The sequence below is a fragment of the Hemitrygon akajei genome, chromosome 3 (assembly GCF_048418815.1).
Source record: "Hemitrygon akajei chromosome 3, sHemAka1.3, whole genome shotgun sequence".
Lineage (NCBI taxonomy): Eukaryota > Metazoa > Chordata > Chondrichthyes > Myliobatiformes > Dasyatidae > Hemitrygon > Hemitrygon akajei.
In genome coordinates this window covers 105,960,068-107,050,150 of record NC_133126.1, presented here as the reverse complement: position 1 = coordinate 107,050,150, position 1,090,083 = coordinate 105,960,068, and the positions used below count along the sequence as shown (strand labels likewise).

Below are 1,090,083 nucleotides of genomic sequence, written 5' to 3'. Positions count from 1 at the left end.
AGTCACTAATCTGGATACACAGAATAGCTTTCTGTTAGAGGATAGTACAAAGTTCAGTTCGGTGAGGTAACATGAACTATCAACTTGTTAATAGCAGTACTGTTCGGGCAAATAGGCCCACTTGATGGGCATTATCAAGTATAGTGAGAATGAAGTAATTACTAACAGAGCATCATTCATTGGAATAACAAGCTTATCTGATCAATGAGAACAAGTTAACAACCAAAGAATGTTTTAACAACTAACACCCCCACGTGATTGATGATGGAAGTGGTGACAGGGATGTGACAACAATCAGTTCCTTTTGTGGATTTTGCTCCTGGGACTGACTTTCTTTCTAAATTACACATTTATTTAATTACTTGCATTGTACCACGGTGGAATTGAACTTAGGTTTTCTTGCATCAATTCTGGCTGCTGGTGCAGTAAACTGATTGCTTGCCTCCAACATGTTCTGCATGAAGAATTGTCAACTAGTTTACTGTTAGCAAAACTAATTATCTTGATCAGATAAATAAGTGCAAGCTCCAAGAAGACTAGGATCAAACTCACTTTATTTATGAGATAAATCACGGGGTGCAGGGAGCTCTGGATAGAGGTAGTACCTTTGATGCCTGGTGGCTGCACTTTACCTCATAGGGTGTACGGGTCTCACTGGTCCACATCCATCTCCTAAATCTCTCCAAGTGTCACACCGCAGTACATAGCTTCAGCTGAACGACGTGAGGGGGTGGTGCTAATACGGCGAAGCATCTCGTCGATGAAGTCACCGGCCAGGGTGGATGAGTTCCCCAAAGAACTGCAGCAGCACCATGTTCCAGAGCAGGGCGAGTCACTAAACTGGAAGTTATCGACTGTGGTTTGGCTTGGAGAGGAACAGGCGCTGCCAGGCCTCACTAGCTCAAGACACGCAGAAGCACCCTACAACTCATAGGCAGGTTGTGGGATCCAAACCAAACAAACCGAATCAGGGGGAGCAGGCCTCACAATGTGGACATCCTGGACTTCAAAAACAAGCAGTGGAAAGCTCCTTTTTTATGTACAGTACAGAAATAAGATATTTGTAATTTTAGTCCTAACCACCAAGAAAAACAAGATATCGACCAACTAGTCAAGACTGATTTTATGGCTAACGACGTGCAAAATTTTAGCAACATCAGAAGGGAAATTTTATATTTTCATTACTTTAAGGGTCATAGTGGAAAATTACCAACAACTCTGGTGCTATCAGACAAATACTCCTTTATTCTTCCATAATCACTATAACAAGATATTAAGTTACATGAAGGAATATAGTGAAAATGAGCTTCACTCCCTCTGTACTGGGAGTGCAATGACTTGGTCAACTATGGTGAGATCAAAAAGATATAGCTTGGAATATCAGCATACCCCAGTAATCTGCTTCAACTGAATTTCTCCAAAGTAGTTTTAGTTACTTGGCTAACTAAAGTCGTCATCATTAGAATGGAAAAGGTACAAGGAAGATTAATGAGAATGCTGCCAGGACTTGAGGGGTTGAGTCATAGGGACAGACTAGAACTTCATCTCTTAGAGAGTATTAAGGGGTGAGTTCTATAAGTGTTTAAAAGCAGGAAAGTGAATGTACACAATCTATTTCCTAGGGAAAGGAACAAAAACTAGAGGCCACAAGTTTAAACTGAGAGGGAAAAGGTTTAAAAGAGAGCTGAGAGGCTAGATTTTTGATTAGGGCACATGGATATCAGAGCGACTATCTACCATCACCAGATACTACTACAATACAGAGATCACAAAAACAAACCTTCACGAAGATCTGCTGGTTAAATTACGTGACCTCGGCTTGCTGAGGGGAACAGGCTTATAATCCTCGGAGTTGCTGGATGTTGGTGGCCGGAGATGGAGACGTCATAAGCGATGTGCGAGGAAGCAGAAGCGAGGCAAACGGGCAGGGGTCCGTGCCAGGCAAAAAGCAAACCCTTGCCGGCCGGCTCTCCCGTCCATTCTGCTCTCCAATGTCCGCTCCTTGGACAATAAATTGGACTAAATCCAACTCCAATGAAATACTCGGCAGGAGTACGGAGTCTGCTGTGCGTATGTTTTTATAGAAACATGGCTCACTGTTGGAATTTCGGACGCTGCCATTCAGCTGGACGGGCTCACCTTGTTTCGAGTGGACAGGATTGCAGCTCTCTCCGGTAAGACTCGTGGTGGTGACTTTGTGTGTTTACATCAATACGGAATGGTGCAAGAACTCTGTGCTGGTTTCCAGATACCGCTCATCGCTAGTGAAGTTTGTGGCGGTTAGATTGTTACATACCCCGTAACTGGGTCACTTACCAGCAAAGATAGAGAGGTCCGTTGAAGTCTGATGGTACTATTTTTAAAAGTCTTTATTTATAAAGGGGCACAAAAATAAGATTAATACAAACATTCAGATAATATACGTCGTCAATACTCAATCTAAAAGCGCGGGTATAATCATAATCATCAATAAGAAATAGCTCTATCGTTTGTCTAGGGGATCCTGTATTGTCCGATGGAAAAATAAAAGTCAATTGTCATTCAAGATGCAGCTTTTTGGGTTGTAGAGAGAGACAGTCTTAAACTTGCCCGTGTCCTTTATGAGGCCAATCCGTTGAGTCGGGGGAGTTGGTTCCCTGTTGTTAGTTCAAAAACCGTTTTCCGTGGTACCAGCCACCGGTTCCCAGGCAAGGGAACCGAACGCACGTGGCTTCCTTCAAATGGCTTCCCGCTATTATGGGATCGCTAGCGTTTCTTCTGGTGCGTCTGAGGGGGCTGTTCCTGCAGCCCCTCTTTTATCCTGACTTGCAGGGTTGTAGATGTCCATCAGGTTGGGGGATGACGCAATCTCTCCCCTTCACCCAGCCCACTTTGCCCGTCGGTGGTCAGATAGCCTAGGATCGCAATCCACAAAGGTGTCTCCAAGAGACAATGGATATGTCTCGTGACATTACATTGCCGGGGAACGATACATCGCCGGGGAATGAGGTATTTTGCACGTCTCTCTCTCATTTCCTGGGTCCCCTGACCCAACCCAATAGCGCTCTTGCAATTCTCACAAAGGAGGGGGCTGCGGGCATAACACCTCCCCTCTTCAAAGCGTTTTTACCAGCGGTTAAAAACGAAGTAGTGCAGAGTCTTACAGGATTGGGGAAGCTAACACAATACAAAAGTTTTTCTTTTCTACAGAGTAATACAGTGATACATTCAATTCAGCATCCAGTTAACGATTACAGTGTCACTTCCTTTAATATTTTAACATCTTGTACCTTACTAAAGTCTTGTAGCATCAGACTTCAATTTAATAACCAGCTATTTTTTTTCAGCACAAAACTAAGGAGTTGTGATCTTAGCTTACGTGCCTTTACAAAAGTTTATGTAAATACTAATCTTTCGGTCGTTTTCAAACTTAACAGGCAGGCTTCCAGGGGGTTGTCTTTATTATTCACATGCTTTGTCGAAATCCTGTGCAACCGGCTGGGCTATTTAACAGTGGCGCCCCCCACCATTAACCGTCGCCCCTTTTCCGGTGCGTTCCTACGTGGGGAACTTGGGTAATTTGGCGAGGTAAACTCCCGCCTGCCTCTTTCATAGGGGTTATTCTCTCAACACCCGACCTTAGACCATCTTGTGAATTTCCACCCAATTCTTTAATGTTACACAGGTGGCTAGCCCGCTCGTCAGGACCCTTCAGGCTAATGGTTTTCAGTTCGAACCTTTTGCTCAGGTAGCATTTCAAATTCTGCCTCTTCACACCACATTCTGGAATAACAATAGCGTGTGGGGCTCCGCTATCTCCCGGCTTAATCTGTAAGCGATCTGCCGGGTTTAAAATTTCTTCATTCGATTTGGGAACTACATATTTTCCGTTTCCTTCAATAATAATATTTATCTCCCCATTTTTGAGCTCTGCATTAAGTTTCACCACACCTTCGAGCACAAACACCGGGGAACTCTCACTTCCCCCTATTACCAAGCTTAACCCTTTCTTCACTGAACCCAGTCTATCTGACCCAAAAGGACGGCCGCCTCGTTCAGCTGAATCAGATACCTCAGACTTTTTCTGAGCTCCGTTACTAGGTTCAGCACCATGTGCATCCCCATCTTGGACACACTCAAACGGGACACTGACCTCTTCCAGGCCTTCAATACCCGTACCCTTTTCAAATTCTAAATTCCCCTGATCCTCCCAGTTACTCTCTGGGCAACTCCCTTCCGGAGTAAACTCAACCCCGTGGGCTGAAACAACCTCATCTGCCAACCCAGCAGACTTCTTCAAGGCAAGGGCACCCTTTTCATCTAGGACTGCCCTCATTTCATTGTCGGGAACACCTTTAGAATTTTCAACTTCGTCAATCAGGTCTGCCACACCAGACAGATCATCCATGTCCAACTCTGGACCTCTTAACCGCTCGAACAGTTCCTCATCTTTATTTTCTGCCTCTAGAACCGTGCTCCTCGCTAAGGGCAGATCTACCTCCTCTCCCTTACCCTCTTTCACTTGTTATGAATGTACCACAGCTCTGAGGGGCCGAAGGGTGCGGGACCAGCCCCCTCCTTCCGGAGAATCGCAAGATCGCTATTAATTCGGGTCTTGGACCCAGGAAATGAGAGACAATGCAACGGATTTGACCATTGTTCTTACAGGCACCTGTGTGAATTGCAACTCTATAGTACGTGCCAGCTATCAGGGACATGGACACCCTCGGGCAATGTGGGGTGGGGATTGTATCACCCTACCTTGATTGACATTTACAAATCTGCCAGCCATGATAAAAAGGAGACTGCAGGAGGCGGTACTCCAGCGATGCACCAGACGGAGAACATCGCTCATCGTTCCCGTAAGAACGGGAAGCTGCTCGGGAGCCACGTGTGATGTGGATCCCCTAGCTAGGGAATCGAGTGGCTAATAACCCTGAAAAGGATTCCGAACTGACAACGAGGAACTCCCGTTCCCGATTCCACGCTTTGAGTCCAGAAGGCTGGCAAGTTTATTTTCTCTCTCCAACCTGTGAACACCCAGCGGTCCCTCAAACGGCAAAAAAAGCCTCCATGAACTGGCGAGACTTTTATATTTCCATCAGACAATAGTTTAACCCCTAGACCAACGATAGAGCTACTTCTGATTGTTGATTACTACTATACCCACGCTTTAGACTGAGTATTGACGACGTATATTATCTGACTGTTTGTATTAACCTTACTTTTGTGCCCCTTTAAAAATAAAACGTTTAAAAAATAGTACCATCAGACTTCAGCAGACCTCTCTATCTTTGCTGGTAAGTGACCCAGTTACGGGGATACATAACAACTTGGGATTCTCGTCTCGGGATTTGACACCAAAAATTGGGAGGCCAGTGAATCGGGCTTATAAGTCCAAACTTGGATCTGGTTACGCAGGTAGCCAGAAAGGAAACCAGCAAAGATGGACGTGGGTGAATTTATGAAAAACCCGACTGTGGAGGCGCCAGAGGCGGCCACCAAATCAGACTTGTTAAATTTGGCGAAGGGATTGGACCTCACAGAAGTGAGGTCATCCATGAAAAAGTGGGAGGTGCGAGGGGCCATAACTCAGTATTACATTGGGAAGAATGTGTTCGAAGCTGAGGTTTTGGAAAATATCCCTGAAAAAGTACCAGCGAGTGGGATGGATCAGCTAGAGTTGGAGAAATTAAGGTTGGAACATGAATTTAAAATAAAGCAGCTGGAAGCAGCTGAGAGAGAGAAAGAAAGGGCCGACAAACAAAGGGAGCAGGCGTTCCACATAAAGGAGTTAGAGGTGAAACGGGACCAGGAGCTCCAACTAAAGGGGTTAGAGGTGAAAAAAGAGCAGGACCAAGCTGAAAAGCAAAGACAGCATGAAATTCAGCTAAAAGAGCTAGAAGTAGCCAAGAAAGAGAAGGAACGAGCCGAGAAAGAGAAGGAACGAGCCGAGAGAGAGCAGGACCGAGCTGAAAAGCAAAGAGATTATGAGGAGAAACAGAAACAGAGGGAACATGACTTGGAGATGGAGAAGTTAAAGAAAGAGCATAGAGATCTAGGGTTAGATCGAGAGGAGAGGTTTAATGTTAGTTGGGAGTTGAGGGTAGTACCTCCATTCGAAGAGTCGGATGTTGATAGTTATTTCTTGCTTTTTGAAAAGGTGGCAGTAAATCAGAAGTGGCCCAAAGAGCAGTGGGTGGCGTTGTTACAAAGTGTGTTGAAAGGGAAGGCACAACGAGCATATGCAGCCTTGGCCGTCGAGGGAGGGGAAGCGGAGAATTATGCCCAAGTAAAGGAGGCCATTCTCCGGAGTTACGAGCTAGTACCTGAAGTGTATAGACAAAGGTTTAGAAATTTACGGAAAAAGTGGAATCAAACGTATACCGAGCTAGCCCATGAAAAGGGTGTGCTCTTGGACCGTTGGTGCACCGCGGAACAGGTGGACGGGGATTATGGGCGTATCAGGGAGTTATTTCTGATTGAGGAATTAAAAGGGTGTGTTCCGGAGGAGATCCGGATGTATTTGAATGAGAAGGCGAATAAGTCCATCTCAGAAATTGCTAGGTTCGCAGATGAATATGCCCTAACCCACAGGACAAAGTTTTCCTCGCCAAAAGGTTACCCGAGAGACCGTCGGAACGGTAGGGAAAGCCCGCTGGCTAAGGGAGAAACTCCGCCGGGAGCTAGCAGGAAAAGTGAGGATAGCAGGCCGGAAACCTGGAGATTTCCTGGTTTGACCTGTTTTAATTGTGGGAAGGTGGGACATACTGCATCAAAATGCCCCGCTCCGAGAAGTGCACTCACCTTTAGCACTTCTTTTAGGACCTTATTCCTCATACCCACTATCCTCCATGTGGATCATCTAGTCAAGTCACTTTTATTGTCATTTCGACCATAACTGCTGGTACAGTACATAGTAAAAATGAGACAACATTTTTCAGGACCATGGTGTTACATGACACAGTACAAAATCTAGACTGTACTACATAAAACAACAACACAGGAAAAAAACTACACTGGACTACAGACCTACCCAGGACTGCATAAAGTGCACAAAACAGTGCAGGCATTACAATAAATAATAAACAGGACAATAAGCCAGCAAGGTGTCAGTCCAGCCTCTGGGTATTGAGGAGTCTGATAGCTTGGGGGAAGAAACTGTTACATAGTCTGGTCGTGAGAGCCCAAATGCTTTGGTGCCTTTTCCCAGACAGCAGGAAGGAGAAGAGTTTGTATGAGGGGTGCGAGGGGTCCTTCATAATGCTGTTTGCTTTGTGGACACAGCGTGTAGTGTAAATGTCCGTGATGGTGGGAAGAGAGACCCCAATGAACTTCTTAACTGACCTAACTATCCGCTGCAGGGTCTTGCGATCCGAGATGGTGCAATTTCAAAACCAGGCAGTGATGCAATTGCTCAGGATGCTCTCAATACAACCCCTGCAGAATGTGATGAAGATGGGGGGGGGGGGGGGGGGTGGGAGATGAACTTTCCTCAGCCTTCGCAGAAAGTAGAGATGCTGCTGGGCTTTCTTTGCTATAGAGCTGGTGTTGAGGGACCAAGTGAGATTCTCTGCCAGGTGAACACCATGAAATTTGGTGCTCTTAACCATCTCTACCGAGGAGCCGTCGATACTCAGCGGGGAGTGGTCACTCCATGCCCTCCTGATGTCAACAACCATCTCTTTTGTTCACATTCACAGGCAGGTTGTTGGCTCTGCATCAGCCCGTTAGCCGCTGCACCTCCTCTCTGTAAGCTGACTCATCATTCTTGCTGATGAGACCCACCACGGTCGTGTCATCGACGTACTTGATGATGTGGTTCGAGCTGAGTGTTGCTGCAGTCGTGGGTCAGCAGAGTGAACAGCAGTGGACTGAGCACACAGCTCTGGGGGCCCCCGTGCTCAGTGTGATGGTTTTGGAGATGCTGCCTCCGATCCGGACTGACTGAGGTTTCCCAGTCAGGAAGTCTAGGATCCAGTTGCAGAGGGAGGTGTTCAGGCCCAGTAGGCTCAGCTTTCCAATCAGTTACTGAGGGATAATTGTGTTGAATGCTGAACTGAAGTCTATGAACAGCATCTGAACGTACGTGTCTTTTTTGTCCAGGTGGGTTAGACCAGGTGGAGGGTGATGGCAATGGCGTCAGATGTCTGTTGAGCGGTTGGGACGGTACACAAACTTCAGGGGGTCCAGTGAGGGGGGGCAGCAGGGTCTTGATATGCCTCATGATGAGCCTCTTGAAATACTTCATGATGATGGATGTGAGTGCAACGGGACTGTAGTCATTTAGGCAGGACACTGAAGACTTCTTCGGTACGGGGACGATGGTGGCGGCCTTGAAGCACGTTGGAACAGCGGCGCTGCTCAGGGAGATGTTGAAGATGTCAGTGAGAACATCTGCTAGCTGGTCTGCACATCCTCTGAGCACTCTACCAGGAATATTGTCTGGTCCAGCAGCCTTCCGTGGGTTGACCCTGCACAGGGTTCTTCTCACATCGGCCACGGTGAGACACAGCACCTGGTCATTTGTAGGAGGGGTCGACTTCCTCGCCGCCTAGTCATTTTCTGCCTCAAACTGGGCATAGAAGTTACTCAGCGCATCTGGGAGGGAGGCATCACCTGCACAGTCAGGTGATGTTGTCCTGTAACTGGTGATGTCCTGGATGCCCTTCCACATGCGCCGCGTGTCGCCGCTGCCCTGGAAGTGATTGTGGATTAGCTGGGCATGTGCACGCTTTGCCCCTCTGAAGGCTCGCGACAGTTTGGCCCTTGCTGTTGTTAGGGCTGCCTTGTCGACTGCTCTGAAGGCAGTGTCATGGGACCTCAGCAGCGCACACACCTCCGCGGTCATCCATGGCTTCTGGTTGGCACGTATGGTGATGGTCTTGGACAGAGTAACATCATCAATGCACTTGCTGATGTAGCTGGTCACTGATGCTGTGTACTCCTCTAAGTTGGTAGAGTCGCCATCGGTTGCAGCCTCCCTGAACATGTGCCAGTCAGTGTGCTCAAAGCAGTCTTGAAGAGCAGAGATGGCTCCTGCTTCTGAACTGGTCTGGAGTGCCTGACGAACAGTCTGTATGCTGGGATTAGAGATGTGGTCTGTATGCTGGGATTAGAGATGTGGTCTGAGTAACCTAGGTGGGGGCGGGGCTCCGCCCGGTACGCATCAGGGATGTTTGTGTAAACCAGGTCCAACATATTCTCCCCTCTCGTTGCAAAGTCCACATACTGATGGAATTTGGGGAGCACTGACTTAAGGTTCGCGTGGTTAAAATCACCGGCGACAATAAACAGTCCATCAGGATGTGCGTTCTGCAGTTCGCTAATAGCCCCGTACAGTTCACAGAGCGCCTCCTTAGTATTAGCGCTGGGAGGAATGTACGCACCGAATATAAGGACAGTGGTGAATTCCCGTGGCAAATAAAATGGTCTGCATCTTGTTATGCCCGCAGCCCCCTCCTTTGTGAGAATTGCAAGAGCGCTATTGGGTTGGGTCAAGGGACCCAGGAAATGAGAGAGAGACGTGCAAAATGCCTCGTTCCCCAGCGATGTATCGTTCCCCGGTGATGTAATGTCACGAGACATATCCATTGTCTCTTGGAGACACCTTTGTGGATTGCGATCCTAGGCTACGTGACCACCGTCGAGCAAAGTGGGCTGGGTGAAGGGGAGAGATTGCGTCATCCCCCAACCTGATGGACATCTACAACCCTGCAAGTCAGGATAAAAGAGGGACTGCAGGAACAGCCCCCTCAGATGCACCAGAAGAAACGCTAGCGATCCCATAATAGCGGGAAGCCATTTGAAGGAAGCCACGTGCGTTCGGTTCCCTTGCCTGGGAACCGGTGGCTGGTACCATGGAAAACGGTTTTTGAACTAACAACGGGGAACCAACTCCCCCGACTCAACGGATTGGCCTCATAAAGGACACGGGCAAGTTTAAGACTGTCTCTCTCTACAACCCAAAAAGCTGCATCTTGAATGACAATTGACTTTTATTTTTCCATCGGACAATACAGGATCCCCTAGACAAACGATAGAGCTATTTCTTATTGATGATTATGATTATACCCGCGCTTTTAGATTGAGTATTGACGACGTATATTATCTGAATGTTTGTATTAATCTTATTTTTATGCCCCTTTATAAATAAAGACTTTTAAAAATAGTACCATCAGACTTCAACGGACCTCTCTATCTTTGCTGGTAAGTGACCCAGTTACGGGGTACGTAACAACTTGGGGTTCTCGTCTCGAGATTTGATACCAAATTGGGAGGCCAGTGAATCGGGCTTGTAAGTCCAAACTTGGATCTGGTACGTGGGTAGCCAGACGGGAAACCAGCAAAGATTGACTTGGATGAATTTATAGAAAACCCGACTCTAGAGGCGGCCACCAAATCAGACTTGGTAAATCTGGCGAAGGGGTTAAACCTCGCAGAGGTGAGGTCGTCAATGAAAAAGCGGGAGGTGCGAAGGGCCATAACTCAGTATTACATCGAGAAGAATGTGTTTGCAGCTGAGGTATTGGAAAATATCCCTGAAAAAGTACCAGCTAGTGGGACGGCTCAGTTAGAGTTGGAGAAATTAAGGTTTGAACATGAAATTAAGTTAAAGCAGCTGGAAGCAGCCGAGAGAGAGAGAGAGAAAGAGCCGAGAACTGACGTGGACGTCCTTCTTGGTAACGATTTAGCCGGGGCTAAGGATTGGGCAGCCATGATGCTGATAAAACAGCCTGTGAGTGTTGAGGCTCCGCCCCTAGCTTCCAAGAGCTATCCCGCATGCGCGGTCACTCGCAGCCTGTCGAGAGCGGCAGCTGAGAACAAGAGCAGTTTAAATCTGGCCGGTTTCGATTTGGCCGAGACGTTTTTACCGACCCTGTGCCACGAGGGTTTAGAGGGTGTTAAAACGAAGAGTAGTAAAGTGTGTTATGTATCCCCGTAACTGGGTCACTTACCAGCAAAGATAGAGAGGTCTGCTGAAGTCTGATGGTACTATTTTTAAAACGTTTTATTTTTAAAGGGGCACAAAAGTAAGGTTAATACAAACAGTCAGATAATATACATCGTCAATACTCAGTCTAAAGCGCGGGTATAGTAGTAATCAACAATCAGAAGTAGCTCTATCGTTGGTCTAGGGGTTAAACTATTGTCTGATGGAAATATAAAAGTCTCGCCAGTTCATGGAGGCTTTTTTTGCCGTTTGAGGGACCGTTGGGTGTTCACGGGTTGGAGAGAAAAAATAAACTTGCCAGCCTTCTGGACTCAAAGCGTGGAATCGGGAACGGGAGTTCCTCGTTGTCAGTTCGGAATCCTTTTCAGGGTTATTAGCCACTCGATTCCCTAGCTAGGGGATCCACATCACACGTGGCTCCCGAGCAGCTTCCCGTTCTTACGGGAACGATGAGCGATGTTCTCCGTCTGGTGCGTCGCTGGAGTACCGCCTCCAGCAGTCTCCTTTTTATCATGGCTGGCAGATTTGTAAATGTCAATCAAGGTAGGGTGATACAATCCCCACCCCACATTGCCCGAGGGTGTCCATGTCCCTGATAGCTGGCACGTACTATAGAGTTGCAATTCACACAGGTGCCTGTAAGAACAATGGTCAAATCCGTTGCATTGTCTCTCATTTCCTGGGTCCAAGACCCGAATTAATAGCGATCTTGCGATTCTCCGGAAGGAGGGGGCTGGTCCCGCACCCTTCGGCCCCTCAGAGCTGTGGTACATTCATAACACCCCCTTTCTTCAGAGCATTTTCACCAGTGGTGGAAACGAAGTGATACAGAGTCTTACTGGATTTTTGGAATCTAACACAATACACAAGCTTTTCATTTCACTACAGAGCTACTCAGTTATACATTTAATTCAGCATCCAGATAAACAATCCGCTAGCACATTATCACTCCCCTTAATGTGCTGTATCTTAATATCGAATTCTTGCAGCATCAGACTCCAGCTTAATAATCTCCTGTTTTTATTTTTCATATTGGCCAGGAATACCAACGGGTTGTGATCGGTATAGACCACTAGGGGTCTTTGCGCCGGACAAATGTACACTTCGAAATGTTGTATCGCCAACACAAGTGCCAACAATTCCTTTTCCACGGTAGAGTAATTCCTCTGGTGTACATTGAACTTCCGAGAGAAATATGCTACCGGGTGCTCCACTCCATCCCCGGCTTGCTGTAAGAAGGCTGCTCCTGCAGCCTCATCACTGGCATCCATCGCCAAGGAGAAAGGGGCTAACAAATCGGGTGCTTTTAACACAGGGTGATGGCACAATATGGCTTTTAACCTTTCAAAGGCATCCTGACAAGAATGACCCCACTCAAATTTTTCCTCCTTCCGTAGGAGTTTTGTAAGGGGGAGCGCAATGTCCGCGAAATTTTTACAGAATTTCCGATAGTATCCCACCATGCCCAAAAATCTCCTCAGGGCCCTTTTATTGTAGGGTACAGGGACCTCGGAAATAGCCCGGACCTTCGCCTGCACAGGGGCCAACTGCCCTTCTCCCACCACGTACCCCAAATAGGTGATCGTGGCATGACCAAATTCACTCTTTGCGAGGTTTACTGTAAAGTGGGCTGCCGACATGCGGGTAAACAGATTTTCTACAGCCTCCAGGTGCTCCCCCCAGGTGTCATTCCAAACCACCACATCGTCAAGATAAGCCTTGGTGTGGGTTAACCCCTTTATCACAGCGTCTATCATCCGCTGAAATGTCCCTGATGCATTTTTCATCCCGAACGGCATAACGTTGTACTCGTACAACCCAGACGGAGTGACAAAGGCTGAAATCTCTCGAGCCCTGTCCATTAACGGAACGCACCAGTACCCCTTTAACAAGTCAATTTTTGTGATGTACCTCGCCTTCCCCACTTGATCAATGCAATCATCCACCCGGGGGATAGGGTAAGCATCTGTCTGGGTGACCGCGTTGACCTTCCGGTAATCGGTACAGAATCTTATGGTACCGTCCGGTTTTGGGACAACCACGCAAGGAGAAGCCCACGCGGAAGAGGATTCGCGGATTATCCCAGCAGCTAGCATATGTTCAATCTCCTTTTCTACTAGCTGGCTCTTTTCAGAATTCATCCGATATGGGGCCTGTTTTATAGGTTGGGTTGAGGTAACTATCACATCATGTTCCGTCCCACTACACCTTCGGGGAACATCTGGACATAAGTCTGCGTGCCGGTTAACGAGCTGTATTACCTGCTCCCGCTGTTCAGGCTTTAAGTGGCTAACTTTCTCCGCAAGGCTTGCCAATATGATAGAGTTCTCCAATCTGGTGGGGACTATACTTATCTTTTCAAACCGTTCTGGTCCCTCCTTACCATCCCCCTCTACCTCATCGGCTTTCATGGCCGCCCCGACCACCGCGGGGGTGGTTTCATGGTACCTTTTCATCATGTTCACGTGAACTAACTGGGTCGGTTTTCGCCGGTCGGGGGTTTCGATCACGTAATTCAGCGAGTCTATTTTCTTATGCATTGTATATGGTCCTTGAAACCTCGCCTGCAGGGGGTGGGTAACTACTGGGAATAGGACCAAGACCTGGTCGCCTGCGTGAAACTCTCGTGCTCTCGCTTTCGGGTTATACCACTGACTCATTTTTTCCTGGGAGTCTTTAAGGTTTTCTTTTGCCAAGGCGCATACTTTATGCAACCTTTCCCGGAATTTCAGAACATAGTCGATCACACTGACTTGGACGGTCGGGCTAGACCACTTTTCTTTCAGTAGGGTTAGAGGTCCCCTGGGCCTGTGACCGAAAACGAGCTCAAACGGGCTAAACTCCAGGGAGCACTGGACTGTATCTCTTACGGCAAATAACAAAAGGGGTAAAGCCTCATCCCAGTCTCGAACGTTCTCCTGACAATAAGCTTTAAGCATGGTCTTTAGGGTAGCGTGGAACCTTTCCAACGCTCCTTGGGACTCCGGGTGATACGCAGAGGCCAGAATCCATTTTACCCCTAACCGGGTCATCATCTGCCGAAATGCGCTAGATGTGAATGTACTTCCCTGGTCCGATCGTATCTCCTTAGGCAGCCCCACTGTGGTAAAGAATTTAATGAGGGCCTTCACCACCACAGAGGTCCTAATATTACCCAGAGGCATGGTCTCTGGAAATCGTGTAGCGGCACACATCAGGGTCATGATATACTGCCGCCCACTCGCAGTTTTAGGTAAGGGTCCCACAAAATCCACAATGATTTGGGAGAAAGGCTCCTCGCATGCGGGGATGGGTCGGAGGGGTGCCTTAGGGATAACTTGGTTCGGCTTACCCACCACTTGGCATGTATGACACCTTTTACAATACTCAGTAATATCTTTTCTCAGATTTGGCCAATAGAACTCTCTCTGAACCCGATTCACTGTCTTCGTTATTCCCAAATGCCCACCTAAAGGTCCCTTATGGGCTAAGTTCAAAATTTCGTCCCGATATACTTTCGGAACTACTATCTGATGTACCACTGCCCAGTCCTCATCGACCGGTACCGCGGGGGGCCTCCATTTCCTCATCAACACCCCCTCCTTCAGGTAGTAACCCTCGGGTTCTGTCTCAATCTCGGTCTCAGAAAGAACCGACTCCCTCAAGGCTGTCAGCTCCTCGTCATCTCCCTGTTCCCGTACAAACTCTCTTCTCCCTAAGGGCAGGTCTACCTCCCCCCTTTTCTCTCTCCTCCCTCCCTACTCTCCGGTTTACCTTCCTCTGACCCTCGCTGGTACAGAGTCGGTAGAAACGTCTCGGCCAAATCAAAACTGGCTAAATTTAAACTGTTCTCATTCTCAGCTGCGAGTAACCGCGCATGCGGGATAGACCTTAGGATCTGAGGGAGTGGCCTCAACCCTCGCAGGCTGGGTTGTCAGCTTCACGGCCGCACCCATCTTCCCACCCGCTAGGTCGTTACCCAGAAGGACGTCCACGCCTTCCCCTGGCAACTCCGGCAGGACCCCCAATTCCACTGGTCCCGACACCAACTCACAATCTAGAGGGACCCTATGCAAAGGCACGACCTCGGTCTGGTTCCCTATACCTCTCAGGGCTACCTCTCCCGTCTGAGGTCTGAATTTCAACACGTTACCGCTAATTAATGATAGCTCCGCCCCCGTGTCTCTCCAAATCCTTACGGGAATTGGTGGGTCCCCCTCCCTCAAAGACACGGTTCCTTTGGAACTAAACGTCTCCCGCCCCTCCTGTATTCCATCTACCATGGGCCCTCTCGTCGATTTTCTGATCGATAGCTGCTTTCCCTTTTTCTGGCTCCTACCTCTCATGAATCTGCCTTCTTCTACTACTCATAGTGTTTTCCCCTTAGATTCCTTCTTCACCTTTCCTGCATATCCCCTCCCTGCTTCCCCTCCCCCACCCCTTGATCTTTCCTCTGATTGGTTTTCCACCCTCCCCCCACCTTCTTTATAGGGCTCCTGCCCCCTCCTTCTTTAGTCTTGATGAAGGGTCTCGACCTGAAACGTTGATGGCTCATTTCAACGGATGCTGCCCGACCCGCTGAGTTCATCCAGCATTTTTGTATGAGAGATTACAGAACCTGAGCTGTAATGGATAGGGCTGCATTAGTGGATCATTTTCCACAGGTACAGTGAATAACCTGGAAAGCTAATGGGATGCAACACTGAGGCGGGGTGGGTCATGCTTCAGTTGTGATGAGAACAGATGCTAATGCTGCACCGTGGGATTTAAACTAGAGTTGCAGGGGGATGGGAACCAGAGTGCAAGAACAGGGGAAATTTCTTCACTCAGAGGGTCATGAGAGTCTGGAACAAGTTGCCAGCGTAAGTGGTGCATTCAAGCTTGATTTATCGTTTAAGTTAAATTTGGATAGATACATGGATGATAGGGGTATGGAAGGCTATGGTTCCGGTGTAGGTCAATGGAATAGGCAGTTTAACTGGTTTGGCACAGACTAGAATGGTCAAAAGGCCTGTTTCTGTGCTGTACTTCTCTATGACTCTATGACTAACTGGTGGTTGGTTCATGGAATCCACAACTATTATTTTAACTAGTAATAAAACAAAATATGCAGATGCTGCTGTTTACCTAATACATTAATTCTCCATCCACTCCCACTTTGACCTTTGATGTCCTGCCCAGTTCTAATGAAGCCCAAAATAATCTGATCTGCCATCAAGGAACTGAACATTAAATTGAACAATTTCAGATATGTTTGTGTCAGAACTTGCCTATTTTAATGTGAAGTCTGTAGTCTGCAGCAGTAACTCAGTGATAGATTCACTGAATAATCCAGCATAGAAGCAGTTCCCAATGGCCCAGGAACCTTTATTCTCCATGTAATTGTCCAAATCCTCCTCCATTTCAGGTGCAAACTGTCCCTTCTGTACAGATCCCACCTTAAGAACAGTTAGTGGAGAGGATGTGGAGGCAGATTTTGGTAAGACCTCAGACAAAGTTAGGAATCAAAAGGTTGAGTATGGTGCGTCTAGTGTCCTGAACTCCATATATTTCAATGCAGGAAAGTGCTGAAGATGGGGTAGCTCATTTACAAACATAGTGAGAAGAGGCTGTTGATAGGGCAAAATTGCAGTCAACGGGATGAGTTGCAACATAAAAGGTGGACAAAATTGAAAAGGGTGAATAGAGGACTGAGGGTATTATATCTTGTTGGAGATGGCAGAAGGTACGGAGGATTGTGTGCTGGATGTGGAGGCTGGTAGGGTGGTAGGTGAGGACAAGAGGACTCCTAACAAGAGGTTCAGTTGTGGGAGGATGGGGTGAGGGCAGAAGTGTGCGAAATGGAAGAGATGTGGTTGAGGGCAGTATTGATGGTGGAGCAATGGAAGCCCCTTTCTTTGAAGAAAGAGGACATTTGCTTAGTTCTGGAATGAAAAGCCTTATCCTGAGAGCAGATGTGGAGGAGACGGAGGAATTGAAAGAAGGGGATGGTGTTTTTATAAGTAACAGGGTTGGATGAGATATAGTCCAGGTAGCTGTGAGAGTCAGTGGGTTTATAAAAGACATCAGTGGATAAGCTGTCTCCAGTGACAAAGACAGAGAGACTGAGAAAGGGGAGGGAGGTATCAGAAATGGAGCAGGTAAATTTGAGGGCAGGGTGGAAGTTGAAGGCAACATTGAAAAGGTCCTCCACATGTAGGAAGCAGCACCAGTGCAGTTGTTGATATAGCGTAGGAAGAGTTGGGGAACGATACAGGTGTAGACTTGAAACATGGACTGTTCTATGTAGCCAACAAAAAGGAAGGCCTGGATGGGACCCATGTGAGTGCCCATGGCTGCACCTTTTGTTTGAAGGAAGTGGGAGGAACTGAAGGAGAAATTACTGAGAGTACAAGTTCCACTAGACAGAGGAACCACAGACTGGTTTAATGGAACTGTGTTGTAGAAATGCAGTGATGAATAACTGGCTGCTCAGAGTTACCCCACAAACTGAACACAGCTACGTGACAAAGTAGAGGAGTCTGCATTGTGAACACTGGAAACAGTACAAATAAATTACTGTTCACTTGGAAGTACTTTCAGTCTCTGAATAGTGGGAAGAGAAGACGTTAAAAGTTAATTGTATTGAATCGTGGAATTAGATGGAAGTGGTTGGTGGGAATGGAAGAGTGAACCAATCAATTACAAAAGGAATACAGTAGTACCATTGACATTCTAAAAAGGGAGAAAGAAGTTCCTGGTCATAGAATCATGCAGAATTTGTGAAGGATGATCTGTTGAATACAGAAGCTAATGGGGTGGAGGGTGAGTATCAAGGCAGCTTTATCCTTGTTTTGTCCGAGAAAGAGGAGCTGAGAGCAAAAGTAGATGAGATGTGATCTTCATTCTGCTAGAGAGGATGTGACCAATCTGGAAGAGGGAAGATATCTCACAGTCACCTGTATGAAAAACCTCATAATCTAATGTGTTGGTGGAATGGAATTGGTTGGGCTTCTATCCATGAAAGAAATTCAGTGCCTCTTGGAACATCTTGGTGTGAAATTAAGGTGTAGAGAGAAGCATGTGCAAGAAAGATGAGCAGGTTAAGACAAGGGAATTGGAAAATCTTAAGGTGGTAGAAAGCATCAGAGGTATGTGGGAAGGTCCTGGTCTGAAGGGCAGATGGTGACATTTCAATTGGAGCCAGAGACATTTGCTGAGGAAAGAAATCCAGCTGTAGATGTGAGTTTTCTAACACCTTGTCAAAGAAAAGAAGGAAAACAGAAACCATTGAGGATGAATAAGGTATGAGAGGTTGACAGAAGTTCCACTTGAGAGTGGAGGAGAACTTCGTGTTAGTTGTTCTTGAAGAGTAAGTAACACTGGGTGAAACTGCCATGAGCAATTCTGAACATGTTTCTTCAAAGATGTGTTGTTATTTTGCTTCAGATAACAGTCACATACTCTCTGTAACATACTTAATATTCATTGGAGCCAGATGTGGCTCATTCAGTGTCACACAACATTACACACACAAAGCAATGTTTTTTTCTCTGTTAATGCTGGCTAATTAACAGTCGTAAAATGTTCCTTCAAAAGGGAATGTAACCTTGTTCAAAATGTAAATGAAAATACCAGTGGAACTCACACTGCAAGATAAGCCTGGTACATCTTTGCTTTAATTGACTCATGTGGGCTCTGAACCCTGGAAAAAACCTCTCCTAACCTGATTGTATCAGCCGGATATTCCTGGGGCTTTGTCACTGGTAGGATTCACAGAGAGGCATTGTACTTTACTCTGGAAAAATCATTAGCAACATCTGGTCCTTATTGGAATCAACCTTCAGAATCAATTCATTGCTAATGTTATAATTTAAAATATGGAAAGAGGGAAAACCAACACTGAAATTCTTACAAGTGCTTCCTAAAAGGTTTAATAATTTTACAAAGGAATCATATTACAGCCCTTAGGATGTCAGGGGAGTGTTGCTGTGCCTGGGATGGATTTAGCCATTTATTGTTTGGGAGCAATGGGTGTGTGTGCGGGTCTGTGTGTGCGCTTCTGCACATGTTTGTGTGCGTGAACGTATGTGTGGACTGAACAGAAGAGATGGATCAGGTCTAAGGCTCACCTGCCCCTTTGAAACCTGTATTTTATAATGTGGGGCAGATCATAATAAACTTGTAATGATAGCCCAGCAGCAGATTCCCAGTCCCCTCACTGCTGGCAATATAGTACAACTGACTGGGGACTTGCGTGACCCCATCTGTTCACAGGAAGCTGATACAATTGTGCACAGTTCTGTCTAAGTCCTTCACTGAATTCAGCACCCACCCGAACCCCATCGCTCTTAATTTCCCATCCTCCACCCACTGTCATCTTCACACTCCCTCTACTGGGACCGTTCCTTCTACAGTTCCCATCTTCCTCTCTCATCAAATTCCATCATCTGCAGCCCATTGTTACCCCCACATATCACCTCCCAGCTCTGTCTCCATTTCCACTTTCCCCTCCCTCCCCTGACTATCAGTCTTCCTCACCTGGATTCAATTATCACGAGCTCTTGTTCAACTCTTCCCCTTCATCTACTTATACTGGCTATCTCCCCTGTATACCCTCAGTGCTAATACTTTCAACCCAAACTGTCAACGGTCCATTTACTCCCACAGATCCTGCCTGATTTGATGATTTCCCCTACCATCATGCTGCTCTAGCTATCAGCATCCACAGTCTCCTGATCTTCAGTGGAGATAACAAATAGTATTATGGGATTACAAAGACAATAAATACATTACTGCTTTTATCTGGTGTTTCTAAAGTGTTTCTGTAAATGCTCTGTGTCAGCCTCATTTTCCCCTTCTAGTCAATTGGTGTGCAGCACAGAAGAAGTAAGCCTATATGCCAAGATCAGATGTGATGACAATGAGATTTAGAGGAGCAAATTTGTAGCAGACAGTTGTAAACAAAATGGTTGAAATAGTAGGTGATTTCAACTTTACACATATCGATTGTAAAAGGGCTGCATGGGATAGAGTTTGTCGAATATATTCAGTTGTTTCCTTATACTATATGTTGAAGTACTGGTGAAAGAGTGAGAGTGATACTGGATTTCTGATTAAGAAACAAGACAGGGCAGGTGACTGAAGTTTTTGCAACTAATGATCATAATTCCATTAGTTTTCAGATAATTATGACAGGACTGGTCCTCAAGTTGAGATTCCAATTTGAAGAAAGGCCAATTTTGATGGAAGGATCCTTTCAGAAAGGATTTGGCAGAAGGGGATTGGTTTTCTGGTAAAGAAATGCAGACATGGGAGACCTCCAAAAGTAAAATATTAAGTGTGCAGTTTTGTATGTTCTAGTTGGAATAAAAGGCAAAGCTAGCAGGTTTAGGAAACCCTGGTCTGTGAAGGTTTATTGAGGCCCTGGTTAAGAAGAAGGCAGCAGTGCTTTGCAGGAATAGGCAGGAAGGAGCTAATGAGGCACTTGAGGAGTATAGGAAAGTAAATGAGAGGGAAATCAGGAGGGCAATAAAGAGGCATAAGGTTGTTCAGCATGATCAAGAAAGGAAATCAGAGTAAGAAAGGGAGAGTGGGGAGGAAAAAGTATAAGGTGGAAGCTGGGAGGGAGAGGGGATGAAGAACTGGGAATTGATTAGTGAAAGAGATAAATGGTGGGATTTGATAAGGGAACTCGAGGTAAAGGAGCCATTAGGAGGTAGTGACCATAATATGGTAAGTTTTAATCTACAATTTGAGAGGGAGAAGGGAAAATCGGAAGTGTCAGTATTACAGTTGAACAAAGGGGACTATGGAGCCATGAGGGAGGAACTAGCCAAAGTTGACTGGAAGGATAACCCAGCAGGGATGACAGTGGAACAACAATGACAGGTATTTCTGGGAATAATACAGAAGGTGCAGGATCAGTTCATTCCAAAGAGGAAGAAAGATTCTAAGGGGAGCAGGGGGCGAATGTGCCTGACAAGGGAAGTCAAGGACAGTATAAAAATAAAATAGAAGAAGTATAACATAGCAAAGATGAGTGGGAAGCCAGAGGATTGGAAAACTTTTAAAGAGCAACAGAAGATTACTAAAAAGGCAATACAGGGAGAAAAGATGAGGTATGAAGGTAAGCTAGCCAAGAATATAAAGGAGGATAGTAAAAGCTTCTTTCGGTATGTGAAGAGGAAAAAAATAGTTAAGACCAAAGTTGGGCCCTTGAAGGCAAAAACGGGTGAATTTATTATGGGGAACAAGGAAATGGCAGGTGAGTTGAACAGGTACTTTGGATCTGACTTCACTAGGGAAGACACAGACAATCTGCCAGATGTAATAGTGGCCAGAGGACCTAGGGTAATGGAGGAACTGAAGGAAATTCACATTAGGCAGAAAATGGTGTTGGGTAGACTGATGGGACTGAAGGCTGATAAATCCCCAGGGCCTGATGGTCTGCATCCCAGGGTACTTAAGGAGGTGGCTCTAGAAATCATGGATGCATTGGTAATCATTTTCCAATTTTCTATATATTCAGGATCAGTTCCTGTGGATTGGAGGATAGCTAATGTTATCCCACTTTTTAAGAAAGGAGGGAGAGAGAAAACAGGGAATTATAGACCAACACGAGGGAATCTGCAGATGCTGGAAATTCAAGCACAAAATGCTGGTGGAACGCAAGCCAGTCAGCATCTATAGGGAGAAGCACTGTCGACGTTTTGGGCTGAGACCCTTCGTCAGGACTAACTGAAATGAAAGATAGTAAGAGATTTGAAAGTAGGAGGAGGAGGGGAAAATGCGAAATGATAGGAGAAGACCGGAGGGGGTGGGGTGAAGCTGAGAGCCAGACAGGTGATTGGCAAAAGGGATACAGAGCTGGAGAAGGGAAAGGATCATGGGATGGGAGTCCTAGGGAGAAAGAAAGGGGGAGGGGAGCACCAGAGGGAGATGGAGAAGAGGCAGAGTGATGGGCAGAGAGAGAGAAAAAAATCTAAATATATCAGGGATGGGGTAAGAAGGGGAGGGGCATTAACAGAAGTTAGAGAAGTCAATGTTCATGCCATCAGGTTGGAGGCTACCCAGATGGTATATAAGGTGTTGTTCCTCCAACCTGAGTTGTAGATCAATTAGCCTGACATCAGTGGTGGGTAAGATGCTAGAGTCAATTATAAAAAATGAAATAGTAGCACATTTGGATAGCAGTAACAGGATCAGTCCGAGTCAGCATGGATTTATGAAGGGGAAATCATGCTTAACTAATCTTCTGGAATTTTTTGAGGATGTAACTATGTAACCTTGTCCGCTGCAGTCAGGTTGCTTTCACTGTGTGCTGTGCCTGCGAGGCTGGGTTCGATGGAGCTTTCATTGTGTGCTGTGTCTGCGAGGCTGAGTCGGGTGGCACCGTGGAAGTCCATAGCGGGGGTATCCCCTTCTGCCGCTGGTGTGGGATGGCGAGTCTATCGGGACCCTGGGGACTTGTGGAAACTGTGTGGTGGTTTCTTTCAAACTTATAGTCTTTTAACATCTTTGGACTATTTTTACCATGCCCATGGTCTGTTTTTTTTAAAAATCAAATTATGGTATTGTTTGCACTGTTGTAACTATGTGGTTTTGTGCAGGTCTTGTAGCTTTAGTTTTTGGTCTTGTTTTGTCCGGTGGATTTGATGCTCCTTTCCAGGGCACACGCTAAGATGGTAGCATGATATTAACACACAGCAGCCTCTCCGGACTCTGGATTGGGGATTTCCAAATGTTAGGTGGATTTTCTGGTGTAGTCTATTTTGTCATGTGCTTTGTTGATATCATTCTGGAGAAACATTGTCTCATTTTTTAACTGCATTGCATTTGTGGTTTTTAAATGACAATAAACTGAATCTGAATCTGAGAATGGACAAGAGAGAACCAGTGGATGTAGTGTACCTGGACTTTCAGAAAACCTTTGATAAGGTCCCACATAGGAGATTAGTGGGCAAAATTAGAGAACATGGTATTGGGAGTAGTGTACTAACATGGATAGAAAATTGGTTGGCAGACAGGAAACAAAAAGTATGGATTAACGGGTCCTTTTCAGAATGGCAGGCAGTGACTGGTGGGGTATCGCAAGGCTCGGTGCTGGGACCACAACTATTTACAATATACATTAATGATTTAGATAAAGGGATTAAAAGTAACATTAGCAAATTTGCAGATGACACAAAGCTGGGTGGCAGTGTGAAATATGAGGATGATGTTAGGAGAATGCAGGGTGACTTGGACAGGTTGGGTGAGTGGGCAGATGCATGGCAGATGCAGTTTAATGTGGATAAATGTGAGGTTATTCACTTTGGTGGCAAGAACAGGAAGGCAGATTACTATCTGAATGGTGTCAAGTTAGGAAAAGGGGAAGTAGAACGAGATCTTGGTGTCGTTGTTCAACACAGAAGATCGGGAAATCAAGGAGGACAAAGAAACACGAATCTCGGACTAGGGGACAGCGGGAACATGGACAGTCACGGACCTTGGACTAGGAGACTAGGACCTTGATTCACCGCCACCAGACACTTGGATACCATGGATCGCTGCAGCCAGAAACGTGGACACCAAAACACAGGACAAGGAATCTTGAACCAGGACTCCTCCTTCAGATCAGGCATCGAGCCTGGACTCTTCTTCAGGGGGTAGACACAGACGATAGTTATGAACATCGAGCCAGGACTCTTCTTCAGGGGGTAGACACAGACGATAGTTATGAACATCGAGCCAGGACTCTTCTTCAGGGGGTAGACACAGACGATAGTTATGAACATCGAGCCAGGACTCTTCTTCAGGGGGTAGACACAGACGATAGTTATGAACATCGAGCCAGGACTCTGCCTTCCACTCCGGCACCGAGCCGGGACTCTTCGAGGGGTAGACATGGACAAGGGACATGAACGTCGAGTCAGGACTCTGCCTTCCACTCCGGCACTGAGCCGGGACTCTTCGAGGGGTAGACACGGACAAGGGGCATGAACGTCGAGTCAGGACTCCGCCTTCAGATCAGGCACCGAGCCGGGACTCTTCGAGGGGTAGACACGGACAAGGGGCATGAATGTCGAGTCAGGACTCCGCCTTCAGATCAGGCACCGAGCCGGGACTCTTCGAGGGGTAGACATGGACAAGGGGCATGAACGTCGAGTCAGGACTCTGCCTTCCACTCCGGCACTGAGCCGGGACTCTTCGAAGGGTAGACACGGACAAGGGGCATGAACGTCGAGTCAGGACTCTGCCTTCCACTCCGGCACCGAGCCGGGACTCTTCGAGGGGTAGACATGGACAAGGGGCATGAACGTCGAGTCAGGACTCCGCCTGTCTTGTATGAAACCACACCTGATGTGGTAACCGCAGGAAGGTTAAATATCTCAGACCCAGGTTGAGCATTAGCAATGTCAGACTCCCCGCTGCCAGAGGAATTCAACTTACGAAATATCTCCTGTTTCTTCGACTTCACCATTGGGGAAGTATTTTCCAGTTTAGTGAAGAACGCTGGTGAATAGCTCATGTTTCCTGGTGATCGAGTCACTCCTTGCAGCAGAATCTGGGGCACGACCTCTTCGCGCAAGCAACGGCATCAGAAGCCATTCATTACTTAGGGGCAGCCTCCGTTCAATAGGCTCTGCTTCTCTTTCCCTTCACTGAGGAGCCTGGACCCACTCTGGCGACGGAAGGCGAATTGCTGGTACTCCAACTCGGGCCACATCACTTTGGCTTGTTGTAGCGGCAGCAGCGGCGACTTGCAAAGGCTTCTTAACACTCTCGCCCCGAACAGCTAAAGCCAGGGGCTTATAAGCTGCCGGTTCGGGTCGAGGGTAGATTACCTTGATTGCCAAGCTCAAGGGACGCGTGAAACGGAATTAGAAGGGAACAAAAAGTCATTGGTCCGGATCGCAACCTAACTAAATTTAAAGGGGGAACCGATCCGGACCATGACAGTATGTGGAAGAGGCTTGCTCTCTCTTCCTTTGTTTAAGGCAAGCAATGGACATAGCCATTGGGAAGGTATGCTCTGCATGTGCTTTTAATTAAATGTGTTTGTTGAATGTATGTCTGTTGAATATTCAGCTTTATAATTTCTGTAACTTGGGGAACATGAACGGTTGGTCGAATTTTTACTATTTGTACATAAATAAACTTATTCATAGTCACTGTTTTCTGACTCACCTGCCAGACCTACAAACCTGATTCAACCTTACAGCAGCTGAGGAGATAATCTGAGAAGGGGAAATGGAAATGGGGAATGGTGGAGAAGAGGAGGAGGAGTTGGGAGCAGCATTACCAAAAGTTTGAGAAATTGATGTTAACGTCATCAGGTTGGAGTCTAAGCAAACAGAATACAAGGTGCTGCTTTTCCATCCTAAGTGTGGCTTTTTCTGGCAGTAGAGGAGGCCATGGACTAACATGTCAAAATGGGAATGGGAAGTAGAATTAGATTGAGTAGCCACTGGCATATCCTGCTTTTTATGTTGGATGGAGCGAATGTGCTCAGCGAAGCAATCTCCTAATCTACCTTGAGTCACACCGATATACAGCAGGCCACACCAGGAACACGGAAACTCATATAACTAATTTTATAGAGTTTTTCAAGGATGTTACCAGGAAAGTTGATGAAGGAAATGCAGTGAATGTCGTTTACATGAAAGTTCAGTTACTTGGAATTCAGGATGTAGTAAATTGGATTCAACATTGGCTTAGCAGGAGAAACCAGAGGGTGGTAGTAGATGGTTCCTCTCAGACTGGAGGTAAATGAACCATAGTTTCACATTATACTTATGTTGTTTCTTTAATTCTGTAATCTCCTCTCTCAATCTCTGTGCATCTTTCCCTCCATGAACTTGCTATCATTATGCTACCTTTATGGTCCTGTGAAGAGACTCAGGATGTTTTTCAAACTGAATGCAAGCTCCTGGTCAGGAATAAGTGTAACAATACCCATGTTTATTAATACAAAATAGAACTGAAGCAAATAAAAAGACATTGCTGGAAATGCAATGTCATGGTCGGGCAGCATCTATGGAGAGAGTAGCGTTCACATTTTAGGTCTTTATTCTTTGGCACGTAGAAGGTTGAGGGGGGATTTGATAGAGGTATTTAAAATTATGAAGGGGATAGATCGGTTTGACGTGGATAGGCTTTTTCCATTGAGAGTAGGGGAGATTCAAACAAGAGGACATGAGTTGAGAGTTAGGGGGCAAAAGTTTAAGGGTAACACGACGGGGAATTTCTTTACTCAGAGAGTGGTAGCTGTGTGGAACGAGCTTCCAGTAGAAGTGATAGAGGCAGGTTCGGTATTGTCATTTAAAGTAAAATTGGATAGGTATATGGACAGGAAAGGAATGCAGTGTTATGGGCTGAGTGTGGGCCAGTGGGACTAGGTGAGAGTAAGCGTTCAGCACGGACTAGAAGGGCCGAGATGGCCTGTTTCCATGCTGTAATTGTTATATGGTTATATAGGTTGATGATCTTTCATTAGAATGGTAACCTCAGCTGCTAACTCTATTACTCTCTCCACAGGTGATGCATGGCCCGCTGAGGATTTCCTGCAAAGTTTTTGTATTTGTTTTACTGTTAATATTTCTGCTTTATTTCAGATTCATCATCCCAATGGTATTCAGTTTCTGAATCCGTATGAGGACAGTGGAGGCACATTTCAACAATGGTGAAAGTTCACATTTGGGAATGATTCCAAGATGGCAGGCTTTGAAAGAAAACATGAAGCTGGAATTATAGTTGGCAATACAATTGTCATGACATTGCAGAACGATTTTCTGCTCTGAATGCTGGATGTATAAACCGTCAGATACAAGATGTAGGTTGCTGGCTGAGTCCATAAAAGGCAATGCAAGGAAATAAAATATCAATCAAAGCCAAGACCCTTTCAGGCAGCAAAGTCATTTCCATAACCACAGATCTTCAGAGTTGATTTCACTTATTTTCTAAAAGAATCTTTTTTTAATTAGCAGTCTCAAGGGCTGTTGTCAATTAATTCCAACATTTCACTGTGACAACTCTAAATATACAGACGACTCAGAGTCCTGTGGCTTACTGTAAACTCATACATCCTTGAGGTAACAAGATTCCTTTGGTACTTCTGTTTAAAAGAGAATCCTCTACAACATCAAGCAAACAAGAGTCGTGAAGAAGGGTTTTGAGTCGAAATGTCGACTGTTTACTCTTTTCCATAGATCCTGCCTGGCCTGCTGAGATCCTCCAGCATTTTGTGTGTGTTACAACACCAAGCATGAGTGTAACATGTTCATGTTTTGCAGCCCAATTGACAGGAAAGTGAAGCAAAGGACCCAGGATCAGTTGAGCTGGACTCCAGATGGTAACTGAGACAGGGATGAAAAGCAATGAACAGATAAACCCAACAATGTGAGTTTTACATTTGAACTGTCAAACTAGAAATGGCTTGTGGGATTGGTGAAGGATAAGTTATAAAGGGGTGGCACAATGGTGCAGCAGGTGGTGCTAATTCCTCACAACTCTAGTGTCCCAAGATTGAGCTGCACCTCTGAGTGGAGGTAGGACATTCTAGTTTGGCCTGCCTGGCTTTCCCCTGGATGTTTCCTCACACATCCTAAAGATGTTCAGGTTGGTAGTGTCATGGTTTCTCATGCCCCACAAACGACCAGGAGACACAGAAGATTCTTCAAGAAGTATTAAACTTTAATTTGCAAATCAAAGCTGAGACAGTCATTGAGCTAGTCGCTGATTGCCCACCGATCCTTGGACATAGCATTTTTTATAGCAATCTCCTGGTTTAGTTGCATTAGCATATCCAATCGGTCTATAGTTGCATATCACAAGTACATCCGCCACTATTGTTTCTACCCATTGATTTAATCATGTTCTAATCTACATCTCTTAGCTAGCCTCTCATTAACACACCATTATCTTCTACATTCTTAAGATTTCATTCTCCTACTAAATTGGATACATGCATAGCAAATAGCAAGCTCAAAGCTGACTACATAGTTTTGGTTACACAGCAAACAATGCAACTTTTATTCTCCAATATATCCCCCCTTTGAGACTCATAGGGTCTCACACAGAGAAAAAAGACTAAGAGTCCACACACAAAAGCCCCAATAAACTCAAGCACTTATTCCCAAATCTCGGGTTAAACTATAATTTTCTGCGCCAAGACCTCAAAGTACTCTCTCCCTGTTTCTCTGGGCCGCTGAGCCAAAAACCTGTCCCTTTGCACCCGAGACAGGGAAAAAGACTCAGAAGCCCTTCCAATCTACTCCCACACTGTCATTTTGCTCTTGTTCATCCTGCAGGTGTTGTAGGCTGTAACGATAAATTTTTGGTGTTTCTTTCTCCACTAAGCTTGCTTCAGTAATTGCCACGAGCATCGGAAATTGTTTGGTTGCAGCACGCACTACAAGAGACTTGAGACAAGGAAGAAAACAGCACAGCACAAGCGCACAGCTCAACAATATAATACCGACAGTTATTGCCATTTTAGTCAGCCATGCTCCCCATCCTCCGAGTCTACTTTCCAACCAATCAAAGAACTGATGTTCAAATCCTGCATTCTGTTTGATCTCCGTCCGCAGATTCTTTAATTTATTCATTGCTCTGGTGAAAGACCCTTCTGGGCTAGTATTGTTCAGTATGAAAATGAGGCATTGTTCTCCAAACATTACACACACACACCCCCTTTTTCTGCCAACAGCCAAACCAGTACCTGTTTTGCCACGCCATCCTGCTAGTTGCATCCAGCTGTTACCCTAAGGCCTCCAGTGCATCATCGGTGTAGTTGATGAATCTCTGTTGATTCCAGTTTCAGTAAGGCATCTCTGCCTAACAAATTAATCGGAGTTCCTTTAAATACTAGCACCGGCAAAACAATTCCTTTATTTCCCATTCTCAACCGCACTGAAGCCGTGCACTGTGTCAACTGTGTTTTCCCCGAGAACCCTACCGTCTTAATAAACTTTCCTGACATGGGAAGGTGAAGGGCATACTGTGGCTGTACACAAGTGTACGTGGCTCCAGTATCTATCATCATTGGTGTCAGTTGCCCTTCTAACATAACCTGAACAATGGGTTCCTCGTCTGCCTCCCTTGTTATCATTGGGTAATGTCCCTTCCCACGCGAGTTCTCGGGGCACCCCTAATACCTCGCATAGGGGTTCACAGGTCCGCTTGGGCCTGTGGGGGCTGGTCCTTGGCTAAACTTTAGTTTCCTTCTTATCGGTTCCTGCTGGTGTGCGACAGGCCATGGTGTAAACAGACAATCTCTTCTCATGTGACCTGGCTGATTACATCCCCAGCACAATCTCTCTACCTCTCTTTCACCCTGTTTCCTCACTGGTCCCCTCTGCCCATAGCTCCTCCGTCCCCCTACTTGGGACTTCCAGTCCTGTCTGGGCTGTTTGAATTTAGTCTGTTCCTGATAGGGCATTTGTGGGAATGCTCCTCCAAAGACGTTGATTATTGGCATGGGGTTTTCCAGCCCTTGTCTTACAGTATGATCGGTTCCTCCATATAGCGGTGCTTCATCCAGTTCGATGGCTGTACTCGGACTGGTGGTTGCTGGCAGCATCTTTTTGCTTTTCTCTTTTTCCTTCTTTTTGAGTTCTTCGAGCTGCATTTGTATTAACTTTCTTTGCACCTCTTCCTGCTGCTCAGCCAACCTTTGTTTATCTTTCCGGTATTTCTCAACCGCATGGGCTACGTGGTCTCTAAATTCTTGTGGGGTCATTGACTTCAGCCCAACCACTTCCTCCAGTTTGGATTTTACTTGTGGCGGCATTGCATCCAAAATGCTATGTCGGAACAGTGAGGTCATAAATAAGCTGTTCTCCACCTCTTGCTCAGTCTCCAGTCTCCACCTTTTCAACTGGTTTTCTACGTAGGCTGCTGGGTTTTCAGTGTCTCCCAGTGGATCCCCCTTTAAGGCTTTGGAGTCCACTTTGGGTGGATGAAGCTTCCTGGGGGCCTGCCATACCCTCTGCCTCACTCTGTCAAACCCGTCTCCATCAGTTCTCAGGTCATTCAAGTTTACTATGCCAGCCATTTCCATTAGTTCATTAAATTTGGAGGTTCCCATCAACCTTATCAATAGTGCCTTCAAATCTCCCATAGCCAATAATCGTCCCGCCGTTTCTTCTTCAAAGGCTCTAATCCAGTTCCCTGCTCCTTCATGTAGATTGAGCAGAGTGTTTTTCAGCCCTTCTAGGTCCTGGGATCCCCAAGAGATATACTGCACTTGTCCTGATCCTTTAACTAACAACAGCATCATTCTTCCTCCTTCTTCCCACTTGCCCTGGCTCTCCTCCTCACCTGACTCCCCATCCGTTTCTGGGTATGTCTTTACTGCCTCCCACACAAATCTCTCCAGGGTCCTCTTCTTCCCTCGGTCTCCCTGTGGAGTCCTTCCTTTCTGTCTTGATTCAATACTTGATTGGTCCCTGGAGTATTTTTCGCATCTCCTCTGGCAATCCCCTCTCAGTAACTTATCTAGCTCTCTCTCTACTTCTGCAAGTCGCTCCCCTACTGCCGCCTTCTGCTCTTCTAGGCTTCTGCCTCCTACCCCTTCCCCACAAATTCTCCCATCCTCTCTCTCTCTCTCCACTTAACTCTTGCTCCTCCAATGAGTCACCTTCTCTTTCTTCCTGTCCGTGTCTGTGCACCTGTGGCAGGGACTCCTCATGATCCTTACTCGTGCTTGATTCCCTTCTCTGTAGACTCTCATCTCCTATCTCTTTTCCACTTCTTCTTGAATGCCTCATCTCTTCCCGCCCTGATGAGCCACTTTCTTTTCTAGTCTGTTTATTTCTATGGTATAACCGATACTCCTTTTCCTCTCAAATATTTCATCAGTTCAATCTCTTCTTTCATTTCTCTTTGCCTGTTCCACCTTTATCCTTTCTGCCTGTATCTCCTTCCATATCGCCGCTTTTTCCTTCTCATATTGTCTTTTTTCCTCCTCATTATCCCAAACTTGTACTTCTCCCTGCATGTTTACTGTTCCCGTCAGCAGGGGGCACTGCTTAGGGGTTCCTTCCTCATTATAGGGAGGGGGCTTTTCTGTTTCTTTCGCATCCGGGTACGGAGCTGAAGCCAGCTTCTCACTGTACCTTCCTCTCTCTCTAACAGGCTGTTTCTCCAAGTGTCTTCCTCGCTTGTAATCAATATTCTACCTGTCCTCCTCAGCCTTTCTCCCTCTGTTCTGAAGAGTTTTAGCACTTCCATTTCTCGTTCTCTTATTTGCCCTCTTTTCTTAGATTTATCTTTTGGTTTGTAATTTTTAATTAGTGCCTCCATTTCTTCGCACAAGCTTACATCAAATGTTCCTTCTCTTGGCCACTTTGTGACCAGGTTTTTGGTTCTTTTTTCCCCATTTTTCTGAAGTTTTTGTGATCTCATTTATTTACTGGGAATTTTTTGCTCAGAATCTCTACTGCCTTTCCTTTACCTGTCATGTTGTTCTCTCTTTAAGGTATTTCAGAGATTCACAGTTCGTTTACAGGATATTATTTACTCTAATTCTATGCCTAGTCTATCGTCTATCTACCAGCGCTTTAAACTACCGTAGATTTCGCACTACAGAGCGCACCTGATTAAAAGCCGCTGGCTCTAATTTTAGAAAGAAAATCAATTTTGTACTTGTACAAGCCGCACCGGATTTTAGGCCGCAGGTGTCCCACGTTGTAATATGAGATAGTTACACAGAAAGATATTACACGTGAGGATTTTTTAATTAAATCCATATGGTAACATAAACAAATACATATTGCAAGTGTTTTTTTTTCGAACCGTGCCTGTAACACGGCTACTTTAAAATATACATACGTATCGGTAACACACAAATTATGTTGCGTATACATTCCAATATCTCCTAACGACTGGTAAAAAAATATATACTGCAGCCTACCAGGAAAAGTTATTGATCGCCTTTAACTTAAAAGCAGCGTTTCGCGCTCGCCTAATGCCCCCACCTTCCCGTTTATCGCAAACCGGTATTTCCCACAAGACGCGGCAAAACCGGATGTGACGTCATAGTATCCTGGGATGTAGTACTTCTAACTTTAACTAGAAAATACTAACAAATGAATTACTAAGCGAAAATATTATAAACTAAATAACTGCCATAAAGGCAGCACAATGCTTTTCTTCGAGTGTTTTCCATGTTGATGAGGGTGAGTACAAATGACTGATTTACAATAATTTAATTGTGAAAGTGCGCTTGATTTATCGTACAATTTCATTGGACCTCTGTGAACTACTCATCAATTTTATTGGTCTACTGTTACGAGGCAAAATGTTTTTGGCGGCATGAAAAAAATCATGCATTAGCCGCACCGTAGTGAAGGCCGCAGTGTTCAAAGCTGTTCAAAATGTGGGAAAAAGGTAGCGGCTTATAATCCGACATCTACGGTATATATTGAACTGTCCTTGTTTCCTATTCTGTCCTGCCCGCACAGACCTCTATTCAGAGCGGTATCCACAGAACTTTCTCTTTGCACCTTGTCTATTCAGACCCTTATCTCTTAAGGCAGTATCCACGAGGATTTTCTCTATTTTCCTTTCCCTGCCTGTTCAGACCTTCGTTTCATACAAAGTGGTATCCATAGGGATTTACCAACAACCGCGTGGACTTTTTCTTAACTTCTTATTAACTTATTTGTACTTACCCTCACTGCAGTGTTCTTGATCAATCCTCTGAGCCTCCTGTTAACCCCCAATTCTGCCAGATTCTTTGGACCGGAGAGACCCTTCGGTAGTGGTTCCACACTTCTGAGACTCCAAGACCTCCCCAAAACCAACAGAATTCTTAGTCCAAATTGTCGCAAAAAGCACTTACCTTTTGTTTGGGTGCACCCTTAATTCTGTTAGCCTTGTGGGGGTCCCTAGAGGACTGGGAAGCATCCCCAATCTGCCGTTTCCTTTCCGTGGGTCTCTATCCGGTCCTGTCACGGTCGCAAATTTTGTCGTGGTTTCTCGTGCCCCACAAACGACCAGGAGACGCAGAAGATTCTTCAAGAAGTATTAAACTTTAATTTGCAAATCAAAGCTGAGACAGTCATTGAGCTAGTCGCTGATTGCCCACCGATCCTTGGACATAGCATTTTTTATAGCAATCTCCTGGTTTAGTTGCATTAGCATATCCAATCGGTCTATAGTTGCGTATCACAAGTACATCCGCCACTATTGTTTCTACCCATTGACTTAATCATGTTCTAATCTACATCTCTTAGCTAGCCTCTCATTAACACACCATTGTCTTCTACATTCTTAAGATTTCATTCTCCTACTAAATTGGATACATGCATAGCAAATAGCAAGCTCAAAGCTGACTACATAGTTTTGGTTACACAGCAAACAATGCAACTTTTATACTCCAATAGTAGCTGAGATGTCTGTTGTATATTACCAAGAGTATGGTAGGTGGTAGAGGAATCAAACTGGGAATAAGAGAGGAGGTTTCTCATTGGTCCATGAATGAGATTTTAGAAAGGAGCATTTGCGGATTTTTGGCATTTTCCCAGCAGCCCAGTCAAGGTCTATGAGTGAAATTTTATAAAAGGTATGATCCGGGGCTTTCAGCACATTTCCAGCAGCCCAATCGAATCGGTAGTGAGAGAGGAAGCTACCCATAGGTTTGTGAATGAGATTTAAATAAGGAGCATTCATGGACATTCACCATTTTCTGGAAGCCCAGCCAAATCATGATTCATTAGCAAATAAAATTAAGACAGGTACAAGTGAAGCTGCCATAGCTGGAGTGGCCGTTGTGTGAGTGGACCAACGTTGGAGTGGGGAGAGGTTGGCTCATCAAGCTTCAATGAGAACAGGTTTCAGCAAGGTAAGTATCTAATAAGATTCTTCTTTATTCTTCCTGCTCTCTTCTGTTAGTACATAGTGCACTGAGAATGGCTTCAGGGGTCATATTTTTATGTGAGATGTGGGAATTCCGGGAGACTTCCAGACTCCCGGATAAACACACCTGCAACAGGTGTACCAAGCTGCAGCTCCTCAGAGAATGTATTAAGGAAATGGAGCAGCAACTCGATGACCTTCGACTCAAAAGGGAAACTGAGAAGGTGACAGATAGGAGCTACAGGGAGGTAGTCATCCCTGGGTTACAGGAGGCAGGGTACCTGGGTGACTGTCAGGAGAGGGAAAGGAAATGGGCAGCCAGTGCAGAGTTCCCTCAATAATAAGTATACCACTTTGAGCACTGTTGAGAGGGATGACCTACTGGGGGAAGTTGAGATTCAATCAACCAGATGAGTGATGGGACATGACAAGTACAAGTGCCACTCTCCTTTGTAAGCAGGTAATCTAAGGCCATCACAATCAGCTCCTGGGGCAGTCAGGCCATACCATGTTGAGAGAGGCTATCATTCAAAACACCCTTCCTTTGAAATAGCCCTCTTAGCAACCAGCATGTACAGGATGCTTATCCAGGGCACTGAGACGGCATACATACGGCGGCACTGATCAACTGCACCACCCTGTGGGAACAACGGGTCTGTCTAGGAACTGCATATGCAGTAAGTGCTGCTCAGCATCCAACAAGTGCCCAACTTCACAACACCACTTGGCATTGACACAGCCATCCCAGGATACTGTTCCTGCTCACACTTTCCATCCACTTAGATACTTGGGTACAAATGCATAGAAGGATACAGATCTAATTCAGATAATCAGCCCCGACTAGGAGTTGAGGATGCCATTGTCTACCTGCTGAACCATGTCTACGCCCACCTGGACAAGCCGGCAAGCACTGTGAGGGTCATGTTTTTTGACTTCTCCAGTGCGTTCAACACCATCCACCCTGCTCTGCTGGGTGAGAAGCTGACAGTGATGCAGGTGGATGGTTCCCTGGTGTCATGGATTATTGATTACCTGACTGGCAGACCACAGTACGTGTGTCAGACAGAGTTGTCAGAAGCACTGGGGCTCCACAGGGGACTGTCCTGCCTCCCTTTCTCTTCACCATCTACACCTCGGACTTCAACTACTGCACAGAGTCTTGCCATCTTCAGAAGTTTTCTGATGACTCTGCCATAGTTGGACGCATCAGCAAAGGAGATGAGGCTGAGTACAGGGCTACGGTGGGAAACTTTGTCACATGGTGTGAGCAGAATCATCTGCAGCTTAATGTGAAAAAGACTAAGGAGCTGGTGGTGGACCCAAGGAGGGCTAAGGCACCGGTGACCCCTGTTTCCATCCAAGGGGTCAGTGTGGACATAGTGGAGGATTACAAATATCTGGGGATACGAATGGACAATAAACTGGACTGGTCAAAGAACACTGAGGCTGTCTATAAGAAGGGTCAGAGCTGTTTCTATTTCCTGAGGAGACTGAGGTCCTTTAACATCAGCTGGACGATGCTGAGGATGTTCTATGAGGCTGTGGTGGCCAGTACTATGTTTGCTGTTGTGTGCTGGGGCAGCAGGCTGAGGGTAGCAGACACCAACAGAATCAACAAACTCATTCGTAAAGCCAGTGAAGTTGTGGCGGTGGAACTGGACTCTCTGACGGTGGTGTCTGAAAAGAGGATGCTGTCCAAGTTGCATGCCATCTTGGACAATGACTCCTATCCACTCCATAATGCACTGGTTAGGCACAGGAGTACAATCAGCCAGAGACTCATTCCACCGAGATGTAACACTGAGCGTCATAGGAAGTCATTCCTGCCTGTGGCCATCAAACTTTACAACTCCTCCCTCGGAGTGTCAGACACCCTGAGCCAATAGGCTGGTCCTGGACTTATTTCTACTTGGCATGATTAACTTATTATTATTTAATTATTTATGGCTTTATATTGCTATATTTCTTCACTATTCTTGGTTGGTGCAGCTGTAACGAAACCCAGTTTCCCTCAGGATCAATAAAGTATGTCTGTCTGTCAGTAAAAGGGATTGATATAAATTGGTATCATTGTCTGCATGTATGAAATAGACCGAAAGGGCCTTCACCTCTGCTGTATATTTCTAAGAATCTATGATTCTATGAACCCGCTGAATTTGAATGGAGCACAAGACAAAGGGTTCTGATGATTTTCATAGAAGTGTGAAACTTAGTGTGAGCTGGAGCTTAATGATTTCAAAAGGAGAATGGGGCTGGGATCATGATGCATTAAAGAGTGCATGGAATCAGCATCTTGCGAGCCATATGCTGAATTATCAGGATTTCCAAACGAAGTGTGAAACTGAAATGTGACTGTATTCTGTTGCCTTTGACCCTCTCCTACCTTACCACAAACACATTGCTCTCTTTCTCTGTTGTGATGAAGCGTCTCACACCAGAAACATGACCTCTGTTCACAGCTGCTGCCTGATTTGCTGATTGTTTCCATGATTAACTGAGCATTAGAAGTGGTTCATCTTAAAAGAATTTGTTTCAGAAAATGAGCACAGGGAATTAATGCTGAACACAATAAAGGATGTGGCTGAACACCGTAAACATTTACAACTAACTAAAGACGGAGTGTGCATATGAAACAGATGTTGAGAGGCAAATAGACTATCAGTTGAATGGTGCAAGACTTCCCCTCTCCTTCTCCCAGCCCCTATGTAACCAGGAATCGACAGTTGGAGAATTCCATCTTAATCCCTGTGTATTTCATCACCCACATCTGGTGAGAGGAGAATCTTCTGGCTACCTCTAAAATGCATAACCTGGACCTGCTTGAAGAAAGGACACATCTGACTAAAGTAACTCTGATAACAAGGGAGTACAGAGGGAATACTGGGACCCAGTGACTGAAGAGCTGGTACCAAATCACATTGTGGATCCCATCCACTCATAGGCAGAATTGGCATGATCTTAACCATATGAGAAATGCAGTGAGTAGCAAGCCCCATCGTTCTACCTGGCCTTTTATGACCTCACCATGGCTTTGATTCCTCAGTATGCAGGGTTTTTGGAACACTTTCTTCAGATTTAGCTGACACCGAAATTCATTTCCATCTTCAGTCTACTTTCACAAAAGTGTGCAACTTTACAACAGAGCCCTATTACTTAATTTGCAACCCAAGAACCCATTCAGCCCATTGGGTCCATACTAGCTCCCTTCAGTCCCATTCTCCTCTCCATGTTTCCCCATAGCTCTGCCATTTGCCCTTCATGAAAGCTCTTTGATTCCTTTGCCACTCACCCACACACTAGGGAGAAATTAGAGTGGCAGGTAAACCTACCAACCTGCACATCTTTGGGACTGGAGAGGAAAGAAGAGCACCCAGAGAAAACATACAGTCACAGGGTGAACATACAAACTCTGCACAGACAGTAATGAACTTAGGATTGAGCCCATATCCAAGGAACTTTGAGAAAGCAGCACAGACTGTGTTTCAGAGATCTGACAATGTTGATACCAATGCTACCAAGGAAAATGCAGCAATCTCTGGATTACTGGAATCCAACAGTACAGGAATCTCCTTGTGCTACTGAACAGATTGACTTTGCATCTCCATCTTTCAGGATCAGAGGGTGCTGCAGTCCTCCATGTAACTGATGTGGTTTTCAAGAATAGTTGTAATTAGGCTGAACTGGTTGTTTGAATCAATGCTCTTTGGATAAGGGAGCATGGTGCCATGTCTAGGCATGATCTGTTTGTTAAACAGCAATTCATATGAGCAGAAGCTGCAGAGAGTAGATCTCTGGCAGATTTCTCCCTGTCATTGGTAATATCTACATGAAACCCTGCCTCAAGAAGTTATCATCCATTAAAGATCCTTCACCATCCAAGCTATGCCATCTTCTCACAGCTACCATTGGGCAGGATGGATAGAAGCTTGAAATCCCACACCACCATGCTCAAGAACTTCCCTTCAATCATTTCAACCAACCCAATCCTAATCACTACCTCAGTACAGCAGATATATGACCACTTTGCACAACAATGGACTTGTTTCTTTTGTCCTGCCGACTGTACTTTTTCCCATAGTGTCAGGTAGGGTCGGGTTACGCTAGGACTCAAGTGCAGACCAATGAATGCTCTTTTACCAGGATTTATTAGGGAGCAGAAGGGCAGCAGTCTTTCAAAAACAGCAGGCATAAATCCGGAATGGCAGGCTGAGGTCTTACCCAGGAAAGACAGTCCGGCGAGGGCAGACGATCCAGAGCGCACAGGCAAAAATCAGGTTCCAAAACAGGCAAAATCCAGAAACACGGAGTCCAGTGAAATCAGTTGGCAGCAGTCACAATGGCAGGCTAGAACAACTCAGGTCAGAGCTGGGACGAACTGGCAGAGAATGTGAGTCAAGGCAGGGTTTAAATGGACCGGGTAATGAGTGAAAACAGAAACAGGTGGGTGCTAGTGAGGAGATAAGTGGGTAATTGGCGAAAGTCCAATAAGGAAAGGGACTGGGTCAAAACCCACATGGCCAGGTGAAAGAAGGCAGAAATTAAGGGCTCTTGTGGTCCAGAGCTATCAGCAGAGGCCCTTCGACCCAGTGTTCAGGCCGGATCCTTAACACATAGATGCTGCCTGGCCTGCTGAGTTTCTCCAGCATTTTGAATAAGTTGCTCGTTTCTTTTGTTCTGATTGTGTTCTTTCTTTTAAAAAGCAAATATTATATATGTTTTTCTTGTGAATGTTAACTTATCTGTTGTTATGTGCTCTTAATGCTGCTGCAAGAATGTTATTGTGCACATATGACAGCAAACTCGATTCTGACTTTGGAACACAGTGTGGATTAAAAAGACACTTGCCAGTCTCTGGAGTAACATCATCACTCCTTGTGCCCAAGGGGCTAGTGAACAGTGCAGTTTCAGATGTCACCAGGTTCTGCCATGACAGACTTTGTAGCTATGATAAAGTGATATTATGGCTGACTCTTCTGGTCTCACAATCTTGACTGAGAAGTTGCAGAACCTGGACCTCTGTACCTCCCTCTGCAATTGGATCCATGACTTCCTAACTGGAAGACCACAGTCTGTGCAGATTGGTGATAACAATATCCTCCTCGCTGACAATCAACACTGACACACCTCAGGGGTGTGCGCTTAGCCCACTGCTCTACTCTCTATATACACATGACTGTGTGGCTAGGCATAGCTCAAACACCATCTATAAATTTGCTGACGATACAAACATTGTTGGTAGAATCTCAGGTGGTGATGAGAGGGCGTACAGGAATGAGATATGCCAACTAGTGGAATGGTGCTGCAGCAACAACCTGGCCCTCAACGTCAGTAAGATGAAAGTGTTGATTGTGGACTTCAGGAGGTTAAGACGAAGGAACACATACCAATCCTCAGAGGGATCGGAAGTGGAGAGAGGGAGCAGGTTCAAGTTCCTGAGTGTCAAGATCTCTGAGGATCTAACCTGGTCCCAACGTATTGATGTAGTTATAGAGAAGGCAAGACAGCAGTTATACTTCATTAGGAGTTTGAAGAGATTTGGCATGTCAACAAATACACCCAAAAACTTCTATAGTTGTACCATGAACAGCATTCTGACAGGCTGCATCACTGTCTGGTATAGAGGGGCTACTGCATAGGACCAAAAGAAGCTGCAGAAGTTGTAAATCTAGTCAGTTTCATCTTGGGTATTAGCCTATAAAGTACCCAGGACATCTTTAGGGAGCGGTGTCTCAGAACGGCAACGTCCATTATTAAGGACCTCCAGCACGCAGGTCATGCCCTTTTCTCACTGTTACCATCAGGTAGGAGGTACAGAAGCCTGAAGGCACACACTCAGCAATTCAGGGACAGCTTCTTCCCCTCTGCCATCCGATTCCTAAATGGATATTGAATCTTTGGACACTACCTCACTTTTTAAAAAAATATACAGTATTTCTGTTTTGCACATATTTTAAATCTATTTAATATACATAATTGATTTACTTGTTTTTTTTTGTCTCTACTAGATTATGTATTGCATTGAAGAGCTGCTGCTAAGTTAATTTTCTCGTCACATGCCAGTGATAATAAACCTGATTCTGATTCTGAGAAGGAACATGAAATATCAGACTACCTCTCAGTTCAGCTGTGAAGTAAGTAGAATTTAATGCCTTGGCTCTCTCCATCTGTCATCTGATATCAGCTCTATCCACTTGTCACTTTTGCTGAAAACAACATTCCCATTCACATCTAGCACCTAAAGCCAGCCACTCCTCAGCCAATAGCATTCTTGGTAACTGTTCATATACCTAATTCTATGAAAAATCTAAATCAAAACTGCTGATGTTAAAAATCTGAAATTTTAAAAAATGTTACAAATTCACAGAAGGCCGGAAACATCTGTGGACGGAGAAAGTGTGCTGATGTTTCAGGTCAGTTGACAGAAGCAGGCTAAACCTGGCCAGTTAAGTGCTTCCCCATCTTCCTGGTAATTTTGAAATGGCAATGGATAATTATGAACTTGCTAAGTCACTGGATTCCTCTTGCTGTGCCACTGCCAACTTCAGTAATTATTGTATCAGCTGCAACTTGCTGTCTAAGCTATATTATATTTCCCTGGGAAAAGGTAAAAGCATCAGAGGGATTTGGGTGGATAATGGCTGGAAGGATCAGGCTGCTCAAGAGTGTAAGGAAGGACTAATATTAAGGCAACACCTTTAGTGACCACAGGGTTTTGCAATAGCTTTACAAGCACACAAGTACAGTGAAATTCCAGTTACCTTGTAATGTGAGCAGCAGGAGGCAAATATGTAGTATCTCAAGGAGGGAAGGTTTTCATCTGCTAATGTTGAGTGAAAGACAAATGCAAGCACTCGTTTACTCTTTGTCGGCATAGTGTCATGGGATCATTCATACTAGATTGAGATGGCAGATTATGCCAAGAGGAAGCTCTCTGCAGTCGTTCAGCATTCCCCTCCTTTTGCACTAGAATGTCAGCCTGGACCAATGTTCCCTCTAATCTATCTAATCTTGATATCAATAAATTAGAGAGAGTGCAGAGACGATTTACTAGGATGTTACCAGGGTTTCAGCACTTAAGTTACAGAGAAAGGTTGAACAAGTTAGGTCTCTATTCATTGGAGCGTAGAAGGTTGAGGGGGGATTTGATCGAGGTATTTAAAATGTTGAGAGGGATAGATAGAGTTGACGTGAATAGGCTGTTTCCATTGAGAGTAGGGGAGATTCAAACGAGAGGACATGATTTGAGAGTTAGGGGGCAAAAGTTTAAGGGAAACACGAGGGGGTATTTCTTTACTCAGAGAGTGATAGCTGTGTGGAATGAGCTTCCTGTAGAAGTAGTAGAGGCCAGATCAGTTGTGTCATTTAAGGTAAAATTGGATAGGTATATGGATAGGAAAGGAGTGGAGGGTTATGGGCTGAGTGCGGGTAGGTGGGACTAGGTGAGATTAAGAGTTCGGCACGGACTAGGAGGGCCGGAATGGCCTGTTTCCGTGCTGTGATTGTTATATGGTTAATCGTTAGTAGTCAGCGTGTGCAAATATCTTATGTTGTGCAAATCTTTTTCCAGTGACAACAGTATGTGCTCACTGAATGCACACATGGCACAGTTTATGTAGGTTTACAAAATATTTGACATAAAACTGCACAGAATAACAACAAAATAACATACATATTTAATTCACTCAGTTATTTTTTCCCTCTCCTGTCTTTGGCATTTACCCATTCTTTGTAAACTCTATCTAGACTAATTAAACTTACATCCAATTGATAGTGTCACGCAGGTGAGAAACTGCTAGAAAATTCAGCAGTCTAATGAAAAAGGAGGCAATTAAAAGAGAGAGAGGACTCTGACTTGGTTTTGATAACACTTTTAATTGTGACCTTGAGAGAGAGAGAGTATGGCGCCAGCTGAGACACGAGCTGGGAAGTCGCCATGGTAACAGCTCAGAGCGGTTGAGCTAATGGACGATTGGAATTCTGGATGGAATATAAAAAGTTGAGGAGTTGGTCTGATAATGGCAGAGGAGACACGACACGGGAGAAGTGCAGAAGCTACCCGAGAAACCACTGGTGGAGTTTAAGACCACCACGAGGGTAGAGGCCACAGACCAATTAATTTCGACCCGTAATTACCAGTGGGTAAGAGCTTGCCAGTGGGGGTCCGCTGGTGGTGAACCCGTGCTGTGGGTTGGTAGACCTTTCCCTAGAAGGGGCTCTGTCCGTCTGTGTCTGTGTGGGGTTCACACGAAGTGACTCTAAAGACTTCAGAAACAAGAACAACTAAAGCTGCCAATGTAAACATCAACTCAATTAACTCTCTCTCTCTCTCCATCAATTCAACTCGACGCAACACAAAGTGAACTGAACTGCTTAAACTTAACTGACACCGTAAGACTGATATCTACCTCTGGGACTATTATCTTTGTATCCACACACACACATTTACAGAGATATATATAATAGTTTATAACCTGTATCGTATTATCTGGTTTTAATGATATTAATTCGTAGTAGTAATAAATATAGTCTTAATTTATAGTAAACCAGACTCCAGGAATGTTCCATTTCTGCTGGTCCTTTTCAACTTGTCACGGGATTCGTGACAACAGCTTTTGATTCTCATTAACATCTCCAAATGACATTCACCTAAACGGTTTCTCAGTTTGCTTTTGAGTTGATTCATTAGGCTAAAACCTCACTTAAAGTCCGCACTAGACACAAGAATAGTTCCCCCAATGTCCATCAACTATGCAAGGTCGCAAAACTGTTCATTTTGAAGTCAATTTACTTGCCAGATGATGCTTCAAAAAGTCAAGTTTCCAAATATCATCCCACTTCTTTCCACTAGCAAATTCTCCAGCAACTTTTGCATCACAACAATACAAACAGATAACTCCAGTTTCCGAATCATACATAAATATTTCTTGTAGCTGAATGTTCACGACCTCATGAGCTTTCGGTGTAGCAGTTTCTACTATTTTGTTAAGCCATTCAACTTCAAACAAATTTGCAGTTCTTTTGCACTTCACGCCCTTCGCTTCTTTTGAATTCAACATAGTGAATCAATATTTTTTTCAATAAAAACTTAGTAAGTTATCTACAGGATTTGAAACAGATTTTTGTAAACTTTACGATATGAACACTGTCTGCCAAAGATGGCTGCCGCCGTGATGCAGCTGTACAAACCAGAACAGGAAAGGTGAGGTGACGCAAATTAGTGACGTGCATTGTGGTATTTGAAAAACTGACTAACTAGTTAACAGAAACATTTAGCTAAAAGATTATTTTCAATAAGTATAATTATTAATTACTACATTATTTTAGGTAACTAACCTTTTGTGTGCACATTAATTTCCTTTGTGTGCTGGTTGAAAAATGTGTGTGTGTGTGCACACGCGCACAGTTTAGAGGGAACTTTGGCCTGGACTACAAATCCAAACCTCTTGAGTGTGATTGAAAAACAACATTCTGATTTGCTAAGAGTGCAGCACTACAAGGAATCAACAAAGATACTGTCACTGCTGGAAGTCTGAAACAGAAATACTGGGAAAACAAATCTTCCTTATTTGAATTATGCTTGCTAAACCTCTGACAGTACAATTAATGAATATTTATGGTAATTCTACCAGCTTTTCACTAGCCTTTGTACGTCTTTTCCATTTGTAGAGAGCTGATTTTTTACTCTTCTTTTTACTTTCTCATTACCTTGATTTTCAGTTTATGTTCTTTACTGGTGCTGTTTGCATTCTGTATTCTCATTTGCAAACACCTTTCGTTTTTTTTTGTTTAAGCAAACTCCTCACAGAAATCACATATTTTAGAAATGGTTTGGATGGAAGTAATTTAAATGTCTTACTAATGTGCTCAAATCATAAGTGTTGCTAATCTGTATTAATTGTGTTGGCCACTTTCTTACAGATTATACTGGCTGCTCGATACTTGCTTACTTACTCTTCGGGCACCAATTCTAATTTAGTAAAGCCATCGTTTCATGTTCATTGGTGCAGCTAGTAGAGCCACTGCCTCACAGCACCAATGACTCAAACTCAACTGTGACTTCTGCGCTAACTTTGTGGAGTTTGCATGTTCTCCCTGATTCCTCAAAGGGTATTTGGCCTTCATCCCACATAACATAGATGTATGGATTGGTTGGTTAATTGCTGCTGTATAGTGTAAATCAGTAGTTGTGGGCTGAAACACCTGTTTCACTGCCTTATAAATATAACTCTATGATTTCACATAATCAGATGATTGTTTTTTGTTGTCAAGAAGATAATTTGGACAACTGCAGTTACTGATGACATCTCATTGGCTGCTGCTTTGTCTTCTCAGTGTTCTGCCCTTGATCTACAGCCTTTTATATTCTTTCTTACCAACTCATTTCTAATTCCTTCTGAAGTTATATAACTATTCTCAAAGCTTTGCAACCTTGTGTGAAAAGCTTACCCCTGCTTGCGAACATTTTAACTCTGCTTCTCACTTAAATAATTATCTAGCTTGGAACATCTAACAGTAACATGTCACAGGTGTTCACTTCAGATATCTGACACCAGTCCACATCCTCCCTCAGAAAGACATGAATCCTGTACTCTTTGGTCAACAGCCTCCTATGGCCCTCTTCACCATTGCCAATGATTTCAACCAGATCAACTTCAAGAGTGTGTTCAAATCAAATGACTCAGATTTTACATGATATCAAGACATGATCTCCATAAAATTAACAGAGATGCCAAGAGACAATCCAAATTCAAAATCTGGTCCCAGGTCAGCTTTCATTTGTGACAGGGCTTACATGAAAAACAAAGTTGGACAGCATGTCTGACAACATATCCCTCCCAATCAGCTTAATGCATTCTGTACGTTTTGAACAGAAGGGAATGAGTATAGCACTAACCATCCCAAAAGCCTCTAATACAACTGAACATAAAATTAGTCTTTCAATGAGTGAACCCACAGAAAGATTCTGACCCAGATCCCTGTTATGTCCTTAGATTCTGTGTAGATGTTGGGTGTATTTTCATATATTTTTCATCTCCCTCCTTCAATCTGCTTTATGCAGACCACTTTCATCCCTGTACCTAAGAAAAATAAGATAATGTGACTTAGCAACTACTGCCTAGGTTCTCTGAATTCACCATCATGAAGTGCTTCCAGAGGCTCATCATGGCACATATTAACTTCAACTTTCCAGACAACCTTGACTGCTGAAATGTCTATGGCAGGTGACATCTCTCTGGCCCTACACGCATCTCTGGAACATTTGGACAGTAAAGACATTCATGCTAGACTCTGTTTCAATACTCCAATTCCAAGAAAACACATCAAACTCTAGACCATGGGAGTTAACACTTTTGTTTGCCATTGATCTTCTACTTCCTGACCAACAGACTACAATTAATAAAGATAGATAGCAATATTCATCATTCTAAATGCTGGGGCTCTACATGGTTGCATCCTCAGCATCCTCTTCTACTCCCTGTACACTCATGACTGCTTGGCCAGACTCTGCTCTAACACAACCTACAGGTTTGCAGATGATGCCACCATAGTGGACTATATCTCAAGAAATGATGCATCGGAGTACAGGAAGGGTATAGATAGCTTAGAAATGTAGTGTCATGGCAACAAACTTTCTGTTAAAGTCAGCAAAAGAGTGGGTCATTGACTTCAGGAAGGGGGCACTACCATGCTCCTGTCTGTATTAACAGCACTGAGGTTGAGAAAGTTGAGAGCTTCAAGATCAGAGGAGTGAACATCACGATCAGTCCTGGTCCAACCAGGTTGATGTCATGGTCATAAGGTAAGTTGGTGGCATACTTGATCACAGTGGCCATTCTGGGTCAAACAAATGGTTCCAATGTGTAACTAATTGCAAGACCCTGTTGGACATTGGTAATACAAAATACTGCACGTACAATTCATTGGCTTATTGGCAACATTGATAGTGTTGTTGCATAGACAAACGCTCTTGACCAACCACCCAGCTGAGGAGGCACTGGAGGCGGTGTGGGAGAGATCACAGGTACAGTACAGCCGGTGAGATAGAATCTGTGTTGGGTTGGGGTTGACCCTCGCAGAGATCCCATCAGTGTTGCTCTCCCGTGTTGGAAGGCAAGCTGGAGTGCCTTCATCTACAGCTGATCCAGCATGACACTAGCTGATTTTCCTTCATCTGCAGCTGGAGAAGTGGGAGATGAGGGACTGCTGCATGCTTGTTTTTGTAATTGTACTTGCAGAAACGTGGCTCCAGGACAATATCCCCATGCACCATGGATCTTAAGGCCACTTCGGGACTTCTACTAATATTACTTTCATGCTGTAAGTGCTTATGTAAATATATGTTCTGTGTGCTATGTGTGACTGTATGTGCTTGCCCTCAGAGGAACACTGCTTCATTTAGCTGTATATATGTGTATGGTTAAATGACAATTAAACTTAAACTTGAAGGCTCACCAATGCATCAAGAGTCTAAAGAAACTTGGCAAGTCTGCATCAGCTCTTACCAGTTTTTATTGATGTACCACAGAAAGCATGCTATCTGGATGCATTATGGTTTGATATGGCAAGTACTCTGCATGTGGCTGCAGAGACTGTGGACACAGAACTGTATATCACAGCCTCCTCTCCTTGGAGTCTGTCTATAATTTGTCACAGCCTCAGTAAAGCATTCAGTATAATCAAAGACCCCATATATCGCAAACATACTCTCTTCTCTCAGACCTGAAAGCTGGTCCCATTGGGCTCAAGGGCAGCTTTTATTGTACTATTGAATAGTTCCCTAGTACAGTAAGGTGAATTCATGACCGCACAATCTAACTCAATATCATCTTACTTGTGCTGAACTTTCTCTGTAGCTGTTACATTTTATTCTGCATTCTCCTACTGGTTTACATGCTACTATCTCTGCTGGTAAAGAATGCATCAAATCATTAGAAAGATGTGACATAGTATCAGAAGATGTTGAATCCTTGTGGGTTGAGTTAAGAAACTGCAAGGGTAAAAGGACCCTGATGGCAGTTAAATACTGTACAGGTCACCAAACAGTAGCTGGGATATGGACTACAGATTACAAAGGGAAATAGAAAAGGCAAGTCAAAAGGAGAATGTTATGATCATCATAGGAGATTCTAATATACAAGTAATTGAAAAAATCAGGTTGGTAATGGATCTCAAGAAAGTGAATATGTTGAATGCCTGCAACACACACAAAATGCTGGTGGAACACAGCAGGCCAGGCAGCATCTATAAGGAGAAGCACTGTTGACGTTTCGGGCAGAGACCCTTTGTCAGGACTAACTGAAAGGAACGATAGTAAGAGATTTGAAAGTAGGAGGGGGAGGGGAAAATGCGAAATGATAGAAGACCGGAGGGGGTGAGGTGAAGCTGAGAGCTGGAAAGGTGATTGGCAAAAGGGATACAGAGCTGCAGAAGGGAAAGGATCATGGGACGGGAGGCCTAGGGAGAAAGAAAGGGGGAGGGGAGCAGCAGAGGGAGATGGAGAACAGTCAGAGTGATGGGCAGAGAGAGAGAAAAAAAAGGGAAAACACTAAATATATCAGGGATGGGGTAAGAAGGGGAGGAGGGGAGGAGGGGTAGGAGAGTCCTGGTCAAAGAAGTAAGCTCGGAGACAGAGCCGGCGGAAGAAGAGTTCAGCATCATGGCGTACATGGAACTCGTTGAGGTGTGGGCGAAGGAGGACAAAGGTGAGACCCTTACTGAGGACAGAGCGCTCTGCCTCAGAGAGTTGAAGGTCAGAGGTAATGGTAAAGACCCGGCACGGATGAGAGATGGGATCAGAGTGGGGAGGGAGGCTGGTACTGTCAGTGGAGAGGGAAGGGTTGGGGTGAGAGGAAGATGGAGCCTCTGAGGGCCCAGGAGCTGACAATGGGATCTGAGGGAGAGGGGACTGCAGAGTGGTGGTGGGGGAGGGGGAGACGGGAGACACAATCGCAGCATGTGAAGACCCGGCCTGGAGTTCAAGGCTGGAGTCGCAGTTGGTGGTTGTGCAATCGCTTTGAAGCTGGCTCCGTCTCCGAGCTTACTTCTTTGACAAGGACTCTCCTACTCCCACCGATGACCCCTTCTCCTGCCTTCAACCCTCCTCCTCTTCATGGACACTCCGCTCTGGTCTTCTGCCTACTCTGGATCTCTTTATTACTAATTGCCGACAGGACATCAACCGTCTCGACTTCACCACGCCGTGTTCCAATTCCAACCTCACTCCTTCCGAACGCTCTGCTCTCCGCTCCCTCCGCACCAATCCCAACCTCACTATAAAACCCGCTGATAAGGGGGGAGCTGTTGTAGTCTGGAGTACTGACCTCTACCTGGCTGAGGCACAGCGACAACTTTTGATACCTCCTCTTATTTACCCCTTGATCATAACCCCACTAAGAAGCACCAGGCCACTGTCTCCTATACCATCACCAACCTTATCAGCTCTGGGGATCTCCCATCCACTGCCACCAACCTCATAGTTCCCACACCCCGCACTTCCCGTTTCTACCTCCTACCCAAGATCCACAAACCTGCTTGTCCAGGTAGACCCATTCTCTCAGCTTGCTCCTGCCACACCAAACTAATTTCTGCATACCTTGACACTGTTTTATCCCCACTTGTTCCATTCCTTCCCACCTATGTACGTGACACTTCTCACGCTTTGAATTTTTTCAATGATTTTAAGTTCCCTGGCCCCCACCGCCTTATTTTCACCATGGACATCCAGTCTCTATATACCTCCATCCCCCACCCGGGCGGTCTCAAAGCTCTCCGTACCCCACTTTTCCTTCGCTACATCAACGACTGCATTGGTGCTACCTCCTGCACGCATGCTGAGCTCGTCGACTTCATTAACTTTGCCTCCAACTTTCACCCTGCCCTCAAATTTACCTGGTCCATTTCTGACACCTCCCTCCCCTTTCTTGATTTTTCTGTCTCCATCTCTGGAGAGAGCTTATCTACTGATATCTACTATAAGCCTACAGACTCTCACAGCTACCTGGACTATTCCTCTTCCCACCCTGTCTCTTGCAAAAATGCTATCCCCTTCTCACAATTCCTCCGTCTCTGCCGCATCTGCTCTCAGGATGAGGCTTTTCATTCCAGGACGAAGGAGATGTCTTCCTTTGTTAAATAAAGGGGCTTCCCTTCTTCCACCATCAACTCTGCTCTCAAACACATCTCTCCCATTTCCCGCACATCTGCCCTTACCCTATCCACCCACCACCCCACTCGGGATAGGGTACCCCTTGTCCTCACCTACCACCCCACCAGCCTCCGGGTCCAACATATAATTCTACGTAACTTTCACCACCTCCAACCAAGCACATCTTTCCCTCCCCCCCTTTCTGCTTTCCGCAGAGATCGCTCCCTACGTGACTCCCTTGTCCATTCGTCCCCCCCATCTCTTCCCACTGATCTCCCTCCTGGCACTTATCCTTGCAAGCAGAACAAGTGCTACACCTGCCCTTACACTTCCTCCCTCACCACCATTCAGGGCCCCAGACAGTCCTTCCAGGTGAGGCGACATTTCACCTGTGAGTCGGGTGGTGTGGTATACTGTGTCCGGTGCTCCCGGTGTGGCCTTTTATATATTGGTGAGACCTGACGCAGACTGGGAGACCGTTTCGCTGAACACCTACGCTCGGTCCGCCAGAGAAAGCAGTATCTCCCAGTGGCCACACATTTTAATTCCACGTCCCATTCCTATTCTGATATGTCTATTCATGGCCTCCTCTACTGTCTAGATGAAGCCACACTCAGGTTGGAGGAACAACACCTTATATACCGGCTGGGTAGCCTCCAACCTGATGGCATGAACATTGACTTCTCTAACTTCTGTTAATGCTCCTCCTCCCCTTCTTATCCCATCTCTGATATATTTAGTGTTTTCCCCTCTCCTTTTTTTTCTTTCTCTCTCTGCCCATCACTCTGCCTGTTCTCCATCTCCCTCTGATGCTCCCCTCCTTTTTTTCTCCCAAGGCCTCCCGTCCCATGATCCTTTCCCTTCTCCAGCTCTGTATCACTTTCGCCAATCACCTTTCCAGCTCTCAGCATCACTCCCTCCGGTCTTCTCCTATCACTTCGCATTTTCCCCTCCCCTTCCTACTTTCAAATCTCTCACTATCATTCCTTTCAGTTAGTCCTGACGAAGGGTCTCGGCTCGAAACGTCGACAGCGCTTCTTCCTATAGATGCTGCCTGGCCTGCTGTGTTCCACCAGCATTTTGTGTGTGTTGCTTGAGTTTCCAGCATCTGCAGATTTCCTCATGTTTGCTTTTATGTTGAATGCCCACAAGATAGCTTTCTAGAGCAGTTTGACATTGAGTGTACTAGGGGATCAGCTATATTGAATTGGATGTTGTGTAATGAACCAGAGGTGATTAATGAGCTTAAGGTAAAGGAACCCTTAGGAGATGGTGATCACAATATGATTCGGTTCAACTTGAAATTTGATAGGGAGAACGTAAAGCCTGACACATTAGTATTTCAATGGAGTAAAGGAAATTACAGTGGTACGAGAGTGGAGTTGGTCACAGTAAATTGGAAGGAGATGCTGGCAGGGATGACAGCAGAGCAGAAATGGTGTGAGTTTCTGGGAAAAATGAGGAAGGTGCAGGATAGATGTATTCCAAAAACAAAGAAATACTCAAATGGCAGAAAACTGTGGCTGACAGGGGAAATCAAAGCTAATGTAACAGCAAAAGAGGCATACGACAAAGCAAAAATTAACAGGAAGATGAAGAATTGGGAAGCTTACAGAGAGCAATTAAAAGAATCATTAGGATGGAAAAGTTGAAATATGACAGCAAGCTAGCCAACAATATCAAGATGGATAGAAAAAGCTTTTTCAAGTATATAAAAAATAAAAGACAGATGAGGGTGCATCCAGGACCACAAGAAAATGAGGCCGGAGAAATAATAACCAGGAACAAGGAGATGACAGATGAACTAAATGAGTATTTTGCATCAGTTTTCACTGTTGAAGTCACTAGCAGTGTGCCAGGTGTTGAAGAGTGTGAGGGAAGAGAAGTGGGTGCTGTTACTATTACAAGGGAAAGGGTGCTTAAAAAGCTGTAGGTCACTCAGTAGATGAACTGCACAATAGGGTTCTGAAAGAGTTAGCAGTAGAGCTTGTGGAGGCATTAGTAACGATCTTTCGAAAGTCATTTGACTCTGCATGGTTCTGGAGGACTGTAAAATTACAAATGTCACTCCACCCTTTAAGAAAGGAGGGAGGCAGCAGAAAGGAAATTATAGACCAGTTAGCCTGACCTCAGTGGTTGGGAAGATGTTGGAGTCAACTGTTAAGGATGAGGTTATGCTGTATATCATTGATTTAGATGATGGAATAGTTGGCTTTGTAGTCAAGTTTGCAAATGATACAAAGAATCATGGAAGGGTAGGTAGTGTTGAAGAAATGGGTAGGCTGCAGAAGGTCTTAGACAGATTAGGAGAATGGGCAAGGAAGTGGCAAATTAAATACAATGTTGAAAAATGCTTGGTCATGCACTTTGGTAGTAAAAATAAATATGAAGACTATTTTCAAAATGGGAAGAAAATCCAAAAATCTGAGATTCAAAGGGACTTGAGAGTCCTTGTACGAATACCTTGCAGATTGAGTCGGTAGTGAGGAAGGCAAATGCAATGTTAGCATTCATTTCAAGAGGTCTGGAATATAAGAGCAGGGATGTGATGCTGAGGCTTTATAAGGCTCTGGTGAGGCCTCACCTTGAGTATTGTGAACAGTTTTGGGCTCCTTGTCTAAGAAAAGATGTGCTGGCATTGGAGAAGGTTCAGAGGAGGCTCACCAGGAATATTCCGGGAATGAAAGGGTTAACATGTGAGGAAAATTTGATGGCTCTGAGTCTGTACTCACAGAAATTTAAAAGGACGAGAGGGGATCTCATTGAAACTTCTTGAATGTTGAAAGGGCCAGACAGAATAGATGTGGAAAGGATGTTTCCCATGATGGGGGAGTCCCAGAAAAGAATGCACAGCCTCAGGATAGAGGAGCATCCATTTAAAACAGAGATGTGGAGAAACTTCTTTAGCCAGAGGGTAGTGAATTTGTGGAATTTATTACCACAGGCAGTTGTGGACGCCAGGTTGTTGGGTGTATTTAGGGCAGAGGTTAATAGGTTCTGGATTGGACATTGCATCAAAGGTTACAGTGAGAAGGCCGGGGAGTGGGACTGAGGAAAGGAAGAAAAGGGATCAGCCATAATTGAATGGCAGAACAGACTCAATGGGCCAAATGGACTTATTCTGCTCCTATGTCTTATGGTTGAATAGAATGCAGCTTTAACAGTTGCTGACTCAGTGGCTGTGGCAGTCTCAGTCCAGAAACAAGAGAACACCATGAGGTATTCAATGTTAGCATACCAGGAAGGAGTGGTACCTCTTAATAATGAGAAAATTCTACGACTCTATTAGCTTTAGGTTGAATGTTAAAGGAGAGCAGGGAAAATATCCCTCCATCCAACCTAAATTCCCTCCTCAACTGCTAAACCCCAGTTTAGAACAATGAATTTTATCAATGATAAAGCACTTCGAAGCAATCTAAGAGTGAAGTGGGCTGCTGAATAATACTTGAATTTTCTTTCTTCTCACTTTCTTTCCGTTGCTTTATTTTACTCTTTCTCTTAACAGAGGTTATTTTTTTCCAACAGCTGTTGCACAGAAATTGTACCCAGCTGCTAAGTTTTAATGGGATGTCATGTTTTGGAAAAGAGCCAAAACTAATTGGTATTCAAAAGTGACTCACACAATTTTGCAGATACTGAAAATGTAATTTTATGGATAATTGATTTTAAAGCTTCCATTTGATATTATTTACCCACAAACTGTGTAAATAGTGCCTGGTGATTGAAGTGAAACCCATCCCAGCATGGTCCTTATTAACTTTATATGAAGACGACAAGACATCCATCTGTACCTTTGTCTTGAAATGAATCAGGAAACACATGTGGAACACACTGGAAGACTAAGTAGCCCATTACAGAAATGTCTCTCTCACACAGAGGTAGGTGGGAATCTGGAACTAGGCCACCCTTTTTGGGAAATCATGCAATGATTAATAGATACCAAAAGATACATCAATCAAATTTGGTGGATGGAATTAAGGGGCAGTTCAGCACTGATTTAACCGAATAAAGGAACATCCCCTTTGGACAGATTCCCTCTGTGATCATAAGGGCAAACTCTATATAATAAGAAAATATCCTTTTCTATTCACAATAGAGAAAATTTCAGAACTGCTCCCCCCATTAGTTTATAAATAAGTTATTAAAAGCATCCCTGCAAAACTTACAGTAAGAAGCAAGCAGGTTTAATTCAGCTACACTAGCATGCATGATGCATTATTCTTCAGGGAAGATGATATGTGCCTCTTTGATCTAAACACCCTGCTTTTGATCAGTTAGAATCTGACTATTTCTTTAAAGTTTTAAAAAAATGGAAAATGTTCTTGAAGATTGCCCAAGTGAAATTTGATGTAGGTTGGAGACTTGTTCCACATTTCATTGATGTAGTGCTACTTAATATATTCATGGATGGGGCGCAGGGGTGAGGTCCCTCATCTCAATGAGAAATAAGGGGATGCTAGAAAAATAGGCAGAAACACCTCTAAAAATAAACACAAAGCCAACCTAATTGATCTCACATCCTAGAATAAATTCTGACTCTGCAAGCTTGTAAAACAGATATCAAAGTAGGAATCAACACAAGAAAGTCTGTTGATACTGGAAATCTAGAACAACACACACAAAATGCTGGAGGAAAACAGCAAGTTGGACAGCATCTGTGGAAATGAATAAACAGTCAACATTTTGGGCTGAGACTGTTCACCAGTCCTGATGATGGGTCTTGGCCCAAAACATCAACAGCTTATTCATTTCCAAAACATGCACATTCTTATTATCAAAGGAGGTGCTTCTGCCTTTTATCCAAACCAATGAGCGCTGCACAGATCTGTATGTATTTTGTTGAGACAAAATAACCACTTCACAAACAGATGGCCCAACATAGGAGGGTTAACATGTTAGGTCAAGATTTGGCTGTATAACTACACCTAGAGAACAAGGGACACTCCTTTGATGATAACAATGTGCACATTTTGGAAAGGGAGGACAGGTGGTTTGAAAGAGGGGTTAAATAAACCATCGTTGTCAAACTGGAAAACACATCCATAAACAGAGGGGGTGGTACAACACCACCTATCAATGTAGTCCTAATACCTTTACCCCAGTGACTCCACAACAGTTCATACCTTCATTCATGCAAAGATAAGACTAATGACCTTCTCATGACCTCTTTGACTCTCAACAACCCTCATGTAATTGCTATACCTTTATACAACTCACAGATTTTATAAGCCAGAAAACTACCCACCATGGATCAGAACTGAAGAAGCCTGAAGAGTGAAGAGTGGCAAAATGTTGCCTAGACAACACAGCAAGTCCAGTTGCCTTGATTTACTACTGCTTGATATACAATGACCTGGATGACTGAGAACCTTCATGGACATGTGTGTTATATTTGAATACACACAGTATACAAAATAAGGTAGATGATCATTTAGTGCAGTTGGAAAGTGGCACGTATGATGTTGTAGGCATCAATGAGTCATATAGTTGAAAGAAGATCGCAGCTAAGAGCTTAACATCCAAGGATACATGTTGTACTGAAAGGACAGGCAAGTGGAAAGAGAGTGTGGGGTGGCTCTGTTGGAAAAAATATAAAATCAAATCCTCAGAAAGGAATGACAAAGAATCAGAAGATGTAGAATCTTTGTGGGTAGATCTGAGAAATTGCAAGGGTAAAACAATCCTGATGGGGATTATATACAGCCCTTTGAACAGTAGCCAGGATGTGGGGTTCAAATTACAATTGAAGATAGAAAAGGTCTTTAAAAAGGACAACTTATGATGTTGTTGGGGGATTTCAATATGCAGGTAGATTGAGAAAATCGGGTTGGTACTGGATCCCAAGAGAAGAACTTTATAAAATGCTTATCAGATGCTTATTTAGAACACCTTGTGGTTGAGCCCACTAGGGTAGAGGTAACTCTGATTTGGAAGTTGTGTAATGAACCAGATTTGATTAGGAAGCTTAAGCTAAAAGAACTTTAAAGGAGTAGTGATCCTAGTATTAAAGAATTCACTCTGAAGGATGAGAGGGCAAAGTATGACTTTAGTAAAGATAACAACAGAGGTATCCGTGAGAAGTTGCCCGAAGTTGATTGGAAGGGAACACTACAAGGGATGTCAATATAGTGAAATTAATGGGAACCTGGAAGATTGGGAACCTTTCAAAAACCAACAGATGGCAACTAAAAATGGAAGAAAGTTGAAATACGAAGAAGAGATAGCTGATAGTATAAAAGAGATACAAAAAGAATTTTCAGATATGCTGCATAAAGGGTAAAAGAATAGCAGGAGTGGTCATCAGAGAAATAGAAGTTTTTGGTGTCAGTCTTCACTGTGGAAGACACCAAGCAGCATGCCAGAAATTCAAGAGTGTCGGGGGAAGAAGTGAGTGTAGTCACTATTACTAAGGAGAAGCTGCTTGGGAAACTGAAGGAAAAAGAAGGCTGATTAATCACCTGGACCAGATGGACTACAGAGCAGGGTTCTGAAAGAGGTAGTTGAAGAAATTGTGCAGGTATTACCAGAGAACTTTCAAGAATCACTAGATTCCAGAATTGTTACAGAGGACTGAAAATCTCAAATGTCACTGGGCTCTTTAAGAAGGAAGAGAAGCAAAAGACAGATGGCCTGACTTCAGTGGTTGGTAGCATTTTAGATTCCACTTTTAAGGATGAGGTTTCAGGATACTTGGAGTCATACAATAAAATAGGCCAAAGTCAGCATGGTTTCCTTAAGGGGAGATCTTGCCTGATGAATCTGTTGGAATTTTTTGATAAATTAACAGGCAGGATAGACAAAGAAGAGTTAGAGGATGTTGTTATACTTGTATTTTCATAAAGCGCCACACATGAGGCTGCTGAAAAGGTAAGAACCCAAGGTGTTATAAGAAAGATACTAGCATGGAGAGAAGATTGGCTGAGTGGCAAGAGGCAAAGAGTGGGGATGAAGGAGGCGTTTGCTGGTTGGCTGCCAGTGACCAGTGGTGTTCTTCAAGGGTTGGTGTTGGATCTGCAACTTTTCACAGTCTGCGTTAATCATCAGGATGTCAAAATTGATGGTTTTGAGACCAAATTTGTGAATGTTACAATGATAGGTTGAAGGGCAGATCTTGTTGAGGAAGCAGAGGACGGACAGATTAGGAGAATGTGCAAAGTGGCAGATATACAGTGTAGTGAAGTGTATAATCATGCACTTTGGAAGAAGAAATAAAGGTGTAGACTATTTTCCAAACAAGAGTGAATTCAGTAATCAGAGGTACAAAGAGACTTGGGAGACCTAATACAGGATTCCCTAAAAGTTAACTTGCAGGATGAGTCAATAAGGAAGGCAAATGCAAGGTCAGGATTCCTGCCAAGATAACTAGAATATAAAATCAAGGGTGTAATGCTGAGGCTTTATAAGCATTGGTCAGACTACATTTGTAGTAACAGGTATTCTGAACATGTTTTGGCTCTATATCTAAGGAAGTATATGCTGATATTAGAGAAGTTCCAGAAGAGGGTTATAAAAATGATCCCAGAAATGGAAGAATTAATGTATGGGGAGTGTTTGACGGCTCTAGGCCTATACTTGCTGAAGTTCAGAAGAACGATGGGAGATCTCTTTGAAACATTCCAAATATTGAAAGGTCTAGACAGTGAAGATCTGGAGAGGATGCTTCCAAGAGTGGAAGAGTCTAGAACCAGAGGAAACAGCCTCAGAGAAAAAGGAGATGAGGAGGAATTTCTTTAGCCGGAGGGCAGTGAATCTGTGAAATTTATTGCCACAGATGGTTGTGAAGGCCAAGTCATTGGGCATCTTTAAAGCAGATGTTCATAGATTTGTGATTAAAAGTCACCAAAAGTTACATGAAGATGACAAGAGAATGGTGTTGAGAAGGGAAATGGTTGAGTCAGGGTTGAGCAGTGGAGCAGACTTAATGGACCGAATGGCCCAATAGTGCTCCCATGTCTTATGGTTCAATGTTTGCATATGGTCACATAAATTGATACCGGGACACAAGCTATTCACTGAGACATTGATAGAAGAATCTAGTGCAATATGTCCATGATTACTGATGATATAAAACTGGGAGATGGGCTGGGTGGTATGGAAGGTGTAGAAAGGCTTCAGGGAGATATAGGCAGGGCAGGCTGCATGAACATGGCAGATGGAAAATAATGTGAACAAATCTGAGTTCACCCTCTGGTAGTAAAAACAGAAAAGCATTGTATTTTATTTTTGGTCACAGATGGAAGGTGATCTTTATTTAGATGGACCTGGTGTGCTTGTATAAAGATCATTGAAAGTTACTACATAGATAGAGCAATAATTAGTTAAAAAAAAAACAAAAGATATAGGAGCAGAATTAGGCCATTTGGCCCATTGAGTCTTCTCCATCATTTCATGATGACTGATCCAATTTTCCTCCCAGCCCCAATCCCCTGCCTTCTCCCCATATCTCTTCATAACTTGACCAATCAAGAATCCATCAACCTTTGTCTTAAATATACATAAAGACTTAGCCTCCACAGCTGCCCATGGCAACAAATTCCACAGGTTCTCTACTCTTTGGCTAAAGAAATCCTTCCAAATCCCTGTTCTTAAAGAATGCTCCTCTATTCTGAGGCTCTGTTCTCTGATCTTAGACACTCCAACCTGAGGAAGCAACCTCTCCATATCTACTCGATCAAGGCCTTTCACCATTCAATAGGTTTCAATTAGGTCACCCCCTCATTCTTTTGAAGTCCAGTGAATACAGGCCCAGAGCCATCAAACGCTCTTCATATAACAAGCCATTCAATCCTGAAATAATCTTCGTGAACCCCCTTTGAACCCTCTCTAGTTTCACCACATCCTTTCTAAGGGTTCCCAAACTGCACACAATACTCCAAATGAGGCCTCCCCAGTGCTTTATAAAGTTTTAACATTACATCCTTGCTTTTATATGGTAGTCCTCTTGAAATGAATGCAAACATCACATCTGCCTTCCTCACCATAGACTCAACCTGCAAATTAACCTTTAGGGAATCCTGCACAAGTACTCCCAAATCCCTTTGCATCTCAGTGGTTTGTATTTTCTCTCCATTTAGAAAACAGTCTACCCTTTCATTTCTTCTACCAAAGTGCATAATCGTACACCATTAACACTGTATTCCATCTGCCACTTTTTTTACCCATTTTCCTAATCTGTCTAGGTCCTTCTGTAGGCTACTTCCTCAAAATCACCTGAGTCTCCAGAGGGTTCCTCTGCTGTGGAAGACGTCCTGCCTCATTCCTGTACCGAAGACGCCGCGCCCCAGTGGCTCCAATGACTACAGACCGATGGCATTGACCTCCCACATCATGAAGACCCTGGACAGACTTGTTCTAGAGCAGCTCCGGCCTATGGTTAGGCCACACTTAGACCCCCTCCAGTTCACCTATCAGCCCAGACTAGGAGTTGAGGATACCATCGTCTACCTGCTGAACCATGTCTACGCCCACCTGGACAAGCCGGCAAGCACTGTGAGGGTCATGTTTTTTGACCTCCAGTGCGTTCAATACCATCCACCCTGCTCTGCTGGGTGGGAAGCTGACAGTGATGCAGGTGGATGCTTCCCTGGTGTCATGGATTATTGATTACCTGACTGGCAGACCACAGTATGTGTGCTTGCAACACTGTGTGTCAGACAGAGTGGTCAGCAGCACTGGGGCTCCACAGGGGACTGTCCTGTCTTCCTTTCTCTTCACCATCTACACCTCGGACTTCAGAAGTTTTCTGATGACTCTGCCAATGTTGGATGCATCAGCAAGGGAGATGAGGCTGAGTACAGGGCTACGGTGGGAAACTTTGTCACATGGTGTGAGCAGAATCATCTGCAGCTTAATGTGAAAAAGACTAAGGAGCTGGTGGTGGACCCAAGGAGGGCTAAGGCACCGGTGACCCCTGTTTCCATCCAAGGGGTCAGTGTGGACATAATGGAGGATTACAAATACCTGGGGATATGAATGGACAATAAACTGGACTGGTCAAAGAACACTGAGGCTGTCTACAAGAAGGGTCAGAGCCATCTCTATTTCCTGAGGAGACCGAGATACTTTAACATCAGCCGGACGATGCTGAGGATGTTCTATGAGTCTGTGGTGGCCAGTACTATGTTTGCTGTTGTGTGCTGGGGCAGCAGGCTGAGGGTAGCAGACACCAACAGAATCAACAAACTCATTCGTAAGGCCAGTGATGTTGTGGGGGTGGAACTGGACTCTCTGACGGTGGTGTCTGAAAAGAGGATGCTGTCCAAGTTGCATGCCATCTTGGACAAAGTCTCCCATCCGCTCCATAATGTACTGGTTAGGCACAGGAGTACAATCAGCCAGAGACTCATTCCACCGAGATGTAACACTGAGCGTCATAGGAAGTCATTCCTACCTGTGGCCATCAAACTTTACAACTCCTCCCTCGGAGTGTCAGACACCCTGAGCCAATAGGCTGGTCCTGGACTTATTTCTACTTGGCATGATTAACTTATTATTATTTAATTATTTATGGCTTTATATTGCTATATTTCTACACTATTCTTGGTTGGTGCGACTGTAACGAAACCCAGTTTCCCTCAGGATCAATAAAGTATGTCTGTCTGTCAACCTGTGCAGCAGCTTTGAGTGTCCTATTAACTCGGACCCCAAGATCCCTCTGATCCTCCACACTACCAAGAGTCTTACCATTAATACTATATTCTGCCTTCATATTTGACTTATCAAAATGAACCACCTCACACTTCTCTGGGTTGAACTCCATCTGCCACTTCTCAGCCCAGTTTTGCATCCTATCGATCTCCCAATGTAACCTCTGACAGCCCTCCACACTATCCACAACACCTCCATGTGTCATCAACATGGATGACAAACAAAGAGGGGGATGGATACCGGTATACACTTGGAACATGGACTGTTCCACAAAGCCAACAAAAAGGCAGGCATAACTGGGACCCATACGGGTGCCCATGGCTACACCCTTGGTTTGGAGGAAGTGGGAGGAGCCAAAGGAGAAATTATTGAGAGTAAGAACTAACTCCACTAGACGGAGGAGAGTGGTGGTAGAGGGGATTTGGTTAGGTCTGGAATCCAAAAAAATCCGAAGAGCTTCGAGACCATCTCGGTGGGGGATGGAGGTATATAGGGATTGGACGTCCATGGTGAAAATAAGACGGAGGGGGCCAGGGAACTTAAAATCATTGAAAAAATTCAAAGCACGAGAAGTGTCACGAACATAGGTGGGAAGAGATTGAACAAGGGGGGGGATAAGACAGTGTCAAGGTATGCAGAAATGAGTTCAGTGGGGCAGGAGCAAGCTGAGACAATAGGTCTACCTGGACAGGCAGGTTTGTGGATCTTGGGTAGGAGGTAGAAATTGGAAATGTGGGGTGTGGGAACTATGAGGTTTGTGGCAGTGGATGGGAGATCCCCAGAGCTAATAAGGCTGGTGATGGTATTGGAGACAATGGCCTGGTGCTCCTTAGTGGGATCATGATCAAGGGGTAAATAAGTGTTATCAGAGAGTTGTCCCTGTGCCTCGGCCAGGTAGAGGTCAGTAAGCCAGACAACAACAGCTCCCCCCTTATCAGCGGGTTTTATAGTGAGGTTGGGATTGGTGCGGAGGGAGCGGAGAGCAGAGCGTTCGGAAGGAGTGAGGTTGGAATTGGAACACGGCGTGGTGAAGTCGAGACGGTTGATGTCCCTTCGGCAATTAGCAATAAAGAGATCCAGAGCAGGTAGAAGACCGGAGCGGAGTGTCCATGAAGAGGAGGAGGGTTGAAGACGGGAGAAGGGGTCATCGGTGGGTGTAGGAGAGTCCTTGTCAAAGAAGTAAGCTTGGAGAAGGAGCCGGCGTGGCGTACGCGGAACTCACTGAGGTGTGGGCGAAGGGGGACAAAGGTGAGGCCCTTAATGAGGACAGAGCGCTCTGCCTCAGAGTGTTGAAGGTCGGAGGGGATGGTAAAGACCCGGCACGGATGAGAGATGGGATCAGAGGGGGGAGGGAGGCTGGTAGTGTCAGTGGAGAGGGAAGGGTTGGGGTGAGAGGAAGATGGAGCCTCTGAGGGCCCAGGAGCTGACGATGGGATCTGAGGGAGAGGGGATTGCAGAGTGGTGGTGGGGGAGGGGGAGACGGGAGACACAATTGCAGCATGTGAAGACCCGGCCTGGAGTTCAAGGCTGGAATCACAGTCGGTGGTTGCACAATCACTTTGAAGCTGTCCATGTCCGTTGGAACCTGCTTTGATGGTGCTGGAGTCCAGATTTTCAAAATGCCCTGGGTTGTTGGGGCAGCCGAGACTGACAGCCGGGGCGAATCCATTGCCGTTGGAACACGAGGTGTTGGCGCTGGAGTCCGGGTTTTCAATATGCCCTGTGTCACTGAGGCAGCCGAGATCAACTACTGGGGCCGGGGACGCGATACGAAGACTATGCTCTGGGGTCTGCAGATGGAAGATCTTGCGATCCTTGCAGGACGTGATAAAGTGAAAGAAACGGCGATTGCACGCATGGATCCGACGGAGGATGAAATAATGGACAGGTCCATTGCAAACGGAGAAAAAGGTGTCCCGGAGGCGTGGAAGTGATTGTGATCACTTTTACCTTCTTTGTGACTTTTTTGTTTGCCTTCTGGTGGTTTTTAAATACTTCCCACTAATTTTTGCTCTATTAGATGCCCTTTCATTGGCTTCTATGTTGGCTTTGACTTTTCTTGTTGGCAACGGTTGTTCCATCTTGTCTTTAGAATACTTTTTCCTCTTTGGCCTGTGCATTCTGAATTGCTTCCAGAAATTCCAGTCATTGCTGCTCTGCCATCATCCCTGCCAGTGTTCTTTTTCAATCAATTCTGGCAAAAGCCTCTCACAAGCCTCTGAAATTCCTTTTACTCCACTGTGACAGTGATACATCTGACTTTATCTTCTCCTTCACAAATTTCAGAGTGAATTCAAACACATAGTGATTACTCTTCCCTAAGGGTTCTTTTATCTTAAGCTCTCTAATCAATTTCCATTTACTGCACAACACACAACCCAAAATAGCTGATCCCCTAGTGGGCTTAACCACGAGATACTCTAAAAAGCCATTTCATAGGCATTCTAGAAATTCCCCCTCTTGGAATTCAGCACCAAACCAATTTTCTCAATCTACCTGCATATTGAAATCCTCCACAATTATTGTAACATTGTGCTTTTGGCATGCATTTTCTATGTCCTGTTGTAATTTGTAGGCCACATCCTTACCACTGTTTGGGGGGGGGGGGGTGTCTGTATATAACTTCCATCATGGTCTTTTTATCCTTGCAGTTCCTTAATTCTATCCACAATGATTCAACGCCATCTGACCCTATGTCACCTCTTTCTAATGATTTGAATTCACTTTTTACCAACAAAGCCTGTGTGTCCTTTCGATACAATGTGTATCCTTGGATATTAAGCTCCCAGCTATAATCTTCTTTCAGCCATGATTCAGTGACGCCTACAACATCATACTTGCCAATCTTCAACTGTGCGTAAAGTTCATCTAACTTATTCCGCATACCGCGCACATTCAAATATAACACCTTCAGTCCTATGTTCACCCTTTATGGTTTTGTCCGCCTTTTAAGTTGCAACACATCCTGTTAACTGCAGTTCTGCCTTATCAACAGCCTCTCCTCATTAGACATTGCCTCTGTTTGTAAACCAGTTACCTCATCTACCATACTATCACTCCCATTCCCATACCCTTGCCAAATTAGTTAAAAGCCTTCCTAACAACTGTAACTAACCTGCCTGCAATTATAAACACAAAGTACACTGCAGATGCTGTGGTCAAATCAACACATACAAACAAGCTGGATGAACTCAGCAGGTCGGGCAGCATCCGTTGAAAGGAGCAGTCAATGTTTCAGGCCGAGACCCTTCATCAGGACGGAACTTAAGAACATATCTTTCAGCGTCGGGCTCAGGAATGGAAGTTCCCGAGTTCGATTCAGTGACAGATTGCTCCCGAGCGCGTTCGCCATCTGTGCCTGATTGATGTGGAAGATCAAAAACCCAAAACCCAATAATTAAACCACTGCATTGCTTAGCAATAATTGTAGCTTTCATCGGGGCAGGCCTTTCTCACTTTATCCTTTAAAATTGTTCTGTAAAGTGTTGCCAGCACCTTCTTGAAGGTAGAGACCATAATGAAGGGTCAGCTGATTAATTCCAATGCAGAAAGATTCAAGAGATTGGATCTTTATTTTCTTTATTTTTTCTTAAGAATGAGAGGTGATTTTGTTGAAATGTAAAAATAATCTTACAACATTTTACAGTGTACATGCAGCTTCGCCTGACAGTGGTATCCAGAAGCAGGGAAAACATTTAATAATTTACTGTTGAACACTGCATTAACAAAAGAAAGTATTAAGTAAATTTTGTAGCCTGGGAAAAATACACTCAGGACAACAAATACTTTTTGGACCTTTATCAGTTTTAGATGTTTTAATGCAGAAAGTAAAAAAAAAACAAGATGAATTTTAAAAAAGTTCCTGCTCCTGCTAAGGTGCAGGAGTAGGCCATTTGGCCCTTCAAGCCAGCACCGCCATTCAATGTGATCATGGCTGATCATCCACAATCAGTACCCCGTTTCTGCCTTCTCCCCACATCCCTTGACTCCGCTATCTTTAAGAGCTCTATCTAACTCTTTCTTGAAAGCATCCAGAGAATTGGCCTCAACTGCCTTCTGAGGCAGAACATTCCACAGATCCACAACTCTCTGGGCGAATAAGTTTTTCCTCAACTGCACTCTAAATGGCCTATCCCTTATTCTTAAATTGTGGACTCTGGTTCTGGACTCGCCCAACATCGGGAACATGTTTCCTGCCTCTAGTGTGTCCAATCCCTTAATAATCTTATATATTTCAATCAGATCCCCTCTCATTCTTCTAAATTCCAGTGTATACAAGCCCAGTCGTTCCAATCTTTCAACATATGACAGTCCCGCCATCCTGGGAATTAACCTCATGAACCTATGCTGCACTCCCTCGATAGCAAAAATGTCCTTCCTCAAATTTGGAGACCAAAACTGAACACAATGCTCCAGGTATGGTCTCACCAGGGCCCTGTACAACTGCAGAAGGACCTCTTTGTTTGTATACTCAACTCCCCTTGTTATGTAGGCCAACATGCCATTTGCTTTCTTCAGTGCCTGCTGTACCTGCATGTTTACTTTCAGTGACTGATGAACAAGGACACCTAGATTTCATTGTACTTCTCCTTTTCCTAACTTGACAACATTCAGATAGTAATCTGCCTTTCTGTTCTTGCCACCAAAGTGGATAACCTCACATTTATCTACATTAAACTGCATCTGCCATGCATCTTCCCACTCACCCAACGTGTCCAAGTCACCCTGCATTCTCCTAACATTTTCCTCATCTCTCACACTGCCACCCAGCTTTGTGTCATCAGCAAGTTTGCTAATGGTACTTTTAATCTCTTCATCTAAATCATTAAAGTATATTGTAAATAGCTGTGGTCCCAGCACCGAGCCTTGCGGTACCCCACTAGTCATTGCCTGCCATTTTGAAAAGGACCCGTTAATCCCTACTCTTTGTTTCCTGTCTGCCATCCAATTTTCCATCTATGTCAGTACCCTACCCCCAATACCATGTGCTCTAATTTTGCCCACTAATCTCCTATGTGGGACCTTATGAAAGGCTTTCTGAAAGTCCAGGTACACTACATCCACCGGCTCTCCCTTGTCCATTTTCATAGTTACATCCTCAAAACATTCCAGAAGATTAGTCAAGCATGATTTCCCTTTCGTAAATCCATGCTGACTTGGACTGATCCTGTTACTGCTATCCAAATGTGCCACTATTTCATCTTTTATCATTGACTCCAGAATCGTCCCCACCACTGATGTCAGGCTAACTGGTCTATAATTCCCTGTTTTCTCTCCCCCTCCTTTCTTAAAAAGTGGGATAACATTAGCTACCCTCCAATCCACAGGAACTGATCCTGAATATATAGAACATTGGAAAATGATTACCAATGCATCCATGATTCCTAGAGCCACCTCCTTAAGTACCCTGGGATGCAGACCATCAGGCCCTGGGGATTTATCAGCCTTCAGTCCCATCAGTCTACCCAACACCATTTTCTGCCTAATGTGAATTTCCTTTAGTTCCTCCATTACCCTAGGTCCTCTGGCCACTATTACATCTGGGAGATTGTCTGTGTCTTCTCTAGTGAAGACAGATCCAAAATACCTGTTCAAATCATCTGCCATTTCCTTGTTCTCCATAATAAATTCACCCATTTCTGCCTTCAAGGGCCCAACTTTGGTCTTAACTAACTTTTTCCTCTTCACATACCTAAAGAAGCTTTTACTATCCTCTTTTAAATTCTTGGCTAGCTTATCTTTGTACCTCAGCTTTTCTCCCCATATTGCCATTTTAGTTATCTTCTGTTGCTCTTTAACAGTTTCCCAATCCTCTGGCTTCCCACTCATCTTTGCTATGTTATACTTCCTCTTTTATTTTTATACTGTCCTTGACTTCCCTTGTCAGGCACAGTCACCCCCTGCTCCCCTTAGAATGTTTCTTCCTCTTTGGAATGAACTGATCCTGCACCTTCTGTATTATTCCCAGAAATACCTGTCATTGTTGTTCCACTGTCATCCCTGCTGGGTTATCCTTCCAGTCAACTTTGGCTAGTTCCTCCCTCATGGCTCCATAGTCCCCTTTGTTCAACTGTAATACTGACACTTCCAGTTTTCCCTTCTCCCTCTCAAATTGTAGATTTTGGTTAATTTTGGTTCATAGCCTTGTGTATCAACTAGTTACATATGCAGTATGAAAATAAATAAAACTAAGTATACAAAACCAATACAGTAATGGCAATTCTTACTCATGAAAATCTTTCTTCACCACACGACCGGCACTCGACGCTCTTTCCACAACAAGGCAACTCTTCATTGCACGCCGCACGTGCAAATGATGTCACTGTCTTCTCTTAAAGGCACAGGCAGTTACTTTAGCATTACCATGGTGAATACAGAAGTGTGCTTTAATAATAAAAAATGATATTCAGCAGTCACCTGGTTACATTCTCCCCTGCATACAGATAAGTGTCCTTGATTACTCGCTCACTGCAAAGGTACTTTAACCTCTTTAACTGCTTCTCTGAATTGAACTGAAGCTAGACTGGTCAGTATCTGTGACCCTGCTGCGGGACTTATAGAGGCCACATCTCGAACTGACCTTGGTTCATGATGTGGGTTAGAGTGTGGTCCAGCACTTACTCATTTACTCCTGCGGGGTGCTGCAACAGGAAGACTACCAACATCTGACCCTGCATCAGCTGTCACAGGCGCTGTGGTCTCATTTCTAGAGGCTTTGCTGTTAAGGATAGGGTCAAGACTCTGTACACCCTGTTCTGATACATCTTCTCCCAATATCACACCATTCTCTGAATCCTCAGAATCTGATTCATGTCCCAGGGGAGAGCTGGTCTGAATTACTGGAGTTTGCAGTCTCCTTTGGGGAGCTGGGGTGGGAACGTTCTCACAAGGGCTGACATCAACCCTGTTCACCCTCTCTAGGTCCCCTCTCAAAGGTTCCACAGAGTATGTGTTGGCTAGCACCTCTACCACCCTGTGGACAGTTGATTTCCAAGCATCCTGGATCTTACTACGACCTAATGGCCTGTTCCGGGGGTAAACCAGTGCATTTACGTCAATCTGGGGACAATGAGTTTTATCCTCCTATAAGGCAATGCGTTCTTCAGCCTTCCATTCAGAGTACTCCTTTGCTCTTGTATGGGCATCACTCAGTCGTTACTGATATATGGCTAACCAGTCACATTTTCTGTCTACAGACTGTTCTCACCCCAGCAGAGCATCCACTGGCAAATGGAGATCAATACCAAACAGAAGGTAATAAGGGTTACCTAGAGAGGGTGACCTGCATGTCAGAAGGTCCTGCGTTTCTTTTCTGGAGGCAATGTACACAATGAATCATGCATCGTCCTGTTGAGACGCTCACACTGAGTGTTGCCAGTAAGATTATGGGGTATAGTACAACTTTTCTTTATCCCGTGCAGTTTGCAAATACTCAGATAAGACCTCACCTTCGAAGTTACAGCCCTGGTTAGAATGTAACCTCTCAGGAACACCGTAGTTCATAAACCATTCCCTCAAGAGCTCCTTTACTGTGGTATTCTCTTTTTGATCCTGAGTTGGGAATGCTTGGGTGAATTTTGTAAAAATGTCTTGACTACTAAGTCCAGCAGCTGCCAGCTCAAGCATGGAAACATCTACAGTAATAACTTCAAGCGGCCTAGATGCAAGAAATGATTTCACAAGGGGACGGATCTGAGGGCGTGGCATTTTAGTTAACACACAATGCAGACAATTTTTGATCCACCGTGCCACAACCTCGTGCATGCCCACCCCAAAACATCTGCTTCTCAACAAGTGCAGAGTACGCTATATGCATTGATGGTCCATAGACTCATGTACATACCCTAACACTTTACTCCTCAGGCTGGTAGGTAGCAGAAGCTGATAACACTCCCTGTGCTTCTCATCCTCAGCCACACAATGCAGTAACTCCTTACGCTCCCTGATCCTGTCCCAATGCTTTAACAGAGACAAAACCGGTTTAGGCAGGACTCCACATTCCTTGCCATTCTGCTTTCTTTTTTGGTACCGTAAGTTTCTGAAGACATTTAACACAGGGTCTTGCTGCTTAAAATTGTGCAAGTCTCCATTAAAATAACTCGGGAAGCTTGGGGTGTTTCCTTGCATTGGACCACTTGCTAGTACCAGCTTCAAGAGCTCAAATTTGCTTAAAGTTATAATTTTTAAGATCAGCTGTAACCAGTGTCGGGTCAAGAGCAGTGCCGTGATTGATCAGACTACAGATCACTGCAGACGTGTCAAATTCAGTATTTTCTGAAATGTGCTCAGGTTCCTCTGTAAATGGCTGCATCAGCCACAGTATTGCTCCAACCAGGATGATACTGAACATCAAAGTCAAACACTGACAGCTGTGAGATCCATCTCTGCTCAATTGCTCCCAACTTGCCAGTTTTCAAGTGGGGTAACAGATTATCATCAGTGAATTTGGAACGCATTAAGTAACCACAAAGCTTCTCTACTATGGCCCACTTAAGTGCAAGCAGCTCTAATTTCATGCTGCTATAATTCCTATCATTCTTTTCAGTATTTCTCAATCGTCGACTTGCATATGCAGTAACCCTCTTTGTCCCTCCCTGTTGCTGGTATAAAACAGCTCCTAGTCTGTGACTGCTTGCATCAGTCTCCACTATGAAAGGCTGTGTGAAAAAAGCCCAGGATAGGTGAACTACCGTAGATTCCGGATTTTAAGCCGCTACTTTTTTCCCACATTTTGAACAGCTTTGAACTCTGCGGCCTTTAATACGGAGCGGCTAATACATTATTTTTTTCATGCCGCCAAAAACATTTTGCCTCGTAACAGTAGACCAATAAAATTGATGAGTAGTTCACAGAGGTCCAATGAAATTGTACGATAAATCAAGCGCACTTTCACAATTAAATTATTGTAAATCAGTCATTTGTACTCACCCTCATCAATATGGAAAAGACTCGAAGAAAAGCATTGTGCTGCCTTTATGGCAGTTATTTAGTTTATAATATTTTCGCTTAGTAATTCATTTGTTAGTTAAAGTTAGAAGTGTTTTAACTATATTTGTTTTCTGTACTACATCGCGGGATGCTATGACGTCACACCCGGTTTCGCCGCGTCTTGTGGGAAAACGCCGGTTTGCGATAAATGGGACGGCGGGGGGGAGCGGCGGAGCAGCGGAGCGAAAACGCTGCTTTTAAGTTAAAGGCGATCAATAACTTTTCCTGGTAGGCTGCAGTATATATATTTTTTACCAGTCGTTAGGAGATATTGGAATGTTGTTCAGTAAAAAAGTATACGCAACATATATTTAAAAGTAGCCGCGTTACAGGCACGGTTCGAAAAAAAGCATTTGCAATATGTATTTGTTTATGTTACCATATGGATTTAATTAAAAGTTAAAAAATCCTCACGTGTAATATCTTTCTGTGTAAATATCTCATATTACAACGTGGGACACCTGCGGCCGAAAATCCGGTGCGGCCTGTACAAGTAAAAAATTGATTTTATTTCTAAAATTAGAGCCAGCGGCTTTTAATCAGGTGCGTTCTGTAGTCCGGAATCTACGGTAGTCAGTTTCTCTTCGAGCAAATCAAAGGCAGTTTAACATTCTTCCATCTAAGACTGTTCTGACAGCTAGTTTGTTTTACTAGTACTATCTCTCTCTCTCTCTCTCTCTCTCTCTCTCTCTCTCTCTCTCTCTCTCTCTCTCTCTCTCTCTCTCTCTCTCTCTCTCTCTCTCTCTCTCTCTCTCTCTCTCTCTCTCTCTCTCTCTCTCTCTCTCTCTCTCTCTCTCTCTCTCTCTCTCTCATTAGCAGCATAGTTCACAGGGGGTCAACTCTGGACCTCATCTCAGCTTGGTTTGCTCATCACGGATCCTAGGTGAGAACCATACAGCCTCTCGAGAGACGTTTAAAAGCTGTACTGGTACTGAACAACTAAGAGAGTCAACAAACATGGGAATACCTACAAGACTTCCTGGTAGAGAGGTGTTAAGTCGCTCAAGTAATATCTTATGGTCAATACCAGCATCTCCAATGGCCTTCCTAGCCACAATAGTAACTGCAGATTCAGCAGGTATGTACTCGGTTTCTTTTAAAGATACTCAGACCACGGCTTTCTATTCAGTAGTGCACATCTACACTTTCTGGAAAACATCTCCAATCAGAATCCAACTTTCCTTCTAGGGTCATGTCAAATTCTGTACAGATAAGTTGTCTACATTGGCTTTTAATGTTTATGCCTACAACGCACAGGATTGATTCTTCAGTGCTAACAGGATCTCTGACCACTAGAAAGTCACAATTTGGTACCTTCATGCCAATTGTTTGAATCTCTAGCTCTGGGTACTCAAGACTGTTAACCTAAGCCATCCTCTTCATTCAAGTATTCTTGAAAGAACTTCTGAGTCATAATGCCCACTTGACTACCTGTGTCTAACAGACAACGGACAGCAACACCTGCTATCTTAATCTCAGCGACAGGATACATTCCTGTAACTGGTCACGGGATGGCTATACATTATCTGAGTCTATGAGGTTCCCTCGAATTGCCCAACTCGCAACAACCAGAGGGCTGGAGGATTTGGGCTCTACATCCCTTGCACTTCACTTCTATGGGCAATTCTTTGCCACATACCTTCCCACCTGACACTTGAAACATATTGGTTGCCCATCCTCTGTGAACCTAGGCTGTAACTTAGGTCTACGGCTAGCAGCATGTCTGTACAGTAAGATCTTTCACTGCTAGTGCCTACGCACTAATGGCTTTGTCCTGCTCTGCAACTTACTTTAGGGACATTGTCTAGAGTAACAGATTTAGATTCCTGAGCTTTAAGAGTTGAGCAACTATGCCTGGCGACTGCTACACTTTGACTTAAGTCTTTGGATTTCTTGAGGACTCTTAAAAGCACAGATGAGCCTCCTCTTGCACTTATTTTTTTGTAATTTATTTTTTTTATTGAAGTTCATCATCAAACAAATATTTCCAAAAGATGTATTTCAGACATTCTACATATCATATAATCATATATGTCACAAATCTCCACAAAGTATTTATCTGAGGTATACACATACAGAAAAGAGTGGAGAGAAAAAACAAGCAAAAAGAAAAAAACTATGTACAAGTAGGGAGTGATTTTTTTTTTTAAACAACAGATTCATTGATTTACAAGAATAAAATCAGGCCTATGATTTGGCCTAGGGCATTGTGTATCCCCCTCCAATAGTCTTTGATAACAGGGCATTCCCAAAATATATGATAATGTTTTGCATTTTGATTTCCACAATTTCTCCAGCAAACAGGGAGGTTTAAGAATTCTATTTAAGAATTGTAATATCTCCATCTAGATTATATTCTTTTACAGTAGTTTTCCATATTTTAAGAGTCAATTTCACCCATGGGATATCAATAGTATTTATGTACCTTTGCAGGTTGTTATCAGCGAAAATTGATTGTATGAGGATGGGAAGTACCCGCTCCTCAATGTTTTTTCATTGAGCGTCATATGATGGGTTGCACCAACATGTCACAGCTCTCAACTGTGCTGCAAAATAATAATCTCTAATAGAAGGTAGGCCCCAACCCCCCTGTTCCTTAGCTAATTGCAAAGTTTTGATACGAACTCTAGGCCTTTTACCTTGCCAAATGTACCTTGATAACATCTTGTCCCATTCATTGAATTGATTTTAATTCATCTCTATTGGTAGGGTCTGAAAGAGATATAACAGTCTGGGCAGTATATTCATTTTAATAGACTCTATCCTTGCACTGAGATTGAAAAAGGAATCAGGTTCCATCTTGCCATATCTTCCTTAATTTTTTTTACATAAAGGCTGATAATTACATTCTGATAATTTTGCCAAATCTTTTGGCATAATGATGCCCAAATATTTGAAAGACTCTGTGTGCCATGCCCAGCGATATCTACTTTCAATTTCTCTTGGTGGGCTATAGTAATATGAAAGTAATTGGGTTTTATCTATGTTGATCTTGTATCCTGATAATTGACCATATTGTTCAAAGGATTGCATCAATCTTGATAAGACACCTTCCTGAATTCTCTAGAGTTACCCACTTTAAGCGAAGAGCAAAATAGAATGATGACTGCTGACATAACTGAAGTTGAATTAAAAGTTGCAATTAGTAGGCTTAAATTAAGCAAGTCACCAGGATCAGATGGGTTTACGGCAGAGTGGTACAAAGAATTTAAAAATGAGTTAATTCCTGTTTTACTCCCCACACTGAATTGGGCTCTAAAAAAGGCACAAATGCCACCCAGTTGGAAGGAAGCCGTAATCTCATCTATACCGAAAGAAGGTAAGGATAAAATGGAATGCAGGTCATTTAGACCAATATCCATTTTTAATGTAGATTATAGATTACTTACCTCCATCATGGCCAAATGATTAGAGGAGTTTCTACCCATACTGATACGTAACGATCAGACAGGTTTTATACGACAACGCCAAACACAAGACAATATACAAAGGACACTTCACATTATGGATCATATACAAAAAAATAAAATTGAAGCAATAGTGATAAGCATGGACGCTGAAAAAGCATTTGATTCGGTTAATTGGAATTTTCTTTACAGAGTTTTACATAGATTTGTTTCCAAGACAGAATTATTAAAACTATACAGACACTATATGACAATCCTACTGCTAGGATTAAAGTCAATGGATATTTATCAAATAGTCTTACCGTAGAAAGGGGCATGAGACAGGGTTGTGCATAGTCAATGCTACTCTTCGCGTTATATCTGGAACCATTAACTCAATAAATCAGACAAAATGAAGATATCAGGGGAATTACTATTAAAGGGACAGAGCATAAATGGGCTTGTTACGCGGATGACATTTTGATCTATCTAGGGCAACCAACATACTCTTTACCTAAATTGATGCAATCCTTTGAACAATATGGTCTATTATCAGGGTACAAGATCAACATAGATAAAACCCAATTACTTTAATATTACTATAGCCCACCAAGAGAAATTGAAAATCGATACCCCTGGGCATGGCACACAGAGTCTTTCAAATACTTGGGCATCATCATTATGCCAAAAGATTTGGCCAAATTATCAGAATGTAATTATCAGCCTTTATATAAAAAAATTAAGGAAGATGTGGGAAGATGGAACCTGATTCTTTTTTTCAGTATCAGTTCAAGGATTAAGTCTATTAAAAATGAATATACTGCCCAGACTGTTATATCTCTTTCAGACTCTACCAATACAGATTAATCAAAATCAATTCAATGAATGGAACAAAATGCTATCAAGTATATTTGGCAGGGTAAAAGGCCTAGAGTTCGTCTCAAAACTTTGCAATTAGCAAAGGAAAAGGGGGGATGGGGCCTACCTTCTCTTAAGAGATTATTATTTTGCAGCACAGTTGAGAGCTGTGATATGTTGGTGCAACCCATCATATGACACTCAATGGAAAAACATTGAGGAGCGGGTAGTTCCCATCCTCATACAAGCAATTTTGGCTGATAACAACCTGCAAAGGTACATAAGTACTATTGATAACCCATGGGTGAAATTGACTCTTAAAATATGGAAAATTACTATAAAAGAATATAACCTAGAGGGAGATATTGCAATTCTTAAATAGTGTGCATTTGACTCAGATTTTACACCAAATAAATTGGATGCTAGATTTAAGGACTGGGCAGCTAAAGGAATAACAGTTCTTTGCAACATAATGAAAGAAGGAACACTGTTCAGTTTTGAAATGCTTAAAGAGAAACACTTATTGGAAAAACAAGATTTTTAAAATCGGTATTTATAGATGCGACAATATGTTAATAAGATACTTAAAAATGTAACCAAGGCAAGTACATGCTTGATAGAGCTCTTTAAAAAAGCATATAATTCAAATAATGGTAGTAGAATCATTTCAAGCATGTATAAGTGGTTGTCAAATCTTAAAGCACATTCGACTTCATACATTAAAACAAAATGGGAGAAGGAGGGAGGGATAATTATATCTGAGGAAGAATGGACAACAATATGGAGGTATCAATGGAAGTGTACCAGTTCACAGAAATGGAGGGAGTTTGGATGGAAAAACTTGATAAGATATTTTATTACACCCTCGCAGAAATCCCTTTATGATAGTAACCTCCCTGTTTGCTGGAGAAATTGTGGAAATCAAAATGCAAATCATTATCATATTTTTTGGGACTGCCCTGTTATCAAAAACTATTGGAGGGGGATACACAATGCCTTACAAGACATCTTTAAATGTGAAATACCCTTGGAGAGGAAGACCATATATTTTGGATATATACCTCAAGAATGGTTGAAAAGAGATAAATATTTAATGAATATACTGTTGGTGGCTGGCAAAAAGACTCTTACTAGGAAATGGTTATCACAGGAGAGCCCAACTTTAAATACATGGATGGAAATTACAATGGACATTTACAAAATGGAGAAGATAACAGCATCTGTTAATCATAATCTGGAACAATTTGATTCATACTGGGAAAAATGGTTTAACTACATAATGCTTCATAGGCCTGATTTTATTCTCACAAATCAATAAATCTGTTGTAAAAAAAAGATCACTCCCTACTTGTACATAGTTCTTTCCTTTTGCTTGTTTTTTCTCTCCACTCTTTTTTATAAGTGTATACCTCAGATAAATACTAATGTGGAGATTTGTGACATATATGATATATATGTACAATGTCTGAAATACATCTTATGGAAATGTTTGTTTGATGATGAACTTCAATAAAAAAATAAATTACAAAAAAAAAAGAATTGCAATCTGACCGAGTCACCCAGCACAAGGACACCAGACAGAAATTTCAGTTATACTAACAAGTTCATTCTCCATTATCAGTGCATGAAATAACTCATACAGTCGACCCTCCTTATCCGCGGGAGATTGGTTCCGGGAGATTGGTTCCGGGAGCCCCCCGCGGATACCAAAAATCGCGGATGCTCAAGTCCCTTATTTAACCTGACCAATGCGGTGGTCTTTAGGACCCAGTGCAACCCCAGACTTTATTTAACATGTCTCAGTGCAGTGGACTTTAGGACCCAGTGCAACCCCAGACTTTATTTAACATGTCTCAGTGCAGTGGACTTTAGGAGCAGGCGCAGCTCTGAATCCATAGTGTTTCTGTTCATGAAAATAATCACAACCATGATTGAAAATAAAGTGGAAGTAATAAAGCGATCGGAAAGAGGTGAAACGCCATCGATCATTGGAAAAGCGTTACAGTCAGTCAACGATTGGAACAATTTTAATGGGGCATGTGAAAGGCCCTGCCCCGATGAAAGCTACAATTATTACTAAGCAACACAGTGGTTTAATTATTGGAATACATACGTTTCTTCAGTGTTTTATATGCATAGAAAGGTAAAAGGTATACTATCTACCAAGACAAACGTTTCATTAACTGACGCTAAATAATACCGGATGTACCTGTTCCGACTTTAAATCCGAATTAAAGACAGACTCAGGAACGGAACTCGTTCATAACCTGGGGACTGCCTGTACTCTTAAATCATCTCTAGATTACTTATAGTATCTGAAACAATGTAAATGTATGTAAATAGTTGTTATACTGTATTGTTTAGGGAATAATGACAAGAAAATAATAGTCTGTACATGCTCAAATAACCAGTGCTGGAGAGAGAACTTCTGGGTTTTCCCGATCCGCAGTTGGTTGAATCCGCGCATGAGGAACCTGCGGATAAGGAAGGCCGACTGTACAGTATTCTTTATTAGGTGCTGCTTTTAATGATAGACATTCTTCCCTCCATTTCTTATGAAAACTTTTGATGGGGTTCAGTCACACAACCATTTCAGCTACTTGTTCAGATAGCCTAGTTCATAAATGGCTCAGAGCAGATACCAAACCAAAAACTTGGAGAAAAAAATCATGAAATAAAAACATGTAAATATATTTGGAAAGACACTTGGATAGGAAATGTATGGAGAAAACACAAGCAAATGGATTCTGCTTAGAATGGCATCCTGGTCAACACTAACCAGTTGACTTGTTACCATGGTCTGTTAACCAGACTCAATGACTAGTCTGTGATGACAGTTCTCTATTACTCTGTGACTCTATGACCTGTTACCATTGTACTCTGTGACCCTATGACCTGATCCTATGCCCCAAGACTCCCATCAGTGTCAGGCACAAAATAAACCTGCTTCCCCAAACCTTCTCTCCTGATTAGATGGTCCAAATTCCCAAGTACTCCACACCTCTAACAATAACCCAAACACTGTTAGCAGTGAAACATTTACCAGGGCGTTACACTCACCCCATATCAAACATAGTCATGCCCTCATGACCTTGAAATAATTTATCATCCCCTTATTAATAACACAGCATTCAACGGACTTTTGTGATGTCAGAGCCTCCAATCCATTTGTAAATGGTAGTGGCATATCTCACAAGGGGAATAGATGCAACACTCTGTTCCCCTGGTGTGACATTGGCCAGCCTATCTGAGGGTTTTCTGACTCTTTGAGACCTCCTTACTGCTTTGTCTACTTCTTCAATTTCAGACACTCCCTGGAATCTTTCCTCCTACATGGAGAGGCCTCTTCCTGCTGGCAACTCAGGGCCCTTTGTCACTTGGCTGAACTTGACTTCATGCCCAGTTATCTTAGAGCCCAGTCTCCCATCATTGTCCAGCCAAAAAATCCTGCCTGCCCACTACTAGTTCCCCCTGTTTCATCTGCATCAACATGGGGTGGTTTGGGAATCCCTTAATCAATTCTTGGGGAGTTTGCAAGGGGTAGCATAGCCCCATTTCCTCATCCTCTGAGTCCATACCACATTCAATGGTTAAGTCCCTTCCAGACCTTTCCGCTGCTTGTCCTTCTGTGCTCCCACATTGCCGTAGAGTCTCTTACCAAGTGTAGGGTCCATGTCAGGCTCTGGGTCATCATGTACCTCTTATCCCAGAGGTAGAAGGTGGTTCCAATGGAGAATCTTGACAGGCACATTCCCTTCCACTGCTTTCACCCGGAAAACTGGTACGTTTGGCATCTGACTCTCCCAGCAGTTAGCTGCCCAGTAGCTGCCCAGCAGTTAGTCAACTTATGCTTCCCTGGTAGCCCCAAATTCTTTATGAGGACTCTGTCTCCAGGCATCAGTTGAGATAACCTAACCTTTTGATCATATCTCCTCTTATTTCCTTGATTCTGCTTGGTAGCAGAGACCCCTGCTGCTAGTTCAAATGCCTTTTGCAATCCCTTCCTCATATTAGATACATACTTCAGATAAGTCTTCTGTGGCAAATCTTCCCCACCAATCCCAAAACAGTGGTCAAAAGGCAACCTCGTTTCACGCTCAAACACCAAATAATATGTAGCTTCATTCTGTGTACAGTTGTAGCGGTGGACCAGATACCCAATATGTTGACTCTATTTGTTCTTCTTGCTCATCTCCAGAGTTCCAAGCATGTCTTGCAATGTCCAATTGAAACTCTCGGGGTGGGGATCACTCTGAGGGTGATAAGGTGTACTCCTTGACTTCTCGACTTCAAGCATGCTCAGTAACTCATGTATGAGCCTACTCTCAAAATCCCTTCCCTGATCACAATGTATCAGTCTGGGGAGGCCATAATGAACGAAATACTTTTTCCACAACACTTTGGCCATGGTGCATGCCCTCTGATCCTTTGAAGGGAAGACTTGGTAGGGAAGAACTGGTGTAGTGGTCTGTAATAACCAAGATATTCGCCGTGTTGCTGGAATCAGGCTCTATTGATAGAAAATCCATACACACCAGATCCAGTGCACTGCACACTGCAAATGGGATAACAGAGTAGCCCTCACAGTCTTCCTCTGAATACATCGAATGCACGGCATCCAGTACTCTTCAATCTCAGGCTTCATTCGGGGCCGGTAGAATCGAGCTCAGACCAATCCGTAGATCTTGTCAAATCACAAATGACTCGGTTTCCTATTCAGCACCCTCACCAATGCTTCCCTCTTCTTGGCAAGTATGGACAGTCCATGCTGCGCCCCTCCCCCCCCCCCCCGGGCAGATCCACTGCTGTTATGTCAGTGCTAGTCTGAATGAAAACGAAATATATGCCCGCTATTTTGTCAAATTTCTGCTCCATGATCGTAACTGTACCTAATCCTTTAAGGGTACTTAAAATCCTAAGCAACAATTCACTTGAGCTATGAATATCCACTCCACTCAATACACATACATTAGCTATAGGTAATCCCTTTGACTTGCACTAACGCTCAATCTCCGCGGCATCCAAAACCACATATCATAATCACTTTACTGGACATAGTTTAACACAGGCTTAAGCACAAATCCACTTGATCAATACTCAAGAGAATCACACAGTATCCAATGAACTCAATCCTGGATGACCCCGCACAATGAAACCCCCTTTCTTCCTGGGCATCTCAGGAAAAAGCTCTTTAGCCCTTGCTGGTAGCCTCCTGACTCAAACCCACCTTTCCCCGGCCTCGTACATCTAGGGAATACACACACCGGTGCAGCTAAATCTATGAGGTTGGGATGTCTCTCCCACCCAAGCCCCTGTTTGTGTGGATGCTGTGCGATTTGTTAAAGCCCATCGCAGGAAATAACAGATTGCACACTGCATACAATTAAAAGGAGTATATTTATGATTATTAATTTAACTAGAGGATTAGTAGAGAAAAAAAAAACAACAGAAGGGCACATTCTAATTAAAATCTTCCAAAGGTCATATCCAGTGATACCCAGTAGACTCCCACACCTTGGGAGTCATCGAATCACAGTCCCTTCCTGATTGAATCCTATGACCAGTTCTCTCCAGCATCTTCTCTCTTCATCTCCCACCAAAAACAACCCAAGACTCCCACCAGTGTCAGGCACAAAAAAAACTGCTCCCCCAGCCTTCTCTCCTGATTGGATGCCTCACATTCCTAAGTATTCCTTATCTCTAACAATAACCCAAACACTGTCAGCAATGAAACATTTACCAGAGCATTACATGTGCATTAGGGATGCAGAATCAAAAAGGGTAGCAAATACTGTACTCAATGTGTTATATCTCAATGCACGAAGTATAAGAAATAAGGTGGATGATCTTGTTTATTTCGACAAATTGTTGGGTATGGTGTTATGGCCATCACTGAATCATGGCTGAAGGATGGTTATAGTTGGGAGCTGAATGTCCAAGGTTACAAATTCTATCGGAGGGATAGGAAGGTAGTCAGAGAGGGTGGTGTGGCTCTGCTGGTAAAGAATGGCATGAAATCAATAGAAAGATGTGTCATAGGATTGGAAGATCTTGAATGCTTGTTAGTTAAGAAAATAAATAAAAGGATCCTGACAGCAGCTATGTACTGTACAGGCTGCCAAATAGTAACTGGGGTGTGGAATTCAGATTACAACCGGAAGGACAATGATATGATACTCATGAGAAATGTTAACATGTGGGTAGATTGAGAAAATCAGGTTGGTAATGGATCCCAGGAGAGTGAATTTGCTTAATGCTTACGAGATGGCTTTTTAGAGCAGTTTGTTATTGAGCCTACTGGAGCAGCTGTACTGGATTGGGTCTTACATAATGAACCATAGGCGACAGGGAGCCTAAGGTAAGGAAACCCTTAGGAGACAGTGATCACAATACAATTGAGTTAACTTGAAATTTGATAGGGAGAAAGTAAAGTTAGATGTAGCAGGATTTCAGTGAAGTAAATGAAATTACAGTCATATGAGAGAGAAGTTGGCCAAAGTAACTTGGAAGGCGATGCTGGCAGAGATGACAGCAGAGCAGCAATGGCTTAAGTGTCTGGGAGAAATGAGGAAGATGAAGGATAGATGTGTTTCAAAAACATAAAAAATTAAAATAGCAAAACAGTACAACCATGGCTGACAAGGGAAGTCGAAACTAATGTAAAAGCAAAAAAAGAGGGCATAAAACAAAGCAAAAATTAGTAGGAAGATAGAGGACTGGGAAGCTTTTAAAACCTACCGAAAGCAACTAAAAGGATCGTTAGGAGGGAAAAGATGAACTATCTAACCAAGCTAGCAAACAAGATCAAGGTGGATAGAAAAAACTTTTTCAAGTATATAAAAAAATAAGAGACGAGAGTGGATAAAGGACCACTAGAAAATGAGGCTGGAAAAATAATAACATGGGACAAGGAGATGGCATATGAACTAAATGCATATTTTGCAACAGTTCTCACTGTGGAAGACACTAGCAGTGTGCCAGATGTTGAAGGGTGTGAGGGAAGAGAAGTGCCTGCAGTTACTATTACAAGGGAGAAGGTGCTCAAAAAGCTGAAAGACCTAAGGGTACACAAGTCACCCGGACCAGATGAATTGCACCCTAGGGTTCTGAAAGAGGTAGTGGTAGAGATTGTGGTGGCTTTAGAAATTATCTTTCAAAAATCATTGGACTCTGGCATGGTGCCAGAGGACTGGAAAATTGCAAATGTCACTCCACTCTTTAAGAAAGGAGTGAGGCTGAAGAAGGGAAATGATAGACTAATTAGCCTGACCTCAGTGGTTGGAGTAAATTGTTAAGGATGAGGTTATGGAGAACTTGGAGACACAGGACAAGATAGGACAAAGTCAGCATAGTTTCCTTGAGAGAATATCTTGCCTGATGAACCAGTTGGAGTTCTTTGAGGAGATTACAAGTAAGTTAATACAGGAAAGTTACTAACATAGAGCATTGACTGATTGGTAGGAGGCAGCGAGTGGGAATAGAAGGATTGTCTTTTTTTTTGGCTAATAGTTAATGGAGGTGTTCCACAGGGGTTGGTGATGGAATCACTTCTTTTTTGCTGTATATCATTGACTTAGATGATAGATTAAATGGCTGTGTTGCCAAGTTTGCAGATGACATGAAGATTGGTAAAGCGGCAGGTAGTGTTGAGGAAACAGGCTGCAGAAGAACTCAGATTAGGAGAATGGGCAAGAAAGTGGCAAATTATATACAATGTTGGAAAATACACTTTGGCAAACCATTATCTAAGCAGGGAGAAAATCCACAAATCTGAGATGCCTAGGCACTTGGGAATCCTTAAGCAGACACTCTAAAGGTTAACTTGCAGGTTGAGTTGGTGGCGAAGAAGGTAAATGCAATGTTAGCACTAATCTCAAGATGTCTCAAATATCAGAGCAGGGATTTGATGCTGAGGCTTTATAAGGTGCTAGTGAGGCCTTGCCTTGAGTATTGCGAATAATTTCGGGCTCCTTATCTAAGAAAAGATGTGCTGGCATTGGAGAGGGTTCAGAGGAGGTTCACAAGGATGATTCCAGGAATGAAAGGGTTATCATATGAGGAATGTTTGATGGCTCTGGGCCTGTGCTCACTGGAATTTAGAAGTATGAGGAGAGATCACATTGAAACCTTTCAAATGTTGAAAGGCCTAAACAGAGTAGATGTGGTAAAGTTCTTTACCATGGTTGGGTGGTCTAGGAAAGGAGGGCACAGCCTCAGGATAGAGGGGCATCCATTTAAAACAAAGATGAGGAGAAATTTCTTTTGCCACAGGGTGGTGTATTTGTGGAATTTGTTACCACTGGCAGCTGTGGAAGCCAGGTCACTGGGTGTATTTAAGATGGAGATTGATATGTTCTTAATTGGCTATGACATCAAAGGTTATGGAAGAAGGCCAGAGAGTGGGATGAGGAGAGGAAAAAAAGGATCAGCCATGATTGAATGGCAGAACAGACTGAATGAATGATTGAATGGACCAATGGCGTAATTCTCCTCCTATGTCTTATACAACTGTATAGGCATAAAACTCACTGTGCCTTCACCCGGTTATTATAATTCACCTGCACAGATTTTTGTTTTGGGACACAAATAGTTTATTCAACCTAATCTGTCATGTAAGTGCTTATTCTCCACATTTATTGTTCCTACTCTCACCTTTAAATCACTCTCTCCATCTTTTTCAGCAAATGACTTTAATTGGGATCAGAGAAACACACAGAATGAAACTATTCTAACCAGAGTTTTGGCAGTGCATAAAAATAGAATGCAATGTATATGTGCACTACATCACAGAAACAGTGTGCAGTTATCTGACTATGCTATTCTCAGTCAGAGCCCCAAAACAGCACGGATAAGTTGCGGGCATTGACTAGAATTTATAATGGATGGCAAAATGAGGAGGGGTTATTGTGGAGAGCCTCTGGAGATCTGCTTTTATAACTTCATGGCAACCTGCAAACATTGGCCAGCAAAGCTGGCGCAGCATCAGCTCACACAGCAAGGTTTGATCTTACACTCTTTTTCTTAGACACAAACTGGCACTGTAACTGATTCATTGATTTTAAAATATGCACCCTGCTGCTTAATGTAAACTCCTGCTGGTTGTATATACCCATGCAGCCAATATAAAGCCTCCACCGAAACAGTAATAAAGATGCTAATACCTGTCAAGTACTTGCTATGTAAAATCCAGGACTTATTCTGGGCTGTTGCATTGGTGAAGAACATCTACTCAGCAGCACTGATTTTATGAGTGAATAAGCACTACACACTTCACTTAAAATGTTTATTTCTCAAAATAAACAGATAATTTTACTATGTCTGCCAAAATTAATCCAGAATCTTTATCAAACTGTGTTAAAGGGTAAGCTATAGCAGCTAACAGAGCTGCTGTCACACAGCTACAGAAACCTGTTCAATTCCAACCTGTTCCTCTGGTTTCCTCCAAAATTCTAAAGACGTGAGTTGGTAGGTTAACCTGGATGCAGTATATTACTCCTAATGTGTAGGGGAATGCTAGAATTTGAGGAAAATTGATGGAAATGTGTGGAAAATAAAATGTGTTAGTGTAGATTAGGGTAAATAGGTGGTTGATGGCAGGTGTGGATATTGCACTATGATGGTCTTAATTACTGCAATGAAAATCTGCTGTTCAGACACTCAGTAACCCACATGAAAAAAAGTGATTTATGCCATGCCCTTCATATTTTTTGCAAAATTATTCTTCTATATCCTTACAACTGTTACTAAATTAAATTCCATATGTCTCTCCATCGACCTCCCAGTAGAGAGAGAGATATATGGAGATAGAGAAAGAGAGAGAAAGGAAGGAAGGAAGGAAGGATAGATACATTTTCACATTCTCAGTAAGTTTCACTATGCTTTCCCATCAAATAATTACATTTGACTTGTCATTCGTAGTAGGTAGACACAACATCAACACTTCACAAACAATCGAAATGATCAATGACCAAGTACTGTTGTTCTGTTGTGTTGTTGGTTCAGCGTTAAACATTGTGAAGGATATCTCTCTTGTTCTCTGATTGAGGATTGTTTACATTCAATTAAGCAAAGTATTTTTATAATGGAGTTGCTTTAACTACTGGCCCAGCATCAGATTTAAGACCAATTTCTTTGGTTGTTGAAATTTCAATTTCACTTAAGGCTTAAAGTTACAGTGATCGGATCTCTGGTACTGAGTCCAGCCCTGTGACTCAGAAGGGAAGAGGGGGAGAAAAGGCACATGATGGTGATAGGGGATTTGTTAGTTAGAGGAATGGACAGGACGTTCTGTGGACGAGAACAAGATTCTAGATGGTATGCTTGGTCATTGAATTACAGGAAGGATATTAATAATGTTGAAAGAGTGCAGAGAAGGTTTACAAGGATGTTGCTGGAACATGAGAAACTGAGTTACAGAGAAAGGTTGAATAGGTTAGGACTTTATTCCCTGGAATGTAGAAGAATGAGGGGAGACGATAGAGGTATATAAAATTATGATTGATATAAGTAGAGCAAGCAGGCTTTTTTCACTGAGGCTAGGGGACAAAAATACCAGAGGACATGGGTTAAGGGTGAAGGGGGAAAAGTTTAAAGAGAACATTGGGGGGGGGGGGGGGCTTCTTCACACAGAGAGTGGTGTAAGTGTGGAATGAGCTGCCAGATGAAGTGGTAAATGCGGGCTCACTTTTAACATTTAAGAAAAACCTGGACAGGTACATGGATGAGAGGTGTATGGAGGTTTATGGTCCAGGTGCAGGTCAGTGGGACTAGGCAGAAAAATGGTTCGGCGCAGCCAAGGTGGGCCAAAAGGCCTGTTTCTGTGCTGTAATGTTCTATAGTTCTATGTTGCTTCCCAAGTGCCAGGGCCTGACACATCCCAGATCAAGTCTTCAACATTCATTAGTGAGAGGGTGAACAGCCCAAGGCCGTGGTCCATGTAGGTACTAATGACATGGGTAGGTTCTGCACAGGGAGTTCAGGGAGTTAGGTGCTAAGTTAAGGCGTAAGATCTCAAGTCTGCCACCCATGCAATGTGCTAGTGAGGCCAAAGCTAGGAAGATTATACAGTTAATATGTGGCTAAGGTGTTGGTGTAGGAGGGAGGGCATGAGATTTTAAGATCATTGGGCTCTTTTCCAGGAAATATGGGACCTGTACATAAGTGATTATCTGCACCTGAACTGAAAGGAGACTACTATCCTAGCAAGAATGTTTATTAAAGCTGCACAGTGGGGTTTAAACTACAATCACAGGGGGATGGAACCAGAGTGCCAGAACAATTATTGGAGAGGTTGAGGAGGCAGATGTTGGTAAGACCTCAGACAAAGTTAGGAATTGAAAGATTGAGCGTGATGCGACTCATATCCTGAGATGTATGTGTTTCAATGCCAGAAGTATCGTAGGATAGGTGGATAATAGTGCGGAAGATGAGGTCGCTGGTTTGCAAACAGAGGCAATGTGTAGTGAGGAGAGGCTGTTGATAGGGCAAAATTGCAGTCAACAGGATGAGTTGCAACATAAAAGGCAGACAAAATCAAAAAGGGTGAATACAGGAGCAAAAGCGTTATATTTGAATGCGCACAGTATATGGAATGAGATAGATGAACTTGCAGCACAGTGACAGATATGTGGGCATGTTGTAGTAGGTTCCACTGAATCAAGGCTGAAAGAAGATTATAGCTGGGAGCTTCATGTCCAAGGATACACATTGCATTGAAAGGACAGGCAGGAAGGCAGAGAGGGCAGCATTACTCTGTTGGTAAAAAATGAAATCAGATCATTTGAAAGAGGTGACATAGCGTTGGAAGGTGTTGAATCATTGTGGATAGAGCTAATGAACTGCAAGGGTAAAAAGATGGTGATGGGAGTTGTATACAGACCCCCAAACAACAGAAAGGATGTGGCCTCCAAATTACAACAGGAGATAGAAAATGCATGCCAAGAGGGCAATGTTACAATAGTTATGGGGCTTTAATGTGTAGGTAAATTGGGAAAATCAGGTTGGTGCTGGATTCCAAGAAAGCAAATTTTTGGGATGCCTATGTGATGGCTTTTTAGAGCAGCTCACGGTTGAGCCCACCAAGGGAGGAGCTATTTTGGATTGAGAATTGTGCAATTAACCAGAATTTATTAGAGAGCTTAAGGTAAATGAAATCTTAGAGGCAAGTGATCATTATGTGATTGAATTCACCCTGAAATTTGAGAAGAAGCCAAATTCAAATGTTTCAGTATTGCAGTGGAGTAAAGGGAACTACAGAGGCATGAGGGAGGAATTGGCCAGAATTGATCAGAAAGGAACACTGGCAGGGATGACAGCAGAGCAGCAATGGCTGGAAATTCTGGAAGCAATTTGAAAGGCACAGGATATATACATCCCAAAGAGGAAGAAGTGTAGGCAAGATGACACACCATGGGTAACACAAGAAATGGCAGATGAACTGAATAAGTATTTTGCATCAGTCACATCAGCGGAAGACCAGATGGTGCAAACCTCAGCATTCTGAAAGAGGTAGCTGAAGAGAATGTGGAGACATATTGATGCAGCTATAAAGAGGGTTTTCACTGGCAAGTAAAGGATTTAATGCTTTCCCGGTGTATATGACAAATAAACTCTTCTCGGGCTTCCTGCTGGGTACAAGTATTGATTATAACCGACTTTTCGATGACAAATTCTGCCACCTTTATCAGGGATGATGCCTGGCCATGTGTAGTCTGGTGGTATTTATACCCCTGTAATCTGTCCTTCCTGATTGGTTAGTGCTCATCCAATCAGGTTTCTGCTATCTCACCTTGTTTACAGTTAAATTCCATTTCTTACTTAGTGAGATCTTCATCTTTATTAACATTCTTTTCCTCTAGTTTTATTCCAATAGCTTCTTTTACCAGGTGGTCCCAAAAGCCGTGGATGTGGCACAATGGTTTTGTGTCATTGAAGTCAATCCTATGGCCATTGTGAATGCAATGTTCTGCTAACGCTGATTTCTCTGGGTAACCCAAAAGTATACACATCCTGTGCTCCTTGATGCTGGTTTCTACCATGCATCCCACCTGGCCAATATACACTGCTCTGCATTCACAGGGAATCCTGTAAATGCCAGCCGACCTGAGTCCCAGGTCATCTTTGACCCACATAAGCTGTGATTTGAGCTTCCTACAGAATGGCTACAAGGTGACAGAAATCAATCAAGCTCCTAAAAGGGCCATCGGAAAAACAAGGAGGAACCTACCCGTACCACCTGTCTTTGCTATACTTCCATGGTTTCTGGAAGGATCACCAGGATCCTGAAGAAATACAAGATCAGTACCATCCACAAACCTGTAAAAAAGCTCAAATCACAGCTACTGATTTGATCGCTATTGATGTATGTGTAAAATCTTTTGGGATTATCTTTAATCCTATTTTGCCATGTGTAGTCTTTCCTAATTCCCTTCTTTAGTTCTTTTTGGGTTTCTTAATCATCAAGGGCTCTGCTTGATTTTAGCTTCCTAAACCTTACATATGTTTCATTTTACCTCTTGATTAAATTCGCCATATCTCTCGACATCAAAGGTCCCATTACCTTTCCATCCTTGTTCTTCTTCTTGTAGGAACATACAGTGCCTGCACTGTCTGTGCAGTTGGTCTTTAAACACCCTCCACATGTCAGATGTGGACTTTTCCAAAGTCAGCTGTGTAACAATTAACTCTCCATAGTTTCTGATTAAATCTCCCCTTTTTCTGCCTAACACTTTTATAAATTGCTCTGGTCTGATTTAATTCTGACCCAGAAGATCCATACTTATCTATAGTAATCTTTTAAAGTTCAAAGTTTAAAATTACCCGAAGTACATATATGTTACCATATACAACCCAGAGATTCATTACCTTGTGGGCATACTCAACAAATCTGTCGAACAGTAACTATAACAGAATCAAAGAACAACCACCCAACTAGGGCGTTCAGCCACAGTGCTGCAGACAATAAACTGTGCAAATGCAAAAAGAAGAAACAATAACATAAATGAATTTTTAAAATATCAAAATGTGAGGTTAAAAGTTCTTGAAAGTGTTTCCATTGGTTGTGGGAACATTTCAATGATGGGGCAAATGAAGTTATACCCTGTGGTTCAAAATCCTGATGGTTGAGGGGTTGTAACTGTTCCTAAAGCTGGTGGTGTGAGTGCTGAGGCTCTTCCATCTTCTTCCTGATGGCAGCAGCAAGAAGGGAGCATGGCCTGGGTGGTGAGGGTCCCTGATGCTGGATGCTGTTTTCCTGTGCCACTGTTTCATGTAGATGTGCTCAATGGCTGAGAAGGATTTACCCAAGATGGACTGGGCCATATCCACTACCCTTTGCAGAATTTTCCATTCAAGTGCAATGATGGCTCCATACCGGGCTGTAATGCAGCCAGTCAACATACTCCCTACTACACATTTATATCAGTTTGTGGTCCATCATCAGTGAATCTGGAGATTGAGGCCTAGTGTTTGGTGATTAACAGGTTCTGAGGACCATGAGGATCGAGGCCCAAAGGTCGAACTGGCAGTCTGTAAGTCAAGGCCTGTTGGCCAGAGCAATGGGTTTGTGAATCTCTGCAAGTGCACTGCGATAGTTAAAGGCTCAATGTCTGCATGTCCAAATCTGAATCTGAGTCAAAATTCAAGGCCACTGGAGGTTGGTGGCCAAAGAAGATGACCTTTCTTGGGGTTAAAGGACTTTGTATGTGGGTAGGTTTGAGGAAGAAATGGTGTTTGTTTTGCTGTTGCTTATTCTGCTGTGTTGTGTTCTGTGTTGTTATGACAGGTGTGTTGTGTTCTGTTTTGCTGTGTTCCGTCTTGTTCTGGCCAACACTGTGGGCATGTTATGTTGGGCTTGTTGTTTATTAACACAAATGACATATTTCACTGTATATTTTGATGTACACGACACAAACTATAATCTTGAATCTTATCATGACATCTAACTTCCTCTCAATCTCTCCACTTTCTGACCAGATGCCTTGTTTTCCGTCACCCTGCCAGGCTAGTTTAAACCCTCCACTAGCGAACTTTTCAACTCATTAATGTGTAACCTTTCTCTCCTGTAAAGGTCACAATACCCCAGAAAAGGTTCCAATGATCCTAGAATCTAAAACCCTGCCACAGTTGCTCAGCCACTCATTCACCTGATCTACCTTTCCCTCCTGCCCTGAATAACACAAGCCAGAAAGAATAATCTAGATCTTACTACCTTCTAGGTCCAGCTTCTCAGTCTCTTTCATAATTCCCTTTACTTACTGTGCAAGACCTCTTCTTCCTTTCTACGCAAGTCACTGGTGCCAATGCATGGCTACAGAATCTACCAGTCATGATGTGTAGCTTACTCTTTTTCAGTCTCCCAAAGTGACCACAGAAGCTCTTGTCATTGTGTGAGATTGAAAAGACTAGCGTGCATCATGATTGGTAAACTCTTAGGAAGGGCAGACTACCCAAAACTTAAGTCAGGCCACATTTCAAGTGTTGTGTGCAGTTCTGATCATTGCATTACATGAGGGTTGCATGCTTAACTCCTTGCCCTACTTTGTGCTCACAGGACTTTTTGACAGCACAGCTATTTGCTATACAGTATACACATTTGCCAACCACACCAGTGTTGTAGCAGAATCACAAAGCGATGGGTCAGCTTACTGGAGCAAGACAGGACACCTTGCTGAGCAGTGCTGCAACAAACTCTTTCTTGTTCAGCATCAGTAAAACTAAGGAACTGATTGTTGACTTCAGGGAGGTGAAGGAGGGTGAGCATTCTTAGGAGATAAAGGAGGTTCAGCTTGGCACCAAACACTCTAACCAGTGTCTACAGAAGTACAGTTGTAAGTATCCTGGCTGGTTGCATCATGGTCCGGTAGGTAATTCAAATGCACAGTGACATAAGAAGCTGTAGGGAGTACTGGACTCTGCCAAATAGACCGTGGGCACATCCATCCTTTCCATTATAAGTATCCATATGAAACACTCCCTCAAGGAGACATGTATGATCAATGATCCTCACTATCCAGGTAATGCCTTCTTCTTACATCTACCATTGGGCAGAAGTTACAGAAGTCTTATGTCCCACACCACCAGGTTCAAGAACAGCTACCTCAACTTCCCTTCTTGAACCAACCAGTGAAAATGTAATCACCATTGTTTGGCAACACAACGTCTACTTTGAGCATTTAGTTTTTTCCTAATGAATGCTGCTTGTTTGATGTTTGATGCCTGTGATGCAGTTGCAAGTAGCTTTTTCATTACATATATACTTGTGCCTATGACAATAAGCTCAATTTGGACTTTGCCCAATGTGGAGATTTGACCATGAAACATAGGAGCAGAATTAGGCATTTGGCCTATTGAGTCTGCTTGCCATTCAATCATAACTAATCATTTTTTTCCCTCTCCTCAGCCCCACTCGCTGGCCTTCTCTCTGTAACCTTTGGCCAATCGAGAACTTATCAATCTCCTCCTTAAATACACCCAGTGACCTGGCTTCCACAGCCGCCTGTGCTAACAAATTCCATAAATACACCACCCTCTGGTGAAAAGAATTTCTCCACATCTGTTTTAAATGGACACCCCTCTATCCTGAGCTTGTGCTCTCCTTTCCTGGACTCCCCAAACATAGGAAACATCCCTACCACATCTACTCTGTCTCAGCCTTTCAACATTCGAAAGGTTTCAATGAGATCAGCCCTCATCCTTCTAAATTCCAGTGGGCACAGGCCCTGAGCCATCAAATGTTCCTCATATAATAACCCTTTCATTCTTGGAATTATCTTTGTGAACCTCCTCTGAATCCTCTCCAATGCTAGCACATCTTTTCTTAGATGAGGAGCCCAAAACTGTTCACAATACTGAAGGTGGGACGGAGACATAACAAAAGAATTTTACTCCTCATGTCTATGATGGATGTAAGTAATAAAGTCAATTTATTTCACTAATGCCTTATAAAGCCTCAGCATCTCATCCCTGCTCTTGTATTCTAGACCTCTTGAAATGAATGCTAACATCGCATTCACCTTCCTCACCACCAATGCAACCTTCAAGTTAATCTTTAGGGTATTCTGCACCAGGACTCCCAAGTCCCATTGCATCTAAGATTTCTGGATTTTCTCCCCATTTAGAAAATAGTCTGCACAGTTATTTCTTCTACCAAAGTGTATGACCATGAATTTTCTAACATTGTATTTTATTTGCCACTTTCTTACCCATTCTCCTAATCTGTCCTTCTGCAGCCTTCCTCAACACTACCTGCCCCTCCACCAATTTTTGTATCATCTGAAAACTTGGCAACACAGCTATCTACTCCATCATCTAAATCCTTGATATACAGCATAAAAAGTTGTCCCAACACTGACTCCCACAGAACACCACTAGTCACTGGCAGCCAACCAGAAAAGGGTTATTTTATTCCCATTCACTACCTCCTACTAAACAGCCAATGCTCTAACCATGTTAGTAACTTTCCTGTAATACCATGGACTCTTAACTTGGTAAGCAGCCTCATGTGTGGCACCTTGTTAAAGGCCATCTAAAAATCCAAATATACAACAACCACTGCATCCCCTTTATACATTCAAAAACTTCTATAGTTGTACCAGGGAGAGAATTCTGACAGGCTGCATCATCGTCTGGTATGGAGGGGCAACTGGACAGGACTGAAAGAAGCTGCAGAGGGTTGTAAATTTAGTCAGCTCTATCTTAGGTATGAGCCTACAAAGTACCCAGGACATCTTTAAGGAGCGCTGTTGCGGAAAGGTCCATTATTAAGGATCTCCAGCACCCAGGGCATGCCCTTTTCTGAAGGTGCACACTCAGTGATTCAGGAACACCTTCTTCCCCTCTGCCATCCAATTCCTAGATGGACATTGAACCCTTGAACACTACCTCACTTCTTTTATATTATTTCTGTTTTTGCACACTTTTAATCTATTCAATATACATATACTGTAATTGATTTATTTATTATTTTTCTTCTCCTATATTATGTATTGCATTGAACTGCTGCTGCTAAGTTAAAAAATTCATGACACATATCGGAGATAATAAACCTGACTATGAACGATACTACTTGTAATCTCCTCATAGAGTCCTCTGGAACCATACCAGTCCAATGGTTCTTGAAAGATCATTACTAATGCCTCCACAATCTCCTCCGCTAATTCTTTCAGAACCCTGTGGTGCAGTTCATCTGGTCCAGATGACTTATCCACCTTAAGCTTTTTGAGCATCTTCTCCCTTGTAATAGTAACTGCACTCACTTCTCTTCCCTCACACCTTTCTCTGGTTCACTGCTCGTATCCTCCACAGTGAAGGCTACTAATTTAGATCATTTGTCATTTCCTTGTCCCCTGCTATTATTTCTCTGACCTAATTTTCAAGTGGTCCTATATCCACTCTAATCTGTCTTTTGATAAGCTTTTTGTTTCTACCTTGATCTTGTTTGCTAGCTCGTTTCATGTTTCATCTTTTCCCTCCTGATGATTCTTTTAGTTGCTTTCTGTTGGTTTTTAAATGCTTTGCAATCTTCTCTCTTCCCATTATTATTTGGTTTGTTGTATGCCCACACTTTTGCTTTTACACTTTTGATAAGCTTTCACCTGCCATGGTTGTACTATTTTGCCATTTGAGTATTTGTTTATCTTTGGAATACACCTATTCTGCATCTTCCTCATTTTTCCCAGAAAATCAAGTCATTGTTACTCTGCTGTCATCCCTGCCAGCAACTCCTTCCAGTTTACTTCGGCCAACTCCTCTCTCATACCACTGTAACTTTCTTTATTCCACTGAAATACTGCTATGTCAGATTTTACTTTTTCCCCATCATATTTCAAATTGAACTCAATCATTGCCTTCTTTGGATTACTTTACATTAAGCTCTCTAATTGCCTCTGGTTCATTACATAATACGTAACACCTAATCCCCCAGTAGCCTCAACGACAAACTGCTCTAAAAAAAAACTCATAGGCATTCAACTAATTCACTCTCTTGGTATCCATTACCAACCTGATTTTCCCAATTGACCTGCATGTTAAAATCTCCCATAACTATAACATTGCCCTTTTAACACAGCTTTTCTATTTCCCAATGTAATCTGTAGCCCACATTCCAGCTACTGTTTGAAGGCCTGCATAGTATATAAGGGTCCTTTTTTTTACCCTTTCAGTTTCTTAACTTAACCCACAAGGATTCAACATCTTCTGATACTATGTCACACCCCTCTAATAATGATTTGGAGAAAGTTCAAAGTTTCAAAAGTTCAAAGGTTCATTTTATTATCATTCTTCAAGCAAACATGAAACCAAGAAAGAAAAGAAACACAACACAATCATCAACCCCGCAAAAAAAAACAAACGAAAACGGAACAGGCACATCAACCCTCAAATCCCTCTCCCCCAACAAAAAGAGAGGATCGGTTCAAAGAACGCTGAATACAAAAACTGTAAGACTGAATAATACAGTCCATAGTCCAAAATCCAAATACAAAATGCAGAAAAAAAGCTGGACAATACTCTTCGGGCCGAATGCAGTAGCAGGCTTTTCCCCTCACCGGTACAGAGCAACCGAAGAAAAGACAGGCAGGCAGCCAGCGCTCACCCTCTGCACTCACTCCGATTCTTCCATCTCCCTCGTCACTTTAATCGGCGAGCAATAGGAATTTTAATTGGTGAAATGGAACCAAACATAGGTTTTTTCTCACAAAACTATAAAAAGTTCATTTACAGCACATATACACATTCAATATTTACACGACAGCATACTCAGATTAAAATATGGTTACTACCGTCTATAAAACAGTCAATACCCCGGGGGTGGGGGAGGCAGCTTTCTCGGAAATCCCCACTGTACCCATCGCGACCGCGAACTCCCTTTTTCAAGGCCAGCTGGGCACGAACATATCATCGGAAAAGGGGCAGGGTGGGTGTCAGCCCGGGCAGCGCCCTCCACTTCCCACAGCCTGGACCCGTGAATGGCCATCTTGGCCAGGCCCAGGACATCCTCCTCACGCTAGGCCCCCTATCCAACTAGGTGCCCGTACGGGGTGCAGTAGCCCCTTGAGAAACTCAATAGTGGCTGCAACCTCTCACATAAGAATGTGGTATACTGCCTCCTCCGGCCCACAGAACGGGCAGGTGGACGGGGTGTCATGGAACCTGCTCAAAAACCACTGCCGATACAACATACCCATTACGGGTTTTGCGCATGCTACCTTTTCAAGTTCTTTCAGAGACTGCGGAGCACTGGAACACCCAGCTGATCTCCAAACTTCTGCACTCGCCTTGATGGTTCAATCGCCCTCGTCGCTTTAATTGTGAAATGGGGTCAAACATAAGCTCGCGTGGCAACCTGCAGGCTTCTCATCACGAGGTTTGTTCACGTTGCCTCTGCATCCCGAAACGCTCTCGGAGACTGCAGAGCGCTGAAACACCCAAACAATCTCCAGACAGCAAAACATAGGCTCCAGCAGTTCCAGAATCACACTCAAGAGCAGTGGGAAAAAATGGTTTCTTGAAGCATCCAGAAGATGTCGACCAAAGGAGCATGGTACTCAGGTAAACACGAGGATATCTGCAGATGCTGGAAATTCAAGCAACACACACAATATGCTGGTGGAACACAGCAGGCCAGGCAGCATCAAGAGGAAGAAGCACAGTCGAAGTTTCTGGCTGGGACCCTTCGTCAGGACATAGTAAGAGATTTGAAAGTAGGAGGGGGAAATCCAAAATAATAGGAGCAGATAGGAGGGGGAGGGGTGAAGCTAAGAGCTGGGAAGGTGATTGGCAAAAGGGATACAGAGCAGAAGAAGGGAGAGGATCAGTGCACATCAGAAAAAAACTTTTCAACGTCCTGACTTTTTGTGCGAGGAAGAACATTTTACTTTGTTGGATATCCGATAAGGCCCCTGGACATTTTGGTTGGTGTAAATTAATCATGAAATACATTCCTTTGGACTTTTTGACATGTATGGTACATTCAAAAACAAATAGTTTCCATAAAACATGGCAACCTTTTCTGCAGTATGTGGATGTAAACCTCTCTGCTATACTAATAAGGGTTTTTGTATAGGATATTGTGGTCTATATTTTGATGGAAGTGTTCTGATAGCTGATATCTGTGAAGGGAAGAAATATAAATGTATCTGGAAATTGAAAGTTTTGTTATGCTGAGCAAAAAAATAATAAATAAAATGATGACAAACATAGATAGGGTAGGGCGTCAGTCTCCTTCCCAGGATAGAAATATTAAATACCAGCTTTAAAATTGGAAAAGTTTAAGGAAAACCTGCAGGACACACTTAGTTTTTTTTTACACTGAGCAGCTAGTGCCTGAGCAACACACACACAAAATGCTGGTGGAACGCAGCAGGCCAGGCAGCCTATAGGAAGAAGCAATGTGGACGTTTCGGGCCAAGACCCTTCGTCAGGACTAACTGAAATAAAAGATAGTAAGAGATTTGAAAGTAGGAGAGGGAGGGGGAAATCCGAAATGATAGGAGAAAACTGGAGGGGGTGAGGTGAAGCCAAGAGCTGGAAAGGTGATTGGCAAAAGGGATACAGAGCTGCAGAAGGGAGAGGATCATGGGACAGGAGGCCTAGGGAGAAAGAAAAGGGGAGGGGAGCACCAGAGGGAGATGGAGAACAGGCAAGAGTGATTGTGAGAGGGGCAGAGAGAGAAAAAAAGGGAGAGAGAAAAACAGGGGGGAAATAAATAAATAAGGGATGGGGTAAGAAGGGGAGGAGGGGCATTAACGGAAGTTAGAGAAATCAATGTTCATACCATCAGGTTGGAGTCTACCCAGCCGGTATATAAGGTGTTGTTCCTCCAACCTGAGTGTGGCTTCATCTTGACAGTACAAGAGGCCATGGATAGACATATCAGAATGGGATTGGGACGTGGGAATTAAAATGTGTGGCCACTGGGAGATCCTGCTTTCTCTGGCAGACAGAGCGTAGGTATTCAGCGAAACGGTCTCCCAGTCTGCGTCGGGTCTCACCAATATATAAAAGGCCACACCGGGAGCACCGGACGCAGTATACCACACCAGCCGACTCACAAGTCAAGTGTTGCCTCACCTGGAAGGACTGTCTGGGGCCCTGAATGGTGGTGAGGGAGGAAGTGTAAGGGCAGGTGTAGCACTTGCTCTGCTTACAAGGATAAGTGCCGGGAGGGAGATCGGTGGGAAGGGATGGGGGGGGGGGGGTACGAATGGATAAGGGAGTCACGTAGGGAGCGATCCCTGCGGAAAGCAGAAAGGGGGGAGGGAAAGATGTGCTTAGTAGTGGGATTCCAGTTGGAGGTGGCGGAAGTTACGGAGAATTATACGTTGGACCCAGAGGTTGGTGGGGTGGTAGGTGAGGACAAGGGGAACCCTATCCTGAGTGGCGTGGCGGGTGGATGGGGCGAGGGCAGATGTGGGTGAAATGGGAGAGATGCATTTGAGAGCAGAGTTGATGGTGGAGGAAGGGGAGCCCCTTTGTTTAAAAAAGGAAGACATCTCCTTCATCCTGGAATGAAAAGCCTCATCCTGAGAGCAGATGCGGTGGAGACGGAGGAATTGTGAGAAAGGGATAGCATTTTTGCAAGAGACAGGGTGGGAAGAGGAATAGTCCAGGTAGTTGTGAGAGTCTGTAGGCTTATAGTAGACATCAGTAGATAAGCCCTCTCCAGAGACGGAGACAGAAAGATCAAGAAAGGGGAGGGAGGTGTCAGAAATAGACCAGGTAAATTTGAGGGCAGGGTGAAAGGGTGAAAGTTGGAGGCAAAGTTAATGAGGTCAACGAGGTCAGCGTGTGTGCAGGAGGCAGCGCCAATGCAGTCGTCGATGTAGCGAAGGAAAAGTGGGGGACAGATACCCGTATAGACTTGGAACATGGACTGATCCACAAAGCCAACAAAAAGGCAGCCATAACTGGGACCCATGCGGGTGTCCATGGCTACATCTTTGGTTTGGAGGAAGTGGGAGGAGCCAAAGGAGAAATTATTGAGAGTAAGAACTAATTCTGCTAGACAAAGGAGAGTGGTGGTAGAGGGGAATTGGTTAGGTCTGGAATCCAAAAAGAAGCGGAGAGCTTTGAGACCTTCCTGGTGGGGGATGGAAGTGTATAGGGACTGGACGTCCATGGTGAAAATAAGGCGGTGGGGGCCAGGGAACTTAAAATCATTGAAAAAATTCAAAGCGTGAGAAGAGTCATGAACATTGCTGGGAAGGGTTTGAACAAGGCGGGATAAAAAAGTGTCAAGGTATGCAGAAATGAGTTCGGTGAGGCAGGAGCAAGCTGAGACAATGGGTCTAATCTGGACAGGCAGGTTTGTGGATCTTGAGTAGGAGGTAGAAATGGGAAGTGCGGGGTGTGGGAACTATGAGGTTGGTGGCAGTGGATGGGAGATCCCCAGAGCTTATCAGATTGGTGATGGTGTGGGAGACAGTGGGGTCATCATCGAGGGGTAACTAAGAGGATGTATCAGCGAGTTGTCGCTGTGCCTCGGCAAGGTAGAGGTCAATACGCCAGACTACAACAGTGCTGCCCTTATCAGCGGGTTTTATAGTGAGGTTGGGATTGATGCAGAGGGAGTAGCGAGCAGAGCGTTTGGAAGGAATGAGGTAGGAATTGGAACAAGGTGTGGTGAAGTTGAGACAGTTGATGTCTCGTCGGCAGTTAGCATTAAAGAGATCCAGAGCAGGCAGGATACCAGAGTGGGGTGTCCATGAAGAGGAGGAGGGTTGAAGACGGGAGAAGGGGTCATCAGTGGGGATGGGAGAGTCCTTGCCGAAGAAGTAGGATCAAAGACGGAGCCAGCGGGAGAAGAGTTCAGCATCATGGTGTACTTGGAAGTCGCTGAGGTGTGAGCTCAGGGTGACAAAGGTGAGGCCCTTACTGAGGACAGAGCGCTCCGCTTCAGAGAGTTGAAGGTCGGAGGGGATGGTAAAGACCCGGCACGGATGAGAGCTGGGCTCAGAAGGGAGAGGGGGGAGGCTGGTAGTGTCAGTGGAAAGGGAAGGGTTGGGGTGAGAGGAAGATGGAGCCTCTGAGGGTCCAGGAGTTCTCGGTGGGATCCGAGGGAGAGGGGATTGCAGAGTGATGGTGGGGGAAGGGGAGACAGGAGTCACAATCGCAGCACGTGATGACCCGGCCTGGAGTTCAAGGCTGGAGTCGCAGTTGGAGGCAGCACAATCACTTTGAAGGTGTCCATGGTCGTTGGAACCCGCATTGATGGTGCTGGAGTGTGGGTTTTTAATATGGCCTAGGTTGCTGGGGCCGCTGAGATTGACAGCCGGGGCAGCGATCCGAAGTTCATGCCTGCTAGTGGCGGAGCTGGTAGGTTCTTGGGTCTGCAGATGGAATTTAATACAGACAAGTGCGAGGTGTTGCACTTTGGGGGGGATAAACGACATTAGGACTTGCACGATGAGAATTAGGGCACTGAAGAGTGCAGTAGACCTGAGGGATCTGGGAATACAAGTCCATAATTCCTTGAAAATAGCATCACTTTTCTTTTGTAAAGAAAGCTTTTGGTGCATTGGCAATTATAGTATTGAGTACAGGAGTTGGGATGTTTTGTTGAAGTTGTATAAGACAATGGTGAGGCCTAATTTAAAGTACTGTGTGCAGATTTTGTCACCTATCTACAAGGACAGATGTCAATAAGGTTGATAGAGTGCAGATAAAATTTACAAGGATGTTGACCAATGTATTGCTTCTAACACCACCCTAGCAGGGTGTTCCATACACCCAACACTCTCTAGGTAAAGAACTTATCTTTGGCATCTCTCCTATAAATTCTCCAATCAGCTTAAAATTATCAGCCCCTGTGATAGCTAATTCTGCATTGGGAATAAGTCTCTGCGTATCCACTGTCAGGAAATGTAAAGGATGGTTGACCCAAATGCAAAGCAATGGAAACAATCTAATAGTGAGCAATAGCCTTAATAAAAGAACTGCAAAATAACAAGCCATGAGGGGCCACAAAACAAGAGAGGAACAATACCTAACACGACAAGGCACAAGCCAAATGATGGTGAAAAGTAACTAGCAGAGGCTGGTTGGTACGTATGAGGGAATGAAAATTGTGATTGAAAGCTGGAATTAAATATGCTGCAGTTAATATGATGGAAATGAGAGACAGGAGATTCCTGTTATCTGGGTAGAGGTGGAAATGTGAGAGCTGATTCCTGTTTCCTGGTTGGAGATGAAAACAAGTGACAGGTGATTCCTATTACCTGCATTGGAGGTAATCTCCATCTGGAGCAAGGGGTTTAGATGGGGTGGAGTTCGTTAGGTGTGTTCAGGAAGGTTTCCTGACACAATTTACAGATAAGCCTACAAGAACAGAGGCTGTACTTGATCTGGTATTGGGAAATGAACCTGGTCAGGTGTCAGGTCTCTCAGTGGGAGAGCATTTTGAAGATAGTGATCACAATTTTATCTCTTTTACCATAACATTGGAGAGGGATAGAAACCAAGAAGTTAGGAAAACATTTAATTGGAGTAAGGGGAAATATGAAGCTATCAGGCAGGAACTTTGAAGCATAAATTGGGAACGGATGATCTCAGGGAAATGTACGGCAGAAAAGTGGCAAATGTTCAGGGGATATTTGCGTGGGGTTCTGCGTAGGGACGCTCCAATGAGACAGAGAAAGGATGGTAGGGTATAGGAACCATGGTGTACAAAGGCTGTTGAAAATCTAGTCAAGAAGAAAAGAAAAGCTTAGGAAAGGGTAAAAAAGCTAGGTAATATTAGAGATCTAGAAGATTATAAGGCTAGCAGGAAGGAGTTTAAGAATAAAATTAGGAGAGCCAGAAGGGGCCATGAGCAGGATTAAGGAAAACCCCAAGGCATTCTACGAGTATGTGAAGAGCAAGGGGATAAGACGTAAGCGAATAGGACCAATCAAGTGTGACAGTGGAAAAGTGTGTCTGGAACTGGATGAGATAGCAGAGGTACTTAATGAATACTTTGCTTCAGTATTCACTATGAAAAAGGATATTGGTGATTGCAAGGATGATTTACAGTTGATTGAAAAGCTTGAGCATATAGATATTAAGAAAGAGGATGTGCTGGAGTTTTTGGAAAGCATCAAGTTGGATAAGTCTCTGGGACCAGATGGGATGTACCCCAGGCTACTGTGGGAGGTGAGGGAGGAAATTGCTGAGTCTCTGACAATGATCTATGCCTCATCAATAAGGACAGGAGAGATTCTGGACGATTGGAGGGTTGCAGATGTTGTTCCCTTATTCAAGAAAGGGAGTAGAGGTAGCCCAGGGAATTCTAGACCAGTGAGTCTTCTTGGTAAGTTGATGGAAAAGATCTTGAGAGGCAGGATTTATGAACATTTGCAGAAGCATAATTTGATTGGGAATAGTCAGCATGACTTTGTCAAAGACAGGTTGTGCTTTACGAGCCTGATTGAAGCTTTTGAGGATGTGACTAAACACATTGATGAAGTCAAAGCAGTAGATGTAGTGTATATGGATTTCAGCAAGGCATTTGATAAGGTACCCCATGCAAGGCCTTTTGAGAAAGTAAGGAGGCATGGGATCCAAGGGGACCTTGCTTTGTGGATCCAGAATTGGCTTGCTCACAGAAGGCAAAGAGTGGCTGTAGACGGGTCATATTCTGCATGGAGGTTGGTGACCAGTGGTGTGCCTCAGGGATCTGTTCTGGGACACATTCTCTTCATGATTTTTATAAATGACCTGGATGAGGAAGTGGAGGTATGGGTTAGTAAATTTGCCGATGACACAAGGTTGGGGGTGTCATGGATAGTGTGGAGGGCTGTCAGAGGTTACAGTGGGATGTTGATAGGATGCAAAACTGGGCTGACAAGTGGCAGATGGAGTTCAACCCAGATGAGAGGGTGGTGGTTCATTTTGGTAGGTCAAATATGATGGCAGGTTATAGTATTAATAGTAAGACTCTTGGCAGTGTAGATTACCAGAGGGATCTTGGTGTCCAAGTCCATAAGACACTCAATGCTGACTCTGTGGTTAAGAAGGCATATGGTGTATTCAGCAATCGTGGAATTCAATTTAGCCAAGAGGTAATGTTGCAGTTATATAGGACCCTGGTCAGACCCCACTTGGAGTACTGTGCTCATTTCAGGTCACATAACTTCAGGAAGGATGTGGAAACTATAGAAAGGGTGCAGAGGAGATTGACAAGGATGCATTACTTGGGGAGCATACCTTATGAGAACAGGTATGAGTGAACTTGGCCTTTTCTCCTTGGAGTGGCGGAGGATGAGAGGTGACTTGATAGAGATGTACTGGAGGATAAGAGGCATTGATCATGTGGATAGCAAGAGGATTTTTCCCAGGGCTGAAATGGGTAACATGAGAGGGCACAGTTTTAAGATGTTTGGAAGCAGGTATAGAGGAGATGTCAGTGAGTGAGTTTGTGGAATGAGCTGCTGGCAATGGTGGTGGAGGAAGATATGAAGACATGGTGGTATGAAGGCATTCCTCCACCATGGCGGTCTGAAGGCATTCCTCCACCATGGCGGTCTGAAGGCATTCCTCCACCATAGTGGTGTGAAGGCATTCCTCCACCATAGTGGTAGAGGAAGATATCCGGGATTCTCTTTTAAGAGACTCCTGGATAGGTACATGGAGCTTAGAAAAATAGAGGTCTATGGGTAACCCTAGGTAATTTCTAAGGTAAGGACATGTTTGACACAGCATTGTGGGCCAAAGGGCCTGTATTGTGCTGTAGATTTTCTATGTTTTTATGTTTTCTATGGGAACGAGTGACAGGTGATTTCTGTTACCTGGTTAGAAATCCTTCTTATAATGAAGCAACCAGAACTGAACTTAATATTCTAAGTGTGGTCTAATGGGTTTTATAGAGCTGTAACATTAGCTCGTGGCTCTCCAGCTCAAACCCCCATCTCATGAAGCCCAACTCATCATATGCCTTGTTGACAACTCTTTGAACTTGTTAATGTATGCAACTCTGATATTTGTCTTCTCCAGATAGTCATGAAATTCAGAGAGACCATGGGTGTTGATGAAAGAAAAGGCATTAACTCCTCCCCAGCATGAAAAAGAAACAAAACTTGCCAAACCCAAAATCCCCCCACAGAGAAAAAACAGTGAGAATTTCAACAAATCCCCAACCCCTCCCCTGCAGAAAAACAGCAACAATAACAATCCCTGACTGGAATCTGGAAGCTGACTGCCTGAGGGGATGTAGGGGCTGAGATTCTCACAGTATTAAAGTAGCAAACTTGAATTCCCAAGACATAGAAGGCTATGAACCAAGTACTGTAAATGTGATCAGTATGGATGGGTCATTGACATGGTTTACTGGAAGATCTGAACTAGGACTGTATCACTCAAGTTGACACATAATACTAAGTTGTTACCTTGAACACACTTCTCAAAAAGCTGTTGGTGCAAGTACAAATGTAATCAGATAAATATTTTACAATTAAAAAATTGTCAGGGTTATGGTGAAAGAGATGTAGAGAGATACTAATTCAAAGAGTGAACACAAGACACACTAGGTCAGGTTCCATGACTTAGTTATCATTTTATAGTATGGAAATGAATGCAGCCTTTTCACTTTGACCGACAATAACTTTAGCCCAAATTGGTCCCTGCACTAAACTTCAATTTCCATCTCATAATTCAGATATAAAAATCTTTACAGATGAAGATCGGGGTATTCTTTACAGCCTGAAGTGAGATAAAGCCTGATGAATTTTAGTGCAGCACAGTAAAATACCAGACGCCACTTGAATCTTTACTCAGAGAAGCAACTGAAACAATCTGAGGCTGTGAGTTTGTTGCATATACAGTATTTGCTTCTCCTGCTGCTGAACAGCTCCATCTGGAGGCAAGAGCGGCAACAGATTGAAAAGCCAAGAAGACCATGGTCGATCAACTCGCATACTTTATTCAGTCCAATGTAATTTTCTGGAGATGGAATGCATTGGCAATGACTTTGACGCAAACTGTAGGAGTTACTCAACTCAACTGCTCCAGATTCCAACAGCTGCTCCCCTTTGTGTCTATGAAGCTTTTTGAGTTGAATTATGGTGTGTGCATACAGATTTAATGCTCATGTTAAATGCAATTGAAACATTTTTGTTTGCATGCCATCTAGACAGATCAGTCCAAATGTACGCACGTTGAGGTAGTACAAAGGAAAAATCAATAAAAGAATGAAGATTATTGTGTTACAATTATGGATAAAGGTCAGTTCAGGTAGACAAATTGCAGAGCCATGATGAGGACGATTGAGAGATCAGAGTTCATATTTATCACAGAAGAGGTCTACTCAACAGTCTTATAACAGTGGAATGAAAGTTGTCCTTGAAATTAGTGGTATGAGTCCTCAAGCTTTTGTGTCCTCTGCAGGATAATTTGTATGGCTGGATTTATACCAGAATTGATGCAACGAAGGATTTGGGGGTCTCTGAAAAATTGAGAGGGTGATAAAGAAGGAGCATGGCCTGTTTTCTTTTATTAGTTAAGGAATTGAGTTCAAGAGTCAAATGTTCAAAGGTTCAGGTTCATTTTATTGTCAAAGTATGTATGTACAATACAACTCTGATACTAGTTTTCTCCAGATTACCATGAAATACAGAAAAACCATGGGAGTGATTGAAAGAAAGGACATCAAGCCTCTCCCCATACTAAAAAACAAACAAAACTCACAAACCCCAAACTCCCCCACCCCCTCACTCCCACAAAAACTAACAGATTGCCCATATGGAAAACAGCAGCTGGTATATCAAACACCAACCCCCCCAACTCCCTTCACTCCCACAAGAACTAACAGATCACCCACACAGAAAACAGCAGCTAGAAATCAAACCCTAAAGCCCAACCCCTTCCCTCGTACAAAGTGTTTAACATATCGCCCACCTGCCAATCAGCAACAGGAAAGAAAACACAGAAAACTGAAGAAGACCAATATAAACTACAGTCCAATAATCACATAAGTCTCAGGATTTCAATAACATTCTCCCAATAGCGTCAAGGAGAGGGACTGCATAATCTCAGTCCTTCTGTGAAGAATGAACACCACATTGGGTGTGAACGCTGTACCAACTTGGCTACTGACCACACTTCACATTTGCCTCAATGCTTCAATCTTCCTCGACACTTTGAAATGGAGTTGAACATGGCCCTATGCCGCATTTCCACGAGGCAGGTTATGCTCTTGGTCCTCTCCAGGGACAGCAGAGCACTGGATCATTTGATGGAATTCCAAACTGCACGTCACGGGTTCCAACAGTTTCCAAAACACAACCAAGACAAAAAGAACAAATAGAAAATGTTCAGAAAGTGAAATATTTGAAGAGATTGGCTATTTGAAAGGTGTCACCCAAAGAATCATGCTTACTGGTGCCATCTTGAACTGAAGTTACAGTGCCTATAAAAAGTATTCAAACCTTCCCCACCCCTTGGAAGCTTTCATGTGTTATTGTTTTACAACATTGAATCACAGTGGATTTAATTTTGGCTTTGTTTGACACTGATCAACAGAAAAGGCTCTTGTGTCAAAGTGAAAACAGATCTCTACAAAGTGATCTAAATTAATTACAAATGTAAAGCACAAAATAATTGATTGCACAAGTATTCACCCCCTTTAGTATGACACCAAATCATCACTAGTACAGCCAGTTAGTTTTAGAAATCATATAATTAGTTAAATGGTCTAGTGTACAGTCAAGGTGTTTCAATTGTTGGTGGTAGAAATACACCTGTATCTGGAAGGTCCAACTGCTGGTGAGTCAGTATCCCGGCAAAAACTACACCGCGAGGACAAAAGAACTCTCCAAACAACTCTGCAAAAAGGTTACTGAAAAGCATAAGTCAGGAGATGGATGCAAGAAAATTTCCAAGTCACTGAATATCCCCTGGAGTACAGTTAAGTCAATTATCAAGTAATGGAAAGAACATGGCACAGCTGTAAATCTGCCTACAGCAGTCCAACCTCAAAAACTGAGTAACTGTGCAAGAAGGGGACTAGTGAAGAAGGCCACCAAGAGACCTATGACAACTCTGAAAGAGTTACAAGCTTCAGTGGCTGAGATAAGAGAGACTGCACATACAACAACTGTTATCTGGATGCTTCACCAGTCGCAGCTTTATGGGAGAGTGGCATAGAGAAAGCCACTGTTGGGAAAAAAAAATTCACATGAAATTTCCGCTGGAGTTTGACAGAAGGCATGTGGGAGACTCTAAAGTCAGCTGGAAGAAATTGAGCTTTTTGGCCATCAGAATAAATGCCATGTTTGGCATAACATTGCACTGCGCATCTTCAAAAACACACCATTCTTACCGTGAAGCATGATGATGGCTGAATCATGCTGTGGAGATGTTTCACTGCAGCAGGCCTTGGAAGGCTTGTGAAGGTAGAGGGTAAAATGAATGCAGCAAAATACAGGGAAATCCTGGAGGAAAACCCTCTGCATGAGAACTGTGACTTGGAAGAAGATTTGTTGTCCCACAAGACAATGACCCCAAGCATAAAGACAAAGTTACACAGGAATGGCTTAAAAACAACAAAGTTAATGTCCTAGAGTGGCCACGTCAGAGTCTAGAAATCAATCCAATTGAGAATTTGTGGCTGGACTTGAAAAGGGCTGTTCACTCACAACCCCTTTGCAATCTGACAGAGCTTGAGGAGTTTTTTTAAAAGAGGAATGGGGAAAAAAGCTGATGTGCAAAGCTGATAGAGACCTCTCCACACAGACTCAAGGCTGTAATTGCTGATAAAGATGCATCTACTAAATACTGACTGGAAGGGGATGATAACTTATGCAATCAATTAGTTTGTGTTTAGTAATTGTAATAAATTTAGACCAATTTGTAGAAATTTATTTTCACTTTGACATGAAAATATCCTTTTCTGCTGATCAGTGTCAAAAAAGTAAAATTAAATCCACTGTGATTCAATGTTGTAAAGCAATAAAAGATGAAAACTTCGGGGGCGGTGAATAATTTTTACAGGCACTGTATGTCTGTAATTATACTATAGCTTTATAACAATCTGCTTAGGCCACATCAGGAATATTGTATTCAGTTCTAGTTGCCCCGATATAGGAAGGGTGTAAAGGCCATGGAGGTTTACAAGGATGTTGTCTGGAATAGGGGGTATATGCAAGAAGGAAAAATAGGATAGGCATAGGTTTTTTCTGGAGCAGCAGAGGTTGAGGGACCATGGGATAAAATTCTAACATAGATAGTCAGCCAGCATCTTTTTTCCAGGGTTTAAATGTCAAGTACTAGAGGGCAGATGTTTAAGTGAAGAGGGAACAAGTTTAATGGGGATGTATTGGGCAAGTCGTATATTTTAGTCACAGGGTGGTGGGTCCCTGCAATGCACTGCAAAGATAGTGGATATATACAGCAGAGTTGTTTACAAGGCTCTTAGGTACATTGATATGCAGTGAATGGGGGGACATGATAGTTTGCAGGCAGAATTGGTTAGTTTAATCATTGGTATCATGGCTGGAAGGACCTGTTCCTGTACTATATGGGTTCTATGCTCAGCACCTGTACCCATTACCAGGTCTTGTGGAGCTCGAGGAGCAATGCTGGCATTCACGCAGCAACTCTTGGTATTACCCACAAAGGCTGAGGAGGAAGAGAAAGTGGAACAAGGGAATGGAAAGGATTGGCAGGAGGTCAGAAGCAGGAGGTAAGCTGGATTGACGGCAAGAGGAGGAGGAGGGGGGCAGAAAAGGGGTGAAGGAGGAGAAACAGAAAATGTAGGAGGGAAAATGGGGTGAGGTGGATGTAGAAGAGAAGGTGGAGAGAAGAAGGGTGAGGTGGAGGAGGTCTTAATGAGGTCAGGGAAGAAAAGGGTGGTCAGGAGAAGAGGAGGCCAATGACTTATCCTGCCTGCAGCAAACTCCTGGCCCAGCTGAGTAGGCTGGATTGAAGACATTAATTTCGGATGGAGAGAAATCTGACATTCACTTTCGGGGACTCTGCAGCTCATATTGTGTGTATTATTTTTGTTTTTAATTATGTGCAAAATTTGTCCTCAGTCTTTATACTGTGTGTGAATTTTCATGCATTCTGTTGCTTTTTTTTGTTTCTCTGTGGGTGCTTGCAGGAAAATGAATCTCACAGAAGTATATGGTACAGAATATAGTTTGATAATAAATTAAACTTAGAAAATTTGAACTTCGAAATTTAATCAGGTCTTTGGTTTTGCTAATGTTGAGTGTGAGGTTGTGGCACCACTCAAGTAGATTTTCAATCTCCCTCCTGAGGTTGTATGTAATATACATCCTTTGATAGTAAGTTTACTTTGACCTTTGACACTGCAGGCATAGAGAAGGAGGATTGTGAGTCTCTTCCTGAGGAGAAAGACCTCAGATCTGTCTGCCATGGAGGCTGAGATGACAACAGGTAAATCTGCGTGGAAAGTCACCTGAGATGATGCCAAGAAAGTAAACAAACAAAATACGGGGAGTGTAGTTGGGGGTGGGATTGCATTTCTTTCAGGATTAGGCAGACTCTAGAGCCTCTTACTTCCAGGCTGAAAGTGATCACACACCGTAGTTACAGGTACTAATCTCACAAGGCAAGTGATCTACTTCTATTGGGATGCAGCCGGGAGTCATCCATTACCTTTGTTCTTCAATGGAGTCTCGGACAGCCCCAATAACAGCTTGATTTACCATAACCCAGGAATGGACAGTCGTTCTGCAATAATTGAGACTCTATATTCCGATAAGGAGTCAAAAGCAACAGTTGATAGTGAATATGAACATAAGCTTGCAGGCTTAGATGGAGACGTGTCTTCTCTCTGGCAGAGGGTGTGGAACTTTACACGCTCCCCTCTGCACTGTGCAGCAGTGGGTATAGTATGTTCAAGATGTTCATTTCCGGATGGTAGGCTCTTCCGTGCAACAGTGGGTTTAGTACGTTACACACCAAATGGTTGGTTCCTTTGTGCAAGTGGGTTTAGTACGTTGCACACCCTACGTTAGGATCCTCAGTGCAGCAGTTGTTTTAGTACGCTATGCGCCAAATGGTTGATTCCTCTGCGCAGCAGTGGGTGTAATACGGTACATGGCGAATGGTTGGTTCATCTATGCAGTAGTCGGTGTAGTACATTAGATACCAAATGGTAGGCTCATCTGTTCTGCAGTAGGTGTAGTAAGTTACTTGCCAAATGTTAGGTTTCTCTGTTCAGCAGTGAATGTAGTATATTACAAAACAAATGGTTGATTCCTCTGTTCAGCAATGGATAGTGTACATTACAAGACAAATAGTTGATTTCCCTGTTCAGCAATGGATATTGTACATTACAAGACAAATGGCTGATTTCTGTTCAGCAGTGGGTGTAATAAGTTACCTGCCAAATGGTTGGTTCCTCTGTCAGGGAGGAAATGAAGAGGAAGGTACTCACACATAATCAGTTCTTTCTTTCTACTGCTTGATAATCTTGTACACACCACTCCATTAGGTATCTAGATTTCTATTCTTCAGCCCAAGGTGACTGATAATCAGCCTTCTCAGGGTCAGAGGCCTTTGTTTATAATGACCTTCTCCAGTCCATTACATGGAAGTAGAATAGCCTTCCAGCAGCCTGAATACACCAAAGGTTGGAGCTGAGATCATAATCAGAGAGAGTGATGATGCAGGACCTTTATATAGAGCTGACCAGTCAGACATTTCTGCTAAGTTATATGCAGACAGTAAATATATGGATTCTAGAGCCATGGGCATTATCAGTCATAACCAGTACATGATGTCAAAGCAATTGGTTGGGTGGACTATCACCAGGATCAAGGACAGCTTCTGTTCCATTGTAGTAAGGCCCTGAAAAGGACCTCTTACATGTCAAAGATGAACTCTTAGTCACACAACCTACGTTATCATGGTTCTTGCACTTGTCTTCTGCACTTCCATTTCTTTGTGCCTGGAGCTATATCGACCCATTTTGCATTCTCTTATTAATTTCCTTTTTGAGTATTTCAATGTACTTATGTAAGTAGTAATCTGGCTGGCTGGCATGCAAAGCAAAGCTTTCCATTGCAGCTCAGTACATGTGACAGCAACAAACCAGTTACTAGTTAGTTTCCTCACATTCTGCTTTCACGCTTTGAGACATCCTTGCCATTTCAGGGTCATCTATTTGTTTTGTGCATATTGGCAAAAGCCCATTCTGCTAGCTACAGATTTGTTTCATATGTAACATTTTTCCCAAAGACAATTATTATTGCATTTAATGATCTTGCCATGTGACTAATTTACTCTCAAAAGTTTCAATGGTGTTTGCTGAAGAAAGTTTTAGAACAATACTCTTTATAGAAAGTTACAATGAGGAAGCAAGCTGGTTCATTTAATCATTTCATGTCAATATTTAAAGTAACTAGCCAATGTAAAGCTCCTTGCAATGTAAATAAGGAAGATACTGAGACATAGAACGTATAGATTAATGCCTTCAGCCTATCATGATGTGCTGACCTTTTAACATACTCCAAGATCAATCTAACCCTTCCCTCCTACATAGCCCTCCACGGAAATAACACCTCCACCTCACTGACAATCACCCTGGTCCTCTACAGGGATGTGTGCTTAGCCGATTGCTCTACTCTCTCTATACCCATGACTGTGTGGCTAAGCATAGCTCAAATGCCATCTATAAATTTGCTGATGATACAACCATTGTTAGCAGAATTTCAGATGGTAATGAAAGAGTGTACAGGAGTACACCTGTCACAAAGGTTGGGAACGGACCCAAATGCAAGACACAGACACTGAAGTACTAGGAAGAGAACCAGGTGTATCAAGAAAGCAAGGGAAGGGAGAAGAAAGGACACTGGTCATGACACAGGCCCTGGATGAGACAAGGATTCCGGGCCTGGGCTAGGACTTGACTTGGATAACGGAACCAGAACATGGAACTGGGAACTAGGAGCCTGGGCTAGGACTCTGAGCCAGAGACTGGACAAGGACCCAGAACCTGGGTCTTGACTCAGGCTCAGACCCCGGAACTAGGTGAGGACAAGATGTGGCTACAGGATGAGGAGAGGCAACAGGACTGCACGTGAGACTCCTGGACAGGACAAGGGAACCCCAGCACAGGACGAGCGAACATGGGCGAGGCACATGGACAAGACGAGAACACAAAGCCGTGGCTAGGACAGGACAAGGTTCTTGGATGTGGCTAGGACTGGACGAGACCCTGAAGCCTTAACTTGGTCAAGGAAGAGACAGGAGTGCAGAGCCTAGGACGAGGGAGAGACAGGAACATGGAACACAGAGCCGGGACCTCTCCTTGGAGACAGGACGAAGGGCCGGGACTCATACACAGAACACAGAGCCGGGACCCTTCCTTGGGTACAGGACGAAGGGCTGGGACTCGTACACAGAATGCAGAATACGACAAGATGATTCCCAATGCTAGGTAGCAGCACACAGCCAGACCTACCTAGTGAAGGCGAGGACACAAAGATGGTTCCCAACACTAGGTATCGGCAAATGGCCAGACCTACCTAGCGAAGGCGTGGACACAGAGACAGTTCAAAACAACGAAAGACAGTTCCTTATCTTGTTCCGGTGGTTCAACTTGACAGCAGTGAAGGCAAGGGTTACAGGTGAGGCTCCGGGCAAGGCAAGGCTCCAGACGAAGCAAGGCAAGGTGAAGGGAAGGGATACAAACAGGGGGTTTGGACAGGAACAATCCAGCAGCCAGAGGCTGAATCCTGAAGTTATTTATGAAGCCAGCCCAAACGAGAATCAGCTGCCTCAACAGAAACTGGGGAAAACCAGAAAACCTGGAATAATGAACATGGACTGGACCGTGAACTGGAATGCGGATTTCACAGACCGGACTGTGACAATATCAATTAGTGGAGTGGTATCTCATCAACAACCTTGCACAATGCCAGCGAGACCAAAGAGCTGATTATGGACTTCAGGAAGGGTAAAATGAGGGAAAACAAAACAATCCTCATACAAAGATCAGAACTGAATTGACTTTATTTCTTTCATCCTTCACATACCTGAGTAAAAATCCTAATGTTACGTCTCCATCTAAATGTGCAATGTGCAATAATAGTAATTTATAATAATTTATAATAACTAAAACTGTCAATGTAATATAGAGTACACTCAAATCAACGTGAGTTCATCAGTCTGATGGCCTGGTGGAAGAAGCTGTCCCGGAGCCTGTTAGTCCTGGCTTTTATGCTGCAGTACCGTTTCCTGGATGGTAGCCACTGGAATAGATTGTAGTTGGGTCCCCAATGACTGGGGTCCCCAATGATCCTTCAGAACCTTTTTACACACCTGTCTTTGTAAATGTCCTGAATCATGGGAAGTTCACAATACAGATGTGCTGGGCTGTTCGCACCACTCTTGGCAGAGTCCTGCAATTGAGGGAGGTACAGTTCCCATACCAGGCAGTGGTGTAGCCAGTCAGGATGCTCTCAATTGTGCTCCAGTAGAAAGTTCTTAGGATCTGGGGGCCCATACCAAACTTCTTCAACCGTCTGAGGTGAAAGAGGTACAGTTGTGCCTTTTTCCCAACACAGCTGGTGTGTACAGACCACCTGAGGTCTTCAGTGATGTGGATGCCAAGGAACTTGTTTACCCTCTCAACCCCAGATCCATTGATAACAATAGGGGTTAGTCCATCTCCATTCTCCTGTAATCCACAACCAGCTCCTTTGTTTTTGCGACATTGTTTTCTTGACACCACTATGTCAGAGAGATGAGTTCCCTGTAGGCCACCTTGTTATTGTCTGAGATAAGCCAATCAATGTAGTGTCATCGGCAGATTTAATTAGCAGATTGGAGCTGTAGCTGGCGATACAGTCATGGGTATGCAGGGAGTAAAGGAAGGGACTTAGTAGACAGCCCTGAGGGGCTCCTGTATTGAGAGTCAGAGGGTTGGAGGTGAGGGAGCCTACTCTTACAACCTGCTGGTGATCTGACAGGAACTCCAAGATACAGCTGCACAAGGCAGCTGAATAAGCAATTTCAAATTTCTGCATGTCACTATCTCTGAGAACCTAATCCAGATGTAATACATTGATGCAGCTATTAAGAAGGCAAGACAGTGGCTATATTTCATTAGGAGTTTGAGGAGATTTGGTTTGTCAACTAAAACACTCAGAAACTTCTACAAATGTACTGTGGAGTGCATTCTGACAGGCTGCCTCTCTGTCTGGTATGGTGGGTTGGGGGCTACTGCACAAGATCAAAATGAGTTGAAGAAGCTTTTAAGATTAGTCACCTCCATGGGCTCCAGCCTCTGTAGTATCCAAGACATCTTCAAGGAGTGGTGCTTCAGAAAAGCAACATCCGTTTTCAAGGATGCCTACCACCCAGGATAAGAACATAGAACATAGAATAGTACAGCACATTACAGGCCCTTCGGCCCACAAAGTTGTGCCAACCCTCAAACCCTGCTTCTCATATAACCCCCCACCTTAAATTCCTCCATATACCTGTCTAGTAGTCTCTTAAACTTCACTAGTGTATCTGCCTCCACCACAGACTCAGGCAGTGCATTCCATGCACCAACCACTCTCTGAGTAAAAAACCTTCCTCTAATATCCCCCTTGAACTTCCCACCCCTTACGTTAAAGCCATGTCCTCTTGTACTGAGCAGTGGTGCCCTGGGGAAGAGGCGCTTGCTGTCCACTCTGTCTATTCCTCTTAATATCTTGTACACCTCTATCATGTCTCCTCTCATCCTCCTTCTCTCCAAAGAGTAAAGCCCTAGCTCCCTATATCTCTGATCATAATGCATACTCTCTAAACCAGGCAGCATCCTGGTAGATCTCCTCTGTACCCTTTCCAATGCTTCCACATCCTTCCTATAGTGAGGCGACCAGAACTGGACACAGTACTCCAAGTGTGGCCTAACTAGAGTTTTATAGAGCTGCATCATTACATCGCGTCTCTTAAACTCTGTCCCTCAACTTATGAAAGCTAACACCCCATAAGCTTTCTTAACTACCCTATCTACCTGTGAGGCAACTTTCAGGGATCTGTGGACATGTACTCCCAGATCCCTCTGCTCCTCCACACTACCAAGTATCCTGCCATTTACTTTGTACTCTGTCTTGGAGTTTGTCCTTCCAAAGTGTACCACCTCACACTGCTCCAGGTTGAACTCCATCTGCCACTGCTCAGCCCACTTCTGCATCCTATCAATGTCTCTCTGCAATCTTCGACAATCCTCTACACTATCTACAACACCACCAATCTTTGTGTCATCTGCAAACTTGCCAACCCACCCTTCTATCCCCACATCCAGGTCATTAATAAAAATCACGAAAAGTAGAGGTCCCAGAACAGATCCTTGTGGGACACCACTAGTCACAACCCTCCAATCTGAATGTACTCCCTCCACCACAACCCTCTGCCTTCTGCAGGCAAGCCAGTTCTGAATCCACCTGGCCAAACTTCCCTGGATCCCATGCCTTCTGACTTTCTGAATAAGCCTACTGTGTGGAACTTTGTCAAATCTCTTACTAAAATCCATGTAGATCACATCCACTGCACTACCCTCATCTATATGCCTGGTCACCTCCTCAAAGAATTCTATCAGGCTTGTTAGGCACGATCTGCCCTTCACAAAGCCATGCTGATTGTCCCTGATCAGACCATGATTCTCTAAATGCCCATAGATTCTCTCTCTAAGAATCTTTTCCAACAGCTTTCCCACCACAGACGTAAGGCTCACTGGTCTATAATTACCCGGACTATCCCTACTACCTTTTTTGAATAAGGGGACAACATTCGCCTCCCTCCAATCCTCCGGTACCATTCCCGTGGACAACGAGGACATAAAGATCCTAGCCAGAGGCTCAGCAATCTCTTCCCTTGCCTCCTGGAGCAGCCTGGGGAATATTCCATCAGGCCCTGGGGACTTATCCGTCTGAATGTATTTTAACAACTCCAACACCTCCTCTCCCTTAATATCAACATGCTCCAGAACATCAACCTCACTTATATTGTCCTCACCGTCATCAAGTTCCCTCTCAGTGGTGAATACTGAAGAAAAGTATTCATTGAGGACCTCGCTCACTTCCACAGCCTCCAGGCACATCTTCCCACTTTTATCTCTAATCGGTCCTACCTTCACTCCTGTCATCCTTTTGTTCTTCACATAATTGTAGAATGCCTTGGGGGTTTCCTTTACCCTACTCGCCAAGCTTTCTCATGCCCCCATCTTGCTGTTCTCAGCCCCTTCTTAAGCTCCTTTCTTCCTACCCTATATTCCTCAGCAAACTCATCTGATCCTTACTTGCTAAACCTCATGTATGCTGTCTTCTTCCACCTGACTAGATTTTCCACTTCACTTGTCACTCATGGTTCCTTCACCCTACCATTCTTTATCTTCCTCACCAGGACTAATTTATCCCTAACATCCTGCAAGAGATTCTTGAACATCGTCCACATGTCCATAGTACATTTCCCTGCAAAAACATCATCCCAATTCACACCCGCAAGTTCTAGCCTTATAGCCTCATAATTTGCTCTTCCCCAATTAAAAATTTTACTGTCCTCTCTGATTCTATCCTTTTCCATGATAATGCTAAAGGCCAGGGAGCGGTGATCACTGTCCCTCAGATGCTCACCCACTGACGGATCTGTGACCTGACCCGGTTCGTTACCTAATACTAGATGCAGTATGGCATTCCCCCTAGTCGGCCTGTCAACATACTGTGACAGGAATCCATCCTGGACACACTTAACAAACTCTGCCCTATCTAAACCCTTGGAACTAATCAAGTGCCAATCAATATTAGGGAAGGTAAAGTCACCCATGATAACAACCCTGTTATTTTTGCACCTTTCCAAAATCTGCCTCCCAATCTGCTCCTCGGTATCTCTGCTGCCTCCAGGGGGCCTATAGAATACCCCCAGTAGAGTAACTGCTCCCTTCCAGCTGCCATCATACTGTTACCTCCAGGAAGGAGGTACAGAATTGTAAAGGCTCATACTCAGCAATTCAGGAACAGCTTCTTCTCCTCTGCCATCCGATTTCTAAATGGACATTGAACGCATGAACACTGCCTCACTACTTTTTTTAATTCATTTTTTTTTGCACTAATACACACACACATCCACATACAGTACATAAATATACATACACATACACTTAATTTTCATGTATTTTATTGTACTACTGTCTTAAAATTGCAGGTGATATTAAATCTTAATCTGATTCTGATTTTATATGGTGCTAGAAATACCACAAGCTGTGGATTTTGACTTTAGATGCTGTGGATGAATTGGGTTTCTGAATGCTATGCATTATCCCTCCCAATACAGATAACACTTAGAATGTATGTCAGAAGAGAGCAGGTTGTGTGTTTCAATGAGACAGTGCACAATGGAACAGAAGGAAGGCAGTGCAATTAAAACAGTACAGTCCCATGCTGTCTGTGTAGGCTGCCTCTCTGATGTGATGAATCCTAATAGTTAAGAAATCCATCATCTGCAAAGCATATGTTTAAGCCAACAACATCGTGTTTCTAACCTGTAAGTATCCCAGCAGAGCAGGTGAATGATAGACATCATTGGAGTATTTCAATTGTTTCAACGCAGATAATTATTTATTGAACACTTCTTTATCAGACAATATTCATGTGGTTGGCAGTTTGACATTACTGAACACAGCTAATGGGCCACAGCAGTCACAGGTCTGGGGATTTGGTCACCAGGCAAAATCGCCCCAGTTCCCATGGAGTAATAGAAATGCAGATGTCACTGTGCAGTTGATTGGTAATGTCTACAGAAGATTAGCTCATTGGAGTTCGACTCCATTGGAATATCCTGAAACCCTCATCCCAAGGGTCAATGAGCAGTCCATGCAGAGTTATTGGTGCATGATGCAGGAGTGCACTTCCTGCAGCAGAAATGCCAGAGTGTTAAAAAGTGCAGGAAGACAAAGGAAGATTCTATTTTAATGCGAGGAGTATTATGAACAAAGCAGATGAGCTTAGAGCATGGATCAGTACTTGGAGCTATGATGTTGTGGCCATTACAGAGACTTGGATGGCTCAGGGTCAGGAATGGTTACTTTGTGTGCCAGACTTTAGATATTTCAGAAAGGTCAGGGAGGGAGGCAAAAAAGATGGGGGCATGGCATTGTTGATCAGAGATAGTGTTGTGGCTGCAGAAAAGGAGGAAGACATTGAGGGATTGCCTTTGGAGTCTCTGTGGGTGGAAGTTAGGAACAGGAAGGGGTCAATAACTGTACTGGGTGATTTTTTTATAGACCACCTAATAGTAACAGGGACATCAAAGAGGAGGTAGGGAGACAGATTCTGGAAAGATGTAATAATAACAGGGTTGTTGTGGTGGAAGATTTTAATTTTCCAAATATCGATTGGCATGTCCCTAGAGTAAGGGGTTTAGATGGGGTGAAGTTTGTTAGGTGTGTTCAAGAAGGTTTCTCGACACAATATGTAGGTAAGCCTAGAAGAGGAGAGGCTGTACTTGATCTGGTATTGGGAAATGAACCTGGCCAGGTGTCAGATCTCTTAGTGGGAAAGCATTTTGGAGATAGTGATCACAATTCTATCTTTAACATAGCATTGGAGAAGGATAGGAACAGACAAGGTAGGAAAGTGTTTAATTGGAGTAAGGGGAAATATGAAACTATCAAGCAGGAACTTGGAAGCATAAATTGGGAACAGATGATCTCAGGGAAACGTACAGAAGAAATGTGGCAAATTTTCAGGGGATATTTGCATGGAGTTCTGCATAGGTACATTCCAATGAGACAGGGAAAGGATGGTAGGGTACAGGAACTGTGGTGTACAAATGCTGTTGTAAATCTAGACAAGCAGAAAAGAAGAGCTTACAAAAGGTTCAAACAACTAGGTAATGATAGAGATCTAGAAGATTATAAGGCTAGCAGGAAGGAGCTTAAGAAAGAAATTAGGAGAGCCAGAAGGAGCCATGAGAAGGCCTTGGTGGACAGGATTAAGGAAAACCCCAAGGCATTCTACAAGTATGTGAAGAGCAAGAGGATAAGATGTGTGAGAATAGGACCAATCAAGTGTGACAGTGGAAAAGTGTGTATGGAATAGGAGAAGATAGCAGAGGTACTTAATGAGTACTTTGCTTCAGTATTCACTACGGAAAAGGATCTTGGCGATTGTAGGATGACATACAGCGGACTGAAAAGCTTGAGCATGTAGATATTTAGAAAGAGGATGTGCTGGATATTTTGGAAAATTTCAAGTTGGATAAGTCACTGGGACCAGACGAGATGTACTCCAGGCTACTGTGGGAGGCGAGGGACAAAATTGCTGAGCTTCTGGCAATGATCTTTGCATCATCAATGGGGACGGGTGAGGTTCTGGAGGATTGGAGGGTTGCAATATTCAAGAAAAGGAGTAGAGATAGCCCAGGGAATTATAGACCAGTGAGTCTTACTTCAGTGGTTGGTAAGTTGATGGAGAAGATCCTGAGAGGCAGGATTTATGAACATTTGGAGAGGCATAATATGATTAGGAATAGTCAGCATGACTTTGTGAAAGCCAGGTTGTACCTTATGAGCCTGATTGAATTTTTTGCAGATGTGACTAAACACATTGATGAAGGTAGAGCCGTAGATGTAGTGTATATAGATTTTAGCAAGGCATTTGACAAGGTTATTATTTGACAAGGTTATTTAGCAAGGCTTATTGAGAAAGTAAAGAGGCATGGGATCCAAGGGGACATTGCTTTGTGGATCCAGAACAGGCTTGCCCAAAGAAGGCAAAGTGTGGTTGCAGATGGGTCATATTCTGCATGGAGATCGGTGACGAGTGGTGTGCCTCAGGGATCCCTACTTTTCGTGATTTTTATAAATGACCTGGATGAGGAAGGGGAAGGATGGGTTAGTAAATTTGCTGATGACACAAAGGCTGGAGGTGTTGTGGATAGTGTGGAAGGGTCAGAGGTTACAGCGGGACATTGATAGGATGTAAAACTGGTCTGAGAAGTGGCAGATGGAGTTCAACCCAGATAAGTGTGAAGTGGTTCATTTTGGTAGATCATATATGATGGCAGAATGTATTAATGGTAAGACTGTTGGCAGTGTGGAGGATCAGAGGGATCTTGGGGTTCAAGTCCATAGGACACTCAAAGCTGCTGCGCAGGTTGACTCTGTGGTTAAGAAGGCATACGGTGCATTGGCTTTCATCAATCGTGGGAATTAGTTTAAGAGCCGAGAGGTAATGTCGCAGCTATATAGGACCCTGGTCAGACCCCACTTGGAGTACTGTGCTCAGTTCTAGTCACCTCACTATTGGAAGGATGTGGAATCCAAAGAAAGCGTGCAGAGGAGATTTACAAGGATGTTGCCTGGATTGGGGAGCATGCCTTATGAGAATAAGTTGAGTGAACTCGGCCTTTTTTCCTTGGAGTGGTGGAGGATGAGAGGTGACCTGTTTGAGGTGTATAAGATGACGAGAGGCATCGATCATGTGGATAGTCAGAGGCTTTTTCCCAAGGCTGAAATGGTTAGCACGAGAGGGCACAGTTCTAAGGTGCTTGGAAGTAGGTACAGAGGAGATATCAGAGGTAAGTTTTTTTTTACACAGAGAGTGGTGAGTGCGTGGAATGAACTGCCGGCAATGGTGGTGGAGGCGGATACGATAGGGATTTTTAAGAGACTCTTGGGCAGATACATGGAGCTCTGAAAAATGGAGGGCTATATGTAACCCTAGGTAATTTCTAAGGTAAGGACATGTTTGGCACAACTTTGTTTTCTATGTTTCTATGTTTCTAAGATGCACCACTGCCATATCTGGCAATACCCAGTCCTAGACAGGGATTTGTTTTTCTGGAAGTGGAAGAGGCTGAAGGGAGACCTGAATGATGTATACACAATTATAAGGGGCATGGATAGGGGAAGAAATCAGAAATGTTTCCCCTTGGCAGAGGTATCATTGACCAAAGGCGCAGGCAAAGAGAGGAGGCTCAAATAGAAAATGTACGTTGTTGTGTTTCACCATAGAAAATATTGATTTCTGATACACAACACTAAAAAAAGATAACATCAGAAAATGTCATAGTTTACAAAAGCTACCCTAAGCCTGAGTCTAGTTATTTATTAAAGATTTCTTGCAATAAGTAATGTGTGATTGTTATCACTTTTAGCTGTCACCAGTGTTTCATTGTTCTCCCTCTGACTTAGCTTCAGTTCTATTTCTTACATTAATTAATTTTACCCATTTTTCCATCTTAGCTTACTTAGAATAAATAATTATAAATTATTTAATCTGAGGTATTTTGGAGGACATAGGTGCTTTCACGAATTGATATTTTATATTCACTGAATTCTTGGTGGGTTAAGGAAGTACATAATGAGCAGAGTGGCAGGACAGGGGCTGATTCCAGTCAATGGTACATTCTACTAGTTCTCAAGACACAGATTCCAAGTGATTATCTGGTTTTAGGGGTACGGATCGCTGAATCAATGGGAATGAATAATAAGGCCACAGTTTGCTAAATACTGTAATGATATTTACAAGCTGCATAGAGATTAGTTCTTAAACAGCTTGTGCCTCATATTCAAAGCATAATGTAATATAACCAAACACCATAAAGATGGTGCAAAGTGTATTGAGTGCGAATATCAGGTGGGGAGGGGTGTTATAAGGCCATGAGCCATAGGAGCAGAATTAGTCCATTCAGCCCATTGAGTCCACTCTGTCATTTCATCATGGCTGATCCCGGATCCCATTCAACCCCATTCACCTGCCTTCTCACCATATCCCTTGATGCCACAACCAATCATGGATCTATCAACTTCTGCTTTAAATATACCCATGGACTTCGCCTCTACAGTGGTATGTGGGAGAGCATTCCACAGATTCATCACTCTTTAGCAAAAAAAACTTTTCCTTACTTCTGTTCTAAAAAGTCACCCCTCAATTCTGAGGCTGTGCCCTTTAGTTCTGGATGCTCCACCAGAGGGAACATCCTCTCCACATCCACTTTATCTAGTCCTCTCAACACTCTGTAGGTTTCAATGAGATCCCCCCGCATTCTTCTAAATTCCAGTGAGTATATGTCCAATGCTGCCAAACACTCCTCATATGTTAACCCCTTCTTCCTGGAATAATCCTCGTGAACCTCGTCTGGACTCTCTCCAATGACAATACATCATTTCTGTGATAAGGGGCCCAAAACTGTTGACAATACTCCACGTGTGGGCTGACTAGTGTCTTATAAGGTTTTAGCATTATCTCCTTGTTTTTATATTCTGTTCCTCTTGAAATAAATGCTGACATTACATTTGCTTTCTTTACCACAGACTCAACCTGTGAATTAACTTTCTGGGAGTCTTGCACAAGGTGAAAAGTAACGGCCCCAATACTGACCCCTGAGAACATCACTAGTCACTGGCAGCCAACCAGAAAAGGCCCTCTTTATTCACTCTCACTGCCTCCTGCCTGTCAGCCATTCCTTTATCCATGTCAGTATATTTCATGTAACGCCATAGGATTTTATCTGGTTAAGCAGCCTTGTGTGAGGCGCTTCTGAATGCTTTCTGAAAATCTTAGTAAATGACATCAGCTACCTCTCCTTTGTCTGTCTTGCTTGTTACTTCCTTGAAAAATTCTAACAGATTTGTCAGGCAAGATTCCTCTTCACAGAAACCATGCTGACTTTGACTTATTTTATCAGTAGTCTCAAAGTACCCTGAAACCTCATCCTTAATAATGGACTCCAAAACTTTCCCAACCTGCGAGATTTGGCTAACTGGCCTATAATTTCTCTCTTTTGTCTTCCTCCTTTCTTAAAGAGTGCAGTGACATTTGCAATGTTCTATGCCAGAATCAAGTGATTCTTGAAAGATCATGACCAATACATCCGTTATCAACCTCTCTCAGGACTCTGGGATGTAGTTCTTCTGGTCCAGGTGACTTATCCACCTTAAAATCTTTGAGCTTGCTTAGAACTTTTTCCTTTGTAATAGCAATGACACTCACAGACTTCTGGCATACAGCTAGTGTCTTCCACAGTAAAGACTGAATCAAAATATTTATTAAGTTCATCTTTGTCCCCTGTTATTACCTCATCAGCATCATTTTCAAGTGGTCCAATATCAACTCTCACTTCCTTTTTATTCTTTATATAACTGAAAAAAACTTTTAGTATCCTGCTTTATATTATTGGCCAGTTTTCCCTCATATTTCACCTTTTTCCCTTCTTAGACCACCAAGTTTCTTGGTGTTCACCTGACGGAGAATCTCACCTGGTCCCTCAACACCAGCTCCATAGCAAAGAAAGCACAGCAGCGTCTCTACTTTCTGCGAAGGCAGAGGAAAGTCCATCTCCCAACACCCCCCCCCCCCCCATCCTCATCACATTCTACAGGGGTTGTATCGAGAGCATCCTGAGCAACTGCATCACCGCCTGGTTCGGAAATTGTACCATCTCGGATCGCAAGACCCTGCAGCAGGTAGTGAGGTCAGCTGAGAAGATCATCGGGGTCTCTCTTCCCACCATCACGGACATTTACACTACACGCTGCATCCGCAAAGGAAACAGCATTATGAAGGACCCCATGCACCCCTCATACAATCTTTTCTCCCTCCTGCCATCTGGGAAAAGGCACCGAAGTATTCGGGCTCTCACAGCCAGACTATGTAACAGTTTCTTCCCCCAAGCTATCAGACTCCTCAATGCCCAGAGCCTGGACTGACACCTTGCCCTATTGTCCTGTTTATTATTTATTGTAATGCCTGCTCTGTTTTTGTGCACTTCATGCAGTCCTGGGTAGGTCTGTAGTCTAGTGTAGCTTTCTCTGTGTTGTTTTTTTTTACTAAGTTCAGTTTTTTTTACGTAGGTTTTGTATTGTGTCATGTAACACCACGGCCCTGAAAAAAGTTGTCTCAATTTTACTGTGTACTGTACCACCAGTTATGATCGAAATGACAATAAAAGTGACTTGACTTGACTTATAGCTTTTTTAGTTGTGTTTTGTTGGATTTATAAAACTTCCCGATCATCCAACTTCCTACCCACATTTGCTACCTTAAATGCCCTTTCCTTTGCTTTTATGCAATCCTCAACTTCCCTTGTCCACCACGGTTGCCTACCCTTGCCATTTGAGAACAACTTATTCTGTAGGACATATTTATCCTGCACCTTGTGAACTATTCTCAGAAACTTCAGCCACCTCTGTTTCCAGCTAGTACCTCCTTCCATTCCACCTGGTCAAACTCTGTAATTTCCTTTATTCCATTGTAATACTGATACACGTGACTTAGACTTTTCCCTCTCAAATTGTAGTATGAATTCTATCATATTATGATCACTGCCTCCTAAGAGTTCCTTTATGTTAAGCTGACGAATAAGATCTGGGTTATTACACAACACTTAATCTTAGAAAGCCTTTCCCCAAGTAGGCTCAAGCACAAGCTGCTCTAAAAACCATCAACAAATTCACTTTCTTGCCACCCGACACCAACCTTATTTCCCCAAGCCCCTTCCATGTTGATATCCTCCATTACAATTGTGACATTACCTTTATTACAGGCCCTTTTCAGCTCCCTTTGCAATCTAAACCACATACCTTGACTACTGTTTGGAGGCCTATATATGATTTACACAATGTTTTTTCTACCCTTGCAGTTTCTGAACTCCACCCACGAAGATTCAACATTTTTGACCCAATGTCACCTCTTTCTAAAGATGTAATTCCATCTCTTACCAATAGAGCCACACCACTGCCTGTCCTTTCGATACAAAGTATATCCTTTGATTTTAAACTCCCTATGACCTCTTTCAGCCACAACTCTGTTGCCCATAACATCATACCGACCAATCGCTAACTGTGCCGTGAGTTCATCCACCTTATTCTGAATGCTACATGCATTTAAATATAGCACCCTCAGTCCTGCATTCTTCACCCTAATGAATTTTGTCTCTGTGGTACAATTTAACTCTTTGCTATGTCTGTAGTTGTACCCAATCATCGGCTTGTCCTTCATTACATATCAGTGGGTTAAGTCAGGTCTCTAGGTCAATTAGGAAGTATTGAGGTCTAGGTGAGCATGGTCAAGGAGGGGTTATGAACTGCAAAGAATAGGACCATTTCTGAGGTGGTAGGAAGGTTTTCACTGTGGCTGAACATGCTAAGGTCATAGTGTCTTAGAACACAGAAAAAGGCTTACGGTCTAACCTGTCCATGCCCCGACTTTGTTGTCCAGGGAGCTAGTCCCATGTGCCTGCATATAATCATCTAAACCACTCCTATCCGTATACTTACATAGATGGCTTTCAAATGTTGCTAATTTGTCCACCTTATTTTATTTAAGTAGAATCTCCTGAGATGGATTGTTAACACAGGTGTTAACACATGGACAAGCTCTGCTTTGGGGTGGGATCCCCTTTAACAATGGCAAATACAATTTCAATCACTGTAAACCATTCCTGACCTACAGCCTGTGTGGCCTAATTGTGTATTGACCATAATCACAGACATAGATACACGCAGCCTGGCCTTCGCTGTATATGAACAGTCTTTGACCCAGCCTTTGAAACTATAAGAAGAGATCTGTTTGTTTTCAATCTTTAGTTATCCTAAAGGGTTATATTTTCACACCAAATTTCCATGAGCAATGAAGATGGAGCTCCTGAGGGTGGAAAGAGCTCGAGATGAATTGGAGATCTGATCCTGGGGTTTTGTACTGATGTTTACATACCAGTGAAATGTATCATGGACCAAATGGAAGTCAGCTGTAGAAAGTTCATTGTGATGTCAGCGGCACAGCACAATGGTGTTGTGTGACTCAGGGGAAGGTACGGTGAGAGATTCAATCTTAACAAAACTCCAGGCAGAAATCTCAAGGGGATATACAAACTGAAATCTCCAGTCCAGGATACAAGTCCAGATCCTGGCTTTCGACAGAATGTTTAGATCAAGATTACAATCACAGTAGATTCTGTGGAGATTATAATCTATCCAGTCCACAGTTCAACTGCTCATCAGGTAAGGGTGATTTACCCTGTAGTTTAAGTTGGCACATGTAACCAGCAACTGCTCCTCATTTCTCTTACTCAGATGAATGGTCATTTCCTCATGGCAAGTGACCAGGTCTGAAATATTGCATAAAGTTCCCCGTCACTATATATTCGAAATGTTCTCCAAGTCCTTCCCGGATGGAGAGACAACAGTGATTTTTTTTTGTCAACTGAACCAAAGTACTGCCATTCTCACATGGCACAGGGGAAGTAATGTTCTTATTAAGTTCCTGATAAGTTAGGGTGTGAAAGGTTATGGGGAAAAGGCAGGAGAAAGGGGTTGAGAGGGAAATGGATCAGCCATGATAAAATGGCAGAACAGACTCGAATTCTGATTCTATGCCTTATGCTATACCCCAGGGATGTTTTAGAAACATAGAAAACCTACAGCACAACGCAGGTCCTTCGGCCCATAATGTTGTGTACTTACTGTACTTACGTGTACCTACTTTAGAAATTGCCTAGGGTTACCCATAGCCCTCTATTTTTCTAAGCTCCATGTACCAATCTAAGAGTCTCGTACAAGACCCTATCATATCTGCCTCCATGACCGTTGCTGGCAGCCCATTCCATTCACCACTCTCTGCATAAAAACTTACTCCTGACATCACCTCCGTACCTACTTCCAAGCACATTAAAACTGGGCCCTCTCATGTTAGCCATTTCAGCCCTGGGAAAAAGCCCCTGACTATCCACACGATCAATGCCTCTCATCATCTTATACACCTCTATCAGGTCACCTCTCATCTGCCATCACTCCAAGGAGAACAGGTTCTCTTAACCTGTTTTCATAAGGCATGCTCACCAATCCAGGCAACATCATTGTAAATCTCCTCTGCACCCTTTCTATAATTTCCACATCCTTCCTGTAGTGAGGTGACCAGAACAGAGCATAGGGCCTGACTAGGGTCCTATATAGCTCTACATTACTTCTTGGCTCTTAAACTCAATCCCATGGTTGATGAAGGCCAATGCACCATATGCCTTCTTAGCCACAGAGTCAACCTGTGCAGCAGCATTGAGTGCCCTATGGACTTGGACCCCAAGATCCCTCTGATCCTCCACACTGCCAAGAGTCTTACCATTAATACTATATTCTGCCATCATATTTGACCTACCAAAATGAACTACCTCACACTTATCTGGATTGAACTCCATCTGCCACTTCTCAACCCAGTTTTGCATCCTATCAATCTCCCACTGTAACCTCTGACAGCCCTCCAGACTACCCGTAACACCCCCAACCTTTGTGTCATCAGCAAATTTACTAACCCATCCCTCCACTTCCTCATCCAGGTCATTTATAAAAATTACGAAGAGAAGGGATTAGATCCTTAAAGCACACCACAGGTCACCAACCTCCATGCAGAATATGACCAGTCTACAACCACTCTTTGTCTTCTGTGAGCAAGCCAATTCTGGATCCACAAAGCAATGTCTCCTTGGATCACATATCTCCTTACTTTCTCAATAAGCCTTGCATGGGGTACCTTATCAAATGCCTTACTGAAATCCATATACACTACATCTACTGCTCACTTTCATCAATGTGTTTAGTCACATCCTCAAAAAATTCACTCAGGCTCGTAAGGCACGACCTGCCTTTGACAAAGCCGTGCTGACTATACCTAATCATATTATGCTTCTCCAAATGTTCATATATCCTGCCTTTCAGGATTTTCTCCATCAACTTACCAACCACTGAAAAAGACTCACTGGTCTATAATTTCCTGGGCTATCTCTACTCCCTTTCTTGAATAAGGGAACAACATCTGCAGCCCTCCAATCCTCTGGTCCCCATTGATGACACAAAGCTCATTGCCAAAGGCTCAGAAATCTCCTCCCTTGGCCCCCCCCCCCACTCCCACAGTAGCCTGGTTCCAGTCCCAGAGACTTATCCAACTTGATGATTTCCAAAAGCTCCAGCACATCCTCTTTCAGAATGTCGATATTCTGAAGCTTTTCAATCAACTGTAAGTCATCCCTACAATCGAAGAGATCCTTTTCTGTAGTGAATACCGAAGCAAAGTATTCATTAAGTACCTCTTTTATCTCCTCCGGTTCCGTACACACTTTTCCACTGTCACACTTGATTGGTCCTATTCTCACACGTCTTATCCTCTTGCTCTTCACATACTTGGAGAATGCCTTGGGGTTTTCCTTAATCCTGCTCACCAAGGTTTTCTTAATAAGAAACCACAGTCAGTGAAAATTAATAACAACTCTTCTTACTGACCTTCAACATAGGTCTACCTCAAGGCTGTGTGCTTAGACCCCTATTCTACATTACTGTGTGACTAAGCACAATTAAATTTCATTTCAAAAGTTGGCAAAAACATCACTGGTCTTGAACTAAACACAGATGGTGATGAGTTAGCTCAACACAGCCAAACAGGGCTCCTTGTTGAGTGCTGCTGCAACAATAACTTCTTGTTCAACATCAGTAAAACTCAAGAGCTGATTGTTGACTTAAGACCATAAGTTATAGGAGCAGAATTAGGTCAGTTGGCCCATCAAGTTCCTCTGCCATTTCATCCACTGCTGCTAAATTTTTCCTCTCAGCCCCAATCTCCTGCTTTCTCCCCATACCCCTTCATACCCTGACAAATCAAGAATCTATCAGGACTTCAGGAAAAGGAACGTTTCTTGACACAATATGTAGATAATCCTACAAGAGGAGAGGCTATACTTGATCCGGCATTGGGAAATGAATGTGGTCAGGTGTCAGGTCTCAATGGGAGAGCATTTTGGAGATAGTGATCAAAATTCTATCTCCTTTACCATAGCATTGGAGAGGGATAGGAACAAATAAGTTAGGAAAGTGTTTAATTGGAGTAAGGGGAAATATGAGGCGATCAGGCAGGAACTCGGAAGCATAAATTGGGAACAGATGTTCTCAGGGAAATACAAGGCAGATATGTGGCAAATGTTCAGGGGATATTTGTGTGGAGTTCTGCATAGGTACACTCCAATGAGACAGAGAAAGGATAGTAGGGTACAGGACCTAGCAAGAAGGAGCTTAAGAAAGTAATTAGGAGAGCCAGAAGGGGTCATGAGAAGGCCTTGGCAGGCAGGATGAAGTGAAACCCCAAGGCATTTCACAAGTATGTGAAGAGCAAAATCTGATTGTACGCTCTAGTATCAATTGTTTGGTGACAATAAAGTATTTGTTTTTGTATTTGTAAGACGTGTGAGAATAGGACCAATCAAGTGTGACAGTGGAAAAGTGTGTATGGAACCGGAGGAGATAGCAGAGGTACTTAATGAATAGGCAACATGAGTGAATCTGCAGATGCTAGAAATAAATAAAAACACAAAATGCTGGCAGAACTCAGCAGGCCAGACAGCATCTATGGGAGGAGGTAGTGACAACGTTTCGGGCCAAAACATAGATGCTGTCTGGCCTGCTGAGTTCTGCCAGCATTTTGTGTACTTAATGAATACTTTGCTTCAGTATTCACTATGGAAAAGGATCTTGGCAATTGTAGGGACAACTTGTAGTGGACTGAAAATCTTGAGCATGTAGAGGATGTGCTGGAGATTTTGGAAAGCATCAAATTGGATAAGTCACCGGGACCAGACGAGATGTACCCCAGGCTACTGTGGGAGGCGAGGGAGGAGATTGCTGATCCTCTGACAATGTTCTTTGATTCATCAATGGGGATGGGAGAGGTTCCGGAGGATTGGAGGGTTGCAGATGTTGTTCCCTTATTCAAGAAAGGGAGAAGAGATAGACCAGGAAATTATAGCCCAGCGAGTCTTATTTCCGTGGTTGGTAAGTTGATGGAGAAGATCCTGAGAGGCAGGATTTATGAACATTTGGAGAGGCATAATATGATTAGGAATAGTCAGCATGGTTTAGTCAAAGGCAGATCATGCCTTATGAGCCTGATTGAATTTTTTGAGGATGCGACTAAACAGATTGATGAAGGAAGAGCAGTAGATATAGTGTATCTGGATTTTAGCAAGGCATTTGATAAGATACCCCGTACAAGGCTTATTGAGAAAGCAAGGAGGCATGGAATCCAAGAGGACATTGTGGATCCAGAACTTCCTTGCCCACAGAAAGCAAAGAGTGGTTGTAGATGGGTCATATTCTGCATGGAGACTGGTGACCAGTGGGGTGTCTCAGGGATCTGTTCTGGGAGACTTTCTCTTTGTGATTTTTATAAATGACCTGGATGAGGAAGTGGAGGGATGGGTTAGTAACTTTGCTGATGACACAAAGGTTGGAGGTGTTGTGGATAGTGTGGAGGGCTGCCAGAGGTTACAGTGGGACATTGATAGGATGCAAAACTGGGCTGAGAAGAGGCTGATGGAGTTCAACCCAGATGAGTGTGAGGTGGTTCATTTTGGTAGGTCAAATATGATGGCAGAATATAACATTAATGGCAAGACTCTTGGCTGTGTGGAGGATCAGAGGGATCTTGGGGTCCAAGTCCACAGGACGCTCAAAGCAGCTGCGCTGGTTGACTCTGTAGTTAAGAAGGCATATGGTGCATTGGCCTTTATCAATAGTGGGATTGAGTTTAAGAGCCGAGACGTAATGTTGCAGCTATATAGGACCTTGGTCAGACCCCAGTTGGAGTACTGTGCTCAATTCTGATCACATCACTACAGGAAGGACGTAGAAACCATAGAAAGGGTGCAAAGGAGATTTACAAGGATGTTTCCTGGATTGGGGAGCATGCCTTATGAGAATAGGTTGAGTGAACTTGGCCTTTCATCTTGGAGCAATGGAGAATGAGAGGTGACCTGATAGAGGTGTACAAGATAATGAGAGGCATTGATCGTGTGGATAGTCAGAGGCTTTTTCCCAGGGCTGAAATGGCTTACATGAGAGGGCACAGTTTTAAGGTGCTTGGAAGTAGGTAGAGAGGAAATGTCAGGATGAAGTTTTTTTTACGCAGAGGGTGAGTGTGTGGAATGGGCTGCCGGCAACAGTGGTGGAGGCAGATACGATAGGGTCTTTTAAGAGACTCCTGGATAGGTACATGGAGCTTTGAAAAATAGAGGGCTATGGGTAAGCCTAGGTAATTTCTAAGGTAAGGACTTTCTAAGGTAAGCTTTGTGGGCCAAAGGCCTGTATTGTGGTGTAGGTTTTCTGTGTTTCTGTGACAAGCATGTGCCAGTAAACACTGAAGGATCAGTGGTGAAAAGATACATCATCATAACCATGATGTGCTGTGTTGATCATAGTCTTCTCCTTGACAATGATTGTTCTTGGCAAATTGTTCCTCAGAAGTGGTTTGTCATTGCGCTTGTCTGGGCAGAATATTAACAAGATGGGTGACTCAGCTATTGTCAATACTCTTCAGAGACTGCCTGGCATCAGTGGCCACAGAACAAGAACATGATAGGCACCAGCTGCTTATACGAACATCCACCACCTGCTCCATGGCTTCACATGACTGATCAGGGGCTAAGCTATACCTCGCTCAAGAGAAATCTGCAGGCTACGGCCTAAAGGAGTGCTTTCTGTCTCCTTTGATAGAGACATATCTCCACCCCACCACCTAGAGAGAGACAGCAGCTATAAATTCCTGGGCATTAGAATCATATTCATGTTTAATATAACTAGCATATAAGACATAGGAGCAGGAGTCGGCCATCTGGCTTGTCAAGCCTGCTCTGCCATCAATAAGATCATAGCTGATCTGGCCAGGGACTCAGCTCCACCTACCTGCCTTTTCCCCATAACCCTTAATTCACCTACTATGCAATAATCTATCCAACTTTATCTTAAATATATTTACTGAGGTAGCCTCCACTGCTTCATTGGGTAGAAAATTCCACAGATACACCACTCTCTGGGAAAAGCAGTTCCTCCTCATCTCCGTCCTAAATTTACTATCCAATATCTAGAGGCTATGTTCCATAGTTCTAGTTTCACCTACCAGTTGAAACAGCTTTCCTGCCTCTATCTTATCTATCCCTTACATAATTTTATATGTGTCTATAAGATCTCCTCTCATCCTTCTGAATTCCAGTGAGTACAGTTCCAGGTGACTCAATCTCTCCTCGTAGTTTAACCCCCTCATCTGTGGAATCAACCTGGTGAACCTCCTCTGCACCACCTTCAAAGCCAATATATCCTTCCTCAAGTAAGGAGACCAGAACTGCACACAGTACTCCAGGTGCAGCCTCACCAGTACCCTGTACAGTTGCAGCATAACCTTCCTGCTCTTAAATTTAATCCCTCTAGCAATGACTGCCAACATCCCATTTGCCTTCTTGATAGTCTTCAAACTGCAAAACAAGCTTTTGTGATTTATGTACGAGCACTGCCAGGTCCCTCTGCACAGCAGCATGCTGCAATTTTTTGCCATTTAAATAATAATCTGCTCTTTCACTATTCCTTCCAAAGTAGATGACTTCACATTTACCAACATTGTACTCCAATTGCCAGACCTTTTCCCACTCACTTAACCTATCTATATCTCTCTGCAGACTCTCTGTATCCTCTGCACAATTTGCTTTTCCACTCAATTTAGTATTGTCAGCAAACTTGGATACACTACACTCGGTCCCCTCTTCCAGATTGTTACTGTATATCGTGAACAGGTGCAGGTCCAGCACCGACCGCTGCAGTACACTGTTCACCACTGACTGCCAACCAGAGTAACACCCATGTATCCCAACTCTCTGTTTTCTATTAGTTAACCAATTCTCTAGCCATGTCAATCACTCCGAACTCTATGCATCCTTATCTTATGGATGTCTTTTATGTGGCACCTTATTGAGCACTTTCTGGAAGTCTAAGTAAATAACATCTATCACCAAAGCCTCCACTATAACCTCTGCCATTTCTGTCAGTACCCTGGGATGCATTCCATCAGGACCAGGGGACTTATCTATCCACAAGTTTGCTCAACTCCACCTCTTTAGTGATAGCTATTGTATCGAGGTCCTCAACTCAGATCGCATCCATAACATCTTTCTTTGGCATGTTAGCTGCACCCTTCGCTGTGAAGACCAACTCAAAAGTCGTTCAAAGCCTCGGCCATTTCCTCATTACCCAATATCAATTTCCCCTTCTCATCCTCCAAGGGACCTACATTAACTTTAGGCACACTTTTCTGCTTTATATAATTATAAAAAATTTACTATCCATTTTTATATTTTGTGGTAGTTTATTTTCATAATCTAGTTACCCTTTCTTTACTGCTCATTCAGTGGTACTTTGTTGCTTTTTAAAGTTGTCCCCAATCTTCTAGTTTCCCATTACTCTTGGCAATTTGTGTGCACGAGCTTTTAGTTTGATGCCATCTTTTCTTTCCTTAGTTATCCAAGTCTCTCCCCACCCTTACTGTCCTTGCTTTTAACCGGAATATGCTTTTGTTGAGCACAGTGGAAAAACTCTTTGAAAATCTTCAGCTGTCCCACCATATAGCCTGTATCCCAGTCTACACTAGCCAATTCCTCCCTTATCCGTTGTTTAGGCATAATACACTGGTTTTCAATCGAACTATTGCACCCTGCATCTGTATGAGAAACTCAGTCATACTGTGATCACTCTTTCCAAGAGGATCCCTAACTACAAGATCACTAATTTTATCTGTCTCATTGCACAGGACCAGATCTAAGATAATACGTTCACATGTAGGTTTAGTCACATGCCATGATAATATGTCAGTAATATGTGAGTAATATTCAGTAATATGTTGTGAAATTTGTTGGTTTATGACATCAGAAGTACAATGAAATACATAACAATAAAAAGTAAAGTATATATAAAAATGAAAAATTAAATTAAATGTCATGCAAAGAGGGAGGAAAATATACTGAGCTAGTGTTAACGTATCAGATGGCCTGTCCTAGGCCTAGCATATCAATGCAATCACAAGGAAGTTGCACTAATGTCTTTAGTTACAATAGGAGGTTAAGCTTGTCACCAATTACCCTGACTTCTACTGACATACTGATGTGCTGATTGCATCATGGCCTGGTACGGCAATTCAAGTGCACAGGGACGCAAGAAATTGCAGAAAGTAATGGTGTCTGCCCAAGACATCACAGGTTCATCCCACTCCGCCATCCGTAGCATCTACAAGAGATCCTGCCTGACGTAGGTAACATTCATCATCAACGATCCCCATCGGGCTCTGCCATTTTGAAGCCTGAAGCTCCACACCACCAGGTTTTAGAACAGCTATATCCCTTCAATCTATTCCTGAATGAAGCAGCACTATTTAGCAACACGAGGACCACTGTAATCACTTTGCACTAAAATGAAGCTCATTATTAATGTTCTAAATTTGTTCTTTCTTGTAAAACTAGTGTTTATGTTTACCTTATGTTTTTCTTGTGAAAGCTGCTTATAGTGTGCCAAGTGTCTGTGATGCCACTGCAAATAAGATTTTTATTGTACCTGTGCACACATACACTTCCGTACTGACAATAAACTTAAATTTCTCTTTGAATTTATTTTCATGAGGTAGGCATGGTGGATCCTTGGATTCCTTCAAGTCAGGGAAGTCCTAGGCCAGTGATGCTAGGTATTTCAATGTTTTTTCCCATTATCAGGGCCACAGATTTATTTTTCCAGCAACATTGCAGGGAAAGACCAAATACTTGTGATACCTTGTAAGGACATTATCTGAAATAGAAACCTCACAGAAATATGTTCTTCCAATTGAAAGTACACTTATCATTGCATTTCTAAGTAAATGTTTCAATGATAGTTTGTCAGAAGAGTAAAGTAATTGGAAGAAATTCCAACAGAGTCCAATATTTCAAAAATTAGTTCATGATTCTTATTAAACCAGGTCAGCTTTTGAGGTGTTATAGTATACACAGAGTTTCCTGTTACAGCCAATCCTCTCCGCAGCTCCTCAGCACCCTTCATTCCCCATGCATTGCCACTTCACAAATACATGCCCTGCCTTATACCTACATTGACACAGTCACTGTCCTGTGTGTTTCCATTTGCCCTGCTGCTACCTACAGGAGTTCCTCTTGCTGAGGGTCACTTTGTCATTTCCTGTCAATCATCTTATGTACAGATACTCCTGCTCCTAGTGTCACTTCATGTAAATCATTCATGGTTACACCAATGTGACCAGGACTTGTTACTTTGTTGAAGTTCTGGTGGGGCTGATCTGACTCATGACCTGTCAAATGAACTGATTAATATGTAGTGGCTCCGTTGAATTTTACTTAACTATAGGCAGATACACACTATTAAATTATTTTTACAGACTTCAAATGAATGTACAGGGAGCAATTATAATCAGAACTCAATTAGATTATTAAATTCAAATTCTTCCTTTCACCAAGGGAAATAATAAAGCAGGAAACTGTGCCCTGGTTTATCAATCAAATCAGCTTGGTTTTCCAGCAACATCACCACACTATATTTTCACTTCACTTTTTACAGAGACAACCAACATTTAGAAAATCTTGTTGACACCAACTTCACTATAAACTTTTGGAGATCCTCAGCAGATCATTGGTTGGGATTTTCCACAGGGTTTCATTGGACTGTAGAATATTTCCCATTTAGCATTGTAAAGAAAACCAGCTTCTTCCTCCTGAAGAGTGTCTCTTAGCCAGATCTTAGATTTGTTGCAAACAGTGAAGGCATTCAGATGGTATCAGTTGTGGATGTGCAGGCAGTGGATAGGGTCTTTTGAACGAATGTGTGTGCATGTAGGTTGAGTCTGTGTGTTGGTGGGGTGCATGACTGGACCATCAGTGTCTGCAGGTTTGTGGGTGTGAGTGAGCTGTGGGAATATGCGGGTGTGTGTGGGTTTTGCATGCAAACTTGGGTTCTGTGCATGTGTGCATGAGGCTGCAGGTATCCATTGTACTTGCAGGGGTTGTGGATTTGTGTGTGAAATGCAAATCTTCACAAATTATAAATCTTAATACATAACATGGCTTGTGTTCTTGGCTGTCCGGTATTCAGTGCAGTTGGTCTTTAAACACCCTCCACATGTTAGATATCAGTTTACCCAAAAACAGCTGTTTGCAGTTAACTCTCACTAGTTCCTGCCTAATACTTACATAATTTGCCTTGCTGCAATGTTACCTTTATCTATAGCATTCTTAAAATTGACGAGCTGTGTTTCTCTTTCCTAAAGTTCACCCACTGGAAGATCAATTCCAACTCATCTGAAACTTTTGACTAAGGAGATTCCAAACTATATTACCCACTACAACAAACCCACTGTTTTTGCACCTTTCCCAATCTGTCTGCATAACTCCTCCTTAAAATCCCAGTGGCAATGGTGTTGGGGGGAGTAGATGGGGGCAGATGCAGTATTATCCAGAGTGATTTCAGCTTTCTTATTTTGGGGTTCTACCCATATTGACAGAGGACGAACCCCTCTAATTACAGCTGTGATATGTCCCTGATTAATTGTGCAACTCAACCCTAACTACCCCCACCACTCTTTACCATCTTTTCTAAGACATTGAACCACTGGAATATTAAGCAACTATTCCTGTTGCACTCTCAACTAAGTCCTTGTAATGGCCACAATGTCAAAAGTCCACGTACTGAACTCTCAGTACATCCCTCTCACTCATAATACTCCTTGCATTAAAATATACACACTAAAGCCCAACAGTCCCATTGTGACTATTACCTTGTTCCTATTTGTTCTTACTGGTCATGACATCTAATTTCATCTCAATTCCTTCACTTTCTGACCTGGTACTCTGGTTTCCATCCCTTGTTAAGCCAGTTTAAACCCTTCTGAACAGCATTAGTGTAGCTCCCAGCCAATATATCAGATCCCCTCCAAATAAAGTGCAACACATCCCTCTTGTCCAAGTCACTCCTCTGTTAAGTGGAATGTCCACTGGGGAACCCACCATATCTGTCTCTTTGCATCATCTTTCCTAGTTTTTCCTCAACTATCCTTCAGTCTGCATCTTACCTCTTGTCTATGATGCCCTTAGTATCCCCAACAATCATAAGTACATCTTACTTTAAGTATATTCCCCACTCTTTGGTGCTGGAACCCAAGAGGGGGGATTTGCAGAATGCCTACAAGTTGGCTTTTTAGAGCAGCTCATGGTTGAGCCCAGTGAACTAGCATTGATTATAGAGAGCTTAAAGTAAAAGAACCCTTAGGGACCAGTGATCATAATATGATATTCACCCTGCAATTTGAGGGAAAAGCTAAAGTGAAATATATCAGGATTACAGTGAAGTAAATAGAATTACAGAGGCATGAGAGAGGAGCTTGCCAAAATTTGATTGGAAGGGGTCACCAGCAGAAATGACAGAAGAGCAGCAATGGCTGAAACTTCTGGGAGCATTTGGAAGATGTAGGATAGATACATCTCAAAGAAAACAAAGTATTCTAAAGGCAGGATGACCCAACTGTGGCTGACAACAGAAGTCAAAGGCAACATAAAAGCCAAAGGCAGGGCATATAATAGATGAAAAATTAGTGGGAAGTTAGAGGATTGGGAAACTTTAAAAAAACAACAGAAGGCAACTAAAAAGGTCATAAAGAGGGAACAGATGGAATACAAAGGTGGGCTAGCCAATAATTTTAAAGAGGATACCAAAAGTTTCTTCAGGTATATTAAGAGCAAAAGAGAGGTGAGAATGGATATTGACAGCTGGAAAATGATGGAGGACAAGGAAGTGGTGGACGAACAGTAAAAGAATTGTGCATCAGTCTGCACTGTGGAAGACACTAGCAGTATGCTGGAAGTTTGAGATTGTCAGAGTGCAGAAGTGAATAAAGTTGCCATTACTAGGGAGAAGATGCTTGGGAAACTAAGTGGTCAGAAGGTGGATAAATCACCTGTCCAGATGGTCTACATCCCAGGGTACTGAAAGAGGTGGCTGAAGAGATTGTGGATGAATTAGTAATTATCCTTCAGAATCAATAGATTCTGTCATGGTTCCAAAGGAATGGGAAATTGCAAATGTCACTCCACTCTTCAAGAAGGGAGAGAGGCAGAAGAAAGGAAATTATAGGCCAGTTGGTCTGACCTCAGTGGTTTCAAAGTACTTGGAGGCACATGATAAAATATGCCAAAGTCAGCATGGTTTCCTTAAGGGAAAATTTTGCCTGACAAATCTGTTGGAAATCATTGAAGAAATAACAAGCCGGATAGACAAAGGAGAATTAGTGGATGTTGTATTCTTGGATTTTCAGAATGCATTTGATGAGGTGCTGCTCGTGAAGCTGCTTAACAAGTTAAGAGTCCATGATATTACAGGAAAGATACTAGCATGGCTAGAGAATTGGCTGATTGGCATGAGGCAAAGAGTGAGAATAAAAGGAGCCTTTTCTGGTTGGCTGCTGGTGACTAGTGGTGTTCCACAGGGGTTTGTGTTGGAACTGCTTCTTTTTACGTTATATGTCAATGATTTGGATGACAGAATTGATGGCTTTGTTGTGAAGTTTGCACACCATACAAAGATAGGTGGAGGGGCAGGTTGTGTTGATCAAGCAGGGAGGCTGCAGAAGGACAGATTAGGAGAATAGGCAAAGAAGTGGCAGATAGAATACAGTCTCTAGAAGTCTACGGTCATGCACTTTGGTAGAAGAAATAAAAGTGTAGACTATTTTCGAAATGGAAAGAAAATTCAAAAATCTGAAGTACAAAGGGAATTGGGAGTCCTTGTACAGGATTCTGTAAAGGTTAATTTGGAGGTCAGGTTGGTGGTGAGGAAGGCAAATGCATTGTTAGCATTAATTTTGAGAGGACTAGAATATGAAAGCAAGGGTGTAATGCTGAGGCTTTATAAGGTACTGGTAAGGCCTCACTTTGAGTATTGTGAACAGTTTTGGGCCCCTTATCTAAGAAAGCTTGTGCTGACTTTCATGGGGGTTTGGAGGAGGTTCACAAGAATGATTCCAGGAAAGGAATAGTTACCATATGAGGACCAATTGAAGGCTGTGGGCCTGTATTCACTAGAATTCAAAGAAGAGATCTCATTGAAATCTATTGAATATTGAAGGGCCTCAGTAGAGTGGTTGTGGAGATGATGCTTCCTATGATGGTGGAGTTTAGGACCGGGGGCACAGCCTCAGGATAGAGAGATGTCCATTTAAAAAAGAGATGCAGAGAAATTTCTTTTGCCAGAGGGTGGTGAATTTATGGAATTTGTTACCACAGGCAGCTGTGGAGGCCAGGTTTTTGGGTATATTTAAAGAAGAGGTTAATAGATTCTTGATTAGTCAGGGTGTGAAAGGTTACAGGGAGAAGACAGGACCACTGCCCTAAATGATATTCCAGTTATGCTAATAGGAACAACAATTTTAAGCAAAACCTCATCTGCAGCTTCCTACACAGCCTTCTGAACACCTACACTCAACCCCAGTGCTTACACCTCAAGCACAGCTACTCCCAATAATGGCCATTTTGCTAGAACCTATTTCCCTCTTACACCTACAAAGAGCAACTGGACCAACAAGCTCTTAAATGAAAAACCGTTTTCAAATTGATGCTGCCTTTCGACTCCAAGGATCCAAGATCAAACGTGATCCTTGAGTGCTGTCAGTGTGGAGTTTGCAAGTACTCCGGTGACTATGTGGATTTCCTCTGCATGTATAGTTTTCACCCACATCCTCAAAAAAAATTGCAAGTTTGTAGGTTAGTTGACACCTAGTTTGTAGATAAATATTAGAACCTGGGGAAGTTGAATGGGGATGTGGGAGAATAAAAAAGGGTTCAAGTAGGATTTATGGAAATGAGTTGTTAATAATTTGTCCCAATTCAGTTGACAAGGACCTCATACTGTGCTATATTACATTGTACATCTGTGGCTCTATATTTCATCTGGCCCCAGTGATTTATCCGTTTCCAAAACTTTACTCAACAGCCGGGGAGGAAGTATTTTCAAGTAATAAGCAAAGGATTAGAATTTGGTCATTGTCTACCCGTAATCAGGCTGACTGATGAAACAAGCTCATAATTCACATTTTGGGATTTGTAAAACAAAGTAAGAAGTGGAATTCAATTGTAAACAAGGTGGGGGAGTGGAAACCTGATTGGATGAGGAGTAACCAATCAGGAGGGACGCAATACAAGAGTATAAATACCAACAGACTAGACATACCCAGGTATCATCCCTGAAGATGGCAGAGTTTGTTATTGAAGTGTCAGTTATAATCGATACCTTTATCTGGCTGAAAGCCTGAGAAGAGTTTGTCAGGGAAAGCACTAGATCCTTTTTCAAAACAATAGCCCTTGTTGTGTTTCTGCATGTGCCACATGATCTACACCCCCCCCCCCCCACCAGCTCATGAGTTGCTTTCACCACAGTTTTAACTTTGTCGCATTAAATGCAGACTTGTGGAGAACATGAGAAGTTACAAGAGGACAGAGGGTTACCTGGTAGCCCAGAGTGACATTAGCCACTGGCATCCCTGTGATAGTAACAAACAGAAAGATAAAACATAGAATAGTACAGCACAATGTTGTGCTGACCCTCAAACCCTGCTTCACATATAACCCCCCACCTTAAATTCCTCCATATACCTGTCTAGTAGTCTCTTAAACTTCACCAGTGTGTCTGCCTCCACCACTGACTCAGGCAGTGCATTCCACGCACCAACCACTCTCTGAGTGAAAAACCTTCTAATGCTTCCACATCCTTCCTATAGTGAGGCGACAAGAACTGGACACAGTACTCCAAGTGTGGCCTAACTAGAGTTTTATAGAGCTGCATCATTACATCGCTTCTCTTAAACTCTATCCCTCGACTTATGAAAGCTAACACCCCATAAGCTTTCTTAACTACCCTATCTACCTGTGAGGCAACTTTCAGGGATCTGTGGACATGTACCCCCAGATCCCTCTGCTCCTCCACACTACCAAGTATCCTGCCATTTACTTTGTACTCTGTCCTGGAGTTTGTCCTTCCAAAGTGTACCACCTCACACTTCTCCGGGTTGAACTCCATCTGCCACTGCTCAGCCCACTTCTGCATCCTATCACTGTCTCTCTGCAATCTTCGACAGTCCTCTACACTATCTACAACACCACCAACCTTTGTGTCATCTGCAAACTTGCCAACCCACCCTTCTACCCCCACATCCAGGTCATTAATAAAATTCACGAAAAGTAGAGGTCCCAGAACAGATCCTTGTGGGACACCACTAGTCTCAACCCTCCAATCTGAATGTACTCCCTCCACCACAACCCTCTGCCTTCTGCAGGCAAGCCAATTCTGAATCCACCTGGCCAAACTTCCCTGGATCCCATGCCTTCTGACTTTCTGAATAAGCCTACTATGTGGAACCTTATCAAATGCCTACTAAAATCCATGTAGATCACATCCACTACACTACCCTCATCTATATGCCTGGTCACCTCCTCAAAAAACTCTATCAGGCTTGTTAGGCACGATCTGCCCTTCACAAAGCCATGCTGACTGTCCCTGATCAGACCATGATTCTCTAAATGCCCATAGATTCTCTCTCTAAGAATCTTTTCCAACAGCTTTCCCACCACAGACATAAGGCTCACTGGTCTATAATCACCCAGACTATCCCTACTACCTTTTTTGAACAAGGGGACAACATTCACCTCCCTCCAATCCTCCGGTACCATTCCTGTGGACAACGAGGACATAAGGATTCTAGCCAGAGGCTCAGCAATCTCTTCCCTCACCTCATGGAGCAGCCTGGGGAATATTCCGTCAGGCCCCGGGGACTTATCCGTCCTAATGTATTTTAACAACTCCAACTCCTCCTCTCCCTTAATATCAACATGCTCCAGAACATCAACCTCACTCATATTGTCCTCACCGTCCTCAAGTTCCCTCTCATTGGTGAATACCGAAGAGAAGTATTCATTGAGGACCTCGCTCACTTCCACAGCCTCCAGGCACATCTTCCCACTTTTATCTCTAATCGGTCCTACCTTTACTCCTGTCATCCTTTTGTTCTTTACATAATTGAAGAATGCCTTGGGGTTTTCCTTTACCCTACACACCAAGGCCTTCTCATGCCCCCTTCTTGCTCTTCTCAGCCCCTTCTCAAGCTCCTTTCTTGCTACCTTACATTCCTCAATAGACCCATCTGATCCTTGCTTCCTAAACTTCATGTATGCTGCCTTCTTCCATCTGACTAGATTTTTCACTTCACTTGTCACCCATGATTCCTTCATCCTACCATTCTTTATCTTCCTCACTGGGACAAATTTATCCCTAACATCCTGCAAAAGATCCTTAAACATCGACCACATGTCCATAATACATTTCCCTGCAAAAACATCATCCCAATTCATACCCGCAAGTTCTAGCCTTATAGCCTCATAATTTGCCTTTCTCCAATTAAAAATTTTCCTGTCCTCTCTGATTCTATCCTTTTCCATGATAATGCTAAAGGACAGGGAGTGGTGATCACTGTCCCCCAGATGCTCATCCACTGACAGATCTGTGACCTGACCCGGTTCGTTACCTAATATTAGATCTAGTATAGCATTCCCCCTAGTCGGCCTGTCAACATACTGTGACAGGAATCCATCCTGGACACAGTTAACAAACTCTGCCCCATCTAAACCCTTGGAAGTAAACAAGTGCCAATCAATATTAGGGAAGTTAAAGTCACCCATGGTAACAACCCTGTTCTTTTTGCACCTTTACAAAATCTGCCTCCCAATCTGCTCTTCGGTATCTGTGCTGCTACCAGGGGGCCTATAGAATACCCCCAGCAGAGTAACTGCTCCCTTCCTGTTCCTGACTTCCACCCATACTGACTCAAAAGAGGATCCTGCTACATTATCCACCCTTTCGGCAGCTGTAATAGTATCCCTGACCAGTAATGCCACTCCTCCTCCCCTTTTCCCCCCTCTCTATCCCTTTTAAAACACCGAAATCCAGAAATATTGAGAATCCATTCCTGCCCTGATGCTAGCCAAGTCTCCGTAATGGCCACTACATCATAATTCCATGTATGTATCCAAGCTCTCAGTTCATCACCTTTGTTCCTGATGCTTCTTGCATTGAAGTACACACACTTTAGCCCTTCTACCTTACTACCTTTACACCCTTTATTCTGCTTCTTTGTCATCAAAGCCTCTCTATATGTTAGATCTGGCTTTACACCATGCACTTCTTTCACTTCTCTATCGCTCCGGGTCCCATCCCCCTTGCAAATTAGTTTAAACCCTCCCGAACCATGCTATCAAACCTACCAGCAAGGACATTGCTCTCTCTCGAGTTCAGGTGCAACCCATTCAATCTGTACAGTTCCCACCTTCCCCAGAAGAGATCCCAATGATCCAAAAATCTAAAACCCTGCCTCCTGCACCAACTCCTCAGCCACGCATTCAACTGCCATCTCCTCCAATTCTTACCATCACTCTCACGTAGCACTGACAGCAACCCTGAGAACGCCACCCTTGAGGTCCTGTTCTTCAGCCTTCTGCCTAGTTCCTGAAACTCACACTTCAGGACCTCATCCCTCTTCCTGCCTATGTTGTTGGTATCAACATGTATCACGACTTCTTGTTGCTTTCTCTCTCGTACCAGGATGTCATGCACCCAGTCAGAGACATCCCGGACCCTGGCACCCGGGAGGCAACAAACCATGCGGGTGTCCTTCTCATGTCCACAAAATCTCCTGTCTGCTCCCCTGACTATAGAGTCTCCAATGACGACAGCTCTCCTCTTCTCCGTCCAATCATTCTGCACCACAGGGTCAGACTCAGTGCCAGAGGTCCTGCAACTGTGGCTCACACCTGGTCAGTCATCCTCGCCAACAGCATCCAGGACGGTAAACATTATTCAAGGGAATGGCTACAGGGGTGCTCTGCACAACCTGTCTACTCTCCTTCGCTTTCCCCCCTCGGACTGTCACCCAATGACCTGCTTCCTGCAGCCTAGGTGTGACTACCTCCCTGTAACTCTCTTCTATGACTGCCTCATTCTCCCTTATGAGTCGAAAAAGGGAGAAGGGATTTGCAGACATTGCAAAAATCCAGCAGTCAGACATGGCAATGTTGAAATCAGGTTTCTCACAAAATTTTGTGATGACATTCAACCTTTGCTATAGCATTAGGAGCAAGATTGCAGCCATTTCCTGAAAAAAGGAACATCTCCAAATAATGCTGAGAGACCAAAAGAGAATGAGAGAAAGGCTACATCCGTGTGCAATTAAGGAACCTTTCATCACCTTTGGAAGCTACTTTCATTCCATATTTAACAGAATGAATACCTGTTAAGGATGGTCTCTATAGCATTCCTTGACAAAGGCCCAAGATTTAAATATGTAAGAAATTAGACTTTAACATAAACCCACTAAATTGTTTCAGCTGCTGTTTGATACTAGGAGATTAGGAGTCAAGGACTAAGGAAATCCAGCCCTTTCCTCTCAAAAATAATCAAGTGGAGTCTGATTTCCCAAAGCACTTTAGCGAAGCCTTTGTCCAACAGTGCAGAACTCCAACCATGAGGCACGGAAATGTCAGCCAGCATTGTGCACATCAGTGGTCTCGTGCTATAAGGGGACTTCTGACTCGGAGGAGAGAGCACACCCCTAACCAGGACCTGAAGCAGTCAGAAGCAGAGTGTGAAAGAGTGCCATGAATGAGTCTAAGATTTGGGAAGTGGGGAAGAGAATGAAACAACTCCAGAAGTCACAAATTTGTAGAAAGCACTTTCAATGTCCAGATCAGATACCCAACTCAGCTTGGACAATGAATTGGGAACTGCAGATTCTATTGGAGCATGATTGGTGGAGAAGCTTTGTTCTGCAGATACTGAGTGAGCCATATCATCAGTGCTCAGTGTTGAATGAGTTTGTACTTCCTTACTACACAGGAGAACATTTTGCTATCCATTCTATACTTCAGCAAGGTCTTTGACAATGATCCACATGGGAGCCTAATCCAGAAATCTCAGTCGTTTGGCACTCCGTATGAAGTAGTAGGCTGAATTCAACACTGGGTGACGGGAGAAGCCAGAGTATTTTATTTTTGTATTTGCACGGTTTGTCGTCTTTTAAAATCAAAGACTATGAGACATAGGCTGAATGGCCTAATTCTGTTCCTATCAAGTCTGTCCGTTCTACCATTCTGATTTATTATCCCTCTCAACCCCATCCCCCATAACCTTTGACACTCTTACTAATTAAGAACATATCAAACTCAATTTTAAATATACCAAATGGCTTGGCATCCACAGCCACCTATGGTAATGAATTCCAGATTCATCACTCTCTGGCTAAGGAAATTTCTCTTCATCTCTGTTCTACTAAAGAGGCATACTTCTATTCTGAGGCTGTGCCCTTTGGTCCGAGACTCCCCTACAAAATCTCCTGCACAATCTCCATCAGCACAGGTGCACCTCAGGGCTGTGTGTTTAATCCCCTGCTCTGCTCACTTTACACTTCTAACTGTGATGCTAAGCACAGCTCCAATGCCATATTTAGGTTTGCTGATGACACCACCGTCGTTGGCCAAATCAAAGGTAACGACAAATTAGCATATAGGAGGGAGACTGAAGATCTGGCTGAGTGATGCCACAACAACAACCTCTCACTCAATCTCAGCTAGACCAAGGAGCAACTTCAGGAGGAGGCAACAGAGGATCAGGGGTGGAGAGGGTCAGCAACTTTAAATTCCTCGGTGTTGTCATTTCAGAGGATCTCAGGGGACTACATGGCGACACATGTACATTACTTTAAATTTGGAATTTGAACTTTGAGAGTGTTATTAGATGACTGCTTTTCTAACTGGAGGTCTGGGACTAGTGGTGTGCCACAGGGATCAATGCTGGGTCCATTGCTGTTTATCATCTATATTATCAATTTGGATGATGATAAAAAAGAGTCTAGTGCTTTCTCGGTGTGTATGACGGGTACAGGTATCGATTTTAACTGATGTTTCGATGACACTCTGCCATCTTTATCAGAGATGATGCCTAGGCAAGACTAGTCCAGTGGTATTTATACCCCCACCATCCATCCCTCCTGATTGGTTAATCCTCATTTAATCAGATTTACGCAGTCCCACCTTGTTTACAATTTAATTCCAGCTATTATTTAGAGTGAAACCTTCATCTTTGTTAAAATTCTTTTCCTCTGGTTTTAGTTCAATGGCTTCCTTCACCAGGTGGTCCCAAAAGCCATTGGTGTGGTATTTTAGTTTTGTGCCATTGAAGTTAATCCTGTGGCCATTGTAAATGCAATGTTCTGTTGCCATCAGTTTCACTGAGTAACCCATACATATACACCTCCTGTGTTCCTTACCATAGAACCATAGAATATTACAGCACAGTAAAGGCCCTTCAGCCCTCAGTGTTGTGCCAACCCATATAATCCTTAAAAAAAACTAAACCCACACTACCCCATAACCCTCTATTTTTCTTTTATCCATGTGCCTGTCCAAGAGGCTCTTAAATACCCCTAATGTATTAGCCTCCACCACCATCCCTGGCAAGTCATTCCAGGCACTCACAAAACCCTCTGTGTAAAAAAATTACCCCTGATGTCTCCCCTAAACTTCCCTCCCTTAATTTTGTACATATGCCCTCTGGTGTTTGCTATTGGTGCCCTGGGAAACAGGTATTGACCATCCACCCTATCTACGCCTCTCACAATCTTGTAGACCTCTATCAAGTCCCCTCTCATTCTTCTACGCTCCAAAGAGAAAAGTCCCAGCACTGCTAACCTTGCTTCATATGACTTGTTCTCCAAACCAAGCAACATCCTGGTAAATCTCCTCTGCACTCTCTCCATAGCTTCCACATCCTTCCTATAATGAGGTGACCAGAATGGAACACAATACTATAAGTGTATCTCACCAGAGATTTGTAGAGTTGCAACATGACCTCTCTACTCTTGAACTCAATCCCCCTGTTAATGAAGCCTAGCATCCCATAGGCCTTCTTAACTACCCTATCAACCTGTGCAGCGACCTTGAGGGATGTATGGATTTGAAACCAAGGTCCCTTTGTTCATCCACACTCATAAGTAACTGACCATTAATCCTGTACTCATTCTTCTGGTTTGTTCTCCCAAAATGCGTCACCTCACACTTATCCAGATTGAACTCCATCTGCCATTTTTCTGCCCAACTCTGCAGCCTATCTATATCCTCTTGTAACCTTTGACAACCTGAAGCTCCATCCACAACTCCTCCAATCTTCGTGTCATCCGCAAACTTACTCACCCATCCTTCCACCTCTACATCCAGGTCATTTATAAAAATCACAAATAGCAGGGGTTCCAGGACAGATCCCTGCAGCAGTCCTTGATGTTGGTTTCCACCGTGCCTCCCGTCTGGTTGATATACGCTGCTCTGCATTCACAGGGAATCCTGTAAACGTCGGCTGTCCTGAGACCCAGGTCATCTTTGATCCGCTTAAGCTGTGATTTGAGTTTACTTATGGGTTTGTGGTAAACTGGAACAGCAAATTTGTGTATGACACCAAGATTAGGGGTGTAGTAGACAGTGAGGAAGGCCAATGTACCAAGGACTCTCTTTACAACCCCATCTACCTGTTATGCCATTTTCATGGAATTATGGAGCTGTATTCTCAGGATTTGTTTCATTACCGCACTCCTCAGTGTTCTGCTGTTCGCTGTGCAAGTCCCACATTAGTTCGTCCTCCCAAAGTGCAACACCCATCGAAGCCTGCAGCAGGAACAGGACCAGCTGGAATAAATGGGCTGAAAAATGGCAGATGGGTTTTAATGCAGGCAATTGTGAGATGTTGTCCTTTGGGAGGAAAACTTTGATTTAATATGAACCTAAGTTTTTTACACCCAAAGAGTAATCAGTGTAATCGAATGAACAGGCGAAAGTGGTTGAGGCAGGTATATCAATTACACTTAAAAAGTGCTTGGACAGGTAAATGAATAGGATAGGTTTATAGGGTGGAAATAGGACTATTTGTTTGGATTAGCATGGACTGGATTGTGTTGATGGGTCTGTTTCCATGCTGCACGACTCTATGGCAATGAAGCTGATCAGTAGGATCCTTTTGACTTCCTCTCAGATATATTTATATTCAAAGGAAGTCCTCATGGTTTCCAGTGTAGGAACCCTTGTGTTGAACATGCTGACCTGAGCCAGAAGATCACTGATCCCATGGTAGATTCACTGAGATGGCTGACTAGTTCACTCATGATGGCAATGCTTGTCCCATGAAAATAATGCACTTCTTCCTTTCCAGAAGAAAGACTCCTCACCAGCTTGCTGTTTGAATGGCCACCTTCTCTGGTTGTCTCTCATTCAAGACAATGATGGCAATGTCAGAGTTCCTGAGCTTAGGGATACATGATCAGAGCAACACTCAGGTCTGTTGATGATGAGAGATATCCATGATGGCCCCAACATTCCAGGTTTAAAGCTTCATATGGAGGATTTGATGAGGTCTAAATCTTACAAGTATGATCTTGACTGAGCTACCATCTTTTGCAGGCAGCACTTTAACATTGTTCTTTGACAGTCTGATTATTTCCTGGCTGTTGGATCGTGTGTCCATTGAGTACCATGACAGCATCTGTCAATACAGTGGTTATATAGTATCCATCCACTGTGATACTGTGCCAGTAATGACAGAAATCCTGTGAGAATACTGTGTAACGGGTTTGTCTCATCAAGATCCAGTTGAGGTTCAGATTCCTCAGCACAGACATGATGAATGACCTTTGAAATATTTGCAGGTTTGAAATTCTGTTGATATCAAGCAAAATGAGAAAAACCTTTACAGTGGAGTATTGTTTGAATGAAGTGTCAACTATCAGAAAGACTGCAGTACCAAAGCAAATCACACAAACCTCCAAATCATGCACTTTGTATGAAGAGCAGACCAGATGCATTATTTAACGTACCATTCGAATACTTAAAAATGCACAAAATGAGCTAAGTATAGCAAACGCGTTCAATATTTAAATTGTTAGAGCTCAATGTTGTCATCCATTGCCTAAAGATCAGTAAGAGTTTCTATATTAGATATCCAGTCCCATTTCTCTTTAATGTTGACTTCAGGGATTAATACCACCCAACATGGATCTTAGCATGCTGTCATGACTAAACAGCACTGGCAACTTTCCCAGCAATTAACTGCAAATTATTTCACAATTAAACAGCAGAATCATTTTGCAGTTCCTAATCCCTTTGTGTGAATGTAATGGTGCAAGGTGCAAAATAGATCATAATAAATAGCATACTTACAGGGCAATGTTCCTGGCAGCATTTAGTACAAGGATTCTGACTGCTGACATAAATTAATTGAGATTTATTCTTCGGTTCTATGATTAGCTTGCAACTAAGAATAAATAATTTCATCGCCACCATTGCTACTTTTGAATTGCTGTGCTTTAGCACCTGCTATCATTCAAATAAAATAATCTGAAAAAATGTTTAGCTGCATAATATGGCCATACAGCTCATGGTTATTTTAAATAATGAATCTCAACTCATTGGACATATGTTAATATATTATTTGACAAACTGAGAAAAAGAATACAATGAGTTTTTGTCAAACACGAGGAAATCTGCAGATGCTGGAAAATTCAAGCAACACACACAAAATGCTGGTGGAACGCAGCATGCCAGGCAGCATCTATAGGAAAAAGCACTAGGAGAAAGTATTAGAGGCCATAAAATGCATCAAGGTGGATAAATTCCCAGGGCCTGATGTGATACGTTTTCAGACCTTGTGGGAAGCCAGAACAGAAATTGTGAAGGCCCTTGCAGAGATTTTTTGCTGCACCTCTGGTAACAGGCAAGTTTCGAAAAGAGTGGCTAATGAAGTCCCATTATTTAAAGGGTAGCAAAAATACCAGGAAACTGCAGGCCATTGAACCTGACATCAGTGGTCAGTAAATTGCCAGAATGAATTCTGAGGGATAGGACTTACCAGCATTTGGAGAGCTGGGGTCTGATTCTGAACAGTTAGCAAGACTTTGTGCATTGGAAGTCATGTCTGACAAAACCCTTAGAGTTCTTCAAGGAGGGAGGCAAATAGTAGATGAGGGCAGGGTAGTGGATGTCATCTATATAAACTTAATGAAAGCCTTTGACAAGATCCCTGCTGGTAACTAATCTGGAAGGCTAGATGGTATGGGGTCCAGGGGGAGATAGCTGATTGGATTCATAAAGGTTCAATGGTAGGAAGCGGATGGTCAAGAGTTCTTTCTCAGCCTGGAGGCTAATGTCTAGTGGTGTGTCACAGGGTCAATGCTGGGACTTACGTTGTTTGTAATTTATACAAATGATTTGAATGTGAATGTGCAATGCATAGTTAGCAAGTTTATAGATCATACAAAAATACATCACATCAAAGACAGAAGTGCAAGGATAGAACATAGACATAGAATAGTCCAGCACAGTATGGGCCCTTCAGCCCACAATGTTGTGCTGGTCTTTAAACCCTGCCTCCCATATAACCCCCCACCTTAATTTCCCCCATATACCTTTCTAGTAGTCTCTTAAATTTCACTTGTGTATCTGCCTCCACCACTGACTCAGGCAGTGCATTCCAGGCACCAACAACTCTCTGAGTGAGAAACCTTCCTCTAATATCCCCCTTGAACTTCCCACCCCTTACCTTAATGCCAGGTATGCTCAAGAAGCATATGGTATGCTTTCTTCATTAGTTGAGGCACTGAGTTCTAGACACAGGAAGTTATCTAGCATTTATAGAACTCTGGCAAAGTCACATTTAGAGTTTGTATTCATTTCTAGTCACCTCATTAAAGGAAGGATGTGAAGGCTTTTAAGAAGGTGCAGAGTAGGTTTTTCAGGATGCTGTCTGGTTTGAAGGATATGTACTATGAGGAGAGGCTGGACAAGCTGGGTCTGTTTTCTCCAGAGTGGTGGAAGCTGAGGGAAGATGGTCTAGAATTTTATATGTGAGTAAACAGCCAGGACTGCAATCACTAGTATTAAAGGGCAAGAGTGTCAGAGATAAGAAGTGTGTGAAGTTGCTGTTACTACGAAGAAGGTTCTTGGGAAGCTAAAAGGTCTGAAGGTAGATAAGCCACTTGGACCAGATTGACTACACCCCAGCATTCTGAAAGAGGTGGTTGAAGTAATTGTGAAGGCTTTAGTAATGATCTTTTAATAATCAGTAGATTCTGGAATGGTTCCGGAGGACTGGAAAATTGCAAATGTCACTCCACTCTTCAAGCAGGGAGAGAGGCAGAAGAAAGGAAATTATAGGCCAGTTGATCTGATCTCAGTGGTGTGAAGATGTTGATGTCGATTGTTAAGAATGAGGTCTCCGTGTACTTGGAGGCATATGATAAAATAGGCAAAAGTCAGCATTGTTTCCTTAAGGGAAAATCTTACTTGACAGATAGTTGGAATTCTTTGAAGAAATAACAAATGGGATAGACAAAGGAGAATCAGTGGATATTGTCTACATGAATCTTCAGAAGTCTTTGTCAAGGTGCCACACGAGGCTGCTTAACAAGTTACGAACCCATAGGATTATAGGAAGGATACTAGCTTAGACAGAGCATTGGCTAATTGGCTGGAGGCAGTGAAAGGCCCTTTTCTAATTGGCTGCCAGTGACTCATGATCTGTGTTAGGATTGCTTCTTTTTCCCTTGTATATCAATAATTTGGATGGCTTTGTGGTCAAGTTTGTAGATAATACGAAAATAAGTCGAGGCAATATTAGTGTTAAGGAAGCAGGGAGATAGATTAGGAGAATGGGCAAAGAAGTGGCAGATGGAATAAGGTCTCACTTGCAGTACTGTGAGCAGTTTTGGGCCCCCTATCTGAGAAAGGATGTGTTGACATTGGAGAAGGTTCAGGTTCACGAGAATGATTCTGGGAATCAAGATGTTATCATACGAGCAGTGTTTGACGGCTCTTGCCCTGTACTTGCTGGAATTTAGAAGAATGAAGGGCGATCTTATTGATAACTATCAAATATTGAAAGAGCTAGAAAGAGTGGATGTGGAGAGGATATTTCCTTTTATAGGGGAGCCTACGACAAGAGGGCATAGCCTCAGATTAGATGTCACCAGGTTTGGACACGGCCCAAGTGCAGAGTGAGAAACACTGAAGCAAGTCGATAGTTCACAGTCTTTAATGCGAACAGTATTAAAGGGAAAACAAAACAATAAACGCTTGGCCAAACAGGGCCATTAACGAAAACATTCAAACGGAAAACGAAGCCGACACTGCGACTGAAAAGAACAACTAAGAATAAAACGAATACCGCTAGTCTTCACATTCAGTTGACTCAACAGTCCACTTACACAGGCAAGTCTCGACAAACACTACAACAGAATGAATGGAGTTAAATACTATCACAATAAAGTAATAATGGTTGATACATGCATGTTCACGAGCGCAATTGCTGAATCTGTGGTTGTGACACTAGAGGGATATCCTTTGAGAATGGAGATGAGGAATTCCTTGAGCCAGAGAGTGGGCAACCTGTGGAATTCATTGCCATAGTCAAGCTCCTGTCTCATACCATCAAAAGTTACCCTTTTCTCTTCTTCAACAGCACCGAGAGTCTCCCTGGCATATCTGTGAATGTTATGCGAAGAGCGAAGCCTTCATTTGTGAGGTTCACAGAGGTCAAGTGACCAGCTTGGTGGTTCTATGAGCTAGTCAGAACTGTTGCATCAGGCTGGTGAAGTTGAACCATAATCATCAGTAATGACACAGCACACGCTTTCTGCCATCAACATTAGTCCATTAGGTGTCACCTTTAAAGAGACATAGCACAATGCACACAGCACTCCTCCAGGTACAGAGGAGGTGTGCTGCTCCCTGGGTTGACACTGGGAAGAAATGGGAGAACTCCTCCAGGGGATCAGAGGAGCCAAACAAATTGAGTAGCTCCAGTAGGAAGCATTTCAGTTTGGAGGTGGAGACAAACAGAACCCTCCAGGGCTACAGCAGAAGGCGACAGGGAGACGATGTAAAGACAGGATTGCAGTCTCCGTGGCCTGCACTTCAGAGGAAACTGCAACACAGGAAATGCTTATGTCTACTATGCTTGCTCCAGTGGATTGCAGGAGCAGTGAATGAGGTTTTATTCTCCATGAGTATAGAGACTGGCCGTCCTCCCTAATGCAGCAGTCAGATGTGGTTGAGGTCAGCAGCAGAAACCAGCAATGGTTCTTAGGTCAAGAAAGAGAGTGACCCTAACTGTGACACCCATGGTTAAAGCTGAGTGAAGGGGAGTTTGAACTCTGCTGATAGAATAAAAATAAGGTATGACTGTAAGCTTTGAACAGGATAAGTAGAGGCTTCAAGGGGATAAGGGCAAATTTGCCTTCATTGGTTGGGAAATTGAGTATAAGATTCAGGAAGTCATGATGCAACAGCATAAAATTTTAATTAGGCTGCATTTAGAATATTGTGTTGAATTCTGGTTGCCACATCACAGGAAGGATATGAAAGCTTGGAAAAGGTAACAGAAGAGGTTTACCCGGATTCCGTCTGGATTTGAGGGTATGAGATATAGGAAAGGTTAGACAAATTTGAATTGCTTTCTCTGGAGCACCAGAAGCTGAGGGGAGAGCTGACTGAAGTCAATAAACTTTTAAGAGGCAAAGTTAGAGTAAAAACTCAGTCTCTTTCCCAGGACAGAAATGTCAAGCACTATACAGCATAGATTTAAGGAGAAAGGAAGAAAGTTAAATGGTGATATTGATGCACCATCAATAACTCTCGGAGACGTGAGGCGAGATATAGGCTTTTATTGGCTGGAAGAAAGAACAAGCAGCAATTGACCACCACACTGCATCCTGGAGACTGAGGCCGGGGCTGTGACTCCAATCGCCTTTATACCGGGGTCAGTGGGAGGAGCCACAGGAGCAGTCAGCGGTGGGGGGGGGGGGGGGGGCGTGTCCAGGCAGGTATATGTAGTTCACCACAGATATGCAAGTCAAAATTTTTACATAAAGAAAGGTAGAATGGAATGGACTGTCAGGACAAATGGTGCACAAATATCAGAGGCTGAAAGGTTTGTTCCTGTGCTGTATTGTTCTGTGTTCTAAATCATATGCAGGTGCAGCAAGTAATTTGGGAAATATGTTGGGCTTTATTACAAGAGTAACTGAATACAGGGGTAAAGATGACTTACTGCAGGTGTTGATGGCCCTTGGGACCACAACTGGATTGTTGACTTCAGGTTAGGTCTTCTCACTGAGAAAAGAAAAGGCAGAGGAAATGCAGTGGAAACTGGACTGGCTCCAGCAAGGGAAGTTCATTGTATGTGGAATGAATGGATAAACTTTTTTAAAAGAGTGTAAGGTGATCTTATTGAAGTGTACTAAGGAGATTAGAGTCAGGATAAGGGGTAAGCCACTGACGTGAGGAAACATTTCTTCACTAAAGGTGTGGTGAGCCTTTGTAAGTTGCCATCTGGAGACTTAAATGCTCAGTTACTAGTTTATTCAAAATGAGAATCAATGGATTTTCAGATGTTAAAGGAATCAAGTGATGGCATTGATGCAGTGTATCAGCTATGACCTTGCTAAACAGCAGAGCGAGCTTAAAGAAATGGATGGCCTACTGCTGTTTCTATTGGTCCCATTCTCCAGTAATATTGTGGGACATCATAGATCTCAGGAGAAAAAAATGCTTGAGTATTAGCCCTTTAAATGGCACATTTTCAAGGGAAGTAGATTTAATAAAGTGCTAGGATAAACAAAATCTTATGGCTAAATGAGTAGAAAGTTTGCTGACACTTGTGAAGGAAGCCAGAGGTTGGAGTAAACTCGTAGACAGCTCTCGGGGGTGCCTGGGATCAGGAACACCTTGCTGGAGGCAGGTACTGTACTCTCACAGCATGTGAAAAGAGTCTAGATAAGCACAGCAGTCTCAACAACAAAGGCAGAAGTGAGAAATTCATCCACTTTCACAGCACTAGGGGCAGTAGGAATTTGAATTTGTCACCTTTGATGGGATGAACAGAACAAGCTGTTCTCGGGCTTCCAGCCAGGTACAGGTATCAATTATCACTAACGTTTCAATGAAAAGCTGCAAACTTCTTCAGGGATGATGCCTGGGTGTGTCTAGAATCATGGTATTTATACCTTTGTAGTCTGACCCTTCTGATTGGTTAGTCCTCATCCAATCAGGTTTCCACTCTCCCACCCCTTATTTACAATCAAATTCCAGTTCTTACTTAGCACAAGACCTTTGTGTGTGTTAAAATTCTGTTTCTCTAGTTTTACTTCAATGGCTTCCTTCATTCACCATGCGGCCCCAAAACCTGTTGGCGCGGCACAGTAGTTTTGTGCCAAAGTCAATCTGATAGCCATTATGAATGCAATGTTCTGCTACTGCTGATTGTATGGGGTAACCCAAATGGATACACCTCCTGTGCTCCTTGATGCAGGTTTCCACCATGTGTCCCATCTGGCCGATTATACGCTGCTCCGCATTCACAGGGAATCCTGTAAACACCAGCCTACCCGAGTCCCAGGTCGTCTTTGACCCACATAAGCTGGGATTTGAGCTTCCTTACAGGTACGAATATTAATATTAATATTTCTCCAGGATCCTGGTGATCCTTCCAGAAACCGTAGAAATATAGGGAAGACAGGCAGTAGTGACAGGTTCCTCTTTGTTGTTAGGTTTCCTGATTTTTCTGTCAGCCCTTTTAAGGGCCAGATTGATTTTCTTGTAGACATTTGGTTGGAATGTTGTGCATAATCATCTTATTTCCTTTGGAAGCTCAAGTCATAACTTATGCGCATCCAAAATGATCTGGGATTCAGGTCGGCTGACGTTTACAGAATTCCCTGTGAATGCAGAGCAGCGTACATCAGCCAGACAGGATGCAGGATGGACAGCCACATCAAGGAGTGTAGGAGGTGTACCCATTTGGGTTATCCAGAGAAATCAGCAGTTGCAGAACTGCTGTATATATATGCAATAGCCATAGGATTGACTTCAGCACAAAACTACAGTGTGGCACCAATGGATTTTGAGAATGCCAGGTAAGGGAAGCCATTGAAGTGAAACAAGAGGAAAAGAATTTTAACAAAGACGAAGGTCTCACTCTAAGTAAGAACTGAAATTCAATTGCAAACCAGGTGGGAGAGCAGAAACCTGATTGGATGAAGACTAACCAATCAGGAGGGATAGACTACAGCGGTATAAATACCACCAGACTAGATATCCCTAGGCATCGTCCTTGAAGAAGATGGCAGAATTTGCCATCAAAATGTTGGTTATAGCAGATGTCTGTACCCGTCTGGAAGCCTGAGAGGAGTTTATTCATCATGTATGTTGGGAAAGCACTATATCCTTTTTCATATATCATTCATGTTGTGTGGTGAATTTGTGCAACTATAATCACACTTCAATCTTGTCTTATTGCATTTCTCTCACACACAGTCTTGGATCGTAATGTGTAGTGTGCATTTGAAATTCAGTTTGACCACCTTCCATGGAACTGAACTTGAGATGGAGCATAGCGTTCTCCACTTCTGTTCTATGTGTTTGGTGCTCTTGATGCAGTGAACTTCCAGGCATCTGTGACTGAGCTTTCAGTGGGTGAACAGTTAGGGAACAGTGACTGCAATTCCTTTAAGTTTTAACACAGCTACCGATAAGGATTAGTACTGTATATGGAATTTATGGGAGAGTATTAAATTAGAGCAGGGCAAATTAAAACAGCATTAGGCAGGAACTATAGAGAGTTAATTGGGAATAGCTTTACATCAGACATGGAGAGGGTGTTCAAAGACTAACTGTACAATGTACAGAACAGATATGCTCCAATCAGAAGGAAGGACAAGAATGGCAAGGTAAGAGAATCTTGGATGCCAAGCGAGGTTATGTATTTAGTCAAGAGGAAAAAGTAAGATTATGTAATGGTTAGGAAGCTAAAATCAAACAGAGCTCTTGAGGATTACAAAGTAGCCAGAAAAGAACTCAAGGTGGTTATTAGGATTGCCAGGAGTGACCATGAACAGTCCTTGACAAGTAGGATGAAGAAAATCCCAAGACATTTTATACATACATGAAGAGCAAGAGGATAGCTAGGAGGAGAGTAGAACCGCTTAAGCATGGAAGGGGAACATTTGGTTGAATGCAGAGGATGCAAGTGAGTGCTTTAATGAGTAGTTTACATCAGTATTCACCAAGGAGGAGGACATGGAGGATAGGGAGATCAGTGCTGAGTGTATTGATATGCTAGGACACTTTGAGATAAAGGAGGAGGTAATGTAGAGTCTCTTAATGAGCATTAATTTGGATAAAGACCTTGGGGCCTGATGGGATATTCCCTAGGTTATTGAGAGAGGCAAGAGAAGAGATTATTGATGCCTTGATGGCCAACATCTTCATGTCCTCTCTAACCCCATTATTCAAGAGGGGAACCAGGGATAATCCTGAGAATTATATACCAGTGAGTTTCACATCAGTGGTAGGGAAGACAGACAGACATACTTTATTGATCCCGAGGGAAATTGAGTTTCGTTACAGTTGCACCAACCAAGGATAGGGTAGAAATATAGCAAAATAAACCCAGAAATAATTAAATAATAATAAGTAAATTATGCCAAGTGGAAATAAGTCCAGGACCAGCCTATTGGCTCAGAGTGTCTGACAGTTTAATGTTGGACAACAGTGTTGGAGTTTAATGGACTTTTAGATGAGCTGATAAATACAAAGGGAATGGAGGGTATTTGGAGAATACACAAGAAGAGGACATTTAGTATAAATTGGCATCAAGATTAGCACATTATTAGCCAAGTGGCCTGACCAGTGCTTATAATTTTATGTTCCCTCTGCCCTTTAAGAATGTGCTGCCACTCAGCACTCAGGAGCAGGGATGCAGGGCTGCCTGGAAATGCCCAACAGGACCATACACAAGGTCCAGAGCTCCAAAACTGGGGCCTACGTTCTGTTGTTTTTGTTCATTGCCAAGCAATCTCTGTTGAGTTCAAAATAAGAATATTACTTTTTAATGCACAATATTGATTATACTTTCTGATTTACTTTTAACCTTTTGGATCTTTTTCCAATATGGACCTTAGATCCAGGCAATGGTTGCACAAAATATGAGCTTTGGAAAAAGATAGTTGGAAGGATAAAGCTCCCCACCGGTCAAGCTTAGATATAGGCATGGGTTATGATGTCAGTCGATCCTGTCACATGACATATACACTGCTACTCGAGTGCCCAACAAAGAACACTCTTGGAAAATATGGTCTCATTTCCCAGGTGACACACACACAATGCTGGAGGAACTCAGCAGGGGAGGCAGCATCTAGGACAGTCCTGTTGAAGGGTTTCAGCATGAGATGTCAACTGTACTTCTTTCCATAGATGCTGCCTGCCCTGCTGAGTTCCTCCAGCATTTTGTGTCTGTTGGTTGTATTTCCAGCATCTGCAGATTTCCCAGGTGATGATCCAAGAGCTATAGGAATAATGTCACTAGATGCACCTCCCACGTCTCTCAACTTTTACTAGCTGCAAAATTATTAACTGGAACACCCCGTCACCAAAACCAATTGCATGATGTAATGCAGTTACTCTTCATTAACAGCAGGAGGGGGACACAGACCGAGACTACAGCAACAAGACGAAGGAGTTAAGCAAGACTGAACTCTAACTCCAAAGAGAGGTTGCTGGCCCATCATTGGGAAAATCAGCTGTGAGACTCACACCAACAAAAGCTTATCATACCAAACTCCTCTTCTCACAATTAATTGCCCCATTGACCAACAATCTCTGACTTACAAGCCACAGATGGAGTTAGTTTGCACCTTATGTTCCTCGTGCTCTCTGTCTTAATGCTTTCTCCCCATTTTGGATGTCCAAGAGCAACTATATGACTTGGAGGTAGAAGAGGAACAAGAAGAAAGAGACAATATTTTCACAGGAGTAATATAATCTCAGATATCCACATAATGTATGTATCCAAGCATGGTGCGATACCGGACAGAAATATCCTGTATCCAAGACTAGGACAAGGATGGAGGAAGTGTTGAGGTCACATATAGTTCTGCAGAGGATTCAAGTGAGCATAAAAAAGGGTAAACTATAGAGAAAATCTGTTGGGTGTAAATGGGAGACCTGAGTGTGATTGATAGTCACTTTGCAGGGGCCAGAAGGCTTATTGCTAGCCTCAGCTTTCTAGCACAGCAGCATGACCTTTCCAAAGGGTCAGAGTTGTTTTATAACAAAGTTAAATTCTAACCAATATTCTTTGCTTAACTTCTTGTCATAAACAAGAACTGGTCTTCAAATCCTGTGTAAATTGCAAGCCATGATCAGTCTGTTGCTTTGCAAACAGCCAGCATTGTCTACAGAGCACAGGCTGTTGACCCATAGCTAGGGACTGGCTGCTCAAGAAGATAGTTTACAAAGTGAAGTGACCATAAGATGCTCTCATCTTCATCAGTTAAATGCTAGACATTGGGGTCATGTTAAATGGCCTATATCAAACCAGACAACTACAGCTAAGTATTTCTATCAATGTGATGAAGATCAAGAAAGGTTCCCGACCGGACTTATTTTGTCACTTAGAAAATCAAACATGGTCAGAGGTATAGCTGATCAATAGCTGGGATATTTCTGCAGTCAGACAGTCAGCCCTCACAGCATTAGTTTTGGGCATCTAGGATCTCTGTCACCAAAAGTTTTTACACCATCAATGTGAATTACTCTGCTTCAAAGTTATCTGAAAAACATCATGTCCCAATAAAGTCAACTACTAGTAAATGATTATAGATGCTAGAAAGCTTTGAGGATTGTTGGGAATCACAAGAAGAGTGGCAGAAAGAAGAGGTGACACAAAGAAGAACTAGAATTCATTCCTCAAACTTCAGTTTCTCCAACAGACAACTCATTTGTCTGCAAGTCATTGGTCTGTTCTTTTAATTCATAAGAATTGTACTTGTGTTTGGAAATCCATTGTAGTTCATAAATCTTTTGCAATTCAGAAATCTTCTGTAAATCAGGAATCCTTTGTGAGCTTTAAATGAATGTTAAGAACCTATTCATCTAAATGTAAACCTGTACCATTACCAATAAAATAAACTATGTTTAAATGTCTTTGTTAGCTGGAAGTATCTCTCCCTTGGTAGGGAAGGGCAAACCACCAGGCAAATAGCGAGAAAATCTATACATATTATCCTTTGGTCTTAACGGTCACTTACTTACAAATACTGATTGCAATATTTCAACAACCACCTTCCTCAGGAATAAGTTAGACAAATAATAAGTTCTCCTAGAGACACTTCCTTATATACCCACTTGAGTTAGCAGGGCATGGGATGGCTTAATGCTCGACCCTAATTGGTTGAATGTGAATTGCTTATTCTTGATTGGTTAGCTTGAACTGGTCTTGTTCTGATTGGTCGACTTTCTTAGGCCAAACCCTCTTTAGGATAATATTGTGATATCAGAACAGAGCTATCTCTACACTCTTAGAACCTACAATTATGCACTCTTAACTTCTGCTCAATAGCTGTTCTATCTGGAGGTTGTTTTTGTTGTGGTGTTGTGATGCACATAATTGAGAAAGGAATGGAATGCAACCCAACACCACAACAAAGGCAACCTCCAGATAAAATGGTTCTTGTGCCAAGGAGTGGCAGCTTAACTGAAAAGCTAATACAAATTTGCCAAAAATGTGGTGTCCAGTTAATAGCAAAAAGTGAGGACACAATTAGAAAAAGGCTAAGCAAAGTGGCCCCTAGAAGACCTAAAGAACTGTGTTAGGGAGTTATGTACTCCATCCCTCTAACACCATGCCAAAGGAAAAAATTGGTGAGACTGGAAGGCCACTGAAGACCAGGATAGCAGAACATACGACTGCTTTCAAAAAGTTGAGAGCAGAACGCAGCTGAACCCTGTATATCATGCTCAAGTAGACCAAGGTTTGATGAGTCCAACATCCTTGGCAGGGAAGAGAATGCCTTCAAGAGAAAGATTAGGGAATCACTGGAAATGTAGATTCTATTGGAGTGTAGAGACAGCTCCAGTCTGGGACCACATATTCCTGCAGAGGGTTCGGCCTAAAAAATCAACCAATCAGAACAAGGCCGATTCAAAATAACCATCAGAAATAGGTAATTCAATCCAACCAATAAGCCCTGCCCATGACCCGCTCGCTCGAGAGGTGCCTCTAGGGGGACTTGTCATTTGACTAAGTTGTGCCTGAGGAAGATGGTCAGGTTTACTGTTGAACTGTTGCAATCTGTATTTTTATGGATAGTTTTGATAATCAGTCACAAAGCTTTCTTAGTTAAGTAGTGAGCAGCACACACAAAATACTGGAGGAACTCAGCAGACCAGGTAGCATCTATGGAAAAGTGTAAACAATCCACATTTTGTGCTGAGAATATTTACTCTTTTCCATAAATGCTGCCTGGCCTGTTGAGTTCCTTCAACATTGTGCATGTGTTGCTCGAATTTCCAGCATCTGCAGATTTTCTGGTCAAATAGTGAGTATTGGAGTTAGACCACACGCAGAGGTTGGACATGGAAGTAAGCTAGTCTTTAATGGTAGGTTGACACAGTATAACCCTACAGTGAGGGTACCCATAGATAACTATATCAGACAGGGCTTCTTTTGAGTTTAGGGCTTTACAGACAATGAACCCAAAACTATCACATGTGATGACTGAATACAGAAGTATATTAGTGAATAATTTATGGTAATTTATGGCACTGGTAAAAACTCAGCAATTGTAAGAAACTGAATCGTTTGCTATGCCAACCTCACAAATCAGTGTGAATCACATACAGCCCAGACTTTGCAATGATGAGATGTCAGGGAAGGAGATCAGACCTAGCTGTGGGAAGTAAGGAGGGGTTATCCTGCTGTGTGCCACTGGAGAAGTCAACGTCAGGGTCCTCGTTCATCTTCTCTCAAGCAGACAGCTGCTTCCTGAGCCGCAGTATGGATTCTGTACATCTATAACCACAGTGGACTTGGCCTGTGCTGTATCAATTCCAAGACCATACTTTATTATCCTCATGAAAACCTTTGACTTTGTCACCGAAGAGACTCTGTGGAGAATTTTTCTCAGATATGTCTCCATCCTGGTGTCATGCATGCGGTGATCTCAACCAAGCTTGACATTGCCAGTGAAATTTACTTTCTCATTCAGTGTGCCAGCGCAGTCTTTGAAGATCGAGACTATAAACCTAGCACAAAGCTAATGGTGTACTGAGTGGCAATGATCTCTGCCACCCTGTACGCTTCTGAGACGTGGACTTCCTGGCACTAGAAATACCACACCAAAGTTCTCTCGCAAAATAATCTAAATCCACCAGTAGAATCAGCAAACTACTGGTAGTATCCTCTCCCTGGGCAAGGTTGTCTGTGGTGATACGGCTGTTACATTCATTAGGTCACATCATTCACAGGTATGACATCACACTCTTGTAGCAAAGGCTTCAACTCAAACTCTGTCATTGCTGGAGATCGCCAGAGAGGTGGAGGCAAAGCCCAGATGAAAATTGAAAACCCGAGTCCATGATCACTCAAAATGGAGCATTATTCAGGATAGCATTCAGAATCTCAAGTGTATGTGTTAGATCACACAGAAGCCCACAGAATGCAAGAAAACATATACTTTGCTCCCCAAACTCCCTCCTACCTGCTTTATCCAGTACCCCTGGTCCCATGTTGGTCTGAGAACACACACAGACCTGGAGACCTGGACTGCAAGTCATCTTAGATCCTGAGGGAATGCCACAGATGTGATTGGGAAAAAAACAACTACACCCTTGGTATTCTGTATGTGCAACAGGATCTCTGGAGATTTTCGATATAATAAAGTACAGTTCTCAAGAAAACAAGTCAGCACTCTTGAGAAATAATTCAGATGTGTGAAATGGTTTGAGAGATTTAATAAAAGGCTTCATGAGTGCAAAAGGAGCTCAAGTTGGTTTTATTAACACTCTCCCTGTGGCTGAAAATCCATTGTTTCAAAAAATAGAATTTGCCAAACATAAAATATTTGCAGCAACCATTCTGCTTGTAACATGTGGTATGTGATTAGTGGTTATTTTCCGTGCCTCAACTGTGTTCACAAAGGAGTTCACAGTACAAATGCTGTTTATACTCCGCAGGGAGTGGCCGCGACTCAGTGGGAAACTACACAGATAGGCAATCAACCAGTCACGAGTGACACAGGCTTCCCAATTCCTTTGTAAAGTCAATAAAACCACCGAAGAGTTAAACAGAACACATCATGTTTGCAAGTGAAAAGAACTTGCACTTTTATTGTGCCTTGGTGCATTAACCTTCATGAAATGCATTTTCATTGTGGAATGTATCAGACAATTTGAAAACAAGAAGTCTCACATAGAGACTACAGCAACAAATAGACAAAGTGCTGAGAGCATAGAGTCTCGGTATTAAAAGCTAGCTAGATTGCTGAGCCTCGTTGTCCACGAGAATGGTACCAGTGGATTGGAGAGAGGCAAATGTTGTCCCCTTTTTCAAAAAAGGTAGTAGGGATAGTCCGGGTAATTATAGACCAGTGAGCCTTACATCTGTGGTGGGAAAGCTGTTGGAAAAGATTCTTAGAGAGAGAATCTATGGGCATTTAGAGAATCATGGTCTGATCAGGGACAGTCAGCATGGCTTTGTGAAGGGCAGATTGTGTCTAACAAGCCTCTTAGAGTTCTTTGAGGAGGTGACCAGGCATATAGATGAGGGTAGTGCAGTGGATGTGATCAACATGGATTTTAGTAAGGCATTTGATAAGGTTCCACACCGTAGGCTTATTCAGAAAGTCAGAAGGCATGGGATCCAGGGAAGTTTGGCCAGGTGGATTCAGAACTGGCTTGCCTGCAGAAGGCAGAGGGTCGTGATGGAGGGAGTACAAACATTCTGGACGTGTAACGGGCAGAGCCATGCCCCTACCTCGGTTACTCAGACCACATCGCTGTTATGCTAATCCCAGCATACAGACCGCTCGTCAGGCGCTCCAGACCAGTTCAGAAGCAGGTGAAAACCTGGCCAGCAGGAGCCATCTCTGTTCTTCAAGACTGCTTTGAGCACACTGACTGGCACATGTTCAGGGAGGCTGCAACCGATGGCGACTCTATCAACTTAGAGGAGTACACAGCATCAGTGACCAGCTACATCAGCAAGTGCATTGATGATGTTACTCTGTCCAAGACCATCACCATACGTGCCAACCAGAAGCCATGGATGACCGCGGAGGTGTGTGCGCTGCTGAGGACCCGTGACTCCGCCTTCAGAGCAGTCGACAAGGCAGCCCTAACAACAGCAAGGGCCAAACTGTCGCGGGCCATCAGAGGGGCAAAGCGTGCACATGCCCAGCTAATCCACAATCACTTCCAGGGCAGCGGCGACACGCGGCCCATGTGGAAGGGCATCCAGGACATCACCAGTTACAGGACAACATCACCTGACTGTGCAGGTGATGCCTCCCTCCCAGATGCACTGAATAACTTCTATGCCCAGTTTGAGGCGGAAAATGACTAGGCGGCGAGGAAGTCCACTCCTCTTACAAATGACCAGGTGCTGTGTCTCACCGTGACCGATGTGAGAAGAACCCTGTGCAGGGTCAACCCACAGAAGGCTGCTGGACCAGACAATATTCCTGGTAGAGTGCTCAGAGGATGTGCAGACCAGCTAGCAGATGTTCTCACTGACATCTTCAACATCTCCCTGAGCAGTGCCACCATTCCAACGTGCTTCAAGGCCGCCACCATCATCCCCGTGCCGAAGAAGTCTTCAGTGTCCTGCCTCAATGACTACAGTCCCGTTGCACTCACATCCATCATCATGAAGTGTTTCGAGAGGCTCGTCATGAGGCATATCAAGACCCTGCTGCCCCCCTCACTGGACCCCCTGCAGTTTGCGTACCATCCCAACCGATCAACAGATGACGCCATTGCCACCACCCTCCACCTGGCCCTAACCCACCTGGACAAAAAAGACACATACTTTCAGATGCTGTTCATAGACTTCAGTTCAGCATTCAACACAATCATTCCTCAGAAACTGATTGGAAAGCTGAACCTACTGGGCCTGAACACCTCCCTCTGCAACTGGATCCTAAACTTCCTGACTGGGAAACCTCAGTCAGTCCGGATCGGGAGCAGCATCTCCAACACCATCACACTGAGCACGGGGGCCCCCAGAGCTGTGTGCTCAGTCCACTGCTGTTCACTCTGCTGACCCATGACTGTGCTGCAACACACAGCTTGAACCACATCATCAAGTTCGCCGATGACATGACCGTGGTGGGTCTCATCAGCAAGAACGACGAGTCAGCTTTCAGAGAAGAGGTGCAGCGGCTAACAGACTGGTGCAGAGTCAACAACCTGTCTCTGAATGTGAACAAAACAAAAGAGATGGTTGTTGACTTCAGGAGGGCATGGAGCCACTACTCCCCGCTGAACATCGATGGCTCCTCGGTAGAGATTGTTAAGAGCACCAAATTTCTTGGTGTTCACCTGACGGAGAATCTCACCTGGTCCCTCAACACCAGCTCCATAGCAAAGAAAGCCCAGCAGCGTCTCTACTTTCTGCGAAGGCAGAGGAAAGTCCATCTCCCACCCCCCCCCCCCCCCCCCCATCCTCATCACATTCTACAGGGGTTGTATTGAGAGTGTCCTGAGCAGCTACATCACTGCCTGGTTCGGAAATTGCACCATCTCGGATCGCAAGACCTTGCAGTGGATAGTGAGGTCAGCTGAGAAGATCATCGGGGTCTCTCTTCCCACCATCACGGACATTTACACTACACGCTGCATCCACAAAGCAAACAGCATTTTGAAGGACCCCACGCACCCCTCATACAAACTCTTCTCCCTCCTGCCATCTGGGAAAAGGCACTGAAGCATTCAGGCTCTCATGACCAGACTATGTAACAGTTTCTTCCCCCAAGCTATCAGACTCCTCAATACCCAGAGGCTGGACTGACACCTTACTGCCTTATTGTCCTGTTTATTATTTATTGTAATGCCAGAACTGTTTTGTGCACTTTATGCAGTCTTGGGTAGGTCTGTAGTCTAGAGTAGTTGTTGTGTGTTTTTTTTCTGTGTGTTGTTTTTTTCGTAGTTCAGTCTAGTTTTTGTACTGTGTCATGTAACACCATGGTCCTGAAAACGTCTCATTTTTACTATGTACTGTACATAGCAATTATGGTCTAAATGACAATAAAAGTGACTTGACTTGAGTACATTCGGATTGGAGGGTTGTGTCTAGTGGTGCCCCACAAGGATTGGTTCTGGGACCCCTACATTTCGTGATTTTTATTAATGACCTGGATGCGGGGTAGAAGGGTGGGTTGGCAAGTTTGCAGAAGACACAAAGATTGGTGGTGTTGTAGATAGTGTAGAGGATTGTTGAAGATTGCAGAGAGACATTGATAGAATGCAGGAGTGGGCTGAGAAGTGGCAGATAGCGTTCAACCTGGAAAAGTGTGAGATAGTACACTTTGGAAGGACAAACTCCAAGGCAGAGTACAAAGTAAATGGCAGGATAGTTGGTAGTGTGGAGAAGCAGAGGGATCTGGGGGTACATGTCCACAGCTCCCTGAAAGTTGCATCACAGGTAGATAGGGTAGTTAAAAAAAGCTTATGGGGTGTTAGCTTTCATAAGTCGAGGGATAGAGTTTAAGAGTTGCGAGATAATGATGCAGCTCTATAAAACTTTGGTTAGGCCACACTTGGAGTACTGTGTCCAGTTCTGGTCGCCTCACTATAGGAAGGATGTGGAAGCATTGGAAAGGGTACAGAGGAGATTTACCAGGATGCTGCCTGGTTTAGAGAGTATGCATTATGATCAGAGATTAAGGGAACTAGGGTTTTACTCTTTAGAGAGAAGGAGGATGAGAGGAGACATGATAGAGGTATACAAGATATTAAGAGTGTTACGTATTCAGGCAACAATAAATATATGTGAGTTAGGCAAGGGTTTTTACAACAAATAACACGTTTATTAAACACTGAAAACAAACCCCCCCAAAAGTAAACAAACACTAACGTAACCGGAAAACAGCTGCTGTGCGGCAGCTTCACAGTTCTTAAAGCGATGTTGCAAAAACAGTTGTTTAAAGCGATATTGCCAAAAGTTCAAAATGCTCAGTCCATTTAAAAGGAGAGACTTTTTAAGGCGATTTAAATTTTCTTCCACGTCGTTGTCCTTCGATCCCCGGCGTCGAACTCTTCCCACGTAGAATTTTATGAAACGTAACGGGTTTAAAGGCACTGACCTTTCCTTCCACACTGTCCTCAATCTCCTGCTATCCTGCAGAGATTAACACGAGAACAGTCAACGAAATCCTTCCGAATGAGGATCACACAAGGTCGAACCCAATCCACCGTCGGAATTCGATTCTCCTAGATCTTTAACTCCCAAACTTCAAACTTCACTCTCCACTAGCAGTATTGTAAAGAAACTGCTGGCAATGACCTTTTAAACTTTAGGCAATAGATAAAACTTCATTTTCCAACTAAATTGCGTCATCACATTAAATCACGCAGTGGCATGAAGTCAGCTTGGCAAATCCAGCCACGAACTGCCCCACCTGACAGGGTGGGGTCTTCCTTTTATACCCTTTAAAAAAAACCTGTCACATGACGTCTACTGGTGGGAAAATGACGTCACTCCACCATCACAAGACCATTACCTCAAGTCCAGTATAGCTTCAACCCCTGTCACGTGACAAGGGTACCACTGTCACATGTCACGGGTACATAACAAGAGGAATAGATAGAGTGGATAACCAGCACCTCTTCTTTAAGGTAAGGGGTGGGAAGTTCAAGGGGGATATTAGATGAAGGTTTTTTACTCAGAGAATGGTTGGTGCGTGGAATGCACTGCCTGAGTCAATGGTGGAGGCAGATACACTAGTGAAGTTTAAGAGACTACTAGACAGGTATATGGAGGAATTTAAGGTGGGGGGTTATATGGGAGGCAGTATTTGAGGGTCAGCACAACATTGTGGGCTGAAGGGCCTGTACTGTGCTGTACTATTCTATGTTCTATGCTCTATGTTCTAAAACAAAGGTTTTTATCAAGTGTGCTGGCAGTAATGTAGTTCAGTGGAAGTGGCACTACTAGTGAAGAAAGCACATGGCATGCTTGCCATCACTGCTTGGGCTTCAAGTGTAAGCGTAAGGAAGTCACATTTGCAGCTATATACAGTGATGCTTTGGTAAAGCCGCACTTGGAGATCTCTGCGCAACTCTGGTCACCCCGTTACAGGAAGGACGTGAAGGATTTAGAAAGGTGTAGAAGAAAATATATTAGGGTTCTGCCTAGATTAGAATGTACAATCCATTTGGGTGGTTGGACAAATTTACATTCCACTTACTCTGGAATGCCAGAGTAAAGAATCAGAGAAAATCAGAGGAAAGATTATGAGGTATCAACATGGTAGCCAGCCAGAAACTTGATTCAAGGGTAGAAAAGCCAAATGCTAAAGGACAATACTGAAGGGGGAGTTTAAAAAAGATGTGGGGAGCAAGTTTTTTTACACAGAGTGTGGTTGTTGCCTAGAATGGGCTGCCAGGTCTGAAAGCAGATATGAGAGTGCCATTTAAGAGGCTGTTATATAGACACATGAATATGTATATGGATATGTAGGAACGGGGGAGGAGGGTTATGGTTCATGTACAGGCTGAAGTTGTTTAGTTTAATTCAATATTGTGTTTGGCACAGACATCATAGGCTGAAGGGATTGTCCCTGTGTTGTGTTGTTGTTGGTTCTTTGTTCTAATGTCTTTTAAAATTTCTCTCTAAATTGGAAAGTCAAAGCTGAATGATCTAGGGCAATAAGTTTGATTCCATCAAATCATAGAAGATATCAATGCTGAGACTTGTTTATCCAGTTTCCTACAGCTCGTGCCTCACACCTTGCTTCTCTGCTACATATAATTTATTTTTATTTTATTTTGAGATACAGTGTGGGGTAAGCCTTTTCAACCACGCCGTCTAGTAATCCCTGACAACCCCAGTTTTATCCTAGCCTAATTGCAGGGCAATTTACAATGACCAATTAACTTACCCGGTACGTCTTTTGACTGTGGGAGGAAACCAGAGCACCTGGAGAAAACCCACACCTTCTATGGAGAGGACGTACAGAGACTCCCGACAAGGACGCTGGGATTGAACTCCAAACACCGATACTCAAAGCTGTAATAGCATCACACTAACTTCTACACTACTGTGGCACCTGGGCGTTAATGTCACATTAAGAACACATGACTTCCCTCTTAAATCACAGCAGACTTAAATTTTGAGATGACTGGGACTTACCCAGGGCCACACATAGATCTAAAGATATAGATTTGAAAGTTGAGGTGAAATCTGCTCACACCTCTAACAATCTTCTCTGTTAATCATGGACCAACCTCATAACTGTCGATGACACATCAATTCTGTAAACTCACTCCCGTTTGGTACAACTGGTGGATTGCAGCAACTCATAGTTCAGTGCTCCACAATCTGCAAGGTAACCTTCACTTCCATGTCCCATTTATGCATTGACCAGCTCTTGAAGATACAGACTTCCAGTGACTTTCTTGCCACCAACAATTCAATACTGAGTTTCTTCTCTTCTTCAGATGCTTGCCCAGTCTCTCTCCTTCAGCTTCAAGACTCTGAAATGGTGGTGCTCCTCATGCACACCTCAGACTCCTCCATTACCCTCCTCCATTGTGGGCTGTGCTTTCAGCTTTTGGTTTCCCCTCCTCAATTTCTCCACCTCTTTGCATTTCTTTGATGAGCTTTAAAGCCTCTTTAGCAGGTGCTTAACTATAAAGACATAGAATCTCTGCTACAGAAAGAGGTAATTTGAACCTAGCTGAGCAAACACATCCATCTCATTCATCTTTTCCCCTGAAAATGTTCCCTCAAGCAAGGGACATCCCATTTCCCTTTGGAAAGCTCAGATTCCACTATGCTTTCAGACACAGAGTTTCATACCAAAGCTGTTTATAATCCTCAACCCCTCTCTCCCCACTGTATCTTTATCTGTCCACTCTTAACAACTGTCTCTCCTTAATCTTGATGACCAAGAGTATTGCTCCAATTAATTTTTCATTAAATTTCATTTTCCACTTGTCTGCCCATTCAGCTAGGGCTCAAAAAGGATATTATAACTGGATGTATAACTGGGGTGTGTCAGGAATGGACAGGAGGAGGAGTATAGGAAACTGATACAGGACTTTGTGATATGGTGCAACTCAAACTACCTGCGTCTCAATGTCACCAAGACCAAGGAGATGGTGGTGGACTTTAGGAGATCTAGGCCTCATATGGAGCCAGTGATCATTAATGGAGAATGTGTGGAGCAGGTTAAGACCTACAAGTATCTGGGAGTACAGTTGGACGAGAAGCTAGACTGGACTGCCAACACAGATGCCTTGTGCAGGAAGGCACAGAGTCGACTGTACTTCCTTAGAAGGTTGGCGTCATTCAATGTCTGCAGTGAGATGCTGAAGATGTTCTATAGGTCAGTTGTTGAGAGCGCCCTCTTCTTTGTGGTGGCGTGTTGGGGAGGAAGCATTAAGAAGAAGGACGCCTCACGTCTTAATAAGCTGATAAGGAAGGCGGGCTCTGTCGTGGGCAAAGTACTGGAGAGTTTAACATCGGTAGCTGAGCGAAGGGCGCTGAGTAGGCTACGGTCAATTATGGAAAACCCTGAACATCCTCTACATAGCACCATCCAGAGACAGAGAAGCAGTTTCAGCGACAGGTTACTGTCGATGCAATGCTCCTCAGACAGGATGAAGAGGTCAATACTCCCCAGTGCCATTAGGCTTTACAATTCAACTGCCAGGACCTAAGAACTTTTTTTTTTTTAAAGCTATTATTAATGCTTTTTGAGTTAGTGATTTAGATGCATATCATATTATTACTGAGTTAAGTATTGTATGTAATGAGTTTTTGCTACAACAAGTGTATGGGACATTGGAAAAAATGTTGAATTTCCCCATGGGGATGAATAAAGTATCTATCTATCTATCTATCTATCTATATACAATCTCAGTGATCCTCTCCTCCCTGACCATGGTTAAGGCAGCCAAAGTGGAGTGTACAGACCCTCTGACTGAGCCAGACGTATGGCAAGCCCCAATCAGAGCCTCATGGGTGCCAACTACATCAGTCCCAGGCAAAAAATGGAACCTCCAAGAGCTAAAGAGACTCATCATATGGGCAAGGATGAGCTTTAAGCTAGAAACATTCAGGTTCTGGTGTTAAAAAAAGGTACAGTCCTGAACAAGTTGCATTTCTCCTTGGATGGTATTGCTATCCCATTCATCTCTGAGAAACCAGTCAAGAGCCTAGGAGATGTGGGTGCCATCTGGAAGTCTGGCTCACTCGTGTGCACAGGTCAGGCCTACATGGCAAGTTCGAAGCCTGGATCTACCAGCATGACATCCACCACTGAATCATCTGGTCCATGAGGTACCCACGTCAATGGGCGAAGCTCTTGAAAGAAAGATCAGTGGCTACCTTCAAAGATGGCTGGGCTGCCCACGTAGTCTCAGCAATAAATTGCAGCTCCCCTTCAGCAGCCTGAGTGAGGAATTCATGCTTTCCTGGACAAGAGAATTGCTTCTCCAAAGAGATTCCAGCGACTTCAGAGACTTATCAGCAGGCATTGATACTGCCGGACTGGCAGGAAATAGAAGGCCAAGGATGCAGTGGAGATGGCTGAACCATAACTGAGGCACAGGAATCTAGTAGGGACAGTGTTGTCCAGTCAGGCAGGACTGGGCAGTTCCCTTCAACCTCCTTTGACACGGCCCAGGAGAGGGACAGATGCAAGCTGGTCCAGGAAGAGGTGTAAGTGGCTGTCGAGGAAGTGTGTACTACCAGGATGGAAGGAGTAGGGCAGCAGGGAGCTTGGACAGGATGGGAAGGTGCGCTGAAGCAGAAGATCTGGTCCAACATCTGGCAGGCAGAAGCATAGCACATCAAGGTCATGACCCAGGCTGTGTATGATGTCCCGTCTAGTCCAGCGAACTTTTTTGCATGGAGCAAAGGTGAGGCACCATCATGTCCTTTCTGCTCTGGCAAAGGAACCCTGGAACACATCCTCAGCAGCTGCCCAAAAGCCCTGGGAGAAGACAACTACTACAGGTGACATGACCAAGAACTAAAGGCAGCTGCAGAAAATATCACCTCAGCCATTAACAACAGTAAGCACCTCTACCAACCCAGAAATTTATCAAAACTGGAGACCAACGACATGGTCAGCATAGATCACCAGCAGGCTCGCTCACCACGGCATCTAACTGGCAACTGAAAGTCGATCTTGGCCAGCAATTAAAGTTCCCGGATCTCATCACATCATCATCACTGCAGTCCAACGTGGTCGTTCTGTCTGAAACCTTGAAGCAGGTGGTCATAGTAGAACTGACCGTTCTTTGGGAAGACCGGATTGAAGAGGCATTTGAGCATTAGAAGGCCAAATACTAGGAATTGGTAAAGCAGTTTCAGAGGGATGGGGGGTGGGGTTAGTGACCCGTGGACCAATGCTGCTGGGACACAAGCCAGGGCCAGATGAGCCCTGGCTGGGTTACCTGGGTGAGGGTGTCTGATGCTGAAAGAATCAAAACACCTAATGTTACATCACTGATGACGTGTCCCAGCACATCCTTTGATGTGTCTCAGCACTCTCCCACTGTTTACCAAGCCTCCAAATTGTGTCCTTCATTGCTTGGCCTTAGTTTATCCTGTCTTATAAGCTGCTCAGGGCATTTTCACATCTAAAGCAACAAAACTGTAACTGTATTTGCCAGATCTTTGGCTCTCATGGGGGAAGATGTTTTGCTCTTGAGCCTCATTTGGGAAGCAGGTTTGGAGGCTGAAGTGACTGACAGCTAAAGCGATGAGTTTACAGCATCTGCAGCTTCTCAGTGTTGATTCTGAGTGACAATAGCAATCTCAGCTCCCACTCAATTGCCTGGAAGGTATCTAAATGGGAGTATTGTTTATTTCATTCTGGCATCTTCCCCCTTCCTTTCCAGTCCTGAAGAAGGGTCTCAGCTCGAAATGTTGACTGTTTGCTCATTTCTACAGATGCTGCCTTACCTGCCGATTTCCTCCTGCGTGTTGTGGGTAATCAAGCTCTTAATCTACTGTTATTTCAATAATAACAGTATCTTCACCCCCATCCGTTAATCAAAGTATTAATTAGAGATACAGCCTAAATGCAGGCCCTTCGGTCCCTCTGAGCCTGCGCTGTGCCCATTTTTGGAATATGGACAGAAAGCCGAGCACCTGGAGGAAACCCACGCAATCCCATGGCAAACATAAAGACTCCTTACAGACAGCAGAGCAATTGAACTGGGGTTGCTGGTGCTGTAAAATGTTGTGCTAACCACTACTGCCGTTTTATTTCAGATGTTTACTCTTTCCTATTTGTGACTACTTTTTGTGGAGTAACCTTTTGTTACCACTTCTTTATATTTATTTACTCAGATACAGGCCTTCGGGCTCTTTGAGTCACACTATCCAGAAATCAACCGATTTTGTCCCTAGCCTAATCACAGGACAATTAACCTACCAACCAATACATCTTTGGAAACACAGGTGGTCACGGGGAGAATGTACAACTCCTTACAGGCAGCAGCAGGAAATTAACTCGGGTCGCTGGTATTCTAGAACATTCTGTGATGGGAATTGAACCTGGGTCGCTGGTACTGTAAAGCATTGTGCTAACCACTACACTTCCGTGGGATGGGAATTGAACCCAGGTCGCTGGTACTGTAAAGCATTGTGCTAACCGCTACACTTCCGTGGGATGGGAATTGAACCCGGGTCGCTGATACTGTAAAGCATTGTGCTAACCACTACACTTCCGTGTGATGGGAATTGAACCCGGGTCGCTGATACTGTAAAGCATTGTGCTAACCGCTACACTTCCGTGTGATGGGAATTGAACCCGGGTCGCTGATACTGTAAAGCATTGTGCTAACCGCTACACTTCCGTGGGATGGGAATTGAACCCGGGTCGCTGATACTGTAAAGCATTGTGCTAACCACTACACTACCGTGCGATGGGAATTGAACCCGGGTCGCTGATACTGTAAAGCATTGTGTTAACCACTACACTACCGTGCGATGGGAATTGAACCCGGGTCGCTGATACTGTAAAGCATTGTGTTAACCACTACACTTCCGTGCGATGGGAATTGAACCCGGGTCGCTGATACTGTAAAGCATTGTGTTAACCACTACACTTCCGTGCGATGGGAATTGAACCCGGGTCGCTGATACTGTAAAGCATTGTGTTAACCACTACACTTCCGTGTGATGGGAATTGAACCCGGGTCGCTGATACTGTAAAGCATTGTGTTAACCACTACACTTCCGTGTGATGGGAATTGAACCCGGGTCGCTGATACTGTAAAGCATTGTGTTAACCACTACACTTCCGTGTGATGGGAATTGAACCTGGGTCGCTGATACTGTAAAGCATTGTGTTAACCGCTACACTACTGTGTGATGGGAATTGAACCCGGGTCGCTGATACTGTAAAGCATTGTGCTAACCGCTACACTACCGTGCGATGGGAATTGAACCCGGGTCGCTGATACTGTAAAGCATTGTGTTAACCGCTACACTACCGTGCGATGGGAATTGAACCCGGGTCGCTGATACTGTAAAGCATTGTGTTAACCGCTACACTACCGTGCGATGGGAATTGAACCTGGGTCGCTGATACTGTAAAGCATTGTGCTAACCGCTACACTTCCGTGGGATGGGAATTGAACCCGGGTCGCTGATACTGTAAAGCATTGTGCTAACCGCTACACTTCCGTGGGATGGGAATTGAACCCGGGTCGCTGATACTGTAAAGCATTGTGCTAACCGCTACACTTCCGTGGGATGGGAATTGAACCCGGGTCGCTGATACTGTAAAGCATTGTGTTAACCACTACACTTCCGTGTGATGGGAATTGAACCCGGGTCGCTGATACTGTAAAGCATTGTGTTAACCACTACACTTCCGTGTGATGGGAATTGAACCTGGGTCGCTGATACTGTAAAGCATTGTGTTAACCACTACACTTCCGTGTGATGGGAATTGAACCTGGGTCGCTGATACTGTAAAGCATTGTGTTAACCACTACACTACTGTGTGATGGGAATTGAACCCGGGTCGCTGATACTGTAAAGCATTGTGCTAACCACTACACTACCGTGCGATGGGAATTGAACCCGGGTCGCTGATACTGTAAAGCATTGTGTTAACCACTACACTACCGTGCGATGGGAATTGAACCCGGGTCGCTGATACTGTAAAGCATTGTGTTAACCACTACACTAACGTGTGATGGGAATTGAACCCGGGTCGCTGATACTGTAAAGCATTGTGTTAACCACTACACTACCGTGCGATGGGAATTGAACCCGGGTCGCTGATACTGTAAAGCATTGTGTTAACCACTACACTAACGTGTGATGGGAATTGAACCCGGGTCGCTGATACTGTAAAGCATTGTGTTAACCACTACACTACCGTGTGATGGGAATTGAACCCGGGTCGCTGATACTGTAAAGCATTGTGTTAACCACTACACTACCGTGTGATGGAAATTGAACCCGGGTCGCTGATACTGTAAAGCATTGTGTTAACCACTACACTACCTTGCCACTCAAGGTACTTCCCGCATAATATTAAAAACATATTTCACTAATTGGTTTCCCTCACTGTAACTCTGTCAGAGACCTTGTCTGAGAACCACTGTTCATGATAGAATGACAAAGCCAAAAAAAGAAACCATTGTACATGTGTTGACTCTGAAAGAGTGATCCAATTAAGTTTCCTTTCACTTCTCTCTGCATTTATTAAATCTCTCCTTTTGAAGTCTCCTGAGTGCCAGAGTAGATTGAATCAGCCAAATGACCTCATTCTGTCTTAAATATTCATCAAGATGCAAATCCTGTTGAATCAAAATGTAAAATCCAGTTGAAAAATCATTCTGCCCTGTGCAAACAGCAATGTGAAAATGACCAGACAACCTGTAACTTTACTCCGCTATCCAGAACATTTCATGCTTTCTCCTAGAGCCAGGTTTCTAATCCCTTCGGAATCCCAACACCTCATATCACATCTGCTTCACTCTGATCTTTTGCCTCCATCTTGTGGGCCTGTGTAACCTCCTCTACGTTTATTCATTTAGAGATATTCACAGAACAGGTTCTTCTGGCCAAACATGTAATCTATCCATTTAAGCCTAGCCTAATCACAGAACAATTTACAAAGACCATTTAGGCTACTAAACTGTATATCTTTGGACTGTCCGAGGAAACCAGAGAACTGAAGGAAACCCACGCATTCACGGGATGCCATACAAACTCCTCATGGGGTTGCAAAATTGGACACCAGACTCTGACGCCCTAAATTGTAATAGCATCACACTAACCACTACACTGCTTTGGCACCCCGAACATCTGAAATGCCACGTATTTGAACCATTCACCCTGTTTCTCAATCCCAAGACTGTACTGAGTTTTGGAAAGTTTTCTTTTCTGTCCCCTTGTTTTTGTGGCATTTTGCTTTGTGATTGCAGGTGAGTAATGGGGTGTTGATATGAAACTACCTATCAGCAATTCACCTAAACCAGATGAACCCAGAATCTCCTGTTAACTATAAACTGTCTCTTCCAAGAATACCCAGAAGATCTCTGTGTATAAAATCATGAGGTCCTTGACAAGATCATTGTGCACAATATTTTTTCCAGGATTTTCAAGACTCAAGGGCATTGGTTTAAGGTGACAGAGGGGAGGATTAATAGCAAACAGAGGGCAATGTGCAAGTTGGTCTCATAGACTTGGAGTAAGTACAAGAGGAGTGTGAGCATTGTAACTGGATTGGGACATAAGAGGGGTGATTGATAAGTTTGTGGCCTAAGGTAGAAAGAGTTAATTTCTAGCACATTTATTTTTCAACATAGTCCCTTCCTACATTTACACACTTAGTCCAGTGGTCGTGGAGCATACAGATTCCTTCTTTATAGAAGTGGTCCACAGCAGGGGTGATTGATAAGCTTGTGGCCTAAGGTAGAAGGAGATGAGTTATACAGCTCTCGTTACTTGCACATACAGTTCAACACTTTGAGTGAAAATGCAGAAAGTTTGAAGTTAATAACTCATCTCCTTTTACCTTAGACCACAAACTTATCAATCACTCCTCGTACACACCACAAAACAAAATTGTAGTAATGATAGCAAAAGAAACTATTTGGCTCAATAAATCAATGTACTTTCAGCTTTCAAGACAACTCCTTGTCTCAGATAGAGAAGACGAAGGAGAAGTCAAGTGCTCTCAACTGTTGGTAACAAATGTTAAGTAGCATAATTGGAAAGAAAATATTTCCTTGATTCTTGACATGAATTAAGAAAAAAATACAAAGTAGGCCCAAAGATGTGTGGGTTGGTCAATTAGTTGGCCAATTTAAGTTGCCCCTAGGGTAGAAGTGAGTAGTAGAATTAGAGGGGTATTTGGGGACCTCAAACTATAAAATATTAACAGGACTAAATAAACTAGGACAAAGGGTATGTTCCCAAAGGCTGGAGAGCTTAGCACCAGGGTACATGAACTCCAGATAAGCATATGTTATTCACAACTGCGATGGAGTGAAATGTCTTCACACCAAAGGTGGGATACCATGAATTCTCCACCACAGGCTGTTGTGATCTGGTGATTAAGAAGGAGATAGATATTTATTCATGCTAAGGTATCAAGGGATATCAAAAGTAAGTTGGAATTGATAGTGAAGTAGAAGATTGGTCATGGTCATATAGAATGGTGAAACAGAACAGAATGACCATCTCTTCCTCCTATTTTCAATGTTTCTGTCAGCATATTTGGTGCTCTTAGGCAAATTAGGCAAATTTGGTGCTATGTTTGAAGCTTTACCATATATTCTACAATCCAAGAAAAATGAGAGAAATGCAGCAACCAGCTGAGTGATGTTTCTGACTTAATATTAATTTCAGAGGAGAAAATGACACCAGAAAACAACTTCAATCGCTTCCTGAAAGTGCTGTTGACCATCATCTGTTTACCACTCTTTCCACTGTGGTTTTGCTTCATATGTAAGTTTTGCTTCTTTAAACATACTACAGAAGGATATGGGGTTAGAAATTTGATAGCTTAATTTCGTCACTGTTTTGAGACAGAAAAATGGATTTTCAGTAAGTGTGTTGCAGTAATTATAATTTCCAGTCTATTTAGCAGCACTCCACATTTTCAACCAGGCACAAAGAATCATAGAAAGGGATACACAAATGCAATCTTTCAGCCCACCTCTTCATGCCAAATGAGAAGATTATTCACATGAATCTGTCTCCATTAGGCCCGTATCTCTTCACTTCTTTCTTATTTAATTAATTGACAGTTTTTCCAGATAACTATCCCCTCTACTGTATATGGAAAAGCACAAACCTCAAAGTTCCTTTAAATTTCTCCCCTCTCACCTTAAAACTCTGCTCTTGAGTTTTAGATTCCCTTACCCTGGGAAAAAAATCTATTCATCTTATCTAGTCTACTTTATAACTTCCAGAAAGCCTCCCTTCACGATCCAGTAGGAACATATCTAACTTTTCTTTTTTCTCCAGTTGCAGCTGCAGCTCTCCATTCTGGTGAATCTTTGGTGCACTCTCTGTATTGCTACTGCATCATTCCTGGAGTACGCAGATCAGAACTGTACACACGACCCCAAGTGCAGCCTCATCAATGATTTGTACAACTACCACATCACGTTACAATTCTTATACCCAATCCCTTGACCAATGGAGACAGGCATACCAAATGCCTTTTTACTATCTTATTCACCTGTGCTGCCACTTTTAGTTTCCTGTGGACTTGCACCCCAAGGGATCTCTGCTACTCAGATCACTACCATTTATTCTAAATGTCTTGACCTCCCAAAGTGCACAATTGTCTAAATTAAAGTCAATCTGCCACCCCTCTGCCCAGCTTTCCAGCTGATATGTCCAACTGTATCCTCCGCTGTTACCTGTAACTTCATCACTGCCTCCTGTCACCAAGTAACTGTGTCTGGAACCGCGTTCCGGGTTTTGATCTGGTCCGAGGGCTTCGGACTCCGGGTCCTGCAGTTGTCCCTCCCGTCACCCGTGATCTAGTTAGGACCCTCCTGGTTCAAGGAGGCGCACCTGTAACTCATTGAGCTGCAGGTGTTTATAAGGGGCCTTGGGACTGGGACCAGGCGGGTGGTCATTTTGTTCTGTTTCCCGTTTTTCCACTAGCTCCAAACTCTTCCCTGCATTCTGTGATCCCGCCCAGGCTCAGATCTTCTCTTCAACATGCTTCTCTGCCCCGTGCCAGTACTACCAGGTTGGTCCGCTCCCCCACCTTTCTTCCCATGTGCTGGTCCCGCTTCTCCACTCGTTTGTTTTGATCGCGCGGTCGCGCTGTCTGCCAGCCGTTTTCCGATTTTCCCGTTATCACGACTGTTGTGTTGGTCACCTTGGACCAATGCCCGTTCCTATCCCTTGCCTCGGTCAGGCAGATCCGGCCAACCTGCCGCTGCCCGGCAGTGGTTCTGCCCCGTCCTCCTCTTCTGCCCGAACCCTGGGATTGTGCCCCGCACCCGCCTAGGGGTTCGCGCCTTGCCCAGGCCTCCGGTGTTTCTGCTTGGGGGGCGTCTCTACCCAGGATATATGCGGCCCGCCTAGGGAGGGCTCTCCGCCAGCTTATCTAGCCTGCCTGCCTGAACCTCGAGGATCTGTCTACCTGAACTCGAACTTCAGGAGCCCGCTCCACTCTGCCTGCCTGAACCCTGGGAGCCCGCTCCACTCTGCCTGCCTGAACCCCGGGAGCCTGCTCCACTCTGCCTGCCTGAACTCCGGGAGCCCGCTCCACTCTGCCTGCCTGAACTCCGAGAGCCGCTCCACTCTGCCTGCCTGAACTCCGGGAGCCCACTCCGCTCTGCCTGCCTGAACTCCGAGAGCCGCTCCACTCTACCTGCCTGAACCCCGGGAGCCCGCTCCGCTCTGCCTGCCTGAACTCCGGGAGCCCGCTCCGCTCTGCCTGCCTGAACTCCGGGAGCCCGCTCCGCTCTGCCTGCCTGAACTCCGGGAGCCCGCTCCGCTCTGCCTGCCTGAACTCCGGGAGCCGCTCCGCTCTGCCTGCCTGAACTCCGGGAGCCGCTCCGCTCTGCCTGCCTGAACTCCGGGAGCCCGCTCCGCTCTGCCTGCCTGAACTCCGGGAGCCCGCTCTGCTCTGCCTGCGTGAACCCCGGGAGCCCGCTCCGCTCTACCTGCCTGAACTCCGGGAGCCCGCTCCGCTCTGCCTGCCTGAACTCTGGGAGCCCGCTCCGCTCTGCCTGCCTGAACTCCGGGAGCCGCTCCGCTCTGCCTGCCTGAACTCCGGGAGCCCGCTCCGCTCTACCTGCCTGAACCCTGGTAGCAGCTCCGCTCTGCCTGCCTGAACTCCGGGAGCCCGCTACACTCTGCCTGCCTGAACTCCGGGAGCCCGCTTCCCTCTACCTGCCTGAACCCCGGGAGCCCGCTCCGCTCTGCCTGCCTGAGCTCCGGGAGCCCGCTCCACTCTACCTGCCTGAACCCCGGGAGCCGCTCCGCTCTGCCTGCCTGAACTCCGGGAGCCCGCACCGCTCTGCCTGCCTGAACTCCGGGAGCCCGCTCCGCTCTACCTGCCTGAACCCCGGGAGCAGCTCCGCTCTGCCTGCCTGAACTCCGGGAGCCCGTTACACTCTGCCTGCCTGAACTCCGGGAGCCCGCTTCCCTCTACCTGCCTGAACCCCGGGAGCCCGCTCCACTCTGCCTGCCTGAACTCCGGGAGCCCGCTCCACTCTGCCTGCCTGAACTCCAGGAGCCCGCTCCGCTCTGCCTGCCTGAACTCCGGGAGCCGCTCCGCTCTGCCTGCCTGAACTCCGGGAGCCCGCTCCGCTCTGCCTGCGTGAACCCCGGGAGCCCCCTCCGCTCTGCCTGCCTGAACTCCGGGAGCCGCTCCGCTCTGCCTGCCTGAACTCCGGGAGCCCGCTCCGCTCTGCCTGCCTGAACCCCGGGAGCCCGCTCCGCTCTACCTGCGTGAACCCCGGGAGCCCGCTCCGCTCTACCTGCCTGAACTCCGGGAGCCCGCTCCGCTCTGCCTGCCTGAACCCCGGGAGCCGCTCCGCTCTGCCTGCCTGAACTCCGGGAGCCCGCTCCGCTCTGCCTGCCTGAACTCCGGGAGCCCGCTTCACTCTACCTGCCTGAACCCCGGGAGCCGCTCCGCTCTGCCTGCCTGAACTCCGGGAGCCCGCTCCGCTCTGCCTGCCTGAACTCCGAGAGCCCGCTCCGCTCTACCTGCCTGAACTCCGGGAGCCCGCTCCGCTCTGCCTGCCTGAACTCCGGGAGCCCGCTCCGCTCTGCCTGCCTGAACTCCGGGAGCCCGCTCCGCTCTGCCTGCCTGAACTCCGGGAGCCCGCTCCGCTCTGCCTGCCTGAACTCCGGGAGCCACTCCGCTCTGCCTGCCTGAACTCCGGGAGCCGCTCCGCTCTGCCTGCCTGAACTCCGGGAGCCCGCTCCGCTCTGCCTGCCTGAACCCCGGGAGCCCGCTCCGCTCTACCTGCGTGAACCCCGGGAGCCCGCTCCGCTCTACCTGCCTGAACTCCGGGAGCCCGCTCCGCTCTGCCTGCCTGAACCCCGGGAGCCGCTCCGCTCTGCCTGCCTGAACTCCGGGAGCCCGCTCCGCTCTGCCTGCCTGAACTCCGGGAGCCCGCTCCGCTCTACCTGCCTGAACCCCGGGAGCAGCTCCGCTCTGCCTGCCTGAACTCCGGGAGCCCGCTCCGCTCTGCCTGCCTGAACTCCGGGAGCCCGCTTCCCTCTACCTGCCTGAACCCCGGGAGCAGCTCCGCTCTGCCTGCCTGAACCCCGGGAGCAGCTCCGCTCTGCCTGCCTGAACTCCGGGAGCCCGCTCCGCTCTGCCTGCCTGAACTCCGGGAGCCCGCTCCGCTCTACCTGCCTGAACCCCGGGAGCAGCTCCGCTCTGCCTGCCTGAACTCCGGGAGCCCGCTACACTCTGCCTGCCTGAACTCCGGGAGCCCGCTTCCCTCTACCTGCCTGAACTCCGGGAGCCCGCTCCGCTCTGCCTGCCTGAACTCCGAGAGCCCGCTCCGCTCTACCTGCCTGAACTCCGAGAGCCCGCTCCGCTCTACCTGCCTGAACTCCGGGAGCCCGCTCCGCTCTGCCTGCCTGAACTCCGGGAGCCCGCTCCGCTCTGCCTGCCTGAACTCTGGGAGCCCGCTCCGCTCTGCCTGCCTGAACTCCGGGAGCCCGCTCCGCTCTGCCTGCCTGAACTCCGGGAGCCACTCCGCTCTGCCTGCCTGAACTCCGGGAGCCGCTCCGCTCTGCCTGCCTGAACTCCGGGAGCCCGCTCCGCTCTGCCTGCCTGAACCCCGGGAGCCCGCTCCGCTCTACCTGCGTGAACCCCGGGAGCCCGCTCCGCTCTACCTGCCTGAACTCCGGGAGCCCGCTCCGCTCTGCCTGCCTGAACCTCGGGAGCCGCTCCGCTCTGCCTGCCTGAACTCCGGGAGCCCGCTCCGCTCTGCCTGCCTGAACTCCGGGAGCCCGCTCCGCTCTACCTGCCTGAACCCCGGGAGCAGCTCCGCTCTGCCTGCCTGAACTCCGGGAGCCCGCTACACTCTGCCTGCCTGAACTCCGGGAGCCCGCTTCCCTCTACCTGCCTGAACTCCGGGAGCCCGCTCCGCTCTGCCTGCCTGAACTCCGGGAGCCACTCCGCTCTGCCTGCCTGAACTCCGGGAGCCGCTCCGCTCTGCCTGCCTGAACTCCGGGAGCCCGCTCCGCTCTGCCTGCCTGAACTCCGGGAGCCCGCTCCGCTCTGCCTGCCTGAACTCCGGGTGCCCACTCCGCTCTGCCTGCCTGAACCCCAGGAGCCCGCTCCACTCTGCCTGCCTGAACTCTGGGAGCCCGCTCCGCTCTGCCTGCCTGAACTCTGGGAGCCCGCTCCGCTCTGCCTGCCTGAACTCTATCTACCTGAACCCCAGCTCTACCCTGTAGTGCAATGGCATTCCCATCCTGCCCTCCCCCTAGTACTTCAGTGTCTGTGTCCTGCGTTTGGGTCCATCCGGCCCCTCCTGACAAACTGGTGTATTCAGTCCATCAACATACCTCATATCCGATGTTCCTTAACATTCTGGACCACACCACCTCATCGAAAGTCTTACTGAAATCCATACAGCCATGCCCAACATGCAACCTTCAAAACTTTCCTTATTTACATCCTCAAAAAATTCAACCACATTTGTGAAATTATCTTCCCTGCCCAAAACTGTACAGAATTCTAACAGTCATTACTTTTCCAAATGAACATAAATCATAAAGTCCCAGAGTCATAGAAAAGTACAGCATGGAAGCAGGCCCGTTGGCCCATCTAGTCTGTGCTAAACCATTTAAACTGCCTACTCCCATTGATGTGCACCAGAAACAAAGCCCTCCATACCCCGACTATCCATGTACTTATCCAAACTTCTCTTAAACCTTGAAATCGAGCTCACATGCACCACTTGTGCTGGCAGTTCATTCTACACTCTCACAAACCTCTGAGTGAAGACATTTCCCCTCATGTTCCCCTTAAATTTATCGCCCTTCACCGTTAACCCATGACCTCTGATCGTAGTCCCATCCAACCTCAGTGGAAAAAGCCTGCTTTCATTTACTCTATCTATACCCCTCATAATTTTGTATACCTCTATCAAATCTGCCCCCGATCTTCTATGTTCTAAGGATTAAAGTCCTAACCTATTCAATCTTTTATTATAACCCAGGTCCTCCAGACCTGGCAACATCCTTTTAAATTTTCTCTGCACTCTTTCAACCTTATTTACCTCTTTCCTGTAGGTAGGTTTCCAAAACGGCACACAATACTCCAAATTAGGCCTCGCCAGCATCTTCAACATAACATCCCATCTCCATCTCCTATACTCAATACTTAGGTCTATGAAGGACAATGTGCTTTCTTTACAACTCTATCTACTTGTGACACCACTTTCAATGAATTATGGACCTGTATTCCTAGATCCCTTTGTTCTGCTATTTTTCAGCCCATTTTCCCAGCTGATCCAAGTCCTGTTGCAAGTCATGATGGCTTTCCTCACTGTCCACTACACCTCCAATCTTGGTGTCACCCGAAATTATCCTGACCGATCAGTGATATAAATGACAAGCAACAACAGACTCTGCACAGGTCCCTGTGGCATGCCACTAGTCACAGGCCTCCAGTCAGAAAGGCAACTATCTGCTGCCACCCTCTGGCTTCTCCCACAAAGCCAATATCTAATCCAATTTACTACCTCATCTTGAATGCTGATTGACTGAACATTTTTGATCAATCTCCCATACAGGGCATAAAAAAAGTCAATGTAGACAACATTCACTGCCTTGCCTTCATTAACCTTCCTGCTAACTTCCTCAAAAAAACTCTAAGAGTGGTTAGACATTACCTACCACACACAAAGCCAAGGTGACTATTTTTAATTAGTCCATGTTTATCCAAATACTTATATATCTTGTCCCTTAGAATACCTTCTAATAACTTGCCCACAACTGATGTCAGGCTCATTGGCCTATAATTTCCTGATTTACTTTTAGAGCCTTTCTTAAACAGCAAAAGAATATTGGCTATCCTCTGATACCTTACCTGTTGCTAAGGATAATTTAAAAATCTGTGCTAGGACCCTAGCAATTTTTGCATTTGCCTCCCGCAGGATCTGAGGGAGCACCTTCAAGTCAAGTCAAGTCAAGTCAACTTTTATTGTCATTTCGACCATAACCGCTGGTACATTGCATAGTAAAAATGAGACAACGTTTTTCAGGATCATGGTGTTACATGACACAGTACAAAAAACTAGACTGAACTACGTAATAAAAAAAAACACAGAGAAAGCCACACTAGACTACAGACCTACACTGGACTGCATAAAGTGCACAAAAACAGTGCAGGCATTACAATAAATAATAAACAGGACAATAGGGCAAGGTGTCAGTCCAGGCTTCGGGTATTGAGGAGTCTGATAGCTTGGGGGAAGAAACTGTTACATAGTCTGGTCGTGAGAGCACGAATGCTTCAGAACCTTTTTCCAGATGGCAGGAGGGAGAAGAGATTGTATGAGGGATGCATGGGATCCTTCATAATGCTGTTTCCTTTGCGGATGCAGCGTGTAGCGTAAATGTCCGTGATGGCAGGAAGAGAGACCCCAATGATCTTCTCAGCTGACCTCACTATCCGCTGCAGGGTCTTGCAATCCGAGATGGTACAATTTCCGAACCAGGCAGTGATGCAGTTGCTCAGGATGCTCTCGATACAACCCCTGTAGAATGTGATGAGGATGGGGGGGGGGGGGGTGTTGGGAGATGGACTTTCCTCAGCCTTCGCAGAAAGTAGAGATGCTGCTGGGCTTTCTTTGCTATGGAGCTGGTGTTGAGGGACCAGGTGAGATTCTCAGTCAGGTGAACACCAAGAAATTTGGTGCTGTTTACGATCTCTACCGAGGAGCTGTCGATGTTCAGCAGGGAGTGGTCGCTCTGTGCCCTCCTGAAGTCAACAACCATCTCTTTTGTTCACATTAAGAGACAGGTTGTTGGCTCTGCACCAGTCCGTTAGGTGCTGCACCTCCTCTCTGAAAGCTGACTCGTCGTTCTTGCTGATGAGACCCACCACGGTCATGTCATCGGCAAACTTGATGATGTGGTTCGAGCTGTGTGTTGCAGCACAGTCATGGGTCAGCAGAGTGAACAGCAGTGGACTGAGCATGCAACCCTGGGGAGCCCCCATGCTCAGTGTGATGGTGTTGGAGATGCTGCTCCCAATCCGGACTGACTGAGGTCTCCCAGTCAGGAAGTCTAGGATCCATTTACAGACCCTGTCAGACCCTGGGGATTTATTCACCTTAATTAGCCTCAGGACAGCAAAAGTCTCCTCTGTAATCTGTACAGAGTCCATGAAGTTGATGTCACTTTGCCTCACTTCTGTAGACTCTGTGTCTGCCTCCAGAGTAAATACAAAGCAAAATATCAATTTAAGATCTCTCCCATCACTATTGGCTTTACACACATTCTAACCTTCCTGAGCACAAATTTTGTCCTTTCCTATCCTTTTGCTGGTAACATATCTATAGAAGCCCTTAGGATTCTCCTCTACATTGTCTGGTAGGGCCTTCTTTCAGCCTTCTGGATTGCTTTCTGAATTGTTCTCTTTATGCTCCGTAAGTACTTCATTTGTTCCTACCTGCCTATACCTGCGAAGCACCTCCTTTGTTTTCTTAACAGTGGCCTCAATATCTCTTGAAAACCAAGGTTCCTGATACCTGTATCTTTACCTTTTATTCTGACAGGCACATAGAAGCTTTGTGCTCTCAAAATTTCACTTTTCAGGCCTCCCAGTTAACAAGTACACTTTTGCCAGGAAACAGCCTGTGCAGTTGGGCTGCTCATACAGAAACTTGCTCTCCTCACTGCTGGCACACCTGCTAAATGACTCTGCCATTTCATCAGTGGACACTGAGCTGCAGGTGGGTGGAGCCATGGATGGTTCACAGCTAAAATCCTTCCAGTGGTTCAGCTTTAGCCTCCGTAAATGAGTCTGCACCACTCTGGAAGCTCCCTGCAGCATTCGCCAGTTTAAATCTCCTTTGTCATAATTGTCAGCTGCACACTGCTAGGAAAGCAGGGGCTCTCTCTGGGCCTGTGGGTCTTCAGCAATCTTATGAAATGTGCAAAAGCATTATTGTTTCCAGATGTATGTCCAGCCAGATGAATAGACAGAACCATGGGCTGATGCCTTCATTGTAACATGGTGGAAATAAACACTCCATATTGTATTTGCTACCTCCCTGATTGTAACTTCTCTGTCCCTGTGATGCAACCTGAAGCTTAATATTCTCATCCAAACATCTGATCAGAGTCAGTGCATATGTTTAACTTCATACTGGATCCCTCACAGTCTAGGTTGCTATCTCTTACTATCAGCCTCCCAAAACGTGCCATCATTATTGGAAAATAATCCCTTTCCACCAGTAGGATGTACAATACATTCCACACTGTTTTTGTTTGACACTTTCAAGAGTTCCTGTACATTTTGATTGGATGCTGGATATGATGTACTGATGGGAATAACCCACTCCATCATAAGAAGCTTGTCTGTGTGTGAGCTCTCACTAATGTTTTCTGATTCATCAGAACGGTGATTACAGATTCATTTCTGCTTTCTCTCATTGGCGCTTTGCTGACAATATTCCCCTTGCCCATTACTGAGCAATTGGTGGCTGTATTTCTGTATTGGTTCATTTAAATCAATTTTAAAATCATTACATTGTCTATGATTGATTTTAGTTCTATTAAAGCTTTTGAATACTTGATCTTTGTGTTGTCCATCAGTTTCAGTGATCTACAAGCCTCCCTTTTATTCCTAATGAGACCTGAATAGTTGGCACTATTCTGTACTAGACCTAGCTAAGGGCTTGACATTGAGGAGTTTGCCCCAATCACAGCTCAAATTGGCAAACAGATGGATTACCCCATCACCTTTGTCACAACTTTTCTCACCAGTCTGAACTTTCATACCAAAATCCATTGACTCGTTCAGAATTAAATGTTGCCTCTGTCATGTACAGAATTACAATTTCCATTTCAAACCATTGCTGGGTGTCAACACCTCTGAAGATCTATCCTGGCTCCAACATATTGATGTAATTACAAATAGTTTCTATTATATATATTTATTGTAATTTATAGTTTTTAAAAATGATTATGTATGACAATGTACTGCTGCTGGTAAACTACAATTTTCACTCCATGTGTCAGCAATATTAAACCTGATTCCGATTCAAAATTTCTCATCATTTTTGGAAGTGGTCTCTATCAAAGTGGACATTTTACTTGCAAATTCAAACATCAGATCTTCAACATTTAATGATTTAGATTTAATTTGCTTTCCTTTTAAACTCCACACAGACCTGGCCTCCAGCAAAAGGGTAGCCATCTGACAGATTTGCTGACATAATTGTATCATGTCTCTCAAGGTCTCACCTTTTACTTAGTATCATAGAGCCACGAGTTGTACATCACTGAAACAGGCCCTTCAGCCCATCACATTCATGCTAATCTTGCTTTTCCCATCATTAATCCCATTTGCCCCTTTCTTATACCTTTCTGCAATGTCTTGTGGATTCTTATAGCTAGATTAAAGTGTTCTACCATCTTTGTCTGCCAAAGAAGCATGTACAGTATATACAAGTATCTTTCTTGTGGTAAGACAGGGACAAATCATCTGTGATGATTGGCCAAATGGCCTAATCCTACTCTTATTTCACTCTTCTTTCTTTGTTTTATTCTCAGAGTGCTTTTACATCCTCACTTACGGTTGAAAAAGAACTGCTTACCCAAAAACATATCTCCATCCGTTCTGTTTGAGAGCCCAAAATCCTTTATCATAAATGCTGCCTGACTGATATAATGAGATCAGGTCTGAGCCGGTGTCTTGTACCATGACCAGTATAATGCTTACATTCTATATCTGATGCCTTGCTTCCACACCCTTCCATATCTCGTGTCTACAAACCACATCCTCACTGCTAGTGTTATGTATTTGCCCCTGTGAATGCCTTGTGCAGTAACAGAACACAGAGAGTCGTAAAGTGAGGCTTTAGTTGATTCAATTTGCCACTCAGCTACACATGTGCCTACTGTATGATGTCATAGAGTGACATCATACCTATACTACATTGATATATTTCCAATCTGACAATGCATTGAAATTACATAAATTTCAACACAATGTATTGAAATTATATCTCAAAAGCACCAGTGAACTGCCAAGCATCAACTACCCTCAGAGTTCACATAGCTTTCTATGAATTTTGCTCAAAGTTGGTATCATATCAGTCAAAAGCCTCCTTGACAAATAAACAGTAATAACACAGTGTGTCACTTGGCTGCTCGATAACATTGTGGTGTGTCTGCAATGGGCAGTGTGATAGAGTTCATCTCTGAGTACGTTAACTTAATCATGCATGATGAAGAAAAACTAAAGCCACATGCCTGGTGAATATTAGTAGTAAAATAACAAATTTCAAAACAGATTTACACATGAAAATGAAAGCTTGAAATGAATATTTGTTTTTGTCTCTTTCAAAGATATACAAAGACTTCTAGAATCATCTGGAAATGGTAAGAGTCAGCAGTATAATTATCATGTGTTGAAGTTTATTGGAAATGCCATAAACTTATTTGATTTGCTTGTCATCTCACCCTGAAACTTCTCAGAATACCATGTTGCCATGGGTACCAGCACAATATGAACTTTGGTCATTACTCTTGCCAAGGTCAAGGAACAGTTACTACCCCTCCACCATCAGGCTCTTGAGTAAAAGGGAATAACTACACTCATTCTGCTTCTGGTGTTCCCACAACCGATGATCTCACTTTAAGGATTCTTTATCTTGTTATTTATTGCTATTTATTTATTCTGCATTTGCACAATTTGTTGTCCATTGATCCTGTTTACAGTCATTGTTTGATAGATTTGCTAGGGATGCCACAGAAACAGAATCTCAGGGTTGTATGTGGTGAGGTGTATGTACTCTGATAATAAATTTTACTTCGAACTTTGAACTTCTGAAATTTGTACCATCCCAGGCTGCTGATATATAATGCCCATTTTGTACTTCTACTCAAAATAAATGTGTCCCATTAGAATCTACTTCTGTCAATCATGTGTGTTATCTCTGGCTCTATTATCTCTGCCTTACCTTCAGTAAGTTTAGGCTAAAGATCTAATAACAGGTAGCAAGTTCTGCCAGCAAGAACTAGAATTCAATGCACGACCATAAGTGAAGCTACTTTTGCACTATGATGCCAAAGAAATCAATCAACATAAATAACAAAAGGGCTTTGTTTCCAGATGAGCTTAAAGCCTTCTATGCTCACTTTGACTGTCAGAACATAGAGGTACTATCACAAACTCCCGCAGCCCCTGATGATCCTGTGATTTCAGTCTTTGATGCCAATGTGAGAGCATCCTTCAGGCTCGTGAACCCGTAGAAACCATCTGGCCTAGATGGGGTACATAGCCAAGTACTAAAGACCTGTGCTGATCAGTTGGCTGGAGTGCTCACTGAGGTCTTTAATCTATCATTTCAGCAGTCTGAGGTACACACCTGCTTCACTTATACCAGTGCCTTAGAAGAGCGTGGTAACCTGCCTCAATGACTTCTGTCCGGTAGAATTTGTATCCACTGTGATGGAGTGTTTTCAGAGGGTGACCTGCCTGAGAGGTGAGTTGGACCCACTCCAATTTGCTTTCCAGCAGGTCCACAGCAAATGCCATTTTATTGGCTCTTCACTCAATCCTGAAACATCTGGACAGCAAAGATGCAAAAGGGTCCCTTATTTAAGCAAGGATGTACTGACATTGGAGAGGGTTCACAAGAATGATTTTGGGAAAGAAAGGGTTATCATATGAGCAGCTTGTTGGGCCTGATAGACTGGATGTGAAGAGTATGTTTCCTTTGGTGGGGGACCAGAGCGAACAGCTTCAAAATAGAGGGACATCCATTTAGAGCAGAGATGAGGAGGAATTTCTTTAGCCAGAGGTTGGTGAATCTGTGGAATTTGTTGCCACAGGCAGTTGTGGAGGTCAGGTCACTGGGTATGGTATATTTAAGACGGAGCTTGATAGATATTTGATTAATCAGGGCATGACGGGATTCGGGGAGAAGGCAGGATAATGGGATTGAGAAGGAAATAAATCAGCCATGATGAAATGATGGAGCAGACACGATGGGCCAAATAGCCTAATTCTGCTCCTATGTCTTATGGTCATACATCAGGATGCTCTTCATGGACTACATTTCAGCATTCAATACTATCATCCCCTCAAAACTAATCAATAAACTTCAAGACCATGGCCTCAATACCTACTTGTGCAATCAGATCCTTGATTTCCTCACTTGCAGATGCCAGTCAGTTTGGACTGACAACACACCTCCTCCACAATCTCCATCCCACAAGGCTGTGTGCCCCCTGCTCTACTCGCTTTATACTTATGACTTTGAGGCTAAGCACAGCTCCACTCTCATTGGCCGAATCAAAGGTGGTGGCAAATCATCATATAAGAAGGAGATTGAAAACCTGGCTGAGTGGTGCCACAACAATAACTTCTTACTCAACATCAGCATTAGGGTTTAGCTGGTCCTCATTGGGGGATCAGAGGTGGAAAGAGTCAGCAATTTTAAATTCCTTGGTGTTAACATTTCAGGGACTGCCCTGGGCTTGGAATGTAAATGCAATTATGAAGAAAGCACTGCAATGCCTCTCCTTCCTCAGGGGTTTGCAAAGATTCGGCATGCCATTTACAACTTTGACTAACTTCTATAGATATGTGGTGGAGAATATATTGACTGGTTGCATCACAGCCTGGTATGAAAATACCAATTCCCTTGAATCGAAAATTTACAAAAAGTAGCGGATATGGCCCGGTTCATCGTGGGTAAAGTGCTCTCCAGCATTGAGGACATCTACACAGAGCACCATTGCAGGAAAGCAGCATCATTCATCAGGGACTCCCTCCACCCAGGTCATGGTTTCTTCTCACCGCTGCCATGAGGAAGAAGGTACAGGAGCCTCTGGACTTATACCACTGGATTTAGGAACAGTTATTAGTCCTCAACCATTAGGCTCTTGAGCCAATGGGGACAATTTCACCCAACTTTACTTGTCCCATCCCTGAACTGTTCCCACAATCTGTATTTTCATTTTCAAGGACTCTTCATCTCATGTTCTAGACATTTATTGTATGTTTGTTTATTTAATTATTTATTTCAATTGCATGAATAAAGTCACCAGAAAGAAGTGGCTGGTAGACATGAAGCAATCTCTTTATTTGACAAGATACCACAAATAAGCCAACAGCCTTTAGAGTCGAGAGAGAGAGAGAGAGAGAGAGAGAGAGAGAGAGAGTGGGGGGGGGAGGGGAGTGGTGCAGTGTTTCTTTGATTTGATACTGGTTATTGGACTTATTGAGTATGTCCACATAAAAATTAATCTCAGGGTTGTATATGTTGGCATATACTGTATGCACTTTGCTAATAAATTTACTTTGAACTTTTGAACTTTGAGAAGTGAAATTTGCTGAGGGCTCCACAAGGTAATGCTAATAGTACTTTATTTGTGAGTGTGAGATTTAAAAACGAGTAAGGTTTTTTGGAACTTTTTGGTGGGCATGGTACATGGCAGAAGCCGATAGAAAGAAATCTTTTTAAGTGGCATAGCCATTGTGTGAATGGACCTGTGTTAGAGCGGAGAGCTTGAGGCTTTTGGTGAGAAAAGGTGGAGGTTAAGGGAAGTTCCTGGTAAGTTTCTTTCTTTCTTTGTCTATAGTTTCTAGCTGGAGTAATGGAAATAGATCCAGGGTCAGTGGTGTGTTCTTCATGCCAGATGTAAGTGTTCTGCTACACCTCCAGTCTTCGTGATAACTACTTCTGCAGCGTTTTAAGGATCCTGATAGGAAACTGGAGCTGCAGCTCAGTGCACTTTAGTAGGGAGAATGAGGAGGTGACAGATAATAGCTACAAGGAGGTAACCCCCTAAGATGCAGGAGGCAAGTTGCTGGGTGACTGTCAGGAGAGGAAAAGAGAGTAAGATTAGCTTTATCTGTCACACATACATCAAAACATACAGAGAAATGCATTCTTTTTCTTCAAATCAAATCAGGAAAGATTATGCAGGGCAGCCCAAAGTGTCACCCTATTTCTGATATCAACATAACATGGCCACAGCTTACTAACCCGAACCATATATCTTTGGAAAATGGAAGTAAAGTGGAACAACAGAAGCAAACCCATGCAGTCGTGGGAAGAAAGTACAAACTCCTTACAGGCAGTGGTGGGAATTTTACAGCTAGCTGCTATAAAGCATTGCACTAACCGCTGTGCTACAGTGCCTGTCCCACAGAAAGATGTGGCCATTTTCTTCAAAAACAGGCATATCACTTTGGAAACTGTTCGGGAGGGGAGGGGTTTGACCTAGCAGGGGAAAGCAGCAGCGACCAGATCTCCAGCACTGAGTCTGGCTCTGTGGCTCAGAAGAGAAATGGGGGAGGGGGGGGGCGGAGAAGAGGAGTGCAGGGGTGATAAGGGATTAAATCTTTTCAAGATCAGAAAAGAAATTTTGTAGATGTGAAAGAAACTCCCAGCTGGCCTGTTGTCTCCCAGGAAAGAGGGTAAGTGATGTCTCAGATTTGGTACACAGCATTCTAAAGGGGGAGGGGAGCAGTCTGAAGTCATGGTACTTATTGGTACCAATGATAGGGAAGGAAAATGGGTGAGGTTTCAAAGAGTGAATAGAGGAAGCAGGGAGGAAGCTGAAAAGCAGAACCTCAGTAGTAGTAAGCGCTGGATTGCTGCCTGTGCCAATGCACCACTGAGGTTAAGATTAAGATGATATGGCAGATAAATGTGTGGCTGAGGAACTGGTTCAGGGAGCAGGGTTTCATATTTGGATCATTGGGATCTCTTCTAGGGAATGTATGCCCTGTACAAGATGGACAAGTTACAGCTTAATTTAAGGAGGATCAGCCTCCTTGTGGGTAGGTTTGCTAGAGCTATTGGGGAGGGTTTAAATTAGTTTGGCAGGGTGGTGGGAACCAGAGTGATAGGTCAGAGGATGGGGCAGTTGCTATACAGGTAGATGTAGCCTGCAGAGAAACTGTGAGGAATCTAGTTGATAAGGCAAAATGGCAGTCAGTGGGATGGGTTGAAGTGTGTCTATTTTAATGTAAGAAGTATCAGGAGCAAGGTGATGAAGTTAAAGCATGAGTTTTCATTATTCCTCCTTGGTGACTGCCAGTTTTCCTACTGACACCACAACCTACCCCTAATTTTGTGACTGAATGATTTTGAATCCTGGCAGTTCTTCAACCACCAACACTACTAAGCATCCCACCTCTCAAATGCTTCATCAGGCTGAATCACCTCTTCTCTCTATCCCATAATCCCATCTACCTTGGGATAGTCTTAGTTCTGCAATACCTCTATCTCCTTCACCACTCCTGTAAATGGACACCAAAGATTGTTCATGAGCCACACCACATTTAGGCTCAAGTCTACAGATCCCAGAAAGTGGCAACATAGGGTGATGAAGAGGACTTATGACATGTGTGCTTTCAAAGTTGGGGTATAGACTATAAATTCAGGATGCTATGTTTCAACTTGATAAAACATTGGTTAGCCCACACGTGGAGTATTGCATGCTGTTCTAGTCTTCGCATTTTCAAAAAGATGCTTTGGAGTCAGTGTGGAGAAGATACATCAAGATTGGAGGACTTGAGTTATAAGGAGGGCTTGGATAGACTGGGTTTGTTTTCACTGTAATAAAGGATGCTGAGGGGATCCTAACAGAATCTAACAGAAATATATAAAATTATGAAAGATGTAGATAAATATTGAAAACTTTTTTCCCTTGGTATGGTATCAAAAATGTTAAGATAAGAGGGAGGAATATTAAAGGAAACCTGCAGATGAAGTTTTTTTTTACATTGAGTTGTTGATATTTGGTATGAGCTGGCAGTGGAGATGGTGAGGTCACCCCACTTAAGAGGCATTGAGACAGATAGTTGAAAAAGCTGGGTATGTGGATCTGATGAGGACAAGTCCAGTTGTTGTAGATGAGCACAAGGGAAGGGTCAACATGGTTACGAAGGGCTGAAGTTCCCAATTCTATGCTGTACAGTTCCAACGCTCCTGAGTTTGCATCATGCTGGATCTCCAGTCTCTTAACTGAAGAAAGACTTCTGCGAGTGTTTCTTTGGACTGCAAAATCAATGGCAATTCATTGTTTGGGGATCTCATAAACATGGCACGGTGGGCCCAATTTTACAGGAATGCTCCAACCTGCCATTTTAACCATAAACCTCTAGGGTGCTGTTAAGGAAATAAAAGTCTGTTGTGTGGGTGGCTTTACATCAGTCATCTAGCGTTTCATCAGGTCATTCAATTAAGATTAATTTAGAGCAACAACAGAATCAAAATGTGGAAGAAAATCTCTTCGATTTTTATTTTTATAATTCCTTGCCCACATTTTCTAGCTAGGTTCTCTGTTCAGATTTATGAACTAAGTTCCTCTGTTAGTGTTATGAATGGAGTACTCATGAACTGCTGAAGCTGGTGATATATTGAGGCAAGGAAAGCTGTTTCAGAAAATGTTTCTGGATATTTATTACAGCAGCATCAAATTGCATTAGAAGTAGTAAAGCAGTTCTTCATAGGAGCACTGGGAGAGAAAAATCTGATACTAACATACAAAAGGCAATAGTAACACAGGATATTTTTCTACTGCTGGAGGTACTCAGCAAGTCACTCAGCACCAATGGAGACAAATAAACAATTGACATTTTGGTCTGAGACCATTCATTGGGAAGGTGATATAAATTGGAATGCCTGGAGAACTGACCAAGGAGGAAGGTACCAAGGAGGGTCTTAAAAGAGAGCAAGAGTTTGAATAGGGAGAGGTTTAGAGAGGGAAATCCTGAAATGGTGTATGAACATAAAAGAGGTGTTAAAATGATGACAAATAATTCATTGATACGTTATTATAAAGATCACAACTGTGTACCCTTTGTTTGTTTACAGAATACCCTGAAACAGCACGTTCATCAAGTGAAGAAGAAAGTGGTAAGATACTTTAAAATGAGTAAAAGTAATGTCAAATTCATTTAAGAAAGTTTCCCATTGCCATCTCCATACCATGGGCAATTGGCTATTTAAGACAGATGCAAAAGCACCATCATCCCTTATCCCACAGTTGCAAAAGGCCCAAGGTTTGAGGTGTGTATCCTATTCCTTTTACACTCTAAGTTCCACTGCTTCATTGAAGAAACAGTTAGGTGGGCTTGTGAAAACTGCGACAGCTAAGTTGTCCAAAGCATGCATTATTTTAATTCTTGTAAATGAGTAGCATTTAGGATTCAACAAACTATCCATTATGAATTTGTGTCTTCAAGAGGTGAACGGAGAAAAAGACATGGGTACTGTTTATTGGCTATCACCAATTGCTCTTTTACAGATGGTGATGTACCACTTTTTGAGCCATCTCATAAAACGTAGCAAAAATACCATCATTGATTTGTTGGGTTGAAAGCTCCAGGATTTAAAGCCAGTAAAAATCAAGGAAAAATCATGTATTTTCATGCCAGGTTGCTGAGTGCCTTACACCCAGTGAACACTTTATCAGATCCCTCCTGCAGAGATACTTTTCTGCACACCACTGCTCCAACACATGGTTATTTGAGTTAATGTTGCCATTTTGTCAGCATGAACCAGTCTAACCATTTTCTTCTGACCTCTTTCATGAACGTGGCATTTTCACCCACAGAACTGCCACTCACTAGATTTTGTTGTACTTTGCATAATTCTCTGTAATCTCGAGACTTGTGCATGAAAATCCCAGGAGATCTGCAGTTTCTGAGATACTCAAACCACCCTGTCTGGCACCACAATTATTTGATGGTCAAAGTCACTTAGATCACATATCTTCTCCATTCTGATGTTCTGTCTGAACAACAACTGAAACTCTTGACCAGGTTTGCATGCTTTTATGCATTGGGTTGCTGGCATATGTCTGATTAGATATTTGCATTAATGAGAAGGTGTACAGGCATACTGAATAAAGTGGTCACTGAGTGTAGAAGATTACTTCAGGGTGATGACATCTTTATGCACTGACTGCCCTCTTGTGTGGGAGATGTCACAGGTTTGAGAGCTAATATTGCAAAAGACACAAGTTCTGCAAGCATTTTATTTAAGCTTTACATTGCAGCAACTGCACAGTGATTAAGAGGTGATTGTTTCGGTCTGAATTCAATATTAGTTAAGTGAATTGTTTTAGTTGGACTACAGCTGAATCTACCATCCAGTATATATTTCATCACTACAGTGTGCTTAGGTAGTCATTCTTTGATATAATTCTGGATAATGCAGAGAGAAATATGAAAAGCTAAGGGCGCTAGAACATTTGCAACTTGTTTTTTCAACATAACATTTCAAGGCCATACATGTAAATGCGTTCATCACAATCAAAACCTGAACTTTGTAGATGAAGTCACTAAACACAGGATACCTGTTGTTTAATCACCTCTGCCTGGTTACCCTTCAGAAGGTGGTGGTTAGTCACCTTCTTGATCCCTGCAGACCTTCTGGTGCCTCCACAGTGCTTAGAAGGTGCCAGTGATGATGAAGGTCAGGGTGGGGTGTGAACCACAATGTGAACTGCCCATTTCCCTCCACAGATCCGTCCAGATCCTACAACACTTTGCTATTTTAGCTCCAGGTTCTAAGAAATGCAGCCTCTTGTGATCGTTTTCCTTTGTGTGAGATTTGATCATTGGTAATTGGTTTATTACTGTCACGTGTACCAAGGTAAAATGAAAAGCTCATTTTCTGTGCCATCCAGACAGATCATTCTGCATGTAAGTATATCAAAGCAGTGCGATAGGGAAATGAAACTGAGTGTTGAACATAGTGTTGTAGTAACGGACAGAGGGCAGAACAGGTCAGCGGCCATGAGAAAGTAGACTGAGCAATCAAGAGTTCAACTTTAAATGGTCAGTTCAAGAGCCTTGTAACAGGCAATGTGCTTCAGCCTGTCAGTTTTTCTATATTCTGTCCAGTGGGTGTAGGGAGAAGAGAGAATGTGCAGGGTGGTAGGGGTGTTCACTGGCTGCTTAACAAAGGTTGGTTTGTAATAGACTGGGCTGTATTCACAACTCTGTAATTTCCTGTTGAGCAAAGCAGTTGCAATATCAAGCCATTGTGAATTGAGATGTTTTGCTTTCCATGATGCTCCAAGTATTGCTGAGAATCCTTTGAACACAGAACACTACAGCACAGGAACAGCCCCTTTGGCCAGAATGTCGTGTCAAAGCAGCTAGAATGCAACTCAAAAACCCTCAAAAAACTTGGCCCAAAACATCGACTGTACTCTTTTCCATAGATGCTGACTGGCCTGCTGAGTTCCTCCAGAATTTTGTCTCTGTTGCTATGTTTGTTTCAGATGCGTCATCTCTAGCAGCCAACAAGAAAGGAAAGAGTGACCAAGAGATTAATATTAATATACAGGTCTATGCTGACGTGGTTGTCACCTTCAGTCCAGTATCTCCCAATAGAACAGAGAAGATTAGGACAGCAGCAGAGACAGATGAAACAATGAAAGTACTCAATACAGGAAGGATGGCCAGCAACTCAGAATGACTTCCAATGTGTATTCAGAATTGTCGGGCTAAACTGTCCATAGAAGAAGATATGATCTTCAAAGGGAACATGTTTGTGATTCCAATGTCACTGTGCAAGAGCATCTTGGTGAGGAAAAATGTAAACAGAGCTCATGAAGTGATATACTGGCAAAGAATGAACCAAGACATCAACAAGACAACTGCTTCATGTGAAATACATCTTACCTATAGATGAAAGCAGCACCAGAACCGCTTACCCTGCACCCTGTTCCAGGCAGGCTGTAGAACCATAGAACATTACAGCACAGAAACAGGCCTTTTGGCCCTTCTTGGCTGTGCCGAACCATTTTTCTGCCTAGTCCCACTGACCTGCACTGAAACCATATCCCTCCATACCCCTCCCATCCATGTACCTGTCCAAGTTTTTCTTAAATGTTGAAAGTGAGCCCACATTTATCTCTTCATCTGGCAGCTCATTCCATACTTTTACCACTCTCTGTGTGAAGAAGCCCCCCCCCCCCCCAATGTTCCCTTTAAACTTTTCCCCTTCACCCTTAACACATGTCCTCTGGTTTTTTTCTCCCCTAGCCTCAGTGGAAAAAGCCTGCTTGCATTCACTCATAATTTTATATATCTCTATCAAATCTCCCCTCATTCTTCTACACTCCAGGGAATAAAATCCTAACCTATTCAATCTTTCTTTGTAACTCAGTTTCTCAAGCCCCGGCAAAATCCTTGTAAACCTGCTCTGCACTCTTTCAATCTTATTAATATCCTTCCTGTAATTCGGTGACCAAAACTGCACACAATACTCCAAATTTGGCCTCACCAATGCCTTATACAACCTCAGCATAGCATTCCAACTCTTATACTCAATACTTTGATTTATAAAGTCCAATGTACCAAAAACTGTCTTTACGACCTTGTATTTCAAAGTTTGAGTGGATTTGTTTGAATGTAATGGGAAGAGTTATATTTTTGTAACCAGAGGTTGCAAAACTGCAATCAACATCCAGCAAAATGGTCATCACCTTCCTGAAAGCTGTATTTGCGAGACATGGAGTGGTATCAGATAATGGTCCACAACTCTCAAGCTGTGAATTTGAGTCCTTTGCCAATGATTGGGGGTTTCAACATATACTGCAGCTTCAAGCCCACATCACCCAAAATCTAGTGACCTAGCAGAGAGTTTGGTCAAGGTAGTGAAGGTATTCACAGAGAAGGCACACCATGGACAAGAGGATTTCCATAAAAGTCTGAGGATTTACAGAAGCATGCCACTGCAGAATGGCCTTTCACACTGACCCAAATGCTGACGGGCCATCGCATATGCACTAATCTTCCTGTGCAAGAAAACCTGTTGACACTTAAAGGAGCACATAAGATCAAATTGACTAAGGAGAAAGGGAAAGAAAAACAGCAACAGGATCACAACAAGACTATGAAAAGCCTACCAGTCCTGAAGCCTGGATCAAGTGCAAATCTGAGATTACGATTCTGTCACATGGTCAATGCAAGGATATGTGAAAGAGGAATTTGCTCCACATTCCTTTCAGATCCAGATGGAGTGAGGAACATCTCTGAGGAGGAACCATGTGAATCTACAACCACAAACTCTGACCCATAGCTGTGACACATCACAAGTCAATACACTAAAGTGGCCAACAGATGTGAAAAATAAACTTGCTGTTCAGAGTTCTCAGAAAGACACTAATATCAACATTGCAAGTGAAAGCAATATATCTGTGGAGACAAATAGCAGACCAAAAAGGATCATCAAACCACCCCGAAGACTGATTGAGAGATGTTAAGTGAATAAGGGACTGAATATGCTTATTACAGTTAAAGTTAATATAATATCGTTGTTGGAAGGCATCATTATGTGGACATACCATTGCATTTGTTTTCTTTAAAGGGGGAAGATGTGTTATTATGTCTGTACAAAATATAGAACTTCAGTTCTAAGTGTGTGCTGTGGGAGGTTCACCCGGAACTGGAAGTAACATTGGTGAACAGGTCAGAGATGCATGCTCTTGGTGGGCTGAAGGCCTCGAGTAAATTGGGGTTGAGGTGAGGCCATTCTGCAAATCTGTAAAAAAAAGTTTTCACAGTTTTACCTATGCAAATTTGTCTTTTTTAAAGAACAAACATAAGAAGGACTAGTATATATAGCAAGGATTAATATTGAAGCTTTTATAAGGCATTAGTCAGACCACACTTGCAGGATTGTGAGCAGTTTTGGGCCCCATACCTAAGGAAGTATGTGCTGGTATTGGAGAGGGTCCAGAGGAGGTTTATAACAATGATCTAGGAAATGAAAGGTTTCATTGGTTCATGAGGAGGATTTGTTATCTCTGGGTCTGTGCTCACTAGAAATTAACAGAATGAGGGGGAATATACCGAATATTGATAGGCCTACATAGAGTGGATGCAGAGTGGATGTTTCAATAGTGCAAGAGTCTAGGGCCAGAGAAAACAGACTCAGAACAGAAAGAGGTTCCTGTAGAACAGAGATGAGGAGTTATTTCTTTAGCCAGGGGGTGGTGAATCTGTGGAATTCATTGCCACCAGTGACTCTGGAGGTTATGACATTGGGTATATTTTAAGCAGAGATTGATATGTTCTTGATTGAGAAGGGTATTAAAGCTTATGGGGAGGAGGCAAGAGAATGGGTTTGAGAGAGAAAGTAAATGATTGAATTGGGGAACACTCTTGATCGGACAAATGGCCTTTTGCTGCTCCTCTGTTTTAATGGGCTTATGGTCTAAAATCACAAGTTTCTTCAGAAGTGATATTCCTTCAAAATTGACCATGTTCTTCACTGTCTGTGCTAACAAAAACTAGTGTTTATACTAGCTGACATCCCACATCTACTAGGTCCCAATCTTTTTCATTCTCTCTGCCTCACAATTTGTGGAAGCTGCACCTCAGGGAAATATTAGCAAAGTCCTGCTGAAATTGCAATGAGCTGATATCCCTGCTGACAGTCATTATCTGATAACCATTGCCTTAATGGTTCCTGGGGATCACTGGTTGATGTCCACTCAGAATGAAGAGGGAACTGGTGCTGAGAACCTTGTTTCCCTGTATGGGGAATGCACAGAAGTCCTGAGTCAGTACCAAACAACACAGCCATCTGCTCCCCTGCTCCATCTGTGAATGTCTGTTCCCACATTGACCTTTTCACTTACCTCAGAATTCAGTGACTCACAGAGGTAGCAAGTTACTTCTGACACTAAGGTCGTGCCTAAGAATAAGGTAAATGGTTCTAGCTAACAAATTATTTAATTAAGCTCCAGGCACTAGTAGTCAAATGGGAAGGATACACCATACATTGAGATGATAGGATTACAGACCACAATGGAATAGAGTTAGAGTCAAAGATGATAGACTCATAGAATGGCCATCTTCACTAATTCCATTTGCCTGCATTAGAGTTGTATCTTTTGATGCCTTTCTATTTAAATGTCTTTCTAAATGCCTCTTAAATGTAGCATTTGTATCCCATTCCCTCACCTCCTCTGGTGACACATTCCAGGTACTTACCTCTCTGAGTCAAAAAACTATGCCCTCAAAACCTCAATACTAATGAATCAAAACTGGTTATATTATGTGACAGGTAATTTACTCTGGGAGAATTTTCTCCACACTCAAGCTTTGCTTTAGGTTAGGAATTCAGGAAGATTCAATAACTAAAAGTACTGCAGATTGTACCAGACCCAAGTGCACCAACTACAGAACTAGTCTATTTTGGGATATCATGGTGGCAGACTGTATTTTGGTTCAATAATACAGCAGTGGCATCTGTCCTCCTGCATGCTACTGAGACTTGGACTACCCACAGCAAGCATCTCAGGCCTCAAGAAAAATATCAGCAATGTGTTTTTTCAAAAATCCTCCCCTTAGAGCAGGGATTCCCAACCTTTATTATGCCATGGACCCCAGGTTGGGAACCCCTACCTTAGAGCATGGATCAGTAGATGGAACTATGATGTTGTGGCCAATCCATAGATGTGGCTGGAAAAGGGACAGGAATGGGTGCTAATGTCTCAGGGTTTCAATGTTTTAGAAAACATGAAGAAAGAGGTATAAGAGGTGGGAGAATTGCACTACTAATCTGGGACAATATCATAGCTGCACTCAGAGGGGACATAATGGAAGATTCTGCCACTGAGTCTATATGGGTAGAACTCAAACATGGGAAGGGTGCAGTGTCTGATGGGATTGTACTACAGACCGTCAATAGCCACTGGGACATACAGGCAGATGAAGGAAAGCTGTAAAACTGATAGGGTTGTCATGAGGGTGGGGGTCTTCAACTTCCCTAATATAAAATGGGACCTAATATAAGCTAGATTAGAATGGGCAGAATGTGTTAGGTGCATCCAGGAAGGTTTCTTAAATCAATGTAGATAGTCCAACAAGTGCAGGGTTTGTACTGGATCTGGTATAGGGTAATGATCCTGGCCAAGTGACTGATCATTCGGTGGATAAGCAGTTAAGGAAAATTGACTACAACTCCTTAAATTTTAAGATAGATATAGATAAGGATAAACATGAACCTTACAGGAGAGCATTAAACTGGAGAAGGGCGAGTTACAAGAGAATTAGGCTGGGACCAAAGGGAGGTAGTTAATTGGAAACAAGTGTTTTTGGGCAACTCCAGACCGACATGCAAAGACCAACTGCGCAGAGTACAGCACATCTATGCTCCAGTCTGAAGGAAAAACAAGGATGGCAAAACAAGAGAAACTTGGATATCCAGGGTGGTAATGCATTCAATCAAAAAGAAAAAGGAGAAGTATGTAAATCTTGGGAAGCTAGAGTCAAACAGAGCCCTTGAGGATTCTAAAGAAGTCATTAAAGAACTCAAGAAAGGTATTAAGAAAGTCAGGAAGGACGAAGAATTGTCCTTGGCAAGTAGGATTAAAGAGAATCTGAAGACATTTTGTACAAAAATCAGGAGCAAGAAGATAACTAGGGAGAGTGTAGGACCACCTAAAGATAAAAGGGGAAATAGCTGAATGTGGAGGATGTGGGTGAGGTCCTCACTGAGTACTTCACATCAGTATTTACCAAGGAGAAGGGTGTGGAGGATAAGAAAATACGGCCCAAGAGTATTAATATGCTGAGGCATTTTCAAAGTAAAGGAGGAGATAGTGATAGGTCTCTTAAGGAACATTAAGTTGGAGATTTCACCAGGGCCTGTTGGCTTATACACAAGGTTACTGAGAGAGGCAAGTGAAGAAATTGCAGGGTTCTTGACCAATATCTATGTGTCCTTTCTAGCCATAGGCCAGTCTATAATGTTGTTCCATTGTTCAAGAAGGGAACCAGGGATAATCCCGGAAATTATAGAACGGTGAGTGTCACTTCATTGCTGGGGAAGTTACTGGAGAGAATTCTTAGGGATAATATTGAATGGCATTTGGAAAATCGTGGACTAATCAGGGAGGGCCAGCATGGTTTGTGAAGAGTAAGTTGTGCCTTGCTAACTTGATTGAGTTTTTTAATGAGGTGATGAGGGCGATTGATGAAAGTAAAGCTGTGGACATTTGACAAGGTCCCTCATGGGAGGTTCATCCAGAGGATTAGGATGCATGGGATCAATGGTGAATTGGCCATTTGTATACATAACTGGAAAGCCCATAGAAGACAAAGGATGGTGTTTGAAATGACTTATTCTGTGATTTGTGGAGTTCCATAGAGAACTGTACTGGGACCAGCTGTTTGTGATGGATAGAAATGATCTAGGTGAAATGAAGATGGATGGGTTAGTAAGGTTGCAGATGTTATGATGACTGGTGGTGTTGATAATTGGCACAGAATACAGATCATTTGCAGATTTGGGCAGTGAAATGGTAGATGAAGTTTAACCCAGCCAAATATGAAGTGTGCAATTTTGTCAGTCAACTGCAAAGAGAAAATACACTGCTAAGAGCAAGATCATTGTTGATGAGCAGAGGGATCTTAGGGTCCAAGTTCATAGCTCCCTGAAAGTAGCTACATAGGTTGATGTGGTGGTGCTTGTCTTTATTAGTCGAGGCATTAAGTTCAAAAGTCAATAAGTTATGTTGCAGCTCTGGCTTTCGGTTTAAGAAGGTGCTAGTGAAGCACAGTGAAGACTTGCTGGTAGCAAACAGAAGAAAAGATTACAGTGTTAATCACATTTTTCCTCAGAAATGATCACTGCAATCTTCAGCCTGTAACTTTTGGGAACTGCATGTTAAACTGCCTGTATAAGCTATCATTTCTGCATCGTGAACTCAGTCTAGAAGGTGCAGTAAGATGCAGTGTGGCATTTACAGGCCAAATAAAGCAGTGGGGCCCAGGCACAAGGGCGGGCATTGAGCCGATGTTAGGCCGTTACAGAAGCAGACTTGGAGGCGATTCCATGTGGCATAACCAAGATGAGCCAAGTGGAGGTGATGCAGAGTTGAGACAGCAGGGCCTGTGACTGGGTCCAAGAGTAAGAAAAGACCTGAGGTTTGATCAACTTAAACACTAAACCGCATTGCAAAGAACAGGCATGGCCCGAATTGAGGCATCGAAGCCCACGTTTGGACAATTTAAGCACTGGGTCAGATTGAAAATGTCAGGGTGTTGGGAGTGGAGGAGAGGGACAAACTAGTTCAGTGAGGTGCTTCTCCATGAGGTTTATTTGTCTCTGTGCTGAACTGGGGCTGTAACCTGCAATTAATAGGCTCCTGTTTCTGACTGCAGTGATGACAGGATCAGTGGCTATGGACTCATTTTTGTGAATATTATTTGCTTACTTTTATTGTTTGAATGATTTGGGGGTTTTTCCTGCACAATGGTGTTTGATTGTCTTTCTTTAATGGTTTTTATTGGGTTTCTTTGTGTTGTGGCTGCCTGTAAGGAGACGAATAGTCAACATGGATTTGTGCGTGGAAGGTCATGTTTGACAAATCTTATTGAATTTTTTTGAAGAGGTTACAAGGAAAGTTGACGAGGATAAAGCAGTGGATGTTGTCTATATGGACTTCAGTAAGGCCTTTGACAAGGTTCCGCACGGAAAGTTAGTTAGGAAGGTTCAATCGTTAGGTATTAATATTGAAGTAGTAAAATGGATTGAACAGTGGCTGGATGGGAGATGCCAGAGAGTAGTGGTGGATAACTGTTTGTCAGGTTGGAGGCTGGTGACTAGTGGTGTGCCTCGGGATCTGTATTGGGTCCAATGTTGTTTGTCATATACATTAATGATCTGGATGGTGGGGTGGAAAATTGGATTAGTAAGTATGCAGATGATACTAAGGTAGGTGGCGTTGTGGATAATGAAGTAGGTTTTCACAGCTTGCAGAGAGATTTAGGCCAGTTAGAAGAGTGGGCTGAATGATGGCAGATGGAGTTTAATGCTGATAAGTGTGAGGTGCTACATTTTGGTAGGAATAATCCAAATAGGACTTACATGGTAAATGGTAGGGCATTGAAGAATGCAGTAGAACAGAGTGATCTAGGAATAATGGTGCATAGTTCCCTGAAGGTGGAATCTCATGTGGATAGGGTGGTGAAGAAAGCTTTTGGTATGCTGGCCTTTATAAATCAGAGCATTGAGTATAGGAGTTGGGATGTAATGTTAAAATTGCACAAGGCATTGCTAAGGCCGAATTTGGAGTACTGTGTACAGTTCTGGTCACCAAATTATAGGAAAGATATCAACAAAATAGAGAGAGTACAGAGAAGATTTACTAGAATGTTACCTGTGTTTCAGCACCTAAGTTACAGGGAAAGGTTGGACAAGTTAGGTCTTTATTCTTGATAGAAAAATGAAAAATCTGAGGTGCAGAGGGCCTTGGGAGTCCTTGTGCAGGATTCCCTAAAGGTTAATTTGCAGGTTGAGTCTGTGTTGAGAAAGACAACTGTGAAACTGGGTTTTAGCACCTAAGTTACAGGGAAAGGTTGAACAAGTTAGGTCTTTATTCTTTGGAGCGTAGAAGGTTGAGGGGGGACTTGATAGAGGTATTTAAAATAATGAGGGGGATAGATCGAGTTGACGTGGATAGGCTTTTTCCATTGAGAGTAGGGAAGATTCAAACAAGAGGACATGATTTGAGAGTTAGGGGGTAAAAGTTTAAGGGTAACACTAGAGGGAATTTCTTTACTCAGAGAGTGGTAGCTGTGTGGAATGAGCTTCCAGTAGAAGTGGTAGAAGCAGGTTCAGTATTGTCATTTAAAGAAAAATTGGATAGCTATATGGACAGGAAAGGAATGGAGGGTTATGGGCTGAGTACGGGCCAGTGGGACTAGGTGAGAGTAAGCGTCGGTACGGAGTAGAGGGGCCAAGATGGCCTGTTTCCGTGCTGTAGTTGTTATATGGTTATATGGAACCTCAAGGTTGTATATAGTATATATACTTTGATAATAAATGTACTTTGAACTTTGAACATTATAAAACTCTGGTTAGACCATTTCTGGAGTTTTGCACATGTATTGGGTCACCCTTTTATAGGAAGAATGTTTGCAGAGGGTGAAGAAGGTTTACCAGGATGCTGCCTGGATTGGAAGACGTGTGCTATAAGGAGAGGTTGGACAAACTTGGGTTGTTTTCTCTGGAGCAGTGGAGACTGAGGGGAGATCTGATAGAGGTCTATAAGGTGATGAGAGGTAATGATAGCGTGGACAGACAGTATCTGTTCCCCAGGGTTGGAATGTCTGATACCAGAAGGTCAGAGAGTGCAATTTCAACAAGGGAGGTGGTCAAAGCCAACACAAAAGCAGAAGAGGGGGCATATAATAGAGCAAAAATAGTGGAAAGTTAGAGGATTGGGAAGCTTTTAAAAACCAACAGAAGGCAACTAAAAAACCATAAGGTGGGGGGGGGGGGTCATGAAGATGAAAAATGAAGGTAAGCTAGTCTATAATATCAAAAATGATAACAGAAGTTTTTCAGATACATAAAGAGTAAAAGAGAGGGGAGAGTAGATATTGGACTGCTGGAAAATGAAGCTGATAGTAACCAGGGATAAGGAAATGGTGAATGAACGGAGTAAGTATTTTGCGTCAGTCTTCACTGTGGAAGACAGTAGTAGAATGCCAGAAGTTCGAGAGTGTCAGAGGCAGAAGTGAGTGCAGTTGCCATTACTGGGGAATGGTGCTTGGAAAACTGAAAGGTCTGAAGGTAGATAAGTCATCTGGACTACACTCCAGGTTTCAAAAAGAGATAGCTGAAGAGATTGTGGAGGCATTTGTAATGATTTTTCAAGAATCAATAAGAATCATGGTTCCAGGGGACTGAAAAATTGCAATACAACTCCACTTTTCAAGAAAGGAGAGAGACAGAATAAAGGAAATTATGGGCCAGTTAGCTTGACCTCAATGGTTGGGAAGATGCTAACATAAATAAAACATTGGCTGATTGGTAGGAGGCAAAGAATGGGAATAATGGGATCATTTTCAGATTGCCTGTGATGTCTAGCTGTGTTCCATAAGGGTCTGTGTTGGGACCAATTCAATCTGCATTCTATATGTCAACGATATGGATAGTGAAAATGATGGCTTTGTGGCCAGGTGTGTGGATGATATGAAGACAGATGGAGGGGCAGGTAGCATTGAAGAAGCAGAGAGGCTGCAGAAGGACTTAAACAGATCAGGAGAATGGGCAAAAAGGTGGCAGATGAAATACAGTTTCGGCAAGTTTATGGTCATGCACTTTGGTAGAAGGAATAAAGGTATAGTCTATTTTCTAAAAATGAGGAACATTCAAAATTCTGAGGTGCAAAGGGATTTGGAAGTCTTCATGTAGGATTCCCTAAAGGTTAATTCGCAGGTTGAATCGGTGATGAAGGAGGCGAATGCAATATTAGCATTCATTTCAAGAGGACTAGAATATAAAAGCAAGAATGTAACACTGAGGCTTTATAAAGCACTAGTAAGGCCTCACTTGTGGTGGGTGCCTGGAATGTGCTACCTTGGTCTGGTGGTAGAGGCAGTTACACTAGGAACATCTAAAAGAAATTTGGTTAGGCACATGAATGTAAGGAAAATGGACAAATAGGACATTGTGTAGGCATAAGAGATTAGTTGAGGTGCCCATTCAGTGGGCCAAAGGATCTGTCCCTGTGCTGTAATGTTCTACACTCCATTCACTGGAAGGAGAAGCAAACCATCACCAGGAAGCATTTAGAACACTACAGTCGAGCCACTTACAGGTGGCTATGTTGTGCAGGTCCTATTGGTCATGTGCCCATCACGAAACTCCTGAAGTAGACATTATGTTCTGAGGAGATTTAGAGCTGGATAGAGAAATAAATTCAAAGCTATTTCTTTGAAATTCGAAGTACCATTTCACAAGCTACCAACTCATCTGCTCCATCAGTCACCACCTGTCCAGTTTGTGGAAGAGTGGTGGTCAATCATCCTTAATACCAAGGGACTGATTATGAAGATAAGTAGCATGGAATTAGGACCATTGTCTCTTTGCCAGCTGAACTGAGACCCCTGGTGGTTGGAGAAACTGCTGATCATCCTTCAGACATGAATGTCCACTTTACTTTGCAATTTTTGTGGTTAAATCCTCTGCCGAAATATGGATGCCCCCAGACTGTACACCCAACATATCAAAACTCTCACTGGCATTGAGTTTGGAAAACTGGCTTAAGGGAGCCACATTACAAGAGGTTTAAAGCCTAGCTGCTCCATACAGGTCTCCTGACCCACCTCTAATTTCAACTGGAATAAGTGTACCAAAGCATCAGGTGCTATACCATATGGCGTCTGAGAAGATATAAGACCATAAGACGATAAGATATAGGAGCATAATCAGGCTATTCAGCCCATTGAGTCTGTTCCTCCATTCAATCATGGCTGATGCTTTTCCCCCCTCCTCAATCCCAGTTCCCGGCCTTCTCCCTGTAATCTTTGATGTCATGTCCAATCAAGAACCTATCAATCTCAGCCTTAAATACACCCAATGACCTGGCCTCCACAGCTGTCTATGGTAACAAATTCCACAAATTCAGCACCCTCTGGCTAAAGAAATTTCTCCACATCTCTGTTTTAAATGGATGCCCATTTATCCTGAGGCTGTGCCCTCTTGTCCTGGATTTCCCCACCATGAGAAACATGCTTTCCACATCTACTCTGTCTAGGCCTTTCGACATTCAAAGGGTTTCAATGAGATCCCCCCTCACCCATTTAAATCCCAGTGAGTACAGACCCAGAGCCATCAGGCATTCCTCATATGATAATCCTTTCAATCCCAGTATCATTCTTGTGAACCGCCTTTGGACCCTCTCTAATACCAGTACATCTTTTCTTAGATGAGTAGCCCAAAATACTCAAGGTGAGTCTTCACCAGTGCCTTATAAAGCTTCAGCATCACATCCCTGCTCTTGTATTCAAGACCTCTTGAAATGAATGCTAACACTGCATTTGCCTTCCTCATCACCAACTCAACCTGCAAATTAACCCTTAGGGTGTTCTGCAGAATGACTCCCAAGTCCTTTTGCATCTCAGATTTTGGATTTTCTCCCCGTTTAGAAAATAATCTGATTTTCCAACATTGTATTTCATTTGCCACTTTCTTGCCCATTCTCCTAATCTGTCTAAGCCCTTCTGCATCCTACCTGTTTCTTCTAAACTACCTGTCCCTCCACCAATCTATGTATCATTTGCAAACTTGGCAACAAAGCCATCTATTCCATCATCTAAATCATTGATATACAGCATAAAAAGAAGCAGTTCCAACACTGAACCTTGTGGAACACCAGCAGTCACCGGCAGCCCACCAATTCCCACTCACAACCTCCTACCAATCAGCCATTGTTCTAAACAGGTTAGTAACTTTGCTGTAATACTTTGTCTCTTAACTTGGTAAGCAGCCTCATGTGTGGCACCTTGTCAAAGGCCTTCTGAAAGGCCAAATATACAACATCCACTGCATCTCCCTTTATCTGTCCTGCTTGTGATCTCCTCAAAGAATTCCAACAAGTTCATCAGGTAAGATTTTCCCTTAAGGAAACCACACTGACTTTGTCCTATCTTGTCCTGTGTCACCAAGTAGTCCATCACCTCTTCCTTAACAATTGACTCCTAGATCTTACCAACCACTGAGGTCAGGCTAATTGGTCTATACTTTACTTTCTGCTGCCTTCCTCCTTTCTCAAAGTGTGGAGTGATATTTGCAATTTTACAGTGTTTTGGTACCATGCCAGAATCCAATGATTTTTGAAAGATCATTTCTAATGTCCCCACAAATCTCTAATGCTACCTCTTTCAGAACTCGAGGGTGCAATTCATCTGGCCCAGATGGCTTATGTACAGCTTTTTGAGCACCATTGCCCTTGTAATGATAATTGCAGTCACTTCTCTTCCTGCACACATTACAACATGTGGCCCACTGCTGGAGATTTCCACCATGATATACTGAGAGAGTATATGTACAAGTGCTGAGGTTTATACAGGGAGCTGTGCTCAGCATCTTCACCCAACCAATATCAACAAAGCAGAGTACCTGATATGTTATGTACCCTGGCTGCCAGTACCACAAACCTCTGTTACAGAAACATATCCCATGTTTCCCATTTAAACTCAATTTGCAGGGGGATGGGAACCAGAGTAGATAGTGGAGCAGGGGTGAAAATAAATGGTTAAAGTTTCATGCAAAGTCACAAATAGAAGGGTTGTGTGTGGTGGTAATAATCTTCTGAGGTGCGTGTCTTTCAATGCGAGGAGTATTGTGGGGAAGGCTGACGAGCTGAGGGCGTGGATTGACACGTGGAATTATGACATTGTAGCCATTAGTGAAACTTGGCTACAGGAGGGGCAGGACTGGCAGCTCAATGATCCAGGGTTTAGATGTTTCAGACGTGATAGAGGCAGAGGGATGAAGAGTGGGGGGGGGGGGGGGGGTCGGTGGCATTGCTAGTCAGGGAATATGTTCCAGCAGTGCTCAGGGAGGATAAATTAGAGGGCTTGTCTACTGAGGCCAAATGGGTGGAGCTGAGAAACAGGAAAGATATGACCACATTAATGGTGTTGTATTATAGGTCACCCAAAAGTCAGCGAGAATTGGAAAAGCAAATCTGCAGAGAGATAGCAGACAACTGCAGGAAACATAAAGTTGTGATAATAGGGTATTTTAATTTTCCGCATATTGATTGGGACTCCCATACTGTTAAAGGTCTAGATGGATTAGAGATTGTAAAATGTGTTCAGGAAAGTTTTCTACATCGATATATAGAGGTACTGACTGGAGAGGATGCAATATTAGATCTTCTATTAGGAAACGAGTTAGGACAGGTGACAGAAGTGTGTGTAAGGAAACACTTTGGTTCCAGTGATCATAACACCATTAGTTTCAACTTGATCATGGATAAAGATAGATCTGGTCCTCGGGTTGAGGTTCTAAACTGGAAAAAGGCCAAATTTGAAGAAATGAGAAAGGATCTAAAAAGCATGGATTGGGACACGTTGTTCTCTGGCAAGGATGTCATTGGTAAGTGGGAGGCCTTCAAAGGAGAAATTTTGAGAGTGCGGAGTTTGTACGTTCCTGTCAGGATTAAAGGCAAAGTGAATAAGAATAAGGAACCTTGGTTCTCGAGGGATATTGGAACTCTGATAAAGAAGAGAGAGATGTATGACATGTATAGGAAACTGGGAGCAAATAAGGTACTTGAGGAGTATAAAAAGTGCAAAAAAAACTTAAGAAAGAAATCAGGAGGGCTAAAAGAAGACATGAGGTAGCATTGGCAGTCAAGGTGAAGGATAATCCAAAGAGCTTCTACAGGTATATTAAGAGCAAAAGGATAGTAAGGGATAAAATTGGTCCTCTTGAAGATCAGAGTGGTCGGCTATGTATGGAACCAAAAGAAATGGGGGAGATCTTAAATGGGTTTTTTGCGTCTGTATTTACTAAGGAAACTGGCATGGAGTCAATGGAAATAAGGCAAACAAGTAGTGAGGTCATGAGACCTATACAGATTGAAGAGGAGGAGGTGCTTGCTATCTTGAGGCAAATCAGAGTAGATAAATCCTCAGGACCTGACAGGGTATTCATGTGGATCTTGAAGGAGACTAGTGTTGAAATTGCAGGGGCCCTGGCAGAAATATTTATCGATATATATCAATATCCACTGGTCAGGTGCCAGAGGATTGGAGGATAGCTCATGTTGTACCATTCTTTAAAAAAGGCTCAAAAAGTAATCCGGGAAATTATAAGTTTGATGTCTGTAGTAGGTAAATTATTGGAAGGAGTACTAAGAGATAGGATCTACAAGTATTTGGATGGACAGGGAAGTTATTAGGGAGAGTCAACACGGCTTTGTTGGTTGGAAGGTCATGTTTAACAAATCTATTAGAGTTTTTCGAGGAGGTTACCAGGAAAGTGGATGAAGGGAAGGCAGTGGATGTTGTCTACATGGACTTCAGTAAGGCCTTTGACAAGGACCCACATGGGAGGTCAGTTAGGAAGATTCAGTCGCTAGGTATACATGGTGAGGTAGTAAATTTGATTAGACATTGGCTCAATGGAAGAAGCCAGAGAGTGGTAGTGGAGGATTGCTACTCTGAGTGGAGGCCTGTGACTAGTGGTGTGCCACAAGGATCAGTGCTGGGTCCATTGTTATTTGTCATCTATATCAATGATCTGGATGATAATGTGGTAAATTGGATCAGCAAATTTGCTGATTATACAAAGGTTGGAGTGTAGTGGACAGTGAGGAAGGTTTTCAAAGCTTGCAGAGGGATCTGGACCAGCTGGAAAAATGGACTGAAAAATGGCAGATGGTGTTTAATACAGACAAGTGTGAGGTATTGCACTTTGGAAGGAAAAAACCAAGGTAGAACATACAAGGTAAATGGTAGGACACTGAGGAGTGCAGTAGAACAGAGGGATCTAGGAATACAGATACAAAATTCCCTAAAAGTGGTGTCACAGGTAGATAGGGTAGTAAAGAGAGTTTTTGATACTTGGCCTTTATAAATCAAAGTAATGAGTATAAGAGTTGGAATGTTATGGTGAGGTTGTATCAGGCATTGGTGAGGCCAAATTTGGAGTATTGTGTGCAGTTTTGGTTACCGAATTACAGGAAGGATATTAATAAGGTTTAAAGAGTGCAGAGAAGGTTTACAAGGATGTTGCCGGGACTTGAGAAACTGAGTTACAGAGAAAGGTTGATTAGGTTAGGACTATTCCCTGGAGCGTAGGAGAATGAGGGGAGACTTGATAGGGGTATATAAAATTATGATGGGTATAGATAGAATGAATGCAAGCAGGCTTTTTCCACTGAGGCTAGGGGAGAAAAAAAATCAGAGGACATGTGTTAAGGGTGAAGGGGGAAAAGTTTAAAGGGAACATTAGAGTTGGTTTCTTCACAGACAGTGGTGGGAGTGTGAAGTGAGCTGCCAGATGAAGTGGTAAATGCGGGCTCACTTTTAACATTTAAGAAAAACTTGGACAGGTACATGGTTGAGAGGTGTATGGAGGGATATGGGCCAGGTGCAGGTCAGTGGGACTAGCAGAAAAATGGTTCGGCACAGCCAAAAAGGGCCAAAAGGCCTGTTTCTGTGCTGTAATGTTCTATGGTTCTATGAAGCCCTAAGGGCTATTCAGATGTCTTGAAAAGTACTATCAAAAACAAAGTTAGTTATTTGTTTCTGAAGGACAGTTGGTATCCCTGACAGCATTGATCTGATCAATAAAATCCAGAGACATCAGCAAAAGCAAAACAGATATCAAAAACTAAAGTTTTGCATCTTTTACAGAGTCCTTTTGAAGATTTGCCTCAACCATACTGAGGAAGATAATTTTTAAAAATACACAATTCAAAGAGCCTTCATCACTTCAAAGCTTCGTGGTTAAGCTGTTGAAAATAAATTCCAGATTCACCACAAGATCATCATTTAAAGAAAATACCTCAAGGGCAGGGGATAAGATTTAATTCCTTCAGCATTGCATGGCAGGAAGGGAAGTAATTAGATAAAATTTGTACCTAATCTTGCAATATGATCAGTTGAAATGTTCAGCCTCACTGAGAAATTAGATAGTGCCCATTAATTTTTAAAAAGCTGCATCACCCAGCCATCTGTGTTTAGATCAGCAGCTCGTAGTTTCCACAAGCAGAAAATATTCCATTGCTGATTACATGCTTTCCATCAATCTTGTCCTTGTTTCTCATGAAGTCACTCCTTTTGATTATTAGGCAAGCGATTACATCTTCGACTTTATCTAAATGAATGATTCACCTGAATGGTAACATGGCCTGGCTGTATGGAGCACATGGGCAGTAACTAACAGAAAACCTGCTGGTAGGAGTTATTTCTCCAAGAACCAGTTTGTACCTGAAATACCTTCATCTGACAGGTTTTTGCTAGATAGTCATTGTCCTCAAAATATTGTCTTCTTTTATTACATGGGATGTACTGATCATCTCAGAAGGCCGATACTGGCCATTGGGACCTTTTGTTTTCTTCCTCACCTGTCCCTCAGAGTTCCTGTCTTTTTCATCTGTTTGTCCAGCCTCCTCTTCTATCTATAATACTCTCTATGGCAGTAATCCATGATCTCATATTACTTTGGATAATGAAGTTTCTCCTGAATTCTCTGTTGGATTTCTTGGTCTCATACTGATGGCCTCTGGTTATCTTCTTTCACACAAATAGAAATATTTTCTCTGCATTCGCTCTCTCAGTGCATCATTTGATGGGCTCATATCCAGCCATTCCTCAGCCACCTTCTCCTCAGTGAAGAAAAAACAGTTTGTTACCGTTAGTTCAGATATACACCCTCATATTTCTGGCATGATCATTGTAAATCTCTGCACCCTCTACAAAGCCTCTAAATCCCATCACAGGTAGTGAAGAAGGTTGTCTAAAGATATACAGTAGTGAGCCATAGATCAGATGGAAAGTTGTACGGAGCAATGGCGGATGCTCAGTAACCGAATAAGTGAGGTAATGCACTTTGGAAAGTCAGATTCTGGAAGAGCGTAGAGAATACAAGGATCTCGGAAGTGATATTCTACAGAGAGGACTTGTCTTCCAGAAAGTGGCCGCGTGGGTGGATAAGTGTTGAAGAGGCCCTATTGTCCTGTTTATTATTCATTGTAATGCCTTCACTGTTTTTGTGCACTTTACGCAGTCCTGTGTAGGTTTGTAGTATGGTGTAGCTTTCTCTGTGTTGTTTTTTTACATAGTTCAGTCAAGTTTTTGTACTGTCATGTAACACCATGGTCCTGAAAAACGTTGTCTCATTTTTACTATGTACTGTACCAGCAGTTATGGTCAAAATGACAATAAAAGTGACTTGACTTGATTTGGTATGCTTGTCTTTGTAGGGTGAAGCATTGAGTATGAGAATTGATACTTCATGTTGCAATGATACAAACCAGTGGGTAGACCACACTGACTATATAAAGTTCTGAACACCACACTAGAAGAAGGTTCTGGAAGCAATTGAACAAGTGTAGAAGAGATTCACTAGCACGCCATCTGGAATGGAGGATTGCAGTTATGAGGAGAGATTGGATGGGCTGGATTAATTCCCACTGGAACATAGAAGACTGAGGGTGTGATCCTTTACGTGGGTTTCCAGAATTATGAGAGGCCTAGATGGGATACTCAGAATGTTTATCCCAGAGCAGGGAGTCCAGAACTAGGAGTGTAATGTGATAAGAGTTCTGAGGCATAGGCTTTTCACACCTAGTTAGAATGATCAGAGAGGAGGTAGTAGAGGCGAATGCCACAGCCCTGCTAAATCTGGCCCGCAGGCCAAACCCCAACGGATGTCCCAATATATTACAAACAAATCACGAAACTAGTAAGAATCACAGCAAACTGTTTATGGAAGCACAAGGTTCAGAGAGCCTCAATACTGCACTATGGTAACCCATCAACTTCTGGCACTCCAAGAAGTCACCAGCTCCCTCCCAGGGTAGAATAGTTATGGAACTGATATTTTACGTGTCTTATCTATCGACTGTTGGACATGGTCAGCCAAATCTGTTATATTCTCTGACTCATCGGGGATGTACATAAAACATTGGTAATATCCTGGCCTATTACAATGCAGGCACCTCCTTTCTTTACCAGGATATAAACCAAAGCCATTGAACTCTCTTATATAACCATATAACAATTACAGCATGGAAACAGGCCATCTCAGCCCTTCTAATCTGTGCCGAACGCTTACTCTCACTTAGTCCCACTTGCCCGCACTCAGCCCATAACCCTCCATTCCTTTCCTGTCCATATACCTATCCAATTTTACTTTAACTGACGATACCGAACCTGCCTCTACCACTTCCACTTGAAGCATGTTCCACACAGCTACCACTCTCTGAGTAAAGAAGTGTCCCCTCGTGTTACCCCTAAACTTTTGCCCCTTAACTCTCAAATCATGTCCTCTTGTTTGAATCTCCCCTACTCTCAATGGAAAAAGCCGATCCACGTCAACTCTATCTATCCCCCTTATTATTCTAAATACCTCTATCAAGTCCCCCCTCAATCTTCTATGCTCCAAAGAATAAAGACCTAACTTGTTCAACCTTTCCCTGTAACTTAGGTGCTGAAACCCAGCTAACATTCTAGTAAATCTCCTCTGTACTCTCTCTATTTTGCTGACATCTTTCCTATAATTCAGTGACCAGAACTGTACACAATAATCCAGATTTGGCCTCACCAATGCCTTGTACAATTTTAACATTACATCTCAACTCCTATACTCAATGCTCTGATTTATAAAGGCCAGCATACAAAAAGCTTTCTTCACCACCCTATCCACATGAGATTCCACCTTCAGGGAACTATGCACCATTATTCCTAGATCACTCTGTTCTACTGCATTCCTTAATGCCCTACCATTTACCATGTATGTCCTATTTTGATTATTCCTACCAAAATGTAGCACCTCACACTTATCAGCATTAAACTCCATCTGCCATCTTTCAGCCCACTCTTCTAACTGGCCTAAATCTCTCTGCAAGCTTTGAAAACCTACTTCATTATCCACAACGCCACCTATCTTAGTATCATCTGCATACTTACTAATCCAATTTACCACCCCACCATCCAGATCGTTAATGTATATGACAAACAACATTGGACCCAGTACAGATCCCTGAGGCACACCACTAGTCACCGGCCTCCAACCTGACAAATAGTTATCCACCACTACTCTCTGGCATCTCCCATCCAGCCACTGTTGAATCCATTTTACTACTTCAATATTAATACCTAACGATTGAACCTTCCTAACTAACTTTCCGTGCGGAACCTTGTCAAAGGCCTTACTGAAGTCCATATAGACAACATCCACTGCTTTACCCTCGTCAACTTTCTTCATAACCTCTTCAAAAAATTCAATAAGATTTGTCAAACATGACCTTCCACGCACAAATCCATGTTGACTGTTCCTAATCAGACCCTGTCTATCCAGATAATTATATATACCATCTCTAAGAATACTTTCCATTAATTTACCCACCACTGACGTCAAACTTACAGGCCGATAATTGCTAGATAACTGCTCCTTCTCTCATTGGTACCTCTATGTATTGCTGCAAAAAACTATCCTGCACACATTTTACAAACCCCAAACCATCCAGCCCGTTTACAGAATGGGCTTTTCAGTCTATGTGTGGAAAATTAAAATTTCCCACAATCACAACCTTGTGCTTACTAGAAATATCTGCTATCTCCTTACAAATTTGCTCCACCAATTCTTGCTCTCCATTAGGTGGTCTATAATACACCCCTATAAGTGTTACTACACCTTTCCCATTCCTCAATTCCACCCAAATAGTCTCCCTAGATGAGCCCTCTAATCTATCCTGCCAAAGCACCGCTGTAATATTTTCTCTGACAAGCAATGTAACACCTCCCCCTCTTGTCTCTCTGATTCTATCACACCTGAAGCAACGAAATCCAGGAATAATTAGTTGCCAATCACACCCCTCCTGCAACCATGTTTCACTAATAGCTACAAAATCATATTTCCAGGTATCAATCCATGCTGTAAGCTCATCCACCTTTCTTACAATGCTCCTAGCATTAAAATAAATGTGTTTAAGAAATTCTCCACCTCTTACTCACTGTTTATCCCTAATGGTGCAAACAACTTTACTATCTTCTTTTACTTCCGTCTCCCCTACATCTTCGGTCTGAGCGCTCCCCTTCTCTATCACCTGCCTATCCTCCCTCACACACTGTCTACTAGCTTTCTCTATTTGTGAACTAAACTCCTCTCTCCTAGACTCTTCAATTTGATTCCCACCCCCCCCCCCCAACCATTCTAGTTTAAAGTCTCCCCACTAGCCTTAGAAAATCTCCCCACCAGGATATTGGTCCCCCTAGGATTCAAGTGCAACCTGTCCTTTTTGTACAGGTCACACCTGCCCCAAAAAAGGTCCCAATGATCCAGAAATCAGAATCCCTGCCCCCTGCTCCAATCCCTCAGCCACGCATTTATCCTCCACCTCATTCCATTCCTACTCTCACTGTCACGTGGCACAGGCAGTAATCCCGAGATTACTACTTTTGCGATCCTTCTTCTCAACTGCCTTCCTAACCCCCTATATTCTCCTTTCAGGACCTCTTCCCTTTTCCTACCTATGTCATTGGTACCTATAAGTACCACGATCTCTGGCTCCTCACCCTCCCACTTCAGGATATCTTGGACGCGATCAGAAACATCCCGGACCCTGGCACCAGGGAGGCAAACTACCATCCAGGTATCCTGACTGCGTCCACAGAATCGCCTCACTGACCCCCTAACTATCGAGTCCCCTATTACCACTGCCTTCCTCTTCCTTTCCCTGCCCTTCTGAGCCACAGGGCCAGACTCTGTGTCGGAGGCACGACCACAGTTGCTTCCCCCAGGTAGGCTGTCCCCCCCAACAGTACCCAAACCAGGGGTGCTCATTGTCAAGTGGTACAGGCACTGGGGTACTCTCTAGTACCTGACTCTTCCCCTTCCCTCTCCTAACCGTGACCCACCTGTCTGCCTCCCGTGGCCCCGGTGTGACCACCTGCCTGTAACTCCTCTCCATCACCTCCTCGCTCTCCCTGACCAGACGAAGGTCATTGAGCTGCATCTCCAGTTCCCTAACATGGTCCCTTAGGAGCCACAGCTCGGTGCACCTGGCAGATACATATGTCCGGGAGGCTAGGAGACTCCAGGACCTCCCACATTCGACACTGAGAACAACAAGCTGCCCTCACACTCATAATTCCCCTTTTCCTCAAATAACAGGAAAAATTGAAAACTAAATCTACCTTGCCTTGCCGGTTTCCGCCTAACCCCATTAAGCCAAAGCCCTTAAGCCTTCACTCTGCTCCCGGCTCACTCCACAGCCCGCTGTATAAGGCTGTGTTCCTTTTAAATCTTCTGCGCTTCACTGCCCGACGTCACACGCCTGCACAGACCCGCCTCTCTTAACCCTGATGAGAAGAAAAAATCAAAATGCCTCCCACAGTACTCCCGTTCTGATTCTCAGACTTCCTTCTCCAAATCACCCCCTACTTGTCACAATGTGACTCCATCACCCCCTACTGGTCACAATGTAAGTCTATCACCCCCTACTGGTTACAATGTAACTATCACCCCCTACTAGTCACAATGTAACTCTATCACCCCCTACTGGTCACAATGTGACTCCATCACCCTCTACTGGTTACAATGTAACTCTATCACCCCCTACTGGTCACAATGTAACTCTATCACCCCCTACTGGTTACAATGTAACTATCACCCCCTACTAGTCACAATGTGACTCCATCACCCCCTACTGGTTACAATGTAACTCTATCACCCCCTACTGGTCACAATGTAACTCTATCACCCCCTACTGGTCACAATGTGACTCCATCACCCCCTACTGGTCACAATGTAACTCTATCACCCCCTACTGGTTACAATGTAACTCTATCACCCCCTACTGGTCACAATGTGACTCCATCACCCCCTACTGGTTACAATGTAACTCTATCACCCCTACTGGTCACAATATAACTCTATCACCCCCTACTTGTCACAATGTGACTCCATCACCCCCTACTAGTTACAATGTAACTCTATCACCCCCTACTTGTCACAATGTGACTCCATCACCGCCTACTGGTCACAATGTGACTCCATCACCCCCTACTGGTTACAATGTAACTCTATCACCCGCTACTGGTCAAATGTGATTCCATCACTCCCTACTGGTCACAATGTGACTATCATTCACAACTGGTCATAATGTGACTCTATCACCTCCTATGTACAGAGCCAAATTCCAGTCAGTACTGTAATTAAAGCTTTCTATACTCTTTGATAAGAGTTTATATAAATGGTACATACACCATGCTGCATTCAGTGTGCCTATCACAAAATGTAATTAATCCAATGTGGATTTTATATACTGGCATTCTGAGTGGAATCTAAAAACCACATGGTTTATTGCTGAGATTTATATTCTGTTCATACTGAATTTATGCACAGACGTTAATATGGACAGGAACAGGTTAGCTCCTTATTTAGAACGTGCTTACTAAACATTCCAGGAACCTCCCAGAGAGTTCAAACCCTGAGCAGTGCAAGGATCTTAATAATATTGACAGTACCAGAGACATATTAATAGAACTGAAACTTGGCAGATCCCTTCACGCTACTGCATGTAGCCTGTCTCATCCAGGGTCAGGGTCAATTGAGAATTTAGTTTGGTTACCAGGCGGCATACTCGCCGGGGACGTTGCATATGGAATTTGGGAAGTGCCAGTTGTCCAAGACAAGTACATGACGGTGAGTGCTGTGGTTTTGCACATTGTTCATTCACAAACATTGAATTTGAGAGATTTTTAAGACAGGCACTTAAATATGCAAAGTCCAGAAGGAGATAGACCTAGGCAAACAGGATTGCACAGAAAACAAAATGCTCAGTGTGGATATGCTGTTCCAATGGGCCAGTTTCTGTGCCATACAACTCTATGACACTATGATCCCAATCCAAATCCTATTGGGTGCAAGCCCACAAATCAAAACCTGCTCAACTTAGCAAAACCATTGACAACCAAATAACTGCTAAAAAAAAACATTGCATTTTTTGAGGCTGCAACTTTGTCAACTAAAAGTGAAGGCACACACCAGTCACTCACCAAGATCTCTGCCTAATAATTTTGGTGAGAATCTGTTCAGCTGCTGAATGCATCAATGGTCAATCATGCAATGATCAGAATGGGTAGCGGTAGGTTCAGAATTACGTTCATGAAGTTTAAGGTTGATGTGCTAGATGGGGTGGGAATCACATGTAAATGGGATTCAGTAAGGGTAGGGGTCAGGGGACATGTATAATCAAGATTGGTGTCCCATGGGGACAGCCACATCAATTCAGTAAGTCTATTTAGATTTTCTTGCAGTTTTGTAGTGTTATGGAGAGCTGACTCCTGTGTTCTGAATCACAAGCCCATGTTCATAACTAGCTGTCCAATCATGAGATCAGTATCAATGCTGCTTTTCTCAAGGTCCCAATCATTTCCAGGAACACATGCAACATGAACCCCAAAGTCCCCCAAAACAAGTCCAAGATTCCTCCACTTTCCTGTGACAGCAGCTAGTGAGAGGGAGAGGAAGACCAGTCAAATGCAGGCAGATGGTTCTGAACACCCACCAGTCCTCTGCTCTCATCCTCATCAACTTCAATCTTGCTCGATGCCTCAATTAGAGAAAAGCAATGGAGTCAATCATGGGCTCGTATCCTGTCTCCAGACTTCCAGGCCTCCAAGATGCACACCCCACTCAAAAGCTCAAAAAAACTCCCTCGGAGACAGCAATGCATCAAATCTTTCAACCAGTCCAAAACCATGCCATCAGAATGTAAATTGTAGGTTCTGATTATAGCAGAATCATATTTGCAGGAAGAAGTAAAAGAAGTAGCTTTGTGAACTGTCTGGAGGGCGTCACCAGTGGTCGGGCTGTTTGTTGGTGCCACCTTGCAAAGTTAATCCCTGGCCAAATAGGTAATACAATGGACAATAATTCTCTTGGTGCTCGTCTGTGTTACATCACACACCCAACCACACCAGCTTCCGGAGTTTAGATGCTTTAACTCTCCAGAATATGGTTAGCTGGCGTAGCCCCTTTAAAGATTCAGGACCTTTCCACTAATTGACAATTGACTATTTAAAGATTACCTGAATGGAATCTCAGTGCTCAATCGTAAGCCTACCAGTGATATCGCCTAGTGTTTGTTTTGTGCTTAGTTTGTGATCCAGTTTGATACGTGTCTCAATCCTTGCTTCAGATACTCCAGCATTTAGGTTCAAACCATTCTTATCAAGAACTCTTGTCATAGACTGTACAACTTTATTTCTTCCCCCACTTATTCTTTACACTCAGCGCATGGCCTGTGCTTGACATCCCAGTTTACAACTGCAAAAGGCTTCAATCACACTGAAAACTTTTGAAATCCTGAATGATTCTGCAGAAAACCTTTTCTATATCTTCAATGTGATGCTAGAGTTCATCAACTGAAAATAATCTTTGTGATTACATCTGTAAAGAGAACTCTAAGTTCAGCTTGTTAGTGAAGTTCTCCCTTTCTAGCATCCATCTTGTTCACTGATTAATTCATGGCCTCCATCAACACAATCAGTTGCACTATCATTCATTCTTCTAGATGTAAAGCAAAGAATGTCAAAGAACTCCTTTGGCTTGGACTTCTCTATGGAATATTTATTCAATGTGGTCACCTGATACCATCCAGTGCCAAGGGACTGCGTCAAAAGCACCAGGACTCACATTCCACTAGTGCCTCTGGTGACCTTAGTCCACTTGATCCTTACTGGTGGGTCCTGTGCACCTTAAGCAGCGGGTCCACTAGCTTATTGGCTGCCAGACCTCAAAAATCTTTTAATGTCTCTGTGCATTCTCAAACATTTAAAACACTGACCTCTTTTAGCCTGTTACTATTATCAACTCTGTTTCTACACTTCTGAGTGTCTGCTTCCTGCAAACTTCTCAATCGATTCCTCGAATACATAATGAATATGAAAAAACTGCAGATGCTTGAAATCAGAAAATGCTGGAAGCACTCAGTGTATGCGGGGAGAGAAATAGTTATCCTATCATTACACCTCCATGTCCAAGTGCAGAAAGAACAGTGATTCAAACATCACCTAGGGGGAAGTGATAACTACCCTTTAATCTCTGTCCCTTAGCTAACCCTGTGTTCATACTATCATTGCCCCTTTAATCCAGTGGGTGTTGGCTTTTATTAATGGAATGTATCAAATTGTTGTTTAAGTCACTGAGTCACCAAAGGAAACTATAACCTGCAGCCTGGGAATCTCACCGAGTGGAGATTGTGTGTAGTATCAAACATTGAAAGGTGTATGACCTCAGCAAGTTAAACAACCAAGAAATCATGATTTAATGAAGTAAGTTTAAAGAGGAATTGCCAGAAACAAGCCTTTTGGCTGATCATGTCCAAATCAGTCCTCAGGTACCCATATCTATCACTGCATTTATTGCTACTTAGTCCATTAGCCTACTCTGCCCTTGTGCACAGCTATCTAAATCGTAAATATTGTGAGAGTCTGTGCTGCTCTCTCAGGCAGTTCCAGATTCCAGCCTTTTCCTGAATGAAAAAGTCTTTGTTAGAACATCTCTAAACCTCTTACTTATTACTCTAAAGCTATGCCCTCATATTTTAGAAACCTCTGCAGCAGGCAAATGCTTCCTACCATCTACCCTATCTATGCCTTCATAACTTTGTATCATCTCCTTCCTGTGAGGAGAGCCTCCCAAATGCACCAGCTTCTGGAACTTAGACGCTCTAACTCGCCAGAGTACAGATAGCTGGTGTGGTTCAGGACGGTTCCAGTAATTGGTAATCATGTTTTGGCCAAGTATCGAGTATTTAAGGACCACCTGAACTGGGGTTTGGTGCTCAATAGTAAGCCTAATGGTGATATGGTCTAGTGTTTGTTTTGTGCTCAGATCCAGTATGATGCTGTGCCTCGATACTCCAGCAATTGGGTCCAAACCATCCTTGTCAAGGAGTCTCATCACAGTATGATTGATCCAACATGGAACCAGTGGGGTATCAGGGCCAGCTCAGTGAGAAAATTTCCACACAGAGCCTGGAGAGACATGACCTCCGAGTCGGTGTGTGCCAACTATTACAGGGAGGAAGCCAAAATTGCTCGGGTGAGGTTGTTGGTGGCTCCGCAGAGCCAGACCATCTTCCAACCCCAGAGAGATCTGATGGTGACTCAGATTCTTGCCACAGCTTCCTTGTCCAATGCTCATCAGTATTTGAACTCCAGCTGTCCTGGTTCCCCTTTGGAGCACAGCAAGGTGACTCCATTATCCCTCTTCTGACTGGACAAGCCCTGGCCTGGGCCATTGCACATTGGGGATGTAGGTCAGAGATTTGCTCAGATTCGGAGCCACCATGAGGAAGGTGTTTTGTCACCCTGACAGAGCCAGCTGAACCTCGGACCACCTGATAGATTTGATGGGGGACAGGGGTGAAGTCAGCAGTCAAATATGCGATCGCATTTCTGACCTTGGCCCATGAGAGTGGGTGAAATGGAGGCCTTGGCCACACTATACCACCACGTAGATGAGGTGAACTAAAGGAAACTCTCCTCTTGGGAGAGCCAGCAGAGAACTTTGAGGTTCTCATCGACCAGTCCCTCTGTCTCAATAATCATCTGGCAGAGTGAAAGTTGGGCCACTTCAGGAGGTCGAGGAGAGCCCCTCCTTATGCATTGCAGTTCCACTCCTCAACCTCGGACTAGGACCACCCATCACACGCTCGAGATCCAGTTGAACCCACACAGGTCAGTGGTACTAGTATCTCCGCTGATGAGATGTCCCAGCATTGGAGTCAAAGTTGCTGCTTCTACTGCGGAAAAAGCAGGTCACTTACGGGCCAAATGTGCGAAGCTGCAGCCATCTGGAGAACTATTAAGACTATCCAGTGTCAGAAGGACTGGGATGGTAGCCATCACTAGGCCCAACCCCATGGAGCAAACACGAGGAAATCTGCAAATGCTTGAAATTCAAACAACATACACAAAATGCTGATGGAACACAGCAGGCCAGGCAGCATCTATAGGGAGAAGCGCTGTTTCAGGCCGAGACCCTTCATCAGGACTCTCCATCCCATGGAGTCTGGTTTTGTTCTGAAGTAAGAACTTGAGGCAGTTGAAGGTTTTTGTGGACTCTGGGGCAATGGGTATTCCTGGATTTAGGAACTGCCTATTGGTTCAACATTCCACTGCGAAAGCTGAGACCCAGGCCATGCCCACAACTGTCTTAGACAGCTGCTCACTAGGCTCCCGGCAGATCCAGCAACAGATTGAGGAGTTGCAGATGAGGTGAGGGGATCATGTGGAAGACAGTAGTCTCTATATTACTGACTCTCCACTCATACTCCTGATCCTTGGGCACCCTTGGTTGCCCCAGCACAACCCATCCGTGGACTGGAGAACATAGAATAGTACAGCACATTACAGGCCCTTCGGCCCACAATGTTGTGCCGACCCTCAAAAACTGCCTCCCATATAACCTCCCACCTTAAATTCCTCCATATACCTGTCTAGTAGTCTCTTAAACTTCACTGGTGTATCTGCCTCCATCACTGACTCAGGCAGTGCATTCCACGCACCAACTACTCTCTGAGTGAAAAAACCTTCCTCTAATATCCCCCTTGAACTTCCCTCCCCTTACCTTAAAGCCATGTCCTCTTGTACTGAGCAGTGGTACCCTGGGGAAGAGGCGCTGGCTGTCCACTCTGTCTATTCCTCTTAATATCTTCTACACCTCTATCATGTCTCCTCTCATCCTCCTTCTCTCCAAAGAGTAAAGCCCTAGCTCCCTTAATCTCTGATCATAATCCACACTCTCTAAACCAGGCAGCATCCTGGTAAATCTCCTCTGTACCCTTTCCAATGCTTCCACATCCTTCCTATACTGAGGCGACCAGAACTGGACACAGAACTCCAAGTGTGGCCTAACTAGAGTTTTATAGAGCTGCATCATTACATCGTGTCTCTTAAACTCTATTCCTTGACTTATGAAAACTAACACCCCATAAGCTTTCTTAACTACCCTATCTACCTATGCGGCAACTTTCAGGGATCTGTGGACATGTACCCCCAGATCCCTCTGCTCCTCTACACTGCCAAATATCCTGCCATTTACTTTGTACTCTGCCTTGGAGTTTGTCCTTCCAAAATATAACATCTCACACTTCTCCGGGTTGAACTCCATCTGCCACTTCTCAGCCCACTTCTGCATCCTATCAATGTCTCTCTGCAATCTTCGACAATCCTCTACACTATCTACACCACCACCAACCTTTGTGTCGTCTGCAAACTTGCCAACCCACCCTTCTACCCCCACACCAGGTCGTTAATAAAAATCACAAGTAGAGGTCCCAGAACAGATCCTTGTGGGACACCACTAGTCACCACTAGAGAGGGGAGAGTCTTTGCTTGGTCCAGTCATTGTAAAAAGGTTTATTTACAGTGTGGTGTTCCAACACCCAGACTCTCCCATGACTAATGACCGGTAAGGGAACAGCTTTCAGTGCGAGGAAACCTGAGACCTTCTGGAGACCTAGTCCTGCCGTCAAGAGTTGAAAGGCCTGTCCCAACACTCTCTGATTAGAATTCCACAGGAACCAGAGACAGGGAATCTCTGGTTCAGGAGAGTCCTAAGGAGATGCCCAAGCAGTTCTGTCTATAAGGACTTGGAGGAGGTCTTCAGCAAAGGAAAAGCCTTTGTAACTTTTCCAGTCCAATTACTTCCTTCCTGGTGATTAGCACAAGGCTTTACAATACAGGAGACACAGGTTCAATTCCTGCCACTGCCTGTAAGGAGTTTCTACGTTCTCCCTATAATTGCATGGGTTTCCTCCAGGTGCTCTGGTTTCCTCACACAGTCCAAGGACATACCAGTTAATGAACGTTAATTGGTCATTGGGCTGGGTGGCGTGACTCGGGGGGGGGGGGAGGCAAAGGGGCCTATTTCATGCAGTATCTCAAAGAATAGAAAGAATGGCAATATTGATGAGATGCGATTGAAATTTGCATTCACTTCTAATGACACAAAACTGACAAGGAGCAGTAAATGTTTGAAAAGTACCCTCACCATTAAATGCTTGTAGTGCTGATCTAGTATTTTGAGAAACAGAAACGTTAAAATAATAGGGTATAAGCCACTGACAGGTTTATAGCATTGATTTAACAGATGACTGTTAAAAAAAAGATGACAATTATGGATAACTCTGAACATCCTCTACATAGCACCATCCAGAGACAGAGAAGCAGTTTCAGCGACAGGTTACTATCGATGCAATGCTCCTCAGACAGGATGAAGAGGTCAATACTCCCCAATGCCATTAGGCTTTACAATTCTACCGCCAGGACTTAAGAACTTTTTAAAAGCTATTATTAATGCTTTTTGAGACGGTGATTTAGATGCATATCATATTTTTTTACTGAGTTAAGTATTGTATGTAATTAGTTTTGCTACAACAAGTGTATGGGACATTGGAAAAAAAGTTGAATTTCCCCATGGGGATGAATAAAGTATCTATCTATCTATCTATCTATCTATCTATCTATCTATCTATCTATTTCCTGCTCATAGTCTTCACCGTCTTTTTTGCTTTATGTCTTGGTGATAATCTAAAGATTACTTGTGACCATCAGTAATGCGGAATTAATTCTGAAAAAAACAGTTGTGTGACATTCAAAAGGCATTTTAGTGTTTGGCTTAGATGGCACAGGAGAAATCTGAAGAGTAGTGTTTCATGTTTGACAAATTTTATTGAATTTTTTGAAGAGGTTACGAGGAAAGTTGACAAGGGTAAAGCAGTGGATGTTGTCTATATGGACTTCAGTAAGGCCTTTGACAAGGTTCCGCACGGAAAGTTAGTTAGGAAGGTTCAATCGTTAGGTATTAATATTGCAGTAGTAAAATGGATTCAACAGTGGCTGAATGGGAGATGCCAGAGAGTAATGGTGGATAACTGTTTGTCAGGTTGGAGGCCGGTGACTAGTGGTGTGCCTCAGGGATTTGCATTGGGTCCAATGTTGTTTGTCATATACATTAATGATCTGGATGATGGGGTGGTGAATTGAATTAGTAAGTATGCAGATGATACTAAGGTAGGTGGCATTGTGGATAATGAAGTAGGTTTTCGAAGCTTGCAGAGAGATTTAGGCCAGTTAGAAGAGTGGGCTGAACGATGGCAGATGGAGTTTAATGCTGATAAGTGTGAGGTGCTACATTTTGGTAGGAATAATCCAATTAGGACATACATGGTAAATGGTAGGGTATTGAAGAATGCAGTAGAACAGAGTGATCTAGGAATAATGGTGCATAGTTTCCTGAAGGTGGAATCTCATGTGGATAGGGTGGTGAAGAAAGCTTTTTGTATTCTGGCCTTTATAAATCAGAGCATTGAGTATAGGAGTTGGGATGTAATGTCAAAATTGTACAAGGCATTGGTAAGGCCAAATTTGGAGTATTGTGTACAGTTCTGGTCACTGAATTATAGGAAAGATGTCAACAAAATAGAGAGAGTACAGAAAAGATTTACTGGAATGTTACCTGGGTTTCAGCACTTAAGTTACAGAGAAAGGCTGAACAAGTTAGGTCTTTATTCTTTGGAGTGTAGAAGGTTGAGGGGGGACTTGATAGAGGTATTTAAAATAATAAGGGGGATAGATCGAGTTGACATGGATAGGCTTTTTCCATTGAGAGTAGAGGAGATTCAAACAAGAGGACATGATTTGAGAGTTAGGGGGTAAAAGTTTAAGGGTAACACGAGGAGGAATTTCTTTACTCAGAGAGTGGTAGCTGTGTGGAATGAGCTTCCAGTAGAAGTGGTAGAGGCAGGTTCGGTATTGTAATTTAAAGTAAAATTGGATAGGTATATGGACAGGAAAGGAATGGAGGGTTATGGGCTGAGTGTGGGCCAGTGGGACTAGGTGAGTGTAAGCGTCGGCATGGTCTAGAAGGGCCGAGATGGCCTGTTTCCATGCTGTAATTGTTATATGGTTATAGCATCATCTCACCAGAGTGACAGATCAGTGTGCTGGGGTTCATCAGATTGACCATGTAAATGTCATGCCTGCAAGCTCAAGTCAGAGTTGAACATGCAGCAATGATACAACCCTGGAGCATCTGGACAGCAAAGATGTGAACATCAGGATGCTCTTTATCGATTACAGTTCAGCATTTAATACCATCATTTCCTCAAAACTAATCAGTAACTTCCAAGACCTGGACATCTCCCTCACAGTCTCCATCAGTATTGGTGCACTACCAGGATGTGTATTTAGCCCCTTGCTCTACTCACTTTACACCTATGATGGCTAACTACAGCTCCAACACCATATTTGACACCAAGTTTGCTGATGACACCACTGTTGTGAGCTGTATACAACAGCTAAAGGTGGTGATACAGAAAGGAGATTGAAAATTTGGCTGAGTAGTATAATAACAACAACCTTTTACTCAATGTCAATAAGATGAAGAAACTGATAGTAGACTTCAGGAGATGGAAACCAGAGGTCCATGAGCTAGTAATCATCGGAGAATCAGAGGTGGAGAGGGTCAGTAACTTTAAATTCCTGGATGTCGCTATCTCAGAGGACCTATCCTGGAACCATCATATAAATATAATTGCAAAGAAAGCACAACAGCACCTCTACTTCCTCAGGAGATTTGGCATGTCATCAAAACCCTTGGCAAACATCTATAGATGTGTGGTGGAAAGTGTGCTGACTGGCTGCATTACTGCCTGGTATGGGAACACCAATGCGTGCTGAACACATCTGATCTCAGGTCCTCCAGTGGGGGCACGCGTCTCGGTTTGCCTGCCACCCCGGAAGTAATCGAACCCTGGCACTTCTGAGAAGACATTTTTGGTGGCCCTCCATGGAGGCAGACACCCGCTCGTACGTCGCGGCATGTCCCACTTGTGCCCGGGGGAAGGCCTCTCATCGGCCGCCTACAGGATTGCTTCGCCCCCTGCCTGTTCCTGGCCAACCATGGTCGCACATCGCCCTGGACTTCATCACAGGTCTGCCCAAATCCCGCGGAAATACGACCATTCTCACCGTGGTAGACAGATTTTCTAAGGCTGTGCATTTTGTAGGCCTACTTAAACTCCCCTCGGCCCAGGAGATCGCTGACCTCCTTGTCCGCCACGTCTTCCGTCTCCACGGAATCCCCGCCGACGTCGTTTCGGACCGAGGTCCCCAGTTCATCTCCAAGGTGTGGAGAGCATTCTGCCGAGCTTTGGGTGCATCAGTCAGCCTATCATCCGGTTTCCACCCCCAGACTAATGGACAGACGGAGGGGATTAACCAGAACCTGGAAGCAACGTTGCGTTGTGTGACCGAAAACAACCCGGACACCTGGAGCGACCGACTCCCGTGGGTCGAGTACGCTCACAACTCCCTCGTGAGTTCAGCTGTAGGAAAGTCCCTGTTCGAGAGCTCACGTTCGAGTACCAGCCCCCGTTGTTTCCCGCGCAGGAAGCAGAGATTGCGGTACCATCCGTCTGCGATCATATCGACCGGTGCCGCAGGATGGGAGCAGACACGTGCGGCCCTAGCCCGTTCAGCAGATCGCTACAAGGAGACAGCCGACCGACACCGGACCCCGGCACCGGAGTACCAACCTGGGCAGTTGGTATGGCTGTCCTCCAAAGACATTCCGCTCAAGAATGAGCACAGAAAACTCACTCCTCGCTTCCTAGGTCCGTTCAGGGTCGAACGGGTTATCAATCCTATGGCGGTCCAACTGAAGATACCAAGTTCCCTACGCATCCACCCTACCTTCCATGTTTCCCAAGTTAAACCAGTCTCGGTCAGCCCCTTGTGTCCACCGCCCGATACTCCCCCACCAGCCCGAATCATTGACAACCATCCAGCTTACACCGTCCGACGACTATTGGATGTACGCCGAAGGGGCAAAGGGTTCCAGTACTTGGTGGATTGGGAAGGGTACGGTCCTGAGGAGCATTCCTGGGTTCCCCGCTCCTTTATCTTGGACCCTTCCCTCATCCCGGACTTTTATCAAGACCATCCCGACAAGCCGGGAAAGTCGCCGGGAGGCTCCCCTTGAGGAGGGGGTACTGCCATGGTCCTGGCTGGCATTTCCCACCTTTTCCCTGTCCTCCCTAATTGGTCCTTAATCCCCACACTTGATTCCCAATCTTTCCCAATTCCTCTCAATCACCAGCACCTGGTTTCCATTAGCCACCAGAGGATAAGATTCCGACACCTCTGGTCAGCCCTTGCCAGATCGTTGGTTGACTCTCAGAGAGTGAGGAACCTTGCTCCAAGTCTTCAACCCTGTATCTCTTCGTAAACCAAGTCTCCCAGGTCCTGACTCAGCCTGGTCCCGATTCTACACTCGCTATGGAGATTCTGCCTCCTGATCCTGCCTCCACGTCGGAGTCCTGCACACATCGCTGTCACACTCTGCTTTGTACTGGCCACCTCCCCTCTGTCCTTACAGACCAGATGAACCCGAAGCATTGATTGTCCATTTCCCTCCATAGATGCTGCTTCACCCAGCCTTTTCTCCCTGTTCTTCAGCAGTTTGTTTATTGCTAGAGGCTCAGCCACAACCTCCCAGTAAACTGTATTTCCAATGTGGTACAGAGGACTGAGAAATTGTAATATTACACTTTCGTTAAACAAAGGCTAAATCCAGCAAACTGGCAATTTAATATTGATAGTGCGGAAAACTGTAGAAATGCTCATCAAGGAGACAATAAAGAGTCATTTACACAACAGTGAATTGATCAGGGAAACCAGCATATTTTTTTGTTAAAGACAAATTGCACCTAAACTAACTTGATGGACCTTTTCAGAAAGTAAAAAGAAAGTAGATGAAGTAAACCAGGTTTAAGTGTTAATGGACTTCCAAAGCTGGTTGATGAAATAATCCATCATTAGAGTGAAATACATGGAACAAAGGGGGTTGTGACAAAATATTTGAAAATCATCTAGAACTGAGAAGCAGAGGAGGAGAGAGAGGTTGCTTCCTTTTGGGCAGGAGTTGTTGATGGACCAGTATTAAGATTCCAAAAAACAAGATTCAAAAACTTTATTATCATTCTAACCGTACATCAGCTCTGCAAGGCAGAATGAGACAACGTTTCCCAGGGCAGTGCATAACAAACGCAACACTAAATAATAAACATAACAATAAATAGTAAAACACAACAGCCACATGTCAGTTAAAACCAAGTTATAAGTGTCCAGTGCAAGTTAAAAGTATCCAAAGCAGAGTCAGGTAGAGCAGCTATTTAGCAGTCTGACTGCCTGTGGGAGAAAGCTGTTTAGTAGCCTTGTGGTTTTAGTTTTGATGCTCCTGTAATGTTTACCTGATGGCAGAAGAACAAACAGTTCATGGAGAGGGTCTTTAATGATGTACCGTGTCTTCTGGAGGCATCGACTCTGAAAGAGGTCTTGGACAGAAGGTAGGGAGAACCCAATAACCTTCTCTGCTCCCCTAACCACCCTCTGCAAGGCTTTTTTGTCAGCAGCACTGCAGCTGGAGTACCAGGTTGTGATGCAAAAGGTCAGCACACTCTCAACCACGCCTCTGTAGAATGTAGTTAAGATGTTAGTGGGGAGTGATGCTTGTTTAAGCTTCGTCAGAAAGTGCAATCTCTGCTGGGCTCGTTTCACAATCCCAGTGGTGTTCCTGGACCAGGTGAGATTGTCGGAGATCTGCACCCCAAGGAACTTGATATTTTCCACTCTCTCCACTGTGGAGCCGCTGATGTTGAGGGGTGTGTGCTCAGGCTGAGACCGTCTGAAATCGACAATCATCTCCTTGGTTTTGGTGACATTAAGCATCAAGTTGTCATCACTGCACCAGCTCTATAGGTGTTTGACCTCCTCCCTCTACATTGTTTCATCATTTTTGCTGATGAGTCCCACCACTGTGGTATCATCAGCAAATTTAATGGTCAGATTCCCCTTGAATCTGGCTGCACAGTCATGTGTTAGCAGCGTAAACAGCAATGGGCTAAGCACACAGCCTTGCAGGGATCCAGTGCTCAGTGTGATGGAGTCAGAGATGTTCCCGCCAACACGGACTGACTGTGGTCTCTCTGTCAAGAAATCCAGAATCCAGCGACACATGGCAGTGTTAAGGCCAAGCAAGGACAGTTTCTCCACTAATCTCTGTGGGATGATGGTATTGAACGCTGAACTGAAATCAATGTACAGGATTCTGGCGTAAGTGTCTTTATTGTCCAAGTGAGAGAGAACTGTGTGCAGTGTGGTGGATATTGCGTCCTTCGTAGAGCGGTTTGGACGATAAGCAAACTGTAGACTATCCAGCGATGAGGGGAGGCTGGCTGTGATATGAGGCTTGACAAGCCGTTCAAAACATTTCATCACTATGGGGGTCAGGACAATGGGATGGTAATCACTCAGACAGGCTACAACTGATTTCTTTGCTACAGGGATGATTGTGGAGGTTTTGAAGCATCTGGGGGCAATGGTTTGACTAAGGGAGATGTTGAAATGTCTATCAGGACATCTGCTAATACATCAGCACATTCCTTGAGCACACGTCCAGGGATGTTGTCGGGACCTCCCGCTTTTCGTGGGTTAACCCTGGCAAGGGTCCTCCGTGTGTGCTCTGAATCAATGATTGGAGCCGGCTGGTCAGATGGTAAGAAGGGACTGGCTCTCCCCATTGCTGTAGTGTTTGATGCTTTGAAGTGTGCAAAGAATTTGTTAAGCCTGTTAGGAAGAGAGGCATCGCTGTCATCAGTTTTTTCCCTGATCTCGTATCTGTCAGAGCTTTAATTCCCTGCCACATCTGTCTGGTGTCACCTGTGTCACAGAAGTGTCCATGTATTTTGCCTGCGTAGGCCCTTTTCACTTTTCTGATCCCTAGTGAAAGTGCAGACCTGGCTGAGCGAGGCACACTCCTGTCCCCTGATCTGTAGGCTGTGTCATGGGCCTTCAGTAGTGAACACACCTTTGTTGTCATCCATGGCTTTTTATAACCACGTGCGGTGCAGGTTTTCATCACAGTGATATCCTCCGTGCATTTGACTATGTAGCTGATTACTGCCTCCGCATACTCCTCAATGTCTATATGGTCATCATAGGAGGCTGCTGTTTTGAATATGTCCCAGTCTGTGTGCAAAAAACAGTCTTGTAGTGCTGAGGCTGCTCCTTTTGGCCAGACCCTTATCTGCCTTTTCTCTGCTCTCACATGTTTAAGCAGTGGTTTATATGCTGGTGTTAACATGACACATATGTGGTCAGAGTGGCCAAGATGGGGGCGGGGGACTGCTTTGTATGCCTGTGGGGTGTTTGTATAAACCAAGTCCAGTGTGTTGTCTCCCCGGTTTTGAAATCCACATATTGCAGGAATTTGGGGAACACAGTCTTTAAGCTGGTGTGGTTAAAGTCCCCAGCTGTCAGGATGTGTAGTCAGTAGCTCACTGATGGCTTCATGTAGGCCTCCCAGTGCTTCGTTAGCATTAGCCTCGGCATTGGCACTGGGAGCTACGTAAACAGCTGCCACAAGCATGATGGTGAATTCCCTCGGCAGATAGAACGGCCGGCATTTCACAATGAGAAACTCAGCCAGCGGTGAGCAGTGTTTAGCAGCTACTGTAGCGTTCACACTGATGCACCATCAATAACTCACTCTGAGACATAAAGGCGAGATATCGGCTTTTATTGACTGGAAGAAGGAACAAGCAGTGAGTGACCAATATACTACATCCTGGAGACAGAGAGGCCGGGCTCAGACCTCCATCGGCTTTATACCGGGGTCTATGGGAGGAGCCACAGAGCAGTCATCAGGGGGCGTGTCCAGACAGGTATATGTAGTTCACCACACACACACCAGTCTTTGTTGATGTAGATACACAGATCCCCTCCCCGGCTCTTACTGGAGCTAGCTGCCTCTCTGTCCGCACGAAACGATGTCATTCCCTCTAGCTGTATCGCCGCTTCCGGTATGTTATCGTGGAGCCAGGATTCCGTTAAGCCATACACACAGCAGTCTTTAAATTCCTTGCGTGTTTCTCTCAGCAGACACAGCTCATCCAGCTTGTTGTCGATGGAGCGGACATTTGAGAGCAGGAAGGATGGTACCGCTGGCCTGGTGGAGTTGGCTTTTAGCCTAGCATGGATGCCGGCCCTCTTACCCCTCCTCTGTCTTCTCTCACAGCGCTTTCGCTTCCTCCTCCCTCGGGAAGCAGCCGGCGTGGTAGCAGATAGTGGTCCGTAGTGGAGTAAACTGTCCAAGAACTCGTCAGTTTTACCGACATAGTATGCCCTGATGTTAACGAGCATATTCCGACTGTATGTTATGTGTCTAGGACAAACAGAACAAACACTAGATATACTTACCACTCCCCGAGGGCTGCTGTGTCCATGCGCGCCGCCATCTTTCTCCATAATCTTAATGACTTTGATGTACAGAGCACAATTCCTCAGCAGCAGATAGCACAAAACTTGGGTATAGAGTAAAAGGTGAGAACAGCATAGACGTCAAGAGGCTAGAGACAGAGTGGCTGATGAAATTCCTGATTGACTCTGCCTCCACTGTCCTTCTTGGCAATAAATTGCAGATCACAAACATTCTGTGTAAGAATGTTTTCCCCCCAAAGGCTCATCCTCTGGCTTTAGTTTGTTATTGAAAGTCTGTATTACTGGGCTCTAAAAGCATTAATCACTGGGAACAACTTCCTTCTGTTGACCCACCTGTGCAGCTCTGCCTCATCTCCTTCCAAACTGCAGTGTTTCTGTCAGTAACAACATCAGTAGAATGGGTGTATGAAAACTGGCCTGCCCAGGAGGTTGACTGTAATAGAAAGCTGAATAATCAAATAATCCTAAAAAACTTCGTGAGCTCATTTACTTGAGTTGAAGCTGGTACCAATGTAACTGCATGGTTTATTGATAGAGCAGTGCATTAGGTTTAAAATTCCTCTCAGTGATAAGAATTGCGATAAGAAGAAGCACAGTGATAAAAACTCAAACTATCAGCCTCAGGTTGTATTGAATAGCAACAGGTTTTGTTTTGCAGAATTTCCTCATTTGTACTGACCATTGAATCTTTTACAGAGTCGTCTGATAGTGCAGTGAGCAGCCAAGAAAAATCAGGTAATTAAGTTTAGTGCTGAAGTCACCTGGCCTTTTACCAGTACACTTGCTTAGCAACACTGCAGCCAGCACATATTTGCATGTATTTGGTACAAGTTTCACACTCGTAGAAGCACAGGGTAAAAGCATGAGAAAGGGTGGAAGATGCAGGCTATCCTACATGTGGACAGCTCCTTATATTCAACAAGGCGCTGTCTCCTTTACACCCAACATACAGAGTCCCACCCCACACCTTTTCAACTGTTCACATATGGTGGAACGAAAAACAGAATCTGGATTGAAAACAAATACAAATATATTTCAATTCTTGTTAACTTGAGTTAACTGACATAATGCAAGTAAAAGCTTTGAGAATGAGGTCTATAACATAGTAAAGATATTTAAAATACAATTATCGCAAATATAATGTGGCAGCTTCTCTTTGAAAGGTTAGAAATGCTTATTTTACTTGCAAATCTGCTAATGCCGGCTTTAGCTAATGAAATCAAAACAGAAACTTCTGGAACTACTCAACAGGTCAGGCAGCATCTGCAGAAGGGGAACTAAGTTAACAGTTCAGGTTGAAGACCTTTCAATAGAATCCAAGCATAATTATAATGTTCAAAAGGTATTTGGGCAGATTGGGCAGAAGGTTGCTCATGACTAGACTGAACTCCTGCCTCAGCAAGGACTTGAACCCACTGCAATTTGCCTATCGCCCCAATAGGTTAATGACAGACACAATCTCAATGGCTCTCTACATGGCTTTAGACCACCTGGACAAAACAAACACCTACATCAGGATGATGTTCATTGACTATAGCTCAACATTTAATGCCATCATTCCCACAATCCTGATTGAGAAGTTGCAAAATCTGGGCCTCTGTACCTCCCTCTGCAATTGGATCCTCTTCTTCCTAAAAGAAGACAACAGTATGTGTAGATTGGTGATAACATATCCTCTTCACTGACGATCAACGCTAGCGCACTTCAGGGGTGTGTGCTTAGCCCACTTCTCTACTCTCTATATACATATGACTGTGTGGCTAGGCATAGCCCAAATACCATCTATGAATTTGCTGATGATACAACCATTGTTGGTAGAATCTCAGGTGGTGATGAGAGAGTGTACAGGAGTGAGATATGCCAACTAGTGGAATGGTGCTGCAGCAATGACCTGACACCCAATGTCAGGAAGACAAAAGAGCTGATTGTGGACTTCAGAAAGGGTAAGATGAAGGAACACATACCAATCCTCATAGAGTGATCAGAAGTGGAGAGAGTGAGCAGCTTCAAGTTCCTCGGTGTCAAGATCTCTGAGGATCTAACCTGGTCTCGACATATCGATGTAGTTATAAAGAAGGCAAGACAGCGGCTATACTTTATTAGGAGTTTGAAGCGATTTGGCATGTCAACAAATACACTCAAAAACTTCTATAGTTGTACTGTGGAGAGCATTCTGACTGGCTGCATCACTGTCTGGTATGGAGGGGCTACTGCACAGGATTGAAAGAAGCTGCAGATGTTGTAAATCTAGTCAGCTCCATCTTGGGTACTAGCCGACAAAGTACCCAGGACATTTTCAGGGAGCAGTGTCTGAGAAAGGCAGCATCCATTATTATAGACCTCCAGCACGCAGGTCATGCCCTGTTCTCACTGTTACCATCAGGTAGGAGGTACAGAAGCCTGAAGGCACACAGTCAGCAATTCAGGAACAGCTTCTTCCCCTCTGCCATCCGATTCTAATTTCACGTTACATGCCAGTAAACCTGATTCTGGGAAAGGCTTGCAGGGAGAAACAAGCATCCACTGGACGAATTCAGTGGATTGGGCAGCTTTTGTAGAAGCAAAGGAAATGTTCACATTTCATTTCAAAATCATGCATCAGGACTGAGAGTGGAAAGAGAAGACCATAAGACCAAGAGAAAGGAGCACAATTAGGCCATTAAGTCCATAAAGTCTGTTCTGCCATTTTATCATGGCTCATTCATTCTCCCTCTTAATCTCATTCTCCTGCCTTCTTCCTGTAACCTTTCACACCCTGATTACTCAAGAACCTATCAACCTTCCCCCTTAAATACACCCAATAGCCTGACCTCAACAACAGCTTGTGGCAATGAATTCCACAGATTCACTACTCTCTGACAAAAGAAATTCTTCCTCATCTCCATTCAAAATGGATGTCTCTCTATTCTGAGGCTGTGCCTTCTGATCCTAGACTCACCACTAGAGGATACATCATCTCCACATCCACTCCATCTAGACCTTTCAACATTTGCAGGGTATCAATGAGATATCCCCTCATCTGAGTTCCAGTGAGTACAGGTTAAGAGATATCAAACACTGCTCATATAACAAGCCTTTCATTCCTGGAATCATTCTTATGAACCTCCTCTGAATTCTCTCCAATATCAGCAGATCCTTTCTTAAATAATGGCCCCAAGATTGCTCACAGTACTCCAGTGAGGCCTTATAAAGCTTCAGCAATACATCCTTGTAACTATATTCTCATCCTTGTGAAATAAATGTTAATATTGCATTTGCCTTCCTCACCACCAACACAATCTGCAAGTTGACCCTTGAGGAATCCTGTTCGAGCTTGCCCAGGTCCCTTTGCACCTCAAATTTGTAAATTTTCTGCCTATTTAGAAGATAGGTTACACTTTTGTTCCTTCTGCCAAAAACAATGACCATACACTGCCCAACTCCATATTCCTTCTTTGCCCATTCTCCTAATCTATCTAAGTCTTTCTGCAGCCTTCCTGCTTCCTCAGAGCTACCTGCCTTTCCACCTATATTTGTATTGTCTGCAAACTTGGCCAAAAAAAGCATTAATTCCATCTTCCAAATCATATAATGTTAAAAGAAGTGGTCCCAACACCAACCCCTGTGGCTCATCATTAGTCCCTGACAGCTAACCAGAAAAGGCTCCTGTTATTCAAACTCTTTGCTTCCTGCCAATTAGCTAATGCACCATCCATTCTAGTATCTTTACTGTAATTCATGGTCTCCAATATTGTTACATTTAGTGTACATTCCACCTCAGGCCAATGTCAAACAGGCTCTTGATTATCTGAGTAATGGGATCAACAGCACAGCCTAATGCCTTCACCAGCACTTTGGGGATTTGAATCAGGCCAGCTTGAAAAAAGTCACTAAATAATTACAATCAACAAATCACAAACGAGAAAATCTGCAGATGTTGGAAATCTAAGCAACACACACAAAATGCTGGAGGAACTCAGCAGGCCAGGCAACATCTATGGAAAAAAGTACAGTTGACATTTCAGACTGAGAGTGCCAAAGGGTCCTGGCCCAAAACATCAACTGTACTTTTTTCCATAGATGTTGCCTGGTCTGCTGAGTTCCTCCAGCATTTTGTGTGTGTTACCATCAACACATCACTTGTGGTACCAGAGGAAACAACACATGGACCACTGTTACGTCACCATAAAGAATGCCTGCTGTGCTATCACACACCCACACTTGGGAAAATCTGATCACGTGGCTGTACTTCTACTCCCTGAGTATAGGCAGAGACTGAAGACTGCAGCACCAGCAGTGAGGACCAAGAAGGTATGGACAAGGGAAGCACAGGAGTGCCTACAGGACTGCTTTGAATGGTAGATTGGACTGTATTCAGGGATTCATCTTCGAATCTGGTTGAGTATACTGTAGTTGTTACTGACTTCATTAAAACCTGTGTGGATGAGTGTGTGCCTATGAAAACTTGCTATACATTCCAAAATCAAAAGCCGTGGATGAACCAGGAGGTATGTTGTCTGCTAGGGGCTAGATCTGAGGCATTTAAGTCTGCTGACCCAGGTCTGTACAAGAATACCACGTATGACTTGCGGAGGGTCTCAGCCTGGAACCAGGTATTCCAAGAGCGAAGAAACAATCCTGAGTGAGGTTGGAGGTGACATTGGATCCACGTCAATTCTGGCAGGGTTTGCAGGACATTACTTCCTACAAAGTGAAACACAATAGCATGAATGTCAGCAATGCTTCACTACCAGGTGAACTCAACACCTTCTACACCTGCTTTGAAAGGGAGAATATAACTATAGCCGTGAAGATCCCTGCTGTTATCTCAGTCTCGGAGTACGATGTCAGGCTGTCTTTCACTCTCTCACTGCTATGATCAGAAGTTCCCACCTGCTTCAAAAAGGCAACAATTATACCAGTACCTAAGAAGAATAATGTGAGCTGCCTTAATGACTATCGCCTGGTAGCACTCACATCTTCAGTGATGAAATGCTTTGAGAGGTTGGTCATGGCTAGACTGAATTCCTACCAGCAAGGACCCGGACCCATTGCAATTTGCCTATCACCACAATAAGTCAATGGCAGACGCAATGCAATCTCAATGGCTCTTCACACAGCCTTACCTCACCTGGACAATACAAATACCAATGCCAAGATTCTGTTCATTGACTATAGCTCAGTATTTAACATCATCATTCCCACAATCTTGATCAATAAACTATAGAACCTATGCGTCTCTACTGCCTTCTGCACTGGATCCTCAACTTCCTTACTGGAAGACCACAATCTGTGTGGACTGGTGATAATATCTCCTCCTCACTGATGATCAATGCTGGTGCACCTCAGGAGTGTGTGCTTAGCCCATTGCTCTATTCTCTATACCCATGACTATGTGGCTAGGCACAGGTCAAATGCCATCTATAAATTTGCTGATGATGCACCCGTTGTTGGTAGTATCTCAGATGGAGATGAGAGGACGTACAGGAGCAAAATATACCAGCTAGTTGAGTGGTGTCACAGCAACAACCTTGCACTCAATGTCAGTAAGACAAAAGATCTGATTGTGGACTTCAGAAAGGATAAAATGAGAGAACATGAACCAGGGATCAGAAGTGGAGAAAGTGAATAATTAAAGTTCGTGGGTATCAAGTTCTCTGAGGATCCCAACGTATCAATGCAACTATAAAGACAGCAAGACAGTGGCCACATTTTATTAGGAATTTGAATGCTGGATCAAAATTTCTTGGAAAGTAGAACCAGGGTGACCTCATAGAAGTTTGCAAAATCATATGGGGTATGGATAAGGTTATGATCATAGTCTTTTCCCAAGCGTTGGGAAGTCCAAAATTAGAGGATTCAGAGATAGAATAAGAGGGGAAAGGTTTAAAAGAGACTTGAGAGGTAATGTCTATGCACAGAGGGCAATGAGTACCTGGAATGAGCTGCCAGTAGAAGTGGTGCAATTGAAACACTTCAGAGTTTTTGGGTAGGTACACGAAGGGGAGGAGCTTGGAGGGTTATGGGCCAACCGAGCCTAACAGGGAGGATGCAGTGGTCTTCAGGGGCCAAACAGCCAATATCTTTATGTCACAAAACTGATTTGCTGAAGTGCTTTAAGGAACTGAGTAACTGAAGATAAGTTTAAACCCTTTACAGGAAAGCAATCTCAAAGAATGGAATCTACCTTGTACCCTACACCAAGAGGTAAGAGAAATCTGTGGTATGAATTGGGCTTCCTTACCTTGTGAATTCTGCAGAGATGATTAGGCAGAATTAGATAGAATTTTCAAAAAATCATGTGAACTTACTGTGTCCTAACAAACTCAATGAAGGCAAACTGAACTGCAGAATACTGTCACACACACAAAATGCTGGTGGAACGCAGCAGGCCAGGCAGCATCTATAGGAAGAAGCACTGTCAACTTCAGACCAAGACCCTTCGTCCTGAAACGTCGACAGTGCTTCTTCCTATAGATGCTGCCTGGCCTGCTGCGTTCCACCAGCATTTTGTGTGTGTTGCTTGAATTTCCAGCATCTGCAGATTTCCTCATGTTTGCAGAATACTGTAATATGTTAACTTAATAACAGTAGGATATTGTGCTCAGTAGCTGTAGCTTTGTTAATGCTGTTGATGGTACCTCCCATTCCAAATATGGCCTAACCAGTAGTAAAAACTGATCCCATCAAAAACAGATAAGAAAGCCAGAAATACATCAGTGCGAGACATACATCGTAATATATTGATTCACAAATAGCTCTGCATCAATATTGCAACACTTGCACCCTCACTTTTAAGGGATAAAATTAGGAGCCATTGAGAGCCCTGGGTGTGTTAATGGGCCTGGTCCTTTGAAGCTTTCATCTACAATCTTCCGAATCCAAGAATACAGAGAATGCTGGATTCTCACTGAGTCAGGCAGCATCTATGAAGGAAGGAACATAGTTAGTCTTCAGGTTGGTGACATCATTGTCCAATATCATGTGGTCAATGACTTATCAAATCAATATTTCAAAATGTAATGAAGTTATCCTGACAGACATTGAAGAATGTTCTGCTTGGAAATTTTATAAACTGAAGGACAATCTTTGAGGTAGGTTAAAATGTTACAGAAACTTCAAAAATATTGATCATATACTCTGGATCTGAAACTATATTTTAATGATGTGGAGATGAAGCTCAGTTAGAATAGACATTTTGGCTTTCTTTTCATGCCATATTGTGTCACAAAACTCATGCAGACAAAGCTCAAAGAACCAACTAACAGATAATGATTGGAATGTTTTACAGGAACACAACCACGGAGACCAGAAACGGCCCCGTTTCCCAGACCGAGAAGTAAGAAAGATCATTGTAGGCTTCCCCACACTGTGAATAAATTGCACAGCATAGGATGCAAAAGGGAATTGTACAGAACACATAAAACATGTTGAGAGTTCAGACTTATATATCTGTTAAGTGTTAAGCATTGAACTAACTCGCCAAATATTGATAACTGAATTTGAAACCTATGAAACTACTTTCTGCAAATGCATCTTCAAGGAAAAAAAGGCACAATTGGAAGTAAATTGAATTTCTGTCCTCATCTAAGTCAAACTTCACTAAAAGGAAAATTCAGCTGAGCCAGGGGAAGAGTAGTGGGTCTGATGAGTCGAGCATGGTGTCAGTTATGGAATGTCAATAAAAGTGGGATATCACAGTATCTTCTGAGAGCAGAACAAGGTGGTGTACATTCTGAATTGAATGGTTATTCAAGTAACAAAGGGAAACTTCAAAATACAATTCCAAACTCACTGGAGTTGTTCCCAAACTAGTGAAGTTTAAGAGACTACTAGACAGGTATATGGAGGAATTTAAGGTGAGGGGTTATATGGGAGGCAGGGTTTGAGGGTTGGCACAACATTGTGGGCTGAAGGGCCTGTAATGTGCTGTACTATTCTATGTTCAATGTTCTGTTCAAAGTTGCTCACTAATATTGAGCTTTTAGCCAAATAGTTTCCTAATCATCCAAAGTACTGGATACTTCCCTGGTCAAGCTGCTGGCATACCCAGTAACTGGGATGCATCACCTATTTTCTGAGGGTGCCAATGACTATACTCAAAGGGGAATACTGGGGCAATGCTAGTTGTCCATTAATTGAAACCCAAAATCCAATTCAGGACAATATTTACTCTGCATGAATAGAATCTCACACAACTTCTCCATCTGCCAGAATTCCATGAGTCTAAATAATGTATCCCAGGGGATAGACTGTCACTACCTATGTGGCTTCTCACACTTTATAATCATACAACACAGAGATGAGGCCCTTTGGCCCATCACGTCTGTGTTTATAATTCTGAGATTCTGTGACAATACTGCATTATCCACCACCATTAAAAAACATTGCAAATAACTGCACCTGTGATGGTCATTCATTATGTGATTCACTGAGCTGATATTCATAGATTAATTCAGTCAGTTGACATACACTTATCTTCTAACACCCCTTCTAAGACTAAGAAATGCCTATAACATTCAAAATCCTGCAGATGTTGGAACACTGAAATAAAAGCCAACAAGTTCTTAAAATACTCAGTGGGTCAATCCAATATACAAATATAGTCAAAGGTTTATCTGGACACTTCTTTGGAAACTCATCAGGTCAGGCAGCATCTGTGGAGGGGGAATAGCAGTCAACACTTCTGGTCCTGGATCAGTTCTGTTCTAAAGGGTCCTAGACCTGAAGCATTCTGTTTCTCTTTCCACATATAGTGCCAGACCTGCTGAATTCTTCCAGCATTTTCAATCTTTGATGTAAATTTATTTGATGAAAAAAGTCCAAAGAATGATGAGGAATATAAAGCCTCTGCACTTCCCTTGCCCTGATGTCATGGATTTTCTGCTTCTTTCTCCTGTAATTGAAAATCAGCTCTTTGGTGTTATGTTTTGTAATTCCGAAACATAAAGCTAATTGGACGAAGACACGGAGTCAGGATAACTCGTGTACATTACTTTAATTTTTACTGGAAGCGAGGACCGCACGTATGATGTGGCATGATGATGAATTCTGTGGAGACTTTCTTACTCTTGTGGAATAACACCTTTCCTGACAAGGGGGATTACTCTGTTTGACAGGCGAGACTTGTGGCTAAGCACTCTCAGGTACGTGGTCCTCCTCCGTAATGGTTGCAGGATTGACTCTGGGACTGCAAGGAGTGGTTCTGACAGCTCTGGCCTCCTTTCTTCTCTAACAGTTGATTCTGGGAGGATGTTGGGAGTCAATTGATAAAAGATGAGGTTTCAGGGTACTTGGAGGAACATGTAAAATAGGCCTAAGTCAACTTGGTTTCCTCAAGGGAAAATCTTGCTTGACAAATCAGTTGGAATTCTTTTAGGAAATAACAAGCAGGATACACAAAGGAGAATAGGTTCATGTTGCATACTTGGATTTTCAGAAAGCATTTGACATGGTGTCACACATGAGGCTGTTTTACAAGTTAAGAGCCCATGGTATTACAGGAAAGATACTGGCATGGATGAAGAACTGGTTGATTGGCAGGAGTCAAAGTGTGGGAATAAAGGGAGCCATTTCTGATTGGCTGCCAGGGACTAGTGATGTTCCACAGAGCTCAGAGTTTGAACCACTTCTTTTTTTACATTATATGTCAATCACTTGGATGACAGAATTGTTAGTTTTGTGACTCAATTTGTGGATGATAAAAAGATAAATGGAGGAGCAGGATGTGTTGAGGAAGCAGGATGGCTGCAGAAGGACTTATACAGAAGGAGAATGGGCCAAGACGTGGCAGATGGAATACAGTGTCAGGAAGTCCATGGTCATGCAATTTGGTAGAAGAATAAAAGCATAGACTATTTCCTAAATGGGCAGAAAATTCAAAAATTCAAGGTGCAAAGAGACTTGGGAATCCTCATACAGAGTCCTCTGAAGGTTAACGTGCAAACCCTGCAGAATAAGTCGGTGGTGAAGAAGGCAAATGCAATGTTAGCATTCATTTTGAGAGAACTAGAATATAAAAACAAGGATAAAATGCCGAGGCTTATAAGGCACTGGCAAAGGCTCACATGGAGTATTATGAGCAGTTTTGGGTCCTCTATAAGAAAGGATGTGCTGACATTGGAGAGGATTCAAAGGAGACTGAGGAATGTTTGATGGCCTTGGGACTGTACTCACTGGAATTCAAAAGCATGATGAGGGACGATTTCATTGGAATTTATTGAATGTTGAAAGGCCTAGATAGAGTGGATGTGGAGAGGATGTTTGCTATAGTGGGGGAGTCTAGGAGCAGAGGGCACAACCTCAGAATAGAGGGACATCCATTTGGAACAGAGATGAGGAGGAATTTCTTTATCAAGAGGTTGGTGAATCTGTGGGATTTGTTGCCATAGTCAGCTGTGGAGCCCAGGTCACTCAATGCATTTAAAGCAGAGTTTGATAGATTCTTGGTAAGTCTGAGCATTAAATGATATGGGGAGAAGGCAGGAGAATGAGGTTGAGAGGAAAATGGATCAACCATGATCTAATAGCGCAGTAGACTCGGTGGGCCAAATTGCCGAATTCTGATCCTATGTCTCATGATCTTATGGTCTTATGTGAGCCCCTGCCACAACAGTGACAGTGCTTGTTTAGCCAGGCAGGCCTCCTACAATTTTGATCACATTCACCTTCATTCTTGACTGCAAGCAATTGCATTTCTGTCTGCTGATTCCATTGATACAGATTTCAACTTCTCTTTTAAATATAAGTTGGCTTCAGTTAAGAGTCATTTTTATATGCATTCTTGTAAGATTTCACAAACTAAACCATCTCTCAGTGCATCATTAAGCTCTTTACTGAACCGGCAATGCTCAGACAATCTCTTCAATTCAGCCATATATGTTGAAATGGACTCCCCTTTCTTTTGATTTTGCTTATGAAACCAAATGTGTTGTGCAATCAACAATGATTTCAGTTCAAAATGTTCCTGCATTATTTTCATGATATCAGCAAAGCTCAGTTCAGCTAGTTTAGTTGGAGCAGTCAAACTTCTAAGCAAATTATATGCCTTTAAATCCAATGCACTCAACAAAATTGGCACTTGCCTCTCATTAGTTATTTCTTTTGCTTCCAAGTACTGCACAATTTGCTCAGTATACAATACCCAGTTAACTCTTGTGCAACTGAACACATCGATCTTTCCAACGTAGCCAGCCATTTCTGCTATTTTTTATGATGATTATCACCCGGTACTTTTTCCATGAACCCATGAATTTGTCCATTTTCTGCCTTTTTTAAACTCTGTTGTATCTGTCCCTTCAAAAGAAGCAATGACATGATTTTTTAAAATTGAATGTCTCACTGTGCTTCAACAGGTAGGTAGCTGACTCAGATTTGTTTAAAACTTCCTCATTACCAGTGTAACTCCAAAACATAAAACTAATTGGAAGAAAGCATGAAGCTGGGATTTGTTTCATATTTGTTTCATTTTTACTTTAAGCAAGGTGTGCATGTATGACAGAGTGACATGATGATGTGTACCTCCACATACTATTGCATATAACCATAATGAATTATTTAATGAGTAAGAATGCTTAATCAAACAATATGCTTACAATACTATTCAAATTTTACTGAAATATTAAATACACAACATTTGGTTTTGCTGATTTTCAGTGAGAGGTTGTTGTAGTGGCACCATTCAACCAGATTTTCCATTAAGGGAGTACCTTGCACTATGGCCAGTGTTTGACATTGGAAAGAAGCAGACAGCTGGTGATCAGTTAAGGCAAGACATATTAAGAGATTATCTCACTTCTTAAACAAAACAGTTAGGAGATATGTACCTAGATGCTTCTCTGCCCTGGAGAAATAGTTTGCCTTTATTGGTCCCATCCTGGGTACCTCTGATCTTGGCCATCCCTTCTCATCTAGTTTCCACTCTGGAGGCTTCTATTACCTCTGGCTTAGATACTTTCCATGTAGGTATCTTTCTGACATCCTCATCTCATTGTGCATGTTATCTTCTCCACCATGAGGGAAACACCAAGCTGTACCATGGGTAGATGAATTCCTGGAGGGAGATCTTTGCATCAGCTGGAACCGCTTGTCATTTTCTGTTCAAGTTATTTAACCTTGGGATATTTCAGGAAATGTTCTTTCATAATTGATTAAAACATCAAAGGCAATGGCATTATCTGGGGTGCAGGCGCTAATAAGCTCTCACAGAAAGATTGGTTCAAGGATTCACTCTCCACATGGGGAGATGGACCTTGCTTATTCTTGGAAACTTGGGCATCATTGCCAAGGTCAACCTTTATTGCCATTCATCGTTGCTGTTGGGAAGGTGATATCACCTTGAACTGCTGCTGTATATGCTCTGTGTATGCACAGTTTAGGACACTGACCCACCTTAAGCTTTCAGTGTAAACTAAGCTGTGAATTACTGTCCCATATTTTGATAAGCGTGAGTACAGATTGCAGTTTACTGTCCAGCACACTCTGTCAGGCAATCAATTGGTTCTTCTGCAGATGAGAATGTGGTTTCAGACACCTAATCCATCATTCTCAGCTCAGTTACATTGTTTGTTTGAAGGCTGTCCCGATTTATCAAGCCTTTAATCTCTGTCTTCAAGTTCCAGCACCATGACTTGCAATCTTCTCTTCCTGTGTGACCTTCATTTAACTTATGGAATGGTTCTTTACCAAAGACCGGAAACTATTGAAAAAATGGGTTTCTCCAAGAGAAGAGTGCTAAACAGACTTCATCAAAGAGTGTCAGAAGCCCAGCATGGCCTAAAGTATTAGCACTGCTCATATGAAATGACAGTAAGAGTGGTGCCACTTCACAAAGGTGTACAGAGATAAATGGGAGGGTGATGTGTCCTCTGTAGCAAGGGGCTAGAAGAGGAAAGGGCCAGGGTACATCTGTTACCAGAGCAGACAAACTTTCAGTGACCTTAATATACCCTTTAAAATATTAACTGGCAAGTACAGGCTTGAAAAAGATACAGCACTTGAGTTTCTTACAGCTCAGCTTACAAATGGACATCCTATAATAGAAACCAAGTCTGCTGAATGCATTCATACACTCCTGCCCCTTAACACATCATCACAGGATGCGCGCGCGCATACACACACACACACACACACACACACACACACACACACACACACACACACACACACACACACACACACACACACACACACACACACACACACACACACACACACACACACACACACACTTTCTTCAAGAGTCCTTGAAAATGAGTTCATAGGTTGTGGCAACAGTTCAGTGATGGGGCAAGCAGGAGTTCAGGAGTCTGATGGTTGAGGGGTAATAACTGTTCCTGAACCTGGTGGTGTGATTCCTGAGGCTCCTGTACCTTCTTCCTGATGGCAGAGGTGAAAAGAAAGCATAGGCTGGATGATGAGGTCCCTGATGATGGATGCTTCTTTTCTGCGACAGCACTCTATGTAGATGCTCTCAATGGTGGGGATGGCTTTACCCGTGATGGACCAATGGTGGGGATGGATTTTCCCGTGATGGACTAACGGTGGGGATGGCTTTACCCGTGATGGACCAATGGTGGGGATGGATTTTCCCGTGATGGACCAACGGTGGGGATGGATTTTCCCGTGATGGACCAATGGTGGGGATGGCTTTACCCGTGATGGACCAATGGTGGGGATGGATTTTCCCGTGATGGACTAACGGTGGGGATGGATTTTCCCGTGATGGACCAATGGTGGGGATGGCTTTACCCGTGATGGACCAACGGTGGGGATGGATTTTCCCGTGATGGACCAACGGTGGGGATGGATTTTCCCGTGATGGACCAATGGTGGGGATGGCTTTACCCATGATGGACCAATGGTGGGGATGGATTTTCCTGTGATGGACTAACGGTGGGGATGGATTTTCCCGTGATGGACCAATGGTGGGGATGGCTTTACCCGTGATGGACCAACGGTGGGGATGGATTTTCCCGTGATGGACTAACGGTGGGGATGGATTTTCCCGTGATGGACCAATGGTGGGGATGGCTTTACCCGTGATGGACCAACGGTGGGGATGGCTTTACCCATGATGGACCAATGGTGGGGATGGATTTTCCCGTGATGGACTAACGGTGGGGATGGATTTTCCCGTGATGGACCAATGGTGGGGATGGCTTTACCCGTGATGGACCAACGGTGGGGATGGATTTTCCCGTGATGGACCAACGGTGGGGATGGATTTTCCCGTGATGGACCAACGGTGGGGATGGCTTTACCCGTGATGGACCAATGGTGGGGATGGATTTACCCGTGATGGACCAATGGTGGGGATGGCTTTACCCGTGATGGACCAACGGTGGGGATGGATTTTCCCGTGATGGACCAATGGTGGGGATGGATTTTCCTGTGATGGACCAACGGTGGGGATGGCTTTACCCGTGATGGACCAACGGTGGGGATGGATTTTCCCGTGATGGACCAATGGTGGGGATGGCTTTACCCGTGATGGACCAATGGTGGGGATGGATTTTCCCGTGATGGACCAACGGTGGGGATGGCTTTACCCGTGATGGACCAACGGTGGGGATGGATTTACCCGTGATGGACCAACGGTGGGGATGGATTTTCCCGTGATGGACCAACGGTGGGGATGGCTTTACCCGTGATGGACCAATGGTGGGGATGGCTTTACCCGTGATGGACCAATGGTGGGGATGGATTTTCCCATGATGGACCAACGGTGGGGATGGCTTTACCCGTGATGGACCAATGGTGGGGATGGATTTTCCCGTGATGGACCAATGGTGGGGATGGCTTTACCCGTGATGGACCAACGGTGGGGATGGATTTTCCCGTGATGGACCAACGGTGGGGATGGCTTTACCCGTGATGGACCAATGGTGGGGATGGATTTTCCCGTGATGGACCAATGGTGGGGATGGCTTTACCCGTGATGGACCAACGGTGGGGATGGATTTTCCCGTGATGGACCAACGGTGGGGATGGATTTTCCCGTGATGGACCAATGGTGGGGATGGCTTTACCCGTGATGGACCAATGGTGGGGATGGATTTTCCCGTGATGGACCAATGGTGGGGATGGCTTTACCCGTGATGGACCAACGGTGGGGATGGATTTTCCCATGATGGACCAATGGTGGGGATGGATTTACCCGTGATGGACCAACGGTGGGGATGGATTTTCCCGTGATGGACCAATGGTGGGGATGGCTTTACCCGTGATGGACCAATGGTGGGGATGGATTTTCCCGTGATGGACCAACGGTGGGGATGGATTTTCCTGTGATGGACCAATGGTGGGGATGGATTTACCCGTGATGGACCAATGGTGGGGATGGATTTTCCCGTGATGGACCAATGGTGGGGATGGATTTACCCGTGATGGACCAATGGTGGGGATGGCTTTACCCGTGATGGACCAACGATATGGATGGATTTTCCCGTGATGGACCAATGGTGGGGATGGATTTACCCGTGATGGACCAACGGTGGGGATGGATTTACCCGTGATGGACTGAGCTGTATCCATTACTTTCTGTCAGGATTTGCTTTTCAAAGCATTGGTGTTTCCATACCAGGCCATGATGCAGCCAGTCAATATCTCCACCATACATCTTAGAAGTTTATCAAAATTTTAATCTCCACAAGCTATTTAATATACATACATGTACTTGCTGCAATTCACTGTTTTGTCTATATCTATCATGTATTGCATTGTACTGCTGCTGCAAAGTTAACAAATTTCATAACATATACGGTGATATTAAACCTAATTCTGATTCTGATTCTAAGGAAGTATTGGCACTGCTGTGCTTACTTCATAATTGTACTTATATACAGAGTCCAGGACAGGTCCTGTGAAATGCTAACACGGAGGAATTTAAAGTTGCTAACCCACTCTGTCTCTGATTCCCCCCATGAGGACTGGCTTATGGATTTCCAGTTTCCTCCTTCTGAAGTCAGTAATCAGTCCTTGGTCTTGCTGATATTGAGTAAGAGCTGTTGTTGTGGGAACACTCAGCCAGATTTTCAATCTCTCTCCTATAGGCTGATTCATCACGACCTTCAATTCAGCCTACGACAGTGGTGTTGTCAGCAAACTTGAATACAGGCATTGGAGCTGTGCTTAGCCACACAGTCATATGTGTAAAGCGAGTAGATTAGGGGGCTGAGCACACAGCTTTATGGTGTATCTGTGCTGATGGCTGTTCTCCAGATATTGAATGAGAGTGTTGATGCCATCCAGAAGATAATGACATCTATGTTTTGGGTCACAACAGGCATCCAATGCCTGCACTATCAGAGATCCATTACAAATGAGTGGGCAATGTTTTCATCACTTGGTTTGTACCTTTATGTCACAGTGGTTGATTGGGTAATATCAGTTTGCTTAGGTCAATTACCAGCACGATGTCTTATATTTAGCCAATGCTTCCAATGGAGGTTACTCACAACTCAAACTTGCTGTTATGATGCAACCCTACTAACTCAAGTGAACTGACTTCAATCCAGACCCTATCTATGTAAGGTTGGCACATTCTACCAGTGACCATGTGGGTTGATCTGTTGCCACAATTTGTTGCCAATGTGTTGGCGAGTGCTAGAACCTGGCGGCAGTTAATGCAGCTTTGGTGGTCCAAAGGACCTGTTTCAGTGATATATCTCCTTATGAATGAATGAAATGATATGCTATCCTGGTAGCAATTAGCCTGTCATATTGTGCAATCTGTTATTTATATTTATGGACTCCCCTGGGTACGATCGGAAATGCAGTGAGGACAGTTGTTTCCTTGCATAAGGTTCAGGACACTCTGATCTTCAGGACATGGTGCTCTTGCACCACCTTGTCACAGATCCAGAGCACCTGAGAACTGGGCCCGTTTTTCATGGGAGAGACTTGCTCATCATGGTCAACCTACTGCAAGTAGATTGCAGCTTCAACAGTAAAGAGGATTCTGAACTTTGGAACTTAGTGCAAGTGTGCTGCACCGACTGAGGTGCAGAGACGAGGGCACAGAGTAAATAGAATATTGGCCAGTGAATATTTAAGCTGGTCACTAGTGGAGGGGCCAATCTCATTAGTCTGAATATTACCTCCATATTTGGTTACAAAGGCCATAAAGTGATATCCACTAGAAAAAAGTCTATACCCAACCTGGCAGGGCCTGGCTTTTCCACCACCAGGTCTTCTTCTTTCACTCAGTGCCCTGCTCCTTCTCTCTTGCTACCTAGCCTGCTTTTCACAGCCCTGAGCAGATAGATTGGACAACACTATTGATAGAACCTGAGTGGCATACTCTTCTGGCTATGGACATCTTTTAGCAGTCATTCTATAGCCTCTCAGCTGCAGTTGGTGGGACACAGACCAAGCAAGGTAACAGTGGGCTTTCTCCCCCATAGATCTAGCCCACTTTGCAGAAACGTAGCAAACAATCCATATGGCTAAGAAAGTATGACGTTTGTGCTTTCTTCCTATGACCACATTGGTTTCTTCTGGGTAGCTGTTTTCACCACATCGCAAATACATGCAGACTGATGGGTTAATTGGCCAGTGCAAAGTCCCCCTAATGAGTAAGTGAGTAAGAGAATCTGAGGGAGGTTAATGGGAAGGAGGGGAATAAATAAAATGGAATTAGTTTAAATGTGCACAGGGACACCTCCCCATAGCTACCCCTGTACCATGACCCCACCATTAAGCACAAAACCATTGTCTCCTAGACCATCATAGATCTTATTACAAAAGATCTCTGTACAGCCACCAACCTGATACTAACCCAAACACATACTTACTGTTTCTATCTACACCCAAAATCTGCAAGAGGAGTGTTATAGTTTGCCCATTTTTTTGCCCGCTCTTGCTCCATTCAAACCTTTCTCCATTTGAACCTTTCAAAGCGAAAAGGGCCTACACAGGCAAAATACATGGACACTTCTGTGACACAGGTGACACCAGATGGATATGGCAGGGAATTAAAGCTCTGACAGATACGAGATCAGGCAAAAAACTGATGACAGGGATGCCTCTCTTCCTAACAGGCTTAACAAATTCTTTGCACACTTCAAAGCATCAAACACTACAGCAATGGGGAGAGCCAGTCCCTTCTTACCATCTGACCAGCCGGCTCCAATCATTGATTCAGAGCACACACGGAGGACCCGTGCCAGGGTTAGCCCACGAAAAGCGGGAGGTCACGACAACATCCCTGGACGTGTGCTCAAGGAATGTGCTGATGTATTAGCAGATGTCCTGATAGACATTTTCAACATCTCCCTTAGTCAAGCCATTGTCCCCAGATGCTTCAAAACCTCCACAATCATCCCTGTAGAAAAGAAATCAGTTGTAGCCTGTCTGAGTGATTACCATCCCATTGCCCTGACCCCCATAGTGATGAAATGTTTTGAACGGCTTGTCAAGCCTCATATCACAGCCAGCCTCCCCTCATCGCTGGATAGTCTACAGTATGCTTATCGTCCAAACCGCTCTACGAAGGACGCAATATCCACCACACTACACACAGTTCTCTCTCACTTGGACAACAAATACACTCATGCCAGAGTCCTGTACATTGATTTCTGTTCAGCGTTCAATACTATCATCCCACAGAGACTAGTGGAGAAACTGTCCTTGCTTGGCCTTAACACTGCCATGTGTCGCTGGATTCTGGATTTCTTGACAGAGAGACCACAGTCAGTCCGTGTTGGCGGGAACATCACTGACTCCATCACACTGAGCACTGGATCCCTGCAAGGCTGTGTGCTTAGCCCATTGCTGTTTACGCTGCTAACACATGACTGTGCAGCCAGATTCAAGGGGAATCTGATCATTAAATTTGCTGATGATACCACAGTGGTGGGACTCATCAGCAAAAATGATGAAACAATGTAGAGGGAGGAGGTCAAACACCTATAGAGCTGGTGCAGTGACGACAACTTGATGCTTAATGTCACCAAAACCAAGGAGATGATGGTCGATTTCAGACGGTCTCAGCCTGAGCACACACCCCTCAGCATCAGCGGCTCCACAGTGGAGAGAGTGGAAAACATCAAGTTCCTTGGGGTGCAGATCGCCGACAATCTCACCTGGTCCAGGAACACCACTGGGATTGTGAAACGAGCCCAGCAGAGATTGCACTTTCTGACGAAGCTTAAACAAGCATCACTCCCCACTAACATCTTAACTACATTCTACAGAGGTGTGGTTGAGAGTGTGCTGACCTTTTGCATCACAACCTGGTACTCCAGCTGCAGTGCTGCTGACAAAAAAGCCTTGCAGAGGGTGGTTAGGGGAGCAGAGAAGGTTATTGGGGTCTCCCTACCTTCTGTCCAAGACCTCTTTCAGAGTCGATGCCTCCAGAAGACACGGTACATCATTAAAGACCCTCTCCATGAACTGTTTGTTCTTCTGCCATCAGGTAAACATTACAGGAGCATCAAAACTAAAACCACAAGCCTGCTAAACAGCTTTCTCCCACAGGCAGTCAGACTGCTAAATAGCTGCTCTACCTGACTCTGCTTTGGACACTTTTAACTTGCACTGGACACTTATAACTTGTTTTTAACTGACACGTGGCTGTTGTGTTTTACTATTTATTGTTATGTTTATTATTTAGTGTTGCGTTTGTTATGCACTGCCCTGGGAAACGTTGTCTCATTCTGCCCTGCAGAGCTGATGTACGGTTAGAATGATAATAAAGTTTTTGAATCTTGTTTTTTTGAATCTTAATACTGGTCCATCAACAACTCCTGCCCAAAAGGAAGCAACCTCTCTCTCCTCCTCTGCTTCTCAGTTCTAGATGATTTTCAAATATTTTGCCACAACCCCCTTTGTTCCATGTATTTCACTCTAATGATGGATTATTTCATCAACCAGCTTTGGAAGTCCATTAACACTTAAACCTGGTTTACTTCATCTACTTTCTTTTTACTTTCTGAAAAGGTCCATCAAGTTAGTTTAGGTGCAATTTGTCTTTAACAAAAAAATATGCTGGCTTCCCTGATCAATTCACTGTTGTGTAAATGACTCTTTATTGTCTCCTTGATGAGCATTTCTACAGTTTCATTCTGCCCTGCAGAGCTGATGTACAGTTAGAATGACAATAAAGTTTTTGAATCTTGAATCTCCTCATTCCTTGACTCTATCTTCTTTTCCCTTGTTCAGTCCCTCACTACCTATATCCGGGGCACCTCACTTCCCAGACACCGTTGTTCCATCTCATCTTTGTTGTAGAGACAAGTGGCCATAAGATCATAAGACCAGAAGAAATAGGAGCAGAATTAGGCTATTGGACCAATTAAGTCTGCTCTGCCATCTCTCCATGGCTGATCTATTTCTCACTCAGTTGCAATCTCCTGCCTCCCTGTTTCCCTTCACGCCCTGACTAATCAAGCATCTACCAACCTCTCCCTTAAATAGACCCAGTGACTTGTCCTCCACAGCCAATAGTGGCAAAAAATTTCTCAGATTCACTGCTCTCTGGCTAAAGTTCATTTACCTTATTTTGCAGTATTTGGAATAAGGTAGGTGAACTTGTAGCACAGTTACAGATTGGCATGTATGATGTTGTGGCCATCACTGAATCATGCCTGAAAGAATATTCAGGCTGGGAGCTTAAAATCCAAGAAGACACATGATATCAAAAAGACAGGCAGATGGGTTGACATGGCTCTGTTGGTAAAATATAAAATCAAATCATTAGAAAGAGGTGTAAGTCCTGATGGGAGTTATATCCAGACTCCCAAATAGTAGTAAAGATATGGTCTACAAACTATAACAGGAGATGTTGAAGTCAATTGTTAAGGATGTGGTTTTGAGGTACTTGGAGACTCATGACAAAATAGCCCATAGTCAGCATGGTTTCTGCAAGGGAAAGTCTTCCCAGAAAAATCAGCTGGAATTCAATGAAGAAATAACAAGCAGGATAGAAAAAGGTGATTTGGTGGATGTTTGTGTATTTCGATTTTCAGAAAGCATTTGACAAGATGCCACACATGAGACTGCTTAACGAGTTAAGAGCCCATGGTATTACAGGAAAGATCCCAGCATTGATAAAGTAGTGGCTGATTGGTAGGAGGCAAAGAGTGGGAATAAAGGGAGCCTTTTCTGTTTGGCTGCCAGTGCCCAGTGGTGTTCCATAACGATCTGTGTTAGGACTGCTTATTTTAATGCTATATATCAATGACATGGATGATTTGTTGCAAAGTTTATAGACAAAACAAAAATAGGTGGAGGGGCAGGTAGCTTTGACGAAGTAAAGAGACTACAGAAGGACTTACACAGATTAGGACAATGGACAAAGAAGTAGCAGATGGAATACAGTGTTGAGAAGTGTATGGTCATGCACTTCAGTAGAAGAAATAAAAGAGTAGACTATTTTCTAAATGATGGGAAAATTCAAAGGGATTTGGGAGTACTTGTGCAGGATTCCCTAAATGTTAATTTGCAGGTTGAGTCTGTGGTGAGGAAGGTAAATGTGATGTTAGCATTCATTTCAAGAGGACTAGAATATAAAATCAAAGATGTCATGTTAAGGTTTTACAAAGCACTGGTGAGGCTTCACTTGGAGTATTGTGAGCAGTTTGGGCCTCTTATCTTAGTAAGGATGTGCTGACACTGGAAAGGGTTCAAAGGAGGTTCACAAAAGTAATTCTAGGATTGAACAGCTTGTCCTATGAAGATCATTTGTTTGCTCTGGGCCTGTATTCACTGGAATTCAGAAGAATGAGAGGTGACCTAATTGAAACCTATCAAATACAGAATGGCCTCAATAGAATGGATATGGAGATGTTTTCTTTGGCGGGAGTGTTTAGAACCGGAGGACACAGCCTCAGAATAGAGGGACATCCTTTTAGAAGGGAGATGAGGAGGAATTTCTTTAGCCAGAGAGTGGTGAATCTGTGGAATTTGTTGCTGCAGATGACTGTGGAGATCAAGTCTTTACATACATTTAAGGCAAGGTTGATAGTTTCTTGATTGGTCAAGATATGAAGGAATACAGGGAGAAAGCAGGAGACTGAGGCTGAAAGGGAAATGGATCAGCCATGATGGAGCAGACTCGATGAGTCAAATGGTCTAATTCTGCTCCTATATCTTATTGTCTAATGGTCAAAAGAAATTCCTCCTCAACTCCATTCTAAATGAATGCAAGATCCACCAATTCTGCTTTGTCTTTCCCGCTTATTATTTCTTCAAAGAATTCCAACAGATTTGTCAGGCAAGATTTTCCCTTAAGGAAACCATGCTGACTACAGTCTATTTTATCATGTACCTCCAAATACCCCAAAACCACATCCTTAACAATTGACTCCAGCAACTTCCCAACAACTGAGGTTAGCTAACTGGTGCATAATTTCCTTTCTTCTGCCTCTCTTCCTTCTTGAAGAGTCAAGTGACATTTCCAATTTTCCAGTCCTCTGGAAGCATGCCAGAATCCATTGATCCTTGAAAGATCATTAATAATGTCTCCTCAATCTCTTCATTTACCGCTTTCAGAACCCTGGGGTGTAGTCTATCTGGTCTAAGTGACTTATCTACCTTAAGACCTTACAGCTTCCCAAGCACCATTTTATGTTGTGGTGTCACTGTGGTGTCTTCCACAGTGAAGACTGATACAAAATACTTATTCAGTTCGTTCACCATTACTTTGTCCCCTATTACTACCTCTCCAGAGTCATTTTCCAGCAGTCTAATATTTACTCTCACCTTTCTTTTACTCTTTATATATCTGAAAAATCTTTTTGCATCCTCTTTGATATTATAGGCTAATTTACCTTTATATTTTATCTTTTCCCTTCTTTGCTCTATGATATACCCTTTTTTTTGTTTTTTTTTTGTTGGCTTTGACATCCCTTGTCACCACGGTCACATCATCCTGCCTTTAGAATACTACTTCTTTGGGATGTATCTATCCAGTGCCTTCCAAATTGCTTCTAGAAACTCCAGCTATTCCTGCTCTGGCATCATCCCTACTAGCGTTACCTTCCAATCATCTTTAGCCAGCTCCTCTCTCATGCTTTTGTCATTGTTCACTCTACTGTAATGCCAGTACATCTGACTTTAGCTTCTCCCTTTCCAAATGCAGTGTGAATTCTATCATACTATGATCACTGCCTCCTGAGTGTTCCTTTAATATAAGCTGCTTAAACTAATCTGGTTTATTAGGGATTAGAGAAGAAACTGAAGCACACCAGAAACACACATGGTCACAAGGACAACATGCCAACTTCACCCTGGAGGCTGGGGTCAAATCTGAATCTCTGGAGCTGTGAAGCAAGAGCTCTCATAGCTGTGTCAGTGTCACTGTGCTGCTCAGTTGTACTTTATTAGCTCAAAGTGTATTGTGTCACATCCTGCCTTTGTACGTTTGAGTACCAGTGGTGAGACTAATTCAGAAAACAATTTACATTGTTTTCAATTTCCATTGAAATTCAATATTGAGAGCTGCTATTCAAACTGTTGAATTATTATCACTTCGCAAACATTATTGCATGATGTCAGAAATCCCACTTGGTATGGTAGAATGTGGTGAACTACATATACCTGGACACGCCCCCCCGCTGACTGCTCCTGTGGCTCCTCCCACGGACCCCAGTATAAAGGCGATTGGAGCCTGAGCCCCAGCCTCAGTCTCCAGGATGTAGTGTGGTGGTCAATTGCTGCTTGTTCTTTCTTCCAGCCAATAAAAGCCTATATCTCGCCTCACGTCTCTGAGAGTTATTGATGGTGCATCATAGACTGATTTTCTTGTGAAAAGCACTGAGTTGCTCTGAGCATGGGTATTTCACTAACACACAAACTGCTGGAGGAACTCACCTGGACCAGATAGACTACATCCCAGAGTCCTGAGAGGTTGCTGAAGAGATTACGAACACATTGGTCATGATCCTTCAAGAATCACTTGATTCTGGCATGGTCCTGGAGGACTGGAAAATTGCAAATGTCACTCCACTGTTTTAGAATGGAGGAAGGCAAAAGAAAGGAAATTATAGGCCAATTAGCCTAACCTCAGGCTTGGGAAAGTGTTGGAGTCCATTATTAAGGATGAGGTTTTGGGATACTTGGAGACTAATGATAAAATAAGTCAAGGTCAGCATGGTTTCTTTGAAGATAAATTTTGCCTGACAAATCTGTTAGAATTCTTCAAGGAAGTAACAAACAGGACAAACAAAGGACAGACAGTGGATGTCATTAACTTGGATTTTCTGAAGGCATTTTATAAGGTGCCACACACTAGGCAGCTTAACAAGATAAAATCCTAAGGCATTACAGGATAGATACTGGCATGGTTGGCTGCCAGTGACGAGTGGTATTCCTCAGGGGTCAATATCGGGACCGTTACTTTTCACATAGTTTGTCAATGAATTGGATATTGGAATTGATAGCTTTTTGGCAAAGTTTGCGGATGATATGAAGATAGGTGGAGGGGCAGGTGGTGCCGAGGAAGCAACGAAATTGCAGCAGGACTTAGACAAATTGGAAGAATGGGCAAAAAAGTGGCAGATGCAACACAGTATGGGAAATGTATGATAATGCATTTTGGTAAAAGGAACTATTATCTCAATTTGGAGAAAATTCAAACATCAGAGGTGCAGTGGGACTCCCAGAAGGTTAATTTTCAGCTTGAGTCTGTGGTAAAGAAAGGAAGTGCAATATTTACACTTATTTCAAGGGGAATAGAATATAAAAGCAAGGAGGTAATACTGAGCAATTTGTCAGGGTGCAGTTGGAGAACTGACAATAGTTTTGGGCCCCATATCTCAGAAAGGATGTGTTGTCATCGGACAGAGGCCACAGGAGGTTCATGAGGATGATTCCGGGAATGAAGGAGTTAACATATGAGGAGTGTTTGGCAGCTTTGGACCTGTACTCACTGAAATTCAAAAGAATTGGGTGGAGGGGGGGGAATCTCGGAGAAACTTACCGAATGTCGAAAAGACTAGATAATGTGGCTGTGAAGAGGATGTTTCCTGTGGTGGGGTATGCAAAACTAGCAGGCACAGCCTCAAAATTGAGGGGCTACCTTTCAGAACAGAGGTAAGGAGGAATTTTTTTAGCCCGAGAGTAGCAAATCTGTGGAATGCTCTGCCACGGATTGAGGTGGGTGCCAAATCCATGGGTATATTTAAAGCTGATAGTTTCCCGATCGGTATGGCATCAAAGGATATGGCAAGAAGACAGGGGTATGGGGTTGAGTGGGATCCGGGATCAGCCATGATAGAGTGGCACAGCAGTCTGAATGGCCTACTTCTCCTCCTAGGTCTTCTGGTCTTATGGTGTTATGCCTGGCAAATCTGTTGGAATTCTTTGAAGAAATAGCAAGTAGGATAGACAAAGGAGAATTGGTTGATGTTGTGTACTAGGATTTTCAGAAGGCCTTTGACAAGGTGCCACACATGAAGCTGCTTAACAAGCTACAATCCCATTGGTATTACAGGAAAGATTCTAGCATGGATAAAGCAGCGGCTGATTGGCTGAAAGCAAAGTGTGTGAATAAAGAGAGCCTTTTCTGGTTGGCTAGTGGTGACTAATGGTGTTCCACAGGGGTCTGTGTTGGGACCAATTCTTTTTACATTATATGTTAATGATTTGGATAATGGAATTCAGATTCAGATTCAGATTTGGATTCAGTTTATTGTCATTTAGAAACCACAAATGCAATGCAGTTAAAAAATGAGACAACTTTCCTCCAGAATTATATCACATAAGCATATGACAAAACAGACTACACCAGAAAATCCACATAACATTTGGCAATCCCCAATCCAGAGTCCGGACAGGATGCTGCGTATTAATATCGCGCTACCGTCTTAGCGCGTGCCCCGGAAAGGAGCTCCAATTCCACCAGACAAAACAAGACCAAAAACTAAAGCTACAAGACCTGCACAAAACCACACAGTTACAACAGTGCATAATTGATAAAAAAACAGATTATGGGCACAGTAAAAATAGTCCAAAGATGTTAAAGGACTATAAGTTCAAAAGAAATCACCACACAGTTTCCACAAGTCCCCAGGGTCCCGACAGACTCGTCATCCCACGCCGGCGGCAGCTATGGACTTCCACGGCGCCGCCCAACTCAGCCTCGCAGACACAGCACACAATGAAAGCTCCGTCGAACCCAGCCTCGCAGACACAGCACACACCGAAAGCGACCTGACTGCAGCGGACTCCGAGCCAACGACCATCCCCTCCGGCACAGCTTCTCCGAGCACCATCCTCTGCCGAGCGTATTAAGATGGCCCCGCCAACGGCCATCGGCGAATTGATGGCTTTGTTGCGAAGTTTCCAGATGAAATGAAGATAGGTGGAGGGTCAGGAAGATTTGAGTAAGTAGAGAGGCAATGGAAGACTTTAAAAGATTAGAAGAATGGGCAAAGAAATGGCAGATGGAATACAGTGTCAGGAAGTGTACGGTCATGCACTTTGGTGGAAGAAATGAAAGGATAGACTATTTTCCAAATGGAGAGAAAATGCAAAAAACTGAGACACAAAAGGACTTGGGAGTCCTTCTGCAGGATTCCGTAAGGGTTTTTTAAAAATCTTTTTATTAATTAGTATTGAAGATTAACAAAAAAAAGATACATTAAGTCAATATGTCATTATATACAATAAAGAATTAAATTAGCAAATAACTGATTAACAAAGCTAAGCAATATGTCAATAATAATAAGAGAAAATAAAGTGTTAAGAATATTTTCCCTAAAGGTTAATTTGCAAGTTGAGTCAGTGGTGAAGAAGGCAAATGCAATGTTAGCATTCATTTCAAGAGGACTAGAATATAATGCTGAGACTTTATAGAGCACGGGGGAGGTATCACTCATATTATGAGCAGTTTTGGGACATTATCTCGGAAGGGATGAGCTGAAACTGGAGAGGGTTCAACGGAGTTTCATGAAATATTATTCTAGAAATAAATGGATTGTCATATGCAGAGTGCTTGATGGCGGTGGGCCTGTATTACTAGAATTCAGTGTGTCCTAATTGAAACCTTGATAGAGTGGATGGGGAGAGGATGTTTCCTATGGTGGGAGAGTCTAAGACCAGAGGACACAGCCTCAGAATAGAGCAGCTTCCTTTTGAATGGTGATGAGGAGGAATTTCTTTAGCCAGAGCATTGTGAATCTGTGGAATTTGTTGCCAAAAGGTTGATCAATTCTTGATTGGCCAAGGCATGAAGGGATATGGGGAGAAGGCAGGAGAATGGGGTTGAGAGGAAAATTGGATCAGTCAAGCAGACCCAATGGGCCAAGTGGCCTAATTCTGCTCTAAGATCTTATGATCTTATGGTCTAAGTCACACAGCATCTATGAAAGGGGATAAACAATGCTTTTGGCTGAGATCTTTCATCAGAATGGAAAGAAAGGGATCAGAAGTAAAAATAAGGAGGATATCTGGCTTCCTGGATTCTGCCCTTTTCCTTTTCAGTCCTGAGAAGGCTCATGGCCTAAAACATTGAACTCTTATTCCCCTGCATAGATGCTGCCTGACTTGTTGAGTTCCTCCAGCATTTTCTGAGTCTTCCTCAAGAATTCCAGCATCTGCTGAACTTAGTGAGTTCACTGACATTGTCCACATGTTCATACTTAATGTGTACTTTATCCCCAAGTACCATTTGGTGAGACTGTCCTCACTTCGGATCATTTTTCTTTCCCTAGAAGACAAACAAATCAGAACTTCTACAATTTTCCTGAGCAAAATCCCTGCTTGGTACCTCAGCTAGTTTGCAATCAGAATTCACAAGTGGGAAATATAGATAGTTTTATTCTTCCTGGTGAATGTTGGAAATCAGCAATATGATGATTCAAATCCAAATGATCTTGGATGCTTTTCTTCAAATAATTACTGTGCATTATAACAAAGATGAGGTCCCACATCATCTGACTAAACTAACACTGTAGTCTCTTCCACAATTTAAGCCTCCTTGAAGACAACCCTGTCCCATTCCTAGTTGGGCTTAAGGAGTCCCTTCTAAAAGGAATGACAGGCAGTCCATAATTATTCTCTGACATTCCAGTTTAATTCTCTGTTTGGTCTCTGGAGGTTGTATGTGGTATGGTCCTCCTCACTAGTCAAATGAGCATTAAGAATAGGACTTGGGAGCTGATGAAAAGAATGCAGCATTCTCCCTAAGTTGTGTTCAGGACAGAACATTAACATGTTGCTGAGTGACACCCCATGAGTCACAGGCCTCCAATTGGAGAATTGACCTTCAAATTCACCCTCTGCTTCCTATTACCAAGGGAATTTTGAATCAACTTTACTTGCTTCTCCTGAATCCCATATTATCTCAATGTAAGATGACAATATACAGTAAATAACAGGGCTGTTATACAGAGGGAATTTGGAGTCCAAGTCTATAGCTCTCTGAATGTGACCACACAAGTAGATAAGATAGTAAAGAAAGCATACTGCATATTTATCTTCCTCAGTTGGGGGTTGAGTATAAATTTGAAAAGTCATGTTGGAGTATTATGTACAACTGCAGTTGCCACATTTTAGGAAGGATGTGACAGCTTTGGAGAGGATGCAGCCAAGCTTTATTACAAAAGTCATAAATTATAAAGACTTCAGGGTTACAGATATATTTCCACATTCCCTCCTTTTTGTCATTTCATGACAGCACCATAATCATCAAAACACAATTGTTAATGTAGGAGTACAATAATCCAAGTGATTTCAAACATTCATATAATGATACAGTCTCAGATCTTTAGTTAAGTAAAATCTTCTTTTTCTAGTCCAGGCCAACAGGTATCAATTTTTAGTATTCTCTCCTTCTTAGTCCTACACAAATGTCACAAAAGAATAACAGCTATTATTATTCACCGGTGATTATACCGTAAAGTAGGATTGTTGCCCACATACTCTTCCTAGCTAAATTTCCCAATGCTGATACCATGTTAATCAGTTCCCATTCTGCTTTACCAGTTCCATAGGCAAATGTAACCTTCCCATGGCACAATGCTAAGTTGTTTTACTCTGAGGTTAGCATTGTCTTACAGAGATGTACCATCCTCTGAAACACTCGTTGTTTCTAATTTTATATCCCCATCTTCCATGACATTATACTCTGTCTTCATTGATCTGATGAAGGTGTTTGACACAGTCAACAGAAACGTGCTGTGGCTCATCCTTAGAAAGCTTGGCTGCCCGCAGAAATTTACTACACTCATCCGCTTGCTTCACAATGGCATGACAGGAGAAGTGTTCTCAGATGGTTCCCCATCTGAGACTTTCAACATCTCAAATGGCGTGAAGCAAGGGTGCATTCTAGCAGCAGTGCTCTTCAACCTGTTCTTCACTCAAATGCTGAAGCATGCTGTTTAGGACCTAGACCTGGGTATTTACATAAGATATCGCCTAGACGGATCGATGTTTGACCTGAGACGCCTTGCTGCAAAGACCAAAACATTGAGGAGGCTCATCACAAAGCCCTGTTTGCTGAGGACTATGCCCTCATGGCCCACCAGGAGAACCACCTGCAGATGATTGTTGACAAGTTCTCCTCAGCCCCAAAGCTGTTCGGCCTGACAATCAGCCTCGGTAAGACAGAAGTTCTCCTACAACCTGCACCAAACAGTCACCCTCCTCAGCCATGCATCGCCATCGATGGCACTATCCTGAGGAATGTGGAGAGCTTCAAGTATCTAGGAAGCACCATGTCCAGTGACGGATCCCTTGACAAAGAGATCATAGCGAGGATCCAGAAAGCCAGCCAGGCACTCGGGAAACTCCGTGTCAAAGTTCTGGAGCACAAGGACATTCAGCTTTCAACCAGGCTCAAGGTGTACAAGGCTGTGATCCTCACCTCTCTCCTGTACAGCTGCGAAACCTGGATCCTGTACCGCAGGCACATCAAACAGCTGGAGCAGTTTCACATGCACTCTCTGCGGTCGATCATGAGGATTCAATGGCAGGACCAAATCACCAACCAGGAGGTCCTTGACAGAGCCAACAGCACAAGCATTGAGGCAAGGATACACTGGACTGGCCACGTAATCTGCATGGGTGAAACAAGAATCTCCAGGCAGCTGCTCTACAGTGAGCTTGAGCATGGCAGTCGCAATCAGGGCCGCTCCAAAAAAAAGATACAAAGACAATTTGAAATTGCACATAAAATGGGCAGACCTCCAGCCTTGACAACTTGAGGAGTCCACAGCCAACAGGGTTGCGTGTCGTGCTATGAGCAGAAAAGCTGCATCTGACTTTGAAGATGACCGAAATCAAGGCCTTGCAGCAGCGCGAGACCGACACCACAAAGCTGTGTATGCACCTGTCCTAACAACTGCCATTCCATGTCCAACCTGCAACCGCATGCCTGCTTCGGCCTTCGGCCTCCAAAGCCACCTGCGTATCCTCAGACAACTGCAGAATGTTTGGTTTTCCTCCGACCCCAAGAGACAACCACCATCCCCATCTTCCTACAGTGACATTCTGGCTGTGCTGCTAAGGGGAGGAAGGGTCTATGGTTCTGAGTCCCAGCATTGTTGTATCAACATATCCAGGCCAGAGGACTTGGACCAATTAGAATAACAATTCACCTTTGTTCCATTAAAGAGCACAGGTAAAAGGGGTACTGTGGCGACCCACTTACTAGCACACTCGAACCGGCTCACAATTAGCCAGCGTGCAGGCACAAAGGCCAGGTCCGCAACAAAGGGAAAAGCCTGCGGGGGTTTGTGAGTACGTGTCTCTTGGACCATCCGCGCCTGGGGAGGGCGGGATGAGGGAGACTTTAAAGCAAGGCTGTGAAGTTTGAATAAAACATTCTTTGATTGCAGTTTACCGACTCCGTGTCGTTATTTTAGCGCTGCATGTAGCACACCGCTACAGTACAGCCATTTCCACATGTGCCTGGACATGCATATAAACCCAGCAGCTTGGGTCATCCTTTCCACTTGGCCGGCTGACTGAGGATGGTAGCTACCGTAGAAATGTTGATCCACCTGTAAGGCTTTGCAGACTTTACCATTGAAATGGGTACCCCTGTCGCTAGATGGTTTTTGTGGATCCCAAATCACAGGTTTATTTCCTTTAGCAAACATTTTGCTACTGTAACTGCATCATTCTTTCTACAAGGAAATGCTTCACCCATTGTGAGAACACTTCAATAATCACTAATACATACTTATAACCTTTACATTAAGACAATTCAATAAAGTCCATCTGTAAGTGTAAAAAAGGGCTCATCTGACAAATGGGTACTTGTACCAGTTTTCCCAGATTCCATAAGGCACATATCATACATGGCCTCCAGATTTGTTCTGCAATTTAAGATACTCCAGGGACATACCAAATTTGGTTTATTTAATGAGTCACTCCCCTCTTGCCTGCATGTGTGAATTTGTGAACACATTGGGCAATTTGCCAGGGGACACAATGAGTCCATCAGGGTGAAGCCACATACCATTGTGTTGCTTACAACCCAGTTTTTCCCATCATGAAAAGCTTTCACACATTTTTCAAAGAACCAAGGAAGGGAGAAAAGCTGCTGAATGGGAGCCCCTGACACATTAACACATTGATGCAAACTCTTAAAGGCACAGCTTCTTAAAAGCAGACTTAGTGCTCTCACACAAACACACACATTTCCTCAAATAAACTCACAGTGCAGTCCACATTTCTCACATGCAAACCATTCACACTTTAAACCATTTCAGAAGATCTCTTGTTCCTACAATATTTAAACACGAGGAAGTCTGCAGATACTGGAAATCCAAAGTAACGCACAAGAAATGTTGGAGGAACTCAGCAGGCCAGGCAGCATCTGTGGGAAAGAGTACAGTCGATGTTTCGGACCGAGACCCTTCATGCTCTAATCACTTTCCTCTAGCATTGTGTGTGTGTTGCACCACAATATTCAGTTACAATTCGATAACATTGAGGAAACGTGTTTTACTCTAAGAGTTTAAAACAAAGAAATATTGGAAACAACATTCAACAAGCTTAAAGTATGTAATTCCCACGATAACCAAAATTCCAACATATTCTGACCCTTCTGTAACTCCAATCTCTGATCTATGTTAGGAATCAGGTTAAATTAACTGTCCGCTGTACAGTTCTGGGAATGGTGACCCATGTGACCACATCTGAAAGAGCAGATTTGCACGCTGTACTACCCCAAAAACAGCTTCCCTGATTGGGTGAAGGTGCATTCCAGCACTGTGTTACTTCCCTTCTGCAAACTCTTTGCTGGCTTCTCCCCTGACCTGCATTTCCCACAGGATATACCATGTATTTTCTCGAAGGGACAACACTTCAGCTGTCTCTTGAGTATTCTTAAGGTTAGACTCTAATTCTTGCACTTCCTTCTCCTATGCTGTAATAATTTTCCTAAGATCATGTATGTGAAGTGTAGACCATGACCTCAGTATGTGTAGGATCACTAGGATCAAACAGTTCTAATAGCTTCCTAGATCGGTCAGTAAAAGGAGACACTAATGTTCTTAACCATCTATTTGTGGGTTCTGGCGATCTATGTTGATCCATACACCCCTTGGAACACCAGCCATAAAAGAGTGTTCTCCTTTCCTCTGGCAACATTTTTGTAACTCGTCTATTAGGTCCCCGTTGTTCTTTCCCATAACAGTAATTTATTCCCCTAGCATGTCGCTGTGCTTCTCGAAAAGTATGTTCAAATGCAAGTACGTTATAATCAATCTCCCTTCCTCGTTTATCAGCTAATTACTAATTCCTTGGAACAACTCTCTAGAATCATCCATAGACATGTACTGTATGTCCTGACATCCTTAGCAATATCCCTCAGCTGCTATACCCAGAATGGGATAGTGTATGTTATATTCCGCTTTTGATTTCCTGCCCCAGCTTCTCCCTCTTTTAAGGGACCAATCGTGCAGTCTGTAACACCGGCTCCCTTTGGTTGTACATCAGTGGGCATAGGATCCTCGCCAGGAGTCTCTTCGTCATAACCATATCTCGTCAACTTATTTGATAAATCACTCCACTCTCTATTTCCTTATTCATCCTCCTCACATCTTTCAGATCCAAAAGCACATATTATTGTCTCTGCAGCTTTTGTACCTGCTTTAAACACTTCGTATGATTTCCAGTATTATTTTTCTCTTCATGTGCCTTTTTTCTCTTTCTGGATCAGGGAAAGATGTACCCTGCCCCATCTTTTACTCCGTCATTCTCCGTCATGCCAACACAGATGCCTTGTGCAGGAAGGCACAGAGTCGACTGTACTTCCTAAGAAGGTTGACGTCATTCAATGTCTGTAGTGAGATGCTGAAGATGTTCTATAGGTCAGTTGTGGAGAGCGCCCTCTTCTTTGTGGTGGCGTGTTGGGGAGGCAGCATTAAGAAGAGGGTCGCCTCACGTCTTAATAAGCTGGTAAGGAAGGCGGGCTCTGTCGTGGGCAAAGTACTGGAGAGTTTAACATCGGTAGCTGAGCGAAGGGCGCTGAGTAGGCTACGGTCAATTATGGATAACTCTGAACATCCTCTACATAGCACCATCCAGAGACAGAGAAGCAGTTTCAGCGACAGGTTACTATCGATGCAATGCTCCTCAGACAGGATGAAGAGGTCAATACTCCCCAATGCCATTAGGCTTTACAATTCTACCGCCAGGACTTAAGAACTTTTTAAAAGCTATTATTAATGCTTTTGGAGACTGTGATTTAGATGCATATCATATTTTTTACTGAGTTAAGTATTGTATGTAATTAGTTTTGCTACAACAAGTGTATGGGACATTGGAAAAAAGTTGAATTTCCCCATGGGGATGAATAAAGTATCTATCTATCTATCTATTATTTTGATATACTTACATTTACCAATATTTTATCAAATTACCAGTTTTCACTACAGGGTTTAATAAATTTCAGTATTTAGTTTCGGTGCCTGGCTGTCCCTGTCACCCTTTTGTTATTGGATGATTTATATAACCATATAACAATTACAGCACAGAAACAGGCCATCTCGGCCCTTCTAGTCCATGCTGAACGCTTACTCTCACCTAATCCCACTGACCCGCACTCAGCCCATAACCCTCCATTCCTTTCCTGTCCATATACCTATCTAATTTTGCTTTAAATGACAATACCGAACCTGTCTCTACCATGTCTACTGGAAGCTCATTCCACACAGCTACCACTCTCTGAGTAAAGAGATTCCCTCTCATGTTACCCTTAAACTTTTGCCCCCTAACTCTCAACTCATGTCCTCTTGTTTGAATCTCCCCCACTCTCAATGGAAAAAGCCTATCCACGTCAACTCTATCTATCCCCCTCATAATTTCAAATACCTCTATCAAGTCCCCATTCAACCTTCTACGCTCCAAAGAATAAAGACCTAACTTGTTCAATCTTTCCCTGTAATTTAGGTACTGAAACCCAGGTAACATTCTAGTAAATCTGCTCTGTACTCTCTCTATTTTGTTGACATCTTTCCTATAATTCGGTGACCAGAACTGTACACAATACTCCAAATTCGGCCTTACCAATGCCTTGTACAATTTTAACATTACATCCCAACTCCTATACTCAGTGCTCTGATTTATAAAGGCCAACATACCAAAAGCTTTCTTCACCACCCTATCCACATGAGATTCCACCTTCAGGGAACTATGCACCATTATTCCTAGATCACTCTGTTCTACTGCATTCTTCAATGCCCTACCATTTACCATGTATGTCCTATTTGGATTATTCCTATAAAAATGTAGCACCTCACACTTAACAGCATTAAACTCCATCTGCTATCACTCAGCCCACTCTTCTAACTGGCCTAAATCTCTCTGCAAACTTTGAAAACCTACTTCATTATCCACAACGTCACCTACCTTAGTATCATCTGCATACTTACTAATCCAATTTAACACCCCATCATCTAGATCATTAATGTATACGACAAACAACATTGGACCCAGTACAGATCCCTGAGGCACACCACTGGTCACCGGTCTCCAACCTGACAAACAGTTATCCACCATTACTCTCTGGCATCTCCCATCCAGCCACTGTTAAATTCATTTTACTACCTCAATATTAATACCTAACGATTGAACCTTCCTAACAAACCTTCCATGTGGAACCTTGTCAAAGGCCTTAGTGAAGTCCATATAGACAACATCCACTGCTTTACCCTTGTCAATTTTCCTTGTAACCTCTTCAAAAAATTCAATAAGATTTGTCCAACATGACCTTCCATGCACAAATCCATGTTGACTGTTCCTAATCAGACCCTGTCTATCCAGATAATTATATATACCATCTCTAAGAATACTTTCCATTAATTTACCCAGCACTGACGTCAAACTGACAGGCCTGTAATTGCTAGGTTTACTCTTAGAACCCTTTTTAAACAATGGAACCACATAAGCAATACGCCAATCCTCCGGCACCATCCCCATTTCTAATGACATTTGAAATATTTCAGTCAGAGTCCCTGCTATTTCTACACTAACCTCCCTCAAGGTTCTAGGGAATATCCTGTCAGGACCTGGAGATTTATCCACTTGTATATTCCTTAAAAGCATCAGTACTTCCTCCCTTTAATTGTCATAGTTTCCATAACTTCCCTACTTGTTTCCCTTACCTTACACAATTCAATATCTTTCTCCTTAGTGAATACCAAAGAAATTGTTCAAAATCTCCTCCATCTCTTTCGGCTCCACACATAGCTGTCAACTCTGATTCTCTAAGGGACCAATTTTATCCCTCACTATCCTTTTGCTATTAATATAACTGTAGAAACCCTTTGGATTTATTTTGACCTCACTTGCCAAAGCAACTTCATATCATCTTTTAGCTTTTCTAATTTCTTTCTTAAGATTCTTCTTACATTCTTTATATTCCTCGAGCACCTCATTTACTCCATGCTGCCTATATTTATTGTAGATATCTCTCTTTTTCCGAACCAAGTTTCCAATATCCTTTGAAAACCATGGCTCTCTCAAACTTTTAACCTTTCCTTTCAACCTAACAGGAACATAAAGATTCTGTACCCTCAAAATTTCACCTTTAAATGACCTCCATTTCTCTATTACATCCTTCCCATAAAACAAATTGTCCCAATCCACTCCTTTGAAATCCTTTCACCTTGCCTCAAAGTTAGCCTTTCTCCAATCAAAAATCTCAACCCTGGGTCCTGTCCTATCCTTCTCCATAATTATATTGAAACTAACGGCATTGTGATCACTGGACCCGAAGTGCTCCCCAACACATACCTCCATTACCTGACCTATTTCATTCCCTAACAGAATATCCAACACTGCCCCTTCTCTAGTTGGTACCTCTATGTATTGCTGCAAAAAACTATCCTGCACACATTTTACAAACTCTAAACCACCCATTCCTTTTACAGTATGGGCTTCCCAGTCTATGTGTGGAAAAATAAAATCTCCCACAATCACAACCCTGTGCTTACTACAAATATCTGCTATCTCCTTGCAAATTTGCTCCTCCAATTCATGCTCCCCATTAGGTGGTCTATAATACACCCCTATAAGTGTTACTACACCTTTTCCATTCCTCAATTCCACCCAAATAGCCTCCCTAGACAAGCCCTCTAATCTATCCTGCCAGAGCACCGCTGTAATATTTTCTCTGACAAGCAATGTAACACCTCCCCCTCTTGTCTCTCCAATTCTATCACACCTGAACCAACTAAATCCAGGAATATTTAATTGCCAATCACACCCCTCCTGCAACCATGTTTCACTAATAGCTACAACATTATATTTCCAGGTATCAATCCATGCTCTAAGCTCATCCACCTTTCTTACAATGCTCCTAGCATTAATATAAATGCATTTAAGAAATTCTCCACCTCCTCCTCTCTGTTGATCTCTAACAGTACAAAGACATTTACTGTCTTATTTTTCTTCCTTCTCCCATACATCTGTTCCTACACTCTGGTTCCCCTCCCTCCTCATATCTAGTTTAAATCCACTGGAGCCTCTCTAGCAAATCTACCTGCAGGAATATTTGTCCCCCTCCAGTTCAGATGTAAACCGTCCTGCTGGAACAGGTCCCACCTTCCCTGGAAAACTGCCCAATTATCTATAAATCCGAAGCCCTCCCTCCTGCACCATGTCTTCAGCCACATTACAATTTCCTTTCTCATACTACTTCAGAAAAATTTCATGTGTCCCAAATGCTAGGTTGACTTGTATATGTGTCCCTTACATTAAAACCATCCTTACATTAAAACATCTCTTTCACGCATCCTAGATGCTAGATCAACCTAAAGTGTTCACCTCTTTTCTTACCTAAAGTTTCTGTCATCAGGCCGACCGCGTCAGGATCATGAGCGAAACTGATCCACTCAAGACCACATTGATCACAGTGTATAAGGTGAAAGCAACACAAAACCAAAGCCTAACTGCCAAGGGAAAAACAAATCCTCAGATGCAAAAGAAACTTAATTTCCTTCTGCGACCGCTACTCCCAAAGAATTTCCCCAGTACTTCTGTCCTTGGAATTTCCCGTGTCGCAGTTACATCCAGGCAAATGAATCTATATGGAACCTCCAAATTCTGTAATGTACTGTTCAGCTAGATCTTCTAATATACAGAAGCAAACTACAACAAGTTCAGAGTGGATCAAATTATAGAGCATTTATTATTTTACTTACAAGGGAAGTTCTGTCTCCAGACAAGTGTCTAGAAAGGACTTTGCTCTTATGTCTCAAACAAAGCACTTTTCTACTTTTTACAGACAACAGTAATTAGGTTGCTTCATTCAATAACATTCCTCCATTCTCTTATTCTGATATTTGTTCTTTAGAAGCTGTGTCCTGTTTCCCTCTGTTGTCAAAACATCCACCCCACCATAAAACACACACTCAGCTTGTACACCTCCCATCCAAACCAACAAAGCACCTTGGGATTTCATAGGTTCCATCTTGTCACATTACATTTTACAAAAGTTACAAAGTCATAAAGACTTCAGGGTTACAAATATATTTCCACAAGGGGTTCAGATTTATGGATCTCTTCAGGGGAAGGTTCAACTTGCACCAAAGGGACGGGAAAAGTATCCTTGTAGGCAGGTTTTCTAAAGCTGTTCAGGATGGTTTAAGCTTGCACGCCAAAAAGGCAATATTACAATAGTTATGGGATATTTCAATATGCAGACAGATTGTAGAAATCAGAATGTTGCTGGATCCCAAGAGGGAGATTTCTAGAATGCTGATAGGTGGCTTTTTAGAGCAGCTCATGGTTGAGCCCATTAGGGGATCAGCTATTCTGGATTAGGTATTTTGTAATGAACCAGAATTGATTCGTGAGCTTAAAGTAAAGAAACCCATCAGGGTAAGTGAACATGATATGAAAGAATCACCTTGCAATTTTAGAAAGGGAAGCTAAAGTCAGATGTGTCATGGAGTAAAGGGAATTATAGAGGAAAGAGGGAGGAGTTGGCCACAATTGATTGGAAAAAAACACCAGCAGGGATGATGGCTGAGCTGCAATGTCTGGAATTTTTAGGAGCAATTTGGAAGGAGCAGGATCTATACATCCTAAAGAGGAAGAAGTATTCTAAAGGCTGAATAGCACAACCATGGCTAACAAGAGAAGACAAAGCCAACATAAAAGCTAAAGAGAGGGCATATAATAGAGCAAAAATTAGTGGGAAGTTAGAGGGTTGGAAAGCTTTTAAAAACCAACAAAAGGCAACTGAAAAGTCACTAAGATGGAAAACAAAGGTAAGCTAGCCAATAATATTACAGAGGATATCAAAAGTTTCTTCCAATACGTAAAGTATAAAAGGTAGGTGAAAGTAGACATCAGACCACTGGAAAATGATGCTGGAGAGGTAGTAAAGGGGAACAAGAAAATGTCGGACAAACTGAATAAGTATTTTGCATCATTCTTCACTGTAGGAAACATCAGCAGTATGCGAGAAGTTCGGGAGTGTCAGGCAGCAGAACCATGTGAAGTTGCCATTACTGGGGAGAAAGTTCTTGGGAATCTGAAAGGTCTGAAGGTAGATAAGTCAACTGGATCAGATGGTGTACACCTCAGGGTTCTGAAAGAGGTGACTGAAGAGATTGCAGAGGCACTAGTGGTGATGTTTTTAAGAATCAATTGATTCTGGCAAGTTTCCAGAGAACTGGAAAATTGCAAATGTCACTCCACACTTCAAGGAGGGGGAAAGGCAGAAGAAAGGAAATTATAGGCCAGCTAGTCTGACTTCAGTGGTAGGGAAGATGTTGTTAAGGATGTGTTTTTGGGGAACTTGGTGGCATATGATAAAATAGGCCAGAGCTGGCGTGGCTTCCTCAAGGGAAAATCTTGCCTGACAAATCTGTTGGAATTCTTCGAAGAAATAGCAACCAAATTAGACAAAAGAGAATTGGTGAATGTTGTGCACTTGGGTTTTCAGAAGGTCTTTGACAAGTTGCTGCACATGAGGCTACCTAACAAGCTATAAGTCCATGGTATTACAAGAAAGATACTGATAGAGCATTGGCTGTTTGGCAGGAGGCAAAGAGTGGGAATAAAAAGAGCCTTTTCTGGTTGGCTGTAGGTGACTCGGGGGACTGTGTTGGGACTGCTTTTTACATTATGTCAATGAGTTGAATGATAGAATTGATAGCTTTGCAGACAATACAAAGATACATGGGGGGCGCAATAGCTTTGAGGAAGTAGAGAGACTTCCAGAAAGACTTAGATTAAGAGAATGGGCAAAGAAGTGGCAGATGGAAGTGTCAGAAAGTATACGGTCACATACTTTGGTAGAAGGAACAAAAGCATAGACTATTTTCTAAATGGATAGAAAAATCAAAAATCTGAGGTGCAGAGGGATTTGGGAGTCCTTGTGCAGGATTCCCTAAAGGTTAATTTGCAGGTTGAGTCTGTGTTGAGAAAGACAACTGTGAAACTGGGTTTCAGCACCTAAGTTACAGGGAAAGGTTGAACAAATTAGGTCTTTATTCTTTGGCGCGTAGAAGGTTGAGGGGGGACTTGATAGAGGTATTTAAAATAATGAGGGGGATAGATCGAGTTGACGTGGATAGGCTTTTTCCATTGAGAGTAGAGGAAATTCAAACAAGAGGACATGATTTGAGAGTTATGGGGCAAAAGTTTAAGGGTAACACGAGGGGGAATTTCTTTATTCAGAGAGTGGTAGCTGTGTGGAATGAGCTTCCAGTAGAAGTGGTAGAGGCAGGTTCGGTATTGTCATTTAAAGTAAAGTTGGATAGGTATATGGACAGGAAATGAATGGAGGGTTATTGGCTGAGCGCGGGCCAGTGGGACTAGGTGAGTGTAAGCATCGGCACGGACTAGAAGGACCAAGATGGCCTGTTTCCATGCTGTAATTGTTATATGGGTTATATGGTTATATGGTCATTTCTAAAGGACTAGAATATAAAAGCAAGGAAGTAATATTGAGGATTTATAAAGCACTGGTGAGTCCTCACGGAGTATTGTGAGCAGTTTTTGGCCCCTTATCTAAGAAAGGATGCACTGACACTGGAAAGGGTTCAAAGGAGGTTCACAAAAATGATTCCGAAATTGAAATGCTTGTCATATGAAGAGTGTTTGATGGCTCTGGACCTGTAATCATTGGAATCCAGAAGAATGAGAGGTGGCCTCATTGAAACCTAACAAATGGTGAAGAGCCTCAATAGAGCAGACATGGAGAAGATATTTCCTATGGCGGGGGAGTCTAAGACCAGAGGACACAGCTTCAAAATAGAGAAGTGTCCATTTAGAATGGAGATGAGGAGAGTGGTGGAGAGATGGAGAGTGGTGAATCTGTGGAATTGTTGCCACAGGTGGCTGTGGAAGACAAGTCATTAGGTATATTTAAGACAGAGGTTAATAGATTCTTGCTTGGTCAGAGCATGAAAGGATATGGAGAGAAGGCAGGAAATCGAGCAGCATGATGAAATGACCTAGTTCTGCTCCTATATCTTATGGTCTTATGGTGTCCTGAAGAAGAGTCCCGACCCAAAACATCAACTATCTATTCAATTCCATGGATGTTGCCTGACCTGTTGAGTTCCTCCAGCATTTTGCATGTGTTGCCAAGGAAATGTTTAATGTTTTTACTTTTTTCACAGTGATTTGTGATGTGGACTGTTAAATATTTTTATTATCTAAGCTGCTTTGTGTTCTGACTTCATTTTAATGTATTTCTTTCAATTTTTCTGAATGAAAGAGATATTAAATATTACTTCAACCAACACACACAAAATGCTGGTGGAACACCTGACGAAGGGTCTCGGCCCAAAACGTCGACAGCGCTTCTCCTTATAGATGCTGCCTGGCCTGCTGTGTTCCACCAGAATTTTGTGTGTGTTGTTTGAATTTCCAGCATCTGCAGATTTCCTCGTGTTTGCTCTTTAAATATTACTTGACAGATTTGACAGCTGAAGAAGCTACCAGGTTGCTGCTACGTCTTCTAGATAAATTTGGTTATCTCAGTAGGTTTAAGAAAGGCCTACCACAAGTTTGGGAAACTCTGGGCCTGTGAAATTGAACTAAGTTCTAGGGAATGGAGAAAGATGGTGGCAAGTATGTATGGTGTCTCATCAGACAAAGATCTAAGACTTTTAAACATTTGTACTGAACCCTGTGCTGAATACTGAATACTGACACCTCTGTGCTGTCATCAGCATTTCTCAGAAAAAGCACTGGTCATTATTATCAACTGTTAAGGTTCCACACCAGACAGATCGTTCTGATTTTAAGAAATCTTATGGCATAAATCTTGGCAATGTATGCCTTTCCCAGTTTTATCTTTATGATGGCACAATAGCTATGGCTTTAATGTTACTACAATGTCAATGATGTGATGCTTTAACAGATGTCCTTTGATATTCAACATGCATACCACATTACCTTCATAGCTCCTGAAGTAATTACACCACGACGGTCAATTAAGTTGGTCAAACATTATCTGCATTTAATTCAGTTATTTGTCAACACTCCAAATGCGCCTCAATTTTGTTTAGTTTCCTCCCCTCTGGCCTGAAATTGCCACACTTATCTTTCTCCTTTTTGTTCTGCATTATTTATATCCCCTTGGTCTAAGGCACTGATCCCTAAACTAGGTGGATGATAGCCAGAGCATCAATGTATCACACACAGATGATATAAAGATCCCCAAACATGATACAGAAATAATTTAGAATTTGCTGCTATTTAATAATAAAATGTAATGTTAACAGAAATATTACAAACCATGTGCGTGGATGCATGGTGAAGTTGGAGAGAAAGCTATACAGACGAAGATAGAGTCAAGAGTCTGTCCACACTGGATCTCTCCAGAACAAATAACAAGAATTATTGCACTGTGAACAGACATGCAAGTTATTTAAGCTTTTGCATTCATTTGCAATAAAATAAAAAAAATAACACTGTAGTAAAAACCAGTAAAAAGAGAGTATTCTCAAAGGTTTTCCACCTAATTAACGGTTACCTTTTGTCATTTTCTCATTTGCCAACATTCAACTAATGATACATAATCAGTACTTTAAAAATACGTGCTGGTTAAAATAATAGCTGCTTTTAAAAATAAAATATGTGCTCAAGTCTAACTGCTTTTCTATGTTTCATATCTGACTTTTGAGCTCATTTGGTGGTGAAGTGACACTTTCTATGCCCAAGACCAGCATGTGTGAATGGCCATTGAGTATGAGCACCCTGGAGGTGGGCAAAGGGGGAGACAGTTCCTTTACAGTGTATACTTTACATCTGCTTGATTCTGCCCTATCTGCTGCACCAGGCTGAACCAGTACAGACTGGATGATGGAACTGATTGCTTTGTGGCCAAGTTTGCAGATGATGCAAAGAAAGGTGGAGAGACAGATAGTGTTGAAGAAGCAGGAAATCCACAGGAGGACTTGGACATACTACACAAATGGGCAAGGAAGTAGGGAAGTAGATGCTCCTGCACTTTGGTAGATGGAGTAAAGATGAAGACTAATTTTCTAAATGGGGAGCAAATTCAGAAATCGGAGCTGCAAAAGGCACTTGAAAGTCCTACTGTAGAATTCCCTAAAGATTAACTTGCAGGTTGAGACTATAATAAGGAATGTAAATGCAAAGTTGATTTTCTCTTCAGGAGCACTGAAATATAAAAAGTAAGGATGTAATGCATTAAAAAGCATTAGTCAGACCACATTTGGAGTTTGGTGAGCAGTTTTGGGCACCATATCTAAGGATGTGTTGACATTGGAGAGGATCCAGTGGAGATTCTCAAGAATTATCCTGGAAATATATGAGAATCATTTGATGGCTCTGGACCAGTACTTGCTGGAGTTCACCAGAATTAGGAGGATGGGGAGGGGGGAGCCTCATGAAAACCTACCAAATGTTTAAAAGCCTAGATAGACTAGATATTGGGAGCAACACACACAAAATGCTGGAGGAACTCAGCAGGCCTGGCAGCATCTATGGAAAAGAGTACAGTTGATGTATCAGGCCAAGACCCTTCATTGCGAATGGAGAAAGAAGTTGAGGAGTCAGAGTTAGAAATCTTCTGACTCTGACTCCTCATATTTTGTCTCCAATCCTGATTAAGGGCCTCGGCCTGTAACATCGACTATACTCCTTTGATAACTGAGCAATGTCTGAAATTAACTTTGTTTTCCTAGCACCAACAGATCAGATGAAAAGGATGTCCAAAACGCCAGTGAACAAGTTGCCCAGCTCAGGTAGGAATGTAGAGTAAAGAACAATATTGAATCTCACATTGTATATGCTTTGATGAAGGCATACTCCAGCCCTCTACCTCATCATATCACCTTCCAATATTTATCCAATTCTCTTTTGGAACAGTTCACATCACAGCTCACTGTGGAAAAAGTAAATCTCTTCACTTGGCTGTGTTTCAATTGTTGAAACTTTGCTGTTTCATTTTCAAACCTATTTCTTTTAAAATTGTTTGCTACTATTTGCAGAACTTCCCTACTGCAACTTGAAAGATTTTGATGAGTTTTGATACGAACTAAAAAATTCTGGCACCTTTTGAGGTCTGTTTCTGTGTCTATGACTCTACATTGGTGGGTTGTTATGGTGAAATACCCAATCTTTCTCCCTCATATTTTCCTTTACTTCCTGCTTATTCCATGAGGTCACACTTCAATTATTGTTTATATAAGTTCAGTTGACTCCCACTGCCAGACTGGGCTATTTATACCTCATTTCTGCTTCTCTTTCTGTTATCAGCCAGAGTATGAGTGCCCTCTGACATCCATCCAACAAGAGTTGCCTATTCTCTGTCGCAGCTGTTTCAATACCTCGAGCAATAACCGGCTCTCCTCATTCTGTCTCAAGAAAGGCTAGAACTGCTCTATGTCGATTGTATGAAATCAGCACAACAAAACACATTTCCTTGTTGATGATGTGCAGTTTCACTTTCCGTTAAAATGAATGCAGACAGGAGGACGGTGGGTAGGAAAGTTAAGAAATTGGAGAGACTTAAAGTGGGATCAATGCAGAATTAGCCTAAATGGGTGATTGATGCTCATTGGACCATGCTGTGTGACTGCGAATCCAAGTGCAGAAAATGCCAGGGATTTCAGTCAGCTCCTGTAGAACACCTTATTCTACCTCCACAAATGCTGTCCAACCTGCTAAGTATTTCCAGAATTCTCTGGTTTTATTTTTGATTTTCAGCATTCTTTAACTCTTCAGTGGGCATAGTGTAAAATGGATTGACGACTTCCATTTCCCCTTCACAGACATTTGCTTTTATATAAACATACGATCTAACCAGAATATGGTATCTATAATATGCCTCAGTACTGCCTGACACAGCTTCCAAACTTCTGCTGATGATGGAATCTATTGCAGGAAAACAGACCAAGAAGAATCTTCAGGAACCATCTTACGACCACACCAGTCAGAGAGGTTTGTGTTACACCGTATTTAATCTCCTAGTTTTCCATGTCTTACTGGGGTGCTGTCATCGATAAAGTTCATCGATATATACAGAGTAAATATGAATGCAGAGTGTGTCAGAGTCTGTCTACATCTCTTTACTTCCTTAATGCAAGAGACTTAAATGAAGTGGGATTTCTTCAGTGCACCTAAAGGGAGTTCTTGAAACAAAATGTGGAGAGTCGAGTTAGAAGAGAAAACTTACTGGAACTGGTTTTGAGAAATGAGCCAGACCAAATGAGAGACATGATAGTGGGTGGACATTTTGGGAATAGTAGCCACAACGCAGTATGTTTTAAGATAGTTATGAGAGTGGATAAATTAAGATTGTGATAAGGATGCAAGAGGATAAGACTGGAGCTAATAGAGCTGTTGATGGAGAAGTCCATGTATGGCTTGTTGGTGTTGTTTGATCCCTGCGAAAAGCAATGCTATCCCCTTCTCACAATTCCTCCATCTCTGCCGCATCAGCTCTCAGGATGAGGCTTTTCATTCCAGGATGAAGGAGATGTCTTCCTTTTTTAAACAAAGGGGCTTCCCTTCGTCCACCATCAACTCTGCTCTCAAACGCATCTCTCCCATTTCCCGCACATCTGCCCTCACCCCATCCACCCGTCACCCCACTTGGGATAGGGTTCCCCTTGTCCTCACCTACCACCCCACCAGCCTCCAGGTCCAACGTATAATTCTCCGTAACTTCCGCCACCTCCAACAGGATCCAACTACCAAGCACATCTTTCCCTCCCCCCCTTTCTGCTTTTCACAGGGATCGCTCCCTACGCGACTCCCTCGTCCATTTGTCCCCCCCATCCCTTCCCACCGATCTCCCTCCTGGCACTTATCCTTGTAAACGGAACAAGTGCTACGCCTGCCCTTACACTTCCTCCCTCACCACCATTCAGGGCCCCAGACAGTCCTTCCAGGTGAGGCGACACTTCACCTGTGAGTCAGCTGGTGTGGTATACTGTGTCCGGTGCTCCCGGTGTGGCCTTTTATATATTGGTGAGACCCAACGCAGACTGGGAGACTGTTTCGTTGAAAACCTACGCTCGGTCCGCCAGAGAAAGCAGGATCTCCCAGTGGCCACACATTTTAATTCCACGTCCCATTCCCATTCTGATATGTCTATCCATGGCCTCCTCTACTGTCAAAATGAATCCAAACTTAGGTTGGAGGAACAACACCTTATATACCGGCTTGGTAGCCTCCAACCTGATGGCATGAACATTGACTTCTCTAACTTCTGTTAATGCCCCTCCTCCCCTTCTTACCCCATCCCTGACATATTTAGTTGTTTGCCTGTTCTCCATCTCCCTCTGGTGCTTCCCTCCCCCACTTTCTTTCTCCCGCGGCCTCCCGTCCCATGTTCCAGCTCGGTATCACTTTTGCCAATCATCTTTCCAGCTCTTAGCTTCATCCCACCCCCTCCGGTCTTCTCCTATCATTTCGCATTTCCCCCTCCCCCCACTACTTTCAAATCTCTTACTATCTTTCCTTTCGGTTAGTCCTGACGAAGGGTCTTGGCCCGAAACGTCAACAGTACTTCTCCCTATAGATGCTGCCTGACCTGCTGTGTTCTACCAGCATTTTCTGTGTGTTGTTGGCTGAATAGCCTCCACAGTAGTGTATTCTTCAATGTTGTAAATTGTAAGTTCCAAGTTACAGCTGTATAAGACCTTGCTCAGACCCCACTGTGTTCAATTCTGGTCACCTCACTATAGGAAGGATGGGGTTACTATAGAAAGAGTGCAGAGGAGATTTACAAGGATGTTGCTTGGATTGGAGGGTATGTTTTATGAGAATAGATTGAGTGTACTTGGTCTTTTGTCCTTGAAGCGACAGAGGATGAGAGGTGATCTGATGAGAGGTGTATAAGATGAGAGGCATTGATCATGTGGATAGTCAGAGACTTTTTCCCAGGGCTGAAATGGCTAACACAAGGGGGCATAGTTTTAAGGTACCGAGGGGATGTCAGGGGTAGGTTTTTCCACACAGGGAGTGGTGAGTGCATGGAATAGGCTGCCGGCGACAGTGGTGGAGGCAAATACAATAGGGTCTTTTAAGAGCCTCTTAAATAGGTACATGGAGCTTAGAAAAAGAGAGAGAGTGATGCGGTAGGGAAATTCTAGGCAGTTTCTAGAGTTGGTTACATGGTCAGCACAACATTGTGGGCCGAAGGGCCTGTAATGTGCTGTAAATTTCTATCTTCTATGTTCTTATATGTTACCCTCTCACTGGGCTCATATGCAAACCTGACTCAACAGCTAACTCTGCTAATGGCTACATAACAGCAGTGAGAAAACCACCCTTCAGAAACAATATACATCTAGGTTTGATATGATTTGGGATTCAACCAAACAGGAACGTTGCAATGTTCTGATTAAAGAAACCGTGATTTGAGTAAATGCTGTGTAAATACTGCCCATACACAATTATCAGTCGGCAAGAAATAACAGATCGTACACTGCATAAAACTAAAAAGAAAGTATATTTACCAATTATAACGTTTTCAGTTAATAGGAAGAAAAGAACAGGGCTCATTGCAGTTAAACTAGACAATGTGCATGTGACATGACCGTTAGTGCACATACTGCAGTATTCGCGGGTGTATCTCTTACTCACACGTTGGACCCACAGTCTGCATGAAAATACCCACCACATTTTCCACCTCCCTCGAACACCATCTCGAGCAAACTAGCTCCCTCTCAGGAGCATTATCCTTCCTCCTTGGAGCCACTTATCTGCACAAAGCGCTTCTTGCAATGGGGACTCTCCTCCCAACGGCATTCTGTGGCATCTTCACTTCTGTCCTGCACAATAGCTCCCGCCAAAAAACTCCAAACCGGACTACTGTCCTTCAGAAAACTCTTCCCCACAGATGCACTGAAGAAATCCTACTTCATTTAGGTCTCTTGTATTAAAGAAGTAAAGAGATGTAGACAGATTCTGAGACACATGCTAGATTCATACTTACTCTGTATTTATCTCCTTGTCCCCCATTATTATTTATCCTGCCTCATTTTCAGACAATCCTGTATCCACTCTTATTTCTCTTATTTTTAACATACTTGAAAAAAACTTTTACTATCCACTTTGATATTATTTGCTAGCTTGATTTCATATTTCATCTTTTCCCTTCTAATGAATATTTTAGCTGCTCTCTGTAGGTTTCCTACAGAGACTTACAATCCTCTATCTTCCCACTAATTTTTGCTTTGTTGTATGCCCTTTCTTTTGCTTTGACTTCCCTTGTCAGCCACAGTTGTACTATTTTACCATTTGAATATTTCTTCATTTTTGGAATACACTAGTCCCGCACCTTCCTCATTTTCCCCAGAAACTCAGACCATTTCTACTCTGCTGACGTCCCTGCCAGCAGTTCCTTCCAATTTACTTTGGCCAACTCCTCTCTCATACCACTGTAGTTTCCCTTCCTCCTCTGAAATACTGCTACATCAGACTACCTTCTCTCTATCAAATTTCAAATTGAATACAATCATATTGTGATCACTGGTTCCCAAGGGTTCTTTTACCTTAAGCTCCCTAATTGCCCCCCGTTCATTACATAACACCCAAACCAGTTTAGCTGATCCCTTAGTAGGCTTAATGGCAAACTGCTCTAAAAAGCCATCTTTTAGGCATTCAACAAACTCACTCTCTTGAGATGCATTACCAACCTGATTTTCCACAATCGACCTGCATGTTAAAATCTCCCATGACTACCATAACATTGCCCTTTTGACACACCTTTTCTATTCTTGTTGTAATCTGTGAGCTGCTGTAGGGAGGCCTGTATATAACTGCGATAAACATCCTTTTACCTTTGCAGTTTCTTCACTCAAACCACAAGGAATAAACATCTTACGATCCTATGTCACATCTTTGATGCCATTCTTTACCAGTGGAGCCACACTAACCCTCTGCCTACCTTCCTCTCCCCCCAATACAACGTGTAACCTTGAACATTCAGCTCTCAACTACAACCATCCTTCAGCCACAACATCATCCCTGGCAATCTGAAATATTGCAACAAGATAATCCATTTTATTTCTTATACCACACACAGTTAGATACAACACATTGAGTACCATATTTGCTATCCTTTCTGACTCTGCATCACTAATGATTTGATACTCAGCCTGTTGGCTACAACTAAGTCCCATCACCTGCCTGCCCTTCCTGACAATCTAACTGGACGCTATCTTTACATTTTCACCATCTGTCCTATCCTGAGTCTCTTCACTCCTGTTCCCACCCCTCCCCCGCCAAGTTAGTTTAAACCCTCCCCAACAGTTCTAACAAACCTGCCCGTGAGAATATTGGTCCACAAGAATTTTGTGTCTGTTGCTTGGATTTCCCGCATAGAAACATAGAAAACCTACAGCACAATACAGGCCCTTCGGCCCACAAAGCTGTGCCAAATATGTCCTTACCCTAGAAATTACTAGGCTTACCCATAGCCCTCTATTTTTCTAAGCATCTGCAGATTTTCTTTTGTTTGTGATTAGATTCTGCAGATATGTTAAGAGCAAAACGATTGCAAGGGACGAAATTGGTCCTCTGGATGGTCGGAATGGTAATCCATGTGTGGAGACAAAAGAGATGGTGAAATCTTAAATGGATTTTTGTACCTGTATTTACTCAGAAGATGACAGAGTCTATAGAAGTGAGGCAAAGCGTCAACGAGGTCATGGACTCTATACATATTACAGAGGAGGTGTTTGCTGTCTTGAGGCAAATCAGGGTGGATAAGCCCCCGGGGCCTGACAAAGTGTTCCCTCAGACCCTGTGGGAGGCAAGTGCAGAAATTTAAATCAGTCTTAGCGATAAGTGAGGTACTCTGGAGGATTGGAGGGTACTAATGTTCTGCTGTTTCAAAGGTCAAAACTTCATTTTTATTATCAAAGTATGTATGCAGAATACAACTTTGAAATCTGTCTCTTCTCCAGATAGCCATAGAATACAGAAACCTATATCAGTAGTTGAAAGAAAGTCACCAATCTCCCCCTGCATGAAAAGAAAATGAACCAAAAACTCAAACACCCCACTCCCTCCCTCGCACAAAAGCTAACAGATTACACTAAACCCCAGCTTGCCAATCGGCAACAAAAGAATATCGAACTGAAAGAGGTCAATATAAAACACAGTCCAATCCATAAATCTCAGAATTTCAATACCATCTTTAAGAGCATTGGGACCTAGTGGTTCCTATGAGAGCAGCGTCTCGAACCGGCGGGCACTCCACAGGCAGCGACTCGAACCGGCGGGCACTCCACGGGCAGCGACTCGAACCGGCGGGCACTCCACAGGCAGCGACTCGAACCGGCGGGCACTCCACGGGCAGCGACTCGAACCGGCGGGCACTCCACAGGCAGCGACTCGAACCGGCGGGCACTCCACGGGCAGCGACTCGAACCTGCGGGCACTCCACAGGCAGCGACTCGAACCGGCGGGCACTCCACGGGCAGCGACTCGAAGTGCAGCCCCTCTGAGAGTAGCGACTCGAACCGGCGGGCACTCCACAGGCAGCGACTCGAACTGGCGGGCACTTCACGGGCAGCGACTCGAACCAGCAGGCACTCCACGGGCAGCGACTCAAACCTGCGGGCACTCCACGGGCAGCGACTCAAACCGGCGGTCACTCCACGGGCAGCGACTCGAACCAGCCGGCACTCCACGGGCAGCGACTCGAACCTGCGGGCACTCCACGGGCAGCGACTCGAACCGGCGGGCACTCCACGGGCAGCGACTCTGACCGCCAGCCCCTTTGAGAGCATCGACTCGAACCAGCGGGCACTCCAGGGGCAGCAACTTGAACCGGCAGGCACTCCACGGGCAGCGACTCGAACCAGCGGGCACTCCACGGGCAGCGACTCGTACCAGCGGGCACTCCACGGGCAGCGACTCGAACCTGCGGGCACTCCACGGGCAGCGACTCGAACCGGCGGGCACTCCACGGGCAGCGACTCTGACCGCCAGCCCCTTTGAGAGCATCGACTCGAACCAGCGGGCACTCCAGGGGCAGCAACTTGAACCAGCAGGCACTCCACGGGCAGCGACTCGAACCGGCGGGCACTCCACGGGCAGCGACTCGTACCAGCGGGCACTCCAAGGGCAGCGACTCGAACCTGCGGGCACTCCACGGGCAGCGACTCGAACCGGCAGCCCCTCTGAGAGCAGCGACTCGAACCAGCAGGCACTCCATGGGCGGCGACTCGAACCGGCTGTCCCTCCACGGGCAGCGACTCGAACCAGCGGGCACTCCACGGGCAGCAACTAGAACCGGCGGGCACTCCACGGGCAGCGACTCGGACCGGCAGGCACTCCACGGGCAGCGACTCGAACCAGCGGGCACTCCACAGGCAGCGACTCGAACCGGCTGGCACTCCACAGGCAGCGACTCGAACCAGCGGGCACTCCACGGGCAGCGACTCGGACCGGCAGCCCCTCTGAGAGCATCGACTCGAACCAGCGGGCACTCCAGGGGCAGCAACTCGAACCGGCGGGCACTCCACGGGCAGCGACTCGAACCGGCGGGCACTCCACAGGCAGCGACTCGAACCAGCGGGCACTCTAGGTTCAGCGACTCGAACCAGCAGGCACTCCACGGGCAGCAACTCAAACCGGCGGGAACTCCACGGGTAGCAACTCGAACCGGCGGGCACTTCACAGGCAGCGACTCAAACCGGCGGGAACTCCACGGGTAGCAACTCGAACCGGCGGGCACTCCACGGGCAGCGACTCGAACCTGCGGGCACTCCACGGGCAGCGACTTGAACCAGCAGGCACTCCACAGGCAGCGACTCGAACCGGCGGGCACTCCACAGGCAGTGACTTGAACCTGCGGGCACTCCACGGGCAGCGACTCGAACCAGCAGGCACTCCAAGGGCAGCGACTCGAACCTGCAGGCACTCCACGGGCAGCGACTCGAACCAGCAGGCACTCCACGGGCAGCGACTCGAACCTGCGGGCACTCCACGGGCAGCGACTCGAACCGGCGGGCACTCCAGGGGCAGCGACTCGAACCGGCGGGCACTCCAGGGGCAGCGACTCGAACCAGCAGGCACTCCACGGGCAGCTACTCAAACCTGTGGGCACTCCACGGGCAGCGACTCGGACCGGCAGCCCCTCTGAGAGCATCGACTCGAACCAGCGGGCACTCCAGGGGCAGCAACTCGAACCGGCAGGCACTCCAGGGGCAGCGACTCGAACCGGCAGGCACTCCACGGGCAGCGACTCGAACCTGCGGGCACTCCACAGGCAGCGACTCGAACCGGCGGTCACTCCACAGGCAGCGACTCGAAGTGCAGCCCCTCTGAGAGCAGCGACTCGAACCGGCGGGCACTCCAGGGGCAGCGACTCGAACCAGCAGGCACTCCACGGGCAGCGACTCAAACCTGCGGGCACTCCACGGGCAGCGACTCGAACCGGCAGTCACTCCACGGGCAGCGACTCGAACTGGCGGGCACTCCAGGGGCAGCGATGCGAACCGGTGGGCACTCCACGGGCAGCGACTCGAACCGGCGGGCACTCCAGGGGCAGCGACTCGTACCAGTGGGCACTCCACGGGCAGCGACTCGAACCGGCGGGCACTCCACGGGCAGCGACTCGGACCGGCAGCCCCTCTGAGAGCATCGACTCGAACCAGCGGGCACTCCAGGGGCAGCAACTCGAACCGGCAGGCACTCCAGGGGCAGCGACTCGAACCGGCGGGCACTCCACGGGCAGCGACTCGAACCAGCAGGCACTCCACGGGCAGCGACTCGAACCGGCGGGCACTCCACGGGCAGCGACTCGTACCAGCGGGCACTCCACGGGCAGCGACTCAAACCGGCAGCCCCTCTGAGAGCAGCGACTCGAACCAGCGGGCACTCCACGGGCGGCGACTCGAACCGGCTGGCACTCCACGGGCAGCGACTCGAACCAGCGGGCACTCCACGGGCAGCGACTCAAACCAGCGAGCACTCCTCGGGCAGCGACTCGAACCAGCGGGCACTCCACGGGCAGCGACTCGAACCGGCTGGCACTCCACGGGCAGTGACTCGAACCGGCGGGCACTCCACGGGCAGCGACTCAAACCAGCGAGCACTCCTCGGGCAGCGACTCGAACCAGCGGGCACTCCACGGGCAGCGACTCGAACCGGCTGGCACTCCACGGGCAGCGACTCGAACCAGCGGGCACTCCACGGGCAGCGACTCGAACCGGCGGGCACTCCACGGGCAGCGACTCAAACCAGCGAGCACTCCACGGGCAGCGACTCAAACCAGCAGGCACTCCACGGGCAGCGACTCGAACCTGCGGGCACTCCAGGGGCAGCGACTCGAACCGGCGGGCACTCCACGGGCAGCGACTCAAACCAGCGGGCACTCCTGGGGCAGCGACTCGAACCGGCGGGCACTCCAGGGGCAGCGACTCGAACCGGCGAGCACACCACGGGCAGCGACTCGAACAGGTGGCTCCTCTAAGGGAAGCAACTTGAACCAGCAGCCCCTCCGACAGCAGCCTCTCACTCTCCTCCCCATTTGTCTCAAAGTTTCAATCTTCCTCAAAGCTTCAATTGGTGAGAAGTGTAGTTGATCACGGCCCCTCGTCTCGTCTCTGAGCTTCTCCTCGTGGCAGCTTGTGCTCACATTTCAGAAAGGCACTAAAAATAAACCAGAAAATTATAGGCTGGTGGACATGAAACCATAAGACCATAAGGTATAGGAGCAGAATGAGGCCATTTGGCCCATCAAACCTGCTTCATCATTTCAGCATCACTCATCCATTTTTCCGCTCAGCCTCAATCTTCTGCCCTCCCTCCACACCCTGGGTATCCCTTAATGGCCTGACCTATCAAGAATCTATCAACCTCTGCCTTAAATATACATGAAGACTTGGCCTGCACAGCTGCCTGTGACAACAAATTCCAGATTCACCACTCTTGCCACGCTCTTCATACGACAAGCCATTCAAGTAGTGGGAAAGCTATTGGAAAGTACTCTAAGGGACATGTTCTGATTAGGGGTTGTCAGCATGGCTTTGTGCATGTTAGGTCATGTCTAACCAAACTTATAGAGTGTTTTGAGGAAGTAACCAAGAAAGTTGATGAAGGAAAGGCAGTGGATATTGTCTGCATGGACTTTATTAAGACATTTGACAAAGTGCAGCATGGGAGGTTGGTCAGGAAGGTTCAGACACTTGGCATGCAAGATGATGTAGTAAATTGGATTACACATTGGCTTTGTGGGAGAAGCCAGGGTGTGGTAGTAAATGGTTCCATATCGGACTGGAGGCCTGTGACTAGTGGTGTGCCACAGGGATCAGTGCTAGGTCTTTGTTGTTTGTCATCTGTATCAATGATCTGGATGATAATGTGGTTAACTGGATCAGCAAATTTGTGGATGACAGCAAGATTAGGAGTGTAGTGGACAGCAAGAAGACTATCAGAGCTTGTAGTGGATCTGGACCAGCTGGAAAAATTGACTGTAAAATGGCTGATGGAATTTAATAAAGGCAAGTGTGAGGTGTTGCACTTCAGTAGAATCAGCCAGGGTAGGTTTTACACAGTGAACAGTAGGGCACTGAGGAATGTGAGGGATCTGGGAATACAGATCCATAATTCATTGAAAAAGGTGTCACAGATAGATAGGGTCGTAAAGAAAGCTTTTGGCACATTGGCCTTCATCAATCAATGCATTGAGTATCAATATGGAGGCCAAACATTTATGTATATTTAGGCAAAGTACAGGAGATGTTTAATGTGTACAGTGAAACAATGTTACAAAAAATAAGAGACATCTTGAGAATCAAAGTTGGCGGTGAAAACATCAATAATTTCAGATATGTGGAAGACATGGTGTTAATTGCAAGTACGGAGGAAGAACTACAAAACTTAATATAGTTGTTGAAGAAAGTGCAAAACTGGGTCTATCTATCAATTGCAAAAAGACAGAAAGTATGGTGATCCAGAAAAAAGGAGAATCCTGTCTGAAGGCTGAGAATAAACAGGGAAGACATAAAACAAGTACAGAACTTTTGCCACTTAGGAAGCTGGGTCATATCAGATGGCAGGTGGGACATGAACATCAAAAGAAGAATAGGGATGGCAAAAGACACCTTTAACAAGAATGAAGAGTATACTAACCAATACTAAACTAGGCATGACAATCCACCTCAGAGTACTGAAATGTTACGTTTATCCATTTATGTTCTATGGCTCAGAATGCTGGACAATATCTAGTAACATGAGGAAACGATTGAAACCGCAGAGATGTGGATTTTGAGGAGGATGCAAAGAATATTATGAACTAAACGAATATCTAATGAGGATGTCATGAACAGAGCAAGCACAAAAAGAGAAATAATGTATGAGATCATGAAAAGGCAACGTAACTTCATTGGACATATGATTAAACAACTTCAACAATTCCAAGATGGCGGCACGACGCAGCTTGCAACGGCCACTCCGGAGCTGATTATCTGTTATTTGTGAAGTGGGGTGCCGTGCGCAATCATAATCGATTGAAAACAGACGTGGGAGCACGGAGGAACATCGGGAAATCTCCAGGAAGACCTTCTTTGTTGCTGCTGCTGCTGTGAGGTCCGGAACTCTGCTGGGAAGAACAGGCCCCCAGTCCTCAGGGTCGCGTTGCTGATGGCCGTTGGCAGGGCCGTCTTAATATGCTCGGCAGAGGATGGTGCTCGGAGAAGCTGTGCCGGAGGGGATGGTCGTCACCTCGGAGGTTCAACGGACTTGGAGTCCGCTGCAGTCAGGTCGCTTTCGGTGTGTGCTGCGTCTGTGAGGCTGGGTTCGACGGAGCTTTCATTGTGTGCTGCGTCTGCGAGGCTGAGTCGGGCGGCGCCGTGGAAGTCCATAGCGGGGGTATTTCCTTCTGCCGCCGGCGTGGGATGGCGAGTCTGTCGGGACCCTGGGGACTTGTGGAAACTGTGTGGTGATTTCTTTTGAACTTATAGTCCTTTAACATCCTTGGACTATTTTTACTGTGCCCATGGTCTGTTTTTTTTTTATCAATTATGCTATTGTTTGCACTGTTGTAACTATATGTTGTAACTGTGTGGTTTTGTGCAGGTCTTGTAGCCTTTGTTTTTGGTCTTGTTTGTCTGGTGGATTTGGAGCTCCTTTCTGGGGAATGAGCTAAGACGGCAGCGCGATATTAATACGCAGCAGCCTCTCCGGACTCTGGATTGGGGATTGCCAAACGTTATGTGGATTTTCTGGTGTAGTCTGTTTTGTCATTTGCTTTTATGATATCATTCTGGAGGAATGTTGTCTCATTTTTTAACTGCATTGCATTTGTGGTTTCTAAATGACAATAAACTGAATCTGAATCTGAATTAGGAAAAAGGAGTTAGAATGCACGGTAATTATGGGAGAGATTGAAGGGAAGAAAGCAAGAGGAAGGCAGAGACAAATGATGGAGAACTGGAAATGAATACCAATGAATTGATCTACTTGACCTGAAACATGAGTGTGTGGGCCATGGCAGTCAAAGCTCAAACTGGGCATGGCACCTGATGATGATGACAGGAAATAGGAAGTTATGCTGAAGTTGTATAAGACATTGGTGAGGCTTAATTTGGAGTATTGTGTGCAGTTTTAGTCACCTGCCTACAGGAAAGATGTAAATGAGGTTACAAGAGTACAGAAAAAGTTTACAAGGATGTTGCTGGGACTGGAGTACCTGAGTTTTTAGGAAAGTTGAATAGGTTAGGACTTTATTCCTTGGAACATAGAAGATTGAGAGGATATTTGACAGAGGTGTACAACATTGAAGGGTATAGATAGGGTAAATGCAAGCAGGCATTTCCCTCTGAGGTTGGGTGGGTCATGGGTTAAGGGTGAAATGTTTAAGGGGAACATGAGGGGAAACTTCTTCACTCAGAAGGTCACAAGAATGTGGAATGAGCAGCTAGCACAAGTGGTGCATACAAGCTTGCTTTCAATGTTTAAGAGTAATTTGCATTGTTACATGGATGGCAGAGGTATGGAGGGCTATGGTCCTGATGGACTAGACAGTTTAAATGGATCAGCATGGATTAATGGGCCAAAGAGCCTGTTTATGTGCTGTGGTTTTCTATCGCTCCATGACTCTATATGGGAAAGAAGACAAGAAGGCTATCTAAAAGTCTATTGAAAGTAGAGAGAGATTGGGGAAGTGATGTGGTGCGTTAACTGGAATGTTCACACCATTGGATTATGACTACCCAGTCAGAATATGAGATGTTTCTCTTCTAATTTGTATGGATGTCACTCTGATAGTAGAAAAGGGCAAAGATGGACAGGTTGGTGTGGGATTAAGGAGAGGATTCGAAATGGCATGTAACCAGGAGCTGAAGATGGCCATTGTCAACAGAGTGTGCAGACTAGGCAATTAACTTGCAGGACATCCTTTCTGCCACCTGGCCCTAATCCTTCTGCCTCACCTCTCCTCTAATGCTTCCTTTTATTATCTTCCAATCTTCTCAGAATCCAGCAATGCTCGTCAAGAAGGGTGTCAGCCTGAAACATCAACTGCTTATTCATTTCCATAGATCTTGCCCAACCTGTTGTTTAAAATGCTCCAGCATCTTGCGTGAGTTACTCTGAATTTTCAGCATCTGCAGAATCTTTTGTATTTATCATCTGCTTCTGCAGTTGTCTCTACCCTCACACTCCCCTCCACAGCCTGGCTTGATATTTCTCTGTTTCTTGCTTGCCTCCACCTATCACCTACTTGTTTCTCTTACAGCACCATCCCTCCCATCCTTTAATTGGCTTCACCTATCACCTACCACCTTGTATTTCTTCCTCTTCTATCCCCACCTTGTTACCCTGACTTCTCATCTTTATTTTTTTTCACCAGTCCTGAGTGTCTCGGGCCAAAGCATCAACCATTTACTCTTTTCCAGAGACCTGCTGAGTTCCTACAGCACTTTGTGTGTTGCTTTAATTGGTTTGATCTGCCCATCATTTCTTCTCATCCCCGCCTCAGCCCACCAACCACTCATACCTCTACTCCTCTTTATAATGGCCATCACCCTTCTCCAAACTCAGTCTTGACACAGCGTTTCAAACCAAAACGTTGACCATTCCATTCCTCCCACAGATGCTGCACAACCATCGGATTTCCTGCATCACACCGATTGGTCCATAGTTGTACAATAACAATAATTGTGGTGATTCGGGGTGTTTGTCAGTATTTCCAGGATTTCACTGAGCTGTTGAAACATTAACAGATCTTTAGCTAGCATACATGAATCAGAACTCCTCAGCATTAATACTGAAATAATATTACCATCTCATCCACAGGAGAAGATTATTTTGTACCTGAAGAAAAGAAAGTCTTAAAACCGATCATTAAAGCAGGTTTGTGTGTCCACCTGTTCACTTTACGACATACTGAATTTCAAGCAACAGCAATAGCATTTGGAGATTTTAGCAAAATCCGCGAGAGGATGTCTGGAAAACCAATGATATGACGTGTCTCACTATTTAAACAGTCCCATGGGAGTGTGTGAATTTGTACATTGATGTGTGTGAGTTTATCTTCCCAAAAGAAAGTTGCGGGGTTAACTAAATTGCATTTGATTCCCCATTTTTTTTGTAGTTTGGTTTAAACTAATTACAGGGAATTGTCCCTGACACCTATTGCTTTAGTTCAGTCTAAATGAAAGATGGGGCATCCAGAAAGCTGCATAACTACTTGCAAGCACAACACATTGACTGGTTTCAAAAAGTAGGGAAGAATTTCTAACAATCTCCATCACTGGAAAAAAGTAAAGGAAAATCTAATGGGATTAAAGAAGTCACTGGGACCCCATGACCTGCACCTAAGAGTTTTAAAGTAAAGGCTGCAAAGAGAATAGACCCAGTAGTTGTAAAAGTGGGTAACTATAAGCCTGTTAACTTTTTGCCTGCTGTTGGCAATGTGACAGTATCTATAATAAAGAAATAGCTCATTATTTAGATAATCAAATCTTCAATGAAAAACAAATCACACCTGACAAATTAGCAAGAGTTATTCAAGGATATATCAAACAGAACTGATTCTGGGGCAAGCATAGATGTAGTATATTGGATATTCAGAGGCATCTGACAAAGTGCCACATAAACCATTAGTGTATAAAATAACAGATTATGATATTGAGAAAAGTGGGTTAATATGGATTAAAGACTGGTTGTCACAGAGAAGGCAGAGACTCATCACATTTCATCACCGGTTCCTTAAAATTTACATTCATGAGTCAAAAGATGGGTGGAGTGTGAGGTAGCCAAGTTTGCTGATGAAACAAAAGAAGGTGGAAGGGCATGTAGCAATGAGAATATTTAGTATCTGCAAAGGACTACAGAAAGATTCAGTGAAAATTTGACAAATGAAACTAAATGTGGGAAAGCCTTATGAGATCTTTAGACTGTTGTCTAAATGGACAGAGATTGGAAATACACTCAGTGACCATTACATTAATTATGCCTGCACACCTACTTGCTAATGCCAGTATCTAATCAGCCAATAATTTGACAGCAACTCATTGCAAAAATCATGCAGACATGGTCAAGAGATTCCGTTGTTGTTCAGACCAAACATCAGAATGGGGAAGACATGTGATCTAGGTGATTTTTACTGTGCAATTATTGTTGGTGCTAGACGGGGTGGTTTGAGTATCTCAGAAACTGCTGATCTCCTGGGACTTTCATGTACAACGTTCTCTAGAGTTTACAGAAAATGGTGCAAAAAATCAAAACAAATGCAGTGAGCAGCAGTTCTATGAGCAAAAATACCTTGTGGATGAGAGAGGACAGAGGAGAACAGCCAGAATGGTTCAAGGTGACAGGAAGGTAACAGTAACTCAAATGAGCATCTTTGACATCAGAAGCAGTTCAAAGGAGATTCATTTCGGTGATTCCTAGGATAAGAGGGTTATCCTGTCTCAAACAATTAATTAAGTTATATCTCCATTCTCTAGTTTTCTAGGAAGGCACCCACCCCACTGTGGTAAAGCAGGGTTTATCTGTGGTATAAAACATTATAAATTGCAACCAAATCCACAGCTAACTTTGACTTCTGCATCTCAATCAATCCAAAATTCATCCACAAGAAAAAATCATTTTACAAAGGAGATCATTTAACTTACAGCTTTTGAGTCTACAAAGTACATTTAACATTCCAGATTATCCTAGAGCATCTCACTAATGTGTAATCAAGAATTGACACTCATCCTGGAAGGAGGTTCTGGAAGAAATGTACTGTACAAAACCCTAGGGAAAGAGCTTTTATTGAGATAATTATTATTGCTCTTAGTAGCCCACATTTCCTCCAGAATTACAATTCTTCTCAGTTCAATTACTGAATTCACTGAAACTTCCTTCAGGTTACATATTACAACTGACCTGAATTAGCATAATGCTCCATTTCCTTGTTCAGTCATTGATCTCACCTCCTGTTCCCACTGTCCAAGTATTTGCAAGCTTGATAAAAAGTTTAGTTTTGCTCCATATCCTCACCTGCTTTTAGTTCTTTTATGTTGCCTGTCTTCAAAATTTCTTCAGGTCATTTCTGCAGAAACCCTTAGCCATGCTTTTGTAGCCTTAAGATGAAACCATTCCATTGACATTTGTGCTCATGAACCAAGGTGTTCAGAGCTTATCTTGTGACTTGACTTCCTTGGAGATATTTTCCCCAGCCTTTTGATCATGCATCAAAAAAGGCAATGGGCCCCAGCAGTAAAAGGATGCCTCTCCTCCTTTCTAGTCCTCTATCAAGACCTCCAAACTGGAAACCTTGTAACATCCTGTCCCACACAGAATCATTCTTGATTATTTCCCAGGATGGCTTTATGTCTAGCACAATTCCCATTTCCAACTCCATATTGAATCAACACTCTAAAAGGTGTGGGCTAGTTTCAGAAAGAACAGGCTATCTGTAAGATTCTTTCTTACAACATACGAGAGGTGATTGATAAGTTCTTGACCTAAGGTAGGAGTCAATTTTAGAAAACCTAGCACATTTATTTTTCAACATAGTCTCCTCCTAAGTTTGAAGTTAATAACTCATCAGTGGTCATTGATAAGTTTGTGGCCTACGATAGAAGGAGATGTTATTAACTACAAATTTTCTGCATGATCACTCAAAGAGTTGCACTGCATGTGCATGTAACAAGAGCTGTAATGAGAGATTAGTTCGTGGCCTAATCTCCTTCTACATTAGGCCACAAACTTATCAATCACCCCTGCTGTGGACACTTTCTGGAGGTCCAAGATCTGTATGCTCCACAACCGCTGGACTAAGTGTATAAATGTAGGACCTTTGATATATCTGTCATACAGGGGGCATTGAGACTGGACCCAAGTGCAGGACGCAGACACTGAAGTACTAGAAACAGGGCGGGACAAAGCTAAAGGATGGGGCGGGTCGCAGTTCGTGGTGTTTGTGGAGATCCTGGGGTTCTCGAGGCTTGGGGGTCTCGAGGCTTGGCTACAGGCTTGGGGGGTCTTGGAGCTAGCCTCCTGGGCAGGTCACGGGGCTCCTGGGCAGGTTGCAGGGCTCAACCCGACAGAGGCAAGGAACCGGAAGGGACATAACCAACCGCAGGGCAACAGCAACCAGCCTGGCTTACCCAGCAGAGGCAAGGGGCAGGAAGGGAGCTCAGACTGGGGTGGCTTCCAGACTTGAGGCAGCCAGTAACCCTGGTGGACTACGAAACAGCCAAAGCCAATAACTCACCAAAAGAACTCACCTTCCACCACTGGATTACTCCAAGCAGAGACTGACAGAACAACCCCCCAACTACACTCAATCCCCAAGCCACTTGTATTCCCAACCCACCAGATAAGCATCAGGTGCAAATGCTTGTGTCCAAGCTGAAATAAGGGACGGTCGGAGGACCCGGAGTCTGGAGTCCGCAGACCGGACCATGACAATATCAACTAATGAGAGGCATGGATAGTGGAGATGGTCTGTGTCTATTTCCCACAAAAAAGTCTGTCTAAAACTAGAGGGCATGGGTTTATGATGAGAGTGAGGACATTTAAGGTGAAAGGGAGGAGGTTTAGGGGAGATCTGAGGGGTAATTGATTTCACAGAGTAGTTGGTACCTGGAATGAACTGCCAGAGGAGGTCTTGGAGAGAGGAACAATAACAACTTTTTGACAGGAACTTGAATGAGTGTGGCACAGGGGGACATAGCATCAGGGATAGTACAATGGACATGAAGGTCAGTGTGTGTATGCAAGGAGGGGGATTAGTATAATAGACATAAATGTCAGTGTGTTTGTGGCAAGGTTGGTGTTTAAGTGTTATAGCCATGAGGGTCAGTGTGTTTGTGGTATTCAGAAGAGACTGTTTCTAAGCTATACAGCTCATACTTTATGATATTAAAACTCCAATAATCTGCCACCCAGTTGTGAACTCAACAAAGTTTGGCATTGTGATCACCTGAATCTGTTTCCCCCGCTTTAATAAACTCACCAAGATACTAAGCCCACATTCCCTTCAATTTCACCATTTTCACAGTCCTTATAAATTTATTGGGCTTTATTGGCCCAGATTTCTGTTCCTTTACCCACCCCTGGCCATTCCAATACTGAGGTTACAGGATTATCAGAGTTTTACTGCTGTGGGTGACTAGGAAGACTGATGAAGGCAGGGTGGTAGGCGTTATCTGTAGAGACTTTAATAAGGTATTCAATAAGATCCCACATAGTAGGCTAATCCAGACTGTTAAGGCAAATAGAATCCAAGGTAAACTGGCTAATTGGATCCAAACATAGCTTGATGATAAGGCACAACCGGTAGTTGACAATGTTTTCTGGATTGAAACTCTGTAACCAGTGTGAATTGGTGTGGTGACACTTCTGATTGTAATTTATATTAATGATTTGGATGTGAATGTAGGTTAAATTATGAGAAACATAGAAACATAGAAAACCTACAGCACAATACAGACCCTTCGGCCTACAAAGCTGTGCCGAACATGTCCCTACCTTTGAAATTACTAGACTTGCCTATAGCCCTCTATTTTACTAAGCTCCATGCACCTATCTAAAAGTCTCTTAAAACACCCTATCGGATCTGCCTCCACCACCATTGCTGGCAGCCCATTCCACTCACTCACCACTCTCTAAGTAAAAAAACCTACCCCTGATATCTCCTCTGTACCTACTCCCCAGCACCTTAAACCTGTGTCCTCTTTTGGCAACCATTTCAGCCTTGGGGAAAAAAGCCTCTGACTATCCACACCATCAATGCCTCTCATCATCTTATACACCTCTATCAGGTCACCTCTCATCCTCAGTCACTCCAAGGAGAAAAGGCTGAGTTCACTCAACCTGTTCTCATAAGGCATGCTCCCCAATCCAGGCAACATCCTTGTAAATCTCCTCTGCATACTTTCTATGGCTTCCACATCCTTCCTGTAGTGAGGCGACTAGAACTAAGCACAGTACTCCAAGTGGGGTCAGACCAGGGTCCTATATAGCTGCAACATTACCTCTCGGCTCCTAAATTCAATTCCAAGATTGATGAAGGCCAATACACCATATGCCTTCTTAACCACAGAGTCAACCTGCGCAGCTGCTTTGAGCGTCCTATGGACTTGGACCCCCAAGATCCCTCTGATCCTCCACTCTGCAAAGAGTCTTACCATTAATACTATATTCTGCCATCATATTTGACCTACCAAAATCAACCACTTCACACTTAGCTGAGTTGAACTCCATTTGCCACTTCTCAGCCTAGTCTTGCATCCTATCAATGTCCCACTGTAACCTCTTCAGCCCTCCACACTATCCACAATACCTCCAAACTTTGTGTCATCAGCCAACTTACTAACCCAACCCTCCACTTCCTCATCCATGTCATTTATAAAAATCATGAAGAGTAGGGATCCCAGAACAGATCCCCAAGGTACCCCACTGGTGACAGACCTCCATGCAGAAGATAACCCATCTACAACCACTCTTTGCCTTCTGTGGGCAAGCCAGTTCTGGATCAACAAAGCAATGTCCCCTTGGATCCCATGCCTCCTTACTTTCTCAATAAGCCTTGCATGGGGTACCTTGTCAAATGCCTTGCTGAAATCCATATACACTACATCTACTGCTCTTCCTTCATCAATGTGTTTAGTCTCATCCTCAAAAAATTCTATCAGGCTCATAAGGCACGACCTGCCCTTGACAAAGCCATGCTGACTATTCCTACTCATATTATACTTCTCCAAATGTTCATAAGTCCTGCCTCTCAGGATCTTCTCCATCAACTTAACAACCACTGAGGTAAGATTCACTGGTCTATAATTTCCTGGGCTATCTCTACTCCCTTTCTTGAATAAAAGAACAACAACCACAACCCTCCAATTCTCCAGAACCTCTCCCATCCCCATTGATGATGCAAAGATCATCGCCAGAGGCTCAGCAATCTCCTCCCTCACCTCCCACAGTAGCCTGGGGTACATCTCATCCGGTCCTGGTGACTTATCCAACTTGATGCTTTCCAAAAGCTCCAGCACATCAAGCTTTCTTAATATCTACATGCTCAAGCTTTTCAGTCCGCTGCAAGTCATCACTACAATCACCAAGATACTTTTCCATAGTGAATACTGAAGTAAAGTATTAAGTACCTCTACTATTTCCTCCGTTTCCAAATAAATTTCACCACTGTCACACTTGATAGGTCCTAATCTTTCACATCTTATCCTCTTGCTCTTCACGTACTTGTAGAATGCCTTGGGGTTTTCCTTAATCCTGCCCGCCAAGGCCTTCTCATGGCCCCTTCTGGCTCTCCTAATTTCCTTCTTAAGCTCCTTCGTATTAGCCTTATAATGTTCTAGATCTCTAACATTACCTAGCTTTCTGAACCTTTTGTAAGCTTTTCTTTTCTTCTTGACTAGACTTATTACAGCCCTTGTACACCACAATTCCTGTACCCTACCATAACTACCCTGTCTCATTAAAACTACCTATACAGAACACCACACAAATATCCCCGAATATTTGCCACATTTCTTCTGTACTTTTCCCTGAGAACATTTTTCCAATTTAAGCCTCCAATTTCCTGCCTGATAGCCTCATAATTCCCCTTACTCCAATTAAACGCTTTTCTAACTTGTCTGTTCCTATTTCTCTCCAATGCTATTGTAAAGGAGACAGAATTATGATCACTATCTCCAAAATGCTCTCCCACTGAGAGATCTGACACCTGACCAGGTTCATTTCCCAATACCAAATCAAGTACAGCTTCTCCTCTTGTAGGCTTATCTACATATTGTGTCAAGAAACCTTCCTGAACACACCTAACAATCTCCACCCCATCTAAACCCCTTGCGCTAGGGAGATGCAAATCGATATTTAGGAAATTAAAATCTCCCATTGCAACAACTCTGTTATTCTTACACCTTTCCAGGACCTGTTTCCCTATCTGCTCCTCAATATCCATGTTACTATTGGGTGACCTATAAAAGACACCCAATAAAGTTATTGACCTTTCCTGTTCCTAACCTCCACCCATATAGACGCCGTAAACGATTCCTCCATGGCGTCCACCTTTTCTGCAGCCGTGACACTATCTTTGATTGACAGTGCCACACCCCCACTTCTTTTGCCTCCCTCCCTCTCCTTTCTGAAACATCTAAAACTCGGCACTTGAAATAACTATTCCCGTCCCTGAGCCATCCAAGTCTCTGTAATGGCCACCACATCATATCTCCAAGTACTTACTGATCCAAGCTCTAAGCTCATCTGTTTTGTTCATAATACTCCTTGTGTTAAAATAGACACATCTCAAACCTTCAGTCTGAGCGCATCCCTTCTCTATCACCTGCCTATCCTCCCTTTTGCACTGTCTACAAGCTTTCTCTATTTGTGAGCCAACCTCCTCTTCCCTAGTCTCTTCAGTTTGGTTTCCACCGCCCAACAATTCTGGTTTAAACTCTCCCCAGTAGCCTTAGCAAACCTCCCTGTCAGGATATTGGTCTCCCTGGGATTCAAGTGCAACCTGTCCTTTTTGTACAGGTCACACCTGCCCCAAAAGAGGTCTCAATGATCCAGAAATCTGAATCCCTGCCCCCTGCACAGGCAGTAATCCCAAGATTACTACCTTTGCAGTCCTGCTTCTCAACTTACTTCCTAACTCGCTGTAGTCTTTTTTCAGGACCTCTTCCCTTTTCCTACCTATGTCATTGTTATCAATATGTACCACGACTTCTGGCTGTTCTCCCTCCAACCGCAGGATATCTTGGACGCAATCCGAAACATCACGGACCCTGACACCTGGGAGGCAAACTACCATTTGAGTTTCTTTCCTGTGTCCACAGAATCATCTGTCTGACCCCCTAACTATAGAGCCCCCTATCACTACTGCCTTCCTCTTCCCTTCTGAGCCACAGGACCAGACTCTGTGCCAGAGGCATGGCCACTGTCGCTTCCCCCAGTTAGGCTGTCCTCCCCCCCAACAGTACTCAAACAAGAGTACTTATTGTCAAGGGGTACAGCCACAGGGGTACTCTCTAGTACCTGACTCTTTCCCTTCCCCCTCCTGACTGTGACCCATTTGTCTGTTTCCTGTGGCCCCGGTGTGACCACCTGCCTGTAACTCCTCTCTATCAACTCCTCATTTTCCCTGAATAGGCGAAGGTCATCGAGCTGCATCTCCAGTTCCCTAACTTGGTCCCTTAGGAGCTGCAGCTCAACACACCTGGTGCAGATATGGCTGTCCGGGAGGCTGGGAGTCTCCAGGACCTCCCACATCTGACACCGAGCACAGAAAACTGGCCTCACACACATACTTCCTCTTTTTCATAGTTAACACAGTTAAACCTACCTCTCCTCGTCCTGTTACCGCCTAAGCCCGTTGAGCCAAAGCCCTATCACTTTGCTGCCTCTCACTCTGCTGCCCACTGGATATGGCTGCCTTCTTTTTAAACCTTTCGCGCTCTGCTGGCTGATGTCACACACCTGCACAGTCTCGCCCCTCTTTTACCCCCGAGAAGTGAAAAAACTCCCTTCACTCTGAAAAATCAGCCATTCACTTACAGCCTTGTTGCTCTGAATCAAAAAATGAATTTATTCCTAAATTTGCAGGTGATGCAAAAGTTGGTGGTGTTGCTAATGGTGAGAAAGTTGTTGAAAGCCACAGCAGGACATAGATTAGATGGAAAGATGGGCTGTGCATTGGCAGGTGGAATTTAAATCCAAGAAGTGTGAATGGTGGAACTTAGAAAGTCAAATAGGGATAAAACTCATACAGTAAATGGTATGGCACTGAGTGGATGTTGGTGAACAGAGTGGCCTCCCATTCAAATCCATAGTTTACTGAAAATGACAACACAGGTAGATAAGGCAGTGAGGAAAACATGTGGCACGTTTATCATTGTAGGTCAATAAAAGTTAGTGTAACCTGGGCTCAACTCCACCAATGTCTGTAAGAAGGGTGCACCTTCTCCCTGTCTGCTCTGGTTGCTTCCCAAATTCTAAAGATATACTGTATGAGTTTGTAGCTTAATTGGTCACATGGATGTAACTAGGCCTTGTGCGCTTGTTGAGCTGGAAGGGCATGTTAAAGTGTTGTATCACTAAATAAATACATACTGATTGGAAGATCATGTTACAATTTACAAAACCCTGGTAAGGCTGCACTTGCAATATTGTGTACATTTCTGGTCATTACACTATGGGAAGGAGGTGATTGTGCTGCAAATTACAAAGGACATTCACCAGACCCAAAGCATCAATTGTTAATTTATTTCCATAGATCAGCTGGGTTCCTTTAGCACTTTGTGTGTTTTACTTTAGATTTACAGTATCTACAGAATCTCTTGTGTTTGTGGCTCACAAGCATGTACCCAGATTGAAAGACTTCAGTTGTGGATTGTCTGATTAATTCTCCCCAGAATAAAGGAGATTGAGAGGTGACTTGATAGAAGGCATAAGACAGGCATAAAAGGTTTGATAGTCAGAATTATTCTTTTTCACCCAAGGTACAATGTCAAAAGCCAGAGAGCACCAGTTTAATATGAGAGGAAGGAATTTAAAAAGAAATTTAAGTAGTATTTCTTTTACAGATAGTAGTTGATATCTGGAATGTGCTGCCAGATGAAGGCTGTAATCAGATATAATCAGCAGCTTACAAGATATTTAGACAAGTACATAAATAGGCAAGGCATGATAGGTGATGGTCATAACACAGATAAATGGGAGTAGTGCAGAAGGACCAAAAGGGTAACATAGATGTTCAGAGCCAAAGAGCTTGTTTCTGTGCTGTACAGTTCTATGGCTCTGAAAATGCTGCAGAGAATTACTAGTTGCTTGCTACAAGACAATTAATATTCCCTGCTCCAAAGTCTCATTATAAGTTTGAGAATAAAACTTTCTACAGGAAAGGCAATGGGGAATGAAGCCTTATTAAAGCAAAAAATAAATACCCTCTTCAAAACAAGGAAGCATTCCTTGGATTCCAAAGGTATTGGAAGTTAATCCTTCACAAGTTTGTGGAGGGAGTGTGTAAATTGTATAACTTGTTGATCCCTTGATGTTAGAGAGATGTTAGTGCCAAGGTTTGAAAACACAACTGGACTGTGTGATATTTTGGAAAGATACAGATACAGAGGTAGAGACGGGAGTATCAGCAGGTCTGAATGGATGAAGGTTTAGATTATAAAGCCTATTGATGCAAATTGTGAAATCTTATCAGAAAACTTGTAATTATAGGGATATGATATGTTGACCATGGCAGCATCTCAAGAACTTATGGTTATTAATTAATATATAAAATATTTATAAACTATATATGAGATGAGTTTATGTACCACCTCATCACTAACAATCAACACAGGTGCACCTCAATAATGCATGCTTAGCCCACTGATCTACTCTCTCTATACCCCGACTGTGTGGTTAAACACAATTCAGTGCCATCTGTAAATTTGCAGGTGATACTATAGTTGTTAGTAAAATCTCAGATGGTGACGAGTAGGTGTACAGGAGTGAGATAGTTCAGTTGGTTGAGGGGTGTTGAGACAACTTTGCTCTCAATGTCAGTAAGACCAAGGAATTAACTGTGGACTTCAGAAAGAGGAAGTGACAAAGCCACATGCCATTCCTTATCAAGGAGTCAGCAATGGAAAGGGTGAAGAGTTTCAGGTTTCTGGACAACTTCTCAGGGGATCTATCCTGGATGCAATCACATATTGATGCAATCACAAAGAAGACATGCCAACATCTCTACTTTGTTATGAGTTCAGGGAGATCTGGCTTGTCACCAAAGTTTATAAATGTACAGTGGAGTGCATGGTATGAAGGATCAAATGCATAGGGTTGTGAGAGGATGCCAAGGGTTATAAACTCAGCCAGCTGAATCATGGCCACAACCCTCCCCACTATCAAGGGGATCTTCAACAGGCAGTTCCTCAGGAGAATGACATCCACCACTGAGGATCTTCACCATCTATGCCACGCCTTCTTCTCTGTACCAGTGAGGAGGTACAGGGGCCTGAAGACCCAAACTCAATGATTTAGAAGCAGCTTCTTCCCCTCTGCCATCAGATTTCCAAATGGTCCATGAGTTCATGAATATTCATAGAACATTACAGCATAAAATCAAGCACAGGAACATGTCAACCAATGTATCTTCCCTGTTAGTCCCAGTTGCCTGTATTTCCCCCCCCTTCCCATAACCCATCAAAGCCCTTCCCCTCCATGTACCTATTCAAATTCCTCTTAAATGTTGCAGTTGTACATTTCCTCTGGTCGCTCATTTTTAGTATTCACTAAACCTTTCAGGTCTCTTTCAGATCATTTCCCTCTTATCTTGCATCCGTGCCCTCTAGTTCTGGACTCCCTAACCCTGGGGAAAAGACTATAAGCCCACCTTTTATTAAACGTCTATGAGGTCACCTCTCATTCTTCTGTTCTCCAGGAATAAAAATCCAGCATGGCCATTCACTCCCTATAATTCAGACCCTCTAGCCAGGCAACATCCTTGTAACTCTCTAAGTTAATATGTCTTTCCTTTTTTTTTGTAATTTATTTTTTTATTGAAGTTCATCAAACAAGCATGTAAGATATATTTCAGACATTGTACATATATTTCATATAATCATATATATCACAAAATCTCCACAAAGTATTTATCTATCACACTTATAGAAAAGAGTGGAAAGAACAAACAAGCAAAAGGAAAGAACTATGTACAAGTAGGGAGCGATCTTTTTTTTACAACAGATTCATTGATTTGTGAGAATAAAATCAGGCCTATGAGGCATTATGTAGTTAAACCATTTTTCCCAGTATGAATCAAATTGTTCCAGCTTATGGTTAACAAATGCTGTTATCTTCTTCATTTTGTAAATGTCCAATGTGTTTTTACTATTGTTATTCCTTTTTGCACTATTTATTTACTTTATAATTTTAGTAATTTTTTTGCCTTTGCACTGTACCATTGGTGCAAAGCAACATTTTTCACATTATAGTGATAAGAAAGCTGATTCAGATTCTGATTTGTTGAACTCAGTTTAAAAAAACAGTCCAATGGGCCTCACAGGAATATAATCAGGTTGACAAAAGATCTGAGCCACAAATTGAGACACTGGGAGAGGTGTGAAGAGTAATAGTTAAAGGCTTAGGTTTTGGATAATACTCTCTTAAAGCACGAAAGAGATGATGAGAGGCAAGGAGCTTGGAGAAGGATGCTGAGCTTGGGGTTAGGGATCTGAAGACACGGCTCCCAGCAATGGATAAACGGTGGAAGGCATGAGACATTTTGAATGGTCTTAGTCAACAGTAAGTCCATGAAAGGAGACATAACGTAAAGATTTTTACTCCTTATGTATGTGAAGGATGTAGGAATAAAGTCAATTCAATGACAGTCAGTGATCTAGTGTAGATCCACAAGTGGAGAGGTGGTGGCTGGATGTGAGAGTGTGGGTTAAGATGCAAGCCTGGGCATTATCTTCCTGATGAAGAGTATGTTCTGTGCTGGTAAAATCTCAAGGCAACAATCTGCTTCAGCACGTGCAAACACTGAGTCTAAGAGCACACTCCACCCCTGGCTTCCCCAGTTCCTATACAATTGTGCAGTTAGCAGCGTTGACTTGGGTGGGCAATCTTCCGAGCAGGAAGTAAATCAGTGTCAGATTCAGTGAGAACAAGTACACAGAGGGAAGGTGGAGGGGTCACTGAGAGGGGGGCAGCAGGGAAGGTATATGGTAAAAGGAGAAACACATAGGAGAACAATAAGGCCATAGAGAGGGTCAATAGTTGGAACTAAACAGTGAAAGCAAAATGGGACAGAGACAACAGAGTGGCCAATGGAGCAACCTGGATGAACTGATGTGTATGAAGAACACCATGTCTACCACTATGGATTGAAGGGTCAATTTGCTATAGTGACCATCACAATCTTCTCATAAAACTCTCCTCAGCAGGATGGAGAGTTAATGTTCAGGGTCATCCCTGTGGTCTGAGGGGAGACAGATACATGTAGGCATATATAACTGTGTAGGTATGTACTATATACCTACACAGGGTATAGCTATATACCTACATGGGAATTATATCAACACAGAATATCTGTTGATAGAGTGCATTAAACAAATTAGATGCTGTAATGGGTGGATTCTGGACTCAACCAGATGAACGAAATAAGGATTAAGGTTTTGTAAAGATGTAATCATGGAATAACAAGACAACACTGGGAATTTGCAATCTTCTAGCAGTGTTCCCAATTCCTAACCAATGTCATTGATTTTGTGCAGGAAAGGAAGCAATGAAAGAACAGGTCACTTCCATAACCAGCAGGAAGCCTGACTCAGATGGGAAAGGTAATGGTGACTAATGTTTTCCAGTCTTAGTGGTGATGGGGTGAAAAAATTGCCACTGTACTACATCAAAACTACCAGATGCAGTTTACATTTCGAGTTTGAATGCAGGATTGGATTTGTCTATGGAATTTGTATTGATAAAGGCAACTGAAGAGTTAGGGTGTAGTTAATGTGAGTTCTGATGATTGGTGACATGATTAGATGGTCAACTGAGTCAAGCAACACACACAAAATGCTGGTGGAATGCAGCAGGCCAGGCAGCATCTATAGGAAGGAGCACTGTCGACGTTTCGGGCCGAGACCTTTTGGCAGGACTCAGGACTCAGGACCCTTCGTCCTGATGAAGGGTCTTGGCCCAAAACATCGACAGTGCTTCTCCTTATAGATGCTGCCTGGCCTGCTGTGTTCCACCAGCATTTTGTGTGTGTTGTTTGAATTTCCAGCATCTGCAGATTTCCTCGAGGTTGCCTTTGTGTTGCTGTAACTAGACAGAAGAGCAGAACATGTTTTTGTTAATGGCAGCAACTGAACCGCACCATCTGCTACAGTGATGTGTCAAGCTCATTCCATATGCTTCCTGAAGGCTTCTTTATATTTAATGAACAAGCATATACACATATACACATATGTGCACATGTTTACACCTTTTCAGCTATTCAGTGGTCGTCTAAGCCTCTGATATCTCTGCAGCACCAAAGATGCCACTTGTTATCCCAGCCTGAAGAAAGTCATCATGCACCTGGTAGAAGAATGACCCATCCCCTTCATGTGTGCTCTGGGCAGCTGTGAGCTACCATCCTATATTACCACATCTTCAGTGTCCTAATCAAGCCTTGTAAAGGACACAGAGGGCAATAGGCAATAGACACAAAAGAAAGCCTGAAACGTCGACAGTGCTTCTCCCTATAGATGCTGCCTGGCCTGCTGCGTTCCACCAGCATTTTGTGTGTGTTGCTAGAAAGCCAGTGGATGTTGTTTACTTGGACTTTCAGATGGCCTTTGACAAGGTGCTGCACAAAGGCTACTAAACAAGCTAAGAGCTCACCAGGGCTTCCCAACCTGGGATCCACAGTCCCTTTGTTTAATGGTATTGGTCCATGGCATAAAAACGGTTTGGAACCCCTGGCCTATGGTACTACAGGAATGATACTAGCAGATTGGATAACTGGCATGAGGCAAAGTGTGGGAATGAAAGCAGACTTTTTCTGGTTGGCTGCTGGTGATTAGTATTGAGATTAGTACAGAGTACAGAGATTAGTATTGGGTCCATTTCTTTTCATGTTATATGACGTGCATTTGATGGCTTTGGGAATGTACTCACTGGAGTTTGGAAGAATGGCCGGGGGACCTCATTGAAACCTATTGAACATTGTAAGGCCTAGATAGAGTGGATGTGGAGGATGTTTCCTGTAGTGGATGTGTCTAGAACCAAAGGTCACAACCTTAGAATAGAGGAACATCCATTTAGAACAGAGGAGAGGAGGAGGGTGGTAAATCTCTGGAATTTATTGCCATGGACAGCTGTGAAGGCCAAGTCATTGAGTATATTTAAAGCAGAGTTTGATAGATTCTTGATTAGCTGAGACAGCAATGTTTACGGAGAAAGACAGGAAAATGGAGCTGAGAGGGATAATAAATTAGCCATGATGGAATGGAGGAACAGACTTGATGGGCTGAATGGCCTAATTTGCTCCTAAGCCTTATGGTCATTATTCAAGAAGGAATAATCTTGGAAAATATAGACCGGTGAGACTCAGCTCAGTGGTAAGGAAGTTACTGGAGAAAATTCCTAGGATAGGATTTATGAGCATTTGGAAAACCATGGCCTAATTAGGGAGAGTCAGCATAGCTTTGTGTGAGGCAAGACATATTTTACTAACAATTCAGATTCAGTTTATTGTCATTTAGAAACCACAGATGCAATGCAATTAAAAAATGAGACAACGTTCCTCCAGAATGATATCACAAAAGCACATGACAAAACAGACTACACCAGAAAATCCACATAACGTTTGGCAATCTCCAATCCAGAGTCCGGAGAGGCACGTGGAAGTCCATAGCAGGGGTATTCCCTTCTGCCGCCTGTGTGGGATGATGAGTCTATCGGGACCCTGAGGACTTGTGGAAGCTGTGTGGTGGTTTCTTTTGAACTTATGGACTTTTAACATCTTTGGACTATTTTTACTGTGCCCATGGTCTGTTTTTTTTTATCAATTATGCTATTGTTTGCACTGTTGTAACTATATGTTGTAACTATGTGGTTTTGTGCAGGTCTTGTAGCTTTAGTTTTTGGTCTTGTTTTGTCTGGTGGAATTGGAGCTCCTTTCCGGGGAATGCGCTAAGATGGTAGCGCGATATTAATTCGCAGCAGCCTCTCCTGATTCTCCAGAATCATTCTTGTGTATGTCCTCTAGGCCATCTACATTGGCAGCACAAATCCTTTCTGAAATAAGGGCTCCAAAACTGCACACAGTACTTCTAGAGCAGTCTGACCAAAGCATTACATCCTTGCTCTTATATTCTAGTCCTCTCAAAATGAATGCTAACATTACATTTGCCCTCTTTACCTCCAACTCAACCTGCAAGCTAACCTGTAGGGAATTATGCATGAGAACTCCCAAGTCTCTCTGCACCTCTGAATTTTTAATTTTCTCTCCTTTTAGAAAATCGTCAACACCTTTATTCCTTCTACCAAAGTGCACAGCTATACACTTCCCTACACTGTATTCCATCTGACACTCCTTTGCCCATTCTCCTAACCTGCTTAAGTCCTTCTGCAGACTCCCTGCATCCTCAACACTACCTGCATCTCCACCTATCTTCATATCATCCATAAACTCAGACACAAAGCCATCATTTCTGTCATCCAAATCATTAACATTCAACATGAAAAGAAGTGGTCTCAGTAACAACCCTTACAAAACCAGAAAAACAGAAACGAACCCCTTCATTCCCATTCTTTGCTTCTTGCCAATCAGCCAATATTCCATCCATGCTAGTATCGTTCCGCTAATAACATGGGCTCTTATCTTGTTAATCAGATTCATGTGCGTCACCTTGTCAAAGACCTTCTGAAAACCCAAGTAACCAACATCCGCTGACTCTCTTTGTCTATCCTGCCTGTTATTTCCTCAAACAATTCCAGCAAATTTCTTGGCAATATTCCCCTTAAGAAGACATGCTGACTTCGGCCTATTTTATCATGTACCTTCAAGCACCTCAAAACCTTATATCCATTATAATGGATTCCATCATCTTCCAAACTCAGGATAAATGGCCTATAATTTGCTTTCTTCTGCCTCCCTCCCTTTCTAAAGACTGGAGTGACATTTGCAATTTTCCAGTCCTCCATAACTATTGCAGAATCTAGTGATTCTTGAAAGATCATTACTAACGCCTCCACAATCTTTTCAGCTACTTCTGTCAGAACTCTGGGATGCAGTCCATCTGGCTCAGGTAACTTATCTACCTTCAGACCTTTCAGCTTCCCAAGCATTTTTGCCTTAGTGATAGCAATTCACTTATACTTCCTGACATTCTTGAAATTCTGGCATACTCCTGTGCCTTCCACAGTGAAGGCTGAAACAAAATATTTTAGTTCATCTGCCATTTTTTGTTCCCCGTTACTACCTCTCCAGCACATTTTCCAATGGCTATTCTCATCTCTCTTTTACTCTTTATATATCTGAAAAAAACTTTTGGTATCCTCTTTGATATTGTTGGCTAGCTTACCTTCATATTTCATCTTTTCTCACAGTATGGCTTTTTAAATTTGCATTCTGTTAGTTTTTATAAACTTCCTCATCCTCTAACTTCCCAGTAATTTTTTGCTCTATTAAATACCCTCTCTTTGGCTTTTACGTTGGCTTTGACTTCCCTTGACAGCCACAGTTGCTTTATTTCCCTTTAGAATACTTCATCTTTGGGATGTATCTATCCTGCGCCTTCCGAATTGCCTCAGAAACTCCAAACATTGCTGTTCTGCCATCATCCTCATTAGTGTCCCCTTCCAATTTGGTCAGCTCCTTTCTCAATCCTCTGTAATTCTCTTTATTCCACTGTAATACGGATACATCCCACTTTAGCTTCTTCCTCTTAAACTGCAGAGTGAATTCTATCACATTATCATCACTGACTCCTAAGGGTTCTTTTCCCTTAAGCTTCCTAGTCAAATTTGGTTCATTACACAACACCCAATCCAGAATTACCTTTCCCCAGTGGCTCAGCCACAAGCTGTTCTAAAAAGCCATCTCATAGGCATTCTACAAATTCCCTCGTTGGATCCAGCACCAACATGGTTTTCTCAATCTACCAGCATACTGGAATCCCCCTTGACTCTCTAACATTGCCCTTTTTCTTGTCTTTTCTATCTCCCATTGTGATTTATATCCCACATCCGGTCTGCCATTTGGAGGTCTCTGTATATTTCCTATCTGGGTCTTTTTACCTTTGCAGTTTCTTAACTCTACCAACAAGTATAAAGGGAAAACATTTACTTGGATGTGAAGGATATGGATGAGGTTCTTACTGATATCCTCTGATCCTATGTCACTTCTTTCTAAGGATTTGGTTTTTTTTTTACCAACAGAGTCACTCTACCCCTGCTACCTACCTGCCTGCCCTTTCAGTACAATGTGTATCCTTGGATGTTAAACTCCCAGCTATTGCCTTCTTGCAGCCACAACTCAGTGATGCTCTCCCAACGTCATACCCACCTATCCCTAACTGCACTACAAGATCATCTGTCTTATTCTGCAATAACAAACGACAATATGACAGTTGAGCAACATCAGCTGCTCATCAGCCCTCCAGAACTTCATCTGTGGCTAAAGAGGACACAAAGTTATTGGTCAAGACCCCAACAATTGCCTCACTTGCTTCTCTCGAAAACCTGGGCTATATCCTTCAGGCCCTGATGACTTGTGCATGTTAATGCTTCTTTAGAGACCCTGCACTTTACTTCGAAATGCCTTAGCATATTCATGCTCACGGCACCAATCTCCCTATGCTCCACAGTTGTCTCTTTGGTAAATACTGATGTAGTCATTAAGAACCTCACCTACAGCTTTTGCATGCAAGTAAATGTTCCTCCCTTTATCTTTGAGTGTTTCCATCCTTTTCCCTAGTGATCCTTTTGATTCTGATGTATGTATAGAATGCCTTGGGATTCTCTTTAATCCCACTTGCCAAGTACTGTTCATGGCATCTTCTGACTTTCCTAATTCTTTTCTTTGTTTCTTTTCTGGCTTCTTTCTAATCCTTCAGGTCTCTGTTTGATTCTAGCTTTCTAAGCCTTACATAGTTTTCCTTTATCTTCCTGACTAAATTCATCATTTCTCTCAACATCCAAGGTTCACTTGCAACACGCACAACAGGCTGGAGGAACTCAGCAGGTCGGTCAACATCAGTGGAAATGAACAGTCAACATTTTGGGCCGAGACCCTTCATCAGGACTGAAGAGGGAGGGAGCAGGGGCCCTATAAAGAAGGTGGGGGGAGGGTGGGAAGGAGAAGGCTGGTAGGTGCCAGGTGAAAAACCAATAAGGGGAAAGATCAAGGGGTAGGGGAGGGGAAGCAGGGAGCAGATAGGCAGGAAAGGTGAAGAAGGAATGTAAGGGGAAAGCACTATGGGTAGTAGGAGGAGGCAGAACCTTGAGGGAGGTGATAGGCAGCTGGAGGGGGAGGCAGACCAGGGTCCTATATAGCTGCAACATTACCTCTACCATGACTGATGAAGGCCAATGCACCATAAATTCCTTCTTAACCATAGAGTCCATAGGTGACCCCTGTTTCCATCCAAGGGGTCAGTGTGGACATGATAGAGGATTACAAATACCTGGGGATACGAATTGACAATAAACTGGACTGGTCAAAGAACACTGAGGCTGTCTACAAGAAGGTTCAGAGCCGTCTCTACTTCCTGAGGAGACTGAGGTCCTTTAACATCTGTCGGACGATACTGAGGATGTTCTACGAGTCTGTGGTGGCCAGTGCTATCATGTTTGCTGTTGTGTGCTGGGGCAGCAGGCTGAGGGTAGCAGACACCAACAGAATCAACAAACTCATTCGTAAAGCCAATGATATTGTGGGGGTAGAACTAGACTCTTTGACAGTGGTGTCTGAAAAGTGGGTGATGTCCAAGTTGCATGCCATCTTAGACAATATCTCCCATCCACTCCATAATGTACTGGTTAGGCACAGGAGTACATTCAGCCAGAGACTCATTCCACTGAGATGCAACACAGAGCGTCATAGGAAGTCATTCCTACCTGTGGAAATCAAACTTTACAACTCCTCCCTTGGAGTGTCAGACACTCTGAGCCAATAGGCTGGTCCTGGACTTATTTCCACTTGAAATAATTTACTTATTATTATTTAATTATTTATGGTTTATATTGCTATATTTCTACACTATTCTTGATTGGTGCGACTGTAACGAAACCCAGTTTCCCTCAGGATCAATAAAGTATGTCTGTCTGTCAACCTGGGTAGCAGCTTTGAGTGTCCTATTAACTCGGACCCCAAGATCCCTCTGATCCTCCACACTATCAAGAGTCTTACCATTAATACTATATTCTGCCATCATATTTGACTTACAAAAATGAACCACCTCACACTTCTCTGGGTTGAACTCCATCTGCCACTTCTCAGCCCAGTTTTGCATCCTATCGATCTCCCAATGTAACCTCTGACAGCCCTCCACCCTATCCACAACACCTCCATGTGTCATCAACACATTTACTAACCCATCCCTCCACTTCCTCATCCAGGTCATTTAAAACAATCATGAAGAGTAAGGGTTCCAGAACAGATCCCTGAAGTACACCATTGGTGACCGACCTCCATGCAGAATATGACCCATCTACAACCACACTTTGGCTTCTCTGGGCAAGCCAGTTCTGGATCCATGGGGTACCTTATCAAATGCCTTGCTGGAATCCATATACGCTACATCTACTACTCTACCTTCATCAATGTGTTTAGTCACATCCTCAAAAAATTCAATCAGGCTAGTAAGGCACATAAGGCCTTTCACAAAGCCGTGCTGACTATTCCTAATCATATTATGCCTCTCCAAATCTTCATAAATCCTGCCTGTCAGGATCTTTTCCATCAACTTACCAACCACTGAAGTAAGATTCACTGGTCTATAATTTCCTGGGCTACCTCTACTCCCTTTCTTGCATAAGGGAACAACATCTGCAACCCTCCGATCCTCTGAACTTCTCCTGCCCCCAATGATGATGCAAAGATCTTTGCCAGAGGCTCAGCAATCTCCCCCCTCAAGTCCCATAGTAACCCAAGGTACATCTTGTCTCATCTCGGTGACTTAACCAACCTGATGCTTTCCAAAAGCACCAGCACATCCTCTTACTTAATATCTACATGCTCAAGCTTTTCAGTCCGACGTAAGTCATTCCTAAAATCGCCAAGATCCTTTTCCATAGTGAATACTGAAGCAAAGTTTTCATTAAATACCTCTGCTACCTCCTCTGATTTCATACACACTTTTCCACTGTCACACTTCATTGGTCCTATTCTCTCACATCTTATCCTCTTGCTCGTCACATACTTGTAGAATGCCTTGGGGTTATCCTTAATCCTGCCCAACAAGGACTTCTTCTGGCCCTTTCTGGCTCTCCTAATTTCATTCTTAAATTCCTTCCAGCTAGCCTTATAATCTTCTAGATCTCTATCATTACCTGGTTTTTGAACCTATTGTAGGCTTTTCTTTTCTTCTTGACTAGATTTTCAACAGCCTTTGTACACCATGGTTCCTGTACCCTACCATCCTTTCCCTGTCTCATTTGAGTGTACCTATGCAGAACTCCACGCAAATATCCCCTGAACATTTGCCACATTTCTGCTGTACATTTCCCTGAGAACATCTGTTTCCAATTTATGCTTCCAAGTTCCTGCCTGATAGCCTCATATTTCCCTTTACTCCAATTAAACTCTTTTTAACTTGTCTGTTCCTATCCCTCTCCAATGATATGGTAAAGGAGATAGAATTGTGATCACTATCTCCAAAATGCTCTCCCACTGAGAGATCTGACACCTGACCAGGTTCATTTACCAATACCAAGTCAAGTACAGTCTCTCCTCTTATAGGCTTATCTACATATTGTGCCAAGAAACTTTCCTGAACACACATAACAAATTCTACCCCATCCAAACCCCTCACTCTAGGGAGATGCCAATCAATACTTGGGAAAGTAAAATATCCCACCACAACAACCCTGTTATTATTACTCCTTTCCAGAATCTGCCTCCCTGTCTCCTCCTCAATGTCCCTGTTACTACTGGGTGGTCTATAAAAAACACCCAGTAGAGTTATTGACCCCTTCCTGTTCCACTCACAGAGATTCTGTAGACAATCCCTCCATGACTTCCTCCTTTTCTGCAGCCGTGACACTATCTGTGATCAGCAGTGCCATGCTCCCACTTCTTTTGCTTCCCTCCCTGTCCTTTCTGAAACATCTAAAGCCTGGCACTTGAAGTAACCATTCCCGTCCCTGAGCCATCCAAGTCTCAATCTTCCTGCATATCTGTTCCTGAATGTCCCAGAGGGGTTAATGGCAGCAGAGAATATCCCAGATTATTTTGCATTGACATTGATATATATGCTGCTCTGAGATATATCCACACAGAACATTAACTTACATGTATTACCAATTCTATTCAACGAGAATATTAACTAGACTTGATGATTCAAACTCTCCATAGGTAGCAAAGCCTTGGAAAGACAATCTGAATCTTCCCTGGAATACAAAGGCCAAAAAGGTTTGGAATATTTATTTGCCATACAATTCTTGCACCTTAATTAGTTCATGAATTTCATTAGTACAAGCCAAACCTAACTAAATTATTGTCACAATGTTAAGAGCAAGAAGATAAGACATGAGAGAATAGGACCAATCAAGTGTGACAATGGAAAAGTGTGTATAGAACTGGAGGAGATAACAGAGGTACTTAATGAGTACTTTACTTCAGTATTCAGTACAGAAAAGGATCTTGGCGATTGTAGAGATGACTTACAGCGAACTGAAAAGCTTGAGCATGGAGATATTAAGAAAGAGGATGTGCTGGAGCTTTTGGAAAGCATCAAGTTGGATAAGTCACTAGGACTGGACAAGATGTACCCCAGGCTACTGTGAGAGGCAAGGGAGGAGATTGCTGACCCTCTGGTGATGATTAACATCAATGGGGATGAGAGAAGTTCTGGAGGTTTGGTGGGTTGCGAATGTTGTTCCATTATTCAAAAAATGGTGTAGAGTTAGCCCAGGAAATTATAGACTAGTGAGTCTTACTTCAGTGGTTGGTAAGCTGATGGAGAATATCCTGACAGGCAGGATTTACGAACATTTGGAGAGGCATAATATGATCAGGAATGATCAGCATGGCTTTCTCAAGGGCAGGTCGTGCACTTACAAGCTTGATTGAATTTTTTGAGGATGTGACTAAACACATTGATGATGGTAGAGCAGTAGATGTAGTGTATATGGATTTCAGCAAGGCATTTGACAAGGTACCCCATGCAAGCCCTATTGAGATAGTAAGGAGGCATGGGATCCAAGAGGACATTGCTTTGTGGATCCAGAACTGGCTTGCCCACAGAAGGCAAAGAGTGGTTGTAGACAGATCATATTCTGCATGGAGATCGGTGACCAGTGGTGTGACTCAGGGATCTGTTCTGAGATCCTTACGCTTCATGATTTTTATAAATGACCTGGATGAAGAAGTGGAGGGATGGGTTAGTAAATGTGATGATGACGCAAAGGGTGGAGGTGTTGTGGATAGTGTGGAGGGCTGTCCGAGGCTACAGTGGGACATCAATAGGATGCAAAAATGGGCTGAGAAGTGGCAGATGGAGTTCAACCCAGATAAGTGTGAGGTGGTTCATTTTGGTAGGTCAAATATGATGGCAGAATATAGTATTAATGGTAAGACTCTTGGCAGTGTGGAGGATCAGAGGGATCTTGGGGTCTGAGTCCATAGGACGCTCAAAGCAGCTGCACAGGTTGACTCTGTGGTTAAGAAGGCATACGGTGCATTGGCCTTCATCAATCATGGGCTTGAGTTTAGGAGTCAAGAGGTAATGTTGCAGCTATATAGGACCCTGGTCAGACCCCATGGAGTACTGTGCTCAGATCTGCTCGCCTCTCTATAGGAAGGATGTGGAAACAATAGAAAAGGTGCAGAGGAGATATATAAGGATATTGCCTGGATTGGGGAGCATGCCTTATGAGAATAGGTTGAGTGAACTCAGCCTTTTTTCCTTGGTGAGACAGAGGATGAGAGGTGACCTGATAGAGGTGTATAAGATGATGAGAGGCATTGATCGTGTGGATAGTCAGGGGCTTTCTCCCAGGGCTGAAATGGCTAGCATGAGAGGACACAGTTTTAAGGTGCTTGGAAGTAGGTACAGAGGAGATGTCAGGGGTAAGTTTTTTACACAGAGAGTGGTGAATGCGTACAATGGGCTGCCAATGACGGTGGTGGAGTGGATACGATAGGGTCTTTTAAGAGACACCTGGACAGGTATATGGAGCTCAGGAAAATAGAGGGCTATGGGTTACCCTAGGTCATTTCTCAGCTAAGGACATGTTCGGCATAGCTTTGTGGGCTGAAGGGCCTATATTATGTTGTAGGTTTTCTATGTTTCTATGTTTCTAATGTGAGTTGGCAATATTGGAACCTAAATGCAGAGGAAAAGACCGTCTAAAGACAGCAAGAATAGTTTATTGATAATAATTCCAAAAGAACATTCTCAAAACTAGGACTTGGGGTTTAGAGCTAATTGGGCATCTGTTTAACTAATAGAAACAACATGAAATCCCTGAGCCTATCAAAATAAGCTTAATAAGTTTAAACAGAAAACTCCAGGAGACCGCATTACAGAGAGTGAGTTACTCAAGAAAAACACAAGGAGCTTTAAATGATTAACAACTTGTGTTGAAAAACAACAAACTTCCTTCCAATATTTTTCCTTTATTAATTCATATGTTTTGGATTTGTCCGAATCTTAAAAAATATTGGAAGGAAGTTTTTCAAACTTTTTCCTTACTTTGTAAAGTCAATTTTAAGCCTAACCCTCTGATGGCCCTATTCGGTACTGTTGCAGGATAAGATATTAAGTTGAAGGCATCTGATTTATGTATTTTGGCCTTTAGCTCTCTTATAGCTAGGAGGGCACTTTTGTTTAAATGGAAAGATGTTCTACCTCCTACTCATGCTCAATGGTTATGTGACGTTATGTCATGTTTAGATTTAGAGAAGATTCGTTGTTCAATTTCTGAATCTCATCAAGACTTTCAAACATTGTGGGGACCTTTTCTGAATTATTTTCAAAACCTTCAATTCATTATTTAAACTCAGATGTTGGTTATTAATTTTTATTACAGTATATAAGAAGGTATTTACCTTCTTTTCTCCTTAATGAACAGCTTTGGTCTTGGTAGGGGTTAGTCTCTTTTTTCTTTTGTAATAAATTAGTATAGTTCAATATAACTATATGAATACGGGGTAACGTAATTGTTATTATAAACAGATATAATGTAACTGGTAGTTTTTTTTATCTTTTCTGACCTCTTATATATACTTTCTTGTACTCTGTATTCTTCTATGTAGAACCTAATAAAAATATTGGAAAAAGAAAAGGAAAAACAACAAACTAATTCAGGTGCTCTAAAAATCTGAGCCCAGCACCCTCTGGTGCCTCACGCATGCCTGAAGAGTTCACTGCAGTATCCCACTTCCTCTGGTCCAGAGAGACCTGAAAACCTGATATCCATGGACAACTCAAGAGACTCCAGAATATTCAGAGGAGGATGCGGGGAGCTCACGAGCAGGATGCAGGAGTGCGGGAAGGAGGCCTGAGAGTCAACAAGACAAATTTGGGAGTCCTCAAAATGGAGAACATTTAAAAAACCTAGGAAAACCTTGAAAAGTCCTGGGAGACCCGGAGAATCCCGTCGGCTTGGGCCCGGATGCGTAGACCCAGAAAAAACCTTGAGACTTGGAAACCTGAGTTGCTGACAACATGAATCATGAGAGCTGGGGAAGGACCCCGGAAGGAGCTTGCCCACAATGTTTTACTCGTCACTATTTTTCCAGAGGCAGTTGGGATACAGAAGACTTTACTCTCAATCTTACAGATTGAAATTGCATTGGCAGGCTTTTCTTATCACTGAGTTAGCAGGCTCTCTGTTCACCTGCTCATTTGTTACATGAAAGTTCATTATTCACAGTCTGTACACACTTCCATCACCAAGCTAAATATAGAGTAACTTACTCTTGATAGGGTTACTTTACTTGTGTGTTGGAACACTCCAGCCTTTGGGGCAGGGCCCTTCAGGGTTGCAAATTCAAATTACTGTTTAAGGAGACACTTGTTTGCTATCAGTAGCATTTCTTATCAGAACATGTGGACGGGAATTCTGTATTGTAAAAGGTTAGTTCGTCCATGCAGTTGGTGACATGTAAGCTTATTTCAATTATCCCTGCTGGTGTCCTTCGAACATTGATCTGACATTAACAAAGGTATACCATTACTTGGAATGAACATCAAGGGCAAGTTCTTCCAAAATTTACACTACTGACTTGAGTGCTGATTTGTTGAATCAAACAAACTTTATTGATAAGCTTGCTTGAAGCATTCGATTGTTATGCAGACCTGAGTCACAGGTATTTACAACTTGAAAAGCTCAGCATAGAGACCGGAGAAACATAGAACATAGACTAGAGGAGGGCAGAAGGTGGACTAGAGACAGTCAGAACATAGACTAGAGACACTCAGAATGTGGACTAGAGAATAAATGGCATTCTCACCCAAGACTGACCGATGTCAAAATGCCATGGTTCAACCTCCACTGGGTCCATTACTTGGAGGGGTCCTTCTCTCACAGTGTACACTAGCAATATCAGAACCCAAGGACGGAGGAAAGACAGTCTCTGATGTAAAGATGCAATGATATAGCATTAACTTATAAATATTACCAATTCTACTTAATGAGAATACTAACTGGACTTCATGATTCAAACTCTTTACAGGTAGCAAAACCTTGGAAAGGCAATCTGAATCTTCCCCAGAATACAAAGACCAAAAAGGTTTGGAATATGTATTTACCAATCATTTCTTGTACTTTCCTCAAGTTAAGAATGAATTTAATTATTACCAGTTGTCCAACTAGTTGTCATGATATACTCTGGCAATACCAGATCCTAAATGCGGGAACAGGCTCCAATGTAAAGATGGTTTTAAGTGTATAATTCCAACAGAACATCGGTGGTTCGGCCGAGCAACACAGTGAGAAGTAACATTGTGAAAGCTAGCTCCCTGAGATTAGCAGTAATCAGGCATTGGCCTAAATTATACAACTTACACCAAATCCCCGAACCATACTTTATAACCTTTACTTTATAAGTAAACTTGACAAGCTTAAAGAGAAAGCACAGGCCTGAAAAGCTCATTATACTTATGTCAAAGATTGCTTTTCGATTTAGTTAGAACTCATCCTATGGTACAGTGTCCAGTACTGGGCACTAGAGCTTGGGATTTATATGTGGCTGCATTAGCTTATGTATGAACACATACTTGGGCATCGAATAGCTCAATGTGCCAAGCTTCTACCTACGCCTAGTGTTGCAAACGATGGGTCTATTCCCATTACTGCACAACATCCTCATCAGCTGGATGTTGCTGTACGACCTGTCATTCATAGAAACGTACTTCCAAACTCACACCTTTGACCTCAAGTCCATCAGGCAGTGGTCAACATGGAATATCCTGCAGATATTACAGGAGAAAGACTTGAAGGAACAGACTGTCCAAACCACTTGGTAGAATGCCTCATCACCTAATCTCCCCAGTAGGTAAAAGATATTGCTTGGCTGAGAGTAGTAGGCCCCTCCCCCAGTCAGTTTCTGTTTGCATAGTTAAAATATCATTCCCAATGCTTGCTGCCATCAGGAAGACTGCACTGGGAACACAATATTGCTGACCAGAGTGATCTTGGGATCCATGTTCATAGCTCCATGAAAGCTCAATAGGGTGGCTAAGAAGGTTTATGGAATGCTTGCTTTTGTTAATTGAGGCACTGAGTTCAAAAGTCAGGAGGTTATGTTGCAACTTTATAAAACTCAGGTTAGACCACCTCTGAAGTACTGTGTCCAGTTCTGGTTGTCTCGCTATTGGAAGGATGTTGAGGCTTTGGAGAGGGTGCAGAAGAGGTTTACAAGGATGCTGCCTGGTTTAGAGGGTATGTGCTATCATGAGAAGCTGGACAAAATTGGACTGTTTTCTTTGGAGCAGCAGAGGCTACGGAGAGATTTGTAAGATTGTGAGAGGCATAGAGTGGACAGGAAGTATTTTCCCCCCGGCTAGGAATGTCTAATTTCAGAGAGTATGCATTGAAGGTGAGGGACAGGTTCAAGGAGGATGTGAGGAGTAAGATTTTTACTCAGAGTGGTGGATGCTTGGTGTTTTTGATTTACATTTTAGCTGGTTCAGCACAACACTGTGGCCCGAAGGGCCTGTTCCTGTGCTGTACTCTTCTGGGTTTTCTGTTCACACTGATGCTTTCTCCACATAAAGCAACTCTTCTAGAATGTTCCTCTTAATAGTTCAGTGGTTCAGTGGTTCAATTTAATGTCAGAGAATGTATACAGTGTACAACCTCAGACATTGCGTGCATGGGTGTTATCAGCAATAATAAACAGTTCTCAGCAGTTCGCAGCCCGCAAATGTACAAACATACGAATGCATGCAATCCAGCTTGCTGTCCCAACGAACCCTGGATGTCAGCACCAATCAGCACCAAGCCAACATGGACACCACACTACACCACCTCCGGTGTCTCCTCTCCTGAACTGCTGCAACATGCAAGCCCGCAGCTCGAGGCCTAGTCCTTGCTACAACCAGGGCCACACACCTGTCTCTCTCGCCAGTAAAAAAGGGAAACAGACTTGCAGCATTTTACATTACCAATGTCCAACAGGTCTTACAATCACAAGAGAAACGTCCAGGACAGTCACTGACTATTAAACGCATTGACTCCAGCGCCTTCCTGTAGCCAGCAGTAATGTGGTCTGCACCATGCAACCCCTCCAGCAACCAGCAGCTCGCTGATGGGGTACACCTGCTGTACTTGTTCTTTATCTCCAGCATTGTCTTGCAATCATAAAAAAAAGTTTAAAAAAGACAAAGATGTCTTTGGCACACGAGTGAATCTGCAGATGCTGGAAATAAATAAAAACACAAAATGCTGGCAGATCTCAGCAGGCCAGACAGCATCTATGGGAGGAGGTAGTGACGACATTTCGGGCCAAAATGTCGTCACTACCTCCTCCCATAGATGCTGTCTTGCCTGCTGAGTTCTGCCAGCATTTTGTGTTTTTAAAGGTGTCTTTGGTTGGCTCCTGAGAGACCACTATGTCTGAACATGCTGCCATCTTACCAGGAAAAGGTGATGTCATTAACCCTGATAGAAAGCAGAGAGAATCAAAGTATGTTTTAAATGGTGATGGATCAAAAGCTGCTGATACACAGAATGTTCTTGTACACAGATCACTGATTTACATGCAAATAAGGTAGCAATTACAAAAGCAAGTGGTGTGTTAGCCTTTATTATATGAGCAGAGGTGTGTTTCTGCAAGTTCTGATGAGTTTTGATGAAGGGTTTTGTCCTAAAACATACTACTTCCTTCGATAGATACAGCCTCCAGATCCATTGTATGTTGGTCTTTCTGCAATTATGTCTGGCCCTGACAAGACCATACTTCAGAGTCTCTCTCCCCACCTCAGAGAGGAGATACTTGTACTACAGGAGTGCAGTGAAGGTTCACCAGACTGACTCCTGGATTAGCTGCTTTGTCAATTGAGAAGAAGTTAAGCAAAGTGGGCCTGTACTTCCTTAAGTAAAAGGTTGCATCAATGAAGCATACAAGGCTTGAGGGGGTAGTTGCAGAAGGTTTCCTCTATTTGGAGTATTCAGAACCAAGGGTCACCATCTGAGGAATGAGCCCTCAGGACAGAGATAGGAATGGACCTAGAATTCTCCATCCAGGGGAGTTGTGAGAGGTTAGTTGCTGCATATATTCAAGATAGGGTATGCTGGATGTTTACCATGATATCAATCCCATGACAGGAAAAGCATGGGATTCATTGCCAGAACATGAGAGTGGTGCTGAGCTAAATAGTCGGTCATGATCTTATGGAATTATGGAGCAATCACAGGGAACTGAATGACTTCCTGCTGTTTCTCTGTTCTTTATTCATATATACTCTGCCTTCAATCTGGTCTGGGGATGCTTGATGTTGATAGTAAGATGACCAAGAAAAGAAGGGTGCTCCATTTACAGTCACAACCTGCTCCTGCTCATCCTATAACTAATGCCAAATACGGGGGTGGGAGTTGGTTGGAAAGCCATCAGAATTGAATTGGTGGCCTGGCCTCAACTCCCTGATGTTACTCATAGCTTATGGCTTTATCAAATAATTATTGTCTGAGTGGTTGATCTCGTCATCCCAGTATACTGCAGGTGTGTTATTTACAGTAATAGGGTCTCCATTAATTCTCCCAATAATCAGCAGATACATGGGACATATTTCATGGGTTGCTATTCCCCCAATATAGTTGGTGAAAGGATGGAAAAACCTTTCCTAAGTCTGCTGATAGTGATTGCCACACATCTGATGTTGACAATAATTATGGAGGTCTCTGTAATGACTGGAATTGGAAAGCACTGTGGGAAGTGCTGCCACATAGCTCGCGACCCAGCTTAGATCCTGACCTCCTCTGTCCTGCGCTCACATCCTCTTTCACTGAAGGCATCGTTACTGGTTGCTGTAAAATGCCCTTAGTGTGTAGGTGAGTGGTGGAATCAGGCAGTGGGGAGGTTGTGATGGGGGCAGAATATGGAGATAATCAGAATGTAGGAGAATAAAATGGAATTTAGTGTAAGATTAATGATTGATGGTTGTTACAGACACAGTGGGCCAAGTCGTCTTTTTCTGTGCTACATGGCTTGAAGTTGACAAGTCTGCCAAGGATATTTATTATGTAAAATATTTTTAAGCATTCTCTTACATCGTGTTGTTACATGCAATGTCACGAACGTATCCTACAACTGAAAACATAATCTCTATATTGCAGATATTGCTTATGGCCAAAAATATAAGCTGAAAGAAATTAAAGGTGAGCAGAGTGGTGTAGAGTTAGTCTCTTCTTCTTTTGTGTCACTTGAGCTCTCTTTTATAGCAATGAGGACAGAGAAGCAAATATCCAATGAAAATATAAAAATAAATCTTGCTGAAAATACAACTCAAAGAGTGAGCTCAGCAGGTTAGTGGCCGTCAGTGGCGAGAGTTGGCCTGTTTCTGATGAAGGGACCTGTCATATTATACATCTCTCTCTCCACAGGTACTGTCTGATGTGCTGAGCGTTTTCAGCATTTTCTGCTTCTTTTTCAAGTAGCTTTCTTATTTTCTGCAAAATGATTTAAAGAACGCTAATCTATGTTGAGGGAAGGGGAAAAGTTCACTTGCAACAATCTCAGCAATACAATCTCGGTGTTCTTAAGCTGCAGCACACCGAGGCCCAGGAAATGGATTTCACTCTATGTTGGTGTGCTAAATGTGTACAAATGGATCCCCTGAAAAATGCACAAATTCATATCCTGGTTTACATTGAGAACCATAGCCTAGAATAGATTTGTAGCCATTCCCATATTGGAAAGCTGGAAAATGCTACACCTTTCGCTGCCTGTGCCACACTGACCATTGCAAAGGGATTCCAGAGTCTCATGGATCTCTCCTAGTGACTGCCATAGAGTGAGGAGAAAGGCAGGAAAAGGCTACAGTAACATCCTGTGGGACTTGACATCCTTAAATACCGGCCTGTCTGATCAAGTCACATGGTGCAGTATGAGATGATATAGAAGGTAGAGATCTTAAAGAATAAGTCTGAATTGGTCATGTTAAAAAGGAAGAAGTAGGTTATGCTTTGAATACTGAGGCTAGAAAATTCTGTGTTCATTAGTACCTTTATATGATGTCTCACAGAACATCAAACATAGACCTTAAACAACAGTAAAAGGTCTGTGCTGACCATGATGTCACAACTTCAATTTAAATTGTACATTGTCTACATCCCTCTGTTTCCTATCTGTTCAAGTATCTGTCTGAACGCATCTTAAATGTTCAAAGTTTAAAATAAAATTTATTATCAGAATACATACACGTCTCCGCATACAACCCTGAGAACCTTTTTTCTGCAGGCATACTCAAGCAAGTGTATAGAATAGTAACTCTGAACAAGATCAATGAAAGAGCAAGAGCATAGAAGACAACAAACTGTGCAAATGCAAATACAAATAAATAGCAATAAATAATGAGAGCATTAATTAACAAGAAAAGATTCCTTAAAGTGAGATCATTGTTTGTGGGAACATCTCGATAGGTGAGTGTAGTTATCCTCTTTTGTTCAAAAGCCTGATGTTTGAGGGGTAGTAATTGTTCTTGAACCTGGTGGCAAGAGAATCTTCTGCCTGATGGCAGCAGTGAGAAAAGAGCATGGACTGGGTGGTGAGGAATTTTGATGATGGATGCTGCTTTTCTACGGCATCGTTTCATGTAGATATGCTAAATGGTTGGAGGGCTTTACCCATGATGGCTGGGCCGAATCCACTACTTTTTGGAGGATTTTGCATTCAAAGACGTTGGTGTCCCCATTTCAGGCTGTGATGCAGCCAGTCGATACCATATACTCTCCACTACACTTCTATAGAAGTTTGTCAAAGTTTTTGATGTCATGCTGAAGGTCTGCAGACTTCTGAGGAAGTAGAGGTGCTGTGCTACTTTCTTTGCAATAGTATTTATATGATGGGTCCAGGACAGGTTCTCTGAGATAGTAATACTCAGGAATTTAAAGTTACTGACCTCTGGTTTCCTGCTCCTGAAGTCAACAATCAGTTCCTTGGTCTTACTGACATTGAGTGAGAGGTTGCTGTTATTACACCACTCAGTCAAATATTCAATCTCCCCCCAATATGCTGATTCATCACCACTTTGATACAGCCCACAACAGTGGTGTTGTCAGCAAACTAGTATATGGTGTTGGAGCTGTACTTAGCCACACAGTCATAGGTGTAAAGTGAGTAGAGCAGCAGGCTAAGCACACATCCCGGTGGTGCACCTGTGCTGATGGAGATTGTTGAGGAGATGTTTTTGCCAATCCGAACTGATTGTGGTCTACAAGTGAGGAAATCAGGATCCAATTGCACAAGAAGGTATTGAGGCCCAGGTCCTGGAGTTTAGTGTATTATCATGTCTCATTGTTGTTATCGTATCTACATCTACCATTTCCCCTGGCAGTCCCTTCAAGGCAATTACCACTGTCTGTGTCAAAACCTGACAAACAAATCTGTTTTAAATTTCCCCCCCTTACCTTAAAGCTATGCCTTCTGTTATGAGTTTTCTACCCTGGGAAAATTATCTACCTCACCTATACCCCTCATAAATTTACATTGTATCAGGCCACCCATCAGCCTCTGACACTCCAAATAAAACATTCCAAGTTCATCTTTGATGCAAGTTTTTCTTTATAACCAATACTTTTAATCCAAGTAACATCCTGGTAAACCTGTTCTGCACTCTCTCCGAAGCCTCCACATCTTTCCTTCTTGAGCCTTCCAGAAATGCACTCAATACTCCAATGTGGTCTGAACATTTAGCTGCAGTATGACTTTCTGACTTAAATACTGAATGCTCTGACCAATGATGGCCGGCATGCTGTCCACCTTCTTTACTAACCAATATACTTCTGTTACCACGTACAAGGGGGTATGGAATTGGGCCTCAAGATACCACTGCACATCAACGCTTCTAAAAGGCCTGCCATTGTGCACTTGGTCTGTTCATGAATGTAGACTGAAGGACATTTGCATGGAGGAGTGAATGGACAAATTTCACAATGGGTACAACATCTGCTCTAGGAAAGTAATCACTAGCCACTAGCACTACCTAAGCCAGGGTAAAACACTTCAGTGCCCAGATTGTTGATGAAACATGGTTGCTAATAGATTTGATTTCTAGGCTACAGTTTGCTTTTGCACCACAGTTAGTAAGTTCTTGCAGACCTGATTCTAACAATGTAAATAAGATACATGTCTAAATACTGTTAAATGACATTCAGTACTTGTGTCAGTCATGAGTTCATCCTGTCATAGAATAACAGGAGGTCTTCCATGCCATCAAATGCAATGCAATCCAACTTGAATCATTCCCTGTTTTACACCTGTGACCTGAAAGGTTTATTCCCATCCATCCCAGATCCAATTTCCATTTAAATCACTAATCATTGCTTCCATTGCCCTTGAAAGACCCAAGACTCTAACAACAGTTCTTCCTGACATTCACACTTGCCCAAACCCATCTTGCATTCCCCAATCCTTGTACCATCAGCCAACGGTAGCAGCTTTGATTTGACTAGCATCTGAAATTGCCATGACGTTAAATGCCTCTGTCAAATCTCCCCTCAGCCTCCTTCACTTGAAGGGGAGACTCAGTTTCTCCTGTTTAATCTTGCCAATGACAGACACACTCTATTATTGGTTTCTATGTATTCTCTAGCTCCCTCATCATCCAGGAAGCTCCTTTCCCTCTTGTCCGAATGTACCTAGCCTTTACTTGACATGTCTCTATAAACACCTCAGCTTCATTGAATCTTCTCCATATTAATGCTTAGTTCCATTTTGTTTTGCCAGATCCCCTCTCATCCATATAACAATCACAATCACAGCACGGAAACAGGCCATTCCGGCCCTCCTAGTCCGTGCCGAACTCTTAATCTCACCTAGTCCCACCTACCCGCACTCAGCCCATAACCCTCCACTCCTTTCCTGTCCATATACCTATCCAATTTTACCTTAAATGACACAACTGAACTGGCCTCTACTACTTCTACAGGAAGCTCATTCCACACAGCTATCACTCTCTGAGTAAAGAAATACCCCCTCGTGTTTCCCTTAAACTTTTGCCCCCTAACTCTCAAATCATGTCCTCTCGTTTGAATCTCCCCTACTCTCAATGGAAACAGCCTATTCACGTCAACTCTATCTATCCCTCTCAACATTTTAAATACCTCGATCAAATCCCCCCTCAACCTTCTACGCTCCAATGAATAGAGACCTAACTTGTTCAACCTTTCTCTGTAACTTAAGTGCTGAAACCCAGGTAACATCCTAGTAAATCGTCTCTGCACTCTCTCTAATTTATTGATATCTTTCCTATAATTTGGTGACCAGAACTGTACACAATTCCCTCTTCCAATTCAGAAGACTGACTTTGTTCCTTGCCCTTCTCTGTTACTAATGGAGTTTTATCAAATAATTTGGAAATTTGACTTTACAAAAACTCTGAAGTGTCTGTACTTCCAGTAATATCCTTTAGTGATTAATTTTATTTTGTTCTCACTCTTCAGATATATCAGTTTATCTAAATTTGCAGCATACATGTAAGGACACTTAAATCTGCTGAGAAACAGGAAAGAAATGCACTGGGTTAAGAAGTACTAACAATGTAGCACAGTGACTATAACTACAGTAGTGCTTCTAACTCCAGCAGTCTGGATTTGGCCCTGACCTTGGGTGTTGTCTAAGAGGAACTTGCACACTCTCTGTGATTGCATGGGATTCCTTTGGCCCTCTGGTTTTGTGCCAAATCCCAAAGCTGTGCAAGTCAGTAGGTTCATTACCCAATATAAATTGCCCCCAGTGTGCTGATGAGTGAGACAATGTGGAGAAAATAAAAGAATTAGTGCAAAAATGGGTGTGTGATGGCAAGGAACAATGAGAGCCTTCTGAATTAGATGAGGGATGGGAGGGGACTGAGGTGTTTATAGAGCTTTGTCAGGTCAGACTAGGTACATTCCGACAAGAGAAAAAGCAATGAGAATTGACAGTCAGATGTTACATCAGGAACTACTGCTCTTCTGAAAGGTTTAGAATGAAGGTACTCTCTGCCAATCTAAAATATCAAGTAGCACAACTATTAGAAGCACTCTAAGGAAAGACTTAGAATAGCACAAGGAAAAATCGGAAGTCATTCCCATTCCCGAGCCTCATTACATGCTAATTATCACATCCGTGTAAAATAGTCGACCAAGCAAAATAGCAACAAGTCAAGAGTGGAAACATTGTCAGCTAACTGATAGGCTCCTTGGAAAGAGGCATAATCAGCAATGATGAAGTGTATTTCTAGTTCAGCCATACCTTAACGCACCAAGGCTTTGTGCAGTCATAGTGTGAGTATGATGTCTGTGGGGTTAGAAGGAGTGATAATCCAGCCCAACAAGATCCCTGTTTACACTCGGAGAGCTAATAACAAGCAGATCCCCAAGGATGAAATTTATATGAAGCTACACTGTAAGTGGTAACTCCGTGGTAAAGCATCTAGGACTGATGTCATTAATCCATGTGTGTGAAAGGTTATTAACATTCAGAGTCAAACAGATTACACAGGATTGTAATAGTGAGAAGTTTGAACTGGATGTTATGCAGATTTTCTGGAATGAATAAGTTGGGCAGAAGGGCCTTCCTGCCTCCTGTTTCCTATTCCCCTCCCCCACCCCACAGTGACTTTGTAAACCAAATCAATGAATCAACAGAAGGCTCGGAGAACTCCTCTTGAGTGATGCTTTACTTACTGATGGCGATGCATAATGTAGTGAAGAATCCCTCCACTTGCCCTGCACTTCGATGCAGTTGTAATACCAATGCTGTCAGCATGGCGATGAATACTTCAGCTAATGACTGCGTTTAAGCTCATACAGCTGAAGAACACCAGGAAAGACACCCCAGGGATCATTCTACACTTGCAAAGCAAATGTCTTGATGGTGCTTATCATACTTCCAATAATCATTTCAAGGTACGTCCATGGGCAGTGGGAGGTTTTGCTACCTTCAAGAATTTGATACCAACGTTAAATATAGGTGCACTGGAATTTATTTCCTCTCATGGTCTGAGCTGACTGGAGGAAGGGGTAAATAAAGAGGATGCAGGAGGAGGGGACAAGATCAGAAAGCTGTATCTGCCCATGGACTTCACAGATCGTCTCTGGTCCCATTGAAGCACGTGGGACTCCTGCGATGCAGCAAGTGCATCCTCACTGAGAGAGGCCTGTGACCTACAGTGCTCACAGAGCGGGCAAAGGGAATCAAACTGTGACCCTGTGGACATGTGACCTAACCTCACATCCACACTCTTGGTCTGAGACCTTGTAGCTGACTGCACATCAACCGATGATCAAGCAGTGAATTCTGACTGGAAAGCAATCTCATCCTCCTTCCAATCCTTTCAACAAATAAGTTCAATCCATTGCCTCTGTTCTTGATGTCTCCGCTAAATGAAATATATCCTCATTAATCCAAGTTCCTCAATGTTAGCCCATTGCATCTTCCCTCGACCTCTTCTATTCCAACGTAGAACAGCTTGTCTAGTTTTTAACCTGGTTAATTACTTCAGTTCTAAAGGTACCCTTGAAAATCATGTGTCTTCTCCAGAGATATTACCTGCTTACTGTCACAATGAAGTATACTTCTCTAACCTTACCTAAAACACTTCATGCATATCCTCCCTTTTCTGCTTCTTGATCAATAAATGTAAGCATCTTATGAGCTTCCTTAACCAACTAAACAATTAACTCTCATGTCTTTCACACTTCCAGGGCACCCATTTACTGGGTTTACCTTACCTCATTTGCCCTGCACAAAGTACATTACTACACATCAGTGTGTGTGTTAGAGGACATTTGCCCTTTGCAGTCCATTGACACCTCACGGTTTTCTTCCTTCTACTTAAAGAGCGGGTATTATTTTGACTCAAGTGTGCAGTTATAGCCGAAAAGCAGAGGGAGAGACACTGAAGCAGAGAAACAGTTCACTGAATTTCATTAAAAACTATGCAGAATTAAAGGAAAAACACAACAGCTGGGCTAATGGGGGTAGAAAATAGAAACATAGCACATTACAGGCCCTTCAGCCCACAATGTTGTGTTGACCGTGTAACCTACTCTAGAAACTGCCTAGAATTTCCCAAGCGCATAGCCCTCTATATTTCTGAGCTCCATGTACCTACCTAAGAGGCCCTATCGTATCCACTTCCACCACCGCCACCAACAGTGCATTCCACACACACACCACTCTGTTTGAAAAACTTACCCCTAGGAAAAAGCCTCTGACCATCCACACAATCAATACCTCTCATCATCTTATACACCCCTATCAGGTCCCCTCTCATCCTCCGTCGGTCTAAGGAGAAAAGGCCAAGTTCACAACCTATTCTCATAAGGTATGCTCTGCAATCCAGGCAACATCCTTATGAATCTCCTCTGCACTCTCTCTATATCCTTCCTGAAGTGAGGTGACCAGAACTGAACACAGTACTCTAAGTGGGGTCTGACCAAGGTCTTATACAGCTATAACATTACCTCGTGGCTCATGGGTGTTAACTAAAACATTGAAACTGAACCAGAGGTGGATAGGTTGTGGAGAAAAAGTCAGGAATCAAAACGTTGAGCACGGTGCAAATAATGTTCCGAGTTGCGTATATTTCAATGCAAGAATTATTGTAGGAAAGGCAGATGAACTCAGGGCATGGATCAATACATGGAATTATGATTTTGTAGCCATTAGTGAGACTTGGGCAGGCAGAAGGGGCAGGACTGGCAGCTCAGTATTCCAAGTACTGTTGTTTTAGATGTGACAGAGTGGGAGGGATTAAAGAAGGGAGGGGTGACATTACTAGGCATGAAAATGTCATGGCAGTGCTCAGTCAAAACAGAGGCATTATGGGTGGAACAGAGGAATAAGAAATGGGACCATATTACAGACAACCAACAGTCCACAGGATTTAGAGGAACACATTTGTATAGAGATCGCACTGTTACAAAAAAAGTAAGTTTGTTATAGTAGGTGATTTTAGCTTTCCACATAATGACTGGGACTCCCATAGTGTAAAAGGACAACGAGGGATAGAATTTGCCAGATGTATTCAGGAAAGTTTCCTTAGTCAGTACATAGAAGTCCCAACTAGAAAGAGTGAGATACTAGATCTCCTATTAGGGAATGAGACAGGGCAGGTGACGGAAATTTGTGTAGGGGAACACCTTGATCACAGTGCCATTAGTTTCAAAGTAAATATGGAAAAGGATGGGTCAGGTCCATGGGTTGAGATTCCAAGTTGGAGTAAAGCCAATTTTGATGGTATCAGAAAGGATCTGGCAAGTGTGGATTGGGACAGGCTGTTTTCTGGCAAAGGTGTACTTGGAAAGTGGGAGGCCTTCGAAAGTGATTTTTTGAGAATACAAAGTTTGTATATGGCTATCAGAATAAAAGATAAAGTAACAGATTTAGGAAATCTTGTTTTGCAAGAGATATCAAGCTCCTGGTTAAGAAAAATAAGGAGATGCAAAGCAAACGTAGGCAGGTAGGAACAAATGGTGTGCTAATGGAGTATGAGAAATGCAAGAGCGCAAATCAGGAGAGATAAAAGAAGGCATGAGGTTGCCCTAGCACACAAGGTGAAGGAGAATCTTAAGGGATTCTACAGATATGTTAAGAGCAAAAGGATTGCAAGGGACAAATGTAGTCTTCTGGAAGATCAGAATGATATTCTATGCATGGAGCAAAAAATGCTGGGGGCAATCTTGAATGTTTTTTTGCATTTGTATTTACTCAGAAGATGACACAGAGTCTAAAGAAGTGAGGCAAAGCAGCAGTGAAGTCCATACAGATGACAGAAGAGGAGGTGTCTGTTTTCTTGAGGCAAAGTGTGGTTAATAAATCCACAGGGCCTGACAAGATGTCCCCTTAGACCCTGTGGGAGGCTGGTGCAGAAATTGCCAGGGCCCTAGCAGAGATATTTAAATTATCCTTAATGACAGGTGAGGTGGTGGAGGACTGGAGGATGGGTAATATTGTTCCGCTGTTTAAGAAAGGCTCTAAAAATAAAACGGAATGATAGGCTGGTGAGCCTGACATCAGTAATGGGAAAGTAATTGGAAGGTGTTCTAGTGGATCAGATATATGAGTATTTGGATAGACAGGGACTGATTAGGGAGAGTCATCTTGGCTTCAACAGTGGTAGATCATGTCTAACCAATTTTATAGTTTTTCAAGAGAGTTACCAGGAAAGTTGATGAAGGCAAGGTAGTGGATGTTATCTACATCAACTTTAGTAAGGCATTTGACAAGGTCCTGTATGGGAGGTTGATCAAGAAGGTTCAGTCGCTTGGCATTCAAGATGAGGCAGTAAATTGTATTAGACACTGGCTTTATGGGAGAAGCCAGGGAGTGGTAGTAAACGGTTACTTCTCTGACTAGAGGCCTGAGACTAGTGGAGTGCCGCAGGGATCGGTGCTGAATCTGTTGTTGTTTGTCATCTGTATCAACAATCTGGATAATGATGGCAGAAGATGGTGTATAGTTCTTAGACATTGAAAAGGTTCATAAATGAATCGAATGTTGTTATCATTATTAAGCAATTACATAACAAAAGTAATTTCTTTATTTTTCAGATGACATATACAATCTAAAGTCCATGAAAATGGACTTGTCAGAGTTTGAAGCTCTCGATGCTTACGCTTGCAAGGTAAGTATCAAAGGGATTCAGGGATGCTCCTGTGTAACCAAACTCTGCTCTGTAAATCAAATGTCAGAACATAGCCTGGTTCCTATAAAGCCTCATTCAATACTATGTTCTCAGTAGCCAACTGAAGTAGACATTTTTGCTGCTTACCCTGGGAAAGCATGTTGCTCAGTCAGTCACGCTCTTCTCCTGCAGAGTGAATGAACAATATCAGGTCCATTCAGAGCAGGGGTTCCCTCGGTTAATGGTAAGGCTCCAATGCATAAAAAAGGTTTCAATGGGTAAGAGCCAGGGCTAGTAATGAGTGGTAATGAGTGTCCTGGTGGTTTTGGTAGTCATGATGTCAGGCTGGTGATCAAGGAGTAGGACCCACAATAGTCAAGGGTGAGATTGACAGTTGTCAATCGATGGAATCGATGGGATTTAGTGGAAGCTGTGGGAGTTAATGACTGAAATGTGATCAATTGACATTTTTTACTCAGGAAAGGGTTGGTGATCGGAGGCCTGATTGAGTTTGTTGGGGGAGGTGGCAGTGGTTAGTGGGTCAGGACTACCTACAATCTCACACGTGTAGATGCTGGGAATTACAGGCCTATGTTGTGGGATACCCTACCAAGCCCACTTTCTCTCATCCAGTAGAAACAGAAAACACCGGAAACAGGCAAGTCAGGCAGCATCTGCACAGGGAGAGAAATGGATTCGTTTTATGGGAACTGATCCCTCTTCATTGTTGCTACCTAACCTGCTGAGCAATTCTGTTCATAGTGCAGAGTTGTTCTCCTCGGTACTGCAGACTAACAGAGGGAGGTGGGAGGAAAGTTGCCTACTGGTGGGTCTTGCATGAAGCCTATGATGTTTCATTCCATTGGATTTTTCTTGCAGAGTGCGTGGAAGTTAGTGCTGTATGACACATTGAGTACATGCTGATTTCACAGCCCAGACATATCCCTCCATTGCTCTAATCCAAAAGCAAACTGATATGCACAGTGGAAACCACAGAAGATGCTAGAAATTTTAGTTAATCATCTGGTTCCATTGAAGGATTACTGTTCATGTGATTTTTACATTGGTTGTTACTCTTTCATCTTTTCCTACTGATCGTCTTGACAAAGTTCAGATCAGGCTTTCTTCTCCCCTATATCAGTCCTGACCTGAGCCGGGAACTCACTGGAATTGATTGCTAAAATCAAACCAGAGCAGAGAACAAGAATTAAATTGTGTAACATGTTAATGAAGCCTAGAATATTGTGTGCAGTTTTGGTCACCTACCTATAGGAAAGGTATCAATAAGATTAAAAAGTACAGAGAAAATTTACAAGGATAGTTGCTGGGAGTTGAGAGCCTGAGTTATAGGTGTAATGCCCTGGGTAAGATTTCTACTGTTATGCGGTGAGGTATTTTTATTTTGGCAGTTTTCTGCAAAAACAGTGTGTGCTAATGGTAAGAGTGTTCTGGCTTTGGCTAAAGATAAGGCGCCATGTTGTCCAACTTAAGAATGTAGTGTCCGCCAGTCAGGGTAGTCTTGGTACGTGTTGTAATTTTCTGCCCAGTGGGATGCATTAGAAGATTCCAGAGAGCTGAGCGTGATCACATTTCTGAAGGATAGTAGTCTGGTTTGGGGTCTTCTGGCAGGAGCAGGCACAAGGGAAGATGCCTGCAGAATGCTGCCCAAAGGAGAGACCCCGTTGTAAGAAGCGTTTCGTGCAGATGAACAGTTCCAAGGAGGAAGTGCCAATGCTCCTGAGTTAGCCAGTTTGTTCGAGATAGACTTCGAGGGAAATTCAAACTATGGCTAGTGTCATACACACATAATGTGGGGTCAGAGTGAGTGAGTAAAGCTAAGCACTTGACTACTTCAGAAATGAGCTTTGACATTTATGTGCACATTGGACTGGTTCCATTTTAATGGGCCCTTTTATTATTTGTTTCTTTTCCTGTTAACTGTTTTATAAGTCTGAATATTAGTAAATATACTTTGTAATTTTATGCTAGTGAATCATCTGTCATTTCTAGGTGACCGATTATTGTGTATGGGGCAATAATTACACAGCATTTACTACAATCAATGTTCCTTAATGAGAACATCCCAACCATCCCGTTTGGTTAAACATATCGCATACCAACCCCAGACATGTGTTACTTATGAAAGGTGACCTTCTCACTGCTGAGTCATTCACAGAGATAGCTAACAAACCAAGTTTGTACACTAGCCCAGTGAGGGGATTACATAGAGAGAGGTTGAAAAGGTCCTAACCTAACCTTTATTCCCTGGAGCATAGAAGAATGATGAGAAATTTGATAGAGGTATACAAGATTATGTGGGGTATAGATATAAGCAGCCGTTTTGTTCTGAAGTAGGGTGAGGCTAGAGATTAAGTGTAAAAGGTGAAAATTTAAGGGGAACCAGAGAGTGTAATGGGTATGTGGAATGAGGTGCCAGTGGATCAGGTCCAATTTCAACATTTAAGAGAAATTTAGATAGGTACATGGATGGGAGAGAGATGGAGGGTTATAGTCAGTGGGAATAGGCAGAATAACAGTTCAACATGGAATAGATAAGCTGAAGATAAGCAAACATTTCTGTGCTGTGGTGCTCTAGGGCTCTAAGCAATTTTCTAATAGTCTGGTATTGGCTCAAAGAAATGTTTCCTCCATGAAGTTCCGATAAACCAGCACAATTCCCCCTCACTCGTAACATACCCTCTCTGGTTTCCCCCACTTGGACATTGCCACGTTCCCAGACTCACTATCAAGATGGGCCTTTTGCATTCACACAGCAGCTGCCCGTCAAATCAGAATTTCCAAATACAATAAAAAGCTTGCCTTTGCACAGCTCATCCATATCAGATAATTACACTGTACCTTCCTTCAGGTAGTGCAAGAGAAAGCAAGAACAATGCAGAATAAAGTCAGAAACTGGTGGGAACACTCAACATGTTAGGTCTCCTCTTAGGGGTGCGGCATTTTGCAAGGAGTCTGTACATTCCGTTTCCTGGTGGATTTCCTTCGGGTGCACTGGCTTTCCTTCAACATTGCTGAGATGTATGAGCCCGTAGGTTGGTCTCATGGGAAAGGGCTTGTTACTGTGCGACATCACTCATAAAGCAGTGCGGCTACAGAGAGTGCAGTGAGGTGCAAGAACACGTCGAGGTGGATTGTGAGGTCAGGAGTCCTCACAATTCTCTAGAATTACGTATTATCATAGGAGCATAAATGACAGTAATATCTCTCTGCACTTCCAAACCTTTGTTGGATATCTAGACACCCAAACTACCTTCTTTTATCAATGCAACGAGAGAAGACACTCTGCAGACAGGAGAGGGTAATGAAATTATTTTTGTCCTGAACTTGTATTAACTTGGTGCAGCCCCCATAACACCTGAAAGATATCCCAAGCTGAACAATCCATAATGCCACAAACCACTACTGCAGCAGTTCCCAAAGTTTAACGCAGTGTTATGGGTGACAAACATTACTGCCCAGTCCAGGTGGGGCAGTGTAGTCAGCATATGTCCTTCTTCACAAATAGCTGAGTGCTATGATGGGGCTGCTTGTGCGAGCAGGACCAGAAATTGCTGTGATGACAGTGTTGTCTATCCAGGGAAACTGGTTCATTTGGAAGAAACCCAGGGAAAGATGCGAGACTACTGGTCTAAGTCATTACTGCTTCTAGATTCTGAAGGCTTCACTGTATCTAGAAGTGGAGGCTAAGTACACTAACCCATCCCTACCCATGTCTCCCACCAACCTTGTACACCCATGGTGGCATCCTGCCCCCCACCACCATCTGCTTTTGCCACCCACTGTCCTCCTCACAGAAGAGGAGCACAGTTAAAATTGTGCCAAAAGTTTTCCAGTCATGAGAAGCCAGCTGCCTGGTGACCAGCAAAAGTACCAGAGCTGGTGTGGAGTTCGGAAGAACCTGAAAATATTGAAGCCATTTCACTTGCACTTCACAAATGCCTGCTAGTGGGGTTTTTGAGTGAATAGAAAATTCATCAGACAGATGATGGTAAATAAATCACTACCTCATGTTTGAACAGGTTCCTCCAAGGAGTTCTGTGTCGGCCCTGGTAGAGGACTTACTGCTGTATGCAAGCACAAATCTGGAAAAAGTTCGAGCAATATGGATGTGGATCTGTTGCCATATTGGTAAATGTACAGTTAAATTATCTTAACCATTCTATAAAGGAGTTATTCACAAACAATGAAATGTGAATTTAACTGCTGGAAGTAACTTTATGAGCACAGCATGTGCCATCAAGCAAAACCTGCTTGCTAGATCCTCAGCAGGGAACTGTACTCAGCTTTGGTCTTCTCTCCTTCAGGAGTATCTGCAAAGGGAATCTACTCAGCTGACACGTGCTCTAGCATGCCTTCTTCATGATTACATCAATGTACTGGCCCCACAATAGATTTTCTGAGATGTTGACACCCAAGAATTTGATTCTGCTCACCTTTTCTACTGCTGACTGGTGCTTGTTCTTCTGACTTCCCCTTCTTGGAGTCTATACCATACCCCCAATACCGTGTGCTTTAAGTTTGCACACTAATCTGTGTGGGACCTTGTCAAAAGCCTTTTGAAAATCCAAATATACCACATCCACTGGTTCTCCCCTATCCACTCTACTAGTTACATCCTCAAAAAATTCTATAAGATTCGTCAGACATGATTTTCCTTTCACAAATCCATGCTGACTTTGTCCGATAATTTCACTGCTTTCCAAATATGCTGTTATCACATCTTTGATAACCGACTCTAGCATTTTCCCCACCACCGATGTCAGGCTAACCGGTCTATAATTCCCCAGTCTATAATTTCTCTCTCCCTCCTTTTTTAAAAAGTGGGGTTACATTAGCCACCCTCCAATCCTCAGGAACTAATCCAGAATCTAAAGAGTTTTGAAAAATTATCACTAATGCATCCACTATTTCTTGAGCTACTTCCTTAAGCACTCCGGGATGCAGACCATCTGGCCCTGGGGATTTATCTGCCTTTAATCCCTTCAATTTACCTAACACCACTTCCCTACTAACATGTATTTCCCTCAATTCCTCCATCTCACTAGACCCTCGGTCCCCTACTATTTCTGGAAGATTATTTATGTCCTCCTTAGTGAAGACAGAACCAAAGTAGTTATTCATTGGTCTGCCATGTCCTTGTTCCCCATGATCAATTCACCTGTTTCTGACTGTAAGGGACCTACATTTGTCTTAACCAGTCTTTTTCTTTTCACATATCTATAAAAGCTTTTACAGTCAGTTTTTATGTTCCCTGCCAGCTTTCTCTCATAATCTTTTTTCCCTTTCCTAATTAAGCCCTTTGTCCTCCTCTGCTGGACTCTGAATTTCTCCCAGGCCTCAGGTATGCCACTTTTTCTGGCTAATATGTATGTTTCTTCTTTGGACTTGATACTATCCCTAATTTCCCTTGTCAGCCATGGGTGCACTACCTTCCCTGGTTTATTCTTTTGCCAAACTGGGATGAACAATTGTTGTAGTTCATCCATGCGATCTTTAAATGCTTGCCATTGCATATCCACCGTCAACCCTTTAAGTATCATTTGCCAGTCTATCTTAGCTAATTCACGTCTCATACCTTCAAAGTTACCCTTCTTTAAGTTCAGCACCTTTGTTTCTATGTCACTCTCCATCTTAATGAAGAATTCCACCATATTATGGTCACTCTTACCCAAGGGGTCTCGCACGACAAGATTGCTAACTAACCCTTCCTCATTGCTCAATACCCAGTCTAGAATGGCCTGCTCTCTAGTTGGTTCCTCGACATGTTGGTTCAGAAAACCATCCCGCATACATTCCAAGAAATCCTCTTCCTCAGCACCTTTACCAATTTGGTTCACCATTCTATATGTAGATTGAAGTCACCCATTATAACTGCTGTTCCTTTATTGCACGCATTTCTAATTTCCTGTTTAATGCCATCCCCAACCTCACTACTACTGATAGGTGGCCTGTACACAACTCCCACCAGCGTTTTCTGCCCCTTAGTGTTATGCAGTTCTACCCATATCGATTCCACATCCTCCAGGCTGATGTCCTTCCTTTCTGTTGCGTTAATCTCCTCTCTAACCAGCAACGCTACCCCACCTCCTTTTCTTTCCTGTCTGTCCCTCCTGAATATTGAATATCCCTGGATGTTGAGCTCCCATCCTTGGTCACCCTGGAGCCATGTCTCTGTGATCCCAACTATATCATATTCATTAATAACTATCTGCACATTCAATTCATCCACCTTGTTACAAATGTTCCTTGCGTTGACACACAAAGCCTTCAGGCTTGTTTTTAAAACACTCTTAGCCCTTACACAATTATATTGAAAAGTGGCCCTTTTTGATTTTTGCCCTGGATTTGCCTGCCTGCCCCTTTTACTTTTCACCTTACTACTTTTTGCTTCTACCCTCATTTTACACCCCTCTGTCTCTCTGCACTTGTTCCCATCCCCCTGCCACATTAGTTCAAATCCTCCTGAACAGCAGGACTTCCTTGACTTATTTCTATTTTCCTCTTCCTCGACCCTAACATCCTGGTTTCCTTCCCCTTGCCAACTCAGTTTAAACCCTCTCTAACAGGTATATTAAACAATCCCACCAGGATATTAGTACCCTTTGAGTTCAGGTGTAACCCATTGTTTCTGTATAAGTCTTGCCTTCCCAAAAATAGATCCCAGTGATCTAAGAATTTGAAGCCCTGCCCCCTGCACCAGTTACTTAGCCACACATTCATCTGCTTCATTCTGCTATTCTTACCATCATTGGCACGCGGCTCAGGCAGTAATCCTGAGATTATTACTCTGGAGGTCCTGCTTTTCAACTTCCTTCCTAGCTCCCAGTAATCTTCCTTCAGGACCTCCTCTCTTTTTCTGTCTATGTCATTGGTACCAACATGTACCAAGACTTCTGGCTGCTCGCCCTCTCTCCTGAGAATACTCTGGACCCGATCCGAGATATCCCGTACCCTGGCACCCGGGAGGCAACACACCATTCAGGTACCCTTGTCGGCTCGCAGAATCTCTTGTCTGTTCCCCTCACGATGGAATCCCCTATAACGACTGCATTTTTCCTTGCTGTCTTGATCACAGCATTGGGCAGAGTGCCAGAGTCCCATTCATTGTGATCTTCCTCTGTCTGGTCAACCTCTCCAACAGTATCTAAAACTATATATCGATTCCTGAGGGGGACTGTCACAGAGGTGCTGTCAATTATTTCTCTATAGGTACTATCGATCACCTCCTCACTTTCTCTAATAAGCTGAAGGTCATCAAGTTGTTGCTCCAGATCCCTCACACGATCCCTAACAAGCTTCATCTCATTGCATCTGGAGCAGATGTATCCTGAATGCTGAGCTGTAGTCAATAAGGTCATTTTTCTGAATGACGACACAGAAACTGCTGTATTTTATAACAAATTGGTTAATTTCTCTGGCAGCAGTCCTTTAATTTTGTTTTACCAATTACTACAGTGAGAGGTAGAGGGAGATCTGGTTCATGGAAGCTAAAGGGGAAAGATAGATGTAGCTCATAAGAGCTCAAGGGTGAGATAGATGTGGCTCATGTGACTCAGAAGAGAGAGGATGTTCAGCTATTGAAAGAATCAATACTGGAAATACTGAACATATTAGGCAGTATCCATGGAGAGAGAACAGTGTTAATGTTTCAGATCAGAGATATTTGATCATACTCTAGGTGTATGCACTCACTAACCAGAAGCATTACTGAATTCGCAAGAAAGTCTGCAGATGCTGAAAATCCATAGCAACAAACACAAAATGCTGTAGGAACGCCGGAGCATCTTTGGAAAAGAGTAAACTGTCGACATTTCAGGCAGAGACGAAAGGACTGAGGTGGGAGGGGGGGTACCAGAATAGAAGGGTGGGGTGAGAGGAAAGAGGCTGGCTGGAGGTGACAGGTGAAACCAGGTGGGTGGGGAAGTAAAAGGCAGGTGACAGGAAATGGAAGTTCAGAGTGGGGAATACAGGAATGGGAGGAGCTATTGATACAAGTTCCCCTTCAGACAGTTCTTCCCTGTTGCTGTAACATGGTTAGGCTCTAATTCTTCAACTCACTGAGCCCTCACTAGGTAATGATGTGAATTCTACATGGACCCTGTCTCCAGCACCTTGCTTTATAAATATGTTATGCACATTCAATGTCTTATGGCTAAAGGATTTTGCATTTTGTTTGCAAGCCAGTGGTGTGGAAAACGAGGAGTCTCCCCACCCCTAACTGGACAACATCCAGTCAGTTGAGAATGTCTCACTCTGCAGTGTTCTTGAAATACAGAAACTGAAGTGGAAAGGAAAACAGTCATATACCCAAATATCTCAAGCAATCACGAGGAAATCTGCAGATGCTGGAAATTCAAGCAACACACACAAAATGCTAAACACAAAGTATCCTGCAGATGCTGTGGTCAAATCAAGACGTACAAAAAAGCTGGATGAACTCAGCAGGTCGGGCAGCATCCGTTGAAATGAGCAGTCAATGTTTCGGGTCGAGACCCTTCGTCAGGACTAAAGAAGGGGGGGCAGGGGCCCTATAAAGAAGGTGAGGGGAGGGTGGAAAATTAGACAGAGGAAAGATCAAGGGGTGGGGGAGGGGAAGCAGGGAGGGGATAGGCAGGAGAGGTGAAGAAGGAATCTAAGGGGAAAGCACTATGGGTAGTAGAAGAAGGCAGAGTCATGAGAGGTGATAGGCAGCTGGAAGAGGAGGCAGAGTGAAGGTAGGATGTGGGAAGAGAGAGGGAGGGAATTACCGGAAGTTGGAGAATTCGATGACGGTATATGAGATGTTGTTCCTCCAACCCAAGTTTGGCCTCATCATGGTAGTAGAGGAGGCCATCTATGGACATATCCGAATGGGAATGTGAAGCAGAGTTGAAGTGTATGGCAACTGGGAGATCCTGTCTGTTGTGGTGGATGGAGCAGTCCCCCAATCTGCGTCGGGTCTCGCCGATGTAGAGGAGGCCACACTGGGAGCACCGGATGCAATAGATTACCCCAACAGACTCACAAGTGAAGTGTTGCCTCACCTGGAAGGACTGTTTGGGGCCCTGAATGGTGGTAAGAGAGGAGGTGTAGGGACAGGTGTAGCACTTACGCTTGCAGGGATAAGTGCCAGGTGGGAGATCTGTGGGGAGGGACGTGTGGACCAGGTAGTCGCGGAGGAAGCGAACCCTGTGAAAAGCAGAGAGGGGTAGAGAGGGAAAGATGTCCTTAGTGGTGGGGTCCTGTTGAAGGTGGCGGAAGTTGCGGAGGATAATATGCTGGATCCGGAGGCTGGTGGGGTGATAGGTGAGGACAAGGGGGACACGGTCCCTGTTGTGGTGACGGGAGGATGGGGTGAGGGCCGAAGTGCGGGAAATGGAGGAGATGTGGGTGAGGGCATTGTTGATGACGGCAGAAGGGAAACCACGATTCTTAAAGAAAGAGGACATTTGAGAAGTCCTGCACCCATGCTGAGCTCATCAATTTCATCAACTTTGCCTCTAATTTTCACCCAGCCCTCAAATTCACTTGGTCCAACTCGGACACTTCTCTCCCCTTTCTCGATCTCTCGGTCTCCATCTCTGGAGATAGACTGTCCACTGACATCTTCTATAAACCCACGTACTCCCATAACTACCTTGATTATACCTCTTCCCACCCTGTCAAATGCCGAAATTCTATTCCCTATTCCCAGTTTCTCCGTCTCTGCCGCATCTGCTCCAAGGATGAGGCTTTCCGTTCCAGGACATCCCAAATGTCCTCTTTCTTTAAGAATCGTGGTTTCCCTTCTGCCGTCATCAATGATGCCCTCACCCGCATCTCCTCCATTTCCCGCACTTCAGCCCTCACCCCATCCTCCCGTCACCACAACAGGGACCGAATTCCCCTTGTCCTCACCTATCACCCCACCAGCCTCCGGATCCAGCATATTTTCCTCCGCAACTTCCGCCACCTTCAACAGGACCCCACCACTAAGCACATCTTTCCCTCTCTACCCCTCTCTGCTTTTCGCAGGGTTCGTTCCCTCCGCGACTGCCTCGTCCACATGTCCCTCCCCACAGATCTCCCACCTGGTACTTATCCCTGCAAGCGTAAGTGCTATACCTGTCCCTACACATCCTCTCTTACCACCATTCAGGGCCCCAAACAATCCTTCCAGGTGAGGCAACACTTCACTTGTGAGTCTGTTGGGGTCATCTATTGCATCCGGTGCTCCCGGTGCGGCCTCCTCTACATCGGCGAGACCCGACGCAGATTGGGGAACCGCTTCATTGAGCACCTCCGCTCCGTCTGCCACAACAGACAGGATCTCCCGGTTGCCACTCACTTCAACTCTCCTTCACATTCCCATTCGGATATGTCCATACATGGCCTCCTCTACTGCCATGATGAAGCCAAACTTCAGTTGGAGGAACAACATCTCATATACCGTCTGGGTAGTCTCCAGCCCTTTGGTATGAACATCGAATTCTCCAACTTCTGGTAATTCCCTCCCTCTCCCTTCCCCCATCCCACTTCCACTCTGCCTCCTCTTCTAGCTGCCTATCACCTCTCATGACTCTGCCTTCTTCTACTACCCACAGTGCTTTCCCCTTAGATTCCTTCTTCACCTCTCCTGCTTATCCCCTCCCTGCTTCCCCTTCCCCACCCCTTGATCTTTCCTCTGATTAGTTTTCCCCCCTCCCCCCACTTTCTTTATAGGGCCCCTGCCCCCTCCATCTTTAGTCCTGATGAAGGGTCTCAACCCGAAACGTTGACTGCTCATTTCAATGGATGCTGCCCAACCTGCTGAGTTCATCCAGCTTTTTTGTACACACAAAATGCTGGTGGAACAGGCCAGGCAGCATCTATAGGGAGAAGCACCGTTGACGTTTCGGGCCGAGACCCTTCGTCAGGACTAACTGAAAGGAAAGATAGGAAGACCAGAGGCCTCCTCTACTATCTAGATGAAGCCACACTCAGGTTGGAGGAACAACACCTTATATACCGGCTGGGTAGCCTCCAACCTGATGGCATGAACATTGACTTCTCTAACTTCCGTTAATGTCCCTCCTCCCCTTCTTACCCCATCCCTGATATATTTAGTATTTTTTTCTCTCTCTGCCCATCACTCTGTCTGTTCTCCATCTCCCTCTGGTGCTCCCCTCCCCCTTTCTTTCTCCCTAGGCCTCCCATCCCATGATCATTTCCCTTCTCTAGCTCTGTATCCCTTCTGCCAGTCACCTGTCTCAGCTTCACCCCACCCTCTCCGGTCTTCTCCTATAATTTCGCATTTTCCCCTCCCCCTCCTACTTTCAAATCTCTTACTATCTTTCCTGTCAGTTAGTCCTGACGAAGGGTCTCGGCCCAAAACGTCGACAGTGCTTCTCCCTATAGATGCTGCCTGGCCTGCTGCATTCCACCAGCATTTTGTGTGTATCTCAAGCAATGTAGTCCATCAACTGGTGATCCAAACTTGCATTACTCAATCTACCCCAGATGTTGTAACAGCTTTATCTGGATGCTGACTCTGGACTGGGAGTGAGGCACCAAATAATTCCCTAATTAACAGACATTCCCATTGTTAGTTTTCATCATAATGCCCCAACTCTTTCTGTTTCTGACTATTCTTTTCCAATAATAAGAAAAGGTCTTGGCCTGAAAAGTTGATTCCTCATTTCCTCCATAGAGTTCCTCCACAATATTATATGTGTTGCTCAAGATTTCCAGCAGCTAGAGGAATTTCATGTTTCCATTTACAAAGCTGTTTTTTGTAAAAATAAGTGTTCCAGCTCGCTTGATGCAATAACAGACAGTGCCAAGGCAACCAGGGTGCACTTCAAAAGCCTTAAAAAATACAGCACATAAACAGGCCCTTTGGCCCATCCAGTCAAACCAAACCATTAAACTGCCTACTCCCATTGACCTGCACTGGAGAACATTGCCCTCCATACCCCTACGATCCATGTACCTATCCAAACTTCTCTTAAACATTGAAATCAGGCTCACATGCACCACTTGCACCAGCAGCTTGTTCCACACCCTCAGAACCCTCTGAGTGAAGAAGTTTCCCCTCATGTTCCCCTTAAACATTTCATTTTTCACCCTCAATCCATGACCTCAAGTTGTAGTCCCACCCAACACGAGTGGAAAAAGCCTGCTATACCCTCAATTTTGTATACCTCTAAATCTCCCCTCAATCTTCTAAGTTCCAAGAAATAAAATCTTAATCGATTCAATCTTTCTTTATAACTCAGGTACTCCAGTCCCAGCAACATCCTTTAAAATTTTCTCTGTTACTCTTTCAACCTTATTTACATGTAACACCTGTGTAGCACCAGTCTTATCGAGTGTGACGAGTAGGTGCAAATAGGCCATCAGAAGAATCCAGGTATCGGAAGGAGGCAGTGAAGAGAAACCACACACTTCTGAAAATAAGGTTTTGCTTAGAAGATAAAACAATACGTACAAAATACTTACATGAGCAAGAACAATTCAAAATTCAAACATTCTGTTTAGGCTCCAAATAGAACATAGAAAACCTACAGCACAATACAGGCCCTTTGGCCCCCAAAGCCATGCCAAACATATCCTTACCTTAGAAATTACCAAGAGTTACCCACAGCCCTCTATTTTTCTAAGTTCCATGTAACTATCCAGGAGTCTCCTAAAAGACCCTATCGCTTCCACCTCTGCCACCACCACTGGCAGCCCATTCCACACACTCACCACTCTCTGCGTAAAACACTTATGCCTGACATCTCCCTTGTACCTACTTCCAAGCACCTTGAAACTGTGCCCGCTCATGCTAGCCATTTCAACCCTGGGAGAAAGCCTCTGACTATCCACACGATCAATGCCTCTTGTCATCTTATACACCTCTATCAGGTCACCTTTCATTCTCCATCGCTCCAAGGAAAAAAGGCTGAGTTCACTCAACCTATTTTCATAAGGCATGCTCCTCAATTTAGGCAACATCCGTGTAGATCTCTTCTGCACCCTTTCTATGGTTTCCATGTCCTTCCAGTAGTGAGGCAACCAGAACTGAGCACAGTCCTCCAAGTGGGGTCTGACCAGGGTCCTTTATAGCTGCAACATTACCTCTCAGCTCTTAAACTCAATCCCACAATCGATAAAAGCCAATGCACCATATGCTTTCTTAACCACAGAGTCAACCTGTGGAGCAATTTTGAGTGTCCTATGGCCTCAGACCCCTAGATCCTTCTGATCCTCCACATTGCCAAGAATCTTACCGTTAATACTATATTCTGCCATCGTATTTGACCTACCAAAATGAACCACTTCACACTTATCTGGGTTGAACTCCATCTGCAACTTCTCAGCCCAGTTTTGCATCCTGTTAATGTCCGGCTGTAGCCTCTGACAGCCCTCCACACTAACCACAACATCCTCAACCTTTGTGTCATCAGCAAATTTACTAACCTATCCCTCCACTTCCTCATGCAGGTCATTTATAAAAATCACAAAGAGTAGGGGTCCCTGAACAGATTCCTGAGGCACATCACTGCACCTCCATGCAGAACATGACCCGTCTACAACCACACTTTTCCTTCTGTGGGCAAGCCAGCTCTGGAACCACAAAGCAAGGTCCCCTTGGATCCAATGCCTCCTTACTTTCTCAATAAGCCTTGCATGAGGTACCTTATCAAATGCCTTGCTAAAATCCATCTACTGCTCTACCTTCATCAATCTGTTAAGTCACATCCTCAAAAAATTCAATCAGGCTCGTAAGGCACAACCTACCCTTGACAAAGCCATGCTGACTATTCCTAATCATATTGTGCCTCTCCAAATGTTCATAAATCTTGCCTCTCAGGATCTTCTCCATTAACTTAGCAACCACTGAAGCAAGACTCACCGGTCTATAATTTCCTGGGCTATCTGTACTACTTTTCTCGAAAAAGGGAACAACATCCACAACCCTCCAATTCCCTGGAACCTCTCCTGTCCTCATTGATGATGCAAAGATCATTGTTAGAGTCTTAGCAATCTCCTCCCTCACTTCCCACAGTAGCCTGGGGTACATCCCATCCAGTCCCGGTGACTTATCCAACTTGATGCTTTCCAAAAGCTCCAGTACATTCTCTTCATTAATATCTACATGCTCAAGCTTTTCAGTCTGCTGAAATTCATCCCTACAATCGCCAAGATCCTTTTCCATAGTGAATACTGAAGCAAAGTACTCATTTAAGTACCTCTGCTATCTACTCCGGTTCCATGCATACTTTTTCACTGTCACACTTGGTTGATCCTATTCTCTCACATCTTATTCTCTTGCTCTTCACATACTTGTAGAATGTCTTAGGGTTTTCCTTAATTCTGTCTGCCAAGGCCTTCTCATGGCCTCTTCTGGCTCTCCTAATTTCATTCTTAAGCTCCTTCCTGCTAGCCTTATAATCTTCTAGATCTCTATCATTACCTAGTTTTTTGAACCTTTCATAAGCTCTTCTTTTCTTCTTGACTAGATTTACAAAAGCTTTTGTCCACCACAGTTCCTGTACCCTACCATCCTTTCCATGTCTCATTGGAAAGAACCTATGCAGAATCCCACGCAAGTATCCCCTCATCATTTGCCATATTTCTTCTGTACATTTCCCTGAGAACATCTGTTCCCAATTTCTGCTTCTAAGTTCCTGCCTGATAGCCTCATTTTTCTCCTTATTTCAATTAAATGTTTTCCTAACTTGTCTGTTCCTATCCCTCTCCTATGCTATGGTAAAGGAGATAGAATTATGATCACTATCTCCAATGGCCAGCTGGTGGTACAGTGACATCAGTGCTGGACTCCAGAGCGAAGGTTCCCAAGTTCGAATCCAGTCAGGCCGTTCCCGGACACACTTTCCATCTGTGCTGGGTTGAGTGTCGAGCTCGCAACTCTGCCTCGTAAAAAGACAAAACAAACAACTGTACTGTGAGGAAGGACATAGGGGACCACTCACAGAATCTTTCCTCCAAGACAACCACTTGAAAAAAAGAAGTGGTCGCCGAGGCTCTGGCAGAGTATGGCACAAAAAAAATCTCCAAAATGCTCTCCCACTGAGAGACCTGACACCTGACCAGGTTCATTTCCTAATACCAGATCAAGTACAGCCTCTCCTCTTGTAGGCTTATCTACATATTGTGTCAAGAAACTTTCCTGAACACACCTAACTAACTCCACCCCATCTAAATCCCTCACTCTAGGGAGATGCCAATCAATACTTGGGAAATTAAAATCTCCCACCACAACAACCCTGTTATTATTACTCCTTTCCAGAATCTGTCTCCGTCTCCTCCTCAATGTCCCTGTTACTATTGGGTGATCTATAAAAAACACCCAGTAGAGTTATTGACACTTTCCTATTCCTAACTTCCACCCACAGAGACTCTGTAAGCAACCCCTCCATGACTTCCTCCTTTACTGCAACCATGACACTGTCTCTGATTAACAGTGCCACGCCCCCATCTCTTTTGCCTCCATCCCTGTCCTTTCTGAAACCTCTAAAGCCTGGCACTTGAAGTAGCCATTCCTGCCCCTGCACCATCCAAATCTCTATAATGGCCACAACATCATAGTTCCAAGTGCTGTTCCATGCTCTAAACTCATTTGCTTTGTTCATAATATTCCTCACATTAAAATAGACACATCTCAACCCATTGGTCTGAGTGTGTCCCTTCTCTATCTCCTGCCCATCCTCCTTCTCACACTGTCTCCAAGCTTTCTCCATTTGTGAGCCAACCTTCTTTTCCTCCATCACTTCAGTTCAGTTCCCACCTCCCAGCAATTCTAGTTTAAACCCTCCCCAGTAGCCTCAGCAAACCTCCCTGCCAGGATATTGGTCCCCCTGGGATTCAAGTGCTTTTTGTATAGAAGAGGTCCCAATGATCCAGAAATATGAAAATCTGAATCCCTGCCCTCTGCTCCAATCCCTCAACCATGCATTTATCCTCTACCTCATTCTATTCCTATACTTACTGTCACGTGGCACAGGCAGTAAATTGAGATTACTACCTTTGAGGTCCTGCTTCTCAACTTCCTTCCTAAGTCCCTGTAATCTGTTTTCAGGACCTCCTTCCTTCCTACCTATGTCGTTGGTACCAATATGTATCACGACCTCTAGCTGTTCTCCTTCCCACTTCAAGATATCATGGACACAATCAGAAACATCCCGGACCCTGGCATCTAGGAGGCAAATTACCATCCTTATTTCTCTCCTGCATCCACAGAATTGCCTGTCTGAACCCCCAACTATAGAGTTCCATATTACTGCTGCCTTCTTCCTTTCCCTACCCTTCGGAGCCACAGGGACAGGCTCTGTTGCCACCCCCAGGAAGGCCATTTCCCCCAACAGTACTCAAACAGGAATACTTATTGTTAAGGGACACAGCCACTGGGGTACCCTCTAGCATCTGCCTCTTGCCCTTCCCTCGCCTGACTGTTACCCACAAATCTTAGATATCAACAAAAGCCAAATTCCTGTTTAGTGAATCCTTAGAATGACTTTGGTTACTTCAATTTCTCAAACTAATTAGATCTAGTGTTATTCCCTATTTAAAAGTTTACAGACTAAACTTCCCTTTTTACTTACCCCTAGTTAGTTAGAAAACCAAACATAATTCTTATTCTCAAGTATTATAGTTAATTTCAGTTTCAGTTCTAGGCAGTATATCCACAAGTTTAAATTCATATTCAAAAATTATATATACATGGTTTAACTCTTTTCACGACAATTTTCCAACATCACAACTCTTAAACAAAATAAATCTCATTCAGTAACTTATCAAAGTCTTTGCAGAAATAATTAGTTTTTGCAGAAAATCAAATTCGGATTCTTCAAATGAAAATAAACTTATACATCCTACCATATTAAATCCTCTATGTCATTTCACATTTCGTTCCTGCACTGGATCTTCATCTTGGGTTGCTCACCATTGTGTTTCTTGGTTCATTGGATGAAATAGTTGATCATCCATGGAAGATCAATTCCCAAACTTGTCCAAAACTTGTCCAAATGCCTTGGTATAATTTTACAGAACTGATTCCTGACTAGGGATTTTGGACACTCATCTCTGCTGATATTGTCTTGTTAAAGTTGCTGCATATTATAGCTGTAGCTTCAATAAATCTTTTATCACTATTGTCTCTCCTCTAGGGGTTTCGCTACTAATTCCACTCTTAACAGTTCATGTCTTCAGCTTCTAATCGTTACTGCATTTCTCTCCTTGTCCGTCCTGTGTCCTGCCTGCCCCTCCCTCACATAGCGATTTTTTTCCAAATTCTCTTTTTTTATAAAATTGGTAAACCTCGTTTTCATCCTTCTGCAGGTAGAACTTTCTAACATTACAATTTTGGATTTAATACACATGGGTTACACACATCTTTCCTGTATGTAGGTAAAGAAAACTGAACAAAATACTCCAAATTAAGCCTCACCAATGTCTTATACAGCTTCAACATAACATCCCATCTCCTGTACTCAATACTTTGATTTCTGAACGCCAATTGGCTAAAAGTTGTCTTTTTTGCAGAAATGTAACCATTTACATTATTGAGGAATTGCTGCAGTTTAACCACCCTTCAAATATATTGTTTCCTGGTTTTGCTGGAGGTTTCTATCAACAGCTGGACAAAGAGTGAGAGGGGTGACCTCTCTCCTTTTGTACCTTCTGCAGAGAAGAGGACATCATACACCACGTAACATGCTTCTTGAGAAGGTCACTTCATCTGGAAGGATTGTGAAGCCTTTGACCCACTTGCCCCAAGCAGTATTATAGTGCCGTAACAGATGAGCAGTAACATTGCCTGGTTGGCAGATTGTTGTCTGTTAGAAAATGACAAGTGTACAGACTTCTGAAGTAACATGAATGTGAGAGGCCTGTGTATTTGCTTCTTCACAACTAACCCCCAAGTCATAAAGATAGACATTAATAAGTTCTGTGTAGTCCCTTCCAAGGTTAGCTTGTGCCTGAAAATTTATCTTCCTCTGCATCTTTCTGCAGTTGCAGCAAGTCCGTGTCTGGTTACCTCTCTTTGATGTACATTTTCACACTTTTACAGTGCTTGATAAATAATGATGGATTGTACAAATTAGCATGCAGCAGACAGTGTTTTTGTGTATTGGCAGAGTATGATGTAAAGGGATATCACAATAAGGATAAGTTACACTCTGGCCCAGAAGATGTATTGAAGACTGGCAAAGCGGTGTGCGCTGGGTATTCAGGACTCTTTTGTCAAATGTGCAGGTAAGACAGTTTTGTGTTAAACCTTGGCTCTTCAGCAGCTGCCTTTGCCCTCTTCTAGAATGGAAATTACAATTGAGCCAACAGGATCCATCTCACATACATAATTTCTGCCTGTTGCCATGGTAACTGCAGAGTTCAGAGATCATTTAAATTCCTAAAGTGGCCTGTTCCACTTAAAGCCAGTCTGCAACTCATGAAGGGGAGCTGCTAGTATGGTACCCAAGGAGGAAGTGGCAGCATTTGCAGTCTGATTTGGTGGAAGATGCAGAGAGGGAGGGTAGTGTGCTGTCTTCACAGCAGATTTTTAGACCAACTCACCCAAGAAGTCAGAGCATCTGAATGCGATACTCAAAGGCATGGACACAGCACTGACTGACTGAAGAGGTATAGCTGCATTGCTGAACCGCAATCCAAGTATCTTCCTACCTAACCCTCGTATATGCCACCCTGTAAATGTGTCATGTAACACAGCTCTTAGCTTACTTGTTGCAGACTGCTTACACATTGTCTCATTCAGATGATTCTGCCCTGTGTAGCCTGATAGTGACATCCATTTTGTGGTTATTTATTGATTTTCCATGACATTAGCATCACTGGCCAGGCCAGCATTTAAGACTGAGAGCAACACAGAGTCCTTTGGCTCAGTGAGTCCACGTAAACCATGGTACCCACTCCCACTCAGTCAACAAACCATGTTCAGCCCATATCCCTCCATGGATCTATCCATGAGCTTCTTACCTGCCTCAACAATTCTTCTGGTGTCTCACTCCATACACTGACTATCCTCTGCAGGGAAAATACTACTAATCATGCCCCATTTAAATATTTCCCTACGTCCTAAACCTGTGCCCCCTAGTTACTGATTTATGTATTGATTGAATGAGATACAGTGAGGAACAGGCCCTTTGAGCCCTGCTGCTCAGCAATTTAACCTGAATCTAATCACAGGACAATTTACAATGACCAGTTAGCCTACCAGTCGTACATTAGTGGAATGTGGGAGAAACTGGAACACCTGCAGGAAACTCACAAGGTCACAGAGGAAAGGTACCAACTCCTTACATGCAGAGGCAGGAATTGAACCCTGATCGCTGATACTGTAAGGCGTTGTGCTAACCGCTACACCACCATTTTTTGGGCATTCATCTGAACTATAGCTTAATATTAAACATTTCCACACAGCATGCACTAGGACTCAGCTCTTTTCAACTTTGTTGCTGTTGCTCCAAGTCCAAACACAGAGACTCAGTTCTTTTAAATTGATGTTCTTGCTGTCACTCCAATGCCTGACCAAGTCATCCACAGAATTCGTGGAAGGCCAAAACAGAAATCATAGAGACCCTGGTAGAGATATTTGCTTTGTTGTTAGCCATTGGCAAATTTCCAGAAGACTGGAGAGTGGCTAATGTTGTTTCATCATTCACCAAAGGTAGCAAGGGCAGACTGGTGAACTAGTCTGACTGAGGTGAGCCTGACACTGTAGTTACAGTGAAATTATTGGGTGGAATTCTGAGCGACCATCTCTTGGATAGCCAAGGCCTGACCAGGAATAGTCAGCATGGTTTTGGGCATGGGAGGTCATGTCTGATTAATCGTTTGGACTTTTTTGGAAAGGTAAATAAGGGTATAGGTGAAGGTACGGTGGTGGATGTTGTCGAAATGGACATTTTAAGACCTTTGATGGGGTCCAACATGAGAGTAGAGTCCTAGACCCTATCCAGGATTTCCCAGGCAGTTCTAATCCAGGGAAACAACTGCAAAATGGTTGGTGGAGTTCTGGCGTGAAAGCTGGTACCTTGAAGCAGACCACCTAAACTAAGAAGCACCAGCAGTTCCTTGCTGAGCCCTTGACACTTTCAGTGGAACTTGGGACAGTATCCCATCGTCATCCATAGCTACAATCAGATTTCCAGGTGTTAGGTATCCTTTACAAATCCATGCAATCTCTCTGATCATTTGAAGAGGCATTGCCATGTAACATTCCTCCTCTATGGACACTTGCAAATTTTTGTTCATTGTTTCGATTTTCTGCATTTGCAGCTTTTGTTTTACTCCAACAAAAGGGTCAAGATGTTCATTTTCACAACTTCTGAATGTCAGCCTTCCTGGATTGTTTTTCCTCTTTCATTTTTGTGAAGCAGCGCACCTCTGATTTTCCAGTCCAAAGAAATGGTTCTCAAGAGGACATGTCTAAAATGTTCTCTGCACTTCCTTGTCCAATGCTGGTTTAGAAAACACTTTCTCCAGAGAGTTTGTTACCCTTTAGTGCTGGTATTTTCTTCATTAACTTTATTTGCTCACCATAATTTTGGAAAGCCCCTGTACCTTGTCACCAACATAGTCGACAGATAAGCGTGACCACACTATCAACGGCATGCTGCAGAATTATCTTCCTTCATTGGTATACTCCCTAATCAATCAGTATTATTTGGAGATTAGAAGACTGAGAGAGCATCTTTCTGAAATGTAAGATCCTGAGTGGGCTTTACAGAGCAGAGTCTTGAATGAGAAGACCTGTCTTCAGTATTGGATGCCAGTCACATAAAAATGAGGTTTGTAGAAATTTCATCTAACAGATAATAGTGGATCTCTGGATTATGACTATCGATCAGTGGGGGTTAGGGTCTCAGAGATAATAGTGAATCTTTGAGATTATAAACTTCAATCAGTGTGGTTTAGGGTCTCAGAGATAATAGTGAATCTCTGGGATTATGAGGATCGATCAGTGGGGTTTAGGGTCTCACAGATAACAGTGAATCTCTGGGGTTATGAGGTACGATCAGTAGGGGTTAGGGTCTCACAGATAATAGTGAATCTTTGGGATTATGAGGTTCAATCAGTGGGGTTTAGAGTCTCACAAACAATAGAGAATCTTTGGATTATGAGGTTCGATCAGTGGGGGTTAGGGTCTCACAGATAATAGTGAATCTTTCGGATTATGAGGTTCGATCAGTGGGGTTTAGGGCCACACAAATAATAGTGAATCTTTGGATTATGAGGTTTGATCAGTGGGGGTTAGGGTCTCACAGATAATAGTGAACCTTTGGATTCTGAGGTTCGATCAGTGGGGATTAGGATCTCACAGATAATAGTGAATCTTTGGATTATGAGTTTCGATCAGTGGGGGTTAGGGTCTCCGAGATAATAGTGAATCTTTGGATTATGAGGTTCGATCAGTGGGGTTTAGGGTCTCACAGATAATAGTGAATCTCTGGATTATGATGTTCGATCAGTGGGGTTTAGGGCCTCACAGATAATAGTGAATCTTTGGATTATGAGGTTCGATCAGTGGGGTTTAGGGTCTCACAGATAATAGTGATTCTTTGGGATTATGAGGTTCGATCAGTGAGGTTTAGGGTCTCACAGATAATTGTAAATCTCTGGATTATGACTTTCGATCAGTGGGGTTTAAGGTCTCACAGATAATAGTAATTCTTTGGGATAATAAGGGTCAATCAGTGAGGTTTAGGGTCTCACAGATAATAGTGAATCTTTGGGATTATGAGGTTCGATCAGTGGGGTTTAGGGTCTCACAGATAATAGTGATTCTTTGGGATTATGAGGTTCTATCAGTGAGGTTTAGGGTCTCACAGATAATAGTGAATCTCTGGGATTATGAGGTTCAAAAGGTGGGGGTTAGGGTCTCACAGATAATAGTGAATCTTTGGGATTATGAGGTTCGATCAATGGGGTTTAGGGTCTAACAGATAATAGTGAATCTTTGGATTATGTGGTTCGATCAGTGGGCTTTAGGGTCTCACAGATAATAGTGAATCTCTGGATTATGATGTTCGATCAGAGGGGTTTAGGGTCTCACAGATAATAGTGATTCTTTGGGATTATGAGGTTCGATCAGTGAGGTTTAGGGTCTCACAGATAATTGTAAATCTCTGGATTATGACTTTCGATCAGTGGGGTTTAGGTTCTCACAGATAATAGTGATTCTTTGGGATAATAAGGGTCAATCAGTGAGGTTTAGCGTCTCACAGATAATAGTGAATCTCTTGGGATTATGAGGTTCCATCAGTGGGGTTTAGTGTATCACAGAGAATAGTGAATCTTTGGATTATGAGGTTCGATCAGTGGGGTTTAGTGTATCACAGAGAATAGTGAATCTTTGGATTATGAGGTTCGATCAGTGAGGTTTACGGTCTCACAGATAATAGTGAATCTCTGGGATTATGAGGTTCAATCAGTGGGGGTTAGGGTCTCACAGATAATAGTGAATCTTTGGATTATGAGGTTCGATTAGTGGGGCTTAGGATCTCACAGATAATAGTGAATCTCTGGGATTATGAGGTTCAATCAGTGGGGGTTAGGGTCTCACAGATAATAGTGAACCTTTGGATTCTGAGGTTCGATCAGTGGGGATTAGGATCTCACAGATAATAGTGAATCTTTGGATTATGAGTTTCGATCAGTGGGGGTTAGGGTCTCCGAGATAATAGTGAATCTTTGGATTATGAGGTTCGATCAGTGGGGTTTAGGGTCTCACAGATAATAGTGAATCTCTGGATTATGATGTTCGATCAGTGGGGTTTAGGTTCTCACAGATAATAGTAATTCTTTGGGATAATAAGGGTCAATCAGTGAGGTTTAGGGTCTCACAGATAATAGTGAATCTTTGGGATTATGAGGTTCGATCAGTGGGGTTTAGGGTCTCACAGATAATAGTGATTCTTTGGGATTATGAGGTTCTATCAGTGAGGTTTAGGGTCTCACAGATAATAGTGAATCTCTGGGATTATGAGGTTCAAAAGGTGGGGGTTAGGGTCTCACAGATAATAGTGAATCTTTGGGATTATGAGGTTCGATCAATGGGGTTTAGGGTCTAACAGATAATAGTGAATCTTTGGATTATGTGGTTCGATCAGTGGGGTTTAGGGTCTCACAGATAATAGTGAATCTCTGGATTATGATGTTCGATCAGAGGGGTTTAGGGTCTCACAGATAATAGTGATTCTTTGGGATTATGAGGTTCGATCAGTGAGGTTTAGGGTCTCACAGATAATTGTAAATCTCTGGATTATGACTTTCGATCAGTGGGGTTTAGGTTCTCACAGATAATAGTGATTCTTTGGGATAATAAGGGTCAATCAGTGAGGTTTAGCGTCTCACAGATAATAGTGAATCTCTTGGGATTATGAGGTTCGATCAGTGGGGTTTAGTGTATCACAGAGAATAGTGAATCTTTGGATTATGAGGTTCGATCAGTGGGGTTTAGTGTATCACAGAGAATAGTGAATCTTTGGATTATGAGGTTCGATCAGTGAGGTTTACGGTCTCACAGATAATAGTGAATCTCTGGGATTATGAGGTTCAATCAGTGGGGGTTAGGGTCTCACAGATAATAGTGAATCTTTAGATTATGAGGTTCGATCAGTGGGGTTTAGGGTCTCACAGATAATAGTGAATCTTTGGATTATGAGGTTCGATTAGTGGGGCTTAGGATCTCACAGATAATAGTGAATCTCTGGGATTATGAGGTTCAATCAGTGGGGGTTAGGGTCTCACAGATAATAGTGAATCTTTGGATTATGAGGTTCGATCAGTGAGGTATACGGTCTCACAGATAATAGTGAATCTCTGGGATTATGAGGTTCAATCAGTGGGGGTTAGGGTCTCACAGATAATAGTGAATCTTTAGATTATGAGGTTCGATCAGTGGGGTTTAGGGTCTCACAAATAATAGTGAATCTTTGGATTATGAGGTTCGATCAGTGGGGGTTAGGGTCTCACAGATAATAGTGAATCTTTGGATTATGAGGTTCGATCAGTGGGGGTTAGGATGTCACAATTAATAGTGACTCTTTGGGATTATGAGGATCGATCAGTGGTGGTTAGGGTCTCACAGATAATAGTGAATCTTTGGATTATGAGGTTCGATCAGTGGGGTTTAGGGTCTCACAGATAATAGTGAATCTTTGGATTATGAGGTTCGATTAGAGGGGTTTAGGATCTCACAGATAATAGTGAATCTTTGGGATTATGAGGTTCGATCAGTGTGGTTTAGGGTCTCACAGATAATAGTGAATCTCTGGGAATCTGAGGTTCGATCAGTGGGGTTTAGGATGTCACAAATAATAGTGAATCTTTGGATTATGAGGTTCGATTAGAGGGGTTTAGGATCTCACAGATAATAGTGAATCTTTGGGATTATGAGGTTCGATCAGTGTGGTTTAGGGTCTCACAGATAATAGTGAATCTTTGGATTATGAGGTTCGATCAGTGGGGGTTAGGATGTCACAATTAATAGTGACTCTTTGGGATTATGAGGATCGATCAGTGGTGGTTAGGGTCTCACAGATAATAGTGAATCTTTGGATTATGAGGTTCGATCAGTGGGGTTTAGGGTCTCACAGATAATAGTGAATCTTTGGATTATGAGGTTCGATTAGAGGGGTTTAGGATCTCACAGATAATAGTGTATCTTTGGGATTATGAGGTTCGATCAGTGTGGTTTAGGGTCTCACAGATAATAGTGAATCTCTGGGAATCTGAGGTTCGATCAGTGGGGTTTAGGATGTCACAAATAATAGTGAATCTTTGGATTATGAGGTTCGATTAGAGGGGTTTAGGATCTCACAGATAATAGTGAATCTTTGGGATTATGAGGTTCGATCAGTGTGGTTTAGGGTCTCACAGATAATAGTGAATCTCTGGGAATCTGAGGTTCGATCAGTGGGGGTTAGGATGTCACAAATTATAGTGAATCTTTGGATTATGAGGTTCGATCAGAGAGGTTTAGGGTCTCACAGATAAAAGTGAATTGCTGGGATTATGAGGTTCGATCAGTGGGGTTTAGGGTCTCACAAATAATAGTGAATCTTTGGATTATGAGGTTCGATCAGTGGGGGTTAGGGTCTCACAGATAATAGTGAATCTTTGGATTATGAGGTTCAATAAGGGGGATTAGGATCTCACAGATAATAGTTAATCCTTGGATTTTGAGGTTCCATCAGTGGGGATTAGGATCTCACAGATAATAGTGAATCTTTGGGATTATGAGGTTCGATCAGTGGGGGTTAGGATGGCACCAATAATAGTGATTCTTCGGTATTATGAGGTTCCATCAGTGGGGGTTAGTGTCTCACAGATAATAGTGAATCTTTGGATTATGAGGTTCGATCAGTGGGGGTTAGGGTCTCACAGATAATAGTGAATCTTTCGGATTATGAGGTTCGATCAGTGGGGTTTAGGGCCACACAAATAATAGTGAATCTTTGGATTATGAGGTTTGATCAGTGGGGGTTAGGGTCTCACAGATAATAGTGAATCTTTGGATTATGAGGTTCGATTAGTGGGGATTAGGATCTCACAGATCATAGTGAATCTTTGGGATTATGAGGTTCGACCAGTGGGGTTTAGGGTCTCACAGATAATAGTGAATCTTTGGATTCTGAGGTTCGATCAGTGGGGATTAGGATCTCTCAGATAATAGTGAATCTTTGGATTATGAGTTTCGATCAGTAGGGGTTAGGGTCTCAGAGATAATAGTGAATCTTTGGATTATGAGGTTCGATCAGTGGGGTTTAGGGTCTCACAGGTAATAGTGATTATTTGGGATTATGAGGTTTGATCAGTGAGGTTTAGGGTCTCACAGATAATTGTAAATCTCTGGATTATGACTTTCGATCAGTGGGGTTTAGGTTCTCACAGATAATAGTGATTCTTTGGGATTATGAGGTTCTATCAGTGGGGTTTAGAGTCTCACAAACAATAGAGAATCTTTGGATTATGAGGTTCGATCAGTGGGGGTTAGGGTCTCACAGATAATAGTGAATCTTTAGGATTATGAGGTTCGATCAGTGGGGTGTAGGGCAACACAAATAATAGTGAATCTTTGGATTATGAGGTTTGATCAGTGGGGGTTAGTGTCTCACAGATAATAGTGAATCTTTGGAATATGAGGTTCGATCAGTGGGGATTAGGATCTCACAGATAATAGTGAATCTTTGGGATTATGAGGTTCGACCAGTGGGGCTTAGGGTCTCACAGATAATAGTGAACCTTTGGATTCTGAGGTTCGATCAGTGGGGATTAGGATCTCACAGATAATAGTGAATCTTTGGATTATGAGTTTCGATCAGTGGGGGTTAGGGTCTCAGAGATAATAGTGAATCTTTGGATTATGAGGTTCGATCAGTGGGGTTTACGGTCTCACAGATAATAGTGAATCTTTGGATTATGAGGTTCGATCAGTGGGGGTTAGGGTCTCACAGATAATAGTGAATCTTTTGGATTATGAGGTTCGATCAGTGGGGTTTAGGGCCACACAAATAATAGTGAATCTTTGGATTATGAGGTTTGATCAGTGGGGGTTAGGGTCTCACAGATAATAGTGAATCTTTGGATTATGAGGTTCGATTAGTGGGGATTAGGATCTCACAGATCATAGTGAATCTTTGGGATTATGAGGTTCGACCAGTGGGGTTTAGGGTCTCACAGATAATAGTGAATCTTTGGATTCTGAGGTTCGATCAGTGGGGATTAGGATCTCTCAGATAATAGTGAATCTTTGGATTATGAGTTTCGATCAGTAGGGGTTAGGGTCTCAGAGATAATAGTGAATCTTTGGATTATGAGGTTCGATCAGTGGGGTTTAGGGTCTCACAGGTAATAGTGATTATTTGGGATTATGAGGTTTGATCAGTGAGGTTTAGGGTCTCACAGATAATTGTAAATCTCTGGATTATGACTTTCGATCAGTGGGGTTTAGGTTCTCACAGATAATAGTGATTCTTTGGGATTATGAGGTTCTATCAGTGGGGTTTAGAGTCTCACAAACAATAGAGAATCTTTGGATTATGAGGTTCGATCAGTGGGGGTTAGGGTCTCACAGATAATAGTGAATCTTTAGGATTATGAGGTTCGATCAGTGGGGTGTAGGGCCACACAAATAATAGTGAATCTTTGGATTATGAGGTTTGATCAGTGGGGGTTAGTGTCTCACAGATAATAGTGAATCTTTGGAATATGAGGTTCGATCAGTGGGGATTAGGATCTCACAGATAATAGTGAATCTTTGGGATTATGAGGTTCGACCAGTGGGGCTTAGGGTCTCACAGATAATAGTGAATCTTTGGATTCTGAGGTTCGATCAGTGGGGATTAGGATCTCACAGATAATAGTGAATCTTTGGATTATGAGTTTCGATCAGTGGGGGTTAGGGTCTCAGAGATAATAGTGAATCTTTGGATTATGAGGTTCGATCAGTGGGGTTTACGGTCTCACAGATAATAGTGAATCTCTGGATTATGTGTTCGATCAGTGGGGTTTAGGGTCTCACAGATAATAGTGAATCTCTGGATTATGAGGTTCGATCAGTGGGGTTTAGGGTCTCACAGATAATAGTGAATCTTTGGGATTATGAGGTTCGATCAGTGGGGTTTAGGGTCTCACAGATAATAGTGAATCTTTGGGATTATGAGGTTCGATCAGTGGGGTATAGGGTCTCACAGATAATAGTGATTCTTTGGGATTATGAGGTTCGATCAGTGAGGTTTAGGGTCTCACAGATAATTGTAAATCTCTGGATTATGACTTTCGATCAGTGGGGTTTAGGTTCTCACAGATAATAGTGAATCTCTGGGAATCTGAGGTTCGATCAGTGGGGGTTAGGATGTCACAAATAATAGTGAATCTTTGGATTATGAGGTTCAATCAGAGAGGTTTAGGGTCTCACAGATAAAAGTGAATTGCTGGGATTATGAGGTTCGATCAGTGGGGTTTAGGGTCTCACAAATAATAGTGAATCTTTGGATTATGAGGTTCGATCAGTGGGGGTTAGGGTCTCACAGATAATAGTGAATCTTTGGATTATGAGGTTCAATAAGGGGGATTAGGATCTCACAGATAATAGTTAATCCTTGGATTTTGAGGTTCCATCAGTGGGGATTAGGATCTCACAGATAATAGTGAATCTTTGGGATTATGAGGTTCGATCAGTGGGGGTTAGGATGGCACCAATAATAGTGATTCTTCGGTATTATGAGGTTCCATCAGTGGGGGTTAGGGTCTCACAGATAATAGTGAATCTTTGGATTATGAGGTTCGATCAGTGGGGATTAGGGTCTCACAGATAATAGTGAATCTTTCGGATTATGAGGTTCGATCAGTGGGGTTTAGGGCCACACAAATAATAGTGAATCTTTGGATTATGAGGTTTGATCAGTGGGGGTTAGGGTCTCACAGATAATAGTGAATCTTTGGATTATGAGGTTCGATCAGTGGGGATTAGGATCTCACAGATCATAGTGAATCTTTGGGATTATGAGGTTCGACCAGTGGGGTTTAGGGTCTCACAGATAATAGTGAATCTTTGGATTCTGAGGTTCGATCAGTGGGGATTAGGATCTCTCAGATAATAGTGAATCTTTGGATTATGAGTTTCGATCAGTGGGGGTTAGGGTCTCAGAGATAATAGTGATTATTTGGGATTATGAGGTTTGATCAGTGAGGTTTAGGGTCTCACAGATAATTGTAAATCTCTGGATTATGACTTTCGATCAGTGGGGTTTAGGTTCTCACAGATAATAGTGATTCTTTGGGATAATAAGGGTCAATCAGTGAGGTTTAGGGTCTCACAGATAATAGTGAATCTTTGGGATTATGAGGTTCAATCAGTGGGGTTTAGAGTCTCACAAACAATAGAGAATCTTTGGATTATGAGGTTCGATCAGTGGGGGTTAGGGTCTCACAGATAATAGTGATTCTTTGGGATTATGAGGTTCGATCAGTGAGGTTTAGGGTCTCACAGATAATTGTAAATCTCTGGATTATGACTTTCGATCAGTGGGGTTTAGGTTCTCACAGATAATAGTAATTCTTTGGGATTATGAGTTTCGATCAGTGGGGTTTAGGGTCTCACAGATAATAGTGATTCTTTGGGATTATGAGGTTCTATCAGTGAGGTTTAGGGTCTCACAGATAATAGTGAATCTCTGGGATTATGAGTTTCAAAAGGTGGGGGTGAGGGTCTCAGAGATAATAGTGAATCTTTGGGATTATGAGGTTCGATCAATGGGGTTTAGGGTCTAACAGATAATAGTGAATCTTTGGATTATGACTTTTGATCAGTGGGGTTTAGGGTCTCACAGATAATAGTGAATCTTTGGGATTATGAGGTTCGATCAGTGAGGTTTAGGGTCTCACAGATAATTGTAAATCTCTGGATTATGACTTTTGATCAGTGGGGTTTAGGGTCTCACAGATAATAGTGAATCTTTGGGATTATGAGGTTCGATCAGTGGGGTTTAGGGTCTCACAGATAATAGTGATTCTTTGGGATTATGAGGTTCTATCAGTGAGGTTTAGGGTCTCACAGATAATAGTGAATCTCTGGGATTATGAGGATCAAAAGGTGGGGGTTAGGGTCTCACAGATAATAGTGAATCTTTAGATTATGAGGTTCGATCAGTGGGGTTTAGGGTCTCACAGATAATAGTGAATCTTTGGATTATGAGGTTCGATTAGTGGGGCTTAGGATCTCACAGATAATAGTGAATCTCTGGGATTATGAGGTTCAATCAGTGGGGGTTAGGGTCTCACATATAATAGTGAATCTTTGGATTATGAGGTTCGATCAGTGGGGTTTAGGGTCTCACAGATAATAGTGAATCTTTGGATTATGAGGTTCGATTAGTGGGACTTAGGATCTTACAGATAATAGTGAATCTTTGGGATTATGAGGTTCGATCAGTGTGGTTTGGGGTCTCACAGATAATAGTGAATCTCTGGGAATATGAGGTTCGATCAGTGGGGGTTAGGATGTCACAAATAATAGTGATTCTTTGGGATTATGAGGTTCGATCAGTGCGGGTTAGGGTCTCACAGATAATAGTGAATTGCTGGGATTATGAGGTTCGATCAGTGGGGTTTAGGGTCTCACAAATAATAGTGAATCTTTGGATTATGAGGTTCGATCAGTGGGGGTTAGGGTCTCACAGATAATAGTGAATCTTTGGATTATGAGGTTCAATCAGTGGGGGTTAGGATGTCACAATTAATAGTGATTCTTTGGGATTATGAGGATCGATCAGTGGGGGTTAGGGTCTCACAGATAATAGTGAATCTTTGGATTATGAGGTTCGATCAGTGGGGTTTAGGGTCTCACAGATAATAGTGAATCTTTGGATTATGAGGTTCGATTAGAGGGGTTTAGGATCTCACAGATAATAGTGAATCTTTGGGATTATGAGGTTCGATCAGTGTGGTTTAGGGTCTCACAGATAATAGTGAATCTCTGGGAATGTGAGGTTCGATCAGTGGGGGTTAGGATGTCACAAATAATAGTGAATCTTTGGATTATGAGGTTCGATCAGAGAGGTTTAGGGTCTCACAGATAAAAGTGAATTGCTGGGATTATGAGGTTCGATCAGTGGGGTTTAGGGTCTCACAAATAATAGTGAATCTTTGGATTATGAGGTTCGATCAGTGGGGGTTAGGGTCTCACAGATAATAGTGAATCTTTGGATTATGAGGTTCAATAAGGGGGATTAGGATCTCACAGATAATAGTTAATCCTTGGATTTTGAGGTTCCATCCGTGGGGATTAGGATCTCACAGATAATAGTGAATCTTTGGGATTATGAGGTTAGATCAGTGGGGGTTAGGATGGCACCAATAATAGTGATTCTTCGGTATTATGAGGTTCCATCAGTGGGGGTTAGGGTCTCACAGATAATAGTGAATCTTTCGGATTATGAGGTTCGATCAGTGGGGTTTAGGGCCACACAAATAATAGTGAATCTTTGGATTATGAGGTTTGATCAGTGGGGGTTAGGGTCTCACAGATAATAGTGAATCTTTGGATTATGAGGTTCGATCAGTGGGGGTTAGGGTCTCACAGATAATAGTGAATCTTTGGATTATGAGGTTCGATCAGTGGGGTTTAGGGTCTCACAGATAATAGTGATTATTTGGGATTATGAGGTTTGATCAGTGAGGTTTAGGGTCTCACAGATAATTGTAAATCTCTGGATTATGACGTTCGATCAGTGGGGTTTAGGTTCTCACAGATAATAGTGATTCTTTGGGATAATAAGGGTCAATCAGTGAGGTTTAGGGTCTCACAGATAATAGTGAATCTTTGGGATTATGAGGTTCAATCAATGGGGTTTAGAGTCTCACAAACAATAGAGAATCTTTGGATTATGTGGTTTGATCAGTGGGGGTTAGGGTCTCACAGATAATAGTGAATCTTTCGGATTATGAGGTTCGATCAGTGGGGTTTAGGGCCACACAAATAATAGTGAATCTTTGGATTATGAGGTTTGATCAGTGGGGGTTAGGGTCTCACAGATAATAGTGAATCTTTGGATTATGAGGTTCGATCAGTGGGGATTAGGATCTCACAGATAATAGTGAATCTTTGGGATTATGAGGTTCGACCAGTGGGGCTTAGGGTCTCACAGATAATAGTGAACCTTTGGATTCTGAGGTTCGATCAGTGGGGATTAGGATCTCACAGATAATAGTGAATCTTTGGATTATGAGTTTCGATCAGTGTGGGTTAGGGTCTCAGAGATAATAGTGAATATTTGGATTATGAGGTTCGATCAGTGGGGTTTACGGTCTCACAGATAATAGTGAATCTCTGGATTATGATGTTCGATCAGTGGGGTTTAGGGTCTCACAGATAATAGTGATTCTTTGGGATTATGAGGTTCGATCAGTGAGGTTTAGGGTCTCACAGATAATTGTAAATCACTGGATTATGACTTTCGATCAGTGGGGTTTAGGTTCTCACAGATAATAGTAATTCTTTGGGATAATAAGGGTCAATCAGTGAGGTTTAGGGTCTCACAGATAATAGTGAATCTTTGGGATTATGAGGTTCAATCAATGGGGTTTAGAGTCTCACAAACAATAGAGAATCTTTGGATTATGAGGTTCGATCAGTGGGGGTTAGGGTCTCACAGATAATAGTGAATCTTTCGGATTATGAGGTTCGAACAGTGGGGTTTAGGGCCACACAAATAATAGTGAATCTTTGGATTATGAGGTTTGATCAGTGGGGGTTAGGGTCTCACAGATAATAGTGAATCTTTGGATTATGAGGTTCGATCAGTGGGGATTAGGATCTCACAGATCATAGTGAATCTTTGGGATTATGAGGTTCGACCAGTGGGGCTTAGGGTCTCACAGATAATAGTGAACCTTTGGATTCTGAGGTTCGATCAGTGGGGATTAGGATCTCACAGATAATAGTGAATCTTTGGATTATGAGTTTCGATCAGTGGGGGTTAGGGTCTCAGAGATAATAGTGAATCTTTGGATTATGAGGTTCGATCAGTGGGGTTTAGGGTCTCACAGATAATAGTGAATCTCTGGATTATGATGTTCGATCAGTGGGGTTTAGGGTCTCACAGATAATAGTGATTCTTTGGGATTATGAGGTTCGATCAGTGAGGTTTAGGGTCTCACAGATAATTGTAAATCTCTGGATTATGACTTTCGATCAGTGGGGTTTAGGTTCTCACAGATAATAGTAATTCTTTGGGATAATAAGGGTCAATCAGTGAGGTTCAGGGTCTCACAGATAATAGTGAATCTTTGGGATTATGAGGTTCGATCAGTGGGGTTTAGGGTCTCACAGATAATAGTGATTCTTTGGGATTATGAGGTTCTATCAGTGAGGTTTAGGATCTCACAGATAATAGTGAATCTCTGGGATTATGAGGTTCAAAAGCTGGGGGTTAGGGTCTCACAGATAATAGTGAATCTTTGGGATTATGAGGTTCGATCAATGGGGTTTAGGGTCTCACAGATAATAGTGAATCTCTGGATTATGATGTTCGATCAGAGGGGTTTAGGGTCTCACAGATAATAGTGATTCTTTGGGATTATGAGGTTCAATCAGTGAGGTTTAGGGTCTCACAGATAATTGTAAATCTCTGGATTATGACTTTCGATCAGTGAGGTTTAGGGTCTCACAGATAATAGTGAATCTCTGGGATTATGTTCAAAAGGTGGGGGTTAGGGTCTCACAGATAATAGTGAATCTTTGGGATTATGAGGTTCGATCAATGGGGTTTAGGGTCTAACAGATAATAGTGAATCTTTGGATTATGAAATTCGATCAGTGGAGTTTAGTGTGTCTGAGATAATAGTGAATCTTTGGATTGCGAGCTTCGATCAGTGGGGTTTAGGATCTCACAGATATCAGTGAAACTTTCGGATTATGAGGTTTGATCAGTGGGGTTTAGTGTATCACAGATAATAGTAAATCTTTGGATTATGAGGTTCGATCAGTGAGGTTTACGGTCTCACAGATAATAGTGAATCTTTGGATTATGAGGTTCGATCAGTGGGGTTTAGGGTCTCACAGATAATAGTGATTACTTGGGATTATGAGGTTCGACCAGTGGGGCTTAGGGTCTCACAGATAATAGTGAACCTTTGGATTCTGAGGTTTGATCAGTGGGGATTAGGATCTCACAGATAATAGTGAATCTTTGGATTATGAGTTTCGATCAGTGGGGGTTAGGGTCTCAGAGATAATAGTGAATCTTTGGATTATGAGGTTCTATCAGTGAGGTTTAGGGTCTCACAGATAATAGTGAATCTTTGGGATTATGAGGTTCGATCAGTGGGGTTTAGGGTCTCACAGATAATAGTGATTCTTTGGGATTATGAGGTTCTATCAGTGAGGTTTAGGGTCTCACCGATAACAGTGAATCTCTGGGATTATGAGGTTCAAAAGGTGGGGTTTAGGGTCTCACAGATAATAGTGAATCTTTGGATTATGAGGTTCGATTAGTGGGGCTTAGGATCTCACAGATAATAGTGAATCTCTGGGATTATGAGGTTCAATCAGTGCGGGTTAGGGTCTCACAGATAATAGTCAATCATTCGATTATGAGGTTCGATCAGTGGGGTTTAGGGTCTCACAGATAATAGTGAATCTTTGGATTATGAGGTTCGATTAGTGGAGCTTAGGATCTAACAGATAATAGTGATTTATGAGGTTCGATCAGTGCGGGTTAGGGTCTCACAGATTATAGTGAATTGCTGGGATTATGAGGTTCGATCAGTGGGGTTTAGGGTCTCACAAATAATAGTGAATCTTTGGATTATTAGGTTCGATCAGTGGGGGTTAGGGTCTCACAGATAATAGTGAATCTTTGGATTATGAGGTTCGATCAGTGGGGGTTAGGATGTCACAATTAATAGTGATTCTTTGGGATTATGAGGATCGATCAATGGGGTTTAGGGTCTCACAGATAATAGTGAATCTCTGGATTATGATGTTCGATCAGAGGGGTTTAGGGTCTCACAGATAATAGTGATTCTTTGGGATTATGAGGTTCAATCAGTGAGGTTTAGGGTCTCACAGATAATTGTAAATCTCTGGATTATGACTTTCGATCAGTGAGGTTTAGGGTCTCACAGATAATAGTGTATCTCTGGGATTATGTTCAAAAGGTGGGGGTTAGGGTCTCACAGATAATAGTGAATCTTTGGGATTATGAGGTTCGATCAATGGGGTTTAGGGTCTAACAGATAATAGTGAATCTTTGGATTATGAAATTCGATCAGTGGAGTTTAGTGTGTCTGAGATAATAGTGAATCTTTGGATTGCGAGCTTCGATCAGTGGGGTTTAGGATCTCACAGATATCAGTGAAACTTTCGGATTATGAGGTTTGATCAGTGGGGTTTAGTGTATCACAGATAATAGTAAATCTTTGGATTATGAGGTTCGATCAGTGAGGTTTACGGTCTCACAGATAATAGTGAATCTTTGGATTATGAGGTTCGATCAGTGGGGTTTAGGGTCTCACAGATAATAGTGATTACTTGGGATTATGAGGTTCGACCAGTGGGGCTTAGGGTCTCACAGATAATAGTGAACCTTTGGATTCTGAGGTTTGATCAGTGGGGATTAGGATCTCACAGATAATAGTGAATCTTTGGATTATGAGTTTCGATCAGTGGGGGTTAGGGTCTCAGAGATAATAGTGAATCTTTGGATTATGAGGTTCTATCAGTGAGGTTTAGGGTCTCACAGATAATAGTGAATCTTTGGGATTATGAGGTTCGATCAGTGGGGTTTAGGGTCTCACAGATAATAGTGATTCTTTGGGATTATGAGGTTCTATCAGTGAGGTTTAGGGTCTCACCGATAACAGTGAATCTCTGGGATTATGAGGTTCAAAAGGTGGGGTTTAGGGTCTCACAGATAATAGTGAATCTTTGGATTATGAGGTTCGATTAGTGGGGCTTAGGATCTCACAGATAATAGTGAATCTCTGGGATTATGAGGTTCAATCAGTGCGGGTTAGGGTCTCACAGATAATAGTCAATCATTCGATTATGAGGTTCGATCAGTGGGGTTTAGGGTCTCACAGATAATAGTGAATCTTTGGATTATGAGGTTCGATTAGTGGAGCTTAGGATCTAACAGATAATAGTGATTTATGAGGTTCGATCAGTGCGGGTTAGGGTCTCACAGATTATAGTGAATTGCTGGGATTATGAGGTTCGATCAGTGGGGTTTAGGGTCTCACAAATAATAGTGAATCTTTGGATTATTAGGTTCGATCAGTGGGGGTTAGGGTCTCACAGATAATAGTGAATCTTTGGATTATGAGGTTCGATCAGTGGGGGTTAGGATGTCACAATTAATAGTGATTCTTTGGGATTATGAGGATCGATCAGTGGGTGTTAGGGTCTCACAGATAATAGTGAATCTTTGGATTATGAGGTTCGATCAGTGGGGTTTAGGGTCTCACATATAATACTGAATCACTGGATTATGAGGTTCGATTAGAGGGGTTTAGGATCTCACAGATAATAGTGAATCTTTGGATTATGAGGTTCGATCAGTGAGGTTTACGGTCTCACAGATAATAGTGAATCTTTGGATTATGAGGTTCGATCAGTGGGGTTTAGGGTCTCACAGATAATAGTGATTATTTGGGATTATGAGTTTCGATCAGTGAGGTTTAGGGTCTCACAGATAATTGTAAATCTCTGGATTATGTCTTTCGATCAGTGGGGTTAGGGTCTCACAGATAATAGTGAATCTTTGGGATTATGAGGTTCAATCAATGGGATTTAGAGTCTCACAAACAATAGAGAATCTTTGGATTATGAGGTTCGATCAGTGGGGGTTAGGGTCTCACAGATAATAGTGAATCTTTCGGATTATGAGGTTCGATCAGTGGGGTTTAGGGCCACACAAATAATAGTGAAACTTTGGATTGTGAGGTTTGATCAGTGGGGGTTAGGGTCTCACAGATAATAGTGAATCTTTGGATTATGAGGTTCGATCAGTGGGGATTAGGATCTCACAGATCATAGTGAATCTTTGGGATTATGAGGTTCGACCAGTGGGGCTTAGGGTCTCACAGATAATAGTGAACCTTTGGATTCTGAGGTTTGATCAGTGGGGTTTAGGGTCTCACAGATAATAGTGAATCTTTGGATTATGAGGTTCGATTAGTGGGGCTTAGGATCTCACAGATAATAGTGAATCTCTGGGATTATGAGGTTCAATCAGTGGGGGTTAGGGTCTCACATATAATAGTGAATCTTTGGATTATGAGGTTCGATCAGTGGGGTTTAGGGTCTCACAGATAATAGTGAATCTTTGGATTATGAGGTTCGATTAGTGGGGCTTAGGAACTTACAGATAATAGTGAATCTTTGGGATTATGAGGTTCGATCAGTGTGGTTTGGGGTCTCACAGATAATAGTGAATCTCTGGGAATATGAGGTTCGATCAGTGCGGGTTAGGATGTCACAAATAATAGTGATTCTTTGGGATTATGAGGTTCGATCAGTGCGGGTTAGGGTCTCACAGATAATAGTGAATTGCTGGGATTATGAGGTTCGATCAGTGGGGTTTAGGGTCTCACAAATAATAGTGAATCTTTGGATTATGAGGTTCGATCAGTGGGGGTTAGGGTCTCACAGATAATAGTGAATCTTTGGATTATGAGGTTCGATCAGTGGGGGTTAGGATGTCACAATTAATAGTGATTCTTTGGGATTATGAGGATCGATCAGTGGGGGTTAGGGTCTCACAGATAATAGTGAATCTTTGGATTATGAGGTTCGATCAGTGGGGTTTAGGGTCTCACAGATAATAGTGAATCTTTGGATTATGAGGTTCGATTAGAGGGGTTTAGGATCTCACAGATAATAGTGAATCTTTGGGATTATGAGGTTCGATCAGTGTGGTTTAGGGTCTCACAGATAATAGTGAATCTCTGGGAATCTGAGGTTCGATCAGTGGGGGTTAGGATGTCACAAATAATAGTGAATCTTTGGATTATGAGGTTCGATCAGTGGGGGTTAGGGTCTCACAGATAATAGTGAATCTTTGGATTATGAGGTTCAATAAGGGGGATTAGGATCTCACAGATAATAGTTAATCCTTGGATTTTGAGGTTCCATCAGTGGGGATTAGGATCTCACAGATAATAGTGAATCTTTGGGATTATGAGGTTCGATCAGTGGGGGTTAGGATGGCACCAATAATAGTGATTCTTCGGTATTATGAGGTTCCATCAGTGGGGGTTAGGGTCTCACAGATAATAGTGAATCTTTGGATTATGAGGTTCGATCAGTGGGGGTTAGGGTCTCACAGATAATAGTGAATCTTTCGGATTATGAGGTTCGATCAGTGGGGTTTAGGGCCACACAAATAATAGTGAATCTTTGGATTATGAGGTTTGATCAGTGGGGGTTAGGGTCTCACAGATAATAGTGAATCTTTGGATTATGAGGTTCGATCAGTGGGGATTAGGATCTCACAGATCATAGTGAATCTTTGGGATTATGAGGTTCGACCTGTGGGGCTTAGGGTCTCACAGATAATAGTGAATCTTTGGATTCTGAGTTTCGATCAGTGGGGATTAGGATGTCTCAGATAATAGTGAATCTTTGGATTATGAGTTTCGATCAGTGGGGGTTAGGGTCTCAGCGATAATAGTGAATCTTTGGATTATGAGGTTCGATCAGTGGGGTTTAGGGTCTCACAGATAATAGTGATTATTTGGGATTATGAGGTTTGATCAGTGAGGTTTAGGGTCTCACAGATAATTGTAAATATCTGGATTATGACTTTCGATCAGTGGGGTTTAGGTTCTCACAGATAATAGTGATTCTTTGGGATAATAAGGGTCAATCAGTGAGGTTTAGGGTCTCACAGATAATAGTGAATCTTTGGGATTATGAGGTTCAATCAATGGGGTTTAGAGTCTCACCAACAATAGAGAATCTTTGGATTATGTGGTTTGATCAGTGGGGGTTAGGGTCTCACAGATAATAGTGAATCTTTCGGATTATGAGGTTCGATCAGTGGGGTTTAGGGCCACACAAATAATAGTGAATCTTTGGATTATGAGGTTTGATCAGTGGGGGTTAGGGTCTCACAGATAATAGTGAATCTTTGGATTATGAGGTTCGATCAGTGGGGATTAGGATCTCACAGATAATAGTGAATCTTTGGGATGATGAGGTTCGACCAGTGGGGTTTAGGGTCTCACAGATAATAGGGAACCTTTGGATTCTGAGGTTCGATCAGTGGGGATTAGGATCTCACAGATAATAGTGAATCTTTGGATTATGAGTTTCGATCAGTGGGGGTTAGGGTCTCAGAGATAATAGTGAATCTTTGGATTATGAGGTTCGATCAGTGGGGTTTACGGTCTCACAGATAATAGTGAATCTCTGGATTATGATGTTCGATCAGTGGGGTTTAGGGTCTCACAGATAATAGTGATTCTTTGGGATTATGAGGTTCGATCAGTGAGGTTTAGGGTCTCACAGATAATTGTAAATCACTGGATTATGACTTTCGATCAGTGGGGTTTAGGTTCTCACAGATAATAGTAATTCTTTGGGATAATAAGGGTCAATCAGTGAGGTTTAGGGTCTCACAGATAATAGTGAATCTTTGGGATTATGAGGTTCGATCAGTGGGGTTTAGAGTCTCACAGATAATAGTGAAGCTCTGGACTATGATGTTCGATCAGAGGGGTTTAGGGTCTCACAGATAATAGTGATTCTTTGGGATTATGATGTTCGATCAGTGGGGTTAGGGTCTCACAGATAATAGTGAATCTTTGGGATTATGAGGTTTGATCAGTGGGGTTTAGGGTCTCACAGATAATAGTGATTCTTTGGTATTATGAGGTTCTATCAGTGAGGTTTAGGATCTCACAGATAATAGTGAATCTCTGGGATTATGAGGTTCAAAAGGTGGGGGTTAGGGTCTCACAGATAATAGTGAATCTTTGGGATTATGAGGTTCAATCAATGGGGTTTAGGGTCTCACAGATAATAGTGAATCTCTGGATTATGATGTTCGATCAGAGGGGTTTAGGGTCTCACAGATAATAGTGATTCTTTGGGATTATGAGGTTCAATCAGTGAGGTTTAGGGTCTCTCAGATAATTGTAAATCTCTGGATTATGACTTTCGATCAGTGAGTTTTAGGGTCTCACAGATAATAGTGAATCTCTGGGATTATGTTCAAAAGGTGGGGGTTAGGGTCTCACAGATAATAGTGAATCTTTGGGATTATGAGGTTCGATCAATGGGGTTTAGGGTCTAACAGATAATAGTGAATCTTTGGATTATGAAATTCGATCAGTGGAGTTTAGTGTGTCTGAGATAATAGTGAATCTTTGGATTGCGAGCTTCGATCAGTGGGGTTTAGGATCTCACAGATATCAGTGAAACTTTCGGATTATGAGGTTTGATCAGTGGGGTTTAGTGTATCACAGATAATAGTAAATCTTTGGATTATGAGGTTCGATCAGTGAGGTTTACGGTCTCACAGATAATAGTGAATCTTTGGATTATGAGGTTCGATCAGTGGGGTTTAGGGTCTCACAGATAATAGTGATTATTTGGGATTATGAGGTTCGACCAGTGGGGCTTAGGGTCTCACAGATAATAGTGAACCTTTGGATTCTGAGGTTTGATCAGTGGGGATTAGGATCTCACAGATAATAGTGAATCTTTGGATTATGAGTTTCGATCAGTGGGGGTTAGGGTCTCAGAGATAATAGTGAATCTTTGGATTATGAGGTTCTATCAGTGAGGTTTAGGGTCTCACAGATAATAGTGAATCTTTGGGATTATGAGGTTCGATCAGTGGGGTTTAGGGTCTCACAGATAATAGTGATTCTTTGGGATTATGAGGTTCTATCAGTGAGGTTTAGGGTCTCACAGATAATAGTGAATCTTTGGGATTATGAGGTTCTACCAGTGGGGCTTAGGGTCTCACAGATAATTGTGAATCTTTTCGAATATGAGTTTCGATCAATGGGGTTTTGGGTCTAACAGATAATAGTGAATCTTTGGATTATATGGTTCGATCAGTTTGGTTTAGGGTATCACAGATAATAGTGAATCTCTGGATTATGATGTTCGATCAGAGGGGTTTAGGGTCTCACAGATAATAGTGATTCTTTGGGATTATGAGGTTCGATCAGTGAGGTTTAGGGTCTCACAGATAATAGTGAATCTTTGGATTATGAGGTTCGATTAGTGGGGCTTAGGATCTCACAGATAATAGTGAATCTCTGGGATTATGAGGTTCAATCAGTGCGGGTTAGGGTCTCACAGATAATAGTCAATCATTCGATTATGAGGTTCGATCAGTGGGGTTTAGGGTCTCACAGATAATAGTGAATCTTTGGATTATGAGGTTCGATTAGTGGAGCTTAGGATCTAACAGATAATAGTGATTTATGAGGTTCGATCAGTGCGGGTTAGGGTCTCACAGATTATAGTGAATTGCTGGGATTATGAGGTTCGATCAGTGGGGTTTAGGGTCTCACAAATAATAGTGAATCTTTGGATTATTAGGTTCGATCAGTGGGGGTTAGGGTCTCACAGATAATAGTGAATCTTTGGATTATGAGGTTCGATCAGTGGGGGTTAGGATGTCACAATTAATAGTGATTCTTTGGGATTATGAGGATCGATCAATGGGGTTTAGGGTCTCACAGATAATAGTGAATCTCTGGATTATGATGTTCGATCAGAGGGGTTTAGGGTCTCACAGATAATAGTGATTCTTTGGGATTATGAGGTTCAATCAGTGAGGTTTAGGGTCTCACAGATAATTGTAAATCTCTGGATTATGACTTTCGATCAGTGAGGTTTAGGGTCTCACAGATAATAGTGTATCTCTGGGATTATGTTCAAAAGGTGGGGGTTAGGGTCTCACAGATAATAGTGAATCTTTGGGATTATGAGGTTCGATCAATGGGGTTTAGGGTCTAACAGATAATAGTGAATCTTTGGATTATGAAATTCGATCAGTGGAGTTTAGTGTGTCTGAGATAATAGTGAATCTTTGGATTGCGAGCTTCGATCAGTGGGGTTTAGGATCTCACAGATATCAGTGAAACTTTCGGATTATGAGGTTTGATCAGTGGGGTTTAGTGTATCACAGATAATAGTAAATCTTTGGATTATGAGGTTCGATCAGTGAGGTTTACGGTCTCACAGATAATAGTGAATCTTTGGATTATGAGGTTCGATCAGTGGGGTTTAGGGTCTCACAGATAATAGTGATTACTTGGGATTATGAGGTTCGACCAGTGGGGCTTAGGGTCTCACAGATAATAGTGAACCTTTGGATTCTGAGGTTTGATCAGTGGGGATTAGGATCTCACAGATAATAGTGAATCTTTGGATTATGAGTTTCGATCAGTGGGGGTTAGGGTCTCAGAGATAATAGTGAATCTTTGGATTATGAGGTTCTATCAGTGAGGTTTAGGGTCTCACAGATAATAGTGAATCTTTGGGATTATGAGGTTCGATCAGTGGGGTTTAGGGTCTCACAGATAATAGTGATTCTTTGGGATTATGAGGTTCTATCAGTGAGGTTTAGGGTCTCACCGATAACAGTGAATCTCTGGGATTATGAGGTTCAAAAGGTGGGGTTTAGGGTCTCACAGATAATAGTGAATCTTTGGATTATGAGGTTCGATTAGTGGGGCTTAGGATCTCACAGATAATAGTGAATCTCTGGGATTATGAGGTTCAATCAGTGCGGGTTAGGGTCTCACAGATAATAGTCAATCATTCGATTATGAGGTTCGATCAGTGGGGTTTAGGGTCTCACAGATAATAGTGAATCTTTGGATTATGAGGTTCGATTAGTGGAGCTTAGGATCTAACAGATAATAGTGATTTATGAGGTTCGATCAGTGCGGGTTAGGGTCTCACAGATTATAGTGAATTGCTGGGATTATGAGGTTCGATCAGTGGGGTTTAGGGTCTCACAAATAATAGTGAATCTTTGGATTATTAGGTTCGATCAGTGGGGGTTAGGGTCTCACAGATAATAGTGAATCTTTGGATTATGAGGTTCGATCAGTGGGGGTTAGGATGTCACAATTAATAGTGATTCTTTGGGATTATGAGGATCGATCAGTGGGTGTTAGGGTCTCACAGATAATAGTGAATCTTTGGATTATGAGGTTCGATCAGTGGGGTTTAGGGTCTCACATATAATACTGAATCACTGGATTATGAGGTTCGATCAGTGGGGATTAGGATCTCACAGATCATAGTGAATCTTTGGGATTATGAGGTTCGACCAGTGGGGCTTAGGGTCTCACAGATAATAGTGAACCTTTGGATTCTGAGGTTTGATCAGTGGGGTTTAGGGTCTCACAGATAATAGTGAATCTTTGGATTATGAGGTTCGGTTAGTGGGGCTTAGGATCTCACAGATAATAGTGAATCTCTGGGATTATGAGGTTCAATCAGTGGGGGTTAGGGTCTCACATATAATAGTGAATCTTTGGATTATGAGGTTCGATCAGTGGGGTTTAGGGTCTCACAGATAATAGTGAATCTTTGGATTATGAGGTTCGATTAGTGGGGCTTAGGAACTTACAGATAATAGTGAATCTTTGGGATTATGAGGTTCGATCAGTGTGGTTTGGGGTCTCACAGATAATAGTGAATCTCTGGGAATATGAGGTTCGATCAGTGCGGGTTAGGATGTCACAAATAATAGTGATTCTTTGGGATTATGAGGTTCGATCAGTGCGGGTTAGGGTCTCACAGATAATAGTGAATTGCTGGGATTATGAGGTTCGATCAGTGGGGTTTAGGGTCTCACAAATAATAGTGAATCTTTGGATTATGAGGTTCGATCAGTGGGGGTTAGGGTCTCACAGATAATAGTGAATCTTTGGATTATGAGGTTCGATCAGTGGGGGTTAGGATGTCACAATTAATAGTGATTCTTTGGGATTATGAGGATCGATCAATGGGGGTTAGGGTCTCACAGATAATAGTGAATCTTTGGATTATGAGGTTCGATCAGTGGGGTTTAGGGTCTCACAGATAATAGTGAATCTTTGGATTATGAGGTTCGATTAGAGGGGTTTAGGATCTCACAGATAATAGTGAATCTTTGGGATTATGAGGTTCGATCAGTGTGGTTTAGGGTCTCACAGATAATAGTGAATCTCTGGGAATCTGAGGTTCGATCAGTGGGGGTTAGGATGTCACAAATAATAGTGAATCTTTGGATTATGAGGTTCGATCAGTGGGGGTTAGGGTCTCACAGATAATAGTGAATCTTTGGATTATGAGGTTCAATAAGGGGGATTAGGATCTCACAGATAATAGTTAATCCTTGGATTTTGAGGTTCCATCAGTGGGGATTAGGATCTCACAGATAATAGTGAATCTTTGGGATTATGAGGTTCGATCAGTGGGGGTTAGGATGGCACCAATAATAGTGATTCTTCGGTATTATGAGGTTCCATCAGTGGGGGTTAGGGTCTCACAGATAATAGTGAATCTTTGGATTATGAGGTTCGATCAGTGGGGGTTAGGGTCTCACAGATAATAGTGAATCTTTCGGATTATGAGGTTCGATCAGTGGGGTTTAGGGCCACACAAATAATAGTGAATCTTTGGATTATGAGGTTTGATCAGTGGGGGTTAGGGTCTCACAGATAATAGTGAATCTTTGGATTATGAGGTTCGATCAGTGGGGATTAGGATCTCACAGATCATAGTGAATCTTTGGGATTATGAGGTTCGACCTGTGGGGCTTAGGGTCTCACAGATAATAGTGAATCTTTGGATTCTGAGTTTCGATCAGTGGGGATTAGGATGTCTCAGATAATAGTGAATCTTTGGATTATGAGTTTCGATCAGTGGGGGTTAGGGTCTCAGCGATAATAGTGAATCTTTGGATTATGAGGTTCGATCAGTGGGGTTTAGGGTCTCACAGATAATAGTGATTATTTGGGATTATGAGGTTTGATCAGTGAGGTTTAGGGTCTCACAGATAATTGTAAATATCTGGATTATGACTTTCGATCAGTGGGGTTTAGGTTCTCACAGATAATAGTGATTCTTTGGGATAATAAGGGTCAATCAGTGAGGTTTAGGGTCTCACAGATAATAGTGAATCTTTGGGATTATGAGGTTCAATCAATGGGGTTTAGAGTCTCACCAACAATAGAGAATCTTTGGATTATGTGGTTTGATCAGTGGGGGTTAGGGTCTCACAGATAATAGTGAATCTTTCGGATTATGAGGTTCGATCAGTGGGGTTTAGGGCCACACAAATAATAGTGAATCTTTGGATTATGAGGTTTGATCAGTGGGGGTTAGGGTCTCACAGATAATAGTGAATCTTTGGATTATGAGGTTCGATCAGTGGGGATTAGGATCTCACAGATAATAGTGAATCTTTGGGATTATGAGGTTCGACCAGTGGGGTTTAGGGTCTCACAGATAATAGGGAACCTTTGGATTCTGAGGTTCGATCAGTGGGGATTAGGATCTCACAGATAATAGTAATTCTTTGGGATAATAAGGGTCAATCAGTGAGGTTTAGGGTCTCACAGATAATAGTGAATCTTTGGGATTATGAGGTTCGATCAGTGGGGTTTAGAGTCTCACAGATAATAGTGAAGCTCTGGACTATGATGTTCGATCAGAGGGGTTTAGGGTCTCACAGATAATAGTGATTCTTTGGGATTATGATGTTCGATCAGTGGGGTTAGGGTCTCACAGATAATAGTGAATCTTTGGGATTATGAGGTTTGATCAGTGGGGTTTAGGGTCTCACAGATAATAGTGATTCTTTGGTATTATGAGGTTCTATCAGTGAGGTTTAGGATCTCACAGATAATAGTGAATCTCTGGGATTATGAGGTTCAAAAGGTGGGGGTTAGGGTCTCACAGATAATAGTGATTCTTCGGTATTATGAGGTTCCATCAGTGGGGGTTAGGGTCTCACAGATAATAGTGAATCTTTGGATTATTAGGTTCGATCAGTGGGGGTTAGGGTCTCACAGATAATAGTGAATCTTTGGATTATGAGGTTCGATCAGTGGGGGTTAGGATGTCACAATTAATAGTGATTCTTTGGGATTATGAGGATCGATCAATGGGGTTTAGGGTCTCACAGATAATAGTGAATCTCTGGATTATGATGTTCGATCAGAGGGGTTTAGGGTCTCACAGATAATAGTGATTCTTTGGGATTATGAGGTTCAATCAGTGAGGTTTAGGGTCTCACAGATAATTGTAAATCTCTGGATTATGACTTTCGATCAGTGAGGTTTAGGGTCTCACAGATAATAGTGTATCTCTGGGATTATGTTCAAAAGGTGGGGGTTAGGGTCTCACAGATAATAGTGAATCTTTGGGATTATGAGGTTCGATCAATGGGGTTTAGGGTCTAACAGATAATAGTGAATCTTTGGATTATGAAATTCGATCAGTGGAGTTTAGTGTGTCTGAGATAATAGTGAATCTTTGGATTGCGAGCTTCGATCAGTGGGGTTTAGGATCTCACAGATATCAGTGAAACTTTCGGATTATGAGGTTTGATCAGTGGGGTTTAGTGTATCACAGATAATAGTAAATCTTTGGATTATGAGGTTCGATCAGTGAGGTTTACGGTCTCACAGATAATAGTGAATCTTTGGATTATGAGGTTCGATCAGTGGGGTTTAGGGTCTCACAGATAATAGTGATTACTTGGGATTATGAGGTTCGACCAGTGGGGCTTAGGGTCTCACAGATAATAGTGAACCTTTGGATTCTGAGGTTTGATCAGTGGGGATTAGGATCTCACAGATAATAGTGAATCTTTGGATTATGAGTTTCGATCAGTGGGGGTTAGGGTCTCAGAGATAATAGTGAATCTTTGGATTATGAGGTTCTATCAGTGAGGTTTAGGGTCTCACAGATAATAGTGAATCTTTGGGATTATGAGGTTCGATCAGTGGGGTTTAGGGTCTCACAGATAATAGTGATTCTTTGGGATTATGAGGTTCTATCAGTGAGGTTTAGGGTCTCACCGATAACAGTGAATCTCTGGGATTATGAGGTTCAAAAGGTGGGGTTTAGGGTCTCACAGATAATAGTGAATCTTTGGATTATGAGGTTCGATTAGTGGGGCTTAGGATCTCACAGATAATAGTGAATCTCTGGGATTATGAGGTTCAATCAGTGCGGGTTAGGGTCTCACAGATAATAGTCAATCATTCGATTATGAGGTTCGATCAGTGGGGTTTAGGGTCTCACAGATAATAGTGAATCTTTGGATTATGAGGTTCGATTAGTGGAGCTTAGGATCTAACAGATAATAGTGATTTATGAGGTTCGATCAGTGCGGGTTAGGGTCTCACAGATTATAGTGAATTGCTGGGATTATGAGGTTCGATCAGTGGGGTTTAGGGTCTCACAAATAATAGTGAATCTTTGGATTATTAGGTTCGATCAGTGGGGGTTAGGGTCTCACAGATAATAGTGAATCTTTGGATTATGAGGTTCGATCAGTGGGGGTTAGGATGTCACAATTAATAGTGATTCTTTGGGATTATGAGGATCGATCAGTGGGTGTTAGGGTCTCACAGATAATAGTGAATCTTTGGATTATGAGGTTCGATCAGTGGGGTTTAGGGTCTCACATATAATACTGAATCACTGGATTATGAGGTTCGATTAGAGGGGTTTAGGATCTCACAGATAATAGTGAATCTTTGGATTATGAGGTTCGATCAGTGAGGTTTACGGTCTCACAGATAATAGTGAATCTTTGGATTATGAGGTTCGATCAGTGGGGTTTAGGGTCTCACAGATAATAGTGATTATTTGGGATTATGAGGTTCGATCAGTGAGGTTTAGGGTCTCACAGATAATTGTAAATCTCTGGATTATGTCTTTCGATCAGTGGGGTTAGGGTCTCACAGATAATAGTGAATCTTTGGGATTATGAGGTTCAATCAATGGGATTTAGAGTCTCACAAACAATAGAGAATCTTTGGATTATGAGGTTCGATCAGTGGGGGTTAGGGTCTCACAGATAATAGTGAATCTTTCGGATTATGAGGTTCGATCAGTGGGGTTTAGGGCCACACAAATAATAGTGAAACTTTGGATTGTGAGGTTTGATCAGTGGGGGTTAGGGTCTCACAGATAATAGTGAATCTTTGGATTATGAGGTTCGATCAGTGGGGATTAGGATCTCACAGATCATAGTGAATCTTTGGGATTATGAGGTTCGACCAGTGGGGCTTAGGGTCTCACAGATAATAGTGAACCTTTGGATTCTGAGGTTTGATCAGTGGGGTTTAGGGTCTCACAGATAATAGTGAATCTTTGGATTATGAGGTTCGATTAGTGGGGCTTAGGATCTCACAGATAATAGTGAATCTCTGGGATTATGAGGTTCAATCAGTGGGGGTTAGGGTCTCACATATAATAGTGAATCTTTGGATTATGAGGTTCGATCAGTGGGGTTTAGGGTCTCACAGATAATAGTGAATCTTTGGATTATGAGGTTCGATTAGTGGGGCTTAGGAACTTACAGATAATAGTGAATCTTTGGGATTATGAGGTTCGATCAGTGTGGTTTGGGGTCTCACAGATAATAGTGAATCTCTGGGAATATGAGGTTCGATCAGTGCGGGTTAGGATGTCACAAATAATAGTGATTCTTTGGGATTATGAGGTTCGATCAGTGCGGGTTAGGGTCTCACAGATAATAGTGAATTGCTGGGATTATGAGGTTCGATCAGTGGGGTTTAGGGTCTCACAAATAATAGTGAATCTTTGGATTATGAGGTTCGATCAGTGGGGGTTAGGGTCTCACAGATAATAGTGAATCTTTGGATTATGAGGTTCGATCAGTGGGGGTTAGGATGTCACAATTAATAGTGATTCTTTGGGATTATGAGGATCGATCAGTGGGGGTTAGGGTCTCACAGATAATAGTGAATCTTTGGATTATGAGGTTCGATCAGTGGGGTTTAGGGTCTCACAGATAATAGTGAATCTTTGGATTATGAGGTTCGATTAGAGGGGTTTAGGATCTCACAGATAATAGTGAATCTTTGGGATTATGAGGTTCGATCAGTGTGGTTTAGGGTCTCACAGATAATAGTGAATCTCTGGGAATCTGAGGTTCGATCAGTGGGGGTTAGGATGTCACAAATAATAGTGAATCTTTGGATTATGAGGTTCGATCAGTGGGGGTTAGGGTCTCACAGATAATAGTGAATCTTTGGATTATGAGGTTCAATAAGGGGGATTAGGATCTCACAGATAATAGTTAATCCTTGGATTTTGAGGTTCCATCAGTGGGGATTAGGATCTCACAGATAATAGTGAATCTTTGGGATTATGAGGTTCGATCAGTGGGGGTTAGGATGGCACCAATAATAGTGATTCTTCGGTATTATGAGGTTCCATCAGTGGGGGTTAGGGTCTCACAGATAATAGTGAATCTTTGGATTATGAGGTTCGATCAGTGGGGGTTAGGGTCTCACAGATAATAGTGAATCTTTCGGATTATGAGGTTCGATCAGTGGGGTTTAGGGCCACACAAATAATAGTGAATCTTTGGATTATGAGGTTTGATCAGTGGGGGTTAGGGTCTCACAGATAATAGTGAATCTTTGGATTATGAGGTTCGATCAGTGGGGATTAGGATCTCACAGATCATAGTGAATCTTTGGGATTATGAGGTTCGACCTGTGGGGCTTAGGGTCTCACAGATAATAGTGAATCTTTGGATTCTGAGTTTCGATCAGTGGGGATTAGGATGTCTCAGATAATAGTGAATCTTTGGATTATGAGTTTCGATCAGTGGGGGTTAGGGTCTCAGCGATAATAGTGAATCTTTGGATTATGAGGTTCGATCAGTGGGGTTTAGGGTCTCACAGATAATAGTGATTATTTGGGATTATGAGGTTTGATCAGTGAGGTTTAGGGTCTCACAGATAATTGTAAATATCTGGATTATGACTTTCGATCAGTGGGGTTTAGGTTCTCACAGATAATAGTGATTCTTTGGGATAATAAGGGTCAATCAGTGAGGTTTAGGGTCTCACAGATAATAGTGAATCTTTGGGATTATGAGGTTCAATCAATGGGGTTTAGAGTCTCACCAACAATAGAGAATCTTTGGATTATGTGGTTTGATCAGTGGGGGTTAGGGTCTCACAGATAATAGTGAATCTTTCGGATTATGAGGTTCGATCAGTGGGGTTTAGGGCCACACAAATAATAGTGAATCTTTGGATTATGAGGTTTGATCAGTGGGGGTTAGGGTCTCACAGATAATAGTGAATCTTTGGATTATGAGGTTCGATCAGTGGGGATTAGGATCTCACAGATAATAGTGAATCTTTGGGATTATGAGGTTCGACCAGTGGGGTTTAGGGTCTCACAGATAATAGGGAACCTTTGGATTCTGAGGTTCGATCAGTGGGGATTAGGATCTCACAGATAATAGTGAATCTTTGGATTATGAGTTTCGATCAGTGGGGGTTAGGGTCTCAGAGATAATAGTGAATCTTTGGATTATGAGGTTCGATCAGTGGGGTTTACGGTCTCACAGATAATAGTGAATCTCTGGATTATGATGTTCGATCAGTGGGGTTTAGGGTCTCACAGATAATAGTGATTCTTTGGGATTATGAGGTTCGATCAGTGAGGTTTAGGGTCTCACAGATAATTGTAAATCACTGGATTATGACTTTCGATCAGTGGGGTTTAGGTTCTCACAGATAATAGTAATTCTTTGGGATAATAAGGGTCAATCAGTGAGGTTTAGGGTCTCACAGATAATAGTGAATCTTTGGGATTATGAGGTTCGATCAGTGGGGTTTAGAGTCTCACAGATAATAGTGAAGCTCTGGACTATGATGTTCGATCAGAGGGGTTTAGGGTCTCACAGATAATAGTGATTCTTTGGGATTATGATGTTCGATCAGTGGGGTTAGGGTCTCACAGATAATAGTGAATCTTTGGGATTATGAGGTTTGATCAGTGGGGTTTAGGGTCTCACAGATAATAGTGATTCTTTGGTATTATGAGGTTCTATCAGTGAGGTTTAGGATCTCACAGATAATAGTGAATCTCTGGGATTATGAGGTTCAAAAGGTGGGGGTTAGGGTCTCACAGATAATAGTGAATCTTTGGGATTATGAGGTTCAATCAATGGGGTTTAGGGTCTCACAGATAATAGTGAATCTCTGGATTATGATGTTCGACCTGTGGGGCTTAGGGTCTCACAGATAATAGTGAATCTTTGGATTCTGAGTTTCGATCAGTGGGGATTAGGATGTCTCAGATAATAGTGAATCTTTGGATTATGAGTTTCGATCAGTGGGGGTTAGGGTCTCAGCGATAATAGTGAATCTTTGGATTATGAGGTTCGATCAGTGGGGTTTAGGGTCTCACAGATAATAGTGATTATTTGGGATTATGAGGTTTGATCAGTGAGGTTTAGGGTCTCACAGATAATTGTAAATATCTGGATTATGACTTTCGATCAGTGGGGTTTAGGTTCTCACAGATAATAGTGATTCTTTGGGATAATAAGGGTCAATCAGTGAGGTTTAGGGTCTCACAGATAATAGTGAATCTTTGGGATTATGAGGTTCAATCAATGGGGTTTAGAGTCTCACCAACAATAGAGAATCTTTGGATTATGTGGTTTGATCAGTGGGGGTTAGGGTCTCACAGATAATAGTGAATCTTTCGGATTATGAGGTTCGATCAGTGGGGTTTAGGGCCACACAAATAATAGTGAATCTTTGGATTATGAGGTTTGATCAGTGGGGGTTAGGGTCTCACAGATAATAGTGAATCTTTGGATTATGAGGTTCGATCAGTGGGGATTAGGATCTCACAGATAATAGTGAATCTTTGGGATTATGAGGTTCGACCAGTGGGGTTTAGGGTCTCACAGATAATAGGGAACCTTTGGATTCTGAGGTTCGATCAGTGGGGATTAGGATCTCACAGATAATAGTGAATCTTTGGATTATGAGTTTCGATCAGTGGGGGTTAGGGTCTCAGAGATAATAGTGAATCTTTGGATTATGAGGTTCGATCAGTGGGGTTTACGGTCTCACAGATAATAGTGAATCTCTGGATTATGATGTTCGATCAGTGGGGTTTAGGGTCTCACAGATAATAGTGATTCTTTGGGATTATGAGGTTCGATCAGTGAGGTTTAGGGTCTCACAGATAATTGTAAATCACTGGATTATGACTTTCGATCAGTGGGGTTTAGGTTCTCACAGATAATAGTAATTCTTTGGGATAATAAGGGTCAATCAGTGAGGTTTAGGGTCTCACAGATAATAGTGAATCTTTGGGATTATGAGGTTCGATCAGTGGGGTTTAGAGTCTCACAGATAATAGTGAAGCTCTGGACTATGATGTTCGATCAGAGGGGTTTAGGGTCTCACAGATAATAGTGATTCTTTGGGATTATGATGTTCGATCAGTGGGGTTAGGGTCTCACAGATAATAGTGAATCTTTGGGATTATGAGGTTTGATCAGTGGGGTTTAGGGTCTCACAGATAATAGTGATTCTTTGGTATTATGAGGTTCTATCAGTGAGGTTTAGGATCTCACAGATAATAGTGAATCTCTGGGATTATGAGGTTCAAAAGGTGGGGGTTAGGGTCTCACAGATAATAGTGAATCTTTGGGATTATGAGGTTCAATCAATGGGGTTTAGGGTCTCACAGATAATAGTGAATCTCTGGATTATGATGTTCGATCAGAGGGGTTTAGGGTCTCACAGATAATAGTGATTCTTTGGGATTATGAGGTTCAATCAGTGAGGTTTAGGGTCTCTCAGATAATTGTAAATCTCTGGATTATGACTTTCGATCAGTGAGTTTTAGGGTCTCACAGATAATAGTGAATCTCTGGGATTATGTTCAAAAGGTGGGGGTTAGGGTCTCACAGATAATAGTGAATCTTTGGGATTATGAGGTTCGATCAATGGGGTTTAGGGTCTAACAGATAATAGTGAATCTTTGGATTATGAAATTCGATCAGTGGAGTTTAGTGTGTCTGAGATAATAGTGAATCTTTGGATTGCGAGCTTCGATCAGTGGGGTTTAGGATCTCACAGATATCAGTGAAACTTTCGGATTATGAGGTTTGATCAGTGGGGTTTAGTGTATCACAGATAATAGTAAATCTTTGGATTATGAGGTTCGATCAGTGAGGTTTACGGTCTCACAGATAATAGTGAATCTTTGGATTATGAGGTTCGATCAGTGGGGTTTAGGGTCTCACAGATAATAGTGATTATTTGGGATTATGAGGTTCGACCAGTGGGGCTTAGGGTCTCACAGATAATAGTGAACCTTTGGATTCTGAGGTTTGATCAGTGGGGATTAGGATCTCACAGATAATAGTGAATCTTTGGATTATGAGTTTCGATCAGTGGGGGTTAGGGTCTCAGAGATAATAGTGAATCTTTGGATTATGAGGTTCTATCAGTGAGGTTTAGGGTCTCACAGATAATAGTGAATCTTTGGGATTATGAGGTTCGATCAGTGGGGTTTAGGGTCTCACAGATAATAGTGATTCTTTGGGATTATGAGGTTCTATCAGTGAGGTTTAGGGTCTCACAGATAATAGTGAATCTTTGGGATTATGAGGTTCTACCAGTGGGGCTTAGGGTCTCACAGATAATTGTGAATCTTTTCGAATATGAGTTTCGATCAATGGGGTTTTGGGTCTAACAGATAATAGTGAATCTTTGGATTATATGGTTCGATCAGTGGGGTTTAGGGTATCACAGATAATAGTGAATCTCTGGATTATGATGTTCGATCAGAGGGGTTTAGGGTCTCACAGATAATAGTGATTCTTTGGGATTATGAGGTTCGATCAGTGAGGTTTAGGGTCTCACAGATAATTGTAAATCTCTGGATTATGACTTTCGATCAGTGGGGTTTAGGTTCTCACAGATAATAGTGATTCTTTGGGATAATAAGGGTCAATCAGTGAGGTTTAGCGTGTCACAGATAATAGTGAATCTTTGGGATTATGAGGTTCGATCAGTGGGGTTTAGGGTCTCACAGATAATAGTGATTCTTTGGGATTATGAGGTTCTATCAGTGAGGTTTAGGGTCTCACCGATAACAGTGAATCTCTGGGATTATGAGGTTCAATCAGTGCGGGTTAGGGTCTCACAGATAATAGTGAATCTTTCGATTATGAGGTTCGATCAGTGGGGTTTAGGGTCTCACAGATAATAGTGAATCTTTGGATTATGAGGTTCGATTAGTGGAGCTTAGGATCTAACAGATAATAGTGATTTATGAGGTTCGATCAGTGCGGGTTAGGGTCTCACAGATTATAGTGAATTGCTGGGATTATGAGGTTCGATCAGTGGGGTTTAGGGTCTCACAAATAATAGTGAATCTTTGGATTATGAGGTTCGATCAGTGGGGGTTAGGGTCTCACAGATAATAGTGAATCTTTGGATTATGAGGTTCGATCAGTGGGGGTTAGGATGTCACAATTAATAGTGATTCTTTGGGATTATGAGGATCGATCAGTGGGTGTTAGGGTCTCACAGATAATAGTGAATCTTTGGATTATGAGGTTCGATCAGTGGGGTTTAGGGTCTCACATATAATACTGAATCACTGGATTATGAGGTTCGATTAGAGGGGTTTTGGATCTCACAGATAATAGTGAATCATTGGGATTATGTTCAAAAGGTGGGGGTTAGGGTCTCACAGATAATAGTGAATCTTTGGGATTATGAGGTTCGATCAATGGGGTTTAGGGTCTAACAGATAATAGTGAATCTTTGGATTATGAAATTCGATCAGTGGAGTTTAGTGTGTCTGAGATAATAGTGAATCTTTGGATTGCGAGCTTCGATCAGTGGGGTTTAGGATCTCACAGATATCAGTGAAACTTTCGGATTATGAGGTTTGATCAGTGGGGTTTAGTGTATCACAGATAATAGTAAATCTTTGGATTATGAGGTTCGATCAGTGAGGTTTACGGTCTCACAGATAATAGTGAATCTTTGGATTATGAGGTTCGATCAGTGGGGTTTAGGGTCTCACAGATAATAGTGATTATTTGGGATTATGAGGTTCGACCAGTGGGGCTTAGGGTCTCACAGATAATAGTGAACCTTTGGATTCTGAGGTTTGATCAGTGGGGATTAGGATCTCACAGATAATAGTGAATCTTTGGATTATGAGTTTCGATCAGTGGGGGTTAGGGTCTCAGAGATAATAGTGAATCTTTGGATTATGAGGTTCTATCAGTGAGGTTTAGGGTCTCACAGATAATAGTGAATCTTTGGGATTATGAGGTTCGATCAGTGGGGTTTAGGGTCTCACAGATAATAGTGATTCTTTGGGATTATGAGGTTCTATCAGTGAGGTTTAGGGTCTCACAGATAATAGTGAATCTTTGGGATTATGAGGTTCTACCAGTGGGGCTTAGGGTCTCACAGATAATTGTGAATCTTTTCGATTATGAGTTTCGATCAATGGGGTTTTGGGTCTAACAGATAATAGTGAATCTTTGGATTATATGGTTCGATCAGTGGGGTTTAGGGTATCACAGATAATAGTGAATCTCTGGATTATGATGTTCGATCAGAGGGGTTTAGGGTCTCACAGATAATAGTGATTCTTTGGGATTATGAGGTTCGATCAGTGAGGTTTAGGGTCTCACAGATAATTGTAAATCTCTGGATTATGACTTTCGATCAGTGGGGTTTAGGTTCTCACAGATAATAGTGATTCTGTGGGATAATAAGGGTCAATCAGTGAGGTTTAGCGTGTCACAGATAATAGTGAATCTTTGGGATTATGAGGTTCGATCAGTGGGGTTTAGGGTCTCACAGATAATAGTGATTCTTTGGGATTATGAGGTTCTATCAGTGAGGTTTAGGGTCTCACCGATAACAGTGAATCTCTGGGATTATGAGGTTCAAAAGGTGGGGTTTAGGGTCTCACAGATAATAGTGAATCTTTGGATTATGAGGTTCGATTAGTGGGGCTTAGGATCTCACAGATAATAGTGAATCTCTGGGATTATGAGGTTCAATCAGTGCGGGTTAGGGTCTCACAGATAATAGTGAATCTTTCGATTATGAGGTTCGATCAGTGGGGTTTAGGGTCTCACAGATAATAGTGAATCTTTGGATTATGAGGTTCGATTAGTGGAGCTTAGGATCTAACAGATAATAGTGATTTATGAGGTTCGATCAGTGCGGGTTAGGGTCTCACAGATTATAGTGAATTGCTGGGATTATGAGGTTCGATCAGTGGGGTTTAGGGTCTCACAAATAATAGTGAATCTTTGGATTATGAGGTTCGATCAGTGGGGGTTAGGGTCTCACAGATAATAGTGAATCTTTGGATTATGAGGTTCGATCAGTGGGGGTTAGGATGTCACAATTAATAGTGATTCTTTGGGATTATGAGGATCGATCAGTGGGTGTTAGGGTCTCACAGATAATAGTGAATCTTTGGATTATGAGGTTCGATCAGTGGGGTTTAGGGTCTCACATATAATACTGAATCACTGGATTATGAGGTTCGATTAGAGGGGTTTAGGATCTCACAGATAATAGTGAATCTTTGGGATTATGAGGTTCGATCAGTGTGGTTTAGGGTCTCACAGATAATAGTGAATCTCTGGGAATATGAGGTTCGATCAGTGGGGGTTAGGATGTCACAAATAATAGTGAATCTTTGGATTATGAGGTTCGATCAGAGAGGTTTAGGGTCTCACAGATAAAAGTGAATTGCTGGGACTATGAGGTTCGATCAGAGAGGTTTAGGGTCTCACAGATAAAAGTGAATTGCTGGGACTATGAGGTTCGATCAGTGGGGTTTAGGGTCTCACAAACAATTCTCTCAGAGATAATAGTGAATCTTTGGATTGCGAGCTTCAATCAGTGGGGTTTAGGATCTCACAGATATTAGTGAAACCTTCCGATTATGAGGTTCGTTCAGTGGGGTTTAGTGTATAACAGATAATAATGAATCTTTGGATTATGAGGTTCGATCAGTGAGGTTTAGGGTCTCACAGAAAATAGTGAATCTCTGGGATTATGAGGTTCAATCAGTGGGGGTTAGGGTCTCACAGATAATAGTGAATCTTTGGATTATGAGGTTCGATCAGTGGGGTTTAGGGTCTCACAGATAATAGTGAATCTTTGGATTATGAGGTTCGATCAGTGGGGGTTAGGATGTCACAAATAAAAGTGATTCTTTGGGATTATGAGGTTCGATCAGTGGGGTTTAGGGTCTCAGAAATAATAGTGAATCTTTGGATTATGAGGTTCGATCAGTGGGGGTTAGGGTCTCACAGATAATATTGAATCTTTGGATTATGAGTTTCTATCAGTGAGGTTTATGGTCTCACAGATAATAGTGAATCTCTGGGATTATGAGGTTCAAAAGGTGGGGGTTAGGGTCTCACACATAATAGTGTATCTTTGGGATTATGAGGTTCGATCAGTGGGGTTTAGGGTCTAACAGATAATAGAGAATCTTCGGATTATGAGGTTCGACCAGGGGAGTTTAGTGTGTCAGAGATAATAGTGAATCTTTGGATTGCGAGCTTCGATCAGTGGGGTTTAGGATCTCACAGATATTAGTGAAACTTTCGGATGATGTGGTTCGTTCAGTGGGGTTTAGTGTATCACAGATAATAGTGAATCTTTGGATTATGAGGTTCGATCAGTGAGGTTTAGGGTCTAACAGATAATAGTGAATCTTCGGATTATGAGGTTCGACCAGGGGAGTTTAGTGTGTCAGAGATAATAGTGAATCTTTGGATTGCGAGCTTCGATCAGTGGGGTTTAGGATCTCACAGATATTAGTGAAAATTTCGGATGATGTGGTTCGTTCAGTGGGGTTTAGTGTATCACAGATAATAGTGAATCTTTGGATTATGAGGTTCGATCAGTGAGGTTTAGGGTCTCACAGATAATAGTGAATCTCTGGGATTATGAAGTTCAATCAGTGGGGGTTAGGTTCTCACAGATAATTGTGAATCTTTGGATGATGAGGTTCGATCAGTGGGGTTTAGGGACTCACAGATAATAGTGAATCTTTGGATTATGAGGTTCGATCAGTGGGGGTTAGGATGACACAAATAAAAGTGATTCTTTGGGATTATGAGGTTCGATCAGTGGGGGTTAGGGTCTCACAGATAATAATGAATCTTTGGATTATGAGTTTCGATCAGAGAGGTTTAGGGTCTCACAGATAATAGTGAATTGCTGGGATTATGAGGTTCGATCAGTGGGGTTTATGATCTCATAAATAATAGTGAATCTTTGGATTATGAGGTTCGATCAGTGGGGGTTAGGGTCTCACAGATAATAGTGAAACTTTCAGATTATGAGGTTCTATCACAGAGGTTTAGGGTCTCACAGAAAATAGTGAATCTCTGGGATTATGAGGTTCAAAAGGTGGGGGTTAGGGTCTCACAGATAATAGTGAATCTTTGGGATTATGAGGTTCGATCAGTGGGGTTTAGGGTCTGACAGATAATAGTGAATCTTTGGATTATGAGGTTCGATCAGTGGGGTTTAGGGTCTCACAGATAATAGTGAATCTTTGGATTATGAGGGTCGATTAGTTGGGCTTAGGATCTCACAGATAATAGTGAATCTTTGGGATTACGAGGTTCGATCAGTGTGGTTTAGGGTCTCACAGATAATAGTGAATCTCTGGGAATATGAGTTTCGATCAGTGGGGGTTAGGATGTCACAAATAATAGTGATTCTTTGGGATTTTGAGGTTCGATCAGTGGGGGTTAGGGTCTCACAGACAATAGTGAATCTTTGGATTATGAGGTTCGAACAGTGGGGTTTAGGGTCTCACAGATAATAGTGAATCTTTGGATTATGAGGTTCGATTAGAGGGGTTTAGGATCTCACAGATAATAGTGAATCTTTGGGATTATGAGGTTCGATCAGTGTGGTTTAGGGTCTCACAGATAATAGTGAATCTCTGGGAATATGAGGTTCGATCAGTGGGGGTTAGGATGTCACAAATAATAGTGATTCTTTGGGATTATGAGGTTTGATCAGTGCGGGTTAGGGTCTCACAGATAATAGTGAATCTTTGCATTATGAGGTTCGATCAGAGAGGTTTACGGTCTCACAGATAATACTGAATTTCTGGGATTATGAGGTTCGATCAGTGGGGTTTAGGGTCTCACAAATAATAGTGAATCTTTGGATTATGAGGTTCGATCAGTGGGGGTTAGGGTCTCACAGATAATAGTGATTCTTTGGATTATGAGGTTCGATAAGTGGGATTAGGATCTCACAGATAATAGTGAATCCTTGGATTATAAGGTTCCATCAGTGGGGAGTAGGATATCACAGATAATAGTGAATCTCTGGATTATGATGTTCATTCAGTGGGGTTTATGGTCTCACAGATAATAGTGAATCTTTGGATTATGAGGTTCGATCAGTGGGGTTTAGGATCTCATAGATAATAGTGAATGTTAAGGATTATGACGTTTGAACTGTGGGGTTCAGGGTCACACAGATAATAGTGAATCTCTGGAATTATGAGGTTCGATCAGTGGGGGTTAGGATGTCACAAGTAATAGTGATTCTTCGGGATTATGAGGTTCGATCAGTGGGGGTTAGGGTCTCACAGATAATAGTGAATCTTTGGATTATGAGCTTCAATCAGTGGTGTTTAGGGTCTCACAAATAATAGTGAATCTTTGGATTATGAGGTTCGATTAGTGGGGTTTAGGATCTCACAGATAATAGTGAATCTTTGGGATTATGAGGTTTGATCAGTGTGGTTTAGGGTCTCACAGATAATAGTAAATCTCTGCGAATATGAGGTTCGATCAGTGGGGGTTAGGATGTCACAAATAATAGTGATTCTTTGGGATTATGAGGTTCGATCAGTGCGGGTTAGGGTCTCACAGATAATCGTGAATCTTTGGATTATGAGGTTCGATCAGAGAGGTTTAGGGTCTCACAGATAATAGTGAATTGCTGGGATTATGAGGGTCGATCAGTGTAGTTTAGTGTCTCAGAGATAATAGTGAATCTTTGGATTGCGAGCTACAATCAGTGGGGTTTAGGATCTCACAGATATTAGTGAAACTTTCTGATTATGAGGTTCGTTCAGTGGGGTTTAGTGTATCACAGATAATAATGAATCTTTGGATTATGATGTTCGATCAGTGGGGTTTAGGGTCTCACAGATAATAGTGAATCTTTGGATTATGAGGTTCGATCAGTGGGTTTAGGGTCTCCCAGATAATAGTGAATCTTTGGATTATGAGGTTCGATTAGTGGGGTTTAGGATCTCACAGATAATAGTGAATCTTTGGGATTACGAGGTTCGATCAGTGGGGGTTAGGGCCTCACAGATAATAGTGAATCTTTGGATTATGAGGTTCGATCAGTGGGGTTTAGGGTCTCACAGATAATAGTGAATCTTTGGATTATGAGGTTCGATCAGTGGGGGTAAGGATGACACAAATAAAAGTGATTCTTTGGGATTATGAGGTTCGATCAGTGTGGGTTAGGGTCTCACAAATAATAGTGAATCTTTGGATTATGAGGTTCGATCAGAGAGGTTTAGGGTCTCACAGATAATAGTGTATTGCTGGGATTATGAGGTTCGATCAGTGGGGTTTAGGGTCTCATAAATAATAGTGAATCTTTGGATTATGAGGGTCTATCAGTGGGGGTTAGGGTATCACAGATAATAGTGAATCTTTGCATTATGAGGTTCGATCAGAGAGGTTTACGGTCTCACAGATAATAGTGAATTGCTGGGATTATGAGGTTCGATCAGTGGGGTTTAGGGTCTCACAGATAATAGTGAATCTTTGGATTATGAGGTTCGATCAGTGGGGGTAAGGATGACACAAATAAAAGTGATTCTTTGGGATTATGAGGTTCGATCAGTGTGGGTTAGGGTCTCACAAATAATAGTGAATCTTTGGATTATGAGGTTCGATCAGAGAGGTTTAAGGTCTCACAGATAATAGTGTATTGCTGGGATTATGAGGTTCGATCAGTGGGGTTTAGGGTCTCATAAATAATAGTGAATCTTTGGATTATGAGGGTCTATCAGTGGGGGTTAGGGTATCACAGATAATAGTGAATCTTCGCATTATGAGGTTCGATCAGAGAGGTTTACGGTCTCACAGATAATAGTGAATTGATGTGATTATGAGGTTCAATCAGTGGGGTTTAGGGTCTCACAAATAATAATGAATCTTTGGATTATGAGGTTCGATCAGTGGGGGTTAGTGTCTCACAGATAATAGTGATTCTTTGGATTATGAGGTTCGATAAGTGGGATTAGGATCTCACAGATAATAGTGAATCCTTGGATTATAAGGTTCCATCAGTGGGGATTAGGATATCACAGATAATAGGGAATCTTTGGGATTATGAGGTTCGATCAGTGGGGGTTAGGATGGCACAAATAATAGTGATTCTTCGGGATTTTGAGGTTCGATCAGTGGGGGTTGGGGTCTCACAGATAACTGTGAATCTTTGGATTGCGAGCTACAATCAGTGGGGTTTAGGATCTCACAGATATTAGTGAATCTTTCCGATTATGAGGTTCGTTCAGTGGGGTTTAGTTTATCACAGATAATAATGAATCTTTGGATTATGAGGTTCGATCAGTGAGGTTTAGGGTCTCACAGATAATAGTGAATCTCTGGGATTATGAGGTTCAATCAGTGGGGGTTAGGGTCTCACAGATAATAGTGAATCTTTGGGATTATGAGGTTTGATCAGTGGAGGTTAGGATGGCACAAATAATGGTGATTCTTCGGGATTATGAGGTTCGATCAGTGGGGGTTAGGGTCTCACAGGTAATAGTGAATCTTTGGATTATGAGGTTCGATCAGTGGGGATTAGGATCTCACAGATCATAGTGAATCTTTGGATTCTGAGGTTCGATCAGTGGGGATTAGGATCTCACAGATCATAGTGAATCTTTGGATTATGAGTTTCGATCAGTGGGGGTTAGGGTCTCCGAGATAATAGTGAATCTTTGGATTATGAGGTTCGATCAGTTGGGTTTAGGGGCTCACAGATAATAGTAAATCTCTGGATTATGATGTTCGATCTGTGGGGTTTAGGGTCTCACAGATAATAGTGATTCTTTGGGATTATGAGGTTCAATCAGTGTGGTTAGGGTCTCACAGATAATAGTGAATCTTTGGATTATGAGGTTCGATCAGAGAGGTTTACAGTCTCACAGATAATAGTGAATTGCTGGGATTATGAGGTTCGATCAGTGGGGTTTAGGGTCTCACAAATAATAGTGAATCTTTGGATTATGAGGTTCGATCAGTGGGGGTTAGGGTCTCACAGATAATAGTGAATCTTTGGATTATAAGGTTCGATAAGTAGGATTAGGATCTCACAGATAATAGTGAATCCTTGGATTATGAGGTTCCATCAGTGGGGATTAGGATCTCACAGATAATAGTGAATCTTTGGGATTATGAGGTTCGATCAGTGGGGGTTAGGATGGCAGAAATAATAGTGATACTTCGGTATTATGAGGTTCGATCTGTGGGGGTTAGGATGTCACAAATAATACTGATTCTTTGGGATTATGACGTTCGATCACTGAGGTTTAGGGTCTCACAGATAATAGTGAATCTCTGGGATAATGAGGTTCAGAAAGTGGGGGTTAGGGTCTCACAGATAATAGTGAATCTTTGGATTATGACGTTCGATCAGTGGGTTTAGGGTCTCACAGATAATAGTGAATCTTTGGATTATGAGGTTCAATCAGTGGGGTTTAGGGTCTCACAGATAATAATGAATCTTTGGATTATGAGGTTCGATCACTGGGGGTAAGGATGACACAAATAAAAGTGATTCTTTGGGATTATGAGGTTCGATCAGTGTGGGTTAGGGTCTCACAAATAATAGTGAATCTTTGGATTATGAGGTTCGATCAGAGAGGTTTAGGGTCTCACAGATAATAGTGTATTGCTGGGATTATGAGGTTCGATCAGTGGGGTTTAGGGTCTCATAAATAATAGTGAATCTTTGGATTATGAGGGTCTATCAGTGGGGGTTAGGGTATCACAGATAATAGTGAATCTTTGGATTATGAGGTTCGATCAGTGGGGTTTAGGGTCTCACAGATAATAGTGAAACTCTGGGATAATGAGGTTCAGAAAGTGGGGGTTAGGGTCTCACAGATAATAGTGAATCTTTGGATTATGACGTTCGATCAGTGGGGGTTAGGGCCTCACAGATAATAGTGAATCTTTGGATTATGAGGTTCGATCAGTGGGGTTTAGGGTCTCACAGATAATAGTGAATCTTTGGATTATGAGGTTCGATCAGTGGGGGTAAGGATGACACAAATAAAAGTGATTCTTTGGGATTATGAGGTTCGATCAGTGTGGGTTAGGGTCTCACAAATAATAGTGAATCTTTGGATTATGAGGTTCGATCAGAGAGGTTTAGGGTCTCACAGATAATAGTGTATTGCTGGGATTATGAGGTTCGATCAGTGGGGTTTAGGGTCTCATAAATAATAGTGAATCTTTGGATTATGAGGGTCTATCAGTGGGGGTTAGGGTATCACAGATAATAGTGAATCTTTGCATTATGAGGTTCGATCAGAGAGGTTTACGGTCTCACAGATAATAGTGAATTGCTGGGATTATGAGGTTCGATCAGTGGGGTTTAGGGTCTCACAAATAATAGTGAATCTTTGGATTATGAGGTTCGATCAGTGGGGGTTAGGGTCTCACAGATAATAGTGATTCTTTGGATTATGAGGTTCGATAAGTGGGATTAGGATCTCACAGATAATAGTGAATCCTTGGATTATAATGTTCCATCAGTGGGGATTAGGATATCACAGATAATAGGGAATCTTTGGGATTATGAGGTTCGATCAGTGGGGGTTAGGATGGCACAAATAATAGTTATTCTTCGGGATTTTGAGGTTCGATCAGTGGGGGTTGGGGTCTCACAGATAATAGTGAATCTTTGGGTTATGAGGTTCGATCAGAGAGGTTTACGGTCTCACAGATAATAATGAATCTCTGGGATTATGATGTTCGATCAGTGGGGGTTGGGGTCTCACAGATAATAGTGAATCTTTGGATTATGAGGTTCGATCAGAGAGGTTTACGGTCTCACAGATAATAATGAATCTCTGGGATTATGAGGTTCAATCAGTGGGGGTTAGGGTCTCACAGATAATAGTGAATCTCTGGATTATGAGGTTCGATCAGTGGGGTTTAGGATCTCATAGATAATAGTGAATGTTAAGGATTATGACGTTTGAACTGTGGGGTTCAGGGTCACACAGATAATAGTGAATCTCTGGAATTATGAGGTTCGATCAGTGGGGGTTAGGATGTCACAAATAATAGTGATTCTTCGGGATTATGTGGTTCGATCAGTGGGGGTTAGGATCTCACAGATAATAGTGAATCTTTGGATTATGAGGTTCGATTAGTGGGGTTTAGGATCTCACAGATAATAGTGAATCTTTGGGATTATGAGGTTCGATCAGTGTGGTTTAGGGTCTCACAGATAATAGTAAATCTCTGCGAATATGTGGTTCGATCAGTGGGGGTTAGGATGTCACAAATAATAGTGATTCTTTGGGATTATGAGGTTCGATCAGTGCGGGTTAGGGTCTCACAGATAATCGTGAATCTTTGGATTATGAGGTTCGATCAGAGAGGTTTAGGGTCTCACAGATAATAGTGAATTGCTGGGATTATGAGGGTCGATCAGTGTAGTTTAGAGTCTCAGAGATAATAGTGAATCTTTGGATTGCGAGCTACAATCAGTGGGGTTTAGGATCTCACAGATATTAGTGAAACTTTCCGATTATGAGGTTCGTTCAGTGGGGTTTAGTGTATCACAGATAATAATGAATCTTTGGATTATGAGGTTCGATCAGTGAGGTTTAGGGTCTCACAGATAATAGTGAATCTCTGGGATTATGAGGTTCAATCAGTGGGGGTTAGGGTCTCACAGATAATAGTGAATCTTTGGGATTATGAGGTTTGATCAGTGGGGGTTAGGATGGCACAAATAATAGTGATTCTTCGGGATTATGAGGTTCGATCAGTGGGGGTTAGGGTCTCACAGATAATAGTGAATCTTTGGATTATGAGGTTCGATCAGTGGGGATTAGGATCTCACAGATCATAGTGAATCTTTGGATTCTGAGGTTCGATCAGTGGGGGTTAGGGTCTCACAGATAATAGTGAATCTTTGGATTATGAGTTTCGATCAGTGGGGGTTAGGGTCTCCGAGATAATAGTGAATCTTTGGATTATGAGGTTCGATCAGTGGGGTTTAGGGGCTCACAGATAATAGTAAATCTCTGGATTATGATGTTCGATCAGTGGGGTTTAGGGTCTCACAGATAATAGTGATTCTTTGGGATTATGAGGTTCAATCAGTGTGGTTAGGGTCTCACAGATAATAGTGAATCTTTGGATTATGAGGTTCGATCAGAGAGGTTTACAGTCTCACAGATAATAGTGAATTGCTGGGATTATGAGGTTCGATCAGTGGGGTTTAGGGTCTCACAAATAATAGTGAATCTTTGGATTATGAGGTTCGATCAGTGGGGGTTAGGGTCTCACAGATAATAGTGAATCTTTGGATTATGAGGTTCGATAAGTGGGATTAGGATCTCACAGATAATAGTGAATCCTTGGATTATGAGGTTCCATCAGTGGGGATTAGGATCTCACAGATAATAGTGAATCTTTGGGATTATGAGGTTCGATCAGTGGGGGTTAGGATGGCAGAAATAATAGTGATTCTTCGGGATTATGAGGTTCGATCTGTGGGGGTTAGGATGTCACAAATAATACTGATTCTTTGGGATTATGAGGTTCGATCAGTGTGGGTTAGGGTCTCACAAATAATAGTGAATCTTTGGATTATGAGGTTCGATCAGAGAGGTTTAGGGTCTCACAGATAATAGTGTATTGCTGGGATTATGAGGTTCGATCAGTGGGGTTTAGGGTCTCATAAATAATAGTGAATCTTTGGATTATGAGGGTCTATCAGTGGGGGTTAGGGTATCACAGATAATAGTGAATCTTTGGATTATGAGGTTCGATCAGTGGGGTTTAGGGTCTCACAGATAATAGTGAAACTCTGGGATAATGAGGTTCAGAAAGTGGGGGTTAGGGTCTCACAGATAATAGTGAATCTTTGGATTATGACGTTCGATCAGTGGGGTTTAGGGTCTCACAGTTAATAGTGAATCTTTGGATTATGAGGTTCGATCAGTGGGTTTAGGGTCTCCCAGATAATAGTGAATCTTTGGATTATGAGGTTCGATTAGTGGGGTTTAGGATCTCACAGATAATAGTGAATCTTTGGGATTACGAGGTTCGATCAGTGGGGGTTAGGGCCTCACAGATAATAGTGAATCTTTGGATTATGAGGCTCGATCAGTGGGGTTTAGGGTCTCACAGATAATAGTGAATCTTTGGATTATGAGGTTCGATCAGTGGGGGTAAGGATGACACAAATAAAAGTGATTCTTTGGGATTATGAGGTTCGATCAGTGTGGGTTAGGGTCTCACAAATAATAGTGAATCTTTGGATTATGAGGTTCGATCAGAGAGGTTTAGGGTCTCATAAATAATAGTGAATCTTTGGATTATGAGGGTCTATCAATGGGGGTTAGGGTATCACAGATAATAGTGAATCTTTGCATTATGAGGTTCGATCAGAGTGGTTTACGGTCTCACAGATAATAGTGAATTGCTGGGATTATGAGGTTCGATCAGTGGGGTTTAGGGTCTCACAAATAATAGTGAATCTTTGGATTATGAGGTTCGATCAGTGGGGGTTAGGGTCTCACAGATAATAGTGATTCTTTGGATTATGAGGTTCGATAAGTGGGATTAGGATCTCACAGATAATAGTGAATCCTTGGATTATAAGGTTCCATCAGTGGGGATTAGGATAACACAGCTAATAGGGAATCTTTGGGATTATGAGGTTCGATCAGTGGGGGTTAGGATGGCAAAAATAATAGTGATTCTTCGGGATTTTGAGGTTCGATCAGTGGGGGTTGGGGTCTCACAGATAATAGTGAATCTCTGGATTATGAGGTTCGATCAGTGGGGTTTAGGATCTTATAGATAATAGTGAATGTTAAGGATTATGACGTTTGAACTGTGGGGTTCAGGGTCACACAGATAATAGTGAATCTCTGGAATTATGAGGTTCGATCAGTGGGGGTTAGGATATTACAAATAATAGTGATTCTTCGGGATTATGAGGTTCGATCAGTGGGGGTTAGGGTCTCACAGATAATAGTGAATCTTTGGATTATGAGGTTCAATCAGTGGTGTTTAGGGTCTCACAAATAATAGTGAATCTTTGGATTATGAGGGTCTATCAGTGGGGGTTAGGGTATCACAGATAATAGTGAATCTTTGGATTATGAGGTTCGATCAGTGTGGTTTAGGGTCTCACAGATAATAGTAAATCTCTGCGAATATGAGGTTCGATCAGTGGGGGTTAGGATGTCACAAATAATAGTGATTCTTTGGGATTATAAGGTTCGATCAGTGCGGGTTAGGGTCCCACAGATAATAGTGAATCTTTGGATTATGAGGTTCGATCAGAGAGGTTTAGGGTCTCACAGATAATAGTGAATTGCTGGGATTATGAGGGTCGATCAGTGTAGTTTAGTGTCTCAGAGATAATAGTGAATCTTTGGATTGCGAGCTACAATCAGTGGGGTTTAGGATCTCACAGATATTAGTGAAACTTTCCGATTATGAGGTTCGTTCAGTGGGGTTTAGTGTATCACAGATAATAATGAATCTTTGGATTATGAGGTTCGATCAGTGAGGTTTAGGGTCTCACAGATAATAGTGAATCTCTGGGATTATGAGGTTCAATCAGTGGGGGTTAGGGTCTCACAGATAATAGTGAATCTTTGGATTATGACGTTCGATCAGTGGGGATTAGGATCTCACAGATCATAGTGAATCTTTGGATTCTGAGGTTCGATCAGTGGGGATTAGGATCTCACAGATCATAGTGAATCTTTGGATTATGAGTTTCGATCAGTGGGGGTTAGGGTCTCCGAGATAATAGTGAATCTTTGGATTATCAGGTTCGATCAGTGGGGTTTAGGGGCTCACAGATAATAGTAAATCTCTGGATTATGATGTTCGATCAGTGGGGTTTAGGGTCTCACAGATAATAGTGATTCTTTGGGATTATGAGGTTCAATCAGTGGGGTTAGGGTCTCACAGATAATAGTGAATCTTTGGATTATGAGGTTTGATCAGAGAGGTTTACAGTTTCACAGATAATAGTGAATTGCTGGGATTATCAGGTTCGATCAGTGGGGTTTAGGGTCTCACAAATAATAGTGAATCTTTGGATTATGAGGTTCGATCAGTGGGGTTAGGGTCTCACAGATAATAGTGAATCTTTGGATTATGAGGTTCGATAAGTGGGATTAGGATCTCACAGATAATAGTGAATCCTTGGATTATGAGGTTCGATCAGTGGGGTTTAGGGTCTCACAGATAATAATGAATCTTTGGATTATGAGGTTCGATCAGTGGGGGTAAGGATGACACAAATAAAAGTGATTCTTTGGGATTATGAGGTTCGATCAGTGTGGGTTAGGGTCTCACAAATAATAGTGAATCTTTGGATTATGAGGTTCGATCAGAGAGGTTTAGGGTCTCACAGATAATAGTGTATTGCTGGGATTATGAGGTTCGATCAGTGGGGTTTAGGGTCTCATAAATAATAGTGAATCTTTGGATTATGAGGGTCTATCAGTGGGGGTTAGGGTATCACAGATAATAGTGAATCTTTGGATTATGAGGTTCGATCAGTGGGGTTTAGGGTCTCACAGATAATAGTGAAACTCTGGGATAATGAGGTTCAGAAAGTGGGGGTTAGGGTCTCACAGGTAATAGTGAATCTTTGGATTATGACGTTCGATCAGTGGGGTTTAGGGTCTCACAGATAATAGTGAATCTTTGGATTATGAGGTTCGATTGGTGGGGTTTAGGATCTCACAGATAATAGTGAATCTTTGGGATTACGAGGTTCGATCAGTGGGGGTTAGGTCCTCACAGATAATAGTGAATCTTTGGATTATGAGGTTCGATCAGTGGGGTTTAGGGTCTCACAGATAATAGTGAATCTTTGGATTATGGGGTTCGATCAGTGGGGGTAAGGATGACACAAATAAAAGTGATTCTTTGGGATTATGAGGTTCGATCAGTGTGGGTTAGGGTCTCACAGATAATAGTGTATTGCTGGGATTATGAGGTTCGATCAGTGGGGTTTAGGGTCTCATAAATAATAGTGAGTCTTTGGATTATGAGGGTCTATCAGTGGGGGTTAGGGTATCACAGATAATAGTGAATCTTTGGATTATGAGGTTCGATCAGTGGGGTTTAGGGTCTCACAGATAATAGTGAAACTCTGTGATAATGAGGTTCAGAAAGTGGGGGTTAGGGTCTCACAGATAATAGTGAATCTTTGGATTATGACGTTCGATCAGTGGGGTTTAGGGTCTCACAGATAATAGTGAATCTTTGGATTATGAGGTTCGATCAGAGAGGTTTAGGGTCTCACAGATAATAGTGAATTGCTGGGATTATGAGGGTCGATCAGTGCAGTTTAGTGTCTCAGAGATAATAGTGAATCTTTGGATTGCGAGCTACAATCAGTGGGGTTTAGGATCTCACAGATATTAGTGAAACTTTCCGATTATGAGGTTCGTTCAGTGGGGTTTAGTGTATCACAGATAATAATGAATCTTTGGATTATGAGGTTCGATCAGTGAGGTTTAGGGTCTCACAGATAATAGTGAATCTCTGGGATTATGAGGTTCAATCAGTGGGGGTTAGGGTCTCACAGATAATAGTGAATCTTTGGGATTATGAGGTTTGATCAGTGGGGGTTAGGATGGCACAAATAATAGTGATTCTTCGGGATTATGAGGTTCGATCAGTGGGGGTTAGGGTCTCACAGATAATAGTGAATCTTTGGATTATGAGGTTCGATCAGTGGGGATTAGGATCTCACAGATCATAGTGAATCTTTGGATTCTGAGGTTCGATCAGTGGGGATTAGGATCTCACAGATCATAGTGAATCTTTGGATTATGAGTTTCGATCAGTGGGGGTTAGGGTCTCCGAGATAATAGTGAATCTTTGGATTATGAGGTTCGATCAGTGGGGTTTAGGGGCTCACAGATAATAGTAAATCTCTGGATTATGATGTTCGATCAGTGGGGTTTAGGGTCTCACAGATAATATTGATTCTTTGTGATTATGAGGTTCAATCAGTGGGGTTAGGGTCTCACAGATAATAGTGAATCTTTGGATTATGAGGTTTGATCAGAGAGGTTTACAGTCTCACAGATAATAGTGAATTGCTGGGATTATGAGGTTCGATCAGTGGGGTTTAGGGTCTCACAAATAATAGTGAATCTTTGGATTATGAGGTTCGATCAGTGGGGGTTAGTGTCTCACAGATAATAGTGAATCTTTGGATTATGAGGTTCGATAAGTGGGATTAGGATCTCACAGATAATAGTGAATCCTTGGATTATGAGGTTCGATCAGTGGGGTTTAGGGTCTCACAGATAATAATGAATCTTTGGATTATGAGGTTCGATCAGTGGGGGTAAGGATGACACAAATAAAAGTGATTCTTTGGGATTATGAGGTTCGATCAGTGTGGGTTAGGGTCTCACAAATAATAGTGAATCTTTGGATTATGTGGTTCGTTCAGAGAGGTTTAGGGTCTCACAGATAATAGTGTATTGCTGGGATTATGAGGTTCGATCAGTGGGGTTTAGGGTCTCATAAATAATAGTGAATCTTTGGATTATGAGGGTCTATCAGTGGGGGTTAGGGTATCACAGATAATAGTGAATCTTTGGATTATGAGGTTCGATCAGTGGGGTTTAGGGTCTCACAGATAATAGTGAAACTCTGGGATAATGAGGTTCAGAAAGTGGGGGTTAGGGTCTCACAGGTAATAGTGAATCTTTGGATTATGACGTTCGATCAGTGGGGTTTAGGGTCTCACAGATAATAGTGAATCTTTGGATTATGAGGTTCGATCAGTGGGTTTAGTGTCTCCCAGATAATAGTGAATCTTTGGATTATGAGGTTCGATTGGTGGGGTTTAGGATCTCACAGATAATAGTGAATCTTTGGGATTACGAGGTTCGATCAGTGGGGGTTAGGTCCTCACAGATAATAGTGAATCTTTGGATTATGAGGTTCGATCAGTGGGGTTTAGGGTCTCACAGATAATAGTGAATCTTTGGATTATGAGGTTCGATCAGTGGGGGTAAGGATGACACAAATAAAAGTGATTCTTTGGGATTATGAGGTTCGATCAGTTTGGGTTCGGGTCTCACAGATAATAGTGTATTGCTGGGATTATGAGGTTCGATCAGTGGGGTTTAGGGTCTCATAAATAATAGTGAATCTTTGGATTATGAGGGTCTATCAGTGGGGGTTAGGGTATCACAGATAATAGTGAATCTTTGGATTATGAGGTTCGATCAGTGGGGTTTAGGGTCTCACAGATAATAGTGAAACTCTGGGATAATGAGGTTCAGAAAGTGGGGGTTAGGGTCTCACAGATAATAGTGAATCTTTGGATTATGACGTTCGATCAGTGGGGTTTAGGGTCTCACAGATAATAGTGAATCTTTGGATTATGAGGTTCGATCAGTGGGTTTAGGGTCTCCCAGATAATAGTGAATCTTTGGATTATGAGGTTCGATTAGTGGGGTTTAGGATCTCACAGATAATAGTGAATCTTTGGGATTACGAGGTTCGATCAGTGGGGGTTAGGGCCTCACAGATAATTGTGAATCTTTGGATTATGAGGTTCGATCAGTGGGGTTTAGGGTCTCACAGATAATAGTGAATCTTTGGATTATGAGGTTCGATCAGTGGGGGTAAGGATGACACAAATAAAAGTGATTCTTTGGGATTATGAGGTTCGATCAGTGTGGGTTAGGATGTCACAAATAATAGTGATTCTTCGGGATTATGAGGTTCGATCAGTGGGGGTTAGGATCTCACAGATAATAGTGAATCTTTGGATTATGAGGTTCGATTAGTGGGGTTTAGGATCTCACAGATAATAGTGAATCTTTGGGATTATGAGGTTCGATCAGTGTGGTTTAGGGTCTCACAGATAATAGTAAATCTCTGCGAATATGAGGTTCGATCAGTGGGGGTTAGGATGTCACAAATAATAGTGATTCTTTGGGATTATGAGGTTCGATCAGTGCGGGTTAGGGTCTCACAGATAATCGTGAATCTTTGGATTATGAGGTTCGATCAGAGAGGTTTAGGGTCTCACAGATAATAGTGAATTGCTGGGATTATGAGGGTCGATCAGTGTAGTTTAGTGTCTCAGAGATAATAGTGAATCTTTGGATTGCGAGCTACAATCAGTGGGGTTTAGGATCTCACAGATATTAGTGAAACTTTCCGATTATGAGGTTCGTTCAGTGGGGTTTAGTGTATCACAGATAATAATGAATCTTTGGATTATGAGGTTCGATCAGTGAGGTTTAGGGTCTCACAGATAATAGTGAATCTCTGGGATTATGAGGTTCAATCAGTGGGGGTTAGGGTCTCACAGATAATAGTGAATCTTTGGGATTATGAGGTTTGATCAGTGGGGGTTAGGATGGCACAAATAATAGTGATTCTTCGGGATTATGAGGTTCGATCAGTGGGGGTTAGGGTCTCACAGATAATAGTGAATCTTTGGATTATGAGGTTCGATCAGTGGGGATTAGGATCTCACAGATCATAGTGAATCTTTGGATTCTGAGGTTCGATCAGTGGGGGTTAGGGTCTCACAGATAATAGTGAATCTTTGGATTATGAGTTTCGATCAGTGGGGGTTAGGGTCTCCGAGATAATAGTGAATCTTTGGATTATGAGGTTCGATCAGTGGGGTTTAGGGGCTCACAGATAATAGTAAATCTCTGGATTATGATGTTCGATCAGTGGGGTTTAGGGTCTCACAGATAATAGTGATTCTTTGGGATTATGAGGTTCAATCAGTGTGGTTAGGGTCTCACAGATAATAGTGAATCTTTGGATTATGAGGTTCGATCAGAGAGGTTTACAGTCTCACAGATAATAGTGAATTGCTGGGATTATGAGGTTCGATCAGTGGGGTTTAGGGTCTCACAAATAATAGTGAATCTTTGGATTATGAGGTTCGATCAGTGGGGGTTAGGGTCTCACAGATAATAGTGAATCTTTGGATTATGAGGTTCGATAAGTGGGATTAGGATCTCACAGATAATAGTGAATCCTTGGATTATGAGGTTCCATCAGTGGGGATTAGGATCTCACAGATAATAGTGAATCTTTGGGATTATGAGGTTCGATCAGTGGGGGTTAGGATGGCAGAAATAATAGTGATTCTTCGGGATTATGAGGTTCGATCTGTGGGGGTTAGGATGTCACAAATAATACTGGTTCTTTGGGATTATGAGGTTCGATCAGTGTGGGTTAGGGTCTCACAAATAATAGTGAATCTTTGGATTATGAGGTTCGATCAGAGAGGTTTAGGGTCTCACAGATAATAGTGTATTGCTGGGATTATGAGGTTCGATCAGTGGGGTTTAGGGTCTCATAAATAATAGTGAATCTTTGGATTATGAGGGTCTATCAGTGGGGGTTAGGGTATCACAGATAATAGTGAATCTTTGGATTATGAGGTTCGATCAGTGGGGTTTAGGGTCTCACAGATAATAGTGAAACTCTGGGATAATGAGGTTCAGAAAGTGGGGGTTAGGGTCTCACAGATAATAGTGAATCTTTGGATTATGACGTTCGATCAGTGGGGTTTAGGGTCTCACAGTTAATAGTGAATCTTTGGATTATGAGGTTCGATCAGTGGTTTTAGGGTCTCCCAGATAATAGTGAATCTTTGGATTATGAGGTTCGATTAGTGGGGTTTAGGATCTCACAGATAATAGTGAATCTTTGGGATTACGAGGTTCGATCAGTGGGGGTTAGGGCCTCACAGATAATAGTGAATCTTTGGATTATGAGGCTCGATCAGTGGGGTTTAGGGTCTCACAGATAATAGTGAATCTTTGGATTATGAGGTTCGATCAGTGGGGGTAAGGATGACACAAATAAAAGTGATTCTTTGGGATTATGAGGTTCGATCAGTGTGGGTTAGGGTCTCACAAATAATAGTGAATCTTTGGATTATGAGGTTCGATCAGAGAGGTTTAGGGTCTCATAAATAATAGTGAATCTTTGGATTATGAGGGTCTATCAATGGGGGTTAGGGTATCACAGATAATAGTGAATCTTTGCATTATGAGGTTCGATCAGAGTGGTTTTACGGTCTCACAGATAATAGTGAATTGCTGGGATTATGAGGTTCGATCAGTGGGGTTTAGGGTCTCACAAATAATAGTGAATCTTTGGATTATGAGGTTCGATCAGTGGGGGTTAGGGTCTCACAGATAATAGTGATTCTTTGGATTATGAGGTTCGATAAGTGGGATTAGGATCTCACAGATAATAGTGAATCCTTGGATTATAAGGTTCCATCAGTGGGGATTAGGATAACACAGCTAATAGGGAATCTTTGGGATTATGAGGTTCGATCAGTGGTGGTTAGGATGGCACAAATAATAGTGATTCTTCGGGATTTTGAGGTTCGATCAGTGGGGGTTGGGGTCTCACAGATAATAGTGAATCTTTGGATTATGAGGTTCGATCAGAGAGTTTTACGGTCTCACAGATAATAATGACTCTCTGGGATTATGAGGTTCAATCAGTGGGGGTTAGGGTCTCACAGATAATAGTGAATCTCTGGATTATGAGGTTCGATCAGTGGGGTTTAGGATCTTATAGATAATAGTGAATGTTAAGGATTATGACGTTTGAACTGTGGGGTTCAGGGTCACAGAGATAATAGTGAATCTCTGGAATTATGAGGTTCGATCAGTGGGGGGTTAGGATATTACAAATAATAGTGATTCTTCGGGATTATGAGGTTCGATCAGTGGGGGTTAGGGTCTCACAGATAATAGTGAATCTTTGGATTATGAGGTTCAATCAGTGGTGTTTAGGGTCTCACAAATAATAGTGAATCTTTGGATTATGAGGGTCTATCAGTGGGGGTTAGGGTATCACAGATAATAGTGAATCTTTGGATTATGAGGTTCGATCAGTGTGGTTTAGGGTCTCACAGATAATAGTAAATCTCTGCGAATATGAGGTTCGATAAGTGGGGGTTAGGATGTCACAAATAATAGTGATTCTTTGGGATTATGAGGTTCGATCAGTGCGGGTTAGGGTCTCACAGATAATAGTGAATCTTTGGATTATGAGGTTCGATCAGAGAGGTTTAGGGTCTCACAGATAATAGTGAATTGCTGGGATTATGAGGGTCGATCAGTGTAGTTTAGTGTCTCAGAGATAATAGTGAATCTTTGGATTGCGAGCTACAATCAGTGGGGTTTAGGATCTCACAGATATTAGTGAAACTTTCCGATTATGAGGTTCGTTCAGTGGGGATTAGTGTATCACGGATAATAATGAATCTTTGGATTATGAGGTTCGATCAGTGAGGTTTAGGGTCTCACAGATAATAGTGAATCTCTGGGATTATGAGGTTCAATCAGTGGGGGTTAGGGTCTCACAGATAATAGTGAATCTTTGGGATTATGAGGTTTGATCAGTGGGGGTTAGGATGGCACAAATAATAGTGATTCTTCGGGATTATGAGGTTCGATCAGTGGGGGTTAGGGTCTCACAGATAATAGTGAATCTTTGGATTATGACGTTCGATCAGTGGGGATTAGGATCTCACAGATCATAGTGAATCTTTGGATTCTGAGGTTCGATCAGTGGGGATTAGGATCTCACAGATCATAGTGAATCTTTGGATTATGAGTTTCGATCAGTGGGGGTTAGGGTCTCCGAGATAATAGTGAATCTTTGGATTATCAGGTTCGATCAGTGGGGTTTAGGGGCTCACAGATAATAGTAAATCTCTGGATTATGATGTTCGATCAGTGGGGTTTAGGGTCTCACAGATAATAGTGATTCTTTGGGATTATGAGGTTCAATCAGTGGGGTTAGGGTCTCACAGATAATAGTGAATCTTTGGATTATGAGGTTTGATCAGAGAGGTTTACAGTTTCACAGATAATAGTGAATTGCTGGGATTATCAGGTTCGATCAGTGGGGTTTTAGGGTCTCACAAATAATAGTGAATCTTTGGATTATGAGGTTCGATCAGTGGGGGTTAGGGTCTCACAGATAATAGTGAATCTTTGGATTATGAGGTTCGATAAGTGGGATTAGGATCTCACAGATAATAGTGAATCCTTGGATTATGAGGTTCGATCAGTGGGGTTTAGGGTCTCACAGATAATAATGAATCTTTGGATTATGAGGTTCGATCAGTGGGGGTAAGGATGACACAAATAAAAGTGATTCTTTGGGATTATGAGGTTCGATCAGTGTGGGTTAGGGTCTCACAAATAATAGTGAATCTTTGGATTATGAGGTTCGATCAGAGAGCTTTAGGGTCTCACAGATAATAGTGTATTGCTGGGATTATGAGGTTCGATCAGTGGGGTTTAGGGTCTCATAAATAATAGTGAATCTTTGGATTATGAGGGTCTATCAGTGGGGGTTAGGGTATCACAGATAATAGTGAATCTTTGTATTATGAGGTTCGATCAGTGGGGTTTAGGGTCTCACAGATAATAGTGAAACTCTGGGATAATGAGGTTCAGAAAGTGGGGGTTAGGGTCTCACAGGTAATAGTGAATCTTTGGATTATGACGTTCGATCAGTGGGGTTTAGGGTCTCACAGATAATAGTGAATCTTTGGATTATGAGGTTCGATCAGTGGGATTAGTGTCTCCCAGATAATAGTGAATCTTTGGATTATGAGGTTCGATTGGTGGGGTTTAGGATCTCACAGATAATAGTGAATCTTTGGGATTACGAGGTTCGATCAGTGGGGGTTAGGTCCTCACAGATAATAGTGAATCTTTGGATTATGAGGTTCGATCAGTGGGGTTTAGGGTCTCACAGATAATAGTGAATCTTTGGATTATGGGGTTCGATCAGTGGGGGTAAGGATGACACAAATAAAAGTGATTCTTTGGGATTATGAGGTTCGATCAGTGTGGGTTAGGGTCTCACAGATAATAGTGTATTGCTGGGATTATGAGGTTCGATCAGTGGGGTTTAGGGTCTCATAAATAATAGTGAGTCTTTGGATTATGAGGGTCTATCAGTGGGGGTTAGGGTATCACAGATAATAGTGAATCTTTGGATTATGAGGTTCGATCAGTGGGGTTTAGGGTCTCACAGATAATAGTGAAACTCTGTGATAATGAGGTTCAGAAAGTGGGGGTTAGGGTCTCACAGATAATAGTGAATCTTTGGATTATGACGTTCGATCAGTGGGGTTTAGGGTCTCACAGATAATAGTGAATCTTTGGATTATGAGGTTCGATCAGAGAGGTTTAGGGTCTCACAGATAATAGTGAATTGCTGGGATTATGAGGGTCGATCAGTGCAGTTTAGTGTCTCAGAGATAATAGTGAATCTTTGGATTGCGAGCTACAATCAGTGGGGTTTAGGATCTCACAGATATTAGTGAAACTTTCCGATTATGAGGTTCGTTCAGTGGGGTTTAGTGTATCACAGATAATAATGAATCTTTGGATTATGAGGTTCGATCAGTGAGGTTTAGGGTCTCACAGATAATAGTGAATCTCTGGGATTATGAGGTTCAATCAGTGGGGGTTAGGGTCTCACAGATAATAGTGAATCTTTGGGATTATGAGGTTTGATCAGTGGGGGTTAGGATGGCACAAATAATAGTGATTCTTCGGGATTATGAGGTTCGATCAGTGGGGGTTAGGGTCTCACAGATAATAGTGAATCTTTGGATTATGAGGTTCGATCCGTGGGGATTAGGATCTCACAGATCATAGTGAATCTTTGGATTCTGAGGTTCGATCAGTGGGGATTAGGATCTCACAGATCATAGTGAATCTTTGGATTATGAGTTTCGATCAGTGGGGGTTAGGGTCTCCGAGATAATAGTGAATCTTTGGATTATGAGGTTCGATCAGTGGGGTTTAGGGGCTCACAGATAATAGTAAATCTCTGGATTATGATGTTCGATCAGTGGGGTTTAGGGTCTCACAGATAATAGTGATTCTTTGGGATTATGAGGTTCAATCAGTGGGGTTAGGGTCTCACAGATAATAGTGAATCTTTGGATTATGAGGTTTGATCAGAGAGGTTTACAGTCTCACAGATAATAGTGAATTGCTGGGATTATGAGGTTCGATCAGTGGGGTTTAGGGTCTCACAAATAATAGTGAATCTTTGGATTATGAGGTTCGATCAGTGGGGGTTAGTGTCTCACAGATAATAGTGAATCTTTGGATTATGAGGTTCGATAAGTGGGATTAGGATCTCACAGATAATAGTGAATCCTTGGATTATGAGGTTCGATCAGTGGGGTTTAGGGTCTCACAGATAATAATGAATCTTTGGATTATGAGGTTCGATCAGTGGGGGTAAGGATGACACAAATAAAAGTGATTCTTTGGGATTATGAGGTTCGATCAGTGTGGGTTAGGGTCTCACAAATAATAGTGAATCTTTGGATTATGAGGTTCGTTCAGAGAGGTTTAGGGTCTCACAGATAATAGTGTATTGCTGGGATTATGAGGTTCGATCAGTGGGGTTTAGGGTCTCATAAATAATAGTGAATCTTTGGATTATGAGGGTCTATCAGTGGGGGTTAGGGTATCACAGATAATAGTGAATCTTTGGATTATGAGGTTCGATCAGTGGGGTTTAGGGTCTCACAGATAATAGTGAAACTCTGGGATAATGAGGTTCAGAAAGTGGGGGTTAGGGTCTCACAGGTAATAGTGAATCTTTGGATTATGACGTTCGATCAGTGGGGTTTAGGGTCTCACAGATAATAGTGAATCTTTGGATTATGAGGTTCGATCAGTGGGTTTAGTGTCTCCCAGATAATAGTGAATCTTTGGATTATGAGGTTCGATTGGTGGGGTTTAGGATCTCACAGATAATAGTGAATCTTTGGGATTACGAGGTTCGATCAGTGGGGGTTAGGTCCTCACAGATAATAGTGAATCTTTGGATTATGAGGTTCGATCAGTGGGGTTTAGGGTCTCACAGATAATAGTGAATCTTTGGATTATGAGGTTCGATCAGTGGGGGTAAGGATGACACAAATAAAAGTGATTCTTTGGGATTATGAGGTTCGATCAGTTTGGGTTCGGGTCTCACAGATAATAGTGTATTGCTGGGATTATGAGGTTCGATCAGTGGGGTTTAGGGTCTCATAAATAATAGTGAATCTTTGGATTATGAGGGTCTATCAGTGGGGGTTAGGGTATCACAGATAATAGTGAATCTTTGGATTATGAGGTTCGATCAGTGGGGTTTAGGGTCTCACAGATAATAGTGAAACTCTGGGATAATGAGGTTCAGAAAGTGGGGGTTAGGGTCTCACAGATAATAGTGAATCTTTGGATTATGACGTTCGATCAGTGGGGTTTAGGGTCTCACAGATAATAGTGAATCTTTGGATTATGAGGTTCGATCAGTGGGTTTAGGGTCTCCCAGATAATAGTGAATCTTTGGATTATGAGGTTCGATTAGTGGGGTTTAGGATCTCACAGATAATAGTGAATCTTTGGGATTACGAGGTTCGATCAGTGGGGGTTAGGGCCTCACAGATAATTGTGAATCTTTGGATTATGAGGTTCGATCAGTGGGGTTTAGGGTCTCACAGATAATAGTGAATCTTTGGATTATGAGGTTCGATCAGTGGGGGTAAGGATGACACAAATAAAAGTGATTCTTTGGGATTATGAGGTTCGATCAGTGTGGGTTAGGGTCTCACAAATAATAGTGAATCTTTGGATTATGAGGTTCGATCAGAGAGGTTTAGGGTCTCACAGATAATAGTGTATTGTTGGGATTATGAGGTTCGATCAGTGGGGTTTAGGGTCTCATAAATAATAGTGAATCTTTGGATTATGAGGGTCTATCAGTGGGGGTTAGTGTATCACAGATAATAGTGAATCTTTGTATTATGAGGTTCGATCAGTGGGGTTTAGGGACTCACAGATAATAGTGAAACTCTGGGATTATGTGGTTCAAAAGTTGGGGTTAGGTTCTCACAGATAATAGTGAATCTTTGGGATTATGAGGTTCGATCAGTGGGGTTTAGGGTCTAACAGATAATAGTGAATCTTAGGAATATGAGGTTCGATCAGTGTAGTTTAGTGTCTCAGAGATAATAGTGAATCTTTGGATTGCGAGCTTCAATCAGTGGGGTTTAGGATCTCACAGATATTAGTGAAATCTTCCGATTATGAGGTTCTTTCAGTGGGGTTTAGTGTATCACAGATAATAATGAATCTTTGGATTATGAGGTTCGATCAGTGAGGTTTAGGGTCTCACAGAAAATAGTGAATCTCTGGGATTATGAGGTTCAATCAGTGGGGGTTAGGGTCTCAGATAATAGTGAATCTTTGGATTATGAGGTTCGATCAGTGGGGTTTAGTGTCTCACAGATAATAGTGAATCTTTGGATTATGAGGTTCGATCAGAGAGGTTTAGGGTCTCACAGATAATAGTGAATTGCTGGGATTATGAAGGTCGATCAGTGTAGTTTAGTGTCTCAGAGATAATAGTGAATCTTTGGATTGCGAGCTACAATCAGTGGGGTTTAGGATCTCACAGATATTAGTGAAACTTTCCGATTATGAGGTTTGTTCAGTGGGGTTTAGTATATCACAGATAATAATGAATCTTTGGATTATGAGGTTCGATCAGTGAGGTTTAGGGTCTCACAGATAATAGTGAATCTCTGGGATTATGAGGTTCAATCAGTGGGGGTTAGGGTCTCACAGATAATAGTGAATCTTTGGGATTATGAGGTTTGATCAGTGGGGGTTAGGATGGCACAAATAATAGTGATTCTTCGGGATTATGAGGTTCGATCAGTGGGGGTTAGGGTCTCACAGATAATAGTGAATCTTTGGCTTATGAGGTTCGATCAGTGGGGATTAGGATCTCACAGATCATAGTGAATCTTTGGATTCTGAGGTTCGATCAGTGGGGTTTAGGGTCTCACAGATAATAATGAATCTTTGGATTATGAGGTTCGATCAGTGGGGGTAAGGATGACACAAATAAAAGTGATTCTTTGGGATTATGAGGTTCGATCAGTGTGGGTTAGGGTCTCACAAATAATAGTGAATCTTTGGATTATGAGGTTCGTTCAGAGAGGTTTAGGGTCTCACAGATAATAGTGTATTGCTGGGATTATGAGGTTCGATCAGTGGGGTTTAGGGTCTCATAAATAATAGTGAATCTTTGGATTATGAGGGTCTATCAGTGGGGGTTAGGGTATCACAGATAATAGTGAATCTTTGGATTATGAGGTTCGATCAGTGGGGTTTAGGGTCTCACAGATAATAGTGAAACTCTGGGATAATGAGGTTCAGAAAGTGGGGGTTAGGGTCTCACAGGTAATAGTGAATCTTTGGATTATGACGTTCGATCAGTGGGGTTTAGGGTCTCACAGATAATAGTGAATCTTTGGATTATGAGGTTCGATCAGTGGGTTTAGTGTCTCCCAGATAATAGTGAATCTTTGGATTATGAGGTTCGATTGGTGGGGTTTAGGATCTCACAGATAATAGTGAATCTTTGGGATTACGAGGTTCGATCAGTGGGGGTTAGGTCCTCACAGATAATAGTGAATCTTTGGATTATGAGGTTCGATCAGTGGGGTTTAGGGTCTCACAGATAATAGTGAATCTTTGGATTATGAGGTTCGATCAGTGGGGGTAAGGATGACACAAATAAAAGTGATTCTTTGGGATTATGAGGTTCGATCAGTTTGGGTTCGGGTCTCACAGATAATAGTGTATTGCTGGGATTATGAGGTTCGATCAGTGGGGTTTAGGGTCTCATAAATAATAGTGAATCTTTGGATTATGAGGGTCTATCAGTGGGGGTTAGGGTATCACAGATAATAGTGAATCTTTGGATTATGAGGTTCGATCAGTGGGGTTTAGGGTCTCACAGATAATAGTGAAACTCTGGGATAATGAGGTTCAGAAAGTGGGGGTTAGGGTCTCACAGATAATAGTGAATCTTTGGATTATGACGTTCGATCAGTGGGGTTTAGGGTCTCACAGATAATAGTGAATCTTTGGATTATGAGGTTCGATCAGTGGGTTTAGGGTCTCCCAGATAATAGTGAATCTTTGGATTATGAGGTTCGATTAGTGGGGTTTAGGATCTCACAGATAATAGTGAATCTTTGGGATTACGAGGTTCGATCAGTGGGGGTTAGGGCCTCACAGATAATTGTGAATCTTTGGATTATGAGGTTCGATCAGTGGGGTTTAGGGTCTCACAGATAATAGTGAATCTTTGGATTATGAGGTTCGATCAGTGGGGGTAAGGATGACACAAATAAAAGTGATTCTTTGGGATTATGAGGTTCGATCAGTGTGGGTTAGGGTCTCACAAATAATAGTGAATCTTTGGATTATGAGGTTCGATCAGAGAGGTTTAGGGTCTCACAGATAATAGTGTATTGTTGGGATTATGAGGTTCGATCAGTGGGGTTTAGGGTCTCATAAATAATAGTGAATCTTTGGATTATGAGGGTCTATCAGTGGGGGTTAGTGTATCACAGATAATAGTGAATCTTTGTATTATGAGGTTCGATCAGTGGGGTTTAGGGACTCACAGATAATAGTGAAACTCTGGGATTATGTGGTTCAAAAGTTGGGGTTAGGTTCTCACAGATAATAGTGAATCTTTGGGATTATGAGGTTCGATCAGTGGGGTTTAGGGTCTAACAGATAATAGTGAATCTTAGGAATATGAGGTTCGATCAGTGTAGTTTAGTGTCTCAGAGATAATAGTGAATCTTTGGATTGCGAGCTTCAATCAGTGGGGTTTAGGATCTCACAGATATTAGTGAAATCTTCCGATTATGAGGTTCTTTCAGTGGGGTTTAGTGTATCACAGATAATAATGAATCTTTGGATTATGAGGTTCGATCAGTGAGGTTTAGGGTCTCACAGAAAATAGTGAATCTCTGGGATTATGAGGTTCAATCAGTGGGGGTTAGGGTCTCAGATAATAGTGAATCTTTGGATTATGAGGTTCGATCAGTGGGGTTTAGTGTCTCACAGATAATAGTGAATCTTTGGATTATGAGGTTCGATCAGAGAGGTTTAGGGTCTCACAGATAATAGTGAATTGCTGGGATTATGAAGGTCGATCAGTGTAGTTTAGTGTCTCAGAGATAATAGTGAATCTTTGGATTGCGAGCTACAATCAGTGGGGTTTAGGATCTCACAGATATTAGTGAAACTTTCCGATTATGAGGTTTGTTCAGTGGGGTTTAGTATATCACAGATAATAATGAATCTTTGGATTATGAGGTTCGATCAGTGAGGTTTAGGGTCTCACAGATAATAGTGAATCTCTGGGATTATGAGGTTCAATCAGTGGGGGTTAGGGTCTCACAGATAATAGTGAATCTTTGGGATTATGAGGTTTGATCAGTGGGGGTTAGGATGGCACAAATAATAGTGATTCTTCGGGATTATGAGGTTCGATCAGTGGGGGTTAGGGTCTCACAGATAATAGTGAATCTTTGGCTTATGAGGTTCGATCAGTGGGGATTAGGATCTCACAGATCATAGTGAATCTTTGGATTCTGAGGTTCGATCAGTGGGGATTAGGATCTCACAGATCATAGTGAATCTTTGGATTATGAGTTTCGATCAGTGGGGGTTAGGGTCTCCGAGATAATAGTGAATCTTTGGATTATGAGGTTCGATCAGTGGGGTTTAGGGGCTCACAGATAATAGTAAATCTCTGGATTATGATGTTCGATCAGTGGGGTTTAGGGTCTCACAGATAATAGTGATTCTTTGGGATTATGAGGTTCAATCAGTGGGGTTAGGGTCTCACAGATAATAGTGAATCTTTGGATTATGAGGTTCGATCAGTGGGTTTAGGGTCTCACAGATAATAGTGAATCTTTGGATTATGAGGTTCGATCAGTGGGGTTTAGGGTCTCACAGATAATAATGAATCTTTGGATTATGAGGTTCGATCAGTGGGGGTAAGGATGACACAAATAAAAGTGATTCTTTGGGATTATGAGGTTCGATCAGTGTGGGTTAGGGTCTCACAAATAATAGTGAATCTTTGGATTATGAGGTTCGATCAGAGAGGTTTAGGGTCTCACAGATAATAGTGTATTGCTGGGATTATGAGGTTCGATCAGTGGGGTTTAGGGTCTCATAAATAATAGTGAATCTTTGGATTATGAGGGTCTATCAGTGGGGGTTAGTGTATCACAGATAATAGTGAATCTTTGTATTATGAGGTTCGATCAGTGGGGTTTAGGGTCTCACAGATAATAGTGAAACTCTGGGATTATGTGGTTCAAAAGTTGGGGTTAGGTTCTCACAGATAATAGTGAATCTTTGGGATTATGAGGTTCGATCAGTGGGGTTTAGGGTCTAACAGATAATAGTGAATCTTAGGAATATGAGGTTCGATCAGTGTAGTTTAGTGTCTCAGAGATAATAGTGAATCTTTGGATTGCGAGCTTCAATCAGTGGGGTTTAGGATCTCACAGATATTAGTGAAACCTTCCGATTATGAGGTTCGTTCAGTGGGGTTTAGTGTATCACAGATAATAATGAATCTTTGGATTATGAGGTTCGATCAGTGAGCTTTAGGGTCTCACAGATAATAGTGATTCTTTGGGATTATGAGGTTCGATCAGTGCGGGTTAGGGTCTCACAGATAATAGTGAATCTTTGGATTATGAGGTTCGATCAGAGAGGTTTAGGGTCTCAGATAATAGTGAATTGCTGGGATTATGAGGGTCGATCAGTGTAGTTTAGTGTCTCAGAGATAATAGTGAATCTTTGGATTGCGAGCTACAATCAGTGGGGTTTAGGATCTCACAGATATTAGTGAAACTTTCCGATTATGAGGTTCGTTTAGTGGGGTTTAGTGTATCACAGATAATAATGAATCTTTGGATTATGAGGTTCGATCAGTGAGGTTTAGGGTCTCACAGATAATAGTGAATCTCTGGGATTATGAGGTTCAATTAGTGGGGGTTAGGGTCTCACAGATAATAGTGAATCTTTGGGATTATGAGGTTTGATCAGTGGGGGTTAGGATGGCACAACTAATAGTGATTCTTCGGGATCATGAGGTTCGATCAGAGGGGGTTAGGGTCTCACAGATAATAGTGAATCTTTGGATTATGAGGTTCGATCAGTGGGGATTAGGATCTCACAGATCATAGTGAATCTTTGGATTCTGAGGTTCGATCAGTGGGGATTAGGATCTCACAGATCATAGTGAATCTTTGGATTATGAGTTTCGATCAGTGGGGGTTAGGGTCTCCGAGATAATAGTGAATCTTTGGATTATGAGGTTCGATCAGTGGGGTTTAGGGGCTCACAGATAATAGTAAATCTCTGGATTATGATGTTCGATCAGTGGGGTTTAGGGTCTCACAGATAATAGTGATTCTTCGGGATTATGAGGTTCAATCAGTGGGGTTAGGGTCTCATAGATAATAGTGAATCTTTGGATTATGAGGTTCGATCAGAGAGGTTTACAGTCTCACAGATAATAGTGAATTGCTGGGATTATGAGGTTCGATCAGTGGGGTTTAGGGTCTCACAAATAATAGTGAATCTTTGGATTATGAGGTTCGATCAGTGGGGGTTAGGGTCTCACAGATAATAGTGAATCTTTGGATTATGAGGTTCGATAAGTGGGATTAGGATCTCACAGATAATAGTGAATCCTTGGATTATGAGGTTCCATCAGTGGGGATTAGGATCTCACAGATAATAGTGAATCTTTGGGATTATGAGGTTCGATCAGTGGGGGTTAGGATGGCAGAAATAATAGTGATTCTTCGGGATTATGAGGTTCGATCTGTGGGGGTTAGGGCCTCACAGATAATTGTGAATCTTTGGATTATGAGGTTCGATCAGTGGGGTTTAGGGTCTCACAGATAATAGTGAATCTTTGAATTATGAGGTTCGATCAGTGGGGGTAAGGATGACACAAATAAAAGTGATTATTTGGGATTATGAGGTTCGATCAGTGTGGGTTAGGGTCTCACAAATAATAGTGAATCTTTGGATTATGAGGTTCGATCAGAGAGGTTTAGGGTCTCACAGATAATAGTGTATTGCTGGGATTATGAGGTTCGATCAGTGGGGTTTAGGGTCTCATAAATAATAGTGAATCTTTGGATTATGAGGGTCTATCAGTGGGGGTTAGGGTATCACAGATAATAGTGAATCTTTGTATTATGAGGTTCGATCAGTGTGGTTTAGGGTCTCACAGATAATAGTGAAACTCTGGGATTATGTGGTTCAAAAGTTGGGGTTAGGGTCTCACAGATAATAGTGAATCTTTGGGATTATGAGGTTCGATCAGTGGGGTTTAGGATCTAACAGATAATAGTGAATCTTAGGAATATGAGGTTCGATCAGTGTAGTTTAGTGTCTCAGAGATAATAGTGAATCTTTGGATTGCGAGCTTCAATCAGTGGGGTTTAGGATCTCACAGATATTAGTGAAACCTTCCGATTATGAGGTTCGTTCAGTGGGGTTTAGTGTATCACAGATAATAATGAATGTTTGGATTATGAGGTTCGATCAGTGAGGTTTAGGGTCTCACAGAAAATTGTGAATCTCTGGGATTATGAGGTTCAATCAGTGGGGGTTAGGGTCTCACAGATAATAGTGAATCTTTGGATTATGAGGTTCGATCAGTGGGGTTTAGTGTCTCACAGATAATAGTGAATCTTTGGATTATGAGGTTCGATCAGTGGGGGTTAGGATGTCACAAATAAAAGTGATTCTTTGGGATTTTGAGGTTCGATCAGTGGGGTTTAGGGTCTCAGAAATAATAGTGAATCTTTGGATTATGAGGTTCGATCAGTGGGGGTTAGGGTCTCACAGATAATAATGAATCTTTGGATTCTGAGGTTCGATCAGTGGGGTTTAGTGTCTCACAGATAATAGTGAATCTTTGGATTATGAGGTTCGATCAGTGGGGGTTAGGATGTCACAAATAAAAGTGATTCTTTGGGATTATGAGGTTCGATCAGTGGGGTTTAGGGTCTAACAGATAATAGTGAATCTTCGGATTATGAGGTTCGACCAGGGGAGTTTAGTGTGTCAGAGATAATAGTGAATCTTTGAATTGCGAGCTTCGATCAGTGGGGTTTAGGATCTCACAGATATTAGTGAAATTTTCGGATGATGTGGTTCGTTCAGTGGGGTTTAGTGTATCACAGATAATAGTGAATCTTTGGATTATGAGGTTCGATCAGTGAGGTTTAGGGTCTCACAGATAATAGTGAATCTCTGGGATTATGAAGTTCAATCAGTGGGGGTTAGGTTCTCACAGATAATAGTGAATCTTTGGATTATGAGGTTCGATCAGTGGGCGTTAGGATGACACAAATAAAAGTGATTCTTTGGTATTATGAGGTTCGATCAGTGCGGGTTAGGGTCTCACAGATAATAGTGAATCTTTGGATTATGAAGTTCGATCAGAGAGGTTTAGGGTCTCACAGATAATAGTGAATTGCTGGGATTATGAGGTTCGATCAGTGGGGTTTATCGTCTCATAAATAATAGTGAATCTTTGGATTATGAGGTTCGATCAGTGGGGGTTAGGGTCTCACAGATAATAGTGAAACTTTCAGATTATGAGGTTCTATCACAGAGGTTTAGGGTCTCACAGATAATAGTGAATCTCTGGGATTATGAGGTTCAAAAGGTGGGGGTTAGGGTCTCACAGATAATAGTGAATCTTTGGGATTATGAGGTTCGATCAGTGGGGTTTAGGGTCTAACAGATAATAGTGAATCTTTGGATTATGAGGTTCGATCAGTGGAGTTTAGTGTCTCAGAGATAATAGTGAATCTTTGGATTGCGAGCTTCAATCAGTGGGGTTTAGGATCTCACAGATATTAGTGAAACTTTCCGATTATGAGGTTCGTTCAGTGGGGTTTAGTGTATCACAGATAGTAGTGAATCTTTGGATTATGAGGTTCGATAAGTGTAGTTTAGTGTCTCAGAGACAATAGTGAATCTTTGGATTGCGAGCTTCAATCAGTGGGGTTTAGGATCTCACAGATATTAGTGAAACCTTCCGATTATGAGGTTCGTTCAGTGGGGTTTAGTGTATCACAGATAATAATGAATGTTTGGATTATGAGGTTCGATCAGTGAGGTTTAGGGTCTCACAGAAAATAGTGAATCTCTGGGATTATGAGGTTCAATCAGTGGGGGTTAGGGTCTCACAGATAATAGTGAATCTTTGGATTATAAGGTTCGATCAGTGGGGTTTAGTGTCTCACAGATAATAGTGAATCTTTGGATTATGAGGTTCGATCAGTGGGGGTTAGGATGTCACAAATAAAAGTGATTCTTTGGGATTATGAGGTTCGATCAGTGGGGTTTAGGGTCTCAGAAATAATAGTGAATCTTTGGATTATGAGGTTCGATCAGTGGGGGTTAGGGTCTCACAGATAATAATGAATCTTTGGATTATGAGGTTCGATCAGTGGGGTTTAGTGTCTCACAGATAATAGTGAATTTTTGGATTATGAGGTTCGATCAGTGGTGGTTAGGATGTCACAAATAAAAGTGATTCTTTGGGATTATGAGGTTCGATCAGTGGGGTTTAGGGTCTAACAGATAATAGTGAATCTTCGGATTATGAGGTTCGACCAGGGGAGTTTAGTGTGTCAGAGATAATAGTGAATCTTTGAATTGCGAGCTTCGATCAGTGGGGTTTAGGATCTCACAGATATTAGTGAATCTTTGGATTATGAGGTTCGATCAGTGGGGGTTAGGATGACACAAATAAAAGTGATTCTTTGGTATTATGAGGTTCGATCAGTGCGGGTTAGGGTCTCACAGATAATAGTGAATCTTTGGATTATGAAGTTCGATCAGAGAGGTTTAGGGTCTCACAGATAATAGTGAATTGCTGGGATTATGAGGTTCGATCAGTAGGGTTTATCGTCTCATAAATAATAGTGAATCTTTGGATTATGAGGTTCGATCAGTGGGGGTTTGGGTCTCACAGATAATAGTGAAACTTTCAGATTATGAGGTTCTATCACAGAGGTTTAGGGTCTCACAGATAATAGTGAATCTCTGGGATTATGAGGTTCAAAAGGTGGGGGTTAGGGTCTCACAGATAATAGTGAAACTTTGGGATTATGAGGTTCGATCAGTGGGGTTTAGGGTCTAACAGATAATAGTGAATCTTTGGATTATGAGGTTCGATCAGTGGAGTTTAGTGTCTCAGAGATAATAGTGAATCTTTGGATTGCGAGGTTTGATCAGTGGGGGTTAGGGCCTCACAGATAATAGTGAATCTTTGGATTATGAGGTTCGATCAGTGGAGTTTAGGGTCTCACAGATAATAGTGAATCTTTGGATTATGAGGTTCGATCAGTGGGGGTAAGGATGACACAAATAAAAGTGATTCTTTGGGATTATGAGGTTCGATCAGTGTGGGTTAGGGTCTCACAAATAATAGTGAATCTTTGGATTATGAGGTTCGATCAGAGAGGTTTAGGGTCTCACAGATAATAGTGTATTGCTGGGATTATGAGGTTCGATCAGTGGGGTTTAGGGTCTCATAAATAATAGTGAATCTTTGGATTATGAGGGTCTATCAGTGGGGGTTAGGGTATCACAGATAATAGTGAATCTTTGCATTATGAGGTTCGATCAGAGAGGTTTACGGTCTCACAGATAATAGTGAATTGCTGGGATTATGAGGTTCGATCAGTGGGGTTTAGGGTCTCACAAATAATAGTGAATCTTTGGATTATGAGGTTCGATCAGTGGGGGTTAGGGTCTCACAGATAATAGTGATTCTTTGGATTATGAGGTTCGATAAGTGGGATTAGGATCTCACAGATAATAGTGAATCCTTGGATTATAATGTTCCATCAGTGGGGATTAGGATATCACAGATAATAGGGAATCTTTGGGTTTATGAGGTTCGATCAGTGGGGGTTTGGATGGCACAAATAATAGTGATTCTTCGGGATTTTGAGGTTCGATCAGTGGGGGTTGGTGTCTCACAGATAATAGTGAATCTTTGGGTTATGAGGTTCGATCAGAGAGGTTTACGGTCTCACAGATAATAATGAATCTCTGGGATTATGAGGTTCGATCAGTGGGGGTTGGGGTCTCACAGATAATAGTGAATCTTTGGATTATGAGGTTCGATCAGAGAGGTTTACGGTCTCACAGATAATAATGAATCTCTGGGATTATGAGGTTCAATCAGTGGGGGTTAGGGTCTCACAGATAATAGTGAATCTCTGGATTATGAGGTTCGATCAGTGGGGTTTAGGATCTCATAGATAATAGTGAATGTTAAGGATTATGACGTTTGAACTGTGGGGTTCAGGGTCACACAGATAATAGTGAATCTCTGGAATTATGAGGTTCGATCAGTGGGGGTTAGGATGTCACAAATAATAGTGATTCTTCGGGATTATGAGGTTCGATCAGTGGGGGTTAGGATCTCACAGATAATAGTGAATCTTTGGATTATGAGGTTCGATTAGTGGGGTTTAGGATCTCACAGATAATAGTGAATCTTTGGGATTATGAGGTTCGATCAGTGTGGTTTAGGGTCTCACAGATAATAGTAAATCTCTGCGAATATGAGGTTCGATCAGTGGGGGTTAGGATGGCACAAATAATAGTGATTCTTCGGGATTTTGAGGTTCGATCAGTGGGGGTTGGGGTCTCACAGATAATAGTGAATCTTTGGGTTATGAGGTTCGATCAGAGAGGTTTACGGTCTCACAGATAATAATGAATCTCTGGGATTATGAGGTTCGATCAGTGGGGGTTGGGGTCTCACAGATAATCGTGAATCTTTGGATTATGAGGTTCGATCAGAGAGGTTTAGGGTCTCACAGATAATAGTGAATTGCTGGGATTATGAGGGTCGATCAGTGTAGTTTAGTGTCTCAGAGATAATAGTGAATCTTTGGATTGCGAGCTACAATCAGTGGGGTTTAGGATCTCACAGATATTAGTGAAACTTTCCGATTATGAGGTTCGTTCAGTGGGGTTTAGTGTATCACAGATAATAATGAATCTTTGGATTATGAGGTTCGATCAGTGAGGTTTAGGGTCTCACAGATAATAGTGAATCTCTGGGATTATGAGGTTCAATCAGTGGGGGTTAGGGTCTCACAGATAATAGTGAATCTTTGGGATTATGAGGTTTGATCAGTGGGGGTTAGGATGGCACAAATAATAGTGATTCTTCGGGATTATGAGGTTCGATCAGTGGGGGTTAGGGTCTCACAGATAATAGTGAATCTTTGGATTATGAGGTTCGATCAGTGGGGATTAGGATCTCACAGATCATAGTGAATCTTTGGATTCTGAGGTTCGATCAGTGGGGGTTTGGGTCTCACAGATAATAGTGAATCTTTGGATTATGAGTTTCGATCAGTGGGGGTTAGGGTCTCCGAGATAATAGTGAATCTTTGGATTATGAGGTTCGATCAGTGGGGTTTAGGGTCTCACAGATAATAGTGATTCTTTGGGATTATGAGGTTCAATCAGTGTGGTTAGGGTCTCACAGATAATAGTCAATCTTTGGATTATGAGGTTCGATCAGAGAGGTTTACAGTCTCACAGATAATAGTGAATTGCTGGGATTATGAGGTTCGATCAGTGGGGTTTAGGGTCTCACAAATAATAGTGAATCTTTGGATTATGAGGTTCGATCAGTGGGGGTTAGGGTCTCACAGATAATAGTGAATCTTTGGATTATGAGGTTCGATAAGTGGGATTAGGATCTCACAGATAATAGTGAATCCTTGGATTATGAGGTTCCATCAGTGGGGATTAGGATCTCACAGATAATAGTGAATCTTTGGGATTATGAGGTTCGATCAGTGGGGGTTAGGATGGCAGAAATAATAGTGATTCTTCGGGATTATGAGGTTCGATCTGTGGGGGTTAGGATGTCACAAATAATACTGATTCTTTGGGATTATGAGGTTCGATCAGTGTGGGTTAGGGTCTCACAAATAATAGTGAATCTTTGGATTATGAGGTTCGATCAGAGAGGTTTAGGGTCACACAGATAATAGTGTATTGCTGGGATTATGAGGTTCGATCAGTGGGGTTTAGGGTCTCATAAATAATAGTGAATCTTTGGATTATGAGGGTCTATCAGTGGGGGTTAGGGTATCACAGATAATAGTGAATCTTTGGATTATGAGGTTCGATCAGTGGGGTTTAGGGTCTCACAGATAATAGTGAAACTCTGGGATAATGAGGTTCAGAAAGTGGGGGTTAGGGTCTCACAGATAATAGTGAATCTTTGGATTATGACGTTCGATCAGTGGGGTTTAGGGTCTCACAGTTAATAGTGAATCTTTGGATTATGAGGTTCGATCAGTGGGTTTAGGGTCTCCCAGATAATAGTGAATCTTTGGATTATGAGGTTCGATTAGTGGGGTTTAGGATCTCACAGATAATAGTGAATCTTTGGGATTACGAGGTTCGATCAGTGGGGGTTAGGGCCTCACAGATAATAGTGAATCTTTGGATTATGAGGTTCGATCAGTGGGGTTTAGGGTCTCACAGATAATAGTGAATCTTTGGATTATGAGGTTCGATCAGTGGGGGTAAGGATGACACAAATAAAAGTGATTCTTTGGGATTATGAGGTTCGATCAGTGTGGGTTAGTGTCTCACAAATAATAGTGAATCTTTGGATTATGAGGTTCGATCAGAGAGGTTTAGGGTCTCATAAATAATAGTGAATCTTTGGATTATGAGGGTCTATCAATGGGGGTTAGGGTATCACAGATAATAGTGAATCTTTGCATTATGAGGTTCGATCAGAGTGGTTTACGGTCTCACAGATAATAGTGAATTGCTGGGATTATGAGGTTCGATCAGTGGGGTTTAGGGTCTCACAAATAATAGTGAATCTTTGGATTATGAGGTTCGATCAGTGGGGGTTAGGGTCTCACAGATAATAGTGATTCTTTGGATTATGGGGTTCGATAAGTGGGATTAGGATCTCACAGATAATAGTGAATCCTTGGATTATAAGGTTCCATCAGTGGGGATTAGGATATCACAGCTAATAGGGAATCTTTGGGATTATGAGGTTCGATCAGTGGGGGTTAGGATGGCACAAATAATAGTGATTCTTCGGGATTTTGAGGTTCGATCAGTGGGGGTTGGGGTCTCACAGATAATAGTGAATCTTTGGATTATGAGGTTCGATCAGAGAGTTTTACGGTCTCACAGATAATAATGACTCTCTGGGATTATGAGGTTCAATCAGTGGGGGTTAGGGTCTCACAGATAATAGTGAATCTCTGGATTATGAGGTTCGATCAGTGGGGTTTAGGATCTCATAGATAATAGTGAATGTTAAGGATTATGACGTTTGAACTGTGGGGTTCAGGGTCACACAGATAATAGTGATTCTCTGGAATTATGAGGTTCGATCAGTGGGGGTTAGGATATTACAAATAATAGTGATTCTTCGGGATTATGAGGTTCGATCAGTGGGGGTTAGGGTCTCACAGATAATAGTGAATCTTTGGATTATGAGGTTCAATCAGTGGTGTTTAGGGTCTCACAAATAATAGTGAATCTTTGGATTATGAGGTTCGATTAGTGGGGTTTAGGATCTCACAGATAATAATGAATCTTTGGGATTATGAGGTTCGATCAGTGTGGTTTAGGGTCTCACAGATAATAGTAAATCTCTGCGAATATGAGGTTCGATCAGTGGGGGTTAGGATGTCACAAATAATAGTGATTCTTTGGGATTATGAGGTTCGATCAGTGCGGGTTAGGGTCTCACAGATAATAGTGAATCTTTGGATTATGAGGTTCGATCAGAGAGGTTTAGGGTCTCACAGATAATAGTGAATTGCTGGGATTATGAGGGTCGATCAGTGTAGTTTAGTGTCTCAGAGATAATAGTGAATCATTGGATTGCGAGCTACAATCAGTGGGGTTTAGGATCTCACAGATATTAGTGAAACTTTCCGATTATGAGGTTCGTTCAGTGGGGTTTAGTGTATCACAGATAATAATGAATCTTTGGATTATGAGGTTCGATCAGTGAGGTTTAGGGTATCACAGATAATAGTGAATCTCTGGGATTATGAGGTTCAATCAGTGGGGGTTAGGGTCTCACAGATAATAGTGAATCTTTGGGATTATGAGGTTTGATCAGTGGGGGTTAGGATGGCACAAATAATAGTGATTCTTCGGGATTATGAGGTTCGATCAGTGGGGGTTAGGGTCTCACAGATAATAGTGAATCTTTGGATTATGAGGTTCGATCAGTGGGGATTAGGATCTCACAGATCATAGTGAATCTTTGGATTCTGAGGTTCGATCAGTGGGGATTAGGATCTCACAGATCATAGTGAATCTTTGGATTATGAGTTTCGATCAGTGGGGGTTAGGGTCTCCGAGATAATAGTGAATCTTTGGATTATCAGGTTCGATCAGTGGGGTTTAGGGGCTCACAGATAATAGTAAATCTCTGGATTATGATGTTCGATCAGTGGGGTTTAGGGTCTCACAGATAATAGTGATTCTTTGGGATTATGAGGTTCAATCAGTGGGGTTAGGGTCTCACAGATAATAGTGAATCTTTGGATTATGAGGTTTGATCAGAGAGGTTTACAGTTTCACAGATAATAGTGAATTGCTGGGATTATCAGGTTCGATCAGTGGGGTTTAGGGTCTCACAAATAATAGTGAATCTTTGGATTATGAGGTTCGATCAGTGGGGGTTAGGGTCTCACAGATAATAGTGAATCTTTGGATTATGAGGTTCGATAAGTGGGATTAGGATCTCACAGATATTAGTGAAACTTTCCGATTATGAGGTTCGTTCAGTGGGGTTTAGTGTATCACAGATAATAATGAATCTTTGGATTATGAGGTTCGATCAGTGGGTTTAGGGTCTCCCAGATAATAGTGAATCTTTGGATTATGAGGTTCGATTAGTGGGGTTTAGGATCTCACAGATAATAGTGAATCTTTGGGATTACGAGGTTCGATCAGTGGGGGTTAGGGCCTCACAGATAATAGTGAATCTTTGGATTATGAGGTTCGATCAGTGGGGTTTAGGGTCTCACAGATAATAGTGAATCTTTGGATTATGAGGTTCGATCAGTGGGGGTAAGGATGACACAAATAAAAGTGATTCTTTGGGATTATGAGGTTCGATCAGTGTGGGTTAGGGTCTCACAAATAATAGTGAATCTTTGGATTATGAGGTTCGATCAGAGAGGTTTAGGGTCTCATAAATAATAGTGAATCTTTGGATTATGAGGGTCTATCAATGGGGGTTAGGGTATCACAGATAATAGTGAATCTTTGCATTATGAGGTTCGATCAGAGTGGTTTACGCTCTCACAGATAATAGTGAATTGCTGGGATTATGAGGTTCGATCAGTGGGGTTTAGGGTCTCACAAATAATAGTGAATCTTTGGATTATGAGGTTCGATCAGTGGGGGTTAGGGTCTCACAGATAATAGTGATTCTTTGGATTATGAGGTTCGATAAGTGGGATTAGGATCTCACAGATAATAGTGAATCCTTGGATTATGAGGTTCCATCAGTGGGGATTAGGATCTCACAGATAATAGTGAATCTTTGGGATTATGAGGTTCGATCAGTGGGGGTTAGGATGGCAGAAATAATAGTGATTCTTCGGGATTATGAGGTTCGATCTGTGGGGGTTAGGATGTCACAAATAATACTGATTCTTTGGGATTATGAGGTTCGATCAGTGTGGGTTAGGGTCTCACAAATAATAGTGAATCTTTGGATTATGAGGTTCGATCAGAGAGGTTTAGGGTCTCACAGATAATAGTGTATTGCTGGGATTATGAGGTTCGATCAGTGGGGTTTAGGGTCTCATAAATAATAGTGAATCTTTGGATTATGAGGGTCTATCAGTGGGGGTTAGGGTATCACAGATAATAGTGAATCTTTGGATTATGAGGTTCGATCAGTGGGGTTTATGGTCTCACAGATAATAGTGAAACTCTGGTATAATGAGGTTCAGAATGTGGGGGTTAGGGTCTCACAGATAATAGTGAATCTTTGGATTATGACGTTCGATCAGTGGGGTTTAGGGTCTCACAGTTAATAGTGAATCTTTGGATTATGAGGTTCGATCAGTGGGTTTAGGGTCTCCCAGATAATAGTGAATCTTTGGATTATGAGGTTCGATTAGTGGGGTTTAGGATCTCACAGATAATAGTGAATCTTTGGGATTACGAGGTTCGATCAGTGGGGGTTAGGGCCTCACAGATAATAGTGAATCTTTGGATTATGAGGTTCGATCAGTGGGGTTTAGGGTCTCACAGATAATAGTGAATCTTTGGATTATGAGGTTCGATCAGTGGGGGTAAGGATGACACAAATAAAAGTGATTCTTTGGGATTATGAGGTTCGATCAGTGTGGGTTAGGGTCTCACAAATAATAGTGAATCTTTGGATTATGAGGTTCGATCAGAGAGGTTTAGGGTCTCATAAATAATAGTGAATCTTTGGATTATGAGGGTCTATCAATGGGGGTTAGGGTATCACAGATAATAGTGAATCTTTGCATTATGAGGTTCGATCAGAGTGGTTTACGGTCTCACAGATAATAGTGAATTGCTGGGATTATGAGGTTCGATCAGTGGGGTTTAGGGTCTCACAAATAATAGTGAATCTTTGGATTATGAGGTTCGATCAGTGGGGGTTAGGGTCTCACAGATAATAGTGATTCTTTGGATTATGAGGTTCAATAAGTGGGATTAGGATCTCACAGATAATAGTGAATCCTTGGATTATAAGGTTCCATCAGTGGGGATTAGGATATCACAGCTAATAGGGAATCTTTGGGATTATGAGGTTCGATCAGTGGGGGTTAGGATGGCACAAATAATAGTGATTCTTCGGGATTTTGAGGTTCGATCAGTGGGGGTTGGGGTCTCACAGATAATAGTGAATCTTTGGATTATGAGGTTCGATCAGAGAGTTTTACGGTCTCACAGATAATAATGACTCTCTGGGATTATGAGGTTCAATCAGTGGGGGTTAGGGTCTCACAGATAATAGTGAATCTCTGGATTATGAGGTTCGATCAGTGGGGTTTAGGATCTCATAGATAATAGTGAATGTTAAGGATTATGACGTTTGAACTGTGGGGTTCAGGGTCACACAGATAATAGTGAATCTCTGGAATTATGAGGTTCGATCAGTGGGGGTTAGGATATTACAAATAATAGTGATTCTTCGGGATTATGAGGTTCGATCAGTGGGGGTTAGGGTCTCAGAAATAATAGTGAATCTTTGGGATTACGAGGTTCGATCAGTGGGGGTTAGGGCCTCACAGATAATAGTGAATCTTTGGATTATGAGGTTCGATCAGTGGGGTTTAGGGTCTCACAGATAATAGTGAATCTTTGGATTATGAGGTTCGATCAGTGGGGGTAAGGATGACACAAATAAAAGTGATTCTTTGGGATTATGAGGTTCGATCAGTGTGGGTTAGGGTCTCACAAATAATAGTGAATCTTTGGATTATGAGGTTCGATCAGAGAGGTTTAGGGTCTCATAAATAATAGTGAATCTTTGGATTATGAGGGTCTATCAATGGGGGTTAGGGTATCACAGATAATAGTGAATCTTTGCATTATGAGGTTCGATCAGAGTGGTTTACGCTCTCACAGATAATAGTGAATTGCTGGGATTATGAGGTTCGATCAGTGGGGTTTAGGGTCTCACAAATAATAGTGAATCTTTGGATTATGAGGTTCGATCAGTGGGGGTTAGGGTCTCACAGATAATAGTGATTCTTTGGATTATGAGGTTCGATAAGTGGGATTAGGATCTCACAGATAATAGTGAATCCTTGGATTATGAGGTTCCATCAGTGGGGATTAGGATCTCACAGATAATAGTGAATCTTTGGGATTATGAGGTTCGATCAGTGGGGGTTAGGATGGCAGAAATAATAGTGATTCTTCGGGATTATGAGGTTCGATCTGTGGGGGTTAGGATGTCACAAATAATACTGATTCTTTGGGATTATGAGGTTCGATCAGTGTGGGTTAGGGTCTCACAAATAATAGTGAATCTTTGGATTATGAGGTTCGATCAGAGAGGTTTAGGGTCTCACAGATAATAGTGTATTGCTGGGATTATGAGGTTCGATCAGTGGGGTTTAGGGTCTCATAAATAATAGTGAATCTTTGGATTATGAGGGTCTATCAGTGGGGGTTAGGGTATCACAGATAATAGTGAATCTTTGGATTATGAGGTTCGATCAGTGGGGTTTATGGTCTCACAGATAATAGTGAAACTCTGGTATAATGAGGTTCAGAATGTGGGGGTTAGGGTCTCACAGATAATAGTGAATCTTTGGATTATGACGTTCGATCAGTGGGGTTTAGGGTCTCACAGTTAATAGTGAATCTTTGGATTATGAGGTTCGATCAGTGGGTTTAGGGTCTCCCAGATAATAGTGAATCTTTGGATTATGAGGTTCGATTAGTGGGGTTTAGGATCTCACAGATAATAGTGAATCTTTGGGATTACGAGGTTCGATCAGTGGGGGTTAGGGCCTCACAGATAATAGTGAATCTTTGGATTATGAGGTTCGATCAGTGGGGTTTAGGGTCTCACAGATAATAGTGAATCTTTGGATTATGAGGTTCGATCAGTGGGGGTAAGGATGACACAAATAAAAGTGATTCTTTGGGATTATGAGGTTCGATCAGTGTGGGTTAGGGTCTCACAAATAATAGTGAATCTTTGGATTATGAGGTTCGATCAGAGAGGTTTAGGGTCTCATAAATAATAGTGAATCTTTGGATTATGAGGGTCTATCAATGGGGGTTAGGGTATCACAGATAATAGTGAATCTTTGCATTATGAGGTTCGATCAGAGTGGTTTACGGTCTCACAGATAATAGTGAATTGCTGGGATTATGAGGTTCGATCAGTGGGGTTTAGGGTCTCACAAATAATAGTGAATCTTTGGATTATGAGGTTCGATCAGTGGGGGTTAGGGTCTCACAGATAATAGTGATTCTTTGGATTATGAGGTTCAATAAGTGGGATTAGGATCTCACAGATAATAGTGAATCCTTGGATTATAAGGTTCCATCAGTGGGGATTAGGATATCACAGCTAATAGGGAATCTTTGGGATTATGAGGTTCGATCAGTGGGGGTTAGGATGGCACAAATAATAGTGATTCTTCGGGATTTTGAGGTTCGATCAGTGGGGGTTGGGGTCTCACAGATAATAGTGAATCTTTGGATTATGAGGTTCGATCAGAGAGTTTTACGGTCTCACAGATAATAATGACTCTCTGGGATTATGAGGTTCAATCAGTGGGGGTTAGGGTCTCACAGATAATAGTGAATCTCTGGATTATGAGGTTCGATCAGTGGGGTTTAGGATCTCATAGATAATAGTGAATGTTAAGGATTATGACGTTTGAACTGTGGGGTTCAGGGTCACACAGATAATAGTGAATCTCTGGAATTATGAGGTTCGATCAGTGGGGGTTAGGATATTACAAATAATAGTGATTCTTCGGGATTATGAGGTTCGATCAGTGGGGGTTAGGGTCTCACAGATAATAGTAAATCTTTGGATTATGAGGTTCAATCAGTGGTGTTTAGGGTCTCACAAATAATAGTGAATCTTTGGATTATGAGGTTCGATTAGTGGGGTTTAGGATCTCACAGATAATAGTGAATCTTTGGATTATGAGGTTCGATCAGAGAGGTTTAGGGTCTCACAGATAATAGTGAATTGCTGGGATTATGAGGGTCGATCAGTGTAGTTTAGTGTCTCAGAGATAATAGTGAATCTTTGGATTGCGAGCTACAATCAGTGGGGTTTAGGATCTCACAGATATTAGTGAAACTTTCCGATTATGAGGTTCGTTCAGTGGGGTTTAGAGTATCACAGATAATAATGAATCTTTGGATTATGAGGTTCGATCAGTGAGGTTTAGGGTCTCACAGGTAATAGTGAATCTCTGGGATTATGAGGTTCAATCAGTGGGGGTTAGGGTCTCACAGATAATAGTGAATCTTTGGGATTATGAGGTTTGATCAGTGGGGGTTAGGATGGCACAAATAATAGTGATTCTTCGGGATTATGAGGTTCGATCAGTGGGGGTTAGGGTCTCACAGATAATAGTGAATCTTTGGATTATGAGGTTCGATCAGTGGGGATTAGGATCTCACAGATCATAGTGAATCTTTGGATTCTGAGGTTCGATCAGTGGGGATTAGGATCTCACAGATCATAGTGAATCTTTGGATTATGAGTTTCGATCAGTGGGGGTTAGGGTCTCCGAGATAATAGTGAATCTTTGGATTATCAGGTTCGATCAGTGGGGTTTAGGGGCTCACAGATAATAGTAAATCTCTGGATTATGATGTTCGATCAGTGGGGTTTAGGGTCTCACAGATAATAGTGATTCTTTGGGATTATGAGGTTCAATCAGTGGGGTTAGGGTCTCACAGATAATAGTGAATCTTTGGATTATGAGGTTTGATCAGAGAGGTTTACAGTTTCACAGATAATAGTGAATTGCTGGGATTATCAGGTTCGATCAGTGGGGTTTAGGGTCTCACAAATAATAGTGAATCTTTGGATTATGAGGTTCGATCAGTGGGGGTTAGGGTCTCACAGATAATAGTGAATCTTTGGATTATGAGGTTCGATAAGTGGGATTAGGATCTCACAGATAATAGTGAATCCTTGGATTATGAGGTTTGATCAGTGGGGTTTAGGGTCTCACAGATAATAATGAATCTTTGGATTATGAGGTTCGATCAGTGGGGGTAAGGATGACACAAATAAAAGTGATTCTTTGGGATTATGAGGTTCGATCAGTGTGGGTTAGGGTCTCACAAATAATAGTGAATCTTTGGATTATGAGGTTCGATCAGAGAGGTTTAGGGTCTCACAGATAATAGTGTATTGCTGGGATTATGAGGTTCGATCAGTGGGGTTTAGGGTCTCATAAATAATAGTGAATCTTTGGATTATGAGGGTCTATCAGTGGGTGTTAGGGTATCACAGATAATAGTGAATCTTTGGATTATGAGGTTCGATCAGTGGGGTTTAGGGTCTCACAGATAATAGTGAAACTCTGGGATAATGAGGTTCAGAAAGTGGGGGTTAGGGTCTCACAGGTAATAGTGAATCTTTGGATTATGACGTTCGATCAGTGGGGTTTAGGGTCTCACAGATAATAGTGAATCTTTGGATTATGAGGTTCGATCAGTGGGTTTAGTGTCTCCCAGATAATTGTGAATCTTTGGATTATGAGGTTCGATTGGTGGGGTTTAGGATCTCACAGATAATAGTGAATCTTTGGGATTACGAGGTTCGATCAGTGGGGGTTAGGTCCTCACAGATAATAGTGAATCTTTGGATTATGGGGTTCGATCAGTGGGGGTAAGGATGACACAAATAAAAGTGATTCTTTGGGATTGTGAGGTTCGATCAGTTTGGGTTAGGGTCTCACAGATAATAGTGTATTGCTGGGATTATGAGGTTCGATCAGTGGGGTTTAGGGTCTCATAAATAATAGTGAATCTTTGGATTATGAGGGTCTATCAGTGGGGGTTAGGGTATCACAGATAATAGTGAATCTTTGGATTATGAGGTTCGATCAGTGGGGTTTAGGGTCTCACAGATAATAGTGAAACTCTGGGATAATGAGGTTCAGAAAGTGGGGGTTAGGGTCTCACAGATAATAGTGAATCTTTGGATTATGACGTTCGATCAGTGGGGTTTAGGGTCTCACAGATAATAGTGAATCTTTGGATTATGAGGTTCGATTAGTGGGGTTTAGGATCTCACAGATAATAGTGAATCTTTGGGATTACGAGGTTCGATCAGTGGGGGTTAGGGCCTCACAGATAATTGTGAATCTTTGGATTATGAGGTTCGATCAGTGGGGTTTAGGGTCTCACAGATAATAGTGAATCTTTGGATTATGAGGTTCGATCAGTGGGGGTAAGGATGACACAAATAAAAGTGATTCTTTGGGATTATGAGGTTCGATCAGTGTGGGTTAGGGTCTCACAAATAATAGTGAATCTTTGGATTATGAGGTTCGATCAGAGAGGTTTAGGGTCTCACAGATAATAGTGTATTGTTGGGATTATGAGGTTCGATCAGTGGGGTTTAGGGTCTCATAAATAATAGTGAATCTTTGGATTATGAGGGTCTATCAGTGGGGGTTAGTGTATCACAGATAATAGTGAATCTTTGTATTATGAGGTTCGATCAGTGGGGTTTAGGGACTCACAGATAATAGTGAAACTCTGGGATTATGTGGTTCAAAAGTTGGGGTTAGGTTCTCACAGATAATAGTGAATCTTTGGGATTATGAGGTTCGATCAGTGGGGTTTAGGGTCTAACAGATAATAGTGAATCTTTGGATTGCGAGCTTCAATCAGTGGGGTTTAGGATCTCACAGATATTAGTGAAATCTTCCGATTATGAGGTTCTTTCAGTGGGGTTTAGTGTATCACAGATAATAATGAATCTTTGGATTATGAGGTTCGATCAGTGAGGTTTAGGGTCTCACAGAAAATAGTGAATCTCTGGGATTATGAGGTTCAATCAGTGGGGGTTAGGGTCTCACAGATAATAGTGAATCTTTGGATTATGAGGTTCGATCAGTGGGGTTTAGTGTCTCACAGATAATAGTGAATCTTTGGATTATGAGGTTCGATCAGAGAGGTTTAGGGTCTCACAGATAATAGTGAATTGCTGGGATTATGAGGGTCGATCAGTGTAGTTTAGTGTCTCAGAGATAATAGTGAATCTTTGGATTGCGAGCTACAATCAGTGGGGTTTAGGATCTCACAGATATTAGTGAAACTTTCCGATTATGAGGTTTGTTCAGTGGGGTTTAGTGTATCACAGATAATAATGAATCTTTGGATTATGAGGTTCGATCAGTGAGGTTTAGGGTCTCACAGATAATAGTGAATCTCTGGGATTATGAGGTTCAATCAGTGGGGGTTAGGGTCTCACAGATAATAGTGAATCTTTGGGATTATGAGGTTTGATCAGTGGGGGTTAGGATGGCACAAATAATAGTGATTCTTCGGGATTATGAGGTTCGATCAGTGGGGGTTAGGGTCTCACAGATAATAGTGAATCTTTGGATTATGAGGTTCGATCAGTGGGGATTAGGATCTCACAGATCATAGTGAATCTTTGGATTCTGAGGTTCGATCAGTGGGGATTAGGATCTCACAGATCATAGTGAATCTTTGGATTATGAGTTTCGATCAGTGGGGGTTAGGGTCTCCGAGATAATAGTGAATCTTTGGATTATCAGGTTCGATCAGTGGGGTTTAGGGGCTCACAGATAATAGTAAATCTCTGGATTATGATGTTCGATCAGTGGGGTTTAGGGTCTCACAGATAATAGTGATTCTTTGGGATTATGAGGTTCAATCAGTGGGGTTAGGGTCTCACAGATAATAGTGAATCTTTGGATTATGAGGTTTGATCAGAGAGGTTTACAGTTTCACAGATAATAGTGAATTGCTGGGATTATCAGGTTCGATCAGTGGGGTTTAGGGTCTCACAAATAATAGTGAATCTTTGGATTATGAGGTTCGATCAGTGGGGGTTAGGGTCTCACAGATAATAGTGAATCTTTGGATTATGAGGTTCGATAAGTGGGATTAGGATCTCACAGATAATAGTGAATCCTTGGATTATGAGGTTTGATCAGTGGGGTTTAGGGTCTCACAGATAATAATGAATCTTTGGATTATGAGGTTCGATCAGTGGGGGTAAGGATGACACAAATAAAAGTGATTCTTTGGGATTATGAGGTTCGATCAGTGTGGGTTAGGGTCTCACAAATAATAGTGAATCTTTGGATTATGAGGTTCGATCAGAGAGGTTTAGGGTCTCACAGATAATAGTGTATTGCTGGGATTATGAGGTTCGATCAGTGGGGTTTAGGGTCTCATAAATAATAGTGAATCTTTGGATTATGAGGGTCTATCAGTGGGTGTTAGGGTATCACAGATAATAGTGAATCTTTGGATTATGAGGTTCGATCAGTGGGGTTTAGGGTCTCACAGATAATAGTGAAACTCTGGGATAATGAGGTTCAGAAAGTGGGGGTTAGGGTCTCACAGGTAATAGTGAATCTTTGGATTATGACGTTCGATCAGTGGGGTTTAGGGTCTCACAGATAATAGTGAATCTTTGGATTATGAGGTTCGATCAGTGGGTTTAGTGTCTCCCAGATAATAGTGAATCTTTGGATTATGAGGTTCGATTGGTGGGGTTTAGGATCTCACAGATAATAGTGAATCTTTGGGATTACGAGGTTCGATCAGTGGGGGTTAGGTCCTCACAGATAATAGTGAATCTTTGGATTATGAGGTTCGATCAGTGGGGTTTAGGGTCTCACAGATAATAGTGAATCTTTGGATTATGGGGTTCGATCAGTGGGGGTAAGGATGACACAAATAAAAGTGATTCTTTGGGATTATGAGGTTCGATCAGTGTGGGTTAGGGTCTCACAGATAATAGTGTATTGCTGGGATTATGAGGTTCGATCAGTGGGGTTTAGGGTCTCACAGATAATAGTGAAACTCTGGGATAATGAGGTTCAGAAAGTGGGGGTTAGGGTCTCACAGATAATAGTGAATCTTTGGATTATGACGTTCGATCAGTGGGGTTTAGGGTCTCACAGATAATAGTGAATCTTTGGATTATGAGGTTCGATCAGAGAGGTTTAGGGTCTCACAGATAATAGTGAATTGCTGGGATTATGAGGGTCGATCAGTGCAGTTTAGTGTCTCAGAGATAATAGTGAATCTTTGGATTGCGAGCTACAATCAGTGGGGTTTAGGATCTCACAGATATTAGTGAAACTTTCCGATTATGAGGTTCGTTCAGTGGGGTTTAGTGTATCACAGATAATAATGAATCTTTGGATTATGAGGTTCGATCAGTGAGGTTTAGGGTCTCACAGATAATAGTGAATCTCTGGGATTATGAGGTTCAATCAGTGGGGGTTAGGGTCTCACAGATAATAGTGAATCTTTGGGATTATGAGGTTTGATCAGTGGGGGTTAGGATGGCACAAATAATAGTGATTCTTCGGGATTATGAGGTTCGATCAGTGGGGGTTAGGGTCTCACAGATAATAGTGAATCTTTGGATTATGAGGTTCGATCAGTGGGGATTAGGATCTCACAGATCATAGTGAATCTTTGGATTCTGAGGTTCGATCAGTGGGGATTAGGATCTCACAGATCATAGTGAATCTTTGGATTATGAGTTTCGATCAGTGGGGGTTAGGGTCTCCGAGATAATAGTGAATCTTTGGATTATGAGGTTCGATCAGTGGGGTTTAGGGGCTCACAGATAATAGTAAATCTCTGGATTATGATGTTCGATCAGTGGGGTTTAGGGTCTCACAGATAATAGTGATTCTTTGGGATTATTAGGTTCAATCAGTGGGGTTAGGGTCTCACAGATAACAGTGAATCTTTGGATTATGAGGTTCGTTCAGAGAGGTTTAGGGTCTCACAGATAATAGTGTATTGCTGGGATTATGAGGTTCGATCAGTGGGGTTTAGGGTCTCATAAATAATAGTGAATCTTTGGATTATGAGGGTCTATCAGTGGGGGTTAGGGTATCACAGATAATAGTGAATCTTTGGATTATGAGGTTCGATCAGTGGGGTTTAGGGTCTCACAGATAATAGTGAAACTCTGGGATAATGAGGTTCAGAAAGTGGGGGTTAGGGTCTCACAGGTAATAGTGAATCTTTGGATTATGACGTTCGATCAGTGGGGTTTAGGGTCTCACAGATAATAGTGAATCTTTGGATTATGAGGTTCGATCAGTGGGTTTAGTGTCTCCCAGATAATAGTGAATCTTTGGATTTTGAGGTTTGATTGGTGGGGTTTAGGATCTCACAGATAATAGTGAATCTTTGGGATTACGAGGTTCGATCAGTGGGGGTTAGGTCCTCACAGATAATAGTGAATCTTTGGATTATGGGGTTCGATCAGTGGGGGTAAGGATGACACAAATAAAAGTGATTCTTTGGGATTGTGAGGTTCGATCAGTTTGGGTTAGGGTCTCACAGATAATAGTGTATTGCTGGGATTATGAGGTTCGATCAGTGGGGTTTAGGGTCTCATAAATAATAGTGAATCTTTGGATTATGAGGGTCTATCAGTGGGGGTTAGGGTATCACAGATAATAGTGAATCTTTGGATTATGAGGTTCGATCAGTGGGGTTTAGGGTCTCACAGATAATAGTGAAACTCTGGGATAATGAGGTTCAGAAAGTGGGGGTTAGGGTCTCACAGATAATAGTGAATCTTTGGATTATGACGTTCGATCAGTGGGGTTTAGGGTCTCACAGATAATAGTGAATCTTTGGATTATGAGGTTCGATTAGTGGGGTTTAGGATCTCACAGATAATAGTGAATCTTTGGGATTACGAGGTTCGATCAGTGGGGGTTAGGGCCTCACAGATAATTGTGAATCTTTGGATTATGAGGTTCGATCAGTGGGGTTTAGGGTCTCACAGATAATAGTGAATCTTTGGATTATGAGGTTCGATCAGTGGGGGTAAGGATGACACAAATAAAAGTGATTCTTTGGGATTATGAGGTTCGATCAGTGTGGGTTAGGGTCTCACAAATAATAGTGAATCTTTGGATTATGAGGTTCGATCAGAGAGGTTTAGGGTCTCACAGATAATAGTGTATTGTTGGGATTATGAGGTTCGATCAGTGGGGTTTAGGGACTCACAGATAATAGTGAAACTCTGGGATTATGTGGTTCAAAAGTTGGGGTTAGGTTCTCACAGATAATAGTGAATCTTTGGGATTATGAGGTTCGATCAGTGGGGTTTAGGGTCTAACAGATAATAGTGAATCTTTGGATTGCGAGCTTCAATCAGTGGGGTTTAGGATCTCACAGATATTAGTGAAATCTTCCGATTATGAGGTTCTTTCAGTGGGGTTTAGTGTATCACAGATAATAATGAATCTTTGGATTATGAGGTTCGATCAGTGAGGTTTAGGGTCTCACAGAAAATAGTGAATCTCTGGGATTATGAGGTTCAATCAGTGGGGGTTAGGGTCTCACAGATAATAGTGAATCTTTGGATTATGAGGTTCGATCAGTGGGGTTTAGTGTCTCACAGATAATAGTGAATCTTTGGATTATGAGGTTCGATCAGAGAGGTTTAGGGTCTCACAGATAATAGTGAATTGCTGGGATTATGAGGGTCGATCAGTGTAGTTTAGTGTCTCAGAGATAATAGTGAATCTTTGGATTGCGAGCTACAATCAGTGGGGTTTAGGATCTCACAGATATTAGTGAAACTTTCCGATTATGAGGTTTGTTCAGTGGGGTTTAGTGTATCACAGATAATAATGAATCTTTGGATTATGAGGTTCGATCAGTGAGGTTTAGGGTCTCACAGATAATAGTGAATCTCTGGGATTATGAGGTTCAATCAGTGGGGGTTAGGGTCTCACAGATAATAGTGAATCTTTGGGATTATGAGGTTTGATCAGTGGGGGTTAGGATGGCACAAATAATAGTGATTCTTCGGGATTATGAGGTTCGATCAGTGGGGGTTAGGGTCTCACAGATAATAGTGAATCTTTGGATTATGAGGTTCGATCAGTGGGGATTAGGATCTCACAGATCATAGTGAATCTTTGGATTCTGAGGTTCGATCAGTGGGGATTAGGATCTCACAGATCATAGTGAATCTTTGGATTATGAGTTTCGATCAGTGGGGGTTAGGGTCTCCGAGATAATAGTGAATCTTTGGATTATGAGGTTCGATCAGTGGGGTTTAGGGGCTCACAGATAATAGTAAATCTCTGGATTATGATGTTCGATCAGTGGGGTTTAGGGTCTCACAGATAATAATGATTCTTTGGGATTATGAGGTTCAATCAGTGGGGTTAGGGTCTCACAGATAATAGTGAATCTTTTAATTATGAGGTTCGATCAGTGGGTTTAGGGTCTCACAGATAATAGTGAATCTTTGGATTATGAGGTTCGATCAGTGGGGTTTAGGGTCTCACAGATAATAATGAATCTTTGGATTATGAGGTTCGATCAGTGGGGGTAAGGATGACACAAATAAAAGTGATTCTTTGGGATTATGAGGTTCGATCAGTGTGGGTTAGGGTCTCACAAATAATAGTGAATCTTTGGATTATGAAGTTCGATCAGAGAGGTTTAGGGTCTCACAGATAATAGTGTATTGCTGGGATTATGAGGTTCGATCAGTGGGGTTTAGGGTCTCATAAATAATAGTGAATCTTTGGATTATGAGGGTCTATCAGTGGGGGTTAGTGTATCACAGATAATAGTGAATCTTTGTATTATGAGGTTCGATCAGTGGGGTTTAGGGTCTCACAGATAATAGTGAAACTCTGGGATTATGTGGTTCAAAAGTTGGGGTTAGGTTCTCACAGATAATAGTGAATCTTTGGGATTATGAGGTTCGATCAGTGGGGTTTAGGGTCTAACAGATAATAGTGAATCTTAGGAATATGAGGTTCGATCAGTGTAGTTTAGTGTCTCAGAGATAATAGTGAATCTTTGGATTGCGAGCTTCAATCAGTGGGGTTTAGGATCTCACAGATATTAGTGAAACCTTCCGATTATGAGGTTCGTTCAGTGGGGTTTAGTGTATCACAGATAATAATGAATCTTTGGATTATGAGGTTCGATCAGTGAGGTTTAGGGTCTCACAGAAAATAGTGAATCTCTGGGATTATGAGGTTCAATCAGTGGGGGTTAGGGTCTCACAGATAATAGTGAATCTTTGGATTATGAGGTTCGATCAGTGGGGTTTAGTGTCTCACAGATAATAGTGAATCTTTGGATTATGAGGTTCGATCAGAGAGGTTTAGGGTCTCACAGATAATAGTGAATTGCTGGGATTATGAGGGTCGATCAGTGTAGTTTAGTGTCTCAGAGATAATAGTGAATCTTTGGATTGCGAGCTACAATCAGTGGGGTTTAGGATCTCACAGATATTAGTGAAACTTTCCGATTATGAGGTTTGTTCAGTGGGGTTTAGTGTATCACAGATAATAATGAATCTTTGGATTATGAGGTTCGATCAGTGAGGTTTAGGGTCTCACAGATAATAGTGAATCTCTGGGATTATGAGGTTCAATCAGTGGGGGTTAGGGTCTCACAGATAATAGTGAATCTTTGGGATTATGAGGTTTGATCAGTGGGGGTTAGGATGGCACAAATAATAGTGATTCTTCGGGATTATGAGGTTCGATCAGTGGGGGTTAGGGTCTCACAGATAATAGTGAATCTTTGGATTATGAGGTTCGATCAGTGGGGATTAGGATCTCACAGATCATAGTGAATCTTTGGATTCTGAGGTTCGATCAGTGGGGATTAGGATCTCACAGATCATAGTGAATCTTTGGATTATGAGTTTCGATCAGTGGGGGTTAGGGTCTCCGAGATAATAGTGAATCTTTGGATTATGAGGTTCGATCAGTGGGGTTTAGGGGCTCACAGATAATAGTAAATCTCTGGATTATGATGTTCGATCAGTGGGGTTTAGGGTCTCACAGATAATAATGATTCTTTGGGATTATGAGGTTCAATCAGTGGGGTTAGGGTCTCACAGATAATAGTGAATCTTTGGATTATGAGGTTCGATCAGTGGGTTTAGGGTCTCACAGATAATAGTGAATCTTTGGATTATGAGGTTCGATCAGTGGGGTTTAGGGTCTCACAGATAATAATGAATCCTTGGATTATGAGGTTCGATCAGTGGGGGTAAGGATGACACAAATAAAAGTGATTCTTTGGGATTATGAGGTTCGATCAGTGTGGGTTAGGGTCTCACAAATAATAGTGAATCTTTGGATTATGAGGTTCGATCAGAGAGGTTTAGGGTCTCACAGATAATAGTGTATTGCTGGGATTATGAGGTTCGATCAGTGGGGTTTAGGGTCTCATAAATAATAGTGAATCTTTGGATTATGAGGGTCTATCAGTGGGGGTTAGTGTATCACAGATAATAGTGAATCTTTGTATTATGAGGTTCGATCAGTGGGGTTTAGGGTCTCACAGATAATAGTGAAACTCTGGGATTATGTGGTTCAAAAGTTGGGGTTAGGTTCTCACAGATAATAGTGAATCTTTGGGATTATGAGGTTCGATCAGTGGGGTTTAGGGTCTAACAGATAATAGTGAATCTTAGGAATATGAGGTTCGATCAGTGTAGTTTAGTGTCTCAGAGATAATAGTGAATCTTTGGATTGCGAGCTTCAATCAGTGGGGTTTAGGATCTCACAGATATTAGTGAAACCTTCCGATTATGAGGTTCGTTCAGTGGGGTTTAGTGTATCACAGATAATAATGAATCTTTGGATTATGAGGTTCGATCAGTGAGGTTTAGGGTCTCACAGAAAATAGTGAATCTCTGGGATTATGAGGTTCAATCAGTGGGGGTTAGGGTCTCAGAGATAATAGTGAATCATTGGATTATGAGGTTCGATCAGTGGGGTTTAGTGTCTCACAGATAATAGTGAATCTTTGGATTATGAGGTTCGATCAGAGAGGTTTAGGGTCTCACAGATAATAGTGAATTGCTGGGATTATGAGGGTCGATCAGTGTAGTTTAGTGTCTCAGAGATAATAGAGAATCTTTGGATTGCGAGCTACAATCAGTGGGGTTTAGGATCTCACAGATATTAGTGAAACTTTCCGATTATGAGGTTCGTTTAGTGGGGTTTAGTGTATCACAGATAATAATGAATCTTTGGATTATGAGGTTCGATCAGTGAGGTTTAGGGTCTCACAGATAATAGTGAATCTCTGGGATTATGAGGTTCAATCAGTGGGGGTTAGGGTCTCACAGATAATAGTGAATCTTTGGGATTATGAGGTTTGATCAGTGGGGGTTAGGATGGCACAAATAATAGTGATTCTTCGGGATTATGAGGTTCGATCAGAGGGGGTTAGGGTCTCACAGATAATAGTGAATCTTTGGATTATGAGGTTCGATCAGTGGGGTTTAGGATCTCACAGATCATAGTGAATCTTTGGATTCTGAGGTTCGATCAGTGGGTATTAGGATCTCACAGATCATAGTGAATCTTTGGATTATGAGTTTCGATCAGTGGGGGTTAGGGTCTCCGAGATAATAGTGAATCTTTGGATTATGAGGTTCGATCAGTGGGGTTTAGGGGCTCACAGATAATAGTAAATCTCTGGATTATGATGTTCGATCAGTGGGGTTTAGGGTCTCACAGATAATAGTGATTCTTCGGGATTATGAGGTTCAATCAGTGGGGTTAGGGTCTCACAGATAATAGTGAATCTTTGGATTATGAGGTTCGATCAGAGAGGTTTACAGTCTCACAGATAATAGTGAATTGCTGGGATTATGAGGTTCGATCAGTGGGGGTTAGGGTCTCACAGATAATAGTGAATCTTTGGATTATGAGGTTCGATAAGTGGGATTAGGATCTCACAGATAATAGTGAATCCTTGGATTATGAGGTTCCATCAGTGGGGATTAGGATCTCACAGATAATAGTGAATCTTTGGGATTATGAGGTTCGATCAGTGGGGGTTAGGATGGCAGAAATAATAGTGATTCTTCGGGATTATGAGGTTCGATCTGTGGGGGTTAGGATGTCACAAATAATACTGATTCTTTGGGATTATGACGTTCGATCACTGAGGTTTAGGGTCTCACAGATAATAGTGAATCTCTGGGATAATGAGGTTCAGAAAGTGGGGGTTAGGGTCTCACAGATAATCGTGAATCTTTGGATTATGACGTTCGATCAGTGGGGTTTAGGGTCACACAGATAATTGTGAATCTTTGGATTATGAGGTTCGATCAGTGGGTTTAGGGTCTCACAGATAATAGTGAATCTTTGGATTATGAGGTTCGATCAGTGGGGTTTAGGGTCTCACAGATAATAATGAATCTTTGGATTATGAGGTTCGATCAGTGGGGGTAAGGATGACACAAATAAAAGTGATTCTTTGGGATTATGAGGTTCGATCAGTGTGGGTTAGGGTCTCACAAATAATAGTGAATCTTTGGATTATGAGGTTCGATCAGAGAGGTTTAGGGTCTCACAGATAATAGTGTATTGCTGGGATTATGAGGTTCGATCAGTGGGGTTTAGGGTCTCATAAATAATAGTGAATCTTTGGATTATGAGGGTCTATCAGTGGGGGTTAGGGTATCACAGATAATAGTGAATCTTTGGATTATGAGGTTCGATCAGTGGGGTTTAGGGTCTCATAGATAATAGTGAATCTTTGGATTATGAGGTTCGATCAGTGGGTTTAGGGTCTCCCAGATAATAGAAAATCTTTGGATTATGAGGTTCGATTAGTGGGGTTTAGGATCTCACAGATAATAGTGAATCTTTGGGATTATGAGGTTCGATCAGTGGGGGTTAGGGCCTCACAGATAATTGTGAATCTTTGGATTATGAGGTTCGATCAGTGGGGTTTAGGGTCTCACAGATAATAGTGAATCTTTGAATTATGAGGTTCCATCAGTGGGGGTAAGGATGACACAAATAAAAGTGATTATTTGGGATTATGAGGTTCGATCAGTGTGGGTTAGGGTCTCACAAATAATAGTGAATCTTTGGATTATGAGGTTCGATCAGAGAGGTTTAGGGTCTCACAGATAATAGTGTATTGCTGGGATTATGAGGTTCGATCAGTGGGGTTTAGGGTCTCATAAATAATAGTGAATCTTTGGATTATGAGGGTCTATCAGTGGGGGTTAGTGTATCACAGATAATAGTGAATCTTTGTATTATGAGGTTCGATCAGTGGGGTTTAGGGTCTCACAGATAATAGTGAAACTCTGGGATTATGTGGTTCAAAAGTTGGGGTTAGGTTCTCACAGATAATAGTGAATCTTTGGGATTATGAGGTTCGATCAGTGGGGTTTAGGGTCTAACAGATAATAGTGAATCTTAGGAATATGAGGTTCGATCAGTGTAGTTTAGTGTCTCAGAGATAATAGTGAATCTTTGGATTGCGAGCTTCAATCAGTGGGGTTTAGGATCTCACAGATATTAGTGAAACCTTCCGATTATGAGGTTCGTTCAGTGGGGTTTAGTGTATCACAGATAATAATGAATCTTTGGATTATGAGGTTCGATCAGTGAGGTTTAGGGTCTCACAGAAAATAGTGAATCTCTGGGATTATGAGGTTCAATCAGTGGGGGTTAGGGTCTCAGAGATAATAGTGAATCATTGGATTATGAGGTTCGATCAGTGGGGTTTAGTGTCTCACAGATAATAGTGAATCTTTGGATTATGAGGTTCGATCAGAGAGGTTTAGGGTCTCACAGATAATAGTGAATTGCTGGGATTATGAGGGTCGGTCAGTGTAGTTTAGTGTCTCAGAGATAATAGTGAATCTTTGGATTGCGAGCTACAATCAGTGGGGTTTAGGATCTCACAGATATTAGTGAAACTTTCCGATTATGAGGTTCGTTTAGTGGGGTTTAGTGTATCACAGATAATAATGAATCTTTGGATTATGAGGTTCGATCAGTGAGGTTTAGGGTCTCACAGATAATAGTGAATCTCTGGGATTATGAGGTTCAATCAGTGGGGGTTAGGGTCTCACAGATAATAGTGAATCTTTGGGATTATGAGGTTTGATCAGTGGGGGTTAGGATGGCACAAATAATAGTGATTCTTCGGGATTATGAGGTTCGATCAGAGGGGGTTAGGGTCTCACAGATAATAGTGAATCTTTGGATTATGAGGTTCGATCAGTGGGGATTAGGATCTCACAGATCATAGTGAATCTTTGGATTCTGAGGTTCGATCAGTGGGTATTAGGATCTCACAGATCATAGTGAATCTTTGGATTATGAGTTTCGATCAGTGGGGGTTAGGGTCTCCGAGATAATAGTGAATCTTTGGATTATGAGGTTCGATCAGTGGGGTTTAGGGGCTCACAGATAATAGTAAATCTCTGGATTATGATGTTCGATCAGTGGGGTTTAGGGTCTCACAGATAATAGTGATTCTTCGGGATGATGAGGTTCAATCAGTGGGGTTAGGGTCTCACAGATAATAGTGAATCTTTGGATTATGAGGTTCGATCAGAGAGGTTTACAGTCTCACAGATAATAGTGAATTGCTGGGATTATGAGGTTCGATCAGTGGGGTTTAGGGTCTCACAAATAATAGTGAATCTTTGGATTATGAGGTTCGATCAGTGGGGGTTAGGGTCTCACAGATAATAGTGAATCTTTGGATTATGAGGTTCGATAAGTGGGATTAGGATCTCACAGATAATAGTGAATCCTTGGATTATGAGGTTCCATCAGTGGGGATTAGGATCTCACAGATAATAGTGAATCTTTGGGATTATGAGGTTCGATCAGTGGGGGTTAGGATGGCAGAAATAATAGTGATTCTTCGGGATTATGAGGTTCGATCTGTGGGGGTTAGGATGTCACAAATAATACTGATTCTTTGGGATTATGACGTTCGATCACTGAGGTTTAGGGTCTCACAGATAATAGTGAATCTCTGGGATAATGAGGTTCAGAAAGTGGGGGTTAGGGTCTCACAGATAATCGTGAATCTTTGGATTATGACGTTCGATCAGTGGGGTTTAGGGTCACACAGATAATTGTGAATCTTTGGATTATGAGGTTCGATCAGTGGGTTTAGGGTCTCACAGATAATAGTGAATCTTTGGATTATGAGGTTCGATCAGTGGGGTTTAGGGTCTCACAGATAATAATGAATCTTTGGATTATGAGGTTCGATCAGTGGGGGTAAGGATGACACAAATAAAAGTGATTCTTTGGGATTATGAGGTTCGATCAGTGTGGGTTAGGGTCTCACAAATAATAGTGAATCTTTGGATTATGAGGTTCGATCAGAGAGGTTTAGGGTCTCACAGATAATAGTGTATTGCTGGGATTATGAGGTTCGATCAGTGGGGTTTAGGGTCTCATAAATAATAGTGAATCTTTGGATTATGAGGGTCTATCAGTGGGGGTTAGGGTATCACAGATAATAGTGAATCTTTGGATTATGAGGTTCGATCAGTGGGGTTTAGGGTCTCACAGATAATAGTGAAACTCTGGGATAATGAGGTTCAGAAAGTGGGGGTTAGGGTCTCACAGATAATAGTGAATCTTTGGATTATGACGTTCGATCAGTGGGGTTTAGGGTCTCATAGATAATAGTGAATCTTTGGATTATGAGGTTCGATCAGTGGGGTTTAGGGTCTCCCAGATAATAGTGAATCTTTGGGATTATGAGGTTCGATCAGTGGGGGTTAGGGCCTCACAGATAATTGTGAATCTTTGGATTATGAGGTTCGATCAGTGGGGTTTAGGATCTCACAGATAATAGTGAATCTTTGGGATTATGAGGTTCGATCAGTGGGGGTTAGGGCCTCACAGATAATTGTGAATCTTTGGATTATGAGGTTCGATCAGTGGGGTTTAGGGTCTCACAGATAATAGTGAATCTTTGAATTATGAGGTTCCATCAGTGGGGGTAAGGATGACACAAATAAAAGTGATTATTTGGGATTATGAGGTTCGATCAGTGGGGTTTAGGGTCTCACAGATAATAGTGATTCTTCGGGATTATGAGGTTCAATCAGTGGGGTTAGGGTCTCACAGATAATAGTGAATCTTTGGATTATGAGGTTCGATCAGAGAGGTTTACAGTCTCACAGATAATAGTGAATTGCTGGGATTATGAGGTTCGATCAGTGGGGGTTAGGGTCTCACAGATAATAGTGAATCTTTGGATTATGAGGTTCGATAAGTGGGATTAGGATCTCACAGATAATAGTGAATCCTTGGATTATGAGGTTCCATCAGTGGGGATTAGGATCTCACAGATAATAGTGAATCTTTGGGATTATGAGGTTCGATCAGTGGGGGTTAGGATGGCAGAAATAATAGTGATTCTTCGGGATTATGAGGTTCGATCTGTGGGGGTTAGGATGTCACAAATAATACTGATTCTTTGGGATTATGACGTTCGATCACTGAGGTTTAGGGTCTCACAGATAATAGTGAATCTCTGGGATAATGAGGTTCAGAAAGTGGGGGTTAGGGTCTCACAGATAATCGTGAATCTTTGGATTATGACGTTCGATCAGTGGGGTTTAGGGTCACACAGATAATTGTGAATCTTTGGATTATGAGGTTCGATCAGTGGGTTTAGGGTCTCACAGATAATAGTGAATCTTTGGATTATGAGGTTCGATCAGTGGGGTTTAGGGTCTCACAGATAATAATGAATCTTTGGATTATGAGGTTCGATCAGTGGGGGTAAGGATGACACAAATAAAAGTGATTCTTTGGGATTATGAGGTTCGATCAGTGTGGGTTAGGGTCTCACAAATAATAGTGAATCTTTGGATTATGAGGTTCGATCAGAGAGGTTTAGGGTCTCACAGATAATAGTGTATTGCTGGGATTATGAGGTTCGATCAGTGGGGTTTAGGGTCTCATAAATAATAGTGAATCTTTGGATTATGAGGGTCTATCAGTGGGGGTTAGGGTATCACAGATAATAGTGAATCTTTGGATTATGAGGTTCGATCAGTGGGGTTTAGGGTCTCATAGATAATAGTGAATCTTTGGATTATGAGGTTCGATCAGTGGGTTTAGGGTCTCCCAGATAATAGAAAATCTTTGGATTATGAGGTTCGATTAGTGGGGTTTAGGATCTCACAGATAATAGTGAATCTTTGGGATTATGAGGTTCGATCAGTGGGGGTTAGGGCCTCACAGATAATTGTGAATCTTTGGATTATGAGGTTCGATCAGTGGGGTTTAGGGTCTCACAGATAATAGTGAATCTTTGAATTATGAGGTTCCATCAGTGGGGGTAAGGATGACACAAATAAAAGTGATTATTTGGGATTATGAGGTTCGATCAGTGTGGGTTAGGGTCTCACAAATAATAGTGAATCTTTGGATTATGAGGTTCGATCAGAGAGGTTTAGGGTCTCACAGATAATAGTGTATTGCTGGGATTATGAGGTTCGATCAGTGGGGTTTAGGGTCTCATAAATAATAGTGAATCTTTGGATTATGAGGGTCTATCAGTGGGGGTTAGTGTATCACAGATAATAGTGAATCTTTGTATTATGAGGTTCGATCAGTGGGGTTTAGGGTCTCACAGATAATAGTGAAACTCTGGGATTATGTGGTTCAAAAGTTGGGGTTAGGTTCTCACAGATAATAGTGAATCTTTGGGATTATGAGGTTCGATCAGTGGGGTTTAGGGTCTAACAGATAATAGTGAATCTTAGGAATATGAGGTTCGATCAGTGTAGTTTAGTGTCTCAGAGATAATAGTGAATCTTTGGATTGCGAGCTTCAATCAGTGGGGTTTAGGATCTCACAGATATTAGTGAAACCTTCCGATTATGAGGTTCGTTCAGTGGGGTTTAGTGTATCACAGATAATAATGAATCTTTGGATTATGAGGTTCGATCAGTGAGGTTTAGGGTCTCACAGAAAATAGTGAATCTCTGGGATTATGAGGTTCAATCAGTGGGGGTTAGGGTCTCAGAGATAATAGTGAATCATTGGATTATGAGGTTCGATCAGTGGGGTTTAGTGTCTCACAGATAATAGTGAATCTTTGGATTATGAGGTTCGATCAGAGAGGTTTAGGGTCTCACAGATAATAGTGAATTGCTGGGATTATGAGGGTCGGTCAGTGTAGTTTAGTGTCTCAGAGATAATAGTGAATCTTTGGATTGCGAGCTACAATCAGTGGGGTTTAGGATCTCACAGATATTAGTGAAACTTTCCGATTATGAGGTTCGTTTAGTGGGGTTTAGTGTATCACAGATAATAATGAATCTTTGGATTATGAGGTTCGATCAGTGAGGTTTAGGGTCTCACAGATAATAGTGAATCTCTGGGATTATGAGGTTCAATCAGTGGGGGTTAGGGTCTCACAGATAATAGTGAATCTTTGGGATTATGAGGTTTGATCAGTGGGGGTTAGGATGGCACAAATAATAGTGATTCTTCGGGATTATGAGGTTCGATCAGAGGGGGTTAGGGTCTCACAGATAATAGTGAATCTTTGGATTATGAGGTTCGATCAGTGGGGATTAGGATCTCACAGATCATAGTGAATCTTTGGATTCTGAGGTTCGATCAGTGGGTATTAGGATCTCACAGATCATAGTGAATCTTTGGATTATGAGTTTCGATCAGTGGGGGTTAGGGTCTCCGAGATAATAGTGAATCTTTGGATTATGAGGTTCGATCAGTGGGGTTTAGGGGCTCACAGATAATAGTAAATCTCTGGATTATGATGTTTGATCAGTGGGGTTTAGGGTCTCACAGATAATAGTGATTCTTCGGGATGATGAGGTTCAATCAGTGGGGTTAGGGTCTCACAGATAATAGTGAATCTTTGGATTATGAGGTTCGATCAGAGAGGTTTACAGTCTCACAGATAATAGTGAATTGCTGGGATTATGAGGTTCGATCAGTGGGGTTTAGGGTCTCACAAATAATAGTGAATCTTTGGATTATGAGGTTCGATCAGTGGGGGTTAGGGTCTCACAGATAATAGTGAATCTTTGGATTATGAGGTTCGATAAGTGGGATTAGGATCTCACAGATAATAGTGAATCCTTGGATTATGAGGTTCCATCAGTGGGGATTAGGATCTCACAGATAATAGTGAATCTTTGGGATTATGAGGTTCGATCAGTGGGGGTTAGGATGGCAGAAATAATAGTGATTCTTCGGGATTATGAGGTTCGATCTGTGGGGGTTAGGATGTCACAAATAATACTGATTCTTTGGGATTATGACGTTCGATCACTGAGGTTTAGGGTCTCACAGATAATAGTGAATCTCTGGGATAATGAGGTTCAGAAAGTGGGGGTTAGGGTCTCACAGATAATCGTGAATCTTTGGATTATGACGTTCGATCAGTGGGGTTTAGGGTCACACAGATAATTGTGAATCTTTGGATTATGAGGTTCGATCAGTGGGTTTAGGGTCTCACAGATAATAGTGAATCTTTGGATTATGAGGTTCGATCAGTGGGGTTTAGGGTCTCACAGATAATAATGAATCTTTGGATTATGAGGTTCGATCAGTGGGGGTAAGGATGACACAAATAAAAGTGATTCTTTGGGATTATGAGGTTCGATCAGTGTGGGTTAGGGTCTCACAAATAATAGTGAATCTTTGGATTATGAGGTTCGATCAGAGAGGTTTAGGGTCTCACAGATAATAGTGTATTGCTGGGATTATGAGGTTCGATCAGTGGGGTTTAGGGTCTCATAAATAATAGTGAATCTTTGGATTATGAGGGTCTATCAGTGGGGGTTAGGGTATCACAGATAATAGTGAATCTTTGGATTATGAGGTTCGATCAGTGGGGTTTAGGGTCTCACAGATAATAGTGAAACTCTGGGATAATGAGGTTCAGAAAGTGGGGGTTAGGGTCTCACAGATAATAGTGAATCTTTGGATTATGACGTTCGATCAGTGGGGTTTAGGGTCTCATAGATAATAGTGAATCTTTGGATTATGAGGTTCGATCAGTGGGGTTTAGGGTCTCCCAGATAATAGAAAATCTTTGGATTATGAGGTTCGATTAGTGGGGTTTAGGATCTCACAGATAATAGTGAATCTTTGGGATTATGAGGTTCGATCAGTGGGGGTTAGGGCCTCACAGATAATTGTGAATCTTTGGATTATGAGGTTCGATCAGTGGGGTTTAGGGTCTCACAGATAATAGTGAATCTTTGAATTATGAGGTTCCATCAGTGGGGGTAAGGATGACACAAATAAAAGTGATTATTTGGGATTATGAGGTTCGATCAGTGTGGGTTAGGGTCTCACAAATAATAGTGAATCTTTGGATTATGAGGTTCGATCAGAGAGGTTTAGGGTCTCACAGATAATAGTGTATTGCTGGGATTATGAGGTTCGATCAGTGGGGTTTAGGGTCTCATAAATAATAGTGAATCTTTGGATTATGAGGGTCTATCAGTGGGGGTTAGGGTATCACAGATAATAGTGAATCTTTGTATTATGAGGTTCGATCAGTGGGGTTTAGGGTCTCACAGATAATAGTGAAACTCTGGGATTATGTGGTTCAAAAGTTGGGTTTAGGGTCTCACAGATAATAGTGAATCTTTGGGATTATGAGGTTCGATCAGTGGGGTTTAGGGTCTAACAGATAATAGTGAATCTTAGGAATATGAGGTTCGATCAGTGTAGTTTAGTGTCTCAGAGATAATAGTGAATCTTTGGATTGCGAGCTTCAATCAGTGGGGTTTAGGATCTCACAGATATTAGTGAAACCTTCCGATTATGAGGTTCGTTCAGTGGGGTTTAGTGTATCACAGATAATAATGAATGTTTGGATTATGAGGTTCGATCAGTGAGGTTTAGGGTCTCACAGAAAATAGTGAATCTCTGGGATTATGAGGTTCAATCAGTGGGGGTTAGGGTCTCACAGATAATAGTGAATCTTTGGATTATGAGGTTCGATCAGTGGGGTTTAGTGTCTCACAGATAATAGTGAATCTTTGGATTATGAGGTTCGATCAGTGGGGGTTAGGATGTCACAAATAAAAGTGATTCTTTGGGATTATGAGGTTCGATCAGTGGGGTTTAGGGTCTCAGAAATAATAGTGAATCTTTGGATTATGAGGTTTGATCAGTGGGGGTTAGGGTCTCACAGATAATAATCAATCTTTGGATTATGAGGTTCGATCAGTGGGGTTTAGTGTCTCACAGATAATAGTGAATCTTTGGATTATGAGGTTCGATCAGTGGGGGTTAGGATGTCACAAATAAAAGTGATTCTTTGGGATTATGAGGTTCGATCAGTGGGGTTTAGGGTCTAACAGATAATAGTGAATCTTCGGATTATGAGGTTCGACCAGGGGAGTTTAGTGTGTCAGAGATAATAGTGAATCTTTGAATTGCGAGCTTCGATCAGTGGGGTTTAGGATCTCACAGATATTAGTGAAATTTTCGGATGATGTGGTTCGTTCAGTGGGGTTTAGTGTATCACAGATAATAGTGAATCTTTGGATTATGAGGTTCGATCAGTGAGGTTTAGGGTCTCACAGATAATAGTGAATCTCTGGGATTATGAAGTTCAATCAGTGGGGGTTAGGTTCTCACAGATAATAGTGAATCTTTGGATTATGAGGTTCGATCAGTGGGCGTTAGGATGACACAAATAAAAGTGATTCTTTGGTATTATGAGGTTCGATCAGTGCGGGTTAGGGTCTCACAGATAATAGTGAATCTTTGGATTATGAAGTTCGATCAGAGAGGTTTAGGGTCTCACAGATAATAGTGAATTGCTGGGATTATGAGGTTCGATCAGTGGGGGTTAGGGTCTCACAGATAATAGTGAAACTCTGGGATAATGAGGTTCAGAAAGTGGGGGTTAGGGTCTCACAGATAATAGTGAATCTTTGGATTATGACGTTCGATCAGTGGGGTTTAGGGTCTCATAGATAATAGTGAATCTTTGGATTATGAGGTTCGATCAGTGGGTTTAGGGTCTCCCAGATAATAGAAAATCTTTGGATTATGAGGTTCGATTAGTGGGGTTTAGGATCTCACAGATAATAGTGAATCTTTGGGATTATGAGGTTCGATCAGTGGGGGTTAGGGCCTCACAGATAATTGTGAATCTTTGGATTATGAGGTTCGATCAGTGGGGTTTAGGGTCTCACAGATAATAGTGAATCTTTGAATTATGAGGTTCGATCAGTGGGGGTAAGGATGACACAAATAAAAGTGATTATTTGGGATTATGAGGTTCGATCAGTGTGAGTTAGGGTCTCACAAATAATAGTGAATCTTTGGATTATGAGGTTCGATCAGAGAGGTTTAGGGTCTCACAGATAATAGTGTATTGCTGGGATTATGAGGTTCGATCAGTGGGGTTTAGGGTCTCATAAATAATAGTGAATCTTTGTATTATGAGGTTCGATCAGTGGGGTTTAGGGTCTCACAGATAATAGTGAAACTCTGGGATTATGTGGTTCAAAAGTTGGGGTTAGGGTCTCACAGATAATAGTGAATCTTTGGGATTATGAGGTTCGATCAGTGGGGTTTAGGGTCTAACAGATAATAGTGAATCTTAGGAATATGAGGTTCGATCAGTGTAGTTTAGTGTCTCAGAGATAATAGTGAATCTTTGGATTGCGAGCTTCAATCAGTGGGGTTTAGGATCTCACAGATATTAGTGAAACCTTCCGATTATGAGGTTCGTTCAGTGGGGTTTAGTGTATCACAGATAATAATGAATGTTTGGATTATGAGGTTCGATCAGTGAGGTTTAGGGTCTCACAGAAAATAGTGAATCTCTGGGATTATGAGGTTCAATCAGTGGGGGTTAGGGTCTCACAGATAATAGTGAATCTTTGGATTATGAGGTTCGATCAGTGGGGTTTAGTGTCTCACAGATAATAGTGAATCTTTGGATTATGAGGTTCGATCAGTGGGGGTTAGGATGTCACAAATAAAAGTGATTCTTTGGGATTATGAGGTTCGATCAGTGGGGTTTAGGGTCTCAGAAATAATAGTGAATCTTTGGATTATGAGGTTCGATCAGTGGGGGTTAGGGTCTCACAGATAATAATGAATCTTTGGATTATGAGGTTCGATCAGTGGGGTTTAGTGTCTCACAGATAATAGTGAATCTTTGGATTATGAGGTTCGATCAGTGGGGGTTAGGATGTCACAAATAAAAGTGATTCTTTGGGATTATGAGGTTCGATCAGTGGGGTTTAGGGTCTAACAGATAATAGTGAATCTTCGGATTATGAGGTTCGACCAGGGGAGTTTAGTGTGTCAGAGATAATAGTGAATCTTTGAATTGCGAGCTTCGATCAGTGGGGTTTAGGATCTCACAGATATTAGTGAAATTTTCGGATGATGTGGTTCGTTCAGTGGGGTTTAGTGTATCACAGATAATAGTGAATCTTCGGATTATGAGGTTCGACCAGGGGAGTTTAGTGTGTGAGAGATAATAGTGAATCTTTGGATTATGAGGTTCGATCAGTGGGCGTTAGGATGACACAAATAAAAGTGATTCTTTGGTATTATGAGGTTCGATCAGTGCGGGTTAGGGTCTCACAGATAATAGTGAATCTTTGGATTATGAAGTTCGATCAGAGAGGTTTAGGGTCTCACAGATAATAGTGAATTGCTGGGATTATGAGGTTCGATCAGTGGGGGTTAGGGTCTCACAGATAATAGTGAAACTTTCAGATTATGAGGTTCTATCACAGAGGTTTAGGGTCTCACAGATAATAGTGAATCTCTGGGATTATGAGGATCAAAAGGTGGGGGTTAGGGTCTCACAGATAATAGTGAATCTTTGGGATTATGAGGTTCGATCAGTGGGGTTTAGTGTATCACAGATAGTAGTGAATCTTTGGATTATGAGGTTCGATAAGTGTAGTTTAGTGTCTCAGAGACAATAGTGAATCTTTGGATTGCGAGCTTCAATCAGTGGGGTTTAGGATCTCACAGATATTAGTGAAACCTTCCGATTATGAGGTTCGTTCAGTGGGGTTTAGTGTATCACAGATAATAATGAATGTTTGGATTATGAGGTTCGATCAGTGAGGTTTAGGGTCTCACAGAAAATAGTGAATCTCTGGGATTATGAGGTTCAATCAGTGGGGGTTAGGGTCTCACAGATAATAGTGAATCTTTGGATTATAAGGTTCGATCAGTGGGGTTTAGTGTCTCACAGATAATAGTGAATCTTTGGATTATGAGGTTCGATCAGTGGGGGTTAGGATGTCACAAATAAAAGTGATTCTTTGGGATTATGAGGTTCGATCAGTGGGGTTTAGGGTCTCAGAAATAATAGTAAATCTTTGGATTATGAGGTTCGATCAGTGGGGGTTAGGGTCTCACAGATAATAATGAATCTTTGGATTATGAGGTTCGATCAGTGGGGTTTAGTGTCTCACAGATAATAGTGAATCTTTGGATTATGAGGTTCGATCAGTGGGGGTTAGGATGTCACAAATAAAAGTGATTCTTTGGGATTATGAGGTTCGATCAGTGGGGTTTAGGGTCTAACAGATAATAGTGAATCTTCGGATTATGAGGTTCGACCAGGGGAGTTTAGTGTGTCAGAGATAATAGTGAATCTTTGAATTGCGAGCTTCGATCAGTGGGGTTTAGGATCTCACAGATATTAGTGAAACTTTCGGATGATGTGGTTCGTTCAGTGGGGTTTAGTGTATCACAGATAATAGTGAATTTTTGGATTATGAGGTTCGATCAGTGAGGTTTAGGGTCTCACAGAAAATAGTGAATCTCTGGGATTATGAGGTTCAATCAGTGGGGGTTAGGGTCTCACAGATAATAGTGAATCTTTGGATTATAAGGTTCGATCAGTGGGGTTTAGTGTCTCACAGATAATAGTGAATCTTTGGATTATGAGGTTCGATCAGTGGGGGTTAGGATGTCACAAATAAAAGTGATTCTTTGGGATTATGAGGTTCGATCAGTGGGGTTTAGGGTCTCAGAAATAATAGTGAATCTTTGGATTATGAGGTTCGATCAGTGGGGGTTAGGGTCTCACAGATAATAATGAATCTTTGGATTATGAGGTTCGATCAGTGGGGTTTAGTGTCTCACAGATAATAGTGAATCTTTGGATTATGAGGTTCGATCAGTGGGGGTTAGGATGTCACAAATAAAAGTGATTCTTTGGGATTATGAGGTTCGATCAGTGGGGTTTAGGGTCTAACAGATAATAGTGAATCTTCGGGTTATGAGGTTCGACCAGGGGAGTTTAGTGTGTCAGAGATAATAGTGAATCTTTGAATTGCGAGCTTCGATCAGTGGGGTTTAGGATCTCACAGATATTAGTGAAACTTTCGGATGATGTGGTTCGTTCAGTGGGGTTTAGTGTATCACAGATAATAGTGAATTTTTGGATTATGAGGTTCGATCAGTGAGGTTTAGGGTCTCACAGATAATAGTGAATCTCTGGGATTATGAAGTTCAATCAGTGGGGGTTAGGTTCTCACAGATAATAGTGAATCTTTGGATTATGAGGTTCGATCAGTGGGGGTTAGGATGACACAAATAAAAGTGATTCTTTGGTATTATGAGGTTCGATCAGTGCGGGTTAGGGTCTCACAGATAATAGTGAATCTTTGGATTATGAAGTTTGATCAGAGAGGTTTAGGGTCTCACAGATAATAGTGAATTGCTGGGATTATGAGGTTCGATCAGTGGGGTTTATCGTCTCATAAATAATAGTGAATCTTTGGATTATGAGGTTCGATCAGTGGGGGTTAGGGTCTCACAGATAATAGTGAAACTTTCAGATTATGAGGTTCTATCACAGAGGTTTAGGGTCTCACAGATAATAGTGAATCTCTGGGATTATGAGGTTCAAAAGGTGGGGGTTAGGGTCTCACAGATAATAGTGAATCCTTGGGATTGTGAGGTTCGATCAGTGGTGTTTAGGGTCTCACAGATAATAGTGAATCTTTGGATTATGAGGTTCGATCAGTGGGGATTAGGATCTCACAGATATTAATGAATCTTTGGGATTATGAGGCTCTATCATTGGGGTTAGGATCTCACCGATAATACTGTTTCTTTGGGTGATGAGGTTATATCAGTTGGGTTTATGGTCTCACAGATAATAGTGAATCTTTGGATTATGAGGTTCAATCAGTGCGGTTAGGGTCTCACAGATAACAGTGAATCTTTGTATTATGAGGTTCGATCAGTGACGTTTAGGGTCTCACAGATAATAGTGAATCTCTGGGATTATGAGGTTCGATCAGTGGGGTATAGGGTCTCACAGATAATAGTGAATCTTTGGATTATGAGGTTCGATCAGTGGGGTTTAGGGTCTTACAGATAATAGTGAATCTTTGGATTATGAGGTTCGATCAGTGGAGTTTAGTGTCTCAGAGATAATAGTGAATTGCTGGGATTATGAGGTTCGATCAGTGGGGTTTATCGTCTCATAAATAATAGTGAATCTTTGGATTATGAGGTTCGATCAGTGGGGGTTAGGGTCTCACAGATAATAGTGAAACTTTCAGATTATGAGGTTCTATCACAGAGGTTTAGGGTCTCACAGATAATAGTGAATCTCTGGGATTATGAGGTTCAAAAGGTGGGGGTTAGGGTCTCACAGATAATAGTGAATCCTTGGGATTGTGAGGTTCGATCAGTGGTGTTTAGGGTCTCACAGATAATAGTGAATCTTTGGATTATGAGGTTCGATCAGTGGGGATTAGGATCTCACAGATATTAATGAATCTTTGGGATTATGAGGCTCTATCATTGGGGTTAGGATCTCACCGATAATACTGTTTCTTTGGGATGATGAGGTTATATCAGTTGGGTTTATGGTCTCACAGATAATAGTGAATCTTTGGATTATGAGGTTCAATCAGTGCGGTTAGGGTCTCACAGATAACAGTGAATCTTTGTATTATGAGGTTCGATCAGTGACGTTTAGGGTCTCACAGATAATAGTGAATCTCTGGGATTATGAGGTTCGATCAGTGGGGTATAGGGTCTCACAGATAATAGTGAATCTTTGGATTATGAGGTTCGATCAGTGGGGTTTAGGGTCTTACAGATAATAGTGAATCTTTGGATTATGAGGTTCGATCAGTGGAGTTTAGTGTCTCAGAGATAATAGTGAATCTTTGGATTGCGAGCTTCAATCAGTGGGGTTTAGGATCTCACAGATATTAGTGAAACTTTCCAATTATGAGGTTCGTTCAGTGGGGTTTAGTGTATCACAGATAATAGTGAATCTTTGAATTATGAGGTTCGATCAGTGGGGTTTAGGGTCTAACAGATAATAGTGAATCTTTGGATTATGAGGTTCGATCAGTGGAGTTTAGTGTCTCAGAGATAATAGTGAATCTTTGGATTGCGAGCTTCAATCAGTGGGGTTTAGGATCTCACAGATATTAGTGAAACTTTCCAATTATGAGGTTCGTTCAGTGGGGTTTAGTGTATCACAGATAATAGTGAATCTTTGGATTATGAGGTTCGATCAGTGGGGTTTAGGGTCTAACAGATAATAGTGAATCTTTGGATTATGAGGTTCGATCAGTGGAGTTTAGTGTCTCAGAGATAATAGTGAATCTTTGGATTGCGAGCTTCAATCAGTGGGGTTTAGGATCTCACAGATATTAGTGAAACTTTCCGATTATGAGGTTCGTTCAGTGGGGTTTAGTGTATCACAGATAGTAGTGAATCTTTGGATTATGAGGTTCGATCAGTGGGGGTTAGGATGTCACAAATAAAAGTGATTCTTTGGGATTATGGGTTCGATCAGTGCGGGTTAGGGTCTCACACATAATAGTGAATCTTTGGATTATGAGGTTCGTTCAGAGAGGTTTCGGGTCTCACAGATAATAGTGAATTGCTGGGATTATGAGGTTCGATCAGTGAGGTTTAGGGTCTCAGAAATAATAGTGAATCTTTGTTTTATGAGGTTCAATCAGTGGGGCTTAGGGTCTCACAGATAATAGTGAATCTTTGGATTTTGAGGTTCGATCAGTAGGATTAGGATCTCACAGATAATACTGAATCCTTGGATTATGAGGTTCCATCAGTGGCGATTAGGATCTCGCAGTTAATAGTGAATCTTTGGGATTATGAGGTTCGATCAGTGGAGTTTAGTGTCTCAGAGATAATAGTGAATATTTGGATTGCGAGCTTCGATCACTGGGGTTTAGGATCTCACAGATATTAGTGAAACTTTCCGATTATTAGGTTCGTTCAGTGGGGTTTAGTGTATCACAGATAATAGAGAATCTTTGGATTATGAGGTTCGATCAGTGGAGTTTAGTGTATCACAGATAATAGTGAATCTTTGGATTTTGAGGTTCGATCAGTGGGTGTTAGGGTCTCAGAGATAATAGTGAATCTCTGGGATTATGAGGTTCGATCAGTGGGGGTTAGGATGTCACAAATAAAAGCGATTCTTTGGGATTATGACGTTCGATCAGAGAGGTTTAGGGTCTCACAGATAATAGTGAATCTCTGGGATTATGAGGTTCAATCAGTGGGGGTTAGGGTCTCACAGATAATAGTGAATCTTTGGATTATGAGGTTCGATCAGTGGGGTTTAGGATGTCACAGATAATAGTGAATCTTTGGATTATGTGGTTCGATCAGTGGGGGTTAGGATGTCACAAATAAAAGTGAATCTTTGGAATTATGAGGTTCGATCAGTGGGGTTTAGGGTCTCACAGATATTAGTGAATCTTTGGATTATGAGCTTCGATCAGTGAGGTTTAGGGTATCACAGATAATAGTGAATCTTTGGATTATGAGGTTCGATCAGTGGGCGTTAGGATGACACAAATAAAAGTGATTCTTTGGTATTATGAGGTTCGATCAGTGCGGGTTAGGGTCTCACAGATAATAGTGAATCTTTGGATTATGAAGTTCGATCAGAGAGGTTTAGGGTCTCACAGATAATAGTGAATTGCTGGGATTATGAGGTTCGATCAGTGGGGGTTAGGGTCTCACAGATAATAGTGAAACTTTCAGATTATGAGGTTCTATCACAGAGGTTTAGGGTCTCACAGATAATAGTGAATCTCTGGGATTATGAGGTTCAAAAGGTGGGGGTTAGGGTCTCACAGATAATAGTGAATCTTTGGGATTATGAGGTTCGATCAGTGGGGTTTAGTGTATCACAGATAGTAGTGAATCTTTGGATTATGAGGTTCGATAAGTGTAGTTTAGTGTCTCAGAGACAATAGTGAATCTTTGGATTGCGAGCTTCAATCAGTGGGGTTTAGGATCTCACAGATATTAGTGAAACCTTCCGATTATGAGGTTCGTTCAGTGGGGTTTAGTGTATCACAGATAATAATGAATGTTTGGATTATGAGGTTCGATCAGTGAGGTTTAGGGTCTCACAGAAAATAGTGAATCTCTGGGATTATGAGTTTCAATCAGTGGGGGTTAGGGTCTCACAGATAATAGTGAATCTTTGGATTATAAGGTTCGATCAGTGGGGTTTAGTGTCTCACAGATAATAGTGAATCTTTGGATTATGAGGTTCGATCAGTGGGGGTTAGGATGTCACAAATAAAAGTGATTCTTTGGGATTATGAGGTTCGATCAGTGGGGTTTAGGGTCTCAGAAATAATAGTGAATCTTTGGATTATGAGGTTCGATCAGTGGGGGTTAGGGTCTCACAGATAATAATGAATCTTTGGATTATGAGGTTCGATCAGTGGGGTTTAGTGTCTCACAGATAATAGTGAATCTTTGGATTATGAGGTTCGATCAGTGGGGGTTAGGATGTCACAAATAAAAGTGATTCTTTGGGATTATGAGGTTCGATCAGTGGGGTTTAGGGTCTAACAGATAATAGTGAATCTTCGGATTATGAGGTTCGACCAGGGGAGTTTAGTGTGTCAGAGATAATAGTGAATCTTTGAATTGCGAGCTTCGATCAGTGGGGTTTAGGATCTCACAGATATTAGTGAAACTTTCGGATGATGTGGTTCGTTCAGTGGGGTTTAGTGTATCACAGATAATAGTGAATTTTTGGATTATGAGGTTCGATCAGTGAGGTTTAGGGTCTCACAGATAATAGTGAATCTCTGGGATTATGAAGTTCAATCAGTGGGGGTTAGGTTCTCACAGATAATAGTGAATCTTTGGATTATGAGGTTCGATCAGTGGGGGTTAGGATGACACAAATAAAAGTGATTCTTTGGTATTATGAGGTTCGATCAGTGCGGGTTAGGGTCTCACAGATAATAGTGAATCTTTGGATTATGAAGTTTGATCGGAGAGGTTTAGGGTCTCACAGATAATAGTGAATTGCTGGGATTATGAGGTTCGATCAGTGGGGTTTATCGTCTCATAAATAATAGTGAATCTTTGGATTATGAGGTTCGATCAGTGGGGGTTAGGGTCTCACAGATAATAGTGAATCTCTGGGATTATGAGGTTCAAAAGGTGGGGGTTAGGGTCTCACAGATAATAGTGAATCCTTGGGATTGTGAGGTTCGATCAGTGGTGTTTAGGGTCTCACAGATAATAGTGAATCTTTGGATTATGAGGTTCGATCAGTGGGGATTAGGATCTCACAGATATTAATGAATCTTTGGGATTATGAGGCTCTATCATTGGGGTTAGGATCTCACCGATAATACTGTTTCTTTGGGTGATGAGGTTATATCAGTTGGGTTTATGGTCTCACAGATAATAGTGAATCTTTGGATTATGAGGTTCAATCAGTGCGGTTAGGGTCTCACAGATAACAGTGAATCTTTGTATTATGAGGTTCGATCAGTGACGTTTAGGGTCTCACAGATAATAGTGAATCTCTGGGATTATGAGGTTCGATCAGTGGGGTATAGGGTCTCACAGATAATAGTGAATCTTTGGATTATGAGGTTCGATCAGTGGGGTTTAGGGTCTTACAGATAATAGTGAATCTTTGGATTATGAGGTTCGATCAGTGGAGTTTAGTGTCTCAGAGATAATAGTGAATTGCTGGGATTATGAGGTTCGATCAGTGGGGTTTATCGTCTCATAAATAATAGTGAATCTTTGGATTATGAGGTTCGATCAGTGGGGGTTAGGGTCTCACAGATAATAGTGAAACTTTCAGATTATGAGGTTCTATCACAGAGGTTTAGGGTCTCACAGATAATAGTGAATCTCTGGGATTATGAGGTTCAAAAGGTGGGGGTTAGGGTCTCACAGATAATAGTGAATCCTTGGGATTGTGAGGTTCGATCAGTGGTGTTTAGGGTCTCACAGATAATAGTGAATCTTTGGATTATGAGGTTCGATCAGTGGGGATTAGGATCTCACAGATATTAATGAATCTTTGGGATTATGAGGCTCTATCATTGGGGTTAGGATCTCACCGATAATACTGTTTCTTTGGGATGATGAGGTTATATCAGTTGGGTTTATGGTCTCACAGATAATAGTGAATCTTTGGATTATGAGGTTCAATCAGTGCGGTTAGGGTCTCACAGATAACAGTGAATCTTTGTATTATGAGGTTCGATCAGTGACGTTTAGGGTCTCACAGATAATAGTGAATCTCTGGGATTATGAGGTTCGATCAGTGGGGTATAGGGTCTCACAGATAATAGTGAATCTTTGGATTATGAGGTTCGATCAGTGGGGTTTAGGGTCTTACAGATAATAGTGAATCTTTGGATTATGAGGTTCGATCAGTGGAGTTTAGTGTCTCAGAGATAATAGTGAATCTTTGGATTGCGAGCTTCAATCAGTGGGGTTTAGGATCTCACAGATATTAGTGAAACTTTCCAATTATGAGGTTCGTTCAGTGGGGTTTAGTGTATCACAGATAATAGTAAATCTTTGAATTATGAGGTTCGATCAGTGGGGTTTAGGGTCTAACAGATAATAGTGAATCTTTGGATTATGAGGTTCGATCAGTGGAGTTTAGTGTCTCAGAGATAATAGTGAATCTTTGGATTGCGAGCTTCAATCAGTGGGGTTTAGGATCTCACAGATATTAGTGAAACTTTCCAATTATGAGGTTCGTTCAGTGGGGTTTAGTGTATCACAGATAATAGTGAATCTTTGGATTATGAGGTTCGATCAGTGGGGTTTAGGGTCTAACAGATAATAGTGAATCTTTGGATTATGAGGTTCGATCAGTGGAGTTTAGTGTCTCAGAGATAATAGTGAATCTTTGGATTGCGAGCTTCAATCAGTGGGGTTTAGGATCTCACAGATATTAGTGAAACTTTCCGATTATGAGGTTCGTTCAGTGGGGTTTAGTGTATCACAGATAGTAGTGAATCTTTGGATTATGAGGTTCAATCAGTGGGGGTTAGGATGTCACAAATAAAAGTGATTCTTTGGGATTATGGGTTCGATCAGTGCGGGTTAGGGTCTCACACATAATAGTGAATCTTTGGATTATGAGGTTCGTTCAGAGAGGTTTCGGGTCTCACAGATAATAGTGAATTGCTGGGATTATGAGGTTCGATCAGTGAGGTTTAGGGTCTCAGAAATAATAGTGAATCTTTGTTTTATGAGGTTCAATCAGTGGGGCTTAGGGTCTCACAGATAATAGTGAATCTTTGGATTATGAGGTTCGATCAGTAGGATTAGGATCTCACAGATAATACTGAATCCTTGGATTATGAGGTTCCATCAGTGGCGATTAGGATCTCGCAGTTAATAGTGAATCTTTGGGATTATGAGGTTCGATCAGTGGAGTTTAGTGTCTCAGAGATAATAGTGAATATTTGGATTGCGAGCTTCGATCACTGGGGTTTAGGATCTCACAGATATTAGTGAAACTTTCCGATTATTAGGTTCGTTCAGTGGGGTTTAGTGTATCACAGATAATAGAGAATCTTTGGATTATGAGGTTCGATCAGTGGAGTTTAGTGTATCACAGATAATAGTGAATCTTTGGATTTTGAGGTTCGATCAGTGGGTGTTAGGGTCTCAGAGATAATAGTGAATCTCTGGGATTATGAGGTTCGATCAGTGGGGGTTAGGATGTCACAAATAAAAGCGATTCTTTGGGATTATGACGTTCGATCAGAGAGGTTTAGGGTCTCACAGATAATAGTGAATCTCTGGGATTATGAGGTTCAATCAGTGGGGGTTAGGGTCTCACAGATAATAGTGAATCTTTGGATTATGAGGTTCGATCAGTGGGGTTTAGGATGTCACAGATAATAGTGAATCTTTGGATTATGTGGTTCGATCAGTGGGGGTTAGGATGTCACAAATAAAAGTGAATCTTTGGAATTATGAGGTTCGATCAGTGGGGTTTAGGGTCTCACAGATATTAGTGAATCTTTGGATTATGAGCTTCGATCAGTGAGGTTTAGGGTTTCACAGATAACAGTGAATCTTTGGAATTATGAGGTTCGATCAGTGGGGTTTAGGGCCTCACAGATAATAGTGAATCCTTGGGATTATGAGCTTCTATCAATGCGGTTTAGGGTCTCACAGTTAATAGTGATTTTTTGGAATTATGAGGTTCGATCAGTGGGGTTTATGGTCTCAGAGATAATAGTGAATCCTTGGGATTATGAGGTTCGATCAGTGGGGATTAGGATCTCACAGATATTAATGAATCTTTGGGATTATGAGGCTCGATCATTGGGGTTAGGATCTCACCTATAATACTGTTTCTTTGGGATTATGAGGTTCTGTCAGTTGGGTTTATGGTAGCACAGATAATAGTGAATCTTTGGATTATGAGGTTCAATCAGTGGGGTTAGGGTCTCAGAGGTAACAGTGAATCTTTGGAATTATGAGGATCGATCAGTGGGGTTTAGGGCCTCACAGATAATAGTGAATCCTTGGGATTGTGAGGTTCGATCAGTGGTGTTCAGGGTCTCACAGGTAATAGTGAATCTTTGGATTATGAGGTTTGATCAGTAGGGTTTAGGGTCTCACAGATATTAATGAATCTTTGGGATTATGTGGTTCTATCATTGGGGTTAGGATCTCACCGATAATACTGTTTCTTTGGGATGATGAGGTTCTATCAGTTGGGTTTATGGACTCACAGATAATAGTGAATCTTTGGATTATGAGGTTCAATCAGTGGGGTTAGGGTCTCACAGAGAACAGTGAATCTTTCTATTATGAGGTTCGATCAGTGAGGTTTAGGGTCTCACAGATATTAGTGAATCTTTGGATTATGAGGTTCGATCAGTGGGGTTTAGGATCTCACAGATATTAGTGAATCTTTGGGGTTATGAGGTTTGATCAGTGGGGTTTAGTGTCACAGATAATAGTGAATCTTTGGATTATGAGGTACGATGAGGGAGGTTTGGGGTCTCACAGATAATAGTGAATCTCTGGGATTATGAGGTTCAATCAGGTGGGGTTAGGGTCTCACAGATAATAGTGCTTCTTTGGAATTATGAGGTTCGATCAGTGGGGATTAGTGTCTCACAGATAATTGTGAATCCTTGGGATTTTGAGGTTCGATCAGTGGGATTTAAAGTCTCACAGATAATAGTGAATCTCTGGGATTATGAGATTCGATCAGTTGGGTTTAGGGTCTCCCAGTTAATAGTGAATCTCTGGGATTATGATGTTCAATCAGTGGGGGATAGGGTATCACAGTTAACAGTGAATCTTTGGGATTATGAGGTTCGATCAGTTGTGGTTAGGGTCTCACAGATAATAGTGATTCTTTGGAATTATGAGGTTCGATCAGTGGGGTTTAGGGTCTCACAGATAATAGTGAATCCTTGGGATTATGAGGTTCGATCAGTGGGGATTAGGATCTCACAGATATTAATGAATCTTTGGGATTATGAGGCTCGATCATTGGGGTTAGGATCTCAACTATAATACTGTTTCTTTGAGATTATGAGGTTCTATCAGTTGGGTTTATGGTCTCACAGATAATAGTGAATCTTTGGATTATGAGGTTCAATCAGTGGGGTTAGGGTCTCACAGATAACAGTGAATCTTTGGAATTATGAGGTTCGATCAGTGGGGTTTAGGGCCTCACAGATAATAGTGAATCCTTGGGATTATGATGTTCGATCAGTGGGGTTTAGGGTCTCACAGATAATAGTGAATCTTTGGATTATGAGGTTCGATCAGTGGGGTTTAGGGTCTCACAGATATTAACGAATCATTGGGATTATGAGGCTCGATCATTGGGGTTAGGATCTCACCGATAATATTGTTTCTTTGGGATTGTGAGGTTCTATCAGTTGGGTTTATGGTGTCACAGATAATAGTGAATCTTTGGATTATGAGGTTCAATCAGTGGGGTTAGGGTCTCGCAGATAACAGTGAATCTTTGGATTTATGAGGTTCGATCAGTGGGGTTTAGGGCCTCACAGATAATAGTTAATCTTTGGGATTATGAGGTTCGATTAGTGGGGTTTAGGGTCTCACAGATAATAGTGAATCTTTGGATTATGAGGTTCGATCAGTGGGGTTTAGGGTCTCACAGATAATAGTGAATCTTTGGATTATGAGGTTCGATCAGTGAGGTTTAGGGTCTCACAGATAATAGTGAATCTCTGGGATTATGAGGTTCAATCAGTGGCGTTAGGGTCTCACAGATAATAGTGAATCTTTGGGGTTATGAGGTTTGATCAGTGGGGTTTAGTGTCACAGATAATAGTGAATTTTTGGATTATGAGGTACGATGAGGGAGGTTTGGGGTCTCACAGATAATAGTGAATCTCTGGGATTATGAGGTTCGATCAGTGGGGTTTAAGGTCTCACAGATAATAGTGAATCCTTGGGATTATGAGGTTCGATCAGTGTGGTTTAAGGTCTCACAGATAATAGTGAATCTCTGGGATTATGAGTTTCCATCAGTGGGGTTTAGGGTCTCACAGTTAATAGTGAATCTCTGGGATTATGAGGTTAAATCAGTGGGGGATAGGGTCACACAGTTAACAGTGAATCTTTGGGATTATGAGGTTCGATCAGTGGTGGTTAGGGTCTCACAGATAATAGTGATTCTTTGGCATTATGAGGTTCAATCAGTGGGGTTTAGGGTCTCACATATAATAGTGATTCTTTGGAATTATGAGGTTCGATCAGTGGGGATTAGGATCTCACAGATTTTAATGAATCTTTGGGATTATGAAGCTTGATCATTGGGGTTAGGATCTCACCGATAATACTGATTCTTTGGGATTATGAGGTTCTATCAGTTGGTTTTTTGGTCTCACAGATAATAGTGAATCTTTGGATTATGAGGTTCAATCAGTGGGGTTAGGGTCTCACAGATAATAGTGAATCTTTGGATTATGAGGTTCAATCAGTGGGGTTTAGTGTCTCACAGATAATAGTGGATCTTTGGATTATGAGGTTCAATCAGTGGGGTTTAGGGTCTAACAGATAATAGTGAATCTTTGGATTATGAGGTTCGATCAGTGGGGTTTAGGATCTCACAGATATTAGTGAATCTTTGTGGTTATGAGGCTTGATCAGTGGGGTTTAGTGTCACAGATATTAGTGAATCTTTGGATTATGAGCTTCGATCAGTGAGGTTTAGGGTTTCACAGATAACAGTGAATCTTTGGAATTATGAGGTTCGATCAGTGGGGTTTAGGGCCTCACAGATAATAGTGAATCCTTGGGATTATGAGGTTCTATCAATGCGGTTTAGGGTCTCACAGTTAATAGTGATTTTTTGGAATTATGAGGTTCGATCTGTGGGGTTTATGGTCTCAGAGATAATAGTGAATCCTTGGGATTATGAGGTTCGATCAGTGGGGATTAGGATCTCACAGATATTAATGAATCTTTGGGATTATGAGGCTCGATCATTGGGGTTAGGATCTCACCTATAATACTGTTTCTTTGGGATTATGAGGTTCTGTCAGTTCGGTTTATGGTAGCACAGATAATAGTGAATCTTTGGATTATGAGGTTCAATCAGTGGGGTTAGGGTCTCAGAGATAACAGTGAATCTTTGGAATTATAAGGATCGATCAGTGGGGTTTAGGGCCTCACAGATAATAGTGAATCCTTGGGATTGTGAGGTTCGATCAGTGGTGTTTAGGGTCTCACAGGTAATAGTGAATCTTTGGATTATGAGGTTCGATCAGTGGGGTTTAGGGTCTCACGGATATTAATGAATCTTTGTGATTATGACGTTCAATCAGTGGGTTTAGGGTCTCACAGATAACAGTGAATCTTTGTATTATGAGGTTCGATCAGTGAGGTTTAGGGTCTCACGGATATTAATGAATCTTTGTGATTATGACGTTCAATCAGTGGGTTTAGGGTCTCACAGATAATAGTGAATCTTTGGATTATGAGGTACGATGAGGGAGGTTTGGGGTCTCACAGATAATAGTGAATCTCTGGGATTATGAGGTTCAATCAGGTGGGGTTAGGGTCTCACAGATAATAGTGATTCTTTGGAATTATGAGGTTCGATCAGTGGGGTTTAGTGTCTCACAGATAATTGTGAATCCTTGGGATTTTGAGGTTCGATCAGTGGGATTTAAAGTCTCACAGATAATAGTGAATCTCTGGGATTATGAGATTCGATCAGTTGGGTTTAGGGTCTCCCAGTTAATAGTGAATCTCTGGGATTATGATGTTCAAACCGTGGGGGATAGGGTATCACACATAACAGTGAATCTTTGGGATTATGAGGTTTGATCAGTTGTGGTTAGGGTCTCACAGATAATAGTGATTCTTTGGAATTATAGGTTCGATCAGTGGGGTTTAGGGTCTCACAGATAATAGTGAATCCTTGGGATTATGAGGTTCGATCAGTGGGGATTTGGATCTCACAGATATTAATGAATCTTTGGGCTTATGAGGCTCGATCATTGGGTTTAGGATCTCAACTATAATACTGTTTCTTTGGGATTATGAGGTTCTATCAGTTGGGTTTATGGTCTCACAGATAATAGTGAATCTTTGGATTATGAGGTTCAATCAGTGGGGTTAGGGTCTCACAGATAACAGTGAATCTTTGGAATTATGAGGTTCGATCAGTGGGGTTTAGGGCCTCACAGATAATAGTGAATCCTTGGGATTATGAGGTTCAATCAGTGGGGTTTAGGGTTTCACAGATAATAGTGAATCTTTGGATTATGAGGTTCGATCAGTGGGGTTTATGGTCTCACAGATAATAGTGAATCTTTGGATTATGAGGTTCGATCAGTGGGGGTTAGGGTCTCACAGATAATAGTGAATCTTTGGATTATGATGTTCGATCAGTGGGATTAGGATCTCACAGATAATACTGAATCCTTGGATTATGAGGTTCCATCACTGGCGATTAGGATCTCACAGTTAATAGTGTATCTTTGGGATTATGAGGTTCGATCAGTGGAGTTTAGTGTCTCAGAGATAATAGTGAATATTTGGATTGCGAGCTTCGATCACTGGGTTTTAGGATCTCACAGATATTAGTTAAACTTTCCGATTATGAGGTTCGTTCAGTGGGGTGTAGTGTATCACAGATAATAGTGAATCTTTGGATTATGAGGTTCAATCAGTGGGGGTTAGGGTCTCAGAGATAATAGTGAATCTCTGGGATTATGAGGTTCAATCAGTGGGGGTTAGGGTCTCACAGATAATAGTGAATCTTTGGATTATGAGGTTCGATCAGTGGGGTTTAGGGCCTCACAGATAATAGTGAATCCTTGGGATTGTGAGGTTCGATCAGTGGTGTTCAGGGTCTCACAGGTAATAGTGAATCTTTGGATTATGAGGTTCGATCAGTGGGGTTTAGTGTCTCACAGATATTAATGAATCTTTGGGATTATGAGGCTCTATCATTGGGGTTAGGATCTCACCGATAATACTGTTTCTTTGGGATGATGAGGTTCTATCAGTTGGGTTTATGGACTCACAGATTATAGTGAATCTTTGGATTATGAGGTTCAATCAGTGGGGTTAGGGTCTCACAGATAACAGTGAATCTTTGTATTATGAGGTTCGATCAGTGAGGTTTAGGGTCTCACAGATAATAGTGAATCTCTGGGATTATGAGGTTCGATCTGTGGGATATAGGGTCTTACAGATAATAGTGAATCTTTGGATTATGAGGTTCGATCAGTGGGGTTTACGGTCTCACAGATAATAGTGAATCTTTCGATTATGAGGTTCGATCAGTGAGGTTTAGGGTCTCACAGATAATAGTGAATCTTTGGGGTTATGTGGTTTGATCAGTGGGGTTTAGTGTCACAGATATTAGTGAATCTTTGGATTATGAGGTTCGATCAGTGGGGTTTAGGATCTCACAGATATTAGTGAATCTTTGGGGTTATGAGGTTTGATCAGTGGGGTTTAGTGTCACAGATAATAGTGAATCTTTGGATTATGAGGTACGATGAGGGAGGTTTGGGGTCTCACAGATAATAGTGAATCTCTGGTATTATGAGGTTCAATCAGGTGGGGTTTAGTGTCTCACAGATAATTGTGAATCCTTGGGATTTTGAGTTTCGATCAGTGGGATTTAAAGTCTCACAGATAATAGTGAATCTCTGGGATTATGAGATTCGATCAGTTGGGTTTAGGGTCTCCCAGATAATAGTGAATCTCTGGGATTATGATGTTCAATCAGTGGGGGATAGGGTATCACAGTTAACAGTGAATCTTTGGGATTATGAGGTTCGATCAGTTGTGGTTAGTGTCTCACAGATAATAGTGATTCTTTGGAATTATGAGGTTCGATCAGTGGGGATTAGGATCTCACAGATATTAATGAATCTTTGGGATTATGAGGCTCGATCATTGGGGTTAGGATCTCAACTATAATACTGTTTCTTTGGGATTATGAGGTTCTATCAGTTGGGTTTATGGTCTCACAGATAATAGTGAATCTTTGGATTATGAGGTTCAATCAGTGGGGTTAGGGTCTCACAGATAACAGTGAATCTTTGGAATTATGAGGTTCGATCAGTGGGGTTTAGGGCCTCACAGATAATAGTGAATCCTTGGGATTATGAGGTTCGATCAGTGGGGTTTAGGGTCTCACAGATAATAGTGAATCTTTGGATTATGAGGTTCGATCAGTGGGGTTTAGGGTCTCACAGATATTAATGAATCTTTGGGATTATGAGGCTCGATCATTGGGGTTAGGATCTCACCGATAATATTGTTTCTTTGGGATTGTGAGGTTCTATCAGTTGGGTTTATGGTCTCACAGATAATAGTGAATCTTTGGATTATGAGGTTCAATCAGTGGGGTTAGGGTCTCGCAGATAACAGTGAATCTTTGGATTTATGAGGTTCGATCAGTGGGGTTTAGGGCCTCACAGATAATAGTGAATCTTTGGGATTATGAGGTTCGATCAGTGGGGTTTAGGGTCTCACAGATAATAGTGAATCTTTGGATTATGATGTTCGATCAGTGGGATTAGGATCTCACAGATAATACTGAATCCTTGGATTATGAGGTTCCATCACTGGCGATTAGGATCTCACAGTTAATAGTGTATCTTTGGAATTATGAGGTTCGATCAGTGGAGTTTAGTGTCTCAGAGATAATAGTGAATATTTGGATTGCGAGCTTCGATCACTGGGTTTTAGGATCTCACAGATATTAGTTAAACTTTCCGATTATGAGGTTCGTTCAGTGGGGTGTAGTGTATCACAGATAATAGTGAATCTTTGGATTATGAGGTTCAATCAGTGGGGGTTAGGGTCTCAGAGATAATAGTGAATCTCTGGGATTATGAGGTTCAATCAGTGGGGGTTAGGGTCTCACAGATAATAGTGAATCTTTGGATTATGAGGTTCGATCAGTGGGGTTTAGGATGTCACAGATAATAGTGAATCTTTGGATTATGTGGTTCGATCAGTGGGGGTTAGGATGTCACAAATAAAAGTGAATCTTTGGAATTATGAGGTTCGATCAGTGGGGTTTAGGGTCTCACAGATATTAGTGAATCTTTGGATTATGAGCTTCGATCAGTGAGGTTTAGGGTTTCACAGATAACAGTGAATCTTTGGAATTATGAGGTTCGATCAGTGGGGTTTAGGGCCTCACAGATAATAGTGTATCCTTGGGATTATGAGCTTCTATCAATGCGGATTAGGGTCTCACAGTTAATAGTGATTTTTTGGAATTATGAGGTTCGATCAGTGGGGTTTATGGTCTCAGAGATAATAGTGAATCCTTGCGATTATGAGGTTCGATCAGTGGGGATTAGGATCTCACAGATATTAATGAATCTTTGGGATTATGAGGCTCGATCATTGGGGTTAGGATCTCACCTATAATACTGTTTCTTTGGGATTATGAGGTTCTGTCAGTTGGGTTTATGGTAGCACAGATAATAGTGAATCTTTGGATTATGAGGTTCAATCAGTGGGGTTAGGGTCTCAGAGATAACAGTGAATCTTTGGAATTATGAGGATCGATCAGTGGGGTTTAGGGCCTCACAGATAATAGTGAATCCTTGGGATTGTGAGGTTCGATCAGTGGTGTTCAGGGTCTCACAGGTAATAGTGAATCTTTGGATTATGAGGTTCGATCAGTGGGGTTTAGTGTCTCACAGATATTAATGAATCTTTGGGATTATGAGGCTCTATCATTGGGGTTAGGATCTCACCGATAATACTGTTTCTTTGGGATGATGAGGTTCTATCAGTTGGGTTTATGGACTCACAGATTATAGTGAATCTTTGGATTATGAGGTTCAATCAGTGGGGTTAGGGTCTCACAGATAACAGTGAATCTTTGTATTATGAGGTTCGATCAGTGAGGTTTAGGGTCTCACAGATAATAGTGAATCTCTGGGATTATGAGGTTCGATCTGTGGGATATAGGGTCTTACAGATAATAGTGAATCTTTGGATTATGAGGTTCGATCAGTGGGGTTTACGGTCTCACAGATAATAGTGAATCTTTCGATTATGAGGTTCGATCAGTGAGGTTTAGGGTCTCACAGATAATAGTGAATCTTTGGGGTTATGTGGTTTGATCAGTGGGGTTTAGTGTCACAGATATTAGTGAATCTTTGGATTATGAGGTTCGATCAGTGGGGTTTAGGATCTCACAGATATTAGTGAATCTTTGGGGTTATGAGGTTTGATCAGTGGGGTTTAGTGTCACAGATAATAGTGAATCTTTGGATTATGAGGTACGATGAGGGAGGTTTGGGGTCTCACAGATAATAGTGAATCTCTGGGATTATGAGGTTCAATCAGGTGGGGTTTAGTGTCTCACAGATAATTGTGAATCCTTGGGATTTTGAGTTTCGATCAGTGGGATTTAAAGTCTCACAGATAATAGTGAATCTCTGGGATTATGAGATTCGATCAGTTGGGTTTAGGGTCTCCCAGATAATAGTGAATCTCTGGGATTATGATGTTCAATCAGTGGGGGATAGGGTATCACAGTTAACAGTGAATCTTTGGGATTATGAGGTTCGATCAGTTGTGGTTAGTGTCTCACAGATAATAGTGATTCTTTGGAATTATGAGGTTCGATCAGTGGGGATTAGGATCTCACAGATATTAATGAATCTTTGGGATTATGAGGCTCGATCATTGGGGTTAGGATCTCAACTATAATACTGTTTCTTTGGGATTATGAGGTTCTATCAGTTGGGTTTATGGTCTCACAGATAATAGTGAATCTTTGGATTATGAGGTTGAATCAGTGGGGTTAGGGTCTCACAGATAACAGTGAATCTTTGGAATTATGAGGTTCGATCAGTGGGGTTTAGGGCCTCACAGATAATAGTGAATCCTTGGGATTATGAGGTTCGATCAGTGGGGTTTAGGGTCTCACAGATAATAGTGAATCTTTGGATTATGAGGTTCGATCAGTGGGGTTTAGGGTCTCACAGATATTAATGAATCTTTGGGATTATGAGGCTCGATCATTGGGGTTAGGATCTCACCGATAATATTGTTTCTTTGGGATTGTGAGGTTCTATCAGTTGGGTTTATGGTCTCACAGATAATAGTGAATCTTTGGATTATGAGGTTCAATCAGTGGGGTTAGGGTCTCGCAGATAACAGTGAATCTTTGGATTTATGAGGTTCGATCAGTGGGGTTTAGGGCCTCACAGATAATAGTGAATCTTTGGGATTATGAGGTTCGATCAGTGGGGTTTAGGGTCTCACAGATAATAGTGAATCTTTGGATTATGAGGTTCGATCAGTGGGGTTTAGGGTCTCACAGATAATAGTGAATCTTTGGATTATGAGGTTCGATCAGTGAGGTTTAGGGTCTCACAGATAATAGTGAATCTCTGGGATTATGAGGTTCAATCAGTGGCGTTAGGGTCTCACAGATAATAGTGAATCTTTGGGGTTATGAGGTTTGATCAGTGGGGTTTAGTGTCACAGATAATAGTGAATCTTTGGATTATGAGGTACGATGAGGGAGGTTTGGGGTCTCACAGATAATAGTGAATCTCTGGGATTATGAGGTTCGATCAGTGGGGTTTAAGGTCTCACAGATAATAGTGAATCCTTGGGATTATGAGGTTCGATCAGTGTGGTTTAAGGTCTCACAGATAATAGTGAATCTCTGGGATTATGAGTTTCCATCAGTGGGGTTTAGGGTCTCACAGTTAATAGTGAATCTCTGGGATTATGAGGATAATTCAGTGGGGGATAGGGTCACACAGTTAACAGTGAATCTTTGGGATTATGAGGTTCGATCAGTGGTGGTTAGGGTCTCACAGATAATAGTGATTCTTTGGCATTATGAGGTTCAATCAGTGGGGTTTAGGGTCTCATATAATAGTGATTCTTTGGAATTATGAGGTTCGATCAGTGGGGATTAGGATCTCACAGATTTTAATGAATCTTTGGGATTATGAAGCTCGATCATTGGGGTTAGGATCTCACCGATAATACTGATTCATTGGGATTATGAGGTTCTATCAGTTGGTTTTTTGGTCTCACAGATAATAGTGAATCTCTGGGGTTATGAGGTTCGATCAGTGGGGTTTAAGGTCTCACAGATAATAGTGAATCCTTGGGATTATGAGGTTCGATCAGTGTGGTTTAAGGTCTCACAGATAATAGTGAATCTCTGGGATTATGAGTTTCCATCAGTGGGGTTTAGGGTCTCACAGTTAATAGTGAATCTCTGGGATTATGAGGATAATTCAGTGGGGGATAGGGTCACACAGTTAACAGTGAATCTTTGGGATTATGAGGTTCGATCAGTGGTGGTTAGGGTCTCACAGATAATAGTGATTCTTTGGCATTATGAGGTTCAATCAGTGGGGTTTAGGGTCTCATATAATAGTGATTCTTTGGAATTATGAGGTTCGATCAGTGGGGATTAGGATCTCACAGATTTTAATGAATCTTTGGGATTATGAAGCTCGATCATTGGGGTTAGGATCTCACCGATAATACTGATTCTTTGGGATTATGAGGTTCTATCAGTTGGTTTTTTGGTCTCACAGATAATAGTGAATCTTTGGATTATGAGGTTCGATCAGTGGGGTTTACGGTCTCACAGATAATAGTGAATCTTTCGATTATGAGGTTCGATCAGTGAGGTTTAGGGTCTCACAGATAATAGTGAATCTCTGGGGTTATGTGGTTTGATCAGTGGGGTTTAGTGTCACAGATATTAGTGAATCTTTGGATTATGAGGTTCGATCAGTGGGGTTTAGGATCTCACAGATATTAGTGAATCTTTGGGGTTATGAGGTTTGATCAGTGGGGTTTAGTGTCACAGATAATAGTGAATCTTTGGATTATGAGGTACGATGAGGGAGGTTTGGGGTCTCACAGATAATAGTGAATCTCTGGGATTATGAGGTTCAATCAGGTGGGGTTTAGTGTCTCACAGATAATTGTGAATCCTTGGGATTTTGAGGTTTGATCAGTGGGAATTAAAGTCTCACAGATAATAGTGAATCTCTGGGATTATGAGATTCGATCAGTTGGGTTTAGGGTCTCCCAGTTAATAGTGAATCTCTGGGATTATGATGTTCAATCAGTGGGGGATAGGGTATCACAGTTAACAGTGAATCTTTGGGATTATGAGGTTCGATCAGTTGTGGTTAGTGTCTCACAGATAATAGTGATTCTTTGGAATTATGTGGTTCGATCCGTGGGGTTTAGGGTCTCACAGGTAATAGTGAATCCTTGGGATTATGAGGTTCGATCAGTGGGGATTAGGATCTCACAGATATTAATGAATCTTTGGGACTATGAGGCTCGATCATTGGGGTTAGGATCTCAACTATAATACTGTTTCTTTGGGATTATGAGGTTCTATCAGTTGGGTTTATGGTCTCACAGATAATAGTGAATCTTTGGATTATGAGGTTCAATCAGTGGGGTTAGGGTCTCACAGATAACAGTGAATCTTTGGAATTATGAGGTTCGATCAGTGGGGTTTAGGGCCTCACAGATAATAGTGAATCCTTGGGATTATGAGGTTCGATCAGTGGGGTTTAGGGTCTCACAGATAATAGTGAATCTTTGGATTATGAGGTTCGATCAGTGGGGTTTAGGGTCTCACAGATATTAATGAATCTTTGGGATTATGAGGCTCGATCATTGGGGTTAGGATCTCACCGATAATATTGTTTCTTTGGGATTGTGAGGTTCTATCAGTTGGGTTTATGGTCTCACAGATAATAGTGAATCTTTGGATTATGAGGTTCAATCAGTGGAGTTAGGGCCTCGCAGATAACAGTGAATCTTTGGATTTATGAGGTTCGATCAGTGGGGTTTAGGGCCTCACAGATAATAGTGAATCTTTGGGATTATGAGGTTCGATCAGTGGGGTTTAGGGTCTCACAGATAATAGTGAATCTTTGGATTATGAGGTTCGATCAGTGGGGTTTAGGGTCTCACAGATAATAGTGAATCTTTGGATTATGAGGTTCGATCAGTGAGGTTTAGGGTCTCACAGATAATAGTGAATCTCTGGGATTATGAGGTTCAATCAGTGGCGTTAGGGTCTCACAGATAATAGTGAATCTTTGGGGTTATGAGGTTTGATCAGTGGGGTTTAGTGTCACAGATAATAGTGAATCTTTGGATTATGAGGTACGATGAGGGAGGTTTGGGGTCTCACAGATAATAGTGAATCCTTGGGATTATGAGGTTCGATCAGTGTGGTTTAAGGTCTCACAGATAATAGTGAATCTCTGGGATTATGAGTTTCCATCAGTGGGGTTTAGGGTCTCACAGTTAATAGTGAATCTCTGGGATTATGAGGATAATTCAGTGGGGGATAGGGTCACACAGTTAACAGTGAATCTTTGGGATTATGAGGTTCGATCAGTGGTGGTTAGGGTCTCACAGATAATAGTGATTCTTTGGCATTATGAGGTTCAATCAGTGGGGTTTAGGGTCTCACATATAATAGTGATTCTTTGGAATTATGAGGTTCGATCAGTGGGGATTAGGATCTCACAGATTTTAATGAATCTTTGGGATTATGAAGCTCGATCATTGGGGTTAGGATCTCACCGATAACACTGATTCTTTGGGATTATGAGGTTCTATCAGTTGGTTTTTTGGTCTCACAGATAATAGTGAATCTTTGGATTATGAGGTTCGATCAGTGGGGATTAGGATCTCACAGATATTAATGAATCTTTGGGATTATGAGGCTCGATCATTGGGGTTAGGATCTCAACTATAATACTGTTTCTTTGGGATTATGAGGTTCTATCAGTTGGGTTTATGGTCTCACAGATAATAGTGAATCTTTGGATTATGAGGTTCAATCAGTGGGGTTAGGGTCTCACAGATAACAGTGAATCTTTGGAATTATGAGGTTCGATCAGTGGGGTTTAGGGCCTCACAGATAATAGTGAATCCTTGGGATTATGAGGTTCGATCAGTGGGGTTTAGGGTCTCACAGATAATAGTGAATCTTTGGATTATGAGGTTCGATCAGTGGGGTTTAGGGTCTCACAGATATTAATGAATCTTTGGGATTATGAGGCTCGATCATTGGGGTTAGGATCTCATCGATAATATTGTTTCTTTGGGATTGTGAGGTTCTATCAGTTGGGTTTATGGTTTCACAGATAATAGTGAATCTTTGGATTATGAGGTTCAATCAGTGGGGTTAGGGTCTCGCAGATAACAGTGAATCTTTGGATTTATGAGGTTCGATCAGTGGGGTTTAGGGTCTCACAGATAATAGTGAATCTTTGGATTATGAGGTGCGATCAGTGAGGTTTAGGGTCTCACAGATAATAGTGAATCTCTGGGATTATGAGGTTCAATCAGTGGCGTTAGGGTCTCACAGATAATAGTGAATCTTTGGGGTTATGAGGTTTGATCAGTGGGGTTTAGTGTCACAGATATTAGTGAATCTTTGGATTATGAGGTTCGATCAGTGGGGTGTAGGATCTCACAGATATTAGTGAATCTTTGGGGTTATGAGGTTTGATCAGTGGGGTTTAGTGTCACAGATAATAGTGAATCTTTGGATTATGAGGTACGATGAGGGAGGTTTGGGGTCTCACAGATAATAGTGAATCTCTGGGATTATGAGGTTCGATCAGTTGGGTTTAAGGTCTCACAGATAATAGTGAATCTTTGGGATTATGAGGTTCGATCAGTGTGGTTTAAGGTCTCACAGATAATAGTGAATCTCTGGGATTATGAGTTTCCATCAGTGGGGTTTAGGGTCTCACAGTTAATAGTGCATCTCTGGGATTATGAGGTTAAATCAGTGGGGGATAGGGTCACACAGTTAACAGTGAATCTTTGGGATTATGAGGTTCGATAAGTGGTGGTTAGGTTCTCACAGATAATAGTGATTCTTTGGCATTATGAGGTTCAATCAGTGGGGTTTAGGGTCTCACATATAATAGTGATTCTTTGGAATTATGAGGTTCGATCAGTGGGGATTAGGATCTCACAGATTTTAATGAATCTTTGGGATTATGAAGCTCGATCATTGGGGTTAGGATCTCACCGATAATACTGATTCTTTGGGATTATGAGGTTCTATCAGTTGGTTTTTTGGTCTCACAGATAATAGTGAATCTTTGGATTATGAGGTTCAATCAGTGGGGTTAGGGTCTCACAGATAATAGTGAATCTCTGGGATTATGAGTTTCGATCAGTGGGGTTTAGGGTCTCACAGTTAATAGTGAATCTCTGGGATTATGAGGATAATTCAGTGGGGGATAGGGTCACACAGTTAACAGTGAATCTTTGGGATTATGAGGTTCGATCAGTGGTGGTTAGGGTCTCACAGATAATAGTGATTCTTTGGCATTATGAGGTTCAATCAGTGGGGTTTAGGGTCTCACATATAATAGTGATTCTTTGGAATTATGAGGTTCGATCAGTGGGGATTAGGATCTCACAGATTTTAATGAATCTTTGGGATTATGAAGCTCGATCATTGGGGTTAGGATCTCACCGATAACACTGATTCTTTGGGATTATGAGGTTCTATCAGTTGGTTTTTTGGTCTCACAGATAATAGTGAATCTTTGGATTATGAGGTTCGATCAGTGGGGATTAGGATCTCACAGATATTAATGAATCTTTGGGATTATGAGGCTCGATCATTGGGTTTAGGATCTCAACTATAATACTGTTTCTTTGGGATTATGAGGTTCTATCAGTTGGGTTTATGGTCTCACAGATAATAGTGAATCTTTGGATTATGAGGTTCAATCAGTGGGGTTAGGGTCTCACAGATAACAGTGAATCTCTGGGATTATGAGTTTCCATCAGTGGGGTTTAGGGTCTCACAGTTAATAGTGAATCTCTGGGATTATGAGGATAATTCAGTGGGGGATAGGGTCACACAGTTAACAGTGAATCTTTGGGATTATGAGGTTCGATCAGTGGTGGTTAGGGTCTCACAGATAATAGTGATTCTTTGGCATTATGAGGTTCAATCAGTGGGGTTTAGGGTCTCACATATAATAGTGATTCTTTGGAATTATGAGGTTCGATCAGTGGGGATTAGGATCTCACAGATTTTAATGAATCTTTGGGATTATGAAGCTCGATCATTGGGGTTAGGATCTCACCGATAACACTGATTCTTTGGGATTATGAGGTTCTATCAGTTGGTTTTTTGGTCTCACAGATAATAGTGAATCTTTGGATTATGAGGTTCGATCAGTGGGGATTAGGATCTCACAGATATTAATGAATCTTTGGGATTATGAGGCTCGATCATTGGGGTTAGGATCTCAACTATAATACTGTTTCTTTGGGATTATGAGGTTCTATCAGTTGGGTTTATGGTCTCACAGATAATAGTGAATCTTTGGATTATGAGGTTCAATCAGTGGGGTTAGGGTCTCACAGATAACAGTGAATCTTTGGAATTATGAGGTTCGATCAGTGGGGTTTAGGGCCTCACAGATAATAGTGAATCCTTGGGATTATGAGGTTCGATCAGTGGGGTTTAGGGTCTCACAGATAATAGTGAATCTTTGGATTATGAGGTTCGATCAGTGGGGTTTAGGGTCTCACAGATATTAATGAATCTTTGGGATTATGAGGCTCGATCATTGGGGTTAGGATCTCATCGATAATATTGTTTCTTTGGGATTGTGAGGTTCTATCAGTTGGGTTTATGGTTTCACAGATAATAGTGAATCTTTGGATTATGAGGTTCAATCAGTGGGGTTAGGGTCTCGCAGATAACAGTGAATCTTTGGATTTATGAGGTTCGATCAGTGGGGTTTAGGGTCTCACAGATAATAGTGAATCTTTGGATTATGAGGTGCGATCAGTGAGGTTTAGGGTCTCACAGATAATAGTGAATCTCTGGGATTATGAGGTTCAATCAGTGGCGTTAGGGTCTCACAGATAATAGTGAATCTTTGGGGTTATGAGGTTTGATCAGTGGGGTTTAGTGTCACAGATATTAGTGAATCTTTGGATTATGAGGTTCGATCAGTGGGGTGTAGGATCTCACAGATATTAGTGAATCTTTGGGGTTATGAGGTTTGATCAGTGGGGTTTAGTGTCACAGATAATAGTGAATCTTTGGATTATGAGGTACGATGAGGGAGGTTTGGGGTCTCACAGATAATAGTGAATCTCTGGGATTATGAGGTTCGATCAGTTGGGTTTAAGGTCTCACAGATAATAGTGAATCTTTGGGATTATGAGGTTCGATCAGTGTGGTTTAAGGTCTCACAGATAATAGTGAATCTCTGGGATTATGAGTTTCCATCAGTGGGGTTTAGGGTCTCACAGTTAATAGTGCATCTCTGGGATTATGAGGTTAAATCAGTGGGGGATAGGGTCACACAGTTAACAGTGAATCTTTGGGATTATGAGGTTCGATAAGTGGTGGTTAGGTTCTCACAGATAATAGTGATTCTTTGGCATTATGAGGTTCAATCAGTGGGGTTTAGGGTCTCACATATAATAGTGATTCTTTGGAATTATGAGGTTCGATCAGTGGGGATTAGGATCTCACAGATTTTAATGAATCTTTGGGATTATGAAGCTCGATCATTGGGGTTAGGATCTCACCGATAATACTGATTCTTTGGGATTATGAGGTTCTATCAGTTGGTTTTTTGGTCTCACAGATAATAGTGAATCTTTGGATTATGAGGTTCAATCAGTGGGGTTAGGGTCTCACAGATAATAGTGAATCTCTGGGATTATGAGTTTCGATCAGTGGGGTTTAGGGTCTCACAGTTAATAGTGAATCTCTGGGATTATGAGGATAATTCAGTGGGGGATAGGGTCACACAGTTAACAGTGAATCTTTGGGATTATGAGGTTCGATCAGTGGTGGTTAGGGTCTCACAGATAATAGTGATTCTTTGGCATTATGAGGTTCAATCAGTGGGGTTTAGGGTCTCACATATAATAGTGATTCTTTGGAATTATGAGGTTCGATCAGTGGGGATTAGGATCTCACAGATTTTAATGAATCTTTGGGATTATGAAGCTCGATCATTGGGGTTAGGATCTCACCGATAACACTGATTCTTTGGGATTATGAGGTTCTATCAGTTGGTTTTTTGGTCTCACAGATAATAGTGAATCTTTGGATTATGAGGTTCGATCAGTGGGGATTAGGATCTCACAGATATTAATGAATCTTTGGGATTATGAGGCTCGATCATTGGGGTTAGGATCTCAACTATAATACTGTTTCTTTGGGATTATGAGGTTCTATCAGTTGGGTTTATGGTCTCACAGATAATAGTGAATCTTTGGATTATGAGGTTCAATCAGTGGGGTTAGGGTCTCACAGATAACAGTGAATCTTTGGAATTATGAGGTTCGATCAGTGGGGTTTAGGGCCTCACAGATAATAGTGAATCCTTGGGATTATGAGGTTCGATCAGTGGGGTTTAGGGTCTCACAGATAATAGTGAATCTTTGGATTATGAGGTTCGATCAGTGGGGTTTAGGGTCTCACAGATATTAATGAATCTTTGGGATTATGAGGCTCGATCATTGGGGTTAGGATCTCATCGATAATATTGTTTCTTTGGGATTGTGAGGTTCTATCAGTTGGGTTTATGGTTTCACAGATAATAGTGAATCTTTGGATTATGAGGTTCAATCAGTGGGGTTAGGGTCTCGCAGATAACAGTGAATCTTTGGATTTATGAGGTTCGATCAGTGGGGTTTAGGGTCTCACAGATAATAGTGAATCTTTGGATTATGAGGTGCTATCAGTGAGGTTTAGGGTCTCACAGATAATAGTGAATCTCTGGGATTATGAGGTTCAATCAGTGGCGTTAGGGTCTCACAGATAATAGTGAATCTTTGGGGTTATGAGGTTTGATCAGTGGGGTTTAGTGTCACAGATATTAGTGAATCTTTGGATTATGAGGTTCGATCAGTGGGGTGTAGGATCTCACAGATATTAGTGAATCTTTGGGGTTATGAGGTTTGATCAGTGGGGTTTAGTGTCACAGATAATAGTGAATCTTTGGATTATGAGGTACGATGAGGGAGGTTTGGGGTCTCACAGATAATAGTGAATCTCTGGGATTATGAGGTTCGATCAGTGGGGTTTAAGGTCTCACAGATAATAGTGAATCCTTGGGATTATGAGGTTCGATCAGTGTGGTTTAAGGTCTCACAGATAATAGTGAATCTCTGGGATTATGAGTTTCCATCAGTGGGGTTTAGGGTCTCACAGTTAATAGTGAATCTCTGGGATTATGAGGTTAAATCAGTGGGGGATAGGGTCACACAGTTAACAGTGAATCTTTGGGATTATGAGGTTCGATAAGTGGTGGTTAGGTTCTCACAGATAATAGTGATTCTTTGGCATTATGAGGTTCAATCAGTGGGGTTTAGGGTCTCACATATAATAGTGATTCTTTGGAATTATGAGGTTCGATCAGTGGGGATTAGGATCTCACAGATTTTAATGAATCTTTGGGATTATGAAGCTCGATCATTGGGGTTAGGATCTCACCGATAATACTGATTCTTTGGGATTATGAGGTTCTATCAGTTGGTTTTTTGGTCTCACAGATAATAGTGAATCTTTGGATTATGAGGTTCAATCAGTGGGGTTAGGGTCTCACAGATAATAGTGAATCTCTGGGATTATGAGTTTCGATCAGTGGGGTTTAGGGTCTCAAAGTTAATAGTGAATCTCTGGGATTATGAGGTTCAATCAGTAGGGGTTAGGGTCTCACAGATAATAGTGATTCTTTGGCATTATGAGGTTCAATCAGTGGGGTTTAGGTTCTCACATATAATAGTGATTCCTTGGAATTATGAGGTTCGATCAGTGGGGATTAGGATCTCACAGATTTTAATGAATCTTTGGGATTATGAAGCTCGATCATTGGGGTTAGGATCTCACCGATAACACTGATTCTTTGGGATTATGAGGTTCTATCAGTTGGTTTTTTGGTCTCACAGATAATAGTGAATCTTTGGATTATGAGGTTCGATCAGTGGGGATTAGGATCTCACAGATATTAATGAATCTTTGGGATTATGAGGCTCGATCATTGGGGTTAGGATCTCAACTATAATACTGTTTCTTTGGGATTATGAGGTTCTATCAGTTGGGTTTATGGTCTCACAGATAATAGTGAATCTTTGGATTATGAGGTTCAATCAGTGGGGTTAGGGTCTCACAGATAACAGTGAATCTTTGGAATTATGAGGTTCGATCAGTGGGGTTTAGGGCCTCACAGATAATAGTGAATCCTTGGGATTATGAGGTTCGATCAGTGGGGTTTAGGGTCTCACAGATAATAGTGAATCTTTGGATTATGAGGTTCGATCAGTGGGGTTTAGGGTCTCACAGATATTAATGAATCTTTGGGATTATGAGGCTCGATCATTGGGGTTAGGATCTCATCGATAATATTGTTTCTTTGGGATTGTGAGGTTCTATCAGTTGGGTTTAGGGTCTCAAAGTTAATAGTGAATCTCTGGGATTATGAGGTTCAATCAGTAGGGGTTAGGGTCTCACAGATAATAGTGAATCCTTGGGATTATGAGGTTCGATCAATGGGATTTAGGGTCTCACAGATAATAGTGAATCTTTGGAATTATGAGGTTCGATCAGTGGGTTATAGGGCCTCACAGATAATAGTGAATCCTTGGGATTATGAGGTTCGATCAGTTGGGGTTAGGATCTCACAGAAAATAGTGAATCTCTGGGATTATGAAGTTCAATCAGATGGGGTTAGAGTCTCACAGATAATAGTGATACTTTGGGATTATGAGGTTTGATCAGTGGGGTTTAGGGACTCACAGATAATAGTGATTCTTTGGAATTATGAGGTTCGATCAGTGGGGTTTAGGGTCTCACAGATAATAGTGAATCCTTGGGATTATGGGGTTCGATCAGTGGGGTTTAAGGTCTCACAGATAATAGTGAATCTCTGGGATTATGAGTTTCGATCAGTGGGGTTTAGGGTCTCAAAGTTAATAGTGAATCTCTGGGATTATGAGTTTCAATCAGTAGGGGTTAGGGTCTCACAGATAATAGTGATTCTTTGGCATTATGAGGTTCAATCAGTGGGGTTTAGGGTCTCACATATAATAGTGATTCTTTGGAATTATGAGGTTCGATCAGTGGGGATTAGGATCTCACAGATTTTAATGAATCTTTGGGATTATGAAGCTCGATCATTGGGGTTAGGATCTCACCGATAACACTGATTCTTTGGGATTATGAGGTTCTATCAGTTGGTTTTTTGGTCTCACAGATAATAGTGAATCTTTGGATTATGAGGTTCGATCAGTGGGGATTAGGATCTCACAGATATTAATGAATCTTTGGGATTATGAGGCTCGATCATTGGGGTTAGGATCTCAACTATAATACTGTTTCTTTGGGATTATGAGGTTCTATCAGTTGGGTTTATGGTCTCACAGATAATAGTGAATCTTTGGATTATGAGGTTCAATCAGTGGGGTTAGGGTCTCACAGATAACAGTGAATCTTTGGAATTATGAGGTTCGATCAGTGGGGTTTAGGGCCTCACAGATAATAGTGAATCCTTGGGATTATGAGGTTCGATCAGTGGGGTTTAGGGTCTCACAGATAAAAGTGAATCTTTGGATTATGAGGTTCGATCAGTGGGGTTTAGGGTCTCACAGATATTAATGAATCTTTGGGATTATGAGGCTCGATCATTGGGGTTAGGATCTCATCGATAATATTGTTTCTTTGGGATTGTGAGGTTCTATCAGTTGGGTTTATGGTCTCACAGATAATAGTGAATCTTTGGATTATGAGGTTCAATCAGTGGGGTTAGGGTCTCGCAGATAACAGTGAATCTTTGGATTTATGAGGTTCGATCAGTGGGGTTTAGGGTCTCACAGATAATAGTGAATCTTTGGATTATGAGGTGCGATCAGTGAGGTTTAGGGTCTCACAGATAATAGTGAATCTCTGGGATTATGAGGTTCAATCAGTGGCGTTAGGGTCTCACAGATAATAGTGAATCTTTGGGGTTATGAGGTTTGATCAGTGGGGTTTAGTGTCACAGATATTAGTGAATCTTTGGATTATGAGGTTCGATCAGTGGGGTGTAGGGTCTCACAGATAATAGTGAATCTTTGGGGTTATGAGGTTTGATCAGTGGGGTTTAGTGTCACAGATAATAGTGAATCTTTGGATTATGAGGTACGATGAGGGAGGTTTGGGGTCTCACAGATAATAGTGAATCTCTGGGATTATGAGGTTCGATCAGTGGGGTTTAAGGTCTCACAGATAATAGTGAATCCTTGGGATTATGAGGTTCGATCAGTGTGGTTTAAGGTCTCACAGATAATAGTGAATCTCTGGGATTATGAGTTTCCATCAGTGGGGTTTAGGGTCTCACAGTTAATAGTGAATCTCTGGGATTATGATGTTAAATCAGTGGGCGATAGGGTCTCACAGTTAATAGTGATTTTTTGGAATTATGAGGTTCGATCTGTGGGGTTTATGGTCTCAGAGATAATAGTGATTCTTTGGGATTATGAGGCTCGATCATTGGGGTTAGGATCTCACCTATAATACTGTTTCTTTGGGATTATGAGGTTCTGTCAGTTCGGTTTATGGTAGCACAGATAATAGTGAATCTTTGGATTATGAGGTTCAATCAGTGGGGTTAGGGTCTCAGAGATAACAGTGAATCTTTGGAATTATGAGGATCGATCAGTGGGGTTTAGGGCCTCACAGATAATAGTGAATCCTTGGGATTGTGAGGTTCGATCAGTGGTGTTTAGGGTCTCACAGGTAATAGTGAATCTTTGGATTATGAGGTTCGATCAGTGGGGTTTAGGGTCTCACAGATATTAATGAATCTTTGGGATTATGAGGTTCAATCAGTGGGGTTAGGGTCTCACAGATAACAGTGAATCTTTGTATTATGAGGTTCGATCAGTGAGGTTTAGGGTCTCACAGATAATAGTGAAAGTCTGGGATTATGAGGTTCGATCAGTGGGGTTTAGGGTCTCACAGATAATAGTGAATCTTTGGATTATGAGGTTCGATCAGTGGGGTTTACGGTCTCACAGATAATAGTGAATCTTTCGATTATGAGGTTCGATCAGTGAGGTTTAGGGTCTCACAGATAATAGTGAATCTTTGGGGTTATGTGGTTTGATCAGTGGGGTTTAGTGTCACAGATATAAGTGAATCTTTGGATTATGAGGTTTGATCAGTGGGGTTTAGTGTCACAGATAATAGTGAATCTTTGGATTATGAGGTACGATGAGGGAGGTTTGGGGTCTCACAGATAATAGTGAATCTCTGGGATTATGAGGTTCAATCAGGTGGGGTTAGGGTCTCACAGATAATAGTGATTCTTTGGAATTATGAGGTTCGATCAGTGGGGTTTAGTGTCTCACAGATAATTGTGAATCCTTGGGATTTTGAGGTTCGATCAGTGGGATTTAAAGTCTCACAGATAATAGTGAATCTCTGGGATTATGAGATTCGATCAGTTGGGTTTAGGGTCTCCCAGTTAATAGTGAATCTCTGGGATTATGATGTTCAATCAGTGGGGGATAGGGTATCACAGTTAACAGTGAATCTTTGGGATTATGAGGTTCGATCAGTTGTGGTTAGGGTCTCACAGATAATAGTGATTCTTTGGAATTATGAGGTTCGATCAGTGGGGTTTAGGGTCTCACAGATAATAGTGAATCCTTGGGATTATGAGGTTCGATCAGTGGGGATTAGGATCTCACAGATATTAATGAATCTTTGGGATTATGAGGCTCGATCATTGGGGTTAGGATCTCAACTATAATACTGTTTCTTTGGGATTATGAGGTTCTATCAGTTGGGTTTATGGTCTCACAGATAATAGTGAATCTTTGCATTATGAGGTTCAATCAGTGGGGTTAGGGTCTCACAGATAACAGTGAATCTTTGGAATTATGAGGTTCGATCAGTGAGGTTTAGGGCCTCACAGATAATAGTGAATCCTTGGGATTATGAGGTTCGATCAGTGGGGTTTAGGGTTTCACAGATAATAGTGAATCTTTGGATTATGAGGTTCGATCAGTGGGGTTTATGGTCTCACAGATAATAGTGAATCTTTGGATTATGAGGTTCGATCAGTGGGGTTTAGGGTCTCACAGATATTAATGAATCTTTGGGATTATGAGGCTCGATCATTGGGGTTAGGATCTCACCGATAATATTGTTTCTTTGGGATTGTGAGGTTCTATCAGTTGGGTTTATGGTCTCACAGATAATAGTGAATCTTTGGATTATGAGGTTCAATCAGTGGAGTTAGGGCCTCGCAGATAACAGTGAATCTTTGGATTTATGAGGTTCGATCAGTGGGGTTTAGGGCCTCACAGATAATAGTGAATCTTTGGGATTATGAGGTTCGATCAGTGGGGTTTAGGGTCTCACAGATAATAGTGAATCTTTGGATTATGAGGTTCGATCAGTGGGGTTTAGGGTCTCACAGATAATAGTGAATCTTTGGATTATGAGGTTCGATCAGTGAGGTTTAGGGTCTCACAGATAATAGTGAATCTCTGGGATTATGAGGTTCAATCAGTGGCGTTAGGGTCTCACAGATAATAGTGAATCTTTGGGGTTATGAGGTTTGATCAGTGGGGTTTAGTGTCACAGATAATAGTGAATCTTTGGATTATGAGGTACGATGAGGGAGGTTTGGGGTCTCACAGATAATAGTGAATCCTTGGGATTATGAGGTTCGATCAGTGTGGTTTAAGGTCTCACAGATAATAGTGAATCTCTGGGATTATGAGTTTCCATCAGTGGGGTTTAGGGTCTCACAGTTAATAGTGAATCTCTGGGATTATGAGGATAATTCAGTGGGGGATAGGGTCACACAGTTAACAGTGAATCTTTGGGATTATGAGGTTCGATCAGTGGTGGTTAGGGTCTCACAGATAATAGTGATTCTTTGGCATTATGAGGTTCAATCAGTGGGGTTTAGGGTCTCACATATAATAGTGATTCTTTGGAATTATGAGGTTCGATCAGTGGGGATTAGGATCTCACAGATTTTAATGAATCTTTGGGATTATGAAGCTCGATCATTGGGGTTAGGATCTCACCGATAACACTGATTCTTTGGGATTATGAGGTTCTATCAGTTGGTTTTTTGGTCTCACAGATAATAGTGAATCTTTGGATTATGAGGTTCGATCAGTGGGGATTAGGATCTCACAGATATTAATGAATCTTTGGGATTATGAGGCTCGATCATTGGGGTTAGGATCTCAACTATAATACTGTTTCTTTGGGATTATGAGGTTCTATCAGTTGGGTTTATGGTCTCACAGATAATAGTGAATCTTTGGATTATGAGGTTCAATCAGTGGGGTTAGGGTCTCACAGATAACAGTGAATCTTTGGAATTATGAGGTTCGATCAGTGGGGTTTAGGGCCTCACAGATAATAGTGAATCCTTGGGATTATGAGGTTCGATCAGTGGGGTTTAGGGTCTCACAGATAATAGTGAATCTTTGGATTATGAGGTTCGATCAGTGGGGTTTAGGGTCTCACAGATATTAATGAATCTTTGGGATTATGAGGCTCGATCATTGGGGTTAGGATCTCATCGATAATATTGTTTCTTTGGGATTGTGAGGTTCTATCAGTTGGGTTTATGGTTTCACAGATAATAGTGAATCTTTGGATTATGAGGTTCAATCAGTGGGGTTAGGGTCTCGCAGATAACAGTGAATCTTTGGATTTATGAGGTTCGATCAGTGGGGTTTAGGGTCTCACAGATAATAGTGAATCTTTGGATTATGAGGTGCGATCAGTGAGGTTTAGGGTCTCACAGATAATAGTGAATCTCTGGGATTATGAGGTTCAATCAGTGGCGTTAGGGTCTCACAGATAATAGTGAATCTTTGGGGTTATGAGGTTTGATCAGTGGGGTTTAGTGTCACAGATATTAGTGAATCTTTGGATTATGAGGTTCGATCAGTGGGGTGTAGGATCTCACAGATATTAGTGAATCTTTGGGGTTATGAGGTTTGATCAGTGGGGTTTAGTGTCACAGATAATAGTGAATCTTTGGATTATGAGGTACGATGAGGGAGGTTTGGGGTCTCACAGATAATAGTGAATCTCTGGGATTATGAGGTTCGATCAGTTGGGTTTAAGGTCTCACAGATAATAGTGAATCTTTGGGATTATGAGGTTCGATCAGTGTGGTTTAAGGTCTCACAGATAATAGTGAATCTCTGGGATTATGAGTTTCCATCAGTGGGGTTTAGGGTCTCACAGTTAATAGTGCATCTCTGGGATTATGAGGTTAAATCAGTGGGGGATAGGGTCACACAGTTAACAGTGAATCTTTGGGATTATCAGGTTCGATAAGTGGTGGTTAGGTTCTCACAGATAATAGTGATTCTTTGGCATTATGAGGTTCAATCAGTGGGGTTTAGGGTCTCACATATAATAGTGATTCTTTGGAATTATGAGGTTCGATCAGTGGGGATTAGGATCTCACAGATTTTAATGAATCTTTGGGATTATGAAGCTCGATCATTGGGGTTAGGATCTCACCGATAATACTGATTCTTTGGGATTATGAGGTTCTATCAGTTGGTTTTTTGGTCTCACAGATAATAGTGAATCTTTGGATTATGAGGTTCAATCAGTGGGGTTAGGGTCTCACAGATAATAGTGAATCTCTGGGATTATGAGTTTCGATCAGTGGGGTTTAGGGTCTCACAGTTAATAGTGAATCTCTGGGATTATGAGGATAATTCAGTGGGGGATAGGGTCACACAGTTAACAGTGAATCTTTGGGATTATGAGGTTCGATCAGTGGTGGTTAGGGTCTCACAGATAATAGTGATTCTTTGGCATTATGAGGTTCAATCAGTGGGGTTTAGGGTCTCACATATAATAGTGATTCTTTGGAATTATGAGGTTCGATCAGTGGGGATTAGGATCTCACAGATTTTAATGAATCTTTGGGATTATGAAGCTCGATCATTGGGGTTAGGATCTCACCGATAACACTGATTCTTTGGGATTATGAGGTTCTATCAGTTGGTTTTTTGGTCTCACAGATAATAGTGAATCTTTGGATTATGAGGTTCGATCAGTGGGGATTAGGATCTCACAGATATTAATGAATCTTTGGGATTATGAGGCTCGATCATTGGGGTTAGGATCTCAACTATAATACTGTTTCTTTGGGATTATGAGGTTCTATCAGTTGGGTTTATGGTCTCACAGATAATAGTGAATCTTTGGATTATGAGGTTCAATCAGTGGGGTTAGGGTCTCACAGATAACAGTGAATCTTTGGAATTATGAGGTTCGATCAGTGGGGTTTAGGGCCTCACAGATAATAGTGAATCCTTGGGATTATGAGGTTCGATCAGTGGGGTTTAGGGTCTCACAGATAATAGTGAATCTTTGGATTATGAGGTTCGATCAGTGGGGTTTAGGGTCTCACAGATATTAATGAATCTTTGGGATTATGAGGCTCGATCATTGGGGTTAGGATCTCATCGATAATATTGTTTCTTTGGGATTGTGAGGTTCTATCAGTTGGGTTTATGGTTTCACAGATAATAGTGAATCTTTGGATTATGAGGTTCAATCAGTGGGGTTAGGGTCTCGCAGATAACAGTGAATCTTTGGATTTATGAGGTTCGATCAGTGGGGTTTAGGGTCTCACAGATAATAGTGAATCTTTGGATTATGAGGTGCGATCAGTGAGGTTTAGGGTCTCACAGATAATAGTGAATCTCTGGGATTATGAGGTTCAATCAGTGGCGTTAGGGTCTCACAGATAATAGTGAATCTTTGGGGTTATGAGGTTTGATCAGTGGGGTTTAGTGTCACAGATATTAGTGAATCTTTGGATTATGAGGTTCGATCAGTGGGGTGTAGGATCTCACAGATATTAGTGAATCTTTGGGGTTATGAGGTTTGATCAGTGGGGTTTAGTGTCACAGATAATAGTGAATCTTTGGATTATGAGGTACGATGAGGGAGGTTTGGGGTCTCACAGATAATAGTGAATCTCTGGGATTATGAGGTTCGATCAGTGGGGTTTAAGGTCTCACAGATAATAGTGAATCCTTGGGATTATGAGGTTCGATCAGTGTGGTTTAAGGTCTCACAGATAATAGTGAATCTCTGGGATTATGAGTTTCCATCAGTGGGGTTTAGGGTCTCACAGTTAATAGTGAATCTCTGGGATTATGAGGTTAAATCAGTGGGGGATAGGGTCACACAGTTAACAGTGAATCTTTGGGATTATGAGGTTCGATAAGTGGTGGTTAGGTTCTCACAGATAATAGTGATTCTTTGGCATTATGAGGTTCAATCAGTGGGGTTTAGGGTCTCACATATAATAGTGATTCTTTGGAATTATGAGGTTCGATCAGTGGGGATTAGGATCTCACAGATTTTAATGAATCTTTGGGATTATGAAGCTCGATCATTGGGGTTAGGATCTCACCGATAATACTGATTCTTTGGGATTATGAGGTTCTATCAGTTGGTTTTTTGGTCTCACAGATAATAGTGAATCTTTGGATTATGAGGTTCAATCAGTGGGGTTAGGGTCTCACAGATAATAGTGAATCTCTGGGATTATGAGTTTCGATCAGTGGGGTTTAGGGTCTCAAAGTTAATAGTGAATCTCTGGGATTATGAGGTTCAATCAGTAGGGGTTAGGGTCTCACAGATAATAGTGATTCTTTGGCATTATGAGGTTCAATCAGTGGGGTTTAGGGTCTCACATATAATAGTGATTCTTTGGAATTATGAGGTTCGATCAGTGGGGATTAGGATCTCACAGATTTTAATGAATCTTTGGGATTATGAAGCTCGATCATTGGGGTTAGGATCTCACCGATAACACTGATTCTTTGGGATTATGAGGTTCTATCAGTTGGTTTTTTGGTCTCACAGATAATAGTGAATCTTTGGATTATGAGGTTCGATCAGTGGGGATTAGGATCTCACAGATATTAATGAATCTTTGGGATTATGAGGCTCGATCATTGGGGTTAGGATCTCAACTATAATACTGTTTCTTTGGGATTATGAGGTTCTATCAGTTGGGTTTATGGTCTCACAGATAATAGTGAATCTTTGGATTATGAGGTTCAATCAGTGGGGTTAGGGTCTCACAGATAACAGTGAATCTTTGGAATTATGAGGTTCGATCAGTGGGGTTTAGGGCCTCACAGATAATAGTGAATCCTTGGGATTATGAGGTTCGATCAGTGGGGTTTAGGGTCTCACAGATAATAGTGAATCTTTGGATTATGAGGTTCGATCAGTGGGGTTTAGGGTCTCACAGATATTAATGAATCTTTGGGATTATGAGGCTCGATCATTGGGGTTAGGATCTCATCGATAATATTGTTTCTTTGGGATTGTGAGGTTCTATCAGTTGGGTTTAGGGTCTCAAAGTTAATAGTGAATCTCTGGGATTATGAGGTTCAATCAGTAGGGGTTAGGGTCTCACAGATAATAGTGAATCCTTGGGATTATGAGGTTCGATCAATGGGATTTAGGGTCTCACAGATAATAGTGAATCTTTGGAATTATGAGGTTCGATCAGTGGGTTATAGGGCCTCACAGATAATAGTGAATCCTTGGGATTATGAGGTTCGATCAGTTGGGGTTAGGATCTCACAGAAAATAGTGAATCTCTGGGATTATGAAGTTCAATCAGATGGGGTTAGAGTCTCACAGATAATAGTGATACTTTGGGATTATGAGGTTTGATCAGTGGGGTTTAGGGACTCACAGATAATAGTGATTCTTTGGAATTATGAGGTTCGATCAGTGGGGTTTAGGGTCTCACAGATAATAGTGAATCCTTGGGATTATGGGGTTCGATCAGTGGGGTTTAAGGTCTCACAGATAATAATGAATCTCTGGGATTATGAGTTTCGATCAGTGGGGTTTAGGGTCTCAAAGTTAATAGTGAATCTCTGGGATTATGAGTTTCAATCAGTAGGGGTTAGGGTCTCACAGATAATAGTGATTCTTTGGCATTATGAGGTTCAATCAGTGGGGTTTAGGGTCTCACATATAATAGTGATTCTTTGGAATTATGAGGTTCGATCAGTGGGGATTAGGATCTCACAGATTTTAATGAATCTTTGGGATTATGAAGCTCGATCATTGGGGTTAGGATCTCACCGATAACACTGATTCTTTGGGATTATGAGGTTCTATCAGTTGGTTTTTTGGTCTCACAGATAATAGTGAATCTTTGGATTATGAGGTTCGATCAGTGGGGATTAGGATCTCACAGATATTAATGAATCTTTGGGATTATGAGGCTCGATCATTGGGGTTAGGATCTCAACTATAATACTGTTTCTTTGGGATTATGAGGTTCTATCAGTTGGGTTTATGGTCTCACAGATAATAGTGAATCTTTGGATTATGAGGTTCAATCAGTGGGGTTAGGGTCTCACAGATAACAGTGAATCTTTGGAATTATGAGGTTCGATCAGTGGGGTTTAGGGCCTCACAGATAATAGTGAATCCTTGGGATTATGAGGTTCGATCAGTGGGGTTTAGGGTCTCACAGATAATAGTGAATCTTTGGATTATGAGGTTCGATCAGTGGGGTTTAGGGTCTCACAGATATTAATGAATCTTTGGGATTATGAGGCTCGATCATTGGGGTTAGGATCTCATCGATAATATTGTTTCTTTGGGATTGTGAGGTTCTATCAGTTGGGTTTATGGTCTCACAGATAATAGTGAATCTTTGGATTATGAGGTTCAATCAGTGGGGTTAGGGTCTCGCAGATAACAGTGAATCTTTGGATTTATGAGGTTCGATCAGTGGGGTTTAGGGTCTCACAGATAATAGTGAATCTTTGGATTATGAGGTGCGATCAGTGAGGTTTAGGGTCTCACAGATAATAGTGAATCTCTGGGATTATGAGGTTCAATCAGTGGCGTTAGGGTCTCACAGATAATAGTGAATCTTTGGGGTTATGAGGTTTGATCAGTGGGGTTTAGTGTCACAGATATTAGTGAATCTTTGGATTATGAGGTTCGATCAGTGGGGTGTAGGATCTCACAGATATTAGTGAATCTTTGGGGTTATGAGGTTTGATCAGTGGGGTTTAGTGTCACAGATAATAGTGAATCTTTGGATTATGAGGTACGATGAGGGAGGTTTGGGGTCTCACAGATAATAGTGAATCTCTGGGATTATGAGGTTCGATCAGTGGGGTTTAGGGTCTCACAGATAATAGTGAATCTTTGGATTATGAGGTTCGATCAGTGGGGTTTAGGGTCTCACAGTTAATAGTGAATCTCTGGGATTATGATGTTAAATCAGTGGGGGATAGGGTCTCACAGTTAATAGTGATTTTTTGGAATTATGAGGTTCGATCTGTGGGGTTTATGGTCTCAGAGATAATAGTGATTCTTTGGGATTATGAGGCTCGATCATTGGGGTTAGGATCTCACCTATAATACTGTTTCTTTGGGATTATGAGGTTCTGTCAGTTCGGTTTATGGTAGCACAGATAATAGTGAATCTTTGGATTATGAGGTTCAATCAGTGGGGTTAGGGTCTCAGAGATAACAGTGAATCTTTGGAATTATGAGGATCGATCAGTGGGGTTTAGGGCCTCACAGATAATAGTGAATCCTTGGGATTGTGAGGTTCGATCAGTGGTGTTTAGGGTCTCACAGGTAATAGTGAATCTTTGGATTATGAGGTTCGATCAGTGGGGTTTAGGGTCTCACAGATATTAATGAATCTTTGGGATTATGAGGTTCAATCAGTGGGGTTAGGGTCTCACAGATAACAGTGAATCTTTGTATTATGAGGTTCGATCAGTGAGGTTTAGGGTCTCACAGATAATAGTGAAAGTCTGGGATTATGAGGTTCGATCAGTGGGGTTTAGGGTCTCACAGATAATAGTGAATCTTTGGATTATGAGGTTCGATCAGTGGGGTTTACGGTCTCACAGATAATAGTGAATCTTTCGATTATGAGGTTCGATCAGTGAGGTTTAGGGTCTCACAGATAATAGTGAATCTTTGGGGTTATGTGGTTTGATCAGTGGGGTTTAGTGTCACAGATATAAGTGAATCTTTGGATTATGAGGTTTGATCAGTGGGGTTTAGTGTCACAGATAATAGTGAATCTTTGGATTATGAGGTACGATGAGGGAGGTTTGGGGTCTCACAGATAATAGTGAATCTCTGGGATTATGAGGTTCAATCAGGTGGGGTTAGGGTCTCACAGATAATAGTGATTCTTTGGAATTATGAGGTTCGATCAGTGGGGTTTAGTGTCTCACAGATAATTGTGAATCCTTGGGATTTTGAGGTTCGATCAGTGGGATTTAAAGTCTCACAGATAATAGTGAATCTCTGGGATTATGAGATTCGATCAGTTGGGTTTAGGGTCTCCCAGTTAATAGTGAATCTCTGGGATTATGATGTTCAATCAGTGGGGGATAGGGTATCACAGTTAACAGTGAATCTTTGGGATTATGAGGTTCGATCAGTTGTGGTTAGGGTCTCACAGATAATAGTGATTCTTTGGAATTATGAGGTTCGATCAGTGGGGTTTAGGGTCTCACAGATAATAGTGAATCCTTGGGATTATGAGGTTCGATCAGTGGGGATTAGGATCTCACAGATATTAATGAATCTTTGGGATTATGAGGCTCGATCATTGGGGTTAGGATCTCAACTATAATACTGTTTCTTTGGGATTATGAGGTTCTATCAGTTGGGTTTATGGTCTCACAGATAATAGTGAATCTTTGCATTATGAGGTTCAATCAGTGGGGTTAGGGTCTCACAGATAACAGTGAATCTTTGGAATTATGAGGTTCGATCAGTGAGGTTTAGGGCCTCACAGATAATAGTGAATCCTTGGGATTATGAGGTTCGATCAGTGGGGTTTAGGGTTTCACAGATAATAGTGAATCTTTGGATTATGAGGTTCGATCAGTGGGGTTTATGGTCTCACAGATAATAGTGAATCTTTGGATTATGAGGTTCGATCAGTGGGGGTTAGGGTCTCAGAGATAATAGTGAATATTTGGATTGCGAGCTTCGATCAGTGGGGATTAGGATCTCACAGATATTAATGAATCTTTGGGATTATGAGGCTCAATCATTGGGGTTAGGATCTCACCTATAATACTGTTTCTTTGGGATTATGAGGTTCTGTCAGTTCGGTTTATGGTAGCACAGATAATAGTGAATCTTTGGATTATGAGGTTCAATCAGTGGGGTTAGGGTCTCAGAGATAACAGTGATTCTTTGGAATTATGAGGTTCGATCAGTGGGTTATAGGGGCCTCACAGATAATAGTGAATCCTTGGGATTATGAGGTTCGATCAGTTGGGGTTAGGATCTCACCGAAAATAGTGAATCTCTGGGATTATGTTCAATCAGATGGGGTTAGAGTCTCTCAGATAATAGTGATACTTTGGGATTATGAGGTTTGATCAGTGGGGTTTAGGGGACTCACAGATAATAGTGATTCTTTGGAATTATGAGGTTCGATCAGTGGGGTTTAGGGTCTCACAGATAATAGTGAATCCTTGGGATTATGAGGTTCGATCAGTGGGGTTTAGGGTCTCACAGATAATAGTGAATCTTTGGATTATGAGGTTCGATCAGTGGGGTTTAGGGTCTCACAGATATTAATGAATCTTTGGGATTATGAGGCTCGATCATTGGGGTTAGGATCTCACCGATAATATTGTTTCTTTGGGATTGTGAGGTTCTATTAGTTGGGTTTATGGTCTCACAGATAATAGTGAATCTTTGGATTATGAGGTTCAATCAGTGGGGTTAGGGTCTCACAGATAATAGTGAATCTTTGGATTATGAGGTTCGATCAGTGGGGTTTAGGGTCTCACAGATAATAGTGAATCCTTGGGATTATGAGGTTCGATCAGTGGGGTTTAGGGTCTCACAGATAATAGTGAATCTTTGGATTATGAGGTTCGATCAGTGGGGTTTAGGGTCTCACAGATATTAATGAATCTTTGGATTATGAGATTCGATCAGTTGGGTTTAGGGTCTCCCAGTTAATAGTGAATCTCTGGGATTATGATGTTCAATCAGTGGGGGATAGGGTATCACAGTTAACAGTGAATCTTTGGGATTATGAGGTTCGATCAGTTGTGGTTAGGGTCTCACAGATAATAGTGATTCTTTGGAATTATGAGGTTCGATCAGTGGGGTTTAGGGTCTCACAGATTATAGTGAATCCTTGGGATTATGAGGTTCGATCAGTGGGGATTAGGATCTCACAGATATTAATGAATCTTTGGGATTATGAGGCTCGATCATTGGGGTTAGGATCTCAACTATAATACTGTTTCTTTGGGATTATGAGGATCTATCAGTTGGGTTTATGGTCTCACAGATAATAGTGAATCTTTGGATTATGAGGTTCAATCAGTGGGGTTAGGGTCTCACAGATAACAGTGAATCTTTGGAATTATGAGGTTCGATCGGTGAGGTTTAGGGCCTCACAGATAATAGTGAATCCTTGGGATTATGAGGTTCGATCAGTGGGGTTTAGGGTTTCACAGATAATAGTGAATCTTTGGATTATGAGGTTCGATCAGTGGGGTTTATGGTCTCACAGATAATAGTGAATCTTTGGATTATGAGGTTCGATCAGTGGGGGTTAGGGTCTCAGAGATAATAGTGAATATTTGGATTGCGAGCTTCGATCAGTGGGGATTAGGATCTCACAGATATTAATGAATCTTTGGAATTATGAGGCTCGATCATTGGGGTTAGGATCTCACCTATAATACTGTTTCTTTGGGATTATGAGGTTCTGTCAGTTCGGTTTATGGTAGCACAGATAATAGTGAATCTTTGGATTATGAGGTTCAATCAGTGGGGTTAGGGTCTCAGAGATAACAGTGATTCTTTGGAATTATGAGGTTCGATCAGTGGGTTATAGGGCCTCACAGATAATAGTGAATCCTTGGGATTATGAGGTTCGATCAGTTGGGGTTAGGATCTCACCGAAAATAGTGAATCTCTGGGATTATGTTCAATCAGATGGGGTTAGAGTCTCACAGATAATAGTGATACTTTGGGATTATGAGGTTTGATCAGTGGGGTTTAGGGACTCACAGATAATAGTGATTCTTTGGAATTATGAGGTTCGATCAGTGGGGTTTAGGGTCTCACAGATAATAGTGAATCCTTGGGATTATGAGGTTCGATCAGTGGGGTTTAGGGTCTCACAGATAATAGTGAATCTTTGGATTATGAGGTTCGATCAGTGGGGTTTAGGGTCTCACAGATATTAATGAATCTTTGGGATTATGAGGCTCGATCATTGGGGTTAGGATCTCACCTATAATACTGTTTCTTTGGGATTATGAGGTTCTGTCAGTTCGGTTTATGGTAGCACAGATAATAGTGAATCTTTGGATTATGAGGTTCAATCAGTGGGGTTAGGGTCTCAGAGATAACAGTGATTCTTTGGAATTATGAGGTTCGATCAGTGGGTTATAGGGCCTCACAGATAATAGTGAATCTTTGGATTATGAGGTTCGATCAGTGAGGTTTAGGGTCTCACAGATAATAGTGAATCTCTGGGATTATGAGGTTCAATCAGTGGCGTTAGGGTCTCACAGATAATAGTGAATCTTTGGGGTTATGAGGTTTGATCAGTGGGGGATAGGGTCACACAGTTAACAGTGAATCTTTGGGATTATGAGGTTCGATCAGTGGGGTGTAGGATCTCACAGATATTAGTGAATCTTTGGGGTTATGAGGTTTGATCAGTGGGGTTTAGTGTCACAGATAATAGTGAATCTTTGGATTATGAGGTACGATGAGGGAGGTTTGGGGTCTCACAGATAATAGTGAATCCTTGGGATTATGAGGTTCGATCAGTGTGGTTTAAGGTCTCACAGATAATATTGAATCTCTGGGATTATGAGTTTCCATCAGTGGGGTTTAGGGTCTCACAGTTAATAGTGAATCTCTGGGATTATGAGGTTAAATCAGTGGGGGATAGTGTCACACAGTTAACAGTGAATCTTTGGGATTATGAGGTTCGATCAGTGGTGGTTAGGGTCTCACAGATAATAGTGATTCTTTGGCATTATGAGGTTCAATCAGTGGGGTTTAGGGTCTCACATATAATAGTGATTCTTTGGAATTATGAGGTTCGATCAGTGGGGATTAGGATCTCACAGATTTTAATGAATCTTTGGGATTATGAAGCTCGATCATTGGGTTTAGGATCTCACCGATAATACTGATTCTTTGGGATTATGAGGTTCTATCAGTTGGTTTTTTGGTCTCACAGATAATAGTGAATCTTTGGATTATGAGGTTCAATCAGTGGGGTTAGGGTCTCACAGATAATAGTGAATCTTTGGATTATGAGGTTCAATCAGTGGGGTTTAGGGTCTAACAGATAATAGTGAATCTTTGGATTATGAGGTTCGATCAGTGGGGTGTAGGATCTCACAGATATTAGTGAATCTTTGGGGTTATGAGGTTTGATCAGTGGGGTTTAGTGTCACAGATAATAGTGAATCTTTGGATTATGAGGTACGATGAGGGAGGTTTGGGGTCTCACAGATAATAGTGAATCCTTGGGATTATGAGGTTCGATCAGTGTGGTTTAAGGTCTCACAGATAATAGTGAATCTCTGGGATTATGAGTTTCCATCAGTGGGGTTTAGGGTCTCACAGTTAATAGTGAATCTCTGGGATTATGAGGTTAAATCAGTGGGGGATAGGGTCACACAGTTAACAGTGAATCTTTGGGATTATGAGGTTCGATCAGTGGTGGTTAGGGTCTCACAGATAATAGTGATTCTTTGGCATTATGAGGTTCAATCAGTGGGGTTTAGGGTCTCACATATAATAGTGATTCTTTGGAATTATGAGGTTCGATCAGTGGGGATTAGGATCTCACAGATTTTAATGAATCTTTGGGATTATGAAGCTCGATCATTGGGGTTAGGATCTCACCGATAATACTGATTCTTTGGGATTATGAGGTTCTATCAGTTGGTTTTTTGGTCTCACAGATAATAGTGAATCTTTGGATTATGAGGTTCAATCAGTGGGGTTAGGGTCTCACAGATAATAGTGAATCTTTGGATTATGAGGTTCAATCAGTGGGGTTTAGTGTCTCACAGATAATAGTGTATCTTTGGATTATGAGGTTCAATCAGTGGGGTTTAGGGTCTAACAGATAATAGTGAATCTTTGGATTATGAGGTTCGATCAGTGGGGTTTAGGATCTCACAGATATTAGTGAATCTTTGTGGTTATGAGGCTTGATCAGTGGGGTTTAGTGTCACAGATATTAGTGAATCTTTGGATTATGAGCTTCGATCAGTGAGGTTTAGGGTTTCACAGATAACAGTGAATCTCTGGGATTATGAGTTTCCATCAGTGGGGTTTAGGGTCTCACAGTTAATAGTGAATCTCTGGGATTATGAGGTTAAATCAGTGGGGGATAGGGTCACACAGTTAACAGTGAATCTTTGGGATTATGAGGTTCGATCAGTGGTGGTTAGGGTCTCACAGATAATAGTGATTCTTTGGCATTATGAGGTTCAATCAGTGGGGTTTAGGGTCTCACATATAATAGTGATTCTTTGGAATTATGAGGTTCGATCAGTGGGGATTAGGAACTCACAGATTTTAATGAATCTTTGGGATTATGAAGCTCGATCATTGGGGTTAGGATCTCACCGATAATACTGAGTCTTTGGGATTATGAGGTTCTATCAGTTGGTTTTTTGGTCTCACAGATAATAGTGAATCTTTGGATTATGAGGTTCAATCAGTGGGGTTAGGGTCTCACAGATAATAGTGAATCTTTGGATTATGAGGTTCAATCAGTGGGGTTTAGTGTCTCACAGATAATAGTGGATCTTTGGATTATGAGGTTCAATCAGTGGGGTTTAGGGTCTAACAGATAATAGTGAATCTTTGGATTATGAGGTTCGATCAGTGGGGTTTAGGATCTCACAGATATTAGTGAATCTTTGTGGTTATGAGGCTTGATCAGTGGGGTTTAGTGTCACAGATATTAGTGAATCTTTGGATTATGAGCTTCGATCAGTGAGGTTTAGGGTTTCACAGATAACAGTGAATCTTTGGAATTATGAGGTTCGATCAGTGGGGTTTAGGGCCTCACAGATAATAGTGAATCCTTGGGATTATGAGGTTCTATCAATGCGGTTTAGGGTCTCACAGTTAATAGTGATTTTTTGGAATTATGAGGTTTGATCTGTGGGGTTTATGGTCTCAGAGATAATAGTGAATCCTTGGGATTATGAGGTTCGATCAGTGGGGATTAGGATCTCACAGATATTAATGAATCTTTGGGATTATGAGGCTCGATCATTGGGGTTAGGATCTCACCTATAATACTGTTTCTTTGGGATTATGAGGTTCTGTCAGTTCGGTTTATGGTAGCACAGATAATAGTGAATCTTTGGATTATGAGGTTCAATCAGTGGGGTAAGGGTCTCAGAGATAACAGTGAATCTTTGGAATTATGAGGATCGATCAGTGGGGTTTAGGGCCTCACAGATAATAGTGAATCCTTGGGATTGTGAGGTTCGATCAGTGGTGTTTAGGGTCTCACAGGTAATAGTGAATCTTTGTATTATGAGGTTCGATCAGTGAGGTTTAGGGTCTCACAGATAATAGTGAATCTCTGGGATTATGAGGTTCGATCAGTGGGGTTTAGGGTCTCACAGATAATAGTGAATCTTTGGATTATGAGGTTCGATCAGTGGGGTTTACGGTCTCACAGATAATAGTGAATCTTTCGATTATGAGGTTCGATCAGTGATGTTTAGGGTCTCACAGATAATAGTGAATCTTTGGGGTTATGTGGTTTGATCAGTGGGGTTTAGTGTCACAGATATAAGTGAATCTTTGGATTATGAGGTTCAATCAGGTGGGGTTAGGGTCTCACAGATAATAGTGATTCTTTGGAATTATGAGGTTCGATCAGTGGGGTTTAGTCTCTCACAGATAATTGTGAATCCTTGGAATTTTGAGGTTCGATCAGTGGGATTTAATGTCTCACAGATAATAGTGAATCTCTGGGATTATGAGATTCGATCAGTTGGGTTTAGGGTCTCCCAGTTAATAGTGAATCTCTGGGATTATGATGTTCAATCAGTGGGGGATAGGGTCTCACAGATAACAGTGAATCTTTGGAATTATGAGGTTCGATCAGTGGGGTTTAGGGCCTCACAGATAATAGTGAATCCTTGGGATTATGAGGTTCGATCAGTGGGGTTTAGGGTCTCACAGATAATAGTGAATCTTTGGATTATGAGGTTCGATCAGTGGGGTTTAGGGTCTCACAGATATTAATGAATCTTTGGGATTATGAGGCTCGATCATTGGGGTTAGGATCTCACCGATAATACTGTTTCTTTGGGATTGTGAGGTTCTATCAGTTGGGTTTATGGTCTCACAGATAATAGTGAATCTTTGGATTATGAGGTTCAATCAGTGGGGTTAGGGTCTCGCAGGTAACAGTGAATCTTTGGATTTATGAGGTTCGATCAGTGGGGTTTAGGGCCTCACAGATAATAGTGAATCTTTGGGATCATGAGGTTCAATCAGTGGGGTTAGGGTCTCAGAGATAACAGTGATTCTTTGGAATTATGAGGTTCGATCAGTGGGTTATAGGGCCTCACAGATAATAGTGAATCCTTGGGATTATGAGGTTCGATCAGTTGGGGTTAGGATCTCACCGAAAATAGTGAATCTCTGGGATTATGTTCAATCAGATGGGGTTAGAGTCTCACAGATAATAGTGATACTTTGGGATTATGAGGTTTGATCAGTGGGGTTTAGGGACTCACAGATAATAGTGATTCTTTGGAATTATGAGGTTCGATCAGTGGGGTTTAGGGTCTCACAGATAATAGTGAATCCTTGGGATTATGAGGTTCGATCAGTGGGGTTTAGGGTCTCACAGATAATAGTGAATCTTTGGATTATGAGGTTCGATCAGTGGGGTTTAGGGTCTCACAGATATTAATGAATCTTTGGGATTATGAGGCTCGATCATTGGGGTTAGGATCTCACCTATAATACTGTTTCTTTGGGATTATGAGGTTCTGTCAGTTCGGTTTATGGTAGCACAGATAATAGTGAATCTTTGGATTATGAGGTTCAATCAGTGGGGTTAGGGTCTCAGAGATAACAGTGATTCTTTGGAATTATGAGGTTCGATCAGTGGGTTATAGGGCCTCACAGATAATAGTGAATCTTTGGATTATGAGGTTCGATCAGTGAGGTTTAGGGTCTCACAGATAATAGTGAATCTCTGGGATTATGAGGTTCAATCAGTGGCGTTAGGGTCTCACAGATAATAGTGAATCTTTGGGGTTATGAGGTTTGATCAGTGGGGGATAGGGTCACACAGTTAACAGTGAATCTTTGGGATTATGAGGTTCGATCAGTGGGGTGTAGGATCTCACAGATATTAGTGAATCTTTGGGGTTATGAGGTTTGATCAGTGGGGTTTAGTGTCACAGATAATAGTGAATCTTTGGATTATGAGGTACGATGAGGGAGGTTTGGGGTCTCACAGATAATAGTGAATCCTTGGGATTATGAGGTTCGATCAGTGTGGTTTAAGGTCTCACAGATAATATTGAATCTCTGGGATTATGAGTTTCCATCAGTGGGGTTTAGGGTCTCACAGTTAATAGTGAATCTCTGGGATTATGAGGTTAAATCAGTGGGGGATAGTGTCACACAGTTAACAGTGAATCTTTGGGATTATGAGGTTCGATCAGTGGTGGTTAGGGTCTCACAGATAATAGTGATTCTTTGGCATTATGAGGTTCAATCAGTGGGGTTTAGGGTCTCACATATAATAGTGATTCTTTGGAATTATGAGGTTCGATCAGTGGGGATTAGGATCTCACAGATTTTAATGAATCTTTGGGATTATGAAGCTCGATCATTGGGTTTAGGATCTCACCGATAATACTGATTCTTTGGGATTATGAGGTTCTATCAGTTGGTTTTTTGGTCTCACAGATAATAGTGAATCTTTGGATTATGAGGTTCAATCAGTGGGGTTAGGGTCTCACAGATAATAGTGAATCTTTGGATTATGAGGTTCAATCAGTGGGGTTTAGGGTCTAACAGATAATAGTGAATCTTTGGATTATGAGGTTCGATCAGTGGGGTGTAGGATCTCACAGATATTAGTGAATCTTTGGGGTTATGAGGTTTGATCAGTGGGGTTTAGTGTCACAGATAATAGTGAATCTTTGGATTATGAGGTACGATGAGGGAGGTTTGGGGTCTCACAGATAATAGTGAATCCTTGGGATTATGAGGTTCGATCAGTGTGGTTTAAGGTCTCACAGATAATAGTGAATCTCTGGGATTATGAGTTTCCATCAGTGGGGTTTAGGGTCTCACAGTTAATAGTGAATCTCTGGGATTATGAGGTTAAATCAGTGGGGGATAGGGTCACACAGTTAACAGTGAATCTTTGGGATTATGAGGTTCGATCAGTGGTGGTTAGGGTCTCACAGATAATAGTGATTCTTTGGCATTATGAGGTTCAATCAGTGGGGTTTAGGGTCTCACATATAATAGTGATTCTTTGGAATTATGAGGTTCGATCAGTGGGGATTAGGATCTCACAGATTTTAATGAATCTTTGGGATTATGAAGCTCGATCATTGGGGTTAGGATCTCACCGATAATACTGATTCTTTGGGATTATGAGGTTCTATCAGTTGGTTTTTTGGTCTCACAGATAATAGTGAATCTTTGGATTATGAGGTTCAATCAGTGGGGTTAGGGTCTCACAGATAATAGTGAATCTTTGGATTATGAGGTTCAATCAGTGGGGTTTAGTGTCTCACAGATAATAGTGTATCTTTGGATTATGAGGTTCAATCAGTGGGGTTTAGGGTCTAACAGATAATAGTGAATCTTTGGATTATGAGGTTCGATCAGTGGGGTTTAGGATCTCACAGATATTAGTGAATCTTTGTGGTTATGAGGCTTGATCAGTGGGGTTTAGTGTCACAGATATTAGTGAATCTTTGGATTATGAGCTTCGATCAGTGAGGTTTAGGGTTTCACAGATAACAGTGAATCTCTGGGATTATGAGTTTCCATCAGTGGGGTTTAGGGTCTCACAGTTAATAGTGAATCTCTGGGATTATGAGGTTAAATCAGTGGGGGATAGGGTCACACAGTTAACAGTGAATCTTTGGGATTATGAGGTTCGATCAGTGGTGGTTAGGGTCTCACAGATAATAGTGATTCTTTGGCATTATGAGGTTCAATCAGTGGGGTTTAGGGTCTCACATATAATAGTGATTCTTTGGAATTATGAGGTTCGATCAGTGGGGATTAGGAACTCACAGATTTTAATGAATCTTTGGGATTATGAAGCTCGATCATTGGGGTTAGGATCTCACCGATAATACTGAGTCTTTGGGATTATGAGGTTCTATCAGTTGGTTTTTTGGTCTCACAGATAATAGTGAATCTTTGGATTATGAGGTTCAATCAGTGGGGTTAGGGTCTCACAGATAATAGTGAATCTTTGGATTATGAGGTTCAATCAGTGGGGTTTAGTGTCTCACAGATAATAGTGGATCTTTGGATTATGAGGTTCAATCAGTGGGGTTTAGGGTCTAACAGATAATAGTGAATCTTTGGATTATGAGGTTCGATCAGTGGGGTTTAGGATCTCACAGATATTAGTGAATCTTTGTGGTTATGAGGCTTGATCAGTGGGGTTTAGTGTCACAGATATTAGTGAATCTTTGGATTATGAGCTTCGATCAGTGAGGTTTAGGGTTTCACAGATAACAGTGAATCTTTGGAATTATGAGGTTCGATCAGTGGGGTTTAGGGCCTCACAGATAATAGTGAATCCTTGGGATTATGAGGTTCTATCAATGCGGTTTAGGGTCTCACAGTTAATAGTGATTTTTTGGAATTATGAGGTTTGATCTGTGGGGTTTATGGTCTCAGAGATAATAGTGAATCCTTGGGATTATGAGGTTCGATCAGTGGGGATTAGGATCTCACAGATATTAATGAATCTTTGGGATTATGAGGCTCGATCATTGGGGTTAGGATCTCACCTATAATACTGTTTCTTTGGGATTATGAGGTTCTGTCAGTTCGGTTTATGGTAGCACAGATAATAGTGAATCTTTGGATTATGAGGTTCAATCAGTGGGGTAAGGGTCTCAGAGATAACAGTGAATCTTTGGAATTATGAGGATCGATCAGTGGGGTTTAGGGCCTCACAGATAATAGTGAATCCTTGGGATTGTGAGGTTCGATCAGTGGTGTTTAGGGTCTCACAGGTAATAGTGAATCTTTGTATTATGAGGTTCGATCAGTGAGGTTTAGGGTCTCACAGATAATAGTGAATCTCTGGGATTATGAGGTTCGATCAGTGGGGTTTAGGGTCTCACAGATAATAGTGAATCTTTGGATTATGAGGTTCGATCAGTGGGGTTTACGGTCTCACAGATAATAGTGAATCTTTCGATTATGAGGTTCGATCAGTGATGTTTAGGGTCTCACAGATAATAGTGAATCTTTGGGGTTATGTGGTTTGATCAGTGGGGTTTAGTGTCACAGATATAAGTGAATCTTTGGATTATGAGGTTCAATCAGGTGGGGTTAGGGTCTCACAGATAATAGTGATTCTTTGGAATTATGAGGTTCGATCAGTGGGGTTTAGTCTCTCACAGATAATTGTGAATCCTTGGAATTTTGAGGTTCGATCAGTGGGATTTAATGTCTCACAGATAATAGTGAATCTCTGGGATTATGAGATTCGATCAGTTGGGTTTAGGGTCTCCCAGTTAATAGTGAATCTCTGGGATTATGATGTTCAATCAGTGGGGGATAGGGTCTCACAGATAACAGTGAATCTTTGGAATTATGAGGTTCGATCAGTGGGGTTTAGGGCCTCACAGATAATAGTGAATCCTTGGGATTATGAGGTTCGATCAGTGGGGTTTAGGGTCTCACAGATAATAGTGAATCTTTGGATTATGAGGTTCGATCAGTGGGGTTTAGGGTCTCACAGATATTAATGAATCTTTGGGATTATGAGGCTCGATCATTGGGGTTAGGATCTCACCGATAATACTGTTTCTTTGGGATTGTGAGGTTCTATCAGTTGGGTTTATGGTCTCACAGATAATAGTGAATCTTTGGATTATGAGGTTCAATCAGTGGGGTTAGGGTCTCGCAGGTAACAGTGAATCTTTGGATTTATGAGGTTCGATCAGTGGGGTTTAGGGCCTCACAGATAATAGTGAATCTTTGGGATCATGAGGTTCGATCAGTGGGGTTTAGGGTCTCACAGATAATAGTGAATCTTTGGATTATGGGGTTCGATCAGTGGGGTTTAGGGTCTCACAGATAATAGTGAATCTTTGGATTATGAGGTTCGATCAGTGAGGTTTAGGGTCTCAAAGATAATAGTGAATCACTGGGATTATGAGGTTCAATCAGTGGCGTTAGGGTCTCACAGATAATAGTGAATCTTTGGGGTTATGAGGTTTGATCAGTGGGGTTTAGTGTCACAGATATTAGTGAATCTTTGGATTATGAGGTACGATGAGGGAGGTTTGGGGTCTCACAGATAATAGTGAATCTGGGATTATGAGGTTCGATCAGTGGGGTTTAAGGTCTCACAGATAATAGTGAATCCTTGGGATTATGAGGTTCGATCAGTGTGGTTTAAGGTCTCACAGATAATAGTGAATCTCTGGGATTATGAGTTTCCATCAGTGGGGTTTAGGGTCTCACAGTTTATAGTGAATCTCTGGGATTATGAGGTTCAATCAGTGGGGGATAGGGTCTCACAGTTAACAGTGAATCTTTGGGATTATGAGGTTCGATCAGTGGTGGTTAGGGTCTCACAGATAATAGTGATTCTTTGGGATTATGAGGTTCAATCAGTGGGGTTTAGGGTCTCACATATAATAGTGATTCTTTGGAATTATGAGGTTCGATCAGTGGGGATTAGGATCTCACAGATTTTAATGAATCTTTGGGATTATGAAGCTCGATCATTCGGGTTAGGATCTCAACTATAATACTGTTTCTTTGGGATTATGAGGTTCTATCAGTTGGGTTTATGGTCTCACAGATAATAGTGAATCTTTGGATTATGAGGTTCAATCAGTGGCGTTAGGGTCTCACAGATAATAGTGAATCTTTGGGGTTATGAGGTTCGATCAGTGGGGTTTAGGGTCTCACAGATAATAGTGAATCTTTGGATTATGGGGTTCGATCAGTGGGGTTTAGGGTCTCACAGATAATAGTGAATCTTTGGATTATGAGGTTCGATCAGTGAGGTTTAGGGTCTCAAAGATAATAGTGAATCACTGGGATTATGAGGTTCAATCAGTGGCGTTAGGGTCTCACAGATAATAGTGAATCTTTGGGGTTATGAGGTTTGATCAGTGGGGTTTAGTGTCACAGATATTAGTGAATCTTTGGATTATGAGGTTCGATCAGTAGGGTGTAGGATCTCACAGATATTAGTGAATCTTTGGGGTTATGAGGTTTGATCAGTGGGGTTTAGTGTCACAGATAATAGTGAATCTTTGGATTATGAGGTACGATGAGGGAGGTTTGGGGTCTCACAGATAATAGTGAATCTGGGATTATGAGGTTCGATCAGTGGGGTTTAAGGTCTCACAGATAATAGTGAATCCTTGGGATTATGAGGTTCGATCAGTGTGGTTTAAGGTCTCACAGATAATAGTGAATCTCTGGGATTATGAGTTTCCATCAGTGGGGTTTAGGGTCTCACAGTTAATAGTGAATCTCTGGGATTATGAGGTTCAATCAGTGGGGGATAGGGTCTCACAGTTAACAGTGAATCTTTGGGATTATGAGGTTCGATCAGTGGTGGTTAGGGTCTCACAGATAATAGTGATTCTTTGGGATTATGAGGTTCAATCAGTGGGGTTTAGGGTCTCACATATAATAGTGATTCTTTGGAATTATGAGGTTCGATCAGTGGGGATTAGGATCTCACAGATTTTAATGAATCTTTGGGATTATGAAGCTCGATCATTGGGGTTAGGATCTCAACTATAATACTGTTTCTTTGGGATTATGAGGTTCTATCAGTTGGGTTTATGGTCTCACAGATAATAGTGAATCTTTGGATTATGAGGTTCAATCAGTGGGGTTAGGGTCTCACAGGTAACAGTGAATCTTTGGATTTATGAGGTTCGATCAGTGGGGTTTAGGGCCTCACAGATAATAGTGAATCTTTGGGATTATGAGGTTCGATCAGTGGGGTTTAGGGTCTCACAGATAATAGTGAATCTTTGGATTATGAGGTTCGATCAGTGGGGTTTAGGGTCTCACAGATAATAGTGAATCTTTGGATTATGAGGTTCGATCAGTGAGGTTTAGGGTCTCAAAGATAATAGTGAATCTCTGGGATTATGAGGTTCAATCAGTGGCGTTAGGGTCTCACAGATAATAGTGAATCTTTGGGGTTATGAGGTTTGATCAGTGGGGTTTAGTGTCACAGATATTAGTGAATCTTTGGATTATGAGGTTCGATCAGTGGGGTGTAGGATCTCACAGATATTAGTGAATCTTTGGGGTTATGAGGTTTGATCAGTGGGGTTTAGTGTCACAGATAATAGTGAATCTTTGGATTATGAGGTACGATGAGGGAGGTTTGGGGTCTCACAGATAATAGTGAATCTCTGGGATTATGAGGTTCGATCAGTGGGGTTTAAGGTCTCACAGATAATAGTGAATCCTTGGGATTATGAGGTTCGATCATTGTGGTTTAAGGTCTCACAGATAATAGTGAATCTCTGGGATTATGAGTTTCCATCAGTGGGGTTTAGGGTCTCACAGTTAATAGTGAATCTCTGGGATTATGAGGTTCAATCAGTGGGGGATAGGGTCTCACAGTTAACAGTGAATCTTTGGGATTATGAGGTTCGATCAGTGGTGGTTAGGGTCTCACAGATAATGGTGATTCTTTGGGATTATGAGGTTCAATCAGTGGGGTTTAGGGTCTCACATATAATAGTGATTCTTTGGAATTATGAGGTTCGATCAGTGGGGATTAGGATCTCACAGATTTTAATGAATCTTTGGGATTATGAAGCTCGATCATTGGGGTTAGGATCTCAACTATAATACTGTTTCTTTGGGATTATGAGGTTCTATCAGTTGGGTTTATGGTCTCACAGATAATAGTGAATCTTTGGATTATGAGGTTCAATCAGTGGGGTTAGGGTCTCACAGATAACAGTGAATCTTTGGATTATGAGGTTCGATCAGTGAGGTTTAGGGTCTCAAAGATAATAGTGAATCTCTGGGATTATGAGGTTCAATCAGTGGCGTTAGGGTCTCACAGATAATAGTGAATCTTTGGGGTTATGAGGTTTGATCAGTGGGGTTTAGTGTCACAGATATTAGTGAATCTTTGGATTATGAGGTTCGATCAGTGCGGTGTAGGATCTCACAGATATTAGTGAATCTTTGGGGTTATGAGGTTTGATCAGTGGGGTTTAGTGTCACAGATAATAGTGAATCTTTGGATTATGAGGTACGATGAGGGAGGTTTGGGGTCTCACAGATAATAGTGAATCTCTGGGATTATGAGGTTCGATCAGTGGGGTTTAAGGTCTCACAGATAATAGTGAATCCTTGGGATTATGAGGTTCGATCAGTGTGGTTTAAGGTCTCACAGATAATAGTGAATCTCTGGGATTATGAGTTTCCATCAGTGGGGTTTAGGGTCTCACAGTTAATAGTGAATCTCTGGGATTATGAGGTTCAATCAGTGGGGGATAGGGTCTCACAGTTAACAGTGAATCTTTGGGATTATGAGGTTCGATCAGTGGTGGTTAGGGTCTCACAGATAATAGTGATTCTTTGGGATTATGAGGTTCAATCAGTGGGGTTTAGGGTCTCACATATAATAGTGATTCTTTGGAATTATGAGGTTCGATCAGTGGGGATTAGGATCTCACAGATTTTAATGAATCTTTGGGATTATGAAGCTCGATCATTGGGGTTAGGATCTCAACTATAATACTGTTTCTTTGGGATTTTGAGGTTCTATCAGTTGGGTTTATGGTCTCACAGATAATAGTGAATCTTTGGATTATGAGGTTCAATCAGTGGGGTTAGGGTCTCACAGGTAACAGTGAATCTTTGGATTTATGAGGTTCGATCAGTGGGGTTTAGGGCCTCACAGATAATAGTGAATCTTTGGGATTATGAGGTTCGATCAGTGGGGTTTAGGGTCTCACAGATAATAGTGAATCTTTGGATTATGAGGTTCGATCAGTGGGGTTTAGTGTCACAGATAATAGTGAATTTTTGGATTATGAGGTTCGATCAGTGAGGTTTAGGGTCTCAAAGATAATAGTGAATCTCTGGGATTATGAGGTTCAATCAGTGGCGTTAGGGTCTCACAGATAATAGTGAATCTTTGGGGTTATGAGGTTTGATCAGTGGGGTTTAGTGTCACAGATATTAGTGAATCTTTGGATTATGAGGTTCGATCAGTGGGGTGTAGGATCTCACAGATATTAGTGAATCTTTGGGGTTATGAGGTTTGATCAGTGGGGTTTAGTGTCACAGATAATAGTGAATCTTTGGATTATGAGGTACGATGAGGGAGGTTTGGGGTCTCACAGATAATAGTGAATCCTTGGGATTATGAGGTTCGATCATTGTGGTTTAAGGTCTCACAGATAATAGTGAATCTCTGGGATTATGAGTTTCCATCAGTGGGGTTTAGGATCTCACAGTTAATAGTGAATCTCTGGGATTATGAGGTTCAATCAGTGGGGGATAGGGTCTCACAGTTAACAGTGAATCTTTGGGATTATGAGGTTCGATCAGTGGTGGTTAGGGTCTCACAGATAATAGTGATTCTTTGGGATTATGAGGTTCAATCAGTGGGGTTTAGGGTCTCACATATAATAGTGATTCTTTGGAATTATGAGGTTCGATCAGTGGGGATTAGGATCTCACAGATTTTAATGAATCTTTGGGATTATGAAGCTCGATCATTGGGGTTAGGATCTCAACTATAATACTGTTTCTTTGGGATTATGTGGTTCTATCAGTTGGGTTTATGGTCTCACAGATAATAGTGAATCTTTGGATTATGAGGTTCAATCAGTGGCGTTAGGGTCTCACAGATAATAGTGAATCTTTGGGGTTATGAGGTTCGATCAGTGGGGTTTAGGGTCTCACAGATAATAGTGAATCTTTGGATTATGGGGTTCGATCAGTGGGGTTTAGGGCCTCACAGATAATAGTGAATCTTTGGGATTATGAGGTTCGATCAGTGGGGTTTAGGGTCTCACAGATAATAGTGAATCTTTGGATTATGAGGTTCGATCAGTGGGGTTTAGTGTCACAGATAATAGTGAATTTTTGGATTATGAGGTTCGATCAGTGAGGTTTAGGGTCTCAAAGATAATAGTGAATCTCTGGGATTATGAGGTTCAATCAGTGGCGTTAGGGTCTCACAGATAATAGTGAATCTTTGGGGTTATGAGGTTTGATCAGTGGGGTTTAGTGTCACAGATATTAGTGAATCTTTGGATTATGAGGTTCGATCAGTGGGGTGTAGGATCTCACAGATATTAGTGAATCTTTGGGGTTATGAGGTTTGATCAGTGGGGTTTAGTGTCACAGATAATAGTGAATCTTTGGATTATGAGGTACGATGAGGGAGGTTTGGGGTCTCACAGATAATAGTGAATCCTTGGGATTATGAGGTTCGATCATTGTGGTTTAAGGTCTCACAGATAATAGTGAATCTCTGGGATTATGAGTTTCCATCAGTGGGGTTTAGGATCTCACAGTTAATAGTGAATCTCTGGGATTATGAGGTTCAATCAGTGGGGGATAGGGTCTCACAGTTAACAGTGAATCTTTGGGATTATGAGGTTCGATCAGTGGTGGTTAGGGTCTCACAGATAATAGTGATTCTTTGGGATTATGAGGTTCAATCAGTGGGGTTTAGGGTCTCACATATAATAGTGATTCTTTGGAATTATGAGGTTCGATCAGTGGGGATTAGGATCTCACAGATTTTAATGAATCTTTGGGATTATGAAGCTCGATCATTGGGGTTAGGATCTCAACTATAATACTGTTTCTTTGGGATTATGTGGTTCTATCAGTTGGGTTTATGGTCTCACAGATAATAGTGAATCTTTGGATTATGAGGTTCAATCAGTGGGGTTAGGGTCTCACAGATAACAGTGAATCTTTGGATTATGAGGTTCGATCAGTGAGGTTTAGGGTCTCAAAGATAATAGTGAATCTCTGGGATTATGAGGTTCAATCAGTGGCGTTAGGGTCTCACAGATAATAGTGAATCTTTGGGGTTATGAGGTTTGATCAGTGGGGTTTAGTGTCACAGATATTAGTGAATCTTTGGATTATGAGGTTCGATCAGTGCGGTGTAGGATCTCACAGATATTAGTGAATCTTTGGGGTTATGAGGTTTGATCAGTGGGGTTTAGTGTCACAGATAATAGTGAATCTTTGGATTATGAGGTACGATGAGGGAGGTTTGGGGTCTCACAGATAATAGTGAATCTCTGGGATTATGAGGTTCGATCAGTGGGGTTTAAGGTCTCACAGATAATAGTGAATCCTTGGGATTATGAGGTTCGATCAGTGAGGTTTAGGGTCTCAAAGATAATAGTGAATCTCTGGGATTATGAGGTTCAATCAGTGGCGCTAGGGTCTCACAGATAATAGTGAATCTTTGGGGTTATGAGGTTTGATCAGTGGGGTTTAGTGTCACTGATATTAGTGAATCTTTGGATTATGAGGTTCGATCAGTGCGGTGTAGGATCTCACAGATATTAGTGAATCTTTGGGGTTATGAGGTTTGATCAGTGGGGTTTAGTGTCACAGATAATAGTGAATCTTTGGATTATGAGGTACGATGAGGGAGGTTTGGGGTCTCACAGATAATAGTGAATCTCTGGGATTATGAGGTTCGATCAGTGGGGTTTAAGGTCTCACAGATAATAGTGAATCCTTGGGATTATGAGGGTCGATCAGTGTGGTTTAAGGTCTCACAGATAATAGTGAATCTCTGGGATTATGAGTTTCCATCAGTGGGGTTTAGGGTCTCACAGTTAATAGTGAATCTCTGGGATTATGAGGTTCAATCAGTGGGGGATAGGGTCTCACAGTTAACAGTGAATCTTTGGGATTATGAGGTTCGATCAGTGGTGGTTAGGGTCTCACAGATAATAGTGATTCTTTGGGATTATGAGGTTCAATCAGTGGGGTTTAGGGTCTCACATATAATAGTGATTCTTTGGAATTATGAGGTTCGATCAGTGGGGATTAGGATCTCACAGATTTTAATGAATCTTTGGGATTATGAAGCTCGATCATTGGGGTTAGGATCTCAACTATAATACTGTTTCTTTGGGATTATGAGGTTCTATCAGTTGGGTTTATGGTCTCACAGATAATAGTGAATCTTTGGATTATGAGGTTCAATCAGTGGGGTTAGGGTCTCACAGGTAACAGTGAATCTTTGGATTTATGAGGTTCGATCAGTGGGGTTTAGGGCCTCACAGATAATAGTGAATCTTTGGGATTATGAGGTTCGATCAGTGGGGTTTAGGGTCTCACAGATAATAGTGAATCTTTGGATTATGAGGTTCGATCAGTGGGGTTTAGGGTCTCACAGATAATAGTGAATCTTTGGATTATGAGGTTCGATCAGTGAGGTTTAGGGTCTCAAAGATAATAGTGAATCTCTGGGATTATGAGGTTCAATCAGTGGTGTTAGGGTCTCACAGATAATAGTGAATCTTTGGGGTTATGAGGTTTGATCAGTGGGGTTTAGTGTCACAGATATTAGTGAATCTTTGGATTATGAGGTTCGATCAGTGGGGTGTAGGATCTCACAGATATTAGTGAATCTTTGGGGTTATGAGGTTTGATCAGTGGGGTTTAGTGTCACAGATAATAGTGAATCTTTGGATTATGAGGTACGATGAGGGAGGTTTGGGGTCTCACAGATAATAGTGAATCTCTGGGATTATGAGGTTCGATCAGTGGGGTTTAAGGTCTCACAGATAATAGTGAATCCTTGGGATTATGAGGTTCGATCAGTGTGGTTTAAGTTCTCACAGATAATAGTGAATCTCTGGGATTATGAGTTTCCATCAGTGGGGTTTAGGGTCTCACAGTTAATAGTGAATCTCTGTGATTATGAGGTTCAATCAGTGGGGGATAGGGTCTCACAGTTAACAGTGAATCTTTGGGATTATGAGGTTCGATCAGTGGTGGTTAGGGTCTCACAGATAATAGTGATTCTTTGGGATTATGAGGTTCAATCAGTGGGGTTTAGGGTCTCACATATAATAGTGATTCTTTGGAATTATGAGGTTCGATCAGTGGGGATTAGGATCTCACAGACTTTAATGAATCTTTGGGATTATGAAGCTCGATCATTGGGGTTAGGATCTCAACTATAATACTGTTTCTTTGGGATTATGAGGTTCTATCAGTTGGGTTTATGGTCTCACAGATAATAGTGAATCTTTGGATTATGAGGTTCAATCAGTGGGGTTAGGGTCTCACAGATAACAGTGAATCTTTGGAATTATGAGGTTCGATCAGTGGGGTTTAGGGCCTCACAGATAATAGTGAATCCTTGGGATTATGAGGTTCGATCAGTGGGGTTTAGGGTCTCACAGATAATAGTGAATCTTTGGATTATGAGGTTCGATCAGTGGGGTTTAGCGTCTCACAGATATTAATGAATCTTTGGGATTATGAGGCTCGATCATTGGGGTTAGGATCTCACCGATAATACTGTTTCTTTGGGATTGTGAGGTTCTATCAGTTGGGTTTATGGTCTCACAGATAATAGTGAATCTTTGGATTATGAGGTTCAATCAGTGGGGTTAGGGTCTCACAGGTAACAGTGAATCTTTGGATTTATGAGGTTCGATCAGTGGGGTTTAGGGCCTCACAGATAATAGTGAATCTTTGGGATTATGAGGTTCGATCAGTGGGGTTTAGGGTCTCACAGATAATAGTGAATCTTTGGATTATGAGGTTCGATCAGTGGCGTTTAGGGTCTCACAGATAATAGTGAATCTTTGGATTATGAGGTTCGATCAGTGAGGTTTAGGGTCTCAAAGATAATAGTGAATCTCTGGGATTATGAGGTTCAATCAGTGGCGTTAGGGTCTCACAGATAATAGTGAATCTTTGGGGTTATGAGGTTTGATCAGTGGGGTTTAGTGTCACAGATATTAGTGAATCTTTGGATTATGAGGTTCGATCAGTGGGGTGTAGGATCTCACAGATATTAGTGAATCTTTGGGGTTGTGAGGTTTGATCAGTGGGGTTTAGTGTCACAGATAATAGTGAATCTTTGGATTATGAGGTACGATGAGGGAGGTTTGGGGTCTCACAGATAATAGTGAATCTCTGGGATTATGAGGTTCGATCAGTGGGGTTTAAGGTCTCACAGATAATAGTGAATCCTTGGGATTATGAGGTTCGATCAGTGTGGTATAAGGTCTCACAGATAATAGTGAATCTCTGGGATTATGAGTTTCCATCAGTGGGGTTTAGGGTCTCACAGTTAATAGTGAATCTCTGGGATTATGAGGTTCAATCAGTGGGGGATAGGGTCTCACAGTTAACAGTGAATCTTTGGGATTATGAGGTTCGATCAGTGGTGGTTAGGGTCTCACAGATAATAGTGATTCTTTGGGATTATGAGGTTCAATCAGTGGGGTTTAGGGTCTCACATATAATAGTGAATCTTTGGAATTATGAGGTTCGATCAGTGGGGATTAGGATCTCACAGATTTTAATGAATCTTTGGGATTATGAAGCTCGATCATTGGGGTTAGGATCTCAACTATAATACTGTTTCTTTGGGATTATGAGGTTCTATCAGTTGGGTTTATGGTCTCACAGATAATAGTGAATCTTTGGATTATGAGGTTCAATCAGTGGGGTTAGGGTCACACAGATAATAGTGAATCCTTGGGATTATGAGGTTCGATCAGTGGGGTTTAGGGTCTCACAGATAATAGTGAATCTTTGGATTATGAGGTTCGATCAGTGGGGTTTAGGGTCTCACAGATATTAATGAATCTTTGGGATTATGAGGCTCGATCATTGGGGTTAGGATCTCACCGATAATACTGTTTCTTTGGGATTGTGAGGTTCTATCAGTTGGGTTTATGGTCTCACAGATAATAGTGAATCTTTGGATTATGAGGTTCAATCAGTGGGGTTAGGGTCTCGCAGGTAACAGTGAATCTTTGGATTTATGAGGTTCGATCAGTGGGGTTTAGGGCCTCACAGATAATAGTGAATCTTTGGGATTATGAGGTTCGATCAGTGGGGTTTAGGGTCTCACAGATAATAGTGAATCTTTGGATTATGAGGTTCGATCAGTGGGGTTTAGGGTCTCACAGATAATAGTGAATCTTTGGATTATGAGGTTCAATCAGTGGGGTTAGGGTCTCACAGGTAACAGTGAATCTTTGGATTTATGAGGTTCGATCAGTGGGGTTTAGGGCCTCACAGATAATAGTGAATCTTTGGGATTATGAGGTTCGATCAGTGGGGTTTAGGGTCTCACAGATAATAGTGAATCTTTGGATTATGAGGTTCGATCAGTGGCGTTTAGGGTCTCACAGATAATAGTGAATCTTTGGATTATGAGGTTCGATCAGTGAGGTTTAGGGTCTCAAAGATAATAGTGAATCTCTGGGATTATGAGGTTCAATCAGTGGCGTTAGGGTCTCACAGATAATAGTGAATCTTTGGGGTTATGAGGTTTGATCAGTGGGGTTTAGTGTCACAGATATTAGTGAATCTTTGGATTATGAGGTTCGATCAGTGGGGTGTAGGATCTCACAGATATTAGTGAATCTTTGGGGTTATGAGGTTTGATCAGTGGGGTTTAGTGTCACAGATAATAGTGAATCTTTGGATTATGAGGTACGATGAGGGAGGTTTGGGGTCTCACAGATAATAGTGAATCTCTGGGATTATGAGGTTCGATCAGTGGGGTTTAAGGTCTCACAGATAATAGTGAATCCTTGGGATTATGAGGTTCGATCAGTGTGGTTTAAGGTCTCACAGATAATAGTGAATCTCTGGGATTATGAGTTTCCATCAGTGGGGTTTAGGGTCTCACAGTTAATAGTGAATCTCTGGGATTATGAGGTTCAATCAGTGGGGGATAGGGTCTCACAGTTAACAGTGAATCTTTGGGATTATGAGGTTCGATCAGTGGTGGTTAGGGTCTCACAGATAATAGTGATTCTTTGGGATTATGAGGTTCAATCAGTGGGGTTTAGGGTCTCACATATAATAGTGAATCTTTGGAATTATGAGGTTCGATCAGTGGGGATTAGGATCTCACAGATTTTAATGAATCTTTGGGATTATGAAGCTCGATCATTGGGGTTAGGATCTCAACTATAATACTGTTTCTTTGGGATTATGAGGTTCTATCAGTTGGGTTTATGGTCTCACAGATAATAGTGAATCTTTGGATTATGAGGTTCAATCAGTGGGGTTAGGGTCACACAGATAATAGTGAATCCTTGGGATTATGAGGTTCGATCAGTGGGGTTTAGGGTCTCACAGATAATAGTGAATCTTTGGATTATGAGGTTCGATCAGTGGGGTTTAGGGTCTCACAGATATTAATGAATCTTTGGGATTATGAGGCTCGATCATTGGGGTTAGGATCTCACCGATAATACTGTTTCTTTGGGATTGTGAGGTTCTATCAGTTGGGTTTATGGTCTCACAGATAATAGTGAATCTTTGGATTATGAGGTTCAATCAGTGGGGTTAGGGTCTCGCAGGTAACAGTGAATCTTTGGATTTATGAGGTTCGATCAGTGGGGTTTAGGGCCTCACAGATAATAGTGAATCTTTGGGATTATGAGGTTCGATCAGTGGGGTTTAGGGTCTCACAGATAATAGTGAATCTTTGGATTATGAGGTTCGATCAGTGGGGTTTAGGGTCTCACAGATAATAGTGAATCTTTGGATTATGAGGTTCGATCAGTGAGGTTTAGGGTCTCACAGATAATAGTGAATCTCTGGGATTATGAGGTTCAATCAGTGGCGTTAGGGTCTCACAGATAATAGTGAATCTTTGGGGTTATGAGGTTTGATCAGTGGGGTTTAGTGTCACAGATATTAGTGAATCTTTGGATTATGAGGTTCGATCAGTGGGGTGTAGGATCTCACAGATATTAGTGAATCTTTGGGGTTATGAGGTTTGATCAGTGGGGTTTAGTGTCACAGATAATAGTGAATCTTTGGATTATGAGGTACGATGAGGGAGGTTTGGGGTCTCACAGATAATAGTGAATCTCTGGGATTATGAGGTTCGATCAGTGGGGTTTAAGGTCTCACAGATAATAGTGAATCCTTGGGATTATGAGGTTCGATCAGTGTGGTTTAAGGTCTCACAGATAATAGTGAATCTCTGGGATTATGAGTTTCCATCAGTGGGGTTTCGGGTCTCACAGTTAATAGTGAATCTCTGGGATTATGAGGTTCAATCAGTGGGGGATAGGGTCTCACAGTTAACAGTGAATCTTTGGGATTATGAGGTTCGATCAGTGGTGGTTAGGGTCTCACAGATAATAGTGATTCTTTGGGATTATGAGGTTCAATCAGTGGGGTTTAGGGTCTCACATATAATAGTGATTCTTTGGAATTACGAGGTTCGATCAGTGGGGATTAGGATCTCACCGATAATACTGATTCTTTGGGATTATGTGGTTCTATCAGTTGGTTTTTTGGTCTCACAGATAATAGTAAATTTTTGGATTATGAGGTTCAATCAGTGGGGTTAGGGTCTCACAGATAATAGTGAATCTGTGGGTTATGAGGTTCAATCAGTGGGGTTTAGTGTCTCACAGATAATAGTGGATCTTTGGATTATGAGGTTCGATCAGTGGGGTTTAGGGTCTAACAGATAATAGTGAATCTTTGGATTATGAGCTTCGATCAGTGAGGTTTAGGGTTTCACAGATAATAGTGAATCTCTAGGATTATGAGGTTCAATCAGTGGGGGTTAGGGTCTCACAGATAACAGTGAATCTTTGGGGTTATGAGGTTTGTTCAGTGGGGTTTAGTGTCACAGATAATAGTGAATCTTTGTATTATGAGGTTCAATCAGTGGGGTTAGGGTCTCGCAGATAACAGTGAATCTTTGGATTTATGAGGTTCGATCAGTGGGGTTTAGGGCCTCACAGATAATAGTGAATCTATGGGATTATGAGGTTCGATCAGTGGGGTTTAGGGTCTCACAGATAATAGTGAATCTTTGGATTATGAGGTTCGATCAGTGGGGTTTAGGGTCTCACAGATAATAGTGAATCTTTGGGATTATGAGGTTCGATCAGTGAGGTTTAGGGTCTCACAGATAATAGTGAATCTCTGGGATTATGAGGTTCAATGAGTGGCGTTAGGGTCTTACAGATAATAGTGAATCTCTGGGATTATGAGGTTCGATCAGTGGGGTTTAGGTCTCACAGATAATAGTGAATCTTTGGATTATGAGGTTCGATCAGTGGGGTGTAGGATCTCACAGATATTAGTGAATCTTTGGGGTTATCAGGTTTGATCAGTGGGGTTTAGTGTCTCACAGTTAATAGTGAATCTCTGGGATTATGAGGTTCAATCAGTGGGGGATAGTGTCTCACAGTTAACAGTGAATCTTTGGCATTATGAGGTTCGATCATTGGTGGTTAGGGTCTCACAGATAATAGTGATTCTTTGGGATTATGAGGTTCAATCAGTGGGGTTCAGGGTCTCACATATAATAGTGATTCTTTGGAATTATGAGGTTCGATCAGTGGGGATTAGGATCTCACAGATTTTAATGAATCTTTGGGATTATGAAGCTCGATCATTGGGGTTAGGATCTCACCGATAATACTGATTCTTTGGGATTATGAGGTTCTATCAGTTGGTTTTTTGGTCTCACAGATAATAGTGAATCTTTGGATTATGAGGCTCAATCAGTGGGGTTAGGGTCTCACAGATAATAGTGAATCTTTGGATTATGAGGTTCAATCAGTGGGGTTTAGTGTCTAACAGATAATAGTGAATCTTTGGATTATGAGGTTCGATCAGTGGGGTTTAGGATCTCACAGATATTAGTGAATCTTTGTGGTTATGAGGCTTGATCAGTGGGGTTTAGTGTCACAGATATTAGTGAATCTTTGGATTATGAGCTTCGATCAGTGAGGTATAGGGTTTCACAGATAATAGTGAATCTCTAGGATTATGAGGTTCAATCAGTGGGGGTTAGGGTCTCACAGATAACAGTGAATCTTTGGGGTTATGGGATTTGTTCAGTGGGGTTTAGTGTCACAGATAATAGTGAATCTTTGGATTATGAGGTTTGATCAGTAGGGTTTAGGATCTCACAGATATTAGTGAATCGTTGGGGTTATGAGGTATGATCAGTGGGGTTTAGTGTCACAGATAATAGTGAATCTTTGGATTATGAGGTTCGATCAGGGAGGTTTGGGGTCTCACAGATAATAGTGAATCTCAGGGATTACGTGATTCATTCAATGGGGGTAAGGATCTCACAAAATTATAGTGAATCTCTGGATTATGACGTTCGATCAGTGGGGTTTAGTTTCTCACAGATAATAGTGATTCTTTGGGATTATGAGGTGCTATCAGTTGGGTTTATGGTCTCACAGATAATAGTGAATCTTTGGATTATGTGGTTCAATCAGTGGGGTTAGGGTCTCACAGGTAACAGTGAATCTTTGGATTTATGAGGTTCGATCAGTGGGGTTTAGGGCCTCACAGATAATAGTGAATCTTTGGGATTATGAGGTTTGATCAGTGGGGTTTAGGGTCTCACAGATAATAGTGAATCTTTGGATTATGAGGTTCGATCAGTGGGGTTTAGGGTCTCACAGATAATAGTGAATCTTTGGATTATGAGGTTCGATCAGTGAGGTTTAGGGTCTCAAAGATAATAGTGAATCTCTGGGATTATGAGGTTCAATCAGTGGCGTTAGGGTCTCACAGATAATAGTGAATCTTTGGTGTTATGAGGTTTGATTAGTGGGGTTTAGTGTCACAGATATTAGTGAATCTTTGGATTATGAGGTTCGATCAGTGGGGTGTAGGATCTCACAGATATTAGTGAATCTTTGGGGTTATGAGGTTTGATCAGTGGGGTTTAGTGTCACAGATAATAGTGAATCTTTGGATTATGAAGTACGATGAGGGAGGTTTGGGGTCTCACAGATAATAGTGAATCTGGGATTATGAGGTTCGATCAGTGGGGTTTAAGGTCTCACAGATAATAGTGAATCCTTGGGATTATGAGGTTCGATCAGTGTGGTTTAAGGTCTCAGAGATAATAGTGAATCTCTGGGATTATGAGTTTCCATCAGTGGGGTTTAGGGTCTCACAGTTAATAGTGAATCTCTGGGATTATGAGGTTCAATCAGTGGGGGATAGGGTCTCACAGTTAACAGTGAATCTTTGGGATTATGAGGTTCGATCAGTGGTGGTTAGGGTCTCACAGATAATAGTGATTCTTTGGGATTATGAGGTTCAATCAGTGGAGTTTAGGGTCTCACATATAATAGTGATTCTTTGGAATTATGAGGTTCGATCAGTGGGGATTAGGATCTCACAGATTTTAATGAATCTTTGGGATTATGAAGCTCGATCTTTGAGGTTAGGATCTCAACTATAATACTGTTTTTTTGGGATTATGAGGTTCTATCAGTTGGGTTTATGGTCTCACAGATAATAGTGAATCTTTGGATTATGAGGTTCAATCAGTGGGGTTAGGGTCTCACAGTTAACAGTGAATCTTTGGATTTATGAGGTTCGATCAGTGGGGTTTAGGGCCTCACAGATAATAGTGAATCTTTGGGATTATGAGGTTCGATCAGTGGGGTTTAGGGTCTCACAGATAATAGTGAATCTTTGGATTATGAGGTTCGATCAGTGGGGTTTAGGGTCTCACAGATAATAGTGAATCTTTGGATTATGAGGTTCGATCAGTGAGGTTTAGGGTCTCAAAGATAATAGTGAATCTCTGGGATTATGAGGTTCAATCAGTGGCGTTAGGGTCTCACAGATAATAGTGAATCTTTGGGGTTATGAGGTTTGATCAGTGGGGTTTAGTGTCACAGATATTAGTGAATCTTTGGATTATGAGGTTCGATCAGTGGGGTGTAGGATCTCACAGATATTAGTGAATCTTTGGGGTTATGAGGTTTGATCAGTGGGGTTTAGTGTCACAGATAATAGTGAATCTTTGGATTATGAGGTACGATGAGGGAGGTTTGGGGTCTCACAGATAATAGTGAATCTCTGGGATTATGAGGTTCGATCAGTGGGGTTTAAGGTCTCACAGATAATAGTGAATCCTTGGGATTATGAGGTTCGATCAGTGTGGTTTAAGGTCTCACAGATAATAGTGAATCTCTGGGATTATGAGTTTCCATCAGTGGGGTTTAGGGTCTCACAGTTAATAGTGAATCTCTGGGATTATGAGGTTCAATCAGTGGGGGATAGGGTCTCACAGTTAACAGTGAATCTTTGGGATTATGAGGTTCGATCAGTGGTGGTTAGGGTCTCACAGATAATAGTGATTCTTTGGGATTATGAGGTTCAATCAGTGGGGTTTAGGGTCTCACATATAATAGTGAATCTTTGGAATTATGAGGTTCGATCAGTGGGGATTAGGATCTCACAGATTTTAATGAATCTTTGGGATTATGAAGCTCGATCATTGGGGTTAGGATCTCAACTATAATACTGTTTCTTTGGGATTATGAGGTTCTATCAGTTGGGTTTATGGTCTCACAGATAATAGTGAATCTTTGGATTATGAGGTTCAATCAGTGGGGTTAGGGTCACACAGATAATAGTGAATCCTTGGGATTATGAGGTTCGATCAGTGGGGTTTAGGGTCTCACAGATAATAGTGAATCTTTGGATTATGAGGTTCGATCAGTGGGGTTTAGGGTCTCACAGATATTAATGAATCTTTGGGATTATGAGGCTCGATCATTGGGGTTAGGATCTCACCGATAATACTGTTTCTTTGGGATTGTGAGGTTCTATCAGTTGGGTTTATGGTCTCACAGATAATAGTGAATCTTTGGATTATGAGGTTCAATCAGTGGGGTTAGGGTCTCGCAGGTAACAGTGAATCTTTGGATTTATGAGGTTCGATCAGTGGGGTTTAGGGCCTCACAGATAATAGTGAATCTTTGGGATTATGAGGTTCGATCAGTGGGGTTTAGGGTCTCACAGATAATAGTGAATCTTTGGATTATGAGGTTCGATCAGTGGAGTTTAGGGTCTCACAGATAATAGTGAATCTTTGGATTATGAGGTTCGATCAGTGAGGTTTAGGGTCTCACAGATAATAGTGAATCTCTGGGATTATGAGGTTCAATCAGTGGCGTTAGGGTCTCACAGATAATAGTGAATCTTTGGGGTTATGAGGTTTGATCAGTGGGGTTTAGTGTCACAGATATTAGTGAATCTTTGGATTATGAGGTTCGATCAGTGGGGTGTAGGATCTCACAGATATTAGTGAATCTTTGGGGTTATGAGGTTTGATCAGTGGGGTTTAGTGTCACAGATAATAGTGAATCTTTGGATTATGAGGTACGATGAGGGAGGTTTGGGGTCTCACAGATAATAGTGAATCTCTGGGATTATGAGGTTCGATCAGTGGGGTTTAAGGTCTCACAGATAATAGTGAATCCTTGGGATTATGAGGTTCGATCAGTGTGGTTTAAGGTCTCACAGATAATAGTGAATCTCTGGGATTATGAGTTTCCATCAGTGGGGTTTAGGGTCTCACAGTTAATAGTGAATCTCTGGGATTATGAGGTTCAATCAGTGGGGGATAGGGTCTCACAGTTAACAGTGAATCTTTGGGATTATGAGGTTCGATCAGTGGTGGTTAGGGTCTCACAGATAATAGTGATTCTTTGGGATTATGAGGTTCAATCAGTGGGGTTTAGGGTCTCACATATAATAGTGATTCTTTGGAATTACGAGGTTCGATCAGTGGGGATTAGGATCTCACCGATAATACTGATTCTTTGGGATTATGTGGTTCTATCAGTTGGTTTTTTGGTCTCACAGATAATAGTAAATTTTTGGATTATGAGGTTCAATCAGTGGGGTTAGGGTCTCACAGATAATAGTGAATCTGTGGGTTATGAGGTTCAATCAGTGGGGTTTAGTGTCTCACAGATAATAGTGGATCTTTGGATTATGAGGTTCGATCAGTGGGGTTTAGGGTCTAACAGATAATAGTGAATCTTTGGATTATGAGCTTCGATCAGTGAGGTTTAGGGTTTCACAGATAATAGTGAATCTCTAGGATTATGAGGTTCAATCAGTGGGGGTTAGGGTCTCACAGATAACAGTGAATCTTTGGGGTTATGAGGTTTGTTCAGTGGGGTTTAGTGTCACAGATAATAGTGAATCTTTGGATTATGAGGTTCAATCAGTGGGGTTAGGGTCTCGCAGATAACAGTGAATCTTTGGATTTATGAGGTTCGATCAGTGGGGTTTAGGGCCTCACAGATAATAGTGAATCTATGGGATTATGAGGTTCGATCAGTGGGGTTTAGGGTCTCACAGATAATAGTGAATCTTTGGATTATGAGGTTCGATCAGTGGGGTTTAGGGTCTCACAGATAATAGTGAATCTTTGGGATTATGAGGTTCGATCAGTGAGGTTTAGGGTCTCACAGATAATAGTGAATCTCTGGGATTATGAGGTTCAATGAGTGGCGTTAGGGTCTTACAGATAATAGTGAATCTCTGGGATTATGAGGTTCGATCAGTGGGGTTTAGGTCTCACAGATAATAGTGAATCTTTGGATTATGAGGTTCGATCAGTGGGGTGTAGGATCTCACAGATATTAGTGAATCTTTGGGGTTATCAGGTTTGATCAGTGGGGTTTAGTGTCTCACAGTTAATAGTGAATCTCTGGGATTATGAGGTTCAATCAGTGGGGGATAGTGTCTCACAGTTAACAGTGAATCTTTGGCATTATGAGGTTCGATCATTGGTGGTTAGGGTCTCACAGATAATAGTGATTCTTTGGGATTATGAGGTTCAATCAGTGGGGTTCAGGGTCTCACAGATAATAGTGAATCTTTGGATTATGAGGCTCAATCAGTAGGGTTAGGGTCTCACAGATAATAGTGAATCTTTGGATTATGAGGTTCAATCAGTGGGGTTTAGTGTCTAACAGATAATAGTGAATCTTTGGATTATGAGGTTCGATCAGTGGGGTTTAGGATCTCACAGATATTAGTGAATCTTTGTGGTTATGAGGCTTGATCAGTGGGGTTTAGTGTCACAGATATTAGTGAATCTTTGGATTATGAGCTTCGATCAGTGAGGTATAGGGTTTCACAGATAATAGTGAATCTCTAGGATTATGAGGTTCAATCAGTGGGGGTTAGGGTCTCACAGATAACAGTGAATCTTTGGGGTTATGGGATTTGTTCAGTGGGGTTTAGTGTCACAGATAATAGTGAATCTTTGGATTATGAGGTTTGATCAGTAGGGTTTAGGATCTCACAGATATTAGTGAATCGTTGGGGTTATGAGGTATGATCAGTGGGGTTTAGTGTCACAGATAATAGTGAATCTTTGGATTATGAGGTTCGATCAGGGAGGTTTGGGGTCTCACAGATAATAGTGAATCTCAGGGATTACGTGATTCATTCAATGGGGGTAAGGATCTCACAAAATTATAGTGAATCTCTGGATTATGACGTTCGATCAGTGGGGTTTAGTTTCTCACAGATAATAGTGATTCTTTGGGATTATGAGGTGCTATCAGTTGGGTTTATGGTCTCACAGATAATAGTGAATCTTTGGATTATGTGGTTCAATCAGTGGGGTTAGGGTCTCACAGGTAACAGTGAATCTTTGGATTTATGAGGTTCGATCAGTGGGGTTTAGGGCCTCACAGATAATAGTGAATCTTTGGGATTATGAGGTTCGATCAGTGGGGTTTAGGGTCTCACAGATAATAGTGAATCTTTGGATTATGAGGTTCGATCAGTGGGGATTAGGGCCTCACAGATAATAGTGAATCTTTGGATTATGAGGTTCGATCAGTGAGGTTTAGGGTCTCAAAGATAATAGTGAATCTCTGGGATTATGAGGTTCAATCAGTGGCGTTAGGGTCTCACAGATAATAGTGAATCTTTGGGGTTATGAGGTTTGATCAGTGGGGTTTAGTGTCACAGATATTAGTGAATCTTTGGATTATGAGGTTCGATCAGTGGGGTGTAGGATCTTACAGATATTAGTGAATCTTTGGGGTTATGAGGTTTGATCAGTGGGGTTTAGTGTCACAGATAATAGTGAATCTTTGGATTATGAGGTACGATGAGGGAGGTTTGGGGTCTCACAGATAATAGTGAATCTCTGGGATTATGAGGTTCGATCAGTGGGGTTTAAGGTCTCACAGATAATAGTGAATCCTTGGGATTATGAGGTTCGATCAGTGTGGTTTAAGGTCTCACAGATAATAGTGAATCTTTGGGATTATGAGGTTCGATCAGTGGTGGTTAGGGTCTCACAGATAATAGTGATTCTTTGGGATTATGAGGTTCAATCAGTGGGGTTTAGGGTCTCACATATAATAGTGATTCTTTGGAATTATGAGGTTCGATCAGTGGGGATTAGGATCTCACAGATTTTAATGAATCTTTGGGATTATGAAGCTCGATCATTGGGGTTAGGATCTCAACTATAATACTGTTTCTTTGGGATTATGAGGTTCTATCAGTTGGGTTTATGGTCTCACAGATAATAGTGAATCTTTGGATTATGAGGTTCAATCAGTGGGGTTAGGGTCTCACAGATAACAGTGAATCTTTGGAATTATGAGGTTCGATCAGTGGGGTTTAGGGCCTCACAGATAATAGTGAATCCTTGGGATTATGAGGTTCGATCAGTGGGGTTTAGGGTCTCACAGATAATAGTGAATCTTTGGATTATGAGGTTCGATCAGTGGGGTTTAGGGTCTCACAGATATTAATGAATCTTTGGGATTATGAGGCTCGATCATTGGGGTTAGGATCTCACCGATAATACTGTTTCTTTGGGATTGTGAGGTTCTATCAGTTGGGTTTATGGTCTCACAGATAATAGTGAATCTTTGGATTATGAGGTTCAATCAGTGGGGTTAGGGTCTCGCAGGTAACAGTGAATCTTTGGATTTATGAGGTTCGATCAGTGGGGTTTAGGGCCTCACAGATAATAGTGAATCTTTGGGATTATGAGGTTCGATCTTTGAGGTTAGGATCTCAACTATAATACTGTTTTTTTGGGATTATGAGGTTCTATCAGTTGGGTTTATGGTCTCACAGATAATAGTGAATCTTTGGATTATGAGGTTCAATCAGTGGGGTTAGGGTCTCACAGTTAACAGTGAATCTTTGGATTTATGAGGTTCGATCAGTGGGGTTTAGGGCCTCACAGATAATAGTGAATCTTTGGGATTATGAGGTTCGATCAGTGGGGTTTAGGGTCTCACAGATAATAGTGAATCTTTGGATTATGAGGTTCGATCAGTGGGGTTTAGGGTCTCACAGATAATAGTGAATCTTTGGATTATGAGGTTCGATCAGTGAGGTTTAGGGTCTCAAAGATAATAGTGAATCTCTGGGATTATGAGGTTCAATCAGTGGCGTTAGGGTCTCACAGATAATAGTGAATCTTTGGGGTTATGAGGTTTGATCAGTGGGGTTTAGTGTCACAGATATTAGTGAATCTTTGGATTATGAGGTTCGATCAGTGGGGTGTAGGATCTCACAGATATTAGTGAATCTTTGGTGTTATGAGGTTTGATCAGTGGGGTTTAGTGTCACAGATAATAGTGAATCTTTGGATTATGAGGTACGATGAGGGAGGTTTGGGGTCTCACAGATAATAGTGAATCTCTGGGATTATGAGGTTCGATCAGTGGGGTTTAAGGTCTCACAGATAATAGTGAATCCTTGGGATTATGAGGTTCGATCAGTGTGGTTTAAGGTCTCACAGATAATAGTGAATCTCTGGGATTATGAGTTTCCATCAGTGGGGTTTAGGGTCTCACAGTTAATAGTGAATCTCTGGGATTATGAGGTTCAATCAGTGGGGGATAGGGTCTCACAGTTAACAGTGAATCTTTGGGATTATGAGGTTCGATCAGTGGTGGTTAGGGTCTCACAGATAATAGTGATTCTTTGGGATTATGAGGTTCAATCAGTGGGGTTTAGGGTCTCACATATAATAGTGAATCTTTGGAATTATGAGGTTCGATCAGTGGGGATTAGGATCTCACAGATTTTAATGAATCTTTGGGATTATGAAGCTCGATCATTGGGGTTAGGATCTCAACTATAATACTGTTTCTTTGGGATTATGAGGTTCTATCAGTTGGGTTTATGGTCTCACAGATAATAGTGAATCTTTGGATTATGAGGTTCAATCAGTGGGGTTAGGGTCACACAGATAATAGTGAATCCTTGGGATTATGAGGTTCGATCAGTGGGGTTTAGGGTCTCACAGATAATAGTGAATCTTTGGATTATGAGGTTCGATCAGTGGGGTTTAGGGTCTCACAGATATTAATGAATCTTTGGGATTATGAGGCTCGATCATTGGGGTTAGGATCTCACCGATAATACTGTTTCTTTGGGATTGTGAGGTTCTATCAGTTGGGTTTATGGTCTCACAGATAATAGTGAATCTTTGGATTATGAGGTTCAATCAGTGGGGTTAGGGTCTCGCAGGTAACAGTGAATCTTTGGATTTATGAGGTTCGATCAGTGGGGTTTAGGGCCTCACAGATAATAGTGAATCTTTGGGATTATGAGGTTCGATCAGTGGGGTTTAGGGTCTCACAGATAATAGTGAATCTTTGGATTATGAGGTTCGATCAGTGGGGTTTAGGGTCTCACAGATAATAGTGAATCTTTGGATTATGAGGTTCGATCAGTGAGGTTTAGGGTCTCACAGATAATAGTGAATCTCTGGGATTATGAGGTTCAATCAGTGGCGTTAGGGTCTCACAGATAATAGTGAATCTTTGGGGTTATGAGGTTTGATCAGTGGGGTTTAGTGTCACAGATATTAGTGAATCTTTGGATTATGAGGTTCGATCAGTGGGGTGTAGGATCTCACAGATATTAGTGAATCTTTGGGGTTATGAGGTTTGATCAGTGGGGTTTAGTGTCACAGATAATAGTGAATCTTTGGATTATGAGGTACGATGAGGGAGGTTTGGGGTCTCACAGATAATAGTGAATCTCTGGGATTATGAGGTTCGATCAGTGGGGTTTAAGGTCTCACAGATAATAGTGAATCCTTGGGATTATGAGGTTCGATCAGTGTGGTTTAAGGTCTCACAGATAATAGTGAATCTCTGGGATTATGAGTTTCCATCAGTGGGGTTTAGGGTCTCACAGTTAATAGTGAATCTCTGGGATTATGAGGTTCAATCAGTGGGGGATAGGGTCTCACAGTTAACAGTGAATCTTTGGGATTATGAGGTTCGATCAGTGGTGGTTAGGGTCTCACAGATAATAGTGATTCTTTGGGATTATGAGGTTCAATCAGTGGGGTTTAGGGTCTCACATATAATAGTGATTCTTTGGAATTACGAGGTTCAATCAGTGGGGATTAGGATCTCACCGATAATACTGATTCTTTGGGATTATGTGGTTCTATCAGTTGGTTTTTTGGTCTCACAGATAATAGTAAATTTTTGGATTATGAGGTTCAATCAGTGGGGTTAGGGTCTCACAGATAATAGTGAATCTGTGGGTTATGAGGTTCAATCAGTGGGGTTTAGTGTCTCACAGATAATAGTGGATCTTTGGATTATGAGGTTCGATCAGTGGGGTTTAGGGTCTAACAGATAATAGTGAATCTTTGGATTATGAGCTTCGATCAGTGAGGTTTAGGGTTTCACAGATAATAGTGAATCTCTAGGATTATGAGGTTCAATCAGTGGGGGTTAGGGTCTCACAGATAACAGTGAATCTTTGGGGTTATGAGGTTTGTTCAGTGGGGTTTAGTGTCACAGATAATAGTGAATCTTTGGATTATGAGGTTCAATCAGTGGGGTTAGGGTCTCGCAGATAACAGTGAATCTTTGGATTTATGAGGTTCGATCAGTGGGGTTTAGGGCCTCACAGATAATAGTGAATCTATGGGATTATGAGGTTCGATCAGTGGGGTTTAGGGTCTCACAGATAATAGTGAATCTTTGGATTATGAGGTTCGATCAGTGGGGTTTAGGGTCTCACAGATAATAGTGAATCTTTGGGATTATGAGGTTCGATCAGTGAGGTTTAGGGTCTCACAGATAATAGTGAATCTCTGGGATTATGAGGTTCAATGAGTGGCGTTAGGGTCTTACAGATAATAGTGAATCTCTGGGATTATGAGGTTCGATCAGTGGGGTTTAGGTCTCACAGATAATAGTGAATCTTTGGATTATGAGGTTCGATCAGTGGGGTGTAGGATCTCACAGATATTAGTGAATCTTTGGGGTTATCAGGTTTGATCAGTGGGGTTTAGTGTCTCACAGTTAATAGTGAATCTCTGGGATTATGAGGTTCAATCAGTGGGGGATAGTGTCTCACAGTTAACAGTGAATCTTTGGCATTATGAGGTTCGATCATTGGTGGTTAGGGTCTCACAGATAATAGTGATTCTTTGGGATTATGAGGTTCAATCAGTGGGGTTCAGGGTCTCACATATAATAGTGATTCTTTGGAATTATGAGGTTCGATCAGTGGGGATTAGGATCTCACAGATTTTAATGAATCTTTGGGATTATGAAGCTCGATCATTGGGGTTAGGATCTCACCGATAATACTGATTCTTTGGGATTATGAGGTTCTATCAGTTGGTTTTTTGGTCTCACAGATAATAGTGAATCTTTGGATTATGAGGCTCAATCAGTAGGGTTAGGGTCTCACAGATAATAGTGAATCTTTGGATTATGAGGTTCAATCAGTGGGGTTTAGTGTCTAACAGATAATAGTGAATCTTTGGATTATGAGGTTCGATCAGTGGGGTTTAGGATCTCACAGATATTAGTGAATCTTTGTGGTTATGAGGCTTGATCAGTGGGGTTTAGTGTCACAGATATTAGTGAATCTTTGGATTATGAGCTTCGATCAGTGAGGTATAGGGTTTCACAGATAATAGTGAATCTCTAGGATTATGAGGTTCAATCAGTGGGGGTTAGGGTCTCACAGATAACAGTGAATCTTTGGGGTTATGGGATTTGTTCAGTGGGGTTTAGTGTCACAGATAATAGTGAATCTTTGGATTATGAGGTTTGATCAGTAGGGTTTAGGATCTCACAGATATTAGTGAATCGTTGGGGTTATGAGGTATGATCAGTGGGGTTTAGTGTCACAGATAATAGTGAATCTTTGGATTATGAGGTTCGATCAGGGAGGTTTGGGGTCTCACAGATAATAGTGAATCTCAGGGATTACGTGATTCATTCAATGGGGGTAAGGATCTCACAAAATTATAGTGAATCTCTGGATTATGACGTTCGATCAGTGGGGTTTAGTTTCTCACAGATAATAGTGATTCTTTGGGATTATGAGGTGCTATCAGTTGGGTTTATGGTCTCACAGATAATAGTGAATCTTTGGATTATGTGGTTCAATCAGTGGGGTTAGGGTCTCACAGGTAACAGTGAATCTTTGGATTTATGAGGTTCGATCAGTGGGGTTTAGGGCCTCACAGATAATAGTGAATCTTTGGGATTATGAGGTTCGATCAGTGGGGTTTAGGGTCTCACAGATAATAGTGAATCTTTGGATTATGAGGTTCGATCAGTGGGGATTAGGGCCTCACAGATAATAGTGAATCTTTGGATTATGAGGTTCGATCAGTGAGGTTTAGGGTCTCAAAGATAATAGTGAATCTCTGGGATTATGAGGTTCAATCAGTGGCGTTAGGGTCTCACAGATAATAGTGAATCTTTGGGGTTATGAGGTTTGATCAGTGGGGTTTAGTGTCACAGATATTAGTGAATCTTTGGATTATGAGGTTCGATCAGTGGGGTGTAGGATCTTACAGATATTAGTGAATCTTTGGGGTTATGAGGTTTGATCAGTGGGGTTTAGTGTCACAGATAATAGTGAATCTTTGGATTATGAGGTACGATGAGGGAGGTTTGGGGTCTCACAGATAATAGTGAATCTCTGGGATTATGAGGTTCGATCAGTGGGGTTTAAGGTCTCACAGATAATAGTGAATCCTTGGGATTATGAGGTTCGATCAGTGTGGTTTAAGGTCTCACAGATAATAGTGAATCTTTGGGATTATGAGGTTCGATCAGTGGTGGTTAGGGTCTCACAGATAATAGTGATTCTTTGGGATTATGAGGTTCAATCAGTGGGGTTTAGGGTCTCACATATAATAGTGATTCTTTGGAATTATGAGGTTCGATCAGTGGGGATTAGGATCTCACAGATTTTAATGAATCTTTGGGATTATGAAGCTCGATCATTGGGGTTAGGATCTCAACTATAATACTGTTTATTTGGGATTATGAGGTTCTATCAGTTGGGTTTATGGTCTCACAGATAATAGTGAATCTTTGGATTATGAGGTTCAATCAGTGGGGTTAGGGTCTCACAGATAACAGTGAATCTTTGGAATTATGAGGTTCGATCAGTGGGGTTTAGGGCCTCACAGATAATAGTGAATCCTTGGGATTATGAGGTTCGATCAGTGGGGTTTAGGGTCTCACAGATAATAGTGAATCTTTGGATTATGAGGTTCGATCAGTGGGGTTTAGGGTCTCACAGATATTAATGAATCTTTGGGATTATGAGGCTCGATCATTGGGGTTAGGATCTCACCGATAATACTGTTTCTTTGGGATTGTGAGGTTCTATCAGTTGGGTTTATGGTCTCACAGATAATAGTGAATCTTTGGATTATGAGGTTCAATCAGTGGGGTTAGGGTCTCGCAGGTAACAGTGAATCTTTGGATTTATGAGGTTCGATCAGTGGGGTTTAGGGCCTCACAGATAATAGTGAATCTTTGGGATTATGAGGTTCGATCAGTGGGGTTTAGGGTCTCACAGATAATAGTGAATCTTTGGATTATGAGGTTCGATCAGTGGGGTTTAGGGTCTCACAGATAATAGTGAATCTTTGGATTATGAGGTTCGATCAGTGAGGTTTAGGGTCTCACAGATAATAGTGAATCTCTGGGATTATGAGGTTCAATCAGTGGCGTTAGGGTCTCACAGATAATAGTGAATCTTTGGGGTTATGAGGTTTGATCAGTGGGGTTTAGTGTCACAGATATTAGTGAATCTTTGGATTATGAGGTTCGATCAGTGGGGTGTAGGATCTCACAGATATTAGTGAATCTTTGGGGTTATGAGGTTTGATCAGTGGGGTTTAGTGTCACAGATAATAGTGAATCTTTGGATTATGAGGTACGATGAGGGAGGTTTGGGGTCTCACAGATAATAGTGAATCTCTGGGATTATGAGGTTCGATCAGTGGGGTTTAAGGTCTCACAGATAATAGTGAATCCTTGGGATTATGAGGTTCGATCAGTGTGGTTTAAGGTCTCACAGATAATAGTGAATCTCTGGGATTATGAGTTTCCATCAGTGGGGTTTAGGGTCTCACAGTTAATAGTGAATCTCTGGGATTATGAGGTTCAATCAGTGGGGGATAGGGTCTCACAGTTAACAGTGAATCTTTGGGATTATGAGGTTCGATCAGTGGTGGTTAGGGTCTCACAGATAATAGTGATTCTTTGGGATTATGAGGTTCAATCAGTGGGGTTTAGGGTCTCACATATAATAGTGATTCTTTGGAATTACGAGGTTCGATCAGTGGGGATTAGGATCTCAACGATAATACTGATTCTTTGGGATTATGTGGTTCTATCAGTTGGTTTTTTGGTCTCACAGATAATAGTGAATTTTTGGATTATGAGGTTCAATCAGTGGGGTTAGGGTCTCACAGATAATAGTGAATCTGTGGGTTATGAGGTTCAATCAGTGGGGTTTAGTGTCTCACAGATAATAGTGGATCTTTGGATTATGAGGTTCGATCAGTGGGGTTTAGGGTCTAACAGATAATAGTGAATCTTTGGATTATGAGGTTCGATCAGTGGGGTTTAGGATCTCACAGATATTAGTGAATCTTTGTGGTTATGAGGCTTGATCAGTGGGGTTTAGTGTCACAGATATTAGTGAATCTTTGGATTATGAGCTTCGATCAGTGAGGTTTAGGGTTTCACAGATAATAGTGAATCTCTAGGATTATTAGGTTCAATCAGTGGGGGTTAGGGTCTCACAGATAACAGTGAATCTTTGGGGTTATGAGGTTTGTTCAGTGGGGTTTAGTGTCACAGATAATAGTGAATCTTTGGATTATGAGGTTCAATCAGTGGGGTTAGGGTCTCGCAGATAACAGTGAATCTTTGGATTTATGAGGTTCGATCAGTGGGGTTTAGGGCCTCACAGATAATAGTGAATCTATGGGATTATGAGGTTCGATCAGTGGGGTTTAGGGTCTCACAGATAATAGTGAATCTTTGGATTATGAGGTTCGATCCGTGGGGTTTAGGGTCTCACAGATAATAGTGAATCTTTGGGATTATGAGGTTCGATCAGTGAGGTTTAGGGTCTCACAGATAATAGTGAATCTCTGGGATTATGAGGTTCAATGAGTGGCGTTAGGGTCTTACAGATAATAGTGAATCTCTGGGATTATGAGGTTCGATCAGTGGGGTTTAAGGTCTCACAGATAATAGTGAATCTTTGGATTATGAGGTTCGATCAGTGGGGTGTAGGATCTCACAGATATTAGTGAATCTTTGGGGTTATCAGGTTTGATCAGTGGGGTTTAGTGTCTCACAGTTAATAGTGAATCTCTGGGATTATGAGGTTCAATCAGTGGGGGATAGTGTCTCACAGTTAACAGTGAATCTTTGGCATTATGAGGTTCGATCATTGGTGGTTAGGGTCTCACAGATAATAGTGATTCTTTGGGATTATGAGGTTCAATCAGTGGGGTTCAGGGTCTCACATATAATAGTGATTCTTTGGAATTATGAGGTTCGATCAGTGGGGATTAGGATCTCACAGATTTTAATGAATCTTTGGGATTATGAAGCTCGATCATTGGGGTTAGGATCTCACCGATAATACTGATTCTTTGGGATTATGAGGTTCTATCAGTTGGTTTTTTGGTCTCACAGATAATAGTGAATCTTTGGATTATGAGGCTCAATCAGTGGGGTTAGGGTCTCACAGATAATAGTGAATCTTTGGATTATGAGGTTCAATCAGTGGGGTTTAGTGTCTAACAGATAATAGTGAATCTTTGGATTATGAGGTTCGATCAGTGGGGTTTAGGATCTCACAGATATTAGTGAATCTTTGTGGTTATGAGGCTTGATCAGTGGGGTATAGGGTTTCACAGATAATAGTGAATCTCTAGGATTATGAGGTTCAATCAGTGGGGGTTAGGGTCTCACAGATAACAGTGAATCTTTGGGGTTATGGGGTTTGTTCAGTGGGGTTTAGTGTCACAGATAATAGTGAATCTTTGGATTATGAGGTTTGATCAGTAGGGTTTAGGATCTCACAGATATTAGTGAATCGTTGGGGTTATGAGGTATGATCAGTGGGGTTTAGTGTCACAGATAATAGTGAATCTTTGGATTATGAGGTTCGATCAGGGAGGTTTGGGGTCTCACAGATAATAGTGAATCTCAGGGATTACGTGATTCATTCAATGGGGGTAAGGATCTCACAAAATTATAGTGAATCTCTGGATTATGACGTTCGATCAGTGGGGTTTAGTGTCTCACAGATAATAGTGATTCTTTGGGATTATGAGGTGCTATCAGTTCGGTTTATGGTCTCACAGATAATAGTGAATCTTTGGATTATGTGGTTCAATCAGTGGGGTTAGGGTCTCACAGATAACAGTGAATCTTTGGAATTATGAGGTTCGATCAGTGCGGTTTAGAGCCTCACAGATAATAGTGAATCCTTGGGATTATGAGGTTCTATCAATGCGGTTTAGGGTCTCACAGTTAATAGTGATTTTTTGGAATTATGAGGTTCGATCTGTGGGGTTTATGGTCTCAGAGATAATAGTGAATCCTTGGGATTATGAGGTTCGATCAGTGGGGATTAGGATCTCACAGATATTAATGAATCTTTGGGATTATGAGGCTCGATCATTGGGGTTAAGATCTCACCTATAATACTGTTTCTTTGGGATTATGAGGTTCTGTCAGTTGGGTTTATGGTAGCACAGATAATAGTGAATCTTTGGATTATGAGGTTCAATGAGTGGGGTTAGGGTCTCACAGATAACAGTGAATCTTTGGAATTATGAGGATCGATCAGTGGGGTTTAGGGCCTCACAGATAATAGTGAATCCTTGGGATTGTGAGGTTCGATCAGTGGTGTTTAGGGTCTCACAGATAATAGTGAATCTTTGGATTATGAGGATCGATCAGTGGGGTTTAGGGTCTCACAGATATTAATGAATCTTTGGGATTATGAGGCTCTATCATTGGGGTTAGGATCTCCGATAATACTGTTTCTTTGGGATGATGAGGTTCTATCAGTTGGGTTTATGGTCTCACAGATAATAGTGAATCTTTGGATTATGAGGTTCAATCAGTGGGGTTAGGGTCTCACAGATAACAGTGAATCTTTGTATTATGAGGTTCGATCAGTGAGGTTTAGGGTCTCACAGATAATAGTGAATCTCTGGGATTATGAGGTTCGATCAGTGGGGTATAGGGTCTCACAGATAATAGTGAATCTTTGGATTATGAGGTTCGATCAGTGGGGTTTACGGTCTCACAGATAATAGTGAATCTTTGGATTATGAGGTTCGATCAGTGAGGTTTAGGGTCTCACAGATAATAGTGAATCTTTGGGGTTATGTGGTTTGATCAGTGGGGTTTAGTGTCACAGATATTAGTGAATCTTTGGATTATGAGGTTCGATCAGTGGGGTTTAGGATCTCACAGATATTAGTGAATCTTTGGGGTTATGAGGTTTGATCAGTGGGGTTTAGTGTCACAGATAATAGTGAATCTTTGGATTATGAGGTACGATGAGGGAGGTTTGGGGTCTCACAGATAATAGTGAATCTCTGGGATTATGAGGTTCAATCAGGTGGGGTTAGGGTCTCACAGATAATAGTGATTCTTTGGAATTATGAGGTTCGATCAGTGGGGTTTAGTGTCTCACAGATAATTGTGATTCCTTGGGATTTTGAGGTTCGATCAGTGGGATTTAAAGTCTCACAAATAATAGTGAATCTCTGGGATTATGAGGTTCGATCAGTGGGGATTAGGATCTCACAGATATTAATGAATCTTTGGGATTATGAGGCTCGATCTTTGGGGTTAGGATCTCAACTATAATACTGTTTCTTTGGGATTATGAGGTTCTATCAGTTGGGTTTATGGTCTCACAGATAATAGTGAATCTTTGGATTATGAGGTTCAATCAGTGGGGTTAGGGTCTCACAGATAACAGTGAATCTTTGGATTTATGAGGTTCGATCAGTGGGGTTTCGGGCCTCACAGATAATAGTGAATCTTTGGGATTATGAGGTTCGATCAGTGGGGTTTAGGGTCTCACAGATAATAGTGAATCTTTGGAATATGAGGTTCGATCAGTGGGGTTTAGGGTCTAACAGATAAAACTGAATCTTTGGATTATGAGGTTCGATCAGTGGGGTTTAGGGTCTCACAGATAATAGTGAATCTTTGGATTCTGAGGTTCGATCAGTGAGGTTTAGGGTCTCACAGATAATAGTGAATCTCTGGGATTATGAGGTTCAATCAGTGGCGTTAGGGTCTCACAGATAATAGTGAATCTTTGGATTATGAGGTTCAATCAGTGGGGTTTAGTGTCTCACAGATAATAGTGGATCTTTGGATTATGAGGTTCGATCAGTGGGGATTAGGATCTCACAGATATTAATGAATCTTTGGGATTATGAGGCTCGATCATTGGGGTTAGAATCTCAACTATAATACTGTTTCTTTGGGATTATGAGGTTCTATCAGTTGGGTTTATGGTCTCACAGATAATAGTGAATCTTTGGATTATGTGGTTCAATCAGTGGGGTTAGGGTCTCACAGATAACAGTGAATCTTTGGAATTATGAGGTTCGATCAGAGGGGTTTAGGGCCTCACAGATAATAGTGAATCCTTGGGATTATGAGGTTCGATCAGTGGGGTTTAGGGTCTCTCAGATAATAGTGAATCTTTGGATTATGAGGTTCGATCAGTGGGGTTTAGGGTCTCACAGATATTAATGAATCTTTGGGATTATGAGGCTCGATCATTGGGGTTAGGATCTCACCGATAATACTGTTTCGTTGGGATTGTGAAGTTCTATCAGTTGGGTTTATGGTCTCACAGATAATAGTGAATCTTTGGATTATGAGGTTCAATCAGTGGGGTTAGGGTCTCGCAGATAACAGTGAATCTTTGGATTTATGAGGTTCGATCAGTGGGGTTTAGGGCCTCACAGATAATAGTGAATCTTTGGGATTATGAGGTTCGATCAGTGGGGTTTAGGGTCTCACAGATAATACTGAATCTTTGGATTATGAGGTTCGATCAGTGGGGTTTAGGGTCTCACAGATAATAGTGAATCTTTGGATTCTGAGGTTCGATCAGTGAGGTTTAGGGTCTCACAGATAATAGTGAATCTCTGGGATTATGAGGTTCAATCAGTGGCGTTAGGGTCTCACAGATAATAGTGAATCTTTGGGGTTATGAGGTTTGATCAGTGGGGTTTAAGGTCTCACAGATAATAGTGAATCTTTGGGGTTATGAGGTTTGATCAGTGGGGTTTAGTGTCACAGATAATAGTGAATCTTTGGATTATGAGGTTCGATCAGTGGGGTTTAGGGTCTCACATATAATAGTGATTCTTTGGAATTATGAGGTTCGATCAGTGGGGATTAGGATCTCACAGATTTTAATGAATCTTTGGGATTATGAAGCTCGATCATTGGGGTTAGGATCTCAACTATAATACTGTTTCTTTGGGATTATGAGGTTCTATCAGTTGGGTTTATGGTCTCACAGATAATAGTGAATCTTTGGATTATGAGGTTCAATCAGTGGGGTTAGGGTCTCACAGATAACAGTGAATCTTTGGAATTATGAGGTTCGATCAGTGGGGTTTAGGGCCTCACAGATAATAGTGAATCCTTGGGATTATGAGGTTCGATCAGTGGGGTTTAGGGTCTCACAGATAATAGTGAATCTTTGGATTATGAGGTTCGATCAGTGGGGTTTAGGGCCTCACAGATAATAGTGAATCTTTGGATTATGAGGTTCGATCAGTGGGGTTTAGGGTCTCACAGATATTAATGAATCTTTGGGATTATGAGGCTCGATCATTGGGGTTAGGATCTCACCGATAATACTGTTTCGTTGGGATTGTGAAGTTCTATCAGTTGGGTTTATGGTCTCACAGATAATAGTGAATCTTTGGATTATGAGGTTCAATCAGTGGGGTTAGGGTCTCGCAGATAACAGTGAATCTTTGGATTTATGAGGTTCGATCAGAGGGGTTTAGGGCCTCACAGATAATAGTGAATCTTTGGGATTATGAGGTTCGATCAGTGGGGTTTAGGGTCTCACAGATAATACTGAATCTTTGGATTATGACGTTCGATCAGTGGGGTTTAGGGTCTCACAGATAATAGTGAATCTTTGGATTCTGAGGTTCGATCAGTGAGGTTTAGGGTCTCACAGATAATAGTGAATCTCTGGGATTATGAGGTTCAATCAGTGGCGTTAGGGTCTCACAGATAATAGTGAATCTTTGGGGTTATGAGGTTTGATCAGTGGGGTTTAAGGTCTCACAGATAATAGTGAATCTTTGGGGTTATGAGGTTTGATCAGTGGGGTTTAGTGTCACAGATAATAGTGAATCTTTGGATTATGAGGTTCGATCAGTGGGGTTTAGGGTCTCACAGATAATAGTGAATCTTTGGGATTATGAGGTTCGATCAGTGACGTTTAGGGTCTCACAGATAATAGTGAATCTCTGGGATTATGAGGTTCAATGAGTGGCGTTAGGGTCTTACAGATAATAGTGAATCTCTGGGATTATGAGGTTCGATCAGTGGGGTTTAAGGTCTCACAGATAATAGTGAATCTTTGGATTATGAGGTTCGATCAGTGGGGTGTAGGATCTCACAGATATTAGTGAATCTTTGGGGTTATGAGGTTTGATCAGTGGGGTTTAGTGTCTCAAAGTTAATAGTGAATCTCTGGGATTATGAGGTTCAATCAGTGGGGGATAGTGTCTCACAGTTAACAGTGAATCTTTGGCATTATGAGGTTCGATCATTGGTGGTTAGGGTCTCACAGATAATAGTGATTCTTTGGGATTATGAGGTTCAATCAGTGGGGTTCAGGGTCTCACATATAATAGTGATTCTTTGGAATTATGAGGTTCGATCAGTGGGGATTAGGATCTCACAGATTTTAATGAATCTTTGGGATTATGAAGCTCGATCATTGGGGTTAGGATCTCACCGATAATACTGATTCTTTGGGATTATGAGGTTCTATCAGTTGGTTTTTTGGTCTCACAGATAATAGTGAATCTTTGGATTATGAGGCTCAATCAGTGGGGTTAGGGTCTCACAGATAATAATGAATCTTTGGATTATGAGGTTCAATCAGTGGGGTTTAGTGTCTAACAGATAATAGTGAATCTTTGGATTATGAGGTTCGATCAGTGGGGTTTAGGATCTCACAGATATTAGTGAATCTTTGTGGTTATGAGGCTTGATCAGTGGGGTTTAGTGTCACAGATATTAGTGAATCTTTGGATTATGAGCTTCGATCAGTGAGGTATAGGGTTTCACAGATAATAGTGAATCTCTAGGATTATGAGGTTCAATCAGTGGGGGTTAGGGTCTCACAGATAACAGTGAATCTTTGGGGTTATGGGGTTTGTTCAGTGGGGTTTAGTGTCACAGATAATAGTGAATCTTTGGATTATGAGGTTTGATCAGTAGGGTTTAGGATCTCACAGATATTAGTGAATCGTTGGGGTTATGAGGTATGATCAGTGGGGTTTAGTGTCACAGATAATAGTGAATCTTTGGATTATGAGGTTCGATCAGGGAGGTTTGGGGTCTCACAGATAATAGTGAATCTCAGGGATTACGTGATTCATTCAATGGGGGTAAGGATCTCACAAAATTATAGTGAATCTCTGGATTATGACGTTCGATCAGTGGGGTTTAGTGTCTCACAGATAATAGTGATTCTTTGGGATTATGAGGTGCTATCAGTTGGGTTTATGGACTCACAGATAATAGTGAATCTTTGGATTATGTGGTTCAATCAGTGGGGTTAGGGTCTCACAGATAACAGTGAATCTTTGGAATTATGAGGTTCGATCAGTGCGGTTTAGGGCCTCACAGATAATAGTGAATCCTTGGGATTATGAGTTTCTATCAATGCGGTTTAGGGTCTCACAGATAATAGTGAATCTTTGGATTCTGAGGTTCGATCAGTGAGGTTTAGGGTCTCACAGATAATAGGGAATCTCTGGGATTATGAGGTTCAATCAGTGGCGTTAGGGCCTCACAGATAATAGTGAATCTTTGGGGTTATGCGGTTTGATCAGTGGGGTTTAAGGTCTCACAGATAATAGTGAATCTTTGGGGTTATGAGGTTTGATCAGTGGGTTTTAGTGTCACAGATAATAGTGAATCTTTGGATTATGAGGTTCGATCAGTGGGGTTTAGGGTCTCACATATAATAGTGATTCTTTGGAATTATGAGGTTCGATCAGTGGGGATTAGGATCTCACAGATTTTAATGAATCTTTGGGATTATGAAGCTCGATCATTGGGGTTAGGATCTCAACTATAATACTGTTTCTTTGGGATTATGAGGTTCTATCAGTTGGGTTTATGGTCTCACAGATAATAGTGAATCTTTGGATTATGAGGTTCAATCAGTGGGGTTAGGGTCTCACAGATAACAGTGAATCTTTGGAATTATGAGGTTCGATCAGTGGGGTTTAGGGCCTCACAGATAATAGTGAATCCTTGGGATTATGAGTTTCGATCAGTGGGGTTTAGGGTCTCACAGATAATAGTGAATCTTTGGATTATGAGGTTCGATCAGTGGGGTTTAGGGTCTCACAGATATTAATGAATCTTTGGGATTATGAGGCTCGATCATTGGGGTTAGGATCTCACCGATAATACTGTTTCTTTGGGATTGTGAGGTTCTATCAGTTGGGTTTATGGTCTCACAGATAATAGTGAATCTTTGGATTATGGGGTTCAATCAGTGGGGTTAGGGTCTCGCAGGTAACAGTGAATCTTTGGATTTATGAGGTTCGATCAGTGGGGTTTAGGGCCTCACAGATAATAGTGAATCTTTGGGATTATGAGGTTCGATCAGTGGGGTTTAGGGTCTCACAGATAATAGTGAATCTTTGGATTATGAGGTTCGATCAGTGAGGTTTAGGGTCTCACAGATAATAGTGAATCTCTGGGATTATGAGGTTCAATCAGTGGCGTTAGGGTCTCACAGATAATAGTGAATCTTTGGGGTTATGAGGTTTGATCAGTGGGGTTTAGTGTCACAGATATTAGTGAATCTTTGGATTATGAGGTTCGATCAGTGGGGTGTAGGATCTCACAGATATTAGTGAATCTTTGGGGTTATGAGGTTTGATCAGTGGGGTTTAGTGTCACAGATAATAGTGAATCTTTGGATTATGAGGTACGATGAGGGAGGTTTGGGGTCTCACAGATAATAGTGAATCTCTGGGATTATGAGGTTCGATCAGTGGGGTTTAAGGTCTCACAGATAATAGTGAATCCTTGGGATTATGAGGTTCGATCAGTGTGGTTTAAGGTCTCACAGATAATAGTGAATCTCTGGGATTATGAGTTTCCATCAGTGGGGTTTAGGGTCTCACAGTTAATAGTGAATCTCTGGGATTATGAGGTTCAATCAGTGGGGGATAGGGTCTCACAGTTAACAGTGAATCTTTGGGATTATGAGGTTCGATCAGTGGTGGTTAGGGTCTCACAGATAATAGTGATTCTTTGGGATTATGATGTTCAATCAGTGGGATTTAGGGTCTCACATATAATAGTGATTCTTTGGAATTATGAGGTTCGATCAGTGGGGATTAGGATCTCACCGATAATACTGATTCTTTGGGATTATGTGGTTCTATCAGTTGGTTTTTTGGTCTCACAGATAATAGTGAATTTTTGGATTATGAGGTTCAATCAGTGGGGTTACGGTCTCACAGATAATAGTGAATCTGTGGGTTATGAGGTTCAATCAGTGGGGTTTAGTGTCTCACAGATAATAGTGGATCTTTGGATTATGAGGTTCGATCAGTGGGGTTTAGGGTCTAACAGATAATAGTGAATCTTTGGATTATGAGGTTCGATCAGTGGGGTTTAGGATCTCACAGATATTAGTGAATCTTTGTGGTTATGAGGCTTGATCAGTGGGGTTTAGTGTCACAGATATTAGTGAATCTTTGGATTATGAGCTTCGATCAGTGAGGTTTAGGGTTTCACAGATAATAGTGAATCTCTGGGATTATGAGGTTCAATCAGTGGGGGTTAGGGTCTCACAGATAACAGTGAATCTTTGGGGTTATGAGGTTTGTTCAGTGGGGTTTAGTGTCACAGATAATAGTGAATCTTTGGATTATGAGGTTCAATCAGTGGGGTTAGGGTCTCGCAGATAACAGTGAATCTTTGGATTTATGAGGTTCGATCAGTGGGGTTTAGGGCCTCACAGATAATAGTGAATCTATGGGATTATGAGGTTCGATCAGTGGGGTTTAGGGTCTCACAGATAATAGTGAATCTTTGGATTATGAGGTTCGATCAGTGGGGTTTAGGGTCTCACAGATAATAGTGAATCTTTGGGATTATGAGGTTCGATCAGTGACGTTTAGGGTCTCACAGATAATAGTGAATCTCTGGGATTATGAGGTTCAATGAGTGGCGTTAGGGTCTTACAGATAATAGTGAATCTCTGGGATTATGAGGTTCGATCAGTGGGGTTTAAGGTCTCACAGATAATAGTGAATCTTTGGATTATGAGGTTCGATCAGTGGGGTGTAGGATCTCACAGATATTAGTGAATCTTTGGGGTTATGAGGTTTCATCAGTGGGGTTTAGTGTCTCACAGTTAATAGTGAATCTCTGGGATTATGAGGTTCAATCAGTGGGGGATAGTGTCTCACAGTTAACAGTGAATCTTTGGCATTATGAGGTTCGATCATTGGTGGTTAGGGTCTCACAGATAATAGTGATTCTTTGGGATTATGAGGTTCAATCAGTGGGGTTCAGGGTCTCACATATAATAGTGATTCTTTGGAATTATGAGGTTCGATCAGTGGGGATTAGGATCTCACAGATTTTAATGAATCTTTGGGATTATGAAGCTCGATCATTGGGGTTAGGATCTCACCGATAATACTGATTCTTTGGGATTATGAGGTTCTATCAGTTGGTTTTTTGGTCTCACAGATAATAGTGAATCTTTGGATTATGAGGCTCAATCAGTGGGGTTAGGGTCTCACAGATAATAGTGAATCTTTGGATTATGAGGTTCAATCAGTGGGGTTTAGTGTCTAACAGATAATAGTGAATCTTTGGATTATGAGGTTCGATCAGTGGGGTTTAGGATCTCACAGATATTAGTGAATCTTTGTGGTTATGAGGCTTGATCAGTGGGGTTTAGTGTCACAGATATTAGTGAATCTTTGGATTATGAGCTTCGATCAGTGAGGTATAGGGTTTCACAGATAATAGTGAATCTCTAGGATTATGAGGTTCAATCAGTGGGGGTTAGGGTCTCACAGATAACAGTGAATCTTTGGGGTTATGGGGTTTGTTCAGTGGGGTTTAGTGTCACAGATAATAGTGAATCTTTGGATTATGAGGTTTGATCAGTAGGGTTTAGGATCTCACAGATATTATTGAATCGTTGGGGTTATGAGGTATGATCAGTGGGGTTTAGTGTCACAGATAATAGTGAATCTTTGGATTATGAGGTTCGATCAGGGAGGTTTGGGGTCTCACAGATAATAGTGAATCTCAGGGATTACGTGATTCATTCAATGGGGGTAAGGATCTCACAAAATTATAGTGAATCTCTGGATTATGACGTTCGATCAGTGGGGTTTAGTGTCTCACAGATAATAGTGATTATTTGGGATTATGAGGTGCTATCAGTTGGGTTTATGGTCTCACAGATAATAGTGAATCTTTGGATTATGTGGTTCAATCAGTGGGGTTAGGGTCTCACAGATAGCAGTGAATCTTTGGAATTATGAGGTTCGATCAGTGCGGTTTAGGGCCTCACAGATAATAGTGAATCCTTGGGATTATGAGGTTCTATCAATGCGGTTTAGGGTCTCACAGTTAATAGTGATTTTTTGGAATTATGAGGTTCGATCTGTGGGGTTTATGGTCTCAGAGATAATAGTGAATCCTTGGGATTATGAGGTTCGATCAGTGGGGATTAGGATCTCACAGATATTAATGAATCTTTGGGATTATGAGGCTCGATCATTGGGGTTAGGATCTCACCTATAATACTGTTTCTTTGGGATTATGAGGTTCTGTCAGTTGGGTTTATGGTAGCACAGATAATAGTGAATCTTTGGATTATGAGTTTCAATGAGTGGGGTTAGGGTCTCAGAGATAACAGTGAATCTTTGGAATTATGAGGATCGATCAGTGGGGTTTAGGGCCTCACAGATAATAGTGAATCCTTGGGATTGTGAGGTTCGATCAGTGGTGTTTAGGGTCTCACAGATAATAGTGAATCTTTGGATTATGAGGATCGATCAGTGGGGTTTAGGGTCTCACAGATATTAATGAATCTTTGGGATTATGAGGCTCTATCATTGGGGTTAGGATCTCCGATAATACTGTTTCTTTGGGATGATGAGGTTCTATCAGTTGGGTTTATGGTCTCACAGATAATAGTGAATCTTTGGATTATGAGGTTCAATCAGTGGGGTTAGGGTCTCACAGATAACAGTGAATCTTTGTATTATGAGGTTCGATCAGTGAGGTTTATGGTCTCACAGATAATAGTGAATCTTTGGATTATGAGGTTCGATCAGTGGGGTTTACGGTCTCACAGATAATAGTGAATCTTTGGATTATGAGGTTCGATCAGTGAGGTTTAGGGTCTCACAGATAATAGTGAATCTTTGGGGTTATGTGGTTTGATCAGTGGTGTTTAGTGTCACAGATATTAGTGAATCTTTGGATTATGAGGTTCGATCAGTGGGGTTTAGGATCTCACAGATATTAGTGAATCTTTGGGGTTATGAGGTTTGATCAGTGGGGTTTAGTGTCACAGATAATAGTGAATCTTTGGATTATGAGTTACGATGAGGGAGGTTTGGGGTCTCACAGATAATAGTGAATCTCTGGGATTATGAGGTTCAATCAGGTGGGGTTAGGGTCTCACAGATAATAGTGATTCTTTGGAATTATGAGGTTCGATCAGTGGGGTTTAGTGTCTCACAGATAATTGTGAATCCTTGGGATTTTGAGGTTCGATCAGTGGGATTTAAAGTCTCACAGATAATAGTGAATCTCTGGGATTATGAGGTTCGATCAGTGGGGATTAGGATCTCACAGATATTAATGAATCTTTGGGATTATGAGGCTCGATCTTTGGGGTTAGGATCTCAACTATAATACTGTTTCTTTGGGATTATGAGGTTCTATCAGTTGGGTTTATGGTCTCACAGATAATAGTGAATCTTTGGATTATGAGGTTCAATCAGTGGGGTTAGGGTCTCACAGATAACAGTGAATCTTTGGATTTATGAGGTTCGATCAGTGGGGTTTAGGACCTCACAGATAATAGTGAATCTTTGGGATTATGAGGTTCGATCAGTGGGGTTTAGGGTCTCACAGATAATAGTGAATCTTTGGATTATGAGGTTCGATCAGTGGGGTTTAGGGTCTCACAGATAATACTGAATCTTTGGATTATGAGGTTCGATCAGTGGGGTTTAGGGTCTCACAGATAATAGTGAATCTTTGGATTCTGAGGTTCGATCAGTGAGGTTTAGGATCTCACAGATATTAATGAATCTTTGGGATTATGAGGCTCGATCATTGGGGTTAGGATCTCACCTATAATACTGTTTCTTTGGGATTATGAGGTTCTGTCAGTTGGGTTTATGGTAGCACAGATAATAGTGAATCTTTGGATTATGAGTTTCAATGAGTGGGGTTAGGGTCTCAGAGATAACAGTGAATCTTTGGAATTATGAGGATCGATCAGTGGGGTTTAGGGCCTCACAGATAATAGTGAATCCTTGGGATTGTGAGGTTCGATCAGTGGTGTTTAGGGTCTCACAGATAATAGTGAATCTTTGGATTATGAGGATCGATCAGTGGGGTTTAGGGTCTCACAGATATTAATGAATCTTTGGGATTATGAGGCTCTATCATTGGGGTTAGGATCTCCGATAATACTGTTTCTTTGGGATGATGAGGTTCTATCAGTTGGGTTTATGGTCTCACAGATAATAGTGAATCTTTGGATTATGAGGTTCAATCAGTGGGGTTAGGGTCTCACAGATAACAGTGAATCTTTGTATTATGAGGTTCGATCAGTGAGGTTTAGGGTCTCACAGATAATAGTGAATCTCTGGGATTATGAGGTTCGATCAGTGGGGTATAGGGTCTCACAGATAATAGTGAATCTTTGGATTATGAGGTTCGATCAGTGGGGTTTACGGTCTCACAGATAATAGTGAATCTTTGGATTATGAGGTTCGATCAGTGAGGTTTAGGGTCTCACAGATAATAGTGAATCTTTGGGGTTATGTGGTTTGATCAGTGGGGTTTAGTGTCACAGATATTAGTGAATCTTTGGATTATGAGGTTCGATCAGTGGGGTTTAGGATCTCACAGATATTAGTGAATCTTTGGGGTTATGAGGTTTGATCAGTGGGGTTAGGGTCTCACAGATAATAGTGATTCTTTGGAATTATGAGGTTCGATCAGTGAGGTTTAGGGTCTCACAGATAATAGTGAATCTCTGGGATTATGAGGTTCAATCAGTGGCGTTAGGGTCTCACAGATAATGGTGAATCTTTGGATTATGAGGTTCAATCAGTGGGGTTTAGTGTCTCACAGATAATAGTGGATCTTTGGATTATGAGGTTCGATCAGTGGGGATTAGGATCTCACAGATATTAATGAATCTTTGGGATTATGAGGCTCGATCATTGGGGTTAGAATCTCAACTATAATACTGTTTCTTTGGGATTATGAGGTTCTATCAGTTGGGTTTATGGTCTCACAGATAATAGTGAATTTTTGGATTATGAGGTTCAATCAGTGGGGTTAGGGTCTCACAGATAACAGTGAATCTTTGGAATTATGAGGTTCGATCAGTGGGGTTTAGGGCCTCACAGATAATAGTGAATCCTTGGGATTATGAGGTTCGATCAGTGGGGTTTAGGGTCTCTCAGATAATAGTGAATCTTTGGATTATGAGGTTCGATCAGTGGGGTTTAGGGTCTCACAGATATTAATGAATCTTTGGGATTATGAGGCTCGATCATTGGGGTTAGGATCTCACCGATAATACTGTTTCGCTGGGATTGTGAGGTTCTATCAGTTGGGTTTATGGTCTCACAGATAATAGTGAATCTTTGGATTATGAGGTTCAATCAGTGGGGTTAGGGTCTCGCAGATAACAGTGAATCTTTGGATTTATGAGGTTCGATCAGTGGGGTTTAGGGCCTCACAGATAATAGTGAATCTTTGGGATTATGAGGTTCGATCAGTGGGGTTTAGGGTCTCACAGATAATACTGAATCTTTGGATTATGAGGTTCGATCAGTGGGGTTTAGGGTCTCAAAGATAATAGTGAATCTTTGGATTCTGAGGTTCGATCAGTGAGGTTTAGGGTCTCACAGATAATAGTGAATCTCTGGGATTATGAGGTTCAATCAGTGGCGTTAGGGTCTCACAGATAATAGTGAATCTTTGGGGTTATGAGGTTTGATCAGTGGGGGATAGGGTATCACAGTTAACAGTGAATCTTTGGGATTATGAGGTTCGATCAGTTGTGGTTAGGGTCTCACAGATAATAGTGATTCTTTGGAATTATGAGGTTCGATCAGTGGGGTTTAGGGTCTCACAGATAATAGTGAATCCTTGGGATTATGAGGTTCGATCAGTGGGGATTAGGATCTCACAGATATTAATGAATCTTTGGGATTATGAGGCTCGATCATTGGGGTTAGGATCTCAACTATAATACTGTTTCTTTGGGATTATGAGGTTCTATCAGTTGGGTTTATGGTCTCACAGATAATAGTGAATCTTTGGATTATGAGGTTCAATCAGTGGGGTTAGGGTCTCACAGATAACAGTGAATCTTTGGAATTATGAGGTTCGATCAGTGGGGTTTAGGGCCTCACAGATAATAGTGAATCCTTGGGATTATGAGGTTCGATCAGTGGGGTTTAGGGTCTCTCAGATAATAGTGAATCTTTGGATTATGAGGTTCGATCAGTGGGGTTTAGGGTCTCACAGATATTAATGAATCTTTGGGATTATGAGGCTCGATCATTGGGGTTAGGATCTCACCGATAATACTGTTTCGTTGGGATTGTGAGGTTCTATCAGTTTGGTTTATGGTCTCACAGATAATAGTGAATCTTTGGATTATGAGGTTCAATCAGTGGGGTTAGGGTCTCGCAGATAACAGTGAATCTTTGGATTTATGAGGTTCGATCAGTGGGGTTTAGGGCCTCACAGATAATAGTGAATCTTTGGGATTATGAGGTTCGATCAGTGGGGTTTAGGGTCTCACAGATAATACTGAATCTTTGGATTATGAGGTTCGATCAGTGGGGTTTAGGGTCTCACAGATAATAGTGAATCTTTGGATTCTGAGGTTCGATCAGTGAGGTTTAGGGTCTCACAGATAATAGTGAATCTCTGGGATTATGAGGTTCAATCAGTGGCGTTAGGGTCTCACAGATAATAGTAAATCTTTGGGGTTATGAGGTTTGATCAGTGGGGTTTAAGGTCTCACAGATAATAGTGAATCTTTGGGGTTATGAGGTTTGATCAGTGGGGTTTAGTGTCACAGATAATAGTGAATCTTTGGATTATGAGGTTCGATCAGTGGGGTTTAGGGTCTCACAGATAATAGTGAATCTTTGGATTCTGAGGTTCGATCAGTGAGGTTTAGGGTCTCACATATAATAGTGATTCTTTGGAATTATGAGGTTCGATCAGTGGGGATTAGGATCTCACAGATTTTAATGAATCTTTGGGATTAAGAAGCTCGATCATTTGGGTTAGGATCTCACCAATAATACTGATTCTTTGGGATTATGAGGTTATATCAGTTGGTTTTTTGGTCTCACAGATAATAGTGAATCTTTGGATTATGAGGTTCAATCAGTGGGGTTAGGGTCTCACAGATAATAGTGAATCTTTGGATTATGAGGTTCAATCAGTGGGGTTTAGTGTCTCACAGATAATAGTGGATCTTTGGATTATGAGGTTCGATCAGTGGGGTTTAGGGTCTAACAGATAATAGTGAATCTTTGGATTATGAGGTTCGATCAGTGGAGTTTAGTATCTCACAGATATTAGTGAATCTTTGTGGTTATGAGGCTTGATCAGTGGGGTTTAGTGTCACAGATATTAGTGAATCTTTGGATTATGAGCTTCGATCAGTGAGGTTTAGGGTTTCACAGATAATAGTGAATCCTTGGGATTATGAGGTTCGATCAGTGGGGATTAGGATCTCACAGATATTAATGAATCTTTGGGATTATGAGGCTCGATCATTGGGGTTAGGATCTCAACTATAATACTGTTTCTTTGGGATTATGAGGTTCTATCAGTTGGGTTTATGGTCTCACAGATAATAGTGAATCTTTGGATTCTGAGGTTCAATCAGTGGGGTTAGGGTCTCACAGATAACAGTGAATCTTTGGAATTATGTGGTTCGATCAGTGGGGTTTAGGGCCTCACAGATAATAGTGAATCCTTGGGATTATGAGGTTCGATCAGTGGGGTTTAGGGTCTCACAGATAATAGTGAATCTTTGGATTATGAGGTTCGATCAGTGGGGTTTAGGGTCTCACAGATATTAATGAATCTTTGGGATTATGAGGCTCGATCATTGGGGTTAGGATCTCACCGATAATACTGTTTCTTTGGGATTGTGAGGTTCTATCAGTTGGGTTTATGGTCTCACAGATAATAGTGAATCTTTGGATTATGAGGTTCAATCAGTGGGGTTAGGGTCTCGCAGATAACAGTGAATCTTTGGATTTATGAGGTTCGATCAGTGGGGATTAGGGCCTCACAGATAATAGTGAATCTTTGGGATTATGAGGTTCGATCAGTGGGGTTTAGGGTCTCACAGATAATAGTGAATCTTTGGATTATGAGGTTCGATCAGTGGGGTTTAGGGTCTCACAGATATTAGTGAATCTTTGGATTATGAGCTTCGATCAGTGAGGTTTAGGGTTTCACAGATAATAGTGAATCCTTGGGATTATGAGGTTCGATCAGTGGGGATTAGGATCTCACAGATATTAATGAATCTTTGGGATTATGAGGCTCGATCATTGGGGTTAGGATCTCAACTATAATACTGTTTCTTTGGGATTATGAGGTTCTATCAGTTGGGTTTATGGTCTCACAGATAATAGTGAATCTTTGGATTCTGAGGTTCAATCAGTGGGGTTAGGGTCTCACAGATAACAGTGAATCTTTGGAATTATGTGGTTCGATCAGTGGGGTTTAGGGCCTCACAGATAATAGTGAATCCTTGGGATTATGAGGTTCGATCAGTGGGGTTTAGGGTCTCACAGATAATAGTGAATCTTTGGATTATGAGGTTCGATCAGTGGGGTTTAGGGTCTCACAGATATTAATGAATCTTTGGGATTATGAGGCTCGATCATTGGGGTTAGGATCTCACCGATAATACTGTTTCTTTGGGATTGTGAGGTTCTATCAGTTGGGTTTATGGTCTCACAGATAATAGTGAATCTTTGGATTATGAGGTTCAATCAGTGGGGTTAGGGTCTCGCAGATAACAGTGAATCTTTGGATTTATGAGCTTCGATCAGTGGGGATTAGGGCCTCACAGATAATAGTGAATCTTTGGGATTATGAGGTTCGATCAGTGGGGTTTAGGGTCTCACAGATAATAGTGAATCTTTGGATTATGAGGTTCGATCAGTGGGGTTTAGGGTCTCACAGATAATAGTGAATCTTTGGATTCTGAGGTTCGATCAGTGAGGTTTAGGGTCTCACAGATAATAGTGAATCTCTGGGATTATGAGGTTCAATCAGTGGCGTTAGGGTCTCACAGATAATAGTGAATCTTTGGGGTTATGAGGTTTGATCAGTGGGGTTTAAGGTCTCACAGATAGTGAATCTTTGGGGTTATGAGGTTTGATCAGTGGGGTTTAGTGTCACAGATAATAGTGAATCTTTGGATTATGAGGTTCGATCAGTGGGGTTTAGGGTCTCACAGATAATAGTGAATCTTTGGATTCTGAGGTTCGATCAGTGAGGTTTAGGGTCTCACAGATAATAGTGAATCTCTGGGATTATGAGGTTCAATCAGTGGCGTTAGGGTCTCACAGATAATAGTGAATCTTTGGGGTTATGAGGTTTGATCAGTGGGGTTTAAGGTCTCACAGATAATAGTGAATCTTTGGGGTTATGAGGTTTGATCAGTGGGGTTTAGTGTCACAGATAATAGTGAATCTTTGGATTATGAGGTTCGATCAGTGGGGTTTAGGGTCTCACAGATAATAGTGAATCTTTGGATTCTGAGGTTCGATCAGTGAGGTTTAGGGTCTCACAGATAATAGTGAATCTCTGGGATTATGAGGTTCAATCAGTGGCGTTAGGGTCTCACAGATAATAGTAAATCTTTGGGGTTATGAGGTTTGATCAGTGGGGTTTAAGGTCTCACAGATAATAGTGAATCTTTGGGGTTATGAGGTTTGATCAGTGGGGTTTAGTGTCACAGATAATAGTGAATCTTTGGATTATGAGGTTCGATCAGTGGGGTTTAGGGTCTCACAGATAATAGTGAATCTTTGGATTCTGAGGTTCGATCAGTGAGGTTTAGGGTCTCACATATAATAGTGATTCTTTGGAATTATGAGGTTCGATCAGTGGGGATTAGGATCTCACAGATTTTAATGAATCTTTGGGATTAAGAAGCTCGATCATTTGGGTTAGGATCTCACCAATAATACTGATTCTTTGGGATTATGAGGTTATATCAGTTGGTTTTTTGGTCTCACAGATAATAGTGAATCTTTGGATTATGAGGTTCAATCAGTGGGGTTAGGGTCTCACAGATAATAGTGAATCTTTGGATTATGAGGTTCAATCAGTGGGGTTTAGTGTCTCACAGATAATAGTGGATCTTTGGATTATGAGGTTCGATCAGTGGGGTTTAGGGTCTAACAGATAATAGTGAATCTTTGGATTATGAGGTTCGATCAGTGGAGTTTAGGATCTCACAGATATTAGTGAATCTTTGTGGTTATGAGGCTTGATCAGTGGGGTTTAGTGTCACAGATATTAGTGAATCTTTGGATTATGAGCTTCGATCAGTGAGGTTTAGGGTTTCACAGATAATAGTGAATCCTTGGGATTATGAGGTTCGATCAGTGGGGATTAGGATCTCACAGATATTAATGAATCTTTGGGATTATGAGGCTCGATCATTGGGGTTAGGATCTCAACTATAATACTGTTTCTTTGGGATTATGAGGTTCTATCAGTTGGGTTTATGGTCTCACAGATAATAGTGAATCTTTGGATTCTGAGGTTCAATCAGTGGGGTTAGGGTCTCACAGATAACAGTGAATCTTTGGAATTATGTGGTTCGATCAGTGGGGTTTAGGGCCTCACAGATAATAGTGAATCCTTGGGATTATGAGGTTCGATCAGTGGGGTTTAGGGTCTCACAGATAATAGTGAATCTTTGGATTATGAGGTTCGATCAGTGGGGTTTAGGGTCTCACAGATATTAATGAATCTTTGGGATTATGAGGCTCGATCATTGGGGTTAGGATCTCACCGATAATACTGTTTCTTTGGGATTGTGAGGTTCTATCAGTTGGGTTTATGGTCTCACAGATAATAGTGAATCTTTGGATTATGAGGTTCAATCAGTGGGGTTAGGGTCTCGCAGATAACAGTGAATCTTTGGATTTATGAGGTTCGATCAGTGGGGATTAGGGCCTCACAGATAATAGTGAATCTTTGGGATTATGAGGTTCGATCAGTGGGGTTTAGGGTCTCACAGATAATAGTGAATCTTTGGATTATGAGGTTCGATCAGTGGGGTTTAGGGTCTCACAGATATTAGTGAATCTTTGGATTATGAGCTTCGATCAGTGAGGTTTAGGGTTTCACAGATAATAGTGAATCCTTGGGATTATGAGGTTCGATCAGTGGGGATTAGGATCTCACAGATATTAATGAATCTTTGGGATTATGAGGCTCGATCATTGGGGTTAGGATCTCAACTATAATACTGTTTCTTTGGGATTATGAGGTTCTATCAGTTGGGTTTATGGTCTCACAGATAATAGTGAATCTTTGGATTCTGAGGTTCAATCAGTGGGGTTAGGGTATCACAGATAACAGTGAATCTTTGGAATTATGTGGTTCGATCAGTGGGGTTTAGGGCCTCACAGATAATAGTGAATCCTTGGGATTATGAGGTTCGATCAGTGGGGTTTAGGGTCTCACAGATAATAGTGAATCTTTGGATTATGAGGTTCGATCAGTGGGGTTTAGGGTCTCACAGATATTAATGAATCTTTGGGATTATGAGGCTCGATCATTGGGGTTAGGATCTCACCGATAATACTGTTTCTTTGGGATTGTGAGGTTCTATCAGTTGGGTTTATGGTCTCACAGATAATAGTGAATCTTTGGATTATGAGGTTCAATCAGTGGGGTTAGGGTCTCGCAGATAACAGTGAATCTTTGGATTTATGAGCTTCGATCAGTGGGGATTAGGGCCTCACAGATAATAGTGAATCTTTGGGATTATGAGGTTCGATCAGTGGGGTTTAGGGTCTCACAGATAATAGTGAATCTTTGGATTATGAGGTTCGATCAGTGGGGTTTAGGGTCTCACAGATAATAGTGAATCTTTGGATTCTGAGGTTCGATCAGTGAGGTTTAGGGTCTCACAGATAATAGTGAATCTCTGGGATTATGAGGTTCAATCAGTGGCGTTAGGGTCTCACAGATAATAGTGAATCTTTGGGGTTATGAGGTTTGATCAGTGGGGTTTAAGGTCTCACAGATAGTGAATCTTTGGGGTTATGAGGTTTGATCAGTGGGGTTTAGTGTCACAGATAATAGTGAATCTTTGGATTATGAGGTTCGATCAGTGGGGTTTAGGGTCTCACAGATAATAGTGAATCTTTGGATTCTGAGGTTCGATCAGTGAGGTTTAGGGTCTCACAGATAATAGTGAATCTCTGGGATTATGAGGTTCAATCAGTGGCGTTAGGGTCTCACAGATAATAGTGAATCTTTGGGGTTATGAGGTTTGATCAGTGGGGTTTAAGGTCTCACAGATAATAGTGAATCTTTGGGGTTATGAGGTTTGATCAGTGGGGTTTAGTGTCACAGATAATAGTGAATCTTTGGATTATGAGGTTCAATCAGTGGGGGATAGGGTCTCACAGTTAACAGTGAATCTTTGGGATTATGAGGTTCGATCAGTGGTGGTTAGGGTCTCACAGATAATAGTGATTCTTTGGGATTATGAGGTTCAATCAGTGGGGTTCAGGGTCTCACATATAATAGTGATTCTTTGAAATTATGAGGTTCGATCAGTGGGGATTAGGATCTCACAGATTTTAATGAATCTTTGGGATTATGAAGCTCGATCATTGGGGTTAGGATCTCACCGATAATACTGATTCTTTGGGATTATGAGGTTCTATCAGTTGGTTTTTTGGTCTCACAGATAATAGTGAATCTTTGGATTATGAGGTTCAATCAGTGGGGTTAGGGTCTCACAGATAATAGTAGAATCTTTGGATTATGAGGTTCAATCAGTGGTGTTTCGTGTCTCACAGATAATAGTGGATCTTCGGATTATGAGGTTTGATCAGTGGGGTTTAGGGTCTAACAGATAATAGTGAATCTTTGGATTATGAGGTTCGATCAGTGGGGTTTAGGATCTCACAGATATTAGTGAATCTTTGTGGTTATGAGGCTTGATCAGTGGGGTTTAGTGTCACAGATATTAGTGAATCTTTGGATTATGAGCTTCGATCAGTGAGGTTTAGGGTCTCACAGATAATAGTGAATCTCTGGGATTATGAGGTTCAATCAGTGGCGTTAGGGTCTCACAGATAATAGTGAATCTTTGGGGTTATGAGGTTTGATCAGTGGGGTTTAAGGTCTCACAGATAATAGTGAATCTTTGGGGTTATGAGGTTTGATCAGTGGGGTTTAGTGTCACAGATAATAGTGAATCTTTGGATTATGAGGTTCAATCAGTGGGGTTCAGGGTCACACATATAATAGTGATTCTTTGAAATTATGAGGTTCGATCAGTGGGGATTAGGATCTCACAGATTTTAATGAATCTTTGGGATTATGAAGCTCGATCATTGGGGTTAGGATCTCACCGATAATACTGATTCTTTGGGATTATGAAGTTCTATCAGTTGGTTTTTTGGTCTCACAGATAATAGTGAATCTTTGGATTATGAGGTTCAATCAGTGGGGTTAGGGTCTCACAGATAATAGTGAATCTTTGGATTATGAGGTTCAATCAGTGGTGTTTCGTGTCTCACAGATAATAGTGGATCTTCGGATTATGAGGTTTGATCGGTGGGGTTTAGGGTCTAACAGATAATAGTGAATCTTTGGATTATGAGGTTCGATCAGTGGGGTTTAGGATCTCACAGATATTAGTGAATCTTTGTGGTTATGAGGCTTGATCAGTGGGGTTTAGTGTCACAGATATTAGTGAATCTTTGGATTATGAGCTTCGATCAGTGAGGTTTAGGGTTTCACAGATAATAGTGAATCTCTGGGATTATGAGGTTCAATCAGTGGGGGTTAGGGTCTCACAGATAACAGTGAATCTTTGGGGTTATGAGGTTTGTTCAGTGGGGTTTAGTGTCACAGATAATAGTGAATCTTTGGATTATGAGGTTTGATCAGTAGGGTTTAGGATCTCACAGATATTAGTGATTCTTTGGGGTTATGAGGTATGATCAGTGGGGTTTAGTGTCACAGATAATAGTGAATCTTTGGATTATGAGGTTCGATCAGGGAGGTTTGGGGTCTCACAGATAATAGTGAATCTCTGGGATTATGAGGTTCAATCAGATGGGGTTAGAGTCTCACTGATAATAGTGATACTTTGGGATTATGAGGTTTGATCAGTGGGGTTTAGCGACTCACAGATAATAGTGATTCTTTGGAATTATGAGGTTCGATCAGTGGGGTTTAGGGTCTCACAGATAATAGTGAATCCTTGGGATTATGAGGTTCGATCAGTGGGGTTTAAGGTCTCACAGATAATAGTGAATCTCTGGGATTATGAGTTTCGATCAGTGGAGTTTAGGGTCTCAAAGTTAATAGTGAATCTCTGGGATTATGAGGTTCAGTCAGTGGGGGTTAGGGTCTCACAGATATTAATGAATCTTTGGGATTATGAGGTTCGATCAGTGGGGATTAGGGCCTCACAGATAATAGTGCATCTTTGGGATTATGAGGTTCGATCAGTGGGGTTTAGGGTCTCACAGATAATAGTGAATCTTTGGATTATGAGGTTCGATCAGTGGGGTTTAGGGTCTCACAGATAATATTGAATCTTTGGATTCTGAGGTTCGATCAGTGGGGTTCAGGGTCTCACATATAATAGTGATTCTTTGAAATTATGAGGTTCGATCAGTGGGGATTAGGATCTCACAGATTTTAATGAATCTTTGGGATTATGAAGCTCGATCATTGGGGTTAGGATCTCACCGATAATACTGATTCTTTGGGATTATGAGGTTCTATCAGTTGGTTTTTTGGTCTCACAGATAATAGTGAATCTTTGGATTATGAGGTTCAATCAGTGGGGTTAGGGTCTCACAGATAATAGTAGAATCTTTGGATTATGAGGTTCAATCAGTGGTGTTTCGTGTCTCACAGATAATAGTGGATCTTCGGATTATGAGGTTTGATCAGTGGGGTTTAGGGTCTAACAGATAATAGTGAATCTTTGGATTATGAGGTTCGATCAGTGGGGTTTAGGATCTCACAGATATTAGTGAATCTTTGTGGTTATGAGGCTTGATCAGTGGGGTTTAGTGTCACAGATATTAGTGAATCTTTGGATTATGAGCTTCGATCAGTGAGGTTTAGGGTCTCACAGATAATAGTGAATCTCTGGGATTATGAGGTTCAATCAGTGGCGTTAGGGTCTCACAGATAATAGTGAATCTTTGGGGTTATGAGGTTTGATCAGTGGGGTTTAAGGTCTCACAGATAATAGTGAATCTTTGGGGTTATGAGGTTTGATCAGTGGGGTTTAGTGTCACAGATAATAGTGAATCTTTGGATTATGAGGTTCAATCAGTGGGGGATAGGGTCTCACAGTTAACAGTGAATCTTTGGGATTATGAGGTTCGATCAGTGGTGGTTAGGGTCTCACAGATAATAGTGATTCTTTGGGATTATGAGGTTCAATCAGTGGGGTTCAGGGTCACACATATAATAGTGATTCTTTGAAATTATGAGGTTCGATCAGTGGGGATTAGGATCTCACAGATTTTAATGAATCTTTGGGATTATGAAGCTCGATCATTGGGGTTAGGATCTCACCGATAATACTGATTCTTTGGGATTATGAAGTTCTATCAGTTGGTTTTTTGGTCTCACAGATAATAGTGAATCTTTGGATTATGAGGTTCAATCAGTGGGGTTAGGGTCTCACAGATAATAGTGAATCTTTGGATTATGAGGTTCAATCAGTGGTGTTTCGTGTCTCACAGATAATAGTGGATCTTCGGATTATGAGGTTTGATCGGTGGGGTTTAGGGTCTAACAGATAATAGTGAATCTTTGGATTATGAGGTTCGATCAGTGGGGTTTAGGATCTCACAGATATTAGTGAATCTTTGTGGTTATGAGGCTTGATCAGTGGGGTTTAGTGTCACAGATATTAGTGAATCTTTGGATTATGAGCTTCGATCAGTGAGGTTTAGGGTTTCACAGATAATAGTGAATCTCTGGGATTATGAGGTTCAATCAGTGGGGGTTAGGGTCTCACAGATAACAGTGAATCTTTGGGGTTATGAGGTTTGTTCAGTGGGGTTTAGTGTCACAGATAATAGTGAATCTTTGGATTATGAGGTTTGATCAGTAGGGTTTAGGATCTCACAGATATTAGTGAATCTTTGGGGTTATGAGGTATGATCAGTGGGGTTTAGTGTCACAGATAATAGTGAATCTTTGGATTATGAGGTTCGATCAGGGAGGTTTGGGGTCTCACAGATAATAGTGAATCTCTGGGATTATGAGGTTCAATCAGATGGGGTTAGAGTCTCACTGATAATAGTGATACTTTGGGATTATGAGGTTTGATCAGTGGGGTTTAGCGACTCACAGATAATAGTGATTCTTTGGAATTATGAGGTTCGATCAGTGGGGTTTAGGGTCTCACAGATAATAGTGAATCCTTGGGATTATGAGGTTCGATCAGTGGGGTTTAAGGTCTCACAGATAATAGTGAATCTCTGGGATTATGAGTTTCGATCAGTGGAGTTTAGGGTCTCAAAGTTAATAGTGAATCTCTGGGATTATGAGGTTCAGTCAGTGGGGGTTAGGGTCTCACAGATATTAATGAATCTTTGGGATTATGAGGTTCGATCAGTGGGGATTAGGGCCTCACAGATAATAGTGAATCTTTGGGATTATGAGGTTCGATCAGTGGGGTTTAGGGTCTCACAGATAATAGTGAATCTTTGGATTATGAGGTTCGATCAGTGGGGTTTAGGGTCTCACAGATAATAGTGAATCTTTGGATTCTGAGGTTCGATCAGTGAGGTTTAGGGTCTCACAGATAATAGTGAATCTCTGGGATTATGAGGTTCAATCAGTGGCGTTAGGGTCTCACAGATAATAGTGAATCTTTGGGGTTATGAGGTTTGATCAGTGGGGTTTAAGGTCTCACAGATAGTGAATCTTTGGGGTTATGAGGTTTGATCAGTGGGGTTTAGTGTCACAGATAATAGTGAATCTTTGGATTATGAGGTTCGATCAGTGGGGTTTAGGGTCTCACAGATAATAGTGAATCTTTGGATTCTGAGGTTCGATCAGTGAGGTTTAGGGTCTCACAGATAATAGTGAATCTCTGGGATTATGAGGTTCAATCAGTGGCGTTAGGGTCTCACAGATAATAGTGAATCTTTGGGGTTATGAGGTTTGATCAGTGGGGTTTAAGGTCTCACAGATAATAGTGAATCTTTGGGGTTATGAGGTTTGATCAGTGGGGTTTAGTGTCACAGATAATAGTGAATCTTTGGATTATGAGGTTCAATCAGTGGGGGATAGGGTCTCACAGTTAACAGTGAATCTTTGGGATTATGAGGTTCGATCAGTGGTGGTTAGGGTCTCACAGATAATAGTGATTCTTTGGGATTATGAGGTTCAATCAGTGGGGTTCAGGGTCTCACATATAATAGTGATTCTTTGAAATTATGAGGTTCGATCAGTGGGGATTAGGATCTCACAGATTTTAATGAATCTTTGGGATTATGAAGCTCGATCATTGGGGTTAGGATCTCACCGATAATACTGATTCTTTGGGATTATGAGGTTCTATCAGTTGGTTTTTTGGTCTCACAGATAATAGTGAATCTTTGGATTATGAGGTTCAATCAGTGGGGTTAGGGTCTCACAGATAATAGTAGAATCTTTGGATTATGAGGTTCAATCAGTGGTGTTTCGTGTCTCACAGATAATAGTGGATCTTCGGATTATGAGGTTTGATCAGTGGGGTTTAGGGTCTAACAGATAATAGTGAATCTTTGGATTATGAGGTTCGATCAGTGGGGTTTAGGATCTCACAGATATTAGTGAATCTTTGTGGTTCTGAGGCTTGATCAGTGGGGTTTAGTGTCACAGATATTAGTGAATCTTTGGATTATGAGCTTCGATCAGTGAGGTTTAGGGTCTCACAGATAATAGTGAATCTCTGGGATTATGAGGTTCAATCAGTGGCGTTAGGGTCTCACAGATAATAGTGAATCTTTGGGGTTATGAGGTTTGATCAGTGGGGTTTAAGGTCTCACAGATAATAGTGAATCTTTGGGGTTATGAGGTTTGATCAGTGGGGTTTAGTGTCACAGATAATAGTGAATCTTTGGATTATGAGGTTCAATCAGTGGGGGATAGGGTCTCACAGTTAACAGTGAATCTTTGGGATTATGAGGTTCGATCAGTGGTGGTTAGGGTCTCACAGATAATAGTGATTCTTTGGGATTATGAGGTTCAATCAGTGGGGTTCAGGGTCTCACATATAATAGTGATTCTTTGAAATTATGAGGTTCGATCAGTGGGGATTAGGATCTCACAGATTTTAATGAATCTTTGGGATTATGAAGCTCGATCATTGGGGTTAGGATCTCACCGATAATACTGATTCTTTGGGATTATGAAGTTCTATCAGTTGGTTTTTTGGTCTCACAGATAATAGTGAATCTTTGGATTATGAGGTTCAATCAGTGGGGTTAGGGTCTCACAGATAATAGTGAATCTTTGGATTATGAGGTTCAATCAGTGGTGTTTCGTGTCTCACAGATAATAGTGGATCTTCGGATTATGAGGTTTGATCGGTGGGGTTTAGGGTCTAACAGATAATAGTGAATCTTTGGATTATGAGGTTCGATCAGTGGGGTTTAGGATCTCACAGATATTAGTGAATCTTTGTGGTTATGAGGCTTGATCAGTGGGGTTTAGTGTCACAGATATTAGTGAATCTTTGGATTATGAGCTTCGATCAGTGAGGTTTAGGGTTTCACAGATAATAGTGAATCTCTGGGATTATGAGGTTCAATCAGTGGGGGTTAGGGTCTCACAGATAACAGTGAATCTTTGGGGTTATGAGGTTTGTTCAGTGGGGTTTAGTGTCACAGATAATAGTGAATCTTTGGATTATGAGGTTTGATCAGTAGGGTTTAGGATCTCACAGATATTAGTGAATCTTTGGGGTTATGAGGTATGATCAGTGGGGTTTAGTGTCACAGATAATAGTGAATCTTTGGATTATGAGGTTCGATCAGGGAGGTTTGGGGTCTCACAGATAATAGTGAATCTCTGGGATTATGAGGTTCAATCAGATGGGGTTAGAGTCTCACTGATAATAGTGATACTTTGGGATTATGAGGTTTGATCAGTGGGGTTTAGCGACTCACAGATAATAGTGATTCTTTGGAATTATGAGGCTCGATCAGTGGGGTTTAGGGTCTCACAGATAATAGTGAATCCTTGGGATTATGAGGTTCGATCAGTGGGGTTTAAGGTCTCACAGATAATAGTGAATCTCTGGGATTATGAGTTTCGATCAGTGGAGTTTAGGGTCTCAAAGTTAATAGTGAATCTCTGGGATTATGAGGTTCAGTCAGTGGGGGTTAGGGTCTCACAGATAATAGTGAATACTTGGGATTATGAGGTTCGATCAGTGGGTATTAGGATCTCACAGATTTTAATGAATCTTTGGGATTATGAAGCTCGATGATTGGGGTTAGGATCTCACCGATAATACTGATTCTTTGGGATTATGAGGTTCTATCAGTTGGGTTTATGGTCTCACTGATAATAGTGATACTTTGGGATTATGAGGTTTGATCAGTGGGGTTTAGGGACTCACCGATAATAGTGATTCTTTGGAATTATGAGGTTCGATCAGTGGGGTTTAGGGTCTCACAGATAATAGTGAATCCTTGGGATTATGAGGTTCGATCAGTGGGGTTTAAGGTCTCACAGATAATAGTGAATCTCTGGGATTATGAGTTTCGATCAGTGGGGTTTAGGGTCTCAAAGTTAATAGTGAATCTCTGGGATTATGAGGTTCAATCAGTGGGGGTTAGGGTCTCACAGATAAAAGTGAATCCTTGGGATTATGAGGTTCGATCAGTGGGATTTAGGGTCTCACAGATAATAGTGAATCTTTGGATTATGAGGTTTGATCAGTGGTGTTTAGGGTCTCACAGATAATAGTGATTCTTTGGAATTATGAGGTTCGATCAGTGGGTTATAGGGCCTCACAGATAATAGTGAATCTTTGGGATTATGAGGTTCGATCAGTTGGGGTTAGCATCTCACAGATAATAGTAAATCTTTGGGATTATGAGGTTCAGTCAGTGGGGGTTAGGGTCTCACAGATAATAGTGAATCCTTGGGATTATGAGGTTCGATCAGTGGGGATTAGGATCTCACAGATTTTAATGAATCTTTGGGATTATGAAGCTCGATGATTGGGGTTAGGATCTCACTGATAATACTGATTCTTTGAGATTATGATGTTCTATCAGTTGGGTTTATGGTCTCACAGATTATAGTGAATCTTTGGATTATGAGGTTCGATCAGTGGTGCTTAGGGTCTCACAGATAATAGTGAATCTTTGGATTATGAGGTTCGATCAGTGGTGCTTAGGGTCTCACAGATAATAGTGATTCTTTGGAATTATGAGGTTCGATCAGTGGGTTATAGGGCCTCACAGATAATAGTGAATCCTTGGGATTATGAGGTTCGATCAGTTGGGGTTAGGATCTCACAGAAAATAGTGAATCTCTGGGATTATGAGGTTCAATCAGATGGGGTTTAGGGTCTCACAGATAATAGTGAATCCTTGGGATTATGGGGTTCGATCAGTGGGGTTTAAGGTCTCACAGATAATAGTGAATCTCTGGGATTATGAGTTTCGATCAGTGGGGTTTAGGGTCTCAAAGTTAATAGTGAATCTCTGGGATTATGAGGTTCAATCAGTAGGGGTTAGGGTCTCACAGATAATAGTGAATCCTTGGGATTATGAGGTTCGATCAATGGGATTTAGGGTCTCACAGATAATAGTGGATCTTCGGATTATGAGGTTTGATCGGTGGGGTTTAGGGTCTAACAGATAATAGTGAATCTTTGGATTATGAGGTTCGATCAGTGGGGTTTAGGATCTCACAGATATTAGTGAATCTTTGTGGTTATGAGGCTTGATCAGTGGGGTTTAGTGTCACAGATATTAGTGAATCTTTGGATTATGAGCTTCGATCAGTGAGGTTTAGGGTTTCACAGATAATAGTGAATCTCTGGGATTATGAGGTTCAATCAGTGGGGGTTAGGGTCTCACAGATAACAGTGAATCTTTGGGGTTATGAGGTTTGTTCAGTGGGGTTTAGTGTCACAGATAATAGTGAATCTTTGGATTATGAGGTTTGATCAGTAGGGTTTAGGATCTCACAGATATTAGTGAATCTTTGGGGTTATGAGGTATGATCAGTGGGGTTTAGTGTCACAGATAATAGTGAATCTCTGGGATTATGAGGTTCAATCAGATGGGGTTAGAGTCTCACTGATAATAGTGATACTTTGGGATTATGAGGTTTGATCAGTGGGGTTTAGCGACTCACAGATAATAGTGATTCTTTGGAATTATGAGGCTCGATCAGTGGGGTTTAGGGTCTCACAGATAATAGTGAATCCTTGGGATTATGAGGTTCGATCAGTGGGGTTTAAGGTCTCACAGATAATAGTGAATCTCTGGGATTATGAGTTTCGATCAGTGGAGTTTAGGGTCTCAAAGTTAATAGTGAATCTCTGGGATTATGAGGTTCAGTCAGTGGGGGTTAGGGTCTCACAGATAATAGTGAATACTTGGGATTATGAGGTTCGATCAGTGGGTATTAGGATCTCACAGATTTTAATGAATCTTTGGGATTATGAAGCTCGATGATTGGGGTTAGGATCTCACCGATAATACTGATTCTTTGGGATTATGAGGTTCTATCAGTTGGGTTTATGGTCTCACTGATAATAGTGATACTTTGGGATTATGAGGTTTGATCAGTGGGGTTTAGGGACTCACCGATAATAGTGATTCTTTGGAATTATGAGGTTCGATCAGTGGGGTTTAGGGTCTCACAGATAATAGTGAATCCTTGGGATTATGAGGTTCGATCAGTGGGGTTTAAGGTCTCACAGATAATAGTGAATCTCTGGGATTATGAGTTTCGATCAGTGGGGTTTAGGGTCTCAAAGTTAATAGTGAATCTCTGGGATTATGAGGTTCAATCAGTGGGGGTTAGGGTCTCACAGATAAAAGTGAATCCTTGGGATTATGAGGTTCGATCAGTGGGATTTAGGGTCTCACAGATAATAGTGAATCTTTGGATTATGAGGTTTGATCAGTGGTGTTTAGGGTCTCACAGATAATAGTGATTCTTTGGAATTATGAGGTTCGATCAGTGGGTTATAGGGCCTCACAGATAATAGTGAATCTTTGGGATTATGAGGTTCGATCAGTTGGGGTTAGCATCTCACAGATAATAGTAAATCTTTGGGATTATGAGGTTCAGTCAGTGGGGGTTAGGGTCTCACAGATAATAGTGAATCCTTGGGATTATGAGGTTCGATCAGTGGGGATTAGGATCTCACAGATTTTAATGAATCTTTGGGATTATGAAGCTCGATGATTGGGGTTAGGATCTCACTGATAATACTGATTCTTTGAGATTATGATGTTCTATCAGTTGGGTTTATGGTCTCACAGATTATAGTGAATCTTTGGATTATGAGGTTCGATCAGTGGTGCTTAGGGTCTCACAGATAATAGTGAATCTTTGGATTATGAGGTTCGATCAGTGGTGCTTAGGGTCTCACAGATAATAGTGATTCTTTGGAATTATGAGGTTCGATCAGTGGGTTATAGGGCCTCACAGATAATAGTGAATCCTTGGGATTATGAGGTTCGATCAGTTGGGGTTAGGATCTCACAGAAAATAGTGAATCTCTGGGATTATGAGGTTCAATCAGATGGGGTTTAGGGTCTCACAGATAATAGTGAATCCTTGGGATTATGGGGTTCGATCAGTGGGGTTTAAGGTCTCACAGATAATAGTGAATCTCTGGGATTATGAGTTTCGATCAGTGGGGTTTAGGGTCTCAAAGTTAATAGTGAATCTCTGGGATTATGAGGTTCAATCAGTAGGGGTTAGGGTCTCACAGATAATAGTGAATCCTTGGGATTATGAGGTTCGATCAATGGGATTTAGGGTCTCACAGATAATAGTGAATCTTTGGAATTATGAGGTTCGATCAGTGGGTAATAGGGCCTCACAGATAATAGTGAATCTTTGGGATTATGAGGTTCGATCGGTGGGGATTAGGATCTCACAGATTTTAATGAATCTTTGGGATTATGAAGCTCGATCAGTTGGGGTTAGGATCTCACCGATAATACTGATTATTTGGGATTATGAGGTTCTATCAGTTGGTTTTTTGGTCTCACAGATAATAGTGAATCTTTGGATTATGAGGTTCAATCAGTGGGGTTAGGGTCTCACAGATAATAGTGAATCTTTGGATTATGAGGTTCAATCAGTGGTGTTTCGTGTCTCACAGATAATAGTGGATCTTCGGATTATGAGGTTTGATCAGTGGGATTTAGGGTCTCACAGATAATAGTGAATCTTTGGATTATGAGGTTTGATCAGTGGTGTTTAGGGTCTCACAGATAATAGTGATTCTTTGGAATTATGAGGTTCGATCAGTGGGTTATAGGGCCTCACAGAAAATAGTGAATCTTTGGATTATGAGGTTTGATCAGTGGTGTTTAGGGTCTCACAGATAATAGTGATTCTTTGGAATTATGAGGTTCGATCAGTGGGTTATAGGGCCTCACAGATAATAGTGAATCTTTGGGATTATGAGGTTCGATCAGTTGGGGTTAGCATCTCACAGATAATAGTAAATCTTTGGGATTATGAGGTTCAGTCAGTGGGGGTTAGGGTCTCACAGATAAAAGTGAATACTTGGGATTATGAGGTTCGATCAGTGGGATTTAGGGTCTCACAGATAATAGTGAATCTTTGGATTATGAGGTTTGATCAGTGGTGTTTAGGGTCTCACAGATAATAGTGATTCTTTGGAATTATGAGGTTCGATCAGTGGGTTATAGGGCCTCACAGATAATAGTGAATCTTTGGGATTATGAGGTTCGATCAGTTGGGGTTAGCATCTCACAGATAATAGTAAATCTTTGGGATTATGAGGTTCAGTCAGTGGGGGTTAGGATCTCACAGATTTTAATGAATCTTTGGGATTAAGAAGCTCGATCATTTGGGTTAGGATCTCACCAATAATACTGATTCTTTGGGATTATGAGGTTATATCAGTTGGTTTTTTGGTCTCACAGATAATAGTGAATCTTTGCATTATGAGGTTCAATCAGTGGGGTTAGGGTCTCACAGATAATAGTGAATCTTTGGATTATGAGGTTCAATCAGTGGGGTTTAGTGTCTCACAGATAATAGTGGATCTTTGGATTATGAGGTTCGATCAGTGGGGTTTAGGGTCTAACAGATAATAGTGAATCTTTGGATTATGAGGTTCGATCAGTGGAGTTTAGGATCTCACAGATATTAGTGAATCTTTGTGGTTATGAGGCTTGATCAGTGGGGTTTAGTGTCACAGATATTAGTGAATCTTTGGATTATGAGCTTCGATCAGTGAGGTTTAGGGTTTCACAGATAATAGTGAATCCTTGGGATTATGAGGTTCGATCAGTGGGGATTAGGATCTCACAGATATTAATGAATCTTTGGGATTATGAGGCTCGATCATTGGGGTTAGGATCTCAACTATAATACTGTTTCTTTGGGATTATGAGGTTCTATCAGTTGGGTTTATGGTCTCACAGATAATAGTGAATCTTTGGTACTGAGGTTCAATCAGTGGGGTTAGGGTCTCACAGATAACAGTGAATCTTTGGAATTATGTGGTTCGATCAGTGGGGTTTAGGGCCTCACAGATAATAGTGAATCCTTGGGATTATGAGGTTCGATCAGTGGGGTTTAGGGTCTCACAGATAATAGTGAATCTTTGGATTATGAGGTTCGATCAGTGGGGTTTAGGGTCTCACAGATATTAATGAATCTTTGGGATTATGAGGCTCGATCATTGGGGTTAGGATCTCACCGATAATACTGTTTCTTTGGGATTGTGAGGTTCTATCAGTTGGGTTTATGGTCTCACAGATAATAGTGAATCTTTGGATTATGAGGTTCAATCAGTGGGGTTAGGGTCTCGCAGATAACAGTGAATCTTTGGATTTATGAGCTTCGATCAGTGGGGATTAGGGCCTCACAGATAATAGTGAATCTTTGGGATTATGAGGTTCGATCAGTGGGGTTTAGGGTCTCACAGATAATAGTGAATCTTTGGATTATGAGGTTCGATCAGTGGGGTTTAGGGTCTCACAGATAATAGTGAATCTTTGGATTCTGAGGTTCGATCAGTGAGGTTTAGGGTCTCACAGATAATAGTGAATCTCTGGGATTATGAGGTTCAATCAGTGGCGTTAGGGTCTCACAGATAATAGTGAATCTATGGGGTTATGAGGTTTGATCAGTGGGGTTTAAGGTCTCACAGATAGTGAATCTTTGGGGTTATGAGGTTTGATCAGTGGGGTTTAGTGTCACAGATAATAGTGAATCTTTGGATTATGAGGTTCGATCAGTGGGGTTTAGGGTCTCACAGATAATAGTGAATCTTTGGATTCTGAGGTTCGATCAGTGAGGTTTAGGGTCTCACAGATAATAGTGAATCTCTGGGATTATGAGGTTCAATCAGTGGCGTTAGGGTCTCACAGATAATAGTGAATCTTTGGGGTTATGAGGGTTGATCAGTGGGGTTTAAGGTCTCACAGATAATAGTGAATCTTTGGGGTTATGAGGTTTGATCAGTGGGGTTTAGTGTCACAGATAATAGTGAATCTTTGGATTATGAGGTTCAATCAGTGGGGGATAGGGTCTCACAGTTAACAGTGAATCTTTGGGATTATGAGGTTCGATCAGTGGTGGTTAGGGTCTCACAGATAATAGTGATTCTTTGGGATTATGAGGTTCAATCAGTGGGGTTCAGGGTCTCACATATAATAGTGATTCTTTGAAATTATGAGGTTCGATCAGTGGGGATTAGGATCTCACAGATTTTAATGAATCTTTGGGATTATGAAGCTCGATCATTGGGGTTAGGATCTCACCGATAATACTGATTCTTTGGGATTATGAGGTTCTATCAGTTGGTTTTTTGGTCTCACAGATAATAGTGAATCTTTGGATTATGAGGTTCAATCAGTGGGGTTAGGGTCTCACAGATAATAGTAGAATCTTTGGATTATGAGGTTCAATCAGTGGTGTTTCGTGTCTCACAGATAATAGTGGATCTTCGGATTATGAGGTTTGATCAGTGGGGTTTAGGGTCTAACAGATAATAGTGAATCTTTGGATTATGAGGTTCGATAAGTGGGGTTTAGGATCTCACAGATATTAGTGAATCTTTGTGGTTATGAGGCTTGATCAGTGGGGTTTAGTGTCACAGATATTAGTGAATCTTTGGATTATGAGCTTCGATCAGTGAGGTTTAGGGTCTCACAGATAATAGTGAATCTCTGGGATTATGAGGTTCAATCAGTGGCGTTAGGGTCTCACAGATAATAGTGAATCTTTGGGGTTATGAGGTTTGATCAGTGGGGTTTAAGGTCTCACAGATAATAGTGAATCTTTGGGGTTATGAGGTTTGATCAGTGGGGTTTAGTGTCACAGATAATAGTGAATCTTTGGATTATGAGGTTCAATCAGTGGGGGATAGGGTCTCACAGTTAACAGTGAATCTTTGGGATTATGAGGTTCGATCAGTGGTGGTTAGGGTCTCACAGATAATAGTGATTCTTTGGGATTATGAGGTTCAATCAGTGGGGTTCAGGGTCACACATATAATAGTGATTCTTTGAAATTATGAGGTTCGATCAGTGGGGATTAGGATCTCACAGATTTTAATGAATCTTTGGGATTATGAAGCTCGATCATTGGGGTTAGGATCTCACCGATAATACTGATTCTTTGGGATTATGAAGTTCTATCAGTTGGTTTTTGGTCTCACAGATAATAGTGAATCTTTGGATTATGAGGTTCAATCAGTGGGGTTAGGGTCTCACAGATAATAGTGAATCTTTGGATTATGAGGTTCAATCAGTGGTGTTTCGTGTCTCACAGATAATAGTGGATCTTCGGATTATGAGGTTTGATCGGTGGGGTTTAGGGTCTAACAGATAATAGTGAATCTTTGGATTATGAGGTTCGATCAGTGGGGTTTAGGATCTCACAGATATTAGTGAATCTTTGTGGTTATGAGGCTTGATCAGTGGGGTTTAGTGTCACAGATATTAGTGAATCTTTGGATTATGAGCTTCGATCAGTGAGGTTTAGGGTTTCACAGATAATAGTGAATCTCTGGGATTATGAGGTTCAATCAGTGGGGGTTAGGGTCTCACAGATAACAGTGAATCTTTGGGGTTATGAGGTTTGTTCAGTGGGGTTTAGTGTCACAGATAATAGTGAATCTTTGGATTATGAGGTTTGATCAGTAGGGTTTAGGATCTCACAGATATTAGTGAATCTTTGGGGTTATGAGGTATGATCAGTGGGGTTTAGTGTCACAGATAATAGTGAATCTTTGGATTATGAGGTTCGATCAGGGAGGTTTGGGGTCTCACAGATAATAGTGAATCTCTGGGATTATGAGGTTCAATCAGATGGGGTTAGAGTCTCACTGATAATAGTGATACTTTGGGATTATGAGGTTTGATCAGTGGGGTTTAGCGACTCACAGATAATAGTGATTCTTTGGAATTATGAGGTTCGATCAGTGGGGTTTAGGGTCTCACAGATAATAGTGAATCCTTGGGATTATGAGGTTCGATCAGTGGGGTTTAAGGTCTCACAGATAATAGTGAATCTCTGGGATTATGAGTTTCGATCAGTGGAGTTTAGGGTCTCAAAGTTAATAGTGAATCTCTGGGATTATGAGGTTCAGTCAGTGGGGGTTAGGGTCTCACAGATATTAATGAATCTTTGGGATTATGAGGCTCGATCATTGGGGTTAGGATCTCACCGATAATACTGTTTCTTTGGGATTGTGAGGTTCTATCAGTTAGGTTTATGGTCTCACAGATAATAGTGAATCTTTGGATTATGAGGTTCAATCAGTGGGGTTAGGGCCTCGCAGATAACAGTGAATCTTTGGATTTATGAGGTTCGATCAGTGGGGATTAGGGCCTCACAGATAATAGTGAATCTTTGGGATTATGAGGTTCGATCAGTGGGGTTTAGGGTCTCACAGATAATAGTGAATCTTTGGATTATGAGGTTCGATCAGTGGGGTTTAGGGTCTCACAGATAATAGTGAATCTTTGGATTCTGAAGTTCGATCAGTGAGGTTTAGGGTCTCACAGATAATAGTGAATCTCTGGGATTATGAGGTTCAATCAGTGGCGTTAGGGTCTCACAGATAATAGTGAATCTTTGGGGTTATGAGGTTTGATCAGTGGGGTTTAAGGTCTCACAGATAGTGAATCTTTGGGGTTATGAGGTTTGATCAGTGGGGTTTAGTGTCACAGATAATAGTGAATCTTTGGATTATGAGGTTCGATCAGTGGGGTTTAGGGTCTCACAGATAATAGTGAATCTTTGGATTCTGAGGTTCGATCAGTGAGGTTTAGGGTCTCACAGATAATAGTGAATCTCTGGGATTATGAGGTTCAATCAGTGGCGTTAGGGTCTCACAGATAATAGTGAATCTTTGGGGTTATGAGGTTTGATCAGTGGGGTTTAAGGTCTCACAGATAATAGTGAATCTTTGGGGTTATGAGGTTTGATCAGTGGGGTTTAGTGTCACAGATAATAGTGAATCTTTGGATTATGAGGTTCAATCAGTGGGGGATAGGGTCTCACAGTTAACAGTGAATCTTTGGGATTATGAGGTTCGATCAGTGGTGCTTAGGGTCTCACAGATAATAGTGATTCTTTGGGATTATGAGGTTCAATCAGTGGGGTTTAGGGTCTCACATATAATAGTGATTCTTTGGAATTATGAGGTACGATCAGTGGGGATTAGGATCTCACAGATTTTAATGAATCTTTGGGATTATGAAGCTCGATCATCGGGGTTAGGATCTCACCGATAATACTGATTCTTTGGGATTATGAGGTTCTATCAGTTGGTTTTTTGGTCTCACAGATAATAGTGAATCTTTGGATTATGAGGTTCAATCAGTGGGGTTAGGGTCTCACAGATAATAGTAGAATCTTTGGATTATGAGGTTCAATCAGTGGTGTTTCGTGTCTCACAGATAATAGTGGATCTTCGGATTATGAGGTTTGATCAGTGGGGTTTAGGGTCTAACAGATAATAGTGAATCTTTGGATTATGAGGTTCGATCAGTGGGGTTTAGGATCTCACAGATATTAGTGAATCTTTGTGGTTCTGAGGCTTGATCAGTGGGGTTTAGTGTCACAGATATTAGTGAATCTTTGGATTATGAGCTTCGATCAGTGAGGTTTAGGGTCTCACAGATAATAGTGAATCTCTGGGATTATGAGGTTCAATCAGTGGCGTTAGGGTCTCACAGATAATAGTGAATCTTTGGGGTTATGAGGTTTGATCAGTGGGGTTTAAGGTCTCACAGATAATAGTGAATCTTTGGGGTTATGAGGTTTGATCAGTGGGGTTTAGTGTCACAGATAATAGTGAATCTTTGGATTATGAGGTTCAATCAGTGGGGGATAGGGTCTCACAGTTAACAGTGAATCTTTGGGATTATGAGGTTCGATCAGTGGTGGTTAGGGTCTCACAGATAATAGTGATTCTTTGGGATTATGAGGTTCAATCAGTGGGGTTCAGGGTCTCACATATAATAGTGATTCTTTGAAATTATGAGGTTCGATCAGTGGGGATTAGGATCTCACAGATAATAGTGAATCTCTGGGATTATGAGGTTCAATCAGTGGCGTTAGGGTCTCACAGATAATAGTGAATCTTTGGATTATGAGGTTCAATCAGTGGTGTTTCGTGTCTCACAGATAATAGTGGATCTTCGGATTATGAGGTTTGATCGGTGGGGTTTAGGGTCTAACAGATAATAGTGAATCTCTGGGATTATGAGGTTCAATCAGTGGCGTTAGGGTCTCACAGATAATAGTGAATCTTTGGGGTTATGAGGTTTGATCGGTGGGGTTTAAGGTCTCACAGATAATAGTGAATCTTTGGGATTATGAAGCTCGATCATTGGGGTTAGGATCTCACCGATAATACTGATTCTTTGGGATTATGAAGTTCTATCAGTTGGTTTTTTGGTCTCACAGATAATAGTGAATCTTTGGATTATGAGGTTCAATCAGTGGGGTTAGGGTCTCACAGATAATAGTGTATCTTTGGATTATGAGGTTCAATCAGTGGTGTTTCGTGTCTCACAGATAATAGTGGATCTTCGGATTATGAGGTTTGATCGGTGGGGTTTAGGGTCTAACAGATAATAGTGAATCTTTGGATTATGAGGTTCGATCAGTGGGGTTTAGGATCTCACAGATATTAGTGAATCTTTGTGGTTATGAGGCTTGATCAGTGGGGTTTAGTGTCACAGATATTAGTGAATCTTTGGATTATGAGCTTCGATCAGTGAGGTTTAGGGTTTCACAGATAATAGTGAATCTCTGGGATTATGAGGTTCAATCAGTGGGGGTTAGGGTCTCACAGATAACAGTGAATCTTTGGGGTTATGAGGTTTGTTCAGTGGGGTTTAGTGTCACAGATAATAGTGAATCTTTGGATTATGAGGTTTGATCAGTAGGGTTTAGGATCTCACAGATATTAGTGAATCTTTGGGGTTATGAGGTATGATCAGTGGGGTTTAGTGTCACAGATAATAGTGAATCTTTGGATTATGAGGTTCGATCAGGGAGGTTTGGGGTCTCACAGATAATAGTGAATCTCTGGGATTATGAGGTTCAATCAGATGGGGTTAGAGTCTCACTGATAATAGTGATACTTTGGGATTATGAGGTTTGATCAGTGGGGTTTAGCGACTCACAGATAATAGTGATTCTTTGGAATTATGAGGCTCGATCAGTGGGGTTTAGGGTCTCACAGATAATAGTGAATCCTTGGGATTATGAGGTTCGATCAGTGGGGTTTAAGGTCTCACAGATAATAGTGAATCTCTGGGATTATGAGTTTCGATCAGTGGAGTTTAGGGTCTCAAAGTTAATAGTGAATCTCTGGGATTATGAGGTTCAGTCAGTGGGGGTTAGGGTCTCACAGATAATAGTGAATACTTGGGATTATGAGGTTCGATCAGTGGGTATTAGGATCTCACAGATTTTAATGAATCTTTGGGATTATGAAGCTCGATGATTGGGGTTAGGATCTCACCGATAATACTGATTCTTTGGGATTATGAGGTTCTATCAGTTGGGTTTATGGTCTCACTGATAATAGTGATACTTTGGGATTATGAGGTTTGATCAGTGGGGTTTAGGGACTCACAGATAATAGTGATTCTTTGGAATTATGAGGTTCGATCAGTGGGGTTTAGGGTCTCACAGATAATAGTGAATCCTTGGGATTATGAGGTTCGATCAGTGGGGTTTAAGGTCTCACAGATAATAGTGAATCTCTGGGAATATGAGTTTCGATCAGTGGGGTTTAGGGTCTCAAAGTTAATAGTGAATCTCTGGGATTATGAGGTTCAATCAGTGGGGGTTAGGGTCTCACAGATAAAAGTGAATCCTTGGGATTATGAGGTTCGATCAGTGGGATTTAGGGTCTCACAGATAATAGTGAATCTTTGGATTATGAGGTTTGATCAGTGGTGTTTAGTGTCTCACAGATAATAGTGATTCTTTGGAATTATGAGGTTCGATCAGTGGGTTATAGGGCCTCACAGATAATAGTGAATCTTTGGGATTATGAGGTTCGATCAGTTGGGGTTAGCATCTCACAGATAATAGTAAATCTTTGGGATTATGAGGTTCAGTCAGTGGGGGTTAGGGTCTCACAGATAATAGTGAATCCTTGGGATTATGAGGTTCGATCAGTGGGGATTAGGATCTCACAGATTTTAATGAATCTTTGGGATTATGAAGCTCGATGATTGGGGTTAGGATCTCACTGATAATACTGATTCTTTGAGATTATGATGTTCTATCAGTTGGGTTTATGGTCTCACAGATTATAGTGAATCTTTGGATTATGAGGTTCGATCAGTGGTGCTTAGGGTCTCACAGATAATAGTGAATCTTTGGATTATGAGGTTCGATCAGTGGTGCTTAGGGTCTCACAGATAATAGTGATTCTTTGGAATTATGAGGTTCGATCAGTGGGTTATAGGGCCTCACAGATAATAGTGAATCCTTGGGATTATGAGGTTCGATCAGTTGGGGTTAGGATCTCACAGAAAATAGTGAATCTCTGGGATTATGAGGTTCAATCAGATGGGGTTTAGGGTCTCACAGATAATAGTGAATCCTTGGGATTATGGGGTTCGATCAGTGGGGTTTAAGGTCTCACAGATAATAGTGAATCTCTGGGATTATGAGTTTCGATCAGTGGGGTTTAGGGTCTCAAAGTTAATATTGAATCTCTGGGATTATGAGGTTCAATCAGTAGGGGTTAGGGTCTCACAGATAATAGTGAATCCTTGGGATTATGAGGTTCGATCAATGGGATTTAGGGTCTCACAGATAATAGTGAATCTTTGGAATTATGAGGTTCGATCAGTGGGTTATAGGGCCTCACAGATAATAGTGAATCTTTGGGATTATGAGGTTCGATCGGTGGGGATTAGGATCTCACAGATTTTAATGAATCTTTGGGATTATGAAGCTCGATCAGTTGTGGTTAGGATCTCACCGATAATACTGATTCTTTGGGATTATGAGGTTCTATCAGTTGGTTTTTTGGTCTCACAGATAATAGTGAATCTTTGGATTATGAGGTTCAATCAGTGGGGTTAGGGTCTCACAGATAATAGTGAATCTTTGGATTATGAGGTTCAATCAGTGGTGTTTCGTGTCTCACAGATAATAGTGGATCTTCGGATTATGAGGTTTGATCAGTGGGATTTAGGGTCTCACAGATAATAGTGAATCTTTGGATTATGAGGTTTGATCAGTGGTGTTTAGGGTCTCACAGATAATAGTGATTCTTTGGAATTATGAGGTTCGATCAGTGGGTTATAGGGCCTCACAGATAATAGTGAATCTTTGGATTATGAGGTTTGATCAGTGGTGTTTAGGGTCTCACAGATAATAGTGATTCTTTGGAATTATGAGGTTCGATCAGTGGGTTATAGGGCCTCACAGATAATAGTGAATCTTTGGGATTATGAGGTTCGATCAGTTGGGGTTAGCATCTCACAGATAATAGTAAATCTTTGGGATTATGAGGTTCAGTCAGTGGGGGTTAGGGTCTCACAGATAAAAGTGAATCCTTGGGATTATGAGGTTCGATCAGTGGGATTTAGGGTCTCACAGATAATAGTGAATCTTTGGATTATGAGGTTTGATCAGTGGTGTTTAGGGTCTCACAGATAATAGTGATTCTTTGGAATTATGAGGTTCGATCAGTGGGTTATAGGGCCTCACAGATAATAGTGAATCTTTGGGATTATGAGGTTCGATCAGTTGGGGTTAGCATCTCACAGATAATAGTAAATCTTTGGGATTATGAGGTTCAGTCAGTGGGGGTTAGGGTCTCACAGATAATAGTGAATCCTTGGGATTATGAGGTTCGATCAGTGGGGATTAGGATCTCACAGATTTTAATGAATCTTTGGGATTATGAAGCTCGATGATTGGGGTTAGGATCTCACTGATAATACTGATTCTTTGAGATTATGATGTTCTATCAGTTGGGTTTATGGTCTCACAGATTATAGTGAATCTTTGGATTATGAGGTTCGATCAGTGGTGCTTAGGGTCTCACAGATAATAGTGAATCTTTGGATTATGAGGTTCGATCAGTGGTGCTTAGGGTCTCACAGATAATAGTGATTCTTTGGAATTATGAGGTTCGATCAGTGGGTTATAGGGCCTCACAGATAATAGTGAATCCTTGGGATTATGAGGTTCGATCAGTTGGGGTTAGGATCTCACAGAAAATAGTGAATCTCTGGGATCATGAGGTTCAATCAGATGGGGTTTAGGGTCTCACAGATAATAGTGAATCCTTGCGATTATGGGGTTCGATCAGTCGGGTTTAAGGTCTCACAGATAATAGTGAATCTCTGGGACTATGAGTTTCGATCAGTGGGGTTTAGGGTCTCAAAGTTAATAGTGAATCTCTGGGATTATGAGGTTCAATCAGTAGGGGTTAGGGTCTCACAGATAATAGTGAATCCTTGGGATTATGTGGTTCGATCAATGGGATTTAGGGTCTCACATATAATAGTGAATCTTTGGAATTATGAGGTTCGATCAGTGGGTTATAGGGCCTCACAGATAATAGTGAATCTTTGGGATTATGAGGTTCGATCGGTGGGGATTAGGATCTCACAGATTTTAATGAATCTTTGGGATTATGAAGCTCGATCAGTTGGGGTTAGGATCTCACCGATAATACTGATTCTTTGGGATTATGAGGTTCTATCAGTTGGTTTTTTGGTCTCACAGATAATAGTGAATCTTTGGATTATGAGGTTCAATCAGTGGGGTTAGGGTCTCACAGATAATAGTGAATCTTTGGATTATGAGGTTCAATCAGTGGTGTTTCGTGTCTCACAGATAATAGTGGATCTTCGGATTATGAGGTTTGATCAGTGGGATTTAGGGTCTCACAGATAATAGTGAATCTTTGGATTATGAGGTTTGATCAGTGGTGTTTAGGGTCTCACAGATAATAGTGATTCTTTGGAATTATGTGGTTCGATCAGTGGGTTATAGGGCCTCACAGATAATAGTGAATCTTTGGATTATGAGGTTTGATCAGTGGTGTTTAGGGTCTCACAGATAATAGTGATTCTTTGGAATTATGAGGTTCGATCAGTGGGTTATAGGGCCTCACAGATAATAGTGAATCTTTGGGATTATGAGGTTCGATCAGTTGGGGTTAGCATCTCACAGATAATAGTAAATCTTTGGGATTATGAGGTTCAGTCAGTGGGGGTTAGGGTCTCACAGATAATAGTGAATCCTTGGGATTATGAGGTTCGATCAGTGGGGATTAGGATCTCACAGATTTTAATGAATCTTTGGGATTATGAAGCTCGATGATTGGGGTTAGGATCTCACTGATAATACTGATTCTTTGAGATTATGATGTTCTATCAGTTGGGTTTATGGTCTCACAGATTATAGTGAATCTTTGGATTATGAGGTTCGATCAGTGGTGCTTAGGGTCTCACAGATAATAGTGAATCTTTGGATTATGAGGTTCGATCAGTGGTGCTTAGGGTCTCACAGATAATAGTGATTCTTTGGAATTATGAGGTTCGATCAGTGGGTTATAGGGCCTCACAGATAATAGTGAATCCTTGGGATTATGAGGTTCGATCAGTTGGGGTTAGGATCTCACAGAAAATAGTGAATCTCTGGGATTATGAGGTTCAATCAGATGGGGTTAGAGTCTCACAGATATTAGTGATTCTTTGGAATTATGAGGTTCGATCAGTGGGGTTTAGGGTCTCACAGATAATAGTGAATCCTTGGGATTATGGGGTTCGATCAGTGGGGTTTAAGTTCTCACAGATAATAGTGAATCTCTGGGATTATGAGTTTCGATCAGTGGGGTTTAGGGTCTCAAAGTTAATAGTGAATCTCTGGGATTATGAGGTTCAATCAGTAGGGGTTAGGGTCTCACAGATAATAGTGAATCCTTGGGATTATGAGGTTCGATCAATGGGATTTAGGGTCTCACAGATAATAGTGAATCTTTGGAATTATGAGGTTCGATCAGTGGGTTATAGGGCCTCACAGATAATAGTGAATCTTTGGGATTATGAGGTTCGATCGGTGGGGATTAGGATCTCACAGATTTTAATGAATCTTTGGGATTATGAAGCTCGATCAGTTGGGGTTAGGATCTCACCGATAATACTGATTCTTTGGGATTATGAGGTTCTATCAGTTGGTTTTTTGGTCTCACAGATAATAGTGAATCTTTGGATTATGAGGTTCAATCAGTGGGGTTAGGGTCTCACAGATAATAGTGAATCTTTGGATTATGAGGTTCAATCAGTGGTGTTTCGTGTCTCACAGATAATAGTGGATCTTCGGATTATGAGGTTTGATCAGTGGGATTTAGGGTCTCACAGATAATAGTGAATCTTTGGATTATGAGGTTTGATCAGTGGTGTTTAGGGTCTCACAGATAATAGTGATTCTTTGGAATTATGTGGTTCGATCAGTGGGTTATAGGGCCTCACAGATAATAGTGAATCTTTGGATTATGAGGTTTGATCAGTGGTGTTTAGGGTCTCACAGATAATAGTGATTCTTTGGAATTATGAGGTTCGATCAGTGGGTTATAGGGCCTCACAGATAATAGTGAATCTTTGGGATTATGAGGTTCGATCAGTTGGGGTTAGCATCTCACAGATAATAGTAAATCTTTGGGATTATGAGGTTCAGTCAGTGGGGGTTAGGGTCTCACAGATAATAGTGAATCCTTGGGATTATGAGGTTCGATCAGTGGGGATTAGGATCTCACAGATTTTAATGAATCTTTGGGATTATGAAGCTCGATGATTGGGGTTAGGATCTCACTGATAATACTGATTCTTTGAGATTATGATGTTCTATCAGTTGGGTTTATGGTCTCACAGATTATAGTGAATCTTTGGATTATGAGGTTCGATCAGTGGTGCTTAGGGTCTCACAGATAATAGTGAATCTTTGGATTATGAGGTTCGATCAGTGGTGCTTAGGGTCTCACAGATAATAGTGATTCTTTGGAATTATGAGGTTCGATCAGTGGGTTATAGGGCCTCACAGATAATAGTGAATCCTTGGGATTATGAGGTTCGATCAGTTGGGGTTAGGATCTCACAGAAAATAGTGAATCTCTGGGATTATGAGGTTCAATCAAATGGGGTTAGAGTCTCACAGATAATAGTGATTCTTTGCAATTATGAGGTTCGATCAGTGGGGTTTAGGGTCTCACAGATAATAGTGAATCCTTGGGATTATGGGGTTCGATCAGTGGGGTTTAAGTTCTCACAGATAATAGTGAATCTCTGGGATTATGAGTTTCGATCAGTGGGGTTTAGGGTCTCAAAGTTAATAGTGAATCTCTGGGATTATGAGGTTCAATCAGTAGGGGTTAGGTTCTCACAGATAATAGTGAATCCTTGGGATTATGAGGTTCGATCAATGGGATTTAGGGTCTCACAGATAATAGTGAATCTTTGGAATTATGAGGTTCGATCAGTGGGTTATAGGGCCTCACAGATAATAGTGAATCTTTGGGATTATGAGGTTCGATCGGTGGGGATTAGGATCTCACAGATTTTAATGAATCTTTGGGATTATGAAGCTCGATCAGTTGGGGTTAGGATCTCACCGATAATACTGATTCTTTGGGATTATGAGGTTCTATCAGTTGGTTTTTTGGTCTCACAGATAATAGTGAATCTTTGGATTATGAGGTTCAATCAGTGGGGTTAGGGCCTCACAGATAATAGTGAATCTTTGGATTATGAGGTTCAATCAGTGGTGTTTCGTGTCTCACAGATAATAGTGGATCTTCGGATTATGAGGTTTGATCAGTGGGGTTTAGGGTCTAACAGATAATAGTGAATCTTTGGATTATGAGGTTCGATCAGTGGGGTTTAGGATCTCACAGATATTAGTGAATCTTTGGGGTTATGAGGCTTGATCAGTGGGGTTTAGTGTCACAGATATTAGTGAATCTTTGGATTATGAGCTTCGATCAGTGAGGTTTAGGGTTTCACAGATAATAGTGAATCTCTGGGATTATGAGGTTCAATCAGTGGGGGTTAGTGTCTCACAGATAACAGTGAATCTTTGGGGTTATGAGGTTTGTTCAGTGGGGTTTAGTGTCACAGATAATAGTGAATCTTTGGATTATGAGGTTTGATCAGTAGGGTTTAGGATCTCACAGATATTAGTGAATCTTTGGGGTTATGAGGTATGATCAGTGGGGTTTAGTGTCACAGATAATAGTGAATCTTTGGATTATGAGGTTCGATCAGGGAGGTTTGGGGTCTCACAGATAATAGTGAATCTCTGGGATTATGAGGTTCAATCAGATGGGGTTAGAGTCTCACTGATAATAGTGATACTTTGGGATTATGAGGTTTGATCAGTGGGGTTTAGCGACTCACAGATAATAGTGATTCTTTGGAATTATGAGGTTCGATCAGTGGGGTTTAGGGTCTCACAGATAATAGTGAATCCTTGGGATTATGAGGTTCGATCAGTGGGGTTTAAGGTCTCACAGATAATAGTGAATCTCTGGGATTATGAGTTTCGATCAGTGGGGTTTAGGGTCTCAAAGTTAATAGTGAATCTCTGGGATTATGAGGTTCAGTCAGTGGGGGTTAGGGTCTCACAGATAATAGTGAATACTTGGGATTATGAGGTTCGATCAGTGGGGATTAGGATCTCACAGATTTTAATGAATCTTTGGGATTATGAAGCTCTATGATTGGGGTTAGGATCTCACCGATAATACTGATTCTTTGGGATTATGAGGTTCTATCAGTTGGGTTTATGGTCTCAGATTATAGTGAATCTTTGGATTATGAGGTTCGATCAGTGGTGCTTAGGGTCTCACAGATAATAGTGAATCTTTGGATTATGAGTTTCGATCAGTGGAGTTTAGGGTCTCAAAGTTAATAGTGAATCTCTGGGATTATGAGGTTCAGTCAGTGGGGGTTAGGGTCTCACAGATAATAGTGAATACTTGGGATTATGAGGTTCGATCAGTGGGTATTAGGATCTCACAGATTTTAATGAATCTTTGGGATTATGAAGCTTGATGATTGGGGTTAGGATCTCACCGATAATACTGATTCTTTGGGATTATGAGGTTCTATCAGTTGGGTTTATGGTCTCACTGATAATAGTGATACTTTGGGATTATGAGGTTTGATCAGTGGGGTTTAGGGACTCACAGATAATAGTGATTCTTTGGAATTATGAGGTTCGATCAGTGGGGTTTAGGGTCTCACAGATAATAGTGAATCCTTGGGATTATGAGGTTTGATCAGTGGGGTTTAAGGTCTCACAGATAATAGTGAATCTCTGGGATTATGAGTTTCGATCAGTGGGGTTTAGGGTCTCAAAGTTAATAGTGAATCTCTGGGATTATGAGGTTCAATCAGTGGGGGTTAGGGTCTCACAGATAAAAGTGAATCCTTGGGATTATGAGGTTCGATCAGTGGGATTTAGGGTCTCACAGATAATAGTGAATCTTTGGATTATGAGGTTTGATCAGTGGTGTTTAGGGTCTCACAGATAATAGTGATTCTTTGGAATTATGAGGTTCGATCAGTGGGTTATAGGGCCTCACAGATAATAGTGAATCTTTGGGATTATGAGGTTCGATCAGTTGGGGTTAGCATCTCACAGATAATAGTAAATCTTTGGGATTATGAGGTTCAGTCAGTGGGGGTTAGGGTCTCACAGATAATAGTGAATCCTTGGGATTATGAGGTTCGATCAGTGGGGATTAGGATCTCACAGATTTTAATGAATCTTTGGGATTATGAAGCTCGATGATTGGGGTTAGGATCTCACTGATAATACTGATTCTTTGAGATTATGATGTTCTATCAGTTGGGTTTATGGTCTCACAGATTATAGTGAATCTTTGGATTATGAGGTTCGATCAGTGGTGCTTAGGGTCTCACAGATAATAGTGAATCTTTGGATTATGAGGTTCGATCAGTGGTGCTTAGGGTCTCACAGATAATAGTGATTCTTTGGAATTATGAGGTTCGATCAGTGGGTTATAGGGCCTCACAGATAATAGTGAATCCTTGGGATTATGAGGTTCGATCAGTTGGGGTTAGGATCTCACAGAAAATAGTGAATCTCTGGGATTATGAGGTTCAATCAGATGGGGTTTAGGGTCTCACAGATAATAGTGAATCCTTGCGATTATGGGGTTCGATCAGTGGGGTTTAAGGTCTCACAGATAATAGTGAATCTCTGGGATTATGAGTTTCGATCAGTGGGGTTTAGGGTCTCAAAGTTAGTAGTGAATCTCTGGGATTATGAGGTTCATTCAGTAGGGGTTAGGGTCTCACAGATAATAGTGAATCCTTGGGATTATGAGGTTCGATCAATGGGATTTAGGGTCTCACAGATAATAGTGAATCTTTGGAATTATGAGGTTCGATCAGTGGGTTATAGGGCCTCACAGATAATAGTGAATCTTTGGGATTATGAGGTTCGATCAGTGGGTTATAGGGCCTCAGAGATAATGGTGAATCCTTGGGATTATGAGGTTCGATCAGTTGGGGTTAGGATCTCACAGAAAATAGTGAATCTCTGGGATTATGAGGTTCAATCAGATGGGGTTTAGGGTCTCACAGATAATAGTGAATCCTTGCGATTATGGGGTTCGATCAGTGGGGTTTATGGTCTCACAGATAATAGTGAATCTCTGGGATTATGAGTTTCGATCAGTGGGGTTTAGGGTCTCAAAGTTAATAGTGAATCTCTGGGATTATGAGGTTCATTCAGTAGGGGTTAGGGTCTCACAGATAATAGTGAATCCTTGGGATTATGAGGTTCGATCAATGGGATTTAGGGTCTCACAGATAATAGTGAATCTTTGGAATTATGAGGTTCGATCAGTGGGTTATAGGGCCTCACAGATAATAGTGAATCTTTGGGATTATGAGGTTCGATCGGTGGGGATTAGGATCTCACAGATTTTAATGAATCTTTGGGATTATGAAGCTCGATCAGTTGGGGTTAGGATCTCACCGATAATACTGATTCTTTGGGATTATGAGGTTCTATCGGTTGGTTTTTTGGTCTCACAGATAATAGTGAATCTTTGGATTATGAGGTTCAATCAGTGGGGTTAGGGTCTCACAGATAATTGTGAATCTTTGGATTATGAGGTTCAATCAGTGGTGTTTCGTGTCTCACAGATAATAGTGGATCTTCGGATTATGAGGTTTGATCAGTGGGATTTAGGGTCTCACAGATAATAGTGAATCTTTGGATTATGAGGTTTGATCAGTGGTGTTTAGGGTCTCACAGATAATAGTGATTCTTTGGAATTATGAGGTTCGATCAGTGGGTTATAGGGCCTCACAGATAATAGTGAATCTTTGGATTATGAGGTTTGATCAGTGGTGTTTAGGGTCTCACAGATAATAGTGATTCTTTGGAATTATGAGGTTCGATCAGTGGGTTATAGGGCCTCACAGATAATAGTGAATCTTTGGGATTATGAGGTTCGATCAGTTGGGGTTAGCATCTCACAGATAATAGTAAATCTTTGGGATTATGAGGTTCAGTCAGTGGGGGTTAGGGTCTCACAGATAATAGTGAATCCTTGGGATTATGAGGTTCGATCAGTGGGGATTAGGATCTCACAGATTTTAATGAATCTTTGGGATTATGAAGCTCGATGATTGGGGTTAGGATCTCACTGATAATACTGATTCTTTGAGATTATGATGTTCTATCAGTTGGGTTTATGGTCTCACAGATTATAGTGAATCTTTGGATTATGAGGTTCGATCAGTGGTGCTTAGGGTCTCACAGATAATAGTGAATCTTTGGATTATGAGGTTCGATCAGTGGTGCTTAGGGTCTCACAGATAATAGTGATTCTTTGGAATTATGAGGTTCGATCAGTGGGTTATAGGGCCTCACAGATAATAGTGAATCCTTGGGATTATGAGGTTCGATCAGTTGGGGTTAGGATCTCACAGAAAATAGTGAATCTCTGGGATTATGAGGTTCAATCAGATGGGGTTAGAGTCTCACAGATAATAGTGATTCTTTGGAATTATGAGGTTCGATCAGTGGGGTTTAGGGTCTCACAGATAATAGTGAATCCTTGGGATTATGAGGTTCAATCAGTAGGGGTTAGGGTCTCACAGATAATAGTGAATCCTTGGGATTATGAGGTTCGATCAATGGGATTTAGGGTCTCACAGATAATAGTGAATCTTTGGAATTATGAGGTTCGATCAGTGGGTTATAGGGCCTCACAGATAATAGTGAATCTTTGGGATTATGAGGTTCGATCGGTGGGGATTAGGATCTCACAGATTTTAATGAATCTTTGGGATTATGAAGCTCGATCAGTTGGGGTTAGGATCTCTCCGATAATACTGATTCTTTGGGATTATGAGGTTCTATCAGTTGGTTTTTTGGTCTCACAGATAATAGTGAATCTTTGGATTATGAGGTTCAATCAGTGGGGTTAGGGCCTCACAGATAATAGTGAATCTTTGGATTATGAGGTTCAATCAGTGGTGTTTCGTGTCTCACAGATAATAGTGGATCTTCGGATTATGAGGTTTGATCAGTGGGGTTTAGGGTCTAACAGATAATAGTGAATCTTTGGATTATGAGGTTCGATCAGTGGGGTTTAGGATCTCACAGATATTAGTGAATCTTTGGGGTTATGAGGCTTGATCAGTGGGGTTTAGTGTCACAGATATTAGTGAATCTTTGGATTATGAGCTTCGATCAGTGAGGTTTAGGGTTTCACAGATAATAGTGAATCTCTGGGATTATGAGGTTCAATCAGTGGGGGTTAGTGTCTCACAGATAACAGTGAATCTTTGGGGTTATGAGGTTTGTTCAGTGGGGTTTAGTGTCACAGATAATAGTGAATCTTTGGATTATGAGGTTTGATCAGTAGGGTTTAGGATCTCACAGATATTAGTGAATCTTTGGGGTTATGAGGTATGATCAGTGGGGTTTAGTGTCACAGATAATAGTGAATCTTTGGATTATGAGGTCCGATCAGGGAGGTTTGGGGTCTCACAGATAATAGTGAATCTCTGGGATTATGAGGTTCAATCAGATGGGGTTAGAGTCTCACTGATAATAGTGATACTTTGGGATTATGAGGTTTGATCAGTGGGGTTTAGCGACTCACAGATAATAGTGATTCTTTGGAATTATGAGGTTCGATCAGTGGGGTTTAGGGTCTCACAGATAATAGTGAATCCTTGGGATTATGAGGTTCGATCAGTGGGGTTTAAGGTCTCACAGATAATAGTGAATCTCTGGGATTATGAGTTTCGATCAGTGGGGTTTAGGGTCTCAAAGTTAATAGTGAATCTCTGGGATTATGAGGTTCAGTCAGTGGGGGTTAGGGTCTCACAGATAATAGTGAATACTTGGGATTATGAGGTTCGATCAGTGGGGATTAGGATCTCACAGATTTTAATGAATCTTTGGGATTATGAAGCTCGATGATTGGGGTTAGGATCTCACCGATAATACTGATTCTTTGGGATTATGAGGTTCTATCAGTGGTGCTTAGGGTCTCACAGATAATAGTGAATCTTTGGATTATGAGGTTCGATCAGTGGTGTTTACGGTCTCACAGATAATAGTGATTCTTTGGAATTATGAGGTTCGATCAGTGGGTTATAGGGCCTCACAGATAATAGTGAATCCTTGGGATTATGAGGTTCGATCAGTTGGGGTTAGGATCTCACCGAAAATAGTGAATCTCTGGGATTATGTTCAATCAGATGGGGTTAGAGTCTCACAGATAATAGTGATACTTTGGGATTATGAGGTTTGATCAGTGGGGTTTAGGGACTCACAGATAATAGTGATTCTTTGGAATTATGAGGTTCGATCAGTGGGGTTTAGGGTCTCACAGATAATAGTGAATCCTTGGGATTATGAGGTTCGATCAGTGGGGTTTAAGGTCTCACAGATAATAGTGAATCTCTGGGATTATGAGTTTCGATCAGTGGGGTTTAGGGTCTCAAAGTTAATAGTGAATCTCTGGGATTATGAGGTTAAATCAGTGGGGGTTAGGGTCTCACAGATAATAGTGAATCCTTGGGATTATGAGGTTCGATCAGTGGGATTTAGGGTCTCACAGATAATAGTGAATCTTTGGATTATGAGGTTTGATCAGTGGTGTTTAGGGTCTCACAGATAATAGTGATTCTTTGGAATTATGAGGTTCGATCAGTGGGTTATAGGGCCTCACAGATAATAGTGAATCTTTGGGATTATGAGGTTCGATCAGTTGGGGTTAGCAACTCACAGATAATAGTAAATCTTTGGGATTATGAGGTTCAGTCAGTGGGGGTTAGGGTCTCACAGATAATAGTGAATCCTTGGGATTATGAGGTTCGATCAGTGGGGATTAGGATCTCACAGATTTTAATGAATCTTTGGGATTATGAAGCTCGATGATTGGGGTTAAGATCGCACTGATAATACTGATTCTTTGGGATTATGATGTTCTATCAATTGGGTTTATGGTCTCACAGATTATAGTGAATCTTTGGATTATGAGGTTCGATCAGTGGTGCTTAGGGTCTCACAGATAATAGTGAATCTTTGGATTATGAGGTTCGATCAGTGGTGCTTAGGGTCTCACAGATAATAGTGATTCTTTGGAATTATGAGGTTCGATCAGTGGGTTATAGGGCCTCACAGATAATAGTGAATCCTTGGGATTATGAGGTTCGATCAGTTGGGGTTAGGATCTCACAGAAAATAGTGAATCTCTGGGATTATGAGGTTCAATCAGATGGGGTTAGAGTCTCACAGATAATAGTGATACTTTGGGATTATGCGGTTTGATCAGTGGGGTTTAGGGACTCACAGATAATAGTGATTCTTTGGAATTATGAGGTTCGATCAGTGGGGTTTAGGGTCTCACAGATAATAGTGAATCCTTGGGATTATGGGGTTCGATCAGTGGGGTTTAAGGTCTCACAGATAATAGTGAATCTCTGGGATTATGAGTTTCGATCAGTGGGGTTTAGGGTCTCAAAGTTAATAGTGAATCTCTGGGATTATGAGGTTCAATCAGTAGGGGTTAGGGTCTCACACATAATAGTGAATCCTTGGGATTATGAGGTTCGATCAATGGGATTTAGGGTCTCACAGATAATAGTGAATCTTTGGAATTATGAGGTTCGATCAGTGGGTTATAGGGCCTCACAGATAATAGTGAATCTTTGGGATTATTAGGTTCGATCAGTTGGGGTAGGCATCTCACAGATAATAGTAAATCTTTGGGATTATGAGGTTCAGTCAGTGGGGGTTAGGGTCTCACAGATAATAGTGAATCCTTGGGATTATGAGGTTCGATCAGTGGGGATTAGGATCTCACAGATTTTAATGAATCTTTGGGATTATGAAGCTCGATGATTGGGGTTAGGATCTCACTGATAATACTGATTCTTTGTGATTATGAGGTTCTATCAGTTGGGTTTATGGTCTCACAGATTATAGTGAATCTTTGGATTATGAGGTTCGATCAGTGGTGCTTAGGGTCTCACAGATAATAGTGATTCTTTGGAATTATGAGGTTCGATCAGTGGGTTATAGGGCCTCACAGACAATAGTGAATCCTTGGGATTATGAGGTTCGATCAGTTGGGGTTAGGATCTCACAGAAAATAGTGAATCTCTGGGATTATGAGGTTCAATCAGATGGGGTTAGAGTCTCACAGATAATAGTGATACTTTGGGATTATGAGGTTTGATCAGTGGGGTTTAGGGACTCACAGATATTAGTGATTCTTTGGAATTATGAGGTTCGATCAGTGGGGTTTAGGGTCTCACAGATAATAGTGAATCCTTGGGATTATGAGGTTCGATCAGTGGGGTTTAAGGTCTCACAGATAATAGTGAATCTCTGGGATTATGAGTTTCGATCAGTGGGGTTTAGGGTCTCAAAGTTAATAGTGAATCTCTGGGATTATGAGGTTCAATTAGTGGGGGTTAGGGTCTCACAGATAATAGTGAATCCTTGGTATTATGAGGTTCGATCAGTGGGATTTAGGGTCTCACAGATAATAGTGAATCTTTGGAATTATGAGGTTCGATCAGTGGGTTATAGGGCCTCACAGATAATAGTGAATCTTTGGGATTATGAGGTTCGATCAGTTGGGGTTAGCATCTCACAGATAATAGTAAATCTTTGGGATTATGAGTTTCGATCAGTGAGGTTTAGGGTCTCACAGATAATAGTGAATCTTTGGGGTTATGAGGTTTGATCAGTGGGGTTTAGTGTCACAGATATTAGTGAATCTTTGCATTATGAGGTTCGATCTGTGGGGTGTAGGATCTCACAGATATTAGTGAATCTTTGGGGTTATGAGGTTTGATCAGTGGGGTTTAGTGTCACAGATAATAGTGAATCTTTGGATTATGAGGTACGATGAGGGAGGTTTGGGGTCTCACAGATAATAGTGAATCTCTGGGATTATGAGGTTCGATCAGTGGGGTTTAAGGTCTCACAGATAATAGTGAATCCTTGGGATTATGAGGTTCGATCAGTGTGGTTTAAGGTCTCACAGATAATAGTGAATCTCTGGGATTATGAGTTTCCATCAGTGGGGTTTAGGGTCTCACAGTTAATAGTGAATCTCTGGGATTATGAGGTTCAATCAGTGGGGTATAGGGTCTCACAGTTAACAGTGAATCTTTGGAATTATGAGGTTCGATCAGTGGTTCTTAGGGTCTCACAGATAATAGTGATTCTTTGGAATTATGAGGTTCGATCAGTGGGGATTAGGATCTCACCGATAATACTGATTCTTTGGGATTATGAGGTTCTATCAGTTGGTTTTTTGGTCTCACAGATAATAGTGAATCTTTGGATTATGAGGTTCAATCAGTGGGGTTAGGGTCTCACAGATAACAGAGAATCTTTGGAATTATGAGGTTCGATCAGTGGGGTTTAGGGCGTCACAGATCATAGTGAATCCTTGGGATTATGAGGTTCGATCAGTGGGGTTTAGGGTCTCACAGATAATAGTGAATCTAAGGATTATGAGGTTCGATCAGTGGGGTTTAGGGTCTCACAGATATTAATGAATCTTTGGGATTATGAGGCTCGATCATTGGGGTTAGGATCTCACCGATAATAGTGAATCTTTGGGGTTATGAGGTTTGATCAGTGGGGTTTAAGGTCTCACAGATAATAGTGAATCTTTGGGGTTATGAGGTTTGATCAGTGGGGTTTAGTGTCACAGATAATAGTGAATCTTTGGATTATGAGGTTCAATCAGTGGGGTTAGGGTCTCTCAGATAACAGTGAATCTTTGGATTTATGAGGTTCGATCAGTGGGGTTTAGGGCCTCACAGATAATAGTGAATCTTTGGGATTATGAGGTTCGATCAGTGGGGTTTAGGGTCTCACAGATAATAGTGAATCTTTGGATTATGAGGTTCGATCAGTGGGGTTTAGGGTCTCACAGATAATAGTGAATCTTTGGATTCTGAGGTTCGATCAGTGAGGTTTTGGGTCTCACAGATAATAGTGAATCTCTGGGATTATGAGGTTCAATCAGTGGCGTTAGGGTCTCACAGATAATAGTGAATCTTTGGGGTTATGAGGTTTGATCAGTGGGGTTTAAGGTCTCACAGATAATAGTGAATCCTTGGGATTATGAGGTTCGATCAGTTGGGGTTAGGATCTCACTGAAAATAGTGAATCTCTGGGATTATGTTCAATCAGATGGGGTTAGAGTCTCACAGATAATAGTGATACTTTGGGATTATGAGGTTTGATCAGTGGGGTTTAGGGACTCACAGATAATAGTGATTCTTTGGAATTATGAGGTTCGATCAGTGGGGTTTAGGGTCTCACAGATAATAGTGAATCCTTGGGATTATGAGGTTCGATCAGTGGGGTTTAAGGTCTCACAGATAATAGTGAATCTCTGGGATTATGAGTTTCGATCAGTGGGGGTTAGGGTCTCACAGATAATAGTGAATCCTTGGGATTATGAGGTTCGATCAGTGGGATTTAGGGTCTCACAGATAATAGTGAATCTTTGGATTATGAGGTTTGATCAGTGGTGTTTAGGGTCTCACAGTTAATAGTGATTCTTTGGAATTATGAGGTTCGATCAGTGGGTTATAGGGCCTCACAGATAATAGTGAATCTTTGGGATTATGAGGTTCGATCAGTTGGGGTTAGCATCTCACAGATAATAGTAAATCTTTGGGATTATGAGGTTCAGTCAGTGGGGGTTAGGGTCTCACAGATAATAGTGAATCCTTGGGATTATGAGGTTCGATCAGTGGGGATTAGGATCTCACAGATTTTAATGAATCTTTGGGATTATGAAGCTCGATGATTGGGGTTAGGATCTCACTGATAATACTGATTCTTTGGGATTATGATGTTCTATCAGTTGGGTTTATGGTCTCACAGATTATAGTGAATCTTTGGATTATGAGGTTCGATCAGTGGTGCTTAGGGTCTCACAGATAATAGTGAATCTTTGGATTATGAGGTTCGATCAGTGGTGCTTAGGGTCTCACAGATAATAGTGATTCTTTGGAATTATGAGGTTCGATCAGTGGGTTATAGGGCCTCACAGATAATAGTGAATCCTTGGGATTATGAGGTTCGATCAGTTGGGGTTAGCATCTCACAGATAATAGTAAATCTTTGGGATTATGAGGTTCAGTCAGTGGGGGTTAGGGTCTCACAGATAATAGTGAATCCTTGGGATTATGAGGTTCGATCAGTGGGGATTAGGATCTCACAGATTTTAATGAATCTTTGGGATTATGAAGCTCGATGATTGGGGTTAGGATCTCACTGATAATACTGATTCTTTGAGATTATGATGTTCTATCAGTTGGGTTTATGGTCTCACAGATTATAGTGAATCTTTGGATTATGAGGTTCGATCAGTGGTGCTTAGGGTCTCACAGATAATAGTGAATCTTTGGATTATGAGGTTCGATCAGTGGTGCTTAGGGTCTCACAGATAATAGTGATTCTTTGGAATTATGAGGTTCGATCAGTGGGTTATAGGGCCTCACAGATAATAGTGAATCCTTGGGATTATGAGGTTCGATCAGTTGGGGTTAGGATCTCACAGAAAATAGTGAATCTCTGGGATTATGAGGTTCAATCAGATGGGGTTAGAGTCTCACAGATAATAGTGATTCTTTGGAATTATGAGGTTCGATCAGTGGGGTTTAGGGTCTCACAGATAATAGTGAATCCTTGGGATTATGGGGTTCGATCAGTGGGGTTTAAGTTCTCACAGATAATAGTGAATCTCTGGGATTATGAGTTTCGATCAGTGGGGTTTAGGGTCTCAAAGTTAATAGTGAATCTCTGGGATTATGAGGTTCAATCAGTAGGGGTTAGGGTCTCACAGATAATAGTGAATCCTTGGGATTATGAGGTTCGATCAATGGGATTTAGGGTCTCACAGATAATAGTGAATCTTTGGAATTATGAGGTTCGATCAGTGGGTTATAGGGCCTCACAGATAATAGTGAATCTTTGGGATTATGAGGTTCGATCGGTGGGGATTAGGATCTCACAGATTTTAATGAATCTTTGGGATTATGAAGCTCGATCAGTTGGGGTTAGGATCTCACCGATAATACTGATTCTTTGGGATTATGAGGTTCTATCAGTTGGTTTTTTGGTCTCACAGATAATAGTGAATCTTTGGATTATGAGGTTCAATCAGTGGGGTTAGGGCCTCACAGATAATAGTGAATCTTTGGATTATGAGGTTCAATCAGTGGTGTTTCGTGTCTCACAGATAATAGTGGATCTTCGGATTATGAGGTTTGATCAGTGGGGTTTAGGGTCTAACAGATAATAGTGAATCTTTGGATTATGAGGTTCGATCAGTGGGGTTTAGGATCTCACAGATATTAGTGAATCTTTGGGGTTATGAGGCTTGATCAGTGGGGTTTAGTGTCACAGATATTAGTGAATCTTTGGATTATGAGCTTCGATCAGTGAGGTTTAGGGTTTCACAGATAATAGTGAATCTCTGGGATTATGATTTTCAATCAGTGGGGGTTAGTGTCTCACAGATAACAGTGAATCTTTGGGGTTATGAGGTTTGTTCAGTGGGGTTTAGTGTCACAGATAATAGTGAATCTTTGGATTATGAGGTTTGATCAGTAGGGTTTAGGATCTCACAGATATTAGTGAATCTTTGGGGTTATGAGGTATGATCAGTGGGGTTTAGTGTCACAGATAATAGTGAATCTTTGGATTATGAGGTCCGATCAGGGAGGTTTGGGGTCTCACAGATAATAGTGAATCTCTGGGATTATGAGGTTCAATCAGATGGGGTTAGAGTCTCACTGATAATAGTGATACTTTGGGATTATGAGGTTTGATCAGTGGGGTTTAGCGACTCACAGATAATAGTGATTCTTTGGAATTATGAGGTTCGATCAGTGGGGTTTAGGGTCTCACAGATAATAGTGAATCCTTGGGATTATGAGGTTCGATCAGTGGGGTTTAAGGTCTCACAGATAATAGTGAATCTCTGGGATTATGAGTTTCGATCAGTGGGGTTTAGGGTCTCAAAGTTAATAGTGAATCTCTGGGATTATGAGGTTCAGTCAGTGGGGGTTAGGGTCTCACAGATAATAGTGAATACTTGGGATTATGAGGTTCGATCAGTGGGGATTAGGATCTCACAGATTTTAATGAATCTTTGGGATTATGAAGCTCGATGATTGGGGTTAGGATCTCACCGATAATACTGATTCTTTGGGATTATGAGGTTCTATCAGTTGGGTTTATGGTCTCAGATTATAATGAATCTTTGGATTATGAGGTTCGATCAGTGGTGCTTAGGGTCTCACAGATAATAGTGAATCTTTGGATTATGAGGTTCGATCAGTGGTGTTTAGGGTCTCACAGATAATAGTGATTCTTTGGAATTATGAGGTTCGATCAGTGGGTTATAGGGCCTCACAGATAATAGTGAATCCTTGGGATTATGAGGTTCGATCAGTTGGGGTTAGGATCTCACCGAAAATAGTGAATCTCTGGGATTATGTTCAATCAGATGGGGTTAGAGTCTCACAGATAATAGTGATACTTTGGGATTATGAGGTTTGATCAGTGGGGTTTAGGGACTCACAGATAATAGTGATTCTTTGGAATTATGAGGTTCGATCAGTGGGGTTTAGGGTCTCACAGATAATAGTGAATCCTTGGGATTATGAGGTTCGATCAGTGGGGTTTAAGGTCTCACAGATAATAGTGAATCTCTGGGATTATGAGTTTCGATCAGTGGGGTTTAGGGTCTCAAAGTTAATAGTGAATCTCTGGGATTATGAGGTTAAATCAGTGGGGGTTAGGGTCTCACAGATAATAGTGAATCCTTGGGATTATGAGGTTCGATCAGTGGGATTTAGGGTCTCACAGATAATAGTGAATCTTTGGATTATGAGGTTTGATCAGTGGTGTTTAGGGTCTCACAGATAATAGTGATTCTTTGGAATTATGAGGTTCGATCAGTGGGTTATAGGGCCTCACAGATAATAGTGAATCTTTGGGATTATGAGGTTCGATCAGTTGGGGTTAGCATCTCACAGATAATAGTAAATCTTTGGGATTATGAGGTTCAGTCAGTGGGGGTTAGGGTCTCACAGATAATAGTGAATCCTTGGGATTATGAGGTTCGATCAGTGGGGATTAGGATCTCACAGATTTTAATGAATCTTTGGGATTATGAAGCTCGATGATTGGGGTTAGGATCTCACTGATAATACTGATTCTTTGGGATTATGATGTTCTATCAGTTGGGTTTATGGTCTCACAGATAATAGTGAATCTTTGGATTATGAGGTTCAATCAGTGGGGTTAGGGTCTCACAGATAACAGAGAATCTTTGGAATTATGAGGTTCGATCAGTGGGGTTTAGGGCGTCACAGATCATAGTGAATCCTTGGGATTATGAGGTTCGATCAGTGGGGTTTAGGGTCTCACAGATAATAGTGAATCTAAGGATTATGAGGTTCGATCAGTGGGGTTTAGGGTCTCACAGATATTAATGAATCTTTGGGATTATGAGGCTCGATCATTGGGGTTAGGATCTCACCGATAATAGTGAATCTTTGGGGTTATGAGGGTTTGATCAGTGGGGTTTAAGGTCTCACAGATAATAGTGAATCTTTGGGGTTATGAGGTTTGATCAGTGGGGTTTAGTTTCACAGATAATAGTGAATCTTTGGATTATGAGGTTCAATCAGTGGGGTTAGGGTCTCTCAGATAACAGTGAATCTTTGGATTTATGAGGTTCGATCAGTGGGGTTTAGGGCCTCACAGATAATAGTGAATCTTTGGGATTATGAGGTTCGATCAGTGGGGTTTAGGGTCTCACAGATAATAGTGAATCTTTGGATTATGAGGTTCGATCAGTGGGGTTTAGGGTCTCACAGATAATAGTGAATCTTTGGATTCTGAGGTTCGATCAGTGAGGTTTTGGGTCTCACAGATAATAGTGAATCTCTGGGATTATGAGGTTCAATCAGTGGCGTTAGGGTCTCACAGATAATAGTGAATCTTTGGGGTTATGAGGTTTGATCAGTGGGGTTTAAGGTCTCACAGATAATAGTGAATCCTTGGGATTATGAGGTTCGATCAGTTGGGGTTAGGATCTCACTGAAAATAGTGAATCTCTGGGATTATGTTCAATCAGATGGGGTTAGAGTCTCACAGATAATAGTGATACTTTGGGATTATGAGGTTTGATCAGTGGGGTTTAGGGACTCACAGATAATAGTGATTCTTTGGAATTATGAGGTTCGATCAGTGGGGTTTAGGGTCTCACAGATAATAGTGAATCCTTGGGATTATGAGGTTCGATCAGTGGGGTTTAAGGTCTCACAGATAATAGTGAATCTCTGGGATTATGAGTTTCGATCAGTGGGGGTTAGGGTCTCACAGATAATAGTGAATCCTTGGGATTATGAGGTTCGATCAGTGGGATTTAGGGTCTCACAGATAATAGTGAATCTTTGGATTATGAGGTTTGATCAGTGGTGTTTAGGGTCTCACAGTTAATAGTGATTCTTTGGAATTATGAGGTTCGATCAGTGGGTTATAGGGCCTCACAGATAATAGTGAATCTTTGGGATTATGAGGTTCGATCAGTTGGGGTTAGCATCTCACAGATAATAGTAAATCTTTGGGATTATGAGGTTCAGTCAGTGGGGGTTAGGGTCTCACAGATAATAGTGAATCCTTGGGATTATGAGGTTCGATCAGTGGGGATTAGGATCTCACAGATTTTAATGAATCTTTGGGATTATGAAGCTCGATGATTGGGGTTAGGATCTCACTGATAATACTGATTCTTTGGGATTATGATGTTCTATCAGTTGGGTTTATGGTCTCACAGATTATAGTGAATCTTTGGATTATGAGGTTCGATCAGTGGTGCTTAGGGTCTCACAGATAATAGTGAATCTTTGGATTATGAGGTTCGATCAGTGGTGCTTAGGGTCTCACAGATAATAGTGATTCTTTGGAATTATGAGGTTCGATCAGTGGGTTATAGGGCCTCACAGATAATAGTGAATCCTTGGGATTATGAGGTTCGATCAGTTGGGGTTAGCATCTCACAGATAATAGTAAATCTTTGGGATTATGAGGTTCAGTCAGTGGGGGTTAGGGTCTCACAGATAATAGTGAATCCTTGGGATTATGAGGTTCGATCAGTGGGGATTAGGATCTCACAGATTTTAATGAATCTTTGGGATTATGAAGCTCGATGATTGGGGTTAGGATCTCACTGATAATACTGATTCTTTGAGATTATGATGTTCTATCAGTTGGGTTTATGGTCTCACAGATTATAGTGAATCTTTGGATTATGAGGTTCGATCAGTGGTGCTTAGGGTCTCACAGATAATAGTGAATCTTTGGATTATGAGGTTCGATCAGTGGTGCTTAGGGTCTCACAGATAATAGTGATTCTTTGGAATTATGAGGTTCGATCAGTGGGTTATAGGGCCTCACAGATAATAGTGAATCCTTGGGATTATGAGGTTCGATCAGTTGGGGTTAGGATCTCACAGAAAATAGTGAATCTCTGGGATTATGAGGTTCAATCAGATGGGGTTAGAGTCTCACAGATAATAGTGATTCTTTGGAATTATGAGGTTCGATCTGTGGGGTTTAGGGTCTCACAGATAATAGTGAATCCTTGGGATTATGGGGTTCGATCAGTGGGGTTTAAGTTCTCACAGATAATAGTGGATCTCTGGGATTATGAGTTTCGATCAGTGGGGTTTAGGGTCTCAAAGTTAATAGTGAATCTCTGGGATTATGAGGTTCAATCAGTAGGGGTTAGGGTCTCACAGATAATAGTGAATCCTTGGGATTATGAGGTTCGATCAATGGGATTTAGGGTCTCACAGATAATAGTGAATCTTTGGAATTATGAGGTTCGATCAGTGGGTTATAGGGCCTCACAGATAATAGTGAATCTTTGGGATTATGAGGTTCGATCGGTGGGGATTAGGATCTCACAGATTTTAATGAATCTTTGGGATTATGAAGCTCGATCAGTTGGGGTTAGGATCTCACCGATAATACTGATTCTTTGGGATTATGAGGTTCTATCAGTTGGTTTTTTGGTCTCACAGATAATAGTGAATCTTTGGATTATGAGGTTCAATCAGTGGGGTTAGGGCCTCACAGATAATAGTGAATCTTTGGATTATGAGGTTCAATCAGTGGTGTTTCGTGTCTCACAGATAATAGTGGATCTTCGGATTATGAGGTTTGATCAGTGGGGTTTAGGGTCTAACAGATAATAGTGAATCTTTGGATTATGAGGTTCGATCAGTGGGGTTTAGGATCTCACAGATATTAGTGAATCTTTGGGGTTATGAGGCTTGATCAGTGGGGTTTAGTGTCACAGATATTAGTGAATCTTTGGATTATGAGCTTCGATCAGTGAGGTTTAGGGTTTCACAGATAATAGTGAATCTATGGGATTATGAGGTTCAATCAGTGGGGGTTAGTGTCTCACAGATAACAGTGAATCTTTGGGGTTATGAGGTTTGTTCAGTGGGGTTTAGTGTCACAGATAATAGTGAATCTTTGGATTATGAGGTTTGATCAGTAGGGTTTAGGATCTCACAGATATTAGTGAATCTTTGGGGTTATGAGGTATGATCAGTGGGGTTTAGTGTCACAGATAATAGTGAATCTTTGGATTATGAGGTCCGATCAGGGAGGTTTGGGGTCTCACAGATAATAGTGAATCTCTGGGATTATGAGGTTCAATCAGATGGGGTTAGAGTCTCACTGATAATAGTGATACTTTGGGATTATGAGGTTTGATCAGTGGGGTTTAGCGACTCACAGATAATAGTGATTCTTTGGAATTATGAGGTTCGATCAGTGGGGTTTAGGGTCTCACAGATAATAGTGAATCCTTGGGATTATGAGGTTCGATCAGTGGGGTTTAAGGTCTCACAGATAATAGTGAATCTCTGGGATTATGAGTTTCGATCAGTGGGGTTTAGGGTCTCAAAGTTAATAGTGAATCTCTGGGATTATGAGGTTAAATCAGTGGGGGTTAGGGTCTCACAGATAATAGTGAATCCTTGGGATTATGAGGTTCGATCAGTGGGGATTAGGATCTCACAGATTTTAATGAATCTTTGGGATTATGAAGCTCGATGATTGGGGTTAGGATCTCACTGATAATACTGATTCTTTGGGATTATGATGTTCTATCAGTTGGGTTTATGGTCTCACAGATTATAGTGAATCTTTGGATTATGAGGTTCGATCAGTGGTGCTTAGGGTCTCACAGATAATAGTGAATCTTTGGATTATGAGGTTCGATCAGTGGTGCTTAGGGTCTCACAGATAATAGTGATTCTTTGGAATTATGAGGTTCGATCAGTGGGTTATAGGGCCTCACAGATAATAGTGAATCCTTGGGATTATGAGGTTCGATCAGTTGGGGTTAGGATCTCACAGAAAATAGTGAATCTCTGGGATTATGAGGTTCAATCAGATGGGGTTAGAGTCTCACAGATAATAGTGATACTTTGGGATTATGCAGTTTGATCAGTGGGGTTTAGGGACTCACAGATAATAGTGATTCTTTGGAATTATGAGGTTCGATCAGTGGGGTTTAGGGTCTCACAGATAATAGTGAATCCTTGGGATTATGGGGTTCGATCAGTGGGGTTTAAGGTCTCACAGATAATAGTGAATCTCTGGGATTATGAGTTTCGATCAGTGGGGTTTAGGGTCTCAAAGTTAATAGTGAATCTTTGGATTATGAGTTTCGATCAGTGGGGTTTAGGGTCTCAAAGTTAATAGTGAATCTCTGGGATTATGAGGTTCAATCAGTAGGGGTTAGGGTCTCACAGATAATAGTGAATCCTTGGGATTATGAGGTTCGATCAGTGGGTTATAGGGCCTCACAGATAATAGTGAATCTTTGGGATTATTAGGTTCGATCAGTTGGGGTAGGCATCTCACAGATAATAGTAAATCTTTGGGATTATGAGGTTCAGTCAGTGGGGGTTAGGGTCTCACAGATAATAGTGAATCCTTGGGATTATGAGGTTCGATCAGTGGGGATTAGGATCTCACAGATTTTAATGAATCTTTGGGATTATGAAGCTCGATGATTGGGGTTAGGATCTCACTGATAATACTGATTCTTTGGGATTATGAGGTTCTATCAGTTGGGTTTATGGTCTCACAGATTATAGTGAATCTTTGGATTATGAGGTTCGATCAGTGGTGCTTAGGGTCTCACAGATAATAGTGATTCTTTGGAATTATGAGGTTCGATCAGTGGGTTATAGGGCCTCACAGATAATAGTGAATCCTTGGGATTATGAGGTTCGATCAGTTGGGGTTAGGATCTCACAGAAAATAGTGAATCTCTGGGATTATGAGGTTCAATCAGATGGGGTTAGAGTCTCACAGATAATAGTGATACTTTGGGATTATGAGGTTTGATCAGTGGGGTTTAGGGACTCACAGATATTAGTGATTCTTTGGAATTATGAGGTTCGATCAGTGGGGTTTAGGGTCTCACAGATAATAGTGAATCCTTGGGATTATGAGGTTCGATCAGTGGGGTTTAAGGTCTCACAGATAATAGTGAATCTCTGGGATTATGAGTTTCGATCAGTGGGGTTTAGGGTCTCAAAGTTAATAGTGAATCTCTGGGATTATGAGGTTCAATCAGTGGGGGTTAGGGTCTCACAGATAATAGTGAATCCTTGGTATTATGAGGTTCGATCAGTGGGATTTAGGGTCTCACAGATAATAGTGAATCTTTGGAATTATGAGGTTCGATCAGTGGGTTATAGGGCCTCACAGATAATAGTGAATCTTTGGGATTATGAGGTTCGATCAGTTGGGGTTAGCATCTCACAGATAATAGTAAATCTTTGGGATTATGAGTTTCGATCAGTGAGGTTTAGGGTCTCACAGATAATAGTGAATCTTTGGGGTTATGAGGTTTGATCAGTGGGGTTTAGTGTCACAGATATTAGTGAATCTTTGCATTATGAGGTTCGATCTGTGGGGTGTAGGATCTCACAGATATTAGTGAATCTTTGGGGTTATGAGGTTTGATCAGTGGGGTTTAGTGTCACAGATAATAGTGAATCTCTGGGATTATGAGTTTCCATCAGTGGGGTTTAGGGTCTCACAGTTAATAGTGAATCTCTGGGATTATGAGGTTCAATCAGTGGGGGATAGGGTCTCACAGTTAACAGTGAATCTTTGGAATTATGAGGTTCGATCAGTGGTTCTTAGGGTCTCACAGATAATAGTGATTCTTTGGAATTATGAGGTTCGATCAGTGGGGATTAGGATCTCACCGATAATACTGATTCTCTGGGATTATGAGGTTCTATCAGTTGGTTTTTTGGTCTCACAGATAATAGTGAATCTTTGGATTATGAGGCTCAATCAGTGGGGTTAGGGTCTCAAAGATAACAGAGAATCTTTGGAATTATGAGGTTCCGATCAGTGGGGTTTAGGGGCGTCACAGATCATAGTGAATCCTTGGGATTATGAGGTTCGATCAGTGGGGTTTAGGGTCTCACAGATAATAGTGAATCTAAGGATTATGAGGTTCGATCAGTGGGGTTTAGGGTCTCACAGATATTAATGAATCTTTGGGATTATGAGGCTCGATCATTGGGGTTAGGATCTCACCGATAATAGTGAATCTTTGGGGTTATGAGGTTTGATCAGTGGGGTTTAAGGTCTCACAGGTAATAGTGAATCTTTGGGGTTATGAGGTTTGATCAGTGGGGTTTAGTGTCACAGATAATAGTGAATCTTTGGATTATGAGGTTCAATCAGTGGGGTTAGGGTCTCTCAGATAACAGTGAATCTTTGGATTTATGAGGTTCGATCAGTGGGGTTTAGGGCCTCACAGATAATAGTGAATCTTTGGGATTATGAGGTTCGATCAGTGGGGTTTAGGGTCTCACAGATAATAGTGAATCTTTGGATTATGAGGTTCGATCAGTGGGGTTTAGGGTCTCACAGATAATAGTGAATCTTTGGATTCTGAGGTTCGATCAGTGAGGTTTTGGGTCTCACAGATAATAGTGAATCTCTGGGATTATGAGGTTCAATCAGTGGCGTTAGGGTCTCACAGATAATAGTGAATCTTTGGGGTTATGAGGTTTGATCAGTGGGGTTTAAGGTCTCACAGATAATAGTGAATCCTTGGGATTATGAGGTTCGATCAGTTGGGGTTAGGATCTCACTGAAAATAGTGAATCTCTGGGATTATGTTCAATCAGATGGGGTTAGAGTCTCACAGATAATAGTGATACTTTGGGATTATGAGGTTTGATCAGTGGGGTTTAGGGACTCACAGATAATAGTGATTCTTTGGAATTATGAGGTTCGATCAGTGGGGTTTAGGGTCTCACAGATAATAGTGAATCCTTGGGATTATGAGGTTCGATCAGTGGGGTTTAAGGTCTCACAGATAATAGTGAATCTCTGGGATTATGAGTTTCGATCAGTGGGGGTTAGGGTCTCACAGATAATAGTGAATCCTTGGGATTATGAGGTTCGATCAGTGGGATTTAGGGTCTCACAGATAATAGTGAATCTTTGGATTATGAGGTTTGATCAGTGGTGTTTAGGGTCTCACAGTTAATAGTGATTCTTTGGAATTATGAGGTTCGATCAGTGGGTTATAGGGCCTCACAGATAATAGTGAATCTTTGGGATTATGAGGTTCGATCAGTTGGGGTTAGCATCTCACAGATAATAGTAAATCTTTGGGATTATGAGGTTCAGTCAGTGGGGGTTAGGGTCTCACAGATAATAGTGAATCCTTGGGATTATGAGGTTCGATCAGTGGGGTTTAAGGTCTCACAGATAATAGTGAATCTCTGGGATTATGAGTTTCGATCAGTGGTGTTTAGGGTCTCAAAGTTAATAGTGAATTCTTGGGATTATGAGGTTCAATCAGTGGGGGTTAGGGTCTCACAGATAATAGTGAATCCTTGGTATTATGAGGTTCGATCAGTGGGATTTAGGGTCTCACAGATAATAGTGAATCTTTGGAATTATGAGGTTCGATCAGTGGGTTATAGGGCCTCACAGATAATAGTGAATCTTTGGGATTATGAGGTTCGATCAGTTGGGGTTAGCATCTCACAGATAATAGTAAATCTTTGGGATTATGAGTTTCGATCAGTGAGGTTTAGGGTCTCACAGATAATAGTGAATCTTTGGGGTTATGAGGTTTGATCAGTGGGGTTTAGTGTCACAGATATTAGTGAATCTTTGCATTATGAGGTTCGATCTGTGGGGTGTAGGATCTCACAGATATTAGTGAATCTTTGGGGTTATGAGGTTTGATCAGTGGGGTTTAGTGTCACAGATAATAGTGAATCTTTGGATTATGAGGTACGATGAGGGAGGTTTGGGGTCTCACAGATAATAGTGAATCTCTGGGATTATGAGGTTCGATCAGTGGGGTTTAAGGTCTCACAGATAATAGTGAATCCTTGGGATTATGAGGTTCGATCAGTGTGGTTTAAGGTCTCACAGATAATAGTGAATCTCTGGGATTATGAGTTTCCATCACTGGGGTTTAGGGTCTCACAGTTAATAGTGAATCTCTGGGATTATGAGGTTCAATCAGTGGGGGATAGGGTCTCACAGTTAACAGTGAATCTTTGGAATTATGAGGTTCGATCAGTGGTTCTTAGGGTCTCACAGATAATAGTGATTCTTTGGAATTATGAGGTTCGATCAGTGGGGATTAGGATCTCACCGATAATACTGATTCTTTGGGATTATGAGGTTCTATCAGTTGGTTTTTTGGTCTCACAGATAATAGTGAATCTTTGGATTATGAGGTTCAATCAGTGGGGTTAGGGTCTCAAAGATAACAGAGAATCTTTGGAATTATGAGGTTCGATCAGTGGGGTTTAGGGCGTCACAGATCATAGTGAATCCTTGGGATTATGAGGTTCGATCAGTGGGGTTTAGGGTCTCACAGATAATAGTGAATCTAAGGATTATGAGGTTCGATCAGTGGGGTTTAGGGTCTCACAGATATTAATGAATCTTTGGGATTATGAGGCTCGATCATTGGGGTTAGGATCTCACCGATAATAGTGAATCTTTGGGGTTATGAGGTTTGATCAGTGGGGTTTAGTGTCACAGATAATAGTGAATCTTTGGATTATGAGGTTCAATCAGTGGGGTTAGGGTCTCTCAGATAACAGTGAATCTTTGGATTTATGAGGTTCGATCAGTGGGGTTTAGGGCCTCACAGATAATAGTGAATCTTTGGGATTATGAGGTTCGATCAGTGGGGTTTAGGGTCTCACAGATAATAGTGAATCTTTGGATTATGAGGTTCGATCAGTGGGGTTTAGGGTCTCACAGATAATAGTGAATCTTTGGATTCTGAGGTTCGATCAGTGAGGTTTTGGGTCTCACAGATAATAGTGAATCTCTGGGATTATGAGGTTCAATCAGTGGCGTTAGGGTCTCACAGATAATAGTGAATCTTTGGGGTTATGAGGTTTGATCAGTGGGGTTTAAGGTCTCACAGATAATAGTGAATCCTTGGGATTATGAGGTTCGATCAGTTGGGGTTAGGATCTCACTGAAAATAGTGAATCTCTGGGATTATGTTCAATCAGATGGGGTTAGAGTCTCACAGATAATAGTGATACTTTGGGATTATGAGGTTTGATCAGTGGGGTTTAGGGACTCACAGATAATAGTGATTCTTTGGAATTATGAGGTTCGATCAGTGGGGTTTAGGGTCTCACAGATAATAGTGAATCCTTGGGATTATGAGGTTCGATCAGTGGGGTTTAAGGTCTCACAGATAATAGTGAATCTCTGGGATTATGAGTTTCGATCAGTGGGGGTTAGGGTCTCACAGATAATAGTGAATCCTTGGGATTATGAGGTTCGATCAGTGGGATTTAGGGTCTCACAGATAATAGTGAATCTTTGGATTATGAGGTTTGATCAGTGGTGTTTAGGGTCTCACAGTTAATAGTGATTCTTTGGAATTATGAGGTTCGATCAGTGGGTTATAGGGCCTCACAGATAATAGTGAATCTTTGGGATTATGAGGTTCGATCAGTTGGGGTTAGCATCTCACAGATAATAGTAAATCTTTGGGATTATGAGGTTCAGTCAGTGGGGGTTAGGGTCTCACAGATAATAGTGAATCCTTGGGATTATGAGGTTCGATCAGTGGGGATTAGGATCTCACAGATTTTAATGAATCTTTGGGATTATGAAGCTCGATGATTGGGGTTAGGATCTCACTGATAATACTGATTCTTTGGGATTATGATGTTCTATCAGTTGGGTTTATGGTCTCACAGATTATAGTGAATCTTTGGATTATGAGGTTCGATCAGTGGTGCTTAGGGTCTCACAGATAATAGTGAATCTTTGGATTATGAGGTTCGATCAGTGGTGCTTAGGGTCTCACAGATAATAGTGATTCTTTGGAATTATGAGGTTCGATCAGTGGGTTATAGGGCCTCACAGATAATAGTGAATCCTTGGGATTATGAGGTTCGATCAGTTGGGGTTAGGATCTCACAGAAAATAGTGAATCTCTGGGATTATGAGGTTCAATCAGATGGGGTTAGAGTCTCACAGATAATAGTGATACTTTGGGATTATGAGGTTTGATCAGTGGGGTTTAGGGACTCACAGATAATAGTGATTCTTTGGAATTATGAGGTTCGATCAGTGGGGTTTAGGGTCTCACAGATAATAGTGAATCCTTGGGATTATGGGGTTCGATCAGTGGGGTTTAAGGTCTCACAGATAATAGTGAATCTCTGGGATTATGAGTTTCGATCAGTGGGGTTTAGGGTCTCAAAGTTAATAGTGAATCTCTGGGATTATGAGGTTCAATCAGTAGGGGTTAGGGTCTCACAGATAATAGTGAATCCTTGGGATTATGAGGTTCGATCAATGGGATTTAGGGTCTCACAGATAATAGTGAATCTTTGGAATTATGAGGTTCGATCAGTGGGTTATAGGGCCTCACAGATAATAGTGAATCTTTGGGATTATGAGGTTCGATCAGTTGGGGTAGGCATCTCACAGATAATAGTAAATCTTTGGGATTATGAGGTTCAGTCAGTGGGGGTTAGGGTCTCACAGATAATAGTGAATCCTTGGGATTATGAGGTTCGATCAGTGGGGATTAGGATCTCACAGATTTTAATGAATCTTTGGGATTATGAAGCTCGATGATTGGGGTTAGGATCTCACTGATAATACTGATTCTTTGGGATTATGAGGTTCTATCAGTTGGGTTTATGGTCTCACAGATTATAGTGAATCTTTGGATTATGAGGTTCGATCAGTGGTGCTTAGGGTCTCACAGATAATAGTGATTCTTTGGAATTATGAGGTTCGATCAGTGGGTTATAGGGCCTCACAGATAATAGTGAATCCTTGGGATTATGAGGTTCGATCAGTTGGGGTTAGGATCTCACAGAAAATAGTGAATCTCTGGGATTATGAGGTTCAATCAGATGGGGTTAGAGTCTCACAGATAATAGTGATACTTTGGGATTATGAGGTTTGATCAGTGGGGTTTAGGGACTCACTGATATTAGTGATTCTTTGGAATTTTGAGGTTCGATCAGTGGGGTTTAGGGTCTCACAGATAATAGTGAATCCTTGGGATTATGAGGTTCGATCAGTGGGGTTTAAGGTCTCACAGATAATAGTGAATCTCTGGGATTATGAGTTTCGATCAGTGGGGTTTAGGGTCTCAAAGTTAATAGTGAATCTCTGGGATTATGAGGTTCAATCAGTGGGGGTTAGGGTCTCACAGATAATAGTGAATCCTTGCTATTATGAGGTTCGATCAGTGGGATTTAGGGTCTCACAGATAATAGTGAATCTTTGGAATTATGAGGTTCGATCAGTGGGTTATAGGGCCTCACAGATAATAGTGAATCTTTGGGATTATGAGGTTCGATCAGTTGGGGTTAGCATCTCACAGATAATAGTAAATCTTTGGGATTATGAGTTTCGATCAGTGAGGTTTAGGGTCTCACAGATAATAGTGAATCTCTGGGATTATGAGGTTCAATCAGTGGTGTTAGGGTCTCACAGATAATAGTGAATCTTTGGGGTTATGAGGTTTGATCAGTGGGGTTTAGTGTCACAGATATTAGTGAATCTTTGGATTATGAGGTTCGATCTGTGGGGTGTAGGATCTCACAGATATTAGTGAATCTTTGGGGTTATGAGGTTTGATCAGTGGGGTTTAGTGTCACAGATAATAGTGAATCTTTGGATTATGAGGTACGATGAGGGAGGTTTGGGGTCTCACAGATAATAGTGAATCTCTGGGATTATGAGGTTCGATCAGTGGGGTTTAAGGTCTCACAGATAATAGTGAATCCTTGGGATTATGAGGTTCGATCAGTGTGGTTTAAGGTCTCACAGATAATAGTGAATCTCTGGGATTATGAGTTTCCATCAGTGGGGTTTAGGGTCTCACAGTTAATAGTGAATCTCTGGGATTATGAGGTTCAATCAGTGGGGGATAGGGTCTCACAGTTAACAGTGAATCTTTGGAATTATGAGGTTCGATCAGTGGTGCTTAGGGTCTCACAGATAATAGTGATTCTTTGGGATTATGAGGTTCAATCAGTGGGGTTTAGGGTCTCACATATAATAGTGATTCTTTGGAATTATGAGGTTCGATCAGTGGGGATTAGGATCTCACAGATTTTAATGAATCTTTGGGATTATGAAGCTCGATCATTGGGGTTAGGATCTCACCGATAATACTGATTCTTTGGGATTATGAGGTTCTATCAGTTGGTTTTTTGGTCTCACAGATAATAGTGAATCTTTGGATTATGAGGTTCAATCAGTGGGGTTAGGGTCTCACAGATAACAGAGAATCTTTGGAATTATGAGGTTCGATCAGTGGGGTTTAGGGCTTCACAGATAATAGTGAGTCCTTGGGATTATGAGGTTCGATCAGTGGGGTTTAGGGTCTCACAGATAATAGTGAATCTAAGGATTATGAGGTTCGATCAGTGGGGTTTAGGGTCTCACAGATATTAATGAATCTTTGGGATTATGAGGCTCGATCATTGGGGTTAGGATCTCACCGATAATAGTGAATCTTTTGGGTTATGAGGTTTGATCAGTGGGGTTTAAGGTCTCACAGATAATAGTGAATCTTTGGGGTTATGAGGTTTGATCAGTGGGGTTTAGTGTCACAGATAATAGTGAATCTTTGGATTATGAGGTTCAATCAGTGGGGTTAGGGTCTCGCAGATAACAGTGAATCTTTGGATTTACGAGGTTCGATCAGTGGGGTTTAGGGCCTCACAGATAATACTGAATCTTTGGGATTATGAGGTTCGATCAGTGGGGTTTAGGGTCTCACAGATAATACTGAATCTTTGGATTATGAGGTTCGATCAGTGGGGTTTAGGGTCTCACAGATAATAGTGAATCTTTGGATTCTGAGGTTCGATCAGTGAGGGTTTGGGTCTCACAGATAATAGTGAATCTCTGGGATTATGAGGTTCAATCAGTGGCATTAGGGTCTCACAGATAATAGTGAATCTTTGGGGTTATGAGGTTTGATCAGTGGGGTTTAAGGTCTCACAGATAATAGTGAATCTTTGGGGTTATGAGGTTTGATCAGTGGGGTTTAGTGTCACAGATAATAGTGAATCTTTGGATTATGAGGTATGATGAGGGAGGTTTGGGGTCTCACAGATAATTGTGAATCTCTGGGATTATGAGGTTCGATCAGTGGGGTTTAAGGTCTCACAGATAATAGTGAATCCTTGGGATTATGAGGTTCGATCAGTGTGGTTTAAGGTCTCACAGATAATAGTGAATCTCTGGGATTATGAGTTTCCATCAGTGGGGTTTAGGGTCTCACAGTTAATAGTGAATCTCTGGGATTATGAGGTTCAATCAGTGGGGGATAGGGTCTCACAGTTAACAGTGAATCTTTGGGATTATGAGGTTCGATCAGTAGTGGTTAGGGTCTCACAGATAATAGTGATTCTTTGGGATTATGAGGTTCAATCAGTGGGGTTCAGGGTCTCACATATAATAGTGATTCTTTGGAATTATGAGGTTCGATCAGTGGGGATTAGGATCTCACAGATTTTAATGAATCTTTGGTATTATGAAGCTCGATGATTGGGGTTAGGATCTCACCGATAATACTGATTCTTTGGGATTATGAGGTTCTATCAGTTGGGTTTATGGTCTCACAGATAATAGTGAATCTTTGGATTATGAGGTTCAATCAGTGGGGTTAGGGTCTCACAGATAACAGTGAATCTTTGGAATTATGAGGTTCGATCAGTGGGGTTTAGGGCCCTCACAGATAATAGTGAATCCTTGGGATTATGAGGTTCGATCAGTGGGGTTTAGGGTCTCACAGATAATAGTGAATCTTTGGATTATGAGGTTCGATCAGTGGGGTTTAGGGTCTCACAGATATTAATGAATCTTTGGGATTATGAGGCTCGATCATTGGGGTTAGGATCTCACCGATAATACTGTTTCTTTGGGATTGTGAGGTTCTATCAGTTGGGTTTATGGTCTCACAGATAATAGTGAATCTTTGGATTATGAGGTTCAATCAGTGGGGTTTAGGGTCTCACATATTATAGTGATTCTTTGGAATTATGAGGTTCGATCAGTGGGGTTTAGGGCGTCACAGATCATAGTGAATCCTTGGGATTATGAGGTTCGATCAGTGGGGTTTAGGGTCTCACAGATAATAGTGAATCTAAGGATTATGAGGTTCGATCAGTGGGGTTTAAGGTCTCACAGATAATAGTGAATCTCTGGGATTATGAGTTTCGATCAGTGGGGTTTAGGGTCTCAAAGTTAATAGTGAATCTCTGGGATTATGAGGTTCAATCAGTAGGGGTTAGGGTCTCACAGATAATAGTGAATCCTTGGGATTATGAGGTTCGATCAATGGGATTTAGGGTCTCACAGATAATAGTTATTCTTTGGAATTATGAGGTTCGATCAGTGGGGTTTAGGGTCTCACAGATAATAGTGAATCCTTGGGATTATGGGGTTCGATCAGTGGGGTTTAAGGTCTCACAGATAATAGTGAATCTCTGGGATTATGAGTTTCGATCAGTGGGGTTTAGGGTCTCAAAGTTAATAGTGAATCTCTGGGATTATGAGGTTCAATCAGTAGGGGTTAGGGTCTCACAGATAATAGTGAATCCTTGGGATTATGAGGTTCGATCAATGGGATTTAGGGTCTCACAGATAATAGTGAATCTTTGGAATTATGAGGTTCGATCAGTGGGTTATAGGGCCTCACAGATAATAGTGAATCCTTGGGATTATGAGGTTCGATCAGTTGGGGTTAGGATCTCACAGAAAATAGTGAATCTCTGGGATTATGAGGTTCAATCAGATGGGGTTAGAGTCTCACAGATAATAGTGATACTTTGGGATTATGAGGTTTGATCAGTGGGGTTTAGGGACTCACAGATAATAGTGATTCTTTGGAATTATGAGGTTCGATCAGTGGGGTTTAGGGTCTCACAGATAATAGTGAATCCTTGGGATTATGGGGTTCGATCAGTGGGGTTTAAGGTCTCACAGATAATAGTGAATCTCTGGGATTATGAGTTTCGATCAGTGGGGTTTAGGGTCTCAAAGTTAATAGTGAATCTCTGGGATTATGAGGTTCAATCAGTAGGGGTTAGGGTCTCACAGATAATAGTGAATCCTTGGGATTATGAGGTTCGATCAATGGGATTTACGGTCTCACAGATAATAGTGAATCTTTGGAATTATGAGGTTCGATCAGTGGGATTTAGGGTCTCACAGATATTAATGAATCTTTGGGATTATGAGGCTCGATCATTGGGGTTAGGATCTCACCGATAATAGTGAATCTTTGGGGTTATGAGGTTTGATCAGTGGGGTTTAAGGTCTCACAGGTAATAGTGAATCTTTGGGGTTATGAGGTTTGATCAGTGGGGTTTAGTGTCACAGATAATAGTGAATCTTTGGATTATGAGGTTCAATCAGTGGGGTTAGGGTCTCGCAGATAACAGTGAATCTTTGGATTTATGAGGTTCGATCAGTGGGGTTTAGGGCCTCACAGATAATAGTGAATCTTTGGGATTATGAGGTTCGATCAGTGGGGTTTAGGGTCTCACAGATAATAGTGAATCTTTGGATTATGAGGTTCGATCAGTGGGGTTTAGGGTCTCACAGATAATAGTGAATCTTTGGATTCTGAGGTTCGATCAGTGAGGTTTTGGGTCTCACAGATAATAGTGAATCTCTGGGATTATGAGGTTCAATCAGTGGCGTTAGGGTCTCACAGATAATAGTGAATCTTTGGGGTTATGAGGTTTGATCAGTGGGGTTTAAGGTCTCACAGATAATAGTGAATCCTTGGGATTATGAGGTTCGATCAGTTGGGGTTAGGATCTCACCGAAAATAGTAAATCTCTGGGATTATGTTCAATCAGATGGGGTTAGAGTCTCACAGATAATAGTGATACTTTGGGATTATGAGGTTTGATCAGTGGGGTTTAGGGACTCACAGATAATAGTGATTCTTTGGAATTATGAGGTTCGATCAGTGGGGTTTAGTGTCACAGATAATAGTGAATCTTTGGATTATGAGGTACGATGAGGGAGGTTTGGGGTCTCACAGATAATAGTGAATCTCTGGGATTATTAGGTTCGATCAGTGGGGTTTAAGGTCTCACAGATAATAGTGAATCCTTGGGATTATGAGGTTTGATCAGTGGTGTTTAGGGTCTCACAGTTAATAGTGATTCTTTGGAATTATGAGGTTCGATCAGTGGGTTATAGGGCCTCACAGATAATAGTGAATCTTTGGGATTATGAGGTTCGATCAGTTGGGGTTAGCATCTCACAGATAATAGTAAATCTTTGGGATTATGAGGTTCAGTCAGTGGGGGTTAGGGTCTCACAGATAATAGTGAATCCTTGGGATTATGAGGTTCGATCAGTGGGGATTAGGATCTCACAGATTTTAATGAATCTTTGGGATTATGAAGCTCGATGATTGGGGTTAGGATCTCACTGATAATACTGATTCTTTGGGATTATGATGTTCTATCAGTTGGGTTTATGGTCTCACAGATTATAGTGAATCTTTGGATTATGAGGTTCGATCAGTGGTGCTTAGGGTCTCACAGATAATAGTGAATCTTTGGATTATGAGGTTCGATCAGTGGTGCTTAGGGTCTCACAGATAATAGTGATTCTTTGGAATTATGAGGTTCGATCAGTGGGTTATAGGGCCTCACAGATAATAGTGAATCCTTGGGATTATGAGGTTCGATCAGTTGGGGTTAGGATCTCACAGAAAATAGTGAATCTCTGGGATTATGAGGTTCAATCAGATGGGGTTAGAGTCTCACAGATAATAGTGATACTTTGGGATTATGAGGTTTGATCTGTGGGGTTTAGGGACTCACAGATAATAGTTATTCTTTTGGAATTATGAGGTTCGATCAGTGGGGTTTAGGGTCTCACAGATAGTAGTGAATCCTTGGGATTATAGGGTTCGATCAGTGGGGTTTAAGGTCTCACAGATAATAGTGAATCTCTGGGATTATGAGTTTCGATCAGTGGGGTTTAGGGTCTAAAAGTTAATAGTGAATCTCTGGGATTATGAGGTTCAATCAGTAGGGGTTAGGGTCTCACAGATAATAGTGAATCCTTGGGATTATGAGGTTCGATCAATGGGATTTAGGGTCTCACAGATAATAGTGAATCTTTGGAATTATGAGGTTCGATCAGTGGGTTATAGGGCCTCACAGATAATAGTGAATCCTTGGGATTATGAGGTTCGATCAGTTGGGGTTAGGATCTCACAGAAAATAGTGAATCTCTGGGATTATGAGGTTCAATCAGATGGGGTTAGAGTCTCACAGATAATAGTGATACTTTGGGATTATGAGGTTTGATCAGTGGGGTTTAGGGACTCACAGATAATAGTGATTCTTTGGAATTATGAGGTTCGATCAGTGGGGTTTAGGGTCTCACAGATAATAGTGAACCCTTGGGATTATGGGGTTCGATCAGTGGGGTTTAAGGTCTCACAGATAATAGTGAATCTCTGGGATTATGAGTTTCGATCAGTGGGGTTTAGGGTCTCAAAGTTAATAGTGAATCTCTGGGATTATGAGGTTCAATCAGTAGGGGTTAGGGTCTCACAGATAATAGTGAATCCTTGGGATTATGAGGTTCGATCAATGGGATTTAGGGTCTCACAGATAATAGTGAATCTTTGGAATTATGAGGTTCGATCAGTGGGTTATAGGGCCTCACAGATAATAGTGAATCTTTGGGATTATGAGGTTCGATCAGTTGGGGTAGGCATCTCACAGATAATAGTAAATCTTTGGGATTATGAGGTTCAGTCAGTGGGGGTTAGGGTCTCACAGATAATAGTGAATCCTTGGGATTATGAGGTTCGATCAGTGGGGATTAGGATCTCACAGATTTTAATGAATCTTTGGGATTATGAAGCTCGATGATTGGGGTTAGGATCTCACTGATAATACTGATTCTTTGGGATTATGAGGTTCTATCAGTTGGGTTTATGGTCTCACAGATTATAGTGAATCTTTGGATTATGAGGTTCGATCAGTGGTGCTTAGGGTCTCACAGATAATAGTGATTCTTTGGAATTATGAGGTTCGATCAGTGGGTTATAGGGCCTCACAGATAATAGTGAATCCTTGGGATTATGAGGTTCGATCAGTTGGGGTTAGGATCTCACAGAAAATAGTGAATCTCTGGGATTATGAGGTTCAATCAGATGGGGTTAGAGTCTCACAGATAATAGTGATACTTTGGGATTATGAGGTTTGATCAGTGGGGTTTAGGGACTCACAGATATTAGTGATTCTTTGGAATTATGAGGTTCGATCAGTGGGGTTTAGGGTCTCACAGATAATAGTGAATCCTTGGGATTATGAGGTTCGATCAGTGGGGTTTAAGGTCTCACAGATAATAGTGAATCTCTGGGATTATGAGTTTCGATCAGTGGGGTTTAGGGTCTCAAAGTTAATAGTGAATCTCTGGGATTATGAGGTTCAATCAGTGGGGGTTAGGGTCTCACAGATAATAGTGAATCCTTGCTATTATGAGGTTCGATCAGTGGGATTTAGGGTCTCACAGATAATAGTGAATCTTTGGAATTATGAGGTTCGATCAGTCGGTTATAGGGCCTCACAGATAATAGTGAATCTTTGGGATTATGAGGTTCGATCAGTTGGGGTTAGCATCTCACAGATAATAGTAAATCTTTGGGATTATGAGTTTCGATCAGTGAGGTTTAGGGTCTCACAGATAATAGTGAATCTCTGGGATTATGAGGTTCAATCAGTGGTGTTACGGTCTCACAGATAATAGTGAATCTTTGGGGTTATGAGGTTTGATCAGTGGGGTTTAGTGTCACAGATATTAGTGAATCTTTGGATTATGAGGTTCGATCTGTGGGGTGTAGGATCTCACAGATATTAGTGAATCTTTGGGGTTATGAGGTTTGATCAGTGGGGTTTAGTGTCACAGATAATAGTGAATCCTTGGGATTATGAGGTTCGATCAGTGTGGTTTAAGGTCTCACAGATAATAGTGAATCTCTGGGATTATGAGTTTCCATCAGTGGGGTTTAGGGTCTCACAGTTAATAGTGAATCTCTGGGATTATGAGGTTCAATCAGTGGGGGATAGGGTCTCACAGTTAACAGTGAATCTTTGGAATTATGAGGTTCGATCAGTGGTGCTTAGGGTCTCACAGATAATAGTGATTCTTTGGGATTATGAGGTTCAATCAGTGGGGTTTAGGGTCTCACAGATATTAATGAATCTTTGGGATTATGAGGCTCGATCATTGGGGTTAGGATCTCACCGATAATAGTGAATCTTTGGGGTTATGAGGTTTGATCAGTGGGGTTTAAGGTCTCACAGATAATAGTGAATCTTTGGGGTTATGAGGTTTGATCAGTGGGGTTTAGTGTCACAGATAATAGTGAATCTTTGGATTATGAGGTTCAATCAGTGGGGTTAGGGTCTCGCAGATAACAGTGAATCTTTGGATTTACGAGGTTCGATCAGTGGGGTTTAGGGCCTCACAGATAATAGTGAATCTTTGGGATTATGAGGTTCGATCAGTGGGGTTTAGGGTCTCACAGATAATAGTGAATCTTTGGATTATGAGGTTCGATCAGTGGGGTTTAGGGTCTCACAGATAATAGTGAATCTTTGGATTCTGAGGTTCGATCAGTGGTGCTTAGGGTCTCACAGATAATAGTGATTCTTTGGAATTATGAGGTTCGATCAGTGGGTTATAGGGCCTCACAGATAATAGTGAATCCTTGGGATTATGAGGTTCGATCAGTTGGGGTTAGGATCTCACAGAAAATAGTGAATCTCTGGGATTATGAGGTTCAATCAGATGGGGTTAGAGTCTCACAGATAATAGTGATACTTTGGGATTATGAGGTTTGATCAGTGGGGTTTAGGGACTCACAGATATAGTGATTCTTTGGAATTATGAGGTTCGATCAGTGGGGTTTAGGGTCTCACAGATAATAGTGAATCCTTGGGATTATGAGGTTCGATCAGTGGGGTTTAAGGTCTCACAGATAATAGTGAATCTCTGGGATTATGAGTTTCGATCAGTGGGGTTTAGGGTCTCAAAGTTAATAGTGAATCTCTGGGATTATGAGGTTCAATCAGTGGGGGTTAGGGTCTCACAGATAATAGTGAATCCTTGCTATTATGAGGTTCGATCAGTGGGATTTAGGGTCTCACAGATAATAGTGAATCTTTGGAATTATGAGGTTCGATCAGTGGGTTATAGGGCCTCACAGATAATAGTGAATCTTTGGGATTATGAGGTTCGATCAGTTGGGGTTAGCATCTCACAGATAATAGTAAATCTTTGGGATTATGAGTTTCGATCAGTGAGGTTTAGGGTCTCACAGATAATAGTGAATCTCTGGGATTATGAGGTTCAATCAGTGGTGTTACGGTCTCACAGATAATAGTGAATCTTTGGGGTTATGAGGTTTGATCTGTGGGGTTTAGTGTCACAGATATTAGTGAATCTTTGGATTATGAGGTTCGATCTGTGGGGTGTAGGATCTCACAGATATTAGTGAATCTTTGGGGTTATGAGGTTTGATCAGTGGGGTTTAGTGTCACAGATAATAGTGAATCTTTGGATTATGAGGTACGATGAGGGAGGTTTGGGGTCTCACAGATAATAGTGAATCTCTGGGATTATGAGGTTCGATCAGTGGGGTTTAAGGTCTCACAGATAATAGTGAATCCTTGGGATTATGAGGTTCGATCAGTGAGGTTTAAGGTCTCACAGATAATAGTGAATCTCTGGGATTATGAGTTTCCATCAGTGGGGTTTAGGGTCTCACAGTTAATAGTGAATCTCTGGGATTATGAGGTTCAATCAGTGGGGGATAGGGTCTCACAGTTAACAGTGAATCTTTGGAATTATGAGGTTCGATCAGTGGTGCTTAGGGTCTCACAGATAATAGTGATTCTTTGGGATTATGAGGTTCAATCAGTGGGGTTTAGGGTCTCACAGATATTAATGAATCTTTGGGATTATGAGGCTCGATCATTGGGGTTAGGATCTCACCGATAATAGTGAATCTTTGGGGTTATGAGGTTTGATCAGTGGGGTTTAAGGTCTCACAGATAATAGTGAATCTTTGGGGTTATGAGGTTTGATCAGTGGGGTTTAGTGTCACAGATAATAGTGAATCTTTGGATTATGAGGTTCAATCAGTGGGGTTAGGGTCTCGCAGATAACAGTGAATCTTTGGATTTACGAGGTTCGATCAGTGGGGTTTAGGGCCTCACAGATAATAGTGAATCTTTGGGATTATGAGGTTCGATCAGTGGGGTTTAGGGTCTCACAGATAATAGTGAATCTTTGGATTATGAGGTTCGATCAGTGGGGTTTAGGGTCTCACAGATAATAGTGAATCTTTGGATTCTGAGGTTCGATCAGTGAGGGTTTGGGTCTCACAGATAATAGTGAATCTCTGGGATTATGAGGTTCAATCAGTGGCATTAGGGTCTCACAGATAATAGTGAATCTTTGGGGTTATGAGGTTTGATCAGTGGGGTTTAAGGTCTCACAGATAATAGTGAATCTTTGGGGTTATGAGGTTTGATCAGTGGGGTTTAGTGTCACAGATAATAGTGAATCTTTGGATTATGAGGTACGATGAGGGAGGTTTGGGGTCTCACAGATAATTGTGAATCTCTGGGATTATGAGGTTCGATCAGTGGGGTTTAAGGTCTCACAGATAATAGTGAATCCTTGGGATTATGAGGTTCGATCAGTGTGGTTTAAGGTCTCACAGATAATAGTGAATCTCTGGGATTATGAGTTTCCATCAGTGGGGTTTAGGGTCTCACAGTTAATAGTGAATCTCTGGGATTTTGAGGTTCAATCAGTGGGGTTAGGGTCTCACAGATAACAGTGAATCATTGGAATTATGAGGTTCGATCAGTGGGGTTTAGGGCCTCACAGATAATAGTGAATCCTTGGGATTATGAGGTTCGATCAGTGGGGTTTAGGGTCTCACAGATAATAGTGAATCTTTGGATTATGAGGTTCGATCAGTGGGGTTTAGGGTCTCACAGATATTAATGAATCTTTGGGATTATGAGGCTCGATCATTGGGGTTAGGATCTCACCGATAATACTGTTTCTTTGGGATTGTGAGGTTCTATCAGTTGGGTTTATGGTCTCACAGATAATAGTGAATCTTTGGATTATGAGGTTCAATCAGTGGGGTTTAGGGTCTCACATATAATAGTGATTCTTTGGAATTATGAGGTTCGATCAGTGGGGATTAGGATCTCACAGATTTTAATGAATCTTTGGGATTATGAAGCTCGATCATTGGGGTTAGGATCTCACCGATAATACTGATTCTTTGGGATTATGAGGTTCTATCAGTTGGTTTTTTGGTCTCACAGATAATAGTGAATCTTTGGATTATGAGGTTCAATCAGTGGGGTTAGGGTCTCACAGATAACAGAGAATCTTTGGAATTATGAGGTTCGATCAGTGGGGTTTAGGGCGTCACAGATAATAGTGAATCCTTGGGATTATGAGGTTCGATCAGTGGGGTTTAGGGTCTCACAGATAATAGTGAATCTAAGGATTATGAGGTTCGATCAGTGGGGTTTAGGGTCTCACAGATATTAATGAATCTTTGGGATTATGAGGCTCGATCATTGGGGTTAGGATCTCACCGATAATACTGATTCTTTGGGATTATGAGGTTCTATCAGTTGGGTTTATGGTCTCACAGATAATAGTGAATCTTTGGATTATGAGGTTCAATCAGTGGGGTTAGGGTCTCACAGATAACAGTGAATCTTTGGAATTATGAGGTTCGATCAGTGGGGTTTAGGGTCTCACAGTTAATAGTGAATCTCTGGGTTTATGAGGTTCAATCAGTGGGGGATAGGGTCTCACAGTTAACAGTGAATCTTTGGGATTATGAGGTTCGATCAGTGGTGGTTAGGGTCTCACAGATAATAGTGATTCTTTGGGATTATGAGGTTCAATCAGTGGGGTTCAGGGTCTCACATATAATAGTGATTCTTTGGAATTATGAGGTTCGATCAGTGGGGATTAGGATCTCACAGATTTTAATGAATCTTTGGTATTATGAAGCTCGATCATTGGGGTTAGGATCTCACCGATAATACTGATTCTTTGGGATTATGAGGTTCTATCAGTTGGGTTTATGGTCTCACAGATAATAGTGAATCTTTGGATTATGAGGTTCAATCAGTGGGGTTAGGGTCTCACAGATAACAGTGAATCTTTGGAATTATGAGGTTCGATCAGTGGGGTTTAGGGCCTCACAGATAATAGTGAATCCTTGGGATTATGAGGTTCGATCAGTGGGGTTTAGGGTCTCACAGATAATAGTGAATCTTTGGATTATGAGGTTCGATCAGTGGGGTTTAGGGTCTCACAGATATTAATGAATCTTTGGGATTATGAGGCTCGATCATTGGGGTTAGGATCTCACCGATAATACTGTTTCTTTGGGATTGTGAGGTTCTATCAGTTGGGTTTATGGTCTCACAGATAATAGTGAATCTTTGGATTATGAGGTTCAATCAGTGGGGTTAGGGTCTCGCAGATAACAGTGAATCTTTGGATTTATGAGGTTCGATCCGTGGGGTTTAGGGCCTCACAGATAATAGTGAATCTTTGGGATTATGAGGTTCGATCAGTGGGGTTTAGGGTCTCACAGATAATAGTGAATCTTTGGATTACGAGGTTCGATCAGTGGGGTTTAGTATCTCACAGATAATAGTGAATCTTTGGATTCTGAGGTTCGATCAGTGAGGTTTAGGGTCTCACAGATAATAGTTAATCTCTGGGATTATGAGGTTCAATCAGTGGCGTTAGGGTCTCACAGATAATAGTGAATCTTTGGGGTTATGAGGTTTGATCAGTGGGGTTAAACGTCTCACAGATAGTGAATCTTTGGGGTTATGAGGTTTGATCAGTGGGGTTTAGTGTCACAGATAATAGTGAATCTTTGGATTATGAGGTTCGATCAGTGGGGTTTAGGGTCTCACAGATAATAGTGAATCTTTGGATTCTGAGGTTCGATCAGTGAGGTTTAGGGTCTCACAGATAATAGTGAATCTCTGGGATTATGAGGTTCAATCAGTGGCGTTAGGGTCTCACAGATAATAGTGAATCTTTGGGGTTATGAGGTTTGATCAGTGGGGTTTAAGGTCTCACAGATAATAGTGAATCTTTGGGGTTATGAGGTTTGATCAGTGGGGTTTAGTGTCACAGATAATAGTGAATCTTTGGATTATGAGGTACGATGAGGGAGGTTTTGGGTCTCACAGATAATAGTGAATCTCTGGGATTTTGAGGTTCGATCAGTGGGGTTTAAGGTCTCACAGATAATAGTGAATCCTTCGGATTATGAGGTTCGATCAGTGTGGTTTAAGGTCTCACAGATAATAGTGAATCTCTGGGATTATGAGTTTCCATCAGTGGGGTTTAGGGTCTCACAGTTAATAGTGAATCTCTGGGATTATGAGGTTCAATCAGTGGGGGATAGGGTCTCACAGTTAACAGTGAATCTTTGGGATTATGAGGTTCGATCAGTGGTGGTTAGGGTCTTACAGATAATAGTGATTCTTTGGGATTATGAGGTTCAATCAGTGGGGTTCAGGGTCTCACATATAATAGTGATTCTTTGGAATTATGAGGTTCGATCAGTGGGGATTAGGATCTCACAGATTTTAATGAATCTTTGGTATTATGAAGCTCGATCATTGGGGTTAGGATCTCACCGATAATACTGATTCTTTGGGATTATGAGGTTCTATCAGTTGGGTTTATGGTCTCACAGATAATAGTGAATCTTTGGATTATGAGGTTCAATCAGTGGGGTTAGGGTCTCACAGATAACAGTGAATCTTTGGAATTATGAGATTCGATCAGTGGGGTTTAGGGCCTCACAGATAATAGTGAATCCTTGGGATTATGAGGTTCGATCAGTGGGGTTTAGGGTCTCACAGATAATAGTGAATCTTTGGATTATGAGGTTCGATCAGTGGGGTTTAGGGTCTCACAGATATTAATGAATCTTTGGGATTATGAGGCTCGATCATTGGGGTTAGGATCTCACCGATAATACTGTTTCTTTGGGATTGTGAGGTTCTATCAGTTGGGTTTATGGTCTCACAGATAATAGTGAATCTTTGGATTATGAGGTTCAATCAGTGGGGTTAGGGTCTCGCAGATAACAGTGAATCTTTGGATTTATGAGGTTCGATCAGTGGGGTTTAGGGCCTCACAGATAATAGTGAATCTTTGGGATTATGAGGTTCGATCAGTGGGGTTTAGGGTCTCACAGATAATAGTGAATCTTTGGATTATGAGGTTCGATCAGTGGGGTTTAGGGTCTCACAGATAATAGTGAATCTTTGGATTCTGAGGTTCGATCAGTGAGGTTTAGGGTCTCACAGATAATAGTGAATCTCTGGGATTATGAAGTTCAATCAGTGGCGTTAGGGTCTCACAGATAATAGTGAATCTTTGGGGTTATGAGGTTTGATCAGTGGGGTTTAAGGTCTCACAGATAGTGAATCTTTGGGGTTATGAGGTTTGATCAGTGGGGTTTAGTGTCACAGATAATAGTGAATCTTTGGATTATGAGGTTCGATCAGTGGGGTTTAGGGTCTCACAGATAATAGTGAATCTTTGGATTCTGAGGTTCGATCAGTGAGGTTTAGGGTCTCACAGATAATAGTGAATCTCTGGGATTATGAGGTTCAATCAGTGGCGTTAGGGTCTCACAGATAATAGTGAATCTTTGGGATTATGAGGTTCGATCAGTGGGGTTTAGGGTCTCACAGATAATAGTGAATCTTTGGATTATGAGGTTCGATCAGTGGGGTTTAGGGTCTCACAGATAATAGTGAATCTTTGGATTCTGAGGTTCGATCAGTGAGGTTTAGGGTCTCACAGATAATAGTGAATCTCTGGGATTATGAAGTTCAATCAGTGGCGTTAGGGTCTCACAGATAATAGTGAATCTTTGGGGTTATGAGGTTTGATCAGTGGGGTTTAAGGTCTCACAGATAGTGAATCTTTGGGGTTATGAGGTTTGATCAGTGGGGTTTAGTGTCACAGATAATAGTGAATCTTTGGATTATGAGGTACGATGAGGGAGGTTTGGGGTCTCACAGATAATAGTGAATCTCTGGGATTATGAGGTTCGATCAGTGGGGTTTAAGGTCTCACAGATAATAGTGAATCCTTGTGATTATGAGGTTCGATCAGTGTGGTTTAAGGTCTCACAGATAATAGTGAATCTCTGGGATTATGAGTTTCCATCAGTGGGGTTTAGGGTCTCACAGTTAATAGTGAATCTCTGGGATTATGAGGTTCAATCAGTGGGGGATAGGGTCTCACAGTTAACAGTGAATCTTTGGGATTATGAGGTTCGATCAGTGGTGGTTAGGGTCTCACAGATAGTAGTGATTCTTTGGGATTATGAGGTTCAATCAGTGGGGTTCAGGGTCTCACATATAATAGTGATTCTTTGGAATTATGAGGTTCGATCAGTGGGGATTAGGATCTCACAGATTTTAATGAATCTTTGGTATTATGAAGCTCGATCATTGGGGTTAGGATCTCACCGATAATACTGATTCTTTGGGATTATGAGGTTCTATCAGTTGGGTTTATGGTCTCACAGATAATAGTGAATCTTTGGATTATGAGGTTCAATCAGTGGGGTTAGGGTCTCACAGATAACAGTGAATCTTTGGAATTATGAGATTCGATCAGTGGGGTTTAGGGCCTCACAGATAATAGTGAATCCTTGGGATTATGAGGTTTGATCAGTGGGGTTTAGGGTCTCACAGATAATAGTGAATCTTTGGATTATGAGGTTCGATCAGTGGGGTTTAGGGTCTCACAGATAATAGTGAATCTTTGGATTATGAGGCTCGATCATTGGGGTTAGGATCTCACCGATAATACTGTTTCTTTGGGATTGTGAGGTTCTTCAGTTGGGTTTATGGTCTCACAGATAATAGTGAATATTTTGATTATGAGGTTCAATCAGTGGGGTTAGGGTCTCGCAGATAACAGTGAATCTTTGGATTTATGAGGTTCGATCAGTGGGGTTTAGGGCCTCACAGATAATATTGAATCTTTGGGATTATGAGGTTCGATCAGTGGGGTTTAGGGTCTCACAGATAATAGTGAATCTTTGGATTATGAGGTTCGATCAGTGGGGTTTAGGGTCTCACAGATAATAGTGAATCTTTGGATTCTGAGGTTCGATCAGTGAGGTTTAGGGTCTCACAGATTATAGTGAATCTCTGGGATTATGAGGTTCAATCAGTGGCGTTAGGGTCTCACAGATAATAGTGAATCTTTGGGGTTATGAGGTTTGATCAGTGGGGTTTAAGGTCTCACAGATAGTGAATCTTTGGGATTATGAGGTTCGATCAGTGGGGTTTAGGGTCTCACAGATAATAGTGAATCTTTGGATTATGAGGTTCGATCAGTGGGGTTTAGGGTCTCACAGATAATAGTGAATCTTTGGATTCTGAGGTTCGATCAGTGAGGTTTAGGGTCTCACAGATAATAGTGAATCTCTGGGATCATGAGGTTCAATCAGTGGCGTTAGGGTCTCACAGATAATAGTGAATCTTTGGGGTTATGAGGTTTGATCAGTGGGGTTTAAGGTCTCACAGATAATAGTGAATCTTTGGGGTTATGAGGTTTGATCAGTGGGGTTTAGGGTCTCACAGATAATAGTGAATCTTTGGATTACGAGGTTCGATCAGTGGGGTTTAGTATCTCACAGATAATAGTGAATCTTTGGATTCTGAGGTTCGATCAGTGAGGTTTAGGGTCTCACAGATAATAGTGAATCTCTGGGATTATGAGGTTCAATCAGTGGCGTTAGGGTCTCACAGATAATAGTGAATCTTTGGGGTTATGAGGTTTGATCAGTGGGGTTAAACGTCTCACAGATAGTGAATCTTTGGGGTTATGAGGTTTGATCAGTGGGGTTTAGTGTCACAGATAATAGTGAATCTTTGGATTATGAGGTTCGATCAGTGGGGTTTAGGGTCTCACAGATAATAGTGAATCTTTGGATTCTGAGGTTCGATCAGTGAGGTTTAGGGTCTCACAGATAATAGTGAATCTCTGGGATTATGAGGTTCAATCAGTGGCGTTAGGGTCTCACAGATAATAGTGAATCTTTGGGGTTATGAGGTTTGATCAGTGGGGTTTAAGGTCTCACAGATAATAGTGAATCTTTGGGGTTATGAGGTTTGATCAGTGGGGTTTAGTGTCACAGATAATAGTGAATCTTTGGATTATGAGGTACGATGAGGGAGGTTTTGGGTCTCACAGATAATAGTGAATCTCTGGGATTATGAGGTTCGATCAGTGGGGTTTAAGGTCTCACAGATAATAGTGAATCCTTCGGATTATGAGGTTCGATCAGTGTGGTTTAAGGTCTCACAGATAATAGTGAATCTCTGGGATTATGAGTTTCCATCAGTGGGGTTTAGGGTCTCACAGTTAATAGTGAATCTCTGGGATTATGAGGTTCAATCAGTGGGGGATAGGGTCTCACAGTTAACAGTGAATCTTTGGGATTATGAGGTTCGATCAGTGGTGGTTAGGGTCTTACAGATAATAGTGATTCTTTGGGATTATGAGGTTCAATCAGTGGGGTTCAGGGTCTCACATATAATAGTGATTCTTTGGAATTATGAGGTTCGATCAGTGGGGATTAGGATCTCACAGATTTTAATGAATCTTTGGTATTATGAAGCTCGATCATTGGGGTTAGGATCTCACCGATAATACTGATTCTTTGGGATTATGAGGTTCTATCAGTTGGGTTTATGGTCTCACAGATAATAGTGAATCTTTGGATTATGAGGTTCAATCAGTGGGGTTAGGGTCTCACAGATAACAGTGAATCTTTGGAATTATGAGATTCGATCAGTGGGGTTTAGGGCCTCACAGATAATAGTGAATCCTTGGGATTATGAGGTTCGATCAGTGGGGTTTAGGGTCTCACAGATAATAGTGAATCTTTGGATTATGAGGTTCGATCAGTGGGGTTTAGGGTCTCACAGATATTAATGAATCTTTGGGATTATGAGGCTCGATCATTGGGGTTAGGATCTCACCGATAATACTGTTTCTTTGGGATTGTGAGGTTCTATCAGTTGGGTTTATGGTCTCACAGATAATAGTGAATCTTTGGATTATGAGGTTCAATCAGTGGGGTTAGGGTCTCGCAGATAACAGTGAATCTTTGGATTTATGAGGTTCGATCAGTGGGGTTTAGGGCCTCACAGATAATAGTGAATCTTTGGGATTATGAGGTTCGATCAGTGGGGTTTAGGGTCTCACAGATAATAGTGAATCTTTGGATTATGAGGTTCGATCAGTGGGGTTTAGGGTCTCACAGATAATAGTGAATCTTTGGATTCTGAGGTTCGATCAGTGAGGTTTAGGGTCTCACAGATAATAGTGAATCTCTGGGATTATGAAGTTCAATCAGTGGCGTTAGGGTCTCACAGATAATAGTGAATCTTTGGGGTTATGAGGTTTGATCAGTGGGGTTTAAGGTCTCACAGATAGTGAATCTTTGGGGTTATGAGGTTTGATCAGTGGGGTTTAGTGTCACAGATAATAGTGAATCTTTGGATTATGAGGTTCGATCAGTGGGGTTTAGGGTCTCACAGATAATAGTGAATCTTTGGATTCTGAGGTTCGATCAGTGAGGTTTAGGGTCTCACAGATAATAGTGAATCTCTGGGATTATGAGGTTCAATCAGTGGCGTTAGGGTCTCACAGATAATAGTGAATCTTTGGGGTTATGAGGTTTGATCAGTGGGGTATAAGGTCTCACAGATAATAGTGAATCTTTGGGGTTATGAGGTTTGATCAGTGGGGTTTAGTGTCACAGATAATAGTGAATCTTTGGATTATGAGGTACGATGAGGGAGGTTTGGGGTCTCACAGATAATAGTGAATCTCTGGGATTATGAGGTTCGATCAGTGGGGTTTAAGGTCTCACAGATAATAGTGAATCCTTGTGATTATGAGGTTCGATCAGTGTGGTTTAAGGTCTCACAGATAATAGTGAATCTCTGGGATTATGAGTTTCCATCAGTGGGGTTTAGGGTCTCACAGTTAATAGTGAATCTCTGGGATTATGAGGTTCAATCAGTGGGGGATAGGGTCTCACAGTTAACAGTGAATCTTTGGGATTATGAGGTTCGATCAGTGGTGGTTAGGGTCTCACAGATAGTAGTGATTCTTTGGGATTATGAGGTTCAATCAGTGGGGTTCAGGGTCTCACATATAATAGTGATTCTTTGGAATTATGAGGTTCGATCAGTGGGGATTAGGATCTCACAGATTTTAATGAATCTTTGGTATTATGAAGCTCGATCATTGGGGTTAGGATCTCACCGATAATACTGATTCTTTGGGATTATGAGGTTCTATCAGTTGGGTTTATGGTCTCACAGATAATAGTGAATCTTTGGATTATGAGGTTCAATCAGTGGGGTTAGGGTCTCACAGATAACAGTGAATCTTTGGAATTATGAGATTCGATCAGTGGGGTTTAGGGCCTCACAGATAATAGTGAATCCTTGGGATTATGAGGTTTGATCAGTGGGGTTTAGGGTCTCACAGATAATAGTGAATCTTTGGATTATGAGGTTCGATCAGTGGGGTTTAGGGTCTCACAGATAATAGTGAATCTTTGGATTATGAGGCTCGATCATTGGGGTTAGGATCTCACCGATAATACTGTTTCTTTGGGATTGTGAGGTTCTTCAGTTGGGTTTATGGTCTCACAGATAATAGTGAATATTTTGATTATGAGGTTCAATCAGTGGGGTTAGGGTCTCGCAGATAACAGTGAATCTTTGGATTTATGAGGTTCGATCAGTGGGGTTTAGGGCCTCACAGATAATATTGAATCTTTGGGATTATGAGGTTCGATCAGTGGGGTTTAGGGTCTCACAGATAATAGTGAATCTTTGGATTATGAGGTTCGATCAGTGGGGTTTAGGGTCTCACAGATAATAGTGAATCTTTGGATTCTGAGGTTCGATCAGTGAGGTTTAGGGTCTCACAGATTATAGTGAATCTCTGGGATTATGAGGTTCAATCAGTGGCGTTAGGGTCTCACAGATAATAGTGAATCTTTGGGGTTATGAGGTTTGATCAGTGGGGTTTAAGGTCTCACAGATAGTGAATCTTTGGGATTATGAGGTTCGATCAGTGGGGTTTAGGGTCTCACAGATAATAGTGAATCTTTGGATTATGAGGTTCGATCAGTGGGGTTTAGGGTCTCACAGATAATAGTGAATCTTTGGATTCTGAGGTTCGATCAGTGAGGTTTAGGGTCTCACAGATAATAGTGAATCTCTGGGATCATGAGGTTCAATCAGTGGCGTTAGGGTCTCACAGATAATAGTGAATCTTTGGGGTTATGAGGTTTGATCAGTGGGGTTTAAGGTCTCACAGATAATAGTGAATCTTTGGGGTTATGAGGTTTGATCAGTGGGGTTTAGTGTCACAGATAATAGTGAATCTTTGGATTATGAGGTACGATGAGGGAGGTTTGGGGTCTCACAGATAATTGTGAATCTCTGGGATTATGAGGTTCGATCAGTGGGGTTTAAGGTCTCACAGATAATAGTGAATCCTTCGGATTATGAGGTTCGATCAGTGTGGTTTAAGGTCTCACAGATAATAGTGAATCTCTGGGATTATGAGTTTCCATCAGTGGGGTTTAGGGTCTCACAGTTAATAGTGAATCTCTGGGATTATGAGGTTCAATCAGTGGGGGATAGGGTCTCACAGTTAACAGTGAATCTTTGGGATTATGAGGTTCGATCAGTGGTGGTTAGGGTCTCACAGATAATAGTGATTCTTTGGGATTATGAGGTTCAATCAGTGGGGTTCAGGGTCTCACATATAATAGTGATTCTTTGGAATTATGAGGTTCGATCAGTGGGGATTAGGATCTCACAGATTTTAATGAATCTTTGGTATTATGAAGCTCGATCATTGGGGTTAGGATCTCACCGATAATACTGATTCTTTGGGATTATGAGGTTCTATCAGTTGGTTTTTTGGTCTCACAGATAATAGTGAATCTTTGGATTATGAGGTTCGATCAGTGGGGTTTAGGATCTCACAGATATTAGTGAATCTTTGTGGTTATGAGGCTTGATCAGTGGGGTTTAGTGTCACAGATATTAGTGAATCTTTGGATTATGATCTTCGATCAGTGAGGTTTAGGGTTTCACAGATAATAGTGAATCTCTGGGATTATGAGGTTCAATCAGTGGGGGTTAGGGTCTCACAGATAACAGTGAATCTTTGGGGTTATGAGGTTTGTTCAGTGGGGTTTAGTGTCACAGATAATAGTGAATCTTTGGATTATGAGGTTTGATCAGTAGGGTTTAGGATCTCACAGATATTAGTGAATCTTTGGGGTTATGAGGTATGATCAGTGGGGTTTAGTGTCACAGATAATAGTGAATCTTTGGATTATGTTCGATCAGGGAGGTTTGGGTTCTCACAGATAATAGTGAATCTCTGGGATTATGAGGTTTAATCAGATGGGGTTAGAGTCTCACAGATAATAGTGATACTTTGGGATTATGAGGTTTGATCAGTGGGGTTTAGCGACTCACAGATAATAGTGATTCTTTGGAATTATGAGGTTCGATCAGTGGGGTTTAAGGTCTCACAGATAATAGTGAATCTCTGGGATTATGAGTTTCGATCAGTGGGGTTTAGGGTCTCAAAGTTAATAGTGAATCTCTGGGATTATGAGGTTCAGTCAGTGGGGGTTAGGGTCTCACAGATAATAGTGAATCCTTGGGATTATGAGGTTCGATCAGTGGGGATTAGGATCTCACAGATTTTAATGAATCTTTGGGATTATGAAGCTCGATGTTTGGGGTTAGGATCTCACCGATAATACTGATTCTTTGGGATTATGAGGTTCTATCAGTTGGGTTTATGGTCTCACAGATTATAGTGAATCTTTGGATTATGAGGTTCGATCAGTGGTGCTTAGGGTCTCACAGATAATAGTGAATCTTTGGATTATGAGGTTCGATCAGTGGTGCTTAGGGTCTCACAGATAATAGTGATTCTTTGGAATTATGAGGTTCGATCAGTGGGTTATAGGGCCTCACAGATAATAGTGAATCCTTGGGATTATGAGCTTCGATCAGTTGGGGTTAGGATCTCACCGAAAATAGTGAATCTCTGGGATTATGTTCAATCAGATGGGGTTAGAGTCTCACAGATAATAGTGATACTTTGGGATTATGAGGTCTGATCAGTGGGGTTTAGGGACTCACAGATAATAGTGATTCTTTGGAATTATGAGGTTCGATCAGTGGGGTTTAGGGTCTCACAGATAATAGTTAATCTTTGGGATTATGAGGTTCGATCAGTTGGGGTTAGCATCTCACAGATAATAGTAAATCTTTGGGATTATGAGGTTCAGTCAGTGGGGGTTAGGGTCTCACAGATAATAGTGAATCCTTGGGATTATGAGGTTCGATCAGTTGGGGTTAGGATCTCACAGATTTTAATGAATCTTTGGTATTATGAAGCTCGATCATTGGGGTTAGGATCTCACCGATAATACTGATTCTTTGGGATTATGAGGTTCTATCAGTTGGGTTTATGGTCTCACAGATAATAGTGAATCTTTGGATTATGAGGTTCAATCAGTGGGGTTAGGGTCTCACAGATAACAGTGAATCTTTGGAATTATGAGGTTCGATCAGTGGGGTTTAGGGCCTCACAGATAATAGTGAATCCTTGGGATTATGAGGTTCGATCAGTGGGGTTTATGGTCTCACAGATAATAGTGAATCTTTGGATTATGAGGTTCGATCAGTGGGGTTTAGGGTCTCACAGATATTAATGAATCTTTGGGATTATGAGGCTCGATCATTGGGGTTAGGATCTCACCGATAATACTGTTTCTTTGGGATTGTGAGGTTCTATCAGTTGGGTTTATGGTCTCACAGATAATAGTGAATCTTTGGATTATGAGGTTCGATCAGTGGGGTTTAGGGCCTCACAGATAATAGTGAATCTTTGGGATTATAAGGTTCGATCAGTGGGGTTTAGGGTCTCACAGATAATAGTGAATCTTTGGATTATGAGGTTTGATCAGTGGGGTTTAGGGTCTCACAGATAATAGTGAATCTTTGGATTCTGAGGTTCGATCAGTGAGGTTTTGGGTCCCACAGATAATAGTGAATCTCTGGGATTATGAGGTTCAATCAGTGGCATTAGGGTCTCACAGATAATAGTGAATCTTTGGGGTTATGAGGTTTGATCAGTGGGGTTTAAGGTCTCACAGATAATAGTGAATCTTTGGGGTTATGAGGTTTGATCAGTGGGGTTTAGTGTCACAGATAATAGTGAATCTTTGGATTATGAGGTACGATGAGGGAGGTTTGGGGTCTCACAGATAATTGTGAATCTCTGGGATTATGAGGTTCGATCAGTGGGGTTTAAGGTCTCACAGATAATAGTGAATCCTTGGGATTATGAGGTTCGATCAGTGTGGTTTAAGGTCTCACAGATAATAGTGAATCTCTGGGATTATGAGTTTCCATCAGTGGGTTTTAGGGTCTCACAGTTAATAGTGAATCTCTGGGATTATGAGGTTCAATCAGTGGGGGATAGGGTCTCACAGATAATAGTGATTCTTTGGGATTATGAGGTTCAATCAGTGGGGTTCAGGGTCTCACATATAATAGTGATTCTTTGGAATTATGAGGTTCGATCAGTGGGGATTAGGATCTCACAGATTTTAATGAATCTTTGGTATTATGAAGCTCGATCATTGGGGTTAGGATCTCACCGATAATACTGATTCTTTGGGATTATGAGGTTCTATCAGTTGGTTTTTTGGTCTCACAGATAATAGTGAATCTTTGGATTATGAGGTTCGATCAGTGGGGTTTAGGATCTCACAGATATTAGTGAATCTTTGTGGTTATGAGGCTTGATCAGTGGGGTTTAGTGTCACAGATATTAGTGAATCTTTGGATTATGATCTTCGATCAGTGAGGTTTAGGGTTTCACAGATAATAGTGAATCTCTGGGATTATGAGGTTCAATCAGTGGGGGTTAGGGTCTCACAGATAACAGTGAATCTTTGGGGTTATGAGGTTTGTTCAGTGGGGTTTAGTGTCACAGATAATAGTGAATCTTTGGATTATGAGGTTTGATCAGTAGGGTTTAGGATCTCACAGATATTAGTGAATCTTTGGGGTTATGAGGTATGATCAGTGGGGTTTAGTGTCACAGATAATAGTGAATCTTTGGATTATGAGGTTCGATCAGGGAGGTTTGGGTTCTCACAGATAATAGTGAATCTCTGGGATTATGAGGTTCAATCAGATGGGGTTAGAGTCTCACAGATAATAGTGATACTTTGGGATTATGAGGTTTGATCAGTGGGGTTTAGCGACTCACAGATAATAGTGATTCTTTGGAATTATGAGGTTCGATCAGTGGGGTTTAGGGTCTCACAGATAATAGTGAATCCCTGGGATTATGAGGTTCGATCAGTGGGGTTTAAGGTCTCACAGATAATAGTGAATCTCTGGGATTATGAGTTTCGATCAGTGGGGTTTAGGGTCTCAAAGTTAATAGTGAATCTCTGGGATTATGAGGTTCAGTCAGTGGGTGTTAGGGTCTCACAGATAATAGTGAATCCTTGGGATTATGAGGTTCGATCAGTGGGGATTAGGATCTCACAGATTTTAATGAATCTTTGGGATTATGAAGCTCGATGATTGGGGTTAGGATCTCACCGATAATACTGATTCTTTGGGATTATGAGGTTCTATCAGTGAGGTTTAGGGTCTCACAGATAATAGTGAATCTCTGGGATTATGAGGTTCAATCAGTGGTGTTAGGGTCTCACAGATAATAGTGAATCTTTGGGGTTATGAGGTTTGATCAGTGGGGTTTAGTGTCACAGATATTAGTGAATCTTTGGATTATGAGGTACGATGAGGGAGGTTTGGGGTCTCACAGATAATAGTGAATCTCTGGGATTATGAGGTTCGATCAGTGGGGTTTAAGGTCTCAGAGATAATAGTGAATCCTTGGGATTATGAGGTTCGATCAGTGTGGTTTAAGGTCTCACAGATAATAGTGAATCTCTGGGATTATGAGTTTCCATCAGTGGGGTTTAGGGTCTCACAGTTAATAGTGAATCTCTGGGATTATGAGGTTCAATCAGTGGGGGATAGGGTCTCACAGTTAACAGTGAATCTTTGGAATTATGAGGTTCGATCAGTGGTGCTTAGGGTCTCACAGATAATAGTGATTCTTTGGGATTATGAGGTTCAATCAGTGGGGTTTAGGGTCTCACATATAATAGTGATTCTTTGGAATTATGAGGTACGATCAGTGGGGATTAGGATCTCACAGATTTTAATGAATCTTTGGGATTATGAAGCTCGATCATCGGGGTTAGGATCTCACCGATAATACTGATTCTTTGGGATTATGAGGTTCTATCAGTTGGTTTTTTGGTCTCACAGATAATAGTGAATCTTTGGATTATGAGGTTCAATCAGTGGGGTTAGGGTCTCACAGATAACAGAGAATCTTTGGAATTATGAGGTTCGATCAGTGGGGTTTAGGGCGTCAGAGATAATAGTGAATCCTTGGGATTATGAGGTTCGATCAGTGGGGTTTAGGGTCTCACAGATAATAGTGAATCTTTGGATTATGAGGTTCAATCAGTGGGGTTAGGGTCTCACAGATAACAGAGAATCTTTGGGGTTATGAGGTTTGATCAGTGGGGTTTAAGGTCTCACCGATAATAGTGAATCTTTGGGGTTATGAGGTTTGATCAGTGGGGTTTAAGGTCTCACAGATAATAGTGAATCTTTGGGGTTATGAGGTTTGATCAGTGGGGTTTAGTATCACAGATAATAGTGAATCTTTGGATTATGAGGTTCAATCAGTGGGGTTAGGGTCTCGCAGATAACAGTGAATCTTTGGATTTATGAGGTTCGATCAGTGGGGTTTAGGGCCTCACAGATAATAGTGAATCTTTGGGATTATGAGGTTCGATCAGTGGGGTTTAGGGTCTCACAGATAATAGTGAATCTTTGGATTATGAGGTTCGATCAGTGGGGTTTAGGGTCACACAGATAATAGTGAATCTTTGGATTTTGAGGTTCGATCAGTGAGGTTTTGGGTCTCACAGATAATAGTGAATCTCTGGGATCATGAGGTTCAATCAGTGGCGTTAGGGTCTCACAGATAATAGTGAATCTTTTGGGTTATGAGGTTTGATCAGTGGGGTTTAAGGTCTCACAGATAATAGTGAATCTTTGGGGTTATGAGGTTTGATCAGTGGGGTTTAGTGTCACAGATAATAGTGAATCTTTGGATTATGAGGTACGATGAGGGAGATTGGGGTCTCACAGATAACAGTGAATCTTTGGAATTATGAGGTTCGATCAGTGGGGTTTAGGGCCTCACAGATAATAGTGAATCCTTGGGATTATGAGGTTCGATCAGTGGGGTTTAGGGTCTCACAGATAATAGTGAATCTTTGGATTATGAGGTTCGATCAGTGGGGTTTAGGGTCTCACAGATATTAATGAATCTTTGGGATTATGAGGCTCGATCATTGGGGTTAGGATCTCACCGATAATACTGTTTCTTTGGGATTGTGAGGTTCTATCAGTTGGGTTTATGGTCTCACAGATAATAGTGAATCTTTGGATTATGAGGTTCGATCAGTGGGGTTTAGGGCCTCACAGATAATAGTGAATCTTTGGGATTATGAGGTTCGATCAGTGGGGTTTAGGGTCTCACAGATAATAGTGAATCTCTGGGATTATGAGGTTCAATCAGTGGCATTAGGGTCTCACAGATAATAGTGAATCTTTGGAATTATGAGGTTCGATCAGTGGGGTTTAGTGTCTCACAGATAATAGTGAATCTCTGGGATTATGAGGTTCAATCAGTGGCGTTAGGGTCTCACAGATAATAGTGAATCTTTGGGGTTATGAGGTTTGATCAGTGGGGTTTAAGGTCTCACAGATAGTGAATCTTTGGGGTTATGAGGTTTGATCAGTGGGGTTTAGTGTCTCACAGATAATAGTGAATCTTTGGATTATGAGGTTCGATCAGTGGGGTTTAGGGTCTCACAGATATTAATGAATCTTTGGGATTATGAGGCTCGATCATTGGGGTTAGGATCTCACCGATAATACTGTTTCTTTGGGATTGTGAGGTTCTATCAGTTGGGTTTATGGTCTCACAGATAATAGTGAATCTTTGGATTATGAGGTTCGATCAGTGGGGTTTAGGGCCTCACAGATAATAGTGAATCTTTGGGATTATGAGGTTCGATCAGTGGGGTTTAGGGTCTCACAGATAATAGTGAATCTTTGGATTATGAGGTTTGATCAGTGGGGTTTAGGGTCTCACAGATAATAGTGAATCTCTGGGATTATGAGGTTCAATCAGTGGCATTAGGGTCTCACAGATAATAGTGAATCTTTGGGGTTATGAGGTTTGATCAGTGGGGTTTAAGGTCTCACAGATAATAGTGAATCTTTGGGGTTATGAGGTTTGATCAGTGGGGTTTAGTGTCACAGATAATAGTGAATCTTTGGATTATGAGGTACGATGAGGGAGGTTTGGGGTCTCACAGATAATTGTGAATCTCTGGGATTATGAGGTTCGATCAGTGGGGTTTAAGGTCTCACAGATAATAGTGAATCCTTGGGATTATGAGGTTCGATCAGTGTGGTTTAAGGTCTCACAGATAATAGTGAATCTCTGGGATTATGAGTTTCCATCAGTGGGGTTTAGGGTCTCACAGTTAATAGTGAATCTCTGGGATTATGAGGTTCAATCAGTGGGGGATAGGGTCTCACAGATAATAGTGATTCTTTGGGATTATGAGGTTCAATCAGTGGGGTTCAGGGTCTCACATATAATAGTGATTCTTTGGAATTATGAGGTTCGATCAGTGGGGATTAGGATCTCACAGATTTTAATGAATCTTTGGTATTATGAAGCTCGATCATTGGGGTTAGGATCTCACCGATAATACTGATTCTTTGGGATTATGAGGTTCTATCAGTTGGTTTTTTGGTCTCACAGATAATAGTGAATCTTTGGATTATGAGGTTCGATCAGTGGGGTTTAGGATCTCACAGATATTAGTGAATCTTTGTGGTTATGAGGCTTGATCAGTGGGGTTTAGTGTCACAGATATTAGTGAATCTTTGGATTATGATCTTCGATCAGTGAGGTTTAGGGTTTCACAGATAATAGTGAATCTCTGGGATTATGAGGTTCAATCAGTGGGGGTTAGGGTCTCACAGATAACAGTGAATCTTTGGGGTTATGAGGTTTGTTCAGTGGGGTTTAAGGTCTCACAGATAATAGTGAATCTCTGGGATTATGAGTTTCCATCAGTGGGGTTTAGGGTCTCACAGTTAATAGTGAATCTCTGGGATTATGAGGTTCAATCAGTGGGGGATAGGGTCTCACAGTTAACAGTGAATCTTTGGAATTATGAGGTTCGATCAGTGGTGCTTAGGGTCTCACAGATAATAGTGATTCTTTGGGATTATGAGGTTCAATCAGTGGGGTTTAGGGTCTCACATATAATAGTGATTCTTTGGAATTATGAGGTACGATCAGTGGGGATTAGGATCTCACAGATTTTAATGAATCTTTGGTATTATGAAGCTCGATCATTGGGGTTAGGATCTCACCGATAATACTGATTCTTTGGGATTATGAGGTTCTATCAGTTGGTTTTTTGGTCTCACAGATAATAGTGAATCTTTGGATTATGAGGTTCGATCAGTGGGGTTTAGGATCTCACAGATATTAGTGAATCTTTGTGGTTATGAGGCTTGATCAGTGGGGTTTAGTGTCACAGATATTAGTGAATCTTTGGATTATGATCTTCGATCAGTGAGGTTTAGGGTTTCACAGATAATAGTGAATCTCTGGGATTATGAGGTTCAATCAGTGGGGGTTAGGGTCTCACAGATAACAGTGAATCTTTGGGGTTATGAGGTTTGTTCAGTGGGGTTTAAGGTCTCACAGATAATAGTGAATCTCTGGGATTATGAGTTTCCATCAGTGGGGTTTAGGGTCTCACAGTTAATAGTGAATCTCTGGGATTATGAGGTTCAATCAGTGGGGGATAGGGTCTCACAGTTAACAGTGAATCTTTGGAATTATGAGGTTCGATCAGTGGTGCTTAGGGTCTCACAGATAATAGTGATTCTTTGGGATTATGAGGTTCAATCAGTGGGGTTTAGGGTCTCACATATAATAGTGATTCTTTGGAATTATGAGGTACGATCAGTGGGGATTAGGATCTCACAGATTTTAATGAATCTTTGGTATTATGAAGCTCGATCATTGGGGTTAGGATCTCACCGATAATACTGATTCTTTGGGATTATGAGGTTCTATCAGTGGGGTTTAAGGTCTCACAGATAATAGTGAATCCTTGGGATTATGAGGTTCGATCAGTGTGGTTTAAGGTCTCACAGATAATAGTGAATCTCTGGGATTATGAGTTTCCATCAGTGGGGTTTAGGGTCTCACAGTTAATAGTGAATCTCTGGGATTATGAGGTTCAATCAGTGGGGGATAGGGTCTCACAGATAATAGTGATTCTTTGGGATTATGAGGTTCAATCAGTGGGGTTCAGGGTCTCACATATAATAGTGATTCTTTGGAATTATGAGGTTCGATCAGTGGGGATTAGGATCTCACAGATTTTAATGAATCTTTGGTATTATGAAGCTCGATCATTGGGGTTAGGATCTCACCGATAATACTGATTCTTTGGGATTATGAGGTTCTATCAGTTGGTTTTTTGGTCTCACAGATAATAGTGAATCTTTGGATTATGAGGTTCGATCAGTGGGGTTTAGGATCTCACAGATATTAGTGAATCTTTGTGGTTATGAGGCTTGATCAGTGGGGTTTAGTGTCACAGATATTAGTGAATCTTTGGATTATGATCTTCGATCAGTGAGGTTTAGGGTTTCACAGATAATAGTGAATCTCTGGGATTATGAGGTTCAATCAGTGGGGGTTAGGGTCTCACAGATAACAGTGAATCTTTGGGGTTATGAGGTTTGTTCAGTGGGGTTTAAGGTCTCACAGATAATAGTGAATCTCTGGGATTATGAGTTTCCATCAGTGGGGTTTAGGGTCTCACAGTTAATAGTGAATCTCTGGGATTATGAGGTTCAATCAGTGGGGGATAGGGTCTCACAGTTAACAGTGAATCTTTGGAATTATGAGGTTCGATCAGTGGTGCTTAGGGTCTCACAGATAATAGTGATTCTTTGGGATTATGAGGTTCAATCAGTGGGGTTTAGGGTCTCACATATAATAGTGATTCTTTGGAATTATGAGGTACGATCAGTGGGGATTAGGATCTCACAGATTTTAATGAATCTTTGGTATTATGAAGCTCGATCATTGGGGTTAGGATCTCACCGATAATACTGATTCTTTGGGATTATGAGGTTCTATCAGTTGGTTTTTTGGTCTCACAGATAATAGTGAATCTTTGGATTATGAGGTTCGATCAGTGGGGTTTAGGATCTCACAGATATTAGTGAATCTTTGTGGTTATGAGGCTTGATCAGTGGGGTTTAGTGTCACAGATATTAGTGAATCTTTGGATTATGATCTTCGATCAGTGAGGTTTAGGGTTTCACAGATAATAGTGAATCTCTGGGATTATGAGGTTCAATCAGTGGGGGTTAGGGTCTCACAGATAACAGTGAATCTTTGGGGTTATGAGGTTTGTTCAGTGGGGTTTAAGGTCTCACAGATAATAGTGAATCTCTGGGATTATGAGTTTCCATCAGTGGGGTTTAGGGTCTCACAGTTAATAGTGAATCTCTGGGATTATGAGGTTCAATCAGTGGGGGATAGGGTCTCACAGTTAACAGTGAATCTTTGGAATTATGAGTTTCGATCAGTGGTGCTTAGGGTCTCACAGATAATAGTGATTCTTTGGGATTATGAGGTTCAATCAGTGGGGTTTAGGGTCTCACATATAATAGTGATTCTTTGGAATTATGAGGTACGATCAGTGGGGATTAGGATCTCACAGATTTTAATGAATCTTTGGTATTATGAAGCTCGATCATTGGGGTTAGGATCTCACCGATAATACTGATTCTTTGGGATTATGAGGTTCTATCAGTGGGGTTTAAGGTCTCACAGATAATAGTGAATCCTTGGGATTATGAGGTTCGATCAGTGTGGTTTAAGGTCTCACAGATAATAGTGAATCTCTGGGATTATGAGTTTCCATCAGTGGGGTTTAGGGTCTCACAGTTAATAGTGAATCTCTGGGATTATGAGGTTCAATCAGTGGGGGATAGGGTCTCACAGATAATAGTGATTCTTTGGGATTATGAGGTTCAATCAGTGGGGTTCAGGGTCTCACATATAATAGTGATTCTTTGGAATTATGAGGTTCGATCAGTGGGGATTAGGATCTCACAGATTTTAATGAATCTTTGGTATTATGAAGCTCGATCATTGGGGTTAGGATCTCACCGATAATACTGATTCTTTGGGATTATGAGGTTCTATCAGTTGGTTTTTTGGTCTCACAGATAATAGTGAATCTTTGGATTATGAGGTTCGATCAGTGGGGTTTAGGATCTCACAGATATTAGTGAATCTTTGTGGTTATGAGGCTTGATCAGTGGGGTTTAGTGTCACAGATATTAGTGAATCTTTGGATTATGATCTTCGATCAGTGAGGTTTAGGGTTTCACAGATAATAGTGAATCTCTGGGATTATGAGGTTCAATCAGTGGGGGTTAGGGTCTCACAGATAACAGTGAATCTTTGGGGTTATGAGGTTTGTTCAGTGGGGTTTAAGGTCTCACAGATAATAGTGAATCTCTGGGATTATGAGTTTCCATCAGTGGGGTTTAGGGTCTCACAGTTAATAGTGAATCTCTGGGATTATGAGGTTCAATCAGTGGGGGATAGGGTCTCACAGTTAACAGTGAATCTTTGGAATTATGAGGTTCGATCAGTGGTGCTTAGGGTCTCACAGATAATAGTGATTCTTTGGGATTATGAGGTTCAATCAGTGGGGTTTAGGGTCTCACATATAATAGTGATTCTTTGGAATTATGAGGTACGATCAGTGGGGATTAGGATCTCACAGATTTTAATGAATCTTTGGTATTATGAAGCTCGATCATTGGGGTTAGGATCTCACCGATAATACTGATTCTTTGGGATTATGAGGTTCTATCAGTTGGTTTTTTGGTCTCACAGATAATAGTGAATCTTTGGATTATGAGGTTCGATCAGTGGGGTTTAGGATCTCACAGATATTAGTGAATCTTTGTGGTTATGAGGCTTGATCAGTGGGGTTTAGTGTCACAGATATTAGTGAATCTTTGGATTATGATCTTCGATCAGTGAGGTTTAGGGTTTCACAGATAATAGTGAATCTCTGGGATTATGAGGTTCAATCAGTGGGGGTTAGGGTCTCACAGATAACAGTGAATCTTTGGGGTTATGAGGTTTGTTCAGTGGGGTTTAAGGTCTCACAGATAATAGTGAATCTCTGGGATTATGAGTTTCCATCAGTGGGGTTTAGGGTCTCACAGTTAATAGTGAATCTCTGGGATTATGAGGTTCAATCAGTGGGGGATAGGGTCTCACAGTTAACAGTGAATCTTTGGAATTATGAGTTTCGATCAGTGGTGCTTAGGGTCTCACAGATAATAGTGATTCTTTGGGATTATGAGGTTCAATCAGTGGGGTTTAGGGTCTCACATATAATAGTGATTCTTTGGAATTATGAGGTACGATCAGTGGGGATTAGGATCTCACAGATTTTAATGAATCTTTGGTATTATGAAGCTCGATCATTGGGGTTAGGATCTCACCGATAATACTGATTCTTTGGGATTATGAGGTTCTATCAGTGGGGTTTAAGGTCTCACAGATAATAGTGAATCCTTGGGATTATGAGGTTCGATCAGTGTGGTTTAAGGTCTCACAGATAATAGTGAATCTCTGGGATTATGAGTTTCCATCAGTGGGGTTTAGGGTCTCACAGTTAATAGTGAATCTCTGGGATTATGAGGTTCAATCAGTGGGGGATAGGGTCTCACAGTTAACAGTGAATCTTTGGAATTATGAGGTTCGATCAGTGGTGCTTAGGGTCTCACAGATAATAGTGATTCTTTGGGATTATGAGGTTCAATCAGTGGGGTTTAGGGTCTCACATATAATAGTGATTCTTTGGAATTATGAGGTACGATCAGTGGGGATTAGGATCTCACAGATTTTAATGAATCTTTGGGATTATGAAGCTCGATCATCGGGGTTAGGATCTCACCGATAATACTGATTCTTTGGGATTATGAGGTTCTATCAGTTGGTTTTTTGGTCTCACAGATAATAGTGAATCTTTGGATTATGAGGTTCAATCAGTGGGGTTAGGGTCTCACAGATAACAGAGAATCTTTGGAATTATGAGGTTCGATCAGTGGGGTTTAGGGCGTCAGAGATAATAGTGAATCCTTGGGATTATGAGGTTCGATCAGTGGGGTTTAGGGTCTCACAGATAATAGTGAATCTTTGGATTATGAGGTTCAATCAGTGGGGTTAGGGTCTCGCAGATAACAGTGAATCTTTGGATTTATGAGGTTCGATCAGTGGGGTTTAGGGCCTCACAGATAATAGTGAATCTTTGGGATTATGAGGTTCGATCAGTGGGGTTTAGGGTCTCACAGATAATAGTGAATCTTTGGATTATGAGGTTCGATCAGTGGGGTTTAGGGTCACACAGATAATAGTGAATCTTTGGATTCTGAGGTTCGATCAGTGAGGTTTTGGGTCTCACAGATAATAGTGAATCTCTGGGATCATGAGGTTCAATCAGTGGCGTTAGGGTCTCACAGATAATAGTGAATCTTTTGGGTTATGAGGTTTGATCAGTGGGGTTTAAGGTCTCACAGATAATAGTGAATCTTTGGGGTTATGAGGTTTGATCAGTGGGGTTTAGTGTCACAGGTAATAGTGAATCTTTGGATTATGAGGTACGATGAGGGAGATTGGGGTCTCACAGATAACAGTGAATCTTTGGAATTATGAGGTTCGATCAGTGGGGTTTAGGGCCTCACAGATAATAGTGAATCCTTGGGATTATGAGGTTCGATCAGTGGGGTTTAGGGTCTCACAGATAATAGTGAATCTTTGGATTATGAGGTTCGATCAGTGGGGTTTAGGGTCTCACAGATATTAATGAATCTTTGGGATTATGAGGCTCGATCATTGGGGTTAGGATCTCACCGATAATACTGTTTCTTTGGGATTGTGAGGTTCTATCAGTTGGGTTTATGGTCTCACAGATAATAGTGAATCTTTGGATTATGAGGTTCGATCAGTGGGGTTTAGGGCCTCACAGATAATAGTGAATCTTTGGGATTATGAGGTTCGATCAGTGGGGTTTAGGGTCTCACAGATAATAGTGAATCTCTGGGATTATGAGGTTCAATCAGTGGCATTAGGGTCTCACAGATAATAGTGAATCTTTGGAATTATGAGGTTCGATCAGTGGGGTTTAGTGTCTCACAGATAATAGTGAATCTCTGGGATTATGAGGTTCAATCAGTGGCGTTAGGGTCTCACAGATAATAGTGAATCTTTGGGGTTATGAGGTTTGATCAGTGGGGTTTAAGGTCTCACAGATAGTGAATCTTTGGGGTTATGAGGTTTGATCAGTGGGGTTTAGTGTCACAGATAATAGTGAATCTTTGGATTATGAGGTTCGATCAGTGGGGTTTAGGGTCTCACAGATAATAGTGAATCTTTGGATTCTGAGGTTCGATCAGTGAGGTTTAGGGTCTCACAGATAATAGTGAATCTCTGGGATTATGAGGTTCAATCAGTGGCGTTAGGGTCTCACAGATAATAGTGAATCTTTGGGGTTATGAGGTTTGATCAGTGGGGTTTAAGGTCTCACAGATAATAGTGAATCTTTGGGGTTATGAGGTTTGATCAGTGGGGTTTAGTGTCACAGATAATAGTGAATCTTTGGATTATGCGGTACGATGAGGGAGGTTTGGGGTCTCACAGATAATAGTGAATCTCTGGGATTATGAGGTTCGATCAGTGGGGTTTAAGGTCTCACAGATAATAGTGAATCCTTGTGATTATGAGGTTCGATCAGTGTGGTTTAAGGTCTCACAGATAATAGTGAATCTCTGGGATTATGAGTTTCCATCAGTGGGGTTTAGGGTCTCACAGTTAATAGTGAATCTCTGGGATTATGAGGTTCAATCAGTGGGGGATAGGGTCTCACAGTTAACAGTGAATCTTTGGGATTATGAGTTTCGATCAGTGGTGGTTAGGGTCTCACAGATAATAGTGATTCTTTGGGATTATGAGGTTCAATCAGTGGTGTTCAGGGTCTCACATATAATAGTGATTCTTTGAAATTATGAGGTTCGATCAGTGGGGATTAGGTTCTCACAGATTTTAATGAATCTTTGGGATTATGAGGTTCGATCAGTGGGGTTTAAGGTCTCACAGATAATAGTGAATCCTTCGGATTATGAGGTTCGATCAGTGTGGTTTAAGGTCTCACAGATAATAGTGAATCTCTGGGATTATGAGTTTCCATCAGTGGGGTTTAGGGTCTCACAGTTAATAGTGAATCTCTGGGATTATGAGGTTCAATAAGTGGGGGATAGGGTCTCACAGTTAACAGTGAATCTTTGGGATTATGAGGTTCGATCAGTGGTGGTTAGGGTCTCACAGATAATAGTGATTCTTTGGGATTATGAGGTTCAATCAGTGGGGTTCAGGGTCTCACATATAATAGTGATTCTTTGGAATTATGAGGTTCGATCAGTGGGGTTAGGATCTCACCGATAATACTGATTCTTTGGGATTATGAGGTTCTATCAGTTGGTTTTTTGGTCTCACAGATAATAGTGAATCTTTGGATTATGAGGTTCGATCAGTGGGGTTTAGGATCTCACAGATATTAGTGAATCTTTGTGGTTATGAGGCTTGATCAGTGGGGTTTAGTGTCACAGATATTAGTGAATCTTTGGATTATGATCTTCGATCAGTGAGGTTTAGGGTTTCACAGATAATAGTGAATCTCTGGGATTATGAGGTTCAATCAGTGGGGGTTAGGGTCTCACAGATAACAGTGAATCTTTGGGGTTATGAGGTTTGTTCAGTGGGGTTTAGTGTCACAGATAATAGTGAATCTTTGGATTATGAGGTTTGATCAGTAGGGTTTAGGATCTCACAGATATTAGTGAATCTTTGGGGTTATGAGGTATGATCAGTGGGGTTTAGTGTCACAGATAATAGTGAATCTTTGGATTATGTTCGATCAGGGAGGTTTGGGTTCTCACAGATAATAGTGAATCTCTGGGATTATGAGGTTTAATCAGATGGGGTTAGAGTCTCACAGATAATAGTGATACTTTGGGATTATGAGGTTTGATCAGTGGGGTTTAGCGACTCACAGATAATAGTGATTCTTTGGAATTATGAGGTTCGATCAGTGGGGTTTAGGGTCTCACAGATAATAGTGAATCCTTGGGATTATGAGGTTCGATCAGTGGGGTTTAAGGTCTCACAGATAATAGTGAATCTCTGGGATTATGAGTTTCGATCAGTGGGGTTTAGGGTCTCAAAGTTAATAGTGAATCTCTGGGATTATGAGGTTCAGTCAGTGGGGGTTAGGGTCTCACAGATAATAGTGAATCTTTGGATTATGAGGTTCGATCAGTGGGGTTTAGGGTCACACAGATAATAGTGAATCTTTGGATTCTGAGGTTCGATCAGTGAGGTTTTGGGTCTCACAGATAATAGTGAATCTCTGGGATCATGAGGTTCAATCAGTGGCGTTAGGGTCTCACAGATAATAGTGAATCTTTTGGGTTATGAGGTTTGATCAGTGGGGTTTAAGGTCTCACAGATAATAGTGAATCTTTGGGGTTATGAGGTTTGATCAGTGGGGTTTAGTGTCACAGGTAATAGTGAATCTTTGGATTATGAGGTACGATGAGGGAGATTGGGGTCTCACAGATAACAGTGAATCTTTGGAATTATGAGGTTCGATCAGTGGGGTTTAGGGCCTCACAGATAATAGTGAATCCTTGGGATTATGAGGTTCGATCAGTGGGGTTTAGGGTCTCACAGATAATAGTGAATCTTTGGATTATGAGGTTCGATCAGTGGGGTTTAGGGTCTCACAGATATTAATGAATCTTTGGGATTATGAGGCTCGATCATTGGGGTTAGGATCTCACCGATAATACTGTTTCTTTGGGATTGTGAGGTTCTATCAGTTGGGTTTATGGTCTCACAGATAATAGTGAATCTTTGGATTATGAGGTTCGATCAGTGGGGTTTAGGGCCTCACAGATAATAGTGAATCTTTGGGATTATGAGGTTCGATCAGTGGGGTTTAGGGTCTCACAGATAATAGTGAATCTCTGGGATTATGAGGTTCAATCAGTGGCATTAGGGTCTCACAGATAATAGTGAATCTTTGGAATTATGAGGTTCGATCAGTGGGGTTTAGTGTCTCACAGATAATAGTGAATCTCTGGGATTATGAGGTTCAATCAGTGGCGTTAGGGTCTCACAGATAATAGTGAATCTTTGGGGTTATGAGGTTTGATCAGTGGGGTTTAAGGTCTCACAGATAGTGAATCTTTGGGGTTATGAGGTTTGATCAGTGGGGTTTAGTGTCACAGATAATAGTGAATCTTTGGATTATGAGGTTCGATCAGTGGGGTTTAGGGTCTCACAGATAATAGTGAATCTTTGGATTCTGAGGTTCGATCAGTGAGGTTTAGGGTCTCACAGATAATAGTGAATCTCTGGGATTATGAGGTTCAATCAGTGGCGTTAGGGTCTCACAGATAATAGTGAATCTTTGGGGTTATGAGGTTTGATCAGTGGGGTTTAAGGTCTCACAGATAATAGTGAATCTTTGGGGTTATGAGGTTTGATCAGTGGGGTTTAGTGTCACAGATAATAGTGAATCTTTGGATTATGCGGTACGATGAGGGAGGTTTGGGGTCTCACAGATAATAGTGAATCTCTGGGATTATGAGGTTCGATCAGTGGGGTTTAAGGTCTCACAGATAATAGTGAATCCTTGTGATTATGAGGTTCGATCAGTGTGGTTTAAGGTCTCACAGATAATAGTGAATCTCTGGGATTATGAGTTTCCATCAGTGGGGTTTAGGGTCTCACAGTTAATAGTGAATCTCTGGGATTATGAGGTTCAATCAGTGGGGGATAGGGTCTCACAGTTAACAGTGAATCTTTGGGATTATGAGTTTCGATCAGTGGTGGTTAGGGTCTCACAGATAATAGTGATTCTTTGGGATTATGAGGTTCAATCAGTGGTGTTCAGGGTCTCACATATAATAGTGATTCTTTGAAATTATGAGGTTCGATCAGTGGGGATTAGGTTCTCACAGATTTTAATGAATCTTTGGGATTATGAGGTTCGATCAGTGGGGTTTAAGGTCTCACAGATAATAGTGAATCCTTCGGATTATGAGGTTCGATCAGTGTGGTTTAAGGTCTCACAGATAATAGTGAATCTCTGGGATTATGAGTTTCCATCAGTGGGGTTTAGGGTCTCACAGTTAATAGTGAATCTCTGGGATTATGAGGTTCAATAAGTGGGGGATAGGGTCTCACAGTTAACAGTGAATCTTTGGGATTATGAGGTTCGATCAGTGGTGGTTAGGGTCTCACAGATAATAGTGATTCTTTGGGATTATGAGGTTCAATCAGTGGGGTTCAGGGTCTCACATATAATAGTGATTCTTTGGAATTATGAGGTTCGATCAGTGGGGTTAGGATCTCACCGATAATACTGATTCTTTGGGATTATGAGGTTCTATCAGTTGGTTTTTTGGTCTCACAGATAATAGTGAATCTTTGGATTATGAGGTTCGATCAGTGGGGTTTAGGATCTCACAGATATTAGTGAATCTTTGTGGTTATGAGGCTTGATCAGTGGGGTTTAGTGTCACAGATATTAGTGAATCTTTGGATTATGATCTTCGATCAGTGAGGTTTAGGGTTTCACAGATAATAGTGAATCTCTGGGATTATGAGGTTCAATCAGTGGGGGTTAGGGTCTCACAGATAACAGTGAATCTTTGGGGTTATGAGGTTTGTTCAGTGGGGTTTAGTGTCACAGATAATAGTGAATCTTTGGATTATGAGGTTTGATCAGTAGGGTTTAGGATCTCACAGATATTAGTGAATCTTTGGGGTTATGAGGTATGATCAGTGGGGTTTAGTGTCACAGATAATAGTGAATCTTTGGATTATGTTCGATCAGGGAGGTTTGGGTTCTCACAGATAATAGTGAATCTCTGGGATTATGAGGTTTAATCAGATGGGGTTAGAGTCTCACAGATAATAGTGATACTTTGGGATTATGAGGTTTGATCAGTGGGGTTTAGCGACTCACAGATAATAGTGATTCTTTGGAATTATGAGGTTCGATCAGTGGGGTTTAGGGTCTCACAGATAATAGTGAATCCTTGGGATTATGAGGTTCGATCAGTGGGGTTTAAGGTCTCACAGATAATAGTGAATCTCTGGGATTATGAGTTTCGATCAGTGGGGTTTAGGGTCTCAACGTTAATAGTGAATCTCTGGGATTATGAGGTTCAGTCAGTGGGGGTTAGGGTCTCACAGATAATAGTGAATCCTTGGGATTATGAGGTTCGATCAGTGGGGATTAGGATCTCACAGATTTTAATGAATCTTTGGGATTATGAAGCTCGATGATTGGGGTTAGGATCTCACCGATAATACTGATTCTTTGGGATTATGAGGTTCTATCAGTTGGGTTTATGGTCTCACTGATTATAGTGAATCTTTGGATTATGAGGTTCGATCAGTGGTGCTTAGGGTCTCACAGATAATAGTGAATCTTTGGATTATGAGGTTCGATCAGTGGTGCTTAGGGTCTCACAGATAATAGTGATTCTTTGGAATTATGAGGTTCGATCAGTGGGTTATAGGGCCTCACAGATAATAGTGAATCCTTGGGATTATGAGCTTCGATCAGTTGGGGTTAGGATCTCACCGAAAATAGTGAATCTCTGGGATTATGTTCAATCAGATGGGGTTAGAGTCTCACAGATAATAGTGATACTTTGGGATTATGAGGTCTGATCAGTGGGGTTTAGGGACTCACAGATAATAGTGATTCTTTGGAATTATGAGGTTCGATCAGTGGGGTTTAGGGTCTCACAGATAATAGTTAATCTTTGGGATTATGAGGTTCGATCAGTTGGGGTTAGCATCTCACAGATAATAGTAAATCTTTGGGATTATGAGGTTCAGTCAGTGGGGGTTAGGGTCTCACAGATAATAGTGAATCCTTGGGATTATGAGGTTCGATCAGTTGGGGTTAGGATCTCACAGATTTTAATGAATCTTTGGTATTATGAAGCTCGATCATTGGGGTTAGGATCTCACCGATAATACTGATTCTTTGGGATTATGAGGTTCTATCAGTTGGGTTTATGGTCTCACAGATAATAGTGAATCTTTGGATTATGAGGTTCAATCAGTGGGGTTAGGGTCTCACAGATAACAGTGAATCTTTGGAATTATGAGGTTCGATCAGTGGGGTTTAGGGCCTCACAGATAATAGTGAATCCTTGGGATTATGAGGTTCGATCAGTGGGGTTTAGGGTCTCACAGATAATAGTGAATCTTTGGATTATGAGGTTCGATCAGTGGGGTTTAGGGTCTCACAGATATTAATGAATCTTTGGGATTATGAGGCTCGATCATTGGGGTTAGGATCTCACCGATAATACTGTTTCTTTGGGATTGTGAGGTTCTATCAGTTGGGTTTATGGTCTCACAGATAATAGTGAATCTTTGGATTATGAGGTTCGATCAGTGGGGTTTAGGGCCTCACAGATAATAGTGAATCTCTGGGATTATGAGGTTCAATCAGTGGCATTAGGGTCTCACAGATAATAGTGAATCTTTGGAATTATGAGGTTCGATCAGTGGGGTTTAGTGTCTCACAGATAATAGTGAATCTCTGGGATTATGAGGTTCAATCAGTGGTGTTAGGGTCTCACAGATAATAGTGAATCTTTGGGGTTATGAGGTTTGATCAGTGGGGTTTAGTGTCACAGATATTAGTGAATCTTTGGATTATGAGGTACGATGAGGGAGGTTTGGGGTCTCACAGATAATAGTGAATCTCTGGGATTATGAGGTTCGATCAGTGGGGTTTAAGGTCTCAGAGATAATAGTGAATCCTTGGGATTATGAGGTTCGATCAGTGTGGTTTAAGGTCTCACAGATAATAGTGAATCTCTGGGATTATGAGTTTCCATCAGTGGGGTTTAGGGTCTCACAGTTAATAGTGAATCTCTGGGATTATGAGGTTCAATCAGTGGGGGATAGGGTCTCACAGTTAACAGTGAATCTTTGGAATTATGAGGTTCGATCAGTGGTGCTTAGGGTCTCACAGATAATAGTGATTCTTTGGGATTATGAGGTTCAATCAGTGGGGTTTAGGGTCTCACATATAATAGTGATTCTTTGGAATTATGAGGTACGATCAGTGGGGATTAGGATCTCACAGATTTTAATGAATCTTTGGGATTATGAAGCTCGATCATCGGGGTTAGGATCTCACCGATAATACTGATTCTTTGGGATTATGAGGTTCTATCAGTTGGTTTTTTGGTCTCACAGATAATAGTGAATCTTTGGATTATGAGGTTCAATCAGTGGGGTTAGGGTCTCACAGATAACAGAGAATCTTTGGAATTATGAGGTTCGATCAGTGGGGTTTAGGGCGTCAGAGATAATAGTGAATCCTTGGGATTATGAGGTTCGATCAGTGGGGTTTAGGGTCTCACAGATAATAGTGAATCTTTGGATTATGAGGTTCAATCAGTGGGGTTAGGGTCTCACAGATAACAGAGAATCTTTGGGGTTATGAGGTTTGATCAGTGGGGTTTAAGGTCTCACCGATAATAGTGAATCTTTGGGGTTATGAGGTTTGATCAGTGGGGTTTAAGGTCTCACAGATAATAGTGAATCTTTGGGGTTATGAGGTTTGATCAGTGGGGTTTAGTATCACAGATAATAGTGAATCTTTGGATTATGAGGTTCAATCAGTGGGGTTAGGGTCTCGCAGATAACAGTGAATCTTTGGATTTATGAGGTTCGATCAGTGGGGTTTAGGGCCTCACAGATAATAGTGAATCTTTGGGATTATGAGGTTCGATCAGTGGGGTTTAGGGTCTCACAGATAATAGTGAATCTTTGGATTATGAGGTTCGATCAGTGGGGTTTAGGGTCACACAGATAATAGTGAATCTTTGGATTTTGAGGTTCGATCAGTGAGGTTTTGGGTCTCACAGATAATAGTGAATCTCTGGGATCATGAGGTTCAATCAGTGGCGTTAGGGTCTCACAGATAATAGTGAATCTTTTGGGTTATGAGGTTTGATCAGTGGGGTTTAAGGTCTCACAGATAATAGTGAATCTTTGGGGTTATGAGGTTTGATCAGTGGGGTTTAGTGTCACAGATAATAGTGAATCTTTGGATTATGAGGTACGATGAGGGAGATTGGGGTCTCACAGATAACAGTGAATCTTTGGAATTATGAGGTTCGATCAGTGGGGTTTAGGGCCTCACAGATAATAGTGAATCCTTGGGATTATGAGGTTCGATCAGTGGGGTTTAGGGTCTCACAGATAATAGTGAATCTTTGGATTATGAGGTTCGATCAGTGGGGTTTAGGGTCTCACAGATATTAATGAATCTTTGGGATTATGAGGCTCGATCATTGGGGTTAGGATCTCACCGATAATACTGTTTCTTTGGGATTGTGAGGTTCTATCAGTTGGGTTTATGGTCTCACAGATAATAGTGAATCTTTGGATTATGAGGTTCGATCAGTGGGGTTTAGGGCCTCACAGATAATAGTGAATCTTTGGGATTATGAGGTTCGATCAGTGGGGTTTAGGGTCTCACAGATAATAGTGAATCTCTGGGATTATGAGGTTCAATCAGTGGCATTAGGGTCTCACAGATAATAGTGAATCTTTGGAATTATGAGGTTCGATCAGTGGGGTTTAGTGTCTCACAGATAATAGTGAATCTCTGGGATTATGAGGTTCAATCAGTGGCGTTAGGGTCTCACAGATAATAGTGAATCTTTGGGGTTATGAGGTTTGATCAGTGGGGTTTAAGGTCTCACAGATAGTGAATCTTTGGGGTTATGAGGTTTGATCAGTGGGGTTTAGTGTCTCACAGATAATAGTGAATCTTTGGATTATGAGGTTCGATCAGTGGGGTTTAGGGTCTCACAGATATTAATGAATCTTTGGGATTATGAGGCTCGATCATTGGGGTTAGGATCTCACCGATAATACTGTTTCTTTGGGATTGTGAGGTTCTATCAGTTGGGTTTATGGTCTCACAGATAATAGTGAATCTTTGGATTATGAGGTTCGATCAGTGGGGTTTAGGGCCTCACAGATAATAGTGAATCTTTGGGATTATGAGGTTCGATCAGTGGGGTTTAGGGTCTCACAGATAATAGTGAATCTTTGGATTATGAGGTTTGATCAGTGGGGTTTAGGGTCTCACAGATAATAGTGAATCTTTGGATTCTGAGGTTCGATCAGTGAGGTTTTGGGTCTCACAGATAATAGTGAATCTCTGGGATTATGAGGTTCAATCAGTGGCATTAGGGTCTCACAGATAATAGTGAATCTTTGGGGTTATGAGGTTTGATCAGTGGGGTTTAAGGTCTCACAGATAATAGTGAATCTTTGGGGTTATGAGGTTTGATCAGTGGGGTTTAGTGTCACAGATAATAGTGAATCTTTGGATTATGAGGTACGATGAGGGAGGTTTGGGGTCTCACAGATAATTGTGAATCTCTGGGATTATGAGGTTCGATCAGTGGGGTTTAAGGTCTCACAGATAATAGTGAATCCTTGGGATTATGAGGTTCGATCAGTGTGGTTTAAGGTCTCACAGATAATAGTGAATCTCTGGGATTATGAGTTTCCATCAGTGGGGTTTAGGGTCTCACAGTTAATAGTGAATCTCTGGGATTATGAGGTTCAATCAGTGGGGGATAGGGTCTCACAGATAATAGTGATTCTTTGGGATTATGAGGTTCAATCAGTGGGGTTCAGGGTCTCACATATAATAGTGATTCTTTGGAATTATGAGGTTCGATCAGTGGGGATTAGGATCTCACAGATTTTAATGAATCTTTGGTATTATGAAGCTCGATCATTGGGGTTAGGATCTCACCGATAATACTGATTCTTTGGGATTATGAGGTTCTATCAGTTGGTTTTTTGGTCTCACAGATAATAGTGAATCTTTGGATTATGAGGTTCGATCAGTGGGGTTTAGGATCTCACAGATATTAGTGAATCTTTGTGGTTATGAGGCTTGATCAGTGGGGTTTAGTGTCACAGATATTAGTGAATCTTTGGATTATGATCTTCGATCAGTGAGGTTTAGGGTTTCACAGATAATAGTGAATCTCTGGGATTATGAGGTTCAATCAGTGGGGGTTAGGGTCTCACAGATAACAGTGAATCTTTGGGGTTATGAGGTTTGTTCAGTGGGGTTTAGTGTCACAGATAATAGTGAATCTTTGGATTATGAGGTTTGATCAGTAGGGTTTAGGATCTCACAGATATTAGTGAATCTTTGGGGTTATGAGGTATGATCAGTGGGGTTTAGTGTCACAGATAATAGTGAATCTTTGGATTATGAGGTTCGATCAGGGAGGTTTGGGTTCTCACAGATAATAGTGAATCTCTGGGATTATGAGGTTCAATCAGATGGGGTTAGAGTCTCACAGATAATAGTGATACTTTGGGATTATGAGGTTTGATCAGTGGGGTTTAGCGACTCACAGATAATAGTGATTCTTTGGAATTATGAGGTTCGATCAGTGGGGTTTAGGGTCTCACAGATAATAGTGAATCCCTGGGATTATGAGGTTCGATCAGTGGGGTTTAAGGTCTCACAGATAATAGTGAATCTCTGGGATTATGAGTTTCGATCAGTGGGGTTTAGGGTCTCAAAGTTAATAGTGAATCTCTGGGATTATGAGGTTCAGTCAGTGGGTGTTAGGGTCTCACAGATAATAGTGAATCCTTGGGATTATGAGGTTCGATCAGTGGGGATTAGGATCTCACAGATTTTAATGAATCTTTGGGATTATGAAGCTCGATGATTGGGGTTAGGATCTCACCGATAATACTGATTCTTTGGGATTATGAGGTTCTATCAGTGAGGTTTAGGGTCTCACAGATAATAGTGAATCTCTGGGATTCTGAGGTTCAATCAGTGGTGTTAGGGTCTCACAGATAATAGTGAATCTTTGGGGTTATGAGGTTTGATCAGTGGGGTTTAGTGTCACAGATATTAGTGAATCTTTGGATTATGAGGTACGATGAGGGAGGTTTGGGGTCTCACAGATAATAGTGAATCTCTGGGATTATGAGGTTCGATCAGTGGGGTTTAAGGTCTCAGAGATAATAGTGAATCCTTGGGATTATGAGGTTCGATCAGTGTGGTTTAAGGTCTCACAGATAATAGTGAATCTCTGGGATTATGAGTTTCCATCAGTGGGGTTTAGGGTCTCACAGTTAATAGTGAATCTCTGGGATTATGAGGTTCAATCAGTGGGGGATAGGGTCTCACAGTTAACAGTGAATCTTTGGAATTATGAGGTTCGATCAGTGGTGCTTAGGGTCTCACAGATAATAGTGATTCTTTGGGATTATGAGGTTCAATCAGTGGGGTTTAGGGTCTCACATATAATAGTGATTCTTTGGAATTATGAGGTACGATCAGTGGGGATTAGGATCTCACAGATTCTAATGAATCTTTGGGATTATGAAGCTCGATCATCGGGGTTAGGATCTCACCGATAATACTGATTCTTTGGGATTATGAGGTTCTATCAGTTGGTTTTTTGGTCTCACAGATAATAGTGAATCTTTGGATTATGAGGTTCAATCAGTGGGGTTAGGGTCTCACAGATAACAGAGAATCTTTGGAATTATGAGGTTCGATCAGTGGGGTTTAGGGCGTCAGAGATAATAGTGAATCCTTGGGATTATGAGGTTCGATCAGTGGGGTTTAGGGTCTCACAGATAATAGTGAATCTTTGGATTATGAGGTTCAATCAGTGGGGTTAGGGTCTCACAGATAACAGAGAATCTTTGGAATTATGAGGTTCGATCAGTGGGGTTTAGGGCGTCACAGATAATAGTGAATCCTTGGGATTATGAGGTTCGATCAGTGGGGTTTAGGGTCTCACAGATATTAATGAATCTTTGGGATTATGAGGCTCGATCATTGGGGTTAGGATCTCACCGATAATAGTGAATCTTTGGGGTTATGAGGTTTGATCAGTGGGGTTTAAGGTCTCACAGATAATAGTGAATCTTTGGGGTTATGAGGTTTGATCAGTGGGGTTTAGTATCACAGATAATAGTGAATCTTTGGATTATGAGGTTCAATCAGTGGGGTTAGGGTCTCGCAGATAACAGTGAATCTTTGGATTTATGAGGTTCGATCAGTGGGGTTTAGGGCCTCACAGATAATAGTGAATCTTTGGGATTATGAGGTTCGATCAGTGGGGTTTAGGGTCTCACAGATAATAGTGAATCTTTGGATTATGAGGTTCGATCAGTGGGGTTTAGGGTCACACAGATAATAGTGAATCTTTGGATTCTGAGGTTCGATCAGTGAGGTTTTGGGTCTCACAGATAATAGTGAATCTCTGGGATCATGAGGTTCAATCAGTGGCGTTAGGGTCTCACAGATAATAGTGAATCTTTTGGGTTATGAGGTTTGATCAGTGGGGTTTAAGGTCTCACAGATAATAGTGAATCTTTGGGGTTATGAGGTTTGATCAGTGGGGTTTAGTGTCACAGGTAATAGTGAATCTTTGGATTATGAGGTACGATGAGGGAGATTGGGGTCTCACAGATAACAGTGAATCTTTGGAATTATGAGGTTCGATCAGTGGGGTTTAGGGCCTCACAGATAATAGTGAATCCTTGGGATTATGAGGTTCGATCAGTGGGGTTTAGGGTCTCACAGATAATAGTGAATCTTTGGATTATGAGGTTCGATCAGTGGGGTTTAGGGTCTCACAGATATTAATGAATCTTTGGGATTATGAGGCTCGATCATTGGGGTTAAGATCTCACCGATAATACTGTTTCTTTGGGATTGTGAGGTTCTATCAGTTGGGTTTATGGTCTCACAGATAATAGTGAATCTTTGGATTATGAGGTTCGATCAGTGGGGTTTAGGGCCTCACAGATAATAGTGAATCTTTGGGATTATGAGGTTCGATCAGTGGGGTTTAGGGTCTCACAGATAATAGTGAATCTCTGGGATTATGAGGTTCAATCAGTGGCATTAGGGTCTCACAGATAATAGTGAATCTTTGGAATTATGAGGTTCGATCAGTGGGGTTTAGTGTCTCACAGATAATAGTGAATCTCTGGGATTATGAGGTTCAATCAGTGGCGTTAGGGTCTCACAGATAATAGTGAATCTTTGGGGTTATGAGGTTTGATCAGTGGGGTTTAAGGTCTCACAGATAGTGAATCTTTGGGGTTATGAGGTTTGATCAGTGGGGTTTAGTGTCACAGATAATAGTGAATCTTTGGATTATGAGGTTCGATCAGTGGGGTTTAGGGTCTCACAGATAATAGTGAATCTTTGGATTCTGAGGTTCGATCAGTGAGGTTTAGGGTCTCACAGATAATAGTGAATCTCTGGGATTATGAGGTTCAATCAGTGGCGTTAGGGTCTCACAGATAATTGTGAATCTTTGGGGTTATGAGGTTTGATCAGTGGGGTTTAAGGTCTCACAGATAATAGTGAATCTTTGGGGTTATGAGGTTTGATCAGTGGGGTTTAGTGTCACAGATAATAGTGAATCTTTGGATTATGCGGTACGATGAGGGAGGTTTGGGGTCTCACAGATAATAGTGAATCCTTGTGATTATGAGGTTCGATCAGTGTGGTTTAAGGTCTCACAGATAATAGTGAATCTCTGGGATTATGAGTTTCCATCAGTGGGGTTTAGGGTCTCACAGTTAATAGTGAATCTCTGGGATTATGAGGTTCAATCAGTGGGGGATAGGGTCTCACAGTTAACAGTGAATCTTTGGGATTATGAGTTTCGATCAGTGGTGGTTAGGGTCTCACAGATAATAGTGATTCTTTGGGATTATGAGGTTCAATCAGTGGTGTTCAGGGTCTCACATATAATAGTGATTCTTTGAAATTATGAGGTTCGATCAGTGGGGATTAGGTTCTCACAGATTTTAATGAATCTTTGGGATTATGAGGTTCGATCAGTGGGGTTTAAGGTCTCACAGATAATAGTGAATCCTTCGGATTATGAGGTTCGATCAGTGTGGTTTAAGGTCTCACAGATAATAGTGAATCTCTGGGATTATGAGTTTCCATCAGTGGGGTTTAGGGTCTCACAGTTAATAGTGAATCTCTGGGATTATGAGGTTCAATCAGTGGGGGATAGGGTCTCACAGTTAACAGTGAATCTTTGGGATTATGAGGTTCGATCAGTGGTGGTTAGGGTCTCACAGATAATAGTGATTCTTTGGGATTATGAGGTTCAATCAGTGGGGTTCAGGGTCTCACATATAATAGTGATTCTTTGGAATTATGAGGTTCGATCAGTGGGGTTAGGATCTCACCGATAATACTGATTCTTTGGGATTATGAGGTTCTATCAGTTGGTTTTTTGGTCTCACAGATAATAGTGAATCTTTGGATTATGAGGTTCGATCAGTGGGGTTTAGGATCTCACAGATATTAGTGAATCTTTGTGGTTATGAGGCTTGATCAGTGGGGTTTAGTGTCACAGATATTAGTGAATCTTTGGATTATGATCTTCGATCAGTGAGGTTTAGGGTTTCACAGATAATAGTGAATCTCTGGGATTATGAGGTTCAATCAGTGGGGGTTAGGGTCTCACAGATAACAGTGAATCTTTGGGGTTATGAGGTTTGTTCAGTGGGGTTTAGTGTCACAGATAATAGTGAATCTTTGGATTATGAGGTTTGATCAGTAGGGTTTAGGATCTCACAGATATTAGTGAATCTTTGGGGTTATGAGGTATGATCAGTGGGGTTTAGTGTCACAGATAATAGTGAATCTTTGGATTATGTTCGATCAGGGAGGTTTGGGTTCTCACAGATAATAGTGAATCTCTGGGATTATGAGGTTTAATCAGATGGGGTTAGAGTCTCACAGATAATAGTGATACTTTGGGATTATGAGGTTTGATCAGTGGGGTTTAGCGACTCACAGATAATAGTGATTCTTTGGAATTATGAGGTTCGATCAGTGGGGTTTAGGGTCTCACAGATAATAGTGAATCCTTGGGATTATGAGGTTCGATCAGTGGGGTTTAAGGTCTCACAGATAATAGTGAATCTCTGGGATTATGAGTTTCGATCAGTGGGGTTTAGGGTCTCAAAGTTAATAGTGAATCTCTGGGATTATGAGGTTCAGTCAGTGGGGGTTAGGGTCTCACAGATAATAGTGAATCCTTGGGATTATGAGGTTCGATCAGTGGGGATTAGGATCTCACAGATTTTAATGAATCTTTGGGATTATGAAGCTCGATGATTGGGGTTAGGATCTCACCGATAATACTGATTCTTTGGGATTATGAGGTTCTATCAGTTGGGTTTATGGTCTCACAGATTATAGTGAATCTTTGGATTATGAGGTTCGATCAGTGGTGCTTAGGGTCTCACAGATAATAGTGAATCTTTGGATTATGAGGTTCGATCAGTGGTGCTTAGGGTCTCACAGATAATAGTGATTCTTTGGAATTATGAGGTTCGATCAGTGGGTTATAGGGCCTCACAGATAATAGTGAATCCTTGGGATTATGAGCTTCGATCAGTTGGGGTTAGGATCTCACCGAAAATAGTGAATCTCTGGGATTATGTTCAATCAGATGGGGTTAGAGTCTCACAGATAATAGTGATACTTTGGGATTATGAGGTCTGATCAGTGGGGTTTAGGGACTCACAGATAATAGTGATTCTTTGGAATTATGAGGTTCGATCAGTGGGGTTTAGGGTCTCACAGATAATAGTTAATCTTTGGGATTATGAGGTTCGATCAGTTGGGGTTAGCATCTCACAGATAATAGTAAATCTTTGGGATTATGAGGTTCAGTCAGTGGGGGTTAGGGTCTCACAGATAATAGTGAATCCTTGGGATTATGAGGTTCGATCAGTTGGGGTTAGGATCTCACAGATTTTAATGAATCTTTGGTATTATGAAGCTCGATCATTGGGGTTAGGATCTCACCGATAATACTGATTCTTTGGGATTATGAGGTTCTATCAGTTGGGTTTATGGTCTCACAGATAATAGTGAATCTTTGGATTATGAGGTTCAATCAGTGGGGTTAGGGTCTCACAGATAACAGTGAATCTTTGGAATTATGAGGTTCGATCAGTGGGGTTTAGGGCCTCACAGATAATAGTGAATCCTTGGGATTATGAGGTTCGATCAGTGGGGTTTAGGGTCTCACAGATAATAGTGAATCTTTGGATTATGAGGTTCGATCAGTGGGGTTTAGGGTCTCACAGATATTAATTAATCTTTGGGATTATGAGGCTCGATCATTGGGGTTAGGATCTCACCGATAATACTGTTTCTTTGGGATTGTGAGGTTCTATCAGTTGGGTTTATGGTCTCACAGATAATAGTGAATCTTTGGATTATGAGGTTCGATCAGTGGGGTTTAGGGCCTCACAGATAATAGTGAATCTTTGGGATTATGAGGTTCGATCAGTGGGGTTTAGGGTCTCACAGATAATAGTGAATCTTTGGATTATGAGGTTTGATCAGTGGGGTTTAGGGTCTCACAGATAATAGTGAATCTTTGGATTCTGAGGTTCGATCAGTGAGGTTTTGGGTCTCACAGATAATAGTGAATCTCTGGGATTATGAGGTTGAATCAGTGGCATTAGGGTCTCACAGATAATAGTGAATCTTTGGGGTTATGAGGTTTGATCAGTGGGGTTTAAGGTCTCACAGATAATAGTGAATCTTTGGGGTTATGAGGTTTGATCAGTGGGGTTTAGTGTCACAGATAATAGTGAATCTTTGGATTATGAGGTACGATGAGGGAGGTTTGGGGTCTCACAGATAATTGTGAATCTCTGGGATTATGAGGTTCGATCAGTGGGGTTTAAGTTCTCACAGATAATAGTGAATCCTTGGGATTATGAGGTTCGATCAGTGTGGTTTAAGGTCTCACAGATAATAGTGAATCTCTGGGATTATGAGTTTCCATCAGTGGGGTTTAGGGTCTCACAGTTAATAGTGAATCTCTGGGATTATGAGGTTCAATCAGTGGGGGATAGGGTCTCACAGATAATAGTGATTCTTTGGGATTATGAGGTTCAATCAGTGGGGTTCAGGGTCTCACATATAATAGTGATTCTTTGGAATTATGAGGTTCGATCAGTGGGGATTAGGATCTCACAGATTTTAATGAATCTTTGGTATTATGAAGCTCGATCATTGGGGTTAGGATCTCACCGATAATACTGATTCTTTGGGATTATGAGGTTCTATCAGTTGGTTTTTTGGTCTCACAGATAATAGTGAATCTTTGGATTATGAGGTTCGATCAGTGGGGTTTAGGATCTCACAGATATTAGTGAATCTTTGTGGTTATGAGGCTTGATCAGTGGGGTTTAGTGTCACAGATATTAGTGAATCTTTGGATTATGATCTTCGATCAGTGAGGTTTAGGGTTTCACAGATAATAGTGAATCTCTGGGATTATGAGGTTCAATCAGTGGGGGTTAGGGTCTCACAGATAACAGTGAATCTTTGGGGTTATGAGGTTTGTTCAGTGGGGTTTAGTGTCACAGATAATAGTGAATCTTTGGATTATGAGGTTTGATCAGTAGGGTTTAGGATCTCACAGATATTAGTGAATCTTTGGGGTTATGAGGTATGATCAGTGGGGTTTAGTGTCACAGATAATAGTGAATCTTTGGATTATGAGGTTCGATCAGGGAGGTTTGGGTTCTCACAGATAATAGTGAATCTCTGGGATTATGAGGTTCAATCAGATGGGGTTAGAGTCTCACAGATAATAGTGATACTTTGGGATTATGAGGTTTGATCAGTGGGGTTTAGCGACTCACAGATAATAGTGATTCTTTGGAATTATGAGGTTCGATCAGTGGGGTTTAGGGTCTCACAGATAATAGTGAATCCCTGGGATTATGAGGTTCGATCAGTGGGGTTTAAGGTCTCACAGATAATAGTGAATCTCTGGGATTATGAGTTTCGATCAGTGGGGTTTAGGGTCTCAAAGTTAATAGTGAATCTCTGGGATTATGAGGTTCAGTCAGTGGGTGTTAGGGTCTCACAGATAATAGTGAATCCTTGGGATTATGAGGTTCGATCAGTGGGGATTAGGATCTCACAGATTTTAATGAATCTTTGGGATTATGAAGCTCGATGATTGGGGTTAGGATCTCACCGATAATACTGATTCTTTGGGATTATGAGGTTCTATCAGTGAGGTTTAGGGTCTCACAGATAATAGTGAATCTCTGGGATTATGAGGTTCAATCAGTGGTGTTAGGGTCTCACAGATAATAGTGAATCTTTGGGGTTATGAGGTTTGATCAGTGGGGTTTAGTGTCACAGATAATAGTGAATCTTTGGATTATGAGGTTCGATCAGTGGGGTTTAGGGTCTCACAGATAATAGTGAATCTTTGGATTCTGAGATTCGATCAGTGAGGTTTAGGGTCTCACAGATAATAGTGAATCTCTGGGATTATGAGGTTCAATCAGTGGCGTTAGGGTCTCACAGATAATAGTGAATCTTTGGGGTTATGAGGTTTGATCAGTGGGGTTTAACGTCTCACAGATAATAGTGAATCTTTGGGGTTATGAGGTTTGATCAGTGGGGTTTAGTGTCACAGATAATAGTGAATCTTTGGATTATGAGGTACGATGAGGGAGGTTTGGGGTCTCACAGATAATAGTGAATCTCTGGGATTATGAGGTTCGATCAGTGGGGTTTAAAGTCTCACAGATAATAGTGAATCCTTGTGATTATGAGGTTCGATCAGTGTGGTTTAAGGTCTCACAGATAATAGTGAATCTCTGGGATTATGAGTTTCCATCAGTGGGATTTAGGGTCTCACAGTTAATAGTGAATCTCTGGGATTATGAGGTTCAATCAGTGGGGGATAGGGTCTCACAGTTAACAGTGAATCTTTGGGATTATGAGTTTAGATCAGTGGTGGTTAGGGTCTCACAGATAATAGTGATTCTTTGGGATTATGAGGTTCAATCAGTGGTGTTCAGGGTCTCACATATAATAGTGATTCTTTGAAATTATGAGGTTCGATCAGTGGGGATTAGGTTCTCACAGATTTTAATGAATCTTTGGGATTATGAAGCTCGATCATTGGGGTTAGGATCTCACCGATAATACTGATTCTTTGGGATTATGAGGTTCTATCAGTTGGTTTTTTGGTCTCACAGATAATAGTGAATCCTTGGATTATGAGGTTCAATCAGTGGGGTTAGGGTCTCACAGATAATAGTGAATCTTTGGATTATGAGGTTCAATCAGTGGTGTTTCGTGTCTCACAGATAATAGTGGATCTTCGGATTATGAGGTTTGATCAGTGGGGTTTAGGGTCTAACAGATAATAGTGAATCTTTGGATTATGAGGTTCGATCAGTGGGGTTTAGGATCTCACAGATATTAGTGAATCTTTGTGGTTATGAGGCTTGATCAGTGGGGTTTAGTGTCACAGATATTAGTGAATCTTTGGATAATGAGCTTCGATCATTGGGGTTAGGATCTCACTGATAATAGTGAATTTTTGGGGTTATGAGGTTTGATCAGTGGGGTTTAAGGTCTCACAGATAATAGTGAATCTTTGGGGTTATGAGGTTTGATCAGTGGGGTTTAGTATCACAGGTAATAGTGAATCTTTGGATTATGAGGTTCAATCAGTGGGGTTAGGGTCTCGCAGATAACAGTGAATCTTTGGATTTATGAGGTTCGATCAGTGGGGTTTAGGGCCTCACAGATAATAGTGAATCTTTGGGATTATGAGGTTCGATCAGTGGGGTTTAGGGTCTCACAGATAATAGTGAATCTTTGGATTATGAGGTTCGATCAGTGGGGTTTAGGGTCTCACAGATAATAGTGAATCTTTGGATTCTGAGGTTCGATCAGTGAGGTTTTGGGTCTCACAGATAATAGTGATTCTTTGGAATTATGAGGTTCGATCAGTGGGTTATAGGGCCTCACAGATAATAGTGAATCCTTGGGATTATGAGCTTCGATCAGTTGGGGTTAGGATCTCACCGAAAATAGTGAATCTCTGGGATTATGTTCAATCAGATGGGGTTAGAGTCTCACAGATAATAGTGATACTTTGGGATTATGAGGTCTGATCAGTGGGGTTTAGGGACTCACAGATAATAGTGATTCTTTGGAATTATGAGGTTCGATCAGTGGGGTTTAGGGTCTCACAGATAATAGTTAATCTTTGGGATTATGAGGTTCGATCAGTTGGGGTTAGCATCTCACAGATACTAGTAAATCTTTGGGATTATGAGGTTCAGTCAGTGGGGGTTAGGGTCTCACAGATAATAGTGAATCCTTGGGATTATGAGGTTCGATCAGTTGGGGTTAGCATCTCACAGATAATAGTAAATCTTTGGGATTATGAGGTTCAGTCAGTGGGGGTTAGGGTCTCACAGATAATAGTGAATCCTTGGGATTATGAGGTTTGATCAGTGGGGTTTAGGATCTCACAGATTTTAATGAATCTTTGGGATTATGAAGCTCGATGATTGGGGTTAGGATCTCACTGATAATACTGATTCTTTGGGATTATGAGGTTCTATCAGTTGGGTTTATGGTCTCACAGATTATAGTGAATCTTTGGATTATGAGGTTCGATCAGTGGTGCTTAGGGTCTCACAGATAATAGTGAATCTTTGGATTATGAGGTTCGATCAGTGGTGCTTAGGGTCTCACAGATAATAGTGATTCTTTGGAATTATGAGGTTCGATCAGTGGGTTATAGGGCCTCACAGATAATAGTGAATCCTTGGGATTATGAGCTTCGATCAGTTGGGGTTAGGATCTCACAGAAAATAGTGAATCTCTGGGATTATGAGGTTCAATCAGATGGGGTTAGAGTCTCACAGATAATAGTGATTCTTTGGAATTATGAGGTTCGATCAGTGGGGTTTAGGGTCTCACAGATAATAGTGAATCCTTGGGATTATGAGGTTCGATCAGTGGGGTTTAAGGTCTCACAGATAATAGTGAATCTCTGGGATTATGAGTTTCGATCAGTGGGGTTTAGGGTCTCAAAGTTAATAGTGAATCTCTGGGATTATGAGGTTCAGTCAGTGGGGGTTAGGGTCTCACAGATAATAGTGATACTTTGGGATTATGAGGTCTGATCGGGGGGGTTAGGGACTCACAGATACTAGTAAATCTTTGGGATTATGAGGTTCAGTCAGTGGGGGTTAGGGTCTCACAGATAATAGTGAATCCTTGGGATTATGAGGTTCGATCAGTTGGGGTTAGCATCTCACAGATAATAGTAAATCTTTGGGATTATGAGGTTCAGTCAGTGGGGGTTAGGGTCTCACAGATAATAGTGAATCCTTGGGATTATGAGGTTTGATCAGTGGGGTTTAGGATCTCACAGATTTTAATGAATCTTTGGGATTATGAAGCTCGATGATTGGGTTTAGGATCTCACTGATAATACTGATTCTTTGGGATTATGAGGTTCTATCAGTTGGGTTTATGGTCTCACAGATTATAGTGAATTTTTGGATTATGAGGTTCGATCAGTGGTGCTTAGGGTCTCACAGATAATAGTGAATCTTTGGATTATGAGGTTCGATCAGTGGTGCTTAGGGTCTCACAGATAATAGTGATTCTTTGGAATTATGAGGTTCGATCAGTGGGTTATAGTGCCTCACAGATAATAGTGAATCCTTGGGATTATGAGGTTCGATCAGTTGGGGTTAGGATCTCACAGAAAATAGTGAATCTCTGGGATTATGAGGTTCAATCAGATGGGGTTAGAGTCTCACAGATAATAGTGATTCTTTGGAATTATGAGGTTCGATCAGTGGGGTTTAGGGTCTCACAGATAATAGTGAATCCTTGGGATTATGAGGTTCGATCAGTGGGGTTTAAGGTCTCACAGATAATAGTGAATCTCTGGGATTATGAGTTTCGATCAGTGGGGTTTAGGGTCTCAAAGTTAATAGTGAATCTCTGGGATTATGAGGTTCAGTCAGTGGGGGTTAGGGTCTCACAGATAATAGTGATACTTTGGGATTATGAGGTCTGATCGGGGGGGTTAGGGACTCACAGATACTAGTAAATCTTTGGGATTATGAGGTTCAGTCAGTGGGGGTTAGGGTCTCACAGATAATAGTGAATCCTTGGGATTATGAGGTTCGATCAGTTGGGGTTAGCATCTCACAGATAATAGTAAATCTTTGGGATTATGAGGTTCAGTCAGTGGGGGTTAGGGTCTCACAGATAATAGTGAATCCTTGGGATTATGAGGTTTGATCAGTGGGGTTTAGGATCTCACAGATTTTAATGAATCTTTGGGATTATGAAGCTCGATGATTGGGTTTAGGATCTCACTGATAATACTGATTCTTTGGGATTATGAGGTTCTATCAGTTGGGTTTATGGTCTCACAGATTATAGTGAATCTTTGGATTATGAGGTTCGATCAGTGGTGCTTAGGGTCTCACAGATAATAGTGAATCTTTGGATTATGAGGTTCGATCAGTGGTGCTTAGGGTCTCACAGATAATAGTGATTCTTTGGAATTATGAGGTTCGATCAGTGGGTTATAGTGCCTCACAGATAATAGTGAATCCTTGGGATTATGAGGTTCGATCAGTTGGGGTTAGGATCTCACAGAAAATAGTGAATCTCTGGGATTATGAGGTTCAATCAGATGGGGTTAGAGTCTCACAGATAATAGTGATTCTTTGGAATTATGAGGTTCGATCAGTGGGGTTTAGGGTCTCACAGATAATAGTGAATCCTTGGGATTATGAGGTTCGATCAGTGGGGTTTAAGGTCTCACAGATAATAGTGAATCTCTGGGATTATGAGTTTCGATCAGTGGGGTTTAGGGTCTCAAAGTTAATAGTGAATCTCTGGGATTATGAGGTTCAGTCAGTGGGGGTTAGGGTCTCACAGATAATAGTGAATCCTTGGGATTATGAGGTTCGATCAGTGGGGATTAGGATCTCACAGATTTTAATGAATCTTTGGGATTATGAAGCTCGATGATTGGGGTTAGGATCTCACCGATAATACTGATTCTTTGGGATTATGAGGTTCTATCAGTTGTGTTCATGGTCTCACAGATTATAGTGAATCTTTGGATTATGAGGTTCGATCAGTGGTGCTTAGGGTCTCACAGATAATAGTGAATCTTTGGATTATGAGGTACGATCAGTGGTGCTTAGGGTCTCACAGATAATAGTGATTCTTTGGAATTATGAGGTTCGATCAGTGGGTTATAGGGCCTCACAGATAATAGTGAATCCTTGGGATTATGAGCTTCGATCAGTTGGGGATAGGATCTCACCGAAAATAGTGAATCTCTGGGATTATGTTCAATCAGATGGGGTTAGAGTCTCACAGATAATAGTGATACTTTGGGATTATGAGGTCTGATCAGTGGGGATTAGGTTCTCACAGATTTTAATGAATCTTTGGGATTATGAAGCTCGATCATTGGGGTTAGGATCTCACCGATAATACTGATTCTTTGGGATTATGAGGTTCTATCAGTTGGTTTTTTGGTCTCACAGATAATAGTGAATCCTTGGATTATGAGGTTCAATCAGTGGGGTTAGGGTCTCACAGATAATAGTGAATCTTTGGATTATGAGGTTCAATCAGTGGTGTTTCGTGTCTCACAGATAATAGTGGATCTTCGGATTATGAGGTTTGATCAGTGGGGTTTAGGGTCTAACAGATAATAGTGAATCTTTGGATTATGAGGTTCGATCAGTGGGGTTTAGGATCTCACAGATATTAGTGAATCTTTGTGGTTATGAGGCTTGATCAGTGGTGGTTTAGTGTCACAGATATTAGTGAATCTTTGGATAATGAGCTTCGATCATTGGGGTTAGGATCTCACTGATAATAGTGAATTTTTGGGGTTATGAGGTTTGATCAGTGGGGTTTAAGGTCTCACAGATAATAGTGAATCTTTGGGGTTATGAGGTTTGATCAGTGGGGTTTAGTATCACAGATAATAGTGAATCTTTGGATTATGAGGTTCAATCAGTGGGGTTAGGGTCTCGCAGATAACAGTGAATCTTTGGATTTATGAGGTTCGATCAGTGGGGTTTAGGGCCTCACAGATAATAGTGAATCTTTGGGATTATGAGGTTCGATCAGTGGGGTTTAGGGTCTCACAGATAATAGTGAATCTTTGGATTATGAGGTTCGATCAGTGGGGTTTAGGGTCTCACAGATAATAGTGAATCTTTGGATTCTGAGGTTCGATCAGTGAGGTTTTGGGTCTCACAGATAATAGTGATTCTTTGGAATTATGAGGTTCGATCAGTGGGTTATAGGGCCTCACAGATAATAGTGAATCCTTGGGATTATGAGCTTCGATCAGTTGGGGTTAGGATCTCACCGAAAATAGTGAATCTCTGGGATTATGTTCAATCAGATGGGGTTAGAGTCTCACAGATAATAGTGATACTTTGGGATTATGAGGTCTGATCAGTGGGGTTTAGGGACTCACAGATAATAGTGATTCTTTGGAATTATGAGGTTCGATCAGTGGGGTTTAGGGTCTCACAGATAATAGTTAATCTTTGGGATTATGAGGTTCGATCAGTTGGGGTTAGCATCTCACAGATACTAGTAAATCTTTGGATTATGAGGTTCAGTCAGTGGGGGTTAGGGTCTCACAGATAATAGTGAATCCTTGGGATTATGAGGTTCGATCAGTTGGGGTTAGCATCTCACAGATAATAGTAAATCTTTGGGATTATGAGGTTCAGTCAGTGGGGGTTAGGGTCTCACAGATAATAGTGAATCCTTGGGATTATGAGGTTTGATCAGTGGGGTTTAGGATCTCACAGATTTTAATGAATCTTTGGGATTATGAAGCTCGATGATTGGGGTTAGGATCTCACTGATAATACTGATTCTTTGGGATTATGAGGTTCTATCAGTTGGGTTTATGGTCTCACAGATTATAGTGAATCTTTGGATTATGAGGTTCGATCAGTGGTGCTTAGGGTCTCACAGATAATAGTGAATCTTTGGATTATGAGGTTCGATCAGTGGTGCTTAGGGTCTCACAGATAATAGTGATTCTTTGGAATTATGAGGTTCGATCAGTGGGTTATAGTGCCTCACAGATAATAGTGAATCCTTGGGATTATGAGGTTCGATCAGTTGGGGTTAGGATCTCACAGAAAATAGTGAATCTCTGGGATTATGAGGTTCAATCAGATGGGGTTAGAGTCTCACAGATAATAGTGATTCTTTGGAATTATGAGGTTCGATCAGTGGGGTTTAGGGTCTCACAGATAATAGTGAATCCTTGGGATTATGAGGTTCGATCAGTGGGGTTTAAGGTCTCACAGATAATAGTGAATCTCTGGGATTATGAGTTTCGATCAGTGGGGTTTAGGGTCTCAAAGTTAATAGTGAATCTCTGGGATTATGAGGTTCAGTCAGTGGGGGTTAGGGTCTCACAGATAATAGTGATACTTTGGGATTATGAGGTCTGATCGGGGGGGTTAGGGACTCACAGATACTAGTAAATCTTTGGGATTATGAGGTTCAGTCAGTGGGGGTTAGGGTCTCACAGATAATAGTGAATCCTTGGGATTATGAGGTTCGATCAGTTGGGGTTAGCATCTCACAGATAATAGTAAATCTTTGGGATTATGAGGTTCAGTCAGTGGGGGTTAGGGTCTCACAGATAATAGTGAATCCTTGGGATTATGAGGTTTGATCAGTGGGGTTTAGGATCTCACAGATTTTAATGAATCTTTGGGATTATGAAGCTCGATGATTGGGTTTAGGATCTCACTGATAATACTGATTCTTTGGGATTATGAGGTTCTATCAGTTGGGTTTATGGTCTCACAGATTATAGTGAATCTTTGGATTATGAGGTTCGATCAGTGGTGCTTAGGGTCTCACAGATAATAGTGAATCTTTGGATTATGAGGTTCGATCAGTGGTGCTTAGGGTCTCACAGATAATAGTGATTCTTTGGAATTATGAGGTTCGATCAGTGGGTTATAGTGCCTCACAGATAATAGTGAATCCTTGGGATTATGAGGTTCGATCAGTTGGGGTTAGGATCTCACAGAAAATAGTGAATCTCTGGGATTATGAGGTTCAATCAGATGGGGTTAGAGTCTCACAGATAATAGTGATTCTTTGGAATTATGAGGTTCGATCAGTGGGGTTTAGGGTCTCACAGATAATAGTGAATCCTTGGGATTATGAGGTTCGATCAGTGGGGTTTAAGGTCTCACAGATAATAGTGAATCTCTGGGATTATGAGTTTCGATCAGTGGGGTTTAGGGTCTCAAAGTTAATAGTGAATCTCTGGGATTATGAGGTTCAGTCAGTGGGGGTTAGGGTCTCACAGATAATAGTGAATCCTTGGGATTATGAGGTTCGATCAGTGGGGATTAGGATCTCACAGATTTTAATGAATCTTTGGGATTATGAAGCTTGATGATTGGGGTTAGGATCTCACCGATAATACTGATTCTTTGGGATTATGAGGTTCTATCAGTTGTGTTCATGGTCTCACAGATTATAGTGATTCTTTGGAATTATGAGGTTCGATCAGTGGGTTATAGGGCCTCACAGATAATAGTGAATCCTTGGGATTATGAGCTTCGATCAGTTGGGGTTAGGATCTCACCGAAAATAGTGAATCTCTGGGATTATGTTCAATCAGATGGGGTTAGAGTCTCACAGATAATAGTGATACTTTGGGATTATGAGGTCTGATCAGTGGGGTTTAGGGACTCACAGATAATAGTGATTCTTTGGAATTATGAGGTTCGATCAGTGGGGTTTAGGGTCTCACAGATAATAGTTAATCTTTGGGATTATGAGGTTCGATCAGTTGGGGTTAGCATCTCACAGATGATAGTAAATCTTTGGGATTATGAGGTTCTATCAGTTGGGTTTATGGTCTCACAGATAATAGTGATTCTTTGGATTATGAGGTTCAATCAGTGGGGTTTATGGTCTCACAGATAATAGTGAATCTCTGCGATTATGAGTTTCGATCAGTGGGGTTTAGGGTCTCAAAGTTAATAGAGAATCTCTGGGATTATGAGGTTCAATCAGTGGGGGTTAGGGTCTCACAGATAATAGTGAATCCTTGGGATTATGAGGTCCGATCAGTGCGAATTAGGGTCTCACAGATAATAGTGAATCTTTGGAATTATGAGGTTCGATCAGTGGGTTATAGGGCCTCAGAGATAATAGTGAATCTCTGGGATTATGAGGTTCGATCAGTTGGGGTTAGCATCTCACAGATAATAGTAAATCTTTGGGATTATGTGGTTCAGTCAGTGGGGGTTAGGGTCTCACAGATAATAGTGATTCTTTGGGATTATGAGGTTCGATCCGTGGGGTGTAGGGTCTCACAAATAATAGTGATTCTTTGGTATTATGAGGTTCGAACAGTGGGGTTTAGGGCCTCACAGATAATAGTGAATCCTTGAAATTATGAGTTTCGATCAGTGTGGTTTATGGTTTCACAGATAATAGTGAATCTTTGGATTATGAGGTTTGATCAGTGAGGATTAGGGTCTCACAGATAATAGTGATTCTTTGGGATTATGAGGTTTGATCAGTGGGGTATAGGCACTCACATATAATAGTGATTCTTTGGAATTATGAGGTTCGATCAGTGGGGTTTAGGGTCTCACAGATAATAGTGAATCCTTGGGATTATGAGGTTCGATCAGTGGGGTTTAAGGTCTCACAGATAATAGTGAATCTCTGGGATTATGAGTTTCGATCAGTGGGGTTTAGGGTCTCAAAGTTAATAGTGAATCTCTGGGATTATGAGGTTCAGTCAGTGGGGGTTAGGGTCTCACAGATAATAGTGAATCCTTGGGATTATGAGGTTCGATCAGTGGGGATTAGGATCTCACAGATTTTAATGAATCTTTGGGATTATGAAGCTCGATGATTGGGGTTAGGATCTCACCGATAATACTGATTCTTTGGGATTATGAGGTTCTATCAGTTGGGTTTATGGTCTCACAGATTATAGTGAATCTTTGGATTATGAGGTTCGATCAGTGGTGCTTAGGGTCTCACAGATAATAGTGAATCTTTGGATTATGAGGTTCGATCAGTGGTGCTTTGGGTCTCACAGATATTAGTGATTCTTTGGAATTATGAGGTTCGATCAGTGGGTTATAGGGCCTCACAGATAATAGTGAATCCTTGGGATTATGAGCTTCGATCAGTTGGGGTTAGGATCTCACCGAAAATAGTGAATCTCTGGGATTATGTTCAATCAGATGGGGTTAGAGTCTCACAGATAATAGTGATACTTTGGGATTATGAGGTCTGATCAGTGGGGTTTAGGGACTCACAGATAATAGTGATTCTTTGGAATTATGAGGTTCGATCAGTGGGGTTTAGGGTCTCACAGATAATAGTTAATCTTTGGGATTATGAGGTTCGATCAGTTGGGGTTAGCATCTCACAGATAATAGTAAATCTTTGGGATTATGTGGTTCAGTCAGTGGGGGTTAGGGTCTCACAGATAATAGTGAATCCTTGGGATTATGAGGTTCGATCAGTTGGGTTTATGGTCTCACAGATAATAGTGAATCTTTGGGATTATGAGGTTCTATCAGTTGGGTTTATGGTCTCACAGATAATAGTGTTTCTTTGGATTATGAGGTTCAATCAGTGGGGTTATGGTCTCACAGATAACAGTGAATCTTTGGAATTATGAGGTTCGAACAGTGGGGTTTAGGGCCTCACAGATAATAGTGAATCTTTGGGATTATGAGGTTCTATCAGTTGGGTTTATGGTCTCACAGATAATAGTGATTCTTTGGATTATGAGGTTCAATCAGTGGGGTTATGGTCTCACAGATAATAGTGAATCTCTGCGATTATGAGTTTCGATCAGTGGGGTTTAGGGTCTCAAAGTTAATAGAGAATCTCTGGGATTATGAGGTTCAATCAGTGGGGGTTAGGGTCTCACAGATAATAGTGAATCCTTGGGATTATGAGGTTCGATCAGTGCGAATTAGGGTCTCACAGATAATAGTGAATCTTTGGAATTATGAGGTTCGATCAGTGGGTTATAGGGCCTCAGAGATAATAGTGAATCTCTGGGATTATGAGGTTCGATCAGTTGGGGTTAGCATCTCACAGATAATAGTAAATCTTTGGGATTATGTGGTTCAGTCAGTGGGGGTTAGGGTCTCACAGATAATAGTGATTCTTTGGGATTATGAGGTTTGATCCGTGGGGTGTAGGGTCTCACAAATAATAGTGATTCTTTGGTATTATGAGGTTCGATCAGTGGGGTATAGGGTCTCACAGATAATAGTGAATCCTTGGGATTATGAAGTTCGATCAGTGAGGATTAGGATCTCACAGATAATAGTGAATCTTTGGGATTATGAGGTTCTATCAGTTGGGTTTATGGTCTCACAGATAATAGTGAAACTTTGGGATTATGAGGTTCTATCAGTTGGGTTTATGGTCTCACAGATAATAGTGATTCTTTGGATTATGAGTTTCAATCAGTGGGGTTATGGTCTCACAGATAACAGTGAATCTTTGGAATTATGAGGTTCGAACAGTGGGGTTTAGGGCCTCACAGATAATAGTGAATCCTTGGGATTATGAGGTTCGATCAGTGTGGTTTATGGTTTCACAGATAATAGTGAATCTTTGGATTATGAGGTTTGATCAGTGAGGATTAGGGTCTCACAGATAATAGTGATTCTTTGGGATTATGAGGTTTGATCAGTGGGGTATAGGCACTCACATATAATAGTGATTCTTTGGAATTATGAGGTTCGATCAGTGGGGTTTAGGGTCTCACAGATAATAGTGAATCCTTGGGATTATGAGGTTCGATCAGTGGGGTTTAAGGTCTCACAGATAATAGTGAATCTCTGGGATTATGAGGTTCAGTCAGTGGGGGTTAGGGTCTCACAGATAATAGTGAATCCTTGGGATTATGAGGTTCGATCAGTGTGGTTTATGGTTTCACAGATAATAGTGAATCTTTGGATTATGAGGTTTGATCAGTGAGGATTAGGGTCTCACAGATAATAGTGATTCTTTGGGATTATGAGGTTTGATCAGTGGGGTATAGGCACTCACATATAATAGTGATTCTTTGGAATTATGAGGTTCGATCAGTGGGGTTTAGGGTCTCACAGATAATAGTGAATCCTTGGGATTATGAGGTTCGATCAGTGGGGTTTAAGGTCTCACAGATAATAGTGAATCTCTGGGATTATGAGTTTCGATCAGTGGGGTTTAGGGTCTCAAAGTTAATAGTGAATCTCTGGGATTATGAGGTTCAGTCAGTGGGGGTTAGGGTCTCACAGATAATAGTGAATCCTTGGGATTATGAGGTTCGATCAGTGGGGATTAGGATCTCACAGATTTTAATGAATCTTTGGGATTATGAAGCTCGATGATTGGGGTTATGATCTCACCGATAATACTGATTCTTTGGGATTATGAGGTTCTATCAGTTGGGTTTATGGTCTCACAGATTATAGTGAATCTTTGGATTATGAGGTTCGATCAGTGGTGCTTAGGGTCTCACAGATAATAGTGAATCTTTGGATTATGAGGTTCGATCAGTGGTGCTTTGGGTCTCACAGATATTAGTGATTCTTTGGAATTATGAGGTTCGATCAGTGGGTTATAGGGCCTCACAGATAATAGTGAATCCTTGGGATTATGAGCTTCGATCAGTTGGGGTTAGGATCTCACCGAAAATAGTGAATCTCTGGGATTATGTTCAATCAGATGGGGTTAGAGTCTCACAGATAATAGTGATACTTTGGGATTATGAGGTCTGATCAGTGGGGTTTAGGGACTCACAGATAATAGTGATTCTTTGGAATTATGAGGTTCGATCAGTGGGGTTTAGGGTCTCACAGATAATAGTTAATCTTTGGGATTATGAGGTTCGATCAGTTGGGGTTAGCATCTCACAGATAATAGTAAATCTTTGGGATTATGAGGTTCTATCAGTTGGGTTTATGGTCTCACAGATAATAGTGATTCTTTGGATTATGAGGTTCAATCAGTGGGGTTTATGGTCTCACAGATAATAGTGAATCTCTGCGATTATGAGTTTCGATCAGTGGGGTTTAGGGTCTCAAAGTTAATAGAGAATCTCTGGGATTATGAGGTTCAATCAGTGGGGGTTAGGGTCTCACAGATAATAGTGAATCCTTGGGATTATGAGGTTCGATCAGTGCGAATTAGGGTCTCACAGATAATAGTGAATCTTTGGAATTATGAGGTTCGATCAGTGGGTTATAGGGCCTCAGAGATAATAGTGAATCTCTGGGATTATGAGGTTCGATCAGTTGGGGTTAGCATCTCACAGATAATAGTAAATCTTTGGGATTATGTGGTTCAGTCAGTGGGGGTTAGGGTCTCACAGATAATAGTGATTCTTTGGGATTATGAGGTTCGATCCGTGGGGTGTAGGGTCTCACAAATAATAGTGATTCTTTGGTATTATGAGGTTCGAACAGTGGGGTTTAGGGCCTCACAGATAATAGTGAATCCTTGGGATTATGAGGTTCGATCAGTGTGGTTTATGGTTTCACAGATAATAGTGAATCTTTGGATTATGAGGTTTGATCAGTGAGGATTAGGGTCTCACAGATAATAGTGATTCTTTCGGATTTTGAGGTTTGATCAGTGGGGTATAGGCACTCACATATAATAGTGATTCTTTGGAATTATGAGGTTCGATCAGTGGGGTTTAGGGTCTCACAGATAATAGTGAATCCTTGGGATTATGAGGTTCGATCAGTGGGGTTTAAGGTCTCACAGATAATAGTGAATCTCTGGGATTATGAGTTTCGATCAGTGGGGTTTAGGGTCTCAAAGTTAATAGTGAATCTCTGGGATTATGAGGTTCAGTCAGTGGGGGTTATGATCTCACCGATAATACTGATTCTTTGGGATTATGAGGTTCTATCAGTTGGGTTTATGGTCTCACAGATTATAGTGAATCTTTGGATTATGAGGTTCGATCAGTGGTGCTTAGGGTCTCACAGATAATAGTGAATCTTTGGATTATGAGGTTCGATCAGTGGTGCTTTGGGTCTCACAGATATTAGTGATTCTTTGGAATTATGAGGTTCGATCAGTGGGTTATAGAGCCTCACAGATAATAGTGAATCCTTGGGATTATGAGCTTCGATCAGTTGGGGTTAGGATCTCACCGAAAATAGTGAATCTCTGGGATTATGTTCAATCAGATGGGGTTAGAGTCTCACAGATAATAGTGATACTTTGGGATTATGAGGTCTGTTCAGTGGGGTTTAGGGACTCACAGATAATAGTGATTCTTTGGAATTATGAGGTTCGATCAGTTGGGGTTAGCATCTCACAGATAATAGTAAATCTTTGGGATTATGTGGTTCAGTCAGTGGGGGTTAGGGTCTCACAGATAATAGTGAATCCTTGGGATTATGAGGTTCGATCAGTTGGGTTTATGGTCTCACAGATAATAGTGAATCTTTGGGATTATGAGGTTCTATCAGTTGGGTTTATGGTCTCACAGATAATAGTGATTCTTTGGATTATGAGGTTCAATCAGTGGGGTTATGGTCTCACAGATAACAGTGAATCTTTGGAATTATGAGGTTCGAACAGTGGGGTTTAGGGCCTCACAGATAATAGTGAAACTTTGGGATTATGAGGTTCTATCAGTTGGGTTTATGGTCTCACAGATAATAGTGATTCTTTGGATTATGAGGTTCAATCAGTGGGGTTATGGTCTCACAGATAATAGTGAATCTCTGCGATTATGAGTTTCGATCAGTGGGGTTTAGGGTCTCAAAGTTAATAGAGAATCTCTGGGATTATGAGGTTCAATCAGTGGGGGTTAGGGTCTCACAGATAATAGTGAATCCTTGGGATTATGAGGTTCGATCAGTGCGAATTAGGGTCTCACAGATAATAGTGAATCTTTGGAATTATGAGGTTCGATCAGTGGGTTATAGGGCCTCAGAGATAATAGTGAATCTCTGGGATTATGAGGTTCGATCAGTTGGGGTTAGCATCTCACAGATAATAGTAAATCTTTGGGATTATGTGGTTCAGTCAGTGGGGTTTAGGGTCTCACAGATAATAGTGATTCTTTGGGATTATGAGGTTTGATCCGTGGGGTGTAGGGTCTCACAAATAATAGTGATTCTTTGGTATTATGAGGTTCGATCAGTGGGGTATAGGGTCTCACAGATAATAGTGAATCCTTGGGATTATGAAGTTCGATCAGTGAGGATTAGGATCTCACAGATAATAGTGAATCTTTGGGATTATGAGGTTCTATCAGTTGGGTTTATGGTCTCACAGATAATAGTGAAACTTTGGGATTATGAGGTTCTATCAGTTGGGTTTATGGTCTCACAGATAATAGTGATTCTTTGGATTATGAGTTTCAATCAGTGGGGTTATGGTCTCACAGATAACAGTGAATCTTTGGAATTATGAGGTTCGAACAGTGGGGTTTAGGGCCTCACAGATAATAGTGAATCCTTGGGATTATGAGGTTCGATCAGTGTGGTTTATGGTTTCACAGATAATAGTGAATCTTTGGATTATGAGGTTTGATCAGTGAGGATTAGGGTCTCACAGATAATAGTGATTCTTTGGGATTATGAGGTTTGATCAGTGGGGTATAGGCACTCACATATAATAGTGATTCTTTGGAATTATGAGGTTCGATCAGTGGGTTATAGAGCCTCACAGATAATAGTGAATCCTTGGGATTATGAGCTTCGATCAGTTGGGGTTAGGATCTCACCGAAAATAGTGAATCTCTGGGATTATGTTCAATCAGATGGGGTTAGAGTCTCACAGATAATAGTGATACTTTGGGATTATGAGGTCTGTTCAGTGGGGTTTAGGGACTCACAGATAATAGTGATTCTTTGGAATTATGAGGTTCGATCAGTGGGGTTTAGGGTCTCACAGATAATAGTTAATCTTTGGGATTATGAGGTTTGATCAGTGGGGTATAGGCACTCACATATAATAGTGATTCTTTGGAATTATGAGGTTCGATCAGTGGGGTTTAGGGTCTCACAGATAATAGTGAATCCTTGGGATTATGAGGTTCGATCAGTGGGGTTTAAGGTCTCACAGATAATAGTGAATCTCTGGGATTATGAGTTTCGATCAGTGGGGTTTAGGGTCTCAAAGTTAATAGTGAATCTCTGGGATTATGAGGTTCAGTCAGTGGGGGTTAGGGTCTCACAGATAATAGTGATTCTTTGGATTATGAGGTTCAATCAGTGGGGTTTATGGTCTCACAGATAATAGTGAATCTCTGCGATTATGAGTTTCGATCAGTGGGGTTTAGGGTCTCAAAGTTAATAGAGAATCTCTGGGATTATGAGGTTCAATCAGTGGGGGTTAGGGTCTCACAGATAATAGTGAATCCTTGGGATTATGAGGTTCGATCAGTGCGAATTAGGGTCTCACAGATAATAGTGAATCTTTGGAATTATGAGGTTCGATCAGTGGGTTATAGGGCCTCAGAGATAATAGTGAATCTCTGGGATTATGAGGTTCGATCAGTTGGGGTTAGGATCTCACCGAAAATAGTGAATCTCTGGGATTATGTTCAATCAGATGGGGTTAGAGTCTCACAGATAATAGTGATACTTTGGGATTATGAGGTCTGATCAGTGGGGTTTAGGGACTCACAGATAATAGTGATTCTTTGGAATTATGAGGTTCGATCAGTGGGGTTTAGGGTCTCACAGATAATAGTGATTCTTTGGGATTATGAGGTTTGATCAGTGGGGTATAGGCACTCACATATAATAGTGATTCTTTGGAATTATGAGGTTCGATCAGTGGGGTTTAGGGTCTCACAGATAATAGTGAATCCTTGGGATTATGAGGTTCGATCAGTGGGGTTTAAGGTCTCACAGATAATAGTGAATCTCTGGGATTATGAGGTTCAGTCAGTGGGGGTTAGGGTCTCACAGATAATAGTGAATCCTTGGGATTATGAGGTTCGATCAGTGTGGTTTATGGTTTCACAGATAATAGTGAATCTTTGGATTATGAGGTTTGATCAGTGAGGATTAGGGTCTCACAGATAATAGTGATTCTTTGGGATTATGAGGTTTGATCAGTGGGGTATAGGCACTCACATATAATAGTGATTCTTTGGAATTATGAGGTTCGATCAGTGGGGTTTAGGGTCTCACAGATAATAGTGAATCCTTGGGATTATGAGGTTCGATCAGTGGGGTTTAAGGTCTCACAGATAATAGTGAATCTCTGGGATTATGAGTTTCGATCAGTGGGGTTTAGGGTCTCAAAGTTAATAGTGAATCTCTGGGATTATGAGGTTCAGTCAGTGGGGGTTAGGGTCTCACAGATAATAGTGATTCTTTGGATTATGAGGTTCAATCAGTGGGGTTTATGGTCTCACAGATAATAGTGAATCTCTGCGATTATGAGTTTCGATCAGTGGGGTTTAGGGTCTCAAAGTTAATAGAGAATCTCTGGGATTATGAGGTTCAATCAGTGGGGGTTAGGGTCTCACAGATAATAGTGAATCCTTGGGATTATGAGGTTCGATCAGTGCGAATTAGGGTCTCACAGATAATAGTGAATCTTTGGAATTATGAGGTTCGATCAGTGGGTTATAGGGCCTCAGAGATAATAGTGAATCTCTGGGATTATGAGGTTCAATCAGTTGGGGTTAGGATCTCACCGAAAATAGTGAATCTCTGGGATTATGTTCAATCAGATGGGGTTAGAGTCTCACAGATAATAGTGATACTTTGGGATTATGAGGTCTGATCAGTGGGGTTTAGGGACTCACAGATAATAGTGATTCTTTGGAATTATGAGTTTCGATCAGTGGGGTTTAGGGTCTCACAGATAATAGTTAATCTTTGGGATTATGAGGTTCGATCAGTTGGGGTTAGCATCTCACAGATGATAGTAAATCTTTGGGATTATGAGGTTCTATCAGTTGGGTTTATGGTCTCACAGATAATAGTGATTCTTTGGATTATGAGGTTCAATCAGTGGGGTTTATGGTCTCACAGATAATAGTGAATCTCTGCGATTATGAGTTTCGATCAGTGGGGTTTAGGGTCTCAAAGTTAATAGAGAATCTCTGGGATTATGAGGTTCAATCAGTGGGGGTTAGGGTCTCACAGATAATAGTGAATCCTTGGGATTATGAGGTTCGATCAGTGCGAATTAGGGTCTCACAGATAATAGTGAATCTTTGGAATTATGAGGTTCGATCAGTGGGTTATAGGGCCTCAGAGATAATAGTGAATCTCTGGGATTATGAGGTTCGATCAATTGGGGTTAGCATCTCACAGATAATAGTAAATCTTTGGGATTATGTGGTTCAGTCAGTGGGGGTTAGGGTCTCACAGATAATAGTGATTCTTTGGGATTATGAGGTTCGATCCGTGGGGTGTAGGGTCTCACAAATAATAGTGATTCTTTGGTATTATGAGGTTCGAACAGTGGGGTTTAGGGCCTCACAGATAATAGTGAATCCTTGGGATTATGAGGTTCGATCAGTGTGGTTTATGGTTTCACAGATAATAGTGAATCTTTGGATTATGAGGTTTGATCAGTGAGGATTAGGGTCTCACAGATAATAGTGATTCTTTGGGATTATGAGGTTTGATCAGTGGGGTATAGGCACTCACATATAATAGTGATTCTTTGGAATTATGAGGTTCGATCAGTGGGGTTTAGGGTCTCACAGATAATAGTGAATCCTTGGGATTATGAGGTTCGATCAGTGGGGTTTAAGGTCTCACAGATAATAGTGAATCTCTGGGATTATGAGTTTCGATCAGTGGGGTTTAGGGTCTCAAAGTTAATAGTGAATCTCTGGGATTATGAGGTTCAGTCAGTGGGGGTTAGGGTCTCACAGATAATAGTGAATCCTTGGGATTATGAGGTTCGATCAGTGGGGATTAGGATCTCACAGATTTTAATGAATCTTTGGGATTATGAAGCTCGATGATTGGGGTTATGATCTCACCGATAATACTGATTCTTTGGGATTATGAGGTTCTATCAGTTGGGTTTATGGTCTCACAGATTATAGTGAATCTTTGGATTATGAGGTTCGATCAGTGGTGCTTAGGGTCTCACAGATAATAGTGAATCTTTGGATTATGAGGTTCGATCAGTGGTGCTTTGGGTCTCACAGATAATAGTGAATCTTTGGAATTATGAGGTTCGATCAGTGGGTTATAGAGCCTCACAGATAATAGTGAATCCTTGGGATTATGAGCTTCGATCAGTTGGGGTTAGGATCTCACCGAAAATAGTGAATCTCTGGGATTATGTTCAATCAGATGGGGTTAGAGTCTCACAGATAATAGTGATACTTTGGGATTATGAGGTCTGTTCAGTGGGGTTTAGGGACTCACAGATAATAGTGATTCTTTGGAATTATGAGGTTCGATCAGTGGGGTTTAGGGTCTCACAGATAATAGTTAATCTTTGGGATTATGATGTTTGATCAGTGGGGTATAGGCACTCACATATAATAGTGATTCTTTGGAATTATGAGGTTCGATCAGTGGGGTTTAGGGTCTCACAGATAATAGTGAATCCTTGGGATTATGAGGTTCGATCAGTGGGGTTTAAGGTCTCACAGATAATAGTGAATCTCTGGGATTATGAGTTTCGATCAGTGGGGTTTAGGGTCTCAAAGTTAATAGTGAATCTCTGGGATTATGAGGTTCAGTCAGTGGGGGTTAGGGTCTCACAGATAATAGTGATTCTTTGGATTATGAGGTTCAATCAGTGGGGTTTATGGTCTCACAGATAATAGTGAATCTCTGCGATTATGAGTTTCGATCAGTGGGGTTTAGGGTCTCAAAGTTAATAGAGAATCTCTGGGATTATGAGGTTCAATCAGTGGGGGTTAGGGTCTCACAGATAATAGTGAATCCTTGGGATTATGAGGTTCGATCAGTGCGAATTAGGGTCTCACAGATAATAGTGAATCTTTGGAATTATGAGGTTCGATCAGTGGGTTATAGGGCCTCAGAGATAATAGTGAATCTCTGGGATTATGAGGTTCGATCAGTTGGGGTTAGGATCTCACCGAAAATAGTGAATCTCTGGGATTATGTTCAATCAGATGGGGTTAGAGTCTCACAGATAATAGTGATACTTTGGGATTATGAGGTCTGATCAGTGGGGTTTAGGGACTCACAGATAATAGTGATTCTTTGGAATTATGAGGTTCGATCAGTGGGGTTTAGGGTCTCACAGATAATAGTTAATCTTTGGGATTATGAGGTTCGATCAGTTGGGGTTAGCATCTCACAGATAATAGTAAATCTTTGGGATTATGAGGTTCTATCAGTTGGGTTTATGGTCTCACAGATAATAGTGATTCTTTGGATTATGAGGTTCAATCAGTGGGGTTTATGGTCTCACAGATAATAGTGAATCTCTGCGATTATGAGTTTCGATCAGTGGGGTTTAGGGTCTCAAAGTTAATAGAGAATCTCTGGGATTATGAGGTTCAATCAGTGGGGGTTAGGGTCTCACAGATAATAGTGAATCCTTGGGATTATGAGGTTCGATCAGTGCGAATTAGGGTCTCACAGATAATAGTGAATCTTTGGAATTATGAGGTTCGATCAGTGGGTTATAGGGCCTCAGAGATAATAGTGAATCTCTGGGATTATGAGGTTCGATCAGTTGGGGTTAGCATCTCACAGATAATAGTAAATCTTTGGGATTATGTGGTTCAGTCAGTGGGGGTTAGGGTCTCACAGATAATAGTGATTCTTTGGGATTATGAGGTTCGATCCGTGGGGTGTAGGGTCTCACAAATAATAGTGATTCTTTGGTATTATGAGGTTCGAACAGTGGGGTTTAGGGCCTCACAGATAATAGTGAATCCTTGGGATTATGAGGTTCGATCAGTGTGGTTTATGGTTTCACAGATAATAGTGAATCTTTGGATTATGAGGTTTGATCAGTGAGGATTAGGGTCTCACAGATAATAGTGATTCTTTGGGATTATGAGGTTTGATCAGTGGGGTTTAGGGTCTCAAAGTTAATAGTGAATCTCTGGGATTATGAGGTTCAGTCAGTGGGGGTTAGGGTCTCACAGATAATAGTGAATCCTTGGGATTATGAGGTTCGATCAGTGGGGATTAGGATCTCACAGATTTTAATGAATCTTTGGGATTATGAAGCTCGATGATTGGGGTTATGATCTCACCGATAATACTGATTCTTTGGGATTATGAGGTTCTATCAGTTGGGTTTATGGTCTCACAGATTATAGTGAATCTTTGGATTATGAGGTTCGATCAGTGGTGCTTAGGGTCTCACAGATAATAGTGAATCTTTGGATTATGAGGTTCGATCAGTGGTGCTTTGGGTCTCACAGATATTAGTGATTCTTTGGAATTATGAGGTTCGATCAGTGGGTTATAGAGCCTCACAGATAATAGTGAATCCTTGGGATTATGAGCTTCGATCAGTTGGGGTTAGGATCTCACCGAAAATAGTGAATCTCTGGGATTATGTTCAATCAGATGGGGTTAGAGTCTCACAGATAATAGTGATACTTTGGGATTATGAGGTCTGTTCAGTGGGGTTTAGGGACTCACAGATAATAGTGATTCTTTGGAATTATGAGGTTCGATCAGTGGGGTTTAGGGTCTCACAGATAATAGTTAATCTTTGGGATTATGAGGTTTGATCAGTGGGGTATAGGCACTCACATATAATAGTGATTCTTTGGAATTATGAGGTTCGATCAGTGGGGTTTAGGGTCTCACAGATAATAGTGAATCCTTGGGATTATGAGGTTCGATCAGTGGGGTTTAAGGTCTCACAGATAATAGTGAATCTCTGGGATTATGAGTTTCGATCAGTGGGGTTTAGGGTCTCAAAGTTAATAGTGAATCTCTGGGATTATGAGGTTCAGTCAGTGGGGGTTAGGGTCTCACAGATAATAGTGATTCTTTGGATTATGAGGTTCAATCAGTGGGGTTTATGGTCTCACAGATAATAGTGAATCTCTGCGATTATGAGTTTCGATCAGTGGGGTTTAGGGTCTCAAAGTTAATAGAGAATCTCTGGGATTATGAGGTTCAATCAGTGGGGGTTAGGGTCTCACAGATAATAGTGAATCCTTGGGATTATGAGGTTCGATCAGTGCGAATTAGGGTCTCACAGATAATAGTGAATCTTTGGAATTATGAGGTTCGATCAGTGGGTTATAGGGCCTCAGAGATAATAGTGAATCTCTGGGATTATGAGGTTCGATCAGTTGGGGTTAGGATCTCACCGAAAATAGTGAATCTCTGGGATTATGTTCAATCAGATGGGGTTAGAGTCTCACAGATAATAGTGATACTTTGGGATTATGAGGTCTGATCAGTGGGGTTTAGGGACTCACAGATAATAGTGATTCTTTGGAATTATGAGGTTCGATCAGTGGGGTTTAGGGTCTCACAGATAATAGTTAATCTTTGGGATTATGAGGTTCGATCAGTTGGGGTTAGCATCTCACAGATAATAGTAAATCTTTGGGATTATGAGGTTCTATCAGTTGGGTTTATGGTCTCACAGATAATAGTGATTCTTTGGATTATGAGGTTCAATCAGTGGGGTTTATGGTCTCACAGATAATAGTGAATCTCTGCGATTATGAGTTTCGATCAGTGGGGTTTAGGGTCTCAAAGTTAATAGAGAATCTCTGGGATTATGAGGTTCAATCAGTGGGGGTTAGGGTCTCACAGATAATAGTGAATCCTTGGGATTATGAGGTTCGATCAGTGCGAATTAGGGTCTCACAGATAATAGTGAATCTTTGGAATTATGAGGTTCGATCAGTGGGTTATAGGGCCTCAGAGATAATAGTGAATCTCTGGGATTATGAGGTTCGATCAGTTGGGGTTAGCATCTCACAGATAATAGTAAATCTTTGGGATTATGTGGTTCAGTCAGTGGGGGTTAGGGTCTCACAGATAATAGTGATTCTTTGGGATTATGAGGTTCGATCCGTGGGGTGTAGGGTCTCACAAATAATAGTGATTCTTTGGTATTATGAGGTTCGAACAGTGGGGTTTAGGGCCTCACAGATAATAGTGAATCCTTGGGATTATGAGGTTCGATCAGTGTGGTTTATGGTTTCACAGATAATAGTGAATCTTTGGATTATGAGGTTTGATCAGTGAGGATTAGGGTCTCACAGATAATAGTGATTCTTTGGGATTATGAGGTTTGATCAGTGGGGTATAGGCACTCACATATAATAGTGATTCTTTGGAATTATGAGGTTCGATCAGTGGGGTTTAGGGTCTCACAGATAATAGTGAATCCTTGGGATTATGAGGTTCGATCAGTGGGGTTTAAGGTCTCACAGATAATAGTGAATCTCTGGGATTATGAGTTTCGATCAGTGGGGTTTAGCGTCTCAAAGTTAATAGTGAATCTCTGGGATTATGAGGTTCAGTCAGTGGGGGTTAGGGTCTCACAGATAATAGTGAATCCTTGGGATTATGAGGTTCGATCAGTGGGGATTAGGATCTCACAGATTTTAATGAATCTTTGGGATTATGAAGCTCGATGATTGGGGTTATGATCTCACCGATAATACTGATTCTTTGGGATTATGAGGTTCTATCAGTTGGGTTTATGGTCTCACAGATTATAGTGAATCTTTGGATTATGAGGTTCGATCAGTGGTGCTTAGGGTCTCACAGATAATAGTGAATCTTTGGATTATGAGGTTCGATCAGTGGTGCTTTGGGTCTCACAGATATTAGTGATTCTTTGGAATTATGAGGTTCGATCAGTGGGTTATAGAGCCTCACAGATAATAGTGAATCCTTGGGATTATGAGCTTCGATCAGTTGGGGTTAGGATCTCACCGAAAATAGTGAATCTCTGGGATTATGTTCAATCAGATGGGGTTAGAGTCTCACAGATAATAGTGATACTTTGGGATTATGAGGTCTGTTCAGTGGGGTTTAGGGACTCACAGATAATAGTGATTCTTTGGAATTATGAGGTTCGATCAGTGGGGTTTAGGGTCTCACAGATAATAGTTAATCTTTGGGATTATGAGGTTCGATCAGTTGGGGTTAGCATCTCACAGATAATAGTAAATCTTTGGGATTATGTGGTTCAGTCAGTGGGGGTTAGGGTCTCACAGATAATAGTGAATCCTTGGGATTATGAGGTTCGATCAGTTGGGTTTATGGTCTCACAGATAATAGTGAATCTTTGGGATTATGAGGTTCTATCAGTTGGGTTTATGGTCTCACAGATAATAGTGATTCTTTGGATTATGAGGTTCAATCAGTGGGGTTATGGTCTCACAGATAACAGTGAATCTTTGGAATTATGAGGTTCGAACAGTGGGGTTTAGGGCCTCACAGATAATAGTGAAACTTTGGGATTATGAGGTTCTATCAGTTGGGTTTATGGTCTCACAGATAATAGTGATTCTTTGGATTATGAGGTTCAATCAGTGGGGTTATGGTCTCACAGATAATAGTGAATCTCTGCGATTATGAGTTTCGATCAGTGGGGTTTAGGGTCTCAAAGTTAATAGAGAATCTCTGGGATTATGAGGTTCAATCAGTGGGGGTTAGGGTCTCACAGATAATAGTGAATCCTTGGGATTATGAGGTTCGATCAGTGCGAATTAGGGTCTCACAGATAATAGTGAATCTTTGGAATTATGAGGTTCGATCAGTGGGTTATAGGGCCTCAGAGATAATAGTGAATCTCTGGGATTATGAGGTTCGATCAGTTGGGGTTAGCATCTCACAGATAATAGTAAATCTTTGGGATTATGTGGTTCAGTCAGTGGGGGTTAGGGTCTCACAGATAATAGTGATTCTTTGGGATTATGAGGTTTGATCCGTGGGGTGTAGGGTCTCACAAATAATAGTGATTCTTTGGTATTATGAGGTTCGATCAGTGGGGTTTAGGGTCTCACAGATAATAGTGAATCCTTGGGATTATGAAGTTCGATCAGTGAGGATTAGGATCTCACAGATAATAGTGAATCTTTGGGATTATGAGGTTCTATCAGTTGGGTTTATGGTCTCACAGATAATAGTGAAACTTTGGGATTATGAGGTTCTATCAGTTGGGTTTATGGTCTCACAGATAATAGTGATTCTTTGGATTATGAGTTTCAATCAGTGGGGTTATGGTCTCACAGATAACAGTGAATCTTTGGAATTATGAGGTTCGAACAGTGGGGTTTAGGGCCTCACAGATAATAGTGAATCCTTGGGATTATGAGGTTCGATCAGTGTGGTTTATGGTTTCACAGATAATAGTGAATCTTTGGATTATGAGGTTTGATCAGTGAGGATTAGGGTCTCACAGATAATAGTGATTCTTTGGGATTATGAGGTTTGATCAGTGGGGTATAGGCACTCACATATAATAGTGATTCTTTGGAATTATGAGGTTCGATCAGTGGGGTTTAGGGTCTCACAGATAATAGTGAATTCTTGGGATTATGAGGTTCGATCAGTGGGGTTTAAGGTCTCACAGATAATAGTGAATCTCTGGGATTATGAGGTTCAGTCAGTGGGGGTTAGGGTCTCACAGATAATACTGAATCCTTGGGATTATGAGGTTCGATCAGTGGGGATTAGGATCTCACAGATTTTAATGAATCTTTGGGATTATGAAGCTCGATGATTGGGGTTAGGATCTCACCGATAATACTGATTCTTTGGGATTATGAGGTTCTATCAGTTGGGTTTATGGTCTCACAGATTATAGTGAATCTTTGGATGATGAGGTTCGATCATTGGTGCTTAGGGTCTCACAGATAATAGTGAATCTTTGGATTATGAGGTTCGATCAGTGGTGCTTAGGGTCTCACAGATATTAGTGATTCTTTGGAATTATGAGGTTCGATCAGTGGGTTATAGGGCCTCACAGATAATAGTGAATCCTTGGGATTATGAGCTTCGATCAGTTGGGGTTAGGATCTCACCGAAAATAGTGAATCTCTGGGATTATGTTCAATCAGATGGGGTTAGAGTCTCACAGATAATAGTGATACTTTGGGATTATGAGGTCTGATCAGTGGGGTTTAGGGACTCACAGATAATAGTGATTCTTTGGAATTATGAGGTTCGATCAGTGGGGTTTAGGGTCTCACAGATAATAGTTAATCTTTGGGATTATGAGGTTCGATCAGTTGGGGTTAGCATCTCACAGATAATAGTAAATCTTTGGGATTATGTGGTTCAGTCAGTGGGGGTTAGGGTCTCATAGATAATAGTGAATCCTTGGGATTATGAGGTTCGATCAGTGGGGTTTAGGATCTCACAGATTTTAATGAATCTTTGGGATTATGAAGCTCGATGATTGGGGTTAGGATCTCACTGATAATACTGATTCTTTGGGATTATGAGGTTCTATCAGTTGGGTTTATGGTCTCACAGATTATAGTGTATCTTTGGATTATGAGGTTCGATCAGTGGTGCTTAGGGTCTCACAGATAATAGTGAATCTTTGGGATTATGAGGTTCTATCAGTTGGGTTTATGGTCTCACAGATAATAGTGAAACTTTGGGATTATGACGTTCTATCAGTTGGGTTTATGGTCTCACAGATAATAGTGATTCTTTGGATTATGAGTTTCAATCAGTGGGGTTATGGTCTCACAGATAACAGTGAATCTTTGGAATTATGAGGTTCGAACAGTGGGGTTTAGGGCCTCACAGATAATAGTGAATCCTTGGGATTATGAGGTTCGATCAGTGTGGTTTATGGTTTCACAGATAATAGTGAATCTTTGGATTATGAGGTTTGATCAGTGAGGATTAGGGTCTCACAGATAATAGTGATTCTTTGGGATTATGAGGTTTGATCAGTGGGGTATAGGCACTCACATATAATAGTGATTCTTTGGAATTATGAGGTTCGATCAGTGGGGTTTAGGGTCTCACAGATAATAGTGAATCCTTGGGATTATGAGGTTCGATCAGTGGGGTTTAAGGTCTCACAGATAATAGTGAATCTCTGGGATTATGAGTTTCGATCAGTGGGGTTTAGGGTCTCAAAGTTAATAGTGAATCTCTGGGATTATGAGGTTCAGTCAGTGGGGGTTAGGGTCTCACAGATAATAGTGAATCCTTGGGATTATGAGGTTCGATCAGTGGGGATTAGGATCTCACAGATTTTAATGAATCTTTGGGATTATGAAGCTCGATGATTGGGGTTAGGATCTCACCGATAATACTGATTCTTTGGGATTATGAGGTTCTATCTGTTGGGTTTATGGTCTCACAGATTATAGTGAATCTTTGGATTATGAGGTTCGATCAGTGGTGCTTAGGGTCTCACAGATAATAGTGAATCTTTGGATTATGAGGTTCGATCAGTGGTGCTTAGGGTCTCACAGATATTAGTGATTCTTTGGAATTATGAGGTTCGATCAGTGGGTTATAGGGCGTCACAGATAATAGTGAATCCTTGGGATTATGAGCTTCGATCAGTTGGGGTTAGGATCTCACCGAAAATAGTGAATCTCTGGGATTATGTTCAATCAGATGGGGTTAGAGTCTCACAGATAATAGTGATACTTTGGGATTATGAGGTCTGATCAGTGGGGTTTAGGGACTCACAGATAATAGTGATTCTTTGGAATTATGAGGTTCGATCAGTGGGGTTTAGGGTCTCACAGATAATAGTTAATCTTTGGGATTATGAGGTTCGATCAGTTGGGGTTAGCATCTCACAGATAATAGTAAATCTTTGGGATTATGAGGTTCTATCAGTTGGGTTTATGGTCTCACAGATAATAGTGATTCTTTGGATTATGAGGTTCAATCAGTGGGGTTATGGTCTCACAGATAATAGTGAATCTCTGCGATTATGAGTTTCGTTCAGTGGGGTTTAGGGTCTCAAAGTTAATACAGAATCTCTGGGATTATGAGGTTCAATCAGTGGGGGTTAGGGTCTCACAGATAATAGTGAATCCTTGGGATTATGAGGTTCGATCAGTGCGAATTAGGGTCTCACAGATAATAGTGAATCTTTGGAATTATGAGGTTCGATCAGTGGGTTATAGGGCCTCAGAGATAATAGTGAATCTCTGGGATTATGAGGTTCGATCAGTTGGGGTTAGCATCTCACAGATAATAGTAAATCTTTGGGATTATGTGGTTCAGTCAGTGGGGGTTAGGGTCTCACAGATAATAGTGATTCTTTGGGATTATGAGGTTCGATCCGTGGGGTGTAGGGTCTCACAAATAATAGTGATTCTTTGGTATTATGAGGTTCGATCAGTGGGGTTTAGGGTCTCACAGATAATAGTGAATCCTTGGGATTATGAAGTTCGATCAGTGAGGATTAGGATCTCACAGATAATAGTGAATCTTTGGGATTATGAGGTTCTATCAGTTGGGTTTATGGTCTCACAGATAATAGTGAAACTTTGGGATTATGAGGTTCTATCAGTTGGGTTTATGGTCTCACAGATAATAGTGATTCTTTGGATTATGAGTTTCAATCAGTGGGGTTATGGTCTCACAGATAACAGTGAATCTTTGGAATTATGAGGTTCGAACAGTGGGGTTTAGGGCCTCACAGATAATAGTGAATCCTTGGGATTATGAGGTTCGATCAGTGTGGTTTATGGTTTCACAGATAATAGTGAATCTTTGGATTATGAGGTTTGATCAGTGAGGATTAGGGTCTCACAGATAATAGTGATTCTTTGGGATTATGAGGTTTGATCAGTGGGGTATAGGCACTCACATATAATAGTGATTCTTTGGAATTATGAGGTTCGATCAGTGGGGTTTAGGGTCTCACAGATAATAGTGAATCCTTGGGATTATGAGGTTCGATCAGTGGGGTTTAAGGTCTCACAGATAATAGTGAATCTCTGGGATTATGAGTTTCGATCAGTGGGGTTTAGGGTCTCAAAGTTAATAGTGAATCTCTGGGATTATGAGGTTCAGTCAGTGGGGGTTAGGGTCTCACAGATAATAGTGAATCCTTGGGATTATGAGGTTCGATCAGTGGGGATTAGGATCTCACAGATTTTAATGAATCTTTGGGATTATGAAGCTCGATGATTGGGGTTAGGATCTCACCGATAATACTGATTCTTTGGGATTATGAGGTTCTATCAGTTGGGTTTATGGTCTCACAGATTATAGTGAATCTTTGGATTATGAGGTTCGATCAGTGGTGCTTAGGGTCTCACAGATAATAGTGAATCTTTGGATTATGAGGTTCGATCAGTGGTGCTTTGGGTCTCACAGATATTAGTGATTCTTTGGAATTATGAGGTTCGATCAGTGGGTTATAGGGCCTCACAGATAATAGTGAATCCTTGGGATTATGAGCTTCGATCAGTTGGGGTTAGGATCTCACCGAAAATAGTGAATCTCTGGGATTATGTTCAATCAGATGGGGTTAGAGTCTCACAGATAATAGTGATACTTTGGGATTATGAGGTCTGATCAGTGGGGTTTAGGGACTCACAGATAATAGTGATTCTTTGGAATTATGAGGTTCGATCAGTGGGGTTTAGGGTCTCACAGATAATAGTTAATCTTTGGGATTATGAGGTTCGATCAGTTGGGGTTAGCATCTCACAGATAATAGTAAATCTTTGGGATTATGTGGTTCAGTCAGTGGGGGTTAGGGTCTCACAGATAATAGTGAATCCTTGGGATTATGAGGTTCGATCAGTGGGGTTTAGGATCTCACAGATTTTAATGAATCTTTGGGATTATGAAGCTCGATGATTGGGGTTAGGATCTCACTGATAATACTGATTCTTTGGGATTATGAGGTTCTATCAGTTGGGTTTATGGTCTCACAGATTATAGTGAATCTTTGGATTATGAGGTTCGATCAGTGGTGCTTAGGGTCTCACAGATAATAGTGAATCTTTGGGATTATGAGGTTCTATCAGTTGGGTTTATGGTCTCACAGATAATAGTGATTCTTTGGATTATGAGTTTCAATCAGTGGGGTTATGGTCTCACAGATAACAGTGAATCTTTGGAATTATGAGGTTCGAACAGTGGGGTTTAGGGCCTCACAGATAATAGTGAATCCTTGGGATTATGAGGTTCGATCAGTGTGGTTTATGGTTTCACAGATAATAGTGAATCTTTGGATTATGAGGTTTGATCAGTGAGGATTAGGGTCTCACAGATAATAGTGATTCTTTGGGATTATGAGGTTTGATCAGTGGGGTATAGGCACTCACATATAATAGTGATTCTTTGGAATTATGAGGTTCGATCAGTGGGGTTTAGGGTCTTACAGATAATAGTGAATCCTTGGGACTATGAGGTTCGATCAGTGGGGTTTAAGGTCTCACAGATAATAGTGAATCTCTGGGATTATGAGTTTCGATCAGTGGGGTTTAGGGTCTCAAAGTTAATAGTGAATCTCTGGGATTATGAGGTTCAGTCAGTGGGGGTTAGGGTCTCACAGATAATAGTGAATCCTTGGGATTATGAGGTTCGATCAGTGGGGATTAGGATCTCACAGATTTTAATGAATCTTTGGGATTATGAAGCTCAATGATTGGGGTTAGGATCTCACCGATAATACTGATTCTTTGGGATTATGAGGTTCTATCAGTTGGGTTTATGGTCTCACAGATTATAGTGAATCTTTGGATTATGAGGTTCGATCAGTGGTGCTTAGGGTCTCACAGATAATAGTGAATCTTTGGATTATGAGGTTCGATCAGTGGTGCTTAGGGTCTCACAGATATTAGTGATTCTTTGGAATTATGAGGTTCGATCAGTGGGTTATAGGGCCTCACAGATAATAGTGAATCCTTGGGATTATGAGCTTCGATCAGTTGGGGTTAGGATCTCACCGAAAATAGTGAATCTCTGGGATTATGTTCAATCAGATGGGGTTAGAGTCTCACAGATAATAGTGATACTTTGGGATTATGAGGTCTGATCAGTGGGGTTTAGGGACTCACAGATAATAGTGATTCTTTGGAATTATGAGGTTCGATCAGTGGGGTTTAGGGTCTCACAGATAATAGTGAATCTCTGCGATTATGAGTTTCGATCAGTGGGGTTTAGGGTCTCAAAGTTAATAGAGAATCTCTGGGATTATGAGGTTCAATCAGTGGGGGTTAGGGTCTCACAGATAATAGTGAATCCTTGGGATTATGAGGTTCGATCAGTGCGAATTAGGGTCTCACAGATAATAGTGAATCTTTGGAATTATGAGGTTCGATCAGTGGGTTATAGGGCCTCAGAGATAATAGTGAATCTCTGGGATTATGAGGTTCGATCAGTTGGGGTTAGCATCTCACAGATAATAGTAAATCTTTGGGATTATGTGGTTCAGTCAGTGGGGGTTAGGGTCTCACAGATAATAGTGATTCTTTGGGATTATGAGGTTCGATCCGTGGGGTGTAGGGTCTCACAAATAATAGTGATTCTTTGGTATTATGAGGTTCGATCAGTGGGGTTTAGGGTCTCACAGATAATAGTGAATCCTTGGGATTATGAAGTTCGATCAGTGAGGATTAGGATCTCACAGATAATAGTGAATCTTTGGGATTATGAGGTTCTATCAGTTGGGTTTATGGTCTCACAGATAATAGTGAAACTTTGGGATTATGAGGTTCTATCAGTTGGGTTTATGGTCTCACAAATAATAGTGATTCTTTGGTATTATGAGGTTTGATCAGTGGGGTATAGGCACTCACATATAATAGTGATTCTTTGGAATTATGAGGTTTGATCAGTGGGGTTTAGGGTCTCACAGATAATAGTGAATCCTTGGGATTATGAGGTTCGATCAGTGGGGTTTAAGGTCTCACAGATAATAGTGAATCTCTGGGATTATGAGTTTCGATCAGTGGGGTTTAGGGTCTCAAAGTTAATAGTGAATCTCTGGGATTATGAGGTTCAGTCAGTGGGGGTTAGGGTCTCACAGATAATAGTGAATCCTTGGGATTATGAGGTTCGATCAGTGGGGATTAGGATCTCACAGATTTTAATGAATCTTTGGGATTATGAAGCTCGATGATTGGGGTTAGGATCTCACCGATAATACTGATTCTTTGGGATTATGAGGTTCTATCAGTTGGGTTTATGGTCTCACAGATTATAGTGAATCTTTGGATTATGAGGTTCGATCAGTGGTGCTTAGGGTCTCACAGATAATAGTGAATCTTTGGATTATGAGGTTCGATCAGTGGTGCTTTGGGTCTCACAGATATTAGTGATTCTTTGGAATTATGAGGTTCGATCAGTGGGTTATAGGGCCTCACAGATAATAGTGAATCCTTGGGATTATGAGCTTCGATCAGTTGGGGTTAGGATCTCACCGAAAATAGTGAATCTCTGGGATTATGTTCAATCAGATGGGGTTAGAGTCTCACAGATAATAGTGATACTTTGGGATTATGAGGTCTGATCAGTGGGGTTTAGGGACTCACAGATAATAGTGATTCTTTGGAATTATGAGGTTCGATCAGTGGGGTTTAGGGTCTCACAGATAATAGTTAATCTTTGGGATTATGAGGTTCGATCAGTTGGGGTTAGCATCTCACAGATAATAGTAAATCTTTGGGATTATGTGGTTCAGTCAGTGGGGGTTAGGGTCTCACAGATAATAGTGAATCCTTGGGATTATGAGGTTTGATCAGTGGGGTTTAGGATCTCACAGATTTTAATGAATCTTTGGGATTATGAAGCTCGATGATTGGGGTTAGGATCTCACTGATAATACTGATTCTTTGGGATTATGAGGTTCTATCAGTTGGGTTTATGGTCTCACAGATTATAGTGAATCTTTGGATTATGAGGTTCGATCAGTGGTGCTTAGGGTCTCACAGATAATAGTGAATCTTTGGGATTATGAGGTTCTATCAGTTGGGTTTATGGTCTCACAGATAATAGTGATTCTTTGGATTATGAGTTTCAATCAGTGGGGTTATGGTCTCACAGATAATAGTGAATCTTTGGATTATGAGGTTTGATCAGTGAGGATTAGGGTCTCACAGATAATAGTGATTCTTTGGGATTATGAGGTTTGATCAGTGGGGTATAGGCACTCACATATAATAGTGATTCTTTGGAATTATGAGGTTCGATCAGTGGGGTTTAGGGTCTTACAGATAATAGTGAATCCTTGGGATTATGAGGTTCGATCAGTGGGGTTTAAGGTCTCACAGATAATAGTGAATCTCTGGGATTATGAGTTTCGATCAGTGGGGTTTAGGGTCTCAAAGTTAATAGTGAATCTCTGGGATTATGAGGTTCAGTCAGTGGGGTTTAGGGTCTCACAGATAATAGTGAATCCTTGGGATTATGAGGTTCGATCAGTGGGGATTAGGATCTCACAGATTTTAATGAATCTTTGGGATTATGAAGCTCAATGATTGGGGTTAGGATCTCACCGATAATACTGATTCTTTTGGATTATGAGGTTCTATCAGTTGGGTTTATGGTCTCACAGATTATAGTGAATCTTTGGATTATGAGGTTCGATCAGTGGTGCTTAGGGTCTCACAGATAATAGTGAATCTTTGGATTATGAGGTTCGATCAGTGGTGCTTAGGGTCTCACAGATATTAGTGATTCTTTGGAATTATGAGGTTCGATCAGTGGGTTATAGGGCCTCACAGATAATAGTGAATCCTTGGGATTATGAGCTTCGATCAGTTGGGGTTAGGATCTCACCGAAAATAGTGAATCTCTGGGATTATGTTCAATCAGATGGGGTTAGAGTCTCACAGATAATAGTGATACTTTGGGATTATGAGGTCTGATCAGTGGGGTTTAGGGACTCACAGATAATAGTGATTCTTTGGAATTATGAGGTTCGATCAGTGGGGTTTAGGGTCTCACAGATAATAGTTAATCTTTGGGATTATGAGGTTCGATCAGTTGGGGTTAGCATCTCACAGATAATAGTAAATCTTTGGGATTATGAGGTTCAGTCAGTGGGGGTTAGGGTCTCACAGATAATAGTGAATCCTTGGGATTATGAGGTTCGATCAGTGGGGTTTAGGATCTCACAGATTTTAATGAATCTTTGGGATTATGAAGCTCGATGATTGGGGTTAGGATCTCACTGATAATACTGATTCTTTGGGATTATGAGGTTCTATCAGTTGGGTTTATGGTCTCACAGATTATAGTGAATCTTTGGATTATGAGGTTCGATCAGTGGTGCTTAGGGTCTCACAGATAATAGTGAATCTTTGGATTATGAGGTTCGATCAGTGGTGCTTAGGGTCTCACAGATAATAGTGATTCTTTGGAATTATGAGGTTCGATCAGTGGGTTATAGGGCCTCACAGATAATAGTGAATCCTTGGGATTATGAGGTTCGATCAGTTGGGGTTAGGATCTCACAGAAAATAGTGAATCTCTGGGATTATGAGGTTCAATCAGATGGGGTTAGAGTCTCACAGATAATAGTGATTCTTTGGAATTATGAGGTTCGATCAGTGGGGTTTAGGGTCTCACAGATAATAGTGAATCCTTGGGATTATGAGGTTCGATCAGTGGGGTTTAAGGTCTCACAGATAATAGTGAATCTCTGGGATTATGAGTTTCGATCAGTGGGGTTTAGGGTCTCAAAGTTAATAGTGAATCTCTGGGATTATGAGGTTCAGTCAGTGGGGGTTAGGGTCTCACAGATAATAGTGAATCCTTGGGATTATGAGGTTCGATCAGTGGGGATTAGGATCTCACAGATTTTAATGAATCTTTGGGATTATGAAGCTCGATGATTGGGGTTAGGATCTCACCGATAATACTGATTCTTTGGGATTATGAGGTTCTATCAGTTGGGTTTATGGTCTCACAGATTATAGTGAATATTTGGATTATGAGGTTCGAACAGTGGTGCTTAGGGTCTCACAGATAATAGTGAATCTTTGGATTATGAGGTTCGATCAGTGGTGCTTAGGGTCTCACAGATAATAGTGATTCTTTGGAATTATGAGGTTCGATCAGTGGGTTATAGGGCCTCACAGATAATAGTGAATCCTTGGGATTATGAGCTTCGATCAGTTGGGGTTAGGATCTCACCGAAAATAGTGAATCTCTGGGATTATGTTCAATCAGATGGGGTTAGAGTCTCACAGATAATAGTGATACTTTGGGATTATGAGGTCTGATCAGTGGGGTTTAGGGACTCACAGATAATAGTGATTCTTTGGAATTATGAGGTTCGATCAGTGGGGTTTAGGGTCTCACAGCTAATAGTTAATCTTTGGGATTATGAGGTTCGATCAGTTGGGGTTAGCATCTCACAGATAATAGTAAATCTTTGGGATTATGAGGTTCAGTCAGTGGGGGTTAGGGTCTCACAGATAATAGTGAATCCTTGGGATTATGAGTTTCGATCAGTGGGGTTTAGGGTCTCAAAGTTAATAGTGAATCTCTGGGATTATGAGGTTCAATCAGTGGGGGTTAGGGTCTCACAGATAATAGTGAATCCTTGGGATTATGAGGTTCGATCAGTGCGAATTAGGGTCTCACAGATAATAGTGAATCTTTGGAATTATGAGGTTCGATCAGTGGGTTATAGGGCCTCAGAGATAATAGTGAATCACTGGGATTATGAGGTTCGATCAGTTGGGGTTAGCATCTCACAGATAATAGTAAATCTTTGGGATTATGAGGTTCAGTCAGTGGGGGTTAGGGTCTCACAGTTAATAGTGAATCCTTGGGATTATGAGGTTCGATCAGTGGGATTTAGGGTCTCACAGATAATAGTGAATCTTTGGAATTATGAGGTTCGATCAGTGGGTTATAGGGCCTCACAGATAATAGTGAATCTTTGGGATTATGAGGTTCGATCAGTTGGGGTTAGCATCTCACAGATAATAGTGAATCTTTGGATTATGAGGATCGATCAGTAAGGGTTAGGGTCTCACAGATTATAGTGATTCTTTGGGATTATGAGATTCATTCAATGAGGGTAAGGATCTCACAAATTATAGTGAATCACTGGATTATGACCTTTGATCTGTGGAGTTTAGTGTCTCACAGATAATAGTGATTCTTTCGGATTATGAGGTTCGATCAGTGGGGGTTAGGATGTCACAAATAATAGTGATTCTTTGGAATTATGATGTTCGATCAGTGGATATTAGGATCTCACAGATATTAATGAATCTTTGGGATTATAAGGCTCGATCATTGGGGTTAGGATCTCACCGATAATACTGATTCTTTGGGATTATGAGGTTCTATCAGTTGGGTTTATGGTCTCACAGATAATAGTGAATCTTTGGATTATGAGGTTCGATCAGTGGGGTTTAGGGCCTCACAGACAATAGTGAATCCTTGGGATTATGAGGTTCGATCAGTGGGGTTTAGGGTCTCACAGATAATAGTGAATCTCTGGGATTATAAGGTTCAATCAGTGGGGTTAGGGTCTCACAGATAATAGTGAATCTTTGGGGTTATGAGGTTTAATCAGTGGGGTTTAGTGTCACAGATATTAGTGAATCTTTGGATTATGAGGTTCGATCAGAGGGGTTTAGGATCTCACAGATATTAGAGAATCTTTGGATTATGAGGTACGATGAGGGAGGTTTGGGGTCTCACAGATAATAGTGAATCTCTGTGATTATGAGGTTCAATCAGTTGGGGTTAGGGTCTCACAGATAATAGTGATTCTTCGGGATTATGAGGTTTGATCAGTGGGGTTTAGTGTCTCACAGATAATAGTGAATCCTTGGGATTATCAGGTTCGATCAGGGGGATTAAAGGTCTCTCAGATAATAGTGAATCTCTGGGATTATGAGGTTCGATCAGTGGGGTTTAGGGTCTCACAGTTAATAGAGAATCTCTGGGATTATGAGGTTCAATCAGTGGGGGTTAGGGTCTCACTGATAATAGTGATTCTTTGGGATAAAGAGGTTTGATCAGTGGGGTTTAGGGACTCACAGATAATAGCTTTTCTTTGGAATTATGAGGTTCGATCAGTGTGGTTTAGGGTCTCACAGATAATAGCGAATCCTTGGGATTATGAGGTTCGATCAGTGGGGTTTGTCTCACAGATAGTAGTGAATCTCTGGGATTATGAGGTTCGGTCAGTGGAGTTTAGGGTCTCACAGTTAATAGTGAATCTCTGGGATTATGAGGTTCAATCAGTGGGGGTTAGGGTCTCACAGTTAACAGTGAATCTTTGGGATTATGAGGTTCGATCAGTTGTGGTTAGGGTCTCACAGATAATAGTGATTCTTTGGGATTATGAGGTTCGATCCGTGGGGTTTAGGGTCTCACAGATAATAGTGATTCTTTGGTATTATGAGGTTCGATCAGTGGGGTTTAGGGTCTCACAGATAATAGTGAATCCTTGGGATTATGAAGTTCGATCAGTGAGGATTAGGATCTCACAGATAATAGTGAATCTTTGGGATTATGAGGTTCTATCAGTTGGGTTTATGGTCTCACAGATAATAGTGAATCTTTGGGATTATGAGGTTCTATCAGTTGGGTTTATGGTCTCACAGATAATAGTGATTCTTTGGATTATGAGGTTCAATCAGTGGGGTTATGGTCTCACAGATAACAGTGAATCTTTGGAATTATGAGGTTCGAACAGTGGGGTTTAGGGCCTCACAGATAATAGTGAATCTTTGGGATTATGAGGTTCTATCAGTTGGGTTTATGGTCTCACAGATAATAGTGATTCTTTGGATTATGAGGTTCAATCAGTGGGGTTATGGTCTCACAGATAATAGTGAATCTCTGCGATTATGAGTTTCGATCAGTGGGGTTTAGGGTCTCAAAGTTAATAGAGAATCTCTGGGATTATGAGGTTCAATCAGTGGGGGTTAGGGTCTCACAGATAATAGTGAATCCTTGGGATTATGAGGTTCGATCAGTGCGAATTAGGGTCTCACAGATAATAGTGAATCTTTGGAATTATGAGGTTCGATCAGTGGGTTATAGGGCCTCAAGAGATAATAGTGAATCTCTGGGATTATGAGGTTCGATCAGTTGGGGTTAGCATCTCACAGATAATAGTAAATCTTTGGGATTATGTGGTTCAGTCAGTGGGGGTTAGGGTCTCACAGATAATAGTGATTCTTTGGGATTATGAGGTTCGATCCGTGGGGTGTAGGGTCTGACAAATAATAGTGATTCTTTGGTATTATGAGGTTCGAACAGTGGGGTTTAGGGCCTCACAGATAATAGTGAATCCTTGGGATTATGAGGTTCGATCAGTGTGGTTTATGGTTTCACAGATAATAGTGAATCTTTGGATTATGAGGTTTGATCAGTGAGGATTAGGGTCTCACAGATAATAGTGATTCTTTGGGATTATGAGGTTTGATCAGTGGGGTATAGGCACTCACATATAATAGTGATTCTTTGGAATTATGAGGTTCGATCAGTGGGGTTTAGGGTCTCACAGATAATAGTGAATCCTTGGGATTATGAGGTTCGATCAGTGGGGTTTAAGGTCTCACAGATAATAGTGAATCTCTGGGATTATGAGTTTCGATCAGTGGGGTTTAGGGTCTCAAAGTTAATAGTGAATCTCTGGGATTATGAGGTTCAGTCAGTGGGGGTTAGGGTCTCACAGATAATAGTGAATCCTTGGGATTATGAGGTTCGATCAGTGGGGATTATGATCTCACAGATTTTAATGAATCTTTGGGATTATGAAGCTCGATGATTGGGGTTATGATCTCACCGATAATACTGATTCTTTGGGATTATGAGGTTCTATCAGTTGGGTTTATGGTCTCACAGATTATAGTGAATCTTTGGATTATGAGGTTCGATCAGTGGTGCTTAGGGTCTCACAGATAATAGTGAATCTTTGGATTATGAGGTTCGATCAGTGGTGCTTTGGGTCTCACAGATATTAGTGATTCTTTGGAATTATGAGGTTCGATCAGTGGGTTATAGAGCCTCACAGATAATAGTGAATCCTTGGGATTATGAGCTTCGATCAGTTGGGGTTAGGATCTCACCGAAAATAGTGAATCTCTGGGATTATGTTCAATCAGATGGGGTTAGAGTCTCACAGATAATAGTGATACTTTGGGATTATGAGGTCTGATCAGTGGGGTTTAGGGACTCACAGATAATAGTGATTCTTTGGAATTATGAGGTTCGATCAGTGGGGTTTAGGGTCTCACAGATAATAGTTAATCTTTGGGATTATGAGGTTCGATCAGTTGGGGTTAGCATCTCACAGATAATAGTAAATCTTTGGGATTATGTGGTTCAGTCAGTGGGGGTTAGGGTCTCACAGATAATAGTGAATCCTTGGGATTATGAGGTTCGATCAGTTGGGTTTATGGTCTCACAGATAATAGTGAATCTTTGGGATTATGAGGTTCTATCAGTTGGGTTTATGGTCTCACAGATAATAGTGATTCTTTGGATTATGAGGTTCAATCAGTGGGGTTATGGTCTCACAGATAACAGTGAATCTTTGGAATTATGAGGTTCGAACAGTGGGGTTTAGGGCCTCACAGATAATAGTGAATCCTTGGGATTATGAGGTTCGATCAGTGTGGTTTATGGTTTCACAGATAATAGTGAATCTTTGGATTATGAGGTTTGATCAGTGAGGATTAGGGTCTCACAGATAATAGTGATTCTTTGGGATTATGAGGTTTGATCAGTGGGGTATAGGCACTCACATATAATAGTGATTCTTTGGAATTATGAGGTTCGATCAGTGGGGTTTAGGGTCTCACAGATAATAGTGAATCCTTGGGATTATGAGGTTCGATCAGTGGGGTTTAAGGTCTCACAGATAATAGTGAATCTCTGGGATTATGAGTTTCGATCAGTGGGGTTTAGGGTCTCAAAGTTAATAGTGAATCTCTGGGATTATGAGGTTCAGTCAGTGGGGGTTAGGGTCTCACAGATAATAGTGAATCTTTGGGATTATGAGGTTCGATCAGTGGGGATTAGGATCTCACAGATTTTAATGAATCTTTGGGATTATGAAGCTCGATGATTGGGGTTAGGATCTCACCGATAATTCTGATTCTTTGGGATTATGAGGTTCTATCAGTTGGGTTTATGGTCTCACAGATTATAGTGAATCTCTGGGATTATGAGGTTCAATCAGTGGGGGTTAGGGTCTCACTGATAATAGTGATTCTTTGGGATAAAGAGGTTTGATCAGTGGGGTTTAGGGACTCACAGATAATAGCTTTTCTTTGGAATTATGAGGTTTGATCAGTGGGGTTTAGTGTCTCACAGATAATAGTGAATCCTTGGGATTATCAGGTTTGATCAGGGGGATTTAAGGTCTCTCAGATAATAGTGAATCTCTGGGATTATGAGGTTCGATCAGTGGGGTTTAGGGTCTCACAGTTAATAGAGAATCTCTGGGATTATGAGGTTCAATCAGTGGGGGTTAGGGTCTCACTGATAATAGTGATTCTTTGGGATAAAGAGGTTTGATCAGTGGGGTTTAGGGACTCACAGATAATAGCTTTTCTTTGGAATTATGAGGTTCGATCAGTGTGGTTTAGGGTCTCACAGATAATAGCGAATCCTTGGGATTATGAGGTTCGAACAGTGGGGTTTAAGGTCTCACAGATAGTAGTGAATCTCTGGGATTATGAGGTTCGGTCAGTGGAGTTTAGGGTCTCACAGTTAATAGTGAATCTCTGGGATTATGAGGTTCAATCAGTGGGGGTTAGGGTCTCACAGTTAACAGTGAATCCTTGGGATTATGAAGTTCGATCAGTGAGGATTAGGATCACACAGATAATAGTGAATCTTTGGGATTATGAGGTTCTATCAGTTGGGTTTATGGTCTCACAGATAATAGTGAATCTTTGGGATTATGAGGTTCTATCAGTTGGGTTTATGGTCTCACAGATAATAGTGATTCTTTGGATTATGAGGTTCAATCAGTGGGGTTATGGTCTCACAGATAACAGTGAATCTTTGGAATTATGAGGTTCGAACAGTGGGGTTTAGGGCCTCACAGATAATAGTGAATCCTTGGGATTATGAGGTTCGATCAGTGTGGTTTATGGTTTCACAGATAATAGTGAATCTTTGGATTATGAGGTTTGATCAGTGAGGATTAGGGTCTCACAGATAATAGTGATTCTTTGGGATTATGAGGTTTGATCAGTGGGGTATAGGCACTCACATATAATAGTGATTCTTTGGAATTATGAGGTTCGGTCAGTGGGGTTTAGGGTCTCACAGATAATAGTGATTCTTTGGTATTATGAGGTTCGATCAGTGGGGTTTAGGGTCTCACAGATAATAGTGAATCCTTGGGATTATGAAGTTCGATCAGTGAGGATTAGGATCTCACAGATAATAGTGAATCTTTGGGATTATGAGGTTCTATCAGTTGGGTTTATGGTCTCACAGATAATAGTGAATCTTTGGGATTATGAGGTTCTATCAGTTGGGTTTATGGTCTCACAGATAATAGTGATTCTTTGGATTATGAGGTTCAATCAGTGGGGTTATGGTCTCACAGATAACAGTGAATCTTTGGAATTATGAGGTTCGAACAATGGGGTTTAGGGCCTCACAGATAATAGTGAATCCTTGGGATTATGAGGTTCGATCAGTGTGGTTTATGGTTTCACAGATAATAGTGAATCTTTGGATTATGAGGATGATCAGTGAGGATTAGGGTCTCACAGATAATAGTGATTCTTTGGGATTATGAGGTTTGATCAGTGGGGTATAGGCACTCACATATAATAGTGATTCTTTGGAATTATGAGGTTCGATCAGTGGGGTTTAGGGTCTCACAGATAATAGTGAATCGTTGGGATTATGATGTTCGATCAGTGGGGTTTAACGTCTCACAGATAATAGTGAATCTCTGCGATTATGAGTTTCGATCAGTGGGGTTTAGGGTCTCAAAGTTAATAGAGAATCTCTGGGATTATGAGGTTCAATCAGTGGGGGTTAGGGTCTCACAGATAATAGTGAATCCTTGGGATTATGAGGTTCGATCAGTGCGAATTAGGGTCTCACAGATAATAGTGAATCTTTGGAATTATGAGGTTCGATCAGTGGGTTATAGGGCCTCAGAGATAATAGTGAATCTCTGGGATTATGAGGTTCGATCAGTTGGGGTTAGCATCTCACAGATAATAGTAAATCTTTGGGATTATGTGGTTCAGTCAGTGGGGGTTAGGGTCTCACAGATAATAGTGATTCTTTGGGATTATGAGGTACGATCCGTGGGGTTTAGGGTCTCACAAATAATAGTGATTCTTTGGTATTATGAGGTTCGATCAGTGGGGTTTAGGGTCTCACAGATAATAGTGAATCCTTGGGATTATGAAGTTCGATCAGTGAGGATTAGGATCTCACAGATAATAGTGAATCTTTGGGATTATGAGGTTCTATCAGTTGGGTTTATGGTCTCACAGATAATAGTGAATCTTTGGGATTATGAGGTTCTATCAGTTGGGTTTATGGTCTCACAGATAATAGTGATTCTTTGGATTATGAGTTTCAATCAGTGGGGTTATGGTCTCACAGATAACAGTGAATCTTTGGAATTATGAGGTTCGAACATTGGGGTTTAGGGCCTCACAGATAATAGTGAATCCTTGGGATTATGAGGTTCGATCAGTGTGGTTTATGGTTTCACAGATAATAGTGAATCTTTGGATTATGAGGTTTGATCAGTGGGGTTTAGGGTCTCACAGATAATAGTGAATCGTTGGGATTATGATGTTCGATCAGTGGGGTTTAAGGTCTCACAGATAATAGTGAATCTCTGCGATTATGAGTTTCGATCAGTGGGGTTTAGGGTCTCAAAGTTAATAGTGAATCTCTGGGATTATGAGGTTCAATCAGTGGGGGTTAGGGTCTCACAGATAATAGTGAATCCTTGGGATTATGAGGTTCGATCAGTGCGAATTAGGGTCTCACAGATAATAGTGAATCTTTGGAATTATGAGGTTCGATCAGTGGGTTATAGGGCCTCAGAGATAATAGTGAATCTCTGGGATTATGAGGTTCGATCAGTTGGGGTTAGCATCTCACAGATAATAGTAAATCTTTGGGATTATGAGGTTCAGTCAGTGGGGGTTAGGGTCTCACAGATAATAGTGAATCCTTGGGATTATGAGGTTCGATCAGTGGGGATTAGGATCTCACAGATTTTAATGAATCTTTGGGATTATGAAGCTCGATGATTGGGGTTAGGATCTCACTGATAATACTGATTCTTTGGGATTATGAGGTTCTATCAGTTGGGTTTATGGTCTCACAGATTATAGTGAATCTTTGGATTATGAGGTTCGATCAGTGGTGCTTAGGGTCTCACAGATAATAGTGAATCTTTGGATTATGAGGTTCGATCAGTGGTGCTTAGGGTCTCACAGATAATAGTGAATCTCTGCGATTATGAGTTTCGATCAGTGGGGTTTAGGGTCTCAAAGTTAATAGTGAATCTCTGGGATTATGAGGTTCAATCAGTGGGGGTTAGGGTCTCACAGATAATAGTGAATCCTTGGGATTATGAGGTTCGATCAGTGCGAATTAGGGTCTCACAGATAATAGTGAATCCTTGGGATTATGAGGTTCGATCAGTGGGGTTTAAGGTCTCACAGATAATAGTGAATCTCTGGGATTATGAGTTTCGATCAGTGGGGTTTAGGGTCTCAAAGTTAATAGTGAATCTCTGGGATTATGAGGTTCAATCAGTGGGGGTTAGGGTCTCACAGATAATAGTGAATCCTTGGGATTATGAGGTTCGATCAGTGGGATTTAGGGTCTCACAGATAATAGTGAATCTTTTGAATTATGAGGTTCGATCAGTGGGTTATAGGGCCTCACAGATAATAGTGAATCTTTGGAATTATGTGGTTCGATCAGTGGGTTATAGGGTCTCACAGATAATAGTGAATCTTAGGATTATGAGGATCGATCAGTAAGGTTTAGGGTCTCACAGATTATAGTGATTCTTTGGGATTATGAGATTCATTCAATGAGGGTAAGGATCTCACAAATTACAGTGAATCACTGGATTATGACCTTTGATCTGTGGAGTTTAGTGTCTCACAGATAATAGTGATTCTTTCGGATTATGAGGCTCGATCATTGGGGTTAGGATCTCACCGATAATACTGATTCTTTGGGATTCTGAGTTTCTATCAGTTGGGTTTATGGTCTCACAGATAATAGTGAATCTTTGGATTATGAGGTTCGATCAGTGGGGTTTAGGGACTCACAGACAATAGTGAATCCTTGGGATTATGAGGTTCGATCAGTGGGGTTTAGGGTCTCACAGATAATAGTGAATCTCTGGGATTATAAGGTTCAATCAGTGGGGTTAGGGTCTCACAGATAATAGTGAATCTTTGGGGTTATGAGGTTTAATCAGTGGGGTTTAGTGTCACAGATATTAGTGAATCTTTGGATTATGAGGTTCGATCAGAGGGGTTTAGGATCTCACAGATATTAGAGAATCTTTGGATTATGAGGTACGATGAGGGAGGTTTGGGGTCTCACAGATAATAGTGAATCTCTGTGATTATGAGGTTCAATCAGTTGGGGTTAGGGTCTCACAGATAATAGTGATTCTTTGGGATTATGAGGTTTGATCAGTGGGGTATAGGAACTCACAGATAATAGAGATTCTTTGGAATTATGAGGTTTGATCAGTGGGGTTTAGTGTCTCACAGATAATAGTGAATCTCTGTGATTATGAGGTTCAATCAGTTGGGGTTAGGGTCTCACAGATAATAGTGATTCTTTGGGATTATGAGGTTTGATCAGTGGGGTATAGGGACTCACAGATAATAGAGATTCTTTGGAATTATGAGGTTTAATCAGTGGGGTTTAGTGTCTCACAGATAATAGTGAATCCTTGGGATTATGAGGTTCGATCAGTTGTGGTTAGGGTCTCACAGATAATAGTGATTCTTTGGGATTATGAGGTTCGATCCGTGGGGTTTAGGGTCTCACAGATAATAGTGATTCTTTGGTATTATGAGGTTCGATCAGTGGGGTTTAGGGTCTCACAGATAATAGTGAATCCTTGGGATTATGAAGTTCTATCAGTGAGGATTAGGATCTCACAGATAATAGTGAATCTTTGGGATTATGAGGTTCTATCAGTTGGGTTTATGGTCTCACAGATAATAGTGAATCTTTGGGATTATGAGGTTCTATCAGTTGGGTTTATGGTCTCACAGATAATTGTGATTCTTTGGATTATGAGGTTCAATCAGTGGGGTTATGGTCTCACAGATAACAGTGAATCTTTGGAATTATGAGGTTCGAACAGTGGGGTTTAGGGCCTCACAGATAATAGTGAATCCTTGGGATTATGAGGTTCGATCAGTGTGGTTTATGGTTTCACAGATAATAGTGAATCTTTGGATTATGAGGTTTGATCAGTGAGGATTAGGGTCTCACAGATAATAGTGATTCTTTGGGATTATGAGGTTTGATCAGTGGGGTATAGGCACTCACATATAATAGTGATTCTTTGGAATTATGAGGTTCGGTCAGTGGGGTTTAGGGTCTCACAGATAATAGTGATTCTTTGGTATTATGAGGTTCGATCAATGGGGTTTAGGGTCTCACAGATAATAGTGAATCCTTGGGATTATGAAGTTCGATCAGTGAGGATTAGGATCTCACAGATAATAGTGAATCTTTGGGATTATGAGGTTCTATCAGTTGGGTTTATGGTCTCACAGATAATAGTGAATCTTTGGGATTATGAGGTTCTATCAGTTGGGTTTATGGTCTCACAGATAATAGTGATTCTTTGGATTATGAGGTTCAATCAGTGGGGTTATGGTCTCACAGATAACAGTGAATCTTTGCAATTATGAGGTTCGAACAGTGGGGTTTAGGGCCTCACAGATAATAGTCAATCCTTGGGATTATGAAGTTCGATCAGTGTGGTTTATGATTTCACAGATAATAGTGAATCTTTGGATTATGAGGTTTGATCAGTGAGGATTAGGGTCTCACAGATAATAGTGATTCTTTGGGATTATGAGGTTTGATCAGTGGGGTATAGGCGCTCACATATAATAGTGATTCTTTGGAATTATGAGGTTCGATCAGTGGGGTTTAGGGTCTCACAGATAATAGTGAATCATTGGGATTATGATGTTCGATCAGTGGGGTTTAACGTCTCACAGATAATAGTGAATCTCTGCGATTATGAGTTTCGATCAGTGGGGTTTAGGGTCTCAAAGTTAATAGAGAATCTCTGGGATTATGAGGTTCAATCAGTGGGGGTTAGGGTCTCACAGATAATAGTGAATCCTTGGGATTATGAGGTTCGATCAGTGCGAATTAGGGTCTCACAGATAATAGTGAATCTTTGGAATTATGAGGTTCGATCAGTGGGTTATAGGGCCTCAGAGATAATAGTGAATCTCTGGGATTATGAGGTTCGATCAGTTGGGGTTAGCATCTCACAGATAATAGTAAATCTTTGGGATTATGTGGTTCAGTCAGTGGGGGTTAGAGTCTCACAGATAATAGTGATTCTTTGGGATTATGAGGTACGATCCGTGGGGTTTAGGGTCTCACAAATAATAGTGATTCTTTGGTATTATGAGGTTCGATCAGTGGGGTTTAGGGTCTCACAGATAATAGTGAATCCTTGGGATTATGAAGTTCGATCAGTGAGGATTAGGATCTCACAGATAATAGTGAATCTTTGGGATTATGAGGTTCTATCAGTTGGGTTTATGGTCTCACAGATAATAGTGAATCTTTGGGATTATGAGGTTCTATCAGTTGGGTTTATGGTCTCACAGATAATAGTGATTCTTTGGATTATGAGTTTCAATCAGTGGGGTTATGGTCTCACAGATAACAGTGAATCTTTGGAATTATGAGTTTCGAACAGTGGGGTTTAGGGCCTCACAGATAATAGTGAATCCTTGGGATTATGAGGTTCGATCAGTGTGGTTTATGGTTTCACAGATAATAGTGAATCTTTGGATTATGAGGTTTGATCAGTGAGGATTAGGGTCTCACAGATAATAGTGATTCTTTGGGATTATGAGGTTTGATCAGTGGGGTATAGGCACTCACATATAATAGTGATTCTTTGGGATTATGATGTTCGATCAGTGGGGTTTAAGGTCTCACAGATAATAGTGAATCTCTGCGATTATGAGTTTCGATCAGTGGGGTTTAGGGTCTCAAAGTTAATAGTGAATCTCTGGGATTATGAGGTTCAATCAGTGGGGGTTAGGGTCTCACAGATAATAGTGAATCCTTGGGATTATGAGGTTCGATCAGTGCGAATTAGGGTCTCACAGATAATAGTGAATCTTTGGAATTATGAGGTTCGATCAGTGGGTTATAGGGCCTCAGAGATAATAGTGAATCTCTGGGATTATGAGGTTCGATCAGTTGGGGTTAGCATCTCACAGATAATAGTAAATCTTTGGGATTATGAGGTTCAGTCAGTGGGGGTTAGGGTCTCACAGATAATAGTGAATCCTTGGGATTATGAGGTTCGATCAGTGGGGATTAGGATCTCACAGATTTTAATGAATCTTTGGGATTATGAAGCTCAATGATTGGGGTTAGGATCTCACTGATAATACTGATTCTTTGGGATTATGAGGTTCTATCAGTTGGGTTTATGGTCTCACAGATTATAGTGAATCTTTGGATTATGAGGTTCGATCAGTGGGGTTTAGGGTCTCACAGATAATAGTGAATCTTTGGATTATGAGGTTCGATCAGTGGTGCTTAGGGTCTCACAGATAATAGTGAATCTCTGGGATTATGTTTCGATCAGTGGGGTTTAGGGTCTCAAAGTTAATAGTGAATCTCTGGGATTATGAGGTTCAATCAGTGGGGGTTAGGGTCTCACAGATAATAGTGAATCCTTGGGATTATGAGGTTCGATTAGTGGGATTTAGGGTCTCACAGATAATAGTGAATCTTTTGAATTATGAGGTTCGATCAGTGGGTTATAGGGCCTCACAGATAATAGTGAATCTTTGGATTATGAGGATCGATCAGTAAGGTTTAGGGTCTCACAGATTATAGTGATTCTTTGGGATTATGAGATTCATTCAATGAGGGTAAGGATCTCACAAATTACAGTGAATCACTGGATTATGACCTTTGATCTGTGGAGTTTAGTGTCTCACAGATAATAGTGATTCTTTCGGATTATGAGGCTCGATCATTGGGGTTAGGATCTCACCGATAATACTGATTCTTTGGGATTCTGAGTTTCTATCAGTTGGGTTTATGGTCTCACAGATAATAGTGAATCTTTGGATTATGAGGTTCGATCAGTGGGGTTTAGGGCCTCACAGACAATAGTGAATCCTTGGGATTATGAGGTTCGATCAGTGGGGTTTAGGGTCTCACAGATAATAGTGAATCTCTGGGATTATAAGGTTCAATCAGTGGGGTTAGGGTCTCACAGATAATAGTGAATCTTTGGGGTTATGAGGTTTAATCAGTGGGGTTTAGTGTCACAGATATTAGTGAATCTTTGGAATATGAGGTTCGATCAGAGGGGTTTAGGATCTGACAGATATTAGAGAATCTTTGGATTATGAGGTACGATGAGGGAGGTTTGGGGTCTCACAGATAATAGTGAATCTCTGTGATTATGAGGTTCAATCAGTTGGGGTTAGGGTCTCACAGATAATAGTGATTCTTTGGGATTATGAGGTTTGATCAGTGGGGTATAGGGACTCACAGATAATAGAGATTCTTTGGAATTATGAGGTTTGATCAGTGGGGTTTAGTGTCTCACAGATAATAGTGAATCCTTTGGATTATGAGGTTCGATCAGGGGGATTTAAGGTCTCTCAGATAATAGTGAATCTCTGGGATTATGAGGTTCGATCAGTGGGGTTTAGGGTCTCACAGTTAATAGAGACTCTCTGGGATTATGAGGTTCAATCAGTGGGGGTTATTGTCTCACTGATAATAGTGATTCTTTGGGATAAAGAGGTTTGATCAGTGGGGTTTAGGGACTCACAGATAATAGCTTTTCTTTGGAATTATGAGGTTCGATCAGTGTGGTTTAGGGTCTCACAGATAATAGCGAATCCTTGGGATTATGAGGTTCGATCATTGGGGTTTAAGGTCTCACAGATAGTAGTGAATCTCTGGGATTATGAGGTTCGATCAGTGGAGTTTAGGGTCTCACAGTTAATAGTGAATCTCTGGGATTATGAGGTTCAATCAGTGGGGGTTAGGGTCTCACAGTTAACAGTGAATCTTTGGGATTATGAGGTTCGATCAGTTGTGGTTAGGGTCTCACAGATAATAGTGATTCTTTGGGATTATGAGGTTCGATCCGTGGGGTTTAGGGTCTCACAGATAATAGTGATTCTTTGGTATTATGAGGTTCGATCAGTGGGGTTTAGGGTCTCACAGATAATAGTGAATCCTTGGGATTATGAAGTTCGATCAGTGAGGATTAGGATCTCACAGATAATAGTGAATCTTTGGGATTATGAGGTTCTATCAGTTGGGTTTATGGTCTCACAGATAATAGTGAATCTTTGGGATTATGAGGTTCTATCAGTTGTGTTTATGGTCTCACAGATAATAGTGATTCTTTGGATTATGAGGTTCAATCAGTGGGGTTATGGTCTCACAGATAACAGTGAATCTTTGGAATTATGAGGTTCGATCAGTGGGGTTTAAGGTCTCACAGATAATAGTGAAACTCTCGGATTATGAGGTTCGATCAGTTGTGGTTAGGGTCTCACAGATAATAGTGATTCTTTGGGATTATGAGGTTCGATCAGTGGGGTTTAGGGTCTCACAGATAATAGTGATTCTTTGGAATTATGAGGTTCGATCAGTGGGGTTTAGGGTCTCACAGATAATAGTGAATCCTTGGGATTATGAGGTTCGATCAGTGGGGATTAGGATCTCGCAGATATTAATCAATCTTTGGGATTATGAGGCTCGATCATTGGGGTTAGGATCTCACCGATAATACTGTTTCTTTGGGATTATTAGGTTCTATCAGTTGGGTTTATGGTCTCACAGATAATAGTGAATCTTTGGATTATGAGGTTAAATCAGTGGGATTAGGGTCTCACAGATAACAGTGAATCTTTGGAATTATGAGGTTCGATCAGTGGGGTTTAGGGCCTCACAGATAATAGTGTATCCTTGGGATTATGAGGTTCGATCAGTGGGGTTTAGGGTTTCACAGATAATAGTGAATATTTGGATTACGATCTTCAATCAGTGGGGTTTAGGGTCTCACAGATAATAGTGAATCTGTGGATTATGAGGTTCGATCAGTGAGGTTTAGGGTCTCACAGATAATAGTGAATCTCTGGGATTATGAGGTTCAATCGGTGGGTTTAGGGTCTCAGATAGTAGTGAATCTTTGGGGTTATGAGGTTTGATCAGTGGCGATTAGTGTCACAGATATTAGTGAATCTTTGGAATTATGAGGTTCGATCAGTGGGGTTTAGGGTCTCAGAGATAATAGTGAATATTTGGATTACGATCTTCAATCAGTGGGGTTTAGGGTCTCACAGATAATAGTGAATCTGTGGATTATGAGGTTCGATCAGTGAGGTTTAGGGTCTCACAGATAATAGTGAATCACTGGGATTATGAGGTTCAATCAGTTGGGGTTAGGGTCTCACAGATAATAGTGTTTCTTTGAGATTATGAGGTTTGATCAGTGGGGTATAGGGACTCACAAAAATAGTGATTCTTTGGAATTATGAGGTTCGATCGGTGGGGTTTAGTATCTCACAGATAATAGTGAATCCTTGGGATTATGAGGTTCGATCAGTGGGGATTAGGATCTCACAGATATTAATGAATCTTTGGGATTATGAGGCTCGATCATTGGGGTTAGGATCTCACCAATAATACAGTTTCTTTGGGATTATGAGGTTCTATCAGTTGGCTTTATGGTCTCACAGATAATAGTGAATCTTTGGATTATGAGGTTCAATCAGTGGGGTTAGGGTCTCACAGATAACAGTGAATCTTTGGAATTATGAGGATCGATCAGTGGGGTTTAGGGCCTCCCAGATAATAGTGAATCCTTGGGATTATGAGGTTCGATCAGTGGGGTTTAGGGTCTCACAGATAATAGTGATTCTTTGCAATTATGAGGTTCGATCAGTGGGTTTTAGGGCCTCACAGATAATACGGAATCCTTGGGATTATGAGGTTCGATCATTTGGGGTTAGGATCTCACAGATAATAGTGAATCTTTGGGATTATGAGTTTCGATCAGTGGGGGTTAGAGTCTCACAGATAATCGTGATTCTTTGGGATTATGAGATTCATTCAATGGGGGTAAGGATCTCACAAATTATAGTGAATCTCTGGATTATGACGTTCGATCAGTGGGGTTTAGTGTCTCACAGATAATAGTGATTCTTTGGGATTATGAGATTCATTCAATGGGTGTAAGGATCTCACAAATTATAGTGAATCTCTGGATTATGACGTTCGATCAGTGGGGTTTAGTGTCTCACAGATAATAGTGATTCTTTGGGATTATGAGGTGCTATCAGTTGGGTTTATGGTCTCACAGATAATAGTGAATCTTTGGATTATGGGGTTCAATCAGTGGGGTTAGGGTCTCACTGATAACAGTGAATCTTTGGAATTATGAGGTTCGATCAGTGGGGATTAGGGCCTCACAGATAATAGTGAATCCTTGGGATTATGAGGTTCTATCAATGCGGTTTAGGGTCTCAGAGTTAATAGTGATTTTTTGGAATTATGAGGTTCGATCTGTGGGGTTTATGGTCTCAGAGATAATAGTGAATCCTTGGGATTATGAGGTTCGATCAGTGGGGATTAGGATCTCACAGATATTAATGAATCTTTGGGATTATGAGGCTCGATCATTGGGGTTAGGATCTCACCTATAATACTGTTTCTTTGGGATTATGAGGTTCTGTCAGTTGGGTTTATGGTAGCACAGATAATAGTGAATCTTTGGATTATGAGGTTCAATCAGTGGGGTTAGGGTCTCAGAGATAACAGTGAATCTTTGGAATTATGAGGATCGATCAGTGGGGTTTAGGGCCTCACAGATAATAGTGAAACCTTGGGATTGTGAGGTTCGATCAGTGGTGTTTAGGGTCTCACAGATAATAGTGAATCTTTGGATTATGAGGTTCGATCAGTGGGGTTTAGGGTCTCACAGATATTAATGAATCTTTGGGATTATGAGGCTCTATCATTGGGGTTCGGATCTCACCGATAATACTGTTTCTTTGGGATGATGAGGTTATATCAGTTGGGTTTATGGTCTCACAGATAATAGTGAATCTTTGGATTATGAGGTTCAATCAGTGCGGTTAGGGTCTCACAGATAACAGTGAATCTTTGTATTATGAGGTTCGATCAGTGACGTTTAGGGTCTCACAGATAATAGTGAATCTTTGGATTATGAGGTTCGATCAGTGGGGTTTACGGTCTCACAGATAATAGTGAATCTTTGGATTATGAGGTTCGATCAGTGAGGTTTAGGGTCTCACAGATAATAGTGAATCTTTGGGGTTATGTGGTTTGATCAGTGGCTTTTAGTGTCACAGATATTAGTGAATCTTTGGATTATGAGGTTCGATCAGTGGGGTTTAGGATCTCACAGATATTAGTGAATCTTTGGGGTTATGAGGTTTGATCAGTGGGGTTTAGTGTCACAGATAATAGTAAATCTTTGGATTATGAGGTACGATGAGAGAGGTTTGGGGTCTCACAGATAATAGTGAATCTCTGGGATTATGAGGTTCAATCAGGTGGGGTTATGGTCTCACAGATAATAGTGAATCCTTGGGATTATGAGGTTCGATCAGTGGGGTTTAGGGTCTCACAGATAATAGTGAATCTTTGGATTATGAGTTTCGATCAGTGGGGTTTAGTGTCTCACAGATATGAATGAATCTTTGGGATTATGAGGCTCGATCATTGGAGTTAGGATCTCACCGATAATACTGTTTCTTTGGGATTGTGAGGTTCTATCAGTTGGGTTTATGGTCTCACAGATAATAGTGAATTTTTGGATTATGAGGTTCAATCAGTGGGGTTAGGGTCTCGCAGATAACAGTGAATCTTTGGATTTATGAGGTTCGATCAGTGGGGTTTAGGGCCTCACAGATAATAGTGAATCTTTGGGATTATGAGGTTCGATCAGTGGGGTTTAGGGTCTCACAGATAATAGTGAATCTTTGGATTATGAGGTGCTATCAGTTGGGTTTATGGTCTCACAGATAATAGTGAATCTTTGGATTATGGGGTTCAATCAGTGGGGTTAGGGTCTCACTGATAACAGTGAATCTTTGGAATTATGAGGTTCGATCAGTGGGGTTTAGGGCCTCACAGATAATAGTGAATCCTTGGGATTATGAGGTTCTATCAATGCGGTTTAGGGTCTCAGAGTTAATAGTGATTTTTTGGAATTATGAGGTTCGATCTGTGGGGTTTATGGTCTCAGAGATAATAGTGAATCCTTGGGATTATGACGTTCGATCAGTGGGGATTAGGATCTCGCAGATATTAATGAATCTTTGGGATTATGAGGCTCGATCATTGGGGTTAGGATCTCACCTATAATACTGTTTCTTTGGGATTATGAGGTTCTGTCAGTTGGGTTTATGGTAGCACAGATAATAGTGAATCTTTGGATTATGAGGTTCAATCAGTGGGGTTAGGGTCTCAGAGATAACAGTGAATCTTTGGAATTATGAGGATCGATCAGTGGGGTTTAGGGCCTCACAGATAATAGTGAAACCTTGGGATTGTGAGGTTCGATCAGTGGTGTTTAGGGTCTCACAGATATTAGTGAATCTTTGGATTATGAGGTTCGATCAGTGGGGTTTAGGGTCTCACAGATATTAATGAATCTTTGGGATTATGAGGCTCTATCATTGGGGTTAGGATCTCACCGATAATACTGTTTCTTTGGGATGATGAGGTTATATCAGTTGGGTTTATGGTCTCACAGATAATAGTGAATCTTTGGATTATGAGGTTCAATCAGTGCGGTTAGGGTCTCACAGATAACAGTGAATCTTTGTATTATGAGGTTCGATCAGTGACGTTTAGGGTCTCACAGATAATAGTGAATCTTTGGGATTATGAGGTTCGATCAGTGGGGTATAGGGTCTCACAGATAATAGTGAATCTTTGGATTATGAGGTTCGATCAGTGGGGTTTACGGTATCACAGATAATAGTGAATCTTTGGATTATGAGGTTCGATCAGTGAGGTTTAGGGTCTCACAGATAATAGTGAATCTTTGGGGTTATGTGGTTTGATCAGTGGCTTTTAGTGTCACAGATATTAGTGAATCTTTGGATTATGAGGTTCGATCAGTGGGGTTTAGGATCTCACAGATATTAGTGAATCTTTGGGGTTATGAGGTTTGATCAGTGGGGTTTAGTGTCACAGATAATAGTGAATCTTTGGATTATGAGGTACGATGTGAGAGGTTTGGGGTCTCACAGATAATAGTGAATCTCTGGGATTATGAGGTTCAATCAGGTGGGGTTATGGTCTCACAGATAATAGTGAATCCTTGGGATTATGAGGTTCGATCAGTGGGGTTTAGGGTCTCACAGATATTAGTGAATAATTGGATTATGAGTTTCGATCAGTGGGGTTTAGTGTCTCACAGATATTAATGAATCTTTGGGATTATGAGGCTCGATCATTGGAGTTAGGATCTCACCGATAATACTGTTTCTTTGGGATTGTGAGGTTCTATCAGTTGGGTTTATGGTCTCACAGATAATAGTGAATCTTTGGATTATGAGGTTCAATCAGTGGGGTTAGGGTCTCGCAGATAACAGTGAATCTTTGGATTTATGAGGTTCGATCAGTGGGGTTTAGGGCCTCACAGATAATAGTGAATCTTTGGGATTATGAGGTTCGATCAGTGGGGTTTAGGGTCTCACAGATAATAGTGAATCTTTGGATTATGAGGTTCGATCAGTTGGGTTTAGGGTCTCACAGATAATAGTGAATCTTTGGATTATGAGGTTCGATAAGTGAGGTTTAGGGTCTCACAGATAATAGTGAATCTCTGGGATTATGAGGTTCAATCAGTGGCGTTAGGGTCTCACAGATAAGAGTGAATCTTTGGGGTTATGAGGTTTGATCAGTGGGGATTAGTGTCACAGATATTAGTGAATCTTTGGATTATGAGGTTCGATCAGTGGGGTTTAGGATCTCACAGATATTAGTGAATCTTTGGGGTTATGAGGTTTGATCAGTGGGGTTTAGTGTCACAGATAATAGTGAATCTTTGGATTATGAGGTACGATGAGGGAGGTTTGGGGTCTCACAGATAATAGTGAATCTCTGGGATTATGAGGTTCGATCAGTGGGGTTTAAGGTCTCACAGATAATAGTGAATCCTTGGGATTATGAGGTTCGATCAGTGTGATTTAAGGTCTCACAGATAATAGTGAATCCTTGGGATTATGAGGTTCTATCAATGCGGTTTAGGGTCTCAGAGTTAATAGTGATTTTTTGGAATTATGAGGTTCGATCTGTGGGGTTTATGGTCTCAGAGATAATAGTGAATCCTTGGGATTATGAGGTTCGATCAGTGGGGATTAGGATCTCACAGATATTAATGAATCTTTGGGATTATGAGGCTCGATCATTGGGGTTAGGATCTCACCTATAATACTGTTTCTTTGGGATTATGAGGTTCTGTCAGTTGGGTTTATGGTAGCACAGATAATAGTGAATCTTTGGATTATGAGGTTCAATCAGTGGGGTTAGGGTCTCAGAGATAACAGTGAATCTTTGGAATTATGAGGATCGATCAGTGGGGTTTAGGGCCTCACAGATAATAGTGAATCCTTGGGATTGTGAGGTTCGATCAGTGGTGTTTAGGGTCTCACAGATAATAGTGAATCTTTGGATTATGAGGTTCGATCAGTGGGGTTTAGGGTCTCACAGATATTAATGAATCTTTGGGATTATGAGGCTCTATCATTGGGGTTAGGATCTCACCGATAATACTGTTTCTTTGGGATGATGAGGTTATATCAGTTGGGTTTATGGTCTCACAGATAATAGTGAATCTTTGGATTATGAGGTTCAATCAGTGCGGTTAGGGTCTCACAGATAACAGTGAATCTTTGTATTATGAGGTTCGATCAGTGACGTTTAGGGTCTCACAGATAATAGTGAATCTCTGGGATTATGAGGTTCGATCAGTGGGGTATAGGGTCTCACAGATAATAGTGAATCTTTGGATTATGAGGTTCGATCAGTGGGGTTTACGGTCTCACAGATAATAGTGAATCTTTGGATTATGAGGTTCGATCAGTGAGGTTTAGGGTCTCACAGATAATAGTGAATCTTTGGGGTTATGTGGTTTGATCAGTGGCTTTTAGTGTCACAGATATTAGTGAATCTTTGGATTATGAGGTTCGATCAGTGGGGTTTAGGATCTCACAGATATTAGTGAATCTTTGGGGTTATGAGGTTTGATCAGTGGGGTTTAGTGTCACAGATAATAGTGAATCTTTGGATTATGAGGTACGATGAGAGAGGTTTTTGGGTCTCACAGATAATAGTGAATCTCTGGGATTATGAGGTTCAATCAGGTGGGGTTATGGTCTCACAGATATAGTGAATCCTTGGGATTATGAGGTTCGATCAGTGGGGTTTAGGGTCTCACAGATAATAGTGAATCTTTGGATTATGAGTTTCGATCAGTGGGGTTTAGTGTCTCACAGATATTAATGAATCTTTGGGATTATGAGGCTCGATCATTGGAGTTAGGATCTCACCGATAATACTGTTTCTTTGGGATTGTGAGGTTCTATCAGTTGGGTTTATGGTCTCACAGATAATAGTGAATCTTTGGATTATGAGGTTCAATCAGTGGGGTTAGGATCTCGCAGATAACAGTGAATCTTTGGATTTATGAGGTTCGATCAGTGGGGTTTAGGGCCTCACAGATAATAGTGAATCTTTGGGATTATGAGGTTCGATCAGTGGGGTTTAGGGTCTCACAGATTATAGTGAATCTTTGGATTATGAGGTTCGATCAGTTGGGTTTAGGGTCTCACAGATAATAGTGAATCTTTGGATTATGAGGTTCGATAAGTGAGGTTTAGGGTCTCACAGATAATAGTGAATCTCTGGGATTATGAGGTTCAATCAGTGGCGTTAGGGTCTCACAGATAAGAGTGAATCTTTGGGGTTATGAGGTTTGATCAGTGGGGTTTAGTGTCACAGATAATAGTGAATCTTTGGATTATGAGGTACGATGAGGGAGGTTTGGGGTCTCACAGATAATAGTGAATCTCTGGGATTATGAGGTTCGATCAGTGGGGTTTAAGGTCTCACAGATAATAGTGAATCCTTGGGATTATGAGGTTCGATCAGTGTGATTTAAGGTCTCACAGATAATAGTGAATCCTTGGGATTATGAGGTTCTATCAATGCGGTTTAGGGTCTCAGAGTTAATAGTGATTTTTTGGAATTATGAGGTTCGATCTGTGGGGTTTATGGTCTCAGAGATAATAGTGAATCCTTGGGATTATGAGGTTCGATCAGTGGGGATTAGGATCTCACAGATATTAATGAATCTTTGGGATTATGAGGCTCGATCATTGGGGTTAGGATCTCACCTATAATACTGTTTCTTTGGGATTATGAGGTTCTGTCAGTTGGGTTTATGGTAGCACAGATAATAGTGAATCTTTGGATTATGAGGTTCAATCAGTGGGGTTAGGGTCTCAGAGATAACAGTGAATCTTTGGAATTATGAGGATCGATCAGTGGGGTTTAGGGCCTCACAGATAATAGTGAATCCTTGGGATTGTGAGGTTCGATCAGTGGTGTTTAGGGTCTCACAGATAATAGTGAATCTTTGGATTATGAGGTTCGATCAGTGGGGTTTAGGGTCTCACAGATATTAATGAATCTTTGGGATTATGAGGCTCTATCATTGGGGTTAGGATCTCACCGATAATACTGTTTCTTTGGGATGATGAGGTTATATCAGTTGGGTTTATGGTCTCACAGATAATAGTGAATCTTTGGATTATGAGGTTCAATCAGTGCGGTTAGGGTCTCACAGATAACAGTGAATCTTTGTATTATGAGGTTCGATCAGTGACGTTTAGGGTCTCACAGATAATAGTGAATCTCTGGGATTATGAGGTTCGATCAGTGGGGTATAGGGTCTCACAGATAATAGTGAATCTTTGGATTATGAGGTTCGATCAGTGGGGTTTACGGTCTCACAGATAATAGTGAATCTTTGGATTATGAGGTTCGATCAGTGAGGTTTAGGGTCTCACAGATAATAGTGAATCTTTGGGGTTATGTGGTTTGATCAGTGGCTTTTAGTGTCACAGATATTAGTGAATCTTTGGATTATGAGGTTCGATCAGTGGGGTTTAGGATCTCACAGATATTAGTGAATCTTTGGGGTTATGAGGTTTGATCAGTGGGGTTTAGTGTCACAGATAATAGTGAATCTTTGGATTATGAGGTACGATGAGAGAGGTTTTTGGGTCTCACAGATAATAGTGAATCTCTGGGATTATGAGGTTCAATCAGGTGGGGTTATGGTCTCACAGATATAGTGAATCCTTGGGATTATGAGGTTCGATCAGTGGGGTTTAGGGTCTCACAGATAATAGTGAATCTTTGGATTATGAGTTTCGATCAGTGGGGTTTAGTGTCTCACAGATATTAATGAATCTTTGGGATTATGAGGCTCGATCATTGGAGTTAGGATCTCACCGATAATACTGTTTCTTTGGGATTGTGAGGTTCTATCAGTTGGGTTTATGGTCTCACAGATAATAGTGAATCTTTGGATTATGAGGTTCAATCAGTGGGGTTAGGATCTCGCAGATAACAGTGAATCTTTGGATTTATGAGGTTCGATCAGTGGGGTTTAGGGCCTCACAGATAATAGTGAATCTTTGGGATTATGAGGTTCGATCAGTGGGGTTTAGGGTCTCACAGATTATAGTGAATCTTTGGATTATGAGGTTCGATCAGTTGGGTTTAGGGTCTCACAGATAATAGTGAATCTTTGGATTATGAGGTTCGATAAGTGAGGTTTAGGGTCTCACAGATAATAGTGAATCTCTGGGATTATGAGGTTCAATCAGTGGCGTTAGGGTCTCACAGATAAGAGTGAATCTTTGGGGTTATGAGGTTTGATCTGTGGGGTTTAGTGTCACAGATAATAGTGAATCTTTGGATTATGAGGTACGATGAGGGAGGTTTGGGGTCTCACAGATAATAGTGAATCTCTGGGATTATGAGGTTCGATCAGTGGGGTTTAAGGTCTCACAGATAATAGTGAATCTTTGGGATTATGAGGTTCGATCAGTGGGGTTTAGGGTCTCACAGATAATAGTGAATCTTTGGATTATGAGGTTCGATCAGTTGGGTTTAGGGTCTCACAGATAATAGTGAATCTTTGGATTATGAGGTTCGATAAGTGAGGTTTAGGGTCTCACAGATAATAGTGAATCTCTGGGATTATGAGGTTCAATCAGTGGCGTTAGGGTCTCACAGATAAGAGTGAATCTTTGGGGTTATGAGGTTTGATCAGTGGGGATTAGTGTCACAGATATTAGTGAATCTTTGGATTATGAGGTTCGATCAGTGGGGTTTAGGATCTCACAGATATTAGTGAATCTTTGGGGTTATGAGGTTTGATCAGTGGGGTTTAGTGTCACAGATAATAGTGAATCTTTGGATTATGAGGTACGATGAGGGAGGTTTGGGGTCTCACAGATAATAGTGAATCTCTGGGATTATGAGGTTCGATCAGTGGGGTTTAAGGTCTCACAGATAATAGTGAATCCTTGGGATTATGAGGTTCGATCAGTGTGATTTAAGGTCTCACAGATAATAGTGAATCCTTGGGATTATGAGGTTCTATCAATGCGGTTTAGGGTCTCAGAGTTAATAGTGATTTTTTGGAATTATGAGGTTCGATCTGTGGGGTTTATGGTCTCAGAGATAATAGTGAATCCTTGGGATTATGAGGTTCGATCAGTGGGGATTAGGATCTCACAGATATTAATGAATCTTTGGGATTATGAGGCTCGATCATTGGGGTTAGGATCTCACCTATAATACTGTTTCTTTGGGATTATGAGGTTCTGTCAGTTGGGTTTATGGTAGCACAGATAATAGTGAATCTTTGGATTATGAGGTTCAATCAGTGGGGTTAGGGTCTCAGAGATAACAGTGAATCTTTGGAATTATGAGGATCGATCAGTGGGGTTTAGGCCCTCACAGATAATAGTGAATCCTTGGGATTGTGAGGTTCGATCAGTGGTGTTTAGGGTCTCACAGATAATAGTGAATCTTTGGATTATGAGGTTCGATCAGTGGGGTTTAGGGTCTCACAGATATTAATGAATCTTTGGGATTATGAGGCTCTATCATTGGGGTTAGGATCTCACCGATAATACTGTTTCTTTGGGATGATGAGGTTATATCAGTTGGGTTTATGGTCTCACAGATAATAGTGAATCTTTGGATTATGAGGTTCAATCAGTGCGGTTAGGGTCTCACAGATAACAGTGAATCTTTGTATTATGAGGTTCGATCAGTGACGTTTAGGGTCTCACAGATAATAGTGAATCTCTGGGATTATGAGGTTCGATCAGTGGGGTATAGGGTCTCACAGATAATAGTGAATCTTTGGATTATGAGGTTCGATCAGTGGGGTTTACGGTCTCACAGATAATAGTGAATCTTTGGATTATGAGGTTCGATCAGTGAGGTTTAGGGTCTCACAGATAATAGTGAATCTTTGGGGTTATGTGGTTTGATCAGTGGCTTTTAGTGTCACAGATATTAGTGAATCTTTGGATTATGAGGTTCGATCAGTGGGGTTTAGGATCTCACAGATATTAGTGAATCTTTGGGGTTATGAGGTTTGATCAGTGGGGTTTAGTGTCACAGATAATAGTGAATCTTTGGATTATGAGGTACGATGAGAGAGGTTTTTGGGTCTCACAGATAATAGTGAATCTCTGGGATTATGAGGTTCAATCAGGTGGGGTTATGGTCTCACAGATATAGTGAATCCTTGGGATTATGAGGTTCGATCAGTGGGGTTTAGGGTCTCACAGATAATAGTGAATCTTTGGATTATGAGTTTCGATCAGTGGGGTTTAGTGTCTCACAGATATTAATGAATCTTTGGGATTATGAGGCTCGATCATTGGAGTTAGGATCTCACCGATAATACTGTTTCTTTGGGATTGTGAGGTTCTATCAGTTGGGTTTATGGTCTCACAGATAATAGTGAATCTTTGGATTATGAGGTTCAATCAGTGGGGTTAGGATCTCGCAGATAACAGTGAATCTTTGGATTTATGAGGTTCGATCAGTGGGGTTTAGGGCCTCACAGATAATAGTGAATCTTTGGGATTATGAGGTTCGATCAGTGGGGTTTAGGGTCTCACAGATTATAGTGAATCTTTGGATTATGAGGTTCGATCAGTTGGGTTTAGGGTCTCACAGATAATAGTGAATCTTTGGATTATGAGGTTCGATAAGTGAGGTTTAGGGTCTCACAGATAATAGTGAATCTCTGGGATTATGAGGTTCAATCAGTGGCGTTAGGGTCTCACAGATAAGAGTGAATCTTTGGGGTTATGAGGTTTGATCTGTGGGGTTTAGTGTCACAGATAATAGTGAATCTTTGGATTATGAGGTACGATGAGGGAGGTTTGGGGTCTCACAGATAATAGTGAATCTCTGGGATTATGAGGTTCGATCAGTGGGGTTTAAGGTCTCACAGATAATAGTGAATCTTTGGGATTATGAGGTTCGATCAGTGGGGTTTAGGGTCTCACAGATAATAGTGAATCTTTGGATTATGAGGTTCGATCAGTTGGGTTTAGGGTCTCACAGATAATAGTGAATCTTTGGATTATGAGGTTCGATAAGTGAGGTTTAGGGTCTCACAGATAATAGTGAATCTCTGGGATTATGAGGTTCAATCAGTGGCGTTAGGGTCTCACAGATAAGAGTGAATCTTTGGGGTTATGAGGTTTGATCAGTGGGGATTAGTGTCACAGATATTAGTGAATCTTTGGATTATGAGGTTCGATCAGTGGGGTTTAGGATCTCACAGATATTAGTGAATCTTTGGGGTTATGAGGTTTGATCAGTGGGGTTTAGTGTCACAGATAATAGTGAATCTTTGGATTATGAGGTACGATGAGGGAGGTTTGGGGTCTCACAGATAATAGTGAATCTCTGGGATTATGAGGTTCGATCAGTGGGGTTTAAGGTCTCACAGATAATAGTGAATCCTTGGGATTATGAGGTTCGATCAGTGTGATTTAAGGTCTCACAGATAATAGTGAATCCTTGGGATTATGAGGTTCTATCAATGCGGTTTAGGGTCTCAGAGTTAATAGTGATTTTTTGGAATTATGAGGTTCGATCTGTGGGGTTTATGGTCTCAGAGATAATAGTGAATCCTTGGGATTATGAGGTTCGATCAGTGGGGATTAGGATCTCACAGATATTAATGAATCTTTGGGATTATGAGGCTCGATCATTGGGGTTAGGATCTCACCTATAATACTGTTTCTTTGGGATTATGAGGTTCTGTCAGTTGGGTTTATGGTAGCACAGATAATAGTGAATCTTTGGATTATGAGGTTCAATCAGTGGGGTTAGGGTCTCAGAGATAACAGTGAATCTTTGGAATTATGAGGATCGATCAGTGGGGTTTAGGCCCTCACAGATAATAGTGAATCCTTGGGATTGTGAGGTTCGATCAGTGGTGTTTAGGGTCTCACAGATAATAGTGAATCTTTGGATTATGAGGTTCGATCAGTGGGGTTTAGGGTCTCACAGATATTAATGAATCTTTGGGATTATGAGGCTCTATCATTGGGGTTAGGATCTCACCGATAATACTGTTTCTTTGGGATGATGAGGTTATATCAGTTGGGTTTATGGTCTCACAGATAATAGTGAATCTTTGGATTATGAGGTTCAATCAGTGCGGTTAGGGTCTCACAGATAACAGTGAATCTTTGTATTATGAGGTTCGATCAGTGACGTTTAGGGTCTCACAGATAATAGTGAATCTCTGGGATTATGAGGTTCGATCAGTGGGGTATAGGGTCTCACAGATAATAGTGAATCTTTGGATTATGAGGTTCGATCAGTGGGGTTTACGGTCTCACAGATAATAGTGAATCTTTGGATTATGAGGTTCGATCAGTGAGGTTTAGGGTCTCACAGATAATAGTGAATCTTTGGGGTTATGTGGTTTGATCAGTGGCTTTTAGTGTCACAGATATTAGTGAATCTTTGGATTATGAGGTTCGATCAGTGGGGTTTAGGATCTCACAGATATTAGTGAATCTTTGGGGTTATGAGGTTTGATCAGTGGGGTTTAGTGTCACAGATAATAGTGAATCTTTGGATTATGAGGTACGATGAGAGAGGTTTTTGGGTCTCACAGATAATAGTGAATCTCTGGGATTATGAGGTTCAATCAGGTGGGGTTATGGTCTCACAGATATAGTGAATCCTTGGGATTATGAGGTTCGATCAGTGGGGTTTAGGGTCTCACAGATAATAGTGAATCTTTGGATTATGAGTTTCGATCAGTGGGGTTTAGTGTCTCACAGATATTAATGAATCTTTGGGATTATGAGGCTCGATCATTGGAGTTAGGATCTCACCGATAATACTGTTTCTTAGGGATTGTGAGGTTCTATCAGTTGGGTTTATGGTCTCACAGATAATAGTGAATCTTTGGATTATGAGGTTCAATCAGTGGGGTTAGGATCTCGCAGATAACAGTGAATCTTTGGATTTATGAGGTTCGATCAGTGGGGTTTAGGGCCTCACAGATAATAGTGAATCTTTGGGATTATGAGGTTCGATCAGTGGGGTTTAGGGTCTCACAGATTATAGTGAATCTTTGGATTATGAGGTTCGATCAGTTGGGTTTAGGGTCTCACAGATAATAGTGAATCTTTGGATTATGAGGTTCGATAAGTGAGGTTTAGGGTCTCACAGATAATAGTGAATCTCTGGGATTATGAGGTTCAATCAGTGGCGTTAGGGTCTCACAGATAAGAGTGAATCTTTGGGGTTATGAGGTTTGATCTGTGGGGTTTAGTGTCACAGATAATAGTGAATCTTTGGATTATGAGGTACGATGAGGGAGGTTTGGGGTCTCACAGATAATAGTGAATCTCTGGGATTATGAGGTTCGATCAGTGGGGTTTAAGGTCTCACAGATAATAGTGAATCTTTGGGATTATGAGGTTCGATCAGTGGGGTTTAGGGTCTCACAGATAATAGTGAATCTTTGGATTATGAGGTTCGATCAGTTGGGTTTAGGGTCTCACAGATAATAGTGAATCTTTGGATTATGAGGTTCGATAAGTGAGGTTTAGGGTCTCACAGATAATAGTGAATCTCTGGGATTATGAGGTTCAATCAGTGGCGTTAGGGTCTCACAGATAAGAGTGAATCTTTGGGGTTATGAGGTTTGATCAGTGGGGATTAGTGTCACAGATATTAGTGAATCTTTGGATTATGAGGTTCGATCAGTGGGGTTTAGGATCTCACAGATATTAGTGAATCTTTGGGGCTATGAGGTTTGATCAGTGGGGTTTAGTGTCACAGATAATAGTGAATCTTTGGATTATGAGGTACGATGAGGGAGGTTTGGGGTCTCACAGATAATAGTGAATCTCTGGGATTATGAGGTTCGATCAGTGGGGTTTAAGGTCTCACAGATAATAGTGAATCCTTGGGATTATGAGGTTCGATCAGTGTGATTTAAGGTCTCACAGATAATAGTGAATCCTTGGGATTATGAGGTTCTATCAATGCGGTTTAGGGTCTCAGAGTTAATAGTGATTTTTTGGAATTATGAGGTTCGATCTGTGGGGTTTATGGTCTCAGAGATAATAGTGAATCCTTGGGATTATGAGGTTCGATCAGTGGGGATTAGGATCTCACAGATATTAATGAATCTTTGGGATTATGAGGCTCGATCATTGGGGTTAGGATCTCACCTATAATACTGTTTCTTTGGGATTATGAGGTTCTGTCAGTTGGGTTTATGGTAGCACAGATAATAGTGAATCTTTGGATTATGAGGTTCAATCAGTGGGGTTAGGGTCTCAGAGATAACAGTGAATCTTTGGAATTATGAGGATCGATCAGTGGGGTTTAGGCCCTCACAGATAATAGTGAATCCTTGGGATTGTGAGGTTCGATCAGTGGTGTTTAGGGTCTCACAGATAATAGTGAATCTTTGGATTATGAGGTTCGATCAGTGGGGTTTAGGGTCTCACAGATATTAATGAATCTTTGGGATTATGAGGCTCTATCATTGGGGTTAGGATCTCACCGATAATACTGTTTCTTTGGGATGATGAGGTTATATCAGTTGGGTTTATGGTCTCACAGATAATAGTGAATCTTTGGATTATGAGGTTCAATCAGTGCGGTTAGGGTCTCACAGATAACAGTGAATCTTTGTATTATGAGGTTCGATCAGTGACGTTTAGGGTCTCACAGATAATAGTGAATCTCTGGGATTATGAGGTTCGATCAGTGGGGTATAGGGTCTCACAGATAATAGTGAATCTTTGGATTATGAGGTTCGATCAGTGGGGTTTACGGTCTCACAGATAATAGTGAATCTTTGGATTATGAGGTTCGATCAGTGAGGTTTAGGGTCTCACAGATAATAGTGAATCTTTGGGGTTATGTGGTTTGATCAGTGGCTTTTAGTGTCACAGATATTAGTGAATCTTTGGATTATGAGGTTCGATCAGTGGGGTTTAGGATCTCACAGATATTAGTGAATCTTTGGGGTTATGAGGTTTGATCAGTGGGGTTTAGTGTCACAGATAATAGTGAATCTTTGGATTATGAGGTACGATGAGAGAGGTTTTTGGGTCTCACAGATAATAGTGAATCTCTGGGATTATGAGGTTCAATCAGGTGGGGTTATGGTCTCACAGATATAGTGAATCCTTGGGATTATGAGGTTCGATCAGTGGGGTTTAGGGTCTCACAGATAATAGTGAATCTTTGGATTATGAGTTTCGATCAGTGGGGTTTAGTGTCTCACAGATATTAATGAATCTTTGGGATTATGAGGCTCGATCATTGGAGTTAGGATCTCACCGATAATACTGTTTCTTTGGGATTGTGAGGTTCTATCAGTTGGGTTTATGGTCTCACAGATAATAGTGAATCTTTGGATTATGAGGTTCAATCAGTGGGGTTAGGATCTCGCAGATAACAGTGAATCTTTGGATTTATGAGGTTCGATCAGTGGGGTTTAGGGCCTCACAGATAATAGTGAATCTTTGGGATTATGAGGTTCGATCAGTGGGGTTTAGGGTCTCACAGATTATAGTGAATCTTTGGATTATGAGGTTCGATCAGTTGGGTTTAGGGTCTCACAGATAATAGTGAATCTTTGGATTATGAGGTTCGATAAGTGAGGTTTAGGGTCTCACAGATAATAGTGAATCTCTGGGATTATGAGGTTCAATCAGTGGCGTTAGGGTCTCACAGATAAGAGTGAATCTTTGGGGTTATGAGGTTTGATCTGTGGGGTTTAGTGTCACAGATAATAGTGAATCTTTGGATTATGAGGTACGATGAGGGAGGTTTGGGGTCTCACAGATAATAGTGAATCTCTGGGATTATGAGGTTCGATCAGTGGGGTTTAAGGTCTCACAGATAATAGTGAATCTTTGGGATTATGAGGTTCGATCAGTGGGGTTTAGGGTCTCACAGATAATAGTGAATCTTTGGATTATGAGGTTCGATCAGTTGGGTTTAGGGTCTCACAGATAATAGTGAATCTTTGGATTATGAGGTTCAATCAGTGCGGTTAGGGTCTCACAGATAACAGTGAATCTTTGTATTATGAGGTTCGATCAGTGACGTTTAGGGTCTCACAGATAATAGTGAATCTCTGGGATTATGAGGTTCGATCAGTGGGGTATAGGGTCTCACAGATAATAGTGAATCTTTGGATTATGAGGTTCGATCAGTGGGGTTTACGGTATCACAGATAATAGTGAATCTTTGGATTATGAGGTTCGATCAGTGAGGTTTAGGGTCTCACAGATAATAGTGAATCTTTGGGGTTATGTGGTTTGATCAGTGGCTTTTAGTGTCACAGATATTAGTGAATCTTTGGATTATGAGGTTCGATCAGTGGGGTTTAGGATCTCACAGATATTAGTGAATCTTTGGGGTTATGAGGTTTGATCAGTGGGGTTTAGTGTCACAGATAATAGTGAATCTTTGGATTATGAGGTACGATGTGAGAGGTTTGGGGTCTCACAGATAATAGTGAATCTCTGGGATTATGAGGTTCAATCAGGTGGGGTTATGGTCTCACAGATAATAGTGAATCCTTGGGATTATGAGGTTCGATCAGTGGGGTTTAGGGTCTCACAGATATTAGTGAATCTTTGGATTATGAGTTTCGATCAGTGGGGTTTAGTGTCTCACAGATATTAATGAATCTTTGGGATTATGAGGCTCGATCATTGGAGTTAGGATCTCACCGATAATACTGTTTCTTTGGGATTGTGAGGTTCTATCAGTTGGGTTTATGGTCTCACAGATAATAGTGAATCTTTGGATTATGAGGTTCAATCAGTGGGGTTAGGGTCTCGCAGATAACAGTGAATCTTTGGATTTATGAGGTTCGATCAGTGGGGTTTAGGGCCTCACAGATAATAGTGAATCTTTGGGATTATGAGGTTCGATCAGTGGGGTTTAGGGTCTCACAGATAATAGTGAATCTTTGGATTATGAGGTTCGATCAGTTGGGTTTAGGGTCTCACAGATAATAGTGAATCTTTGGATTATGAGGTTCGATAAGTGAGGTTTAGGGTCTCACAGATAATAGTGAATCTCTGAGATTATGAGGTTCAATCAGTGGCGTTAGGGTCTCACAGATAAGAGTGAATCTTTGGGGTTATGAGGTTTGATCAGTGGGGATTAGTGTCACAGATATTAGTGAATCTTTGGATTATGAGGTTCGATCAGTGGGGTTTAGGATCTCACAGATATTAGTGAATCTTTGGGGTTATGAGGTTTGATCAGTGGGGTTTAGTGTCACAGATAATAGTGAATCTTTGGATTATGAGGTACGATGAGGGAGGTTTGGGGTCTCACAGATAATAGTGAATCTCTGGGATTATGAGGTTCGATCAGTGGGGTTTAAGGTCTCACAGATAATAGTGAATCCTTGGGATTATGAGGTTCGATCAGTGTGATTTAAGGTCTCACAGATAATAGTGAATCTTTGGATTATGAGGTTCAATCAGTGGGGTTAGGGTCTCAGAGATAACAGTGAATCTTTGGAATTATGAGGATCGATCAGTGGGGTTTAGGGCCTCACAGATAATAGTGAATCCTTGGGATTGTGAGGTTCGATCAGTGGTGTTTAGGGTCTCACAGATAATAGTGAATCTTTGGATTATGAGGTTCGATCAGTGGGGTTTAGGGTCTCACAGATATTAATGAATCTTTGGGATTATGAGGCTCTATCATTGGGGTTAGGATCTCACCGATAATACTGTTTCTTTGGGATGATGAGGTTATATCAGTTGGGTTTATGGTCTCACAGATAATAGTGAATCTTTGGATTATGAGGTTCAATCAGTGCGGTTAGGGTCTCACAGATAACAGTGAATCTTTGTATTATGAGGTTCGATCAGTGACGTTTAGGGTCTCACAGATAATAGTGAATCTCTGGGATTATGAGGTTCGATCAGTGGGGTATAGGGTCTCACAGATAATAGTGAATCTTTGGATTATGAGGTTCGATCAGTGGGGTTTACGGTCTCACAGATAATAGTGAATCTTTGGATTATGAGGTTCGATCAGTGAGGTTTAGGGTCTCACAGATAATAGTGAATCTTTGGGGTTATGTGGTTTGATCAGTGGCTTTTAGTGTCACAGATATTAGTGAATCTTTGGATTATGAGGTTCGATCAGTGGGGTTTAGGATCTCACAGATATTAGTGAATCTTTGGGGTTATGAGGTTTGATCAGTGGGGTTTAGTGTCACAGATAATAGTGAATCTTTGGATTATGAGGTACGATGAGAGAGGTTTTTGGGTCTCACAGATAATAGTGAATCTCTGGGATTATGAGGTTCAATCAGGTGGGGTTATGGTCTCACAGATATAGTGAATCCTTGGGATTATGAGGTTCGATCAGTGGGGTTTAGGGTCTCACAGATAATAGTGAATCTTTGGATTATGAGTTTCGATCAGTGGGGTTTAGTGTCTCACAGATATTAATGAATCTTTGGGATTATGAGGCTCGATAATTGGAGTTAGGATCTCACCGATAATACTGTTTCTTTGGGATTGTGAGGTTCTATCAGTTGGGTTTATGGTCTCACAGATAATAGTGAATCTTTGGATTATGAGGTTCAATCAGTGGGGTTAGGATCTCGCAGATAACAGTGAATCTTTGGATTTATGAGGTTCGATCAGTGGGGTTTAGGGCCTCACAGATAATAGTGAATCTTTGGGATTATGAGGTTCGATCAGTGGGGTTTAGGGTCTCACAGATTATAGTGAATCTTTGGATTATGAGGTTCGATCAGTTGGGTTTAGGGTCTCACAGATAATAGTGAATCTTTGGATTATGAGGTTCGATAAGTGAGGTTTAGGGTCTCACAGATAATAGTGAATCTCTGGGATTATGAGGTTCAATCAGTGGCGTTAGGGTCTCACAGATAAGAGTGAATCTTTGGGGTTATGAGGTTTGATCTGTGGGGTTTAGTGTCACAGATAATAGTGAATCTTTGGATTATGAGGTACGATGAGGGAGGTTTGGGGTCTCACAGATAATAGTGAATCTCTGGGATTATGAGGTTCGATCAGTGGGGTTTAAGGTCTCACAGATAATAGTGAATCTTTGGGATTATGAGGTTCGATCAGTGGGGTTTAGGGTCTCACAGATAATAGTGAATCTTTGGATTATGAGGTTCGATCAGTTGGGTTTAGGGTCTCACAGATAATAGTGAATCTTTGGATTATGAGGTTCAATCAGTGCGGTTAGGGTCTCACAGATAACAGTGAATCTTTGTATTATGAGGTTCGATCAGTGACGTTTAGGGTCTCACAGATAATAGTGAATCTCTGGGATTATGAGGTTCGATCAGTGGGGTATAGGGTCTCACAGATAATAGTGAATCTTTGGATTATGAGGTTCGATCAGTGGGGTTTACGGTATCACAGATAATAGTGAATCTTTGGATTATGAGGTTCGATCAGTGAGGTTTAGGGTCTCACAGATAATAGTGAATCTTTGGGGTTATGTGGTTTGATCAGTGGCTTTTAGTGTCACAGATATTAGTGAATCTTTGGATTATGAGGTTCGATCAGTGGGGTTTAGGATCTCACAGATATTAGTGAATCTTTGGGGTTATGAGGTTTGATCAGTGGGGTTTAGTGTCACAGATAATAGTGAATCTTTGGATTATGAGGTACGATGTGAGAGGTTTGGGGTCTCACAGATAATAGTGAATCTCTGGGATTATGAGGTTCAATCAGGTGGGGTTATGGTCTCACAGATAATAGTGAATCCTTGGGATTATGAGGTTCGATCAGTGGGGTTTAGGGTCTCACAGATATTAGTGAATCTTTGGATTATGAGTTTCGATCAGTGGGGTTTAGTGTCTCACAGATATTAATGAATCTTTGGGATTATGAGGCTCGATCATTGGAGTTAGGATCTCACCGATAATACTGTTTCTTTGGGATTGTGAGGTTCTATCAGTTGGGTTTATGGTCTCACAGATAATAGTGAATCTTTGGATTATGAGGTTCAATCAGTGGGGTTAGGGTCTCGCAGATAACAGTGAATCTTTGGATTTATGAGGTTCGATCAGTGGGGTTTAGGGCCTCACAGATAATAGTGAATCTTTGGGATTATGAGGTTCGATCAGTGGGGTTTAGGGTCTCACAGATAATAGTGAATCTTTGGATTATGAGGTTCGATCAGTTGGGTTTAGGGTCTCACAGATAATAGTGAATCTTTGGATTATGAGGTTCGATAAGTGAGGTTTAGGGTCTCACAGATAATAGTGAATCTCTGAGATTATGAGGTTCAATCAGTGGCGTTAGGGTCTCACAGATAAGAGTGAATCTTTGGGGTTATGAGGTTTGATCAGTGGGGATTAGTGTCACAGATATTAGTGAATCTTTGGATTATGAGGTTCGATCAGTGGGGTTTAGGATCTCACAGATATTAGTGAATCTTTGGGGTTATGAGGTTTGATCAGTGGGGTTTAGTGTCACAGATAATAGTGAATCTTTGGATTATGAGGTACGATGAGGGAGGTTTGGGGTCTCACAGATAATAGTGAATCTCTGGGATTATGAGGTTCGATCAGTGGGGTTTAAGGTCTCACAGATAATAGTGAATCCTTGGGATTATGAGGTTCGATCAGTGTGATTTAAGGTCTCACAGATAATAGTGAATCCTTGGGATTATGAGGTTCTATCAATGCGGTTTAGGGTCTCAGATTTAATAGTGATTTTTTGGAATTATGAGGTTCGATCTGTGGGGTTTATGGTCTCAGAGATAATAGTGAATCCTTGGGATTATGAGGTTCGATCAGTGGGGATTAGGATCTCACAGATATTAATGAATCTTTGGGATTATGAGGCTCGATCATTGGGGTTAGGATCTCACCTATAATACTGTTTCTTTGGGATTATGAGGTTCTGTCAGTTGGGTTTATGGTAGCACAGATAATAGTGAATCTTTGGATTATGAGGTTCAATCAGTGGGGTTAGGGTCTCAGAGATAACAGTGAATCTTTGGAATTATGAGGATCGATCAGTGGGGTTTAGGGCCTCACAGATAATAGTGAATCGGGATTGTGAGGTTCGATCAGTGGTGTTTAGGGTCTCACAGATAATAGTGAATCTTTGGATTATGAGGTTCGATCAGTGGGGATTAGGATCTCACAGATATTAATGAATCTTAGGGATTATGAGGCTCTATCATTGGGGTTAGGATCTCACCGATAATACTGTTTCTTTGGGATGATGAGGTTATATCAGTTGGGTTTATGGTCTCACAGATAATAGTGAATCTTTGGATTATGAGGTTCAATCAGTGCGGTTAGGGTCTCACAGATAACAGTGAATCTTTGTATTATGAGGTTCGATCAGTGACGTTTAGGGTCTCACAGATAATAGTGAATCTCTGGGATTATGAGGTTCGATCAGTGGGGTATAGGGTCTCACAGATAATAGTGAATCTTTGGATTATGAGGTTCGATCAGTGGGGTTTACGGTCTCACAGATAATAGTGAATCTTTGGATTATGAGGTTCGATCAGTGAGGTTTAGGGTCTCACAGATAATAGTGAATCTTTGGGGTTATGTGGTTTGATCAGTGGCTTTTAGTGTCACAGATATTAGTGAATCTTTGGATTATGAGGTTCGATCAGTGGGGTTTAGGATCTCACAGATATTAGTGAATCTTTGGGGTTATGAGGTTTGATCAGTGGGGTTTAGTGTCACAGATAATAGTGAATCTTTGGATTATGAGGTACGATGAGAGAGGTTTTTTGGTCTCACAGATAATAGTGAATCTCTGGGATTATGAGGTTCAATCAGGTGGGGTTATGGTCTCACAGATATAGTGAATCCTTGGGATTATGAGGTTCGATCAGTGGGGTTTAGGGTCTCACAGATAATAGTGAATCTTTGGATTATGAGTTTCGATCAGTGGGGTTTAGTGTCTCACAGATATTAATGAATCTTTGGGATTATGAGGCTCGATCATTGGAGTTAGGATCTCACCGATAATACTGTTTCTTTGGGATTGTGAGGTTCTATCAGTTGGGTTTATGGTCTCACAGATAATAGTGAATCTTTGGATTATGAGGTTCAATCAGTGGGGTTAGGATCTCGCAGATAACAGTGAATCTTTGGATTTATGAGGTTCGATCAGTGGGGTTTAGGGCCTCACAGATAATAGTGAATCTTTGGGATTATGAGGTTCGATCAGTGGGGTTTAGGGTCTCACAGATAACAGTGAATCTTTGGATTATGAGGTTCGATCAGTTGGGTTTAGGGTCTCACAGATAATAGTGAATCTTTGGATTATGAGGTTCGATAAGTGAGGTTTAGGGTCTCACAGATAATAGTGAATCTCTGGGATTATGAGGTTCAATCAGTGGCGTTAGGGTCTCACAGATAAGAGTGAATCTTTGGGGTTATGAGGTTTGATCAGTGGGGTTTAGTGTCACAGATATTAGTGAATCTTTGGATTATGAGGTTCGATCAGTGGGGTTTAGGATCTCACAGATATTAGTGAATCTTTGGGGTTATGAGGTTTGATCTGTGGGGTTTAGTGTCACAGATAATAGTGAATCTTTGGATTATGAGGTACGATGAGGGAGGTTTGGGGTCTCACAGATAATAGTGAATCTCTGGGATTATGAGGTTCGATCAGTGGGGTTTAAGGTCTCACAGATAATAGTGAATCCTTGGGATTATGAGGTTCGATCAGTGTGGTTTAAGGTCTCACAGATAATAGTGAATCTCTGGGATTATGAGTTTCCATCAGTGGGGTTTAGGGTCTCACAGTTAATAGTGAATCTCTGGGATTATGAGGTTCAATCAGTGGGGGATAGGGTCTCACAGTTAACAGTGAATCTTTGGGATTATGAGGTTTGATCACTGGTGGTTAGGGTCTCACAGATAATAGTGATTCTTTGGGATTATGAGGTTCAATCAGTGGGGTTTATGGTCTCACATATAATAGTGATTCTTTGGAATTATGAGGTTCGATCAGTGGGGTTTAGGGTCTCACAGATAATAGTGAATCCTTGGGATTATGAGGTTCGATCAGTGGGGTTTAAGGTCTCACAGATAATAGTGAATATCTGGGATTATGAGTTTCGATCAGTGGGGTTTAGGGTCTCAAAGTTAATAGTGAATCTCTGGGATTATGAGGTTCAATCAGTCGGGGTTAGGGTCTCACAGATAATAGTGATTCTTTGGAATTATGAGGTTCGATCAGTGGGTTATAGGGCCTCACAGATAATAGTGAATCTTTGGGATTATGAGGTTCGATCGGTTGGGGTTAGCATCTCACAGATAATAGTAAATCTTTGGGATTATGAGTTTCGAACAGTGGGGGTTAGGGTCTCACAGATAATAGTGAATCTTTGGATTATGAGGATCGATCAGTGAGGTTTAGGGTCTCACAGATTATAGTGATTCTTTGGGATTATGAGATTCATTCAATGGGGGTAAGGATCTCACAAATTATAGTGAATCACTGGATTATGACCTTTGATCTGTGCGGTTTAGTGTCTCACAGATAATAGTGATTCTTTCAGATTATGAGGTTCGATCAGTGGGGGTTAGGATGTCACAAATAATAGTGATTCTTTGGAATTATGATGTTCGATCAGTGGATATTAGGATCTCACAGATATTAATGAATCTATGGGATTATGTGGCTCGATCATTGGGGTTAGGATCTCACCGATAATACTGATTCTTTGGGATTATGAGTTTCTATCAGTTGGGTTTATGGTCTCACAGATAATAGTGAATCTTTGGATTATGAGGTTCAATCAGTGGGGTTAGGGTCTCACAGATAACAGTGAATTTTTGGAATTATGAGGTTCGATCAGTGGGGTTTAGGGCCTCACAGACAATAGTGAATCCTTGGGATTATGAGGTTCGATCAGTGGGGTTTAGGGTCTCACAGATAATAGTGAATCTTTGGGGTTATGAGGTTTAATCAGTGGGGTTTAGTACCACAGATATTAGTGAATCTTTGGATTATGAGGTTAGATCAGAGGGGTTTAGGATCTCACAGATATTAGTGAATCTTTGGATTATGAGGTACGATGAGGGAGGTTTGGGGTCTCACAGATAATAGTGAATCTCTGTGATTATGAGGTTCAATCAGTTGGGGTTAGGGTCTCACAGATAATAGTGATTTGGGATTATGAGGTTTGATCAGTGGGGTATAGGGACTCACAGATAATAGAGATTCTTTAGAATTATGAGGTTCGATCAGTGGGGTTTAGTGTCTCACAGATAATAGTGAATCCTTGGGATTATCAGGTTCGATCAGTGGGATTTAAGGTCTCTCAGATAATAGTGAATCTCTGGGATTATGAGGTTCAATCAGTGGGGGTTATGGTCTCACTGATAATAGTGATTCTTTGGGATAAAGAGGTTTGATCAGTGGGGTTTAGGGACTCACAGATAATAGCTTTTCTTTGGAATTATGAGGTTCGATCAGTGTGGTTTACGGTCTGACAGATAATAGTGAATCCTTGGGATTATGAGGTTCGATCAGTGGGGTTTAATGTCTCACAGATAGTAGTGAATCTCTGGGATTATTAGGTTCGATCAGTGGAGTTTAGGGTCTCACAGTTAATAGTGAATCTCTGGGATTATGAGGTTCAATCAGTGGGGGTTAGGGTCTCACAGTTAACAGTGAATCTTTGGGTTTATGAGGTTCGATCAGTTGTGGTTAGGGTCTCACAGATAATAGTGATTCTTTGGGATTATGAGGTTCGATCAGTGGGGTTTAGGGTCTCACAGATAATAGTGAATCCTTGGGATTGTGAGGTTCGATCAGTGGTGTTTAGGGTCTCACAGATAATAGTGAATCTTTGGATTATGAGGTTCGATCAGTGGGGATTAGGATCTCACAGATATTAATGAATCTTAGGGATTATGAGGCTCTATCATTGGGGTTAGGATCTCACCGATAATACTGTTTCTTTGGGATGATGAGGTTATATCAGTTGGGTTTATGGTCTCACAGATAATAGTGAATCTTTGGATTATGAGGTTCAATCAGTGCGGTTAGGGTCTCACAGATAACAGTGAATCTTTGTATTATGAGGTTCGATCAGTGACGTTTAGGGTCTCACAGATAATAGTGAATCTCTGGGATTATGAGGTTCGATCAGTGGGGTATAGGGTCTCACAGATAATAGTGAATCTTTGGATTATGAGGTTCGATCAGTGGGGTTTACGGTCTCACAGATAATAGTGAATCTTTGGATTATGAGGTTCGATCAGTGAGGTTTAGGGTCTCACAGATAATAGTGAATCTTTGGGGTTATGTGGTTTGATCAGTGGCTTTTAGTGTCACAGATATTAGTGAATCTTTGGATTATGAGGTTCGATCAGTGGGGTTTAGGATCTCACAGATATTAGTGAATCTTTGGGGTTATGAGGTTTGATCAGTGGGGTTTAGTGTCACAGATAATAGTGAATCTTTGGATTATGAGGTACGATGAGAGAGGTTTTTTGGTCTCACAGATAATAGTGAATCTCTGGGATTATGAGGTTCAATCAGGTGGGGTTATGGTCTCACAGATATAGTGAATCCTTGGGATTATGAGGTTCGATCAGTGGGGTTTAGTGTCTCACAGATATTAATGAATCTTTGGGATTATGAGGCTCGATCATTGGAGTTAGGATCTCACCGATAATACTGTTTCTTTGGGATTGTGAGGTTCTATCAGTTGGGTTTATGGTCTCACAGATAATAGTGAATCTTTGGATTATGAGGTTCAATCAGTGGGGTTAGGATCTCGCAGATAACAGTGAATCTTTGGATTTATGAGGTTCGATCAGTGGGGTTTAGGGCCTCACAGATAATAGTGAATCTTTGGGATTATGAGGTTCGATCAGTGGGGTTTAGGGTCTCACAGATAATAGTGAATCTTTGGATTATGAGGTTCGATCAGTTGGGTTTAGGGTCTCACAGATAATAGTGAGTCTTTGGATTATGAGGTTCGATAAGTGAGGTTTAGGGTCTCACAGATAATAGTGAATCTCTGGGATTATGAGGTTCAATCAGTGGCGTTAGGGTCTCACAGATAAGAGTGAATCTTTGGGGTTATGAGGTTTGATCTGTGGGGTTTAGTGTCACAGATATTAGTGAATCTTTGGATTATGAGGTTCGATCAGTGGGGTTTAGGATCTCACAGATATTAGTGAATCTTTGGGGTTATGAGGTTTGATCTGTGGGGTTTAGTGTCACAGATAATAGTGAATCTTTGGATTATGAGGTACGATGAGGGAGGTTTGGGGTCTCACAGATAATAGTGAATCTCTGGGATTATGAGGTTCGATCAGTGGGGTTTAAGGTCTCACAGATAATAGTGAATCCTTGGGATTATGAGGTTCGATCAGTGTGGTTTAAGGTCTCACAGATAATAGTGAATCTCTGGGATTATGAGTTTCCATCAGTGGGGTTTAGGGTCTCACAGTTAATAGTGAATCTCTGGGATTATGATGTTCAATCAGTGGGGGATAGGGTCTCACAGTTAACAGTGAATCTTTGGGATTATGAGGTTTGATCACTGGTGGTTAGGGTCTCACAGATAATAGTGATTCTTTGGGATTATGAGGTTCAATCAGTGGGGTTTAGGGTCTCACATATAATAGTGATTCTTTGGAATTATGAGGTTCGATCAGTGGGGTTTAGGGTCTCACAGATAATAGTGAATCCTTGGGATTATGAGGTTCGATCAGTGGGGTTTAAGGTCTCACAGATAATAGTGAATATCTGGGATTATGAGTTTCGATCAGTGGGGTTTAGGGTCTCAAAGTTAATAGTGAATCTCTGGGATTATGAGGTTCAATCAGTCGGGGTTAGGGTCTCACAGATAATAGTGATTCTTTGGAATTATGAGGTTCGATCAGTGGGTTATAGGGCCTCACAGATAATAGTGAATCTTTGGGATTATGAGGTTCGATCGGTTGGGGTTAGCATCTCACAGATAATAGTAAATCTTTGGGATTATGAGTTTCGAACAGTGGGGGTTAGGGTCTCACAGATAATAGTGAATCTTTGGATTATGAGGATCGATCAGTGAGGTTTAGGGTCTCACAGATTATAGTGATTCTTTGGGATTATGAGATTCATTCAATGGGGGTAAGGATCTCACAAATTATAGTGAATCACTGGATTATGACCTTTGATCTGTGCGGTTTAGTGTCTCACAGATAATAGTGATTCTTTCAGATTATGAGGTTCGATCAGTGGGGGTTAGGATGTCACAAATAATAGTGATTCTTTGGAATTATGATGTTCGATCAGTGGATATTAGGATCTCACAGATATTAATGAATCTATGGGATTATGTGGCTCGATCATTGGGGTTAGGATCTCACCGATAATACTGATTCTTTGGGATTATGAGTTTCTATCAGTTGGGTTTATGGTCTCACAGATAATAGTGAATCTTTGGATTATGAGGTTCAATCAGTGGGGTTAGGGTCTCACAGATAACAGTGAATTTTTGGAATTATGAGGTTCGATCAGTGGGGTTTAGGGCCTCACAGACAATAGTGAATCCTTGGGATTATGAGGTTCGATCAGTGGGGTTTAGGGTCTCACAGATAATAGTGAATCTTTGGGGTTATGAGGTTTAATCAGTGGGGTTTAGTACCACAGATATTAGTGAATCTTTGGATTATGAGGTTAGATCAGAGGGGTTTAGGATCTCACAGATATTAGTGAATCTTTGGATTATGAGGTACGATGAGGGAGGTTTGGGGTCTCACAGATAATAGTGAATCTCTGTGATTATGAGGTTCAATCAGTTGGGGTTAGGGTCTCACAGATAATAGTGATTTGGGATTATGAGGTTTGATCAGTGGGGTATAGGGACTCACAGATAATAGAGATTCTTTAGAATTATGAGGTTCGATCAGTGGGGTTTAGTGTCTCACAGATAATAGTGAATCCTTGGGATTATCAGGTTCGATCAGTGGGATTTAAGGTCTCTCAGATAATAGTGAATCTCTGGGATTATGAGGTTCAATCAGTGGGGGTTATGGTCTCACTGATAATAGTGATTCTTTGGGATAAAGAGGTTTGATCAGTGGGGTTTAGGGACTCACAGATAATAGCTTTTCTTTGGAATTATGAGGTTCGATCAGTGTGGTTTACGGTCTGACAGATAATAGTGAATCCTTGGGATTATGAGGTTCGATCAGTGGGGTTTAATGTCTCACAGATAGTAGTGAATCTCTGGGATTATTAGGTTCGATCAGTGGAGTTTAGGGTCTCACAGTTAATAGTGAATCTCTGGGATTATGAGGTTCAATCAGTGGGGGTTAGGGTCTCACAGTTAACAGTGAATCTTTGGGTTTATGAGGTTCGATCAGTTGTGGTTAGGGTCTCACAGATAATAGTGATTCTTTGGGATTATGAGGTTCGATCAGTGGGGTTTAGGGTCTCACAGATAATAGTGATTCTTTGGAATTATGAGGTTCGATCAGTGGGTTTAGGGTCTCACAGATAATAGTGAATCCTTGGGATTATGAACTTCGATCAGTGAGGATTAGGATCTCACAGATAATAGTGAATCTTTGGGCATATGTGGTTCTATCAGTTGGGTTTATGGTCTCACGGATAATAGTGAATCTTTGGGCATATGTGGTTCTATCAGTTGGGTTTATGGTCTCACAGATAATAGTGATTCTTTGGATTATGAGGTTCAATCACTGGGGTTATGTTCTCACAGATAACAGTAAATCTTTAGAATTATGAGGTTCGAACAGTGGGGTTTAGGGCCTCACAGATAATAGTGAATCCTTGGGATTATGAGGTTCGATCAGTGTGGTTTATGGTCTCACAGATAATAGTGAATCTTTGGATTATGAGGTTCGATCAGTGAGGATTAGGGTCTCACAGATAATAGTGAATCTCTGGGATTATCAGGTTCTTTCAGTGGGGTAAGCGTCTCACAGGTATTAGTGAATCTTTGGGGTTATGAGGTTTGATCAGTGGGGTTTAGTGTCAGAGATATTAGAGAATCTTTGGATTATGAGGTACGATCAGGGAGTTTTGGGGTCTCACAGATAATAGTGAATCTCTGGGAATGTGAGGTTCAATCAGTTGGGGCTAGGAGCTCACAGATAATAGTGATTCTTTGGGATTATGAGGTTTGATCAGTGGGGTATAGGCACTCACATATAATAGTGATTCTTTGGAATTATGAGGTTCGATCAGTGGGGTTTAGGGTCTCACAGATAATAGTGAATCGTTGGGATTATGATGTTCGATCAGTGGGGTTTAAGGTCTCACAGATAATAGTGAATCTCTCGGATTATGAGGTTCGATCAGTTGTGGTTAGGGTCTCACAGATAATAGTGATTCTTTGGGATTATGAGGTTCGATCAGTGGGGTTTAGGGTCTCACAGATAATAGTGATTCTTTGGAATTATGAGGTTCGATCAGTGGGGTTTAGGGTCTCACAGATAATAGTGAATCCTTGGGATTATGAAGTTCGATCAGTGAGGATTAGGATCTCACAGATAATAGTGAATCTTTGGGATTATGAGGTTCTATCAGTTAGGTTTATGGTCTCACAGATAATAGTGAATCTTTGGGATTATGAGGTTCTATCAGTTGGGTTTATGGTCTCACAGATAATAGTGATTCTTTGGATTATGAGGTTCAATCAGTGGGGTTATGGTCTCACAGATAACAGTGAATCTTTGGAATTATGAGGTTCGAACAGTGGGGTTTAAGGCCTCACAGATAATAGTGAATCCTTGGGATTATGAGGTTCGATCAGTGTGGTTTATGGTCTCACAGATAATAGTGAATCTTTGGATTATGAGGTTCGATCAGTGAGGATTAGAGTCTCACAGATAATAGTGAATCTCTGGGATTATCAGGTTCTTTCAGTGGGGTAAGAGTCTCACAGGTATTAGTGAATCTTTGGGCTTATGAATTTTGATCAGTGGGGTTTAGTGTCACAGATATTAGAGAATCTTTGGATTATGAGGTGCAATCAGGGAGGTTTGGGGTCTCACAGATAATAGTGAATCTCTGGGATTGTGAGGTTCAATCAGTTGGGGTTAGGAGATCACAGATAATAGTGATTCTTTGGGATTATGAGGTTTGATCAGTGGGGTATAGGCACGCACATATAATAGTGATTCTTTGGAATTATGAGGTTCGATCAGTGGGGTTTAGTATCTCACAGATAATAGTGAATCCTTGGGATTATGAGGTTCGATCAGTGGGGATTAGGATCTCACAGATATTAATGAATCTTTGGGATTATGAGGCTCGATCATTGGGGTTAGGATCTCACCGATAATACAGTTTCTTTGGGATTATGAGGTTCTATCAGTTGGATTTATGGTCTCACAGTTAATAGTGAATCTTTGGATTATGAGGTTCAATCAGTGCGGTTAGTGTCTCACAGATAACAGTGAATCATTGGAATTATAAGGATCGATCAGTGGGGTTTAGGGCCTCCGAGATAATAGTGAATCCTTGGGATTATGAGGTTCGATCAGTGGGGTTTAGGGTCTCACAGATAATAATGATTCTTTGCAATTATGAGGTTCGATCAGTGGGTTTTCGGGCCTCACAGATAATACGGAATCCTTGGGATTATGAGGTTCGATCAGTTGGGGTTAGGATCTCACAGATAATAGTGGATCTTTGGGATTATGAGTTTCGATCAGTGGGGGTTGGGGTTTCACAGATAATAGTGAATCTTCGGATTATGAGGATCGATCAGTGAGGTTTAGGGTCTCACAGATAATAGTGATTCTTTGGGATTATGAGGTTCGATCAGTGGGGGTTAGGGTCTCACAGATAATAGTGATTCTTTGGAATTATGAGGTTCGATCAGTGGGGTTTAGGGTCTCACAGATAATAGTGATTCTTTGGAATTATGAGGTTCGATCAGTGGGGTTTAGGGTCTCACAGATAATAGTGAATCCTTGGGATTATGAGGCTCGATCATTGGGGTTAGGATCTCACCCATAATACTGTTTCTTTGGGATTATGAGGTTCTATCAGTTGGGTTTATGGTCTCACAGATAATAGTGAATCTTTGGATTATGAGGTTAAATCAGTGGGATTAGGGTCTCACAGATAACAGTGAATCTTTGGAATTATGAGGTTCGATCAGTGGGGTTTAGGGCCTCACAGTAATAGTGTATCCTTGGGATTATGAGGTTCGATCAGTGGGGTTTAGTGTCACAGATTATAGTGAATCTTTGGATTATGAGGTACTATGAGGGAGGTTTGGGGTCTCACAGATTATAGTGAATCTCTGGGATTATGAGGTTCAATCAGTTGGGGTTAGGGTCTCACAGATAATAGTGAATCCTTGGGATTTTGAGGTTCGATCAGTGGGATTTAAAGTCTCACAGATAATAGTAAATCTCTGGGATTTTGAGGTTCGATCAGTGGGGTTTAGCGTCTCACAGTTAATAGTGAATCTCTGGGATTATGAGGTTCAATCAGTGGGGGTTAGGGTCTCACAGTTAACAGTGAATCTTTGGGATTATGAGGTTCGATCAGTTGTGGTTAGGGTCTCACAGATAATCGTGATTCTTTGGAATTATGAGGTTCGATCAGTGGGGTTTAGGGTCTCACAGATAATAGTGAATCTGTGGATTATAAGGTTCGATCAGTGAGGTTTAGGGTCTCATAGATAATAGTGAATCTCTGGGATTATGAGGTTCAATCAGTGGGTATAGGGTCTCAGATAGTAGTGAATCTATGGGGTTATGAGGTTTGATCAGTGGGGTTTAGTGTCACAGATATTAGTGAATCTTTGGATTATGAGGTACGATCAGTGGGGTTAAGGATTTCATAGATATTAGTGTATCTTTGGATTATGAGGTACGATGAGGGAGGTTTGGGGTCTCGCAGATAATAGTGAATCACTGGGATTATGAGGTTCAATCAGTTGGGGTTAGGGTCTCACAGATAATAGTGTTTCTTTGGGATTATGAGGTTTGATCAGTGGGGTATAGGGACTCACAGATAATAGTGATTCTTTGGAATTATGAGGTTCGATCAGTGGGGTTTAGTATCTCACAGATAATAGTGAATCCTTGGGATTATGAGGTTCGATCAGTGGGGATTAGGATCTCACAGATATTAATGAATCTTTGGGATTATGAGGCTCGATCATTGGGGTTAGGATCTCACCGATAATACAGTTTCTTTGGGATTATGAGGTTCTATCAGTTGGATTTATGGTCTCACAGTTAATAGTGAATCTTTGGATTATGAGGTTCAATCAGTGCGGTTAGTGTCTCACAGATAACAGTGAATCATTGGAATTATAAGGATCGATCAGTGGGGTTTAGGGCCTCCGAGATAATAGTGAATCCTTGGGATTATGAGGTTCGATCAGTGGGGTTTAGGGTCTCACAGATAATAATGATTCTTTGCAATTATGAGGTTCGATCAGTGGGTTTTCGGGCCTCACAGATAATACGGAATCCTTGGGATTATGAGGTTCGATAAATTGGGGTTAGGATCTCACAGATAATAGTGGATCTTTGGGATTATGAGTTTCGATCAGTGGGGGTTAGGGTTTCACAGATAATAGTGAATCTTCCGATTATGAGGATCGATCAGTGAGGTTTAGGGTCTCACAGATAATAGTGATTCTTTGGGATTATGAGATTCATTCAATGGGGGTAAGGATCTCACAAATTATAGTGAATCTCTGGATTATGACGTTCGATCAGTGGGGTTTAGTGTCTCACAGATAATAGTGATTCTTTGGGATTATGAGGTTCTATCAGTTGGGTTTATGGTCTCACAGATAATAGTGAATCTTTGGATTATGGGGTTCAATCAGTGGGGTTAGGGTCTCACAGATAACAGTGAATCTTTGGAATTATGAGGTTCGATCAGTGGGTATTAGGATCTCACAGATAATAGTGAATCCTTGGGATTATGAGGCTCGATCATTGGGGTTAGGATCTCACCTATAATACTGTTTCTTTGGGATTATGAGGTTCTATCAGTGGGGTTTAGGGCCTCACAGATAATAGTGAATCCTTGGGATTATGAAATTCTATCAAAGCGGTTTAGGGTCTCACAGTTAATAGTGATTTTTTGGAATTATGAGGTTCGATCTGTGGGGTTTATGGTCTCAGAGATAATAGAGAATCCTTGGGATTATGAGGTTCGATCAGTGGGTATTAGGATCTCACAGATATTAATGAATCTTTGGGATTATGAGGCTCGATCATTGGGGTTAGGATCTCACCTATAATACTGTTTCTTTGGGATTATGAGGTTCTGTCAGTTGGGTTTATGTTCCCACAGATAATAGTGAATCTTTGGATTATGAGGTTCAATCAGTGGGGTTAGGGTCTCAGAGATAACAGTGAATCTTTGGAATTATAAGGATCGATCAGTGGGGTTTAGGGCCTCACAGATAATAGTGAATCTTTGGGATTGTGAGTTTCGATCAGTGGGGTTTTAGGGTCTCACAGATAATAGTGAATCTTTGGATTATGAGGTTCGATCAGTGGGGTTTAGGGTCTCACAGATATTAATGAATCTTTGGGATTATGAGGCTTGATCATTGGGGTTAGGATCTCACCGATAATACTGTTTCTTTGGGATGATGAGGTTCTATCAGTTGGGTTTATGGTCTCACAGATAATAGTGAATCTTTGGATTATGAGGTTCAATCAGTGGTGTTAGGCTCTCACAGATAACAGTGAATCTTTGTATTATGAGGTTCGATCAGTGAGGTTTAGGGTCTCACAGATATTAGTGAATCTCTGGGATTATGAGGTTCGATCAGTGGGGTATAGGGTCTCACAGATAATAGTGAAACTTTGGATTATGAGGTTCGATCAGTGGGGTTTACGGTCTCACAGATAATAGTGAATCTTTGGATTATGAGGTTCGATCAGTGAGGTTTAGGGTCTCACAGATAATAGTGAATCTTTGGGGTTATGTGGTTTGATCAGTGGGGCTTAGTGTCACAGATATTATTGAATCTTTGGATTATGAGGTTCGATCTGTGGGGTTTAGTGTCTCACAGATAATTGTGAATCCTTGGGATTTTGAGGTTCGATCAGTGGGATTTAAAGTCTCACAGATAATAGTGAATCTCTGGGATTATGAGGTTCGATCAGTGGGGTTTAGGGTCTCCCAGTTAATAGTGAATCTCTGGGATTATGAGGTTCAATCAGTGGGGGTTAGGGTCTCACAGTTAACAGTGAATCTTTGGGATTATGAGGTTCGATCAGTTGTGGTTAGGGTCTCACAGATAATAGTGATTCTTTGGAATTATGAGGTTCGATCAGTGGGGTTTAGGGTCTCACAGATAATAGTGAATCCTTGGGATTATGAGGTTCGATCTGTGGGGGTTATTGTCTCACAGATAATTGTGAATATTTGGATTATGATGTTCGATCAGTGCGGTTTAGGGTCTCACAGATGATAATGAATCCTTGGGATTATGAGGTTCGATCAGTGGGTATTAGGATCTCACAGATATTAAAGAATCTTTGGGATTATGAGGCTCGATCATTGGGGTTAGGATCTCACCTATAATACTGAATCTTTGGATTATGAGGTTCAATCAGTGGGGTTTAGTGTCTCACAGATGATAGTGAATCTTTGAATTATGAGGTACGATGAGAGAGGTTTGGGGTCTCACAGATAATAGTGAATCTCTGGGATTATGAGGTGCAATCAGTTGGGGTTAGGGTCTCACATATAATAGTGATTCTTTGGAATTATGAGGTTCGATCAGTGGGGTTTAGTGTCTCACAGATAATAGTGAATCCTTGGGATTTTGAGGTTCGATCAGTGGGATTTAAAGTCTCACAGATAATAGTGAATCTCTGGGATTATGAGGTTCAATCAGTGGGGTTTAGGGTCTCACAGTTAATAGTGAATCTCTGGGATTATGAGGTTCAATCAGTGGGGGTTAGGGTCTCACAGTTAACAGTGAATCTTTGGGATTATGAGGTTCGATCAGTTGTGGTTAGGGTCTCACAGATAATAGTGATTCTTTGGAATTATGAGGTTCGATCAGTGGGGTTTAGGGTCTCACAGATATTAGTGAATCCTTGGGATTATGAGGTTCGATCAGTGGGGATTAGGATCACACAGATATTAATGAATCTTTGGGATTATGAGGCTCGATCATTGGGGTTAGGATCTCACCGATAATACTGTTTCTTTGGGATTATGAGGTTCTATCAGTGGGGTTTATGGTCTCACAGATAATGGTGAATCGTTGGATTATGAGGTTCAATCAGTGGGGTTAGGGTCTCACAGATAACAGTGAATCTTTGGAATTATGAGGCTCGATCAGTGGGGTTTACGGCCTCACAGATAATAGTGAATCCTTGGGATTATGAGGTTCGATCAGTGGGGTTTAGGGTCTCACAGATAATAGTGATTCTTTGGAATTATGAGGTTCGATCAGTGGGTTTTAGGGCCTCACAGATAATAGTGAATCCTTGGGATTATGAGGGTCGATCAGTTGGGGTTAGGATCTCACAGATAATAGTGAATCTTTGGGATTATGAGTTTCGATCAGTGGGGGTTAGGGTCTCACAGATAATAGTGAATCTTTGGATTATGATGATCGATCAGTGAGGTTTAGGGTCTCACAGATAATAGTGATTCTTTGGGATTATGAGATTCATTCAATGGGGGTAAGGATCTCACAAATTATAGTGAATCTCTGGATTATGACATTCGATCAGTGGGGTTTAGTGTCTCACAGATAATAGTGATTCTTTGGGATTTTGAGGTTCGATCAGTGGGGGTTAGGATGTCACAAATATTAGTGATTCTTTGGGATTTTGAGGTTCGATCTGTGGGGGTTATTGTCTCACAGATAATAGTGAATATTTGGATTATGAGGTTCGATCAGTGCGGTTTAGGGTCTCACAGATGATAGTGAATCCTTGGGATTATGAGGTTCGATCAGTGGGTATTAGGATCTCACAGATATTAATGAATCTTTGGGATTATGAGGCTCGATCAGTGGGGTTTAGGGCCTCACAGATAATAGTGAATCCTTGGGATTGTGAGGTTCGATCAGTGGGGTTTAGGGTCTCACAGATAATAGTGAATCTTTGTATTATGATGTTCGATCAGTGCGGTTTAGGGTCTCACAGATGATAATGAATCCTTGGGATTATGAGGTTCGATCAGTGGGTATTAGGATCTCACAGATATTAAAGAATCTTTAGGATTATGAGGCTCGATCATTGGGGTTAGGATCTCACCTATAATACTGATTCTTTGGGATTATGAGGTTCTATCAGTGGGGTTTAGGGCCTCACAGATAATAGTGAATCCTTGGGATTATGAGGTTCTATCAGAGAGGTTTAGGGTCTCACAGTTAATAGTGATTTTTTGGAATTATGAGGTTCAATCTGTGGGGTTTATGGTCTCAGACATAATAGTGAATCCTTGGGATTATGAGGTTCGATCAGTGGGGATTAGGATCTCACAGATATTAATGAATCTTTGGGATTATGAGGCTCGAACATTGGGGTTAGGATCTCACCTATAATACTGTTTCTTTGGGATTATGAGGTTCTGTCAGTTGGGTTTATGGTCTCACAGATAATAGTGAATCTTTGGATTATGAGGTTCAATCAGTGGGGTTAGGGTCTCAGAGATAACAGTGAATCTTTGGAATTATGAGGATCGATCAGTGCGGTTTAGGGCCTCACAGATAATAGTGAGTCCTTGGGATTGTGAGGTTCGATCAGTGGGGTTTAGGGTCTCACAGATAATAGTGAATCTTTGGATTATGAGGTTCAATCAGTGGGGTTTAGGGTCTCACAGATAACAGTGAATCTTTGGAATTATGAGGTTCGATCAGTGGGTATTAGGATCTCACAGATAATAGTGAATCCTTGGGATTATGAGGCTCGATCATTGGGGTTAGGATCTCACCTATAATACTGTTTCTTTGGGATTATGAGGTTCTATCAGTGGGGTTTAGGGCCTCACAGATAATAGTGAATCCTTGGGATTATGAAATTCTATCAAAGCGGTTTAGGGTCTCACAGTTAATAGTGATTTTTTGGAATTATGAGGTTCGATCTGTGGGGTTTATGGTCTCAGAGATAATAGAGAATCCTTGGGATTATGAGGTTCGATCAGTGGGTATTAGGATCTCACAGATATTAATGAATCTTTGGGATTATGAGGCTCGATCATTGGGGTTAGGATCTCACCTATAATACTGTTTCTTTGGGATTATGAGGTTCTGTCAGTTGGGTTTATGTTCCCACAGATAATAGTGAATCTTTGGATTATGAGGTTCAATCAGTGGGGTTAGGGTCTCAGAGATAACAGTGAATCTTTGGAATTATAAGGATCGATCAGTGGGGTTTAGGGCCTCACAGATAATAGTGAATCTTTGGGATTGTGAGTTTCGATCAGTGGGGTTTTAGGGTCTCACAGATAATAGTGAATCTTTGGATTATGAGGTTCGATCAGTGGGGTTTAGGGTCTCACAGATATTAATGAATCTTTGGGATTATGAGGCTTGATCATTGGGGTTAGGATCTCACCGATAATACTGTTTCTTTGGGATGATGAGGTTCTATCAGTTGGGTTTATGGTCTCACAGATAATAGTGAATCTTTGGATTATGAGGTTCAATCAGTGGTGTTAGGCTCTCACAGATAACAGTGAATCTTTGTATTATGAGGTTCGATCAGTGAGGTTTAGGGTCTCACAGATATTAGTGAATCTCTGGGATTATGAGGTTCGATCAGTGGGGTATAGGGTCTCACAGATAATAGTGAAACTTTGGATTATGAGGTTCGATCAGTGGGGTTTACGGTCTCACAGATAATAGTGAATCTTTGGATTATGAGGTTCGATCAGTGAGGTTTAGGGTCTCACAGATAATAGTGAATCTTTGGGGTTATGTGGTTTGATCAGTGGGGCTTAGTGTCACAGATATTATTGAATCTTTGGATTATGAGGTTCGATCTGTGGGGTTTAGTGTCTCACAGATAATTGTGAATCCTTGGGATTTTGAGGTTCGATCAGTGGGATTTAAAGTCTCACAGATAATAGTGAATCTCTGGGATTATGAGGTTCGATCAGTGGGGTTTAGGGTCTCCCAGTTAATAGTGAATCTCTGGGATTATGAGGTTCAATCAGTGGGGGTTAGGGTCTCACAGTTAACAGTGAATCTTTGGGATTATGAGGTTCGATCAGTTGTGGTTAGGGTCTCACAGATAATAGTGATTCTTTGGAATTATGAGGTTCGATCAGTGGGGTTTAGGGTCTCACAGATAATAGTGAATCCTTGGGATTATGAGGTTCGATCTGTGGGGGTTATTGTCTCACAGATAATTGTGAATATTTGGATTATGATGTTCGATCAGTGCGGTTTAGGGTCTCACAGATGATAATGAATCCTTGGGATTATGAGGTTCGATCAGTGGGTATTAGGATCTCACAGATATTAAAGAATCTTTGGGATTATGAGGCTCGATCATTGGGGTTAGGATCTCACCTATAATACTGAATCTTTGGATTATGAGGTTCAATCAGTGGGGTTTAGTGTCTCACAGATGATAGTGAATCTTTGAATTATGAGGTACGATGAGAGAGGTTTGGGGTCTCACAGATAATAGTGAATCTCTGGGATTATGAGGTGCAATCAGTTGGGTTTAGGGTCTCACATATAATAGTGATTCTTTGGAATTATGAGGTTCGATCAGTGGGGTTTAGTGTCTCACAGATAATAGTGAATCCTTGGGATTTTGAGGTTCGATCAGTGGGATTTAAAGTCTCACAGATAATAGTGAATCTCTGGGATTATGAGGTTCAATCAGTGGGGTTTAGGGTCTCACAGTTAATAGTGAATCTCTGGGATTATGAGGTTCAATCAGTGGGGGTTAGGGTCTCACAGTTAACAGTGAATCTTTGGGATTATGAGGTTCGATCAGTTGTGGTTAGGGTCTCACAGATAATAGTGATTCTTTGGAATTATGAGGTTCGATCAGTGGGGTTTAGGGTCTCACAGATATTAGTGAATCCTTGGGATTATGAGGTTCGATCAGTGGGGATTAGGATCACACAGATATTAATGAATCTTTGGGATTATGAGGCTCGATCATTGGGGTTAGGATCTCACCGATAATACTGTTTCTTTGGGATTATGAGGTTCTATCAGTGGGGTTTATGGTCTCACAGATAATGGTGAATCGTTGGATTATGAGGTTCAATCAGTGGGGTTAGGGTCTCACAGATAACAGTGAATCTTTGGAATTATGAGGCTCGATCAGTGGGGTTTACGGCCTCACAGATAATAGTGAATCCTTGGGATTATGAGGTTCGATCAGTGGTGTTTAGGGTCTCACAGATAATAGTGATTCTTTGGAATTATGAGGTTCGATCAGTGGGTTTTAGGGCCTCACAGATAATAGTGAATCCTTGGGATTATGAGGGTCGATCAGTTGGGGTTAGGATCTCACAGATAATAGTGAATCTTTGGGATTATGAGTTTCGATCAGTGGGGGTTAGGGTCTCACAGATAATAGTGAATCTTTGGATTATGATGATCGATCAGTGAGGTTTAGGGTCTCACAGATAATAGTGATTCTTTGGGATTATGAGATTCATTCAATGGGGGTAAGGATCTCACAAATTATAGTGAATCTCTGGATTATGACATTCGATCAGTGGGGTTTAGTGTCTCACAGATAATAGTGATTCTTTGGGATTTTGAGGTTCGATCAGTGGGGGTTAGGATGTCACAAATATTAGTGATTCTTTGGGATTTTGAGGTTCGATCTGTGGGGGTTATTGTCTCACAGATAATAGTGAATATTTGGATTATGAGGTTCGATCAGTGCGGTTTAGGGTCTCACAGATGATAGTGAATCCTTGGGATTATGAGGTTCGATCAGTGGGTATTAGGATCTCACAGATATTAATGAATCTTTGGGATTATGAGGCTCGATCAGTGGGGTTTAGGGCCTCACAGATAATAGTGAATCCTTGGGATTGTGAGGTTCGATCAGTGGGGTTTAGGGTCTCACAGATAATAGTGAATCTTTGTATTATGATGTTCGATCAGTGCGGTTTAGGGTCTCACAGATGATAATGAATCCTTGGGATTATGAGGTTCGATCAGTGGGTATTAGGATCTCACAGATATTAAAGAATCTTTAGGATTATGAGGCTCGATCATTGGGGTTAGGATCTCACCTATAATACTGATTCTTTGGGATTATGAGGTTCTATCAGTGGGGTTTAGGGCCTCACAGATAATAGTGAATCCTTGGGATTATGAGGTTCTATCAGAGAGGTTTAGGGTCTCACAGTTAATAGTGATTTTTTGGAATTATGAGGTTCAATCTGTGGGGTTTATGGTCTCAGACATAATAGTGAATCCTTGGGATTATGAGGTTCGATCAGTGGGGATTAGGATCTCACAGATATTAATGAATCTTTGGGATTATGAGGCTCGAACATTGGGGTTAGGATCTCACCTATAATACTGTTTCTTTGGGATTATGAGGTTCTGTCAGTTGGGTTTATGGTCTCACAGATAATAGTGAATCTTTGGATTATGAGGTTCAATCAGTGGGGTTAGGGTCTCAGAGATAACAGTGAATCTTTGGAATTATGAGGATCGATCAGTGCGGTTTAGGGCCTCACAGATAATAGTGAGTCCTTGGGATTGTGAGGTTCGATCAGTGGGGTTTAGGGTCTCACAGATAATAGTGAATCTTTGGATTATGAGGTTCAATCAGTGGGGTTTAGGGTCTCACAGATATTAATGAATCTTTGGGATTATCAGGCTCGATCATTGGGTTTAGGATGTCACCGATAATACTGTTTCTTTGGGATGATGAGGTTCTATCAGTTGGGTTTATGGTCTCACAGATAATAGTGAATCTTTGGATTATGAGGTTCGATCAGTGGGGTTTAGGCTCTCACAGATAACAGTGAATCTTTGTATTATGAGGTTCGATCAGTGAGGTTTAGGGTCTCACAGATAATAGTGAATCTCTGGGATTATGAGGTTCGATCAGTGGGGTTTAGTGTCACAGATAATAGTGAATCTTTGGATTATGATGTTCGATCAGTGAGGTTTAGGGTCTCACAGATAATAGTGAATCTTTGGGGTTATGTGGTTTGATCAGTGGGGCTTAGTGTCACAGATATTATTGAATCTTTGGATTATGAGGTTCGATCAGTGGGGTTTAGGATCTCACAGATATTAGTGAATCTTTGGGGTTATGTGGTTTGATCAGTGGGGTTTAGTGTCACAGATAATAGTGATTCTTTGGAATTATGAGGTTCAATCAGTGGGGGTTAGGGTCTCACAGTTAACAGTCAATCTTTGGGATTATGAGGTTCGATCAGTGGGGATTAGGATCTCATAGATATTAATGAATCTTTGGGATTATAAGGCTCGATCATTGGGGTTAGGATCTCAAGTATAATACTGTTTCTTTGTGATTATGAGGTTCTATCAGTTGGGATTATGATCTCACAGATAATAGTGAATCTTTGGATTATGAGTTTCAATCAGTGGGGTTTAGTGTCTCACAGATGATAGTGAATCTTTGAATTATGAGGTACGATGAGGGAGGTTTGGGGTCTCACAGATAATAGTGAATCTCTGGGATTATGAGGTGCAATCAGTTGGGGTTAGGGTCTCACATATAATAGTGATTCTTTGGAATTATGAGGTCCGATCAGTGGGGTTTAGTGTCTCACAGATAATAGTGAATCCTTGGGATTTTGAGGTTCGATCAGTGGGATTTAAAGTCTCACAGATAATAGTGAATCTCTGGGATTATGAGGTTCAATCAGTGGGGTTTAGGGTCTCACAGTTAATAGTGAATCTCTGGGATTATGAGGTTCAATCAGTGGGGGTTAGGGTCTCACAGTTAACAGTGAATCTTTGGGATTATGAGGTTCGTTCAGTTGTGGTTAGGGTCTCACAGATAATAGTGATTCTTTGGAATTATGAGGTTCGATCAGTGGGGTTTAGGGTCTCACAGATATTAGTGAATCCTTGGGATTATGAGGTTCGATCAGTGGGGATTAGGATCACACAGATATTAATGAATCTTTGGGATTATGAGGCTCGATCATTGGGGTTAGGATCTCACCGATAATACTGTTTCTTTGGGATTATGAGGTTCTATCAGTGGGGTTTATGGTCTCACAGATAATGGTGAATCTTTGGATTATGAGGTTCAATCAGTGGGGTTAGGGCCTCACAGATAATAGTGAATCCTTGGGATTATGAGGTTCGATCAGTGGGGTTTAGGGTCTCACAGATAATAGTGATTCTTTGGAATTATGAGGTTCGATCAGTGGGGTTTAGGATCTCGCAGATATTAGTGAATCTTTGGGGTTATGAGGTTTGATCAGTGGGGTTTAGTGTCACAGATAATAGTGAATCTTTGGATTATGAGATACGATGAGGGTGGTTTGGGGTCTCACAGATAATAGTGAATCTCTTGGATTATGAGGTTCAATCAGGTGGGGTTAGGGTCTCACAGATAATAGTGATTCTTTGGAATTATGAGGTTCGATCAGTGCGGTTTAGTGTCTCACAGATAATAGTGAATATTTGGATTATGAGGTTCGATCAGTGCGGTTTAGGGTCTCACAGATGATAGTGAATCCTTGGGATTATGAGGTTCGATCAGTGGGTATTAGGATCTCACAGATATTAATGAATCTTTGGGATTATGAGGCTCGATCAGTGGGGTTTAGGGCCTCACAGATAATAGTGAATCCTTGGGATTGTGAGGTTCGATCAGTGGGGTTTAGGGTCTCACAGATAATAGTGAATCTTTGGATTATGAGCTTCGATCAGTGGGGTTTAGGGTCTCACAGATATTAATGAATCTTTGGGATTATGAGGCTCGATCATTGGGGTTCGGATCTCACCGATAATACTGTTTCTTTGGGATGATGAGGTTCTATCAGTTGGGTTTATGGTCTCACAGAGAATAGTGAATCTTTGGATTATGAGGTTCAATCAGTGGGGTTAGGCTCTCACAGATAACAGTGAATCTTTGTATTTTGACGTTCGATCAGTGAGGTTTAGGGTCTCACAGATAATAGTGAATCTCTGGGATTATGAGGTTCGATCAGTGGGGTATAGGGTCTCACAGATAATAGTGAATCTTTGGATTATGAGGTTCGATCAGTGGGGTTTACGGTCTCACAGATAATAGTGAATCTTTGGATTATGAGGTTCGATCAGTGAGGTTTAGGGTCTCACAGATAATAGTGAATCTTTGGGGTTATGTGGTTTGATCAGTGGGGTTTAGTGTCACAGATATTAGTGAATCTTTGGATTATGAGGTTCGATCAGTGGGGTTTAGGATCTCGCAGATATTAGTGAATCTTTGGGGTTATGAGGTTTGATCAGTGGGGTTTAGTGTCACAGATAATAGTGAATCTTTGGATTATGAGATACGATGAGGGTGGTTTGGGGTCTCACAGATAATAGTGAATCTCTTGGATTATGAGGTTCAATCAGGTGGGGTTAGGGTCTCACAGATAATAGTGATTCTTTGGAATTATGAGGTTCGATCAGTGCGGTTTAGTGTCTCACAGATAATAGTGATTCTTTGGGATTTTGAGGTTCGATCAGTGGGGGTTAGGATGTCACAAATATTAGTGATTCTTTGGGATTTTGAGGTTCGATCTGTAGGGGTTATTGTCTCACAGATAATAGTGAATCTTTGGATTATGAGGTTCGATCAGTGCGGTTTAGGGTCTCACAGATGATAGTGAATCCTTGGGATTATGAGGTTCGATCAGTGGGTATTAGGATCTGACAGATATTAATGAATCTTTGGGATTATGAGGCTCGATCATTGGGGTTAGGATCTCACCTATAATACTGTTTCTTTGGGATTATGAGGTTCTATCAGTGGGGTTTAGGGCCTCACAGTTAATAGTGATTCCTTGGGATTATGAGGTTCTATCAATGCGGTTTAGGGTCTCACAGTTAATAGTGATTTTTTGGAATTATGAGGTTCGATCTGTGGGGTTTATGGTCTCACAGATGATAGTGAATCCTTGGGATTATGAGGTTCGATCAGTGGGTATTAGGATCTCACAGATATTAATGAATCTTTGGGATTATGAGGCTCGATCAGTGGGGTTTAGGGCCTCACAGATAATAGTGAATCCTTGGGATTGTGAGGTTCGATCACTGGGGTTTAGGGTCTCACAGATAATAGTGAATCTTTGGATTATGAGCTTCGATCAGTGGGGTTTAGGGTCTCACAGATATTAATGAATCTTTGGGATTATGAGGCTCGTTCATTGAGGTTCGGATCTCACCGATAATACTGTTTCTTTGGGATGATGAGGTTCTATCAGTTGGGTTTATGGTCTCACAGATAATAGTGAATCTTTGTATTATGAGGTTCAATCAGTGGGGTTAGGGTCTCACAGGTAACAGTGAATCTTTGTATTATGAGGTTCGATCAGTGAGGTTTAGGGTCTCACAGATAATAGTGATTCTTTGGAATTATGAGGTTCGATCAGTGGGGTTTAGTGTCTCACAGATAATAGTGAATCCTTGGGATTTTGAGGTTCGATCAGTGGGATTTAAAGTCTCACAGATAATAGTGAATCTCTGGGATTATGAGGTTCAATCAGTGGGGTTTAGGGTCTCACAGTTAATAGTGAATCTCTGGGATTATGAGGTTCAATCAGTGGGGGTTAGGGTCTCACAGTTAACAGTGAATCTTTGGGATTATGAGGTTCGATCAGTTGTGGTTAGGGTCTCACAGATAATAGTGATTCTTTGGAATTATGAGGTTCGATCAGTGGGGTTTAGGGTCTCACAGATATTAGTGAATCCTTGGGATTATGAGGTTCGATCAGTGGGGATTAGGATCACACAGATATTAATGAATCTTTGGGATTATGAGGCTCGATCATTGGGGTTAGGATCTCACCGATAATACTGTTTCTTTGGGATTATGAGGTTCTATCAGTGGGGTTTATGGTCTCACAGATAATGGTGAATCGTTGGATTATGAGGTTCAATCAGTGGGGTTAGGGTCTCACAGATAACAGTGAATCTTTGGAATTATGAGGCTCGATCAGTGGGGTTTACGGCCTCACAGATAATAGTGAATCCTTGGGATTATGAGGTTCGATCAGTGGTGTTTAGGGTCTCACAGATAATAGTGATTCTTTGGAATTATGAGGTTCGATCAGTGGGTTTTAGGGCCTCACAGATAATAGTGAATCCTTGGGATTATGAGGGTCGATCAGTTGGGGTTAGGATCTCACAGATAATAGTGAATCTTTGGGATTATGAGTTTCGATCAGTGGGGGTTAGGGTCTCACAGATAATAGTGAATCTTTGGATTATGATGATCGATCAGTGAGGTTTAGGGTCTCACAGATAATAGTGATTCTTTGGGATTATGAGATTCATTCAATGGGGGTAAGGATCTCACAAATTATAGTGAATCTCTGGATTATGACATTCGATCAGTGGGGTTTAGTGTCTCACAGATAATAGTGATTCTTTGGGATTTTGAGGTTCGATCAGTGGGGGTTAGGATGTCACAAATATTAGTGATTCTTTGGGATTTTGAGGTTCGATCTGTGGGGGTTATTGTCTCACAGATAATAGTGAATATTTGGATTATGAGGTTCGATCAGTGCGGTTTAGGGTCTCACAGATGATAGTGAATCCTTGGGATTATGAGGTTCGATCAGTGGGTATTAGGATCTCACAGATATTAATGAATCTTTGGGATTATGAGGCTCGATCAGTGGGGTTTAGGGCCTCACAGATAATAGTGAATCCTTGGGATTGTGAGGTTCGATCAGTGGGGTTTAGGGTCTCACAGATAATAGTGAATCTTTGTATTATGATGTTCGATCAGTGCGGTTTAGGGTCTCACAGATGATAATGAATCCTTGGGATTATGAGGTTCGATCAGTGGGTATTAGGATCTCACAGATATTAAAGAATCTTTAGGATTATGAGGCTCGATCATTGGGGTTAGGATCTCACCTATAATACTGATTCTTTGGGATTATGAGGTTCTATCAGTGGGGTTTAGGGCCTCACAGATAATAGTGAATCCTTGGGATTATGAGGTTCTATCAGAGAGGTTTAGGGTCTCACAGTTAATAGTGATTTTTTGGAATTATGAGGTTCAATCTGTGGGGTTTATGGTCTCAGACATAATAGTGAATCCTTGGGATTATGAGGTTCGATCAGTGGGGATTAGGATCTCACAGATATTAATGAATCTTTGGGATTATGAGGCTCGAACATTGGGGTTAGGATCTCACCTATAATACTGTTTCTTTGGGATTATGAGGTTCTGTCAGTTGGGTTTATGGTCTCACAGATAATAGTGAATCTTTGGATTATGAGGTTCAATCAGTGGGGTTAGGGTCTCAGAGATAACAGTGAATCTTTGGAATTATGAGGATCGATCAGTGCGGTTTAGGGCCTCACAGATAATAGTGAGTCCTTGGGATTGTGAGGTTCGATCAGTGGGGTTTAGGGTCTCACAGATAATAGTGAATCTTTGGATTATGAGGTTCAATCAGTGGGGTTTAGGGTCTCACAGATATTAATGAATCTTTGGGATTATCAGGCTCGATCATTGGGTTTAGGATGTCACCGATAATACTGTTTCTTTGGGATGATGAGGTTCTATCAGTTGGGTTTATGGTCTCACAGATAATAGTGAATCTTTGGATTATGAGGTTCGATCAGTGGGGTTTAGGCTCTCACAGATAACAGTGAATCTTTGTATTATGAGGTTCGATCAGTGAGGTTTAGGGTCTCACAGATAATAGTGAATCTCTGGGATTATGAGGTTCGATCAGTGGGGTTTAGTGTCACAGATAATAGTGAATCTTTGGATTATGATGTTCGATCAGTGAGGTTTAGGGTCTCACAGATAATAGTGAATCTTTGGGGTTATGTGGTTTGATCAGTGGGGCTTAGTGTCACAGATATTATTGAATCTTTGGATTATGAGGTTCGATCAGTGGGGTTTAGGATCTCACAGATATTAGTGAATCTTTGGGGTTATGTGGTTTGATCAGTGGGGTTTAGTGTCACAGATAATAGTGATTCTTTGGAATTATGAGGTTCAATCAGTGGGGGTTAGGGTCTCACAGTTAACAGTCAATCTTTGGGATTATGAGGTTCGATCAGTGGGGATTAGGATCTCATAGATATTAATGAATCTTTGGGATTATAAGGCTCGATCATTGGGGTTAGGATCTCAAGTATAATACTGTTTCTTTGTGATTATGAGGTTCTATCAGTTGGGATTATGATCTCACAGATAATAGTGAATCTTTGGATTATGAGTTTCAATCAGTGGGGTTTAGTGTCTCACAGATGATAGTGAATCTTTGAATTATGAGGTACGATGAGGGAGGTTTGGGGTCTCACAGATAATAGTGAATCTCTGGGATTATGAGGTGCAATCAGTTGGGGTTAGGGTCTCACATATAATAGTGATTCTTTGGAATTATGAGGTCCGATCAGTGGGGTTTAGTGTCTCACAGATAATAGTGAATCCTTGGGATTTTGAGGTTCGATCAGTGGGATTTAAAGTCTCACAGATAATAGTGAATCTCTGGGATTATGAGGTTCAATCAGTGGGGTTTAGGGTCTCACAGTTAATAGTGAATCTCTGGGATTATGAGGTTCAATCAGTGGGGGTTAGGGTCTCACAGTTAACAGTGAATCTTTGGGATTATGAGGTTCGTTCAGTTGTGGTTAGGGTCTCACAGATAATAGTGATTCTTTGGAATTATGAGGTTCGATCAGTGGGGTTTAGGGTCTCACAGATATTAGTGAATCCTTGGGATTATGAGGTTCGATCAGTGGGGATTAGGATCACACAGATATTAATGAATCTTTGGGATTATGAGGCTCGATCATTGGGGTTAGGATCTCACCGATAATACTGTTTCTTTGGGATTATGAGGTTCTATCAGTGGGGTTTATGGTCTCACAGATAATGGTGAATCTTTGGATTATGAGGTTCAATCAGTGGGGTTAGGGCCTCACAGATAATAGTGAATCCTTGGGATTATGAGGTTCGATCAGTGGGGTTTAGGGTCTCACAGATAATAGTGATTCTTTGGAATTATGAGGTTCGATCAGTGGGGTTTAGGATCTCGCAGATATTAGTGAATCTTTGGGGTTATGAGGTTTGATCAGTGGGGTTTAGTGTCACAGATAATAGTGAATCTTTGGATTATGAGATACGATGAGGGTGGTTTGGGGTCTCACAGATAATAGTGAATCTCTTGGATTATGAGGTTCAATCAGGTGGGGTTAGGGTCTCACAGATAATAGTGATTCTTTGGAATTATGAGGTTCGATCAGTGCGGTTTAGTGTCTCACAGATAATAGTGAATATTTGGATTATGAGGTTCGATCAGTGCGGTTTAGGGTCTCACAGATGATAGTGAATCCTTGGGATTATGAGGTTCGATCAGTGGGTATTAGGATCTCACAGATATTAATGAATCTTTGGGATTATGAGGCTCGATCAGTGGGGTTTAGGGCCTCACAGATAATAGTGAATCCTTGGGATTGTGAGGTTCGATCAGTGGGGTTTAGGGTCTCACAGATAATAGTGAATCTTTGGATTATGAGCTTCGATCAGTGGGGTTTAGGGTCTCACAGATATTAATGAATCTTTGGGATTATGAGGCTCGATCATTGGGGTTCGGATCTCACCGATAATACTGTTTCTTTGGGATGATGAGGTTCTATCAGTTGGGTTTATGGTCTCACAGAGAATAGTGAATCTTTGGATTATGAGGTTCAATCAGTGGGGTTAGGCTCTCACAGATAACAGTGAATCTTTGTATTTTGACGTTCGATCAGTGAGGTTTAGGGTCTCACAGATAATAGTGAATCTCTGGGATTATGAGGTTCGATCAGTGGGGTATAGGGTCTCACAGATAATAGTGAATCTTTGGATTATGAGGTTCGATCAGTGGGGTTTACGGTCTCACAGATAATAGTGAATCTTTGGATTATGAGGTTCGATCAGTGAGGTTTAGGGTCTCACAGATAATAGTGAATCTTTGGGGTTATGTGGTTTGATCAGTGGGGTTTAGTGTCACAGATATTAGTGAATCTTTGGATTATGAGGTTCGATCAGTGGGGTTTAGGATCTCGCAGATATTAGTGAATCTTTGGGGTTATGAGGTTTGATCAGTGGGGTTTAGTGTCACAGATAATAGTGAATCTTTGGATTATGAGATACGATGAGGGTGGTTTGGGGTCTCACAGATAATAGTGAATCTCTTGGATTATGAGGTTCAATCAGGTGGGGTTAGGGTCTCACAGATAATAGTGATTCTTTGGAATTATGAGGTTCGATCAGTGCGGTTTAGTGTCTCACAGATAATAGTGATTCTTTGGGATTTTGAGGTTCGATCAGTGGGGGTTAGGATGTCACAAATATTAGTGATTCTTTGGGATTTTGAGGTTCGATCTGTAGGGGTTATTGTCTCACAGATAATAGTGAATCTTTGGATTATGAGGTTCGATCAGTGCGGTTTAGGGTCTCACAGATGATAGTGAATCCTTGGGATTATGAGGTTCGATCAGTGGGTATTAGGATCTGACAGATATTAATGAATCTTTGGGATTATGAGGCTCGATCATTGGGGTTAGGATCTCACCTATAATACTGTTTCTTTGGGATTATGAGGTTCTATCAGTGGGGTTTAGGGCCTCACAGTTAATAGTGATTCCTTGGGATTATGAGGTTCTATCAATGCGGTTTAGGGTCTCACAGTTAATAGTGATTTTTTGGAATTATGAGGTTCGATCTGTGGGGTTTATGGTCTCACAGATGATAGTGAATCCTTGGGATTATGAGGTTCGATCAGTGGGTATTAGGATCTCACAGATATTAATGAATCTTTGGGATTATGAGGCTCGATCAGTGGGGTTTAGGGCCTCACAGATAATAGTGAATCCTTGGGATTGTGAGGTTCGATCACTGGGGTTTAGGGTCTCACAGATAATAGTGAATCTTTGGATTATGAGCTTCGATCAGTGGGGTTTAGGGTCTCACAGATATTAATGAATCTTTGGGATTATGAGGCTCGTTCATTGAGGTTCGGATCTCACCGATAATACTGTTTCTTTGGGATGATGAGGTTCTATCAGTTGGGTTTATGGTCTCACAGATAATAGTGAATCTTTGTATTATGAGGTTCAATCAGTGGGGTTAGGGTCTCACAGGTAACAGTGAATCTTTGTATTATGAGGTTCGATCAGTGAGGTTTAGGGTCTCACAGATAATAGTGAATCTCTGGGATTATGAGGTTCGATCAGTGAGGTTTAGGGTCTCACAGATAATAGTGAATCTTTGGGGTTATGTGGTTTGATCAGTGGGGTTTAGTGTCACAGATATTAGTGAATCTTTGGATTATGAGGTTCGATCAGTGGGGTTTAGGATCTCGCAGATATTAGTGAATCTTTGGGGTTATGAGGTTTGATCAGTGGGGTTTAGTGTCACAGATAATAGTGAATCTTTGGATTATGAGATACGATGAGGGAGGTTTGGGGTCTCACAGATAATAGTGAATCTCTTGGATTATGAGGTTCAATCAGGTGGGGTTAGGGTCTCACAGATAATAGTGATTCTTTGGAATTATGAGGTTCGATCAGTGGGGTTTAGTGTCTCACAGATAATAGTGATTCTTTGGGATTTTGAGGTTCGATCAGTGGGGGTTAGGATGTCACAAATATTAGTGATTTGGGATTTTGAGGTTCGATCTGTGGGGGTTATTGTCTCACAGATAATAGTGAATATTTGGATTATGAGGTTCGATCAGTGCGGTTTAGGGTCTCACAGATGATAGTGAATCCTTGGGATTATGAGGTTCGATCAGTGGGTATTAGGATCTCACAGATATTAATGAATCTATGGGATTATGAGGCTCGATCATTGGGGTTAGGATCTCACCTATAATACTGTTTCTTTGGGATTATGAGGTTCTATCAGTGGGGTTTAGGGCCTCACAGATAATAGTGATTCCTTGGGATTATGAGGTTCTATCAATGCGGTTTAGGGTCTCACAGTTAATAGTGATTTTTTGGAATTATGAGGTACGATGAGGGAGGTTTGGGGTCTCACAGATAATAGTGAATCTCTGGGATTATGAGGTTCGATCAGTGGGGATTAGGATCTCATAGATATTAATGAATCTTTGGGATTATAAGGCTCGATCATTGGGGTTAGGATCTCAAGTATAATACTGTTTCTTTGTGATTATGAGGTTCTATCAGTTGGGATTATGATCTCACAGATAATAGTGAATCTTTGGATTATGAGTTTCAATCAGTGGGGTTTAGTGTCTCACAGATGATAGTGAATCTTTGAATTATGAGGTACGATGAGGGAGGTTTGGGGTCTCACAGATAATAGTGAATCTCTGGGATTATGAGGTGCAATCAGTTGGGGTTAGGGTCTCACATATAATAGTGATTCTTTGGAATTATGAGGTTCGATCAGTGGGGTTTAGTGTCTCACAGATAATAGTGAATCCTTGGGATTTTGAGGTTCGATCAGTGGGATTTAAAGTCTCACAGATAATAGTGAATCTCTGGGATTATGAGGTTCAATCAGTGGGGTTTAGGGTCTCACAGTTAATAGTGAATCTCTGGGATTATGAGGTTCAATCAGTGGGGGTTAGGGTCTCACAGTTAACAGTGAATCTTTGGGATTATGAGGTTCGTTCAGTTGTGGTTAGGGTCTCACAGATAATAGTGATTCTTTGGAATTATGAGGTTTGATCAGTGGGGTTTAGGGTCTCACAGATATTAGTGAATCCTTGGGATTATGAGGTTCGATCAGTGGGGATTAGGATCACACAGATATTAATGAATCTTTGGGATTATGAGGCTCGATCATTGGGGTTAGGATCTCACCGATAATACTGTTTCTTTGGGATTATGAGGTTCTATCAGTGGGGTTTATGGTCTCACAGATAATGGTGAATCTTTGGATTATGAGGTTCAATCAGTGGGGTTAGGGTCTCACAGATAACAGTGAATCTTTGGAATTATGAGGCTCGATCAGTGGGGTTTACGGCCTCACAGATAATAGTGAATCCTTGGGATTATGAGGTTCGATCAGTGGGGTTTGGGGTCTCACAGATAATAGTGATTCTTTGGAATTATGAGGTTCGATCAGTGGGTTTTAGGGCCTCACAGATAATAGTGAATCCTTGGGATTATGAGGGTCGATCAGTTGGGGTTAGGATCTCACAGATAATAGTGAATCTTTGGGATTATGAGTTTCGATCAGTGGGGGTTAGGGTCTCACAGATAATAGTGAATCTTTGGATTATGATGATCGATCAGTGAGGTTTAGGGTCTCACAGATAATAGTGATTCTTTGGGATTATGAGATTCATTCAATGGGGGTAAGGATCTCACAAATTATAGTGAATCTCTGGATTATGACGTTCGATCAGTGGGGTTTAGTGTCTCACAGATAATGGTGATTCTTTGGGATTTTGAGGTTCGATCAGTGGGGGTTAGGATGTCACAAATATTAGTGATTCTTTGGGATTTTGAGGTTCGATCTGTGGGGGTTATTGTCTCACAGATAATAGTGAATATTTGGATTATGAGGTTCTATCAGTGCGGTTTAGGGTCTCACAGATGATAGTGAATCCTTGGGATTATGAGGTTCGATCAGTGGGTATTAGGATCTCACAGATATTAATGAATCTTTGGGATTATGAGGCTCGATCAGTGGGGTTTAGGGCCTCACAGATAATAGTGAATCCTTGGGATTGTGAGGTTCGATCAGTGGGGTTTAGGGTCTCACAGATAATAGTGAATCTTTGGATTATGAGCTTCGATCAGTGGGGTTTAGGGTCTCACAGATATTAATGAATCTTTGGGATTATGAGGCTCGATCATTGGGGTTCGGATCTCACCGATAATACTGTTTCTTTGGGATGATGAGGTTCTATCAGTTGGGTTTATGGTCTCACAGAGAATAGTGAATCTTTGGATTATGAGGTTCAATCAGTGGGGTTAGGCTCTCACAGATAACAGTGAATCTTTGTATTTTGACGTTCGATCAGTGAGGTTTAGGGTCTCACAGATAATAGTGAATCTCTGGGATTATGAGGTTCGATCAGTGGGGTATAGGGTCTCACAGATAATAGTGAATCTTTGGATTATGAGGTTCGATCAGTGGGGTTTACGGTCTCACAGATAATAGTGAATCTTTGGATTATGAGGTTCGATCAGTGAGGTTTAGGGTCTCACAGATAATAGTGAATCTTTGGGTTATGTGGTTTGATCAGTGGGGTTTAGTGTCACAGATATTAGTGAATCTTTGGATTATGAGGTTCGATCAGTGGGGTTTAGGATCTCGCAGATATTAGTGAATCTTTGGGGTTATGAGGTTTGATCAGTGGGGTTTAGTGTCACAGATAATAGTGAATCTTTGGATTATGAGATACGATGAGGGAGGTTTGGGGTCTCACAGATAATAGTGAATCTCTTGGATTATGAGGTTCAATCAGGTGGGGTTAGGGTCTCACAGATAATAGTGATTCTTTGGAATTATGAGGTTCGATCAGTGGGGTTTAGTGTCTCACAGATAATAGTGATTCTTTGGGATTTTGAGATTCGATCAGTGGGGGTTAGGATGTCACAAATATTAGTGATTTGGGATTTTGAGGTTCGATCTGTGGGGGTTATTGTCTCACAGATAATAGTGAATATTTGGATTATGAGGTTCGATCAGTGCGGTTTAGGGTCTCACAGATGATAGTGAATCCTTGGGATTATGAGGTTCGATCAGTGGGTATTAGGATCTCACAGATATTAATGAATCTATGGGATTATGAGGCTCGATCATTGGGGTTAGGATCTCACCTATAATACTGTTTCTTTGGGATTATGAGGTTCTATCAGTGGGGTTTAGGGCCTCACAGATAATAGTGATTCCTTGGGATTATGAGGTTCTATCAATGCGGTTTAGGGTCTCACAGTTAATAGTGATTTTTTGGAATTATGAGGTTCGATCAGTGCGGTTTAGTGTCTCACAGATAATAGTGATTCTTTGGGATTTTGAGGTTCGATCAGTGGGGGTTAGGATGTCACAAATATTAGTGATTCTTTGGGATTTTGAGGTTCGATCTGTAGGGGTTATTGTCTCACAGATAATAGTGAATCTTTGGATTATGAGGTTCGATCAGTGCGGTTTAGGGTCTCACAGATGATAGTGAATCCTTGGGATTATGAGGTTCGATCAGTGGGTATTAGGATCTCACAGATATTAATGAATCTTTGGGATTATGAGGCTCGATCATTGGGGTTAGGATCTCACCTATAATACTGTTTCTTTGGGATTATGAGGTTCTATCAGTGGGGTTTAGGGCCTCACAGTTAATAGTGATTCCTTGGGATTATGAGGTTCTATCAATGCGGTTTAGGGTCTCACAGTTAATAGTGATTTTTTGGAATTATGAGGTTCGATCTGTGGGGTTTATGGTCTCATAGATGATAGTGAATCCTTGGGATTATGAGGTTCGATCAGTGGGTATTAGGATCTCACAGATATTAATGAATCTTTGGGATTATGAGGCTCGATCAGTGGGGTTTAGGGCCTCACAGATAATAGTGAATCCTTGGGATTGTGAGGTTCGATCACTGGGGTTTAGGGTCTCACAGATAATAGTGAATCTTTGGATTATGAGCTTCGATCAGTGGGGTTTAGGGTCTCACAGATATTAATGAATCTTTGGGATTATGAGGCTCGTTCATTGGGGTTCGGATCTCACCGATAATACTGTTTCTTTGGGATGATGAGGTTCTATCAGTTGGGTTTATGGTCTCACAGATAATAGTGAATCTCTTGGATTATGAGGTTCAATCAGGTGGGGTTAGGGTCTCACAGATAATAGTGATTCTTTGGAATTATGAGGTTCGATCAGTGGGGTTTAGTGTCTCACAGATAATAGTGATTCTTTGGGATTTTGAGGTTCGATCAGTGGGGGTTAGGATGTCACAAATATTAGTGATTTGGGATTTTGAGGTTCGATCTGTGGGGGTTATTGTCTCACAGATAATAGTGAATATTTGGATTATGAGGTTCGATCAGTGCGGTTTAGGGTCTCACAGATGATAGTGAATCCTTGGGATTATGAGGTTCGATCAGTGGGTATTAGGATCTCACAGATATTAATGAATCTATGGGATTATGAGGCTCGATCATTGGGGTTAGGATCTCACCTATAATACTGTTTCTTTGGGATTATGAGGTTCTATCAGTGGGGTTTAGGGCCTCACAGATAATAGTGATTCCTTGGGATTATGAGGTTCTATCAATGCGGTTTAGGGTCTCACAGTTAATAGTGATTTTTTGGAATTATGAGGTACGATGAGGGAGGTTTGGGGTCTCACAGATAATAGTGAATCTCTGGGATTATGAGGTTCGATCAGTGGGGATTAGGATCTCATAAATATTAATGAATCTTTGGGATTATAAGGCTCGTTCATTGGGGTTAGGATCTCAAGTATAATACTGTTTCTTTGTGATTATGAGGTTCTATCAGTTGGGATTATGATCTCACAGATAATAGTGAATCTTTGGATTATGAGTTTCAATCAGTGGGGTTTAGTGTCTCACAGATGATAGTGAATCTTTGAATTATGAGGTACGATGAGGGAGGTTTGGGGTCTCACAGATAATAGTGAATCTCTGGGATTATGAGGTGCAATCAGTTGGGGTTAGGGTCTCACATATAATAGTGATTCTTTGGAATTATGAGGTTCGATCAGTGGGGTTTAGTGTCTCACAGATAATAGTGAATCCTTGGGATTTTGAGGTTCGATCAGTGGGATTTAAAGTCTCACAGATAATAGTGAATCTCTGGGATTATGAGGTTCAATCAGTGGGGTTTAGGGTCTCACAGTTAATAGTGAATCTCTGGGATTATGAGGTTCAATCAGTGGGGGTTAGGGTCTCACAGTTAACAGTGAATCTTTGGGATTATGAGGTTCGTTCAGTTGTGGTTAGGGTCTCACAGATAATAGTGATTCTTTGGAATTATGAGGTTTGATCAGTGGGGTTTAGGGTCTCACAGATATTAGTGAATCCTTGGGATTATGAGGTTCGATCAGTGGGGATTAGGATCACACAGATATTAATGAATCTTTGGGATTATGAGGCTCGATCATTGGGGTTAGGATCTCACCGATAATACTGTTTCTTTGGGATTATGAGGTTCTATCAGTGGGGTTTATGGTCTCACAGATAATGGTGAATCTTTGGATTATGAGGTTCAATCAGTGGGGTTAGGGTCTCACAGATAACAGTGAATCTTTGGAATTATGAGGCTCGATCAGTGGGGTTTACGGCCTCACAGATAATAGTGAATCCTTGGGATTATGAGGTTCGATCAGTGGGGTTTGGGGTCTCACAGATAATAGTGATTCTTTGGAATTATGAGGTTCGATCAGTGGGTTTTAGGGCCTCACAGATAATAGTGAATCCTTGGGATTATGAGGGTCGATCAGTTGGGGTTAGGATCTCACAGATAATAGTGAATCTTTGGGATTATGAGTTTCGATCAGTGGGGGTTAGGGTCTCACAGATAATAGTGAATCTTTGGATTATGATGATCGATCAGTGAGGTTTAGGGTCTCACAGATAATAGTGATTCTTTGGGATTATGAGATTCATTCAATGGGGGTAAGGATCTCACAAATTATAGTGAATCTCTGGATTATGACGTTCGATCAGTGGGGTTTAGTGTCTCACAGATAATAGTGATTCTTTGGGATTTTGAGGTTCGATCAGTGGGGGTTAGGATGTCACAAATATTAGTGATTCTTTGGGATTTTGAGGTTCGATCTGTGGGGGTTATTGTCTCACAGATAATAGTGAATATTTGGATTATGAGGTTCTATCAGTGCGGTTTAGGGTCTCACAGATGATAGTGAATCCTTGGGATTATGAGGTTCGATCAGTGGGTATTAGGATCTCACAGATATTAATGAATCTTTGGGATTATGAGGCTCGATCAGTGGGGTTTAGGGCCTCACAGATAATAGTGAATCCTTGGGATTGTGAGGTTCGATCAGTGGGGTTTAGGGTCTCACAGATAATAGTGAATCTTTGGATTATGAGCTTCGATCAGTGGGGTTTAGGGTCTCACAGATATTAATGAATCTTTGGGATTATGAGGCTCGATCATTGGGGTTCGGATCTCACCGATAATACTGTTTCTTTGGGATGATGAGGTTCTATCAGTTGGGTTTATGGTCTCACAGAGAATAGTGAATCTTTGGATTATGAGGTTCAATCAGTGGGGTTAGGCTCTCACAGATAACAGTGAATCTTTGTATTTTGACGTTCGATCAGTGAGGTTTAGGGTCTCACAGATAATAGTGAATCTCTGGGATTATGAGGTTCGATCAGTGGGGTATAGGGTCTCACAGATAATAGTGAATCTTTGGATTATGAGGTTCGATCAGTGGGGTTTACGGTCTCACAGATAATAGTGAATCTTTACATTATGAGGTTCGATCAGTGAGGTTTAGGGTCTCACAGATAATAGTGAATCTTTGGGGTTATGTGGTTTGATCAGTGGGGTTTAGTGTCACAGATATTAGTGAATCTTTGGATTATGAGGTTCGATCAGTGGGGTTTAGGATCTCGCAGATATTAGTGAATCTTTGGGGTTATGAGGTTTGATCAGTGGGGTTTAGTGTCACAGATAATAGTGAATCTTTGGATTATGAGATACGATGAGGGAGGTTTGGGGTCTCACAGATAATAGTGAATCTCTTGGATTATGAGGTTCAATCAGGTGGGGTTAGGGTCTCACAGATAATAGTGATTCTTTGGAATTATGAGGTTCGATCAGTGCGGTTTAGTGTCTCACAGATAATAGTGATTCTTTGGGATTTTGAGGTTCGATCAGTGGGGGTTAGGATGTCACAAATATTAGTGATTCTTTGGGATTTTGAGGTTCGATCTGTAGGGGTTATTGTCTCACAGATAATAGTGAATCTTTGGATTATGAGGTTCGATCAGTGCGGTTTAGGGTCTCACAGATGATAGTGAATCCTTGGGATTATGAGGTTCGATCAGTGGGTATTAGGATCTCACAGATATTAATGAATCTTTGGGATTATGAGGCTCGATCATTGGGGTTAGGATCTCACCTATAATACTGTTTCTTTGGGATTATGAGGTTCTATCAGTGGGGTTTAGGGCCTCACAGTTAATAGTGATTCCTTGGGATTATGAGGTTCTATCAATGCGGTTTAGGGTCTCACAGTTAATAGTGATTTTTTGGAATTATGAGGTTCGATCTGTGGGGTTTATGGTCTCATAGATGATAGTGAATCCTTGGGATTATGAGGTTCGATCAGTGGGTATTAGGATCTCACAGATATTAATGAATCTTTGGGATTATGAGGCTCGATCAGTGGGGTTTAGGGCCTCACAGATAATAGTGAATCCTTGGGATTGTGAGGTTCGATCAGTGGGGTTTAGGGTCTCACAGATAATAGTGAATCTTTGGATTATGAGGTTCGATCAGTGGGGTTTAGGGTCTCACAGATATTAATGAATCTTTGGGATTATGAGGCTCGATCATTGGGGTTCGGATCTCACCGATAATACTGTTTCTTTGGGATGATGAGGTTCTATCAGTTGGGTTTATGGTCTCACAGATAATAGTGAATCTTTGGATTATGAGGTTCAATCAGTGGGGTTAGGCTATCACAGATAACAGTGAATCTTTGTATTATGAGGTTCGATCAGTGAGGTTTAGGGTCTCACAGATAATAGTGAATCTCTGGGATTATGAGGTTCGATCAGTGGGGTATAGGGTCTCACAGATAATAGTGAATCTTTGGATTATGAGGTTCGATCAGTGGGGTTTAGTGTCACAGATATTAGTGAATGTTTGGATTATGAGTTTCGATCAGTGGGGTTTAGGATCTCGCAGATATTAGTGAATCTTTGGGGTTATGAGGTTTGATCAGTGGGGTTTAGTGTCACAGATAATAGTGAATCTTTGGATTATGAGATACGATGAGGGAGGTTTGGGGTCTCACAGATAATAGTGAATCTCTTGGATTATGAGGTTCAATCAGGTGGGGTTAGGGTCTCACAGATAATAGTGATTCTTTGGAATTATGAGGTTCGATCAGTGGGGTTTAGGCTCTCACAGATAACAGTGAATCTTTGTATTATGAGGTTCGATCAGTGAGGTTTAGGGTCTCACATATAATAGTGAATCTCTGGGATTATGAGGTTCGATCAGTGGGGTATAGGGTCTCACAGATAATAGTGAATCTTTGGATTATGAGGTTCGATCAGTGGGGTTTAGGGTCTCACAGATAATAGTGAATCTTTGGGGTTATGTGGTTTGATCAGTGGGGCTTAGTGTCACAGATATTATTGAATCTTTGGATTATGAGGTTCGATCAGTGGGGTTTAGGATCTCACAGATATTAGTGAATCTTTGGGGTTATGTGGTTTGATCAGTGGGGTTTAGTGTCACAGATAATAGTGATTCTTTGGAATTATGAGGTTCAATCAGTGGGGGTTAGGGTCTCACAGTTAACAGTGAATCTTTGGGATTATGAGGTTCGATCAGTTGTGGTTAGGGTCTCACAGATAATAGTGATTCTTTGGAATCATGAGGTTCGATCAGTGGGGTTTAGGGTCTCACAGATAATAGTGAATCCTTGGGATTACGAGGTTCGATCAGTGGGGATTAGGATCTCATAGATATTAATGAATCTTTGGGATTATAAGGCTCGATCATTGGGGTTAGGATCTCAAGTATAATACTGTTTCTTTGTGATTATGAGGTTCTATCAGTTGGGATTATGATCTCACAGATAATAGTGAATCTTTGGATTATGAGTTTCAATCAGTGGGGTTTAGTGTCACAGATAATAGTGAATCTTTGGATTATGAGGTACGATGAGGGAGGTTTGGGGTCTCACAGATAATAGTGAATCTCTGGGATTATGAGGTTCAATCAGTTGGGGTTAGGGTCTCACATATAATAGTGATTCTTTGGAATTATGAGGTTCGATCAGTGGGGTTTAGTGTCTCACAGATAATAGTGAATCCTTGGGATTTTGAGGTTCGATCAGTGGGATTTAAAGTCTCACAGATAATAGTGAATCTCTGGGATTATGAGGTTCAATCAGTGGGGTTTAGGGTCTCACAGTTAATAGTGAATCTCTGGGATTATGAGGTTCAATCAGTGGGGGTTAGGGTCTCACAGTTAACAGTGAATCTTTGGGATTATGAGGTTCGATCAGTTGTGGTTAGGGTCTCACAGATAATAGTGATTCTTTGGAATTATGAGGTTCGATCAGTGGGGTTTAGGGTCTCACAGATATTAGTGAATCCTTGGGATTATGAGGTTCGATCAGTGGGGATTAGGATCTCACAGATATTAATGAATCTTTGGGATTATGAGGCTCGATCATTGGGGTTAGGATCTCACCGATAATACTGTTTCTTTGGGATTATGAGGTTCTATCAGTGGGGTTTATGGTCTCACAGATAATGGTGAATCTTTGGATTATGAGGTTCAATCAGTGGGGTTAGGGTCTCACAGATAACAGTGAATCTTTGGAATTATGAGGTTCGATCAGTGGGGTTTACGGCCTCACAGATAATAGTGAATCCTTGGGATTATGAGGTTCGATCAGTGGGGTTTAGGGTCTCACAGATAATAGTGATTCTTTGGAATTATGAGGTTCGATCAGTGGGTTTTAGGGCCTCACAGATAATAGTGAATCCTTGGGATTATGAGGGTCGATCAGTTGGGGTTAGGATCTCACAGATAATAGTGAATCTTTGGGATTATGAGTTTCGATCAGTGGGGGTTAGGGTCTCACAGATAATAGTGAATCTTTGGATTATGATGATCAATCAGTGAGGTTTAGGGTCTCACAGATAATAGTGATTCTTTGGGATTATGAGATTCATTCAATGGGGGTAAGGATCTCACAAATTATAGTGAATCTCTGGATTATGACGTTCGATCAGTGGGGTTTAGTGTCTCACAGATAATAGTGATTCTTTGGTATTTTGAGGTTCGATCAGTGGGGGTTAGGATGTCACAAATATTAGTGATTCTTTGGGATTTTGAGGTTCGATCTGTGGGGGTTATTGTCTCACAGATAATAGTGAATATTTGGATTATGAGGTTCGATCAGTGCGGTTTAGGGTCTCACAGATGATAGTGAATCCTTGGGATTATGAGGTTCGATCAGTGGGTATTAGGATCTCACAGATATTAATGAATCTTTGGGATTATGAGGCTCGATCAGTGGGGTTTAGGGCCTCACAGATAATAGTGAATCCTTGGGATTGTGAGGTTCGATCAGTGGGGTTTAGGGTCTCACAGATAATAGTGAATCTTTGGATTATGAGCTTCGATCAGTGGGGTTTAGGGTCTCACAGATATTAATGAATCTTTGGGATTATGAGGCTCGATCATTGGGGTTCGGATCTCACCGATAATACTGTTTCTTTGGGATGATGAGGTTCTATCAGTTGGGTTTATGGTCTCACAGATAATAGTGAATCTTTAGATTATGAGGTTCAATCAGTGGGGTTAGGCTCTCACAGATAACAGTGAATCTTTGTATTATGAGGTTCGATCAGTGAGGTTTAGGGTCTCACAGATAATATTGAATCTCTGGGATTATGAGGTTCGATCAGTGGGGTATAGGGTCTCACAGATAATAGTGAATCTTTGGATTATGAGGTTCGATCAGTGGGGTTTACGGTCTCACAGATAATAGTGAATCTTTGGATTATGAGGTTCGATCAGTGAGGTTTAGGGTCTCACAGATAATAGTGAATCTTTGGGGTTATGTGGTTTGATCAGTGGGGTTTAGTGTCACAGATATTAGTGAATCTTTGGATTATGAGATACGATGAGGGAGGTTTGGGGTCTCACAGATAATAGTGAATCTCTTGGATTATGAGGTTCAATCAGGTGGGGTTAGGGTCTCACAGATAATAGTGATTCTTTGGAATTATGAGGTTCGATCAGTGCGGTTTAGTGTCTCACAGATAATAGTGATTCTTTGGGATTTTGAGGTTCGATCAGTGGGGGTTAGGATGTCACAAATATTAGTGATTCTTTGGGATTTTGAGGTTCGATCTGTAGGGGTTATTGTCTCACAGATAATAGTGAATATTTGGATTATGAGGTTTGATCAGTGCGGTTTAGGGTCTCACAGATGATAGTGAATCCTTGGGATTATGAGGTTCGATCAGTGGGTATTAGGATCTCACAGATATTAATGAATCTTTGGGATTATGAGGCTCGATCATTGGGGTTAGGATCTCACCTATAATACTGTTTCTTTGGGATTATGAGGTTCTATCAGTGGGGTTTAGGGCCTCACAGATAATAGTGATTCCTTGGGATTATGAGGTTCTATCAATGCGGTTTAGGGTCTCACAGTTAATAGTGATTTTTTGGAATTATGAGGTTCGATCTGTGGGGTTTATGGTCTCACAGATGATAGTGAATCCTTGGGATTATGAGGTTCGATCAGTGGGTATTAGGATCTCACAGATATTAATGAATCTTTGGGATTATGAGGCTCGATCAGTGGGGTTTAGTGCCTCACAGATAATAGTGAATCCTTGGGATTGTGAGGTTCGATCAGTGGGGTTTAGGGTCTCACAGATAATAGTGAATCTTTGGATTATGTGCTTCGATCAGTGGGGTTTAGGGTCTCACAGATATTAATGAATCTTTGGGATTATGAGGCTCGATCATTGGGGTTCGGATCTCACCGATAATACTGTTTCTTTGGGATGATGAGGTTCTATCAGTTGGGTTTATGGTCTCACAGATAATAGTGAATCTTTGGATTATGAGGTTCAATCAGTGGGGTTAGGCTCTCACAGATAACAGTGAATCTTTGTATTATGAGGTTCGATCAGTGAGGTTTAGGGTCTCACAGATAATAGTGAATCTCTGGGATTATGAGGTTCGATCAGTGGGGTATAGGGTCTCACAGATAATAGTGAATCTTTGGATTATGAGGTTCGTTCAGTGAGGTTTAGGGTCTCACAGATAATAGTGAATCTTTGGGGTTATGTGGTTTGATCAGTGGGGTTTAGTGTCACAGATATTAGTGAATCTTTGGATTATGAGGTTCGATCAGTGGGGTTTAGGATCTCGCAGATATTAGTGAATCTTTGGGGTTATGAGGTTTGATCAGTGGGGTTTAGTGTCACAGATAATAGTGAATCTTTGGATTATGAGATACGATGAGGGAGGTTTGGGGTCTCACAGATAATAGTGAATCTCTTGGATTATGAGGTTCAATCAGGTGGGGTTAGGGTCTCACAGATAATAGTGATTCTTTGGAATTATGAGGTTCGATCAGTGGGGTTTTGTGTCTCACAGATAATAGTGATTCTTTGGGATTTTGAGGTTCGATCAGTGGGGGTTAGGATGTCACAAATATTAGTGATTTGGGATTTTGAGGTTCGATCTGTGGGCGTTATTGTCTCACAGATAATAGTGAATATTTGGATTATGAGGTTCGATCAGTGCGGTTTAGGGTCTCACAGATGATAGTGAATCCTTGGGATTATGAGGTTCGATCAGTGGGTATTAGGATCTCACAGATATTAATGAATCTTTGGGATTATGAGGCTCGATCATTGGGGTTAGGATCTCACCTATAATACTGTTTCTTTGGGATTATGAGGTTCTATCAGTGGGGTTTAGGGCCTCACAGATAATAGTGATTCCTTGGGATTATGAGGTTCTATCAATGCGGTTTAGGGTCTCACAGTTAATAGTGATTTTTTGGAATTATGACGGTCGATCTGTGGGGTTTATGGTCTCAGAGATAATAGTGAATCCTTGGGATTATGAGGCTCGATCATTGGGGTTAGGATCTCAACTATAATACTGTTTCTTTGGGATTATGAGGTTCTGTCAGTTGGGTTTATGGTCTCACAGATAATAGTGAATCTTTGGATTATGAGGTTCAATCAGTGGGGTTAGGGTCTCAGAGATAACATTGAATCTTTGGAATTATGAGGATCGATCAGTGGGGTTTAGGGCCTCACAGATAATAGTGAATCCTTGGGATTGTGAGGTTCGATCAGTGGGGTTTAGGGTCTCACAGATAATAGTGAATCTTTGGATTATGAGGTTCGATCAGTGGGGTTTAGGGTCTCACAGATATTAATGAATCTTTGGGATAATGAGGCTCGATCATTGGGGTTCGGATCTCACCGATAATACTGTTTCTTTGGGATGATGAGGTTCTATCAGTTGGGTTTATGGTCTCACAGATAATAGTGAATCTTTGGATTATGAGGTTCAATCAGTGGGGTTAGGCTATCACAGATAACAGTGAATCTTTGTATTATGAGGTTCGATCAGTGAGGTTTAGGGTCTCACAGATAATAGTGAATCTTTGGATTATGAGGTTCGATCAGTGAGGTTTAGGGTCTCACAGATAATAGTGAATCTTTGGGGTTATGTGGTTTGATCAGTGGGGTTTAGTGTCACAGATATTAGTGAATCTTTGGATTATGAGGTTCGATCAGTGGGGTTTAGGATCTCGCAGATATTAGTGAATCTTTGGGGTTATGAGGTTTGATCAGTGGGGTTTAGTGTCACAGATAATAGTGAATCTTTGGATTATGAGATACGATGAGGGAGGTTTGGGGTCTCACAGATAATAGTGAATCTCTTGGATTATGAGGTTCAATCAGGTGGGGTTAGGGTCTCACAGATAATAGTGATTCTTTGGAATTATGAGGTTCGATCAGTGGGGTTTAGTGTCTCACAGATAATAGTGAATCCTTGGGATTTTGTGGTTCGATCAGTGGGATTTAAAGTCTCACAGATAATAGTGAATCTCTGGGATTATGAGGTTCGATCAGTGGGGTTTAGGGTCTCGCAGTTCATAGTGAATCTCTGGGATTATGAGGTTCAATCAGTGGGGGTTAGGGTCTCACAGTTAACAGTGAATCTTTGGGATTATGAGGTTCGATCAGTTGTGGATAGGGCCTCACAGATAATAGTGATTCTTTGGAATTATGAGGTTCGATCAGTGGGGTTTAGGATCTCACAGATATTAATGAATCTTTGGGATTATGAGGCTCGATCAGTGGGGTTTAGGGCCTCACAGATAATAGTGAATCCTTGGGATTGTGAGGTTCGATCAGTGGGATTTAAAGTCTCACAGATAATAGTGAATCTCTGGGATTATGAGGTTCGATCAGTGGGGTTTAGGGTCTCACAGATAATAGTGAATCTTTGGATTATGCGGTTCAATCAGTGGGGTTTAGGGTCTCACAGATAATAGTGAATCTTTGGATTATGAGCTTCGATCAGTGGGGTTTAGGGTCTCACAGATATTAATGAATCTTTGGGATTATGAGGCTCGATCATTGGGGTTCGGATCTCACCGATAATACTGTTTCTTTGGGATGATGAGGTTCTATCAGTTGGGTTTATGGTCTCACAGATAATAGTGAATCTTTGGATTATGAGGTTCAATCAGTGGGGTTAGGGTCTCACAGATAACAGTGAATCTTTGTATTATGAGGTTCGATCAGTGAGGTTTAGGGTCTCACAGATAATAGTGAATCTCTGGGATTATGAGGTTCGATCAGTGAGGTTTAGGGTCTCACAGATAATAGTGAATCTTTGGGGTTATGTGGTTTGATCAGTGGGGTTTAGTGTCACAGATATTAGTAAATCTTTGGATTATGAGGTTCGATCAGTGGGGTTTAGGATCTCGCAGATATTAGTGAATCTTTGGGGTTATGAGGTTTGATCAGTGGGGTTTAGTGTCACAGATAATAGTGAATCTTTGGATTATGAGATACGATGAGGGAGGTTTGGGGTCTCACAGATAATAGTGAATCTCTTGGACTATGAGGTTCAATCAGGTGGGGTTAGGGTCTCACAGATAATAGTGATTCTTTGGAATTATGAGGTTCGATCAGTGGGGTTTAGTGTCTCACAGATAATAGTGATTCTTTGGGATTTTGAGGTTCGATCTGTGGGGGTTATTGTCTCACTGATAATAGTGAATATTTGGATTATGAGGTTCGATCAGGGCGGTTTAGGGTCTCACAGATGATAGTGAATCCTTGGGATTATGAGGTTCGATCAGTGGGTATTAGGATCTCACAGATATTAATGAATCTTTGGCATTATGAGGCTCGATCATTGGGGTTAGGATCTCACCTATAATACTGTTTCTTTGGGATTATGAGGTTCTATCAGTGGGGTTTAGGGCCTCACAGATAATAGTGATTCCTTGGGATTATGAGGTTCTATCAATGCGGTTAAGGGTCTCACAGTTAATAGTGATTTTTTGGAATTATGAGGTTCGATCTGTGGGGTTTATGGTCTCAGAGATAATAGTGAATCCTTGGGATTATGAGGCTCGATCATTGGGGTTAGGATCTCAACTATAATACTGTTTCTTTGGGATTATGAGGTTCTGTCAGTTGGGTTTATGGTCTCACAGATAATAGTGAATCTTGGGATTATGAGGTTCAATCAGTGGGGTTAGGCTATCACAGATAACAGTGAATCTTTGTATTATGAGGTTCGATCAGTGAGGTTTAGGGTCTCACAGATAATAGTGAATCTCTGGGATTATGTGGTTTGATCAGTGGGGTTTAGTGTCACAGATATTAGTGAATGTTTGGATTATGAGGTTCGATCAGTGGGGTTTAGGATCTCGCAGATATTAGTGAATCTTTGGGGTTATGAGGTTTGATCAGTGGGGTTTAGTGTCACAGATAATAGTGAATCTTTGGATTATGAGATACGATGAGGGAGGTTTGGGGTCTCACAGATAATAGTGAATCTCTTGGATTATGAGGTTCAATCAGGTGGGGTTAGGGTCTCACAGATAATAGTGATTCTTTGGAATTATGAGGTTCGATCAGTGGGGTTTAGTGTCTCACAGATAATAGTGAATCCTTGGGATTTTGAGGTTCGATCAGTGGGATTTAAAGTCTCACAGATAATAGTGAATCTCTGGGATTATGAGGTTCGATCAGTGGGGTTTAGGGTCTCGCAGTTCATAGTGAATCTCTGGGATTATGAGGTTCAATCAGTGGGGGTTAGGGTCTCACAGTTAACAGTGAATCTTTGGGATTATGAGGTTCGATCAGTTGTGGATAGGGCCTCACAGATAATAGTGATTCTTTGGAATTATGAGGTTCGATCAGTGGGGTTTAGGATCTCACAGATATTAATGAATCTTTGGGATTATGAGGCTCGATCAGTGGGGTTTAGGGCCTCACAGATAATAGTGAATCCTTGGGATTGTGAGGTTCGATCAGTGGGATTTAAAGTCTCACAGATAATAGTGAATCTCTGGGATTATGAGGTTCGATCAGTGGGGTTTAGGGTCTCACAGATAATAGTGAATCTTTGGATTATGCGGTTCAATCAGTGGGGTTTAGGGTCTCACAGATAATAGTGAATCTTTGGATTATGAGCTTCGATCAGTGGGGTTTAGGGTCTCACAGATATTAATGAATCTTTGGGATTATGAGGCTCGATCATTGGGGTTCGGATCTCACCGATAATACTGTTTCTTTGGGATGATGAGGTTCTATCAGTTGGGTTTATGGTCTCACAGATAATAGTGAATCTTTGGATTATGAGGTTCAATCAGTGGGGTTAGGGTCTCACAGATAACAGTGAATCTTTGTATTATGAGGTTCGATCAGTGAGGTTTAGGGTCTCACAGATAATAGTGAATCTCTGGGATTATGAGGTTCGATCAGTGAGGTTTAGGGTCTCACAGATAATAGTGAATCTTTGGGGTTATGTGGTTTGATCAGTGGGGTTTAGTGTCACAGATATTAGTAAATCTTTGGATTATGAGGTTCGATCAGTGGGGTTTAGGATCTCGCAGATATTAGTGAATCTTTGGGGTTATGAGGTTTGATCAGTGGGGTTTAGTGTCACAGATAATAGTGAATCTTTGGATTATGAGATACGATGAGGGAGGTTTGGGGTCTCACAGATAATAGTGAATCTCTTGGATTATGAGGTTCAATCAGGTGGGGTTAGGGTCTCACAGATAATAGTGATTCTTTGGAATTATGAGGTTCGATCAGTGGGGTTTAGTGTCTCACAGATAATAGTGATTCTTTGGGATTTTGAGGTTCGATCTGTGGGGGTTATTGTCTCACTGATAATAGTGAATATTTGGATTATGAGGTTCGATCAGGGCGGTTTAGGGTCTCACAGATGATAGTGAATCCTTGGGATTATGAGGTTCGATCAGTGGGTATTAGGATCTCACAGATATTAATGAATCTTTGGCATTATGAGGCTCGATCATTGGGGTTAGGATCTCACCTATAATACTGTTTCTTTGGGATTATGAGGTTCTATCAGTGGGGTTTAGGGCCTCACAGATAATAGTGATTCCTTGGGATTATGAGGTTCTATCAATGCGGTTAAGGGTCTCACAGTTAATAGTGATTTTTTGGAATTATGAGGTTCGATCTGTGGGGTTTATGGTCTCAGAGATAATAGTGAATCCTTGGGATTATGAGGCTCGATCATTGGGGTTAGGATCTCAACTATAATACTGTTTCTTTGGGATTATGAGGTTCTGTCAGTTGGGTTTATGGTCTCACAGATAATAGTGAATCTTGGGATTATGAGGTTCAATCAGTGGGGTTAGGGTCTCAGAGATAACATTGAATCTTTGGAATTATGAGGATCGATCAGTGGGGTTTAGGGCCTCACAGATAATAGTGAATCCTTGGGATTATGAGGTTCTGTCAGTTGGGTTTATGGTCTCACAGATAATAGTGAATCTTTGGATTATGAGGTTCAATCAGTGGGGTTAGGCTCTCACAGATAACAGTGAATCTCTGGGATTATGAGGTTCGATCAGTGGGGTAAAGGGTCTCACAGATAATAGTGAATCTTTGGATTATGAGGTTCGATCAGTGGGGTTACGGTCTCACAGATAATAGTGAATCTTTGGATTATGAGGTTTGATCAGTGAGGTTTAGGGCCTCACAGATAATAGTGAATCTTTGGGGTTATGTGGTTTGATCAGTGGGGTTTAGTGTCACAGATATTAGTGAATGTTTGGATTATGAGGTTCGATCAGTGGGGTTTAGGATCTCGCAGATATTATTGAATCTTTGGGGTTATGAGGTTTGATCAGTTGGGTTTAGTGTCACAGATAATAGTGAATCTTTGGATTATGAGATACGATGAGGGAGGTTTGGGGTCTCACAGATAATAGTGAATCTCTTGGATTATGAGGTTCAATAAGGTGGGGTTAGGGTCTCACAGATAATAGTGATTCTTTGGGATTTTGAGGTTCGATCAGTGGGGGTTAGGATGTCACAAATATTAGTGATTCTTTGGGATTTTCAGGTTCGATCTGTGGGGGTTATTGTCTCACTGATAATAGTGAATATTTGGATTATGAGGTTCGATCAGGGCGGTTTAGGGTCTCACAGATGATAGTGAATCCTTGGGATTATGAGGTTCGATCAGTGGGTATTAGGATCTCACAGATATTAATGAATCTTTGGGATTATCAGGCTCGATCATTGGGGTTAGGATCTCACCTATAATACTGTTTCTTTGGGATTATGAGGTTCTATCAGTGGGGTTTAGGGCCTCACAGATAATAGTGATTCCTTGGGATTATGAGGTTCTATCAATGCGGTTAAGGGTCTCACAGTTAATAGTGATTTTTTGGAATTATGAGGTTCGATCTGTGGGGTTTATGGTCTCAGAGATAATAGTGAATCCTTGGGATTATGAGGCTCGATCATTGGGGTTAGGATCTCAACTATAATACTGTTTCTTTGGGATTATGAGGTTCTGTCAGTTGGGTTTATGGTCTCACAGATAATAGTGAATCTTGGGATTATGAGGTTCAATCAGTGGGGTTAGGCTATCACAGATAACAGTGAATCTTTGTATTATGAGGTTCGATCAGTGAGGTTTAGGGTCTCACAGATAATAGTGAATCTCTGGGATTATGAGGTTCGATCAGTGGGGTATAGGGTCTCACAGATAATAGTGAATCTTTGGATTATGAGGTTCGATCAGTGGGGTTACGGTCTCACAGATAATAGTGAATCTTTGGATTATGAGGTTCGATCAGTGAGGTTTAGGGTCTCACAGATAATAGTGAATCTTTGGGGTTATGTGGTTTGATCAGTGGGGTTTAGTGTCACAGATATTAGTGAATGTTTGGATTATGAGGTTCGATCAGTGGGGTTTAGGATCTCGCAGATATTAGTGAATCTTTGGGGTTATGAGGTTTGATCAGTGGGGTTTAGTGTCACAGATAATAGTGAATCTTTGGATTATGAGATACGATGAGGGAGGTTTGGGGTCTCACAGATAATAGTGAATCTCTTGGATTATGAGGTTCAATCAGGTGGGGTTAGGGTCTCACAGATAATAGTGATTCTTTGGAATTATGAGGTTCGATCAGTGGGGTTTAGTGTCTCACAGATAATAGTGAATCCTTGGGATTTTGAGGTTCGATCAGTGGGATTTAAAGTCTCACAGATAATAGTGAATCTCTGGGATTATGAGGTTCGATCAGTGGGGTTTAGGGTCTCGCAGTTCATAGTGAATCTCTGGGATTATGAGGTTCAATCAGTGGGGGTTAGGGTCTCACAGTTAACAGTGAATCTTTGGGATTATGAGGTTCGATCAGTTGTGGATAGGGCCTCACAGATAATAGTGATTCTTTGGAATTATGAGGTTCGATCAGTGGGGTTTAGGATCTCACAGATATTAATGAATCTTTGGGATTATGAGGCTCGATCAGTGGGGTTTAGGGCCTCACAGATAATAGTGAATCCTTGGGATTGTGAGGTTCGATCAGTGGGATTTAAAGTCTCACAGATAATAGTGAATCTCTGGGATTATGAGGTTCGATCAGTGGGGTTTAGGGTCTCACAGATAATAGTGAATCTTTGGATTATGCGGTTCAATCAGTGGGGTTTAGGGTCTCACAGATAATAGTGAATCTTTGGATTATGAGCTTCGATCAGTGGGGTTTAGGGTCTCACAGATATTAATGAATCTTTGGGATTATGAGGCTCGATCATTGGGGTTCGGATCTCACCGATAATACTGTTTCTTTGGGATGATGAGGTTCTATCAGTTGGGTTTATGGTCTCACAGATAATAGTGAATCTTTGGATTATGAGGTTCAATCAGTGGGGTTAGGGTCTCACAGATAACAGTGAATCTTTGTATTATGAGGTTCGATCAGTGAGGTTTAGGGTCTCACAGATAATAGTGAATCTCTGGGATTATGAGGTTCGATCAGTGAGGTTTAGGGTCTCACAGATAATAGTGAATCTTTGGGGTTATGTGGTTTGATCAGTGGGGTTTAGTGTCACAGATATTAGTAAATCTTTGGATTATGAGGTTCGATCAGTGGGGTTTAGGATCTCGCAGATATTAGTGAATCTTTGGGGTTATGAGGTTTGATCAGTGGGGTTTAGTGTCACAGATAATAGTGAATCTTTGGATTATGAGATACGATGAGGGAGGTTTGGGGTCTCACAGATAATAGTGAATCTCTTGGATTATGAGGTTCAATCAGGTGGGGTTAGGGTCTCACAGATAATAGTGATTCTTTGGAATTATGAGGTTCGATCAGTGGGGTTTAGTGTCTCACAGATAATAGTGATTCTTTGGGATTTTGAGGTTCGATCTGTGGGGGTTATTGTCTCACTGATAATAGTGAATATTTGGATTATGAGGTTCGATCAGGGCGGTTTAGGGTCTCACAGATGATAGTGAATCCTTGGGATTATGAGGTTCGATCAGTGGGTATTAGGATCTCACAGATATTAATGAATCTTTGGCATTATGAGGCTCGATCATTGGGGTTAGGATCTCACCTATAATACTGTTTCTTTGGGATTATGAGGTTCTATCAGTGGGGTTTAGGGCCTCACAGATAATAGTGATTCCTTGGGATTATGAGGTTCTATCAATGCGGTTAAGGGTCTCACAGTTAATAGTGATTTTTTGGAATTATGAGGTTCGATCTGTGGGGTTTATGGTCTCAGAGATAATAGTGAATCCTTGGGATTATGAGGCTCGATCATTGGGGTTAGGATCTCAACTATAATACTGTTTCTTTGGGATTATGAGGTTCTGTCAGTTGGGTTTATGGTCTCACAGATAATAGTGAATCTTGGGATTATGAGGTTCAATCAGTGGGGTTAGGGTCTCAGAGATAACATTGAATCTTTGGAATTATGAGGATCGATCAGTGGGGTTTAGGGCCTCACAGATAATAGTGAATCCTTGGGATTATGAGGTTCTGTCAGTTGGGTTTATGGTCTCACAGATAATAGTGAATCTTTGGATTATGAGGTTCAATCAGTGGGGTTAGGCTCTCACAGATAACAGTGAATCTCTGGGATTATGAGGTTCGATCAGTGGGGTAAAGGGTCTCACAGATAATAGTGAATCTTTGGATTATGAGGTTCGATCAGTGGGGTTACGGTCTCACAGATAATAGTGAATCTTTGGATTATGAGGTTTGATCAGTGAGGTTTAGGGCCTCACAGATAATAGTGAATCTTTGGGGTTATGTGGTTTGATCAGTGGGGTTTAGTGTCACAGATATTAGTGAATGTTTGGATTATGAGGTTCGATCAGTGGGGTTTAGGATCTCGCAGATATTATTGAATCTTTGGGGTTATGAGGTTTGATCAGTTGGGTTTAGTGTCACAGATAATAGTGAATCTTTGGATTATGAGATACGATGAGGGAGGTTTGGGGTCTCACAGATAATAGTGAATCTCTTGGATTATGAGGTTCAATAAGGTGGGGTTAGGGTCTCACAGATAATAGTGATTCTTTGGGATTTTGAGGTTCGATCAGTGGGGGTTAGGATGTCACAAATATTAGTGATTCTTTGGGATTTTCAGGTTCGATCTGTGGGGGTTATTGTCTCACTGATAATAGTGAATATTTGGATTATGAGGTTCGATCAGGGCGGTTTAGGGTCTCACAGATGATAGTGAATCCTTGGGATTATGAGGTTCGATCAGTGGGTATTAGGATCTCACAGATATTAATGAATCTTTGGGATTATCAGGCTCGATCATTGGGGTTAGGATCTCACCTATAATACTGTTTCTTTGGGATTATGAGGTTCTATCAGTGGGGTTTAGGGCCTCACAGATAATAGTGATTCCTTGGGATTATGAGGTTCTATCAATGCGGTTAAGGGTCTCACAGTTAATAGTGATTTTTTGGAATTATGAGGTTCGATCTGTGGGGTTTATGGTCTCAGAGATAATAGTGAATCCTTGGGATTATGAGGCTCGATCATTGGGGTTAGGATCTCAACTATAATACTGTTTCTTTGGGATTAGGAGGTTCTGTCAGTTGGGTTTATGGTCTCACAGATAATAGTGAATCTTGGGATTATGAGGTTCAATCAGTGGGGTTAGGGTCTCAGAGATAACATTGAATCTTTGGAATTATGAGGATCGATCAGTGGGGTTTAGGGCCTCACAGATAATAGTGAATCCTTGGGATTGTGAGGTTCGATCAGTGGGGTTTAGGGTCTCACAGATAATAGTGAATCTTTGGATTATCAGCTTCGATCAGTGGGGTTTAGGGTCTCACAGATATTAATGAATCTTTGGGATTATGAGGCTCGATCATTGGGGTTCGGATCTCACCGATAATACTGTTTCTTTGGGATGATGAGGTTCTATCAGTTGGGTTTATGGTCTCACAGATAATAGTGAATCTTTGGATTATGAGGTTCAATCAGTGGGGTTAGGCTCTCACAGATAACAGTGAATCTTTGTATTATGAGGTTCGATCAGTGAGGTTTAGGGTCTCACAGATAATAGAGAATCTCTGGGATTATGAGGTTCGATCAGTGGGGTATAGGGTCTCACAGATAATAGTGAATCTTTGGATTATGAGTTTCGATCAGTGGGGTTACGGTCTCACAGATAATAGTGAATCTTTGGATTATGAGGTTCGATCAGTGAGGTTTAGGGTCTCACAGATAATAGTGAATCTTTGGGGTTATGTGGTTTGTTCAGTGGGGTTTAGTGTCACAGATATTAGTGAATGTTTGGATTATGAGGTTCGATCAGTGGGGTTTAGGATCTCGCAGATATTAGTGAATCTTTGGGGTTATGAGGTTTGATCAGTGGGGTTTAGTGTCACAGATAATAGTGAATCTTTGGATTATGAGGTACGATGAGGGAGGTTTGGGGTCTCACAGATAATAGTGAATCTCTTGGATTATGAGGTTCAATCAGGTGGGGTTAGGGTCTCACAGATAATAGTGATTCTTTGGAATTATGAGGTTCGATCAGTGGGGTTTAGTGTCTCACAGATAATAGTGAATCCTTGGGATTTTGAGGTTCGATCAGTGGGATTTAAAGTCTCACAGATAATAGTGAATCTCTGGGATTATGAGGTTCGATCAGTGGGGTTTAGGGTCTCGCAGTTAATAGTGAATCTCTGGGATTATGAGGTTCAATCAGTGGGGGTTAGGGTCTCACAGTTAACAGTGAATCTTTGGGATTATGAGGTTCGATCAGTTGTGGTTAGGGTCTCACAGATAATAGTGATTCTTTGGAATTATGAGGTTCGATCAGTGGGGTTTAGGGTCTCACAGATAATAGTGAATCCTTGGGATTATGAGGTTCGATCAGTGGGGATTAGGATCTCACAGATATTAATGAATCTTTGGGATTATGAGGCTCGATCATTGCGGTTAGGATCTCAACTATAATACTGTTTCTTTGGGATTATGAGGTTCTATCAGTTGGGTTTATGGTCTCACAGATAATAGTGAATCATTGGATTATGAGGTTCAATCAGTGGGGTTAGGGTCTCACAGATGATAGTGAATCCTTGGGATTATGAGGTTCGATCAGTGGGTATTAGGATCTCACAGATATTAATGAATCTTTGGGATTATGAGGCTCGATCATTGGGGTTAGGATCTCACCTGTAATACTGTTTCTTTGGGATTATGAGGTTCTATCAATGCGGTTTAGGGTCTCACAGTTAATAGTGATTTTTTGGAATTATGAGGTTCGATCTGTGGGGTTTATGGTCTCAGAGATAATAGTGAATCTTTGGGATTATGAGGCTCGATCATTGGGGTTAGGATCTCAACTATAATACTGTTTCTTTGGGATTATGAGGTTCTGTCAGTTGGGTTTATGGTCTCACAGATAATAGTGAATCTTTGGATTATGAGATACGATGAGGGAGGTTTGGGGTCTCACAGATAATAGTGAATCTCTTGGATTATGAGGTTCAATCAGGTGGGGTTAGGGTCTCACAGATAATAGTGATTCTTTGGAATTATGAGGTTCGATCAGTGGGGTTTAGGGTCTCACAGATAATAGTGAATCTTTGGATTATGAGCTTCGATCAGTGGGGTTTTGGGTCTCACAGATATTAATGAATCTTTGGGATTATGAGGCTCGATCATTGGGGTTCGGATCTCACCGATAATACTGTTTCTTTGGGATGATGAGGTTCTATCAGTTGGGTTTATGGTCTCACAGATAATAGTGAATCTTTGGATTATGAGGTTCAATCAGTGGGGTTAGGCTATCTCAGATAACAGTGAATCTTTGTATTATGAGGTTCGATCAGTGAGGTTTAGGGTCTCACAGATAATAGTGAATCTCTGGGATTATGAGGTTCGATCAGTGGGGTATAGGGTCTCACAGATAATAGTGAATCTTTGGATTATGAGGTTCGATCAGTGGGGTTCGGATCTCACCGATAATACTGTTTCTTTGGGATGATGAGGTTCTATCAGTTGGGTTTATGGTCTCACAGATAATAGTGAATCTTTGGATTATGAGGTTCAATCAGTGGGGTTAGGCTATCACCGATAACAGTGAATCTTTGTATTATGAGGTTCGATCAGTGAGGTTTAGGGTCTCACAGATAATAGTGAATCTCTGGGATTATGAGGTTCGATCAGTGGGGTATAGGGTCTCACAGATAATAGTGAATCTTTGGATTATGAGGTTCGATCAGTGGGGTTACGGTCTCACAGATAATAGTGAATCTTTGGATTATGAGGTTCGATCAGTGAGGTTTAGGGTCTCACAGATAATAGTGAATCTTTGGGGTTATGTGGTTTGATCAGTGGGGTTTAGTGTCACAGATATTAGTGAATGTTTGGATTATGAGGTTCGATCAGTGGGGTTTAGGATCTCGCAGATATTAGTGAATCTTTGGGGTTATGAGGTTTGATCAGTGGGGTTTAGTGTCACAGATAATAGTGAATCTTTGGATTATGAGATACGATGAGGGAGGTTTGGGGTCTCACAGATAATAGTGAATCTCTTGGATTATGAGGTTCAATCAGGTGGGGTTAGGGTCTCACAGATAATAGTGATTCTTTGGAATTATGAGGTTCGATCAGTGGGGTTTAGTGTCTCACAGATAATAGTGAATCCTTGGGATTTTGAGGTTCGATCAGTGGGATTTAAAGTCTCACAGATAATAGTGAATCTCTGGGATTATGAGGTTCGATCAGTGGGGTTTAGGGTCTCGCAGTTCATAGTGAATCTCTGGGATTATGAGGTTCAATCAGTGGGGGTTAGGGTCTCACAGTTAACAGTGAATCTTTGGGATTATGAGGTTCGATCAGTTGTGGATAGGGTCTCACAGATAATAGTGATTCTTTGGAATTATGAGGTTCGAACAGTGGGGTTTAGGGTCTCACAGATATTAATGAATCTTTGGGATTATGAGGCTCGATCATTGGGGTTCGGATCTCACCGATAATACTGTTTCTTTGGGATGATGAGGTTCTATCAGTTGGGTTTATGGTCTCACAGATAATAGTGAATCTTTGGATTATGAGGTTCAATCAGTGGGGTTAGGCTCTCACAGATAACAGTGAATCTTTGTATTATGAGGTTCGATCAGTGAGGTTTAGGGTCTCACAGATAATAGAGAATCTCTGGGATTATGAGGTTCGATCAGTGGGGTATAGGGTCTCACAGATAATAGTGAATCTTTGGATTATGAGGTTCGATCAGTGGGGTTACGGTCTCACAGATAATAGTGAATCTTTGGATTATGAGGTTCGATCAGTGAGGTTTAGGGTCTCACAGATAATAGTGAATCTTTGGGGTTATGTGGTTTGTTCAGTGGGGTTTAGTGTCACAGATATTAGTGAATGTTTGGATTATGAGGTTCGATCAGTGGGGTTTAGGATCTCGCAGATATTAGTGAATCTTTGGGGTTATGAGGTTTGATCAGTGGGGTTTAGTGTCACAGATAATAGTGAATCTTTGGATTATGAGGTACGATGAGGGAGGTTTAGGGTCTCACAGATAATAGTGAATCTCTTGGATTATGAGGTTCAATCAGGTGGGGTTAGGGTCTCACAGATAATAGTGATTCTTTGGAATTATGAGGTTCGATCAGTGGGGTTTAGTGTCTCACAGATAATAGTGAATCCTTGGGATTTTGAGGTTCGATCAGTGGGATTTAAAGTCTCACAGATAATAGTGAATCTCTGGGATTATGAGGTTCGATCAGTGGGGTTTAGGGTCTCGCAGTTAATAGTGAATCTCTGGGATTATGAGGTTCAATCAGTGGGGGTTAGGGTCTCACAGTTAACAGTGAATCTTTGGGATTATGAGGTTCGATCAGTTGTGGTTAGGGTCTCACAGATAATAGTGATTCTTTGGAATTATGAGGTTCGATCAGTGGGGTTTAGGGTCTCACAGATAATAGTGAATCCTTGGGATTATGAGGTTCGATCAGTGGGGATTAGGATCTCACAGATATTAATGAATCTTTGGGATTATGAGGCTCGATCATTGCGGTTAGGATCTCAACTATAATACTGTTTCTTTGGGATTATGAGGTTCTATCAGTTGGGTTTATGGTCTCACAGATAATAGTGAATCATTGGATTATGAGGTTCAATCAGTGGGGTTAGGGTCTCACAGATGATAGTGAATCCTTGGGATTATGAGGTTCGATCAGTGGGTATTAGGATCTCACAGATATTAATGAATCTTTGGGATTATGAGGCTCGATCATTGGGGTTAGGATCTCACCTGTAATACTGTTTCTTTGGGATTATGAGGTTCTATCAATGCGGTTTAGGGTCTCACAGTTAATAGTGATTTTTTGGAATTATGAGGTTCGATCTGTGGGGTTTATGGTCTCAGAGATAATAGTGAATCTTTGGGATTATGAGGCTCGATCATTGGGGTTAGGATCTCAACTATAATACTGTTTCTTTGGGATTATGAGGTTCTGTCAGTTGGGTTTATGGTCTCACAGATAATAGTGAATCTTTGGATTATGAGATACGATGAGGGAGGTTTGGGGTCTCACAGATAATAGTGAATCTCTTGGATTATGAGGTTCAATCAGGTGGGGTTAGGGTCTCACAGATAATAGTGATTCTTTGGAATTATGAGGTTCGATCAGTGGGGTTTAGGGTCTCACAGATAATAGTGAATCTTTGGATTATGAGCTTCGATCAGTGGGGTTTTGGGTCTCACAGATATTAATGAATCTTTGGGATTATGAGGCTCGATCATTGGGGTTCGGATCTCACCGATAATACTGTTTCTTTGGGATGATGAGGTTCTATCAGTTGGGTTTATGGTCTCACAGATAATAGTGAATCTTTGGATTATGAGGTTCAATCAGTGGGGTTAGGCTATCTCAGATAACAGTGAATCTTTGTATTATGAGGTTCGAACAGTGAGGTTTAGGGTCTCACAGATAATAGTGAATCTCTGGGATTATGAGGTTCGATCAGTGGGGTATAGGGTCTCACAGATAATAGTGAATCTTTGGATTATGAGGTTCGATCAGTGGGGTTCGGATCTCACCGATAATACTGTTTCTTTGGGATGATGAGGTTCTATCAGTTGGGTTTATGGTCTCACAGATAATAGTGAATCTTTGGATTATGAGGTTCAATCAGTGGGGTTAGGCTATCACCGATAACAGTGAATCTTTGTATTATGAGGTTCGATCAGTGAGGTTTAGGGTCTCACAGATAATAGTGAATCTCTGGGATTATGAGGTTCGATCAGTGGGGTATAGGGTCTCACAGATAATAGTGAATCTTTGGATTATGAGGTTCGATCAGTGGGGTTACGGTCTCACAGATAATAGTGAATCTTTGGATTATGAGGTTCGATCAGTGAGGTTTAGGGTCTCACAGATAATAGTGAATCTTTGGGGTTATGTGGTTTGATCAGTGGGGTTTAGTGTCACAGATATTAGTGAATGTTTGGATTATGAGGTTCGATCAGTGGGGTTTAGGATCTCGCAGATATTAGTGAATCTTTGGGGTTATGAGGTTTGATCAGTGGGGTTTAGTGTCACAGATAATAGTGAATCTTTGGATTATGAGATACGATGAGGGAGGTTTGGGGTCTCACAGATAATAGTGAATCTCTTGGATTATGAGGTTCAATCAGGTGGGGTTAGGGTCTCACAGATAATAGTGATTCTTTGGAATTATGAGGTTCGATCAGTGGGGTTTAGTGTCTCACAGATAATAGTGAATCCTTGGGATTTTGAGGTTCGATCAGTGGGATTTAAAGTCTCACAGATAATAGTGAATCTCTGGGATTATGAGGTTCGATCAGTGGGGTTTAGGGTCTCGCAGTTCATAGTGAATCTCTGGGATTATGAGGTTCAATCAGTGGGGGTTAGGGTCTCACAGATAATAGTGATTCTTTGGAATTATGAGGTTCGAACAGTGGGGTTTAGGATCTCACAGATATTAATGAATCTTTGGGATTATGAGGCTCGATCAGTGGGGTTTAGGGCCTCACAGATAATAGTGAATCCTTGGGATTGTGAGGTTCGATCAGTGGGATTTAAAGTCTCACAGATAATAGTGAATCTCTGGGATTATGAGGTTCGATCAGTGGGGTTTAGGGTTCTCACAGATAATAGTGAATCTTTGGATTATGAGGTTCAATCAGTGGGGTTTAGGGTCTCACAGATAATAGTGAATCTTTGGATTATGAGCTTCGATCAGTGGGGTTTAGGGTCTCACAGATATTAATGAATCTTTGGGATTATGAGGCTCGATCATTGGGGTTCGGAACTCACCGATAATACTGTTTCTTTGGGATGATGAGGTTCTATCAGTTGGGTTTATGGTCTCACAGATAATAGTGAATCTTTGGATTATGAGGTTCAATCAGTGGGGTTAGGGTCTCACAGATAACAGTGAATCTTTGTATTATGAGGTTCGATCAGTGAGGTTTAGGGTCTCACAGATAATTGTGAATCTCTGGGATTATGAGGTTCGATCAGTGAGGTTTAGGGTCTCACAGATAATAGTGAATCTTTGGGGTTATGTGGTTTGATCAGTGGGGTTTAGTGTCACAGATATTAGTGAATCTTTGGATTATGAGGTTCGATCAGTGGGGTTTAGGATCTCGCAGATATTAGTGAATCTTTGGGGTTATGAGGTTTGATCAGTGGGGTTTAGTGTCACAGATAATAGTGAATCTTTGGATTATGAGATACGATGAGGGAGGTTTGGGGTCTCACAGATAATAGTGAATCTCTTGGATTATGAGGTTCAATCAGGTGGGGTTAGGGTCTCACAGATAATAGTGATTCTTTGGAATTATGAGGTTCGATCAGTGGGGTTTAGTGTCTCACAGATAATAGTGATTCTTTGGGATTTTGAGGTTCGATCAGTGGGGGTTAGGATGTCACAAATATTAGTGATTCTTTGGGATTTTCAGGTTCGATCTGTGGGGGTTATTGTCTCACTGATAATAGTGAATATTTGGATTATGAGGTTCGGTCAGGGCGGTTTAGGGTCTCACAGATGATAGTGAATCCTTGGGATTATGAGTTTCGATCATTGGGTATTAGGATCTCACAGATATTAATGAATCTTTGGGATTATGAGGCTCGATCATTGGGGTTAGGATCTCACCTATAATACTGTTTCTTTGGGATTATGAGGTTCTATCAGTGGGGTTTAGGGCCTCACAGATAATAGTGATTCCTTGGGATTATGAGGTTCTATCAATGCGGTTAAGGGTCTCACAGTTAATAGTGATTTTTTGGAATTATGAGGTTCGATCTGTGGGGTTTATGGTCTCAGAGATAATAGTGAATCCTTGGGATTATGAGGCTCGATCATTGGGGTTAGGATCTCAACTATAATACTGTTTCTTTGGGATTATGAGGTTCTGTCAGTTGGGTTTATGGTCTCACAGATAATAGTGAATCTTGGGATTATGAGGTTCAATCAGTGGGGTTAGGGTCTCAGAGATAACATTGAATCTTTGGAATTATGAGGATCGATCAGTGGGGTTTAGGGCCTCACAGATAATAGTGAATCCTTGGGATTGTGAGGTTCGATCAGTGGGGTTTAGGGTCTCACAGATAATAGTGAATCTTTGGATTATGAGCTACGATCAGTGGGGTTTAGGGTCTCACAGATATTAATGAATCTTTGGGATTATGAGGCTCGATCATTGGGGTTCGGATCTCACCGATAATACTGTTTCTTTGGGATGATGAGGTTCTATCAGTTGGGTTTATGGTCTCACAGATAATAGTGAATCTTTGGATTATGAGGTTCAATCAGTGGGGTTAGGCTCTCACAGATAACAGTGAATCTTTGTATTATGAGGTTCGATCAGTGAGGTTTAGGGTCTCACAGATAATAGTGAATCTCTGGGATTATGAGGTTCGATCAGTGGGGTATAGGGTCTCACAGATAATAGTGAATCTTTGGATTATGAGGTTCGATCAGTGGGGTTACGGTCTCACAGAGAATAGTGAATCTTTGGATTATGAGGTTCGATCAGTGAGGTTTAGGGTCTCACAGATAATAGTGAATCTTTGGGGTTATGTGGTTTGATCAGTGGGGTTTAGTGTCACAGATATTAGTGAATGTTTGGATTATGAGGTTCGATCAGTGGGGTTTAGGATCTCGCAGATATTAGTGAATCTTTGGGGTTGTGAGGTTTGATCAGTGGGGTTTAGTGTCACAGATAATAGTGAATCTTTGGATTATGAGATACGATGAGGGAGGTTTGGGGTCTCACAGATAATAGTGAATCTCTTGGATTATGAGGTTCAATCAGGTGGGGTTAGGGTCTCACAGATAATAGTGATTCTTTGGAATTATGAGGTTCGATCAGTGGGGTTTAGTGTCTCACAGATAATAGTGAATCCTTGGGATTTTGAGGTTCGATCAGTGGGATTTAAAGTCTCACAGATAATAGTGAATCTCTGGGATTATGAGGTTCGATCAGTGGGGTTTAGGGTCTCGCAGTTAATAGTGAATCTCTGGGATTATGAGGTTCGATCAGTGGGGTTTAGGGTCTCACAGATAATAGTGAATCTCTGGGATTATGAGGTTCGATCAGTGGGGTTTAGGGTCTCACAGATAATAGTGAATCTTTGGATTATGAGGTTCAATCAGTGGGGTTTAGGGTCTCACAGATAATAGTGAATCTTTGGATTATGAGCTTCGATCAGTGGGGTTTAGGGTCTCACAGATATTAATGAATCTTTGGGATTATGAGGCTCGATCATTGGGGTTCGGATCTCACCGATAATACTGTTTCTTTGGGATGATGAGGTTCTATCAGTTGGGTTTATGGTCTCACAGATAATAGTGAATCTTTGGATTATGAGGTTCAATCAGTGGGGTTAGGGTCTCACAGATAACAGTGAATCTTTGTATTATGAGGTTCGATCAGTGAGGTTTAGGGTCTCACAGATAATAGTGAATCTCTGGGATTATGAGGTTCGATCAGTGAGGTTTAGGGTCTCACAGATAATAGTGAATCTTTGGGGTTATGTGGTTTGATCAGTGGGGTTTAGTGTCACAGATATTAGTGAATCTTTGGATTATGAGGTTCGATCAGTGGGGTTTAGGATCTCGCAGATATTAGTGAATCTTTGGGGTTATGAGGTTTGATCAGTGGGGTTTAGTGTCACAGATAATAGTGAATCTTTGGATTATGAGATACGATGAGGGAGGTTTGGGGTCTCACAGATAATAGTGAATCTCTTGGATTATGAGGTTCAATCAGGTGGGGTTAGGGTCTCACAGATAATAGTGATTCTTTGGAATTATGAGGTTCGATCAGTGGGGTTTAGTGTCTCACAGATAATAGTGATTCTTTGGGATTTTGAGGTTCGATCAGTGGGGGTTAGGATGTCACAAATATTAGTGATTCTTTGGGATTTTCAGGTTCGATCTGTGGGGGTTATTGTCTCACTGATAATAGTGAATATTTGGATTATGAGGTTCGATCAGGGCGGTTTAGGGTCTCACAGATGATAGTGAATCCTTGGGATTATGAGTTTCGATCATTGTGTATTAGGATCTCACAGATATTAATGAATCTTTGGGATTATGAGGCTCGATCATTGGGGTTAGGATCTCACCTATAATACTGTTTCTTTGGGATTATGAGGTTCTATCAGTGGGGTTTAGGGCCTCACAGATAATAGTGATTCCTTGGGATTATGAGGTTCTATCAATGCGGTTAAGGGTCTCACAGTTAATAGTGATTTTTTGGAATTATGAGGTTCGATCTGTGGGGTTTATGGTCTCAGAGATAATAGTGAATCCTTGGGATTATGAGGCTCGATCATTGGGGTTAGGATCTCAACTATAATACTGTTTCTTTGGGATTATGAGGTTCTGTCAGTGGGGTTTAGTGTCACAGATAATAGTGAATCTCTGGGATTATGAGGTTCAATCAGTGGGGGTTAGGGTCTCACAGTTAACAGTGAATCTTTGGGATTATGAGGTTCGATCAGTTGTGGATAGGGCCTCACAGATAATAGTGATTCTTTGGAATTATGAGGTTCGATCAGTGGGGTTTAGGATCTCACAGATATTAATGAATCTTTGGGATTATGAGGCTCGATCAGTGGGGTTTAGGGCCTCACAGATAATAGTGAATCCTTGGGATTGTGAGGTTCGATCAGTGGGATTTAAAGTCTCACAGATAATAGTGAATCTCTGGGATTATGAGGTTCGATCAGTGGGGTTTAGGGTCTCACAGATAATAGTGAATCTTTGGATTATGCGGTTCAATCAGTGGGGTTTAGGGTCTCACAGATAATAGTGAATCTCTGGGATTATGAGGTTCGATCAGTGAGGTTTAGGGTCTCACAGATAATAGTGAATCTTTGGGGTTATGTGGTTTGATCAGTGGGGTTTAGTGTCACAGATATTAGTAAATCTTTGGATTATGAGGTTCGATCAGTGGGGTTTAGGATCTCGCAGATATTAGTGAATCTTTGGGGTTATGAGGTTTGATCAGTGGGGTTTAGTGTCACAGATAATAGTGAATCTTTGGATTATGAGATACGATGAGGGAGGTTTGGGGTCTCACAGATAATAGTGAATCTCTTGGACTATGAGGTTCAATCAGGTGGGGTTAGGGTCTCACAGATAATAGTGATTCTTTGGAATTATGAGGTTCGATCAGTGGGGTTTAGTGTCTCACAGATAATAGTGATTCTTTGGGATTTTGAGGTTCGATCTGTGGGGGTTATTGTCTCACTGATAATAGTGAATATTTGGATTATGAGGTTCGATCAGGGCGGTTTAGGGTCTCACAGATGATAGTGAATCCTTGGGATTATGAGGTTCGATCAGTGGGTATTAGGATCTCACAGATATTAATGAATCTTTGGCATTATGAGGCTCGATCATTGGGGTTAGGATCTCACCTATAATACTGTTTCTTTGGGATTATGAGGTTCTATCAGTGGGGTTTAGGGCCTCACAGATAATAGTGATTCCTTGGGATTATGAGGTTCTATCAATGCGGTTAAGGGTCTCACAGTTAATAGTGATTTTTTTGGAATTATGAGGTTCGATCTGTGGGGTTTATGGTCTCAGAGATAATAGTGAATCCTTGGGATTATGAGGCTCGATCATTGGGGTTAGGATCTCAACTATAATACTGTTTCTTTGGGATTATGAGGTTCTGTCAGTTGGGTTTATGGTCTCACAGATAATAGTGAATCTTGGGATTATGAGGTTCAATCAGTGGGGTTAGGCTATCACAGATAACAGTGAATCTTTGTATTATGAGGTTCGATCAGTGAGGTTTAGGGTCTCACAGATAATAGTGAATCTCTGGGATTATGAGGTTCGATCAGTGGGGTATAGGGTCTCACAGATAATAGTGAATCTTTGGATTATGAGGTTCGATCACTGGGGTTACGGTCTCACAGATAATAGTGAATCTTTGGATTATGAGGTTCGATCAGTGAGGTTTAGGGTCTCACAGATAATAGTGAATCTTTGGGGTTATGTGGTTTTGATCAGTGGGGTTTAGTGTCACAGATATTAGTGAATGTTTGGATTATGAGGTTCGATCAGTGGGGTTTAGGATCTCGCAGATATTAGTGAATCTTTGGGGTTATGAGGTTTGATCAGTGGGGTTTAGTGTCACAGATAATAGTGAATCTTTGGATTATGAGATACGATGAGGGAGGTTTGGGGTCTCACAGATAATAGTGAATCTCTTGGATTATGAGGTTCAATCAGGTGGGGTTAGGGTCTCACAGATAATAGTGATTCTTTGGAATTATGAGGTTCGATCAGTGGGGTTTAGTGTCTCACAGATAATAGTGAATCCTTGGGATTTTGAGGTTCGATCAGTGGGATTTAAAGTCTCACAGATAATAGTGAATCTCTGGGATTATGAGGTTCGATCAGTGGGGTTTAGGGTCTCGCAGTTCATAGTGAATCTCTGGGATTATGAGGTTCAATCAGTGGGGTTAGGGTCTCACAGTTAACAGTGAATCTTTGGGATTATGAGGTTCGATCAGTTGTAGATAGGGCCTCACAGATAATAGTGATTCTTTGGAATTATGAGGTTCGATCAGTGGGGTTTAGGATCTCACAGATATTAATGAATCTTTGGGATTATGAGGCTCGATCAGTGGGGTTTAGGGCCTCTCAGATAATAGTGAATCCTTGGGATTGTGAGGTTCGATCAGTGGGATTTAAAGTCTCACAGATAATAGTGAATCTCTGGGATTATGAGGTTCGATCAGTGGGGTTTAGGGTCTCACAGATAATAGTGAATCTTTGGATTATGCGGTTCAATCAGTGGGGTTTAGGGTCTCACAGATAATAGTGAATCTTTGGATTATGAGCTTCGATCAGTGGGGTTTAGGGTCTCACAGATATTAATGAATCTTTGGGATTATGAGGCTCGATCATTGGGGTTCGGATCTCACCGATAATACTGTTTCTTTGGGATGATGAGGTTCTATCAGTTGGGTTTATGGTCTCACAGATAATAGTGAATCTTTGGATTATGAGGTTCAATCAGTGGGGTTAGGGTCTCACAGATAACAGTGAATCTTTGTATTATGAGGTTCGATCAGTGAGGTTTAGGGTCTCACAGATAATAGTGAATCTCTGGGATTATGAGGTTCGATCAGTGAGGTTTAGGGTCTCACAGATAATAGTGAATCTTTGGGGTTATGTGGTTTGATCAGTGGGGTTTAGTGTCACAGATATTAGTAAATCTTTGGATTATGAGGTTCGATCAGTGGGGGTTTAGGATCTCGCAGATATTAGTGAATCTTTGGGGTTATGAGGTTTGATCAGTGGGGTTTAGTGTCACAGATAATAGTGAATCTTTGGATTATGAGATACGATGAGGGAGGTTTGGGGTCTCACAGATAATAGTGAATCTCTTGGATTATGAGGTTCAATCAGGTGGGGTTAGGGTCTCACAGATAATAGTGATTCTTTGGAATTATGAGGTTCGATCAGTGGGGGTTTAGTGTCTCACAGATAATAGTGATTCTTTGGGATTTTGAGGTTCGATCTGTGGGGGTTATTGTCTCACTGATAATAGTGAATATTTGGATTATGAGGTTCGATCAGGGCGGTTTAGGGTCTCACAGATGATAGTGAATCCTTGGGATTATGAGGTTCGATCAGTGGGTATTAGGATCTCACAGATATTAATGAATCTTTGGCATTATGAGGCTCGATCATTGGGGTTAGGATCTCACCTATAATACTGTTTCTTTGGGATTATGAGGTTTTATCAGTGGGGTTTAGGGCCTCACAGATAATAGTGATTCCTTGGGATTATGAGGTTCTATCAATGCGGTTAAGGGTCTCACAGTTAATAGTGATTTTTTGGAATTATGAGGTTCGATCTGTGGGGTTTATGGTCTCAGAGATAATAGTGAATCCTTGGGATTATGAGGCTCGATCATTGGGGTTAGGATCTCAACTATAATACTGTTTCTTTGGGATTATGAGGTTCTGTCAGTTGGGTTTATGGTCTCACAGATAATAGTGAATCTTGGGATTATGAGGTTCAATCAGTGGGGTTAGGGTCTCAGAGATAACATTGAATCTTTGGAATTATGAGGATCGATCAGTGGGGTTTAGGGCCTCACAGATAATAGTGAATCCTTGGGATTATGAGGTTCTGTCAGTTGGGTTTATGGTCTCACAGATAATAGTGAATCTTTGGATTATGAGGTTCAATCAGTGGGGTTAGGCTCTCACAGATAACAGTGAATCTCTGGGATTATGAGGTTCGATCAGTGGGGTATAGGGTCTCACAGATAATAGTGAATCTTTGGATTATGAGGTTCGATCAGTGGGGTACGGTCTCACAGATAATAGTGAATCTTTGGATTATGAGGTTTGATCAGTGAGGTTTAGGGCCTCACAGATAATAGTGAATCTTTGGGGTTATGTGGTTTGATCAGTGGGGTTTATTGTCACAGATATTAGTGAATGTTTGGATTATGAGGTTCGATCAGTGGGGTTTAGGATCTCGCAGATATTATTGAATCTTTGGGGTTATGAGGTTTGATCAGTTGGGTTTAGTGTCACAGATAATAGTGAATCTTTGGATTATGAGATACGATGAGGGAGGTTTGGGGTCTCACAGATAATAGTGAATCTCTTGGATTATGAGGTTCAATAAGGTGGGGTTAGGGTCTCACAGATAATAGTGATTCTTTGGGATTTTGAGGTTCGATCAGTGGGGGTTAGGATGTCACAAATATTAGTGATTTCTTTGGGATTTTCAGGTTCGATCTGTGGGGGTTATTGTCTCACTGATAATAGTGAATATTTGGATTATGAGGTTCGATCAGGGCGGTTTAGGGTCTCACAGATGATAGTGAATCCTTGGGATTATGAGGTTCGATCAGTGGGTATTAGGATCTCACAGATATTAATGAATCTTTGGGATTATCAGGCTCGATCATTGGGGTTAGGATCTCACCTATAATACTGTTTCTTTGGGATTATGAGGTTCTATCAGTGGGGTTTAGGGCCTCACAGATAATAGTGATTCCTTGGGATTATGAGGTTCTATCAATGCGGTTAAGGGTCTCACAGTTAATAGTGATTTTTTGGAATTATGAGGTTCGATCTGTGGGGTTTATGGTCTCAGAGATAATAGTGAATCCTTGGGATTATGAGGCTCGATCATTGGGGTTAGGATCTCAACTATAATACTGTTTCTTTGGGATTAGGAGGTTCTGTCAGTTGGGTTTATGGTCTCACAGATAATAGTGAATCTTGGGATTATGAGGTTCAATCAGTGGGGTTAGGGTCTCAGAGATAACATTGAATCTTTGGAATTATGAGGATCGATCAGTGGGGTTTAGGGCCTCACAGATAATAGTGAATCCTTGGGATTGTGAGGTTCGATCAGTGGGGTTTAGGGTCTCACAGATAATAGTGAATCTTTGGATTATGAGCTTCGATCAGTGGGGTTTAGGGTCTCACAGATATTAATGAATCTTTGGGATTATGAGGCTCGATCATTGGGGTTCGGATCTCACCGATAATACTGTTTCTTTGGGATGATGAGGTTCTATCAGTTGGGTTTATGGTCTCACAGATAATAGTGAATCTTTGGATTATGAGGTTCAATCAGTGGGGTTAGGCTCTCACAGATAACAGTGAATCTTTGTATTATGAGGTTCGATCAGTGAGGTTTAGGGTCTCACAGATAATAGAGAATCTCTGGGATTATGAGGTTCGATCAGTGGGGTATAGGGTCTCACAGATAATAGTGAATCTTTGGATTATGAGGTTCGATCAGTGGGGTTACGGTCTCACAGATAATAGTGAATCTTTGGATTATGAGGTTCGATCAGTGAGGTTTAGGGTCTCACAGATAATAGTGAATCTTTGGGGTTATGTGGTTTGTTCAGTGGGGTTTAGTGTCACAGATATTAGTGAATGTTTGGATTATGAGGTTCGATCAGTGGGGTTTAGGATCTCGCAGATATTAGTGAATCTTTGGGGTTATGAGGTTTGATCAGTGGGGTTTAGTGTCACAGATAATAGTGAATCTTTGGATTATGAGGTACGATGAGGGAGGTTTGGGGTCTCACAGATAATAGTGAATCTCTTGGATTATGAGGTTCAATCAGGTGGGGTTAGGGTCTCACAGATAATAGTGATTCTTTGGAATTATGAGGTTCGATCAGTGGGGTTTAGTGTCTCACAGATAATAGTGAATCCTTGGGATTTTGAGGTTCGATCAGTGGGATTTAAAGTCTCACAGATAATAGTGAATCTCTGGGATTATGAGGTTCGATCAGTGGGGTTTAGGGTCTCGCAGTTAATAGTGAATCTCTGGGATTATGAGGTTCAATCAGTTGGGGGTTAGGGTCTCACAGTTAACAGTGAATCTTTGGGATTATGAGGTTCGATCAGTTGTGGTTAGGGTCTCACAGATAATAGTGATTCTTTGGAATTATGAGGTTCGATCAGATGGGGTTTAGGGTCACAGATAATAGTGAATCCTTGGGATTATGAGGTTCGATCAGTGGGGATTAGGATCTCACAGATATTAATGAATCTTTGGGATTATGAGGCTCGATCATTGCGGTTAGGATCTCAACTATAATACTGTTTCTTTGGGATTATGAGGTTCTATCAGTTGGGTTTATGGTCTCACAGATAATAGTGAATCATTGGATTATGAGGTTCAATCAGTGGGGTTAGGGTCTCACAGATGATAGTGAATCCTTGGGATTATGAGGTTCGATCAGTGGGTATTAGGATCTCACAGATATTAATGAATCTTTGGGATTATGAGGCTCGATCATTGGGGTTAGGATCTCACCTGTAATACTGTTTCTTTGGGATTTATGAGGTTCTATCAATGCGGTTTAGGGTCCTCACAGTTAATAGTGATTTTTGGAATTATGAGGTTCGATCTGTGGGGTTTATGGTCTCAGAGATAATAGTGAATCTTTGGGATTATGAGGCTCGATCATTGGGGTTAGGATCTCAACTATAATACTGTTCTTTGGGATTATGAGGTTCTGTCAGTTGGGTTTATGGTCTCACAGATAATAGTGAATCTTTGGATTATGAGATACGATGAGGGAGGTTTGGGGGTCTCACAGATAATAGTGAATCTCTTGGATTATGAGGTTACAATCAGGTGGGGTTAGGGTCTCACAGATAATAGTGATTCTTTGGAATTATGAGGTTCGATCAGTGGGTTTAGGGTCTCACAGATAATAGTGAATCGTTGGATTATGAGCTTCGATCAGTGGGGTTTTGGGGTCTCACAGATATTAATGAATCTTTGGGATTATGAGGCTCGATCATTGGGGTTCGGATCTCACCGATAATACTGTTTCTTTGGGATGATGAGGTTCTATCAGTTGGGTTTATGGTCTCACAGATAATAGTGAATCTTTGGATTATGAAGGTTCAATCAGTGGGGTTAGGCTATCACAGATACAGTGAATCTTTGTATTATGAGGTTCGATCAGTGTGGTTTAGGGTCTCACAGATAATAGTGAATCTCTGGGATTATGAGGTTCGATCAGTGGGGTATAGGGTCTCACAGATAATAGTGAATCTTTGGATTATGAGGTTCGATCAGTGGGGTTCGGATCTCACCGATAATACTGTTTCTTTGGGATGATGAGGTTCTATCAGTTGGGTTTATGGTCTCACAGATAATAGTGAATCTTTGGATTATGAGGTTCAATCAGTGGGGTTAGGCTATCACCGATAACAGTGAATCTTTGTATTATGAGGTTCGATCAGTGAGGTTTAGGGGTCTCACAGATAAATGTGAATCTCTGGATTATGAGGTTCGATCAGTGGGGGTATAGGGGTCTCACAGATAATAGTGAATCTTTGGATTATGAGGTTCGATCAGTGGGGTTACGGTCTCACAGATAATAGTGATATCTTTGGATTATGAGGTTCGATCAGTGGGGTTACGGTCTCACAGATAAATAGTGAATCTTTGGATTATGAGGTTCGATCAGTGAGGTTTAGGGTCTCACAGATAATAGTGAATCTTTGGGGTTATGTGGTTTGATCAGTGGGGTTTAGTGTCACAGATATTAGTGAATGTTTGGGATTATGAGGTTCGATCAGTGGGGTTTAGGATCTCGCAGATATTAGTGAATCTTTGGGGGTTATGAGGTTATGATCAGTGGGGTTTAGTGGCACAGATAATAGTGAATCTTTGGATTATGAGATACGATGAGGGAGGTTTGGGGTCACAGATAATAGTGAATCTCTTGGATTATGAGGTTCAATCAGGTGGGGTTAGGGTCTCACAGATAATAGTGATTCTTTGGAATTATGAGGTTCGATCAGTGGGGTTTAGTGTCTCACAGATAATAGTGAATCCTGGGATTTTGAGGTTCGATCAGTGGGATTAAAGTCTCACAGATAATAGTGAATCTCTGGGATTATGAGGTTTCGATCAGTGGGGTTTAGGGTCTCGCAGTTCATAGTGAATCTCTGGGATTATGAGGTTCAATCAGTGGGGGTTAGGGTCTCACAGTTAACAGTGAATCTTTGGGATTATGAGGTTCGATCAGTTGTGGATAGGGTCTCACAGATAATAGTGATTCTTTGGAATTATGAGGTTCGATCAGTGGGGTTTAGGATCTCACAGATATTAATGAATCTTTGGGATTATGGAGGCTCGATCAGTGGGGTTTAGGGCCTCACAGATAATAATGAATCCTTGGGATTGTGAGGTTCGATCAGTGGGATTTAAAGTCTCACAGATAATAGTGAATCTCTGGGATTATGAGGTTCGATCAGTGGGGTTTAGGGTCTCACAGATAATAGTGAATCTTTGGATTATGAGGTTCAATCAGTGGGGTTTAGGGTCTCACAGATAATAGTGAATCTTTGGATTATGAGCTTCGATCAGTGGGGTTTAGGGTCTCACAGATATTAATGAATCTTTGGGATTATGAGGGCTCGATCATTGGGGTTCGGAACTCACCGATAATACTGTTTCTTTGGGATGATGAGGTTCTATCAGTTGGGTTTATGGTCTCACAGATAATAGTGAATCTTTGGAGTTATGAGGTTCAATCAGTGGGGTTAGGGGCTCACAGATAACAGTGGAATCTTTGTATTATGAGGTTCGATCAGTGAGGTTTAGGGGTCTCACAGATATTGTGAATCTCTGGGATTATGAGGTTCGATCAGTGAGGTTTAGGGTCTCACAGAGAATAGTGAATCTTTGGGGGTTATGTGGTTTGATCAGTGGGGTTTAGTGTCACAGATATTAGTGAATCTTTGGATTATGAGGTTCGATCAGTGGGGTTTAGGATCTCGCAGATATTAGTGAATCTTTGGGGGTTATGAGGTTTGATCAGTGGGGTTTAGTGTCACAGATAATAGTGAATCTTTGGATTATGAGATACGATGAGGGAGGTTTGGGGTCTCACAGATAATAGTGAATCTCTTGGATTATGAGGTTCAATCAGGTGGGGTTAGGGTCTCACAGATAATAGTGATTCTTTGGACTTATGAGGTTCGGATCAGTGGGGTTTAGTGTCTCACAGATAATAGTGATTCTTTGGGATTTTGAGGTTCGATCAGTGGGGGTTAGGATGTCACAAATATTAGTGATTCTTTGGGGATTTTCAGGTTCGATCTGTGGGGGTTATTGTCTCACTGATAATAGTGAATATTTGGATTATGAGGTTCGATCAGGGCGGTTTTAGGGTCTCACAGATGATAGTGAATCCTTGGGATTATGAGTTTCGATCATTGGGTATTAGGATCTCACAGATATTAATGAATCTTTGGGTATTATGAGGCTCGATCATTGGGGTTAGGATCTCACCTATAATACTGTTTCTTTGGGATTATGAGGTTCTATCAGTGGGGTTTAGGCCTCACAGATAATAGTGATTCTTGGGATTATGAGGTTCTATCAATGCGGTTAAGGGTCGCACAGTTAATAGTGATTTTTTGGAATTATGAGGTTCGATCTGTGGGGTTTATGGTCTCAGAGATAATAGTGAATCCTTGGGATTATGAGGCTCGATCATTGGGGTTAGGATCTCAACTATAATACTGTTTCTTTGGGATTATGAGGTTCTGTCAGTTGGGGTTTATGGTCTCACAGATAATAGTGAATCTTGGGATTATGAGGTTCAGTCAGTGGGGTTAGGGTCTCAGAGATACATTGAATCTTTGGAATTATGAGGATCGATCAGGGGGTTTAGGGCCTCACAGATAATAGTGAATCCTTGGGATTGTGAGGTTCGATCAGTGGGGTTTAGGGTCTCACAGATAATAGTGAATCTTTGGATTATGAGCTACGATCAGTGGGGTTTAGGGTCTCACAGATATTAATGAATCTTTGGGATTATGAGGCTCGATCATTGGGGTTCGGATCTCACCGATAATACTGTTTCTTTGGGATGATGAGGTTCTATCAGTTGGGTTTATGGTCTCACAGATAATAGTGAATTCTTTGGATTATGAGGTTCAATCAGTGGGGTTAGGCTCTCACAGATAACAGTGAATCTTTGTATTATGAGGTTCGATCAGTGAGGTTTAGGGTCTCACAGATAATAGTGAATCTCTGGGATTATGAGGTTCGATCAGTGGGGTATAGGGTCTCACAGATAATAGTGAATCTTTGGATTATGAGGTTCGATCAGGGCGCTTTAGGGTCTCACAGATAATAGTGAATCTTTGGGGTTATGTGGTTTGATCAGTGGGGTTTAGTGTCACAGATATTAGTGAATGTTTGGATTATGAGGTTCGATCAGTGGGGTTTAGGATCTCGCAGATATTAGTGAATCTTTGGGGTTGTGAGGTTTGATCAGTGGGGTTTAGTGTCACAGATAATAGTGAATCTTTGGATTATGAGATACGATGAGGGAGGTTTGGGGTCTCACAGATAATAGTGAATCTCTTGGATTATGAGGTTCAATCAGGTGGGGTTAGGGTCTCACAGATAATAGTGATTCTTTGGAATTATGAGGTTCGATCAGTGGGGTTTAGTGTCTCACAGATAATAGTGAATCCTTGGGATTTTGAGGTTCGATCAGTGGGGATTTAAAGTCTCACAGATAATAGTGAATCTCTGGGATTATGAGGTTCGATCAGTGGGGTTTAGGGTCTCGCAGTTAATAGTGAATCTCTGGGGATTATGAGGTTCGATCAGTGGGGGTTTAGGGTCTCGCAGTTAATAGTGAATCTCTGGGATTATGAGGGTTCGATCAGTTGTGGTTAGGGTCTCACAGATAATAGTGATTCTTTGGAATTATGAGGTTCGATCAGTGGGGTTTAGGGTCTCACAGATAATAGTGAATCCTTGGGATTATGAGGTTCGATCAGTGGGGATTAGGATCTCACAGATATTAATGAAATCTTTGGGATTATGAGGCTCGATCATTGCGGTTAGGATCCTCAACTATAATACTGTTTCTTTGGGATTATGAGGTTCTATCAGTTGGGTTTATGGTCTCACAGATAATAGTGAATCATTGGATTATGAGGTTCAATCAGTGGGGTTAGGGGTCTCACAGATGATAGTGAATCCTTGGCATTAGAGGTTCGATCAGTGGGTATTAGGATCTCACAGATATTAATGAATCTTTGGGATTATGAGGCTCGATCATTGGGGTTAGGGATCTCACCTGTAATACTGTTTCTTTGGGATTATGAGGTTCTATCAATGCGGTTAGGGTCTCACAGTTAATAGTGATTTTTTTGGAATTATGAGATTCGATCTGTGGGGTTTATGGTCTCAGAGATAATAGTGAATCTTTGGGATTATGAGGCTCGATCATTGGGGTTAGGATCTCAACTATAATACTGTTTCTTTGGGATTATGAGGTTCTGTCAGTTGGGTTTATGGTCTCACAGATAATAGTGAATCTTTTGGATTATGAGATACGATGAGGGGAGGTTTGGGGTCTCACAGATAATAGTGAATCTCTTGGATTATGAGGTTCAATCAGGTGGGGTTAGGGTCTCACAGATAATAGTGATCTTGGAATTATGAGGTTCGATCAGTGGGGTTTAGGGTCTCACAGATAATAGTGAATCTTTGGATTATGAGCTTCGATCAGTGGGGTTGTGGGTCTCACAGATATTAATGAATCTTTGGGATTATGAGGCTCGATCATTGGGGTTCGGATCTCACCGATAATACTGTTTCTTTGGGATGATGAGGTTCTATCAGTTGGGTTTATGGTCTCACAGATAATAGTGAATCTTTGGATTATGAGGTTCAATCAGTGGGGTTAGGCTATCACAGATAACAGTGAATCTTTGTATTATGAGGTTCGATCAGTGAGGTTTAGGGTCTCACAGATAATAGTGAATCTCTGGGATTATGAGGTTCCGATCAGTGGGGTATAGGGTCTCACAGATAATAGTGAATCTTTGGATTATGAGGTTCGATCAGTGGGGTTCGGATCTCACCGATAATACTGTTTCTTTGGGTTTATGGTCTCACAGATAATAGTGAATCTTTGGATTATGAGGTTCAATCAGTGGGGTTAGGCTATCACCGATAACAGTGAATCTTTGTATTATGAGGTTCGATCAGTGAGGTTTAGGGTCTCACAGATAATAGTGAATCTCTGGGATTATGAGGTTCGATCAGTGGGGTATAGGGTCTCACAGATAATAGTGAATCTTTGGATTATGAGGTTCGATCAGTGGGGTTACGGTCTCACAGATAATAGTGAATCTTTGGATTATGAGGTTCGATCAGTGAGGTTTAGGGTCTCACAGATAATAGTGAATCTTTGGGGTTATGTGGTTTGATCAGTGGGGTTTAGTGTCACAGATATTAGTGAATGTTTGGATTATGAGGTTCGATCAGTGGGGTTTAGGATCTCGCAGATATTAGTGAATCTTTGGGGTTATGAGGTTTGATCAGTGGGGTTTAGTGTCACAGATAATAGTGAATCTTTGGATTATGAGATACGATGAGGGAGGTTTGGGGTCTCACAGATAATAGTGAATCTCTTGGATTATGAGGTTCAATCAGGTGGGGTTAGGGTCTCACAGATAATAGTGATTCTTTGGAATTATGAGGTTCGATCAGTGGGGTTTAGTGTCTCACAGATAATAGTGAATCCTTGGGATTTTGAGGTTCGATCAGTGGGATTTAAAGTCTCACAGATAATAGTGAATCTCTGGGATTATGAGGTTCGATCAGTGGGGTTTAGGGTCTCGCAGTTCATAGTGAATCTCTGGGATTATGAGGTTCAATCAGTGGGGGTTAGGGTCTCACAGTTAACAGTGAATCTTTGGGATTATGAGGTTCGATCAGTTGTGGATAGGGTCTCACAGATAATAGTGATTCTTTGGAATTATGAGGTTCGATCAGTGGGGTTTAGGATCTCACAGATATTAATGAATCTTTGGGATTATGAGGCTCGATCAGTGGGGTTTAGGGCCTCACAGATAATAGTGAATCCTTGGGATTGTGAGGTTCGATCAGTGGGATTTAAAGTCTCACAGATAATAGTGAATCTCTGGGATTATGAGGTTCGATCAGTGGGGTTTAGGGTCTCACAGATAATAGTGAATCTTTGGATTATGAGGTTCAATCAGTGGGGTTTAGGGTCTCACAGATAATAGTGAATCTTTGGATTATGAGCTTCGATCAGTGGGGTTTAGGGTCTCACAGATATTAATGAATCTTTGGGATTATGAGGCTCGATCATTGGGGTTCGGAACTCACCGATAATACTGTTTCTTTGGGATGATGAGGTTCTATCAGTTGGGTTTATGGTCTCACAGATAATAGTGAATCTTTGGATTATGAGGTTCAATCAGTGGGGTTAGGGTCTCACAGATAACAGTGAATCTTTGTATTATGAGGATCGATCAGTGAGGTTTAGGGTCTCACAGATAATTGTGAATCTCTGGGATTATGAGGTTCGATCAGTGAGGTTTAGGGTCTCACAGATAATAGTGAATCTTTGGGGTTATGTGGTTTGATCAGTGGGGTTTAGTGTCACAGATATTAGTGAATCTTTGGATTATGAGGTTCGATCAGTGGGGTTTAGGATCTCGCAGATATTAGTGAATCTTTGGGGTTATGAGGTTTGATCAGTGGGGTTTAGTGTCACAGATAATAGTGAATCTTTGGATTATGAGATACGATGAGGGAGGTTTGGGGTCTCACAGATAATAGTGAATCTCTTGGATTATGAGGTTCAATCAGGTGGGGTTAGGGTCTCACAGATAATAGTGATTCTTTGGAATTATGAGGTTCGATCAGTGGGGTTTAGTGTCTCACAGATAATAGTGATTCTTTGGGATTTTGAGGTTCGATCAGTGGGGGTTAGGATGTCACAAATATTAGTGATTCTTTGGGATTTTCAGGTTCGATCTGTGGGGGTTATTGTCTCACTGATAATAGTGAATATTTGGATTATGAGGTTCGATCAGGGCGGTTTAGGGTCTCACAGATGATAGTGAATCCTTGGGATTATGAGTTTCGATCATTGGGTATTAGGATCTCACAGATATTAATGAATCTTTGGGATTATGAGGCTCGATCATTGGGGTTAGGATCTCACCTATAATACTGTTTCTTTGGGATTATGAGGTTCTATCAGTGGGGTTTAGGGCCTCACAGATAATAGTGATTCCTTGGGATTATGAGGTTCTATCAATGCGGTTAAGGGTCTCACAGTTAATAGTGATTTTTTGGAATTATGAGGTTCGATCTGTGGGGTTTATGGTCTCAGAGATAATAGTGAATCCTTGGGATTATGAGGCTCGATCATTGGGGTTAGGATCTCAACTATAATACTGTTTCTTTGGGATTATGAGGTTCTGTCAGTTGGGTTTATGGTCTCACAGATAATAGTGAATCTTGGGATTATGAGGTTCAATCAGTGGGGTTAGGGTCTCAGAGATAACATTGAATCTTTGGAATTATGAGGATCGATCAGTGGGGTTTAGGGCCTCACAGATAATAGTGAATCCTTGGGATTGTGAGGTTCGATCAGTGGGGTTTAGGGTCTCACAGATAATAGTGAATCTTTGGATTATGAGCTACGATCAGTGGGGTTTAGGGTCTCACAGATATTAATGAATCTTTGGGATTATGAGGCTCGATCATTGGGGTTCGGATCTCACCGATAATACTGTTTCTTTGGGATGATGAGGTTCTATCAGTTGGGTTTATGGTCTCACAGATAATAGTGAATCTTTGGATTATGAGGTTCAATCAGTGGGGTTAGGCTCTCACAGATAACAGTGAATCTTTGTATTATGAGGTTCGATCAGTGAGGTTTAGGGTCTCACAGATAATAGTGAATCTCTGGGATTATGAGGTTCGATCAGTGGGGTATAGGGTCTCACAGATAATAGTGAATCTTTGGATTATGAGGTTCGATCAGGGCGGTTTAGGGTCTCACAGATAATAGTGAATCTTTGGGGTTATGTGGTTTGATCAGTGGGGTTTAGTGTCACAGATATTAGTGAATGTTTGGATTATGAGGTTCGATCAGTGGGGTTTAGGATCTCGCAGATATTAGTGAATCTTTGGGGTTGTGAGGTTTGATCAGTGGGGTTTAGTGTCACAGATAATAGTGAATCTTTGGATTATGAGATACGATGAGGGAGGTTTGGGGTCTCACAGATAATAGTGAATCTCTTGGATTATGAGGTTCAATCAGGTGGGGTTAGGGTCTCACAGATAATAGTGATTCTTTGGAATTATGAGGTTCGATCAGTGGGGTTTAGTGTCTCACAGATAATAGTGAATCCTTGGGATTTTGAGGTTCGATCAGTGGGATTTAAAGTCTCACAGATAATAGTGAATCTCTGGGATTATGAGGTTCGATCAGTGGGGTTTAGGGTCTCGCAGTTAATAGTGAATCTCTGGGATTATGAGGTTCGATCAGTGGGGTTTAGGGTCTCACAGATAATAGTGAATCTCTGGGATTATGAGGTTCGATCAGTGGGGTTTAGGGTCTCACAGATAATAGTGAATCTTTGGATTATGAGGTTCAATCAGTGGGGTTTAGGGTCTCACAGATAATAGTGAATCTTTGGATTATGAGCTTCGATCAGTGGGGTTTAGGGTCTCACAGATATTAATGAATCTTTGGGATTATGAGGCTCGATCATTGGGGTTCGGATCTCACCGATAATACTGTTTCTTTGGGATGATGAGGTTCTATCAGTTGGGTTTATGGTCTCACAGATAATAGTGAATCTTTGGATTATGAGGTTCAATCAGTGGGGTTAGGGTCTCACAGATAACAGTGAATCTTTGTATTATGAGGTTCGATCAGTGAGGTTTAGGGTCTCACAGATAATAGTGAATCTCTGGGATTATGAGGTTCGATCAGTGAGGTTTAGGGTCTCACAGATAATAGTGAATCTTTGGGGTTATGTGGTTTGATCAGTGGGGTTTAGTGTCACAGATATTAGTGAATCTTTGGATTATGAGGTTCGATCAGTGGGGTTTAGGATCTCGCAGATATTAGTGAATCTTTGGGGTTATGAGGTTTGATCAGTGGGGTTTAGTGTCACAGATAATAGTGAATCTTTGGATTATGAGATACGATGAGGGAGGTTTGGGGTCTCACAGATAATAGTGAATCTCTTGGATTATGAGGTTCAATCAGGTGGGGTTAGGGTCTCACAGATAATAGTGATTCTTTGGAATTATGAGGTTCGATCAGTGGGGTTTAGTGTCTCACAGATAATAGTGATTCTTTGGGATTTTGAGGTTCGATCAGTGGGGGTTAGGATGTCACAAATATTAGTGATTCTTTGGGATTTTCAGGTTCGATCTGTGGGGGTTATTGTCTCACTGATAATAGTGAATATTTGGATTATGAGGTTCGATCAGGGCGGTTTAGGGTCTCACAGATGATAGTGAATCCTTGGGATTATGAGTTTCGATCATTGTGTATTAGGATCTCACAGATATTAATGAATCTTTGGGATTATGAGGCTCGATCATTGGGGTTAGGATCTCAACTATAATACTGTTTCTTTGGGATTATGAGGTTCTGTCAGTTGGGTTTATGGTCTCACAGATAATAGTGAATCTCTGGGATTATGAGGTTCGATCAGTGGGGTTTAGGGTCTCACAGATAATAGTGAATCTTTGGATTATGAGGTTCAATCAGTGGGGTTTAGGGTCTCACAGATAATAGTGAATCTTTGGATTATGAGCTTCGATCAGTGGGGTTTAGGGTCTCACAGATATTAATGAATCTTTGGGATTATGAGGCTCGATCATTGGGGTTCGGATCTCACCGATAATACTGTTTCTTTGGGATGATGAGGTTCTATCAGTTGGGTTTATGGTCTCACAGATAATAGTGAATCTTTGGATTATGAGGTTCAATCAGTGGGGTTAGGGTCTCACAGATAACAGTGAATCTTTGTATTATGAGGTTCGATCAGTGAGGTTTAGGGTCTCACAGATAATAGTGAATCTCTGGGATTATGAGGTTCGATCAGTGAGGTTTAGGGTCTCACAGATAATAGTGAATCTTTGGGGTTATGTGGTTTGATCAGTGGGGTTTAGTGTCACAGATATTAGTGAATCTTTGGATTATGAGGTTCGATCAGTGGGGTTTAGGATCTCGCAGATATTAGTGAATCTTTGGGGTTATGAGGTTTGATCAGTGGGGTTTAGTGTCACAGATAATAGTGAATCTTTGGATTATGAGATACGATGAGGGAGGTTTGGGGTCTCACAGATAATAGTGAATCTCTTGGATTATGAGGTTCAATCAGGTGGGGTTAGGGTCTCACAGATAATAGTGATTCTTTGGAATTATGAGGTTCGATCAGTGGGGTTTAGTGTCTCACAGATAATAGTGATTCTTTGGGATTTTGTGGTTCGATCAGTGGGGGTTAGGATGTCACAAATATTAGTGATTCTTTGGGATTTTCAGGTTCGATCTGTGGGGGTTATTGTCTCACTGATAATAGTGAATATTTGGATTATGAGGTTCGATCAGGGCGGTTTAGGGTCTCACAGATAATAGTGAATCTTTGGATTATGAGGTTCAATCAGTGGGGTTAGGCTCTCACAGATAACAGTGAATCTTTGTATTATGAGGTTCGATCAGTGAGGTTTAGGGTCTCACAGATAATAGTGAATCTCTGGGATTATGAGGTTCGATCAGTGGGGTATAGGGTCTCACAGATAATAGTGAATCTTTGGATTATGAGGTTCGATCAGTGGGGTTACGGTCTCACAGAGAATAGTGAATCTTTGGATTATGAGGTTCGATCAGTGAGGTTTAGGGTCTCACAGATAATAGTGAATCTTTGGGGTTATGTGGTTTGATCAGTGGGGTTTAGTGTCACAGATATTAGTGAATGTTTGGATTATGAGGTTCGATCAGTGGGGTTTAGGATCTCGCAGATATTAGTGAATCTTTGGGGTTGTGAGGTTTGATCAGTGGGGTTTAGTGTCACAGATAATAGTGAATCTTTGGATTATGAGATACGATGAGGGAGGTTTGGGGTCTCACAGATAATAGTGAATCTCTTGGATTATGAGGTTCAATCAGGTGGGGTTAGGGTCTCACAGATAATAGTGATTCTTTGGAATTATGAGGTTCGATCAGTGGGGTTTAGTGTCTCACAGATAATAGTGAATCCTTGGGATTTTGAGGTTCGATCAGTGGGATTTAAAGTCTCACAGATAATAGTGAATCTCTGGGATTATGAGGTTCGATCAGTGGGGTTTAGGGTCTCGCAGTTAATAGTGAATCTCTGGGATTATGAGGTTCAATCAGTGGGGGTTAGGGTTTCACAGTTAACAGTGAATCTTTGGGATTATGAGGTTCGATCAGTTGTGGTTAGGGTCTCACAGATAATAGTGATTCTTTGGAATTATGAGGTTCGATCAGTGGGGTTTAGGGTCTCACAGATAATAGTGAATCCTTGGGATTATGAGGTTCGATCAGTGGGGATTAGGATCTCACAGATATTAATGAATCTTTGGGATTATGAGGCTCGATCATTGCGGTTAGGATCTCAACTATAATACTGTTTCTTTGGGATTATGAGGTTCTATCAGTTGGGTTTATGGTCTCACAGATAATAGTGAATCATTGGATTATGAGGTTCAATCAGTGGGGTTAGGGTCTCACAGATGATAGTGAATCCTTGGGATTATGAGGTTCGATCAGTGGGTATTAGGATCTCACAGATATTAATGAATCTTTGGGATTATGAGGCTCGATCATTGGGGTTAGGATCTCACCTATAATACTGTTTCTTTGGGATTATGAGGTTCTATCAGTGGGGTTTAGGGCCTCACAGATAATAGTGATTCCTTGGGATTATGAGGTTCTATCAATGCGGTTTAGGGTCTCACAGTTAATAGTGATTTTTTGGAATTATGAGGTTCGATCTGTGGGGTTTATGGTCTCAGAGATAATAGTGAATCTTTGGGATTATGAGGCTCGATCATTGGGGTTAGGATCTCAACTATAATACTGTTTCTTTGGGATTATGAGGTTCTGTCAGTTGGGTTTATGGTCTCACAGATAATAGTGAATCTTTGGATTATGAGATACGATGAGGGAGGTTTGGGGTCTCACAGATAATAGTGAATCTCTTGGATTATGAGGTTCAATCAGGTGGGGTTAGGGTCTCACAGATAATAGTGATTCTTTGGAATTATGAGGTTCGATCAGTGGGGTTTAGGCTCTCACAGATAACAGTGAATCTTTGTATTATGAGGTTCGATCAGTGAGGTTTAGGGTCTCACAGATAATAGTGAATCTCTGGGATTATGAGGTTCGATCAGTGGGGTATAGGGTCTCACAGATAATAGTGAATCTTTGGATTATGAGGTTCGATCAGTGGGGTTTACGGTCTCACAGATAATAGTGAATCTTTGGGGTTATGTGGTTTGATCAGTGGGGTTTAGTGTCACAGATAATAGTGATTCTTTGGAATTATGAGGTTCAATCAGTGGGGGTTAGGGTCTCACAGTTAACAGTGAATCTTTGGGATTATGAGGTTCGATCAGTTGTGGTTAGGGTCTCACAGATATTAGTGATTCTTTGGAATCATGAGGTTCGATCAGTGGGGTTTAGGGTCTCACAGATAATAGTGAATCCTTGGGATTATGAGGTTCGATCAGTGGGGATTAGGATCTCAAGTATAATACTGTTTCTTTGTGATTATGAGGTTCTATCAGTTGGGATTATGATCTCACAGATAATAGTGAATCTTTGGATTATGAGTTTCAATCAGTGGGGTTTAGTGTCACAGATAATAGTGAATCTTTGGATTATGAGGTACGATGAGGGAGGTTTGGGGTCTCACAGATAATAGTGAATCTCTGGGATTATGAGGTTCAATCAGTTGGGGTTAGGGTCTCACATATAATAGTGATTCTTTGGAATTATGAGGTTCGATCAGTGGGGTTTAGTGTCTCACCGATAATAGTGAATCCTTGGGATTTTGAGGTTCGATCAGTGGGATTTAAAGTCTCACAGATAATAGTGAATCTCTGGGATTATGAGGTTCAATCAGTGGGGTTTAGGGTCTCACAGTTAATAGTGAATCTCTGGGATTATGAGGTTCAATCAGTGGGGGTTAGGGTCTCACAGTTAACAGTGAATCTTTGGGATTATGAGGTTCGATCAGTTGTGGTTAGGGTCTCACAGATAATAGTGATTCTCTGGAATTATGAGGTTCGATCAGTGGGGTTTAGGGTCTCACAGATATTAGTGAATCCTTGGGATTATGAGGTTCGATCAGTGGGGATTAGGATCTCACAGATATTAATTAATCTTTGGGATTATGAGGCTCGATCATTGGGGTTAGGATCTCACCGATAATACTGTTTCTTTGGGATTATGAGGTTCTATCAGTGGGGTTTATGGTCTCACAGATAATGGTGAATCTTTGGATTATGAGGTTCAATCAGTGGGGTTATGGTCTCACAGATAACAGTGAATCTTTGGAATTATGAGGTTCGATCAGTGGGGTTTACGGCCTCACAGATAATAGTGAATCCTTGGGATTATGAGGTTCGATCAGTGGGGTTTAGGGTCTCACAGATAATAGTGATTCTTTGGAATTATGAGGTTCGATCAGTGGGTTTTAGGGCCTCACAGATAATAGTGAATCCTTGGGATTATGAGGGTCGATCAGTTGGGGTTAGGATCTCACAGATAATAGTGAATCTTTGGGATTATGAGTTTCGATCAGTGGGGGTTAGGGTCTCACAGATAATAGTGAATCTTTGGATTATGATGATCGATCAGTGAGGTTTAGGGTCTCACAGATAATAGTGATTCTTTGGGATTATGAGATTCATTCAATGGGGGTAAGGATCTCACAAATTATAGTGAATCTCTGGATTATGACGTTCGATCAGTGGGGTTTAGTGTCTCACAGATAATAGTGATTCTTTGGTATTTTGAGGTTCGATCAGTGGGGGTTAGGATGTCACAAATATTAGTGATTCTTTGGGATTTTGAGGTTCGATCTGTGGGGGTTATTGTCTCACAGATAATAGTGAATATTTGGATTATGAGGTTCGATCAGTGCGGTTTAGGGTCTCACAGATGATAGTGAATCTCTGGGATTATGAGGTTCGATCAGTGGGTATTAGGATCTCACAGATATTAATGAATCTTTGGGATTATGAGGCTCGATCAGTGGGGTTTAGGGCCTCACAGATAATAGTGAATCCTTGGGATTATGAGGTTCGATCAGTGAGGTTTAGGGTCTCACAGATAATAGTGAATCTTTGAGGTTATGTGGTTTGATCAGTGGGGTTTAGTGTCACAGATATTAGTGAATGTTTGGATTATGAGGTTCGATCAGTGGGGTTTAGGATCTCGCAGATATTAGTGAATCTTTGGGGTTATGAGGTTTGATCAGTGGGGTTTAGTGTCACAGATAATAGTGAATCTTTGGATTATGAGATACGATGAGGGAGGTTTGGGGTCTCACAGATAATAGTGAATCTCTTGGATTATTAGGTTCAATCAGGTGGGGTTAGGGTCTCACAGATAATAGTGATTCTTTGGAATTATGAGGTTCGATCAGTGGGGTTTAGGGTCTCACAGATAATAGTGAATCTTTGGATTATGAGCTTCGCTCAGTGGGGTTTAGGGTCTCACAGATATTAATGAATCTTTGGGATTATGAGGCTCGATCATTGGGGTTCGGATCTCACCGATAATACTGTTTCTTTGGGATGATGAGGTTCTATCAGTTGGGTTTATGGTCTCACAGATAATAGTGAATCTTTAGATTATGAGGTTCAATCAGTGGGGTTAGGCTCTCACAGATAACAGTGAATCTTTGTATTATGAGGTTCGATCAGTGAGGTTTAGGGTCTCACAGATAATAGTGAATCTCTGGGATTATGAGGTTCGATCAGTGGGGTATAGGGTCTCACAGATAATAGTGAATCTTTGGATTATGAGGTTCGATCAGTGGGGTTTACGGTCTCACAGATAATAGTGAATCTTTGGATTATGAGGTTCGATCAGTGAAGTTTAGGGTCTCACAGATAATAGTGAATCTTTGGGGTTATGTGGTTTGATCAGTGGGGTTTAGTGTCACAGATATTAGTGAATCTTTGGATTATGAGATACGATGAGGGAGGTTTGGGGTCTCACAGATAATAGTGAATCTCTTGGATTATGAGGTTCAATCAGGTGGGGTTAGGGTCTCACAGATAATAGTGATTCTTTGGAATTATGAGGTTCGATCAGTGCGGTTTAGTGTCTCACAGATAATAGTGATTCTTTGGGATTTTGAGGTTCGATCAGTGGGGGTTAGGATCTCACAAATATTAGTGATTCTTTGGGATTTTGAGGTTCGATCTGTAGGGGTTATTGTCTCACAGATAATAGTGAATATTTGGATTATGAGGTTCGATCAGTGCGGTTTAGGGTCTCACAGATAATAGTGAATCCTTGGGATTATGAGGTTTGATCAGTGGGTATTAGGATCTCACAGATATTAATGAATCTTTGGGATTATGAGGCTCGATCATTGGGGTTAGGATCTCACCTATAATACTGTTTCTTTGAGATTATGAGGTTCTATCAGTGGGGTTTAGGGCCTCACAGATAATAGTGATTCCTTGGGATTATGAGGTTCTATCAATGCGGTTTAGGGTCTCACAGTTAATAGTGATTTTTTGGAATTATGAGGTTCGATCTGTGGGGTTTATGGTCTCACAGATATTAATGAATCTTTGGGATTATGAGGCTCGATAATTGGGGTTCGGATCTCACCGATAATACTGTTTCTTTGGGATGATGAGGTTCTATCAGTTGGGTTTATGGTCTCACAGATAATAGTGAATCTTTAGATTATGAGGTTCAATCAGTGGGGTTAGGCTCTCACAGATAACAGTGAATCTTTGTATTATGAGGTTCGATCAGTGAGGTTTAGGGTCTCACAGATAATAGTGAATCTCTGGGATTATGAGGTTCGATCAGTGGGGTATAGGGTCTCACAGATAATAGTGAATCTTTGGATTATGAGGTTCGATCAGTGGGGTTTACGGTCTCACAGATAATAGTGAATCTTTGGATTATGAGGTTCGATCAGTGAAGTTTAGGGTCTCACAGATAATAGTGAATCTTTGGGGTTATGTGGTTTGATCAGTGGGGTTTAGTGTCACAGATATTAGTGAATCTTTGGATTATGAGATACGATGAGGGAGGTTTGGGGTCTCACAGATAATAGTGAATCTCTTGGATTATGAGGTTCAATCAGGTGGGGTTAGGGTCTCACAGATAATAGTGATTCTTTGGAATTATGAGGTTCGATCAGTGCGGTTTAGTGTCTCACAGATAATAGTGATTCTTTGGGATTTTGAGGTTCGATCAGTGGGGGTTAGGATCTCACAAATATTAGTGATTCTTTGGGATTTTGAGGTTCGATCTGTAGGGGTTATTGTCTCACAGATAATAGTGAATATTTGGATTATGAGGTTCGATCAGTGCGGTTTAGGGTCTCACAGATAATAGTGAATCCTTGGGATTATGAGGTTTGATCAGTGGGTATTAGGATCTCACAGATATTAATGAATCTTTGGGATTATGAGGCTCGATCATTGGGGTTAGGATCTCACCTATAATACTGTTTCTTTGAGATTATGAGGTTCTATCAGTGGGGTTTAGGGCCTCACAGATAATAGTGATTCCTTGGGATTATGAGGTTCTATCAATGCGGTTTAGGGTCTCACAGTTAATAGTGATTTTTTGGAATTATGAGGTTCGATCTGTGGGGTTTATGGTCTCACAGATATTAATGAATCTTTGGGATTATGAGGCTCGATAATTGGGGTTCGGATCTCACCGATAATACTGTTTCTTTGGGATGATGAGGTTCTATCAGTTGGGTTTATGGTCTCACAGATAATAGTGAATCTTTGGATTATGAGGTTCAATCAGTGGGGTTAGGGTCTCACAGATAACAGTGAATCTTTGTATTATGAGGTTCGATCAGTGAGGTTTAGGGTCTCACAGATAATAGTGAATCTCTGGGATTATGAGGTTCGATCAGTGGGGTATAGGGTCTCACAGATAATAGTGAATCTTTGGATTATGAGGTTCGATCAGTGAGGTTTAGGGTCTCACAGATAATAGTGAATCTTTGGGGTTATGTGGTTTGATCAGTGGGGTTTAGTGTCACAGATATTAGTGAATCTTTGGATTATGAGGTTCGATCAGTGGGGTTTAGGATCTCGTAGATATTAGTGAATCTTTGGGGTTATGAGGTTTGATCAGTGGGGTTTAGTGTCACAGATAATAGTGAATCTTTGGATTATGAGATACGATGAGGGAGGTTTGGGGTCTCACAGATAATAGTGAACCTCTTGGATTATGAGGTTCAATCAGGTGGGGTTAGGGTCTCACAGATAATAGTGATTCTTTGGAATTATGAGGTTCGATCAGTGGGGTTTTGTGTCTCACAGATAATAGTGATTCTTTGGGATTTTGAGGTTCGATCAGTGGGGGTTAGGATGTCACAAATATTAGTGATTTGGGATTTTGAGGTTCGATCTGTGGGGGTTATTGTCTCACAGATAATAGTGAATATTTGGATTATGAGGTTCGATCAGTGCGGTTTAGGGTCACAGATGATAGTGAATCCTTGGGATTATGAGGTTCGATCAGTGGGTATTAGGATCTCACAGATATTAATGAATCTTTGGGATTATGAGGCTCGATCATTGGGGTTAGGATCTCACCTATAATACCGTTTCTTTGGGATTATGAGGTTCTATCAGTGGGGTTTAGGGCCTCACAGATAATAGTGATTCCTTGGGATTATGAGGTTCTATCAATGCGGTTTAGGGTCTCACAGTTAATAGTGATTTTTTGGAATTATGAGGTTCGATCTGTGGGGTTTATGGTCTCAGAGATAATAGTGAATCCTTGGGATTATGAGGCTCGAACATTGGGGTTAGGATCTCAACTATAATACTGTTTCTTTGGGATTATGAGGTTCTGTCAGTTGGGTTTATGGTCTCACAGATAATAGTGAATCTTTGGATTATGAGGTTCAATCAGTGGGGTTAGGGTCTCAGAGATAACATTGAATCTTTGGAATTATGAGGATCGATCAGTGGGGTTTACGGCCTCACAGATAATAGTGAATCCTTGGGATTGTGAGGTTCGATCAGTGGGGTTTAGGGTCTCACAGATAATAGTGAATCTTTGGATTATGAGGTTCGATCAGTGGGGTTTAGGGTCTCACAGATATTAATGAATCTTTGGGATTATGAGGCTCGATCATTGGGGTTCGGATCTCACCGATAATACTGTTTCTTTGGGATGATGAGGTTCTATCAGTTGGGTTTATGGTCTCACAGATAATAGTGAATCTTTGGATTATGAGGTTCAATCAGTGGGGTTAGGCTATCACAGATAACAGTGAATCTTTGTATTATGAGGTTCGATCAGTGAGGTTTAGAGTCTCACAGATAATAGTGAATCTCTGGGATTATGAGGTTCGATCAGTGGGGTATAGGGTCTCACAGATAATAGTGAATCTTTGGATTATGAGGTTCGATCAGTGGGGTTACGGTCTCACAGATAATAGTGAATCTTTGGATTATGAGGTTCGATCAGTGGGGTATAGGGTCTCACAGATAATAGTGAATCTTTGGGGTTATGTGGTTTGATCAGTGGGGTTTAGTGTCACAGATAGTAGTGAATGTTTGGATTATGAGGTTCGATCAGTGGGGTTTAGGATCTCGCAGATATTAGTGAATCTTTGGGGTTATGAGGTTTGATCAGTGGGGTTTAGTGTCACAGATAATAGTGAATCTTTGGATTATGAGATACGATGAGGGAGGTTTGGGGTCTCACAGATAATAGTGAATCTCTTGGATTATGAGGTTCAATCAGGTAAGGTTAGGGTCTCACAGATAATAGTGATTCTTTGGAATTATGAGGTTCGATCAGTGGGGTTTAATGTCTCACAGATAATAGTGAATCCTTGGGATTTTGAGGTTCGATCAGTGGGATTTCAAGTCTCACAGATAATAGTGAATCTCTGGGATTATGAGGTTCGATCAGTGGGGTTTAGGGTCTCGCAGTTAATAGTGAATCTCTGGGATTATGAGGTTCAATCAGTGGGGGTTAGGGTCTCACAGTTAACAGTGAATCTTTGGGATTATGAGGTTCGATCAGTTGTGGATAGGGTCTCACAGATAATAGTGATTCTTTGGAATTATGAGGTTCGATCAGTGGGGTTTAGGATCTCACAGATATTAATGAATCTTTGGGATTATGAGGCTCGATCAGTGGGGTTTAGGGCCTCACAGATAATAGTGAATCCTTGGGATTGTGAGGTTCGATCATTCGGATTTAAAGTCTCACAGATAATAGTGAATCTCTGGGATTATGAGGTTCGATCAGTGGGGTTTAGGGTCTCACAGATAATAGTGAATCTTTGGATTATGAGGTTCAATCAGTGGGGTTTAGGGTCTCACAGATAATAGTGAATCTTTGGATTATGAGCTTCGATCAGTGGGGTTTAGGGTCTCACAGATATTAATGAATCTTTGGGATTATGAGGCTCGATCATTGGGGTTCGGATCTCACCGATAATACTGTTTCTTTGGGATGATGAGGTTCTATCAGTTGGGTTTATGGTCTCACAGATAATAGTGAATCTTTGTATTATGAGGTTCAATCAGTGGGGTTAGGGTCTCACAGGTAACAGTGAATCTTTGTATTATGAGGTTCGATCAGTGAGGTTTAGGGTCTCACAGATAATAGTGAATCTCTGGGATTATGAGGTTCGATCAGTGAGGTTTAGGGTCTCACAGATAATAGTGAATCTTTGGGGTTATGTGGTTTGATCAGTGGGGTTTAGTGTCACAGATATTAGTGAATCTTTGGATTATGAGGTTCGATCAGTGGGGTTTAGGATCTCGCAGATATTAGTGAATCTTTGGGGTTATGAGGTTTGATCAGTGGGGTTTAGTGTCACAGATAATAGTGAATCTTTGGATTATGAGATACGATGAGGGAGGTTTGGGGTCTCACAGATAATAGTGAATCTCTTGGATTATGAGGTTCAATCAGGTGGGGTTAGGGTCTCACAGATAATAGTGATTCTTTGGAATTATGAGGTTCGATCAGTGGGGTTTAGTGTCTCACAGATAATAGTGATTCTTTGGGATTTTGAGGTTCGATCAGTGGGGGTTAGGATGTCACAAATATTAGTGATTCTTTGGGATTTTGAGGTTCGATCTGTGGGGGTTATTGTCTCACTGATAATAGTGAATATTTGGATTATGAGGTTCGATCAGGGCGGTTTAGGGTCTCACAGATGATAGTGAATCCTTGGGATTATGAGGTTCGATCAGTGGGTATTAGGATCTCACAGATATTAATGAATCTTTGGGATTATGAGGCTCGATCATTGGGGTTAGGATCTCACCTATAATACTGTTTCTTTGGGATTATGAGGTTCTATCAGTGGGGTTTAGGGCCTCACAGATAATAGTGATTCCTTGGGATTATGAGGTTCTATCAATGCGGTTAAGGGTCTCACAGTTAATAGTGATTTTTTGGAATTTTGAGGTTCGATCTGTGGGGTTTATGGTCTCAGAGATAATAGTGAATCCTTGGGATTATGAGGCTCGATCATTTGGGTTAGGATCTCAACTATAATACTGTTTCTTTGGGATTATGAGGTTCTGTCAGTTGGGTTTATGGTCTCACAGATAATAGTGAATCTTGGGATTATGAGGTTCAATCAGTGGGGTTAGGGTCTCAGAGATAACATTGAATCTTTGGAATTATGAGGATCGATCAGTGGGGTTTAGGGCCTCACAGATAATAGTGAATCCTTGGGATTATGAGATTCTGTCAGTTGGGTTTATGGTCTCACAGATAATAGTGAATCTTTGGATTATGAGGTTCAATCAGTGGGGTTAGGCTCTCACAGATAACAGTGAATCTTTGTATTATGAGGTTCGATCAGTGAGGTTTAGGGTCTCACAGATAATAGTGAATCTCTGGGATTATGAGGTTCGATCAGTGGGGTATAGGGTCTCACAGATAATACTGAATCTTTGGATTAAGAGGTTCGATCAGTGGGGTTACGGTCTCACAGATAATAGTGAATCTTTGGATTATGAGGTTCGATCAGTGAGGTTTAGGGTCTCACAGATAATAGTGAATCTTTGGGGTTATGTGGTTTGATCAGTGGGGTTTAGTGTCACAGATATTAGTGAATGTTTGGATTATGAGGTTCGATCAGTGGGGTTTAGGATCTCGCAGATATTAGTGAATCTTTGGGGTTATGAGGTTTGATCAGTGGGGTTTAGTGTCACAGATAATAGTGAATCTTTGGATTATGAGATACGATGAGGGAGGTTTGGGGTCTCACAGATAATAGTGAATCTCTTGGATTATGAGGTTCAATCAGGTGGGGTTAGGGTCTCACAGATAATAGTGATTCTTTGGAATTATGAGGTTCGATCAGTGGGGTTTAGTGTCTCACAGATAATAGTGATTCTTTGGGATTTTGAGGTTCGATCAGTGGGGGTTAGGATGTCACAAATATTAGTGATTCTTTGGGATTTTCAGGTTCGATCTGTGGGGGTTATTGTCTCACTGATAATAGTGAATATTTGGATTATGAGGTTCGATCAGGGCGGTTTAGGGTCTCACAGATGATAGTGAATCCTTGGGATTATGAGGTTCGATCAGTGGGTATTAGGATCTCACAGATATTAATGAATCTTTGGGATTATGAGGCTCGATCATTGGGGTTAGGATCTCACCTATAATACTGTTTCTTTGGGATTATGAGGTTCTATCAGTGGGGTTTAGGGCCTCACAGATAATAGTGATTCCTTGGGATTATGAGGTTCTATCAATGCGGTTAAGGGTCTCACAGTTAATAGTGATTTTTTGGAATTATGAGGTTCGATCTGTGGGGTTTATGGTCTCAGAGATAATAGTGAATCCTTGGGATTATGAGGCTCGATCATTGGGGTTAGGATCTCAACTATAATACTGTTTCTTTGGGATTATGAGGTTCTGTCAGTTGGGTTTATGGTCTCACAGATAATAGTGAATCTTGGGATTATGAGGTTCAATCAGTGGGGTTAGGGTCTCAGAGATAACATTGAATCTTTGGAATTATGAGGATCGATCAGTGGGGTTTAGGGCCTCACAGATAATAGTGAATCCTTGGGATTGTGAGGTTCGATCAGTGGGGTTTAGGGTCTCACAGATAATAGTGAATCTTTGGATTATGAGCTTCGATCAGTGGGGTTTAGGGTCTCACAGATATTAATGAATCTTTGGGATTATGAGGCTCGATCATTGGAGTTCGGATCTCACCGATAATAATGTTTCTTTGGGATGATGAGGTTCTATCAGTTGGGTTTATGGTCTCACAGATAATAGTGAATCTTTGGATTATGAGGTTCAATCAGTGGGGTTAGGCTCTCACAGATAACAGTGAATCTTTGTATTATGAGGTTCGATCAGTGAGGTTTAGGGTCTCACAGATAATAGTGAATCTTTGGATTATGAGGTTCAATCTGTGGGGTTACGGTCTCACAGATAATAGTGAATCTTTGGATTATGAGGTTCGATCAGTGAGGTTTAGGGTCTCACAGATAATAGTGAATCTTTGGGGTTATGTGGTTTGATCAGTGGGGTTTAGTGTCACAGATAATAGTGAATAGTTGGATTATGAGATACGATGAGGGAGGTTTGGGGTCTCACAGATAATAGTGAATCTCTTGGATTATGAGGTTCAATCAGGTGGGGTTAGGGTCTCACAGATAATAGTGATACTTTGGAATTATGAGGTTCGATCAATGGGGTTTAGTGTCTCACAGATAATAGTGAATCCTTGGGATTTTGAGGTTCGATCAGTGGGATTTAAAGTCTCACAGATAATAGTGAATCTCTGGGATTATGAGGTTCGATCAGTGGGGTTTAGGGTCTCGCAGTTAATAGTGAATCTCTGGGATTATGAGGTTCAATCAGTGGGGGTTAGGGTCTCACAGTTAACAGTGAATCTTTGGGATTATGAGGTTCGATCAGTTGTGGTTAGGGTCTCACAGATAATAGTGATTCTTTGGAATTATGAGGTTCGATCAGTGGGGTTTAGGGTCTCACAGATAATAGTGAATCCTTGGGATTATGAGGTTCGATCAGTGGGGATTAGGATCTCACAGATATTAATGAATCTTTGGGATTATGAGGCTCGATCATTGCGGTTAGGATCTCAACTATAATACTGTTTCTTTGGGATTATGAGGTTCTATCAGTTGGGTTTATGGTCTCACAGATAATAGTGAATCATTGGATTATGAGGTTCAATCAGTGGGGTTAGGGTCTCACAGATGATAGTGAATCCTTGGGATTATGAGGTTCGATCAGTGGGTATTAGGATCTCACAGATATTAATGAATCTTTGGGATTATGAGGCTCGATCATTGGGGTTAGGATCTCACCTATAATACTGTTTCTTTGGGATTATGAGGTTCTATCAGTGGGGTTTAGGGCCTCACAGATAATAGTGATTCCTTGGGATTATGAGGTTCTATCAATGCGGTTTAGGGTCTCACAGTTAATAGTGATTTTTTGGAATTATGAGGTTTGATCTGTGGGGTTTATGGTCTCAGAGATAATAGTGAATCTTTGGGATTATGAGGCTCGATCATTGGGGTTAGGATCTCAACTATAATACTGTTTCTTTGGGATTATGAGGTTCTGTCAGTTGGGTTTATGGTCTCACAGATAATAGTGACTCATTGGATTATGAGGTTCAATCAGTGGGGTTAGGGTCTCACAGATGATAGTGAATCCTTGGGATTATGAGGTTCGATCAGTGGGTATTAGGATCTCACAGATATTAATGAATCTTTGGGATTATGAGGCTCGATCATTGGGGTTAGGATCTCACCTATAATACTGTTTCTTTGGGATTATGAGGTTCTATCAGTGGGGTTTAGGGCCTCACAGATAATAGTGATTCCTTGGGATTATGAGGTTCTATCAATGCGGTTTAGGGTCTCACAGTTAATAGTGATTTTTTGGAATTATGAGGTTTGATCTGTGGGGTTTATGGTCTCAGAGATAATAGTGAATCTTTGGGATTATGAGGCTCGATCATTGGGGTTAGGATCTCAACTATAATACTGTTTCTTTGGGATTATGAGGTTCTGTCAGTTGGGTTTATGGTCTCACAGATAATAGTGAATCTTTGGATTATGAGATACGATGAGGGAGGTTTGGGGTCTCACAGATAATAGTGAATCTCTTGGATTATGAGGTTCAATCAGGTGGGGTTAGGGTCTCACAGATAATAGTGATTCTTTGGAATTATGAGGTTCGATCAGTGGGGTTTAGGGTCTCACAGATAATAGTGAATCTTTGGATTATGAGCTTCGATCAGTGGGGTTTAGGGTCTCACAGATATTAATGAATCTTTGGGATTATGAGGCTCGATCATTGGGGTTCGGATCTCACCGATAATACTGTTTCTTTGGGATGATGAGGTTCTATCAGTTGGGTTTATGGTCTCACAGATAATAGAGAATCTTTGGATTATGAGGTTCAATCAGTGGGGTTAGGCTCTCACAGATAACAGTGAATCTTTGTATTATGAGGTTCGATCAGTGAGGTTTAGGGTCTCACAGATAATAGTGAATCTCTTGGATTATGAGGTTCGATCAGTGGGGTATAGGGTCTCACAGATAATAGTGAATCTTTGGATTATGAGGTTCGATCAGTGGGGTTACGGTCTCACAGATAATAGTGAATCTTTGGATTATGAGGTTCGATCAGTGAGGTTTAGGGTCTCACAGATAATAGTGAATCTTTGGGGTTATGTGGTTTGATCAGTGGGGTTTAGTGTCACAGATATTAGTGAATGTTTGGATTATGAGGTTCGATCAGTGGGGTTTAGGATCTCGCAGATATTAGTGAATCTTTGGGGTTATGAGGTTTGATCAGTGGGGTTTAGTGTCACAGATAATAGTGAATCTTTGGAATTATGAGGTTCGATCAGTGGGGTTTAGTGTCTGACAGATAATAGTGAATCCTTGGGATTTTGAGGTTCGATCAGTGGGATTTAAGGTCTCACAGATAATAGTGAATCTCTGGGATTATGAGGTTCGATCAGTGGGGTTTAGGGTCTCGCAGATAATAGTGAATCTTTGGGGTTATGTGGTTTGATCAGTGGGGTTTAGTGTCACAGATAATAGTGAATAGTTGGATTATGAGATACGATGAGGGAGGTTTGGGGTCTCACAGATAATAGTGAATCTCTTGGATTATGAGGTTCAATCAGGTGAGGTTAGGGTCTCACAGATAATAGTGATTCTTTGGAATTATGAGGTTCGATCAGTGGGGTTTAGTGTCTCACGGATAATAGTGAATCCTTGGGATTTTGAGGTTCGATCAGTGGGATTTAAAGTCTCACAGATAATAGTGAATCTCTGGGATTATGAGGTTCGATCAGTGAGGTTTAGCGTCTCACAGATAATAGTGAATCTTTGGGGTTATGTGGTTTGATCAGTGGGGTTTAGTGTCACAGATAATAGTGAATAGTTGGATTATGAGATACGATGAGGGATGTTTGGGGTCTCACAGATAATAGTGAATCTCTTGGATTATGAGGTTCAATCAGGTGGGGTTAGGGTCTCACAGATAATAGTGATACTTTGGAATTATGAGGTTCGATCAATGGGGTTTAGTGTCTCACAGATAATAGTGAATCCTTGGGATTTTGAGGTTCGATCAGTGGGATTTAAAGTCTCACAGATAATAGTGAATCTCTGGGATTATGAGGTTCGATCAGTGGGGTTTAGGGTCTCGCAGTTAATAGTGAATCTCTGGGATTATGAGGTTCAATCAGTGGGGGTTAGGGTCTCACAGTTAACAGTGAATCTTTGGGATTATGAGGTTCGATCAGTTGTGGTTAGGGTCTCACAGATAATAGTGATTCTTTGGAATTATGAGGTTCGATCAGTGGGGTTTAGGGTCTCACAGATAATAGTGAATCCTTGGGATTATGAGGTTCGATCAGTGGGGATTAGGATCTCACAGATATTAATGAATCTTTGGGATTATGAGGCTCGATCATTGCGGTTAGGATCTCAACTATAATACTGTTTCTTTGGGATTATGAGGTTCTATCAGTTGGGTTTATGGTCTCACAGATAATAGTGATTCATTGGATTATGAGGTTCAATCAGTGGGGTTAGGGTCTCACAGATGATAGTGAATCCTTGGGATTATGAGGTTCGATCAGTGGGTATTAGGATCTCACAGATATTAATGAATCTTTGGGATTATGAGGCTCGATCATTGGGGTTAGGATCTCACCTATAATACTGTTTCTTTGGGATTATGAGGTTCTATCAGTGGGGTTTAGGGCCTCACAGATAATAGTGATTCCTTGGGATTATGAGGTTCTATCAATGCGGTTTAGGGTCTCACAGTTAATAGTGATTTTTTGGAATTATGAGGTTTGATCTGTGGGGTTTATGGTCTCAGAGATAATAGTGAATCTTTGGGATTATGAGGCTCGATCATTGGGGTTAGGATCTCAACTATAATACTGTTTCTTTGGGATTATGAGGTTCTGTCAGTTGGGTTTATGGTCTCACAGATAATAGTGAATCATTGGATTATGAGGTTCAATCAGTGGGGTTAGGGTCTCACAGATGATAGTGAATCCTTGGGATTATGAGGTTCGATCAGTGGGTATTAGGATCTCACAGATATTAATGAATCTTTGGGATTATGAGGCTCGATCATTGGGGTTAGGATCTCACCTATAATACTGTTTCTTTGGGATTATGAGGTTCTATCAGTGGGGTTTAGGGCCTCACAGATAATAGTGATTCCTTGGGATTATGAGGTTCTATCAATGCGGTTTAGGGTCTCACAGTTAATAGTGATTTTTTGGAATTATGAGGTTTGATCTGTGGGGTTTATGGTCTCAGAGATAATAGTGAATCTTTGGGATTATGAGGCTCGATCATTGGGGTTAGGATCTCAACTATAATACTGTTTCTTTGGGATTATGAGGTTCTGTCAGTTGGGTTTATGGTCTCACAGATAATAGTGAATCTTTGGATTATGAGATACGATGAGGGAGGTTTGGGGTCTCACAGATAATAGTGAATCTCTTGGATTATGAGGTTCAATCAGGTGGGGTTAGGGTCTCACAGATAATAGTGATTCTTTGGAATTATGAGGTTCGATCAGTGGGGTTTAGGGTCTCACAGATAATAGTGAATCTTTGGATTATGAGCTTCGATCAGTGGGGTTTAGGGTCTCACAGATATTAATGAATCTTTGGGATTATGAGGCTCGATCATTGGGGTTCGGATCTCACCGATAATACTGTTTCTTTGGGATGATGAGGTTCTATCAGTTGGGTTTATGGTCTCACAGATAATAGAGAATCTTTGGATTATGAGGTTCAATCAGTGGGGTTAGGCTCTCACAGATAACAGTGAATCTTTGTATTATGAGGTTCGATCAGTGAGGTTTAGGGTCTCACAGATAATAGTGAATCTCTTGGATTATGAGGTTCGATCAGTGGGGTATAGGGTCTCACAGATAATAGTGAATCTTTGGATTATGAGGTTCGATCAGTGGGGTTACGGTCTCACAGATAATAGTGAATCTTTGGATTATGAGGTTCGATCAGTGAGGTTTAGGGTCTCACAGATAATAGTGAATCTTTGGGGTTATGTGGTTTGATCAGTGGGGTTTAGTGTCACAGATATTAGTGAATGTTTGGATTATGAGGTTCGATCAGTGGGGTTTAGGATCTCGCAGATATTAGTGAATCTTTGGGGTTATGAGGTTTGATCAGTGGGGTTTAGTGTCACAGATAATAGTGAATCTTTGGAATTATGAGGTTCGATCAGTGGGGTTTAGTGTCTGACAGATAATAGTGAATCCTTGGGATTTTGAGGTTCGATCAGTGGGATTTAAAGTCTCACAGATAATAGTGAATCTCTGGGATTATGAGGTTCGATCAGTGGGGTTTAGGGTCTCGCAGATAATAGTGAATCTTTGGGGTTATGTGGTTTGATCAGTGGGGTTTAGTGTCACAGATAATAGTGAATAGTTGGATTATGAGATACGATGAGGGAGGTTTGGGGTCTCACAGATAATAGTGAATCTCTTGGATTATGAGGTTCAATCAGGTGAGGTTAGGGTCTCACAGATAATAGTGATTCTTTGGAATTATGAGGTTCGATCAGTGGGGTTTAGTGTCTCACGGATAATAGTGAATCCTTGGGATTTTGAGGTTCGATCAGTGGGATTTAAAGTCTCACAGATAATAGTGAATCTCTGGGATTATGAGGTTCGATCAGTGGGGTTTAGGGTCTCGCAGTTAATAGTGAAACTCTGGGATTATGAGGTTCAATCAGTGGGGGTTAGGGTCTCACAGTTAACAGTGAATCTTTGGGATTATGAGGTTCGATCAGTTGTGGTTAGGGTCTCACAGATAATAGTGATTCTTTGGAATTATGAGGTTCGATCAGTGGGGTTTAGGGTCTCACAGATAATAGTGAATCCTTGGGATTATGAGGTTCGATCAGTGGGGATTAGGATCTCACAGATATTAATGAATCTTTGGGATTATGAGGCTCGATCATTGCGGTTAGGATCTCAACTATAATACTGTTTCTTTGGGATTATGAGGTTCTATCAGTTGGGTTTATGGTCTCACAGATAATAGTGAATCATTGGATTATGAGGTTCAATCAGTGGGGTTAGGGTCTCACAGATGATAGTGAATCCTTGGGATTATGAGGTTCGATCAGTGGGTATTAGGATCTCACAGATATTAATGAATCTTTGGGATTATGAGGCTCGATCATTGGGGTTAGGATCTCACCTATAATACTGTTTCTTTGGGATTATGAGGTTCTATCAGTGGGGTTTAGGGCCTCACAGATAATAGTGATTCCTTGGGATTATGAGGTTCTATCAATGCGGTTTAGGGTCTCACAGTTAATAGTGATTTTTTGGAATTATGAGGTTTGATCTGTGGGGTTTATGGTCTCAGAGATAATAGTGAATCTTTGGGATTATGAGGCTCGATCATTGGGGTTAGGATCTCAACTATAATACTGTTTCTTTGGGATTATGAGGTTCTGTCAGTTGGGTTTATGGTCTCACAGATAATAGTGAATCTTTGGATTATGAGATACGATGAGGGAGGTTTGGGGTCTCACAGATAATAGTGAATCTCTTGGATTATGAGGTTCAATCAGGTGGGGTTAGGGTCTCACAGATAATAGTGATTCTTTGGAATTATGAGGTTCGATCAGTGGGGTTTAGGGTCTCACAGATAATAGTGAATCTTTGGATTATGAGCTTCGATTAGTGGGATTTAGGGTCTCACAGATAATAGTGATTCTTTGGAATTATGAGGTTCGATCAGTGGGGTTTAGGGTCTCACAGATAATAGTGAATCCTTGGGATTATGAGGTTCGATCAGTGGGGATTAGGATCTCACAGATATTAATGAATCTTTGGGATTATGAGGCTCGATCATTGGGGTTCGGATCTCACCGATAATACTGTTTCTTTGGGATGATGAGGTTCTATCAGTTGGGTTTATGGTCTCACAGATAATAGAGAATCTTTGGATTATGAGGTTCAATCAGTGGGGTTAGGCTCTCACAGATAACAGTGAATCTTTGTATTATGAGGTTCAATCAGTGAGGTTTAGGGTCTCACAGATAATAGTGAATCTCTGGGATTATGAGGTTCGATCAGTGGGGTTACGGTCTCACAGATATTAGTGAATGTTTGGATTATGAGGTTCGATCAGTGGGGTTTAGGATCTCGCAGATATTAGTGAATCTTTGGGGTTATGAGGTTTGATCAGTGGGGTTTAGTGTCACAGATAATAGTGAATCTTTGGAATTATGAGGTTCGATCAGTGGGGTTTAGTGTCTCACAGATAATAGTGAATCCTTGGGATTTTGAGGTTCGATCAGTGGGATTTAAAGTCTCACAGATAATAGTGAATCTCTGGGATTATGAGGTTCGATCAGTTTGGTTTAGGGTCTCGCAGTTAATAGTGAATCTCTGGGATTATGAGGTTCAATCAGTGGGGGTTAGGGTCTCACAGTTAACAGTGAATCTTTGGGATTATGAGGTTCGATCAGTTGTGGTTAGGGTCTCACAGATAATAGTGATTCTTTGGAATTATGAGGTTCGATCAGTGGGGTTTAGGGTCTCACAGATAATAGTGAATCCTTGGGATTATGAGGTTCGATCAGTGGGGATTAGGATCTCACAGATATTAATGAATCTTTGGGATTATGAGGCTCGATCATTGCGGTTAGGATCTCAACTATAATACTGTTTCTTTGGGATTATGAGGTTCTATCAGTTGGGTTTATGGTCTCACAGATAATAGTGAATCATTGGATTATGAGGTTCAATCAGTGGGGTTAGGGTCTCACAGATGATAGTGAATCCTTGGGATTATGAGGTTCGATCAGTGGGTATTAGGATCTCACAGATATTAATGAATCTTTGGGATAATGAGGCTCGATCATTGGGGTTAGGATCTCACCTATAATACTGTTTCTTTGGGATTATGAGGTTCTATCAGTGGGGTTTAGGGCCTCACAGATAATAGTGATTCCTTGGGATTATGAGGTTCTATCAATGCGGTTTAGGGTCTCACAGTTAATAGTGATTTTTTGGAATTATGAGGTTCGATCTGTGGGGTTTATGGTCTCAGAGATAATAGTGAATCTTTGGGATTATGAGGCTCGATCATTGGGGTTAGGATCTCAACTATAATACTGTTTCTTTGGGATTATGAGGTTCTGTCAGTTGGGTTTATGGTCTCACAGATAATAGTGAATCTTGGGATTATGAGGTTCAATCAGTGGGGTTAGGGTCTCAGAGATAACATTGAATCTTTGGAATTATGAGGATCGATCAGTGGGGTTTAGGGCCTCACAGATAATAGTGAATCCTTGGGATTGTGAGGTTCGATCAGTGGGGTTTAGGGTCTCACAGATAATAGTGAATCTTTGGATTATGAGCTTCGATCAGTGGGGTTTAGGGTCTCACAGATATTAATGAATCTTTGGGATTATGAGGCTCGATCATTGGGGTTCGGATCTCACCGATAATACTGTTTCTTTGGGATGATGAGGTTCTATCAGTTGGGTTTATGGTCTCACAGATAATAGTGAATCTTTGGATTATGAGGTTCAATCAGTGGGGTTAGGCTCTCACAGATAACAGTGAATCTTTGTATTATGAGGTTCGATCAGTGAGGTTTAGGGTCTCACAGATAATAGTGAATCTCTGGGATTATGAGGTTCGATCAGTGGGGTATAGGGTCTCACAGATAATAGTGAATCTTTGGATTATGAGGTTCGATCAGTGGGGTTACGGTCTCACAGATAATAGTGAATCTTTGGATTATGAGGTTCGATCAGTGAGGTTTAGGGTCTCACAGATAATAGTGAATCTTTGGGGTTATGTGGTTTGATCAGTGAGGTTTAGTGTCACAGATATTAGTGAATCTTTGGATTATGAGGTTCGATCAGTGGGGTTTAGGATCTCGCAGATATTAGTGAATCTTTGGGGTTATGAGGTTTGATCAGTGGGGTTTAGTGTCACAGATAATAGTGAATCTTTGGATTATGAGATACGATGAGGGAGGTTTGGGATCTCACAGATAATAGTGAATCTCTTGGATTATGAGGTTCAATCAGGTGGGGTTAGGGTCTCACAGATAATAGTGATTCTTTGGAATTATGAGGTTCGATCAGTGGGGTTTAGTGTCTCACAGATAATAGTGAATCCTTGGGATTTTGAGGTTCGATGAGTGGGATTTCAAGTCTCACAGATAATAGAGAATCTCTGGGATTATGAGGTTCAATCAGTGGGGGTTAGGGTCTCACCATTAACAGTGAATCTTTGGGATTATGAGGTTCGATCAGTTGTGGTTAGGGTCTCACAGATAATAGTGATTCTTTGGAATTATGAGGTTCGATCAGTGGGGTTTAGGATCTCACAGATATTAATGAATCTTTGGGATTATGAGGCTCGATCATTGCGGTTAGGATCTCAACTATAATACTGTTTCTTTGGGATTATGAGGATCTATCAGTTGGGTTTATGGTCTCACAGATAATAGTGAATCATTGGATTATGAGGTTCAATCAGTGGGGTTAGGGTCTCACAGATAACAGTGAATCTTTGGAATTATGAGGTTCGATCAGTGGGGTATAGGGCCTCACAGATAATAGTGAATCCTTGGGATTATGAGGTTCGATCAGTGGGGTTTAGGGTCTCACAGATAATAGTGAATCTTTGGATTATGAAGTTCGATCAGTGGGTTTTAGGGTCTCACAGATAATAGTGAATCTTTGGATTATGAGGTTCGATCAGTGAGGTTTAGGGTCTCACAGATAACAGTGAATCTCTGGGATTATGAGGTTCAATCAGTGGCGTTAGGGTCTCACAGATAATAGTGAATCTTTGGGGTTATGAGGTTTGATCAGTGGGGTTTAGGGTCTCACAGATAATAGTGAATCCTTGGGATTATGAGGTTCGATCAGTGGGGATTAGGATCTCACAGATATTAATGAATCTTTGGGATTATGAGGCTCGATCATTGGGGTTCGGATCTCACCGATAATACTGTTTCTTTGGGATGATGAGGTTCTATCAGTTGGGTTTATGGTCTCACAGATAATAGAGAATCTTTGGATTATGAGGTTCAATCAGTGGGGTTAGGCTCTCACAGATAACAGTGAATCTTTGTATTATGAGGTTCAATCAGTGAGGTTTAGGGTCTCACAGATAATAGTGAATCTCTGGGATTATGAGGTTCGATCAGTGGGGTATAGGGTCTCACAGATAATAGTGAATCTTTGGATTATGAGGTTCGATCAGTGGGGTTACGGTCTCACAGATAATAGTGAATCTTTGGATTATGAGGTTCGATCAGTGAGGTTTATGGTCTCACAGATAATAGTGAATCTTTGGGGTTATGTGGTTTGATCAGTGGGGTTTAGTGTCACAGATATTAGTGAATGTTTGGATTATGAGGTTCGATCAGTGGGGTTTAGGATCTCGCAGATATTAGTGAATCTTTGGGGTTATGAGGTTTGATCAGTGGGGTTTAGTGTCACAGATAATAGTGAATCTTTGGAATTATGAGGTTCGATCAGTGGGGTTTAGTGTCTCACAGATAATAGTGAATCCTTGGGATTTTGAGGTTCGATCAGTGGGATTTAAAGTCTCACAGATAATAGTGAATCTCTGGGATTATGAGGTTCGATCAGTTTGGTTTAGGGTCTCGCAGTTAATAGTGAATCTCTGGGATTATGAGGTTCAATCAGTGGGGGTTAGGGTCTCACAGTTAACAGTGAATCTTTGGGATTATGAGGTTCGATCAGTTGTGGTTAGGGTCTCACAGATAATAGTGATTCTTTGGAATTATGAGGTTCGATCAGTGGGGTTTAGGGTCTCACAGATAATAGTGAATCCTTGGGATTATGAGGTTCGATCAGTGGGGATTAGGATCTCACAGATATTAATGAATCTTTGGGATTATGAGGCTCGATCATTGCGGTTAGGATCTCAACTATAATACTGTTTCTTTGGGATTATGAGGTTCTATCAGTTGGGTTTATGGTCTCACAGATAATAGTGAATCATTGGATTATGAGGTTCAATCAGTGGGGTTAGGGTCTCACAGATGATAGTGAATCCTTGGGATTATGAGGTTCGATCAGTGGGTATTAGGATCTCACAGATATTAATGAATCTTTGGGATAATGAGGCTCGATCATTGGGGTTAGGATCTCACCTATAATACTGTTTCTTTGGGATTATGAGGTTCTATCAGTGGGGTTTAGGGCCTCACAGATAATAGTGATTCCTTGGGATTATGAGGTTCTATCAATGCGGTTTAGGGTCTCACAGTTAATAGTGATTTTTTGGAATTATGTGGTTCGATCTGTGGGGTTTATGGTCTCAGAGATAATAGTGAATCTTTGGGATTATGAGGCTCGATCATTGGGGTTAGGATCTCAACTATAATACTGTTTCTTTGGGATTATGAGGTTCTGTCAGTTGGGTTTATGGTCTCACAGATAATAGTGAATCTTGGGATTATGAGGTTCAATCAGTGGGGTTAGGGTCTCAGAGATAACATTGAATCTTTGGAATTATGAGGATCGATCAGTGGGGTTTAGGGCCTCACAGATAATAGTGAATCCTTGGGATTGTGAGGTTCGATCAGTGGGGTTTAGGGTCTCACAGATAATAGTGAATCTTTGGATTATGAGCTTCGATCAGTGGGGTTTAGGGTCTCACAGATATTAATGAATCTTTGGGATTATGAGGCTCGATCATTGGGGTTCGGATCTCACCGATAACACTGTTTCTTTGGGATGATGAGGTTCTATCAGTTGGGTTTATGGTCTCACAGATAATAGTGAATCTTTGGATTCTGAGGTTCAATCAGTGGGGTTAGGCTCTCACAGATAACAGTGAATCTTTGTATTATGAGGTTCGATCAGTGAGGTTTAGGGTCTCACAGATAATAGTGAATCTCTGGGATTATGAGGTTCGATCAGTGGGGTATAGGGTCTCACAGATAATAGTGAATCTTTGGATTATGAGGTTCGATCAGTGGGGTTACGGTCTCACAGATAATAGTGAATCTTTGGATTATGAGGTTCGATCAGTGAGGTTTAGGGTCTCACAGATAATAGTGAATCTTTGGGGTTATGTGGTTTGATCAGTGAGGTTTAGTGTCACAGATATTAGTGAATCTTTGGATTATGAGGTTCGATCAGTGGGGTTTAGGATCTCGCAGATATTAGTGAATCTTTGGGGTTATGAGGTTTGATCAGTGGGGTTTAGTGTCACAGATAATAGTGAATCTTTGGATTATGAGATACGATGAGGGAGGTTTGGGATCTCACAGATAATAGTGAATCTCTTGGATTATGAGGTTCAATCAGGTGGGGTTAGGGTCTCACAGATAATAGTGATTCTTTGGAATTATGAGGTTCGATCAGTGGGGTTTAGTGTCTCACAGATAATAGTGAATCCTTGGGATTTTGAGGTTCGATGAGTGGGATTTCAAGTCTCACAGATAATAGAGAATCTCTGGGATTATGAGGTTCAATCAGTGGGGGTTAGGGTCTCACCATTAACAGTGAATCTTTGGGATTATGAGGTTCGATCAGTTGTGGTTAGGGTCTCACAGATAATAGTGATTCTTTGGAATTATGAGGTTCGATCAGTGGGGTTTAGGATCTCACAGATATTAATGAATCTTTGGGATTATGAGGCTCGATCATTGCGGTTAGGATCTCAACTATAATACTGTTTCTTTGGGATTATGAGGATCTATCAGTTGGGTTTATGGTCTCACAGATAATAGTGAATCATTGGATTATGAGGTTCAATCAGTGGGGTTAGGGTCTCACAGATAACAGTGAATCTTTGGAATTATGAGGTTCGATCAGTGGGGTATAGGGCCTCACAGATAATAGTGAATCCTTGGGATTATGAGGTTCGATCAGTGGGGTTTAGGGTCTCACAGATAATAGTGAATCTTTGGATTATGAAGTTCGATCAGTGGGTTTTAGGGTCTCACAGATAATAGTGAATCTTTGGATTATGAGGTTCGATCAGTGAGGTTTAGGGTCTCACAGATAACAGTGAATCTCTGGGATTATGAGGTTCAATCAGTGGCGTTAGGGTCTCACAGATAATAGTGAATCTTTGGGGTTATGAGGTTTGATCAGTGGGGTTTAGTGTCACAGATATTAGTGAATATTTGGATTATGAGGTTCGATCAGTGGGGTTTAGGATCTCACAGATATTAGTGAATCTTTGGTTGTTATGAGGTTTGATCAGTGGAGTTTAGTGTCACAGATAATAGTGAATCTTTGGATTATGAGGTACGATAAGGGAGGTTTGGGGTCTCACAGATAATAGTGAATCTCTGGGATTATGAGGTTCAATCAGTTGGGGTTATGGTCTCACAGTTAACAGTGAATCTTTGGGATTATGAGGTTCGATCAGTTGTGGTTAGGGTCTCACAGATAATAGTGATTCTTTGGTATTATGAGGTTCGATCAGTGGGGTTTAGGGTCTCACAGATAATAGTGAATCCTTGGGATTATGAGGTTCGATCTGTGGTGTTTATGGTCTCAGAGATAATAGAGAATCTTTGGGATTATGAGGCTCGATCATTGGGGTTAGGATCTCAACTATAATACTGTTTCTTTGGGATTATGAGGTTCTGTCAGTTGGGTTTATGGTCTCACAGATAATAGTGAATCTTTGGATTATCAGGTTCAATCAGTGGGGTTAGGGTCTCAGAGATAACATTGAATCTTTGGAATTATGAGGATCGATCAGTGGGGTTTAGGTCCTCACAGATAATAGTGAATCCTTGGGATTGTGAGGTTCGATCAGTGGGGTTTTGGGTCTCACAGATAATAGTGAATCTTTGGATTATGAGGTTCGATCAGTGGGGTTTAGGGTCTCACAGATATTAATGAATCTTTGGGATTATGAGGCTCGATCATTGGTGTTCGGATCTCACCGATAATACTGTTTCTTTGGGATGATGAGGTTCTATCAGTTGGGTTTATGGTCTCACAGATAATAGTGAATCTTTGGATTATGAGGTTCAATCAGTGGGGTTAGGCTATCACAGATAACAGTGAATCTTTGTATTATGAGGTTCGATCAGTGAGGTTTAGGGTCTCACAGATAATAGTGAATCTCTGGGATTATGAGGTTCGATCAGTGGGGTATAGGGTCTCACAGATAATAGTGAATCTTTGGATTATGAGGTTCGATCAGTGGGGTTACGGTCTCACAGATAATAGTGAATCTTTGGATTATGAGGTTCGATCAGTGAGGTTTAGGGTCTCACAGATAATAGTGAATCTTTGGGGTTATGTGGTTTGATCAGTGGGGTTTAGTGTCACAGATATTAGTGAATGTTTGGATTATGAGGTTCGATCAGTGGGGTTTAGGATCTCGCAGATATTAGTGAATCTTTGGGGTTATGAGGTTTGATCAGTGGGGTTTAGTGTCACAGATAATAGTGAATCTTTGGATTATGAGATGCGATGAGGGAGGTTTGGGGTCTCACAGATAATAGTGAATCTCTTGGATTATGAGGTTCAATCAGGTGGGGTTAGGGTCTCACAGATAATAGTGAATCCTTGGGATTTTGAGGTTCGATCAGTGGGATTTCAAGTCTCACAGATAATAGTGAATCTCTGGGATTATGAGGTTCGATCAGTGGGGTTTAGGGTCTCGCAGTTAATAGTGAATCTCTGGGATTATGAGGTTCAATCAGTGGGGGTTAGGGTCTCACAGTTAACAGTGAATCTTTGGGATTATGAGGTTCGATCAGTTGTGGTTAGGGTCTCACAGATAATAGTGATTCTTTGGAATTATGTGGTTCGATCAGTGGGGTTTAGGGTCTCACAGATAATAGTGAATCCTTGGGATTATGAGGTTCGATCAGTGGGGATTAGGATCTCACAGATATTAATGAATCTTTGGGATTATGAGGCTCGATCATTGGGGTTAGGATCTCAACTATAATACTGTTTCTTTGGGATTATGAGGTTCTATCAGTTGGGTTTATGGTCTCACAGATAATAGTGAATCATTGGATTATGAGGTTCAATCAGTGGGGTTAGGGTCTCACAGATAACAGTGAATCTTTGGAATTATGAGGTTCGATCAGTGGGGTTTAGGGCCTCACAGATAATAGTGAATCCTTGGGATTATGAGGTTCGATCAGTGGGGTTTAGGGTCTCACAGATAATAGTGAATCTTTGGATTATGAGGTTCGATCAGTGGGGTTTAGGGTCTCACAGATATTAATGAATCTTTGGGATGATGAGGCTCGATCATTGGGGTTAGGATCTCACAGATAATACTGTTTCTTTGGGATTGTGAGGTTCTATCAGTTGGGTTTATGGTCTCACAGATAATAGTGAATCTTTGGATTATGAGGATCAATCAGTGGGGTTAGGGTCTCACAGATAACAGTGAATCTTTGGATTTATGAGGTTCGATCAGTGGGGTTTAGGGTCTCACAGATAATAGTGAATCTTTGGATTATGAAGTTCGATCAGTGGGGTTTAGGGTCTCACAGATAATAGTGAATCTTTGGATTATGAGGTTCGATCAGTGAGGTTTAGGGTCTCACAGATAATAGTGAATCTCTGGGATTATGAGGTTCAATCAGTGGCGTTAGGGTCTCACAGAGAATAGTGAATCTTTGGGGTTATGAGGTTTGATCAGTGGGGTTTAGTGTCACAGATATTAGTGAATCTTTGGATTATGAGGTTCGATCAGTGGGGTTTAGGATCTCACAGATATTAGTGAATCTTTGGGGTTATGAGGTTTGATAAGTGGTGTTTAGTGTCACAGATAATAGTGAATCTTTGGATTATGAGGTACGATGAGGGAGGTTTGGGGTCTCACAGATAATAATGAATCTCTGGGATTATGAGGTTCAATCAGTTGGGGTTAGGGTCTCACAGATAATAGTGATTCTTTGGAATTATGAGGTTCGATCAGTGGGGTTTAGGGTCTCACAGATAATAGTGAATCTTTGGATTATGAAGTTCGATCAGTGGGTTTTAGGGTCTCACAGATAATAGTGAATCTTTGGATTATGAGGTTCGATCAGTGAGGTTTAGGGTCTCACAGATAATAGTGAATCTCTGGGATTATGAGGTTCAATCAGTGGCGTTAGGGTCTCACAGATAATAGTGAATCTTTGGGGTTATGAGGTTTGATCAGTGGGGTTTAGTGTCACAGATATTAGTGAATGTTTGGATTATGAGGTTCGATCAGTGGGGTTTAGGATCTCGCAGATATTAGTGAATCTTTGGGGTTATGAGGTTTGATCAGTGGGGTTTAGTGTCACAGATAATAGTGAATCTTTGGATTATGAGATGCGATGAGGGAGGTTTGGGGTCTCACAGATAATAGTGAATCTCTTGGATTATGAGGTTCAATCAGGTGGGGTTAGGGTCTCACAGATAATAGTGAATCCTTGGGATTTTGAGGTTCGATCAGTGGGATTTCAAGTCTCACAGATAATAGTGAATCTCTGGGATTATGAGGTTCGATCAGTGGGGTTTAGGGTCTCGCAGTTAATAGTGAATCTCTGGGATTATGAGGTTCAATCAGTGGGGGTTAGTGTCTCACAGTTAACAGTGAATCTTTGGGATTATGAGGTTCGATCAGTTGTGGTTAGGGTCTCACAGATAATAGTGATTCTTTGGAATTATGTGGTTCGATCAGTGGGGTTTAGGGTCTCACAGATAATAGTGAATCCTTGGGATTATGAGGTTCGATCAGTGGGGATTAGGATCTCACAGATATTAATGAATCTTTGGGATTATGAGGCTCGATCATTGGGGTTAGGATCTCAACTATAATACTGTTTCTTTGGGATTATGAGGTTCTATCAGTTGGGTTTATGGTCTCACAGATAATAGTGAATCATTGGATTATGAGGTTCAATCAGTGGGGTTAGGGTCTCACAGATAACAGTGAATCTTTGGAATTATGAGGTTCGATCAGTGGGGTTTAGGGCCTCACAGATAATAGTGAATCCTTGGGATTATGAGGTTCGATCAGTGGGGTTTAGGGTCTCACAGATAATAGTGAATCTTTGGATTATGAGGTTCGATCAGTGGGGTTTAGGGTCTCACAGATATTAATGAATCTTTGGGATGATGAGGCTCGATCATTGGGGTTAGGATCTCACAGATAATACTGTTTCTTTGGGATTGTGAGGTTCTATCAGTTGGGTTTATGGTCTCACAGATAATAGTGAATCTTTGGATTATGAGGATCAATCAGTGGGGTTAGGGTCTCACAGATAACAGTGAATCTTTGGATTTATGAGGTTCGATCAGTGGGGTTTAGGGCCTCACAGATAATAGTGAATCTTTGGGATTATGAGGTTCGATCAGTGGGGTTTAGGGTCTCACAGATAATAGTGAATCTTTGGATTATGAAGTTCGATCAGTGGGGTTTAGGGTCTCACAGATAATAGTGAATCTTTGGATTATGAGGTTCGATCAGTGAGGTTTAGGGTCTCACAGATAATAGTGAATCTCTGGGATTATGAGGTTCAATCAGTGGCGTTAGGGTCTCACAGAGAATAGTGAATCTTTGGGGTTATGAGGTTTGATCAGTGGGGTTTAGTGTCACAGATATTAGTGAATCTTTGGATTATGAGGTTCGATCAGTGGGGTTTAGGATCTCACAGATATTAGTGAATCTTTGGGGTTATGAGGTTTGATAAGTGGTGTTTAGTGTCACAGATAATAGTGAATCTTTGGATTATGAGGTACGATGAGGGAGGTTTGGGGTCTCACAGATAATAATGAATCTCTGGGATTATGAGGTTCAATCAGTTGGGGTTAGGGTCTCACAGATAATAGTGATTCTTTGGAATTATGAGGTTCGATCAGTGGGGTTTAGGGTCTCACAGATAATAGTGAATCTTTGGATTATGAAGTTCGATCAGTGGGTTTTAGGGTCTCACAGATAATAGTGAATCTTTGGATTATGAGGTTCGATCAGTGAGGTTTAGGGTCTCACAGATAATAGTGAATCTCTGGGATTATGAGGTTCAATCAGTGGCGTTAGGGTCTCACAGATAATAGTGAATCTTTGGGGTTATGAGGTTTGATCAGTGGGGTTTAGTGTCACAGATATTAGTGAATATTTGGGGTTATGAGGTTTGATCAGTGGAGTTTAGTGTCACAGATAATAGTGAATCTTTGGATTATGAGGTACGATAAGGGAGGTTTGGGGTCTCACAGATAATAGTGAATCTCTGGGATTATGAAGTTCAATCAGTTGGGGTTATGGTCTCACAGTTAACAGTGAATCTTTGGGATTATGAGGTTCGATCAGTTGTGGTTAGGGTCTCACAGATAATAGTGATTCTTTGGTATTATGAGGTTCGATCAGTGGGGTTTAGGGTCTCACAGATAATAGTGAATCCTTGGGATTATGAGGTTCGATCTGTGGTGTTTATGGTCTCAGAGATAATAGAGAATCTTTGGGATTATGAGGCTCGATCATTGGGGTTAGGATCTCAACTATAATACTGTTTCTTTGGGATTATGAGGTTCTGTCAGTTGGGTTTATGGTCTCACAGATAATAGTGAATCCTTGGGATTGTGAGGTTCGATCAGTGGGGTTTAGGGTCTCACAGATAATAGTGAATCTTTGGATTATGAGCTTCGATCAGTGGGGTTTAGGGTCTCACAGATATTAATGAATCTTTGGGATTATGAGGCTCGATCATTGGTGTTCGGATCTCACCGATAATACTGTTTCTTTGGGATGATGAGGTTCTATCAGTTGGGTTTATGGTCTCACAGATAATAGTGAATCTTTGGATTATGAGGTTCAATCAGTGGGGTTAGGCTATCACAGATAACAGTGAATCTTTGTATTATGAGGTTCGATCAGTGAGGTTTAGGGTCTCACAGATAATAGTGAATCTCTGGGATTATGAGGTTCGATCAGTGGGGTATAGGGTCTCACAGATAATAGTGAATCTTTGGATTATGAGGTTCGATCAGTGGGGTTACGGTCTCACAGATAATAGTGAATCTTTGGATTATGAGGTTCGATCAGTGAGGTTTAGGGTCTCACAGATAATAGTGAATCTTTGGGGTTATGTGGTTTGATCAGTGGGGTTTAGTGTCACAGATATTAGTGAATGTTTGTATTATGAGGTTCGATCAGTGGGGTTTAGGATCTCGCAGATATGAGTGAATCTTTGGGGTTATGAGGTTTGATCAGTGGGGTTTAGTGTCACAGATAATAGTGAATCTTTGGATTATGAGATGCGATGATGGAGGTTTGGGGTCTCACAGATAATAGTGAATCTCTTGGATTATGAGGTTCAATCAGGTGGGGTTAGGGTCTCACAGATAATAGTGATTCTTTGGAATTATGAGGTTCGATCAGTGGGGATTAGTGTCTCACAGATAATAGTGAATCCTTGGGATTTTGAGGTTCGATCAGTGGGATTTCAAGTCTCACAGATAATAGTGAATCTCTGGGATTATGAGGTTCGATCAGTGGGGTTTAGGGTCTCGCAGTTAATAGTGAATCTCTGGGATTATGAGGTTCAATCAGTGGGGGTTAGGGTCTCACAGTTAACAGTGAATCTTTGGGATTATGAGGTTCGATCAGTTGTGGTTAGGATCTCAACTATAATACTGTTTCTTTGGGATTATGAGGTTCTATCAGTTGGGTTTATGGTCTCACAGATAATAGTGAATCATTGGATTATGAGGTTCAATCAGTGGGGTTAGGGTCTCACAGATAACAGTGAATCTTTGGAATTATGAGGTTCGATCAGTGGGGTTTAGGGCCTCACAGATAATAGTGAATCCTTGGGATTATGAGGTTCGATCAGTGGGGTTTAGGGTCTCACAGATAATAGTGAATCTTTGGATTATGAGGTTCGATCAGTGGGGTTTAGGGTCTCACAGATATTAATGAATCTTTGGGATTATGAGGCTCGATCATTGGGGTTAGGATCTCACAGATAATACTGTTTCTTTGGGATTGTGAGGTTCTATCAGTTGGGTTTATGGTCTCACAGATAATAGTGAATCTTTGGATTATGAGGATCAATCAGTGGGGTTAGGGTCTCACAGATAACAGTGAATCTTTGGATTTATGAGGTTCGATCAGTGGGGTTTAGGGCCTCACAGATAATAGTGAATCTTTGGGATTATGAGGTTCGATCAGTGGGGTTTAGGGTCTCACAGATAATAGTGAATCTTTGGATTATGAAGTTCGATCAGTGGGGTTTAGGGTCTCACAGATAATAGTGAATCTTTGGATTATGAGGTTCGATCAGTGAGGTTTAGGGTCTCACAGATAATAGTGAATCTCTGGGATTATGAGGTTCAATCAGTGGCGTTAGGGTCTCACAGAGAATAGTGAATCTTTGGGGTTATGAGGTTTGATCAGTGGGGTTTAGTGTCACAGATATTAGTGAATCTTTGGATTATGAGGTTCGATCAGTGGGGTTTAGGATCTCACAGATATTAGTGAATCTTCGGGGTTATGAGGTTTGATCAGTGGTGTTTAGTGTCACAGATAATAGTGAATCTTTGGATTATGAGGTACGATGAGGGAGGTTTGGGGTCTCACAGATAATAATGAATCTCTGGGATTATGAGGTTCAATCAGTTGGGGTTAGAGTCTCACAGGTAATAGTGATTCTTTGGAATTATGAGGTTCGATCAGTGGGGTTTAGAGTCTCACAGATAATAGTGAATCCTTGGGATTTTGAGGTTCGATCAGTGGGATTTAAAGTCTCACAGATAATAGTGAATCTCTGGGATTATGAGGTTCGATCAGTGGGGTTTAGTGTCTCACAGTTAATAGTGAATCTCTGGGATTATGAGGTTCAATCAGTGGGGGTTAGGGTCTCACAGTTAACAGTGAATCTTTGGGATTATGAGGTTCGATCAGTTGTGGTTAGGATCTCACAGATAATAGTGATTCTTTGGAATTATGAGGTTCGATCAGTGGGGTTTAGGGTCTCACAGATAATAGTGAATCCTTGGGATTATGAGGTTCGATCAGTGGGGAATAGGATCTCACAGATATTAATGAATCTTTGGGATTATGACGCTCGATCATTGCGGTTAGGATCTTACCGATAATACTGTTTCTTTGGGATTATGAGGTTCTATCAGTTGGGTTTATTGTCTCACAGATAATCGTGAATCTTTGGATTATGATGTTCAATCAGTGGGGTTAGGTTCTCACAGATAACAGTGAATCTTTGGAATTATGAGGTTCGATCAGTGGGGTTTAGGGCCTCACAGATAATAGTGAATCCTTGGGATTATGAGGTTCGATCAGTGGGGTTTAGGGTCACACAGATAATAATGAATCTTTGGATTATGAGGTTCGATCAGTGGGGTTTAGGGTCACACAGATAATAGTGATCTTTGGATTATGAGGTTCGATTAGTGAGGTTTAGGGTCTCACAGATAATAGTGAATCTCTGGGATTATGAGGTTCAATCAGTGGGGTTAGGGTCTCACAGATAATAGTGAATCTTTGGGGTTATGAGGTTTGATCAGTGGGATTTAGTGTCACAGATATTAGTGAATCTTTGGATTATGAGGTTCAATCAGTGGGATTTAGGATCTCACAGATATTAGTGAATCTTTGGGTTTATGAGGTTTGATCAGTGGGGTTTAGTGTCACAGATAATAGTGAATCTTTGGATTATGAGGTACGATGAGGGAGGTTTGGGGTCTCACAGATAATAGTGAATCTCTGGGATTATGAGGTTCAATCAGTGGGGGTTAGGGTCTCACCATTAACAGTGAATCTTTGGGATTATGAGGTTCGATCAGTTGTGGTTAGGGACTCACAGATAATAGTGATTCTTTGGAATTATGAGGTTCGATCAGTGGGGTTTAGGGTCTCACAGATAATAGTGAATCCTTGGGATTATGAGGTTCGATCAGTGGGGATTAGGATCTCACAGATATTAATGAATCTTTGGGATTATGAGGCTCGATCATTGCGGTTAGGATCTCAACTATAATACTGTTTCTTTGGGATTATGAGGTTCTATCAGTTGGGTTTATGGTCTCACAGATAATAGTGAATCATTGGATTATGAGGTTCAATCAGTGGGGTTAGGGTCTCACAGATAACAGTGAATCTTTGGAATTATGAGGTTCGATCAGTGGGGTTTAGGGCCTCACAGATAATAGTGAATCCTTGGGATTATGAGGTTCGATCAGTGGGGTTTAGGGTCTCACAGATAATAGTGAATCTTTGGATTATGAAGTTCGATCAGTGGGGTTTAGGGTCTCACAGATAATAGTGAATCTTTGGATTATGAGGTTCGATCAGTGATGTTTAGGGTCTCACAGATAATAGTGAATCTCTGGGATTATGAGGTTCAATCAGTGGCGTTAGGGTCTCAAAGATAATAGTGAATCTTTGGGGTTATGAGGTTTGATCAGTGGGGTTTAGTGTCACAGATATTAGTGAATATTTGGATTATGAGGTTCGATCAGTGGGGTTTAGGATCTCACAGATATTAGTGAATCTTTGGGGTTATGAGGTTTGATCAGTGGAGTTTAGTGTCACAGATAATAGTGAATCTTTGGATTATGAGGTACGATGAGGGAGGTTTGGGGTCTCACAGATAATAGTGAATCTCTGGGATTATGAGGTTCAATCAGTTGGGGTTATGGTCTCACAGTTAACAGTGAATCTTTGGGATTATGAGGTTCGATCAGTGGGGTTTAGGGTCTCACAGATAATAGTGAATCCTTGGGATTATGAGGTTCGATCTGTGGTGTTTATGGTCTCAGAGATAATAGAGAATCTTTGGGATTATGAGGCTCGATCATTGGGGTTAGGATCTCAACTATAATACTGTTTCTTTGGGATTATGAGGTTCTGTCAGTTGGGTTTATGGTCTCACAGATAATAGTGAATCTTTGGATTATGAGGTTCAATCAGTGGGGTTAGGGTCTCAGAGATAACATTGAGTCTTTGGAATTATGAGGATCGATCAGTGGGGTTTGGGTCCTCACAGATAATAGTGAATCCTTGGGATTGTGAGGTTCGATCAGTGGGGTTTAGGGTCTCACAGATAATAGTGAATCTTTGGATTATGAGCTTCGATCAGTGGGGTTTAGGGTCTCACAGATATTAATGAATCTTTGGGATTATGAGGCTCGATCATTGGTGTTCGGATCTCACCGATAATACTGTTTCTTTGGGATGATGAGGTTCAATCAGTGGGGTTTAGGATCTCACAGATATTAGTGAATCTTTGGGTTTATGAGGTTTGATCAGTGGGGTTTAGTGTCACAGATAATAGTGAATCTTTGGATTATGAGGTACGATGAGGGAGGTTTGGGGTCTCACAGATAATAGTGAATCTCTGGGATTATGAGGTTCAATCAGTGGGGGTTAGGGTCTCACCATTAACAGTGAATCTTTGGGATTATGAGGTTCGATCAGTTGTGGTTAGGGTCTCACAGATAATAGTGATTCTTTGGAATTATGAGGTTCGATCAGTGGGGTTTAGGGTCTCACAGATAATAGTGAATCCTTGGGATTATGAGGTTCGATCAGTGGGGATTAGGATCTCACAGATATTAATGAATCTTTGGGATTATGAGGCTCGATCATTGCGGTTAGGATCTCAACTATAATACTGTTTCTTTGGGATTATGAGGTTCTATCAGTTGGGTTTATGGTCTCACAGATAATAGTGAATCATTGGATTATGAGGTTCAATCAGTGGGGTTAGGGTCTCACAGATAACAGTGAATCTTTGGAATTATGAGGTTCGATCAGTGGGGTTTAGGGCCTCACAGATAATAGTGAATCCTTGGGATTATGAGGTTCGATCAGTGGGGTTTAGGGTCTCACAGATAATAGTGAATCTTTGGATTATGAAGTTCGATCAGTGGGGTTTAGGGTCTCACAGATAATAGTGAATCTTTGGATTATGAGGTTCGATCAGTGATGTTTAGGGTCTCACAGATAATAGTGAATCTCTGGGATTATGAGGTTCAATCAGTGGCGTTAGGGTCTCAAAGATAATAGTGAATCTTTGGGGTTATGAGGTTTGATCAGTGGGGTTTAGTGTCACAGATATTAGTGAATATTTGGATTATGAGGTTCGATCAGTGGGGTTTAGGATCTCACAGATATTAGTGAATCTTTGGGGTTATGAGGTTTGATCAGTGGAGTTTAGTGTCACAGATAATAGTGAATCTTTGGATTATGAGGTACGATGAGGGAGGTTTGGGGTCCCACAGATAATAGTGAATCTCTGGGATTATGAGGTTCAATCAGTTGGGGTTATGGTCTCACAGTTAACAGTGAATCTTTGGGATTATGAGGTTCGATCAGTGGGGTTTAGGGTCTCACAGATAATAGTGAATCCTTGGGATTATGAGGTTCGATCTGTGGTGTTTATGGTCTCAGAGATAATAGAGAATCTTTGGGATTATGAGGCTCGATCATTGGGGTTAGGATCTCAACTATAATACTGTTTCTTTGGGATTATGAGGTTCTGTCAGTTGGGTTTATGGTCTCACAGATAATAGTGAATCTTTGGATTATGAGGTTCAATCAGTGGGGTTAGGGTCTCAGAGATAACATTGAGTCTTTGGAATTATGAGGATCGATCAGTGGGGTTTGGGTCCTCACAGATAATAGTGAATCCTTGAGATTGTGAGGTTCGATCAGTGGGGTTTAGGGTCTCACAGATAATAGTGAATCTTTGGATTATGAGCTTCGATCAGTGGGGTTTAGGGTCTCACAGATATTAATGAATCTTTGGGATTATGAGGCTCGATCATTGGTGTTCGGATCTCACCGATAATACTGTTTCTTTGGCATGATGAGGTTCTGTCAGTTGGGTTTATGGTCTCACAGATAATAGTGAATCTTTGGATTATGAGGTTCAATCAGTGGGGTTAGGCTATCACAGATAACAGTGAATCTTTGTATTATGAGGTTCGATCAGTGAGGTTTAGGGTCTCACAGATAATAGTGAATCTCTGGGATTATGAGGTTCGATCAGTGGGGTATAGGGTCTCACAGATAATAGTGAATCTTTGGATTATGAGGTTCGATCAGTGGGGTTACGGTCTCACAGATAATAGTGAATCTTTGGATTATGAGGTTCGATCAGTGAGGTTTAGGGTCTCAGAGATAATAGTGAATCTTTGGGGTTATGTGCTTTGATCAGTGGGGTTTAGTGTCACAGATATTAGTGAATGTTTGGATTATGAGGTTCGATCAGTGGGGTTTAGGATCTCGCAGATATTAGTGAATATTTGTGGTTATGAGGTTTGATCAGTGGGGTTTAGTGTCACAGATAATAGTGAATCTTTGGATTATGAGATGCGATGAGGGAGGTTTGGGGTCTCACAGATAATAGTGAATCTCTTGGATTATGAGGTTCAATCAGGTGGGGTTAGGGTCTCACAGATAATAGTGATTCTTCTGAATTATGAGGTTCGATCAGTGGGGTTTAGTGTCTCACAGATAATAGTGAATCCTTGGGATTTTGAGGTTCGATCAGTGGGATTTCAAGTCTCACAGATAATAGTGAATCTCTGGGATTATGTTCGATCAGTGGGGTTTAGGGTCTCGCAGTTAATAGTGAATCTCTGGGATTATGAGGTTCAATCAGTGGGGGTTAGGGTCTCACAGTTAACAGTGAATCTTTGGGATTATGAGGTTCGATCAGTTGTGGTTAGGGTCTCACAGATAATAGTGATTCTTTGGAATTATGTGGTTCGATCAGTGGGGTTTAGGGTCTCACATATAATAGTGAATCCTTGGGATTATGAGGTTCGATCAGTGGGGATTAGGATCTCACAGATATTAATGAATCTTTGGGATTATGAGGCTCGATCATTGGGGTTAGGATCTCAACTATAATACTGTTTCTTTGGGATTATGAGGTTCTATCAGTTGGGTTTATGGTCTCACAGATAATAGTGAATCATTGGATTATGAGGTTCAATCAGTGGGGTTAGGGTCTCACAGATAACAGTGAATCTTTGGAATTATGAGGTTCGATCAGTGGGGTTTAGGGCCTCACAGATAATAGTGAATCCTTGGGATTATGAGGTTCGATCAGTGGGGTTTAGGGTCTCACAGATAATAGTGAATCTTTGGATTATGAAGTTCGATCAGTGGGGTTTAGGGTCTCACAGATAATAGTGAATCTTTGGATTATGAGGTTCGATCAGTGATGTTTAGGGTCTCACAGATAATAGTGAATCTCTGGGATTATGAGGTTCAATCAGTGGCGTTAGGGTCTCAAAGATAATAGTGAATCTTTGGGGTTAAGAGGTTTGATCAGTGGGGTTTAGTGTCACAGATATTAGTGAATATTTGGATTATGAGGTTCGATCAGTGGGGTTTAGGATCTCACAGATATTAGTGAATCTTTGGGGTTATGAGGTTTGATCAGTGGAGTTTAGTGTCACAGCTAATAGTGAATCTTTGGATTATGAGGTACGATGAGGGAGGTTTGGGGTCTCACAGATAATAGTGAATCTCTGGGATTATGAGGTTCAATCAGTTGGGGTTATGGTCTCACAGTTAACAGTGAATCTTTGGGATTATGAGGTTCGATCAGTGGGGTTTAGGGTCTCACAGATAATAGTGAATCCTTGGGATTATGAGGTTCGATCTGTGGTGTTTATGGTCTCAGAAATAATAGAGAATCTTTGGGATTATGAGGCTCGATCATTGGGGTTAGGATCTCAACTATAATACTGTTTCTTTGGGATTATGAGGTTCTGTCAGTTGGGTTTATGGTCTCACAGATAATAGTGAATCTTTGGATTATGAGGTTCAATCAGTGGGGTTAGGGTCTCAGAGATAACATTGAGTCTTTGGAATTATGAGGATCGATCAGTGGGGTTTGGGTCCTCACAGATAATAGTGAATCCTTGGGATTGTGAGGTTCGATCAGTGGGGTTTAGGGTCTCACAGATAATAGTGAATCTTTGGATTATGAGCTTCGATCAGTGGGGTTTAGGGTCTCACAGATATTAATGAATCTTTGGGATTATGAGGCTCGATCATTGGTGTTCGGATCTCACCGATAATACTGTTTCTTTGGCATGATGAGGTTCTATCAGTTGGGTTTATGGTCTCACAGATAATAGTGAATCTTTGGATTATGAGGTTCAATCAGTGGGGTTAGGCTATCACAGATAACAGTGAATCTTTGTATTATGAGGTTCGATCAGTGAGGTTTAGGGTCTCACAGATAATAGTGAATCTCTGGGATTATGAGGTTCGATCAGTGGGGTATAGGGTCTCACAGATAATAGTGAATCTTTGGATTATGAGGTTCGATCAGTGGGGTTACGGTCTCACAGATAATAGTGAATCTTTGGATTATGAGGTTCGATCAGTGAGGTTTAGGGTCTCACAGATAATAGTGAATCTTTGGGGTTATGTGGTTTGATCAGTGGGGTTTAGTGTCACAGATATTAGTGAATGTTTGGATTATGAGGTTCGATCAGTGGGGTTTAGGATCTCGCAGATATTAGTGAATATTTGTGGTTATGAGGTTTGATCAGTGGGGTTTAGTGTCACAGATAATAGTGAATCTTTGGATTATGAGATGCGATGAGGGAGGTTTGGGGTCTCACAGATAATAGTGAATCTCTTGGATTATGAGGTTCAATCAGGTGGGGTTAGGGTCTCACAGATAATAGTGATTCTTTGGAATTATGAGGTTCGATCAGTGGGGTTTAGTGTCTCACAGATAATAGTGAATCCTTGGGATTTTGAGGTTCGATCAGTGGGATTTCAAGTCTCACAGATAATAGTGAATCTCTGGGATTATGTTCGATCAGTGGGGTTTAGGGTCTCGCAGTTAATAGTGAATCTCTGGGATTATGAGGTTCAATCAGTGGGGGTTAGGGTCTCACAGTTAACAGTGAATATTTGGAATTATGTGGTTCGATCAGTGGGGTTTAGGGTCTCACATATAATAGTGAATCCTTGGGATTATGAGGTTCGATCAGTGGGGATTAGGATCTCACAGATATTAATGAATCTTTGGGATTATGAGGCTCGATCATTGGGGTTAGGATCTCAACTATAATACTGTTTCTTTGGGATTATGAGGTTCTATCAGTTGGGTTTATGGTCTCACAGATTATAGTGAATCATTGGATTATGAGGTTCAATCAGTGGGGTTAGGGTCTCACAGATAACAGTGAATCTTTGGAATTATGAGGTTCGATCAGTGGGGTTTAGGGCCTCACAGATAATAGTGAATCCTTGGGATTATGAGGTTCGATCAGTGGGGTTTAGGGTGTCACAGATAATAGTGAATCTTTGGGATTATGAGGCTCGATCATTGGGGTTAGGATCTCACAGATAATACTGTTTCTTTGGGATTGTGAGGTTCTATCAGTTGGGTTTATGGTCTCACAGATAATAGTGAATCTTTGGATTATGAGGATCAATCAGTGGGGTTAGGGTCTCACAGATAACAGTGAATCTTTGGATTTATGAGGTTCGATCAGTGGGGTTTAGGGTCTCACAGATAATAGTGAATCTTTGGATTATGAAGTTCGATCAGTGGGGTTTAGGGTCTCACAGATAATAGTGAATCTTTGGATTATGAGGTTCGATCAGTGAGGTTTAGCGTCTCACAGATAATAGTGAATCTCTGGGATTATGAGGTTCAATCAGTGGCGTTAGGGTCTCACAGATAATAGTGAATCTTTGGGGTTATGAGGTTTGATCAGTGGGGTTTAGTGTCACAGATATTAGTGAATCTTTGGATTATGAGGTTCGATCAGTGAGGTTTAGGGTCTCACAGATAATAGTGAATCTCTGGGATTATGAGGTTCAATCAGTGGCGTTAGGGTCTCACAGATAATAGTGAATCTTTGGGGTTATGAGGTTTGATCAGTGGGGTTTAGTGTCACAGATAATAGTGAATCTTTGGATTATGAGGTACGATGAGGGAGGTTTGGGGTCTCACAGATAATAGTGAATCTCTGGGATTATGAGGTTTAATCAGTTGGGGTTAGGGTCTCACAGATAATAGTGATTCTTTGGGATTATGAGGTTTGATCAGTGGGGTATAGGGACTCACAGATAATAGTGATTCTTTGGAATTATGAGGTTCGATCAGTGGGGTTTAGTGTCACAGATAATAGTGAATCTTTGGATTATGAGGTACGATGAGGGAGGTTTGGGGTCTCACAGATAATAATGAATCTCTGGGATTATGAGGTTCAATCAGTTGGGGTTAGGGTCTCACAGATAATAGTGATTCTTTGGAATTATGAGGTTCGATCAGTGGGGTTTAGTGTCTCACAGATAATAGTGAATCCTTGGGATTTTGAGGTTCGATCAGTGGGATTTAAAGTCTCACAGATAATAGTGAATCTCTGGGATTATGAGGTTCGATCAGTGGGGTTTAGTGTCTCACAGTTAATAGTGAATCTCTGGGATTATGAGGTTCAATCAGTGGGGGTTAGGGTCTCACAGTTAACAGTGAATCTTTGGGATTATGAGGTTCGATCAGTTGTGGTTAGGATCTCACAGATAATAGTGATTCTTTGGAATTATGAGGTTCGATCAGTGGGGTTTAGGGTCTCACAGATAATAGTGAATCCTTGGGATTATGAGGTTCGATCAGTGGGGAATAGGATCTCACAGATATTAATGAATCTTTGGGATTATGAGGCTCGATCATTGTGGTTACGATCTTACCGATAATACTGTTTCTTTGGGATTATGAGGTTCTATCAGTTGGGTTTATTGTCTCACAGATAATAGTGAATCTTTGGATTATGATGTTCAATCAGTGGGGTTAGGTTCTCACAGATAACAGTGAATCTTTGGAATTATGAGGTTCGATCAGTGGGGTTTAGGGCCTCACAGATAATAGTGAATCCTTGGGATTATGAGGTTCGATCAGTGGGGTTTAGGGTCACACAGATAATAATGAATCTTTGGATTATGAGGTTCGATTAGTGGGGTTTAGGGTCTCACAGATAATAGTGATCTTTGGATTATGAGGTTCGATCAGTGGGGTTTAGGGTCTCACAGATAATAGTGAATCTCTGGGATTATGAGGTTCGATCAGTGGGGTTTAGTGTCTCACAGTTAATAGTGAATCTCTGGGATTATGAGGTTCAATCAGTGGGGGTTAGGGTCTCACAGTTAACAGTGAATCTTTGGGATTATGAGGTTCGATCAGTTGTGGTTAGGATCTCACAGATAATAGTGAATCTTTGGGGTTATGAGGTTTGATCAGTGGGGTTTAGTGTCACAGATATTAGTGAATCTTTGGATTATGAGGTTCGATCTGTGGGGTTTAGGATTTCACAGATATTAGTGAATCTTTGGGGTTATGAGGTTTGATCAGTGGGGTTTAGTGTCACAGATAATAGTGAATCTTTGGATTATGAGGTACAATGAGGGAGGTTTGGGGTCTCACAGAAAATAGTGAATCTCTGGGATTATGAGGTTCAATCAGTTGGGGTTAGGGTCTCACAGATAATAGTGATTCTTTGGGATTATGAAGTTGATCAGTTGGGTTTATGGTCTCACAGATAATCGTGAATCTTTGGATTATGAGGTTCAATCAGTGGGGTTAGGGTCTCACAGATAACAGTGAATCTTTGGAATTATGAGGTTCGATCAGTGCGGTTTAGGGCCTCACAGATAATAGTGAATCCTTGGGATTATGAGGTTCGATCAGTGGGGATTAGGATCTCACAGATATTAATGAATCATTGGGATTATGTGGCTCGATCATTGGGGTTAGGATCTCACCGATAATACTGTTTCTTTGGGATTATGAGGTTCTATCAGTTGGGTTTATGGTCTCACAGATAATCGTGAATCTTTGGATTATGAGGTTCAATCAGTGGGGTTAGGGTCTCACAGATAAAAGTGAATCTTTGGAATTATGAGGTTCGATCAGTGCGGTTTAGGGCCTCACAGATAATAGTGAATCCTTGGGATTATGAGGTTCGATCAGTGGGTTTTAGGGTCTCACAGATAATAGTGATTCTTTGGAATTATGAGGTTCGATCAGTGGGTTTTAGGGCCTCACAGATAATAGTGAATCCTTGGGATTATGAGGTTCGATCAGTTGGGGTTAGGATCTCACAGATAATAGTGAATCTTTGGGATTATGAGTTTCGATCAGTGGGGGTTAGGGTCTCACAGATAATAGTGAATCTTTGGATTATGAGGTACGATGAGGGAGGTTTGGGGTCTCACAGATAATAGTGAATCTCTGGGATTATGAGGTTCAATCAGTTGGGGTTAGGGTCTCACAGATAATAGTGATTCTTTGGGATTATGAAGTTGATCAGTGGGGTATAGGGACTCACAGATAATAGTGATTCTTTGGAATTATGAGGTTCGATCAGTGGGGTTTAGGGTCTCACAGATAATAGTGAATCCTTGGGATTATGAGGTTCGATCAGTGGGGTTTAAGGTCTCACAGATAATAGTGAATCTCTGGGATTATGAGGTTCGATCAGTGGGGTTTAGGGTCTCACCTTTAGTAGTGAATCTCTGGGCTTATGAGGTTCAATCAGTGGGGTTAGGGTCTCACAGTTAACAGTGAATCTTTGTGATTATGAGGTTCGATTAGTGGGATTTAGGGTCTCACAGATAATAGTGATTCTTTGGAATTATGAGGTTCGATCAGTGGGGTTTAGGGTCTCACAGATAATAGTGAATCCTTGGGATTATGAGGTTCGATCAGTGGGGATTAGGATCTCACAGATATTAATGAATCATTGGGATTATGAGGCTCGATCATTGGGGTTAGGATCTCACCGATAATACTGTTTCTTTGGGATTATGAGGTTCTATCAGTTGGGTTTATGGTCTCACAGATAATCGTGAATCTTTGGATTATGAGGTTCAATCAGTGGGGTTAGGGTCTCACAGATAACAGTGAATCTTTGGAATTATGAGGTTCGATCAGTGCGGTTTAGGGCCTCACAGATAATAGTGAATCCTTGGGATTATGAGGTTCGATCAGTGGGGTTTAGGGTCTCACAGATAATAGTGATTCTTTGGAATTATGAGGTTCGATCAGTGGGTTTTAGGGCCTCACAGATAATAGTGAATCCTTGGGATTATGAGGTTCGATCAGTTGGGGTTAGGATCTCACAGATAATAGTGAATCTTTGGGATTATGAGTTTCGATCAGTGGGGGTTAGGATCTCACAGATATTAATGAATCATTGGGATTATGAGGCTCGATCATTGGGGTTAGGATCTCACCGATAATACTGTTTCTTTGGGATTATGAGGTTCAATCAGTGGGGTTAGGGTCTCACAGATAAAAGTGAATCTTTGGAATTATGAGGTTCGATCAGTGCGGTTTAGGGCCTCACAGATAATAGTGAATCCTTGGGATTATGAGGTTCGATCAGTGGGTTTTAGGGTCTCACAGATAATAGTGATTCTTTGGAATTATGAGGTTCGATCAGTGGGTTTTAGGGCCTCACAGATAATAGTGAATCCTTGGGATTATGAGGTTCGATCAGTTGGGGTTAGGATCTCACAGATAATAGTGAATCTTTGGGATTATGAGTTTCGATCAGTGGGGGTTAGGGTCTCACAGATAATAGTGAATCTTTGGATTATGAGGTACGATGAGGGAGGTTTGGGGTCTCACAGATAATAGTGAATCTCTGGGATTATGAGGTTCAATCAGTTGGGGTTAGGGTCTCACAGATAATAGTGATTCTTTGGGATTATGAAGTTGATCAGTGGGGTATAGGGACTCACAGATAATAGTGATTCTTTGGAATTATGAGGTTCGATCAGTGGGGTTTAGGGTCTCACAGATAATAGTGAATCCTTGGGATTATGAGGTTCGATCAGTGGGGTTTAAGGTCTCACAGATAATAGTGAATCTCTGGGATTATGAGGTTCGATCAGTGGGGTTTAGGGTCTCACCTTTAGTAGTGAATCTCTGGGCTTATGAGGTTCAATCAGTGGGGTTAGGGTCTCACAGTTAACAGTGAATCTTTGGGATTATGAGTTTCGATCAGTTGTGGTTAGGGTCTCACAGATAATAGTGATTCTTTGTGATTATGAGGTTCGATTAGTGGGATTTAGGGTCTCACAGATAATAGTGATTCTTTGGAATTATGAGGTTCGATCAGTGGGGTTTAGGGTCTCACAGATAATAGTGAATCCTTGGGATTATGAGGTTCGATCAGTGGGGATTAGGATCTCACAGATATTAATGAATCATTGGGATTATGAGGCTCGATCATTGGGGTTAGGATCTCACCGATAATACTGTTTCTTTGGGATTATGAGGTTCTATCAGTTGGGTTTATGGTCTCACAGATAATCGTGAATCTTTGGATTATGAGGTTCAATCAGTGGGGTTAGGGTCTCACAGATAACAGTGAATCTTTGGAATTATGAGGTTCGATCAGTGCGGTTTAGGGCCTCACAGATAATAGTGAATCCTTGGGATTATGAGGTTCGATCAGTGGGGTTTAGGGTCTCACAGATAATAGTGATTCTTTGGAATTATGAGGTTCGATCAGTGGGTTTTAGGGCCTCACAGATAATAGTGAATCCTTGGGATTATGAGGTTCGATCAGTTGGGGTTAGGATCTCACAGATAATAGTGAATCTTTGGGATTATGAGTTTCGATCAGTGGGGATTAGGATCTCACAGATATTAATGAATCATTGGGATTATGAGGCTCGATCATTGGGGTTAGGATCTCACCGATAATACTGTTTCTTTGGGATTATGAGGTTCAATCAGTGGGGTTAGGGTCTCACAGATAACAGTGAATCTTTGGAATTATGAGGTTCGATCAGTCGGGTTTAGGGTCTCACAGATAATAGTGAATCCTTGGGATTATGAGGTTCGATCAGTGGGGTTTAGGGTCTCACAGATAATAGTGATTCTTTGGAATTATGAGGTTCGATTAGTGGGTTTTAGGGCCTCACAGATAATAGTGAATCCTTGGGATTATGAGGTTCGATCAGTTGGGGTTAGGATCTCACAGATAATAGTGAATCTTTGGGATTATGAGTTTCGATCAGTGGGGGTTAGGGTCTCACAGATAATAGTGAATCTTTGGATTATGAGGTACGATGAGGGAGGTTTGGGGTCTCACAGATAATAGTGAATCTCTGGGATTATGAGGTTCAATCAGTTGGGGTTAGGGTCTCACAGATAATAGTGATTCTTTGGGATTATGAAGTTGATCAGTGGGGTATAGGGACTCACAGATAATAGTGATTCTTTGGAATTATGAGGTTCGATCAGTGGGGTTTAGGGTCTCACAGATAATTGTGAATCCTTGGGATTATGAGGTTCGATCAGTGGGGTTTAAGGTCTCACAGATAATAGTGAATCTCTGGGATTATGAGGTTCGATCAGTGGGGTTTAGGGTCTCACCTTTAGTAGTGAATCTCTGGGCTTATGAGGTTCAATCAGTGGGTTTAGGGTCTCACAGTTAACAGTGAATCTTTGGGATTATGAGTTTCGATCAGTTGTGGTTAGGGTCTCACAGATAATAGTGATTCTTTGTGATTATGAGGTTCGATTAGTGGGATTTAGGGTCTCACAGATAATAGTGATTCTTTGGAATTATGAGGTTCGATCAGTGGGGTTTAGGGTCTCACAGATAATAGTGATTCTTTGGAATTATGAGGTTCGATCAGTGGGTTTTAGGGCCTCACAGATAATAGTGAATCCTTGGGATTATGAGGTTCGATCAGTTGGGGTTAGGATCTCACAGATAATAGTGAATCTTTGGGATTATGAGTTTCGATCAGTGGGGGTTAGGATCTCACAGATATTAATGAATCATTGGGATTATGAGGCTCGATCATTGGGGTTAGGATCTCACCGATAATACTGTTTCTTTGGGATTATGAGGTTCAATCAGTGGGGTTAGGGTCTCACAGATAAAAGTGAATCTTTGGAATTATGAGGTTCGATCAGTGCGGTTTTGGGCCTCACAGATAATAGTGAATCCTTGGGATTATGAGGTTCGATCAGTGGGTTTTAGGGTCTCACAGATAATAGTGATTCTTTGGAATTATGAGGTTCGATCAGTGGGTTTTAGGGCCTCACAGATAATAGTGAATCCTTGGTATTATGAGGTTCGATCAGTTGGGGTTAGGATCTCACAGATAATAGTGAATCTTTGGGATTATGAGTTTCGATCAGTGGGGGTTAGGGTCTCACAGATAATAGTGAATCTTTGGATTATGAGGTACGATGAGGGAGGTTTGGGGTCTCACAGATAATAGTGAATCTCTGGGATTATGAGGTTCAATCAGTTGGGGTTAGGGTCTCACAGATAATAGTGATTCTTTGGGATTATGAAGTTGATCAGTGGGGTATAGGGACTCACAGATAATAGTGATTCTTTGGAATTATGAGGTTCGATCAGTGGGGTTTAGGGTCTCACAGATAATAGTGAATCCTTGGGATTATGAGGTTCGATCAGTGGGGTTTAAGGTCTCACAGATAATAGTGAATCTCTGGGATTATGAGGTTCGATCAGTGGGGTTTAGGGTCTCACCTTTAGTAGTGAATCTCTGGGCTTATGAGGTTCAATCAGTGGGGTTAGGGTCTCACAGTTAACAGTGAATCTTTGGGATTATGAGTTTCGATCAGTTGTGGTTAGGGTCTCACAGATAATAGTGATTCTTTGTGATTATGAGGTTCGATTAGTGGGATTTAGGGTCTCACAGATAATAGTGATTCTTTGGAATTATGAGGTTCGATCAGTGGGGTTTAGGGTCTCACAGATAATAGTGAATCCTTGGGATTATGAGGTTCGATCAGTGGGGATTAGGATCTCACAGATATTAATGAATCATTGGGATTATGAGGCTCGATCATTGGGGTTAGGATCTCACCGATAATACTGTTTCTTTGGGATTATGAGGTTCTATCAGTTGGGTTTATGGTCTCACAGATAATCGTGAATCTTTGGATTATGAGGTTCAATCAGTGGGGTTAGGGTCTCACAGATAACAGTGAATCTTTGGAATTATGAGGTTCGATCAGTGCGGTTTAGGGCCTCACAGATAATAGTGAATCCTTGGGATTATGAGGTTCGATCAGTGGGGTTTAGGGTCTCACAGATAATAGTGATTCTTTGGAATTATGAGGTTCGATCAGTGGGTTTTAGGGCCTCACAGATAATAGTGAATCCTTGGGATTATGAGGTTCGATCAGTTGGGGTTAGGATCTCACAGATAATAGTGAATCTTTGGGATTATGAGTTTCGATCAGTGGGGGTTAGGATCTCACAGATATTAATGAATCATTGGGATTATGAGGCTCGATCATTGGGGTTAGGATCTCACCGATAATACTGTTTCTTTGGGATTATGAGGTTCAATCAGTGGGGTTAGGGTCTCACAGATAACAGTGAATCTTTGGAATTATGAGGTTCGATCAGTCGGGTTTAGGGTCTCACAGATAATAGTGAATCCTTGGGATTATGAGGTTCGATCAGTGGGGTTTAGGGTCTCACAGATAATAGTGATTCTTTGGAATTATGAGGTTCGATTAGTGGGTTTTAGGGCCTCACAGATAATAGTGAATCCTTGGGATTATGAGGTTCGATCAGTTGGGGTTAGGATCTCACAGATAATAGTGAATCTTTGGGATTATGAGTTTCGATCAGTGGGTGTTAGGGTCTCACAGATAATAGTGAATCTTTGGATTATGAGGTACGATGAGGGAGGTTTGGGGTCTCACAGATAATAGTGAATCTCTGGGATTATGAGGTTCAATCAGTTGGGGTTAGGGTCTCACAGATAATAGTGATTCTTTGGGATTATGAAGTTGATCAGTGGGGTATAGGGACTCACAGATAATAGTGATTCTTTGGAATTATGAGGTTCGATCAGTGGGGTTTAGGGTCTCACAGATAATTGTGAATCCTTGGGATTATGAGGTTCGATCAGTGGGGTTTAAGGTCTCACAGATAATAGTGAATCTCTGGGATTATGAGGTTCGATCAGTGGGGTTTAGGGTCTCACCTTTAGTAGTGAATCTCTGGGCTTATGAGGTTCAATCAGTGGGTTTAGGGTCTCACAGTTAACAGTGAATCTTTGGGATTATGAGTTTCGATCAGTTGTGGTTAGGGTCTCACAGATAATAGTGATTCTTTGTGATTATGAGGTTCGATTAGTGGGATTTAGGGTCTCACAGATAATAGTGATTCTTTGGAATTATGAGGTTCGATCAGTGGGGTTTAGGGTCTCACAGATAATAGTGAATCCTTGGGATTATGAGGTTCGATCAGTGGGGATTAGGATCTCACAGATATTAATGAATCATTGGGATTATGAGGCTCGATCATTGGGGTTAGGATCTCACCGATAATACTGTTTCTTTGGGATTATGAGGGTCTATCAGTTGGGTATATGGTCTCACAGATAATCGTGAATCTTTGGATTATGAGGTTCAATCAGTGGGGTTAGGGTCTCACAGATAACAGTGAATCTTTGGAATTATGAGGTTCGATCAGTGCGGTTTAGGGTCTCACAGATAATAGTGAATCTTTGGATTATGAGGTACGATGAGGGAGGTTTGGGGTCTCACAGATAATAGTGAATCTCTGGAATTATGAGGTTCAATCAGTGGGTTTAGGGTCTCACAGTTAACAGTGAATCTTTGGAATTATGAGGTTCGATCAGTCGGGTTTAGGGTCTCACAGATAATAGTGAATCCTTGGGATTATGAGGTTCGATCAGTGGGGTTTAGGGTCTCACAGATAATAGTGATTCTTTGGAATTATGAGGTTCGATTAGTGGGTTTTAGGGCCTCACAGATAATAGTGAATCCTTGGGATTATGAGGTTCGATCAGTTGGGGTTAGGATCTCACAGATAATAGTGAATCTTTGGGATTATGAGTTTCGATCAGTGGGGGTTAGGGTCTCAGAGATAATAGTGAATCTTTGGATTATGAGGTACGATGAGGGAGGTTTGGGGTCTCACAGATAATAGTGAATCTCTGGGATTATGAGGTTCAATCAGTTGGGGTTAGGGTCTCACAGATAATAGTGATTCTTTGGGATTATGAAGTTGATCAGTGGGGTATAGGGACTCACAGATAATAGTGATTCTTTGGAATTATGAGGTTCGATCAGTGGGGTTTAGGGTCTCACAGATAATAGTGAATCCTTGGGATTATGAGGTTCGATCAGTGGGGTTTAAGGTCTCACAGATAATAGTGAATCTCTGGGATTATGAGATTCGATCAGTGGGGTTTAGGGTCTCACAGTTCGTAGTGAATCTCTGGGCTTATGAGGTTCAATCAGTGGGGTTAGGGTCTCACAGTTAACAGTGAATCTTTGGGATTATGAGTCTTGATCAGTTGTGGTTAGGGTCTCACAGATAATAGTGAATCTTTGGATTATGAGGTACGATGAGGGAGGTTTGGGGTCTCACAGATAATAGTGAATCTCTGGAATTATGAGGTTCAATCAGTGGGTTTAGGGTCTCACAGTTAACAGTGAATCTTTGGAATTATGAGGTTCGATCAGTCGGGTTTAGGGTCTCACAGATAATAGTGAATCCTTGGGATTATGAGGTTCGATCAGTGGGGTTTACGGTCTCACAGATAATAGTGATTCTTTGGAATTATGAGGTTCGATTAGTGGGTTTTAGGGCCTCACAGATAATAGTGAATCCTTGGGATTATGAGGTTCGATCAGTTGGGGTTAGGATCTCACAGATAATAGTGAATCTTTGGGATTATGAGTTTCGATCAGTGGGGGTTAGGGTCTCACAGATAATAGTGAATCTTTGGATTATGAGGTACGATGAGGGAGGTTTGGGGTCTCACAGATAATAGTGAATCTCTGGGATTATGAGGTTCAATCAGTTGGGGTTAGGGTCTCACAGATAATAGTGATTCTTTGGGATTATGAAGTTGATCAGTGGGGTATAGGGACTCACAGATAATAGTGATTCTTTGGAATTATGAGGTTCGATCAGTGGGGTTTAGGGTCTCACAGATAATTGTGAATCCTTGGGATTATGAGGTTCGATCAGTGGGGTTTAAGGTCTCACAGATAATAGTGAATCTCTGGGATTATGAGGTTCGATCAGTGGGGTTTAGGGTCTCACCTTTAGTAGTGAATCTCTGGGCTTATGAGGTTCAATCAGTGGGTTTAGGGTCTCACAGTTAACAGTGAATCTTTGGGATTATGAGTTTCGATCAGTTGTGGTTAGGGTCTCACAGATAATAGTGATTCTTTGTGATTATGAGGTTCGATTAGTGGGGTTTAGGGTCTCACAGATATTAATGAATCATTGGGATTATGAGGCTCGATCATTGGGGTTAGGATCTCACCGATAATACTGTTTCTTTGGGATTATGAGGGTCTATCAGTTGGGTTTATGGTCTCACAGATAATCGTGAATCTTTGGATTATGAGGTTCAATCAGTGGGGTTAGGGTCTCACAGATAACAGTGAATCTTTGGAATTATGAGGTTCGATCAGTGCGGTTTAGGGCCTCACAGATAATAGTGAATCCTTGGGATTATGAGGTTCGATCAGTGGGGTTTAGGGTCTCACAGATAATAGTGATTCTTTGGAATTATGAGGTTCGATCAGTGGGTTTTAGGGACTCACAGATAATAGTGAATCCTTGGGATTATGAGGTTCGATCAGTTGCGGTTAGGATCTCACAGATAATATTGAATCTTTGGGATTATGAGTTTCGATCAGTGGGGGTTAGGGTCTCACAGATAATAGTGAATCTTTGGATTATGAGGTACGATGAGGGAGGTTTTCGGTCTCACAGATAATAGTGAATCTCTGGGATTATGAGGTTCAATCAGTTGGGGTTAGGGTCTCACAGATAATAGTGATTCTTTGGGATTATGAAGTTGATCAGTGGGGTATAGGGACTCACAGATAATAGTGATTCTTTGGAATTATGAGGTTCGATCAGTGGGGTTTAGGGTCTCACAGATAATAGTGAATCCTTGGGATTATGAGGTTCGATCAGTGGGGTTTAAGGTCTCACAGATAATAGTGAATCTCTGGGATTATGAGATTCGATCAGTGGGGTTTAGGGTCTCACAGTTCGTAGTGAATCTCTGGGCTTATGAGGTTCAATCAGTGGGGTTAGGGTCTCACAGTTAACAGTGAATCTTTGGGATTATGAGTCTTGATCAGTTGTGGTTCGGGTCTCACAGATAATAGTGAATCTCTGGATTATGAGGTACGATGAGGGAGGTTTGGGGTCTCACAGATAATAGTGAATCTCTGGAATTATGAGGTTCAATCAGTGGGTTTAGGGTCTCACAGTTAACAGTGAATCTTTGGAATTATGAGGTTCGATCAGTCGGGTTTAGGGTCTCACAGATAATAGTGAATCCTTGGGATTATGAGGTTCGATCAGTGGGGTTTAGGGTCTCACAGATAATAGTGATTCTTTGGAATTATGAGGTTCGATTAGTGGGTTTTAGGGCCTCACAGATAATAGTGAATCCTTGGGATTATGAGGTTCGATCAGTTGGGGTTAGGATCTCACAGATAATATTGAATCTTTGGGATTATGAGTTTCGATCAGTGGGGGTTAGGGTCTCACAGATAATAGTGAATCTTTGGATTATGAGGTACGATGAGGGAGGTTCTCGGTCTCACAGATAATAGTGAATCTCTGGGATTATGAGGTTCAATCAGTTGGGGTTAGGGTCTCACAGATAATAGTGATTCTTTGGGATTATGAAGTTGATCAGTGGGGTATAGGGACTCACAGATAATAGTGATTCTTTGGAATTATGAGGTTCGATCAGTGGGGTTTAGGGTCTCACAGATAATAGTGAATCCTTGGGATTATGAGGTTCGATCAGTGGGGTTTAAGGTCTCACAGATAATAGTGAATCTCTGGGATTATGAGATTCGATCAGTGGGGTTTAGGGTCTCACAGTTCGTAGTGAATCTCTGGGCTTATGAGGTTCAATCAGTGGGGTTAGGGTCTCACAGTTAACAGTGAATCTTTGGGATTATGAGTCTTGATCAGTTGTGGTTAGGGTCTCACAGATAATATTGATTCTTTGTGATTATGAGGTTTGATTATTGGGGTTTAGGGTCTCACAGATAATAGTGATTCTTTGGAATTATGAGGTTCGATCAGTGGGGTTTAGGGTCTCACAGATAATAGTGAATCCTTGGGATTATGAGGTTCGATCAGTGGGGATTAGGATCTCACAGATATTAAAGAATCATTGGGATTATGAGGCTCGATCATTGGGGTTAGGATCTCACAGATAATACTGTTTCTTTGGGATTATGAGGTTCTATCAGTTGAGTTTATTGTCTCACAGATAATCGTAAATCTTTGGATTCTGATGTTCAATCAGTGGGGTTAGGTTCTCACAGATAACAGTGAATCTTTGGAATTATGTGGTTCGATCAGTGGGGTTTAGGGCCTCACAGATAATAGTGAATCCTTGGGATTATGAGGTTCGATCAGTGGGGTTTAGGGTCACACAGATAATAATGAATCTTTGGATTATGAGGTTCGATCAGTGGGGTTTAGGGTCTCACAGATAATAGTGATCTTTGGATTATGAGGTTCGATCAGTGAGGTTTAGGGTCTCACAGATAATAGTGAATCTCTGGGATTATGAGGTTCAATCAGTGGGGTTAGGGTCTCACAGATAATAGTGAATCTTTGGGGTTATGAGGTTTGATCAGTGGGGTTTAGTGTCACAGATATTAGTGAATCTTTGGATTATGAGGTTCGATCTGTGGGGTTTAGGATCTCACAGATATTATTGAATCTTTGGGGTTATGAAGTTTGATCGGTGGGGTTTAGTGTCACAGATAATAGTGAATCCTTGGATTATGAGGTACGATGAGGGAGGTTTGGGGTCTCACAGATAATAGTGAATCTCTGGGATTATGAGGTTCAATCAGTTGGGGTTAGGGTCTCACAGATAATAGTGATTCTTTGGGATTATGAAGTTCATCAGTGAGGTTTAGGGTCTCACAGATAATAGTGAATCCTTGGGATTATGAGGTTCGATCAGTGGGGTTTAAGGTCTCACAGATAATAGTGAATCTCTGGGATTATGAGGTTCGATCAGTGGGGTTTAGGGTCTCACCTTTAGTAGTGAATCTCTGGGCTTATGAGGTTCAATCAGTGGGGTTAGGGTCTCACAGTTAACAGTAAATCTTTGGGATTATGAGTTTCGATCAGTTGTGGTTAGGGTCTCACAGATAATAGTGATTCTTTGTGATTATGAGGTTCGATTAGTGGGATTTAGGGTCTCACAGATAATAGTGATTCTTTGGAATTATGAGGTTCGATCAGTGGGGTTTAGGGTCTCACAGATAATAGTGAATCCTTGGGATTATGAGGTTCGATCAGTGGGGATTAGGATCTCACAGATATTAATGAATCATTGGGATTATGAGGCTCGATCATTGGGGTTAGGATCTCACCGATAATACTGTTTCTTTGGGATTATGAGGTTTTATCAGTTGGGTTTATGGTCTCACAGATAATCGTGAATCTTTGGATTATGAGGTTCAATCAGTGGGGTTAGGGTCTCACAGATAACAGTGAATCTTTGGAATTATGAGGTTCGATCAGTGCGGTTTAGGGCCTCACAGATAATAGTGAATCCTTGGGATTATGAGGTTCGATCAGTGGGGTTTAGGGTCTCACAGATAATAGTGATTCTTTGGAATTATGAGGTTCGATCAGTGGGTTTTAGGGCCTCACAGATAATAGTGAATCCTTGGGATTATGAGGTTCGATCAGTTGGGGTTAGGATCTCACAGATAATAGTGAATCTTTGGGATTATGAGTTTCGATCAGTGGGGGTTAGGGTCTCACAGATAATAGTGAATCTTTGGATTATGAGGTACGATGAGGGAGGTTTGGGGTCTCACAGATAATAGTGAATCTCTGGGATTATGAGGTTCAATCAGTTGGGGTTAGGGTCTCACAGATAATAGTGATTCTTTGGGATTACGAAGTTGATCAGTGGGGTATAGGGACTCACAGATAATAGTGATTCTTTGGAATTATGAGGTTCGATCAGTGGGGTTTAGGGTCTCACAGATAATAGTGAATCCTTGGGATTATGAGGTTCGATCAGTGGGGTTTAAGGTCTCACATTTAGTAGTGAATCTCTGGGTTTATGAGGTTCAATCAGTGGGTTTAGGGTCTCACAGTTAACAGTGAATCTTTGGGATTATGAGTTTCGATCAGTTGTGGTTAGGGTCTCACAGATAACAGTGATTCTTTGTGATTATGAGGTTCAATTAGTGGGATTTAGGGTCTCACAGATAATAGTGATTCTTTGGAATTATGAGGTTCGATCAGTGGGGTTTAGGGTCTCACAGATAATAGTGAATCCTTGGGATTATGAGGTTCGATCAGTGGGGATTAGGATCTCACAGATATTAATGAATCATTGGGATTATGAGGCTCGATCATTGGGGTTAGGATCTCACCGATAATAATGTTTCTTTGGGATTATGAGGTTCTATCAGTTGGGTTTATGGTCTCACAGATAATCGTGAATCTTTGGATTATGAGGTTCAATCAGTGGGGTTAGGGTCTCACAGATAACAGTGAATCTTTGGAATTATGAGGTTCGATCATTGCGGTTTAGGGCCTCACAGATAATAGTGAATCCTTGGGATTATGAGGTTCGATCAGTTGGGGTTAGGATCTCACAGATAATCGTGACTCTTTGGGATTATGAGTTTCGATCAGTGGGGGTTAGGATCTCACAGATATTAATGAATCATTGGGATTATGAGGCTCGATCATTGGGGTTAGGATCTCACCGATAATACTGTTTCTTTGGGATTATGAGGTTCTATCAGTTGGGTTTATGGTCTCACAGATAATCGTGAATCTTTGGATTATGAGGTTCAATCAGTTGGGTTAGGGTCTCACAGATAACAGTGAATCTTTGGAATTATGAGGTTCGATCAGTGCGGTTTAGGGCCTCACAGATAATAGTGAATCCTTGGGATTATGAGGTTCGATCAGTGGGGATTAGGATCTCACAGATATTAATGAATCATTGGGATTATGAGGCTCGATCATTGGGGTTAGGATCTCACCGATAATACTGTTTCTTTGGGATTATGAGGTTCTATCAGTTGGGTTTATGGTCTCACAGATAATCGTGAATCTTTGGATTATGAGGTTCAATCAGTGGGGTTAGGGTCTCACAGATAAAAGTGAATCTTTGGAATTATGAGGTTCGATCAGTGCGGTTTAGGGCCTCACAGATAATAGTGAATCCTTGGGATTATGAGGTTCGATCAGTGGGGTTTAGGGTCTCACAGATAATAGTGATTCTTTGGAATTATGAGGTTCGATCAGTGGGTTTTAGGGCCTCACAGATAATAGTGAATCCTTGGGATTATGAGGTTCGATCAGTTGGGGTTAGGATCTCACAGATAATAGTGAATCTTTGGGATTATGAGTTTCGATCAGTGGGGGTTAGGGTCTCACAGATAATAGTGAATCTTTGGATTATGAGGTACGATGAGGGAGGTTTGGGGTCTCACAGATAATAGTGAATCTCTGGGATTATGAGGTTCAATCAGTTGGGGTTAGGGTCTCACAGATAATAGTGATTCTTTGGGATTATGAAGTTGATCAGTGGGGTATAGGGACTCACAGATAATAGTGATTCTTTGGAATTATGAGGTTCGATCAGTGGGGTTTAGGGTCTCACAGATAATAGTGAATCCTTGGGATTATGAGGTTCGATCAGTGGGGTTTAAGGTCTCACAGATAATAGTGAATCTCTGGGATTATGAGGTTCGATCAGTGGGGTTTAGGGTCTCACCTTTAGTAGTGAATCTCTGGGCTTATGAGGTTCAATCAGTGGGGTTAGGGTCTCACAGTTAACAGTGAATCTTTGGGATTATGAGTTTCGATCAGTTGTGGTTAGGGTCTCACAGATAATAGTGATTCTTTGGAATTATGAGGTTCGATCAGTGGGGTTTAGGGTCTCACAGATAATAGTGAATCCTTGGGATTATGAGGTTCGATCAGTGGGGATTAGGATCTCACAGATATTAATGAATCATTGGGATTATGAGGCTCGATCATTGGGGTTAGGATCTCACCGATAATACTGTTTCTTTGGGATTATGAGGTTCTATCAGTTGGGTTTATGGTCTCACAGATAATCGTGAATCTTTGGATTATGAGGTTCAATCAGTGGGGTTAGGGTCTCACAGATAACAGTGAATCTTTGGAATTATGAGTTTCGATCAGTGCGGTTTAGGGCCTCACAGATAATAGTGAATCCTTGGGATTATGAGGTTCGATCAGTGGGGTTTAGGGTCTCACAGATAATAGTGATTCTTTGGAATTATGAGGTTCGATCAGTGGGTTTTAGGGCCTCACAGATAATAGTGAATCCTTGGGATTATGAGGTTCGATCAGTTGGGGTTAGGATCTCACAGATAATAGTGAATCTTTGGGATTATGAGTTTCGATCAGTGGGGGTTAGGATCTCACATATATTAATGAATCATTGGGATTATGAGGCTCGATCATTGGGGTTAGGATCTCACCGATAATACTGTTTCTTTGGGATTATGAGGTTCTATCAGTTGGGTTTATGGTCTCACAGATAATCGTGAATCTTTGGATTATGAGGTTCAATCAGTGGGGTTAGGGTCTCACAGATAACAGTGAATCTTTGGAATTATGAGGTTCGATCAGTGGGGTTTAGGGTCTCACAGATAATAGTGAATCCTTGGGATTATGAGGTTCGATCAGTGGGGTTTAGGGTCTCACAGATAATAGTGATTCTTTGGAATTATGAGGTTCGATCAGTGGGTTTTAGGGCCTCACAGATAATAGTGAATCCTTGGGATTATGAGGTTCGATCAGTTGGGGTTAGGATCTCACAGATAATAGTGAATCTTTGGGATTATGAGTTTCGATCAGTGGGGGTTAGGGTCTCACAGATAATAGTGAATCTTTGGATTATGAGGTACGATGAGGGAGGTTTGGGGTCTCACAGATAATAGTGAATCTCTGGGATTATGAGGTTCAATCAGTTGGGGTTAGGGTCTCACAGATAATAGTGATTCTTTGGGATTATGAAGTTGATCAGTGGGGTATAGGGACTCACAGATAATAGTGATTCTTTGGAATTATGAGGTTCGATCAGTGGGGTTTAGGGTCTCACAGATAATAGTGAATCCTTGGGATTATGAGGTTCGATCAGTGGGGTTTAAGGTCTCACAGATAATAGTGAATCTCTGGGATTATGAGGTTCGATCAGTGGGGTTTAGGGTCTCACCTTTAGTAGTGAATCTCTGGGTTTATGAGGTTCAATCAGTGGGTTTAGGGTCTCACAGTTAACAGTGAATCTTTGGGATTATGAGTTTCGATCAGTTGTGGTTAGGGTCTCACAGATAACAGTGATTCTTTGTGATTATGAGGTTCAATTAGTGGGATTTAGGGTCTCACAGATAATAGTGATTCTTTGGAATTATGAGGTTCGATCAGTGGGGTTTAGGGTCTCACAGATAATAGTGAATCCTTGGGATTATGAGGTTCGATCAGTGGGGATTAGGATCTCACAGATATTAATGAATCATTGGGATTATGAGGCTCGATCATTGGGGTTAGGATCTCACCGATAATAATGTTTCTTTGGGATTATGAGGTTCTATCAGTTGGGTTTATGGTCTCACAGATAATCGTGAATCTTTGGATTATGAGGTTCAATCAGTGGGGTTAGGGTCTCACAGATAACAGTGAATCTTTGGAATTATGAGGTTCGATCAGTGCGGTTTAGGGCCTCACAGATAATAGTGAATCCTTGGGATTATGAGGTTCGATCAGTTGGGGTTAGGATCTCACAGATAATCGTGACTCTTTGGGATTATGAGTTTCGATCAGTGGGGGTTAGGATCTCACAGATATTAATGAATCATTGGGATTATGAGGCTCGATCATTGGGGTTAGGATCTCACCGATAATACTGTTTCTTTGGGATTATGAGGTTCTATCAGTTGGGTTTATGGTCTCACAGATAATCGTGAATCTTTGGATTATGAGGTTCAATCAGTTGGGTTAGGGTCTCACAGATAACAGTGAATCTTTGGAATTATGAGGTTCGATCAGTGCGGTTTAGGGCCTCACAGATAATAGTGAATCCTTGGGATTATGAGGTTCGATCAGTGGGGATTAGGATCTCACAGATATTAATGAATCATTGGGATTATGAGGCTCGATCATTGGGGTTAGGATCTCACCGATAATACTGTTTCTTTGGGATTATGAGGTTCTATCAGTTGGGTTTATGGTCTCACAGATAATCGTGAATCTTTGGATTATGAGGTTCAATCAGTGGGGTTAGGGTCTCACAGATAAAAGTGAATCTTTGGAATTATGAGGTTCGATCAGTGCGGTTTAGGGCCTCACAGATAATAGTGAATCCTTGGGATTATGAGGTTCGATCAGTGGGGTTTAGGGTCTCACAGATAATAGTGATTCTTTGGAATTATGAGGTTCGATCAGTGGGTTTTAGGGCCTCACAGATAATAGTGAATCCTTGGGATTATGAGGTTCGATCAGTTGGGGTTAGGATCTCACAGATAATAGTGAATCTTTGGGATTATGAGTTTCGATCAGTGGGGGTTAGGGTCTCACAGATAATAGTGAATCTTTGGATTATGAGGTACGATGAGGGAGGTTTGGGGTCTCACAGATAATAGTGAATCTCTGGGATTATGAGGTTCAATCAGTTGGGGTTAGGGTCTCACAGATAATAGTGATTCTTTGGGATTATGAAGTTGATCAGTGGGGTATAGGGACTCACAGATAATAGTGATTCTTTGGAATTATGAGGTTCGATCAGTGGGGTTTAGGGTCTCACAGATAATAGTGAATCCTTGGGATTATGAGGTTCGATCAGTGGGGTTTAAGGTCTCACAGATAATAGTGAATCTCTGGGATTATGAGGTTCGATCAGTGGGGTTTAGGGTCTCACCTTTAGTAGTGAATCTCTGGGCTTATGAGGTTCAATCAGTGGGGTTAGGGTCTCACAGTTAACAGTGAATCTTTGGGATTATGAGTTTCGATCAGTTGTGGTTAGGGTCTCACAGATAATAGTGATTCTTTGGAATTATGAGGTTCGATCAGTGGGGTTTAGGGTCTCACAGATAATAGTGAATCCTTCGGATTATGAGGTTCGATCAGTGGGGATTAGGATCTCACAGATATTAATGAATCATTGGGATTATGAGGCTCGATCATTGGGGTTAGGATCTCACCGATAATACTGTTTCTTTGGGATTATGAGGTTCTATCAGTTGGGTTTATGGTCTCACAGATAATCGTGAATCTTTGGATTATGAGGTTCAATCAGTGGGGTTAGGGTCTCACAGATAACAGTGAATCTTTGGAATTATGAGTTTCGATCAGTGCGGTTTAGGGCCTCACAGATAATAGTGAATCCTTGGGATTATGAGGTTCGATCAGTGGGGTTTAGGGTCTCACAGATAATAGTGATTCTTTGGAATTATGAGGTTCGATCAGTGGGTTTTAGGGCCTCACAGATAATAGTGAATCCTTGGGATTATGAGGTTCGATCAGTTGGGGTTAGGATCTCACAGATAATAGTGAATCTTTGGGATTATGAGTTTCGATCAGTGGGGGTTAGGATCTCACAGATATTAATGAATCATTGGGATTATGAGGCTCGATCATTGGGGTTAGGATCTCACCGATAATACTGTTTCTTTGGGATTATGAGGTTCTATCAGTTGGGTTTATGGTCTCACAGATAATCGTGAATCTTTGGATTATGAGGTTCAATCAGTGGGGTTAGGGTCTCACAGATAACAGTGAATCTTTGGAATTATGAGGTTCGATCAGTGCGGTTTAGGGCCTCACAGATAATAGTGAATCCTTGGGATTATGAGGTTCGATCAGTGGGGTTTAGGGTCTCACAGATAATAGTGATTCTTTGGAATTATGAGGTTCGATCAGTGGGTTTTAGGGCCTCACAGATAATAGTGAATCCTTGGGATTATGAGGTTCGATCTGTTGGGGTTAGGATCTCACAGATAATAGTGAATCTTTGGGATTATGAGTTTCGATCAGTGGGGGTTAGGATCTCACAGATATTAATGAATCATTGGGATTATGAGGCTCGATCATTGGGGTTAGGATCTCACCGATAATACTGTTTCTTTGGGATTATGAGGTTCTATCAGTTGGGTTTATGGTCTCACAGATAATCGTGAATCTTTGGATTATGAGGTTCAATCAGTGGGGTTAGGGTCTCACAGATAACAGTGAATCTTTGGAATTATGAGGTTCGATCAGTGCGGTTTAGGGCCTCACAGATAATAGTGAATCCTTGGGATTATGAGGTTCGATCAGTGGGGTTTAGGGTCTCACAGATAATAGTGATTCTTTGGAATTATGAGGTTCGATCAGTGGGTTTTAGGGCCTCACAGATAATAGTGAATCCTTGGGATTATGAGGTTCGATCAGTTGGGGTTAGGATCTCACAGATAATATTGAATCTTTGGGATTATGAGTTTCGATCAGTGGGGGTTAGGGTCTCACAGATAATAGTGAATCTTTGGATTATGAGGTACGATGAGGGAGGTTTTCGGTCTCACAGATAATAGTGAATCTCTGGGATTATGAGGTTCAATCAGTTGGGGTTAGGGTCTCACAGATAATAGTGATTCTTTGGGATTATGAAGTTGATCAGTGGGGTATAGGGACTCACAGATAATAGTGATTCTTTGGAATTATGAGGTTCGATCAGTGGGGTTTAGGGTCTCACAGATAATAGTGAATCCTTGGGATTATGAGGTTCGATCAGTGGGGTTTAAGGTCTCACAGATAATAGTGAATCTCTGGGATTATGAGGTTCGATCAGTGGGGTTTAGGGTCTCACCTTTAGTAGTGAATCTCTGGGCTTATGAGGTTCAATCAGTGGGTTTAGGGTCTCACAGTTAACAGTGAATCTTTGGGATTATGAGTTTCGATCAGTTGTGGTTAGGGTCTCACAGATAATAGTGATTCTTTGTGATTATGAGGTTCGATTAGTGGGATTTAGGGTCTCACAGATAATAGTGATTCTTTGGAATTATGAGGTTCGATCAGTGGGGTTTAGGGTCTCACAGATAATAGTGAATCCTTGGGATTATGAGGTTCGATCAGTGGGGATTAGGATCTCACAGATATTAATGAATCATTGGGATTATGAGGCTCGATCATTGGGGTTAGGATCTCACCGATAATACTGTTTCTTTGGGATTATGAGGTTCTATCAGTTGGGTTTATGGTCTCACAGATAATCGTGAATCTTTGGATTATGAGGTTCAATCAGTGGGGTTAGGGTCTCACAGATAACAGTGAATCTTTGGAATTATGAGGTTCGATCAGTGCGGTTTAGGGCCTCACAGATAATAGTGAATCCTTGGGATTATGAGGTTCGATCAGTGGGGTTTAGGGTCTCACAGATAATAGTGATTCTTTGGAATTATGAGGTTCGATCAGTGGGTTTTAGGGCCTCACAGATAATAGTGAATCCTTGGGATTATGAGGTTCGATCAGTTGGGGTTAGGATCTCACAGATAATAGTGAATCTTTGGGATTATGAGTTTCGATCAGTGGGGGTTAGGGTCTCACAGATAATAGTGAATCTTTGGATTATGAGGTACGATGAGGGAGGTTTGGGGACTCACAGATAATAGTGAATCTCTGGGATTATGAGGTTCAATCAGTTGGGGTTAGGGTCTCACAGATAATAGTGATTCTTTGGGATTATGAAGTTGATCAGTGGGGTATAGGGACTCACAGATAATAGTGATTCTTTGGAATTATGAGGTTCGATCAGTGGGGTTTAGGGTCTCACAGATAATAGTGAATCCTTGGGATTATGAGGTTCGATCAGTGGGGTTTAAGGTCTCACAGATAATAGTGAATCTCTGGGATTATGAGGTTCGATCAGTGGGGTTTAGGGTCTCACCTTTAGTAGTGAATCTCTGGGCTTATGAGGTTCAATCAGTGGGGTTAGGGTCTCACAGATAACAGTGAATCTTTGGGATTATGAGTTTCGATCAGTTGTGGTTAGGGTCTCACAGATAATAGTGATTCTTTGTGATTATGAGGTTCGATTAGTGGGATTTAGGGTCTCACGGATAATAGTGATTCTTTGGAATTATGAGGTTCGATCAGTGGGGTTTAGGGTCTCACAGATAATAGTGAATCCTTGGGATTATGAGGTTTGATCAGTGGGGATTAGGATCTCACAGATATTAATGAATCATTGGGATTATGAGGCTCGATCATTGGGGTTAGGATCTCACCGATAATACTGTTTCTTTGGGATTATGAGGTTCTATCAGTTGGGTTTATGGTCTCACAGATAATCGTGAATCTTTGGATTATGAGGTTCAATCAGTGGGGTTAGGGTCTCACAGATAACAGTGAATCTTTGGAATTATGAGGTTCGATCAGTGCGGTTTAGGGCCTCACAGATAATAGTGAATCCTTGGGATTATGAGGTTCGATCAGTGGGGTTTAGGGTCTCACAGATAATAGTGATTCTTTGGATTTATGAGGTTAGATCAGTGGGTTTTAGGGCCTCACAGATAATAGTGAATCCTTGGGATTATGAGGTTCGATCAGTTGGGGTTAGGATCTCACAGATAATAGTGAATCTTTGGGATTATGAGTTTCGATCAGTGGGGGTTAGGATCTCACAGATATTAATGAATCATTGGGATTATGAGGCTCGATCATTGGGGTTAAGATCTCACCGATAATACTGTTTCTTTGGGATTATGAGGTTCTATCAGTTGGGTTTATGGTCTCACAGATAATCGTGAATCTTTGGATTATGAGGTTCAATCAGTGGGGTTAGGGTCTCACAGATAACAGTGAATCTTTGGAATTATGAGGTTCGATCAGTGCGGTTTAGGGCCTCACAGATAATAGTGAATCCTTGGGATTATGAGGTTCGATCAGTGGGGTTTAGGGTCTCACAGATAATAGTGATTCTTTGGAATTATGAGGTTCGATCAGTGGGTTTTAGGGCCTCACAGATAATAGTGAATCCTTGGGATTATGAGGTTCGATCAGTTGGGGTTAGGATCTCACAGATAATAGTGAATCTTTGGGATTATTAGTTTCGATCAGTGGGGGTTAGGGTCTCACAGATAATAGTGAATCTTTGGATTATGAGGTACGATGAGGGAGGTTTGGGGTCTCACAGATAATAGTGAATCTCTGGGATTATGAGGTTCAATCAGTTGGGGTTAGGGTCTCACAGATAATAGTGATTCTTTGGGATTATGAAGTTGATCAGTGGGGTATAGGGACTCACAGATAATAGTGATTCTTTGGAATTATGAGGTTCGATCAGTGGGGTTTAGGGTCTCACAGATAATTGTGAATCCTTGGGATTATGAGGTTCGATCAGTGGGGTTTAAGGTCTCACAGATAATAGTGAATCTCTGGGATTATGAGGTTCGATCAGTGGGGTTTAGGGTCTCACCTTTAGTAGTGAATCTCTGGGCTTATGAGGTTCAATCAGTGGGTTTAGGGTCTCACAGTTAACAGTGAATCTTTGGGATTATGAGTTTCGATCAGTTGTGGTTAGGGTCTCACAGATAATAGTGATTCTTTGTGATTATGAGGTTCGATTAGTGGGATTTAGGGTCTCACAGATAATAGTGATTCTTTGGAATTATGAGGTTCGATCAGTGGGGTTTAGGGTCTCACAGATAATAGTGAATCCTTGGGATTATGAGGTTCGATCAGTGGGGATTAGGATCTCACAGATATTAATGAATCATTGGGATTATGAGGCTCGATCATTGGGGTTAGGATCTCACCGATAATACTGTTTCTTTGGGATTATGAGGTTCTATCAGTTGGGTTTATGGTCTCACAGATAATCGTGAATCTTTGGATTATGAAGTTCAATCAGTGGGGTTAGGGTCTCACAGATAACAGTGAATCTTTGGAATTATGAGGTTCGATCAGTGCGGTTTAGGGCCTCACAGATAATAGTGAATCCTTGGGATTATGAGGTTCGATCAGTGGGGTTTAGGGTCTCACAGATAATAGTGATTCTTTGGAATTATGAGGTTCGATCAGTGGGTTTTAGGGCCTCACAGATAATAGTGAATCCTTGGGATTATGAGGTTCGATCAGTTGCGGTTAGGATCTCACAGATAATAGTGAATCTTTGGGATTATGAGTTTCGATCAGTGGGGGTTAGGATCTCACAGATATTAATGAATCATTGGGATTATGAGGCTCGATCATTGGGGTTAGGATCTCACCGATAATACTGTTTCTTTGGGATTATGAGGTTCTATCAGTTGGGTTTATGGTCTCACAGATAATCGTGAATCTTTGGATTATGAGGTTCAATCAGTGGGGTTAGGGTCTCACAGATAACAGTGAATCTTTGGAATTATGAGTTTCGATCAGTGCGGTTTAGGGCCTCACAGATAATAGTGAATCCTTGGGATTATGAGGTTCGATCAGTGGGGTTTAGGGTCTCACAGATAATAGTGATTCTTTGGAATTATGAGGTTCGATCAGTGGGTTTTAGGGCCTCACAGATAATAGTGAATCCTTGGGATTATGAGGTTCGATCAGTTGGGGTTAGGATCTCACAGATAATAGTGAATCTTTGGGATTATGAGTTTCGATCAGTGGGGGTTAGGGTCTCACAGATAATAGTGATTCTTTGGGATTATGAAGTTGATCAGTGGGGTATAGGGACTCACAGATAATAGTGATTCTTTGGAATTATGAGGTTCGATCAGTGGGGTTTAGGGTCTCTCAGATAATTGTGAATCCTTGGGATTATGAGGTTCGATCAGTGGGGTTTAAGGTCTCACAGATAATAGTGAATCTCTGGGATTATGAGGTTCGATCAGTGGGGTTTAGGGTCTCACCTTTAGTAGTGAATCTCTGGGCTTATGAGGTTCAATCAGTGGGTTTAGGGTCTCACAGTTAACAGTGAATCTTTGGGATTATGAGTTTCGATCAGTTGTGGTTAGGGTCTCACAGATAATAGTGATTCTTTGTGATTATGAGGTTCGATTAGTGGGATTTAGGGTCTCACAGATAATAGTGATTCTTTGGAATTATGAGGTTCGATCAGTGGGGTTTAGGGTCTCACAGATAATAGTGAATCCTTGGGATTATGAGGTTCGATCAGTGGGGATTAGGATCTCACAGATATTAATGAATCATTGGGATTATGAGGCTCGATCATTGGGGTTAGGATCTCACCGATAATACTGTTTCTTTGGGATTATGAGGTTCTATCAGTTGGGTTTATGGTCTCACAGATAATCGTGAATCTTTGGATTATGAGGTTCAATCAGTGGGGTTAGGGTCTCACAGATAACAGTGAATCTTTGGAATTATGAGGTTCGATCAGTGCGGTTTAGGGCCTCACAGATAATAGTGAATCCTTGGGATTATGAGGTTCGATCTGTGGGGTTTAGGGTCTCACAGATAATAGTGATTCTTTGGAATTATGAGGTTCGATCAGTGGGTTTTAGGGCCTCACAGATAATAGTGAATCCTTGGGATTATGAGGTTCGATCAGTTGGGGTTAGGATCTCACAGATAATATTGAATCTTTGGGATTATGAGTTTCGATCAGTGGGGGTTAGGGTCTCACAGATAATAGTGAATCTTTGGATTATGAGGTACGATGAGGGAGGTTTTCGGTCTCACAGATAATAGTGAATCTCTGGGATTATGAGGTTCAATCAGTTGGGGTTAGGGTCTCACAGATAATAGTGATTCTTTGGGATTATGAAGTTGATCAGTGGGGTATAGGGACTCACAGATAATAGTGATTCTTTGGAATTATGAGGTTCGATCAGTGGGGTTTAGGGTCTCACAGATAATAGTGAATCCTTGGGATTATGAGGTTCGATCAGTGGGGTTTAAGGTCTCACAGATAATAGTGAATCTCTGGGATTATGAGGTTCGATCAGTGGGGTTTAGGGTCTCACCTTTAGTAGTGAATCTCTGGGCTTATGAGGTTCAATCAGTGGGTTTAGGGTCTCACAGTTAACAGTGAATCTTTGGGATTATGAGTTTCGATCAGTTGTGGTTAGGATCTCACAGATAATAGTGAATCCTTGGGATTATGAGGTTCGATCAGTTGTGGTTAGGATCTCACAGATAATAGTGAATCTTTGGGATTATGAGTTTCGATCAGTGGGGGTTAGGGTCTCACAGATAATAGTGAATCTTTGGATTATGATGATAGATCTGTGAGGTTTAGGGTCTCACAGATAATAGTTATTCTTTGGGATTATGAGATGCATTCAATGGGGGTAAGGATCTCACAAATTATAGTGAATCTCTGGATTATGACTTTCGATCAGTGGGGTTTAGTGTCTCACAGATAATAGTGATTCTTTGGGATTATGAGGTTCGATCAGTGGGGTTTAGGATGTCACAAATAATAGTGATTCTTTGGGATTTTGAGGTTCGATCTGTGGGCGTTATTGTCTCACAGATAATAGTGAATATTTGGATTATGAGGTTCTATCAGTTAGGGTTGGGATCTCACAGATAATAGTGAATCTTTGGGATTATGAGTTTCGATCAGTGGGGGTTAGGGTCTCACAGATAATAGTGATCTTTGGATTATGAGGTTCGATCAGTGAGGTTTAAGGTCTCACAGATAATAGTGAATCTCTGGGATTATGAGGTTTGATTAGTGGGATTTAGGGTCTCACAGATAATAGTGATTCTTTGGAATTATGAGGTTCGATCAGTGGGGTTTAGGGTCTCACAGATAATAGTGAATCCTTGGGATTATGAGGTTCGATCAGTGGGGATTAGGAACTCACAGATATTAATGAATCATTGGGATTATGAGGCTCGATCATTGGGGTTAGGATCTCAACGATAATACTGTTTCTTTGGGATTATGAGGTTCTATCAGTTGGGTTTATGGTCTCACAGATAATCGTGAATCTTTGGATTATGAGGTTCAATCAGTGGGGTTAGGGTCTCACAGATAACAGTGAATCTTTGGAATTATGAGGTTCGATCAGTGCGGTTTAGGGCCTCACAGATAATAGTGAATCCTTGGGATTATGAGGTTCGATCAGTGGGGTTTAGGGTCTCACAGATAATAGTGATTCTTTGGAATTATGAGGTTCGATCAGTGGGTTTTAGGGCCTCACAGATAATAGTGAATCCTTGTGATTATGAGGTTCGATCAGTTGGGGTTAGGATCTCACAGATAATATTGAATCTTTGGGATTATGAGTTTCGATCATTGGGGTTAGGATCTCACCGATAATACTGTTTCTTTGGGATTATGAGGTTCTATCAGTTGGGTTTATGGTCTCACAGATAATCGTGAATCTCTGGGATTATGAGGTTCAATCAGTTGGGGTTAGGGTCTCACAGATAATAGTGATTCTTTGGGATTATGAAGTTGATCAGTGGGGTATAGGGACTCACAGATAATAGTGATTCTTTGGAATTATGAGGTTCGATCAGTGGGGTTTAGGGTCTCATAGATAATAGTGAATCCTTGGGATTATGAGGTTCGATCAGTGGGGTTTAAGGTCTCACAGATAATAGTGAATCTCTGGGATTATGAGGTTCGATCATTGGGGTTTAGGGTCTCACCTTTAGTAGTGAATCTCTGGGCTTATGAGGTTCAATCAGTGGGTTTAGGGTCTCACATTTAACAGTGAATCTTTGGGATTATGAGTTTCGATCAGTTGTGGTTAGGATCTCACAGATAATAGTGATTCTTTGTGATTATGAGGTTCGATTAGTGGGATTTAGGGTCTCACAGATAATAGTGATTCTTTGGAATTATGAGGTTCGATCAGTGGGGTTTAGGGTCTCACAGATAATAGTGAATCCTTGGGATTATGAGGTTCGATCAGTGGGGATTAGGATCTCACAGATATTAATGAATCATTGGGATTATGAGGCTCGATCATTGGGGTTAGGATCTCACCGATAATACTGTTTCTTTGGGATTATGAGGTTCTATCAGTTGGGTTTATGGTCTCACAGATAATCGTGAATCTTTGGATTATGAGGTTCAATCAGTGGGGTTAGGGTCTCACAGATAACAGTGAATGTTTGGAATTATGAGGTTCGATCAGTGCGGTTTAGGGCCTCACAGATAATAGTGAATCCTTGGGATTATGAGGTTCGATCAGTGGGGTTTAGGGTCTCACAGATAATAGTGATTCTTTGGAATTATGAGGTTCGATCAGTGGGTTTTAGGGCCTCACAGATAATAGTGAATCCTTGGAATTATGAGGTTCGATCAGTTGGGGTTAGGATCTCACAGATAATAGTGAATCTTTGGGATTATGAGTTTCGATCAGTGGGGGTTAGGGTCTCACAGATAATAGTGAATCTTTGGATTATGATGATCGATCAGTGAGGTTTAGGGTCTCACAGATAATAGTTATTCTTTGGGATTATGAGATGCATTCAATGGGGGTAAGGATCTCACAAATTATAGTGAATCTCTGGATTATGACTTTCGATCAGTGGGGTTTAGTGTCTCACAGATAATAGTGATTCTTTGGGATTATGAGGTTCGATCAGTGGGGTTTAGGATGTCACAAATAATAGTGATTCTTTGGGATTTTGAGGTTCGATCTGTGGGCGTTATTGTCTCACAGATAATAGTGAATATTTGGATTATGAGGTTCTATCAGTTAGGGTTGGGATCTCACAGATAATAGTGAATCTTTGGGATTATGAGTTTCGATCAGTGGGGGTTAGGGTCTCACAGATAATAGTGATCTTTGGATTATGAGGTTCGATCAGTGAGGTTTAAGGTCTCACAGATAATAGTGAATCTCTGGGATTATGAGGTTCAATCAGTGGGGTTAGGGTCTCACAGATAATAGTGAATCTTTGGGGTTATGAGGTTTGATCAGTGGGGTTTAGTGTCACAGATATTAGTGAATCTTTGGATTATGAGGTTCGATCAGTGGGGTTTAGGATCTCACAGATATTAGTGAATCTTTGGGGTTATGAGGTTTGATCAGTGGGGTTTAGTGTCACAGATAATAGTGAATCTTTGGATTATGAGGTACGATGAGGGAGGTTTGGGGTCTCACACATAATAGTGAATCTCTGGGATTATGAGGTTCAATCAGTTGGGGTTAGGGTCTCACAGATAATAGTGATTCTTTGGGATTATGAGGTTTGATCAGTGGGGTATAGGGACTCACAGATAATAGTGATTCTTTGGAATTATGAGGTTCGATCAGTGGGGTTTAGGGTCTCACAGATAATAGTGAATCCTTGGGATTATGAGGTTCGATCAGTGGGGTTTAAGGTCTCACAGATAATAGTGAATCTCTGGGATTATGAGATTCGATCAGTGGGGTTTAGGGTCTCACAGTTAACAGTGAATCTTTGGGATTATGAGTTTTGATCAGTTGTGGTTAGGGTCTCACAGATAATATTGATTCTTTGTGATTATGAGGTTTGATTAGTGGGTTTTAGGGTCTCACAGATAATAGTGATTCTTTGGAATTATGAGGTTCGATCAGTGGGGTTTAGGGTCTCACAGATAATAGTGAATCCTTGGGATTATGAGGTTCGATCAGTGGGGATTAGGATCTCACAGATATTAATGAATCATTGGGATTATGAGGCTCGATCATTGGGGTTAGGATCTCACAGATAATACTGTTTCTTTGGGATTATGAGGTTCTATCAGTTGGGTTTATTGTCTCACAGATAATCGTAAATCTTTGGATTCTGATGTTCAATCAGTGGTGTTAGGTTCTCACAGATAACAGTGAATCTTTGGAATTATGGGGTTCGATCAGTGGGGTTTAGGGCCTCACAGATAATAGTGAATCCTTGGGATTATGAGGTTCGATCAGTGGGGTTTAGGGTCACACAGATAATAATGAATCTTTGGATTATGAGGTTCGATCAGTGGGGTTTAGGGTCTCACAGATAATAGTGATCTTTGGATTATGAGGTTTGATCAGTGAGGTTTAGGGTCTCACAGATAATAGTGAATCTCTGGGATTATGAGGTTCAATCAGTGGGGTTAGGGTCTCACAGATAATAGTGAATCTTTGGGGTTATGATGTTTGATCAGTGGGGTTTAGTGTCACAGATATTAGTGAATCTTTGGATTATGAGGTTCGATCTGTGGGGTTTAGGATCTCACAGATATTAGTGAATCTTTGGGGTTATGAGGTTTGATCAGTGGGGTTTAGTGTCACAGATAATAGTGAATCTTTGGATTATGAGGTTCGATGAGGGAGGTTTGGGGTCTCACAGATAATAGTGAATCTCTGGGATTATGAGGTTCAATCAGTTGGGGTTAGGGTCTCACAGATAATAGTGATTCTTTGGGATTATGAAGTTGATCAGTGGGTTTAGGGTCACACAGATAATAGTGAATCCTTGGGATTATGAGGTTTGATCAGTGGGGTTTAAGGTCTCACAGATAATAGTGAATCTCTGGGATTATGAGGTTCGATCAGTGGGGTTTAGGGTCTCACCTTTAGTAGTGAATCTCTGGGCTTATGAGGTTCAATCAGTGGGGTTAGGGTCTCACATTTAACAGTGAATCTCTGGGATTATGAGGTTCAATCAGTGGGGTTAGGGTCTCACAGATAATAGTGAATCTTTGGGGTTATGAGGTTTGATCAGTGGGTTTAGTGTCACAGATATTAGTGAATCTTTGGGGTTATGAGGTTTGATCAGTGGGGTTTTGTGTCACAAATAATAGTGAATCTTTGGATTATGAGGTACGATGAGGGAGGTTTGGGATCTCACAGATATTAATGAATCATTGGGATTATGAGGCTCGATCATTGGGGTTAGGATCTCACCGATAATACTGTTTCTTTGGGATTATGAGGTTCTATCAGTTGGGTTTATGGTCTCACAGATAATCGTGAATCTTTGGATTATGAGGTTCAATCAGTGGGGTTAGGGTCTCACGGATAACAGTGAATCTTTGGAATTATGAGGTTCGATCAGTGCGGTTTAGGGCCTCACAGATAATAGTGAATCCTTGGGATTATGAGGTTCGATCAGTGGGGTTTAGTATCTCACAGATAATAGTGATTCTTTGGAATTATGAGGTTCGATCAGTGGGTTTTAGGGCCTCACAGATAATAGTGAATCCTTGGGATTATGAGTTTCGATCAGTGGGGGTTAGGGTCTCACAGATAATAGTGAATCTTTGGATTATGATGATCGATCAGTGAGGTTTAGGGTCTCACAGATAATAGTGAATCTCTGGATTATGACTTTCGATCAGTGGGGTTTAGTGTCTCACAGATAATAGTGATTCTTTGGGATTATGAGGTTCAATCAGTTGGGGTTAGGGTCTCACAGATAATAGTGATTCTTTGGGATTATGAGGTTTGATCAGTGGGGTATAGGGACTCACAGATAATAGTGATTCTTTGGAATTATGAGGTTCGATCAGTGGGGTTTAGGGTCTCACAGATAATAGTGAATCTTTGGGATTATGAGGTTCGATCAGTGGGGTTTAAGGTATCACAGATAATAGTGAATCTCTGAGATTATGAGATTCGATCAGTGGGGTTTAGGGTCTCACAGTTCGTAGTGAATCTCTGGGCTTATGAGGTTCAATCAGTGGGGTTAGGGTCTCACAGTTAACAGTGAATCTTTGCGATTATGAGTTTTGATCAGTTGTGGTTAGGGTCTCACAGATAATATTGATTCTTTGTGATTATGAGGTTCGATCAGTGGGGTTTAGGGTCTCACAGATGATAGTGAATCCTTGGGATTATGAGGTTCGATCAGTGGGGATTAGGATCTCACAGATATTAATGAATCATTGGGATTATGAGGCTCGATCATTGGGGTTAGGATCTCACCGATAACAGTGAATCTTTGGAATTATGAGGTTCGATCAGTGGGGTTTATGGCCTCACAGATAATAGTGAATCCTTGGGATTATGAGGTTCGATCAGTGGGGTTTAGGGTCACACAGATAATAATGAATCTTTGGATTATGAGGTTCGATCAGTGGGGTTTAGGGTCTCACAGATAATAGTGATCTTTGGATTATGAGGTTCGATCAGTGAGGTTTAGGGTCTCACAGATAATAGTGAATCTCTGGGATTATGAGGTTCAATCAGTGGGGTTAGGGTCTCACAGATAATAGTGAATCTTTGGGGTTATGAGGTTTGATCAGTGGGGTTTAGTGTCACAGATATTAGTGAATCTTTGGATTATGAGGTTCGATCTGTGGGGTTTAGGATCTCACAGATATTAGTGAATCTTTGGGGTTATGAGGTTCAATCAGTTGGGGTTAGGGTCTCACAGATAATATTGATTCTTTGGGATTATGTGGTTTGATCAGTGGGGTATAGGGACTCACAGATAATAGTGATTCTTTGGAATTATGAGGTTCGATCAGTGGGGTTTAGGGTCTCACAGATAATAGTGAATCCTTGGGATTATGAGGTTCGATCAGTGGGGTTTAAGGTCTCACAGATAATAGTGAATCTCTGGGATTATGAGGTTCGATCAGTGGGGTTTAGGGTCTCACCTTTAGTAGTGAATCTCTGGGCTTATGAGGTTCAATCAGTGGGGTTAGGGTCTCACAGTTAACAGTGAATCTTTGGGATTATGAGTTTCGATCAGTTGTGGTTAGGGTCTCACAGATAATAGTGATTCTTTGTGATTATGAGGTTCGATTAGTGGGGTTTAGGGTCTCACAGATAATAGTGATTCTATGGAATTATGAGGTTCGATCAGTGGGGTTTAGGGTCTCACAGATAATAGTGAATCCTTGGGATTATGAGGTTCGATCAGTGGGGATTAGGATCTCACAGATATTAATGAATCATTGGGATTATGAGGCTCGATCATTGGGGTTAGGATCTCACCGATAATACTGTTTCTTTGGGATTATGAGGTTCTATCAGTTGGGTTTATGGTCTCACAGATAATCGTGAATCTTTGGATTATGAGGTTCAATCAGTGGGGTTAGGGTCTCACAGATAACAGTGAATCTTTGGAATTATGAGGTTCGATCAGTGCGGTTTAGGGCCTCACAGATAATAGTGATTCTTTGGAATTATGAGGTTCGATCAGTGGGTTTTAGGGCCTCACAGATAATAGTGAATCCTTGGGATTATGAGGTTCGATCAGTTGGGGTTAGGATCTCACAGATAATAGTGAATCTTTGGGATTATGAGTTTCGATCAGTGGGGGTTAGGGTCTCACAGATAATAGTGAATCTCTGGATTATGACTTTCGATCAGTGGGGTTTAGTGTCTCACAGATAATAGTGATTCTTTGGGATTATGAGGTTCGATCAGTGGGGTTTAGGATGTCACAAATAATAGTGATTCTTTGGGATTTTGAGGTTCGATCTGTGGGGGTTATTGTCTCACAGATAATAGTGAATATTTGGATTATGACGTTCGATCAGTGCGGCTTAGGGTCTCACAGATAATAGTGAATCCTTGGGATTATGAGGTTCGATCAGTGGGGATTAGGATCTCACAGATATTAATTAATCTTTGGGATTATGAGGCTCGATCATTGGGGTTAGGATCTCAACTCTAATACTGTTTCTTTGGGATTATGAGGTTCTATCAGTTGGGTTTATGGTCTCACCGATAATAGTGAATCTTTGGATTATGAGGTTCAATCAGTGGGGTTAGGTTCTCACAGATAACAGTGAATCTTTGGAATTATGAGGTTCGATCAGTGGGGTTTAGGGCCTCACAGATAATAGAGAATCATTGGGATTATGAGGTTTGATCAGTGGGGTTTAGGGTCTCACAGATAATAGTGAATCTTTGGATTATGAGGTTCGATCAGTGGGGTTTAGGGTCTCACAGATAATAGTGATCTTTGGATTATGAGGTTCGATCAGTGAGGTTTAGGATTTCACAGATAGTAGTGAATCTCTGGGATTATGAGGTTCAATCAGTGGGGTTAGGGTCTCACAGATAATAGTGAATCTTTGGGGTTATGAGGTTTGATCAGTGGGTTTAGTGTCACAGATATTAGTGAATCTTTGGGGTTATGAGGTTTGATCAGTGGGGTTTAGCGTCACAAATAATAGTGAATCTTTGGATCATGAGGTACGATGAGGGAGGTTTGGGATCTCACAGATATTAATGAATCATTGGGTTTATGAGGCTCGATCATTGGGGTTAGGATCTCACCGATAATACTGTTTCTTTGGGATTATGAGGTTCTATCAGTTGGGTTTATGGTCTCACAGATAATCATGAATCTTTGGATTATGAGGTTCAATCAGTGGGGTTAGGGTCTCACAGATAACAGTGAATCTTTGGAATTATGAGGTTCGATCAGTGCGGTTTAGGGCCTCACAGATAATAGTGAATCCTTGGGATTATGAGGTTCGATCAGTGGGGTTTAGTGTCTCACAGATAATAGTGATTCTTTGGAATTATGAGGTTCGATCAGTGGGTTTTAGGGCCTCACAGATAATAGTGAATCCTTGGGATTATGAGGTTCGATCAGTTGGGGTTAGGATCTCACAGATAATAGTGAATCTTTGGGATTATGAGTTTCGATCAGTGGGGGTTAGGGTCTCACAGATAATAGTGAATCTTTGGATTATGATGATCGATCAGTGAGGTTTAGGGTCTCACAGATAATAATGAATCTTTGGATTATGACTTTCGATCAGTGGGGTTTAGTGTCTCACAGATAATAGTGATTCTTTGGGATTATGAGGTTCAATCAGTTGGGGTTAGGGTCTCACAGATAATAGTGATTCTTTGGGATTATGAGGTTTGTTCAGTGGGGTATAGGGACTCACAGATAATAGTGAATCCTTTGGATTATGAGGTTCAATCAGTGGGGTTAGGGTCTCACAGATAACAGTGAATCTTTGGAATTATGAGGTTCGATCAGTGCGGTTTAGGGCCTCACAGATAATAGTGAATCCTTGGGATTATGAGGTTCGATCAGTGGGGTTTAGTGTCTCACAGATAATAGTGATTCTTTGGAATTATGAGGTTCGATCAGTGGGTTTTAGGGCCTCACAGATAATAGTGAATCCTTGGGATTATGAGGTTCGATCAGTTGGGGTTAGGATCTCACAGATAATAGTGAATCTTTGGGATTATGAGTTTCGATCAGTGGGGGTTAGGGTCTCACAGATAATAGTGAATCTTTGGATTATGATGATCGATCAGTGAGGTTTAGGGTCTCACAGATAATAATGAATCTTTGGATTATGACTTTCGATCAGTGGGGTTTAGTGTCTCACAGATAATAGTGATTCTTTGGGATTATGAGGTTCAATCAGTTGGGGTTAGGGTCTCACAGATAATAGTGATTCTTTGGGATTATGAGGTTTGTTCAGTGGGGTATAGGGACTCACAGATAATAGTGATTCTTTGGAATTATGAGGTTTGATCAGTGGGGTTTAGGGTCTCACAGATAATAGTGAATCTCTGGGATTATGAGGTTCGATCAGTGTGGTTTAAGGTCTCACAGATAATAGTGAATCTCTGGGATTATGAGATTCGATCAGTGGGGTTTAGGGTCTCACAGTTCGTAATGAATCTCTGGGCTTATCAGGTTCAATCAGTGGGGTTAGGGTCTCACAGTTAACAGTGAATCTTTGCGATTATGAGTTTTGATCAGTTGTGGTTAGGGTCTCACAGATAATATTGATTCTTTGTGATTATGAGGTTCGATCAGTGGGGTTTAGGGTCTCACAGATAATAGTGAATCCTTGGGATTATGAGGTTCGATCAGTGGGGATTAGGATCTCACAGATATTAATGAATCATTGGGATTATGAGGCTCGATCATTGGGGTTAGGATCTCACCGATAACAGTGAATCTTTGGAACTATGAGGTTCGATCAGTGGGGTTTAGGGCCTCACAGATAATAGTGAATCCTTGGGATTATGAGGTTCGATCAGTGGGGTTTAGGGTCACACAGATAATAATGAATCTTTGGATTATGAGGTTCGATCAGTGGGGTTTAGGGTCTCACAGATAATAGTGATCTTTGGATTATGAGGTTCAATCAGTGAGGTTTAGGGTCTCACAGATAATAGTGAATCTCTGGGATTATGAGGTTCAATCAGTGGGGTTAGGTTCTCACAGATAACAGTGAATCTTTGGAATTATGAGGTTCGATCAGTGGGGTTTAGGGCCTCACAGATAATAGTGAATCCTTGGGATTATGAGGTTTGATCAGTGGGGTTTAGGGTCTCACAGATAATAGTGAATCTTTGGATTATGAGGTTCGATCAGTGGGGTTTAGGGTCTCACAGATAATAGTGATCTTTGGATTATGAGGTTCGATCAGTGAGGTTTAGGGTTTCACAGATAGTAGTGAATCTCTGGGATTATGAGGTTCAATCAGTGGGGTTAGGGTCTCACAGATAATAGTGAATCTTTGGGGTTATGAGGTTTGATCAGTGGGTTTAGTGTCACAGATATTAGTGAATCTTTGGGGTTATGAGGTTTGATCAGTGGGGTTTAGTGTCACAAATAATAGTGAATCTTTGGATTATGAGGTACGATGAGGGAGTTTTGGGATCTCACAGATATTAATGAATCATTGGGTTTATGAGGCTCGATCATTGGGGTTAGGATCTCACCGATAATACTGTTTCTTTGGGATTATGAGGTTCTATCAGTTGGGTTTATGGTCTCACAGATAATCATGAATCTTTGGATTATGAGGTTCAATCAGTGGGGTTAGGGTCTCACAGATAACAGTGAATCTTTGGAATTATGAGGTTCGATCAGTGCGGTTTAGGGCCTCACAGATAATAGTGAATCCTTGGGATTATGAGGTTCCATCAGTGGGGTTTAGTGTCTCACAGATAATAGTGATTCTTTGGAATTATGAGGTTCGATCAGTGGGTTTTAGGGCCTCACAGATAATAGTGAATCCTTGGGATTATGAGGTTCGATCAGTTGGGGTTAGTATCTCACAGATAATAGTGAATCTTTGGGATTATGAGTTTCGATCAGTGGGGGTTAGGGTCTCACAGATAATAGTGAATCTTTGGATTATGATGATCGATCAGTGAGGTTTAGGGTCTCACAGATAATAATGAATCTTTGGATTATGACTTTCGATCAGTGGGGTTTAGTGTCTCACAGATAATAGTGATTCTTTGGGATTATGAGGTTTGTTCAGTGGGGTATAGGGACTCACAGATAATAGTGATTCTTTGGAATTATGAGGTTTGATCAGTGGGGTTTAGGGTCTCACAGATAATAGTGAATCTCTGGGATTATGAGGTTCGATCAGTGTGGTTTAAGGTCTCACAGATAATAGTGAATCTCTGGGATTATGAGATTCGATCAGTGGGGTTTAGGGTCTCACAGTTCGTAGTGAATCTCTGGGCTTATGAGGTTCAATCAGTGGGGTTAGGGTCTCACAGTTAACAGTGAATCTTTGCGATTATGAGTTTTGATCAGTTGTGGTTAGGGTCTCACAGATAATATTGATTCTTTGTGATTATGAGGTTCGATCAGTGGGGTTTAGGGTCTCACAGATAATAGTGAATCCTTGGGATTATGAGGTTCGATCAGTGGGGATTAGGATCTCACAGATATTAATGAATCATTGGGATTATGAGGCTCGATCATTGGGGTTAGGATCTCACCGATAACAGTGAATCTTTGGAACTATGAGGTTCGATCAGTGGGGTTTAGGGCCTCACAGATAATAGTGAATCCTTGGGATTATGAGGTTCGATCAGTGGGGTTTAGGGTCACACAGATAATAATGAATCTTTGGATTATGAGGTTCGATCAGTGGGGTTTAGGGTCTCACAGATAATAGTGATCTTTGGATTATGAGGTTCAATCAGTGAGGTTTAGGGTCTCACAGATAATAGTGAATCTCTGGGATTATGAGGTTCAATCAGTGGGGTTAGGGTCTCACAGATAATAGTGAATCTTTGGGGTTATGAGGTTTGATCAGTGGGGTTTAGTGTCACAGATATTAGTGAATCTTTGGATTATGAGGTTCGATCTGTGGGGTTTAGGATCTCACAGATATTAGTGAATCTTTGGGGTTATGAGGTTTGATCAGTGGGGTTTAGTGTCACAGATAATAGTGAATCTTTGGATTATGAGGTACGATGAGGGAGGTTTGGGGTCTCACAGATAATAGTGAATCTCTGGGATTATGAGGTTCAATCAGTGGCATTAGGGTCTCACAGATAATTGTGAATCTTTGGGGTTATGAGGTTTGATCAGTGGGGTTTAGTGTCACAAATAATAGTGAATCTTTGGATTATGAGGTATGATGAGGGAGGTTTGGGATCTCACAGATATTAATGAATCATTGGGATTATGAGGCTCGATCATTGGGGTTAGGATCTCACCGATAATACTTTTTCTTTGGGATTATGAGGTTCTATCAGTTGGGTTTATGGTCTCACAGATAATCGTGAATCTTTGGATTATGAGGTTCAATCAGTGGGGTTAGGGTCTCACAGATAACAGTGAATCTTTGGAATTATGAGGTTTGAACAGTGCGGTTTAGGGCCTCACAGATAATAGTGAATCCTTGGGATTATGAGGTTCGATCAGTGGGGTTTAGTGTCTCACAGATAATAGTGATTCTTTGGAATTATGAGGTTCGATCAGTGGGTTTTAGGGCCTCACAGATAATAGTGAATCCTTGGGATTATGAGGTTCGATCAGTTGGGGTTAGGATCTCACAGATAATAGTGAATCTTTGGGATTATGAGTTTCGATCAGTGGGGGTTAGGGTCTCACAGATAATAGTGAATCTTTGGATTATGATGATCGATCAGTGAGGTTTAGGGTCTCACAGATAATAGTGATTCTTTGGGATTATGAGATGCATTCAATGGGGGTAAGGATCTCACAAATTATAGTGAATCTCTGGATTATGACTTTCGATCAGTGGGGTTTAGTGTCTCACAGATAATAGTGATTCTTTGGGATTATGAGGTTCGATCAGTGGGGTTTAGGATGTCACAAATAATAGTGATTCTTTGGGATTTTGAGGTTCGATCTGTGGGGGTTATTGTCTCACAGATAATAGTGAATATTTGGATTATGACGTTCGATCAGTGCGGCTTAGGGTCTCACAGATAATAGTGAATCCTTGGGATTATGAGGTTCGATCAGTGGGGATTAGGATTTCACAGATATTACTTAATCTTTGGGATTATGAGGCTCGATCATTGGGGTTAGGATCTCACCTATAATACTGTTTCTTTGGGATTATGAGGTTCTATCAGTTGGTTTTATGGTCTCACCGATAATAGTGAATCTTTGGATTATGAGGTTCAATCAGTGGGGTTAGGTTCTCACAGATAACAGTGAATCTTTGGAATTATGAGGTTCGATCAGTGGGGTTTAGGGCCTCACAGATAATAGTGAATCCTTGGGATTATGAGGTTCGATCAGTGGGGTTTAGGGTCTCACAGATAATAGTGAATCTTTGGATTATGAGGTTCGATCAGTGGGGTTTAGGGTCTCACAGATAATAGTGATCTTTGGATTATGAGGTTCGATCAGTGAGGTTTAGGGTTTCACAGATAGTAGTGAATCTCTGGGATTATGAGGTTCAATCAGTGGGGTTAGGGTCTCACAGATAATAGTGAATCTTTGGGGTTATGAGGTTTGATCAGTGGGTTTAGTGTCACAGATATTAGTGAATCTTTGGATTATGAGGTTCGATCAATGGGGTTTAGGATCTCACAGATATTAGTGAATCTTTGGGGTTATGAGGTTTGATCAGTGGGGTTTAGTGTCACAAATAATAGTGAATCTTTGGATTATGAGGCACGATGAGGGAGGTTTGGGGTCTCACAGATAATAGTGAATCTCTGGGATTATGAGGTTCAATCAGTTGGGGTTAGGGTCTCACAAATAATAGTGATTCTTTGGGATTATGAGGTTTGATCAGTGGGGTATAGGGACTCACAGATAATAGTGATTCTTTGGAATTATGAGGTTCGATCAGTGGGGTTTAGGGTCTCACAGATAATAGTGAATCCTTGGGATTATGAGGTTCGATCAGTGGGGTTTAAGGTCTCACAGATAATAGTGAATCTCTGGGATTATGAGGTTCAATCAGTGGGGTTAGGGTCTCACAGTTAACAGTGAATCTTTGGGATTATGAGTTTCGATCAGTTGTGGTTAGGGTCTCACAGATAATAGTGATTCTTTGTGATTATGAGGTTCGATTAGTGGGGTTTAGGGTCTCACAGATAATAGTGAATCCTTGGGATTTTGAGGTTCGATCAGTGGGGTTTAGGGCCTCACAGATAATAGTGAATCTTTGGGATTAAGAGGTTCAATCAGTGGGGTTAGAGTCTCACAGATAATAGTGATTCTTTGGGATTATGAGGTTTGATCAGTGGGGATTTGGATCTCACAGATATTAATGAATCTTTGGGATTATGAGGCTCGATCATTGGGGTTAGGATCTCACCGATAATACTGTTTCTTTGGGATTATGAGGTTCTAACAGTTGGGTTTATGGTCTCACCGATAATAGTGAATCTTTGGATTATGAGGTTCAATCAGTGGGGTTAGGGTCTCACAGATAACAGTGAATCTTTGGAATTATGAGGTTCGATCAGTGCGGTTTAGGGCCTCACAGATAATAGTGAATCCTTGGGATTATGAGGTTCGATCAGTGGGGTTTAGTGTCTCACAGATAATAGTGATTCTTTGGAATTATGAGGTTCGATCAGTGGGTTTTAGGGCCTCACAGATAATAGTGAATCCTTGGGATTATGAGGTTCGATCAGTTGGGGTTAGGATCTCACAGATAATAGGGAATCTTTGGGATTATGAGTTTCGATCAGTGGGGGTTAGGGTCTCACAGATAATAGTGAATCTTTGGATTATGATGATCGATCAGTGAGGTTTAGGGTCTCACAGATAATAATGAATCTTTGGATTATGACTTTCGATCAGTGGGGTTTAGTGTCTCACAGATAATAGTGATTCTTTGGGATTATGAGGTTCAATCAGTTGGGGTTAGGGTCTCACAGATAATAGTGATTCTTTGGGATTATGAGGTTTGTTCAGTGGGGTATAGGGACTCACAGATTATAGTGATTCTTTGGAATTATGAGGTTCGATCAGTGGGGTTTAGGGTCTCACAGATAATAGTGAATCTCTGGGATTATGAGGTTCGATCAGTGTGGTTTAAGGTCTCACAGATAATAGTGAATCTCTGGGATTATGAGATTCGATCAGTGGGGTTTAGGGTCTCACAGTTCGTAGTGAATCTCTGGGTTTATGAGGTTCAATCAGTGGGGTTAGTGTCTCACAGTTAACAGTGAATCTTTGCGATTATGAGTTTTGATCAGTTGTGATTAGGGTCTCACAGATAATATTGATTCTTTGTGATTATGAGGTTCGATCAGTGGGGTTTAGGGTCTCACAGATAATAGTGAATCCTTGGGATTATGAGGTTCGATCAGTGGGGATTAGGATCTCACAGATATTAATGAATCATTGGGATTATGAGGCTCGATCATTGGGGTTAGGATCTCACCGATAACAGTGAATCTTTGGAACTATGAGGTTCGATCAGTGGGGTTTAGGGCCTCACAGATAATAGTGAATCCTTGGGATTATGAGGTTCGATCAGTGGGGTTTAGGGTCACACAGATAATAATGAATCTTTGGATTATGAGGTTCGATCAGTGGGGTTTAGGGTCTCACAGATAATAGTGATCTTTGGATTATGAGGTTCAATCAGTGAGGTTTAGGGTCTCACAGATAATAGTGAATCTCTGGGATTATGAGGTTCAATCAGTGTGGTTAGGGTCTCACAGATAATAGTGAATCTTTGGGGTTATGAGGTTTGATCAGTGGGGTTTAGTGTCACAGATATTAGTGAATCTTTGGATTATGAGGTTCGATCTGTGGGGTTTAGGATCTCACAGATATTAGTGAATCTTTGGGGTTATGAGGTTTGATCAGTGGGGTTTAGTGTCACAGATAATAGTGAATCTTTGGATTATGAGGTACGATGAGGGAGGTTTGGGGTCTCACAGATAATAGTGAATCTCTGGGATTATGAGGTTCAATCAGTGGCGTTAGGGTCTCACAGATAATTGTGAATCTTTGGGGTTATGAGGTTTGATCAGTGGGGTTTAGTGTCACAAATAATAGTGAATCTTTGGATTATGAGGTACGATGAGGGAGGTTTGGGATCTCACAGATATTAATGAATCATTGGGATTATGATGCTCGATCATTGGGGTTAGGATCTCACCGATAATACTGTTTCTTTGGGATTATGAGGTTCTATCAGTTGGGTTTATGGTCTCACAGATAATCGTGAATCTTTGGATTATGAGGTTCAATCAGTGGGGTTAGGGTCTCACAGATAACAGTGAATCTTTGGAATTATGAGGTTTGAACAGTGCGGTTTAGGGCCTCACAGATAATAGTGAATCCTTGGGATTATGAGGTTCGATCAGTGGGGTTTAGTGTCTCACAGATAATAGTGATTCTTTGGAATTATGAGGTTCGATCAGTGGGTTTTAGGGCCTCACAGATAATAGTGAATCCTTGGGATTATGAGGTTCGATCAGTTGGGGTTAGGATCTCACAGATAATAGTGAATCTTTGGGATTATGAGTTTCGATCAGTGGGGGTTAGGGTCTCACAGATAATAGTGAATCTTTGGATTATGATGATCGATCAGTGAGGTTTAGGGTCTCACAGATAATAGTGATTCTTTGGGATTATGAGATGCATTCAATGGGGGTAAGGATCTCACAAATTATAGTGAATCTCTGGATTATGACTTTCGATCAGTGGGGTTTAGTGTCTCACAGATAATAGTGATTCTTTGGGATTATGAGGTTCGATCAGTGGGGTTTAGGATGTCACAAATAATAGTGATTCTTTGGGATTTTGAGGTTCGATCTGTGGGGGTTATTGTCTCACAGATAATAGTGAATATTTGGATTATGACGTTCGATCAGTGCGGCTTAGGGTCTCACAGATAATAGTGAATCCTTGGGATTATGAGGTTCGATCAGTGGGGATTAGGATCTCACAGATATTAATTAATCTTTGGGATTATGAGGCTCGATCATTGGGGTTAGGATCTCACCTATAATACTGTTTCTTTGGGATTATGAGGTTCTATCAGTTGGTTTTATGGTCTCACCGATAATAGTGAATCTTTGGATTATGAGGTTCAATCAGTGGGGTTAGGTTCTCACAGATAACAGTGAATCTTTGGAATTATGAGGTTCGATCAGTGGGGTTTAGGGCCTCACAGATAATAGTGAATCCTTGGGATTATGAGGTTCGATCAGTGGGGTTTAGGGTCTCACAGATAATAGTGAATCTTTGGATTATGAGGTTCGATCAGTGGGGTTTAGGGTCTCACAGATAATAGTGATCTTTGGATTATGAGGTTCGATCAGTGAGGTTTAGGGTTTCACAGATAGTAGTGAATCTCTGGGATTATGAGGTTCAATCAGTGGGGTTAGGGTCTCACAGATAATAGTGAATCTTTGGGGTTATGAGGTTTGATCAGTGGGTTTAGTGTCACAGATATTAGTGAATCTTTGGATTATGAGGTTCGATCAATGGGGTTTAGGATCTCACAGATATTAGTGAATCTTTGGGGTTATGAGGTTTGATCAGTGGGGTTTAGTGTCACAAATAATAGTGAATCTTTGGATTATGAGGTACGATGAGGGAGGTTTGGGGTCTCACAGATAATAGTGAATCTCTGGGATTATGAGGTTCAATCAGTTGGGGTTAGGGTCTCACAAATAATAGTGATTCTTTGGGATTATGAGGTTTGATCAGTGGGGTATAGGGACTCACAGATAATAGTGATTCTTTGGAATTATGAGGTTCGATCAGTGGGGTTTAGGGTCTCACAGATAATAGTGAATCCTTGGGATTATGAGGTTCGATCAGTGGGGTTTAAGGTCTCACAGATAATAGTGAATCTCTGGGATTATGAGGTTCAATCAGTGGGGTTAGGGTCTCACAGTTAACAGTGAATCTTTGGGATTATGAGTTTCGATCAGTTGTGGTTAGGGTCTCACAGATAATAGTGATTCTTTGTGATTATGAGGTTCGATTAGTGGGGTTTAGGGTCTCAGAGATAATAGTGATTCTTGGGAATTATGAGGTTCGATCAGTGGGGTTTAGGGTCTCACAGATAATAGTGAATCCTTGGGATTTTGAGGTTCGATCAGTGGGGATTAGGATCTCACAGATATTAATGAATCTTTGGGATTATGAGGCTCGATCATTGGGGTTAGGATCTCACCGATAATACTGTTTCTTTGGGATTGTGAGGTTCTATCAGTTGGGTTTATGGTCTCACAGATAATAGTGAATCTTTGGATTATGAGGTTAAATCAGTGGGGTTAGGGTCTCACAGATAACAGTGAATCTTTGGATTTATGAGGTTCTATCAGTGGGGTTTAGGGCCTCACAGATAATAGTGAATCTTTGGGATTATGAGGTTCGATCAGTGGGGTTTAGGGTCTCACAGATAATAGTGAATCTTTAGATTATGAGGTTCAATCAGTGGGGTTAGAGTCTCACAGATAATAGTGATTCTTTGGGATTATGAGGTTTGATCAGTGGGGATTTGGATCTCACAGATATTAATGAATCTTTGGGATTATGAGGCTCGATCATTGGGGTTAGGATCTCACCGATAATACTGTTTCTTTGGGATTATGAGGTTCTAACAGTTGGGTTTATGGTCTCACCGATAATAGTGAATCTTTGGATTATGAGGTTCAATCAGTGGGGTTAGGTTCTCACAGATAATAGTGAATCTTTGGGGTTATGAGGTTTGATCAGTGGGTTTAGTGTCACAGATATTAGTGAATCTTTGGATTATGAGGTTCGATCAATGGGGTTTAGGATCTCACAGATATTAGTGAATCTTTGGGGTTATGAGGTTTGATCAGTGGGGTTTAGTGTCACAAATAATAGTGAATCTTTGGATTATGAGGTACGATGAGGGAGGTTTGGGGTCTCACAGATAATAGTGAATCTCTGGGATTATGAGGTTCAATCAGTTGGGGTTAGGGTCTCACAAATAATAGTGATTCTTTGGGATTATGAGGTTTGATCAGTGGGGTATAGGGACTCACAGATAATAGTGATTCTTTGGAATTATGAGGTTCGATCAGTGGGGTTTAGGGTCTCACAGATAATAGTGAATCCTTGGGATTATGAGGTTCGATCAGTGGGGTTTAAGGTCTCACAGATAATAGTGAATCTCTGGGATTATGAGGTTCAATCAGTGGGGTTAGGGTCTCACAGTTAACAGTGAATCTTTGGGATTATGAGTTTCGATCAGTTGTGGTTAGGGTCTCACAGATAATAGTGATTCTTTGTGATTATGAGGTTCGATTAGTGGGGTTTAGGGTCTCAGAGATAATAGTGATTCTTGGGAATTATGAGGTTCGATCAGTGGGGTTTAGGGTCTCACAGATAATAGTGAATCCTTGGGATTTTGAGGTTCGATCAGTGGGGATTAGGATCTCACAGATATTAATGAATCTTTGGGATTATGAGGCTCGATCATTGGGGTTAGGATCTCACCGATAATACTGTTTCTTTGGGATTGTGAGGTTCTATCAGTTGGGTTTATGGTCTCACAGATAATAGTGAATCTTTGGATTATGAGGTTAAATCAGTGGGGTTAGGGTCTCACAGATAACAGTGAATCTTTGGATTTATGAGGTTCTATCAGTGGGGTTTAGGGCCTCACAGATAATAGTGAATCTTTGGGATTATGAGGTTCGATCAGTGGGGTTTAGGGTCTCACAGATAATAGTGAATCTTTAGATTATGAGGTTGAATCAGTGGGGTTAGAGTCTCACAGATAATAGTGATTCTTTGGGATTATGAGGTTTGATCAGTGGGGATTTGGATCTCACAGATATTAATGAATCTTTGGGATTATGAGGCTCGATCATTGGGGTTAGGATCTCACCGATAATACTGTTTCTTTGGGATTATGAGGTTCTAACAGTTGGGTTTATGGTCTCACCGATAATAGTGAATCTTTGGATTATGAGGTTCAATCAGTGGGGTTAGGTTCTCACAGATAACAGTGAATCTTTGGAATTATGAGGTTCGATCAGTGGGGTTTAGGGCCTCACAGATAATAGTGAATCCTTGGGATTATGAGGTTCGATCAGTGGGGTTTAGGGTCTCACAGATAATAGTGAATCTTTGGATTATGAGGTTCGATCAGTGGGGTTTAGGGTCTCACAGATAATAGTGATCTTTGGATTATGAGGTTCGATCAGTGAGGTTTAGGGTTTCACAGATAGTAGTGAATCTCTGGGATTATGAGGTTCAATCAGTGGGGTTAGGGTCTCACAGATAATAGTGAATCTTTGGGGTTATGAGGTTTGATCAGTGCGTTTAGTGTCACAGATATTAGTGAATCTTTGGATTATGACTTTCGATCAGTGGGGTTTAGTGTCTCACAGATAATAGTGATTCTTTGGGATTATGAGGTTCAATCAGTTGGGGTTAGGGTCTCACAGATAATAGTGATTCTTTGGGATTATGAGGTTTGTTCAGTGGTGTATAGGGACTCACAGATAATAGTGATTCTTTGGAATTATGAGGTTCGATCAGTGGGGTTTAGGGTCTCACAGATAATAGTGAATCTCTGGGATTATGAGGTTCGATCAGTGTGGTTTAAGGTCTCACAGATAATAGTGAATCTCTGGGATTATGAGATTCGATCAGTGGGGTTTAGGGTCTCACAGTTCGTAGTGAATCTCTGGGCTTATGAGGTTCAATCAGTGGGGTTAGGGTCTCACAGTTAACAGTGAATCTTTGCGATTATGAGTTTTGATCAGTTGTGGTTAGGGTCTCACAGATAATATTGATTCTTTGTGATTATGAGGTTCGATCAGTGGGGTTTAGGGTCTCACAGATAATAGTGAATCCTTGGGATTATGAGGTTCGATCAGTGGGGATTAGGATCTCACAGATATTAATGAATCATTGGGATTATGAGGCTCGATCATTGGGGTTAGGATCTCACCGATAACAGTGAATCTTTGGAACTATGAGGTTCGATCAGTGGGGTTTAGGGCCTCACAGATAATAGTGAATCCTTGGGATTATGAGGTTCGATCAGTGGGGTTTAGGGTCACACAGATAATAATGAATCTTTGGATTATGAGGTTCGATCAGTGGGGTTTAGGGTCTCACAGATAATAGTGATCTTTGGATTATGAGGTTCAATCAGTGAGGTTTAGGGTCTCACAGATAATAGTGAATCTCTGGGATTATGAGGTTCAATCAGTGGGGTTAGGGTCTCACAGATAATAGTGAATCTTTGGGGTTATGAGGTTTGATCAGTGGGGTTTAGTGTCACAGATATTAGTGAATCTTTGGATTATGAGGTTCGATCTGTGGGGTTTAGGATCTCACAGATATTAGTGAATCTTTGGGGTTATGAGGTTTGATCAGTGGGGTTTAGTGTCACAGATAATAGTGAATCTTTGGATTATGAGGTACGAGGAGGGAGGTTTGGGGTCTCACAGATAATAGTGAATCTCTGGGATTATGAGGTTCAATCAGTGGCGTTAGGGTCTCACAGATAATTGTGAATCTTTGGGGTTATGAGGTTTGATCAGTGGGGTTTAGTGTCACAAATAATAGTGAATCTTTGGATTATGAGGTACGATGAGGGAGGTTTGGGATCTCACAGATATTAATGAATCATTGGGATTATGAGGCTCGATCATTGGGGTTAGGATCTCACCGATAATACTGTTTCTTTGGGATTATGAGGTTCTATCAGTTGGGTTTATGGTCTCACAGATAATCGTGAATCTTTGGATTATGAGGTTCAATCAGTGGGGTTAGGGTCTCACAGATAACAGTGAATCTTTGGAATTATGAGGTTCGATCAGTGCGGTTTAGGGCCTCACAGATAATAGTGAATCCTTGGGATTATGAGGTTCGATCAGTGGGGTTTAGGGTCTCACAGATAATAGTGATTCTTTGGAATTATGAGGTTCGATCAGTGGGTTTTAGGGCCTCACAGATAATAGTGAATCCTTGGGATTATGAGGTTCGATCAGTTGGGGTTAGGATCTCACAGATAATAGTGAATCTTTGGGATTATGAGTTTCGATCAGTGGGGGTTAGGGTCTCACAGTTAATAGTGAATCTTTGGATTATGAGGTACGATGAGGGAGGTTTGGGGTCTCACAGATAATAGTGAATCTCTGGGATTATGAGGTTCAATCAGTTGGGGTTAGGGTCTCACAGATAATAGTGATTCTTTGGGATTATGAAGTTGATCAGTGGGGTATAGGGACTCACAGATAATAGTGATTCTTTGGAATTATGAGGTTCGATCAGTGGGGTTTAGGGTCTCACAGATAATAGTGAATCCTTGGGATTATGAGGTTCGATCAGTGGGGTTTAAGGTCTCACAGATAATAGTGAATCTCTGGGATTATGAGGTTCGATCAGTGGGGTTTAGGGTCTCACCTTTAGTAGTGAATCTCTGGGCTTATGAGGTTCAATCAGTGGGGTTAGGGTCTCACAGTTAACAGTGAATCTTTGGGATTATGAGTTTCGATCAGTTGTGGTTAGGGTCTCACAGATAATAGTGATTCTTTGTGATTATGAGGTTCGATTAGTGGGGTTAGGGTCTCACAGATAACAGTGAATCTTTGGGATTATGAGGTTCGATCAGTGGGGTTTAGTGTCTCACAGATAATAGTGATTCTTTGGAATTATGAGGTTCGATCAGTGGGTTTTAGGGCCTCACAGATAATAGTGAATCCTTGGGATTATGAGGTTCGATCAGTTGGGGTTAGGATCTCGCAGATAATAGTGAATCTTTGGGATTATGAGTTTCGATCAGTGGGGGTTAGGGTCTCACAGATAATAGTGAATCTTTGGATTATGATGATCGATCAGTGAGGTTTAGGGTCTCACAGATAATAGTGAATCTTTGGATTATGAGGTTCGATCAGTGGGGTTTAGGATGTCACAAATAATAGTGATTCTTTGGGATTTTGAGGTTCGATCTGTCGGGGTTATTGTCTCACAGATAATAGTGAATATTTGGATTATGACGTTCGATCAGTGCGGCTTAGGGTCTCACAGATAATAGTGAATCCTTGGGATTATGAGGTTCGATCAGTGGGGATTAGGATCTCACAGATATTAATTAATCTTTGGGATTATGAGGCTCGATCATTGGGGTTAGGATCTCACCTATAATACTGTTTCTTTGGGATTATGAGGTTCTATCAGTTGGTTTTATGGTCTCACCGATAATAGTGAATCTTTGGATTATGAGGTTCAATCAGTGGGGTTAGGTTCTCACAGATAACAGTGAATTTTTGGAATTATGAGGTTCGATCAGTGGGGTTTAGGGCCTCACAGATAATAGTGAATCCTTGGGATTATGAGGTTCGATCAGTGGGGTTTAGGGTCTCACAGATATTAGTGAATCTTTGGGGTTATGAGGTTTGATCAGTGGGGTTTAGTGTCACAAATAATAGTGAATCTTTGGATTATGAGGTTCGATCAGTGGGGTTTAGGGTCTCACAGATAATAGTGATCTTTGGATTATGAGGTTCGATCAGTGGGGTTTAGGGTCTCACAGATAATAGTGAATCCTTGGGATTATGAGGTTCGATCAGTGGGGTTTAAGGTCTCACAGATAATAGTGAATCTCTGGGATTATGAGGTTCAATCAGTGGGGTTAGGGTCTCACAGTTAACAGTGAATCTTTGGGATTATGAGTTTCGATCAGTTGTGGTTAGGGTCTCACAGATAATAGTGATTCTTTGTGATTATGAGGTTCGATTAGTGGGGTTTAGGGTCTCAGAGATAATAGTGATTCTTGGGAATTATGAGGTTCGATCAGTGGGGTTTAGGGTCTCACAGATAATAGTGAATCCTTGGGATTTTGAGGTTCGATCAGTGGGGATTAGGATCTCACAGATATTAATGAATCTTTGGGATTATGAGGCTCGATCATTGGGGTTAGGATCTCACCGATAATACTGTTTCTTTGGGATTGTGAGGTTCTATCAGTTGGGTTTATGGTCTCACAGATAATAGTGAATCTTTGGATTATGAGGTTAAATCAGTGGGGTTAGGGTCTCACAGATAACAGTGAATCTTTGGATTTATGAGGTTCTATCAGTGGGGTTTAGGGCCTCACAGATAATAGTGAATCTTTGGGATTATTAGGTTCGATCAGTGGGGTTTAGGGTCTCACAGATAATAGTGAATCTTTAGATTATGAGGTTCAATCAGTGGGGTTAGAGTCTCACAGATAATAGTGATTCTTTGGGATTATGAGGTTTGATCAGTGGGGATTTGGATCTCACCGATAATACTGTTTCTTTGGGATTATGAGGTTCTAACAGTTGGGTTTATGGTCTCACCGATAATAGTGAATCTTTGGATTATGAGGTTCAATCAGTGGGGTTAGGTTCTCACAGATAACAGTGAATCTTTGGAATTATGAGGTTCGATCAGTGGGGTTTAGGGCCTCACAGATAATAGTGAATCCTTGGGATTATGAGGTTCGATCAGTGGGGTTTAGGGTCTCACAGATAATAGTGAATCTTTGGATTATGAGGTTCGATCAGTGGGGTTTAGGGTCTCACAGATAGTAGTGAATCTCTGGGATTATGAGGTTCAATCAGTGGGGTTAGGGTCTCACAGATAATAGTGAATCTTTGGGGTTATGAGGTTTGATCAGTGCGTTTAGTGTCACAGATATTAGTGAATCTTTGGATTATGAGGTTCGATCAGTGGGGTTTAGGATCTCACAGATATTAGTGAATCTTTGGGGTTATGAGGTTTGATCAGTGGGGTTTAGTGTCACAAATAATAGTGAATCTTTGGATTATGAGGTACGATGAGGGAGGTTTGGGGTCTCACAGATAATAGTGAATCTCTGGGATTATGAGGTTCAATCAGTTGGGGTTAGGGTCTCACAGATAATAGTGATTCTTTGGAATTATGAGGTTCGATCAGTGGGGTTTAGGGTCTCACAGATAATAGTGAATCCTTGGGATTATGAGGTTCGATCAGTGGGGTTTAAGGTCTCACAGATAATAGTGAATCTCTGGGATTATGAGGTTCAATCAGTGGGGTTAGGGTCTCACAGTTAACAGTGAATCTTTGGGATTATGAGTTTCGATCAGTTGTGGTTAGGGTCTCACAGATAATAGTGATTCTTTGTGATTATGAGGTTCGATTAGTGGGGTTTAGGGTCTCAGAGATAATAGTGATTCTTGGGAATTATGAGGTTCGATCAGTGGGGTTTAGGGTCTCACAGATAATAGTGAATCCTTGGGATTTTGAGGTTCGATCAGTGGGGATTAGGATCTCACAGATATTAATGAATCTTTGGGATTATGAGGCTCGATCATTGGGGTTAGGATCTCACCGATAATACTGTTTCTTTGGGATTGTGAGGTTCTATCAGTTGGGTTTATGGTCTCACAGATAATAGTGAATCTTTGGATTATGAGGTTAAATCAGTGGGGTTAGGGTCTCACAGATAACAGTGAATCTTTGGATTTATGAGGTTCTATCAGTGGGGTTTAGGGCCTCACAGATAATAGTGAATCTTTGGGATTATGAGGTTCGATCAGTGGGGTTTAGGGTCTCACAGATAATAGTGAATCTTTAGATTATGAGGTTCAATCAGTGGGGTTAGAGTCTCACAGATAATAGTGATTCTTTGGGATTATGAGGTTTGATCAGTGGGGATTTGGATCTCACAGATATTAATGAATCTTTGGGATTATGAGGCTCGATCATTGGGGTTAGGATCTCACCGATAATACTGTTTCTTTGGTATTATGAGGTTCTATCAGTTGGGTTTATGGTCTCACAGATAACAGTGAATCTTTGGAATTATGAGATTCGATCAGTGGGGTTTAGGGCCTCACAGATAATAGTGAATCCTTGGGATTATGAAGTTCGATCATTGGGGTTTAGGGTCTCATAGATAATAGTGAATCTTTGGATTATGAGGTTCGATCAGTGGGGTTTAGGGTCTCACAGATAATAGTGAATCTTTGGATTATGAGGTTCGATCAGTGAGGTTTAGGGTCTCACAGATAATAGTGAATCTCTGGGATTATGAGGTTCAATCAGTGGGGTTAGGGTCTCACAGATAATAGTGAATCTTTGGGGTTATGAGGTTTGATCAGTGGGGTTTAGTGTCACAGATATTTGTGAATCTTTGGATTATGAGGTTTGAATTGTGGGGTTTAGTGTCACAGATAATAGTGAATCTTTGTATTATGAGGTACGATGAGGTAGGTTTGGGGTCTCACAGATAATAGTGAATCTCTGGGATTATGAGGTTCAATCAGTTGGAGTTAGGGTCTCACAGATAATAGTGATTCTTTGGAATTATGAGGTTCGATCAGTGGGGTTTAGTGTCTCACAGATAATAGTGAATCCTTGGGATTTTGAGGTTCGATCAGTGGGATTTAAAGTCTCACAGATAATAGTGAATCTCTGGGATTATGAGGTTCGATCAGTGGGGTTTAGGGTCTCACTGTTAATAGTGAATCTCTGGGATTATGTTCAATCAGTGGGGGTTAGGGTCTCACAGTTAACAGTGAATCTTTGGGATTATGAGGTTCGATCAGTTGTGGTTAGGGTCTCACAGATAATAGTGAATCCTTGGGATTTTGAGGTTCGATCATTGGGGTTAGGATCTCACCGATAATACTGTTTCTTTGGGATTATGAGGTTCTATCAGTTTGGTTTATGGTCTCACAGATAATAGTGAATCCTTGGGATTTTGCGGTTCGATCAGTGGGATTTAAAGTCTCACAGATAATAGTGAATCCTTGGGATTTTGCGGTTCGATCAGTGGGATTTAAAGTCTCACAGATAATAGTGAATCTCTGGGATTATGAGGTTCGATCAGTGGGGTTTAGGGTCTCACAGATAATAGTGAATCCTTGGGATTATGAGGTTCGATCAGTGGGGATTAGGATCTCACAGATATTAATGAATCTTTGGGATTTTGAGGCTCGATCATTGGGGTTAGGATCTGACCGATAATACTGTTTCTTTGGGATTATGAGGTTCTATCAGTTTGGTTTATGGTCTCACAGATAATAGTGAATCTTTGGATTATGAGGTTCAATCACTGGGGTTAGGGTCTCACAGATAACAATCTTTGGAATTATGAGGTTCGATCAGTGGGGTTTAGGGCCTCACAGATAATAGTGAATCCTTGGGATTATGAGGTTCGATCAGTGGGTTTTATGGCCTCACAGATAATAGTGAATCTTTGGATTATGAGGTACGATGAGGGAGGTTTGGGGTCTCACAGATAATAGTGAATCTCTGGGATTATGAGGTTCAATCAGTTGGGGTTAGGGTCTCACATATAATAGTGATTCTTTGGAATTATGAGGTTCGATCAGTGGGGTTTAGTGTCTCACAGATAATAGTGAATCCTTGGGATTTTGAGGTTCGATCAGTGGGATTTAAAGTCTCACAGATAATAGTGAATCTCTGGGATTATGAGGTTCGATCAGTGGGGTTTAGGGTCTCACTGTTAATAGTGAATCTCTGGGATTATGAGGTTCAATCAGTGGGGATTAGGGTCTCACAGTTAACAGTGAATCTCTGGGATTATGAGGTTCGATCAGTGGGGTTTAGGGTCTCACTGTTAATAGTGAATCTCTGGGATTATGAGGTTCAATCAGTGGGGGTTAGGGTCTCACAGTTAACAGTGAATCTTTGGGATTATGAGGTTTGATCAGTGGGGTTTAGTGTCACAGATAATAGTGAATCTTTGGATTATGAGGTACGATGAGGGAGGTTTGGGGTCTCACAGATAATAGTGAATCTCTGGGATTATGAGGTTCAATCAGTTGGGGTTAGGGTCTCACAGATAATAGTGATTCTTTGGAATTATGAGGTTCGATCAGTGGGGTTTAGTGTCTCACAGATACTAGTGAATCCTTGGGATTTTGAGGTTCGATCAGTGGGATTTAAAGTCTCACAGATAATAGTGAATCTCTGGGATTATGAGGTTCGATCAGTGGGGTTTAGGGTCTCACTGTTAATAGTGAATCTCTGGGATTATGAGGTTCAATCAGTGGGGGTTAGGGTCTCACAGTTAACAGTGAATCTTTGGGATTATGAGGTTCGATCAGTTGTGGTTAGGGTCTCACAGATAATAGTGAATCCTTGGGATTATGAGGTTCGATCAGTGGGATTTAAAGTCTCACAGATAATAGTGAATCCTTGGGATTTTGCGGTTCGATCAGTGGGATTTAAAGTCTCACAGATAATAGTGAATCCTTGGGATTTTGCGGTTCGATCAGTGGGATTTAAAGTCTCACAGATAATAGTGAATCTCTGGGATTATGAGGTTCGATCAGTGGGGTTTAGGGTCTCACAGATAATAGTGAATCCTTGGGATTATGAGGTTCGATCAGTGGGGTTTAGGGTCTCACAGATAATAGTGAATCTTTGGATTATGAGGTTCGATCAGTGGGGTTTAGGGTCTCACAGATAATAGTGATCTTTGGATTATGAGGTTCGATCAGTGAGGTTTAGGGTTTCACAGATAGTAGTGAATCTCTGGGATTATGAGGTTCAATCAGTGGGGTTAGGGTCTCACAGATAATAGTGAATCTTTGGGGTTATGAGGTTTGATCAGTGGGTTTAGTGTCACAGATATTAGTGAATCTTTGGATTATGAGGTTCGATCAATGGGGTTTAGGATCTCACAGATATTAGTGAATCTTTGGGGTTATGAGGTTTGATCAGTGGGGTTTAGTGTCACAAATAATAGTGAATCTTTGGATTATGAGGTTCGATCAGTGGGGTTTAGGGTCTCACAGATAATAGTGATCTTTGGATTATGAGGTTCGATCAGTGGGGTTTAGGGTCTCACAGATAATAGTGAATCCTTGGGATTATGAGGTTCGATCAGTGGGGTTTAAGGTCTCACAGATAATAGTGAATCTCTGGGATTATGAGGTTCAATCAGTGGGGTTAGGGTCTCACAGTTAACAGTGAATCTTTGGGATTATGAGTTTCGATCAGTTGTGGTTAGGGTCTCACAGATAATAGTGATTCTTTGTGATTATGAGGTTCGATTAGTGGGGTTTAGGGTCTCAGAGATAATAGTGATTCTTGGGAATTATGAGGTTCGATCAGTGGGGTTTAGGGTCTCACAGATAATAGTGAATCCTTGGGATTTTGAGGTTCGATCAGTGGGGATTAGGATCTCACAGATATTAATGAATCTTTGGGATTATGAGGCTCGATCATTGGGGTTAGGATCTCACCGATAATACTGTTTCTTTGGGATTGTGAGGTTCTATCAGTTGGGTTTATGGTCTCACAGATAATAGTGAATCTTTGGATTATGAGGTTAAATCATTGGGGTTAGGATCTCACCGATAATACTGTTTCTTTGGGATTATGAGGTTCTATCAGTTTGGTTTATGGTCTCACAGATAATAGTGAATCCTTGGGATTTTGCGGTTCGATCAGTGGGATTTAAAGTCTCACAGATAATAGTGAATCCTTGGGATTTTGCGGTTCGATCAGTGGGATTTAAAGTCTCACAGATAATAGTGAATCTCTGGGATTATGAGGTTCGATCAGTGGGGTTTAGGGTCTCACAGATAATAGTGAATCCTTGGGATTATGAGGTTCGATCAGTGGGGATTAGGATCTCACAGATATTAATGAATCTTTGGGATTTTGAGGCTCGATCATTGGGGTTAGGATCTGACCGATAATACTGTTTCTTTGGGATTATGAGGTTCTATCAGTTTGGTTTATGGTCTCACAGATAATAGTGAATCTTTGGATTATGAGGTTCAATCACTGGGGTTAGGGTCTCACAGATAACAATCTTTGGAATTATGAGGTTCGATCAGTGGGGTTTAGGGCCTCACAGATAATAGTGAATCCTTGGGATTATGAGGTTCGATCAGTGGGTTTTATGGCCTCACAGATAATAGTGAATCTTTGGATTATGAGGTACGATGAGGGAGGTTTGGGGTCTCACAGATAATAGTGAATCTCTGGGATTATGAGGTTCAATCAGTTGGGGTTAGGGTCTCACATATAATAGTGATTCTTTGGAATTATGAGGTTCGATCAGTGGGGTTTAGTGTCTCACAGATAATAGTGAATCCTTGGGATTTTGAGGTTCGATCAGTGGGATTTAAAGTCTCACAGATAATAGTGAATCTCTGGGATTATGAGGTTCGATCAGTGGGGTTTAGGGTCTCACTGTTAATAGTGAATCTCTGGGATTATGAGGTTCAATCAGTGGGGATTAGGGTCTCACAGTTAACAGTGAATCTCTGGGATTATGAGGTTCGATCAGTGGGGTTTAGGGTCTCACTGTTAATAGTGAATCTCTGGGATTATGAGGTTCAATCAGTGGGGGTTAGGGTCTCACAGTTAACAGTGAATCTTTGGGATTATGAGGTTTGATCAGTGGGGTTTAGTGTCACAGATAATAGTGAATCTTTGGATTATGAGGTACGATGAGGGAGGTTTGGGGTCTCACAGATAATAGTGAATCTCTGGGATTATGAGGTTCAATCAGTTGGGGTTAGGGTCTCACAGATAATAGTGATTCTTTGGAATTATGAGGTTCGATCAGTGGGGTTTAGTGTCTCACAGATACTAGTGAATCCTTGGGATTTTGAGGTTCGATCAGTGGGATTTAAAGTCTCACAGATAATAGTGAATCTCTGGGATTATGAGGTTCGATCAGTGGGGTTTAGGGTCTCACTGTTAATAGTGAATCTCTGGGATTATGAGGTTCAATCAGTGGGGGTTAGGGTCTCACAGTTAACAGTGAATCTTTGGGATTATGAGGTTCGATCAGTTGTGGTTAGGGTCTCACAGATAATAGTGAATCCTTGGGATTATGAGGTTCGATCAGTGGGATTTAAAGTCTCACAGATAATAGTGAATCCTTGGGATTTTGCGGTTCGATCAGTGGGATTTAAAGTCTCACAGATAATAGTGAATCCTTGGGATTTTGCGGTTCGATCAGTGGGATTTAAAGTCTCACAGATAATAGTGAATCTCTGGGATTATGAGGTTCGATCAGTGGGGTTTAGGGTCTCACAGATAATAGTGAATCCTTGGGATTATGAGGTTCGATCAGTGGGGTTTAGGGTCTCACAGATAATAGTGAATCTTTGGATTATGAGGTTCGATCAGTGGGGTTTAGGGTCTCACAGATAATAGTGATCTTTGGATTATGAGGTTCGATCAGTGAGGTTTAGGGTTTCACAGATAGTAGTGAATCTCTGGGATTATGAGGTTCAATCAGTGGGGTTAGGGTCTCACAGATAATAGTGAATCTTTGGGGTTATGAGGTTTGATCAGTGGGTTTAGTGTCACAGATATTAGTGAATCTTTGGATTATGAGGTTCGATCAATGGGGTTTAGGATCTCACAGATATTAGTGAATCTTTGGGGTTATGAGGTTTGATCAGTGGGGTTTAGTGTCACAAATAATAGTGAATCTTTGGATTATGAGGTTCGATCAGTGGGGTTTAGGGTCTCACAGATAATAGTGATCTTTGGATTATGAGGTTCGATCAGTGGGGTTTAGGGTCTCACAGATAATAGTGAATCCTTGGGATTATGAGGTTCGATCAGTGGGGTTTAAGGTCTCACAGATAATAGTGAATCTCTGGGATTATGAGGTTCAATCAGTGGGGTTAGGGTCTCACAGTTAACAGTGAATCTTTGGGATTATGAGTTTCGATCAGTTGTGGTTAGGGTCTCACAGATAATAGTGATTCTTTGTGATTATGAGGTTCGATTAGTGGGGTTTAGGGTCTCAGAGATAATAGTGATTCTTGGGAATTATGAGGTTCGATCAGTGGGGTTTAGGGTCTCACAGATAATAGTGAATCCTTGGGATTTTGAGGTTCGATCAGTGGGGATTAGGATCTCACAGATATTAATGAATCTTTGGGATTATGAGGCTCGATCATTGGGGTTAGGATCTCACCGATAATACTGTTTCTTTGGGATTGTGAGGTTCTATCAGTTGGGTTTATGGTCTCACAGATAATAGTGAATCTTTGGATTATGAGGTTAAATCAGTGGGGTTAGGGTCTCACAGATAACAGTGAATCTTTGGATTTATGAGGTTCTATCAGTGGGGTTTAGGGCCTCACAGATAATAGTGAATCTTTGGGATTATTAGGTTCGATCAGTGGGGTTTAGGGTCTCACAGATAATAGTGAATCTTTAGATTATGAGGTTCAATCAGTGGGGTTAGAGTCTCACAGATAATAGTGATTCTTTGGGATTATGAGGTTTGATCAGTGGGGATTTGGATCTCACAGATATTAATGAATCTTTGGGATTATGAGGCTCGATCATTGGGGTTAGGATCTCACCGATAATACTGTTTCTTTGGGATTATGAGGTTCTAACAGTTGGGTTTATGGTCTCACCGATAATAGTGAATCTTTGGATTATGAGGTTCAATCAGTGGGGTTAGGTTCTCACAGATAACAGTGAATCTTTGGAATTATGAGGTTCGATCAGTGGGGTTTAGGGCCTCACAGATAATAGTGAATCCTTGGGATTATGAGGTTCGATCAGTGGGGTTTAGGGTCTCACAGATAATAGTGAATCTTTGGATTATGAGGTTCGATCAGTGGGGTTTAGGGTCTCACAGATAGTAGTGAATCTCTGGGATTATGAGGTTCAATCAGTGGGGTTAGGGTCTCACAGATAATAGTGAATCTTTGGGGTTATGAGGTTTGATCAGTGCGTTTAGTGTCACAGATATTAGTGAATCTTTGGATTATGAGGTTCGATCAGTGGGGTTTAGGATCTCACAGATATTAGTGAATCTTTGGGGTTATGAGGTTTGATCAGTGGGGTTTAGTGTCACAAATAATAGTGAATCTTTGGATTATGAGGTACGATGAGGGAGGTTTGGGGTCTCACAGATAATAGTGAATCTCTGGGATTATGAGGTTCAATCAGTTGGGGTTAGGGTCTCACAAATAATAGTGATTCTTTGGGATTATGAGGTTTGATCAGTGGGGTATTGGGACTCACAGATAATAGTGATTCTTTGGAATTATGAGGTTCGATCAGTGGGGTTTAGGGTCTCACAGATAATAGTGAATCCTTGGGATTATGAGGTTCGATCAGTGGGGTTTAAGGTCTCACAGATAATAGTGAATCTCTGGGATTATGAGGTTCAATCAGTGGGGTTAGGGTCTCACAGTTAACAGTGAATCTTTGGGATTATGAGTTTCGATCAGTTGTGGTTAGGGTCTCACAGATAATAGTGATTCTTTGTGATTATGAGGTTCGATTAGTGGGGTTTAGGGTCTCAGAGATAATAGTGATTCTTGGGAATTATGAGGTTCGATCAGTGGGGTTTAGGGTCTCACAGATAATAGTGAATCCTTGGGATTTTGAGGTTCGATCAGTGGGGATTAGGATCTCACAGATATTAATGAATCTTTGGGATTATGAGGCTCGATCATTGGGGTTAGGATCTCACCGATAATACTGTTTCTTTGGGATTGTGAGGTTCTATCAGTTGGGTTTATGGTCTCACAGATAATAGTGAATCTTTGGATTATGAGGTTAAATCAGTGGGGTTAGGGTCTCACAGATAACAGTGAATCTTTGGATTTATGAGGTTCTATCAGTGGGGTTTAGGGCCTCACAGATAATAGTGAATCTTTGGGATTATGAGGTTCGATCAGTGGGGTTTAGGGTCTCACAGATAATAGTGAATCTTTAGATTATGAGGTTCAATCAGTGGGGTTAGAGTCTCACAGATAATAGTGATTCTTTGGGATTATGAGGTTTGATCAGTGGGGATTTGGATCTCACAGATATTAATGAATCTTTGGGATTATGAGGCTCGATCATTGGGGTTAGGATCTCACCGATAATACTGTTTCTTTGGTATTATGAGGTTCTATCAGTTGGGTTTATGGTCTCACAGATAACAGTGAATCTTTGGAATTATGAGATTCGATCAGTGGGGTTTAGGGCCTCACAGATAATAGTGAATCCTTGGGATTATGAAGTTCGATCATTGGGGTTTAGGGTCTCATAGATAATAGTGAATCTTTGGATTATGAGGTTCGATCAGTGGGGTTTAGGGTCTCACAGATAATAGTGAATCTTTGGATTATGAGGTTCGATCAGTGAGGTTTAGGGTCTCACAGATAATAGTGAATCTCTGGGATTATGAGGTTCAATCAGTGGGGTTAGGGTCTCACAGATAATAGTGAATCTTTGGGGTTATGAGGTTTGATCAGTGGGGTTTAGTGTCACAGATATTTGTGAATCTTTGGATTATGAGGTTTGAATTGTGGGGTTTAGTGTCACAGATAATAGTGAATCTTTGTATTATGAGGTACGATGAGGTAGGTTTGGGGTCTCACAGATAATAGTGAATCTCTGGGATTATGAGGTTCAATCAGTTGGGGTTAGGGTCTCACAGATAATAGTGATTCTTTGGAATTATGAGGTTCGATCAGTGGGGTTTAGTGTCTCACAGATAATAGTGAATCCTTGGGATTTTGAGGTTCGATCAGTGGGATTTAAAGTCTCACAGATAATAGTGAATCTCTGGGATTATGAGGTTCGATCAGTGGGGTTTAGGGTCTCACTGTTAATAGTGAATCTCTGGGATTATGTTCAATCAGTGGGGGTTAGGGTCTCACAGTTAACAGTGAATCTTTGGGATTATGAGGTTCGATCAGTTGTGGTTAGGGTCTCACAGATAATAGTGAATCCTTGGGATTTTGAGGTTCGATCATTGGGGTTAGGATCTCACCGATAATACTGTTTCTTTGGGATTATGAGGTTCTATCAGTTTGGTTTATGGTCTCACAGATAATAGTGAATCCTTGGGATTTTGCGGTTCGATCAGTGGGATTTAAAGTCTCACAGATAATAGTGAATCCTTGGGATTTTGCGGTTCGATCAGTGGGATTTAAAGTCTCACAGATAATAGTGAATCTCTGGGATTATGAGGTTCGATCAGTGGGGTTTAGGGTCTCACAGATAATAGTGAATCCTTGGGATTATGAGGTTCGATCAGTGGGGATTAGGATCTCACAGATATTAATGAATCTTTGGGATTTTGAGGCTCGATCATTGGGGTTAGGATCTGACCGATAATACTGTTTCTTTGGGATTATGAGGTTCTATCAGTTTGGTTTATGGTCTCACAGATAATAGTGAATCTTTGGATTATGAGGTTCAATCACTGGGGTTAGGGTCTCACAGATAACAATCTTTGGAATTATGAGGTTCGATCAGTGGGGTTTAGGGCCTCACAGATAATAGTGAATCCTTGGGATTATGAGGTTCGATCAGTGGGTTTTATGGCCTCACAGATAATAGTGAATCTTTGGATTATGAGGTACGATGAGGGAGGTTTGGGGTCTCACAGATAATAGTGAATCTCTGGGATTATGAGGTTCAATCAGTTGGGGTTAGGGTCTCACATATAATAGTGATTCTTTGGAATTATGAGGTTCGATCAGTGGGGTTTAGTGTCTCACAGATAATAGTGAATCCTTGGGATTTTGAGGTTCGATCAGTGGGATTTAAAGTCTCACAGATAATAGTGAATCTCTGGGATTATGAGGTTCGATCAGTGGGGTTTAGGGTCTCACTGTTAATAGTGAATCTCTGGGATTATGAGGTTCAATCAGTGGGGATTAGGGTCTCACAGTTAACAGTGAATCTCTGGGATTATGAGGTTCGATCAGTGGGGTTTAGGGTCTCACTGTTAATAGTGAATCTCTGGGATTATGAGGTTCAATCAGTGGGGGTTAGGGTCTCACAGTTAACAGTGAATCTTTGGGATTATGAGGTTTGATCAGTGGGGTTTAGTGTCACAGATAATAGTGAATCTTTGGATTATGAGGTACGATGAGGGAGGTTTGGGGTCTCACAGATAATAGTGAATCTTTGGGATTATGAGGTTCAATCAGTTGGGGTTAGGGTCTCACAGATAATAGTGATTCTTTGGAATTATGAGGTTCGATCAGTGGGGTTTAGTGTCTCACAGATACTAGTGAATCCTTGGGATTTTGAGGTTCGATCAGTGGGATTTAAAGTCTCACAGATAATAGTGAATCTCTGGGATTATGAGGTTCGATCAGTGGGGTTTAGGGTCTCACTGTTAATAGTGAATCTCTGGGATTATGAGGTTCAATCAGTGGGGGTTAGGGTCTCACAGTTAACAGTGAATCTTTGGGATTATGAGGTTCGATCAGTTGTGGTTAGGGTCTCACAGATAATAGTGAATCCTTGGGATTATGAGGTTCGATCAGTGGGATTTAAAGTCTCACAGATAATAGTGAATCCTTGGGATTTTGCGGTTCGATCAGTGGGATTTAAAGTCTCACAGATAATAGTGAATCCTTGGGATTTTGCGGTTCGATCAGTGGGATTTAAAGTCTCACAGATAATAGTGAATCTCTGGGATTATGAGGTTCGATCAGTGGGGTTTAGGGTCTCACAGATAATAGTGAATCCTTGGGATTATGAGGTTCGATCAGTGGGGTTAGGATCTGACCGATAATACTGTTTCTTTGGGATTATGAGGTTCTATCAGTTTGGTTTATGGTCTCACAGATAATAGTGAATCTTTGGATTATGAGGTTCAATCACTGGGGTTAGGGTCTCACAGATAACAATCTTTGGAATTATGAGGTTCGATCAGTGGGGTTTAGGGCCTCACAGATAATAGTGAATCCTTGGGATTATGAGGTTCGATCAGTGGGGTTTAGGGTCTCACAGATAATAGTGAATCTTTGGTTTATGAGGTTCGATCAGTGGGGTTTAGGGTCTCACAGATAATAGTGATTCTTTGGAATTATGAGGTTCGATCAGTGGGTTTTAGGGCCTCACAGATAATAGTGAATCCTTGGGATTATGAGGTTCGATCAGTGGGGTTTAGGGCCTCACAGATAATAGTGAATCTTTGGGATTATGAGGTTCGATCAGTGGGGTTTAGCGTCTCACAGATAATAGTGAATCTTTGGATTATGAGGTTCGATCAGTGGGGTTTAGGGTCTCACAGATAATAGTGATTCCTTGGAATTATGAGGTTCGATCAGTGGGTTTTAGGGCCTCACAGATAATAGTGAATCCTTGGGATTATGAGGTTCAATCAGTTGGGGTTAGGATCTCACAGATAATAGTGAATCTTTGGGATTATGAGTTTCGATCAGTGGGGGTTAGGGTCTCACAGATAATAGTGAATCTTTGGATTATGATGATCGATCAGTGAGGTTTAGGGTCTCACAGATAATAGTGATTCTTTGGGATTATGAGATTCATTCAATGGGGGTAAGGATCTCACAAATTATAGTGAATCTCTGGATTTTGATGTTCAATCATTGGGGATATTTAAAGTGGTGGTAGATAATGTTTGAATGATGTGGTCCGTTATAAACTGGCACAGAGTAGAAGCAAATGATAAACACAAGTTGTTCTGCAGATGCAGAAATCCAAAGCAACACACCCAAACTGCAGCAGCTCAGACCACCTCTATTGAAAGGAATAACCAGTCAACTTTCGGGGTTGAGACCCTTCGTCAGTACTGGAAAAGAAGGCAAAAGAGGGGTTGGTGAAGTCTGGGACAGATCAGTCATGCTAATGGTTAATATCAGGCAGGCTCAACAAGTTGTGGCCTATTCCTGCTCCGTGTTGTGTTCTCTGCTTTTGGCTGCAGAAGAGATGGTAGCTGGAGTTTATGAGAACATGGATGTCCCCCAAGGCTACAGTCACTGTATTTGGTTGTTGCTCCTTCACCAGTACGATGCATGCACTGTAAGATCGTGACCATTAAAGTTTGAAAGAGATTGCAGCTGATTATCACAAATGTACCTGGAAGTGGTTTCTGACCAAATGTACACGAATTAGCATTGCAGCTGTAGAGTGTACTGAAATCTCCGGATATTCCAAAGGCTATGACTACGATATAGGGAAGAAGTTCAAAGGGGATTCGGATCATGCATGGAATGCCGTGTTTCTGGAAGGGAAGTGGCACCTCCTGGACAGCACGTGGGGAGCCGGTCACGTTAATGAGACCTGCACCAAGTTCACCCGCAAGTAAGTCATGCTTCTCGTTCATGAGCCCTGCAGTGACAGAAAGAACAACATACACCAATGACAACATGTTCTTTATTAACTTTTAGGCCAGTTAACTTGTAGTTTGCATGTCTTACCTGAGGTGTATTGAAAAGTCTGTGTGTACTTGGAGCTTTCTGTATATTTACTGGTCCGTGTGTACTGGGTGTGGTTTGTGCGTACTGTATGTGGTCTGTGTGTACTGGGGGAGTTCCGTGTGTACTGGGTGTGGTCCGTTTACTGGGTGTGGTCCGTTTACTGGGTGTGGTCCGTTTACTGGGTGTGGTGTTTGTGGTTTGTGTTTTGGGAGTTGTCAGGGTGTGGTCCGTGTGTACTGGGTGTGATCCGTGTGTACTGGGTATGATCTGGGTGTGATCTGGATGTACTGGGTGTGATCTGGATGTACTGGGTGTGAAGTCCGTGTGTACTGGGTGTGTGCCGGGTGCGGCCCGTGTGTGCCGGGTGTGAACTCCGTGTACTAGGTGTGTTCTGTGTGTGGTCCGTGTCTACTGGGTGTGGCCCCTGTGTACTGGGCGTGGCCCCTGTGTACTGTGTGATCTGTGTGTACTGGGTGTGGTCCAGGTGTGGTCCAGGTGTGGCCCGTGTGTACTGGGTGTGGTCCGGGTGTGATCCGGGTGTGATCCGGGTGTACTGGATGTGTACTGGGTGTGGCCCGTGTGTACTGGGTGTGGTCCGGGTGTGGTCTGGGTGTGATCCGGGTGTACTAGATGTGTACTGTGTGTGGTCTGTGTGTAATGGGTGTGGTCCGTATACTGGGTGTGGCTCGCGTGTAATGGGTGTGGTCCGTATACTGGGTGTGGCCCGTGTGTACTGGGTGTGAACTCCTTGTAATGGGTGTGGCCCGTGTGTACTGGGTGTGATCTGGGTGTGGTCCGTGTGTACTGGGTTTGGCCTGTGCATACTGGGGGTGTGGCCCGTGCGTACTGGGGGTGTGGCCCGTGCGTACTGGGGGTGTGGCCCGTGTGTACTGGGGGTGGTCCTTGTATAGTGTGATCTGTGTGTACTGGGTGTGGTCCTTGTATAGTGTGATCTGTGTGTACTGGGTGTGGTCTGTGTGTACTGGGTGTGGTCTGTGTGTAATGGGTGTGGTCTGTGTATAGTGTGATCTGTGTGTACTGGGTGTGGTCTGTGTGTAATGGGTGTGGTCTGTGTATAGTGTGATCTGTGTGTACTGGGTGTGGTCTGTGTGTACTGGGTGTGGTCCTTGTATAGTGTGATCTGTGTGTACTGGGTGTGGTCCTTGTATAGTGTGATCTGTGTGTACTGGGTGTGGTCTGTGTGTACTGGGTGTGGTCTGTGTATAGTGTGATCTGTGTGTACTGGGTGTGGTCTGTGTGTAATGGGTGTGGTCCTTGTATAGTGTGATCTGTGTGTAATGGGTGTGGTCCTTGTATACTGGGTGAACTCCGTGTGTGCTGGGTGCGGCCCGGGTGTGAACTCCGTGTACTGGGTGTGATCTGGGTGTGGTCCGTGTGTACAGGGTGTGATCCGTGTGTACTGTGTGGTCCTTGTATACTGTGTGGTCTGTGTGTGACGGGTGTGAGGTCCGTGTGTACTGTGTGATCTGTGCGCACTGGGTGTGGCCTGTGTCTACCGGGTGTGGTCTGGGTGTTATGGGTGGACTATGCCTAGAGTCATGGACCAATAGAGCACAGATATGGGCCATTCCTCCCTACCATGATGTCCACCCCCCATCTACTCCCAATTTCCTGCATTTGGCCCATATCCACTAAACTCCACCCTACCATGATCCACACAAGTACCTCTTAAATGATCCTTCTGTTCCTGCCATAATCTCCTCCTTTGGCAGCTCTTTCCATATACTCACCATCCTCTGTGTGAATATATTGCTCATCAGATCTTTTTAAAATCGCAGCCTCCTCTCCCCAAACTAAATCTATGCCCCTTAATTTTGGACTCCATTACCCGGGGTGGCGGATTGCCTCCACCCAATTTTTCTTTGCTTCCCCTGACTTTGCAAAGCTCAATATGTCAGCGCAGCACACACAAAATGCTGGAGGATCTCAGCAGGCCAGGCAGCATCGACAGTTGACATTTTGGGCTGACCCTTAATCCCGACTCATAATGAGTAATGTCATAACTCATTTCCTATGTTCCAGGGAATGGACCTTGGCTGCCACAACCCTGCCTATACCTGAAGCTCTCTGGTCTGGCAACATCTTTGTGAATCTTTTCTGCACTCTTTCCATTTTAACCACATCTTCCCTCCACCAGGATGACTATAACTGCACACAGTCCTCAACGTATGGCCTTTCCAACAACTTATACAACTGCAACATATTATCCCATTTTACCACCATGTCTACGCTTTCAATGAACTGTACTTTTGTACTATCTGTTCCATCAACTCCCTACCATTCATAGTAGTTTGACTTTCCAAAATTCATCACCTCACAACCAATATTGAAATTAATTTAAACGAACCTCATTCACCAGGAGTTGGACTTTAGCTTCCTATGCCCTGGAAATTCAAGAGCTCATCTAAATATTTTTTTAAATGATTTAAAATTATTGTACCTGTCCCTGGCACCTACTTGGGCAGTGTATTCACATACCAAACACAATGGGGAATGAAGTTTACTCCACTTTCCTTTGACCCACCAACTCCTCACATTAAACTTATGCTCTTTGGTTTCTAACATCTCCATTATGTGGGAGAGTTTTTTTTATTATCCACATTATGTATACCACTGTGGTCTCAAAGTGAGAGAGTATTGTATATTTAAACATCTAACAGACTCATCTGTGAAGCATCAGAGCTGAGAGGAGAACTGATTGAAGTTTGTAAAATTATCAGAGGCATAAGCAAGGTAGAAATGTTAAATATTAGAAGGTCAAAGTTGTCTAATGTTCAAAGTAAATTTATTATTGAAGTACATATATGTCACCATATACCACCCTGAAATTCAGTCACAGTAGATATAAATAAACAACAATCAAAAACATGAAGAACAACACAGAAACAAAGACAAATAACCAATGTGCATAAAGAGACAATTCGTGCAAATACAATAATAATTAATAAATCTGATTTATGAGTTGTAGAGTCCTTGAACGTGAGTTTATAGGTTACAGAATAGTTCAGTGCTGAGGTGAGTGACATTCAGGAGCCTGATGGTTGAAGGTTAGTAACTGTTCCTGAACCTGCTGGCTTCTGTATCGCCTTCCCAATGTCAGAGAATGGCCTTGATGGTGGGGGTGCAGGCAGAGCATTTCAGGCAGCCACCACTCTCTCCCCTCACACCTCTTTTGAGCTTACCCCTTACCTAATGCATGTCTTGTATGAGACGTTGTATTACCTAATGTCTTGTATGAGACATTTCAGCCCTGGAAAGATGATCCTGTCTGTCTACTCTCTATGCCTCTCATAAACTTGTAAACCTCCATCAAAAACTAGACTGAACTACATAAAAAACAACACAGAGAGAAAATAAAACAACTACACTAGACTACACACGAGGAAATCTGCAGATGCTGGAAATTCAAACAACAACACACACAAAATGCTGGTGGAACACAGCAGGCCAGGCAGCATCTATAGGGAGAAGCACTGTTTCGGGCCGAGACCCTTCATCAGGACTAACAGAAGGAAAGATAGTAAGAGATTTGAAAGTAGTGGGGGGAGGGGGAAATGCAAAATGATAGGAGAAGACCGGAGGGGGTGGGATGAAGCTAAGAGCTGGAAAGGTGATTGGCGAAAGTGATACCGAGCTGGAGAAGGGAAAGGATCATGGGACGGGAGGCCTCGGGAGAAAGAAAGTGGGGGGGGGGGGGTGGGGAGCACCAGAGGGAGATGGAGAACAGGCAAACAACTAAATATGTCAGGGATGGGGTAAGAAGGGGAGGAGGGGCATTAACAGAAGTTAGAGAAGTCAATGTTCATGCCATCAGGTTGGAGGCTACCCATCCGGTATATAAGGTGTTGTTCCTCCAACCTGAGTTTGGATTCATTTTGACAGTAGAGGAGGCCATGGATAGACATATCAGAATGGGAATGGGACGTGGAATTAAAATGTGTGGCCAGACTACACTTAGGCCTGCAGAGCTTATTCTGAAGAAAAGCTAAGTCGTGTGGGAATGCCATTCGCATCAGTGAAATACAACAACCAACAAGCAAATTAAGCTTGTAAGTGGTAAAAACAGAAGGACCAGCATTGCAGGAGTGTGATTGGCTGAGACAACTACAACTTAATTGGAAATCCATCCATCAATTGCAAGCCACGTCCCTGCAATAAGACCATAAGACATAGGAGTAGAATTAGGCCATTTGGCCCATCGAGTCTGCTCCACCGTTCTATCATGGCTGATCCTTTATTTTCCCCTCCTCAGCCCCACTCACTGACCTTCTCCCCATAACCGTTGATGCCATGTCCAATCAAGTATCTATTAATACACCCAACGACCTGGCAATGAAGCCAACTGAAAGCAAATTAAGTGTGTTACGATATACTTCTGACCACGCCAGCTTCCGAGATTTAAATGCTCTAACTCTCTGCATATGGATAACTTGCACAGCCTCTTTAAGGCTTAGGATGTTCCCATTAACTGTTTTGGTGCCAGGAATGAGGGATTTAAGGAACACCTGAACATAGGTTGAACCTACTAGTGATTTGTCTAGCACTTGTTTTGTGTTCAGATTCTCAATCCCATTTTAGATCGTGTCTCAATCCCAGCCTCGGAGACTCCAGCATTTGGGTCCTTGTCAAGGACTCTCGTCACAGTATGATTGAGCCAATGTGACCCAGCGGGTATCAGAGACTTATCATCCAATGTAAGCAGCCGCAGCAAAGATATTTCCAGACAGAGCCTGGAGATTCATGACCTCCAGGTAGATATTGGTTAATTTTTGCAAGGAGGAAGCCAGAGTCACTTGGGAGAACCATTCGGTCCCGGTCCAGAACCAGTATATCTTCCAGCCCCAGAGAGATTCGACGGTAACCCGGGGTCTTGCCGCAGCTTCCTCATTCAATGATTGTTAGAATTTAAACTTCAGCCACCCCAGTTCCCTTCAGAGCGCAGAAAAGTGGTCCTCATTATCTCTCTCCTGACTGGAAGAGCCCTGGCCTGGGCAACTGTGCACTGTGAACTTAGGTCAAAGATTTGTTCAAAATTTCAGACCTTGGCCTACAAGAGGGGCTGGAGTGGGGAGGCCTTGGCCACACTATACCGCCACAGACTCTGAGACAAACTGAAGGATCCTCTTGCCTCAGGAGTGCCAGCAGAGAACTTAAGAATTCTCATCAACTAGTCCATCTGTCTTGATAATCGTCTGGCAGAGTGAAAGTGGGACCACTTCAGGAGGTCAAAGAAAGCCTGTCCAAGCCTAGTCCTTATGCATTGCAGTACCATTCCATGACCCATCTATCACCTGCACAAAATCCAGTCAAACCCACACAGGCCAGTGGCACTGGAGTCTCCGCGAATGAGATGTCCCAGTGTTGGAGTCAAGGTTGCTGCTTTTACTATGGGGAAGCAGGTCACCTGCGGGCCAAATGTCCAAAGCTGTAGCCACCTGGGGAACTGCTAAGACAGTCCAATCCCACGAATTCTGGTTCCATACTGAAGGTGGAGATCAACTGGGGTAAGAACTTGAGGCAGGTGAAGGTTTTCTGTGGCAGTGAGTAGTTTTCTGGCTTTAGAAACTGTCCTTCAGTTCGACATACCATTGTGAGAGTTGAGCCAGTCCTTGCCTGTAGCTGTCTTGGATGACTGACAGCTAGGTTCTAGGCAAATTCCAGACTGTGGAATTGCAGATGAGGTTAGGTGATCATGTGGACAACATTAGTTTCTACATTATTGGCTCTCCACTCATACCCCTGATCCTGGATACTCTTGTCTGTCTCAACATAAACCATCCATGGACTGGAGAGAGGGGAGAATCTTTGCTTGGTCCATTCATTGTAAGTGGTTTGTTTGCAGTGTGGTGCTCCAACACCCAGACTTTCTAGTGACCAACGATCTACAACTGGGCAGACTTCAGTGTGAGGAAACCTGTCATATGGTGGGCGTTGGGAGTGGACCCAAAAGCAAGACACATACATTGAACTACCAGGAACAGAGCTAGGCCTGAGAAGGAAGCAAGGAAAGTGGGGAAGAAAGGACGCTGGACATGACACAGGCCCGAGACGAGACAAGGATTCCAGGCCTGGGCTAGGACCGGACAAGGATAGCGGAACCAGGACATGGAACTGGGAACTAAGAGCCTAGGCTTGGACTTGAGCCAGAGACTGGACAAGAACCCAGAACCTGTGTCTTGACTCGGGCTTGGACTCCAGAACCAAGTGAGGACAAGGCGTAGCTACAAGACAAGGAGAGGCACAGGCCTGGACATGAGACTCCTGGACAGAACAAGGGAATCCCAGCACTGGGCTGGGCAAGGTAACCCTGGGCTGGGCGAGGCACATCGACAAGACGAGAACACAGGACCTAGGTTGAGAGAGAACAGGAACGCAGTACACAGAGTCGAGGGAGAGACAGGAACGCAGAACAGAGCCAGGACCCCTCCTTGGGTACAGGATGTAAGGCCGGGACTCATTACACAGAACGCTAAACACGACGAGACAGTTCCCAACACTAGGTAGCAGCAAAACAGCCGGACCTACCTAGCAAAGGCGTGGACACGGACAGACAGTTCCAGGTGGGGCGTGGCTCCAGGCAGAGGCAAGGCGGGGCGAGGCTCCAGGCAGAGGCAAGGCGAGGGAAGGCAAGGCTCCAGACACAGTTTGCAGGCAGGGCTTCAGAGGGAAGAAAGGGAATGGTCCAGACTTAGGATAATAGCAAGGATGGCCTGACTTACCCCACGGAGGTGAGGACATGATACTGACGAGATGAACCCCACAGAGACAAGGACAGGATACTGACAAGATGAACCAGCCACCTGCCTTGACCCCAGGGCCACTTATATTCCCGGCCCCAAGATGCAAATCAGGTGCCTACGATTAAGCCCAAATGAGACAAGGGAATGCCAGAAGACCCGGAGTCTGGAGTCCACGGACCGGACCGTGAGCCGGAACGTGGTCTTCATGGACTGGACCATGACAAAACCTGAGACCTTCTGGAGACCTAGTCCAGTCCTCAAGAGCAGTCAAGCTGGTTTTGGCCCATGGGACAGTGCAAGTCCCACACAGTCTAGTTGGAATCCTACAGGAGCTAGAGAGAAGGAATTTTTAGGTCAGAAGACTTGCCACTAAGCTGAAGGGAACCAGCCACCAGGTCTCAGGACTTGCTGTGTGAAGAAGGAAGTGGTACTTTGTAGGATCATATCAGAGGGAAAGCAAATGTACATCCTCCCCATGGCCACGTGGTTTTCTGAAGGTTCTCTGGTACCTCCCAAAGTCCAAACACTTAGGTTAATTGGCCTTTATAAGTTGTCCCATGATTAGGTTAGGGTTAAATTGGGGGTTGTTGGGTGGCGCAGTTCAGAGGACTGGAAGGTCCTATTCCATGCTGTATTTCTAAATAAAATTAATAAAAACATTGGATTCACCACTGTAAGGAAAGTCTGGTCATACTGTAATGAACGTTGCTTTGGATTCACACAGGTAATCTGGATAACTTGGTTTAGGCTGTTGCCCAAGGCTCAAATTGCACGATGACAATTTTTTTTTTTTTGATTCTATTTTAGTGATACAGCACAGAGGTCCTTCCAGCCCCTTCAAGTAACACCACCCCAGCAACCCCCAACAAATCCGATTGACTCTAACCTAATTGCAGGACAATTTACAATCACCAATTAACCTACCCAGTACATCTTTGGCCAGAGCACCTGGGTGAACCCCAATAGCATGAATGGTAGCAATGCTTCACTACCAGATGAACTCAATGCCTTCTACACCCACTTTGAAAGGGAGAATATAACTACAGCTGTGAAGATCCCAGCTGCAGCTGATGACCCTGTGATCTCTGTCTCAGAGGCTGACGTCAGACTGTCTTTAAAGAGAGTGAACCCTCACAAGGCAGAAGGTCCCTATGGAGTACCTGGTAAGGCTCTGAAAACCTGTGCCAACCAACTAGTGGGAGTATTCAAGGACATTTTCAACCTCTCACTGCTATAGGCGGAAGTTCCCACTTGCTTCAAAAAGGCAACAATTATACCAATGCCTAAGAAGAATAATGTGGGCTGCCTTAATGATTATCACCCAGTAGCACTCACATCAATGGTAATGAAATGCTTTGAGAGGTTGGTCATTACTAGACTGAACTCCTGCCTCAGCAAGGACCTGGACCCATTGCAATTTGCCTATTGCCACAATAGGCCAATAGCAGAAGCAATCTCAATGGCTCTTTACACAGCTTTAGACCACCTAGACAACACAAACACTTATGTCAGGGTGCTGTTCATCGACTATAGCTCAGCATTTAATACCATCATGCCCACAATCCTGATTGAGAAGTTGCAGAACCTGGGCCTCTGTAACTCCCTCTGCAATTGGATCCTTGACTTCCTAACCAGAAGACCACAGTCTGTGCGGATTGGTGATAATATATCCTCCTTGCTGACGCTCAACACTGGCACACCTCAGGGGAGTGTGCTTAGCCCACTGCTCTACTCTCTATATACACATGACTGTGTGGCTAGGCATAGCTCAAATACCACCTACAAATTGGCTGACAATACAACCATTGTTGGTAGAATCTCAGGTGGTGACGAGAGGGCTTACAGAAGTGAGATATGCCAACCAGTGAAGTGGTACTGCAGCAAAAACCTGGCACTCAGAGTCAGTAAAACGAAAGAGCTGATTGTGGACTTCAGGAAGGGTAAGATGAAGGAACACATACCAATCCTCATAGAGGGATCAGAAATGGAGAGAGTGAGCAGCTTCAAGTTCCTGGGCGTCAAGATCTCTGACGATATGATCTGGTCCCGACATATCGACGTAGTTATAAAGAAGGCAAGACAGCGGCCATACTTTATTAGGAGTTTGAAGAGATTTGGCATGTCAACAAATACACTGAAAAACTTCTATAGTTGTACTGTGGAGAGCATTCTGACAGGCTGCATCACTGTCTGGTATGGAGGGGCTACTGCACAGGACCAAAAGAAGCTGCAGAAGGTTGTAAATCTAGTCAGCTCCATCTTGGGCACTAGCCTACAATGCACCCGGGACACCTTCAGGGAGCGGTGTCTCAGGAAGGTAATGTTCATTATTAGGGACGTCCAGCACCCAGGGCATGCCCTTTTCTCACATTTACCTTCAGGTAGGAGGTACAGAAGCCTGAAGGCACACACACAGCGATTCAGCAACAGCTTATTCCTTTCTGCCATCTGATTCCTAAATGGACATTGAAGCTTTGGACACTACCTCACTTTTTAAAAAAAAAAACAGTATTTCTGTTTTTTGTACATTTTTAAAGATCTATTCAATACACAAAATTGATTTATTTGTTATTTATTATTATGTTTCATTTTATTTATTATTTTTTCATCTCTGTGCTAGATTTTGTAATGCATTAAACTGCTGCTGCTAAGTTAACAAATTTCACATCACATGCCGGTGATAACAAACCTGATTCTGATTCTGACGCATTCTGTGGAGAGGGCACACAGAGAATGATGCAGAAATTGAACTCCGAACTCTGGCATGCCCCAAACTGTAGTAGTGTCTCCCTAACCACAATGCTACCATGGCGCCTAGCACCATGTAAATTTCTATCTTTACAGCCCCCAGTCTCTGTGTCCCTGCTACTTCGACTGTCTCCTTCAAGTGTTATTCATCCTGGAGAGGTAGTGACTCACCATCCAAAGGAGAGAGTAAATGACCAGCAGGAAGCTTTCATGCCAAGTTGCAACCATCTAAAGAACACTGCCTCAATCACTGGCATTGGCAACCGATCCTATCAAACATGTCAGAGCAAAAATCAAACACTGAAATTGAAAAAGGAAATACTGGAAACACTCAGCTGCCTAGGCAGTATATGTGGAAAGAAAATCACGATAGTTTCAGTTCCAACATCATTCTGACCTGACCGGTTGAGTGTTTCGGTATTGTCTATTTTTATAACTATATTTTCCTTCAGTAATGATGAAGCTGAAGTGTTTAATAGGGAATATAATCTCACTTGTACAAGAGACAATTGACGAGCAAACTCACAGGGATATTCTAAACCAACTACACTGCAAAATGAACTGATGCCATTTCTCATGCTTCTCATCATATTAAGACACCCTATCTTTCTGTTGCAGGTATGTTGAATTTTACTTCTTCACACATCCATCACTGTTCATCAATAATCATTTCCCCATGGAGGAAAAGTGGCAGCTGATTACTCCAAGGATTTCCCTCAAGATATTTGAAGATATGGTGTTCAGGACTGGTGACTTTTTTGAAATGGGTCTGATGTACATCCACCCAGATGTCCAGCTGATATCCACAGGTACGGTGAGACTGTGTGATCATCTGAAATTTCTCCATTTGGCTAATTTGAACAAGAAATCAATGCAGAGTGAAGGTGAATGAAAGAAAGATGCCAAGGGAGTGCAGAGGAGAGACCCAGAACTTCAGAGATAGTTAAGTTACTGGAGGGGATTCTGAAAGACAGGATGTATCTATGTTTGAAAAGACAAGGGCTGATTGTGGATAGTCACAATCACTACATGATAGTGATGGTAAGAATTGGAGGAGATGGCATGGCTGAGGAGTAGGTGCAGAGGACAGGGTTTTAGATTTTTGCACCATTGGAATCTCTTCTGGGGAAGGTGGAACCTGTACAGATTGGATGGGTTGCACCTGAACTCAAGGGAGAGCAATATCCTTGCAGGTAGGTTTGCTAGCATGGTTCGGGAGGGTTTAAACTAATTTGCAAGGGGGATGGGACCCGGAGTGATAGAGCAGTGAAAGAAGTGCATGAAGTAAAGCCAGATCTAACATCTATATTAGAGGCTTTGAGGAAAGAGAAGCAGAATAAAGGGTGTAAAGGTAGTAAGGTAGAAGGGCTAAAATGCGAGTACTTCAATGCAAGAAGCATCAGGAACAAAGGTGATGAACTGAGAGCTTGGATACATACATGGAATTATGATGTAGTGGCCATTACAGAGACTTGACTGGCACCAGGGCAGGAATGGATTCTCAATATTTCTGGATTTCAGTGCTTTAAAAGGGATAGAGAGAGGGGAAAGGGGAGGAGGAGTGGCATTACTGGTCAGGGATACTATTACAGCTACAGAAAGGGTGGGTAATGTAGCAGGATCCTCTTTTGAGTCAGTATGGGTGGAAGTCAGGAACAGGAAGGGAGCAGTTACTCTACTGGGGGTATTCTATAGGTCCCCTGGTAGCAGCAGAGATACTGAGGAGCAGATTGGGAGGCAGATTTTGGAAAGGTGCAAAAATAACAGGGTTGTTATCATGGGTGACTTTAACTTCCCTAATATTGATTGGCACTTGATTAGTTCCAAAGGTTTAGATGGGGCAGAGTTTGTTAAGTGTGTCCAGGACGGATTCCTGTCACAGTATGTTGACAGGCCGACTAGGGGGAATGCCATACTACATCTAGTATTAGGTAACGAACTGGGTCAGGTCACAGATCTGTCTGTGGGTGAGGATCTAGGGGACAGTTATTACCGCTCCCTGGCCTTTAGCATTATCATGGAAAAGGATAGGATCAGAGACGACAGGAAAAATTTTAATTGGGAATGGGCAAATTATGAGGCTATAAGGCTAGAACTTGTGGGTGTGAATTGGGATGATGTTTTGCAGGGAAATGTACTATGGACATGTGGTCGATGTTTTAGGATCTCTTGCAGGATGTTAGGGATAAATTTGTTCCGGTGAGGAAGATAAAGAATGGTAGGGTGAAGGAACCATAGGTGACAAGTGAGGTGGAAAATCAAGTCAGGTGGAAGAAGGCAGCATACATGAGATTTAGGAAGCAAGGATCAGATGGATCTGTTGAGGAATATAGAGTAGCAAGAAAGGAGTTAAGAAGGGGCTGAGAAGAGCAAGAAGGGGGCATGAGAAGGCCTTGGTGAGTAGGGTAAAGGAAAACCCCAAGGCATTCTTCAATTATGTGAAGAACAAAAGGATGACAGGAGTGAAGGTAGGACCAATTAGAGATGAAAGTGGGAAGATGTGCCTGGAGGCTGTGGAAGTCAGCGAGGTCATCAATGAATACATCTCTTTGATATTCACCAATGAGAGGGAACTTGATGACGGTGAGGACAATATGAGTGAGGTTGATGTTCTGGAGCATGTTGATATTAAGGGAGAAGAGGTGTTGGAGTTGTTAAAATACATTAGACGGATAAGTCCCCGGGGCCTGACAGAATATTCCACAGGCTGCTCCACTAGGTGAGGGAAGTGATTGCTGAGCCTCTGGCTAGGATCTTTATGTCCTCGTTGTCCACGGGAATGGTACCGGAGGATTAGAGGGAGGCGAATGTTGTCCACTTGTTCAAAAAAGGTCGTAGGGATAGTCCGGGTAATTATAGACCAGTGAGCCTCACGTCTGTGGTGGGAAAGCTGTTGGAAAATATTCTTAGAGATAGGATCTACGGGCATTTAGAGAATCATGGTCTGATCAGGGACAGTCAGCATGGCTTTGTGAGGGGCAGATCGTGTCTAACAAGCCTGATAGAGTTCTTTGAGGAGGTGACCAGGCATATAGATGAGGGTAGTGCAGTGGATGTGATCTACATGGATTTTAGTAAGGCATTTAACAAGGTTCCACATGGTAAGCTTATTCAGAAAGTCAGAAGGCATGGGATCCAAGGAATTTTGGCCAGGTGGATTCAGAATTGGCTTGCCTGCAGAAGGCAGAGGGTCATGGTGGAGGGAGTACATTCAGATTGGAGGGTTGTGACTAGTGGTGTCCCACAGGGATCTGTTCTGGGACCTCTTTTTTTCGTGATTTTTATTAAAGACCTGGATGTGAGGGTAGAAGGGTGGGTTGGCAAGTTTGCAAACGACACAAAGGTTGGTGGTGTTGTAGATAGTGTAGAGGATTGTTGAAGATTGCAGAGAGACATTGATAGGATGCAGAAGTAGGCTGAGAAGTGGCAGATGGAGTTCAACCCGGAGAAGTGTGAGGTGGTACACTTTGGAAGGACAAACTCCAAGGCAGAGTACAAAGTAAATGGCAGGATACTTGGTAGTGTGGAGGAGCGGAGGGATCTGGGGGTACATGTTCACAGATCCCTGAAAGTTGCCTCACAGGTAGATAGGGTAGTTAAGAAAGCTAATAGGGTGTTAGCTTTCATAAATACAGGGATAGAGTTTAAGAGACGTGATGTAATGATGCAGCTCTATAAAACTCTGGTTAGGCCACATGGAGTACTGTGTCCATTTCTGGTCGCCTCACTATAGGAAGGATGTGGAAGCATTGGAAAGGGTACAGAGGAGATTTAACAGGATGCTGCCTGGTTTAGAGAGTATGGATTATGATCAGAGATTAAGGGAGCTAGGGCTTTACTCTTTGGCGAGAAGGAGGATGAGAGGAGACATGATAGAGGTGTACAAGATATTAAGAGGAATAGATAGAGTGGATAGCCAGTGCCTCTTCCCCAGGGCACCACTGCTCAGTACAAGAGGACATGGCTTTAAGGTAAGGGGAGGGAAGTTCAAGGGGGATATTAGAGGGAGGTTTTTTACTCAGAGAGTGGTTGGTGTGTAGAATGCACTTCCTGAGTCAGTGGTGGAGGCAGATACACCAGTGAAGTTTAAGAGACTTCTAGACAGGTATATGGAGGAATTTAAGGTGGGGGGTTATATGTGAGGCAGGGTTTGAGGGTCGGCACAACATTGTGGGCCGAAGGGCCTGTAATGTGATGTACTATTCTGTGTTCTATAGTCAACATGGCTTTATGCATGGGGAATTGTCACTATCAAACTTTGTTGCACTTTTGAAGAGGTGGCCATTAGAGCTGATGAGATAGGGCAGTGGATATTACTTACAGTACTTTGTCTTCAGTACAGCTTTTGACAAGGCCCCACATGGTAGACTCATGTTAAACAGGAGGGATTCTTCAGATGCTGGAAATCTTGAGCAACACAAAGTGCTAGAAGAACTCAGTAAGTCAGGTAGCATCTATGGAGTGGAACAAACAATTGATGTTTCGGGGCTAGATCCTTCATCGTGACTGGATAGGAAGGGACAGAAATTAGAATAAGAAAGTGGTGGAGGGGAGCCTGTAGATGAAAGGGAAGGTAGGCGGTCGGTCAATTTTAACACCGGAATGAAGCTGGGAGGGGATAGGTGGAGAAGGTAAAGAAATCTGATAGCAGAGGGCAGTGGCCAATACAAGAAAGGGAAGGGGGTGGTGGGCAGGTGATAAGAAGTGGTGTGTGGGGAACCAGAATTGGGAATGGATAAAAAGTGAAGAGGAGGGGGAAGAAATTACTGAAGTTAGAGAAATTGAGAAGGTTAGGTTAAATGGAATCCAGGAACAATTAGAATTGGCTTGGTGAAAGGGGATAGAGAGTGGTGGTGGAGGATTGTTTTTTTCAGACTGGATTGGTATTGTTTGTCATTTATCTTAACAATTTAGGTGACAATGGTTAAGTCTGTGGAATGTAGAAAATTAGTTGTGTGGTGAGCAGTGACAAAAGTTGTCTAAGGTTGCAACAGGATCTAGTTCAACTGGGAAAGCTGACAAAGCTGTGGCCAAAGCAATTTAACTTAGACAAGTGCAAAATCAAGCAAATGGGAGGTTAAACTCAAGCAGGACTTGGATGGTGAAAGGCAGGGTCCTAGAAACTGTTGCAGGACATAGGAAAAGGCCTTTCAGCTCATGATGTCTGTGCCAAGTACAACACCGAATTAAACTAAATCTCTTCTGCCGGCACAATCCATATCACTCTGGATATTTGCGAGCCTTTCTAACAGCCTCTTAAACACCATTATTGTATCTGATTCCACCACTTCCAACCTGGCAGATGGTTCAGACACCCACCTCTTTCTGTGTTTAAAAAGAAGTTGTCACGCACATCTTTAAATTTACCCCTTCTCATTTTAAATGCATGTCCTCCAGTATTTGATATTTCTACCTTACTTATGATTCAGAATTTATAAACTTATTTCAGGTCCCCTCTCAGATTTTGGTGCTCTAGAGAAAACAACCCAAGTTGTCCAACCTGTCCTTACATCTCTTATCCTTTAATCCAGGCAATATTCCAGTAAACCTCCTTCTGTACTCTTTCCAAAGACTCCACTTTCGTCCTGTAAGATGGTGACCAGAATTCCAAGTACAGCCTAATGAATATTTTGTATACAATATCCTCAACATGACTTGCTAACTCTTGTACTTTCTCCTCATTGCCATCTGAGATACCGCCAATAACAATGGTGTTATCAGCGAATTTGTAGATCGCTTGTGAGCTGTGCTTAGCCACAGTCATAAGTGTAGAGAGTGTAGAGCAGTGGGCTAAGTACACACCCTTGAAGTATGCCTGTGTTGATTGTCAGCAAAGATGACATTGTAGCGGTGTGCTACACGCAGCGCTGCAATAACGACACGGAGTCGGTGAGCTGCAGTTACAAAAGAGGTTTATTCAAACTTTCTGGCCTCTCTTTAAAGCCTTCCTGATCCTGCCCTCCCCGGGCGGGCGTATTCACAGTCCCGTCCCGCGTACGGGCTTTTCCCCTTGCTGGTGAAGCAGGCTTGGTGCCCTCTTTGGGACTTGCCTCAATGCCGGCGCGCGCCGCTTTGTGAGCCGGTTCGAGTGTGCTGGGAAGTGGGTCGCCACATAACCGCCCCCCAGAACCGACGATACACCCCCCAATGTCCACAGTCTGGGTCGGACTCTGTTTTGGAGGTCTGCCTCTGTGCCATGGTGCCGGAATCTCAACCACCGTGAAAACCTCCTCTTTCCCCCTAATGTCCAGCAGGAATGTGGACCCGTTGTTTCTGATCACCGTAAACGGCCCCTCGTAGGGCCGCTGTAGCGGTGCCCTATGTCCGCCCCGTCGTACAAAAACGAACTTACAGTGTTGCAGGTCTTTGGGTACGCAGGTCAGGTTCTGCCCATGCTGCGAAGTGGGTATGGGGGCCAGGTTACCGAGCCTCTCACGTAGTCTGCCCAGGACTGCTGCGGGTTCTTCCTCTTGCCCCCTTGGGGCTGGTATGAACTCTCCTGGGACGACCAGGGGTGCGCCGTACACCAACTCGGCCAACTTGGTGTGCAGATCCTCTTTGGGTGCCGTGCGGATTCCGAGCAGGACCCAGGGAAGCTTGTCCACCCAGTTAGGCCCTTTGAGGCGGGCCATGAGAGCCGACTTCAGGTGACGGTGGAAACACTCCACAGTCCGTTCGACTGTGGGTGGTAGGCAGTTGTGTGGTGTAGCTGTGTCCCCAAAAGGCTGGCCATAGCTGACCACAGGCTGGAGGTGAACTGGGCGCCTCTGTCAGAGGTAATGTGGGCCGGTACACCAAAGCGAGATACCCAGGTGGCAATCAGTGCCCGGGCACAAGATTCGGAGGTGGTGTCGGTGAGCGGGACTGCCTCTGGCCATCTTGTGAACCGGTCCATGATAGTCAGGAGGTGCCGCACTCCTCGCGACACTGGCAGGGGGCCCACGATATCCACATGAATGTGGTTGAAACGCCGGTGGGTGGGGCTTTGGTGTGTTGCTGCACCTTGGCTGTTTGGCAGTGCATGCACGTTTTGGCCCATTCACTGACCTGCTTGCGGAGTCCGTGCCAAACGAACCTGTTGGCTACCATCCGGACGGTTGTCCTGATGGAGGGGTGGGCCAAGTTATGAATGGAGTTGAAAACTCGCCGCCGCCAGGCTGCCGGGATGATGGGGCGGGGTTGGCTGGTGGTTACGTCACAGAGTAGGGTCCTCTCACCTAGGACTACGGGGAGGTCCTGGAGCTGCAAACCGGAGACTGCAGTCCTGTAACTAGGGATCTCCTCGTCTGCCTGCTGCGCATCCACCAGTGCTTCATAGTCTACCCCCTGGGACAGGGCGGGAGAGGGTGTCCGCCACGACATTGTCCTTTCCAGAGACATGCCGGACATCCGTAGTGTATTTAGAGATGTAGGACAGATGTCGCTGCCGGCGGGACGACCAGGGGTCGGATGCTTTCGTGAACGCAAAGGTAAGTGGTTTGTGGTCCGTGAACGCAGTGAAGGGCCTACCTTCAAAGAAGTACCTGAAATGCCGGATTGCCAGGTATAGCGCCAACAGTTCCCGGTCGAAAGCACTGTATTTGAGCTCGGGTGGTCATAGGTGTTTGCTGAAAAACACCAGGGGTTGCCAGCGACCCTCGATGAGTTGTTCCAGCACTCCACTGACTGCCGTGTTGGATGTGTCCACTGTGAGGGTGGTTGGGACGTCCGTTCTGGGGTGCACTAGCATTGTGGCGTTCGCCAAGGCTTCTTTGGTTTTAACGAAAGCGGCGGCGGACTCCTCATCCCAGGTAATGTCCTTGCCCCATCAGAGTGAACAGGGGGCGCATGATTCGGGCAGCTGAAGGGAGGAAGCGGTGAAAGAAATTCACCATACCCACGAATTCCTGAAGGCCTTTGATTGTGTTGGGTCGGGGGAAATGACGGACCACGTCTACCTTGGCGGGCAGAGGGGTTGCCCTGTCTTTAGTAATCCCGTGGTCCAGGAAGTCGATGGTGTCGAGCCCGAACTGGCATTTGGCTGGGTTGATTGTCAGGCCGTATTCACTCAGTCGGGCGTAGAGTTGACGGAGGTGGGGCAGATGCTCCTGACGACTGCTGCTGGCTATGACGATGTCGTCCAAATAGATGAAAGCGAAGTCCAGGTCGTGTCCCACCGCTTCCATTAACCACTGAAACGTCTGTGCGGCATTCTTTAGTCCGAACGGCATGTGGAGGAACTCGAAAAGGCCGAACGGGGTGATGAGCGCCGTTTTGGGGACGTCGTCCGGATGCATCAGGATTTGATGGTATCCCCGGACGAAGTCTACCTTGGAGAAGATCCGTGCGCCGTGCAGGTTTGCTGCAAAGTCCTGAATGTGCGGCACAGGGTAGCGGTCTGGTGTTGTAGCCTCGTTCAGCCTGCGGTAGTCGCTGCACGGTCTCCAGCCCCCTGTTGCTTTGGGCACCATGTGCAGAGGGGAGGCCCATGGGCTGTCGGACCGCCATATGATCCCTAATTCCTCCATCCTCTTGAACTCCTCCTTCGCCAGTCGGAGCTTGTCCGGGGGAAGACTTCGAGCACGGGCGTGGAGGGGTGGTCCCTGGGTCGGGATGTGGTGCTGTACGCCATGTCTGTGCATCACTGCCGTGAACTGCGGTGCCAGAACTGATGGGAAATCCACCAGGACTCTGGTGAATTCATTGTCGGACAGGGTGATGGAGTCTAGGTGTGGGGCTGGCAACTGGGCTTCACCCAGGGAGAACGTTTGAAAGGTCTCGGCACGGACCAGTCTCTTCCTGGGCAGGTCGACCAATAGGCTATGAGCTCGCAAAAAATCCGCTCCCAGGAGCGGTTGGGCTACGGCGGCCAGTGTGAAGTCCCACGTGAAACGGCTGGAGCCGAACTGTAGCCAGACCGTACGGGTGCCGTAGGTCCTTACTGTGCTGCTGTTTGTGGCCTTCAGGGTGGGACCCGGTTCTCTGTTGCGGGTGTCGTAACTCATCGGAGGTAAGACGCTGATCTCGGCTCCGGTGTCGACCAAAAAGTGGCGTCCTGACTGCTTGTCCCAGACATACAGGAGGTTATCCCGATGGCCAGCCGCCATAGCCATCAGCAGCGGCTGGCCCTGGTGTTTCCCGGGAACTTGCAGGGCGGGCTACAGTGGCGGGCTTCTGTGCCCCACCGCTGGTGGTAGAAGCACCATTGTTCATTGGTCTCCTCACCCCTGCCTCTGGGGTTAACGGGCTCTGCGGCCTGGCCTGGTCTGGTTTGCTGCTGGGAGCGTGGCCTGGTGATCTGTGCGATGGATGCCCCACTCTCCTTGGCTTTCCAGAGCACGTCCGCCCGGACCGCCACCTTCCGGGGGTCGCTGAAATCCTCATCGGACAGCAGCAGGCGTATGTCCTTGGGCAGCCGCTCCAGGAATGCCTGCTCAAACATGAGGCAGGGCTTGTGACCTCCAGCCAGGGACAGCATCTCGTTCATCAAAGCCGACGGTGGCCTGTCCCCCAAACCATCCAGAGTCTGTAAGTCCTTATGAGCAAGGCTTTGAATTCTGTGTATTTGCCGTCCGCTGGGGGTGACTGTATGAACTCCTCAACCTGGGCCGCTGTTTCCTGGTCGAGGGAGCTCACCACGTAGTAGTAATGTGTGGCATCCGAGGATATCTGCGGAATGTGGAATTGGGCTTCTGCTTGCTGGAACCATAGGTGAGGTCGCAGCGTCCAGAAGCCTGGCAGTTTTAATGAAACTGCATGAACAGATGCGGCGTCGTTCATCTCCGGTCCAAATATCGTTTGGGCCGTGGGGGTCACCAATTGTAGCGGTGTGCTACACGCAGGCTTTTCCCCTTGCTGGTGAAGCAGGCTTGGCGCTCTCTTTGGGACCAGCCTCAATGCCAGCGCGCGCCGCTTTGTGAGCTGGTTCGAGTGCACTGGGAAGTGGGTCGCCACAACATGTTATTATCAAGCTAGACTGACTGTGATCTCCTGATAAGGATGCTGACCATCCAGTTGCACAGGGAAATACAAGGGCCTAGGTTTTGAAGCTTATTAATTAGTACTGAGGGGATGGTTGTGGTGAAGGCCAACCTGCAATTAATAGACTAATGTTTGCTTTCTCATTATCTTGATGCTCCAAAACTGAGTAGACAGCCAGTGATATTGTATTCTTTGTAAACCCATTGTGGTGATAGGCAAATTCTAGAAGGTCCAGTCCCTGTTCAGGTAAGAATTAATTCCAGCTACCATTAACCTCTCAAAGATTTCAGCTCAGTAGATGTGAGTGCTACTGGAAGGTAGTCAGTGAGACAGCTCAGTCGGCTCTTTGAAAGTGTGTGGAAACCTCAAAGCACAGTACTGAAAGGATGAGCATATCTGTGAACATCCAGCCAGAGATCTGTCCAGATTTCCAGTACCTTGTCAAGGTCACCATGATGCCTTGCAAGGATTCATCCTCTTGAAAGATATTCTGACATCAGCTTCCAAGACAGTGGGAATTCATGCATGTGCAGTGTTATTCATACATAAGGCATTGAACTTCAGAATGTAGCATCAATCCCATTTATACTAGTAGGTTTTATTTATTTTAATTAGCAATACAGAGTGGAGTAGACCTTTCTGCCCTTCGAACCACACCACCCCAGCAATCTCACAACCCTGATTAACCCTAACAATTTACAATGACCAATTTACCATGCCTTCGGTTGCGTCCCTAACTTCATAAAGAATTGTCGTCTTGCTCTCACAGTAGCTGAACAAATTGTCATAGGAAATGGTAGAGGTATGTAGGAATACAAGAGAGATTGGTGCAGACTTGGGTAAAGGGATATGGGCCAAACATGGTCTAAAGTGACTAGCTCAGAATCCAAAGGCCTCTTTTCTGTGCTGTATGATGTAAAACTCCATAGGACACAGTGGTGCAGAACCACAGAGACAAGGAGCAGGGAGACACAGGATCAGGGAGATAGACACAACCATATAACAATTACAGCACGAAAACAGGCCATCTCGACTCTTCTAGTCTGTGCCGAATGCTTACTCTCACCTAGTCCCACTGACCCGCACTCAGCCCATAACCCTCCATTCCTTTCCTGTCCATATACCTATCCAATTTTACTTAAAATGACAATACCGAACCTGCCTCTACCACTTCTACTGGAAGCTCATTCCATACAGCTACCACTCTTTGAGTAAAGAAATTCCCCCTCATGTTACCCTTAAACTTTTGCCCCCTAAGTCTCAACTCATGTCCTCTTGTTTGAATCTCCCCTACTCTCAATGGAAAAAGCCTATTCACGTCAACTCTATCTATCCCCCTCATAATTTTAAATACCTCTGTCAAGTCCCCCTCAACCTTTTACGCTCCAAAGAATAAAGGCCTAATTTGTTCAATCTTTCCCTGTAACTTAGGTGTTGAAACCCAGGTAACATTCTGGTGGATAAGAACAGAGATACACTGATGGGGAGACAGTGGGACACAGGACCCAGAGAGACAGCTACAGAGTCTATAACAATTTCATACTTAGTGACCTTGTGAGTACAAGAAGGACCTAGAGATATAGACAATGAAGAGAGGGAGGGTGAGAGACAGAGGGACAGAGAAAAAGGGAGATAAGCAGACAGCAAGAAAGAGAATGAGAGAATTGAAGAGTGATGGAGTGGATGGGGGTGGGATTGCTGAATCGGTAGATAGCCAGAGGATGAAGCTAGAATCTGTGTCTGTGTGGTGTTTCGGTCAAAGAATATTCATTCATGCTCTACCTATACATCAAAATGAATGACAATGTGGCATGCACACTGTGAGAACTGAAAAAGATTGCCTTTGTATAGCCCTTTTCCATCTCCATGATATCCCAAATCCTTTAAGAGAACTGGAGAATTGTCACTGTTATAACATAGGAAGCATAGCTGGAAATCTATGCTGTAAAACATCAGAAGCAAAAGTGAACTAAATGATCAGAATATCAAAGTGATGGTAATGGAGGAAACAAAGTTACACAGGGCAAACGAGCAGGGAGAGGGGCAAGTTCGTTATAACACTGCCATAATATGGTATATGTCAGGATACTGAGTATAGAAGTTGGGATATTATCTTGTACATAATGTTACTGAGGTTCCACTTGCAGTACTGTGGTGGATGAAGGGTCGAATTCAACATTTAAGAGAAATTTGGATAATTACATGGTTTGGATATGTGTGGAGGGCTTTGGTCCAGGTGCAGATCAATGGGACTAGGCAAATTAATTGTTTGGTATGTACTAGATGGGCCGAAGGGCCTGTTTGTCTGTTGTAGCACTGCTGAATCAAAATTGCAGGAATGCATCTGGAGTCTACCCCTGATCTTTGCCTTTGGCCAGCCCAGCTGGGATAACAATAGGTTATAATCTGGAGACACCTCATATTCCATCTGGGTAGCCTCCAGCCTACTGGCATGATCATCAATATCTCTAACTTCTGGTAATTCCCCACTCTTACCTCTTCTCCTCTCCTCCATATCATCTCCAACTGGTGCTCCTCCTCCTTGCCTTTCGCCCATAGTCAGCTCTCTTCTCTTATCAGATTCCTTCTTCTCCAGCTCATCCCCCCTTCTACACCCACCTGGCTTCATCTATCACCTTCTAGCTTGTACTCCTTCCCTCACCCTTCCCACCTTCTTATTCTCCCTACTTTCTCCTTCCTTTCCAGTCCTGATGAAGGGACTCAGCCCAAAATGTCCACTCTTTATTCATTTCCATAGATGCTCTGTGACCTGCTGAGGTTGGTTGGTTATTGATTGAGATACAGTATGAAATAGGCCCTTCTGGCCCTTCAAGACATGTTGCACAGCAATCCCCTGATTTAATTGTAGCCTAATCATGGGGCAATTTATAATCTACCAACCAGTATATATTTGGACTGTGGGTGGAATCCAGAACACCTTGGGGGAATCCACACGACCAAAGGAAGAATGTAGAAATGCCTTACAGCAGCAGTGGGAATTGAACCCAAGGTTGTACGTTGTGCTACCATACCACCCAGCACTTTTTGTGTTGCTTGAAATTTCCAGCACCTGCAGAATCCCCTGTGTTGGGAAAATAAATTGTCACTATTTCAGGTGGAAACTTTGCATCTGGAGGGCTTCAGTCCTTCAGAATGTCTGCTGCTCCGAGTTATATATTGTCTGAGTAACTCGAATGAAACAAACGAGGCAGAGTAAAATGTGTCTAACCCCAGTGAGCAGTGAAGGGATGACTTGTTTACCACTCAGGTTTGCAAAAGGCAGCTTGGGCAATCACACAGGGCAGCGCAGACCAAACCTGCACACTGCGGACTTCAGAAAGTTAATTATATTCCATTGACTTCACATGCAGAACCATACTTGGGGTGTGTGTGAAGTGCAAAGTGTTTGTTCTAAGGAGATGCATTTTAATTTATATATAATTTGGGTATACAAGTTAGTAATTTCCTCTATAGATAAGGTGTTTGGTAACAATGCCAAAGGGAGAGGAGTCCAAGTCAAGTAGACATGGTTTATGGTGAGAGAAAAAATTAGAAGGGACCAGAGCAGCAAACTTTTTACTCAGAAGGTGGTGAGTATATAGAATGGACTACCAGATGGAATGGCTGAGGCATGTGCAATAGCACAATTTAGGAAACTCCTGGATAGATACATGGAAGGGTGGGACTTGGAGGGATCTAGGCTAAATGATTTAGGAGTAGATAGGTGGGCACAATGGTCCACATGGATTTGTTGGGCTAAATGGCGTATACCCATGTTGCGTTTCTCTGACTCTATAACCTATAACTCTATAGTGAGGGTTATTTGAACTTACAGTATTTGCCTGTGAAGCTTCTGTAAGCAAGTTTTCATTGGACCTGTACATCAGGCTTGTGCACATGACAATAAACTCAATTTGATGTAAACAACCTACTATACTTAAAGCCCAGCAAAACAGCAGGAGGGGTTCTCAGTGTGGACACATTTAACTAATTTTAACTCATTTCAAACAGTAAACGGAAGAGTGATTATCAACATAGAAGGGCACTCCCCAACCTTGTTTATGTACAGCCTGGATGAGAGGAAGGACTGTGCAATCCTAACCCTGACCAGGTACGGCATGAAGCTGGAAGTCCTGCCCCAGAAGAGAGGAGACCACAAGTTAAAGATCTATGCTAAGCCATGGGACTCCGAATCAGAGACTTACACCTTTATTTGTGCCTATTTAATTAAGTGTGAGTCGGTGGATGAAAACTTCAAGCTGCCGAAGGCGTTCCATAACCCAATGGGTCCTAGCTGGCTCACAGAGATGAAAGGGCTGCTCCAACCCTCACACCCAGAGCCCCTCATTTACTGTAACGATGGCCAGTGCACGGTGCGCTTTTTGGTGAATAAGGAACTGAGCTTCACCAGCAGACTCTCCTGTGATGAGATAAACCTGTCAGATGAAGTCATGAGGAGCCATGTATTCAAAATGCATTTGGGCAACTGGGTGGAGTTCAAAATCCAGCTCCCTCAGTTTGGCCTCTATGTGTTTGCAATCTTTGCCAAGGACAAGGCCAGCCACAGCCCCACACACGCCCATGTCTGCGAATATTTAATCTCCTGTGCCAACCGCAATGTCCACTGGCCAGGCTTTCCCAAGATCTTCAGCTCCTGGACAGATGGGTGTGAACTGGTAGAGCCTCTTTCTGGCATCCTGCCCCCAAATCAGATGGTCAAGTTCAAGCTGAAGATCCCCCATGTTAGGAAAGTTCAGGTGTATGGAAAAGGAGCGTGTCCACTCAACATGAGCAAGGATGGCTACTGGGAGGGCATCTGCAACACCCAAGACGTCAAGCACCTCAACGTGGGCGTTTCAGACAAAATGTTTGACAACAAGTTTACATTTGCCCTTCAGTATGAAGTGGGAGACATATAACATAAGCGAGGTTGCAATGGTGCTGACAGTGACCATCAGTAGCAAAAACGAGGCTGGTTGGAATAAAAATTTAAAAAAAAATTAAGTCTGTCTGAAAGTGTTTAGTGAAATGGTCTCCACTTCACACTGAAGCTTCACAGCTGACTAGAGACTATATTCAAACTACTCAGTTAACACCTGGACCCCATGACATGCTCAAAGAAGAAAGAATTAGAAACTGAATATGACTTTTACGTCTTCAGAATGTCCAAAGATATTTCAGAGCTAATAAATTACTTTTTAAAAAGTTTTTTAAATGTCGTGGTGTAGGAAACAATGCAGCCATTTACTGCAAGTGACAGTTTGTCCTCAGTGCCTTAGAACATAGAACACAGAACACATTACAGGCACTTCGGCCCACAATGTTGTGCTGACTATGTAACCTACTCTAGAAACAGCCTAGAATTTCCCTACCGCATAGCCCTCTATTTTTCTAAGCTCCACGTACCTATCTAAGAGTCTCTTAAAAGACCCTGTTGTATTCAAGACCCTGTTGGTCTTGAAGATACCTTAACAGGTTAGTCGCTATGTGGAGACACTTGACTGTTGACCAAGGAGGCTTCAACACAGCAACGTACCTATACAGAGAGGCTTGGAAAGAGAACTGAATCGAGACAAGGAACAGAACTGGAGGAGTACAGTGAAAGTAGGGGTTATCAGGCTGGAGGGAGTTGGGGAGGAACAAAGCTATGGGGGGTCTTTAAATCAGGACAGTGGGAGAACAGGAGTGTGACGGGGCTGGGCAACAACAGTGAAGGGGTGGTAGAGAACAGGAGAAAGGCGAGGGAATGCGGGGACAAGGTAACACACTAGGCGGTTGAGATGATCCAACGTAGAGAGTGAATGGTGAGAACCCACAGGGAGAAGGTTAACATTGCTGAGAGCAAAGGAAACAGAAAACAGGAAATGTATGGCTAAGTTTTTGGGGGGGACAGGTTGTGTGAGGGAAAAGCTAGGCTGTGATTGATGTATGGCCTCAAAAGAGAGGGCAGAGAGAGAAAGTGAGGGGGTGAGTGGAGGATGGGGAGGTTGAGGGAATGAGGGATGGGGAAAGTGAACAGAGAATGTGCTAGAGTGGATGGAGTAGGTATATACAAGCTGTAGTGATCAATGTGGTGAGTTACCTCAGCATGAACTGAGATAGTTTTGTGTCTGTGATAAGACCTAGCAATCTGAGGGGAGCATCAACTGGTGGGAACCTTAACCTGAGGAGGAACTGGGTTTTGCTCATTTGTAGCATGTCCTGTATATCAAGCTCTGTTCTCTCACTGGATCATGGCTGAATGGCCCCAGAATTGTCTACCTACACCGGCACCATTTGTATAGCACAGCCACTTGATGTGCTGACAGATAAGGTGTAAGTGAAGCACATCATTGTTCAGAATTCATCCACATGAAAAGGGTTTGCGGTCCTATGCCATTGGAAATCAAGTAAATCCATAGAGAACGAGTTTTGCCACCTTTTTCTCAGACACTGTACTCTCACCAGGGGACTGACCTGTGTCTGTGCCATCCAGATCCACCATTTTGAACTGTAGAGACATCCAGAGTTTCTATCCTGTGCAGGCTCCTGCAGATCCCTACTGGGACAGCATGGTCTTCATCCCATTACTGAGACCCAGTAGATTAATGACAAGAGTGCCTACCCTCTCGCTTATTTCACTCTGAACAGACCCCTCAGTGCCTTGCATTCCCTGATGGTCTTCAGCTGCCCAACATTTGACCATGCCCCTTCACCATCCCCCACCACTTCCATCAAATGTGCTGCCACTTCTGAAACCCCTGCCTTGCTACAAATCCCGGGTTTCACCCTTACACTGTTGGCCAAACTAACCCTTCACCCTTTTCTTGTCTCCACCACTGCTGCTGACCCTTCTCGCCCAGTATGCCAACATGCAACGGCCTAGAGACTTGTAACCAAGGCTACAAATGTGCTCCAGCATGTTAACCTTTCTCAGCCCACTGCAATCACGTAGCAGGTGTTCAGAAGACCCATGGTGGCTGCACTAATGTGCGTAGACTGGCTCCTCTTTCTCTGACATTCCATCCAAGTGATAGAATCTGGTGGTTGGTGAGAATGTGAGAAGAAAAAAATGAATGTAATGGGTAGTCAGCACAGACTCAGTCAGCTGAAGGGTCTTTTCCATGGCATATGACTCTGCATGTGATTCAGTGCTGCAACTTCTCTCAGAATGTTCTGTTAAATGATGCAGTGCCAATGCATCACCCAGGGTGTCCAATCCCAAGTGTAAATGGTCAATGAAAGAAGCCCTGTGATCACCTGTTAAACAGAGCTAGGCCATTCAGATGCCCAACTTTATGACCTTTTTGATGCAACATGTAGTCATGATGCAAGGTGTATGACTTAAAGTTCTGTGTCATTTAAAATGACAAATGGTCTGTGGTCTCGTTTCATCCTTCATGCATTAATGCTGATTAAATGATTGTGCTGAGTTTGTTACATGGGCTTGTCATAATCCTGAAAATGTAAGAATACTCTGCCACATGGGATATTTTATAAGACTAGAAATGGAGATGAATGTGTGTAATTAAACCACAGGGCAGACTAAGTATTTAATTATTGCTGGATAATACCTACTGATAACCAGCCCCTTTTATCAGGATACTGTATAAACGTCAAAGTCACAAACAGTGCTTTACTCTCCACAAAATGACGGATTAACTCCACGGTCAGACTGCATCTATGAAAATGAATTAACATTCAACGCTTCAGGCCAAGACCCTTCATCAGGACTGGAAAAAGAGTGGGAAGATGCCCGAATAACAAGGTGCAGAAAGGGGAATGAGGACAAGCTAGAAGGTGATAGGTGAAGTCAAGTGGGTGGGGGAAGGAGGGGATGAAGTAAGAAGCTGGGAGGAGATAGGTAGAAAAGGCTGGAGAAAAAGGAATCTGGAGAGGAGACTGGACCATGGGAGAGGAGCACCAGGGGGAGGTGAGAAGCAAGTGAGGAGAAGACGTAAGATACCAGAGTGGGAAATTGAAGGTCAGTGGGACTAGGCAGAAAAATGGTTCAGCACAGCCAAGAAGGGCCAAAAGGCCTGTTTCTGGCCGTAATATTCTATGGTTCTAAGAGGAAAGTGGCGGGGGGAAAAATTAGCAGAAGTTGGAGAAATCGATATTTATGTCATCAGATTGAAGACTATCTGGATGGAATATAAAGTATTGCTCCTCCAACCTGAGAGTAGCCTCATTGTGGTAGTAGAGGAAGCCATGGACTGACATGTTGAAATGGGAATGGGGATTGAAGTGAAATGGTTGGCCACCGGGAAGAAGAAAAGGCCATGGATTGACATATTGGAATGGGAATGGGGATTGGGAGTGAAATGTTAGCTGCCGGGAAGAAGAAAAGGCCATGGACCAACATATGGGAATGGGGATTCAGAGTGAAATGGTTGATGCTCTGCAGCAGCTGTACATTACAATAAATAATAACTAAATTACAATAAGTATATATAAAAATATTTGAAATAGAGCAAAAATAGAGGAAAAGAAAGAAAAACTGGGTGATAGCCATTGAGGTAGGTCACCACACTCTTCTTGAGCACCAGTACGATTGAAGTCTGGTTGAAGCAGGTGGGTACCACACACTGCCAAAGTGAGAGGTTGAAGATATCTGTAAACACACCAACTAGTTGGTCAGCACAGGTCTTCAGTACCAGGTATCCTGTTGGACTGGATGCTGTCCTTGGAGCTTAAATAGAACTAAGCCATCCTGTAAGTGCTCCTCTGCCTCCCTTTACCATACCTTCTTGGTCCTCACCACTGGTGCTGCCACCTTTCGTCCCTGCTATATACTGGGAGTAGAAGTACAGCCAGGCAATCGGACTTTCCAAAGTGTAGGCGTGGGATGGCACAGTAAGCCTTCTTGAGGTTGGTATGATAATGGTCAAGTATGTTGGCTCCCCTGGATCCACAAGTGATATGTTGGTGATACTTTTTCAGAGAATTCTTCAAGCTGGCTGGTTGAAATCTCCCATAATGATAGTGAAGGCATCATGGTTCACAGTTTTGTGCCTTCTGATTACATTGCTCAGCTCCTCCAGTGCCTGCCAGATGTTGGCCTGAGGTAGGGTGTAAGAAGAAGAGGAGCAGATAAAATGGACAACATTTGATCACTAGATATTCCAGGTTCAGTGAGCATTACTGAGGCAGAACCACCAGTTTGTGCCCCACTATGAGTTTATCCTAAAGTATCCTCCACCTCCTCTGCCTTTAAAAGACTTTGCTGTCCTGCCTTTGCAGGAATGGTGAAGACATCAAGCTGCAGCATTGTGTTTGAAATGGCTGGGGATTGTCATGTTTCCGTGAAGTACACAGGAATCTCTGATGTTTCTCTGGGTACAGCAATCTTGCTCTGAGGTCTTCAATTTTATTTTCCAGAGACTACATTCACTAGCAGGATAGTCAGGAATGGAAGTCTCAGGCCTCTGCATTCCAATTGTACCTGTACATCCCCGCTTCCAAAGAGAACTGCACTCACAACCTGAGTCTGCCATCTGAGGTTCATTGATTTTGAGTATTGCTAAACTTTTTAAATGTCTTAGAATGACGTTGCTTACTGAAGTGCCAATGGCTGTGACTGTGGATTTCAGTTGTAGAGGTCCTAAATGGGACTATTTGATGATTCCCATTAGAGCTGCATGCAAACCAATGCTGCTTAATGCCACCATCTTACTGGAGTGAAAAAGCACTTGGCTGGGAAGCATTTCTTGAGGATTATCTATTGTCAAACCCACTGGACTGAGCGTGCCCAGGTCTTACATTCATCTACAGTGGTAAACAATTAAATGGCTGGCAGAGAGAGAAAGGACAGCATAACGAGTCAATGATTTCAAGAGGATAAGTTGATAGGCCCAAATAAAATTATTACAGGCTCTTTAAAGTAGGGAGAAAAGCACAGCGTCTGGTCCTCACCTTCCAATATTATTCATCAACAGATGGAGTACTGGAAAACTGCATCTTGATTGTTAATGAGTTTATTGTTGGAAAAATATCAGTAACATAAATTAGCATTTAGATAGGGAGGATGATCAAGGATGGTCTGTGTGGATTTGTAAAGTGAAAGGTGTACCTGACCAACCTGACTGAACTATTTCCTGACTGAGAGTAGGCACATCAAAACAAAACTGAAATTAAGGCAAATGGTACATCGGATTTAAAGTTGGCTCAATGACGGTAAAGACAATTGTTGACTAAGATTAATCAACCATTTTGACATCTGGGCAGTGCATTTCTATGGGGATTAGTACTGGTCCCTTGAGGTCAGCTGGTGGTGCAGTGATATCAGCGCCGGACTCCGTTACGGAGATTCCAGGGTTCGAATCCAGTTGGGCCGTTCCCGAGTACAGTTTCCATCTGTGCCCAGTTGAGTGTTGAGCTCGCAACTCGACCTCGTAAAATAAAGAAAAATACTGTGTAATGTCTGTGTGAGGAGTGGCACCCCACAGTCTTTCGTTCCGCACCTTGTAAGGCATGAAAAGCTTGAGTCGACGTTCCTTCCTTCCCCTTGTGATATGTGAGAACGATCTGAATTCAGGCAGAGGATGATGTTAGCTTATGATACCACAATAGCCATGTGCTTGGAGGACACTTAGGACCAGAGGAAGATTTCAGTGGATAGTTCAGGCTTTGTTTCTGTGCTGAATGACATTGTGACTATTGAACAAAACTGGCAAATAGAACTCAATCTGTGGAAGTGTGTGGCAATGTAGTTGCAAGGGAATATGCAAAAGTTGGTGGAATATCAAGTATAGAACAGACAGCATGTCACTGGACAGGACAGGTTTGAGTGATGGCCATGAAGACAAGTTGGATGACACAGTGGGGCAACTAGTAAGAACTGTTGCCTCACTTCAGTGACTTGGATTCAGTCTTGATATCCTCTGCTGTCTGTGTGGAGTTTGTATTCCCTCCCTGTAACCATTAAAAGTTTCCTCTATGTGCCCAGATTTTCCCCCACATTCTAGAGACGTGGAAATCATTAAGTTAACTGGACATTGTAAATTACCTCTTAGATGTAGGTGTAGATGTAGATGTAGAATGTTATTTCTTTTCTTTCAAGATGATGAGAGCACAGTAACAGACCCTTCTGGCCCAACGAGTCTGTACTGCCCAATTACACCCATGTGACAATTAGTCTCCTGACCCATACCCATACATCTTTAGAGTGTGTGAGGAAACTGGAATACCCAGAGGAAACCCATGTAGTCACAGGGAGAATGGAACCCGGGTCACTAGCACTGTAATGGTGCTACATTATGGTGTTGGAGGGAGTTGATGAGAATATGGAGAGAACAGACTATGGGGAAATTACCGAGGAGTGGGATTGCTCTGCAAACCAGCAGGAACACAATGGGCTGAAATAGCCTCATTCTATATCATAAGGACTTCAAAGAGCATTTTCCATTACTAGCCAAAGCAAAGAGGGTAATGCTCAAAATGTCTGAAACACTAGTTTAGGCCACACATATACCTTATTGAACACCACACTATGAAAGGTGGTTTGCAGTGAGAAGGGTCCGTATATTTATGAATACCTTATTAGGTCTGGTGAATGAGAGGGGAAAGATTACTAAACTGGCTTAGATTTTTATTTAACAAAGGAAGTTGAGAGCAAATTTAATTGACTGAGACTTCACTAGTTCAACAAGGCAGCTTACCACCATAATTTGAAGGCAATTAGGGATGCATGATAAATCCTGGCTTCACCAGTGATGTCCACATTGAATAAATGAACAAGTATTTGTATCAAACCAATATGGAAAGCAATCACGTTTGGTGATTCAAGGCAGCAAACAGCTCAACATCAACTCAAGGCCAGATCACAAGGTCTAATTGTGGAGGATATTCAGCATCTGCTGTGAACAATCCAATGACGATCAGACTACAGACTGGAGAAACTCACATGATCTTTTCTGTGCAATGTATAATTGCAGTCATCCAGTACAGAAACAAGTTATTTGACCCAACATGTCCACACAGACTATTAAGTAGTCCATACACCCGTCATTATCAACCCTTGACTAAGCCCAATTTTTCTTCTCACATTCTTTTAACTGCTCCCCCCACCATCAAAATTAATAATAGGAATGTGGGAGGTAATCAGAATATATATGTGTGTGTGTGTATACACACACACACACACACACACACACACACACACACACACACACACACACACACACACACACACACACACACACACACACACACACACACACACACGCCCTTTTTATTGGGCGTCTTGAGATGCAGCTTATTAACCCCTTGCTAACAGCCACTGGACTCAGCGGTGAGTCCACCAAAACAGGGAAGTTGGGATGTCTTGACCACCCAAACTCCAACCTGTGCAAATACTGTGTAAATGCTGCCCCCATGCAATTAGCCGTGAGCAAAAAATAACAGATTGTACAATTATAAAAAAAGTATACTTACAAATTTCAGCGAGTAGGAGCAGTTAGTAGGAAGAAGAGAAGGAAAAAAAGGGTCCACTACAGTTAACCCAGTCCAAATGTGCACATAAGTTGGAGTTCATCTTGAATCTGTCTTTAACTCAAGTGCTGGACCCTCGGTCTGCATGATAGCACACACCACCTTCCAAATGTCACTCAAAATCTATCCTGAACGAACGGGCTCCCCCACTGGAGTATTGGTCTTTCCTCCTTGAAGACATTCATTTGCACAAAGCACCTTGTGCAACAGGGACAGCATACCATCTTTTCTCCTGTCTTCACACAGCTCCTGCTAAAAAGACCTTGATCCACACCAGTGTCCGTCACCAAAACCTCTCCACCTGGTGTTCTCTAAAACCTTCTCCCAATTCCATCTTGATTGGTTGACACAGCATAGCCCTTTATCTTTAGCTCAAACCCAAACATGCTAAAAGCAGAGCAAACTGCTCTTTCAGAACCACTAAAATGAAATACCTTCAGTAAAAATCTTAACCAGGGCATTACACAGATTATATATGCTAACTCCACATAGACAGTGCCCATTGCCAATATTGAAGATAGGATGTTAGAGCTGTGGCAGAGCAGTATAACCACTGCACCATCCGGGGCAAGGGTAGCATTAAGATATCACTGTAACATCATGTGGATGCTACATTTGTGCTACATCTTATCAAACATACTTAAAAGGTCAGGCAAGGTCAAGTAATGAATATTATGGAATTTGCATGTATGAGTACAAGTTCAGCAATACTCAAAAATCTTGGCACTATACAGGGCATAGAAATCCACTTGATTGGCACCCCATCCTTTATTCATTCACCCCACCACTGATGTACTGTGGCAGCTGCTTGTTCCACCTTGAGGATGCACTGCAGTTACTCAACAACTTATCAGAGAGAACCTTCCAAATCCACCTCTACCAGCTAGAAGAGAAGAGGAAGCATGGGAACACCACTACAGGAAGTTGCTCTCCAACCAAAAACATCATGTTGACTAGGAAATCTTCAATGATGTTAATATGCAGATAGATTTGAACAATTAAGATGGTGCTGGCTCTCAAGAGAAGGAATTTGTAAAATGTCTGTGAGGTGGCTTTTTAGAGCATCTAGTGGTTGAGTCCACTAGGAAAAAGGCAATTCTGGATTGGATTGAACCAAATTTGATTAAGGAGCTTAAGGTAAAGGAACCATTAGGACAAGTGATCAAAATATGATAGAATTCACCCTGCAGTATGAGAGAGAGTGAGAACCTAAATTCAAGAGTATCAGTATTACAGTATATTAAAGAGAATTACAGAGGCTTGAGAGAGGAGCTAGCCAAACTTGATTGAAAGAGGACTCAAGCAGGGATGATGGCAGAACAGCAATGGCTGGAGTTTCAGCGAGCAATTCAGAAGGCACAGGATAACACATGCCAAATAAGTAGTGTTGTAAAGGGAGATTGACATAACCATGGCTGACAAAGGGAGTCAAAGTCATCAAAAAAGAGAGCATACTATATATAATATGACAAAATTAGTGGAGAATTGAGAAGCTTCTGAAAACCAACATGAAAAACAACTAAAAAGCCATGAGAGGAAATATGAGGGTAATCTAACCAATAATATTAAGAAAGGATACCAATGGCTTTTTCTGATATATAAACAATAAGAAAGGCAAGAGTGAATATCAGACCACTGGAAAATGACCCTAGAGAGATAGTAATGGGAGACAAAGGTAAGTATTTTGTGTCAGTCCTTATTATGGAAGACACTGGTCATACGCTAGAAAATCAAGAACATCAGGGAGCAAAAGTGAGTGTAGCTGCTATTTCAAAGGAGAAGTTGCTTGGAAAGCTGAAAGGTCTGAAGGTAGATAATTTACCTGGATCAGATGAACCACATCCCAGGGTTCTAAAAGAGGGCTGAAGAGATTGTGGATGCATTAGTAGTGATCTTTCAAAAATCACTAGATTCTGGAATGGAAAATTACAATTGTCACTCCACTCTTTAAGAAAAGGGAGGGAGGCAAAAGGCAGGAAGTTATAGACCAGTTAGCCTGACTTTAATGATTGGGAAGATATTGGAGTCTATTAAGTATGACGTTTCAGAGTACTGGGGGGGAGGGGTGCATGATAAAGCAGGCCAAAGCCTTAAAGGGAAATCTTGCCTAACAAATCTGTCGGAATCCATTGAGGAATTAACAGGCAGGATAGACAATGGAATCAGTGGATGTTCTTTACTTGGATTTTCAGGAGACTTTCAACAAAGTGATGCATATGAGGCTGCTATACAAAGTAAGAGCCCAGAGCCCATTGTAATACTGAAAGATACTACAATGGATAGAAGATTGGTTGAGTGGCAGAAGACAAAAAGTGGAAATAAAGGGAGCCTATTCTGGTTGGTTGTCGGTGACTAGTGGTGTTCCAAAGGAGTTGGTATTGGGACCACTTCTGTTCACATTATATGTCAATGATTTGGATAACAGAATTGAAAGATTTTGTGACCAATTTTGTGGGTGATACAAAGGTAGGTGGATGGGCAGGTAGTGTTGAGGAAGCAGGGAGTCTTCAGAATGACTTAGATAGATTAACAGAAGTGGCAGATTGAATAGTGTAGGAAAGTGTATGGTAAGGCACAGACTATTTTCTAAATGGGCAGAAAACTCAGAATTCAGAGACACAAAGAGACTTGAGATTCTTCATACAGAATTCCCTCTCTATAGGTCAACTTGCAGATTGAGTCCATGGTAAGGAAGGCCAATGCAATGTTAGAATTTATTCATATAAAAACAAGGATGTGACGTTGAGCTGGGACTGTGATGGGTGGGCAGGGTATGTATGGGAGTCCAAACCCCAATTGTCCAACAACAATCTGCGGAATTCATTGCCAAAGACAGCTCCGGAAGCCAAGTCATTGACTAAATTAGCAAACACGAGGAAATCTGCAGATGCTGGGAATTCAAGCAACACACACAAAATGCTGGTGGAACACAGCAGGCCAGGCAGCATCTATAAGAGAAGCACTGTCGAAGTTTCGGGCCAAGACCTTTCATCAGGACAGTCCTGACGAAGGGTCTCGGCCCGAAACATCGACAGTGCTTCTCCTATAGATGCTGCCTGGCCTGCTGTGTTCTACCAGCATTTTGTGTGTGTTCCTTGACTATACTATTAAGGGCATCAAAGATTATGGAGAGAAAGCAGTGAATGGGGTTGAGAGGGTAATAAATCAGCCATAATTGAATGGTGGAATAGACATGATGGGCTGAATAGCATTGATTCTGCTCCTATAGCTAATGTGTAATTGTGAGAGTTATGGGCCCCTCATCTAAGAAAGGATCTGCTGGCATCAGAGAGAGCCCAAAGCATGTTCATGAGAATGATTTCAAGAATAAAAGGGTTAATGTATGAGGAGTGTTTGATGACTCTGGGTCCGTATCTCATGGTATAGAAGAATTGGGGGTGGGGGAGAATCTTATTGAAACCTACTGAAATGCTCAGGTAAGTGGACATGGAGAGGATGTTTCCTATCGTGGGAAAGTCTAGGACCAGACAGCACAGACTCAGAATAGAAGGACATCCCTCTAGAACAGAGATGAGAAAGAATTTCTTAAGCCAGAGAGTGGTGAATCTGTGGAATTTATTGTGGCAAATGGCTGTGGAGGCCAAGTCTTTGGGTATATTAAAAGCAGTGGTTGATAGGTTCTTGATTAGTGAGGGCATCAAAGGTTACAGGGAGAAGGCAGAACTGATTTGAGAGAGATAGTAAATCAACCATGACGGAATGGCAGAGCAGGATTAGATGGGGTGAATAGCTTAATTCTGCTCCCTATGTCTTATGACCTTATGGAAATATACTGTTTGCGGGCCAAAATCTTGGAACTCACTTCGGTATACCCACATCACAAGGACTGTTGCAGCTCATCACCAGCTTCTCAAGGGTAACTAGGACAAACATTGAAATGCTGGCTGAACCTACAGCCAACACTCATTAAAAAAAAGAAAATAGCTGCTTTAATTCTATATAAAATTTATTGATAAATCTATGTTAAATAAAGACATTAGTGATGGAAGCTTCTGCTCAAAAACCAGCTTCATAAATTTGTATTTGCAGTACTTACAATTTTCCGTCAAATACTTGCAGCACAAGGTAGGCTATGGATAAAATAATCTAAAGACAATGTTTCTCAACTCTGTTTGCATCAAAGAATGTTATTAGAGGTTGGAAATCTATTTTCACTCATCAGTTCACATCAATATACAAAATAAAATGCACCGTTATTTTAAACTCAAGACATTCAGTGTGTATTTCTTGCATGTTGGATAATCTGATGAACACAATTAGCACAGCACCAATGTCAGCAAATGCTCAGTGTTGTGGTATACAAGTAAAACTTACAGCTTAGCAGTTCCAATATTAAATCCTTGGCTTAGTTACCTTATCTATAAAAGGACAGATTCTTTGATGGATATAGGGGCACAACTTCAGCAGTACACTAGCAACACTGTCTTGCCTTTCCAGTATAATTTAAGGGAGAACAAAAAGCCACAGTATCACAACCAAAGAACTCAGAAGATAGACAAGATGGCAAACTCATACTCTAATATACATGAGATGCCTTTCAATGAACTTTGAGGTCAATCACTGAGACTCAACAACCTATACAATAGCTTCAAATTACTGATTCTCGCACAGTAGAATTTCCACCAAAGTAAGCCCATGAGCTGCCCTTCCAACTGTAGATCATTTGTATTTATCAACAGTTCTTTCGCTTTCAATTTTCAGTTCCTCAATATGCATGTCCAGTTGTTTTAAGAGTTGCTGTGACCGTATATCCTCAGCCTCAATAAACTTGGCTGCTATTGACGTATTAGAAGATTCAACTGCTAGGCTCTGAAATAAAACAGCAAGAGAGGATTATTGACATTTTACTGGCACGTGTACAGTAGTATTAGTGTGAATTAATTTATCTTGCGTGCTTAGTCACCAACTGAGACCCTTAACTGAGGAAAACATTTACATCACACTACAGGCCTTCCAGGCCATCTAACTTGGATTCCCATTTGAGCTAGTCCCACGGGCTTCTGCTTGGCCTTCTTAACCTTTCCATCCATGTACCTGCCCAAATCTCTTCAATGTTAATGCAACTGTCTCTGGCACCTCATTCTATATACAGACCACACTCTGGGTGAAGAAGTTGCCCATCAGATCCATTTTAAATCTTTCTCCTCCTATTCTAAATCTATACCTTGGTGAAAAAGACTGCATTTAATCCTTTCTATGCTCCTCATGATTTTATACACCTTGATAAGTTTAAACCTCACTTCCCTAAACTCCAAAATCCCAGCCTGCTCAACCTCCTCTCCCCATAAAACAGCCCTCATGTACTGGCAACTTATTCATAAATCTCCTCTACACTCTTTTCAGCTTCCGTTTAGTAGTGTCCAAAATTGAACACAATATTCCAAATGGCAATATTCCTGTGTTTCTCATCTACAACTGCAATGTAAGATCCCAATTTCTATACTTAATGCTGGAGCAATGAAGGTCAGTGTACAAAAAGCCCTCTACACCCGTGATACCGTGATACCATGTAATTGGTCCATCTGTTCTACAACACTTACTCATGCCCCAACCATTACCATGAAGGCCCTTCCCTCAATTTGTCTTCCCAAAATGCCACTTATCCAAATTAAACTCTATTTTCCAACCCTTGGCACACTGGCCTAGCTGATAAAGATCTGTAAATCCTTACCCATCTTCATTGTTTATCACTAAATAGGTATCACTTGTACACTTTATAACCATGCCTCATCCAAAAATGGGATTAATAGCTAGTTTAAAGACACAGGTTTTTTTAAGTCTTAGAAAATTGAGTTTTTACTCAGGTAAAACATGCATCGAGAAAATTTAATTGAAAGATTTCCAAATACTTTCAAAAGCAACTGTGCAGTGGACAGATTATGTGATTTAGAATTAGGCAGAACCATGGGAAAGGAGTACACGTTAAGCAATGGCAGAGCATTTTCTTTCCAAAGGGACAATGACAGCATGCATAGGTTACTGCAACATAGAATTTATTCCAAAGTTTTAGAGGGGAGAAGGACAAATTTCCAGAATCATAGTAAATACTGAGGTATAGTTCATCAGCTGTGTAATCATCTGAAATGACAGATTTTACAGGAACATACATTTATAGTATACTTTTACAGTCAAATACCTTGTAATAATTCACAGCAGCTTTATGTCTAAGACAGCTATAGAAGGAAACAGAATCAAAAGGTGACCAAAAGGGAGAAGTTTAAAATAGGGAAGGGAAGAGGTGAAGTTTGGGAGGGAATTCAATATTGGTTGTGAAATATTAGTTAATGCTACTAGCGCACAAAGGAATGTAAACAGACTAGAAGGGCCAAGAAGTCCTGTTTCCGTGCTGTAACTGTTATAACTGCGCACAAAAGGTTGTCACCCTCCACCTTCACAAACAAGAGAAAGCCTGTAGATACTGGAAATCCAAGCAATAGACACAAAATGCTGGAGGAACTCAGCAGGCCAGACAGCATCCACGGAGAAGAGTACAGTTGACGGTTCGGGCCGAGATCCATCAGCAGTCCTGCCTGAAACGTCAACTGTACTCTTCTCCGTCGATGCTGTCTGGCCTGCTGAGTTCCTCCAGCATTTTGTGTGCTGCACCCTCTACCTTGTTGGCATGTTAAGCACATTTTACAATTGTACACAGTCACATTTCCTTTTCTGGTTTCTGATGGAGATGGTGTTGACAATGTGGAGTCTGCATCATTTAGCAAGCAAATCACATATAGGCGCTGTGCAAAAGCTTTGGCAAAAAAAATCCTACATTACCCGCTACAGCCCTGCTACATATGTTTCACAAGAGTGCAGATAACAAGAGTAAAAACAATCAAACCCATAGGAGATCAAAGTTCTTACTGACAGTGTATTGCTAAAATGAATATCTGAATATACAAAATTCAGTGCATACGTTGTTGTCAATCGGCAAAAAACTGCACAGCACAAGATTTTTGTGCACACTATCATTACAAATGAGAGAAAACATTGTCAGGCAGGATAGTTGAATGCTCCTCTTGTGGAATGTAGGAAGGCAGAGAGACCTTCAGTGTCCCTGACAACTATAACTGCAGGAAGTGTATCCAGCAGCAGCTTTTAACAATTGCCTTAAGGAGTTGGAGCAAAAATTGGATAAACTCCAATTATTCAGGAAGGCTGAAGGGGAGATAGATAGGACATATCTTACAAAAGTTTCAAAAAACTAGGTAATGATAGAGATCTAGAAAATTATAAGGCTAGCAGGAAGGAGCTTAAGAATGAAATTAGGGGAGACAGAAAGGGCCATGAGAAGGCCTTGGTTAGCAGATTTAAAGAAAACCCCAAGGCATTCCACAAGTATGTTAAGAGCAAGAAGACGTGAGAGAATAGGACCAATCAAGTGTGACAGTGGGAAAGTGTGTATGGAATCGGAGGAGATAGCAGAGGTACTTAATGAATACTTTACTTTGGCACTGCTTTTGGAAAACATCAAGTTGGATAAGTCTCTGGGACCAGAGGAGTTGTAACCCATGCTACTGTGGGAGGCAAGGGAGGAGACTGCTGAGCCTCTGGCAATGATTTATTGGAAGGTTGCAGATGTTGTTCCCTTATTCAAGAAAGGGAGTAGAGATAGCCCAAGAAATTATAGACCAATGAGCCTTACTTTAGTGGCTGGTAAGTTGATGGAAAAGATTCAGAGAGGTAGGGATTTATAAACATTTGGAGAGACATAATATGATTAGAAATAGTCAGCATGGCTTTGTCAAAGGCAGGTCGTGCCTTACGAATCTGATTGAATTTTTTGAGGATGTGACTAAACACATTGATGAAGGTAGAGCAGTAGATGTAGTGCATATGGATTTCAGCAAGGCATTTGGCGAGGTACCTCATGCAAGGCTTATTGAGAAAGTAAGGAGGCATGGGATCCAAGGGGACATTGCTTTCTGAATCCAGAACTGGCTTGCTCAAAGAAGACAAAGAGTGGTTGTAGACGGGTCATATTCTGCATGGAGGTCGGTGACGAGTGGTGTGCCTCAGGGATCTGTTCTGGGACCCCTTCTCGTCATGATTTTTATAAATGACCTGGATGAGGAAGTGGAGGGATGGCTTAGTAAAAGTGCTGATGACACAAAGGTTGGGGGTGTTGTGGGTAGTATGGAGGGCTGTCAGAGGTTACATCGGGAGATCGATAGGATGCAAAACTGGTCTGAGAAGTGGCAAATGGAGTTCAACCCAGATAAGTGTGAGGTGGTTCATTTTGGTAAGTCAAATGTGATGGCAGAATATAGTATTAATGGTAAGTTTCTTGGCAGTGCGGAGGATCAGAGGAATCTTGGGGTCCAAGTCCATAGGACGCTCAAAGCAGCTCCACAGGTTGACTCTGTGGTTAAGAAGGCATACGGTGCATTCGCCTTCATCAACTGTGGGATTGAGTTTAAGACCCGAGAGGTAATGTTACACCTGTACAGGACTCTGATCAGACCCCACTTGGAGTACTCTGCTCAGTTCTGGTCACCTCACCACAGGAAGGATGTGGAAGCCATAGAAAGGGTGCAGAGGAGATTTACAAGGATGTTGCCTGGATTGGGGAGCATGCCTTATGAGAATAGGTTGAGTGAACTCGGCCTTTTCTCCTTGGAGCGGTGGAGGATGAGAGGTGACCTGATAGAGATGTATAAGATGATGAAGAGGCATTGATCATATGGATGGTCAGAGACTTTTTCCCAGGGCTGAAATGGCTAACATGAGAGAGCACAGTTTTAAGGTGCTTGGAAGTAGGCCCAGAGGAGATGTCACGGTTAAGATTTGTTTCAAAACGCAGAGAGTGGTGAGTGCGTGGAATGGGCAAAGGTGCTGGAGGCAGATACGATAGGGTCCTTTAAGAGACTCCTGGATAGATACATGGAGCTTAGAAAAATAGAGGGCTATGGGTAACCTTAGGTAATTTCTAAAAGTACATGTTCGGTACAGCATTGTGGGCCGAAAGGCCTGTATTGTGCTGTAGGTTTTCTATGTTTCTATATATAGAGGTAGTTACACTCAAGGTGCAGGAACAGGAAACTGGGTGACAGTCGGGAAGGAAAGGGGGTTAAAGAGCTAGTGCAGAGTACCCTGTGGCCACCCCCCTTTAATAACAGGTGCATCACTTTGGATACTGTTGGCATGGGGGGGAGGGCGGGTGGAGGTGGTGTTAACCTCACAGACAAAAGTCACAGTGGCACAGTGGCCAGGTCTCCATGACTGACTCAGAAGGGAAGGTGGGAAGAAGATGCACATTGTGGTGGTCAAGGATTTATTAGTTAGGGAAACAAACAAGGGGTTCTGAGAACGAGATTCCTGGATGGTATATTGTCTCCCAGGTGCCAAGGTCTGGAACATCTCGGATCGATTCCTCAGCATTCTTAAGTGGGAGGGTGAACAGCCAGAGGTTGTGGTCCATTTAGGCACCAATGACATGGGTAGGACAAGTGACGAGGTGTAGCATAGGAGTTAGGTGCTAAGTTAAAGAGCAGGACCTCTAGGGGTGTGATCTCAGGATTACCACATGCTAGTGAGGCCAGAACTAGGAAGATTGTACAGTTTAACACGTGGTGAAGGAGGGAAGGCATAAGATTTTTGGATCATTGGGCTCTTTTTCAGGGAAGGTGGCACATGTACAGAAGTGACAGTTTGTACCTGAACTGGAGTGGGACTAATATCTTAGTGGGAAGGTTTGTTAATGCTGCATGGTAGGGTTTAATCCAGAGTTTCAGGGGGGTGAGAACCAATGTACCAGAACAGCTAGTGGAGAGTTGTGGAGACAGATGTTAGTAAGATCTCAGATGAAGTCAGGAATCAAAAGGTTGAGCATGGTGCGACTAGTATCCTGAGCTGCAAATATTTCAATGCAAGAAGCATCGTAGGATTTTGGTATGGATCAACACCTGGAATTATGACATTGTAGCCATTAGTGAGACTTGGTGGCAGGAGGAGCAGGTCTGGCAGTTCGCTATTTCAGGGTTCTATTGTTTTAGACAGAGCAAGATGGATTAAAGGAGGGAGGGGTGGCATTACTCGTCATGGAAAATACCTACTGCAGTCTTCCATCTGGACAGATTGGAGAACTCGACTAGTGATGCATGGGTTAAACTGAGAAAAAGAAAGGAATAACCATGTAATGAAATGTTGAGAGCACAAAGCTTGTATGTGCCTGTCAGAATGAAAGGTAAAGATAACAAGTGTAGAGAACCTTGGTTTTCAAGAAATATTAAAGCCCTAGTTAAGAAAAAAGGAGGTGCATAGCAGGTATAGGCAAAAACAAACAAATGAAGTGCTTATGGAGTACAAGAAATACAAGAGAACCCTTCAGAAGTAAATCTGGAGGACTAAAAGAAGACGTGAAGATGCTCTAACAGCAAAGTGAAGGAGAATCCTAAGGGATTCTACTGATATGGCAGGAGCAAAAGGACTCTTAGGGATAAAATTGGTCCTCTGGAGGATCAGAATGGTAATCCATGTGTGGAGCCAAAACAGATGAGGGAGATCTTAAAGACATCCTTTGCATATGTATTTACTCAGGAGACAGACACAGAGTCCATAGAAGTGTGACAAAGTGACATCAACTTCATGGATCCTGTACAGATTACAGAGGAGATGGTGTTTGCTACCCTGAGGCAAATCTGAATGGATAAATCCCCGGGGTTTGAAAAGGCGTTCCCTCAGAACCTACAGGAGGCAAGTGCAGAAACTGTGGGGGCCCTAGCAGAGATATATAAAACATCCTTAGTGTGTGGAGAGGTACCAGAGGATTGTAAGCTAGCCAATGTTGTTCCAATCTTTAAAAAAGGCTCTTAACGGAAACCAGGAAATTAATATACCAGTGAATCTGAGATCAGTTGTGGGAAACTTATTGAAAGGTATACTAAGGGACCGTATATATGAGTATTTGGATAGACATGGACTGATTAAGGATAGTCAGCAAGGCTTTGTGCTTGGTAGATTGTATCTAACCAATCTTAGAGAGTTTTTCGAGCAAGTTACGAGAAAACTGGAAACAAGGTAATGGATGTTGTCTACTTGGACTTTAACTTCGGACATTGTGCCGAAGCTACATCAATAATCTAGATGATAATGTGGTTAATTGGATCAGTAATGCGGATGATACCAAGATTGGAGATGTAATGGACAGTGAGGGAAGCTATCTTGGCTTGCAGAGGGATCCGCATCATCTGGAAAAATGGGCTGAAAAATGGCAGATGGAATTTAATGCAGACAAGTGCGAGGTATTGCACTTCAGTAGGACCAACAAGGGTAGGTCTTACACAGTGTACAGTTGGGCACTGAGGAATGTGGTAGAACAAAGTGATCTGGGAATAATTCATTGAAAGTGGAATCACAGGTAGATAGGGTTGTAAAGAGAGCTTTTGGTACATTGGCCTTCACAAATCAATGTAATGAGTGAAGAAGATGGGATGCTATGTTGAAGTTGTACAAGACGTTGGTAAGGCCTAATTTGCTGTGTTGGATGCAGTTGTGGTCACCTACCTGCAGGAAAGATGTAAGCAAGGTTGAAAGAACACAGAGAAAATTTACAAGAATGTTGCCAGGTCTGGAGGACCTGAGTTATCAGGAAAGATTGAATAGGTTAGGACTGTATTCTTCAGAATTGAGAGATATGTCAGGGGTATACAAAATTATGAGGGGTATAGGTAGGATACATGCAAGCAGGCTTTTTCCACTGAGGCTGGGTGATACTACAACTAGAGGTCATGGGTTAAGAGTGAAAGATGAGAAGTTTAAGGGGAACATGAGGGGAAAACATCTTTACTCAGAGAGTCCTAAAAGGGTGGAATGAACCAGTGGTGCACGTGAGCTTGCTTTCAACATTTAAGGAATTGGTCATCTGGAGGATCAGAATGGTAATGCATGTTTGGATAGGTACATGGATAGTCAGGATATGGAGGGCTATGGTTCTGATGCAAGTCAATGGGAGAGGCAGTTTAAATGGTTTTGGCATGGACTAGATGAGCTGAAGGACCTGTTTCTGTGCTGTACTTCTGTGACAATGATCAGGTGAACTACCTCTGGGAGGAGGGTAGGGGGAGAGTGGAAGGACAGAAAGAGGAGATGTAAGATTGAACTCTACCAATTACAGCAGAAGAAAAGACATACTTCCTGAGAAAGGAGGACAATTCAAATGTCCTGAATAAAAACTTCCCTTTGAAAGCAGCAGATGCAGTGGAGATGAAGAAACTGGGAGAAAGGAATGACATCCTTACAAGAGATGTGGTGCAAGTAAATGTGGGTTTATAGTAAATATCAATGGTGTAGGATTGGAACTGGGTCTGATCCAGATAGACAACAAAAGACACATCTTTAATTTGTAGAAAATGAGAGGAGTCAATGAGATATTGTTCAGGGCAAGAACAGAAGTTCTGCCAGCAAGTGAGAGTTTTGGTGAAGGGGAACTGGCTGAATCTTGGAAAGAAGTTGCAGAAAGGAGGGCTTTAAGACCACCCTGATGGGGTATGGTGCTGTATGGCCATTCATAAATGAAGGAGACGTTGAATCAGAAGTCGTCTGTATGCTGGAAGGCTTATGAGGTGTCCCAGATGTAGACGCAAAGAGACAAGATAAGTGGAGCAGGATGGAGTAGAGATGAGGAGTAAACTCGATGGGACAAGAGCAGGCAATGGGCCTACCAGGGATAGTCCTGTTTGTGAATCTTATGTAAGAGTTACAAGCAGAAAGTGCAGGATTGAGGTTGGGAAGGGTTACCTCATCAGATTATCCTAGACGAATCCTCTATGTTTCTATAATTCTGTGACTCAAGTTAGCATTGATATTAGTCATACAAGTTATACTGAATTCAGAAACCAAGTTAGGGGTCACACTGAGAGTCCAGTAATTGATGAGACTGATCTCAGATTAACAAATTAAAATATGAACTTGGAAAATGAGATCTACTTCTTGATCCTGCTAAGGTGAAATGCAATATATTTCATTCAGGAAATGCTTGAAGTAATCTCAGAAATCTTATTGAAATGCCTTTAATATTTGAAAACTCCACTAACTAGTGAATTTTACAGCACTGAGGGAAGTTAAGCTGCACTGGAGTCAAGAAGAGAACTTGGTTGAGCAATTCACTCACTCTTATACCCCTTGTTCTTTTCCCTGTGATGCGTTAGCTGTCGTAAGATGTTGGTGAGGAGACATTGGGAATATTATGTTCAGTTTCAGTCACCCTACTGTAGGAAAGATATCATTAAGCTGGAAAGAGTGCAGAAAAGTTTAATTAGTATGGTGCCAGTCCTTAAGGGACTGAGCTATAGAGAGAAATTCAGCAGAGTGGGACTATTTTTGATTGGAGCATAGTAGAATGAGGAGTGATCTGGGATCATAGAAGAGTACAGCATAGAAACAGGCCATTCAGCCTACAATGTTGTGAAACAGCTAAAAAGCAAATCAAAAGTACCCACACACTAATTCCTCCTACCTATACAATGAACATATATAACCATATAACATATAACCAAATAATAATTACAGCACGGAAACAGGCCATCTCAGCCCTTCAAGTCCGTGCTGACACTTAATCTCACCTGGTCCCACTGGCCCGCACTCAGCCCATAACCCTCCATTCCTTTCCTGTCCATATACCTATCCAATTTTACTTTAAATGACAATACCGAACCTGCCTCTACCACTTCTACTGGAAGCTCATTCCACAAAGCTACCACTCTCTGAGTAAAGAAATTCCCCCTCGTTACCCTTAAACTTTTGCCCCCTAACTCTCAAATCATGTCCTCTTGTTTGAATCTCCCCTACTCTCAATGGAAAAAGCCTATCCATCCCCCTCATTATTTTAAATACCTCTTTCAAGTCCCCCCTCAACCTTCTATGCTTCAAAGAATAAAGACCTAACTTGTTCAGCCTTTCCCTGTAACTTTGGTGCTGAAACCCAGGTAACATTCTAGTAAATCTTCTCTGTACACTCTCTATTTTGTTGATATCTTTCCTATAATCCATGTGCCTATCAAATCGTCTCTTAAAAGCCTCTAATGTATTTGCCTCTACCCCATACCAGGCAGCATATTCCAGGTACCTATGACTCTTTGAGTAAAAACAACTTACCCATCACATTCCCCTTGAACCTACCCCCTCTTATCTTCAATGCACGTCCTCTGGTATTAGGCATTTTAACCCTGGGAAACAGATACTTTGTCCACTCTATCTATAGAAACATAGAAAACCTACAGCACATGTCCTGAACCTACTGAACATGTCCTTACCTTAGAAATTACCTAGGGTTACCCATAGCCCTCTATTTTTCTAAGCTCCCTGTACCTCTCTAGGATTCTCTTAAAAGACCCTATTGTATCTGCCTCCACCACCATCGCCGGCAGCCCATTCCACGCACTCACCACCTGCTGCGTAAAAAACTTAGCCCTGACATCTCCTCTGTAGCTACTTCCAAGCACCTTAAAACTGTGCCCTCTCATTCTAGCCATTTCAGCCCTGGGAAAAAGCCTCTGACTATTCACACGATCAATGCCTCTCATCATCTTATACACCTCTATCAGGTCACTTCTCATCCTCCATCGCTCCAAGGAAAAAAGGCCGAGGTCACTCAACCTATAAGGCATAAGGCATATAACTCATAAGGCATGCTCCCCAATCCAGGCAACATCCTTGTAAATCTCCTCTGCACCCTTTCTATGGTTTCCACATCCTTCCTATAGTGAGGCGACCAGAACTGAGCACAGTACTTCAAGTGGAGTCTGACCAGGGTCCTATATAGCTGTAAGATTACCTCTCGGCTCCTAAACTCAATCCCACGATTGATGAAAACTGTATCTGGAGCAGCTCTGAGTGTCCTATGTACTCGGACCCCAAGATCCCTCTGATCCTCCACACTGCCAAGAGTCTTACCATTAATACCATATTCTGTAATCACATTTGACCTACCAAAATGAACACCTCACACTCATCTGGGTTGAACTCCATCTGCCACTTCTCAGCCCAGTTTCGCATCCTATCAATGTCCTGCTATAATCTCTGACAGCCCTCCACACTATCCACACCTCCAACCTTTGTGTCATCAGCAAATTTACTAACCCATCTTTACTAACCCACTTCTTCATCCAGGTCATTTATAAAAATAATGAAGAGTAGGGGTCCCAGAACAGATTCCTGAGGCACACCACTGGTCACCGACCTCCATGCCTCTCATAATCTTGTAAACCTCCTTTCAGATTTCCCTAAGGCTCCGATGCTCCAGAGAAAACAACCTAAGTTTATCCAGCCTCTTGTGATAGCACATGCCCTCTACACAAGACAGCACCTCTCTCAAGCCTCAGCATCCTTCCTGTAGTGGGGCGACAAGAACTGTACACAATACTCCAGGTACGGCCTAACCAGAGTTTTTCAAAGTTGCAACATAACCTCCTGACTTTGGAACTCAATGCCTTAACTAATAAAAGCAAGCATTCCATAAGCCTTCTTAATCACCTTATCAACCTATGTAGCCACTTTCAAGTAGCTATGAATCTCTACTTGAGATCTCTCTGTTCAGCAACACTGTTAAGAACCTTGTCCTTAACATGGTACATTTATCTGGGTTAAACTCCACTTGCATTACTAAGCCTTTCTCTGCAATTGATCTATTTCGTATTGTTGCGGCAACCCACTTTCTGCGCAGGCAAACCGGCTCACAAATAGCCCGTGCGCAGGGAAAGACTTTGGTAATGCACCTCTGACGTCATTTCTGCCCGGAGAGGGTGGGAACTAGGGATTAAAAGCCAAAGTTTGAATGAACTAGTCTCGAAACGACTTACCGACTGCGTGCCGTTGTTTCTAGCTCTGTATGTAGTACATCACTACATTGGTGACCCCGACGGTCCAAACGGGATTTGGACCAAAGATGACCGACTCTTCATCTGTTCACGCAGTTTCGCTAAAACTGCCAACTTTCTGGACGCTGCGACCACGCGTGTGGTTTAGCCAAGCAGAAGCCCAGTTCCAGATTCGGCAGATATCTTCTGATTCCACGCGTTACTATCACGTGGTGAGCTCCCTTGACCAGGACATAGCCGCCCAGGTTGCGGATTTCATAAAGTCGCCCCCGGAAGAAGGCAAATATGAAGAATTCAAAGCGCTGCTCATTGGGACCTTTGGCCTCTCACGGCATGAGCAAGGAGCCCGCCTGCTGCACCTGGACAGTTTGGGAGACAGGCCGCCGTCAGCATTAATGAACGAGATGCTGGCCCTGGCTGACGGACACAAGCCCTGCCTCATGTTTGAGCAAGTGTTCCTAGAGCAATTGCCCGAGGACATACATCTGCTGCTGGCTGACGCAGATTTCAGTGACCCCCGGAAGGTGGCGGCCCGGGCAGACGTGCTGTGGAAAGCCAAGAGGGAGAGCGTGGCGTCCGTCAGTCAGATTACCAAGCCACGCGCCCAACAGCAGACCAGACCAGGCCCGGCAGGGGGGCGCACACAACACAGGCAGGAGTGAGGACAGTGAACAGTGGTGTTTCTACCACCAGCGATGGGGCACAGAAGCCCGCTGTTGTCCCCCGCTCTGCAAGGGCCGGGGCCAGACCCAGCTGCCGCAAATGGCTATGGCGGCTGGCCACTAGGCCAGCCGCTTGTACGTCTGGGACGAACAGTTGGGACACCACTTCTTGGTCGACACCGGAGCAGAAATCAGTGTCTTACCCCTGACGGGGCACAACACCCGCAACAGGAAGTCAGGACACAACCTGAGGGCCGCAAATGGCAGCACGATACGGACCTATGGCACCCGCACAGTGCAGCTGCAGTTCAGCGCCAGCCGGTTCACGTGGGACTTCACACTGGCCGCCGTGGCCCAACCACTCCTGGGGGCGGACTTCTTGTGACACGGAGTACAGCACCACATCTCGACCCAGGGATCACCCCTCCACGCCCGGGCACGAAGGCTCCCCCCAGAAAAGCTCCGGCTGGTGAAGGAGGAGTTCAAGACGGTGGAGGAATTGGGGATCATACGGAGGTCCAACAGCCCATGGGCCTCCCCCCTGCACATGGTGCCCAAAGCAGCTGGGGGCTGAAGACCATGCAGCAACTACCGCAAACTGAACGAGGCTACAACTCCAGACCACTACCCCGTGCCGCACATACAGGACTTTGCAGCAAACCTGCACGAGGCAAGAATCTTTCCCAAAGTAGACCTCGTCCGAGGATACCATCAAATCCCAGTACACCCTGAAGCCATCCCCAAAACAGCACTCATCACCCCGTTCGGCCTGTTCGAATTCCTCTGAATGCCGTTCGGCCTGAAGAATGCCACACAGACGTTCCTGCAGCTAATGGATGCGGTGGGCTGCGACCTGGACTTTGCATTCATCTATTTGGATGACATCCTCATAGCCAGCAGTAGTCGTCAGGAGCATCTGTCCCACCTCCGCCAGCACTATTCCCGCCTGAGTGATTTCGGCCTCACGATCAACCTGGACAAATGCCAGGTCGGTCTCGATTCCATCGACTTCCTGGGCCACAGGATTACCAAAGACGGGGCAACACCTCTGCCCGCCAAGGTAGACACAATCCGCCACTTTGCCCGGCCCAACACAAGTTTGAATAAACTAGTCTCGAATCGACTTACCGACTGCGTGTCGTTGTTTCTAGCTCTGTATGTAGTACATCACTACACTGTATTCTTTGCCAGTCTTCTACACTATCCACAACTCCACCAATCTCGGCATCAGTTGTAAATTTACTTACCCAGCCATCTATATTTTTATCCAGGTCATTCATATACATCACAAACAGTGGAAATCGCAGCACAGATCCCTTCGGAACTCCACAAATTACAGACCTCCAACTCGAATAAATCCACTTCACGATTACCCCATGTCTTCTATGCGCAAGCCAGGTCTGAATCCAAACAGCAAAATTTGATGTGGATCCCATGCATCTTCTGGATTAACCTCCCATGAGGAACTTTGTCAAAGGGCTTACTAAAATCCATGTAGCCAGCATCCACTGCCCTACCCTCATCAATCTCTCTCATCACCTTGTCAAAATACTCAATCAAATTGGTTTGATACGACCTGCCACAAATAAAGCTATGCTGGCTCTCCCTAATTAGGCCATGGATTTCCAAAATGCTCATTTATCCTATCCTTATGAATTTTCTCCAGCAATTTCCCTACAACTGACATGAGACTCACTATTGTTCCCTTCTTCAATACAGGTACAGCATTAGCCACTCAGCAGTCCTCTGGGACCTTGCCTGCACCAAGAAAGGACACAAAGATCAAAGTCAAAGTCACAATGTCATCTCCTGCCTCCTTCAATAACCTGGATGAATCCCACTAGCCCTGGGGATTTATTTACCTTAATACTCATCAGGAGGCCCAACACTTCCCCCTCCTTGACCTCCTTGCCCTAACATATTCCTACACTCAGCACTGATCTCCTGGTCCTCCATATACTTTTCCCTGGTAAATACTGAAGCAAAGTACTCATTAAGTACCTCACTCACATTCCCTGCATCCAAGCAAATGTTGCCTTCCTTATCCTTGAGTGGTCCCACCCTCTCCCTAGTTACTTTTCATCTTGATGGCTTAGGATTCATCCTACTTGGCAATAAACTTTTCATGGCCCCTCCTGGCATTCCTAGTTCCCTTGTTTAGTTCTTTTCTGGCTTATTTATACTCCTCATGTGGTCTGTTTGATCCTGACTTCCGAAGCTTTACATACTTCTCTTTTCTCTTCTTGATTAAATTCATCATCTCTCATCCAAGGTTCTCTTATCTTTCAATCCTCATCCTAATAGGAACACACCCTTTCTGTACTCTGCAATTAATCTTTAAACACCTCCATGTGTCTGATGTTTTGTGGAGAAAAGGTGTTCCCAATTAACATTTCTTAGTTCCTGCCTAATACCCTAGTAATTTTCCCTATTCCAAGGACCATATCCTTATCTACAGCTATACTGAAAGTTGGGGTCACTGTTCCCTAATTGTTCTCTCATTGAAGGGTCAGTCACTTGGCCAGTCTCATTGTTCAAATATCAGGTCCAGTACAGCGCCTCCTCTGTTTGGACAGTCTATACGTGGATTTAAGAAACCTTCCTGGATACACTTAACAAATTCTGCCCCATCTAAATCCCTTACACTAAGAAGGTTCCAGTTCATATCAGGGAAGTTGAAATCGCCCATGACAACTCCATATTTTTACACATTTCCTTAATCTGATTATGTATCAGGGGCTCTGACAGAAATATTTCAAATGTCATTAGAAACGGGGATTGTGCCGGAGGATTGGCGTATTGCTCATGTGGTTCCATTGTTTAAAAAGGGTTCTAAGAGTAAACCTAGCAATTATCAGCCTGTAAGTTTGACGTCAGTGGTGGGTAAATTAATGGAAAGTATTCTTAGAGATGGTATATATAATTATCTGGATAGACAGGGTCTAATTAGGAACAATCAACATGGATTTGTGCGTGGAAGGTCATGTTTGACAAATCTTATTGAATTTTTTGAAGAGGTTACGAGGAAAGTTGACGAGGGTAAAGCAGTGGATGTTTTCTATATGGACTTCAGTAAGGCCTTTGACAAGGTTCCGCATGGAAGGTCAGTTAGGAAGGTTCAATCGTTAGGTATTAATATTGAAGTAGTAAAATGGATTCAACAGTGGCTGGATGGGAGATGCCAGAGAGTAGTGGTGGATAACTGTTTGTCAGGTTGGAGGCCGGTGACTAGTGGTGTGCCTCAGGGATCTGTACTGGGTCCAATGTTGTTTGTCATATACATTAATGATCTGGATGATGGGGTGGTAAATTGGATTAGTAAGTATGCAGATGATTCTAAGGTAGGCGACGTTGTGGATAATGGAGTAGGTTTTCAAAGCTTGCAGAGAGATTTAGGCCAGTTAGAAGAGTGAGCTGAAAGATGGCAGAGGGAGTTTAATGCTGATAAGTGTGAGGTGCTACATTTTGGTAGGAATAATCAAAATAGGACATACATGGTAAATGGTAGGGCATTAAGGAATGCAGTAGAACAGAGTGATCTAGGAATAATGGTGCATAGTTCCCTGAAGGTGGAATCTCATGTGGATAGGGTGGTGAAGAAAGCTTTTTGTATGCTGGCCTTTATAAATCAGAGCATTGAGTATAGGAATTGAGATGTAATGTTAAAATTGTACAAGGCATTGGTGAGGCCAAATTTGGATTATTGTGTACAGTTCTGGTCACTGAATTATAGGAAAGATGTCAACAAAATAGAGAGAGTACAGAGGAGATTTACTAGAATGTTAGCTGGGTTTCAGCACCTAAGTTACAGAGAAAGGTTGAACAAGTTAGGTCTTTATTCTTTGGAGCGTAGAAGATTGAGGGGGGACTTGATAGAGGTATTTAAAATTATGAGGGGGATAGATAGAGTTGACATGGATAGGCTTTTTCCATTGAGGGTAGGGGAGATTCAAACAAGAGGACATGAGTTGAGAGTTGGGGGCAAAAGTTTAGGGGTAACATGAGGGGAAACTTCTTTACTCACGAGAATGGTAGCTGTGTGGAACGAGCTTCCAGTAGAAGTGGTAGAGGCAGGTTCGATATTGTCATTTAAAAAAAAATTGGATAGGTATATGGACAGGAAAGGAATGGAGGGTTATGGGCTGAGTGCAGGTAGGTGGGACTATGTGAGAGTAAGCGTTCAGCACGGATTAGAAGGGCCGAGATGGCCTGTTTCCATGCTGTAATTGTTAAATGGTTATATCTGTTCCTCAATGTCTGTAGTACAATCCCATCAGTGTGATTGCACCCTTTCTGTTCCTGAGTTCCACTCAAATGGAAGCATATTGTGACCCGTCCATTAGACCTTCTCTGAGTGCAGCTGTGATATTGTCCCTGATTAGTAGTGCAATTCCACCCCCACTTTTACCTCCTCCTCTTTCTTTTCTAAAACTTTGAAAACATGATACATTAATCAAATTATCAGAGGCACAGATCAGATTAATGTACACAGGATTGCTCTGGGGTTGGGGAATCAAGAGCTAGAGGGCATAGGTTTAAAGTGAGAGGAGAGATATTTAATAGGAATCTGAGGGCTATACTTTCACCCAAATGAAGGTCTGTACATGAAATAATCTGTCAAAGGAAGTGGTTGAGGTAGATACATTAACAACATTTAAAAGATACTTGGACAGGTACAAAGGATAGGAAAGGTTTAGAGATATGTGGGTGAAACACAGAAAATTGAAACTAGCTTCAAGGGGAACTTTGGTTGCCATGTTGCCATGGACCAGTTGGGGCAGACGGGCCTGTTTCTGTGCGGTGTGACTTTATGGAATCTGCTTTCAAGTAACACATCCCTGATAATTTTTGGTGTAAACATTATGCACAACTCTACTTACTTTTATCAACAATGCATACCACCTAACATAATCAATATAAATTAAAACTCCAATTTACATTGTTAGAATTCACAACATTCTGAATGTAGCAATTTCTTTTATTTCTCAGAATGCAAATGCTTTATAATGATAAAAATGCAAAAACCAGCATACCGGAGGCAGATGTTGGTCACCATGAAGTGAACAGAGAGACTGCACTGACACACTGTCAGGAAAATCCACTTCATTCTCATCTTCAGACAATGTGCAAGATGTGATCCCATGCAGAGAATCAGATGGCGAAACAACACATGAGTTCCATTGATGAACATTGCAATGGTCAATCTCACCAGCTTGGCCTTGACCTTCTGTTAAATTACTGCAGTCAGGCTTGGACAATGGATGCTGACTCTGTTTAGGCAGCTTGTAATCTTTGGCATTTGTAGTCATCTCCCTGAGTCGCTTCTGAAGCTGTTGCAACTCCTCCTCATGTTCAAGCCGGAGCTCTTCCACTCTCCTGAAAATAATCAGAGTTTTCTAGGTTGTATTATCAAATACAGGGCAGGATTATACTTTCAGTGGCCACTTTTTTAAGGTACACCTGCTCGTTAATGTGAATATCTAATAAACTAATCATTTGGTAGCAACTCAATGCATAAAACCATGCAGGCATAGTCAAAAGGTTCAATTGCTGTGTAGACAAAACATCAGAATGGGGAAGAAATGTGATCTAAATGACTTTGACTGTGGAATGATTGCTGGTGTCAAACGGTGTGGATTGAGTCTGCTTGGATATTCATGCACAATAGTCTCTGGAACTTACAGAAAATAGGGTGAAAAACAATAAAAACACCCATTGAGCAGCAATTCTGTGGATGAAAACACCTTGCTGATCCTCAACAATGGCAATGCCATTCAAGTCAGTGCTGAGGCTGATACACTTGCATGTACTCTTGTACTCTTAGGACATCAACCATGAGGTGTTGCTCCTCCAACTGAGAGTGGCTTTATTGTGGCAGAAGAGGAGGCCATGGACAGACATATTGGAACAGAAATGGGGACCGGAATAAAAATGCTTGGGCACCAGGAAATCCTGATACCATTGTCGCCAAGCTCTGACCAGCGACCAATCCGTGTTTGGCATTGATTAGCAACAGCAAATTAAAGGAAAGCACAGCAGCCACAGTCTTAGTGGACAGAGTCAAAGAGTGGTGATCTTAAGGCTCTAATCTCTTTGAGGCTTTAGCAAAGAGATATTATTTCAGTCAGAGAAATCAAAGGAAAGCTCTAGGTATAGCTTTTTTCTCTTCCCTACTTTATATCAATAGAGATGTCAGGCCAAATAGTTGAATGCTCCACTCACAGGACGTGGGAAAGCAGGGAGAATTCCAGTGTCCCTGACAACAATAACTGCAAGAAGTGCATCCAGCTGCAACTTTTAACAATCTGGATCTGGAACTGGATAAACTCCGGATCATTTGGAGGGCTGAAGTGGTGATTGATAGGACAGTTAGTGAGGTAGTTACACCCAAGGTGCAAGACACAGGAAACTGGGTGACAGTTAAGAAAGGAAAAGGAATCCAGTGCAGAGTACCCCTGTGGCCATCCCCCTCAACAACACAACAACAGGTAAATCACTTTGGATACTGTAGGTGGGGGGGGGGGGGGGTGGCGGGGAGGACGGGTGTGATTGACCTAACAGAGTCACAGTGGATCTGTGACTTCGAGGGGAAGGATGGAGAAAAGGCACGCTGTGGAGATAGGGGATCCATTAGTTTGGGGAATGGACAGGAGGTTCTGTGGGTGAGAACGAGATTCCTGGATGGTACATTGCCTCCCAGGTGCCAGGGTCCATGACATCTTGAATCGAGTCCTCACCATTCTTAAGTGGGATAGTGAACAGCCAGAGGTCATGGTCCATGCAGGTACCAATGACATGGGTAGGACCAGTGACAAGGTTCTGCATAGGGAGTTAGGTGCTAAGTTAAAGGGCAGGATCTCCAGAGTTGTGAACTCAGGATTGCTACCTGTGCCATGTGCTTGTGAGGCCAGAATTAGGACGATTGTACAGTTTAATACATGGCTCAGAAGTTGATGTAGGAGACATAAGGGCAGGCATAAAACTTTTGAATTATTGGGCTCTTTTCCAGTGAAGGTGAGACCTATACAGAAGGGACGACTGGCACCTGAGCTGGAGGGGGACTAATATCCTAGTGGGAAGGGTTGTTAATGCTGCACAGTGGGATTTAAACTAGAGTTGTAAGGGGATGGGAACCAGAGTGTCAGAACAGTTAGTGGAGAAGCTGTGGAGGCAGATGTTGGTAAGACCTCAGACAAAGTCAGGGATCACCAGGTTGAGCATGATGCAACTAGTCTCCTGAGCTGTGTATATTTCAAAACAAGTAGTACCATAGTTAAGGCAGATTAGCTCACAACATGGATCAACATCTGGAATTACAACGTTGTCACCATTAGTGATAGCAGGAAGGGCAGGGCTGGCAGCTCAATGCTCTGGAGATTTGTTGCTTTTGGACATGACAGAGCAGGAGGAATTAAAGGAGGAGGGATGGCGTTCCTAGTGAAGGAAAATGTCACGGCAGTGCTCCATCAGAACTCATCTAGTGAGGCGTTACGGGTGGAACTGAGGACTGAAAGGAATGACCATGTTAATGGTGCTCTATTATAGACCACCAAACAGTCCTAACAATTTAGAGGAATAAACTTCTAAAGAGATCGCAGACTGAAGCAAGAAACATAAGGTTGTTATAGTAGGTAATTTTAACTTTCCACACATTAACCAGGAATCGCATACTGTAAAAGGACTAGATGTGATAGAGTTTGTCAAAAGTATTCAGGAAAGTCTTCTTCATCAGTATGTATAAGTCCCAAAGTGTGTGATACTGGATCTGCTATTAGGGAGTAAGTCAGGGCAGGTGACAGAAGTTTGTGTAGGGTAACACTTTGCATCCAGTGACCACAATGCCATTAGTTTCAGTGTAACTGTGGAAAAAGATAGGTCTGGTCTGCAGGTTGAGATTCTAAATTGGAGAATGGCAAATTTAGATGATATCAGAAAGGATCTGGCAAGTGTGGATTAGGACAGGCTGTTTTCTGGCAAATATGTACTTGATACGAGGAAAGCCTTCAAAAACTAAACTTTGAGAGTACAAAGCTTGTATGTGCCTATAAGAACTAAATGTAAAGATAACAAGAGTAGGGAACCTTGGTTTTCAAGAGATACTGAAGCCCTGGTTAAGAGAAAAAAGGAGGTGCATAGCAGGTATAGGCAAGAAAGAACAAATGAGGTGCTCATAGAGTACAAGAAATGCAAGAGAACACTTAAGAAATCAGGAAAGCTGAAAGAAGGCGTGAAATTGCTCTAGCAGACAAGGTGAAGGAGAATCACAAGGGATTCTACAGATATGATAAGAGCAAAAGGATTGCAAAGGGCAAAATTGGTCGTCTAGAAGACCAGAATGGTAATCCATGTGGGAAGCCAAAACAGATAGGGAAGATCTTAAATGAATTTACTTGGAAGATGAATACAGAGTCAATAGAAGTGAGACAAAGCAGCATCATTGTACGGGCCCTGTACAAATTACAGAGAAAGAGGAGGTGTTTGCTACCTTGAGGCAAATCAGGGTGAATAAATCCCCAGGGCATGACAAGGTGTAGCCTAAGACATTACGAGAGGCAAGTGCAGAAATTGCCGGACCCCAGCAAAGATATTTAAAACATCCTTAACGAAAGGAATGTTACCAGAGGATTGGAGGATAGCCAATGTTGTTCCACTATTTAAAAAAGGCTAGGAAATTATATGTCTGATAACAGTTGTGAAAAAGTAATTGGGAGGTTTATTAATAGACTGGACATACAGTATAAGTACTTGGATAGGCATCGACTGAATAAGGATAGTCAGCATGGCTTTGTGCATGGTAGATCACACCTAAACAAAATTGTTGAGTTTTTTGAGGAAGTTATCAGGAAAGTGGATGAAGGCATGGCAGTGGATGTTGTCTACATGGACTTTAAGAAGGCATTTGACAAGGTTCTGCATGGGAGGCCTGTCAAGAAGGTTCAGTCACCAGGCTTTCAAGATGAGGTAGTAAATTGAATTAGACATTGGCTTTGTGGGAAAAACCAAAGAATGGTAGTAGAGGGTTGCCTCTGACTAGTGGTGTGCCACAGGGATAGGTGCTGGATCCTTTGCTGTTTGTCATCTATATCAGTGATTTGGATGATAGAACTGGATCAGTTAATTTGCAGATGACACCAAGATTGGGGCTGTAGTGGATAGTGAAGAAAGCTAAGATGGTTTGCAGAGGGATTAGCATCAGCTGGAAAAATGGGCTGAAAATGCAGAGAATGTGAGGTTTTGCACATTGGTAGGACCAACTAGAGTAAGTCTTACACTAGTTACTTCAGTAGGGCACTGAAGAGTGTGATAGAACAAAGGGATCTGGAAATACAGATCCATAATTCATTGAAAGTAGCACCACAAGTAGTTAGGGTCATAAAGAAGGCTTTTGGCACATTGGCCTTCATAAATTGATGTGCAATACCCTGGTTATGAATCTTACCGCTCTGCTGTGGGGTAGTTTAGCAGCTTTCTGTAAAAGCAGTGTGCCATGCTGAAATCTGTGTTTTGGCTTCAACTAAAGATAAGGACACATTGTCCAACTTAGGAATGTGAGTCAGCCAATCAGATTAGTGGGATCTGACAGCAGCTTCTAGACAGCTGTGGGGAAGAGTTTTCTGAAGTACAGTCGTCTGGTTTGGGGGATTTTGGTGGGAGCTGCAGGGAAGGGAAAGATGCCACAGAATGTTGCTGGAAGACATCCCTGTTGCACAAAGTATTTTGTGCAGATGAATGGCTCCAAGAAGCAAGGGCCAATGCTCTCGAGAGCCCGTTTGAGATGAATTTCGAGCCAAGTTCAGAATGTGGCGTGTGCTTTCACGCAGATTGTGGGTCTAGTGCGTGAGGAAAGACAACTCCAGGATGAGCCTCAACTTCGTGTGCTCATTGAACTGGTTTAACTGTAATTGATCCTTTTATTTTTTAATGTCCTCTTTCCTAGTAACTATTCGATAAAGATGAAGTTTGTAAATATAATTTCTATTAATTTTATGCAGTGTACGATCTGTTATTTCTTGCCAACCAATTGTGTATGGGCAGTATTTACACAGTATTCACTTAAATTGAGTTTTCTTTAATTGGAACACCCCAACTTTTCTGTTTGGTTGAACCCAAAATCATACCGAACCTAGACAAACATTGCTTGTGAAAGGTGGTCTTCTCACCATTGAATCATGTAGCAGTTAGCAGAGCTCATTAGTAAGCCAAGTTTGCAGATGAGCCCAGTAAAAGGGTTACATATGTACTGAGCACAGAAAATGGGATGGTATGTTGAAGTTGTATAAGCCATTGGTGAGGCTTAATTGGAGTACTGTGTGCAAATTCGGAAACAGCTTTATTTCCATTTTTAGTATCTTTATTTTTCCTTTTCAGGGTTCTTTGAAGACCCTGACATGGAGATACACGCTGACTACGGTTCTTTGCGGGGATGGGACCTGCTCTCGGGGTTTCATAACCAGCCGTTGTTGTTCGGCATGCTAAGGGCTCGGCTTTGGAGGCCTAGGATCTCAGGGCTCTGGAGATGGGAGGATCGAAGGAGACCCGTGTGTCATCAGGAGAGTTGAAATATCTACGGCTGTGTACCCAGATCTGTGGTATGGCTGTGTACCACAGAGCTAAAAAAAAAAGCAATGTAATGGATTTTTAACATCATAAACCAGCGAGTTGTTTATGTCTCCCTGCTCGCTGTGAAAACGGAGACAGCTCTTTTTCCCTTATTAGGGAGAAAGAGAGAGCCTGTGGTATGTTGAATACTGGGTGAAATATTAAGTCTTTGGGGTAACTGCAAGTCTGTGTCTTTGCTGTTGCTTTGCTCACACTTTAGTGCTCGGTGGAGGGTGCCGATGCCTTTTTTTGCTGGTGGGGGGGAGGGGGGATTGTTGCTTGCTGTCACTTATGCCTGGGAGGGAGGGAAGCTGGGGGGGGGGGACTTTGGGGTTCTAACATTTACTGTCGTTCATTCTTTGGGGCACTCCTCTATTTTTGTGGATGGTTGCGAAGAAAAAGCATTTCAGGATGTATATTGTATATATTTCTCTGACATTAAATGTACCATTGAAATCCTTTGAGTTTTGGTCACCTACCAACAAGAAAGACATAAACAAGGCTGAAAGAGTGCAGAAAAAATTTACAAGGATGTTGCTGGATCTGGAGGACATGCATTATAAAGAAAGAGATAATGGGCTGGGATTATATTCTTCAGAACGTAGAAGATTGAGGGGAGATTTGAAAGTGGTATTTAATATTATGTGGGGTATGTACAGTCGGCCCTCCTTATCTGCGGGGGATTGGTCCCGAGACCCACGCGGATGCTCAAGTCCCTTATTTAACCTGAATCAGTGCGGCAGTCTTTAGGACCCAGCGGAACCCCGAACTTTATTTAACATGTTCAGTGCAGTGGACATTAGGACCTGGTGTAGCTCTGAATCCGCAGTTCTTCTGTTCACGAAAATAATCACGATCACGATTGAAAATAAGGTGTAAGTTATAAAGCCATCGGAAAGAGGTGAAACGCTATCGGTCACTGGAAAAGCGTTAGGCTACAGTCGGTCAACGATCAGAACAATTTTAATGGAGCATGTGAAAGGCCCTGCCCCAATGAAAGCTACAATTACTACTAAGCAATGCAGTGGTTTAATTATTGAAATACGTATGTTTCTTAAGTGTTTTATATGCAAATATGTACTATATACTAAGAAAAACATTTGATTAACTGACGCTAAATAATACAGGATGTACCTGTTCCGACCTCAAATCCGACTTAAAGATGGACTCAGGAATGGAACTCATTCATAACCCAGGGACTGCCTGTACTTTTAAGTCATTTCTAGATTACTTATAATACCTAATACAATGTAAAAGCTATGTAAATAGTTGTTATACTGTATTGTTTAGGGAATAATGACAAGAACAAATAGTCTGTACATGCTCAAACAACAAATGCTGGAGAGAGAACTTCCGGGTTTTCCCGATCCGCAGTTGGTTGAATCCGCGGATAAGGAGGGCCGACTGTATAAGGTAAATGGAAGCAGGCTTTTTCCACTGAGGTTAGGTGGGGCAACTAGAGGTTCGGGTAAAGCGCGAAAGGTGAAAGTTTAGGGGAATATTTCTTCAGTCAGAGGGTCATGAAAGTGTGGAATGAGCTGCCAGTGTACGTGAGCACAATTTCAACGTTTAGGCAAAGTTTGGATAGGTACACGTGTGGAAGGGGTAAGGAGAGCAATGGTCCTAGAGCAGGTTGATTGGAGTAGGCAGTTTAAATGATTTCTGTGCTGTACTCCTCTATGATTCTATGACTCAGCTTTGGCTCCATCAACCCCGGCTGCTACTCCCATGCAACCTTCCCTGAACACCCCAACCATCCTCTCTCATCTGATGCCACCAACCCTCTTCCCCCCTCTGATCTTTGCTGTGCCTTCACTATTCCCACCAATATTCCCACCAATGTTCCCTCTCTGAGGTGGATCGCTGTCCTCAGCAATGCCTTACCTTTGAACTCCTTCGCCCGTACCTCAGTGAGTTCTGGGGCCAAGATACTAAGCTTTCCTTCCATCGCCTCTATCTTCGAGCCCGCTTAGTTGGCAAGGGTTCCCCACCCCGCACCTATAACTCCTTCCCCCATTCTCCAACCCACCTCTTCTTCTTGGACACCCTGCTCTGTTATAAGACCATAAGAATGAGGCAATTTGGCCCATCGAGTCTGCTCTGCCATTCCATCATGGCTGATTTATTATACCTCTCAACCCTGTCCTCCTGCCTCAGTCCAAGACCTTCGACACCCTGACTAATCAAGAACCTATCAACCATCGTTTTAAATATACTGAATCACTTGGCCTCCAGAGCCATTTGTGACAATGATTTGCACAGACTCACTTCACTTTGGTTAAGGAAATTCCTCCTCATCTCTGTTCTAAATGAATGTCTCTCCATTCTGAGGCTGTGTATGGTCACACTCAGACTGCATGACCACACAGTCTCCACAGCATGTTCCACTTGACTTCGCTGGATCTTTTCACCACTAATTGCTGACGAGTCTTCAGCACTCCTTTCCTATTCAAACCTTACCTCCTTCGAACACATTCCCCTCCAGCCTCTTTGATGCAATCCCAATCTCAGCATCAAATTTGCAGAAAAAAGTGGTGGCATTGTAGTCTGGTGGACTGACCACTAGCTTACTGAGGGGCAGGCAGTAAACTCTCAGACACCTCCTCTTATTTGACCCCACTCAGGACCATTAGAACATTGTCTCTGACATCATCACAAATATCAACTAATGAGGACATCGCCCATCCACTGCCACCAGCCTTATAGTTTCCTTACCCTGCACTGTTCATTTCTACCTCCTACACAAGATCTACAGGCCTGACTGTTTGGGTACATCCACTGCGTCTGCCTGCACTTGCCACACTAAACTCATGTCTGGATACCTTGACTCCATTTTATCCCCCTTTATTCAATCCCTTCTGACTTATATCCATGACATTTCACATGCTCTCCTCACAATCTGCAAGTTCCCTCGCCTTGATCGCCTCACTTTCACCTTGCATGTCCAGTTCCTTAACACTTCTACCCCCATCAAGAATAGCAACCTGTGGAAGCAAGCTTTTACATATACTTAAGGCAGAGGTTGATAGATTCTTGATTGGTCAGGGAATGAAGGGATACTTGGAGAAGGCTGGAGATTGTAGCTGAGAGGAAAAATGGATCAGCCATAATGAAATGGCAGACTCAATGAGCCAAATGACCTAACTCTACTCATATATCTTATGATCTTATGGTACGGTAATGGTTAGGACACACCAGGGAAATTTTTCCATTAACAGGTCAATGGAACAGGTTTCTTGGATCGTCAGCAAGTTCTGGAATACAATTTCTCAACTGCTGTCTGCCATGTAATTCTCATCCTATTTAGTGCTCGTATATTTCAATGCTACAATTTAACCAGTTTGGTGTTACTTTTTATTGCTATGTGTGGTAATGTTTCTACTGTGCTCCGGTTTGAAATTAACAACAATGTGAGGAGTGCAAGAATCCTGGCCATAGAGAATGAACACTGAGCACACATGATGTACAGCGCATGCTGCAGAGGGTCAATTCACGAAAAGCTGCAGGCCCAGATGAAGTTCCAGAACGGGTATATAAGACTGTGGTGAACAACTGGCTGATGTATTTACGCGAATTTTCAATCTGCCTCTATCTTAGGCAACGGTCCCCAAGTGCCTGAAGTCAGCCATCATAGTGCCTGTCCCTAAGAAACAAATATCAACAATTTGAATGACTATCGTCCGGTTGCCCTCAGACCAATAATAATGAAGTGCTTTGAGAGATTGGTCCTCTCCCACATCAAAGTCACTATTCTTTCTACACTGGACTCATACCAGTTTGCCTGTAAAGCAAACAAGTCCGCAGAGGATGCCATCTCATTAGCTCTTCACACTGTCCTGACACATCTGGAAGGAAAGGGCAGATACGTGAGGATGTTGTTTGTTGATTTTAGCTCTGCTTTTAATACTGTCATTCCCAGCAAGCTCATCTCCAAACTCCACCAGCTAGGCCTCAGCTCATCACTCTGCAACTGGGTCCTGAATTTCTTGTCAGAGCTTTCACAGGCAGTGAGACTGATCCCTCACTTGTTCTCCACTACTATCCTGAACACTGGTACACCACAAGGTTGTGTATTAAGTCCCATACTCTACTCCCTCTTCACTTACAACTGTGTACCTGCATTTGACACCAATACCATTGTCAAATTCGCAGACGACACAACAGTGATTGGGGTGATCTCCAACAGAGATGAATCAGCATACAGAGCATAAGTACAGAACTTACTGAACTCAGAGAACAACCTGTCTCTTAATACAGCAAAGACTAAGGAGCTAATGATCAACTTTGGAAAGTCACAGGACGACGAGTATGCTCTAGTCTACATTAACGGAGACATAGTGGAGAGAGTATCCAATTTCAGGTTTCTGGGAATACACACCTCAGAAGACCTTACATGGTCCACTAACACCACAACAATAGTTAAGAAAGCACAGCAACGCTTGTTTTTCCTCAGGACGGTGAAGAAAGCTGGCCTACCTGAATAGATGCTGGTGACCTTTTACCACTGCACCATAGAGAGCATCTTAACATACTGCATCTCTATGCAGTATCGCAGTTGTACAGCAGCTGATAGGAAAGCACTTCAGCGGGTCACCTCTAGCACACAAAGATCATCGGGACACAGTTCCTAGCCCTGGAGGACATCTACAGCTTATGCTGCCAAAGGAAAGCTACAAGCATCTGTTTTTTTTGTGTTTTTTTATTTATTAAATTTTTTGAAAATTACAAAGAATAAATGTGATGATAAAATAGTAAGAAAGAGAAAAATAATATTAATCCTCCCCCTCCCCATAACCCTTATCTAAAGAAAGAAAAAAAAAGAAAGAAAGAAGAGAAAGATTGCCTGGATATCGGAGGATCCCCACATGCTCCATGGAGTTCAAAATAATTTTAATATTTATTTCTACTTTCCCCAATTACTTTATAATTTTATCTTCAAAGGACCTATGTATTTAATCCTATCTTTTGTAGGTATGGGAGCCAAATTTTCAAAAATATATCATATTCATTTCTTAGATTATATGTAATTTTTTCAACTGGGATACAACTATATATTTCATTATTCCAATGATCCATAGTTAAATATAAATCAGATTTCCAAGAAACTGCGATAACTTTTTTGGCTACTGCCAATGCAATTTTTATAAATTTTTTCTGATACTTATTCAATTTAAGTTTCGGTATTGTCCCTTCAATATCTCCTAATAAAAATAATATTGGACAATGTGGGAGTTGTACTCCAGTAATTTGTTCTGTTATGATACCAGCCCCCTCCTTCCTGAGAATCGCCAGATCGCTATTAATTCGGGCCTTGGACTCAGGAAATGAGAGACAATGCAATGGATTTTGACCATTGTTCTTAGAGACACCTGTGTGGATAGCGACTCTATACTACGTGCCAGCTATCATGGCAACATGGACACCCTCGGGCACTGTGGGGTGGGGATTGTATCACCCTACCTTGATTGACATCTACAACTCTGCAAGTCAAGATAAAAAGGGGACTGCAGGAGGCAGTACCCCAGCGACGCACCAGAAGGAGACACCATCGCTCATCGCTCCCGTGATGACGGGAAGCTATTTGGAAGCCACGTGTGGTTCGTTTCCCCTGGCCTGGGGAACGAGTGGCTGATAACCCCGAAAAGGACTTCGAACTGACAACGGGGAACCCACGTTCCCAATTCAACGATTTGAGTCCAAAAGGCTGGCAAGTTTATTTTCTCACCAAAAATTCTCTCTCCAACACGTGAAACCCCAGCGGTCCCGAAAAAGGCTAAAAGCCTACATGAACTCCAGAGACTTTGATATTTCCATCGGACAATATTTTTTACCCCTAGACAAACGATAGAGCTACTTCGTATTGTTGATTATTACTATACCCGCGCTTTAGATTGAGTATTGACGACATATTTGTATGTTTGTATTAACCTTACTTTTGTGCCCCTTTATAAATAAAAACGTTTAAAAATAGTACCATCAGACTTCAGCGGACCTCTCTATCTTTGCTGGTAAGTGACCCAGTTACGGGGTTCGTAACAGTTCCAATAAAAGTCTTAGATTTATCCAAAATGGTTGAATTTTTAAACAAGACCAAGTAGAATGTAAAAAAGTACCAATTTCTTGATTACATCGAAAACATTGGTCGGACATATTTGAATTTAATCTATTTATTTTCTGTGGTGTTATATATAATTGATGTAAAAAATTATATTGTATTAATCTAAGTCAAACATTTATTGTATTTATCATACTATCAGAACATAATCTTGACCAGCTTTTTCCATCAATTTTAACATTCAAATCAAATTCCCATTTTTGTCTTGATTTATGAATTCCTGATTTAATTGTCTGTTTTTGAATCAAATTGTACATACAAGATGTAAATTTTTTAATTTTTCCTTTTTGAATTAATATTTCTATTTCACTAGGTTTTGGCATCAACATTGTTTGACCCAGCTTAAAGGCAATAAATAAGCCTTTAATTGAAAATAACAGAAAAGAGTGTTGTTTGATATTTTATATTTATTTTTTAATTGATCAAACGACATCAATATACCTCCTTCAAAACAATCACCTATATATTTAATCCCCTTTTGGAACCAATTATGTAAAAGTTTATTATCCATTGTAAAAGGAATAAGCCTATTTTGAATTAAAGTTCTTTTTGCTAATAAAGATTTCTTTATCTCATCATCCATATTTACCTTATTCCATAAATCAATCAAATGTCTTAATATAAGAGATTCTTTTTTTCCCCTTATCCATTTGGATTCCCATTTATATATAAAATCTTCTGGTATGTTTTCTCCTATCTTATCTAATTCTATTCTAATCCATGCCGGGTTTTTTTCATCAAAAAAAGACACAATAAATCTAAGTTGATTTGCTTTATAATAATTCTTAAAATTTGGAAGTTGTAACCCTCCTAAATCAAATTTACATGTCAATTTTTCCAATGATATTCTTGACATCTTTCCTTTCCAAAGAAATTTCCTTACATATTTATTCAGTTCTTGAAAAAACTTCTGAGGTAATTGTATTGGTAAAGTTTGGAATAAATATTGCAATCTAGGAAATATATTCATTTTTACAGCATTAACTCTACCTATTAATGTTATTGGTAACATCATCCATTTATCAAGATCCTCTTACTTTTTTTAATAATGGCAAATAATTTTGTTTATATAAATTTTTTACATCATTATCAACTCTAATACCTAAATATTTTATCCCATTTATTGACCATCGAAATTGAGTTACTAATCGACATTGATTATAATTTCCTTTGGTAAGGGGTAAAATTTCACTTTTATCCCAATTTACTTTATACCCTGATACTTTCCCATATTCTTACAATCTAAAAGATAATCTTTGCAAAGATTGCAATGGGTTTATTAAATAAATCAAAACATCATCAGCAAATAAATTAATCTTATATTCTTCTTGATTAACTCTAAAGCCCTCAATGTCTGGATCTGTTCTAATTAATTCAGCTAGTGGTTCTATTGCCAATACAAATAAAGCAGGTGATAATGGGCAGCCTTGTCTAGTTGACCTCGTTAAGCAAAATGGTGTTGAAATCTGACCATTTGTAACTACTTTAGCTTGAGGATTAGTATTTAAGGTTTTAATCCATTGTATAAAAGATTTTCCTAACTCATATTTTTCCAATACCTTAAATAAAAAATCCCATTCCAATCTATCAAATGCTTTTTCTGCATCCAAAGCAACTGCCACACTCATTTCCTCTTTTTGTGCCAAATGAATTATACTAAGTAACCGGGTTATATTATCCATTGATTGTCTGTTTTTAATAAAACCTGTTTGATCCATATGTATTAATTTTGGTAAATATTTAGATACTCTATTAGATAAAATTTTTGCTATTATTTTATAATCTGTATTCAACAAAGAAATAGGCCTATATGATGTTGGTTTTAGAGGATCTCTATCTTTTTTTGGCAATACAGTTATGATAGCTGTTAAAAAAGATTGTGGGAGTTTATGCATTCTTTCCACTTGATATATTAATTCCATAAAAGGAGGAATTAATAAATCTTTAAATTTTTTATAAAATTCAGGAGGAAAACCATCTTCTCCTGGTGATTTATTACTCTGAAGTGATCCTAAAGCTTCTTCAACCTCTTTTAATGTAAAGGGCATATCTAATCCTTTCTGTTCTTCCAAATTTAATTTTGGAAGGGTTATTTGTGATAAAAATTTATCTATCTCAGCAATCTTATTTTGTGATTCTGATTGATATAGTTCAGTATAAAAAAAATTTTAAAGTTTCATTAATTTCTAAAGGTTTATAAGTAACCTTATTTACACTTGTTCTAATTGCATTTATTGTTTTAGAAGCCTGTTCTGTTTTCAACTGCCAAGCAAGAATCTTATGTGATCTTTCACCTAATTCATAATATTTCTGTTCTCATAATTACTTTTTCTGTACGATATGTCTGGAGTGTATTATATTGTAGTTTTTTATTAACAAGTTGTCTTCGTTTTTCTTCTGTCATATATCTTTGAGATTCTTTTTCTAACTTTATGATATCTTTTTCCAATTGATCTATTTCTGCCATGTATTCCTTCTTAATTTTAGATGTATAACTTATAATCTGACCCCTTAAATATGCTTTCATCACTTCCCATAATACAATTTTATCCTCAACTGAATGTAAATTTGTATCCAAAAAAAATTGAATCTGTTTTTTCATAAAATCACAAAAATCTTGACGTTTTAATAAAATTGAATTAAATCTCCATCTGTAGATCGATTCCTCCTTATCCATCATTATCATTGTCATTATCAAGGGGGAATGATCTGACAGTATTCTTGCTTTAATATTCCACACTTTTCACTCTATCCTTAATATTTTTTGATAATAAAAAAAATCAATCCTTGAGTAAGTTTTATGTCTATTTGAATAAAATGAATAATCTCTTTCTCTTGGATTAATTTTTCTCCACATATCAATCAGGTTTAAATCTTTCATTAATGATAAAGTTAGTTTTATTACTTTTGATTTTGTAGCAACTTTAGTTGACCTATCCAAAACTGGATCTAAACAAAAATTAAAGTCTCCACCTATTAATATTTTATCATGTACATCAGCCAAGTTCAAAAAAACTTCTTGTATGAATTTTGCATCATTTTCATTTGGTGCATAAATGTTCATAAGAGTCCATAATTCTGAAAAAATTTGACAATGTATAATCACATATCTCCCCACAGAATCAATTACTACATTTTGTATTTTAATTGGTAAAGTTTTATTAACCAAAATTGCAACTCCTCTCGATTTTGAATTAAATGAAGCTGCAATGACATTTCCAACCCAATCTCTCTTTAATTTCTTATGTTCTGTTTCTGTTAAATGTGTTTCTTGTAAAAAAGCTATATCTCCTTTCATTTTCTTAATATATGTTAAAAGTCTTTTTCTTTTCACAGGTCCATTAAGTCCATTAACATTAAAACTTTAAAAATTAAGTAAATTAATCATTCATGATACCTTGGGAACTCTTTAAAATTCTCCATGTTGCTATGAGTCTCTCCCCAACCATCCAGGCAAAAAAGAAGAAAAATAGAAGAAAGGTAACTAATATATAGGGAACCACCCCCCCCACTAATGTTGCGAATAAAAAGAACACAACATTACACCCCTCATTTTACGGGTCATGGCAATCGCCATGATTGTACACGTGAAACTCGCAGCCATCGATCAGGAGCTCCTCCAGCTCCCCCACAAAAAAAAAAGAAAATATATTAGTGAAGAGAAAAAAGAAAATAATTAATGTCTCTACTCCCAATTAATACTCAACTATTTTTTTTCCCTTATAAATGTCCGTCAGGTCCAACCTTATTTCAGTCTTCATCATTAGTCCACTTCATTTCTATAATTCTTTACTCCTCCTCGTGGACATCAGGTAACTCTTGTACAAATTTCTCCGCTTTCTTCGTTATCCAGGAAAATTATCAATTTTGTTGGGTAGCTCAATAAAAATTTATAGCCCTTTTCCCATAAAGATTTTTTCACTGGATTAAATTCCTTCCGCCTCTTCAGAAGATCGTAACTTATGTCTGGATAAAAAAAAAGTCTTTTCCCTTCTATTATCAATGGCCCATTTCTCTTTTTAGCACCTTGAGTAGCTGCCTTCAAGATCATTTCTTTATCTTGGTACCTTAAGCATTTTATCAAAATTGATCTTGGATTTTGATCTTGTTGAGGTCTTGGTCTTAAAGCTGTGTGCTCTTTCAATTTCAATTACTTGGCTTCCTTCTTTCATTTCCAAAATTTTCGGAATCCATTCTTGAAAGAATTTTATTGGATTTTCTCCCTCTGTACCTTCCATAAGACCAACAATTTTAATATTATTTCGTCTACTAGAGTTTTCAAGCGCATCTATTTTTTCCAACATCCGTTTTCTTTCTATTGTCCAGGCAAGATTATTGTCTTCTATCTTATCTATTCTTTCAGTGTTTTCTTCCATTTTTACTTCCATCTCTTTAACTTTATTATCCATCTTCTTTTGTTTTTCCACCACATTATCGAGTGTATTCTGCATCCTTCTTATATCTGTTCTTATAGCTTTTAATTCATTCATCATATATATCAGGATATCTCTTATGTCTCCTTTAATCTCCTCTTCCTTTTCCTCTTCTTCTTCCTCTGTGTTTCCCAAAGAGTCTGATTCCACTTCTGATTCACTTCCAATTGTAGTTGGGATTTGTAGTTTTGATAATATCTGTTCATGCATACTTGTTTCTTCGCGCATGCCTTGTTCTTGCCGTTTCTTCTTAGAGACCGCCGACGTTGCTGCAACTTCCTGTCCTGCATCATCAGAAGTGCCATGCACTTCGCCGGGAGGAGATCCAACTTGAGTCTGAGGCTTCGCCGAGACGGTTAGGCCTTCTTCCCCGCCGATTTGCGCAGTCTTCGAAGTAGTAACATTCTTCTGTTTCGGTTTAGGAGCCATATCAAAAAATAATCCTGAGTTGCTTATAAATAGTTTCTAGTAGGTATTTGTTAACTCTTTTTCATTTAAACCCTATTTCATTACTTTTTACGAGGGAGCTGGATTCCCAATGTCTCGACCCTACGTCATCACGTGACGCCCCCCCCTCCCGCTACAAGCATCTGTAAGGACAATACACACCCATGCAATCATCTGTTCGAACTTCTTCCATCTGGCAGACATTATAAGATTTTCTATGCCTGCACTTCCAGACTGAAACATAGTTTTTTCCCCAGAGCTATAATTGCTCTGAACCAATTGATCAAGCATCATCCATAAATTTGTTATATTGCTTCTTTTAATACTGGTTTTATGGCTGTCATGCATCTAAGTTGCGCTTTTGTACTGTTGGATGTTGCTTGTACTGGCTGGTTACTTGATTTTATTTATTGTTTATTTATTTTATTTGTTGTTTTATAGCATTGAGTACGAGAGTTGCAAACTCATTTTTGCTGTATTGGTGCACGACAAATTGTACCATGCAATGACAATAAAGATATTTCATTTCATTTTCATTTCACTTAGTTCCCTGGCTTGACAGAAAGGGTTAGGGTTATCCCTTTTAACAAAAGTGCCAGTGCTGCACAACACAACACAGCATACCATTATTGCAAAGCTATGAACTTGCCTGTACAGAGATATCCATGCCAAACAATGATGGAGTCAAAGACATTATCCCAAGCTGCTGACTTTCTAGCTGTGCTACAAATGAGGATAGATGTTGAAGTCCTTCAATCATTGTACACTCTATACCTCTGCTGCTACTCCCTCGAGTTCAACTTGTTAGCAGTGACTCATCAAAAAGCAGTAAACTGTGGGAAATTTATTTGCCATGTTTGATCTGACAGTTCAGGGATAAGGCATTGTTAAGGACCTCCAAAGCCATTTACACTGGGTATCTACTTCAGGTAGCCATATCCTATTGGAGACCATGACAAACGCATGGTGTTTCCAAGACATGACCAATTCCAAGAGAATGAATTTGTCTACTTTGTCTATCATAATCCCCAGTCAAGGTATTCTGAAACATCATGACTACCAAAGCCTCCATACCTGTCTTCAGTCTCTCTGATGTCTATCAGCTTGTTCTGTATCTGAAGCAGAAGCATTTCATATCTCTCCTGAGACACTTTGACTGACATTTCCAGTTTGTTTCTAACGTCAGCTAGTTCTTTCTGGAGCTGTTGATTTTCCTGTTCCAATTGCCTCAGAGATGAAAAGTAGCCATCCCGAAGGTCCATGAGTGAACAATTCTGCTGAAATTGAAATGAATGAAAAATATATTACCTTTATTCTTCCCTATAACTTCTGAAGGCAAATAACTAACACATCTTATCAACCATTTCATTCTTCAAATGATAACTTCAGCAAGGCCTTTGACAAAGTCCCATATGTTGGCTAGTCGATAAGATTCAGTCATTTGGCATTCAAGATGAGGTTGAGAATTATATCTGATATTGGCTTCAGGGGACAAGGCAGAGAGCAGTAGTACATGGTTGTCTCTCTGACTGGAGGCCTGTGACTAATGGAGCACCAAAGGGATTGGTACTGGGTCCGTTGTTGTTTGTCATCTATATCAACAATCTCAGTGTTGCTCTTTGGGAGGACAAATCAGGGTAGGACATACATGGTGAGTGTTAGGGCACTGAAAAGTGCAGTAGAGTAGAGGGATCAGGAAAACAGATTCATAATTTCTTGAAAGTGGCATCACAGGTAGATAGGGTCATAAAGAAAGCTTTTGTCACATTGGCTTTCGTAAATCAGAGTACTGAGTACAGGAGTTGGGATGTTATGTTGAAGTTGTATAAAACACTGATGAGGCCAGATTTGGAGAATTGTCTGTAGCTTGGGTCACCTTAGTGCAGGAAAGATAACTATAAGATTGGAAGAGTATAGAGAACATTTAGAAGGATGTTGGCAGGACATGAGTATGATGTTAGCTTTATTTCCCTCTGGGAGTGGCGGTTAAAATAATATCTAAGTGAATGCTGATACCAGCAATACTTAGAAAGCTGGGAATCTATTGCTGGCAAATAGGATTTGTACTGATGGAAACGTGATGGACATGATGGACCCATTTCTGTGATGTATGCCTCTAATGGCAAAAAAAGGTAAAACAGCAAGTAGAATCAAAGAAAACTCAGCATGTAAAGAGCAAGTGAATAATTGCAAAACCTACTTTATCAAAAAACCTAATATAGGGGGTGGCAGTGAATGTGGGTAAAGATTTTCATGAAAACAAAGTTAACACCTTCACTGAAGAGATGGATGATACTGATGCTGTTGCCCCTAAAACTATTTTCACATTTTACAGTGGCATTTTCTAAATTTAACATACATTGACGTAGGATTTTTGAGATGATCTACAAAATACTGGGCATCATGTCAAATAAAATGAAAATTTCCAAAACCTGTGAGGCTGAAAAAGTATTAATCCCCTTTGCTGTTTGTCACCTATACCAACAATCTTGATGATAATGTGGTAATGTTGCTCTTTGGGAGGACAAATCAGGGTAGGACTTACATGGTGAGCGTTAGGGCACTGAAAAGTGAAGTAGAGTACAGGGATCTGGGAATACAGATCCATAATTTCTTGAAAGTGGCCTATTGCTCACTGTGTATTTTCTACCCTGATGCTAGCTTTCCTCAGGTGCAATACTGTAGATAATCTTACCAACTCACCCAGTTTGTTGATGTATAAAATTGGAAGATCACCTGAATAAATATCATCTCTCTAAGGTCCAACAGTATAGTAGATTTTTAACAGATGAAATTAAAATGAAGGCAAGAGCATTCAAGGAAAGTCAGAAAAATGATAATAGAACTGCAGAAATCTGGGAAAGGGTACAAGACTACCTCAAAGGCACTGAACATACCTCTCTCCTCAGTGTAGGCCATTGTAAAAAACTGGAAAGTATATGAAACCACAGCTACACTGCCTAGGTCAGGCAGTCCCTCTAAACTTAGTCGCTGGAGAAAAATGACACTTCCATGAGAAGCTAATGTGATGCTATCAGTCACACTGAATGAGCTACAGAAGTCGGTGGCCGCAACTGGAGATGGTGGAGTTCATGGCTCCACAATCTCTAAGGCCTTGCACAAAATGGGTATTTGTGGACGAGTGGCAAAGAAGAAGCCATAACTAAAAAAAAACATATCTTTACCTGTAAGGCAAGATGTGAAAGAGGTCTTATGATCACTTATGAAACTAAAGTACAACTTTTTGGCCTCAACACTGAGCTGTAAATGAGGCGTAAATCTAATTCTGAACTTCAGCCAGGTATCACCATCCCTACTGTAAAGTACGGTAACAGTAAGAGGCAGCATCATGCTATGGAAAAGCTTTTCAGCAGCTGGGACTGGGAATCTGGTCAGGATTGATGGGAAGATGAACGCTGCTAAACTTGCTAGCCTCTGGCAGAAAGCTTAAACTGGGGAGGAAGTTTGACTTACAGCAAGACAACAACCCACGCACACTGCAGAGCAACAATGGAGTAGCTTCAAATGAAGAAAGTTCATGTCCTTGAGAGTCAGAGTCTTTAATTTGATCAAATATCTCTGACCTCAAAATTGCTGTCTTCTGCTGCTCCCCAACTAACCAGGCACAGCTTGAGTAATTTTGCAAGGAGTAATAGGCAAATCTTGTCCACTGTGCAAAGCTAATAAATACTTATCCAAAAAGACTGCTGGCTGTAATAGCTGGAAGAGGTGGTTTAACTAAGTATCGAGCAAAGGGGGATAAATACTTTTCAGTTATTGAATTTTTAGTTTTCCGTTTTTTGGGCGGAAAAAGGAGGATGTGATTCACAAATAAAAATTCTCAGATAAATTGATCAAAATCTCTGGTTGTAATACTCAACAAAGAATACTCTATCAACTTTATTATACTCAGCCTTGCTCTTTTGCACTTTTTGAAGACATTCATTTTTCTTACATTTTTAGTTGTCTCATATTTCTGTCTGTTATTTTTGAGAAATGTTTATTTTCTTGGCACCACTATAGAATGGTTTAAATGTTTATCGACATCAATGCCTATCAACACTAGCCATTTAATTTTCCCACGCTCTGTTAGATGCCTCTCATAACTTTCCTCACAACTATCACCATGGTCTTTGCTGTGCCTAACGCTGTTAAAATCTAAAGGCTAAAATGGTGTACTTACTGGATATTCTTCTGCTTTTACTTCCCTTTCCATCTCTGCTTTACTTCCCATCACTCCAGTGAATCCTCTCCTAACGCACTTGATGGAGTAGAATGCCGACAGTGAGATTTCCATTCTAGTAAACCCTTTACCTGCCTCTTCTAACCAATTAATTTCAAGGTACTTGAAAATGCTATAACTACGATTTTTCCCTCTCCAATATTTCTCACACAAGGTCTAGGCACAAAAGGAACAGTACCTTTGTAAGAGAAAGTATATTGAGAGGGCAGATACAACTTTCTCTGCAAGCTGTGATGAAAAGATACAAGAAATGTTGCTTTCCCAGTACCAGTTAGAGTAAAACTTGCAGTAAGAGGGGAAGGATCCCATTGTTAACATTCAATGATACAATATTAAAAATAAGGTACCACTGAGTTACTTCAGAAACCTAGGATCACATTAAATCACAAAGCTGAACAGCTAATGACTACTGGATTGGTTCCCAAGATGCATACAAAAATGGGCATTGATTTGAAAATTGAGAGTTAAATGTATAGCATGAAAGTGATGCAGGAGAAAGAAATTTTAATTTCCTCTGCATCCGTTTCTTCTGTCATTTATCTGACATGGGAGCAAGCACTGTTTATGGCTGGACAGAATGCTCCTCATATCCTCATGATTATCATAATTTACTGCTCTTCCCTCTTTTACATAGTTTATTGAGCTTGAGGGAGCGAGTATATCACATTTATTAAATAGGACCAGTGCCTGTACAATTTTCAAAGTTCAAAGTACAGTACACTTATTACACAAAACCATTAAAAACCCAATGTGTGAAAAAGAAGAACAATTTGTGCAAACAATAAAAAGTAAACAATTAATATTAAACAGAGTCCCCAAAAATAGGTCCATAGCCATGGAGTGCCTGAAGAAAGTGAAGCCAGTCCAATGAGCCTGATGTTTGCAGGCAACAGCTGCCCCTGAACCCGGCGGTATGGGACACAAAAGTCCTGCACCTTCTGGCCACCATCAGCAGCAAAACGAGAATTCAGACACAGGCAGATGTCTGCTCTTGTCCTCAACTGTTTTAATCTTGCTTGGCATTTTAATTGGTGCAGAATCATGGAGCTGACAAAGAGTTCATGTTCCACCATTAAGAATCAATGGAGCAAACAATCCCAGTGATGGTCATAACTGCACTCTCTGCTCTCATCTTCAACAAATCCCCCAAGATATAGCAGAAATGCCAAATCGTTTTGTCTGCTCAAAAATTAATCTTTAAAGGGGAAATTACAGGTCAGAATAAGTATATTTAGAAGAAGAATATCTAGTAGTTTTCTGAGCTGTCTGCAAGATGTTGCTGTTGGTCCCTGGTGCCATCATGCTAGAAGTACAATTTTCTATTCTCGTCACAACTGGTGACAGAAACCTAATTCTTCATGAAACTGTACGTTATTTTGAAATACAAAACTGCATATCCTTCAAAAGCAAAAAAATAAATTAAAACTCTCAAAAACTGAACTGGAATACAAATCTCAAAGCTCTCGAGTTTTGCAAAAATATGATGCACAGGTTATAGTAAAGGAAATTTTAACTTTGTTCCCATTCACCACTCAAATCAGGGTTATTTAACTTACTCAAAATGTGCACTGACTGCCATCATTAATAATTGCAGTTCATCTGTTTATCACATGCCCATTCTCTCTCTGAATTCTCACCCTCCAACCCTCAATCTTTACCTCAACAAACACCTTACATCATGAGGTTTTACATGGTGTAAAACCTCTCTGCAATCTTAGACCATCATCTGCCACTCTGGCTTCTCCCACAAAGCCAATGTCTAATCCAATTTACTACCTCATCTTGAATACTGAGCAACTGAACCTTCCTGACCAACCACCTATATGGGACCTCATTAAATGCCTTGCGAAAGTTCTTGCAGACAACACCCACTGTCTTGTCTTCAACTTCCCTGATAACTTCCTTGAAAATCTCTATAAGGTTGGTTAGACATGACTTAACACACACAATGCATGCTGATTAACCCTATTTAGTGCATTTCTTTCCAAATACTTATATATATCCAGTCCCATAAAATGCCTTCCAATAACTTTCCCACAACTGATGGCCTATAATTTCCCTGGGGATTTATCCACCCTAACTTGCCTCAGGACAGTAAATACCTTCCCCTCTCTAATCACTACTGGGTGCATGATCTCACTGCTGTTCTGCCTCACTTCCACAGACTGTGTCATCTCCCGAGTAAATACAGATGAAAAAAAACCATTTAAGATTTCCCCCATCACTTTAGGCACCACGCATAGATTACCACTCTGATCTTCCAGAAGACCAATTTTGTCCCTTGCAATCCTTTTGCTCTTAACATATTTGTAGAATCCCTTAGGAGCTGCGGAATATTGAACTTCAAGTCCTGCCCTTCCTGCAACCAATTCTCACTAATGACTACGTGTTGATCCATGTGCTGAGATCATCTGTTTTTCCTACAATACTTCATGCATTGAAATATGCGTAGTTCAGAACATTAGTCGCACCATATTCAACCTTTTGATTCCTGACCTGTCTGAGGTCTGAACACGTCTGCACACGCTCTCATCATATATCTGGCACTCTTATCCTGTCCTTCAACTTAGCACCTAACTCCCTGAACTCACTTTGAAGATCCTCTTCACTTTTCTTACCTATGTCATTGGTACCTACTTGAACCATGCTCACCCTCCCTCACAAGAATGCTGAGGACTCGATCCAAGATGGAACCCAGGAGGCAACATATTATTTGGAAATCTCATTCCCATCCACAGAACCTCCTTTCTGTTCCCCTAACAAATCCCCTATCACCACAGCTCGCCTCTTCTCTACCCTTCCCTTGAGTCACAGAGCCAGACTCAATGCCAGAGACCTGACCACTGTGACTTTCCTCTGTTAGGTCACCCCCATCCTTGAATAGTATCCACAGTGGCATACCTGTTGTTGAGGGGGATGGCCACAAAAATGTCCGACACTGGCTGTTTAACCCCTTTCCCCTTCCTGATTGTCACCCAGTCTCCTGTGTCCTGCACCTTGGGTGTAACTATCCCTCAAGATGTCCTATCTATTGCCCCTCAATGTCTCGAATGACCTAGAGCTCATCTAGTTCCAGTTCTAACAACAACTCCTCAACATGGATTGTTAGAAGCTGCAGATAGATGCAGTTCCCGCAGGTTAAGTCGTCAGGGTCTTCCTAGGCAGGAAGATCTCCAATTACGCCATTTGAAATGCATTTAGACACGTAGCTTAAACCAATGCCTTCTAGTGCTAAATTCCCTTAACCTGGGAAAAGAATGTGACCACTGATTTATCTATACCCCCTCATGATTTTATTAGCCTCTTTAATTCATTCCTCATCTTCAAATCAGGCAGCACTGAAAGAAATACAATAAAGGGGCTTTAGCCAAACAGTCAACTATGTTTCTATCTCCACGGATATTGCCCGACTTGCTAGAAAATTTACAGCAAGTTCTACATCTCCAGAATTTTAACTTCAAATAAATGACTGAGATTAATCAAAAACACCTTGATTTCTGTAGCTTTTCTGTCAGCTTTCTCAAGTTCACTCTGAAGCTGGCGTTCCACGTTGGAGGTGGCTACACTCATTTCTGCAATAGTTACATCACGCTGGTGCAGTTCTGTGGTCAGCTGTGAAATCTCCAACTTCATTCCTTTCAACTCAGAATAATGTTGCTGCTCCACCAAATCCAACTGGTCTCTCAGCTGTTGTAGAAATAGAACATGGTGTCAATGGAATACAAACTCCCAATTCCCAGAGCTGTTGCTTTCAAAGCCTCTAGTGGCTCAGATACAATTCTAACCTCTGTTGTTGACTGAACATTCATACTGTGACAGTGTAGGTTTGCCCAGATATTCCACTTCACCCCCATTTCCAAAAGACATGCAAGATGGTACACTGGTCTAAGAGGAGCTGGTGAAGTAGGGGGTGGTTGGCGTGAGAGGGGTATCGGGGGAGGGGGGAGACTGGGTGAGAGAGAGATTTAACTAGTATAAATAGTGGCTTGATGGTTGGTGCAGATTCATTGGCCTGAATAGCCTGATTCCATTCCGCAAGACACCATTGAACACAGTTCAGCCTGTGAAAGAACTGACAGAAACTTAATGCAGATATTACTGTGATGCAAATTGTACTTCCATTTTCTTTTTTATTAGTCCAAACCACTATAACAAATGGGTAACACTCATAATCTAGTTCCAAGCAAATTAATGTTAACTGCAAGTTTCACTAAATCTACTTGTCTGTTTTCAAGAAAGCTCTTTAAAATAAACTTTTATTTTTGAGGAGTTCAGAGATTTTCCATAATTTTAAAATTTATTTTTAATCACTGATAACCAGTATGACCAGCAACCTTTTCTTTTGAGTTTTTTTTCATGTCATATCTGCTTTATAATGAAATAATTTTAGCACAGAAGGCCTGACACACAAGTATGACCTTTCTTTCTGCTCAGATGATGGGCCTACTGGTAGTCCCTCAACAATCACTTATCTTCTGACAGCTTCCCTCCCACCCCCCCAGCCCAGCAACTCCCTCGCCTTGCCAGAATGTCAAAACCCCAAATTTCACATTGGCAACCTTTCTCCTTTTGCAGAGATTTCAAGACTAGCTGCAATTCCAGAATTGCTCCCTCTGTTCAAAAGAAGTCCTTCTCTTTACAAATTAAACTTCTGGGAAAAACTTCACTAAAGGTCAAATTCCACATGAACAACAAGTTAGATTTCCTTAATACATCATGTCCATAGAGTTTAAAAATATCTCAAGGCTAAACGGCACTGAAAATTAAAGATTGACATAGTTGTGAGGAATCCTACTGAACTGATATACTGAGTGGTAAGGGACCTGAGACATTAGGATCAAGATCACTGGAATTGCCTTAGAAGCCCTTATGTAATGGCTCCAAATTACTATTGGCATCCCACACTAATTTTTGTTCTATTATATCCCCTTTCTTTGCCTTTTATGTTGGCTTTGACTTCTCTTGTCAGCCACAGTTCCATCATCTTGCCTTTAGAATAACATTTCTTTGGAATGCATCTATCCTGAGTCTTCCGAGTTGTTCCCAGAAACTCCAACCATTGCTGCTCTGCCTTGCTAGTGTTCCGTTCCAATCAATTTTGGTCAGCTCCTCTCTCATATTTCTGTATCCCTTTACTCTACTGTAACATGGATACATCTGACTTTACCTTCTTTTCAAATTGCAGGGTGAATTCCTTTACCTTAAGCTCTCCAATTAATTCCAGTTTGTTGCACAACACCCAATCCAGAATAGCTGATCCCCTAGCGGACTCAACCATGAATTGCTCTAAAAAGCCATCTTGTTGGCAATCTACAAATTCTGCCTCTTGGGATCCAGCACCAACCTGATTTTCCCAATCTACCTGCACACTGAATCCACCATGTTTATCGTAACAACACTCTTTTGACGTGCATTTTCTATCCCTGAAGTGTGAGTTTCGGGAACTAGGCAGAAGGCTGAAGAACAGGGTGGCGTTCTCAGGATTGCTGCCAGTGCTACGTGATAGTGATGTTAAGAATTGGTGGAGATGGCAGTTGAATGCGTGGCTGAGGAGTTGGTGCAGGGGCAGGGTTTTAGATTTTTGGATCATTGAGATCTCTTCTGGGGAAGGTGGGACCTGTACAGATTGAACGGGTTGCACCTGAACTAGAGGGGGAGCAATATCCTTGCAGGTAGGTTTGCTAGCATGGTTCAGGTGGGTTTAAACTAATTTGCAAGGGGGATGGGGATAGAGCAGTGAAAGAAGTGCATGGAGTAAAGCCAGATCTAACATATAGAGAGGCTTTGAGGAAAGAGAAGCAGAATAAAGGGTGTAAAGGTAGTAAGGTAGAAGGGCTAAAGTTTGTGTATAGTTCAATGCAAGAAGCATCAGGAACAAAGGTGATGAACTGAGAGCTTGCATACATACATGGAATTATGAAGTAGTGGCCATTACAGAGACTTGGCTGGCACCAGGGTAGGAATGGATTCTCAATATTCCTGGATTTCAGTGCTTTAAAAGGGATAGAGTGGGGGGAAATAGGGGAGGAGGGGTGGCATTACTGGTCAGGGATACTATTACAGCTACAGAAAGGGTGGGTAATGTAGCAGGATCCTCTTTTGAGTCAGTATGGGTGGAAGTCAGGAACAGGAAGGGAGCAGTTACTCTACTGGGGGTATTCTATAGGCCCCCTGGAGGCAGCAGAGATACCGAGGAGCAGATTGGGAGGCAGATTTTGGAAAGGTGCAAAAATAACAGGGTTGTTATCGTGGGTGACTTTAACTTCCTTAATATTGATTTGCACCTGATTAGTTCCAAGGGTTTAGATTGGGCAGAATTTGTTAAGTGTGCCCAGGATGGATTCCTGTCACAGTATGTTGACAGGTCGACTAGGGGGAATGCCATATTAGATCTAGTATTAGGTACCAAACCCGGTCAGGTCACAGATCTGTCAGTGGATGAGCATCTGGGGGCCAGTGATCACCACTCCCTGACCTTTAGCATTATCATGGAAAAGGATAGAATCAGAGAGGACAGGAAAATTTTTAATTGGGGAAGGGCAAATTATGAGGCTATAAGGCTAGAACTTGTGGGTGTGAATTAGGATGATGTTTTTGCAGGGAAATGTACTATGGTCATGTGGTCGATGTTTAAGGATCTCTTGCAGGATGTTAGGGATAAATTTGTCCCACTGAGTAAGATAAAGAATGGTAGGGTGAAGGAACCATGGGTGACAAGTGAGGTGGAAAATCTAGTCAGGTGGAAGAAGGCAGCATACATGAGGTTTAGGAAGCAAGGATCAGATGGGGCTACTGAGGAATATAGGGTAACAAGAAAGGAGCTTAAGAAGGGGCTGAGAACAGCAAGAAGGGGGCATGAGAAGGCCTTAGCGAGTAGGGTAAAGGAAAACCTCAAGGCATTCTTCAGTTATGTGAAGAACAAAGGATGACAGGAGTGAAGGTAGGACTGATTAAAGATAAAAGTGGGAAGATGTGGCTGGAGGCTGTGGAAGTGAGCGAGGTCCTCAATGAATACTTCTCTTCAGTATTCACCAATGAGAGGGAACTTGATGACGGTGAGGATAATATGAGTGAGGTCGATGTTCTGGAGCATGTTGATATTAAGGGAGAGGAGGTGTTGGAATTGTTAAAATACATTAGGACGGATAAGTCCCCGGGGCCTGACAGAATATTCCCCAGGCTGCTCCACTAGGCGAGTGAAAAGATTGCTGAGCCTCTGGCTAGGATCTTTATGTCCTTGTTGTCCACGGGAATGGTACCAGAGGATTGGAGGGAGGCGAATGTTGTCCCTCTGTTCAAAAAAAGTAGTAGGGATAGTCCGGGTAATTATAGACCAGTGAGCCTTACGTCTGTGGTGGGAAAGCTGTTGGAAAAGATTCTTAGAGATAGGATCTATGGGCATTTAGAGAATCATGGTCTGATCAGGGACAGTCAGCATGGCTTTGTGAAGGGCAGATCGTGTCTAACAAGCCTGATAGAGTTCTTTGAGGAGGTGACCAGGCATACAGATGAGGGTAGTGCAGTGGATGTGATCTACATGGATCTTAGTAAGGCATTTGACAAGGTTCCACACGGTAGGCTTATTCAGAAAGTCAGAAGGCATGGGATCCAGGGAAGTTTGGCCAGGTGGATTCAGAATTGGCTTGCCTGCAGAAGGCAGAGGGTCGTAGTGGAGGGAGTACATTCATAGCTGAGAAGTGGCAGATGGAGTTCAACCCGGAGAAGTGTGAGGTGGTACACTTTGGAAGGACAAACTCCAAGGCAGAGTACAAAGTAAATGGCAGGATACTTGGTAGTGTGGAGGAGCAGAAGGATCCGGGGGTACATGTCAAACAGATTCCAAAAAGTTGCCTCACAGGTAGATAGGGTAGTTAAGAAAGCTTATGGGGTGTTAGCTTTCATAAGTAGAGGGATAGAGTTTCAGAGATGCGATGTAATGATGCAGCTCTATAAAACTCTAGTTAGGCCACACTTGGAGTACTATGTCCAGTTCTGGTCGCCTCACTATAGGAAGGATGTGGAAGCATTGGAAAGAGTACAGAGGAGATTTACCAGGATGCTGCCTGGTTTAGAGAGTATGGATTATGATCAGAGATTAAGAGAGCTAGGGCTTTACTCTTTGGAGAGAAGGAGGATGGGAGGAGATATGATAGAGGTGTACAAGATATTAAGAGGAATAGACAGAGTGGACAGCCAGCGCCTCTTTCCCAGGGCACCACTGCTCAGTACAAGAGGACATGGCTTTAAGGTAAGGGGAGGGAAGTTCAAGGGGGATATTAGAGGAAGGTTTTTCACTCAGAGAGTGGTTGGTGCATGGAATGCACTTCCTGAGTCAGTGGTGGAGGCAGACACACTGGTGAAATTTAAGAGACTGCTAGACAGGTATATGGAGGAATTTAAGGTGGGGGGGGGGTTATATGGGAGGCAGGGTTTGAGGGTCGGCACAACATTGTGGGCCAAAGGGCCTGTAATGTGCTGTACTATTCTATGTTCTATGTTCCTGTTGCAATTTGTAGACCACACCTTTACCACTGTTTGTAGATCTGCATACAGTAGAAGTATTCACTCCCCCCTTGGAAGTTCTCATATTTTATTGTTTTACAACATTGAATCATAGTGGATTATTTTGGTTTTTTCGTCACTGATCAACAGAAGACTCTTCCATGTTAAAATGAAAACAAATTTCTATAAATTGGTCTAAATTATTGAACACAAAATAATTGATTCTGGAATTACTCACCCCCTCCAAGTCAGTATTTAGAAGATGCACCTATGGCAGTAATTACAGTCTTGAGTCTCTGTGGATACATCTTCTTCAGCTTTGCACATCTGGACCCTGTAATTTTTCCCCATTCTTTTTTACAAAGCTGCTCAAGCTCAGTCAGACTGCATGGGGATCGTGAATGAACAGCCCTTTTCAAGTTCAGCCACAAATTCTCAATTGGATTGAGGTCTGGATTCTGACTTAGCCAATCCAGGACATTAACTTTGCTGTTTTTAATCCACTCCTGTGAAGCTTTAGTTTATGTTTGGGGTCACTGTCTTGCTGGAAATCAAATCTGCCAAGTCACAGTTCTCTTGCAGACTGCATCAGGTTTTCCTCTAGGATTTCCCTGTATTTTTGCTGTATTCATTTTAACCTCTACCTTCACAGGCCTTCCAGGGCTTGCTGCAGTAAAGCAACCCCACATCATGATGCAGCCTGCACCATGCTTCACAGTAGGGATGACATGTTTTTGTAGATGTGCAGTGTTTGGCTTATGCCAAAAAAGCTTAATCTTGGTTTCATCAGATCACAGAACCTTCTTTCAGCTGACTTCAGAGACTCCTACATATCTTCTGGCAGAATCTAGCCAAGATCTCATGAGTTTTTTTTCCAACAGTGTCTTTCTCTTTGCAACTTTTCCATAAAACAGCGACTAGACTAGTGAAGCATCTGGGGAACAGTTGGTCGAACATAGAAATCTACAGTACCTTCAGCCCACACTGTGGTGCCGACCATGTCACCTACTCTAGAAACTGCTGAGAATTACCCAATCGCATAGTCCTCCATTTTTCTAAGCTCCATGTATCTATCTAAATGTTTCTTAAACATAAAAAACCTACAGCACAATACAGGCCCTTCAGCCCACAAAGCTGTGGTGAACATGCTCTTACCTTAGAAACTAGCTAGGGTTACCCTATAGCCCTGTTTTTCTAAGCTCCATGTATCTATTCAGGAGTCTCTTAAAAGACCCTTTTGTATCTGTTCTACCATCATCACTGGTGAATTCCACACACCTACCACTCTGTTCCAAGCAACTTAAAACTATGCCCACTCATGTTAGTCATTTCAGCCCTGGGAAAAAGCCTCTGGCTATCCACACGATCAATGCTTCTCATCATCTTGTACAACTCTATCAGGTCACCTCTCATCCTCCGTTACTCCAAGGAGAAAAGGCCAAGTTCACTCAACCTATTCTGATAATGCATGCTCTCCAATCCAGGCAACATCCTTGTAAATCTCCTCTGCACTCTCTGGGTAGTATTCACATCCTTCCTGTAGTGAGAAGACCAGAACTGAACACAGTACTCCAAGTGGGGTTTGACCAGGGTCCTATATAGCTGTAACATTACCTCACGGTTCTTGAACTCAATTTCATGGTTGATGAAAGTAAATACACTGTACGCTTTCTTAACACGGTCAACCCGTGCAGCAGCTTTGAGTGTCCTATGGACACAGACCCCAAGATCTCTCTGATCCTCCACACTGCCAAGAGTCTTATCATTATGTCTTCAAATTTGACCTACCAAAATGAATCATTTGTCACTTATTTGGGTTGGGTTGAACTCCACCTGCCACTTCTCAGCCCAGTCTGCATCCTATCAATGTCCTGCTGTAATCTCTGATAACCCTCCAGACCATCCACAACACCCCCAACTTTTATGCTACTCTTCTACTTCTTCATCCAGGTCATTTATAAAAATCACAAAGAGGAGGGGTCCCAGACAGATCCCTGCAGAACATCACCAGTCATCGACCTTTATGCAGAATATGAACCATCTGCCATCGCCTTTTGCCTTCTGTGGGCAAGCAAATTCTGGATGTGCAAAGCAAGGTCGTCTTGGATTCCGTGCCTCCTTACTTTCTGAATAAGCATTGCATGGGCAGCCTTATCAAATGCTTTACTGAAATCCATATACAGTACATCTACAGCTCTACCTTCATCAATGTGTTTTGTTACATCTTCAAAGAATTCAATCAGACTTGCAAGGCACGACCTGCCCACAACAAAACCATGCTATCTGTCCCTCATCAGATTAAGTCTCTCCAAATGCTCATAAATCCTGCCTCTCACGATCTTCTCCAACAACTTGCCCACCACTGAAGTAAGAGTCACTGGTCCATAATTTCCTGGATTATCTTCACTCCCTTTCTTGAACAAGGGGACAAAATTTGTAACCCTCCAAAAATATGGTACTTCTCCCGTCCCTATTGATGATGCAAGGATCATCGCAAGATGCCCAGCAATCTTCACCCACTCCCGATACCCAAAGAAGCTTGGGTATATCTAGTCAGGACCCGGCGAGTTATCTAACAATGTTTTCAAAAGCTCCAGCACATCCTCTTTGTTAATGTCTATATGCTCAAGTGTTTAAGTCATCCCCACAATTGCCAAGGTCCTTTTATCAGGTGAATACATTAAGAACCTCTGCTACCTCCTCCAACTCAATGCACACTTTAATACGATAACACCTGATTGATCCTATTCTCACATGGCTCATTTTCTTGCTCTTCACATACTTGTAGAATGCCTTGGCCCCTTCTAATTTCATTTATAAACTCCTTCCCCGCAACCTTGGAATTTTCTTGTGTTCTAACAGTATGTAGTTTCTTGAACTTTTTGTAAGCTTTACTTTTCTTAATTAGATTTTCTACATTGTTTGTACACCATGGTTCTTTTACCCTACATCCTTTCCCTGCCTCAATGGAACATACCAATGCAGAATGCCATGAATGTTCCCTGAACATTTGCCACATTTCTGCCGTGTATTTTCCTGAGAACATCTGCTCCCAATTTATGTTCCCAGGTTTCTGCTTAATAGCATCATATTTCCCCCTACCCCAATTAAATGTTTTACCAAATTGTCTGCTCCTATCCCCCTCCAGCACTGTGGTAAAGAAGATGGAGTTGTGATCACTACCTCCAAAATGCTCTCCCACCGAGAGATCTGACACCTGACCAGGTTCATTTCCCAATAACAAATCAAGTACAGCCTCTCCTCTCGTTGTCTTATCTACATATTGCATCAGGAAAGCTTCCTGAACTCTACCCCATTTAAACCCCTTGTTCTAAGGAGATGCCAGCCAATATTAGGAAAGTTAATATCACCCATCACAACAATCCTATTATTATTGCACTGTTCCAGAATCTGCCTCCCTATCTGCTCCTTAACGTCTCTGTTACTATTGGGGGTGGGGTGGGGGGGGGGCTAAAAAAACACCTATAGTTATTGCTCCTTTCCTTTTTCTGACTTTCACCCACACTGACTCAGTAGACAATCCCTCCACGACTTACTCCTTTTCTAGTCATGATACTATCCCTGATTAGCAATACCACACCCCCACCTCTTTTGCCTCCCTCCCTGTCCTTTTTGAAACATCGAAAGCCCAGCATACTCAGCAGCCATTCCTGCCCCTGAGACATCCAAGTCTCTGTAATGGCCACAATATTATAGGTCAATATATTGATCTACGTTCTAAGTTCATCAGTTTATGATACTCCTTGCATTAAAATAGACATATCTCCAACCATCTGGATGAATGCATCTTTGCTCTATCATCTGCTTAACCTTCCTCATAAACTCCTTACAAGCTGTTTGTACTCTTCACATTGGCTCCCACCCCCTGCGAATCCAGTTTAAACACTCCCCAACAGCATTAGCAAACCTCCCTCACAGGATATTGGTTTCCCCTCCAATTCAGGTGCAACCCATCCCACTCATGCAGGTCACCCTTTCCCCAGAAAAGGTTCCAATAATCCAGGAACTTGAAACCCTGCCCCCTGCACCATTTGTTGCACGCACAGCCTCTCCCATCTCATCCATTGAAGCTTGCAACTCCTCCAGAGTTGTCACGTTTCTTGGTGATCTCCCTCACTAGTTCACTTCTTGCATGGTCACTCAATTTTTGAAAATGGCCTGCTCTGGGCAGATTTACAGCTATGCCATATTCTTTTCTATTCTGGATGATTGACGTAACTATACTTGGAAATTTTCTTGTATCCATCTCCTGACTTGTGCTTTTCAATCATCTTTTCACGGAGTTATTTGGAGAGTTCTTTTGTTGTCATGGTGTAGCTTTTGCCAGGATACTGACTTGCCAGCAGTTGGACCTTCCAGATACAGGTGTATTTTTATTATAATCAATTGAAACACAAGTTTCCAAAAACAGATCTCCATTTAATTAATCATGTGACTATAAAACCAATTGGCTGTGTCAGTGATGATTTGGTGTGTCATACTAAAGGGGGTGAATACTTGTGCAATCAATTATTTTGTGTTTTATATTTGTAATTAATTTAGATCACTTTGTAGAGATCTGTTTTCACTTTAACACGAAGGAGACTTTTTCTGTCAATCAGTGTCAAAAAAGACAAATTAAAACCTCTGTGATTCAATGTTGTAAAACAATAAAACATGAAAACTTCCGGGGGGGGGGGGGGGCTGTGAATACTTTTTATAGGCACTGTATAACTTCCATCAGGGTCTTTCTACCCTTGCAGTTCCTTAGCTCTTCTCATAACAATCCTTCACCTTCTAATCCTATGTCACCTCTGTCTAATGATTTGATTTCATTTTTAACCAACAGAGCCAGCCTGCCCCTTCTGTCTACCTGCCTGTTCTTTTGAAACAAGGTGTATCTTCCAGCTATGATCACCTTTCAGCCACAATTCAGGGATACCTACAACATCATACATGCCAATCTTTAACTGTGCTACAAGTTCATCTACCTTTTTCCATATACTGTGTGCATTCAAATACAACACCTTCAGTCCTACATTCACCTTTTTTAATTTTGTCCCCCTTTTACACTGCAACTCAATCTGTTGACTACAATTTTGCCCTATGATCAGCCTCTCCTTGCGAGCAGTCTCATTACACGCAGCTTCTGTTAACTAAGTGACCCATCCTCAGCCCTATCAATCTGGTTCCAATCCCCCTAGCAAATTAGTTTAAACCCTCTCGAACAGCTCTAGCACAAGTGCCTGCAAGGATATTGGTCCCCTTCAAATTAAAGTGTAACTCATCCCTTTTGTACAGATCATACCTTCCCCAGAACAGATCCCAATGATCCAGAAATCGGAACCCCCGCCCCCTGCACAAATTCCTCAGCCATGCATTCACCTGCCAAATTATCCTGTTCTTACCCTCACTGGCATGTGTCCCAGGCAGCAATCCAGAGATTACTACCCTGGAAGTCCTGCTTTTCAGCTTTCTACCTAGCTCCCCAAGATCTCTCTTCAGGACTCCTCACCTTTCCTACCTATATCATTCAGAGTCTGTTGTCACTCCATTTCCTGTTCAACCATATCCAGCGGGCAGTGAAGTGACAGGGTAACAGGGTGGTAGGGTTTTGGCTCAACGGGCTTAGGCGGTAACTGGATGTGGCGAGGTAGGTTTACCTGTATTAATTGCGGAAAGGAAGTATGTGTGTGAGGCAGGTGTTCTGTGCTCAATGTTAGATGTGGGAAGTCCTGGAGTCTTCCAGTCGCGCGGACAGCCATATCTGCACCAGTGTGTCGAGCTGCAGCTCGTTGCAGCTCAATGACCTTCGTCTGATCAGGAAGAACGGGGAAGTGATATTAAGGAGTTATAGGCAGGTGGTCACACCAGGGCCATGGGAGACAGATAAGTGGGTAACAGGAGAGGGAAGGGGAAGAGTCAGGTATTAGAGAGTACCCCGGTGGCTGTCCCCCTGAACAATAAGTACTACTGTTTGAGTACTGTTGGGAGGGACAGCCTTCCTGGGGGAAGCAACAGTGGCCGTGCCTCTGGCATAGAGTCCAGCCCTATGGCTCAGAAGGGTAGGGAAAGGTAGTGATAGGGGACTCTTTAGTTAGGGGGTCAGACAGGTGATTCTGTGGACGCAGGAAAGAAACTCCAATGGCAGTTTGCCTCCCAGGTGCCAGGGTCTGGGATGTTTCTGATCGCGTCCACAATATCCTGCAGTGGGAGGGAGAACAGCCAGAGGTCGTGGTACATATTGGTACCAATGACATAGGTAGGAAAAGGGAAGAGGTCCTGAAAAAAGACTACAGGCAGTTAGGAAGGAAGTTAAGAAGCAGGACCGCAAAGGTACTCATCTCGGGATTACTGCCTGTGCCCTGTGACAGTGAGTATATGAATAGAATGAGGTGGAGGATAAATGCGTGGCTGAGGGATTGGAGCAGGGGGCAGGTTGCACTTGAATCCCAGGGGAACCAATATCCTGGCGTGGAGGTTTGCTAAACCGTCGGTCTGAGCGCATCCCCTCTCTTTCACCTGCCTATCCTCCCTCACACACTGTCTCCAAGCTTTTTCTATTTGTGAGCCAGCCGTCTCTTCCCCAGTCTCTTCAGTTCAGTTCCCACCTCCAACAATTCCCTGAACCATCCAAGTCTCTGTAATGGTCACCATATCATAGCTCCAAGTACTGATCCACACTCTAGGCTCATCTGCTTTGTTCACAATACTCCTTGTGTTAAAATAGACAGGGGTTTAGATAGGGTGGAGTTTGTCAGGTGTGTTCAGGAAGGTTTCTTGACACAATATGTAGATAAGCCGACAAGAGGAGAGACTATACTTGATTTGGTATTGGGAAATGAACCTGGTCAGGTGTCAGATCTCTCAGTGGGAAAGCATTTTGGAGGTAGTGATCATAATTCTATCTCCTTTACAATATCATTGGAGAGAGATAGGAACAGACAAGTTAGAAAAGCGTTTAACTGGAGTAAGGGGAATTATGAGGCTATCAGGCAGTAAACTGGAGGCTTATATTGGGAACAGATGTTCTCAGCAAAAAGTATGGAAGGAATGTGGCAAATGTTCAGGGGATACTTGTATGGAGTTCTGTATAGGTATGCTCCAATGAGACAGGGAAGTTATGGCAGGGTACAGGAACCGTGATGTACAAAAGCGGTAGTAAGTCTAGTCAAGAAGAAAAGCTTACGAATGGTTCAGGGAGCTAGGTAATGTTAGAGATCTAGAAGATTATAAGGCTAGCAGGGAAGGAGCTTAAGAAGGAAATTAGGAGAGCCAGAAGGGGCCATGAGAAGGCCTCTGTGGACAGGATTAAGGAAACCGCCAAGGCATTCTGCTAGTCTGTGAAGAGCAAGAGGATAAGACATTAAAGAATAGGACCAATCATGTGTGAGAGTTGGAAAGTGTGTATGGAATCGGAGGAAATAGAAGAGGCACTTACTGAATACTTCACTTCAGTATTCACTATGGAAAAGGATCTTGGTGATTGTAGTGATGACTTGCAGTGGACTGAAAAGCTTGAGCATGTAGATATTAAGAAAGAAGATGTGCAGGAGCTTTTAGAAAGCATCAAGTTGGATAAGTTGCCGGGACCAGATGAGATGTACCCCAGGCTACTGTGGGAGGCGAGGAAGGAGATTGCTGAGCCTCTGGCGATGATCTTTGCATCATCAATGGGGACAGAAGATCCGGAGGATTGGAGGGTTGTGGATGTTGTTCCCTTATTCAAGAAAGGGAGTACAGACAGCCCAAGAAATTATAGACCAGCGAGTCTTACTTCAGTGGTTGGTAAGTTGATGGAGAAGATCCTGAGAGGCAGGATTTATAAACATTTGGAGAGGTATAATATGATTAGGAATAGTCAGCATGGCTTTGTCAAGGGCAGGTCGTGCCTTACGAGCCTGAATGAATTTTTTGAGAATGTAACTAAACACATTGATGAAGGAAGAGCAGTAAATGTGGTGCATGTGGATTTCAGCAAGGCATTTGATAAGGTACCCCATGCAAGGCTTTTTGACAAAGTAAGGAAGCATGGGATCCAAGGGAACACTGCTTTGTGGACGCAGAACTGGCTTGCCCACAGAAGGCAAAGAGTGGTTGTAGACGGATCATATTCTGCATGGAGGTCGGTGACCAAATGATGTGCCTCAGCGATCTGTTCTGGAACCCCTACTCTTCGTGATTTTTATAAAGACCTGGATGAGGAAGTGGAGGGATGGGTTAGTAAGTTTGCTGATGACACAAAGGTTGGGGGTATTGTGGATAGTGTGGAGGGCTATCAGAGGTTACAGTGGGACATTGATACGACACAAAACTGGGCTGAAAAATGGCAGATGGAGTTCAACCCAGATAAGTGTGAAGTGGTTCATTTTGGTAGGTCAAATATGATGGCAGAATATAGTATTAATGGTAAGACTCTTGGCAGTGTGGAGGATCAGAGAGATCTTGAGGTCTGATTCCATAGGACTCTCAAAGCAGCTGCGCAGGTTGACTCTGTGGTTAAGAAGGCATATAGTGTATTGGCCTTCATCAATCGTGGAATTGAATTTAGGAGCCGAGAGGTAACGTTGCAGCTATATAGGACACTGGTCAGACCTCACTTGGAGTACTGTGCTCAGTTCTGGTCGCCTCACTACAGGAAGGATGCGGAAGCCATAGAAAGGGTGCAGAGGAGATTTACAAAGACGTTGCCTGGATTGGGGAGCATACCTTATGAAAACAGGTTGAGTGAACTCGGTCTTTTCTCCTTGGAGTGACGGAGTATGAGAGGTGACCTGATAGAGGTGTATAAGATGATGAGAGGCATTGATCGTGTGGATAGTCAAAAGCTTTTTCCCCAGGGCTGAAATGGTTGTCACAAGAGGACACAGGTTTAAGATGCTGGGGAGTAGGTACAGACAAGATGTCAAGGGGAAAGTATTTTACTCAGAGAGTGGTGAGTGCGTAGAATGGGCTGCCGGCAACAGTGGTGGAGGCGGATACGATATGGTCTTTTAAGAGACTTTTGGATAGATGCCTGGAGCTTAGAAAAAATAGAGGGCTGCGGGTAACTCTAGTAATTTCTAAGGTAGGAACATGCTCAGCACAACTTTGTGGGCTGAAGGGCCTGTAGGTTTTCCATGTTTCCACCTATCACAGGTTCAGGCAAGAAGCATACTCTAAAAAAATTAAAGAGCTTTATGTACAACTTCATGGATCCCTACTGGAACATGCATATGTCTGGACAGCCTATGATACTCCAATAAACAAAACATTTTTCCTGTGCCTAGGTCCTGTCAATGCAATGTGAACTCCTGTTTCCTTCAGAAGTTAACAGATAAAAATTTAGAATATGGGAATGAATGAATATCAAGTGTTACCAGAGAAAAGTAACAACGAATGCGTATCACAAACAAGTAAAATCCACTAGCCCTTCCAAGCCATTAAGCACTTTCATTGTAGAATTGGTATAAAGTTTGTATATTAATAAATGTCTTCAAGAAGATTTGGAGCAGATTATGTCATGTTTCCAAACAAAGAAATTTAAATGGTGAAATCTAAAATATTCTTAGTAAATCATTTAACCAACTAACAGACAAATAAAGATATACACATTTAGTGCAGGTTCTGTACCTTTTTCACATCTGATTTGCATTTATTATACTCTTCCGTCACCTGCTTCAGCTCCTCCTGTTTTCTGAAATTTTCCTGATTTGCAGAATCTAAACTAATGAAAACATTTTATTTTAAGATGGATTTTAAGCCAACATATACATATAGAAAATTAACAAAGTTTTTTTTTCTCAATACTTCAGCATTTTGCACTGAGAAATCATCACTTCAATCTATTGGCTTCATACGTAACTTTGTTTAACAATGGTGTCACAGTTCAGCATGAAACATTACTGACAAATTGAAGAAGAGACTTTGAGTCCTCATTCCTCAATTATGCTGGTCTTGTACTACAAATCAGCTTTCTGCCTACGATTAGGAATCATTAGGAATATTTGGATCGGGACAAGAAGGGCAGCATGAGAGCTAAATACTAAAGAAAGGCAGTTTTTTAAAAAAACTTCTTCAAGTACAAGAAGGGTGAGACTGCACAGACGCGTGACGTAGACAGGACACCACAGAGAGCTTAAAAAGACCACCCCATGCAGCGGGAAGCGGAGTGAGTGGCAGCAGAGTGTAGGGCTTTGGCGGTATCGGGAAGAGGCGAGAGTGATGCACCAACTCTTTTTTCCCCTTAGTGAATCGGCCCGGACAGACGGAGGAACAGAAAGGCTTACACAGCTAATGGCATGAGCTAATGGTTCAAGAAGTTTGTGTGTTTGGCGAGGTAAGTGGGTGAGTAGAATTATTTTTCCTTGCTTCAGTCCTGTAGAATTAGGTAGCATGTCTGCAGGGTTAGTGCTTTGTTCAGGGTGTCAGATGTGGGAATCCTGGAAGACCTCCAGCCTCCCTGATGGCCACATCTGCGCCAGGTGCACCGAGATGCAGTTCCTCAGAAACCGTGTTAGGGATCTGGAGCTGCAGCTTGATGACCTACTGCTTATTAGGGAAAGTTAAGAGATGATAGACAGGAGCTACAGGGAGGTAGTCATCCCTAGGCTACAGGGGTCAGAAAACTGCATAACTGTCAGGAGAGGGAAGGAAATGCCCGGATAGTGGAGAGCACCCCTGTGGCTGCCCCCCTCAGCAACAAGTATATCGTTTTGGATGCTGTTGAGGGGGATGACCTGACAGGGGCAGGTCTCTGGCACTAAGCCTGGCACTGTTGTGCAGGAGGGAAGGAGGGAGAAGAGGAATGTGGTAGTTATAGGGGATTCCATAGTCAGGGGAACAGACAGGAGATTCTGTGAGCCTGATGGAGATACCCACATGGTGCGTTGCCTCCCAGGTACCAAGGTACGGGATGTCTCAGATCGGGTCCAGAATATTTTGAAGGGAGAGGGTGTGCAGCCAGCTGTCTGGGTACATGTTGATACTAATGACATGGGTAGGAAAAGGAAGGAGGTCCTAAAGAGAGATTTCCGGGAGTTAGGAAGGAAGCTGAGAAGCAGGACCTGCAGGGTAGTAATCTCAGGATTGCTACCTGTACCACGTGCTAGTGAGGGCAAGAATAGTAAGATCAGGCAGATGAATGTGTGGCTGAGAGACTGGTGCAGGGGGCAGGGCTTCAGATTCTTGGATCACTGGGATCTCTTCTGGGGTAAGTATGACCTGTTCAAAAAGGATGGGTTACACCTGAACCCGAAGGGGACCAATATCCTGGCAGGAATGTTAAAAGGCATAGATAGAGTGGATGTGGCAAAGTTGTTTTCCACGGTGGGGGAGTCTGGTACGAGAGGGCATGACTTAAGGATTGAAGGGCACCCATTCAGAACAGAGATGCAAAGAATTTTTTTTAGCCAGAGGGTGGTGAATCTGTGGAATTTGTTGCCACGGGCAGCAGTGGAGGCCAAGTCATTGGGTGTACTTAAGGCAGAGACTGATAGATATCTGAGTAGCCAGGGCATCAAATGTTATGGTGAGAAGGCAGGGGAGTGGGACTAAATGGGAGAATGGATCAGCTCATGATAAAATGGCGGAGCAGACTCAATGGGCCAAATGGCCGACTTCTGCTCCTTTGTTTTATGGTCTAAACATGTACAAGCTTCCCATCAAACAGAAACCAAAACAATGGAAAAAAATAACAATATTAGTAAATAGCAAATATTTGCAGGGCTGTAGAGAAAGAGCCAAGAAAGAGAACTAATATATGGATCTTTATGAGCCAACAGATAATACGAAGGGCCAATTGCTCTCTTTCTGTCCAACTTGAATCTATGATTCTAGCTCAGGCCTAAAATATTTCCATTCTCGACAGAGAAATGAGCAATAGCTTTGACAGTCAGTATTGTGTTCTCGCCAGTAGAAAGTTGAAAGCCATTTGGTATCTACCTATGCTGAAGGACTATAATTTCATCCATGAGATTCTTCTCAGCTTGAAGGCTTGCATAGAGTGGGACCTCTTGAAGTTCAGTTTGGCTGGAAGGTGCATTATTGTACTGCTGCTTCAAGCTTTCTGACAACCTGCTAGCAATCACAAAAGAATTGTTAAAAAAGAGTCTGCGCGTTGTAAATTAACATGAATCTGATGCATTATATTTTAGTTAGCTATGGAACGGGCCCTTCCGGTCCAACCAGCCTCACCATCCAGCAATCTTCCAATTTGAGTCGAGCCTAATCCTGCTGAAAGGTCTCAGCTCGAAACATCGACTGTACACTTTTCCACAGATGCTGCCTGGCCTGCTGAGTTCCTCCATCATTTTGTGTGTGTTATTCAGCCCACTGAGTCTGCTCCACCATTTTGTTATGGCTGATCCCAAATCCCATTCAACCCCACACATCTACGCTCTCACCATATCCTTTGATGCCCCAGCCACTCAGGAATCTATCAACTTCTGCTTTGAATATACCCACGGACTTGGCCTTCATCACAGTCTGTGGCACAGCATTCCACAGATTCATTACTCTTTGACTAAAAGAAAATTCTTCTTTACTTCTGTTCTAAGAGGTCACCCTTCAATTTTAAGGCTGTGCTCTCTAGTTCTGGATACCCACACCAGAGGAAACATCCTCTCCACATCCCGTTTATCTAGTCCTTTCAACCCTCGGTATGTTTCAATGACAGGGGTCCCCAAACTTTTTTGCACCGCGGACCGGTTTAATATTGACAATATTCTTGTGGACCGGCCAATGGGGAGTGGAGGGTTGTTAATCACAACTGAAATATAGGTGATAATTCAACTATAAGTCACTTACAAGTGGCTAATACACTCAATTTCGTTTCTAAAATGGTTTATCTAACGAATTTAATATTAAACACACAGTGTATTTTCCTCACATGAATAAAGTGATAAGTCAATCATACGTCACTTATAAGTCAATAGCATCATAACAATTTAAGTAACGTTTGGATATTAAACACACAGCGCATATTTTCCTCGTACGAACATATAAAATCATTGCAACACACCAATATCGCTGAATCAGTGAGAGCCCTGGGCTTGTTTCCCTGCAACAAGATGGTCCCATCAAGGGGTGATGGGAGGCAACGATACTCAAAGGGGGTTCCTTATGTCCAGTCTATTCCGCAATTTAGTTTTTGTTGCATTCATTGCAGAAAACCCCGCTTCACAGAGATATGATGTTGGAAATGGAAACAACAGTGCTTTCGTGGCTACCTCAGGATATTCAGCCTTGACTTTGATCCAGAATGCCGGCAGAGAAGTTATGTCAAACATACTTTTCAGCCCACCGTCATTTGCAAGCTCGAGGAGTTGATCTTCTTCCCACAATGACATGGATGATTCACCGAGGACATTCATAAATGGGTCACGGACCCATTCCTTTGCACGTCTTGGGTCATTTGCAGTTGGGAAGTAACGCTTGAATTCTGTCGACAGCAAAGATAGGTGATCGCACACCAGCTGTGAGAAGGATGGTGCAGCCTCAGTCTCTCCCAAAATCCCAGCTAATTCTGGGGACTTGTCAAATATGCCCCTGTCCACTCACTGTCCCCACAGTTCCAGTTTGGCTTTGAAAGCAGACACTTTATTTGCCAACTTGAAGACAGTTGTCATTCTCCCCTGAAGTGACAAAGTGAGTTCATTGAGCAGGTTGAAGATGTCACACAGGTAAGCACATATTGCTGTCCACTCCTCGTCACATGGTGACTCGATGTCCTCTGCTATGTCATCGATTCTCCTTGAAACTGTGGTAGCTGAAAGAGAAACCTGTGTCATCTTGTTAGCTGCAGCTTCTCCCAACAGTTCACTGCACATGTCCTTGGCAGCAGGCAAAAGCAATTCTTCACCTACAGTGAAAGGCTTCTTAGCCTTAGCAATATGGCTAGCCACTAAGTACAACGCTCTCAGAGCAGCAGCATTTGTGGAGGTAGTGGCTCTCAGCTCTTGCTTCTGTCCCACTTGCTCATGTTTTTTCTGCTTAAAAAACTCAAATGAGTTGTCTTTGTGTGCAGGGTGCTTGGACTTAAGGTGCCGAAGCAGTTTTGAGGGTTTCATTGTCTCATTAGACAGCTTGTTTCCATATATCACACACAGGGGGCTTGGAGCGTGTGAGTCACCAGTCGCATTAAAGCCATATTTTATGTACATCTCGACGTATTTTCTATTGAAGGAAGCTTTCTTTTTTTTTGCAGTCTCGGCCTCAGCTGTCTCTGCGTTATCATCATCATTAGGCCTTTTATGTCCCTACCACCTCTTCCAAAGAAATTCTCAAGCAATGTTTGTTTTTTACTCATTGAGTAGTTGTAGGTTAATGACCGGCTGATGACCTTGCGTGCTTAATGACCTCGCATGCATTCAAGTTCAACAGTGTGCGTGACAGGGAATGAGGAAAGGTGCAGCTGACTCATATCGTTTCATATAACCAAATCATATTGTTCCCTCGTGGCCCAGTAGCACATGCTTTGCAGACCAGTACTGGTCCGCAGCCCAGTGGTTGGGGACCACTGTTCAATGTGATCCCCACACGTCCTTCTAAATTGCGGTCAGTACAGGCCAAATGCTCCTCCTGTGTTAATCCCTTGATTTGCGGAATCATCCTCGTGAACCTCCTCTGGACTCTCTCCAACGACAATGCATCCTAAGGGGCCAAAAACAGCTAACAATACAGGCTATGAACAAGTTCCGTTCCTGAGTCGGTCTTTAAGTCAGACTTGTACATAAGCCAGAACAAGTACATCTGGTATTATTTAGCGTCAGTTAGTCAAACGTTTGTCTTAGTATATAGTATATATTTTACCTTCCTATGCATATAAAACACTTAAGAAACATATGTATTCTAATAATTAAACCACTGCGTTGCTTAGTAATAATTGTAGCTTTCATCGGGGCAGGGCCTTTCACATACTCCATTATTCTCACTTTATCCTTTAAAATCGTTCCGATCATTGACTGACTGTAGCCTAACGCTTTTCCAATGACCGATGACGTTTCACCTCTTTCCAAGTGCTTTATTATTTCCACTTAATTTTCAATCGCAATCACTTCCCGTCAATGGAACAGAAACTCTGCGGGTGGCGGGTCCCGACCTCCGCTGGCTCCTAAGGGCTGGGTCCTAAAGTCCACTGCAGGTTAAATGGGACAAGTGGGGGCTGTGCTGGGTTTGAGTATTTGATCCTCCACAATATTCCGCATGGGAATTTAAACTGGAGGTGGCAGTGTTTTTTTTTTACAAGGTCAAGTTGCGAGCTCGATATCAACCGGCGTGCTCGGGAGTGGTCTGTCACTGGATCGAACTCGGGAACCTTCGTTCTCGAGCCTGGCGCTGATCTCACTGCACCACCAGCCAACCAGAAAAGTGGGGGGGGGATGGTGGTATCAGGGTGAATCTTGCTAAGAAAAATTTAAGCCAAATACAAAGTTACACACTCAACACAGTGTCAACGGCAACGACTTAAAATGGTGGAAGGCGTCGCGATCCAAAATGGCAGATGGCATTCTCCTTCCTCAGTTCGTAAGTACGAGTTGCTTGTGAGTCGGACGTTCGTAACTCGGGGACTACTCCAAGTGCAGCCTGATAAAGCCTCAGCGTTATCTCTTTGTTTTTATATTCTATTCCCCTTGAAATAACTGCCAACATTGCATTTGCCTTTTTTACCACAGACTCAATAGTAAATTAACCTTCTGGCATCTTGCACAAGAACTCCTAAGTCCCTTGCACCTCTGAAGATTGAATTTTCTCCCCGTTTAGATAATAGTCTGCACTATTGTTCTTTTTACCAAAATTCATTATCATACGTTTCCCAACCCTGTATTCCACATCATTTTTTTTAACCCATTCTTGCAATTTGTCTAAGTCATCAATGCCATTATCCAAACCATTAACAAACAATGTGAAAAGAATCGATACCAATACTGATCCCTGAGGAACAGCACTAGTCACTGGCAGGCTCCCTTTATTCGCTCACTGCCTTCTGCCTGTCAGCTATTCCTCTATCCATGCCGTACAGTTTCTGTAACGCCAAAGGATTTTATCTTGTTAAGCAGCCTCATGTGAGGCACCTTATCAAATGCCTTCTGAAAATCCAAGTAAATGACATCCACTGCCTCTCCTTCGTCTGCCCTGCTTGCTACTTTGCTGACCATGCAAACCATGCTGACTTTGACTTATTTTATCATTAGTCTCCAAGTACTTCAAAACCTCATCCTTAATAATGGACTCCAACACTTTCCCAAGCCTGAGGTTAGGCTAACTGACCTGCAACTTCTTCTCTTTTGTCTTCCTCCCTTCTTAAAGAGTAGAATGACATTTGCATTCGTCCAGTCCTCCAGGACTATGCCAGAATCAAGTGATTCTTGAAATATCATGACCAATGCATCTGTTACCTCTTCAGCAACCTCTTTCAGGACTTTGGGATGTAGTACATTTGGTCCATGTGACATCCACCTTAAGACCTTTCAGTTTGCCCAGCACTTCTTCCTTTGTAAAACAACAGCACTCAATCCTGCTCGCTGACACTCACAGACAGCTAGTGCCTTCCACAGCAAAGAATGAAGCAAAGTACTTAAGTTCATCTGCCATTTCTATGTCCCCCATTATTACCTCACCAGCATCATTTTGCAGTGGTCCAGTATCAACTCTCACCTTCCTTTTATCTATATACTACCAAAACTCTCAAGCTCTGTTTGTGACCTCCAATTAGAGCATTAAGCGGAACTATTTTTGGCTAAATTGACTTAAAATGCGCTAACTTACAGAAAGCAGGGAAAGTTCAGGGTTATATGTTCGTATAAAATTGCGCACTCGCCAAAATCAACAGCCCACTTTCACCCAAGAGCCGATGTCAGCCATGGTGGAAACCGTGACACAGCACCACGACATATGCGCACGGCCAGCCTCAGAAGTGACTCACGATGCTCACAGCAGCAACACCAACTGGAGCACAGGGGCAGAGATGCTCCATTTTGAGCAGCCACATTCTGCTAATCACCATCAGAATGTGCAGGATTGGGACAGATCTAACTACCACTCATCAATAAGAGATAATTAAATCTTATTGTAATGACATAGTAGTGGTAGAGGCAGGTTCGATTTTGTCATTTAAAAAAAATTGGATAGGTATATGGACAGGAAAGGAATGGAGGGTTATGGGCTGAGTGCAGGTAGGTGAGACTAGGTGAGAGTAAGTGTTCGGCACGGACTAGAAGGGCCAAGATGGCCTGTTTCTGTGCTGTAATTGTTATATGGTTATAAGGGTGGCAGATCAATCAGAAATGATGCCATCAAAAGTGTCCCTCGTTAAACGAGGAGGAGCTATATTTGCCTAGCTACGCATCCTTCTTTTTTAATAAACTGAAGTTTCCTTCTTTAATTTCCAAAGCAAAGTGATACCAATACAAAATTTAATGTTCATTCTGGTCACATCAGACTGCACTACCCTTCTCTCAAAGGGTGCCCCAACGGGTCACCCCGTTGTCTAGTTCTTTATATAACTGAAAACCCTTTTTGTATCCTGTTTTATATTATTGGCTAGTTTGCCCTCAGATTTCATCTTTTCTCTTCTTATGGCTTTCTAGTTACCTTTTGTTGGATTTTAAAATCTTCTCAATCATCCAACTTCCCTTTTGTTACTTATATGCCCTTTCCTTGGCTTTTATGCAGTCCTTAGCTTCCCTTGTCAGCCACGGTTGCCTAGCCCTGCCATTCAAGAACAACTTATTATGAGGGATATATCTATCCTGCGCCTTGTAAGCTATTCCCAGAAACTTCAGCTCCCTTTGTTCTGACATCATCCCCTCCAGTATCCTCCTCCAATCCACCTGGGGCAAGCTCCTCTCTCATGCCTCTGTAACTCCCTTTATTCCATTGCGATACTGATACATGTGACTTAAGGTTCTCCATCTCAAACTGCAGTATAAATCAATCTTATTATGATCACTGCCTCCTAAAAGCTCCTTTATGGTAAGCTGACTAATAAGATCCTGGTTATTACATAGAATGAGAATCAGTTTATTATCACTGGTATGTGTCGTGAAATATGTAAACTTAGCAGCAGCAGTTCAATGCAATACATAATAGAGAAGCAAAATGTAAAAATAATTAATTAAAGCAATTACAGTATATGCATATTGAATAGATTAAATATTGTGCAAAAACAGAAATAATATGCAGGTTTCCCCCGCCATCTGAAGGTAGAGCATTCCTATGAAGTCGTTCGTAAGCCAAAATGGCATAAAGCAAAGACGCAATTACCATTAATTTATATGTGGAAAAATTTTTGAGCGTTCACAGACCCAAAAAATAACCTACCAAATCATACCAAATCACACATAAAACCTAAAATAACACTAACATATAGTAAAAGCAGGAAAGGTATGATAAACACACAGCTATATAAAGTTGAAATAATGTATTTACAGTGTAGTTTCACTTACCCGAATGGGGAAAATTGAGCCAAAACCAATTAGTAGAAAAAAAATTGACACATACATGCATGCGCACACACCAGCTAGCGCAAGGCTTCATGGTCATGGTAGTCTTTCTCGAGGTAAACACAAGTTTACAGCAGGCGTCTTTTTTCGTAAAAGCGAAAATCCTCTTTCGGTTAGCGAAAACAGGTACTAATGTAGGTCTTTCGTACGTAAAAGCGAAGCATCGTAAAGCGAATGTTTGGAAAGCGGGGGACACCTGTATATTAAAAATGTGAGGTAGTGTTCATGGGTTCAATGTCCATTGAAGAATCGGATGGCAGAGGGGAAGAAGCTCAACACCCAATCTAAGACAGCCTTTCCCCTAGCAGGCTTGAGCACAAGCTGCTCCAAAAAGCCAACCCCTAGGCATTCAACAAATTCCCTCTCTTGCAATCCAACACCAACCTGATTTTGAATTGAATTAACTTTATTACTTACACTTTACTGAAGGACAAACCAAGGTAGAACATACAAGGTAAATGGTAGGACACTGAGGAGAGCGGTAGAACAAAGAGATCTAGGAATACAGATACAAAATTCCCTAAAAGTGGTATCACAGGTAGATAGGGTAGTAAAGAGAGCTTTTGGTACATTGACCTTTATAAACTTCTTCAACCGTCTGAGGTGAAAGAAGCACTGTTGTGCTTTTTTCACCACACAGCCGGTATAGACAGACCATGTGAGATCTGTGGAATTAAGTCAAGTCAGACACCATATACTTTCAATCAACCATTTCTTCTTTATTGCAACTTCAGCTGGCGAGAGATCCGAGATCTACAGTGGGCAAGAATCCCCTCTTGGCAACTGGACCCCTATCCTAGGATCTCTAACTTACATACAGATACCATCCCTTTTATACAGGTATTTTGCAGAACTTCTAACAGTTACAACAGCTTTTGAGTTACTTCCCCTTAAGCAATCAGCACAGCAAAAGGTCCATATTTGTCCATGCGGATCTAGGTGCAAAGCCTGCTCCGATAGTTTTGACCACAGGTTAATTATGAAATAAGTTAATTATAAAGCAGCAACAATCTTAAACAAAAAGGGAACAATTCAGTCTGCCATACTTCGCATATCTGACTAACTCAAATTTGCCATTTCAGCAGAACAGCTAGCAACCTTTTAGCCTTAAAAGGGGGCAATAATGCACCAAAAAATCCTTTAGCCGTAGAAGGGAATAAGACAGTCCCTCCATTACATTATCAGATCCTCGGTGATATTCATGCCAAGGAACTTAAAGCTGTTCACCCTCTCAACCCCAGATCCATTGATGTCAATAGGGGCTAACCATTCCTCCTGTAATCCACAATCAGCTCCTTTGTTTTTGTGACATTGAGGGAGAGGTTGTTTTCTTGACATTACTGTATCAGAGTGATGACTTCTTCTCTGTAAGCTGCCTCATTATTATTTGAGATCAGGCCAATCAGTGTAGTGTCGTCAGCAAATTTAATTAGCAGCGGAACTGTGGATGGCGACACAGTTATGGGTATACAGAGTAAAGGAGGGGGCTTAATACACAGCCCTGAGGGGCACCTGCTTTGAGGGTCAGAGGAGAGGTAGCCCACTCTTACCACCTGCCGGCGATCGGATCTAGCTACACAAGGCAGGGCAAAGGCTGAGGTCTCGGAGCTTCTTGTCGAGCCTGGAAGGAATTATGGTGTTGAATGCTGAACTGTAGTTCCAGAACAGCATTCTCACATAAGCATCCTTCTTCTCCAGATGTGTAAGGACAGTGTGTAGAACAGTGGCTATTGCGTCATCTGTCAATCAGTTGTGTCGGAAGGCGATTTGTAGGGGGGGTGCCTAATCCCCTTGCATATTGAAGTCCCTCACTACAATTGTGACATTACCCCTATTAGTCGGCCCTCCTTATCCACAGGCGATTGGTTCCAGGACCCCCCGCAAATACCAAAAAAATGTGGATGCTCAAGTTCCTTATATAAAATGGTGTAATATTTGCATATAACGTACCCACATCCTCCCGTATACTTTTAATCATCTCTAGATTACTTATAATACCTAATACAATGTGAATACTATGTAAATAGTTGTTATACTGTATCGTTTGGGGAATAATGACAAGAAAAAAAGTCTGTACATGTTCAGTAGAGACGCAACCATTGTAGCTCTTCTGGGAACACTGATGCCGCCTGGGCATCAGCCAATCCCAATTCTCCCATGATCTTTAAGTTCTTGAGGCTGTAGCGCTTTACATAGCTAGTCCGCCATCCCTTACTAGCCTTAAGCTCCTTCTCTTGCTCACAACACAAGTAGCGAACGAACAAGACGCAAGGCGAACAATGCTCAAACAACAAGTAATACTTTTAATCTCTAGATTACAGTACTTATAATACCTAATACAATGGAAATGCTATGTAAATAGTTGTTACACGGTATTGTTTAGGGAATAAGGACGCGTTGGAGGAGGCTCAATGATACTAAAGTCAGGATCCATGAGGGTTAAGGGCTGAGGACAGCTTTGGCAAGCGACATGCCACTTTTCAAAAGATCTAAGATTTCTACTTTCTCGGCGAGAGATAGCACTTTATGCTCCCTCTTGAGAGGCTTGATTTAGACTGCCCCCACCCGACCAGGAAACCACCTGGATAGAATCTGCCTAGCTAAGCTGTCACAGAATCTTTCACCTTTCATCTTGCTCTTCTGAACATCTGTGTACAAACCCATTCTCTTCAGTCATACTTCATAGGAGCCCACGTGCCATGAATCAGTCTTGTGAACTCTCCAAACACACTTTCCATAACTTAATGATTGTTTGGTAGTACAGTAGCAGTTAGCACATTGCTTTACAGCACCAGTGATCACAGATTACGGTTAAGTTGAGCAAACCTTGGATCTTCCTTGGCGATGGGCCCACTGCCTCACCTCACCTCAGTTCTGCCGCATCAAATTGCCTCAAGGTCCAAAGGGAAGTTATAGGCTATTGTTTGTGATGATCATTTGCCAGAAAAAGAATGAGTAACAAAGTAGTCAGTTGTTTCCTTTGTTTTGTTAGCCACCAGCCAGAAGTCACTGAGATTCACAAGTGCCATCTTGAACCGGAAGTCTCAGATAGCACAGGCAGATAAGAGGTTGGCCTCTTAAAATATGGAGGAATTGCTTCACAAGGGCACTGTGAATGTTAGGAGTTCTCTACTTCAAGGACAATGAATGTGGAATCATTTTCCAGAATCAGACGAAGTTTGGAATCTTTGCACATTGTGCTGGCGCTGCTATTTCATAATGGACTAGGAGCTCTTCACCCATCCACAACTGTTATATATTAGAATGTCACAGTGCACAACCCACTTTAGCCCAACAACAGTACATTACCTGGCAGCCTGCTCTGTGGACTGCAGCAATTCATTACATTTGGTCAATTCCTTATACAGTTGTTTCTGTTGGAGATTTTTACTCTGAATGACGTGTTCTTCTTCTCCCTGTGGTTTCTTGTTCTGTTCCTCATTTTCCTCCATTGATTTCTAATAAGCAAAGAGATTGTAAAATTTAAATAAGATCTTAAGAACTTAAAAAGGAGCAGACCCTCCAAGTCTGTTCCATCAATAAGACCATTTACCGTATGATCTTCTTCCTCAGTGATCTTTCACCTCAGCACCATTATTATAACTGTTAATATACAGATTCAATCAATCTACATGATCAGTTTATTTCTCCAGTCTATTATATTTACTTACTGTGATACAACACCGAATAGACTAATGCAGTGGCATCAGCACCGGACTTCCAGGTGAATGGTCCTGCATCAATGTTGGGTTGAGCATTGAGCTAGCAACTCAGCCTCATAAAAACAGACAAATACCAAGGAAATATCAAAAAGTGCCACACAATCTGCCAGAAGATGCAAAAAAGAACAGCAATAACAACAAACCTACTAACCGGTACTTTGGACTGTGAGAGGAAAATAGGGCACATGGAGAAAATCCAAGCATTTCCACAGGAAGGGTGTACAGACTCGTTACAGATGCCATCGGAATTGAACTCTGAACTCCAACAGCCCAAGCTATAACAACTTTACACTAACCGCTACGCTACCATGGAGCCCTATACCGTGTTGGAGGCTGACTGCACACCAGATAGACATTTATAAAATTCTAAAGAAACATAGATGCAGTAGATATATTTATTTTCTCCAAGTGTCATGTACCCCGTGACCAGGTTAAAGAACCAACAGAAATGGAAAACACAATGGAGTCTGGTATCGATATAAACTAATAACGTTTATTAGTAACTAAGCAACACAGTAATATAAATGCAAATATATCAAAGAGGTTAGCAATGATATAGATATATATATGTGTGGAAATAGGAACAAAACTAGGCTCTTTCAAACCTAGGGGTAAATGGGTGCAGTTACGATGGGATGAAGGGAGTTCAGTTCAGGGTATTTAGTTGAGTAACATGAGAGAGAGGGAGAGAGGGAGAGGGAGAGAGAGAGAGAGAGAGGGGGAGAGAGAGAGGGAGAGAGAGAGAGAGAGAGAGAGAGAGAGAGAGAGAGAGAGAGAGAGAGAGAGAGAGAGAGAGAGAGAAGAGGGAGAGAGAAGAGGGAGAGGGAGAGGGAGAGGGAGAGAGAGAGGGAGAGAGAGAGAGAGAGAGAGAGAGAGAGGTGAGCTGTCACCATCGATCTTCCCGTTGTCTTCCGAAATCCTGTTGTGGTCACTGACTATGACCATAGCAACGTACGACCATTCCTCAGTGGTGGAATTATCACCCAGACAAGGGTGGACACACAAATAATTCCCCACCGGTCGCACCTTTTCACATTGTGAGCCACTGATTGATTTCCCCTGAATCGAACCTCCAAAAACCCCACCTTCGTGTGGGTGCAACAAAGCTCATTCAGTGTCTGTACTGTGTGCCTCGTGGTGTCTTGGTGTGTCTGTCTGTCTAACAGCGGACCTGGCTTTTATCTCTCCATGTTGGACACCAGCTGTCCATCAACCTGCTCCGCCCTTCGCTTGCAGGAATTCTACAAGCAGGCAAGTCCTTGGGGAAAAGGTAAACATGCTGGCAGAGAACCATAACAATCAATCTTTCGAGCAGTTTCTGTTTCTCTCTCTCTCATTGTGCTAGACACCTCTCTCTCTCTCTCTCTTAGTAGCAGCACAGTTCATAGGTTCTATTCTGAACCCCTTTTCAAACTAGGGTGACCCCTAACACAAGGAAGAAGTGATAAATACAAGAGGACTTCGCTTTAAGGTGAGAGAGAGGAAAAGCTCAAGATGCGTAGGGCAAGTGTATTTTTCTCTACAGAGTGGCAGATACAAGGAATGTGCTGCCAGATACAATAGTGCCATTTAAAGGGCATATATACAGAAACGTGAATATGCATGAAATGGTGGGATATGAATTGTGTGGAAACAGAAAGAATTAGTTTCATTTGGCATCATGATTTGCATAGATATAATGGGCTGACGGGTCAGTTCTATTATGAATATATTCTACTTAAGCCTCCAGAACACTCTAAAGACATTTTTGGAGGTTCACTGCCTTGAATGACATTTCCTCTCATCTCAATCCTCAATGGTCCTCTGAGCCTGTGTTCCTGCTCCTAGATTCCTCAGCCTGGCGAAACATCTTCCATGAATCTAGCCTGCCAAAACCTTTAACAATTTTTCAAATTTTGACTGGATCTTCACTCATTCTATTAAACACCACAGAATGTATTCCCAGTCAACTCAATCTATCACATGGCAAACCTGCCAACTCTGAAAACAGGCAAGTGCATAAAACAGATTCTTTTAGAGGTCAAAGAGAATGCATTAAAATGTAATGAAATGCCAAATACATTACAAAGGAGACTATTTTCTAATTATTCAACCATATGTGATATCAATTTAAAGCAGTGATAACTGAATTAATGATGAAAACAACAAACATTATAAAACCAACTAAAACTGAACCTTCACATAATACTAGAGACAGAGACCTGCAAATACAATTTAAACCAAGCTTAATTTTTCACGCTTTTACTGAATAAGGTGGAATAACAAAAAATAGGAATATGCTCTTAGATACAATAGGTCTGTCATCTTTGTCTCTCATTTTCTTTTGATTAGTTTTGTCACTCACTCGCTCATTCAAAGACACTTCATGTCTCACTGATGCAAAATATCCAGTCTCTTGACCAGGAGCTGGCAAGAACTTATGTGGAGACAAGTTGACCAGTTAAGATCCAAATTGTTGCACAGTAAATTGTTGTCAGTCGAAAAATTAGACAGGTCACTATAATGGTTTGTTGAAATAGACTGGGTACAACTAGCACCCAAGCCACAACTCAGCACAAAGTAATCAGCTCTTTGATCCCATTCCACTATTTATTTCAGCTCCATTTCCTTGCCTTTTATTGTAAAAAAAAATCCTCACCTAAACAAAATCGATTCTTGATACTGCATTTTAAAATGCACCATTACCACTCTCACTATCCTCCCTAAACACTATCACTCCACCTCCAAGGCGATGGAAGAAAATTAAGAAAAAATGTTTACCTCAGAGTAACTTGAACTTTCATGAGATATACAAGGTAGCATAGTAATGTCGCAGCAACAACCTTGCACTCAATATCAGCAAGACTAAAGAGCTGATTGTGGACTTCAGGAAGGGTAAGATGAGGGAAAACAAACCAATCCTCATAGAGGGATCAGAATTGAAGAGAGTGAACAATTTCAAGTTCCTGGATGTCAATATCTCTGAGGACCTAACTTGGATGCAACGTATTGATGCACCTATAAAGAAGGCAAGACAGCAGCTATATTTCATTAGGAGTTTGAGGAAATTTGGTTTGTCAAATAAAACACTTGAAAACTTGTATAAATGTACCATTGAGAGCATTCTAGCTGGCTGCATCACCATTGGGTATGGGAGGTGCTACTGCACAAAATCAAAATAAGTTGCAGAAACATGCAAAATTCGTCAGCTCATGGGTACCACGCTCTGTAGTTTTCAAGACATCTTAGTGGTACCTCAGGGAGGCGGCGTGTCCATCAATAAGGATCCCCACCACCCAGGACATGCCCTCTTTACATTGTTACCAACAGGAATGAGGTACAGAAGCCTGAAGGCACAATTCAGCAATTCAGGAACAGCTTCTTCCACTCTTTTATCTCCAGTAACATTCACAGCTTTTCTCACTGCACCTTCCTGTGCAACCACAGGAGATATAACTTCAACCTGTTTCCTTTTCTCTTCCCACCATTTAGGGTACCAAACACACCTTCCAGATGAAGCATCATTTCAAATCAATGATCATGACATTGTTTCCTTGATACTGAAGAAACCAAAAAAAGTGGGTAATCACTTCCTTAAACACTTTCACTCAATATGCATGAGTGCCCTGCTCTTTCATCAACCAATCACTTTAATTCCCCATCCCATTTTGATTCTGATCTCTCCATCTCTGGCTTCATCCACACTTCTTAAAGAAGCCCAATGCTAGTGTTTCTACTGCCATGCTGTCAGTATTTCATTTTAGCAATTTCTGCAAAAGCAGTGTGTCCTGTTGGTAGAATATTTTCATTTCAGCTAGAGCTACGAAGCCCTGCTGCTCAACTTAAGAAAATTGCATCAGCTAATCAGGATGGCGGAATTGGGAGAAAGGTCTAGAGAGTGGGGCAGAGAGAGATTTGTGACGGGCAGTAGTCTGGTTCAGGGTCTTTTTGGGAGGAGTTGCGGAGAGGACAGGAGGTTAAGATGGCTGAGAATGCTGTGGGAAGGAGTGTCCCCAATGCACGAATGGTTCAACATTTCTGAGAGAGCCTGTTTGTTTGAGATGGATTTTGAGTGAAGTTTGGACTGTGGTGCATGCTTTCACGCAGATCGTGGGTCCAGCACATGAGTAAAAAGACAATTCCAGGATGAGCTCCAACTTTATGTGCACATTTGGGCTGGTTTAATGTAATGGGCCCAATCATTATTTTTTTCTTTTCTCTTCTTTCCTACTAACTAGTCTGGATACCCTCACCATAGGAAACACCCTCTCCACATCCACCCAATCTAGCCCTTTCAACATTCAGTAGGTTTCAATAAGATTCCCTTGCATTCGTCTAAATTCCAGAGAGTACAGGCCTAAAGTTGCCAAATGCTCCTCATTCCAAGAATCATCTCCATGAACCTCCTCTGGACTCTCTCCAATGACAACACATCCTATCTGAGGTATGGAGCCCAAAACTGTTGACAATACTCTAAATGCGGCCTGACTAGTGTCTTATAAAGCCTCAGCATTATCTCCTTGCTTTTATATTCTATTCCCCTTGAAATAAATGCCAACATTGTATTTGCCTTCTTTACCAGTCTCAGCCTGTAAATTAATCTTCAGGGAGTCTTACATGAGGGCTCCCAAGTTCCTCTGCAACTCTGATGTTTGAACCTTCTTCCCCATTTAGATAATAGTCTGCACTATTATTCCTTTACCAAAATACATCATCATACATTTCCCAACACTATATTCTATCTGCCACTTTTTTGCTCATTCTTCAAAATTTGTCTGTCCTGCTGCTTCCTCAGCACTACCTACCCTTCACCTTTCTTCGTATCATCTGAATACTTTGCCACAAAGCCATCAATTCCAATATCCAAATCACTGACAAACTATGTGAAGTAGCGGTCCCAATACTGACCTCTGCGGAACACCACTAGCAGCCAACCAGATGAACCCCCTTTATTCCCACTCGCTGCTCCCTGCCTGTCAGCCATTCCTCTATCCATGCTAGTATATTTCCTGTAACGCCATACAATTTTATCCTGTTAAGCAGCCTATGTGTGCACCTTATCATATGCCTTCTGTAAATTACATCCACTGCCTTTCCTTTGTCCACCCTGCTTGTTACTTCCCAGAAGAATTCTAACAGATTTGTCAGGGAAGATATCCCTTTGTAGAAACCATGCTGACTTTGACTTATTTTATCATTAGTCTCCAAGTAGTACCCTGAAAGGTCATCCTTAATAATAAACTCCTACACTTTCTCAACCACTGAGGTTAGGCTAACTGGCCTATAATTTCCTTTCTTTTACCTTCCTTTCTTATTAAAGAGTGCAGTGACATTTGCAATCTTCCAGTCCTCTGGGACCATGCCAGAATGAAACTATTCCTGAAAGATTATGACCAATGCATCTATTAGCTCTTCAGCAACCTCTTTCAGGACTCTGGAATGTAGTCCATCTGGTCCAGGCGACTTATCCACCTTAAATCCTTTTTGAGTTTGCCTTGCACTTTTTCCTTTGTAATAGCAATGGCACTCACTCCTGCTCCCTGACACTCACTGACCTCTGGCACACTGCTAGTGTCTTTGTCACAGTGAAGACTAATGCAAATTACAGTCTGTCATTTCTCTGTCCCCCAGTACTACCTCACCAGCATCATTTTAGTGGTCCAATATCAACTCTTACCTCCGTTTTACTCTTTATATATCTGAAAAAACTTTCAGTATCCTGCTTTAAGTTATTGGCTAATTTGCCCTCACATTTCATTTTTTCCCTTCTTATATCTTTTCAGTTGCCTTTTGTTAGATTTTAAAAGCTTCCCAATCATCCAACTTCCCATTCACTTTTGCTACCTTATATGCCCTTTATGTAGTCCCTAACTTCCCTTGTCAGACACAGTTGGCTACCCCTGCCCGTTGAGAACTTTTCCTGCGGGAGATAGCTATCCTCTGCCTTGTGAACTATTCCCAGAAACTTCAGCCATCTCTGCACTGCCAACATCCCCGCCAATATCCTCCTCCAAACCACCTGGGCAAGCTCCTCTCTCGTGTCTCTGCAATTCCCTTCATTGCATTCCGATACAGATACACGTGACTTTTGCTTCTCTCTCTCAAATTGCAGTATGAATTCAATCATTTTATGATCACTGCCTCCTAAGGGTTCCTTTACATTAAGCTCCCTAATAAGATCTGAATCAGAACCGCACAGCATCGAAAGAAGCTGCAAAAAGTTATGAGCTCAGTCAGCTCCATCATGGGCACTAGGACATCTTCAAGGAGCAATGAATACCTCAAAAAGGCATCATCCATCATAAGGGCCCCCATCATCCAGATCATGCCGTCTTCTCATTGCTACCACCAGGGATGAGGTACTGAAGGCACATATTCAATGATTCAGCAACAGCTTCTGCCCTTCTGACATCAGATTTGTGAATAGACATTGAACCCATGAACACTACCTCACTACTTTTTTTGCACTACTAACATATGTAAAACATAACTATTTAACATATGCCGGTAATATTAAAGCTGATTCTGATTTGCTGTATTATGTAGGTCTGGTTGTCCCATTATAGGAAGGCTTTCAAGGCTTTGGAAGGGGTGCAGAAGAGGTTCAGCAGAATGTTGGTTGGATTAGAGGGAATATGCTATGATGAGAGAGGCTGGACAAACTTGGGTTGCTTTCTCTGTAGCGCTGGAGGCTGACGGGAGAACTAACAGAGGTTTATAAGATTATGGGATGCATAGACAGAGTAGACAGACAATATCTTTCTCTGAGAGTTGAAATATCTCATGCTAGAGGGCATGCATTTAAGGTGCAAGGGGTAGTTTCAAAGGAGTTGTGAGGGGCATTTTTTTTTAATATATACAGAGTGGTGGGTGCCTGGGACATGCTGCCTGGGATGGTGGTAGAGGCAGAACATTAAGAGATTTTTTAAAGATATCTCCATAGGCACAAGAATGAGAGGAAAATGGAAGGATATATCCACTGTGTAGACAAAGAGATTAGTTGAGATAGCCATTTAATTACTAATTTAATTGGTTTGGCACAACATTGTGGGCCAAAAGCCTTGCTCCTGTACTCTTACAGGGCATGGGTGATCCATAGGTGAAGAACAGGTTACAACTGAACTAAACAGGTGACCACTATCCCTGAAGGTAAGTTTGCTAATGATACTTAGGAGGGTTTAAACCAGTGAGGCCGTGAGTGGGACTCAGAATGACAGTGCAGTAGGTGGGGAAGCCACTCAGTTAGAAAAAACAGGCAAGTCCACTGAGAAGAGCAGAGTCAGAAGAAGCATGAGAGGCTTAACTACATTTAGTTTAATGTAAGGAGCTTCATAGGAAGCTGGATGAGCTGACAGTGTGGATCAACGTGGAAACAGAATTGATGTCCAGGTTGGACTTTTCATCAGCATTTTCCAAGTGATTGAAATGAAGTTAGAGAGAAGTTGATCATGAGCAATATACGAGAACAATTTTTTATCGTTTCTATCTGCAATTGTGTAGGGACTCACCTTGAATAAGTGTGCAATTAAGGTTTCCTCATCTGAGGAAGACTTTTTTTTTGCTACAGAGGAAATGCAGGAAAGGCTCACCAGACTGATCCCTGGGATGGCACTACTGACATGAGGCAAGGTTAAGACATTTGGTTGTTATTATAAATGCCAGAGTTTAGAAGAATGAGAGGAGACCTCACTATACATTAAAACTCTAATGTCCTGGGTAAATTAGATACTGGAAGAATGTTGCGAATGGTGAAAGACAACCAGAAATGGAGGTTGCAGCTTAAGGTGGGCTATGTCATCTGGCATTAAAGTGACAAGAAATTGTTCAGCTTGAGTAGTGAACTTGAACAACAGAAAGCAAGAAATATATTAAAAGAATTAGCCTCTATTCTAATAGCTACAGAGATTGTAGGAGTCATATATCAATTTATTGTCTGTCTGAATTGTATTTGTGTTGCACGTCCTCACTCTGGGTTAAGGTCATTTGTCGTGTGGGTTTGACACGTGGATTTGGGTGGCAGTAGATATAAATGAATATAGTCACCTGCATGGCAGCATAGAGGGGGTTAGTAAGAAGGACTTTTTTTTTATTGACCACGTCTTTGTTTGCATTTGACCCAATTACACTTGTCTTGCTCATTTTTTAATTATGGAAGTCAGATGATTATATAGTTGGTTTGTAATAAAGGATTAAACATACTTTTTTGACTTGGAATTCAGTTGTTTGGAAGCGTGCCAGACAGTGCGATATTCCCTTACTTAGCCTCTCACTGACTTTTGTTTTCAAGTAGTCGCTATAGTTTGTAAACAACCATAGAACACTACAGCACAGTACAGGCCCTACAGCCCTCCATGTTGTGCCGACCCACATAATCCTTAAAAATAGTACTAAACCCACACTACCCCATAACTCTCCATTTTTCTTACATCCATGTGCCTGTCCAAGAGGCTCTTAAATACCCCTAATGTTTTAGCCTCCACCACCATCCCTGGCAAGTCATTCCAGGCACTCACAACCCTCTGTGTAAAAAACTTACCCCTGATGTCTCCCCTAAACTTCCCTCCCTTAATTTCGTACATGCGCCCTCTGGTGTTTGCTATTGGTGCCCTGGGGAACAGGTATTGACCATCCACCCTATCTACGCCTCTCACAATCTTGTAGACCTCTATCAAGTCCCCTCTCATTCTTCTAAGCTCCAAAGAGAAAAGTCCCAGCACTGCTAACCTTGCTTCATATGACTTGTTCTCCAAACCAGGCAACATCCTGGTAAATCTCCTCTGTACTCTCGCCATAGCTTCCACATCCTTCCTATAATGAAGTGACCAGAATTGAACACAATACTCTAAGTGCAGTCTCACCAGAGATTTGTAGAGTTGCAACATGACCTCTCTACTCTTGAACTCAATCCCCGTTAATGAAGCCTAGCATCCCATAGGCCTTCTTAACTACCCTATCAACCTGTGCAGCGACCTTGAGGGATGTATGGATTTGAACCTCAAGGTCCCTTTGTTCATCCACACTCTTAAGTAACCAACCATTAATCCTGTACTCAGTCTTCTGGTTTGTCCTTCCAAAATGCATCACCTCACACTTGTCCAGATTGAACTCCATCTGCCATTTTTTTGCCCAACTCTGCAGCCTGTCTATATCCTCTTGTAACCTTCGACAACCTACAGCTCTATCCACAACTCCTCCAATCTTCGTGTCATCCGCAAACTTACTCACCCATCCTTCCGCCTCTACATCCAGGTCATTTATAAAAATCACAAATAGCAGGGGTCCCAGGACAGATCCCTGTGGCACTCCACTAGTCACCGACCTCCAGGCAGAATACTTTCCTTCCAAAACTACTTTCTGCTTTCTTCCTTTAAGCCAATTTTTTATCCAAACAGCCAAGGTTCCACTTATCCCATGCCTCATTATTTTCTGGATGAGTCTCTCATGAGGGACCTTGTCAAATGCTTTGCTAAAGTCCATGTAGACCACATCCACTGCCCTACCCTCATCAATTTCTTTTGTTACCTCTTCAAAAAACTCAATCAGGCTCGAGAGGATAGATAGGAAGATTCAGTTGCTAGGTATACATGGTGAGGTAGTAAATTGGATTAGACATTGGCTCAATGGGAGAAGTCAGAGAGTGGTAGTGGAGGATTGCTTCTCTGAGTGGAGGACTGTGACTAGTGGTGTGCCACAGGGATCAGTGCTGGGTCCATTGTTATTTGTCATCTATATTAATGATCTGGATGATAATGTGGTAAATTAGATCAGCAAATTTGCTGATGATACAAAGATTGGAGGTGTAGTGGACAGTGAGGAAGGTTTTCAAAGCTTGCAGAGGGATCTGGAACAGCTGGAAAAATGAGCTGAAAAATGGCAGATGGAGTTTAATACAGACAAGTGTGAGGTATTGCACTTTTGAAGGACAAACCAAGGTAGAACATACAAGGTAAATGGTAGGACACTGAGGAGTGCAGTAGAACAGAGGGATCTAGGAATACAGATACAAAATTCCCTAAAAGTGGCATCACAGGTAGATAGGGTAGTAAAGAGAGCTTTCGGTACATTGGCCTTTATAAACCAAAGTATTGAGAAAAAGAGTTGGAATGTAATGGTGAGGTTGTATAAGACATTGGTGAGGCCGAATTTGGAGCATTGTGTGCAGTTTTGGTCACCGAATTACTGGAAGGATATTAATAAGGTTGAAAGAGTGCAGAGCAGGTTTACAAGGATGTTGCCGGGACTTGAGAAACTGAGTTACAGAGAAAGGTTGAATAGGTTAGGACTTTATTCCCTGGAGCGTAGGAGAATGAGGGGTGATTTGATAGAGGTGTATAAAATATGATGGGTATAGATGGCTTTTTCCACTGAGGCTAGGGGAAAAAAAAACCAGAGGCCATGGGTTAAGGGTGAAGGGGGAAAAGCTTAAAGGGAACATTGGGGGGGGGCTTCTTCACGCAGAGAGTGGTGGGAGTGTGGAATGAACTGCCAGATGAGGTGATGAATGCAGGCTCACTTTTGACATTTAAAAAAAACTTGGACAGGTATATGGATGACAGGGGTTTGGAGGGATATGGCCCAGCTGCAGGTCAGTGGGACTAGGCAGAAAAATGGTTCGGAACAGCCAAGAAGGGCCAAAAGGCCTGTTTCTGTGCTGTAATGTTCTATGGTTCTACTTACCCCTCACATCCCCTTTAGACCTACCCGTTCTCACCTTCAATGCACGGCATCTGGTATTAGACATTTCTACCCAGGGAAAATGATACGCCTCAATATCCTAGCAGGAAGGTTTGCTAGTGCTGCAAGGTGGGGTTTAAACTAGAGTTGCAGGGTGATGATAGCAAGAGTGCCAGAACGATCAGTAGAGAGGCTGTGGAGACAGAACCTTTTAAGACCTTAGATAAAGTCAGGTATTGAGCATGGTATAACTAATGTCCTGAGCTACATGTATTTCAATGCATGAGGTATCATAGGAAAGGCAGGTGAACTCGGGGCATAGATGAACACCTGGAATTATGATATTGTAGCCATTAGTGAGACTTGGTTCCAGGAGGGGCAGGACTGGCAGCTCAATATTCCAAGGCAGAAAGAGAGGGAAGGATTAGAGGCAAGGTGGCCTCTAGTCAGGGAAAATGTCATGGCAGTGCTCAGTCAGGACAGACAGGAGAACTTGTCTAGTGAGGCATTATGGGTGGAACTGAGAAACAAGAAAGGTATGACTACGTTAATGGGGCTATATTACAGGCCAGCCAACAGTCCAAGGGATTTAAAAGAACGTATTTGTAGAGAGATCACAGACTGTTGTAAAACAAACATAAGGTTGTTATAGTAGGTGATTTCAACTTTCCACATATTGACTGGAATTCCCATACTGTAAAAGGACTAGATGGGATAGAGTTTGTCAAATGTGTCCAGGAAAGTTTCCTTCTTCAGTACATAGAAGTCCCAATGAGAGAGCTCCTATTATGAATTTTATGTACGGGAACGTTTTGTATCTAGTGATCACAATGTCACAACCAAAGGAGTTGAATGACTTCAGACCTGTTGCCTTGACGTCGCACGTGATGAAGACCATGGAGCGGCTGATAATACAGAATCTGAGGCCACAAACCAGGCACGCCCGGGATCCTCTTCAGTTTGCGTATAAGGAGAAGGTGGGAGTGGAGGATGCTAACACGTATTTGCTGCACAAATCCCTCTCTCACCTGGATGGGGTCAGTGGTGCTGTGAGGATTACATTCCTGGACTTCTCTAGTGCCTTTAACACCATCCAGCCCAAGATCTTAAAGCACAAACTAACGGAGATGGGAGTAGACTCTCACATGGTGGATTGGATAGTGGACTACTTGACAGATAGACCTCAGTATGTGCAGTTGGGAGACTGTAGGTCTGACACGGTGGTCAGCAGCACAGGAGCGCCACAGGGGACCGTGCTCTCTCCGGTCCTGTTCACCCTGTACACATCAGACTTCCAATATAACTCGGAGTCCTGCCATGTGCAGAAGTTCGCTGATGACACGGCCATAGTGGGGTGTGTCAGGAATGGACAGGAGGAAGAGTATAGGAAACTGATACAGGACTTTGTGATATGGTGCAACTCAAACTACCTGCGTCTCAATATCACCAAGACCAAGGAGATGGTGGTGGACTTTAGGAGATCTAGGCCTCATATGGAGCCAGTGATCATTAATGGAGAATGTGTGGAGCAGGTTAAGACCTACAAGTATCTGGGAGTACAGTTAGACGAGAAGCTAGACTGGACTGCCAACACAGATGCCTTGTGCAGGAAGGCACAGAGTCGACTGTACTTCCTTAGAAGGTTGGCATCATTCAATGTTTGTAGTGAGATGCTGAAGATGTTCTATAGGTCAGTTGTGGAGAGCGCCCTCTTCTTTGTGGTGGCGTGTTGGGGAGGCAGCATTAAGAAGAGGGACGCCTCACGTCTTAATAAGCTGGTAAGGAAGGCGGGCTCTGTCGTGGGCAAAGTACTGGAGAGTATAACATCGGTAGCAGAGCGAAGGGTGCTGAGTAGGCTACGGTCAATTATGGAAAACCCTGGACATCCTCTACATAGCACCATCCAGAGACAGAGAAGCAGTTTCAGCGACAGGTTGCTATCGATGCAATGCTCCTCAGACAGGATGAAGAGATCAATACTCCCCAATGCCATTCGGCTTTACAATTCAACCGCCAGGAGTAAGATATGTTAAAGTGCCGGGGTTAGGACTCAATGTATTTAAGTAAACTACTTAAGAACTTTTTAAAAGCTATCATTAATGCTTTTTGAGAGGGTGATTTTAGATGCATATCATATTTTTACTGAGTTAAGTATTGTATGTAATTAGTTTTGCTACAATAAGTGTATGGGACATTGGAAAAAATGTTGAATTTCCCCATGGGGATGAATAAAGTATCTATCCATCTATCTATCTATCTATCTATCTATCTAGTTTCAAAGTAAATACGGAAAAAGATAGGCCTGGTCAGGCTGAGATTCTAATTGGAGAAATGTCAATTTTGATGGTATCAGAAAGGATCTGGCAAATATGGATTGGAACAGGGCGTGTACTTGGTAAGTGGGAGGCCTTCAAAAGTGAAACTTTGAGTGTACAAATATTTTATATATGTGCAAAGTAAAAAGTAAAGATTACAGGTGTAGAGAACTTTGGTTTTCAAGTGATATTGAGGCCCTGGTTAAGAGAAAAAAAGGTGCCTAGCAGGTAAAGGCATGTAGGAACAACTGAGGTACTAATGGAGTATAAGAAATGCAAAAGAACACTTAAAAGAAGAAATCAGGAGGGCTAACAGAAGGCACGACGCCACAGACAAGGCGAAGGAGAATCCTGAGGGCTTCTACAGATATGTCAGAAGCAAAAGAATTGCAAGGGACAAATTGGTCCTCTGGAAGAACAGAAAGGCAATCCATGTGTGGAGCCAAAAGAGATGAGGGGCGAGCATAAATTAATTTTTCTCATCTATATTTACTCAAGAGATGGACACAGAGTCTATAGAAGTGAAGCAAAGCAGCATCAGTTTCAGGGAACACATACAAAATGCTGGAGGAGCAACTCAGCAGCATCTATGGAGAAGAGTAAACAATCGACCTTTTGAGCCGAGATCCTTCATCAGGACTCAACTTCATGCACCATATACAGATCAACTTCATGGACCCTATACAGATTACAAAGGAAGAGGTGTTTGCTGTCTAAGGCAAATTAAATCCCCAAGGCCTGACAAGGTGTTCCCTCGGACCCTGCAGGAGACAAGTGTAGAAATTGCCAGTGCCTAGCAGAGACATTTAAGTGACAGGTTTTAGTACCCAAGGACTGTAGGATAGCCAATGCGGTTCTGCTGTTAAGAAAGGTTCTAAAAATAAAACAGGAAATTATAGGTTGGTGAGCTTGACATCAGTAGTGAGAAAGTTATTGGAAGGAACAGGATATATAAGTAGTTGGATAGACATGGACTGATTAAGGAGAGTCAGCTTGGCTTCATTCGTGATAGGTCATGTCTAACCAATCTTATAGTTTTTCAAGGATGTTACCAGGAAAGTTGATGAAGGCAAGGTAGTGGATGTTGTCTACATGGATTTAAGCAAGGTAGTTGACAAGGTCCTGCATGGGAGGCTAGCCAGAAAAGTTCAGTCACTCAACATTCAAGATGAGATAGCAAATTGGATTAGACATTGGCATTGTGGGAGAAACCAGAGTAGTAGTAGCAAACACGAGGAAATCTGCAGATGCTGGAAATTCAAGCAACACACACAAAATGCTGGTGGAACACAGCAGGCCAGGCAGCATCTATAGGAGAAGCACTGTCGACGTTTCGGGCCGAGACCCTTCGTCAGTAGTAGTAGCAGGTTGCCTCACTGACTGGAGACCTGTTATTAGTAGTGCACCACATGGATCGGTGTTATTTGTCATCTGTATCAATGAACAGAATGATCATTGGTTATCTGGATCTGCAAATTTGCAGATGACACCAAGATTGGGGCTACAGTGGACAGTGATGAAAACTATTAGGGCTTGCAGTGGGATCTGTACCAGCTGGATAAATGGCAAATGGAATTTAATGCAGACAAGTATGAAGTTTTGCACTTCGGTAGGACCTACAAGGGTATCTCTTACACTGTGAATGGTAGAGCACTGAGGAGTGCAGTAAAACAAAGGGATCTGGGAATACAGCTTCATAATTCATTTAAAGTATCATCACAGCTAGATAGGGTCATAATAAAAGCTTTTGGCAGATTGGCTTTCATAAATCAAAGTACATATGCTGTAAGACATTGGTGAGGCATAATTTGGGGTATCATGCTTGGTCTTGGTCACTTACTGACATGAAAAATGTAAATAAGGTTGACAGAGTACAGAAAAAATTTACAAGGATGTTGTCAGGTCTGGAGAAACTGAGTTATAAGGAAAGATTGAATAGGTTAGGAATTTATTCCTTTAAACATAGAAGATTCAGAGGAGATATGTTAGAGGTATACAAAATTATTAGGGGTATAGATAGGATAAATGCATGCAGGCTATTTCCACTGAGGCTGGGTGGGACCACGACCAGAGGTCATGAGTTAAGAGTGAAGGGAGAAAAGTTAAAGGGGAACATGAAGGGAAACTTCTTCACTCAGAGGGTTGTGAGAGTGTGGCCAGCACAAGTGGTGCATGTGAGCTCACTTTCAATGTTTAAGAGAAGTTTAGACAGGTGCATGGATGGTAGGGGTATGGAGGGCTATGGTCCCAGTGCAGGTAGATAGGGGTAGGCAGCTTAAATGTTTCGGCATGTTTAAATGAAAGGGCCTGTTTCTATACTGTATTTTTCTACGGTTCTGTGATAGGCCTATTGAACTGTTTCCATACTGTATGATTCTTTGTGTCTATAATGAGAAGGCAAAATAGGACATCCCAATAAACCCCATTACAATGTCATCTGTTATCATTTAAGCAACATCCAGGTAATATAGAAATTAAAATCTTCAAAACTCTACAGAAGATATCGGTCATACTGCACAGAAGCAGATCCTGTCAGCCCACTAATTCCATGCCAAGCCTTGAATATCCATTTACACCATTTCCAGTTTTATTCTCCCTGGGCTCTAATTGAATGATCAATCATATCATTACAACATTCTCTGCAGTGTATGTTTCTTTCAAATGGTAGGTACAATGGCATGCAAAAGTTTGGGCACCCCTGGTCAAAATTTCTGTTATTCTGAAAAGCTAAGCAAGTAAAAGATGACCTCATTTCCAAAAGGCAAAAAGTTAAAGATGACACTTTTTTTAATATTTTAAGCAAGATTACTTTTTTATTTCCATCTTTTACAGTTGCAAAATAATGTAAAGGGGGTTTCTTCTTTTTCTTTACTGTGTAAATCAAAATGGCTTCTCGGTTTTGTTAAAAGTAGTAATGCTTCTTTGTTGCGAGAGAGTGCTGGAAGCTTGTTTGGGTTAAAATTTACTGATAACGAGAATTGTATTCCTTTGTAAACCAATTGGGATTAATGTTGTTCTTTCTTCTGAGTCTGTAAGCTATTGTTGGCGAGCTTTTGGGGAGATCGGCGCAAGGGGGTGAGAGAGAGAGAGGACGCGATGCTGTAAACTGGGCGAGGAACGGACCCCAAGCGGGGGTCCAAGGCCAGGAGGTACCCTGAGGAGAGGAGACGACGATAGATGTGCTTGGTTGACCACTTCGGGAGGTCCTGAGCTGCGAGTCGAGGAGTTCGGAGGGGATTGAATGGTGGCCAGAAGACTTCAGTAATTGAGCTCCAACGGTTGTGCATGAAGTGGTTTGGACTTTGATAAGTTGGCACCTTTTCTTTATTTTCTTTTCCATATGTACTGTATCGTTATTAATCACTTAGCTATAGTAATCTTTATAAATTGTACTCATTTAATCGCATATGGTGTACTATCTGTTTTTGGGCGAGGCGGGGACATCACACAGCATCTACACAAGCTGATTACCCAGTTTGGCAGGGCCGAAGGCTGCTCCCCCTAGACGAGAACGAGCTGAGCGAGCCTGAGGCAACCCAGGGGGTTACAATAACAAAAAAGGAAAAGGGCCCAAAGCAAAAGTTTGGGCACCCTGCATGGTCAGTACTTAGTAACACCCTCACAGCTTGTAAACGCTTTCTGTAGCCAGCTAAGAGACTTTCCATTCTTGTCTGGGGGATTTTCACCCATTCTTCCTTGCAAAGGCTTCTAGTTCTGTGAGATTCTTGGGCCATCTTGCATGCACTGTTCTTTTGAGGTCTATCCACAGGTTTTAGGTTTTAGGTCAGGGGACTGTGAGGGCCATGGCAAAACCTTCAGCTTGCGCCTCTTGAGGTAGTCCATTGTGGATTCTGAGGTGTGTTTAGGATCATTATCCTGTTGTAGAAGCTATCCTCTTTTCATCTTCAGCTTTTGTACAGACGGTTTGATGTTTGCTTCCAGAATCTGCTGGTATATAATTGAATTCATTCTTCCCTCTACCAGTGAAATGTTCTCCGTGCCACTGGCTGCAACACTAACCCAAAGCATGATCGATCCAACCCCGTGCTTAACAGTTGGAGAGGTGTTCTTTACATGAAATTCTGCACACTTTTTTCTCCAAACATACTTTTGCTCATTGCGGCCAAAAAGTTCTATTTTAACTTCATCAGTCCACAGGACTTGTTTCCAAAATGCATCAGGCTTGTTTAGATGTTCCTTTGCAAACTTCTGACGCTGAATTTTGTGGTGAGGACACAGGAAAGGTTTTCTTCTAATGACTCTTCCATGAAGGTCATATTTGTGCAGGTGTCGCTGCACAGTAGAACAGTGCACCACCACTCCAGAGTCTGCTAAATCTTCTTGAAGGTCTTTTGCAGTCAAACAGGGGTTTTGATTTGCCTTTCTAGCAATCCTACGAGCAGTTCTCTCAGGAAGTTTTCTTGGTCTTCCAGGCCTCAACTTGACCTCTACCGTTCCTGTTAACTGCAATTTGTTAATTACATTACGAACTGAGGAAACAGCTACCTGAAAACACTTTGCTATCTTCTTATAGCCTTCTCCTGCTTTATGGGCATCATTTATTTTAATTTTCAGAGTGCTAGGCAGCTGCTTAGAGGAGCCCATGGCTGCTGATTGATGGGATAAGATTTGAGGAGACAGGGTATTTATAAATCTTTGAAGTTTGCATCACCTGGCCTTTCCTAACGATGACTGTGAACAAGCCATAGCCCTAACAAGCTAATTAAGGTCTGAGACCTTGGTAAAAGTTATCTGAGAGCTCAAATCTCTTGGGATGCCCAAACTTTTGCATGGTGCTCCTTTCTTTTTCCATTCTAAAATTGTACAAAACAAAAATAATACACTAATCTTGCTTAACATGTTGAAAAGAACATTTCATCTTTAACTTTATGACTTTTGGAGATCAGTTCATCTTCTACTTACTTAACTATTCACAGTAACAAATTTTGACCAGGGTGCCCAAACTTTTGCATACCACTGTATGTTTAAATCACTGAAAGCAGATTCCAAATTCACCAAATACTAGAAGCTCATACCTGCGTGGCTTTGCACTGCACTGACAGCAGGTTCCTCTCTGCTTCCAGTGATGCTATCTGCTGTTGGTAAAGAAACTGTTGCTTCCCCCAGTCCAGTGACTTCTCCTGAAACTCCTAAAAAACAGCAGTGCCTTTTTTTTTGCCATTTTCTCAATTTTTTTAATTAACCCTCAAAAAGCCCATGCAGAGCATTTCCCAATAAATTAGGGCAATGGCAGAGACACATATTCAAATTCAGATCCTTAAAATGTATTTGAAGCCTCATGAAATTTGAAATAATCTAGGAATGTTCAAATGCTGGATTTTGGAGGTATCATCTTTCAAATGGCTCATTAAACTCAGATGCTGTCTTGCCTTCCAGGTGAACATAAAAGATTCACATTGTTCATAAGTTGAAGAACAGCAATAAGTTTCCCCAATACTTTCCCTCAGCCAACAGCCAACACCTTCACCTTTCAGGGTGAACCCTCACAATGCGTCCAGCACTGACGGTGTACCTGGTAGAGATCTGAAAATTTGGTGCCAACTAACTAACAGCAATATTCAAGGACATTTTCAATCTCTCACTCCTGCAGATAGAGGATCCCATCTGTTTTGAAAGGGCAACAATCATAACTGTGTCCAAGTAGAGCAGAATGAACTCCTTCAATGACTGTCGCACAGTTGCACTCATATCTATTGTGATGAAGTACTATGAGAGGTTGGTCATGGCTGGAATCAACTTTTGCCTAAGGACCTGCACCCGCTGCAATAGATCAATGGCAGATGCAAACTTACTGGCTCTCCACTCAACCTTAGTTCACCAGGGCAATAGTAATACCTCTGTCAGGCTGCTGTTTCTTAACTACAGATCAGTATTCACAATCATATCCTCAGTTCTAATCAAACAATCTCCAAAAACTGGTTTCTCTGTATCTCCCTCTGCAACAGGATCCTTGACTTCCTCACCTGGATACTGCAGATTGAAAATAACATGTCTTCCTCACTGACAATCAACAATGGATACGTGCTTAGCCAAATGCTCTTCTCTCCCTACACCCATGGCTGTGTGGCTAGGCACAGCTCAAACACCACCTATAAATTTGCCAAAGACTCAACTGGTGTAGGCAGAATTTCAGATGTGCACAGGAATGAGATTGATCAGCTGGTTGAGTGGTGTTGCAGCAACAACATTGCACTCAATGCCAGTAAGAGCAAGAAACTAATTGTGAACTTCAGGAAGAAGTCGTCGAGGGAACACACGCCAGTCCTTATTCAGGGATCAGCAGTGGAAAGGGTGAGCAGTTTCAATTTCCTGGGTGTCAGCATCTCTGAGAATCAATTTTAATTTCAAAGGCAGCACTGATAACTCTCAAACAACAAAGACAAAATTTTCTTTTGTTTTAACAATTTTACTTTGTCCAACCTGGTTCAGTTGATAAATGCAGCTATCTGCTTATCCACAATCCCCCTCACACACATGCCCATAACAGGGAAAATGAACATCCCAACTAAATACTTACGTGGACCAAATGAACAGAACTCAACAATCTCCCAGTAACACACACAAAATGCTGGTGGAACACAGCAGGCCAGGCAGCATCTATAGGAAGAAGCACTGTCGACGTTTTGGGCCGTCTCGGCCTGCCTGGCCTGCAGCGTTCCACCAGCATTTGTGCGTGTTGCTTGAATTTCCAGCATCTGCAGGTTTCCTCGTGTCAACAATCTCCCATCCTTTTTACATGAATATTTAAAAAATTAAAAGATAATTCAAATATCCATTAGGATATGGGGATTAGATCTAGCCCTTGATGTTGATACAGTTCTTAAGGTATATGCCTTCACTCAGTGCCATCAGCAGCACAAGAGCTGGTACTCCCTTCTTTGTGACAGCTAGCTGTTCTTTTGTAGCTGACCATAGCACATAATGAATCTTCTGTGCTTGGACAAGTTCCTTGATGCTGCTCATCTCTAGATCAAGTCTCATCTCTGTAACTGACTTGATGGATTTGATGGCATCAACCAAAATGTAGTTGGCTGCAACACAAGTTCTTTGGGTCCCCATGGACAAACTCAAAATAGTGTGTGGCCAGATAAACGGCATTGCCAATACCTTCAGAACACAGACTGGTCCACATAGCCAATGACTGTGCTGGTGCTGCTTCCTGCACCCATGTGGAAGTTGTCGACTTAATCAACTTTGCCTGCCTTCAAATGCAAACTTGAGATTAATTTTCTTGTGGGAAGTCACAATAAATACAAAGAAACACAGTACAGTCGGCCCTCCTTATCCGCGAGTTCGGCATGCGCGGATTTAACCAACTGCGGATCGGGAAAACCCAGTTCTCTCTCCAGCACTTGTTGTTGTACCATGTACAGACTTTTTATCTTGTCATTATTCCCTAAACAATACAGTATAACAACTACTTAAATAGCATTTACATTGTATTAGGTATTATAAGTAATCTAGAGATGATTTAAAGTATACGGGAGGATGTGCATAGGTTACTGCAGATCGGGAGTCGAAAAAAACTAAAGTTCTCTAAGTCGGAACAGGTACATCTGGTATTATTTAGCATCAGTTAGTCAAACGTTTGTCTTAGTATATAGTATATATTTTACCTTTCTATGCATATAAAATACTTAAGAAACATATGTATTTCAATAATTAAACCACTGCGATGCTTAATAATAATTGTAGGTTTCATCGGGGCAGGGCTTTCACATGCTCCATTATTCTCACTTTATCCTTTAAAATTGTTCCGATTGTTGACCATCTGTAGCCTAATGCTTCCCTAATGACCGATGGTGTTTCACCTCTTTCTGATCGCTTTATTTTTTCCACTTTATTTTCAATCATGATTGTTTTCCACCAACGGAAGAAACACTGCGGGCAGCAGGTCCCAAGCTCCACCAGGTCCTAAAGTCCACTACAATGAGACAGGTTAAATAAGGTCCAGAGCCCCCCCGGGTCCTAAACTCCACCACACTGAGACAGGTTAAATAAGGGACTTGCGCATCCGTATTTTTTGATATCCACAGGGGGTCCTGGAACCAATCCTCCATGGATAAGGAGGGCCAACCGTAGAATCAATGAACGATGGTACACAACAGGACGGACAAACAATCAATGTGTAAAAGACAACAAACTATGCAAATACAAATAACAGTAAGTAAGCAATAAATATTGAGAACCTGAGATGAAGCGTCCTTAAAAGTGAGTCAACAGGTTGTGAGAACAGCTCAGTGTTGGTGTACAGGAAGTTAAATGAAGTTATCTTTCTGGTTCAGGTTGATGGGTCATAACTATTCCTTAACCTAGTGGTATGGGCCCTAAGGTTCCTACACATCCTTCCTGATGGCAGCAGTGAGAAGAGAGCATGGCCTGGATAGTGGGCATCCTTGATAATGAATGCTGCTTTCTTGTGATACCGTCCTTGTTAAAATAGATGCAATATAAAACAGTGGGCCTATCCACCTTGATATAATCTGTCCTGATTGCTGGGATTACACTCTTTGGTTTCTGCAAATACCTCTATTTTCTAACTGACTGCACTCTCTCAAGTCCCACACCCACTGTAAATCCAGTTTAACTCCACCTCTATTATTCTATTTTGAAATACAGCATGGAACAGGCCCTTCGAGCCACAGCACACAGTACAGTCAGCCCTCCATATCAGCGGGTTCCGCAACCGCGGATTCGACCAGCCACGGATTGAAAATATTCAAAAAAAAATTCTAGAAAGTTCCAAAAAGCAAAACTTGAATTTGCTGCATGCCGAGCACTAAGCTGAATCCACACAAATGAAATGATGTGTAGGCATACCCTGCTGTAGCCGCCCGCCCTTTCACGGATCCTCAGTCTCTCTCCAGCACTCTTTGAGCATTGTTCGCCTCACATCTCGTTCATTCACTACTTGTGTTGTGAGCGAGAGGAAGGAGCTTAAGGCTAGTAAGGGATGGCTGGCTGGCTATGTAAAGCGCTACAGCCTCAAGAACTTAAAGATATTGGAAGAATTGACATCGGCTGATGCCGTGGCAGCATCAGCGTTCCCAGAAGAGCTACGATAGTTGTGTCTATAGACATTTTTTCGTCATTATTCCCTAAACAATAGAGTATAACAAATATTTACATAGCATTTGCATTGTATTAGGTATTATAAGTAATCTAGAGATGATTTAAAGTATACGGGAGGATGTGTGTAGGTTATATACAAATACTACGCCATTTTATAAGGGACTTGAGCATCTGCAGATTTTGGTATTCGCGGGGGGGGGGGGGGGGGGTCCTGGAACCAATCCCCCGCGGATACCGAGGGATGACTATAGTCCACTAGCCTAAGCACAGGACAATTTACAATGACCAATTTGATGGGGTGGTAAATTGGATTAGTAAGTATGCAGATGATACTAAGGTAGGTGGCGTTGTGGATAATGAAGTAGGTTTTCAAAGTTTGCAGAGAGATTTAGGCCAGTTAGAAGAGTGGGCTGAAAGATGGCAGATGGACTTTAATGCTGATAAGTATGAGGTGCTACATTTTGGTAGGAATAATCAAAATAGGATATACATGGTAAATGGTAAGGCATTGAGGAATGCAGTAGAACAGAGTGATCTAGGAATAGTGGTGCATAGTTCCCTGAAGGTGGAATCTCCTGTGGATAGGGTGGTGAAGAAAGCTTTTGGTATGCTGGCCTTTATAAATCAGAGCATTGAGTATAAGAGTTGGGATGTAATGTTAAAATTGTACAAGGCATTGGTGAGGCCAAATTTGGAGTATTGTGTACGGTTCTGGTCACTGAATTATAGGAAATATATCAACAAAATAGAGAGAGTACTGAGAAGATTTACTAGAATGTTACCTGGGTTTCAGCACCTAAGTTACAGAGAAAGGTTGAATAAGTTAGATCTTTATTCTTTGGAGCATAGAAGGTTGACCGGGGACTTGATAGAGGTACTTAAAATTATGAGGGGGATAGATAAGTTGACGTGGATAGGCTTTTTCCATTGAGAGTAGGGGAGATTCAAACAAGAGGACATGAGTTGAGAGTTAAGGGGCAAAAGTTTAGGGGTAACACGAGGGGAAACTTCTTTACTCAGAGAGTGGTAGCTGTGTGGAACGAGCTTCTAGTAGAAGTGGTAGAGGCAGGTACAATTTTGTCATTTATAAACAAAATTGGATAGGTATATAGACAGGAAAGGAATGGAGGGTTATGGGCTGAGTGCACGTAGATGGGACCAGGTGAAAGTAAGCGTTCAGTACAGACTAGAAGGGCCAAGATGGCCTGTTTCCGTGCTGTAATTGTTATATGGTTAATTTACCAACTAACTGGTACATCTTTGAACAGTGGGACAACATAGAACACCCAGTGGACACCCAAATGCACATGGGAAGGAACATACAAACTTGCTTACAGAGGATGCTGGAATTGAACTACAATGTTGGTCCCCAGCAAGTTCAAGTCTAACCCAACCCTCTTGTACAGATTGCTTCTACTACAGAAGAGATCCCAGTTATCCAAGAACCAGAATTCCTGAATCCATCAGTCTTGTTCCTAATACTACTTGCATTAAAATAGACACACTTCACCCCATCCCACTGACTGAAATTTTACCTTAGCAAATACTTATCCTTCCTAACAGGCTCTGATCCCTAGACTAACTCTTCAGCCACACAGTCATTTGGCCTAGCTTTTTATTACTAGACTCATCAGCATGTGGCCCTGGGAGTAATCCAAAGGTAATAACACTCAAGGTCCTGCATTTTATTACCTAGCTCCCTATGCTCATTCTGCAGGACTTTATCCTTCGTCCTACTTCTCCCTCTGTCATTTTTACTTGTGTTCAACAATCTCTGGCTGTTTACCCTCCCCTCCAGAATTTTCTGCCCAGACATCCTTCGCCCAGGAGACAACATTCCATCCTGGTGCCTTTTCTGCAATCATAGAATTTCAGTCTGACCCCCTCACAATCCAGTTCCTATTACTATCACACTTATAATACACATCACACATATCATTATCTATGCAGAATATCCTGTTATCTAGAAATTGGATTCACCTATTTTTGCTGTACTGAAATATCTGAGTTTAGCATAAGTTTACACACATGTGCCTTGAAATTGGTCTAAAAGACACGACGTCATATAGCCCATTGATGCACTATGTTCAGACCAACTGGATGCGTTCTCCTAGCTAAACATGGGTACATGGTTGGAGTTAAATACTGTAGTGCAGAGAGAGTCATTTGGTTTGCACTGGGATTCAAGACTTTGGAGAATCTTTATGAAAATAGTCTTGCTATGAAGGAGTCCCTTATATTCCTATATTACATGCCTACTGCCTTGGTTGAACTGTGCCTGTTGTGCTGGTTGATATCCCTTGGTAAACCCTTGCTCTTGTGATTTCTCATATATGCATTAAGGTCCTCGGGTTCCAGGCCCCTTACTCCTTTTCCTCCAGCAGTAGCTGCAGTCCTTGATTGGCAAGGTTGTGCTGCATGCAGAAGGTGAAGACTGTACAACAAAAGAAGGGACTATATACTGAACCTGGTGTTGGGTAATGAGCCTGGTCAGGTGACTGACCTTTCAGTGGGAGAACAATTGAGGAACTGTGACCACAACTCCTTAAGTTTTAAGGCAGCTATAGATAAAGTTAATTATTGACCCAGCAGGAGAATATTGAATTGGAGCAGGGCAAATTATAAAATTATTAGGCAAGAACCATGAAGAGGTAATCGGGAACACTTGTTTGTAGGCAAGTGCACCTCCTACAGTGGATAGTGTTAAAAGACTAACCGAACACACTACAGGACAATTGGTACTGCTTCCTGCACCCATGCTGAGCTTGTCAATTTCATTGACTTTGCCTCTAACTTTCACCCAGCCCTCAAATTCACTTGGTCCATCTCGGACACTTCTCTCCCCTTTCTCGATCTCTCGGTCTCCATCTCTGGAGATAGACTGTCCACTGACATCTTCTATAAACCCACTGACCCCCATAACTACCTTGATTATACCTCTTTCCACCCTGCCAAATGCAAAAATTCTATACCCTATTCCCAGTTCCTCCGTCTCCGCTGCATCTGCTCCAAGGTCTTCCGTTCCAGGACATCCCAAATGTCCTCTTTCTTTAAGAATCATGGTTTCCCTTCTGCCGTCATCAATGATGCCCTCACCTGCATCTCCTCCATTTCCCGCACTTCAGCCCTCATCCCATTCTCCCGTCACCACAACAGGAACCGTGTCCCCCTTGTCCTCACCTATCACCCCACCAGCCTCCGGATCCAGCATATTATCCTCCGCAACTTCCGCCACCTTCAACAGGACCCCACTAAGCACATCTTTCCCTCTCTACCCCTCTCTGCTTTTCGCAGGGTTCGTTCCCTCCGCGACTGCCTGGTCCACACGTCCCTCCCCACAGATCTCCCACCTGGTACTTATCCCTGCAAGCGTAAGTGCTACACCTGTCCCTACACCTCCTCTCTTACCACCATTCAGGGCCCCAAACAGTCCTTCCAGGTGAGGCAACACTTCACTTGTGAGTCTGTTGAGGTAATCTATTGCATCCGGTGCTCCCGGTGCGGCCTCCTCTACATCGGCGAGACCCGACGCAGATTGGGGAACCGCTTCATTGAGCACCTCTGCTCCGTCCGCCACAACAGACAGGATCTCCCGGTTGCCACTCACTTCAACTCTCCTTCACATTCCCATTCAGATATGTCCATACATGGCCTCCTCTACTGCCATGATGAAGCCAAACTTCAGTTGGAGGAACAACATCTCATATACCGTCTGGGTAGTCTCCAGCCCCTTGGTATGAACATCGAATTCTCCAACTTCCGGTAATTCCCTCCCTCTCCCTTCCCCCATCCCACCTCTACTCTGTCTCCTCTTCTAGCTGCCTATCACCCCTCATGACTCTGCCTTCTTCTACTACCCATAATGCTTTCCCCTTAGATTCCTTCTTCACCTCTCCTGCCTATCCCCTCCCTGCTTCTCCTCCCTCCCCCCACCTTCTTTATAGGGCCTCCCTCCCCCCCCACCTTCTTTATAGGGCCTCCCTCCCCCCCACCTTCTTTATAAGGCCTCTGCCCCCTCCTTCCTCAGTCCTGACGAAGAGTCTCGACTCAAAACGTTGACTGCTCCTTTCAACGGATGCTGCCCAACCTGCTGAGTTCATCCAGCTTTTTTGTACATCTAGACTACAGGACAAATAGGTTCCAGACAAAAAGGAGAAGGATGACAAGACAAGTCAACTTTGGATATTGAGAGAGGTGGTGAATTTAGTCAGAAAAAAATGTTAGGCTTAAAGAGCTGAAATCAACTAGAGCACTTAAGGATTATAAAGATGCTAGAAAGCTCAAAACAGTAATCGGGAGATCAAGGAAAGTTATTGGCAAGTTAGTTTAAAGAAAATCTCAAGACATACTATACAAGGGGTGATTGATAAGTTTGTGGCCTAAGGCAGAAGGAGTCAATCTTAGAAAACCTAGCACATTTATTTTTCCACATAGTCCCCTTTTACATTTACAAACTTAGTCCAGCGGTCGTGGAGCATACAGATCTTGGACCTCTAGAAAGTGTCCACAGCAGGGGTGATTGATAAGTTCGCGCCTAAGGTAGAAGGAGATGACTTATACAGCTCTCATTACATGCACATGCAGTTCAACTCTTTGAGTGATTATGCAGAAAGTTTGAAGTTAATAACTCATCAGGAGTGATTGATAAGTTTGTGGCCTACGGTAGAAGGAGATGAGTTATTAACTTCAACTAGAGCTCTTCAACATATGCTCCACAACCGCTGGACTAAGTGTGTAAATGTAGGAGGGGACTATGTTGAAAAATAAATGTGCTAGGTTTTCTAAAATTGACTCCTTTTACTTTAGGCCACGAACTTATCAAACACCCCATCATACATCAAGAGCCAAAGAATAACTAGGGAAAGGGGGGGTGGGATTTATTAAGCTTAAAGGAGGTACTATGTGCTTGGAAGCAGTGGATGTGGATGAGGTCCTACTCTGCGTAAACACGAAGTACACTGCAGATGCTGGGGTCATAGCAACACGTACAACACGCTGGAGGAAATCAGCAGGTCGGGCAGCATCTGTGGAAACAAAGTCAACGTTTCGGGCCGAGACCCTTCATCAGGACTGAAGAGGGAGGGGGCAGGGGCGCTATAAAGAAGGTGGGGCAGGGTGGGAAGGAGAAGGTTGGTAGGTGCCAGGTGAAAAACCAGTAAGGGGAAAGATCAGAGAGTGGGGGAGGGGAAGCAGGGAGGTGATAGGCAGGAGAGGTGAAGAAGGAATGTAAGGGAAAGCACAAGGAGGCAGAATCATGAGAGAGGTGATAGGCAGCTGGAGGAGGAGGCAGAGTAAAACTGGGATAGGGGAAGGAAAAGGGAGGGAATTACCGGAATTTGGACAATTCAATGTTCATGCCAAGGGGTTGGAGACTACTCAAACAGTATATGAGGTGCTGCTCCTCCAGCCTGTGTTTGGCCTCATCATGGCAGTAGAGGAGGCCATGTATGGACATATCCGAATGGGAAATGTGAAGCAGAGTTGAAATGGGTGGCAACTGGGAGATCCTGTCTGTTGTAGAGGACGGAGCAGAGGTGCTCGATGAAGCGGTCCCGCAATCTGCGTCGGGTCTCACCAATGTAGAGGAGGCCGCACCAGGAGCACTGGATGCAATAGATGACCCCAACAGATTCACAAGTGAAGTGTTGCCTCACCTGGAAGGACTGTTTGGGGCCCTGAATGGTGGTAAGAGAGGAGGTGTAGGGACAGGTGTAGCACTTATGCTTGCAGGGATAAGTGCCAGGTGGAAGATCTGTGGGGAGGAACAAGTGGACCAGGCAGTCGCGGAGGGAACGAACCTTGCGGAAAGTGGAGGGGGTGGAGAGGGAAAGATGTGCTTAGTGGTGGGGTCCTTTTGAAGGTGGCAGATGATGCAGAGGATAATATGCTGGATCTGGAGGCTGGTGGGGTGGTAGGTGAGGACAAGGGGAACACGGTCCCTGTTGTGGTGACGGGAGGATGGGGTGAGGGCCAAAGTGTGGGAAATGGAATCATTGATGACGGCAGAAGGGAAACCACGATCCTTAAAGAAAGAGGACATTTGAGATGTCCTGGAACGGAAAGCCTCATCTAGGAGCAGATGCGACGGAGGCGGAGGAACTGGGAATAGGGAATAGCATTTTTACATTTGGCAGGGTGGGAAGAGGTATATTCAAGGTAGTTATGAGAGTCAGTGGGTTTATAGACGATGTCAGTGGACAGTCTGTCTATAGAGATAGAGACCGAGAGATCAAGAAAGGGGAGAGAAGTGTCCAAGATGGAGCAGGTGAATTGGAGGGCTGGGTGGAAGTTAGAGGCAAAGTCGATGAAATTGACGAGCTCAGCATGGGTGCAGGAACCAATGCATCCCATGCCCTCCACCTCTTCAATAACTTCCAGTTCCCCGGTCCTGACCACTTCATTTTCACTATGGGTGTCCAATCCTTATACACTTCCATTCCCCATCAAGAAGGCCTCAAAGCCCTCCACTAGTTTCTTGACAAAAGACCTCACCAGTTCCCCAACACCACCACATTCCTCCGGTTGGTGGAACTGGTACTCACACTTAATAACTTCTCTTTTGGCTCTTCCCACTTTCTTCAGACCAAGGGTGTAGCTATGGGCACTCGCATGGGCCCCAGCTATGCCTGCCTCTTCGTGGGTTATGTGGAACAGTCTATGCTCCAAATCTATACTGGTACTGCTTGCCAACTTTTCCTTCACTACACTGAAGGATTCTGCTTCAAGCATGCATGCTTAGCTCAATGCTCTGCTCTACTTTATACCCATGACTGTGTAGCTAAGTACAGCTCAAACACCATTTGCAGATGACACCATTGCTGTCAGCAGAATGTCAGATAGTGATGAGGAGGCGTTCAGGGAGTGAGACAGATTGGCTGGTTGACTGGTATTCCAGCAACAACCTTTGCAAGACCAAGGAATTGACTGCAGTCTTCAGGAAGGAGAGGTCAGGAAAATGTGCACCAGTCCTTACTGAGGGATCAGCAATGGAAAGGGCGAGTAGTTTCATCTTTATGGGTGTCAACATTTCGAAGGAACACTCCCAGCCCAACACATTGATGCAGTCACAAGGAAAGCACATCAGTGGTTCTACTTCATTAGCAGTTGAGGAGATTTGGTATGTCACCATATAGTCTTGTAAATTTCTATAGACTTATGGTGGAGAGCATTCTGATTCCATCACAACCTTGTTTCGAGGCTACCAATGAAAGGGTCACAAGAAGCTGAAGCAGTTGCACACTCAGCCATGGGCACAGCTCTCCTCACCATCAAAGAGCAGTGCCTCACGAAGGCAGCTTCCATCATTAATGACCCTCACCATCCAGGACACGTCCTCTTCTCATTACTACCTTTGGAGAGGTGGTACAAAGGCCTGAAGACCTACATATGTTCAATGCTTCAGGAACGGCTTCTTCCCCTCAGCCATCAGATTTCTGAACGGTCCATGAAGCCATGACTACTACATCATTATTCCTTTTTATTGTACTATTTATTTTGTAATTTATGGTAACTTCATGTCTTTGTTACTGTTACTGCAAGACATCAGATTTTACATACCAGCCCCCTCCTTTGTGAGAATCGCAAAAGCCCTAGTCAAGGGGGGGGGGGCGTCAATGACCCAAGAGAAGAGAGAGACGTGCTGAATAGACACAGGAAATGGGAGAGAGAGAGATGTGCTGAATACCGCGTTCCACCGGGATGCAGAATAAGGCGACCTTGACTATTGTCTCATGAAGACCACGTGTAAAGCCCTCGGGCAAAGTGGGCTGGTTGAGAGAGAGATTGACACCTGCGATCCCGTGAGGAAGTATAAAGGAGGGTCTGGGGGGGACGACCCCTTTAGACGCACCAAGGAGACACGATAGCGATCACGTCATAGCGGGAAGCCATTTTGAAGGAAGCCACGTGCGTTAGATTCCGAATCAGGAGTCTGTGGCTGGAATCATGGAAAAACGCTTTTAACTAACAACAGGGAAGCCTGCTCCCCTGATTCCACGGCTTTGCTTCGTAAGGACCCGGGCAAGTGTTCCTTTTCTCACCAATCTCTCTCTCTCTCTCCAACACGGGAAACCCAGCGGTTCCCAAAAGGCTGAAGCCTGCCGACTTTTGAATGACTGTTATATTTCCAAATGGACAATATATTATCCCCTAGACAACGATAGAGCTTATTTCTGATTGATTATTACTATACCTGCGCTTTAGATTGAGTATTGACGACGTATGTTATCAAAAATGTTTGTATTAACCTTCCGTTTGTGCCCCTTTATAAATAAAAACGTTTAAAAATGGTACCATCAGACTTCAGTGGACCTCTCTATCTTTGCTGGTAAGTGATCCAGTTACGGGATACGTAACACATCACACAAGCCAATAAAAATAAACCTCATTGATTCCAATTCATGATTCTGAGTACTTTGCATCAGTATTTACCAAGAATAAGATAATCAGTGTGAAGTGTACTTATATGTCAAAGCATTTTGAGATGAAGAATGAGGGAGTGTTAATCTTAAAAGAAGACGGTGTATAAGACTCCAGAGCCTGATGGAATATATAGTACCTCAGGTTACTGAGGGAGGCAAGAGATGAAATTGCTGAGGGCCTGACCAAGACCTCCATGTCCTCTCAAAAGTCAAGCTCTCAAGAGGACTGGTGAATAGCTAATATTGTTCTGTTATTCAAGTAAGGAAATAGAGATTATCTTGCAAATTAATGCATGGGTCTCACATCTGTAGGAAGAAATCTATTGGAGTGGATTCTTAGGGTTTGGATTATTAGGAAAACCATGGCCAAAATAAGAACAGTCATTAGGGTAAATCGTTCTTACTAATTTGATTGACTTATAGAACATAGAATAGTACAGCACATTACAGGCCCTTCGGCCCACCATGTTGTGCCAACCCTCAAACCCTGCCTCCCATATAATCCCCCACCTTAAATTCCTCCATATACCTGTCTAGTAGTCTCTTAAATTTCACTAGTGTATCTGCCTCCACCACTGACTCAGGAAGTGCATTCCACACACCAACCATTCTCTGAGTGAAAAACCTTCCTCTAATATCCCCCTTGAACTTCCCACCCCTTACCTTAAAGCCATGTCCTCTTGTACTGAGCAGTGGTGCCCTGGGGAAGAGGCGCTAGCTGTCCACTCTGTCTATTCCTCTTAATATCTTGTACACCTCTATCATGTTCCTCTCATCCTCCTTCTCTCCAAAGAGTAAAGCCCTAGCTCCCTTAATCTCTGATCATAATCCATACTCTCTAAACCAGGCGGCATCCTGGTAAATCTCCTCTGTACTCTTTCCAATGCTTCCACATCCTTCCTATAGTGAGGCAACCAGAACTGGACACAGTACTTCAAGTGTGGCCTAACTAGAGTTTTATAGAGCTGCATCGTTACATCTCGTCCCTTAAACTCTATCCCTCGACTTATGAAAGCTAACACTCCATAAGCTTTCTTAACTACCCTATCTACCTGTGAGGCAACTTTCAGGGATCTGTGGACATGTACCCCCAGATCCCTCTGCTCCTCCACACTACCAAGTATCCTGCCACTTACTTTGTACTCTGCCTTGGAGTTTGTCCTTCCAAAGTGTACCACCTCACACTTCTCCGGGTTGAACTCCATCTGCCACTTCTCAGCCCACTTCTGCATCCTATCAATGTCTCTCTGCAATCTTCGACAATCCTCTACACTATCTACAACACCACCAACCTTTGTGTCGTCTGCAAACTTGCTAACCCACCCTTCTACCCCCACATCCAGGTCGTTAATAAAAATCACAAAAAGTAGAGGTCCCAGAATCAATCCTTGTGAGACACCACGAGTCACAACCCTCCAATCTGAATGTACTCCCTCCACCACGACCCTCTGCTTTCTGCAGGCAAGCCAATTCTGAATCCACCTGGCCAAACTTCCCTGGATCCCATGCCTTCTGACTTTCTGAATAAGCCTACCATGTGGTAGGCTTATTCTAGGATGTGACAAAGACCACTGATGAAGGCAGAGCTGTGGATGGTGGTGGCATAGATTTTACTAAAGCATTTGACAAGGTCTCATATTGTAAGCTCTTCCAAGATAGGACCAATAGTGACTTATCTGATTGGATTCAGAATTGGCTTGCCCATGAATGATAGAAAGTAACAAGTCAACAGGACATAACCTGGCTGGAAGTCTGTGACTTATGGATTTATCCTGGGATTTCTGGTTTTTGAGATTAAAAATAAATAATCTGTATGAAAAAGTGGATGGGTGAGTTAGAACCTTGCAGACAATACAAAAAACTGATGTTGTGCATCATGGAAAAGATTGCCAAAGAATACAGCAGGATATAGATCAGTTTCAGGTATGGATGGAGAAATGACAGATGGAGTTTACTCTGACTAAATGTGCGCTGCTGTAGTTTGGGAACTAAATGTGAAGGGACAGTACACTGTTAATGGTAAAACCTTTAACACAGTGTTGATGTACAGATGGGTCTAGGGGACAACAGCACCCTGAAAATAGCTGTACAGGTTGGTAGGGTGTAAAGGTGGCGTATGGCATTACTGCCTTTATTGGTCGAGGCGTCAAATTCCAGAGTAGAGAAATTAAGTTACAGATTTATTCAATTCCGGTTGCCCCATTATAGAAATAATGTAGAAGTTTTCAAGGGGGTGCAGGTCCATTAGGACGCAACCTGAATCAGAAGCATGCAGTACAAGGAGAGGTTAGTCAAATTTGTGTTTTCTCTGAAGAGGCGGATGCTGAGGTGAGACATGATAAAAGTTTGTAATATTATGAGAGGTGTAGATTGTAAACAGCTACACACACACAGAACTCAGCAGGCCAGGCACTATCTATGGAAAAGAGTAAACAGTGGACGTTTCAGGCCAAGGCCCATCATCAGAACAGATGAGTGGGGCAAGTTTTTTTCCACACAAAGAAATAAGTGCATACGTGGAATGTGCTGGCCAGGATGGGCAGTGGAGGTAAATCTGACAGAGGCTTTCAAGAAGCAAATGAATGGGCAGAGAATGGATGGGTTTGAACATATGTGGAGAGAATTGGATTAGCTTGACATTTAATTAATCTGACACAACGCAATTGCTAAATAGCCTGGTCTTGAGCTCCAACTTCATTCTGATATCAACTTGATAGGTTGAATGTGGTGAAGTGTTGTGACAATTTGATGGCATTCATGTTTGTTACAATGATATTGGGCTGATGATCTATCTTCTCACAGAATACTTCCATCAGTAGCTCAAACATCTACCTTTATAAGGCTGACAATATAGGATCCTGATAATACTGTATGCACCCCGGATTATATTACAGAAAGAATACAAAGGCACTGGAAAAAAAAGAGCAAAAGAAAAGGATATGAAAATAGATAACAACTCTCAGGCAACACTAACTAACTCATTTCAGCAGCAAAAATAGATCAAGAGGTGACAATCATCTTCAAAATTACAAAGGGGGATTCTTCACTAGACAGAAAGCATGGCAACAAAACTTATGAGAAATCAGGTACAAGCAAGATCACTAAAAAATTAGCATTACAAATGGTGTGAGATGATAAAACATATCACCAGCTGATGATAGAGTGGTATTACCAAAAGCAACACAAATATGAAAGAGACACAAACTGGTCATGCATTAAGATGCAAAAAAAAACTTGCACAGAAAACAGTTATCGGCTTGTCAACGCAGATGAGTAGTAAACTCTAGTTACTTAACTTTATTTAGACTGATATAACATTTGCTCATTTACCTTGGTGCCATAACATCAAAACCACATTCCTTCAGAAGTCAAGAACTCAAAACTCAGATAGTGAAGCTTAAGTTAAACGTATTACTATCTAAATAATTGAGAAATATTTGTCCATCCAAATAACCAAATCTTAACTTCACACAAAGTATTTACCTCAACCTTCTTGTTCAGCCTGTTGAGTTCAGACAGGCTCGCCATCCTGTCTTGTCTGTCCTTTATGTCTTCCCTCACTTCCCTGAAATGCCGTCTCTGCAACTTCTGATAGCTTTTCTTCAGTTTCTCAATCTTAAAGAATGAAAGTTCGAATGTATGTTACTCCACACATCTTAGCAGTGGAGTGATAAGACTAGCTTAGCACAAAATTCTGATAAATGCAGCTAGACAAGCTAGGTAGATTGCCCAGTGTGTAGGTCTCCATTAGGAGTGTTAGACCATGGATTTGCACCTAGGAAAGTTTCCAGGTGAGCCTGGGCGAGGCTTTTTTTTAAATGGAAGACCAGCAGTTGCCCAAGCTGCAAGTCTCCCCTCTCCACGCCACCAATGTTGTCCAAGGGAAGGGCTTGGCACCGGTGTCGTCGCAGAGCAACGTGTTGTTAAGTGCCTTGCTCAAGCACACACGCAGCCTCAGCCAAGGCTCGAACTAGTGACCTTCAGATAACTAGACGAACACCTTAACCACTTGGCCACGCGCCAACACAGTATCCATTGACAGTAAAGCACATTTCCTAGCAAGCATTGGAGCATGAATGCCATCAACATCACAACCAACTTTATAATGGGTAGAAGTACAAGCAGCTTTGCAATGGGTATAGATGGCATCAATACCATAATCAAATGTGCTGAATAAAGGTGGTTTTAATACATCCTGTTCCTTGGTTATGAATGTCCTGCTCATGGACACCCATACAAATGAATGAACTATTGAAAGAAAGGTCAGGCAGGTAGAGGGGTTGGGGTGGCTCTGGTGCTAAAAATGAAATCAAATCCTTCGAAAAAAGTGACATAGGATCATAAAATCCTCAAGGGTAGAGTTAAAGAACTGCAAGGGTAAAAAGACCCTGATGAGCTATATACAGGCCAGGGCAGTAGCCAGGATGTAAGGTACAAATTACCAGAAGAGAAAGAAAAGGCATGTAAAAAAAAAGACACTGTTACAATTGTCATGGGGAATTTCAGTAGGCAGCTAGTTTGGGAAAATCAGGTTGGTGCTGGATACCAAGAGAAGGAATATGTAGAATGCCTATGATGGGCTTTTTAGAGCAGTTTGTAGTTGCGCCCACTAGGCAAAAGGGTGGAGGAGCAACACGTTGTATTGTCTGAGTAGCCTCCAAACTATTGACATGAATATGGTAAAAAAAAAAGTTCCTCTCCCCCCCACCATTACTCACTGCAGCCTCTTATCTCTTCTCACCCACCTATCACCTTTCCCTGAATCCACTCCTCCTCTTTCTCCTATGATCCAATTTCCTTCCTCTCCAGCCCTTTATCTTTCTTACTCACCTGGGTTCGCCCATCACCTTCAGGCTATCCTCCTTTCCCTGCTACTTTTCTATTCTGGCATCTTCCCCCTTCCTTTCCAGTCCTCAAAGAGGGCCCTGGCCCAAAACATCAACTGGTATTTCCACAGATGCTACCTGACTTGCTGAGTTACTCCAGTATTTTTTTGTGTGTTGCAAAGACAATTCTTGATTGGGTTTTGTGTAATGAACCAGACTTGATTAGGAAGCTTAAGGTAAAGGAATTCTTAGGAGACAGTGATCAAAATATGATAGAATTCACCATGCATTTTGAGATGGAGAAGCTAAACTAAAATCAGATATGTCAATATTATAGTGGAATAAAGGGAATTACAAAAGCATGAGAGAGGAGCTGGCCAAAATTGATTGGAAGGTAACATGAACAGGGATAATGGCACAGCAGAAAAGTCTGGAGTTTCTGGGAGCAATTTGGAAGGCACAGAATTGATACATTCCAAAGTAGTAGTAGTAATCTAAAGGGAAGTTGAGGTAACCATGGCTGACAAGGAAAGTCAAAAACAGCATAAAAGTCGGAGAAGGTATGCAATATAGGAAAAATTAATGAGAAGCTAGAGGATTGTGAATGTTTTAAAAACAAACAGAAGGCAACTAAAAAAGCAATGAGAGAAAATATGAGATAGTTATTACTGATTTATAGAGCACAGAGTAGTCCCTTCCAGTCCTTTGAGCCACACTGCCCCAGCAACTTCACAACTCTGATTAACCCTAACCTCTTCACGGGACAATTAATTTTGGACTATGGGAGGAAACCAGATGACCGAGGGAAAATCCAGAGGACATACAGAGCTGGATTTGAACTCTGAACTCCTGAATGTTCCAAAGAGAATAGCTTCATGCTAACTGCACTGCCTAGAAAAGAACCCCTACAAACAGTAGCAGGAATTGAACCTCAGAGGGTGATTGCTGGCACTGTAAAACATTAAGCTAACCACAATACTATCATGCCACCAAATATGAAAGCAAGCTAGTTAATAATATAAAAGTTTTATTCACATATATAAAGACTAAAAGGGATGAGAGTAGATATTGGACCAGTGAAAAATGAAGCTAGAAAGGTAGTATTGAGGCACAAAGAAATGGCAGACAAATTCAGTAAGTATACAGGACGGGAACAGGTCTTCCACCCACAATGCTGTGCCAAAACAATTAAATTAGTAATCAAATGGCCAGTTAAACTAATCCCTTTTGCCTACAAAATGTTCACATCTTTCCACTTCCCTCACACTTATGTGCCTATCTAAAAGCCTCTTAAAAGTCCCTAATGCATCTGCCTCTATCACAACACCAAGCAGTGCTTTCCAGGCACCCAGCACTGAGTAAAAATCTTGCCCCTCATATCTCATTTGAAATTATCCCCTCTCACCTTAAGTGCCTCTGGTATTAAACATTTCAACCTTGGGAAAAAGATACTGCTTGTCTACTCTATTTATACATCTCATAATTTTATAAACCTTTATCAGATCTCGCGTCAACCTTCAACACTGCATAGAAAACAACCCAAGTTTGTCCTATCAGTCATCATTGTAGAAGACACTAACAGTTTGCCAGAAATTTCAGTATTATCAGGAGGCAGATGTGAGTGCTGTTACTATTACTACAGAGAAGGTACTTGGCAAGCTGAAAGTAGATGTCACCTGGACCAGATGACTACACCCCAGGTTCTTAAAGAGGTAGCTGAAGAGATTATGGAACCCTTATAAGTGATCGTTTAAGAATCACTAGATTATGGAATAGTTCAAGACTGGAAAATTGCAAATGTCACTCCACTCTTCAAGAAGGGAGGGAGGCAAAAGACAGAAAAGTTAGCTTCCGCAGTTGGAAAAGGAGTCCATAATTAAGGATGAAGTTTTGAGCTACTTGGAAGCCCAAGATAAAATAGGATGAAGTCAGCATGGTTTCCTTAAGGGGAAGTCTTCCCTGACATATCTGTTAGAATTCTTTGAGGAAATAATAGGCAGAATAGATAAAAGTCAGTGAAACACACACAAAATACAGGAGGAACGCAGCAGGCTAGGCAGCATCTATGAAAAAGACTATAGTCGATGTATCAGGCCAAGACCTGCTGAAGGATCTCAACCCAAAACATCGAATGCACTCTTTTTCATAGATGCTGCCTGGCCTGCTGAATTTCTCCAGCATTTTGTGAGCATTGCTTGAATTTCCAGCGTCTGCAGATTTTCTCTTCTTTGTGAAAGAGTCAGTGGATGTTGTTTATAAGGATTTTCAAAAGGCCTTTGACAAGGTGCCACACATGAAGCTGCTTTACAAGATAAGCAGTAAAGATAAGTGGCAAGATATGTATTTATAGAAAAATACTAGTTTAGATAGAAGATTGGCTGAGTGGTAGCAGCAAAGTATGGGAATACTTTGAGTTGGCTGCTGGTTATCAGTGGTATTCCACAGGGGTCAATGTGTGGAGCACTTGTTTTTACATTATTTGTCAATGGCTTGGATGACAGAATTGATAGCTTTGTGGCCAAGGTTATGGGTGATATAAAGATAAGTAGAGAGGCAGATAGTATTGAAGAAGCACGGGGTCTTTAGAAGGACAGATTAGGAGAATGGGCACAGAAATGGCAGATGGAATATAATGTAAGGAAATGAATCTTCATGCACTTTGGTTGAAGAAATAATAGCACGGACTACTTTGTAAACAGAGAGAGAATTCAGCAATCGGCACTGCCAGTGGACTTGGGAATCCCAGGTTGAGTCAGTGGTAAGGAAGGCAAATGCAATGTTAACATTTATTTCAAGAGGACTAGAATATAAAGGCACTGATAATGTTAAGGCTTGATAACACATTTGTTAGACCGCACTTGGAGCACTGTGAACGGCTTTAGGCTGCCGAGGCCAAGTCATTTTAAAGCAGAGGTTGATAGGTTCTTGATTAGTAAGGGTATCAAAGATTATCCGAAGAAGGCAGGAGAATGAGATCAAGAGGGATAATAAATTAGCCATGATGGAATGGTAGAGCAGACTCAAGGACCAAATGGTTTAACTCTGCTCCTCTGTTTTATGGTCTAACTCCAATTGCATCATTAAATTCTAAAGATCATTATAAGAACACTTTCACTCCTGCAAATGAACTACTTACCCTCCTCTCTTCCACTTTTAGTAACTGTTCTTTCTTATCAATTTTTGATGCCATTCATTGCAATACCATTAAGGTATCGTTAAGACAGTAAGTGAATTTTGTGCAATTTTTTGACTTGGTCGAAATCAATTCATGGATGTCTATACAAACAGAACCTGTTCAATACCTGGGGACTGCCTTGGGATGGGTACAGTGGACAGTGAATTGTGGTGGAACATGGATGGATAATACTTCATTTCAACTACCTTTCATAGGTAGTGAATTTGACAAAGGAGAGAAATTGATTCAAGGAGAAAACTGGAAAGAGAGATTTCCATTTAAACACTCACTGTTCAAGAAAACAAGTAATTGTATCTTTGATACTACCTCTCCCTGAAATATGTTGAGCTGTGATTCATACTGCACCACCATATCATGTTGATTTTTTTCACTGTCCTGTAACTGTTCTTGTAACAGATCCACCTGAAAAACAGAAAAACTATTTATGCAAAAGAATCAAACAAAAGGATACTTACGCACATGTGGCAAAGAGAGCAATTCAATTTCTGCCTCATCTGTCTCATTCAGCTTTTGCAATCAGTTTCAGCCGAATATGCCATCTGTTTTTTTTTTCCCCATAGGCCCCTACCATTGGAATCTAGTTAGTTAGTCTAGAATCTCCTTCAGGACTAAAGAGGAAAGGGGGGAAGCCACCAGAATAAAAAGGTGGGATGAGGGGGAAAAGAGGCTAGCTGGAAGTTGATAGTTGAAGCCCGGAGGGTGGGAAAAGTCAAAGGCTGGAGGAGGAAGAATCTGATTGGAGAGGAGAGAGGACCATAGGAGAAAGGGGAAGAGAAGGAGGAGACCCAGGGGGAAGTAATAAGCAGATGAGAAGTAAAAGGTCAGAGTGGTGCTTCTCTCACTTGCCTATTACTTCCCCTGGGTCACTTTCACCTATCATAACCCTGTAACTTTTGCAACAGCCTGTAATCTTTCAACAAACTTGTTCCTCTAAATTCCACAAACTGTTGGGTGGTCTATAATAAGCCCCAATTAACATGGTTGTACCTTTCTTATTCCTCAGTTCCACCCATAAAGTTTCACTAGATGGGTTCTCCATTTTGGCCTGACAGAATACTGCCATGAAATTTTCCCTGACTAGTAACACCACCCATCCCCCTTTAATCCCTCCCACTCTATGACATCTGAAACAACAAATCGAGCCACCAGTCCTGCCCCTCCTGCAACCAAGTCTCACTAATGGCTACAATATTATAATTCCATGCAGAATTTGCAGAAGGAAGGCTGAGAATCAAAGCGGGACTGCGGTGGGAGCCATTTTGATTTTTTCTTCTTCTCATCGGAGTTAAGAGAGGCGGGTCTGTGCAGGCGTGTGACGTCGGGCAGTGAAGCGCAGAAGATTTAAAAGGAACACAGCCTTATACAGCGGGCAGCGGAGTGAGCCAGGAGCACAGTGAAAGCTTATGGATTTTAGCTCAACAGGCTTAGGCAGAAATGGGTGAGGGTCAATTGACCCAAAAAATGGGTCAATTTTTCCTGTTATTTGAGGAAAGGGGGAATTATGAGTGTGAGGGCAGCTTGTTGTTCTTAGTGTCAGACGTGGGAGGTCCTGGAGTCTCCTAGCCTCCCAGATGTCCACATCTGCGCCAGGTGTGTTGAGCTGCAGCTCCTAAGGGACCATGTTAGGGAACTGGAGTTGCAGCTCGATGACCTTCGTCTGGTCAGGGAGAGTGAGGAGTTGATAGAGAAGAGTTACAGGCAGGTGGTCACACCAGGGCCACGGGAGGCAGACAAGTGGGTTACGGTTAGGAGGGGGAAGGGGAAGAGTCAGATACCAGAGAGTACCCCAGTGGCTGTACCCCTTGACAATAAGTACCCCTGGTTTGGGTACTGTTGGGGGGGACAGCCTACCTGGGGCAAGCAACAGTGGCTGTGCCTCTAGCATGGAGTCCGGCCCTGTAGTTCAGAAGGGTGGGGAAAGAAAGAGGAAGGCAGTGGTAATAGGGGACTCGATAGTTAGGGGGTCAGATAGGCAATTCTGTGGACGTAGTCAGGAGACTCGGATGGTAGTTTGCCTCCCTGGTGCCAGGGTCCAGGATGTTTCTGATCGCGTCCAAGATATCCTGAAGTGGGAGGGTGAGGAGCCAGAGGTCGTGGTACATATAGGTACCAATGACATAGGTAGAAAAAGGGAAGAGGTCCAGAAAGGAGAATATAGGGAGTTAGGAAGGGAGTTGAGAAGAAGAATCGCAAAGGTAGTAATCTCGGGATTACTGCTGTGTCACGTGACAGTGAGAGTAGGAATGGAATGAGGTGGAGGATAAATGCGTGGCTGAGGGATTGGAGCAGGGGGCAGGGATTCAAGTTTCTGGATTATTGGGGCTTCTTTTGGGGCAGGTGTGACCTGTACAAAAAGGATGGGTTGCACTTGAATCCTAAGGGGACCAATATCCTGGCAGGGAAATTTGTGAAGGCTAATGGGGAGACTTTAAACTAGAATCATTGGGGGGTGGGAATCAAACTGAAGAGACTAGGAGAGAAGAGGTTAATTCACAAATAGAGAAAGCTTGTAGACAGTATGTCAGGGAGGATAGGCAGGTGACAGAGAAGGGAAGCACTCAGACCAAAGATGTAGGGGAGAAGGAAGTAAAAGATAATAAAGTTGCTTGCACCGTTAGGGATAAACAGAGTAAGAGATGGAGAGTATCTTAAATGCATTTATTTTAATGCTAGGAGCATTGTAAGAAAGGTGGATGAGCTTAGAGCATGGATTGATACCTGGAAATATGATGCTGTAGCTATTAGTGAAACATGGTTGCAGGAGGGGTGTGATTGGCAACTAAATATTCCTGGATTTCATTGCTTCAGCTGTGATAGAATCAGAGGAACAAGAGGGGGATGTGTTGCATTGCTTGTCAGAGAAAATATTACAGCAGTGCTTTGGCAGGATAGATTAGAGGGTTCATCTAGGGAGACTATTTGGGTGGAATTGAGGAAAGGGAAAGGTGTAGTAACACTTATAGGGGTGTATTATAGACCGCCTAATGGGCAGCGAGAATTGGAGGAGCAAACTTGTAGGGAGATAGCAGATATTTGTTGTAAGCACAAGGTTGTGATTGTGGGAGATTTTAATTTTCCACACATAGACTGGGAAGCCCATTCTGTAAAAGGGCTGGATGGTTTGGGGTTTGTAAAATGTGTGCAGGATAGTTTTGTGCAGCAATACATAGAGGTACCGACTAGAGAAGGGGCAGTGTTGGATCTCCTGTTAGGAAATGAGATAGGTCAGGTGATGGAGGTATGTATCAGGGAGCACTTCAGGTCCATTAGTTTCAATATAATTATGGAGAAGGATAGGTCTGGACCCAGGATTGAGATTTTTGATTGGAGAAAGGCTAACTTTGAGGAGATGCAAAAGTATTTAGAAGGAGTGGATTGGGACAATTTGTTTTATGGGAAGGATGTAATAGAGAAATGGTAGTCATTTAAAGGTGAAATTTTGAGGGTACAGAATCTTTACATTCCTGTTAGGTTGAAAGGAAAGGTTAAAAGTTTGAGAGAGCCATGGTTTTCAAAGGATATTGGAAACTTGGTTCAGAAAAAGAGGGCGATCTACAATAAATATAGGCAGCATGGAGTAAATGAGGTGCTCAAGGAATATAAAGAATGTAAAAAGAATCTTAAGAAAGAAATTAGAAAAGCTAAAAGAAGATGAGGTTGCTTTGGCAAGTAAGGTGAAAATAAATCCAAAGGGTTTCTAGTTATATTAATTGCAAAAGGATAGTGAGGGATAAAATTAGTCTCTTAGAGAATCAGAGTGGATAGCTATGTGCGCAGCCAAAAGAGATGGGGGAGATTTTGAACAATTTCTTTTCTTCAGTATTCACTAAGAAGAAGGATATTGAATTGTGTAAGGTAAGGGAAATAAGTAGGGTAGTTACGGAAACTATGATGATTAAAGAAGAGGAAGTACTAGAGCTTTTACAGAATATAAAAGTGGATAAATTTCCGGATGCTGACAGGATATTCCCTAGGACGTTGAGGGAGGTTAGTGTAGAAATAACAGGAGCTCTGACAGAAATATTTCAAATATCATTAGAGACCAGGATGGTGCCGGATGTTTGGCGTATTGTTCATGTGGTTCCATTGTTTAAAAAGGGTTCTAAGAGTAAACCTAGCAATTATCGGCCTGTAAGTTTGACATCAGTGGTGGGTAAATTAATGGAAAGCCTTCTTAGAGATGGTAAATATAATTATCTGGATATACCCGGTCTGATTAGGAACAGTCAACATGGATTTGTGCGTGGAAGGTCATGTTTGACAAATCTTATTGAATTTTTTGAAGAGGTTACGAGGAAAGTTGACGAGGGTAAAGCAGTGGATGTTGTCTATATGGACTTCAGTAAGGCCTTTGACAAGGTTCCTCACGGAAGGTTAGTTAGGAAGGTTCAATCATTAGGTACTAATATTGAAGTAGTAAAATGGATTCAACAATGGCTGGATTGGAGATGCCAGAGAGTAGTGGTGGATAACTGTTTGTCAGGTTGGAGGCCGGTGACTAGTGGTGTGCCTCAGGGATCTGTACTGGGTCCAATGTTGTTTGTCATATACATTAATGATCTGGATGATGGGGTGGTAAATTGGATCAGTAAGTCTGCAGATGATACTAAGAGAGGTGGCGTTGTGTTTAATGAAGTAGGTTTTCAAAGCTTGCAGAGAGATTTAGGCCAGTTAGAAGAGTGGGCTGAAAGGTGGCAGATGGACTTTAATGCTGATAAGTTTGAGGTGCTACATTTTGGTAGGACTAAACAAAATAGGACATACATGGTAAATGGTAGGGCATTGAAGAATGCAGTAGAACAGAACCATCTGGGAATAATGGTGCATAGTTCCCTGAAGGTGGAATCTCATGTGGATAGGGTGGTGAAAAAAGCTTTTGGTATGCTGGCCTTTATAAATCAGAGCATTGAGTATAAGAGTTGGGATGTAATGTTAAAATTGTACAAGGCATTGGTGAGGCCAAATTTGGAGTATTGTGTACAGTTCTGGTCATCGAATTATAGGAAAGATATCAACAAAATAGAGAGAGTACAGAGAAGATTTACTAGAATGTTACCTAGATTTCAGCACCTAAGATACTGAGAAAGGTTGAACAAGTTAGGTCTTTATTCTTTGGAGTGTAGAAGGTTGAGGGGGGGACTTGATAGAAGTATTTAAAATTATGAGGGGGATAGATAGAGTTGACGTGGATAGGCTTTTTCCATTGAGAGTAGGGGAGATTCAAACAAGAGGACTTGAGTTGAGAGTTAAGGGGCAAAAGTTTAGGGGTAACATGAGGGGGAACTTCTTTACTCAGAGAGTGGTAGACTGACAGAAAAACAGACAGACATACTTTATTGATCCCGAGAGAAAATGGGTTTTGTTACAGTTGCACCAACCAAGAACAGTGTGGAAATATAGCAATATAAAACCATAAATAATTAAATAATAATTATGCTAAGTGGAAACCAGTCCAGGACCAGCCTATTGGCTCTGGGTGTCTGACACTCCAAGGGAGGTGTTGTAAAGTTTGATGGCCACAGGCAGGAATGACTTCCTATGACGCTCAGTGCTGCATCTCGGTGGAATGAGTCTCTGGCTGAATGTACTCCTGAGCCCAACCAGTACATCATGGAATGGATGGGAGACATTGTCCAAGATGGCATGCAACTTGGTCAGCATCCTCTTTTCAGACACCACCATCACAGAGTCCAGTTCCACCCCCACAACATCACTGGCCTTATGAATGAGTTTGTTGATTCTGTTGGTGTCTGCTACCCTCAGCCTGCTGCCCCAGCACACAACAGCAAACATAGCACTGGCCACCACAGACTCATAGAACATCCTCAGCATCGTCCGGCAGATGTTAAAGGATCTCAGTCTCCTCAGGAAATAGAGATGGCTCTGACCCTTCTTGTAGACAGCCTCAGTGTTCTTTGACCAGTCCAGTTTATTGTCCATTCGCATCCCCAGGTATTTGTAATCCTCCACTATGTCCACACTGACCCCTTGGATGGAATCGGGTCACCGGTGCCTTAGCCCTCCTCAGGTTCACCACCAGCTCCAGTGTGGAACTAGCTTCCAGTAGAAGTGGTAGAGGCAGGTTCGATTTTGTCATTTAAAAAAAGAAATTGAGTAGCTATATGGATAGGAAAGGAATGGAGGGTAATGGGCTGAGTGCAGGTCGGTGGGACTAGGTGAGAGTAAGCATTCGGCATGGACTAGAAGGGCCAAGATGGCCTGTTTCCATGCTGTAATTGTTATATGGTTATATGTGTTGATCCATGCCCTAAGCTTATCTGCCTTTCCTACAATACTCCTTGCATTGAAATATAAACAACTCAGAACATTAGTCCCACCATGCTCAAACGTTTGTTTCCTGACTTTGTCTAAGGACTTAGCAACATCCATCTCCACAACCTCTCCATCTGTTCTGGGGTTCTGATTCCCATCCCCCTGCAACACTAGTTTAAAGTCCACAACTCTGTGCAGTGCTAGCAAACCTTCTAAGATATTAGTTCCCCTTCCAGTTCAGGTTCAAACAGTCACTTCTATTCAGTTCCACCGTTTCAGGAAGAAAGCCTAATGATCCAAAAATCTGAAGCCGTCCTTCCTACATAAACTCCTTAGCTACATGTTAAACTGTACAACCTATACAGATTGGTTCTTGCTGTCTTGAGGCAAATTACAGTAGATAAATCCACAGGACCTGACAGGGTATTCCCTTCGATCTTGAAGGAGACTAGTGTTGAAATTGCAAAATGGCAGTATCTATGGGCGAGGTGCCAGAGGATTGGAGGATAGATCATGTTGTTCCATTATTTAAAAAAGGCTCTAAAAGTAATCCGGGAAATTACAGGGCGGTAAGTTTGACATCAGTAGTAGGTAAATTATTGGAAGGAGTACTTATCTCCAAGTATTTGGATAGACAGGGATTTATTAGGGACAGTCAATATGGCTTTGTGCGTGGTAGGTCATGTTTAACCAATCTATTAGAGTTTTTCGAGGAAGTTACCACGAAAGTGGATGAAGGGAAGGCAGTGGATGTTGCCTACATGGACTTCAGTAAGGCCTTTGACAAGGTCCCACATGGGAGGTTAGTTAGGAAGATTCAGTCGTTAGGTATACGTGGTGAAGTAGTAAATTGGATTAGACATTGGCTCAATGGGAGAAGTCAGAGAGTGGTAGTGGAGGATTGCTTCTCTGAGTGGAGGCCTGTGACTAGTGGTGTGCCACTGGGATCAGTGCTGGGTCCTTTGTTATTTGTCATCAATATCAATGATCTGGATGATAATCTGGTAAATTGGATCAGTAAATTTGCTGATGATACAAAGATTGGAGGTGTAGTGGACAGTGAGGAAGGTTTTCAAAGCTTGCAGAGAGATTTGGACCAAGGACAAACCAAGGTAAACGGTAGGACATTGAGGAGTGCTGTAGAACAGAGGGATCTGGGAATACAGATACATAATTCCCTAAAAGTGGTGTCAACAGGTAGATAGGGTCTTAAAGAGAGCTTTTGGCACATTGGCCTTTATAAATCAAAGCATTGAGTATAGGAGTTGGAATGTTATAGTGAGGTTGTATAAGACATTGGTGAGGTCGAATTTGGAGTATTGTGTGCAGTTTTGGTCACCTAATTACAGGAAGGATATTAATAAGGTTGAAAGAGTGCAGAGAAGGTTTACAAGAATGTTACAATATTTCAATGAAACCCCCCCCCCCATCCTTCCAAATTCCAGCGAATACAGACCCAGAACCATCAAACGTTCCTCATATGATAACCCTTTCATTCCTGGAATCATCCCTGTGTACTTCCTATTGACCCTCTCCAATGCCAGCCCATCATTTCTAAGATGAGGGGCCCAAAACTGTTCACAATACTCAAGGTGAGGCCTCACTTGTGCCTTATAAAGCCTTAGCATCACATCCTTGCTCTTGTATTCTAAACCTCTTGAAATGAATGCTAACATGGCATTTGCCTTCCTCACCACCGACTCAACCTGCAAGTTAACCTTTAGTGTGTCTGCACAAGGACGTCCAAGACCCTTTGCATCTCAAATTTTTGGATTTTCACCCCATTTAGAAAATAGTCCACACATTTATTTCTACTACCAAAGTGCATGACCATTTCCAACATTGTATTTCATTTGCCACTTTTTTGCCCATTCTCCTAAACTGTCTAAGTCCTTCTGCAGCCTACCTGTTTCCCCAACACTGCCTACCCCTCCACCAATCTTCGTATCATCTGCAAACTTGCAACAAAGCCATATATTCCATCATCTAAATCATATATATACAGCATAAAAAGCAGTCCCAACACCGAACCCTGCAGAACACCACTGGTCACTGACAGCCAACCAGACATGGATCCTTTTGTTCCCATTTGCTGCCTCCTACCAATTTGCCAATACTCTAACCACGTTAGTAACTTTCCTGTAATACCACGGGCTCTTAGCTTGGGAAGAAGCCTCATGTGTGGCACCTAGTCAAAGGCCTTCTGAAAGTCCAAATATACAACATCCACGACATCCCCTTTATCTATCCTTTGGATAGGTACATGGAGCTTAGAAAAAGAGAGGGCTATAGGTAAGCCTAGTAATTTCTAGGGTAAGGACATGTTTAGCACAACCTTGTGGGCCGAAGTGCCTGTATTGTGCTGTAGCTTTTCTATATTTCTATGTTTATATCCTACTTATAATCCCCTCAAAGAATTCCAACAGGTTTGTCTAGCAGGATTTTCCCTGAAGGAAACCATGCTGACTTTGTACTACCTTGTCATGTGTCACCAAGTACTCCATCATCTCATCTTAAACTATTGACTCCAACATCTTCCAATTTCCTTTTTGCTGCCTTCCTCCTTTCCAGTCTTCTGGCACCATGCCAGAATCAAATGATCTTTGAAAGATCATTTCTAATGCCACCACAATCTCTAACACTAGCTCTTTCAGAACCCTATGGTGCAGTTCATCTGGTCCAGGTGACTTATGTATCTTTAGGTCTTCCAGCTTTTTGAGCACCTTCTCTCTTTTTATAGTAACTGCACCCTTTACACACTACAACATCAGGCATACTGCTTGTATCCTCCACAGTGAAGAATGATGCAAAATACTCATTTAGTTCATCAGCCATCCCCTCGTACCCTGTTAGTATGTCTCCTGCTTCATTTTCTAATGGTCGTATATCCATCTCATTTCTTTTTTATTTTTAATATACTTGAAAAACTTTTACTATCCACTTTAATATTATTTGCTAGCTTGCTTTCAAATTTAATCTTTTCCCTTCTAATGATTTTTATAGTTGCTCTCTGTAGGTTTTCAAAATCTTCCCACTAATTTTTACTTTGTTGTATGCCCTTTCTTTGCTTTTACAATAGATTTGACTTCCCTTGTTAGCCATGGTTGTACAGTTTTACCATTTGAGTATTTCTTCATTTTTGGAATACACGTCTTGCACCTTCCTAATTTCTCCCAGAAACGCAGGATATTGCTGCTCTGCTGACATCTCTGCCAGCAGCTCCTTCCAATTTACTTTGGCCAATCCCTCTATTATACCACTGTAATTTCCCTTACTCTGCTACACTAGACTTTACTTTCTCTCTATCAAATTTCAAGTTGAACTCGATCATATTGTGATCACTGGTTCCCAAGGGTTCTTCTACCTTAAGCTCCCTAATTGCCTCTTGTTCATTACAAACACCAAATCCTGTTTAGCTGATCCCCTAGTAGGCTCAATGACAAAATGCTCTAAAAAGCCATCTCTTAGGCATTCAACAAACTCACTCTCTTGAGATCTATTACCAATCTGATCTTCCCAATTGACCTGCATGTTAAAATCTCCCATGACTACCATAACATTGCCCTATTGACACACCTTTTCTATTTCCTGTGGTACAGTGGACTCGATGGGCCAAATGGCCTAATTCTGTTCCTATATCTAATAGCCTTATTATAGCAAGAATACACAGGCGTTGGAAGGACTGAATCTAGAAAAAAAAATTACCAGAACTAAATCTAGAAAAGAACAAATTAATTTATAAGGAAAGGCAGATTACTTGTTTGATGTTTTCATCATAAGGAGATATACAGCATCGAAATGGGCTTTTGGCCTAACTAGTCCCTGCCAGCCAAAGTTCCTATCCAAGCTTGTCCCATTTACCCATGCTTGGCCCATATCAATCTCTCAACTTTTCCTGTACATGTACCTGTCCAAGTCTCTTTTAAATGCTGTTCCCATCTCATGTACTTCCTCTGACAGCTCAATCCATATACAAACCACCCTCTAGGTGAAAATGTTACCCCTCAAGTTCCTATTAAATCTCTCCACTCTTATACTCAACTTTCAGTTCTTGATTCCCAACTCTGGGGGAGAAAAGAGTGCATTCAACGGATCTATGCCCCTCATGATTTTATACATCTCTTTAATAATACTCCTAATTTTCCTACAGTTCGATGATTAAAGTCACAACCCAACTTAACCTCTATCCATAACTCACTCTCTCAAATTCTAGCATCATCCTTGCAAATCTCCTCTGACCTCCCCTGCACTCAGGGTGACCAAAACTAAAATATTCCAAATGCAGCCTGAATGTCATCTTGCACAACTACAACCTAACATATACTCATTGCCCTGACTGATACATTATATTGGAGGCTTATATTAGAGAGAAGATTTTTACTACCTATAAGGATTGGGGTTTTATTGGACAAAGGCCAATAGGAAGGTCTTACAACAGTCATAATCCTAGGAAGCTGTAAACAATTAAAAGATTAGGTGGCCTCCAATTGACACAATATTTCCATACCTCTCCTGAGTTAGCTCCAATAAGCCTACATTCTAACACGCAAAACACGCTGGAGGAACTCAGCAGGTCGGGCAGCATCCGTGGAAGCAAACAGTCAACATTACGGGCCAAGACCCTTCATCAGGACTGAAGAGGGAGAGGACAGGGGCCCTATAAAGAAGGTGGGGGGAGGGTGGGAAGAAGGCTGGTAAGTTCCTCCAGCATGTTGTGCATGTTGCTTTGACCCCAACATCTGCAGAGTATTTTATGTTTAAGCCTATATTCTAAATGGTTTAAGACCAGTGTCCTTCATACCCATTTTCACAACACTCCACCCTTCAAAATCACATCCATTGTTTCACCAACACATGGATTCTAAAAAAGGTTTGTTGTAGACTGATATCTGGAGTCAAAATGCAGTGAATTTTTCTCCTACCTCTGTTTGCTTTTGGTCAAGCAATAATCGAATGGCACTAAGCTCCTGTTCACGGACCTTCAGCCTGGTTTCCACTGACTGGAGCTGTGATTCCCATTCTGATTTTTTATAGGCCATCATGATATCAATCTGCTTCATCAGTTCTTGCAATTCAACTTCACAGGTGGTGAGGACATTGCTGTAATTCAATTGAAAAGCCGGAAAACGCATTAAAAGAAACTTACATATTTATCTGCAGATTCCATTCCCCATTCATACAGCAACGAGTGCAGCATTTTCAACAGGCCTCTACAAGGCTGCCCTATCCCTTTGGGTCCGTCCCAAAAGCTCCCCAGGAAAGCACAAGGCAAGACTAGATTTGGTTGTGCTATCATCCAGTCAAAAAAAATGCATATACTCAATGACACACCCGCATCTACTGTGCAAGCTTCACTAATGTAGCTCTATTGTAGAGCTACTTCAGTGAAATGCCAGAGAACCGACAGAATTTTCTTTTGTACACAATACTTTCAACAGTGGAAACAAGGTATCAAAAAACAAGTTCTTTCATAGATTTTCAGTTGTTTTTGTTTTACTTTTCCTTGTTTGGCTCAAATTTCTGTGGCTCAGTGGTTTAGATTTAGTCATTTCCAGAGGTTCCAGAGGTTTAATCCAGACCTCCAAAAACATTCTGTGCAGAGTTTACATATTCTTGCTGTGACTATGGGAGTTTCCTCTGTATGTTCTAGATTCCTCCATGTAACAGAGACATGCAGATTGGTAGCTTATTTAGTTAAGTTGATCCTAGAGTATAAGTAGATGGTAAAATCTGGAGGAAATTAATGAGAATATAGGGAAATAAAAAAAGGATTAATATAGGACTAGTGCAGGTGTGGCAAAACTATGGCACATGTGCATGCACAAACCTAAATAAATACCCCCTCGCACTCTGTAAGGTTCAATGGTATGGCAGATTTTCAACTGACCAAACCAAAATGAAGACAAAAGAGCATTCAAGGAAAGTCAGGGAAATGTTAATAGAGAAGCAAGACCATCTTCAGAGCCACTTGAAACCATCTTGAAAAAGCAGAAAAAATATGAAACCACAGCCACACTGTGTAGGTCAGGGAACCCCTCTAAACTTGGTCACCAGAGAATGGCACTTGTAAAAGAGGCTATTACGATATCAACAGTCACTCAGAGAGCTGCAGAAGTCAGTGGCTGCAACTGGAGATGAAGTTCATGACACCACAATCTCTAATGCCTTGCACCACAAAAAGGGTATTTATGGAAGAGTGGCAAGGAAGAACCCCTGCTAAAAAGCAGATCCTTGCCCGTACAGAGTTTACAAAGCATCACTGAGAATGTACCGTAATGATGTGGAAGAAGGTCTTGTTGTTAAAAGAGACTAAAGTAGAATATTTTAGCTTTGACACTAAGCGACACGTGTGACGTAAATCTAATACTGTGCCTCACTATGTGGAGATAGCATCATACTATGAAGAAGGATCATCAGTCCTAAAGAAGGGTCTCGGCCTAAAACAACGACTGGTTACTCTTTTCCATTGGTGCTGGCTGACCCTCCAGCACTTGTGTGTTGCTTTGGATTTCCAGCATCTGCAGACTATTGCATAATCATGCTATGCGGATACTCTTCAGTAGCAGGACTAGAAATCTGGTCAGGATTGATGGGAAGATGAATGCTGTTAAATACAAAGAGATCCAGGATAAAAACCTGCAAGGCTCTGCCAGAAAGCTTAATCTGGGGAGGAAGTTCATCTTTCAGCAGGAGTAGTTGAGCATCAGACCAGAAGTCTCTACAGAGGACTGTGAGAACAGCTAAGAGGACCACGGGGGTCTCCCGACCATCCATCGGGGATGTTTATCAGAGTGCTGCGAGCATAGGACCCTTAACATTATTAAGGATCCCATCTGTCCATTCAGCATCCTCTTTGACTTTCTACCATCAGGCAGGAGACTATGATGCACAACAACAAGAATGGTCAGGATGAGAAACAGTTTCTTCCCCCAGGCCATTAGGCTTCTAAACTCCTTGCCACATTGTATTTGAAGTGTCGCTGGTTAATCAGTTCTGTACCCTACAGTATTTAATATGAAATCACTTTATCTTATTTATGTCTGATTCATCTATAGATTTTATCCTTACCTTCATAAGTTATTGTGTGTTATGTGTGTTTATGTACTACTGTGCTTTACACTGTGGTTCAGAGAAATGTTGTCTCGTTTCTTTATACTGGAGGGAAAATGTTGTTGTTAGCTCAGCCATTGATGCCATCGATTGTCTACCAGTCATGGATGAACTCAACTCCGAACCAACCATTGAGGACCTCAGCAAGGCAATTGACAGTCTGGCCCCAGGGAAAGCTCCTGACAATGATGGGATTCCTCCAGACCTGATCAAACACTGCAAGAGCTCACTCATCTAACATTTACACGAGGTCCTCTGTCAGTGCTGGAAGGAAGGAGCTGTATCACAGGATATGTGCAACTCCAAAATCATCACTTTGTACAAGAACAAGGGTGACAGGAGCAACTGCAACAACTACAGGGATTATCTCCCTCCTGAGTATTGTCGGCAAAATCTTTGCTCGTGTACCCCTGGCACGTTTACAAACTCTGGCAAAACAGGTCTACCCCGAGTCTCAATGTGGTTTTCGCACAATGAGGTCAACTGTCGACATGATTTTCTCACTCTGTCAACTCCAGGAGAAGTGCAGGGAACAACAGAAACCCCTCTATGTCGCTTTCATCGACTTGACCAAGGCATTCGATCTCATCAGCAAGGATGGGCTCTTTCAGATTCTCCTCAAGCTCGGCTGTCCCCCGAAACTCCAAAGTATCATCAAGTCATTCCATGATGACATGAGGGCTACTGTTCAGCATAATGGCAGCTCATCAGAACCCTTCGCTATTCATAGTGGAGTCAAACAAGGATGCATGTTGGCTCCAACATTATTCGGCATCTTCATCTCTCTGCTATTGAAGCACGCACTTGGGACGTCAACAGAAGGCATTTACATGCTCACCAGGTCTGAAGGGCAGCTGTTCAACCCTGTGCACCTGAGAGCAAGAACAAAGGTGCAAAATATCTTACATGACATGCTCTTTGCCAATGACGCTGCTATAACCTCGCACACCAAACAGCAAGTACAAACTCTCATGGACTGCTTCTCTAAGGCATGCAAGAACTTCGGGCTTACCAGCAGCCTAAAGAAAACAAATGTCCTTGCCCAGAACATACTGGAGACACCAGTCATTACCATTGACAATTACGATCTAGAAGTGGTCCACGAGTTCACGTACTTGGGGTCAACCATTAGCGACACTGCCTCCCTCAATGCTGAAATCAATAGGTGTATCGGCAAAGTAGCATCAATCCTTGCTCGACTCTCCTCACAAGTCTGGGAAAATCTGAAACTCGCTACAAAGACCAAGACTGCTGTGTACAATGCATGCATTATCAGCACCATCCTATACGGTAGCGAGACTTGGACCATCTACTCCAAGCAGGAGAGGAAACTCAATAGTTTTCACCTGCGCAGCCTTTGCCGCATCCTCGGCTTCACCTGGAGAGACAAAGTCCCAAACTCTGAGGTCCTCTCCCGCACTGGACTTCCCAGAATGTTCCCGCTTTTAAGATAACGCAGATTGCGCTGGCTGGGCCACATCCGTCATATAAAGGATGGTAGACTGCCAAAGGACATCCTCTACGGAGAACTAGCAACAGGCAAGAGAAACGTTAGTAGACCCCAGCTTCGCTTCAAGGACCTCTGCAAGCGCGACATGAAGCCTTAAAAATCAACACAGAGTGCTGGGAGGATACAGCAGATGACCGCTACTAAATGCGAGGTAGTCTTCAGCAACACCTGGAGCAAGGCGGAAGAGTGATCCTAAGTCAGTTTGAGGAGCGGAGAGCTAAACGGAGAGCACAGTGGACAGCGGACAACAATTCCATGACGTCCTACACATGCAGCAACTGTGGCAGAGCCTGACATTCCAGGATTGGCCTTAATAGCCACAGTCGATGCTACTAAGGCACAGTCCCCATGATCGACCACGACCGATGGAGACCACATACATGTATATAGTTAAAATACAATAAATTTAATTTGACTTCTTAGTTTTCTCAGGATCTAACTTTACCACTTTTTCAGGGATTATTACTTCTCTTATTCAATCACTAGTATAATAAGCAAAGAATGAAGCCACTTGGCCCACATAGATTGGGTCAGCAGTAATAGCTTTTCACAGAATTTCTCATGAAACCCCTGGAAAGCTTCCAGCTCAGGTGATTTTTGAGGATTTCCTGCCTAGTTTTGTACCTGCAAGAGCAGTAGACTAACTACACCCCTCATGATACACCTCTATCAGGTCACCCCTCAATCTCTTAGTTTGCAGGGAATAGTGCTAGTCTATATGACTTCTCCTTATAACTTAACCACCAAATGAAAGCAACATCCCGTTAAATCTCTTCTGCACTCTTTCTACTCTAATAACAGCTTCCCTAAAAGGTGACCAAAATTGTACATAATAGTCCAAATGTAGCCTCACCAATGTCTATATAACTGCAACATAACTTCCCAACCCACATATTCAATGTTCTGACAGATGAAGACCAGTGTGCCAAATGCCTTCAACACGACAACACTTTCAGTGAACTACACACTTGCACTCCTTGCAACACACACAAAATGCTGGAAGAACTCAGCAGGCCAGGCAGCAAATATGGGAAAAAAGAACAGTCAACATTTCCAAGGGGGGGTAGGAAGAGACCCTTTGGCAGGACTGAAGAAAGTAAGATGAGGGGTAGATTTACAAGGTGGAGGAGGGGAGAGACAAACACAAGGTGATAGGTGAAATCAGGAGGGGGAAGGAGATGAAGTAAAGAACTGGGAAGTTGATTGGTGAGAGATACAGAGCTGAAGAAGGGTGAGTCCAATAGGAGAGAGCAGAAGGCCATGGAAGAAAGAAAATGGGGGAGAAGCACCAGAGGGAAACAATGGGCAGGCAAAAAATAAGGTGAGAGAGGTAAAAGGGGATGGGGAATGGTGATTGGGGGGGGGGGGTGCCCATTACCTGAAGTTCGAGAAATCAATGTTCATGCCATCAGGTTGGATGGCTACACAGACGGAATACAAGGTGTTGTTCCTCCAACCTGAGTGTGGACTCATCGCAACAGTAGAGGACATGGATTGACATATCCTCACCTACCACCCCACAAGCCTCCACACCCAGCACATAATTCTCTGGAATTTCTGCCATCACCAACGGGATCGCACCACCAAGCACATTTTTTCCTCCCCCCCCCCCCCCCCCCAACTTTCTGCTTTCCACAGGTGTTGCTCCCTATACGATTCCCTTGTCCTTCCCTTCTGATTTCCCTTCTGGCACTTATCCTTGCAAGCAGAAGTGCTACACCTGCCCCTAAACCTCCTCCTTCACTACCATTCAGGACCCCAAACAGTCCTTCCAGGTGAAGCGACACTTCACCTGTGAGTCTGTTGGGGTCATATACTGTGTCTGGTGCTCCCAGTATGGCCTCCTGTATATCGGTGAGACCCAATGAAGATCGGGAGACCATTTCGCCGAGCACCTACTCTGCTAAAAGAAACCGGATCTCCCAGCGTCTGCCCATTTTAATTCTACTTCCTATTCCAGTATGTCAGTCCATGACCTCCTCTACAGTCGTGATGATGCCACACTCAGGTTGGAAGAGCAACACCTTATATTCCACCTGGGTAGCCTCCAACCTGATGGCATGAACATCGATATCTCAAACTTCTGGTAATGACCCCCCCCCCACCATTCCCCAACCCCTTTTCCCTCCCTCAACTTATCTCCCTGCCTACATATCACCTCCCTCTGGTTTTCCTCCTCCCTTTTCTCCTAGCCTCTTATTCTCTCCCGTCAGACTCCCCCTTCTCCAGCCCTGTATCTCTTTCATCAATCAATATCCCAGCTTTTTACTTCATCTATCCCCCTCCCTGCTTCACCGATCCCCTTGTGTATCTCTCTCGCCTTCCCCACCTTTTAGATCTATTCACTTTTTTTTCCTCCAGTCCAGAAGGGTCTTGGCCTGAAACATCAACTGTACTTTTTTTTCATAGATGCTGCCTGGCCTGCTGAGTTCCTCCAACATTTTGTGTGTGTTGCTTGGATTTCCAACATCTGCAGATTCTTTCATTTGTCAGTTCCACTCCTTGATCTCTCCAATAAATAGTATTCCACAGGGCCCTAGCTTTCACTATACAAGTCATATCTGGCCAGATCTCTCAGAGTGCATTACCTCACATTTATCTTGATTGAAAGCCATTCATCAATCATCAGTTCACATACCTACTTGATAAAGATTCCCCTGTAATTTGTCATAACCTTCTACACAACACAGTAGGTTTAGTATCATCTACAAACTTACTAATGACACCTTATACACTTACATCCAAATAAGGTTACAAACAATAACTGATCCCTGCACACAGTCTGAGAAACAACCCTTGACCATTTCTTTCTGCTCTGCTTCCCGTGTGATTTAACTTTCCAGACCAGCCTGTCATGTGGGATTTTCTCGAAGGCCTTGTTAAAGTCCATATGGGCAACGTCTCACTGGCCTGCCCTTACCTACCCTCTTGATTAATTCCTCCAAGAACTCCAAATATGTCAAATCTGGCGCAGCGCTGACAGTGCCAAATGTTGGTAAATCATGCCCCTCCAGGAATTTATTCTCCATCTATGTCACTTTCACTGGCCTGTAGCTTCCTGGGTTTTTTTTTTAACTACCCCTTTTAAACATTAGTCACTCTCCAGTCCTCCAGAATCTCACCTCTAGAGAGGCAAATCCAAAATCTCTGCTTGGACCTTCGCGATTTCTCCTCTTGCTTCCCACAAGATCTGAAAATGCACCAATCCAGACCCTGGCAATTTATCCACCTTAATGCACTTTAACCATATAACCATAAAATAATCACAGCACGGAAACAGGCCATCTCGGCCCTTCTGGTCCGTGCCGAATGCTTGCTTACTTGCAGTAAAGCCTGCAATATCAGTTCCCTGCCAATTCTTGGGATTTTGCATAGATCTTGCCTACTAGATTCTTCACATTTCCTCTTTTTTTCTCTAACTTATGCACTCTCACACCTCTTGCACTGATTAAGATTCAGTAGTTCCCAAATGCTTATGTGCAGTGTATGCCTCCTTTTTCTTAACCAGAGTTTCAATATCTCAAACCAGCAAGGGTTCCCAAAACCTGCAGCCTTGCCCTTCACCCTGACAGGAACTCTTAACACCACAGTTTTAAAGGCCTCTTATTTGGCATACACTCCTTTCCGTGCAAACAATCTCACCCAATTAAATACCGCAAGATCCCACCTAATGGCTCCAAAGTTTGCTTTGCCCATTTCAGGACCTTAACCTGTGAACCAGTTGTACCTTTCTCTGTATTTTAAAACTAAAATACTTATGGTTACTAGACTCAGAGTGCTCACTGACACTTCTGCCCTACCTCATTTCCTTTGAGGTGCAGTATTGCACCTTCACTAGTAAGTTACACTTGTATATTGAGAAAAGAATCTTTCTTGGGCCCACTTCACAAATTTCATTCTGTCCAAGTTGTTTACACTGTGGTTGGTCCAGCCACTTTTAAGGAAATTTAAATCTCTACCAACATTACCCTACTATACAAACAACTTGCTACAATCCCTCTACATATCTGCTCCTCCAATTCTCACTGACTATTGGTAGGGGGCTACAATACAATGCTATCAGTGACCATCTGTATCCAGAGATACCGGCCACGTGACAGATGCACTGCCACCTGGTTGGTTGGAGGACACACCACATGCCAATCAACATTTGGTCCCTCCCAACTAATCAATGCACACCTAAATTATTGGTCACCTTAATTGGATTATCTGGCCCAGCCCCATGCTATAAAAAGTGAGACTTGGCCCTGGCTCACTCTCTCTTACAGACCACCTCATTGAAGGTAAGTGCATTGATTTATGTTTGGGAAGGTCTATTGTTTGTCCTGGTAAGGGAGCCGCAGCTATCCAAGGTCAAGGTAGACAGCTGTTGTAGTGCTTTTCCCTTGTTCTTTGTTTGTGTAACCGTACCTGTCCCCACACTGCTTCCTGTGTATTGTAGTTGCTTGTGTTGACCCAACTTCCCCTTGTAAATAAATTCCTTATTGTTAAAACTGTGTGTGTCCAGGCCTCTACTGTTGAGACTCAAAGAACCAGTTATTTTCCATCACAACACCATCTACTACTTGTTTTTTAAGTTTTACCCGTATTTGCCTCACTGGATTATCTTTCCAGGTATAGTCTGTTGTTGTATCCTCTTTTATCAAGAAAGCAATTCCGCCTCCTTTCCTACCTGTACCAAAGGAGCTCTGTAAATTATCTGCTTAAAGAAAAACCCATTGCAAAAATATCAAAGTTTATAGGTACAGTCCTTCCCCGGGTTTAAAACACCTGACTTACGTATACATTGTCCATTTGAATGAGCATCTGAAGAACTGATAGGATGGATGGGACGGGTCTGCCTTATGCTATAGGCATCATTGTTGAGGAGGAATGGGACATTTCCCTGTGCCTTCACTCTCCCTCCCCACTCGAACCAAAACAAAGGGCTGAGTAAAGCCAAGCAGAGCTGGGTACACTGTGCTGCCTCACTCACTGAGTCAGAGAAGCTGCTCTTCCCATGCCTACTCACTCTCTCATCACAGCTGTTTCTGTGATATCTCCCCGGCACCACTTTCATTCATCTCCATAATTGTACACAGTTTAGAAAATGTCTACTATATTTTCAAAGAAAGAATTAAAATCCCAAATATTGGATAAAAAAAGACACATCTATAACATTAAAATATTCTACTTACCCTTCTTGGCCAAGGTTTTGCACTGCTTCTAGTAAAGCCTCCATTTCCTCTCAGCTTCATAGAGTCAACTTGAGGCAAAGAAGAGAAAAACGTAACAATATTTATTTTTATATTAAATGTATTTCATACAACCTCAGTTCTTTGCACCTGCAGTCATACATTTGTCACATCTCCCATATTCTGATTTACCCATCTGTTCTTTCTCAAACTGAAGCTAGTTTCTTCACCTCCAGGACTCTACTTCCTTACTTTAATTAATTTTAATCTCCTACTTAAAGCTAAAATTTAAATTTAAAGAAATATGCACAGTGAACAGTAGAAAGTAGAATCAATTTGATGCTCGAGCAACATACTCAAAATGCTAAAGAAACTCAACAGGCCAGGCAGATGCTCTATGAAAGAGACAGCAAGCACTACTGGCCAAATTTTATCATACAATTTCAAAATTACTAGCCTGAACATCTTTGCTTTGTTTCAGCAGACTGCTGCTACAGTCTATACTAGGGGTAGGCAACCTTGAGCACAAATAATTTTCTAGCATATGTCATTCATTAATTTGAGTCAAAACATAACTAGATTTACTTAAATGGATAATTCCCATAATTCAAGTTTTTATGGCATTTATCTGGCCCACCGTCCGCTCATTAATACACAATCCGGCCCACAGAGGCAAAAAGGTTGCTGACCCCTGTGTTCTTCAGCAAAGCTTTTGACAAAATTCCACAAGGGAAACTGATCAAGGCAACTTAACAAAACTGGATCTGAAATTATTTTAGTCATAAGAGTTTGAAGATGATGGTCGAGTGCTGTTTTAACTAGTGGTGTACATGTACTGCAAGAACTGGAAACCTGTATTGACAATTTGGATATAAATGTTCATAAATGATACAAAAGTTGGCAGCATTGTTGGTTGCAATGACAGCTGTCTTAATGAACAATAGCAGATTAAATTTAAATAGCAGAAATTTAAATTTTAATAGATTAAATCTGTAAAAAAAAAAAAAGTGAAATGATGTACTTTGAGAGAACTAAGGACATACACAAAGAATGGCAAGAATGGCATTCTCGGTATTTCCTAGAGAATACCAAGCACAAGAGGAACTTGTGCTCATGTCCAATGATACATGAAAGTAGCAGAATGGGTACATTATGTGGTTAAAAAAGCATACAAGATCACTGATGTAAACCAACATAAAACATTAGCTGAGCAACAACCAGAGTAAGCTGTGCAATCATCACACTACTAGAAGGATATGCTTGCACTGACAAAGGTACACAGGTTTTTGCCAGTGTTGGAGCTTTTTAAACTTGGAGGAGCAAGAAGGGTTTGTTTTGCTTGTTGTGGAGAAGGCTGAGGGCGACCTGATAGTGGAAACTGAGGTAGTGGAGTAGGCAGAATCATGAGGGGCATAGATAGAGCAGTCACTGAGAAACGTTTACAACCTGTTTAGCTTTTACGTTTGGAATATGTAATTCAAAGGGGATTTGAGGAAGAATTTTGTTCACTATTGTTCAAACGTTTTTCATTTTCACAAATATTGAGACTGGTACTCTCAGCATTTCAGTATTCGAATGAACATTTGAAGCAGTTTCGCTCGTAGGTGTCAAAATCCTGGGCTCAATCCATGAAGACACCACAACACGTCTGTTTTTTTCTACAAACGTCTACAGATGTACAGTTGAAAGCATTCTGACTGGTTGCGTCAAAGCTTGGTGTAGAAATTCCAATGCACAGGAATGCAAGAGGCAATGGTTTGGCGCACAAGTAGAGACAGCTTGTAGAGAGTTCGTGAGAAAAGATAAGCAGATGATAGAGCAAAGATGCACTCAGCCAGATGGTTTGAGATGTGTCTATTTTAATGCAAGGAGTATCATAAACAAGGCTGATGAACACAGCATGGATCAATACATGGAACTATGACATGTGGCTATTACAGACTTGGATGTCTCAGAGGCAGGAATAGCTAGTGAGTGTGCCAGGCTTTAGATGCTTCAAAAGGGACAGGGAGGGAGGCCAAAAAGGTGGGGGTGCGGCATTGCTAATCGGGGATAGCTTCACGGCTGCAGAAAAGGAGGAAGCCATGGAGGACTTGTCTACTGATTCATTGTGGGTGAAAGTCAGAAACAGGATATGGACAATAACTCGACTGGGTATTTTTAATAGATCCCCTAATAGTAACAGAGAGCAGATAGGGAGGCAGATTCTGGAATGGTGCAATAATAAAAGGGTTGTTGTGATGGGTGATTTTAACTTTCCTAATATTAACTGGCATCTCCCTAAAGCAATGAGTTTGGATGGGATGAAGTTTGTTAAGTGTGTTCAGGAAGGTTTCCTGATGCAATATGTAGATAAGCCAACTAAAGGAGAGGCTGTACTTGATCTGGTATTGGGAAATGAACCTAGTCAGGTGTCAGATCTCTCAGTAGGAGAGCATTTCAGAGATAGTGATGACAATTTCATCCCCTTTACCACAGCACTGGAGAGGGATAGGAGCAGACAATTTGGGAAAACATTTAATTGGAGTAGGGGGAAATATGATCAGGCAAGAACTTGGGAACATAAATTGGGAGCAGATGTCCTCAGGGAAATGCACGGCAGAAATGTGGTAAATGTTCAGGGAACATTTGCATGGCATTCTGCATAGGTATGTTCCATTGAGGCAGGGAAAGGAGATGGTGGGACAAAAGAACCATGGTGTATAAAGGATGTAGAAAATCTAGTTAAGAAGAAAAGCTCACCTTAAAAGGGTGCCAGGAAGGAGCTCAAAAATGAAATTAGAAGAGCTAGAAGTGGCCATGAGAAGGTCTTGGCAAGCAGGATTAAGGAAAACAAGTATGTGAAGAGCAAGATGATGAGTGTGTGAAAATAGGACCAATCAGGAGCAATAGCAGGAGCACGTGCATGGAGCTGAGAAAGGTAGCGGAGGTACTTAATGAATACCTTGCTTCAGAATTCACCTGTGAAAAGGACCTCGGCAATTGTGGGGATGACTTACAGCAGACTGAAATGTTTAAGTGAATGGACATTAAGAAAGAGGATGTGCTGAAGCTTTTGAAAGGTATTAAGTTAGATAAGTCACTGGGACCGGACCAACTATACCCAAGCTACTGTGGTAAGAGAGGGAGGAGACTGCTGAGCCTCTGGCAATGATCTCTGCATCAATAGGGACAGGAGAAGTACCAGAGGATTGGAAGGCTACAATCATTGTTTCCTTGTTCAAGAAAGGGAGTACAGATAACCCAGGAAATTATAGACCAATGAGTCTTACTTCAGTGGTGGGCAAGCTGTTGGAGTAGATCCTGAGAGGCAGGATTTGAGCATTTGGAGACACATAATCTGATTAGGGATAGTCAGCATTGTTTTGTCAAGGGCAGGTCTCACCTTACGAGCCTGATAGAATTCCTTGATGTAACAAAACACATTAATGAAGGTAGAACGGTGAATGTAGTGTATTTGGATTGCAGCAAGGCATTTTATAAGGTTCCCCATGCAAGGCTCATTCAGACAGTAAGAAGGCATGGGATCCAAGGAGACCTTGCTTTGTGGATCCAGAAATGGCTTGCCCACAGACAAAGGGTGGTTGTAGATGGTTTGTATTCTGCTCAGAGGACAGTGATCAATGGGGTTCCACAGGGATCTATTCTGGGACTCATCCTTTTTGTGATTTTTATCAATGGCCTGATGAGGAAGTCGAAGTGTGGGTTAGAATGTTTGATTGCATGAAAGTTTGGGGTGTTATGGATACTCTGGAACCTTGTCAGAAGTTATAACGGGACATCGATAGGATGCAGAACTGGGCTGAGAAGTGGCAGATGGAGTTCAAACACAGATAAGTGTGAAGTGGTTCATTTTGGAAGTTCAAATTTGAAGACGATATAATAATGATAAGACTCTTAGCAGCGTGGAGGATCAGTGAGATCTTGAGGTATTTGTCCATAGGACACTCAGAGCTACTGTGCAGGTTGACAGTGTTGTTAAGAAGGCATATAGTGTGTTGGCCTTCATCAACCATGGGACTGAGTTCAAGAACCATGAGAACCCACTTGGGTACTGTGTTCAGTTCTGGTCACCTCACTACAGGAAGGATGTGGATACTATAGAGAGAGTGCAGAAGAGACTTACAAGGATGTTACCTGGACTGGAGGGTGTACTTTATGAGAATAGGTCTAGTGAATTTGGCCTTCTCTCCTTGGAGCGATGGAGGATGAGAGGTGACCTGATAGAGGTGTATAAGATTGAGAGGCATTGATCGTGTGGAGGCTTTTTCCCAGGGCTGAAATGGCTAACACAATAGAGCATAGTTTTAAGGTGCTTAGAATAGGTGCAAGGGAATGTCAGAGGTAAGTTCTTCACACAGTGTGGTGGATGCGTGGAATGTACTGCCAGCAACAGTAGTAGAGGCAAATACAATAGGGTCTTCTAAGAGACTCTAAGGTACATGTTTAGAAAAATATAGAAGGCTATGCGGTAGGGAAATTCTAGGCAGTTTCTAGAATAGGGTACATGGTCAGCACAACTTTGTGGACCAAAGGTCCTGTAATATGAAATAGATTTCTATGTTCTATTTGCAGATTCAGGTATTGCCATCATGGCTACAACTCTCCCTACCAGCAAGGACATCTATAAGAGGCAATGCCTCAGGAAGGCAACATCCATTATCAAAGACCAAATAACTAGGCATGACTTCCTTTCATTAGATTGGGAACAGGTCCTTCAGCCCAACTCACCCATGCCACCTGTGTTGCCCAGTCAGCTCATCCTATCTGCCCATAGTTTCCTAAAGCCTCCTATGTATTTACACAGTTTGTAAATGTGGCCAATGTACCCACGTCAACCAGCTCTCTGCAAATACACTTCACCCTTCACATGGAGCTGCTGTCCCAATGTCCTTTTTAAATCTCTGGTAGCTGATCTTAAACCAATGTCCTCTATTTTTAGTACCTCCATCCTAAGTACAAAACTATGCGCTTTCATCCTGTCTATGCCCTTTTATGATCTTGTATATCTCTATCAGCTGACAGTCCAGAGGGGAAAAAATTCTTTTCTCCATATCCTCCTATTGTAACTCAGGTCCCCATAGCTGCCATGAGGCAGTAGATACAGGAGTCTGGAGACCCACACTTCAAGGATCAACAACAGCCATCAAGTTCTTAAGCTGATCTGGAAACCTTAATTCTACTTCAGACCACATTTTCTTCAACTTGCACGACTGTTGTGATATTTGTTTTCATTATTCTTTTCATAATAAGCTAGATAATTTATGTAAGCATAAGCTTTTGTAACTTGCTTGTAATGTATCGTGCTGCTGCAAAAAGCTAATTTCGTGGCACTTATATCCTGGGTTTTTAATGCCATAACAATAAACTTGAATCACTATGACAACAAAAGCTAAAGGCAGAACATTACAAAATGTGACTAATATATTAGATATTTAATATGGTTTGATCATGGCCTGCCAAAGGCCATTACTCTACACTTCCTCAAAGGCAGTATAAAGGTAATAAAAATTGACCAGCAAACCTTCTGAAGTGCAGTTGTTTCATTTTTAATGAGTTGGTTGTTAAATTACAACCAGGCTAGCTTGAAAACAACACCCATTTCTCCAAAAACTGATAAGACTACAATCGGCTTCAAAACATATCCTACAATGTCCGACTAACTTTGGGTACGTCTGACCAATGGGTCCACATTCATTCCTGCAGAACATTCTTTAACAAATCAACATCTTAATAGTTCATACTTTAAGGTTCATTCGCTATTCTAGATTTTCCCAACATTTCACCTTCAGTTCTCCTCTACTTTACATTAAATTTCAAAATATGCTCTGGAAAACAAAGCAACCATCTAAGCATCTGTTCAATTATTTGCACCTTACCCGTGGATTGGTTGTCAAGTTATACTGAGCCAGAAGTCAGATATATTGTATACACATGAGCTCTTCAGCCAAGATATTCAGTTTTTAAATAGCTGAGGCCCCAGGGTTAATACCAGAGACAAGTCACTGACACCAGGCTGCCAACCCAAAAAAAGGGTCTTTTTTTCCCTACACTTCTCTCTTTTCCACACAATGCTCTCACCTTGCTAACCAATGATCCCACAAACCATAACTTCACATAAAAGCACACAATGTGACAAATCAGTGATTGAGAGTTAAGTCATTGAAGAGTCCAAAGGAGATTCATAAGGATGATTCTAAGAATGAAGGGGTTAACATGAGGAGTGTTTGGCAGCTCTAGACCTGTACTTACTGGAATTTGGAAGAAGGGGGGGGGGGGATCTAGGAAGCCTACCGAATGTTAAAGGACTAGATAGGATGGATGTGGAGAGGATGTTTCCTACAGTGGGGGTATCCAGAACTAGAGAACACTACCTCAATATTGAGGGGCAAATCTTTATAACAGATATAAGGAGGAGTTTTTTTTTAGCCGGAGAGTAGGGAATCGGTGGAATGCTCTGCCTCAGATTGCAGCAGAGGGAAGTCCGTGGGTATATTTAAGGAGGAAGTTAATTGTTTCCATCTCAGATAGGGCGAGAAAGCAGGTGTATGGGGTTGAGTGGGACCCGGGATCAGCCATGATGGAGCAGACCCCGATCGGCTGAATGGCCTAATTCTGCTATGTCTTATGGTCTAAGCTGCAGGGGAGATCAGAAGATCATCAACATACATGAAAAAAATAGTATCTTTAAACAATGTTTTCAAGGGTCAGAATTCAGAGAATTTGCATAAAAGCAGCTGCAGATCCCTCCCAGTTTTCCTAAATCTAGCCAAAAATTGTAACTGTCCTGATGAAGGGTCTCGGCCCAAAACGTTGACTGTTTACTCTTTTCCACAGATGCTGTCTGGCCTACTGAGTTCCTCTTACATTTTGTGTATATCACTTTCTAAATATTGGATCCCCAACCCTCTTTCTTTGGTCCTTACTCATTCCATCTCCTCTTCAGGTCCAGTCCAATCTTGTTCACACCAGTAATCTGTTAACCAGCATCAAACTACCAGCTCTGCTCTAAACAATCTCTCCCTCAATATCACAAAAACAAAAGAGCTGGATGTGGATTACTGGAGGAATGGAGATGGGCTAACCTCTATGAAATCAATGGATCTGGGGCTGAGAGGGTAAACAGCTTTAAGTTCCTCGGCATCCACATCACCGAGGACCTCACGTGGTCTGTACACACAAAGGCACAGCAGCGCCTCCTTCACCTGAGATGATTGAGGAAGTTTGGTATGGGCCCCAAATCCTAAGAACTTTCTACAGGAGCACAACTGAGTGCATCCTGACTGGCTACATCGCCGTCTGGTATGGGAACTGTACCTCCCTTTATCACAGGACTCTACAGAGTGGTGTGGACAGCCCAGCATATTTGTAGTTGTGAACTTCCCTTAATCCAGGATATGATCCTTGGGTACCTGAGTCACCCTAACCACAATGTATTCCAGCTGCTACCATCTGGGAAGCGGTACCGCAGCATAAAAGCCAGGATCTACAGGCACTGGGACAGTTTCTTCCACCAGGACATCAGACTGATTTGAGTGTTCTCTATATTACATTGACAGTTCTATTTATTATAAATTACTATGATTGCACATTGCACATTCAGATGGAGACATAACGTAAAGATTTTTACTCCTCATGTATGTGAAGGATACAAGAAATAAAGTCAAATCAATTCAAATACCAGTTTCACTCTTTCCTGACTCCTAGTGTTACCATTTTCAAAATAGTTTGTATGGATTTCCTGTCCAGGTTCAGCCCTACCAATGAAATCAAACTTTGCTCAGCTCTCAACTTCTTATAATCTTTATGTTACTAAATGCAACCCATCATTTTACCCCCGGGCATGGGATTCTTTCCTAAATTTTCATTTCTCTATTATGGACAAGTAATCATTCTATTGCTTAATGGTTCTCTTATAATTTAAAATGAGTTACAATATAAACGCAAAGTTTATATTGTGTCTTACATTTGTCTAGTGGACTGAAGGCCCACCTGCAGTTTTTAAAAACCTAGCTTGGTTAATTAATGATACAATCTCTGGTAAACACAACATTAACATACACATACGTTACCTCAGTCATAATCAATAGAAGTTTCTGTGACCCCCTGGTACATGTGCTGAGACAGGGTATGAAACAGTAAATAAACCAATGTTACACATAGAAAGCAGACAAAAAACAAGTAAAAAGAAAGAAAACAAAGAAAGGACACTAAAATCAGGAACAAAATCATTTGAGGTAAATTGTTTGAATTTAAAGTTAGTTTCAGGTAAAAAGTCACAATCAGCTTTGTTTCCTTTTTGATGACATCACTCACCCTTTCACATTTAATGCAAAAAGTCATGAGAAAATTACATTATTTTATAAATTAAATATGAGCATCTGCAGATGAGGATTAGGGACAGAACACCAGAAACTGACTTACATAGGGAGTTAGGCAATTACTCCCTATGTAAGTTAACTCCCCCCTCTGCCCCGCATCTCCCTCTTTCACCCTCCCCCCACATCACCCACCTACCCCTCTCTCTCCCCACATCACCCACCTACCCCCATCCCCAGTATCAAACCCTCCCCCTTCTTGCCTCCCCTTCTCCACCCACATTCTCTCCCTCCCTCCCCTCCCCCTAACATCTCTCCCCTTTTCTCACCCTTCCCCACCACCCCTCACTCACCCTCCCCAACCACACTACTCCCCTCTCACCCTCCCCCAACCCCACTACAACCTCTCTCACTCGCTCCAACCCCCTTCTCATCTTCCCTACACTCCTCCCCCTCCCTCTACATCTCCTCCATTAGCACACTAGTGACTCTGACTGACAAACTGCCCCTACCCGCCGTACCTAACTCTGCTCCTCTCCCGCCAACCGAAGCCTGGGACCCTACTACGCCTGCGCTTTCCTTCCTCGCACTGCCTTTCGGGACATGTAGTCCGTATATTCCTCTGCCTGCGTCTCAGGCTACGTCCACACTAGACCGGATAATTCTGAAAACGCCGGTTTCGCGTAAAAACGAGAGGTGTCCACACTATGTGTTTTTGGAAATATCTCTATCCACATTGAAACAGAGATTTCGGCGAATCTCCTCCTCCTGCACACGCGCAGGACACATTTACCGAAAACAAGCGACATGTTTGGTGTCGAATCTCGCCGTAAAAGTGGGCGTTTGTTCAGTTACAGACTAGAAAAAGTTAAAACGACGGACAGCTGTTGGCTTTCGCGAAGGAGAACTTAAAAGTAAAAAAAAAACAAATACTGGAGCGTACAGAGGCAACCGACAGGGAGCTC

The 1,090,083-nt window shown here is 42.0% G+C and overlaps 2 protein-coding genes and 1 long non-coding RNA gene across 7 annotated transcripts; 2 read left to right on the top strand and 1 right to left on the bottom strand.

Annotated features, from left to right (window-relative positions):
* The first annotated feature begins 217,466 nt into the window (after window positions 1-217,466).
* On the top strand, window positions 217,467-239,557 carry LOC140723554 (uncharacterized). Its single transcript, XR_012097922.1, has 4 exons — window positions 217,467-217,567; window positions 232,915-232,953; window positions 238,357-238,404; window positions 239,489-239,557. It is a non-coding gene; the product is annotated as an uncharacterized lncRNA (long non-coding RNA).
* An 80,601-nt stretch (window positions 239,558-320,158) lies between these two features.
* On the top strand, window positions 320,159-941,640 carry ky (kyphoscoliosis peptidase). The gene is made up of 8 exons (XM_073038996.1): window positions 320,159-320,174; window positions 321,007-321,048; window positions 330,427-330,500; window positions 334,541-334,649; window positions 348,605-348,722; window positions 916,948-917,136; window positions 927,380-927,570; window positions 940,733-941,640. Exons 1-8 carry the CDS (start codon window positions 320,159-320,161, stop codon window positions 941,638-941,640), a joined length of 1,647 nt encoding a protein of 548 aa, XP_072895097.1.
* An 11,501-nt stretch (window positions 941,641-953,141) lies between these two features.
* cep63 (centrosomal protein 63) lies at window positions 953,142-1,089,698 on the bottom strand. Of its 5 annotated transcripts, none has more exons than XM_073040554.1 (12): window positions 1,089,640-1,089,698; window positions 1,080,804-1,080,871; window positions 1,071,929-1,072,106; window positions 1,061,040-1,061,135; window positions 1,056,195-1,056,326; window positions 1,021,818-1,021,966; window positions 1,011,949-1,012,083; window positions 1,009,639-1,009,732; window positions 995,014-995,211; window positions 988,356-988,558; window positions 970,721-971,063; window positions 953,142-954,022 (listed from the first exon to the last, which is right to left on the bottom strand). In XM_073040554.1, exons 2-12 carry the CDS (start codon window positions 1,080,845-1,080,847, stop codon window positions 953,873-953,875), a joined length of 1,722 nt encoding a protein of 573 aa, XP_072896655.1. In that variant the 5' UTR covers window positions 1,080,848-1,080,871; window positions 1,089,640-1,089,698; the 3' UTR covers window positions 953,142-953,872. The 5 variants fall into 5 exon arrangements, with proteins under 5 accessions (XP_072896655.1, XP_072896658.1, XP_072896657.1 ...); XM_073040557.1 differs by having other exon boundaries at window positions 988,356-988,555; XM_073040556.1 differs by having other exon boundaries at window positions 1,011,949-1,012,080.
* Between the last annotated feature and the right edge of the window lie 385 nt (window positions 1,089,699-1,090,083).

Bases quoted from the DNA above. Each gene is read 5' to 3' on its own strand.
- ky (XM_073038996.1), top strand. The intron at 330,501-334,540 runs GTAAGTATCAAA...ATGTTTGAACAG, and splicing joins TCGATGCTTACGCTTGCAAG to GTTCCTCCAAGGAGTTCTGT. The intron at 927,571-940,732 runs GTACGGTGAGAC...CATTTCAAACAG, and splicing joins TGTCCAGCTGATATCCACAG to TAAACGGAAGAGTGATTATC.
- cep63 (XM_073040554.1), bottom strand. From the start codon at position 1,080,847: ATGGAGGCTTTACTAGAAGCAGTGCAAAACCTTGGCCAAGAAGG. The intron at 1,009,733-1,011,948 runs GTAGATACCAAA...TGTTTTCATTAG, and splicing joins ATTATAGTCCTTCAGCATAG to TTTAGATTCTGCAAATCAGG. The intron at 988,559-995,013 runs GTGTTTTTGATT...TTTCAATTTCAG, and splicing joins GAAAAGCTACAGAAATCAAG to CAGAATTGTTCACTCATGGA.